The 1093043-nt window shown below is 28.5% G+C and overlaps 15 protein-coding genes and 1 long non-coding RNA gene across 19 annotated transcripts; 10 read left to right on the top strand and 6 right to left on the bottom strand.

The window, feature by feature from the left end:
- Positions 1 to 68382: 68382 nt before the first annotated feature.
- LOC123296889 (unconventional myosin-XV) lies at positions 68383 to 112192 on the top strand. Its single transcript, XM_044878586.1, has 13 exons — positions 68383 to 68412; positions 78469 to 78635; positions 78754 to 79662; positions 79722 to 80321; positions 80389 to 81487; positions 81545 to 83926; positions 83992 to 84234; positions 85405 to 85896; positions 85962 to 86395; positions 87914 to 88168; positions 104480 to 104757; positions 107919 to 108141; positions 109554 to 112192. Exons 2-13 carry the CDS (start codon positions 78477 to 78479, stop codon positions 110853 to 110855), a joined length of 8376 nt encoding a protein of 2791 aa, XP_044734521.1. The 5' UTR covers positions 68383 to 68412; positions 78469 to 78476; the 3' UTR covers positions 110856 to 112192.
- Positions 112193 to 116502: 4310 nt separating this feature from the next.
- On the bottom strand, positions 116503 to 121338 carry LOC123295665. Its single transcript, XM_044877086.1, has 4 exons — positions 121208 to 121338; positions 119536 to 119812; positions 118000 to 118215; positions 116503 to 117228 (listed from the first exon to the last, which is right to left on the bottom strand). The coding sequence occupies exons 1-4, from the start codon at positions 121256 to 121258 to the stop codon at positions 116594 to 116596; spliced, it is 1179 nt and encodes a 392-aa protein (XP_044733021.1). The 5' UTR covers positions 121259 to 121338; the 3' UTR covers positions 116503 to 116593.
- Positions 121339 to 129895: 8557 nt separating this feature from the next.
- Positions 129896 to 134868, bottom strand: LOC123295099 (Usher syndrome type-1G protein homolog). Its single transcript, XM_044876317.1, has 6 exons — positions 134700 to 134868; positions 134343 to 134486; positions 134059 to 134280; positions 132476 to 132854; positions 131308 to 131716; positions 129896 to 130206 (listed from the first exon to the last, which is right to left on the bottom strand). The coding sequence occupies exons 1-6, from the start codon at positions 134720 to 134722 to the stop codon at positions 129941 to 129943; spliced, it is 1443 nt and encodes a 480-aa protein (XP_044732252.1). The 5' UTR covers positions 134723 to 134868; the 3' UTR covers positions 129896 to 129940.
- Positions 134869 to 138359: 3491 nt separating this feature from the next.
- Positions 138360 to 139047, top strand: LOC123296150 (E3 SUMO-protein ligase NSE2-like). Its single transcript, XM_044877611.1, has one exon. The coding sequence runs from the start codon at positions 138394 to 138396 to the stop codon at positions 139045 to 139047; it is 654 nt and encodes a 217-aa protein (XP_044733546.1). The 5' UTR covers positions 138360 to 138393.
- Positions 139048 to 140283: 1236 nt separating this feature from the next.
- Positions 140284 to 141783, bottom strand: LOC123296149 (gastrula zinc finger protein XlCGF52.1-like). Its single transcript, XM_044877610.1, has 2 exons — positions 141700 to 141783; positions 140284 to 141576 (listed from the first exon to the last, which is right to left on the bottom strand). Exons 1-2 carry the CDS (start codon positions 141781 to 141783, stop codon positions 140359 to 140361), a joined length of 1302 nt encoding a protein of 433 aa, XP_044733545.1. The 3' UTR covers positions 140284 to 140358.
- A 479-nt stretch (positions 141784 to 142262) lies between these two features.
- Positions 142263 to 145819, top strand: LOC123295312 (conserved oligomeric Golgi complex subunit 6). 2 transcript variants are annotated; one of them, XM_044876611.1, is made up of 9 exons: positions 142263 to 142568; positions 142633 to 142907; positions 143376 to 143607; positions 143668 to 143792; positions 143890 to 144110; positions 144465 to 144625; positions 144691 to 144918; positions 144977 to 145300; positions 145584 to 145819. In XM_044876611.1, exons 1-9 carry the CDS (start codon positions 142497 to 142499, stop codon positions 145815 to 145817), a joined length of 1872 nt encoding a protein of 623 aa, XP_044732546.1. In that variant the 5' UTR covers positions 142263 to 142496; the 3' UTR covers positions 145818 to 145819. The 2 variants fall into 2 exon arrangements, with proteins under 2 accessions (XP_044732546.1, XP_044732547.1); XM_044876612.1 differs by lacking the exon at positions 142633 to 142907 and having other exon boundaries at positions 142471 to 142632.
- Positions 145820 to 147580: 1761 nt separating this feature from the next.
- LOC123296593 (serine/threonine-protein kinase N) lies at positions 147581 to 172323 on the top strand. Of its 2 annotated transcripts, XM_044878127.1 has the most exons (12): positions 147581 to 147700; positions 156010 to 156349; positions 158093 to 158550; positions 167567 to 168075; positions 168430 to 168595; positions 168657 to 168860; positions 168918 to 169172; positions 169938 to 170099; positions 170519 to 171256; positions 171331 to 171438; positions 171600 to 171740; positions 172071 to 172322. In XM_044878127.1, exons 1-12 carry the CDS (start codon positions 147677 to 147679, stop codon positions 172212 to 172214), a joined length of 3249 nt encoding a protein of 1082 aa, XP_044734062.1. In that variant the 5' UTR covers positions 147581 to 147676; the 3' UTR covers positions 172215 to 172322. The 2 variants fall into 2 exon arrangements, with proteins under 2 accessions (XP_044734062.1, XP_044734063.1); XM_044878128.1 differs by lacking the exon at positions 169938 to 170099 and having other exon boundaries at positions 147617 to 147700; positions 172071 to 172323.
- On the top strand, positions 162067 to 165898 carry LOC123296594 (dentin sialophosphoprotein). 2 transcript variants are annotated; one of them, XM_044878129.1, is made up of 2 exons: positions 162067 to 163251; positions 164007 to 165898. In XM_044878129.1, exons 1-2 carry the CDS (start codon positions 162331 to 162333, stop codon positions 165186 to 165188), a joined length of 2103 nt encoding a protein of 700 aa, XP_044734064.1. In that variant the 5' UTR covers positions 162067 to 162330; the 3' UTR covers positions 165189 to 165898. The 2 variants fall into 2 exon arrangements, with proteins under 2 accessions (XP_044734064.1, XP_044734065.1); XM_044878130.1 differs by having other exon boundaries at positions 162069 to 163251; positions 164025 to 165898.
- Positions 172324 to 178020: 5697 nt separating the features above from the next.
- On the bottom strand, positions 178021 to 179614 carry LOC123296148 (zinc finger protein 271-like). The gene has a single exon (XM_044877609.1). It carries the CDS (start codon positions 179449 to 179451, stop codon positions 178021 to 178023), a length of 1431 nt encoding a protein of 476 aa, XP_044733544.1. The 5' UTR covers positions 179452 to 179614.
- Positions 179560 to 180521, top strand: LOC123295670. Its single transcript, XM_044877091.1, has 4 exons — positions 179560 to 179819; positions 179881 to 179962; positions 180030 to 180213; positions 180278 to 180521. Exons 1-4 carry the CDS (start codon positions 179811 to 179813, stop codon positions 180348 to 180350), a joined length of 348 nt encoding a protein of 115 aa, XP_044733026.1. The 5' UTR covers positions 179560 to 179810; the 3' UTR covers positions 180351 to 180521.
- A 7710-nt stretch (positions 180522 to 188231) lies between these two features.
- LOC123295523 (Krueppel-like factor 7) lies at positions 188232 to 1020959 on the top strand. The gene is made up of 4 exons (XM_044876903.1): positions 188232 to 188430; positions 835802 to 836279; positions 837316 to 837783; positions 1020442 to 1020959. Exons 1-4 carry the CDS (start codon positions 188329 to 188331, stop codon positions 1020615 to 1020617), a joined length of 1224 nt encoding a protein of 407 aa, XP_044732838.1. The 5' UTR covers positions 188232 to 188328; the 3' UTR covers positions 1020618 to 1020959.
- Positions 286385 to 287318, top strand: LOC123295524. The gene is made up of 3 exons (XM_044876904.1): positions 286385 to 286553; positions 286895 to 287065; positions 287138 to 287318. Exons 1-3 carry the CDS (start codon positions 286509 to 286511, stop codon positions 287279 to 287281), a joined length of 360 nt encoding a protein of 119 aa, XP_044732839.1. The 5' UTR covers positions 286385 to 286508; the 3' UTR covers positions 287282 to 287318.
- LOC123295525 lies at positions 937155 to 946209 on the top strand. The gene is made up of 3 exons (XR_006535151.1): positions 937155 to 937164; positions 940338 to 940341; positions 946147 to 946209. It is a non-coding gene; the product is annotated as an uncharacterized LOC123295525 (long non-coding RNA).
- Positions 1020960 to 1033419: 12460 nt separating the features above from the next.
- On the bottom strand, positions 1033420 to 1041641 carry LOC123296146 (nucleoporin Nup188). Its single transcript, XM_044877608.1, has 10 exons — positions 1040809 to 1041641; positions 1040176 to 1040383; positions 1039843 to 1040115; positions 1038812 to 1039489; positions 1037722 to 1038634; positions 1036640 to 1037637; positions 1035200 to 1035478; positions 1034999 to 1035138; positions 1034225 to 1034441; positions 1033420 to 1034166 (listed from the first exon to the last, which is right to left on the bottom strand). The coding sequence occupies exons 1-10, from the start codon at positions 1041639 to 1041641 to the stop codon at positions 1033471 to 1033473; spliced, it is 5235 nt and encodes a 1744-aa protein (XP_044733543.1). The 3' UTR covers positions 1033420 to 1033470.
- Positions 1041642 to 1043442: 1801 nt separating this feature from the next.
- LOC123295555 (39S ribosomal protein L19, mitochondrial) lies at positions 1043443 to 1045211 on the bottom strand. The gene is made up of 5 exons (XM_044876944.1): positions 1045056 to 1045211; positions 1044775 to 1044984; positions 1044582 to 1044715; positions 1044000 to 1044188; positions 1043443 to 1043739 (listed from the first exon to the last, which is right to left on the bottom strand). The coding sequence occupies exons 1-5, from the start codon at positions 1045108 to 1045110 to the stop codon at positions 1043482 to 1043484; spliced, it is 846 nt and encodes a 281-aa protein (XP_044732879.1). The 5' UTR covers positions 1045111 to 1045211; the 3' UTR covers positions 1043443 to 1043481.
- Positions 1045212 to 1046470: 1259 nt separating this feature from the next.
- LOC123295142 (ADP-ribosylation factor GTPase-activating protein 1) lies at positions 1046471 to 1050777 on the top strand. Its single transcript, XM_044876373.1, has 7 exons — positions 1046471 to 1046668; positions 1046756 to 1047037; positions 1047115 to 1047359; positions 1048113 to 1048227; positions 1048288 to 1048410; positions 1049801 to 1050021; positions 1050516 to 1050777. Exons 1-7 carry the CDS (start codon positions 1046609 to 1046611, stop codon positions 1050733 to 1050735), a joined length of 1266 nt encoding a protein of 421 aa, XP_044732308.1. The 5' UTR covers positions 1046471 to 1046608; the 3' UTR covers positions 1050736 to 1050777.
- Positions 1050778 to 1093043: the final 42266 nt, after the last annotated feature.

Here is a 1093043-nt window from a genome sequence, read left to right as displayed (position 1 = left end):
GAATATTACCTATTAGCTTTAAATAACAGATAATATATTGGAAAATCATATTAGGAAAAATTCTATGCGGGTTTTTCAATCCTGTTACGCCATTGGTTGTGGTGGGTTATAATACGAGTTGGTCGAATTGAGTTTGTTGACTATAAAGGAAATCGTCGAGCTCTGAAGTTTTTAGCCCTTGTACATACTTCGAAGAAACTTGTCGAAATATTATAAATATAACGTCGAGCTATTTACTTTCTCGCATTCCCAACAAATAAAGCAGAAAAATAGTAAAATTAAGCTAATCGTTTCTTTTAATTAGTTTTCCTTATCATTTTTAATCATTTCAGTATACAATTCATAATTATATTTAATTATTGAAATTTCTTGGGTATAATCTTTACCCAAACTACCCAAAATTTTTTTATTTTGTCAGACCATTATAAAAATGTACAAACGATTTCCCAAAATTTTTCTCAAACGTAAGTTATAAATTTTATATATTTCGTCTACTTAAACCAAATTTAACTGTATAATTGCTACGAAGATACCATTCTAGACATTAGGATCGTTGATGAATTTCACAGTTTACAAGCGACTATATTTCACATCGCTTACTATATTTCACATTTTGTTACAATATAATGTAACAACATCACATACACTGATACACACACACACACATAGAGCCAGAGATAATTGGAATGTCACACAGGAAAAAAGCGTGCGCGGTAACAAAGACGATGATAAAACAAAAACCATTGATTTATGTACATAGCTTTTGTTTATGAGTGTATACAACATGTATAACACTCTAACTAACCATGGCTGACTCGTGCTCTAGCTAACTGTAGCACTAGCTAAACTATGTTGGTATGTGTTTTTTTTATTTAGGTTGAATATATGTTGGATAAATTCAAACAAAAAACAAAAAAAATAATTTTAACATTTGTGACAATGATCTTAATTAGAAATATAGTCGATTTATTTACGCAACGTGAAAACAATTTCATTTATGTGTAAGTGAAAATATACACTTAACCACCCAGAGGCGTATCTACTGCCGATTTAGATGTATTCCATTGAGAAAAATGGTCCCTTCCTTCTATCGATCCCTAACCCACTCCCTCGTATTAATTTTGCAACAAGGAAAAGTTAAGAATATTTTTTGCAATTTTTTTACATCTTTACATCGAAAACGCGTTATGGATTGCTAAAATCCTTTCATGATCGCAAATACAGATGCTATTGGACATATTTACTTACTTCTATTTTTTCACTAGAAATAATAACTAATGAGTTCAACCTTTCTTGTGGAACTAAATAATTTTGATCAGTTTCAATTTCAAATCTTACCCTCCTTATTGTGACAAGAATTCTGAGAAATATAAACAATCAATTATTATTTCTGTTAACCTAACACACGAGATAAATTTTGGATCAGCAGGTATTCAAACATTTTGTTTCAATATTTATTAAGCAAGTTCATAACGATAATAGTTGGTGGGAAAACTAAATATTCGAAAAAAAATTTTCTCCAGCGCTAAATAGTTAATTGCGAGTCGATAGAAACAGAAAAGTAGGTCACCAAATGCGAAAAAAACAAGAGAATTAAAAAAATTTAAGGTTTTAGTATTGATTCAGTTTTTAGTGTTTTGAGCATTTACTATAAGGTGAGCATTTATAAAATTTTTTAGGGGATTCCCAGAGATGATGCAAATGGACAATATAATTTTATATATGATAACATTCCACAGTTTGCAAACGTTTTCCAATTTAACCCAAAATTAGTTTCAAATGAACCTTTTAGTGGTAGTTACGCCACTGTTACATACAAGCTTGCGTACGATCGATACTTTCTACAAATTATTATATCTTGTATATTATAAAATAGAAGGTATCTAATCCAGCAACTTGGCTAAAGTCATTCCAGAAGTGCTATATAAAGCTTTATCCCGAGCTAAACGTGCCCAGTTGTTTTTTCTAAAATTATTTATTATGAATAACAAAGCATATCTTTGATTATATTTCAATTTCAGCGAATTTGAGTTCAATTTTGATATCAGCAAATATCAAAATCCACCGGCGTGAAAATTACCTACTGTGTAGGCATTAGTTTAAAAAATTGTTTGTATTTAGTAAAGAAATTGTTTGTATTTTTTTCTGTATACTTTTCTCTATTTTCTTTGGTTTAAAAGTTGAGTAATTGATACATACACGAAATGGATATTGATCATTCTCTTTCACGAATTCAATTCACTACTTGTACGTAGAAAGCCCTACAAAAATTTCAATTCGCTTTAACTTTTCGTTTCTCAGACACCGAGACTATGGACAGACGGATGGATGGATGGAAAAATTGAATTGAAAAAACGAATGAATTAGACGATTGTATGTTTATTCATTCCATCAATTTGTTAGTGCCTATTTCAAAATTATATATTTTATAAATTTATTATAATTTTATGTACCACTAAGGTTTTCGAGCCTCCAATTTTCAGAGATTCTATCAAATTTTCTATAAAAAAAAATACTTTTAACTATTCCAAAAACTTGCAGCAAGTATAAAAATTTATGCGAGAACACAACTTACTTCTGTATCAATATCGAATTTTTTGACAGAGACTTTTGGACTCCAGAAGGAAAAGATGAATCCATAAAATTTCCAGTCGTAGTAATTTTTGTTTCTACTGTAATTTAAATACATGGATGGATTGTACCCTAATAATGTGACTGACACAAGGAAATAAATAAAGAGCTAAATTAAAATAAAAAATAACATCTAAAAGTTTATTCTACTAATTAATAATTGATTGAATTTTACACAAGAGATTAATTTAACTTTTTATTTTAAACTTTTAATTTTCAAACAAATATTTAAAAAAGAAAATTAATAATGGAAATTTGTTAAAAAACTAACACATGAAAACCAGAGTGGAGATTTATTTATTTTAATAATTTGTGTTTCACCAGAATCTACCTTATTAGTTCTTTGGTTTACGATTTTTGCTGGAAATTAGTTGTTTTTCTACTATAATTGTAAAAAGTGGGTAGTTGGATCCAGTATTTGGTTAACAAATTTTAGATTTTCAGCTGTATGATATTCATAATATTTCCTAGATAAAATTAAAAGTTTTCGAAGGTTAATCAAATTTTATTTTCTTCATATTGTTTCCTTGAGAATCTTTTTCAAGAAACTATTAATTTTATTTAGGTACTTAATTTAAAAAGTGGCGTGAAATATTATTTTGTCAAAATTCGCTTAACTGTTAATTATTGTTACTTATTGTGAACATGTTGCAACCGATTGCTGCCTATGTAATACAAGCTTTTTACTACTTTGTGATAGAAGAACTGTAAACGTCCAGACATAGTTGATTTTTAGATGGCTAGCATTTTTATTGCCAGCTTTTTTTCCGTTGCTGCCACCGCGCCTGCAATTGTTCTAATAATTAAAATTTTTATCTTTAAATAATGTTATTTTAATTTTTCAGAAAGAAATTCAGTGTCTATATTAACGTGACATACCGCATTATTTAACGCAACCGCTCTCAGGTGCCAAATGTACTTCATCATTACTTCAGTTCAATAACGAAATAAATATTCGATATTCAGTCGTGTTAAAATAAACTCTCGGAAACTTTGTCTCCTTTCGTACTATTGGGCCTACCATTTTCTCACTGTTTGATGGTCAAAGAATACACTTTTTATTGTACTCTTTTCTCTTAATAATTGTAAAAGTATCTCTACCCTTAACAAATAAACTTAAATATTTCGTATTTACATGTTTATGGTATATAATATCTATGTCATCACATAATATAAAATAGGAATGGCTTTGTGTGTTTCTACATATGTTAAATCGAATGTCGATTACCACTTCACACACAAATACAATTCGTCCATCCATCGTTTACCAGTTTCAGTTTATGTTATTGCTTTTGTTTTTCCATATGATCCTTCAATCCATCCACAATATAACAAAATAAATACACTGATGGTTGTGTTGTTTATATTCGAATGATGTCATTGTCTATAGAGAGGGGAGAATTGTCTAGGTAGGGTCTCTTTGTCTAAATAAGTCAACCGGAGTTTAGTTTAGTTTTTCTTTATTATGTGTGAAATTTATTTTTCTTAAAGGTTACGAACGTGACATAAAAAATTTGAAAAGTCTTAATACAAAGATAAATAATGGTGTTTTGTAATGTAATTCATGTATGAGAGTGAAAAAGAAAAAATAATAGTTTTTGTAACTAACCAAACTAAAAGTAAAAATAATTTCTTTAAATTAAAAAAAAAAAAAAAAATTTTATCGTAAAAAAGCTTGGGGTGTCAATTGCAATTGTTGTTAACATTTTATAGACAGATATTGGTAAAAGAAAGGTCATTCAAATGTCTTTAGAAATACCCCTCGCTTTTTTACGATAAAATGATTTTTTTGAATTGGAAAGAAATTATTTTGACTTTTAGTTCAGCTAGCTACAAAAGCGTCTTTTTTAGTTTTTTTAAACTATTATCTATTTTGTGTTTTTTAGTTTTTTTGACTATTGTTTATTTATCAAAAATTCATAATAAATATGGTGGGAGCGCAAATAAATGTATATATTTTTTATCTTTAATCCTGAGAATCCTGATCAGGATAATCAAATGAACTTATTAAATTATTTTATTGCCATGGGTCTTTGATTACTATGTCAATTTTCGAGTTAATCCAACGTCTTGAAGGGTCAAAAGCAAAGTTACAAGTTTCCGATAGATAATAACATACTAACTTACGTATGAAGCTTACAAAGGGTGTTAAAAAAAGAGTCGTCACGGTAAGTGTTGTGAATGTATAGTTAGAATGTTTGATTTTTGAGGAAAATATGTAATGCGGGTGATTCAATCTCATTAGGTCTTTAGTTGTGATTGGGATTAATGAGACAATATCGGTTGTTGTCCAGGTTGGATCATTTTTATACTCAATACTTACCAAGTTGACTTCGATCCTACAAAAAGAATTTGATAAAGGTTTAAATAACAGCAAACCATTCAATCCTATTTAATCTGTGGTTATGGTGGAGTACAATGAGCAAATGTCTATTGGTTGGGTCATTTCAAGCTTTTCTGTTTTTCAAAATTTATTTTAAGGTTTGTGGAACAAACAATCGTGCCCTGTGAATTATTGTGAATTTGTTAGATGTAATTTCGGTCTGAATGGTAAATGAGAGCCACGAGCAAGACAGGCGTGTCTTTCAATAATTTCCGTTGATATTTGAAGACATTTTTGTCGAAATGTCGAAATATTACGAATATAACGGAAAGCTATTTATTTTTAAATTTTGTTTTTTTCTTTCTTTCAATTCGTTTTTCACTCCATATAAAATTCAGCAATTGCCGGGCTTATTGAGGACCATTTTTTGATTCTTTTTTTCATTCTTGAAATTCCTTTACATTGTCTACCAAAACAATTTGCGGTACATATTTAGAAAAATTATCTATTCCCCCAAACCATTGTGACAATGTGCAAAGATTAAACAAAAACTTTCATAAACGAAAGATGATTTTTAATCACACGTCTGATTGACCTATACAACCTTCCCATATGTAGATATCTATTTAGGGGTAGTGGTAGTTATTTGTTTGGTTTGGTGGTTGAATTTCAAAAAATCAACTTGTATATATATGTTTATTTGATCCATTCGATTTGTTTTCTACTGAGTCCAGTGAAATCAAGGGAACATTTTCTGATTCAATCACTTCCATTTATATAAATTGGATTATGGTGTGTTTTTTAACTTCCGTCCAAAAAAGAAAATGATATTAAAGCGCTATATTGGTTAATAAAACGGCTCTTATTGCTGACTATACAGCAATCTAGTGCACTTTCTGATAACCAAAATTTATTTCTAGCTGCCTCGTGTTTTACTTATCCAAGTTTGAAAGCTATTTTAAGAATTAGAAAATCAAAATAAATTCTACAAAGACTCAGCCTATCTTGTTCATAAAGAAGACTGAATTTTTTTCTAACCCACTTGAAGAAATTAAACAGAATCAAAGCATACAGTACCTGGGAGTAACTCTCGGCAATTGAATTGGAAGCAGAAAGTTACAAAGAGTCTTGTCCTTGTCATTTCCTGTTCTTGGAAGCCATGGTCCTAAATTTTTTACATTCTTGTATGGTAGCTTCCGTATATTAATACGAATTCGTATCCGGTTTTATATTTCATGGCTACCATCTTGATTTAATTAATATTAATATACCAATTGTCTCTATTTTTCTTTTAATCTAGTTTTTGTTAAGCAACGGACTAAGGACTTTTAAAGTACCCAGACTCTATATTAAGATTTATTTTTTATATGTAATAATGCAATAATCCATAGTTGCAATAATCCTCGCTTTTACTAAAACTTTGCATTTTGTGCATACATAATTGCTTGTAGAAATAGGATTTGCTTACTATGGAAGTAGTTCGATGATTCTAACTAAAAAATGTATATTCAAAATTACAATATAAACATCTACTTTTATACGAAAGAAGAATTTTCCCCATTCTTTTATAGCCAACAATAATGTGAGAATATGTTTGACATCCTTCACCTTTTTTTTTTTATTCTATCCTCTTTATATGATGATGATATGATGGCTATAGTTCGGAGAGACTTTTGTGAAACGCTGATCAAATAACAATATAAGAATAGTGTTGACCAAATCAAAATAATGTGATCCTATTTGTTTTTTTTATATAATAAACCCATTCATTCAAATTGAATGCGTATTTTATGGGCGGAATAATGGTTTTTAAATTCGATAAAAGTAGCCAAATACAATATTATTATATTATACAATAAACATATTTTGTAAATCTATAGACTATAATATAATATGCATAAGGTTTTTTTGATATTAGATTTAGATACCTAATCATTTTTATCATCTATGATTTCATTTGATTCTTTATTAAATTGCTTGTTCTGATCGAATATAAAGAAATATATAGCATTTATTTGTCCACTTTTCTAGACGATTCCACCTTTCTTCGAAAATATTTCTTAAAATTAATAAAACATGATTGGATATGGGGAAAATTATTTAACCATGCGATAACTGGTATCTTAAAATAGAACTGCGATAACAGGAATAAACTGGGTTTAACCAGGCATTAAATTAATTTGAATTTTTATTAAATTACTCATTTCGATTGAAAATAGGTGTCCTTTTATGCAATATTAGCTATTACTCGTCCTTTTCGCTGGGCGATTCCACCATTTTTTCAAAAATAATTCTCAAAATGAATCAAGATTAGATATTGGAAAAATTGTATTGACATACGACCACCGATCACTTAATAGAATTGAAATAATAGATTTAAACTGGGTTTAAGAAAGCGTTGAGTAAATAGGTGGATATTAAGGAACCATCAATGAATGAACTGTCTAATAAACATATTGGTACAGTCATTTCATAGACCACTGCATTTTTTTTTTCAAATTTAGACTTGATTATGGCTGCCATATTGACTACTTGACGTTATTAATAGATTTTTCCGAAACTATTAGATATACAAAAAAATTTTGCCTTATGCATTCTATCATTTTTTTATATAACTCACAGTTTCACAATCATTTTCCGCTTAATCCTCTTCCTTCCCCAATCCATCCCTCTGATACCATTACCTTTTTCTTTATTATTGAGAGGGCCTATAGGTTGGCTTTGACCATCGATACAACATGTAAAACTACCCTTTTCACGCTCTAGGGGTTAATTTTCAGAAAATAAAGCAGCCGAGGTATATAATCAAGCTATCTATGTTCGAAGTATCTTTATAAAAAACTTCGATGTAGCCTATTAGGCTTTCAAAAAGTAGTGACATATTAGGCTCTATAGACAAACCCAAACAAGTAATAATACAAAAAAGTAATAATAAGTCGTATCCCACCCCCTACTTAACCGTGTTACTTACCTCGATCCAACCCATTGAGCTTATTGAGGTTATTACACGTGGTCTGAGCCTTCCTCTTTCGGCTCGGGAGCTATCTTTGTCCGCTATATATAACGAGCAATGAAAACCTTCTTCACATCGCTACATACATTCTTCCCCTTTCCGTAAACAAAGTGACTTATATTCTTTATTTTGATGCAAGATATTTTCGTAACACATTTCAATATTACAAAAAAAAAGGCGGAAATTCTCCGAAAAATCGATAAGTTATAATTGTTTTTTCTTTGATTTACTGGTGCCACTTTTTCATAAGGCTTAGCCTGCAATGAACATGAGCTTTCTATTTTTCTCAAAGGAGACAAAAACTTATCAAGGGGATTCAAACTTATGTTTCGCTGATTTATTTTTTTTAATCTAAAAAATTCTCTTTGTAGATACCCTACAATTCAATTCAAATTCAGTCAAGTATAAATTAGCCCCGAGTCAATAAATCATATCATAAACTACCAACCAAAATATAATGGAAATTAATGTTCGAGTTTCAAAAATGAATATTTAACGACGTATATTATATGAAACACAAAACCTGTTAAATTTTTTATGTATTTTGAAGTATTAATTCAAATTCCTTAGCAGTCAACCAGAATAATTTCTGCAAAATAAATTTGATGAATTTTCACATCCTGGGAATCAAACACGAAATATATTTGAGTAAACGTTTGCAAAACAGAATGCAAATTCCATAGAATTATAGAATGCTCAGTAATATAGTTACATACATAGTAATCTAATAGCCAGTTACTATTTTGACTGAAGCTTTGATTTGAAGCCAAATATGTGCTTACTGTAGAAGGAACAGTCTTGTCAACAGCCTCTGAAATTTGTGTTCTTAATCAAAAAATTAGCAAAAATGTACACTGGCCGCATACATATTCGCAATTATCATATATGAGAGGACTTCATACCAAAGTCAGAGAACATTCAAAACAATTATGCATAGATAATTCAGTCAGATGTGCATCATAATATATGCATAATATATCCACATATTATTATGAAGTTATTAAAAATTTGATCTTGGAATGTCTGTGATGATTATTAGTAATATGATTATCTTGTATATCTAATGCACGATGCTTTTTGTCCACTGAGCAAAGGTAAAAGTGCCATTTACTATATATTTAAGCAAAAATGCGTTTTGAATGTTTCTTTCAATACAACACCAAAGATAGTTAAACAAAATTTTCAATTTTAGATATTTTGAAAAAAACTCCACATATCGAGAAATTTTATTCTTACTTTTCGTCTTATATTGTCAAGTTATAACATAATTCATTCTCGTATATCCTTAATTAGTCGAGTACACCGGAGTTTTTTGTTTTCAACAATTTATTAGAGTTTTAAATTTAATTTAAATAGTATTTTTATATTTTCCACCGACTCGTTTTGGAGAGATTTATGAAAACTTATCATCCATTAAACGTTTTACCATAAAACCAATGTTAAATATGCCTACTTTTGAAGTCATTTATTTATTTAAATCATCGGGCAACTCCCCTTCCCTCAAAAATGTCAACTTTAAACAATACAGCCGTGCAGTTTTTATAAAGATTCATTAACTGGTTCTGGATTCCGAAATTTTAAGATATTCATGTCTTACGGATCTCTATTATAAAGAAATGGAAGAGAATGAACAATTGATTTTTCAACCAGTCATTACATTAACATACCTTTTGTAAAAGGAGATGATAATACGATTGTGTTGTATGTACCTGAAAACGTAAATACTCATAGCAAATTTATTGTATAAAGTTATCCTATAACTATACATATAATATATAATATGTATAATGAAGTTGTAATATAACTTGATGACTTTTCAACAACCCAGCAGGAGTGACATATTCATAATTTAAACATATTGAGGCAACAATAATACATGGTAATATGATTCTTTGAGTCTTTAACAAAAAAGAAAAATTACTTTATACATATTATCAAGATACAAGCAAGATATGATGATGATGGCACCATTTTAAATTTGTTTTTTTTATTCCTTCTTTATGAATTATACCGCGCGCAGAATTATGATTTTCGTTTAATTTTATCTTCTTGTGAAGATTGAAATAATTTTTATGTTCACGATTCTTTTGTATATTAATTATTAAAGAATGGATAGATGCTTGATATTAAAAAGACACGCCAAAAGACAATCTGCATCATAGGAAGAAAAGTGTTATCACCTTTGTTTGTATTCTCGGTTTTTTGAAACGCAAAACTGTAAATTTCGAGTGAGGAAGGTTAAACATGTTTCCCCTGCATTAATTGGAATAAAAGGTAAAAGAAAACTCTTTTCTAAATAATATCTATCTTACTTCAATTATACGAACGCAAAAAGATCAAATTCTACATATTCTATACAAAATTTCACGTATGATATAATATATTTTTATAAATTAGGATAATACTCAAACGTAAACAATATATTCTATTAAAAATCTGAGTCTACAAAGAAAGAATATTGAATTAAAATGTAAAATAATAAAGAGATACTTTATCAGTTATTTTACCTCTGAACTCAAAGCAAACGTTAGCTAGTACCCAAATTAAACCCTCTTTTTACGTCTTTTTATTTGGTTTATCTTCGTAGCATATTGTCGCGCTGAAAACTTTTCTAGCAAACATAAATACAGCTTTTTATAAAAAGGTTTGTCTTAAGACGACTTGTATATAAACATTTTAAATCAAATGACTAATCCATCCATCCTTGACTAAAAAAAATATTTTGTTAAATTGAAAATAATTTTGTAAAAAATTAAAAACTGTGTAATTAGGTCTTTTTTAATTCTCAGTTAATTTTTCAAGCCAATTGGGTTGTTGAATATAAATGATAATCAATTTTTGTTGTTCATTTCAATTCTTTATCATAAATAATACTGAACTTTATTTAAAAGTTATGTAATTAAATATAAGTTAATTAAAATGAATAAAATTTTAAAAAGAATTCACAGATTACAAAGGTTTTTTGTACACAGTGTACTGTGTTCGTAACGTAGGAATATTAAAATACAAATGCCCATGTATATAAATATAGACATAAAAATTTAAAATGGTTACGCCACAACGATATTTTACGAAATTATTTTCTTCGGTATAGTCGTTAATTTTTTTAAAACTGTATGTAGCTTTCAAATTATGAAAAAATTTAAACAGTTTTGTTATAAAACTTATATGCGATCTTTCTATTTTTGTAAAAACAAATTTGTTGAACTCAATTGTACATTTTTTTCTCGAGCAACTCGAGCAACGAGTACTAGCTAGAGTTTTTTATCGTAACCAGCTTTCAACCTGAAATAACAATAGAACGTTGACATATAAAAGGAGCATTTTAAGTTGGCAAATGCTTGAAACTCCTCACTCTATTTCATAACTGGTACATGGTACTGTGGTAACTGGTACATAATGCATGAACGCTTTAAATCAGAAATTTGTTCTTAATAAACAAGCAAATATTTTTTTGGAAATAAAACAGTTTAGACAGTAATTGATAGCAAAAATATAGCTTTTTTTGTGTTTGTTCATCCAAATTAAACAAAAATGACTAATATAGAAAAACAAACCACTTTTATTTGAAAATTTTTTTCGAATAGTACCTAGATTTCGCAGTAACAATTATTCAAAATAACAATTTTGACACGAAAAAACTATTTTGGGTTAAACTTTCCAGTCAGTTTTTGCCTAAACAGTACTGTTTGCGCAAAAATGATCCGAACAAAAAATATAACTTAGATCATGTTTAATATCTGGGTAAAATGTGCCCGCACACCCAACATTATTTGCTCAAAGCATTTTTATCGATAAAAGTTATTTTTGGACTTTCAAGCATATGTCAATTAAAGAAAGACAACCTATATAAAATGAGAAGGTCTAGTAAAAAAGAAAATTTTTTGAAGAAAGTTAGAATCGTTTTGCGAAACTAGATGGTAACAGCTAATCATTAATAAAATTTGAAAAATTAATATTATTTATTCCTAACCCCATATACAATGCCTTTACAAATCTACCCAAAAAAAAAATTGTTTAATTCATATATTACATAAGTGAGTGCCAATTTTTCGGAAATATATTTATACCCACAATATTTCTATTTTTTTTTTTTTGTCTACATAGCAAAAAGCGTACGTAGTTGTGCCCACATAATATATAATCCAATGATATGGATATACATATAAATATGTGTATAGAATCTCACATGCATAGCGAAATGCACAACATTGTTGTTTGTATCGTATATATGGTTTGCTAATCCAGTATACTACTTTACTCGTACAGTCAGTCGTACCGTTCGAGCGTTCGTATGTTGTATAAATGTATACCCTAAGGATATAAAATAATATTTTATTTTTAAATATTCACCACAAATGAATTGTACTCTATATAATTTAATGTTTGATATTATTATGTATGTAGTTGAGAAGGTCTAGTTATGTGTTGTATTTGTATCTACCAAATATACTACTGATTTGGACTACAGCCATTCACATGGTAGCATAGCCAAATTCGATTTACAAAAATCGATTCAAGTGGTATTCTCCTTAGGATTTTAATCACAGTTTTAAGGTACTTCTTTCCCTTCAGTAGAAACTTATTGGCTTATTATCTATTCTATACGTATATACATAGCTATCTATACATCTAAACTATATACAATTAAGTTAGACCCAATTACCTTAAACGAAACGAGTTAAACAATTAATAATAATATTTATTTTTTACTAAATTTAAAATTTAAATGCCAAAGTTATTCGATTTTAACTAATGTTTTTTATGATACAATGGCGTTAAACTATGGAGACAAAAATGAAATCATCATATATTTTCGATTATATTTGATGGTTTATATTAGGTATACAAATGCTGACTCAAAAAAATATTTATTTTTTTAAGTTTACGCCGTTGTATCATAAAAAACATTAATTATAATTGAAAGACTTTGACGTTTAAAATTTTTATACAAAATTTAGTAAGCAAGCGTAAATAATAAATTAATTAATTAATGTTGACAAACAAAACCAATACAAATTCGTTGTATTGAAAAAATTACACATTCTTCTCTAGTTGGTTAATGGCCCAGTTACTTAAGGCGTTTTGTATGAATCCAAGAGACCCGGGTTCGATTTGGTAAGTGTTTATTTATTCAATTTTCTTTAATTAAGAATAATATTTCATATAAAATTATAATATAGAAGCTTTGCTCGCTGAATATTATTATGCAATGAATGAATTAAGGCAGATTGTCCTTAATCTCACCCGTTAAGTTAACTAAAAACTTGCCTTGATTTCCACGTTATGTTTTTTACAATTACTAAATTACATCCATGTAGATGGAAGAAAGATTTTTTGGGCGAAGACTAGAAACAGGTTAAAGAAATGTGGATGCGCTGAGTTCGTGCAGAAGAGAAACTGCAGTGGTCATATAAAGCAGGCGTTATAGCTGTGAAAAGACAGATAAAGTCAGATAAGGTAGGTGCGTATAGCTATCTTCGCCGATCTCTCTCACTGCGGTCGATCATTCACTTATTGCGTTTCTTATGTCTACACAGTCCTATGGTACTATCTCTATTGTATATTGTGATTTTCACGTGATTATCACATGGTCTCGCTAACGTGTAACTATCTCCAGCAGATTATACCACATACACAGAGAGTTAAGTATTTTGTATGTTATATTTTGCTACTACTCTAAATATCATCAGCTAAGCATCATCATCCCCCATTTATAATACAATCACATAAAGTAATACAATAATAACAGTACCACCAAGTTGTACCAACACCACCAACAAAACATCCAACACCAACACCAAACACTAAAACACTCCAACATAATACATATATAAAATATAAAGGGTGTCTATCTATCTGTATATGCAATGGTATGATCTCATGCTTGTATAAATTATATTCAGGGATTACAATAGATTTGTTTTTATTAATGCCAATAGATTACATGCCTAATAAAATTGGTATTACAAATCATATAACTGTGTGTGTATATACAAAGTGTTCTTTTTTGTGGGTGCAAGGGAAGCGATTTATATTATAATGACTATTAATCTGTTGATAAATCGTATTAAATTATCTCTGTATTATCAACTTCATTGGTCAAGAGTTTACAAAAGCATAAGAAAACTATGCCTGTACACTGTAATTTTCACATTACGTATATATCTTTCAATTTCTTTAGTTTCGCCATTATATTAAAATTTTATCCTTTTTACTTATCCTTTATATTAAAATTTGACAAAATAAATTACTAACAATAAGAAGGTTTTATTAACATTATTTCATATTTTTATTATGAAACTAAATTTTTTGCATTTATTTCAAATTTTTCGAGTAATATAAGTCAAACTCTCTCATACATGATTCTTTAAATAACTTTTGTTATATTAATACATTATACCACTTAAAATATGAGAGTGAGACTGTACACTTCAATGGAAAACTTACATCACATATTTTTAAACAAATTGAGAGAAACTAAAAAGTTACTCTGTATACGGGATTCGATCCCGGGTCATCTAGATATCCGGTCGAGAACGTAATGACCTCCGCCACTTCTGCTCCATCTGAGTGTCGAAAACTTTTATTAAACATATTTTCATGGGATAAATGTAACGTGAAACCATGAATCATCTAAAGTTTTTAGTTCTATGAGTCATCTAAAGTTCTTAAGCAAATTTACAGAAAGCGACCATCGTTTAAAGTCCTATGTGCGTGAATTGAACTTGACATCTACACTCGAATCACAAATTACTTAGCAAGAATTGAAAACAATCGTGATGAGAGATAGACAAATATACGGACAGCCGGAAATTGACTCGTAAGGTGATTTTATGATCACCTATACCAAAATTTTGTTCTTAGCATCATTATTTTAATGTGTTACAAACTAAGGACTAAACTTAGTATACCTTGATATATTTGATATATATATACATGGTATAAGAACTTACTACTAAATGTTGACTTTCCATGTACCATCCTGTACATCGAAAATCAACATTTATTGATAATTATTTTTCATGTACCATTCTGTACATACATATATAATAATAAGAGGAAATGCAATAGATAAATAAAATTCTCATTCACTCTCTTTATTGCAATGAATAAATCTATAAACTGGTAAGATAATGTGTTGAGCCCCGAATACAATTTACTTTGAACAAGTCAATATTTTCCAAAGAAGTTGTTTGGGCAATTTAGGAGAAAGCAACTTTACAAATACAAAGTATGCTTATGAACGCAAGCAATCAAGAAAATGGTTATCAATGTGTATTTATTTTAGTGTTTCAATGCAAAAAATTTTGCTTTTAGTGTTCATTTATTTACAAATTGGTTATTTTGTTTTGTGTTGGAAATCACATTTACCAAAAATATAGATAGTAAGGAAAGGATTGAAAAAATACACAATAATTTACCTTGAATCAAACAACTACAATGTACCGTGCCACTGATACATGATGATGGGTACGTTCTAAATTGTAAAATGAGATTCTACTTTGTTATAGGTTACCAGTTGTACCTTAGTGTAGTCAGGTTTTTAATATTTCAATCACATACATTATATGATACTCTTCCCTGGAATGAACTGTTAAGATTACATTTTAAAGAGATCATCTTCAGGTAAAATCTGTGGGAGTCATTCTAGAATATGATCCAAGGTACATTATGATCATGTGCTATGTATTACACACATTTAAAGGGACTTTCGCTCATGGGGGTAGTCGACAGATATGAAAACTTAAAACTTTGGAATAACTGGTCTTTGGTCTGATCTTGGGCCTGACTGGAGGCTTCGGCAGTGGAGCTCGCTGACCCCGCATATAGGTCTAATAAATACCTATTCACAATACCTTAATAATAACAAATAATACCTCAATATTATTCAAATAACTGTTCACAATTCTAGATAAATATGGTGGGAGTGCAAATAAATGCATTTGAATAGTGTTCAGATGTTATGTAATATACTATTTATATGCGTTTCCACGATTTTTGTCATGAGTTTTAATTTTTTTCTAGTGGACCGAAAAAATTTTGTAGTGGACCGAATTGTGAATCTAAACCATCCTCACATCCACTTGAACACACAAAATTTTATCAAAGTCGGTTCATCTCTTTAGGAGGATTTCAATTAGAAACACCGATGACGGGTGTTCCATGATTTTTGTTTACCCAATAAGTGCTCAACGTTTCAAACGAAGTATTCAAATCAAAAATTTTTTGTAGTTGAGAGATTATTTCCTTTGTGGGTATTTTAATGCATGGCTATTAGAAAACACATAAATGTAAATTTAGATCCCTGGTTATACACTTTCCCGTACACATACGTAGTACTACATACACTCATTTCGCGTAGATAGATAAATGATTGTACGTACCTAGCTCCAGTTAGCTAGCCTAGTATAGTATCGTTTTGTCGTGTGTGCTGAGGCTTTTTACACAAATAAAATTATATGTATAGGTATAGCACCAGCCTAGCAGCTTTAGCTAACAATAACTAGCTCTGTGATGGTAGAGGCAAGCGTACATACCTCACTTGTACGCCTGTTCGCCTCGTTTTAACTACAAATAAATAATATAACAATAAACTGATAATGAAAATGATAAACTTCACATAAATTTACATTATAACTATTCCTATCTCTAAACTAATTATAATACAAATAAATACTATATATACATACATAAATACATACATACATGCATACATACATATATACACACCACATATGTTTTTCAAAATAATTTTTATCTCTTTTTAATTACATTGAGACCCGTTCGGATCGTTCAATTATTTATTTATACGATAGGATTGAATAATTGCTTAAAATATTGTCTATCCAATGTGTACGATCTTCTGTTACGTGATACTTCAAGAGTGAGGAGGTACGGTTGATGGATATCCGTATCTATTAACAATAGGGTATTCTACTATTTTTGAAAAAGTACTTCAAAATGTTGATTTTGCTAATAAAAAGCCACCAAAAATTTATTTCGGAAAAATATACATGCTTACTTGCCAAAAACTTAAATTAAATTTTAAACCTTTTTTAAACTGTCAAAAACACGGGCATCCAATTTGATGAAACTCCAAACTTCATAATCCAAACTTCATAAAAAATGAAAAAATTATATATTTTGACTTCAATATCAAAACATTTAACTTTTATCAATTTATTTATCTAAAAATTTTCTTCTTATCAATTGCTCGGGTATTTCCAACAAAAAAATGGATTTAACTCTTTAAACTTGTGTAGAAGATTTCCAGTATAATAAAATGTTTTTGTGACACTGAGTATACCTACAGAGATAAACAGATGAGAAAAAACTTTCAACTATATCCAAAATGGCAAATTAAATTTGTAGTAAGATATACACTAATATTCTTAAATAAAACGAGTTACACAAGTTACACGCTGAAAAGATCACACAAAAACTGAAAATAAACTGGGTATTTTCATATTTTGCATTTAATTATTAGTCAAAGTATAGTGCAAAATTACAAAGTACAAATTCAAATGTTTAACTCCTAGCGCTTCCTCATTTTTATCTTTTGTAATTAACTCGAGGTTTTAAAATGAAAAATTTTTTAACTTGCGGATAAACATTACCAAATACTTTTGTTTAGATTATAACGAAAATATATAGATTTTCAACAGGTTTTCCATTTCCTATATAAATTTAGATTAATTGTAATTTATTTTTTATTATTTTTATTGATTGTTTATTTATATTTATTTTTAATTTTTGTTACCATATTTTTATGCATTGACTTTATTAGAGCTTTTAAATTTTATACAAAATAATTTCAGTTTTTAATTGAATTAATTAATTATTAATAAATATATTTATATATTGTAATGTAAATATTTAATATTGAATAATAATAATTATTTGTTTAGGTAATTTTTAGATTATTTATTTAATTTACTGAATATTTTTTGTTTATTTTTTTAATTGCAGGGATTAAATACAAAGTAAAATGTTATCTAATGTAAATATACATCATTTTTCAATTTTCTGGATTGAAAATTATCATTTATTTTCAAGTTTGATTGATTTAATAACATGTGTGATAATTTTATAAAAATGCGACGGAATAAACGTAAAAAACAGGGACAAATTTTAGAAAATATTTTCTGTAGTATGTATATATTATTTTACAATGCAAAATTTTATAATCAGTAAAAATTTTAAGAGAGTACTGAGAATAGTGTATGTGAAGTCTGAGTTCTATGCGGATTTTCGGAGAACAGTATCTACAGTCACATTACAAATACCATGTCCAGATCTCCATTTATATATTGAGCCATAGGGGCCTAGGCGGTCAATTGTTCGAAAAATGAAAATAGTTTTGCGTACCTCTGATTTGATCTTGGGCATTACGAAAAATTCTATTTATTTTGAATTTCACAAACATTCTCAACCAAACCTATAATTTTTAAAGCTAAAATTATGCAAGTTTTCCAGAAAATTAAAGTTACCGTAAATTAACATTAAGTTTTATGGGAGATTTATAAAACTACGATTTTTTCCTGCATTTTCCTAAATATTAACTGTAGTAATTTCCAGTAAACATTTTTTTTTCAATATATTAAAGCTTAAACTATCTTTTATATAATAAATTCAAAAAAAGTTGTTAACAATGTTAAATCTTTAAAAATTACGACTTTCTCCAAGAGCTAATTTTAATTTACGATAGCTTATTTTATGAAAAACTTGCATAATTTGCAGACTATCATTTTAAAAATGTAATTATGACTTCAATGCATGTTTAAGAACAATTTTTAAAAATTATATGTGATAGTATTTTTTCTATAGCGCCTTAACACCTCAAATAATTCATCTTATTTTGTGCAAGTTTTTCTTTCAATACTTGACAAATACCCTTTAGAATATATATAATATAATATTATTAATATAACATAAATGCGAATTGAAATAAATTCGAACATATTCGATATAAACGATAGATATATATTAAATTATTTTGCACAGTTATATTATATCTATTTCTCTGATACGTTATAGTAGAGACATATATCTATATAAAAGTCTGTGGGCTGGCCGTAATTTTCAACAGTCACTTTCATAACGACTGGAATTTTCGAAAACTTTTATAAAGGTCTTGCTTTATTACTTCTCCTTAAGAAATAATATAGAAGAAAATTGGAAATAAAAACAACTGAAAACAAACATTTAACTGAGTTAATTGTTGAAATACCATGTACAGACAGTGTTGATTACTCTATCACATTACACATATACCTACACATGTCACACATACATAACTATAAAATTTGCATTTAATGTGTGCCCACGTGAGTAAAAAGTGAGGTTTACAAAAAAATGTTTCAAACAAAAGTTGTTTATTTTTTGATTAGGAACATTTTTTACATTTAAACTTTTGTTCTATCTCTAACGGTTTACATGATGGGTCCTACGGATCCGAGACCCAATTGACCTCTGTTGCTCATTTACGAACTCTACCTCACTTTTTACATCCTAAGTGCGCTGTAAAAATTTCAGCTTGATATCTTTTTTCGTTTTTGAGTTATCGTGTTCACAGACGGACGGACGGACAACCGAAAATGCACTAAATGATTGTATGAACACATATACGAAAATTTTTTTCGTATTAACAATATTTTTAAGCGTTACAAACTTGGGACTAAACTTAATATACTATGTATATTTTATATACACATGGTATAAGAACGAGAGGTTGGTCAACCGGGAAGGAACTGTGTTTCTTTGATTATAAATGATGTTATTTTTAATAATAAGCGTAATGAAGGAATGGTAATAAAATTCTATTTAATAAGTTTTCGTCCATCAAGTTATGAAAATAGATTTTGAAAAAAAAAAAACGGATATCTTTTAAATTTTATCGGTAAACTAGCAATGGTTGGTGCAATATCGTTTTAATTATTATGAACAGTAATCAAAACAAAATATATTTTTCAAATTTTATGTCTAAAGCCACCTATGAATAATAATCAGAAGTTACCACAGATCAGATATAGATTTTATTTAACAAAATATAGAAATTAAAAAAAAGTCTATTGACGTGGAACGCAAGTTCTTGACTATGAAAATCTTCCTAGATGAATAGAACCATTCAGAAATGACTGTCAAATACTAAGTCTGGTCCTTGAACTAATATATAAACTGTATACGTATAATGAAAATTTGTGGTTAAAATGTATTGATTCCCACGATGATGATGTGGAAATTAAATGAGAATATGGTATAGATGTCCATCCATATAACCAACAATCATATAGTATATGTATAAAAGTATATCGCAATCACTTTATCTTGGAAACATGTTGGACGTTCATGCATCAGGCACGAAATAATCCCGCCTCTTTTGGGACATATAATACAACAATATATTTTATTATATATATATATACCTTTTACTTAATACTATACAACCGTTTGTGGACGTACACAATCGTTTTGTTTTGTTGTAATCCATGTGTTCTCTTTTTTTAATGTGCTGTTTTTAACAGTATCAAATTATTTTAACCATGAGATTTTCAATTATGAAATATATTGCTAACTATAATCTTGTAACTTTGTCGTCTGAAACAGAAACAAACCAATGGGGTAGTTGCTATAGTTGCCATAGTGTCGAATTTGCCATATTACGCATAAAAATGTAAAACTTGACTTGATACCATGAAAAAATTTGAAAGCGAAATTAAAATGGATTTCAAAACGAAGAAGTTATAAGCAAGAATTCAAAGATTGTTGCCCATTTCCTTTTAGCAACACAAAATTTTATATGTATCTTTATGGTGTTGACGGATATCTGTTTTGTTTTAATTCTATTATGGAGATAATTCTAGTACAAATTGCAAAAATCATAATGTACCATGTTGAGTTTTCTAAGTTAAAGCTAATAACACTAATTTCTAGAGGTTTATTTATCAATGACAATAAATTTTGGCGGGCACTGGGACTATGAAATTAAACCTAATTCGTATGATTATATTTCATGTATATTACAATTTAATTACAAACAAACAAAAATATTTAAATCATTTGATAACAAATCAGTGGTATGTATATAAAATAATATATTTTTAATGAATAAAATAATGTATTGAGATAATAAAAGAACAATAACACAATATATAACACCAACGCAACACAACGCGATACTGTTGTGTGCTAAGAGAAGAATCCATTTACCATCATACACAAAATAAATCGATAAGGTTTTTTACGCTTTCTATTTATAGCGAGTACCAACATATAGTTATCATTAAATATATTTCTGTTCCACTTATCGATTGACTTTTAATTATTATCTTTCATTTGTGTATAGGGTTCTTATGATATTTTGCATTGTTTATGAATAACAACTTATGAATAATAACAAATCAGTTGTACAGGATATTGTTTTGATCCAAGGTACATGACGATGTGACTTCGTAAACTTTACGAATTCAACATTTCACAGTTTGTTTTCAACTGAAATATAACAAAAAATCCACCAAGAAGTGTTGGAAGTGTTGGAGTAAATATGCCATTTACTTATAATCTACTTATAACAACTTTTGTCTGAAATATTTACAAATTTGGAGATAAAAATCTCAATAATAACTAGTAATCGACTTGAAATCGATTATTTCTTTTAAGAGAAACTTCCCAGAGAAAAGGATTTCTTGATGCCATATTTTGTCTTGCATCAAGAGTTTAAAAGAAAGAAAAAGATATTCTTGGAGCGAAAATAAACTACTTACTTGTTGCAAGAAATTTTTTCCTTACATCAAGAAAAATATTTCCCTTTTAAGATTCTTCTGGTACACATATCACAGAATCATATTCTACTTATCAACCCTATTTTAGTAGTTTATTCCCATAGTATATTAAACACGCGTACCCATTCCTGTACCAGAATTTGCGGATTCCAAGATAGCTAGATTATCTTCATTTATTGCTAAGATCGTTTCTTGTTAGCAAAAATCATGAAGACAGCTTTTAGAACCATGAAAAAAAATAATAGAATAAGTCAAAATATCTCATAGAAACGTTACCAATTTTTAAAGACGTTTGGTATTTTTCTGATAGTTTTTGGGGTCTTTTTTAATCTGAATCGATCTCTAAATCATGATTCTTTTAATATGAATCTTCTTTTAATCTGGATCTTTTTTAATCGAAATCGATCTCCTCTAAATCATTGAGTTCATCATTTAATTTACGAAATCAGTTTTCAGTCAGCAATGAGTAAAGAAAATTACCGATAAAATGTTGATATCAATGTAAACACAGGAGTATCAAAAGAAATTATATTTATTTATTTCTATAAAAGCCAATTCATATTTCATTTTTGATTGACTAATATAATGAAAATATATAACAATTATTTGTTATAAAAACTGTATGTATTTGATTTGAAATCCTTATTGACATCTAAAAACCATTAATACTTACTAAAATATATGTATTTATTATATTTGCAGTCGTCGATCGTCAGTCATACATAAAAACATTTATAAACATTAAGAAGAAGTGGAGGGTATATATAATTTTGTTGTTAATGGATTGCTACTGTTTCTACCGGAAACTGTACACTTAGTCAAAAAAGGAAATATTATTAAAGTGCATCACTTCAGGTATAACATCCGATATATCAAATTATATGAATTAAGAGTTCAACACTGTATCTCTATTGTTGTTAATGTCTGTGGATGATTTAATGGTACTCTGAATCATCTGTTTGATGATGTTCTTTAAAATTACTTCCATAATCAAAATAGAATGCAAAATGTTTGAAAATGAAAAATATAAATCTGTTATATGGTCCGAGAGATGTACGGAGAACGGAGTTGTACGAGAGATGTAAGGAAGAAGAAACGATTAATATACCTACCACTTGCCCCAAAAAATCTATCGCTACCTATCTGCTCATGTTTCGCGAATCTTAATGCAGCTATGCTGCTGTCCTCTCTGGAGTTATTCAAATTTTTGCAGGTTATATATCTTCCCTGATTGGGGTTACGAAACCGAGTCTTTGTACAAAATAGTAGGTAGGGCAATATCTTCGACTAGTATTAAAATACTCCCAAATCAATAGAGTCTTAAATATTTCCATCATTATTCTAGGGGGCTAATATGTTCACAGTTTCGTTATAATTTCAATTTTCTTATAGTCCGTACATTTTCCTCTTAAACCTCATGCTATTCAATTTATTTTTACTAAACAGCTTTCAATTTCCACTGTAGATGTACTCATAAAAATTGTGCACCTATGTAGATGATGAGATAAAAAAAATGTTTGACAGGCCTCTTTTTGATGCAAAATGTATAAACTCCACGAAAGACAAAAATTTATACATCAAAAAAATGTGGCTAAATGATAAAAATAATCAATAAATCATCTCAATTAAAAAGAGATACGACTAAGTTATAGACAAACTCTGACCCTGATTGATCTTAAAACAGAGGAAATATTGGTACGATGAAAAGAAATATTCTTAACCGAATCTTTTCTTAAATCAACTTTTTCGTAACGTTACCAGCTCTTATACCATACATATAAGAGACAGACCACTTAATTCCAAATAATCTCCCAGTTGTAAAGGTGCTTGACATTATTACAAAAAACCCGGGTTCGATTCCTGGTATGTGTGTATTTTTTCAATTCTCTTTAATTAAGAATAACCAGACAAATTATTAGTCTTTCACGCCATTGAATCATAAACATTAATATTAAACTTGCATTGATGTTTAAATTTAGTAAACAAACAAAAATAATTAATAAATAAGTTTTTGTTGACTAACAATCAAGAATAAAAGATTCGTTGAGTTGAAAAAATTACACATCATACCTAGAGCACATATGGCCCATTTGAAAAGGCGCTTAGTATGAATCCAAGAGACCTGGGTTCGATTCCTGTGGTGTGCATTTTTTTCAAATCTCTTTAATTAATAGTCATAAAATTTTATTAATTTCTAAATTTATTTATTAAATGAAATTAAATTGGTATAAAAGTACAAATATAGTAAGTATTGAAAACAAGAAAACATATATTCAAAATCCTAAAGAACATTTTTCCGCCCAAATGAAAGAAATTTAAAAAAAATTGATTACTTGGTTAATTTTGGTCACTTGGCATTTGTGCCCGTATGTGAATTGTTGGTAATTGAATACGTTTGACCTTGAGCACCTTCTTGAGATCGGGTATCGTTTGTATCTCACTTCGTTCTTCAGTTTTAGAGCTACTTTTCTGGGAGTTCGAACTGCTTTCTTCATTATTTGAGCTACTATTTTCAGATTTTTGTTCAGTTTTCTGTCCATTTCCAAGGTCGATTGTATTTTTTGACGATGATTGAGAACTTTGACTTTTCGACGATTGTTCAGAGCTTTCCTCATTGTTGGTTTCTGATTGTGTTGACTCCTGTTTCACAGTTGAAGCTACACCATTTTCCAGTATAAACGTAATTGTTAATAACAAAACCACAAAAATCGTGAAGCACTTCATTATGACTGAAATTGTCCCTTGAATATTGTTTTATTCTTGAATGAAATTGTATATAGTGAAAAGAATAAAATTTTGAATATTTATATAAAATCTTTATCTTTATGACCATATTATTGTTAATCCTTCCTTATTGCCATAAAATTTAATGAATGAAATTTTAAAACGATTTATAATTTTGACACAATTTAAAATTTATCTGTCTATGATAAAAATATAAATAATGTAGCTTATAATAGACAAAGTATTGATAGCAAGAGAAAATTGAGAATCTATATGTAGTGGAACTTTATACAATTCGCGTTGGAACAAATACCTGGGCAATGTTCCACTTAAATTTTACTTTAATCTCTTGTTTGATACTAAAACCGTATAAACGAGAGGTGATATCTCAGAAACTTGCCGATTAATTGCAAAATCAAGCAAATTTACTAAATCTTTGGCTTGCTTAGGGTAGTTAGAGCTCAAAAACAAATAAAAATACAACTCATTTCACGATTAGACTATTTAGATTTCCAGAATCGCTCCGATTTAAAATATTTTCCTATATGATTTTAAACTTTATATTCAAAACTACTCGCGTAACGTGAACTCAATTTTATGCGTCAAAATTACCCTATAGATAAATTTTCATCAAATTCCGAAACAAAATTAGTATCGTTAAGATAATTTCCTTTAACCGGGAAATTTTTTGGCTCTGATTTAGATAAAAATCATTTTCTAGAAGAATTTTGGCCCAAAAAACACAACTATCAGACCTTCTTTAACGATTGATCGTGTATTTTCTGAGATATATAGTAAAATATTCTGAGAGTATAAAAAGGGGGTATTCGAAGGGTTTTTTTTTGGAAAAGTTCAGTCGATATCTCAGAAATACTTTTAAACTATTTGCCTCAACACACCGTAATAAAAATATTTTATAGATTTATCATTTACATCGTATTTAATACGCGTCTTTCAGGAAAATTTCGGTCAATAATTCAGATTTTATTTTTTAACTTTTTTTCTTTACACACCGTAATAATAATATTTTATTTTTTATGGGTTACAATTTAAATCTTTTAAATCCATATTTATTCAATGGCTCATAAAATTTCCAAAATTAAATAGATTTGACCGATTTAAAATTTAGAACTACTGGCTAATATTTTTTTTCAAAATTAAACCTGTAAGTAAAAGATTCCAAAAGAATAATTTGTTAGCTTTTTACAAAATTTATATAAATATTGAAAGTGGAACAATAAAAAGAGTTTCAAAAGAAACATTTTTTATCTCAAAATCTCTGTAAATATTGAAAATTGGAGTATATATATATATTGGGGTTGGAGTAGACTCAAAATTCGTTTAAATTAAAAGAAGCAATTTACGAGGACCTTGAGCTTTGAGAGTCAAAAATCATTTCATAATTAACCGCTAAATAGATAGATATAATAAAATTTCAGAATAGGCAATTCCATGAATTTTTAATCAAAAGGATCATTGCCACCAAATTATTTGTCTTTTATAGCTTTGGTTTTGAAGTTCTATAAAGGTTATTACATTAGCTGAAAAGTTATCTCTCGGGGTTTCAGTTTTCCTCTATTTTTTATCATTACCAAAAATGGAATGCAAAGAGTCCCTTCATATAAGTACAGATACATTTTTGCTTACGAGATCCTGTGAAGAACTACCTAGTTTAAAAAATTTCCTCCATATCAAAAACGAATTTGAATCGATTTATTAATCTTGAAGGTCAAGGTCTTCGAAAAGTACTCCTTTCAATATTTAACAAATTTGGTATTTTTTGATCAACTTTAGTTTTAGATATTTTTAAGAATACTTTTTCCAATCTTGTATTAAAACCATGCAGTTTTACGCATCAAACCAAATTAGATATAAATCGAGTGCCTTTTAATGCCTTACATATTAAAAGCATCAAATATCATTATATATATTTTGTTATCCTGCTTATAATACTAATCCTTCATACACTTATCCCTTTTTTCCCTACAAACCGCCCAACATTATATTCCAACCATCCAGCATAAAAAAAATAAATTATAAGGATTATAAATGAATTTATTAGTAACGATAAATATTTGTGATAATAATGTTAATATAAAATAAATTATGATTCTCTGGAACAGATTGTTGATTCGGGCACGCGTCATTCTCTCAGATTAACAACACTATTAGTTTTGTTAACAGTGATAGAGGCGGTTGGTTATATTATATATACTAGACTAGATAATCTATAAACTCGATTAGAGTTTAGGGAGTCACGTGTATACACGTGCATATCACTGTACCCAAGGGAATTCAATATACCTATTTTACATATTATCATATTCATTCATTTTATATTATAAATATGATTGCATATACATGTACAACATGTCTCAAATCCATGTATTTAAACTTTCAAGTATAAACGCTGTGTACTAAAAAGCTGAGCAGAAAAAGTACTAGGTAATGTCTACGGACAACCACATGTAAAGCACTTGATAGCACTTGAGGTAGTTCTACAGCCAAACAGCTTTTAATTCCTTCAGCTCAGTCTATTTTTCCTCAAAGGTACACAAGACTGCCGTATGTTCTTAGATGAGCTGGCGGAACAAATGAATGTAAACCTTGTATAGGTACCGCGATAAAGAGACATCCAGGAAATTGTGAAGCCGGCGAATATATCCAAAATGAAAAGTACTTGCAGAAGATTTAAAGGTTTACAACGTCATGAAAATCATTTTGTATAATTATTTTTGTGTCGGATGGTCTCTTAAATTTTTGAAATATCTAAAATCGTACTCGTTCGTAAAATCGATTTAAGAAAATTACAATTTATTTCGATACACCCTATTTTAATACACTCTGTAAATGTACAGGAGGTAATAAATACAAACAATGCATGTTATATTATACATTTTGTTTTAATGATACATTCAAAATGTACAAATACAATAAATAATAACCAGTAAGTATTTACCACTATTGCACATTTAAATTATACTTATATAAATAAAATAAAACAATTATTTACGAATAAATCAACTGAAATATATTCTTTGAAATATTACTTTTTTATTTATTTATACAGATAAAATATTATAATCATATCTTATCTATAAACTATTTAAGTATATTAATTATATTATTGATGAGCCATATCGTTAAAAATATCTAAAACATATGCATTGAATTTAAATAAATTGTTGGGCATAAATGAATTCTAATTTTTATATTTCTTCTAAATATTTTAAAATATAAATGTTTCAGAGTTTTTAGAATAAGCTTGTGAATTAATAATAAGTTTATCCTCTAATTTTAATTAGAGTATATTTCTTAAAAAGAAGAAATATATTGGAATAGAAATATATCAAAATAGAACTATTTAAAAAGTAATTTTATTTAAGTAGGCTTGTAGAATAAATCTATCTATTCTTTGTATGTCAATTGTTGTATAATTTTAGAAAAGGGTCCATAGAATATTTTACTACTTATGTTAAAATTTCAGAATGTTCAGCTACGAATTATACAACTGACTTTATGATTATTTACTATATAGTGTGTCCCCGGATAGTGATAACTGTACTTATAGAAAAAAAAATCAATCTTTATAAGAAGTTTTGCTTATTCTGAAAAGTATGTACGCATATTTAAAACTTCTTAATAATGTACAGGGTAGCCAAAAATTTGGAATCACTATTTTTATTTTTGGTAAACCACCATTCTATTTTATAAATTGGCGAAATGTTGCTAAGAAAAGTTACTCGCAATTAACAATTATGACTCTATACAAAATATCAAAATATTTAGAAATTTTAAGTATTCCTACATACTTTTCATAATAAGCAAAACTTCTTATAAAGAATGACTTTTTTTCTTAAAATGCAAAATAAGAAAATTTACAAGTATAGTTACCTCTATCCGGAGTCACACTGTATATTAAAATTATTCGAAAAATTGATTCAACATTAAAATTTATTTGATTAAAACAGCATCTATGTATATAATATTTATTTGTTCACTTACCTCAAATATGAAGAGATTAGAGTCAGATATCTGTTAAGTAGATAACAATAACGTTATCTACTTAACAGTTTTGGTACCAATCCTAAGATTAGAAAGTTATTAAATGATCCATTATTGGTTTTTCATATTCATATTACCAAAAAATTTAATAAAAACAATCTTCAATAAACGCTTTGCCAAATACTGAAAATACTTAAAGCTTTACAAAACTTTAAATATTAAAATTATAGGCTTCTCAATCATTCAATAGGCTTGAAATTTAACTAACCACTGGGATTTTGTTATCACTCAAATATTGTTTTAAACAATTCCATACATATTTATACTATGACTTAATCGAAGTCGTTTAATGATACTTGTTATACCTACCTTAAGTTTGAAAGTACATCATAATTTTGTGACTTCATTCTTTTATAGGCTGCTTTTCCTTGAACGGAATCTTGTTTTTCTCAGTAACTGACAAAATGGATTTTTTTACTTGGTATTCGGTTTTCTTCTTTTTAAACTAACAAAAACCTTGATTCCTCAATTTTAAGTTTGTGGCGCAATGGAAATTTTTTTTTATATTTTCCATTTTTAACACGCTTTTATTAGCTTCATACGTTTGTTAGTATGTTAGTATGTAACAGAAACTTTGATGTACCGATGACAAAATAATAATTTTATTTGATGATATTGATCAGGATTATCAGGAATAACGATTTCTATATCTGAAAACTTATACATTTATTTGCGCTTCCACCATATTAATACTGAATTTTTGATAAATAAATTAATTGTCTAAAAAACTCAAAATAAATATTGGTTTAAAAAAAACGAAGAAACACGATTTTCACACAATTTCTTTAAATTCAAAAAAGTCATTTTATTGTAAAAAAGTATGGAGTGCTTTTTAAGATATTTTATAATTACTTTACTTTTAAAAATACCTGTCTATAAAATATTTACAATAATGAAATTTAGCACTTCAGCTTGTTACAAAAGCGTGTTTTTAATTTTTTTTTTTGGAACTATTATTTATTTTATTGTTCTCATTTTAAATCATATATTCTATATCGATGAATGCTTAGGAAATGATTTGAAAACAATACATAATTCCTATTATATATCAATTATTGTAATCAAAACTTCTATTCATTATATTCATTATTGCTATCATTCAGTAATAATTCACTTATGGCTTAATCGAAATCATAATCTTTTGTGGCTTCATTCTTTTAAAGGCTGATTTATCTTGCACAACAAAATAACAAAACTTCAAAAAAAATTATTCTTCAATTTTAAGTTTGTGGTACAACGGAAAGTTGTTTTAAAATATTTTTCCATATTGTTTATAATGATGCCATATACAGTATTTCAAAAAAATGGTACTCAATAATTACTTGAATTAAAAATAGTCATATTTCCTCCGAATACAAGAAGTTTTACCTGCCTAATAAAATTACATATCGACCAATTAATTGCAATGAATTATAATATACGTCTTCAAAGAAAATCATATGATTTTAAATTTTTAATAATATAGAAGTCAACAGAACGACCTACGTTACGTCACATCCTTATTTATACATAACATTTATATTATATACTTTTCTCTACAAAGAGTTTTCAAATTAAAATGATAGAAAACTTTTGTATGATACATGTTGAAATTTTTGCTTAATCAACAGCACTAGACTTAATTTTTTTTTTATCACTTCAGGTGAAGAATTCTCACTGCACGGGCAGAAAAGTGAAGTTGGTTTTTGAAAATCTTTAGAAGTACCTACGCAAAATATGGACGTTTCAAATTCCTAATTAAACAAAAAGGAAGATATAGGCTAGTGACGCCAATGTCCGATATCATCATAGAGACACATATAAAATACATTTAAAACTTTCTTTTGCTAAAAGGAGATGTTCAAACAATCTTTGAATGTTTGTAACTTTCCGTTTTTTAATCAATTTTAATTTCACTTTCAAATTTGGTCATGGTATCAAATCTAGTTTTACATTTGTATGCATAATAAGGCAAATTTGAGATCAGGAAACTATCATATTTGTGTAATATATGATAATTTCTGAAATGTACCCCGCAGCTTTGCTGGGAGGTGCATATTTGGTTGCAAATCAAAGATGGCAATGCTTGTGATTATTTTCAAGGACACTCGATCGAACCATTTGTTTCGATAACGCTGACTGACGATTATTTACTGAACAAATTGATTTAAAATTTCTTATGAAATGGTTAAAAGTCGATTTATATTGACGACATGATATGTGTGGTACGCGGTAACCATTTCAAACTGAAAACATTGCGTGTAATGTTGTTTGATCATTTTCCCAATATTAATAACATCGCACTACCTAGCGAAGTTACGGGTTACATTTGGATGGTATCATATATCTATCATTTTATATGGAAAACCTTTTTACTATGGTAGTCAAAATTGAAATATAAGAAACGTCTTTGATGAAAGTCATATAATTTAAAATTTTTTATTTGTATGGAAGTAAACAGGACGACCTATGTTACGTCACATCCTTATTTATACATAACATTTATATATTATATACTTCGCTCCCTATACAGAGTGATGCAGATAATGGTGCGATTTTTAAAACAATGTAAAATGCAAAATAAATAGTTTTTCTAATTTATCTTTTTACCACCTTTAACTACATACGAAAACATTTATAGTATAGTTTACTGGTTACACCCAGCCAATTATATTCCTGCCTGTTTGTGACAACAGTGTACAATGCTTAGAGATTGTAGCTATATACATATACTGGTATAGATACATATTGTATCTATAGTCTACTATGAAACACTCATACTGCAAATTTATTAAGTTTTTTTTCTTATCTTTTTAACAAATCGGGCAAGAATCGTTTTCTTGGTAACAAAAATTCGTCATAAATACATGTTTCAATACCTGCGTTGTTTTTGAAAAAAAAATTTCCCTGAAAAAATAGTAACAGTTTTCGAAATATATATAAAAATTTTTCCATTTGATGGTGAGAAAATTTCCTCTTTTTCAATAAATAGTGGATACTTTTATTAATTTTATATTTTATTTTTAATGAATTATCTTGAAAAGCCATTTCACGAGCGAATTACCTTAAGAAAAGTGAAGCACTGAAAAAATTTAATTAAAAAGGTAATAAAAAAAATGTATCGTTTTTAAGTTATATTAATATTGTTAAATTAATTGCCTTGAAAATCGGTATATCATGTTTTCCTTTCTCCTAACACTTTGTCTCTATAATTTTTTCAATCATAACGTAGCGCTTTATTAAATCAATATTGAAGCGCTAAAATAATGGAATCGACAAGTAGTAGTTCAAATCGATCAAGACGATTACCTAGAAAAAAATTTTACGTCTAGGTGGACGTTATCTTGTTAATGTTAACATTTATAACGAATTTACACAATAAAATATAATTCAAAACACAATTTATTTTCAGTACTTAATTTTCTTTCATTTAGCTTAAGGTGGCAAAAAGTAATTTGTAAAAATTGATGGAATTTTTTTACAGCGTTTTCAAGATCGTACACTCCTTTGCCCCAACTAACAGATCACAAAACATCATATGCGTGTTATAAAAATAAAGTGAACCGTAACAACTGTTTTATAAAAAAGAAAAAAAAAACTAAAAAAAAGTTGATAAAACTTTTACAAATAAGAATATAGTTGACCAATGTAAATATTATGTACCCATCTTATTATGATCTATCAACAATATTTTATATGTCTAACAATATTTTCATAATGTAAGTCTATAGTTAAAATTGCATTTCACTGATTTATTGCTTTTACACAAATTATTTGTTTTTCTTTAGAAAAATTTTTCTATTTTCATTATAAATTCATTTTTGTTTTTATTTATTTATTTCGTTCTTCTATTTCTCTTCTTTTGATTTGTTGAGTTTGTATTTATAACTTTATATCAATCGCGGATCCAGGGAGGGGCAATCGAGGATATTGCCCGCTCCAAAAACTAGGGTATTTAATTATTGAAGCATAAATAATATTGAATAAATTTTATGAGGTTTTCTAGTTCAAAGGAGCTCCTGAAATCAACCAGATTAAAAAAAATATTGCTATATTTCAAAAACTACTACCATTTGTAAAATGAGTCCGATTATTTATTTTGCAGGGCAGAAAATTACTTTTTTAACAAGTGCCATCAAATTTCAAAAGAAAAATATTGACATAATTTTTGAATCCGCTCGCAATGAAATCCTTTGTCAAAAATAAGTTTGACATGAAGAATACATAAATTGGGATTCAGCTAAACCGTATTAGAGAGGGGCGATATCCCTTAATAATTTCAGCCAATACCTCTGAAAATTTTCGTTCATTCGAAAAATCATTTCAATCTAATTTTCGTATCTTTTCTAACTAAACAAGAAGTTTCCTGTCAGTATGCAACGTAACAAATTCAAAATTCTATTGAAAAGTTCATATTTTCTCCTCCAAATTATTTTCTATATCCACGCTATTATATATATATTTGGATGAGTTATTATTTATTATGAATATTTTTGTAAACATGCCAAGATAGATTTTCTTTTTATTAAAATAAAAAACAATTTGAAAAGTCCAAATTTTTCTGTTTATATCATTGCTTCACGACATTTTTATTTGATCTTTAAAGTGTAATTATTTTTACATAAAATTGTTTTTTATTTCCATAAGAAATAATTTGGGTTATTTTTCACAAGTTATTTGATAAATTTTAATTACGTCTTGAACACATAAACTTTTTTGGCTTGGCACTAATAATCGCATCAATGAATATTTTCCTCGAAACTCCTCAAGAAAGCTCCGATTTTGATGATTTTTGACTCCTTTTTCATTATACATTTTATATATATAATAAAATAGCTTGTAAAAATGTAGTTTCTAGTAATGTAATAATATTTCCTAAAAATGCTTCATGTATTGTGGCAAATTGGCCAGAAACTAAAATGAACCACGATGCGTTTTATAGCATTTGTCACAATGGAAAAGTACGTACAACTCAGCTTGTTACCTCCGACAGAGGATGCAGAAAAATGGAATTGGCTTAAAGAAAATTATTGCCTAAAACTCGCCTATACTGTATGCAGTGAAAGTGACTGCGATTAATTAAAAAAAAAAAAAGAATCATCAGAATCGGAACTGTTCTTAAGGACGTCCGAAGATTGAATTTTTAGGTATTCATTGATTTGTCTATAAAAACTATTAGATTTTATTACGGAACCATTCATCAAGGGTTTAGTGAATGATTTTTAAAAGCCTAAAGTAAGAAGTATTATTGAACATAGTTACGATTCGTTCTGACCGTATTGATGAAATTGGTTTCTCGGCTCTTTTAATAACGTATTTATTTTAAGATTTAAGCTTGCTTATGACTCCTTCATTGATTGCTTGGCGTCATCAGTCATTTTCCCATCAAAGCAATAATTCTTCCATAAAGAAAAATTAAATCGTAAACAAACATTGCTCTTAAATATAAGGGATGCATTAAGAAATTTATGTCTATTGATATCTATTAATGTTCCCAAAACAACATCGGGAATCATTATGATGGATCCTTTTAATCAAACTTTCCAGTTTTATACATTTAATTTTCAAATTCAATTTTTAAATCTTTCTCTGATATACATCGATTAACAGATTTTCTGAAAAACTTAAGTTTACAAATGCGTTAAATTGAAGAATAAATTGCATAGATCATTTTTGGACATGATGGCCTGGACTATGTAACTAAACAGAACAGACATACATTCTATAATGTTTATTGATATAATTATCGTTCGTTGTCATTTCATCTAATATTAAAATAGAAGTTAAAATAACAGATAGAGCCGACATCAACAACTCTATCAATTCAGTGTCTTTTCAATTGAACAAAATTATCTCTTACATAGTAGTGGCATGTATAGATAATTGGCATGTATAGATAATAATTATTATTAAAGGTCGGATTGTATGCATTTTTATGTATATTATTAATAAACTACATAACTCTTTATAGTACATTAGCTGAACATGAGAGGTCCACCTAGGTAATAGGGACTACTGTGATAACACCTTTTCGCTGATAATTTAGCTCTTCAATTATATTGCCCTACGCAATTGACTTAGGTTTAACCAAATAAGTCCCAAGGATTTAAGGATGTATTTGGAGAGAGGGGTATTTCGATGGATAAAATCAAAAGGAGAATTTTAGGAGACATCTTTCTGGGGTTTCTTTGCTTAATGTTTTCAGAAAGGTATTTCATTACTAGGAGATGTTCGGCGTGCTTATTTATGTGCTGCTTACTGATGATAATGCTCTCAGTCAAATGAATTGTCTGCCAGATAATGACTGGTCAAAAGTTTATAAAACCTTAATTGATAATGTAGACATGTACATCCACAGTCTTTCTACAACGTATCGTCCAACCTTTCCACCTGATTATTATTTATTGAATCCCGATTATCGAGAATCTATTGTATTAACAAAAATTTTTTATTGTGAAAATCATACAAGCATCGTTATTCAAGAAATACATGACCTTAACATGGAACTTTGACAGTAACCTCTTATAAAAGAAAGCAAAAGTACATTTTAATTTTTAAATATATTTTTTCTTAATATAATCCGATCTCTAATAATATTATATATTATATTATTGAACGAAATTGATTACAATAAACTTAAACCTCTTTGGGGCTATGTATATCACACTTTACTACATAAATATCTATTAATTGTTTGGTAATAAATATTAAAAATATTGATAATATTAATAATGTAATTAATTTGTTTTCATTAAACTGTCATATATACATTTACTAACTCAGACAAACAACAAAATATAAAGGGGAAGGTGTAGTGCCGGGGAATCAATTTTATATTTGCATGTTTTTTAAAACCACGCATTAAAATATAACAATTGAAATAATCTATCTTTATAGCCCAATTATTCCTACACTATGTATATTTGGAAAAGTGAAATATTAAACAACTAACGTGTATGTTGTTTGATCTAGGGTTGTGACTGGGTGTCTTTTCACACTTTATCTCTTCAAGATTTTACGTCTTGTTTAAAACTGGAATGCTACATTGCAAAAGAACCCACCAATAAGCTGTGATTTAGAAAGTGATTTTAAATACAAAACACAATAGTCAACTTGTTAATAAAGGAAAATTGTTCACTTTGAAATAGTAAAAAATATTATTTCTATTTTACTTAAAAACAAATAGCATATAGTGTTACTTCTCATAGATAACAGCGATATCTACCGAGAAACTAAAGATTGATTCAATATATATATTGTATCCGAGGTACTACACATTACCTTAATATATAATAGATTTTTTTCTATTTTTTATTTTAATCTCATTCAAAAATAAATCTATCAAATAAATTAAAATGGTCTTTTTAATCATTTTATCACAATAATATTAATATCATTTTGTTAAAGAAACAGATGTTCACACCGGAAAATGAAGATGAAAGGTCATCTGTCGGTCAAATTATAGAAACATAAAAACATATATTATATATGTTAACAATATAATAATAATTAATATATTTATTTATATTAATATTCTTTTTTTTTTTTAAATCTATTTATAAAATTGTAATAAATTTGTAATTATTTTTAATAAATTTATAATTATTATTTTATTAATGACTTAATTTACTTATTATTCTTTAAAATTGAAATGTAAAAATATTAATTAAATTAAATTGAAGTCGCGTTTAAGTCCTTGGTATCTGGAGTATTAGAGCAATGCGCTCCTTGCGATATGTCCTCTGAAGACAAACACACAACCGGAGAGGGGAACAATTTATAAAATCTATATATTTCTGTTAAGAAGCTATTATCTGCAGCTGTTAAAAGTATACAGTCTCCGATATACCGTTTTTTCTTCGAGCCCGAAAATTTTCTATATGGCATAGTTGCAAATTTTGATAGGTAATTCATTTACCATTAATCTTTCACTCACATTTCAATTTTAGCTTACTCCGATAATTTTCATTCACGTATACCTCGATGCACTTATTCGCATTTAACCTGGATTGTTTTTGTTATATCTTTCCCGAAAATTCAGACGTTCTGTTCGAAGGTGAACATTCGAATTGCGCTGTAAATCTGCATAATATATATGCAGATACACAACTTTATTCTGACTTATCTATATCTTTCTTGTTTTTAAAATGATTTTTTCTAGCCCGCAAGACAAAAACTACTTGCGTTGCGTGGCATTATAGTTTATCAATTATTAATTAGGTTAACCAAATTACGTAGATATAAATATATCATATCTCAGGCTACGCACTCACTGTGCAAATTTTGCATGCGTACGTTAATAATACTCTTACCCTACTTTATTCGTAAACGATTAAAATATCATTTATTTATTAAAAAAATAAATACTAATAAAAACAATTTTTCTGGTCAATACGTTTTTATGGGTACCAAAAGCTAAGACTAATGTGCACTAGCAAAAAACTATTAAAAGCTAGAAAATTATTCACATACAAAAAAAAATAATTTAAAATCATTAAAATTACAAGAAATTTCACGATTTTAAGGATTGGAGTCTGTGTTTATACCTTCCAAGTTGAACTGGAAGCTTGAAAATCAGTATGTTGATTGAATTAATATGAAGAAAGTGCCTTCATACAGCCTCACTAAATTGGGTTAAAAATTTGTGAGTGGAATGAACTAGTGTTAAGAAAAAGTCTTTTGGCAGTGTTGTTTTAAAAAATTTCATTTTAAAATGCATCGAAATATGCCCTTAGTAAAGAAACACTTCTGCTCAAGATTTTTTTTCTGTGCAACGCAACCACAGATTTTAAAACAAATAGTAATTAATCAATTCAGTGAATATTACTTATAATGTTTAGTGTTTCCACAATGATGATAGTCATTCAGTTAAAAAAAACTTTATTTAAAAGAGTTAAAAGGATAAACACTTACAGTAGACAAGTGCAGACAAGTACAAACGATTATTATAATGTATGTTTGGAAAATATTATATAGAAATAATAATTATTATTATTACACTTTATACAACTTTTGTTATGTCTTTTAAAATGGTAGGTACTTACATACAAATTCTTTCATTTGCATTTTCTAATTTATATAAGAAGGGTTTATAATTTTAATATGTTCATTATTGTTATTAAAATGTGAATTTGTGTCTTAAAAAAATTAGGTCTTCTATTGTAAAATTTAATAATACAGTAGAATATCAAATCCGAACACTTGATGATCCAAAAAGTCCAGTAATTCGCCCTGCTCATTCCACATCGCTTTTTTACGCGTGTGGGAATATAATCACTAAAGCCTGATATCCAAAATATTATTCAAAACAACACTCAATTATCTCACATATCCTTGTGAAATTGATATACCAAAATGTGTCCTGACTTTAGACAAAAGGGGCAATAACAATGTTCAAATCGTTCATAGTTTTATGAATAAGCAATATGAGAAAATTTTATGAAAGTCAAAAGTAATATTTGAAACAAAAGAAGTATCAAAAACACCCTGTTTGAACAAGCACACACACACACACACACACACGCATATGGGATGTTCTACAAACTAAGGATGAAATTGATATTTTCGGAACTGCCTAATTATTTTAAAGATTTAGATTAATTGCTATTTTAAGAGTATATTCAGCAAGTAAATTTTTTACCTGGATTCTGAGAACGCGACTCCTTCCTTTGATTAAGCTGTATTCGCTAAACAACACACTAGGTGAACAAAGGTATATAGTATTATTTACCTTTCGTATCCGTAAGTAAAATTTCTCAGCTAAAATGTCACAAAGAGTAAATGATATTAAATATTCGCTTGTTTTACATATAACAGGATTCCGATATAAAACCTCTAGGGAAAAATTCTGGTAAAGGATTTTAAACGTATTAATTATATTTTGGGAAAATAAGATAAAATGGAAAACTTAGCCAAGAAAAAATAATTTACTTCATTACTTTGTTTTAATTTATAGCCCTAATAGCATAGTAAATAAGTCGCATTAGATTAGATTTTGTTCGAGGGGCACTTTGAATGGTAAATTTTGAATGTTCGACGATAAATACCTGAAAACAAGTGATATTTACAAAATTTCAAAATTCACCGAAAAAATTTCCGGGTGCGGAACCCTAAACTTGCACTTGAAACATACTTGCTCAGAACACTCTCTATTTAATTACCTTTCAAACAAAACCAAAAAAATTAAATTTGTTCATCCGTTTAGGCGCTACGATGCTACAGACAGACAGACAGACAGACAGGTAGACAGATAAACAGATAGGCAGGCAGGCAGGCACACACATATAAAAACTTATAACACCACTTTTTAGGCCGGGGGTAAATAACAGTATGTTATACAAATAAATTCGTATTTAAGACTGTAATGTACAAATTTTAAACATTATTTTATTGGTGTGAAACTTGAAAACTTGTTAGAACAAAAATTTATAAAGAAAGCGGGTTTCCAGTTAAGAATGAAGTTACAATTTAATTTCATGCATACTCTTTACTCTATCGATTTGAAATTTGGATACGTTATAGGTATTCATATTCTACCCCACTGAGTAGAATATGAATACCTAGTAGTATCCTTCGAAAATCCTGTTAATTTTCCCAATTTTCATTTGTCAGATCCAGGTACAGTGGAATAAGAAAAATTTAAAACTTTTCTTTCATCATTTTAAGTGGAGGGTTGTTTAGCATGCCCTGGGATTATTGTAATTTTTCTTATTCTTCTGGGAGGATCTTTTAAAAAGGAGTCGACGAAAATTTGTTGGCTTGTAGAACTACCCATATACATCCTTATACTAAATAGAATAGTGTTAGAATATACACTTTTATAGGTGAAGCTTGTAATTTCCGTCGGTTATTTAATCCCGCACTCGTCTGTCAGTCATGAGACTGACGACTGTTGTTACCATCCATCGCCTTCTCAATGATTGATTATGATAATAGTTTGTACGGGTATATACATATACCTACAGTATACATATAATGCCTACAGTCAAGCATATGCATCCCGGAAATTGGTTCTATCGTTTAGTTAAAGTATTAAGCAATGTACATTTTGCTAATGGATTTTAGTTCTACATATCATATCATTTATTTTTGACAATAGAGTTTCTTCGGGTAGCTCAGTGACTACCATTATCGATATACACCGAAAGAAAGTTCGATTAAATTATTAATGTTTTAAAATTAGGCATACCTCAGGGCTTTTTCCAAGCTATAATCAGTTTCAAATAGAAATAGATATTATTGTTTAAATTTTTTTCATTATTTTCATGATAATATTCGATGGAATCTTGCATTGTATCGAAGGTCAACGTATTGAGATAGCTCCCTAGCATACTATTTAGGACTTTTTTTTAGCCTTTTACTTCAAATAAGCTGAAATATGACAGAAAAAAAACAGCCTCTAACAAGAAATGTGTTTGTTGTTAAAAAGGCTCGTACTCTTGATCTTAAATTAAGGACATTTTTCCAAATGGGCGTATTAGAAACTATTAGAAAGGCAAATAAGATAAGGTTCGGTTAACACAGTTTAATACTTATTCTGTTAACGCTGTATTGCTTCTTGCATGATGAAAAAAAATGTATTTAAATTTTTATTCCAGATGTCACAAGCAGAGGCGGCCTACGGACTGCGCAAACAATGTCATGGCGTAGGGTCGGAGGTAGGGGCATGGAGTAACAATCATGTTATAAAATTTTTTATGGCTTATTTATTTGAAATTTTATTTTAATTCGAGTAATCTAAGTGCATTTAATAATTCTTGAAAATTTTGATAAACGGTGATATCAAGCACCGATCTCAATCAATTAAATTTTTTCTACTATTTTTAAATTAAGAAAGTATAATTTTGTAGGACAAAGAAAAAATAAAAAAAAGGTGATGGATGTGAACAAGGTTTTAGGAAAAGAGTTAACATACGACAAAGTGGTCGTGTAGAAGGAAAATGTTGTAAAGTAGATTTACGAGGAATAAAAGAAAATGGGGGATAAAAAAAGTAAGCCCGTCTCTGGTCGCTACCTAAGCGTAATTTACTGACGGGATATAGAGCAGTATATATGGCTTATGAAAAAGTATTTTTTTGCGTTAATTAAAGCATAAAAATATTTTTGAGAAAACCGTATAAAAAGGCGAAAAAGGACCTTAAACAAAATAAATAAACTGAAGTACGAGTAAACTGAATTTGTATCAAACAACCCACTTGCACAGAGTTTATTCTCTAGTGAATACTTACTTATAATTTACGTAGTATTATAATATTAATTACTAAATTTTAGGATTTTAGTAGCCTATTTACATCGAACATATTAATTATATAGTCTTAATTTTATTAAGGAAGTCAATGAACTTTCTTCATTGAAATTTACTTTATATAAAAATAAATTGAAATCAATAACTAAAAGAAACTGCAAAGTTTAAACTGCTTCTATCATCCACATATCTTACCCGATTTTAATTTTAATTTCACTTTTTGCTATCTCTTTTATGGGTTTTTCATGTTTTGTTAAGAAATGAAAGAAAAAAATCACCGATATTACATTTACCGACATCTTATATTTTAATTTTTACTACTCCTGTATTAAAAAAAGGGCTACTGTAATTTAAATTGAGTTATGAAAAGATACCTTCTTTTTGGGCATACCCAAATTCTTTTAACATGACGTGTGTATGTACTATGCTCGCATGTATCTCATTTTTTCGTAAAATGTTAACGTTTTTAATTTAGATCTTTTGTAACGTCTAATTATGCAGCTTTCACTTTGTACTTCGTTATGCGTAACGATATCGTAATAAAAATATCTACTCATTTTGAATGAATCGATTTTGTCTAGTTTGAATTCATACAACAGAGTGATACGGTAAATTCGATACTAATAATTTTCTCTGTTGGATACATCATCAAACGACAGACACTTGATCGGGAATAGCTACTGAAAAAATCATTTATTGAATTAATTAAAAAAAAAAACAGACTGCATAATTTAAAAACATAAATAAAAAAACCGTTTACACCAATTATGAAACGTATTACTCTTGTAATTATGTAATAGTTCAAAGTATATAAATAAACCAAAACAAAAAACAAAGCATTGAAAATGAAAAGTAAAAAACCAGAGAAGTTTAATAATAATAGGTAGCTGATGTCGTATACTTACTGACTAACACTTACTAATGCAAATTAATACAAACAACAGTATCAACGAAAGGGAGCCATTTATACCTTGAATCATTCTTAACTTCTTAAGATGTTACTAACGACATGATATTAAAAGTAGTTTTACATTAAATTGTCAAAAAGATAGTATTCAACAACATAGAGTTGTAAAAAAATAAAAATAAAAACCCAACTGCGATAAATAAAATCTGAAAAGAAAGAAAAAAGTCCAGTTGTTTACATAGCGACTTTAAAAGTCGTGACCCATTAGTGGGAAATTTTGAGCTGGTTTAGATTATAATGAGCTCCGAGTGTTAAATTCCCTATTTAAACTACTGGACTTGTTTTTTTCTTTTCAGATTTTATTCGGAGCAATGGGTTTTTTATTTTTTTTATTATTTATTTTATTTTAGACGTTTTAGAAAAATATAATGATAACTTTATTGTTGAAATAGAGGTAATAAATTAAAAAAAAAAAAAACAAATATTCATATACAAGATACGCGCAAAAAACACAACCACTTCTTGACAGCCGGGTAAAAAATTGTAGAAGCATCGATCGTATTTGGTAGCTACTATAAATTTTTGTAAAAAATTGTAGGAATCCATCCTATTAAGATAATAATGGGGTTTAATCTCCTCTGAGATACGACTTATCACATAGGCCACCCACATCATTATTTGTTAAGATTTATTTATTAAATTACATTAATTTTTACAATTACATTTATGATGTGGATGGAATCGGATACTTCGTTCTTTTCCAAGCGATAAGAACTTGGATAAGAACGAACATACTATTAAGAGGACCTTTTGAACATTTTTACATCGCGTTTATGCTACAGAAAGTAACTACACAGCTACAGAAAGCTACTTTTTGACGAATATTTAGTCTAATCCAGAATTAAACTGTACAAGCGGTGCCGTTGTTCAATTTTCCTAGTTGTAGCGTTGACAGATTTACTGCAATAATACAACTATTATTTAGATGGCTATATTTTCCTATTTCCTCTTTTATTCACTTCGAGCCATTAAAAATACCAGTTGTATCTGTTTCAAAGAAGATTATATTGCCTACATAATAGGACTTTGTTGGGCTTTCAATGTTTCAATCAAATACACTATTTGATTCTGTTCACTAGAGCTGACTATAAAGATTGCATGTTGAAGAGAGCACCTCCGATTACTACCGATCGAGGTGATTTTAGGTACATAAGCATGTGATCCATAGTTTATTAGTTTTTTATCGATAGCTTTTTAATATTTATATAATCAAAATATATATGTGTGAAGGAATATTTAAAAAAACACATAAATGTACCTCAATTTAAATCTCTGGTACTACACTCTCCCCCTATCATATACCTAATAGAGTCCGTTTTAATAATAATAATCTGGTTTCAAGCAAACCGGGAAGAGAAAGAACAAGGAATTTACAACTTTGTTTTTTTTTTATATACTTGAAAACGCATTATGAAAAGAGAAAACACTTTTATAAGATGAAAATGTATTTTATGCCACTGAAATAAAAAAGTGGAAGAAATAAATTTCCTTAACTACACCACGAATCACTCATACCATATACACACGAAACATGTCCATCGTTATTTCACCTAATAAAGGGAAAATTCCGAATATGATCTTTAACAAATGTGAAACATAAGGTCCTTTTTGTTTAATAATGGTTTGAGTTGAGTAAATTTAATCTCATATATATATACTGACTCTTACTCACATCAGAAGACACAGCCTCCCTGTCACCCAACCGTAGTATGCCTGCCAGTGTTACGAAAATTACGATTGCCGAGTTTCACTTGACTCAACTTACCTAATTGTATTAGCAGTCGTCGGTTTGCTTGCTTGCTCTTGCTACACCAAACTGTTTCGAAAACACAATCGACCAACAAAATTATATACAATTATTATATTATGTTACATATTTACAAATAAAGTGTCCGATAATGTTCAAAATGGCTGCCTAGGGTGTCGTCAACGTAATTACAAAATGAATTGTCCAATGGCATCGGTATGGCGGTATGAGATTCAGGGCGGTTACCATGGTTACAATCCAGCCACCCGTGCACAGCCGCCGTTGATTAAAACTCAAGAGCTATATAATACAATATCATCTCTATACACTACGACTACCAACATCATCGAATGCTTTCACCTATTATACCCAAACTAACTCCGCTTATGCTTTTATATTGCGTCTCTCTAGCAAACGTCTGACTGTCTGTCTATTCGGGAACACTTCCTTTCCTTCGTAGTGTCGTATTCTATGTTTGTATATATTGGTAATTTGTACAACAACGACGTAATACCACTTATACGTTCAAATAAAGATACATGCAATGGGATAAATTTTATTCTTAACAAAACTTCTAGCTGTAACATTTTGTAACATTATGTGTTTGGGGTAACAACCGACCGTGTTTAACCGACAACATTATATTCTAACATAGAAAATTAAAAGTTATATTCTAGAAAATCTAGTACATTTATTAAATATTAGTTAATAGAAGTGAGTAACTAACCAGCACTTCCATCATTAGGTATCTTTACTATTGATTCTAGAATTTTAGATTAATAATACATTTTAATTTACAAACAAAATCATTTAAAAAAAAGGGTATTCGATATTGTGGAAACGTTTGTGAATTGAAGTTCTCATAAGATCGGACGTCTATAGAGAAATTACACAGAATAGAACGAATGAAATTAGAAAAAATAAATCCAGCAAACATGGAAATCCATTATCATCAAAACTAACGAACAAGGTATTCCAACTATGTAATTGTCGACAGGGATGGTAAAATTATCGGAAGAAATCTTATTTTAGGTCTGCGATCGACGTACTTAGAAATAAATGTTGTGAAATAAGAAAAATTGGACAGTAAACTTGACTAATACTTTTTTATAAGGGGATCTAATGCCATTTTAATAAGTTTTAAACACGATTAGTTTTAACTTCAAACAAAATTTCTAAATGGTTTGACGACCAGCCAACGTTTATTCGAGATAATCATTCCTAAAGAGCATCTTCAAAAATATAGCTCAATAATTTCAAACAGTAGAGTAATGAATTCATGTGTCTCACATATATCTTACCAGGTTTGCCATAAAGTGTCAAACAGGATCCATACATAGTAAAAAGACATAGTAAAAAAATTACTGATATTCCTATAACAAGAAAATATTTCTTGAGCCAAGGATCTCAATATCATTTAATTCAAGAAAAAAGTATTTGACTGATAAAAAATTTTCTTGAGTCAAGAAAATATTAATTCACTATACGAGGATTTTACCCAGTAAATTGTCTGTTTCAAGGGCTTATTATAATTATTATTATTGATGTTTTGTACAAAAACTAATACGGTTAAATAAAGATACATGCAATGGGATACATTTTATTCTAAACAAAACTTCTGGATGTAACATTTTGAAACATTATGTGTTTGGGGTAGCAACCGACCGTTTAAACGGACAACAAAACATAGGAAATTAAAAGATATATTCTATAAAATCCTACAACTAGAACATTTATAAATATTAGTAGTAAGTACCTGGGTCCCTAGTATTACTCACACACACAACAAATATCCATAAATTTCGTAAACGAAAAGTATATTTATACGTACACAGTAGTAAAAACATTAACGAGCGTCCATTAACAACTTTAAGTACAAAACAAAGTATTTAAGCACTAATTAAATGTTTTGAATGATGCCTCTATTTTAGTGTATTATTTTGTTTGTTTCCCGATTTCTGAATTTTCAAGTAAGTAATAGAGTTCTCAGTATAATGTTACTTGAAACTTTCGACAGATACATCTCTTATTACTTGTATATTATATAGTAGTTAAGAACAGAATCCGGTCCGGACCGAAGTCATCAAAAAAGTTATAAAATAATTATTTTTAATTGAAATGAAACTCATGAAAAAACTTGAGGATAACATTGAAATACAATAAATTTGATTTGTAATCTTTTAAATTTAATCAGTATATAATAAGTAACCATATTGATTTAGTTATTTATCGAATATGTATTTTACTTATTCATTTCAATTATTTTTCAATATTAAAATATGGTTAGTAAAATTGTTACCTTATACCGTCAAGCATATATGATTTTCATTTGCTTAATTTTATAATCACGTTCTGAAAAATGAATCGTAGGACAAAAATTATTCAAATAAAAGTTTTCAATTAAAAAATAGTTTGTAAAAATAATGTGTTTCCATTGAATTAAGAGAGTTGACTCCTGTTCGACTTAATAACTGTCTTTCTTTGTGTTCAAAAATAACGAGGATAATAGATTTGTATTTTACCGATTTTTTTTTTTTTTTTTTTTTGTGGTCCATTTTGGGAACTTTTTAACTAAATTAATCAAAGAAAAAACACTAAATGGATAAAAAAATACCACCCCTTCATTGTGAGAAAAAAAGCTGGATACGAAATGTGATATATTCGTATTGGAATAACGTAAATAATATATCGAATTTTCTAAAATACTATTTTCTCATGTTTCAGGTTGGAAATGCATAACAGATACATAAATTTATAGAAATTGAAATAATGTGTTTGATAAACAGATTAGGGAAAATATTACGGTTAAAATGATCATTCACTCCAATGACCCTGTAAATCAAAATTATATTGAATAGAAATGTCCTTGAAATCTGTGCCCTGTGTATACAAACAAAAAGTATTGTGAAAAAGTTTTATTTTTTATTATCTAGAATATGCAAGAGTAAAACACAGGTTTAAAATTGCATTTAAAAGCCTTTCGGTGAAAAGTAAACACACAAAAGTTCTACAGCGGGGATTTCCATTCTCGATATGCAAAATTTTTAATTATCACTTCGAATATAACAGGAAACATCTTTTTGTGGTGAGAAAATTTGTGCAAAAAAAAAAAAAAAAAGATTAAAAATTCTAGATAAAAATCAAAACTAAGTAATTACTAACTAACTGTTGAAGTATGGCATGATGTTAATGTTCGAATATTCATAGAAAAATAACACTACTTGGATATAGTATCGTACACAAAGGTCCCAATATACATTTGTACTCACGAATAAAGCTACGGAGCACCACAATATAACAAATTACTGATTACATTATAAATTAATATAGAATTTCGCTTCGTCTACATATGGCGTTTATATTTATATAATAAATCAGATCATTTTAATACTTCGTGTATAATATTTATGTAGATAATAATTATATAGCTACATACATACATAGATATCTATAATATGGGATACTGTTGTACCTTGGATTACAGATTTACATATTTTAAGGGTAGCAAAAGAAATAGTCCTATATTATAGAACTACCCTACGACATGTATTTTACAACAATTATTTTTTCAAATTTGAATTATTTAACATCTTTCATATTCTATGTGACCAATATTATAATTCTAATATGTGACCAATGTATTTGATAAAAAAGGTACCATCAAACTCCCTCACGGTTTTTACTTGGAGGGGTCCCCGCTCATAATGATTTTTTTAAACAAAAAATCTTATGGCATTTTCATTTGAAAATATTTTCATGAAAATGAATGCTTCTTCGACAAACATAAAGACTATTTTTATTTTCAAGTATACGATCCAATTTACTTCACAAGCTAGGCCCATCAAAATATGTGGGTTTTGTGACTTTATCGATTTTTTCACAAAATAATAGATCTGCTTGAAAACAGAAATTTTCCAAGCAGATCTATTATGAAAAAATCGATTAAGAATATTTTTGTTTAAATGTCTCCATGGATAAGAAAATTGTCCCTTTGTAGTTAAGAACACTTACTGTTAATTAATTAAGTTTACATTTACGAAAATTAACATTTTGGTATGCTTTGTAATATAAAAGTATAAATGAATCATATTTTTTAGCAAGAAAATATCGTTGCTATTGTCACGAAATATTGATATCTCATTCCGTTTTGCTTTTATGTAAAAACACAAATATATAACTCCAATATACCTTTCCATTTAAAAAAAAATGTTAAACTAGATTTATTTTTTTATATACTGTCCGGATCAAAAACGAATCAATTTTGAAAACGAAAAAGTCTTTGTGATTACACTATAATTTCTGTCTAAACGATAGCAGCTTCCAAGCTACATTATCATCAAGAAACAACATTTTACCCGGTATATTATTATGATATTTGATTTGTTTGGTATTAGTTTGAAAAATAAATTGCGGCATCTATTGAATTGGTATGGTTTCTGATACCACTCTGAGGTTACTATATTATTAATGTTATGAATCATTTTACCGATAAAGGGTAGTTTAAATTGTTATTTTAAACGTATATTATAATGTTTATGTCACCGGATTATTTAAGAATCGTTTGTTTATAATAAGTCTAGTACGATTGTAAGCCAACGATTGATTATGAACGCTATCCTGCTTAGTCTTTTTTTAACATATTCTTATATCACTTGGGTGTCGTTCATAAACCACGTGACGCTATTGGGAGAAAAGAATAAAGAAAATAAAATAGTAATCTCATATTTATAGCATGACAGAAATGTTTATCAGATAGTTGATTTCACCATAAACAAGTTAGCGCCAAATACTTATATTTAAAAAAAAATTATTTGTCAAAAAGTTGCTCATAAAATGCTCTTTCAGAATATACCATTACTCCACTTAAATAATATTTATAAATATGTATGATATATATTATTTAGACAATAAAACTAAATTAAATTAAAATAACGTGGACATTTATTATTAGATTTTACAGGTAAACATTGCTATATAGAATAAAAGCGTAAGATTGAAACCCTAATTTTTTTCTCAATTTATCATTAGTTTATAATTTTTCTAGATTTATTTTAAACTAACGAATGTTACAATAATCCGGTGACATATATATGTATAATAGTGATATATGTTTTGTATATGCCTAGGTAACGATATCTCTTCGACTTTTAACATGTACTACATAGTTGGAATAGTTTAAATTTAAATATGTTAATTCCATTTAATATACTCAATTGTAGATATATATATATTGAAGTGATATTAAATTAAGAAGTGATAAACGAGTTTAATGATTGAAATTGACTTTTCTAACCTTCAGAAAATAAATTTGTAAATTCGGATCTATTCGGGTTTATTTGTTTTGGTGAGCCAGTTTTTAAGAATTTTCAATGATAGCTAATGTGGTTTTTCTTAGCTATTGGCAGTATTTATCTATTTGATGAAAAGCTGTTATGGATTTCTAGAGTAGCAGATAAGTACATCTAATTTATTTGAATGAAAAAAGAAGATTCTTTGACCATCCATTCCTCGATCGTTTAGCCTATCATGATATCAAAAATGTACATTTTGTTAACCATTTGATAAAAAATTGATGTAAGATAACTTGATAATAAACTAATAAACTAAAAGTTTTAACAATTTATGGAAACAGTTTATGAGGTATTACAGAAGTAAATAATCGTAGAGAATCAAACTTCTCTTTTAAATAAAATTGTTCAGATTTTACACCAAATCCACCCAAATAAATGCTATAAAGCAATCCGATTTTGTGTCCAAATTATCGAATTATCTAGTACACATCGTAAGATTTGGCAGGTAATGAATCAAGAAGGTACGGTTTAAGCATCGGTATACAAATGTCTATTCTCATCTATTTCTTCAAATTCTTATGAAAGAATATTAAAATAACTACCCAGAAAATCAACTAAATTAAATTGCTCAATTAGACAAACAAGTACTAACGGAAAGCAAAAACAAAACGATTTTAAATACATGAGTTTTTAGTGTCACAGTTAACTATCTCATCAGATCAATTCATTTTCTTATTGATTCATTTCATATTGATTGATTAATAGTTTTACTTTATATTGAATTGCTCAATTTATTTTCTTGTATAAAATTTAACTTATTATGGCCATCATTGTCATTAGCTGTCTGTTTGAACATTTAAAAAAAAACTATGTACAACCATTTTATGAGCGATAATTCAAATATTTGCTGCCACAAAAATGGAAACATATACCTATCGAACGCTAGCGAAGGTTTCAGTTACCACTTTACAATGTGTATCCAAATATGAAAGTAATGGTTAAGGGAAGTGGATATTGTCTAAAATGAATCCAAATTATATAATACCAAAAGAACGAGAAAAATCACCAAAAGAATAAAGATGGAAACAATTGTTTAAGTATTCATCGAATTCATTAACTATTACTCTCAATATTTTAAGAGATATACACTATTTTCTGATTATTTTCTTTCCTGTTCATTGTACTAATTAAAAGTGAATCCTTAAAAATGATTTTTTATTAGTAATTTTTAACCGTGTGTCTGTCTGCCTGTGGCATCGTAGTGACTAAACGAATGAACCGATTTTGATTTTTTTGGTTTGTAAGGTAATTTAAAGGGGAGTGTTTTTATTTATGTTTCAAGTGCAAATTTAGGGTTCTGTTAGGAAAAGGCTTTAAGGATAATGGCAATTTAATGGAGAGTGTTCTTCGGTATGTTTCAAATGTGAACTTAGGGTTCCGTAGCCGAAAAATTTGTGGGAGATTTTTTAAATCTTGTTTTCATTTATTTAAATTCAAAATGATTTGAATTTCTTAGCGCTTCCACCACTTATAAATTCCCACAAAAGTATGAGAAAAACTCCTGTTTAAAAATAGTCGCAAGTTTTATTACAAGATTCGTTCCAGACAGACGGCTGGATATAATCTAAATATATGAAATTTCTTTTATAATCAGAGACTAATTCCGGGTCAGAGGCATCACTAAATTTTGGAAAAAAAATTTTCCCAAGCTTAACTGTAATTATAATACTTTTGAAACAACTTGAAATAAGAAGGTTGCAGAACGTAGCAGCTTGAACTACGCGTGCATTTTCCAATTTAAAGCTTCAGTTTCAGAAAAAAAGATAATATCATTTGCCCATAAACATATATTGGTGACTCAACCTTATTATTGAATTTTACACGAATTAAAAGCTTATACTTAAAAAGTACTTAAAGCTTGTACTTTTACTTAAATTTGTCTAAACTAAAGATATACTTAAAATCAACTATAATGTCTAAATTAACTTGAACAATGAATTACTTCTTTTTAAATTGTATTTGATGTTTATAACACAAAGTTCCATTTATAAATTGAACCCATGGTGTGATTTGGAATAAGATGTTTCATATCACAAATTAAATAAAATTTAATTCTATCACTATAAATAAAAACCGCTACCAAATAAATTGCTATACCGCCTCTTTTTTTATGTAATTGAATTTCTAAGAAAATGTTGTTTTTTTCTTATTTAAAAATAATTCGTAAGCACTTTTACTTGAGCCCTAATGGAAAAAAAAACATATTTGATTTAAATTATATTTTTCTCAATTTTAAATTTCTGATATTCTAAAAAAAAATTTTTGTATGGAATAAAAAATGATTTCTAAAGAATTATATTTTATAAAGTTTTTTTTTTTAAATAATAAATCAAATTTAATTTTTGAAGATACATAATATATAATTTTGTTGTAAATATTGAGTTCTTTTATGTCCATGATTGGACTAAATATTTATTGAAAATGTAACATCAAAAATTGATTAATTTTTTTTAATTAATTTTTTCCCTTATTTTTAATTATATAACATAATATTTAACACATACAAAGGTATTAAAGTGTAACAAATAATTATTTTACTTTGACAAAAGGATACGATATTTTATATCTTGATAAAGTAAACCAAATTTCTGAGATTATAAAGAATGGAATTTTAAATTTAGGTGCCTACCAAATTCATAAATGTATAATACATTCAAAGTATGAACAATTGATACTGTTTCTTCACAATCCTTGCATAGCAATCATCCTCTTTCATAAACTGGATTCGAATAAATACCAAAATTATTATTTAATTGTGGTCAGAAACAAACCAAAAGATATCCTAACTAACTGTAACAGAGGCTACAACAGAATGTACTAAAAACTCGTAAGTTAATCTCGATCTATTTAATTTGAGTAAATATACGATATACGATGAATTATGGTCCCAACAATTTTGTAAAGCAAAATAGAAGCAATCTAAATCAAAAAAGATTTCAATACCAGATTGACAGATACACTTATTTCGCATTAATTAATAAAATATTTTAAATCCATAATGGCAGAACGAATGATGAAATTCCTGAAGTCAATATTTATTTTATATTGCCTTTCGATTTTATTATTAAACGGGGAATATATACTTAAGTTCATCAAATTACTTAGACTGAGATGTTTTCGCGTTTGTTCAAAGGATATTAGAATCTAGATATAAAAACTAGAATATATAACATCAAAAAGAAGAGAAGGTTAAGATTGAAATGCAAGTATAACGCTGCAAGTGTAAAGAAAAACGTTCCTGCAAATAATAGATGTCGGAGGAAATACAGAAGCAGTCAATAATAAAATGTGAAGGGGCTTTGTTTTAATGGCTAAGATGGAAGATCCACCCGGAGCTATAGTGTTAATCATCATCACTAATATTTGTTAGAACTAACATAATAGGTAGAACTTAATATTTGAAACAGTTTTCTGGTTTTTGGAGTAAAGGTACTCTCTACGTTTCATCAATAATAGTAAGCCAAACCTTTATTCTAGCCTTGTCCAAGGCTCGAACAACTACTGACAAATGAATTCTGGTCCACCATAAAGCTTGAAATGTGTTAAGAAAATCAAAAATCAAGTTGATTTCAAGTTAGTTATTTTAGCATTTATAATTTTAGTTTGAATACCCCTTGCTTATTAAAAATAATAAACAAGTCAAAAGAAATTATTTTGTTCACTTGTTTATTAATTTCAATTGTATATGTACCATGTATATATTGCAATAAATTTATATTCGCAGTATGTGTCGTAACATTTAAGAACATCCTGTATAAAATATAACACTTATATTTATTTGGTCTCTATAGATATGTATATTGATATTCTTTTGTAGTCATTTAGAGTTAACAATATAATTATAAAGAATGTAGAATATATTATTATTAAATAAAGATATATTTATTAAATTTAAATAGACATTTCTTATATACCTTAATACTGGTTTTATTAATATTTTATGTTATTTTGTATGCGTTTGTGTAGTGTGGTGTGATGGTGTTTATCCGTGAGGTGTGAGGATGATTAACGTTCTACGAGCTTCATTCTGAATGTATTAACTTAACTATATCCTACAGATACCCGATCATCCAAAAAAAAAAAAACGAGAACTATCAAAAACTATTTCATGTTTACGATTGACAAAAAATAAACCATATTTTGTTTGAGTGTGGGAAGCTTGTCAAGATTGAGTATGGTCAACTTTTACCAATATTTTTCGGAACAATTTGTAAACATAAATCAGATTGGCTCGAGGGTCTGGAAAAATCTAAGTAATTTCAGATTATGGCTCTCACACCAAATATGGTTTTCAATAACAAATTCCAAATTTATGATGACCCGATCGATCAGCGGCTTGTTTGAAATGTGCGCTCATTCATAAAATTCGTGCCTCAAAATTTAATATTTATTGCCACTCTCTACTTCTTTAGCACGCTGTCTCACATTTTCTGCAATACCCATAACAAATATAACAACAGAAAATTAACACCAAATCGGCAGTGAAATTTACGGTGGCCCAATCAGCCAGACGCTTGTTTAAAAAATATATGGTTATTGAATGTCACCTACAAATTTTGTCTTCTTTTAGTACTCACTAGCCCTTCGTAATGCATTACCTGTTCTGCAACCTCCTAAACAGGCATAACTTTTCCCTTTCCCTGCATGTCTCATTTCGTTATATTCAACAATATCCCGCATTCCTATGTTTACGTGTATCATCTTATGTTGTTAAAATGAAAATAAACAAGTGGAAACAAACAATTGACTAAGTTAGTTGTTAAATTATGCAATCGTTTGTTTATTTACGTCATGTAAGTAAAAAAAATAGCCACTGTTAGATAGCTACTCATACGTATGTCACACACACACAACTGATTTTCCCATATAATACATACTATATAATTTGCGTCTAGTTTGTATCCCCACGAGTAAACAGTGATGTTAACGAAAAAATGTTTCAGGCAAAAATTGTTTATTTTTTAAAAAGGAACATTTTTTTTATTAATTTATGTCCTAAGCACTATATAAAAATTTCAGTTTGATATCTCTTTTCGTTTTTAAGTTATCGTGTTGACAGACGGACAAGCACGCAGATAGACAAACGACGGACTAAACTTAGAATACCTTGATATATTTCATATATACATGATATAAAAACATGTGGATTTTCCGTTTAATTTCATTTAATTTTGATTTAATTAAATTTGTGGTGCTTTATAGCATTACTAACTTCTAATATCAAATCTTAATTAAGAAATTTCTGCAATAAAGTCCTAGTCGTTTTAGCTACAACCTAGAGCAATTTGGACTTTCGTCTTTTATTTGATGGGGCATTACAATAATTACATTTCAATTCGGATTATACCGGAAAACTGCTTCCAACGTCCTTGCATACAATTGTGGATTCTCGTTGATAAAGGCTACATACCTCATATATAATAATTATTCTTCGCGTAATTTTAAAATATGGTCATTTTTCTACTCCATTTTGAATCTCGTTATAATTATCCTTGTGATTTTTCCACACGAAAAAGTGCTCCTTATTTTGTATGATCCGGTATACCAATACTTGTATACATATATAATGTTTCTTTTTTATTTTTGTGAGATGCCAGGTGCACGATGCACCCCCCGTTGGGCCATCGCCCACAACAGGGGGCCTGTTCATACACACATATATTTTATAACATTATGATGATGATGGTATGATGTTCATGATTTTTGAATAGCGGAGTATTTATCACAAAACGCATACCTATATATATACACAAATAAATATATTATGGACAATTTGGAAATTAGTATGTATATATCGTATAAGATGTTCATCGGTCTTCATTGAAAATACATTTGTAAAAATTTCTTATGAATATGTAAATGCAACAGTAGGAGATTCGAACAATTTTCAACAGAAACTTAATGCTTGAATATAAAGAATATAAACCAAAATGACTAAAACTATAGTAACAAACACTAATAAAAAACACTCTAATTAAACTGTGCAACAAATAAGCAAACACTGCAATAGTTTGATATTTCCAAAGAATCTAAATTGCCACTTCTATTCAAATCTAAATACCAGAAATTTTGGATATTTCTACGTACAAAGAAAAACAATAGAGGAAGCGGATAACTAATTTTACCACAGGTTACCAAAAATTCATACATTTGACGGCTATTGTTTTATGGGTTAACGGAATACAAACATACCTACAAACGTATACACACGTCACGCCAAAACTAGTCAGGAACTGAATTCAGGGATGCTTACTATGAATATTTCCATTAATATATCATCTTCGGATTTTTCCGAAAGTACATCGTATGCCTTTTTTGCGGAGGAGATGGTAAATACAAGGTAAATAAAATCTAACCTTCTTAATAACGTGTACACTCAAATGATCAAAACATAGAAAGAGGCTGAACAAAACATTATAGATCAATGAACTTATCTTCGATCAAAATTGGTCGTATTTGAAGAAACAGCCATATTATATGGATAAGCAAGCCAATTTTCAAGCAAAATTGTGGTTTAATATAAGTAAATCCATTAAAGGATCATTCGTAAACCATGTGGCCAGGTCGAGGAGGGGGGGATAGTTCAAAAGCTAAGGTACGTGAGGTACGGTATGGAAATGAAGTGTAGCTACGTGATTTTTTTAAAGATATATGCATTTTTTGGCACAATGAAAATTATTTCCAGTTTCAGTTGCAATATATTAATATTTAATTTTAAACATTATTTGAAAACGATCTAGAATTTTGTTTTATATTTTAAGAATGCTATATTCTTATAATGCCGTATGAACGTGTGACTTTTAGTCATAGGTATAGTGTAACGCTTCTAACGGCTTAGCAAGTTCGAACTAGCTAGTAAATTTCTTTGAAGTTTGTTAACAGAAACAAACAAAATGTCTTATTAACTTGATAATAAAAAACTATTTTCTATTTTGGGGGGGGGGCATAGAAAAGGTCCCAGTAGGGTACGATGGCTAAGGAGAGAATGGATTTCTAACTGTTTTGCATATTCCGCAAACATTTGTCTTGAACAAGCATGATCCTGATGACATATTTAACTACAATATTAATTGGACGATTTTTATAATAAAAGGACATATTAGGTACGGAATCCTGAAATATTGTCACATATATGCGACAATTTTAATCTGATTTGTACAATTTGTAATGATTATATTTTTTTCAAAATGTATCCAATAATATTTAAAATGATTTGTTTTAGTATAAGATGTAGTGACGATGTAAAAATATTTTATACAACTGAACAAATTGAATTAAATTTATTATGAAAACCCATTAAATAGTCTGTCATACAATCTTATATTTATTTTAATCTACTTATGGCTGGTGCAACGTGTTTAAGGTATAATATGTGAATTACAAATCACTACTTTATCCTTGACCAAGATCAGAGCTGGCTGGGTTCATGCAAGCTCAAGCCATCTTTAGTCAATATCACTAGATAAGATAGGGAAGAGAAACTGAATGTTTTTTAAGGTTGTTGTCTTCCTACAATATTGTAAAAAACTTTTGTATTATACGCACGATAAGAGTGTATCAGTTTGTAGTGAAAGAATGTGTAATTTTTATCGCTACTGTACCACTCAACTTTTTCTCAAACAATATATAGTGTTAATATAGTTATCTCTCATCAACCACAATACTTCAGCTATAGTTGTTTCTATTCAACAATAAAATTAACTAATTTTTCGTTATTGTATCGTAACAAGGAAATGGCCAATCTATTAACTCAAATAACATCAATGTTGAGTTAACTTGAAAATTTCATCAATGATCAATGTTGAAAATTTCTGACAGTTATTTTTTTTTCGAGAATTAAAAGTTAATTATTCGAACTTTAATTATATTGGTACTATTGTTATTCTACCAATAAATTATTTAGAGCAAAAACTAACATTTTTCTATTTTTTAAAAACATTTTGTTTTTTTTAAGTCTGTATATACTATAACTACCTTCTTAAAATGAATATCAGCTCCGCACAACATTTTCTTTTCGAAAGTACTCCATTTATTAACATACATGCAATAAGTATTGAAAAACTTTCTTTTAGGGTAAAACTAGTATGGGTTTTTTGAAAATTAATAAAATTTACTTAATTATTTTTTAAAAATAAAGGGTAAAACACATGTACGGCCCTAAAAATACTTGAAAACGTAGTAAGACATTAAAACATTTTATAACTAAAATGTAAATATTTTTAAAAAATACTGTGTTTTTATTAAACTAAAATAGGTGTATATATCATATTTTTTATTTCTTATTTTAGTTTACAAACATATAGGGGTCTTCTTAATAAAATATATTGCACTATAATTAATCACAAAAAACTCTTTTCATTTTAATATTGTTGCTATAATCACACAATATTATTACCTTTTAACTCTTAAGTACTCACGCTTTTTTTGTAGTGAAATGGGCGGTGAACTTACTTGCAAATTAATTACTCAGCTGTGAAGAGTTTCTTACCTTAACGTTTCGTTTTTGTTTTTATTATTTTAACAAATTATTTAACTTGGATGTTAAAAATAATTTTTGTACATCAAGCAATTAGTGAAGTTTTAACTCAATTTGTTCTGAAATATAAAAAAGAAAATAGTGAATCTAGCCAAGAGTGAGGCTTTACAAACTTAAGAAAGTTACAAAATTGGGAAAATTTTTTTGTATCCAATAAGTTGTTGCCAATTCTTTAGGCAATACCTTGAAACTTGCCGGTCACCAGCAAAATAAACTGAATTTTTTCGCCTTTGAATTATTTGGCTTAAAAAATGTAAAAGTTTTTCGTCCTGGATTTTAGGTCTCTCAAAAAATACTCACCCAACCGTTAAATAAACACAATTTTTGAATTTTTTGGATCAATTCCCTATTTCTCCAATTTCCCTATATACCAAATTTCAGTGAATTTCTGAAATATCGACTAAAATCGTATACGAAGTGCGATCTCCTAGAGCGAATTTCAGTCGATATCGTAGAATCTCTTTTGATGAGTGAATAAATATTTTTCGTGATATCTCGAGAATTGTTTCCAAATAATAGCTTTTGGTGCCGAATCTAAATTTCGTGCTTCATCGAATTTCGAAACAAAAAATTTTTCATGATTTACAAAATTTTTTCAAAAAAATACCCAATCCAATAACTTTGACGATTGGACGAGTAATATCTGAGATATCAACTAAATGCGTGCTCGACGAATGTTATCACAGTGAAGTTTTTTCAGTCAATACCTCTGAAAAATGTCATTAAATCGCATAATCTCGTTTTTTTTTTTTTTTTTTCAAAATAAAAAGTATAAAATCAAGTAAAAATAAAATAAGTATATAAAACCTGAGGAAAGTTTGTGCAACAGTTCATAATATCCCAGCCAAACAAAATTCTGAGTCCGTGCTTGCATCTTTAAGTGTTATTTGAATTTTGTAATTCCTATATACCGCATCCACTAGTATACAAAAAGATTCCAATTTTTAATTAATTAATTTTTTTTCAATTCAATTAATATTAACTAATTTGATTTGTTGGTACGTTATTTTAATTTATTATTCATTAAAAAAAAAATTTTAATATTATTATTAGACATATAGACCGTGAGCCCATAATAAAGAATACGTTTGATAATAAAAAAATTGATAGTTTTAATCGTAGCCTAAGTGTAATTTTTTGTTGGCCGTTTTTGCAAAGACGAAAGTTATTGACAACACGGTACGGTACGAAAAAATAATATCTTCCAATAAGAAGCTTGCAAATGTCAAAAGGGTTGAAGATTTCTTTTTTAACAATTATACTTCATTTCAACCCTCTCAATAGATGCAAATTTCCCATCATACCATTTTTTCCACGTATGCTGTTGTCAATAACTTTGAAAAAAAATTGTCGAATAATATCGAAAACCTCGATTTCCATAAATTCGAGAATCGACCCAAGATTAAAATTTGCAGTACCTTTTTTACCAAACCAAAAAGGCTCAAAATGATAGAGAAAAATAATAATCGAATTTTCTCTTCATTATGAGCCCACGGTCTAATACGATTTATAATAATAATATATTAAATTAAAAATATATATAAAATAAAAATTCATTAAAAGAATTTGTTAAATACATTAAAATTTATTACTTTTTAAAATTAATTATGTAATTACTTTCGTCTATGTTCTTCTAATAGATAAACTTTATTGAAATATATATTTTTCATTTGTATGTGTATGTTTTGTGGATATAATACATCTATAAGAAAGAAGTGTTAGGGAGAACGTCGAACCTTAGATCGAAATTATTTTGCTTTGTACGGTATTTCTATCGTATGTGAGAACACACGAGAGCTTATAAAGAGAAAAAATATATCTAAATAGCAGTTATGTTAGTGTAGTAAATCAGTCAACGTTACAACAAATATTGCTCATATGTGCGCACAGTAAATGAAGAAGCACATAGGTAAATTGAACAAAGTTGGCGCTTGTATAATTCACTTCTGAAACCGGCTAAGTTTACAGCTGTTTTTTGGACTTCTTCCACGCTTGATTTCAAATTACCTTCATACTAACTGTCAGCCTGCGGTATTTTTCCATAAAAGTACATGTTGTAACAAGAAAATCGCACTTTTGTTCATCCAGTTTGGATTTTTTTAAGTTTACATCAACCCTACCCCCCTCCGAAACCGCCAAAAATTTTCCTGACACTATTTTTCCCGGTTTAAAAAAATGTATGCTTTGACATACCGTTGCTTCCAGGCGGTAAAGGTCCACCTTTTTTCCCCAGATTTTTACCCCCCCCCCTCTCTAGATCTCGAAAATGATCAATCTGCCATATAAATGTCCCATGAGAGAACATGCACCACATCGACTCTGGAGCTTATTTACTACGCGGCAGAAAGTTAGAGTTCATGGATTCTTGTCCGTGCTATATCCTAGAATATTTTCGAATGTTTCTCGTGTTTATAGGAACTTTAATGTTTCTAAATTCCTTCGACTCCTTCTTTCGAAAATATTCCTCATAAAACATCATACAGTTTTAATGTGGCAAGAATGAAATAGATAATTTATGAGGATGCTTTTACAGAGAGTGCAATCGCTTTTTCAACGCGTGTTATCTACTGGCTAATGTTTTCTACAATAGTTATATACCGATTATAATGTCGTTAGCCATATAAAATATATGAAGTAAGAAGAGTTTTTATGGACGTGCTTATGTATAAAACAAAGAGGAAAAGTGTACTGTGTGTTATGGTATGATATAGTTATGTGTTACTGTATATGATTAGTATTGTATGTGTTCAACTTTAAGTGATGAGCCTGAGCGACTGGGTTCATGTACACATATATACAATCCCACTTTGTTTTATACATTTGAACGTCCGTAAGAACTCTTCTTACTTCATATAATATAAATGGCTAACGATATGGCTTACAAAGTGTATATTCAAGGTACATTACCTATCTATCATCAAGGTATCATACTCTACCCTATTTTATCTATCTATATATTCTATGGTATAGGTACTTACTTATATCGGGTATACCTACTTACTTCAAGAATTTCATGATTGTTAATTAAGTTATATTATTGTTAGTACACTACACCTATGTGATAGCTTCAACACTTATTTATTGTGTTTGATATCAGATTAAGACTAGCACCAGGTATATATTACTTTGGTAAGAGTCATCACAATCTATTTTTACATACGTGTTGGTATGTATAGTATGTGCATAGATTTAGAGTGCTTTTTTTTAAATAGATTACTAGATAAATAGATATTTTGCGTGCAAAAATTGACGTACAGTTTTTTGCTTAAGTGGTAGGTTGAGAAATCTTTAAAAAATAAATTATAGTTTAAAAGTAAAGAAACACGCTTTATTATACTAAAAAGTTGATAATAATTTTAATTGTAATGTAAAATTCAAAGCGTGAGGTGATCGTAGGGTTTCTAGTATCTCGAGCGACTGGGTTCATGTACACATATATACAATCCCACTTTGTTTTATACATTTGAACGTCCGTAAGAACTCTTCTTACTTCATATAATATAAATGGCTAACGATATGGCTTACAAAGTGTATATTCAAGGTACATTACCTATCTATCATCAAGGTATCATACTCTACCCTATTTTATCTATCTATATATTCTATGGTATAGGTACTTACTTATATCGGGTATACCTACTTACTTCAAGAATTTCATGATTGTTAATTAAGTTATATTATTGTTAGTACACTACACCTATGTGATAGCTTCAACACTTATTTATTGTGTTTGATATCAGATTAAGACTAGCACCAGGTATATATTACTTTGGTAAGAGTCATCACAATCTATTTTTACATACGTGTTGGTATGTATAGTATGTGCATAGATTTAGAGTGCTTTTTTTTAAATAGATTACTAGATAAATAGATATTTTGCGTGCAAAAATTGACGTACAGTTTTTTGCTTAAGTGGTAGGTTGAGAAATCTTTAAAAAATAAATTATAGTTTAAAAGTAAAGAAACACGCTTTATTATACTAAAAAGTTGATAATAATTTTAATTGTAATGTAAAATTCAAAGCGTGAGGTGATCGTAGGGTTTCTAGTATCTCGACCTTTTTTATTTCTCGAAGCACGAGAAATCTCGAGCAGGATTACCCGAGTTTCTCGAGTATTTAGAAAAATTTTGAAATTTATAATAATATACGATGTTATTTTCAAATTTTTTTCTTTATTATAAATTAGACTAATAGATGAGCTCAATAAAATAAAATGGTAAATTTTTAGTTACTATAAATTGCCCTTATTGATTACCATATCAAACATCAAACAATAAATTAAACAAACTGTACTTGTCTCGTCTATATAAAAAGTAAAGAGTAGAACTATCCTTATCTTTTTTATAACCAGTGAGACCCTATCAGTTCCCAAATGTACAACAGTCTTTAATTTAACCTGCAAAAGTAATCATCAAGGAAATCAAATTCTAATTCACAACTTTTCCTTATACAAGTGAAATTTACAAAATTTAAAAACCCTCCAACAAATTTTTTCGGGTACAGAACCCTAAACTCGCACTTGAAACATAGCTAAGAGCACTCCTCGTTAAATTATCTTTCAAACGAAACAAAAAAAAATCAAAATCGGTTCATCCGTTTAGGCACTACGATGTTACAGACAGACAGACAGACACACATAGCGGTCAAACCTATAACACCACTTTTTTTAGTTCGGGAGTTATTAATAGGCTTTCAAGAATACAAGAGCATTCACAACATCATCTACTCGGCTGTTTCTTATTTTAGTGACAATGTTTCCGGATAACGAGAAAACATGCTCATTTTAAAAATTTTAGTTCACTTACCTATTTCCAAATTGTCAATTAGTTTACTTTATTAGTACCATAAATCATCGTAAAAAAAAAGTAACTCCTATAATCATACTCACTTTAATAAAATAACTCTTAGCGAATTTTCGATATTTTTATTTTGTAGTTATTGCAAGTGTATTCTAATTAATTTACCTCATAATCTTTGTAAAAAAGGCTTGTTGAAGAAATTTTCTAAAAATTTGAGGAATGTTTTTGCGGCTCCCTAAAACAGAATTCCGCCCATAAAAATTTTCTTAAGCAGACAGCACGATCTCGAGAACAAGTCCAGCTATTCTGAAATGACCATGTCAATACTAGCCCTAGCCTCAAAATTTTTAAGGCACTCTTTATTAAAGCCCTTAGTATAAGACTATAAAATATGTTCCGCTCCTATAGAAAATGATACGAATGATTTTATGGAATGAATACGTCCCACAGTGTCTGTACAGTCAGGTATAGTCAAGTGTTAATTGGTTATGTGTCGGCATGGTTCTATTGTATTCTTTATTATCTATATTAGCTATTACTTTTTTTTAAGTTCAAGAAATATCACAGAGATTTGTGAGTATGGATACAAGCATGTGTGTTTGGAATATCTCAATCCGCCCGTCTGTCTGTCTATCTGTTGTTGAGTCAAATATAAATATTAATTTTTGTGGTCGGCAACTCTATTTATCATAAGACAACAAACAAAAAATTTTTTAACTTCAAAATAAATTCATTTTTTTTAAGTGTGATGTTTTATTAGTTTTAATTTTATGGGCTATTTAAAACAAATTTTATTTAATATGTCACACTTCTGCCTCATGGTGATATTTTAATGTATTCCAACTGATTTTAGCACTGCATGACTAAATCAAAAGTGCATATAAACCTTATTTCTACGGTTCCACCAGATTTTAGCCTTTTTAGACGTAACCATGGCATACCTTCTCCTTCAAATTATCCCTACAAACACAATCAATATGCTTATGGTTGAGTTTATCAAGTAATGGAAGAACCCACAAGTCGGTAGTTTTAGATTTTATTTGGTAGGATTTTTTTGGGCCATTTAATAATATTTGTACAACTACCTCTGCGATCAATATGTGTCAAACCTTTCAAGGAGAAAAAAATTAATCAATTAATAAAAAAGAAATTTTTATGACATGGAATATCTAATTGAATTGTTGCGTAAAAAATAATAAACAAATTTTTTTTTTTTTCAATTTTTTGTCATAATTAAAATTGAACTTCCACAAGAAAACTTTTTTAAATATAATTAAATATAAGTTTATTAAAATAAATAAAATATATAAAATAATTAAAATTGTATATAAATATATAAAACAATTGCACAGATTACAAACGTTATTTAGGTTACACGATGTCTTAAGAAAAATTTTTCGTCAAGCGGTTTCGTTCCTCGTTTGCAAAATTTTTTAACACCGTATGTAACTTTCAAATTATTTTGAAAACATAAAAACAGTTTTATTATAAAACTATTTTGCTATAATACAATACAACATATTTGACAAGAGAAAAAAATAATTCGAACAATTCCATAGCCCCCGACAAAAATTAAGTTTACCTTTTTTGTATATTTGTTTGTAACAAGTCAGATTAACAGATAAAATTAAGTTTTTCATATTTGGAAATTTTTCCCAGAAATGAGTCCCACATCCTTCAAAAAAAAAGGTCTTGAGCTTTTTATTAATAAAATTTAATAATAAACTAAGATAATATTTGTATATTTAGATTTAAGTATTGTGGTATTTTTTGTACATCGAATTTTTTGTGCATCATTTATTTGCCAAATTTTTTTTCAAATTTTATTGTTTAATAATTTTGTAGGAATATATCCCCAATTTATTTTCATTGTTGATTATTTTATCAATTAAGGCGTTGAGCTGTCGGACCATTATGATGAACATGGCGGTGGTGAAAAAGAATACTAATAGAAATCTCGATATGGGTGGGAGCGCACATCACTTTAATAACCATACCTTTATGAAACAAAATAGAACGTTCCCGACTCTTCCACCAAAATTAATAATATTTCAAAAAATGCATTCAATGAATATCTTTCTGGATATAAAATAAAATAAAGTATAAAGTAAAATGCAGTCGGGATTTGTTTTAAACTTCGAAATCATCAACGAAACAAAATAATATTTTTTAAATTTCGAGAAGTAAAATAAGCAAAATATACAACAAGGTTACAAGAATATATTCTTGATATTTCAATAACTGACGAGTAGCGACATCTGTTATCCATTGTCTATAGCACTCATGTATATTTATCTTGTTTTCTACACATAATGGTTGCATGATCACAACAATACTTAAAATTTGAAAACTTTTTTTAAATGTTGTTGTAATTATAACAATTTGTGTTCATGTAATTTTTAAATGTATATGCTTTTAAATTTTATAGATAATTCTAATCAAATAAATAAAGATTTTTCGTAAATCGGTTTTATTTAATGTATAGAAAATATATGACAGTTTACAATTTTTAACACAGAGGGAACTATAGTACTAGGTATTAGCATGTATTTATATCCTGTATATATGAAATATGTATCAAAGTATACTAATTTTATTTCTAAGTTTGTAACGCCTAGAAATATTGATGATACGAACAAAATTTCGTAAACATAACTGTTTTTCCGTGAGGGCGAAAACTATGACAAAACTTTGATGCACATTTTCTCAAAGCGATAAAGGATCGGAAGTTTAAAATTTGCATTGTGAGTCATTTTCGAAAAACGAAAAAAACATTCGGCAATTTTCCAAAACCCTTGAAAGTTTGCCATAATTGTGTTGGTTTTTTAAACTCTTTTAAATTATAAAAAATAGTACAAGCACTGACATTCAAAACTTTCTATAGGGTATTTCAACAATTAACTTAGTCAATTGTGTGTTTTCACTTGCTTTTAGAATAATTTCGATTAATATTTATAACGAATAAGAAATTTCTTATTTTTATTAATATTAATGCTGATATAATAATACTTCTAATTCTAATTGAATTATAACTATAGTTACTGCTAGTAAGCATTATTTATTGAATTTTGTTACATGATTTTACGTTTGAAATTAAATATTGGTATAATGGCTCCGGTTAGTTTTGGTGAGCGCTCAGTTAATTTACTAAGCGCTTGCAAAAATAGCCAACCAGTACCCCATATATAATTTTTTCTTTGGGATTCCAGTGCTCCTCTTTCTAAATATAAATTGCAATAATTAGGACCTTTTAACTGTGGGCGCTAATCACTTTTTACTCATTCTTTAGTATAGGGGGTATACTAAAGAATAACCGTGATATTCTATTATCAACGCACGCAATCCTCAACCTGGGGAGACTGTTTTTTTCCCCAACCCACAATCTAGAAGGATTTTTCATTCACTGAGTCGCGGTTTAGTCACGGTTTAGCTTTTCTTACACTTTTGAAGAAGTTAAAATCTTGAAGTTTAGGGGACTTCATGGAACGCGGTTCAGAACACTCCATGGGTTCTCTGTGCTCAATGGAAAAGTGAGACCACTATTGGCTTAATATAAAGCTACATTGAAAACTTTAGAATACTTTCCTCAAAATTTTAAGTCATTTATTAGTAAAAAACAGACAAAATCAACCTTTTCTCAATTGTACCTCCTTTTAACACTATAGTTTTCTAAAATTTATTATAAATGTTTAATAATATTTTTTATTTTTTAATAATATTTTCCCATAAAAACATTTTTGTAAAATGACAAAGCTGCAACTTTTGTTTTTTAATTTTATTTTTGATAGTTTTTGTTGATATCAGATTTTACTACAGTTAAATAGTTGTTAAAATTACCATTTTGAGTTCTTATGGTTTGTAGTAAAAGTTTATTAAAAATAATGAGGCCGTAAAATTTTTATGTACCTACTGACGAAATTTTATATCCATCTATTAATAAAATATTTATGAAATCCATCAACGCAATACTATGCTTTTTACTCTGGTAGGTATTTTTAATTCTGGATTACCTAAATGCGGGCTTTACTGCTAAAAAGGTGGATCGGATGAGAAGTTAACAAAACATTAAAAATATAATTTTAAACTAATTAGGTAAATTCATACTTTAAAAACAATAAATATATTGAATATTAACTTGCTGATATTTTCCAAATAATTCTTTGGTGATAACAAATAGTTAATTATTTCCATAGTTTTGGTAAAACGGTGTTACATTATTTGATGTAATACTTTCTTTCTTTTGCGAAAAAAGAATCAAAATATATTGTTTTACCACAAAAAATAACAATAATGATCTATTTATTATCGTTCAATTTATTATGTCCATTGTATGAATTTTTAATGAGTTGAAAAGTCTAACTTAAATGGTTCTAGTTTAGTTTCCATCAAAGTAACCTTTAAAGGTACCTACTGTATAAAAAGCTCAATTGGTTATTAGTGTTTCCTCTATAGCATACTTTTTCACCACCAAATTGGTACTATAATCATGGAAGTTTTAAGATATTAAAAAATTTTCTAAAATATTAGTTTTTGGTTTTTAAAGAGAAGATTTATACAATTAATTGATTTTATTTAGGGTCAGTTGAAACACATTCCTGATTATAATCCTGGAATTATTTTAAAAAATATGCAATATAGATGTTAGTTTAAAATTTTTTCTTTCAAGATATTGAATTAAAAAAAATTTTGATGTTTACAATTTGGTTGAGACTCATTTTCTAGAATAATTTCGATCCAAAAGTAAAAAAATTGGGTTAATTTCATGATATCTCAAATTTCCAATTATTGTTTCGGAATTTGATAAAATTGGCTCAAAAAATACGTGTTCGTTTGAGTAAAACTCGAGTATTTTCAATGATATCACTAAAATTCTACATGAAAAAAACCTGAAAACGGTAGATTGAGAAAAAAATTGGTATAGTGGTAAGTGGGTAAAAGATCTGACAATTCTAATCAAGATATCAACTTATTTTTATTACTTTTAGAAACTTTTTTTAAAGTATGGTCTTTGAAATTAAATTAGAATAGATAGAAGCAAATAAATAATTTTGAAAAAATTCCTAAAAATCTATAATTTTTAATCGGATTTCTTTGGAATTTTCTTAATTATATCACGTCCCAAATATCTGATTTATTGATAAATCAAAAAATTCTTCTTCGTAACCGCAAATTTGACTCTAAAAAAATAATAAAAATTAATTAAATATAATAAAAAATATGCTAATGCAATTATTTAAAAAAAAAATATATTTAAATAATTTTGACCTTGATGATGTCATCTTAGTAAATAAATACAAACCAGGATACAGGAGAATGAACTTATAAGTATTACTTAACACGATGATGCATATTATTTTATAGCTATACTCCTGCTCAATAAAAAATACCTAAAAAAATTTTAACCGAATTTTATTTATGCAAATTAACACCTTAAATATTAAAGAAAGTAAATAATTTTGAACGAAATGGATTACCACAATTCATGAACATTTTAAACAAGAACGTGGGAAAATTTAATTCAATTAAATTCAAACATAAAAAACTCATAATTAAATGCTTTCTTTTCTACTCCAAAACTTTTACCAATCGAAATTTTTCCATAATAATAATAATACACACTCAATGATTTGTTTCAAGGAATGTATATCCTTAATGCATCATCACACATTTCAAATTTTTTTTTTATAAATTTTTACTCTAAAAATACCTTTAACAAAATGTGTGTTTTCTTACATCAGCAAAACAATTTATATACCTTTAATAAATTACCAGGTAAGTGTGTATACAAATATCAATAACATATGTCGATACTTTTTACAACACATACCTTCACTAGATTATTACTGAAGTAACGGATCAGAGAAGTAATACTATGTGTGAGCCGATCCCACCTTTACAGAAAAATATTATATGCGCAGACAACATCAAATATTAAAATATAATAGTTCTTCGCCACATCTTAAATATTTTTCTATAATACCATTACATCAATGTTTTTTTTTCGTAAAATAAAACAAAAATTTTCCCCAAAATAATTACAAAAATAAATTAATTTAAACAATAATTAATCGATGTAATTACAGTTTTTTTTTTGTGCTTTAAAAAGAAAAATTAATTAATTAACTATGGTTCGAAATTATACGGCTGCATTCTACTTAAAAGTTACATAAAAATATGTGTCTACTTAAAAACTAGTGATGTTGAGAATTAATATTATTATTTGGGATAAATTTTTATAAAATAATTGGGTAAGTAATTATTAATTGATGTTAATTACTTATTAAATATAGTGTGATAAATAAATATCTCTGGAAACCTACTTACAAGATATGACATATAGGAAAATATTTACTCAAACAGTTTCAAGTTAAGAAAGTATTTTAAACAAATAAATACCTAATTGATTAGTAATTATAAGAGAAAAAAAACAAGAAGTAGGTTTAGAAATACTTATCAACAACAGATCAAAGTTCCTTTTTTTTTTAAGAAAAATTTTCGTTTTATTGATAACAAATTTTCTTAATTAATTGGATGATTATTATATAGTAGGTAATATAAAAGAAATCGGGGCCAATCTTTTCCTTTTTATTGCTATTTGATGTAAATTTGGCATCTCTCTAAGAAGTTATAAATCATATCTCTTAATATGTCTAATTAATTCAATTTCTTTGGGTGTGATTGAGTAAGAAACAGAAAGTGCATAATTAGTTTCAAGTTGTTCTTCCGATTTATTTTTGTTAAGAATAGCACACGAGTAAAGTAATGTATGATTTTAAATTTGCATTCAATATAATTATTCATACATAAATAATATTATAATAAAAAACAATATACTTTAAATAGGGAATACCAATGCACTATTAAGACACGAACCCAACCTTAAAAATATTTTACCTACATGTAGTAGTAATAACTTTAAACACCCTAGCAAATATCATTGCGTAAATTTATTGCATTTTTCAGATTTTTTGTGAATAAATGAGGATAATAATTACTTTCTTACTAATTACTTACACACCCGCGTACATTTTTATAATAAATATTATGTAATCGCATTGATTTATCCTTCATGCCTACAGACTGAGTTTCCATATGCTGTCGTTTATAAATAACATTCTTGTGCGGCTTATTCATACTTAAAAATTTTTAATTCTGCTTTGTTGGATGCCAAATAAAATGATTTTTCTATTTTTTATTTAATTATTGATCAGAGTATGAAACACCTAATATTTGTGAAGTTTAAGGTTGTAACAAAGTTTTCAAGTATCCTGAAAAAGAACATCTAACTTACTAGAATTTGCATACAAACCACACAAGATTTTGAAGGAGAAATAGAGATGAAACCCCAGGCTATCAAGTTCAATTTTAGAACAAATTTGTTTCAAATTTTCGTGTACTTTTCATATAAGTCGGAGTCCCTTATAGAGTATTTCTATTATAGTGAAAAATCGTTTGTACATATATCTTAACCGCGTCGTTGGACCAGATATTGAAGTTATCAAATTCCTTTAGCCAAAAATTATCAATTTTCAGAGTCAAAGCGAAAGAAATACAAACCAGGCATGCATACACATTTGAAGTATGTCAAGGTTCAATTTTTAGTACCTAATATTTCAAAACACTTTTAAAAGCGAATCATAAAATATGGATTAACAACTAAAACGATCATTTTTCATAATTCGCATTAGGGATTAATCTCTGAACAAATATAGAGATTTATTAAAAAAATTAAGAAAGGCCTCATTTAGCGGCTTCAAATGTGGTGGATGTATTATTTATACCGAAGAATTTGCCGGTTTTTAACGACAAGCCTTTTTGTGTTAAAATATTTTTAGCTTGTAATACATAAGCCAGTTCTGCAAATGCTGTAAAAATTATGAAGGAAAAATCCCGAAGCAACTGGATAGGGATCCTTAAACAATCAGTTGGCAAATCATTAGTTGAGGGATTAAAATTGTGAAATCAAGTGCTTCCTTGTTTCTGATTTGTAGCAATCATAATATATTCAGTGACAAATAAATTCATCCCTGGTTATTTCATTTCATGATTATACATTTTCCAAGTATATTTTGAGAAGGATTGAGCTAGCATAGATTAAGAAAGTACGGCATTTTAGGACCTCACATTTGGATAAATGGCCAAAAAAGTTTAGGTATGGAAATTCTGATTCTCAAAGCCATAATCCAAACAAACTCTCATTGAACACAAAATTTGAATAATTCTGGGTAAATATCTGAGAATCTAGTTTGCCTTGCTTAGAAAATGGAGTCAATCCACCTTTAAGGAAAGAATCATGATAATAAATAATAGGTAATATAGGTAATATAAAATGAAACGATAGTGGGATAGGCAAATTATTTTTAATTTTCTAATTCTTTTAATAATTCATTAACATAGTTACTTATAACAAAATGTAAAAAATGACCTTGAGGGCGACATTTACATACTATCAAAGTATTCAAAAAATTAATACCTTTACTAATACCAAAATAACAAATAAATGTAGGTAATGCTTTTTAAACTCCCTGTTTAAAAAGGACCCCCTGTCCTTTAAATTGAATATTTACAGCAGGCATTTAAAAATAGGGAGCCTGCAATAAAATATTACATTTCTACACCTGCTTGGATTCTAGTTAACTTTAAAGTCAAGTGCAATATACTCATTTTGTAAATAAAAATATGAAGGGTAAAATGTTTTACACAAGCTCAAAGATGGTAATTACAAGATATTTTGATAATAATTATCTAAACGGAAGTGACATTCTTTCATTCAAGAGATATTTTTTTTATTTACTTTTATGATTATTTCGAAAACGCCTCTAACGATTTTTGTATACATCAATTATATTTTGTGTATGTATATGACCTACTTTTAAACACATAATAACTAACAATAATGCAAAAATTTCTTTCGTTATTTTATTGATTGTTTAATACAAAATATTTTATGAAAAAAATGTATAAAATAATTCAATAAATATAGGTTTTTTCTTTATAATATTTTAACTTTAATATCTTTGTAATTTTTTAACCGGTTTTTTTTTCACGTAAAACTTTGTTATGTCATTCATTGATATCTCACTCCACTTAGGTATTTAGTCGAATGGCTTACTTTTTTGGGAGAAAAGAATATAAAATATTGTTTTTTTCAAATTACTTTGAAAATTATGAAATATATTGTAAAATTACTAGATAGAAGTCAGCTCGTTTACTTGGCTGTTGATGTTCAAATTAAGAGTAAATATTACTTGAGTCAACGTTCTCAATATTTATTTTAAGAAAATTAAATACTTATTTTACTGCTTAATAATATTATTGAATCAAGGAAATATTTACTTGCTACCATTTCAAGAACATATTTTCTTGCAACTAGTCCTTTTTTTACAGAGTATTATGAAACATACATTTATAAAGCTAACGAAATATTTTATTTACTATCAAAGCTTTTGGCTATGTCACACAAAAAGATATAATTATTCATATTAAAACCATGTATATGTGAAATATATCAAGGTATACAAGTTTAGTCCCAAATTTGTAACGCTTAAAATTATTGATGCTATGAACAAAATTTTGGCATAAGTTTTTGTAAAATCACCTAATTAGTCATTTTCCGGTTATCTGTCCGCCCGTTCGCCTGTCCGTCCGACAACACGATAACTCAAAAACGAAAAGAGATGTCAAGCTAAAATTTTATAGTGTGCTCAGGCCGTATAAAATGAGATTGAGTTCGCAAATGAACAACATAGGTCAATTGGGACCTGGGTCCGTATAACTCATCTAGACCGTAAATCGTTAGAGACAGAACAAAAGTTACAATATAAAAAATGTTTCGTATAAAAAAACAAACAACTTTTGTTTGAATTATTTTTTCTTAACATCACTTCCTTAACGTTCACCCGTGCGGGAACAAATTAAGTTACAAACATTTTATAGTCGCAACACATTGCCTACCTTTCTTTACTTATATGACGCAAAAAAACAAACGATTGTTAAATCAACACTATACATGGTATTTCAACAATTAACTCAGTCAATTGCTCGTTTCAACTTGTTTGAATTTATATTTATTCTGAAATTTGAAACCAAAAATTTTATATTATATGCCCCTAGCGAAAATAACCCACCTTTTGCCTAAAAAAAGGGTCATAAACAAGCCACATGATTAGCGAGTGATGTATATGCAGACTATATCCAAGATGATAACATCTTCGTACTTCTACTTTTCTACTTTTGTGTCCATGAGCAACTCACAGCGATTTTCAGAGAAACAACATAAAATTTGAAATTTTCTGGTATAGTAGAAATACATATTTTTTACTAAGATAATTGAATATTTTTCTAGAACCAGAAGAACTTACTATTGTCTCTTAAGGCAAATTATTCACCAATGAATACCTGGTCTAGTACTTTCAGATATTAATCTGAAATTTTATAAAAATATTTAAAAACATTTTAACACAATATTATTATATATCTTTAATAAGTTTGATTAAAAATGTATTTATAATAAATAATAGCTAAATTAATGAATGATATTCAAGGACAAATGAAAGTGATGAAATTTCTTTTAGAAGGATATTGCAACAATTCCATGCATACTTAGGTACACATTAAAAACACTTAATGGCTATTTAATAGTTTATTACAAATTGAAATAAATCTTTTGTAATTATGTTTTTATACGCGTCCTGTATTTGTAATAAGAAGTTATCATCAAATTCATTTGTTTTGAAAAAGTCTTAAAAAGAGATATTCAATATAAGTGGATGTGCTAGGCATACCTGTAATATAGACGTACAAGTACAATATAACCGGCTAAGTCGGCGAGCGAGTAAGGGCGCAATCGCCTTTAACCGTTTGACTACTTTGATTGAAAGGTTGCGGTTTCGAATCCAAGCAGAGGCAGTTTAGTCCATTATAATTAATGAGGTGGTAAATTGAATACACTGTCGTCGCTTGGACAAGAACGAAATAACCGACCCCACATCATAAAAATTTAATTGTATGTATTCGGATGTAGTTTAAATAAATAAATATTCAAAGTGATGATATGGGTGACCTCTGTTATAACCGTTTATGTCTGAGAAATGGAGGTTAAGTCCCATAATTTAAACTTAATAAGTACTACTAAAAAATACGCTTTTATAACTAGCTGAACTAAAATCAGTAAAAAAAAATCGTAAAAAAGGGTGAGGTGCTAAATTTTAATTATTGTAAAATCATTATAAAATATTTTAAAAAGTACTCCACGATAAAACGATTTTTTTGAATTTAAAGAATTTATCTTCTTCCTTTTAGTTCAGATAGTTATAAAAGCGTGTTTTTTAGTTTTTTAAACAATTATTTATTTTGTGTTTTTTAGTGTTTCAGACTTTTTTTTTAACTAATCAAAAATTAAGTATAAATATGGTGGGAGCGCAAGTAAATGTATATATATCTGATATCCTGAAAATCTGATCAGGATAATCAAATAAACTTATTAATTTATTGTATTGTCATCAGTCCTTGATAAGTATGTCCGATTTCGAGTTAATCGGACGTTTTGAAGACAGTCAAAATCAAATGTTCAAAGTTTCTATTACATACTAACATACTAACATACGTATGCAGCTAATAAAGCGTGTTAAAATATTTTATGCCATCTCATGGAAGCTTTAATTTTTATTGACACTTGAAACAAATCCCTCACCCACGTGGTTTTTGAAAAATTTTGAGGGCACTTCAAGTAATCTTTTTTTTAGAAAAATGACCTGTCCTAACGTTTTACAAAAGCTACACTTTCAAAGCTTATACTTTTTCAAAACTTATTCATCTGTTCACATTATTTGAAATTAGTTTTCGCGAATATTATCCTGGGTGTATATTAGTTTTTTTTTTTATAGTCTTGATTTTAGTGCTTTCATTGAAAGCTTGCTTCGGTTTACTCTTGGATCGAAAAATGACTGCAATGACTGTTTCGTTTGCTCTAAAAATACTGAATAATTTGAGAAAAATTTAATGCATGCAGTACCATTTATTAGAACTAACCAATGTCAATATAATTAGCACAGTACCTATATTTGAGTATATACAATTAATTATATCCGATACAAATATCTAAATAACTTCAGTATTCAATGAACATTAATTTTAATTTTAACTCAAAAATTCACGGTCGTTCATGGTCACAATTGCTGTTTTCCCACTTTATTTAATATTTATATTGTCTATAGAATTACTGAAGAACAAATAAATATGCACTTAAAAACAATAAAAAAATATTTTTATATATGTTTATGTGTCAATTTTTGTAATAAAATTCCCTTTTACATCTTTTTTTATAAATCAACATATTTTTATACCATGTATATATGAAATATACATAGTATATTAAGTTTAGTCTTAAGTTTTCAACGCTTAAAAATATTGATACTACGAACAAAATTTTGGTATAGGTGTTCATAGAATCATCCAATTAGTCCATTTTCGGTTGTCCGCCCCTCCGTCCGTCCGTCTGTGAACACGATAACTCAAAAACGAAAAAAGAAATCAAGCTGAAACTTTTACAGAGCATTCAGGACGTAAAAAGTGAGGCCGAGTTCGTAAATGAGCAACATTGGTCAATTTGGTCAAGAGTCTGTAGGACCCATCTTGTAAATTGTTAGAGATAGAAAAAAAGTTTAAATGTAAAAATGTTCCTTATAAAAAAAAAGAACTTTTGTTTGAAACATTGTTTTGTAAACATCACTGTTTACTTACGAGGGCACACATTAGATGCAAATTTCATAGTATGTATTAATATGGGATTATCAGTTATGTATGTGTGACATGTATATATATATGTGTAATGTGATAGAGTAATCAACACTGTCTATACATGGTATTTCAACAATTAACTCAGTCACCTGTTTGTTTTCACTTGTTTCAACTTTATTAATTTAGCAAATCTGTACTAAAAATTCGTTGCTTTGCACTGTTTCTGTTTACTAGTAAAGGCAGAAGTATGCACACTCCATGAACACACTATTTTTTTTCCACAACAAGCCAAACCCAAATGTATGTCTCTACATTAAAAATCCAAGAAAATCCAATTTCTATTATTGAATATCAATATTTATGACTTTTATGAATTTCATTCGTTTGTTGACCGTATTTACTTAATAATATTGATTGATATTATTTCATTGTCAATTAATAATTCATAGCATGTATTCAAGATATTGAGTTAGTTTAGCTGTAGCTACCTAGTTACAAATTTTTTGTACGTGAGTTCTCAATATTAAGTTATGTGTATTATTTTACTTTAAAATCATACAAAAGTAGTAAACAAGTCTATCACTGATAAGGTTCACTAAATATGTATCGTAAATACATAATTGAATCTACATAGTTGATTTTAACTTAATATTGTACGATAAGTAATGAAGTTTTGGCACAGATAACTTTGGATGTGAGGCCGATTAAAATTTCAAAAATAACCCAAAATTTGCTTCATTTTTTTGTACAATAATTTATTATGAAATTATAAGTAGACGGTTTCATAGTTAAAATTGTTGGCACAGACATTTTGTTTGCTAAAAATATGAAACTTTCCTATAGCAAAATTTTTGAGCAAAATTTACCTAAACTTTTTAGTTTTAATGAGAAAATGTTTTTGTCGATTTCAAAAAAAAAATCTCTTTTTTTTTCAAATTTGAAAGGAAATTTACAAAAAAAAGTACTTTTTAAAAGTAAAATTGTAAAAAGTGGATAAAAATTTACGCAAAAGTCTGTGAGTGTTACTTAAAAAATATCAAAAAAAGGAATTTGTTAAAAAATATTATTTAAAAAAATAAAGATGACCTTCATTTAACCATTTAACCCTTCACTTGAAACCAGATACCGCGAAAGCATTTCACTCTGTAAAGGTCGAAACTTTTGTACGAAACATTTTTTTTAATACAATGTCCTCCTTATAAAATAAATGCCTGAATCGATAAAAAAATGATCCCATATGTAAAAAATACCTGGATGACCGAGCTTTGTTCGTTATTTTTTTCATTGTTATCGTTTTCGAGATTAAAGTTTACGAGCTAAAACCACGTTTTCTAAAAATGAAATCTAGCTAGATCTTTTTTTTCTCCTCGAAATATCCTGCATAGTAAATTTCATAAAAATCGTTGGAGCCGTTTCCAAGATAAAAGTTTCTGAAGTAAAAAGACGTTTTCTAAAAATTAAACTTAGCTAGATCGATTTTTCATCCGAAAAACATGTATTACAAAACATACATGTATTTAAACAAATTGTATGCATAATATTTTTATGTTATAACAACATAAAATTCACAATATTTTAAAATGTATCATACTTGCCTTCTACAGTACAACACCTTTAATTTGGGACAAAATTTTACTATAAATAAATTTTACTAAATTTGACAGAAAATGATTTTATTCATCGCGAAAATCAAAATCGAAAATTTTAATTTTTACGTTTTGAGGTGTCTGAAATGTTTTACAACTGATTTTTAGTGAAATTAAACTGTTGAAAGATCTGAAAAGCCTTCTGCCTCAAATTGTACTGAAAATTATTATTGACTAAAATGAGAAACATATCGAAAATCCATTCAACTGTTACTTTTCCATTCGGCGAACTTATCCCAATGGAGAGTCGTGGTATCCATTTTCACATTTTTGATAAACAGAAACTTCTATAATGCGAAAAATTATCATGTTAATTCAACTCTTTTGTACATCAAAACACTCGAAATCCTTATAATTTTTCCTTTCTTTTAACCCGTAGTATCTGCATGTCTGCCGAAAAAACTGTCGATTTATTTTTAACCCTTTCCCGTTATCCAATCACAATGGATTCGATCAATATGGGTTACTTTTTTTATTCTATTTATCTATCTTTTCCATTTCAAGGTAGAACTGAATACCATTGATTTATTTGACTAAGTATATATTTATACTAAAATACTGTTAAATTTCTTAGCCCAATATTCCTAATCTGCACCCCTCTAGATCAAATACTTGTTTTTCTTCCACGTTTGGGTGAAATGCTTGATATGCTCATGTTAGTAAACAAGGTAGAACCTACAAAATAGTACCAGTTTTGAAAAAAACACTCTGATCTGCCATTGTGATACATTCTACCAGAGATATAAAAATGTGATCCTAACTTATTACTGAATATCTACAACAATTTGCTTAAACCGGAAAGCAGTTATTGGTTTGACTTCGATGGGTCATATTCATTACAGCTTGTTGTATATTAACCACAACAATATAGAATAATTCCATCTAAGTATGGAAAATGCGAATACGTAATAATATCAATAATATAATAATAATAATAATAACAGTTCCTTTTGTCAAATATAGCTTCCAGGTGATTAACATTTACAATAACACTTGAGTAATAAATACGACACATACTGAATATATAAACAGAGAGGAGGCCATTGCCAGTAACATTTTATAATATGTATACTGTAAATGGGCACATAATTTGTACCAATGTAATGAAAGAAAAAAAAAACTGTAATTTTGGTCCAAGAGTATCAAATTTGAAAATTAATCATGAGATACCGTATTTTTGAATCCGTAGGAAATAGTAAAAAACTGTATTGAAACAACTATGGCTGTTGTTGTTCTTATAACAAGTAAATGTTTCTTAATTCAACGATCTCAATGTTTAAGTCAAGAAAATAAGTATTGGACTGCTGAAAAATTTTCTTGAAACAAGAACTAGTTATTTGCAATCAGTTAAGAACATATTTTCTCGCAGCAAGTACTTCTTTTACTGTGAATAGCAACCTTTATTAGTATTAGGAACTTTGATACGTTTCCTGTCTATAAATACATATTCTTATAAATTATTTGAAATGTAATTTGAGTAAATAACCTTTCGTTTCTCACTTAAGTCAAACGAATTGGAGGCAGCAGAACGCTTACAAACTATTTATTGTAAAGAAACATCAATGGCTATCTTTTAAGTTCAGTAATAAAAGCGGTTAAATAATTATAATTAATGGTACTTATGTAATATGACGGTCTCTTAAACCGGTGTATTAGATTGGTGCAGAATATAATCGCATCGGCCTAAGAAACCGTATACATGATATCTTAACCAGTAGGAATTAGTTCGATTCGAACACTTTCTCATGACTTTTTGACAAAATATTGACTTACCGAATATCCTTTTGACCTTACTATAAACCAACAAATATTGAACAATCTGCATAAATCGCTTTTTTCTGTTCTCAATATTTCTAGCCGTTGCAAAAGAACAACCAAACCAATTTTTTATTCATTATATAGATGTGTTTTTTTTTTCAGAACAGAAAATGTCTTCCATTGGTGGAATTAGCAATTCCTTAATGGATTGGACAACTGGTGAATTAGTATGGTTTGATCCAGGATTAGGTCATTGGTTACCTGGTGAAATTTTAGAAGCACATAAACCATCTGGAACATTAACAATCCAAGCTCTAATCAATGGCAAGGTTAGTAATATTATTATAAAAATTATGTATACTTAAGGATTACGCATAAATTTTGCAATATTAAAAACTTTCACTTTTATAAATAAATGAATTTTAAAAATTAATTAATGATTTTTAGCCACAAACATTTGCACTCACATCAGAGAGTGAAGGATCAGTGCGACGTCGGCAAGATTTAGGTACAAACGGTATTGAAGATTTAACACAATTATCAGATCTACACGAAGCGGCTCTTCTATGGAATTTAAAAATTCGCTACGATAAACAACTGATTTACACATACGCTGGCAGTATTTTAGTGGCCGTAAATCCATACAGAATGTTTGATTCAAGTTATGGCCTCGAAGCTGCACAAAGATATCGTGATCGATTGCTTGGTGAATTGCCACCGCATTTATTTGCAATCGGATCTGCAGCACATGCATCTTTACCTAATCCACAAGTAGTTGTTATCAGTGGAGAAAGTGGGTCAGGAAAAACAGAGTCTACAAAATTAGTGATGCAATATTTAGCTGCTGTTGCACCAGCCGCTCGTGGACAAGCATTAGTAACAGAACAAATTTTAGAAGCTGCACCTCTTTTAGAAGCTTTCGGTAATGCTCGTACGGCACGCAACGATAATAGTTCAAGATTTGGTAAATACCTTGAAGTATACTTCAAAAATGGATCAATTGTTGGTGCTAAAGTAACACAGTATCTTTTGGAAAAATCAAGAATTATTACACAAGCTCAAGGTGAAAGAAATTATCATGTATTTTATGAGCTGCTTGGAGGCTTATCAAACACAGATAAGGAGAAATATGGGTTATTGGACGCAGAAAAATATTTTTATTTAAATCAGGGTGGTGGTGATTGTGCTCCTGGGCAAGGTGGTCCTGATTGGTCAGCCCTTTTAAGCGCCATGCAAGTTTTGGGTGTTGGAGAAGCTGAACGTGATGGAATTATACGAATTTTAGCTTCGGTCTTACATTTGGGTAATATTTATTTTCATCGAAGACAGCTACGTCACGGTCAAGAAGGAGTTGAAGTAAGTTACTTACTTACATTAAATAAGTAGAACATTTTCATTGTAAACACATTTTTTAGGTTGGTTCCGATGCAGAAATAAAGTGGGCTGCACATCTTTTGCAAATTTCAGCAAGTGGTTTACAAAGAGCATTGACATCTAGATTAACAGAAGCTCGAGGAGAACGTGTACAATCGCCTTTAGGAATTGATCAAGCCTTAGATGCTCGAGACGCTTTTGCCAAAGCACTTTATTCAGCGTTATTTAATTGGCTAGTAACGCGAGTAAACTCTATCGTCCAAAGAGGGGGATTACACGATGCATCTAGAATTTGTTTACTGGATATTTTTGGATTTGAGGATTTGATAGAAAATTCATTTGAACAATTGTGTATCAATTATGCATCAGAATCACTCCAGTTATATTTTAATAAACATGTTTTTAAGTTGGAACAGCAAGAATATGCAAGGGAACGTTTAGAATGGACAAATATGGGATGGACAGATAATTCTCCAATAATACACTTACTTGGAAAAAAACCGGTCGGAATTTTACATTTACTAGATGATGAAAGTAATTTTCCAAGAGCTTCGGATGCATCATTTTTAGAAAAATGTCACTATAACCATGCTCTTAACGAACATTATTGTCGTCCAAGAGTTGGAGGTCATGAATTTGGGGTAAGTATCGTTTTAGGATTTCATAAAAAGTAAAAATTCAAAATTTCATATATTTTTCATGATTTAGATTCGGCATTTTGCGGGACAAGTATGGTATTCAGTTGAAGGATTTTTGGATAAAAATCGCGATGCTTTACGCTTAGATGTTGTGGAGCTCTTAGCCTCCAGTAGAGAACCTTTAGTAAATACAGTTGCTAGACCATTATTAATTGAAGCTCAATCTAGAACTTTACCACGAAGTTCAAATGGACGATTTGTTACAATGAAACCTCGTACTCCAACAGTAGCTGCACGTTTCAGCGATAGTTTACAACAATTGTTAGAATCAATGGGTCGCTGTAATCCATGGTTCATTAGATGTATAAAACCAAACTCCGAAAAAGCAGCCATGAAATTTGACATGCCAGTAGTTTTACAACAATTACGATATTCTGGAATGTTAGAAACAATTAAAATACGGCAATGTGGCTATCCAACCAGGATTAAATTTCAACTTTTTGTGGAAAGATTTAGATATTTGTTAAGTGGGAAATGTTTAAGAGGCGCTCCATATCGTGATTTGTGCAGATCGGTGTTGGATGCACAACCACCTACTGGAGCTCCCGGTCCTGATTACCAGTTAGGTGCCACAAGAGTATTTTTACGAGAAGCGTTACATCGACGCCTAGAAGCTGTACGCGCTGAAGTGTTGAGAAACGCAGCAGTAACTATACAAAAGCATATACGCAGACGTCTAGCAAGGCGTAAATATCTATCGATGAAAAAGGCTGCATTATCAATACAAAAAAATTGGCGGGGTCATAAACAAAGGAAAGAATTTATGAAGTTAAGAAAAGCCACTGTTAAAGTTCAAGCTTTATATCGCGGAAAAATAGAACGAAAACGATATGCATATCGAAAGAAAGAATGGATGGCACAAAAAGATGCACGTGAACGTGCTAAACAACGAGCGGTCCGTGATACACAACGTGCAGCAGTTCATCATTTAGAAATTCCTGCAGAATTAGCTTTTATATTCTCTAAACTGGAAGGATTTAAACCTGCACATACTGAGCGCAATTTAATAAAAGTTGTTGGAGGTGTTACTGGTACATTACTTCCAATTACATTACCTCCAGATTTGGAACAATTTACTTTTGGAAAGTTTTGCTCCGTTTATTTTAAAGGTATTTATGAAGTTATTTAAGTTACTGAATGTATAAACTAAAGAAATATTTTTTTAGGTTCGGAATTAGGTGTACGTAGAGAACCTATCACAGCACCTTTCTTGTCAAAAGCAGCAGCTCGAGATCAAGATTTTCATGATTCAGTTGCTTTATTTAAACTTATTTTACGCTGGAGTAATGATCCTCAATTAAATGGAGCTCGAGAAAAAGCCTTAGCAGATTATGTAGCACATAAAGGGCTTGGTTCTCGAGGTCTTCGCGACGAATTACTAGTTCAACTGTGTAATCAAGCTTGGAAAAACGATCAAGCAGAACGAATATGGCAATTAATGGCTCATTGTCTTAGTTCATTTGCACCTAGCCCATCTTTAGGGAAATACTTATTAAAATTTATCAGTGATCATGCGGCCTCCGGTCAAAAATCACTCTTACAAAGAAAACTAGTCCGTTCTATGCGCAAAGCTCCTAGAGCTAGATCATTACCACCGAGTTTATTGGAATGGAGAAGTATTCGGCATCATGCGGACATGGCATTACCAGTAATTTTACCTGATGGACAGCAAATGACGATTGCTATTGATTCTTGGAGCACTTGTGACGAAGTTGCTTCAGCTGCAATTTCATCTTTAAATGTGAGTTCAGATGGCTGGAGCATTGTTTTAGATGATTCAGGATATGTAACAGACACAAATGGCTACGATTACGTATTAGATTTAATAAGTGAATTAGAATTATGTCCAGCTTTCCCAGCTGAGCGATCAGAACTCTTAAAAGTGCCAAAGAAACCTGAAAATTCCCCAGAAATTAAACGACCTCAAGCACCACCGCCAGCTCCTCCTGTGGTACCAACTCCAAGAAAAATTTCACGAGAAGCACCAGTACAAGAAGTCATTCAAAGAAAATCATCTCAGGAAATTTTATCTAGGAATTCAGCTTTAAATGAAAGATATTTTGAAAATGAAAGAACACGCTCCAGAAGCTTGGACAATTTGCTAGATTCGTCTTCCCCAGCTCTTTCTGGACTTGGATTATCACAATCAAAATTGAATGAAAGATACCGGAGCTCAGAAAAATTAAATCCGATTGAGCCAGTTTTAGCTATTTCAAATATGTCATACAAACAAGAAATGGACTTTGAGTATCCAGACATATCTAGTGTTGGAGCTGCATCTTCAAATAGAGGTTCATCAGCCCCACGTTATATTAAATCACAATATGCAGGTAAAAAGGCTCCACCAGGATCCCATTCTAGTCGTGCACACATTGAAAAATCTGAACCTGGTGCTCGGAGCTCAGCATTATCAGACACAAGTGAAGCACCATCTTTAGCAAGTCACGTACGAAGAGTAAGAGTACCTAGCCAAGCATCTGATGTAGATCAATTTTTGGACGAATTATTTAGTCCAGTTCTTGATGGTAATTTAGATGAACTAAGTGATGCTAGATCATTAGCAGCCAGTATTCGTGGAGGTGGACAGAAAGACAAAAATTATTCTTATGACAAATATTTAGACGATTTCTTCAAACCAATAACTATCGATTCTAGTTTGAAGAGTCTAACCGATAATGATAATATAGTTGATTGTATTAAAGGAGGAGGTACGAAACCTCAACACAATGGAAGTACAGCGTCTCCAGCAGCCAGCTTTCCCTATTCTCCGATAGCTCCAACCATCTTATCACCACAACCGTTAATGATGCCAATAATAGGAACACAACCAGCGGAAAATGGTGGTTTTATGCCAATATTTAACATGCAAGGCATAAATATGCCAACCAATGGTCAATCGCCTGATTCTGCGGCATATCAACAAAATCTTCAACGCGCCTTTTTACAATCTGCTATGGCTCAAAATATACAAATTCAACAACAGTTGCTAGCCCAAAATCAAGCACTACAACAACTCTTAACTCAACAAAATCCAGATATGGAATTAGCACAAAGCCCTGTAACATCAACACCAGTATCTAATTCTCCAAACAGACGTTTAAGTTCACGAAGTGGGCGTCCAACACCACCTATAGATTTAAAAATAAGAAAAGCTAGTAATGACAGTTCAAGAGGTGGTGTCGTACCACCACCTCCACCACCTATGCCACCACCATTAAATCTAAGCGATCCTTCTGAAGTACGGCCATTCCTTGATCCGTATGGACGGGCTAAAACAGTAAGAATTGGAAAATGGCGATGGCCACCGCCTCAAGATGGTAATGCCGTAACTGAAAATGGTGATTTTATGCAATTCAAAATTAACCAACAACGAAAAATGACACCATCCAAAGAACAACATTCTAGAATGAATTCACCAAATTCTCCAAACTCAGCCAACTCACCAGATGGAAATGATCATCATAATTACGTGGATGATACGACATCGAGTGTTGATTGGGATGAACTCGATATGTCAGCAATAGATCGTCAATCATCAAACACCCCAGGTAAATTATTTTTAATTTTTTTAAATCGTTTTTGAAGTAAAAAATCTTACAATTCTATATTTTAGGTGCACGACAATCGTCAAGACGTTCATTTGAAGTTGGAGCATCTCGACCAACACCTGGCAGCGTAGGAAAACTTAAACTTAGTTCAGAAATGCGACAACGTTTAGAACAAGTAACAGCTAATCATTCTGTGCGTTCGACAAGTAATAAAGAGAAACCTCAACGAACAGTTAATAAACTTGAAGATACAAGACGAATGATGCTAGAACAACAGCTTGCTGGAGCGAATCGAGCTTGGGATACTGGTAAGATCACATGAAGTTATATACAGCTGACAATTTATCTTTTACTTTGAACCAGAGCTCATTGGTATGAAGTTATGAACTCCTTGGTAAGAAGTTGTCAATTATACTCTAGGAAAGTAGAACGCCATCTCGTGTTTTATTTTGTGGTTTTGGTTTCTCTCTAATTCATCGGAATATCCAGGAAAACGGTAAAATTGCAATTCTTGATTATTACTGGATGTGTTTTCACAATTAACAACACAATACTATCGATTCGATCGTTTTTTACTCATTTTATTTAATATTAAATATTTATTTAATTCCACTTGTAACATATGACAATGACGTTTTAGCTCAAGAGCTGGTATGCATTTTTGGGTAGGTGTTTGAGGCATTCTGTAATTCGTCAGATCTCAGATACCTTTCCCATAATATCCTATTCAGAAATGCAGACCTAGCTGAACAATAGCGGTATCTTTAGAACAACTATAATATCAAACATATAAAATTTTTTGTTTGTAAACTTAAATATTGAATAATGAAGAAAATAAACAAGCCATGCCATTTGCGAGAGATTGTAACCCTGCAAGATGCTTACAAAACTACAAAACCACACCAAAAAGACCAATCTTTTTTAAAGTATTTATTTTTAATAATAAACAATATCCTATAAAATTTCATCTTGCCTCAAACATTTTTTTTTTGTATTTATTTACAAAGCTTCTTGCAGGGTTTAAATGCCTCGCCAATGACCTGAATTGTTTATTTTCTTCATTTTTCAATATTTAAGTTTACTTTAAAAAAATTAAAGATAAAAAAATCAAAGATATTTTTGGTAACAAAAAATTTTAAATGTTTGATATTATAGGGGTTCTAAAGACACTGCTACCCTCTAGGCAGGTCTGAATTTTTGTATTAGGATATTATGGGAGAAGTATCTGACGAATTTTCAGAATGCCTAGAACACCTACCTAAAAATGTCTACCAGCTCTCCTACGATTTTTGCTAAACCACTTTTTACAAAAAATAATACACGAGATGGCGCAAAGGTCATCCGTCAAAAATAATAGCAAAACGATCTTTGAAAACCAAAAATTCAAATAGTATAAACCTTTGAGCTTTGGTCAAAAGTGCAAAAGTGTTTTCGACTTAAGTGCGTATCCATTCTAAAATTTTCTAAAAAATGTCTAGGTTCTACAAACTCAGATGCCTTGTTACATGCTCCGCCACCCCCACCTCCACCAGTAGGTCCAACACCACTACCACCTGCACCTTCTGGACCTGCTCCCCCTCCACCAGTGATCCGTCCCCCTGAACCCCCATCACATCAACCACCTGTACGAGAATCATACATGACAAAACGGCAAGATCACGACACGTTTGGTGTCCACCAAACCCCGAATAATTTACAACGAAGCTCATTTTCATCAAATTGGGACATGCAAAGTGATGAACGAGATTTGGATCATTTGCATGGTCAACAATGGGATCACGAAGGAGAGATTAAAACATCGGCATCACCACAACGAAATGAATCCAAATGGTCCGATGATCATGAAGTACAACGACCCACCTTTAGAACTCATCAAATGAACCGAAGTATTCAAGAACGGGAGCGAAAATCATCAGCAGCATCAACCGTACAAACACAAAATACCGATAAGCACAACGAAAAAATAGAAAGTAAGTAATTGATTGCATTTTTTTAATTAAAATTTAAATTAATTAATTGGTTTCTTTGTCTCTAGTTGATGATTGGCCAGACTTCTTAAAACCTGTTATGCCTGCTCCCATTGCAAACGTGCCAAAGAGTCCATCACCAAATAAAATCAATAATTCACAAGAAATATCACCAGCTGTTTCATGTATTACATACAATCGCGTAAATTGGTCATTACATGTTCGAAAAGAAGTGTTCACACCGGCAGAAACATTAAATCCTCCACAAGCATTACACTTAATATTTTTACAAATTGTTAAAGATGTGTATAATATCACACCTTGTTTACGAATAACCGATAATGATAAACGTTCGGCAATCACGGTACTTCAAGGATATGGAGTGACGCCAAACAATTTGCAAGAATCACATAGAACTCATGTTAAAAAACATCTGATTGAATTGGCTAGATCGTGGCCGTTATATTTTTCTCGACTATTTATTGCATCTGCAGCTCCACCAGTAAGTTTGTTTTTTTTTTTTTTGTCTCAGAAGAAGCTTGATTTTCGAATAACTTGATCTCTTGAATTTTCATAGATTCATTTTAAGTTTAATGTTCTCATTCATTGTAACCTCTATAAGTCGAATATTTGAAATCGAATGTTACCATTCATCGTAACCTATATAAATCGAACATTTGAAGTCGATAAGATAAATATCTTCGTAGCAAATCTGTTACGTTTTTATCAAAATTTTTTGACTTTCTTAAGAGATTCTTTTGAAAAAGTGTTCAACATGATATCAATTTTTGTTTTCGATTTGAATGGAAATTATTTGTTTATAAAATTTTTTGCAACAAATTGATGCAACGAAAAATGTAAAATATAATTTTAATAGTACCGACTCAAAGCAATAATTTCCTTATGCGCCATTACGTTTTAAAGTCGCCGCTAACCATATATCTTTAACTAAAAATTGATTCATTCACGTCAAATTCAAAACTTAATTGCTCTCTAAAATTGATATGAGTAGAAAAAATTATTTCTTACTTTTTTGTACATTTTTCGTCGATTCTATTTTTTGCAAAAAAATATTATTTTATACTTTTTAGTGAGTTTTTGTAACACATAAACAACTCAGTATTAAAATCTGTGAGTGAACAATAAATCACCCCTTTTCCCACCGTTAGGATAGGAATTTTTTATCCAAATTTATATGGAACCAATTTCGAAATTTACCCTATCCAATAAGAAAAGGATTATCAAAATCGGACTACTCTGTAAAAGGTTATGAGTACTTATACATGAAAACTGAGTGAAATTTACAAAATTTAAATAACCCCCAACAAATTTTTCGAATACAGAACCTTAAACTCACACTTGAAACATATCTAAGAACACTCTGCATTAAATTATCTTTTCTTTAGAGTCTTCTTCAAACTGAACCGATTTTGAAAATCTTCGATTATTGATTTTTGTTCCGGGTCCGGAACCCTAAACTCGCTCTTAAAACATAGCTAAGAACACTCTCTATTAAATTATCTTTCAACAAAATAAAACAATAATCAAAATCAAAATCGTTTCTTCCGTTTAGGCGTTACGTGCAACAGACAGACAGACTCACACGCTCACATAGCGGACAAACGTATAACATCTTCTTGTTTGGTTCGGAGTATATTTTAGCCGCTTTTGTCCGGTTCAAATTAATCATAATTTGTTTAGTTTTTATGAATTCTCATTCATTCTGATTCAAAATTTCGAGTAAGTTTCAACAAGAAAGAGTTTGCAACTATAGTTATTTTTTCTAATTAATCGTAGCTTAAATTCATTTTCTAAACCATATTTTTTTAAATATGTATTACCTTGTAACCTCATTAACAAAACTCTGGCTCATATAAGTTGCAACAGTACTTACATGACAAGCCCTACGAACTTTAGACCGTGTTGATTTTTAGCATATTCAGCTGAAAATTGTTTGTTTTAAATTTCTAGACATTAAATAGAGACTGATTCGTTTTTAATCCATATAAATTTTTTTCAGTTGACCGATGTACAAATTGTTAGCGTATCTCATTGGGGCATTCATTTGGTACGTCGTGATTCGAACAATACATTACGAATCATTTGTTCATGGGGATTGGCAGAATTATCTGGATGTTCAGCACCTAGACCGGCTACTGTTTGTTTAGATGTTCGTGGACATCCAGCACGAGTTACATTACATACAACGTACGCGTCACAGCTAACTGATATGATCAATAAATTTTGCAATGAATATCGACAGATTCACCCAATGGTAAGTGATTTACTTTTTTTTCTAACTTTTCAATTACAAGTTCTATCAACATTTTTAACACAATTAAATCACCAAAAACGATAATTTCCTCGATCGATACCTCAGATAGGATAGTTATGCCCAAAAAATCTAACATTTAGCCTTCGACATTAAGATTAAAATCCTTTGAAATATCTCAAAAACCGCTTCAAAACGAAAGCTTATATGCAAAAGGAACAAAAAATATAAATGCAAATTTTAGAAAAGTAAAAATTAGATAAAATTTATTTATCTGCGATTTTGATAAAAACTTGGTTTAAGTCTAATTTGGGAAAACAATAGCACTGGCTAAAATACGATCCAATTTACCGTTTTCAAAATATCACTCTCATCGCTTTGGAATTTCAAATCGGAGGAATTGAAGATACAATATCTTGACATCCTTAAGCCTGCTGTATAAATGAATACGATTTTTGTTATTTTTGGATCAAAATAATTCTAGAAACTCATTTTCATTAAAATCAGAAGTTAAAAATATTATGGAAAAAAAAAAAAACAATTTTTTGATTTTCTCCAATTTTTATAAAAATTTTCGTGTAAATCAATTTCTGGAGTAATTTTGATCCAGAAATAACAAAAATCGGGTCGATTGGAGGTGAGCTTTCGAAGATATCGCTCAAAATTATATATTAAAGGCAATATTCCAGACCAATTTCAGTCTCAGAAACATAAATTGTAAAATGAACCAAATTTTCATATTTAATGTAAACCAAACGTCTAAAATTAGTAGGCGACAAAATTAACTAAAAAGTAGGAGCATGAAAAGTATAACAATGTTATAGAAAAGTTTGTTTTTATCCCCTCCAACAAATTTTTTAAATCCGTGAACATAAAGTATTCATAATCGCTCATTTGCACATATTTTAAGATATTTTTACTACACAAGTAAGGAAATTGTTTTGTGTAATGAAGTGTCATTAAATAAATTTCTACTGTTTATTGTCGCATAAAATTATTAATTAAAGTATTATTTGATTTTTATCTCAATTTGCTGAAAATAATTAACCAATTACAATTACTTATTATTTTGGGTTAATTAGCTATATCAAGATTTTTACAAATTTAAAATTATAGAAGGATATTTTGGCTTAAAGAATATATTTTTTCTGGCCATATGTAAATTTAATATCTGAAATTGGCATTTACAAAGAGCCTAAAAGTGGTACGGTTTAGGAAATTAGTTTACTAATTCAAAGACTTTTATAATTTTATTGAATGTTTGTCCTTGAATTAGTTTCCTAGTTCCAGGACAAACAATTTAAAAGGCTGTTTCAATTTTACTTCGCCAACTCAAACTTTCCTTATGTGTTACGTATTTCAGGTGTTTGTTTCCCTACAGTATTTTAAAAAAGTTTTGGTTTATTGCACGGTACATACATACCATCTGTGTATCTACCATCTTGGGATATAAATATGTCTGCAGTATGACTGAATACATAATACATCCGTTTAGTAATGCATCTAAGCGAGAGGTATTATATACATGTATTTAACATTAGTTGGGAGACACTTGGAGGTGGTAATGATTGAACGTTATCAAAGCAATAATTAATAATATTTGTATGCAACAAATCTCCCACTCTCTGCATGCATACAACAGCCTGTCGTATCGTATCTGTTTATCGTATCTGTAGTCTTACAATACATGAATAATACCTCTCGCTTAGATGCATTAGTAAACGGATGTATTCAGTCATACTACAGACATATGTATATCCCAAGATGCTTGAAACACAGACTGTATAAACCAAATACATGCTTTGTAGTCAAATAATGTGCCATTTTGAGCTTTACAATACCAAGCAACTACAAAAATATATAATATATTGTGTGCAAGTGCTGGTTATGAATTTGATAATATAGATATCTCTCTTCAATCATCAATACTCTAATTATAGTCGTCTAAGTCTTAATAAATTAAATTTAAAAGATTGTCTAAATATTTTAGATAGTTTTTTACCACAATCTCTAGATGTTTTGAGAAATATCCAATTGAAAAGAATAACCTATATGATTCATCATTTTTTCAGCCAACTTTGAATGATAAAATAATAATAACAAGTGAAAAGAAACAATTGACTGAGTTAATTGTTGAAATACCATGCATAGTCAGTGTTGTCAGTGCATAGTCAGTGTTTGGTTGATTTCTTTATCACATAACACATACAAAAATGTATAGACAGTGTTGATGCGCAATCGTTTGTTTTTTTACGTCACGTAAATAACAAAAGATATTCACTTTTAAATACACAACACACACACAACTGATATTCCTATATTAATACATACTATAAAATTTGCACCTAATTAACGCCCTCGTGGGTAAACAGTGATGTTTACAAAAAAATGTTTCAAACAAAAGTTTTTTATTTTTTTATAAGGAACATTTTTTATATTTAAACTTTTGTTCTATCTCTAACGGTTAACAAGATGAGTCCTACGGACCCAAGACCCAATTGACCTATGATGCTCATTTACGAACTTGACCTCACTTTTTACGTCCTGAGTACGCTGTAAAAATTTCACTCGATATATTTTTTCGTTTTTGAGTTATCGTGTCCACAGACGGACGGACGGACGGACGGACGGACGGACGGACAACCGGAAATGAACTAATTAGGTGATTTTATGAACACCTATTACAAAATTTTTTTCCTAGCATCATTATTTTTAAGCGTTACAAACTTGGGACTAAACTTAATATACTATGTATATTTCATATATGCATGGTATAAAAAGCCAGATGACTTAGGAATTGTTTGTCATTTTTTGAAACTTTGTTAATCAAAAAGTGTATTTATAAAGTTGTATGAAATCCCTAGTACTATTAAATCCTTGCATATCTCCTTTAAAACATAAAAATCGTTTATATACATGTGAAATTTTATTTTATTTAGGCGGGGTTTATTAATTCGGGTATTTATTTATGATTGGTATTTGAAAATTTAGTAAAAAATTTTTCTAAAAGCTTCTACTTTCAACCTAAACAATTTAATTACCATTTAGTTCCTACACGTACGTACTGCATACTTGTATATCATAAGTTTTTACACGTATAAATAATTTGTTAAATAAATTAATTGATTATTCCTCCTCAAAGAAAGTGTGCGATTCATATAAAATTATTCTCCTGTTTAACTGGTCAGCCAAGGCTGGTCGCGGTGTTGTAACCTACTTTACATGCACACAGTAGATACATTTAGATATGTTCAGTATGTAATGAGTATGTAATAGATGGTTAGAGTCCGAAATCGGTTCGCATATACAGAGCCCGAATTCAAATTTTATATAGTAATTTAAACAAACACATTTATTTGATTTTTATCGTGATAAAATTTTTTCACTTCTTACGTCTTGCTTGCCAACTTAATTGATTCGATTGGTTAAAGCGTAGCCATTTCCGTACACAATAGGTAACTACAAAAATTTATTTAATTAATGATGGGTTGGCGTGGTTCATGGTATATGAATGAAAGAGGTGTACTCAGCCTCTTAAAATAATTGAGAGTCTGACAATCCTCGGATTATCAGCGAAAAGGTGGTATCACAATATAGTACTTTTATAGTACTTTTTTTATTTGGTATATTTTAATAAAACCATATACTTTTAGTGAAAAAATCAAATAAACTGAAGAAAAATAATAAAACAAATTTCGATAGCTTTCTGTGTACTATTTTTCTCTTCAAACTTAATTTCGTATCGTTTCTTAATTTCAAACTTAACTGGTTTGTATAGATGATCTCGTTGAGCCACGTTTGTGTATTTTGGACTTAGGAAAAAATATACCGGAAAAAATAGACCAGGGAAAAGTAGACCGAACAAAATTTCTGTAATAGTGTCCCATTTTTGAACACAAGGGCAAAAAATTGCAGAACTCAACTAACTCCTCTGTATTCGACAAACTCAACCCAACCAACTCGTAATTACAACAATACACCGGGTCTATAAAATTTTGGGTAAATTTTTTCCGGGTCTATTTTTTCCGATTACCGATCTTATTCCGATATGAATACCTACCGGTCTCCAGACAGGTGGTCAGTATTTATGTAAAGACTGATTTAAATGATTTTTATCAACATTTGATGAAAAAACTAATCAGCCGATTATCAGCTTTTGTTACTAATTGTGTAGGGATCTGGTTATAATGTGGAAGCCCTAAGAAAAGTTTTGTCTTTTTTTTCTTTTATTCTTTTCGAAAACTGTTCCGTCAAATATTACAAAAATCACGCAAATGAACAGAAATTTGTGCAAATAAACACGAGTACAAAAATTGTTAGAATTTGTTCAGTTTAAAGTACTTTTAACTTGATTCGGGTTTTGTTGATACTTAACAACATAGATGTATATAATGCATGTACAGATCGTACTGGGTCAGAATCAGTAGACCAAGAAACAAAAAAAAATGCATACGACATGTTTATTATAATTCATACGCGTACAGATATTATGGGTATATAATATACCTCACAATCAGATTTAAATTCAAAGATTCTCACTCCGACCTTAATTATTTTCACTTGTAAATTAGGAAAAGTTAAATACGATTACAGAAAATATGATCCATATTTTGATTTTATTAGAGGAAAACTTTATTAAGACTAAGAAAAATCATTTTACATTTTTATAAGTAAATAAGGTTCAGTCCTTAATCTACGATTAAAATCGTACAATTCGAAATTAAGATATATGTACCTTTGGGTGGCCCTGGTTTTAAGAGCCCCCTCCAAAGGACAGCTCAAAAAAAAAATTTCAAAGGGTCACTCCGAATTTTAAAAAAATTCCAAAAACGTCGAAAACCGGATTTGTTTTTTGTTTAAAATTGTTTTTCTTATTACTTTATTTTTTTCTATGAGAAAAATTAGGATTTTTTGACAATTGCACTACTAATAAGATGTGTGCCTTTGTAGCAAACTTTTTTCAACTTAATTAAGACATCCTGTATATTTCAAACAGATACAACTGACGAAATTTTTAAACTAAAAACTTTCGAAGTGTTTTACCTGCTAGCTTTCCAATTTAAAATAAATTAGAAAACATTTTTCCATTTCGATTAATATCAAATAGATAGATAACCAACGCTGGCTACTGTTCTTCTTGAATGACTTTATCATGCACGCTTTTTGCATAAAATCTGATAAAATATCTTATTGAGATATTCATAACATGTATAACTTATCGCTAAGCATAATCATTAGAACACAAAAACAAGAAAGCCATATGTGAGATATTTCAAATAATATTACAACTGTTCACTTGTTTAACCACAAATATCACTGTAATAAATGTTTATTAATATAAATATCTATAAACTACGACGCGATATGGCGACGATTTATCCATTGTTAATTTTTTTTACATAAACGAAAGTTTGAATATCAAATTGATTAAAAAAAATTAAATATTAAAGGGGAAAGTTAATATGATGTCAAAATATGTAAATTTTCATTAAGAATAAATGAATTCGACTTTAAAATACAATTTGAAATTTTGTAATTCATTACAGCATAATGGTTAAAAACTACATTGAAAATTTACATTTAAATTGATTCTGTCATATTTTCACTTAGTTTTATGATATTAAAAGATTAATGATCTGATGTCAATTATTTAAATTATTCTATTTACATATATTATATAAATCAACTCTGTGTCGCGGTCTGTCTCTTCATCATTTCCGAATAATATTTTAATGCATCCAGAAAATCAAAATCAAAATTTTCAAAAAAAATTAATTTTCTATAGCAAAGAAAATATTGTAACATTACTACAATATTGTAAAATTAAAGGGTGTTATGCAATATGCAATACAACAACGCCGTACATATTTGGTAATGCAGGGGTGAGACACCAAGGGGTGTGACATTCAATTCTAACCTGTAGTCACAGAGTTGGATTAATGCATGAGTCTGACAGGGCCCAGGCCCAGAGCCCCGAGTGTTCTGGGGGACCTCAACAATCAAATCAAAAAAATGTAAAAAAAAATCGATCAGCAAATGGCTGATGGAATAAGCGAGTATGCGATCTTCAATCGTAGATCTCCAAAACTATATAACTCAGGGTGCTTATAATAAATACAAAGTAAAATTTACTGTAAAAATCGGATAGTCAAAATAATAAAAGAAATTTACCCCCTTAAATGAGGCCCCTATGATTGCGATCCAGGGCCCCTCCAATGTTAAATCCAACCCTGTGCACTTAACTGTACAGCACAAAACTGACGCCATGGAGCTTAAACTTACTTTTACATATATGAGCTTCTTTTTCAAAGTGATTCTTGGTGGATTACGATGATTATGATTATGACCTGATCTTCTTTCTGTAGTAGTAGGTACGAGAGTTGGCAACGTTTTCCAGATTTTCATTAAGGACCAATAAATTTCAGATATTTCTTATTTTATTGAACTAAAATACTCTTTGTCCATTTAGACTTAGGTTGCGGGTTCGAATCCAAGCAGCGGCAGTGTGAACAATTATGATTAATAAGGGCGGTAGAATTGATCACATTGTCGTCGCTTGGATAAGAACGAAGCAACTGACTCCACCCACATCAAATTGTAATTGTAAATATGTTTGTAATTAAATAAATAAAGATAAACAAATAATGATGTGGGTGGCCTCTGTTATAGGCAACAATGATTTTATAAAAATTTCGTCCCTAACAAGGTGTAAAATAACGATGACCACTATATGGAACTGAGAGTATTAACGACCTTCGTTTTAATAATTAAGGTCAAAATCATAATATAATTTTGAAATAAAAACAATATTTTCGAATACAAAGATGAACGGTTATTTATAATCATAGGTATTAGTACGCCATATGTCAAATATAAATCTTACTTTATGATTTAATTACTTAGATATCCGTTTAGTTGATTTGTATACCAACGTTACATTTTTTTTACTCCTATGTACAAATAATAGTTGGAAGCAGTAGAACCATATTGATCCAAGAAATATTTAATAATATTTGTGCCAAAATTAAGAAAACGTGATTTCAAGTTTTAAGGAAATAATGTTTACTGATTAATATTTATAACAATAAATACCTTTTTACCATTATCGGAATAATAGTATTTTTTTTAAGTTTTTCAATTCTTCATGAAGTAAGACGTTGGCGTTTTTTGGGAAAAACAACTAATGAGACTAGAATAAGCTGTGTGCATCAAAATCCCTTTTTTAAGCAAAATCTTTCTTGAATCAGTATAGTTCTGCCATCGTTAGTCGTTATTGTTAGAAATGGGGCAATTTTTTGACTAAATAAAATTAATAATTAAAAAACTAAAAAACCCGATTGTGTTAAATAAAATCAGAAAAGAACGACCAGTGGTTTAGATAGCGACTTTAACAGTCGGGGCTCATTATTGGGAAGATTTGCCTTGGCTTTTAAAGTCGCTATGTAAACTACTGGTCCTTCTTTTCAGATCAGTAGTTTACATAGCAAATTGAACAGTCGGGGTCCATTATTGGAAATATTTGCCCCGACTGTTAAAGTCGCTATGTAAACTACTGGTCTTGTTTCTTTCTTTTCAGATTTTATTAAACACAGTCGGGTTTCTTATTTTTTTAGTTATTTATTTTATTTTAAACTTATTAGTGTCCCAGCACTAAAAAAACCTACTTTTTATTAAAAAATTTAAACCAATTTATTATTCCTAATTGAATTTAAACATAGAACTTATATATATTTTTGTAATCCCCTATTAATTTGATACTATACTCGATAAGTTTCGTTAATTTATTTTCATTATATCTATTTCACTCCAAAAATCCGCCAATTCGTAATATAGAAATTTACCAAAAAGCAAATATACATACATACAAAATACGAGCGAAAAACATAAACACTCCTTGACAGTCAGGTAAAAAATGTAATGGCATAATACATTCTGCCATTTTAAATACTCGAAATAGCGATTTGTACTTATTAAAAATGTGAAATTTTATAGGCTCGTAGGTACATAACGCAAGGGGGATATAAAATGTCGGATGCTCTTAGCAAAAAAGAGAAATAACTTTTGCTTGTTACTTTAAAAAGAATGATGTAAAGATGTAGAACGTAAATTATGTAAATACAATTATGGAAGTATATGAGTTTTAACACAACATTTTTTTTATAACTAAGAAATTATATTTTTTATATAACTAAGAAATTTTTAAAACAAAAACTGCTGCCAATAATTTTCTGAAATTCTCAGTATTGTGTGTGGTTTGTTTGTTTATGTTATCTATTAAAATTAATTTTAATTTGAAAGTGTAGTAGCAAATATAGCAAAAACTTAATTGTTTTTATTAATATGCAAACTATCTCTTAAATTGCAATTTGCATACTATATTTTGGTGAAAATTTTTACTATAAACTTGAATCTTTGATTTCATTACTTAATACCAGGTGGGATTTAAAAATCTGATAGTTTTTTAAGTAAATTTTAAATACCATTTCTATTTTTTTAAGAGCAAAAAATTTAATATATTAATGTTTATCAAATATAAATAAACATTTTTTTTACAATCTAAACAAGAATTGTTAAATTTACATTCGAAATGTCATCATCTGGTTGATTACGCAAACTTTCGGCCCTCTTTTATAATGCAAAATATATTATTGAGCCAAAATACCATTCCTTTTTATCGATTTTCTTTCTTTTAAATTGTATGAATTAAACATTTTTGCTCAATGATAATAATTAAATTTTATTAAGTTATTGTTAAATTTTATTGAATTAACAATTAAAATATTTATCATAATTAAAACTTTCAATAAGGAAAGTGGTTAAACTTGTATACCAAGAATATGCGGAAATTTATATGAAGGTAAATTATAAAAATGTACAGAAAATCAACTAATTTTCTAGAAAATTAAATGAACAAAGTACAAATATTGATATAGGATAGTTATAAGGAAAATTTGTACTCTTAGTAAAACTCATCTTAAAATTAGAATAAAGTCATGGTCAACTACTATACTATACTATACTTGGTTACTAATTAAAATTACATCAATTTGACGATGGTCTTTGAAGTATTCAAATAAGAATTAATGAAACAATAAAGGAATGAAATGAAACAAGTAAGTGAAATTTTAATGTGTTCAAAATTTTCATAATTTTTCTTTCTTTTATCTAACTCAGAATAATTTATACAAATAATGTTAAAGTGAAAAAATTGCAAAAATTTAGAATATTTTTTGTGTCCGATATAGATAAAAATCACTTTCTTGTGTAATTATGAACAAAAAAAATTTGGATATTGGGCAAGTAGTTTTAAATATCGACTAGTATCGTATAAAAACTATACCACAGCCTAAAATATGTAAAAATTCAAACTTGGCGATTAGATGACTATTTTTGTAGATATCAGGATTTTAGAAGATATCTCAAAAATTGCTTACCCAATCATTGAGGTCTAATTTTTCTACTTTTTGAGTGCGTTTTACTCTATATGGCAAGTTTTATCAAATTACTGGTTAGTCTGGCAAAGTATTTTTTATCTCTGATTCCGTTAAAAATCACTCTATACAGTGTTTCGCATTTAAGGTGGAGACACCCTCATATTTTTGTTATTTACAGGAATATCAATTTGAAATTTTGCACAGCCATACAAAGAGACACTACAAATTGACAAATAGGGCCGATTCTTAATATTTTGCCTAGCGTCAGAGATGGTTAGAGATATCGTAAAAACTATTAAAAAAAGTTGCTTGGCATAATTTTTATACCCATATACCGATTTTCATGCCCAAATTCGCTATTATTTTTTATTATTTTGGACCACACTCATAATTATTACAAGTTTATTGAAATATTTGAATAAAAAACACTGTTAAATTATCAATATGTAACTAAAGTGCTATGGAATGTTAAAACTGGACAAATTGAAAATTTAATAGTGTTATGTATTCAATTTCAATAAACTTGTAATAATTATTAATGTGAACCAAAATAATAATAATATCTTTTCATATTAAATGAGTAAACCAAAGGCTCAGGGTCAGTAGACAACAACAAAAATTAATTAACATAAAAAATATTAAATTTAAAAAAAAAAATTCGAAGCATCCAGAAATTTTTTTAAATCTACCTTTGATTAGAATACCAAACGGATAAAAATAAGTTTATTATATTTTATTTATCCACCAATTCACCTAAAATTTTATAAAGAAAGTTTACTTAAGTAAATGAAACTTTTTCAAAAATTTTCGTTCCAATTGGCTAAGTTAATTTTTTTTTTAAATTTTCATCGATAAATATTCATATTCAAGATTGGTATTTTAATATAACTAAAATGTAGTGTAATGAATGAGTTAATTAGTGGTATTTATATGTATAATTAAATTATTAATATGCATATTTAATAATCATATCATCATCCAACATACATGAATATGAACAACACATAACTAATACTTAATGTACCTGTATGTTGTTTTATTTTTTTTATGATTATACATCAGAATTAATTGGTGCATAATACCCCACTTGAATCCAAAATAAAAACCTTCACCAAGTAACTTGAGTGCAAAGTTAGAGTTCACAAAACATAACAAACATTTAATAATTGTCGATGATACAAGTGAGTTAGTTAGTAAATACTTAGATTACCATATGACGGTTGTGATGCTCGAACAGTACTAATAATATATTGAAACCGGTTTAATTATGTTGTGCTCTTGATTTAATTTGCAAAAAAATGAATTCATACAAGAAGGAATGGCAAAAAATTGATGATCTAAATAGAAATCAAGCCTCATTATCTCCGTTATACCGCCCCACATCCTTAGATAGTTTAGCGTTATCCGATGAAAGTGATGATCATTGTACAAGTGATGAAATACCAAAATCATCCGATTCCGAACAAGAATTTGATGTTACGGAATCGAAACGAAATAAACATTTAATTGAACGATTTGCATCGCTACGTAGTTCCGGATTTAATGTTCAAAGTGTTGTGAAAATTAATACAAATTTTACTGATTGTAATAATAATCATGAAAATAAAAAAAATGATATCCACCATAAATATGAAAAACACACGGATAGTTTTAAAACACGATTATTTAAAAAATCCAAACATTTTAATAACGGTTGTTCGAAATCAAAAAGTGAGGAATCAATTTTTGATTCATGTAATAAAAGTCATAATAATGATAATAATAATGAAACGAAAACATCTTCTTCGCCGCCAATGAAAACAATTCTTTCTAAAAGTGATAATAATTTAGCGGATATAGAAGTGACAGAAAATGTTAATAATTGTAAAAATAAGTGTGATACAATTAGTAAAACGAATTGTGTGTCGAAAACTGATACGCTCGGACCGAAAAAATCGGTTGATCGTATGGAAACTATACCCGAAGAGGGTAATGAAACCAAAATTTCAGTTAAAGAAATATTAGCAAGATTTGAAAATATGAGAGCTAGTCAACGTATTGAAGAAGTACAATTTTTAGATACAGTGCGTATATTTTTTTCTGATTAATTGTACAAGATGTATTAAATTTATTTTTGAATTGTATTTTGTGTGTAAAGTTAGCTATTTTTATTTTTTATTTTGTGTGAGATGAAAATATCTGAAGTAATGACTACAGGAGTATACAGGGTGTCTTTTTAAAGTTGAGGTATGCTTGAAACTCGAAAATTAAGTTTTAGGCTCAATGAAAACCTTACTCTTTTCATACCTGGTAATAGATAGACGAACTCTTTAAATAAAAATAATTGTTGTTGATCAAAAGGGTAGCATTTTTTATTCTAAACATCTTTCCGCAAACCATACAGTTTAGGCAAAAACGGACTGAAAAGTTTTACTCAAAATTTGTTTTTTCGTATGTCTTCTGCGGAATCTAGACACTCTTCGAAAAAAATTTCCAATAAAAGTGGTTTGTTTTATTGGAAAACTACCATTTTTTGTTCAAATTGAATGAAGAAATGCGCACAAAGCTATGATATGTAGTTTCATATAAGATCTTTTAGGGTATTTTTGCTATCAGTTACTGTCTAAACTATTCGGTTTACAAAAAAATGTTTCAAAATAAAAAATGTTTGCGTTTTTATAAAGAACTACTTTTTAATTTAAAGTGTTCGTCTAATGTTTGCCAGTTATGAATTAGTTAAAGGAAGGTTTTAATTGAACCAGAAAACTTATATTGAATTAAATACTCGCACTAAATGTGTGCCTTTGAAATTAACATTTTTTCGTTTGAAGTATTTTCCTCAATTAAACTTATTTTTCCAGTTTCACGCATATGCCCAGTTAAATAAGCAACCTGAATATTTTTTTCAATCCTCAAGCTACCTAAATATAAAAATATGATTATATTAGTGCTGATGATAGGTTTATTAATTGCAAACATTTAGACAGTTTTTGTATGGAAGAAAAGAATCGATAGAAAATTAAACTGTTCTTCTATTTGGGGCATTATATCCTGAAAAATCTCGGTTCAAAAAAAATTTTTCGATAACAGATATATGGCAACGGGCAATATGTTTATTTCATCCGTTTAAGAACTCCTATATGGGTTTTTTTTTGCTAATTTCTTATTCTTTTTTGTGTCGAACCTGCTCTTAAATTAAAACTCTTTGCCTCCCGGTCTATTATCATATTTTTTACAATGTGAGAATTATAAATCTAAAACTTATAAAACCACAACTAGATTTTGTCGACATGTAAAAAATCGAAGGTCTAAGTTCTTAGATTCTTTCTCAGTGGTTGGATTATCTTTGTTATATATAGTAACACCATAAAGATTTACTAGTACTCTACTTACATGTACAATGAATATCTATCTATAAATAATTTTAAAGTGTAAAATAAATGACCTGAATTAAGCTTATTAAAGGCTAAACGGAATTTGCAATCATAATTTATTGTAAATGTTAAAAAAACTATTAATAAATAATACCTACAATTTATTCATTAAGGCTCTAATAATTTTATGAAAAATGAAATATAAAAATCTTCAATCAGAAACATAAATCAGTTTTTAAAATTATTTCTCTCTAATGTAACAGAAGCTTTTATTAAATCAAAACTTAACAGAATATTAAATTTAAAACTTACAAAACTCTCGAATTTACGAAATTATATTTCGATATAAAAAAAATGGAGATAGACCTGAGTAATAGACAGCCTCAAACGACACTTCTTAAATACTTTCTGAACTTACATAGAACTATTCAACGCTAAATCTCAATTTGGAGCGTCGCAGCTGTTAAGATGAGCAAAGCTAGTAAAACGTCAAAAAAAAGTATATCTTTTTCGTTTACTTATTCGTTAAAAAGCTACGATGCCACAGAGAAACATAAACAAATGCATACATTAAACGCATAACACCTCTGCCCGGTTGATTCAAGCGTTAAAAATATATTATGCATTGTCTTCAGAGAGATGTCCCTGATTTTTCATTAAACGTCATCAAAATAGCAAGTGACATATCATTCTGGAGACAAAATAAAGAGAGAATCTACCATTAGCTAGTCAAAATACGCCTTTATAAAAAATACCCACAAAAAATTTCAAATTCTTAGACTTCTCATTGATTAACTTACGTAATATCAAAACTGACATGTTTGTAGGCAGAATAAAATGGTAGTCAAAGGCAAAATGATGATAAATTTAACATAACTGTATTAATTTCCTTCATAAAATTTTCCGCTGTATGAATTTAATATAATTCTTCGCAATACATCATCAGTACCTACGTTTAATTAATCACAAGCAATTTTTAAAGTTTCCCTGTTTATCGATTACAAACTTTATATAATTACTCTTTTATCTTTTAATAAGAAATTTATAATTTTCGCCTACGATAAATGATTGCTGCCATGTTTTGTCCTCAATCAATTATACTAACTATTTTGAGATATTAAAATATTTGTTCCCATTTAAAATATTTAGTTAGTTGATACTAACTTTTTTGAGATATTAAAATATTTTTTCTCATTTTTTTTTAAATAATTGCAACTTTTCTTCAAGTATGTGTGCTTACACTTTTGAAAATCTCTGTATCTAAATAAAATAATACATTTCACTCATAGAATATTAACCATTAACATGCAATGTAATCCATTCGTTTGTCAATTGTAGGCCAAAGATACTATATTTTTTTCATTCTTTAAGTTTATTTCTTTAGTTAACATTTGTTAATATAAATTAATGTTACAAAAGAATAAAATCTCTATTTTTCACCCAAGTACTAAATATGGTTGAAAATTGTCTTTAAAATATCCATAATTTATAAAAATTCAAAAATTAACTGTAGACAAAATGCCTATTCTTTATTATATTTTGTAGTCAGCAAAAAAGTATTCATAAACGTTTTTTAGAACATTACCTTTATTTGGCTGTTATTTAAAACATTACCTTGATTTGTCTAAAAAACGAATTTATAATTTTCCGTTAACTCAAATCTCACGCAGAATTACAAAAATATATTTATTTGAATTTTTCAACCAATTGTGGATTTTTCCAGTCAGAAGTCTTTAGTAATAGTTAATAGCTCACTTCTAGTTATGGAGTCAATGAAATATAATATATATTTCGATGAGTTTTAATTTGAAATATTCATCTTATAAAAGGCAAACTGCAAGAAAAGAAAATATAGTTATTTGGTTTAGGTTTTGCAATGCTTACTATAAGTCATTATTATTTCTGTCCAAATCAAACTAATAAGTTATCAAATTAAATAACTATCTTATTGAAATGAATTACTAACAAATTTATAAGCTATTTAAATTAATTTTCCCTAAATTATAATATATTTCTGTGGAATATTGCATGCAATCCTTTCATGCCCGTGCTTGAACTACAAATATCAATAAGATTTCCAGTGGGACATGATATTGCTCAGTTAATTGATTTCAGAAACAGAACCTGGAATAAAGAATGAGGTTCTAAAGTAAGGAACGCTATGGTTCTCTTTTTAGAATACTTTTCTATGTATAATGAATTTGTATTGAAATATCGCTTTAAGCGTTTTCTTCGCAAATTAATTACAATCATCCACATATCCGGACTTTCTATTACTTTTGATAAATTATTGAATGTAAGTAATTATTGATATATATACATTCAATAATACAATAATTGCAAAAAACAAAATATTGTTTTAATATCCAATATATCAATCATTTAAAAAAATTGTGAAGAAAGTCATTTTTTAGACAAATAAAATTCCTCAGCAATATCATAAGAAAGTATTTTATATTATTTAACATGATAATTAATTAATATTACTTAAAATATAAACAATTTTTGTCGAAGAATTTGTGATAGACATTTCCATAAATACTTATTTAATTATTTATAAATTATAGATGTAATAATACCTAATTTAAAAAATCTAAATAATAGAAAAAACTAAATTTGTGTCAAATGAACGCACGCCTTTCAATTTTCTACTATTGCACTCTTAAGAATAAAGTATATCTATTAATCAACCACGAATAATTAATACATAATCATAGACGCAACCGTATCAAGAACAATCGAATCAATTATTTTATAGTCCGAGGGACAGCACCCTTTTTGTAGATTATTAATACATATATACTTACTTGAAATTTTGCGAGTTAATTATTTACAAAGAGGTTTACAAAAGCTTCGTATAATATTTATTTTTTCCTGTATTTATTATACCATGTACATCTGAAATATATCATGGAATACTAACTTTGATATCGTGTGTATATAAAATATATAAAAGGTACAGTAAGTTTAGTCCCAAGTTTGTAACTCTTAAAAATATTGATGCTATGAACAAAATATTGGTATAGACGTTAAATTACTTAATTAGTCCATTTCCGATTGTCTGTCCGTCAACATAGGTCAATTGGGCTCTGGGTCCGAAGAAACCCATCATATAAACCGTTAGAGATAGAATAAAAGTTTAAATGGAAAAATTGTTCCTTATAAAAAATCAAACAACTGTTGTTTGAAACCTTTTCCTCCTAAACATTACTGTTTCCCGCGAGAGCACAAATTAAGAATTTAATATTCGCGTTTTAATACACAACTGCTACTTTCTAAGAGTGACTATCTTTCTTTACTTACATAACGTAAAAAATCGATTACGTAATCAACACTGACTATACATTTAATTTCAACAATTAACTCAGTCAATTGTTACTTAACCGAATATTTTATTTTACCTAAATTCACATAAATTTTATTTTACGTAGATGCAATTTGTAATTTCTATCATTTATAATTTTGGCATGAGAGAAAATTCAAAGATTATTTTTCATTATAAATTTATATGTAATTTTTCATTTCAGTTAAATCAACAACCTCGTTCGAATTTATCAACACCAGTCACATCGAAAGCGGACGATGGAAAACCACAACATTTACCACCAGGAGCAAAACCAGCTATTGGATCACCGGCTAGTAATGGCGGTGCAGTAGCAACAGCTGTTGCAGCAGCAGCTGCTGAAGTACGAGCACGATCACCCTTACTACGTAATTCAAGTGAACCACCAGCAAGTCCACCGCCTCCTGGAGGAAAACATTCTTTATTACAATTTGCCATGCAACATTTTAATAATTCACCTGAGTAAGTTTCTTATTCCCTAATTACATTTCAATTTTCTGTAAGATAATTTTCTAAAATTAAGTGAATAATTCAAATCTATGCATGAGATTTGGTCATACTTGAAGTACTATGTGTGTTTCAGTCGATATATACCTAAATTACTTTCTTTTTAAAAGATTTTTGTTGCATTTTTAATATTTCAACATAAGTCAAGTGTAGATAAGCGTATATATGTGTGTTATATAAAACTATAATTTTCGGTATTTACCTCTCTAATTAGGTACCCGTCTAATTAACCTAAATGAATTACTGCATCTGTTTTAAAAGTAAAATTATGGAAACAATCATACCACAAAAGAAACTCTTTTTACAATGTTTACAAAAAATGTTTCTTTCGAATGTGCACACTAAAAAAAAATACTACATAAAATATGTTCTTAAAATATCAGTAAGCAAATATTATCTCAGGTTCAGGAAAATATTGATTTCCTTGTGTAAAGACTTGAGATCGTTGACTCAAGAAATATTTACTTATTATAAGAACATTAACAGTTAAGGATATATGAGCGCCATGACAATTTTGGATAAAAAGCTTGACTTTTTTTGTATGAAGTTGGACTAAGTCTAAATCAATTCTGAAAATTTTAAGAGGAAGAGGGGGTGGTTGCCCGATTATTTTAATAAATAAAGACAAGGGTAGATTGATGATATGTTTTTATAGCTTTCTCCAAAACTAGTCGATGGAAATTAAAAAAAAACTACTTAAATTAAAGTTAAAACCTTAATAAATTATTGAAAACATAATAAAAAACGTTGAGTCCGACTAATTAAGGATGTATGAGCACAGTAGTCCTGCTATAACTTGACAATATAAGACGAAAAGTAAGGATAAAATTTTTCGATATCTGAAGTAATTTTCAAAATGTCGAAAATTGAAAATTTTTTTAATCATTTAGCTTTCGATATTTCGAAAACCAATGCAGATATGGAAAAATTTTACGTCTATTTTCATGAAGTTATAACAAAATTCATCATAAAAGTTATAAATAAGGTACATATAATTTCAACTACAAATCTAAACTTGCCTTGGCGTTCGTACTACCTTAAGTAAATGCGTTTACATCAATCAAGTAATTTTTTTTTTCACTAGTATTAATCAAGCATTTAAAGTATTCAAATCCGAAGCTTTGGTGATCCCAAAGTCATGCCTTCGCAAATCCTTTACCAGAGCATCATCCTCCGTTCTCTCCATTTCTATTTAGTTTTAAAGTGGTTTGATTAAGAACTCCCTTACGTTTCTTCAAATATTCTAATGTCTTGTAATATTTATTTAAATTGGACACTGTCTTATTCTTTGATCCTGTGGCCATCACATTCCTTTGTCACTTAGAAAATATAATACATTCCAATATCTCCCCATATTTAGTTTAAAATTCTCTTTGTAATAACCCCCTTTACCTTCATCTTTTTTAGCCACCATCAGAAACTTTTGCTTAAGTTTTTAATAATTACAGTCCTATTTTAATAATTACAGTTCCAATAATTATAATCTTATATCTGATACATGAAGTTTGTGAAATTTTTTTTTTGAAACTGTCATACAAGGTGGCCGGAATACACGTAACTAAAATTTGTCAAATGACAGAACACATTTTCGAAAATGTAAATGTTAATCAATACAATACCATGAATCTGAACTCAGTTCCTTTGTGAGCCACTAATATTATTAGGCACATAATTTTACCCGTCTACAGTTATGTAGCGAATTTTATTTTTGAAAAAGTTTGATCAACAACAGGAGTTTTCATCCTATTTTAAGGTTTGCAAATTTTCAATGAATTTTTACCTAATTTAAATGTCTACTTCATGATCAAATATGTGACCAACGCCAATATTTTTATTATCAATGTTAGGGTCATCCTTTTTGCTATTGTAGGTAGAACCGTCAACTTTTTTTGAAAAAAAAAAAGTATCAAGTTATTTGATTAAGAAAAAATAACGTATTTGAAAGAATAACAAAAATTATTTTCAAATTTTTGTTTTAATCCCTTAAAACATATTTTTGAGTGCCTTTAATTTGCACATGCCATCAATTTTTTATCGTCTTTGAAAGTTTCAAGGCCAGTTTTACAATCGAAATATTGATTTAAATAACTAAAAACTAGTATTTCATTAAATTTATGAACGATCTGTTTTTCTCTTGCATCACTTCAGATTAATTATCGAAAAAACTCACTTAGTGCTAAAAGGGCGGGAACAGAGAGTAAATACGAAGTAATGTTTTTTTTTTTAACTTTTGGTAAGCTATCAGTTGCTTTTTAAGTATATATTGGTATTTGTCAACAGTATTTTTCTCTGAAAATTCTTTAACAATGTTAGTAAATGTTTTTGAGATTCCTTATTAAGACTTATTGATTTGAAATATGAATCGTTAAGTAATCTTAATAGTTAAGTAATCTGTATTGTAATTTGGCCTCTTGCAAATAACATTTCGAAATGTTCAAATTTCAATTCAAAGATCTCCGAATTTTCGAAATCAAACAATTTTTTCGAATAACTTAAACACATTTCGATAAAAAGTGAAAAATCAGTATCGATGAATAGATCAGTACTTATTTTACGCATGACAGTAAAGCTTGGAAATAAAATATTTTCGCATACTTATAAAAATATACAAAAATATAAGTAGTAATTGAAAATAAAGTAGGATTCGTGTTATTATAAAGTGTAGTTGGCAACCCTTATTGTAGGACTAAAACTTTTCGTTCTGTAATTGTTTCTGATCACCCAATATAGTCATGCTAATCTTTTCCCTTTCACCCTATACATACATATACCTCAACTATCAATTAAAAATTATTTCTAAAGCCAATATATAAGAGGAATAATTATGTTTATATTATTTACTGGTAAAAAAGAATATTGCGTGAACGTAAATGTTTAGAAAGCATGCAAAAAAAGTAATGCATTCACTTATTTTAAATTTTATTATAAACATATTTATTACATATGTAATTCTTTATACCTTACCCATCTCATGTTTTATTTATCTTACTAATAATAATCATAAAAAAACACAAAATCAAACACTCACTAGTGTGTTGTACCTGGTTGTACACAAATAATATGAGATGCCATCAACTTGTTAAATATTTATCACAAAAATGTTTTACATTTAATAGATTGGAAGTATTAAAAATGGATGCATCAATTAAATCAAAAGAGAAACGAAAAGAATGGACATGGAAACAACAAACCGATCTTGTTAAATGGCAAGGTACACCATTAACAACACCATTACTACGATTGGAATCATTATTGGTACCACTTGCATTGGAATGTTTTGAATGTATTTTACGATATTGTGGTGATTTACCGCCAGGACCAAATGGCTCGCCAGATGAGGTAATCAACATTTTTTTTAATGATTTTAATAATATTTTGTTTGCTTATCTTTATATTTATCGTGTAACCTCTGAGTAGCTTGACCGATAGAGGTCAAATTCCAATAACATATTGGATTGGTTATGTTAATGGTTCTTTGCTGTATTAGGATATTAGAATTCCTTGAATCTCTCTCTCTCTTGGTCTAACTTGACTCTTGGTTCAACATTTTTACTTGGTTGATTAAAAAAAAAGAGAGTCACAAGGGCTAGGAGAGTAGGAGTCAAGAGCCAAGAGGGTTCAAGTGTATTTTGTGTTATTTATAGAAATAGCAAGTCAAGAGCAAAAAGCGACGGGGAAAAGTTTGAGTTTTGTAAAATTTTTAATACGAAAGTCATTCTTTACATACATTTCCATTATTATTTTATAAGCGACATTGACTTATTTAGTGAAGCGATCGAGTAACGACTAATTTCGTTATAAAGTCTCCGGACGTCCCAATCATTATCCATATACATTGAGACCAGGGTCGGATTATACGCTATTAAACGCACAGTCGTGCCCATTAAGAGATCGTCTAAATTCCGTTCCGATTAGGAGGTCCTTAGATATCAGTTCCGGATGGTTCAAATGCAATGAACCGATAATTTTATAACTTGAAATAGATGAAAATTACGCTCAAACAAATCCATTTTTTGTAATTTTTGGAACAAAATTACCTTTTAAATGGATTTCATTAATGTTAAACACTAATATTTCTATTTTTTACCCTTAAGGTAGTACGAGCGCCGAGACAATTTTACACTTAAAGTTCAAATTTAAACCTTATTTTTTTAACTTTAATGATGAATTTTGTTATCAGTTCATGAATGAAACAAAATTTCAATTTTCACTATTTTGAAAATTACTCAAGATATGGAAAAATTTATTTCTTACTTTTCGTGTTATATTGTCAAGTTATAACATAATTCACCATCAAAATTGAAAATATATATTTTTCAAATTTGTGTCCCAAATACCGTGCTCATACATCCTTATTTAGTCGGGCAAAACGAGTTTTTTTGTTTTCAATGAGTTTCAACTTTAATTTAGTTAGTTTTTTTTAATTCCCACCAGCCAGTTTTTGGAGAAATCTATGAAAACTTATCATCCATCTACCGTTTTCCCATAAGAACAATGTTAAATATGCCTACTTTTGAAGTGATTTATTTATTTAAAAAAGACTTCATATAAAAAAAATGAAGCCTTTTTATTACGAATTGGATTAAATATTTTCTTGCTTAGCTTTAAGACAAACTTTATTTTAGGCTTAATTGAGCCTGGTGAGAAATTTATTTCTAATTATTCACCTATTTAGGCTTCATACGAAGTTTTAAAGAATTTCATTAAAGCATTTTCAAATTGTTTCTAACTAATTATCTTTTCTTTTCTAGGTTCGCTGTGTTTACACAGTTCTCATGCATTGTCACAAACATATTCCATTACGAGACGAAGTCTATTGTCAATTAATGAAACAAACAACATCGAATAAATCAACCAATCCAGATTCATGCCAACGTGCTTGGAGATTATTAAGTATTGTTGCTGCATATTTTGCATGTAGCGATTCATTGACACCATTCCTGAGTGAACATCTATCAGCGGCTGCAGCTGATAAACGTCGTGCATGCCATGGAACGGCTGCTGTATGTTTAGCCAATTTACGGAAAACACAACGATGTGGTGGACGTAAAAATGTACCATCCGTTGAAGAAGTTACAGCGGTATCAGCAGGACGAAGTGCGAGACGTCAAATTTATCGATTACCAGGTGGTGCTGAACGCGTTGTTAATACACGATGTAGTACAGTTGTTGCTGATGTAATCACTGAGTTATGTAATGTAATTGGCGTCAATGAAGAATCAGAACAACAAGAATTTTCCTTGTATTGCATTGTACAAGGTGATGCGTTTACGATGCCATTAGCTGCTGATGAATATATTCTAGATGTTACGACAGAATTACACAAAGCTGCGCAACCATTCTATTTAATATTTTGTCGATCTGTTTGGTATCATCCGCTACGACAAGATGCTACTCCTTTCTATACAGAAGTGCTGTTTAATCAAGTCGCACCAGATTATCTAGAAGGTTTATTGTTACGTTTAGGTAATGGCACAGCACCTACACCATCAGATGTCAGAGATATGGCCTTAGTTGCAGCTTTATTACACCGAGCAGCCGATTTACAACATGTACCAGCTTTGAAGGAAGTAAAATTCTTGCTACCTCGTCCAGTATTAGGATTACGTGAGCCATCACCTCAACAATGGCTTGGTTTAGTACAAAATGCTTGGCCACAAGTTGCACTTTTATCACCGACAATTTCAAAACGTCAAGCACTGCACGTGCTAGCAACATGGCCATTATTTGGTAGTTCATTCTTTGCAGTAAAACGTGTTGTTGGACCAGATGCAGCTACATGGCGAGACCATATTTTAGCATTAAATCGTAATGGTGTACATTTCTTAGATTTGGCAACACATGAAACTGTTCAACATTGGCCATTTGCTGAAGTGATAAGTACAAGAAAGGTTCGTTCTGAAGATGGAGCACTATTTTTAGATATGAAATGTGGAAGTTTATTACAGCAACGAGTGACACGCTTACAAACTGAACAAGCACATGAAATATCACGACTTGTACGACAGTATATTACATTAGAACAAGCGAATGCTGCCACCAATGGCCTTTGATTGTAATTAATTTATGTGTGTAATTGATGAATATTTTAGTTTATTGCATATTTTTAATTTTTATTTGATTTTTAAGAAACATAATAATTCGACATTTATTATAATCAAATTTTAAAACATTTAATTTTATAAGCCGAGAACCCATAATGAAGCGTAATGTCCATGACTCGTCTTTCTGTCTGCCTTCTCAAGGATTGATAAAGGTAAATTTCTGAATTAAGAATTTTGAAGTTTTAAACGTGGCTCGATTATGAAATGGTTCGAAATCAATTTTTTCGCTTTTATTGTTTTCGTCGATTGTTTTTTGGGTCCCGTGTACATTAAACATACCTACTACATACAAAACCTGAAGAAAAAATGTGGTAGAACTTTCCAAATGTTCTCATTGTCGACAGAATTGAAGAAAAAGTGCAATTGTAAGAAAAAAGCTTTTGCAAACTTTCATCTTTTTTAGGAATCATATTAAAATTTACAATGAAGTCATCATCAGTAAGAATTGGCTAATCGTAATTACTCTCCTGAGAGATACTAATGATCCTTAATTTGTTAATTATTACTAGGACGAATTAAAAAATTTTATCTAGAATTCTCATAAATTATCTTTGTCAACAACGATCTCTACATATTCGATCTCAGCGTTTCAGAATGAGTAATTGAGAACTAAATAAAACCATTCAACGCATTCGCGAATATAATCATAATAGTCATATAGAAATAATCACGAACCCATATAGCAAGGACTTGAAACTCTTATGGCGAGCTGTATATTGTCTGTGACTGAATTTACGACGCCTATCTGGGCGAGATCTAAATATCGGTAATTGCGTACTTCGTACTGCACAGTACACAGTACAAAGTACGCAACGACCAAGGGTTAGACCTCGCCCAGATAGGCGCCTTTTATATTCTTACCCTCTCCACTCGAAGTTCACGTCCTTATTAAATGGATTCGTGGAGATAATATGAAACTTTAATTTCTAGCCACTCACTTGGTGGCGCTAATATATATCCCAAATTCAGAAATCCAGACCAATTCCAATACATGAGATCCTCCATCCAGTTATATAGAGATCAGTTACTGTCAATAACTTTTTGTACACGAAGACGTCAAAAAACTTGATTTTCATATATAACACTTCAAATTTCTTTATTATACCGTTATCAATCCTCAAAATCCAGGCAAAAAGACCTTCATTATGATCTCACGGTCTTTATTACAATTAAAAACGTATTTATTTTTAAAAATAATTACATAAAAATTTATGATAATAAACAGTGCAAATAATATACATTTTGTGACGTATTTGTATTTTACTTAACTCTCCAATTAACAAAAAATTATTTAAAATTCACAAATAGTTCATTAAATTTAAATATTTCAACATTTTTAAATTGTAATATTAAATTTTGAACTCTTCGGATTGACGTGTAACAACACATTTCTGATACGAAATAAATTAGTTAAAATTATTATACAATTATTAAAATAGACGGGAATTTAAACGTAAGTACAAAAACTTCTTAACTTTATACAAATTTAATAAACTGATAAAAACTATTCTACGTTTGGAAATGTGTTGAGACATAAAATTTTACCAAATATTTTCAATAAGGGGCGAAACAAAATAAGAAGTATTTATGGAACTAGAATTAAAACGGTTTTAAGTGAAATTTAAATAAAAATAAAAAACGATGGGGAGATTTTTTATTTCCAAGGTTAAATTTTATAAACCTGGAGTATTGTTATAATTACGAGTTGGTTGGGTTGAATTTGTCGGCTATAGAAGATTTGGTTGTGTTCTGAAGTTTTTAGTCGATGCATTCAAAAATGGGTTTATTTTTTCGGTCTTTTTTTTTACCTAAGTCCGTTAATTTATTCAATATCTGAAGCCGAGTACAAATTAAGGTGCAGTTTGATGATATGACATAGTTTTATTTATTTTATTTTTTTTTTTATTTATATGAAGGTCACTGGGTAATGCAGGTTCATGTATGGTGGACTCTTGTAGGGTTTTTGCATAACGCAGCATTCATGGTATCTGCATACAAACTCACTATACGTACAAACTACGTCACCACTTAACATCATAAACCTCCGTTGCCTACTGACCTCTTTTCCATGAAACTGCGTTATTTCACTTCACCGATTCACGCTCCACCTAATTGAATATTGTTTTAGAAACTCTTTGGTTTTAGAATCGCATTGTTTCTCCCATTATTTCTCAAAAGACCATTATTTTTTTAACAATAAACTCCTGGAAATAGTGACATAAATTCGTGTACACCATTAGATAGCTTCTGGTTTTCGATACAATGGCGCCACGAGCTTATTTTGTTTCGTCAATGGATTTACCAAATAGATATCTAGAAATATATCAACTGTCTTCCATAACTCTACTAATAAATTCGTATTCTTTTAAAAGTAGTAAATAGCAACTATAGTGGCCAATTTTTTTTTCATTTAATTCGACGTTAGATCTTAATATTTCAATTTGATTTAAGTATTTTCATAAAGTTTATGAAACATTAATTATTTGATATAGTTTACAAGTCAATTTTGAATTTTCCAAAAATTTGTAATTTCATCAGAATTATATTCTTAAAAATAATTATTGTTATCGAAATATTCTTAAAAATCAAAATAATTGATGGAAAAAATCAACAATACAAAGTCTTTAAACAAATTTTTTGGAAAAGTCGAATTATTTCTTCATTTTTTACTTAAAAACAATTTTTCAATAGGATTTTGTTAAAAAATATTTTGACTAGTCAAAACATATCATAAACATTTTAAAAATATTCTCAACTATTTAAAATTGGGTGTATGCATATTATTTAATATTTATGAATTGGCCTTATATTGGGGAATAATCTGAAAGCGTGATTTCGCCGGACAGAAAAATATACTTTTTTGAAGTAAAACTTCTTAAGCCTCGCTTGACTTGGGGAGTAAACTGGATAGATATGATCAGAATATTACGATAATGTGTGTTCAAACTTGTTACGAAAAGTGTGATAAACTTGAGAGGAAGATATAAGTTAGAGAAGATAGAAAGAGAGAGAGCTACGTTTCAACAACATAACGTCATACTTTAAGTGCAACATTATTGTACAGAGACACAGCATTATACATTTACACAGACACCCAGTAGCTTAGTGGTAGAACACTAGACTCCGATAACAGAGATTAGCGTGCGATATCAGCTCATGTATAGCAAAGTTTTTTTTTTTTTTACATAAACATGGAGCTAAAGAAGTTTTACTTCAATCGTGTGATCTAAAAAGCACACTCGTTTTTTTAAGCTAAATTTTTTACATTCTGCTGTTAGGTAAAAGAAATTTGTTAGTTCGTCACTTTTGAGATAAAAATATAGTAAGTTGCGATACTTACTTTGTGACAGGTTAATTTATTTTAAGAAATAAATTAGAATAAATTATTAAAATATGTTGTGGCATCGGTCTTCTTGAGTTGATTAGTATTTATTTTCGGTAGATAATATATTTAAATGAAAAACTTGCATACACCCTACTTACAGACTTTAAAGTTTAATCGTATTATAAAAGGAATCTCCAATCTATTTTATTGTTTTTTAAATACAGAAAAAAAAAACTTTTTGAATCTTCTCGAATTATTAAAAATATAATTCATATAATTATATTATTTTGTCATATTGTATTATTGTAATATAGTCTATTAAAGAGAAAATTATATTTACAAATTGATTCAGAAGTGAATTTTTTCTAATTTTTCTTGTTGAATCATTTTGTTTGGATGGAAAGTGGTGAGAAAAATTATTGTACTGATTGATTTATAAAATGTTTATACAATGAAAACAATATTTTTTGAAAAATATATATACATATAAATAAAATTTTGGTTTTTATATTTATTTAGACAATTATGGGGTGCTGAAATATGTTAAGGACTAGAATACATATGTCCGTTTACGTGTTTATTAGAAAAAGACGGGTTATAATTCCTTTGAGAAAATTAATCTCGTAGAAGACACTAAAATTTTACTGCCATTTCGGCGGTAGCGATATCTGCATATCACAAATTCATCATTATGACAGAAATTTACTTCCTTTTCTTCAGTAGAAAATGTTTGAATGTAAGTGGAAAGCCTCATTTTTGAGCTTATTAATGAAGAAAAATTGAAACCATTAATTGCATTCCCTACAAGATATTTTTGGTGTTGTAATGGTCTAGTCTTTGGTGCATTGGTATGCAAACATTTTTTATTCAGAGATCCATTTAATTTATAAACAATTTTCGTGCGACCCATGGATAAGAAACAGCCATCAGGAACCTCTTTTCCTTGAGCCCTTTGGATAAATGCCCTGGGTCCTGCACTGCCCTAAAAAATCACTCTTTTCTACCGTTATTCTATTCTATCCCCGTTTCTATTTCTATCCCCAAACTAATGAAGTATTCGTACGATGTTTTATTTATTTTATCTTTTAACCCCCCGACCAAAAAAGGGGTGTTGTCAGTTTGACCCCTATATTTCTGTGTCTGTCTGTCTGTGACATTGTAGCGCTTAATCGGATTAACCGATTTTGATTATTTTGTTTCATGTGAAAGGTAATTTAATGGAGAGTGTTCTTAACTATGTTTCAAGTGCGAGTTAAGATCTCCTTAGCCGGAACAACTAAAAAATAGGTGATGATCCTCGAAATCGTTTCAATTTGGAGAAGGCTCTAAAGAAAAAAGAAATTTAATGGAGAGTGTTCTGAGATATGCTTCAAGTGCAAGTTTAAATTTCACTTGTATGATAATTTAATTATGTTCAATTATTATATTTTGCTTATCTACCCTTATCTAACATTAGCTACCCATAAGTATCTTTCTGCGATTTTATCAAATCGTACTCTTCAGACTTCATTATAAGTTGGACAGTCTCTGGATAATAACATGGGGTATTAGTTAAATTAATGAACTATTTTGTTTTATTAAGTCTTTTATTTATTACAAAGAAGGAATGTTACACAAATTTTAAATAAGTTAGGTACCTACTCTTCATTCTTGCTTCTTGAAAATCAACTATATTATTGAGTGTACTCAAGGATCAAGATTTTCTATACAACTTAGAATCCATCTAAAGTTTTGATTTCCCCATAATTATCTTCCGATCTGTTCGAGCTCAAAACATTTGAACTTTACTTCACATCTTTTGCGTGTACAGCTAACTTGCATGCTACTTAATCGTATTGCTTAATAAATACAGTTATTTATGTGCTTACAAGTGAGAAAAACTATGTTCCTAGCTCTTACCATAAATAAGAGTAAAAACGACGATAACTAAAAAATAATGATTCTTAAGTTGAATGGCCTATTACTGCCTTATAAATTTATGAACAGTTTTAGATTTGGAAGCGACGCCAATCGTATCAATAGAGGCAAAATGTTTTCTTTGAAATGGGTTTTCTAAATACCTGGCTAGATTTTCTTTTCTAGATATTGAATAATTGTGGAAATGTTATCTTTCAAATAAAACGAGATTGATTAAAATGTAGCTTCACATATTTTTCACAGCAAAAATATATACATAATTGAGAAAATTCCTTCTTGTTTAAATTAAAAAAATTGGTAAAAAGAAGAACCAAAAAATAATAAAAATTTTTACGAAAATGTCAATCGTTATCATTTATTTGTTTCCCTAACGGGGCTTAAGTCTTTTAAATTTATATGAGACCTCTTTGGTTAATCTACATTTAAAGGTACATCTTCTATCTTGTTATACTTCGGTAGGACTATGACGTGGAGTTTTGGTGTTTTCAACCTTTTGTCCCCATTTTTCCACCGTATATTGTACATATCCAGGATCAATTGGACTACTCTGTGTTGTTTCTGGTGAGCTATCATCTCGCTGTTCGTTAAATGGAGGCATTGGCAATAAAAACGATGTAGTTTGAGATTTTTTTATCGGTGATAATGTATCACCCTGTTGTTTATACGACTGAGAACGCAATTTGCTCCAAATTGGAGAATGAAGATTATTTGTTTCAATTTTTAATGGAACTGTTGTTATTGTTTGTGGGTGGGGAGACGTCATCCAAGCTGGTGGATCTGGGGGTACAGATGGTGCAGATGAAAGTGGTTGTAATTTTTGTATTCCGTTTGAGTGTATTCCATTTGGCTGTATTCCGTTTGAGTGTATTCCGTTTGAATGTATTCCGTTTGAATGTATTCCATTAGACATTCCGTTTGCTTGGGTTTGGATTGAACGACTTTGTTTTATTAACGGTGAACGATTTCTGTATGGTTCCCAATCAGTTATGATTTCCGTTTCAACATTTGCTGGAAATGTTGTTTCAAGTAGTTTTGGTCGAGTTTCTTCTCTTTTCTTTGGTTCTGGTGAGGTCGGTAACACTGTTAATTAAAAATCGCATGGTTAGTAATAATAATCGAAAAAAAATATACAATGAAACATTAAAATTTTTTTTTTTTTTTTGCAAAGAAAGGAATGCAAATCTTCCATAAAGATATTAAAAATTAAATTGATTACCAAAGTTTATGGTTCTACTAAAAAAAAATTAAAAGTTCCTAAAAAAGATGGGCATGGTTCCCAGTTTATCTTTTTCTCGAAATGTACAAGCACATTCTAAATAGAAAAAAAAGACACTCAATATGTGGAATTTCATTAGTAAGATCGCAAAATAAGTTTTGGACAAAGTAAGAAAACGAACTTTGATCTACTTTGAAAATAATTTAAACGAAAAATGGAAGATAAATATCATTTTTCCGAATTTTGTAATACTATGAGGATTTTGAACTTTTCGAAATGTTCGTCGAATGAAAAGAAATGTTTTTGCTAGAGTTGAAGACTATGATCAAACAAATGTTAGCAAACAAAACAATATTTGTTTGAATAAAATGTTTTAATGCCCACTTTATCTATTGAAAATGTTTTTATACCGTCTTTAGCCAAAATGTTTGCAATAATAACATTGTTGCATGATCAATGTATACACAAATTTTACAAAAATTGAGTAATACAGGATGACTAAATAATTGATTATCGCCAATTGTTGTTCTCACTTTTAAAAAATTTTATGTTAATTTTAATTATTATAATAATTTTTTATATGAGAAAATATTCTAGGTACAATGGATACATTTAAATACAATGAATGTCATTACCTTGAGGTTTCAATACTGGTTTTGGTCGCACAGGCTGCGGCTGTGTTTGGTTTGATGGTTTTTGTGATTCAGCTTTCTTCATAGATTTAGATTTTCGTGGACCAGCAAGGTCAATTAAAAATAATAATGCAGTAAACATTGACAAAGTTCCCAAAACTATTGCGTTATCTACTAAATTATCGGGTAAATCATCGACCCCAAATAATTCCAAACTTGCTGTAAAATAGAAATTTAATTTTAAATATTACCTATCAGGTAGATTAGAATTTCGATTTTGAAATTAGCTTCAGAGTGCATTTGCATTTTCCCCACGTATTCCATTAAACAGAAAATTTCTATTGTACAACTTTAGCATAGAAATGGAATGGCATGTTTTTGTGAGCTCTCGAATTTATGTATACTGTGATTATTAAGGATAATCGAAAAAATAAACACGGAAAAAATAGACCAAAAATTTGTATTAGCCCCGAGTATTGTTATAGCTGCGGTTGGGTTGAGCTTGTCGACTTTAGAGTAGTTTATTGGTTTTTGAAGTTTTTAGCCCTTACGTTTAAAATTGGGACACTATTACAAAAATTTATTTCGGTCTATTTTTTCTTAAATCCGTTATTAAGGTACAAATAAGTCGTTTTTATAATTAATTTTTAGAGTGATTATGCTAGAATTGAAAATGAACGATATGAGATTACTATAATTTTTACTCTAGTGCCATACATAAAGTTTAGAGAAGTTTTTAAGGATTTTTTTAAAATTAAATTCCATCATAATGGTAAGAAGTAAAAATAAGATTCATCCACGTCATTTGTGAGAAGTCGCTGGATAAATCTGATAAACCAAAGATTCTATTTGATTACCTCAATAAACATATAAAATAAATTAATTTCTAAAAGTCAAAGTTTTAGCCAGAGTTCATTGATTTAAAAACTCCACCGAAACTATTTGATTGTTATTTCATGTGAACCTTATTTTTTAACAAATACTCATTTAAGTAAAGCAAATCTTATCTGCCAATAAATATTATCTATGAAAAATATTCCCTAAATTTTGAAAGAAATTAACTTGGATGTTTGCCTAATTTTCTATAAGATGAAACAGTTTATCTATCTACTTACATTCGAAAATTAAACTTTTGTTTCGATTAAAGTAAACAATTTTAGTGGAAAAACATGCCAATGAATAATTCTAAAGTTATTTCATAGTAAGCATAGGCCCCAGAAACATTATTAAATCAAAATTAGAAATGTGAAATTTAATATTTTATCTTATCAAGCAACTGTAGTAATTTCTAGCACGTTTTCTATCAGCATACCCTACTAAACTTCTAAGTTAGCATTATAAACAATCATATATCAACAATCATACAATCAAATTGCCTTGTATAATATTTGAAATTCTGCCAAATTGAAAAATTAACGATTTGGTGGAATTTCAAAATCATATTTAATTTTTGAAGCCATATTTCAACAAAGTATGTATTTTCTTGGTTTTTTTAAACTTCTACTTTTTCCAGTAAATTTTTATATTGTGTATAATTACCTAATAAAACAAATAAAATGGTACCAAGACCCAATAAAAAATATTCCATGATTCGTTTTCCTTGAGGAATTTCTCCTACTAACCGTCCAATCAGAAGGCCAGCTGTTATTATCACATAACCACCGTATGTGGCATCACCTAAAGCTGTTCCAACACGTCCCCATGTCACATTTCGTAGTAATGACCATTCCCTTGATAATCGTTGAAGAATTAGATGTACTCGTGTGGTTTCATCGTCAGTTATCCGCTTACAAACTACGCATGCTACGCACATCAACTATAGAATTATATTATAAAATTAGAGTAGGTGCAACAGGATATAATTTTTTTTGCATTATGTTTAACATTTTCGAGTTTTCAAAAATACTTCCGGTCTTACAAGGGAAATACAGACACTCGAGAGGAATACTTTTTCTCTCGAAACACCAACAGCTATTACGAGTGGTTATATAGCTATTTATTATGACACGGCTCAGAAAAAAATAAAATTCATCGTATATCTAACAATAAGTTGTTAAATATGTTTCTATCGATATGACCTCTGCATTCCACAGTGTAATATCGAAACACGTCATTGAAAATTATTAAAATCAATCACTTATTTCTAAAAAGGCTTTTCTAGCATCTTATTTGAAATTGATTAAAATACTTCCCATATTTTCTTATATATATCGTAACTGCGTATCGCTGATAATAATTAAAAAATGTAAGGTTTTCTAATATTACAAGAACCATAAAAAAATTTCGAACCTGCATTCGTAATCGTTTTAGGTAATTTTTTTCAGACATTTTCGTCGAATTTAGCAAAATTACGTTTTCCGTTTTAAATTTAATACCTAAAAAAACTACGTCAAGAAATTGGAAAAGTCGGTTAGCAACGTTGCAACTTTTCAAGCGGACAAATGGTATAAAATTGACTTTCATTAAAATTTAACCACGTGGTTTGTTTTTATTCCAATTTTAACTACCAAAACAAATATGCTTTTCCGATGGAAAAACCTGCTACTTAATTCAGACCTTGGAAAATATTATCAGTATTATGTGAAAATAAAGCATGAGTAATTAGCGAAAGAAATAAAAAACTTTATTAAGAATATTGTGGTGTATTTCTTCGTTTAAAAAATTTTTAGTTAAACTTTGAATTCCGTTATTAGCTATTACTAAACTAAAATAAGACACTAAAATAAGAAAATAATTAATAATATATAACAAAATTGAAAATGAAATCTATATTTTTGTGCTATTTCAATAATAGGAAGAAATTACCTATTATCTTATCAAATTTTCATTTTTAATTTTTTATTAAAAATACTAAAGTTTATTGCTATTGTTTTAACAATATTCACTGTATCTACCCATTGAAAAGAAGATCACGAAAAAGATATTTTCAAAAAATGTCTCTAGGGAAGCCTAGAAAATCCGCGGATATAAAGATAGAAAAAAATGATAGCTTCATCAATTTTAATCTATAGCGGAGTAATTATCAATTGGCTTGACCCAAAACTTAAAGAGTTGCTGCTCTCTCAGCAACGCCTTTGCTCAATGTTGTTGATCCACCTAAGGACTGTACCACTTTAAAATTTTTTGGCTTGTTACAAATAATTCCCAAAAATGCACGCGCGCTACCAATATTATCTATCACAAAAATTTCAAAAACTAAACAAACACTTACAAATTCCAAAATTTTTAACAAAAGCCACTTATCACATGATGCATTAGACATGATTTTATTTTTTCTTTAGAAATACTAACAACATTATTTTAACTTATTATTTATATGTAACACAACAGGTAACTCGTGAATACTACCGTCGTAAGTACTGTAGTTATAGAAGGTAAGAAGACAATATAATAATACCTATAAACAAATAAAATAAATAGTCAAGCGATAATCATTTAATTACTCCCCACTTTATATTTTATTTTACTTACGTTCATCATTATTTGTTTTTATAATTTACCTAGAAAATGTAATTTTCCATTATTTTAGGTAAATATTTAAATCTAGAATTTAATAAAAGTAAAGAAAAAATAAAAACAAATATTATGAAAAACAATCTTTTATAAACTTTAAGAAAAGAGGATATCGATCGAATTGTCTACTAACGTTTTTGTCGTTCCAAATAAACATAGAAATCTCATTTGAGGATTATATCACTATTACAATCGTTCCAAATTAAAAACTTTCATTCGAAGATTTTTGACGATATCTCAAAAACTGCAAATCCGATCATCAAATGAATCAAACGAACTTTATATTTCTTAAGTAAATATTTATGCCAAATTTAATCAAATTCAGGAACAAATTATTCTTCATAATTTTCCCAATTATTTTACCATATGATAAGAATAATTTTGGAGTGTACCAGAAATTTTAAAGTAATACAAAAGTCTTGTATCAGTTACTAACAGAACAAACTTAAAAAAAATAAGAGCCTGAATCATAAAATTATTAATTATCCAAAGAAAGCTAATAAAAAGTTCATGTTATACTCTCCAAAAAGTTTTCTGAATTCGCAATTTTGAGGATTGGTTATTTAATTAAGTCTAGAAACATTTAATTTAAGGTTTTTTGATCCTTACCAAATTCTGTAAATAATTATATTAATTACCCAATTAAATTTATATAACTGCTTTAATTATTAACTGTTAATTATAGTAATTACGTTTTTACATAATATTACATAATTTATTAAAAAAATTACTAAGGTTGGGCTAAGGGTTTGTGGGATAAAAATTTTCAAGAAGGGTTTCAACACTTTTTGATGGGTAAATAGAGAAATATAATAACAGATAAGGTATAAACGTTGAAACTCTAATCGATACCAATTTACTCAGTTGCTGATTGGAAAACTTTGTATTTGTGTTATGTCGGTTTACAGACTTTGGCGATTTTGCCCTACCATTCATTTAGGTCGCATGCCGAATGTATGATATCGGTTGTTAAATTGAGTGGTAGGTTTTCTAGGAAGCTTCGTGTTATCCTCTTTCCATTTTTTCAGCAATGTCACAGTTTCCAATGATTTGTCCTAAAAATTCCAGTTGCCTTTGGTATAATTTGATTTTCAGAATTTTCGTTTGACCTGATCTTTCGCACACTTTTCGCTACTAACATAGCGATTCCATTTAATTTTGAAAATTCTACGCCATATCCATGTTTCAAAAGATTCTTGTAGCTGTATTGCCGATTTGTTAATGTTTCTCAACTAGCTTTTGCTTTATATTTATTAATATTTTTATTGCATATGAAATTTTTTAGTTTATTAAAAAGAAGTTTTAGCCTTAGCCACCCGTCTTTTAATTTCGTGAATGCACTTTCTAACGTTATTAATAAAAGATCCGAAGATACATTTAAATAAATAAATTAAATTAATTAAAGTTTCCATAATTCTTTTTGTCTCTCTGATAAAGGATTGAACAAGGTAAGTTAAGAAATATTGAAAAATGAGATTTTAATCTCTTCTCGGGTGTTGAATGCACTAAAAAGTAAAAAATAACGATAATATAATGTAGTTAGAGTTATTGTTATTTTTGGAGTCGGTGTCAGCCAAGAAAACAACTGCGACAGAACAGTTTGCTACATTAAGTTGGCTGACACCGATTCCAAAAATAACAATAATTGTAACTACATTATATTATCGTTATTTTTTACTTTTTAGTCCATATTAATTTTTTGCAGTCGGTTTTCTTTTTTTCTTTTTTCATTTTTAGTGAATATGAAGTACACTAATTAATTTGTCACTAAAAAAAGAATCAACGAAATCGGTTGGCGTGATATTAAGTTATTCGTCCATTTGTCGTTTGTTTTTATGTGTGTTACCTCAGAACTTTCGACTGGATGATCTGATTTTGATGATTTTTTATCTATATGATAGCTGGTGCTTCCCGTGTGGTCCCATTTCATTTTGGTCTAGTTCTGACGACGGCATCCATGAGAAAACTATAAAAGTCTTAAATTTGCATTAAGAATGCACGATTAGAAGACAAATAACTCGATATCACGCCAACCGATTTTGATGATTCTTTTTTAAGTGACAAATTGGTTAGTATACAGATTCACTAAAAATCACAAAATGAATAAAAAAACTTTTAACAAAAAGAAAACCGGCATCAAAAGAAAAACTTTTCCAAAATAAGTTAATATGCACTAAAAAGTAAAAAATAACGATGATATAATTTAGTTAACATTATTGTTATTTTTGGAGCCGGTGTCAGCCAAGCTATTGTAGCAAACTGTTCTGTCAGAGTTGTTTCCTTGGCTGACACAGACTAGAAAAATAACAATAATTTTAACTACATTATATTATCGTTATTTTTTACTTTTTAGTGCATATTAACTTGTTTTGGAAAAGTTTTTCTTTTTGTTAAAATTTAAAAAAAAACAAACTTGGGACTAAACTTAATATACTATGGTATATTTCATATACATTAGTTACTTTCATGTAACTGTAAGTTACATGAAAGTCAGTTCAGCCGTTTCAAAGTTGTGAACTCTTTTCTATTTCTATGCAATCATAATGTACCGTACCATATCGAACCGTGACAGGGTACAGCTAGGGCTCTTGCCCTAAAATTAGGTTTTCGCACCAAAATAATAACAGCAAATAAAGTAAAGGTTATAACAAAATAATCTCTGTGTTTAAAATTAAAGTTGCCCAGCGAGGCGGGTGGTTCATAGCTAGTACTTAATAATTTGCACCCTCACGGGTAAACAATGATCGGAAAAAATTATTGAAACAAAAGCTGTATGTGTTTTATAAGGGACATTTTTTACATTTAAACTTTTGTGCTATCTCTAACGGTTTACAAGATGGGTCCTACAAACACAAGAACCAATTGAAAATTTCAACCAACAAATTTTTTCGTTTTTAAGTTATGGTGTTGTCAGACTGACGGTCAGCCAACCGGAAATGGCCTAATTAGGTGATTTTATGAACACCTATACCAAAATTTTGGTCATAGCATCAATATTTTTAAGCGTTTCGAACTTGGTACTAAACTTAGTATACCTTGATATATTTCATATATACAATGGCTACGACTAAAGTAAATAAAAAGAATCATAGAAATTTCGCTTCATTTTGTGCTCACGGTCTAATTGTAATTATACATTTTTATACTTAAATTGTTTTTATAAATTAAACATTTAAATATTATGGTTGTGTGGCCATTGTATTTTTTATTGGTTACTTTATTTTAAAAAAAAAACAACTTTTCTTTAATATTTTTTATTTGTGTTGTCTCCTAATCAAAAATATTAATAATAAAATGAACAATAATTAACTTAACTACATATATGTTAATTTAAATATTAAAAATTTTCGTCAAGTATCATAAATTTTAATTCGAATACATATAGGGCTCTGTAATCCATCAAATTTACAGCGCATATTAGACGCAGGCGACGGCTGAAAAAAATTTCCCGATTTTTAAATACATAGAAAAAATTATTTTCTTCACTTCAGAATTATTTTTTCTTTTTAAAAGAAAGACAAAATAATTTTTTTGGAAACAAATTAGTAAATTTATTCTCGCTCCAAGAATATTTTTTTAAGAAATATTTATTAGGAACCTGACGGGAGAAATTTGAATGGTGGAAGTGACGGGAAGTAGATATTATGTATTTGATGAACGTGATTGCTAAATATTTCTCTGAAAAATATCAACGTAATAGTTTTCAAATACTAAGAAAGCACGTTTTCTTAAAACGTGGACAAAATAGTTGGTACAAAAATCAAATTGTAATTTTAAAAATTACACTTTTAGTCCTAAATGAAAAATTTGTTTTTCTAAGTAAGAATGTATACGTTTAAAACCGTTTTTTTACCTGTCGATTTTTAGAATACCTAGTTGAAAAACATTTACAAAAATAAAATTACAAGCAAAAGTACAGCCATCGTAAAGCGATAAAATTTTTTGTATCGTTTGACCAAAATCATTTTTTTTTCTGTTGTTATTGTCAAGGTAATTCTTTATAGTCAAGTCCATAAAAAAAATGTAGTTAGATATATTCGTACACTATTTGTGCCAACAGTGTAAAATAGTAAGACATTGTATCTATACATATACTCAAAACACACACACAACTGCAAAGTAAGTTTTTTTTCTTATCTTTTCAACAAATCAGGCAAGAAACGTTTTCTTTTTTTTTTAACTCGGTATAGATACCTCCAGGGCATTAATTATACTCATTTTAATTGTTAAAATCTCATTCCATAGACGGTGAAAATTTATTACTATTTTTTATTAAATACAGAAAAATTTTATTAAACTTTTGTCTATAAGAAAAGCTATTTCACGATTGAAGTACTAGTAAAAAATTATTTTCGCGACTGGTTGTTATTCTCTAAAAGTGAAATAAAAAAATTTGTTTGATTCTTTCATAAAAAACTTTCAGAACACTGCAAAAAAATTCATATAATTAATTGTCTCAATTTTCGTGTAAAATCATCCACTATAACTCAGAAATAAGAATCTGATAAACTTTCTATTTAGATCCGTAAAAATATAGATATACATATCAAATTAATAATTGAAATGTTAATATTAATTAGCGAAAAATTTAAGAAAACATTTTGGCTATTTCTCATGATCGATGGTCATACATTTCAAAGTTTTAAGGACTCGTATTCCTATAAATGTGATAGTTGATATACCTAACTACATTTGGCCCAAAGAGGTTGAACACATATTAAATTCTGATTTGAAAGTATTCGACTTAAACGAAAAATTAAAATAGTATTAATATTTGCGGTAGAATGTATTAAAAAAATACGATATTTCAAATTAGTTTCCATTTTGCTACATCTAAAGAACCATGAACCGATTTTAATTTTGTCAAGTCATTACCCAAATAGTTTTCCATTTTTTTTTTAAATTCATTGGTTACGAAACCCTGCCTGACTATAAGTTAGTTTATAATAATTGTTATCATGTGAAGTCAATGCTTATTTCTTTTGTTGACATTCATGGCCCTGTGAATTGTGCTATGATATTGTGTAACATAATATAATTTTCCCAGCATAGGTAGCAATTAACGTGTTAGTGTAATATATCAAACGACATCCATTTTTTAAATACAATTAATTTATAAACATAATATTTAGTTTACAAATAAAATATGATAAGTATAATATTAAAAAACAAAACAAATAAAAACAATTGATTGACTTAATTGTTTAAATATCCTACATAAACAATGTTGAATATCGGTCTTTGTATTATTTTAGCGAATTGCCGAAGGAAATGGAGTTATTGCTTTCGTACAGAAGATGGAATTTAAAAAAAATTTCTTCAAATGTTCATCGGCCCTACCTAACAGATGTCAGAAATGGCCATCGTTAAAATTTATATATATATAATATATATGTATATATATACATTTATGTGTCTGTACCCTTTTAGCGTTCGCAAATGAAGTCCGATTTGAATAAAATTTGTTATAAAGACGGTTTTTGGTATTTGAAAGATCAAGTTCGTTAATGAAAATAATCGGCAGGTAAACATGGAGTGGAGGGGTCCGCAAATTACAAAATTTTGAATTTTCTGTACAAGATATATCTTTCAAATAATTTTGTAAGCTTTACATAAAAGATACACGAAGGCTGAAATTTTTTGGTTTGTATTGGTAAAATATATTAGGATGATATTTTGATCATTGCACGAAGTGGCTAATCAAAAACACTAAACAATTAAAACACTTATGATTTTAATGTTCTACTATTGTTGATGACGAAAACTGATTCTTTTTGTCAGCCATTTTAATGATTGATTAACGTAAGCTTGATATAAAACAAAAATGAGGTTTTAACCGTGTCTCGAGTGTTGAATTTTTGAAAATCGAGTTTTCAATCTTCGTGTTTTGATAAAAGAAAGCGATTGAAATAAAGCAAAAAACAAATGGTGATAAGTTTACAACTGTCGAAAGAGTTGAAAAATGAACAATAACTTTAAATAGAGAATAATAAATAATAAACAGTATAAATAACGAGTCTTGATTCGTAAACTATATTGGTAAAATCATATTTATTTTCATCATGAACGATCAAATTAATAATTTCGTAATTATAAACAAATTTTTGGTGTTGGCGTCGGGGAGTAACTTTTTAAAGTTTTTTTAAGTTATATTTTTTTTTAATTGAAACATTTTTCTTTCAGGATGTGTAGATTATTTTTTACCAGATATAATATTTTTTAATTAATTTTATACCCAACAAATAATGGGGCTTAGGTGGTTTTATACACTGAACATTAGAATATACATAATTGGCATGTTGACTAATTTTTTGAATTCCCATTGCACGTGCAGAAAATTGAAGTTGGTTTTTGAAAATCTTTAGAAGTACGCGAATTATAAACGTTTAAAATTCCTAATTAAACAAAGAGGAAGATATAGATTATTGACGTCATTGCCCGATATCATCATAAAATACATATAAAACTTTGTTTTGCTGGGAAAATAGGAGATGGGATATTTGACATCAGGCAACTACCGTATTATGGAAGTGAAATATTGAAATTAGTAACAATTTTTTAAAACAGTCGATTTTATCATTTACATACGTTAATAATATAATTGATATTTGCCTCGCCTTTAACTTTTTGTTATCAGTTTATCAAGTCTATAAAAAATAAGGCACATGTTTGAATAGTGAAATCTAAATTTCCTTTGAAAAAAATCTATATGAAAATTCAAATTAAAGTTTAAAATATGAAAATAAATATATGAAACATGAATAATTTTCAAAAATAAAATTTTGTCTTAATGAATTCTTAAAAATTAAAATTTTTTATGACTTATTAGAATAATTATAAAGCCAACAAAACAGAAAGTTTATTTTTGAAAAGACCTTAATTTATAGGCAATTATTACAACTTCGCCGTATATATTAACATATGTGCGTAATAATATATTTTATTTCAAACATGGTCGATTAAATATGAATTTCAATAAAAATGTGGATTAGTAGGCGAATTTTTTACCGACACACGAGCACAAACACGGCATAAAAAATTCGAAGGAAAACTCACCGACTTAACGTTTCTCAAAGCACTAATGGACTTTTCATGTTATGTAGAGAAAGTGTGAAGTACGGGTATGCGGAGCCGAATTTAGGACGGGGCCAGCGGGGCAATAGCCCCCACCAATTCGGATAAAATTGAAAAATTATTGGTAAGTTTTATTAATTTCTCCCAAATTCGATAGAAACTAAGAAACTTAGCAAACGTTGTCTAGTGTATTTGTAGTTTTCGAATAACCACGTTTGACCGACTATCGTATATAACTGCTTATGACCGTATCTAGGTTACAACTACAATTAACTGTAACTGATAACTAACTTAATTTAAGTGTCTTCAACTTAAGGGTATTTATAGGCCTCCACCAAATTTTAGCACATCCCAGGGCCTCCGAATTCAACAATAAAAAACAAATACAACCAAGACCCAACTTCTTAAGTTTAATCGAGCCTTGCAGAGGAGCACATTATAAAAGTTTAACAATCTAGGAAGATATGAAGCTTAAAAAAGACTTGAACCAAAAAAGAACCAGTGTCAGATAAAACAGACGTTTCTATCATAAACAAGGATGAAATCCGGGGGAATAAATCAAACCAAGAAAACAATTCCCAATAAAGCAGGAGTGTATCTAATGACAGCGATTCAAACTGTCATTCCTAAATCAAGTGCATTATTGGCTAAATCAAACAGAGGCTTACAAAGTTGCAGTTTTTCATTATTCGCAGCATGACTTTAAAAGGAAGTACTGGTTTTGGTATCCCTACTGAAAACAGATTTTAATGTCGTAGATTTCCTGAAAACAAACACCATTAGCATATTTCTAAGAATTGAGAAAAGAAAAATCCCTAATTAAAGCAATGGTGGAGACGTAGAATAAATGCCTTGCCACAGACAGTTATAACAAAAAATTACAATTTTTTCTTCTGCAAAATAAGATTTAAAAAGATACTCCCGTAGCCATGAAAAATAAAAACACTTGGAAAATCATTCAAGCCAAGAACAAACTCTTCGAAAATGAATCTAAAACAGTCCACTTTTCGAAGGAACCGACTAACCAATCGATCTTAACTCACGAAAAATTGCTGTTTCGCCCTAAAATCTTTCTTTTTAAAAATCACTGATTAACATGGTTAAAAAATCGTTAAGAATAAATATGTTTTGGATATAATTTATTTAAAAATTATTTATAAAATATAATTTATATAAATTATGTATAATATATTTATATTATTAAAAAATATTATTTATAATACTTTAATTAAAAGTAACATTTATTTAAAAAAATAATTTGCATACTGAAATATGAACACAATTTTTTAATAAAAACCATGTCATTTTTTGATTTTGTGGCATTTACATTTAAAATAAATTAAAATAAAATTATTGTTTAAAGTCGACTGTCTGTAATGCATGGCGGAGGTGGTCCTTGTAAGACACTACGTCTTTCAGCAATAGCCGTAGCTAACTTTCGATGATGGCCAAGTGGTAAACTTAATTGTCTTAAATCTTCTTCAGTGAGCAACATCAAAGCATCCAAATCAATTTTCTCATTTAAAAATCGATCTAAATATTCACTTAAGCCCCATGCAGCTAAAAATCGTTCTAATCCACTTTTCGCGTCATTTTCATCGTCATCACTTGAAATTGAACAATCTGAGGAAAAATAAGAAAGTTAAAATTAAATAGAGAATTTCTGGCACTTTTTCTCAGATTAGCTACTGAATTAAATCTCGGGTGTTCAGTTTTGTTATCACTATCAGTTTCAAAACTGCAGTAAAGATCCTGTCAATCTTCTTCAATGGCGGTCCTAGGATGGATCGAGTGATTATAACTACGTCCATATTTTTTAGCGGAATATTTTTTCAGTAAATTTTTTCTACGGATCCTTTTTTCACAAATATATTTGTGAAAGGAGCCAGAGATCGTAGCCCATTTTTGCCATTTTACATATTTAGGATTACCATTCGTATACTTTCACCTTTGGGTAATCACCCTTGTCTTGGTGAATCAAATTATTCAGGATGGGTCATTTTAATCTATAATTGCTAATAGCTCGTTTTGTAATTAACCAATCAAAAGATAACTTTAACAAAAGTTGCAGAGTTCGATGTGAGACATCATGTTCTAAAATCAGAATGGACCTAGTTCTTTCGTTTGCCTCAAAAGCCAATTTAGATTCTAAACGGTAAGAGATTGAAAACACTATAAATTAGAAAGCTGGTCCTCATAAAAAAACTAACAAGTTTTGTTTAAAATATTTTTTGGAAAAACATTAGCTTTCGGAAAAAATGCGACCTAAAAATATGTCATTATAGCATTGGATCGAATCGAAATACGTTTAAAATTTATCGATAATTGTATGTCAAAGTCATGGACTCAGACAAATGTCCTCTTTGCCCTTGATTTTTCCGTAGCTAGCGCATTTTCTTTCGATTAAATGCAAAAACGACATATTTTTAGGTCGCATTTCCTTCGAAGCTGACGATTTTCGAAAAAATGGAGGATCATACTTTCTTATTTAAAGTGTTACTCTATCTCTTAGCGTTTAGAATCTAAATTGGCTACTAAACAAACTCGAAGAACTAGACCCAATCTGATGTCAAAACATGATGTCCCCATCAAATTCTGCAACTTTTGCATAAGTTATTTATTAGTTAACTACAAAACGAGATATTTAGTTGTATAGATTAAAATGGCCCACCTTGTAGACCCACAAGCCCAACAATTATGATAAATATTAATTTTATTACTTACCACTTGTATCAGGATCCCATAAAGCTGTTGTTAATTTTCTTTGTTGCCTTGCAGCTAAACTTCCAGCTGATCCAATTGAACATTCTTCACTTGCTGCTGATGTTGCTGCCGTTAAACCATTTAATGTTTTTCTAAATGCAATGCTACCAATACCAGGCCGTTCGAAAATGCTCGATGGTTCATGTAACAACATATCATCGTGGTTCTGCATAAAATCTGGTTGTGATAACGTTCGAGATAAACTCGTTCGACCAGATGGTACATTCGTTGAATGATCATCGAACCGATCATGAAATACATCAGCAATTTTACCACGTCGATCATTATTTACAACAAACATGACTTCACTATCTTTTCTGATACCAGTAAGTGAACGAATTGATTTACGCCCGTCTTCTATTTCACTAACCTATACATTGATTAACATTTGTATTATACAGGGTGACTTTTTTAAGTTGACACATACTTGAAACTCGAAAAATAAGTTTTATCGATAAAAATGCTTCAAGCAAAAAAATGTTTCGTGTGTAGGCGCACATCTATCGAAGACATTAAACTGGGCCTAGGTTTTCAAGCTCATTGTAATCCATAATTGGTAATCGATAGACAAACACTTTAAATTAGAACATTTTTTGTTTGAAACATCTTTCTGCAAACCGTACAGTTTAAGCACAAACGGGCTGAAATGTTTTACCCAAAATTGATTTTTCGTATCAAAATTGTTATTTCGTATAATTGTTTCTGAAACACTTCGAAAAAAGTTTTCTAAGCCAATAAAAGGAGCTTGTTCAAATTGAATGAACAAACGCACAAAAAGCTAGATTTTTGCTACCAATACTGTCTATAAACTATTCGGTTTACAAAAAAATGTTTCAAACAAAAAATGTTGGCGAAATTTATAAAGAACAAGTTTCTAATTTAAAGCGATTCATCTACTGTTTGTCTGTTATGAATGAGAGTGAGGTTTTAATTGGATGTGAAAACTTAGATCGAATTCGATGCCGAAATAAGATGTGTGCCTTTGAAACTAACATTTTTCATTTAAAGCATTTTCCTCGATTAAATTTATTTATCGAGCTCCAAGCATATGTCAACTTAAAAAAGCCACCCTGTATACACATTTTAAAATTTTAACAATTCAAATTAGGTATCATAAAAATTTACATACCTTAAAATCACCATCTGTAGAATTATTATTTTTTATTGTTGGGCCTCTGCGCGCAAGTAATTTTTTGTGTACACCGCTAGCACCGCGTGGTCCAGTATTAACTAAAGCACTGTATGGCTGTGAAGTGGTACCATTTAAACCAACCGTTGATAAATTACCCATGGAGCCAGCTTTCTGCATTCGATGTTTTAATGACAATAAAACATTACTGGGCCGATGTGGTAATGTGCCTCTTGTATCAATGAATTCACCATCTTTTATCATACGTTTCATTTCTTTTTCAGCAGCTTGTTCAGCTTTTTGTTGTCTTTTATTGTACTCTTTTACACGTTTTTCATTGTCCTTTTTTGCTTTCTCCCGCATTGCTTTGGCTTTTTTTCTGAAAAAAAAGAAAAACAATCGTATAAAATTCATCCTTCGCGATAATATTTTATTCGTATGCTGAATCACCCATTTTTAGCACACTGATATATCTCTAATTGTCCGATTAACTTGAAAATTTGCACACGTATAAAGGCCGATGACAATACAGTAATTTAATAATTTTATTCCAGTAACCCTTCCAGGATCAACAGGAAGAATCTTATCTTTTTTACTATTTGTTATTCGAAGTAAGTGCCTTAACAAGCACTTAATCATCATAATTAGCATTATGCAAATTCATTAAAACTCTAATGTATTAAAAGAGCCAGCTTCAATCAGCCATCATATGAAATAATCCTTTCGCTAGTGCCTCCATTTTTAAGTTAAGCTTCATTAAGCTCTTAAGAGTCATTTCAAAACGATGATGTCGCTAACGACATTATAGAACTAAATTCAAGCACCCATAATAGAAAACTTGCATGTTTTTTAATTTTACTTTTTTCAAATGCAGAATGATAAATGGTTTGTTTCTAAACTTGCTTTCAATATATTATAACGTAATTTTCCATAAAAACAAGATGAAAATTGTGAATTTAGCGTGATTCCGATTGGCTCTCTGCCTCAACGGGTGTAAACTCGTCACTATTGTTTTTTTTATTCAAAAATATAACTATTTTTTATTAATAATTAATCCAGTTGGCTCCAATTCATGAAAGGGATCGAATTGGAAATTTCATATTTGGTTCTATTGGATTTAATCGGAATTAATTGAAAATTTGAATTAGAATTCAATCGGACTTTTTTATCGGGGTACATTTTATAGCTTTTACAATGGTACTTATAAAGAGCTACGTCCTTAAATTGGATACCAGTTTTGAAAAAATCAACTTCGGTGAAAATATTTTAATATATTTTCCTGTTCTTGCTCTTTATGTGCAATTAGTTATTTCATAATGATAATCAACATATTTTAAGTTCACAAAAATAGGACCGCTATTACTGGTTCGCATTCGCCATTATATGAACCCATAAGCTGGATTAAAGTTCCTATAGCTGACTCAGAGTAAGTGTCTCATATCAGATAAGCACTAACTCACTTTATCTTCTAAAAATTTAGAGCTAAATATATTATAATTTTACAGACTTTTTTAATAGAAATTTGCCAAATTCTTTTGACTAATCAGTTTTCTAGTTAAATATTTTCTATAAAATGCACTTACTTATCAGTAGCGTCTAAATTTCCAATAGCTGCATCAAGTATACGTAATATTTTATCACGACTATTAATCACTGCCAGATCTTGTGGTGTATGCAAGTCAATATCTAACGAATGTAAATTAGCACCAAAATTAATTAAAAAATTTACACATGCAGTATGACCCCGAGCTGCAGCTAAATGTAATGCTGTATTTCCCCAATGATCAGCCTTATCAGGATCTCCTCTAAAAATATGAAATAAAATGTATAATTTTACAGAAAACCAGAAATAATCCTAAAAACTTACCCCCTACTAACTAACAATCGTAAAGCTTCTAAATTGCCTTCAAATGCAGCCCATAGTGTAGGTGTCATTCCTGCCTCATCTTTTGCATTACAATCGCGTCTGGTTGCTTCTTTTAAAACATCTAGTAGACCATCTTTTGTTGCTCTATAAAAATTGAATAAAAATTTATTTCTATAAATATTTATTACTAAAAATGTGATCTTTGCTTATATTGCCTATATTTAGACATCTACATTTCTAATAAATAACTTTCTGCATAAATTAATTAGAAATTTTATTTTACTCTACATTCAATGAAGTACCTATCAAAGACATTTTAAAGTTTAGTTTTAAATATTATTTTTATTTTTCACTTACTTGTGGAATCGATCGGTTGTCATTTTTATCGTATTTTCAATTAAAATTTATAATTTGTACTCAATTACAAAGAGGTACCATATAGTATTTAGAGAGAAATTTTACGTGTAATCTCTTTCACTTTATTACGACATATAAAATACCTAAATACTTATTGAACTTCTTGATAGAACAATAAATATTTAACTTTATCACTTCAATAATTTTGATAAAAATTAGATATCATTTTGTAAAAAAAAAATAATAATTTTTACTTTAAACTTTATATAAATAAATGACTAGAAAGATAAACAAATAAGCTGACCGTGCACAGAACACCTGTTCGTATCACCTCTATAGATCATTTTTTATAGGCCGTTGTTGAGTGGAGTTGATACAACAACGGACGCGTACGCGGGGCGATTAGTCTGTATAAGGTGAGTATCTAGTTTCAGATTAATAAACAAACTAGTATGCCAGTCAACAAAAGTTTATAACACTTTTTAAATATCAGGTAAAAGTTTTGTAGCTATACGAAAAATTTATCCTCTTTCTTTAAAACGATTTAATCACCGAATTGGCAAAAAGAAAAGGAGCAAAAAATATTTGATCTTTAAACAACTGTGCTTCATTTTTTACAACAATAAGATTGTTACACAACAATAAAAGTTCAATAACTTTCTTTTTTTTGGAACAAGTAGAAAGTTATGAAAAAATTACACAAAAGCCAGGACTCGAACCTGGGTCCTTTAGATATCCAGCCTAGAAGCGTAACCGACTGTGTCATTCCTGTTTTATGTAAAGGGCTCAAATTATATGTAACCTGTTCGTGTCCTTATTATATTTGTATGTTTATGTATACAGAATACACAAACGTTTCACTCTGCTAAATATGTAATATACATTACTTATTTTTATTTTGAAATTAAATTTTTACATTTTATTTCAAATTTTTATATTATACCACTAAACATGTGAGGAGAGACTGTACATTTTAATAGGAAACGCACATTACCTACGTATTTTCATTTTAGCAAATAGAAAGAAAGGAAAAAATTACACAGAAGCCGGTACTCGAATCTGGATCTTCTAGAAATCTGGTCTAAGAGGTAACCAAATCCGTCACCTCCGTTCTATGTGAGTGTCTTTTGAGTACTTTTTTCCCAAAAATAACTAATTTCTATTGGGAAAATCAGTAATGACGTCAAGCAGTCAATATGACAATCATAAACAGGCTTAAATTTTAAAAAACACGACTAAATCTATGGAATGACTAGACCATTAAAAGAATGGACTCACAGTAGGGTTGATATTCATTTATTTATTCCAACTTCTGAAACCCGATTTAGTAGTTCTACTTTACGACACCGCTTGTCGTATGGCAAAATGATTTTCGCAACAGAATTTGAACACATTTAATCTGTGAGAGAAATGGAGCGCAGAGTAGAGAAATTATATATTGTACACATATATAGAGACTTTAGTTACCTGCACTTCCACCATTTTTCAATTTATTATACCTATCTGTAGGGTATTATATTGTAACCAAAATTATTTACATTGATTGATTTAATTAAAAAATTTTTATTATTATGGTTATTAAAGAAGTGCAAGTTTATTAATCGTGGAAATGGGAAACACACTCATTTAAAGCGAGCTTGGAAAAGTCAACTCGAGGTAACTCTCTTTAAACATTGTAAATTTAAACTAAGAAGAGTCGGATTGGATTGAAATTTAAGGGGATGATTGCTCATTAGTAAGTACAGGAATATTCATCTAAATATTTTCGCTAAAGTTTTTCTTTTTCTAGACTTTGGTCTATTTCTAAGAGATATACAAATCTTTTAAACTTTTAAATTATATTGTAAAAAAACTAAAAATGGAACTACAACTGTTTTCGCTGCTTGGACAACTAAGCATAACTATTTTCAAGGAGGATTGATATGATAAACCCTTCGTTTTTATCTATACCTAAGCAGGAAAGCCGTAGATAAAAGCCAATTTTTATTATATGTACAATAATAATACATTCGTAATCCCTATCCCTATATATTTTAAATGGGAAAGTAAGGATGTTTGTTTGTTACGCTTTCACGTAAAAAATAGCGAATGGTTTTTAATGAAACTGCACAGCAATATAGCTCATACATCAGAATAACACATGAGCTATAATTTATACAAATATATTCAATTTAAAAAAAATTAAATTAATTTAATTTAATCTGATAAATTAAAGATTTCTGTAAAAATTTATAATAGTAAATGTCAAACAATTCATAGCCACCTTTTCTAATATACACAATGAATTATGACTATTTTCCAATTTAAAAAATTGAAAACTGTGCATATCTTTTAGCTGCGTAAACAATCCCTTCAAGTGTTATAGAAAGGGGATAAGTGAGATCAAAAGAGGTGGAGGCTATAAAGCGGTGCGGTGGTTTTAACTTTTAAGCCCAGTGAAGCGGGCGGGTATCAAGCTAGTTATTTATAATAATGACCAAGTCAAGAACGTTAGTATTACCATATATGTAATACGTAAACATATATGGTCAGTTCCTATAAGTGGAAGGCGTTCGGACTAAGTGAAACAGATAGTGTATCGTTCTCTCACTCTTCCGATCGCATTTGTCAGCTCTGCGCATATATGTAATTCTCAATGTAATTCTCAAGCATGCGCAGTATAGATAAAATGTCTCGAACGAGAGAGAAAACAAATATTGTCGGCACCGTAATGTTTGGACATTCTTTCCCGTACCAACTGCCCATATAGGAGTATATTACATATATGAGTATTACACACAAGTTATGTACTAAAAATTGTTTGTTGTCAAGGAAATGGTACAACAACCTTTTTCTATTGATTATCTTATATATTATTTCCATAGCCTGCTTTTTCCTGTCCACGCGATATCTTTCTTATTTCTTTATCAAATTATATGATTTATCCCTCATTTTCAAACTTACCGTGCTGGCTACTGACAAAAAATAGACTCACGGCCTAAAAATGTGCCGCTTAGGAAAATACAACCTAAAGAAATAATATTAACATTTAATTTTGTTCATTCTTGTATATCATATCTGTAATAAAATTGACTATAAATAAAAAGAAAGTAAATTACTGTTGATGTTTATCCTTGTTTTTAGCCACGGGCACCGCACTACAGAAATTCCGCATGGGTCCAGCTAGTTAGGTATTAATATACTTTCATAGTCTTCAAATTTATCCATGCAAATCACACACAAACATGCCAAAAATAAAATGTATCATATTTTAATAAATTAAAAAATAGCCCACAAAAAAGAGCTACCTTGTGGGCTTTTTTTTATTTGAAAGTATACTTACCTGATTTTTATATTAAGAACAAACGAAATAAAATAATTGAAAAACAGGAAATAAAAATATTAATTTGTTGGTATTTGATAATATTAACGACTAAAAAATACAAATAATATTTTCGACTTACAAGCATTAACTTTAAACGAACCGCGAAACAAAACTAGTGACTTGCGTGCTTTGCCTAGACACTAGCACTACAAACATGCGATGTATGAATTAAATGTTTTTGTCAAAGACTATAATATATATAGTCTTTGACAAAATACTCTTTGGTTTACTTTTGGTTTGGTTTACCTATACTCTTTGGTTTTTGTAAGAAAACGTCACTTTTGAACAATAATTTTGAAAGTTGTAAAGTAATTTTGTCGAAAATTAAAAATGACTATTATTTACGAGGCAAATTCTACAGACAATGCAATACAGTTAATCGATGATATGTTTAGTAAATGCATCAATACCATTGCTAATAATGTTAAAGATCCAGAAGAACAGAATGAATATATTAAAATTTTAGAAAAAACCGTATATCATTGTGCTAATTTAAATGTAAAACATAAACATCTTGAAAAAGTAATTCAAGAATCCAAAGCAGAATGCGCAGAGAAAGGTGAAATTAACATAAATCAAGTGTTCCAAGAAAACTCAAAATCAGTGAAATATGAAAATAATGAAATGCAAGTTGAAAATCATCAATTCGTAAGAAAGTTTAAAAATAAAACTGCAAAATTATTACAAGCAAATGAAGAGGCAGCTGCAGCTGCTGCTCCAACTAACACACCCAATATGCCTTTAGATCCAATTACTCAAGTACCTATTGTTAGTCCAGTAAAAAATAAAAAATGTGGACATTTTTACGAAAAAAGCTCTATCAAAAAAATGTTGGCGGCAGCAAAAAGGAAAGGAATTCGGTGCCCCTATGTTGGCTGTGCTACTCAGAATTATTTTGTTTATGATGATCTAGATGAAAATGTATCATTATCTCAGGAAGAATTGAATAACTCAGAAGTTAGTATTGATGAAACCATTGAGTAGCTTTTAATATATTTTTGTATTGAATTGTTTGTTAATTATTTATATTAGAAGAATAAATTTTTTTAAAATAACTTTTATCTTATTTATTATATTCTAATAGAATTTGTAAGAATTGTACTCAATTTGAAAACCCCGCCAAATTGATTGACAGATCATAGATGAAAACGGATGCGTTCATAAAACGAAAGTTTTTTATTTTTCCCATGAATTTACATAAAAGAGAACTTACTGTTACTGTTTGTTATCGAACAAATACTCTATGAGCAGTTGTAGATTCATTAAAAAAGTTAATATTCTGATACACTAAATTTTCGTCAATGTGGTCAGTGGTAATTCATTTAATTTTAATTTATGGCGTAAAAAAGGATAATAAAAAATGCCTGCATTTTGTCTAAAAAAGATTTCGCAGTTAATTACCGGCCAATAGACGATCAGTTTATTAGCTTTGGCAACTTGAAATAATATTCGCCCTTCAATAGGGCTTTTCATTTTAAAATCACGATTCACATTTGTTTCGTACTAAATGATTTATAACCAATGTGATAAAATGCATAACAAATATCTTCTATCTTAGTCCTAGTTATTGCTGTCAGTACGAAAAAATAAATTCTGCACTTGCGCATATGACATGATGAAAAGGTCTATTGGCGGGGGAAGCAATGTGCCTACTTTTGATTGGCTGCGGCTCTCATTTGCGGGAAATTCAAATAGAACGATAATATTTCGTGTATTTTAGATTTTAATATTTCTATATCCATGGTTTTAGATTGCCTCAAGCAATATGCCTGCTTTTGATTGGCTGCGGCTATTCGCACTCTCAATTGCGGGAAAATTTAAATGGGTAGCGAATTCTGCGTGTGTTGTAGATTGGTCCGAGCAAAAAATCGTTCATTAATATTAATTATTCTCTTCTTGAAAAATTGCACAAAGAGTATGTATTGCTATGTTATTTTTAAAATTTGTCACTTTATGTCAGCCATGTTTTTTTAGCCCCGCCCATATGTCAGATCCCAATAGGTGGTGAATATTATTATCAATTGTTCATAAAAAATAAAAATACTTTGGAAATGGCAATCAAATGAAAATACATTATTTATTTTCTTAAATTAAATCTTTATTCTCGTTTTATTAAAAAAATATATATTATAAATTTATTTATTAAATACTCTCAAAATTAATCCTGATAATAAAAATAGGATATACTTTTCTATCTATGATAAAAAGTTAGTTTAGGTCGTTCTGTCATCTGGATGAAAAAAATAAATTCTTTAGCAGCGTCAAATCGTAAAAAGCCAAACATTATTTAGCTTTTTACGACTTGACGCTGCTGAAGTTTTTTTTTTTCATCCAGATGACCCGATGATTTTCATCCCGGTTATGTCTTTCTAAATTACCTCGAAGAGTAAAAGATTTATTACAAATTTCACATGAAAAAGGTTTTTCTCCAGTATGAGCCCGATTATGTCTTTCTAAATTACCTCGAAGAGTAAATGATTTACCACAAATTGCACAGAAAAACGGTTTTTCTCCAGTATGAGTCCGTTTATGTCTTTCTAAATCAAATCTAAGAGTAAATGATTTATCACAAATTTCACAAGAAAAGGGTTTCTCTTCAGAATGTGTCAGTTTGTGTGTTTTCAAATTAGATCGTAGCGTAAATGATTTATCACAAATTTCACAGGAAAAAGGTTTTTCTCCAGTATGTGTCCGTTTATGTTGAACTAAATTAGATCGAAGATTAAAGGATTTATCACAAATTTCACAGGAAAAAGGTTTTTCTCCAGTATGAGTCCGTTTGTGATAGTCTAAGCCGCTTTGATGGGGGAATGATTTGTCACAAATTACACAGGAAAAAGGTTTTTCTCCAGTATGTGTCCGTTTGTGATAGTCTAAGCCGCTTTCATAATTAAATGATTTGTCACAAATTTCACAGGAAAAAGGTTTTTCGCCAGTATGAGTCCGATTATGTCTTTCTAAATTACCTCGAAGAGTAAAAGATTTATTACAAATTTCACATGAAAAAAGTTTTTCTCCAGTGTGAGCCCGATTATGTCTTTCTAAATTACCTCGAAGAGTAAATGATTTACCACAAATTGCACAGAAAAACGGTTTTTCTCCAGTATGAGTCCGTTTATGTCTTTCTAAATCAAATCGAAGAGTAAATGATTTATCACAAATTTCACAAGAAAAGGGTTTCTCTCCAGAATGTGTCAGTTTGTGTGTTTTCAAATTAGATCGTAGCGTAAATGATTTATCACAAATTTCACAGGAAAAAGGTTTTTCTCCAGTATGTGTCCGTTTATGTTGAACTAAATTAGATCGAAGATAAAAGGATTTATCACAAATTTCACAGAGAAAAAGATTTTCTCCAGTATGAGTCCGTTTATGGTAGTCTAAACCGTTTTTCCGAGCAAATGATTTATCACAAAGTTCACAAGAAAAAGCTTTTTTTCCAGTATGAGTTCGTTTATGTATAATTAAACTGCTTTGATTAGTAAATTTTTTATCACAAAAGTCACATGAAATATTCTTGATTTCATTTTGAATTGATTCATGTTCTAAATCATTTTCAGCAAATATTTTATCCTTTTTAAAAAATTCTGTTTTTAATTTGCGTTCAAGTTTAATTTTTGTATTCTTATCCAATAAAACCTCTTGATTTAAATCAATCCGTTCATGTTTTGTTTTAACATTTTCTTCTAATATTTCCTTCTTCATTGCTTCATTGTCCTCCATTGAATCATACTCTTCTTTAATTGATACATGTTCTATTGAATCATTTCCATCAAATAATTCATCTTTTATAATAATTTCTGTATTTAATTCATGTTCAAGTTTTATTGTTTTATATTTTTCCAAAGATAACTTTTCATTTAAATCAATCCGTTCATGTTTTGTTGTAACATTTTCTTCTAATATTTCCTTCTTCTTAATTGCTTCATGGTCCTCCATTGAATCATATTCTTCTTTAATTGAATCATGTTCTTTTGAATCACTTTCATCAAATATTTCATTTTTAATAATAAATTCAGTATGGAATTCTTTTTTTAATTGAATGTTTTCTTCATCGATTAAAAGACGATTATTTATATCATTAAATAAATTATTTTCCATTTTTTTATTCGATGCACTCAAATTATGACAGTCTATCAATGTTCAAGATAACATTTGAATCATAGACATATAATACTAAATAGCTCGATTCATATCACGGATCTAGTAATTATAGTAGGGATGTAGTATAAAGTCCTACTTTAGACGAGGGAGGTGTATCACTCAGGGGGGGAAGCAATGTGTCTACTTTTGATTGGAAATTTTGAAAAAATTTTGAGAGTTGGGAAAACTGTCGCATCATTAATATACATTTAATTGAACGCAGCCACTGTATCATCATCAAACAAATGTCAATGTCAAAATTTAAATTTATGAACACATAAACGTGGCGAAAAATGTCTTTAAATACCAGTTCAGTAAATCAAACAATTCACCATATAATTGAGTCGCGTTATGAAAATGATAAAGTAAATATTGTTTTCAATCTATTTATCATACTCAACATATGAAGTTAACTATCCTATATTTTAGGTAATACTTGGTGCATTTAAAGAACTTTCAAGTTTTTATACCGAAAACACACCACATTTACGAAGAAATTTACGTAGTCAAATAGAATTACGAAATATTGCAATTAATAATGATTTTTTACGATCAATTTCAAAAGTAAAAGACAGTTTTGATGAAATATACAACGATATTGCTACTATGAGCCGTTCTGTAAATGACATGTCGGATAGATTACAAAAAATTAAATTGCATAATAAAATACTTATTGAAGAAACAAATAATTTACAAAATAGAAAGTAAATATACCCTTTTAATTTAAAATAGTGAATAAAGGCATAGTCTATAATCTTTTTAATACCAAACTAGCGATTAGCGAATAAACTGTATGAAATTATTATTATTGAGTGAAAAATCTTCGATTCAATCATGATTTCTATTGAAAAAATTAAGCATAAGTCATTCATTCAATTCAAAATATTAGCATTCCTAATTTAACAGTCTGATGGGTTTAGGGTTGGCGCCTCCAAGTTCCGTAAAGTCAGGAGATAATGAAATTAATTTATTTATACCACCGAATTATAATACTATTCGATATTTTTATGTTTTGTGTACCCAATTTTTCGATACTTAAATATATAGTCAAATTCTAAAAAAAAAGGAGCTAATTTCGATCATTTTTATTGGAATCATTAATCAATAATCGATACTCTCTCTTTCTAAAATCGAATTTTTCTAATATACAAAATCTTTTTTTTAAAATTTAGTAATGAAAATAGTTTGAAGAGAGACGTTGCTGATGCATTCGTTACAACATTCCAACTATCTCCAGAAACTAAGAATGCTTTGCATGGTACCAATAAAAACACAACGGTTACTCCTGAAATCTTTGTAGCTTTAGATAAAATAAAAGATATTAATCAAGATTGTCGAATTTTAATGCAAGCTGGATGCCAAGTTTTAGCAGGCGATGTTATGGAAAAAATGAATTTGCATCAAGTAAAATTTTAAATTTCAAAAATATCTATGAAATTATTACTTAATCGATTCCATTTTCAGGAAGGTGCTCTTGAACGATTGTACAGATGGACTCAACAATGTTGTCGTAGTACTGATTTCTTTTCTAATATTGATTTGCTGACTGAATGTTTATCAAGATTGCAAGATCGTACTGTTTTGTTTAAGTATGAATGTTTCTTCAGTTTAATAAAACTAAATTAATTTTTATATCCTATCAGAATGATCACATACCGGAAAAATGTATTATGTACTTTTTTACAGATACGTGCTTGAGGAATATTGTACTGTAAGGAGATCTTATTTAGTTCAAACGTTCATAGAAGCATTAACAAAAGGAGGGCCCGATAACAACCCACCTCCAATAGAAGTGCATGCTCATGATCCTCAAAAATACGTAGGAGATATTTTAGCCTGGTTAAATCAAGCTATATTAATTGAACGTGATAATATTCACATATTAGTCGAAAAATGTAACAAAGCAGGTATTTATAGACATTTCTTTCGTTTCTCACGTACAAGATATAGTTATACTGTGGTATAAGCAAATCGAATTATATTGAGTAAATCTTCCATATAAATACGCAATCTGGATTAAATACTAACTAATCAAAGAAGGTCGAGGAATTAGCAGCTAATATGTTCGTTGCTAAATTTAATTTCTGTGAGTCACATAAATTTTAAGACTAATAAGAAAAGAACCTGTTATAAATTGAGTATCTCAACTATATATTTCCGTTTTTAAAATAAATTTACATTTTAATTTAAGAACGAGACCCAGCGCTATATTTTTCAATTGATATTGTCTATTTTAAATATCAACTTATGTTTTGTTTAAGATATTACTGATCAAGTTAATAAAGCGTTAGAAAACATCGTAGAGGGTGTTGTACATCCTCTAAAAATTCGTATCGAAAAGATAGTCACTGTTTCAGCACCATCTACTTCATTTTATGCAGTGAAAAGTTTAATACAATTTTATAAATCCGCTATTCAGGAGGTAAAATTTAATTATTTTTCTATTATTATAGACAATAATTTTAACTGATTTTTTTTTAATTAAAGATAATCCATGATGGGCTTTTATTAATAACGTTAAATGAAATGTTAGAACTTAGCGAAAATGTTTTTTTAAGTGTTTTACAATCACAAGTTCTAACGGCATTAGCAAGAGTTGAAGCCCCACCAAGAAATTTATCACCTACACCAGCAGTCAGTCACATGTTGGTAGTTTTAAATGAAATTTTAACAACTGCAAGTATGGGGCCAGATCATGAAACGGATATGAAAAAAGTAACTTATTTATGACTTCATTAAATACAAAATTATTCACAAGTTTATAATTTTGTAGATAGTTTCGTGTGTTCTGGATCCTGTTATATGCGCGATTAATGAACAAGCCTCAAGATTGCCCACATCTGATATGGCTGTATATTTATTAAATTGCATGCATTCGATGCAAAATACTTTAAGAAAATTTAAACACATGGATGATCGTATGGAAAGATTACAAGGAATGTCCGAGGCTCAATTAGATACATTAACGTCAGAGCAAGCTAGCTCATTGGTAGCAAATTTGAATTTAGGTGCAATTTATACAATATTACAAGATCAAAAAAATGAACCACTTTCAAATGTACCAGGAATGGAACCAATCAATTTGAAAACATCTGTGGTAAGTTTTAAAATGTATTTTTTTAGAATTAATTATCTCATTAGAATTAATTTCATAAACAGCAGAAACGAAAAAATTGAAGCCGTTTTGTAAAGCGGGAATTTACAATTTTCCCTCATTCTACTTAATTTATATACTTTTCAGTCTTCTTCGAAACAGAAGCGAAGATATGGGGCATCTATCATCATCTGAACGTCTTTCTATTTAAAATTATATATACATAAAAATGACGTAAATTATTTAAAATTTAACAGTTTTTTAAACTTTGAATTTATATTTTTAGGATAAACTAGAAGTTTTATTGGAAGTACCTGACATGCTTTTGTTACCACAAATTTTATTACTAACGTCAACCGATCACAGATCTTTAATTCAAAAAAGAGCTTTTGAAGTTTTGGTTGCTATATATAGACAACTTTATGATGCTGTTCATAACCCTGAAAATGGGTACCAAAACCCATCTGTAATTTTTCATCGAGATCCTGATAATTTGGCTAAAGCATTGGATATAAAATAAAGTATTTATTTTCTCAATTTTTATTGTGTATTATTAAATTATTTTTAAATAAAAGATTTTAACCGTTAAAATTGTTTCTAAATTATTTATTTTTACTTATTTAATAAAAACACCAAAGGTAGAGAAAGACATAGGTGTGCCTATAGAATAAAATTATTAAGAGAAGTAATTGGAGACGGTTTATATTATTTTCTCCAGTCGACTTTTTTTTAAAAAAACCGACGCTTATTGGGAGTAAGTCCCTCTCCCCGTAGTGACATCTATATTCGTATTTTCTGCATTATCCGTCATGCAACATGTCATCTTCATTTTAAAAAAATCTTTATATATAATTTTAAAATTTAATATATATCAAAATAATATATACAAGCAGAATACGAATTGTACCGTCAAATCCGGTATAGTTAGTCACTCAAATCTAAACCGCCTGAGCCGTATTCTAGTCTATAAGAATGTTCAATTTCAATAATCTTGTTTTTTAATGTTTAAACAACTACATACATACCGATATTTTGAAAAGTAATCCAAGTCTTTAAATTTTGTTGGAAGAATTTTTAGAATCTTGTAGCATAAAGCGACCTAACCAGTTTTCAATTGTTTAAAAATCGTTAATCGCATTTTTCATGTTTAACATGCATATTTCTATTTTAAAGTATCTACATTTAAAATTTTGAGGATAATTAGGACTCTAAAACATAAAAAACCATGTCGTTAAATAAACAAGACTGTTGTATTTTTTTATAAAAGTTACCGCATATACCAAGTTTTATCAAAGTGTTTCTTCGATTTGGTTTAAAATAATTTTGTAGAGTAACTTTAACCCAAAAAATTTATAATTTGGGTTCTCTTGGCAGTTGAATCAATAGTTTCTAAGATATCGTTTCTTCGCAATATCAGTTAAACATAAAATAATCGAACTCAATCGACCAGATCAGTACTTGAGATAGGATACGCTTTGTTAAAATTTTAATATATGTTACTAGAGAAATCTTTTTCGAATCCCCCCACAATTTTGTTTAAAATTTTCGTGGAATGGGTAAATTCTGACTTCAAGTGGTTATAAAAAAAAATTTCGTTATAGAAAAAAGATATTGAGTTACCTGAACACAGGTTGAATTATTACGGGTTAGCCATTTTTGATTACTTAACGTACTTTTTTCCATACAAATGTCATATCATTCATGGAATGAGCATTGCATAAGTTGATTAAAAAATCAAATAAAACGAGAATTTTAACCACATTCTTACAAATATTGTTTTAAAGTTAATCTTAAGTTTATTTATGGTTTATCATTTACGGGATTGCAATGATATTTTTAAAATTAAAAATAATTTGAGATAAAAGTTATACATTACATACATCAACAAAATAATAAAATGTACTAAGGTTCAAAATATGTCTTTGATGGTAAAAGGATGTATTAAATGGAATTATTTTGAAATCTTATATATAAATTAGCAAGTAAATTGGACAATTTGATGACTAAACCATGTATACACTTATTTATAAATAAAATAACGTATATTATAAATGTACCTACATATATATGTGTAAAATTTATTATTTTCTACACATATTTTACTTCAAGATAATACCTCTTTTGATTGGTTAATGCATCTTGCGTCATATAGTCGTCATTAGATTATAGTAATGGCCCGGCTGTAAAAACTTGATTCAGTTAGTTGTTTTGAATTAAGTCATTATTGTTTTTAAATATATATTATTTTATACATAAATTAGTTATATTATAATTTTATTGATTCAATTACATTTATCAATTATTTTTATTTATTGTGTATTATGTGAAATATATAAAAAAATGTTCATAGAAGTGTCATCATAAAAAGACTTGTTCAACATGGCGGATCCTAGCTATTATCAGGTGAGTTTGTCAAACTTTTTATTACTCACCTTGTTGGTTAATAAAAAAAGAATGTCAAATTATATGATATACAAAAAAGGGCAGTGTTTTCATTTTATAAATTACTCAAATATTTTAAGTTTTTATTTACATTTAAAAAAAATTGGTATCGGGAAATTTGTATCAATTTTTATTAATATAAGTCCTAATTAGGAAGTTCCTTTTATATAAATTTAAATTGTTACAAATAGTACACACAATTTTATATTTTATTCAGACTCGTCAATGAACTTCCTCATATTTTTAAATCATATATGTTTTCCCAGTAAAAATATAAAACATTATCTTGTGATAAAATTTTATAAATTTGTAGATATTTTACATTATTAATATTTTGGGTTGATTATTTGTGAGTGATTAAAAACACGTTTATTTATCGGTAATTGTAAATCGGTTATTCGTACTTGATAAATACCTTCAGAATGAATGTACATTAGTGGCCTTTAAAAGTGACTTTGTTTGGTATTTTGTAACGTCAAGTAAATAAGATGTTCATGTTACAAGAAAGTACATTCTTTTATTCTGACTATATTCATAATTTATTAATTTTTCATTCATAATATTATTTTGAGTAATCAATACATGAAAAAAATGTTTCTAGATGTTTTATAAATAAATAAAAAATAGAAAAGTCTGAGTTTGATTGCACGTTTAGGGTTCTGCACTACTTACGAAATTAATTAACTTAAAAACTTGAGAATCGGTTTTTATTTGTGGGTTAGATATTTATCGTGGGATTACACTTACATTTATTTCGAAAATAGATCCAAATTGGTTAAAGATTTAGAAACACTCTCATATCTAATGTCCAAAAGAGTTTCAGCCTGAGATAAAAGAGAATATAATGGTGGTTCTTGAGAATATTTCGTAAAGTGTAAATTTGCCTTTACATGCAATAGCAGTGTAAAAATCGAAAAGGTTCCTAAATGTTTGGAAAACTTCGTTTGGATACGGAACTCTAAAACCAATAGATCACTGTGCATTTTCGGCAAGTTGCGAATGATGTTTTGAAATTCAAATATGTGTGATAGTGGCACATGTAGTTATACTTTAAGCGCCTGACTACTTGTCGTACCCAATCGAAGTCTACGGCTTTACGTACCAAGATTTTTTCATTTGATGTAAAATCAATTTTAAAGGTGCTTAGCTGTAAAAAGCTACCAAAACTTCTTTTGAACATATAAAAAAATCTAAGTCTTTCGCCTTGAATTTATTTATTTTTTGAATCATTTTATATTCGAAAAGTCTCATGCCAATTTTTTTGGCAAATTTGACCGTTTTCGAGGTATATCCAGTTCAATGATAGAGATTGATACAGATTATTTCATTTCGAGGCTTAAATTTTAACTTTTAAACTTTTCATTTTCGAAGCTGCATTAATCTTTTTGAGATTTTTGGACAACTTGACGGAAAAAAATTTCTCTTGCCTTTTTTCGCTAAGTTGACTAGCGAATTATAATTCGAAAACGGCAAATTTTACTAATAGATAACCATAGTTTTTGTTTTTTGTGACAAGGTTAAATTTGTTTATAGAAATGTTTATTTCACACCCAAAAAAAAAAAAAAAAAAACAAAACAAAGCAAAAAGCTTTGGTGCCTCCTTGAACATCGAACGGCTAAGAAAAGTGGCCTGGCACCTAGAGTATTTTTGACGTTAGGATGTCGTCAATAAATTCATGGAATTCGTAAAAATAATTTCGTTGAAAGAATTGAATTATACATATTTTTTTATTCTAGAGATAAATAGATACTTTAAGAACTGTATGGATTCCCATAATTGTTTTCTAAACGATTTATGTTACATCATTGTTGTATTCGCAATAAGTATTTTTATCATTGTTATTTTTATCGCAATCGTATTATTGTTGTAATAATTGTGGCAATTATAATCGATCGTTCTAGATAATAATGACCACAGACTACATTAAATTATATCATTGTTTTGTCTGCTTTCATTGTGTTTATAATTAAACTTTCCCGCAATTTATAAATTTTTATAACTCGAGTAAATGTTAAAAATTTCCTTGAATATTCCATGTCCTCTGACTCCATATGCGCAAAGTTATTTTAAAAACGATTAGTCCTAGCAAGTTGAAATTAACAATTTTGTTTTTTCACCGCAAATAGATCTACTCAACACTCCAAAAATGTGAAAAATTACACCACTTGTATCAACTCGCTCCTATTTTCTCTGGAGATTTGTAAAATTGCCAGATAGCACCGATAAGCACACACATAAAACTAATTGGGAATCAAACATTTGCCATGATATTGCTGGTATACGTCCATAACTGTTCGATAAAAAGGTCGAAGATAATCCTTTCAGATAACGATTATTTGAAGCCAATGTGTGCCCTTAGAACCAAAATCATATTTAAACACAGTCGGCATAAAATTACCCTTCTAATTAACCTAAATACGAAGTAATTTCTTTTTTAAATCACCCATTAGTTTTCCACTCAATTTTACATTGAGACGAAACGTCATGGGTAAAAAATCCAGAATTATAACAAACTAGCTTTTACCCACAAGAAGAAACAAACAGGGTGAAGGTGGTACTATTAATGGACATCTGTTCAACCAAGGTTATCAGACATACTTCTTACAAAAAAATTAATTTGTTTAGAAACATATTAACTATTGCCTAAAAAAAATGCAAATAAATAAAGAGAAAATAGGATTAAACAAATAACCGTCAAACAAATAAATTTTTTTGTATTATGTAACAATGATTCTTCCTTTTTAACTACTTCTTTTCAATGAATATGCAATAATAAAAAGTACACTTCTTCGATTGTTTTAGATATATAAAAGTATATGTATCAAATAATGAGTTTTCAATTTTTTTTAAATGTAAGAAGTATGTCTGATTACCTTGGTTGAACAGATGTCCATAAACTGTATCTCGTTCACTCTGTTTTATGAAATGTCAAAACAATAAATATAATTTTTTAAATATATATTTATAAATTATAGCTCATGTGTTAGTCCGATGTATGAACAATATTATTGACAAGTTTCATTCAAATCCATTCAGTAGTTTAGGAAATATAAGGATATAGGGATACAGAGTTGGAGATAGGGATTTAAGTCAATGACCCTTTTCAAAATACAGTTTTAGATCCGCGCCTGGTAGACATAATTTTATAAGAGCTTGATAATTACCAGTAATTTAGCACATCTACAAAATAATCCTATTTAAATCATACACAAAACACAAAGGTATTCCGTTGCCTAATAGCAAAAATTGAATCCTAATAAATTCATCTAGTCGTTCGTTTTTAATGAAATTTATACTGTTGAACAAGTGAACATGATAAGAAAAAACTGTTACAATTTGAAGATTGTAAAAAAATTTTCGAGGTTAAAGAAAAGGTCCCTTATGTTCCATAATTTTTTCCAATAAAAATTGTTTTAAACTCGAACTACGAAATTAACTTGCCAGTAATTACTTAGTAGTGCCTGTATGTACTGTACATGTGTAGAATATTAAATCTCTAGATTGAAGAATTGGCTTATTTTTCGAGCTCTCCCATTAAAATAAAATCAATTATAATTCCTGAATGGATAAGAATCAAAAAATAATTCTGCGTGGGCGTAATTTAACTCAATTATAAAAGTTTTTCATAAGTTGCCAGATAATTTAAAATTTATGAATTTATTCATTTAATGCATTTTTGTCAATGAGCGTTCAACAGTAAAAAGCGCGATCGATCTCTATGTAAATTTAGCACTTGTTATATATATTTTTCTGTGGTAAGAAAGATGAGATTAATTCTTCATGAGGGTGCTAAATTTACAGAGACATATCAGTCGTTTAAAAAAATGCGACAGCTTTTTCAGTCCGCGCCGCACCGTTTATAAAATTTAAAATAATCATTTAAAAAAATTAGTATTTTTTCGTTGCCAACTGTCACAGACAAACTAAAAATTTCGATTATTAATGAAAATATTTTTATTTTCATAAATCGAGTTATTACCTCAATACTGTGTATAGATGACATCTAATTATAAAATCTAAACACCACCCAAACACATAAAAATGCGAGAAAAAAAACTTTTAAGTGGGTGGGAAGGACTTTTTAATAGTTGCTATTTAAATTTAATAATTAATTGTTACAGTTTATATTGAAGATAAAATATGATTTATAATTTCAATTTAGTTATTAATTTTAATCATTTTAATCGTATTATTTAATCATATTTTAACAGGTGGATTTTTTAACAGGATGATTCAAAAATAATCTTCAAACAAACTTCGGGTTCTTTACATCAAAAGAACCAAAAAAGTTCATATGAATACATGGTCTAGGTTAGGTTAGAGTAGCTGTCTTGGTCTAGCACATACTTAGACTATAGGATCCGTTGTGATATCGAAGATATGGTTGGACTCCCTTCGGCCTTTACTCCATGAACCATTTGGAACTGTTTAAGAACTTTAACGTAAACAGGTCGAAGGAGAAGTCAATGAAAGACCCTTCGAGTGAATCCATCTCTTTATGGCAAGAGCTAGGTTCACTCCTCCTGTGACGTCAGTTTTCCCCTCCTCCTCTCTGTGGCAGCTTCTGCAAAAATCGTAATGCACTAATAGGGCGAATCGTTCAGCGTTCCTGTCGCCTATGCAGTGCCCTATTAGCTCCAAAGAACTGGAAGACAGATATGCACTCCGAACATATATGTCTTGCAATACCACATGTGCGATCCCTACTCCATCTTAGATATGGCCTAAAAATTTTTACTTTCGAAATACAGGGTGATAAAATTATAAAATAAAAATAAAAATAATGGTAAACAAATTTTTGTTTTCAGATTCTTTACACAAAAGTAACAAAAAAACATGACAGTCAAGGACTTTTTCGAGATACTCAATCAAAAAATATTGGAAACATTTATTTAAACTTTATAAACCTATTTCTCGAAAATAAAAATCTTTGGTCATATTTTTAAATACAGAGTGTGCCTCCGTTACTCGATGGTCATAGCTTAAGAGTGTATTTTCTAAACAATTTTCAATCAAAAGTGCCTTTTAGACTTTTGCCGAAAACCCAATTTTGATGCCAAACCAAAAATTGAATAATTAACGAAAATGTGCAGAATAAAGCATTAAACTATTTTAGGTACTCATCACTGTCCTTACTTTATTGGTTTAATTCGATAGTGCCCATAACTCCTTAACTATTGGGTTTTGAGCAAAAGTCCAAAAGGCACTTTCTTTTAAAATTGTTCAGAGAATACACTCTTAAGCTACGACCGTAGAGTCACGGACATCCTGTATTTTATATTTGGAAAAAATTTTTAAAATTGATTTTACTACCGTAACTTTTTTTTCTTTAAAAATTGTATCACTCTGTTTATGGAAAATAAAAAATTGTAGACATATGTACATATGATTTTTTTATGCAAGGAAGTCATAACCGAAGTTTGTAGTATTTTTTAATCATTCTGTATAATATATAAATTATGTATTGACAATGTTTTTAAAGACTATATTAATACTTTTTGATCTTAATATCATTTGCATATTTTAAATAAAATGTCATTCACCTTCTTATTTCAAAGCCAACCACCACTAACTGGCCTGGCCATGCTGCTTAAGAGTAGTGCCATGCAACATGATATTATTAATACATAGATCAGGATACAGTGGCATTTAAGATTCCAAAATAATCGGGAGGAATTTCTTTGTTCTCTTGAGATTTTCTGTTTTTTCCAAACGAATTTTTTACCTCTTAAAAACATTTCGTAGATATCGACTAAAATCTTTAAGACATGAAATATCACCCACAATTCTATACAATGGGCAATATCCAAAAGTGACTGAAGTCGATATCTGAAAATTACTATTACAATCTAAAATTCTGCATTAAAATTTTATCAAAAAAATGATTGGCGGATTTCGAAATTTTTATAAATATTTTCCTTTAATTGTTTAAACAATATTTATTCAAGCATTATTTAAATTTTTTGTAAAATAGTTTTCGAAATCGATACGCCACTCTCATCTATTCTATAAAATATATTGTGGGTTTATAAAATCATGTTTATTTTATTAGAAAATATCAATAAATTTTTTATAATAAAATATAAATATTTTTTAGCTTTTATTCCTAAAGATAAGCTTTTAAAAGAATATAATGAAAACACAAACATCATATGTTTTTCTCAACTTCTATGGTAAAAAAAATCTTCAAAAATAAAAACTTTTGAGCTATGTGGTCATTGAAGTTTTTATTCAACGTATTTTAAGAACTAACATTTCTGAAATTTATATAATATTTACACAAATTTTCTGAGGTTAAATAACATTTTATGTGCGTGGAGATCATTTGGTAAAGTAAATTTATGCATTGTGGGTTCTGTATAGCTTTATAAATAGGTGGTACTGTTTGTTGACGGGAGTTTTTATGTACATTCTATGCAGAAAATTATACCGAACCCTCCATGCAACTTGCTGTTACCCAGTGACTTCCATCTACATAAATCTGAGTCTAGTCCCCTTACCAATCCGCGTCTCAATTTGCGCTCAAAGTAAGTGTTCTGACGGCATTTAAAAATAAAATCTAACACAAACTTTAATCTAGGACCATATTAATGTACTATTTTTACAAATTTTACTGTTGTTATAAAATTTAATTTAAATAAATAAATACAAATGAAAGTTAAGAATCTATTTGTAATTCCCGAAATTTACAAAAAATTGTGTTGTTAATATATTTGGCGTTTATTGGCTTGTTCTCAATGACATCACCAGATTAAGTTTAAAACCCGGAAGCTGCGGCATATTGCAACAGCGTGTTAATAAATTTCACACGACTGTCTTTCTTCGATTTAAATAGTCCTAATGATATAAATAATCTTTTATTTTGTTTTTATGAATCCTACGCTGTGGTAAAGTTTAAAGTACACAGAATTAGAAAAAACAAAAAAATTTCGGTTTTATGTACCATTGAAATTTTCTAGAACGATAAATTAAAGCTACAAATTTGTAGGTAACGTCGCATAGTGGGTTTCTGGACCATAAATTCATATCACTATCCGATAATATTAGAGGGGTTGACTTTATTCCCCCGAAATTTGGATTAATAGATCACAATTCGAAGTTACCTACAAATTTGTAATCATCTATCTTTTATAGCTTTTAGATGTTTGGAAACAAACTTTTACATTATAACATTTTACATTGATCGAAATTTAAAATTTTTGACTTCTCGGCATGATTTGAAGATTTGATCACTATCTTATTAAATATCGATTTTTCGTGATTATATACGAATTCAGAATGATTGCATTCACGTGTAAACTTCATAAAGTACTATTTACACGTTTACGTGTATACATACAAAAGTTTTTTTTGTTATACTAACTTTTCCGGAAATAAAAACAAAACAAAAATTAAAAAATGTTTCAATAGCATCATCATGCATGATGCATTTAAAATTCGTTACACTTTTGTTTATTTTTTATCTCATTGAAGCTTATATATACATGCAATAAATTAGCATTGAATAATACAATATAATTACGAAGAATTCATTCATATTCATAATAGAAAATTGACTCTCACCTTGAATAATTTAATTTTTTTGTAAATACACTATCTTTGCAAACTTTGGAAACAATAGTTTCTTTCATTATTTTTCTAAAAGATCCCGCACAAATTCAAAACAAAAGAACTTTCGATCAAATGGTCTAAATAACTGAATAAAAAATCTTTCTTAATATGCTAATCAAAAATGTCAAGGGTTCCAAAGTTTTCTAATATGCAGCTTTTGAGAAACCTAGGCAAAAAAACACGTCTTTCGAACCATAAAAAAGACCATTTTCATAGTTTTTTTAAATTTAGAAAAGGTCATTTTCAGAGGTCTCAGTCTTTAAATAATAATTTTTAACATATTCTTTGTTTGTTTTTTCAAAGCTATATAAGACGTTTCCATTCGAACATAAGTGGCATGTAAATATTTTAAATTAGAGACCATTCTGAAAGATGTTGATGCTTTCATCTTGGTCTAGTGTTCAAGTTTTTGCCGTCCTCAAAACCTACGCGAGGCTACCAGACATAATTTTTTTCTACCTTGGCTTAGTTGATGAGTTTTAATCTGGCTATTCCTTATTTTGCTTAAATTATTTTATCAAATTACTTCATTTAATTTTTTCTATAGTACTTTTTTCATTAGTTTTACTATAAAAATAAAATATAGTTTCCAAACTTTGGAATATTAGTGTAAAGATACAAAGTAAATAATTATTAACTTTTTTTTTGTTAATTACAGGGTGATTACATTCAGCATCCTGTTATTTATGAATTATCTCATAAATATGGTCTGCATACTGAGAGTGATACGTCATTATCATGTCGACTAGAAGAACTTAAGGAGACAATACGTCGTGAAATAAGGAAGGAGTTAAAAATTAAAGAAGGAGCTGAAAAATTACGTGTTGCTGCAAAAGATAGACGATCATTATCTGATGTAGCAACGATTGTTAAAAAATCAAATTCAAAACTTGCCGAATTAAAATCCGAATTACATGAATTAGAAAGCCAAATTATTTTAACACAAGGACAAAGTTCACCAACAACTCCTGTTTGTGCTGTTATACCCAATGGACAAGGTATATTTCTTTTTTTGGATTACATTCTATAATTTTCGATATTATTAGAAATAACTACATATATGAGTTTGGTGTAGTATGCCTTGAAAAAAATTTGTACGATAGAAAATTCCCCACAAAGAGTATACGCAAGCAAGTTTTTACAGTTTTTAAATAACCAAATGATTCTAGGCAAGAGTCTGAACAGTCTTATAGAAGCCTTTAATAAAGAGAGAGAATAGAGAATAATAGGCATTCGATAACGTGTAAGAAACTTAGTGGCGAGCATGCCATATGATTTCTCATTCATGCTACCACGTTGTTTCTCATCAGACGCTCGACTAATAGCATGAGCCGCATCTCAAGGGCAGATTTGGATAAACAAAAAGCCTTTAAAAATCTATAATTACAATCTCCATCTATGTGAAAATTTTGTAACTTTCCAAGTCATTGTAAAAATGTTTGTCCCCGAAAAATAATTTATTATTTCTAGGTTGGAAAGAATTCACTGTGTAAGTTAAATAATTAAAATCAGAAAACTTGAAAATAATATCCACAACAATGTATTAGTTGCATGATTTGGCGATTTACAAAATCCCGTCTAAAAAACTCATATACGAAGCTGTTCGTATCTAAAAAAATATTCAGAACATTGTCAAATCCATTGACTTGAGATTGGGGTGAGTGTTGCCTATCTATCTGTAAAATAAATACGGGCCGAAATTTGAGAGAACTTATAACCCTAATTGTCAAACTGCAAAAGATAACTTCAATTATTTTTAATGGCGACAATATTATCAACATCATAAATTTCTTTAATTATTATTGCACTATTTAAAAACAAATTCAAAAATACTAATTATGTTATAATTAAAGAAAACTAATGACTAATGCTTTTATCGTCAATACTATCACCATTAAAGTTAATAACACTATTTTTTACAGTTTGACAATAAGATGTTCCACTTTTTTACAAATTCCGTTTTTAAATGTTCACAATTGAGGTTTAAAAAAAAACTGCGAAAAAATAATGCATAAAATCAATAAAACCCTGCCAAAGCAAACGTGGAAACGGAAAATTATCTTTGTACAATGATAATGTGAACGCATTATACTTTGAAGGCGACTATAAACTAAATTATTGTTTAAGAAACTGAAAAAAATGCTTTATGCACTAAAAAATTATTTGCTTTATGCACTATTAATTTTAATTGTAATGTAAAATTCAAAGCGTGGAGTGCTTTCTACATTTATTCCTTAAATTAACTGATTTGACAGATATCGACCACTCCACGCATTGAATTTTACATTACAGTTAAAATTCCTATCCACTTTTTAGGCAATAAAGCGTGTTTTTTAAGTTTTTTAAACTGTAAACTTTGATTTGTCATACAAACCACCTGCCTCCCATCCCTATGGGTCTCTAGCGCCCACAAGGGAGCGTTATCGCCCTCTTTGAGAAAAATTGCGCTAGAATATTATTTATTAATATTATATACATCGTAAATTGTTTTGATCACAAAGTTAAACGAAGTATTAAAAAAACATTTCCTCAATAATTCTTTCGACGTTCAGTTATTTTCTATGAAATTAAGTGAATGTCTTTTGATGGTATTTATAAACTTTTCTAAGTATTTGGGTGTTACTTGCTTCGTTAACCACACTATTGTGGGAGAATGATTATTTGATAAATAATAGAAAATAATTCTACATTAATATTTAAAGATACAAGCATTAAAATACTACGCATCTAAATTGTTTTAGATTTATTATTAATTTCGACGATGAGTGTATCTCGGGGTGAAGAAGGTATTTACACGGATCTACGCTTACAGTCATTAGAAAAACAATTAAATATTGAACAAAAAGTGAAACAAGGAGCTGAAAATATGATACAAAGTATAACGGCCGGTCATCATTCACGTGACAAGAAACTACTTGCCGAAGCACAACAAATGTTGGCAGATTCAAAAGCAAAAATTGAATTTTTAAAAATGCGTATTATAAAAGTGAAACAGAATCGGCAACAAAAAAATCAAAGTTCAACGGATTTATCATCGAATGGTGATTCAACACCGCGTGAATTAGAACCACCATTAGAAGATCGTATTGAAGAATTAAAACATCGTTTGCGAATTGAAGCGGCTGTTGTTGAAGGAGCTAAAAATGTTATAAGACTTTTACAAAGTTCAAAAGTAGCAGATAAAAAAGCATTGGCAGAGGTGAGTTTTTTAAAGATTATTATTTTCATTTTTCGTATTGCTGCATACTTTGGAATGTTGATTATATAGAGGAAGCTAAAACATTAAATGATGCTATGATTACTTTTTCCAATGATATTTCCGATTTGATAGAAATAATTTCAAAGAAGGTAGAATTTCCCTCTGGTGCTTCTACTTTACTATTATTTTTAATAATTAAATTTGTATTTAATTTTACTAAGGAAGAATAAGTATTTTTACGTTGGATATTGCGTTGAAATTGCGAGATATTCAATGTCAAAGGTAAATTAAACAGAAAAAGCTGTATTTCCCAAATATATGACTTCCCATAATTCTCTACAAAAAGTTTTAATATTAAGTTGTTAAATTCGAAGTAAACAAATACTCTTTTATGAAAGAAAATCGAAACAATTGAAAATAAATGGTAGCTCAGAGCCATTTATGTAAAAATATAATATCGTTCGAATGCCAAACTCTGAACCCCTTTTATAGGCGGCCTGCATTTAAGTATCTACATTTTTTTAATTACACTAGCTAAGGTCTGAATATCATTTTATTTATCTTCAATCGTTATGGATTATTCACCACATATTCGTTTTTCAACCAAACTTATCGTGCTCGCACCAACCTCAAATCAGTTTTACATTCCAACAAAAAAGTAAATATTAATAAGAGTCATTTTTTGTATTTTAGGATATGGCACGTAAAAAAATTCATGAATCCTAACTTTCTATGGCGTGGAGCGTTTTCTCTCATAGGACATATTTATGGCAGAGAGGTTATTTTCGAGATAGAGGGGAAGGGGAAAATAAAATAAGTAAAAATTGAAAAAAGTTTCTGCTCCTTGCCAAGGAAGTTCTCTAGCGATCGCACAACTGTTACGTAATGCTAACAGGCATATCCCCTTTCCTTTCCCGGCTAATATCAATAAAATCATGTTATAATATCGGGTATTTTGGTGGAAGGTTAGGGAGAAATATCAACCAGCAGTATGTGACGTTTGTTCAATCATTTGGGTGCTTATTTGGTAAGGGGAAGTTAATCTCAATTTTTACTAATTTTATTTCCTCCTTCTCCTCTATCTCGAAAATGGCCGTTCTGCCATATATATGTCTTATAAGAGAAAATGCTTTACATTGACTCAAGAGCTTATTTTTCACGCGGCAAAAAACTTATTGTTCATGAATTTTTTTACATGCCTAGAATATTGTTTGTCCTATATATCCTAGAATATTGTTTATTAGTAATTAGAGTAAAAATGGCCAAAAATTGCATAATGGCATTTCTATTGCCACCCTATCCAATTAGAGTAATATTTTTTTCTTACAATTTAGTTCAGTTTTTAAAAATTATAATTCAAATTATGCCCCATTATAAATATACTTAGCATAAAATTAATTCTGCTGAAATATTAAGTACGTACTTATCAATATTACTTTGATAATTTAAAGAAAAGTTACACCAACATATATTATTTATTTTTCAAAAATACTCATGTACAGCTTAGTGAAAAAAAAATGAACCGTTGAATTTACTGGTATGATATTATGCAACAGAAATGCAAAATACGGTACTACTTGGCTAGATACATGGAGCAAATGTGCTACACAGTTCTATGTGATAGCAACATTACCCTAGACTTAAACTACAGTGTACAGGTATTTTAATATTTGTATATCTGATTCATGTTAATTACATTCGACTGTACCTACTTAAATTAATCGTAAACCTACAATAATGTTGATAATTTGTTTTTTCAAGTTAAAAATATAAAAAATATTTTATTCATATAGCAATTTCTTTCAAAACATTTGCCAAGTTTTTCTTTTTCAAAAAAATATTTTCAAATATGCACATAGTTTAGATATAATCTTATTAAATGTTATGGAAAAAAATTTTTGTAATAATACAATTTATATTGAATTTAATCAACAATCATCAGTCTGAACTAATTGAAATATGAATGAAATTTTTTGTTTAACAAGATAATGTAATTTGCCAAAAAATATTACGATTAGTTTTATTCGTTGAATTTGTTTATTTACATTATTACTAATACGATAAAATTTATTATCTGGAAAATGATTACATTGGAGTACATTTTATCGGAAGTTTAATGAATAATAAAATATTGTATATTGAATTCTAAAATCCCTAGAAAAATAATGCTATGTTTATATTGCGTCATACTACCTTTTTAAGTTCAAAAGATATATTTTATACGAAAAATTTATGATCATGAATCGATTTTTTCCACTCACGAACTCGTTTTTTTTCAAAACTCACTCAACAAATTTTTGCACAATTTTGAATTAACTAATGTTGAAATGATTCCAATAACGATTTTTCAAAATTTCATAAATATCTTTAAAAAGAGACCAACTAGCTTACTCGGTGCTATTTATTTAATTACCTGAACTCTGTTTTTGGCGAATTTTATTAAATTAATAAACATTGAGTATTGCCAAGAATGCTCAAATTACCTATATTTAAAATATTATCTAAAATAAGAGAATTTTAAATTAGTTTAGAGCAAAGTTATTTTGTTAAGCAGTGGCATATTTTTTTAAAAGTGAAATAGGCATATCTTTCAAGTGAATTTTAGGATGAATAATTATTTTTCTCCAATCCGCTACTGACTTAACCCATATTTAATAAATAAAACAGTGATCTATTTTTTAAAAAATCCGACATAAATCTTTGTGATTTTGTCATATGTAATTTTAAAGATGTTCGAACAAGCGAACAGTTTGTATGCTGCAAAACAGGAGCGTAGCAAAAGTTATTTCATATTACATTAATGATACAGTACCGTCTAATGTTATTCAAATTACTCTGTCATTGGATAAATTTATTGATTGATTTGGTTAATTGTCTCGGAAATTAGGCCTCTGATCAAAAGGTAAAAAGCTTTTTCGTTCGTCTTTCTAAGCTTATTTAGGAAGTAAAAAGTTCTGCAATCTTTTATAGAACTCTTGTACATATTTTTATCTGAAATGTTGTTTACAATATTGTAAACAACATTTCCGTTAAATATTATATGTCTATGAGAGCTAACACATATAGACCTTTATTCTATCACTAGATAGTCTTTTTTTAGCATTAAAATACCATACTATACTATTCCGCTTGAACTTTGACTAAAATTATGATGATGTTAATATGTACTTATACGAGTCAAATCTTATGTATGTCAAATATTTTTCATGCGAGTTTAAAAAAAAAAACAGTCCAACAAATTATGATAGAAGGCCCCTTCAGCACCTGCTACACCACTGATGCTGACTTGTACAATATAAGAAGTTTTACTATTTACAAACATTAATACATTAAATATGTATATATTTAAAACTGACCGTACTGAAAATAGAATCAATGATCTGGCAATGTGCCATCTTTCAATATGAAACCAACCAGCAGTGAGTATCACCAGGCAACTATAGTATATCGTCAGATTATCTTCGATATAGCTAAAAATCACTTTCAATTTTTTACATATTTTTCATCAAACTTTTTAAACTAGAAAAACCATGGCAATAAATTCTATACATAGCAAGTTTCTAATGTACAGTGGGTCCAAGTGTTTAAAGTTTATCCTAAACTTCAATAAATAATTTTTTATTTGAAATAAAAACATTATTTATAATTAGAGTGTCTTTATAAATTTTTACGCAGTTTCCATATCAAGTAAAATGAACTGTTTAAATTTTACGCAGGCGTTACATTAACGCCTACAGTATTTTAAAAATTGTGTATTATGTTTTAAAAAAATATATAACAATGTATCCAAGATCTGTATCTCCACCAAAATGGTCGATAAATGCAGAAGTGACAATTAACCATCCTAATATGATAGGTAATCCCGGTACAACTCGAACTGAAAATTTAGATCGTGGGATACGAATGACGTATTCATTCCATACAACGCCACGCACTTCAGAGCCACAAAATCCACTGAAATCATCTGCATCACCGGGATATGGATTTCAACGTGGTAACATGGTATTTACAAGTACTCCACGTAATCCAAAACTAAATACAAATCTTTTAGGAGTTAATATAAACGATTCTGGATACAATAGTGAACAATTATTATCTCCTTCATCAAATCAAAAAAATTTAACGGAAAATCGTAAATGTCGTAGTACTTGTAGCATTGTTTTATCGGCCGATTTTGATGAACCTCTTCCGAAAGATTCATCAAATCAAGAATCACCGTCGTGTTCATCTACCAATTGTAATCGAACACAAAGTTTACGATGTCAACATCCATCTAAGAAATATAAGAGTCGTAGTGGATTTTATGGTTGCGGTGATCCATGGTGCTATCATTCTACATATACTGAAAGTATACCTAGATTTTCACCTGTTCCTGAAAGTTGTGAAGAATGGAGTAACACTGACAGCATAAACAAGACATGCACGTCAAATACATTGGAAAAAACATCAACTTCGTATTTAAAAAAACCAATTATGCAAGATGCTTCGTCACAAACAATACAAACGCAGGATCAAAGTACATCGCCGATGTTTAAATCATCGTTATTTTCACCATTCTCAAATCCACGTATAAGTTCAGCAACATCAACAAATGTGACAACTAATAAATCAAGTAAAATTACGAAAAAATATGACACTCGACATAAAACTGAACCATTACCCACGAAGTTTCCTCCATATAATTGTTTAGATAAAAAAAAGGTATTGTTATTAACGATTTTAGTTAAGAGGCGATTTAAAGTTTCGTTTTACAATTCAGCTTACGTTTTAATTCGCGAGACAATTTTTTTCGAAATAAAACGATTATGAGTTCGCAACTTTTAAAAATTAAAACTATCGATAAGAGTCAATGACGTCACGGCAGTCATGAAGTTGAGTTTTGTTTCCAATGATGAATAAAATTTGAAAAGCTTTTAAATTTCTTATTTTTTAGAAATATTTGACGTTTAGTTTTTGTGTAATTACCTACCAAATATTGAATATTTAACATGAGGTCAGTCAATAGATAATTTAGTACGATACTTTCTAAACAACGAGAAACATGCAAATTTTAGAAAAACTTCGGTGTGTACTTAAAAAGCTTTTTTATTGCGATTTACTATTTTATTCTAAAAACATCGTGACGTATTAGAAATTTTAAATAATTATCACCTTGGTTATTGCTGTTTATTAGCATGACTTAATATTTTAGTTTATAGACTTTAGAAAAGGTGTCTATTTTTATTTTTAGAATCTCTTTTTTTTTCTGAATTTAAAAATATGTTAATTAAATGAAAACAATTTAAAAGCAGTCAATTAGTCTATTGTGAAACGTGACGTCGTTAATATTTGGCACGACACTCAGATTGTTTTATCAAATACCTAACAAATAGCGTAAAATGAAACTATAATTTTTAACTAAGTTTTAACATATATAATAACCAAATTTTACATCATTTTAAAATTTAACTCTTCAGTTTTTTGAAAATTTTCAGGCTAAAAACATATCCGAAGATAGTAACGATCCCGAACGCAAACCACGAACCGTTCATATTGATGTGTACTGTACCGGTTCTGATGCCGATTCTGATAGTAGTGATTCATCGAACTCGGATAAAGAAATATCTGCATCTACACCACAAACAGTATACGAAAATAATGAATTACGAATACATCATAAACGTATTGTCGATAATACAGTATTACCGTTTGCATATTTAAAACAAAATAAATTAATAAAATCAACACCTGAAACAAATCTTTCAAGTTTTGCTTCATCCGAAATGTCAAAACGAAGTTCATTATTTTCTGAAAATGAAGATGGTATTAGTTCCTTATATCCCTCACAAAAAAGTTCATATTCGACAATAAACGATTTCGACTCCAGCGCTTCGAATATTCCACAAACTTGGTCTTCAATGTCTACAAGTAGTTGTACTTTGCCAGATTACGAATCAATGTCAACTAGTTGGAAAGATACAACGTCAGATTTTGAATCATTATTCCATAATAGAGCTACTCCAATTACTCCAATGAGTACGACTGATGCCGCTTCCACAAGTATTCTTCCAAGCGACAGTTTTGAGTATACTGATTCAACAGATAAGTTACGTATTAAAAAAATGGAAGAATTATGGGCCCAAGGTAAAACTCGAAAAACCAATTCAAAAATTGAACCAAAATTAACGATGCAACAGCAACGAATTAATGAATATATTGAGAAAAGATTGGCTAAAAAACCATTGCCAAAATGGGAAGAAGTTGAATCGAGACCAAGTAGCACAAACGAATCTGAAATTGATTGGAGTAGTAGTTTAAAACGTGGAGATACTGTACGCCGAATCAGTAAAGACAGTGAAAAAAAATCAAATGAACAACAACCACAAAATGTTGGAAATACCAACGATTTATTGACCAGAGCATCTTTGTTTGGTACAACATTACAAGGATCAACAACCCGAAAATTAGGGCATCACATTGGTCCTGTAAGAAATCCAATTTGTACGTGTGATCATTGTATTTCATACTACAATGGAAAAAGGGCACGCACACGTTCTGTTGGTGACAAACCTGAAGGTACAATTAATTGGAAACATCAATTAACTAGAAATCAAATTTTACGTTTGGAGAGTAAAAATCCAGATTATACAGATTTTTAGTGTTTCAAAAAATATTTTCTGTTGTAGCAAGAATTGATAGTTGATTAACGTAGATTTTGAGTTTGAAAAAAACTGTAACAAATATCAAAAGTGTATGCAAAAAAAAAATTTATTAATTTTGTGCAGTTTTATGCACGCATTTTATAATTTCGTGTAATTGAATGATCATGAATTGTTAAAATTTCATGGACTTGTTTATAATTAAAATACTCATTTCTTTAATAATTAAAAAGATTCTGTAATACCATTAAACACCTAACCATTCTAGCAGTGTTTTCCAAACTATCGGTTAATAAGTTGTGAAGCGATTGCATTTACAAAAAAAGACGATAAATGGACGAATTCACTTAGGCTTATAAACAGGATTATTCAATAATACATTTGTTATTACATTCGAAAAACAGTTATTACATTACAAAATTTCTTTGTTTGTTATTACATTACAAAATTTCTGGCCAAACGTTCGTTTGAATTTTTTTACTTCTTTTGACGCAAGGAATTCATGCTCGAAATTTGCCTATGTATTATTGTATCATTCTGTAGATATAATGCGACTTGAGTAAAAATACTTTTTTTATTATTATTTTTGTGACGATAATTAAAAGTTCATTCACTTTTGACCAATAAGGAACGACGCCCATCTGTGTCTTATTTACGAGAGGGGGTTATTTTTCAAAAAAAGTTTGGAATTCACTATATCATACATACAATTTTTTAACATAAGAAAATGGATACATTAAATTTTGTATGATTCAAAAGATATTTATGTTTGTATTAATATTTTTATTTGCAAAACTTCATAAATAATCTAAGAGCATTTTCATAGCTTTTAAGCATCAATAATTTTCTGTTCAAAGATTCATTCCTATACTTCTCTTTTAGTTAGTTTTCTATGTATACTTGATTTCATAAAAATCACAACAGTTAAAACATTCTAAGCGTACTCATCATATGTTATGTTATAATAGTAACACTTAGAATGTCTTAATTCGAGCGTTTTTAATGACATAGAGTATACTACTCAAAAAATAATTAATCTCATTTTCCAAAATATATTAATGCTAATAAATTATTCATATTGTTATAAATTTTAATTACCAGATTGATTATAAATGTTAATAAATTGCGCCACGTATTTTAAGGTACAATATTATTCAAAGTTTTCGTAAAAAAGTTTCTCATTCGATTCAAAGCAGTATTAAATAATTATTAACACTTTTTTAAACAATGACAAAGATTTTCTGACTTTTGATATGTATATTTTTAAAATGATTATTGCTATAAAAAAACGTTTTATCGTATTACTTTAGTAAAATTGTACCTTAAATTTGATTATATTTGTGAGCTGAAAATCGTTTAACAATAAGTAAAGTTGTTTTAATGTTATAAAAATAGTTGTTGTATATTTAACTGTTACTTTTTTGTTACATTTTTCATAATAAATTTATTCACTGAAAACGAAGCACTAAAATTTATTTTATTGGCTTTTTTCATCTGTATTCGATGTTTAAAAAGTAATTTACTTAAAAACTATTGTCAATTGTTCACAAAAGATTTGATTATCATTCCATCTAACGCCTAACTTTAATAAATTTATTACTAAGAGATTTAAAGATTGTAATTGGAAACATAATAATCCAACAAATAGAATACATAATCCAAAAATTTACAAATCCAAATCATTTGAAAACAGATGTGTAGTTCTCGAAATACTTTCGAAAATTTTTCCAAAATGCAGCATATCAATAATTTAGAAAATACTTGGCCAATCGTCAAATAAACTTGATTTTTGTATTTTTTTGAGTCAAAATTACTCTATAATACCAAGTTTTATCCAATTCCGAGACAAAAGCTTTTTCGATTTTAAGAGATACGTAAAAGTATATAATCTTAACAAATTTCTAGATTTTCGATTGTCGATAGTAGTAGTTTCGAAATCAATACTACTACAATTTTTCGTGTCCAGTTTCGATATACCTAGTTCTTGAAATATCATCCAAACCTCTAGACTCTACTCTTAAAATCTGTCAGAAACGCAGCTATTTCTATACTTGGTGTACTTTTAACACCCCAAGCATGGATGTATAGTAGACTATTCAGTAATCGGGAAATTGTCATTTACAGGTAATGTAAATTTTTTAATTCAAATTTTACATATTAAAGTGGCACGAACAAAGGCTCTTTGATTATCTACCAATTTCCTAAACATAAGGATATGTAATTCACGAATTATTTACCACGAGCACGAAATTCAACCGCATATTGTATTTACTATTCCAAGTATCGTTTTCAAAAAAGTAGTTTATAGCATCAATGTTTTAGTACACTAGTATTTTGGTAGTTTTTTTTAAGAAATTGGTTATTATTATTTCTTTTAGGCTCAAGCTAGTCTCTCTGAATCTAGCCAAAAATTGGATTTATTAAGAAAGTCATTAGAACTAAGACGACAAGAACTTCCACCAAATTCCCCGGTAGCTGCACAATTAAAACATGAATTACAGAGTGTACAAGCAGCAAGTCCAATACCTGTATCATATACAAGTTACAATCAACAACCATTCAGATTGCATGGCGATGGAAATCATTATACATCAAATTCATCATTAAGTCGATGTGCAGCTGTTACTGGTAAATTGGAAGTACGACTTATGGGCTGTCAAGATTTGTTAGAAGATGTGCCTGGACGATCAAGGCGTGATAAAGATGCTACATCTAGCCCAACAGATTTAAAATCATTTGTGAAAGGTGTTACTGGACGCAGCTCATCGAAATCGTATAGTGTTAAAGATGAAACAAGTTCAGAAATTATGGCAGTTATTAAACTTGATAATCAAACAGTGGCACAAACTAGTTGGAAACCGTGTTCACAACAAGCTTGGGATCAAAGGTATATTTTTAGATACACAAAAAATTGAATCTTAAACGAATAGACATTTTACATTAAAGAAATTAGATACAGATTAATAGTTTTAATATCATCTCTAAACAAACATTTGCATACCTAAAATAATTTTCATTTACAGTCCTTTACTCGTAATTTTCGACTTATCGCATCGAATTCTTAAAAGAATTAATCACTAAAATTTTCCGTCCAAGAAGCATTCAGAGCGTTTTTTCTCATAAATATTATCACCACTATTAGAATAAATTTCCAGTCTGTATTTAATTTTTTCAAACTTTAGTGATATTTTTGTTTAATTTTCTGAATCTATTTAACTGAAAATTTTAATATTATTATTAGATTTTCATTTGATTTGGATAAGTCAAGAGAATTAGAAATAGGAGTTTATTGGCGAGACTGGCGTTCTTTATGTGCCGTTAAATTTTTACGATTAGAAGAATTTATTGATGATGTGCGTCATGGTATGGCTTTACAACTTGAACCGCAAGGTCTTTTGTTTGCCGAGGTAATTATAAAAATTTGTCAAATAATGTAAATATCATTCAAATGTGTTTTCTCAATTACAGATCAAATTTCTAAATCCTATGATTTCAAGAAAACCCAAATTACAAAGACAACGTAAAATATTCAAACAAGAAATTAAGAATTTCCCTCGTGCAAATCAAATGAACATAAATGTAGCCACTTGGGGCAGACTTTTAAAACGATCTTCATCAGGAATACAACAAGGACGAAATATTCAAACTCCAAGTCCACCTTCATCACAACAAGTACGTTATTAGTAGTTTTTTTGAGTTGAATAGTTTCTGAATTCACTTTTTTTATAGATACAACAATTTACATCACCAATAGTTCTTGATGATAAACCTGAAGCTCCTGGTGAAACTCCAGATCCGATGATCGGTGGCTTATCTGGAGCCAGGCCGTTGGGAATGATGTCAGCAATGGGTGTAGCTGCATTACCATCTGACACCCCACCACCGGCGTTACCATCAGCGCCGCCACCGCCTTTGACTAAAAAACGTGTACCTACAATGCCTTATGCGCCACCTGCAGCACCTACTCATAAGTTAGACCATGAAGTAAGATTCTTTTTTTTTAAATTTAAGCCGTAGTTCATCCTTAGCTATAAATATTTAAGCTGGCTAAATTTAGAAAATAATAACTTCATTTAAACAAAAGTTATATGCTATTTAATTGCAAAAAATCCGTTGTATATTTTTTTCGGGACTACATTAAAATTTACACAGAAAAAGGCAGTTTCAAAAATTTATCCATTGAACTAAACAGAACTGTCTTTGATAAATTATCGTTTACGAGATCTTAATAAAAATAAACCTTTTAGTCCACAGCTAATAAGGTGAAACTTCGTTATTACGAGTTTGAAACATTTTTTATTTGAAACAAATTTTAATAGCTTACAATTGATAAATGTTCGATTTTAAAAAAAATACAAAATAAAAGATATTTTAATGAGCAAAAAGACAGAAAAAATAAAATGTTCGACAGTTTAGCATTTTCTAAAATTATTCCGAGTAAAAAATGTTTCAGGCTCAACGTAATGAAGCCATAATGTTCCAATCTGTTACTAATCAGTAGATAATTTTGATTTTTTTAATCACTTATTCTGATTTTTTCATATCCAGCTGTAAAAAATATATATTTAATTCAAATTATTTTTTTCAAAGAATACGTTTCATTATACTTATTATGAACAAAAATTCCATTTATCGATTAAAATTATAACAATAAAATTGTAAAAACTTAAAAATAATAATTTTTGCATGAATTAGCACTGCACACATTTATCAATTATTTATATTTTGCAAATATTGGCACAATTTCAGTTACAAAGTGCACTTCGTGAATTCGACTTTTTGAATGTAGAAGATCGACAACAAGCGACACCTCATACAAGCATGCCCGCTGTAAATCAAGTTCCTCAGGTATTCCAGACACCTTCAGTACCTCCTTCACCACAACCAATTGTACAATTCCCTGATGATGAGGTACATCACGCTTTTGCATGTATATTTTATATATTCAAACATTTTGTATATTCAATTATTTTGCTAAATTCCTATACTAGTTTATATAAATAACATATTAAAATAAGCTTATTTTTATCGATATTGGAAATTTCATTGTTTGAAAACAATTCTAAATAGATCGAAAATTCTCTAAAAATACAAAAGCCAGTAGCCAGAAACCTGATACTATAGGTTTCTGGCTACTGGCTTTTGTATTTTTAGAGAATTTTCGATCTATTTAAAATTGTTTTCAAACAATGAAATTTCCAATATCGATCGCCAAAAACCGAATAACTATATGATTGTATAAATATAATATTAATAAAATATTAATAATTTTGTAAATCAGTTTAACTTATTGAAAAATGAAATTAATTATTCTGATTTCATTTGTGAAGGTATCTCAACCTGCAGCCCCACAATTTGACGTTGGTAATGTACCCAGACGTAACGTCGCACGGGAATTGGAATATAGAGATAGTGCCTACGAATCCCACAGACAGTCAACGACACAACATACAACAAAAATGTCACTTGATAATTTCCAATTATTAAGTGTATTAGGTCGTGGACATTTCGGAAAAGTAATTTTATCAAAATATCGTAATACTGGTGAATACTTTGCAATAAAGGCCTTGAAAAAGGGTGATATAATTGCTCGCGATGAAGTTGAATCATTACTATCTGAAAAAAGAATATTCGAAGTGGCAAATGTAATGCGACACCCATTTTTAGTAAATTTATTCGCATGCTTTCAAACTGAAGCACATGTGTGTTTTGTTATGGAATATGCGGCTGGCGGTGATCTTATGATGCATATTCATGCAGATGTTTTCACAGAACCTAGAGCTGTATTTTATGCAGCATGTGTTGTACTTGGTTTACAGTATTTACACGAAAGTCGAATTATTTATCGTGATCTCAAATTAGATAACTTACTATTGGATACCGAAGGATACGTAAAAATTGCCGATTTTGGTTTATGTAAAGAAGGAATGGGTTATGGAGATCGTACTGGTACATTTTGTGGTACACCAGAATTTCTTGCTCCTGAAGTACTAACAGAAACCTCGTATACAAGAGCCGTTGATTGGTGGGGATTAGGCGTTTTAATTTTTGAAATGTTGGTTGGAGAGGTGAGAAATTATTTATTTTAAGTTATTATTGGTTGTCCAAATAAACGGCGTTCTAATTTCTTTAAATATTCCAGTCTCCGTTCCCTGGTGATGATGAGGAGGAAGTTTTTGATTCTATTGTGAACGATGAAGTTCGTTATCCACGATTTTTATCATTGGAAGCTATTGCAATAATGAGAAGGGTATGTTTATTTGACTCAAATTTTTTTATACTAATATTATACACTCCAGTGTGTGTTTGTTTAATAAGTACTGAAAAAGATTTTCCGTAAAAATTTTAGTATCCATGATTGCTTATGTTTGATCTAAACCAAGCTAATTAAACTTTTAAAAATTTTTGTAGTTGCTACGTAAAAATCCCGAACGGAGGTTGGGTTCAAGCGAACGAGATGCAGAGGATGTTAAAAAGCAAGCCTTCTTCCGAAATATTGCTTGGGATGATCTCTTATTACGACGTATCAAACCTCCATTTGTACCTACAGTGGTAAGTAATTTATTATAATGCTACTATTTGAAATCAGTTCAAAATTACTAGCAGATTGTTTTGCTCATGACTTATCTTAGAATATAATGGATATTATATTTATCAAGCAGTTTGTTTCAAGACTAAAAGTTCTGATTGATTGTTTAGGGCCAATTTTCCGTTAATTTTTTCTTCTATCTAAATTTTACTTACCATACGCTAAACTCTTGTAGATATTATTAGTAAATGGCAATGCGGTAGCGATAATTTTGAATAATCATCTTTCATTTATGTTACTAAAACTATTGAAAATTAAAACTCTTCTAAATTATGTTTAATTTTTTAATTTAGCATTCAATGGAAGATGTAAGTAATTTCGACGAAGAATTTACATCTGAAACACCACAATTAACACCGCCAAAAGAGCCACGAATATTAAATGAACAAGAACAAAATCTGTTTCAAAACTTTTCATTTATAGCAGACTGGTGCTGACAAACAACAAACGTATATTGATGAAACCCATCAGTATCGAAAAATAATTAAAATCTACTTTGGAAAATTGAAAATATTCTACCTAAAAACAAAAAATAAATTTTCCAAATCAATTTTGATTTTGCAATATAAATAAGACGATAAAAATAATACTTGTGATTAAACTATTGTGTCTTAATATTTTATTTCAATGAAATTAGCAAAGTATAATATTTAATCGTTAATTAATTCTCGCTCAAGTTTTATAAAAAGATGATTTGTAGAATGTTGAGTTTTTGAATTAATGCAATAATTATTTTTAATTTTTTATCTAACAACCAATAAATTATTTGGTTTGATAGATAGATTGATTTGATATGAATAATATAAGATTATAATTTTTTTTCAAAGTGTGATTAAATTACAGTTTTAATACTTATTTATGTATTATTGTTTATAGTATTACCCAAATAAAATATATCTCGTGTATACTCACACGCTAGAGTAATAATAATTTTATGTTTCTCACACGAACGTAATGAAGGAACTGGAAATAGGAACAAAGAATCTATCTGAATATATATTGTAATCTATCTGATATCTCTTTTAATCCGGTTTACCGTAGTAAATAATTTTGATAGAATATTAAGAAAATGTCAACATGGCAGCTAGTTTTAGATACGAGCCTAATTATTGTTACTTCACTAAATAATAATAAGTACGTTCGAATAAATTTTGAAAAGAGAGGACTTTGTAAAATACACTTTGGTAGATTGTTAACTCTAAAGATCAAATTCGTACACTAAAATCGGTTGACGGTTTATTTCGAAACAAAAAAGTACTGCGATTTAAATTGGTTTGATTGTGAATTGTTTCACTTCAAATCTTTTTTTAAATCTTCTTTACGATACTCTTCTTTAGTTACGAAACTAAATAAAATTCTGATCTAAAAAATTTTAACTATAACGTTCGTTTTCACAAGTTTGTAATATTTATGAGAACAATTATCATTACTCTTGCATGTAGTTAAATTCAGCGAAAAAGTATATGTAAGACTAAAAACATTGGAAATTGTACATTTACAATTAAAATTTTAGAAAATATTTCGTAGTTTTTTGTTGTATAAATTAAATAAATTGAATTGTACTCTTTCCATATCTTTTATCATATTCATTTTATTTGATAAATATTTTAACAATTCAGTTGAAGTGAAACTTCTAAAATGACGATATGGTAATGGAACGAATAAGCAATATTAAAATATGTTAATAAAGAAAGAGAATTTAATTTTTAAATACTAGTGCAAATATACTATATTTTAAAACAAGTAATGGCCTCTTATTTATTTACATTTTCATAATTGTAATCAACAGTTACTCAAAGGTAAGATAGCGTTGATTTTTAATTTCCGTCCAATATTTGGTTTTCCAAAATTGTTTCATATTTTGTGCATATATGTGTCGCGAGGTCTTTAAAAGTTTGTTAAATGTGTAATTTATTTTCGTCAAAAGCTGAAAACAGGGACGATATTCTACTTTAATATGGTGGAAAATTAAATCTTGCACATTTCAAAAAGCCTTCCAAGAATAGACTAAACATCCATCCATACTTGTTTTGAAATACTGCATATTTGAACAAAGTTTAAAGCAACTTATAAAAAAACCTTTTAAACTAAGTATTTAAAATTTATTCTATTTTAAATCTGATTTTCGACAATAACTGAAATTGTAAAAGCTTTAATGTACTGTAAAAACTAAAACCAAACTTATGTAATGGGTCATGGGATTCAATTCATTAAAGAAGTTTCAATTCTTTCGTGAGTTATTCGTAGAATAACCACATAAGCATCCCTCCCTCTTTTTTAATTTTATAATGTGATAAAACATTGAATTCATTAATTGTACTGTCATAAAATATGTTATTAAAATAAATTTTAATTGAATACTATCTGCTGTAATTCATATATTCAGTTATCTTTTGAAAAATCGGTGAACTTATTTATAGCAACAACGAAATTAGGACAAATTACTTTACGAGTAGAAGATTATGGTTGTGTTTTTTAATCCTAATTATTAAAAGATAATTGAATATTTACTATTTTTAATATACACCTAGACAAGAAATTTTTATGTATCAATAGTTCCAATCATGCAAAAAAAATTTCGTTAAAAGATAGAACAATGGATTAGCAGTATTAGGAAAAAGATGAACTCTTTGAACAACACTACCTTTGAATTGTTCTACAATTAAAAAAAAGAAATGTGTATATAAATAATATGTAATACTAAGTGAATTGAAGCGATCAGAGTGCTCTAAATTTAAAATATTCTGCTGAAAAATTGGCTACTGGAAGACTTCATTTTAATCCTTATCAAAAGTATTTATGAAAAAGAAACAGAATTTATGTAAAAATTGATTTGAACTGATCACAAATGAACAAGACGTTTTAAGCACCCCAGCTAAGGAACATAAGTATTCCACGAGAATAATATAATCTAACAGGAACAGCAGGTCAGTCGAAAATAGCGTTATTTTGACAAAAATATCGCTTTTACAAAAATTTAATTTGACTTGTAACAGTTGTTATTATAATTAAAGTGGATTGAATTAAAATTTACTTGCCATTAAGCACACTTTTAAAATATAATTTTTATAATTATAATTTCCATACAAGTGTTTGATTCACAATACTGGTTAAATTTTTCCCACTGTAGCGCTGACTTATTAATTTTAGAATTCAATATAGATAATTGCTTTTTACGACAAAAGTATGAGATTTTGTACAGTTACTTTTAATACGATTAGCGGTTAAAACTAAAATTTTCAAGGAAATATTATTAATAACACAGCGGGGTTTTATAACTTAGCATACCACCAAAAAAAATTAATCAAATGAAACTCCAAATATCTCATTGAGATGTTGTGAATCAGTCCTGATTTTAATACCATGTGTTTAAATGGTTTTTTCGTACTCTTTCTTCCAGAAAGAATTGATCAAAATTTTTGTAGCTGATGCGTTAAGTATTGTACTGTAGAGCGACAATTTATCTGAATCGGCTTTTGAACATTATGCCAGAGCTACAACATATCTAGTATCAAATTTCTACTTTACGTACTAAAACTAAAGCTTTGTGTAGACAAGCTTATTTTTATAGATACTTCATACAAATATCGTATGTATTTATAAACTTCCAGGTAAATTATTTCGATATTTTTATCTTAGAGACCATTCAGAATTTTATTCTAATCTTGAAGAACTAACTAACATTTCCCAAGGTTTGATCGAAAGCCATTTTTCTTCATGGAACGAAATCTGTTGTCAATAATGATCGCAATATTAAATGAAATAAACACTATCGTATGTTTTTTTTGCAATATTCATAGTTTCCATTAATTATTCACTGATCGCTGCGCACCGAGATCAGCGTGTTACATCTTGTCAGCCATCCTTACATAATAATTTATTAAGTCACGTTGTTTTCATTTGATAAGCAGTTATTCATTAAAAACTTTTCTATTAAAATATGTATATTTGTTTTAAATTAATCAAATCAGAATCAATTTAAAAGACTTGCATGCTTTAATGCAGAATTACACTGTGTGACTACTTGTTAAAAAAAAAAATTTTCTATCAATTTTTTGATATTTTTCTAACAATAAAATTAAATTATAAATATTTATTTAAAAAAAATTTATATAATGAAATCAAAATAAATAAACTTTTATATTTATAAAACAAAATATAAAAAAAATCGTACTTTAAATATGATAAAAATATATTTAAACATTTTCTTTTTTATAATGGGTTTTCCATTAGTAGTGTCCGAATTTTAATCTTAAACAAGTTGTATATGAGATATCTTTAAAATTTCATGTAGAATATTTCATGCTATTTTGTGTGATATTAGTATATAATACTAGGCAAATGATACTCGCAGCTTCGCTGAGCAGCGTGATGTGATTAATATTTAGAAAAAGTCAATATTGAATAACGCATACAAATTATTGAACTGTTTTACCAAAATTAGTATTCACTTCGAGCTACTGATTGTGTATTCGTGAAATTAATTGACTCATATCTTTAGTATGAGACAATAATTCATCGTTTGATAAAAATTTTAAATCAACTGATTCAGTAAATAATTTATTTTCATGAATCAGTTATTTTCATGTGGCTGGTATTATGTGTCACACAAAATTACTTGAAATACACTTTCAAATTACAAAAATATCTCATTTAAAATTCGTTTAATAAAAAGATCGGATCATAGGTATAAACTCTCTTGACGGAAAACTCTTTAGTTTTTAAATAACCTAAAAATGCAAACTTTTTTTCATGATACAATATCAAATAAGAAATTTAAAAATTGTAAATAAAAACGAAACTATTTTCATATAAACAAAACATATATGTATGTCTAAAATTATTGAAATATTTTATATATTCTCTAATAACAACTAATATCAAATATTATTTTGTATTGGTTTTGTTTGTTAATATTATATAATATTAAAAAAAAAATTATATACATTGTGCTTGTATTCCATGGTAAATTACAGTAATTGTCAAATATTTTTTAGATGGTTTTTTGCTCAAAGTATATTATCCAATTTACTATTGAATTCAGCCCATATTTTTTAATATCTCAAAAAAGATAAAAAATTTATAGTTTTTGAATATTGTATATAACAAATTTATAAAGTAATCAAATAAATGAATAACTTTAATATGTATACACAATCATTTGTTTATTAATAATGCCTTACCGTATCATGGCTTTATATCATTTAAGGTTAAATAGCAGTATCGAAGCCAAACTAGTCGAATTAGCAACAATTTTTTGCACATAATTTCATAATATTCATATATAAATATTATCGAAGATAATAAATGAGAACTCTAGGATATATCGAAATAAATTTCGATTTTTGCCCCAATTTCCTAGATCAGTTTTTTGTATTTTTAAAATACGTATTTTCGACTACCAAGTAGTCATCATCAATGAGAATTAGCTCGTGATTACTCTTATTATGAATGTTACTCTTTGCTAATTTGGTGCAGTCCGCCACCATCATTAAAATTTTTTTAAATTTCATCATTAAAATTTTGTCCTATCTCTATTGATTTACAAGATGGATCCTACGGACTCATGACCCAATTCACGTATGTTGCTCATTTACGAACTCAAGCTCACTTTTTATAAAGGGTACGCTATAAAAATTTTAGCTAGATATATGTTTTCGATTTTGAGCTATTGTGTTGACAGACAGACGAACAGACGACCGGAAATGGACTAATTAGATGGTTTTATGAGCAGCTATACCTAAAATCGTATTATCAATATTTTTAAGCTTTACAAACTTCTGTCTAAACTTAGGATACCTTGATATATATTTCATATGCACAGGGTATAAAAATTATTGAAACAAGTGAAAACAAACAATTGCCTGAGTTAATTGTTAAAATACCATGTACAGATAGTGTTGATAACAAATTCGTTTTTTTTTACGTCATATAAGTAAAGGAAAATAAATAAACAAAGACACATATAATATACGTAACGTATAAATTTAAAATATAAACAATAGGTATCTGTATATACCTACTGTATAATGTTTCTAAGCTAATTTGCGACCTCACGGGTAAACAGTGATGTTTACGCAAAAAAGTTTCAAATAAAAATTGTCTATTTTTTCATAAGGAACACATAATTTGAGTCAAAAACATTTATTTTATGCAATTGCATATCTACAATGTGTACCATCATACAGAAACGCAAGAAAAGTTAATCAAAATTCTTATATAGATTGTTTTCTTTATAATTATCTATACACTATGGCGATTTCGTTTATGTTTCACTAATTGGCTTTTAGTAGTACATGCTTTATCACAAAGATCACATGAAAACGGTTTCTCTCCAGTGTGGGTTCGTTTGTGACTAATGAAACTGCTTTTCTGATTGAATGCTTTGTTACAAAAATCACATGAAAATGGTTTTTCTCCAGTATGAAGACGTTTATGTTGAATTAAACAACTATTGCTGGTTAATGTTTTATTACAAATTTCGCATACAAATGGTTCGTCTCCAGTGTGAATTCGTTTATGATTATCGAAAGTGATTTTGTGATTGAATGTTTTATTACAAATATCACATGCAAATGGTTTTTCTATGGAGTGAATCCATTTATGTTGAATTAAACGGTTATTGCTAGCAAATGTTTTACTACAAATATCACAGGAAAAAGGTTTTTCTCCAGTATGAATTCGTTTATGATTATCCAAACTGATTTTCTGATTGAATGATTTATTACAAACATCACATGCAAATGGTTTCTCTCCAGTGTGGATACGTTTATGTGCAACTAAAATGCTTTGTTGAGTAAAGTTTTTATTACAAATATCGCACGAAAATGGTTTTTCTCCAGTATGGATTCGTTTATGATTAATCAAACTGCTATTCTGATTGAATGATTTATTACAAATATCACATGAAAAGGGCTTCTCCCCAGTGTGAATACGTTTATGAGCAACTAAAATGCTTTGCTGAATAAATTTTTTATTACAAATATCGCATGAAAATGGTCTTTGTTCAGTGTGAATTCGTTTATGATACATTAAATGGCTTTTAGTAGCACATACTTTATCACAAAAATCACACGAAAAGGATTTTTCTCCAGTATGAATCCGTCGATGTTTAACTAAATTGCTTCTACCAGAAAACGTTTTACTACAAATATCGCATGAAAATGGTTTTTCTCCAGTGTGTATTCGCTTATGTTCACTTAAACTGCTTTGATGATTAAAGTTTTTATTACAAATATTACATAAATATGGTTTCTCGCCGGTGTGAATCCGCCTATGATTAACTAATTTGTATTTGTGTTTAAATGTTTTATTACAATAATCACATATAAATAGTTCTTCTAAGCCACTTTCATCTTTAATAACAAGTTCTGTACTTAATTGTTTTTCAAGTTTAATATTTTCGTTATTGAACGTAAGTAAATGTTCCTCTTTGCCATAAATTTGTTGATGCTTCATGGTAATACTTCTGTCGTGCACTATTTCTTTCACCGTAACGTTATTGTCCTCCAGTATTTCATTTTTAATGTGCTCCTCTGCCAATATTGGTACATTTTCCTCTAATTTTTCTTCTTTAATTAATATTAAATTTGTATTTAGTTGATTTTCAAGTTTAGTATTTTCTTCACTGGTAAGCAAATGATTATTCATATCATGAAATGAATCACTTATCATTTTTTATATTTTATTTTTCGAATCGAGTACAATATTTTTGTGACTTTTATGACAGAAACCAATTAGAAACTATGACGAAAGACCAACAGTGACAAAGCTGACAACAATGATACATTGACAAAGTCATTGACACTTGGAAAAACTGACAAGCAAAGAAAATCCTTCTTACGCCACATCTGTCGGTGATCAAGAATTATAATAGAAGCTTTGATGATTTTACACTGAATTTCACGCCGCAGTATTTGGAAAGAAAACATTACAACATTTCTGCGACCCCACGGATAGATAGAGCTAAATCATATCAAGTCGTTCATTTAAAATTGAGCGTTTTCCGTCAATTTAAAAACTATGTAAAAATTATGGATTTGGTAACTTATAATTGTCTACATTATTTTTATTAATTATAATAAATGAAACAATTTATTTTAGAAAGAAAAATTTGCTGATCTTGGGTGTTGTAATGAACAGAATTCAACCATAACCTCATATGTAGTGAATGATTTAAATAAACGTATAAATGATGTTTTAATTTTATTTTAAAAGTAGATAAATGTTTATATTATTTTGATACATTCCAGGTAAACGAATGTACTTGGTAAATTGTCATTACTCTGAAAAATTAGAACGTTTGTATTTAAGTGCGAAGAAAACACCAGATTCTGAATATAACATATATTTACCAATATCAAGTAAAGAAAGTTTACCGTATTCAATTTTGAATAAATATGTGAATGTATTGAGTGAAAATGCATTGGAGAAGTCGTAAGTGAATTTGGACCCTTTCAATTTAAGGTTTTATTCTAAATTTGAGTTTATTTTGTTACAGAATCGTCTTAGCTTTCTGTACTCAGGATACTAAATGCATTTATTACAGATTAAAAGAAGGTTTGCCTGAATAATATAAAATTTCGATAAGTTTCTGATTCCAAAGCACAGACATAGTAAATAAATATTTGGCTATGAAATCCGTGTTCCAAAGTCAAGTAAAAGTTTTTGGAAACGCAAAATTTATTGGGAAATTCTCTTTCTGTGTATTCAAACGTTTTTCATTTTAAAAACAATGTTAATAATTTGTATTAAATAATTGGGAAATTATATTTATATTAAAAATCAATAAACAAAGTTTACAATAATTAAAAATTTGTTTTATTCAAGACTCCTTGTTTTCTGTACGTTAGAGAATACCCAAGCGAAGAAGTAAACTATTTTGAGTAATTAGCAAATAAATTGTTGAATGCTGTCTTTTAGTGTATAGCTAATAGCAGCTCATAGAATTGAATATCTTACAATTTTCGTAAGAATAAATTTTTCGTAGAAATAAACATTTCTTAGAATATTTTTGATATTGACTTTATAATTTTATATTGATCAAAAATCTAAAAATTTGTTTTTACGTATGACATTCTAGAATATTTATGTGCAAGCAGCTGAGCAAAATAGAGAAAAAAATTGTTTCCTATAGATGTTTGGCTCAATTTTCTGAAACTAGTCTTCCAATCTAAAAATCAACCAGAGTTTAGATCAGAAAGTGTGTTTCGAGATACTTCTAGGTGCTTTTCGTGCCGGGATTGAGGCAAAATTTCTAAAACTAAACACCCAGTCAATAAACGAATCCGATTTCTGAACTTTTTGTGCTAAAATAACTAATGTTCTAAGTGTTATCAAATTCTGAAACAAAAAAAAAAAAAAATTTTTTCGTTACGTTCTCTTTTTTTCAAAGTACGTCTCTTTCTGTAGATACCTTCTCAAAAAATTATGAAAAATTTTTAAAATTTGAGTTATCCCTATCCCTATCCCTATTCTTATATATTATAAATGTGAAAGTAAAGATGTTTGTTTGTTGGTTAGGCTTTAAGGAATGGTTTTTAATGAAACTGTACAGCAATATAGCTGATATATCAGAATAACACATGAATTATAATTTCTAAAGATATATTTAAAAAAATAAAAAAATTTAAATTTAATTTGACATTTACCATTTTTCACAGAAATCTTTAATTTATTGGTTTTTACTTTTAATCCCAGTGAAGCGGGCGGGTATCAATCTAGTTTTTACCTAAAAATTGAAAATTTACGAGTTTACGAGTATATTGCATAGAGATAACATCGAAAATTTTTGAGGTCTTTATTCTGTCTTTGTCATTCATTTACATTACCTACGCAATAATTTTGTGAGTTCTATGATATGCACTTTACGACTTCTCATTGTTGAAAAATCTCAAACTCCATTTTTCCCTACGTAAAAAATGATGTGGATCATTTTTCCACTTACAATTGCAAACCTCAATGGAAAACTTATTTGTCGCTATCTTATTCAAACGGAAAATCTATCAAATTTCCACTCATTCTGTATCTATCAAAATTAAATGCATTCCTCATTTTTCGGAGCGCATAACACATATTTTCATTAGACACTCGTCTTTTTAACACCAATTAATTAAACTATAAATATTGTAAGAAAGTTTTGTAAAAAATTCGATTAAATAATAAAATTAATTATACCTACTGTTAGGGTTTTCGTTAAAGTTAAATTTATAAATTATAGTCAGAACGTGTATATAGTTAAAAGCTTAAAAGCATACATTCTATCCGATTTTATGATTGTGTACTAGTATTTATTGAATAGGATTTAATTGTATTTTGTTCATTATCCGGTCACAACGCAACGCTCATGAGCAAAACATAATCTGACATCTAAAAACCATGTAGATGTTCAATTTGTTCAGATCAGTATTAATTCATTAAAACGCATAGTATAGTGACATAGTAGCTCTAAGATCTACTTATCTATTATAGCTCATTTATCGTCATCCAGCGTCAGAGCTGTAGTAATCATAGTGTGTTGTTAGAAACGTTGCACTGTTCGATGTATACACTCATAAATCTATTTGTACATCTATTCAAATAAATAAAATAATACTGCCGGATTTGTTTGTCCAAGTTTATCCCAGAAATCCAGACTAACGTCGTTGGCAGCAGAATAAGTTATATTACTATGGGAACTGACAATAAACATGCTTAGACATCTTAAAAATGCATTATTAATTTTTTATAGACAATTTTTAACCTTAGAAGATATACAACTTGCCTATAAGTATCATAGACTTGGAGTATTTGCAAAAAAGTGCTTCAAAAATCTTTTTTTCGCCTTAAAATATATGTTAAGCTAGTTTTAAAGCATAAAAATGAACTAAACTATGACATATATACTATTTGTATGTGTTTTATGAAAATATATTTACGTCCTTCTTTTGTAAGCTGTATTAATTAGCACTTAATTTGAAGCCTTTTGCATTTATAATCATCATATCATTCTACCATAACGCATATAGGCAACTTGGATGTCTTTAAAGGTATGTGAAATTGCCTATAAAAAACATTAAAGAATCCTTTTAAGCTCATTTCTGCACAAGTTTGTTTGTAATTAATATATATACACAGGCTGAAGTGAAAAATGTTGGTTGTATAGACGCATATCTTACGCAGGCATTAAATTTGACCCAGGTTTTCAGGATTTATGAAAAGCTTACTCTGTCCATATTTGGTAATACATATATGAACACTTTAAATTAGAAAGTTGTTATCGCTTAAAAATGCAACATTTTTTCTAATTTAAACCGGAAAATTCAATACCCATATAAGATGTGAGCTCGATTAAATTTATTTTTCAAGTTTCACGCATATGCCAAGTTAAAAAAGACACCCTGTAAATATTTTGTATTCCTGTTTCGGAATTTGAAAAACCTGTAATATAAGGAATTTTGTCTCAAAAATTACAAAAATTGTTCATTTAATGATTGGATAAGTGATTTTTCAGGTATCATATAAATCCTGCACGAAAAGCTTTTATTTCGGAACGATTCTAGAGACATCTTGACAAATATACATAACTAGTTGTCAAATGATCTGGATTTAAAATTACTTTTCTTTTTATCCAATTCAGAAACAAAGAAATTTCGCAATTTTTGCAATTTTCTTAAAGACTACCTTACATGGTTGACCTTCGCCTTTTTACTTTCGACTTTTCTTTTCCTTAGTACATACTTAGTTGATACCGAGCATATCAGTATATTAGTATATCATGTAATTAAAATAGAAACCAAACCCTCGACCAAAGAGGGGTGTTATAAGTTTAAGGAGTTTATTTGTGTGTCTATCTGTGATATTGTAGCTTTTTACTTTTTAAGAAAAGATCATGTAAACATTTCGAGCTCACAAAATCAGTAAATATATATTTTATAATTTAGAACGTTATATCGGAATAAAGCCACAGACTCCGGAACTGTTCTCCCAAATATGTGACAAATGTTCACACTATGTTCACATATATCATTCAATTTTTTGGTACATAAATTGATGAAAAATTTTCACAACTACAGTTATTATCGATTATAACATAAATATCTCTTCTATACTACACATGTGAAAGTAATGAGTAAATAACAATGTACAGAAAAAAATACTATAATTTTATACAGAGTATTTTTTTCTCTTTTCCTATGCATATACATACAATTTATTTGTATGGCAATAGTATACGTGTTTATACATACATATACACACATGTTACTTTAAAATTGTATGCGTGAATTTATATATATGTACACGAATCTAGTAGGACAAACAACCATAGCAGTAATAAACAAGCTGTTCGTGTGACTACGACCGTTATGGTAGGCCCACACGATACCAACTTCACACAGACTTCTATAGAATTTTGTCTGCACAACAAATCAGTGCAAACAAAAGTCGGTATGATGGTAAAGTCTGAGTTAAAAAAGTCTGAGCACGGAAGTTGGAAGAATTCCCATACTAATTATAAGTCAGCACGTATACATTTCGTCATCATATTTACATGAAGATTTTTACTCAGACTTTCAGTCTGTACAGATATCTCTACAAACAATAGTCTATATCGTGTGGACCCACCATTATGGTCCACATACTCAACTAATCAAATGATAAAAATAACTTTCCCTATAACTGCAAGAAACACTGCAATTTAAATTGTTATATTGGAACAGAGATGTGTAATTTAGAGGTTAAAATACGCGCGTTCTTTACATACAAGAGGTACTAAGATCAATATCTGCCGTTATAAAATTATCTAATTCAATTATCGTTAATATTTGTGTAAATATTAATTTTACAGAAAATATGATCAGAAAAGTTCTATGCGCTGCTTTTGGTACTCTTTTCAACACATTTTGATGTTATTAGACAGAGATTGGTACAAATGCAGAATCGTTATTACCTTCCTTTCATTCATGGAAAATTTTGAAGGAAAAAATTTCTTTGAACACACACACATAAATCAATCTAAAATTGGTGTTAATTGTCTTGACTATGAAACGTAAAGATATGCTGAAAATTACAATTTGGATTTTCGGGCCAATTTCAAGAACTTTCCTATACTGGGAACTTGGAAGTTAGTTAATATGAGTTAAATATTAAAAAAGGATTTACCAAAAATTGAATGATATGTGTGTTTATTTGTCCCAGATTTGGTGAAACAGTTCCGGATTCAAATTCTTTATCCCATAGCAGTATCCTGAATTTTAAAATACACTTTTACTAGATTTGTAAGTTCGAAACGTTCGCAACATCTCTTACAACCCATTGGTAATTGATAATATCAGCTGCTCATAGGTTATTAGCACTAAATTCGAATAAACTAATTTCTTTACTCAAAACGAGTTAGTTAAAGGCGGATTGAAAAATATACGAAATTTTAATGAATGTCATTCACTTTGAGTTGTGGTAAATTTTTACGTTTCACAGAGATGCTACTTTGGCCTTGCTTGACGAATGTATCTCGGATGCACATACCAGACTCTAAATTAACGGCGAGAATCAAAAATTTATGTGACTCTGAGTGAAGGAGATAAATGTAAAATATATAATTTACCTGCGTTTCCACCATTTATTTACAATGAATAATTCTGATTCGCGACAAATTTTTGAGTTACACGAATAATTTTGGGACAATTCTCGGCATATTTTAAGCTCAATTAGAGTCACGCTCTCACTTACGTGACTCTAATATGACGCCTATGGTCATACTAACTTAACATGAAGATACTAGGCCACGTAATTATGCAGAGCCGCGGTTAATTTCTGCGTTTCACGGATAATTAGCGAATTTGCTAGAAATTTAGCATTTGTTAGAAATTTTAATTCTACATGGAGTATTGTGTCTTATTTTACGAGACGCATCTATGACTGGAATACAGCCATCATTCTATTTTGCATGACTCAGGGTCGTGGTAAAATTGTCTCGAGGAAAATTACTAGTAGCTTGTGGCCAATTACTATTTTTGTTTGCTGTTGTTTGAAACCTTGAAAAAAATTAATTAGTCTGCTAGCCTAACATGTATTATTCCCATTGTATGACGTATTTGTTACTGCTATAGGAACTTGGACTGTATGTGTGCATGTATTAGTGAACGAAGCAAACAAGCCAAGCTAACTAAACGATAGAAGATGTACATAATAATATTTGTAATGTGCGCAACGTGTTTGGCGCATGAATCGAAGAACAGTAAAATTGCATATAGAATAGAATGAACGCAACGCGACGCGAATGGTTGTCGGCGCAACTACACACTATAGACTTACGCACACATACTTCTAATACTAGCGTGTATGTGTATTTATTGTAAGCATAAAATAATTCGTTATTTTGCTTTATGGTTGATATAACTTTAGGCAATATGAATACCATCAATGTTAAAATAATGATATATGTTGATTTTTACTCTTTGGGTATTTAAATCGCAAAACAATGTTTGATTATACTTATATTGTAAAATTGAATGGGAAAAAGTGCAGGGCTTTTGATAGCCGCTTGGCGGATTAATTATGAGTATGTATATGTAAAAATCATCAAAAAATGCAAGACTATTTTACATAAAGTAGCTTATATTGTAAAGAAATGTTGTTTCGATGTCTTCTTGTGATCTCCACCATTGTTTAAATTTTAAGTGAATTTAACATTACCACAAAATACATCTGTCATTAAAAGTTAAATAATCTTCCTTTAAACAGGGAATGAAACTGGCTCAATTAATCTTTTTTGCAGAAAGGTATAATTATTATAAATTCAAATTAATCCTATTTTTCAATGCGTCTTTCATAATCAACTCGTGATCTTTCATAATCAAGTCGAAATGTAGTTTATTCGATTTTTCAGCTGATAAAACTGGCAAACTACTAACTGAATATTTTCACTCTTTTATATTATACAGGTATTATACAATATGAAGTGCGAAATTGAAGATAAAACTTCTTTTTACGTCGATTATTTAATCTTTTGTTAGCATTTATCCCTGCGAACAAACAAATAGTGAAAAACGTGTGTAGAAACAAATAGTGCAAAACGAATGAAATTTGTTATATGTCAATAACCTTGTTCATGTGAGCTTTGCAGAATTGAATAAACCTCTGCGGAAAATAGCACATTTTTATAATTATGGTGGAAGCGCCGATAAATAATTTATAACAATAAATCTTTGACTCTTCTATGCGCTTCCACATTTTTATAATGATTTTCTACAAAGTCATTTAATTCACAGCTATTTGTATGGACCACTTGGTGCACATTGGACAGCCAATAAATAAAATAACGAATTAACGGATGCCTCCAACAAATATATTTGTAATTGAACAGTGTATATACTAGTGCTGCTCTCTTATAATACTCGATCTAAGCACAAGGCATTTATAGTCTTCACATATTGCATTGAAAACATTATATGATGATGATGATAGTTTAGTTGTGTCGCGCTGGGCTTAGAGTACACATCGACGTAACACAACTGTATTTAACTTTATTATATTATACAATTTTAATAAATAGCTTGAAACTAGTATTATTATAGTTTACAAATTCTTTAATTACTCCAAATAAATATTTTAATTCATATTATTGTTACCGGAATTTGATTTATATTTTGAATCAAATAAACAAAATAAGAATAAAAACATTTTTAAAAGTACACAATTTTATAAAAATAATAAATAAATATTTAGATAAAATTATGATTTTTTTTTCCTTCAATAATGTGTAGTGAATGTGTTCACTGTTACTGTTCAGTTACAAGCCGGTTGTCTCTCAGTCATATATAAACAATACTACTACGGCCATACTATAAGCATACATTCATAATAATATACGTATATTTATAGTGGAACTGTTTTAGTTGCCTTGCAAACGAGACACAACGTGGTGTATTTTTCACTACTCCAGCAGTCACATTGGATTTCGAAGAGAGTGTGTTTTTTTAGTTTAGAGAGACAATACTAGTGAGTGTAGTGTGTATTATAAATGGTAATACTTGATACTTTTCTCTGTTATAAAATCGAGAATAGTAGGAGAGAACCGTTTTTCGAACACAAAACATAGCCCTGTACTATTTATACGACGCTATATGACTTATTGTACGTTTTATATTTTCCATAGTTTTTCCTCTAAAACGATCAATAAAATTTCTCAACCATTTATTTTTTATCACACCAGTGTTTTTATAGTGAAATATTTTTAGTGTTCTGTCAATTTAATAAAAAAAAAAAGAAGCCATGTGTTTTGTCATATGTTTGTTGTGTTACAATAATTAATTACTATATTCAAAGGTGCCAAATTTATTTTTAATAAAAACCCTTATCAAATATAAAACAAACCGTTTTTTTAAGTTTTTTTTCTTTGAAAAATCGACGATTTATATTTTTTTGTTGTGTAGTGTTTTTTATGTTGTTTTTTTAGTTTAATTTGTGTTTGGTTTTAAGTTTTATTGAAAATAATATTTTTGTTAGTTTATTATTTGTTTTTGTTCTGTTTTTTATTATTCGTTATTGTTGTGTGAACTTGGCTGATTCAACATGGATATATTACCAAGTGGGAACATCTTCAGGGAACTGCAGGATATTCATGATACCGGCTTCTTTTCGGCACAAACGTCATTAGAAGACCATTGGCAACAGGTAAATTAATTAAAATAATAAAAATAACAAACTATTTAAACATTAATTATATTAAGTACATTAATTATAATATTATTACAGTTAATTAATTAATAATAATGCATTTATTTTATTTAAATAAAATATGTTTGCTTACTTCTTGTGATAAGAAAATAATCTACTTATTGATTATACTTGTTATAAACACTAAAAATTTATTCTTTCATATCATAATACATATACTACAGTCATTTAAAACACATTTTTTCACCAATCTCTCAAAAAATGTGAACAAGGTAAACTTTTGAAGACATGTAATATTAAAATATCTTTTGTCTTGAGCTTCAAAAACAGATGATTTTAATCATTTTCAATTTTTAAATAAAGTTTTTTGTAAATATTTGTTTTTGATTAGAAGTAAAATCCAACTCCGTTACACTAAAAGCAAATTTTTCTGTAGCTATAAATCAAAAACATTGAAATTATATTCATAAGAAAGCTTTATTTTTCTTCTTGAATTTTGCGATTTGAGAGGTGAAAACCCAAGACGCTTGTAATAATACTTGATTATTGCAAACACAATATATTGAATAGTATTAAATTACAGTTTTTTAAATTAAATATTTTGTTGCGTTTTTATTCGTAATTAATGAGCTTTTAGTAAATTGTAAAATGGATTTAATATTAAAAATGTTTTCTTTTATAAATATATTTTTTTGGTATTAAATTACTAATCGTAAATACCGAAAAATTGTTTTTAAATATTGCAATTGTTTTAAAAGTCACGAAATGGCGGAAATATCAATTTACACATGGATATATATTATTATTTTTTACGTGTTTGCAAAATATTCTTTGAATTTTGTTATTTTTTTTCGTCGAAATCAGAATTTTATGATATCTGATTTTGGAGCACTTACAAGTATATTGTAATGTGTAACATTTTTAATTGATTCTTAAAGGCTTCTTTAGCAAAGGGAATCATTTGCAAAATCATAAAACTATTCATCTTTGATTCTTAAGGACTTCATTAATAAAGACTCTGTATTAAAAATAAATGATTACATAATAAAATTATTCTTCCTGGATTCTTAAGGACTGTTTTTACAAATATCTGTACTAATAGTAAAAGACAACGGTATAATAATTAAATTTCAGGCAGAGCTCTGAATTACACTAATAAAGTCTTTAAAATGGCCTAAATGATATATAAAATTATAAAACAATTGTATAATACATAGTAGCTATATTAACAAAGGAGTATTAGCCAGAGCTCTTAATGGGACTAATAACGCGTTGAAAATGACTGGAATCATTTATAAAATTATAAAACTATTCATCTTTGAGTCTTAAAGACTTCTTTAATAAATATCTGTATAAAAATGAAAGACACCGGAATAATAGTTGCTATTAACAAAGGAATGTCAGCCAGAGTCTTTAATGGCACTTATGATTGAAGAATGGCTTGAATTATTTTTTAAAATTAAAAAAGTATTCATCTTTGATTCTAAAAGCCTTCTTTAACAAATATCGACAGAAAATTCTCAATTTGTGTATACTTATTATGAATATAATAATACATTAACCAAAAAAATTTGAAGTCTCTAACTCGTTAAATACAATTAAAGTTCGGATAATTAACATGGAGAGTATAGGATAGGTTGCGTTTTGTTGTGTTTTTAACAAGTTTTTTAATTCTAGAAGAAAACTAGATTTAAGATATTTTCAAAAAACTAACTGAACATTCATGAATTTGTGCATGTGAGTTTAAAAAAAAAACAAAACTATTGACCGCTTCATTCTTGAGATATAATTACTCAATGATATTTAAATATTTTGTATAACAAAAACAATTATATTTGGAGTATATAACAGAGATGTCTATTATATACAGAATTACATGTTTATGTTTATTATCATGCTATTATCATACAGAATACGTGATAAATGGATAGTCGAGTTAAAAACATGTTAAAATTAATACTTATTTGATTTAATACGTACATACCACTGCTGTATGATGTAGTACACTATTTTTACAATATTGTACAAAGACAAATACCTTAACTAAAGATTATCAGACAGTCCTTCAGTAAATTTTTTTCGAATTTCTCTAAGTTAAAATACGTAAGTTGATGGAAAATAATGACATTACCAATCTCTAACTATCTTCAAGTTTATGGTGGAAGCGCCGAGAAATAATATATATAATAGTAAATCTACCAATATCTATTAGTCAATCTACCAATATCAATTCTTTAATCATAAATCTCTGTTGAGTTTCCCGTTTTGAATTCCTCTATTTTATTTATTTCAAAGCATACACGAACGCGCAATTTTAGTTGGAATTTTTTTAATATATGGTAATAAACCTAACTGTTCATTACCTAATCACAAGTTAAACTCACAAAACAATAGTCAACTTAACATTATGAGAACCTTCTTTAAAAAAATGAAATAATATTCTAATTTAGTTTTTATGTTAATTAATCGTATCATGCGTGAACAACGCCAGACTAACACATTCACATCTGTTAAGCATATAGCTTTAAAAATATAATATAATTCTCTCCGCAGTCCGCATATAACTATAAACTGCATCAATTGATTTAAAAGTCATTCTAAATTTGAACATTTAAAAAAGAAATGGTAGGATAACAAGCCTAAACATTTTAACATGAATGTTAAGTGGTTCTCAATTCCATATCCATGTTTTTTTTTATGTTATAAATAAATAAAAACAAACTCGTCGTATTATACACAAAACTTTCTTTCAAATATAAGACGTGCTTAGTATTTCAAAAATTTATCGGATATTTCTGATCAAGCTATTTTGTTTGATACAGTAAAACTTCGGTAGGTGTTTTAGTACATATATTCTTTTTTTGTTCATATTTAAATAAAAGATATCAATTTCAAAAAATTATATAATTTGTATTAAGGTAGTATGAGCGCCAAGGCAATTTTAGACTTAGGGTTGAAATTATTTGTACCACATTTTCAACTTTGATGATGAATTTTGTTATAACTTCATGAATGTAGACGAAAAATGAGGATACAATTTTTCAAAATCTGCCTTGGTTTTCGAAATTTCGATAGCTCAATAATTAAACAAAATTTTTATTCAATTTTCGATATATTTAAAATTACTCCAGATATCGAAAAATTTTATTCTTACTTTTCGTCTTATATTGTCAGTTACATCAAGTTATAACATAATTCATCATCAAAATGGAAAATATGTGTTATTTTTTCTTTTCATTAAATTAAATGGTTAGTTTTTTAATTTCCATCGACTAATCTCCAAATCTATGAAAACATATCATCCATCTACCGTTTTCCCATAATACCAATGTGAAATATGCCTACTTTTGAAGCCATTTATTCATTTAAATAATCGGGTAATCTCCCTAAAATTTTCAGAATTGATTACGACTTAGTCCAACTTCATATAAAAAAAAAATCAAGCCTCTTATCCAAAATTTCCCTAGCGTTTGTACATCCTTAAAAAGTCATAGGCTGTGGGGCAGAAAGGAATTTGTCGGACACTATGACAACTTGATAATATTAATAATTATTAAACAGTAAAATATTTTGCTCGACAAAAATACTGCACCGATGAGCTTGAATACGACTTCGAACATGCCGTACTTAATTACTTTTGCCTTTCAATACATATGTAATTCATTTTCATAGTGTCCGGCCAATTCCCTGTTATGTTTTTTCAGACCGATAGCTTAAATACGACGTCATCGTAATCATTTGAGAACGCAGGGCTTTCGAAAAAAGAAGTAGAGAGAAGTCTGGTAGATTCACCAAAAGGAAACCACTCACGAAATTCAAGTATCTATGTATTATATTGAAAATTACTATTTTTGTGAGACCGTCTAATGTTGTAGTTTTGCTTATTTAAATAACTAGTATTGACTGATTAATTAATTCATTGTTTTGTCTAGAATTAACTATCACAAAAAAATTTTCTTTTGTTTAAATTAATTTCGCGGTTTTTACATATAGTCTGAAATAGGGTAAATGAACCTTCTTTTTTACTAATAATATACCGGCGAGGCGTATGAAAGATGATTAGTCTTTTTTTTATTATGTCGGTGGTAGTATGTACTATTTTTAAGATGTTTAAACTTTGTTGAACACATGAAAATGATTTTTAATTTATTTTCTTAGTACTTACTTTTATTTTCGTGTAAAATTTAAGTTAGGACATCAAGATGCTGTCAATGTATTAGTTAAGACATTTATGTATTAGTTAATAGGGTAAAACTAGTAGGGGCTGATGTTTTTTACGAGGTACTTTCCCATAGAGATACCTAAGATCAAGAAGGCTTTCGTTTTATAACAAGCAAGAATCTTGATTTTTATTGGATCATAATCTTCGTTATTTTTCAAAAACTTTAAAGAGAAACCAATATACCATTTTTACAAGAGTTGAACCAGGCTCTCCAAAACTTTGAGCTTTTACTTTAAAGGGTCCAGGATTCAGTTATTGGGTACAAATTTCTATTTGTATGACATTATTTTTATTTTTTTAAATAAATATAAATAATTGGTTATAATTCTAATTTCATGATTACACAATAAATAATATTTAAAAAAGGGGGTGGGGTAAAAAATATAGATCACCCCCGAAATATCAGTCGATCAAATAGTCTAATAAATAGAAAAACTAATCTCTTCTTGGCCACTTGTTAAGTTCGAATAATAACATTTTTACGGAAGATCAAACATTTCGTATGATTTTGTCCAATAATCTTTACCCGTGTTCTTCGCCGGGCAATGCTCTAACATTATCACCACAAATTTTTTTCAGCTCATATTAAATGATGTTAAATAACATTGGTTTATTGTTTTAAAAAGTTCGTTTGTTATAAACAATAATTTCGAAAATGTATGTAGAATTAACATTCAAACTATGTACGTATGGTAACTTGTGCTAGAACAATAGATTTGTTTTGGTTCGTTACGCACCAATTCATCAAAAAACAACTAGTTTTTGCTGAATTTTTTACGTATCTAAAAATGATAAATGACGTTTTCTAATTGTTTTTCAAAAATAGTGTAAATAATCTTATTTTTTCAGTAGCTAGAACCAAAATTACATGCAAGGTTTGTGCAACGAAAAAATGTAACTTTTTATTATTTCTAATTTTAACCTAAAACTGTTACTTTTATCTCCGCTAAATTTAATCCCTGCAATATTTCTAGCATGAAGTTGTTACGGGAATAATAATCGAATAAAAATTATTTTTCGGGCTTTAAAATGAACAAATGGATTAATTTAATTAAAATAGGTTGTTAATTACCTTATTAATAGTTATTAAATATGCTTAAAAAGTTATTAATCGTGAAAATTGAGTATTTCAACGTTTGAGGTTATGGTGGTCATTTTTAAAACACCTTTAAATCTACAAAATGAGTACATCTATCTTCTGATCCACGAGTAGGCCTTGGTTTGCGTGTTTTTGACCATTACGTTCATTCTGTAATCCACGAATTTATTTATCAATGCAAAAACACCATAGGAAAATACCGTATTTCCGTTAATTAACGAAAAAATCGTTAATTTTTCACCATCTCCGCTAAAAGACTCGTAATTTACGTAAAAATGCTTTAATTTGGTTTTTTGTACAGATGTTCTAGACGCATTTTTAAGAAAAGTTGCTAAAGTGCAAATTTTCTAAACAAAGAATTTAGAGTTCGGTTCCCATAATCATGTAAATTGACCATATCCTCTATTGTAATCAAAAAATATTTATTCATAAGAACTCCATTTCCCATTTTATTTGACTAAGAAAATTCGCCAAGACTACGCAGATCTTGCCTGATGCATTTTTCATGTATACATTTGGACCCGTATCTTTCTTATTGGGAACAACTTACTTTCAGTCATTATTAGAATCTAAGGATGAATACCAGACAATTTTTGATTTCGAAAATGTCCTGACGAGTAGTGTTTCGCATTCATAATGTACTAAAGTATTTACGTAATATAAGTTTGATACAACATTTTTTTTTTAAATTCTAAACATGCATCAGCGTGTCTTGAAGGGAAAATGTGAATTTAGGTAGACGAGGGTGCAAGCTATGCAATAAATTTATTTTACAATACTATGTTATTTTTACCATCGGTGTAATACATTGAATTGTAATTAGAAAAGGATAACGCTATAAAAGTTTTATAAGACTTTATCTACCCGTTTTAACCTATACACAGTGTAAATAGTGTACACACTTGGGAATAGAAAGAACGTATCTAATATCTTCTATATTCAACACACACACACATACACAACAAGATTCGTTCAATAAACGGAGTAGACACGAAACAGTGTATTACTATCTGAGGGTAAATGTCTTATGTATTTATCTACCTCGAAAGTAGACATGTTTCCTTCTATGCAGTTTTTTATATAGTTTATTCAGTTTGGTTTCCAACTTGTATTTATAATGTTTGAAATATTCTTGTAAAAAAGCAACATTTTGTATTTAATTAAGAGAGGAGTATTGATTAGTAATTGGCGATGTTTTACGAGTCCCGAAGTTAGAATTTGGCAAAATTTCTTTAAATGTGTATATCTAATTTTCATAATAAGAAAATGACTGTTTTAAAATATAAGATGGTTGTAAGAAACTAACTCACCCGATCTTTAAATTAACCCGATTCTACAATTTTACGGGTCAAAAAAATAGCGTTTATACAAGGTGTAGCATTTAAGATAAAGGCCCCATCATATTTTCGTTATTTATAAGAATATCGATTTGAAATTTTGCAGCCGAACTCAGAATTTTAAACTCAGCTTACTACAAAATGGCAAATAGGGCTGATTATTAATATTTTGCCTAGCGCTAGAGATGGTTAGAGATATCGAAAAAATTTATTGGAAAAAAATTGCTTAGAAGATTTGTTTATATCAATATACCGATTTTCATGACAAAATATTCATTTTTAATTTTTTTCATTATTTTGACCACTTAATCCATGAACCATTTGGAGCTGTTATAAAACAGCGGGAGTGCCCAAGCCGCAACAATTTTGCTAACATAGGCCTTTGCAATATAAGATCTTCGGAACGCCTATTGGTTGTAAACAGAGCATAACTATCTTATAGTACCACTTTTCCGCCTCTATCTAAGATTTGGCTTTTTTAAGATGCCTTCATTGTGCCATTATTTGGTATAGAAATGTCAAATAAAATTTATTGAATAATAACAATTAATTAAACTTTGTTGAATTAGAAATTTTAAAAATAAAAGACGAAATTGCATAAATAATATTTTTCTCTCTCCGTGCGGAAAGTGTCAACTTTCGTCACGCTGTGTTTAACAAAGTTGCCGCCTCCCGCCTTTGTCGAGTAGAAAAATAGTATACACAAATAGTAAAAAACGTATGAGATCTCATGTTTGTCACCCTAGGCTTCTTCCCTGGCGACAATGAACATGAGATCTGAGATACTCTTTACTTTTGCTCCTTAGATGTGAAATATACTATTATTAAATGTAAAACAACAAAATAACTTATTGAAACTTGTTACAAAATAGTATAAAATTTTCAATGTAAACCATACATTCAAACCATAGACATATATGCACATCCCTAAAATTATATTAATAAATTACCAAGAAACTACTGAAATAGAACTCAATCACGGTACGAACATCATAGACTAGAAAAACACATAGACTAGAATCTAGATATCTTCATTTAGTGATTCCTTTATATGTCAATTTATGCTATGAAATGATTTGTTCAATGTTTTTATGAACGACTTGTTTAAAAAAAATATTAATAATTTTAAAAAACATACGAATTATGAAAAAGGTGTAAGTAAGTTAAAAGTGTAGAGCAATGCAACGATCTAATGAAGAAGTACATAAAATAATATTTTTACATATATATGTATGCATTAAATTGCAAATATGTGTGTGTGATAACAAGTTTGTTTTATCTTTCCTCTTTATTATACCAATAGAAATCATTTAGATCTCTTCTGATAGAGAGTTGACCTTGTTTGTGACATTATATATGGCTAGCCATTTTCTCTCTTCACTTCACTCTATAAAAGATATATTGAGTTGAAGAATAAGAAGAATTTTATTCAATAGAAGAAATTGTTGTTTGTACATTAGTATCATATAGTAAATACACACATAGAGATGAAATAAACTCTAAAGTTTTTTTTTATGAACACGTGTTTGAAGCTATTATATTATACCTTCTCTTATTCTGTTACATAGTAAGACAAGGTATAATACATAAAATCAAAATTAACAACTTTTGTTTGAAACATTTTTTCGTAAACATCACTGTTTACTCGTGAGACCGCATATTATGCGCAAATTGTAGTATTATATAGGTATATCAGTTATGTATGTGTGACATGTATGTATGTGTAATGTGATAGAGTAATCAACACTGTCTATACATGGTATTTCAACAATTAACTCAGTCAATTGTTTGTTTTCACTTGTTCCTGTTATCTTTAAAATACGTCTGTGGATACTTTTGTAATATAAATATGATTACAAGATATTTTGTTAACATAAAAATTGCTTTGAACATTGATTACAAGTATTCAATATGGTGTAACAACTTTTCATTCATAAAATGATTCATAAAATAATATGATTTATGAACAAAACCACATTGACAATCAGTTTTCAGCCTACCTTTCATAAGATTTTCATCTCTACATGTGTTCTGTACTATATATGTGTGTATGTATATATATTTAGTTCAGTTGTACTAGTGAACGAATAGGAATAGATGGACATAAACAGACTGACTGACTATCTGTTTTTCATTTAATATCCATTCCTAAACCACATACATACTTACATAACACCAAGACAACGAATAGCAGGCTGCACCCCACATTTATGTTTTCACTAAATTACTTTTCAGTAATATTAAGCTTTTTATATTTTCTTCTACACTATATTATCTATGTATTTGTATAATGTTATACTTAAGAACATTTTTCTCATTTTCCACCTAAGGCGGTTACTTGATTTGAAAGTATTAATTTATTGTTACAATACATTGGGTATATATAAAAGGCATTAACATTGCTGACAGCATACAACGAAAAATAAATGTATAAACTAAATTTTCACATACAGAGTGTCACAAAAGCTAACATTTGAAATTGTGTGTTTATTACTACTTTTTAACCGACTTCAAAAAAAAGGAGGAGGTTATCAATTCGACTGTATTTTTTTTTATGTTTGTTACCTCAGAACTTGACTGGGTGAACCGATTTTGATGATTCTTTATCTATTTGAAAGCTGGTGTTTCTCGTGTCAGATGAAGTGGAGTTGTATGCGAGCTCCAAGGCCCATCTAATTGATCAAGAGATGAAAGTGAAGTACGAATTTAGCGGCTGGGCTAAGCGGGAACAAGCATAGTATGTTTATTTATGAAAAGGAGCCGCACACGAGCGTAGCAATCTCCAAGAGGTAGAGCAAGTTATTATCAAATAAATTACAGGTGAAACGAAGTTCACCAAGTCATCTAGAAATAATTTATATAGGAAAACAACGTTTGTCGGGTCAGCTAGTAGAATTATAAATTTTAATGTACATTTAATTAACTCTATAGATTTTAAAGTACATTCACTAAAGTATTATCATGATTTACGATACTAATGTGATATGAAGTGGTTTTTACGAAATATTTCGTTCATAAATTCATAAATTTGACGAATTGGTAATTAGGACTTAAATGTATTTATAAAAAGTCGATTACCGTTTAAAGAAACTTAGTTATGTCTAGACAATCTGTCTTGATTTAATTGATAATGGGTACAACTATATTAACCGGCCATAAAACTTGGTACTAAACTTCTTTAATGATATTTTTAAAACCATAATTAAAACCAATATTAAAATCTTATCTAAAACCACGTGCACTTGACTTGTTTTAAAAGTCACTGTAGTAAAGTATTATATAATAATAATTACCGTTAAATTTTTTTGTTTCAGAAATTTTTTGTTTGTACATTAATGTTTAATTCAGTAGAAATGGTTAAAGTATTGGTTAAAGAAAAAACCATGTAAAAAACCTTAATAATTATTAATACGTTCTTTTTCAAACGGAAGTAGTGGGGAAAATATTATAATATCCGTTGAATACCACAAAATAATGTCACCCTATATTATTATCGGATGTACAAAAAAAAACTCGGATTTTTATAGTTTTAATTAATATAAAATATTACTGTACGGATCACAATACATTTTATTGTGAAATAAATAATTAGCTTTTGTGTTTCGTTATGTTGTTTTGCATGTAATTAAATGCGTTTTTCTTTTTTTAAGTAGAGATTAACTTTTTTTTACATATAAGTCGATATTTCAACGCAATTTTAAATTGTTTCCATTATTCTGTAATATTTTATTATACAGGGTGTCAACGAAAAGATTTTATAAATAAGTTCTCGATTTTTGTTAAAATTCAAAAATGTTATTGGCAAGGATTTCAGTGTCATTAATTTATGATTATCATTAAATTCAATAAGGAATATCGATGATTTTTTTTTTTTGCTTTAATAAAGGCTCATTCATGTTACATAAACAGCAAAGAAAAACTATTTTTCGAATAAAAGCTAACCAAGATTTGTTCGAATCTCTTTCTAGGAAAAAATAATTTAGCATGGAGTTTGTAATAGCTTCTTACATATGAATGCAACTTGATTGGTATCTTGAAGTCCACTTTCTGATTCTGAATTGGTTATTAGCGTAACCAAAGTATAATAAGATCAAAACGAAATAAGAATCAGCAGGTTTTAACGTTCTTAGGGACCACAGAAGATGGAATTCATACTTTCCAAATTCTGTGTAGTGTATCTTAAGAACCAATCGATCCATTTCATTTTTTATCATGGTTACAAAGAAAATTTTCACAATGACACCCTCTATCACAAGTTAGGGGGTGCTATTTGAAATTTCAAAGTTGGGGTGGGCGAGGGTGAAGTTACGAAATCTAAATATCTCTAGATACCATATTTGAACTTTCTCGTCGGTATCTAAATCAACTTGTTTTCACTCAAAACAATAATCACATCAGGCAAAGAGCTATTAAGGATGGATTCTTTTGAAATGAACACACTGTATAAAATCTATTAAAAGTAACATCGCTACAATGTATAACGCAAAATTATCTTGAACACACATTTTAATTAATGGTCTATTTTAATAAAATATATCAAATAAACAAGATAAAATTATCAAACGTATTTGGTTTGTTTCGTGATTAAATTAAGAAAATTAAAACGATAGCCTGTTGTATTAATTTGATGACTATACCGCAACGATTTTTGTATAAATTTACAAAAATAATTACTAGTTACTCTACCATGACATCGAGAATTAACAAATTTTTTACTTTATATATTTTTGATTTCTTACTCAATGATTGAATCGAACTAAACAAAATTTTTACATACAAGTGAGTAAGAGATGAAATATTTTCAAAAAGGGACATTTTTTTAACGATTTCTGTACTATTTTTTGGTTAAATTTAGGTTCTCCTCTGTCAGTGTCGTATTAAAATTTTAGACAGCATAGTCGACCGCCGAGAAATCTCCATATAAAGAACCTCCCACAAAAACATTTTTTTTTATTTCACCTAAAAAAAATCTTTGATCAAAGTTCCCGCGGTGGACAAGTGAAGAAATAGAAAGAAAATGGAACTGGGTAGTCTAATTTTTGATCATATGGCACCCGTTGGGGACCTCCCGTAGATTTACGAGGACTAAAAAAAGTGCCAATGTCTACCATGGCATACGGGGAGCCAAGTCCGACTCTGCTTAAGTGGAGCTCCACCAAAAATACACCTACGGAGCACAGCTGTTGTAAGTGTGGCACTGACCAACATATGTCAAAGTTTTAGCCTACAAGCAGCTTTTAGCAACTATTTTTAGGTATTGAAACGGAGGCTTTCTAGTCAATGTTAGACAAAAATTAGAAACTTTAAACTTCGAAACTTTTCATAAACTTGGTATAAATCGATTCAACGCATGTTATAAGCTAAAATTAATGTTATAATTTAAACTGGAAAATCCCTGTTAACCACAAAAGATCGGGATTTTCGGTTGCCTGAATTCACCATAACACACCCTACTTTGAGTAAGCTCTTAATGCTTAAGAATTCTTTGTGAAAAAAAATCAGTTTTTGGCGCTAAGGTGGAGGTCAAAAATATTATTAACTGAATTATACCTTTTTCGCTGGTATTTGGAACTGTAAGTAAAAGCTTAAATAGTGGATAGACCAAGGAACCAAGGACGAACGAAAAGAAATTCGTGATAAACATTGGCTATAGATGGCTCGGCTGCCCATTCCAATTTAGAGTTCTTCAAGGGGGAGTTAAGACAATGCCATGTTGTTTTATACGATCGAATCACAATAAACGCATAGCCCCACGTTGAACAACTTTACTGTATCCGAAGCTTTCAGCGGTGACCAGCATATGATGCCACGGTAGACTTAAATAGCGAAAATCGTAACTCTTATTGCGGGTGGTGTAATACGTGAGTGTATTTGATTTAGTTGGTACAGTAAAATTTCCTCAATAATAAAATAAGTATCGATAAATGATTTATCTATCGCATATAATATGTCATCCAATCAATTGTTACATTTGTTGTTAAACAATGTATGTATGTCTATCTACACTAAACATACATACATGTGTACATAGATTACAAATGTCCTATGTAATTTTGACAGATGGGAGAATAATAAATGTTCAATTGTTTCGCATGTAAACCTTCAATTGTTTTGATGTATGAAATATATTTTGCTTTTCACAATAAATTAAATTTATCAAAAAGCGAAAACAAGTCTCGAATAGTAAACGCTTAATAATCAGGTTTGAAAATAGAATGAAGACAAAAAAAATGGCAAAATAGCTTTGTTGTTTAGTGGTTTTAAAGCAGCAAAAATTATTCCTTAGAGGCTCTTACATTAAGCACCTTGAATTGTGCTACGATTTCAGAAAGAAAGAAATCCAGGTTGGGAAAAAGAAGAAACTTGAAACTTCTTAACTTTATTCCCTTCTTAAACCTGCGTTCTCAGTGTAGAATCTAGCCTTCGATTATATAATTTCATCTAAGCATTTCCTAAGCAAGATACATAATTGTTTGTTTTCATCTATTCAGATCAAATTATAAGAACAGTAAATTTTTTAGATTTTTTAATAATATGATGTTTTTATTTCGATCTTTTTATTATCTCCACCACTCCCGCAGGCAGATTGCACGTTCTCTGTACTTTTTAATACTCCGTCCATGTTTTAAGGAAGTCAAAAACATTTGTTGGAGGTCGGATGACGAATGCTTGTGTAGTCCTATTTTTACATTTATTCGATAATCCTACTAAGTAAGGAAGACTTCATCTGTCGATTTTAATTGGAACCTTATTACAGGTCACCTTATAGACATAGAATGTTATATAGAAGTTCAGCTTCGCCATAATTATGATTCTTAATTATATTCTATTTATAATCATTACCTATGAACAAAAAGTACAAAGAAAAGGGAAGTAAATCGAAGGGAAATTTGGAACACTAAACTGAAAATTTTCGCAACAATAATCAAGAATGGAAAATCTGTTAAATTCATGTTACAAGAAAAAGATTTTAACTACCACGGCGCTGAGATCTAAAAAATATTCTCGGATATAATCTTTATTGTAGAAAACAATACGTATTGTAGAAAACAATGCGTACGTTATCCGAACGTCTTCTGAGTTCAATGGTAGCATAGACCTTAATAATTAAGCTACATGCTAGTCATATAGTTATTATTAAAAACCTTCCGAACCATTTATGTTCTTGTTGTATTGTATGCCTCTACTTGACAAATTAATTTTTCTATGATAATTAATAGTTAGATATTTCGTTTTATTTATAATACTTGAGTAATAGTTTTTTTTGTGTGTTTAGTGTTTATATGATGTACCTCCACCACCACTACTTACTTCTCTTTTCTGTTGCAGTCATTTTTATAATAAAGTAGTGTATTTAATGCGCTCATTAATCTCACATATAATAATGTTGTATGAAAGTGTTTTTGTGTTCCACTTATGTCATATTCTGTCAGAAAATCATTCACAAAAAAAATTTGTAAAAGTGTGTGTGAGTATATAGAGACATGTATGTAACAAGGATTCAGTATAATTTTTAAGGTGGTAAAAATATAAGATGCGCTTAATTTAAAATTATATTCAATATTTAATAAATGTTTGGTAGTCAAACCTGTCAATACCCGCAATGTAGGAAACAATTATCGTATTTTTAAAAGCTTATATTTAATTTCCTTTGTATATCCTGGGATTTTTCAATCAAAACCCGATCACTTCCTGTTTTCCGTTTGAGCTGAATTTTTGATGACATATTTATGATAAAGATGACCTGATTTTCCCATCGCTTCCACCTTATTAGATATAAATACGTATTTAGTTTTAAATACAAAATTTGATTAAAAAAGAGGTACAAGCTTTTATTGTACTAAAAAGTAAAAAACAACTTTTCCTATGAGGAACTCATACTTGACTTTGTGAAAGCTGAAGACGCTCTTAACTTAAAATATCAAGGTGATTCGGAAATCTTCAAGCTTTTACAAATTGTCAAGTATGAGTGACTTATAGGAAAAATTATTTTTTACTTTTTAGTACAATAAAAGCTTGTATTTTAAAAAGTATTTTTTATTTAAATTTTTATTCCTTGAAATGATAATTTCAACAGTTTTGATAAGATATCTATATAGTGTTTGATAAGATAGTGTATTGTAATGATAGTTATATGTACAGTATGTAGATATAACTCAAAATGGCAGACAACAGTTTCGTCTCCGGCGTCACATTCCGTAGTTGGTCATTTTTCCCCATGTTCGATAATTTGTTTAATTCTGGCTCGATTTATTTCTTTTATATATTTTGTTGGTAAGCAAATTAAATCCAAGTTCATTTAGCATAATTTTGAGATTTTTATTGTTGATTTTAGATAAAGAAAGAAATAATATTTTGTATGTAATATAGAGCGTTTGGTGCCTTCTTTAGTTTCTTGAAAATGGAAACATGTTAAATTGAAGTCAACTTTTTCTTATAACAAGATGTTTAACAACTTAAAAATTTATTCTTAAAATTCCCAAGATCCCAACACAATACGACCTTTCAAAACAATTATTTAAAAAACTTAAAAACTGAGGTTATAAATAGTCAATGGTTGTCTTGTTATTTGTAAACTTGTTACGTAATAAAAAACAGTTATTTTTGAAAACAACGAATATAGAACACCCTTAAACAAATTGTAAACAAAGTTTTTAAAATTAACTGGAAATGTATATTAGTGTAGTCGCTAGGAAAGTACATTTATTAAGTTTTTAAAAAAGATATCGAAAACTAGAAATTTTTGAGCTTTTTGGACATGGAGACTTTCTTTCTACTATGATTTTACTCTTAAATAACTTACAAATTTTTAGAAAGTTGATCCGAAAGACCGAATTATTTTTGTAGATTGAGTCAAGTTTGCAAATCAAGCTTGGTCCAGTTCTGAATTAACTCTAAATTTTACCAAACATTAATACCAACTCTTCTGCGAAGCTTGAATTTTAGTACTTGCCTCAAGCCTGGAGTCTTGATCTTCGCTTAAACCTGGGCAGGTGTATTCAAGAAAATATCCGTTTTATGTGCTGGTAGCTGCTGTTATGGTACCATGTTTATCTCTTCCTTTGTAAGCCTAAACTAGTTTTGACTGCCCCCCACCCCCTATCAATCGGTACATCTTTCTGAATTTGAGAAGGAGTTTCTCCTTCTATTTTTGACCTGGGGCTTCTCACTGTAGCTTGGCACAAAGAGTCATACCGAGATACTTCGTTTCATTGGCATAAGAAATCACTTTGCCATTGAGATAAGCTGGTATGTAGTCGATTCTTTTGTTGGTGTAATCGATATGTACCGACTTGGACTCAATCATTTTGATTTTCCGTTTCGCAGTCCACTGTTGAATGCTATATACAGATCGATTTAACTTGGTGATTGATTCAATATTACTTTCTTCAACTGCCAATACCGCTGTTGCGTCAACGAAAGTGGTTGTGGTGACCATTTGAATTTCTTTTAAACAAAACGCTGGTATGCAAAAACGTACAAAAGTGGACCAAGAACACCCCCTTGCGGAACTCCTGCACATAATGGTGATTACTCGTGATATGAAACTAAACTTTTGCCGATTCTAAAAGTGATGCAGTTATGCTTTAAGAATCGTTTGTATTTCTATACGTTATATGTATGCTATGCCCTTCTAGCGCCCACACTACATGTATGCATCCAGTTTGTTTTAGTTTGTACTACATGCATTCATTATATTGTATGTAAAAAAAAACACGTTAAATGTAAACATTACAACAAATGACCTTTGTTTGTTGTAAGCGTATTTTTTTTTTAATACACATAGAACATGGTTTTTTGTTTAAACATTGATTAGAAACAATAAAAAATTCTGTTTTTATGCAATATGAATGGAAAAATGTTTATTTTTTATTTATTTTTCATATAAAAGCACGTAAGACGTACGTAATTTTTAACCGAGTAATTATAATGAGTATACTAATCAAAGATGTGATAATTTTTTATTTAAAATATGAATTTGATACACTTTATTATTGAAAAAATAAATTAAAACAAATGTAATTTAAGTACATATGTATTGTATAAGTTGCACAGTGGTTTTTATACTTTTTACTTATATATAAATGTAATATATATCAAGGTATTCTAAATTTAGTCTCAAGTTTGTAACATTTAAAAATATATATTGATGGTATGAACAAAATTTTGGTTAGGTGTTCAGAAAATTACCTAATAGGTCCATTTCCGATTGTCAAATTGTCTGCCGGCCTGTGGACACGAAATCTCAAAAACGTAAAAAGATATCAAGCTGAAAGTTTTATATCGTGCTCTAGACGTAAAAAGTGAGTTGAGTTCGTAAAAGAGCAATTAGGGTCGAATGGATCCATCTTTTAAAGTGTTAGAGATACATCAAAATTTAAATTAAAAAATGTTCCTTTATAAAAAATAAACAACTTTTGTTTGAAACATTTTTTTGTCCTAATTTGGGCCCTACCTTTTCCCCAAAACTATAAAAAATAGGGAGTTGAAAATTTGCAGATTGCTACAAAGAGTGGTCTTGTGAAACATTTTATGCTATTTTAATTTATAAAAAAAAAATGTAAGAATTGACATTCAACACTTTTCAAACAAGGTATTTAAACAATTAACTCAGCCAATTGTTTGTTTTCACATTGTTAATTCTAATAATTATTCAGCTTTGTTACAACATGTACAATGTTTTGTTCAACAAATAAAAAGCGCGGTCGTACTCTTTACACAATTTTTACAATCTGTCGACAATCATTTCTGTCGTATAAAAGAGATGGAAAATGTATGGGGGTTCTAAATTTACAAAAAACTTTTTCGAACCTTGCGTTTTTTGTGAACCGAGCTAATATTATAACATTGGTTCCTCGCTCTGATTTTGTCGATCTGAGCGCTTAGAAGCTATAATTTTATTTTTCTCGAATTTGGTAAAACTTATATGTTTAGGGGTAAACTGACTGATAAAATACAAAAACCGGGTATATTTGGCGATTGAACGTGTAGTTTTTGAGACGTTGCTTAAATTTCAAGCCGTATTTTGGAAAATATTCGCCCAATCGTAAAATAACTCCAATTTTTGTATTTTTGGGGGTAAAATTACTGCATGTAGAATTGGTGATGCCAAAATTTATTTCGATTTTTGCAATTTTTAAGAGGTTTGAAAAAAGTCAATCATATTTATGAAAAAATAACGGAAGTGCTTGTTAACACTTATATTCACGAAAAATAAAAGAAACTATATTTTGCATTATGACGTGATAAAAGTAGTAATAATTTGATTAAAATAGAATCAAATGTAATAGAATGTGAAGATTTATGATTTTTTTGGACCCGTATAATAAATGAATATAACCTTCGCTTTCATTATTATTTAAAAAGTCATACTTAACTAACTATAGAATTCATTCTTTTTTTTTGTTGTTAATAATTATATGATTATTATTATAGTGGAAACTAACTAACATGGCAGTAGTGATGTTTTGGCTCTAGGAGAAAAGTACATATAAAATATATATATTTTTTTAAATATTTACTTTCTGATAGAATGTTGTTTGTTTATGCTTCGAAAATCGAAATGTCGAACTGAAAATTTGTTTATACCTTAACAGGTTAACAAAAAAAAAGGCGTAAATAATCAGATCCATTTTTCTAAATGAACAAATAATAAGATTCCTGTTAAAAATTAATAATTTAGACAATTATTGGTAACTTCCTAATTGAATAATCAATTAAAAAATATAAATTTTCTCGGCTAATACTAAGAAAATCTAAAGAGAAGGAGACAGCAGTTTACGACTTACTGTAAACTGTTGTTACTTAGTGTAAGTAAAAAAGAAAATACTCACCGTAAAAAAAGTTGTACAAAATACATTTACTATTAATGAAAAAGAAAAAAATATAATTTACTGAAGGAGAAAGTTATTGATTTAATCTTCAAAGGCCATATTCACGACTTGTTATATTATTATGGTGTTGTGTCTATTCTACATCATCATGTATGTATGTCTGTGTCTGTCTGTTTTATTAATACCGAGAGTTTGTATGGCGGTATCACTTTAAATTTGGAAATTACATCATGAGAGATGTGGATGCCACGCAAAATGAAATTTATTCATTGGTATTTAAATTTAATTTGTACAGTTTTTTTATTTTTTATTCATTCAACTTGTTTTTTGTTTTGTCATTTTTAGACATGTTTTTTTTTGTCAAAATTTTTATTATATATGCATAGAATTTTTTTTAATGATTTATGGAAATATTTCTATAATGACTGTACATTTGATAAAAATTATGAAAATAGTATTAACAAAATTATTCATATTGTCGTGGCCTTTTTTCATGGTGAAGGGCTGTTTCATAATAACGTTTTGATACAAATTTCAGCGGACTATCAATTTCAATCAAAACCTAAGATTATATACTTTCTATATTGCCCATAATACCGTATATTTCCCATGCGCCGAGTAAATTGAAAACAAATAATCACTAATTAAACGAATATGTAAATAATAATTAATAAGTGTTTTAAAGCGAGTATACAGATAATAAAACAATGTCAGTAGGCAATAAATTTTGAACACATTCGAAATTATTTGTGGGTTTTTAAAAAAGGATGACTATTTGTTTTTAGTTCGAATTGTTCAATATTTTCCATATAAAATGCAATTATTTTGTATAGGATGAGCTACCAGACCTAACAGCTCAAAGCTGAGTCTAAAAACTAATTGCAATGGACTTACAAATTAACTTTTTTGCTATGATTGCGAATTAAGTTAATTTTAGCAAAATCAGGTTTTTTTTTTGATTTGTTCATCCTTGTGAAAATTTAAAATATGGGCTTGTTTCTTCTCATAAATTACGTTTTGATTAATTTGAGTTATTATATTATTCCTATTAAGAAACACGAAAACTGCATTGCTTTCATTGCTCGGCTTTCATTGCAAAATAGAAAGTTTCCATTATATTAGGAAAATCTTTATGCAATGAGACAATTTTTTTCTTAAAACAGTATTCAACAAGAGTTGAAAAAATAAATACAGATGCCTATAAAGATTCCTGTAAAAAGATTCCAATTAAAATCGGTGGATAGTCTTCTTTAACAGAATTATCGAATATGAAGAAGAATGTCGTTCCATAGAAAATTAATTAAATTGGAAATCTTGGAAATAAACTTACAATACCATTAGTCCGTTTTCATAAATTTTAAACGCTCCAGATAAGCAACTCATCCTGTATCATTTTTAGTATTATTAAACTTTATGTATATTCATCAATTACAGTAATAAAATTTTACTAATTCATTTATTTTTATAACTTAAAATTTACATAGTAACGAGTACAACACAGTGATGTGAATTGGAAAGGTAATAACACTTACAGTACGTTATTTTATACGTCATTTGAAGCTGGAGCTCTTGGCAATACGAATCAGAATCAGTTTCAGTATAATTATTATTTTACAGAATATAAACAACCGCATTATTGCGGTTTTGATAAAAAAAACTTCTATTAATTCATCATTCATTGTCTCCATTTCTAAAGATTTCTATTTCTTTTAATTTACCATTAGCATTTTTTGCAAAAAATGATTAACGGTAAGCTATTGTAATAATCAATTCAGGGAAATTGATATAAAAAATATTACACAATAAATTTGAGGAAAATAAAGCACTTATTATGAATAATTTTTGTTTCTACAATTTCTTTCGTATAGGAAAAAAGTACATGTAAAAATGGAGAGGCACTGTACATGTCAGATTATTTAAAAAAATACAATGGTAAACTTTTGTTACATAATTGACATGTTGTCTTTATATTTATTAATTATACGAGCTTGATACCCGCCCACTTCACTGGGCTTAAAAGTAAATACAACCGCTTTATAGCCTCCACCTCTCTTGATCTCACTTATCCTCCTATAACACTCGAAATATAGGTAGGGATTGTATTACACAGCTACAACATATACACAGTTTTAAATTTTTTTCAAGTGTAAAATAGTCGTAATTCATTAAGTATATCAGAAAAGATGGCCATGAATTGTTTGATATTTACTATTTTCAATTTTTGCAGAAATCTTTAATTTTTGATTCAAAATGATGATCATAGATGAAGCAGTAAAATGTCAGATTAAATAAAATGTGTTATTCTGATGTATGAGCTACATTATTGTTCAGTTTCATTCAAATCCATTCATTAGTTTTTGCGTGAAAGCGTAACAAACAAACAAACAAACAAACATCCTTACATTCACATTTATAATATATAAGGATAGGGATGCAAAATTTGCAAATAATGCTACTAAATGGATTTGAATGAAATTGTACAATAATATTTATATTATACATAAATATTATAATATTTATATTATAATATTATATTTATACATCAGACTAACACATGAGCTATAGTTTATAATGATATATTAAAGAATATTAAATTTAGTTTCTGACATTTCACTTTCCCATTTATGAGAATCATTTTGAACCATAAATAAAAGATTTTTGTAAAAAACGGTAAATGAGATACAATTCATGGACACTGTTCTGATTCACTCAATCAATACTGTATAACATTTAAAAAAATATTGAAATCTAGACATAGATATTGATAGAAAATTACTTCATATTTTTTACAAATTTTTCTTTATGTAATATATTGAATGTAACTGTTTTTTAAAAGCTTTTTTCAAGTGGAAGAAAATGTATACATCACATCATAAACCACTTAAAAAGTCTAAAAATATGTTATAAAACAACCTTGAAAATACCTGTTTTGTGTAAAAATATGTCTGGATTATCATATTTATGATTGTAAGTAAACAAATATTTATAATGTCTTCAAGACACAAAAAAAATATATATAATTAGTTTTTGTATGCTTTTAAAGAAAAAATTTAAACAAATTAGATAATTATTCTTCATTAGACATAATAATATGTATTTTTAAATGAATACACACCACTATGTTGTGTCATTAGACTTGGAAACACTGACACAGAAAAACACCGCCGTATTTGTTACCAGAAAAATAGGATTTGCCAAGCCAGGCGAGGCATAGCTGCCATTAGTTTACAGAGATTTGGTTTGCCAGCCCTTACTTATGCCTCGATTAAAAATAATAAATGAAGTTTTGATTTGTTAAATAAGATGTTTACGTAAAAAATGTTTCAAACAAAAGTTGTTAATTTTTTTATATGAATAATTTTTTACATTTAAATTATCCCTAACGGTTTCGAGATGCAAGACCCAAGGCCGATTTGACCTATGTTGCTCATTTACGAACACAAAAAATCACATTTTACTTCCAGAGTACGCTTGATATCTCTTTTTGTTTTTTGATATCGTGTTCACAGACATTCGTACTCGAAAAATCGTTTTTCGTGATTTTTTCATGCAATTTGAAGTTATGATGAAAAAAGTACCATACAAAAGTTTTTCAATTTTTTATTATTTACAACTTTTTTGCAGAACATTTTTCGCTCGGAGGTCATTTTCCCCTCAATTGCAAAAAAAAAAAAAAACACTTTTAATCCCTGAAATTAACCCTCCATTTCACCATTTCCAAAGGTTTATAGATTAATTGGTTTTTACTATGTTACTTACACCAAAAAACTAACATTTTGACCTAGTCCCTGCAAGTTTTGTCAACAACGTTTGTCGCTACAATTAATAGTTTCCTAGTTACAAGGATGCAAACAATTAAATTGTTATTAACTTTTGTTTGCATCACTTTACGAAAAATTTAAGCACATATGATAAAATTAAGCACATAGTAATCAGAATCGATCTAAAAACCATCAGCAAACACTGCGTCTACTGATTCCGGTTTTACTGCCAGCAAAACTCCTACCCCGCAAAAGGACTATAATGTAACAAATGAAAATTTTGTGAGTTTATATTTGATAATATTTATGACAGTATTTGATGTCAAATACTATGTGCGATCTCTCTAGTATCTGATGTCTAGTTAGTAGTTTAAAATGCTTATATCATCCGCATTTCTTGCCCCATTTTAATTTCGGTTTTGACATCTCTTTTACGGTAATTTATGGGCAGCACTATGACCACCATTTCTTTTTCAATAATAACGTAATTAGACCTATTCATTTGTGCCGCTTTCGTGTAAAAAATGACTCGGGAATTTTGTGTAAGTATTTCCGAGTCTATATAGTGTATACACATTTACTTAAAACATACCTTAAGTTAAACTGATGCCATAATAATTCAATGTCAAGTTAAAAAATAATAAATAAGTGATATCATTTTTTGAATTAGTAGGTAAAATTGAATATTTTAGAGATAAATTAAAAAAAAATGAAATTTCAAGGTCTATTGTGTATTTATTTAATACTACTTAAATTTTGGTAATTTTTGTTGTTGTTGATTAGAAGTGATAAACTGTAAAATAATGATGAGATGGGGTGTTCTTATTTTTCTTTCTATATTGTAATTCGGAGGACCTGAAAAGAATAACGATTTTGCCATGAAATGACGATTTTGCCATGTGACAATTTTCCTCGTTTTATAAGTTTCTGCCTATGAAAAGTATGAAAATGGATTTTATAAAATAATTGGGTTGTGAATGGACGAGTAAATTTTAGTGCCGCATTTACAAAACTGACGTCCGTAGGCGGATTTTTGGCGGAAGCTTACTTAAGCGGAGATTTGCTTAAGGAGAGGAAGACTTAGCTTTTTCTGCACCTGCATCAAGATTGACACTACTGCTTATGTTTTTTAGTTTTTTAGTTTATCTGGAGCCCCCAATGGTAGCTTTTTGAATAAAAATTTACTTCCTTCGTTCCACTTTCCTTTCATTTGTCCACTTTTTATTCTTTTTTTATGTCCTCGTAAATATACCGGAGCCCCACACGGGAGCTCTTTGACCATAATAAAGCTTTGAACATAATAAAAGCTAAAATTATGCGGCACAGATAAACTTATAAGTGTAGGAAATACGGAAAATTATTTTTTTCGTTATGTTATCCACGCAGTTGCATGAAAAGCTGTATTTTTATAATAAGTTAGTTGTGAGATAAAATCCCTTAACATTTTTAATATGCAGACCTAAATGGTTGACGTTATTTTCGCCTTTCAATTATTTTTATTTTGACTTTTTCTACATACAATCTTAAAATGATGAGTAGTTTTGATCTGAAAAACGTAAATCTATTATACTGAAACCGAATAATTCTTGATTGAGAATATTTTTGGCATAGAGAGTGGTAATTGAAATGGAGTAAGAATCGTAAAGTGGAAATTTCTTTTTTTTCTTCTACGGAATCCTACGAAAATATTTGAATTGAAAAAATTCAAAATGCTAAAAAATATCATAGTTCATTTCTGTATTTGGTTTGATAAGTAGTAATCATTTAAAAAAATATACAATAAATTTAATTTTATATTAAAAAAAAAAAAAAAAAATTTAATTTAAAAATATGGAATCCTTCTACTGAAAACAATTTTACTATTCGTTGAATAAAAAATCTATAACTCGTAATATAATCCAGATCAACATATATAGACCGGCAACTACTAACAGAAATGTGCTGATATCGAAACGCGCATGGTTTCAGGAATATTTATTTTTTGGAATATATTGGTTGGATGATTAAGGTGTAAAACCTTGGAACAGGAAACACTCCAATTTTCGTATTTCAACGGTTTTTTTTGTCTGTTTCCTCTTTCTTCTTTTTAAATCAAATACATTATATTTTTATTAATCTTATACATCAATTTTATTGAATTCCTAAAAAATAATAAAATGCTTTAAAAGATAATACAATATCTAAAAACGAACAATTGCTTGAAAATTGCAACTTTCGTAAATGAAAAATGCAGTAATACTTTAAGAAAAAAAAGATCAAAACAGTACTTTCGAAAAATTCAAACTTCTTCAACATTTTTACGAATTTATTCCAATGTTATCAAGGCCTTCCTTTTAAAATATACACCAGAAAAAAATTCAAATCCTAAAAATATATAAATACAGTAAGAAGTCACTAAATTAACTTGGCTGTTAATGTTCTTATAACAAGTAAATTTTTCTTGAATCAACGATCTCTCTCTTAATTCAAAATAATAATAATAATGTTTTTTAACTGCCGTTTTTCAGGCATCCATCGATAACAGAGGCCGAAAAACAACATCAGAATATATACAATTAAGTGACAGTGTGATCAATTTAACGCCCCATTAATGATCAGACTGCCGCTACCTGGATTCGAACCCGAAACCTTCCAGTCGGTAGTCAAACAGTTAAAGGCCTAGGTACTTATACTCTCTCGGACACTGAGCTAGCTGGTTTAATTCAAGAAAATAACTAATTGACTACATAAAAATTAAAAAGTACCGGTGGCAAGGTATATTTTCTTTATCCTACAAAATATTTACTTGCTACCATGTTAAGAACACTTCTTATTGCAAATGTAGAATTTTTTTACTGTGTATGATACTTCTTTTTCCTGAAGCGTATATAACTATTTGACTGACCCAAAACAGTTACTGGCTGCCGGTCTTATATTTTTGAATGATAATCAATGCAGTATTGTTATTATTTTTGAGCTGGTAAATGAGTGTATACAAAAATTGAATGGAAATTCCATTGAATTGTAAGTAATTTGGCTTTCCGGTGATATATAACGTAACCAAAAAACTTTATGTTGGTAATTGAAGGGGGTAGTTTGATGATTCATTGAAATTGACAAAAACAACATTATTATTGCCTCAATCAATATTGTAACATTATTAATGTGAAAAATCACCTAAAATTTTATTCGCTTAGTATTATTAATGTAAAATCTTTTTAATATATATATAAAAAAAAAAAGATTTTAGAATGTTCTGAATAAAATTTTTTAGTAAATAAATTTTATAAGAGTTTATCATGAAATGTATTTTTGTTTGCATTTTGATTAATTTAATTACACAATATTTGATATAATATAACACTGCGTTTGTGTTGCAGTGTTGTACTGAAAATTTTTTAAGCCATAATTTAAATAACTTACAAATACTCTAAAATGAAATTCTATTGAGACAAGTAAAATTAACGAAATTTAAAAACTCTTCCCTTATTATCATTTGTTTTTATGAACGCCTTTGAAATAGATCGGCTGTCAAGTAATTTACAGATAAATGATAATAGATTTTGTGGAAATCGACATTTTATTAGCGACGGTGAAAAAAAAAGATTTTGGTTATGACAGTTATAAGCAACATGTTATATCATAGATATTAATAATATAAAATTTTCGAAATATTAATAAATTTTTTTTTTTGTTTCAGGTAAATATTTGATTTTATTTTACAAATTAAACTACAGGTAAAAATGTTATATATTAATTAATCCCGTTAAAATCAAAATCAAAATTTCGATATTATTTAGATAATCTATTACCAAGTTTTGTTTTGGGAAAATCTGCCATTACCTACAATACAAATTTCCTTTTGAATAACCTGAATTTCATGAGCGAGAATGCCGTAGGGCGTAGGGTATAGCAACCAGTATAAATGAATCATAAATCTAGACAGGAAATGATATATGCAATATCCCTTACTTAATTGAAAGCTTATATAAAATAAATTTTTTTACTGAAATAAAAAACAATTATTATATTTGAATGCACTGATGAAATCATTTATTCTTATATATATATATATATATATATATATATATATATATATATATATATATATATATATATAATATACATTTTTTTCTAATGACTAAGATTTAAATACAAAAAGCAAAAGTCCTTGGACACTATCAATGTACATAATTATTAGCAATGAAAACTTCATGTATGTAATGTACAGGATGTTCGGAAAAAAAGTTAAAAGAATTTAATATATACCTACTAAACCTTTCTAAAATACAACAAACCGTTCTCATCGAAAATGCTAAAGAAGCGCAGAAATTCTGTCAATATGGTATTTGCACCGTGCGTGAGTTTTATTGGAGGCGTTTCCATGGTAACGATACACTACTTTAATTGTAGAATTTTATGGATGCATATATAATTGTATGGACTGCATTTATGACTTACAATGAAAATTTAATATAATTGTCTCACAAACTTAAATAAATAATTATGATAATTTACATTTGAAAAATAATATTTGTGCAATTTGATTTCTTATTTTCACAATTTTTAATGCATTAAGTTTAATTTATCAGTGTTTTTCAATAATTTTAATTTGACATTTTCTATAAGATTAACAAGTAGAATTATGTACGAATATATTTTAACTCAAATGAGTGAAGATTTTGCAATAGAAATATTTTTAAGTAGAATTATTTAAAATTATTTGTATTTATGTAGGAAAATTGTTGAGTAGGAAAATAAAAAGTAAAAACAATTTGTATTTTTTTAGCCTAGAGTTTATATTTTTATTATTAGGTATTATTTTTCTGAGCACCTTGTAAATAAATATAAGCTATATATTTATATAATTTATATTTTATAATGATTTGTAACAAAAATTAAAACTGCATCCTTACAGTTTCTTCGTTTTTTAGTTTTATTTTTTATTTATTTATTTAATTAGAAAATGATTTGAAAAGAATAATTATAATTTTTTATGGTTTTATTTTTTACAATTTTATGAAAACGATTAACCGAATGGAATTACATTAATAAGATGCGGTTAATGGTTCCACAGTTTTATTTTGAAAAATAAATTACTGTATTTTTTACTTCAAAACAGAATAATATTTCTAAGTAATTTCCATTATCTATTCTTCTCATTTGTTGTGATTTGTGAAAAATTAACATTGACTTTGATCCCTCAAGTTTCATTAGTGTGTAACCAGAATTCTTTTTGGGTGATTTTGTAGATCTTTGCTTTTATTTAACGCAGTCGGCTTTTATGATTTTTTTAAATTATTTTTTTATTTTACACTTTTTAGCTAGAATTTTTAAATACCTTTCAATGATATCCCACTTAAAATAATTCTTAGATTTTCATTTCCAGCCTATGTAGGTATTTTTGGTCCTTTGTGGCATTCTAGAGACCCTACTTGATTAACCAAGCCTAATTGGTTTTTGTATTAACGTATTACCATTTCGAGCCAAAAATCCGCCATTTTTTTTTTTTTTTTTTTTTTAATAAACACCTATCTACAAACACATTGGACTTTTAAGACGAATATAACGACACCTTAACTGTTGAAATCCATCGAGCCGTGTGGAAGATACGAGGTAACAAAGAAATTTACAAATAGTAAACAAATATACAAGATACGCGTGAAAAATATTACCACTCCCTGGCAGTCGGGTAATTACTCGCCAAATGTTGCGTTTTTTATCTTTAAAAAATAGGAAGCCTATCGATGTAACGGGGTGCTTTTACAGACGGAGAGGGCGTTCGCTTTAATTGTGAACAGAGTATTGTGTAGCACGTTCATTGCATTTTTGGTTAAATTCTCAAATCGCGACGGATTCCTAAAACAAAAATAATTAACTCTAAAAACGTTCAATTATTTTTCTTGAATTTATTCAAGGCTGTTACAAGTAAGCATTTCAAATGCAAGCAAATAAACCATTATTTTATTTTCATTCCTCACAAGTCACAGCATCTAATTAATATATGCTGAACGATAATAGTGCGCATGTATGTATCAAACAAAAACATTTAAAACTATATTAAATTTAAAACTTTATTTTAAGAAAATATATAAATAAATTTGTATACGACACATCAGTTGTAGCTTAACATATTTTAAATTAAAAAAAAACCAACAACATAGATTTTATTATCAGTAAAACAGCGACGACCATGACATTCTAATTTTATTCTAATTAATTGGTTACTGAACTTGTTGTTATTAAAGGTCGAATATTTGTACAAATTTTTAGTTTTTTTAAATTTATTTTATTTAAAATTCACTTTCATTTATTAAAATACCCGCGTAATATTATATTATATGTGTGTATATAGGAGACAGTTGGGTAAACCGTACTGTCATTTAAATCGTATCTTTTTTAGATTTGTTCCAAAAAATTCAATCTTTTCTACACTGATATCATCACTAACAGGCCCATAGAATAACGGTTGTTGTTTTCAATTACAGCTCAGAAGTTGTTTTAATCTCTGGAGGGGGGTACTCACACAATAGACCTGCCGAGTCCACTTGCCCGGAACCTGGGAATGGAGTTATTAAACAAATTCGGCTGGAAATTTTGTTTTATTTCCTTGTAAGCTTTAGGATATTGGTGCTATGGAACTTTTTGTTTCTTAGATGTTTTTCTATAACATAAAAAGAAAAAACAAATTTTTGCAAAAAAAAAAAAAAAAAAACGAAAAAACGCAATTTTTCAATTGACTATTGGTTTGCAAATAATTGTATGTTACAAAATAAGCTTTGGAACGTTTAATTCGGCCTATTAGTTTTTGAACAATTCCATTTTGCACTAAATGTCTGAAAAAAGTTGTTAACTTTGGGCAGACCGCAAGGTCTGAGTTTTTATTCGATCGCATAGTGCTTGATGGGAATAAAAAGGATGAAATATCAACTTTGTGTTACATCAGCGATGCACAGGAAAAAGCGACACTGGCCAAGATAGATAAATCTATAGAATGTATGCTGGAAGTAAAATAAACAAAATACAAATATTTGTACGATATATGAATATTTATTCGTTTTTGTAATTTTTTTAATAAACTAAATATCCCTTGTAACCAGTTATCCCCTATATATGTATTATTATATCATTGAATTAATTTAAAAAAATTAATTTTATTATCTCTTGTATTTATTTATAAACATGAAATTTAATATTGATATGAGAATTAGTAATGGATTTTAATTTTATATTCATATCGAATATTTAAAAAAATTTTTAGTGCGTGTGAAATTATTAGTTATTACCTCTTAAATTGGTTGTTAGATGGAATAGAAAATCATTGAGTTTGTACACAATTTGTCAACAATAACATAATTTGGATAGCACATTTTAAAACGGCACATGTGTGTTTGTTATTATGGTGTGTGCGTTAATTATAGCAATATCATGTTTGGCATTGGCGCAAAATTTCGCCAGAATCCCATGAAGTTCCATAATTGGTTCTTTTATTTTCGACCTTCTAAAAAACAATGTTTTCAGAGCCATGCTATAAAATGCTTTCGTTCTGATTTTACGCTGTCATCCTTATTATCATGGTACTATGTCTCACAGAAAAATTAGACATAAAGTACTACTTAGATAATTTTTCTGTTAAAAAAAGTTTAAAATAACAGAATCATACAACAGTGTCCACATGTGTATTCAAAAACAGTTTTTCTTAATTTTTAGCCAGTCGTTTAATTTCTTCGTTGACATTTTATAAAATGTTTCAATTCTAACACTCCCAGTTATTGATTAACGCATAATTGTTTTCACTTTTTCGGGTAAATTCGAGTTCAGAATATTAACGGAGAATCATCGATGTAATAACTTTTGTCTGCAGTGGTATGTAGAAGTTATGTGGCCGTTCACATATAATATTTTTTTAATCAATAATGATTTTTTTTATCTAGAACAATTTCATCTCAATACACATTCAGTATCTACCTCTACACTGACAATCTCGTATTATCATCATCAATGTTGATGTAACAAATAAATAAACTGTACCATGGAAGATATAAAATGATAAACAGTACAATACACACACAAACATACATACATTCTGATACTCCGGTCGCTGGTAGGAATTTATGGGCATTCCAATCAAATTTGGGGTTTTATGTGCCTGTTTTTATACCATGTATATGAAATATATCAAGGTATACTAAGTTTAGTCCCAAGTTTGTAACGCTTAAAAATATTGATGCTATGAACAAAATTTTGGTATAGGTGTTCATAAAATCACCTAATTAATACATTTCCGGTTGTCTGTCTGTCTATCGTCTGTCTGTCCGTCTGTGATCACGATTACTCAAAAACGAAAGAAGCTATCAAGCTGAAATTTTTATAGCGTGCTAAGGACTTAAAAAGCAATTTCAAGTTCGTAAATGAGCAACATAGGCCAATTGGATCTTTAGTTCGTAGACCCATCTTGTTAACCGTTAGAGATAGAACAAAAGTTTAAATGTAAAATATGTTCCTTATAAAAAAATAAACAACTTTTGTTTGAAACATTTTTTTGTAATCATCACTATATACCCGTGAGTGCGCAAATTATGCGCAAATTGTATAGCATGTATTATATGAGAATATCAGTTAAGTATGTGTGACATGTATGTATGTGTAATGTGATGGAGTCATGAATACTGTTCATACTTGGCCTGGCGAACGGTGTTTTGCAGCGCTTTAAAAGGGTTTGGGGATGAATTGATTGGGGGTGATTTGAGTTCAAAAATATCAAAAATGAATAAAGATTCAAACTTTTAATGCCCACAAAACTACTTCCAGCGCCTGCACAGTGATACATAGTCAACCAAAAATATATAATATCAGCTGCAGACACATGAACTTTCGATGTAGCTGCTGATTGCTACTGTACATGACCGACGCGGTGCGGCGCGAACAAATAATTGTATATGTGTGCGAGTGTGACTGAGTATGAATGGCATGTTCTACTGTTCTATCTTATATTGTAGGGTAGTGTTTTGTATCTTGGATACACCCTCGTCTCTCACCTTAAGTAACTCAATATTTCTCATCCGATAGAATTTTTACCCAAGTCTATTTGTTTTAAATAAAGTAGAAATACATTTTTTAGTGTTTCAAAGTAAAAAGTACAAGTTAAATATTCTGGTTTGTGTTTTGAATAAAAGTCACTGCTTAGTGGTAGATATTTTACTTTGCCATATGTTAGTTTTAAACTTAACATCAAATGTTGAGGAGGTAAAGTTTTCTTCATCCCGAATAACTCAAAGTAAGAGTTGAAACTGTTCTGAATGTTCATAGATGAGGAGACTGCCTTAGGATAATCTTGTAACGTTTTCAATGTTTCAAATACACAAGTTCTACGATACCATTTCCTCCCACACTGAATTGTAAAAGTTGCAAATAAAAGAAAACGCCTTCAAGTACACTCGGAAGAGAAGGGGGGTGATTTGGGGGTACATTAGAGTATCATAAGTTGTATTTGGAATCAAAACTTTTTATTGACAACTGTTTTACATTTAAATTTTCAAAATAAACTCACACCTAGCGTGTAGGAATAATAGTGCCTTAAAGATAGACTATTTTCATAGTTATATTTAAAAAAATGTCTAGAGGAAAAACAATATAAATCTTTTATTGGTAGCTTTTGATCCCAAGAATATATATTACGGACGTAAAGAGTGGAGAGGATGACAGAAAAAAGGCGTCTATCTAGACGAGGTCTAGTTCTCTCGGTCGTTGCATAATTTGTGATCAATTGAAAGTGATTGAAAACATGTTTTCAATCACTTAGACATCCTGATGCGTAGCACAAAATACGCAAAGACCGTTGAGTAGTCCCCTGATAGACATTTGCCTTAAATTCTGCCAAGGGCGCCTATATAAGGAGTTGGTACTTCTGCACTCCCCTCGATTGTAAACTATGATGTATGTATAGGTTGATCTATGGAGATAATTACATACTACATTACAGTTAGGTTACTAATTGTATATTTAATGTGGTGGCAGTAGGCTACATTAATGTTATGACTGGCTACAATACAATTAAATAACCGATGACCCGACAACAAAACGAGAAATATTATCATTAAGATTCATTTTATTATTTTATATCTAAACAGGAAATGCTTGAATTATTTACAAGAAATGGTATTCGAACATTTTAGAAATACATTTGTTTCATTTGAAAACGTAATTTAAACTATAGAAATTTTGATATTATTTTGTTGAAATCTAGTACAGTTCTGTTTCTGTTATTAACAATTGTATGTTCCAAAATTGAATTTGCACCTTTTATCTAGAAAAACTTTCGCCCGAGGATAAGATTAGGTAGAATTTTTCCTCGCTCTGAAAACCTTTTCAACAAAAATCTACCCAAAAGGCTGCGCAAAAAACTATATGCCCTAAATTTTTCTATCTTTAAATTTTGGAAATAGAATTTGTTTTTCGTGCATCCCATTTTGTTAATCATTCAGAAATGTTTTTCCTAATATTGATAATTTCCTAAATATAAACTGAAATTCAAAACTACCGACATCTTAATAAAATATTGGATTGTATTTCAACTTGGTAACTTTGAAATTTGTTTCCAATTATCCAAAAAACATACAATAGACAAAGCTGTTCTTTATTCTCAAAAAAGTACGTAAAAAAAACCATTTAAAAACATGAATTCTATGAACTTTTTAAAATGACAAATTCCAAGAACATAAATTGAAAATATGGTAATGTTGTTTCAATCTAACTTGTAGAAAATATATATGTAATATTACATTTTCCATTTTACTAATTTTCTGTGATATTTCCATTTGAAAATATTCTTGGAAATTTTACTCCACAAAATAACTCAAATTAATTAACTAATTTTTTGTTAAAACCATTTTCTGTGTAAAATGTTTTTTATCGAGTTATGCGATACGTACTATTTTACTAGAAAAACTGATGAGAAAATTAGAAAAGAAAATTTTTTTTGGTTTAAAGTATTATAAAAAATAATAATAAAAACTAACAACTTTTGTCGTTAAATTGATAAAAAATCACTGTATAAGATTAAGACGGCCTCAAAGAGGGAAAAAATAAAAATTCAGGAAAATTGGAGATAGCAAATGTCAAGACGTTTGCTACTATTATGGAGGTCGTTTTTAGGTTTATTGACGTAATTATTGAAGTAAAATGGTGGTCAAACACTAGTCCTGGGCGTAACAAAAGAAGAGATATCGATTCATTAGCCATGAAGATACTTGGCCAATTTATTATACTAACTACTATACTAACTACCATTTGATCGACTACGGGAGATCAAAGCTACACAAATATTATATTTATAGTAGCTATATGACTAGGAAAATGGCTTTCTGTGGAACTTTTGTAAACCATCCCCTTAGTGTACTTCGGATCGTTCTGTTCAAAAGCTCTCACGGCTATAAAATTTATTAATGGATAGTTTTCGAGCTACGGGCTCTATAACTGTATAAGTAGATAAGTAGCTTTGATCGCCCGTAGATCGAAAACTACCCGATAAAATGTTTCGTGTACGTAAAAGATTTCGACCAATACGATCCGAAGAACATTTAAAGGTGGGTTAGAAAAAGTTGCACAGAATTTTCCTATCTAATATTGAGGGGTCTTATACAGTTGTGTGTGTGTGTATTGAGTATATATAAATAGTGCACGAATATAAGAGCATGTTTCTATGGACTTGCCTATACCGAGTGAACTACTTAAAATAGTTAGATATGTTTGCCGTGATCGGGAGTAATATAACAAATGGAAACTTTGACGAATCACACTGTAATGTATAAAATCATGTACGATGGTTTTTAAAACGTAATGAATGTATCCATATGATATCTATATACACGATGGTGATATGTATATATGTGTTTTATGTGAATAAAATCTAGAGAAGTGAGGATGGATATTGTATGATATCATATCGTAACATATGGTAGCTTCCGGACACACAAACGCAACAACAATATTTACCATCCATCCAATGTTGTTGGGTTGTGTGTGCGCTTATGCTTCTGCTAAACTGTATAGCTTGCTGTTGCATCGAAATCTAGCCGGATGTTATTTTATACATTATTCATCTATCTAATAATGTAGCCAGAGCAGAGTAGAGCTTTGGAAGGAGAGACTGGAGTACCATGGAGCAAAATTTATAATAATTTGTTTCTTAAGGTAGTACGTTTCTTAAGTGTAAAATAGCCATAATTCATTATGACTATTATCAGAAATTCTAATATCAGAAAGGATGGCTATGAATTGTTTTAGATTTACTATTTTAAATTTTTACAGAAATAATTTGTTTATGGTTCAAAATATTGATATGGTTCATAGATGGAGCAATGAAGTGTCAGTTTAAAATTAATGTAATTTTTTTTAAATAGATCTTTATAAATTATAACTCATGTTGTTATTCTTTTGTATGAGCTATATTGTTGTACAGTTTTATTCAAATCCATCCGGTAATTTTGCGTGAAAACGTAACAAACAAATAAATATCCTTACTTCCACATTTATAATATATAGAGATAGCAGATTTGCAAACTTGTTAACAAATGTATACTCAATGTCACAAAAAATGCTCGTTTTAAAACATTCTAAGTGTTACTATTATAACATAACATATGATGCGTACGCTTAGAATGGTTTTAACTGTGGCACTTTTTCTGACAGTGAGTGTACATAAATAATCTTTTTCTACGTTGATCACCTTCTAGTAATTAAATTTCGTCTTCACATAGTTCCTATCTATCGAGAAAGAATAAAAGAAACACCATATTTATACGAGGTACTATATCTTACCCTGCATGGTACACAGGGTATAGAAATTATTGTGAGAGTTTATAACATACTAAACTTATGTTATCGTTTTGTTATCTGAAAATATTGCTCTGCGCTCTGCTACCATGTGCAACGACATGTACTACTTTTGTATAATTAATAATAATTGTGATGTGTTTGTCGTCTAGATATTATAACAAAAACAATATATGCAATCAATGTGAGACTATTTTAGATGTCTAGCGACTGGGAATTCCGGAAAAAAACTATAAACCATACAATTTTGAAACAGATAATTTCATTTGTGTAGTTACATATGCAGAATGTTTTATTTCAGTTTATTCACTAAATTAATTAACACGTTAGCGATTTGGCGAGAGAAATGTTTAGTAAAACTAGTAGCAAAATTTGAATGGCCACTTTCTGCAGTTTTTTAAGGAAAACAAAATATACTATAAAATTAAAAATTGAAGGATAACAACTTAGTTTGAAAAATGCATTCTTTAATAATTTCGAGTTATTTTCGTGCTATTTTATGCTATTTTTGAGCATTCCTCCAAAAATACAATATATCTTTTCTTGTAATCTTTAAATTAAAATACACATTTGAGATTATAAAATCACATTGCCTAACTACCTAACACACCACAATATTAGTAGTTGTATTGGAACTAGGATTTGTAGCTCAGAGATTTTTTTAAATTAGTGATTTTTACAACTTTAATAACAATAAAAAATTTTCCTAACAGAAACAGCAAAATTAAAAGTTTAATTTTTCTACTACCCTATTTCAACGCCTCAATTTCTAAGCGTCGCTTTTGGTAGTCATTTCGGCACATATTAATGCTAATACATAACAAGAAAACAAGAACTTCCTTGTCGTGGGCTGATAATAAAAAAGGTGAAGAAGAAGAGGCAAAACGAATATTCTCTTGCTAGAATTAAAATTGATTGTCTTAGAAATTTCGCATCTACCCATATTTTAACAATTCGCGTTATTTCAAAATATGTACGTGCTTACATTTTCCAGCTGAGCCGTTCAAAAGATTTACTTCATTTCTATTTTGCAAAAAAGTATTTATGACATTTTCTTGAACATACATAACCAAAAATATCTTCAAAACACTATTTGCTCGTTAATATTCCTAATATTTTGGTATTTTAAAAGTAATTAACAAATCATTATTTCTAAAAGAAAGAAAGATAGTATTTATTTGCAGAAATATGCCAAGGTTAAATATAATTCAACTTTAATAGATTTTAAAATGACAATAAAATTGAATCCCTATTATATGTTCTATTCAATACTGAGTGTCACTCAATTCCTTTCACTAATTTTATAGCAAACTTCTAAAAGAGTAGAATATAAAAATTGGAGTCTAAATTTTTTTAAAATCTCTATATATTATAAATGTGAAAGTAAGGATGTTTGTTTGTTTGTTTGTTTGTTACGCTTTTACTCCGAAACTAGCGAATGATTTTTAATGAAACTGTACAGCAATATAGCTCATACATCAGAATAACACATGAGTTATTTAAATATCTATATCTTTATAGATATTTAAAAAAAAAAAACAAATTTATTATTATTATTTAATCTGACATTTACTTTTTTAAATTTTTACAGAAATCTTTAATTTATGCTTCAAAATAATGATCACAGATGGAATAAAATGATCATCATTTTAAATGTTGAACCATAAATTAAAGATTTCTGTAAAAATCTAAAACAGTAAATTAAAAAAAACAGCCACCTTTTTGATATACTCAATCAATTATGACTATTTTGCAATTAAAAAAATTGAAAATTGTGCATATCTTTTAGCTGTGTAAAACAATCCCTTCAAGTATAAAGCGGTGGTTTTTTACTTTTAATCCCAGTGAAGCGGGCGAGTATCAAGCTATTGAGCTGTAAAAATTTTCAAATATTTTGTAATATGTATAATAATAATTTTCAATTAAGTTTTTAATTTCCGCTTGATTTTTATCAACAACGACTTAGATAATCAAGTAATACATATTCCATTAAAGGGAAATTTGTGGTTACATATATTTTCTAATCTATGTGGTTACATTATATCTTATCAATTGTCAAAATTATCTGACTATTTCCTTTGAAATTACGCTCATTATGCAACATTAAGATAATAACGGAATTCAAGTTAGATTCCTGATCTATTGGCTATTAGTTTATGGTCATATTTTTTTACACAAAATAAAATAAACAATTGTAATTGAGTTACTTTTTCAATTAGTGTTTTTATTAGTTTGTATCCAGTTTTGAATAAATACTAATTAAAAATATTTAATGGTCAATTATTAAAAATTAGTTGACCAAAATTATTTTATTTCCTGTTTTAAAAATTATACAAATCTAACGATGATTGGCGACTATTGTGGTTAATTAATTAATTTCGAAAACATAAAAATATTTTGTTTTTTTAACAGCCTTTATTTTAGAATTTATAATTTCATTTATGAATGAATGTTGATATTATTTTGTCATTAGGCATTATGATTTCTTGGCGTCCATTAAATTAACAATGGTCGAAACGGCCGGCTGTTGTCTTATGTTGTCGAAATTACCTACCCATAAAATGACTTCAAAAGAAAAACTTTTCCAAAATAAATTAATATGCACTAAAAAGTAAAAAAATATAACGATAATATAATGCAGTTAAAATTTTTGTTATTTTTGCAATCGGTATCAGCCAAGGAAAAAACTGACCGAACAGTTTGCTACATTATCTTGACTGACGTCGACTCCAAAAATAACAATAATTTCAACTACATTATATTATCGTTTTTTTTTCTTTTTAGTGCATATTAATTTATTTTGGAAAAGTTTTTCTTTTAAAGTCAGATTCCTTTTTATTAAAAGGAATTCCTTTTTATTAAGTTTTTTTTATTTTGTGATTTTTAGTGAGTCTGAAATACACTAACTAATTTTTGGCTAAAAAAAGAATAATCGAAATCGGTTGGCGTGATATTGAGTTATTCGTCCTCTTGTCGTGCAACTTCATGCAAATTTAAAACTTTTATGGTTTTCAAACAGATAAAGAATCATAAAAATCGCTTCACCCAGTCGCAAGTTCTGAGGGAACACACATAAAAAAAATACAGTCGAATTGATAACCTCCTCTTTTGTTGTTTGAAATCGGTTCAAAAGTACACATATATCAGGAAAAAATTGCAGAAATTGCTAGAAAATTTTTGCTTTTATTAGAAGTGTTAAAATTTGACACGACACTCTGTTTACAAAAAATTTATTTCAACACACGCACAAATTGTCTTTGTAATTATTATAACTTAAAAATAATTTTTTTTGTTTTAATCTTTAAATGTATTAAACATACGAAATATTTTATTGGCTTAAGAAATTTGGATTTGAACAAAAGGAAATGGAAATATTTCTCACGATAAGTGTATGACAATTGCATGTATGACACATTAATGTAAATCGTTGAAAAATAATTCAAATTATTTAAAAATAAAAACTTATTTCGAAATAAAAAATTTTTATTTTCTAAATTAAACATTTTTAATTTAAAAATTCTATTATATTTATACAGTTTACATTAAAATATGTTTATATAATAAATAAATGTGTTTTTAAAATTGTAATATTTACCGTGAAATAATATATTTTTACAATTTAGTAGAAAAATATTTTTTTAAATTTTTATTAAAACAAAAATACGTTTAAATGAAAATTGTATTTAAAATATTTGATAAAATGCTAATTATTTAAATGAACTTGAAAACGTTTAAAAATATTTTTATTTCAAATGCATATTTTTGACCTCAATATAAAATATATAACACAGCAGTATTTGATGAGGAGACATATTTCGAATAAAAAACTCCATGTTGCTTTTTCATTTCTAAGCACGATATATATATATACTCAGGAAATAAATATTCATATTTTCTATTTAAATTTTTGCATGAACGTAACCTGAAAAATAAGTATAGAGGCGTTAATTTGTTACGCTTAACCCAAGTTTGTTACGCTTAAAAATATTGATGCTTTCCACAAAATTTTGGTTCAGGTATTCATAAAATCACCTAATTAGTCCATTTCTGGTTGTCCGTTCGTCCGTCTGTGGACACGATAACTCAAAAACGAAAAAATATATCAAGCTGAAATTTTTTAGCGTACTCAGGACGTAAAAAGTGAGGTCGAGTTCGTAAATGAGTAGCATAGGTCAAGGGACCTATGGTCAGGACCCATCTTGTAAACCGTTAGAGATAAAACAAAAGTTTAAATATAAAAAATGTTCCTTATCAAAAAATAAACAACTTTTGTTTGAAACATTTTTCTTAAACGTCACGGTTTACCCGTGAGGGCGCAAATTATCCGTTAATTGTATAGTATGTATTATATGGGAATATCAGTTATGTATGTGTGACATGTATGCGTGCGTGATATGACTCAGTCAATTGTTTGTTTCACTTGTTTTATCCTTTTTTTTTAATATACTTGGACTGTTGATGCAGTAATATGCCCCTGAAACTACCAGCCAAAGGAAGTAGCTTAGTTGATGGAAATTTGTCTTCTGGTTTTCTTGATAAGTACTTGTTCCTTGAATTGTACAGAAGAGACCCAAGTGATTGGACACATGGACTCGACCTTGAAGAAAGGTCTGGAGTCTATTGTTCTTGAATAATCCAGTGAAATTCGACTTTTCTGCCTTTCAAATTAATGGGAATTTTTTTTTGGTATTTGCTTGTTCCTCGAAGTACATAAGGGTAATTAGCACTCACACAAAACAAGACCATTTGATACAAGATTCCAAAGATGTACTAACTAATTTCCAAAAATGAGTAAAAGGTATCGTCATATAACCTTTTAAATAAATGTCTTATAATAAAATAATCGACTGCAATTTCCAGTGTTATAGGTTGAGCGAAAAAAGTTCGTTAAATTGGCAAAGTAAAACTATTTTACACAAACAAAACTATTTCGATTTCGCATATGTTATTCAAAATGAATAATGTAAATATAACTGAACAAACATTTAAAATCTACCTCTAATGTAAAAATTTTACCCTAGTTTTTATCATTTTTAACATAAACTACCCCAAACAAATATTTTGTGCCCTTATATATGATAATTATGTAAAAATGCCAAATAAATTTTATAAAAGTAAGCTAAGAATTTCACTAAAATGTTGTAAATGCAATAATAGATGTGTATCTGACTGTCTGTCTGCCCTCGTGCTAACAACTTGTATTCATCACACAGAATTGAGCATAACTGTATAAATGTGTATATTGCACCTTACTGTATTACTAGAGAGGGTGAATTTATTACCCACTACTACTATAATACATTATTGAAAGTTTATTTTATAGTTATACAATCGCTATACTAACTGACCCTTCCTAACATGACGAATATGAGTTGTGCATGTAGTAATTTGCCCGCCACATATATTTGCAGCTTACATATCACATCTACTAAGTATTTCAAAATTTGTGTCTCATATTTTTGATTCCTTGATTGCTTTGAACTCTAAAAACTTTGAAAGGAAGGAACGAAATAAAATTTTAATAAATTTAAAAATGGCTCAATTTTTCTACCTTTACCTTTTGGGAATCACAAACTTTGTAAAATAGGACCTCATTTTATCTCATTCACCTTTCACAAATATAAAAAAATGACGAGAGGTGTCGTGGGACACCCGGTAAGAACCGTATTCCTTTCGTACCTTGGTACATTATAAATGTAGCGCTTACTTTTTTTATTTACAAGAAATTTTTCTGCAAATTTAAGGTATTAATTTTAGAATTCAAATACTTCTTTGATTCTATAAAAAATTTAATTTTGTAGTTACTTTTAGTATTTACTTTATGAATTAATTGTAATATTAGATTAAAGAAGACATACTTCTGATTTAGTAGTCATCCCAATATGTGAGCATATTACGTTTGGGTTGATTAGGATATTTATTATGACAGCGTAAAAATTTCATTCAACTTCAGATAACTTTCACAGCTCAATTTATTAAAATTTTGACTAAATACAAATTGATAATTATAATAATATTTTTGCACTTTCTCAAAATACATGGCACGTTCAATCGATTGAAAAAGTTTTAGTTTCCTAAAAGTAACATAGTTGAAAATAGTCGGTTTTTGGTACCGTTTTTTTTTGGTGTTATACTTTTTTTGGTTTTACCTCCCAACCAACAAACAAATCATAACGATAACGTGAGCTAAGGGATATATTTCCAAAAATTAATTTAATTATATTTTTGCCAAGTTATTCGTTTCAATGTCGTAAGAATTATTTTGACGTAAGTGTATAAGAATTTTATTAATTATTTATTTTTAATTTTTGTTTAATGTGTTTTCATCTAAGCAACATGGAATGTAAGCAACAAGTGTCTATAACGTGACTCGTTATAAATTTTTTCAAAAAAGATGAAACTAAACTTATGGTATAAATATAAAAACGTTAAAAAATGAGTTATATCAGTTTTTTAGTTTTGAAAATTGGGCAAAAAAGACTCAAAGGCCAAAAAAAGTTCGTTTGATGATTACTGAGTTGTTATTGAGAATCATTCAAAACAAGTTTGTTTCATCATTGTAATCTGTCAGTAGCAAAAGATCTATTAAATTTTGAAACGCCCTGTGTACCCTGTAGTATTATAGATCCAACCCTCAATACATATATAAAATAATAATGCCACCCTTATGTTTTAGAACACGATCGAATAGATATATTTTGTTAAGTGCATAATGTAATTTACATTAGAGTTGAGAATGAATTTAATACATATTAAATATCTCTTGTCAAGATTTCTCGAACATTCTAAATTCAACCAAACCCGCTCATATATTTTTATACGATTCAATGCGTTGACGTCCTCCTACAGTTATACGGCTAGTTTTGTAGAAATCTATGAACACATATTATCCATCTACTGTTTTACCATCAAACCAATGTTAAATATGTCTACTTTTAAAGTCATTTATTTATTTAAATAATCGGACAACCCCCCAATTTATCCATAAAATTAACGAATTATATTTTTCGCGTACCTTATTGATTGGGATAGACAGGCTTCAAAGGCCAATACTTTACTAGATAAAAGCTGCAAATGGAGCCAGATAAAAACTACAGTTGCCTATTTGGTTACTTTTATCATAATTTGTAATTTGAAATTTTGAAAAAAAAAATTGCATCAAATTTTTGGCTTGACAACCGTGCCAATCGTTTGACCGACCAAAAAAATGTAAAAATAGAGCGAGAAATGTAAAAATGTTTCCCCGAATAATTTCAACTGTACATTCTTAATTTTCTTTAAGTCTAAGATTTCCATGAATAAATTTAAGTGTGCGAGAAAGATTTACAATAAAAAATTTAGGGTTATTTATCATGGAAATTGCACTTGATAAAACCATTCGAATTTGTGTAAAAAAAAAGCATTGTTTTGACTACTGAGCTGCGAATTGTAAAACGTAATACGATATTTTATAGGCTATAAGTTAACTGGTGCGAACGATACAAAAACATTCTACTGATAAACAATTATCGTTAGAGACGACAAATTGTATCGTCTGTATAACATGAATGTATCAAATTACCATCAACATAAATTTGATGTTAAAAAACATAATCCAGGAAAAAAAAACATATTTTGAAAGGATTACATTTTTGTGATATGTTTTAAAAAGTAACGACATCACGAAACAATAAACTTATATTGTTTTAAAATCTTTAGTTTCGTGTACAAGAATAAAGTTGATGTTGTATAAGAAAAACCTCATTAAAAATTAATTTAATAATATCTTAAATTATAAACAAATTTTTAGTCGTACTCGTACGTTTATTATTCAACGAATGAAACATGGAAAAACGATGTTGTCATTGATAGATGAGAAATCAAAATATCTTCCTTCATAGAAGAATATAATAAACTTAAAATAATCAAATGAAGGGAAGGATTGAAAAAACACCGAACGAAGTATAATAATTAATAAGTACTGTATATGTAAACGTTCTAAAAATAGGTGCATGAACTTAGCACCTCCCGCTCTGTTTGAATGTTCCATAATAATATTTCTCTGTTGTTTTTTTTAAAGTTAATGACACTGAAGCCAAACTCGATCGAATTCGATGCCGATATAACATTCAAACATTTAGAATTTTAAAAAAAATCATTTTCAAGCATATGTCCACTTAAAAAAGCACTCTGTATATCTTAGCCTAGGCAACTATTTGAATGAAATTCTATTCCATCCTTATTCGGAATGTTCACCCTTGAAAATAAAGTAATAATCATAAACAATTTACAAAATTTTGACATTTCTTTTACCAATATCTGACTATAAATTATTTACAATAATTGAAATTTGGCATCCCAGGCTTTTTAACGATAAAATGAATGAAAAGAATGAATTGAAAGAAATTATTTTCTACCTTTTAGTTCAGATAGTTACAAAAGTATGTTTTTAATTTTTTTAAACCTTTATTTGTAGATTTTATGCTTTAAGTGGTCAATATATTTGAATTACCAATGGATTCAAAATCAAGGTACTCGGCGTAATTTCAAAAGGAGAAAAGCGAATGTTTTAGAAACATTCAGTTTTTTCACTGACTAATATTCTGATAGAGGTGATAAGTTAATATCTACAATGAAATGTTTTCTTGTTTGGTAGAAACAGACTTACTGACTAATTCTTAAGACCAAAAAAGAAGTTGATGATGAACAATTGTTAAAATTCATTGTTCGTATTCATTTTATATATGACTTCATTGTATATTTTAAATAGCATTATATACCAACACACAAATACTCATACACCAGTAATGTAACAAACAACATTAGGTATATATAAAATAATGCGTTACTTTTTAAGCTGCAAGTGTTATAATAATAATGTCACAACACAATTTTGTATGAAACTTTATATTATACGCTCCTGATAACAACAACACATGACAATGACAATGATAAAAAGTTCAAGGAGAGAGAGAAGAAAACATTCAACCAAAAAGTATTTACTTTATGTTTGAGTATTTTTTACTTCTATATACGTAGAAGTGTTGTTTTCGATGTTGAAAAATAATTTTTCAGTTCATTTTTCTTTCTAATATAAGAAAAACCTTAATTTTGAAAAATTTCGGTGTTGAGTTATCAATGGAAATAACCGTTTTTAACCCCCGAAAAAAAAAGGTGAACCGATTTTAATTTTTTTGGTTTCATTTGAAAGATAATTTAAGAGAGAGTGTTCTTAATGTTTCAAGTGCGAGCTCAGGGCTCCGTACCCGAAAAAACAAAAAAATTGGCGATTATATCTTACATCTAATTTTAACATATAAATAATAATTACTATGGAAATGAATGGTTTATCTCAATTCATTTCGAAAGTGAAATGATAAAATAATTATGTAATTCAAAACAATTATTCAAAAGAACAAGGTCAACTCAAATATTTCAATTTCAATTAAAATATTGCCAAAAATTTGTCCCAAAAAATGATAGCTCTCTAAGTATCCTTTTCATTTCATTTGATGTCCTTGACCATCACTTTGATATTGATTTAAGAAGGAGTGTTATATGTTTAAAGTGTTTATCTGTGCGTCTGTGTATTTCTCAGTGGCATCGAAGCCTCTAAACGTTCGAACCGACTTGAATGAGAATATTTTATGGTCCAAAAATCGGTTTCCAAGGAATAAATCGCATTTTTCGGGGGTTTTTTAAATTTTGTAAATTTCACTTGTTCATCCAGAAATCCATTTTATCGGATAAATTTGCCTTAAAGAAATAGAAGGCAAATAATAAGGTTTTTTTCCTTCAGTCATTCATTTTGCAATATCTACGAAAGATAATTCGCATATATATGAAAGTAAGTCTCAGACCAATTTTGCTTGTTACCAACTTTTCACGATTAATATACTTCCGTTTGTTAAATTTGAGAGAGATAGATCTACTTCATAGCGCGTTTAAAGGGCCAAAAAGTGAGCTTGAAGATGGGCTACTCCAATGATATATTCGAAGACTCGGAATGTTGTCTTGGCAATAAAAAATTCAAGATTGTTTGCAAGTGGAAAAATAGTTCAAATTTTGTCCTGACGCACTGCGGGTACCACATATTTTTTCTGAAAACTAAAAGTATCAACTTTACTTATTCACCTTTAAAATGAGCCTTAGCCGTGACTTAAAGGACCAAGGATATCAAACTTACAGGCATACAAATATTGTATTTTAACGAAAAGTAAAAAATGCTGCACGGAATTTGTGGGACACTATGACCACAGTATAAATATCTACTGACTAGATTTTAGGACAGTGTATTATTATCTTTTTGTCACACGGAGGTCGTGTGAGTATTTAGTAGTATATTTTTTGTGTATGTTATCATTATTTGATGATGATGATGGCTTTGGCCCTACGCTGCGATGCGTGTGTATAATATATATTCATTTTCATCTTACTGGTTGAAGACGAAGGACTCCCTGCTATTATTTTACCATACAGTCGAGGTTTGAGGGTTGAAAATTAACGTTTTAACAATAAATTAAAGTACGTAAGATTTTTCTCTGTTATACATGGAGTTTTAGTTCTTTGTTCGGTATTTCTTTTTTGAAGTACTTAAGTACTGATTTATAAAAACTTTTCCACTTTATCTTTGCACAATCTGTCACACTGAAAATGGGTTCGTTTTTTTGTATGGGTTATGTTGAAAGAATGTTCCTAATGTAAGTTGGGCTTTAATATTTGTGCGAATTTATTTTTTTTAAAGGTCCCAGTAGTAGGTTTATAAATACCCCATGGATAAGATACATGGGTAACTTTTTGCAAGGAAACACGTCAAGATTTCTTGATGGAGCTTAAAATTTATTAATATGTATTTATAACGATATTCAAAATGTAATAACCGTTTTCTCCGATACTGGAAAGAGATGTCCTTTGCAGTATCGGATGCCCGAATCCTTAAAAATTGCAATTGTTCTTTGCGTTGTTTAGCTGTTATCTTCTTATTTGAGATAATTGTCGAGCAATTAAAAATTTTCCCATCTATGCAAATTTCCAGTCAATTTGAATAATTGAATTTGAAATGACTGCCAAATATGCCTGGCCTTAAATCTATATTATTTTTTCCTTCATTAAAGTATTCCAATGAATGTTTTTTTAAACTAATTTATTAAAAGTTAAAACTCTTAAAATGTGTAGGGTAAGATGTAGTACCTAGAAAATAATGTACTTTGAGTTCTTAGTTTTTTCGAAAATATTTTTTTATTTACTAAAGAACATTTATTTTGAAATTAGGGTGTTTTATTAGAATGTAGGTAGACTGAGTACTGGTTGTCAATGTTGTTTTGTAAATTTTTTTGTTATAATTTCGATCCCTGTCACTATCAATTTACAAGATGAGCGTTGAATGTTGTTTTATAAATAATATTCCACATTTTTTTTTATTTTTATAAATCTAATCTTAATTCTTAACGTAAGTTATTGATACAGTTGTTATCTCATGCTCTGGTTTTAATCATAACATTAAATTTTGAGAAGGTAAAGTTCCAAATACGCAAAGTCGTATACCTTGAATCTAACAACACGATGTACCATAGATTTGTTTACCTGGCTTTTATGGATTTTTCAAAATATTGATACGCAATGCATAAGAAGTCTTATTCACCGCAACTGAAAAAAACCAGCAGAAGCTGTTGGTGGGCGGTTAAGAGTAATGCATGTGTGGAAGAGAAACGTTTTTTGCTGTAACGTATATATGTTGAAACTGAATTATGAAACACAATTTAAATACCACGTTTCACAAGTTTTTATTGTTACTTGTTTATTATTTAATTTTTTGAAAAAAAAAAAGTTAATGTTGAGGGATAAGCAGAGACTATTTCCAAGGTGATATTTAAAAAAAAAGCCTTTAGAGCGGGCGCTGGATGGGGTTGAGTGTGCAAAATATGAGTACTGCATTTTGTATGAGAAACTGCATTTTGTATGAGAAACCGCATATGTCCAATTTTTGCCTACCCCCGCCCCGCACAGAAACAGTTAAATGACATTTTTTTGAATCAAGTAAAAGTTACTCTAGGTTTTATGGGTCATTTAACGTCAAAAAGGCTTTTCGTAAACTGCTGCAATTTCGAGATATCCACCGTTTAATGTTTGGAAAATGGGGCCCACAATTACATTTTTGAGCTTACCAAAATTTTAAAATAATGTTTGAACATCCTTTATGAAGTTCTGAAGAGAAATTACAGATTCTGTAATTCTAAAGCCGCAACCTTTAATTCTTTAAAGATGTTATAATTCTTATTAATAACAGTGTGTAAGACTGAAATATTTAGTATCACTGTCTTACTTATTGTTTATAATGGGAATATCTTTTTAAGAATTCAAAATTGAGCCTCTAGAATGAAGTAACCTGTATTACTCTTCAGAACTTATTAAAAGATGTTCAAACATTATTTTAGAATTTTGATAAGCTCAAAAATGTAATTGTTAGCCCCGTTTTTCAGCTTTTAAAATGGCTTTTTCGGAGTTTTTCCAAACATTAAACTGTTAATATCTCGAAAACGAAGAAGTTTACGAAAAACTCACAAAAAGCCTTTTTGACGTTAAATAACCCATAGAACCTAGAGTTACTTTTACTTGATTTAAAAGAATGTCATTTAACTGTTTCTGTGGAAGGGCGGGGGGTACGCAAAAATTGGACCAATGGAGTTTCTGGCAAGATCCAAAATATTAATCTATAAGCTTTTCTGATCAAGAATCAATTGACAAAATGTGGTACTCATATTTTGCACACTCAACCCAATCCAGTGCCTGGACTACTTATAAAACATGTAAGTATAATATAAATTTTGATTTTAGGTACTATACCTTCCCTCATATTACAGATAAAGAGTGAGAAAAGAACGACATATTCTATAAAATAGATGAAATGTCATGTGTATTTTAATTTGATACTCGTCGAATTAAATGAAATAATCAAATGTTATGGTGTTACTTACACTATATATCCCTCTATTGTCTTGTATTTTTAAATTGTATAATTTGTTTTTCTCGTCGTCTTTTGTATTTGAAAAGTTAAAAAAAAAAAAAAAAAATTTAATGAAATGTTCTTTTTCTAAATTAAAAATGTATACCCTTTTTTTCAATTTAATAGTGACAGTTTGACATATCATTTCCTCTTCTATGTGTAACACTGTTCCACTGTTAATATAGTGGAATTTGTAACACCGGAATTTTAGAATATTATTCTGTGTAATTTTAAATTATTCATATTGATTACATTTCTTTCAAATTCAATGGCGTTAAATTATTGTTCGTAATTAACAATAAAATTGTCAAATTTTATGCTTTATGGATATGCATTTTAATAAATTAAATATAAAATTTGTTTTATTGAGTTTTTATTTTATTTTTTTACATTTTTATTTTGTGTATCGCTTTATTTTTCTAGCTGAAATGCCGGATATTCTTATTTTTGCTTTGAAAAGGTAACAATTTCTATTGCTCTACGTATACAAATGCCTCTTACATGCTTATTGTAATTGGAACTATGATCTTTATCTCACGATATTTGTTTGCTGGTTGGGAGTTAAATCCAAAAAAACTGCACCACAAACCGATATCTAGGTTACCTTGGAAATTAAAACTTTTCCAATCGATTCAGGTTGCCTTGAATTTTGAAAAAATGCAAAAATCTTTTTATAACTGTCAATTTGTATCTTTTGTCAATATTTTATGTTTAATCATTTAAAAAAATTGAGTTGCGAAAGTTGTCAGAAGTTATAGAAATCAGAGATAATTTAAAGTAAGTACAATGCAATTTTTATGTTATGTCATAATAAATATTAAAAACTAAAAGAAGCTGTAAAATTAAATTCTTTAAAGGATTAAACAAGTATTTGACTCATAAAATTAATACCTTAAATTTTCAGAAAAAAATCTTGTAAATAATGTACCCAGTTACGAAAGGAATATAATTCCAACCGGGTGCCTACGACATCTAACCTAAAATCTTATATCAGGGTTGAGCAATTTATTCAATCAATATTCCTGATGAGCTTGTTTCATTCATAGTTATTAGAACCCTTGAAAACAACCTGAATGATTGGATTAATTTTCAAACATTAATGGCATAAAATTATCTTTCCAATAAAGCCAGTTCCTCAATATAAAAGCAGCCTGTTTTAAAGATTTTCTTTAAACTTTTCGATTTATTTTATTTTTTATTTTATTTTTTTTTATTTAAATAAAAATTGTATTTTATATTAGTTTCCAAGAATAGATTGTCAACAACAACAAAAAACCTAAAATGGAACAAAAAATTTATACCATAATAGTTGTTTTGTGAAACTTTGTGTGTCCATTGCAGTCAATCATAAAAATTGAAAAATGTACAAAATGCCAAATACAAAATTTTTTTGTATCAAAGTAAAAAATCACATCACACAAAAACAACATGGAATCGAAACATTACATCACAATTCCCCACAGAATTCTACTGTGGTCAATGTTTTTTCCTATTCCTTAAAATTCAACCACATATAAATAAATAGACACACACATAAAATGTGTAGAATATTACAGAAAAAAAGAGAAACATTGTAAATTTATTCTCTAAATAAAATATTCAAAAGAATCAGAAGAAAAAAGCATCAAATGATTTTTATTAAAGTAAAACTTTTGCAATTGGTATTTCCATTTTATTTTTTAATTGAGAAAGTAACATACAAATATTATATAAAATAATTCATAATAAAATGTACAAAGCTTTCAGGAGCAATTCCGACTGACACAGTAAAAAAATCAACCTGAATCTAATATAAAAACTAGGTGCGACCCGAAAGGTCCACACGACTAACTTCCCAGCGGAAAGAATAAAAAAATATATGTTTTAATATTTATAATTTTTTTTGTAAAATTTTCATCTTTCCGTGGACCCTCAGCGGGGGCTTTGCCCCCTGCATCCCAAGAGGCTTCGCCGATTTTTTCATTCGGTTTAAAAAACGGCTTGACCGATTTTGCTCAAAACCTAATCAGGTGTAAGTTACATAATTATGCGTTAAATGAAAATGGCCCCATGTCAATATCATCATTTGTTTTCGAGATATGCGAGACGAAAATTGAATCCGAACATACATACATACATACATACATACATACATGTGCACACACGAACATACTTTTAAAAACCATACTATTCAACTCTAAAGGCCTTGAAACGTGGAGATATGTCTAAATTTTCAATTTGATCGGACCCATTACAATAACTATCCCACTGGGAAGTTAACAAGTGAAAACAAACAATTGACTGAGTTAGTTGCTGAAATACCCTGTATAGAATGTGTTTGATACCAGTGTTTGTTTGTTTTTTTTTTTTAATAAATTAAGAGAAGTTTAAAAAACCAACATTCATTTTTCGAGAATCTTTGAACTACCATTAGTTGAAGCTACCTGTAAATTTTTAACTGCCTATCTTTTATAGTTTTAAAGAAAATGAACACCAAAATTTTGTTCTAATTTGCGCCCTCGCGGGTACACAGTGACGTTTACAGAAAAAAAATTTCAAATAAAAGGAACATTCATAAGGAACATTTTTTACCCTTAAATTTTTGTTCTATCTCTAAGGGTTTACAAAATGGATCCTACGGTTCCACTTGTAAAAAGGTTAATATATCTCCATTTATGAATTATCGTGATCACAGACGGACAGACAACCGAAAATTGACTCTTTAAGTGATTTTATGAACTTTTGTTAGGAGTATCAATATTTTTAAGCGTTACAACCTTGGAAGTAAACTTAGGATACCTTGATAGATATTACATATATACAGGGTATAAAAATAGAAAATCAAATGATGCACTAAAATTGTGATATCATGAACAAAGAGTTTGATTTGATGGCTTCATACCTATTGATAAAAACTATAACGAATCGTGTAAGTAATAATAATCAGGATATATTTGACTGAATCAAACATTAAAGAATTTCGTACACAAGTTGTTGTCTGTTTAATTTTTTGTGTTAACTTTATAGATCTCATAAAATATTCACTTCAGAGGTTCGAATTTTATAAAAGTATCTTATAAAAACATTTATTGTAATATTTCATTTCATCTGATCAATATTATTGGTGGTTTTTTTCTATTTTTTCCTTCATATTATACTTTATTCCACTTATTTTGATTTACCAGACCAATTTCATTGTACGTGATAACGATTAACAAGATGGGTTTTATGCTATGAATCATCCAAGTATCTATATCTGTATATTCTATAGTATTCGATGACTTTTCCAATTACCCTCCGGTTACATACGTGCAAATAACACAGGCACCATTTGTTACTTTAAACTTGTATATAAAGTAGCCATATTTAAATTAGTATTTTAAACGGCTACATGGTGCATTCACCTATAATTCCGTATTATTTTCCACAAATTAAATTAATACGCAAATGAATGCAAAACCTTTTTCTGATAATGATTTGCTTCAAAACATCCGAATATTATTAGTAAATGCATCAGCAATATTGTCTGACTGACTAAAGAATACAAAAGTATAGTTTTTTCCATTTACATTTTACATTACACATTTTACAGTAGATTTTCTTTGAAAATAGGTTCTCACCTTCTGTCTTCGTTTTGCTTATCCCCTTAGTGATGATTAGCCTCGGTCTTGCAAATCCAAGACCAATATAGTATCACTTCGACAATGCCAATACCAAGGCCCTATCTATATGAATCAAGATCAAGACTCAACTCTGCAAGATCAAGACTTAACTCTGCAAGACTCATAACAAGACTTTTACCAAACTTATTGTCGAAAATAAGTATCTGTAGATATAATTTATTAATTTTGTAATGATTATTGAAAATAATACTTCAAAAATTCTGAAATAAGATTCAATCGAAACTTAAAAGGACAAACATGATTGATGCAAGATAAAAAACAAGACTCGATTGACCAAGATCAAGACTGAGATTATTTTTCCAAGACCAAAACTAAAACTAGTAATGCAAAACCAATTCCAAGATTCAATCACCAAGATTAATATCAAGACCAAGATAACTATCTATCTATGATCTTGCTCTTAATCTTGGTCTTGCTAAATACTACATTCCCTCCTTCCGAATCTATTGTTATGAGTGAATACAAAGTATCATCATTGCTACAAAAGTAGACTTCGGCAAGAAACGAAAGAATTTTTTCAGTTTGAAAAACTTTAGTTGTATCCTCCTGACTGAGACTATGCCTTGCAAAGCAGCTTGAAATTGAATAAGAAACGGGAATGTAGAAAGGTTTACTCGTAATTTCTTGGGTCGCGTTACCTTGATTCTAAGCGGCTCATAGTGTATGAGTAATTTCAAGAAGAAACCGTGCACGAATACGAGTATAAGCGAATTTCACTTTTTTTTCGTCATAGTTCTGTGCGTTGTCGAAAGCTCGAGTATCTTAGGTTTAAGGAATCTGTAGGTAGAAATATGTAGAAGGTAAGAAAAGATATACAACTATTGTGTGACGTTGCTAACTCTTACACCATTGATTTTGTTCAAATTCTTCTTTGTACAAAATTTGCTTTAAAAATAGGTTAGCAGAAAATATGTCGCTGTGTTAACTTGAACCCGCTGTTATTTATGTGTAATCCAACTAGCAAAATGCCAGGTGGCATATCATTTACCAGATTTATGTACGTAATTTATCAAAGATACGTGATATTGCTTGCATTTTTTCAATGATCCTACTAATATTTCTTTCTAAGTTAAATAACAGTTTGGAATTTTTTAAAACATCACACCCAACTATACCTATATATTGGAAAAGCGTCCAATGATGGTATTTTTCGAATAGCCGCAAGTGTTAAAAACACGACCAGAATTGAATGTGAGTTATATTACAATATGATGTTTTTCTTTCTCGTTTTGTCCGACATTTTTCTTTTGAAATGACACCCAAGTGAGCAATCCCAGTCGGTCTCTAGCCAGTATCAGCATATAGGAATAGAAGCAATATAACATCGTACAGACGGCATATATCTATATATGCACATATATTGTGTATACACGTAGGTGGGGTGGTCGGGTAGTACCTAAGAGCACAGATGGTGATATTAAAGGTACGTCTATCTGTCTGTTTGTTTGTCTGCTCGATTTGTTTTTGTATGATGATGATGGAAAGTGTACAGTTTTCACATTAGCATGTTGTTGGTGGTGTGCTATATGACTCTCTGATTCTCAGAAAAGAATTCTAAATGTGTGGATACTTTTGTTTTTATTTTAAATTCTTGATTTCATAGTGATGGGCATTTTTGCATGAGATTGAGAGAACGATTGATATAATTAATAGGAATAAAAGAGCCCCGCCATGGTTTTATAACCATTAAGAACTCATTCTGCCAGAATTTTTTATTTTAGCGAGTACAGGTCTCGCAGTATTCATATGGAATTTTTTAAATCTCACAAACATTTTTATTGTTTAAGTGAACATCAGAAAATTTGTTAGAGAAATCCTAAAATCTCAATGAATATACTGCCACAGTTTTTCTCTAGGTCTAAAGTTAACCTATTTTAGGATGAATTTATTAGAATTACTATAGTATTTCCACGGTAAAAGTTATTTTTATTAGTGGAAAGTATTCAAAAAGCTAATCCCATGCTGGAGATGCTAGCTTGAAGCATCTCTTTCTATCAAATTATTTGACGCATTATAAGTTGTATAATATACAATAAAACCTGGCTAAGAGACCTGCAAATTTGTCTCTTCTATAAAGGTATTCCACTTACCCAGTGTCTCAGATATCCAGGGATAAATAAATATCTGTCTTATTTCCAAAGAGTTTCATAATAGAGGTCAGAATACACGTTATGTCAGTTATAGAGGTGCGATTATTTAATACATAAAAAAAATTATGTATTATCGAATCAAAAAAGATAATTCCTTGTCCTTCAGAATATTATGATTGAATTTTATCCCTTTTGTAAATTATTCTACAAAGAATAGATTTTAGCACATTAAATTCGGCACAGACCTCATCGCATGTCTTCCCACTTTTATAAACGGATATAAACTTCAGTTTCCGACGGACTGATAATGATTTGAGCCTTCGATTTTTCAAATAAACATCCGTATGATAGTAAAGTAAACCTAAAACTGAAGGTCACTGGGGCTCAAAATTAGTTAAGTAAAGAATTTTCGAATAAGAATAACTAAGTAAACAAACAAAACGATGTTATTTCAGTTCTCAGTTACAGATGTTAATGTATATAAAATCTACTCGCTGTCTCAGTTATAGAGGTAACCATGAAGAAAAAATTGAAAGAATGAATCTCAGATATAGGGGTTGGGACCTCGGCATGAGTTCCATTTATGGAGGTTTCTCACTTAACCAAGTTATACTGTATATGGTTGTGTGTTACATCAAAGTAGCAGCAAGGGTATTGTGCGTTATATATACATAGTACATACACGTATTAAATGCTGTGAACAAAAGGTAGAACTCACGGGGTACAGTTCAAGCAGTAATTAAATTTTTTTCAAAATCATTGATATCAATCCAACTCACCCATTACTCTTATTTGTTAGAATTTTACCTTCGCTCAGAAAAAGACGGGAAGATACGTGATAAATAAAAGAAAAAGAAGAAATCAAAACATGTATAATATATCCATTCATTCATGTACGTATTGACAAAGTGAAGTTAACTAACTGCATATATTATCTATAGTTGGTTGGTTTATTTGGTTCGTGTACACTTGCTTGCTCTTTCTTGCTGGTTTGATGCTCAGGTTTTTTTTTTCTTTATATTGTTATACAATAATATCGTTTGTGATCATATTCAAATTTGAAAAGAAAATATTTTTCAAGTGTATATGGATGTTAAATTTATGTATAAATGCCGTTATATTATATATTGCATTGCATTGTTGCGTAAACATATGTTTATTTAACATTTAGAGAGAAAAACTTTACTTGCGATTCCACTTGAGTAAATCACGATCAAATTTATCATTAGTTATTCTTACGTTTATTTTGTTTTTAAGCTTGATGTAAGGTTTACACCGTAAATGCAGACACACGAAGGTTTCAGTTGCTGGATCACTTCTGACGGCATGAAATATCTGAAATAGTATGGTGTATATTTAAACGTGTTAATTTATTACTAGATTAACTACTAACTTTAACTTTAAACAATTGACATAGATAATTGATGAAATACCATGTATAGACAGTGTTGATTACGCCATCGTTTTGTTTTTTTTCGTCATGTAAGTGAATAAAGATTGTCACTCTTAGGTAGCCACAGTCGTGTATATATAACACGACGTGGGGTCACACATACATAACTGATATTCTCATATAATATATACAATAATGTTCTAATCTAATTTGCGCTCTCATGAGGAAACAATGATATTTACGAACAAATGTTTCAAACAAAAGTTTATTTTTTCATAAGGAGCATTTTAAACGGTTTACATGATGGGTCCTACGGACCCAAAATCCAATTGGACTATGTTGCTCATCGACAAACTTAACCTCACTTTTTACGTCCTGAGCACGCTATAAAATTTTTGCCTGATATGTTTTTTCTTTTTTGAGCTATCATGTTGTTCTACAATCAGACGGGCGGACAATTGGAAATGGATTAATTGTGTAATTTTTTGTTCGTAGCATCAATATTTTTAAGCGTTACAAACTTGGAACTTAACTTAGTATACCTTAAAACACACACAAAATGTAATATTATTTTACTTGTATTTTAATAAATATAAAAAATGATCGCCTATATACCTTCTCCAGCAGTTTATTTGAGGTAATTTTGTATGACTTTTCTCAAAAAAATGTGTGATAGAAATTAGAAAAAATGATTTTGAGTATAAATAATAAAGAAAAAGAATTTTCTTCAAAAGAAATCTTTTTTCCCCTATAAAGGCTATGAAACACAAATCGTCTACAAAAAATGTAGGTTTTCATTTGAAAAATGAAATTGAACACCATTTAACCTAGAACCTATCCACCTAAAATATTCATTTGGAGCTAATTGGGACTTTCAAACGATAAAAATTTTGTATAATTTTAATTTTTTTACAAATGTCAAAAAAACACCCGGTGTATATCGCATAGGAAACTGATATTGGATTACGTTTTAGTATACTAGCGGTAGTTGATATTTAATTTTTGAATTTTATAAACAGTTTTTGGAATATACATCAAAATATTTGTATTTAGTTTCGACCTTGAGGCTCGTGGGTGGTCTGAATCCATGTTGATAAAATCACAAACGTTTATTTATAATTTCTTCTTTTTCTGGTAAATATAAATCGATATTTATTTCATATATGTAAATTGTATTTTGTAATAAAATTATTATTATAATAAAAAGGATATTCGAGACACTTAATCAAATTTTTCATGTATTTTACTACAAAAAATGTCATTTAGTTTTTTTTAAATAAACAAAACTTTTGGATTTTCCACTGATCCGAATTTGAGTAGTGAATACGTATTTTATATTTGATATATTTTATTACACCCAAAATGAAGTTTTTTATCGCCAATTTCCTTCCGAGTGATCGAAGAACCTTAACAAAAATAAATGTTACATTTTTATAACTTTGTTTTTATTTTCGTAGCAATACAATATATGTATTTTTTAGACATTCTTGATAGTGAAAAAAATACAATGCTGTTTTTTTATATTATTTTTAAACTTTTAAGCTTCCTGTTTGAAGGTCGCAGACAAAACCAGCGATAATTTTATTGCTTAGTTTTTGTTAACATGCAACTTCTCTACCACACAAAACTAGTTTAATGTTGTTATTATGTATCGTTTGAATACAGTTATATAGAGTTTATACGAACTAAGAAAACTGTTGTGCCACTGTGCTTTTCGTAGCTTCACACGAGTGCATTTTGAAATAAATTGAAAAGCTTGAAATTTAATTCGCCACCTAATTCGACTTACGTCTGACGATTTTTTTGAGTAAACTACAAAGAATTATGTCGAGATAGCGCTGCAAATTTTTACAATTTTTACGCGAGTGCTGACGGATTAATATAATAATGATCACTCTGTACCTATTGAAAAGTTAACAAAAAACTTGTTATTTTCTAACGAGGCATTAAATTTTCTTTATATAAAAAAATAAAATAAATTTTTTTTTTCAATCCCCAGTGACATTGTCAATTCCATAGATCACACAATCCGATGTATGTTTATATTTTATAAAATCAAATTTTTCTACTACTAATTTCTATATGACGTTTAGGCAAGTGTTTTTAAAATCCCGAAGGTATATTAAAAACAATATATAGGAAATATAATAATATACAACATTGGGTCACTGACATATGGCTGCTATCCTTTCCGATTCACTGTTTCATAAATCCCTAATATATAGTATTATTGTTCGCTTATTTATGGATATTTCCTAATATGTTTATTACCTTTTGGAATTCGATTTCGAGTAAAAAAATGTTGTATTTTGTCAATAAATTAATTCCAGTATACAAAACGTTGGTATGTTTTTGAAAATCAATAAAATCATACGAGAACTAGTTAATTAAATCCTATTTTTGGAAAGACTTAAAATTTTTAGAACGTGGGACAGAAAGAGTGCTTTGTTAAATCATTAATACATATATGTAACTTCGTGAGTTGCTTCCTTTTTATGAGTCTTCTTTTTGGATTTGAGAGCCCAAACTTCTCTCTACGATTTTTTTCTGCGTTTTAAAATTAGCATGATAACGTCATATTTATGTTATCGATTTGAAAAAACGCAGCAGGGAATTTGTCGGACACTATGACAACTTGATATCATTAATAATTATTAAACAATAAAATATTTTGTCCGACGAAAATACTACACCGATGAGCTTGGCTACCACCTCGAACATGCAGTACTTAAGTATTTTTGTTTTCGAATACGTACATGATTCGCTTTTGCTAAATATTAATGTTATCAAGTGGTCTTAGATCAATTCCATGCCGTATTTTCAGACCGAAAACGCAGCACTTTCGAAAAAAGTCGTAGAGAGAAGTTTAGTAGGCTCGCTAAAAGGAAGTCTCTAACGAAGTTTGAAGTATATATTAATCATCCCACGGTTTATTTAAGTGTCTCATTAACCTGTGACAGGGTTAGCAAATCAATGACACGCGTGCCATTGTAGCACGTAACTAAATATTTTGGCACGCCACCGATCACAAAGTTCACTACGAAGTATTATATTAAGAACGAACGCCAGTGATTCTACGATTCTCGTTTGTTATTACAGTTACATCGTGGACTACCATTGTTATGACGAATTCATAAGCAATATAAGTAAAAATGCCAAAAACAAAATCTGGGAAAATTTAGAATTCGTTACCAGACCATTTAACTGTTTGAAGCAGTTGGCTCTTGCTATTTTGCACAAGATCCTTGCTCATTCTAGCTTTTCCATATATGTTGTGATGGAGCTCTCAGTGCAATTGCTATGCTACTGAACCCTTAACTTGAAAATGTTGATGAGTTTTTATATTTAAAATGGCTTAGATAAAATATGTCCTTCACAAGTTTGCGGCGTTTTTAAATTAAAAAAAAAACTGGATCAAAGACTTATATAGTAACTATGCGATTTATCATTTTAATAAATTGCATACTATAGACCAAAAGCTCATATTGAAACGAAATTTTTATGATTCTTGTGGTCTGGTCTACCAATTTAATGGATGGACGGAAGTCAGATAGTAAAGAAAATGAAACTTTATGCAACGACGAATTAATGGAAACGATTTTCACTTTTCGTAGATGTTTTTTTGTTTATCGTTATACGTAAAAGAAAGTTTTTTTTAGCATAATTTGTAAAAACAAGGAGCAGGATGCATGCTACAATCGAAGGCGTTGCAAAATTAAATTAAATTTTTCGAAACGTTTTTTCAACCTTTATTAGAACTGCAAAAATCCTGTCCTTTTATTCTATTTATAATTTGGAAACGGATCTTTTGAACATAAACGATAGGAATAAAAAACATTGTCGAAATACGAAAATCAAAAAACTCATTTTCCATAAATTCGATACTCTTTTTTACCTAAATTTATAAACCTTTCATCATGGGCTCAAGGTCTTATCTTTTTGTTGACTTTCACTTTACGAAAATTGAAAATTCTTAAATGAATGATTAAGTGAAACGTGTTTTCATGTTTACACCACAGTTTGTCTAGACGAAGAACTTAGGAGACATTCTCTTTCTGAAAGAATAAATTATTTCACGTAAACAAAAACAATCAAATTTTGAATAAATATTCACGTTCTACAATTCAAGCTAAATTGCAAAAATTTAAGCTGACTCGTTTTATTTATTTTGATAAAACTATCAAAATTTTTATAAAAAATTTATAGGCTTATTATTTTTTGCATATACGATTTACATTGCCAGTAGGAGCATAGGATAGCTTTATAACAAACGAATAGCACTATCCTTTTCTCTTAAATATCTACTTACATCGAGTGTAAATGCAAAAAAACCAAACTTCTAGTGTTTATTATTTTGAATTCTTTTAATAAGTTTCTTTTGTTTTTTTTTTCAGGTATGAAAAATCAATTATTATCAAATTTAACAACACCATCTAAGGTATTCCATTCAACTGCTAAGTTTATTATATTTATATCAACATGTGTTGGTAAGCGTAATTTTATTTACATTTTTTTTTTTTAATTTTTGTAATTTTAATGTTATTAATTATTAATTGCATTAATTAAATATTTAATAAATTATAATGTGATGGAATAGATAATATTTAAAATTTCAAGGATATCGTAAAATTCGATAACATTGTATCTAAAAAAAAAAAAATTTTCCCATTGATTATATAAAAATTAGTTAATTTTTTTTATTTATTTTTATTGCGGCTATTGTTTTCTCGCCTTCAATAAATGGTAAATACCTTCAAAATATGACAGAGTTGACGTCTCGTTTTAATACAATAACATATTTAAAAATGAAACCCGTTTTGAATCTCGACACACTTTGTATTCAATTTCTGATAAACCACCATTCTTTGATAGCTTCTCTTATTTGAAGTGTATGAAGCTAAATCTTTTTTTATGTTCTCAAACACCGCCAAATAGATCAATGTGATATCTGTTGGAATGAATAAACCTTCTCAAAGCTTCTCAATTACTGCTACGTTCTAAATGAGCTCCGTTTGAAGGCGCTCACTCATAGCTTTAAATCCACGTGAACCAATCCTTTATCGGTACAACTGTGGGTAATATTTTATCATGGTATAAGTTTCGATAATAAACAAGCAAGTGAAATTTACAAAATTTAAAAAACCCCATACAAATGCGATTTAATTATTGTAAGCCGATTTTTAAAAACTTAGATATAAATTGTTCTAAATCAAATCGGTTCGACCGTTTAGGGGCTACGATGCCTCTGAGAAACACAAACGCACAGATAAACTCTTTAAACTTATAGCACTCCTTTTTTACTCAATATCAAAGTGATGAAAAGGATACTTATAGAGCTATCATTTTTTGGGACCAATTTTTGCAAATATTTTAATTGAAATTGAAATATTTGAGTTGACTTTGTTCTTTTGAATTATTGTTTTGAATTACCTAATTATTTTACCATTTCACTTTTCGAAATGAATTGAACCAGGTTTATTTGACCATTCATTTCCATAGTAATTATTTATATGTTAAAATTATATGCCATACCTTTTCCAAACTGAAATGATTTTGAAGATCATTGCCAATTTTTTAGTTTTTTCGGGTAAATAACCCTAAACTTGCACAATAAACTTGTTCATCCGTTTAGGCATTAAGATGCAACAGACAGAATAACACACAGACACACACACACATAGCGGTCAAACTTATATCATCCCGTATTTTTAATTCGGGGGTTAAAAAATCACCACAAACGGGTTTGCTATAAATTTTGAGGAAAAACTAAAGTTGAAGCTTTATTTTTTTTTACTTGATTAACATTTAAAAATATCTTATATAGAGAAAATTAGTATGTTTTAACTATTAGATTGTCACCTAAAATAATAAAGCTAATATTCAGTTAATATTTTCGTTTAATCTACCAAACACACTATATAAGTACACAAAAGGCTATAATGGAAGTACATAAACAGGCAGATAATAATTATTATAAAATTTTATTATTAGAAAGACTAAGGCTAAAATTAATGGTAAAAGCCTACCAAACTAGGCATGACTTATTCTATTGTTTTTGCAGAAGTACTTGGGTTTAAAAATTGTCCATAATTAGATTTTTTGTTTTGAATTTTATGTTATGAAATCACTTCTTGTATTCTTTTTATTCAGCATTATTTTGTAATAATAATCACATTAAACTAATAATTTAATGGTAATTACCATGTGATTCAAAAACATAAAAAATTAATTCTATTGTCTTTTTTATGTATGAATAAAATAATGTTAGATAACATAATTTAAACAATAAAAAAATTGCATACAATTATTCATAATAGGTTTAAGTAAGGACTCACGTATAAGTATGCATATGTACACATTTATTTAAAAATATTGAACCAAATTGAAATTATTTTTCCAAGTTTTTATAAGGCTATTATCTAATCCGGTAGGTGAATGATATGTTTCATAGATTTCTTCAAATTTATCCGGTGGAAATTAAAAAGAAAAACTATTTAAATGGAAGTTAAAAACATAATAAATAATTGAAAAGCAAAAATTCCTTTGTGCTATAAAAAATATCTATTTTGAGTTTTGATGGTGAATTATGTTATAACTTCCAAAAGTCCAAAACTTTTCCTTGGCGCTCGTACTTTCTTAATCGACACTCTTTAAAGATTGTCGATATTATAAAAGACAAGTTAAAACAAACAAATGACGTGAGTTGATTGTTGAAATACCATTGTGATAGAAATACCATAATAAACGGTGAATTCTATCATTCGAATACACCATTGAATTAATTTCTGGAAGATTTTTTTGACTTGGCTGCATAGAAAAACATGGACAGAAAGGTAGCGGTAAATTTTGTCCATTTGCTTTCATTAATGTTAAGATTTTTGGAAAAACTTTGGGTTAGTATATCTTCCCTCCGGGTTTCAACTATCCACATTAGTGGTTCATATGATTTGAAACGATATTTTTTTTAAAATTATTTTGAGCATATTAGGGATTATAAATTAATATTTGCAACTTAAACGGATTCTTTTTTTTTTGATAAAAGTTTGCACACTTGTATCATACATGCATACAATTAGACATGGAACCGCAAGCAGACGTGCTAAAAGGTTTCAATTCAATTCAAATTACAACAACAGAACATTTATCATATGTTTCCTATTCTGTTTTATTGCTCTTATACAAGCAAGGCCTTTAATAGTGATGTGCGATTATTTTAAGTAGGCAGGATTATAAACTAAGGAAGAGTGTAATACCAGGGATCGGAAATTTACAATAATTTCTTCAGTACTATGTATTTTTTCGAGAATTTGAATATTAAACAACCATCAATCAAAATGTGTGACCCTGGTACAAGATGTGTTATCCATGATACAAGATTTGATTCATGAATCACACTGTAATCGACCTACCTAGAATCACTCACGCAGATTGTATCTGAAGGTACTTCCTTCAACTGGTAATATTTGCAGATCACTTTGGTAATATTTGTGGATATAGCATCGTATAACATAAGTGGTTGAAACGTTGAAAATGCTATAAGCTTTTCTAACAGGGATCACACTTATTGTACGCCTAGTAAAACCTTTAACAGCTATGTTTATTGACTGTTTTCTACGTGTATTGAGTATTAATTAAGGTTATATCTATTACCATGTAGCAGTAGTACATGATGTACTCTGTTCCATAGTACAATGGCATCATATTTATTTCAAATTTTACCTCCACAACATTTTATCTCATCGATCAGCGTTTTCTTAGTTGTGTACTTTCCAGTAAGTAAACTTTGTCTAGACTTTTTGCAACAAAAAGTTGCAATTTCATAGAAAGTGATTTCAGGAAGTGATATTTATGGAGAAACTAGAAAATTGATTTAAGGTACACTGTATCCGGGGTACTACATCTTACCTTAATGTTTTGTAATGCATACTGCATAAAAATTTTATAAATATATGTGTTCTTTGGTGCCGGTTACTGCAGTTAGATATACGAATACGATACAAGTGGTAGGAATTATTTGTTAATTTATCATGCCACTGATGTTTAATGAAAAAAATTCTTTGTATTAAAAATATTTAATTCTTTTTATTATTACCATTGATTATAAAATTTTTATGCAATACCATTTATGGTATAATGCCATAATGGTAATAAAATTACTTTTAATCTTAAAATGCATAATATATTACTTGCAAACTTCAGTATTATATGGATAAATATGTATAAATAGAGATAATATGGGATGGTTGTTATAGTCGAAAATAATTTTGACTTCATGCCTGTGATTTTCATTTAAGGTTGTTCTATTGCTATGGGCATCTCGACAGAAAATTCTAAATTTGTGTATACAAAATAAAAGAAAGAGGACAGCCTTGTCCCTTAAAAAATATTTTTTATAAAAATTTTTAATTTAAGATTAAAAAAATGGATTTATATAAAATATGGTGGAAGCGATGGGAAAATCAGGACGGCGCAACCTTACCATGCATTGTTATCCAAACTAAATGTGCATGCAAAAATTCAGCTCAATCGGTTGAAAATATCTTCTTCAAAATTGAGTTGAAAGAATCTACCGTAACATACATACATACATTGCAAGTGAAATTAAATCTTTTAAAAATGGTCAACTGGCTTGCTATATGCCTTGAAACAATAGAGAGGACTTAATTCAATAAATTTGGAAAATTTAAAATTACTCGCGAAAAATTAAAGAATAAAAAATAAAATTCGTACTTTGATTAAAGACATATGATGACATAATTAAACAACCTTGAAAATACACGATGTAATGAGATACACGCTTTTATTTACATTCTGTATTAACAAGGATTTATTTATAATACCTATACGTTTAGAAAAAAACTGAAGAAAAACTTTAATAAAATAATAATAAAGTAATTAATGATATATTTGAATAAACATGGAATAAACAATAGTATATTGTGTAACAAGTGCAAAATAGGGTATTCTACTGTAGTGTTAACAATCCGTTTACACACATTCTATCTTAAAAACAAATGTAATCTAAAAAGAAATAAATAATATCATTTTTATATTACGAGAAACAAAGATAGAAACATGTACAATACATGCGATGGAATATACGTGACAGTTCTAGAATTTGCTAGTACAATATAGGAAATAGAACATATCTGATAGTTCTAGAATTTGCTGGAACAATTGATATTTACTATACATACGGTGCACGGCGTACGATAACTACAGAACGAGTGAAGTGAAGAACTCATCTATCATAATATTATTAAAATAAAAGTGTTGTGAATTGTATTATATTCGTATGTAGTAAAAAAGCTTAATAAAAGTTCGTATAATTATTTGAGTATAGACAGTTCATTTTTTATCACACAAATTTGATTACGTTAAGCCCGCTACATTACAATGTTTGAAAAGTATTTTGTTCCTGTCTATGGATGGTATTTCAACATTTGTCTCAGTCAATTGTTTGTTTTCACTTGTTTATCATGTCCTTAGTGGTTATTATTTGCATTTTAATTAATAAATAGATACAAATGAAATGCACCGACGCAAGAACACAGTTAAATTTGACAGATATGTATCCAGCTGTTTACACTGACAGTTTTTGCCTATATGACATCCCATCAGGTCTCGCTCGTGTTTTAGGTCACATGATATGCAGTTTAAAAATTACGATTTTTAATTTTAATGTTATAAAAAAATTTTGTGTTTTTATGACTCAAAATCAGAATATTTAAGAATATTTCTACATAAATTATAATTTTTATCAAATTTCATAATTTATTTTTCACTATCGAAAGTACAATATTGTCAATTGCACTCGTATGTGGATTTAGAAGTATGAACAAAGTGTCGTTTTGTAAGTGACAATCCGCAATCTTGCACTGTATTTGTTTTACGAATATGGGATTGTTTTTCCGTACCTGCGATTGATCAAATTCTACTGAATATGATTAATTTATTCCACGAAAATGATAAATTGAGTTTCAAAATGATAAGTTAATTTAGCACACTCAATGAGAAATTAGATATTTGTCGTACGGATAATAGTGCGGAAAGAAAGTACTTATCTCTGCATGAGCAAAAAAAAATTTTTATTAAATTTGATGCATTTCTAAATTTGATTGTGGGTGAATCATTGTTATTGAATGAATTTAAAAATATTATAAAATAGGATGATTTTATTATTATTAAAGTTAAAATGAATCATATTTTGTGTATCAGTTACCTCATTCAAGTTGACAGTAATTGTTTACCAATCAATTCTAAGAAATATTTGTGGAAAACCACGTTTTTTTTTTTTAAAAGATATGAGTAATATCTAAGTATTTGTGGTTGAAATTCCTTGAAATTTTATGATTTGAAAGCAATTTGTAAATTGCATTTATATGTTTTTGTTTCAACATTCGACTAGACATATGATTTATTTATTAAAAAAATCACAACAAAACATAATTAAATTGTGTGTAACTAATTTTAATACAGTTTGGATGGACCATCTTTACTGACTTCTCAAAAAACATTACCTACAATCAAAAGTTTTGATTGAAAAGTGAAAACAAATAATTGAGTTAATTGTTAAAATACCATGTGTAGACTGTATTGATTACTCTGCCACGTTAAACATACATGTTATATGTCACACACATATAACTGATTTACCCTGATATAATATGCGCTCTCACGGGTACACAGTGATGTTTACAAAAAATATTCCAAACAAAAGTTGAATATTTTTTTATGAGAAACATTTTTTACATTTAAACTTTTGTTCTATCTCTAACGGTTTAGAAGATGGAACCCTACGGGCACAAGACCCAATTGACCTATGTTGCTCATTTACGAACTCGACCTCACTTTTTACGTCTTCAGCATTCTGTAAGAATTTCAGCTTGTTATCTCTTCTCGTTTTTGAGTAATCGTGATGACAGACGGACAGATGACCGACGGCAGAGGACAGACAGCCAGACAACCGGAAATATACTAATTAGGTGATTTCATGAGCACCTATTCCAAAATTTTGTTCATAATATCAATATTTTTAAGCATTACAAACTTGAGACTAATCTTAGTATACCTTAGTATATTTCATATACATGGTATAAAAATTGTAAAATTTTATACCTTATCAAGAAAAGCTTATTGCATTTGAAGATGACTGATTCGGACTTTTTGTTAAATAAGATAACGCACCTTTAAGACTATCTTTTTAAAAATTGTTGAAATTATGAATTAAAAAAACTTAATGACTATAATACCTAGAAATTAAAATTATCGATTGTTTAATCTGTACATGTAAAAAGCTTAAGATAAGAATGAACTGTTTATTATTCGGTTTAGTTGTATTTTTCTTGAAAAATATTTAATTGTATGCGATAGTAATGAAAATTTCTAGCTAATAATAAATTTCCGTAATATTTGTTATGAAATGTACAAAATGCCTTTTAACAATAAGTTTTATCAATACATGTAAGATTCGGGAGATAGGCGGGAAAATCTATGTCAGATTACTGGCATCCTGTCCCATCTGATTATGTTCTATCTGTCATTTTGCGACAATAACCAATCTGACCTACCCTTATCAAGAGCGGAGATATAATCCCCCAAAACTGCATTGCGAAACATTAAGAGACAGATAGCGATGACCTATTTACTATTTTGCACCAATTTTTGTCCTTTTTGAGTACAAAACTCATTTTTTTTTAAAACATTTGGGATGTAAAAACCTCTTCTCCAATTGAAAGTACGTGAGCTTGATTTGGTGCAAAGTGACAGATAACTGGGATCATTAATACTTTATCCATATTTCGCAATACAGTCGTATCGAAAAAAATATATTTCCGACCAAATTGGGGCAACGAGATCGATTCTTCAGATAAGACGATATCTTTTGCTGGTTTTAATAACTCAACGAAGCTACACGGATTATTTCCTTGCATCTCCCGGGTCATATTACATGTGATAACGAACTTTTATTAATTTCTAAGAAAATGAATAACATATTTGATTATATTTATTGTACTTTGAAAAACATTGTCAATATTCATTTAAAATTAAAAAAATTTTTTTTTTGATTAGATAAGTATTGTAATCGTTAATTGGATAATTATACCTACGTACAAAAAATATTGAGACGGTTAGGTTGCTGAATGACATTATGGTGTATTGTTTTTAGAGGTTCGTATCAAAAAAGAAAGATTAAACGTTTATTTGTTTGTTTGTTGTCAACATCGTTATCAAAATATCACACTACAACGAAATCGATGATATTTTAAATACATTGTATCGATAGCCTCATACTATACTGCGATGATATTTTGATGTTGACAATAAACAAACATGAGTTAAACAAGACCAAAACCAGAAAAATCTATCTTTATCTTAATCATCTTAATCATCTTAATCTCTTTCGTAGGTCTTGGTCCCACATATAAGAGAATAGGAAATTTTTTTTTAAATTTTCTTTTAAGTTTTAACCTTGAATTTTCTAGAATTTTTTTAATTGCATTTTTTATTAAAAAGACAATTTCTTTGACACAAAGATTTAAAAGGTAACTATTTTTGGATTCAAAATTTGTTAACAATCAAAGAAAGAATTTTGGGAGTTGGAAAAGCGGAATATGGTATCTTGCGTCAATAGTTTAGAATAAAATTACATGATTACGTATGAATTTATTTTGATAGTTTCTAGTTTGTTGTTAATATTATATAAAAATAATAACAAACACTTTATTATCACATAAAATTTTATTTATAAATATTCGATTTCACACTTGATTAAAGAAATCATTTTAAAGATAAAACTTTGATCTAATGACCTGTTTTTAAGTAAGGTATATCAAATTTTATTGCATTTAAAACTTGTTATAAATAATTAGTTAGATGTCATTAAACAAAATTTATATAATAATAACCTTTATAATCAATTTTTTATATTTGAAACATTCCATTTTGATAGTGGCCTTTAATAATAATTCATTGAATGTACCTAGTGAATAAAATATAAGAATGTACCTAGTGAATAAAATATAATAAAAACAAAAGATTTTATTTCGCGAGGGGGGGGGTAAGTATAAATATTAACGGTGAGTTGGCTGTCTGAATTTCAACTTTGTTTCGACACTCAATACAGTTCGGCACTGTAAAATTAGAAATTAGAAAGTGTCAGGCTACAAATACGTCGTTTTGTTTAGTGTCGGTCAAAGTCTACAGTGCCAGAGATTTATTTATTTGCCTATTTTAATAAGAAATATAATCAACCATTGTTAAGCTGGTCGGGCAATTGAAAATTTGCCGGCCTATAACTTAAAACGGACAGCTCCATCAATAACATCGTCCTTACTTAGGGTTGTTAGATAAATTCAGGAATACTTATACTTTTGACTTCTTGCAGGTAAGTAAAAAAAAAAATGTACGCTAGCTTATACTTATCTTTAAATGCACTGATAATAAAAAATTTAAAAATTATTTATTTTTTGAAATCACAAGAATTTTGAACGAAATATTTTTCTTTGATAAAATCAACCTTTTAAGATAACTTTTATCAATACATTTTAAAAATGAGTCACTGCAAGATTGAATTTTTTTTGAAAACTAGTGTTTATAATAAAAGTACTTACTTTTATTAAGGTAGGTACTTCCATCGGAGTAAGAGAAAACGAGAAATCTTAGAAAGATAAAAAATTTAGTTCTCTAAATTGTAGTATTATTGCCGTAAATTGTCAACACTGCGATACATATTCTCAAATTACTGGATTAGACTAAACTTTCTTTGTTTATCTAATATCTAATATCAAAAACTAATCTTTGTTTATAGTTTTTTCATAAATTAAACGTTCAATTACATTCTATTTATATACTCAAAGCATTCCTAATTTGCTTTTTACATATACGTAGTATTGTTTGCTTAGTTTCTAGGAAAATCAAAAATTAAAAATGTTTAAAAATGTCTTTCGAAAGGTACCGATGCCTATCCTTTACTCGTTAAGTATCGAAATTTTACAAAATATATAGCAGCGACGGTCCATGATTCTACAATTTTTTTTACAACTTTATGTCGTTGAAACCATCTACCTCTTTGCACAATTTCTTGCGAAACCAATTTTTGTCTCAAGTCGTTAGAAATACCTTAATTAATCTTCGTATTTCATAATATTCTAATAAATTCATCTCTGCTTCAATGTTTAAATATTTACACTAAAATATACCTTCAAATGTGTAATTTCTAAACAAACTGTAGTGTTTTCTAACTCTTAAGTGCAATATTTATCGTATTTTTTATTTTAATCCAGCTTTAACGTTTTTCATGATGAGGGAATGTCTGGCTAATTCATAATTAAAACAAAATATTTACCCTTGGTACGCAGACATTGACATATGGACGCAATGGTATGTGCTTAGTTTTCCCATGTGTGTCGCACCAATGTCTTTCACTCTACGATTTGTATACATGAGTTGTGTACCAGGTGTATATGTTGAATTCGTTTGTCAATGTTTGAGTAAATATACAGGATATCATGTTCTGACATCAGATTGGCCCTAGTTCTTCCGGTTTTTTAGTAGCCAATTTAGATCCTAAACGGTAAGAGATAGAATGACACTTTAGATAATAAAAGTGATAAAAATTAACAATTTTTGATGTGAAACATCCATAGCCGCACGTAAAGCCGATTTCTGGTATATATATACAGTCTATATGCAGTAGTGTGTAGACAGTAGTAGTAGCTATATGATGGTATATATATACAGTCTATAAGCAGAAGTGTGTAGACAGGCAGTAGTGTGTACAATAGATGCTGTATTTATTAGATATCTTGATAATGTTATGTCCAATACTTTTGTAACATATTTCAGTTACCATCGACCAACTGTCACAGTAATACCGTCCTCAGAGGCAACATCAAATTTAACTATTATCGAAGTCACTGATTAAACGAATTAAGTAGTCACGATTTGAAATAAATTCGTAAATTTTTGTATTTAATGAAAATAAATGTTTATTCAATAAATAGTCATCGTTATCTGGAAAAAAATCGTAATATTTTATTTTATCATTATGACAAATTTAGTTCCTATCACAATCTGTTCATTTCTGAATATTACTTTTTACAAAATAATGTCGATATTTCACATCTCCCATATTTTTTCGAAACACAATAGCTTAATTCGGAGGAAATGCGACTTAAAATATGTCGTTATTGCATTTAATCGAAAGAAAACAGGCTACGCTAACTAGGGAAATATGCTTTATCGATACATTATCGATAAACTTTAAGCGTATTTTCTGTGGATTAAATGCAATTTTTATGTCGAATTTTCTTAAAAAGCTATCAGGGTCTAAATTGAAAGAGCTAGGTCTAATCCAATTACAAAGTATTATAAATAATCTCCAGACTAAAAATTTTTCGGAGACTCCTGTTTAGAAGAATTTGGGAGTTGGTAGCTTTATTTTTATGAACTCAAGATATATAAACGATTCAAAACTAGAATCAATTAAATTGGTTTTGCCTACGTCATCAAATAAAATTACTATCTAGTGTAATATAATTTTAAAAAAAAGTGAATCACCTAATGTAGACATCACGACAAATATGAATTCATTAAAGTTAATTAAAATTATTATGAATAATCAATTTATACATGAAACACCCTATATAATTATAAATAATAATGTGTTTAGTATAGTTGTACTTATACTTAATAAAACACAAGCGTCAGCGTCATGTTTGAATTTGATGCAGATAATAAGATGACTCATATTAAAAAGAATGTCTATATATGTATATAATATACATACATATATTAATGTTATTAATTTGTACTTAATAATAATAATTTATTCAACGTAAACTAATTCCACTAAACTTACAACAGTTAAGTCTGTTCAAATATTAAATGCATAAATATATATATTATTTACTAATTTGTCTGTAAGGTGTATTTTCAATAATTTTCTATCTATACATATATTATTACTTTTACTTTTATTTAAATAATAAATATTTTAATTACAATTTATGTATAGAGTGAACTATTTATGATTGAATTTTAGTATTATGTTGTTAAAAGTAAATAATAGTTTGTAACAAGTGAAATTTACAAAATTTAAAAAACCCCGACAAATTTTTCGGGTACAGACCCCTAAGCTTGAAATTAGGCTACGGAACCGTAGTCAATTCGTAGTTGAATAGCTAAGAACACACTCCATTAAATTACCATTCAAACAAAATCAACTCAAAATAATAACACCCCTTTCCCCTTTTTTGCTTAAGCTAGCTGATTCGACAGATATCGATCACCCCACGCTTTGAATTTTACATTACTTACTATTAAAATTCTTACCCACTTTCTAGTGCAATAAAGCTTGTTTTAAGTTTTTGAGACTCTAACTTATTTGCTGACTTTTACTCTCGCTTAGTAAAAGATTGTTTTCTCTTCAGGTCATAAAGTAGAATTAAAAAAAAATCAATTAATTTTTATGGGTTTCGACCTTTTGCCTAAGAATCCAACACCATCCGTACTACACCCCTTCACCGCGGAGAAAATATTAATATTTCAAAGTAATATTATTGAAGTAATGACTCAATCAATCGTTTATCCTGGCGATCCTGGACAGGATTAAGTAATTAAATTATTGTATTTTCATCGGTCCTTGATAAGAGTGCAAATTTTTAAGTCAATCGGACGTCTTGTCCAATTTGGAAGTTGGAGCTTCGAATAGAAGTCGAAACTTGTTGCGAATTTTTCTGTATTATTTCAAATAAGTTACCATGATTAAATTCGTTTTGCAACCAATTTTATTTAGATTCTGAAGGACGGAGAATTTTTAGTTAGTTAAATACGAGGTTTCTTAATCAGGGTCCGAGGGCCCTCTAAATTTGGGTGCTTTTATACACGGCACTTTCTGGCCCTTCGGTTGCTTCTCCACTCTGTTATATGTAGTTACTCAAATAAAGTCTTTATGATTATGATGATTGGTGTCAATTAAAAAATGTACGAAGGATCAATTTTCAAATTTGCAATTGTTTTTACCATTTTCTTCGTTTATTATGGTTTTTGGGATTACGATGCTTTAAATATAATCCTGAATAATGGATTTGTTTTTACAACAAATATCCATGAATTATTTAAAAAAATATATTAAAAATGCCCCACGCTGTACAAACAAATTTAATTTTACATTGTTTATTTTGGGTCAAATTGTTATTTTAAGGTGGTTTCTAAATTTTCATTGTTTAATTATTAACTTTCATATTAATACAATAAATAATAACAGCTATATTATATTAATAAATATTTCTTATTATTACGGATGACTCGATTATTTGTTGTTTGAACTACATATTCTTGTAATGTTTTTACAAGCTTTTATTTAATCTTTAGCTTTTTGCAATATTTGTGTGTATTTATGTTGTTCGGGGCAAATCTTCAAATCGAATTTTAGAGCAGCTTTCCTCAATCGGTTGGAGAAGTTAGCGGACTAGTTATTTCTTATGTAAGTCATGCCAAGGGATGATAATTTGTATAATTGAATATTAGACTTTAAAATGTTGTGAGTTTCAAAGTGCCTTAAGTACGTTTCTCGCGTAAAAAAATACCTTTAAATTACCTGCCAGGCTATTTAAGCCCCCCCCCCACCAAATCATGCCAGGCGATGATAACTCGTATAATTGAATATGAGACTTTAAAATGGTGTAAGTTTCAAAGTGCCTCAAGAACATTTTTTATATAGGAAAAATTGCAAATTAAAAATTTCTTAGCTCACTAACGCCCTCCCCCACAACCTCCCAGGTTTTCGATTTCACCATCCACACATTCGCAAGTTACCAACTTTAATATTTTCAATGTACCTCAAATATGTACTCAAAAAAGCGTCTCAGTTCTCCGGCTATGATGACAATGCAGTTTTATGGTTATCATGATCTGAGTTTCCCACGCTTCTATAATATTTAATATACATTCCTTTTTTTTCTTCTCATCTTATAATCTGAGATGGTTTCCAGAAACCAGTCAAATACTCTATTTTGATTGAAAACGCTTAAAAAGTTGATAACAACATATTGATGTATTGTTACTTTTGCCTTAAATTTTTTTAACATTATTTGAAAGTCAAAATGTTAAATTATATGTTTCATTAACGAATTTTTTTCTACATTTTACTGTCGAATTCAACACAAAAATAATGTTTCATTACATTGTGAAAATGAATAAAACAAATTCTTTTGCACTATATTGAAATTTTTATCAATTAAACAAAAAAACACAACAGACTTTTATGTACGTATTATTTATTTTCCGGATATTTTTTTTTCTGGGTTTCACTGACTCTGGTGAGTGAATGAGTATGTGTTGTTATATTTTGTTTAGTGATGTGAATGTTTTCTTTTGTTCCCTATTTGTTTTTAGTCATTATTTCCTCCGAAATAATAGACTTATGGACTGGCGAAATAATATGACTTATTGAATGTGTATTAATTTTTGGAACAATGATACTTATCGCACGATATTAGTTTGTTGGTTGGGAGTTGGGATTTGGGACATCAAAGTTACCAAGGAAACTAAGACTTTTTCAAGCGATTCATGTTGCCATTAATTTGGAGAAAATGTAAAAATCCTTTTATCTCTCAATTTGTATTCTTTTTTTTAAATTTTATGTTTTATCATTTAAAAAAATTGTGTTGTGAAAGTTATCAGAAGTTAAAGAAAACAAAGATAATTTAAAGTAAGTACAATGCAATTTTCATGTTATGCCATAATTAATATCTTAATCAAACCAAACGTTATGTACTCACACATTGGGTTGACTAATAAATAAGAAGTATGTCTTTTTCTAACTAAAACTACAATTATTTCATGCAGTAAAAACTAAAAATAACTATAAAATTAAATTCTTTAAGGAATCAAACAAGTATTTGACTTCTAAAATTAATACCTTAAATTTTCAGAAAAATATCTTGTAAATAAAAAAGCAGGCGCTTCATTTTTGATGTACCAAGGTACGAAATGACTAAAGTTCATACCGGTTGTTCTACGACATCTCTCGATCTTGTTTTTCCCACTAGTTTTGAATTACTTAAGCGGCTCCTTATATTTCAAATGAGTGGAAATTTAATATGTAGAGTTGTTTACTTGGTAGACAAATGTATCCGGAGTAAGTGTCAAGAATCTCTTATATTGGGTTGTGTTAGTGTCGCCTTCCCGGCCCTTTTTTTCTCGATTTTTTGCAGATTTTTAAGGCAAAAATTACCATATCATGAATTTTTGCGAAAAAGTACTCCATAACTTCTTCCAATTGAGCTACAAAATTGAAACCTGATATGAAGCTCTCCGTCATCAAAACCAAAATTTAATTGCGTTAAAAAGCGTTTCTATAATAAGAATCACCTAATGACGGGGAAAATATGACCTTAATGATGAATCTCTATTACTGACGATTTTTTTTTGTCTGTGTAAAGAGAACAGAATAGAGTACACAAAATAACACCACATAATGAATGTGAAATGATGAAAAAAAATCTAGACATTATTTACGACACATCTAATCTATCTTCATTCTTTTCTAATTTAGATAAAAACTATTTATTTACAGAACTGGCTCAGCTCCTCAGTATGTTCAGTCCATGTGTGTTTATATTATTTATATAAGACATATTGTTGTTTGTAATGTTGTAGAGGTTATTGAAGGTTATATTATGAGAATATGTTGTATATTATACATACATACATACATGTATTTTTTTTAGAAAGTTTTATTTTTTCCGTTTTTAGTAAGTCATTTGCTGTTTAGTTTAAGTAATTGATGGTTATAATGATGATAAATATAACGGCCATTTTTAATTTTTTTTATGTGTGAAACAACTACCTACGTACTGAACAATATAACCAAAAATAGCATAGAAACTAAGAACATACTGCAAGCGATTCTGTAAAAATTATAATTTCATTTAGTCTTTAGAAGAGTTATATCAGTCCCCATGTCGATAAATAGGTCGTGCCTCTATTATAATTAATGCAATAAAATAAATAACAATAAAAAATAAAAAAACCCGTCTGCGTTAAATAAAATCTGAAAAGAAAGAAACAAGTCTAGTACTATACAAAGCGACTTTATCGGTCGGGTCCCATTATTGGGAAGATTTGAACCGGTCTAGAATTTAACGGGCGGTTTAAGTCGCTTTGTAAACTGCTGGAATTGTTTCTTTCTTTTCAGATTTTATTTTTAGCAGTCAGGTTTTTTCTTTTTTTTAAAATTATTTATTTTATTTTAGACTTTTTAGTGTCTCGGCACTAAAAAACCCTCATATAACTCCTAAATTAAAACTGTTTGATACTCTATTAGTTTGGTTAATTTTTTTTACCTATCGTGTATCTATTTCGAATCATAAATCCAACATTTTGTCTTTTTTCTTCAAATATCTATCTAAGGACACTTTTATTTTTAAGACGAATATAACGATACCTTAACTGTAGAAATTCATAGAACCGTTTGGAAGATACGACATAATTAAGAAATTTACAAACAAATGTAAATCCATACAAGATACGCGCGAAAAACAAAACCACTTGACAGTCGGGTAAAAACATGCATAGCTTAATCCGATGATTAGGTATATCCTCTATTTGAGATATATATCATATTTTATTAAACTTAGTCCAAAGTTTGTAACACTTTAAAGAGGGTAAGCGTGAGTCGCCAGTAAGATAAAAAAATAAATTAATAGATAATCATACGAATTTTCAGTTCATTATAGTTAACGAAATATATTATTCTAAAAAAAACAAGAATTTGGGTATCTTACCGATCAATTCAGAGAGTATTATTAATTAAAAATACACTAAATAACATAACCATCCTCATAACAGGTTATATTATTTAGAGTATTTTTTTATTCATTACTCTTTTAATTGATCGGTAAGGTACACAAATTTTGGTTTTTGGCGAGTCACCCTCCTTAACAATAAATCAAATGTTATGTCTTTAAATAAATTTAAATAAACATTTCATAAATTCTTAAACTTATAATGTTTTTATAAATATTTTTGTTGTTAATAGGTAAACAAGACTTTTTTTATCAAAAAAGAATTAAAAAAAAGTTGGGTTAATTAAAATATATTGAGAATCAAGGTATTTTCTTTTGCGGTAGAAATTTATAATAGGAACCAATTTCTAAACATATTTTAGAAAATTTTATACATATATATTTATACATATACCTACAAAATGATTCTCTAGGGAAATTTTTCTAAAATCTGTTGAAAATAAATTCACGACCCCCCAAAATGTTCAAATATGTTACATATCTTGTAATTTTTATTCTCAAAGCATTACTATATTTTATAAGTGGGTCAGTGGATTCCTATAACAATAAATCTTAAATGTTGTCTTTTCTTTTGTATTCGTATTCTTTTTACAATCTCCATACACAAACGTAACCAATATTGAAATCAATATCAAAAATTAAATTTTTTCTTTTTTTTTTTGAGTAGTATGATATCAGTTTTTTAATTTTTTTTATCAAAAGAAATCATCGGAGATATCCTGATATATAATCCAGTTTTTCCCGGGTAAGAACACAACCTTATCTTAATATAACACGACTTTGTTGGAAACTTTGTCAATAATGCATGGATGAAAGGTTTATAAAATAATTGAATTTTGGTATCTAGTGTGCAGTTTTTGAAATGCATCCTACGTTAGATGTATGCAATAACTATTTTTTCACTTTCAACGACTTTTCATCCTAAAATCTGGTGGTTATATCATCAACCTTTGTATAGTAGTTAGAGACTAACAATAAAATGCTGTGCCACATTTCTGCTACTTTTTGTATATAATATATGCAATTTCTAGATTTGCCTATAAGTAATAAAAAATTTACATAGGCAAAAATTTTAATCAGCATACTTTGTCACGCTAACCAATACCTCTTATTCCCATCTATTTGCGTGACATATTTTATGACTAGCCTCTAACTAAGAGAATCAATCTAAATAATATTTACATTTTGAAATATTAAGTCGAGTTTTAAACATTTGAAAAGGAGGGTTCTAATTCTGTAATTACATAAACAATTAACGTTTTAGTTTACATTAGGAAAAAACATTGTGTTTTTTTTTTCCTAAAATAAATCAAGTAATAAAAGTCTATGAAATATGTGTCAATGATACTAGCAGAAAACAAGAACGGTAATATCGATTGCGGTCGCTGGCGCCAATCAACTGTATTCGTCTGTCCCTCTCGTGCATGTTATATTTCATATATGTAACACATGATATTTTTACCGTATCCTACATATATATGCTATATAAATATACACTACATTAAGTAAATAATACAATATATAGTATAAACATATATACAATGTGCTCATGTAGTTTCTTTTTTATAAGATGACGATTTATATTCATAGCAATAAATCCCTTTATTTCACAAGTGAAATTTACAAAATTTTTAAAAAACCAGACAAATTTTTCATGTACGGAACCCTAAACTCGTATTTGAAACATATCTAAGAACCCTCTCCATTAAATTACCTTTTTCCTTAGAGCCTTCTGCAAACAGAACCGATTTTGAGGATCATCGCCTATTTTTTAGTTGTTCCGGGCACGGAACCCTAAATTCACACTTGAAACATAGCTAAGAACACTTTCCATTAAATTACCTTTCAAACGGAAAACCAAAATCGATTCATTTGTTTAGGCGCTCAGATGCCACAAACAGACAGACAAACATTGGGGACAAACTTTGAACACCTCTTTTCGGGTGCTAAAACATATTTCTTGTTGGTCGTATAAAACGAAATGACACCGAATAAGGCGGAGTGTAGATGTATATAAGTATGTATATAAAAAGATCCAAAATATGAGATTCAATGTCTATTTTCTCAAATTTCTTGATTTTCCAACAGAATTAGCTTGAACTGACTTTTAAACGCGCGCATGGAACATACTTTATAATCAATGTGGCTTTGTTCTACGCACTCATACGAACATTTTGAACCGGATAGCATAAAAAATATTATTGTTTCATAGAATTGCAACGTTTTTGCATATCCGACCTTCATTTTTTAGACTAGACTCATTTGTTTTGATTAGATTCTGAAGCTATTTCGTATTAGGTTTACCAGACCATCCCAGTGAATCGAAAACAAATAAGGAATAACAAAAAAACTGAAAAAAAATGTGCTTTCTATTTGTTATTTAATACAAACCTGTTGGGACTATAATTTTAAAGCTACGGACTCAAAACTAGTTGGATCATTTTTAATTATTATGTATAAATATTTATGCATTAATCTTTGTAATATTTCAAGATTGGAATAACATGAGTGAATAAAAATAAACCGCATCTATAATGAATGCTTTTATATACTCATGGAAAAATATATGTTATAGATTGGCTTTAATTAACACAATACATCGATTTCATTATTGTATTAATTAAATCATATAAGTAGATATTCGAGCACACATTTATAGCGAAATATTTCCGTTTTTGTTGGTACTCTTAATGAAAGTGAGAATTGGTAACAATTGACGGTTTCTGAAAGTATATTTTTGAATAATATAAAATAAAGCAATATTCGTTTTTTCCAAAATAAAAAAAAATAAAAAATGTGATGTCATAATTTAAACTGCATACAATCGTAATGCATGCAGTCGTAGTGGTTATAGTTGAAATTTGACACCCTAATATATCTCCACCTTCCAGTTTATTAAAAGTTAATACAAATTTTTAAATTTATTCACGGTTTTTTTTTTTCAAATTTGCATTTTCGAAGCTAGGAAAACTATAATTTAGTAAAAAAGTTTTACCTTCAATTTTATAGTTTTAATAATTTAAAAACTGTAGGCACAAAATATTATAGTGTTCCGTTTTAAATCATATAACTCAAATTAAAGAATGTGTATTCTATATCATACACATAAAGCACTGTTTTTTTATTTAACTGAATATTTTACCATAACAACATAAGATGCATTATTGAGCAACGTGTACAAATTATTGAACTTTTGGAACTATACTCCTTATCGTACGTTATCGTTCTGATTTGTTTGCTGGTTGGGAGGTAAAACCAAAAAAATTAGCCAAAAAGCGACACCAAAAACCGACCATTTTCATCTAGTTTTTCCTTAGAAATTAAAACTTTCTATTGAGTCAGCTTTCCATGAATTTTTATAATTTGGCAAATTGTCAAAATTTTATATTTTTTCATTAAAACAATTGAGTTGTGAAATTTAGCAGAAGTTAAAGATAAAAGAGATAATTTAAAGTAAGTACAAGGAAATTTTTATGTTTTGTCATGATACTAAACGTAATGTACGCACATATTGTTTTGACTACTAACTCGAAATTAGGTCTTAAGAAATTAATACAGTAAAAACTTGAAGTATAAAAGGATTTGACTTTTAAAATTAATACCTTAAATTTTCAACATAATAAATTGTAAATAAAACAAGTAAGCGCTAAATTTAGAATGCACCAAGGTACGGACGGAATATAGTTCCTACCTTTATCACATGAATTTCATTGAATCATATCGTCAATAGAAGTAATCTTTTCAATAGTTAAAGATCAGAAATTCAAATCAACCGATTCATTGAATATTCAAATAACACGCAAACAACGTCGAAACCAGAGATTTGATTAAGTGCGTTTTAAAGTAAGCGCATACAGGCCACTGCTCGTTACATTGAACTGGAATCATATGTCACACAAATTGACTTTAATTACTCTTTAAGCTAAAATAGGCAATTTTTTATATCGATTTGATTTATTGATACGCAAGATGCCTAAAGCTCTATCATTTAAAATGGAAAACCTTTCACACAGCTTGCCAACTAGGGTAGAAATATGAAATTATAAACTATATATAGACCTGCCAATAATAATTACAATTTTTAATATATATTTTAAAAATATGTACAACATACACAGTTTAAAATTCACAAACATGGAAAGAACATAATATATAACATTAAAACAAAATTAATGTATGAGGAGAACTTGATTATTGATTTTTTTTACCCCCATAACAACAAGAGAACGTACGTCCTTTGACTGTAAAAATTTATTATAACTATTGAAGGGGTTAACTGTCATAAATAACAATATAAAAATACAAAATAAAACATACGACAATAACAAAGTACTTGCTATCTCTGTTTATTTACTAAATTTTAAAATGTGTGTCAACGCACCATGCTGGTATCAATCGACAACAAATAATAAAGTTTTGCGGGTAAATAAATTTACGAGTTTTGATTGTTTTGTACTAAATACATTTAAGTATATGATATTCTAAGAGCTTTATACTAGTATTTTGAAAAATAAATCAAGTGCTGCGCATACAAAATAATGTAAATTAATATGCTAAAGTTTATATCTAAGCTTCTTAAAAATTGGGTGGGTATTTTTCGTTGAACAATTTGAAATAGATTCAATAATATGTAAAAACTATCGAACTCGAAAGACGTTGTTCTGTGGAAACGTAACTCCAATTCATTAAGACCTACGCTAAACCCAATTTTTACTCCTATCTATTCGACCTTTGGCCTGGCCTCCGGTCTAGCTGGAGCCTTCGGCAGTGTAGCTCTATTAAAAATAGTACATAGTAAGCTGTAAGAATAATCTAATATATTGGTGTATATAATGTAATACATTTTTTGGTGTGGAAACCTCAACATTTGAAGGGAACCGAATCTAAACCATCCTCGTAAACATTTGAACACACTGAATTGAATATTTTCACAGCGGATAATAATATGGATCCTGGTTTACAACATGATGTTTTAAAGAAATAAACGTTTGTTGAGGAACAATTAAATAAAAAATATTTGTCAAATATTGAAGTATAATTTTATTTTAGAAATATATATTTTATATGATACCATTCGCGAGCCATTTCAAAGTTATACTTTTAGCTAGTATGTATAATATGTATAATAGATGTGACTTTATAATATATGCCATTGAAAAAAAGTTAAATGTAAAAGTTATGCCTAACGTGATTCTACACATTTTATTTTTTTTCGACATTTAATCTCAAAATTGGCTGAAATGTGCTCATTTTTTTACGATAGACAACTTTTACAGTTAACAATTATCAAATCATTTACGAAAAAATAACTTTCTCAGCTATCATTTAGCATTTTTTCTCCGAAAAAGTTAGTAAGCCATTTATTTTCGTCATTTTTTATGAACTTGTAAATAGGTCCTATGAACTTTTATCAAATTATTGTCCATCTTTGGATTACTAAACGTTGAATGATTTGGCTTCAAGAAGCCATATCCCTAAACAATTATTTTTGCAGTCATGAAAACCATTTGCATATCTTTGACAAGAATTTTTTGATCTTGAGACATTTAAAAAAAATTTGTATAACCGAATTTTCAGCAAGTTGCTAAAATATTTGAGGTCAGAGTTAATTCATTTGTCTATTACTTGTGATAAATCTTTAATGAGACAATTTGTTTTAAATAATATATTCTTTAAATAAAAAAAACAAACTATAAGCATGAATCTACTTATTGACGTACGTACAGTGACACACTAATGAAAGAAATTGAAAATTTCCATTAATTAAAAAAAAATGTGTTGATTATCTTTTGATGAAACGATAATTAACACTCAAGTACAAACTTAAAACACAAGTGGTAAATAATATGTATGTATAGTACATTGAATTTGCTAATCAATAACTACACTTTACTGTATAATAAGCTCAATAATCAAAGGTACTGTGATTTAAAAGTAGGAAAAAGTAAGACCAGGCGGATTGCGTAAAAAATAATTCGATCTGTAAATAATGATACAATTTCATACCAATCGTCACATTTTCCCATTTTTCGTTAACTTAATAATTTTAGTCGTGTCATTTATGTAATATCTTAAATTCCCAAAGAAATAATATACAGAAGACGACAAAACATACCAATTTTGTTTAACATCAGTGGCGTTATTTTGTAAGAATATTTCATTTTCCATTGCTGCTATTGAATATATACAGGTTCTGCTCATTTTCATATCTCATCAGCTAGTATCTTATACATTATTTCTCTAGCATAATTTTCTGCCACTCCGCAAAATCTTCATAATATTCTTTCTTTATTTCATGACTTACTCCTCATTTTAAACCTTATCATCCCGGCTAGAACGACGAAAACTAGATCTAAAAATGTACCGCACCGATTAGGTTTTTAAGATATGTATATCTTATTTGTAATAAAATAGCTTTAACACGATAAAAAGAAAGTAAATTACTCTTGATATTTTGCATTACTTATATACTCTAGCCCCGGATTACAGAATTAGAATACGACTAGTATTTTTTAATTTTAATGAAAAGTTTGTTAAAATTGGAATCTCATTTCTAGTTTATTGAAGTAGAAGAGCAGGTTCACAACCGGTTTTTCCAGCTTACGACATTTTTATACATAATAAATCGAGCTTCCGGTGCTTGCGGTTGAAAAATATTAAAATTATAATTACAGTTGCTAACAAAGATGAAAATAAAAATAATCATAAAATTTTATAAAATTTACGTGATAATTGTCGCGCATTTTCATGTACAATTTATTTATTATAATGGAATTTTAGCGTTGAATGCTAGAACAAAACATAGTTTTTCTTATATAGACATTCTTGGGTAATGATAAAAACGTTTATTATATATTATAACCTTGAAATGTTTTAAAATCATAATAAAAATATCACAGTGCATTCCATATTTTAATATAATGAACATTATTGTTATAATAAAATAATTTAAAAATATAAACTAATTACTTAATTTATAATTTATCCTGAACATATGTGATTAATAATTTATTGGATAAAAGTAAAAGTTTCTTATAATAAATCATTCACTTTTTTTTAATGTTTATGCTGGCAATTTTCGCGTCGTGAATGATTGCCTATATAAAAATAATATAAAATGTTTTATATGCTTTCCTGAAATGGCGTGGAAAATTACTTTATAATTTATAACAATAATTCCTTTGTATAACTTTATTTCGTTGATTAAACGGACGTAGTAATCAACTTTTTGTGCCAACTTTGGATTATTTTCTTCTCAATCACCAAATATTATGGAAAAGGTTTAAAAGCGTTTAACCTTAGCATCCCCATACAAGAAACAATCCCATACAAGTCTGGGAAGGTATATTATTGTGAATGGAACAATGTTGCTAATCAAAATTGGTTCGCTTTAGTTACTATCGAATGATAATATCGTTGCATGTCGTGAATGTCAGACTTTGGCTCCAATTTGTGTGTCAAATCTTTTCCCAAACGCAGATATTTAATGTTCGTCAAAGCCTGAGTGTAAGTAAACAAAATTTTAAATGTCGGCCTTGTACATAGAGGTTGTTTGAGTGTACCTGTACCTGTACATAGAGGTTGTTTGAGTGTATTTAAAGTTCTGATAGCTTTGTCCATTTACTGATTATAAATGGTCATGCACAGTTTAAGCAAAAACATACTTAAATATTTCCTTATGTTTTATTAATTAAATAATCGTTTTGTTAAAAAATATAATTTTGTTTTCATGAATACAATCCATTATTCAATTTATTTTATATTCTTCATTATATTATTTTAAAAATAAATAATTGGTTCGGGAGATGCACGGGAAAAATTCGTCGACATTATAATATCGTTTAAAAATAGTTAGCGCTGGATCTACCACTTTTCACCTAATTTCGTCCACCTGACTTAAATCTGAAGAGGGATATACACCTGAAAAAATTTTACAAATTAATGAGTTTCATGAAGGTCAGAGAACGAAATATCATGCAAAGTGCAGGATGTAAGGCAAGAAATTGGATCTTGGTAAATAACAGCAGATAGTACGATTTCTCTAATTTGATAGCTCGACACAATCTCGCACTGACGTTTCCGTTTTACCTCCCGGACCATAACATTTATATTTGCTATAATAAGTTATTGTTGCTATAATAGTTCATAACATGATCTAGTTTATCCCCACTAGGAATTTATGTAGAATTATTGAATTTTAAAACTCTAATTACAAATAATTCTTCAAGAGAAATGTGGCTTTAATATTAATTGTAGGAATTGAGTGTCGAATTTTAATTTTCGATGACAGTTTTTTGTCAGCCATATATATCAAAACGAAGGAAGCAGGCAACATAGTGTACGCAAAAAAGGTTAAAAGTGTGCAACTGTCGAAAACTGAAAAATGGTTTTCTGTTTTCTATAACTGCACCCCATTTTTAAAAATCTGTATCAATCCTCCAAACAGCAGACAAAAAATCCTGGAATTTCAAATCTATAATTAATTAAATTGAATCGATTTTAAATATTTGGATTCATTAAAGATATTATATAAATTGAGGAGAACTATTTATATTCTTATGTTTCTTTTCAATTCTAATAATAATGTTCAATTCAGTTGAATCCATTGGGAAGCATAAAATTTAACAATAGACAGAGCATTTTGTGAATGTATGTGTTGTATAGTTTGCTTTTAAGTTTTGTATAGGGCTCTTGGGCTTGTCTATTTGATTAATGACCATTGGGGTGTGATATTAAATTTAAAAGTTTCAAGAATAAGGGTGTGCTTGTCTGTTATATTGTACTATATATGTATACGATATATCAATATTTTATTATTGGTAAAAAGTCAGTGTGTCTGGTTTTTATTTTGTATTTGAAATTATATATTGATTTGTTTTATTTTATTTTATTCTATTATTTTATAAAAATTTGGTGAAAATAACTGGCCTATTTCTTGGTAGGACATAGCAACTGGTTATAGTTACTGGTCAAATAGGTGGATCTTAAAAAAAGAAAAATGTTAACTTTTAATATAAGCTATCTAAAATTAATGGATATTATATTTATTTATTAGCTGTAATGTCTGATAATATACCTATTTTATTCATCTTACTGACAATAGATTATTATTTAAATAATATTATTAAGTAGATAAACTAGTGTATACTAATTTTCTTATTGTTTTGTCAAATAAAGCCTGCATTTTTTTTATATTATAAACTTTGCTATATTTTATTCAGGTTTACTGAGGTATTTTTCATTCTGAAAATTGGAGTAAATTGACATTTTTAGAATGTTTTTAATCTTGTATACGCGCTATACCATTTGCCACATCGCAACTGTCAAATGAAATATTTAGGTTTGATTTCTAGGCTAGAATTAATTTTGAGAAAAATCATGCCAAAACTATAATTCTAGAGTGTAAGGAGCGATGGGTTGTGTCATTAACGTTTTGTTATTTAATTTTGCTGCTCTCTCAAATAACTTAATATTAAAGAGAGATAATTATTAAAAGGCACTATTAAAACCAGATGGTGTCGGATTATGGGAATGTTCGGATTACTGGATTGTATAGAAACATTGATGATCATAACTGGAATATAAATACTCTTTTTTGGTAATTTTTCTTATGAAATTCGACTGCAGGAGGGTGCCGTATTATTGAACTATTGTTTATTGCAGTGCCGAATTAATGAGCCTGTACTGTCTTTTAAAAAAATACAATATATTTTCAGTATAAAAGGAGTTGTCTGTCAATCGTACACACAAAAAAATATTGATAGTAATTTTTAGTTATTTTGCTTAAAGTTTTGGAAGCTGTACCTAAAGCATAACGACAATGCCATCAATACAATTTAATTAAAAAAATTCTTATTTCACAATAAAGTTTTTTTTACATATTCGGTGAAATAAAAAGTTATAGAAAGTATAGATATCTTGTAGAAATAGAATAACTGACAAAATTGTTTGTACATTTGTTTTGATTTTGTTGTACTTTTCACAAACTTTTATTTAGTTTCACCTGTCCCGTTTTCTGTCTGTAATGAAATCTTGCAAGTCAAATTTGATCCATTTCCCGGTTTCCGATTGAGCTGAAACCTTGCATGCTTAGTTTACGCTTAGTTGAGATGACAATACATAGTAAGGTGATGTCCTGATTTTCCTATAGCTTCCACCATCTTTGATATGCATACGGTCTTAGTCTTAAATTAAAACTTTAAATAAAAAATACTTTTTTGAGCACAAGCCTTTATTGTACTAAAAAGTAGAAAATGATTTTTTCTATGAGTCACTCATACATGACTATTCGTAAAAGCATAAGGCGCTCATTATAAATCTACATTGCAAAATTCCACTCGAACAAACATAGTTACATACATACATTCAGGTGTTCCGACTCATTGTTGATATTTTATATTGAGCGTCTCAAGCTTTTAAAAATAGTCATGGATGAGTGACTCGTAGAAAAAATTATTTTCTACTAATTAGTAAAATAAAAGCTTGTGTTCTAAAAAGTATTTTTTATAAAAAAATTTTTTGAAATAGTTTTTTTTTTCTCTGGTACTGTGACTTGCCATCAATGCTACGAAACACCTTTCTAGGTATTAGTAAATTAGAATAGAGTTGAAATACATTACGAGGAAAAAGTGAATGTAAGAACCGATTTTATATATATACATTTTCGTAGAAGTTTAATATAGAGTAAAAGCTTTTGGGTTTGCTATAATTAAAGTATGTTGACAACTGGCAAACAAATTTTGCAAGTCTGTAATAGATATAAATAACATTTTCCAAGAAAAAAAACCTAAAAACTAATAATATTTACATGTTCTTCACAAAAATATATTTTTAATTTACTGTAAAACGTACATCATATAATATGAGTGAAACATGAAATAAACATATTGAACAGAGACATAAGATATGTATATACAAAAATGAAACAGACATTAATTACATTAATTAATTAAACTCGATGAAGTAAAAATATGATGGTTTCAATGATGACGATTCTAAATGCTATATTTTATTCGACAATATTAGTCTGTTCTTTTTACGTCGGTGTATTACACTAAGGCTGTACTCGCTTTGGGTGCTCACAAGCTTTAAGTGAATAGACTAATGATGTAGTGAATGTTATATTTTTACTGCCTCTCTTTTAGCTCGTAGAGTCTACGTGGTTACTTGTCAATGAGCTAAACTTTTGAACAGATTCGTGACAACGTTTAAAAAAATCGTGTTTGTTTTGACTTGTCAAACCAAAGTAGTTACTACGTCATTATGTATGTTTGTCCTTGTCTGTTTCCAGATTTCATGTCTCAAACATAATAACACAAATATAAACCCTATATTTACAATAATATGTGAGTCAAGGAATATGTGAACAGGGACAAGGACAAACATGCATGGCGACGTAGAAACTATTATGGTCTATAAGAGCGCTTTGAGAGCACTCTCAGTGTCAAAATTAACATTGCGCACGTTTTGTGAGCATGTTCAAAATATGTAAGCGCCCAAAATGAATGTAGACTAAGTATAAGTGAAAAAAGATAGTAAGTAGATTACTATATTAGGCTTGTATTAGCTTCTTACGTATATTAGTATGTAACGGAAACTTTGAACATGATTTTGACCCCCTTCAAAAAGTCGGATTAACTCAAAATTTGACAAGCTTATCAAGAATGAATGACAATACAGTAATTATCGTGATGCGTTTATTTGATTACCGTAATCAGGATTTTCAGGAATAACGATTTCCATATAAGAAAATATATACATTTATTTGCGCTCCCACCATATCTATACTGATTTTTTTATAAATATTTAAAAGTCTAAAAAACTAAAAAAAATACAAAATAAATAATAGTTTAAAAAAATTAAAAAACATGCTTTCGTTACTAGCTGAACTAACTGGTAGAAAATAATTTCTTTAAATTCAAAAAAATCATTTTAGCGTAAAACAGCGTGGGGTGCTTTTTAAGATATTTTATAATGGCTTTACTTTTACTAATAATTACAATAATTGAAATTTAGTACCCCAAGAATTTTTTACGAAAAAATGATCTATTTTTTAGTTACTGGCATTTAGTATACAAACAGTGTATACAATTTTGTATAAAAAGAACAAAGTAAGGCTTATACATTCACACAAATATTTCACTTTTATTTGATGAGGACAACGAATGTCGAGTTCATAAATCGGATTATGTCTATATATCGTACGTAGGTATAATGTATTTATGGTGGGCGATGATATATTACATACATTATTATATTTTTATTCCCTATCAAATACACAATTAACGAATTGTACCTAATAGTTCCCCTCTATTATAGAAGAGAATATCATTCATTTTTGGGGAATAAAACTGAATTTCATAATAGTTATTATTTTATACTACATTTAATCTTATAATAAATAAAATCGTATCCTGTTTATCGGAGAAGTAACAGGGTAGGATACGTCCTAGACCAAATATCTAGGGGACGTATGTTCAAGTCCCGATTTATGTGTAATTTTTCCGTTTCTTTCTATTTGTTTAGGTGAAAATGTGGTTTTTTAAAAATGATGAATACATATTTGAAACTTCGTGATTGACATCCTTTTGATTTTTCGAAAAGGCTGCGTTTTTAAATGAGCATGAGCACGTCATCTTTAAGCTATCATTTTGAAAAAACGTAGAAGGGAATTTGTCGGACAACATGATCACTTGATATAATTAATAATTATTAAACAATTCAGCAAAAGTGTACGTATTCAAAAAATATTTTATTGTTTAATAATTATTAATGTTATCAAGTGGTCATAGTATCCGACAAATTTTCTGCTGTTTTTTTTTTTCAGAACGATAACTCAAATATGACGTAATCGTGCTCATTTGTAAACGCAGACTTTTGGTAAAAAATCGTCGAGGGAAGTTTGGGAAGACTCATCAAAATGAAGCCACTGACGAAGTTTCAAGCATTTATCATTTTAAAGAAACCCGTGGTGTTCTACGTTCAAGATTGTATAGTCTCGTCCTCATATTCGGTTGAAGTGGCGATTTTGAAGAGTTAAGAGTTATTGATGTTCAATTTTTTAATAAAACTTTTTTTGTTTGTTTCAGGTATGTTCAATGAATTACTATCAAAGATAATCACTTGCTAGATGTCCGATATCTACTCATTTTATGTCAGTTTTCGGGTATGTAAAGATAATAATAATTATATTTATTTAATTAAGCTATTAAACAAGTTTAAAAGATAAAAACATGAGACAACCAACTGGCAATTGCGAATATTTTACAAACTTATAAATTTTTAATCGAACATACATTCAATCATTTTAAGTAAGTGGTTCCTTAAAGGTTATATCTCGCCTTACCCAACGACATTGACATATTATCTTTAACAGGTAAGTCTCTACTCTTTGTTCTTTGTCATCTGCACCTGTTGCCGAGAATTGGAATTGGAAATTTGGTGGCATTTACCCTATTTTACAATACTTAAATCCCTGTACCTACGATTGCTAGATCTCATGTTTTATCGTAATATCTCGTGCTTTAAGCATCCTTCACTTCTACCTTTTTTTTTAAATCTACTGTTTCTATAAGGACTTTCTTAACACAGTACTGAACTTATTGTTCAATATGTCCGAAATTAAAAGTTCATTTTTTAAAGGATAATTTTGAAATCGATTAAATGTTTTATTTCTGATTTACACAAGTCAGCTTTTAGGGTAGTTTAGTTTAATATTACAAAAATCGAGTTTGTATAATGATTGGATGTATAGTTTTGAGATTAGCTTCAAAATCACATAAGAGTTGTTTCGAATCGTTTTCCTAGCAATTTCTTAAAAAATACTTATCTTATAACAGCATCTCTAATTTTTAATTTTGATGTGAATAAGTTGCTAAAATTTACTCTGGCCCTTGAACTAGAAACACTTCTCATAAAAATTTTGTATGATACGAAAATTAAAGTTTTTATTTCAAAAACTAATAACTACTTCCACTTTGTATAATTAAAGAACTCTAAAGCACATTTGCTCTCCCATCCCCCTTATCATAAAGTATAAAATATTTTTATTGAATCTTGAATTTCCACACATGACTTCTTGCATGAACTTTACTAATTGATGTTAAAAATACAGTTTCTTCAAACACTTGTGAATGTACATGCATCGTGGTATGGATTACACTGTAAGAATAAATTACTATTCATAAAAAAATATAGCAATAGGGTATTCTACTTTTTTGAAAGAGTACTTCGAAATGTTGATTTTGCTACTAAAAAGCCACCAAAAATTTATTTCGAAAAAATACACACGCTTTCTTGCCAATAACTTAAATTAAATTTTAAACCTTTTTTAAACTGTCAAAAACGCGGGCATCCAATTTGATGACGTAATATCGGTATCATTATACGAAATACACAAATAAGTTTGACAGATATATTCATAGACAACTGATTATAATAAATATCAATATGAGGCACTGACTTGATACCAACTCCTACTTATATACTGATTTTCAACCCTCTAACTCAATTTGGAAGGATCGGACTGTAGAAATTAGAAAATTCTTGAAAAAATCTATTTTCGCAGCAAATTCGTTAATTACCATTTTTTAGAGTGTAGGCAATACATATTTCCTAGGTCAGGGGTGGCGTACCTTTATGCATCAACATGTCATTTTTTCTAAAGAAATGTTTAATGAGGCCATAGACAAGTATGACTATTTTGTCAATGAAATTGACAATTATACTATGCAAAACAAACTATATGTCATAAAAAATTGTAATTTTGTGATTGATGGTGTGACCAAAATATTTTTACGCGTGCCATTGGTTTACCATCCCTGACCTAGGCTAAATAATATTAGCAGATGTACATGAAACAGGTAGTGAATGAATTGTGCAGTAGTGAACACTTTACAGTGTTGTAGCTAGTAGGTTACAGCACTGTAACTACTGCTAATATGAATGTTTAATTTAAAACAAAGAAATAATAAGTAATCAAATATTAATAACACGCCATTGAATGAAGTATGTAGAATAATTGAAGTAGTCACAATAGTGTACCTACCTAGTACATTAAACTACATACTGTATATACGGTAGATATTTATAGTTGGTTTGAAAATATCAACAGATTCTTCGAGATATAAGTCTTTCATTCTATTTCATTAAATGAATGGTGGAAAATATTAAAAGGAAGTTGATTTAAACACAAAACCGTTTGAATTAACCTAAGTCTCAACCCTCGAGAGAAAAAATGACCGTGCTTTAAATTACCAAAGTCATACGAATTACGTGACTAACGTGAGCTAACCCATGGCAAGCAAAGTTGATATTCTTTGAGCTAAGCCTTCCAAACTAAATGCGTTTTCTACTATTGTTTCCACTGCGGGCGGACAAACTTTCAAGTACTCATCAAGTAATTTTTATCCAAAGCGGAGAATTGCATGAAATCTAACAATTTTTTCAATAATTAACGATTAAAATTACTTAAAAAAGTGACAAGTTGTTTCAAGTAATTAGTATTTCATCTTTAAAAATCAATATTGTTACAAAGAATGGAATAGTATTTTATTTACATAGCTGCCTCGGACGAAAATGCAGAATCCCATTCTGATAAATTAGTAAATTTTTAATAGGAGCCACTATGTCACTCAATCATTCCAAGCCTTAAGCAAAGCCTTAATCGTCTCTGAATTAATAATATTTACCATTGATTGCTATAAATCCAATAAGTAGTGAGTTGCAATATTACATATTTAAATATTTGATAAATGAAGTTACTGAGCATTTTAATGTATTGAAATATTGATTTAGCGCCGCAGATTTGTTCTAAATAAGTTCTATATGTATATTAACATTATATTATTTTTCGCTAAATTCGGCCCTGCACACAACGAATATCGATTCATATTGTTCACCATACATATAATACCTAATTTCCATCCTTTGAAAAACAGTCTTGCATGCATTGAAACTGTACTTATTAAGGTAGTCCGACTGTTGGAGTAATTAAGGTGAATGTTCATTTCTTTGATAGATAATTGTTCAAAGTCCCTTGATTACAATAAACACAGTTTTGGGGCATTATTTTGAATTTTAAAATTGTGATTTTGAACACAGTACTTTATGGTAGAAATCACAATAATGTTAATTGTACAAACATTAATTGCTGATGGAGCTTCAAAAAAGTTTTCATCATAAGAAAATTTATTGCAGATTCTGTTTATTCAAAAAAAACTTTACCTTACGCCGCTTTCCAAAAAGAAAACATAAAAATCTTTGTTTTTATCTTATTACATTTACGTCATACAATTCTAGTAACGAGTTGACTAGTAACGTTGGGGATGCTTCAAATAATACAGTCCAAAGTGTAATTCAATAGGGAACATTCATATGCTTTTTTATATTTTTAATTCTTTGTTTACACCGTTATAACATAGTAAAAATTATAAATACTGTTTAAAAATGCGTTAAGTGTAAGAAAATATTTAAAATACAGAATAATTTTGAGATGTTTAAACGCAGTCTTTTGGCGCTCTCTGTTGATGACGTGACCTGTCAATTGGTGACAGTTCAATGTATTTTACACTTTAAAAAAATGAATTTACAACACAGAATTTACACTCTTTATTATTAAGTTTTCTAATTAAAAGTCGTATAACAATATAACTCAATGTAGTACTATACAAAATATAAGTAATTAATACCATACAATATGTCAACGAATTTGAAAGCCAATACTATGAGGTTATGTCAGTTTTAAAATTTCCGTTTGAGAAATTTTGAATTTCTCTCACTGAATTTGCACTTTTATTAATTAATTCTAAGTAATTAAAAAGAGATTAATTACTAAAATAATTTTTTAGTTGAAATGCCCAGCCAATAAAGTTATGGAAAAAAAATATTTGAACCAAATTTAAATTTCATGAATATTCTAGTTTGTATTTTTGAAAAACCTATAGACATATACTTGCATGATCTACTCTGTTACATTATGTTTCATATATAAATAAAAAACTTATATATAATGTACAACATTATACATGATGATGTATGACCTATATTCTTAAAACAATTAATACTTACATACTTTATTATTGTGTTTTATTTAAATCAATCTGGAAACAAAAAAAAATCACTTTATTATGTTATAAAACGTGAACATGTATAAATTCAATAATGTTTTGTTTGGCATGTGTAGAAATTATTTCTTTTGATTTCAATGATATCTATATTTCTTTTATGATTATGTTATAATATTTGATATTTGTGATTCTTTTATTAATAACATTCTTGTCTCATGTGTGTCTTATGCTTTATGATTAAAAATATTATAGGATTCTTTTATTTAACAGTCGAATATAGATGACAAAGAAAAAAAATTAGCTTGACAATATCGATCTTATATAAATAAATCTAATCTCTATTATTATAAATACTAAAGTAAGCATGTTTGTTTGTTTGTTACGATTTCATGCTAAAACTAGCGAATGGTTTTTAATGAAACTGTACAGCAATATAGCTCATACTTCAGAATAACACATGAGATATTATTTATAAAGATCTATTGATAAAAAAAACAAAACAAAATTTAAAAATTAATTTAAATTGACATTACCATATATTACAGACTTCTGTAAAAGTAGTCATTTGACATTACCATAAATCCCAGATTTCTGTAAAAATAGTCAATATATATTATTTCACGGGAATCTATTCTGATATACTCAATGAATAATTACTATTATACATTTAAAAAAAATAGAAAACCATACATATATTTTACCTGTGTAAAACAATCCTTACCATTATTTCGAGTATTATATAAAGGGGATAAGCGAGCAATCTTTATTAATCTTTACTTTTAAAACGAGCGAAGCGGATGGATATCACTCTAGTCTTAAAAATTATTATAAATTATAATTATAAATGTGAAAGTAACTCTGTATGTCTGTATGTTACGCAATCACGCCTAAACTAATGAACTGATTTAAATAAAATTTGGTATAGAGACAGTCTAGAGCTTTAGAAAGGACATAGGCTACTTTTCACTGCGAAAAAGGCTGTAAGGGTTTGAAATAGGGGGTGAAAATTTTATATGGAAATTTCGTCTTTTTTAAGCTAGAAACAAAATTTATTTTTTAAGCTTTTGATTGGAGATAAATAAATACGGCATTCTAAGTTTGTGAAATTTTTACCCTAAAGGGGGTAAAAATAGGGGATGAAAGTTTTTATGTGAAGATTTCGGCAAAAAAGCTTATGGCCTAAAAAAAAAAAATATAGAAGGAATGCAGAGAATTGCGGAAGCATTACAAAATGTGGAACTGAAATTAACGCGATAATGTCAAATAGGTGTTTACTTAGAAAGGAGAAAGCAACAGAAAAGATGTACTAGGTCAGAGCCTTCAAAATATAGGTGTTGATAATAAGTACTTATACGATTTGAAAAATTATTTCACGTATAGAAAGCTTCATTATCAGTGAGTAACATACGCTGTTTTCACCGAAAAATTAACGTTCCGCACCAAAATAGTGAAGTAAACGAAATTATGAACAAAAGGAGGACACGGCATATGAAGTGAAGGTTATAACACAATAATCTTGTATTTAAAATTAAAGTTGCCCAGCGAAGCGGGTAGTTCACAGATAGTATTATATAAATGAAAGAAAACTTAAATGCGTTTTCATATTATTAAAAATACGCAATAATTAAATAGATTAAATTAGATAGAATAGATGAAATTTATTTTTATGAATTTTAGTTACTTTTGAGGCATGCAAGACTGAGATAATATAATATTAATTAATATAAATTTAAAAAGACAAAATTTCTGTTCATATTACGCAATGTTTAATTTTTGAATTAGTTTCAATTTTTTGTGGATAGAGTCTTGTCATCTTAATACTAGTTTATACTTACTTAATTGTGGAAAATTATTCATTCCAAGGAGTTTTCGTTTCGATCGTTTATTATCTCAATGCATTTTGATTAAGTATTCCAAAATTTAGCAAGCATATTTAAAAAAATTTTTGATAACCATTTCTTCAATCTTCTTCATCTTACAACATCTACAAACAAGAATAATATCGTTTAAATCTGTATTTTATCCATTATTTTTCAATGTTTTTGTCGAACGACATAAAATTTATTTTTTAATGATTTTTTTGGTTCAATCCGTTTATCATGTATTGCCAACTTACTCATGGTTGAGAAATACTGCTTATACTTTTGATATTGTGTACAAAACATCGTAAATTTGTTTTGAAAATTACATACCTCGTGAAAAATTTCCTTTTACAAATATACATAACCATTATTCTGTATCGTTGTTTTTCCACGAGCACAATTAATTAACTGATGTATTCAAATTGGCATTGAGATGTCAAAATACTTTATTTTTTGATTCGTATACTGAACGAAGTTATACCACACTTGAACGCTGATGGTTCTGAAGTAAAAAATTGTATTCTGAATAAAATTACAATTAAATTAGAGAAAGCATTAATTGCACTTAAAAGAACAAATTTTAGCTAGTGTTACTATTAATTTGTATCTGAGAACTCAATTCATTAATTCTTTCTCTATGTTGATGGTTGATGTCTAAACCAGCAATTTTGAAATTTGTATTTAGGTGTATATTTATTAATTATTATTGATAGTTGGGCTACCAGAACCAAAAGTAGTGATAAGGGTCCGGGCCAAAACCAAATTTAGGAGCCCGATCTAAAAATCACTCGGAAATAGTCATGATATTCGACATTACTCGCTATGTTATACAAGCGCAGGTATAATTCAACAGGTGATGCCCATTGTGGTAGGAAAAGTCAATCCTACCTCTTAATATATTACATTTGGCAGTGGTTTCAACAATTTCTCCAGTTTTTTTAGGAAATAAAAGTCACTGAAGTGATTATTTAAAACTGGTATTAGAATTAGGTATGAATGAAAAACACATTTATATTCTTAATTTAGGTATGTAGTACCATAATACCACTCTCCGAGGTTGCTAACACTATTCTAGACGAGAATATAGTTCACAATCAAGATAATATAATAATTTTTTAAGTGCTTAGATTTAGATACATATTTAACATAAATCAATTCACCATGGGAACTGATTCTAGCGCTGTCTAGTGGTAGAAAATAGAAATTGAATTGTTTAATTATATTTTGATAATGAGTGAAATAAAAAAAAAAAATTATTTAAACTATGTGATGTGATTTATTTCTGTTGAAATTTGACTTGTCATAGTCAGCTTCTATTTTCTACCACCAGGCAGCGCTAGAATCACTTCCCATGGTGAATTGAAGTGAAGTTTAAATAAAATTGATATTAGAAAGAAGTTTTCATGTCAAAAATCAAATAACCTTTTTGAAATTGAATCCTAAATAATTTAAATCAAAAAAATAGTTTCCATCATTTCATGAAACAAACAACAGCTATGACAATTGATAACATACCTACATGGTGAATTTTTTTTCCCCTGATGTGATCATTTGAAATCCAGTAATGTTATTTATTATGGAATGCATAAAATGAATGTATCAGCGGTGGTATTTTTCCGGTTTTTTTTTCGTTATTGTTTTGTTTGTATACAAGTATTCAGTTCTTCTATAACTAAGCGATCATCATTATATCGCATGTAGAAAATCTATAATTCTATACATTCATATTTATATCTAAAATACGATAAAATGTTGGAATAATTTGATATCTTTTGTTCGTATTTTACATTTAAATTAATAATTTTTGAAATGGAAATTTTAGTTTGAACAAAAATTGTTTTATATTTGTTGGCCAATCGATTGTTGTAAATATGAATAAATTAATTATTATTCATATTTTTTTCAATATTTTCATTTATAATACGCAGGTATGCATTTTTTTCTGGTTCTATTTACTTATTCGATTTTTATTTTTTGTTTTCATTTTTCACTAAGTTGTGTGTTGGTATTGGTCTTAACGTGATCTGTTGAGACCTTTAGTTATAAAGTAGCAAGAAACTAAAGAAACAAGACGAAACGAGAAAAGTAAGTACTAGACGAGGCAATAGTTAAAATCTCGATTTTCGATAAATATTCGAGAAATAAACGATATATACTCGATATAAAAACGACAGTAGTCTTTTTCAATCTCTTTATTTTACTCTGGGTACCAAAAAATTTTTTTTTTTTTTTTTTTATAATAACCGTCATTTTAACTTTTTTTTCCTCTTTTCTTAAAATAGAACTCTTCACAGAATCAGAAAACTATACCAATGGTACAAACCTTTAGAAACATTAAAATTTTCATCTGTAAAATCGCTACGAGCTGATTCAAGAAACGTGCTACTGCCGTTTTGGATTGCCTCGCGCCCAATCTTAGTACATAGACCTTGCATCATACTTATGAAAAATAGATTTCCCTCAAATCTCTATTATTTGAGAAATGTGTGTTTTAGGGGACTAAACCGAAGGTCTCCATGACTACAACTCAAAATTTTTCATTTGTTCAATTTTTAATAAACTAAGAATTTAGAAAAAAGATTTAATGTCACTTTCGAGATAGACCCCTTTCTATAATTGGTCGTTATAATCTTATTAAAGAAAGGAAAAATTATCGATGTATTTCTGGTCTTAGCGATAATTCGTACGCGTGATTAGACCCCTTTATATAATTGGTCGTTATAATCTTATTAAAGAAAGGAAAAATTATCGATGTATTTACGGTCTTATCGATAATTCGAACGCTTGATTTCCGCGATGATAATAACAATTAAAGTCTATAACACCTTCAATCACCCATATGTTTAATTAATTTGTGAAAAGGTTAGTTATCTATAATTTTCATAAAAATGCATTATTTAATTTCAATAAATAATTAAATATTTCAATAAATATTTATTACCAATTGGTTTTGTGTTTTTCAACAAATAAATTTTTATTTGCTATTCATATTTATTTTTACAGAGCATCGGTGTGGTTAAAACTGTTGATTTTAAATTGAAATCGTTTCAATTAACAAATGAATCATCGCCAACAAGTGATTTAAACCTGAATAATTTTAAACTTACAAAATTTAATCGAACTATATTTCTGGTCAATGGAATGGTTACCTTGAATTTGTCACCAGAAAAACAATCACAAGCAGAAGTAAATACAAACATATTAATTTTTTATTGAAAAAGTTCACGTTAATTCGTTTTGATCGCCTTGATCGTTCGAGTATTGAATGTTTAACCCTTTAAATGGAAAAGGCGAGCTGAACTCGTTCGTACTTTCGTTAGAAAAGTAGTTCCAGACAAGTTCAGTTCGTTTGAAGCAAACACAAAAATATTTCATTAAATTTACATTAAATGATAACACAAATTAAAATTTTAAAGCCCCGATACAAAATCAGCATGCTAATCGATTGGTTTGTGGTATCGTAGCGGAAACTTATAAAAATCTTCTTTGTTAGCCGAGAGTTACAAAATCGTACTATTATTTTATAGATTAGTGTGATCCTAAGTCAGAGAAAGTCAAACGGATATCAAGAGTCTTCTTTAGTTCAGTTTAAAAAAGTCAACTATTGTAATTTTATTGACCAGACTTGGGTAAGACACAGTGTTGAACATTTTTATTCACATACAAATTTTTCTGAAACAAAATGTCCATTTACTCCTGTAAGTATAAAGCTATTTAAACAAAATTATGAAAACCGTCTAAAAATTTTATGAGATTTATAATTTTTTTAGGGAACATATTTTATTAAAGATTTTTACCCTGATTTAAGTAATCCGCCGGTAATCCCGAATGGACAGTATCGAATGGATATTCATTTTATATATGACAATGTTATAATAAACGGTGCACAAGCTGTTTTTATTGTTGAATTCTGAAATTTTTTTGCAGAATATTTCAAATTTTAAAAATAAAAAAAGGCTACAAAATTAAAGGTGATATTTGTTAATAAATGTAATTATTTTTTATTGCAGGATAATAAAAAAATATGTAAATAAATAACCACTTAGGATCATTTAGTAATTAGTAATCATTCCTTATAAAAAATTATGTTTAATTATTTTACTGCATTTGTGTAGGTACATGATGGCCATATTAATTTTGATTTATGATAACTTGCTTATTTATAATGCAAGAGATGGTATAAGGTCGATCTTCACCTATTTGATAACAAGTTGAGACATATTTTTTATGAAATTTTATTGATTTTTAAACTTGCCTATCATATTTTTCCGATCAAAAAGTGTTCATGGCCAGGGTTGCCAGATGTGGCGATTTTTCTGCTCCTAATCTGTGGCTCCTAAATAGCTAATGAGGCGAGATAATTTTATCGTTTGCCTACTGATAACCAAAGTTTCTATTTCCGTTTTTATAGATTTTTAAATTTTTAAGACTGTTTTCGAACAATAATTCTATCTCAAAAGTAAAATCTATGAATAAATAATTGTATTTAAATCGTAAATTATTTAAATAAAAGAAGCAAAAATTTATATATACGCATATTTCATTTAAATATTGGCGCTTACTTGAAGTACTACTAGCGCCGTATTACGATCATAAGAAACACAGCGCCGTAATTTGGCTACTTCGGGAAAAAATATCTGGCTAATTTGGCCACACACGCGCTCTGGCAAGGCGATTCGAGAAACAAATAATCTGGTAACACTGGTCATTTCTATTTTTAATTTAATTATTAATAATTAATTTTTTCCATGGACGATTTTTTTCAGGCAAGCCTATACCATTATTTTCGATATAAAATTATCTTTCTTCTGATACCAATTTCGATTGGCTAACAGATTGGTGCAGTTACTTATATTGACTTATCCGTTCATACTTGATGAGGTAACTTCACCAATCTGTTAGCTAACCGTAATTAGTATCAGAAGAAAGATTATTTAATTACGAAATTAATGGCATAGGCTTGCCTGAAAAAACCGTTCATGGAAAAAATTGATTAAAATTAATTAAATTAAAAATAGCCATTATATTATTCTTAACCTATTTTGTCATTTAAATAAATATTGCCGGTATGTCATTAATACCGTGAGTTAGATTACAGTGTTAAATAGCACTATTCTCCAAAAGTATTCTGGATATCACCAGTCAGTATGGACCTGACACCCATACTGACATGTTCCGATATATTATATTTCAAAATCAACTATATTTAAAATTTTATAGCAAATTAATGCCAGCGAAATGTGCTGAATATTTATTTATACTGGTTAACCACCCAGTGGATTCAATTTTTGTGATAGGTACGAAAATCCAAATAAAAATATTTTTTAATTGAAGACAATTGTTTAATAACATTTTTAGATTATGATAAGAAAGTTGTAGATAAATGTAAAATTGATTATTTTTAGAATTGCAACGTCCAACAATTTATTCTTTGAAACGAGTTTTTTTCAAAAACAACCATAAATGTAAAAAATTCAACTTATTCCTCAGAGTTTCATTCTTGCATTTTAAATCACATTATAATTACACAAATATTTTATGCAAATTGTAAAAAAAAAAGCGAAAGCAATTACATAACTTCCTTTTTTTGGAAATGAATTTTATTGAACTATTAAAAAACTATTAAAATATTATTATCTATTTTAAACATACATCATTATAGGAGGTATTCAACTAACATGTAGCTAATTTAAAGTCATAACAGAATATTATTCGTCATAATAAATAAATAATCTTATTCATAAAACTATCGAGTATCCGATGTCCTCTTATTATCCCTCAATAAATAACCTAAAATTTAAAAAACAAGCGTAAAGACGTAATAATGAACCATCTGTCCATTGTTACATTAATAAATACTTGTCCTTCCTTTTGTTTGCTTGCAGAATTTTATAAATGGGCCCAAATTTAAAATAGAAAATTGAGAGAAAATTCAAGGAAAACAAAAATGGAAGACAAGAACAGAAAGAAAATTACGTAAAGAAAGCCAATTTTCAAGTAAAATTGGCAAATTTATATATTGAGATAAAGTATTTTGTTACAGAACCTTCTATAATGTTGTCGTTTAAGTACAAAAATATATATTACTGTGTACAATGGCATTTATTTGCGCTTCCACCATAATTTTTTTGTTTACTTTGTTATTTATTGTGAAGCATGGTAAGAAATACGACGATGGCGTTGTTAAAAGTGTATCGGAAGTAGGTACTAACAAATAAAAATAAACAACTGACTGAGTTATATGTTGAAATACCATGTACAGACAGTGTTAATAAGGCAATCATTTGTTTTTTTACGTCATGTTAGTAAAAAAAGATAGCCACTCTTACACACGAAGTAATAATCTTTTTGAGCATCTTTCTTCTCACTTTTTCAGTGAACAAATTATAAAATAAAATTAATTTTCGCCATCCCGGATCAACAATGATGTTAACGAAAAAATGTTTCGAACAAAAGTTGTTTATTTTTTTATAAGCAATGGTTTATAAGATGGGTGCTACGGATCGAAGACCCAATTGACCTATGTTGCTCATTTACGAAATCGACGTCACTTTTTACGTCCTAAGTACGCTATAAAAATTTTAGCTTAATTTATCTTTTCATTTTTGAGTTATCGTGTCCGCAGGCGAACAGGCCAACAATCAAAATATAGACAGATAAGTTGATTTTATGAACAGCTATACCAAAATTTTGTTCGTAGCATCAATATTCTCAAGCGTTACAAACTTGGGACCAAATTTAATACACCTTGACATATTTCATATATACAGAAAAGTAGCGCAGAGTAGCACAAAGTTAGACGAAGAACAAGAACGTGGGGTTTCTCGCCTGTCCTTGACTCGCCCTTGCTATAAATGCAGGTTTTCGTACCCGAGTCAAAGGCAACACGAAGCACCCAGATGAGTACAGGCGAGCTTTATGTCTTATTTGTGTACTTCACTAGCTATTGTATCTAATATAAAACATTGTTGTATAATTAATGACGCGTAATTTCATAAAACATTTATTTTCAGCAAACAAAATAATTGTAGTAAATAATCGCAACAGCTGTTGCCATCTCGATGTTAGCCATAGTTTGACTTGCGTAAGTAAGAGTGAGTGGTGAAGTGAGTGCTTCACTTTGGCTATCTTTGCAAAGTATACTGGGCGAAGATTACTCTGCGAGAATGTGGATGATGGGCTAGACAGAATAAAAGAGAAGGTGGTCGGTCAGCTAGATAGTAAAAAATTAGATGAAAAATATTTTTATCTGTGCACAGTATCAATTGTTTCTGCTTTCAAAGATTTGACCTTGACAAAATGAAAATACTAAAAATAACTTTCAATAAATGATATTTAAATCAATAATAAATATAGTGTACAATTGATATTTGAACGTGTTTTCCATGTCATGTATCTGTCTATTCATCCATCATAGAATGTCTCCAACTCCAACCTATTATTATTTATTATTTAAAATGTTAAAGAACTCAACAAATAAAACAAGACTGGTTATTTAAAAATATGATGTGTATTACTTGATGTTACTTACTTTTGATATACATTGAATTTAATATAATGAGTATTGAGTGGTTTGTTGTCATCAGTCAAATCTAATAATAATGTTATAAACAGTGAACGAAGTTAGTAAGTCTTATTTATACCTATATAGTGAATGTATTGTTCACAAAGTACTATATGAAATCCGTCAATTCTATTTCATGTCTATGTTGAAATTAGGCTTTTGTCTTGATGTTGAATTTCAATGTATCTTTTGTTAAAATTTGAAAATGTGCGAGAATAGATGAGAAAGATCTGAAATCAAAATTAAAATCGATTAAGACGGTTCTATATACATTTTTCAATGGCGTAAAATTATTATTGAATTGGTGTGAAACTTTATTATTTTCTTAAGACTCTTCTTAAACATTCTTTGGTGGAAAAAAATGTTTATAAAGAACAGACCTTTTCCAGATAAGAATGGTAAAAGTTACAGTTGAATTTCAAGCACTGCGATTGTACCCTTTACTCTATCGATTTGAAATTTGGATATGTTATAGGTACTCATATTCTACCTACCCTGGACACTACCTGGAAGTTTAGTTCCAAGTTTGTAACGCTTAAAAATATTGATGCTATGAACAAAATTTTGTTATAAGTGTTCGTAAAATCACCTAATTAGTCCACTTCCGGTTGTCTGTTTGTTTATCTGTCGTCCGTCTGTCTATCTGTCGTCTGTCCTTCTGTCATCACGATAACTCAAAAACGAAAAGAGATATCAGGCTGAAATTTTTTGAGCGTGCTGAGGACGTAATAAGAGAGTTCGAGTTCGTAAATGAGCAACATAGGTCAATTGGGTCTTGTTTCCGTAGGACCTGTTTTTATTTCAAATTAAAATTTTATAATCCCATTTTGATCACTCTATTCTATGCTTTTATTCGCGCTTTTTCTGTACTACTGTCTATTAACGACTTATTTGAGAGAATTTGTACACAAGGTTTTCGTGAAAAACACGTTAAAAATTGGATTGAGGTCGTAAATAGACAATTTGCGTGTTGACGGATTTCATCGTTACCTTTGACATCCATAAAATAAATGTGTAAAACAAAGAGAACATGATAGAAACATTTGAATATTGTATTGACAAATCAAAATGCAAACAATACTACATCCTGTTTTTATTATGTATATTGTATAGAATGATAGAAGTTAACTAACTCGACTATGTTAGTGAATGTTCGTTGGTGTACGTAGTACATACGTACGTACGAACCGTACCTTCTATAATAATAAAATGTTAGTATCGCACGAGAGAGATATATTAAATTTGCGTTTCTTGCCTTTACTAGGCTATAACTATATTACTATAGTCATTTAAAACAGATCATTCAACTAAGCACTCAATAATATATCAAATAATGGAAAATTTTCAAAATATGTAGTGTTTGATGATTAAAATACAATAAAATAAGTTTTCTACATAAAAAAAGTTAAGTTAAAAGTTAGGGCAGTCACCTTAAAGTGAAAAAAGTGCGGCCGTTGTTTACAAAAACACTCAAATCGAAAACGAATCGGAAATAAACATAAACTAAATTCATGAAGGATAACAGGGTTTTCTTATTAATATAATTAATATATTAATTCAAATTTCTTGATTGCTTGCTATAGATATTTTTACTTTTATTATTATCAAGTTGGATTTTAAATGACATCAGAAATAAATGATTATAGTAATTTTAAAAATGATATTACTAAAAATAGTTGATTTTGAAGTTGAATTTGCTGCCTATTTTTCGTCTTAGACATTTTTTTTACCTGACAAAACAAGGGCATTCGTTACTCCTGAGACACCCCGTATATAATTCGAAGTATACTAAGTTTAATCACAAGTTTGCAACGCTTAGAAATATGCTACGAACAAAATTTTCGTATTGGTGTTCATAAAATCACCTAGAAAGTCCATTTTCGGATGTCTGGTCCGTGGACAAGATAACTCAAAAACAAAAAGAGATATGAAGAGTTTAAGTACGTAAACGATAAATATAGGTCAAAGTTTAGGGCCCGTAGGATCCATCTCGTAACCTGTTACAGATAGAACAAAAGTTCAAAAGTAAAAAATATTCTTATAAAAATAAAAAATTTTTATTTGAAACGTCTTTTCGTAAAAATCACTGCTTATCCATAAAATCGCAAATTAGAACAAAAATTTGATGTCTATTTTCTTCAAAACCGTAAAAGATTTCTAAATTTACAAGTAACTTCAACTAGTGCCATCAACATTTTCTATACAAGGTATTTCCACAATTAACTCACTCAATTGTTTGTTTTCACTTTCAAACTGTTTTCAAGATATTTTCAATGTTTTTTTGGGCAAAAAAAGCCACAAAATTTTATAATATTGGGGCCACTTTAAAGATGTAAACTATTTTTTACTGGATTCTCTGATCGGACGCTACCTACATATCATCAAAAGTTTACCATGAATCATCTATATATTATACGTATTTGTTTTGAGAGTAGTGAAAGTCCAAGATGATTGTACTACATAGTTAGTTAGCTTCTAGTACAGTAGGCTTCTACAGTGTATCTCTCCTGCTATTATATAAAATGCTTTTGTGTGTTATGTTTAAATATGCAAAATTACATTTATGACGATGATACATCCTACTGAAAACTAAATTCATGACTAAAATAACAAAAAGATTTTAAATTTATAATAGTTTTGTTTGTACAGTCAATCGTAAGTTGAATTCATTTATAGTTGCTCTGTATTCGCTGCTGTGTAGATCATATTCAAGATGGAATTTTATCTAATTTTATAAAATTACTACAATATAAAATCCAGGCTTTGTACACAAAAATCGTTTAGGCATTGTTTGTAAACAATGTTCTATTCCTGGTAAGAGAGTGAATTCCTATCTACAGTCGTATCAATGTTCTTCCGTGAGCTATAATCGACATGCTTTCGTAAAGTATGCCTTTCTTCGTGAATTACATTAAAGTTATCCTGAAAACAAAAAATTTAATTGGAAGACATCCTATAAATTGAAAAAATCCTATCAGTGGATATGACTGCCATGTCTTGATAAAAAGTGCATCTCTAAAAGATTTTTATTCTACTCTACATTGGTAGAGAGAACTAAAATAGAATAAAAACCTTTTAAAAGATACAACCTTTATCAAGAGACCACAGATGATCAGGAAATATTCTGGAAATCAGAGAAATCTTAGAAATATAAAATAAATCTTATGAACTATTTACCAAAATAAATTTTTTCTATTTTATCGAAAGATGGCGGTTTTTGATATTATTTAAAAAATAGAAAATTTTGTTTGTATTTTGAAGGTAAAGAAAATCTAAAAAACAACGGTTTATCACTAGGTGAGTAGTTCACAAATAATGCCGAAAACTTTCCAAAATATAAGGCTTCAATTTCGGACAATTTCATTTTCATAGAAAATATTCGACCAATTAGGGCCAATGGGGAATCGGACATAATTTTTTTAAATCACTTCAGATAAAGAATTTTCACTTCATGAATAGATAATTGAAGTTGGTTTCTAAAAATATTTATTAGTATGCAAGATATGAACGTTTAAAATTCCTAACTAAGCAAAGAGGAAGATACCCATTAATGACGTCATACGTAGTTATCGTCATAGAGATTACATTTAAAACTTTGTTTTGGTGAAAGGAGATAGAATGCGATCTTCGATTGCTTATAACTTCTTCGTTTTTAATCCATTTTAATTTCACATTTTGACATGGTATTAAGCCAGTTTTATATTTTTATGAGTAATATGACGAATTCGACATCAGAATTATCCCCTATTGCGACCGATTTTTGTATTTTTTGGTAAAACTTATTCCATAATTATTGATTTTTATCAAAGAGTATTGTGCAAAATTTCACACGAAAACCGGATGGATTTTAGACAATTATTTAGAAAATATTTGGATACTAATAGCTCCAGTTGATTTAACATTATTTATGAGCGGGATATGCAATTATCGTTTGCATATTTGAATTTTATTGCGTCCACTTATTATGGCCAACTGTTTCTTTTCTCTCCAACACGCATCACAATCGACCAGTAGATAAGATATATGAAAATTGTTTTTTCGTTAAGATAAATGGTTTTATGAAAATCGTAAAATACTCTATGAAAATTACTTTTCTATTGAAAATACACCCACTGTATATAAAAATTGCAATAAAAGAATCCTTCCTTTATATTCTTTGAACGTTTATCCGTAAAATTTAAAACAAAAAAATTTTTTGTGTACATACATACTCGCGAACGTACACCACAATGGATGAAGAAGATATGGTAGTGCAGTTATAACCTCTTTACTTATAAAATATATATATTTTTTAAACTATATAGAACGAAAAGTAGGCTTAAGACTTGACAGTTTATGAGGTTCATGAAGATATATACACCAACCCGTCCTGTACCGGCACAACGAACCCTATTTACATTTCATACTTATGTTACCCACACACAAGTTTGGATACTAATCGAAATAAAAATGTTCAAAGTTTTTCCAATCTCAATTTGTCTGTCCTGCAATTTTTTGTAACAAATTTGAACAAATAGAAAGAAACTTTTAAAAATTACACAGAAGTCGAGATTCGAACGTCCTTTAAATATTCAGTGTAGGATGTTAACGACCCTGTCGCTTTGTTTGTTCTATGTAAGTAACTCAATTATATGCAACTTCTTCGTATCTTGTTCTATTTGTATGTTTGTGTATATATCATACACAAACACTGCTCATATAAGTGATGAAACAAATTTTTATTATGAAAATTTATTTAAAGTACACAAAAATTTGAAACAAATGTAAAATAATAATAATAAAATTTCTAATGGGGTTTAACCTCCGTTTCTCTGACATATGCCTATAACAAATGTAAAAAACTAAAAAAATGTACCATGTTTATAACGGATTAAAAGGTATGAAATAATAAAAAGCTAGTAAAATACTTAAATAATAAAAAAGATTAGATACGAAAAACATGGGGCGCATGCAATTCATAACTATAAAAAGTGAAGTGTACATGCGCCCCATGTTTTTCGTTTCCAATCATACTTACTTAATCATAGTACTTTAATAGCTATTTATTATTTGGTACATTTTAGTCCATTATAAAAACATGATACATTAAAAATTTTTATTATTCTTTTTTTTCTGCTTTGTAGAGCTATGTGAATACATTGTCATCTAATTGTGACCTATGGTCCAAATTTCAGGTCTCGATTCATCGGGAAGCTAGTTTAAAATCAATTACCAAATTCCATTGAACCCTTAAGTGCGTTTTTCTTCATCTTTTTATCCTCCTTTTCGTTTTTCTTCTTCTTTTTTCACATTGTCATTCATTGTCATTTTATGAGCTATTGTCCAAATTAACGCCTCTAGGTCACCGAGAACTTGAAAAAATTTGGTTTAATACAAATATGGTAATTAATAAAAATATTTTAATTGTTAGCTCTTATCTGTGCTTTTTCTTGCAACAATCGTTAAGAATAACAACGTCTAATCGTTGTTCTGTTGCTCAGTAGAAATATTGTAAAAATTCAATTTTGCAAAATGTTAATTCTTACCTTAAACTTTGCATTGATTTGCACTCTACCATATTTGTTAAACCAATTTTAAATTTTACCAATAATTTTGCATAAAATCCTACCACCAAAATGCGTTGTTTAAAACTAAAAAAAGCCTTGAAATCGATTGCTTATGACATAGTCACGATAATCAAAATATAATGTGTCCTTATACTGTGTCTTTGCTGAATAAGTGTACCGAATTCGAGTGCAGATATTAGCATAAAACATACATAGTTTATATAATAATATATGAATGTTTACGGCCCTTATTTTTATCCTAAACAAAGGTTTACGTAGGTGGAGATGTTATTTAAGAAATATATCTATACAGAAGCACGTATATCATTTTTATGAATTTTACTAAGGCACCTAGGATAAACAAATTGTATATAAAATTTTGGGAAAAAATAATGTTTGTTTTCAAATGATATCCTTTTTGTTTAAACAATTATAATGCTTTTATAAAAATAGCTTGGAGGATATGGACCCATTTGTTTAGAATATTTTACAGAAAATATTTCAATTGCAGATTGTAATGACGTATACGTAAAGGGTCAAATAAAATTCTTTTATGCTTGGATTAATCATACGAATAAGTTCTAAAACTCTTTTCACAAGAGGAAATTTGATCCTCTTGTTTGAGTTATTGACGAGATATCAGGTATCAAAACATTCCAAGCCTCATATTTTCAACCTACAATTTTTTTCAGTTTCCTTTCTTGAAGAATTAGAATAAGTCTCTATGCTCTTTACTATAAAAACATAAATACTTCTTTGTTTCATTGTTTTAAACTGATGTTTGTTTCATTGTTTGAACTGTTTTGTGTAAATGCTCTTCTGTTTTTAATTTTCTTTAAATATAATTAATATTCCATTTTAAGAGTAATTGTAGTAGGAATTTTAAATATTTTTTGAAATATTGCTCTTGGTATACTTTAATCTAGGAAAAGATGGCCGGATTCCGATTCAAATAACTAAAAATGATTATATTGATAATGTTATATATGACTGACAGTACTTTTTGAATTGCTGTATAAGAAATAACTATTTTTTGTATTTGTTTGAAAATTAAATCGCCGTATATTTCTACTACTGAGCCTCCTAACACATTCTCGCGAAGTAGTACCAAATCAGGCAGGATCTTTTAGTTTCTTGCCGAACCTTGCACCGCCTTGTTCAACTCCTTGATCTCAACATTCTCGTGATTATTTGCGTAGTTATTTTCTACACGGTAAGAAATGCATGGCGCTTATTACAATACTGGTATGGTATATACAATACACTGTGTGTATTGTATCCATAGTTTATTGTAAATAACGCTATAGTTTTGTAAATAACGCCTTATGTATTGTAAATAACGCCATATATCATACCAGCATTGTAATAAACGCCATGCATTTCTTACCGTGTAATTGCAAGCAAAAATGTCTTAACCTAAATATTGACTTGTTAAGATTAACAGCTGAATAAACGTATTTCTTCAATTCAGTAGATTTTTTGATATTGAAACAACGTTCGTTTTAGCTTGACGTCCTAATTAACTTTATCCATGTCCTATATCATGATATTACATGTTGTAAGAATAAAAAAAACTCGATTTAAATTTTTGTTATTAAAAAAATAAAAGGCAAATAATGCCATAAAACTGAACATGGACTGGTGGGTTTGGTTTATTTCGTGGCATCAATAAAATATTGGTTGTAATGGTTTTGGTAACTGAACTTTATTTTTAAAAATATATTTTTATAAAAACTTCCTGGATAGAAACATAACATAAAAGTTTTCTGTTATTACTTATTACACAACATAAATTTTTCTAAATAATTTTATAACAAAGCCAAAGAGAGTGGAGGAGAAAGGGGGAGATAGGTATGTAGAAATAATCCGATTTATTTTACATCGGTTTTTATTTTTTGCTATAAATTCGTTATAAATATATTTAAAATATATTAAAAAAACTTATTTAATTTATTATAACTGATATAATAAATAAAATAAATAATGAGTTATTGTGTAGTAACACATATTATACATTGGTTTTCATTAATTTTATCTAAAATTAGTGTTTGGTTGCAAACCAACATTATATTCGTGTTGAATTTTATTAATACTTGAACATTATTTAAATAGCTTTGGATTTATTTATTATATTAGTACACTGTAAGAAATATTAGTATATTTACCAATAGGGTATTCTACTATATTTGAAAAAGTACTTCAAAATGTTGCTAATAAGAAGCCACCAAAAAGTTATTTCGGAAAAATACACACGCTTTCTTGCCAAAAACTTAATTAAATTTTAAACTTTTTTTAAACTGTCAAAAACGCGGACATCCAATTTGGTGACGTAATATCGGTATCATTATACGAAATAACACAAATAAGGTTGACAGATATATTTATAGACAACTAATTATCATAAATATAATTATTTATTATCTATGGATATATTATACCAAGCTGTCTACACTGAACTAACTGATGGTCTATGGTTCATACCGATATGACATCACATCAGGGCTTGCCCGCGTTTTAGGTCACGTGATATACAGTTTAAAAATAACGATTTTTAATTTTAATATTATAAAAGAAAAATATGCTTTTATGAGTCGAAATCAGGATATTTAAGTATATTTTTACATTAATTTTAACTTTTTTCAAATTTCATAATTTATTTTTCACTACCGAAAGTACCCTATTATTATTAGCAATTTTACAAAACACGTACCTTTTTCAAAATACAGATTATTTTTGGTAATTTTAAAGCAAGTTGCTGCAATAATAGCGTACTAAATTTGTTTTTTATTACTTCAAGTGAATAATTCTCACTGGACGTGCAGAAAAGTGAAGTTGGTTTACATTCCTAATTAAAAATAGAGGAAGACACAAGTGACGTCGCCGTAGAGATTACATATAAAACTTTGTTTTGTTAAATGGAGATGGGAAACCTTTAAATTCAATCTTTGATTATAACTTCATCGTTTCTTAATCAATTTTAATTTCACTTTCAAATTTTGTTATAGTATCCAGTCTAGTTTTACATTTTTTATGGGTTATATGGTCAATTCGACATCAGGATTATCCCCAATTCTATTATGTTTTTTTTTTTTAATTTTGTTAGATATATGTAAAAAAGTTGAGTAGCTCTTGCTATGATGTAACAGGTTGCTTGATATAAATGTTTCCAATTTCATAAATTACGATTTTATTTTTACTAAATCATTATATCGTACAGCTTGTACTTTTGCGTATGGTCTAAGTGTGTCCAATCCTAGGACAGTCACTTTAACCTTACCTTAACCTAACCCTACAGCTTGTAAAACTGAAAATTTCTTTAGCATTTTTATTAGTGTATATGTGAATGCATGGGTTTTTTGGAATGTAAAAATAGATATTATTACATATTTTTCTAAATATATAATATAATATATTTTTATATTGAATTGTTATTTTAAAACTGGAGATTTTTTTGTAGAGAAGGTTGTAAGAAAAAAAAGATATATAATTTCATGGACTCTTTTTTTTTCTATACTTCTTCGAGGCATTCGAATTATCGAAATGTTAAGAAATATTTTGTTTTATTAAAAGATTTTATGTAGTAGTTTTAATATTTCTGTAAAATTAATAATTTTTTTTCTTGTTACAGGTAAATAAAATTGTTTTTATTCAAAATCGTATTTCAAGAGCATGATTAGCGCGGGATGTGGGTATTGGGTAAGATAATATTTTCTAGTAACAATTCAAATTTCAAAAATAACTATTCTTGAATGCCTTTTTTCTCGTTAAGAAAAAAAAAAAAAAAAAATATATATATATATATATATATATATATATATATATATATATATATATATATATATATATATATATATATATATATATATATTTATATATATACATCAGTTATTTTAAATATTTATAAGCAAATCATCGAGATATTATCGAAAAAAATTACAATTTAAACATTATGGCATGGGAGTTGACAATGTTTTCGAGAGTGAATTTAAAGGTACTCCCAACGGTATGAGACTTATAGTACTTTTGGACGAAATTGTGAAAAAAGTAGTATTCACAGATAATAAAGGAAACGGTTCAAGAAATCACTCCCTAAGTATATGTAGGAATATATTTAAAAATTTTTGTTAAAGAAAAATCTCATATTTGGAACGGGAAGGTGGATAAGTTGAGGCAAAAAGAACTGAAGGCGCCTAACTCTTTAGTAATGAATTGTTAAAGATGGGAGTGAAATGAGTTAAATCACTTCCGAGATATGAAGGAAGTGATTTAACTCATTTCACTCCCATTCTTGAACCGTTTCCCTTATCATCTGTTCTTAAAGGTCTAAATTTCTAAACGACCATTAACATTCCTATCGAATATTTTTAATTTTTGGACAGCCTTTATATTTGATGTCAAAAGTAAATAGCACAATATTAATATTTTCGAAAGCAGAGATTTTTATCAAGAATAATTTTTTTAAGATGACACGTTGTATTACTAAAAAGGTATTGTTATTTATCTTACTAAAAGGGCATTATAAATACTTTTTAAATTGTCTGAAAATCAGTAAAAATCAGCAATATTCAGATAAAGAGAGGTGATTTTCACTGGTAAACACGCCCGCCCTCAGGTGCCTTCATCAGTACCTTATTTCATTTAGAAAAGAAACATAGAAAATCCTTGAAATAAATTTTTCGTAACATTGCCAGCCCTTATACACATTAGTGTATGAAAAGAAGGTTTTTACATACACATTACCAAGTGAAGTAAAATTAGTATAGTTAAAAACGGAAGGAAGAAAACTACACTGATGATAAGGTTTTGCTTTTTAATGATGATACCCCATGGTTTTTGGTTTCCAACTACCACACACTACTGATACAGAAACACAGACTCTGCTCCTCATGTAAATGGTATTCAAAAAGAGAGAGCGATTAGAGGAGTACCTTACACATGAAAATAGAATTAATTCTTGAATTAAATTTGTGTTTGTTTTTTGTGTTTGAGAGCTATGTTATTACTGCTATACCATACACCATCAACCATCTGAACAAACAAACAAACAAACAAACAAACAAACAAACACTAGACTACACTACCATACACCCAAATCAGTGAATTCTGTTATATGTTTGTTGTAATTTCGAGGTAATTGAAGATAATAAAACTGAATAAATTATGTGAACACCGATAAAACAAAACCAGAGATGCCTCTCTTAAATTATTAACTCTTGATCGTTCTTATTTATTTATTTACTAAAACTGTACACATTGTAATCTATTCTTTTATATTTTGTATGTTACAAAATGGTAAAGCCTTGTTCAAAAAAATTGAATTTATTTGATAAAGTGATCTGAATAAATAAAAAACTGCATTTTAGATATTTTAGATAAAGTTTGCATATAATTGGAAAAATCTAGCGTATTGTGATAATGAATACGAAAAATTTTTGCAAATGGCTAATTTTTACGAAAAATAGGTTTCTTTTGTTGTAAAAAATACAGAAAAAAAGTTTTTCGGTTGCGAAACGATTCGCACGACCTTCTGCACGTAGTTTTTATCTCCTCATTGTTTTCACTGGTGAATTTTTCTTGAATAGCTCTGTTTTTATTGATCGTATTGAGACGAGTAAAAAAATAATTGTTTGCTAAAAATTTTTGGATCGACCTTGCTTGCTATCGAACCCTGAACATAAGAAAATAAACTTAAAATCTCAAGAAAACCGCAATTACATTATATTTTTAACTTTCAATGATAACTTTTCGAAAAATGAAGGAATAGAGTTATAATTCTGTAAAAAGATGTAACTTATGACCATTAAAAAGGGTGGTAAATTTTAACCCGTAAAATTTCATGAGCTCGTACTGTTCAGCAAATCATCGGATTTTAACTTTTTTTTTAATTTACATTATTTTCATTTTATTTTCTGTTCTCAAGCTGAAGCAACTATCATAGTTTTCCGAGCACTAAATCTTGCTTTTGTTGCTATAGGTTAAATTTTTTATGGTTTTGGATATGATGGGAGTGCAAATAAATATGTAATACAGGGTAAAAATGATATAGGTACTATTACGTTTCATTGCGTTCCCACCATTGAGTTTGACTGTGGAAATAACTTTAATTCAACATAAACGAATTCATAATGGAGGAAAACCTTTTCCGTGTGAATTTTCGGATAAAACTTGTAGTACCCGTAATTTTTACGGGAACTTACAAGAATACTTTCACGGTTGTAAGCTCCGCTGCATAAAAATGTTTATTCCTAACAAAGAGACTTGCTACAATTTTTTCCTCATGTTGGTTCATTTGTTTTGAATTGGCTAGTATCCACATTTTGTTATCTTTCTTTTATTGTGGTATTGTGTTACGAAGTGTACAAAAACATATTTATATTGCCACCGTTTGCTTGCTTGCTCTGTTAATGTTATTTATTACTATGAAGTAATTATAATTGTATTTGTTGGTGTCAGATTGTAAAGGTAAGATTAGAAAAATTCATTTTTATTTAAAAAATGTGCGTGGTTGCGATCGTTCTACCTTGAAAATTTATACTTTTATATTTGTATGCTTATACGTTTGTGTACACAATTTTACGTTTACATTATAAGAGGGTTGTATCATAAATAATTTAATTTGGTAGGGTTGAATTATATGAAATAAACAATTGTGATTCATTTTATATAGTGGGTATGATTAAGCAAGCTTAGTTTCTAGTTTTTAATATAAAAATTATTAAATAAATATTAAATAAAATTAGTTTCCTGGTTACTCCTTCTGAAATTGTCCTAATGTTTTTGAGCTAAAATTTAGCCCAGAAATATTATATTGTTTAATTCTAAATGACCCAATCGCTTCTATAGGATCTAATTTGGCTAGTAAAACTTGATTTTTAAATCTCTATGACGTCATCGAAATTAAAAAAATTGATTATGCTCTATTACACGTAAATTTCATGCAATTTTACTAAACTTGGGTCATATTTTCCAAATTTTGAGTTAAATTTTATGTCTATCCAATAAATTTCAAAATTCACTAACAAAATTCCCGCATTTTGAATAAGGGTTAATAGTAGCGAATAACTAACATAAAAAATGAAAATATGATCCAAAATTAGTGAGTTTTAAAACAAATTTCGCTCAGATTCGATCAAAATTGCCCAAGATATAAAAAAAAGTTGATTTTTTGAACTCTATAACGTCATCAAAATCCAAAAAAATTGACGTTGCTCTATCACACGTAAATTTAATTTTGAGGAACAAAGTATGTAATATTTCTAAATTTGGGTCCAATTTTTCAAATTTCTAGTTAAATTTAACGTTATGTCCAAGAAATTTGAAAAATTTACTATCAAGTTTCCCGCATTTCAATCAAGGAGAAATATAAGCAAATAACTAACGTTAAGAATGGAAAAAATGACCCAAAATTAGTAGGTTTTAAAAAAAATTCGCCCAGATCCGATAAAATTTGGCCAAGATATCAATGAAATTGATTTTTTAAACTCTATGGCGTCGTCCTCAAAATCCAAAAAAATAAATTTTGCTCTATCGCACACCAATATTATCCAAGTTTGAAAAACGAAGATAATGATTCTACTAAATTTGGGTCAAAGTAAGGTTTGTGCACTGCAAATTAAAAACGAATATTTAAATTGAACTTTTAAACTTTGAGATAAAAATTTAAAAACAATTTTTGTTGTTGTTGTATTTTCCAACAATAAAAACACATGTACATAATTATTCTGCATGTTGAGTGGAAAATTTAGTAATACACATACACATATACAAACATATTAGGATGAAAAAGGAAAATAAGTAAGGAAAGTAAATAGAAAAATGATGAAATGAAAACCAAACCATTCAATTTATTTTTTGTTACATGTATTATAAAGAGAGGTCACAACTCATACTCATCGTATACCCATAAATATGTTGTCCTTCTATTCTACTAGACTACTATATTGTATGTATGGATGTATGTATGTAGACTAAAGTACTCTGATACTTTAAACAGAAAATGTCAAAGACAGGAAAGTTCAAAACTAACCAAAGGCTGGTTTGGTTTGGTTTTGTTAGTACAACAACTACTATACATCTCTCCAATAACTAGAAGTAGTGAACTGCCGTTGGTGAATCAACGGCAAAGATAACCAATAACTATTTAGTAGAATTGACAGTACAACAAGCGTGGTTTTAAAATTTCTACATTCAATTTTGTGCAAAACTTTGTTTCACTTCTAGGTTAGGTTAGATGATATTGGCAGTCTACGAAGGACACACTTAGGCTATAGAGCCCATTTGTTTCACTTCTAACTTTAGATAAATTTTTGCTTTTGTGTTAAAAATTTAATCTATTAATTTATAGTGATATTCTAGCAAGCCTAAAATAGGATTGAAGCTTTACAGCTTTTAGTTTCTCCTCCACCACCTCTGATCGAATCAGGGAAAGACAAAAGAGAAAGGCATTCAGAAAATTCTTTTGAAGGTTTGCAAGGGGAAAGATAATGATGAATATACCATAGACTTATTTTCATAGCAACATCAAATATGGGTTTTCCACCGAATTTGGGGGGTTTTCTAGTATTCACTAATATTAAAAGTTTAAAAAATTCCCGACCTTTAATCAGGTATGATCGATTTGTTTACGGCATTGTAGCTTTTAAGCAGATGAACCGATTTTGATTTTTAGTTTGATTAAGAGGTAGTTCTTAGCTATGTTTCAAGAAAATCTCCACAGTCATTTGAATTCTTTTCTAGTTGTTTCGGGTACGGAACCCCAAATTCGCCGTTGAGACTTAGCTAAGAACGATCAGATTACATTTCAAATAAACAAACAAATCAAAATCGGTTCATCCGTTTAGGAACAACGATGGAACAGACACACAGATTCACTGACACTTTTATCTTATAACGCCACTCTATTTAGTCGGAGGTTAAAAATACAGGACGATGAAGCTCTAATTAAAATATTGAATATCATTTGAATAATTTGGAAATTTGACTTGTAATGGGACTGTACTTTCCTTTATGCTGACTTCCATTTTGATCTTTTTAAAAATGATTGTAGTTAGTCTTCATAAACAAATCAACCCCAAGAAATGAGCCCTGGCGTCCCCCATCTTTTAATCAGAACAAAAGGTATATTAACTTTGAATTTTTATCGAAACATCAATGAAAACGGGCGATAATATTCTACTGAGCAAGAAAACATAAAAAATAAAGTAAGAAAAAACTTTTTCTTCATTAGATTTTAAAAAAAAAAATCACTGTCTGAGATATTACATTGAAATTAAGAACTCTTTGTAAAATTTTCGAAATGATGATAACTTCTTCCACCCAAGGATTATTGAATCATTCTATATACTATAGAATATTGTACCCACATTATATATAGAATATAATGCCCTATGGCTCTCTCAATTCCAGAGACGATATATATTTTTTTTCTTTAAAATTACTCGAATAGGAATATAAGTTCGTTTACAAAGAAAAGGACCAATAGTTGTTCAATTTATCCAAATCACCGTCTATTGAAAATAATTCCGTATAATATTCTATTTCAATTGTATTTTTTGTATTACTTTTTCTTACAGTTATTTTCCCCTTTTCAACTTGATCAGTTCATTACAAAATTATTTTCCGATAAAAAAAGATTGATTTTTGAGCACTATTTTTTTACCTCTTTGTTCGTTCGATGATGAGTTTTCAACGCATCTCTAAACCTATAGATCATGTAAATTTCATACATAAGATATGTACATGTAAAAATAAACATGCGAACACTAAATATGCGAAATAATTAGAAATATGACACTTCCGGATCTTAAAGATAGCTAACTAAATATCGAGAAAATCGAAATAGTAATTTTGTCTTCGATTTTGCCAAAATTGATGGATGAATTATTGTTGAAGATGAGTCTTTTAGAGGTGCCAACTTGTCAGCCACTTTCTCCCTGTTTTATGTCGAAAGATTATACTCACTTATTATTCCTTTTTATGACTTAGAATATCTGTGCAGCCTTTCCAAATTAAGCAAGAGTGTTGAAAATCGGTGTGTAGGATGAATCTGGGTTAGTGTTCAGGAAAACCTTTTAAAATGAGAAAACTATAATGAGGGGAATTATGATAAAATTTTTTCATAATTTTAACACGCAATTATTAGCTTCATACGTATGTTAGTATGTAACGGAAACTTTGACATCATTTTGACCCTTTTAAAAACGTCGGATTACTTCGTAATTTGGCATACTTATTAAAGACTGATGGCAATACAATAATTGATTAAGTGTATTTGATTATCCTGGTCAGGAAAGATTATCAATTTCCATATCTGAAAATATATACATTTATTTGCGCTCCCACCATATTTTATGCTAAATAAAAATATGCTTTTGATAAATAAATAATAGTCTAAAAAACCACAAAGCTGAAAGGTTGAAAATAATTTCTTAAAGTTCAAAAAAAATCATTTTATCGTAAAATAACGTGCGGTGCTTTTTAAGATATTTTAAAATGACTATTTTTACCAATATCTGTCTATAAAATATTTTCAATAATTGAAATATTATTTTTTTTGAATTTAAAGAAATTATTTTTTACCTTTTAGTTCAGCTTGTTACAAAAGCGTGTGTTTTAGTTTTTTTAAACTATTATTAATTTTGTACAGCATTTGTGCTACCATACTTTTTGGCCATTTCCATCTTCAACCAAAAGGAATTATAACAATAATAAATTAGTTTAATTATATAACTCAAATAGAAAAATAAATTACCAATTGATTATAGAGCAGATGAATTATTATGAAAGTGAAGGTTTATTTTCATTCATTCAATTTGTTTTTCTTTTTAAATAAAATAATGCCCTATTCTAAACGCTTACAACGATGCTACTAAATCATACACCTTACAGGGTGTTCAAAAAGTTGGAGACCACTCCTCCCCTGAAATTTAAAATAATGACTTAAAAAAGAAAAAAGAAAGTACTTAGACCAAAGGATTGTAGGATTTAGCTTCTAATGTGGCCCTAGAATATTATTTCATAAAATCAAAATGACCTTGAAGTGACCTTCATGGTCAAGATTTAGGTCGAATCCAAGGTTATACGAGCGAAATCCTAGAAATTGTAGTTCATTGTTTTCTTAAATTTTGGAGGGGTTTCGAACTTTTTGAACACTCCGCGTACGTACGTACATACATGCCTACACTACATCTTTACATGATATATTATAAATAAAGTATACCTACCATATGAAACAATCGTGTCAAAATATTTTTGATTTATTTTCATTATAAAAACGTAAAAATAAATTATTACACAGTGTATTGTTATTTATCAACAATACATGAACCAACGAACTAAACAACAATACGAACCCAATTCAATCAATAAATAGTTTATAAAAAAAAAGATGGTTTTTTAATCTTGAAAAAATTTTTCTGGAATTTTCAGTGGAGATATCTATTCGATTTTGAGCTTTTCCGTTTTCATTTTGCCCAGTTTCGGTGCTTATGCAGAGTTAGTATCCAGCAATGCCGTATATATTTGCTAGTGCAGGGGTGAGACTCCAAGAGGTGTGACAGTCATATTCCCACCTGTACCGCGCAAAACTGGCGGCTTGGTGCTTAAACTTACTTTTACTAATCTTTTTCCACATGATTCCTGGTGGGTCATTACACCCGAAAAATTTAGCATGTGCTTGTAGTCAAATATTTCTGTAAATATTAGTTTTACAGAAAAAATGATCGGGTGATAAAGTATTGCGTATGTGATTTTCTACAACTTTATTAATCATCAAAATTTCTAGTTTTGTACTTCAGAAAATTATTCAAGTTTAATTTTTCTCCTTGCTCCCAATGGCACAATTTCTAAGCGGTGCTTAAGCATTCTTTTCAACACATTTTTAAGTTGTTACGCATCGATTGGCGTAAATTTGAGATCACTCTTACCTTTTAGTCACGAAATATCTTATCCCCGAACCCAAAACACTCAAAAGCGTACACACAGGCATCAATTAAAAGTAGTGTTAGTACGTTGTCCTGACCACGTAAAGATAGGCCGAAAATTTTGATTTGTATTTTTGGACCGATTACAAGAACTTTTCTATACTGGGATGTTAATAAATACGTTACTTTATATTTAACAGCCTGCGTCGAATCCGGTAGTCCTGATTTTCGCTTACTTGTTTTTGGTGTAGACCCAATACATAATTCATGGTTGTGACCTCGAGCGGTGAACGCAACGTTGTCAAAAATTGAGAAACCGTGAAAATGTCGGCTAAAAGACTAGTTTTGGATAGTGGTCAGGATGTTTTTAAAGTACACTTAATTTGATACAATATGAGATTAGTACTGTTTCTGTAGATCCAATAGTTTCTGAGTCTTTCAAAGTTTATTATATTCTCGAAATTCACCGTTCTCAGCAATTTTTTGTCGTTCTGAATGAATTTTGACTACAATTGTTTCGTAAAACTGAAACAAATTTCCAAAAAAAAAAAAAAAAAACAGATTCAAAATTCAAACAGAACGGCAGAATATTGCAAAAAATTCCGAAAAATGATAAACTTTGAGCTTTATATCGGAAACTATTGGTTCTATAAATACAATTATGGTCTCATATTGTACCAAATTTAGTCTACTCTAAAAACATGCAAAGGTACCCATCAGAAACTACCCCTTTAGGGTTATAAACGTCTAAATCTGAAAAAAGACAAAATTTTCACGAAGTTAAGTTACGTTCGGCGAACATCAAAGACAAGTCTGCAAAAAATAAGAACTATCGGATTTGACGTAAACTACCCCTTTAGTTCAGACGACAGGGTTGCTTCGGATTAAATTTACAAATAAAAGAAAGCTGAATCATTTCAAAATCAAAATACAAAACTTTAAACATACCCATAAGACAATATTCCTATAATTTAAATTTAATCCTTTTTCTTTAATCTAGATGTGATGAATACTATGCAGAGAATGGGTCTTCAAATGTTGTTATACGATTTAGAGATTTTTATCATATAACAAATTAAACATATATAGAAGTTTATCTGGAATTGTACATATTTGAACCCTTGTGTGGATGACAAACATAACCTTTTACACATTAAAGTTAAATTATTTTATCAGTTAAACTAACAGATATTTTATTATATAAGATATAATTTGAAACGACGCTATTATTATGAATCTATATACCTTAATAATATGAACTGTGCTTATTTAGTATGTATTCATATCCCCTACATATAAGGATTATTCCCAGAAGGTTAATGAGAGGTAGTGATCGATTTAAATGTTCTTGGAAATCAAACAATATTATAATAATTGTTGCTTAAATTAACGATTTAGGTGTATAAATATATGCTGTATTCGTCAGTTTTTAGGTGAACTTTATTTAAAAATCTTAAAATGTGCACAAAAATAAAAAAGCGAAAATTTAGACTTCGTAAAAATACATAAAATTTGCAGGCATCTAACTTTATTATTCTACATCTTTTGGGGCTCTATCAGGACTCATTTTAAGAGCAAAAAGTGAACCTGAAAATGTAACTTTTCCAATTTACTAAGTGCTGTAATAGAAATTGAAAATTCAAGATCATTAATTGCATTTGTCCTGAACAACGGCACGTTACAGAGATTTATTTGTCTCCTCTAACTTGATATCCGTTTATTATGGTCTTATGATTTAATATCTTAACGTCGTTGTCAAATTATGAATTTTGTAAGAGGTAATTAAAATATGCCCCAATATTAGAAAAGCTCAAAATATAGACAAAAAATTTAAAAGAATATAAAATTCTCTAAAAAGTTTATCCTTACAATTTGCATCTTTTTTTGCCAGGAATCGAGCCAAAATGGAATTTAAGAATATGTATATTTGCGCTTACAAATGTACCCATATCTAGAAACAAAAAATTATGCGCCTATGAAACGCACGCAAATTGGAGAGGAAAAATAGCACTCTCAAACGTACCGTGCTTCAAAACGTTCATTGAACATTTTTCACTTTTACAAATGGTCTCGATTTTTCGGTTTTCATCATGAATTGGACCATCTTGAAATTCACTTCTTTGACCTTGAAATTAGTTATGATTGAGAGCCTTAAAGAACCAAGCAAGAAAAAGAAAGTTATAATCCTGCAAATATGGTGTACTTATACGTTCATTTATACAGATCAAAGGCATTTCGAGATCATTTATCAATTTTGGGGATCAAGTGAAATTTTTTCTTTCCAATTACACGAATAATTACAATGTGTAATTATAGGTTGCTACTTTGCTAGCATACTGGGATCGGTCACTAAATAGAGAAAGAAGCAGTGTTTAATTTCGGTATCATGATGAAACCCAAGACTTTAAGAATATTAAAAACATGTTTTCATATAAGTGGTAACGTTTTTTAAACATTTATTGACGTACCAGCAGTTTTTAGTAATTAATTTATCGCCAATTTTTGATAATGCTTTCAATTTGGTCTCCAAACACTTTAATAAAAACTTATTCGAATAAACAGTAAACACCTTGTATATTTTTCGTAGAATCAATACATATACAATATCAATGAAAATTATCCATATTATACAAAGTTAGGTATGTGTTATTGCTTCCATAGCACTTGTATGATACGTAAAAGTAATAGAACAAAGATAGTTTTAAAACAGACAACTAGGAAATGAAACATGCCTGTTAGAGAAATCTGCATATACAAATACAGGAAACATACTTAAAATTACATACATTAAATATTATAGAGTAGAGATAGAGGATAGAGTAGACATGTACTACTGTGGAGGTAGTAGCAAGTTAAGAGCTGCTAACATTAAGAGAAGCATTCAATTCAATTGATGTGATTATGATTCTCTTAGTTAACTGAATCCTTCATGTCATCTCCAAGCAGCTATCCAGTCTGCATACACATTTATGACATGATAGTGTTTAAGTAATAAGTCAGTGAGCCATCAACATAACGATAGTAGAGTGAATTTATTTTTAAAATGAGACCGCATTCTTCTGTAACGCAAAAATTTTCAATTAGGTAAAGGTTAAGGATGTACGAGCGCCAGGGAAATTTTGGATAAAAACTTGATTTTGTTTATATGAAGTTTTTATAAAAAGAAATATTTTTTTGGTGCTAAAAAATTCGTCATAAATTAAGGTATTTTAATTTTCTTGAGAAGATGATAATTTTTTGAACAAGTCACTCGACTAAAGAACGTCTCCGTAGCCAAACACTCGTAAAATTAGTATTTTTAAGTTGTCGAAGGACGCGCATACGACTTATTGGGTGTCGGGCAGCCCCAATTATACATTTAGTTTTGATTTATCTTAGAAGCAAACAAAAGACGGACGTTCAAATTTAGAATTCCGGAAGTGGATGAAAGCGGAATAAGAAATTTCACATCCATTCATGCAAGCAAATGCAATAGAGATTATTTACATTAGGTCTAAAGTAAATATCTATATTAGGCCTAAAAATGTCAGGTTTAAAGCGAAGATCTCATTTCAAAAGAAATTCACTCTAGTACATTTCAATACTATTATCTTCAATAGCATTTACTGTTATTATTATGTCGTACTATTATATGGGTTGTGTTGTGTCCAGACTCTGGAATTCAATTAGGTTTAATGTACTTAAATATCTCTGGATGTGAGTGAATTTATCATGATGATGATTAGGATTTGGTCTTTTCAAATTATTCAAGTCTTCATTTGATATAAGCAGGTTTATAAATAATTACTTTTTCGAAAACTAGCAAATCTGTTTGTTTATCAGTTTATTAACAAATATGTTTGTCACATTAATCTCTCTGCCTGGTGGAATTCATGCTTAACTGTCATCGACACTTAAAAGTTAATTAAAAAAATTCGTTTAAAGGCATTTATAGGTTTTGCCCTCTCACAATTCTCATTAACATTGATTATATGCTAAAAATGGTTTACTGACCGTTGTTGCTTTCTAAAGTGGTACAAACCATTTTTATAGAGATCCTAAATTTGAAATACCGAGCTCCGCGGAGTCGAAAAACCAGCTTAATAATTCCCCCCGTCTAACAATTTTCATATTATTAAAGATAATCTAGACAGTTGCTAATGTGTCGCCGTAAGAGAGTTTTTTTTTTGTTTGAAGTGAAAACTTCTTTAGCGGCGTTGTACACTTTTTTTGTAATGGGTAAAAAATGTTAAACTCGCGTCAGGACACGTGGCCTGATCGAAAAAGCGTACGACTATGTCACAGTCAGTACACCGGCTCTCGTCCGATCACTGAAGTTAAGCAACATTGGGTACAGTCAGTACTTGGATGGGTGACCGCTTGGGAACATGTGTGCGGTTGCCTTTTTATTAAAAATTTTTTTTTTGTTTTGGTTTTTTTTTCAAGTGAAGGCTTCTTTAGCGGCGCGCGGCGTTATACACTTTTTTTGTAATGGGTAAAAAATGTTCGTTCATGAAATTGTCATGTTTGTGTACGATAGCGCAATAAATAAATATTGTATTCTACCACATAAATGATAGTACTTTTATACTGATAATTAAAGCAATTCCTGCAAAATTATTCCCTGGCCATTCCAAAATATCAAAAATGCACAACGTTAATATTCAAGTTTTCACTTCTGCCGGCACTCCCAGAGTGCAACCCGTCGTTTTTTTTTTTTTAAGAAACTGCTTTTTGCCGTGAGAAAATTCTTGTTATGGATGCAAACATTAATAACAATTTCTCCAAATCAAATATTGTGTACGTTTCTGTCGGTATTTTTAATTTTAAAAATATATTAAAATTTAGAGAGAATTGTTTAAACATTTCTAAATCAGGTATTTCGATATATTTATAAATAAAACGTTTATTGTCCTGGTGGAAAAACAAAACAACAACAATAAACAATTGATAAATATATATTTTGTTCATTTTGATTCGTTGTAGCAGTAAAATTGTTGATGCGAATATATCTAATGTTTAAGTAGAGATAGAGGTTGGTACATATATAAATAAATATATGATTTTATATTTATATATACAGTGTGTTGTCAAATTTATTTGGGATAATCAATTTGGCTTTAACTTCCCTGTCTAAAGTTTGGTTAGGGTTAATGTTTGTGTAACATTACCGAAGTATATTTAAAGGCTTGAAGTCGATTGTGTTGCTCTATTTGACAAAAATTATATTGACTTTTTTAAGCCTTTGCTTTGAAGCATTTTCAGCCTTTAGCAAAGCTAATTATTGTATCTGCCATGTTCGCCACTTCCTTTGGATCATATACAAACCTGGGTCTAATACCTTTCCAGTTTCTTCCAAAATAACGCAATTGGTCCGTTTCCGATTGTCCGTCTGTGGACACTATCACTCAACAACAAAAAGTGATATCAAGCTGAAATTTGTGAAACATTCTGGAAAAATGAAAAAAATTATAGAAAATATTTTCGGCAATTTACGAAACTTTTGAAAACCAAATAAATGGCGACCATAACTGTGTTGGTCTTTTAAACTCTTCTAATTTATAAAAAAAATATTGCAAGAACTGATATTCAACACTTTCAATACAATATTTCAACGTCTAACTCAATTGTTTGTTTTCACTTGTTTATATTTCAAACAGTTTTTTGGAAATTTTCAATGTTTATTTTGGACAAATTAATGAATGAAATTTATGGAGAATCCGGAATAGCTTTTATTCATCATCTGGCCATTTTTCACGAGTTTAATATTTGAAATTTAATGTTTTCCAGTTATTTTCAATTTATTAAGATTAAAGTTCCTAAGGTATTAACTGTCAATGTTCCTGTACAGTCGCCCATTTGATGTTTCGAAATCACCGTAACGCCGTTGGTGTATGAGGTTCGATTATTATGACATGATTACCTACTTGTTTTAGCTCAATCGTGCAGGTATGATATCTTATCTATTACAGGGTTTGATATTAGAACATATTAAGATGAAGATAAGATAAAAAGAATTTATTATCAATTTTTACATTACAAACAAGTATCACAATGTTTTCGTAGATGTTCCTTAATTCTAATACCATCTCTTATTAATAATTTTGGTATATTCTAAGTTTTTGTTTTAATTTTTTTTTACAACGGATTCGTAAGGATAATTTCAGGAAAAAAAGTATGTGCAACAAATCTGAGATAAACCATAATGTTAATGTGAAACAAATCTGAGATAAACCATTAGTGAATTTAATTAATCATTTTATTCTTTTAGTTGCTATCGACGATAACATTGAGAAATAGAATTTTTGCTATAGTAATAGATGTTTGTTTAGTTCTCCTATGCTTATAATTTGTATATTTATGTAATAAATCATTTTTAGTGTATTTTCCGATGTTTACGACCTTTACGTTTTCATGAACTGAAGACCTTTCGAATTTTTTTTTGACAAATCATAGATTGTCTCCTTTAAAAATGGATGGTCCAGCTCTTTGTGTATTGTTAGAACATAAATACAGAGTTGCTAATGTGTTTCATGAACATTCTATATTTATAGGTACTTCTAAATGTGTATATATGGAATTGTCCTTGCATTCAGAAAATCAGCCAACTTGTTGTAATGCAACTGAACTGAACTGAACTGAACTGAAAATTGTTTCATTCTAATAGAAATACTGTCTGAACTGCTAACTGCTACACTGAACTCATATACACAACGTAAAATCTACGTATTTTGTTGAATACTATACAATTCAAAGATTTATAAACCATGTTTTATTGCTTCATAAAAATAGAATATTGCGTAAAAAACAACACTGTACAACAAAAATTTTTCCAAGAAACGTGAATTTGTTTTTCAGAATATTTTCGACGTGTTAGATACAACTCTTAGCTCAAAAATGACTTCCACGTTTTTGAGAAATTCGACCCTAAATGTGGAAAAAAACTCCTCTTTTTTCTTTATCCGAAGTCATGCATCAGAGAAGAAATTATTTTACGCCATCAGAAAGTATCATTTTTGCCTCTTCAAAAGATATTTTGAATTTTTCCAATATCCGTTTTTTTTTTCTATAACTTTGTAATAAACAATTTTGGAAAATTTTCAATAAATTTCAATTGGTAAAATCCATGAGACATGATGTTAATATATACGTATCATACATACTTAGTATATAATTTATTTATTTCGAGTAAACTGCCTATATGTATATTATTTTATCTATATGGGAATGTTGTCAAGTTCGGTCATACTTTTAAGCTATTTTCACTACTTCCGTTTCAGCAAAAATGTAAGAAAACCAAAAGCGTGGATGCCAACGTCTGGGATAAATTATTTTTCTACAAATAGCAAATTAATTAGACTAGGAACGAAGAAGTAAAAAGGGATTTTAACAATTTTAAAACTAAGTCAAGGTTGGTTCGTAGCTGAAAGTCCACGTAATATATACTGGCTGGTTGAATGGAAATGATGTGGAAAAATTGTTAAATGAAATAAAAAACTTAATTTAATTTTTTTTTTCAGCTTTATTATTTGGAATTAAAATTCGAAATTGCTAGAAGTCTTTATGATAATATTAATGATATTAATGATAGGTCTGGTGGCCTTTTTATATTTTTCACGGTCCTTTATGGCCAAAATGTATCGATTCGATAATTCGATGAATTGAAAAAGTTAAAAAATATAAAAAGGTCAATCCGTGACTTTCAATTTATTTTCTCTTATATTTTATGAAATAACTTTCACGTTTATTTTGTTTTGTAACAAAGACAATAAAAATGGTCCAATTTGACGATAATTGATATTGTTTCGGTTCCTCTAACCATAACCAAACACGCTATGGGATTGACTTATCTGTAATTGACATATTTTTTAAATATGAACTACACTATTTATTTGAAATACTTTTCATGATGACTTTTTTTTTCTGTTTCACAGAAATAGGTACGAATTAAATTTAAACTTTGCTAAGGCTAAAAAAAAAACATTAATTTTAGGATAAATACGTAAGTAACAAATTTCACTATACACGACGTTCTGTGTTAATTAAGTACTCGTTGAGAACTTTTACTGTAAGCAAAAGATAGATTGTCATTGTTTGGTAGTGCTAAATTTACAGAAGGATAAAATATTGCGTTTGTAGCACAGTATATCATCTGAACACCACGTTTATTTAAATACTCAGGGAAACCTTCAGTGAGACATCAAAGGACTTGCAAATTTGTCTAACTTATAGAGATATTCCCCTAACTCATTGTCTCAGATATCCAGGTATAAATAAATATCTGTCTCTTTTGCAGAGGGTTCCAGTAAAAGAAGTGAGAATAAGGTTATTTCAGTAATAGAGGTGTAATTATTAAATAAAATAGCGTATTAGCAATATCAATGCTGCTACAAAAATCATGAAAACCGAGTCTTCGCGCGAAATCTTGCGCCTTTTCTTTAATTATCGGTCCACTTACCGGAACGTTTTTGATATGAAGTTGCTTGACCCATGTTAGCAAACACTATTCAAGTGCACGGTTTAATTTTTCTTGTTATCGTTTTGTTTTCCAAAACGATGTTATCTCAGGTCTCAGTTACAGAGATTAATGCATATAAAATGCAATCGCTGTCTCAGTTATAGAGGTAACTATGACGATCAAATCCAAAGAACGAATTCTTGATATAGTGGTTTGCCAAAGTGTTTGGACCTCAACATGAGTTACAGTTAAGGAGGTTTCTCACTTTTCCAGGTCCGATTTAACTAAGTTCCACTGTATCTATATTAAAAGCAGCCCCGCAGAGGCGGATATTAAAGAAATAAGTTTGAAAGTGGGATATGGGCAAAATAAGTTTGATAACCTATGACTTAGATAGAAGGCCAACCTTGACAACTATCCTCAGTATTATTTTATCTATAAATATATGAAGTTGATTCAATTTTATGTTGTAACAGTAACTGTTCGTATGTACGTATGTATGTACGTGTGCATGTATGTATGTATATACCTACCTACGTATGTAGTTGTATATATTACTCTTCAAATGTTTACAATGAAAATATATTAATATCGTATCTACTATTTATATGAAGGGGATATAGAAGTTTGTCTCGACGACCACAATGCATATACATACATGTATGTATGTATGTATGTATGTATGTATTATTATTATTGAACACAACCAACAACGTGAACATATAGTAGAATAGAATTATGGAGGAGGTAGTGGAGAACCCACCATGGAATGCATTCATTCATATATTTCATTCGTCAAAGCCAACCAAACATGAGCACATTGCTCTATCTAGTTTAGAAATGATAATATTAAATTGTTTATATAGAACTTTATACACTACTACTAATGCACGTTCTTTTGTTTTTTTATTCTATTTTATATTTTTAAATGAATCGCGATCGATTTATTTTTAAAAACTAAGAATAGTCCTCATTGTACTTTGCTTTCATAAATAATGTTATTTTGATTTATTTCGAAACTTAAAACTTACATTTAAAATATTTTGGTTAGTGTTATAAATCAGAGTTTAGGCTGAGCGAAAATTGAGGATTAGTGTGCAACGCTAATTTATCCATGTCAAGTTGTGTATTCGCACCATGTGTGAGTTTTATTGGAGGCGTTTCCATGGTAACGATACACTACTTTAATTATAGAATTGTATGGATGCATATATAATTGTATGGATTGCATTTATGACGTACATTGAAAATTTAATATTATTGTCGCACAAATTTAAATAAATAATTATGACAACTTACATTTAAAAAATAATATTTATGCAATTTGATTTCTTATTTTCACAATTTTTTATGCATTAAGTTGAATTAATTAGTGTTTTTCAATAATTTTAATTTGAAATTCACACTAACATTTACATGTAAAGAATTGCAAATTAGTAACAGTAATAACAGCCTCTTTGAACGTCAAAATTTTTCACTGGAAGCGCTAGCATCGATTTTAATATCCCTACCATGACTACGCACACAACGAATAGTTCTGTCAATAGTGATGTGAGGTAAAATGTCATCTTATTTGTGATTTTGCCGATACAAAACTCACAGAACACGTAAACCTGTGTTACCCACTGCCCTGCACATACAGACACTTGCGTCACGTAACTAAACTGCATCGCATTATGTTCTTGTCTTTGTTATTAACAAATACAAAATTAAAATAAAATTTTTTGATATATTATTTAATTTAATGACGAATGTTTGTGGCAGACATATAAGTCAAGTTGGTAGATATATTTATCTACAAAAATAATAAATGATCTTCATATGTCTTTTTTAGTTTCACTGCAACAAAAAGTCTTAACCCTCCTTTTTATGAAAAAGCACCACTATTAAAACAAAAAAAATTAGTTTTAAAATAATACCAATAATAAAATAATGGATGTAGCTTTAATACAATATATACAGGGTTTTTCGGTATAGCTAGTCGATGGCGTTTTTTTAAAGAGTCATAATATAACATAAAATTATATTTTTAATAATATATTTACATTAAATATATTATTAAAAATATAGTTTTATGTTATCTTATGACTCCTCGATAAAAAACGACTAACTATGCTGAAAATCCCTGTATAACAAAAACTCCATGAGTTTAAATACTAGTCGCATCAAGGAAAACATCAAATAGTCATTCTTAAGAAGTCTCAATAGCAGCTCCGATTTTCAAACATTCATTGATGGGATTATTACAGTATTTCTTAAGAACTCGAAAAGCCCTTCAAGAATTTGAAAATGAAAAATATGTTTTTTTTTATTTATTTATTTATTTTTATTTTTTTTTTTTGGGTGAACACAATAGACTAGCCAACAATTGTACTGAAAATTGAAAGTCTGAACCGCTAAAGGTTCAAATATTCAACAAATTAGATTTGTTATTACTTTATTATATCGTTAATTATTTCAACTTTTAATTAAATATTTAACATATTTTTATTTCATAAAACTATTTTCGATTTTTATGCACCTAATGTTATCGAAACTAAAGCTGTATTGCCAATATTTTTAGCAGATTCTCAGGCAAACAATATTGCAAAATATATTATTAAAAGTATATTAGTTCTTGTACCATATTGTTATCAATTCCCATTATAACTGTAGCTTAATTCAACATTGAAAAATATTAAAAATGAATCCACAGAGAATATTCGTCAAACGTTGGAAAGAAAATTTAATTTTGTTTAGAAATATTAAATATTTCAACAGGAAAAATCAATTGAATATAAAAACTTTCTATTATTCTTGTTTTTATGTAGAATTCAGTATCTGTTGAAACTAATTTTTTTGTTTCTGTTTCAGGTAAATATTTGGATCATATTTCATTTGATACAGTATATGAAACCTCAAACAGGTAAAAACAAGTGCTATATTCAACAGGTAAAAATGTTAATTTAATCCATGATTGATCAAAATATTTATGAAAATTTACTTAATATTAGTATTCGCAGGTAACAGATTATTCATTTTTACCCGCTTGATATCGGAGAGATTTCTTTAACGTTCCAAAACATTTTGTAATGTTACATTTTTATCTACCCACCGATATTTTTTGCTTTAAAGAATCTATGTTCAAACATGTGTTTTTAACTCATAAAACAATAAAGTTTAAGAGATTCTACCAGAACTTCCTAGATCTTCTACCCCACAGATATTTTCTGTGGAAGTGAGTTTACTTTAAGTTTGGGGCATTATTTTGTTTAAAAAAAGAAACTCTTCATCAATGCAGACGCATTTCTCATCACCTGGGAGAGAGACCTTTAGCTTTGTGCTTGCGGATGTATGATATTCAAGTCAAGGAAAAGCCATCTTTTTTATAATTTTTTAAAAATTTCAGCAGCATAAAATAATTGTTTTTACTAGAATTTAGAATTTATTGGTTTTACAAGTATTAGTATTTGTTTATAGTAATAAAAACAAAACTGATATGCCTTTCTAACATTTCTAATTAGTTTTAATTAATTCGATAAGTTATTTGTTAAACGATAACATTTATTTCACATACTATAAAATCATGATGATAATTTTCATAAAATTTTATGACTTTTTAAATAATTTTCATAGAGTTATTACTATTACATTCACTTACAACAACCATACAGCACGTATTTTATTTTATATTATATATTTAACAATTATTAAAACATTATAACGTTGTAAGAAGTCATTCACAGATGTAGACACTTGTTTCATTTTCTAGTAGTTTCTTCGTTTTGTTGAGTGTATAACAATTTTATGTTATATAATATTATTGGGGCTAGCTAGAGCTATTGTCATTGACCAAGACGACGCAATTTGTTATTAAATAGACAAGAAGATTAAATCTTCATTTGCAAGATGTATGGATATGTTGTTTGGATTACAATTTTGTTAATCTGCTTCATGAAATAAATCAAAACGCACCGGTTTCCATAGAATCGGTTCAATTTGTATAAAATTTAGATGTTTCGTATCACGTTTACCCTTGGTCGTATAAGAAGAATTCGTAAATCGTCCTAAAAGTATTTAAACTCTCTGCAAAATAAAGTTCTCTGTTATACATCATTTGCCCTTTTCTTGATGAATTTCTTGAGTAATATTAATCCATATTAGTCTAAAGAGTCGAGATTAGAGTTTGGAGAAATTTTGTTAAATAATGTTTCGGAAGACGTATTTTTCACTCTGGTTTCAAGCATCGCCTTGTACCTATCTAGTACATTTTTTCAGTTGGTTCGACACTTATGTTTATTGTCTCTAACTGCCTTTTTCTATTGCAAAAATTTGGGATTGTTTTTAAACCAGTTTATTGTCTGTTCAACTTGTGGCTAAATCCTGAACATATGCCTGCTTTTCTTGCCGAAATTGTAGGTTATACATTAGTGATAATGAACGAAGTACCACCTTTTATATGCATCAGCTGCAGCGTAATCAAAATGACTGCTTACGTTATAATTTAAAAATGGACACACAAAATTTTCTCAAAAAGAGTATGATAATTTACGGTGTTTTTAAGAATTTATTCCTTTTTTCGTCTAGAATTCTTATTTTTCAGTTTTCCGATCCTCTAATTTTTCTTGTCTTTTCGAATTTTGTTGTGAGTCACTATACAATATGATTGTGAAACATTTACATGAAAAAGTTGCATATAAAAAAATGCATATTTTCACTATTCTTGCAAGACTATGACATTGCTAAGCACAATCAACTTCAAAAATATAAATAATGTTAAAAGAAGTAAAATTTATCGTATTATACGGTCAATTAAATCTGAAACCCCTTGAAAACTACTGTCATAAAATTAAATCGTTTAATATGAATCCATAAAAATGCGTATTATGAGTTTCTTTTCATTATACTCCTGCGGTGAATATGTATTAACGGATATAGACATATAAAAACTATTGACATTTAGTGTATTAAAATGCTTTAATTACTTCATCAATACGATATTCACATTTCAGGTGATTCTCATTCCATTAGTAAATACGAATAGTATCCATTAGAAAATGATATTCTTATTTTACTTCCTCCATTAACGATATAGTATTGTCTAATTCAGTAGGAGTCTGACAGTCTTGATTTGTGAGATTGGATAGTTTCCTGTAACTCTGGTTGTAATTCATACAAGATCTTTCTTTCTGTTTCAGTAACCAAGTAGTTTTATCTACAGTGATCCCTCCTTTTATTACTGTTCGTTTTGCACCATTGTGTTCGTGAAGTCGTTAGAGATTGAGTTCGCTTGCTCTGGTCCATGAAAACACTTCCCTAGAACTAACTCATCAATACCACATGATTTAGTCGTTTTAGATGTTATACTCTTAAGTGTCATAGACTTTTGCATGTGTAACACTCCTTTGTTGTTGTAAGAGTCTAACGATGTATATTTGCGAGACTGCAACGTTGACTGTAAAGACTCTGGTGGTAGGTTAGGTTAGGCTAGGGTATATTGGCTATCCACGAAGAACACACCTAGGATATAGAGCCCATTATGATACCATATATGTGTTTTACCACTTTTTCCGCGGATAATTTAATTTATCAGCCCCTCAGTTATTTTGAGAAGCTGAGTGCACCTCATTCATGTATATACTATGCACTTTGACTACTCTGGTGGTAATGTATACGATATTTTTCCCGTGTTTTAATAATTGTATATTTTATAAACTATATCCAGTAACTCAGTCTTTTAGATACTCTTATATGTTTTTCGGCCATCTTATTCGTTTCATAATTTACGTTCCCAATTTATTTTTTACTCCATCCATGAAAAAGAATGTTTCATCGTTCTCGTACGTCTGTATCGAACGAATAAACACAGACAGCTAAAGCTTGTAATAATTGCAATATCTTACTTGAAAGTAGTAATTATTTATAGGTAGAATTTTAATACATTATATAAATTTATATAATTTGAAAACATTAACATCGTCCACCACTACCATCGTAAGTGTATTATTGTTAGTGTTAACAATTTATTACTCCCATGGGTGAATATTATTTACAACAGTACCTGTTAAAATGTAAATAATGAGCGGTGGTGATATCTACGATACATAATATTCTCTAAATTAGCTATTCTTTATGAAACACGATGCTTTTATTTAACAAAAAATTTCTTAAAAGCATCATATTATTTATATAAACATTTGCATACTTACTTATATAACACCTATAAAATTATAAACTGCTTACATACTCATGCTCTTCAAATACACTGTGACACAAAATTGGTGTACCAACCTTTGGTTTATAATATCAATAAAAGTGTCACAGCCTCTCAAAATCGAGCTCGTGGGATGGAAATATGAATGTAGGTTACATTAGTATCAATTAACAGTGGACACTTCCTAGCACTCATACGTTCTTTTTAATGATAATGTTTTTTGCGCGAACAATAAGACTTTGCACAGAAGTTGTACGGAGAATGAGCTTCGTCTCTTGGCTTGTTTAAAGCATTATTATTCAAAAGTTCTTGTTATTAATACCGGTTAATTTCTTAATAACTGGTTTTTATACCATGTATATATGTAATATATATCAAGGTATACGTAGTTTAGTCCCAAGTTTGTAACGCTTAAAATATTGATGCTACAAATAAAATTTTGGTATAGGCGTTCAAACAGATGCATCTTGTTAACCGTTAGAGATAGAACAAAAGTTTAAATTAAAAAAAATAAACAACTTTTGTTTGAAACATTTTTTCGTAAACATTACTGTTTATCCGTTAGGGTGCAAATTAGGCGTAAATTGTATAGTATGTATTATATGGGATATCAGTTATGTATGTGTGACATGTATGTATGTGTAATGTGATAGATTCATCAACACTGTCTTTACAAGGTATTTCAACAATTAACTCAGTCAACTGTTTGTTTTCATTTGTTAATAATAAAAATAACTGTTGCTGTTAATTTTATTTAAAAAAATGTATTTTTGTAATCAGGATGAAGTTAATTGTACTAGCTATCCTCAAAGAAAGATTCCAAAATTGCTATTGCCACTTTGATGTCAGCTATAGAAATCAGATACCTGAAAAGTAAGACGTGGTAATGAGTGATCCACTTCGAGTAGCTTTGGCGAAAACACACCGCCAGGATGTGGGTCAGGGGTAGGATAAAAAGACCGTTTTGTTCGATACAAATTTACCTTTACAATATGAAATCTTTTCTTTTATACCCTGTATATCGTGTTGTATATGACGCAAGTGTATTGTTACGTGACCTAAGGTAATAGCTACATTCATTATTTTACAAAATGGTTATTACACTTATTATTTAAAGCTGTGCTTATGACGATGAGCTAATATTACTTCATTTTTGGATTATGGATTAAATTTTATTCATCATTGGAAAATACTTTTGGGTGATTGTGGGCTTTGAATATTACCAACTCCATACTTTATATTTATTCTTTTAGGTTGATGAATAAATCTTTTTTGCAAAACCTTTTTTTATTAACTAATATTTATTATTTTGTTATGCATTTACATTTTCAACGTACGATTTGCAATGTTTAAGATTACAAGATTAAGAAGAATACTTATTTTAACAGGATATAAAAGTCAACTGTTTTGCATTTATTTAACATTTTAAAACAACGCAAAAATCACCCTATTATCTCATTCCCAACAACCACTATTGAAAACATTTAAAAGTATGGACTACCTACTTATGAAAATCAATTGGAGTGCTAGTGACGCTATGCGAGAGATGGTAGGTAATGAATGTATAAAGGAAAGGAATAATAATTATAATATGGTGGGATAGATGGATGAATAGATGAATGTGTGCGATGGTTTGCAAATATGCGCTGCTATAATTGGTTCAAAAATAACTTCGCCTTCCAAGGTGCTAATCAATAAATTAGCTTATCTATCTTCTTATTGATAAACAACGCTGTCGCATCAGTTTATCTGTACAGGGTAAATGAATAGAGCTGTTAAAGGCAAGGTCAAAATCAGTAAGGCAATAAATTCAGTTCTGATTCTCTAAGGAAATAGCGAACTGAACCATTCCCAGCCACTATTCCATGAACCATTTAGAAGCTAAAGATGTTAAGTAATTATTTTTAACCACACATCTAAAATAAAGTAGAATCGAGATTAGAGGAAACCTTCGACGTTTCTTTCTGATCGCCCTCTCCCTCTTTCAAGGGAAGACTTTCCATGCCTGGAACTGCATATATTTCAAAATGCTATTGAAGAACTTCCCATTCTTTTTTGCTTCATTCATCTCTGTACGCTCTTACATCGTGTCTTCCCTAGCTTTCTTCAAGATGATGTATATTTTCGTGAAGTCGCCTTTCCATAAAATACTTCACATATTAAACAAATAACTTATCGGAATTCATATTTTCTAAGAGCTCAAAAACTTCTTTGTTTGCCTTGAGATCACGTTATCATCAACTTATCCTTAAATTTTAAAACTTTTATTGGATGACAAAAAAATTTCTTTTAAATAGATCAAGTTTTTTGAGTACTGATTACATCAAAACAGATTTTTATTTTTGCTTCTAACAAAGAAGATGGCCAGTTTATCCTTTAGTATTTAATGGAATTGTTACTTGGTCTTGCATCTTCGCTTCTGTTCTTTTTCGGATTGATTGCTTTTTCGGAGCGAGAACATGACGAACTCAATCAAAACTTTCGAGAATGTTTTCCTCTCTAATAATATCCTGGAAATGTATCGTTAAATTTATTATTAACAATTAAATTTGACTTTTATGAATGTATTTTTCAACCTACTATAATGTAGCGAACTTTAGCCAACTTACTACCAACTAAATAACATAGCATGTGCTTTGGTATGATGATGGTATATTAGTTAGTAATAGTAGTAGTGAACCTCTTATTTGGTCGACATGCGACGAATCGTCAATGCACATTCTAGAATCTAGAGAAATGATGTCTTCTAGTATAACAACATAAGAGTCGTTGTTGGTTCTATGTAGCGCGCGCGGGGGTGGTGCTGAATGTAGAAGGCTGTATGTATGAGTTGGTTGTACATGGCGATAAATGAAAGAACTCACACCATTAAACACATTATTTAAAGTAAGCACTTAAAAGGGAAGGTAAGCTTTTAGAGTTCATTGAGTGAAACATACTTTTATATATTGCAATAGTAGTGGTATACATAAAGACCAAACATTACAACATTCTATATAACATTTCATGTTCAATGTTAAGTTTACAATTATTGTACAGATTGGGGCATAGAAACTACTTATCTTATACTACATAAAAACAAGTGACATTTACAAAATTTAAAAAACTCCCGACAAATGCGATTTATTCTTTGTAAGCCGATTTTTGGAAACTTAGCTATAAAATGTTCTCAATCAAGGCTACTCGACCGTTTAGGGGCTACGATGCCACCTAGACGACACAGACGCACAGATTAACACTTTAAACTTATAACACTCCTTCTTAAATCATTATCAAAGTGATGGTCAAGGACATCAGATGAGATGAAAAGGAAAGAGAGCTATCATTTTTTGAATTATTGTTTTGAATTACCTAATTATTTTACCACTATTACTTTTCAAAATGAATTGAGCCAGGTTTATTTGACCATTTATTTCCATAGTAATTATTTAAATGTTAAAATTATACGTCATGCCTTTTCAAACTGATTTTGAAGATCGTCGCCAATTTTTTAGTTTTTTTCAAGAACGAAACTCTAAGCTCTCACTTGAATCATAGCTGAGAACACTTTCCGTTAAATTTCCTTTCAAAAGAAACAAAAAAATAAAGAAATAAAAATAAAATCGGTTTATCCCTTTAAGCGCTACGATTCCACAGACAGACATACACACATAGCTCTCAAACTTATAATACCCCTTTTTTTACTTCGGAGGTTACAAACAGCTGAGAAAATTTACTACTGATGAGAATTACTTGTGTAAAATTTTACTGTGTTTTTAATTAATTCTGTTAATTATGTTAATTATATTGGAAATAGTAGTTTTATCTTCGTCTATCCCGTTTAACTTGATATTCGTTCAAAAGTAATGGAACGGTGGAGACTGCGAAATGGTTTTATCAAAACAATATTATGATTATTTTAAATACACAAATCACTGGTTAAATCTAAATCAATACATTCAAGAACTACCACATGATGGGGGATCATTTTACCTACTATAGTTTTTCATACAAAATAGGAATCATTTTAAAACAATACAAAGGGGATCATTTTACCCGTAACGACATATTTAAATTTAGTTATAACAATTTATTATAACCCTATCAAAATTTGTTATAACATTATTAAAAGGCAACAGACGCTAAGAGTAAAATAAACATCGGAAAAAACAATAGTTAAAAAAAAGTTACGTTGAAATTTGTCTTAAATAATATATTAAAAGCAGTAAAATTAATATTTTTGAGACGAAACATCAAATAGCTTTTACATCACCATAAGTTTTTGTTCAACGATTCATTTGATCACGTGGAAGCTATCTATTGATAAATATGTCGATTGCTTTAATGGTTCACTTAATGGTTCAAGGGATCATTATGTAGCACTTTCCTCTGCTATATTTTGTGAAAGAAGTGTTAAAGGAAAGAAGGTACACTAGAACAAACTTAATTCTAAAGTATCTTCTAAGACCAATTTCTAACTCTAATGTTATCTGATCTAAGAACGTGACATGATGGAAAATCAATTTTTTGCAACTCTTTCGATTGCTAGAAACGAGATGGTTTTTACTTTTTCTTTTACACATCTCCTGAAAATGTTGGTAAAATTATAGCACTTACATAATATGCATATATAAATATATAGAACGTTTTTGTTTGTCTTTTGGCCGTAGACCTAAAAATTTACTTTACGTTATTTTGTTACCTCACGCGCGACTAATTACATTTGAAATGTTTTCTGTATTTTTTTTTAAATTTATTTATTAATTATGTACGCACGTATAAAATTAAAAGTTAAAACTGAAAGAAAACAAATTTACACAGTGTTTTCCATTTAAAATGATATAATTTTAAACTAATACCATTTTTGTATGATCGACATCATGAAATTTTTTGTTTACGCGACCATATGAAATCGTTTCGCTATGATTGATAACGATATTATTTGTACTTACTTTCATAAGCTCAAATCTCATGTTTTTGTTTAATTTCGAGTATTTTAACAAACTATAAAACACAAGTTTTTATACCATGTATATGAAATATACCAAGGTATACTAAGTTTATTCCCAAGTATGTAACGCTTAAAAATATTGATACTACGAACAAAATTTTGATATAGGTGTTCATAAAATCACCTAATAAGTGCATTTCCGGTTGTCTGTCTGTCTGTCGTCTGTCCGTCTGCCATTACGATTACTCAAAAACGAAAAGAGATATCAAGCTGAAATTTTTATAACGTGTTTAGGACGTAAAAAGTGAGATCGAATTTGTGAATGAGCAACATTGGTCAATTGGGCCTTGGGTTCGTAGGACCCATCTTGTAAATCGTTAAAGAGATAGAACAAAAGTTTAAATGTAAAAAATGTTTCTTATAAAAAATAAAAACTTTTGTTTGGAATATTTTTTCGTAAACATCACTGTTTACCCGTGAGAGTAAACAGTGATGTTTACGAAACAGCAGAATATCAGTTATATATGTGTGATAGGTATGTATGTGTAATGTGACAGAGTAATCAACACTGTCTATACATGGTATATCAACAGTTAGCTCAGTCAATTGTTTGTTTTCACTTGTTTAATTTAAATTTAAAGTACTATCATTTTAAATGAAAAACTCTTTATTTTGTGTTAAAATTGTTTGACGACAAATAAGAACAAACGATAATAATTGTTAATATATATCGAACGAAGTGTTTTTAATTAAGATATAATAATAATAAAAAAATGAATATAATATACTCATAAACTTATACTTAACAATAACACTTAATATTATTGTTATTTTCTTCTATAGTTAACAATCTTTTTTTTTCTCTTATGTATTATTTTTTATTATAAGTATTTACGCGACAAGTTTATTAATGTTTCAATTAAAAATAATTAAAATTCTTGATGAATTAAAAACTTCACTAGTGATTATTTTTGACTTTAAATTTTTGTTGTTGTGCCAAGTTAGAAATTAAAATCTGGGAAAGGGAATGGTGCTGATCAAGAGTAAACATGTACAAAAAATTAACCAAATTTTCAAGTTTATATATTGATTTGAGTAGTGAGTTACCTAAAATCCTGCCTATATGATGATCCGATGGGGCTTTTTCGATATTCCCAGAATCGTCTTAAAAAACAGCTTTTCAAACATGATTTAATAAGATAAGACATGATTTTATAAGATTGATGAGTAATGTTTCCAGATATGTCAAGATTCTTTTCGAAATAAATGGTTTTCTTTCAGGATTTGAGAGGATATCCTTAAAAACTACCCACCCAAACAAAAGAAAGTTGTGACTTTCTCCATTTTGCCATAGGGAACCCTACAAGGCAATTGCTAAAAATATCACATATGATTTTTTATCTCCAATGTTCAAAAAATTGTTTCTAGTGTAATTATGATTTAAAAAAGACAAAAATGGGATGGTGTCCAAACGAGTGGTATCTCAGAAGTCGCATCAAATACCACCCGATTGTGAAATATTGAAAGTAAGAACAGGAAAAGTATAAAAGTATTCATTATTAAATAAGCTGATAAATAATACATTTTACTCGCCCTAAACTCGCGCTTATATGTCTTTCTATCTGGAATCGAACCAACTGTTTATGGACTGTATTTCCATTGTTACATTAGATTACCATCGTATTAACTATCGATTTACCTTGTTTTTTAGAGAAATCTATAGAGATTATTTTCCCAAATGTTTTACTTTTTCTTTTGATCTCAATTATAATCAAATCAAATCGAGGTTTCAAATCAAATCAAATCAAAAACATTTTAACTTTTAATGTTTGGAAATAAAATTTATGTATGTCTTGTAATTATTACGCTTCCGGGAATAAATGAGTATCTTTTAAACAGTACGTTGTCCTTGGAGAATATCCCAAAATCGTATTATCAAAACATCATACTTTCATTTTGTATATAAGACCGTAAGCCCATAATAAAACGAAACTTCCATATAATTATTTTTGTGCCCATATTAAAAGAGAGATAAATCTTAGTTGGTTTGGAAAGAAAAACAAGGTTTAATTGGAACCCAACACAATATGATAAAAAAAAAACAGCTTACAGCTGTTGAAACAAAATCATTTTAAATACTTATGGCAGTTGTAAACTTTCAATTTTTTGTACGCATTGTATTATAAATCGCTTTATAGAAACATGAATTGGACACTCGGGCCATGAAAAACCCTAAAATTTTTTTTACTACTAAACTTTTGTTTGTATCAGCCCTCCAAAAGGCATACAAACAGAATCATAGAAATTTCATTACGTTATGGAATCGAGGTCTATAAAAACAGATAGAATTGGGTTTGTATTTATTTTTATTGAAACTGTATATAAATGTACAGATTTGAAAGAGAAGCATCATGTTTTTTAAAATGAGTTTATGAGGAAATTTATACGGAAAAGAGGAACACACTGAATGTGCAAAAGGGGACAAATAATACGTAAAAGTGAGAATACTTTGTGGTACATGCCAATTGCAGAATATGTCAACGTTGTAATTGGTATCGTTGTTTTGAAAAAGAGTCGAAAGGGTTGATGAAATTCGTTTTCGTAAAAAAATAAAAAACTCTTTTCCACATAGATTATGTGATTTTATACACAATTTATGACATTAGGTCCCGTGTAGTGGGCTTTATATGGAATTCTTTTGGTTAATTCTCAGCCAATATGATTACACCGATTTTTATCTATGAAAATTTGGCTACGCACAAAAGCACAACAAAAATATGGTGTGGTGAACCAGTGACTTGAAAAATAAAATGAAACCTCACACTTTAAACTATTCTTACTAGTTGTAGTTTACTGCCCTGATATAAAAAAATTGACTCGGTTGCCCTGGTATCTTTAAAATTTTTGTATTTATCCATTTCTTTCCTTTTCATTTAAATTTGATTTAGTTTAAAATTATTGTGCCCTAAAATATAAATAGATCAAATTCACTATATTACAGCTTTAGATATTGATAATTAGGTCATCGTATACAGTTTCATATTAAATTTAAAATTTAGTGTAATCAATAATTGTTTAGTTAGTAATTATACAGCAAAAATAATTATTAATGATATTTCGGAATATTCTTGTATGAGGCTTTTTCCTACAATGAATTTCATGTAACTATCTGTATAAAGGTAACTAGTTTTGTCCTAAGTATTGGGGAATAATACCTTTCTAAATTACCAATACCTTCCAAAATTATTTGTCCTTTACTCAGTACTTTCACCAGTAGTTCTTTTTTCGGATCCTTATAACACTTGTGATTTCAAGGCGTATCTAATTAATTTCTATTAAATAAAGATATGAATCATTCTTCTTAAAAGACCACATTCATTTAACTGAAGCAAGAAGCTGGCAGGCAATTGTTATTATGAAAATAGGCACCGTTTTCTTTTCTACGGATCCTTGCCTAGATTTTGCTTAAAAAGATTTGAAATTTGAATGATGATACAAAAAAAAAACTTAGAAGAAAAATTACTGTTTACTTTTGTATGAAAAAGAATTAAATTGTATGGAATATTAGCATTGTAACAGTCGTGTAACCATTAATATTTCCGCCCTAATATTCATACAAACGGAAGTAAAGAAAAACAGTGTTTGTTTTTTTTCCTTTGCACAAAAATAAAATAAATAAAAATAAACAAGAGCTGTGTTTTCTTCTCCATTGTAAAAAATGAAATCTTTGTGTTGTTTGTACGCATCAATTTTAATAAGCAAATTGTACATTACAAATGTATAAAATGAAAAAAAAATATATACCACTGCTATTCACACGCTAGTGCTAACAATATTGAATGGCTACTAATTGATTCTCGATAGCAATTTTAAATTATTTTATTTGTGGGTATACGTATTTTGTCACTTCTGGACACTCTGCAGGTCAAATTTTTGGGTTGTTAAATGTAATTCAAGTTTTAATTTAATGACTACAGCTTTATTATTTATCAACAAACGGGCAGTTTTTAAAAATAATAACAACGATTAAATATAAATAATGCATTTTTTTAAAGATAAACAACTTTTGTTTGAAACTTTTTCTATGTAATGAATAATGCAATATTTAAAAAGGGATTAACGTAAAGGTTTAGTCAACCCTAGTAGCTTAGTTGGTTAAAGCGTAGCCAATTCCGTGCTCGGTATGCCTAGAATAGCGGGTTCGATTCCTGCACTCAGCCTCTGAAAATAATTGAGTAGCTGATAATTGAAATTATCAACAGAAAAGGTGGTATGGTATCACTACATTCTCAATATATTGTATCACAATAGGCTATACCCTAAGTGTGTCCTTCGTAGGCAGCCAATACAACTCAACCAAATCTAACCTAACCTAACCTAAGGGTATTGATTATTTGTAAGGTATTAAACGGCATAACTATCTTTTATGTTCTGATTAAAATTATGCTTTCTGATAGTTGTAAATATTGAAATAAAATTATTTTTCATCTGACTGAAAAATTACAAAATTATTTGGTACACTTCTGCTAATTTTTCCAAATAAAAAACTTTCCTGACTCTTGATTATCAAGTGACATAACGGAGTTACAGACACTGTTAAACCACAGGACACAAAGACTTAAATTAAGGTAGTACTATCGGTAATAGACTTTGCATTCAAAATTTAATGAAATTTGGCATAGTTGTCCATTATTATATCATAATTAACCAGTTAAATTTTTAGGGGCCTTCAGAGAACTGAAAATCTGAACGTCCAGTTTTGTGAAATAAAATAAAATCTGTGATTTCCCATAAGGATCAATGGAAAAATATCTTTTTTTCAGTTCTCTGAAGGCCCGTAAAAATTTAACTAGTTAATTATGATATAATAATGGACAACTATGCCCAGTTTCATTAAATTCTAAATGTAAAGTCTATTACCGATAGTACTACCTTAAAATGTATAATTAATAGATAGTTCGGCACACGGAGAGAAAATAATTGCTTGAACCAAAATTTAAACGTGTAATGATAAATTTTATAAAACGAGGTATGCAAAATAAATCAAGAAATGAGAAAAAAAACCTCGGTAGAAAAACAGACTAGGCGACTTAGAATTGTTTTTTGTGATTCATATAATACACTTTTAGATATATGTAATAATAACCAATGTGATTTTTCAACCTTAAACATTACAAAACGTCGTAAATTATTCATGTGTTATGAAAAAAAAGAATATTATAATAGGATAAAACATATTTAAAGAAAATGAAAAGAAAATATTAAGAATAATATTGTGATGTCAACATTATGTGGATATTATTATTGTTATTAAAAGACGTAAACAAAATGAATATATTTTTATCAATTGTTATAAATCTATTCTTTACTTACATTGTATAAGCTTAGTACAGGTTTACATTGTCACACGTAGCAAATTGGGATTATCTTATGGATAAATTACCACTCATTAACACGTATTTGTTTTTGGTTTTATTTATCGGCAGAAACATATTTTGCTACTTGTAACTCTTATGTTTGCACAGAAAAAGTAGTAGTTCAATTGTATTTTACACTTCAAGGGTAGAAAGTTTAAAATTCCTGCACTAAGCAATATCATGGAACAATATCTAACTGAAGCAACAAGTACGTGCATTCGTACCATAAAGAAAGAAATTGATAGGTGTCGTGGACACCCGGTAGGAACTATATAAATGTAGCGCTTACTTTTTTTATTTACAAGATATTTTTCTGAAAATTTAAGATATTAATTTTAGAAGTCAAGTACTTATTCAATTCTTTGAAGAATTTAATTTAATTTACCTACTTTTAGTTTTTACTGTATGTACTGTATATAATAGTTGTAGTATTAGTATAAAGAAGACACACTTTTGATCTAGTAGTCAACCCAATATATGAGTACATACCGTTTAGTTTGATTAGGGTATTTATTATAATAACATAGCATAAAAATTGCATTGTATTTACTTTAAACTATCTGTGTTTTCTTTAACTTTTCATTACTTTCGCAACTTTTAGTTTCTTAGGAGAGCTAGATGCCGGTATTTAGTATCTCTTGCTGTTTTTTGGATTTAAATCCCAATCAGCAAACAAATATTGTACGAAAAGGAACATTTCCCAAATTATTTTTTGCAATGGAAAAGGAAGGCAAAAATATTCTTCAAATTTCTTGCATCATAGAATGGAAAAAGTATACTTGATTAAAGATATATTTGATTCTATATATGTATACTAATTGCGCAATTAAACGTTCATCTAACTATCCCATAGTGTCTTGAAACCTGGCCCTCGACGAGCAACGTTCTCTAAAATGGCTACAACGATTTTCATGAAATTTGATATGCAGGGAGTTTTTGAGGCGAAAAGTCAATCTATCTTGGTTTCCTTTTTAAAAAACGTCGTTTTATCAGTGTTTTCAATCTTGTGTCTTTTAACTCAAAAAAACCGAGTAAAGCTTGGTCAACCAGATATTTATAGACGATGACCAATCATTGTCCTAATTTTATTAAAAAAGGTTAAAGCTAAAAAAAGTTGTTGTCGCAAACTACAAAAATATATATGAGTCTGATAAACCACCGACTCGACTGCTGTTTCTTTAACTCCATTTTTTTTAAAGAGCTATTTCCTAATCTCTCAATCAAATTCACTTTACAAAGTTGTAATGTATATTATTTCGATATTGTTTTCACCCTGTAATTGTGCAATATTTTTATGTACACAATTTTTTATTACTATTTTGAAAACAAATATATAACAAATACGATTGAATTGATGATTTGTTATTTTGATTTGTAATTTCAAACCGGAATAACTAAACTTTTTATATAAAAAAATATCTACATTTATTTATTTGTTGGCTCTATTTAAATTTGAAAAAGTTTTTAATACAAATATTTATTATTTAGTTTTATGCTTCAAATTTGAAGAATAAAATTGTGCTATATTTTTATGTATTGGCATCTATAAAACTTATTTTTTTCTATTTGTCATTTAAAAAAAAAAACTCAAAGTGTTATTCGATATGGTTTCAAATTGTCTTTCTAGACCGAGAATACTCTTAAAATTGGCCGAATTAAAAATTTATATTGTTATAAAATTATCCCCACAAAGATAATAAAAAAGTAGTAAAACTTAAGCCTTATTTTTAAATTGAGTTGAATTTCATAGTTATAGTATAGTTCGCTTCTTTTCGTTTGTCGCAATACTGGCTTTGACTTAAAGCATTTTTTTTTTCAGTTTTTACAGTTAAATATCCATCATTGTGAACGTTTGAACAACGTATATTTACGTTAAATTTATTTGCCCGGAGTGATAAATCGTTGACTGCAATATATGCTGTCAATATAATCGTTGATAGCGAAAATTTCACTAAAGATTTAATATCAATCGAAATGAATCTATTCTCGCCCAAAATATAGTCTTATGATGGGCTATTAATCTTCGGCTCAATAACAAAATTCTGTTTATTGTTATTGTTCATAGTCTTCTATTCGAAGATTATTTAACCAGTCATTTCGATGTATAATTTCTTGTGAAATTTTCGCTGAATCACAGTCATCAACTCGAAAAAAAGAACAATTAGGAAAAGGGAAGGCTAATTTAAGCACACTTCAACACGCACATCCACCCATCTTCTAATGACCGAATACTTCCAGATTAAAAAGATTCGGTATGATAGAAATAATACCATCCTACCTATATTTTTAGAAATAACTCCGAACTTATGACTTATGTGAGCAGTGCCTTGTCATAATCCCACTTTCCAAACACATTAAACCACAAGCGTCAAATTTTCTACTTACTTCTTACAGTTCATCATCGTCATAAAGTTTTATATCCTGTTACAGGATCTTGGAGACCACTCTATCCCATTGAATGTGGTCCATTGCGGCCGACTTTAAACTGTTGAATGATGTAAAGTTGGAGTATTTTTTTAATATTCGATATACAAGTTATCCGCTTTCTACCTCTTGATACAAAGGCATCTATTTTACCGCACATGATTAGTCTTTGAAGTTCTATTTCCTCTATATATATGTCCGAAGTATCCCAACATTCTCTTTTTAATTAATGTAACTAAGCATCTCTCATATTTAACCTTACGGGATACTTCAACGTTACTTAATTTCTCTGTCCACTTTATTTTTAACCTTTTTTCCGACGCACCATGTTTCGAATGCATTCAGTATGGCTTCACATACACTTTTTAATGTCCAAGTTTCGCACGATTACATATTTTAATTGGTTAAATGAAAAATCTCGAATATTGACATAAATCCGTCAATATGGTAGTTAAACAGACCTAAAATCTTTTACAAACCTCTATCGAATGACTAGACTATTAAAAGAGCGGGCTATTTTTTACCAAACAGTTCATTCATATACATTTGAGTAGTTATGTAAAGTTTCCATGGTTTCCTCATATCTTTCAACTTTCTTCATATATTCAACGCAAAATAATTTTCTCAATAATCATTATTTTTATTCTGCCAATATCATTAATTTTTCATGTATTTTTATACGTTTGAAAATTGTTAAGGTAAACTTTCTTTTTACATTTCACTTTTTACAAAAATAAGTAACTTTGAGTAAAATACAATAAAAAATAAAAAGAATGAAAATAAATTGAAATTAATAAGCATAACTAAAACGCTAGAGAGCAAACCATATATATATAGCAATCAATAAAAGTAAAATATGGTTGCTGTTTTTTTTTTTTTTTAAATTACTACGTTTTTCGTAAATATGCTCTTTATTCTTATAATGATGAAAGGAATATATACATTAAAAAAATGAATAAATGAAAATAAAATAATAATAATAATGGGAATATTGAAAAAAAGTGGAGAAATGAATGAATGAATTTACCAGAATAAATCCTAGCAAAACACATTCAACTAAATTGACACGAATAAAATTGGAATAAAATGTAAATCAATATGAGAGAAATGTTGTTCTAAATCCGATTTCAGTCTGATTATTTATTTATTCTAACAATATTTCGTTACGTACATTCACCGAAACAAGTAAAAAACTTGACGAAATAAAGCAAATTTAAAGGGTGCGACATTGTCGTCTTTCAAGTGAGAGAAATTTAGTTGTTTTGGTGAATGAAATATATACGTTCGATTAAAGTTTGGAAATAATGAAAGTTTGTAATTAAAAGTATTGAAATGTCCATCAGAACTTCTTCAGATCATTCAGAAATAATTAAGGTTTTGAAGAACGAAAATAAAATGATTAAGTAAAGTTAAACTCTAACAGAGGAAGCTCAAACCATTAAAAGTGTTAATTGAATTGCGCTTATCAGGGAAAATATATTCTGGCAAATAAATGAATTCCGAGAGACTCAGGATTGTGTAATGCATTTCTCATATTAGCAATAGTATATACCAGACATGGGCAAATGTGACTCAGAGAAGTTCCTAACACTTCTGTAACTAAATAACAAGCAAGACAGCGACAACCTTACCAGTGTCAACCAATAATACGAGTAAGACAGAGAGACAACATTTTTTTTTTGCTGCCTATCTCATTACTATTAAAAAAACTGAGATAGGTAGAAGAGTCGTATTCCCCCCTCGCTTTCTCCTCTATGAGAAATGCGGACTTGCATAAAGAGACACACAATAAAATTTATGACACTCAATAAAGTTATAACAATGGTTACTTTGACTTAATAATAACTCGCCCATGTCTGGTATATACGAAGAAGTGGAAATGTAGGCCGGCTGTAAAAACTGACGCAAAGGCTACGATAACAAGTATTAAAGTTACGAACGATAATTTATTCCTCGTAAAACCCCCAGGAATAAAAGTGCTCAGCAAAAGGAGTCAGTATCATATAGTTTTCGTCAATTTTTCTTTATGAGATAATCATGTTAACCTAAATCGGTTACCATGATCAGCAAGTATATTGTTTATGTGGATTGTGTTATGTTGTAGATTTTTTGGTCATATTATTCTTGATATAATATTTTATATTCCGCATACATATAAAGTGATCTAACCAATCAATAAATCTCAAGTGAATGAAATAGGTAGCATATAGCAAATACTCCACCAATATTTAAAAGAAACGGAAAAACAATTTTATTGAGAGAAAAAATAGATATAAAAATAATAAATAACATTTATGAATATTATTTTTCAATAATAGAATGTGAAAGTTTTTTCTTGGAAACTGGTTTGTACAGGACGAATTGTTTAGCGTGGAAAACTGTTTATAATTTGTATGGCTTACTGATTTAATTGGGTTACATGAATGAAGAGCTAAAAATATTTATATTGGATAAACTAAAGAAACTGCTTAAATGGAAGAAGGAACGTACTTTTGGTGTAACAAGACAGATATAGTCAAACTATAATCGGAAAACAATACTTCACTTGTAAGGGCCTACCTTCCCTGTCATTGTAAAACTATTACCAATAGAAAATTGACTCACTTAATCGGTCATTTTTCTATGATCTTTCAGATCTGGAGTCCGCGTTAATGCCAAAACGTTCTTGTAGTTCTTCAATAGCTCCAAATAACTGAAGGAGTAGTGGTTAGAGATGTGTCAGCCTTATTCATCGGGTATCCTAACGTAAGTCAAAGTCTATCTCAATTCCAGACAGTCACTATAGCCGTCTACAATATGACGAGTGTAACCTGTCAAATTAATCCTTGCATACAGGCCAATCGGCTAATTGCTGCAGGCTCTATTAATAACCAGGGCATTAAAATACGTAAATTATTAAATGAATATTGAGTTCAAAAGCACCAAATAAATAACTCTCATTTTATATTCCCTGCAAAAATAAAAAATGTAGTACCTAGGTATGATTTGCCATCGACATTTCTAATAATGTTAGTTTTAGCAGAATATTTCAATCAAGTATTTTTCATAATCAAAATACCAAGAAGTGTTTTTATATTTTATTTCGTTATATTTTTTTGAAAGGGATGCTAATAATTTTATTTATTTACTCTGAATCTCTGATGATGTTATTGATGAAAAGAGTTATTAGAAAAAATCGTTGTTGCTACACAAGAGATGTAAACAAAGCTGTTTTTCGATTTAATTGAATATGATATATTGAAAGAAAAAAAAGATGTGAAACTCATAAAAAAGAAAAATATTTTGTGTTCTTAGGTAACTACTATTTGAATATTCGAATTGATTTTAGTCGAGTTAATTCGAATATGTTTTTAAATTCAATTCTTAACTCTTTGGTAATTCGTAGTTCTGGATAATATATTAAAAAAAACGACAAGTAGTTTGAGGATGACTCTTCATAATTTGATTAAGGAATCAAAATAACGTAATCAGCTGATTATTTCAAGAGAGAAAACCTAGTTATCATTTGTTTGTGGAGGTTAGGCTAAGTTATAGTGGCTGTGCTGAGGTGAGACTTATAACATAGGGTCCGTTCTCATGCCGATAAAGAGTTAGCCCATCCCCGGCCACTACAACTTAGCCTAACCTCCACAAACAAATGATAACTAGGTTTTCTCTCTTGAAATAATCAGCTGATTACGTTATTTTGATTCCTTAATCAAATTATGAAGAGTCATCCTCAAACTACTTGTCGATTTTTAAAATATATTATCCATTTCCATGAACCATTTTGGAGCTGTATAAGAGCAGCGAGAGTGCTTATACGTCAAGGGATTTCAAGTCGGAGAGATCTTCAAAGAAAGGCACGCTCAAGTGGGTCCACCTCTTCGTAGAAAGAGCTGTACAGTGACAGAGAAGATAGTTTGTGAATCTTTGCTAAATATTCGTTCTGTTTTTTTACTTGGCGTGACATGGGGTACTTTTTTTCAATTTTTACTTAAGTTTATGTCTTTGCTTGATCATTATTATTTATAGGGGTCTATAAATTGTGACGTTACATATACATGGATTTGCAGAAAATATGACGCAACCATGCAAGGGGAGTGGTTTTAAAAGACAATTAATCTAAAAATCAAATTAAACTCGCCAGCGTTTTCCATTTATAGAGGTCGAACGTATGTCCAGCGTTTTAAAAGGATTTATTTCATACTTGCATAGTTTTGACCTGAATGGAAATGATAAATATTGCAAACTTACGGAATTAATATACAAAATCTAAAACGCCTTTTTTCACATATTACACCTGTAATTTACGCTGCGAAATAACCTAGTGAGCCCAAGTACGATTAAAAGAATTACACTTGGAAAATTAATTTCATGAACATGAAAGATAATTGAAACACATTAATCTGTCACTTATTTGTCATAGTGATGATGATACATGGATCTCATATAAAAATTTTCGAACTAGAATTAACGTGTAAACTGTGTAATCGAACGTCTCATCAGCCTGTACGATTCAACTTAACTCTTATGTAAAGGATACACTCATTAATTTCTAAACACCGTAAAATTTTACACAATAAGAAAACATTCTGAAAATTAACCTCACAACAAAATAACATATATCTTCCTAGTTCCTACCTACCACAATAAACATTTTCTTTTTCACTTCAATAAGTAGATAGAAGCATATTATTATAAAATCTGTAAGTGTGTTCGGCTTATTCTTTTTTAGTACAATAAACACTTTGTAGTATAATAAGTATATTTTGTATTTAGTATTCACAAAATAACAACATTCATACAAGAAAAATAAAAGAACATTATCAATGTAATCAAATATCATGTTGTTAGTTTTGAAGACGAGGCGAATAGCATTTGTAAGTAGGTAGTAGAAAAAAAAAAGAAAAAATACTGAAAAAAAAAAATACATTTTTTTATTTAGTATTTAAAGAATACTAATAATAACAAAATAGCAACAGGAATGTGAAGTCGGATTAAAAAAAGTGATACAATCTTACATTGAAGTGATTACATCTTGAAGTAACTTTCGGTGATTACATACATATTAGAATAAAACGTATTTTACACTTTGTACATTATTGTTAATTTTGACAGACATGTTCTGCTACTATTTAAGAGTCAATTAAAAGTATTTTGACATTGAATTGCTCATTTGTTTTAATTACTGAAAACTTAAATACTTGATTGGTACATTATAAATTTTTTGATAGTTTTAAAAATAATTTAAATATAATTTTTTGACAAAGATGCGGATTTGTTTTGTGTTCCATACAATTATTTTCTTATTCAAAAAATGACACGAATACGGTTACTATTAGTCTACATTCCAGTTATGCTTTTTATTCGTCTTTGATTACCGGATAGTCTAGTTCAACGAAATGATTTTTTCTTTTCCTTATGGCTGAAAATTCAGTGAGTTTTCCTTACCGGGGATCAAGACTAGAGCTAATGTGCCATTTAGCAATCTAAAAAAATTTTATGACGACTCTGAGAGTTCTTTTACAATTATATCGCGGTATCGATTTCACAACGACTACCTCCTGCTTTTTGCAAGAAAGTTTTTAATTGTGCTTGAATGAATCGTGAAATCTAGAGAATCGTGAAGATTCTAGTTTGACATTTTTCAATCTTTCAAATATATAATATCTGTGGGTAGATCGAAGTGCATATAATAAAACCTCTTTAGATATTATTTTCTTTTTCGAAGCTTTAAAATGTTTCACAGTTTTTCAGAAAGATTACACAAATTAAAAAATTTCTATCAGTAAGTAAACTGTATTAGAATAATGTTGAAGACAGGATCAGTTTTTATTTATTCAAAGGATACTTGTTTATTTCAAATAATATTACTTTTTAACAAAACAAGTAATATTCTTTCACTTTATAACCTACGTATTTGAATTTTATTATGAGTGTTTGTCTGATAACATTCATTTTGAATTTATTTTTAATATCTATATTTTTCATGATTTTTACTCTTTTATCGTAAAATTATTCCAAACAATCGAAAGAAATCAAACCATTTAACAATTTTTATTTTCAATATGGTGATAAAATTCTTAATATCTTCATCTTTTACATTTTGTGTATTTTACAATGTACAATGATAAAACTTATAAGGTAAAGTAACGTAAAATTTTTTTAAACTATTTTCATCATAAAAAATTTCAAAAATATGTATCCAAGTATATTCTTGATTATTTTAACAATTACATATGTTAACTGTTAATTTGTTATCGGTACTTATTAAAATTGAAAGAATAACAACGAATTTTCTGTATTCTTTCATAAATTTAGAGGTACCAACTAAAATTTTGGATAACACATTTATATTCTAAAAACACACTACGTTATAATTCATTTCTTCCGGTATATCTATATAGAATCTACATGTTTTAAAGAAAATCATTTATTATGTTTTCCATATCTACGAAGGATAAATATTTCTATAGTTATAAAGGTAGTGTAAATTTTTTGGACTTCAACTAGTAAACGATTTGTCTAGGCATAGGTATTATGTAGTCTGAACACTGAACAATGGAGATATTGTCCACTATGTTACGATATTCAACAAAGCGGTGTATTTTTATTTTGGCATTAAAAATTGCCAAGTGTCGGAAAAAGACACGCCACTTTGTTTTGCGTCGGCAAAATTCGATAGTGTCGGAGATTAATAATAAATTATATGCTGACAGATAGTTAGTAGTGCCCTTAAAAAGTGTTTTCTTTTAATTATTGTTTGTATTTTTTGAAAAAATAACGGATAAAAATATATTCCATCAAAACGGTATTTTTATAATGCACCAAAATGTCATAAACATAATATGTTATTTTTCAAGAGTGTTTCAAGAGAGACTTAAAACCTTGCTGCGATTTTCAGCCGAGAGACTTGTAATCTATGGTAAGGGAAAGTGCTCTATAATGATCCGCCAGGGTAAAAGGATCCCTCGTTGTTTTAAGTGAACCATTAAAGCCATCTCGTTTGTTTATCGATAGATGGCTCTACGTGATCAAATTAATCGTTTAACGACGATTTATGGCGATGTATTAGCTACTTTGTGTTTCGTAGCAAAAATATTAATTTTACTGCTTACTATTACTTTTCGAATAACTATAAAAACAACCAAGGTAAACGTCATCAAAGATTTGTTTATGTTTTTTTCCAGGAAAATGGAATTAAGCATGAAGTTCTTATAGCAAACATAGTATACAGAATGTTCGATTTACATCTAGGCATATAAATATCACGAGTATGACAAGTACATGCGTTAAACAATGCATCTAAGTAAGAGATATTATAGGTGTTATATAAAATTACAAAAGTGACTTGTATTGTGGATTATATTGTGACTATATTCATCTATTCAACTAAGAAACTTCTAATCTCCAAGCGTCTTACAACATGTATATAATACCTCTCACTTAGATGCATTGCTTAACGCATGCATTCTGTCATACTCGTGATATTTATATGCCTAGATGTAAATCAAACATTCTGTATATGATCTCTGTCTAATATCGGTCTAATTAATAGTTTAAAGTGCTTAAATCATTCATTTTTTCTTATTATGCAAATATACTTTTCGTACTATCAAATAGCTATTGAAAATTAGCCAGTTCAGAACTATAACAGGGCAGCTGTTTCAATGTCACCCTTGATGAGCTACCTTAGGACTACGCTAATACAAATTTTTGACTTATTCAAAATAAGTCTAAAAAATATAAGTTACCTTTATACCTATTATAGCTTTCATATGGTTTTCTATGTACAAAGTTATTATAATATACGTACAACCTCTGACCGAATAGGTTGTCAGTCTGAGTAGTCAGCACAGCTGAAGTTAATGTAAAAACTCGAACATGATGTAATTTAATTATGTTGAAGGTACACAGTGAATGTAATAATACCTTATTGTACCAACAATGTTGTCCTGAATCGTGACTACCATATGTAAAGGTAAATATATATTACTGACCAACTGACGGCTACCATCCAATACGACGACGTCTCTTCTGGTGAACATAACATTAGAAGTTGACCGTAAACTTTTTAGAATTATGTAAATTAATGTACATCTTTGGATTTTCCGAATAAAAGAGCCTTATCTAGCGTTTAATGAAAGTAATAACTGCATGGTTTTTAATGTATTAAAAGTTGACAAAATAATGAAAGTAGTCGGATGACAATTCTGCATTCTCTTACCTATATGAATAGTGTAAAGTCCTTATTGCCACAAATAGCCTAAAAACATGAAAATCTTAATGAAAGGCAAGTTTCAGATCTAATTAATTTGACTGAGATATCATCCCGGTGATTTAAGCCAATGTCTCAGAGACTCAGAATCTGAGAATAGGACCTACACACAGAATCGGACCTACCAATAGGAATAAGAACTCGAATTTTGTATTTTATGGACAAAAATCACAGTCATAAATGGTGATTGGTGACATTTTTTAAGATACTTAACCGAAATCTGAACTTTTAACTCAGGTTATAACAAATTGACAATTAAATAGGTCCGATTCTTATTATTTTGTCTAGCGTCCGTGTGAAAAAAATTAGTAGAAAAAGTTGCTATGAATTTTTTTATTTCCGTATACGGATTCTTAATTTTTTTATTATTCTGGTCTACAATTATTGTTGTTTATTGAAGTATTTGAATATATAAAAATATTAAATTATTAATTGGTCTAGTTTTTTACAATATATCACGAGCTAAAAAATAAACTTTTACCTAAAAATTTTGGGTTAAGACCAAAATAATCAAAGAATTAAAAATTCGAATTTTGTCATGAAAATCGGTATAAAAAAATTCTAAGCAACTTTTTCTAATATTTTTTTTTGATATCTCTAACCATTTCTGACGCTAGTCAAAATATTAAGAATTGGTCCATATTTGTCAATTTGTAGTAGGCTGGTTTCAATAAAGTTCAGAATTCGGTTAAGTTCTAATTTCGGCTAATTACCTGAAAAAAGTAACCCATCACTTTGTATGACTGTGCAAAATTTCAAATAATTATTACTATAAATAACAAAAATATGAGGTTGTATTCATCTTAAATGCGGCTTTCTGTATTTTTATTTATCCAAATCATAGAGGAAAGAAATTTTCCCGATTTTTTAAATTTCCTTAAGGGGTTACTTCTCTCAAAAAATCTTACTTAATAACTATTAGAAAAATTCAATTTTCGGGATGAAAACAATAATTTTCTGCAAGAAAGTTAAAAAGCATGCTGATGATGACGACAACCCTCTTTTTAATGGAAATACCCAGACTAATTCTATTCTAAATATATATGTATAAACTTCTAGTAAGCTAGTGTGGAGTATGTTGTCTTTTTCTATTAAAGTTACAACTACTTTCTATATAGAATGCTTTTGACAAGATGTAATTTCATTTTCTAGGTGTGATTGAATATGTGAAGGATAGTTTTATTCAATTATTTTATTCTAATTGAAGTTTGCTTTTGTAAATTTGTAATTCGTTTATAGTTTGTGGTTGGGTATCATCGTATGATAATCATATTATTATCAAATAAAAGCAGGCAGCCATTTATTTATTTATTAGGTTAGACCTGATGAATACTGACTACACAATCGGCAAATTTATTATGTTTTAAGAATAATTTATCTTCAAACCTAAGACGAATATCAATTTCTTGCCTTGAATTATCTTCTGTCTAATGTTTGTCCTAGAACATTGAAAGTAATAATAACTTTGAGTCGTAACTAACTTACCATTAGTTTCTGCAACATACGCAGCTATTATATTTAAGGTAAGCATAGGGTATTCGAATGGGGAAAATTTGTTTTTAACAAAAAAATAGATCCGGAAAAATATACCGAAAATTTAAGCATTTTTGAAAAACGCTACACCTACCCTCCTGGTAGTACTAGTTCACGTTTTCTTTGACAAATAACTATTATTGATTTTTTTTTTTACGCAAATTGGATTTTGATATCGTTTATGCTAGCAATAAAAGATGCAAAACTGAAACAAACGATAAATTGCGTTAGGATTTTTACTTATTTTAGGGTGAGGCAGATTATTGCATTTATGCAACAGTCTAAATTGGATTATCGACTCTTTTTCTGTCTCAGCTGGGTTAGGACAAATATATAATAAATAGGCAGCCCCGATGCATTTTTGGGGTTAAGTAATATATATTTGAAAATCAAATATATTAATATTTTCCTAATCAGATCGTGGCGTTTGATGATCAATTCTGTTCATCGGAATCTAGGAACAAGAGCATATCCAGCTTTTGACCCAAGGGAGAGAAGACAAAACAGGAACTTTTGACTAAAGGAGGTGGGGGGCAAATAAGAAATTTTGGCCTAAAATGTCCTAAATTTAATATTATTTTGGCAAACTAAATCGATGCTATATTCAATTTTAGACAATTTTGTGTATTGTGCTTAGTCTTATGAATATTTCGGAGGTTGTAAATTATATTCACACAGAATATAGGTAGGTTGGAAGACAAGTGAACCACGTGCGAAATTGATTACACTAGTCAGAAAGTAACATACAATAAAAAATTTTTTTTTAAATATTTTCAAAACTGAATTATACAAAACTAATTAAAGTCCTCAAACTATGATTTTGAACGTTTAACAATTATTTAAAAACAAAACATCAGATTAGAGAGTGTTTGTTTTTATGTAATTTTATATAATTGCATATTTAAAATAGTCAAATTACAAAAGATAATTATTAAAATAGACCTTTTAAATGACTTACCTAGTAATTATAATAACTAAAACTATAATAATAATAATAATATTTGATGATGTTGGTCTAAACCAACACGTATTTGAATGAATAGTTTTATAGCCAGTAGCTAGGCTAGTTGTGTTGGCTGCATGCTAGTAGATAGATAAAAGGGTAAAATTTTATGCCTTGGATTATCCGCAATTTCTTGAATGATATAAATCAAAGTCTTTACGTCATTTTGTATGTTTGTCCTTGTCTGTTGTCAGATTTCTTATTTCGCACATAATGGCGCATATATAAACCCAATATCAAATTTTATTTACCAGAAGGCAAGCGACCGAAATATTGTTTGTCTATGTGTTTTTGTTTTTAATTAAAACAAAGATAAAATTTTGTAATTGTAAAAAGAACATTTCACTTTTACTGTTCTTTCGTTAAGGTTTATATATTATTACTCTAGCAAGTTTTTTTCTGCCTTTTACTTATCTTCATTATTCCTTTATCGAATTCCATGATTCACCCATCATTTTCAAGCTTATTATGTCTAGGTTTGACGAAAAATATACTCACGGTCTAAAATAAATTAGCGCCAAATAAATTTGAATAATAAGTTAATTAGGCAAACATGTTAGTTTTTATTATTATAATACGTGTTCTCTTAATATATATTAATTTAAGAAAAAGCACTAGTTGCAAATACTTATTTAATTAAAGGTATTGAGATTTTTTTACAATGCACGATCTTTGTAGTAGTTTCCTACGTTGTACTCTGCAAACTCAAAATTAAATTGAGTCCCTTCAAGTGTAATCGTTACTCGAGGTATATTAGGAGGTGATCCATAGCACATGATCTTGTGTTGTTGATAGCATATTAATCAAATATGAATGTAATTTAAATGGCTTAAAAATACAATGCCAATTTTATCAAAAATATGACACTCTTCCCTGCTACTACCTCCATAAGGACTGTACCCATTTTTAAGAAACATCGTATCAATTGTTTATAATTCACCCATCCTTGTTTTCGATTCTAGTAATAACATTTTAGAACCCAATATACAAATATTTATCAGAATCTTCAGCTCATAAAGATTCTTCAACAAATAGAAAGAAAAAAAATTTGATCAGTGGTATGACACTCTCCCTTATTGCTACCTCTACAATTATAATATGGGAAGAGCTAAGAGACAGGGTATGAATGTAATGTGATGACGGTTTACTCTTTCATACCATGCCATCCATTTCTACGAATATATTATACATTCTATGAATGTTAAGTTTAGTGAGCGGAATGTGTGTATTATAAAACATAATATCACCATAAATGATTGTCATTACATTTTTGTACATAAGTAAGTGACAATATTATAATATAGATGATTTTTTAGTTTAATGTAGGCTCTTTGTTCGATTAATATTTGAGCCTTTGATCATGGATTTTCAGATCTTTGCCTATAAGTCGTCCCATCAATTGTTTTGGATTTATTTCTGAAAATAAAATTAAAGATAATAAAAATATATTGCCCGCTTCGCTGACCTTAAAAGTAATTACAATCACGTTATAACCTTCACTTCCGTTGCAGATCTGAAAAGATGGCTTTGAATTATATTTCCTTTACTAATATCTGAAATCTATCTTCGTTTTCAAACTTGGGCTCGAATATCATTATCAGGCTCGAACTAATAATATTGACCCCGTTGTTACTTTCTATATGGGATGGCCCGATTTAAGTTTAATCCGATATCACTGTAATTGTGAAAAAAGATTGAGCTATCCAATATAAAAATAACTCAATAATTTTATTTAGTTAATTATTCTAGAGTCTTGCACTCTTACGCCATATTTCAACTATTTCACAGCGCGCCATAATTCCTTTTCAAAACTGGTTATAGCTCCATAGTTCTTTATCATGATTGGTTTATCCACCATAATAGCTGAAATATAAGTGATCCCATTAAAAAAATCATTTTAGTTTAACTCTTACTAAAGGCTCTTAAATTAAATCATACTGTATGTGTCAGCCAATAGTAGAGTATTATAAGTAAGTAGATTGAAATAGAGTGAGTATTACACATTAAAAAGGTTAAACAGTGAGGTCAATCTTCATCATTATTTGTCGTCAGAACTGCTGGCCTGGCATCATCACTACATTTATAAAATGTGAACGTACTATTTTACTTATTTGATTCACATTCATTCATTACATAAATATTTTTTCTTCCCGTATACAAGGACTGGCTGTTACTTAGTTATTAATAGTGTGATACATACCAACACAATAGACTACTTACTATCCAGATGAGTGGTCAGATTGTCTTCTTTCTATTTATTCCTTATTTAGACGCTAAGTATACAATTGAGATATTATTTATTTGCTTAACTAATTTATAAAAGTAGAATTATTGTATTCATTACATTATACTGTAGTTGTTGACATCGAACACATTTCTAAACGTCTATATTCAAGCTATGAAGCCACGACTATGGTATGATTGATATTCGAGAATAATTTTGAAAATTGATTTTTCTGGTATTTATATCTTTAATATTTTCAATTTTGATGGTGAATTATATTATAAACAAGAGTGGTACCCACCCGCTTCGCTGGGTTTAAAAGTAAAGATTGGTAAAGATGGCTCTCGCTTATCCCCTTTCTATAACAATCGAAATAATGGTAAGGATTGTTTTACACAGGTAAAATATATGTATGGTTTTCTATTTTTTTAAATGTATAATAGTCGTAATTATTCATTGAGTATATCAGAAGATATGGCCGTGAAATATTTTATATTGTCTACTTTTACTGAAATCTGTAATTTATTGTATTGTAAAATGACTACTTTTACAGAAATCTGTTTAATTTTGTTTAATTTTTTAGCTTTCAATATTTCGAAAACTAAGGGACATATTGAAAAATTATGTTCTTATATTTCATCTACATTCATGACGTTATAACAAAGTTCATCATCAAAGTTGAAAATAAGGTATAAATAATTCCAACCACAAATCTAAATTTGCCTTGACCCTCGTACAACCTTAAGTTATCGTGCTCACGAGCAGGCGGGCAAACGAACGGGCTTTAACACTTGGGACAAATCTTTATATACTGTGATATATTTTGTATAAAGAGTATAAAAACATGTTCTGCGCTATTACAAATATTCGAAACACATTGCAATTTTCTACTCTACTCACAATTGGTTTTTGAGAGTCGTTGTACACCTAAATCATTTCTTATTTTTCTTTTTAAATAGAATAATTCGAATTCTGGCCAATTGCCAAATATTCACAAAATACCAAAATGGCACACATTTCTCTAGATTTTTTTTCTATATGTACCTACTTAAAATTCGTACATACTTTATTTGTTATATTCTTTTTTATACGGTGGTGAAATATCCTTCTCACAGTTTCTTTCAAAAATAAAATAATATAAGTGCTGTCACGAACAACTTGATTTCAAGAGGTTTTATTTTCGTATTAAAAATTATGTAGGAGTGCGCCTTGAGAGCGTTTGCTGCCTTTACTATTGTGCATCTCTTTGACAGGTGAGAATTTCTGATCTAAAATTTATTTTGAGATATTTTTCAAGAAATTTTTCATGCCTTTTAAGCACTTTTGCCAAAATAACTAAAAACAATCCTTTTCAAATCATTTGAGTGTGGCTATAATCTATAACTCGCCCATCTTAAAATTCATTCTCGAAAAATTAAAAAAAAAATTTGATATAGTCGATAAGGTAAAGTTTAATCAATCCATAATGGTCATGTGAGTTGATTATCTAAATATGTAATTAATCGTTTAAAACTGGGTAATTTAATATTGCTGTACATGTAGATATGGATTTAATTTACAATTAGATAATCATTAATCATAAAGACAACCGATTAAACCAGTTATTTAAAATAGAATCACTGTAAATATCCATTCATAAATAATATTATAGTTGAATTTAATTTTGGTTGATTTTAAGTGTAGATTAAAGAGCAACAAAAATATTTTATACAGGGTGATTAATTTTTTCACTTTTTATTGAAGTGAAGCTTCTTTACGCACACCACTCGAAAACTAAATACAAAGAGTAAATCGGTAAAAAAATACGAATTAAAAATTCTTCCGTGTTCCATTCACAGGAAGGGCTCGTGTTCGAAATGAAAAAAATTTAATTTAATTTGAAAAAGAATTAGGTAAATACAGAATTAATTTATATAAATAATAATTGTTACAATTTACTGCTATTTTACATAATCAATTAAAAAATATTTATAATTTTTATAAATTTTGTTTCAATATACAGCGAGTGGAGTTTCACTTCTGTCCTGGGTACCCAGACCTAGTCCTTTTTTTAGGTCTCAATAATTTACTAATGATTGCGTCGGAAAAGCAGCTTTTTTTTTTCTTTGTTTGTAAGTCTTTCAAAAAGTGGCGAATGAAGGTTTGCAAACTGATATTGGTCCGATCTTGGACCCATCGTTAAACTGTGCATGGTAAGACATACATACTTGCTTTTTTCAGCACAGATTTCGTCCAAATTTCGAAATACGTGTTTTAAATATTTCACTCCCAATTTTTGAATATATCACCATACTTCATGTACACTGTATATTTTGAATGATCACGTGTTTCGAGTATTGCAAAAAAATTATTTTCAATATTATTCATTATTGAATTGTGAAATATAATTTATTTATTAACTCCACTTATATTACATAACCGTTCAAACCAACCTATCAAAATCACACATTAAGTATGTTGTGCGAATGAATAAAAAAAAAGAATAAATAAAAGCAAATGAAACGCACGGTTTCCCACATACAAATACCAATCACAAATTAGAAATATACTTGAAATGGGTATATATATAGGTTTTGTATATTTGAATGTCAACAAATACATAATGTGTATAGACCGGTATTTAGCCCGACAAAAATGAATCATAAATCTGATCCTAGGCCACTTCAACCAATAGGGTATTCTACCTGATTTTCCTAATAAAAAGTCACAAAAAAATATATTTCGGCAATATAAACACGCTTTCTTGCCAAAAATTAAAATTAAATCTTTTTTATTTTCGCAAAAACCCTGTCAGCCATTTTGGTGACGTAATATTGGTAAAAACAACAATCGTGTATGTAATTATTATATGTATAAATAAAGTTAATGGTAACCTCACCTTCTATTACTATGAAAGCCATCAACAAGTTAGTAAATAATGCATACTATTTTTGCCTTTAATTATGTCATATCAAGGCTGCTCATGTTTTAGGAAACAAATTAAAAATTATGAACAGATTAAGAATTAATTTTTATATAATAAAACAATAATGTGCTTTTATGACTCAAAACCAGAATATTTAAGCATATTTCTACACAAATTTTTTTAAAATCAAATTTCATAATTTATTTTTACTACCGAAAGTATCTTATTGTTAATATTCCTTTAAAAGACATTTCTAATCTACTTCGATCATTCCCTTATTTCTTTTCAAATATTATTATAGAATTTGTCTTTCTTAAATCTGATTGCTAATTATGGCACAAGAAGTATGGGAAATGGGTTAGTCATTTGAATTCGAATCGACTTGAATGAATCGGCGACTTATCAGTATAAACTTTGTCTTAATAATCTGTTATATTTCTTTTTCATAGCGTTGGTATCAATTAGATTCTCAATTTGCGAATCAAAATCGAAATAGGCTACAAATGTGTTTAAAAAGAATCCCAATTGATTTGAAAGAATCAAAATCGAAATAGGCTACAAATGTAGTTTCCAGAGTGTCGACTGATTGTTCAAAATCGAAATACTGGTCTAATAGTATAAATGAAATAAAAAGATATCAATATTACGTGTGTAACATTGGTGTAAAAAAGATCGTAGTACATATAGAGAGGAAGGAATGAGGAAGGTGATTATTTGTTATGTTATTAACTGAGGATCACGTTGTTGTTGACAACAGTCATCCCTTATTTGGTTGACATTGGATGTTGAAAAGGATTCGAAATACGTAGTTAGTTTATTGTAAATTTTGGTTAATGATTATTTGACTAGCCCTGTAAAGCTAACACTCAACTGAAACATTAAAAAGAAACAAGGTGCCTCAAAAGTCATTTCAAAAGGCAGTAGTAAATTTTATCAGTCTAACATAAGTATGTTCCAATTTCTCTAAAATAATTTTTCTCTGCCTAATTAAGGAAGTTGAATACCTGCAAATATTAAATTTTTTTCAATTTTATTTGTATTCTGCTTGGGCACATTTTCTGTTCATTAATCTCACCCAATATTAATGTAGTGCTTATTTTAAGGGTTCGTTGATCTCTCTGTTGATATGCTTTACTAAACTTAAGGGGTAAATCTCTGGAACCTATAAGCGAATATCCTAACAAATGTTAAAATTTAAAAATCAAAAATAGTGTACAAAGTACGTGTACATAAACTACTTAATACCATCAAAAGTTCAAAAAACCAAATAAAACTTAATTCGAATAATTAAAAACGACTTGAAATTATTTAGTTAATTAAGCCACTACTCGGTTTAATACAATATTAGAAATAATTATTAAAGCATCTGTTTTATAATATCTGACATATACGATTGCATCTGTGTTTGGATAAGCCATTTCAAACGGATAATTATAAAAAACTTTAAAATCTCAAACTTCATGTATACGAAACATTATTGAAAGATATTTAAAATAGAAACTTTAAATGTAATATTAAAATTTTGTTAAAATTAATCCTTATTGCTCTTAAATTTTAATTGATAATTTTTCTGTTTCAGGTAAATATTTGGTTTTATTTTACGCATCCTATAACAGGTAAAAATACTATATGATTAATCTTAAGATCTATGGACCCTTTAATTTTTAAAATGCATTGCGAATTTCGGTAAAGAATATTATTTCAAATTTGCATAACAAAAATCTTAACTATCGATAAAGAAAATGAATAATAGAGAAAACAAAATTCTCTTTGATCAAGCTACGAAGCAGATAGTCGTGAAAATAAATGTTGACATGGTAACTCATTAAGAGTCAGCATGGAGAAGCTAAATGTTTACAAGCTTGCTTACCTTAAAAAAGCTCTGCTTAGGATTTTTTAGACATTTTTCATAAGGATTCGCCTTGGAAAATACTTAAAAGCTTATTCCGAAGAAATATCGATGTATCTCCAAAGTTGGTCTGTAAGAGCATACTGAACGAGATATCCTATTAAAAAATATTGTTGCAGAAGCTTTTGCGATCACCTAGATACACTTGATAGATGGTTTTCCTGTTTTTCCTTCAATAAATTTTCCAGAAAGTTGGTAAAAATCTAAGTACTATAAAGACAAAATGAGCGATATTATCAAATGATTTTCAAAAGATTTCATAAATATTTTTTTAGCCTTTACATTTTTGGTGAATATTCGGTAAGATTCGATTAATTTTTAAATGATTTTAATCTTGAAATATGGTAGAGATATGTTCTAAACACACCAATACTTGGTAGCATATCTAGGAATTCTCTTGTAAAATTAGTGTAGATGTCATACACAGTAAAGATATTACTGAATTGAAGTAAACAGTCTAAATACTTGACTAAAGAAAATAAGTATTTGACAAATTAATAATTAAAGTATTGCAAGCAAATTGTTCAAAACATATTTTCTTGCAAAGAGTACGTTTTTCTTACAGTGACATTTTCGAAAGAAGTAGATAAATGTGCATATTTTTGACTACAAGTTAAAAATAGATCAGGATGGATAACAGAAGTGAGTTAAAATATCTACCCTCATTCAAGAATTTGTTTAGACAAATACTAAAATTCATTTATTCTTGCAACGTATTATATTATATTCGAAATCGAAAAAATACTGTGAAACTGCTACACACACACATGTAATACATACACTTCATATTATACGACTCTCACTTTGTTCTCCGAATACCCACGGACGACCAACCGATATGGATAGATGAAAATGGACCTTGTCAAGTATTTCATTATGTCTCGTGTGCTGTTTCAAATTACATTTTCAGATTGAATTTCTTATAACGTATACTATACACATTCTCTTATTTTATTTTCACATTTCTTCTTCATCTATTCTTTTATATTGTATTTTTATATTTATTTATTTACTTTTTTGTTTGTGTTGCGTGTTAGAAAACTCTTTTTTTATTTATTTATTCCGAGAGTAATATTACGATAACAAGTATATACTCTTGGCTAAATAAGGAAAAAGTTTCTTTTAATTATTTATGACAAATACTTTAACTATTTTTATATTGATGATAATTTATCAATATTTGATTAAGTTTTACACAAAGTCGCAATACATTTTGTTGTGAAAAAAAAAGATTTTGCCAATTTGAAAAAATAATATTTTTTTAAAAATTCGACTTTAAAACATTTGCACCTTTTTTATAGTAAAACCGGACTCTACGTTCTCAAAGATAGTTCTACAAATCCAGTTAGAGTACTTTACAACTTTATACTCTAAGTATATAATTTGGTCTATGAAGTAAGGAAGAAAATGATAAGGATATTCATAATTGACCCGACATTTTTAGTAAATCAAGTTGCGAAGAACATCGATTTAGAACATAAGCGGAACTAAGACTTCGAGTGAGAAACTTACTTATCAAAACGCTAAAACTAACTGATATTTTTTATTTATTTGCGAGTTAATATCTCACCAGGATTCTGTAGGTTAGAGTATTTACGACGTGGCTTCCTCCGCTGACTTTGACGGGCTGACTAAACAGCGGATGGTGTAGGTTAAAAAACTAGGTGGTATTCTTTCTCGGTTGTACAATTAACGGAAGCTGAGCAACTACGTTGCTCAACGTGGAGGATAATGAATATTAGATTATTTTACGTTGAGCAGAAATTTGGATCCTGACATAACAAATCAAATAATAAGTTAGTATTACTGATTGTTAGAAAAGGCAGCTTTATAAAAGTTCAATAAATTAACACTTTTCAACTCAGTTGTCAGTACGATATTATGAATGCTATGCTTTTATGGTTTTTTTTTTCTTTTTAGACAATTGTCAAACTACGTGAAAATATTTACAGTCATTTATATTTATTATTATTCAAAAATGAATAAACAAGAATTTATATAATACATGCAAAGAGTATTATGCTACAATACAAGCTCGAATTTCAGATATTTGAATTTATTTGATCATAAATGCTTACGTTTATTTTAGCATCAACATATTGAATTATATCCAATTGATGGAGATTTTAAAATAAGGGAAAATGTTAATTATGGTTAGGTTAGGTGATGTTATATTGGCTGTCCACGAAGGACACACTTAGGCTATATAAAGCCCATTGTGATACCATATATGTGTTTTACCACCTTTACGCTGATAATTCTCTTCGCTGATAAGTCTTAACTATATTGACAAACAAAATTAGAAAAAATTCAAAAATTATACTTGCATTCAAAATTAGATTAATAACATAAAGAGGCGTTTGTATGTAAATATGGGACCTGAGTTGTCAGAGCGACTTTAAATAAACACGATAAAAAAAATTAAACATGTGATCAGCAGATTATTTTGACTACGGTAATCTCTCAAATGCTCCCTCTCAAATAGTGATAAGCGAGACCAAGCCCAAAATCAAGACTGTATTTGACTCACTTTGTTAAACAATCTTTAAAACCCTCTACATTAATTAACAAAACTATCTTTGTTAATGTAAAGGGTTTAACATCTTTGTCTTACTCATTGGTCTTGGTCTTGCAAGTCTTGTTTGGTCTTGCATATGTGTAGGAGCCACATCAAAGTATAACATCAACCATGCCATATAGGAGCAGTTAATTACAAAATGGTCAAAACCAATATATAAGACACAGAGCAAAGCTCAAGCCTAAGTGTGTAGGTTAAAGCTTTCGCTGAAATCGGACTTGTATCGTATTAAAATCATATGTATATTACATTAATATATGTTTACCAGTCAGTACCTTGGATGTAAAATACAATATACATGAAGCGTTGTGCTTGTGCATGAAAATTGTGTTGCCATGCAGACTTTATTTTTCATATTAGCAAGGATTTATTATGTACATGACTTTTCTGAAATTCATATACAAATTAATTTAACACTACAATTTATTATTGTTAAAAAGGGGAGAAATTCTTCTCAATTCAACATAACTCAAATAAGTATACAACACCTTAAAAGTTTTTGGTATTAATGGTGTTACTTACTTAGGTACCTATATACACTTTTCAAATGTCGTAAATAATTATATTTTTAACATATAGGGCGCATATAAGTTTTAAGTAGTTCTTCACAAATTTTCTTTGGATTAGTATACAAACGATAAAGAAAGCTACGAATATTTTTCCATTTTTCATCAGAATCAAAGTGATAAAATAATTGAAAATTTTCATTAACCTTAATTTTATCATCAATTTTGATTATTTTCACTTAAATATTGAAGAGAAACTCATCCATTTTCACTGTTTTTTTTCGAAAAAATGGAGTCTTTGTTCAATCAGTGGTACTTTTTACTTACTTTAATCCCTATATATTATTAATTTGAACGTAAGGTTGTTTGTTGCCCTTTCACGCAAAATCTACTGAATGAATTTGAATGAAACTTTACAATAATATAGCTCATGCGTCAGACTAATACATATAAATATATATATTTTTTAAATTTTATTTGTCTTTTACATTTGACTGCGTCATCTATGAATATCAACTTAAAACTAAATTAAATATTTCTGTAAAAACGGCGAACCAGAACAATTTTTGACCATCTATGATATACATAATGAATTGTGACTATTTTTCATTTAAAGAACATTGAAAACTGTACATATATTTTGCCTGTGTAAAATAGTCCCTATTTCCAGTGTTACGAAAGGGGAATAAGAGAGATTAGATGAGGTGAAGGCTATAACGCGATGGTCTTTACTTTAAAGCCAAACAAAGTGGATGGGTATGAAACTATATGAAATATAATTTCAATTTAATTGAAAATTGACATCTTTCAATCCGATGATTATGAGGTAAGGAGGTGGAAATAGGAGAGGACATCTTGGAATCTTCCAATCAATAGGCTAACGTTCCTCACGTACAGCGCATTTTCATTAACTTTTTTTTAGACTTAAGGTAGTTCCTCCGCGACAGTCCAGTCAAAAAGTTTTGGACTAATACTATCATTCAGTGCATTAACTGTGCTATGACTATTATACAGATACCATATATTATTTTCACAAGACTGTAGTTACACACTAATTTATCTCCTATACGTATACAGACACACACTATGATATATACGTTTACCATTAGTTTCTATATCCTCTCCACAAAAAACATCGCTAAAACGAGTTATTTATTTAAGTTTTTTATCGAAACTATATGGTAAATAATTTTTATTTTTTTTATATATTTTCTAAATATAGTATTCTACATTATATTAGTTTTTCATAGAGATGGTGAACGTCATTCATTGATAAATAAATATAATATTTGTAAATTTGTGTATTTTTATACGCTTCTCCCATGTACACGTACAAATTGCGTCACTTTTAATTGCTAATATCTCATGTATGGCATGGTAAATCATCTTCTAATTTTAACAGCATGTGTATTATGAATTAAATATTTTATATTCTGAGTTTTGAGAAATTCTTGAAATATCACTTTCGTGTAGGTACTACCTTAAAATTGTTATAACAACCGTATCTCAATTGTGTTGGCATTTTTTAATACAATTATTAGGCGATTAATTTTTTTTAAGAATAAATTAAAATATTATATAACTTTTGGAGAATAGAGACACACAGAAAATGTCAATATTTAATTTATTTCATAAACAATTTATCAAACTTAAAAAGACATTCGCATTCATTGAAATTTAATTTGTGATAATTTTAAAACAGTAATTATAAAATATTCAAAACAACTTTGCTATTATTATAAAAATATAAGAATAACAAACAATAATTTCTTGTAAATGAATAACAATGTAATAAATTTAAACTTGTCATTCTTATGATGAAAGTTTATTTTTATTTTTTATATTAAAGTTCTCACAATCAAGATAATTATAGAATACAAATTTTGTCTTTATTTATGAAAAGATAAAAATAAATATTACAACAATGTTATAGCATTGAAGCTAATAATAGTCATTAATAAATTTTAGTAATAAATATTCTAGTTTTTAATTGAAGGGCGGTTACATGTTACTTGTGAATCATTATTTCAGAAAACAGATAAATAAAATAATCGAAAAAATTATTTTAATAATTCGAACGAATTTCCTTCCAAAAAAATCGTATGTTTTAGATCAAAATATGATTAAACAAGTGAAAATAAATAATTGACTGAGCTATTTGTTGAAATACCTTCATAGAAAACATTACCTTATGTCCTTCATTTCGATATTTCAAAAAATTTTTTATTTGACCCTCTTTGTAATATCCGCTTGGTTTCGTATGAAATTACAGAATAGACTAACTATTTAAAGCTAAGTTCAAATTAATTGAAAACGGAAACTCGTTTTCTGGTCTAATTTGCGTTCTGCCCTCAAGGATAAACAAAAATAATCACGAAAAAATATTTCAACAGTTGTTTATTTTTTCATAAGAATCATTTTTATTTTATCGCAGAGAGCTTTAATTTCTGGGAATCCATTATAATTTGATGAAAATAAAATAACATTTTTAGTTCAAATTCTTTTTATTCGCCACTGGTTTTATTTATAATATGTGTCATATGTTTTGGATTATGAATTCATTTTCAAACTCTGGCGGATATAGCTTTTTTTTTTCAAGTTTAACTTTCAAAACGTTGTTGTTGTTGCTACCTAGTTATACAAGTAGAACAAAACAATAAAAATCAAAATCGGTTTACTCGTTTAGACGCTACGATGTCACAGACAGACCACAAACTTATATCACCCCTCTTTTTGGTTCGGGGTTTTAAAAATAGGTTCGACTATAAGATAGAAATAAAAGCTTCTAATTTGTGCCAGTTCGATCGTTTGGGTTGGGTTTGTGATTGTATTCCGGCTTGTGATAAAAATTAAAAAAGTGTAGTATCCGCCACACTTTGAAAATGTAAAGTAACAAGTGGAAAAAGCAAATAAAAAGAATTTGAAATTAAAATGTTATTAAATTTTTTATTAAAACAACATTTGCTATAATTAATCTTTTCTTCTACCTCGAGCTTAAAGCTCAATTTGCCTATGTTGCTCGTTTAGGAAGTTGCATTGACTTTTTATGCCCTGAGCACGTTAAAAAACAGAAAAAAACGTGGCAAGGGCAGAAATAGGCTAATTAGTTACGAATAAGCATCAATATTTGTTAACGTTACTTGAGGTTCCATTAAAGTAATTTTGGTTATGTGGAAGCTGTATTAACATCCCGGTGCTACTGTATTTCGTTATTCTACGATACTCATCATGGCTTACAATTTTACTTTAAATATAGCTTTAGATAAGTAGGGTATATGGTGATATAAGCTCTCAACTTTAGATGAGTTTGATGATACAAACGTGAATAATAATCATAATACGTTGTTACATCATAAATAGAAGCCACTAAAGGATATATGGTGACGCGATGGTGAATCTTTAAAGAGGACATGTTTGTGTGAGACAAAAGATGATGTGATGTTTTACTCATCATTGTTTTAATATTTATTAGACAAGAGTACTGTTAACAAACATATTCTCTTGTAATAATAATAATATTAATATTTAATACAAGGTTATAAGGTCGTGTCTTGTCTTACGATGCGATGTATGTTATAATGACTTCATCTTAAATTAATTATTATTTTTTATAATAAATATATATCTCATTCTAATGTATGAGAGCATTTTAATATATAACTCTTAATATTTAATATTTACGTAGGACTCATTTATCTCTTTAGAAAATAATTTTTGATAATCATGATTTATTAATCTAATATATATGTACGTTAGTTAGTGTTTACAAAAGAAAATTTTTAAATAATTAATTCATTATGTTGGAACTTTTTGAAATGAATAATTTAATTGTTTCAACAGTTATTTAAAACAGATTATTCGACTAACTTCTCACTTTTTGCAAACCAGGTAAAGTTTTGAACACTTTTTAGAACTTTAAAAATATTTTGAACCTTTTGTGTCCAAAACGTTTCTATAAAATAAGTTCGTGAGCGTTTCATAAAGAACGTAAACGTTTCTATAAAAAAGTTCGTTATTAAAATTTTCGTTTTTTACTCCTTGAATCCAAGATCCAGAGAAAAAAGTGTTCAAACACCTATCTATACAAACACATATATATACATAAATACATACATACAAACATTTCCTTGGCAATCGTATAAAAAGAAAAGCAAGGTTAAGTTAGGTTAGGTTATGAAACAAAGAAAACTAAGAATACTCTCGATCAAATTACCTTTTTTACCAAAAAAATCAAATTGAGTTTGGTATCTACGATTTTTACATGTTATAGAAAATGTCAAATTAAAATTATTGAAAAAAATTTAATTAATTAAACTTAATGCATTAAAAATTGTGAAAATAAGAAATCAAATTGTACAAATATTATTTTTCAAATGTAAATTATCATAATTATTTATTTAAATTTGTGAGACAATAATATTAAATTTTCAATGTAATTCTATAATCAAAGTAGTGTATGGTTACCATGGAAACGTCTCCAATGAAACTCACGCACGGTGCGAATAATTCCTCCTATATTTTAATAATTATAGTAACATGACTTAAGTTTTATTTTTTTGATCTGAAGCGACATTAATTAAAAGCATACAAATTGTGAATCATTTTATTACGAAATTATTTAAGAATAAAGAACACGTTTCAAAATTTAAAGACCATACATACACACACATGCATAACGTCTAAAAACTGTTAGGTATGTTGATAGTAGATACTAATTAAGTAATTAATTCTAATTAGTGCATCATAAAATTATAAACCCTAAATTTAAGACAATTAAAAAGGTCACAAAAGCTAGTCTACTGCTGACTACTGAGATGAACATCATTTTAAGAATGTAACATTTTGACATATGATCTTTTTTAAACACCATACACGAATGCTGTAAATGAGTATATATGAATCATACTGGTATTATTTTATCAATTGAATTCTTTTTAATAAGGTTCACTCATCTTGTAATTATTTTGGACATGGTAAAGTAAAACCTTATAATTCACAATAATAATCCCAAAAAGAAGTTTTGTTATATATAAATTCGATTTAGAATTGTGGAGTGGAAATTAAAATTTCAAATCTTCTAGCTCATTAAACAATAAGAAGTATTTTTCGAGATATTGAAAGATTCGATTCAAAATGCAAGCTTTTCGTATAGAAAATTGGGTCATATATCAAAAACTATTCATCTAATCGTTCAATGAACAAAATTTTTGTATTTTTTGTGTCAAAGTTACTCGTTAAATCAAGTTTCATCCAATTTCGAAACACATTTTTGTTTGTGATTTTCTCGCATTTTTGCATAGAGAAAATTGGAAAAAATGGAGACAATTTTTTGATCTTTTCGATTTATAAAAAAGTTGATTTTTACACTTGAAACAGACAATACACAAATCTGATTCTTTAAACAATCAGGCGACTATAGTTTCTGAGATATCGACTAATATTCTTCGCAAGGGGTGATACGCCGGTGCAACGGTCGTTACCTCTGAACATTGTTGTAGAGTCACAAAAGCAACCACATTTGCATTATTTTGGATAAATAAGGACCAAAAAACCAAAAGCAACTTATTTGACCAAAAGATGATTATTTTTCGACGTATTATTAAACATAAAATCGAGATTTTAGGTCATATGTCAATATCTGTTTACGCAATCGTTGAATGAATATACTCGAATGTTGTTTTTTACGAAAGTTTAAAACAATTTGTTATGTAAGTTTTTCAAATAGTAAAGGTATACACCAAAGGTATGAGGTATACACCATGGGCGAGTTATTTTAAGTCGAAGTCACCAATGTTATAATATATTTGTGTGCCATAAACTTTGTTGTGTGTCTCTTTATCCAAGTCCGCATTGCTTGTAGAGGAGGAAGCGAGACGGGTATACGACGCTTCTACCTATCTCAGTTTCTCTACTAGTAATGAGATAGGTAGAAAAAAAAATGTTGTCTCTGTGTGTTACTCGTATATTAGGTTTTCACTGGTTAGGTTGTCACTGTCATACTCATATGTTAAGTTAGGAGTCTGAGGGACTCCTCTGTGAGTCCCGTTTCTCCATGCCTGGTATACACCATTTGAAAGCCTCCAAAAAATTCACCCGATTGAAATAATAAAACAAAATATTTTCTACGTATATTTAATACAAATGTCATTTATTCAAAACTAATTTAAGAGCAACATTTGGTCACAAATAGTAAATTAAATAATAAATTAATTAAAATTACTTGAAAAATTAAAGTACCTGCATAAGATTCCAATTCAAGAAGATACTCTCATTTAATGGATGATAACTCTTTCATTTCTTTCACAATAAATAACAATTAAAGAAGTCAAAGAACCATTTATATATTTAATTTTTAACGACTGGGTAAATTGAATTTAATAATTGAAGACCGTGAGCTCAAATTAAGCGACATTTCTTTGATAATTGAGTGTTGATAATAGTTATGATTGACTATTTTAGTGCTTCGTATATGCTTGGACCACAGCGTCTCAGAATAATTTTTTACTTTTTCACTCAGAGAAAAGGCGGTAACATTACTCAAAGTGTGTTATGGACTTTTTCGCTGACATAATGGTCCTCACAGTTCCAAGTGAGTGTTAGCTTTGCCAAAAGCAATTCAATCAATTTACCTACTTTTATTAACGTAGCACGAGTGCCTAGGCAAATTTAGACTTTTCGTTGAAATTATTTGTACCTATTTACAACTTTGATGATGAATTTTGTTATAACTTCATAAATGTAGACGAAAATTAGGAATGTAATTTTTCGATATATGCCTTGGTTTTCGAAATATCGAAAGCTAAATAATTAAACAAATTTTTCGATATTTTGAAAATTACGCCCCGAATCGAAAAATTTTAATTCTTACTTTCATCTTATCTTATACTGTTAAGTTATATCATAATTCATAAGCAAAATTATAATTTATTCTTTTTTAAATCAGTGCCCTCACTACCGTGGTCATACATCCTTAATTAGTCGGACGATTTTAACTTTATTTGAAACAATTTTTTTTTAAATTTCTAACGACTAGTTTTGGAGAAATCTATGAAAACATGTCATTTATCTACCGTTTTCTCATAATTCCAAAGTAAAATATGTCTACTTTTTAAGTGATTTTTTTATTTATCGATCCATCCCCCATAAAATTTTCAGAATTAATTAGATTTAATCCAACTTCATATAAAAAAAGAAAAATCAAACCTGTTATCCAAAATTGTCCTGGCGCTCATACAATTCTTAAAAGAACATTCATTCTAAACTCGAAGAGCAAAAAGTTTATCGAAATGATATTTCAACCATTTTCTTGAATGATTTTTCTTTATATAAGCGACAGGCATAAAAAATTGATGAAATCCTTGAATCGAAGAAATCAATTTCCATAATTCCGATACTTTAGCTACAGTTTAAACATCATTTTTCTTCAAATGATAGACAAAAAGAATCATAGAGATTTTGCTTTGTTATGAGCTCACGGTTTATTGATTGAGTGAATTTCTTTATTTTTAACGACAGGGTAAATTGAATTTAATAATTGACTCACTGAATTTGCTGTTATGTATGATGTATGTGATCATGACTGTTTTTTTTCTACCTATGAAAAAAAAAATACACACGCTGGTGTGTGCGGTTAATGAACGATTCTATATTTAATGAAAAACTAGAATAATGTATTGTGAAACATATTAGCGTGGAACATCTGGTATAAACTAGATTTAATTTACTAATTGTTATCCTACACACATTAGATATAATTACATCTATGATTATATTGATAACAATTTAATGTAAAAATTAGGTTAATTAAAATATTATTTGCTTTTCACAAGTTTTTTTTTTCATACGGTTACGTGCGTCTGATGCGACTCATTTTTTATAATACTTAAATCAATAAAAATTAGAAAAGTAATTTATGAAAACAACCTTTATCACAATGTAACTCATTTATTTGTAAAATAAATCAACATACAAACCAACAGATTCAAAGAAACTTCTTTTGAATCATTTTTAAAAACCTCTGTGTTGGTTAAAAAGTTGCAAATCAAGAATGAAACGTTTTGATATGGTAATGAAGAAGATAAATTTCAAATAGGCTGGCCATATTATAAGAACAACTGAAAGTGGAGTAGAACACTTACAATGACACATTTAGGTAGGAAATGAGACCGGGGAAGACAAAAATAAAAAGTTGGGAAATCAGGAAAATACATATGGTAGCTTTTGGCTCTAGATGAGAAGAACAAAACCAAATGGAGAGAAATAGTGGAAAAGTTAGAATAGAACATGAGCGCGAAATTTAAACTTAGAGTATCTTTACTAGGATGGCATTTTGAAAGTGGGTCATCTTAGACACTTTAAAAGTAAAAATTACTCTTAAAATCGTTTTTACTTGATTCACAAAGTGGTCTCCGGGTAAATATATGTATATTTTTTGTCCTTTTACCCCTTTTACATACCATGTCGAACCAGTTTTTTTTGTTCTTAAAACATTTTTTATTTATTTTATTTAAGCCATTTACCATTTAAAAATGCCTTCTCTCTTCCAAATTTCTGTGGTAACTTTTTTTACAGTTCTGGTAGCCGTAGCGTAAAGGTTTGTTTTTTTTTTCATGCATTCAAGTAAAAACATTATACAATTCTAACTTAAATTACTAAAAAAAGTCGAATTTTAAAAATTGTTGTTTTAGTTAACATTGCTATTATTTTTCCCCAAATAGTTTGTAAATTGACTTCAAATGCATGATATTGAAAATGGTTGCTATTTCCTTTGTTTTTTGCAACTTATCATTCATTTGTTACTCCCCCTTTACTCACATTCAAACAAAATCTCATTTTTTTAAATTAGTTCAAGAGTAAGAAATTTAACTTTATTAGGTAGTTGTTTTTAAGAAGCCATCAATAGCCAGTATTTACATAACACTGGACTTACCTTCTTTAATTAAAATCCGTATTCGTTACCCCAAATTTAAACAATAATAATAATGAGAGTAGATATTTTCACAGCTGTGAATAAATTTAATTACCTGTGTCACATACTAATTAATAAAATAAATTAGTTTGATTATCATTATTTATACTTATGCGGACCCTATGTTATTTATGAAAGGTAAGCAAATATAGATATGCTTCACGCATTTTTTTTCCATAACATGCCTACAGATTAACAATAAGATTACTATTATTATTATAGAAAATAGGTGTGAAGTAAACAAAACATTATTTATATGTGTTTATGTAGATGAGCGCGTGGGTGGAGATTTTTAGAAAGTATGTATATTTATATACTTTATGTAAATATGCTATTAAATCGGTACACTAGAAAAGATAACAGTTAAATTTTTTATTTTGAATAAATTCGAAAAAGATAAGTAAAGCAAGTGAAAACAAACAATTGACTCAATCAATAGGGAATATTCATGAAATTTAAATTTGGTTAAAAAAAATTTTTCCGTGACTTTATTGGCTGGACTTTTCAACTAAACCATTATTTTATTAATTAATATCTTTTTAAATACTTAAAATTAATTAATAAAAGTGCAAATTCAGTGAGAAAAATCCAAAATTTCTAAAACGGAAATTCAAATTTTAAAACAGACATAACGCTATAGTATTTGCTTGTAAAATTCCTTGACATACTGTATGGTATTCATTACTTTGTATGGTATTACATTGGGTTGTATTATCCTATAACTTTTATTAAAAAACTTAATAATAATGAGTGTAAAGTCTGTGTTGTAAATTCATTTTTTAAGGTGTTAATTATACATTGAACTGTCACCAATTGACAGGTCACATATTAATACGGTATCAACAGAGAGCGCCAAAAGAGTGCGTTTAAACATCTCAAAATTATTCTATATTTTAAATATTTTTTTACTCTTAATTAACGCATTTTTAAACAGTATTTATATTTTTTACTATGTTATAACGATGTAAACAATGAATTAACGTATGAAAAAAATTAATAAATATTCCCTGTTCAATCAATTGTAAATTATAAATAGTAAATACCATGTATAGACAGGGCTAATTACTCAATGGTTTGTTTTTTTACGTCATGTAAATAAGGAATGCTAGCCACACATAGATACAAGTTACACACGCACATAATATATACTATATAATTTGAAAAAATGTTTCAAACAAAAGTTGTTAATTTTTTTGTAAGAAACATTTTTTACACTTAATCTTTTGTTTTCTAACGGTTTAACTATGAACAGTAACCAGAAGTTATCAAAGATTAGAATCAATTATTTATTAGTTTATTGAACAGCTTTAATTATTATTACATAGGTATCGTATTTTCGACTGAAAAAAAAATGTTAGTTTCTTAGGTTACGGTGTTATATCTGTAGTTATATTCATAGCATGTTAATGACGCAAAACCATAATATTTTACACTTCCAAATATTATTTATTATACATATATTACATATGGTCTAACACGTCCATAAAAGTTTTTACTACAAAAAATTAATTTGAATAATATCAAGTTTTAATAAGTTTTTACCAAAAACATGATATTAAAAATTCTGATTTCACGATATATATTTTAAAGTAACAATAATTTCAAATACGTGTATCTAGGCAATAATATCTAATTTTATAAGCCAAACTGTTTTTGTAATAAAAAATCCAGACTATTATTCTGAAAACAACATCTTGCCAACAAATTACGTTGAAAAAAAAAATTGTATTGTTATGAAGAAAAACTATAAAAATAGTGGATTTTATTTAAGCATAAAATTATAGCAAAAAAAAACACAATTACATTTTTATTATTCTCGTCGGATAAGAAATACAATACTTTTATGACTGCCGTAGTTTTTAAATACTTCGTGTTAATTAGTGTTATATAGTAGTTGCTTCTTAATTTTTAGCGCTTACAATTCAAAGATAATTACTTTCTAACATATTATCAAAAATAATGACGAAAAGTTGAAAACATTACAGTGAAATATTATACCGAAAGTTGAATGTAGTGGTGGAATGATTTAATTTGAGTATCAAAATTGAGTAAAGCTAGTTTGTGAATAAGTCATGATTTTGCTAAAAATAAAATCAATTTGTATACATTATAATCCGATGGCATTTTACTTCGAGTTTATTAAATAATATTCAATATTTTACATTTATTTCAAACGTGGTTTCTCAAAATTTTTTTGAAATGTCGGTTCCAAACTACAAATAATTCCACTCTTGACTCAACTCAGGTCCAAAGCGAAAGGGAATCTTCTGATTCGAAAACAATTTTGTATAATTTTTAGAAAAATATTTAGGTAATTTCACTGGTGTACCTACTCTTTCCATGACAGGGAAACAAAGTTTGATGCCAGAATTTTTTGACTTGACTGGCAGGCATATTTGATACGTTCATAGAATATTTCCGAAAAAATTAAATGTTTTATATCGCTGAAATGAAAAAGGTATAAAAACCATATGGAATTTTGTTCAGCATATTGAAAAGAATATTCTCCTTGAATGATAACCCAAAGGTTTGATTTCAAAGAAAAAAAAAAAAAAAAACAGAAGTATGAGAGGTATCGTGGGACACCCAATAGGAACTGTATTCCTTTTCGTACACAGGTACATTATGAATGTAGCGCTTACTTTTTTTTATTTATTTTATAGCTAATTTTAGTTTTTTTGCATGAATTAATTGTAATATTCTGATAATTTTCACAACTCAATTTTTTAAATGATAAAACATAAAATTTTGATTAAAACTCAAATTGACAAATTATAAATAAAAATCCTATCCTAGGTAACCTAGATGAAAATGGTAGGTTTATAGTGTCGTTTTTTCTATTGCATTTTTTTGGTTGTTCCTCCCAACCAGCAAACAAATCAGAACGACAATGTGCGATAAGGAATATAGTTCCAATAACAATACAGTCATAAAGCCAATTTTAAATTCATTTTAATCCAATGAAATAAAAACTATTTAAAATTTTGAATCACAATAATATAGTCCAACACCAAAACGAAAAAATGATAGTAGCAGGTATCATTAAAATTATAACAAAAGAAAGAAAATTAAATCGTTTAAATGAAGCTTTAAATTTAAATAGTTTTAGTGAATAGTCTTTTTTTTACCACAGTGACTTTTTTTTACGACAATATTATCTTATCTTTTCTTTATTTTTTACTATAGATGTGTGTTTGTGTTTTGTCCCAAATTCATTCAGAATATTATGTTGTTACAATTTGGCTCACCTTATATAATATATGAACGACCTCTCAAATGTCCTTTTGTGTTTATGTGCTTTGGAATTTCTTTCCCATCTTCTTCTTTTCAACGTAACAAAAAATACAAGGAAAATCTTTTATATGTATACCTATATGTAATTTCAACGTTAATATATGTGTATAAAAGAAACCGTGAGGAACAAAACTTCATTATTGTAGTCATATTTTTCCCTTGTTAGATGCTTTTCGGTAAAATGAGAATTTTTATTTTTCCGATTTTTGAACTTTCTAAATATTTGTGAAAACGGTCGAAAAAAGGGGCTAAGATACTCACACTAATAATAGTTACTCTTTAATGTTAACTCAATCAGCACACAAATTTTGAGCCAGATCTGATTGGGCTAGTGCGCAAAAATTAATAATCGCAAAAAAATATTAAATTACGATAAAAGAAAAGGGATTAAGTTGCTGGAAAATTGGCATTCCCGAAAGCATTTCTTTCACGATAATTCAACTCTCATACAAATTTTTTATCAATTTAGAGGCACTATAGCGGTTCAAACCTGCAAAAATATTGTAAATTCGATATAATAACTGCCAAGAGAGGCATTTCAGAGGCACTCCAAAACTATTTTTTAGTAGCTATTCACTATTTGCTAGTAGTCTAGTGGTATAGGTACTTCCCACTTGCAAATAGTGAATAGTCACTATTTTTTCACTATTTACAACTTAAGGGAGTAGTAAACTTTAGGGAGCTCTAGAGACGAGCGTATCTTTAAAAACTTTAAAAAGAGACGTTTCTCCCTTGGCATTTTCTTTGACATTTTTGAAATCAACCGCCGCATTTATGATTTTTTGCGGCCCAATAGACAAGTCTATATACCAAATGTCACAAAGCTTTTTGAACTAAAAAAACTACTTCTTTAGTATTGGAATCTGTAGCTCATAAATTTTTATCACCTCTTGTTGCTTATTACGGAGAGTTGAAATGTTATCTCTAAATTTTTATAGTTGAGAAGCGTAAAAAAATTTTTTAATTCATGTTAAAACAAAATTAAGATTACGCAAAAGCCTATTTATTTTTCTAAGGTATAAAAAAATTCCCGTACGAACATTTTTGAACATTTTTGTTTTTCCATATTCGAATGTTTTCGTGGTTATAAAACGGATCTATAACACACTTCACAGACACTTCTTAATTTCTTGCATAAGTCTATATTTTTGGAGAAAATATGTCTAAAAAAATTTACAGTTAAATTGGTTTAGGTTCGGTTTTTTCTTTGTGAATTTTCTTCTATGTATCTAATGTATGCAAATTGGAAGAGGAATATTTGTAATTAATCATTACCATATATAGAGGAAAACCCATAGGGATTTTATTTAATGAATTCTTAATTAGTGTGTGTACCTACTTTAATGTTGTTAAGTTTGTGTCATATCCGATATGTTATACAGATCCAGACAGTCTAATTTGTATGTATATCAGAAATGGTTATGTTATGAGTATAAGTATAACATGAATATTTGTTGTTCAAATATAAAGGACTTTGTAAAATTTAACCTATTTCTAACAACATAGGAGAAAAAATATAGTTTTCTAAATGGTAGTTGTGTAAGTGCAGTAAATCTGTCGATGCTACAACGAATATTGTCATTCAATTGCTCATCCTTGTAAACAGTTTAGGAAACAGCACAATGGTTACAACAGCAGGTAAATAAAATGACTTAACCGCCTGTACAATTTGCTTCTTGATTACATTTGCATGCCTAATTTGTACAGCTTAAATGTCGTTGAGAACTTCATCTGTGTTTTTTTTCGTGAAAACTACTCTTAATTGCATTTCCTTAGAATTACCTTGGCATTTGACTAAATTGAATGAAATTTTCGAATAAAAAATGGATCAGGTCTACCAATTTATCATCGCGTGCTGGATTTATTATATTTCAATCTTGATTATTATAAGATTCACGGGTAAGTCGAATTACAAATTTCTTAGTGCTATAAGAAAATTTTGATCCGATGACAATATAATAATTTTATCCTACTAACTTGCTTATTAGGATTTCCTTATTCTTAACTTTATAATTTGAAATATTGACTGAAGTGTCTGTTCCGCATGCGGAAGCTCGTTAGGTCGTAAACTATCCACATTAATTGATTATTTTCAAAATTTAATTTGCTACCCAAAGAGGAATAATTTTAAACTTTAACTTTTAACGAGACTAAAACTAAGAAAATAAATTATAGTTTAAAAAAACTAAAAAAACACGCTTTACTGCACCAAAGAGTAGATAATAATTACAATTGTAATGTAAAATTCAAAGCATGAGGTGGTCTCTCCATGCATTCTTTAAATAAGCTGAACTGACAGTTATCGACCATCCCATGTTTTGTTTTTTACATTACAATTGGAATTATTATTCAAATTTTAGTGCAATGAAACGTTTTTGTTATTTTTGTAAGGTATAAGTTGCGTAAAAATTTGTTATGAAAACATAAATAATTTTTATAGCGGATAATTCGATCGAATTTTTGGCAAACGCTTTTTGTTGTATACAGTTTCAATCTGCCCTTAAAAGCTTAATACGTATCTTGATCATCATTTTCGAAAATGTGATACGTGATAGTTAGACACAACGAAATTTTTGAAAAAATATGACTTCTTAGACGGAAGTGATCAGTAATTTCGTGTAAAATAACTAAATTTATGGAGACGGTCCATCCTGATATGACTTAATTGAATACACTTACACGGGGTAAATATAAACTGTGAAATGCCAGCAAATTCTGTTTTGCAAAAACCGTTAATATTATACAGAATTATTGTCCTGTACTTCAGTGTACAATTTTTATTTTTCATTATTCTTTACCATTTTAGTTTTTCTCAAATTGTTTCAATTTCTTTGATTTTCAAAAGAATGAAATAAAATTCATCTGTATACCTATAACAGTAAAAATATAAATCTTGTGTATCATTTAATAACTGAAATATGGTATACGCGGTAACAGGGAAAATATAACTATCTTTCAATTCGAAAGATATCTAAATTTTCAAATATCAGATTTGTGCAGGGCAAACAAAGTTAGTATAAGGCTCAACATGAAAAGTTATAAGTTATCTAAATTGCTTAAAACAATGTTTACTGTAGTTGAATTTTTTTACCCTTGCACATGTAAGTATAGGTAGTACCTATTTAATACATGAACCTTCGTAATACAATCTTCATAAATGAATGGTATGAGTCACACATCTGTGTACATAGTACATAGGTACTGTGACTACTTCTCTATACACATATTATATGGGGTACTTCGGTTTCTACTATTACGTCCATGGTTATTTATTTTTCTTTAAAAAAAAAGGTATACACACATAGAAAATAGTAGCAAACGGTAGATATAAAAGCAAAAAAAAGAGGTTAAATTCATGTGTAAGCAGTGTATAGGGGAAAGTCGGTTATATTATACCAGTTTTGAGATAGGTTCAAATTTCTAGTTTTTACGAGATTTATTTATTTATTATCCGGTCAAATATGAGTGACGGTACAATAATTCGCACCAAAGTAAAATTTGGTAGGATTGTTCAAAACACCATCATAAGTGAAATCTATAAATTCCTCATCGATCCGAGACGTGGGAAAAAATTTACGCGGGGTCAAAGGTCACAAAAGCGGGTTTTTCGTGATTTCCAACAAAACGGTAAGTTTCATCATAAAATTACCTCAGGCGAATATTGTATATCAGAATATTTTTTTTTCCTAAGAGCTTTTTTCACAGCTTCTGAGATATAACAATTTAAAAAGTTGGAAGAGTTATATTTTATGATAAAACTTACTGTTCGCTGAAAATCGCGAAAAACCCCGTTTTATGACGTTTGACCCGGCGCGGCGTAAATTTTTTTCCAAATTTGGGATCAATGAGGACTTTTTAGATTTCATTTATGATGGCGTTTTGATCAATCCTATTAAATTTCAGCAGGGTGCGAATTTTTGTACCTTCGGATGTTTAAATTGACCAGATAATTATGCATTTTCAAGAATTTCAAACTTGTGGACATTCAATCAAACAACGATACTAGAACGTTGATAAAGTATTGTCAGTGTAGAAAAAAAAAGGAGTATTAAGGGAAAATCTAGAAGTAGTAGAGTTTAAATAGCGGTATGATATACCCAGCCAACTTTCTCCTACGTATGTATAAATGTATGTATGAATTTGAGTGTGTGGTTTCTGACGATGTCAACATGAATTATTTATTTGTGAGTGAGAAACAAGAGAAAATTGTATTTATTATAATATTGTTATTCTTGTTTAGCCCTATTTAATATGTGTTTTAGTATCTCCTTTTCTCTTATCAACAACTACTGTTACGTTTTTCTTATGGTTTTTATCATATTGCGAGTTCCTTTAATAATGAAGATCGGATAATATTTTTGGGTATTTGGAAATTAGAATTCATGTTAAATAATGGCAAAACTAAGAAATTCGCTAAGCTTTGTATCAGTTACGCAACGTAAAATACAACCGCTCTATGTGCTTAGCACTTATCAAGACAATATCCACTGTATGTGCTTAGTACTAAAAAGAAACCAAGAGGAATTGCAGCTTGTAAGAATTTTGTTCCAAACTTGTGGTTGAAATTATTTGTTTTGAACTTTGATGATGAATTTTGTTATTATTTCATGAATGTTGACGAAAAATGAAAATAAAATTTTTCGATATCTGAATTGGTTTTCGAAATATAGAAAGCTTTATAACTAAACAAAATTTTCAATTTTCGATAATTTGGGGTTTTTATTATTTTGTTTAAAGATATGTTTTTTTTTCTGAGATATCGCTTTTTTATTTTAAATTTCACCGACTAGTTTTGTAGAAATCTATGAAAACATATCCACCATCTATCTGAACGGACAGAAAAGTGAAGCAAATTTTTGAAAATCTTTAGAAGTACGCAAAATATGAATTTTTAAAACTAATCAAACAAAGAAATAGGTACTTTAAAAGTGAAGCCATTGTTGGGTATTGCTATATGTTGTAACTAGCGACCCACCCAGCTTCGCACAGGTGCAATGCTGATATGAAATATACTACAGAATGTCTTTATATACAAAAAAGTATGTTTTTACGACATCATATTAGAAACCTCTAAATTTGTCAGTGTTTCTCTACTATATTAAACATGTATTTTACCTTTAAATCTTCCTCTGAATCATTCTAGGTATCTGTTTAAAAAAAACCGCATCAAAATCCGTTGCGTAGTTTTAAAGACCAAAGCATGTATAGCGACAGACAGACAGCGGGAAGCGACTCGGTTTTATTCTATGCAGTGATGTGGTAAATTCGATATCAGTTATATATCAAATTTGTATTTAGTTAATTATTCGCTAATAAAATCCAAAACTGTTCAAGAAGATGACATTGGTGTTCTTTAGATGAATTTGACTATCATGAACATTTTAAATATGCCCTGTATAAATACTTTTAACACTTTTTGTTGTATAAAAGACATTAGATATGTTGTGTGTCGTCTAACACATTAAAGTTTAGTATTATCGAAAACAAAAAGTTTTCATTGAGCCAATTTTTAAACAACATAAACACACTGAGAGCTATACTGATATTAGTAGTTTGTGTAGCACTGTAGCTCTATTCCTTTTTATCAACATATATAAATAGTTGGTGAAAATATTTTGTTGTTTTTTTTTTGGGGTGTTTATTATTTTGTTTTAAGATAAGTTTTTTTTTTGGGATATTTTTGTTGTGCGATAATAAAACTTAATTTTTCAACATAAATTTAAGAGGCTTTTATAAAAATAAAAGTTTAAACATTAATATTATTTAGTTTTATTGCCAAGATTTGTAAATGAATATGTATATGGTTTCAAACAGTTTATCGAGTCTAATTGTATTTTATTAGATTCGCTCTTGGGGGCTTTTCAATTTACTGGAACTTTAACTAAGTTAAACTAACTGTTAACCAATACAAAACTTAAATCTGTTTCAAATAAAAAAAAACTTATCCAATAAAAGGGTAACCACAATCAACTTTTCATTATTATTATCGTGTATTATTTGTATATATATAAATGAACCCCTTTTTCTGGTCATCGAATCCTGTATGAACGGATGGAACAATTTTGCTAAGTCTGTTTTATGTGTTAATTATTGTTAGGAGAAGGTTTGTATGAAGAAAATTGAGCGAAAAATTAAAGAAAAATATTAAATGCAATAAATGGTGGAAACACAAGTAAATAGTGTATTATATTATTATTCACTTATGTATTTATTTGCGCTCCCACCATATTTTTCTAGAATTGTGAACAGGTATTTGAATAGTTTTGAGGTATTATCTATTATTATTCAGGTACATCTTCGAAGGCTTCAGCCAGGCAGACGGTCGAAAGCCTTTTCAAGATATATTAGTCAAATTTATGTTTAGCGGGCGGGCTAACCAAAGTATACCTATTAATGAATTAAGCTGCAGGTTAATGAAGAATAATGATCGCTGGGCATTAGTTACAATTAAATAAATTGTTGTTAAAGTTCACCGGGTCATCAAGCGATATTGATAGTGAATTTTATATTTATAGTTAAGGCAGGACAACGTCTGTCGGGTCAGCTTGTAAATTTATAAATTGTCAGTAAATTTTAATAAAATGTTTTTATGTTTTTATGTTTTAGTGTATGCCTAAAATAGGCATAGCCTTAGTTTTTGTATGGTTTTGTAGTTTTTGTCCATTAACAGATGAATCTAAAAAATTATAATTGGTATGCAAATAAAATCTAGTGAATGAATGACATTAATATAAAGAATTAAAAAACGTTGCACGTAATTAGATTATTATAGAAAAAAAATTGTTTACAACATTTTTTTTGTTGATAAATATACACATTATACATTTAAACAAAGATGTATATATGATGAATTAATAATTATATTATCTGATGAATGAATACTCTACACAACCATAAAAAAAGTTTATAATGAATCTGTGCATGCATGGTACTGCATTTATCCAAGTACCAAAACGGCCAAAGTACGAAAAATTTGAACAGTCAGGCGGATTTGAATTCAATTTTGCATAAAAAATATGCCATTTGCATAAATAATATGTATTTTAAATTTCCCGTTAATACTAAATTCTCAACCGGTTAATAATTTTGAGAATGATTCCAAACTACTCGGAAGTCGCTGAACATGAATATCACGAAAGAATTGATCCTCAAGGTACTTGGCGCCCAGGATGAACGGTATCCTCATCGTCTCCATAAATTTATGTTATTATCACATGATTTTTTATTATATTAATGTAATAATAACATTAAGGGGGGACAACGAGGATACCATTTACAGTAGGCACCAGATACCTCGAAGACCGATTTTGTCGCGATATTCGTGTTAAGCAACACCAAAAACTCCCGTGTAACGAGTTTGGACCGATTATATAACGACTTTCCCGAAAATTCCAGAAGACGACGGGGATACCATTTACACTGGGTACCAGGTACCTCGGAGACCAATTCTGTCGCGATTTTCGTTTTCAGTGATCTTAAAATATCCGAGTAACAAGTTTGAAATCATTTTCATAACTATTAACCGAATTGTGAATTTAGTATTTACGGTCAATTTAAAATGCAATTATAAAATGCATATTATTTATGCAAATTGCATATTTTTAATTTCTTATAAATCAATTTAGGTCACAAAATTCTTGACGCTCTAACGAATCGAATGCAGAAAATTACATAAAAATACGCCCTACTGTTCAAATTTTTCGAACTTTGACTGTTTTTAGTGTCTCGTTTCCGCGACTATATGACCTCCTCGCTATTCATACTGTATACGGTCTTCTCCACACTCTCGCGAAGTAGCATAAAGTCGAACAAGGAAGCAGAAATTTTCGATAACTGCCTAAAACACTTCAATATTAATTATTGTATTATCACAAAGTTGTGTTCCTTAGAGGTAAAATAGTCGCTATGTTATTAGTACAAGAACTTTCTGTTGGACAACTGCATACGTACAAAATTGGCGATAACGAAGCATTTTAGGAGGAAATTGAATAATATTGGGGAAAATTGTCTCGCCCAACAATAAAAAAAAACGAGACTTTCGCTGACCGACGCTTTGAAAATTTTTTGAGTAAATTCAGCGAGTAATTGATTTTTTCGCAGGTAAAAATGATTGAAAATGGGAAAACGGTTGTGATTTATTCCTAATATTGTTGAGAAATTGATTGGCTTGTCACATTGGTCGCTACAGGACGCACTAAATATAGAATAGGTTTTACAATAAGTTTTTAATTTCATATTGTCTACATATTAAAATAGATGGAGTATAAACAGACTTCTAACGTAAAGTAATGGTATTATCATCGTCATCATTATCAAATCATCAACATCTCATGACCTACAACCTCACTTACCTCACTTAGAATGTTTATAAAATATTTATGAATAAAAAAAATGTAACTTAAGTATATAATGGAAAATACAGCTGGTGACTACTCTACATGAAAAATGGAGAGGAAATATATGAGAATAAAAAGAAAACTAAACTGTAAAGACATCATGAATGAATAAACTTATAGTGATGAAAAGTTTATGGAAAAAATTATAAATACATTATAATAATATTTGAATATGAGGTGTTCTTGAATAATTATCATTTATAATCAATCTATTACAATAATATGGTACCATCTGCGCTCCTTGATATGAAAAAATTCAAAAATACGAGCTCGAAATTGTAAATTTGACGGAAAGACGTATATTTGGTAACATGAATGGGGTTTTAGTGTTAAAAAAGTGGCTATATGTATAAAATAAGAAGTGTCCGACCGATGGTTCAGTTTCGGACAAAAAATCTAGTTTCGGCATCATTTTCGGTTTCGGCAGAAAATCTGGCGAACTTTCGGCCAAACCGAAACTCTGCGTTCTGGAATTATTGCGCGTAGTTCGGATAACTTTGAGTGAGTTCGTGTCTGCTGAGTTTGCAAGTCCGGTGTAGTTTTGTTGTGACCTTATGTGTTGTGTTGTGTATGAGTTCTTGGATTTGCTTTTATTAATTTTAACCACCCAAACATTGAAACAACTGCCTGCTATCGCTATGATTTAATTTTGTATGATCTTCAGATACTTGTTTGTGGATTTTAACTGTGAGAAAACACAGTATGTAAACGATATTAATTTTATTCAAACTGCATTTAAATGAATTAAATATTTATTTTTGGGATACTTCAATTATTGTTTTATGATTTGATTTAACACGTGTTAACTGTCTGTATAAGTGTTAAAAAAAGCCAAATTTCAGTAAACAATCAATTTTTAACATGTCTGTTTCATTTTCGGTTTCAGTAGAGATTCCAGTTTCGGTCGGACACTAAAAATAAGTTTTATAAAATTTTATGTTTAGAACTTGAAGAATTAGTTTGCAAAAACGTTGAAAAAGAAAAAAATTTTGCGTTTTTACATACATTTATTACTATCGTTAACCTCTCAACGAACTTATTGAAAGCTAAAAACGTTCGGTGCTTTCAACATACAATTTAAGTGTAATTATTCGATATCGACAATGTTTTTGAAGTGTTCTATTCAATGAAGTTACAGTGCTTTAGTTTTTTCAATCTAATTTTTCAATGGAAAATACAAGATAGCATAAATCAAAGTGGTTGTTTTGTAACCCTGTCATCTAGAAAACGAAAAAAAAGTAGTTTCTAAATTTGAGTATTTCAATGTATAAATGAAACCCTTGAATGTGTAAAGTTAAAAATTACATCACTTCGATAAACTGTTTTGGAATTGCAAAAATTCCCTTCAAAATTTTCTTATAAATGTATTAATTATAATCTTAAATTTTTTAATAAACTCACCCACATTTTGATATGTGTTTAAGTTTTTGAATTACACTTAATTAAAATGTTTTTTGAATACATTTTGAAATGGGACACTCTATATAAAAAGCCATTGAAATCCTTTTTATAATACATAACATACATACCTATACTTGCAAAGAGTACATTATAATAATAAATACCATATCATGTATGTAGGTATATAAGACATATACAGAAATTTCGAAAAGTACGGAAACCTCCTCCCTGATCTCAGAACTTTAACCTCGGTCAAGAGTTAAAAGTTGTTTAGTTCGAAGAGAGGAAAAAATTCTTGCTTTCAATGTGAATTTGATCTTCAGTCTTATATAAGAGTCGACTCTTTATCAAATTTGATAAGAAATAAAGAAATAAGTTCAGCAAAATGAAGAGTTTTGAATTTTAACAAATACCATAGAGTTATCATCGATAAAAGTATTTCTCATAAAAACATCCTTATCTATTGTTTTGAAAATGGAATATATTCGACAGAAATTGACGGCAAGGTTTTGTTATAATTGTCTTGTCATTATATTTTTAAGGAATCTAGTTGGTTGTTGAAAAATTATTTCCAATAATATTTGTTATATTCCAAGAGTCAAACCTACCAATGATGGTAAGACTTCTGGCATAGGTTCATACCAATATCTGAGTTCGTAAACACTGTAAGTTCGTACTCAAGACAATGATGTCATATACCCATTTTTCGAAATTTTGTATGTCATTCGAAGATTTTAAGTCATAATAAGTTTGAAATTATTTCTTATAAAAATGGTATGAAAATCACTTATATTGCCACCGCCTGAATCTTTTTGGATCAGTTTTTTCAAACGATCAGATTTTGGTTCTATGAAAGATGATACCCACATTTTGCGGAAATTCAATTCCTCTTTCAAATTTTCCAAGTTTAAGTTTGGGGCTGTGCATAAATTACACCTCACATTTTATCCTGTCTTTGTCACGGGTTGTCAAATTTACAAAATTACTTCTCGTTTTGGATCACATATTTGTTTATTTTATATTTTGAAGTATTTTATTTATAAAATTTACATAAAGTAGTGTAAAACGTATAAAGTTGTAAAGACCGTAATTTTGCGTTTTAATAGTTTAAATTTTGACATGTGACGTGACAAAGAAACTTCACTTGCCACTTAATACCACACTTCTTTGACCCCCATTTATCCCCTTTAGTTGTGCCGTAATTTATGGATGAAAGGGTTCAAAACAGGTGTTATTTCGATACTTTATGAAGACCCTGTATGTGTATATATATGTATGAGTATGTGAATGTAATATCAACTCACATCAACTCTTTTTATATTTTTAAGAACATATTATAACACTTTATTCAATAATAATGGTCGACATAACTGTAATGACTATATTACGTTGACGTTATGTTGTTACCTATATTATTATACTACCTACTACCTATCTAGTACCTAGTAGGTACTACCTACCACATCATTACTTATTCTTCTTTACTTTTTTTTTGTCCTTAAGAGAGTAAGGGTAGTTTTTTTTTTAAAGAAAAGAGAGACCGACTACCATATTATATACTATAACATATAATATGTACAGTGTTTCTCTAAGTAGTAAAGCAACTTAATTAGTTGTATAAAAATGTTTTCTTTGTTTTTAAACTTTGTATTAACACTGAAATGTAGGTTTATGTCGTACAGGATGGATGCTACAAATTTACTAAAGGCTTTGAATTCTCTCTATTCGGTATTATTATTTTATTATGCAGAATTACTGATAAAGCAGTCGTACGAACTCAAACTTTTTCTACTTTAGATAGAAAGGTATGAATTGAGATGAAGAATTCTCACTTCCTGAACAGAGAGTGAAGTTTGCTTTGAAAAATCTTTACTAGTATGCAAGATATGCATGTAATTAAAATTAATTGAAAAAAAGGGGAAGATACATATATAGATAGTGACGTCATACGTGAGTATCGCCATAGAGATTACATACAAAACTTTGTTTTGCTAAAAGGAAAAATGCAACCTTTGTAAACAATCTTTGATTGCTTATTACTTCTTTCGTTTTTTAATCAATTTTAATTTCACTTTTAAATATTATCAAGGCGTCAATATGGCCAAATCGACATCTGGATTATCCCCTATTATTCCACAAACTGAACAATAAAGTTTTTTGTAATAAAATTTGTTTTTTTGTTTCAGGTGAGCTATTTAACTAACTGTATGCACAGTTAGATATAACAAAATAATTTCCCTTCTCGTAAGTACATTTAATTTCAAATTATCGCAGTTTAAATGTTAAGTAAGAATATTTTTAGTTTCATGTCTTTCAAAGACAAAAAACCAATTAAACAAATGAAAACAAACTATTGACTGTATTGACTCTGTCACATTACACTATTATGACTCTGTCACATACATACATGTCACACACATCAATTTGCGCTCTCACGGATAAACAGTGATGTTTACGAAAAAATATTTCAAACAAAAGTTGTTTTTTTTTTTTTATATAAGGAACATTATTTACTTTTAAACTTTTTTTTTATCTCTAACGGTTTACAAAATGATTCTTACGGATCCAAGACCCAATTGACCTATGTTGCTCATTTCCGAACTCGACCTCACTTTTTACGTTTGAAGCACGCTATAAAAATTTCAGCTTGATATCTCTTTTCGTTTTTGAGTAATCGTGATGACAGACGGACAGACAAACGACAGACAGACAGACAGACAGACAATCGGAAATGGACTAATAAGGTGATTTTATGAACACCTATACCAAAATTTTGTTCATAGTATCAATATTTTTATGCGTCTTTAACTTGGAACTAAGTTTACATTGGTATATTTCATTTACATGGTATAAAAATTATGCAGAATTGTTAAAAAAAAACTTTAAAATATTGAAAAACACACAATGCGTTTGGTAATACAAAACCGAATCGATTTTTACTATAGATTTTTGGTATCAAAATTCCTTTTGAATTGCCTTTAGAGGATAGGACAACCGGCAGAATATTAATTCAAGCCTGGACGGATATCGTTGAGCAGTGGGCCGAACATCTAAACCAAAACTGGTCTCATCGTGCCTAGGTTAATAAATTAAGTTTTCGCCCAACCTTCGTTTAAGTCTTGATGCCCGTCTCTTGAATTTTTTACTTTCCCCTTCACAAATTCATTTTGTTAAACTTCCTGTACTGTGTTTAAGAGAAAATACCTCACTATTTTGTGTGGACTATATTAATAAAAATACATTACATATATGATACTCATAACAACCGTACGTCAGTATACCTACACTAAACGCTTGTTCTTTTTCGTTCGATGTCGTACACTGAGTGTAAGTGGAAGTTCTATTACAATGTTATGAAACTATCTTCTTCTACATACACTCATGTTTAATCAGGTACAAAAAGAAAATAGACTAACAAGAATAAAGGTTTGTGTATTATATAACTGTATTTTTAAAGATCTAAATTCATTTATGTTAATTTCGCAATAATGTTGATGTTTTGAATGTGTTAATGTCAGAGGAAAAGGTGAATGAAAGGCCTATTAATTTTTTTGTTTTTTGTCTTTGTTTGTTTATTATTATTATCATTATTATTGTTATTATTCTTATTATTATACATAAACAAATAAAAAATAATTGTGTTAAATTTCTTTGTATTTGAGAATTACTATTTGGCGGAATGTTTTTTTTATATGAAAATGCCTGTAACCTTTTTTCTGTGAAAAAACCCTTTTTATTTTTGTATTTTTTTAAATTTATTTTTGCTTCTTAAATTTAAATGTGTTTATTTATTTATTTTTTATTGTTTCATTTTTTGAGTGACAGTTTTTTTACACATGAAATAATAACAATTTCTTGGTAAAAGAACGACGAATTTTATTACAGTACTAAAAATGTTGTTAATTTTGATGCGAGTTTTATGTATTTTTGTTGTTTTCGACTAATTGATTAGGAAAAATGTTATTTATGTATACCAATCCAATTTCAGTTTTATTTTGTATGTCTAAAATACGACCTTTTCTTGGATTTGGATATGGATTTAGGAATTAGAACTTGATTCGAACACAAGCTGATTATCTTCATACTTACTTCGATTCAATTTTCGTTTTGGAATATCTATAGTGACGTTGAAAATCTGTGAAAATTATAGTTTTTTTATATAGATTTTTCGACGATAGGATAGGAAATATTCAACCAATCATCAAATCAACCCGATTTTTAGCGTATTAAAATTATTATAAATTCCCAGGATGGCCCAGCTCCTTGATAGTTCACGCCATTTTTCAAAACTTTTCACGAGCCGCAATTAAATACGTATTTAAAACGTATGCAAAGAAGGTATTAAAAAAAATTTTTCTACAGAAGTTATATTTATTAAAAACTTAAAAACTAATAAAATGCAAAATATGTGTATAGAATTTAAATTTTAAAAATTATTTGGTGAATAGGTGGTGACAGCATCTCCTCAGTAACTGTTTCAGATACTAGTTAGTTTATACCGGATGTTTTGATTTCACAAATTTTAAAGTGGAATATAATGAGTCGCATAAGTACGTTGTTCCTTTTAATATTGAAATATTTAGACAAGCCGCCTATTTTTTTGTTGAGGATACTTCGATTCCAGATTATAAATTATATTCATAGCAAGAATGATACAAATTGTTTTCTCCAGAGTAGAGTGTCAACCTTGCAATGAAAGTTTACAAATTTAAAATCGATCTGGAGTCGGACAATTACGCTACTGTTTTTTGTCCGTTCGCGCAACTTTTGATGAGTCATTCTTTACTTGGACGGAAATGAAGTTTTTAACAACGTTACACTTATAGTTTTTCATATTTGTTTTCAGTAATTTTTCATATTGATTGCCAGAACGATAATAGTATGTTAAAATATAATAACACAAAAATGAAAATGGAACTCGGATACTTTTATCGAAAGCCACAAATTATCTTTCAAAGAGCCGCAATTTGGCCACCCCTGATATATACTGAGTTTTATCAAACCTTAAAAGTTTGCGATTACTTCGATTGTTTTTTTTTTTTTTTTTTTGTTCAATTTTGATAAAACTCACGTATTTAATAATTTTAACTTCAAAAGTGAAAAGTCTGGTTCATTTGACGATTATAATTTTTGGGAAATCGCCGAACATCTCTCCAAAATATAGGGTTATGAATAGGATTTTGGACTGTGTCGTTGGACTATTAGAAACTCGATTTACATTTTTTCAGTCCGAATTATTTTGTGATTTTGTGTACCAAGTTTATCAAATTCCAAAGTTGTTTATGATTTTTTCGAGAAAATTTTGCTGTCTTGCAAAATCCATTTATTAGATTAGGTATATGAATCATAGTTTCTGCGATATCGTTCAATATCCCACAAAGAAATTTGTTGGATCGATTTTGGGTGAAATTATTGTGTTTTATAATCAAATAAGTTGGATTTAGTTTTTATTGGGACACTCTATATATATGAACAACAAACATCTAAATTTAATTTACTTCCAAAAGTGCAGACAAGAAATGTCCGTATTTGTTGTGATGTAAATGTAATGTTGGAAAACATATTCAAATACACAAATATTCTAACTTTCATCTGTATAGTTTGAATATGAGTTACGTAACGATTAAAATTCCCTTAAGGTTCAAAAGAGACAAATCTACAAATATATGTTTCGTATTAAAATATCCCCTAATCAACATTACATACACATACACTACGAGTAGAAATGTTGTAGATACCACCACAAAACATTAATTCTAAATTTAATTCATGTGCATTTTGGAGAGTTACATAGAAACATGGAAATAAACAATTCGAAAATTGGTTGTTTTGTCTTATAATGTTTACAAATGCATTTTCAATGGCTGCCTGCTTATTACGTATTATAAATGTAGTTTATAAGTAAGAAAATATACAAGTACTAGAGTGATACCCACCCGCTTCGCTGGATTTAAAAGTAAAGATTGATAAAGATTGCTCTCGCTTATCCCCTTTCTATAACACTCGAAATAATGATAAGGATTGTTTTACACAGGCAAAGTATGGTTTTCTATTTTTTTAAATGTATAATAGTCGAAATTATTCATTGTGCATATCAGAAAAGATAGCCGTGAAATATTTTATATTGACTATTTTTACAGAAATCTGTAATTTGTGGTAATGTCAATTGACTGCTGTTACAGAAATCTGTATTTTTTTTGTTAATGTCAAATTTTATTAATTCAAAAAAAAAAAGTTAATATATATGGTTATAAATTATATCTCATGTGTTATTCTGAAGTATGAGCTATACTGCTGTACAATTTCATTAAAAACATTTCGCTAGTTTTAGCGTGAAAGCGAAACAAACAAACATACAAAACATGCTTACTTTCGCATTTATAATATATAGAGATTTCGAACAGTGCATAGTTAATTTTTATTGTAAACTGGTGCCTCAAAGTATGAGAAAGTAGCCACAATTACTCTCTATCTTTAAAAGAGCCTAGAGCTAGACCAGAAGGAAGACTAAGACTAAAAACTAACAATATGTAAGACCAATACCAATTTTGAATCGTCAAGATCAAGATTACTATGGTTTTGGCTTTGGTCTTCGTCTTGTTTATCATTAATCGTAGATTTATAAAAATTTAGAAACGTTTATACATGCAAAATTTAATAAAAGTTTGTTAAAATTTGTAAATGTCACTTTAAGCTGTCTATAAGCTAAATCAAAATGTAAAAACATTATAACAATTTACCTGAATTTTTGACGCCTTTGTTTTTCCTTCATTTTATACAACACTTATATTTTGATCCTCCCACAAGGCAAAATCGAGAAAACGTTGTACATAATTCTGCCACCATTTTATATCAATAAACAGTATATCGCCAAATTAAATCATATCGCAAACTGAATTCACGATTGAATACTCTATCTATTATTTATTAAAATATACAAAATAAAATAATCAAAATGTCTTTATATTCTAGAAATTTTATAAAAAAAAAAAAGTGTAATTTGTACCTAAATAAATAAAATTTTTAAATCAACAAACTTGTTCTAAATAAATCTTCACAAATATTTAAATTAAAAGAATTTTTTTAATAAAAATATATTTTATTATTCCTCTACAATTTTACAGCTACAATGTGAGTATGCTAGTTAATTATTCAAATAAATTGAAAAAGTTGTTATAAAAAAACATTCAAAATTCAATTCAAATTAATGGTAATGTTTTCTTTAAATTCACTTTACGTAGAGACTTCTTTTTTAAAAAGAAATCTTTGCTAGATAAATAAAAAAAATAAATCATATTGAGTATAAAAATTAGATTATTTGTTAAGTAATTTTACGGGAGAAAATATATACTTTTATTTTCAATTAGTTTTTGTTCACCTTTTTCTTGATATTATAATTTTGTCAAGGGACGTTGAATGGGAAAAAAATTAATTAAGAAACGTAAGCAAGTGTTTGAATAGCTTTATGGAAAATATCATTTGACAAATTAGGTATAAAAAAAATATATTTCTATATTCATACAATGAACTATTCTATAATTTCTAATTGAAATAATTTTTTTTATTTTTTGAATTAAAATTTTTGAAGCAAAACTGAGTAGTTTGTCACCTACTTCATTGCGAATTGCGGAATATTATAGACATTCTTGGAAATATTACAAGAAATATATAATAAAAAATTCAAGTTCATTCTATTTCTGATATATTTGTTCTTTCTCTCACGAAACCGTAATAATCGCGGTAGTTTGCAGTAGTTTGCTAATCTCATCTTAATTATGTTCCTCAGTCGATATAAATTGAATTTGTGTATACACATATGAACTCTCTCATACTAATGAATGTTAGAACCCAAATGTATAATCAAACGCACTGTATACCACAAAACAACTATCTTCTGTTGAATCAATTGGTAATGACTCATGCCTGTCTCGTACGCCTACTATTACTAGCTTTTGCTTGATGCTTTATTACTTCGTAGTAAAGTTGGTTGAATAACTAACTGACGGTGTTTAGCGTTTTACTGTTATGCTCAATATTCTAACATCATGATTGAAACCATCATCTATTCTACTTGCATTACTCAGAGATATAGATATATCTGAATAGGATATAGAAATGTCTGAAATAGAAAACTATTCCTCAACAAACCTTTTTGTTTCAATTAAAAGTATGTAGTATATAAGCCACTAATATAATGTGTTTCGTTCGAACAGTTAATGAGTAAACAGAATGGAAGTTGTAGGTAATGAAAAGTTATTGGAGTTTTAAAACATCAACTTTTTAATGGAACGTATCACACGTTAAGAATAAATTAAATTAACGTTTCGTTTTATTTTATATAGAAATGAGAAAATGTTCATGAAGAGTTTCATTCATTTATCCATTGGATAGATCACGTCGAATTCGTCTTCATAATGAACTAAGCATCACTTTACCACTTTCTTTTACAATCAGTTACAATAGAAACGATAATATCAATATTGTGTATCGAGTTTGGTGTCTACGTCACGGGTGGTCATCATTTCTTCTTCCTTCTCACCTTCTTGTATTATTCATGGTGTATTGTTGATTGCCTCCCAATCGGTGCCCTGAAAAAGAGAGATATTAGTATCGGAATGCCTTCGATTGTACTCTACTGAATTTCTCTACATAATATTTTCCTATAGGATGTTAAATTTGAGTAGCTTGCAATTACCAAATTGTACGCTTGGATGGTTAATGATTCCTTTGTCGAACAGCTTCTTTTTTTCCTAAAATGTCCCTTTGATCTGCCAATCATGCTTATGTACCAAAATATAATAAAAAGTCTGGGGAGTGCTGTGCTGTCATTATATAATATGGTTAAATCTAGAACAGGAACTGTTCTGTCACTACCAGAGAGCATAGAAATATCGATAAACTACACAACATTCTAAATTATTCTTAATTCATTATTAATACTAGAAATGGATAAATTATATTAAATTTTATTTCAACAACTTTGCTGAAAATCACTCTGATGGGACAAAAATTGTGCCCACAGAGTCATAAATATTACAAAATCATTTTGCCTAATCCGATCGTTGGTAGAAGTAGAAAAAAACAATTTTAATAATTTAAACTATATTTTTAATCCATAAGGCCATAAATTCAGAAGAAATAGGTTAGCTTTATCTAGAATATTCCTTAATTTTTTTAAATTAATTATTTCAGAAATTTTTCTTATTTTTGAATTTCCGCATTTTAAATATAAAAATATTTATTGACAAATTGAAAGAAAATAATTTTGCTTCAACAATTCAAGAAATATTCATCAAATTAAATTTTGTCTTTGTTTATTTATACCTTTTATATATATACCCTTAACCTTTCCAAACAATTGAAAGGATTCCCAAAGATGTAAAGTATGACAAAAGAGATAAATACCAAGTACAAAATACAAATTAAATATCTTTCTAGTAACGATAGAATCTTTCTAGTAATGCATCAAGATATCATATATCAGTTAGTATGAAGGCTAATATCCGATGTGCAGATGCATTAAAGTTCAAATTATCATGATATTTAAGATGTTATCTGTTTTTTTTTTTTTTTGGCATTGAACGGTTTAAAATGTCTTCGGAAGAATAAAGTCGTCAAAGTGCATGGAAAATTTTTTGAACTTGGCTCATCGTCACGCTCCATACATACCACATTGAAAACAACGATCACTAAAGTTAAGCAACATTGCGCACACTTAGTTCTAGGATGGGTGACTGCTTGAAAATACTGTGTGTTGTTCGTTTTTTTTAAATATTATTTATAATAGTTTTTTATATACCCGTTAAAAATTTCAATTTATAAATTATGAAATTTGTATTATTTATACTTTAATTAATTAAAAAATCTATCAAAAAACACAGCTATTCCAAAGTTTTAAGTTTTCACTTCCGTCGACAGTCCCCTGATGACTAACTATCTTTTTTAAACTTAATTTTGCACTAATTAACCAACTAATACAAACTATGCTTTTTCCACGTCTATTTCAGAATCTGTAAAATTAATTTCAGAAAATGTTAATTATTTTTCAGATGAGGAAATTCACGTATGTAATTTTAACTCAGAAAGTATCAATAATATTTCCGATCTATAAATTGCAGTTGATATTGTATTTCAGATTAATTAATAATATAATGTGTATTTTAAATTTCACTGAAATAATACTAATGAATCTAATATATGATACTTTCTAAAATAAAGCTAACAGACCTGAAATCCAATTTATATTTTCTGAAATAATATTCATTATTAATAGTCAGAAATAAAATTTATTAACCTAAAAAATGAATCTTTCTGAATTAAATTCCAAAAGGTATAGATTTGCTCCTTTTCACAGCTAAAATTTAGAAGAGTATGCTATTTTTCAATAGGTTTTATATCTGGAATAAAATAATATAATAATCATTCATTCATTGATATCAGATATCTATATTTTTCGAAAAAGAATTAATATTATTTTACGTCATATGATCTTTATTAAATTCTTTTACTGGTATGGTAGTATATAATATAGTAAAGATATCGAAAGAAGTACTACTATATATACTTGTAGATAGTAGAAAACGTATCCTATTAACTATTAATAAAGGAAAAAAGCTTCTTTTGAAATGAAATCACTACCTACTATTAAACACCGTTATATAAAAATGGTTTCAGTTTGGTATTATATAAATATGCAGTGTGATTTTTAAAAAAGTTTCCACCAACAATTTTGAAAACACTAACCCCATTTTTAGAAAGAATGAAAATAAACTATTTTGGTTTTTTTTTACGGTGACGTCTTTTAATCAAACAGGGATCCAATGTGTTTTTAATCCTCGACGCAAAAAGAGGGATGTTATAAGTTTGATCAACATGTGTGTGTATCAGTCTGTGGCATCATAGGTCTTTAACAGATCTACCGATTTTGATTTATCTTTGTTTGAAACTTTATTTAATTGAGAGTGTTCTTAGCTATATTTCAAGAAAAATGGTTCAGTTTGGAGACAGCTCGAAGAAAAATACCGAGAGTTTTTTTTTTTTTTAAATTTTGTAAATTTTACTTGTTTTTAGTTGAACTCAAAAAACTCAGTTGAACTCATTTTTCGAATTCATTTTTTGTAGCAAAATCTTTGCTGCTAAAAGAGCAATTTTTGTTTAAAGTGTAGTCAATTTTGTGGGAAAAAATACTTGTTTGTAAGTAAGAACCGGAATTATTATTTTGAGAATTTGCTTGTTAAAATTTTTTTTTGCGTAAATTTTTTAGCCATGCTCGAAATACATTAAATTCACGTTTTTGAATTTCCAATCCGTTTTCGAAATTTAAGAGTGGAAAAATTAAAAAAAATTTCCTGTATATTTATTCACTAAGGATTTCTGTCTGCTATTAAACCTGATTCTGAAGAAGGTTATACTTGGTGCAATATAAAATATTTATGAGACATTAACTACTCCCATACAGGAGGGAGAGACCTTATGATTTAACTTTAGGTGTAAGTTTTCATATGTAATTATTAATAAAATTCTTGTGAAAAAAAAGGGAAGCAATATGGAAAGAAAGTTTTTCACCCTCAAATTAAGGTATGTGTAGATGAGCTTTGTCGAGCTTAATCGAAATTTATTTCTCTAAAATAATATGTTTTAACTTTTTTGAATGTTAAAAATATGAAGAATTGAATTACTTACTTTTTAAATGTTGTTTTGAACAACATAGAAACATGATATGATATGTAGAAATTAAAATTTTTGGCGATGTTCAAATTTGTAACAATTTTCGTTTACAGAAGACTTCCTTCTAACCCTATATTTTGGGAGTACATACATAATAGACCATTTGTGACGAGTGAAATAAAATCTATTGGAATTATAATTCAAACATGATTTATTATCTTAAATTTATGAAGAAGGCAGCAGAAGGCATGGGGATGTCACCGAGTAAGTGTTCTAGGTTTATTAATATTTGCAGTTTAAAGAAAAGCACATCAGTTGATATCTTGACATTAAATTTTTAAAGTACAGCTATCACTGATGATGAAAAATAGTTACGTGTGCTGAATGTCCCTAAATGGCGTAAGAAAGAAAATATTGTTTTAAATTTTTAACTAGCGTTTTAATAAAAATAAATGATTAAAAACATTAAAAATCCTAATGCGTTTAATAAAATTATAAAAAGAGAGAAAAAAGTTCAGTACATAGCGACTATAACAGTCTGGTAAAATTGGGAAGATTTGAGTCGGTCTAGATTTTAATGGGAATCGTTTGTTTAAGTCACTATGCAAACTACTGAACTTGTTTTTTCCTTTTTAGATTTTATTGAATGCAGTCGGATTTTAAATTTTTAAATATATAATTAGCCCTCTTATTTTGCTATATTAAAAATTTTTAAACCAATTTATTAATCATAATTAATTTTAAACATATATGTTAACTTCAAGATATTTTTTAAACCCCTTTTAATTTCCTTTATTTTGATACCTTACTTGACAGGTTTGGCCCTATTTTGTATTTTCTTCAAACACCTATCTCAGGATACTTCGGTTTTTAAGACAAATATAACGATCGATACCTTAACTGTGAAAATGCATCCAGTCGTTTGGATGATACGAGGTTATAAAGAAATTTACAAATAAATATACATAAATACATACATGCATACCTACAAGCTACGTGCGAAAAACATAACCACTTCTTCACAGACAGGTAAAAATTGAGGATGTTTCTTCGACATGAATCATAAAAATATCTGCGTTTATGATTCAGTCAATCTAGACGAAAAAACGGCCGGACCTGGAAAAAATTTCAATGGTGAATCTGAGGTTATAGATCGTTAGGGGGGCATGTAAATAACTTTAAAAAAAATTAAGAGAATTTAATAGTTTTTTTTTTTAATTTCAATACTCTTATACCTAATCATTATAGCATCTATTGAATAAGCATCCTGTATATACCTACTAAACATAACATTATTCTACTACACACAAAAGTCAAAATGCATTTCTAAAAGAGTTCTTTGTAAAATTATACTATGTTTTTAGTATACATAAAATAACATTTAAAATGGTGTGTTTGCATTTGGCAGTTATATGATTTGATTGTATTGTAGTGTTAAAAATATATTCCAAGTGCTACACACTATAAAGTGGAATTCGAATAAACCCCTCTAGTAAAACTCATACTCGAAAATACTTCAGTCATATCCATATACATTCAATCTAGCGGTAAGTTGTGTAAACGGTATACCTTCTACAACCATTATGATAATGTGGTGAATTGACCTTTCGAAGACAAAATCAATGGATTTCTGATGCAGAAAGAAAGGAATTGCATTTTTTTTTCAAGTTTCTTTTCCGAACATTACCTAAGTTCTAACATTCGTCTTTTTATGATAGGCATTATAAAAATGACAATTATATACATGTCTTTGGCCTATATAAAAAAAATGACCATAGATAAAAAGGTGATTGAAATAACTTTCGGTATTTTAAGGACATATCAAAGCTTAGGGCCACAAAAGTAGTAACAGTTTGCATTCGCTGATTTTTTTACCAGAATTTTAGATGTTTATTGATGAAATAATTGCAAGGAAAATATCTCTTGATATTCTTTGACTGGTCTTGAAAAATAACAAATACTGGTCACAAATAAGCTGCTAAGTCATGAATGGATTTCTATTTTGAGATTTGAGCTCCTATACCACCAAAAGTTTTCTCAGCCATTAAGTCAAAATTTTTTTACACAAATCTTGTCGTATTTAAGTCTCATAAATATCACAATTTCTCAAAATTTCAAACAAAGTTCAAAATATAAAAAAAAATTAGTTTGTAGCAAGATAACATGGCAAAAAGTAAAGGTTTTCTTGGTTCAATAATATTTTTAAGCAATCAAATAACTATTTAAACTATATAATCTGGATTATAACAGCAATTTTAGAGGCTTGTTGATAAGGCATGATCGTTAACAATAAGTCTTCTAGTATACTTCGGCAAGCAGGGAGTAGTGGCATTACTTTTTTTTTGCTACAAATTCCTATATAAATAACATAATAGTTCATCTAAGTATATTAAAGTATTAACTTCCGTTGGGGCTATGAGCCAATCGGTTTCTATGGTAATTTGCGTTATAATATAGTGAAAGCCAGCTGAGAGACAAACCATTTATCATTATTCATGTTATTTTATCATTTTTCCCTATGATGGAGTTACGAAAGCGAGATGTTGAGCGTTCTTTGACTCTATATTTACATGCTATAAGAACATTGGTATTTTTAACAGTGTAAATATATTTCGTAACATAATAATCATTTACTTCGATTTTTAAGGTGAAAACAATAGTTTTCTAGCAGACAGTTAATAATGTGGTGTGGAAGACACATCGCTCCTCTAACTCCAGGCAGCAAAGGCTGTTAGAAGAGGAATTGCATTTGTATATGAGGTTGAGTCATAGAAGAAATAATACATTCGTTGTCTGACGGTTATATTACATCGACTTTGTAATAAGAGTGAAGAAAATAAACAACATTACAGATGGAAAGGAGTTATGTGAATTGAGACTGAATGCCGCCTACATAGCAAATATTTTTAGTAATGAAAATTTATGTATGATTGGCATTCACTTATTAATAATTGATTTTTTTTTAAAATAATAAATTCTTTTGAGTTTAATTGTATGCGAAGTATTTAGTCATTGCATTTCTAATGAATAAAATGTCAGTTAGCAATTTATTAAATTAACCTTCAACTACGTAACTGCACGTATTGTGCTATTTATCAGAAGCGGTAGATAGAGACATTATTTATTAATGAAAAAACATTTTCTTACATGGATCGAAATAAAATCGCAAAAATAATTTAAGCGACATCCATATTCGTAACGTCAGAGGCTAAGGATTAAGTATGAATTAAGGATTAACATATATCCTTAGCATGAAACTACCCATTGAAGCTTTGGTTATATATAAACTAGCCTATCGGATATGCTAGATTGTGGCCGGTGTTAGGGATACTGCGATAATTGTTCCTGGCTCAGCCTTTCTATCAGCCTAGATCACTTTCCATATTATTCTACATCCTAAACATGTAAGTAGATGTAAACTAGATAAAAACATCTCTCTTAAAAGAATTTGGGTGCACCTATTTGTAGATTTTAGCCCACAGAATTCATAAATATTTTGCATGTAAAGTGATCAGATTTTTTTGTATATATTGGGATCAAAATTTCTTTTTTTTCAATCTGATGGATATTCTGAAATTTTTTGTAGTTATTTCATTGAAATAACTGATACACCCACGCGAAACTTGAACAATCAAATATGGAAATCAGAAAATAAAAATACCATACAAGTTTTTGGTCGTGGGGCCAGTGTACAATTGGACAACTCATATTTTCAGATACAGATATTCCAGAAGTTGTCAATGTACATACGTCCTCAAATTGACGTCAGAAAATCTAAGGTGATACTTTCAGATTCCTAAAGGGTGTCATATCCTTCGAGGATAAAGAGAAGTATAGTTAGCCTCAAGTGCTACCGGAGAGATACCGTATATTTAAAACATGAAAATTGACCTTTACCATATGTTGGACTCCTATTAGATTGACAGAATCTCTCGTGTTGTCATTTCCGCAGCAGCTGCCGAAATTTTCGAATATGTCGATTGTATATTCTTCTGTATCCTAGAAGCCTTAGGGTTAAAGATCCTACTTTGACAACAATCTCTTAAATTTCTGTTCCTGATTAAATTTTGATTGTACATTGGCTCGAAGACTATCTGTTTAAAACTAAAGTTTGTAAATATATAACAAACACAGTATTTTTTCAACCGTAAACTAAATTTTTCTATTGTTGTTAATTACAGCTACATTCTGCGAGTTATAGGACTATAAATTTTTACATTTGTCTATATATTCAATATAAATTTGATGATCGCATACACAAAATACCACGAAAATAACAAAGATAGAGAAAATGTAAGTTCTCTATAGTAGCAACGAACGGAAAGAGTGTGTGTGCTCCACTGCGCCAATTCAGTGTTGAATGCAGTTGAACATTCAGCAATATAAATGAAATACGATCCAACAATTTCTATTCATCTTTTACTTCGCTATATCGTTATATTACACACTCATACAAATGTACATAGATATAGCATATAAAGGAAAACCTTTTCGGATAGTTGTCTCTTCTGTCTGTTGTTCTTCTGTATATGGATACGTTTGCCAAAAAATATATTTTCTACATATGAGCATTTATTGAATGTGTAAAATATCGATGGTGTACCTTTGAATTTTACAATATTTATGGTATTTTCAATTTTATCAAAACTTCATAACCTTAATCGAAATTCCTTCCTTTTACCTAAGCTATCCAGAATTGAAAATCTAATTCGAAATATTAAATTGATTTTTGATTCCTTAAATCGCGTACAGAATGTAAGTGACTAAATTACCATGTGCAAGGAAAGAAATAGACTGCTAATATATAACTTATCCTGAAAGTGAGTCTTTCAGGATAACTCAAAACTTAACTGATTTACAAGTACAAGATCATCGCCTCTTTTTTAGTTGTTTCGGGTACGGAACCCTAAACTAGCACTAGAAATGTAACTAAGAACACTCTCCAATTAATTACCTTCCAAACAAAACAAAAAAATCAAAATCGCCTCAACCGCTAAGGAGCTACGATGTCACAGGCAGGCAGGCAGGCAAACACACATAGCAGTCAAACTTATAACAGCCCTCTTTTTGGCTCGGGGGTTAACTACAAAGAAATCAGTTTTTACGATTTTCTGCTTTTGAAACATTTTGACGTTAAATACTGACAAATGCTTTTGTGAACCCAACAGACGCAATAAGTATGGAAGTATGATTTTACCTTGTATTCCATTTAAGCTAAGTGATCCTTATGTCAAATAAAACGATTAGACTTGGGATTTAATTTTTTGTTTTATTCCACAAATTAGATCTGCGAAATTCCCGCGTCACTGGATTTCTTATTTTAGAATATATATCATCGATAACGCAGGTAGTTCGCTCTTCCCACTCGAAATTACGGATCACTAAAGATGGTTTTATGAATTATATAATAATTTTGTTACATGACTGCTTCAAGAATTACACGGCCTTCAAAATACCATTGGTCAGATTAGTTTAAGCAATGGTCACGATATCCAAAAAGTTTTAATAAATAGGCTCGAAAACAGTAAAACATAAAAAATTTATCAAAATTTCAGTCAATATCTGGATTTAGAAACAAAAACTTCATTCTCTAAAAAAAGTATAAAGTTTACACTAAAATATGTATACCCATGCAGAAATTGAGAAAGTAAAAAAAAAAAAAAACTATCATGCATTTTCTAACTCCCTGTGTTTGATACCTATTACATTTCTCCTTTTTTTATATTCAGGGGCCCCAACTCATACTCACCGGACTGATACAATGGTTTTGATATGATATTATTATAGATTTTCTTCTTGCATTCTCGTATTATAAGAAATTCATATATGGTCGAAGATGCCAGCCAACACTAACCGTAGCAACGAGCACTATCATATAATATCCAAATGAATTAAATTATACTTCACAATGCAATAAGGAAATTACCAATGAAATAAATGTATTGTTATTTTTATGTCAATAAAATTATTTTAATTTACCTACTTTGTGGATATTATTACTGTACAGATACTCTACTGCTTTACTGACTTTACATATCTCCAAATATAGAGAACATTTAAAGTTTATATTTATTTTATTTAAATTCAATTTTTATAAGTTTTGAAAATATTTATTTTTATAATAAATAAATATTTTTTGTTAACGGTTGTGACATCATTTTTTAGAAATGATTCCAAAAGAATATAAAAGTAGAGAATTTCATAAATATTTTATTGTTATTGATTTAAATCAGAAATTACTTGGCCTAAAACACAGGGTTTTTTCCCCTCAATATTACTTTAATTAGATTTTGAGATTTAATATCGATGTTTGAAGAAAAAAAAAAAAAAAAATATATATATATATATATATATATATATAATATTGAATTTATGTTTGATGACCTTATATTTGAAATCAATTTAATAAATGAGATTTAGTTTTATTATTACTCTTTGTTTTTGTTTAATTTAAAAAATGTATAAGATATTTATTTACATCATGATCTCTCGAATATAATTGATGATTTTTAATATGATACATACAGCGTAAACTAAATATTGACAAATATCTTGTCTAGTAATCTTAATTAAAGAGAATTAATTTGAAGCAATATTTAGTTTACGCTGTATGTATCATATTAAAAATCATCAATTATAATCGTCGAATGATGATGTAAATAAATATCGTATACATGATTACAAGTAAACAGAAACAAAAAACAAAAAGTGACTAAAAATTGTGTGTCTAGAACTCGAATAGCCTAATTGGTAGGGCGCTTGACATTACTTAAAGAAGTCCGGGTTCAAGTCCTGGTTCGAGTGTATTTTTTTCAATTCTCATTAATTAACATTTAGTTTTTATATTCGTTTATATCCATGTGCTCTATAAACAATGTTTTATTTAACTCGAATACTGGTCACGCAGTTTGTTTATCTCAATTCAGTGATGTAATATTTAGTCCTGCACCTCTTTGATCTTCCTTGTGAATATTTGAAATACTCATTTCAAATACCCTTGAATTCATTTTAACTATTTTAACAAAGTTCATCAATAAATAAGAAGTAAAAAACAACATTTCAAGCCTCCACCTCTATTGGTGTGCACAGTTTTCAATTTTTTCAAATGTAAAATAGTCATAATTCATTGAGTATTTCAGAAAGGTGGCCATGAATGGTTTGACATTTAATATTTTAACTTTCGCAGAATTAATTTATGGTTCAAAATAATGATTATAGATGCGATTTAAAAAAAAAATATATCTTTATAAATTATAGCTCATGTGCTATTCTGAAGTATGGGCTATATTGCTTTACAATTTCATTAAAATCCATTCGCTAGTTTTAGCTTGAAAGCGTAAGAAACAAACATCCTTACTTTCGCATTTATAATATAAAGAGGTGGAGATGAAGTATGAGCTATATTGTTGTATAGTTTCATTACAAATCATTCGCTAGTTTAGCGTGAAACCATAACAACAAAAAAACAAGCAAACATCCTTACTTTCACATTTATAATATATTGAGATAGAGATCTTATAAATGTTGAAAATTTCCGACGAATTTTGATTGAATTTTTATATTTGTATTTTTTTTGGAATGTTGATTATGAAATTCAAAATGAATTATTTCTGAAATTAGTATTTACGTGCGACAAGTAATTTTGTTGCCCGTAAAACAGTGCAGAGTATTTAATTTTGTATGTATAATTTTTCTATTATTTATAAAATTTTTATAATATAATTTTTCTTGAATTTAGTAATTAATAACATCCTACATAACTAATTATATTAAAGAATAATAATAATTATTATTTTTATCGTTTTTATTATTATTATAAGTATATTTTGTGACATTACTTTGAAACATTCAATTAATTTTACCAAATCCTTTTTAAATCTGTAATCAGTAGATACTATATAATTTTATACTTCTTTTTTTCTCATTTCGTGTTCAATCTTTACATACCACTTCTTTTGTAGTTTACAGTAATTTTAGATAAATGTTTTTCGTCATTTCTTTTTAAGTTATTCATCACATAACATTATAGTATTCATTTGGCTGCTCTAATCTATAGCTAAAATATAATAATACAGTCATCTTGGCTTTTTATCAGAAATTTTTTAAATCGGTTTTCAGCTTTCAATTTGTCATTCATCTCTTATAGTCTGAGTTTTTATCTCTCAATCTAACATATTTCAAAATGAAATTCTTCTCACTTTAGAAAAATTTTGATTAGAAAAATTTCGAAAACTATTTGAAATAATAGGTAATATTGAATTGAATTGAATCGAAAATAATAAAAAATACAAGTTTTACTGAGAATACAAACATTTGACTGAGTTAATTGTTGAAATACCATGTATAGACAGTGTTGATTACACTGTCACATTACACATACATACATGCATACTATGCATTTGCGCCTAATTTGCGCCTAATTTGCGCCCTCACGGGTAAACAGTGATGTTTACGAAAAAATGTTTCAAACGAAAGTTGTTTATTTTTTTATAAGGAACATTTTATATTTAAACTTTTGTTCTAACTCTAACGGCTTAAAAGTTTAAAAGATCGATCCTACGGACCAAAGACCCAATTGTCCTATGTTGCCCATTTACGAACTCGACCTCCCCTTTTATGTCCTGAACACGCTGTAATTTCACTTTACCTTGTTTTGCTCTCGTTAGGGACGTAAAATTTTGTAATTGGATCCTATTAATCAAACTCTGCACGTTTGATTGTTTGAAAAAAAGTTGAAAGACTGGTGAAATAATATGTTTAAATGACTGTAGTAATAGCGAATCGATAAAAAGTATAATATGGTAAACTACTACATTAATATTGAAAGATAACAAATGCTTACCCATTTTATAAGATTATCATATATTAGCACTTAACGAGGCGATAGATACAAATGCATGTCTTACGTATTTATCTGCAAAATGGATGGATTTATATGTATGTGACAAACAAAGAAAATTATTTAAAGCAAATGCTTGTGCTAACAGTTTGTGTATTGTTGACGAGTAATCAAATATGATCAAGCAATATTCAAAACTATATAAGTAGATTATGAGTTTCAAAAATTTTGAAAAAATTGTAGATGTTTTGAACAACACTGACTCTAATTGGATGATTATATGAAATGATAACGCTAGCCGTATATAAGTTAATAGTTTCTATAATCATCGGATAACGTGGCTATACTAGTGATTACTGTTTTGTATCGTTACAACACTGGTTGGATGCATGAAACATCCACCCAGCTTGATATGTAACATTTTTTTTTTCGCTTAAATTTCCTCAAATCAAATTTTGTCCAAAAACATATTTAGTAGGCTCTCCTACTGATTATGTAATAAATTCATGCATTACTTTCTTTAACTGTAAGAGACATAAAATAATCTTAACTTGAATGTTTTTTAATCAATAAAACAACCAACAATTTTGTTGGTATTTTTTTTGAAATAAACCCGAAATAAACTTTAAATCTGTATGGAGTTTAAAATTCTAAGTAAACGTAACAAAATCAACGATGGAAATGAGGAGGCGGATGGAATGACGAATTAGTGAACTCTTGAACCCTTTCTTATGATATTGAAAAGCATAATAAAAACCAAAGTAAAAAATGAATGTTATACGAGCTCAACTGCTTTTAGGCAAACATTCATGGTTGAGATAATCATCATCATTGTGTGCTATGTCTGTTCAACAGACGTTGGCTATCATGGACTTCCACTTCTGCCGATCATAGGCCATGTGAAAAAGCTCAGCAGCCTTTTGCGGCGAAAGAGATGATAAAAAATTTACTGCCTTTCTGCCTCTTGATTTGTTACCTAATATTTTACCCCTTAGTACTAGATATTCTAAGGACTGCTGTTTTATCACATGACCCACGAACTGCAGTTGCCTTGTTTTCAGAGTCTTTATTAGTGTTGAGATAATGCAAAAGCTTTTTATACAAAGCTCGACGTAGAAAAATCCCTTTTTTTAACTGAGAATTCATCACTTGATGATACTTACCAGCCATTGTAAACTCAATAAACGAATGTAAAAGATCAATCTTACGGGAGGAAACAAAATTAATTTCTCAAGTACAAATCGGAGTACACATTCTGTATGAATGGCTTTTTCTTGACTGGTACCATGCCTTGAAATAGATTGATCTCCACTCACGTGAAATTATTGAAGTGTCGTTTAGAGTTATCGTGAAGTTTATTTAATGTAACTAAAATAATCCAATCTCAGTTTCGAAACTGAATATATTCAGCAGAATTTGAATAAAAAATAATTAAATATAAATATTCATATATAATTATAGTCATAAATTCGCCGACCAAATTTTATTAACCAACGCCAAATTCAGAAAGTTTTTTAAGTTTTTATTTCAAATTTTTGATTTAGATTATTTTTGAATTTTTTCATATATAAAATGTACTAAAATGTAATATGAGAATTTTTAGATTACACTACTATATATACAATTGCATTCAGTATTTTACTAGAACATGTAACTTAAAATAATTTATATGAATGTGATGATGGTACATCAGAAATGAACATTCATTTCGTATGCTTAATTCATAGCATAAACCCACTTCATGAAAATAAAATGAACATGATCCCAGCCAATTATAAAATATTGTGTTATCTTTTGTTGCTAACTATAACAAATATGATTACTGTCTCATACAAGTACCATAATAAATTTATTAAATTTCAAAATAAAAATTCTTTAAAACCATAATGTTACATACACACGTTGAATCTCGTTAAGTTTATCTTCATCACTTTTCGGTATTCAAGCTTCGTCGTCTCCATTAAAGCAGGCATGTTGGCAACCTATGAATATCATTGAAAAGAAAAGGCACAACAACAAATTGGCACCAGATTTTAGTCAGGTAAATTTTTGATTTCTATTCGGACACAATTTAATAAATTAAAAATTTACAAATTGCGTTGACCAACTATTTTAAGTTAAATAATTTTCTTAATTATTTTAATTATTTTTGTTAGAAGCCTTTTTTAAAAGACAAACACTTGACATTCAACTGTGGACTAAAAGAAGTATGTGTTTCTTTTGACTTGACTTTTCTGTATGCCTTTCGAAGATTTTTGAATGGATTAAATGTGAGATGCCTACTCTATAATAGGCTTTTGTCATAAATTTGAAAAATTGATTTATACGTTACATTAGTATTTGATTTACAACAAGAAAATATTATTAAAAAATAAAACTATTTACCTTACATATTTTGTATTTAAAAAAACCAATTCAAATTTACTTCTAAAATAGTGTAAAGTGGTCTTGAATGGCATCAAACCGTGACATACAATCACTTTTGTATTTTCAAGCTTACATGTTTTTGTATTTCTAAGCTCACCTCTTTCATATGGTTTGACGTAGTACCTTCAAAGTACATGTGATTAAATTAATTTTTTAATTAATAAGAATTATAAAAATTAATTTTGTGTTTTGTTATTTACATATCATTTGAATCTTTAGAAACTTTTGCCCAACCGATTAATTCTTAGTGGAAAATGGCTGATTGAAGTCGTATACCGTTTGCTGGCTGTTGTATGAGGGACACAAGCACAATTTATACTATTTTTGACATTTATATAACTTTTATTTTAGGAAACAAGTTAAACTCTTAGTTTTTTGGGCTAAAATTGTTTGCAGCAATGAAATCATGAATTATTTGAATGGATCTGATCTTTTTAAGTATTTAATTCACAAAATATTCGTAAAGGAGCCGCTTCCGTTTTAGTAAATCATTTTTAATATTATATTTCGTGGCTGTTCTTATCGTCGTAGGGAAACATTTTATCGAACAATATGACTTCTTGGTTTTATACTTTTATGACTGATTTATGACATCGGACATTCATTCAAACACATACAATTGTAAACATATCCAACAATTAAATATGTATTTATTTTAGTTTCCATCATACATTGTATTTAAATAAAATTTAATTATATTGTTTAATTTGGAATGTTGTGTCGTTTTCCTGTCCCGTTGTCTTCTGCCTGTCTGCCTATTTCATCACAATGTATTCCTCGCTTTTGTGTATGTGTGAATTATGAAATGCATTTCCGTTTTTTATATTCATAAATGCAATTATGTTATTCTGTGTGTTTGAGCCATAAATTTGGATTTTTTATTATTCTTGTCACAACTTTTGTTCATTTAAAATTATTGTTGGAGCTTCTAATTTTGTAAAATCTCTTGTAAATTTCAAGACTGTATGTTAGTTGGAGCGTTTTGACTGGATCAGTAACAACCTATATATTTTACTCTGGTATTCCTGATAGTAAATATCTGTTCTTCTTTCGTTTTGATCCAAAATGATTTGTTTATGCTTTTCAAATTCGTTATGAAAACAAAATAAGTGAAATGGGCTAATCATCTAATTATTCCATGTCTATCATTACGACAATTCAAAATCGAAAAGAGATATCAATCTGAAATTTTTATAGCGTAGAAAACGAAAAAAGTGAGGTTTAGTTCGTAAATAGGCAGCATAGATCAATTGGGTCTTGGTCCGTAGGACCCATCTTTTAAACCGTTAGAGATAGAACAAAAGTTTGAGTATTCCATAGTAAAAACTAAACAACTTTTGTTTGAATCATTTTTTCGTAAACATCACTGTTAATGAACGAGGGCGGGGAGGTCCATTTTCTCCGAAACTATAAAAGAGTTGAAAATTTGTAGGTAGCTTCAACTTCTGGTGTTGTAAAACATTTTTGATAAACGATATAAAATTCAAGAAAACACTTTCGAAATTTTTAAAAATCTAATAAATATAATCGTTCTTGTTTTTTAAACTCTTCTAATTTATAACAAAATAATGGTGCAAACACTGATATACAACACTTTGTATACAAGGTATTTCAACAATTAACTCAGTCAATTGTTTGTTTTCAATTGATTAACATTGATAAAAGAATCTACATTTTTTAAAAGTTGGTAATTTTTGTTTACACTGTAAGTAAGTAAATAATCAATTATTCATCAATGACTTTCGTAATTAATAACTTTTAAAAAAAGAACCACTCGAATATAAAACAATTTTGATTAGATAATTTCAATTACTAGAACATGCTGAAGTTTTTCCATCTTTTCAAGTAGAATAATAATGATTATTATAAAAATAGTCCAATATTTTAAATTAATTCAATCCTTTAAAACCCTACTAAATCCTTTAATGGAATGAATATAAAATATGTGAACGAATAAATTATAATTAAGTATAATATTTAATAGTGCCCTAGTTATGTATGTTAGAGTACTTTGTGTAATAATGATGTGAAAACTATGTGCATATAGAAAAAGAATCAGCGTAGGTAGTTGCACATACAGATAGAATATACTTTCATGAGACTAGATGGTACGAGAGAATGTTGTACCCAGGATCATTGCATTTACAGTTCTTTTTTAAGGATTTGCACGAGCACCAAGGCAATATTAAATCAAAAGCATGATGGATGATATGTTTTCACAAATTTCTCCAAAAATAAATTAAAACATTAATAAATTATTGAAAACAAAAAAACCCGTGTGCCCGACTAATTAAGGATGTATGAGCACAGTAGTGGGAACACAAATTTAACAATTTCATATATTTTTTCAATTTTGATGGTGAATTATCTGATAACTTGACAGTATAAGATGAAAAGTAAGAATATAATTTTTCGATGCCTGGCATAATTTTCAAAATATCGAAAATTGAAAATTTTATTTGATTATTCAACTTTCGATATTTCGAAAACCAAGATATCGAAAAGTTGTATTTATGAAGTTATATCAAAATTCAAATATTAAAGTTGAAAATAAGGTAAAAATAATTTCAACTCTAAACTTGCCTTAGTGGTTGCACTCCCTTAAGTGCATATTTTAAAATATTTCCAGCAAAATTAAATTATACCCTTTAATTATTGTTGAAAATGTAAACAGCTACCGACAAAAATTTTGTTTCTATTCTATTAAAATGTGAAATGAGATCTTGGCTAGTACTTATCGTACTAGCCAAATGTACCATGAATCACACCCTATTGCACCTTGAATAACTTCTACTACATATAGGCGTGGGTAATTATATGGTACAAGACTATAATAATGCACTTAGAAACGCACTCTTTTATACGTGGAGTCAATTCTATTGTGCGAGTAAGAATTGTTCCCTACAACACTATATTTACAGTTTTAGTTAAAGTTAAGACAACATGCTCAGTCAAACAGCCAATAGGACGTTTGTATGGGACAGCTAGGTATTAGTATATAGATCTTCATATAGTTTCTTTCACGTAGTTGGAAATTTCTTCAAGAAACTGAAGGATAACCCAGATGCATTCTTACATACTTAAGGTACAACAATTTAACCTCTTTCATTATTAAATTATGATGCAATTGGTGATTATAGTAGTCAGTCAATTCGATTTTTCTTCTTTACACAAATTTAATGTAACCATAATATTATTTCATATTCTCGCTATTGGGGAGATGTCGAGCCGCTTGCTTTACTCGTTGTTTCTGTACTGGGAATGATTAAAATATGAAAGAACGATCGTAGTACGTCAAGCAATAAGTAGTACAACTATGTACATGTATGTATAATGTTTGCATTTGTCGTATAATCATAATCGTAAATAATGAATTGATCAAAGTCATCAAATGAGTTGATCTAAGTCCTCGAAGCTTCTTCACAGTTCAGTTTTAATAAACCTTTGGTATACCTACATGACACTAATTGTTATTGTTTGTCATGCTCAACCTCAGTTCTGGATAGACGGCGTATTAAATACATACATGCAAGATTTCAATATTTTACATTAATCAAGATTCCGGTAGCCCACTGAATTCATATGTTTCTAAACCGATTAGTTTGAGGGCTACTCTAGACTTTTTCATAGTAACTGTTTTCTTCCTTAATAATATGGACATTTTAATAGGAACTCTTACTCACAAAATCTTATATCGGTGAAGAAAATTTTTGTCAATTATTTAATTCAGCAATAGGAGATCAGACTAAATTTTTGTTGTCACTTCAGGTGAAGAATTCTCTCTGGTTGTGCAGAGAATTGAATTTAGTTTTTAAAAATCTTTACTAGTATGTAAGATATGAACGTTTAAAATTTCTAACTAAACAAAGATTAAAATATCCTTTAGTTACGTCATACGTGGGGATCGCCATAGATATTACATATAAAACTTTGTTTTGCTAAAAAGAGACAAACTTTGAATACAACATTTGCTTTCTTATGACTTCTTCGTTTTTTAATCAATTTTAATTTCAATTTCATCATGGTATCAAGTTTATTTTTACATTTTCATGAGTAATAGGGCCAATTTAACAACACGATTATCCCTTATTATTCATTTTTTGGGGAAAAATGATTCTGAATTGATTAAGTAAAAATTAAATCTCTTGCAATAGAGTTTCTCAACTTCTAGTTTTGTTCTTGTTTTTCCTATTCATTGTTTCTCCTGGGCACCAAAAACGAGTCTAAAGGAAAAAAAGAGCCTTCTTTTCAAATATTTCGGCAGATTCAAAATCTACATCTTATTGAATGTTCGAACCGAAAATAAAGTCATAAGCCATGAACATTATTTAGTAAAGTCCGGTGCTAGTTTACTCGAACTCTGAGATGGCAGGTCTCTCTTGATCTTTTTTACTGTATCGTATGGTACCGTATTTGACGCTGAAGAATTTTGATGAATGAAAAAGCTTTCGGTTACTTAGTTTATCGTCGCATATTACATCGCTAACGATCGCTATAATAATAATAATCATATAAAGTGCTCTTATAATACAACTATCCTTGTTCTACTATAGCTTTGACATTATTACATCACTATTCAACATTTAATAAGCTGCATTTTAAATGAATTGTCATGAAATTTACTAATACTATGGATATTCTATTAGTACGCCTGTCTTCCTGTGTGTGTGTGTGTGTGTGTGTGTGTGTGTGTGTGTGTGTGTGTGTGTGTTAAACCGTGAGCCTATAACGAAACAAAATTTCTATAAATTTTTTAATGCTAGTTTTTGCATAAATACAGCTGAGTTTGGTAATAAATGAAAAATTTTAATTATGGCCTGAGTGTTATATTTATGAAACTTGATTTTTTAATTTTCATATTTTTAAATTCCTAATTATGAAAAATGACAGGAAATTTGCGACGGTGAAGGGGATTGAAAAATGGAATTTAATTATTTAAAGAGAATTTTTGTCCATAGTTTCAAATTTTCTGTCGATTTAAAACGAATCGTCTTGCCAGAACTTTCTTTTAACATATACGATAAACACGAATGGTCACCGAAAAATACAAAAATAGATTTAAAAGATTCGACACTTAAGATTAATACATTTAAAAACTTTAATGTCCGCATTACAAAAATTTCACTTCGTTATGTGCACAAGATCTATATATATGTGCTAGTGCTTCTTATTGGAGTAATTTTATTTGGAAAATATATAAGAAAATGTAATTAATTATAATTTAATCTTTTTTTATTTATCTTTGGTATTTATTTTCTCTTGCGAATAACGTATATTAGTTTTTTGTCATCTCGATTTTTTTTTCTATAAATAAAATTAGAAAAACAGGCACAAAATAATAAGAAAACGTGCTTCTTTTTTTATTTATTTGAAACTTTTCTGAAATTTTTTGCTAGAAGCTTTTAAAGTAAAGTAACCATTCTAAATTAAGTAAGGATATATTAATAATGAAAGCATTGGAGTATTTATGTCGAATTTAGAGGTGTATTTCGTCTCCATTTTAAATATTAAATATCGATTATTTGTTTTGGGATTTTGTGTGAAAATTTGAATTAAAACAAGTATTAATTTCAATTATAAATTTTATTAAATTCAACAAGAGAGATCAAGGCTTACAAAGTTTCCTTAAATATATTGTCCATTTTTTGATACCCTTTTAACTCTGTTTAGCCGGTGTGTGGTAGCCGCTTCCTTGTTTTCTTCCTGGGTCTTTTTACCTTGTAATAAATATGTTTCATAATTTTACAAGATATTCTGTGACCATAAAATTTATTTGAAATAACCAAATAATTAATTTAGTTTTTGAAAATTGGTTTCAAATATTCAAAAATTCTATAATTCACTCTGCAAAAAAAGACGTTTATCGTAAAACTCTTCAATATCCCTATTTTCGCGTTAAAGATGGTTTTCGTTTTTCTATTATTGAGAAAGCGACTACAAGTTAAGAATTTATATAGTTTATTTCCTCGCAACTTAAAATATTTTTGTTTTAATTTTCCATTTCGAGTGTAATTTTCTTAAAAATGTTTTCTTTGTTCTAGGTGAGATGTTTTACTATACATACAGAAGCCAAATAGCAGAATATTATTTAGTGTTTCGTAAGTACAATGAATTTTGAAAAGTTATATATCCTTATTTAAATCGAATTAGTTTTCATTCGAATATTCTCAGGGGCTCATTAACAGAAATGGCACGGGTTCAATAACATTTTTGGTTATATTTACAAGGAACAGCAACTTAAAAATTTCACGAAAGTTGTTTTTGTTCAGTAATACGCAATTTAATTCACTAAATTAATTTTTGTTCGTAATAATAGTTATTAAGTTCAAGTTATAAATTATCACTATAAATTTTAAGTACATATTATGAGAAAAATTATTTAATAGTTTGAACAAAAATTATTGCCCATTTGCCTCTAGTTATTTGACTTTGATACTGCTTTACTACTGCTTTTCAAGCATGTTTGTTTTGTCTGTATTTGGATTTAAATGAAAGAAATATTAATCGTTATCGATTTGAACCCTTTTCATTTGAAATTAATAGTTTGCCTATCAATATAGTATGTAAGAAATGATAAATCATTATCAGTAATTGACCTTTCTTTGTTCATTATCGAATTAAACAAATAAATTTAAAGAACAATTTCATTGCTAGAACATTAAGATATTTATACGTATATGATAATAAAATAACAATGGTCATTAGCAAGTAATTATAATATTGGTTTTACTTACATTCATTTTGAATAAACATGAAAACAAAATGTATTCCTCAATTAATGTTAGTCCAGGATTATATTGCAGTAAAACGTAAAAAAATTGGAATAGAATGAAGTCAGTAGATACGTCTATTTTTCTAAGCATCAATTTTTGCAAAATTTTTAACAATAACAAATTTAAACGGAAAATGTATAGATGTTCTAGACTAATAAAAGATAGATAAATCTCAATTTTTTTCTATATAGGTAAACATGTCGTCTAAATTCGAAATTGCAATTTTTAATCATTGATAGTTATGTGAAAATTACCATATGGATTTTGGATTCAATCAAATGTTTTCAAATTTTCTTGACGGAACCTAGAATTTTGTTAACAATAGTATTTTAATGTTTTGTTATGAAAAAGTTTAATATCTATCAGTATGATGCTCATGTATTACATTAGTAGTCCCTATACAAAATTCGATGCTCAAATAGATTCTATGTACTATGACGTCCATGGTTAAAATGGATTTAAAATGCACGAAAGAATTGAAAAATGGCACATGAAAAATGATGGACGTTAGCACAATCTCCTATTTTTGACTTCGAGTTTTCGCTGGGGCGAGTAGGCGAAGTAACTATTTACTATAATGTTTATTGGTATAAAACACATATAAGGTTACACAATGCATTTTTAGAGTCAACCTCCTATTCGAAAAATATCATTCAAAATCTTTTTCTCCTTACCTCCAACAAAACTTACCAGGCGACATGACATTCATACCAATACTAACATAGTGATATCCACCATAAATTTCTTACCGTGTACTTAACTTAATAATGGGATAGTGTTTAATGTTTTTTCGACAAGGGAGTAAACATTAGGTGTTGTGCTGCCTAATTTTATTTTAAGTATTTTGGGACGCTATTTGTTAACGTTATGATAGTTTATGTTATGCGTACATTTGTAATAGTAATAAGCTTTACGATAAAAAATTTATGTATGTTTGTATCTATTAATGTTAAATAAACACATATTTAAATAATATAATTATTTGCCAAAATGTCAACAAGAATGACAAAACAATATGATCTATCTGGATGATATGATGCTGTTTGTATTTAAATAAATATGTACCTACCATGTATCTACCTACCAAACATGCCTCTGTCATCATATGTTGTCACTAAATATTTTACACAAATGTTCAAAATTTTACTTTCAAATCTAGCAGTCTTATTGTTTGTTATCAAGAAGAATTAAGCGAAACATGTTTATTAGTTCAATTATGTTTTATCTTATATATTCTTGAAATATTAAACTTTCAAGCTCAAATTGTTTTATACTATAAAATTAGGATGACCCGTATTTAACAGAAGTAAAATTTACAAAATTTATAAAAACCCCGACTAATTTTTCAGGTACGAAACCCTAAATTCACTCTCCATAACATTACCTTTTTCCTTACAGCCTTCGTTCTTGAAATATGGCCAAGAGCACTGTCTATTAAATTACTTTTCAAACCAAACAAAAAAATCAAAATCAGTTTATCCGTTAACGCACTACGATGCCACAGACAGACAGACAGGGGGTTAAAAAATAGTTTATATCAAAATTGGACTGAGAGAGTATAATATGTACCTAATTAATCCTTAAGAATTTGTTAATAAAAGTCATTCAAATGCAATTAAGAATTACAGAAAACTAAAAAATTTGGTATTTCTGTTTTGAAAACAAACTTTTTTTTGTTTAAAATGAGCCACAAACAAACAAAATTTTGAACACAAAACTCATATTTGAACACTTAACCACCTACTTCCTGATTAGCGATTAGCAAGAGCAAAAATCAACCTTTCCATCTTTTCATTTAAATCAATTTTTCTTACAATTTATGTTTAAGACGGTTCTATACACTTTTTTCAACGGCGTGAAATCTTTATTTGATTGGCGTGAAACTTTATAATTTTCTTAAGACTCCCCTTGAATATTCATTGGTGGAAAAAAATTTGTATAAAGAAAGGCGGTTTTTCAGATAAGAATGGTTAAAGTTACATTTGAATTTCAAGCACTGTGATTATACCCATACCCTTTACCCTATCGATTTGAAATTTGGATATGTTTTAGATACTCATATTCTACCTGCCCTGGTTATTTTTCGAAAATCCTGTCAATTTTGCCAATTTTCATTGTTCACATTCAGATATAGTGGAATACGAAAAAGTATCTAAGTGTGAACAATGAAAATTGTAAAAATGAACATGATTTTCGAAAAATTAAAATAAAGTAATCAGGGCCGATAGAATATGAGTACCTATAACATATCCAAATTTCAAATCGATAGAATAAAGGGTATAATCGCAGTGCTTAAAATTCAATTGTAACTTTAACCATTCTTAGCTGGAAAACCGCTTTTCTTTATAAGTATTTTTTGCACGCCAATCTATTAATGATTTCACGAAAAAATGGGTATCGAACCGTCTTAAACTAAAAACTTTGTACTAACCCTGTAAAAATATTGTCATACCACTGATGTCGTTTTAAATATTTGATGTGATAAACAATTATCACATATATTCATCTAAACATTTACATGAATATTTGTTGATTAGATATATATTAAATTCATAATTATTAATGTTCTTCTGATAAGTTGTGATCCTTTATTAAGAATACATAATATCAAAATACCTATTACCATTTATTTATGTGGATTTTAATATTTGAAATGTAAATTATTGTTGGTAAATAACACCAAAAACAATCTTTCTTAGAAATTAATGTTCATGCATCCTTTCACGCAAGTCACGATAATTTATTTCTGAGAATAAATTTCGTTTATTGACGGTTTTATTAAAAATTTAAAATGATTTATTAAATTACCAAAAAAAAAAATGTGGAGGTACTTATATAGTTAATTTAAATATAAGAAGAAGCTATTGAATCGTACTTAATATCTCTCATTGTATACTTGCAAGAAAATATGGTAGCAAGGGAATATTATCTAGGTTCAAGAAAAACACTTAAATATTTATTTTTGCGAAATTAAGAATACAGTACAAATTGACGACCAATTGCGATAATGATTTCAGTATCTTATTTTCTCGTTTCTGCGAAACTTCTCGTAAAAATTAAAATGAGGTAAGGTTTGTGAAGAAAAAAATCATGACACTAAAGACGCTAAAAAGAAGGGAACATTCAAGTATTTTTGCTTCTTAGAAGGCTATTTTGAATTGGTTTTTCATAAACTTTGGAGTCTATTTCGACTTGTTTGCAATAACCCCACACGAAAGCCACAGGGTACTTAATCACATGATCTTAGTTTAACATAATTGATGTGACTCAAGAGTGAAATAACGGATCTTTAGAAATTTACTGACAAAATATCTAACTTTTTCATATGTATGTCATGTTAAGGTTGTACGAGCACCAAGGCAATGTTAGATTTAGGGTTGAAATTAATTTTACATTATTTTCAACTTTGATGATAACTTTGTTAAAACTTCATGAATGTAGACAAAAAATAAGAATAACATTTTCCGATATCTGCCTTATAATTTTCGGATTATCGAAAGCTAAATAATTAAACATAATTTTCAATTTTCGATATTTTGTAAATTACTCCAGATATCGAAAAATTTTATTCTTACTTTTCGTCTTATATTGTCAAGTTGTAACATAATTCACGATTAAAATTGGAAAATATATTATATTTTTTCAAATTTGTGTCCCCACTGATATGCTCATACATCGTTAATTAATCGAGTACAGCGGGTTTTTATTATTTTCAATAATTTATTAAGGTTTTTACTTTAAATAGTTATTTCCACTGACTAGTTTTGGAGAAATCTCTGAAAACATTATCTATGTATCGTTTTCCCATAAAATCTACTGTTTTACCATAAAATGTTAAATATGCCTACTTTTGAAGTCATTTATTGAATTAACTAATCGTCAACCCCCCTCCCTAAAATTTTCAGATTCGATTTAGAATTAGTTCAACTTCATATAAAAAAAATCGAGCTTTTTATTTAAGAAATCCTTGATACCCGTACATTCTTAATCCATTTTGTTTAAATTTGTTGTTTTCTACATCAATTTTTGTGATTTTGTGCCTCAAATAATCGGTTTTTATGCATTGATTACTGATACAGTCGGGCTTCAAGCACATCTAAAAATCGTAAGTCCGAGTGATGCTATTTTAAGCATCCCTCATATAAAGGAAGTTGGTTTAAATGATTTCAACTATCTTTGAAAAAAATTTTAAATGTCATAAAACTTCTTCGGGCTCGTTACTCGAAGTTATGATACGATAGTTGGAGGTAAAAAGTGTGATATAAGATTTGTTACTATACTATATTAGATAATAAAAAGTTACATACACTGTATATTATTGGCTGTACATATGACCTAAGCTGTTTAACGTACAGCCGTTAAACTACATTAATAAAAAAAAAAAGTTTCACTTAATGCTATTAAAATCGTGTGAAAAACATGATTGAATTAAAAGGTCAAATGAGAACACATTTTAAGCTTGATTATATAAACTTAAATACATTTAATGAACTTTATTTTATGTTTATAATATCACTGCAATTATTACCATATATTATGTTGAGTTTTTGTGCAAAACTTTAGTTATTATAATAATGACGTCAGATGTTATATGTACAAAATTCAAGTAAAACAATGGTAACAAAACATTACTCTTATAATTAGAGTGAATACGAGAGAGTACACAAAATACCAGGGAATACATGTACTATTAACAGTAGCTGACATGCATCTTCGTGTAAAAATTCTAGCCGTCTGATAATTAGTAGATTAATAATTGGTGATTAGACAATACTTTCACTTGGCTGGAAAATCCAACGTGTAGGAGACGTTAGATTTTTAATTGCTACAAGGAGATACATTAAAAAAAATTTTTTGGCTTACTATTTCGGTGTTATTCGGTATAAAATAAAGCTATAACTACGCGTTCAGAAATTAAATTATTGTTGACTGACTGGGTGGTTAAAAATTCATTTGGTACTCAGTAAGGAAACCAGACAAAATTTTTTGAACAAAATTTCTTATCGCACGTAACACATTTGTTGAAAGGAGGGATAGACGGATATAAATGTAACAGTTTTTCCTCAAAGCCTTTTTAGATAAAAAATTTCATGGATGTTGATAACATTGGATATGAATTGGAAAACTCTTTTACCTGGAATCAAGTGCGCTAACCACTGAGCAGTTCATTTATAAAATGTACTTCATTCCTATCGAGTGTCCTACGACACCTCATTGTATTGTTTATTTAATTTCTTCCAGCATTTGAAGATTCAATGTTTACTATTTCGACATGTACAAAGGAAACAAAAGTTTAATTTTTTCCCATACTGATCATGAAACGGTATGCATTTTTACATAAAAATGTATGTCAACTCCTATACTATACATAAGAACATCACAATAAGTAATATTACTGACTGTACAATTTTCAGTGTTTTAATTTTAATATAAGGAAAAATATGTAATTTTGCTAGCGGGCAGTATGTTTTTTAATTACATACATTAACAGTATGAATCCCGTAGGGATTATTCCATGTCAATTGTGGTTTTGTTTACATATTTTTATGAATGTTGCTGAGCTACATATATATTACCTACCTACTGCTTATAATACAACAAACTTTTTAGAACGAACTAGAATTAAGTTATAAAAACAAAACTTAAAAATTACTCAAAAGAACTAAAAGAAAAGGAAAATAAATTTAAAAAAAATATTTATCTTTGATTTTAGACGATACACCAAAAAAGCGCCTGTCCTTACTAAATGGTGAAATATGAAAATGGTGAAATCTAAAATACGAAATAAAAATTAATGAAAACTATGTTTGAAAATTTAGTCCTGAATAATGGAGTACAAACAACAGATGTTGCCTAGATAATGCGTATATGCTCTTGTTACCTGTACAAACAACCTATCCAAATTATCGAAGCGTTCATATTAAGTGTATTTCTATCACTTATGAAATAAAAACTTTAAGCTGAGCGCTTGGAGACTCAGCTATAAGACCAGAAAAAAATTAGGCCTGTTATCATCTATAAGATTTCTTTCAACCAGAGTTTTAGTAATCTCTTTTAGTAATACCCTCCTCCAATTTAAACTCGGTTAAAAATACATGGCAGAACAAACAAAAACAATCTCCAGTTTACAAAATAAAAAAAAATCATTTTTTCTGTTGTTTTGTATTTTTACATTTTAATTAAGAATATTTAAACTTTTTAAGTAATTTTTTTTTATTTATATCTCTATTGGTATAAGATATTATCAAATAAATTTTTATTTTGTATAAAAAGTTTACATGTACATAATTATGGTGAATAAAGATTTGTGAATGTATGTGTTTGTATATATAGAAAAACAATTTTCAATAATTAAATGTTGATATAATTGTTGTTTGAAAAGAAACGTTACCACAAGAGCTTTTCGAGAAAGTTTATTTCAGATGTAAAGGTATAAGTACATACTTTTTTTGTAATTATGTTAAAATACTTTTTTTTACCATTAATATAATAACAATCGATATTTAAATTTGAATTAAAAGTTTAAAATGAAAATTTCGAGACAAGGAGAGCTGTGCCACTAAAGTCATAATTTTTAGAAATGTATAACTGGGTATCTTAATTGATAATACGGTGAACAAATACGAGATTTAAATTTTTTAAATTAAAATAATAAAAAAAAAAAAAAAGAAATCTCCAGACTCTCACAGACAGATGCAGATACAAAGGCAAGTTAAACTTCACACCCTTCTTTGTTAGTCGGGGGTAAGTGAAAATAAAACTGTAAAAGATTTAAGTTTTTTTTTTTTTTTTTTTTTAAATCTGTGACATTGTATAGTGCCATTTTTGTTTAACAAAATTGTTAAATTTTTTGTGGATGGAAGCGTGCAATGATCATGTGAGAAAATCATGTTGATTTTTTAATCTCCCAAAGCAGCCATTTCTGTATTTGAGTAGATTTATAATTTCATAAATAAATCGACGAAGCTCTTAAGGTAAGACTTCGTGAATAAGCAAAATTGTAGCATTAAAATTAAAAATAAAATCTATTCATAATCTAAACATTCACACCAGTTAACGGTTTGTTAAGGTTTGTGGTAAGAAACTGTAAGTTGGCCATATTTTTTTCTTTTTTTTTTTTTAAAAGAAAATAGAATTAATTTTCCTGCGGAAAGGCTTTCATTTACATGAAATCATTTCTAAATAAAGATGATGCATTCATCAATCAAATTTTGAAGTTTCTTACTTCTTTAAGACAACCGGCGAAGTTGCGCAAAGACTAAGCACATAACATATCAACATAAAAATGTAGAAGTAAAACTAGGATATAGAAGTTTCTGGTTTAGAAAAACAAATTGTTTAACTCATTAATCGTAACTTGGAAAAATAAGTAATAATGTGGACTACCTCGAAAATGAATATCATAATAATTGTTAATACATGACAATAAATTTTGTATATAAAAAGCTTATAACAATAAGAAAGGTAAATTTTGACAATGGTCGACCTCAAACTAATAATTTCTAATCTTTTATTAAACCTGAGAATACAATGTGTTAATAGCTCAACAAAATATTATACCACCTGTGTCCCTGTATCTTAGTGTAGGTTCAAATACATATAGCTCTTTACGTATTTTCATACGTTAAAATACATTTATTAACATGTACAGGGAGCTTGTAACATTTTATATCACTGTGAAACGTAAAAACTAAAACTTGAATATATGTATAAAGAAATTTTAAGATTCTGTAATGGAATTGATATTTGTAGGTAAAAGGTACCCTTGAAAAAGGTTTAAAAAATTTATTTCTGAATTGGAACTTTCGAAAGTGTTACCAAAAACCTGAAGTTTCGTCTGTCAATTAATGAGAATTTAATTGACTTTTGTATAAATTTCAAATCGATTCTCTTTACGGTTTCCGATAAATTAATTATTAAAAGCAGCTCTCTTTACATGGTGGTATGTGAAGAAGTCGTAATAAATGTTGGTGTTTTAGTCAATAAGTGCTTTTAAAAATGCTTTACCATTTCCATAAAAAACTTTCAATATTCCTCAAGTTTAAATCTTTAAAATGATACCAAAATTAAGAAATATGCTTAAAAATGAAAAACTTTTTTCGTTAAAAACACTGACTTGGCTAGTTAATTTGTCCTGAACAGAGAATTGATATGATTTTCTCGTATAAATGAATGATTAATTGATAAATATTTCAATTAATTTTCGATTTACGGTATCGAAATACCTTAAATAGTTGAAATGAAAATTGTAGCAAAAATTTAAAATCTTATTTATCATTTAATCACCCTTGTAAAGTTTTTTGTGGTTATAAATTTTCTTTCTCTTTTGTGGAAAATTCATATTGATTCTCTGTACGGTTTATGACTAAAATGACCTTTTTTGGTAAAAAGCTGACTTTGATAATTAATTTCTCCAAAATCGTTCAGATAATCGATATGAATTTTTCGCAATAGGCGTATAAAAGCATGATTAATTGATAAATTGTTGGATTTTCATTTTTTCGGTGTCTAAATACCTTAACATAACTAGTATTTAGTATTATTGAGGATTTGATAACTTTCGAAAATATTTTACAATCAATTGAATCATTCTTTTAATTCAATATTTCACAAACTCTCTTTAATAACACGAACATAAGAAGCACCGTAACAACAATGGTATAGACAACAGGCAAACTTTAACTACCTTCAGGTTCAATTCAGTTTGTATGACGCCCACATACTATAGCTCTGTTCAATCCGCATTTACATACATCCACATATTCAAGAATCAACTTAGCGAGAGATGCAAGCAGATATCTTTGTGTGGTTTTCATTACACAATAGGTGTTTTATTCAGAATATATATCTCTCTGTGTGGTTAAATATGGAAAACGCAAATGGAAAAATTTTTTAATTTTTTTATAATTATTATTTTTTCTACATTGGTTATTCGATGCGGCGAATGGAAAACAAAGCTTTTATGATTTGATGTATACAAATTCCTAAACTGAAAAAAGGTTTTCTATAATAGTGATAGAATTAATATTGGGAAAATTATTACTTTATAATGTTGAATAACTCATGGAAATTATTGAACTTGTCTAATCAAATGAGTATTCAGTATGAGACAAAATCATACACACGTCTCAACCGAAGCTGTGGGTTAAATAACAAAGTAACAGTTTAATGGGGCCATTACCGGGTTGCTTTAATAGTCAAAAGACTCTCATAAAAAACTAAAACTTATTTCGAAAATCAAAAGCGAACTTTCGGAAGAAATGCGTCTTAAAATTCACTAGCTTCGGAAAAATACTTAAGCCAAAAGTTGTCAAGGACAATAGATAATATTCGATAGTATCCATGACTTTGACTTTTGAAATTTTTATTCAAGGTCATGATTTAATGCAATAATGATATATTTTTAATTCGCAATTTCGTCCCGAAACTAACGATTTTCTAAAAAAATGTTTTAAATAAATGTGCATTTTTATAAAGATCAACTTAATAATTTAAAGTGTTGATCTATCTCGTACCTTTAAGGATCTAAATTGACTAGAGAAGATCTGCTATACAAAAAATTATTAAATTTCGGCTTAAAGTTCTATCATTTTGAATGTAATAAATTTGAGATAATTACTACACGGTAAACTACCCCCTTTTTTCTATTAATGCAATTAAGAATCAAGTTTAAATTTTATTATAATAAGTATTGAATCAAAATGGTAACTGGTTAATATTTGCAGTTCGGCCCGAACTCTCCCAGAACCTTGGGTAAAGGAACCCTGGATCTGAACTATAGTCATTCCCAATACATATCACATTCATGGGACTTCACTAGGTAAATAGTAATATTATTTCATTCGAATATAAATTCAATTTTCCATTTTCCAAAATTTTATGTTGCAGAATGAATTTTGTTTTTATTAAGATATTATAAAATTTTATAAATAATAAAATTTAGATGAGTGTCACGTGAGTATTTCAATAAATATATAATAGTTTTTTTTGTTGTTGTCTATTGAACAAAATATTCAGAAGTATAAAAAAATGTCCATAGAAAAATTATCCTTTAAAATAAATGATTCCATATACCATAACATAAATAAAGAGTTTTTCATTTGAAATGATACAACATTAAATTAAATTTAAACAATTTTTGTATGATTTGTATGTGATTTCCTACTTTTAATTTGGTATAATATTTTATGGCAATTTCTTTTATATATGACAACCACTAAATGGCAGCTTCGCTACTCCACCGAATAGATTGGGTTCGGTATCATCGATGACATAATTTGTGCTTAGTTCAAAAATCAAATTTCGATGACATGTTGTTTGACTGTTTGCGGAATCAGTTGAATTAAAATTTCTTATCAAAAAGTAAAAGATTATTCACACTGATAAGCCAGTAACAATGGTGTGGTATCTATCTTATACGGTAAGTATCTCAAATTTAACACTCGGTTGAAAAGTTCAAACATTTAATAATATAGTATGGTGATTTTTCAATACGAATAATCTCGCAAATTATCTCTATTAAAATGAAATTGCGAGCTATCATACATAGCTATGATACATATATCACACAAATATACTTTTAAATATTCTTTTTAATAAAATAAAAATTTCATGGTATTTCAATCACAAGTATGTTTATAGTTTTAGCATTTTAAATGAAAAACCCTTTAAAATGTATATATCTACTTGGGCAGTAAAATTCCATTTCACTCCAACGAATAGGATAAAGTATGGACGAATGGGTTCTATATTATAGTGAACCTATCTATCATAAATAAAATACGGATTCTTTTAGTAAAGTTTTTAATAAACTTAATATTTTATGGATTATAAAATTCCATTTAATACATGTTTATGTTTAGTTCTTATAAAATTTTTATGTTGTACCTATAATACTAGGAGTAGTCCAGTCATTGTAGGAAACTTTGTTCAATAGTTTCTCTTTTATGTTTTGTCAATACATCATATACATCATTTTGTCATTACGATTTTAAGTATAAGCACAATATCTAATATTCACAAACTACATAATATCTTTTGAAGCCATTATCCGTGATAATATTCCTATTTTACTCACCATACTGACGAAAAAGTAAATTTAGAAAAATTTAATTAAGTCAATAATGTATCACCTAATAATTTCGTTATTTATTTTGGCAAATAATTAAATTGTAATCTCTAGTTAAACTTCTCCTAATATTTGTTTGTTTGTGTATTATAATAAACTTTAATATATTTTATTGAAATCTATTTTTATTTAGAAAACTCAAATAAATATACATCAGAAAAACTCATATTCTGTTTGTTTTCTAGATATAATCATTTTAATTTAAAAACGCGTTAAATTTTCTATTTAGCCTATTCTTATATACCACCTCTTGTTTATATCAAAGGGCCTATTCTGACGGGTACTGATGAAGAAGTATTTCTCTTAAAAGGCTTGTATTTTTTTTAGACTCTAGGCGATTGTATAATTTATAGGTTTAAAACCGTTTTAGAGATTTCAAGAGAATTGGGTAGTAATGCCAAAGTAATAAAATAAATCAAAGCCAATTTGAAGGAATACGTGCATACTCTGTCAGCGTAGTAGATAATGGTATCGAATAATTGGGGCATTTACAAAAACAAGTATGTCAGTCAAACAAAAAAAAAGTCAATGGGGGATCCGTCAACGGAAGTGAAAACTTAAAGCTTTGTGTCTAAAACGTGTGTCTAAAAAACTATTATAAATAATTTTTTTAAATATTTGAACAGTAATCATAACTTAAAGTTTAGATCACTTATAGTAAAATAGTATCACTTTTTCGATTGAAAAAAGTTTTAGTTTCCTAGGCTACGGCATTATAACTATAGCTATATTCATAGCATGTTGACGCGTATTTCAAAATTATTATTTCTTTTCGGAAATTTTTTGTTTTGTAATTTTGTTTTTAGACACCCAATTTACACGTAAAAATAATGGATCCTTTATCTTATATATATTGGCTTGCCTAAATTTTTATATATATTTAATTATAGATTTTATTTAAAACATTTTACTGTATTATGAAGAAACAATATGATATTACCCATTGTCTAACTGTATGTTCTTCTTTACCCTAAGTGAATACACTATTTACACTAAGTGTAAGGATAATCTTATGTAATGGCACTTTTTTTGCTAGTTACACTGGGTATACTAATAAAACTAAACAAAAAGAACAAACATAATAATATCGCGCACGAATGAATTCAATGGTGGAGTAAAGAACGCATTTTCTTGTTTTCTTTTTAAAAAAACAGATGTTACATAAAATGCACATGCGACTTGCATAAAATTTTATTCTATTATATTTATAAATTATTTGAATTTAAATATAAGTCTGAAATATTATCAAGTATGTATTGAACCCTATCACTTTGATTCGGAAGTTTTGATTTTTTTTTTAAAATTATTTTTCAAAGATACGGTATGTCGTTTAACAAACGTAGCATTAGAATATAATGCTGATCGACACAAATTAGTATCGACATGTATATGACAGTCTAAATTTGTTTACAAAGACCTTTACTCTTGCAAATTCGACTTACTTATTTGGTATGGAAGGAAATTTGGAAATCCGTTCTGTTGCTTAAATAGATGTGAGAAAAGGAATGGATACAGCATTTCATGCATTTACAGTTAGTAGATCACATAAAAAAGTGATTACGTAAAGTATTAAATTTCTAACACGAAAGTTAGAGATTATTGAAACATGTAGTTTTAAATAATAATAATGTAATCACAATTACTCACATAATTCAGATTACTTATTTTCTTTTTGTCTTTACTCTCTGGTGGTATTTATGCTGGAATAAATATGTCTGCCTTCATGACATCCTTAAAAATATAATTAATAAACCATAAGATTTTGAAATTGGCGTTTGATAAACAGTTTTTTGATAAGAAGAGTTAAAACCAAACAAATGAACGTAGAAAAAGTTAGTTTCAGTATTCTTAAGAGGGAGTTCACTTTATGCAACATCATGTGGCTAACATTACAATTTTCCGCATGCCAAGTTATATTTGTGTTGCAATTAATTTCTACCTTCATCATATTTTAAAAAGTCTTTAGTACGATACAATTTGAAATTTGTGCTTAATATGCAGTTTTTTGAACTTTGTAGACAAATATTACCTAAGCAACGCCTGTTGTTTGTATTCCATAGTATTGCGGAATAAATTCTCAAACATAGTTCCTTTGGTTTTATTTCGTATTTTAGATTTCAGCATTTTCAAATGTAAGAGCAAACTCTTACAAGTTTGGTGCATCGTTCGGGAATCGAACCTGGGCTACCCGCGTGGCAGGCACACATTCCAAAGAAGATTCGCTCTCATCAATTAAAAGCCAACTAAATGAAAGTAGAAAGATCGTGAATTTGTTTAAATATGGTTGGTCACCAATATATAATTGGTGAATTATTATTATTCAATGTAATCAAAGTATTCGTCAAATCATTAAAAAAGTAATGTCAAATCAATTGAAATAAAAATAATGTTTATTTTAAAAATATACAGCCAATATCTACTGACATAAATTTACCGGTTGATATGGTATATGATATTGTATGATATGTAGGGTAATGAGTAGTACCCTGCATACAATTTTTCTTTATTAAATCTATAAGATAATAACTTTATGAATACAAAGCTTACTTACAAGAAGGCATGGAACCGGGAGAATGATCAGCCAAGTGGTTTATCATTTTGTTTTTACTGTCCTATTAATTACAAGCTGGCTATCGTGTTTTGAATGTTAAATCGAATTCTGTTTAAATTGCTACTTATTAATACCATATCTCAGTTTTAAGCATAATATAAAGTTTGAAAAGAAGTACCATCATAATTATAGGACGCATTAAATTTTTCAATTTTTTGTTTGTTTTTTGTTATGGATTACCATGTATTTCATTTAGCCCTGCTCGCAATATTTTCGTTATTTCGCAATATTTTTATTATATTATTATATTCCCTAGAGTGAAACATTGTAAAGATTGCTTTTATAAGTCTCTACAGGTGTAATTAGTGGGGATGATCTTAGGTATATTAGAATCATTCCCACCATTATAATAATCTTGTACTTTAAGTAATAAGAATTCTGTAGAATAATGTGCAGGAGTAATAGTTTATATTCGGAAATATTATTTCTATTGTTTTAAAAACCAGCTTTCAAAAATATACAAATGTTAATTTTGATCCCTGCCCCTGAACTCTCCCTTATAATATGGTTAGAGTTAAAATTAAAGTTGAAAACAGGTTTTCTATGCACCATACACCAAACTAAATATATTATTTCTTGATTTTTAGCATAATACAAGCACATACTAGAACCAGTTTTAGCCAATTTTAATGAAATGCACTTTAGAGATGTATCATTAATCATTCAAAATTATTTGTTCAGTAATACAAGAGGTCAATGTGTGAAATTCGTTAGGGACTTTATCGAATATAATATGTGAAACTTGATGATGTATTACTAAACCTGAAATTCCCTCGATTCTATATGATTGAAAATTTATTATTTAAAAAACAAAAAATATTCTTCCTCTATACATTTACCGCAAAAACGATTACATTATAACGTGGATAAATCTTATGTTATCCCAGTTTCGCTTCTAATGTCATCTGATCGGTGCTATAGAATCAATTTTTGTGGTGCTTGGCTGAATCCTTCGAACTTCCCTAATTTTTTCTTCTCCTGGCAAATCCTTCGCAAACAACACCTTTCATAAAAATCTTCTCCTGACAAAAATTAATACATCCAAAAAGAATTAACAAAATTTTTATATCCGTTCACGCGTGATTTGATGACCAAAAGAAATAGGGGTTCAGTTTAGAAAAATGATTTATTCTTCTCCTTCTCGATTTCAATCCAAATAGCCCACCGGTAAACTTCCCAAACTATAAAAAGCTAAATTTGTATCTTTCACCAAATGAAATAATATCGCCTGCGGATTTTGTTAATAATTTTGACATTTTGTCTTTTAACCACAACATTATATTTGATTGGGTTACCTATTATTGCTGTGTGTACAATAATAAAATTTATGTAATAAAAATTGGTTTTTATTAAATTTGATATTTTTTTAAATCGATAAAGAACGTAATGAACAAATACACTGGCTGTAATCAATTTATGGTATCAAGTTTGTTGGTGTATTATCTTTTGATTAGGCTGTAAATAATTATTATACACGGACACCAGCACCATAGGATATGGGCTTTTGATATTTGATGCAGCAGTATGTATATACATTTTCCATTAGTGTAATTATCTCGTATATCATGACTTATATAGGTGTATCTACACTGATTTATAGACCAAAAACTGTTCAATTACGATAATCAATATTTTATTTACAAAACCAAAATAATTTTCTTTTTTTAAATGCGAGTTTATTTTTGATTAATAGGTTCAGTTACATCGATTAATACCCAATATTTTTTATTCTTGTCAGTAGATTGAAATTGGTTTGCTTTGTTAAATTTTAGAGTTGATACGGATAAGTGCATTTGAAATTAGCGTGGACTCTAATGGATAAACAAGGTCTGTAGTACTTATTAAATAGAGAGAAACGTCTTCAACACTGTCACAATTTTATTCAGTTTTGACCGAAATTTAATTCTTTTAATCATCTCTTTGTTTCAATTTTAATTTGGTGTCACTATGTATAATCCTGCACAAACTTTTATATTTTGGAACTGGTCGCAATTTTGGAATATGTTCCTTATCGCACGTTATCGTTCTGATTTGTTTGTGTGCTGAGGGGGTTAAATAAAAAAAACGTAACAAAAAAATGTGTGACAGTAACAAAACAACGTCAGAACAACACCAGAACATAGGAAACTAAAATTTTTTCAATAAAAAAAACGACATCTATGTAATCATAATTAAAACTTTACTATTAACTAAGTGATTTTAATCTTTGGAACGTTATTGTTACTGTTCGTAGCTAGCGTATAAGATTATATGTATAATATAATCTATAAAAAGATATAGCTCGAATAATAAATAACGCAATAATTATTGTCTTCAATATCACAGTAGAATATAGGATAAAAATCCAAATTACGTTGATGGTTAGTGCACTTCCAATTATTTCATGTGATATTCTAACAATGATAAAAACATTTGTAATAATTTCATTCACTTAATTACCTCGAACAAATTAAAGAATGTATTAGTTAAGAAACATTTAATGTTACATCATAAAAATGAACTTAATAGTTTGACCAAATGATTTTACCGTCATATAAAATTAACAGATTTATAAATAATATGATAGTATATTTGACAATTGGTATAATTGCTTATGGTCCATAGAATAAAGAGAAATGGTTTACGTCACATCACTTGAAGGTCGTTAACCATAAGCCAATGTCGATATATTTCACCCTCACTGCCACCTTGCTACAGTGGTTGTATTATATACACCACCACCACTACCATCACAGTAAACCAAAGGCTCACAATGATAGCACAAACAGTGGTATCATCACCGCATGTATCAGGGTAGAAAATATACAGGAAGCTCTTAAATTATTTAAGAAGAAGTTTACATCTTAATTGAAAATTATGTTGGGAAAAAAGATAAAGCACAACATATTTTAAGCACTACATATTTTAAGCACTACAGTTTTAATACTAAAAAGAGGGTATTTTCTATAAGATAGAAACTTTGATAGGGAAAATAAATACGCAAAAGTTGTATGTAATTCGGTTCAGTAGCTTGATAAACGAGAAATTTTAGGGATGAATATCAGTGAAGTTTTCAATTCTTGTCTTGCGTCAAGTGTGTACAATTGCCCCATATTTAAGTAAGCATCTCCAAAAATATACACTAATATGAAGGATTCCGTATACATGCCAACTATAGTGCTGAACGATTTGTAATGGTTACTCAAAGTAATGGTTTGTTATGGTTACTACTTGTAAAAGATAAAAACAAGTTGCGATTGTTGTTTCCAAACTTGGCGGTTAGTGAAAATATTACCAAGTCTGCCGAGTATTTCGGGACGACACTCATATCATTTTTAGTCATTTCTATTTCAAAATTGGAACATGCCTATATAAGTTTGTTTGTTTGTTATTCTTTCACAAAAGAACTACTGAATGGATTTTAATGAAATTTTTCAATCAAACAGCTCATCAGAGTAACATATGAGCTATAATGAATAAAAGAAGTATATTTTTATAAATATTTTCATAAAAATTTACTTAAAATTAACTTAAATGACATTTCACTACGCGATATCTGTCACTATCATTGTAAAGCACAAATTAAAGATTTCTGTAAGGATTGTGGAAGAGATATAATTAATGGCCATCTGTCAAACCAGGGTTTTCTGATACACATAATACATTATCACTATTTTACAATATAAAAAATTGAAAACTTTTGCCTGTGTAAAACGATTTTTATCTTGCAAGATAAAGATTTCACCCTCAATATAGTCCGAACTTCTTGTACATTATGTACATATATACGTTATAAACGAACAAACGACAACGCACCAGGAAATACCCCGGATATTCGGTTGCATAACTAGTTGGCAATATATATCCGGGATACATTTGAATTTAATAGGTACCTTCTCTGTAGTATCTACATTTAAATGTTTTATTTTTGTAGACTAAAATTATGAATTCGTTATCCTTCGGACAACGCTTTTGAACTCTACGTATGATTGTATACCTACAATTATATTATTTAAATGTTGCTCATGCGTCGTATTTCACTTATATCACGTTCTATCATCATCTAGGTGATATACTATATACACTGTGAAGGTCATTATTGCAATGCATATGCTTTACTGATACTCTAAGGTGATTATGATTATCTGATATGTTTTTATTAGGTATAAAGCTAGCGGTGTTTCTTTTTTGATCTCATTAAAATAAATAAACTGTTTGATAAAATATACTGTTGTTTAAGAGATTCAATTTGATAACCCATTGGACAGCAGACAGATGCTTTGTGTCCAGTTTGGTTTGCTATTTCATGGTTAATAGCAAGGACCAACCCATGCAAAGTTCAGTTTATAATTTGTGAAAATTTATGAAATTTTTTAATAATTTCACGTAATGGACCTGTTGATTTATTTACGTTAATAAACCAAAGACAGTTAAATACTTGGAATAAAATATTCGGCGAGTTATTGGCGAAATACAATCGCAATTGCTGCGAAAAGTGAAAATTGGACATCCAGATTGCGCCCTCTACGCCCCAAATCTGAAATCAAATTCAAACATTAAAGGCATAAAATTATCTTCCCAAAAAAACGTGTTTCATACATATTCAAAGTTTTTTCTTTATTTCTTCAATTTAAAGTTTTAAACCTCTCAAAAACACCCCAAAAGAAGTTTCAGAACGGATTTTAATGAGAGAGCTGCCACCTAAAGTGGATAAATATTTGAATATTTTCTTTAATTTCTTATGCTTATAAGATGATAATCAAGGGTAAGATAATGTCGATTTTTCTTCCGACACTCAACAAAGTAGCGCATGAGTAGTCGATACATTAACAATTTCAAAGTGTCTACGAACACGTTGCTTAGATGAATATCGAACTATATTCCATATTGTCGGAGAGTTGATTATCCTCTTATTAGAATTAGAAACGATCAATTTTAGGCTGGGATATAATTTATATTTGTTATGTTCAGAAATTAAAATTAAGCAGCTCTCAACAACATATCTTAGTTTGGTTTTACTACCTAAGAATAACGCCCAAACAGATCGTTATGTTGCAAACAATTCCGAAAAGATGTACGGTAACCTTTATACCTACTTGTATTTTGTGCGCAATATTTTGCTTTTCTTTTAATAAGTATTTTTAGCTTAAGCAATGAGGACAATTTATAAACTCAGTTATTTTTATGTAATGGCAATTAACTGCCTTCTAAAACGTGAAAATTGTACAAAACTCGTAATTATTATGGTCATATTTTCTCCTCATTAGATTTTGTTTTGAACACATAAAATAACCTCAAAAACGAAAAGGAACACTACCATTTCTTTAACATAAAATAAACTCAATTATCATCATATTTTGATATAAAAGTGGTGGGAAGTGGAAATTTTTTGACCCTAGCTCAATTTGGAGACACGTCGAAAATAGTGCATTACTAGAAATTGATACTCGTATTTGCAATATTGTTTCGCTTTTTTTTTTCATTTTCCAAAGCACACCTTCGAATTTAAATGCATGATTTGATAGTAACATTTGATCAGTAAATGGTGCATATAATTATATTTAGTTCTGTCTAAACATTGTTAGCGTTTTTTAATCAGAAAGTTTTAATGCAATTTCTATAAACAGAATTTGTTTTTTTTTTCTAGGAACACAACAACATTTTCTATGTTTCTATGTTATAAACTTTTTTATATTGAGCGTACATAACATGCATGTACACATAATAATAATAACACATACATATTATAGAGACATCATACAAAGTATTGTTTGCAGCAAACAACAACAATCTCTTCTAGTTTTCAACACTCACATATTCGAAGAAGGCTTTTTTTGGTCATATTTCCTCCGAAAATAAAAACTTATGCACCGCATCGAAGACCAACGTACAAATGTGAGGGTGTGTTATACATACGTTTTACACCAAGAACATGTGAAAAACCTATTTTTGACGTTTTAAACGTTTTGCGCAGCTTAAAATCTGCATATACAAGATGTTCGAGATCCCTCTGAATTAAAAAAAGTGATCAAGACAGAAGTTAGAAGATTTCTCTCGTACAATCTAATGGTGACCTTGGATTTGACCTTAAGCTTTACCGTGATGATCACTTCAATGTCAGGTCGATTTCTTTAAAATGAGTTGGGTCAAGAAAGTTTCCTTTGGAGGTGTCAATCAGACTGTGTACACAGCTCCTCCAAATTGAGTCTCAAAATTGAGTCAATGTTGAAAAATAGCCTTTTGGTAGTGTCAAAACCCAATCTTCCTCTTTGAACCAAATTTGTAGATATTTTACATGATCAGAAGTATGAAAAACAAATAAATTTTTTTAGCACGTAGGTATCGAATAATAAAAAAAATATAATCAGGGAGGAATAAAACGTATCTAATCAATGAGGAATAAGCCCTTGGTAATGGAGCGCTGATGCTCATGAATTTTTTTTCTACATATTTGTGTTATTGCACTTCTAACTTGCTTGCTTGCTTGCAACAACAACAAACAACAAACAACATATGGTTTAAAAAAAATATTACCAACGATCACATTTTTAGAATGGGTTTGCTGCAATTGTTTAGTGTATAGTTAGTTGGCTGTATTAAGAAAAACTTTCTATTATACATAGAAAAATATAAAATGAACACAAAACGGAAAATTACTAAATAAAAAAGTGTGACGATATACAGAAAATAGAGTAGTTGATTTTGTTTTTTGATTTTTGCAATAATTTTCTATTTTATTCCATTTTAATAAATTTTTATAGTGTTCGTTGTGTGTTTACATAATTGAGTGAAAAACGTAACTGTTGCAAATAAAAAACATTAAAATATAATTTTTTTATAGGTCAACATAATAAATGGACCCTAAAGAAATTTCCTGTTTTCTCGATTCTCTCTACAATTTTGACTAGAACAAGAAATCGAAGTTTAAACTGGAAAAATTGCAGTGCTCTGACCATGCTATATTTAACATTTCAATAGTTCTTCCGAGACTTTAGAAGAAAAATGCTGAAATTATTTAAGAAGTAGGAACGATGGACTGATTACTAATCTAATAATATCAATAACGACAAAAAGACTTGATATTAGAGAATTTTAAATGAATTTTTTGAAATAAGCATTTTATTTAAAAATTTGTTTTTCGTTATTTCATAACTTAGTACTTGTCAGGTACGATTTAATTAAAGTTTTAAAGATATTTATTAAAGAACTAAAGGCAGTATCACGTGATAATCTTGAATATTTTTGTAATATAATAAGACATTTGCTTTTTTGAAGCTTTTACTTTTCTAATAACATAAGTACTTCGGAAAAAAATATCCAGAATTTATCTTAACTACCAAAAGTACTTATTTGATTGACAACATTGTTCATTGGTAAATTATAATAAATGTTTTATTAAATAGACCGTGAGCCCATTATGGAGCCGAATTTTTTATTCTTTTTGTCGGTTTTTGAGTGCATTAACAAAGCGATTTTTGGCTCTAGACAAATTTGAAATTTTGACGTGGATATTTTTGTAATAGGGGTTGTTTCGTAAACAAGAGTTCATGCACTAATGGCATCTATTGGTGTATAAGTGAACGAAGTCGGTAAGTATAAGGTCTACTATATCGTATCCACGAAAAACTGACGTAAAATAATTGTTACAGCCAACCACAGTTTTTTTACTGTGACTGAAGTGTCTCACTTTTCGACTATCGTGTTTTTCGATGGTTGTTCTTTGTCTTCTAGAGTAAACATGTAAAAAAAATTACAGCAAATATTTAAATATCTAAATGGTTGGAAAATGGATTTGCTTTTGACAGGTGAATTCCATGTTTCAACGCTTTCTTTCAATGTATACGTCATACAAAAACAATTACCGTTAAAACATGAAAATTGAAAACTTGAAAAGCATAAAAAAGGAATCACAGAAATTTCGTTTCATTATGAGCTTAACGTCGAATACGAAGAAAGATTGTCAATATTAGATTTAGTGAAATTGATTTTATTTCTATTTTATTGCTTTGTACCAAAAATATTTTAGCTTTTATTGTTTGGATGAATGGATACAACAACACAACGGTCATTAATTCAAAATCGAAAGTTGAAGTTTTATTTATTTCTTGTAATAAAAACTTAATATACATATAAATATCTTTTATTGGATGTAAAATATTGGATGATTCAATTAAATATTTAGGAATTGGAATAATGTTTGTTTCTGTATAAAAATCGAAACAAAGAAGACCTTGTAAAATCGACGAGACTATGTATACCGAAAATATTTTTGTATTTTATTGTTAATTTTATGTTATGAGTTAACTGTGGTTTTTTTTTTCTCTAGGGTTGCCTTTCTGTTAAAAAAATTTCTGTTAAATCTCTCTTATCTGTTAAAAAAATATAGTAGTTTATAAATTTAAAAGGAATTTTTCACAGGTAAACCATTACGAACTCTCTCGGTAAACTTAATTTCTGGGAATAATGGAAAAAAAAAACTAGATAATGCTATGACGTTATTTCAGAGTGAATTCGTACATAGCGAAGAATAAGAAGACTCAAAATATAGTATTATTATCGAAAATATAACACAACATTATATTGTATAGGATGGTTGGAAGCCATCCTAGTTTGTCATATTTTCATTCATCATTAAAATCTACTAAAGCTTCGAAGATGCTTTTTTTTTTTTAAATTTGATCAAAACAGGACCACGAGAAGTACCTGAAATTATTCAAAATGCAACAATTATAGTGGGTGCTATATTTAGAAGCAGACATACGAGGATAGCAATGCAAAATCAGTTTATGACATAAACTTGCATACCTTTTTATTCATTCTTGTTTTGTATCATTTTTAAGTTCCTTTGAATAGCAATATTATGACACAGGGCAGAGAATGTGGTAGAGAGTACGACAAATTCTGGAGCAGAACGGAGAAAATCGAGGTAGAGATGAAACACTTTTGCTTTACAATACTATTTGGAAACTGATATAACAGGCTTAGACTGTATTTCAGCAGATGTTAAATAAAAAGATGGATATTAAGAAATCATAGCAACTTACAACAATATTGTTCAAATATGAATGAATGAACTGTTGACTAAAAAATAGCCCACTCTTTTAATACATCAATAATGCCGTAGTCTACATTTTTTTAATACTTAAGCCTGCTTGATGCAGATCTGTGGTTTTCCCAAAACGAAAGTGTACTTTACTGCAGAGTAAAATTTTTCTTCTCTTTTAATATTGCTTTTACATGTTTTCAAGAAATAATTCAAAAGGAAAAATAACTGAAACATTCAGTACAATACCCTAACTAACAGTAGAAGTAGAATTTTAGAACATTGTCGAGACGACAGGTATAAATTAAAATAAAAGACATTTACGTCCTTTTAATAAAACATCTTTCTTCCTTTCTTTCGACTTCTTCGTAGAAACTTAAACACTTCATTTAATTAAGTATTATTATTATAAATATATACCTACTTTATTTACACAATTTTGATTTCTCATTGCATTTTATTCATAACGAGAAGTTAACACCCAAATATAAAATCGTTTTAAAAAAAATGTAAATTAAATTCAAAAATAAAGTGGTACGATTTTAGCACCGAATGTATGACTAGGTAAAACTTTTGTATTAAGGGTCTTTCTGTTTAATATTTCAAAAAATAAATAAGAAAATTTAAGTGCGATAGATCTCTGGTTAAATATAACCTCTGGTTTGGCTCATAAGGAAATTTGTATAATTTTTATAAAAAGTTAAAATCGTTTTATCTAGAAAACAAGATACCTTTGAGTATTATGAAATTAGAAATTTAAAAATAGACCCGGAAAAAATAAATCGAAAATAATTTCTGTAATAGTGTCCCATTTTTTAACGAAACTGCTTAAAACTTAAGAATCCATCCAACTCCACTATAGTCATAAACTCAACCCAACCAACTCGTAATTACAGAAATAATGAAGATCCATAAACTTTTTTATCTATTTTTTCCGATTACAGAATATTATACTCAATTAACGTTACTTTTTAAATGAATAAAAATTAAAGTGAATCGACCTGAATAAAAATATCAAAGTTTATAATACGAAAATATACAAATATTGTGGGTTTAGAAGTTTGACCATCCATTATAATAAACATTTGCCAAAATTGCAAAATTAGTATGTGCTCACTCATAAATAAAATAGTTTTCTGTCAGTATGGTGACTAAAACAGGAATATTATTACAGGTTATATTTTTAACCTATATTTTAAAAAAAATTTTGTAATAATTTCCCCTTAATTTTTTTAACTCCCATTTCACCCAATCATCAATATATCTAAAACAAGTTTTTGCTTTCTTGCATTTTTATTGTAAATGTGCAAATTTTCGTCATAACTTTGTTTTGTTCTACATGTGCAGAATAACAATTTATATTTTTCCTCAATAATGAAAATTAACTTTAAATAATACCAGTGATGCATGTACTGAACATTGAAATTTGGCTTAAATCCAAAGTGCTGGGCTGGTCATTTGTTGTTTAATGTAAATAGCACAGGATATAATAATGTGTATTTGTTCTAATTTTATTTAATATATGTCAAAAATTTTCAATTGTTTTTGATTTATTAATATGTTTTAGTAATTTAATTTTTTGTTTGTTTAAGAGCGTGGTCTTTGGTTGTTTGAAATCATATAAAATATACTTTTAATATCAAGAAAACTTTAAAATATTAACTTAAAAAAAAAGAAACTGATGCATTTTATGATTTAAAATAAAACTATTGTATATCTGAAGGTATTTTTATAATAAAAAGTCTCCTATCATTTGTAGAAGTCTAATATGATTAAAGATGTACGAGCGCCAAGGCAATTTAGAATAAGAGGCTCCATTTTTTTAAATATGAAGTTGGACTAAGACTAAATCAATTCTGAAAATTTTAGTAAGAGGGGGGGGGGGTTGTTCAATTATTTAAATAAATAAATGACTTCAAAAGTAGGCATATTTAACATTGGTCTTATGGGAAAACGGTACATAGATAATATGTTTGCATACATTTCTCCAAAACTAGTCGCTGGAAATTAAAAAAAAAAAAAACTATTTAAAAAAGTTTAAACCTTAATAAATTATTATTATGAGCACGATAGTGGGGGCACAAATTTAAAAAGATTTATATTTTCAATTTTGTAGGTGAATTATTTTACAACTTGGCAATATAAGACGAAAAGTAAGAATAAAATATTTCAATATCTGGAGTAATTTTCAAAATATTGACAATTTTATTGAGTCATAAACTTTCGATATGTTCAAAACCAAAGCAGATATCAAAAAATTTTATTCTTATTTTTCGTCTACATTCATGAACTTTTAACAAAATTAATCATCAAAGTTGAAAATAAGGTAAAAACAATTTCAACCACAAGTCTAAAGTTGCCTTGGCGCTCGTACTACCTTAATTGAAACTATTTTTGAAATAGAATACAGCGCCGTGTACACTTCGGGATTGCAGAATTGCTCTCAATATTTTCTTTATGAATTTCAATGCCTTATAACAAAACAATTCTATAAGTAGTATTTTATGGTAAAATTTTTTATCCATTCTTTTCAACTTACGTCATTATTATAAACCATCTTTTTTCTGTGTTTTTTTATGAATTATCACCTTTTTATAAAAAATAATCATTGATTTATAAATTATGCAATGGAATAAAAATGAATAAACAACGTAAGAATATATTTTTAGAAAAATGCATGATTACTCATACTTCAATTACATCTATGAATGCATACATAATATAATAACAAAGTCTTAGAAATCTTCAAGAAAAATGATTACGTTTTACTGGGATCGTGTTAAATGAATAAACTTTGAATTAATTTTTTTTTTGTTATTCATCAAAGATTCCAGTGCACTCTTGGAGCGCTAACAGTTGACATATTGTGTTTACTAATAAATAACTCATCCTTTTAAAGCGAGCTATTACTTAATCTTTTAAACGATCTGAAAAATTATTTTAGTGAATAAAATTTGAAAGAAATGGTCTTGTCCAGGATTATTTTTTGTAAAACAAAAAATCATTCATTTTTATTCAACATAACAAATATAAAAACTGCTGCGCTCAAAGAGTTGTCAAGGAACATTTTTAATAATTTGATTTTTTGAATATTATTTAACAATTGTATTTAATTATTATTATTATTATTACTTTGTTTGTTTCAGGTGAGGTGTTTTATTAATGTAATATCAGAAACTGATTTCGTAAGTACAATATGAGTTTAACGTTTCTGAAAATAAAAAAACTCATTCCTGAGGAAAAATATGACTGATAAATCCTTTGTTTCATTAAGAAAACAGTCGGTTAAAGAACGGATTAGTTTTGTTGCTCACATTATATGTAGCTCGTCGATAAGGCTAGGCATACAGGTAATACTATACGACTATGTGCTCTAGCCTGCGTAGGTACGCGTGTCCCGTGCAGATTGAATTAGCCAGGTATACCGTTACATGTTTGTCTAGCCTAAGAAATATCAGTATTATTTATATTATTTATCAACACCCGTGAGATCTACTTATTCCACTCATTTTGCCATCGAAAAACAGTTTACTATGGCACGCATTTTCTTTACAACACGTGTTTTCAAACAATCAAATTTGCCAGTCTACTGTCAAAATCTAAAATAATAGCAAGTTACTATGGTGACTGTAATATAATGTTCTAGTTTTTTCAATAACTCATGACAAATTTTAAATTATAATACCGTTTATTTTCATAATTTAAGACGTCGATAAATTTTTGTACGATATACGTGTAATAACGCATTATTAACATACTGTTGCGTTAAATTTCGCATAAAACCTTAATCTTGCTCGTAGCCTACTTGAATTGTAAAGAACTATTGTAAGTATCAAGTAAAAGGAGAATCATCCCTGTATGTACAAGGGGTCCGCCGTAAAGCCTTATATAAGGATGGCGCTGCTGTAGCAAAATTGTAAATTTTAAAAGATATGCTCAAAGTAATAAGAGTAGGATAGATAACAAAGTTATTAGAAAAGGATAGAGAAGTTCAAATCAAGCACCTTTTTGCTACACAAGTGCCAGTATAACCACTTTATTTAATGCTATTTTGTGGACATTTATAGTCAAACCATATGAGATGATACATACTCCTTTTACTACTATACACTCTATAATTGTTATGTGGATCCCAGTATATTAAATAATAATAAAATAGTTTAAAACCGGTTTTAAAAAACACATTTGTTCACCTACAAAAATATCACATACATACATGTTTTATTTACTATGTATGTCGACTTATGCACCTATCAACTAACATACAAAATTATAAAATGCAAATATGCGAATACGTTTAGTCAAGTCGGTTACACTCATGTGATGTATACATTACGTAATTTTATTTATGATGTGTATATAAATAATATTTAATAATCGTATATAACTAAATATAATGTAAGAATTGCGTTGGTTACTGATTATATCATCGCCAGTCCATCAAAACAAAAATGTTGTTTTTAAGGCAGATCATTTCTTTTATAACCAGAATAATTCATGTAAATTTTAGGTTAGCGTTCACAAAACTCATCATCATCTGATCAGACCACCGTTAGGTTATCAGAATTCTGGTATCACAAAAATGTGTTAAAAACCCGATTGGTAAAGTGAAGCCTGGCAATGATTTAATGTATAAATTGTAATGAATTACTAAAATGAAATTCGAAAAACTCATCTATTCATAGAAATCTTATTTTTGGACAACAATCTTAATCCAACAATCGACGTTTTCAAAATTTGTTGGGATAAATTATATTCTTAGCAATTTTTGATTCCCGTTTTTATCCTCAACTAGAGTGATACCCACCCGCTACGCTGGGTTTAAAAGTAAAGATTGATAAAGATTACTCTCGCTTATCCCCTTTCTATAACACTCGAAATAATGGTAAGGATTGTTTTACACAGGTAAAATATATGTATGGTTTTCTATTTTTTTTAAATCTATTATAGTCGTAATTATTCATTGAGTATATCAGAAAAGATGGCCTAGAAATATTTTATATTGATTATTTTTACAGAAATCTGTAATTTATGGTAATGTCAAATTAAATTAATTTTTAAATTTTTTTTTATGAATATATCTTTATAAATTATAGTTCATGTGTTATTATGAAGTATGAGCTATTTTGCTGTACAGTTTCAATAAAAACCATTCGCTTGTTTTAGCGTGAAAACGTAACAATTAAACAAACAAACATGCTTACTTTCGCATTTATAACATATAGAGATAACACCATAATATCTACATATGATCAATAATCTTTCCTGAAGCTACTTGTATAGAAAAAAGTGTAGAAAAAGAATACTTTTCCATTAATTTCTTTAGAAGGTACACACTGAAAAGTTGTATAGTTCTCAAGTGTAGTTTAAACTCCTCTTGCTTTATTAGAGTCTCAAATGGTGTCATGAAATTAGGATAAATAAAACAATGAACTGAATCTGTTTACAAATGCACAACCTTCCATCTTTTATAGTTTCGAAAAAAAACTCTGAAAATATTGTAAAACGAAACTTACGTTGTGAATATTAAATTGCCGGAATAAATGCTTTTTATGTTTTTTTTCCTTCTTTTATTGAAATTCAATATTACAAGCTTGACCTCGTTTATTGAATAACATTCTTGGACTTGAGTCATGGGAAAATTTTGATAAAATGGAAAATAGTTGTGTTTTTAATTGTTTAATTATTGTAAAATTTGTTTAAAAAATTATCTAAGATGCTTTAAGATTATTGTATTAAAATGCAAAGTGTCTTTAAAGGCAATTTTTTAATTCAAGGAAAAAACGATTTGCTACGTAGAAGTAGTATATTTCATTGACTTGTATAGCATATTAAATTAGTAACATTTTCTATAAATTTAAAGTAATTTTGTACTTTAACTTTTCCATGGTGAAAATCAGAGTCGTGTGCCTGAACAAACGTTCAGGATCATTAATTTTAATAGAACAATTTTACATTGTTATTATAGTGCGGTACCAAAGATTTGTGCGGTGCATTTAAAATAAAATTTTAAAAAAAAATTACTTTGCAAAAACAAAAATTGGATAACTTGTGTTTTTTTCTTCTATTTTTGTAATAAATTACAACTCACGATACTTCTGTGTACAGAAAATTATACAATAAGACGCTCGTATATACAACACTAGCTGTGAACTACCCGCTTTGCTGGGCAACATCCCCACTTGCACCCCTAACATTTCCTTGCGTTGGATAACAGTTTTGTAATGTACACGTCATGCTCTTTTATTTGATACAACACTTAGGTATATTTGTAAATATTCTATAATTCCTTCCCACTTTCTCGCTACACCTTTCTACCCTCCGAAGATTAAAAGTAGATAAAAACAATATATCTTTGAAGCTGGTTGTATATCGTGTCAATATTTGAGGTTAATCGATGCACAACTTTTTTATTTTTTCAAGCATATCCCTTTCAACCCCTTTTTCAACCCCTTACTCTACTATAATATGGATGTATTATACATAAAAACCTTCCTCTTGAATCACTCTATCTATTAAAAAAAACGCATCAAAATCCGTTGCGTAGTTTCAAAGATTTAAGCGTACATAGGGACATAGGGACATAGGGACAGAAAAAGCGACTTTGTTTTATAATATGTAGTGATTTTGGTATAGCTACAAAACTGTAAGCTCCAACCACCGCGCACCGTTGCCTAATCATTATCATTCCATAGCCTACTATTTCAGTAAAGCAAATTAAAAGCCGTTTTTTTAAATTAAAAATTTGATTACATTTGATTGAATATCTACGCAACCGTGTTTTATTTTCTTAAAAAAAACTAATTCCTTGCCCTCTTCGGAAATGGGTTCCCAAAAAGAGAACTATCAAATCTTCGAATTCGTATAACATGACAATGCAGTTTATTCCCATATTCCCAAAAAAAAATAAATAAAAAAATAAAACAAATATCATTGGAAAATAGAACGTTTTAATTAGATAAGTAATCAAAGTGAGCTGAAATTCGAAAATCTTAAAGTTTAATTTTATTTTATTCCTCTTCCCTTGTTGGAGCAAAAAAAAAAAATTAAATTGCAGAATAAAACTTTGTTTTGTTTTTTCAATTTTTCAACTTCAGGCATAGATTCAGCGAGTAGGCTAAATTTTTAGGCCAAGAAATCAGGCTCCAAGTCGTATTAAGAGCAAATCTTTGTGTGTAGCTCTATTTTATTTTAATCTTTAGATAGAGGTAAAAAAAAATTGGAAAAACTTAGTATTTTTTTTCTTCTCTGTTTATAATGACATACAACACTATAAGAAAATTGTTACATATACAAATGTAGAAACAAAAGTTTTGTATATTAATGTGAGTTGGAAAGAATTCACGAAAAATAATATGATTGTGTTGGTATACTAAAGGAAGCTTGCTTGTTTTCATTGCCTTGCTTCTGCCTTACCGCGCCTCTCTTTGGGTTGGCATGTTATGTTTTCTTTTCATTGTATTTTGGGGAGCTTCTTGCTTATAATATGTAAGGGATTAACGATGTAATTCTGTAAGACGTTGTAAGATGAAATGAGTGTTGTATGTATATAATAAGGGAAGGTATAGTACCTTAATTAAAAATTTACATTTATGTGTTTTTTAACGTCATTTTTCAAAAAAATTGTATATATTTTTGTTAGAACAAAAAAACTCGTTTTTATGTGTTTTTTACGGGAAAAGTATTTATTTATTTATTTATTTATTTTTATTAATTAAAATTGGCTTCAGCAAACTTGCTATACAGCCATTATCCAAATAAAATATACAATTATATTACAATAAATAATAAATAGATCAACAAAGAGCATTTATTTAACATAAATATAAAAAACGAAGAAATAAATATAGGACATTTCTTTAATTTTAAGATCTCGTTGTTCAATTTCCAAATCTCCTGGAGATCCTCCAAAAAAAAGATGCTCGGTGGTGAGCACCATATCTCTGGTTTGAATTATTTAAAATTAAAAAATCCAAGAAATTTCTTTAGCTAAAAGATGAATACAAGTTTTAGTCGAAGGAATAGCCAAAATTATGATTTTTAACAAAATGGTGGCTTCAGAAAAATAAAATTTTCAAAACTTTATCTTCTCCAAATCTTACGGTATGTTTAAAACTGGAATATGGTTTAACTATTTACTGATAGTAACCAATGATTTACTTTGAGTATGATTTATAAAGAATATGCAATACACAGTCAGAAAAACAAACCATGTTGGCAATCAGTCTTTGGCCTACCTGTATTCTGATACAAATGTCTATCTCTACACCATTGCAATAGATATGTTGTCCTGTAAATATCTACCGAGAAAATACAAAATGATTTCAGGTAAATTGTACTCTAGGTACTACATCTTACCCTATATATATAGATGGTAACAGATGATTATTTAGGGAGTTTTCGCGTGGAACAATATGAATTCGAAGAAAATGGGTTGTAGGTACCTCGATGCTATACATAATAATACTTTGGTACAAAATTCAGTTATTTGAAGTTTTCCACTGTGCCAAATGTTGTATTCACAAATACACACAAAACTATCGCATACACGTTTATACTGTATACATATACAGGGTATGTACACGGTTGAATATGTTTAATACAAACCATCAGCTTGTATTACCCCATATTTAGCCCATTATTTCTGCGTGATTGTGTCAATCAAATTCAGTGTTTAGCTATTTCATTTGAAAATGAAAGAGAAATCTTATTTTTCTCAATCACTTCAATTTTCTTCTAAAAAATAACATGAAACTTTGCAAAGCTAACAGTGATTTGTGTTGAATTGGGAATGAGTTGAAAATGAAAATACACATTTTGAGCATCCTTAAATTTATTTTCACTTGTCATCCTGAATCTATATATTTTTTAGGATTTCGAATTGTTGCTGTTGCGAACTGAAGCTGGTGTTATCGATTTTCGATCTTTGTTATAGTTCAAACTATGTTGAAATTGTAGATTTAACACTGATGTTTAGTTGTACATTTCTCCTTTTATACTACCTTGTTCGTAACGATATTGAATATTTTCGATCTACAGATTTTAATAGAAATACAGTCAAACCTGGATAAGCGAGAGTTCAAGGGAGCACAATCTCATTCTCTCTAAAAGAGGTTTCTCACTAACCCGAGTTTCTCGCTAATGCAGGTACATGGGTAGCGTTTCTCTCTTATAGAGGTACGCAGCAATAACAAGTCACAGCAAGTACGAATGTAGTAAATATGTAATATGATAAAATGACTGTCGCTTATAGAGGTATAAAATGACTGTCGTTTATAGAGGCTGGACTGTCGCTTATAGAGGTATAGATAAGTTTTCAAAATTTTCAAAAACTAGTACAAATGGCGGCCGGAAGGCGATGTAAAGCTCTTTTTTAGGATGTTATTTGGACAAAAAAAAAAAAAACTCTTGCGTATATTTAATAAAAATCATTCTGTATATGTCTGCCTATTTGAACATACACCAGTTAATTTTTACCCATTCTTCGTTATGTGTGAATGAATAATATTGAATTCAATGTGCTAGCTTAGCTTGTACTAGTACTTACCACTACAGTAGCTAACTACTATACAGCATAGCATTGGTAGTAGCTAGTAGTAGTATAGTTATGTTTTAAATTACTAAGCACAAAAATACTGTTCTATTTTATAATATAATCATAATTTATTTATATATTATATAAAATTAGTATCATTTTAGAAACATGTGCGCCACCCATTATATTTTTAAATATTTATTATATTTTAGTTTAGTGTTTTTAATTTTTATTTTGTTTTTGTAGTTGGTAGTATGTGTGTGTGTGTGTGTGTGTGTATAAATGTAATTATGAAGAAAATAAATTTTCATTTTTTTTATAGTTTTTATTAATCAAATTATTTTTTATATTCATATAATCATTGTTTTTGTTAATTTTTGTTTTTGTGAATTATTATTTATATTCACACAAAAATTATAATGAAAAAATAAATATTTAAATTTTATATTTTTTAAAATAACGTTTTGTATTTTGTGTGTACGTACAGGAAATTACCATTATATAGGCAAGCGTGAATCCAGAAAATTTTGTTTCACAAAAAGCGTAAAATGAACTTTCCACGAGCATTTTTAGAGTAATTAATAGTTTTTTCATTCCATGTTCTTTATTTTTTGTTTATCGCCTATGAATACTGGACTTTTATTTTCTTAAAAGATTTTGTGTGAAATCTTAGAGTCATCCAGTCGTTGATTAGTCCCTAAATCGATTTTCTCGATTTCTTACAGTTTTTATAAGGAAATATCTACAAATTTTTATAGAAAATCACAAAAAAACTTTTATTTCCGAATTTGATAAAACTTTGTACCTATCTGGGGTAATTTTAATGCAAAAAATCCAAAAACCGTGTTTAATTTAACAATTAGGCGAATAGTTTTTGATATATCGCCTAAAATCTTTTACTTTCTGGAAATATATCGTAAAACACTCGTCGGATGAACGTTTTTTAAAGGTTTTCTTTTGATGGTTTGATGTTTTTGATTACATTGAATATTCCAAAGGAATAAAAATTTGGTTAATTTTGTGATTGAACTAAGTTTCTTTATTTATCGACAAAATAGTTCATCCGGCATGGCATTCAATTGTATCAGGAGCGTCGAAATTTGCTGTTTTGATTTCTTGGGAGAATCAAAAAGCGCTACAACCAACTCGACCCAAAATAACTTCTTATTTTTACAGTAGAAATGATTTTTAACTGAATCAGGATTTTAATTAATTCCTGCAGCAATATTTCAGTAATTCCCGGTGGTGTATACTGTATTATGTGTTTGTTATGTAATATAAAGTTCATAATTTAATTTTCATATAAAATCAGCTTAAAAGACATTACTTACTTAAATATGTGCACATATTTACATCATACATACACAAATGAGTTTATAATTAACAACATCTTTATTCAAACAATAGCGTCTGAGTTTTTTGCTTTTCTATGCAACAACAAAATGAGAGATGCATGAGAGATACAACATGGTTGCCACGGTTCAATATACTTAAAAATAAACTGATAAAAATTTCTATAATAGTGACCCAATTTTGAACGCAAGGGCTAAAAATTTCAAAACCCAACCAATTCTTCTATAGTCAACAAACTCAACCCAACCAACTCGTAATAACAATATTCCGGATCTATTAATAGTGTAGGCGCGGAGTGAGTTTCGTCTGCATTTAAATATCCTACCGAGTTTATTTCGACGTATTTTGATTCGCTGAATCCCAAAATATAGACTCATACCTTTAAATTATTATCTTAAAGTGCAAAAATATTATGTATTGGCCAATCTACGGACGTTTCAAACCAACCTTATATATATATTTCCGATTCTATTCGTCGTAACAACACGAATAAAAAAAAGAAGTTTTTTTTTTCATGTAGAATAAAAGGATACACAATTGTTAATGAAAAATTTCAATAGTTTAGAAGCTATGGCCGTATAAACAATTAATTTGGTAATTATAAATTTCCCCCACTCTGAGCGATGAGCAAGTTTGAAAATTCGGATTCAGTAGGTCAAAATACGTAGAAATATTTTGCGGGTCTATTTTTTTCGATTACCGTATTTACTAAAAAACGGATTTATCATATAAATTCAAATTGTAACAGTAAACCTGCTGTTATTTATTGTTTAGTTTCACATGTATATGTTAATAAATAAACAATTTAATTTGTTATCAATACATTGATAAACTAACTTCAACTTCATAACAAGTGAAAACAAACAATTGACTGAGTTAATTGTTGAAATACCATGTATAGACTGTGTTTACTACTCTACCACTTTACACATACATCCATGCCACACATACATAACTAATATTTCCATATAATACACACTATACAGTTAACGTCTAATTTGCACCCTCGCGGGTAAACAGTGATATTTACGAAAAAATATTCTGAACGAAAGTTGGTTATTTTTTTATAAGGAATATTCTTTACATTTAAACTTTTGTTCTATCTCTAACGGTTTACAAGATGGATACAATGGACCCACTTTTTACGTCTTGATTTCTTTTTTCGTTTTTGAGTTATCGTGTTGACAGACAGACGGATAGACGGACAGACAACCGGAAATGGACTAATTACTTGATTTTATAAACACCTATACCAAAATTTGGTTCATAGCATCAATATTTTTAAGCGTTACATACTAGGGACTAAACTGAATATACCTTGCATATATTACATTAATGCATGGTATAATATAATTGTTGTGTACTAAGCTTCACCGCAACATTTACAAATTATTTTATAAAATATATATTTAAATATGTTTAGTATTTATCTAATTAACAACTGACCTAAACAAACAATCATTCGGTTCGGTGGCAAAGTAATTTGTGTCATAATAATATTTTTATTTTTCACGTATATGTTATATTAAACACTTAAATTTCTATGATACGTTGCCTTGTTTTGAAGCTACACATCGCATGAGACTTCAGTAACAATTCTAGTTTCTGAAATTATTTTACAATTAAATTATGGTATTTTATCAAATAAATTGTTATTTCAAAATAAAAGTTTGGTATTTTTTACACGCATACAGTATAATATAAATTCATTTTATAAATCTTATAACAACTTGATTGACAGTTAAAATTTATAAAACCCCCGACAAATATTTCGGGTACGGAATCCTTAACTCGCACTTCACTTGAAACTTATTAAATTACATTTTTCCTCATAGCCTTCTCCAAACTGAACCGAAAACAAAAGAAAAATAAATTCGCAGTACATAGCCGGTGTGGTACCGAAATCGTGTGAGTCCGACCCCTGTAGTCGACACGACTAACTTCCCAGAGGGGTAATAAACACTAAAAAATGGTCTTCTTAGCCTTCATAGATTATTCTTCGAACATGTATCCACTTTTCAGATTCTATTTATTCAGTTCCAAGGAAAATATCTTTAAAAGCAATCTTTCAGCTTGAATTGAAAAGAACGATTAAAACACCAAATTCTTTTTTGAAAATTAAATATTTTTTTCTTCTTTTTTTTTTTTTAAATTGCCACCCATATTTTAAGCTTCAACTTTCATCAAAAGAAAAATTTTGTTAATCGAAGCACATTGCTGTAAAAATTGTGGAAAAAGTGTTATTTTTCGTCATAAGCACTTCAAAAATTAAAAACGTTTTGTCCAGAAAACTCTCTTCGCATTTAGTATATGGTGAAATGACCAAAAATGATTTGGAAAAAATAAAAAAGCCTTATAATTAAGTTGCTATTTTATTTGTCGGAATTGTAATTCAAAAACAACAAATATATCGTCGACACTTATCGACGAAACTTGCTCTAAATATTTCTGCAAAATGGATTTATGTTGTATTCTTTTGTTATACACAGCTTTTATTGATTTTTTTTATTCACAATATTCTAATATGCATTTTCGGTTGGTCAAACAATTTTGTTTAAATTCTTTTTGTATGCTTTACATAAAATAATTTATTGTTACAGAATCTGAATGAATTTCCTATAAATATGTAGAAGGGTGAAACTGACCATAATGTTTTCAATATTCAAAAGTATTTGTTCATTCAAATCAGTATTCTTTTGTTCACAAAAAAATAGTTATAGGAAAATTTTCAACAGTCGATTGTATCGACTTTTCTTGTCAGAATGAATATGTTCTATTTAGTATTCTAAAAATATTTAGCTGTTTAAAAATAACGATAAAATTGTACGATTTCAACGTTAGTTTATACCAAGAATACGCGATGTTAAAGAATCAGTACCTCATGGGCCAATAATATAACGTATAACGATTTCATAAAATTTTCTTAGTTGTTTTTTCAAATTATTAACTGGTTAGCATTCACCTATAAATTCCAATACTAAATCTTTGAAGCGCACTGGTGCTGAAACGGCTTGTTCCATTAATAGTGTTCGTTTTTTTTTTTTTTATAAAGTTAAGCTTCTTCTGGGGCTATACTACAATTTTAGTAAATTTTGGGGCATTATCAGTATAGTTATCTACCTGGGTCCTGCCATCTTCGAGAAAAAAGACCCTGTGTTGAATAACGACGTAAAATTTTGGTAGTTTTCCAAATTCTACCGTTCCTCAAATTGAGCCACTGTGGTCAATTTCCTTACTTGTTACAACTTCTTATTATATACTTATATTATTACAACTTCTTCTTCTAACAATAACGAAATTTGGTACATTTAAAGTTGTTGTTTTCTTACCATATTGTAGAAAAGTGTTAATATAGTTATTTCTCTTCAACTTCAATACTCTATCTAAAGTTATTTCTGTTCAATAATAAAATTGTTAACTTTGCGTTAAAATTTCCAACAATGAAACGGCCAATAATGTTGGTTTTTCTTTTTTTTAACTACATCTAGTATTACCAAACTTGTTAAAATACAACCTGTCCTTATGCTCTCCGTGTTAATAACCCGAACTTTACTTAAGTTTATCTCGAGCTAAAGACGGTCAATCGACTATAAAAATCTAAAAATTTTTTTGCACGATCTCATAGCGAAACCACAACCTTAACTATTGAATAATAAATAGAATAATAAACTTTCGTGGAATAACTTCAAGTTTTGCTATTACGATAATTTGATCTAGTTTGAATAAACACGATATACATGCAAATAAAAAAATTAACAATATGTCTAAAAATATAACACTATTGTGTACAAATAATGGTACTACTAAATAGATCATGATTATGATATATTTTGATTTTATTGTAAAATTATTTATAATCTGCGAGTTCCGCTACATTGTACTGACCTAACCATAACAACAATAAATGTTCATTATGCGTGTAGAGATTTGTTACATCATAATATTACTCAATTTGCATTGGAAAAAATTTTGTTGTTGCATTTTATGGTCCAAGAGCTAACCATATAATCTTTCCCCCTTGTCACTCAAGAATAATTCTATTCAAACGCAAAGCTCTTAGTGCCCTGAAAACGAGCTGATTGAACTTTTAATTATTGGATATACTCCTAAAAAATGTCTAAATCTAGAAGTTTCAATGCGTTAAGTTGAGGTTATCTTGAGGCTAGAACTATGGTCGTAGTCATTTAAATCATAATGCTTATGCAAAGTTTTTATTTAAGGGATGAATATTTCAAAAGAAATAAGAGGAATTATTATTTTGAATGTCCTGGAATTAATTTTTAATAGGACACGGTAGGCATATGATTTCTTATACATTCTCCGCAACATAGGCAACCACATACTTTCTTCTTTGGCGCTATCCCTGTCTTCCTTGGAACTATTCTCTTCCTCATTGATTTTGGTTTATGTATTCATTTTTTATCACGGCTTCTTGTTGCTTATTTCGGCATTGTGCACTCTTTCACGATTCAGATTCAATAATTTTAAAAAACCTCAACATTGTCCTAAAGTCTAAAGATACTTCTTATATGTTTCCGAGCAGCATGCATAAATTCATACTTTTTGTTTGTTGTTGTGTTTACTTTCTTAGATCTTTTCTCTTTTTTATTTTTTATTTTTGTTTAACCTTTTCATCATGGCTTCTCCTTAAATAAACTTCTTTTTCATTTCGGGATTGTGCACTCTTGCATGATTCACATTCAAAAACTGTGAAAAATTCACTATAAATCACTCAGCCTACAAATGATTTTGTAGTTACTAAAACAAAGACAAGTAAAGTGAAATTTACAAATTTTTATTAAATCTCTGACAAATTTTTCGGGTTAGAAACCCTAAACTCGCACTTGAAACATATATAAGGACACTCTCCATTTAATTATCTATTTCTAAGTATTTTGAAGATCGTCGCTAATTTTTATGTTTTTCGGTCACGAAACCAAAAAACATAAAATCGGTTCATCCGTTTAGGCGCTTCGATGCCACAGACAGATACACACATACACAGGCACACACAAAACGGTCAAACTTATAACATCCCTTTTTTAGTTCGGGGGTTAAAAAAACAAATATATTACTAACCTGTTTGTTTTGGTTGGAAATCTTTAGTATTACAATAATTTATCTCGTGTAAATTATTGAAAACTTTAATAAAGGTTGTGCATTTTCTTCAACGACCAAAACTCATTTATTGTAACTTTAGATGTTTCACAACTGACATTAGCAGAAAATCATACATTATGACTGCATCACCCTAATAAATAGTGCAGTAAATTTAAAATTTTCTGAAATATCTCCTTTTCGCAGGCTTTTAAAGACAATAAAATAAAAATTTATCTTTGGATCAAACTGCTGTTATTTTGTAACAATTTTTGTAATGATATTTTGGCTCTCAGCAGAGGTTTGGCTTAGACAGTGTTAGTTTTCAGAATAAAAATGTTGAAACGCTTTGCTTCTATTAACTCTCGTACTATGATAATAATGTAACTAATAGTTGGTTTTATTTTCATTACAGGTGAGTAACTGACATGCTGCTATGACGTCTGATGGTAGAGCGAACTAGAAAAAAAAAGATGAATTGCAAATAAAATCAAACAACAGAGTGTGTTTTTGTAAGTCAACATCGTTTCTTTTGAATAATCACCTACATCATTGAACTTGAGAGGTGAAATAATATAAGACGAAAGACCTTTTCATTTTTTTTAACTTCTCCCTTCAAAAACTAAATGTATGTAGCATGTATATTAAAGAATAGGTCATCTGTAAACTCTTCAAGCAAGTCAATTCAATAAAAATATTATAAATTTCAATTTTCATACATCAATTTTTCTTTTTTTTTCACTTCACGTGAAGTGAAAAGGGAGTACCAACCAAATACATTAAATATTGTTAGATGAACAAAATTATGATTTAAAAGCTTTTTTGTATTTTTATTTTTTGACAGCATTTTTTGTACGTTTTTTTTACATAACCTAAAATTATTTATTATTTTTTCTTATATGCGTAAGCAAATAGTAGGGAACTTTTTTCTTACATGCTATAATAAAAGCTGGGTCTTTTGTGAATACAAAGAATTTAATTAAATTTAAGAAAATCTACCTACTAGACCGACCAGAACCGTTTTCCCTTTGATACCTTAATTTGATACGGATACTTAGTGTGAACCTCTGAAGGTGGTCAAAGAAAAGAAGGGGAATTAAGAAAACTTCAGAACTCGAAGCGCCCAAAATATTTTACATATTTACATTCCTAAATATACATTTACATACATTATTTGCATTTCTATCGTATACATCCGTGAAAAAGGAGAAAGGGAGAGATTGAATCAAGAAAGTTATGGTCTTCAATCTGGCTGCGACCTGTGACTATTATCTTCATATTTACCAAACATTTGAGTAGTACTTTTTATTTATTTTTATTACTTACTGATACAACTCGTAAAATGTGACTTAAATTATAGTAGATAAAGTATACTCAGCGGTTATAATTTTTATACCATGTACATGTATAGAATCATCTAATTAGTCAATTTCCGGTTGTCCGTCTGTCAACCCGATTACTCAAAAACGAAAAATGACTGATTTTACAGCGTGGTCAGGACATAGAAAGTGGGTCTTGGGTCCGTAGGACCCATTTTGTAAACCGTTAGAGATAGAACAAAATTTTAAATGTTAAAAATGTTTCTTATAAAAAAAATAAACAACTTTTATTTGAAATATTTTTTCGTAAACATCACTGTTTACTCGTGAAAGCGCAAATTAAGCGCAACTTATATAGTATGTATTATATGGGAATATCAGTTATGTATGTGTGACATGTATGTATGTGTAATGTGACAGTGTAATCAACACAGTCGTCTATACATGGTATTTTAAGAATTAACTCAGTCAATTGTTTGTTTTCACTTGTTTATTTACCTTTTATTTCCAGTTAAAATATCTAAGACGTGATAGCCTCGTTACAGAACTATATTTAAGATTTCTATTTTTAACAATATTTCCAATCATTTTATAAGTATTATGGTGAGTAAGTACTGATTGACTTTGATCAAAGTAGCTTTTAAAAGAACATGTGTTTGTGCTTAAAAAAGAAACACTTTTGAAGTTGTTGTTATTATATTTTTAACACATCACTTTCCTTGATTCTTTGGTGCATTTTATAAAAGTAGGTAATATCTATAAAAATAAATTTAAAAAAAAATTGAAGGGAGAGTAATTATATTGTATCGAAACCATCGTTTTTTTAATCTTTAAATAAATAATTATAATATGAACGTGTATATGTGTATATAAGAAACTATTACAAATAATAAAAACGCAATCTATGAACAGTAATCAAAAGTTACCAAAGATCAGAATCAATTATTTCATAGTTAATTGTACAACTATTATTACATATGTAAGTGTCGTTTTTTCGATTGAAAAAAGTTTTAGGTTACGGTGTTATATCTGTAGCTAAAATCCTTTATCTGGTTTGGTCATATAATTCGGTGCAGGGGCTGTAAATTTGAGTATTCTTCTAGTGTTTCTTAGGATTTGGTGAAATTTGTTCCTTTTGTTTTTTGTTTTGTTTTTTTTGCTTTTAATCTGAACTTATCTTTATAATCAGTTAGATTCAGTTTTTCGTAAGACTTTAAGAAAACTTGTACAGGCTTCCATTGCGTCGTCATTATTTTAAAAACTCCCGGTAGAAAAATTATATATATATGTAATATTGTATAAATACACTTAAATAGTTGTTCAATAAAAGTTTTTAAAACCACTACTGTACTCTGTGATTTCCGTTTCCGTAAAACGTTACTACCGAAATATGTTGTTGTAATAATAATAGAATAGTATTGCCTGGTTACAACTACTATTTTACTATCATATTCTATAAAAATATACTTGAGCACCCACACATATACAGAATGAGGTAGAGAAGTGTGCGATTTAAAACATGCGTGTAAAACAAAAATCATGAAATTTTCCTAATTATTATTTTACCATCTTAACATAAGTAAAAATCGTATTTAAGAAAATTATATAAATGAAATTTTTTAGTAAATACTATTTTTCTTAAATGCTTTTTTAATTTAATTTGAAATGGTAAACAAAAAAATTGTAAAAATGGAAGAATAAATGTTTTACAGAATTTTCAAAATCGCACTTTCCTCTACCCTATATTCATGTACACCGATTCACATAGACTAGTATAGTTTTTTCTTTCATATATATAAATGCGTTCTATTTTTGTAAGGTTGAGTGATAGTTATCCGATTTTATGCTCATCGAATTTCCATTAAGGGGTAACAATCACAAAATAACATTATGGAAGAATGCCTTCGATTAGGACACGACGATGTTGTGCGCTTTACTCTATTTTCTGTTGTAAATGGAAAAAATAACAAAAAAAATTTGTTCTATATCGAAAAATATACTTTATATATATAACGGATTCGATGTATTCTCGGTCATGTTCCATTATATTGATATTATTGTGAGTAAATGTGTGTGTGGGTATTTGTGTATATATTTGGCAACTATTTATTTAGTCCTTTTTATTTTTTGTTTTTTTTCTTAATTTTTTTTTTCCCAAATATGTTTATTTTGTCTTGTATATTATTTTGGTGTATTGTTTAAAAACTTTGTTTGAACTTTTTAGCTTTGTTGATTGTTTTTGTTATTGCTATATTAGCTTGAAGGTTAATTTAAGCGAAAGAAAATAGCTTAAACAATTTTAGACTGTATTTATAAATATTTGCAAAATAACATGGCCTTGTTTCACAATGTTCTGAATTTAAAATTCAAGTTACTTAACCCCCTGTGAATACATGTCTTAATCAATTTGCTTTTATTTCGGATAGTTGTCAACGAACCTTTCAAGTAAAAAATACCCAATGTTTTCGAACAGTTTGGACAGTTTTTTGATAACGATCCGAACAAAAAAATTATCGTTTGTTTAATTGGAAAGGTCTATAGGTGGTACATCGTATTTAAAAACTAGCTGCGCCCCGTGATAGTACTCGCGATTAAAAGAAAGTCGCGTGACCCGCGATTAAAACAGATTTTGAGAATTTTTATCGTTACTGTGTAAATTAATCAAGCCTTCTAGAATTATTCATTGAGTATATCAGAAAAAATGGCCATGAATTGTTTTAACTTGATTATTTTTATAGAAATCTGTAATTTATGGTAATGTCAGATTAAATTTAATTTTTTTTTTTGAAAATATATCTATATAAATTATAGCTCATGTGTTTTTCTGATGTATGAGCTATATTATGGTTAAGTTTCATTTAAATCCATTCATTAGTTTTTGCGTGAAAGCATAACACACAAACAAACAAACATCCTTACTTTCACATTTATAATATATAGGGATTGCAACGGAATTTCTTTCTCTATATCACTCTTTTTTCGAATGGTGCAAGTGTGGATAATTTTTTTTTGAGAATGAATTTTAGATTAGCTGAATTTTGGATATTTCTCTCCTTATTGAGATTAGATGGGGACAAAGTTCGTCATCAACTAACGCGGGATGTGGATTAGAAAGTCACTGAATGTCTGTCTGCCAAGGATTTGGAATTTTTTTAAAAGCATTATAATAGCATCTGGCACAGTCGAATAAATTAAATATATTATTTTTCTAGCCTCTTCGGCTGCCCTCTCACTTTGACTTTACTTCTCATTTTGAAGCTTATCGTGACGGCTAATCACGTAAAAAAAAACCCCTCCGGAATTCCTCACGGATCGACTAGTACCGCTTTAAAAGGATATAAAAAATTATTTAAAAACAAAAAAACCTTAAATTGAGGGAATGCCTCAATAAGAAAAGAAATATTCAAAATCCAGTCGACCTTGAACCAATTATAATTTCGTGATTTAGAATCTGATAATTCAAGTTAGTTTTTTTTGGTGGAAATTAAGAAAATATTTTACTGGATAAACATAAATACCCATTTACAGAGGCTGTCCGCAAACAAATACAGGAACATAAAAAGTATATCCTTTTAGTCTAATTCTTTCTAAAAAGATGAGAATGAAGTAAGCGGTATTTTGGGTAAAGTGGCGAAACTGCTTTGTTTATGTACTAACTGTTTAATCAACAATCTTTTAGACCCAACCAAGCTGAACCCACAAAATAATTTGTAAGTAGTCTTAAGAACATCAGTTCTTGAGATTTGTTGGATTAGAACTCAAACTTGTGCAATAGTATACGATTTCTGGAACATACCTATATATGGCAAATATTCACCTCAGAGAAAAAGTGACTGGAAAACTTAAATTCCATTTTTGAAGGCCTGTACAATAACAATTTTAATTCAACAATTTAATGAATAGAAAAATATTTAGGATGTTTTTACTCACTTTTATGAAAGATATTTTGATACATCTTTAAAAATAGGATAAAAACTTTCTTGATACCTTTCTTCTGAGTATAGTCTACGTCATAAATATAGTATACATTTTTCTTTTACATTCTGTATAGATTGACTGACAGTTAATTGTTTTCCAAATTTACTGTTTTGTTTTACGAATTATATTAAAATGATAAGCATCATACTAGAATCTAATTTGAGTTTGTGTACATATTATTTATAATTTTTAATTATATTTATCTAGCCTTGAACAATAATAAATAATTATTAAGTTGACGAATGAACAAACGAAGATGGAGAAGAACTTCTTCTTCTTGAATTTCCACTTTCACACACAACATACATACATACATACACACAGTTAATGTAAACATAATTCTCCATTGTTAAAAGATATTATATTTATAAATGGTTTATGTAATGTGGCAGTTCTCCCGCACGCAGCTACGATAGAATAAATTTTCGCTTGCATGGGAAAAAGTTCAAGTATGATACGTCTTCAACGCCAATTCAAACTACGTCGGAGAAGTGCCAAATAAATGAGTGTTAAAATACGAGTGTCTTCTAGACGTTTATTTTCTGTCAATGTCAAAACATAACAATTAGCCGAGTATATACTCGAGCACTATTTTTAACTCCCGAAACAAAAAAAGGGTGTTAAAAGTTTGACCGTTATGAGTGGCTGTCTGTTTGTGGCATCGTAGCGTCTACACGGATGAATCGATTTAGATTTTTTGTTTTGTTTGAAAGGTAATTTAATGGAGAGTGTTCTTAGCTATGTTTCAAGTGCGAGTTTAGGTGTTCCGCACCAGAAAAATTTGGTTTTTAAAATTTTATAAATTTTACTTGCTGGAAAGATCAATGTTCACTTTGCAAAAGTCACGAATTATTCTGGTTAATATAACTTATTAATTAGAATTTAAGTAAGGCATGAACCCGATGTGTTTATATCTCCAAGATTCTTTAGGTTGAATTTCAAATGCATCCACTATGAGTTGCTTTTTAAGGGGGATGGCATAGAAACGACGAAATTCATCATATATAGACAATTCCCAAAAACCATATGTGATATTTGAAAAAAAATTTTAAATTCTACCCTTTTTCTGTGTACTAATTTTGTCAAATCTTTAATTTCAAAAGTCGATTACCGTTGTGGTCTGCAACGGTAATCGAAACTGATGGTGATATTTTATCATATAACGACAACTTCGGCAAATCTTTTCTCGTGACTGGAAGAGCTGCTAGTAAGTATAACTAACTCGTTTTTACAATGAATAAAATTACATATGTTTACATTAGCATTTACTAAAACGTGTCTAACTAAGTTATTTTAGGATTATGATAACGTTTTATAGTAAAGTTGTGTGTGTGTTCAAAATGTTTTGAAATGGCACTATTATCGCAGAAAGGTTGTGTATTTGTTGCAAGCCTTCTTATTGGTTGGTGGTTGATTGTTAGTTAATAGTAGTCGTCGCTAGGTATATGTACGATGTAGTCGAAAGGCTGTTTTATAAGGATTATTATTGAGATGGTGGTGTTTTGTCAACCCATTTTCACACTTCTTATAACCCTACACTTCTTCCCTGCTATAAACTTATTTTCTTCGTTGCAAATAAAACTCCCTTATGAATATTTACTTAAGTATTATAAGAAGAAAATTGTAAATTTAGACAAACTATTTAGTATTTGACTAGACATTGCATGCAAATACAGAGTTATTAGCGTCATTTTATCTAGGCGGTTGAGGATTTCAACATGAACCTAACTGACAGAACTCTAGATTTTCTTTTATCTTCATTATCACAATAATTCTAACTTAAGCAGCCACCAACCTCACATTTGAAACATGTAATTTTGAGAGGTATTACGCATTTTTATGGCACCTTAAGAAAATTGCAAGAAGTCAGGATAGTTTTTTATCCGATCGGCACTTGTTAGCGCTGCGTGAACTTGATTCCGCAATGAGGTGTCTACTTAGCTGTCAACTTTGGACATGGAAGGAAAACACAACATGTCTAAGTACAGTGTTGTAGACTGCAGAGATTTGACCAGGAACCATATTAGTGGACAATTCATATTTCGCTGCCAAAGATGTTAATAACAAAATATGATCTCAATGATCCAAACATTCAACACTTATAAAGCGTATAATCTTTGCGCCCTTGAACACAGAAAATCTTTTGCTGTATTAAATTACGGGAGTTATATATATTTTTATCAGGTTCAGTAAGACGTACTGAATGTAAATCCACAAAATTGTTAAGGAAGGTGGAAGTGCGATATTTTGAAATAAACCATTTTGGGCTATATTTAGACCAAAAATGATATTTGCCTCTATTGTAGGTAATTAAATTTTCGATCATTTTTGGTCATTATTGTTTTTTGTATCATTTACCGTTTACGACTATAACGATTTAATTATTGACTTTTTGATCGATATCTCTTCTAAAAATTGTTTAAACAATCAAACGCAAATAACCTAACTTTTCAACATAAAAATTTCCAACAACTTTTACTTTCTTCAACTTCAACTTTTAATATTTCTGAAGTTATTACACGTTCAATAATTCATTACAACTACAGATAATTGAGAATTTTTTCTTGCACTAAATTACAGGAGTAATTTTTTTAGGTTTAGTATCACCTACTGAATGTAGAAGTAGTTGATAACACTTTCCTCTTACATGTTCTTTCCCTTCTGACACGTCACTGCGCTACGAAATTCTCGTCTCCTGAAGACTTTATGGATTTTTCAAAGAACATTATCTCAAAGACGCAATAGATTTTTCAAGTACGTTATAGATCTAAAGTTAATGAGCTTTCGTTCATTTTTATGAGCTAAGTCTCCATGTGTAGTTTTCCAGGATCAATTAAAGACCCTGTACAATTGGCTTTATAGTTGTACCATTGGCTTGATAGTGTATGACGACCTGTATGTTAAGAAAGACTTGATTAATTCACAATAAATCATTTAAACAGTCTATATTATTAGACAAAGAGTCATTTGTCTAAATTTAAATTGAACGCCTACAAAATTCAATATAACTTGTGTGTCGTTGTAGATATTATGTAGTCCGATAAAATGCGACAACATAATATATACATATGCACACACAGTCACAACACACTCATACACAAATTCGAAAAAATATCGAAAGAAAAGAAGGAAGTAAACAAATTAAGAATACAATAGATAGTAATAAAATATATTTAATCGATTTGGAAATGGAAAAATACATGTAATAACAATTTATTTCCATTTAATAATGGGTACATATCAATAAAAATGTGTTCGGGATGTATTCCTTACTTTTTTTTTGCATTTCATACAAAATTTGCTGGCATGCATTCATATTATATTCAGTCAATGAGTGCTGTGTTTGTTAATATATAAAAGAACTTTGCACAAATCTTATAAAATTATATCTCAGTCAAATTTGCTAATATTGCGAGAATTTTAAATCTTGGGACCCGGATCAAAATCACTGAGCACAATGAGCCAAGTGCAAACGTTTCAAACAAATTAATAGCCCGATTAATGGGTTTTTCAGAATAGTTTTTTTGTTAAGGGAGTGAGAATAATTTTTTTATTGTTGGAGTGCAAAAACATATATTTTTTCAGAATGATTATCGACTTAGAACGTTAACATTTAGATCTCCATTAAAACTTTCTAGGGAATCTCGCAATCTGTGGAAGCTCATAACATGAGCAAATTTGACCGTGAAACAATTCCCAAGATAATTGGAGGCTACTTTTTGTTGCCTGCAATTGGACTGTTGGATAAAAAACATATTTTAGATTAATTTTGACCCAAAAATACAAAAATTGGATATCTTTGACGATAATTTAAATCGCTTAAATCGTTAAAAAATGAGCAAAATTAAGCATTCTAATAGCTACCAAAAAAAAACTTCCTTTATAAATCAAGTTTAATCAATTCCGAAAAAAGTGTTTGTAGACTTCTCAATTTTTTTAAAAGATAATAATTATTCCTTTAGAAAAAATCGGAAATTCTATTTGGTCTCTGATTTGATTAAAAATAATTTTGTATAGTTACTTTGCCCTAGAAAATACTAAAAAATTGGATCCTTCAATTGGACAACAAGTTTGAATGAGGTGGCCTAAAACCGTATCTAAATGGAATCGAAAATCGTCTTTCCACATGATAAATCAATTCTACGAATTCAATGTTGAGGAATTGAAATCGGAAGTTTTTTTTTGAAGGAATCGTTAAAAACTAAAGTTTACCTAAAGAATATTGATATTGAAAATATGTATTGAACATTAATGTATCCTGCGTCAGTCAACATTTATTTGCCGCGTTTATTAATTGAAATAAATATAGAATATTAATTCATTTATTTCAACTCTCTGCCATTAATTTGCATGAATATTGTTGCACGCTGAGTAAATTCATAATGTACGCAATCAGATGCATATTAACAAATGAACAGTAATTGTAATTAAAAATTCACTATTACAAAATTAAATTGCATCAAATATGTAACAAATGTGATTTATAATAATTATAGAATAGCGCTTGTTCAATATACACTCTTAAAAAATTTTCTAAAAAGTTTTGGAAGTTGTTACGCATAACGTTTTAGTATAGAAACACATTCGAAGTTTGTGGCCATTTATATCAAATAAATTGTTACTTCACAATTTAAAGGTTGGTATTTTAAAATGTACGCAATAAAATTTTAAAGCATGCATTGTAGGAGATTCTTGCAACAATTTACTTTAAACTTAAGGTTTTTTCTTCACTAAAATATTTTCTAAAAGTTTTGGATTATATGCATACGGTAAAAATATATGAGCTTTAGTGAATTCAAGTATAATTTTTGTCTAATACAGGAATCAACGGAGGCTTCACACACAAAATACTTAGTGTGTGATCAATTGTCTACAAGTTGTTTCTGTAACAACCACAATACAAGTTGTCTTGTTTAAATAATATTTGTCTTGTTCACACAATTCTTTCCGTATGCCGTCTACTAAAAAATATTGTCTAATCGTGTTATTATTTTTAATTTTTAATGAACAAACAATTTTCAATTTTTTAAATTTTTTTTAACATTCAATTCTAGTAGATATAAGTTTTTCACTAGAATGGTGATATTTCTGCTAAGCAGAAAAATAATCTGTGAATGTAAGATATGTTAATTTCAATCGCAATCATCTTATAAACGGTGTTGTAAATCGCATTCAAATTTTACATGGTATGTATTGCGCATTTAATTATTTATTTTCTAAGTTTTGTAAATTTCTTATTTTGTAACTATCTTGGTGAGTAGTTTGAAATGCTTCACTTATTTTGTATTTGTATTAGATTTTTTTTTCTAAGGAATTAACAAAACTATTTTTTTTATAGTGTAGCATAGTATAGTATTGTTGCTACCTATAGATTTAAAAAAAAGAATTAATCACTATCCCATACAGAAAATCAATCACAATTAAATATTATAATTAACTAATTACAACATAATACACCTGTGTGTAGGGGAACGTGGGGCTCGAAAACAACACACATATCATGGAATTTAAAAAAGCTTAGGCTGTCGTTTCAATGTATTTTCCTTTGATGAGTATTGTTCATTTATGATGAAAATATTGATTTTTGAAAACAATTTGAAATATTTATAATTTAATTTTTTTCGTTTTAATAAAAGCTTTTAAAGTAGTGTCACTTGCGGTAAAACTAACATAATTCTCATATTACTTGATATATGAAAATGCCGATTTTCATAGTTGACGACAATTTCACATAACGGGATTTGACACAAAATAAGAAAGAGAGCAAGAGAACTGTTTAGAGGGGCAAATCATTTTCTATGTCAGCGTTTTACATAGAAACTGGAAAAATAAAAATTTGTTTTTTAAGATTGTTCAAAATATGCGGTTTGATTTAATTTAAGCTCATTTTTGCTGTTATATTTTCAAACTGGGACTCCGTGCAACCTAATTTTTATTTGGAAATATATGGCTAAAATTTGATATTGTGATTTATTATAGCAAATACTAATTTTTTATGTTTTAATCAGATGGAATACTTTGATTTTAAAAGCCTATAAACACTTTTTTGTTTCACTTTTTTGTTCTAACTTCCCCTACTTGTAGAGAATAATACACGAATGTATTTATAATAAAATAATAGGTGGATTTATTAATTAACAAAATTGAAAATTTAAATTAATAGAAATTGAAATAAATATTAAATGAATTTTACACTTGTACACAAATCAAATCGAATGGAATAAATAATACCTACAGGTACACTATGGAGGTATAATAGGTTATAGGTATGATAAATACTCTTCTGTAACTGTGAAAACAAAATATTTTAATATACAATTTAAATTAAATCATTTAAAAATTAATCAAAAACTAATTTATTTTATTTGTACCACCTTTTAAAACATCAATCATTCAATATTTTTATTTAGTTTATAATGTAAAAATTTTAGCAATGATTTTATTTAAAGCTTCTTAAAAATTGGAGAAATTCTCTATGGAAAAGGTAACTTTCGAAATTCTGCAAAAAGAATTTTTCCAAAAATTCTGTTTACTACTAAACTACATAAAAAAAGCATTTAAGAAAATTAAGCCCTGAAGAAAATAAATTTTTTTTAGAAATCTGTTATGTTAGAGTGGCTGTTCTGGGGTGGTGGGACACACTTAGACCATAGGGTCCGTTGTGATACCGAAAAAGGTATCAGCCCTGGCCACTACTCCATGAACCATTTGGAGCTGTTTAAAAACTGTTTGACGTCGACGCACTTGTTTGACTACGATTGTACTCAGACCACATTTGTCTTGTAGTGGTCTCTAGTGGTCCACAAGTACGTTCTTCCGTCCATCTAAGATTGGCCTTTTTTAATATATTTTCTTTGAGAAGCGACTTGCAGTTCGCAAATGCAACTCCCGGATCTTTATTGATGCTTGTGTTCGGTAGCCCTGTGCCATTTCTAGCAAGCTCGTCGGCTTCACAATTTCCGGGAATGGCTCTGGTCCCAGTACCCATACTAAGTTTACATTAAGTTGTTCCGCCAGCTCATTTAAAGACGCACGGCAGTCCTGTGCTACCTTTGAGGTTAGATAGACTGAGTGGAAGGATTTAAGGGCTGTTTTTCTGTCGGTGAAGGTTGTAATGTCCCTGCACTTAATTAATTTAGCTGTGAAGAAGTGACTATAATCCCGTTGATAATAACTGCAAGACTCATTTGCTTTTTTATGTAGTTTGAGAAGCTAAAAATAATTTGGAACTGATAAGATTTATATTTACAGACTAATGGTGTGTAATTTCGGTCTACGGGCCTTAATAATAATATATTACACGTTAAACATACATGGTATGTAGTTTATTTTATATAGTGTAAATATTATGATACTTTATATGTATAATATTCGTCAGAAAAGAATTTTATAAATAAATTATAATAACATTCGATACCTACTGACGTGAAACTTGTAGTAGTACATACTGTTTGTAGACGTAAAGGTCTGGAGTCAGGTGTTGTATTTGACAGTCGTTTCAGAACGACTAAAAATTTTAATTGCGTACCAATCTTAAAATTGACGTATATTCGTTGAGGGCGTCATTCAAATAAGAAAATATATCATTGTATGGAAGATACTAAAATACTGGGTGGCTGCCTCCCTTGCAATTTTTAAGATGACAGGCAATCTTTAAGGTTTAAGGTGTAGATTCATTCGTTTAGACGCTACGATGCTATAGACAGACAGATAGACACACACACATAGCGGCCAAACTTATGACACCCCTTTTTTTGGTTCGGGGGTTAAAAAATGGTTAATTTTAAATTCAATTTAAGATAATATTGTTTAAATCATTTTTATGTTCTTTTAACAAGATGAAATTTACTCTAGAAAACGTTTTTAGTTCTTGTAAGAATAGCTTCTGAAATTTCTACCCATTCTAAAGTGACTGTCAAATACTCCGATAAGCCCTTAACCTAGTATGTGCGACATGCGTCTTGTATACATCAGCGTATCTGTCTACCCGACCAACTACTGTGTTAGTTTTCTTTTGCTACCTATGTATATAAAATAATAATAATATGATACACATGTAAACAAAGTCAATGAAATAGGTAATAATATGTTTATAGATTATAAAGGCATGTGTATTATAAGTAGTAAACGTGCTTTTCCTAGACTATAGGTATACTTGTTAAATATATGGTGTATTTATGTACTAAAATATTTAATATAAACATAGCGTTCAGAGAAACTTGTTGAAAAAAAAACGGTACTTTTTATTCAGTGAGTCCAACTGTCTGAATATGACACGAAAAGGGAAAAGAATAGTAATCGATTACTTGATATTCGTTTTTATTTATTTGATATCAGTTATAACCTTTCCAGTTGTATTTAATTCACTATTGAGCCATGATATTTTGGATGATATCTCAGAAACCACTTATTTAATATCATGCACTGAATCCGTTCTCATTTAATTATGCACTGAATTTCCTTTGGGAAAATTGAAAAAGCAAAACCACTTTTTATGCCAGAATTTGGTAAAACTCGACAGATAACGCAATTTCAAAAGATAATAAAAATTGGGTTTATTTGACGATTGCGGTAGAAGTTTGGATATTATCTTAGATCGGTTGGAGAAATTTTTCACTATCTTATGAGTTAATTAATCGTCAAGTAATCCCAAATTATATATTTTTCGGAGATTTTTTTTTGAAAATGGTTTTGTGTATTTGTGACAAGATTAGATATTAAATGGAACTTGGTAATTTACAGTTCTTGGGGAAAATAGAAGAATAAAATCGTAAGAAATTCTCTAATACCGTGCGGTTCTCCCGTGATGTAATATCTTACTGTGTACCTTAAAAGGAGAGAGTCGCTAATATTGCTTCCATTTGAGGCTAGGGCAGGTAATAAACGTATAAGCATGCTAGAGAAGAAGTATTTACTTGTTGAAAAATATAATTATTTTCTGATAAGGTATATGAAAAATATCAAAGTATGTAACAGGACCACGAGCAGAAAATGTTCAACATTATTAAAAATATTACATCCTCGCTTTTATTAAGAAACTTTTTATCTATAGTTTTCTAGCGAGCTGCTGTTACAATGTTTTCCAACAAATATGGTGATGAGTTATATGTGAGAAATAGTTTGTTTAATAAGGTTTAAGCCAATTTTCAGGCTTTCAACTATAATGACATTTTTGAAGTTGAGTGCTTCAAGTATACATAGTTTAACAAAGAAGCTAATGACATAAACGCGTAGATACTATGAATTTTAAAGTCTTTATTCAATTATGTATAAAGATTCGATGTCAAGAAGTTGTGTATTCTTCAACAATCAATTGAAAATAAGCTCGCATACAGTTTGAAATTTTACTTTCAAGGCAATATTTCGAGCACCTCGCATATAATCATCAAAGTTTCAGTTTAAGTTTTTAATTTTACGGCTTCTCTCAATAACAAAAATTTAATATACATTTGGATAGAAGCAAATTGATAAGAAATTCCATAAATCTCTCACTTAAGTGCAAGACATATATTGAAGTAAAATTTTAACGACGAACATTTAAAGGATTCACGGTTAATTTGATCAATTTAAAAAATTGAGAATAATTTTTCTGGAAGCTTATGATTGGGATAACAAGATGTGAATATTTTAAGGTTGAAAAAACATGAGAAATTTATATCTTGTCGTTTTTACTTAATTTCTCTTATATTTATTAATTTTTAATAGGACAATTCAATTTAAAAAATTGCTTTCTTTTATAAAGAAGAATATCTAAAATTCATGTAAAACTTTATAATATTTCTAATCTCTTGACATTTAAAATATCTTGTAAAATTAAAAAGTTCAAAAAGCTCATTCTTCTTAGTGTAAAAGTTTATCGAGCTTTAACATATTTAACATTAGTTGCAGTGATGATTAAATGTAGAAAAGTTTTTAAAGATAATACGGTTAAGACATCATAACAATTCTTTAATCACCGCTGCAGCTGCAAAATATAAAAAAAATGTAATGAAAACAAATAGCGTAATATATGAGTGTATAAAATAAATGTTCATAAAATTTTCACCGTAATAAAATTTACTTAGTTGAAATGATTTACAATGCCTTCTTATTTATGCTTGATTGATGATTCACTGGCCAAAAAAAAAAAAAATTCAAAGTATTTATTTTGCGGCATTTTTGTGGAAACATTTTGGTTGGGGTACTTTTAATTGATTGTATGGTAAAATTATTCAATTATTTTTATTAATTTCTTTATTTACAACAGAACCTGTATTATAACAAAGTTAAAGCAAATAAACGAAAAATTCAGTGTTCTTTTATAGAAAAAAAAATTTTTTTAGCACAGAAAGTAAAAGTTAAGGATGTAAAAGTGTATATGACTATTTTGAATTAAATTAATTTTAATGAATTTTTTCCATGAACGGTTTTTTTATAGGCAAAAGCAATTATAATAGATGAGTGTACTTGCCTATATTGACTTACCTGTTCATATGATATGAACAGGTCTACACGGATCTGTTAACCAATCGAAATTGGTATCAGAAGAAAGATAATTTTATTTAAACCGATTTTTGGAAACTTAGCTATAAAATGAAACTGAATCCATTTTGAAAATCATCGCCAATTTTGTACCTTTTTTGATACAAACACAGCGGTCAAACTTCTTACACCCCTTTTTTTAGTTCGGGGGTTAAAAATTATCCATGAACACTTTTCGATAGAAAAACTATGATAGGCGTGTTTATTATAAATCAATAAAATTCCATTAAAAATATGTCTCATCTGGTTATCGGAAGGGTGAAAATCGACCTTTTACCGTCTCTTGCAACCACTACCAACCACTTGTACTGCAATATTCAACGTTAAAATGCCCGTAGTAATATGTTCAAAAAACAATTCTACCAACCACTAAAATAATAATAAACATTTGTTTATCATCACAATAAATAAACATATGGTAGATATGATGTTTCTTGCATTTGTAATTGGCATGTCATACAGAATAAACCAATTAATTTGGTATGTTTACCTGTCCTGTATTTTCATTATATCCTTCAACAACAGTAAATCTTACAACAGTTATAGGTATGTACCTACCTATCTAACTACCTACCTACCTAATAAACATATAATATTTATCTATATACAACTCGTAGGAAGTATGGCTGATGGTATTCAACCTCTTACAACATACCTGGTAGGTATATAACCAAAGTTTTGTTGTTTATGGTTAATTAACTGAAATCAAATATATGATTTATAAATTTATGGTACAAATGAAAATTTAATATTCTATTAATATTTACATTTAATTTATTAATTATATTATTTATTATTATGTTATTTTAATTAAATAGCTTTATTTGATAACGGTTCTTATTTTATATTATTAAAATATTTAAGATTTTTAAACATTTTCATTAAAATATTCAAGCATTTTTGTTATGTAATGAATAATTAACAAAAAAGTAGTAATTAAAATGCACGTTTATAATTAAATTTTTATTAATTTATTAACAAATTTTTGTGTAAATATAGTTAATGTAGTCCCGGTGTACGTTTTTCTAAAATTATGTGGTTTGATATTGAAACATTTATTCCGTAGGTTGCATACAATAAAAGCTTCATGATGAATGTATTATTTGAAACTTTGATATATTTTACTGTTAAATAATACATATTGAATTATTCGTATGAACTGTCCATACTAATCTCTCCACATCAAGAATTTTTTTAAATTATATACACACTAGCGGCCCCGACGGACGTTGTCCCGTAAAAACGTAACTCCAATTCATGAATACCTATACTACGTTTAGCCTGTCCGCTAAACCCATCCCGCTAAACCCCAATTTAACTCCTATTTATTGGAGTGGCCTGACCTTCGACCTTTGGCCTGACCTTTGATAGTAGAGCTCGCTGCGCTCGCATATGGCTCTAATAAATGCCTATTGACAATACCTGAATACTATTAAAAATACATAGTACACATAGTATACATAATGTGATATGATTTATATGCGCTCCCACCATTTAATGAAATTTCATTTTTTTGGTACGGAGCCCTCAAAAACAGTTGTACTGGACCAAATTGTAAATCTAAACCATCCTCGAATCCCCTTTAACTCACACAAAAAATTTCATCGAAATCGGTCCAGCCGTCTAGGAGGAGTTCAGTCACATACACACGCACACAAGAAATATATATATTAAGATAATAACTCTTCCTCGTAAATATGGTTACCATAGAAACTATGTTCAATTTGCCTTATCTATAGTTACCCTAGATGCCAGACTTTATTTTGTTGTTTTCTAGTAAAGACTTTTTTATCTACAAAAGTTTTAGTAGAGTGTTCGCTTTTACGTGCTCTTGGAAATTTTTTATATTAATAGGTAATGAGAGGTGTTGTGGGACACCTAGTAGGAACTATATTCCTTCCGTTCCTGGTACATTGTAAATGTAGAGCTTACTTTTTTTTATTTACGAGATATTTATTTCTGAAAATTTCAGGTTTAAATTTTAGTATATTCAATTTAGTATAAAGTCAAATACTTGTTTGATTCTTTAAATAATTTAATTGTAAACTTCTTTTATGCTACTCTGTATGAATTACTTGCAATATTAGTTTTAAAAAGACATACTTCTGATTTAGTAGACAACCGAATATGTGCGTAGGTACATTACGTTTGGTTTGGTTTGGACATTTATTATGACATAAGTTTTCTTTGTTAGCTTCAATTTCTGATAACTTTCACAACTCAATTTTTTTTAAATGTTAATACATAAAATTTATACAAATACACAAATTGACACTTATAATAATATTTTTTCATTTTCTCAAAATTCATGTCAAGCTGAATCGATTGAAAAAGTTTTAGTTTCCTAGATAACCAACATGTCGGTTGTTGGTGTTGGTTTTTTTGTTGCATTTTTTTTGGTTTTACCTTCCAACCAGCATACAAACCATAACGATACCGTGTGATAAGGAACATGGTTCCAAAAATTTTGTTAAAGTATTTGGTGTTCCTAGTACTTCGTTGCACGTACCGATATTGAAAATTTTTGATTTTCTTATTAACTAGCTCGATTGACTGACTCAAAGTTTATTTTTACAAGAATATAGGCATACAAGGAATTCGAATTCCGAGAAGCTAATATTCTATTCTAGCTATCTCTTAAATCTCACTTTCGGCAGGTTTTTTCTTTACAGTCTATTTTCGACTGCTAAATTTAAGGGCAAAAAAGATACATTTCTAATGGCCAAAATAAAATAAGATCGAGGCCATTTAAAAAATTTTTGCGCGCAACTAGATGCAAATTAATTTATTATTACAAATTGTTATTGATTTATGAGATAATTTAAACATGTTACATTTTATCTTTACATCTAAGAAATAAAACTATTGATTTGCGTCTTTTAATAAAGAATGCGGTCGACTTTATTATATACACACAGTTTCCTAATTTTGAACATTATTAAATCAAGTTATAGAACGGTACCTACTTAATAAACTATAAGAGTATAAAATGTTTATATAGAACACAAGAACTCACCACAAATATTTTTTAATATAACACCATTCAACACGATATGAAATATAAAATAACTCGTTAAATTAAATGATGATTGATTTAAGACATTACATCATTAAATTTGTATTTTATTTTTATTCTCTATTCAATTTCCTGAAATATGTTGTTGTATGTTTAAGATTTATTTTTGGACTTAATTGAAGAAATAAGTGGAAGGAAGATTGTAATAACCATCATTTTTTATGTAGAATGAAAAACTGGCAAAACTTTAACACATTAGAAATGATTGTTATTATACTTATCAAGTTTTCTTGTTCCGTTTTATTAGAGTACAAAATTTTTACGGTTTTAAAGATGAAGAAAATTTTCGAAAGAAATTAGTTAAATTTGTCTATCTTTTAGTTTCAGTCATTATGAAACGTATTTTTTTCCCCTCAAAAGACGACTCAAATTAGGAAGTAATTTTGAAAAAGTAACCGAGTACTGCTAGGCTGAACAAGTAATACTAATAAAAAACCAGTTGTTAAACGAAATACTTAGCCGTATATACAAAATCAGACTGTCTTCGACACGTATTTTAAAGAAAATATATCATTGAATTACAAAAACGTATATTACAAAAATGAAACTGTCCACCGGCGAAGAAAGCTAAAGCTGAAGAAGTATGCAAGATATGTAATATGGATGGTATTGATGATTTTATTACAAAAAACATTACTAATGCATTCTTTCGGTAATCAATTCTAGTAAAAAAGGGGCCATTCATAACTTACTTCACACGCTAAGGGGCGTGATGAGGACAATCAAATGTGAGATTATGGAACAAGGGATAGGGTGGGCCAAAATTTTGTGACATAATATGTCAAAATCTAAAATTTTAAAACGTGAAAATTATACGCAACTAAAAATATTAAAATCTCTTAAGGGCGGTGATTCAATGCGAAAGAAAATTGTTTGTAACTGTCTATCTATATACCGTAATATTTTTAATTAACTCGAAATCATAAGAAGTAGAAAAAAAAATTTACTTTATGATCATCATAATTTTTTGTTACATTGATAAAAATATCGTCACTACTTTTTATCCATAATACGTGTAGATTGGTTTAGGAAATTGGTTGACATCAATAACATGTCCAATCCATCGTATATATTTTTCTTCATTTCATTTATATAACAAATCGCGCGATGTCATGTTTTTTTTTTTATTTAACGATATTATATAACATGTATCGTATTAGAAGCACCATATACACAAAGGTTTTTCTTTAACTGAGTTACTTATACTAATCTTTTGTATTTGGATCAAATAGTGCTGGTGATATTGGTGTACTCAAATTTTCGAGGATGAAAAAATTGCGCCATTTTTATATTATGCTGCATAAAATCTAATGAAAACAGTCCCTTCTATAATTGCAAGGCAAACCTGCGTTCTTTTGACATGTACAGGAAATAGCGAGTATATTTGCGGGGTTCATCTCTTTTGAGGGTGGGTGTTTTTGAAAAATTGAATTTTTCCTATTTTTCTTTGTTTATGAACTGAATGACATCATTAAAAAATAGTATCCTTCTGGCATGTTTAGAACAAAATAAGATAATAATAATCATGGGATTTAACCTCCGTTTCTCTGACATATACGCCTATAACGACATGATCTATATACACTAAATTTCACCACCTCATATATCCATATTTCGTAACCATGACTAAAAAGTCTCCCGTGAATTATTATTTCCATTTTAGGAGATTAAATCTGTCAACGGATTGGTCGAGTCTTAATGTCACGGCAGAGAAAACGATATATTTGCCTGACATTTCTTTTTAAACTCCACGAAGTCAAATCACATATTTTTTTCCTAGGTATTTTTCGAACCATGTTGAGGAACTTAGCATTGGCGTTGTTGATGACGTCAAATGAAAAGAATTTAAATATATTTTTGACATTGTGGAAAGCATATCACATGATCTTACAGTCTTCAATCCAAATTCCTTTCATGCTTCGCTTAATAGATGTCGAAATTAGTCGAAAGGGTTTCATTAATGCTCAAAATAGACTCCTTTTCTTTGTTCAAGAAACCCTTAAATCTTAAATTATGCATGACTAATTACAACACTTTGATTATATCTTAAGAATTTGAAACATTCTAGAAATATTTTCGTTGATGGTTGACCATACATAGTTAGTAATAGAGGGATACTGACTGATTGTGCGGGAACTAAACTAATACAAAAATGGACGATTACTAATCTATATAACAAACCTTTACGTTCTTACGATTTATACGAACTCACAAGTACATACCTACATATATAGATAGATATAGGTCAAATTCGTTGATGTTTTCTAAGATGATGATGATGATGTTGAAAGACGTCGATGTCTTGACGTTTGACAAATTTATCATTACTGATCACTGTTAAATTGTTTTTGTATCGTTATTTACAATCTGATGTTCGTATGTTACAGTTTATATGATCATCTCATAAAAATCTTTTATATGCTTCTTTTTCTTCATCTTACTACTTTTCCTACTTTACTTTATATATTATTATATATCAAATACTATTACATTATATATATAATAAGCATTGTGTCAACATGAATGGAAAGGTTGATAATAGTTTTTCGTTCACGTGAATGTGATAGGAGGGGGTAAACATGTCATTACCATTAGTGGGAAAAGGAGGAGCAATCTTTTACTTTTATCGAAAACTTCAACTCTTCTAGAAGTTGGTCTCCTTGTTTTTTTTCAATGCTTTTCTTATAACTCCCTTTCTCTTTAATTCTCTGCATCATAAAGCTTCTCTCGCAAAATTTCGGGCCAGATACCTATTTCAAAAACGACTAGTCTTATCGTTATATGAATCCAATTTTTAAATTTTTATGTAGTCTTAGACACTCATAATTAAGTTCCAAAAAAAATAAATCAAGATTCTTTGACTATCAGATAATAAATAATTCGGAAACAAAATTGATGTTCTTGTGTAATAGAATGCAAGCGCATGCCTAAATTTTTAGGGTGAAATGACCCATCAGGAAACATTTTGAAAAAGATGCTCCTTTATGCAAAAGTAAGTTTGAGCACCATAGCGTCAGCGTCAGCGTTTTGCGCGATACAAGTGAGTACAGGTGAGAATTCCGTGGTCACAGGAACAAATGAGAGGTAACGGTGAAGTATTTTTGAACGACTTCCTTCCGTGCGTAACAATCTTAAAAAAAAATAACGGTAAATCTAGTTGACCTCTCGTCAATTTCCGAAGCCTCTACGTGATTCATTTCTGTACGACATTTATGTTATTCGCTTCCAATAATTATGCAGAGCTAGTATCCAGCAACGTCGTACATATTTGCTGTTACAGGGGTGGGAAACCAAGGGGTTTGGCATTTAATTATCACCTGTTTTCATCTGTACCACGCAATACTGATGCCATGATGCTAAAACTTACATTAACATATAGGAGCATCCTTTTCAACCTGATTCCTGATGGTTCTTTTCGCCTGATAAATTTTAGCGTGGGCTTGTAGTGTATAGTTTTTTCCAAAAAACAAAAGTCAAGTCCATTTGATAATCATACCTGTAGTTATTGGAATATCACCTGAAATCGAAGGGCGATATTCTAGAACAATTTCTGCTAATATAATTGAAACTTTTCCTGTAATTGTACCGTCAAAAAAATTTCGGTTGGGGCCATTTGACCTTGACGTAGCAAGTAGATCCGTGCTTACAATACCATGGTGTAGCGACAGCTTGTAACTAAACACGACATATAATAAATACACTTACAATTTTTACGTATATATATATAATGGATTAGTCAGCGATTATGTATATATGGGATGACATTATCATTTATTTTTTTTCATATTTTTTTTATGAACAAACACAAAAATATTCTCAAACTCAGGCCGTCCGTTCGTTCGTTTATAATGTTATTTGCGATGGAGATGTATTTTATGTGTGTGTTATCTTTGTTTATGTAAGCAATTTTTTTGCTTTCTTCCTTTAATTCCATAATCAATAGCTAATTATTTTTATATGGACATTTTTTTATGTCATTAATTGACATTTTATGAGCGAAAATATATGAATGACGACGAAAATACTGTTATTATATTCTGAAAAAAAATGTAATAAAAAGAAAATTAAAATGTTTGGGAAATTGGATTTATCGTATATATTTTGTTTTATATGATCCGTATGATTTTTTCTCACCAACCTTTTGTTTAGGTTTGTATTTGACAGGTGGCTCAAGAGAAAGGTTTATTTGGTTTAAATTTTAAATTTTTTTCACTTCTTAGTTCATTCAAATAAACAAACGCTGGTCATTAAATTAGATGAAAAATTTTTGTAATAAACCATTTCCTAAAATTTTCAGCAATTGTGTAACAGGTAAGCGCTAGTAGAAGATCTAACCACAAACAATTATTACGGCTATTATTTCCTTCCGCTTCAATTTATTATACCATGCATGTATGTAATACGCAAGGTATACTAAGTTTAGTCCCAAGTTTGTAACGCTTAAAAATACTGATGCTACGCATAAAATTTTGGTATAGATGTTCATAAAAAAACCTAATTATAGTCCATTTCTGATTGCCCGTCCGTCTGTGAACACGATAACTCAAAAACGAAAAAAAATATCAAGCTGAAATTTTTACAGCGTACTCAAGACGTAAAAAGTGAGGTCGAGTTCGTAAATGAGCAACATAGATCAAGGTCTTGGGTCCTACGGACTTGTAAACTTTTAGCGATAGAGCAAAAGGTTACATGTAAAAAATGTTCCTTATAAAAAAATAAACAACTTTTGTTTAAAATATTTTTTCGTGAACATCACTGTTTACGAGTGAGAGCGCAAATTAGGCGTAAATTGTATAATCTGTACCTATTGTATGGGAATATCAGTTATGTATGTGTGACATGTATAGGTATATGTAATGCGATAGAGTAATCAACACTGTCTATGCATGTTATTTCAACACTTAACTCAGTCAATTTTTTGTTTTCACTTGTTTTTCGATAATTTGTGTCATAAAGATTTTTAAAGCAATATCAAAGCATTAAGTAATTTAAATTGATTAATTTGTTTAAAATGGTTTTTTAAAGAAGAAGTATTATTCATGATCGATTTTGCGGGGGGGGGGAGGGGACACAATTTATGTATAATATATATATATCACAAATTAGATACAGAATAATTCAACTAAAAATTAAATTTAAAGTTGTTAAACTTGATGTATTTAATATATACAAATAAATTGTTATAAACAACACTAAAAGATAGAAAATAGACAAGTTTAGCAGAAGAACAAAACATCACACTCACGTATGGTGAAGAAAACATTCATTTTCTCTCATAAACTTCATTTGTTTTATTCTTAAATTTGTTATACGTTTTGTCTGTTGTTTTGTATGTTTGCATATTATTATATAAAAGTTAATGTCAGTATACATTCAAGATTGTGTACGGATGCTGTTATGTATTCCTTTGTGTTGGGTATAGATTGATTGTTTATTTTAGGTCCGAGATTCTATGTTCGGTCAAAATGATTGAGATAATTGGTTGAATTAGATATTTGAGTTTGAGTTTTTCGAAACTTTTATCAAAACTGTTATACCCTTCCTTAGATATGAGCAAATTTAATAAGGAGCCTCAAATTTCATATCGATATCTTTATTTCAACAACGATAAACCATGAAATAAATATTTAAATTACATACAATTTTTTTCAGTTACATAATTTTCTAGAAATCTTATTGATTCATTCGGTATTCTCTAGAATTATATCTCTTCTATTTCTATTTGCATAAGATATCGCAACGATTTTCTTTTTTAAATTTAAGGGCAAAAATCTTCTTAAAATAAATTGGCAATACACAGTCAGTGCGGTAATGAAGTTGTGTGTGTGCAACCCCTGTAGTCCACACGACTAACTTCCCGGAGGGGGAAAAATGCCAATTACTTAAAAAAAGGTCTTGTTTACATTTATAGATCATGTTTCGAATATGTTTTGTAGCTTATGCTGGAACGATCATTATCTCCATAGATAAATGATGATTTTCATCCACTTTTCAGATTCTGTTTATCGAGTTTTTTTCTGTTATTTTTTTTCCATTAAAAAACTGCTCAAACAATTCTGCTGAAAGACTTTCAGTTCTCAAATAAGCGATTACGCGTCGAATAAGTCCAGTCACGTGTTAATGTCATAATTGGTTCGTGAGATAATCGAGGCGAAAGAATCCCAACGAACATACACACATACGTACACACACATACGTACACACACACACTCAGACATCACATTGAAAAGGTTTGATTCGGATATTAAAGTCTTGAAATTGCGGAGATATATAAAACTGGAGATTTTCAAAATCGGCCCCATTACATTCACTTCCTCTGGGAAGTTAATAACTTCCTTTTTTTTTTAATAATATTACTTTAATTGTAAAAAGGTAAATGATTGATTGTAATGTTTTTTACTTATGTCTGCTCTGTTATTTGTGAAGAGACAACTTGGAAATATTATCTTCAGAAGAAAAAAAAATGGAAATATTTATCGAAACTCAGACTTTGAATAAATAATATTCACGTTTGTAATTCAAGCTGAATCACAAAAAGTTGAGCTGACTCTCTCAATTAAGTTTGATAGAATCATCAAAATTTGTTATTTAAATAGATTAATGTGCTTATTATTTGATATTTTTTAAATGAATTTCTTTGTTTCAGGTATGCAAAATCAATTATCTAAAAAATTGTAAATTAGACATTGAATATCTAAGATTTAGGTAAGCGAGCACAATTTTAAATTTCATTTATTACATTAAATTATTGAAAAATTTGCAGAAAAGATTTTAAAATACTCATGATTGATTTATTGATAGTTAAAATTATCGTTTTTTTGTTATTTTGATAGTTAATGATAAATTGGTATATTATGTAAAATTAACAATTAAAAATATTGCAAAACCTTTAGCATGATAAATTTAAAAGAAATTCCGCAGAATTTCCGGTCTTAAAAATTCATTCCTAATGAATTTAGTCACATTTCTGTATGGCCCGGATATACGAAATTTTTTTAAAAATGTATTTAATGAAATATTATTAAAACTATATAGTGATTTTCCTCATTTTGATCACCATTTCAAGTTAGTCAGGGAAAATGAACACTATCTCTGTATTTTAATTGGATAATAACTTTTGCAATGTGAAATAATCAATGAATGAATGGATATACACTAAATGAACTTAACAATAAATTTATATTAAATATATTAAATCAATTTGTAGTCTGTCAATTTAATAGTGCATAGACATATGTACATACTAAATAGCATGTAAATACATAATATGGTAAGGTGTAGTACCTTGGATACGTTTTATTTTTGAATAATTTTACAGCTCCTTGAAGGATCTATGAGATAGGAAATTATGATGAAGCCAAGTTTACTTTTTAGATGGCTAACAACCAATATACTGTGGAAATAATATTTTTCAATGTTTCAAAGTAAAAAATTTTGCTTTTACTGTTCTACACAATTTATAATGTTTTGTGTTTTAAATCACTTCCTGGGGAGTATTTTATTATGCCATATATCAGTTTTAAACGTATCATAAAATATTGACGAGGTAAAGTTTGAAAAGATACGAAGTCATATGCCTTAAATCTAACAGCGTAATGTACCAAAACATATAGGCTTTTTTTATGATGTTATTTCCTAAAACGAACTGAACAGAGAGATTCTGATAAAATTGATGAATTTGATCCCAGGTACCTCGCTTTCAAAGAAAATACGACACTTTAATTTAAATTAGTATATATAAAAGTCGCATTTTCTTGAACGCTAGCATGGGATTCGTGATAAATTTAGATTTTGTGATTATAAAATTATGAATATCATTTATCGCACTTCTTGTACCATAAATCAGAAGTTTTTATCTCTGTTTAATAACTATATTTTCAAAAAAGTAAATAGTTCGTAGAGAGTATTCTCATTGTTCCCATCTGTAAATTTTGATCCTTGATGCTACACTCTCCCCTATATTATGCATATAATAGAAGTGAAAACTTTGGAGCTGGAGCACTAGCATACATCTTAAATTTAAAGGCTGTATCCAACTACAATGGCGAATGAGTGCATCTTCATAATGTTCACTTCGTAATATGGTTTGATATAGAAGAAGTAAGAAGGATGACGAAATCTACCACTTCTAATGGGATGTTTTACTCCAAATCTCATGGTCTTATATAATGTTATGAGGTTGTGTTATATGTGTGTTTGCTGGTCGAAACATATTCTTCTCTCTTGATTAGAATATTACATTGTATTTAAGTAAAACGTCAACTTGTTTTTCAACTTGTTGTACTGCACATATAACAACCTAATAGCTGTCTGTCCGCCTGTCTGTCTGTCTGTCTGTAGATGTTCTGCATAAAGATAAAGATATTTTAACAATGGATTTATGTATTAATGTATGTTTTGTAACGAAAATGCTAAAATACGAGGTAGGTACTTGCATAATAATAGTTTTCATTATCAAGAGCACCTGTGTTGGGGTTGTAATTATTATTTTATAAACAAGACAAGTGTAGATTTATAATTCACTTTTTGTTGTTATAAAATTTTATTAAGGCAACTATTTTCATAAAGCTTAGATAAGATTTGCTCCGGGATATGTATGGTGAAACTGTATGGCACTTAACACCATCTCGTAATCCCAATCCGGGAACAAATATAAACCCTGAAATTTTAAATATCTCGGAAAGGACTGTTTGATATGGCTATATTATCAAACACGAGAAAATGGGTAACACTGAACCTATACATCGTTTTTAATTAAATTCGCCTATATGCTTTCTTGACACACTGAATTTTTGTTACTTTTTGGGGGTGTATATATATTATATATCGCCTTTGCTTGAAGTTAGTAGATTTTGTCGTACATTCAGCCATTCTTCATGGCGTCTTTTTTCTACCTTAATGCAGACAATCAGAAACATAAGAATCCAGAAATGTTCAGAAAAACATGGCCTACTGCAAAAACTACCTAAATCGATAAGAACACCCTGCTTTATAAATTGTTTATAAAAAAATTAATGCCTGCTTCAATACATATTTTTTATACCATATAATATATGAAATATATCAAGGTATACTAAGTTTAGTACCAAGTTTCTAACGCTTAAAAATATTGATGCTATGAACAAAATGTTGGTATAGGTGTTCATAAATTAACCTAATTAATGCATTTTCGCTTGTCGATCTGTCCGTCTGTCTGTCTGACGACACAATAACTCAAAAACAAAATAAAATATCAAGCTGAAACCTACAGCGTGCTCAGGAAGTAAAAAGTGAGACTAAGTTCATAAATGAATAGCATATGTCAATTTGGTCATGGTTCCGTAGGTCTCATCTTGTAAACCGTTAGAGATAGAACAAAAGTTAAAATGTAAAAGATGTTCGTCAAATTAACAACTTTTTTCAAACATTTTTTCGTAAACATAACATACTCGTGAGAGTGCAATTCAATTATAGTATGTTTTATATGGGAATATCAGTTATGTGTGTGTGACATGTATGTATGTCTGGCTATCTAAGTATGGCTATCTCTATTTACTTACATGACGTGAAAAAACAAACGATTCCGTTATCAACACTATCTGTACATTGGTATTTCAACTATTAACTCAATCAATTGTTTGTTTTCACTTGTTTCTTATACTTTTCAGAATATTCATATGCGATTCAAGTTTTCTTTATTCAAGTATAAAATATACTTTGATGTATACTTTGTATGATTATGAAAAAAAAATGACATTCAATTTTTCCTATTTTCAATATAAATCAATTCATAAATATCATAAAAGTATTTCGATGCTTAAATTTGGAAAAAAAATCAGTTTTAACTTGAAATAATAAAACAAAGGAATCTCTAAAAGAATCATCGAAATTAAATGATGTCTAAGTGAACATTTCGTGGTTAAATACGAAAAAATAAACCATGATTTGTTTTACTTTAAAGATTTTTATAGGAAAAATAAAGAAAATTAAAAGAATTTATTATAATACATTTACACAAAAATGTTTTTAAAACACGAAATAATCTCTTTTATAATGGTACTTTAACAAACTTCAATGTAGTGTACTAGAAAAATGTTCGAACATCAGCTCGACTTTTTTTTTTTGTGAACAAAAGATACTGTTATTACCCACCTAAAAAACAGCCACTTTCCATTTTCACATTTAATAAAGTTTAAATTTTCTACCCGACAGAAATTTATAGGTGGGTAATGCCGACAATTCTAAAATAGTTAAGTATATGTTGTTTAAAAATTATATTCTAAAATTTTCTTTCCAAAACCATTTTAAAGTATGAAAAGCTTTTAAGAACATAAATAATATTCACACGTGTGGAAAAAGTTTTTATATGAGTAAATACAACTATTTGTATCGATTCAGATTTTTTTCGTACCTACCTTGCAATTGTAAGGAAAGAGAAAAGTACGTGAAACATTAGATTTGTTTCGAAAAGTTTTCCGTTTTATCGAATAAATATATTATTTTTAAACAAATGTGTGCTAATATGTCACCTTTTTCTATTCTTTCCTTCTTTGTTTTTTATTTTAGAATATTCTAAAAAACATATTTTTGTTTTTTTCTTGAATTGTTATTAGCACATTAAATTTTCTTTAGTTTGTCTATTTACTTTTGTATTCAAAATAGTTATCATATTCAAAATAGAAGGTGTTAGAAAATTTAATTTAGTGTTTTTATTTGAAATATTAGATTCTTGCATACTTTTAATAATTTAGGTACTAACCTTTGTCTCAATTTCGCACGCGTTTACTAAGTTTGGGTTTTAGCGTTTTAGTTTTAGAATTTTACTGTTAGGTTCCAAGAATGTGTTCCAATGTAATAAATTTCGAAATTGATGACATTTACGTGATCATTGCCCCAACAAAAAAAAATAACACCTTGAAAATAGCACCCATGTTGTTTTTGAGGGTAAACACCTCTTTTCATTTCATGAAGGAGGTGTTTTTCTGAGCACACTTACAAGTGTACAATCAGAATTTGTTTTTGCTTTGCATGACATGACTTTGAATTGTATTGTATATTGGACAACTTCAATAATAATGCAACTTCAAGTTTACTTTTATATCCTTAAATTGAGCCTCGATAGATCCCAAAAAATTCAAAGATAAGCAAGTTATATGCTTGTAAATATTTTGTATTTAAACGAAATAAAAACTGTCACGTTTTTTTAGCCAACTGTCAAGGAGTCAATCAATAAAAAATTAAAGGCAAATTTCTTGATTACCTCGTATTTTTCAAACGGTTCGATGGATTTCGCCAGTTAAGGTTTCTTTATATTCGCATTAAAAACCTAAGTGTCTTTGGATAGGTGTTTGAAAAAATTCAAAATGGCGGTTTTTCGCTGCGAAATAGTAACCCGTTAAAAAAGTTAATTAACCAAAATTATCGAGTAGTGTATCCAAATAAAAGAAATTAAAAAAGGATTGCAAAAATATATATAAATTAATGTTAAAATTTAATTTTTAACCAAAAATTGATTTCAAAAGTTTACGGAACACTAAAAAGTCTAAAATAAAAGAAAGTTACATTTAAAATTAGCTTAAATTTATTTCGATTTACCACAGACATATCAGGCCCCAAAAAGACATTTTTAGAAAGATATATGAAGCTTTTAATTACAAAATATGTTTACTTATAGGATATGTTGACCTATACCGAAGTTTTGGAGCAATCCTGTAGAATAAGAAATTTCATTTATCATAAATAGGAGGCATGGTAATGTCATAAATATTTTAATGGATTTTGAATAAAATCTACTGACAGTCATATATAGTTGTAAATTCATTCATTCATAAATTTTAAGTGCACAAAAACTTTCTTAACTATGGGTATACAAAACCGCATTTTATATCAGAGAATTATTACATTTTATACTGACCATTTTCTATCTAAAATAAGTGGTTGAAATAAATAATATTCCTCCAAGTTTTCTATATTATATGTATTCTATATATATTTTTATATATAATAATAATATTTTTCATCTCTCATTTCTCTAGAATATATCGAATATAATTTAATTCTCTATCAAATACATTTCAAATATATTTTATATAATTTTTGTATTGTCTTACAGAGTGTAAAATAAAGTGGGTTTGGCTAATTCTTCGATAAATATCGATGTATTTTAAGAATATTAAGTTAGTATTGATGTATTTAAATGCAAAATTATTTATATTGATTTAAAATGAAATGAAACTCTTCACGAAGGTATTTGTGTTAAATCAACGGGAGCAGAAGGTATTCTACCCAGCTCACTGTTGCAATTTGCAAGGCCATGTACTGTTCTCAACTAGTTTTAGTGTAAAAGCACTACTTAAAAATTCAAAACGCTTCTTGTCTACCTGTTAGCCAATTTATTTTCGAAAAATTTACTTAAGTTTGTTGGAATTTTCTGTGGATGATTTTTAGGAAGCTGCAAAATATAAAGACCTCAACAGTTTATTGGGCTTTATTTTCTCGCTTCCATCTCGTAAGGGTCGAAAAATATTTCCAGCCTTACTAAAATAAAAGAAAATTTTGCGAATACACTGTGTGAATACCATTTCGAAAAATCACTTTCACAATTTTCAAACTTCAATCTGATTTGACCATTCTTACTTAATTCATGCTTATATTTTTATGAGCTTTGTAGTATTTTCATATTTTCGAATGGCAGAAGCTTCCAAATTTCTTCCCATTTTTTTATTGTTATTTGTTGGCTAAGTTGACAACTACTCAACTTAATATTACTTACCTTTCTTGACTGAAATATCATCCAACCATGTTTTTGTATAAAACCGCCACAATTTGCATTTTCAAATACTTGCCAAACGTTTGTTTATTCTCTAACAATTTACACTAGCAGCAAAATTCAACTTTATTTAAAAAAAACTACAACGAAACATTTATAAACTAAGTACACGTGTTTACCTACTTTTCACCAGAACGAGAAAATTTAACATTTTTACCGTAAAAATAAAGGCAGATGGATCGACATGCGGTTTTTTGCATTAGGTTCTAGAATGTGTTAATTCTAGAATGTTATAATTTTCCTCGTTTATGCAGTTTTTAATGGACTTGTAATAGAATGTATAGATTTAACATAGTAAGTAATGATTAGAAAATGAAATTCTGCTTTTTAAATCGGGATGCCTAGATCGAGATACTCCTATGGTTGTTTTGACATAGGATTCGTGTTCAGAGGTCTCAAAATCCTCCGGTTAACCATTTGCAGCCCTATCAGTCCATAATTTTTTTTCAATTTCCTAAAAAGGTGCATCACAAAAAATGTATTTTTTAATGCACAAACGAGGGAAATTATCTCCCAATAATCTGCAAAGTTCTCTAAATTTATAAATACCTTTTAAAACCTAATGCGAAAACCCGCACCTCGATCCATCTTACTTTAAAAATTTTCGCGTATTTGACGTTTTTTGTGTTAAATTTCTTCGTTTATATCTATCACGAAAGTTTTGTTTATCCTTTTTATATATTTTATTACGAGTTTATAATAGAAAAGTTGACGTGTCTTGATCAGTACACTTGTTTCCACTCGGCATATTATTATTGTTTCTGGTGATGATGATGATGAAATAAAATATATAAAATATCTCTAGTCAAACAACACACAAGAACGTAAACAGTCTCAGAAGTATCGATTTCATGAACATAATATAAATAACACTTGCTTGTTTGCTTTCTTGCTTGCTTGTATATAATAAGTTTCTAAGGTATTATAACTTATATTCATTCCACTTTAAATTGTCTATAACTAAACTATACTATATAAGATATATAAAAATATGTAAATGAATTTTTTATGTAACAACATTTGCGCGCTGTTTTTTTTTTAAACATGGATGTATATTTTTTATGATTTATCACATTTAAATAAAACAAAACAAGGGATAATTTAAAATGTTTTAAAGATCGTATTAAAAACGTCTTTAGATTTAAATGTTGAAAACAACGTCATAATATTTACACAACTGTTGTTCTAAACCAAAAACTTGGTCAGAAGCGCATTAAATTTGATGAATGGTTAGGTTTATGTAATATTCCTAAGGTTCGGCTATGTCTAGATTATTTTAATACTTCTGGAACTGTCCTTCTTGATTTTTTTAAATATACATAGCATTGCATTCTTCATATCAAATATATTCATAGCAAATCCAATATTGAGTCATTAGCTCTTATGTTGTGTTATCTCAACCAATTTCCATCCATGTCCATCTAGGAAAGTCCAATATCGAGCGATTTATAATAACATTGGGTTATCCCAACAGGTTTCCATCCATGTTCCAATATCAAATTGAATTCTAAAGTATACTTTGGACCATTTTTTAGCCGGGGAGTTTATCGAAATCGGGGTTTGGACCATTTTACATTTTTAGTGTTAATTGAGGATGTACGAGAGCCAGGGCAATTTTGGATAAAAGGCTTAATTTTTTTTAATATGAAGTTGAACTTATTATAAGTCAATTCTGAAAATTTAAGGGTAGGTTGCCCCATTATTTAAATAAATAACTGACTTCAGAAGTATTCATATTTATTGGTCTTATGGAAAAACGGTGGATGAATGCTATTTCGCTTTTCATTGATTTCTTCAAAACAAGTCGGTGGAAATTAAAGAAAAAATCTTTTTAAATTTAAGTTAAAACCTTAATAAATTATTGAAAAAAAAAACCGTAGTTACCGACTAATTAAAGATGTGTAAGCATTGTAGTCGGAATAAAAATTTCAAAAAATATATATTTTTCCAATTTTGATGATGATTTATGTTATAACTTGACAATAGTAGACAAAAAGTAAGAGTAAAATATCTGGATTAATTTTAGAAATATCGAAAATTGTAAATTTAGTTTGAAATAAATAGAAATGAAATAAATAAAAATGTCATTTTTCGTCTACATTCATGAATTTATAATAAAATTCATCATCAAACTTAAAATAAGATATAAATAATTTCAACCAGTTTTTACTTACCTTGAGGCTCAAGCTGCCCTAAATACCTTGGTATAACCATTCTCTCAACTGCCATAACAGCAGAAAATATAAACATTGATAATATAACCATTCATAATTATAATAAGTCTTAGGCAGGCGTTAGTCTACCAAGCCTACACTTCCCAGCTCCTTCCCAACTCCTTCCCAAGGTTAATTAAGCTTTCCCTTACATATTTGCAACGATTTAATAAAATAAATTTCATTAGTTAATAAATTGAATCTTTATATCCTCCGTTTTTTCTAATAATAACAAAATTTGTGTTTTTTCTTCCCCCATGGTGCATCCACCTACAGTGTAGGATGTACTGATGCTGCTAGAAGAATTTTTTTTAAACTAATATACAATATAATTTAAGATTTAAATTTTTAATTTAAAAAATAAAAAATAAATAAATGAAACGAGAACGAATAGCGAAAAAGTATCTTGTATTAAAAATCAACTGCGCATTATTTATTTTTTGGACATGTTTGGTTGTTATGTTGTTCTTTCTCTAAATAGCTGAATACAATGCTTTCAATATTGAATTCATTTCATTACATAACTAAAAAGTGTATTTGCCTTGTGTTTTATTATGTTTTCAGGGCTCCGTACTCGAACGGGACCTTATTACCAAGTCTAGTCTGCCTTGTCTGGCCTTCCTACGTTTAAAAGTCCTTATGCTATTTGATGACCCTAATCATCAATTAAAAAAAAAAATGCAAAAAATTAAACGACCGCGATTCTTTAAATATGACTCGAGTTTTTTCAATGATTTTCTTTTCATTTGTTCCAAGTATTGCAAAAACGGTGAAACGTACAAACATTGAATTGTATTTCAATGTATTTATGGACTGGAACATGTTTCGAGATTTATCTATATTGGATTAAGTCGGTTAAATTGGTGACAAAAAAAATGACAGTCAGCAGAAAATATTAACTAAGAGTTGTATAATTGTTGGATAAATTGAATCGCGTGACGATTGTCTCCACAACTTGTTTTCTTATTATACTCAAAAAATAGGATCTAACCCATTTTATCGTTGTTGCCTCAATTACTGACAGAATTGACTTCTTAAGTACACACCGCTACGTTAGAGATTCAAACTTCGGTCAGCGATTTATGCTATGTACTAGATTGATAACCGCCTTCTTCACAGGGCTTAAATGTAAAAACCACCGCTTCAAAGCCTCCACCTTCTCTTGATATGCTTAATATGCACAGTTTTCAATTTTTTTAAATGTAAAATAGTTATAAATCATTGAGTATATCAGAAGACTTGGCCATGATTTGTTTGATATTTACTATTTTAAATTTTTACAGAATCCTTTAGTTTATGGTTCAAAATGAAATCAGCTCCTTCTTTAATCATCATTTTGAACCATAAATTTAAGTTTTCTGTAAAAATTTATAAAATGGTAAATGTCAGATTAAATTTTTTTTTTTTCAAATATATCTTTATAAATTATAATTCATGTGTTATTCTGATATATCAACTATATTGCTGTACAGTTTCATTAACAAACAAACATGCTTACTTTCACATTTATAATATATAGGGATGTGTATTTTGCACCCAACTAACAACATATGGAGTTGAACCAAAATAATCGATCATATGTTTTTTGTTTTCTTTAAAATTTGTACATAATAATTAAGTCAGATTAACCAAGCATTGAATGTGTAAGAAAACATTACGGTGTAACACGAAAATTTGGTTTTATTTCGATGGGATAGGATCTATCAATCTGAACTGAATTTCATCGCTATCAGAACGTAAATTTCTACAATATTAAACTTTTTCCAACAGCGATCGAACTATTATCCCACCTGGAATTCCTGTTAATTTTAAGATAAATAATAAATTTCTAGCTTGTATCATGCATCGTTTACAAAAGAAACTATTTACAAACTGCATTTGTGTATAATTTTTTTATTATTATTAATTTTTTTTTTTTTCATAAGATGAAGAAATGTTTTTAAAGATTCATTTAAAGAGAAACCAGTTTGTGTACAAGAAACTGGTTTCATCGGTAAGTTTATTCATTTACCATGGAGAAAGAGAATATATGTTACATTCTTTTCATACACACATAAACATATTAAATGATTATGATTTAAATTAAGGTAGTATGCTCGTGATATATTTATAAATAAAAACAATCATTTATTATTTCTTCTTTTTTTTGTGAATGAATGTATTTGTAGCATGGACTCTCAAAATATTCGATTATGTTTTGCATTGTTCGAAAATAATATAACAAATAATATTCTAATAACAAAACCATATTCTAATTTATTCTTTTTGGGTCTATATTAGTGATATGACTCGTCTCCTGTTTTTACTTCAGTAACTCGTACGTGAAGGAAAACGAATTTTGCTGATTTTGTTTACACTTGAGTTACCGAGTTAACTCGATGTGAGCGAGTACATTTGTTGACACAGTCAGTTATCAAGGTTTACACTACACACTTCCAATCAGTATTGCAGTTGATAATTCTAAACTTCGTCGTACGTTCTCTGCAATTCATGGGAAAATACCTGCTAGTCCGTCTTGCTAATAAAATTTTCAGAATGTTGGGGAAAGAAAAATCAAATTCTAGATATTTAATTATGGTTGTTGTCTCGCTATGGAAGTTTTTTCAGAAAATTCTAAATTTTTTATTAATTATTAAGGATATTATAATACACCATCAAAAGTTGAACTCAATATATTCGAGTTAAGAAGGCCATAACCAAAATTATTGGCCCTTTTTTTATAAGATGTTTTAACGCAAAATCAAACAAGTTTTTTTCGTTGAACAGAAATGGCTTTATCTATTGCCGTTGAATAGAAATAGCTTTATTAACAGAATTTTAAACTAATCGTACATTATTTATAGTACTTATTGAAACAGTTGGATGGTACAGAATAGATAAAAATTATATTTTATTTCACTACAAACTTATATACGCTTACCGGAATATGATCCAAAAAAATTGTTTCCTAGTAGGAACAACCTTAATAACTATATTTTTGTGATAAGTTCTTATAATAATATGATTATGAGAGAACTAACTACCTTAATGAAGAAATACTTGTTTATTAATAGTCAAACGATATTTTTTTTTTGTAAACATTCGAAATTATTTTTTTATTTGTTATGAATTGAGCATTTAGAAAATTATGAGAAAATAAAACCATTTTGATGTGTATTGAGATTATTGAAGGCTACATTAGTTTCTAAAATACGTAGGATATTAATAAAATTACAATGTTGATATGATATGCAACTTAAACTCCAAATACCAAAAACTTTGTATGTCGCCTCGTTGAATGTTCAATAGTTTACAGTAAACAATATTACTGACTACGGAAGTCTGAATAGCTGTTAATTTATGAGCAGGGCCGGATTAACAAGTAGGCAGAAAAGGCAGTTGCCTGGGGCCCCCGATTTTAGGGGGCCCCCAAAAAATGAAAAAGACTTCTAAAATTTTCTTACAAACATAAAATTCTAGAGAGTGAAAGGAAATATAATCAGAACTGAAAATAAATTTTACTCAAATAAATAAAACTCAATTGGCCGCATTCAAAAGGCGACGACCGACGAACTAGACAAAGTTCCTAAAAAGGACATTTCCGACTACTTTGACAAAACTTATAGTCATTTGTATAAGATTCTAATGGAAGATCAATTAGCCGATGTATTTCCTAACACAGAAATAGCTCTTCGGATTTTTTTAACATTAATGATCACAAATTGTTCTGCCGAACGATCCTTCTCGCAATTAAAAAAAAATCAAAGCTGCTGAAAGAGCTACAACGCGACAAGAGCGATTCGAGATGTTAGGTATACTTTGCATTGAGTCAGATTAAGTTTGTATTTTTTAATCGAAAAAAGAAGGGAACGGGCGTGAAAAAAGGGCCCCCAAATTGATGGTTGCCTAGGGCCCCGTTGAGGATTAATCCGGCCCTGTTTATGAGAAAGTGGTGCTACACTAGCTTATTTTTTAAATGTGTACTACCCACAAGTTTCAAACCAACATTACAAAAAGTCACTAGTTCGTTTTCAACAAGTGCACTTGTGACTTGTGGCATTATGGAAACGAATCTTTTTGAAGATGTCAATCGGTGATGACTATCCTTTAATTAGATACTACCGAAACTGTCTGGAATTATTAATAATTATATGCCCGTATTTAATAATAATATGATAATAATAATAATTTGTTTTATGTAGTTAGTTCAAAATTTTCTGTAGTATTATTTAAAAAATATAATGCTTTAATTGTTGGCATTTTTCTTTTGCATGTGCACATTTCTAATTTCTAACCTTTAAAAGTATTATTAAGTGCTTATTATGGCGTTATAATTAGAAACCTGCACATAATAAAAAATCCGATATCTTCGAAAGGGTTCATTTTCATAATGCCACAAGTCACAAGTGCACTTGTTGAACGTGAACTAGTTACTTTTTCAAAGTTGGTTTTATACTTGTGGGTAGTACACATTTAAAAAATTAGCTGGTGTAGCGCTTCTTTCTCATAAATTGACAGTGAGTGACTCATTCAGGCTTTCGTATACTGAAAATCTAACAAAAAATATTAAAATACTATAAAATTATAAATTCTAACTGTAAAGTAAAATAATCAACTTCAATAAATAATAGTTAAATGTTGCTAATACTAAATAATACAAGTTTCAAACTAAAAAAATATAAATATAAAAATAAAGATGATTTTTTGTGTATTGATTGCCATAAAAATCCAATCCGATAGTAGTCATTAACACTAACTGCCTCAAAACCAATGTAATAATAATGAATATATCCTCTAAGGAGGATGTATTTTTATTTTTTTATTTTTTCTAATGGCTGTAATTTAAAACTATAAAAAATATATATAAATTCATAAATAAAAGATAACTTTAAATACTGTAATATTTTAAACATTAATTAGGTTTAATTATAGCTAATAATATTCATAGGCACAAACTTTTTCATTTTTTCGTTAGATATTATACAAATTAATGTTGTTGCATGAATGGTTTTCATTTGTACTTAAAACATTCAACAAATGTTTCTACCCGTTTATGTAGTCCGCATATAATGGTCATATTTTATATCTACTAGAATGAATATTATTGATTTCATCCCGAAAAAGGAAAAAAAATTACATAATATCTCTATGGGTTTGGGATTTCTAAAAGGTTTTTTTATTCTTTCAAAAAAATCGCTTGTATGTCTGATACAGACTATTGTTTGTACAGTTTGCACTGAAAGTCTGAGTAACAATGTTCATTTAAAAGACTTTACCATCATACCGACAAAATTTACATAGAAGTCTGTGTGAAGTTGGTATCGTGTGTATCTACCATAACGCGAAGATTCGGTCATTTATAAAAAAATATTAAAATCAATTTAATAAAAAATGTTAAATATGATTTTATAGACATTGACCTTCATAAAAAATGGACGATAGATTTTTACGTTTATTTACAAATTTTAAATAAAATTTAAAAAGTATCCACCAAAGATTCAAATTTTTTCGTTCGTAAACTAATCTTTATTTTTCTATCATACACGGTAAGAAATTTTTTGTGGATAGCACTATGCCAGTATCGATATGAACGCCAAACTGGTTTGACCATTGAGGGAATAGTAACATTAGCAATAGTTATGGCCGAGTCACTGAAGTGTGGGTGTCAAGCCTATACTAGTAGTATACTATAGAGATATCACAAAATTTCTGGTGGATAGCCTAGATATTCAATACTGTATGTTACTTATGATAACATATATACTTAAAGTATCTGTCCCAATACCATATCTTCATTGTAGTAAACGCAAAAAAATTATTACCGTGAATTGAAGAATACCGTATTTTTGTTAATTCTTCAAATGGGATAAGAGCTAGTTAGCAACGGGATAAAGAGTTCAAGTGGAAAGTAACATGGCCTGTATTCTATTTTCAAAAAAATTGCGGTTCCCACCAAATCATTAAGTCTCATTAAATTGTGAACAAAAGGGGAATGAAAATTTAATTTATCAATTAACCATCGTTTTATACGTCTTTTGTGAAAATTTTAAATCGATTCTCTGTACGGTTTTTCATGTTTATGCACAGCTCTTAATTTTGGTATGATTTATAAAGCTTAAAACTTGAGCACTATTGATGAAAGTTTTTTATGTAAATGATAAGCATTGATTGTCTAAAAAACATAAATTACGACTTGTTAATATAACACCATGTAAAAAGGGCTGTTTTTAGTAATTAATTGATTGTAGCTGTACAGAGAATCGATTTGAAATTTACACAGAAGGCGTATATTAAATACTCATTAATTGAAACACAAAATTTCAATTTTTTGGTAACATTTTCGTTTTGGTACCGAAACGCCTTAAGTGAGGGTTAGAAAAGTGTAGTCTATAACGTGGTACTTTAAGTTTTTAAAGTTAAAATTGCCCATCGACGCGGGTGGATAACTGCTCGTAATAAATAATCAAAGGAAAATCCTATAAAAAAATGTAAAAATTTATATAATCATGTTTGAAAAAAAAAATTTATTCATTGGAAAAAAAAGAGCTCAGTATTTGTTTTTTAAGCAGCGTTATTTTTTATAAACTGGTAAATATAATTTAAAATACATACCAATGCAAATAGGGTTTATAAACTCATCATTCATTTATTCATAAGAGATAACTGTTACATACTATACAGACTGCCTACCTACCTAATACCTACCATTCATTTATGATGCCATGTTGTTGTCCATTGGTACTTTGGTAATAGTATGTAGTTAGTAATATAAAAAGGTATAGATTTGTATATAGATGAATAAGTGTTGGTTGTTTGGTTCATATACATCCGGACAATTTGGGTTTAAGGGTTAAGTACGTACGAATGAAATAGATGAATTGCATATTTTATTAAACCTAGCTTGTGTATATATTTTTTGTTACTGTATAGTAGAACTTCTTATAGTGTTCTCTATCAATTTTAATTATTCTCCTCTTTTACAAAAATCATTGAAAAAACTCGAATATGAATAGTATAGAAGGAGAATATGGAAGTATTAAATCAAGCACAGTTTGAAAAACGTTTAGAGAATCAACTCATCACGATCATCTCGACAATGACAGTACTAGTTGAACGTACAAACTACAAGAGATAAAATTCTTTAAGAGCTAAAAGACCTCTTGCATCAGTTCAACACTTATATCCGTGTTCTAGAAGGAGTATAATTTGAATTTTCGGGAACGTCACTTGTTTTTACATTATTCGAGTGTTCTGATTCTCAGGAGCTTAAACGACAAAATCGATGTTGTTGACAATAAATGATCAAAACATTCAATCAAAACGTTTCAGGAGTGATAGGAACGATGCGCGGCTTGTGGGAAGATCTGACCAAAAATAAAAACACTTGTCAAGTACCAAGTACGATGGCGATTTATTGTTGGCTATATAAATAAATTGAATATATTTCAAGCTTTGAATATTTAACCCGTTAGCACTCCCGTTATGAGCATTTTCTTTGCTCACACTCGATATAAAACATAAATAATTTTTATTTTTCAAATGGTATATGTGGTTGAAACTTTTTCTATCTTCATATAATTTTATCTATTTTCGAATTATAATTTTTCAGATATTTGCAAATTCAAGTTTAAAAAAATTTTAGTTCAAACCCTTTAAACATACCACTTACACATACAAACATACTTGAATTTTGCTTCATCACAAGACTAACGATATAAACAAAAAAATATTACCTTCGGAAATTGCAGACCTTTATTTATTTAAGAATATTCCGCTCTGAAAGGTATAAATCGTTGAAATTGATTTGTAAAAAATATTGCAATGCCATAATATTAGTTGCACAATAATTTTAGTGATAATAATTGTGATAATAATTAATAATAAATTATTAATGAACTTTAATAATAAGTTTAATATATGCAGATGACGTTGTGTGTATCTTTTTTATGATTTATTTATATTATATTTTTTATTGAAAGCATTCTTACTGGTACATTACTTATAAGTATAATTTATTTTCAATATAAAATCGTAATTTTTAATATGAAAAGAATTACCTAATTCAATAAATATTTAAAGTATAATTAATGAATATGATTATGAATATTTTGATTTTTGTTTTAAAATTATTCACTTATTCAAATTAGTATTTAGTAAATTAAAGATTATTTAATGCGCAAAATCTGTAACATATTTACAGAACGCTTGAGCAAATCAATCATCACAGGACTTAAGATTACTGAACGGTTGACGGGAGTGCTGATGGGTTAGAATAAATTTTTGATGTTTTCGTTTCACTTTTGAAATCCTTTGGATTTATTCGTTCAAGTATTTATGAGCTATTATTCACTATTTTAGTATATATTCATATACCAACTGTTTTTGTACCATCTAGGCATATACATGTCTGTAGTATGACTGAATACATCCGTTTAGTAATGCATCTAAGCGAGATATATTATATACATGTATTTAACATTAGTTGGGAGACGCTTGGAGAGTGGAAGTTTTTTAGATAATTAATAATATTTGTATGCAACAAAACTCCCACTCTCTGCATGCATACAACAAAAGTCTTGTGTATCGTATCTGTAGCCTTACAATATATGAATATAATACATCTCGCTTAGATGCATTACTAAACGGATGTATTCAGTCATACTACAGACATGGATATGCCTAGATGGTACAAAAACAGTTGGTATATTTGTACAAATTAATGAATCAAGTTTCACTGTATTATTTTATCCATACACGGGAAAAAAATGTTACACATACCATATCCATACAGCCTACTTTTATTTAAAATGAAAAAAAAAATTGTTGTTTTTCATCAAAATATTTTTCTAGGTATGTAGGTAAAATTTCATGAAATGTTTGTGTTGTTTATTTATTAAGTTTGTATGTTTTTTTACAGATTCTAAAAACATAAAAAATAAATAATTATAAAAAAAAAACTTTTTAATTACTTATTTATCCTGTTCATAAAATATCATGTTCAGTCAATCAACATCGTACGCATTCGTTTTTATGTTTCTTTCACGTTCATGTGCGCCTTGCCGTCCGTTTTTATATTCATATTAGATACACATGACGAGAACCTAGAACACTACATTTCTGGTTTAGCCGTAACATAATCTTTGTATAATATAAAAATCGAAGCGTGACTTAATGATATAAGTAAGAAATATAAAGCTAGCGTGTGAATTGTAAAGAATTAGAAAAATAAATTTACTTTTTATCACAAGAAAAAAAAATTTTTTTGAGCATATAAAGAAGATAATGAAGTTTTACCTGGTTTTAATACTAAAACGCCATCAAAAAAGTTGGTTTGTTTTCTCAGAAAACCCTTACAAGTTTTTTTTATTTTAGAGATTGTGCACAAAGTCGTTCATAATCTCAAATTTTATTATTTTATATTTTTTGTTAAAAAAAAATTCTTTTACTGCGATTTTATAAAAATGTGAAGTAAATTGATGAAAAATTAGCATATATTACTGAACGGTTCTGCATAATAGTTACCAAAACTATTTTGTTAAATTTTCATATACAATTTTTATCAGTACATGAATATTAGTAATAAGCGCATCTATAATAATGGGTTTTCTATTAAAAATGATAGAAAAATTAAACCTTGTGTAAATCATAAAAATTGTTATATGTGAAAGTATTATATGACAATTTGTGTTATATGAATAGCAGTCCAATGTAACTCACCATACAAAGATTTATACGTTAGCATCGATTACTGCCAATCGATGATACCTTAGTATCGATTATACATTTTGTATTTCTTGCACACGTACCTCCCAGGGAGGATATGATTGTCATTTGGATGATGTCATATATTTCACAAACTGTCATAAATACTCTTCCAAATAAAAACACTACAGTGCAAGTTTAAGGTAATTAGTTTCTTTTAATCGTTTCTCTCTCTCTCTCTACCTTTGCCTCTCTCTCTCTCTCTATTTCGATACTTTTTTCATTACTGTGCGTTGGTAATTTTAGGTTTAATTTGTTTTTGTTTTTCATTTTTCCGTGCGATACTGTTTGCATATCTGTGTATTGGTAATTCTGAAAATTTAAAGTATTAAGAAGTCAGATAGCTGCTTGAAGTCTATACTTTATGAATTAATTGTAATAATAGTTTAAAAAAGACATACTTCTGATTTAGTAGTCAACCCAATATGTGGGTTCATTACCCACAATTTAATTGATCAGGATATTTACCTAATATGACATAATATAAAAATTTCTTGTACTTACTTTAAATCAGTTATTTTAAGTCGAAGTCACCATTGTTATAACTTTATTGTGTGCCATAAACTTTCTTGTGTGTCTCTTTATCCAAGTTCGCATTGTTCATAGAGGAGGAAGCGAAACGGGTATACAACTCTTCTACCTATCTCAGTTTCTCTCATAGTAATGAGATAGGTAGAAAAAACTGTTGTCTCTCTGTCTTACTCGTATTTTTGGTTGTCACTGTTTTACTCGTATTTTAGATACAGAAGTCTGAGGGACTTCTCTGAGCCACGGTTGTTCATGCCTGCTTTAAGCAATCTCTATTATGTTTAACTTCTGATAACTCACAACTCATTTTCTTGAAAAAAAAATTTTTTTTTGGCATGTTCTCAAAATTTATGGCAAGCTCAATCTATTGTAAAAGTTTCCTAGGTAACCTACATGTCGGCGTTTGGGGTCTGTTGAACATTTTGTGGTTTTATCTCCCAAGCAGCAAACAAATCATAACGTGTGATAAGGAACATTCCAAAAAACCATTTTTATAATATTTCAGACACATGTTGTTTAAAGTTGTATTATCATGCTCGATGGAAAACGGTTTATAATTAATTTATGTGTTTACAGTGTGTATGATAACAAGAATTAATAGTAAACACAACAATGTATATCCATATACGAATCTAATTTAACCACCTACATTACTTATTAATTGTTATAAATGTAAACTGTAAACAAACAATATTGAGCAATAATTATTTGTTGTTACTAATTATTATTATCATGATAACCTATCTACCTACCTTCAGCTGAATTTATTTACCATATTATTATTATATTCATGTATAAACCGAATACCACTTCCTCCTAATATTCGGCTAAAATTTGTTGTTAATTCTATTTGTTGTATTATTGTTTTTGTGTAATTAGTGTAATGTATGAGAAAAGTGATTGTTTTATATATTAGACTATACGGTGAGTTAGAAATGTACCAACATAGTAGTTTTTGTAAAATCTAGTTAGTTTTCCATACAAGAATAGATTTTTCGAATTCTATTCTTGCTGACTCTATTGAGGTATTGAAAAAATATTCCGAACAAAAATTATTGGTTTTGATATGAGGAACAACTATATTATTTAAAGTTTTCATCTATTTCTTTCAAAGGGGAAGTTAGAGTCCACGTTTTAGTGATCTTAAAACCCAAGAGTATACCTTTAGGAACAGAACTTAGATAACTCTTTTAGTTTCACAACTTTTGCTTGAAACTTTTTTTATAAAACATTAGTTTTCTAGTTCATTTGCTGTTTTGGAGCTTTTCTAACAGTCTCAATAACAATAATGAAAATATATGAAGGGAATAGGGAAATAATCGAAAACTGCAAAATTTCATTGACTTCTTGTGTGGTAAGAATGTTTTGTTAATAATTATAATGGGGTTTAACCTCCGTTTCTCTAACTTAAACGTCTATAACACAGTATACAATTAAATTTATGATGAGAGTGGAGTCGGTTACTTCGTTCTTATCCAAGCGACGACATTGTGATCAATTTTACTGCCACAACAATTATAGTTGCTCATACTGCCGCTGTCTGCATTTGAAACCGCAACCTTAGTCTAAGTAGACAAACCGTTAAAGTAGATTGTGCTTTAGCCCGTGCGGCTACTTAGCCTTGAATGTTTTGTTACAATTTTTTGATGAATGATTTCAATGAAGCAGCCTTTTAAAGAAAAACGATTGTGTATAAATGGCCCAAGTATTGAAATAACATTTAATCTTGAAATTAAATAAGGCAAGTCTTCAGCACTCATCTCATTTTTTTGAGTATTCCGTAAAATATATCGACATAAATACTGCGAACGCAAATAAGACTTTTGGTCAATTAAGCGTGATCAATTAAGAAATTTTCTGCCCATTATATTACTTGATCAATCTCAGGAATTTTATTTTATATATTAGCAGGCTGGTGGAAAATGAAGGTTGTATATGTGAGTCACGTGATTCTTTTGCAAAATTACACTCATTTTAGTTAACATCTTTGTAATAAAAGCCAGTAAAATTTTTTATACAGAAAAGTAAGACTTTTTTTCTGCCTATCCATCCACACTCTTGCGGATTATGCTCGTCGAAGTAAGTCGACGTGAGACATTCAATACCGAATTTGTCGTGGCGAGTAAGGGTGACACATCATAAGTATCAGCTCCACATGCTTGTTCCTCGCCCGACAAGTGATTCGTGTTAGATAAGTAGTAACAAACACATAGGTTTTCAAACGTACATATTATGTTATACTAGAGTGATACCCACCCGCTTCACTGGGTTTAAAAGTAAAGATTGATAAAGATTGCTCTCGCTTGTCTCCTTTCTATAACACTCGAAATAATGGTAAGAATTGTTTTACATAAGTAAAATATGTGTATGGTTTTCTATTTTTTTTAAATGTATAATAGTCGTAATTATTCATTGAGTGTATCAGAAAAGATGGCTGTGAAATATTTTATATTGACTATTTTTACAGAAATGTGTAATTCATGATAATGTCAAATGACTACTTTTAAAAAAATCTGTAATTTATGGTAATGTCAAATTAAATTAATTTTTAAATTTGTTATTATTTTTTATTAATGTACCTTTATAAATTATATCTCATGTGTTACTCTGAAGTATGAGCTATATTTCTGTACAGTTTTATTAAAAACCATATTCTAGTTTTAGCGTGAAAGTGTAACAAACAAACAAACAAACAAACATGCTTACTTTTGCATTTATAATATATAGAGATTGTGATTGTAAGTAGAATTTTAATTGCTATTAAAACTATAATTGTTTACTACTGTAGTATGTACGATTTTGTGCTGTGAATATAGCAAAGTACTTTAATTGTATAGTAGTTATCTACTGTTCAAAACTATAGATTGACATGCTTGTATTACACAAACCTATGTTCCACAAAATAAGGTTGTCTAAACTATTTCATTCTAGGGATGTTTTCTATTTCGTAATAAATAAACTTATTTTCTTTTCCTTGTATCTCAAAAGCAGGGAAATTAATAACTAATATCACGAATAAAAAACAGGTTTAAGTCTTCAATGGAATACATTTGAATAATTCTAAATCCGTTTGGACGAGTTTTGGCGAAGAAATTTGATTTTATGATGGTTGTAACTTCTAGTTCTGCAATCCTTCTCTTGTATTTCCTTATACGCAAATTAATCTAAGAGAATGTATTAAAAATAAAAATATTACGATTATATAATACAATTTTTAAAACATCATAATCGTTAAAAGATGTAATAATAACAAATATAATTTATGGTAATATCCAAGAGGATTATTAATTCATAAACTATAAATAACTTATAAAAAAAAAAAAGAAACTAAAAATGCGGGAGTGTATGTTTTCATCATTGAAAACAATCGTTTAATAAAATCTAAAAATATATATGTACGTGATATGTTTTGATAACATTTTAAAAATAAGATTTGTGAAATAGTATTGATCGTTCGGTCCAGTCTGTCAAAAGTACCACATTAGAAAAGTAGAGCAATAATAAGGATGTAATTCTACGAAAAAAGTTCCTTTGTACTTTTTAGGTCGGCGGTAGTATATTAGTAATTTCGTTAATTATTTTTATAAGTTTGAGAATTATTCGAAGTCAAATTGAAGTTTTTATAATAAGAAATTTTTTAGAAAATAAAATTTACCACTATACATCTACAGCCTACAATTTTTTTTTTGTACACAGCAATAAAAGTTACTAGGTTTAAGTTTTAGCAATGTCACTCAACTATCTTAATATTTAATTCAAGAAAATAAGTATTTGAGCCCCTCAAAAAATACAAATTTTCTTAAAAAAAGAAAAAAAAAGAAAAGAGCTCTTATACTCATTTTCATGCAACTAGTACTCTCAGTTTACAGTGTATGTTCAATATTTTTATCTCTGTAAATATGTTACGTTCTATATACCTGCGTTGCTAGGGGAATTTACAAATTTTATTGTTCAACGAGAGATTCTAGAATTTAAAAAAAAAAATACGAAGCTCTCTGCTCTTCAAATGCAGTAGCACTGGGACACTCTGTATAACAAATAAATAGTTAAATATTGTATTATTATTTATTAGTGTATTAAGTATATTTTAATGTTATTATTTAGTCAATATATTAATGCTGTATGTTGAGTGTTTTATACAGAGAGTTATAAAAAAATAGACAATATTCAAAATTGTAATTTTCAAAATGTTGGACTCTATAACTTTTTTACCATAACCACGTTGTTGTATGTATGTTTTTATTAATGACGCCGTTCTTGAAGGCACTAACTATAACAAAGTATTTTTATTGATTTTTATTATAGTTTTATAAATAATACTTTTGGTAGTCCATCCTATACTTAACAATAGATACAGTACCTAACATTTTATTATATTATTTACTTTATTTGTTGTGTTTATTTATTTGTTTTTTGTTTAAATACAAATTGAATGAATTGTTGTACGTCGGTATATATTTATTTATTACTTTGTTAAATTATTTATTTAATTACCCTAACAAGTACTAATTAAATAACGAATTTAATTTCCGTGCACCAAGTTATTAGTGAATATGGTACATATTGGGTGGGCCTTTAGTTGGGATGTTTTGAAAGAGAAACTTAACATGCATATTTTTTATTAAAAATTACTTTATTAAAATCTGAAAAATTAAATTATCGTTTCTGATAGTTCATCTGGTGCATAGAAAATACTTTTGCATCAAGACTCGCATCTCGAAATCACAGACAGAAGAGAGATAAAAGCTGCTCCAAGCTTTGACAAAAATAATAAATTTCATGAAAATAGACCGATGAAATTTAGTATAAAATCACGAAAGGTACTTCATTACCTATCTGTTCGTGTTTTGTATTACATCGGCAAAAAACCCTTTCCGAAATTACTTCAATTTTAGAGGTTTATATCTTCCCCCTGCTTGTGGTTAAGAAATCGTACAAAATGGCAGACAACACAGAATATTTTTCACCTATTAAATCTTGACGCGGCCATCACGCACAGATTTTTTCATTATATCTCCTGATGGATTTGAATTTAATTCATTTTATGAAACGAATCTGTTCTGAAAAATTAAGATAGGGACGAACCACATATGCAAACCAATCGTCACTGAAATCTAATCGAGATTCTTATTTTTCAAATAAACATTTGAAAGGTGTTAAATAAAAACTTTAAAGTAAACTTCGAAAAAAAAGAACTCATAGACCACCCAATACATTGAGATAAATAAAATTTAAATATTAATTGAGGATTCGTCTATCTGTACAATTTAATTAGCTGCATTAAATTTGTTCTAATATTTAATTTTAAATAATCAATAATAGGTATTTATATTTATTTTAAATATTCAAGTGTTTGTTTTATATCAATTTGTGTCATGCAAATTGTGGTAAAAATTAATTCTCAGTATTCCCATACGCAAAAATTTGTACAGTAAAATTGATATAAAATAGCATCCTTTACTTTTTAGACATCCAACGTCATAAATTGAAATCATCCAAAGCCTTGAGAAAGTGTAGAATCATTTTTATATTTTTTAGAACTCATTTTAGAACGTTCTTTAAAAACAATGGAAAAATAGATGTGTGCACGAATCCACTTCTGGTAAGTTCTATGTTATGTGGTAGCTTTGTTAATATTCCACTGATTTAGTAATTACATTAAAAATAAATAAAAGGATAAAACTCTCCTGATTCAAATGCATTTGATTTTTCTGTACATTTATTTATACAATTGATTTAATCATAAAAAAGTAATAATATTTTACAAGTTTTAAAGTATTGGAATGATTCCAACTCATCTTACAAAAGTGATAATATTGTTCCAATAATATTATATATATATATTTTTATACAGATAGCAACTTTTTATTATATTTATTGAGGCGCCACGTCTTATCACAACAATTTAAAAAAAGTCAACAATTATTCTTATTGAACTTCCCTTTTGCATATAATTTTGCAATGAAATAGATTCAAATTATTTAATAAAATTCAAAAAGGATATCATTACTATTTAAAGGATAGCATGCTCAGAACGAAAAAGTGAGTTTGAGTTTGTAAACATAGATTCGTAGGACCCATCTTGTAAGCCGGTAAAGATGAAACAAAAGTTTAAATATGAAAAATGTTCCTTTTAAAAACATAAACAACTTTTGTTTGAAACATTTTTTCGTAAACACCATTGTTATCTTATGAGAGTACAGGGTATTTTAGCGATTAACTCTGTCAATTGTTTATTTTCACTTGTTTGAATTAAATAAAATTATTTTATTGTACAGTATATTATTATATGACTTAAATCAATTAGAAATACTTTTTAATTCAGTTAATTTTTTATTGCTAGAGATCATACATTTTGGGTAATAAACACACCTTTACTTCTTCCATATAAGCGTATTTAAACATATTTATGTATCCATAGGTACAATATATTATATTATTAATATGATATGGAGTTTGAATATTAATTAACTTGGTAGGTTTAATGAACATTAAATGTATAGTTTAGTACGTACAGATAATATAAATACACAATTCAAGCAGGGGAGCTCTGCAATACATGAAACGCACATATAGAAAACTAGCTTTCTTCCGCGGCTTCGCCGCAATATTGATTAGTTTCTATTATTTTACTACTATTATTATTAATTCGTTTGGTGCATCATTGATTCATTTAGAGATCCTACCTAATCCTAAGTTATCTCCTCGCATACTATATATCATTTATAAAAATTGCCTCCGCCCAGCCCTCCCCTTTAACACGTAGTTCCATCCCACGAACAATACAATAGTGAAAGCCTTCGGCTTCGGATCTTGCTGCCTTCTCTTTGATATAAAAAAAATCAAATAAAAAACCAAACTGATGTATTGAGGGGGAGGAGTGTATAATTTGTGGTGAAAATATTAAAGTTTTTGCAATTGGTTTCATGAAATTTCACGCCAAAAGCAAAATATTCGCATCTTTCTAGCATACATATAAGAAAAAGGGCAGTTTTGGGGGTGTTTTCCTTATTCTCGAGAGGCTGAAACGTTTATTTTAAAAGTTTTCTTTTGTTCATTTGATTTTATTATGCATCAAATGGAAAAAATCCATTATGCTAGACTTCAAAGAAGTGAAAACGGCTGTTCTAGACGATTTTAAAATATATTATAATCTATGTACGTTGTATTCTGACATATTAGCTATAATATTGAGAATGATTCTAACTTAAGAAAAGATTGCTTTCCCAAATAAACTTCCATCCCTTATTTCACCCCCCTCAATGTTGTTTTTTTCGAGACAAGAGTACTCTTTTCCAAGGTATCATCTATCTCTGAACAAGAAATCATCGAAATTGGTTCAGCGGTTAAGGCGTGCTGACGTCAGACAGACAGACGGACCGACAGAGTTATTTTCACATTTAAATCCTAACTAATATTCTAGTTAGGATTTAATAAATATTGATGGGATTGATGATTCGTTTATACTTAGAGCACGCATCTCTCATGAATGTTTTGGAGAATGTTAAAAAGTGGCCGATACAAGTGTATCGATTTCTTCACTTCAGCTGACCAGTGACATTAAAAAAGGGTTTTCGTTGCCTTGTCTTGTTCAATGCATGTCATACCAATGCATGGCGTATGGCAAATGTTCGAGATGTTTTGTTTCTAACCAAAGGTCTGTAATTGTTGCAGCATAATTTGCTTAATTGTTCTCTGAAGAAAGTGAGTCGAGTTAAAAAAGTCATAATGTGCTTTCAATATGAATACAAACTTTCTGTATATAATCGTAGTATAAAATGTACATTTTCAGTCCATGCATACTAAATAAATATTTATGAATATATTACTATTATTTTATTAAATTGATACCTATGCAAACACATTTACCTAGTTGTACTCAGTAGCAGTCAGTATCTACTTATTAATACACTTATAAGTATAAACCTATATCTTATAATTGAATAACAATAATATTAGGTATAGACTAGGTAGGTACATAACTAGATACACTTAAATGGTTAATTATTATCATCTATTAGTTGTTTAGTTTGTTTATTTTCTATTTAATAATGTATCTATTCTAAGCGAAAGAGCATAACACTGAATAGTGTTTATATTGTACAAGGCCACGCAGAATACTGTGCGATTTTAAAAACGAAATCTCAGAAGTTAAATTTAATCTAACACATATCAAGATCTGATGGCAACATACTAATTTCGTAATTTAATTCTAGTATCCTGATCAGAATCATCAGAATCAATTCTTTATTATTTTGATAATATTATCCTGAAATATTGGCGATAACTATAGCGGCCGGTGGTGTAGTGTCTATAACATAAGTTCCGCTTATGGAAAGGCGTCAGATCGAAACTCAGACACGTTAATAGATGTTTTTTTAATTTTCTTTTCTAAATCGTAAACATTTTATAAATTAGTGAGACTAAACAATAAGAAAATAAGTTATAATTTAAAAAACACGTTTTCTTGCACTAAAAATAGGATAATATTTTCAATTTTAATGTAAAATTTAAAGCATGGGGTGGTGTCTATATTAATTTTTTTAAATAGCTGATTGAGCAGATATAGACTACCTCACGCTTTGGATTTTACATTACAATTCAAATTATTATCCACTTTTCAGTTCAATAGAACGTGCTTTTTTCGTTTTTCAAATTAATTTTATTATAAAGGCTTTCAAAAAATTTAAGTAAATTGTATTTTTAAGAATTTTAACTCTTTGTAAGATGACATCCGCAAAGGTGCGTACATACAATCTGTGTCCCAAAAAATGCCGTGCTCTACGTACATGTATACTCTTAGTCGCAATAAACGCAAAGCTGTGCTATAACATTATGTGAATCATATTTAATGCTATAGTTATAACACTTAGAATGGTTTAAGTTTTGTGTTTATTGTGACTTAGAGATAGATGTACGTAGGTAGATTGGGAAGTTTTAAGTCTCACATGTCACATCATTGCCAGCCTGATTTGAATTACCGATTGTCGATAAGCGCGAAGTTATGTATGGTGTCTACTGTCCCTTTGTAACGGAATGAGTAACTGAAAAAACGAGATAACAAAAAGAGTTGCAAGGAAATTTACTGGAATTGAAAAAGAAGATTACTTAATTCTTTTAAAATAATTTATATAAAACTTAAGATAGTAAAAACTGATGAAATTTGTTTTTATAGCCTTTTCAAATTTGCAGATAATTGAGCCTCATATTTTACATACATTATAAGCGTGTACTGCGGTAAGTTTTTGGGCTGAATAGTTTGTATTTCAATTATCATTTATTTAATTTATTAATGAAAAATAAATAATATATGTAGCACACTTAGTAGGTGCTTATCTGTTTGAAATTATTGACAATATATCGATTGTTTTATTAAGTAAGTAAAATTTAAATAAGACACTACTCTAAGAAATTATAAGTTTAACCTACATAATTAAATTTTATGTATATTAATATTTATATTTCCTAAGAGGATTGCTTCTGTGGTGATAATTTGCTCTTATTTTTTTGATTTTGGTCGCAAATTGAAAGTAAAAGTCCAGTTTTGCAACTTGTTAATATCTGTTAATATAGAAGATATGAAAATACTTCATTTAGTCTAGCCCCATGGGAAGCGAAGGTTAATTTTGATACATTCGACTCTCAAAAATTTGACACTCGTTAATTTGAATCTCTCCAAAATTCGCATTTCAATCTTGTTATTTTAAACTCTTGCTAGTTTGAAATTTTTCTCTGGCCATTTAAGTGTCAAATTATCCAGAGTCGACTGTATATCTTTTTGAAGCTTTAACATTTTATATAACTTTTTTTTTTTTTTTTGTTTCAGGTGAGTTTTCCATTTTACGAACATCAGTTTTATTTAAATTTTGTAAGTAAAAAGAAATATAATGTACCCGACTAGAAATTTTCACGTGCTCCCACTTGGGACCCAGCTTGGTTGCCCAATTGGGACCCCAAATTGGGCTGTAACGCAGAAACTTATTAGGGGCCCGGTGGGGCTATCCCAATTGGTTCCCAATTGGGCAGTCCCTATAGGTTCCCGAATGTGCAAGCCCTATGGGTTCCCAATCGAATAATCCCGGTCTGTTCCCGCTTAATTTACCTTATTGTAAATCATTTACCCCTTGTTAATCAATACAATCATGATGTAGCCTATAGCTTCAAATTAAAAATAAACTGGAAATTACCAAGCAATTTTTTTTATTTATAAATTTATAAAAATACAATAGATCCAGTCAATAGAATGATCATTTTTTTAAACGAAGAAGACGATGGCCATCCCAATCTCGAGCACCTTGTATCACTGCTGTCATTGCCTTCAAAATTTCTTTATCGTCTAGTGGGTTTTCGGGACTGGAAGCTAGTTTTTTAATAATGACATCTATAATAATTTAAAAAAAAATTATTAACGAAAGAACTATTTTTTTTAATAATTACAATATAACTTGTGATCGAAATTTTTACCTTGTATACTTGAATAAAAACTAGTGCGGAGTTGTTTGACGACATCTTCTGATTCGTAGACGTCCAAGTTCATATTTTACATAACCTCAATCTCCAATTGACATTTTCAATTACTCTCATAAAATGTTCGTTACACGTATGTCAAAATAATAAAATTCAATTAAACGTAAATGCACTTAAAAAAATTTATGATATATGTATGATGCTGAATTTTTATAAATTAAAATACCAAAAAAAAAAATTATAAAAAATCACTTTTTTTTTCACTTTTATTTGTTAATCACATGTGTTTTTATTATGACAAATAAAAAACTTCTCGTAGCGCCATCTGGTTAAATGTTTTAAATAAATAAAACGCGGAAAATTCAAAAATGAACAACTGATACTTTTGATGCAAATAGAAGGGAAATAGGAATAACAGAATAATATTAAGAGAAAAAAATAGATTATGTAAAAAACGAAAAGTTTATAAATACTCAAAGTACAGAGTTAAAAGTGAAGTAAAGCGTTTTGAATTAAAACTTTTTTAGGGAAATTATTTTTTTCTAAATTTATAACTATTTACTTACTATAAAAAAATAACTTAAACAAAAAAAATTAATTGAAGAATTATGATTGTTTTTAATAAAGTAGGAAATTTTTTAAATCAATTAACTGTACTAAGATTAAGAACATATATATTTGCTTTATTCAAAGCAGTCAAATTTTTCAAAATCCGGTAAAAATAGAGTAAAGATTATTTAATTTTTACATCGGGCTATCCCAACGTGTTCCCAACCAGGTCCCACTCAAACAATTAAACCGCGTGTTTATCATTTAATTTAATTTGGGCTTTCCCAATAAGTTACCAAATAGGCCCCAGTTGGGAAAAACTATTTAAAATCGACGTTTTTTACATTGGGCTATCCCAAATGGTTCCCAATTGGATCCCAATTGGGATAGACCTATTTTAATTTAATTTGGGCTTTCCCAATAAGTTACCAAATAGGCCCCAGTTGGGAAAAACTATTATAAAATCGCCTATTTTTACATTGGGCTATCCCAAAAGGTTCCCAATCGGATCCCAATTGGGATAGACCTATTGGGACATGCCCCAACAAATCCCAAGCGGGCCCCAATATAAGTACTGGGACAATTTCTAGTCGGGTAGTTCTCCTAAACAAGACTATTTTTAATTAAATCCACTAAATAAATAAATTTTTATCACATAACGCAAATATTTAAAAAATATAAACAAGATGAAATTTGTTTACTTTTTCCATAATAAATTTGTAATAAGTAATAAATAGAGTACTAAGTACTAATTACATTTTTCGAGGTATTGTGTAGTTTTTATTGATGATTCATCTTCAAATTTTTAGTAGGGGAACATCAAGGTTCCGCGTAATAATTTTATGATACGGAGATGAGGGAGTATACATGCTTTTGTTCTTTTTATAAGGAGCTCTCATTTTTTATTTGCTTTTACTTATCTGTATGCTTCTTTGGAGTCAGCGAACGTAAATACTAGGGCGGTTGAGCGATTTAATTTTTCAAAACGTGATACCGTAACGCCGTTGTTGATCAATAATTGTCACTTTAAAACAGTAGGTAGAATATGCCGGCAAAAAATGTGCACCTCTAATAAATTTAGATTCCAACAAAATATACACTTCATGTAGCCTGGTTGTATAGCCTAATCATTTGAAGGCACAATAGCGAAAATATCAAAATCGGTCGTGAATTCATAGACATTTCGATAGAATATTCGTAAAAAAATAAAGATTACGATTATATATTGCGGCGATACAGAGAGAAGCTTATAACCCGAAGAGAGCTTTAGCAAAAAAATTATGTTTATTAAACAGGACACCAGCTATCTGACAACTTTTCTTAACTTAAAGATATGAGATTTAAAAAAAAAAACTGTCATACCAATTAGTAGCTAGTTAATATGTTTGCCAGATTGACATTGTCCTCTAAATATGACCGGATTATTACTTTTTCAATGTCATTATTAACGAAGAACTATATCATGAAAAAAAATTTATTTTTATAAATTATAAAAAGTTTATTTAAATTTAGTATACAAAAAAAAAAGTTAAATATTTCACAATGACCAAATTTATAATTTTAATGTCACTAAACCAAAAAAATAAAAATATAAATAAAAAAAATTTTGTTATTTATTTAATTCGAAAGTATAAATATGTGTATAAAAATATTATTATTTCTTTTTGTATTTAAAATTCAACACATGTTTATCTGATTTCCTATTGTCATTCATATTCAGATATACATATAATTTTTTAAAAAGAAAGAATTATGTTATCAAAATTTAGTTATACTCTTGAATATTATTATATTTATTTGTACACATGTTGTGTATATACAATACCATAGAGTAAGTAATCCAGTAAGATGGCGTTAGAAAAGCTTTTCTATATATTCTACACAATACCGAGAAGTAAAATTCACAAAATTTTAAAAATCTATGACAAATCTAAAAAACTTAAAAAGACATTATGTTTTGATATAAAAAAAGTAGTGGAGGTGCTGGGTAATTGACAGCTAAAATATGCACTCATTAGGTAGGAACTTTTTGAACTTACATACAAATTTTTAACCCCTATCCCAATTAATTGAAAATTTGTTCATCCGTTTCCGAGGTCCACACTTTAAGATTAACACACTTTTTTGCATCGGGGTTTAAACATGGAAAACACGTGAACGAATGAAAGTTTTATATTATTCAAAAATTGTAACTTAATATCTTGGCCCAGAAAAACGTCATGATTGCATCATGAAGATGAATGAAAACCAACAGCGTTTTGCCGATAAGATGATCATTTTGTCTACTGAATTTATGGGAATCCACAAATCGGCATCTTCAGTTATTCACTTTTTGACAGTTATTCACTTTCTGACTTTGATTCTTTAATGACTTTGTGGATTTTAAATATATTGATTTCAGAGCCTTTTTAACAGCTTTGTAATCGTTTCAAATGCTCACTTCTTTTGAATAATACAAAAGACTTAATGGACAAATCGCAACCTTTATGTCAAAAATATGGTGTAACTGATTGTAGGGACCTCTGGTCAGCTAACGAATAAACCAAAACACAACAAAGTAATGAACTAATGGGGATTTATGTGAATTAAGTAGTGCCTATATATGTTTATAAAGCCATTTAATGAAGTTCTGTTTGTTTTTGTAACGAATTAATTTAATAGATTTGAAAATATAGTAAAATCTTAATTCTTTAAAACACTCGTTGCGCCATGTTTATGTTAACCTACTATATGGTTTTACATACATATGAACTACTCGGTATCTCATTCTTATGATAGGGGTGTTTGTACATTTTAAACACATAAATATATATCCGACATCAAGTAACACCAAATTATATTTATGAATAAGATTTAGCCTTTAGATAAATTATATTTGCATATTTCCCTCAATGTAACGGGTATACATACATACACACATACATATATACTTACATGTATGAATTCATAGAAGAGGTAGAAATTTATAGGTTGGTTTCTTTATTTTACATATGTGGGAATACTATTTTAAAATAAAATGGAATGATCTTTAAGTCTATACAAAAAGAGGATTGTAAAGTTTAAGATTATGTTTTTCATCCGCTATTTTTTAACACGCTTATATTATCTTTCACTTGTAAGTAGCTAACTATATAATAAAATTTTTGAAGTCAATTTTAACCTACTTCTAGGTCTGATGACATTGATTTATCGTAGTATTCTGACCAGGATTATTAGGATAAACTCTTTTAACTCAGTTCGTTAAAGCGTAACCAATTCCGTTCGCGGCTTTATTGATATTAATTTCATAAATTTATCTTGAAATATTAATAGTCATCTCAACGAAGGAAGGGATGTAGTGGCTAAGAGACCTGTGAGGAAGGTGGTCAGGTCTTAACCCAGCCACCCCAATTAATATTTTTTATTATTGTTTGTTATCCAAAGAATAGACAATCTTCAACTAAGCGAGGCTAAAAACTTTTTCGGGCAAAGAGGCTTAACTTAAATAAGACCCTTTTAATCAAAGACAGCTCACAACATGAAAAGAACGGATTATATTCAGCTCAGATTAATCATCTCCACATACCATTTTCCAATCGCTTTTTTATCGGCGCCAAACGGTTCGCAAACAATTTGCTGCCATTAGAATGTATTGATCGCCAATTATTTTTTCATACCTTTTTTATCGTCATTTTGATTACATATCTATATACATATAAGACCTTTCGCGATATGAATCATAAAGCTCTAAAAAATATTGCACATTTATTTTCATAAATATACATAGTACGAACAAAAGTTTGACAAACGTGGTACGTATAGACTATTTTTCATCCCCCTTTTTTTAGAAAATATGAATGCAAGCATGCTGAAGGAAATGGCAGGGTTGTAAATGAGTAGGTATTATTATTATTGTTTAATAGTAACTCCACCTATAACAATAATTAATGCCAACTCATTTTATTTACTGGTTACATCTAGTTTGCTATGTATCCGGTTCGTTGGTCAATAGCTTAACTTAACTGTAGAGAAACACACAAAACGTAGACGAAAATGTATGCATGTATGTATAAAGTGTTTGTAAAACATTGAATATTCAATGCTTGAAATTAAACAAATCGAGGGTTGGAAACCTTGTTTAAGTAATCTGATATAAGAAGGTTCCTTTTGGCTTTGATAAAGTCAATCAAGAGCTTTCCTTTAAATAATGAAATTGGATATAAATTTCGATTAAAATTAAAAAATTTGAAGACCCCAGTGTTTTTGAGAAACGTTTGATTTTCAAATTGTATATATTTAAAAATAATAAAACTTAAAATAGTAAAATTTGAATCAGAACAGACCAATTCACGAAATTAATCTGAAAAAGCTTCAGAACAAACATCCCCCCCCCCTATATTAAATGCAGTACCTCTCCTTACTTTATTTATTGTTGAATCAGTGGCTGCAAATATTATTGAGTAGTAAAATTTCGAGCGACGATTTGCTTTATCATATGCTGATATAGATTGTTTTTATACATTATTTCCGTTTTTCGCTAGGGAAAAAAACAATAGCTGCTATTTCACAGTTTGAAATTTGAAAACTTCTAGCAACATCCACCTAAAGACATTTTTCATTATCCTAGACTTTCAATTTTTACACACTTTTTTGTGTGATTCCTCCATTATTTATTAAAATTATATTTCTCGGAACTTTGAAAATATTTAGTATACATTACTCTGTCGTCAATGCTTCCAAACGCTCTTTACAATTACATAGGTGAATGTATAAACTTAAAAATTATATTATGTGAAATATCCGCTGTATAAAACGCAAAGAAGCGACCTTGGAGTTTAATGTTACAATAGACACATCAAACTCTTAGATATAATTAGTCTTCCAAAGTGAACTTTAAAAATAACTCAATGGTCGTAAGTATACGGACACCCTAGGTTTGCAGCGAAATACTGAAGAATAGCGAGCACCTTTATAAATGCAAAAATGTTGCATTCAACAGTGTAACCAGGAATGTATCCACATGAAGACTAATTGAGCTGCAGCCCAAAGTTTCCAAGTACCAAATTTTCTCAAACAAATTCATTTTTAATAATTACTCCAAAAAATATTTCAAGTTCAAAAAATATCTGTAGTTTAAACCCAAAAGTCGAAAATACTCTAATATTTTCAAAAATCAAATTTAGATAGTTTTAAAAATCAATTTAAAATTAAAAGCTACTTCAAAGAAATATTTATGTTGGCTATGGTTTGTTGCCTCGATTTCGTAACACTCTGTCATACTTCCGCGCAGTATTTTTTCTCGCATGAAATCTTACCTGCACCAAATTAAATTCTTATGATTGATGCGTGCACCTTGTTTATAATTAGTTTATAGAAGTTTATAAATGGATTAAAAATCTGATAATAGATTACCCCAGAATAAAATAATATTGTCGATTTTTCAATGGGTTTTTCCATCTCATATAATAATATTACTACTTTACCTTATATATTTATTATTGGTGGCGGTAACTGAGGTGGTTTTAGGGTAACTAGAGTATGATAATTTAGATATGTGTTTTTGTATTCTTTTTGTGTTAATTTCCTTTTACATAACTAACTGTGTTAAAAGTATCTTTGTGTTTTTCATATTATCCGACCAACTTCCCTATCAACCAAACCCCGTATGTAATTTTATCATGGAAATGTTCATATTTTTAATTTTAGTTATTGTAGTATTAGTAATGAATTGTTTTAGAAATTTTTGTTTTATTTTGTATCATATCGTCTACTGTCTAGATTGTAAAAGTTCGGTAAATTTTTGAATCATTTATGCCTGTAGTTTGATTATGATACATGCCCCGATTTAGACAATTTTTTGAAATGCCATTTTTCAATAGTATATTTCGTTGATTTAAAAGTCGAAAACAGATTTATTTTGCGATACAATGACAGATTTATGATCGTACATAAGTTAAAGAAGCTCCGATATATCGCCCTTGGCGTACGGTTATAAGTGATACCTCAAAAACTTTATATCCAAGGGTCAAATGAGTGCTTTTATAGAACGAAAATAACTCCAAAATTACTCCTTTTTTATCCAAACCTTTCTTGAAAAAATTTCCCCCTATTATTAGCAAATTTTTATGAGGATAACTCTTTGAAAAATCGAAAAAATCTCAAAAAAGTTTTTGTTTCTGAATTTGACTGAAATGAAACTAACGCTACATTGGGTATTTTTTTATCCAGTAACCAGAGTACATTTAACGATAAGTGGGTATTTTTTTAAATAACCCTTGAAAACCCTTGTTTTATTCGATAAGGTGGACAGTTTTTGAGATCCCATCTAAAATCTTACACGAGAAGATTTTATTTTGGAACGATTCTGGAGAAATACTTATTTTTTTGTGTTCATATTACCCTGAATAATTCAGAGACACCAAAGCTAGATGATTTTGAGATTTAACAACTTTTGGAGCTATCACTTAGAATAGATATCCCAGAAACTAATCGTACAATCATCAACGGGGTCTGAATTTCATATTTTTTTGGTCAAAATTACTGAAAACGCGAAAATCTTATAAATGTATATTTTGTAAAAAGTAAAAATTATCCGTTTTAGAATTATTTTGTTATCATTTCTATATTTTAACACCAAAAATAAAAAAACGATAGTTTGTAAATTTTTATATAACTAACCATTACTCGGCCGCCTCGCTGGGCATAAACACTTATAGGGTGTTGAATATCAGTTTTTGTTATAATTTATATTTACCACACACAGAATTATGGTCCAATACATTTGGTATCACCTATGAATACTAAACAAAAGTACTCTCAAAGTTATGATCCAATACATATAAAGTCCCTTATGAACTAAACGAAATTGAACGAAATTATTTGACATTTATATGTTATGGCCTATACAAATTTCATCCCGAATTTCACCCCCTTTTCAAGTTCCAGACAAAAAGTAGTCTAGATCATTTCCCAAGGTTACATCCATTTCCATACAGGAGTTCATAGAAATCAGCGGCTTAGGCGTGTAAACACAACAGGCAGATAGAGTTACTTTCGTATTTACAATATTTGCTGGAATTTAAAAAAAATTTAACAAAAAAATACTCATTAACACGTATTTGGTGCATTGCGCGTTCTGTTTGTTGTAGTGGTATACTTTGCATTGGCTAGCCAAAATTACGCTGTGTTCATAATTGTATGTAAATGATCAACACATAGAAAAATATTCGAACATTCACACATCCGTGTAAATAATATTGGGTGTCTTGTAAAAATAAATGTTTTTATAATAAAAAATAAAAAAGCAGACAATGTGTATTACTCACGATCCAATTTATTTTAAATCACTCAATAGTCTCTAGTCAATATGGCAAGCAACAGAAGGCAAGCAACCGAGGCCATGGTTATCCATGTACATTTGTTTTCGTTTCAATAGTGTTAATTTATTTACAAGTTGATTTTTGGGTTTTTTGTTTTCAATCATATTTTATCTAAATCATGTATCTTGAAAAAACAACGTACTGTGGAACTGATACACACAAGATAACCGGTACTCAATTTCATAATTATTTTCTTCGTTGTTATAAGTTACTGTATATAGATTTACGCAGTAAATTTGGAGAAAAGTTTCATTCTCCCCAAGCTGTCATAGACTGTGTGTGAGTGAAACTTTCAATAATAAAGTTTGTCTTCATAAAAAATCATAAAGATCGTACCAAAGAGCTGAAAATTCGACGCTAAAACGGTTGATCAAAGTGGAGATAAGACCAAATTAGATAGACGCGTATAGCTGTCTTCGTCTCTCTTATATGTGTGTGTTATCGTCTATGCACTAGGTTGTATTTGAAATTATTTGACTTCCTTCTTTCTCTTTCTCTGCGATAAGAATTCACTTTGTCAATAAATACAGCTCTATAGTATTATTATCTCTATGTCAAAAATCAACATAGACTAGATCCCATAGAAATCGAATGTAAAAACAAGCAGAGGTAAAATTAAGATTTCGATGTCCGCCAAAATTGTAACGTTTATGAAAAAATGTTATATTTTATAAAGAATAACTTACTTAATCAAAATTTTTCTAATCAGTTATTAATATAAATTGATTTAAGAAAATGAGATAGTCAATCATGGAGACTGCCAGCGGAAGTGAAAACTTACTTTAGAATAACTGGACACCGGCCATTCTGTATCCTTTAGCTCTGCTTGCCTCTGTCGCTCGCATATAGCTATTCGCAATACCTGAATAATAATAAACAATACCTCAATACTATTCAAATAACTGTTCACAATTCTAGATAAATATGGTGGGAGCGCAAATAAATACACTTGAATAGTACGATGTAATGATATATATTATGTATATACATTTCCACTATTTATTTTATGGGCTTAAATTTTTTGGTGTTTAGCCCACAAAATTATTTTGTAGTGGAAAGAATTGTGAATATTAACCATCCTCGGATTCACTTGAACACACACAACAAATTTCATCAAAATCGATTCACCCGTTTAGGAGAAGTTTAATTAGAAACAATGTGCCAAAAAAAAATCTTAAACGTTTATGTTTCTTTGTTAGATGCTCCCTTCCAAGTAGTCCGAGTACAACAACTTTAAGAGAAGAAAGACCATTTTTTCCAATCAACCTCCGTTAAAGATATTTTCAGCTGGATTGCTTAATATATGCCACCTGGTATTATCTAATTTGTTTAACATGTTATACCGATCTAGCTATGTATTGATAGTTAGCATTTGTTTAAAAGTATGTAATACAAACTAGTACATACAGTGTTATATCGATATGGCATCGCGTTGAACCATGGTAGCATGGAAGGCAGCATGGCGGATAGTTGTAGTAGATTTAACGAGTGTTATAGTAATAATTGTAATACCATCATATATAACTAGTTACTACAGAATAGTTATGTTAGTTTTAACAACTGAAAATTGAATTCATTCATATACATATTAAAAGGTTTTCTATTAAGAGTGTCCAAACTTAAATATGAAAAAAAGTTTAATTTTTTCAAACCATATTTTGTGATTAAAGACACCAAATGGCAGCCTCAGGTTCGATGGGCAGCGCTAATGTAAAACGTACATTTCTTCGGTGCCTCGACCAAATGATTCGTGAACATCTTCGATGCTATTTTTGTACTTATTTTTAAGGACAGTCGATCTAACCTCACGTTTCAAGTTGATTTTTTACCGAATGTTGAAAAGTCGATTCATATTCAATGATGAATGGTTATTTTTAACCCTCGACTAAAAAGAGGGGTTCTGTAAACTTAACGAGTCTGTGTATCTGAGTGTAGCATTGTAGCGTCTATATAGAAATAATGATTTTAATTGTTTGTTTGAAAGGTAATTACATCCAAAGTAATCTCAACTTTCTTTCAAGTCCGCGTATCCGAAACAACTATGAAAGAAGCGATTATGTTCATCAGTTTAGGAGTTACGACGAATACGAGCACAGATGAATCGATCAGACACGGCTTTGTGGCATCGTAGCTTCTAAACGGATAAAATGATTTTGATTTTTTGTTTATTTCAAAAGTAATTTGAACGTGAGTAGATTTTCTTGAAGAACACTCTTGATCAAATTACCTTTACAACAAACAAACAATTATTATGAGCATACGTTGCCGTTGTCAAAGACGAATCGATCAGACTTGATTATGTTTCAGGATTTTCTTTAAATTTATTATTCTGTCTTATCCTAATATTATTTTTAAAACACTGCCAATTGAAGCTGCGGTTGTCATTTAGCTTTTATTATATACTAGTGACACCCACCCGCTTCGCTGGGTTTAAAAGATTTATAAAGATTGCTTTCGCTTATCCCTTTTCTATAACACTCGAAATAATGGTAAGGATTGTTTTAAACAGGTAAAATATATGTATGGTTTTCTATTTTTTTAAATGTTTAATAGTCGTAATTATTCATTGAGTATATCAGAAAAGATGGCCGTGAAATATTTTATATTGACTATTTTTACAGAAATCTGTAATTTATGGTAATGTCAAATGACTCATTTTACAGAATTCTATAATTTATGTTAATGTCAAATTAAATTAATTTAAAATTTTTAATTTTTTTTATTACTATCTTTATAAATTATATCTCATGTGTTATTCTGAAGTATGAGCTATATCGCTGTACAGTTTCATCAAAAACCATTCAACCAAATAAACAAACATGCTTACTTTCGCATTTATAATATATAGAGATCACACAAAATTTCACAAGATGATACTTTTTAAAAAGTTTAGATGGGGCTCCTTTACCCACCTAAATTACTCATACCACTCTTAATGGAAAATTCATAACATTTACACAGATAAATGCATACATACAAACTGTGTGTAAATGGTGATGTGGAGTTTGTATTAGTAATCTAATAGTGGTAGCGTTGGTTAAAAACATCATACCACATTTTATTTCATAATCTATTTATTTATTTGATATCTATTCAATTCTATATTACTTGTACTATTTAACAATTTAATTATAATTTATTTGTTGAAACTCTTTGGTAATGCTTCACTTTAAACAAGCGCTCCTTTACTTACTTCATTTGAATTTTATCTTGTGTTGTACAGACTGTATTCAACAACCGTTACGTAGAACAAAGTTACGTAGATTTTGAAATATTCAGCCATTTCTTTTGATTATATCTCGAGAATAAATGATTTGAAGTAAATCCGTGTGAGCTAGAGCTTTTTATTCGCAAACAAAATTAACAAGGCTAAATGTGGTCTAAAAATCGATTACATATTTTTATTAAAAGTTGAAATTTAATGTTTTTTTAACATAAAATATTTCGTTTTTGGATAAAATGTACGTCTGTTATCATAAATGCTTATCCATTGCAATAATCTTTTTTAAAAAGGGGTGCCAAAACAAGTTCTCTGCGTCAATTGTTAAAATGCGTTGTATTTTAATAGTTCTTAAATTTTGTATAGAATAATTGTTTAATTATATCAAATGAAGATTACATTTGAAACACATGCCACCCGTTAAGCGAACAAACTAGTTAGGTTGGTGAAATCTGTCGTTGATTTGTCGATTCATTCTTGACGTCATTCATTTTGAATTATATTTTATATTAAGAAAAATAATTATTATGTGTGTATGCGAAGATATAAAATTTATGAATTACGAAGGCACAATATTCGGTCGATTTTTGTCTAGAACATGTATCAGCTGTTATTTATCACATAAAATGTATCATACTTTAAAATGAAAAACAGATCGAAGTTTCTGATTTTCTTGTTTCTGCTTTGGTGAGGGCTGTAACCTCCGAAATTTTCCTTCACTTTAATCAAAGTTGAAGTATATACTACAGCTTCCACTGAATAAGAAGCGAGAAAAAATGCACCCAAATTTCTCAATAAAATGTTATGGTTTATTTTGTTTTTATTTTAATTTTACCCAAATTAGTCTTTTCTGTTTCATCTTATTTAGGAAAAAAATTTTTAAAGTAAAACTTCGTTCACACACCACTTTGCAAACTAAAATAAATACTTATTTTTATAATTATGATTATTATTTTTCTGTAAAATTCCATTAACCTCTGGCCACATAGTTGCATTATGCTCAAAGCCTTAAATAATTTTTTAAACAGTTTTATCAACCCCTACTGCTGTTATTAAAAATCCATTAACATTTTATGAATTAAACAAAATTATTATTAATGTTGAATAAAAACATACAAGAAAGAACAAAAAAAAAAAAAAAAAAAATTATAATACAATATAAATTATTAAATAAGAATTTTAAAAAGAGAGATTATATCCGAAAAAATATTATTATTATAATCACAATATATATATTCTATTCCCCTATCCAAAATGAAAAAAAAAAGCTTTTGGACAGCAAAGCTCTTTATCTAAGGTCATATTTGCCAATCATTAAATGCCTCTTATTATTGGACACTTTTTATTGTAACATGAAATATTTACCAAATGAGTCAATTTTCAGAGAAATTTTTAACCCACTAATTTAATTTAGAGGTAGTGTAGAAATATGCAAGCTTTAAAAATCGCAAAAAAGAAATATTTTAGTATAAAAAGGAGAGCGGACTGCAAAGAGAGATGTTGCAAAGCCTTAAAAATAACTAAAAACGTGATTTATCGACATACATAGGTCAGAAATATGACTGAGAAATTAACAGTCCCAAAAGGCGCTTTCCTGGGATCTATCAAATCACATATTAATTTTCAAACGTCTTAATCAATTTTAAGAAGAAGTGAAGAGGCGCAAAATCATCAAATTCCGCAAAATCCTTTATTTTTCGACAGTAAGCAAAGGAAATTTATACTCTCTAAAAATACCTTCTTGGCGCTAACTAAACAAATCGATATACATAAGTGGAAAATCGGCTCACACATTCCCAAAAGACAATTTCTTGGTACCTATCAAAACACATACGAATTTTCAAATATTTAAATCCATATGTAGCTGATATGATGAGGTGAAAACACTTTAAACCCGCAAAATACTTGATTTTTTGTCAGTAAACAAAGGAAGAGATCAAGGAAATTGATCTTCTAAAAAAAAGTTAAATTTATAAAAATTTAAATAACCCCCAAGACATTTTTCAGGTATGAATCCCTAAACTCACACTTGAAACGTACCTAAGAACAAATTGAATCGATTTTGGGAATCATCGCCTATTTTTGATTTGTTCTGGGTACGCAGCCCTAAACTCACACTTTAAACATAGATAAGAATAATCCCCATTTAATTACTTTAAAAAAAAAAATCCAAATCGGTTCATTCGTTTAGACGCTACGGAACCACAGACTTACAGACAAACTTAGCGGTCAAACATATAACATTCCTTTTTTGGTTCGGGGAGTTAAAAAGATACTTTCTTGGCCGACACTAAACGAACAAACAGCATATTTTCAGCATTGTAACTTTGAGTAGGGTATTTATATGTGTATAGTTTTAAAAACTTGGAAAAAATTTTCCTTTCACTGTTCTTTACAAATTTAGAACGCACTCCTACTCTTCGCTGTTTTTCAATAAAGTACATAAGTCTATATTTTCGGGTAAAATATGACTGAAAAAAATACTTGGGGAACGTACTACATTTTGAAATTGAGTCACGCACATATCGCCTTAAACCACACAAACGACTCCTATATATAACTTAATATGATATATACATTTTACGAAATTATTACAGACACATATACATCACCATAATGTGTAGTAAAATTTTCTTTTGAAAATCTCTCCCATTCGTGTTGTCCATTGAATAAAACTTTTTTTTATAAATGTATTTTTATTAAATACCTTTAGGCTCAACAGAATATCATGTCAATGAATTTTTTTTCGATACAAAAAGCTACCGACATTTCATATACAGAGTTCATATAAAAATTCATCCAACGATATTATTTTTGTATGTTTGACAATGCCAAAAATTCTACTCATCAAAATTATGAGGTATTGCTATTTTTTATGTTATTAATGTCTTGATTTTAGCTGAGGATGATATTACCCAAAAAATGTCAATTCATTTGATTTTTATTTATTGTCAGATACAGCAGTGTTTTTGGTTTTATCATTTTTTTGTTCATTCGTAATAATTTGCACATTGGGAAAGAGTATTTTTGATTCTGTCATATTCTCGTCAAATTACCTTTGTACAACAAATACCCATTCAATTGAAATTTTTAGTATGAAGGAAATACATTTTTTTGAAACACTTGAAAAAAACCATTTTAATCAATGATGCAAAAAATTATGAAATACGTTTGAATCCTTCTTTTTTTTTTTAAGTATTAATTTTTTTCATTTATGTCTGTAAAACAAAATGTCAAAATTGTCTGCATTTTTAGGAACTTCGTTGCATAAAGACAATAAAAAAAATTGGCAGTACATAGTCGGTGTGGTACTGAATTCGTGTGAGTACGATCCCTGTGGTCTACACGACTAACTTCCCAGGGGGGGAAAAAACATTAAAAAAAAGGTCTTGTTACCCTTCATAGATTATTCTTCGATCATGTACTGCAGCTTAGGCTGAATCGATCATTATCTCCATAGATAAATGATGTGTTTTATCCACTTTTCAGATTCTGTATTCAGTTTTTTCCAATTTTTTCATTACCATTAAAAACGGCTCAACTAGTTCTGCTGAAAACTCTTTCGGTTCTTAAATACGCGATTACGGGTCGAATAAGCCAGTCACGTGTTAATGTCATAACTGATTCGTGAGATAATCGAGGCGAAAGAATCCGAACGAACATACGCACATACGTTCTCTCACACTGACATCACATTCAAAAGGGTTGATTCGGATATTGCGGCCTTGAAACCGCGGAAATATGTAAAACTGGAGATTTTCAAAATCGGCCCCATTACATTAACTTCATCTGGGAAGTTAATTAAAGAGTGCAAGAAAGTTATATGGATGTCCAAATCAGATTTTCAATAAAAATTAAATATTTGCATTAGATAAATTATTAAATTTTAAATACATTTTTGAAGATGATTCATTAAAGTAGATGCGATTAACAATTATTTGAGCGTATGTTTAACTATTTCGTAGATATTGTGATGAAAAATCCTGCAAGTCATATTTGTAGGTTCAAAGAAACTATGAAATATCAAACCCTTTCCCTGAATTATAGACCGGGAGTTGCAAATATCGATCGCACAGCGTAAGCCTTTTATAAATTTTATTATTTGTAAGGAATTGATTAATGATGGACAAAAATTAAATCTTAGCCTTGGAATATGAATCGGAAATTTAACGATTTCTATTTTCAAGGGTTTTTGGGATAACGCAATGTTACTGACAAAACAATACGCAAAATAATTTTTTAAAAGGAGAAAAATCGTTTTTTTTCGGCTTTAAATTGCACTTAATTTTTTTATTCTTTTGAGACTTGCAAATGTCTCGAATTTTTTTACGGTGTTGTTAATGACTATTTTTTAACGTATACACAGTAAGAAAAACTGCTGGATTGAAGTAAAAGTTTTTACTTGCCTGATGCTGTTCTTGTCACAAATAATTTTTTCTCGAGTCATCGATCTCTATACTTTATTCTAGAAACTAAGTATTTGACTACTTATTTCCCCGCAACAAATACTTTGTTCTACTTTGTATGGCAGACAAAAAAGAATCATTGAGACATGATAATCGAAAAATATGACTGTATTTGAGGCAAAATTTTTTTTAGTAGCTACTGGTCTATTATTTTTGGCGGTTGTTTGATTACCGCACATCGATAAATTGCTATCGTATCCTTTCCTTAGTAATACTTTTAAGTAGTCAAGTTTTAAAAGTAATTAAACGTAGATATACTATAAATTTTATTTGGTAAAAATTATTATTGCTTGAGCATTGTTTATATGATATTTAAAGTTACTTACAATGTAAAGTATTATAATAGTTGATATAATTCTTCTAAAACACTTATAAACCCTGCTATAGTAAAGATATTCAGCTTAACCTCAACTTTAAAATGTATTGGGTAAAGTGTAATACCCCTGACACAGCTATCCTCCAGCTTGACAAACAATCAAAACAAAAAGACTTCTATGTGCATTTCTTTTCAAGTAAAATAGAAATAACATTTTTTTGTGTTCTGCAGTAATAATATTTCCTTTTACAGTTCATTTATTTACATTGTGTTTTAAATCAGACTCTACGTAACTGACTGCTTATTGGTAGTTATTTTGTTATTCCAATAATAAATTCATTGTAGAATATTGAAGATTTTAGTTTGAAAAGATGCATAGGCATGTACATAAGATCAGACAATGCATTGTACCACTGATACATATAAAGAGTTACGTAAGCGTTATAAAAGTGCAAAAAAAAAGAAGTCTCACTTAATCCAATAAAAATAAAAAAGCCAATGGAAGCTGGTACTGTTCTGAGAAAATATTCATTTGGTACCATGTTAAGAGCAGAGATCTTCTTGCAATAAATTCAGTTTTTTTTTACTGTGTAGGGTTTTCGAAAAGTCAACCGCAATCAAAACATATATTGAAAAGAGCGTTTTAGGTACAACCTTGTATAATAGCTCTCAGACCTAGGTACTATGAATCGGAAGTTTAATCGATATAAACATTTATTTACATACTTGTAAATTTTGATCCCTGGTACTACAACACTCTCCCCTCTAGGTAGCTGGTATCTACCTAAAATATTATTAGATATGGCATACCTAGTTGCTAATATAAAACGTACATTTATATCATAAAGTTAATGATAAAATGTAATATTTAATATGGTGGTAAATACGGATTAAAAACACTTAACAAGTAAACAAGATACACTTAACATTACATACCTACCTACGTATAAAGTTTTAAAACTATGTTTGTGTAATGTGTATACTTCTACAACTAAGGTATATTTAAATTGTTATTACCATAGATCTTACATTTTTAGATTCATAAAATATCAAATGGATTTATTGAATATACCTGAGCCACTCTTTTTCGAATTAATCTTACCAAAATTAAAACTTACCTGATTGAATTATGTATAAGAACATTGTCTTGAATTAAGTTTTGTTTAAAATTAATGATTCCATAATGTTATTTTCAAAAAATGTTGTCTTCATTGGTAATATGTGCAAAATAAAATGCATTTGTGAAAAAATATTATAAAAATGTATTAAGGAACATTAAAAGAATAAATACTCATGTTTTTATACTATGTATGTATGAAATATCAAGATATACTAAGTAGTGTCCGACCGAAACTGGGATTTCTGCCGAAATCGAAACCGAATTTTCGGTATCTGTCTCAGTGAAACTGAAACTGTTTTAGACATGTTAAAAATTGATAGTTTACTGAAATTGGGGTTATTTTTTACACTTAAATAGACAGTTAACACGTGTTAAATCAAATAAAAAACAATAATTGAGTTTGAATTAAATGAATATTGTTTACAAGCTGTGTTTTCTCACAGTTTAAATCAACAAACAAGTGTCTGAAGATCACACACAATTAAATCATAGCGATAGAAGGCAGTTGTTTCAATGTTTGGGTGGTTAAAATTAATAAAACCAAATCCAAGAACGCATATACAACACAACTCATCAAAGTCACAACAAAATTACACCGGACTGGCCGGCAAACTCAGCAGACACGAACTCACTCAAAGTTAGCCGAACGACGCGCGATAATTCACGAACGCCGAGTTTCAGTGTGACCGAAAGTTCGGCAGATTTTCTGCCGAAACCGAAACTAATGCCGAAACTAGATTTTTTGGCCGATACTGGCCGAAACCGAAACTTCGATCGGACACTAATACTAAGTTTAGTCTCAAGTTTGTAACGCTTACAAATATAATAAAATAGCCTAATTAGTTTCCGGGTTTTATTTATCAATTAATCATCCATTTATTTAAAGTCTTTTGTGAAAAATTCATAACGATTCTCTGTACGGTTTAGGAGAAATTAATTATTAAAGTCAATGTTTTTACCAAAAAAGTTTTGAAGTTTTTTATGCGCAGTTCTTAATTTTGGTATGATTTTAAAGCTTAAAACTTGAGGAATATTATTGATAAAAGTTTTTTATGTAAATAGTAACATTTTTAAAAGTACTTATTGACTAAATACTAACATTTATTGCGTAAAACTTAGCACCACGTAAAAGGGTTGTTTTTAATAATTAATTTATCTCGTAAACCGTATCGAGATACGACTAAGGCGTATTAAATATTCATTATTCGACAGATATTACAGTTTTTTGGTAACATTTTTTGTTTTGCTATTGAAACGCCCTAAGGCATTTTAAACTCAAAACACATAAAAATGTAATGAACACTTGCCAAGATTTTTTGTGCTTTCCCTGATAATTATCTAATTTACTCCATTTATAACCACTCAGTTCAAAATACAGAACACAGTAGGAAGACTAAAATGGCATGGAATTTATCGCCTAAACATAAGATCAGTTTATAAATTGTAAAGGCGGTTCTCTATCTAGGAGTATAATGTCTATTTTATTTATTACTAGTATGGTGCTACGGCATATCTAAACTCATAAATTTGTAAATATGTATGGTAGTGTTAAATAATTTAGATGAACACAAAACACAATTACTCTACGTGTGTCTACGTTACGTGTGTGTACACTACCAGTATTCGTTTAGTTTAAAATGCATGCACATTGGACGTAAGTAACATGAAACAAAAAAAAATTTAAATATATTTTAATGTAAATTTTTACCCTTGTAATATATTATTATAAAAATGTCGGCTTTTATTAAACCATAAATAGATATAAACAAAATACTTTTAAGTTTATTTTTTTTGTATGAGTGAAATTTTAATGAAACTTTTCACTTTATGTTATTTTCGGTCGGTTGAATTAAAAATTTTGAATAATATGCATTAACATAATATTATGGTCGTTCTTGACCATTTAAGTTAGGAATTCATTGTGGGCTGCAAATATTTTAGGTAATACGCTATGATGCCGTTAAATTTAAAGAGGTTTCTGGTGTTTTTTGGTTTCCGGAAAAAATTCAGTATTAAAAATCGTGATGTAAATCTTTTAAATTGAATAATTGAGTGCAAATTGTTTTGTACTTTTTAGTAAAGCGGTGTGTCTTGGTTTCTTACAACAATATTGCTTATGAAATAACTTGTTATTAACCAGAACTTTTGATGACTCCAAAACCATAATCTAAGATAGTGAGTCATATTTCTATTCGTTGGTTTTAAAGAAAGAAGTGTTTTTATTAGGCGCCTTCATAGACCCCCAAATGGAAAGAGGGATGTTTTAAGTTTAACTTGTTCGTCTATCTATAGACACATAGATCTGTGGTATCATATAATTTGTTTTGTTTAAAAGGTAATTTAATGGAGAGTGTTGTTAGATATGTTTCAAGTGCGATTTTATGGTTGCGTACGCGAAAAAAAGTTGGAGGTTTTTAAATTTTGTGAATTCCACTTTTTTTTCGGATCGATTTTAAAAATTCTTGCACCAATATAATGAGCAAGTAACATGAATAATATTTTTTTTTAATCAGGTTCCACATCAAAAAATTAAAATCTATGAAATTAATAACAAAAGTGTTTATAGCATTATAGTGAGGCAAGCAAAATGAGGGCTTAAACGTAGTAGTCTTTGCTTTTAAAGTTGAAACTGCCAAGCGAAGCGGCCGGGTACTTTTCAATATGCTGTGATATTAATTTTGTGATACTATAAGATCAATTTGGAGAAAGAAAAGTATCTTTTTATCTTAATAAAAACATTGCATAAGTGGAATTTTGCATAATCACCTGCTTGCCATTTAATGTGAAATTTTATAGGTGTGTTTTTGAGAATTAAAAAAAAAAAATAATAATAAAAATAACATAAATGATTTAACAAAATTCGTTAATGAGAGCCAAATACAAACATATAATTTCTTAAATATGCAGATAAATATATAATTATTATATATCATTTAATTATTACATTATTTTCATGTAAATTAAAATTTATTTGCCAGTATTTATTGTAAATTACATACGTACATGTTTTTTTAAAATTTAATTGATTACTTTTTATGTAATAAAAATTTCTTATAACGATACCAACTTCACACAAACTTCAATAGAATTTTGTCTGCGCCACAAATCATTGCAAAAAAGTAGGTATGATGGTATGATTTTATGATGATTTATGATGATTTTTACTCAGACTTTCAGTTCAGCACCGGTACAGGATGACTTTCACACCGATCAAATTTCTTATCGTGTACTTTTTTTAGTTAAACATTTTTAAAAAAGAAACTTTTTTAAGATTAACTTTCATTGTACTTAAAAGTAGAAAATAAATATTTCTATGAGCCACTCATACTTGACTAATTTTAAAAGTTTGAGGCGCTACTTATCATCTTTGATATTATAAATTGAGCGCCTCCAGCTTTTTCAAATGAGTGACTCATTCTGCGAACGATAGGATCGATTCAAGTGAGGCAGTTATGTTTTAATACCTTTATAAATATGGAAATTGACTTAGTTTCATGTTTTGATTTAAAGTATCGATTTCCGGATAATCTAAGCTATCGGTCCCACCGTTTTTCTTTTGCACAAACAATGAAGTGTAATCTCTCCTGTTGTATGTACAAAATTACATATATGACAAGAATTGTAACACTATGTGTAGTATTTAACTATGAATGTCCGAGATGCTTTTCGATATAATCGTTTAATTGAAAACATCAATCATATAACAATCTAACTATCTCTGGTATTATTTACTTTAAATACATATCAAATACCCGCATTTATCGATGGTATCTATCTATACAGACTATGTTGTAACTGCAATTCTGATGTAATTATTTTAAACTCAATCTATATAAATTCACTGTGGGATTTAATATTGCATTTATATCGTTCAACTGGTATTATAGTCTTGAAATGGTGAGAGTTTGGATATTTGTTGCCAGCATTCCATGTTGGAAATGCTATTTTGAAAGAATGCATTTAACGTAGCTAGAATAAAATATTAGCTTCTATGAAATGTGAAAATGAGAAATTATTTTTCGCTAAAATTTAATCTATTTAATCTGGTGGCTCATTTCTTCGAATACGGTTTTTAAAGATGTCCAATTAATAAAATCTGAGTAAGATATGAATAGAACGGTGGCGGAAATTTAAAAAAATAACTTTTTGTTTACAACGTCCTTAGGACATGCGTGCAAAAATTTGAATTATCAATAAAAATTCAAAACTAAATTTAAATTAAACTAAAACTAAATATAAATTTTATATATTTCTATATTCTCTAAAATGTTAAAATCCAAATGGTCAACTTTTTTTGAGTAAGAAGAAGCTATCAACTAGAGGGAAAATGGATTTTTCAAATGTAGCGATTTTTAATTGAACAAATTTTAAAAAAAGTTTAATTAATGCGTGAAAAAAATTTCAATTTTTTAAAAATCTTGAATTTAATGACCAAAACTCATATTTCCGTCAGTAGAAAAAAAATGACAAAAACACGTATTTCCGTCAGTAGAAGAAGATTTGCATAGAACGAATCAACTTTCAAAATTATAATTCGATGAAACTTATATTTTTACAATAATTTTCATTTATTCTTTGTAGTTAGGCAAGGAAAAGTTAAAGTCGAAAAAAATAGTATAACTGGCGTAAACATAACCACTTTTTCTATAGAAAACGAAACACCTAGTTATATTGAATAACTTCCTAGTTAACTTTTCTAGGAAAAGTACTACGTTTTTATTTTTACTTTTTACGTCAGAATATCACAAAGAAGTAGGTTTATCACTTCTACTGTTTCATTTATTTAAAGCTATTTTCTAAGAAATACTAATTTTATTCCAGTACCATAATAATTCACATTTAATGTGAGCTTCATAGCTATTTTATTAAAAGGTTTTCTAGAAAGCTATATAAGAAACACGACACTATATCATTAAAATTAAATATTATATAATTATTTGTCTAGACAAGCATTAATTATCATAGAGCATGTATAGAATTCTCACTATTTTGTTTAAAACTATATTATATAGAAAATCGATTTTCAATATGAATGGGAAATACATATTATGGTATTATTATTGAGATGGAAGATTTAATAATATTATTCTATTCCACTTTGAGAAATATCTGAAATAATATCATCGTTCATCTGTCTTGCTTATAAATTCAAGTCATTGTATGTGTAACCCGAAACATTGTGTAGAGCATTGCAAAATATTAAAGATTGGAAAATATCGAATAAGGCTTTTACAAAAAAAAAAAAAGAACAAGAGCTGTCATAAGACACCCGGCAGGAACTTTGTTCCTTCCGTGATAAATTACGTGTTATTGAATAAGTAGCACAATAAAGGAATGGTAAAATTACTGTTAAAATTGTAGAGTATAATAATTTTTCAAGTTTTTGTTTATCAAGTTATGAAAATAGACGCTTTATTATTAATTATTAGTATAAAAATATATTATATCATAATATTTATATTTAAATAATACATGGGCAGTACAAGCAAATATAAATTTATTTACTGATTCAGTATCTTTTAAATTGTATCGTTAGGTTACCAAAGGTCGGAATAATTTTGCTTTAAAAAAAGCAACTATTGACTGGAATGCATTTCGATCTGACGACCTTGAGAAACGATCACAAGACCATATTACCATATTATTCCCCCCGCGTGACTAAGACCATAGTTCATATAATTTGGGCTAGTTTAAATGCCTTGCGTTGTCAAATTACATGCGTCTGACTACAAACAACCCGCTTTGTTAAGTCATGAACCAATGACGAAGTGTTGGAGAGTCGATTGTGTATTAAAATAATTGAAAAAGCAAATATTGATCTATTTGAAGTTGGCGGGAAATTTATAGATTTTTCAACCTCCAACTTTTTCAATGTCGCTCCTGCTTCATCGTCTACACCATGTTCAAAGACTGTACGTTAAATTTTATTCTTTTTTCAAATTTTAACAATTTTTTTATATTAAAGGAGTAGGTACTACTGTTTTCAACAGAATTAATAAAATTCATGGGTTGGCCCAGCTTGTTTTAAAAAATTACGTTATTCATTCTTTAACAATTTTATTCATTCCCTGTACTTGAATGATTTTTCGACAATCCTCGAATATAACATTTTCGAATATGTAATATAATATATAATTATGATTTAGAACATCTTTGAGTTTCTCAGAATTACAATTAAATCATGTCTAGTATGTGTTATTGTATGTTAAATTTGTTGCTTTCTCAATTAATAATTTAATTTTCAATATAACTAGACTATGATGTGTATTGTATTAAATTTTAATACCGTATTGGTAATAATTTGGTACATATAAATTTTTGTTATTTGATATATAAATAATACCTTCAGGCGTTTACACATTTTCTCATAAATAAATATTTTTAACACAATAAATGTTAGTTTATGAAATTTAAAAAAAATTTATTGGTTGTTTTGTAGTTCAACACTTTCGTATTGTATTTTTTTTTAAATACTTTGATTACCTATACGTTTTTTTACATTTTTCAATTTGTGCAAGTTCATTTTAATCAACACTTGATAATAGTCACATCAATGAATTTTTTTACAGTCACATCAATGAATTTTTTTACTCGGGAGTCCTCAATAAGTGTTCCGATTTTGAAGATATTTTTTTCAAAATGATTCTTTTTGTATATTATTTAAAATCAGAAACATTTCACATGGAGAAAATAATTTGGAGGAGGAATAGGCAATGCCGTGACTGATATATCGACGGCCAGCCTAAATCTCTAATGATAAAAGTTGGAAATTTCGAGGAGATTTTGATTTTATGCTGTAAGTGTCACATAAGAAAGGATTTTTCGAAATTCATCCTCTAAGAGGATGAAATAGGGGATGAAAATTTGTATGAAAATATATATATATATATATATATATATATATATTAGTGAACTCAATATATATATTGAGTTCACTACTTAACCGATTTTAAAAACTCTTTCGCCTATAGAATGCTACATTATCAACAAGTAAAATGGGCTATATTTTATTCTAAAAAAAAATTAAGATTCCGCACCAACAGTAAAAATCCCTTAAAAAGTGAATCCTCCATTTTTGAGTTCACTACTTAACCGATTTTAAAAATTCTTTCATCTATAGAACACTACATTATCATTAAGTGACATGGCTGTATTTTCTTTTCGGTTCAAATCGGTTACGGGTACCACGTTCCTGTGCACGCTTATAAATTTATAAAAAAAAGATTCCAGGTCTAGTATTTTTGATATCTCTGCATCCAAGGAAATACCTAAAAAAATGTATATAATATAATATTACGACTTTCCCAAAACTTAAATTTCAACATTTTATTGCATACAGTACTTATGTAAGATATCGAAAGTTTAAGGCTTTTTAAAACATAACAATATCAAGAAAACCTGTACATTGAAGTAAATAATAAAGGATAATAAATAAATAAATAATATATTTACAGATATTCGTATTTATTAATTAACAAACAATCGTAAATTTCATTAAAACGTGTTGTGATGTTGTTAATTCGTTATATTTCAATGTATTATTTAATATTATACAAACAACCAGCCAGCATCGTTCGGTTCGTTCGTTCATTCATTCATTCATACATTAAATTTTATATAATACCTTCGTTACACGTTTATATTTTAAATCAGTGACTATTAAACTGTCTACAATCAGAATATTATGTCAAAATTTTTTAATTTCATTTAATGATTGCTTTTCGGACGGGGTTTTAGGTAATATCTCAAAACTGTAAACTGATTTTTATGTGTCGTTAAAAATCGCTGTCGAGATATCTTCAGAATCACTCTGAAATAGAGCTTTACGTGAAGAACTTTAGACAAGATCTCAAAAACTACTTATCGAATCGTGATTTGAACCGGATATTTATAATTATTGGGTTCAATTATCTTATATACCAGGTCACCAAATTCTGAAACAAAATAATTTTTTATGTTTTTCTCGCTTTTTTAAAGGTCTAACAAATCGAGAATAATTATTTGTCTCCGTTTTGAATAAATATCATTTTTTAGAGTAATTTTGACCCAAACAGTACCAAAATTGGGCCTCTTTGACGAATGTACGAGTATTTTCCTATATATCGATTAAAATCGTACACGAACATACACGTCATCGAAAGTAATACATTTTTATTGTGCTTAAAAGTATTAAATTGAGCTACTCATACGTCGGTATTTGTAAGAGCATAATGTGCTACGAACCATCCTTGATATTTTAAATTAAGCGTCTCAAGCTTTTAAAATAAAAGTACAAAGAAAAACCTGTGCTTTAAAAAGTATTTTTTATTTCAATTTTTCATTGAAAACGGAAAAAGATATGTATATCAAAAATGGTGGAAGCTTTGTGAAAATTAGCTCATGTGATATCATGTGAGTGCATACTAAATAACTAGTCCGCCATACTGCTTTAAAATTCATTTGCAAAATTTGACCCGAACATAAAGACGACATACTGACAAACATTGCAAGTTAAATAAAAGTTTGTTATAATGGATACATATAACATTTTGATAAGCGCTGATATTAGATTATAATGTGTAAATCATTAAATATGATTTCTATATTGGTTTGGCCTTTTTCTCCATTTTCTTTTTCTATATGAATTATTAAATAACACCGAGAAAGATTTTAATATACCTATATTTACAAGGGGGAGTTTAAATAATTATGTATTAAATTAATTTATATAGAATTAATTTTATTTCACCATATATTATAAATAAAACTTTATCAAACATTACCGTATCAGTTAAAACTCAGCCAAAAAAAGAAAAATCTGAACAATTTTCGAACAAGAAATATTTTTTTATAGAAAGGTCTTAAATGTCTCGTATTTAAAACTACCATCCATGTCTGACCGGTAATATGACTCAATGTCTACTTAACCAAAAGTATCGAATAGAGAAAAGTACTGTTATTCATTATTATCATTAAAAAAAGTTTTAACGAACAAATCTATTCAAAACTAAAAATAAACTCGGTTTAAAAATTTTCTAATCTAATTTTTAAATTTTAGGATTGTTTGTTCTAAATGTCTTTTGTATACACGTTTAGTTTCGATGATTATGCATGGCCAACTAAGTGACGTCATTCTAAAGACAATGACGATGCATTTTTGTAGTAAGCTTGACCTGATTTTTGCATCAATTCCAACATATTTGATATCTTTCCTTTTTTAAATTAAAATTTAAATAACAAATACTTTTACAAGCTTTTATTGTATTAACAAGTAGAAAATAATTATGTTATTGAAATTTAAAATTGAGCGTCTACAGCTTTTAGTAATAGTCGTGCGTTTTTATTGAAATTTTTGAACACGTCTGTTACTTTAAAATTATCTGTCAAATAATAAATTACTATAATTCTCTCTTCGATATTTTCGTCATATATATAGATATTGACCTGTTTCAAGGCATTTCTAAAAACAAAGGGCTGAATATTTGCCTTTCTGTACATTTAAAAACAAGAACAACTAATGCTATATTATTCTAAAATAATTCAAATAATGTTTTTGCAAATTTTTACTTATCCACACAGTTTGAACCAAAACTTCATATGGTAATAATTGAATTGATTACATCGAAATTTTTATTTTTCGATATATCTTCCATATCAGTTAATTAGAATAACAAAAATGATAAACTCATGATATAAATTTGTTAGTAAAATATTATTATTTCGTTTTAATAATGTACATACAACATATTTTGTTGAAAGTTTAATTAGTTTATTAAAATACAAAACAAACATTGTTGAATATATTAACTTTATTAAAATTAAAGATTTAATTTCATATAATAATCACAAAATATTGGACAATTTTTATTAGCGTTGTGCTTTAAAGATATTAGGAATTTGCAATTTTATAAAATTATTTTCAATTAAAGTTTGGTATTTAGAGCAGCAACCCTGCTTGTATATTGAGCATGGAGCATTGAGTTTCAGCTTATTCGATCTAAAAGGACATTTTTGGGCATCTCCGGCGACCTTTGCTAGTTTCATTAAGCTCAAGTTCGATTTGTAAGGTTATTTACTAGGGAAAATATTACTACAAAAGCGGCAGTTTATTTCAGCAATTTGAAGTTCATGCTCAGAGGAGAATACGTTGTTTTCGAAATTTTTAAGCTTTTGCATACTTAACAATTTCAGCTATATTTCTCTGCAAATTGAGCTAGTGAGTTGAAAATTGTTATATACCTTGAGGTAATGTCAAAAAAGTCCATATTAGGGATTCCCGGTCCCTTATTTATGTCAAAATATAATGTTTTTGCCTTTGGTCTTCTCTACAGGAACTTTAAATCAAGAAAGAGCCTTCTGTTAATAAAATCGCAACAACTTTTCCATCCTTGAATGCAAATATAAAAATCTGAAAACACTGAAATTTCTAGCTTCTTTAGATGTTCGTTAAATAATGAGGAACATTTAGGGAGGCTGGATATTATTTTAGGAACGGAGCAACGCTGCTTTCTTTTTGCACGATTTTACGTTTTTGTATAAGAGGAACGTCAAGAAAATGCCTTTTCTTATCGCAATTAGGAATTCAGGGATGTAGTACGTGTAGAATTCTCAATTTATTGCGTTAACACTGATGATATTTAGTATCCTTATCCCTATCCCTATATATTATAAATGTGAAAGAAAGGTTGTTTGTTTGTTTGTTACGCTTTCACGACAAAACTAGCTTATGGTTTTTAATGAAACTGTACAGCAATATAGCTGATATATTAGAATAACACATAAGCTATAAATTATGAAGATATTTTAAAAAAAAATAAATAAATTTAATCTGACATTTACTATTTTAAATTTTAACAGAAATATTTAATTTATGGTTCAAAATAATGCTCACAGATGGAGCAAAATGGTCATCATTTTGAACCATAAATTAAAGATTTCTGTAAAAATTTGAAACAGTAAATGTCAAACAAATCATGACCACCTTTTCTGATAAATCAATTATGACTATTTTACAATTTAAAAAATTGAAAACTTAGCATATCTTTTAGCTGCGTAAAACAATTCATTCAAAAGTTATGGAAGGGGGATCAAGAGAGGTGGAGGCTATAAAGCGGTGGTTTTTACTTTTATGTCCAGTGAAGCGGGCGGGTATTAAGCAAGTGAAAAATAAAATGAAATCAAAAATTGACATCTTTTAATTTTAACAGAGTGGATAATAAGTGATTATTGAATATTTTTATAAAATTGTTTATTATCGAATCAGTAACAAATAATATTTGTTTGTTTGTCAATATTTAATGCAACAGCTAACTAATTCGTTCATTCACATAATATAAATAGTATTGCAGTGCAATAGTCTGTTGTAGTATGCAATTACAATTTATGATAATCAATAAGGAACATGATATTTGGTATTTACATTATTCAGTTATCAAATTCAATTTATGTTATTTCAGTTACATAAAATTGTGTAATGAATATTTGTGTTATAGTATCATTAATGAAACATTAGATATTTTAGGTCTATAACCCGATCATCTTAGTCAAAATAAGTGGACAACCTCGGAATCTAACGGAATAAGCTGATTTTTTGTACCAACGTTTATTTTGATAGTAAAATGCTGCCTCAAAAGTCACATATGGTCTCGCGTGCGCTTTCTTAGATATTCAAGGTCAAAGTTCTCGAAAATCAGTTTTGTGAATATCTCGTTTCTTTTGCCTTCAATCGTATTAACATTTTCTTTAAAAGTTATAGGGGATAAAATTTTCTACAAAGAAAGTTTTTTGTGTATGTTGAATCGTTTTTAAAATAGAGGGCGCAAAAGATAGCGCTACATAATAGACTGGGATTCACGATTGAACTTAGTCTATTTTACGGTTTTTTCACTAATTTATCGATTAAATACTGCCTAAATAATTATTTATTTAGGCAGTAAATAATTATTTATTTACCATATATTCATAAATATTGGCCCTGTACTAAAGTACGTATAGCTCAGCGCACCATCTTCTGCACCCTCTATTTCAAAAACGGTTCTACGTACAAAAATAAGTTTCAGGCAAAATTTGCAGAAAATTTTATCTTATCTACAACTTTTATAATAAATGTTAATACGATTGAAGGCAAAAGAAACGAGATATTCACAAAAAACTGATTTTCGAGACCTTTGACCTTAAATATCTAAGGACGCGAACGCGTGACCATATGTGACTTTGGAGACAACATTTGTACTATCAAAATAAAGGTTTGTACAATCAGATTACTCCGTTAGATTCCGAGGTGAACCTCTAAGATGATTGGAGTACTAGGACCAATATTCATTTTGACTACTCAAAATACTATAAGAGGCGATTGAAGTTCGAATATGTCTTTCCATATTGGGACTCGATAGAGATGAAGTACGATTGGCAGTAAATGCAGTCGATCTCAGATGCAAGACGTACTCAATCCTTATTCAACAATGTAGAAAATGATTTTATAAAATCATTATTGATGTCTGTTATGCCATATGAGTCCAACTAGAAGGAATAAGTTTTCTGAATGATAATGTGCACATATCTTATATTAAGTTATTATTAATAAATTTTCTATTTAATGCTATAACTGCAGATATGAATGTACATCTCTCAAACTTTAAAAGTTACATAACACCCAACGAAACACTTCATATTGTATTATATAAGCAAGTGTAATTGACTTCTACAGTATGCGAATACGTCTAGTAAAATTAATCACAAATTCCACTTTATTGTGAGTTTTTCAGAAATAATGTGCATTGATATTTTTTTGCACATTTTGAAAATCGGTTTAAAGCAAGGTTACTTTGCTTTAATTGAAACGTATTCTATCCGGAATGTGAAGTTTTGGTTTAGCTTACGAATTCAATACTTTTTTACCAATAATAAAGAAGTCTGTTCCCTGCATTGAATTCCTTCAAGTGCACGTCACTGTATTTGGTTTCAAAATATATTTTAAACTCTTCCTTGGACGTATTCTACACTACTAATTATTCGTAAGGTATCTAATTTTTTTTGTGTCGAGTATTTTACAAAGTGTATTCGAATAAGTACCCGTCCCTTTAAAGAGCTATTTTTGACCTCAAAACATGACAAAAAGTGCTCATGATCATGAGTCCAATAGCGATATTCCTCTTATCTCGAATTTATGCCGTCTTGAGATTTGTAAGTAATGGCTATAGATATAGCAAAACTATGATTAACAAAAATTGATCGCATTAAAAAACTAAAACTTTAGTGTGTTGTCTATTTGAACCTTAATTTGGCTTTTTTTAATTTTTGTCCAAAATGATGTACCTTCCAATGGATTAATTACAAAGTCAGTAGGTACAATACTTTAGGATTTTAACTGGAACGCACAGTATAATGAGAACATTATATGCATTCAATAAAATGTTTTGAGAAGTTTGTCGTCTGATGCTAAACTCTCAACTCAAGAGATAATAATATATAATGCAATGTTAGATATATGTGTATGATGTATATTCGTGTATGTGCAGGGTGGGACACAGAAGTGTGCGATGTTCAAAAAGGTTGTAAAACCAGAACAAATGAATTTTTCAAATTATGTTTTTATTAACTATTTTAAAATATATTTAAAAAATCATTTAAGAAATTTAAAAAAAAATTATTTTTAAATAAATTGTATTGTTAATTAAGTTATAAACTCACCGGATCTTACACGTAGCAACTTTAATTTTTGAGTTTATCTGGAAAGAAGAGTATCAGGAGAGACAAACTGTAAAATAAGCAACAATAGTTGAAACACAGGGAGAACGGGACTCGTAATAGGTGGCTCGAATCTTTCGGAAGGCAATCAATAATTTAGTCGGCTAGAAGAATGTACCAAGAATGTAAGAATGTACGCCTGAATGGATTTCATATTACTGGATTTAGTTTTTAATTTCTAACCTTTCTGAAATTAAAAATTGTAAGGTGTTTTAAATAAATACAGTTTATAAAGTTTAGTTAAGAACACAATTTCTAGTTCACTCGAAAATGCCTGAGCTTTTATTTTACAGGTCTTTCAAAATTATACCCTTCTGTGCTCCATCCAGTATTGTATATTATATACATTTATGTATATAATATATATATTTACAACTTATGTCATATAATGACATTATTGTAAAATATAATTATATTATTATACAGAAACTTTATATTTAATTTATGATATTAATATTTTGAATTCAATTGGTATTTGAAACATTTTAATCACATTTGATAGCAACAAGAAGACGATGTTTCTTGTAACTAACTTTATTATTTACTCTCAAGTACTTTGATTTATTTTATTGTAATAAACAAATAATTCGTACTAATGTTAGAAACACCTTCTGAACCCAGATGTTTGTGCTATCTGGGCGTCTTTACTGCACGATTCCAGGGAGGCAACAAAATTTTCCAATGTCGACTAAAATTAAGTAAAAGAGTATGTGGAAAACACTTTTCAATTTGCATAACTAATTTTAATTCTTTCATTTGGGTATTGGGTTCTGAAAATTATCTCAGATTACTAGAATGCTAGTTAACCCATCAAAAGGTACTTATAATTGCACTTATTCAATAAAATAAGGATGCAATGATAATAAAATAAATATATATATTTACTTTATTTAAGAGAGAATTAATACAATCCCGCCATTTTAGCCAGCTGGGTTTTTTTTTAAATAATTTTTATTTCATCACAACATCCAATTAAAACCATTAAAATTATTTCGTAGCAGCTAACAATTTAAATTTTGTTCGGATTTTTTTTTTTAATAAACCATTTTTGTTCCATATTACTGTCATATTGCCCATTGTCATAATTCCAAATCGGACTCTTATTTCAATTCTTTTGTCACTTGCAAAGGACCTCGCACAAATTATATGTATTTTTTTTCTCGGTAAAACTTTTTCAAATTTTGGGGAAGGGTAGTTTAAGTCATTCTGAATAAAATGGTCACGGGTCATGAAAATGGCAGGATTTCAAGTTATCGCTAAATTAAAATTGGAAAATGTACTCATTTATGTAAAAAAAATTATAGTAATTTAATTGTCAAAAATCATATATGTATATATATATAGCCGAAAATATTGATAATAAAAATTCATATTATTGATCCACTGAACATTTAACACTGCTTCTTCTTTGAATTTCGTAACATATTCTTCAAAAAAACAAGAATTGAAAAACAACATCTTTGCATTAAAAAACGCACGTATGCATGTAGTTATACATATCTGTATATGTATTTGCCTATACATATATAAGCATATATTATACAAATAAGAACATTTTCCAACTTTAATTTAGCTACAACATGAAATCCTGTCATTTTCATGACTTGTGACCATGGAAACTTTTCTTTAGGATGACTTAAACTATCATTTGCCAAAATTTGAAATAGTTTGACCGAAATGCAGATTATATCTAATTTGTGCGAGGTCCAATTTTATGCCTATTCTTATTCAATATTAGATCAAAACAAGGTATCTCAATGTGACAATAAATGCACGGATTAAAGAAAGTATTATGTGTATTCCGTGCATTTTTTGTGACACTGAGTATACGTTTGCATAGGTTCAAATGACAATAAAAATTATATTATTAAAGAAAAAAAAAAAAATTATCTATTCGAAACTTTTATGATAAAAAATCTATGTAGGAAAAAAAACATAACATTAAAATAAAAATTTTATCATTTTAAATGAATGATTTGAATATTTAAATAATATGAGTAACGAACACAAAATAGTCAAATAATATCCAAGTTATCATAAAAAATATGTTATACTTTGAATGGTGAAAAATGGCATATTCATGACAATATTATCTGAAAATCTTCTAAAAAATTTCCTCCATCTCTATCGTATAACTTTTTTTAATAAGTCGTGGTAAATATAACACAAAGATGTATCACCAGAAACTTTAAATTACGTAAATTATTGTATCCGTTGAAAAATTAAATTTAAATTTATATGCTATAATTTTTATGTTAAATATTTTTTTGAATTTTTTTTTTTTTAAATATTGTCTGAGAAATCCTAAATTTTAATGTATTTATCATTACTATTAGTATTATCAATAAATATTAAAATTGATCAGATTTAAAATTTGTTTTTTTCACTTAATATTTTCATTAAAATTTAATATCTCTAAAATTAAACGTACAATAAATATTTTCATTTTTCTAAACCTAGAAATTTCATTTTTTCGTTTACCCTTCTTTATAATTTCTTTTCTAAGCCAAAATACAACTTCAAAATTCCATAAAACCTCAAAATTGGCTCAAATTCTGAATTTGTATGATTTTTTCGCAGGTTCTAGCCCTACAATCAAAATTACGACGCATTTCTCAGTTCTATTTTCGAGGTGAACAATCATCAGAAAGATGAAAAAACATGTTCAGAATTTTCATCACACACAAAAAGCAGGGTATTATCTAAGAAAAATCTACCAGATAGATGTCATATAAAACAAATCTAAAAACTATCCAATGTCGAATAAAAATTGTAAGAGAGGGCACACACACACATAAACGTGAGAAAATTTTTGTTCATAAGTTTTCTTCTACATTTTCATAAATAAGATCAACTTGGTACAACATCGGGGAATAAAGAGTCGGCAAATAAAATCCCATAGGATTAGTAGGGATTAGATGTTATCGAAAAAAATCGAAGTATTTACACACAGAGGAGTTGGTGTACAATATATACATTTTACGTATACCATCGCTTTCTGCCTTCGTCACTTTTTTCTATTGGTGTGAATCTTCTATCTCCCCCTTTATATTCCCATCTACATTCTATCGCCTGTTCGCTATGTTCTCGCATCATCTCTGCAGAATAATCTCAACTAATTTACTGCATAGTTGCGTATTTGAATACTTCATATACTTTATGCTTATGTAGACGTCATCAATTTTCATTATGTTTGTTTAAAAAAATAAAAAAATAAAAGTTGATATTTGTATTGCAGGCTGCTGGTGTTGCTATGTTTGTTTTTTCAATACAAACAAATCATTAAAATTGTGTATAACCTTTATAGCTACTAGAATCTAGATAGATGTAATATTTTATGTGTATTTATATATGTCTTGTTTAACACTTACGTGATAAAACTTTTAAATCGTATTTGAAATTGTTTCTGAAAACTTTTTGAAAACTATAACACTAGATATAAAATGCATACAAATATTATATACTTTATATGTCTACATTTATGAGTCGTTTATATATTTTTTATATGATTTTTCCTAGAAATGAATTTGGATTTTGAAAACTGAAATATCAATTTAATATCAATTCGAGAATATTTCTTTTACTGTATGTTGACGTTAATCATCTTTGACACTACCATGACATTTTCCAAAAACTTCAACGAACCTTTTGATAAAAGTCGAAACTAAAAAATTCTGTGTTTAAAAAATTATGCAATTCGAATAACTGTATTTTTAACATCATCAACTAATTTATTTTATTTTTTTGTTACAGGTACGATATTTTTGGACATGGGGACCTATAAATCTTATGGTAAAGTACATTAAAAGTAGATAAAATATAAATAGCCTCGTATTAAGCATAACTGATCCCTATTTGAGACTTTTGGGTCATATTAAACTAATCACTTAAAAATTTTTGGCAACTTTTAAGTTTATTCTTATTATTTCAATAAATATTATCCCACGTTTCGGGTTTCCATCTTGTATTTTCACTATCAATTTTGGTTTATAGAAGAAGATCTGAACAACAAATATAACTTGATAAGCAATTTTCAATAATTCAATTTTGAAGACAATACGACACCTAAGTTGAAAACAGTGAAAGTAGCTGTTATGCTGATAAAATACATCTTTTAAATCGTGTCGAAGACTACTTATTTTTTAGGCGACGAACTAGAAGACTATCAATCAATTGAAATCAAATAGTTGGCCACAAATAGCTATTTCAAGGTTTGGTAACATTTTCTTGCATTGGCAGTGATAAATTTACACTTTACTCTCATGTATTTTTATTTTCTAAATATTTGCCAAAAATTAAAAGAGTGACGTTTTGGACTATCAAATATTGATAAATGGTGGTAACATGGTAGTCTAAATTGGAACTACTGCAAAAGCGGTTCTCTCCCTGTTTTAATTAGTACGAATTTTTATCGTAACTTGGTGGAATTTTTCTGATTTGAATTTGAATATTTCGATTGACCTTTAAAAAATGAAAAGTACTAGTACTGCCATCTGGTAGTCAAACTTATAACTGCTGAAAACTGGTCCACTCTCAGATGTCACATTGAAACAAATGAAAAACAATTTTTGGTTAGATTAGGTTAGGTTAGGTTATATTTGCTGTCCACGAAGGATTCACTTAGGCAATAGAGTCCATTGTAATATCATAAATGTGTTTTACCACCTTTTCCACTGACAATTTCCTTTATCGTCTGCTCAATAATTTTCAGAGGCTTAGTATACCTCCTTCATGCATGCATGTTATTTTAATTGAAAAATAAAATAGGTTTCAAGGTACGAATCAATCAGTTTGATTCAGCTATATCTTTCCCATCTTCCATCGAGCATCGGAAATAAAACATCACGTAAGGTTTTAGAGTGTAGAAATTTCTTGAATACATGAAAATTGTCAAGATATAAATTTTAAGCATTTCATTTATTTTTAAAACATCGAAATCATCTTGTAAGACAAATAAACCGCATTTTATTTAGCTTGTGTGTCTAGTTATGAATAATAACACTACACATGTCAAATTGAAGAATAATAATATATAGATCTTACAACATAATATATATAGAAGAAGAAACGTTCCAAATTTTTTGAATACGTTCCAAAAACTTGTGTTTACAATTATATAAACATTACCAAAAAAATAACAGTGTTTATATGTGTGACGTGAACGTGAGAATATTTTAAATATACTATAATTTTTTATCACAAAGTATAGAACGTATGTATGTACATAAAAGAATATGTATGTGTGTATTAGAATCCCGTTTGTATAAGAATGTAAGATAAGTATTAATATTAAATTTGCTTATGTACATACAGAAAGTTTCAAACAAAATTTTATGCCACAAGTCAATCAAAACCGATTTAAAAAATATTGCAGGTTATAACGACCGACCGGTTATAACGATGAAAATGAAAGTTCTCAATCGAATCTCTATTTAGACACATATGTGAATGTATCTACTATTATCTGGTATAGTGACATCGATTGTTTTGGCATATCGGTTATAGCGACCAATATTCATTGGCTTTATAAGACTTTTGTTAACCAGCCAGCACTCGCGTTATGAGCATGTTGCTCATGCTAGATTTAAAACATAAATAATTTTTATTTTTCAAAGGGCTTTTTCTATCTTCATATATATATTTTTTTTCGCATTATGAATTTTTCAAACTTTTTCAACCAATCCACCGATAGTTTTTAAAATATATTTCCTTCAGAAATTGTGGTCTCTTTTATCACGATACGCATATAATTGTAATATAAAAATGACTAGAGTGATACCCACCCGCTTCGCTGGGTTTAAAAGTAAAGATTGATAAAGATTGCTGCCGCTTATGTCTTTTCTATAACACTCGCAATAATGGTGGGGATTGTTTTACACAGGTAAAAAATATTATTTTTTTAAATGTATAATAGTAATTATTCATTGAGTATATTAGAGAAGATGGCCTTGAAATATTTTGTATTGACTATTTTTACAGAAATATGTAATTTATGGTAATTTTAAATGTCAAATTAAATTTAATTTTTTTTAAATATATCTTTATAAATTATAGTTCATGTGTTATTCTGATATATCAGCTATATTGCTGTACTGTTTCAACAGTTTCAGTAACAAACAAACAAAAAAACAGACAGACAAACAAACAAACAAACATGCCTACTTTCGCATTTATAATATATAGAGATAGAGATTCACTTAGCGTATTTTCGGGTCTGTTCGTGTAATTACGGTATTTTGAGTGTTTATTATTCTGTCCGCTAGAAATTGTTCACGAATTTATTTGTAATCAAATTTCAATATTTTTTGATTAAAATATTTTTGATAATAGTTAATAATTATTAATTAATTTTAATAATAAATTTCGATAAATTTGTACGTTCTGTTTTAATTTATTTATGTTATAATTTTGAAAGCATTGTTATTTTGAACTTAACCTATAATACATATTCATTCAATTCAATAAATATAGTATTATTGATGAATATATTATAAATTTCTATAATTTAAAAACCTTTTTCTCATTATTTTATTGTTTTATTGAAGATTCTCCAACTATCATTGGGACTTTTGTTCTTCTAGCCAAATTTTAAAAAACAATATCTAACCAAGATATTTTAAATTCTCTTAAAATAATCGAAGATAAAGAATTTACTGTTGCAAATCGCTCATCAGGTGCCTAAAGATTATCAAACGATGACGCGAGTGCTGACGGGCTAAATGTACATACTTTTTCAGTTAAGCGAATCAACTATTTTAACACGCTTTTATTAGCTTGGAATGTATCTATGTAACGGAATCTTTAAACGACATTTTCGCCCACTTCAAGATGCGGATTTAATTGAAATTTCGCGCACTTACGAGAACCGAGGACAATATTATAATTTAATAAGATTATTCTGATTAGGAGCTTAATGAGTAGACGTACAACAGCATTGAAATTTTGGAACATTTGGTATAAAAAATTTGATACAAAAATATTTTAATTAACACTTGCCATAATTTTTTTTAATTTTTTATTCAATTCATCATTATTAAAAAACAAACGTTGAATATCGTTCATAATATTTACACTGCAGTTATTACTTACTTTAGTTAATAATTGTAAATTCAATAAATAAATAATAAGAATTATAAAAATAAAATCATAAATAAATAAATTAAAATATTTTCTATCATCGGGCTTAAAAATAGTTTTAATTGTGTGAAAATAATAATTTAAAGTTTTGTTGTCAATTTCATAAATATTTTATCGATACAAATTATTTTTAAGTTATTTGCAAACATTCGCACATGATGACATTAAATTTGGTTAATAATTCATTCCCACAGGATTTTCTTAATAAAGATAAAGCGTTTTTGAAAATTTTTCTAAGAAATTTTTTGGAGAGGATTTCGCGTAGTTAAAATTGGTAATAAAACCATTTTTTTACAGGTTAACTGTTAAGATATTTGCCTTAAAGGTTTTTCTAGACCGAAAAGACCCAAAATTTTGCAATTTTGTTTTCATCAAATATTTTCTTTATTGAATTCTACTCATCATGATATTTTTTGGACATTTTGTACATTTGACACATGCAAAGATTGGTACAACAAAAATTTATGAAAATATATGGGAAAAAATTTAAATTTGGTTACACATACAACAGAAGTGGGGAGAATCTATTTGCGAATAACCGATAAGTGTTGTTGTAATTTATATAAGAATTCTTTTTTTTTTCTTATTCTGAATACGAAACCAGCCATTTTCACAGTGATTATTTATGTAAAGAAGAGAAACACGGATACCATTTTATTATTATAGTTACATAAATTATAAAAAAAAAGAAAGTATTTAGAAAAATGTGTCATATTATTTTTCAAAAAAAGTTTTCTTATTATTATTGGATTTCAAAAAATAATATCCTTATAAAAAGACTTTAAAAAGTATAATAAAATCAAATGACTTTAGAATTAAGTCGTATATTTTACTTTTGTTGTTAAATTATTTTTTTATTACCTACGTATTTATTTGATCTTTAAAAACTTAAATACTTCTACTTTTCAAAATAGGTTTTGTTTTCTTTTGGAATTAAATTTGAAGTAGTTGCTTCGCGATTTCAATTTAAAAAAATTATAAATCTTGAAGACGATTTACCACACCGTTTATGAAACAATTTCGATTAAAAATAATGTTTTACACGTAGAGCATGAGAGAAGTAAGGGAAAATATAAGTTATAATTATTATTTGCTTAGTAAAAATATCACCATCTTTATTTATTTAACTGATATCTGTTCTACTTTTAAAATAAGTTAAAAAAATTACAAATTATTCGACTTATTGCTCGAAATTAGCACACGTTTGGATGATAATTTTTAGTGAAGGGAATACGAAAAGAATTGTGTGGACAAGACAACTTTAGTAGAGTATTGTGTTTGTAACAAAAACAACTATAGTATTCTGGTTGTAAACAACTGATCACATACTAAGTATTGTGTGTGTGAGGCCCCTGATGGTATAGTAATAGACAAACATTATTACCTGATTTGACTACAAGCTAATATACTCTTACCGTATATATAGTCCAAAACTTTTTGAAAATATTGTAGCGGAACAACATTCTTAAAATAATATCCCATTAAGCAAATTTGATTGTTTGAGGGATTTTCAAGGCATTTATTGCTAAAGCGGCTTTTACTGCTTGCATTTTTGAGGCTCAGGAACACTTCAAGCCACAAAAGTCTTCCCTGGCGTATTAAAGGCTAAAGTGGAACTGCTAGCCTAGGATCCTCATATACTATTATCATTTTAACTTTTTACACAAAGAATTTTTAAGGTAATACGAGCACCAAGACAATCTAGGCTTTAGGGTTGAAATTATTTGTCTTGGTTTTCGAAATATCGAAAGCTAAATAATTAAACAAAATTTTCAATTTGCGATATTTTGAAAATTACTACAGATGTCGAAAAATTGTATTCACACTTTTCGTCTTATATTTTCAAGTTATAACATAATTCACAACAATGAACAATGGTGGTTTTTTTGTTTTCAATAATTTATTAAGACTTAAACTTTTATCTAATAGTTTTTTGTAATTCCCACAGACTAGTTTGGAGAAATCTATGAAACATATTATCCATCTACCGTTTTACTATAAAGCCAATATTAAATATGCCTACTTTGGAAGTAATTTCATCTATTTATATAAATAATCGGGCAACTTCCCTCTAAAATTTTCAGAATTGATTTAGACTTGGTGCAGTAGAAATAATAATCACAGATTTTTAATAACGGCGAAAATAGCCTGATGAAATTGTTGTAGTTGAATTATGTATAATATTTCTTCCATCGGTAAGTATAACACACACCTCCTGTAAATGTATTAAAATTAAAAACCAAAATTTTCTGCGCTTATTTGGATTATTGCATTTGTATGTTGTTACATATTTATGATTCTAGACATAATATTATTATATTTATTTATAATAAGTATTATCAGAGAGAAACAAATAAACATTGGTTATTTATTTATACAAACCGATTCGATTCGATTCGATCCATATATCCTAATATGTTGTTATTGTTGTTATAATAACAACAGATATTGATAAATATATTAAAATATCACATATGTACAGCTAATAATGATTATGATAATTACATATTGAGCTTAATATTACTAGATATATTTATAGAGAATTTAGAAAATATTGAGTGTAGAATCGTTTACGAGAATATTTCCAATAGGCCAAAGTTTAGATGTTGGTTATGGTATGGTATGGTATTATATTAATTTTTTTGGTTTCATTTGAAAGGTAATTTAACGGAGAGTGTTCTTAGTTATGTTTCAAGTGCGAGCTTAGAGTAAATGATCTTCAAAATCGATTCAGTTTGAAAAAGGCATGACATATAAATAATTACTATGGAAATTAATGATCAAATAAACCTGGCTCCATTCATTTCGAAAAGTGAAAGGGTAAAATAATTAAGTCATTCAAAACAATAATTCTAAAGAACAAACTCAACTCAAATATTTCAATTTTAATTAAAATATTTCCAAAAATTTGTCCCAAAAAATGATAGCTCTTTAAGTATCCTTGTCATCTCATCCGATGTCCTTGACCATTCCTATGATATTGATTTCAGAAGGAGTGCTATAAGTTTAAAATGTTTATCTGTGCTTCTGTGTGTTTCTCAGTGGCATCGTTGCCTCTAAACGGTCGAACCGACTCGATTGAGAACATTTTATATAGCTAAGTTTCCAAAAATCGGTTTACAAGGAATAAATCGTATTTTACGGGGGTTTATTAAAATTTGTAAATTTCACTTGTGCCAAATCTTTTCTGATAAGTAAGCTCTGCTCATTTAATCAACAATAAAATTATTGCCGTTGCATAGAAAAATTTATATCAAGAAAAAACTAATCTCGTGTAGAATGCCACTCAAGTATATTGTCTATTATACACGTGATCTCGAACTCCATACTCAATTATTGACTTCTTCAACATTTTAAAAACTCTGTGTTATATTTACGTAAAACTAATCTCATAATCATAGAATATTGGATATATGATATTTGTTAGGTTAGATAATTCATATATTTACAATTATGAGTTTATTACATATAATATACTCCGTATGCAATTATTACAAGGACGTACACACACGAGAAGAGAGTCTTGTACCAGGGAGAGTGTAGTAAAATATAAGAATAGATAGAATTTTTCCTCATAACCATCATCATCCTCAGCACGATGTGTTTTTGGCAAATTTAAATAATAATCAGCTATCCATATAAACAACATGAAAAATAATGTACCATGGACCACACCTGTATTTATCAAGAATCATCTTCACATCTCTTTAAAATGTACCCAATAGATAGAGTTCCTCTAGATAGCAGCATCTTCTTTTATAGGCAATTTCTTCTCAGAGCACCCATTACTGGTATTTTTATTGACTCGATACTTCAACTGGCATTTTTATTGATTCGACGTGAATGTGGCTTCTTTTATTGAACTTCTACTACGCAAAATTTACAAGAAAACGTATTTTACCAAATGAGAGAATAATTGTAAAATTGTATTGCATGCCTATGATCAAAGATCAGAGATACATTACGTTCTTTGATTCAAGCTTCGTGATGATGCGGCTTCAAACTTTTATCTCTTCAAAAGCTTACAACATATTTAAAACTGAAATATGGGATAACAAAATACTTACCAATTTAGTCACAATGCTATTTAAAACGCAAAACACTGCAGCTTACTTAAATGAGATTTAAAAAATGGCTTTTTAAATTTTTTTTTTTTTTCTTTAAATTGAAAAAAATTTATCATTTTTTTTATAACTTGCCTTCTAGAACCTTAACTTTATCTTCTCGTGGTTGCTATCTCATGTGTAGCCATATCATTCAAGTATGATTCAAGATACAAAAAATTTCCAGGTTACTGCACATTACCCTACATACTAAACATTGAATAGTTAGCACACACATTACATAGCATAGCAAAGCTGTTTACGGAATGAATATTTTTTTATTTTTCATTTACATTAATACTTTCATCTAAAATTTACTGTTTGTAGTTTGTTGATTAGGTAAATATGTATTGTGTCGATCATATTATTTTTGTAACTAAAATTTTTTTTTCGGAAAAGAGCTGAAAGTCTCGGAAATGACGTAAATTGGATAATTACACAATAATATGACATAAAAAAACGTTGAAATATCGTGGAAGCATTGTAAAATATTAGTTTTTACTACGCATCGCGTTCGTTACAAAAATGAATTACTCTGAGAACATTTGTTTATACTTTTTAGTACAACCCAAGCCATAAAATTTATTTCTTAATAAACGTGTTTGATTGAAAAGTTTTTTTGGTAATTCTAAACAATTTCCACCCCTATTCGAGTGTTTTACAAAGGAGATAAGTGATAACAAGGGAAGTGGAGACCATAATGCGGAGCCCTTTACTTTTAAACCCAACGGAGTGGCGGGTATCAAGTCAGTATTTCTTATATTTTTATTCTATAGGTTTCTCGACAACGAAATATTAACACAGTTTATGACCAATAAAGATAGGCAATGTGCAATTTTTAATAAAGTAGCGTCTGCCATACAACAGACGGCACCACTGATACATACTGTGTATCAGAAATAAATTGTATATAATAATAATAATAATAATAATACTTCAACTTATTCCTACTCTATATTGCACACTCAACAATAGATGTACATAGAATTCATTCGGTATATGTTGCATCCAGAAATGGAGTACCTACATATCAAATCCAATATATTTCAATTACAATTCCAATTCAAATCCAAAGCAAGCAACACAACACATATCATGCCAAATACAGTAAATTACATTTAAAATGAAATAATATAATTCAATATCTAATATAATGAAGCATTTATATGATCTACATTGCAATGTTTAAAATTGTACAATAAATAAATATATAGGTATAGGGGAAGCTTTTATGCATCGTATAAAATTGTTAACTTTATTCTAATAAGGATAATTTGTGTTAGTCAATTATGAACAAAAAATGTTGGCACAAATCCTAGATGATACAAAGGGAGGGGGGTTGATAAGAAGATATACGAGTTAAATATATTAATATCCTTGATCATTGATATATATACAATGTGTTTTCAAAAAGTTCAAGGATCCTCCTGATAATCCTCCAAATAATGCCTGGAAAAAACCCCGTCAAAAATTTTAGGATTTCGCTCGTATAAACCTTGAATTTGTCCTTAACATTCAAGGTCTTATTCAATCTCCAATAATTTTTTAAAATAAATTCGGTTAATTTTGGGAGAGGCTAAATTTTTTCAATAGATTTATTTCGTTGTAAAAAATACAATAAAATAGTTTTTCGATTCCGGAACGGTCCGCACAAAATTCTGCACGCGGTCTTTATCCCTACATTGTTTTCTTCGGAGATGTTTTCTTCAATATCTCAGCTTCTATTGATCGGATTGAAAGGAATTTATAAAAGAATTAATTATTTGTTAAGAATTTCTGCATCGATCTTGCTTGCTATCGAATCCTGAACTAAGCAAAATAATCTAAAAATCTCAAGAAAATCGCAGTAACCTTATATTTTCAGCTTTCTCTGATAACTTTTTGAAAAATGAAGGAATTGAGTTGTAATTCTGGTAAAAGATGTAACTTATGATTATAAAAAAGTGTTAAATTTTAGCACAATACATAACTTCAATTTTGAGATAAACGAATAATTCTTTAAAATTTATAAATAAATAAGAAAAAAAAAAACTGTATGAAAAAGCAAAACTGGATTTTTTTTTCGGGCTTTTTTGTTTTGTAATGTTTTGTTAATCAGATATGATTGAAAAAAACCGTTGGCACTGTTCGAAAGTACATAAAAAAACCTGCAATTTAAAAAAAAAGTAAGAAACCGATGATTTGCCTTAACTGCAGGAACTATTATTTTTCAGAACTATTATCGGGCTAAAATTTTCCACCCTTTTTTAAGATCATAAGTTATTTGCCAGAATTGCAACTCAGTCCCTTCATTTTTCGAAAAGTAATCAAAGAAAGTAAAAAATATGAGATGACTACGGTTTTGCTAAAAGATTTTAATTTCAAAAAAATATAGTATAGGTATGCAGATTGGATATATATACACAAAAAATTCTGAAATATGTATTTCAGACGTGATTTTTAATAAAATATGAGAAACCATCACATCCCCAACAATACTAAAGGGAATGATAATTAAAAACTGAAAAATAAACAATGCATATCTATAATGTGGTGGTATGGATATTACATGTGAATATGTAAACAACTATTCAATATGTAACTTAAAATCACATGCACAATAGCTTTTTTTTAAAAAAAAAAAAAAAAAACATTATCCAGATGAGTCCCTGTGATCATAAGTTTTGTATTAAACTTTTTTTTTTTTAATGGAATACGGACTTTTTATACAGGGTGATCTAAGTTATAACAGATATACAATATATCAAAAAATGGTAAATATCATTAAAATAATCAGTATTTATTAATATGGTAAAAGCGTCCTTTTCTATATTCAGGGTATTAAAAGTTTAGAAGAAAATGGATTATTTGTGAATATTTTCAAAACTGCCGCTTAGAATTTTAAATTTGTCTAGGAGCTAATTTGCCGGGGATGGGCCAACCCTTTTTCGGTATCACAACGGACCCTATGGTCTAAGTGTGTCCCACCCCAGGACAGCCACTCTAACCTAACCTAAGTCATGATTGAAATTACGATAATCAGCGGTAAAGATATGGGCGTGCATACTACCCGATTCGGGGAAGAAATTTCTATCACTTCTGATAATTGTTAAGAAAATAATGTTATGCAATACACCCTTCCTTGCGGCATGGTGTACCAAATTTATAATTTTTCTATGAAGCCGTTTTCCCAATATATTTTCTAAAAGTTCAATATGCTGTGCCTAGGAAAGGATGTTTTCTCGGCTCCTGATGTATTGTAAATTTATCATTTTAACTTCATCGACCATTTTATAGTCCTGCTTTTACAACTTAGATCATCCTGTATAAATGGTATCGTTTAAAAATTTTTTTGGCTTCTTATAAATTATTTATTTCAGTTTAGATGGAAATCTAGTACTAACAAAATGAGATCTTATTTCGACAATAAAGGTCTTAATTCGATTAGTCGATAATTTAATTCGTACATATTATATACCACAGCGATTCATAGCACAAAATTATATTGCTTTATCCCAACAAACTGAATTATACACTGTATAGTTATGCTCGCAAAATAGTATTAATTATAAAAACTCATCAATATTGAATTTTATGGCAAAATAAATCAGCCAAATTTCATATTATTAGCGAAAATTCATATTTTTAAGGTATCCTTGAAATCATAATTTCTTGAACTTGTAACTACATTGCGATTACGTTTCTATCTATGTACATTTTGTTTTTATTCTTTTTTTTTTCTGTATTCTCCGAATTTCAGCTCCTAATCTTTGTGATATGTTGGAACAAGATCCTACACGCTCGATGCAAAAAGTCTCCAAACATATTCATCGTGGAGATTTCCAATTTGTTATATTCCATATTATTAAATGTTTTGTATTGAAAACATTTAATAACACAAGCAGCACTTGATTAAGGAGTAAAATCCGAAAAATATATCGCAACAAAATGTAATATTTTTAATAAACCGGTTCATATAAAATATTGAGTACAAAATTTATTAGTTTATATTTTCCAAGCAAAACATTTCAAAACTCTCCAATCGCTTATTGAAATGTTATTACAAATCAATATTCTCAATAAATGTAATCTACTTAAAAATCATTGAAAATTTCACTATATAAAATTTGTATATAACATTTAAAAATAATGCCATTAATCCTCTATAGATTTTTAAACTAATTTGCATATAAATAATGAAATTTTAATGTGAATAGAATATAATTATGTTTTTATAATAAAATTATTTTGTTTTTGGCATGTTTGAAATAAAATTTGTTATTGATTGATAAAAAAAAGTAGGTACATGTTATATAGGAAAAAATAAACCTGAAAAAGTAGACCCGGAAAAAATTGTGTTCCATTTTTGAACGCAAGGGCTTAAACCTTCAGAACGTTATCAACTACTATAGTCGACCATGTCTCAGTCGACTAACTACAGTCGACCTACACAGCCCAACCAACTCGAAATTACAACAATACTCTGGGTTTATAAAATTTTCGGTCTATTTTTTCCGGTTACCTAAAATACCTTAATATAAAGGAGATTCCCACTACTCAGGATAAAAACCAGGGGGTTACGGATTACTGGTTAATTTTTCGGGTTGATGGGATTGAGTAAAAACAGAACATGCATGAGTTGTATGGGAAGAGTTAAAGACAAGTATTTGGATTACTGGACATCCCGGACGATTGAGTGTTCGGATAACCGAGAATTGGCAGTATAGAATTGATGAATTTAAGGTGTTGATGGTAATTAATTTAAAATCATCTGTGTAATAGAAGTAATAAAAAATGATAATTATAGATTGCAATACATTGATATAAATTTATTCGTATACAACATACACATTGTTTCACAAATGTAATAACAACTTTGTTTCTTGATCATATAAACAATAGGTGGTATATTTGTTAAATCCATCACAAAGTCATACAAATATTTTCAATACAATTTTATTATTTCAAACTAATTATATAACGACTAAAGCCCGTCTCCAAAATAAAATGCGAATTGTAAACTGTGGAACCTTAAACCTAATTCTAAACTTATTCATTTGACTATGCCATTCAGAAATTATCTGAGAATTTCTACTCCGATATGGCGTTAGATACTAAGAGTGATTGTGTCATTACTCTCAAACAACGAATTACATTGCTGGAAAGAGGTCTGTAAGGTCTGAAGGTTTTTCAACCTTGAATTTCCTCCAAAAAAAAGCCCATAATCTGGATCCCAAAAAAAGTGCTTCGCCTTGGCCGATTCCGCGATAGTTGAATCATTTTACTACTGGAATGATTATTGACATATGAAAAGTAAGTCGCAAATTACAACGAAATGTGTTTGAAAGACAAATAAATTATTTGTTGAATCCATTGATGTAGGCGAATTTATTGCTCGTTAAATGTTTCAAAAGCATTAAAATAAATACTATACATTAGTATATATAAGAAATTTATTTGTGAGTTCAACTGTACATATTACATTCAACGAAGGTAGAACCATAGTGATCCAAGTAACATTTTTTGTAAAATAAATATTTTGGTATGTAGGCTGCCCCGGACCTAGACGGGGAGAGGAGGTGGTGGCAAATTGATGTTCTTGTCTTGGAAATCATAATGTCTATATATTTGAAAAAAAGATTTTAAAATGTCCAGTTGGTTTTTGAACGCATCCTTAGTTTCTCCAAGGATATCCAGATAAATGGCGCCATCTAGCACACAAATATTCAAATTACTTACTTACTTACTTGAATGCAGTTAATTTTACTAAGAATTTGTCATATTTAAAGAGCTGGTTATATTATTTAATAACTTAAAAAACATTATCTTTATTTTCTCATAAATATAAAAATGGTGTTACTTGGATTACTATGGTTCTACCTCACTCAAATAATATTGAGTATAAATATACTTCATGAATGGTTATGCAAATATTTTATATAAATGAATCGGTTCATTCTTTTATTTTGATTGTACAAGCAACTTTTCAGATTATTATTACATGCATGTGTGTGTATGCATAACATACGGCCTGCCTAGCCCTGCAGGTGGTAGTAAATATAACCTAACCTCATATCTACAATCTAAATAATTACAAATATATATTTCAATATTGAAAATACCATTAATTAACATTTTATTCTCATTATTTCAAATATATAAAATCAATAACTCAGGAAGCTTTTTCAACGAGAATATTCGGACTTGGTACAAATACTTTATGTCGAAAAAACAGCTTTTACACTAGACTACTTTTACATAAAATGAATATTTTGTAATTTTTGCACTATTTTACCAATACTCTATGATGCTATTTTCTAGCGTAAACTGTTCAGGTGCCATCTATTCCAGGTACATTAGGGTATGAACCTTGGTTCACTATGATGTTGTACCACGGTTCACATATTATGATCCATGGATCAATTTTTTTTTGAAAAAAAATTAAGAGTTAAAGCATTTATATCTATAAACAGAGACAATTTCCATGGTCATATTTAAACACATGACTTCAAAAAACTTTAAATTTTCATTCTATGTACTGCACCATCCTCTAATATTTAAAAACATTATTTATTAGCCTTTCCATCAAATAGAATTTCAGATTTTTGTAATAATTAAAATATAATATAACTATTTGATGATTTTTAGTGTATACTGTAAAATTGGCTGGAATTGGAATATGGAGATGGCTGGTTTTTCTAATTAAGTTGCCGAAATATCCCTTGCCAAAACTATCGTGTAGTTTCGAGGAATGGTATATCAATTCTTTTTTATTATAATACAATCAATCAAATTTTTTAGCTTCTAAATGTTCAAGAACAGTTCCAATTTAATTGGTTTTCCTCAAACGGTCAATTCAAAACTTTACGATAATTAAAGAAAACCACGCGGTAATGGAACCCTTTTAAACCTTGTTGAAAATTTCTAAATTAATTCTACGTTAGGTAATGATTAATAAAAAAAATTAAAGATCAGTAGGTTTGCGGGACTTTTAATTAATAATTAGTTTGTAGTTGTATCTTTGGTTAAGAATTTAATTTGAATAAAAATTTTAAAAAAATCTTATTTTTGTTCAAATTGATTAAAAAAATAATGAGCTTTCGATTAAAACAATAAAAAAAGAGAGTTCCCGTACGAAGTACGGATATTTGATATTTTTTATGAATTTTCGGTTTTTTTTTTTTTTTTTGAATATATACCGACCTATAAAACAAAATAGTTCACTTGGCAATGCCGCCTGTCATTAAAAATATTTTCATGATTAGATTTATTTTATAATGCATCGATTCATTTTTAAAAACGTTTTTTTATCATAATTTTTTCACAGATTATGCCGGTTTTTTAGCACATGTTTACAAACAAATAAAAATTGTGTTGTCAAACATTTACCATTGTATTTTTGTTATTACAAATTAGGTGTTAATAATTTTCTAATAATTAATTTTTTAAGATATTAAAAAAGGATTAGATAGTATTATTTTTTCATGGACATTATTTGATTAGGGTGGTGCGTGGAATTCCTCAATAAAATACATGCTTATAGGTATCCAATGTGATAATAGTTACATAATATGAAAATTAAATAACGTCGAATAAAGTTTTCAATCAAGGGGTTAAATACTTGAATGACCATCATTATAAATGAAGTTTATTATTGATTTCCATGAAAATTATGAGAAGGACGAGTATGACCCCCTCCGCCTACACAACTATGATGATTGAATACTTAGAACTATCATTATTGAATTAAATTTGTTGTTAATAATTTGATAATTGTTGATGGTATACACGAACAATAATAAACACCCAATCATCTGTAATAATTGTTAATAACATTTAATATTTGAACAGATGATGATGATATAGCTTTAATATCATCATCATACATATACAATCAACATCAGTTAACAGTTAGTACTAGGTGGATAGGTACTTATCATAACTCTGGACTGAGATTCTAATAGATGGATTGGTAATAGATGGTAATCGTAGGTGGTTCACTAATAGTTAGATTGTTAATTTTATATATATCTATACATAATGTATTAATTAATAATTACATATGCAATAGTTAATTGATATTCTAATTTATTACAAATCTAATATTTGCATTATATTTAATAATTAATTTCAATCTCTATGTATTATAAATGTGAAATTAAGGTAATTTGTTTGTTTGTTTTGCTTTCACGCAAAAACTACTGAATGGATTTGAATGAAACTGTACAATAATGTAGCTCATACAATAGAATAACACATGAGCTATAATGTATAACGATATAACGAAGTTTCTTACGAAGCTGCACAGAAAAAAATTGTAAAAGTTAAATAAATACATAGTACCTGAATGACCAAGCTTTACTCGATATTTTATGAGTTAAAAAGACACAAATTTTATTACTAATATAAGAACATTTAAAATGTCTCCACGCAAATACTAATTTGAATAGCTCGGAAATGTACTTTATTCCGTCGCCAATAGATGTCAGGGACAGTCATAGTTTTCAGTCAATGTTTTAGTTTTTCCTGAAAGCACAAATAAAACGACGTTCTCTTTAAATGAAACCTATCTAGATCGATTTTTCGCTCCAAAAATCCCCTGCATACTAATTTCCAGGAAAATCATTGGAGCTGTTTCCGAAATTGCTGATAATTGTTTCCGAAATTGCATACAGTTTTTGCAAGTTTTCTCCAAAATTTAAAAAAAATAAATTTATTTTATGGCATTTCACTGCGTCATCTTTGAACATCATTTTGAACCAAAGATTAAAGATTTCTGTAAAAATGGTGAATGAGATACAATTCATGGTTCATAGTTCACCTATTCTGATACACTCAACGAATCAAGACTATATATAACATTTAAAAAACTTGGAACTTAAACATAAATTATACCTGTGTAAAACAATCCCTACTCCTTTTACGAGTGTTATAACGTGGTAGTCTTTACTTTTAAGCGTAGCGAAGCAAGGGGCCTGTGTTCCTTAACGAGTGAACCAATTTTGATATTTTTTGTTAGGTCGTTTGATCGAAAGTGTTCTTACCTATGTTTCAAGTGCAAGTTAAGGTTTCTGTTCTCGATATAAACTAGAAAAAATATCGATAAGGTTCTAAAGGATGAGCAGAATTTCTTAAAACATAACTAAGAACACTTTCAATCATAGTACCTTTCAAATAAAAAAAAAATGTTGATTGATCCGTTTAGGAGCTACGATGGAAAAAAAGAATCGAACAAACCAAATTTGATGTCGAAGGTTTGTTTAATTTTTTAATTTCGTATTGTTATTAGTTATGACAATAAACATTTTATTATTAACGGTAGGTAAAAGAATGAAAGACTTAATAACAATATAAAAACAAACAATATTATCATAATTATTATTAAATACTTAAGATATAACGCTTCACTGATTATCATTTATTTTATTATCGTTTACAAGCAAAGCTGAAGCAATCCAACCAACCAACCAACCACTTCATTCTACGAAATATTATAACATTACTAAACTACGTTATTTAATGTGGAACGTGGAAGTGGGTGTGGATGAGACGGTCTTTAGTGTGTATGAACATAAAGGGTTTTCCATTTAAAATGATATTACTTGTGTATGAGATATTATTAGTTTTTTTTTTGGAACTATGTTCTTTATCGTAAGATATTTGTTTGCTTTTTGGTAGTCAAAACCAAAAAAACTACACACCAAAAGCGATATCTAGGTTACATAGGTAACGAAAGTTTTCTCCATCGATTTGGGTTATCATGAATTTTGAGAAACTGCAAAAATATTATTATCATTGTCAATTTGTATTTTTTTTTCAAAATTTTATGTTTTATCATTTAAAAAATTTGAATTGTGGAAGTTATCAGATGTTAAAGAAAACAGAGATAATTTAAAGTAAGTACAATGCAATTTTTATATGTTATAATAAATATCCTAATCAAACCAAACGTAATGTACTCACATATTGGGTTGACTACTAAATCAGAAGTATATCTTTTTAAACTAATAATATAACAATTATTTTATTTAAAAAAAATTTTTAAAAACTAAAAGTAGCTATAAAATTAAATTCTTTAAAGACTAAAACAAGTATTTGACTTCTTAAATTAGTATATCAAATTTTCAGAAAAATATGTTGTAAATAAAAAACTAAGCGCTACATTTATAATATACCATGGTACGAAAGAAATATAGTTCCTACCGGGTGCCCACGATACCTCTCAATCTTTTTTAATTTGAAAGAGTATTATGGCAGTTAGTTATATATGATAATAGCCAAATTTAATCTGCAACTTCGCTGCGATTTTTCATCCTCGGTTGACACTGTGCTTTCTTTTAAGGCAATTGTGATTCATTTACAAATTAAACTTTAAATAAACATAACTATCCCGTAAAAGTTTCCGGTACTGTTTCTGGAATAATTTTTAGGAAATAAAGCCTTAAATTTTCCAATTTTCCAGTTAGTCCCCTGTATATCCTAGATTTATGTCACTTTTCAAATTAAAAATTTTTTTAAAATTATTCATCCGTAAACCAATAAAAGTACAAGAACAGGGTAAGGTAATATTTTATGTTTACATCTTTAGTCCCGTGATGAGAGAAATTTTCACAGTTTCTGAAAGGCTTGACAGTAAATTGGTTTAAAAAACCTGAAAAACTCATAATTCGAAAATAAATAAAATTGTATGAAGATTAACTACAAAGAAAAGTAATTTATGTTTTAAATCGAGCGTGAGCAAAATGCTAGTAACGGAATTGCTGACAAGCTATATGTATATCACACACAAGTTGTTCAATTTTAGTTTAATGTTCCATCATTTTAAATGGAAAACCCTTTGCCTATGAATGTATGTATGTTTAGTGGCGTAGTAAATATTATAGAAAAACCGTTTGTTTTACGTTCGCAAGATTATTAGAATAATCTTATTTAAATACTGCTATTTATGTAGTCAAGTATTTACTTAATGCCGTGAATTTAAAATTAAAACTAGAGTGCTAGTCTATAATATGATTAGTTATATTTGTTAAGGGCATGTAAGACGATTCAAAAATATCTCTGATTCTAGAAGAGAGGATTTTGCTTTATTTCTTTGTGAAAATATCTCTCGGTCAAGAGATCCTGCTGGACTTCATAACCTTATGCAAAGCTCTTGGTCAAGCATTCTGAAAATTGGTGATTGTTTCTTATCGGTCAAGAGATATAACGAGGCCAATTTATAGAAAAGCTACAGTGATACCCTAAATTTTTCTATTTTAGGATATGTATTTACCTAATTGTATTTTTAACCCCCGAACTAGAAAAAAGGGATTTGACCGTGAGTGTGTCTATCTGTTTGTTTGTGACATCGTAGAACTTAATCGGATGAGCCGACTTTGATTCTTTTTGTTTCATTTGAAAGTTAATTTAACGGAGAGTGTTCTGAACTATGTTTCAAGTACGAGTTAAGGGTTTCGTACCCGAAAAAACTAAAAAATTGGGGATGATATTCAAAATCGGTTAAATTTGGAAGAGACTTTAAGGAAAAATGCAATTTAATAGAAAATGTTCTAAGATATGTTTCAATTGCGGATTAAGGGTTCCGTATACCGAAAAAAATTGCCGGTGGTTTTTTTAATTTTGTAAATTTAACTTGTTTTACTTTTATATTTGTAACAAACTGGAAAAATTAATTCAAAATTTTGCTCAACTAGTAAAAATCCAATATCTTCCACTTTAACGTGATCCACTTTGATGAAAGATGGTTTGACAAATTCAAAATAAAATAAAAACTTTCGTATATGGTGGTATTGTAGGTCCATTTGGATCCGACGATACCTAACAACTACTTAAAATGATCTGCATGGCTGTCACCAACTAAAGATCATATAGTTCTGAGACTGCAATTGATTATACAAGTGTTGTCGGGACCAAAGTTTTCTGTTAATGCTTAAATTAAAAAATAACTGTAGTGTGTCATTTTAAATGCTTTTATAAATCATATTTTTGTATTTTACCTTAGATTGAGTTTTTTTTTTTATAAAATAATTTTATTATAAATAAATTTTAAAGGGCTATTAATTATTTCTGTACTTTGTTTTGTTTTTATTTTTGTGTTTTTAATGCTATTTAACTGACTAATAAAAAATTTTTGTTGTTTATTTTTGTGATAATTTTATAGATAATAAGTATATTATTAATACCAGATAAAATATTTTTATATTTTAAAATTTTGCACAAACTTATACACATTTGGATTTTGTTCATTTTAAATCAAATTTTTTCATAAAAATAAGGTTAACCATTCCAATTCTGACAGAACTCTTAATTGTAAATTTACTATTTCCAACTGCTGATTCACCATTCGCTCTCTAGATTGATTATTTGAAAATTTCACTCATAGAACGTTTGGAGAACCATAGTGAATTTGTTTTAAACAAATTATTAGTTTTAGTTAAACTTTTTAGTTCTGATTTATTCCTTTATTAAATTTAATATTTATTCTTATCGAAATATCGATTAAAAGTACAAAATAGTCTCAAATTTGATGTTAAATTTGTTAGTATTATCATAATTAGATATTCTACCGTCACAGATATTTAGTGATCAAACAATTATGGCATGGAGCTCGTTTGCATTTTTGCTTAATAATCCCCGAACTAACAAAAGGGGTGTTATTAGTTTGACCGCTATGTGTGTGTGTCTGTGTGTTTGTCTGTCTGGGGAATCGTAGCGCCTGAACGAATGAACCGATTTTAATTTTTTTGGTTTCATTTGAAAGATAATTTAACGGAAAATTTCTGAGGTTGATTATATTCAAAATCGATTCAGTTTGGAAAGGCATGACATATAATATTAATATATAAATAATTACTATAGAAATGAAAAGTCAAATAAACCTGGCTCAATTCATTTTGAAAAGTGAAATTGTAAAATAATTAGGTAATTCAAAACAATAATTAAGGTTTAAAGTGTTTATCTGTGCGTCTGTGTGTTTCCCAGTGGCATCGTAGCCCCTAAACGGTCGAACCGACTCGACTGAGAAAATTTTATAGCTAAGTTTCCAAAAATCGGTTTACAAGGAATAAATCGCATTTTTCGGGGGTTTTTTAAATTTTGTAAATTTCACTTGTTTTTATAAAGTGAAGAAAGTATTGTAATCTCGGAATTTTCGATGTTCAGATTTCAATAGCAATATACATTATAAGCACCTCTAAATTCATTTTGAACCTCTAAATTCAAGCGTAAACTGTAAAATGTTGAAATTTTAGGTTTACAAAATTTGTAACATTAGGGCTAAAAAAGAAAGACTTGTGGTGAACACAATTTTTTTTCCAAAAAATTTAGATTAAATAAGTTACTGATATGCGTCCTAGTTTTTTTATCACATGAATAAAGAAATTTCCAGAATAATTTATTATCATATTTCTAATTAATTATCAGAAGTACAAACATATATCAGAACTTCTTGGTAGATGCTTGAAAACATTTCCAGTTATAATTACTGAGCTGGCTTAGTTAAAAACAATATCCTATGTGAATAAACCTTTTTCAACAAAAAAAGCTTAAAATTAGGTTATTTTAAAATCCATTGATGACATATACAATTTAATCTTGATATGAAAGCTAACAAATTTAATTCTATTAAATACCCACTGTACTGTTAAAAAAAATTTTTTTTGTAACATCAGTATCCAGTAAAATTTTTTTTTTAATATTCTAGGCATCTGGTATTTTACAACGTAAATAAATAATAACCCATCTAGTAAATTACTTAACCGACCAATAAACTTTTCACTACACTAAAAAAAAAAAAATAAAATAAAATAAATAAATTTTAACAGTATTTTCATAAAACATAAATTTTAAAATTTAATTCTGATATATGGGTTATTTATATGAAATATAGACTGAAATAAAAATACCATTTTCAATATACATTTTTAGGAAGGTACCTTTATATGTATTTATATTTACCTACTGAGTGCTCTTTAAAGTTATAAATCCTTCGAGGTAAAAGTGGACTGTTATAATATTGCGTCCTTTAAGACTAAGGGTTTCAACAATACTTGATAGAGATTATTTCGAGAAAATTTATAGTTTTAATAGTTTTTGTCTCTTCCTTCCTCATCTGAATGCATTAAATTGCTCCTACAGCCTTCGTATTATCCATATATGACCCCGAGACACAGTAAAGTGTTAGCTAGTAAATAAGTAAATCAGAAGTATTTGTTGAACAAAACTATCTTCTGTGTATTTCACTATCGTGTCATCGTATGTGGAAGATAATCAAAATTGCGAAGAGAAAAATATGTCAGGCATTTCAATTTGGCAGCACATACAATCCTTATGTTCCTGCACTAATGGTAGCAACGTATTTTTATCTCATGAATATTAATCGAAAAAAATAATTCAAATTTTTGACTCTAGAAAATTTTTCCAACTTTACAAGGTTTATTTTTCGAAAGTCAAGCTCAGATAGTTAAATAATTATAAATGACATCCCTATATCTATCTCTATCTCTTTATATTATAAATGCGAAAGTAAGGATGTTTGTCAGAATAACACATGAGTTACATTTTATAAAGATATATTTAAAAAAATAATAATAAATTTAAATCTGACATTTACTATTATAAATTGTTACAGAAATCTTTAATTTATGGTTCAAAATGATGATTATAGATGGAGCAGATGTATGATCATCATTTTGAACCATAAATTAAAGAATTCTGTAAAAATTTAATATAGTAAATGTGAAACAATTCATAGCCTATCTATTATAATATACTCAATCAATTATGACTATTTTATAAATAAAAAAATTGAAAACTGTTCATACCTTTTAGCTGCGTAAAACAATCTCTTCAAGTTTTATGGAAGGGAGATAAGGGAGATCAATAGAGGGGGAGGGGTTATAAAGTGATGGTTTTTACTTTTAAGCCCAGTGAATCAGGCGGGTATCAAGCAAGTTTTAAATAGTTTTAAAGCACTTTGTCGTTTAAAAAAAATAAAACACATATTTCTTGGGACAATCAGTAAAAATAAAAAAAGGGAGAATGTATTGGAGTCGTTATACACCCACAACATGTATAAGTTTACCCTATACATGTACGTATGTGACTAGAATATATATAAATGATAAAATATTTTGTCATTTTTTCCCCGACAGTAATCGTTTAGTTTGCAATAACTTAACTTTACAACGAAAATGCATATAAGATATGTCAATATCTTGAGTAGTTTTTAAGAGAGTATATTTATACGGTAGTACGAGAAAGCAATATGGTAAATAACCTTACCGTATATGTACAGTATCTTTTAGAAGTCCTTAGCCATTTTCTAATGAGATTTCTGAAGCGTAATCCAGATACAGAAACAAAATTTTTTTTCAAAAAACTGTTTTGCTTGAAGTACAACATATGAAAAAATCTTGAATTTTAGTCTTAATAATCAAAAATCCCCTCGAATTGGTAACTGATATAGGATTGATCTAGTCTCAATTCGAAGTACATAAGATATCTAACATTATTGTTTAAAACACTTTTTTTTAGTTTTATGAGGAGATTCGCCAAAAATTGGATTCAAAATTGATTAGAGTTGATTTGATTTATGAAAAAAAAGGTCTTTCATAATGCATAAATTTTTAATACTAGGGGGTGTTCTATTTGTTGTCAGTTACGAGTTGACTTTTTGATGTTTCACTATGAGTTTACAATTTTTGTTTGCAATTTTTTTTGTATCTAGCTTAATCTGAAAAATTTTCTCGTTATAAAGGGGCAAAGAACTTCTGGAACATACAGTATAACGTTTTATAGTACCTAGGTTCAATTTTAAATGTATACTAAAAAAAATAAATAAACATATTTATCGTCATACTTACATTTATGGAAAATATATTCATCGTCGTTTCAAAACCAATCAATACTTTGTATTAATAATTTATGAAAACTCAAAATAAAATATTTAGAAATAGTTTTTAAAAATTGAGATTATTTCTTTGTCTTTTATACCTGCGAACGTTGCCAGAAAGGGTTTTCATTTAATCTTAAAAGTTTTTTATAAACCGTATATAATTATTTATGCTTCTAATTGAAATGATTGGCATGAGCGTCGTAATATCTAGACAAATTCAATAATTTAAATGAACGAATTACTTACCTCTAAGTAGTAAACAATGTTATTAAAGTAGAATCTTTATAACAGCTTACAAATCGAAAGGTAAGAATATGTTTACTGATTTACTAACTGCTGGTTATTCTTGCTTTCTTAAAGAAATACACAAATCAGTGGTTCGATGTCGCTCCACTATTTTCGGGATGCACAGATCTACAACAAGATCTACTAATGAACGCGCCACTAAGATATGCAATATCTATAAACCATGAAATAGTGATAGATTTTTAGGTATTCTTTAAGAAAACCTAACAATTAAACCAAAAAAATATAATTTTACGAAAATTGGAAGAGACGCATGGCGGTAATTTGGAATTGTTAATGTCTACTTTCAAGCAAACGTGTATCTATTCGATTCCACATCCAAACACCTCCAAAGGCACTTTGCAAGTGGATTTCTGGTGCTTTGCAAGTGGGCAAGATACTAAAATGATACGCTCAACTTTCGCTGTTCAAGTTATTGGTATAAAACCATTGAAATTATTCATATCATTTTCGGATGCTGTTTTTTGCAGAATTTTTAAAATTATTTGTTAGTATTGTAAAGTTCTAAACCAACCTCGACCCTCCCCTTAGTGCCGGTACAATAAAACTCCAACTGAATTCTCTGAAAAGTTGGCTCTTCTGTAATATCGATTGCAAAGTTGTATTAATTGTTCCACACAAAATCAATTAACCACCTTGAAAATTCAAAGGTACATTATTTTTGATTTCCAAATATATTCACAAGTAATATATTTAATAATAATTCAACAACTACTTTTACACTGCACTTAAGTAGCGCCCGTTCACAACGACTGTCCATAGAGAAATCTGTTGTTATTTCCACAGCACCTATAACTACATATTTTTATATATATCGTTTCCATGATAAACACGTTCTGTTTTTTTATTCACACAGCCACCTTAGACGTTAGCCTTATTTACATTATCTTCTAGAAAAGGCCCGATCACAGCCACCCAGTATACCACCAGACTCGTCACAGTATGTAATCGAATCAATCTATTTTTTGTTGTATTTACTTCGCGGTTTTTTTAAACCCAATTGAAAAACAAGTGAAAACAAACAATTGACTGAGTTAATTGTTGAAATACCATGAATAGACAGTATTGATTATTCTATCATATTACACATATACCTACACATACATGTCACACAAACATAACTGGTATTCCCATATAATACATACTATACAATTTTCGCCTAATTTGCGCCCTCACAGGTAAACAATTATTTTTACAAAAAAATTTTTCAAACAAAAGTTGTTTATTTTTATATAAGGAACATTTTTTGCATTTAAAATTTTGTTCTACGGTTTACAAGATGGGTGGCAACTCGACCTTACATTTAACGTCCTGAGTACGCTGTAAAAATTTCAGCTTGATATATTTTTTTGTTTTTGAGTTATCATGTTCACTGACAGACGGGTGGATGGACGTATGGACAACCAAAAATGGGCTATTTAGGTGGTTTTATGAACACCTATACCAAAAATTTAGTTCTTAGCCACAATATTTTTAAGCGTTACAAATTTGGGACTAAACTTAGTATACCTTGATATATATTACATATATCATGGTATAAAAAGTATTTCGTACTTTTTAAAACTTCTTTGATACATGACTAGTTTTTATACTTTTCTCCAAATAATGTAAAATTTCGGGTTTTGATAATAATATATAAATTTTAAACACTACATTAACACAAATAATGAAGTGCATAATATAAAACAACCCACAAATTTGTATGAATATAAGCTTTGATTTAGATTTCTTGCCGAATATTCCATTCCAATCTCTGTAGATGCATTCAAACATACATGTAGAGGTAGACTATACTATTACTCTAATAATATCATATTGTGTATACTAGCGTACGTATAGTAGGTAGGTATGTGCTATATAGTAATAGTAATGATGATTTAGTAAAAGACTATGTTATACATGTGGTATTGATAATCACAACCTCATATGAGACTGTCAAAAGCTTCCATATAATCCTGTAATTACAACACGAACATTAGAGGAATAATGTATAACTATAGAGGATGATTTTAAAAACTAGACAGGGTGATAAAAAGTTTTCAACCTTAAATTTTCAAAAACAAACTGGAAAATCATAAAAACGCCAAAACACGTATAGGTTCATATACAATTTTTGAATCGAATTTTTGAATAAACGTGGAATCAAACAGGGATCAACTTTGTTTTCTGGTATATTCGGATTAAACAGTTTCTACCAAAAAAATTAGCCGACAAATTCACAAAATAAAAATTTTTTTACAGATTTTTCTTTGTAATCAAAATTTTTGTCGGGATAAAAATTTAAAAAAAAACTTTTCTTCACCTTAAAAACCGTAATTAGGTACAAATATTTTTTGGGAAAAGAAAGTTGCCCTGTTTTGATCATAAAGGCTTCCCCGTATAAAAGACAAATTTTTTTTATATCGAAATGAGGAGATTTTTCCCGTTTTTTATTTTTCTTTCCGTTCTGGAAATATAAGAGTGGATGGTTTTTAAAAAATCGCTCTGTTTACATTATACGTAAATATATAACATGCATGTTTTGTATTTCCGCCTAAATTCTAGTGTATTAGGTGTCCCAAAATCGAAAGTTTGAGCTTTAAAGAACCTGGTGTATTGTTAAATTAAAGATTGATTTGTTATCGGCTCCATCCAAGCATATTAAGTGCCACAAAATTAAAAACTCGACCATTAAAAGGAAGAACTAATGTTTATGTTTTCTTAAAAGCTGTTTGGCTGCTTGGTGTGAATATGGTATTCGAAAATTAAGGTACTTTTCGATTATATAGTGCTGAAAATCACTGGGAAATAAGATAAATCAAACAAGATTTTTTACTTGCTCATAAGTCTGAAATTTAAATTAATAAATTTCTTTCTTACCTGAATATAGAAAATTAATTTTCATTCATTTGTAACTGTTTATAAACACTTTAGTCGCTTAATTTAAGAGTGCTTTTAATGAGAGGGCATCGGCCTTTTACATAAAGGTTGTGTTTTAAGTATAGACCTTCTTATTGCATTTAAAAAACGACAAGTGCAAAAATTCGTTCGCAAACGATGGTTTTACCAAAATAAGTGTATCATCTTACCTAAAATCTTAGCTAAAATGTGTTTCTCGATTCACTCTCAAGACGGTCTGGTTTAGGGGGGGGGCGGTCTAACTGAAATGTTATGTAAAATTTATTTTTTATCAGTAATTTCTTATTCTTTTTTTTATACCTTTTGAGATGGCAAAAGGAAAAAAAATGTTGATGAGACTTAAGGGTACTCTCCCCTATAAAATTTCTCGAACTCTCCTGTCCTCTTCTCATGTAAGATTATAATATCTGGATGACCGAGCTTTGCTCGGAATTCTTAAAAAGACACAAATTTTATCACTAATAGAAGACCGTTTTAAATGTCTCCACACAAATACCAATTTGAATCATTAACTACGATATACACCAATAGATGTCAGGAAGAGTTATAATTTGCATTGTATTTCATTAACTACGATATACACCAATAGATGTCAGGAAGAGTCATATTTTGCGATGTATGTTTCAGTTTTTCATGAAAAAACGAATAAAACGACGTTTTTTTAAAATGAAACCTTATTAGATCGACTTATCGCCCCAAAAAACCCCTACATACTCATTTTCATGAAAATCGTTGGAGCCATTTCCAAGATCGTTGATATATATATATATATATATATATATATATATATATATACAAGAATTGCTCGTTTAAATATATAAGATACTTTTTTTTCTGTCCGTAATTTTCGTGCGAGCATCCTAATTATGCTCTCTAGAAAAAGGAACATTTTAAAATATCGAAATAACACTATTTTGCAAGTCCCTTTGTCATAATTTCATTTAAGATTATGTAAACAAAAGTGGTAATTTCATTTTTTCCTCCTGAATTTCTTCGTTTGGTATTACTTTTGTTAAAATGGAACCTATTTTCCCACACAATGAAGAGAAACAGCTGAGCAATATTATTGTTTTCCAAAGAAGCTGAACTAATAAACGCTTGAAACATCCATTATATTATGTATAATAATTGCTGTTCGAGTTAATTTACATACGGTCAATATTATTACACACATATATGAGTATGGATGGTCGTATGTTACACATATATAGCGACCAAAGTAACAACAGTAAAGTTATATGTTCTTTTTGCCACGGTGTATAACACTTAGTGTAGATATTTAAGGATAGCTTAATTGTTCATTAATATTATCCCTTTCTATCAAAATCTAGTGTAGTACACAATGACAAAAATAACATATTTAATGAGTGGTGGAATGAGAGGGTTGATTTTAGAGAGAATATATGAAATGTTTGTGTGTAATAACAAATGACAATATTGTGTTGTGTTTGTGTCGTTGCATGTTTGTGTCTCTCTGTTGATGGATCAAATCAGTCTCTAAATAGTCGCAGAAAGGAAACACTAAAAGCGGTCAAAGCTCGAAAAACTTGAACTGTAAATGGGATTAGAATGCGGTTTTCGGAATCGATTCGTTAGAGCATCAGGAAATTTTTTATATTAAATTGATTTATAAGAAATTAAAAATATGCAATTTGCATAAATAATATGCATTTTAAATTAACCGTAAATATACTAAATTCACAATTTGGTTAATAGTGATGAAAATGATTCCAAATTTGTTACTAGAAGGTTTTTGTGGTAACTGAACACCATGGGATCTTACTCACCTTGGGCCCCACTTACCTCAGAGATTAAAGCTATCGGGATAATCGTGCATAGCTGCCCCAAAAAATTCAGGGTAACAAGTTTGGAGACGACATGGAAACCGTTCACAAGGGGCACCAGGTACTTCGTAGACCAATTCTGACTGATATTCATGCTCAGCGACTCCTTAAACCCCCGACTAACAATTTTGGAATCATTTTCCTCTAATCCAATTGTGAATTAAGTATGTATATTTACGGTCAATTTAAAATGCCAATTATTTATACAAATTGCATATATTTAATTTCTTATAAATCAATTTAGGTGAGGAAATTTCTTGACGCTCTATCGAATCGAATGCCGAAAACTCCATTCAAATCCAACCTACTGTTAAAATTTTCCGAACTTCATTGCATCGTTTCTGCGACTATTACTATAACTATTACTATTTTATAGTCAAACCATGTTTCATTATCCAAACATGTACGACCATCAAGGTAAACACATACTTTATTGGATATGTATACGCAATATAATATTAAAATTTACACATTGCTTATATTTAATATGTTTGCAGTCACAACCGGTTATACCGACGAAACGGAAAGGTCCCCGATCGAATTTCTTATATCAACACATTTATGAATGAGCCGGAGATGCTATAACGTCATATATAAACATATTACAAACATATCGGCTATAGCGATTAATATTCGTTATATAATTCGATATACAAGACGACATTTCGGCTATAACGACCTTCGTATGCACCATATCCATACTGTTTCAGTTAGACAAAACAACATTGCAATACTATTTTGAGCTTGTTTTGGTTTGAACTAGCCAGAAAAAACGATATATGTTTTTGTATAATGTTATAGCGTCACCGAATCATTCATACATGTGTTGATAAGAAATTCGATCGGCACCTTTCCGTTTCGTCGGTATAACCGGTTCTATTCATATATATATAAATATAAGACAGGTCGGCTATTTTCTAGATAGAGGGGGGTATAGAAATCTGAAGTTAAAGGTGGATACTAACCGTCTGGAAGTAACGATAAGTGAAAGCATCCAATTTTTATAAAGGAGTTTCGGAGGGAGTGGGGTTGAAATAAACCAGGAAAAAGTGAATCCAAACCGGATAGACTGTGCGATTTTCGCTTTACAGCATATACTATTATGAAAATTATGGAAAAATAATGGCTGTCACCGCACACTGTCAATATGACGGTAATTTGAATTCAAGTGTAGTCCCAAAAACTGCCTAAAAACACTGAAAAAAATTTCTGCAGCTTACCAAATAAGTTTCATCAACAAACGTTACAGAATATTGGCAGACAAGACCCGAGGAAAACGCTATTAAAGATCTGTGTGTGTGTTTTGATGCTTACGACAAAAAGGCAAAAAAAAACTCATGTTTATCTCTAGAAAACGGATGTCTTGTATAATAAAACAAATTCAAAAAAAGAAACAAGGCTCTCTAATGAGTACAGTTTATTCAAAATTTTTGACTTATTTACTTTTAAATAAGTACAATAATCGGTACACTTTTTATCTAAATACACATTAGCATCATAGTAAATTCCAATGCTGTTTTTCCATGCTTCATTATATTTCTAATTCATTTTTCAATTTTAAACTTATAATCACTCCTTCTTAAATCATTATCAAAGTGATGTTCAAGGACATCAGATACTTAGAGAGCTATCATTTTTTGGGACAAATTTGGAAATATTTTAATTGAAATTGAAATATTTGATTTGACCTTACTATTTTACCATTTCACTTCCCGAAATGAATTGAGCCAGGTTTATTTGACCAGATAATTACTTATATGTTATGCCTTTTCCAAAGTGAATCGATTTTGAAGATCATCGCCAATTTTTTAGTTTTTTCGGGTACGAAAAACTAAGCTGGCACTTGAAACATTCTCCGTTAAATTACCTTTCAAATGAAACCAAAAAATTGTAAATCGGTTCATCCGTTCAGGCGTTATGTTTGCCACAGTCAGATAAACACAACGACACACACACAAAGCGGTCAGACTTTCAACACCCCTTTATTTGGTTGGGGGGTTAAAAAATTAATAAACCAATATTTCTAAAATTGTTTAGTAATTTTAAATTTTGATATATCATTCATCATAGTCGACCCAAAAGTTAGTTAACGGCTACTCTCTAAAATACAAAACCAAATTTACATGGTAGCTTTGAATATTTTAAAAGCCATTTATATTCACAAAATAATAACTCACCCATGCCGACACGACTTACCAAAACAAAACACAATATTGTGGCGCTTACCTTCTACTATCAGCCATCAGAGTGGAATCTAGTGAGTTGAGTGTATAGTTAGTTATGTATTCACAAATAAACTAAAATTAATTTCCTGCTAAAATACTAGATATTACCGTTGATTATAAATATACTATTAACACAGATAGTAATAATACTACTAGGTATTTAGTAGTGTACGTTTTTGGTTGGTGTCATACATGACGCTGTAAATGCATAAACTACCCTCTTCTACAATAAAGTTGAATCGAAGTGAAATGAAATTCAAAATTATTTCTAAATTTCATCAAATTCTGAAACTAAATTATTTTCTTTTTTTTTTAACCCCTGAACTAAAAAAAGGATGTTAAGAGTTTGACCGCTATAAGTGTGTGCCTGTCTATGACATTGTAGCGCCTAAAAAGCAAAAAAAAGTAAAAAATTGGTGATTATGACATAATTTAAATAATACAATATTTAATATAAAATATTATATATTTCTTGAATATATATTTATTAGAATATCAATATTATTAACTTTAAATAAATTTAGTTACATCAAAGAAAGTTTTTTGAAAAAAAAAAGCAAAAAATTAATTTTTAAATTCTTTGATTTCGAACTAAACGTGTAAAATTATCAATATCAATCTGGTTTTGAAATCTATTGACACTCCGAGCAACAATTATATGCTTATATATGCATGTTTATATGGTTTTTATTATTTAAATATATTACGGGCTGTACAAGATTATGATAAAATATAGAAACAATACATTTGAAATAACAATTAATCTGCAATAATACCATTTGTGGATAGTATTTGTATTTAAAAAAAATTTCAATGTACTTGTTATATACGCAGCACCAATGTTACACAATACGTCAGCTGTATAGCTACAGATATACTGCTATAAGCGTGTCGGTGATGCGAACGCATGAGATTTCACCCATCCAAAAAACGTCTCACGCGCACAGCACAGTCATACAGCATGTCGACGAGCACAGCATGTTGGTGACGCGCGAAAAATTGCAAATTTTGAATTACAGTTGAGAAAACCGTCTAAGAATGAGTGAAAAATACCTCATAGTAGAGGCAGATTTCATTTTGATCTGTGTTGTATGTGTCTATTCATAATAATAATACATTTGCATTCACACATATCAACAAATATCTACTAAATTAATAACGATACAGAGTATAATCATGTACCATAGGTACATTATGTAGCCTGATGTTGGTTGTTATAATGTGTCTACACATACTTTATTCTGATTGGTTTATTCAATATTTAAATTGTTATGCAAAATAATCATTTTATTTCAAATTTGTATCCAATTATAATTATTACCATAGTGATTATTAAACTCATGCCGATGATAATTTCGACAAGGAATTAAATTTTATTAATTATATTTCATTAAAGAGAATTAACAATCATCCTTAATTTTTGTTAAAACGTTCTTATTGTAATAATCTGTGACGTATTAACTGAGAATGGGTGAGAATGAGCGCTAAGAAATGATGACGGTCCATAAAAAATTTTATTACCGATATAAAAACACCTTATTAGTTTCTGGTTTCTAACATATTAATTCAGGATCAATTAGAGATATCGGGCTGAAAGTTTAACGATGTATTTTATACCTACAAGTGATTTTTAAGTTTGTGAACGTGTTAAGTAGCATAGCAAAATGTTCTTCAATTTTTTCCGGTACAGAACCCTAAATTTGCACATGAAACATACCTAAGAAAACTCTTCGTTAAATTTCCTTTCAAACAAAACCAAAAAAACCAAAATCAGTTGATACGTTTAGGCGCTACGATGGCACAACAGACACATACACAGAAACACCCACATAGCGGTCAAACCTATAACACTGCTTTTTTTAGTTCGGGGGTTAAAATGAATTCTCAACATACTATATGCAAGGTAATTAAACAATTAGATTTATTTGTGGTTATTTTTACTTGTTTTGATAGATTGATGTCTATGCACAATTAATGTTTTTGGGTACGATTTTTCATATTTACATCATGTCTTTTAAAATTTCTTATAAAAGAAAAGCAAATTGAAAATTTTTCACAATGCTAGTACAAAATGTAGAATAAAACATTGTATTATTCGCAAAAGTGAAGATACCTTTTTTTTCATTTTGTAATATAGGTAGAACACTTTAAAAAACATACCTACTCAAAATGAGAAATCAATATTCAGGTGTTTTGTCAAACAACCGATTATATTGAAATTTTTGTTCATGTTCAGAATATGACATAAAACAGAAGGTACAAAGGAATAATTCACATTTATTCAAGCATACACATTGTACAATGTATCACAAAATTTTAAATAAAGAAATGAAATTAAATAATTGATTGAGTTAATTGTTGAAATACCCTATATAGACAATGTTAGGTAGGTAGTACCTGGCATCAAAAATTACATTTGTGTGCTTTTCTAAAACACATTTAAAATATCACAATGGAAATTGTTTCGATTTATAGCACGGTTATTCCATAGAACTGTGCACTTTTTTAAGATTTTCTCACACCCTTATGCATCCAGAGTCATTCTGGCTGATTTTATTCCGTAAACAGAAGGGGCGCTTTGTAAAATGATTAATACATACTCGAAACTTCGTGAGTGGCTTGCTTCTGGCGAGTCAACCAAACTTCTCTCAACGACTTTTTTTCGAAAGTGCTGCGTTCTCAAATGAATACGAAAACGTCATACTTAACCTATCAAAAAACGTCATATTTAAGCGTATGAAAAAACGCAGCAGAGAATTTCTCGGACACTATGATACCTTGATAACATTAATAATTAATTTATTAATTAAGAAAATATTATGTCCGACAAAAATACTGCACGGATGAACTTGTTTACGACCTCGAACATGCCGTACTTTGTTAGGAGCTAATTGGGATTGTTCAATCGGGAACTGATTTTAATTGCCCTATTGGGATCCAAGTACGTATCTACGTTACATTCCCAATTGGAACCCAGCTGAGTTGCCCAATCTAGTGCACACGAAAATTTATAGTCGAGTACCTGGTTTATAAGAAAAATAACTTTTGAAACACATGATCGATAAAATATAATTTAAGAAATAATTCTTTTCAAAGAACTTAATTTCTTTTTTCAATACATTTAGGGTAGGTAGTAGGTACTTTGTGTTGGTACTTGGAAATTGTCTAAAAACTTGGTCTTTCTTTATTGATGGAATTGAAAGTTAAACGTTAAACCTAATTAATTTTCAATATATAAACCTTGTCGCGTACCTCGGGAGGTAAAGTAGGTAGGTGTCTATATAAACATAAAATAAAATACAAATATCAATTTAAATAGTTTGTCGAATACTTTCAACGAACAAAGAAAGTAAGCAGAGAGTCAGCCAGGCATCAACTCAAAGTATCCATCCATGCAGGAAGGTTATAGGTAGGTAGGGGAGAGAGATACAGAGAATGATGAACATAAAATAAAATAAAATGAAGAAAAAAGAGGTAGTGATGAAAATTTTAAATTACTTTTTTTTATTTTATATCACGTATTCCATTTCATAAAATAATATACACACATAATATTTCGTTTTTTATAAAATTTATAATGGGTAAATATCTACATTAAATGATTTCTTTTTTTTTGTATTTATATGTGTAATTTATTAATCTAGTTTTTCTTCTTACATACTTTTAAAATGTCAAAAATTAAAGTATCTTCGAAAATATCGTATTCGTGAGGTACAAGTTGCTTATGGTCTGAGTATAACTCTTTAACGACAGCAATCTTAGCTAACGAAATCAAGCTTGATTCATGTAGAAATATTTATGGTGATAATAGGCTTTTCACCTAAATAGGAAAAATTGGTTTATACGTTACATTAGTATCTGATTTACAGGAAATAAGTATTATTAAAAAAAAAAAAACATTTATGTTTTATGTATTTTGCATTTACAAAAACCAATTCAAATTTACTTCGAAAACAATGTAGAGTGTCATGGCGTCTTGAATGATACCACGACTTGGCATGAAATCATTTTCGTGTATTGAAGTTTAAGCAGTTGTAATTAACTAACCTGTTTCGTTCTACTTAAATTGTTCTGTTGTTTACATTGCGTTTGTCACGTTGTGACGTACTACTTTCAATACTTTCTGATTGGTGTTTGTTGTCGCGTGACCGAATCCTTGATAATACTAAAATTGTTTAATAAAAATAATAATAATCCTTATTTTTTATGAAAACTAAATTTTGTGTTTTGTTATCTGCATATCATGATTAATCACTATCAAACCAAGTTTTTCTTAGCGGCCACAAGCCTATTGATTTCAAGGCAGCAATACTCGTATATCTGTAACAATCTAAACTAAGCCTCTATCGATAATCATACGAACCTTAAGTTTACTCAACATTTAGAATCGTTTAAATGATCAATCAATGAAAACAAAAACAAGTTATGCCGAAATTACTTATTAACTGTAACCATCCAATTAGTCTGCAAAGAACAAGATGGAACTGTTTTGAATGGCGAATGTGGAAGATAGTCAAGGAGGCAGTTAGCATAGTGGCAGATATAAAGAGCTTTTAAGTATTATGGCTGAAATTGGTAACGCATACAAAAAATCTCAAGTGAATTAAGTAGATCTATTCGTAATTCCAAAATACTGACCCGATCTTGTCTCTGTTTTGATTGTAAACCCACGAGAAGGGTGTAAACATTAGCTTAGAATGCACAACAAATGATAAAGAGAAAGAGAATTCAACCAGTTAAATTATAAACTAGAGTGGGAAATATTATAAAATAGATTATATTATTCTTGGATTCGCTCGTTTTAGTTTATAGCATGGAGACAAATGTTGAAGTTATTCCATAGCTTTCGTTACTCACCCAAAAATCATAATGCCGGTATAGTTTCCTTAAAATATATTACGGAATATATTTTACATAAAGCTTCCTTGTGAAAAATGCCACATTGTATGTATTTTCGCGACAAACAGAGGTCTTTTTTCATAAGTAATACTTTTTGTTTCGTTCTCTTCGTAATTCAACCGTTGGGCAAGCCCTTATCTAGGGGAAAGCAAATCTGGCACTTATCCTGGAAATCATAATGTAATGCGTTTGCAAAAAAGATTTTATAACGCCCAGTTGGCTTTTGAACACATCCTAAGTTGAATTATGAAAATATGTCATGTTGTTATCTTGGATCTGAATCCAAGAGTCTGTAAAAAAATGAAGCCGATAAAACACAAAATTACTCAATAGGTTTTGTCTGCAGTTGATTTGGCCAAGAACTTGACATATTTAAAGAACGGTAATCGAAATTATCTAATGAAAAATCAAGTGCATTCGACACTTGATTTTTGAGAAAGGGAGCACTATTATCAAGTTTCTGTAGATACGGGGCTGCCGTTGAATTGTACACATTGTATTAAAACAGAAAAATTAAATAAATTATAGAATAGGATAAGATCATAGGAAGGGGTATATCCATCCCTTAACAAATGTATGTTATTAAAGCAATTACTGTCAATCATATATTTTGCATATATAATATATATAACAAATCGATCCATAAATCAAACAACACACAAGTATACGTATTATGTGTTACGAATGTCGTAAAACATTAAATGAATACGAAATGAAATGAGGAAAGATATTATTTATTTGGTTAAAATAAATGATAATAATTTTTTTGTGTTAGTTTTTGACAGCAATATTGTTGCAGGTGCTAGGTATGTATGTGTATGTGTGTGTTGTTTTTGTCACGCATTTTTACTTACATGAGATATTTTTTATCAGTTTTAGGGTGGTATATAGTACAGTATGTACTGTTGTATATGTGATATGTAGGAATATTATAACTGAAAACACATTATTAAGTCCCTTTTTTTCATAACAACAATAACAACAACAGAAATTTAATGTTTCAGGGAAAACGTGTTCAATGTTTTATCTTTTTTAAATTATTATGTATGTTTTTTTTTGTTTTTTAGTATTGTTGATGTTAGTTTGACTCCAATATGTAGGATGAATTAGGAATTTACATAATGTTCGATTTACATCTAGGCATCACGAGTATGACAGAATACCTGCCTTAAGCAATGCATATAAGTTAGAAGTATTGTATACATGTGTTATATTCGTTGAGATAGTTGTAAGACGCTTAGACAGTGTAAGTTTCTTAGTTGAATAGATGAACTACAACAGATAAGCCACGATACAAGTCACTTTTGAAATTTCATATAACACCTATAATACCTCTTACTTAGATACATTGCTTAACGCCTGTACTCTGTCATACTCGTGATTTTTATATGTCTAGATGTAAATTGAACATTCTGTATAATATAAAAATCTGGTTTTCACCGGATAGGGTATTACTATTATTGGGTTTTACAAATAAGATAAGCACAAAAGCCAATCATCATTTTCGATAAAACATGTGTTTTTCGTTTATAATTTTTTTTGCATCTGGTCAAGTAAATCAATTTTATCGTAATTATTTCATTTAAGATCAAATAGCAGTTTTTTTTATCAAAATATATAAACACCATAGAAACAAAATCACAAAAGTTGAAGATTTTTATTAATTTATGTTCATTAATGAGTTTTTTTTCTAATATTAGACAATTCACAACGTAAGTTTTTAACCCCCGAACCAAAAAAGGAGTGTTATAAGATTGACCACAATGTGTGTCTATCTGTCTGTGTGTCTGTATGTCTGTCTGTGAAAATTTCACTTGTTTTATGTTTAAAACATATTTGAAAACACAAATATGATTCTTTAGAAAAAAAATTTGTTTATGTGGTAGCCTGAGACTACCTGACTACCTGAGATATTCTCCTAATTAGTAATGTCTGCATAGATTAGTGATTCTAAAATCTATTTGCCGTAATCTGACAAAAAAACATATATCTTTTTTGCAATTTAGAGTTAAGCCCATTCAATTTAATTTTTGTTTCGGCCATATTCGGCTTGTATATAAGTCTACGATCGCTTTTATACTACCATAGATACCAAACTTATTTTGCTAAAAATGGTGACATTTCCTTAAAATCAGAAAATGGAATTGATTAAATTTTTTACTTTTGGTAAAAAACTACCTCCAAAAATCATGGTAGTAATAGAAAAATGGCTTTTTGGATACTTATTGTCCGATGATCTAGAATTTTAGGATCGATATCAAAACAAAAATTAAATAAATAAAGCCATTACTTAAATATTAAATAAAATTTGTTTGGTGTTTTTGTGATGCGGTTTTAATTCATGAATGAGCATTATTATACGTTGATATATTTATTTCATTTGGATTATTTAATAAATAATCGAATTACCTTGTGTACAACGTTCTCTTTGTCGAATTCATTTAGACATTACATAACCAATAAACACAATAACCTGCTTTATTATTGTATACCTATAATCGCCTCAGTTATACACCTTCAATCATTATTAATATAAAAAAAAAATAATAAAATTTATTTCTACGTGAGCATAAAAAAGAATTATAAAACTTTAATCCCTTACAAGCAAATACAATGATATATATATTTTGAAGTAAATCCTTTGTAAGTGTGTATGTTATAAATGCAAACCCTGTCTAATTGGAGGGTTGTATTTGGTTATTATTGAAAAATTTATTTATTTCTCCCGTTTCTCCGAACGAATTCGGGAGTAAATTATGATGTAAAATAAAAAATTTATAGTTCTGAAATTAATTTTAGTCTTTCGGCAGATCCATTGGATTGAGGATTTCAAAGATAGAGAGTATTTTAGACAAAATCTTAATGAGAAAAAAGGATAACTAATATTTTGCCGTAGCTTTTGTTTACTTTTGTGCAATGTGATAAAAGGTTCTTTTGTTTTTTGTTAATTTTTTTTTACAAAGTACAGGAAATAAATTTTAAAAAAACATTTTAAAATTTTCAGAAATATTCGTTTTACCCAGAATCGATTTTGATTTAGAGGGATGAAAGTACTTACTATATGAATGTAAGCCCGTTTTCTCAAGTCTCGGATTTCGAACTCTTGTAACATCTTCATGTGTTTTTGCTTGTTCGTCTCCACATCAAATATATTATTTTAACTGAAATCTCACGCCGTAATAATTTCGCCATTTTTTTGTGTTGGAGTAACGTCATTGTTATTTTTTGAATAAATATATGACTACTTGTACCTATGTAGCAATATATGCTTATGTTCTTTTAGATTTTAAGTGAGTTTTATAAAAAATATATTTTTTACCTTGCTTTTTTCCGGACATGTAAATGATCAATGATCACTTTCATTACACAATACGAGCTCTGAGTCAAAGTACAGGCTCAAGCTGTTCATCGTTTCATAATTAAATTTGTAGGTATACGTAACTAAACTAAAACGTAAAATAAAAATAAATTTGAACAAAAACCGTAACAATTGACACGATAGGTATTTTATTTTATTCCAAAAAATCCTATTTATTTATTGAATTTAAATTTTTATTCAAATGATGACGTTAATAAACTATTTGAAATGGATTAAATTGCAATGAATGATATAAAACCTTTTGAACCAATTTTAAATGGATACCTATGAAATGTACTCATTGAGTTTATACTCAATTTTATCAATAAAAATTCATGCATATGTTTTTAGAGTGGCGATATAAATAATTTTGAAAATACTAAATCTGCATTTAATTGTTTCATGTTGTTATTTACATGTTAACGTTTAAATACTGATGACGGAGCTTTGATCGAGCACCGGATCAAGTTACCTATTATTTTGATATGAACTTTTTAAAGAGTTTGTTTTAGGACGGCTAAAATTCGGATATTTTTTTCCTTATGGAATCTAAGATTGAATTACATTTCAGACCAGAGAACGGTTGAATTAACTTACGCTGGATACTCTCAAGGAGATAAACCTAATTTCATTCTGGTAAATTAATATTATATTCTTTAATTATAAAAGCAAATCATATTAAAATTACAATTCCACTAATTTTCAAGTGAAATTTACAAAATTATAAATTTCCCACATATCTTTGGGATACGGAGCCTTTTTCAAACTAAGCAGATTTTGAAGATCGCACAAATTTTTTTTTTTTTTTTTTTTGGGTACGAAAGCCTAAACTCACACTTGAAACGAAACCAAAAAAAACTATTCAAATTATAACACTTGTTTTAGTTCGGGGGTTAAAAATAATATTTTTGTATAAAATTAGTAAAATAATATTTTTTGCGGTATCAGCAACGTTCAAACTGTCTGCTGACCATCATAAGTTGTATTGCGAAAAGGACATATCCAGAATGGCTTAGAAAAAATTGTCTTAAATTTATTTTCATTTGGATTATTTCCTTATTTGAATATCGTCCTTATTGAATATTTATCAATTTTAAATTTTACAAAGAAATTAAAAATTTTCCTACCCCCCTGAAAGTGAACTTCCAGCTATAAAAGTAGAATTTCATAATTATAACGTGCAAACATGTAACATTATTTACAATGCTAACGTGGAAATAAACATTTCGTCTATTTTTTATTGTAGCAGGTAGTAGAAAATTGCATTGAGAATACCATATTAGTAAAAATTAGAGTTTAATTTTTTTTTCCTATTTTTATACATTAAAATCAATTTAAAAGTTTGATGTATAATAATAGCCATATCCATGGTTTATTTGTACAGGAAATTGATGATTATGTAGGAATATGCGGTGATATATTTGAGAGAAACTTATATATTTTATTGTGGTTATTTTCAGTTTCAAATCATAAAATATGTTTTTCTGAACATTTATTATACACAAAGTAGACTTTTTTTTATTTTTTAAAAAATGTTCGGCAATTTAAGCTTTTAATATAGTTTTTATAAAAATGTATATCTATGAAAATTCACTGATGAAATTGCTTCGAACAAAATATTTTATTACTAGAGAGATACCCACCCACTTCGCTGGGTTTAAAAGTAAAGTTTGATAAAGATTGCTCTCGCTTATCCCCTTTCTATGACACTCGAAATAATGGTAAGGATTGTTTTACACAGGTTAAATACATGTATGGTTTTCTATTTTTTTAAATGTATAATTGTCGTAATTATTCATTCAGTATATCAGAAAAGATGGACGTGAAATATTTTATATTGACTATTTTTACAGAAATCTGTATTTTATGGTAATGTCAAATGACTACTTTTACAGAAATCTGTAATTAATGGTAAAGTCAAATTAAATTAATTTATTTTTATTTTTTTACTAATATATCTTTATAAATTATATCTCATGTGTTATTCTGATATATCAGCTACATTGCTGTACAGTTTCATTAATAACCATTCGCTAGTTTTAGCGTGAACTTTCGCATTTATAACATATAGGGATAATTATAGGGACTTTTTTTATTATTTACAAATGCTTGGCCGTTTAAGCTTGCAAATATAATTTTTATAAAAATATATATCTATGAAAATTCACTGATGAAACTGTTTCGAACAAAATATTTTATTATGAATAAATGGTGTCAAAGTTGGATGTTTCATTATGGATGATCAATGCTTTTTTCATTCTTATATTTTATGCAGATATGGAACAAATATATGCAAAGGCATATTTTCGATTTATAATTCTATCTTGTTAAGCTTGGCAATTGTTTTAAGCCTACTCTTTACCATGCCCATCCGTCTTTTGAAAAACCCCAAACAATTTTAAATTGTTATTTCGGTAGTATTGTTTTCCTTTCGTAAAATTGTATTAAATGAACCATCGGTTTAGCTACGTTGACTAATAATGCCTACTAATTTTGGTATGAATGAAATCTGGAAAAAAGATATGACGATAAGTTCTTTCCACAACTTTAAACTCTTTATAATCAGTTTCTCTTTTCCATGCGTTTAAGGATAATCTCTTCATATTTATTAATGGTGTTGCTAAATTTATCGATTAAGACTCTAATCCTGATTAAATTTAAGTGGCATATATTGTGTGTTGAATGACATTCTCCTCTGGTGCATCCGACTTCTGATTATTATAAGATTATCCCAATGAAATCGATTCACCAAAGTAAGATACCTGATTATATTTTATTCATATATTTTATCGATTAAACGGGTAGTATACTAATCTTACAGTACCTTTTTTTCTTAGTTTATGAGCCTTTATATTTTACTGTACTATTTATTATCAATTCAACTGAGAAGTGAAACACACAAGGAATTTAATCCTTACAATTAGTATAAAATTGACTTGATTATTAAGTCTTTTTTCGTTACCTTTGTCAAACAAAATAAAATAGATTTAAACTTATAATTCAAATAATTTTCATAACCTCCAAAACACTTACTAACTTCCATAGTATCCTTTTAAATATTTCCTCTTGTAAAACAGAACAATTGCATCGTAGCTCAACAAACGTATCTAATACTATATAGAGATGTTAGAGTGTTACAATGTAAATTCTGTTTCTGACATTGTTGAGTGCACATTATTACATGTTAAAGAAGAAGAAGAGAAGAAAGGGTAATGAAATGAAGTATCATATATGTAATAGTATAGTGTATAGGGTTAGACATAGAAGTGTGCGATTTTGTAAGCACTATTAAATTAAATCTATTAAATCAAATTTTTCGAAATTATCCTTTTTCCTTTTTCAACTTTACTAGTGAAATTATAAATTTTTCACTTTATTTTGCATTTAAAAAAAATTAAGTACCTACTGCAAAAAATAAGAAATCTTAAGGAAATTTATTGGTATTTAAGGGTATTTATTGAATTTTTAACTGAATACTATAAATGAAATAATAATACAGTAACCTTGTCGTTTGAAAGTACGTTTCATAAAAGAAACTAGTTCTTTAGGGTTATAATCGCCAAAATCCAAAATTTTCACGGATTTTTCGTTTTTTGAAAAAATTAAATAAAATAAAAGAAAATGTTTCATAAAAGAAACTAGTTCTTTAGGGTTATAATCGCCAAAATCCAAAATTTTCACGGATTTTTCGTTTTTTGAAAAAATTGCGTTCAGCGCTCGAGGTCACAAACTTGGATTATTCATTAGACCAACATCATAAAAAAGTCTGCGAAAAATCGAAACTACCGGATTTGATGCGGTAGTCTGTATCAAATCCGGTAGTTTCGATTTTTCGCAGACTTGTTTATGATGTTGGTCTAATGAATAATCCAAGTTTGTGACCTCGAGCGCTGAACGCAATTTTTTCAAAAAACGAAAAATCCGTGAAAATTTTGGATTTTGGCGATTATAACCCTAAAGAACTAGTTTCTTTTATGAAACATTTTAAAAACGTTTTTAAACGACGAGAATGGACTCTGTAGACCCAACACTTTCCGAGATAAAGCCTTTCAAAATTTATCAACGTAACTTTATAAATCAGAGCTAACGTCAAATCCAGTAGTTCTGGAGACTTGTTTATGATGTTGTTCCAATGAATAATTCAAGTTTGTGGCCTTGAACGACGAACGCAACTTGGTCAAAAATCGAAAAAACCCGTGAAAATTTCATCTCGGAAACTATTGGGTCTACTATTTTGTTATCTATATATCATGATTAATCATTAGAAACTTTTATCTAACCGATTTATTCATTATTGTTATTCGTAGAAAAATTCATGAGATTTATTTTTACAGCGTTTTAAAAATCGCTCACTTCTAGGTCTCTTTTTTTCCGTTACATGCTATAGATACTAACGAACGATATCCTAACTCTATCGTATCGTTCTGTAACGTTACAATAGTGTATAGAAATGTATGTAGATTGTGTATAGTAGTACCTACCTAATGTTATGTAATCTCATCTCTTACTATGTGCTCTGACAATCATAGAGTTTTAATAGTAGATACTACCTACATTCAAATATATAATGTTAAATTTAACTAGATAGATATACCTATATGTAAATAGTTGGTAGAATGTATAATAGATTCAAAAATTCAATAGATAGGATATGTAATAGTTAATATATTGAATGATTCGTTTACATTCATTAATGCTCCAAAAACAAACCAATTTTGGAACTATATGTTCCTTATCGTACGTTCGGTGGATTCGGCCAAGATAAAAAAATTATCCGCTAAACCGAAATTTTTTATTGCCTATTTTCTTGAAATATTAATAGTATTCTTAATGAGGTCATGGTCTTGTGGTTTCGGTGCTCGATCCTCATGCAGATCTTGATTAAAACCAAAAAAATATTTACAATTTTAATAATACTGGTACAAGATGTCAAAAAAATATTTAAAACACAATACTGTTTGCGAATTTTGAAATTTTGAAAATTGAGGACCTATAAATTTAAAACCTATAAATTTTAATTCTATCCACAAATAAATTAATATAAATTTTATTTTTTTTGTTTGCAGGTAATGAATTATAACTTTTTATTCGAATGAAGAAAGTAAAAGAATTATTAGTAGGTAAGGTGCTTAGACTTTATCATTTCATCAATTCTGCAAAGTTTAGTTTCAGTATATGTAATTCACTCAATAAATGACGTCAACCAAATTTAAAAAATATGCAAAGTTAATGTGTAAAAATAATAATTCCGCCTTCGTCAACTCCAGGAGTGTTATATTCATTAAGCGAAATAAGATATGAATAGGCCGTACTTATTTGTTTGCGCTTTTCTTTAAGTTAAATATTAGGCGTGTGGAAATATTGGCCATTTTGATTGTGAATCATTAATTTCACCAATTGTATAATGAGATATGTAAAAAAGGTACGAACAAATCACCTGGTACTTAGCATAATAATATGAAATTGAAATAATCATATATCGAGGGCGTCATGGCAGAAAGGCATTTTTTCCAAATGTTTTCCGTACAGCCGATTAAAGTTTTAATAATTTTTAAATTGTATATGTTTAAATACCAGCATACTTATTTAGACATTGAATAAATTTTTTGTTGCTTTAAAAGTATGGTAATAAGATTACACCTATTTATTGTCCGATTTGTTTATTTTCCCATCGAATTACTGCATAGTTTATTTTCTCTTATAGTAAGCCGGTTCACAACATTCACTATTGGCCTGCCATATAATCCCTTTTGGTTCGTCACAAAAACATTTTCAAAAGAGGGTAGATACATATTATAATCGTGAAAGTTTGGATGTTTGTTACTCTTTCACTCAAAAACTACTGAGCGGATTTAAATGAAATTTGGCACAGAGATAGATTATAGTCTCGAATAGCACATAGACTATTTACCCCATAAAATGTATGGTTTCCGTGTGATAGATTTGTTTTAATTTTGCATGGAGCAAAGGATCGACATGAGTTTTTGCATAGATAGTGGTAGGTTAGGGGCCCGTAAATGAAATAAGTTAATTTTATCCCGGGAAAATGCACGTTCTTATGGGATAGCATATAGGAACCGTGTTTTTTAAAGAGTTTTGTAAAAGTTCGTGAAATCGATTCTTAGCGCTTGATTAATTTACACAGTTACGATAAAAACTGTCTTAATTTTTTGCAATCCCGGGTAAAACCACTCTCTTACAACCACGGGGAGCAGCTACTAAACATATAAATGTGACGAAATACTCCTCTGCAACTGAAATATATAGGGAAAATAGCCCGCTCGATAGACGAATTCGCTCTGCTGGCACGTTGCCCTCTATATGCATGAAGGTTTGAGTTGAATATAGGTGGTAATCATATATCCATTTAAATTAAAATCATTCAAACAGATTTGTTTTTATCATTCGCATCGTCCATAAAATGATTTATGCGGTTTTATCCATACAAACAATAAAAGACCGTTCAAAAACATTGCACACGTACATACTGAACAAACACATACATAACAGCGAACAGAAGACCGATGGCTTGAAGCCATTCATTTTGAAATGTGTACACTAGATGCCCAGACCAATCTATACAGAGCTATTTAAATTATTATTTTGATTATCATCAAAATAAATTACCAAAGAATTTTAATTATTTTATATTAATTAAATGATATTTGACCAGCGAAATTTTATAAATATTAACATACTTTTGAATCAATACATATGCTTAATCAGACCTTAGATTTGGTACCAAAATAGAAACTCAAATCCTAAGTTATTGTATCTTCAATTGCACAAAAAAAAAGCATTGTATAGAAGATACAAATCGATAGGAAATTGAAAAGGTTGTAATAACTTCGATAATAAGTATAAAATACCTCGATAACTGTAAAAATTTTATTACAAGCATGATTTTATAGCAACATTTTCGATCCAACATACTCAATTTCGAGTTGTACGTCGACCAAATAATTGGTTCTAAGAGTAAGTATTTCAAATGAAAAAATAGAGGGCTTGGAAGGATCACTCTCGTGTTTATCTGTCCGTTTTTGAGCTTTAAGTACGTGTTCATAAGGACATGTGAACCAATTAGAGTATTAAAGCGGTAATAAACACATTTTTTGGAAAAGTAAAAAAAAACTTATATCATATGGGTAAAGAATAGATCCGGATAGAAAATAAAATAGACCAAAAATTTGATAGGCCTGTATTGTAATATAGAGGAGTTGGTTGGGTTCTGAAATTTGTAGCCCTTGCGTTCAAAAATAAGATACTATTAAAGACATTTTTTGACCTATTTTGTCCCATTCTATTTTTTCCGGGCTTTTTCTTCCTAAATACTATCATATGGTATATCAAATAGAAGGACATTTTATATGGGGAATAACATAAACTTTTATACAATAATTTTTAAACTATGAAAGCATATGTGCGAAAATCGAACCCTCTTTCTTATCTCTTAAAATCGAATCGAAAATTGCTAATATTCAGCATGGATAACAGAAAATATTCGTTTCTACTAGAGAGAAATCAAGTTTTTTTTCTTTCGTGGCTTGTAGGAATTCATGTGGCTATAACGAAACCTTCGTGAAAATGGTTTATTTTTATTCAATCCCAGGTTAAGTTATATTGGTTGTTGACAAGGGACACACTCAGGCCATAAGGCACATAAGGATAAAATTTCGCTGGTATACCTCCAGATATACTTTCCAGATGATAATAAGGCTCCTCCATTGTCTTGAGAGCCCGCGTACTACACCTCCTTCATGCATATACCATACACTACTGAGTATATACCATACCACCGCAACTACTGAGTAAATTAATTTTTGTTTGAACGGTGGAAATTGTCCTACTACCCCTGGTATACCGCGTATGGAATTCGCTACGCTTTAGCCAACTGAACCACTAGGCTTAATCAAAACTGAAAAATAAAAATTATCAAACCTAAAAAGCTAAAAAAAATTTATCACTGATATTAAAAAGTTGTTAGATAACAAATTAAATTTTTATTGTTTTTAAATAAAAACTCCAAATTGACCGTTTTTAATAATAAATATAATTATGTAGAAAAAATTACTATACGATATGGAAAACTAGTTGAAACATTCATATTTAGTCTTTTTGTACTTTTCCCTTTAAACATCAGTGATTTTCCTTTTTTAACACCTTAAATTTATCTTTTCCTGGAATTTCTAGTAGATGAGCTGTTTCTGTATAAGAACTCTGAAAAATAGACCCTGAATTTAACAACTTGCATAAAAATTGTTCCAAATAAACTAAAACTGGCGAACTTTTTGCATATTTAAAGACAAGACGGATGAGTTGTTAGCAAAGTTGTGTGTCACATTTTCAACCCTTTTTACAAATCGTTTTAAATTCATACAATTGAGACTAGCCCCATACAACAATTACTTTCTAATTTTCTTTTAATATAAAATTTTGAAAAAACTTTCTTCCATACACTTAAAACTAAAACTGCATGATAATTATCAGACTGTTGCTCAAATATATCCAAATTTTATTGAAATATTTGTGCCAGTGGTGTCCAGAACAGATTTCCGATCCATTCCGGGCTAGCTTAATACCGATCTAGTAGGAATATATAGCATTACAAATAAGTTTCTATAAAAAAGTACATTGGGCAAGAGCCGAGGATATTCAAGAAAATTATATATTAATATTTTGGTGCTACGACTATACATCAACAATACATCAACATAACATTGGTGGTTCCCTTAACAACCATTTAAATTTTACTTTTTTTATTGTTTCTCTGTTTTTGGGGTGCAATAAATTGAATTAATTTATGCAAAGTGATAAAATTCACGCATATTTTGTCAATTATTCATGAATTATTTATAAAATGCATCATGTTTTCTATCTCATATTTTGAAATTTATTTATTTCTATTCAAAAAATTTGAATATGTATTTTGACGGTTCATAAACTGTGTAACGGTTGCTCAGAGAAGTTTAAATATTATTTGCAAATAAAGAAAAATACTTATATATCTCTGAATTTTAAATAAATTAATCATAAAATTAAAGTTGGACGGAAACTCTAACGAATTGGAAGGAAACATTCATATGATAGCATAAGATCTTCACTTTTCCAAAATCTATATTACATAATTCATTAAAAATATAATCAACAAGTGAAAACAAACAATTGACTGAGTTAATTGTTGAAATACCATGCATAGTCAGTGTTGATAATCAAGTATAGTACATATTATAAAATTTCCGCCTAATTGGCGCCCTCACGGGTAAACAGTGATGTTTACGAAAAAACTGTTTCAAACAAAAGTTGTTCAATTTTTGATAAGGAACATTTTTTACCTTTTGTTCTATCTCTAACGCTTTACAAGATGGGTCCTACGGACCCAAGACGCAATTGACCTATGATGCTCATTTACGAACTTGACATCACGTTTTACGTCCTGAGTACGCAGTAAAAATTTCAGCTCGATATCTTTTTTCGTTTTTGAGTTATCGTGTCCACAGACGGACGGACGGACAACCGGAAATGGACTAATTACGTGATTTTATGAACACCTATGACTAAATTTTTTTCCTAGTATCATTAGTTGGTAAAGCCTGCCACATACTCAATAAATTATGACTATTTTACACTTAAAAAAATTGAAAACTTCGAGTGTTATGGAAAGGGAATAAGTGAGATCAAGAGAGGTGGAGACTATAAAGCGGTAGTTTTTACTTTTAAGCTCAGTGAAACGGGCGGATATCAAGCTAGTCAATTATGTTTATGTGAATGCACTGATCATTACCGTAGTAGCACAACCCAGTAATTAAATACTATTTTTATGTTTTAATAAATATTATACATTTTTTATGTACATGATAATTAAATTCTAGTTTGATTAGTGTTTTTGTAATGTTTACTATTATTCAATTAGGTGTATTCCAGTTTCATAAATTATTTACAACAATTAAATTAATGGTAAAAACTGTATATATTTAGTGCAAACAGCTGCTAAATTTTTTAATTAATTCATTTTTGTTTTTGTTTTAAAGACTTGTTCTATTTTTTTTGTTTGTATGAAACATAAATTGATCATTTAAAAATGGCGTTAGTATTTTGTATAAACGGTACTATTTGTTTGAATATAATTACGTAGTTTGTGTGTTTTTGTTTTTATTTAATGTGATAATATTTTTTATGGATTGCTAAAATTGTTTTAATTTGGGGGTTATAAAGCATGTTTGGTGTTTGCGAGTTGAAATTCATATAAATATATTTTTTTTATGTTTAATTGGGATAGAATATTTATTGAACCTCTTCATGCAATGCCTTGAAATAGGCAAATATCCCATGGCGAACTTTTTCTCAAACGTTATGATTCGTTATACTAACCAAAAAAGATTGAGAAGTATCGTGGGACATCCGATAAGAACTATATTCCCTTCGTAGCGCTTACTTTTTTTATTTGCAAAATATTTTTTTGAAAATATAAGGTATTAGTTTTAGAAGTCAAATACTTGTTTAATTCTTTAAAGAATTTAATTGTATACCTGCTTTTAGTTTTTACTGTATGAAATTATTGTAGTATTAGTTTAAAAAAGACATACTTCTGATTAAGTAGTCAACCCAACATTACATTACGTTTGGTTTGATTAGGATCTTTTATGACGTAACATAAAAATTGTATTGTGCTCCCTTTAAATTATCTCTGTTTTCTTTAACTTGTGATAACTTTCACAACTCAATTAAAAAAAAAAAAAAAAAAAAAAAAAAAACATGAAATCTTGATAAAAAACACAAATTGACAGTTATAAAAAAATGTTTGCGTTTTCTCAAAACTCATGACAACCTGAATCGTTTGAAAAAGTTTAGCTTCCTAAATAACCTTGATGTCGGTTTTTGGTTAACTCCCAACCTTTTTTGGCTAAAGAATTTTTCCGTAGTTAGCGTGTTTTCTTTCGATCAAATGCAATAATGACATACTTTTAAGTAGCATTTCCTCCGATAGCTGACGATTTTTGTGAAAACGTTTTAGGATTTAAATTAGCTATTAAAGAAACTCGAAGAGCTAGATCAGAATATGAAGAGCATTTGATGTGAGAACATGATGCGCCCGTCAAACTCAGCAACATGAGTTATTTTTTGATTGATTAACTACAAAACGATCTAGAAGCCATCAAACCTGTATAAAATTTAACAATCAACGTGATTAAAAATTCTTATAAATGCTGCCAAATAATAATTTACTAAACATGTCACAATAATCAATTTTTAGAAATCAATTTCGATTATGTCTTCTATCAAAAAATACGTCAGTAAATATAAATTTCATGAAGTATGAGAAAATTAAAACAAATTATCTTTGATATGAACCTAATAACCATCATTTTTATTTTCAACATTGAGAACTCGGAAAGAAAATTAAATTATTTTCATAATAAAATTAAACATTAATATTAATAATTTTGCACTCTTTAAAAAACTTTTCATGCCCCTTACTCCATGTATTATAAATATAATCTATTTCCGTACTCTTTCTTTCAATTTATAAATAATATCTCAACGAACGAATCTCATATTTTTTGTTGCCTATCATTTACAAAGTTTGTGAAATTTTTTTTTTCTCCTTACACAATTTTCTATAACAGCGAAAAAAAAAACGAAAGTAATGTTTTCAGTGAAAATTTTGCGTAACAAATGGATAAGAAAATGACACGTGACAACTATAAAGTAGAAATAAATGATAAATTGTTTTTGAAACATTATGATTAATTGTTATATAAAAAAAAAAAAGTGTACCTTATACCACTGTGAAATTTATATTACTCTGGTATGTAGTGAGAGGAATAGCATCAGAAAAAAATGACCAATTCAAGTGTTGTATATACAACATAATTCCTCGTTCTATTGTTACCCAAAAGCTCGGTTATAGTCGTTTGGTTGCTACATACATAACCCACACACAAAAAATACAATATTTTGATTTTGTAATTTATTATTATATATTTGATAAATTTATTTAATTTGATATCAATATATTTTGATTGTATGTATATGAATATACAGTAAAATCTCTTCAAAGTGATTTTCAACGGATCAAGTATTTGAGGAGTCTTAAGGAGTAAATAAAACGGGTAATGCCATTGTGCTTAAAAATGTTTATATATATACAAATATATAGTTTATATATAATTAATAAAAAAATTAAAAAACAGTAGGTTTCCCGGACTCTTAATGAAATAATTAGTTTTAAAAATTGGTATTTTAACATGTAAATGGGGCTTAACCTTTGATTGTGAATTTTATATGAATAACATTTTAAAAAAAAATCATATTTTTATTTAAATTGATTGGAAAAAAATAAGTTTTCGATTAAAACAAAAAAAATGTGCCCGCACGAATTACGGGGATATTTGATATTTTTAATGAACTTCCTGCTTGTTTTTGAACTTCCGACTTGTTAAACTTAATAGTTCAACACTGCCTGATATTAAAAATCATCTGTTTATTTGCTACATGTTTTTGAGGCTATGAACAAAACATAACATATTCTAGCAGTAAGCTGTGTTGTCAAACATATGCCATTGTATTTTTTTTATTAGTGAATTAAGTGTTAATAATTTTTTAATAACTAATTTGTTTTAAAGTTTCGCATGATATATTATGTGTTATTATTATTTGTTTTGTTTATTTTTATTCATGTATACGATATTTATTTACATAATAGTCTCTCGATTATAATTGACGATTTTAATATGATACATACATCGTAAACTAACTATTGGCAAATATGTTGTCTAGTAATCTTCATTAAAGAGAATTGATAAAAATACACTCGCACCAGGACTTGAACCCGGACTTCTTGGATTCATGCCAAGAGCCCTACCTATTACAATATTATCTCGTTGTGTGCGTAGTCATGGTAGGGACAATAAAATCGATGCCAGCGCTTTAAGTGAAAAATTTTGGAGTTAAAGGGGGCTGTTATGACTAATTTGCAATTCTTTACATGTTAATGTAATAGAAATGTCAAATTAAAATTATTGAAAAACATTAATTAATTAAACTTAATGCATTAAAAATTGTGAAAATAAGAAATCAAATTGAACAAATATTATTTTTCAAATGTAAATTATCATAATTATTTATTTAAATTTGTAAGACAAGAATATTAAATTTTAAATGTAAGTCTTAAATGCAATCCATACAATTATATATGCATCCATACAATTCTATAATTAAAGTAGTGTATCGTTACCGTGGAAACGAAACTCACGCACGGAGCGAATAATAATTAATAAATTTAAAAAAATTCAATACATGTATAAAAAATTTTTGTGGGCATTATTTGACTAGGATAGTGCGTGGATCTCCTTAAATATATTTAAAATGTTATAATGAAGAAATCAGAAGTAGTTCAAATATAGCTATCCTATGATTTTAATTAGAAACGTACATGATTTTTTTAAATTTAATAAAAGCAAGCTCATTCATGTACCAAACAGCAGAGAAAATTATTGTTCGAATAGCTATAAAAACAACCAAGAAAAAAGCCATCAAAGATTTTTTCTATGTCTTTCTATCAAAGTTAGCATGGAGCTCTTATGTCAAATAAAAGTAAATGACGTCAAATACTATATTCGATCTCTCTGTCTAACATCAGTATAATTAGTAGTTTATTTTAATTTCTCCTTTTCTCATCTCTTTTATGATATTTTCATATTTTGTTGATTTTCTTTGGAGAATAAAATGTGGAATCTATAAGTATTTTTAAGGTGTGGATCTCCTTATCAAGTTCATTTTTGTGTTAGGTACTGAAAATCGAAAAAAATGTCCACAGTAAATTATTGGCAAATTCAGGCTAAGTTTCATTTAATTTTAAATAGTTTTTACTGTAGTATAAATTTATGTTTGGATAAAAACAATGGTAATATTACATACCAAATGATATAATACAGATTGATTTACGAAGAATTAAATATAGTGGAAAATGGCTACAACATAGATAGATATATAGTTATGTCAATTTATTCCAATTCATTGGACCAATTCTTGCATGATGAAAGAAACATTGGTTGGCAGTCCCATATACAAAACTTATCTGATTAGTGGTATCGTTTAGAATTCAATATGCAATCAATATACGAAAGTTTGATGTACAAAATATTGACCACACCAATTGTTAAAATAGCAACCCCATTAGTTCTTGTTAACAACCGAAACAATTTTTAAACGGTCATGGAATGTGATATGTTACTAACTAGGAGTTATCAAAAAAAAAAAAAAACAAAAAAAAAACGGAAAAAGTTTCAATGCTTCCAATTCTTCGGAAATTGGACGTATACCAAAACTCAAGTTCCTGCTAAAACTTCCTTATTACTGATCATGATTGTGCACAATCAATGCGAATAATACTTACTATATACCCATTTTCAAGGTACCAAATCTTTGTTTATCAAAAGAGGGATATAAGCAGGTAGTACGGTTATTATTTTTAGTCAAGACTCGTCGAGGTATCCACCTTGTCCCACGTGCTAATTTTTGATTCCACACTTTGATCGGTATGCGTGTTTGCAATTTCGTTTTATCGGAAAAACTATATTTCTAACCCCCGAACTAAAAAAAAGGGCTGCTATAAGTTGGACCGCTATGTGTGTGTGTCTGTTGCATCGTAGCGCCTGAACGCATGACCAGATTGAAATTTTGGTTTCATTTGAAAGGTAATTTAACGAAGAGTGTTCTTAACTATTAAAGTGCGAACTTAGAATTCCGTACCCGAAAAAACTAAAAATTTGGCGATTTTAACATATAAATATTTACTATGGAAATGAATGGTCAAATAAGCCTGGGTCAATTCATTTCGAAAAGTGAAATGGTAAAATAATTTAGTAATTCAAAACAATAATTCAAAAGAACAAAATCAACTCAAATATTTCAATTTCAATTAAAATATTTCCAAAAATTTGTCCCAAAAAATGATTCCTCTCTAAGTATCCCTTTCATCTTATCTGATGTCCTTGACCATCACGTTGATATTGATTTAAGAAGGAGTGTTATAAGTTTAAACCGACTTGAGAAAATTTTATAGCTAAGTTTCCAAAAATCAGTTCACAAGGAATAAATCACATTTGTCGGGGGTTTTTTAAATTTTGTAAATTTCACTTGTTAGACTCCTTACAGCTCTGGAGAAAACATTAACCAGAAAATATAATATGATTGGATTAATTTACAAACTAACATCACGATTACATGGTTAAATAAAATACTCATATGTTCAATTAAATATAACTTTATACATTACTACTTTCAAAAACGTAAAAATGTTAAAGTTGTGTTCTTTTTTTTTTGTCAAAACTAAAAGATAGAAAAACCTTGTTACACTTCGAAAAATTAAACATTTTTGTAACACGAAAATGGTTTATTAAAAAAAAAAAAAAAAAAAAAACGAACATGGCCTGAAAAAAAGTACGACATTGGCATAAAATATCTACTCCAACTGGACTGTTTGTGATACATTTAGATATTTCATTTTAGTGAAAATGTTTTCTTCCCAAGTACAACACACAATTCATCCATGTATGTGTTACGATGGTTGTTCGTCAGATTGACCTTTATCGCACACTGATATTTAACACGAAATGTGTTCACATGTCCAATAATATTGATGTGAGATATATCTTTTAACAACAACCGAATAAGGGCTGAATGCTTGAACCAAAAAATCGGTATATACATGTATAAACAAACCTTCATGCATTATTTCAACTATTTTCTGTTATATAAACTGAGTTCTATTTTTGTACTCGAGCTTGAGGAAAGTCAATGCTTCATAATCTTGAAGATAACCTGGGTATCAAAATTTTTTATATAAGAAGCTTTTTAAGTAAATAAACTTTTAACAAAAAGAAAACCGACTTCAAAAGAAAAGCTTTTCCAAAATAAATTAATATGCACTAAAAAATAAAAAAATAACGATAATATAATGTAAGTAGTTAAAATTATTGTTATTTTTGGAGACAATTTGCTACTAAGCTTGGCTGACACCAACTCCAAAAATAACAATAATTTTAACTACATTATATTATTGTTATTTTTTACTTTTAAGTGCATTTTAATTTATTTTAGAAAAGTTTTTCTTTTGAAATGAGTTTTCTTTTTGTTAAATTTTTTGTTATTTTGTGATTTTTAGTGAATCTGAAGTACACTTACTAATTCGTTACTAAAAAAAGGATCATCGAAATCGGTTGGCGTGATATTGAGTTATAACTCAATAATAATAATAACGAATATATTCGTCCTCTTGTCGTGCACACTTAATGCAAATTTAAGACTTTAATGGTTTTCTCATCGATGCTGTTGTCAGAACTGGATCAAAATGAAATGGGACCACACGGGAAGCACCAGCTTTCAAACAGATAAAGAATCATCAAAATCGGTTCACCCAGTTGAAAGTTCTGAGGTAACAAATTAAAAAAAGACACAGTCGAATTGATAACCTCCCCATTTTTTGTTTGAAATTGGTTAAAAATACTACTTATCATTTTTTGCGATTTTGATATTCTTATCTACTATAATACAAAATTTTATTTGTACAATTACTATACTTCTATCATTCATGTTATTATTTCACCACCAGATAGCTTGCTGGCGATCATTATCTCTCATTTGTTCAAGTAAACTGTATTCAGTTCCAATTCTCCCCAGTTCTCTTTGATGGTAGCCTGAAACACTTTTAGCGATTAAAAGGATAAGCAAGTTTTTTCTAAAAAATTCTTAAACTTTTCTAAAACGATTCTTATGAAATAAAACATCTGAAAATCGAAATTAAGAAAAAATATTTGTCGGATTAAACATTTAGGTGATTTAAGTGCCCAGCGTACAACACCTCTACGGCTAATGTACGACAATTTGGATATGTATGAAACAAGATAATTTTTTTATTTTTGATTTATTATATGTGTTTTATTTTTTTAGCATAATATTTTTTCTGTTTCCCTTTTTCTATCGGTTGTTAGGTCTCTTACACTGTTACTGTTTGATTATTATTATATTGATATTTTTCACGAAAATAAATATGTGTACATTACGTGAAATGAGTCCTTATGAAATATTTAATTCTGGAAAATATCTAACAGTATTATTATATTAATAATTTCCGTTGATAAAAATACTAGATTGATATCCACCCGCTTCACTGGGCTTAAAAGTAAAAACCACCGCTTTATAGCCTCCACCCTACCCTCTCTTGATACACACAGTTTTTAATTTTATTAAATGTAAAATAGTCATAATTCTTTGAGTATATCAGAATAGTTGGCCATGATTTGTTTGACATTTACTATTTTCAATTTTTACAGAATTCTTTAATTTATGGATCATGATGATCATAGACCTTCAATTCTTTTAGTAAATTTATAGTTCGTTTTTTAGAGCTTAATTTACGACTCATCACTTGTCAAACAATTGCCGGCCGTCGGATTTTTAGCCTGTGTACTACTTTAATGGTTTTATAAATTTTCTACAATAATATTTAAAAAAAATTGCAGACAAAAACTTTCATAATTTGTTAAAATATAATATTTCGTTGTTGGATTATCAAGAATATGATATTGTCAGTTTAAGTATTGAATATACTTATTATATTCTATCAAGCCGCTGGCGTAAACTTTGACCATTATCATTATCGACAGTAGCAAATGGAAGAAAGCAAAGTAACAATACCACTCTCAACTAAATGATTATTCTTCTATGGTTTATATAGATAGCTCTAGAAACAATGAGATAGAATGGTGGTTTTATTACGTTGATGTTTGAACGATTTTCACAGCTAGCGGGCTAATAGTCATTTAACACTGACTACTACATAAAATGAAAATTGTTTAAAATTGTTCTTGTGAAGAATTCTTCCTCTTAATTAGAAATTGAAAAAGATATTACGTGTTGTTTATTTAAAATACACAATTCCCAAGTTTATGATTGAAATATTGTTTTTAAAATGTTCTTGTTCTTCTTTTTCCGCAGTTGAAGCTCTGTCTAAGTCACCTTTACACTTTTTTTTTGCCAAAATTGACTATTTTCTAAGATCTGTGGCTGCTTCACCAGTTGTTTTATGTGCTTCTATCCTCAATTTATAAAAATCAAGCAGTTTTTCGTGTCTATGGATTCTTAGATTATAGATAAGAAAAATATTTAAATTTAGTTATAAGGTTAGAAAAATATTTAAAAAACAGTTATTTTGAGGATTGTATGGATATTTTCCCATCTGTTAATACAGGATTTTAGGCGATATTTCAAAAATGACCCACCCAGTTATTAAATACACCTAATTTTTATAATGGACGAGGAAAAAATAGATTTAGTTTCAAAAAATTCCGAAACCAGAATATTGCTGTGACTTTCTCGATTTTTTTTCCTTAAAAAGATTGGAAAAGTATCGGAAACATTTTTTTGTGTCTGTTCTGTATAGAAATTATTTTGTTGAGTAATTTTGACCCTACAATGCAAAACTCGGGCCCCTTTGACGATTTGATTAGTATTTTTTGAGATATTGATGAAAATTGTATACCTGCCATTAATATCCTGGAACCGATATTATTGATCCGATCGGGTGAATAGCTTTATTTAGCTCACCATAAATTTTTCAAGATCTTTCAAATGCATGCATATTTCTGGCCAATTTTTATTTTCAAGTTCTCAATTTTACGTTCCTCGTACAGAAACATTATCATGTAATATATCCTACCACCAAATTACTGCAAAAAATTTCCACCAATAATTTTCTATTGGCTTAACAAATAATTTTTTCCCTTACTCAACAAGTTGAAAACAGTAAAAAATGATTTTAAAATGATTTTTATAATTGTTATCCTCAACCTTAGTCCTTCCTTTTTTTTTTTTTTTTTTTTTATCTATAAAGAAAAAACAAACGCAAGAAAAAGAAAACAAAATAACAACATATTTCCAATCATATTCTATATATTTTTTCCCAATAAGTATAGAAAATATAGAAAATTGATTTTCTATTTTTATAATAAATTACGGTATATATTATATTTTGTGTTAAGGTAAAATATAAATATTTATTTTTTATTGAATATCGAACTAACAACAACAAAATCAAAACATTCGATTCGAGATACATACACATATAAATGCCCTACTTCACCCCACCTTATATATGATGCTCAGCAGATAGAATGAAATAGAATTCAAATAAAGTATGAGTAATGGGTATGTAATTTTCTTTCATATTTTTGCCATATTTTTCCTGAAAATTTAGACTTGTAAATTGTATCAAAGATCAACGAAGAATAGACCAGATGCATTATGTACGGCTTTTGTAGATATATGTATATAATTATATTTTTTTCCTGAATATATTTGGACATTCCCAGCCCAGAGTTATATAATTTAAATATACTGAGATTCGATAGGCAGAATTGTATACCAGATGGAGCGATTTCATGAGCCGGGGTTTCTTTCAGCAATTTGAAAGGGATTCTCCGAGACAAACCCTTTTTCGACGTTTGAATGACTTTATATATCTGTACATCCTCCAAATTGAACTAGAGCGGTGATAATTAATTAAGTGCCAAAAAAATACATCTTTATGGTTCCACATTTCCGCCTCGACTCCTTCTTTGAGATCTTTTGGTAGTATCAACTCTTCACCCACTCTTTCCATCCTTGAATAATAGCCTCTACCCCTTTTTTAAGACCTTTTGGTAGTGTCAACTCTTCACCCACTCTTTCCGTCCTTGAATAATGTATTTCTTGTCTCTCTAAAATAATATATTTATTTTAAAATATATTTCTGAAGAAATATGACCTTAGTGATGAAGGTTTGCTGCTCACGAGTGTTTTTTGTTATCAAATATAAAATACATCCAAGATATACCTTCATTTATTATTACCAATGCATTCATTGAGTTTTTCGTGGAAACTACTGTTCAAAAAATTCTTTCAACCATTTCAAACGGAAAAAAAATTTTATTGAGGGTTCTACAGGAATATGTTTTTAAATGTAAACTAGAAATAAGATAATAGATAGCCAGCGAAACTTCGATTTGCTAATTTGATAATAATTTATAGTGCTGAGCATAACCTTTCAACAAGACTTATTTAACAATTTTTATCTCACACACTAACCAATCGTAATCGGTTGTTAGTGTGTGAGATAAACACGTTCTTACAGGTAAATCTTGTCTTATACTCTCTTAAGTTAAAAATAGTGAAAAAAAGTGAATAGTCACTACAAAATAGTGATTATACTTTTGACTATTTCGGTTTTAGACAGTCGTATCAAGATCAAGACCCATGTATAACAGCAAAGCCTACTGTTTTACTTTTTTACTTTTATAAAGTATTATAACAGCGAACAGCAGTGTTGACTTTTCACCGTTGTTTCCCATCGGATTCTCATCATTTTCCATCATTGAAGCATGAATGCATTTTCAGTTGTAGTTAAAGCGTGTACACTACAAAACAATTACTGGATTGAAGTAAGTGTTTACTTCTTATTACTTTTTGTTTTTGTTTTTTTGTTGAATCATGCATACGATATTTATTTACATCATGGTCTCTGATCGATTATAATTGATGTTTTTAAAATGATACATACAGCGTATTCTCTTTAATTAAGTGTTTACTTATTTATAACTACTAAATATTTTCTTAAACGAAAGCTACAAAGATATTACAAGTGACTTGTTCTGTTTGAGGAGCAGATATCTATACTACAGCCTTTTTCATAATAATGGATACATCAATATTTTTCGAAACTTTCAAAACCATGAAATATATATGTAATAAGAGTTCAGAGAGATTCAAATGTGTCAGATAAGTGAATAATATCAAAGGTATGTAAGAAAAACTAGTCTCAATTAACAATAAAATATTAAAACTGTAATCGAAGTATATATTGAATTAAGAAAATTAAACACTTGAATTAAGAAAATGGTATATTTTAAGTTATAGTATTTTTATTCTTCAATAAAGAAAAGAAAGATATAAATTAAAAAATATGCGTGGAAAAAATCGTATACAAGAAAGTCACATGTTATATAATTCATCATTCTTTAATTATTTATTTAGTTTCATGCCTAATGAAGTATTTGTTTAGGATTTTCTTTGTTTTGATTCGATTCGATATTTTTTCATTTCGATCATACATCCCACATACAATATTTAAACGTTACGTTAATATTTATGTAACAACAATAATTGTTTTTATACGATTTGTGCTACCAGCGACCCGACCTGAACAACAACGTAAGCAAGAAACATGAATATATTTTACTTTTATACTTGATTCTAACTACACATGTACAGGATGTCGTAAAACTATCTACTAGCCGAGAAAAAATTCTTATTCCTGACTTGGAAGTGTTAAACATCCGCCAGTGGTATGCGTAATATTTTTGAAAAAATGTTTAAATTATATGCCGAATATTGTCGAATCTGTGTGATAAATTGATTGTAAAACATCGAATTAACCTGTTGTGGCATTAGATATTATGAATTATTAATTAATTTTAGTTATTCTGATAAAATTTCAAGACTGATAAAATGACAAAATTCGATTTTTTTAAATAAATATTTATAGCGTTCTGTCAACAATGAGGAGGGATGTAAATGCTCTGGCAAAAATACTATGAAGTACTATCGGAAGAAATTTCCTAAAATTTTATGGCTTATACTTTAACTAAAATAAGTCTTATTTCTTACCCTCCTTAAAAATTTATGGTAGTCCACCACGACCACACAGAGCTGCCAGAAGTGGCTTTTCAGTATCTGTAGATATTGAGGTTTTACTATGAAAAGTTTCCTGACTTTTGAAATGATCACCTCAAATTGGTCGCTGGCTCTTGAGCTAATAATTTATAAAGATATATTTAAAAAAAAAAAAAAAGATTAAATTTAATTTGACATTTACCATTTTTATAGAAATCTTTAATTTATGGTTCAAAATGATGATTATAGATGGAGCAGATCATCATTTTGAATCATAAATTTAAAAAGTAAATGTCAAACTTTTTCAAACATGGCCAACTTTCCTGATATACTCATATACATTTTAAAAAAAATTGAAAACTGTGTATATCAAGAGAGGGTGGAGGCTACAAAGCGGTGGTTTTTTACTTTTGATCCTAGTGAAGCGGGCGGGTATCAATCTAGTTGTAAATAAATTATTAGTAACTTACAAATCATGGTTACTACTTTACTGGTACGATAACCACTATCCTGTAGGAAAAATAACAATCAAAATTAACAAATATATCGCCGGAATGGCCGTACGCCGGATTGAAAAACTAAAATAAAAACTTTTCTTATAGAATTTTGTCCACTGTTATAATTCTACTCTCCAAATGCGGTAGCTTTAGAACACCCCATAGATACCTATATAAAATATAAAGCGTCCTAATGAAAATTATAACAGTGAGTAAAAATTATCAACCCTTAGGGTAAAATATAATCATAGTGTTATTATTTGTATGTGGTTGGTTTTTAATGTTCGTATAGGAACGAGAATGTTGTTGTTGTTGTTGTTGTTTGGAGGAATGCCTTCTGGTGGAACTGAACGAACAACGTTCTGTGTTGTGTTGTGACAATGAATGGCCAACCATTTTGCATTGTTTGTGTTATTGTATATGTGTTATGTTATGTATTATTGTATGTATGTGAATGTGTATTTTGTTGGAACAAAAACATTCTGAAAATCTGAATAAATGTTACGATAAACGTTATACCATAATTCTGTCTTTATTTCACATGCATATATGGATATTAACAGCCAACATTGTAATATCAACTGTGAATGGTATACCTACCTCGAGTACAGAAGGTCATTTAGAATGATAATAAAAATGTTTAATATAAAAACACAAAGATGTTGAAAAATAGCTATATACGTTACTATATTATTTTTAACATTATCGCGGGAAAGATAAAACGAGAGATAATATTGGAGGCGAAAATTATTCGTTCTCTATCTTAGAGGTATTAATCCATAAGCTGTGAAGTTTAATAGCGTAGCAGGTCCTTGGGATGTATTAAAATAAATAAGACTGAAAAAACTGTTAAAGCTTTGTTGGTCTAATTTTTTGGTCTAATAGGCATGATTACATAAGCTAAGAGATGGAGAGGGTTCAACAAAAGTGTCAAATTGTAACAACGGCAGCGGGTCAAAAGATTTATGACATCGCTAGTCTAAAATACTAAAAAGCGAAATTTATATAAACAAAATACTAAAAAATACAACTAATTCAATTTATATTTATAAGGTTTATGTAGATTTAAGTCCTCATTGAGTACATCATGATCGCTTTCCAACCATTCTGCGCGTCAGTTGTTTTACAGAAAAAGATGTGACGGCACACCTGGGGGGAGGGATGTCACAAATGTGACCACCTGTGAAAAATACAATAGTAATCAAAGACAACAAAGAGTAAATTAGTTAAATACCTTGCGTTTATTGTACATATAATTGTACCAATAATTGTACAGATTATATGCAGTTATGTTGAAGCGACCATCTTAATGAATATTATAATATAAATTAAGTGTGCCATTACATATTTAGCTAAATCTGTGGCAAATGTTTGAAGTTTATGTTTGTTAAAAACCAAATATTTGTTTCATTTGTACTATCTCTTGGGTGATTAAGTGATTGTATGGAAATTCTACCAGAATTTGATTTGTACTGTTAGCTCCGGGAATGAATCAATAACAAATACTCATTTATTTGGATTACAAGGATGAGTTTCACGTACATTCTACAATCTGACGGTACATATTGTTAATTTAACCATTTCTTGCTACCTTCTGCTCTTAAGTCTGATTTAACTAGGCTAATATTGCCTAAAGTCAGGGCGCAAATTGTTGACAGACTATCCCAGTCTTGAATTACCATCCATCGTGTCAAGTTCAGGTTTAAGGACTGACAAACTAAGCTTGTTACAGCGCAATAAATGAAATTTATTAAGTATCCTGTATGGACATTTAAGTTTGTGATACATTCTGTATCAAATGATACAGAAATCATAATAAAAATACATTAAACCAACCATTATTCTTTCATATCCTTTCTTTTGGTGAATTTATTCAAAATCATTACAAATATCCTAAATACGACAACAACAAAAATACATATAAATATTAACAGTTATATTAATAATAACATAGATTTGTAATAACACTCTTATGATGGGATGGTTTACAGAACATGGAACAGTGGAAATGGGTGATGGGAGAATACATATAGATGAGTAAAAAATTTGGGTAAATCTATATATCTACGACGTTTTTCACTTAAATCGAAATTATTTTACTGTAATGATATTAAAAACAAGTGCAAACAAACAATTGATCACTGAGTTAATTGTTGAAATATCATGTATAGAAAGTGTTGATTACTCTATCACATTACACATACATACATGCCACACATACATAACTGATAATCCCATATAATACATGCTATACAATTTGCGCCCTCACGGGTAAACAGTCCCAATTGACCTATTTTTCTCGTTAACGAAGTCGACCTCACTTTTTAAGTCCTCAGTACCCTGTAATAATTTCAGCTTGATATTTTTTTCGTTTTTGAGTTAAGCGTTACAAACCTGGGACTAAACTTAGTATACCTTGATATATGTTGCATATATACATGGTATGAAAAGTATTGATTGATAACCCTCGTCATGAATTAATTTCAAAATTTTAAAAGTAAAACTTTGAAGTTGAGTAATAGTGAATATCGATAATTTTATTTTTCGTATTTCAATATGAATATATTGACCATAAAAGAGATGACAGAAAATGGAAATTAAAATTAAAATAGGCCAAGAAAATGATATAAGAATTTTATAATACCAATTAGACAGAGAGGTAGGATATAGTATTTTAGATCATAGATTTTGCCCTAGAGGAGATAGGATATAGTATTAATTTTTAGGTTGTGCCATAAAAACTCCATGCTTAATTCTGTTTTGCTAGAAACAGGTACAATCACATCTTTAATAGCTTTTATCTTCTTTGTTTGTTAATAGTTATTCGAAAAAAAAGTTTCTCTGCTGTTTGATATATAAATGAGGGAGCATTATTTGAAAAAAAAGCATCCAATCCCTATACTTTATAGTTTTACGTCCGTTTTAAACGGAAGGAGTATTATATGTGTATCAATGTATCAAAATATCAAGTAAGCGATGGGAATACAAAACTAATTTTGTTTTACAACGTTTTCATCATATTTATTAAGGTCGCTTTTAACAGCTAGGTCATTAGCGCAGAGATTTTCCAACATTTTTATATTTTCGTTTATGTCGTACTATTACATTTTCCTTCGATTTGTACAAGTCTTACGTTTTTCAGCTGACTATCTCTTCACAAGTATCTTCCAAGATTTATACCAAATAGATAAGTTAAAAATAATTATGGTAAATAAGATTCACTTCCTTGGCTAGTTCCACATGGGGATGGATTCATTTCTCCTAATTTTTTTTTTTTTTTTCGATTAGTTATTATATATCTGCTAATTAAAATACTCTAATCAAGTGCCACAAGTTGTTAATTGTGCACGGAAGCGAACTTAGACTGAGGCTTAAATGCAATCGACCAAGCATAGATGCTATAGCAGAAGTTTAGATTCTTGATATACAATCCTTGATATTTAATATCCCAATGAACTCTTTAAATTGATGACTTTTTATTTATTACTTTGTGGCATGTCCATAATTTCAAACGGTTTTCATTTTTACATTTCTGTACCACAAACTAAGCATTTATTTAATCCTTGGTTTAGAAGCAGAGGAATAGGTACTTTCTGCTCCGAACGTTGAGAGAAAATTCGGACAAATTTCCCACATTATTTATTAACGTGTCCCGAATTAGGTCTTTCATTCTAAACCACTTTACGCGCAACAAGTATATTTGACGAACGTAATAGGTAATTAGATACTTGTCGTGCAGAAACATTGCGAAAGAGGAGATGAATAAAAGTTTTCAGTTCCTTGTTAATTATAATAGAAATATAATCTTATAAATAGTTACATATTTACATTTGTCTTTTGAATTATATATGATAATTTATTATTATTTTGATAAATATTATTATAACCTTAATTTAATTATTTATAACAAAATATTATTCAATTAATAATATCCGATGAAGCTATATTTACCTTACCAATTGTGTATAGCTTAGGCCATCTTTTAGAATAAAGGGTTTTTCATTTAAAATGAGAGACATTTAAACTTAAATTAAATAACTTCTGTATGAGATATCATCATAATTTTTTCATTTTTTAAAATAATATTTTATAAATTGTGATATACGATAGATACTAGCCAAAAATATAATATCATTTTTCAATTAATTGATAAATTCGGTTAGATATTGTGAAAATAATTTTACCAGTGCCTGTAAATAGGACAACGATAACCGAAATAAATTGGATTTTAACAGGCGTTGAATAAATTGATGGATATAAAAAAACCATACTCAATTACAACAATACTGTTCAAATGTATGAATGAACTGCTTAGTAAAAGTTAAAACATTCTTTTAATGGTCTAGTCATTTGGGAAATCGAGATTTTTCCAAAAATAGATAGCATTGTTTGTGCTTGCTTTGAAAGGTATTCGGTCAATCCTCATGTTCCGATGACGTTCGAATAGTTGACTCATAATGATAGTAAAAATTAAGTGATTCACCGTTCAGTAGCTCAAACTGAACATTCACATTGATGAAATTTACATGCTTTGTTCAACATTGCATGTAATATTTCACGAGGTTTTTCCGTAATCCGTTTTTCATAAATTTTATCGTGTTGCCACAGCGAGCCTGCGGGTAATTTTATCAAGACACGAAAAAGCACTGATAAGCTTAATCTCATAATAAATATAATTTTCCAGGATCAATTAAAGAACATTCTGTATATCACGCAATTTCCTATAAATTACTCTTTGAAATAAAAAAAAATACTTCTTTTGGTAGGTAACACAAAAAGACTAAATTAAAGTTATATTTTTAAATGGAAAACCCTTTAAAATAAGTAAATAAGTAAGGACCTATCTGTGATAGAGAGATAGATTGGTTTTATGTGGTTGGTTTGAGAATATTACAAGAGTTTTGTATGATATCCTTAAGAAAGTTTGACAAGTTTGATAGTGAGGATAATCAAACCTATACTAATAACCTTATATTTATTGATTCAATGCCATACCTATACCTACTAAAGTGTGGTATTAGTTACATAATAATCCAGTGAATTGACCCAAGAAATTATAATGCTACGGTAACAAATAATTTAAATTTTATTACTCAATGTATTATTATATCTATTCATCAATTTAACGATTGTTAAATATATAATTACAAAGATCTTTGTTTCACCTATTCAAGAGAAAAAGTTTTAGAGACAATTTTTCTATACTTCACTTCCTTGCCCAAGAAAATATTTTTATTGCTAAAAATTTCGGTACAATTAAAGTTGATGGAATTGAATTAAAGTGACTGATTTTTATTCTAAAATATTTTTGTAACTAAAAAAAAATGATTTTGACAACATTGTAGCCAGACAATATCGTTAATAAGTAGTTTTTTTGGTATTTTTATACATAAAATCAGTATTAAGCACAGTATCACTTTTAATGTCACAAATAGTGTACCTACGAATTTATAAGCATAGTAGTAATGTTTATCAAGCTTGTAATGGAAGTTATACTTTCAATATTTTATACGAGCTTGATATCCACCCGCTTCATGGGCATAAAATCAAAGACCACCGCGATATAGCCTCCACCTCTCCTACGCTCGCTTATCCCCCTTTCATAACACTAGAAATAGGAGTAGGGAGTAGGGAAATTTCTGCAGATTTCGATTTCAAGTTTGTTTAAATGTTATATCACTATATATCACTATAAATCTTGATTCGTTGAGTGTATCAGAACAGGTGGCCATGAATTGCATCAAATTCACCAATTTTACAGAAGTCTTTAATTTTTGGTTCAAAGTGATAACCATATATTAGATGGCGTAGTAAAATGCCATAGACTAAAATTTAAATTTTTATTTTAATTTTAAATGTATCTTTATAAATTATAGTTCATCTGTTAGTCTTATGTATGAGCTATATTATTGTACAGTTTTTTTCAAATTCATTCAGTAGTTTTTGTGTGAAAGCGTAACAAACAAGCAAAACAAACAAACAATCTTACTGTCACATTTTCTCTGTTCTTTGAAGTATCCATGGAAGATCAAGAGCTTTCTTTTGCTAGAATCAGCATTCGATTCAAAAACGTGTCACCTTATCGATCGATAATGATTAAATGGATTAGCTAGGGCTATATTACAAATAATTTTCACTACCGATTGACAAAAAAAGCATACTATTAAATTCAATTTGATTAATCACATAAAGACGCATTTATTAAAACATAAATGCTCTTTCTTATACAATAATTTTATTTCGTTGAGCCTTGTTATATTCAAGGAAGCCATTGTAAAACACACAATAACAGTTTAAATACTTTATGATGGTATAAAAACACGTAATCTCTTCACTGCGTGAAGTATTCTTCTTATATCAGATTGGTCGTATATATATAATTTTTTTGTATTATTTTCATTTATAATAAATAATATGAATTGTATTCAGATACATAAATTAAATTCGTTTTAAGATTTTTTTATAAAAAAATAAATAAATTTTATATTTTAATTTGTGTTGAAAGATTTATTTTGTTTCATTCTTTTTTATATTTAACCCCCGACTAAAAAGAGGGGTATTTCAAAACTTTTATTCAACAACTTCTAAAACACAGCCTGGGCATGTTATCGTAGCTATTCTATGATTCCGGTTCTTGTAAATAGAAGTGACTTTCCCTAAAACGGGATTGATGTTTTGCACAGATGTATCGCCTACGTTGGTTGTAGCAAAGTTAAGTAGGAACATCAGGCAATACGTAAATAGAAATTTATCCTTGATATAATTTCAATTTTTTTTTAATGTTAAATTGGTTTCGCTTGGTTTAAAAATAGAGATTGATAAAGATTGCTCTCGCTTATCTCCTTTCTATAACACTCGAAATAATGGTAAGGATTGTTTTTCACAGGTAAAATATATGTATGGTTTTCTATTTTTTAAATGTATAATAGTCGTAATTATTCATTGAGTATATCAGAAAAGATGGCCGTGAAATATTTTATATTGACTCTTTGTACAGAAATCTGTAATTTATGGTAATGTTAAATTAAATTAATTTTAATGTTTTTTTATTAGTATATCTTTATAAATTATACCCCATGTGTTATTGTGAAGTATGAGCTATATTGCTGTACAGTTTCATTAAAAAACATTCGCTAGTTTTTGCGTGAAAGCGTAACAAACAAATAAACAAACAAACATGCTTACTTTCGCTTTTTTAATATATAGAGATTTTTCCAGAAATTTCAATTATTTTCAAGGTTTTTTTTTCATATACTTAAAATATTAAAACAATAATCCGTTTTGAAAATATTCAAATTGAAAATAAATGTAATTGCAATTGTTGAACTAACATCAATTAAAGTCATTGATTACCTCAATGACTTTCAATTTAAATACAAACCACTTTCTGCAGCAATTCTAAAACTTTTAAAAGTCTAATTTTGTATAATACAGTCATAATAGTTAACTTTGTTATTATGATAATATAAGTTACATTATACATATATTATGTCACTTATAGAGTAGAGCGCCTCTTACATCATAATCATATTATAGACTGTGAGTAATAATTATCATATACACACACATAAGTTTTTTTTTATATCTTACATTTAATTTAATTATTATCTTATTGAAATTAATGCCTTTGATTTTAATAATTATATATATTTATTACAATTATTGTGATCTAAATAATATGAATAAATTTTATAAAATTAGTATTATATTTAAAAAACAAATTGTGAATATCAGTGTCATTCGCCACATAACTTCTGTATGTAATATGTTTGCAAAAGGATGCTATTATGCTTATTATGTTAAATGATGCATTAATTTTTTTTAACCCGCCAGAACTCCAGTCAACTGTTCGGTAACCTTCAGACCCCTGAACATTCGAGGCGTCAAACATTTCGCGTGTTAAATATTCTTTATTTCACAGAGTAGGAATTTGAAAATAATCATAATCATATTCATTGATTATATTGAAAATTTTATATTTAAATATATATTTTTATATAGAAAATAAATATACTAACATGTTGCGTACTAGTAAGAATGCTTTCAATAAAAACTATAATATAAATAAATAAAACAAAAAATTTAAATCGGGTCATCACTACGATGCCATAGACAAACACACACACAGGCACACACTCATAGCGTTTAAACTAATAACACCCCTTTTTTTAGTTCAAAACATAAATATCAATCATTATCGGAATAATGTAAAAACGATATTCTATTCGTACACTATCGATATAGTATTTGATATCGAATACTCGTTTTTTTCCTATAGATGGAGGTAATTAATAATTATATTAGAAATAAATAGTAAATATTTTTTCAAAAAAATATTTTTTTGTTGCCTATGTGTATAATTTTAATTAAATGTCAGTCAATTGTATTTAAATTATGTTTTTAGAATAACAATTATGTCTGATTTCTACATATTTTATTTTAATCGTTAGCCTTTTTTACTATAGCCCTGTAACTAGAAGAAGACTCTTTTTCAACTTTAAATAAAATAAGAAATCGTAATTTTCTTAAAGTTGTCTATCTTTTGCTGAAATACTACTGTTATATAATTTCCATTATACTATACAAGTGTATTATTTCGATAAAGAATGAATTGTTTATTTTCCATTTTGTATTCAGCGATATAACGTCTATTTTGACCAGTCGAAAAATAAGAAGTATGAAAATTCTTCATTAATGGATTTCGTCGCAGATTATAATTTATTACATAAATCAAAACTATAATCTGTGGTTTTCGTTCGAACATGACTCTCTTAAAGTGAAATGAGGCCTACCACAAATTCTAATAATCTAACATATGCTAATTTTTCTTTCATTAGTTCCATAGTTTAACTTATGAAAGGGTGCCATGCTAGTAAAAACTTATTTTAGCGCTTTAAAGGAAAAATACGTTTTGTCAGCATCTTTCTTACCGTATACGTGTATGTTCCGATCTTAAATCTACTACTAAAATTGTATGTGTTTAGAAAACTTTTGGGACGTTTAAATTCATCTGTAGCATAGATATAATACATTATTACCTAAGTATGTTACTGCATTTTGTTGTTTATAAATTGTATTTGTAATTGTTGTTGTTGTTGTTGTTTGTTCATGTGTCCTACATAACTAAATGATTAGGTGAGATTTAACTGAATAGTTAGTTGACTCTCTACATTTAAACATCATACCAAATTACAAAAAGAGAAACAGAGATAGATAGTGAATGTAGTGTATTATTGGTATAATAGCAAAAATAATACAACAAAGCCTATGCGCTGAATACCAAACAAAATGGACATATTATTATAAATACACAATGTTATTACTATCATTATTATTATGATTATGTAACATATAGCAATTAAAAATACATTCATACATAAATACAGAGTGATTACGATGAACTGGCGAAATCATATCAAAAATTTCTGCCAGCAAACAAATATATTTCTATTGCTTGATAAGATCTAGTGAAACGTAATGAAAAAGTTGATTACAAAACAGCTGGATATTTTATTTTTCTTTTCTTATTGAATTGGGTAGGGATGGAGTATGCCTGGCACCTACAAGCGATTTCGTTTACTAGTGCGCATTCCCGAAATAAAGTTGCGATTTAAAATAGTAATCGTTTATTTAAAAATCATTTTAAAACAATTTTTAACAATTATTTTTCATATTTTGTTAGCAATATAAGTAAAATAATTGTTAGATAGTTTTTCCGTTGTTTATATTGTACCAGATTTGGTACGATTTCTAATATTAAGAAAAAAAAAAAAAACTGTTTGCAAATCGTTTAATTGTGACTGAAATTTTAATGTGATTTATTTTTATAATAAAATAAAGTAATTTTAGCACACAGAAATACGGATGCCTCACTGGCGCACTTCTAGCGTTAGTTATCGTAACCGCTCTCAGATGCAAGACATACCTCAATAAAAAAAGAAATGCTTAAAATAAATTATCGAAAATCTTACCAGCTCTCGTACCATATTACTCAAAAATTGTTTTAGTAAAAATAGTTTGTGCCTCTGATTTAAAAATAAAATCATTAAGTCTATAGAGTATTTCTTTAATCTGCATGCAAAGATAAACCTGTGACAGGGAAAGCAAGTTTTTTTACCCTACATCTTCGTAGCTTTCATGTTTGTACATTATTTAAATATGAGTTTTAAAAATCACTTAAATCTGATTTTAAAACAGATTTATTTTAGATTTTAGATTTAGTTTTTGGAGCTTTTATTTCGTCTCCAAGGAAGTTCTCTAAACCAAAATTTTAGCGAACTTTAGAGTTTCCAAATTGTTATAACACACGAAAGATGCTTTTAGAAGCTTTGATAAACTCCAATGGGAGAAAAAAAATATGTATCGAAGGAGTCCCATTGCAATCATTGCTTCGTTTATTCTCGATCCTCATAACGCTTCCAGGATCAAAATCTTATCGAGTCCTGTAGTTATGGAATGATACTTTCGAATTTTTTACACTGGAGCATTTATGTTTTTCTTCTTTGTTTTGGTACTTATTATGTAAAACACTTCGAAGATTGTAACACGTTGGTAATTAAAAATAATCTCTAAACCGAAGAAGAAAAAGAATAGCTCGCTGTTCACACTAGTTTTGATAAAAATCATTCTTCGAATGATTCAGCTTATTATTCAAGTCCGAGAATTACTCGTTCAACAAAATTAACGGCTTTTCACATTCATAGTTTTAGAATCCCTCGATATATGTTTTTGCATGAATAATGAATTTCTGTTGATTTTATTTTGTACAAGGCCAATAGTGTGTGTAATAGAATGTATAATATTAAAAAGATTTGTTATTTTTTTGTCATGAATTCGCGCATGAAATTGATGCATTCACTAATCATGTGATCCAATGCATGTACGCTTCAATTTATTGTACATTTTCAGAAAAATTTGATCCAATCGAAAACAATTTATGATCTTTTAAACATTCAATATCAATATTTAATTCAATATCACTAAGTTTTTTTCTTCGGTGTTATATTATTTTGAGTCGGAGTCTAAGCATTTTTTTTAAGATATGTTTGCAAATGTTGGCAAATGATTTTGAAAGTTTGAAAAGAGGATTTTTAGTAATTTTGTTTCATTTCGTAGATGCATCCGTTTTAAGGATACTGTAGATTTTTGTTCTCTGAATGATTTTATAGTAGTGAAATGAAGATTTCATCCACTTTTGGATCTTAAACTTTCTTGGAAAGACATTGTCTTAAAAACATTATGTATAACATATATTTGGCTACTGCAACCTCTCAATCAGGTTGGAAAATAAAAGTTTAGAAACTTAGCAAAATAATTTGCCTCTAAATTGTTTTTTAATATTATTAGTCGTTTTTAATTAATACCAATTTTTTTAAGTTTTAAAGTAATTATTGAATAATTTAATAAAATAATTATTTTTTGTATTTGTTAAATGTCAACAAGAATTTTTTAGAAACAAAGAAAAAGGATTTGTATGTAATACATATTACAAATAACTTGACAATGAGATTTATCATTAAAATTCTGTATCATAAAAGACCAAAAATGTTGTGAATAAATTAAAAACATTCCTTAAACGATTGTACCACTTTTAAACTCGAACTGAAAATGACGTTCTTCTATCTACTAGGAAAAGAAACAAACGAAATATGTTACGACATAAATATTTAACATGACTTTGTGTACTAAATGAAATAAATGTTATCTCATTCTTATTTTTGTGGAAAATCTAATACATTTGTAATTTAGTATTGAACTAACCGATTCGTTTGATTATTTTCGATTTAGTAGTATCATTTGCTTAACGCACTTGACACATTTGGAGGAGGAGGTCCAGATCGAGAACGTATAACATTTTTACCGTCACGAAAAATGTTTGAATAGAGCAAAATTCAATGCTTTGCAATGCAATATTTTCAACGTTGATGTTTCTAGAGATACACGGAAAAGTTTGAATAAAACAAGTATTTTCTGTCTGCCATGACAAATATTATTCTTAGTACATAATGTAATTTGAAAACAAAAATAACTCTTTTGTTTGATTTTTTTTAAATAAAAAATTTCTTATTAATTGGATTTTTAAGAGATGGTTCTTTGCATGCTTTCTTTATTTATCTTTCAAGTTTCTTTTTTGATATCAAATTTATAAAAAAAAATTATTAAATAAGATGACTGTAATTTTAATTCAAACAACAGATTTTATTATTCAAATATTTTCTTTTAAATTAAAATTAAAAATTACATTACTAAAAATGAAAATTTTATTTGAAAAGAAAAAACAAACATTTTCTATAGAAATATTAATAGAAATCATTTCTAAATATGGTTTTTTTCCTAAATATACATCCGTAGTTGTAAATACTTATTTAATCCAAAAATAATAATTAACAAAACGTATAAAACCTTAATCTATATTCCCGAATAAAACCCTAAAAATGGGAATATTATGTCCTGGATAATTCTATTTAAGTGTACCTTATCTTTACTTATAGACGACTTCCAAACATTCTTTGTGAACAATCACTGATTTATATTTTTGTATATGGAGGAGATAAACCTTTTCTACAGGTTGTTTATGAATAATATGGTAATTATATTCTGAACATGGGTACCTACTTTCTTAATTCAGGTAATTCATTAAATATTTAGTTGAAATTAAAAAAATAATAATATTCTAGTCCAGTTAATGAATATTTAACGGGCGTTACCTTATCAAAGCAAATAATTATAACTTTGGAGATATATGTTCCTTGAGTAGTTACCCTGTTGGTAAAAGTCTTTATGAGTGAAATATGATCACAATTTATTTGGTGAATTTTAAGTTCTTAGAAATTAAAACCACAATGAGATGTAATATGGTATCTCAATTAACAAACTTTATATTTTTTAAATCTTCTCAGAGCTTTATCTAATTTCAACAGGAAGAGCTTGAATATAAAAAAGTTAGTCAATTTCATTAATAATGCGTAGGAGTTCTGGTTTATTTTTAACATGAGAAAAAAAAAACAAAATAATTAGTATATTCATTATAATAATTTTAAGATAATTTTTTAACATCATTTCTTGTTTAATTGTTTATTTAATCTTTTATTTTACTAATATTTATACTTCATAAATTATGAAATATAATTTAATTAAGATATTTTTCAAGCATTATAATGAATTCCAATTCTATTTTTTTTTTTTTTTTTGTACACTCATGATAAGACAAAGGAAAAAAATGAGATTTTTCTTTTGGTTCTCAAATTTGTTACCGAATCGTTTGTGGAATGTGATTTTCAGTTAACACTCAGCTTCTATTGATAGTTATATTTACAAGTATGCCGATTGTAAGCTATCTCGTTAGCCATTAAATTATATGGATAAATCACAGTTGGAATGTGTAATCGGTTTATTTTTCTCAATAACCATGTTTTTTGAAGTCCAATTTCTCTCTTTGCTGTAGAAAAGAGGATTTTACGATTGGAGTAAACTGTTTTTTTCGTATTTGTAATGAACGTATTGGATTCGTAGTGGGATTTAACGTAGTGGATTCATGTATGGCTATATCACATCCGATTTTCGTATTTTTATTATTTGAAAAATCACTTTCCTGGAAAGCTAGAATGGAACCGGAAAATAAGAATGGAATTACCAGCTCAAACGACTTTTACGAGCTCAAAGTAAGTTTCAGATGAATGAATGAAACAACTTTCCCAATGCTTGCGTATAGCTGCTACATTCACTGCATAAAAAATTGAAATCTCTAATCCACGTTAAAACAAAACACGAACCCATTTTTCATTTAGATAGTTTTGTTAATGTGTGCCCAATTGAATATTTTAATAAAACTAAAAATATTTTATTTTGGTTATAATCTTTTTTTTTTTTTCATAAAAATGAAAATCACTCACTAACCGACATCAACCATATGAAAATTACTGTATAAACAAAACACAATTATACGTTATTTGTGATTGAAATTCATTAATTACAACAATAGTTAATTATGAGATTACAGTCACGGACTGTAAATAATTATTATTTTGTTGATTCTGCAATCCTGTTTGTTACCATAATTTAATTAACAGTTTTCACAATAAATTTAATTTGCATGGATTTCAATTTGTCAATTAAACTGTGCAAAATAAATGCGCTGTAAAGTAGATTTTATATACCCACTTAGCTTTGCATTCCAGTATTAGTGTTTCATTTTTTAAGAATCTTCAATAACATAAACTATCAGTCTACGAAAAGATTCCCAGTAAGATAGTGAAAACATCTTCGTTTAGGTATTTTTAGGGTTCAATCATCAAAACCGAAAAAAGGAACCATTGTAGAACCAGGCTGTCTGAGTGTGAGTTCCCAGTCGCGCACGTTAAGTACAATGAAGTTCTGATTTTAGATCTTTTTACAAGTGTATATGATGAAGGCAAATCAAATTATAGAAAATTTTTAAAATTAAAAACTGGTAAAGACCACCGTGTTATAGCATTCTCATGCCTTGCTCTCACTTATCCCTATTCCATAACTCTTGAAATAGGAATAGGGGTTGTTTTACACAACTAAAATATTTGTATTTTTCAATTTTTTTATTAAATGTAATAGTGTCATAATTCATTAAGTATATCAGAACAGATGGCCATGAATTGTATTTTTACCATTTTTACAGAAATCTTTAAATTATGGTTCAAAATGGTGCTCATAGATGGCGCAGTTAAATGCCAGACTAAATTTAATTTACTTCTTTTTTTTTTAATATTTCTTTATCGAGTGTGTTATCATAAGAGTCTTATTTTGACTATATCTTTAAAAATTATTATTCGTCGACGTCAATGTTGAGAATATTAGACAAAAATACTTACGCAAAATTTTAGTAATTATACTTCTTAATTACGTTGACTGAAAAAAATTTTTAATTCGTAAGATTGCAATTTGTTTCTCAAGTTTTTCTTCTGTTTATATTAAAAAGAATATTATTTTTTTCTCTTTACCTCTGTGTCCCATTGACAAACCCCTCAACCCTTCCAAAAAAATTCATTCATTTTCCTTCAAATTTTTAACGAATTAAGTTTATTTTTTGTATTATATGTTTTTTTTCCTATTATAGGTATATGCCCATAAAAAAAAAAAAACTAAAATATTATAAAATTTAGATAAAATAAAATTTTTTATAGCCATACGTCAAAATACGTCGTATATACGCCTTCACCGTTAATTTTTTGTACACTTAAAGAAAAAAAAAGGACTAGGGCATATATACTCTACAACAATTTGTTCTCGTTTTTATAGCAATACTAAAAAATTTTAAATATAGATAATAATAAATATAAAATTACTGAACATATTTTATTTTTTTCCGTAAATTTTTATTATCATTCCTTTTTTTGTAATATTAGGAATGATGAAGTACACGTGATTTAAAAAAACTTGAATCCATATGATTCGTAAGGATGTATTAATTATTAGATTGAAACTAGTCGGGTTTTGGAATTATTTACAACTATTGGTGACTCTAAAGTGATATGGAAAATTACATCCATACGAAGCTGTAACAAATCGCCAGTCCACATCTGTTTATGTGTTTATTATACCCTATTTGCGCTAGAAATTTATCATCAGAGAGGCGTTCAAGCAATCCAACTTCAAATCAAATCGAAACTAAATCGAAAAATTGTCTCCTCTATGAGTTTATTTTACTATTTGGAATCCATTTTTTTAAAGTAACAAAAAACAACAAAAATATACAAATGATTTTTTAAACATATAATAGTACAACAAAACATTCAAATTGTGACGCAGTTAGGTTAGCACATTCAATGGTGCTCAAATGGTTCATTTATTTTGACGGTTGATGTTCTTGTTCTTAAAAAAAGTAAATGTTTCTTGAGTCAACGATTGCTAAAAAACAAGTATTTAACTTCGGAACTTTTTGTAATCTCCGAACTAAAAAAGGGGGTGTTATAAATTTGACCGCTATGTGTGTGTGTCTGTCTGTGCCATCGTAGCGCCTGAACGGATGAACCGATTTTAATTTTTGTGGTTTCGTTTGAAATTTAATTTAACGGAGAGTGTTCTTAGCTATGTTTCAAGTGCGAGCTTAGGTTTCTGTACCCGAAAAAACTAAAAAATTTGCGATGATCTTCAAAATCGATTCAATTTGGAAAGGCATGACATATAATAGACCTTTTCATCGATTTGCTCTTGTTTCGGACAGTTGTCAAAAAATTATTCAACCTAAGAGAGCTAAATATATTTTATCTTTTTCTAGCAGCGCTTTTTGACAAGGATAGAAGATATAGGATATGTCTTTACTTGATTGAAAACAGTCCGAAACAAAATAGAATCATTTTGTAAATGAAAAGCCCTATATGAATATATAAATAATTCATTATGGAAATCAATTGTCGAATAAACGTGGCTCAATCCACTTCGAAAAGTGAAATGGTAAAATAATTAAGTAATTCAAAACAATAATTCAAAAGAACAAAGTCAACTCAAATATTTCAATTTCAATTAAAATATTTCCAAAAATTTGCTCCAAAAAATGATGCTCTCTAAATATCCTTTTCATCTCATCTGATATCCTTGACCATCACTTTCATATTGATTTGAAAAAAATTGTTATAAGTTTAAAGTGTTTATCTGTGCGTCTGTGTGTTTCTAAGTGGCTACGTAGCCCCTAAACGGTCGAACCAATTTGATTGGTAACATTTTATAGCTAAGTTTCCAAAAATCAGTTTACAATGAATAAATCGCATTTGTCGGGGTTTGTTAAATTTCATGATTTTCAGAAAAATCATGATTTCATAATAAACGTAATGTTATATTGTGTGGATAATAGACGAGACGGCTTTAAACACCATCAACAACTGACATATTAGAGTAGGTTGATAACAAATATTTTTCATAGAGTATAAATAATATTTAATATAATATATTTATTGCCTGAATACACACCATCCGTCATAAAAGATTGTTATTAATCCAGACGGTGGAATAAAACGATGATAGGTGTAAAGCTATCTTACATTTTTCGAACTTCTTTGCAACAAATAGGTCTTAGAATGTCTTACAACACTGAGCAAGGGCAATAAAATATTTACTCAAAACCCTAACACACACACAAAGATAAACTGTCTTAGATAATATATTGATGTATTTTCATCTTGTAAGAAAAAAAAAAGTTGCTAAAAACTTTAAGCTGGAAAGCTAATTACTTAAGCTTAATTTCCTACAAATTTTCCACTTGTTGAAAATTCAGTAAAAATCAACTATAACGACGATCCGGTTATTACGAGGAAATAAGCACATTAGATATAACGTTTGTCGATTAAAACGACCAAAATTGTTGATCCCTTCAAAGTCGTTCTAATTGTTACTAACTGTTAGTCCAAAAAATGCGTGCTTACTTTATACCTATGACACTTTATCTGTGAGTGTGTTGGGGTTTTGGATAAAATTATATCGATAAAAACAAGGAGAAGAATAAAAAACGATTTTAATTACAAAAAATAGAAAGAACATTAAAATGTGTTTTTTATAAATAAATCTATTTGTTTATTTTCTTTCCTTATAAATAATATTATTAAAGAGAATTTTAATGATATGCTCTCAAACATTATACTTATAAAGAACGTTTGAAGCGTTTATAAGATTCATTTACTCTAGGAATATTGATTCAAAAAACACAATGAAGCGACTTTTTTATATTTGTGAACAGACACTTTTAATTTGGAGCTACGAACAGGTGAAATGGGTATTTTAACGTATTCATTTCGCATCTGTAAGATAATAGTCGATTTTTGCACCGAAATTCACCTGAAATAATAACAAAATTTCTAGTTAAGAAGTTTTTGTGACTAGTAGATAGATTTACGGCCCCAAAATTTTATTTTTTAATTCTAAATTATTCTTGACTACAGAAAATTTTTTTTGCATAAAAAGCATTAATTTTTGTGTGTTGTTACCGAAGAAATGCCTCAAAAGCTTCAGTTCGAAAACATGTTTTTTAATCTTAATGTTTCACTTTTACTAATCAATTAATCATCTTTTTATACGTCTTGTGTGAAAAATTCATATCAATTCTCTGTACAGTTTTGGAGAAATTACTAACAATCAAATCAGTGTTTTTGCCAAAAAAAAGTTTTTCATTTTTATACACAGTTCTTAATTTTGTTATTATTTTAAAGTTTAAAAATTGAGAAATGTTGATAAAAAATTGACTAAAAAATCAACATTGATTACGACTTCTTCTTATACCACCATGTAAAAAGGGCTGTTATTTTAATAATTGATTTATCGTAAACCGTACAGAGAATCAGCTTGAAATTTATCAGAAAGCGTATTAATTACACATGAATTGACACGCAAAGTTTTTTTTTCTAACATTTTCGTTTTGGTATCGAAACACCTTAAGCAAATACAAACTTTTAATCAGATATATTATGTCATTAAGACCCAAAAACATTTTTTGTTCCATTGTATTCCCATATGGTGGTGCATGCGATAAATATTCGAGGTACCAAAGTTGAAATTCGTTTATAGAACATTGAAATCTATAAAATGACTCATTTTCAAAACTCCCGGAAAACTTTCCAGGTAAAACTAACAAATGATTTTAATAAATGACAAATTTTATGTATGTATTCAGTTTTATTCACCTAATAATTTATAATAAATTCATTTTATGAAGACATTTACTATTTAATTTAAAGTAAACATACTATATAATATATAGACCATAGACCGTGAGTCTATGATGAAGTCCATGATGATTATCTCCTAGAACATGTATTAAAGTTAGTTTCGAATGTATGTTAAATTGAGTTGTTCGATCTCGACGATGTTCTTTTGTCGTATATATTGATAGAAAATCCTTGACAACACAATACTTGCAAAAACATGGCAAGATATTTACAACTGTTGAAAGGGTAGATAATTGATTTATTTCTTTGCAATTGCACTCAATATTTTGACTCTTTTGGCAGTTCAATCCACAAAAAACACGGAAATTAAAATACGGCTTCCGGCTTCCATATATTCGAAAATCCAGTGAACGGCTAAAAGAATTATTTTCATTATTACCAGACATAATGTTATCAATGCTTAAAATCACAGAAAATTTGCTTTGCTGTAGACTTACGATCTATAAAATGTATTTTAAGATGTGACTTCATTCTTTAGATTTCGTATTCGGTTTGAATATATGGGTTATCATTCATAATAAATGTATGAACCAAAAATAAAAAAATAAAACATGTCGAAAGATTTGCGTCTTATTCTGCTTCAGATAGTGTATATCTATCCTTCTATCTCTCTAGTTAAGATATATTTATTACTATTAAAAGTTGAAACGAGGCAGATTCACGTATTTCTTTCTTCTAAAGCTGAAAAAATGTATATATGTATACTTTATGAGTCGACATACAGAAGTACGAGCATCTTTTTTATTTTTAATTAAATTATCCAGGTTGTGTATGCTTTACTTTGAGCTTTCTCTCAGTATAAAGAAAGATTGAAAATATTTACGATGACTTTTTGAAATTTTAATGAATTCAAACTTTTTCTGATTTGTAATACAATTTTATTTTTTCTGATTGTTACAGGTAAATAAAAAATGTGGTTTTTGACTTTGAATCAAGTTTTGTTTCTGAACGAAAATGGTAAGTAAGGTAATTGATGAAATTTTAAAATTGAATTTTTAGTCTTCAATAATAATAAGTTGGTTTTTAAATTCAGTCAATTACCCAGGAGGTTCATGGGTTTTTTTCATCATAAACATAATATGGAAAAACGAAAATTATTTTTGATTTCCCAAATGAAAGTACGGTTTGATCGATTGCATTTAACTTCAAGAAGAGCAACTTTTTTGGCTTGTATTTTTGTGGAACGGTAGCATAGCAATACTCTATTAAGCCACAAGCATGGATGACCGTACTTGCGGCTAGGGGATGAAGAAAAATAGTATACAACGCATATCGAAAATGTTGGATGTCCTGCCGTATGCGATATATCAGTCTCGAATTACCCCCTTCCTTTATTCCACGTACGCTAGGAAATTAAACTTTCTGTAGTGGCTATTAAGACCAATATTAATTTTTTAAACATAGCTAAAAACCTTCATATTATGAGCTTGGGGTATTTCGAAATCGACTTTTGCCAGTTAGATTGGTAATATAAGGTCAAAATCTTGTCAGAGCTATAAACCAATGCAATTACTTGGTGTTTAAAACGACATTCATTTTGGAACTGCAGTTCACTTATTCTCACAGCGTTATCACTTTTTGCTTTTTTAATACAGTATAATGATTGAAATCTTCGATCGGATATTATATAAAAATTGAACCATTTGGATATAGCACTTTTATGGATAAAATTATAGCGTCATTAGTTTCAACAATGTCAATCATTTATATACCGATGTTGCCAAAGTGTTACCATTAAGTTATGTTATTCTTCAAAACATTTAACATGTCGAGAATTTAAATAGAAATATCTTTCTAGAAATTCTAATCTTTTAAGTCTCACTAAATTAAACTGTGAAAATAAAAAAAAATAAAAAAACACACAAAAAGAAGGAAAAAGTTTTTAGAAAAAAAAAAATACATAGCCACCTTCATTAATCGTATCCAACATTACATACGAGAAGAAATAAGTGTAGTGTATACCTAAATAAATACATTTATCTTGGGATTTGAGATTAAATATCTACCTAATAATGAATACTATGCACGTTTCATTGCCAACTGAGACATTACACCACAGGACGACTAAATCAGATTAATTGGTTGCCACTAGGATATATCTATCCTGCACATGTATATCGTATGGTAGGATATATCTTCAGTTAGAATTTCTAACTTTTATATCTAGTTTATTCTGACTGTGTAGGTATAGCTATATATCTTTCATATAAAACCTTTTTATTCAATTCTGTTACTTGATTTTCTAATCAAATGTAGAAAGTTCGTTAACTTTAAATGAAACAAATAATAATTTTCTTTTTTTTTATTTACTCACTGACTAGCGTAATAAAAAGTTCTTCTGTTCTTCTCACGCGAATACAATATAGTGTTTGAAATCCATAGATACGTGGTCTAATGATATTTTATGTAATTTTTTGTTAAAAATTGAACTGCAGCAGGATCTTGATAATCCAGACTTCCAATTTTTTGCCTCTGTTGTACAAATCTGGATATACAAAGCGTCAAATTATATGAAGTTATGAATCAAATACGCACAAATAATGGGGAAGTGATGTTACACCTCAGTGGTCATTTACAAAAAGGCGAAACGACACGTAAAATGTATGAGAGTTATTTGAGCGTGTCTATTCTAAAGGGGGATAATCCTAAATTGGCCATAATACTCATCAAAATGTAAAAATAGAATTGATACAATTACAACATTTGAAAGTGAAATTAAAATTGATTAAAAAACGAAGAAGTTATAAACAGTCAAAGTTTGCATTCAAAGGTTACCCATCTCTTTTTAGCAAAGCAAAGCTTTAAATGTAATATCTATGACGATACCCATGTATGACGTCACTAGTAGGTATCCTCCTATTTGTTTAATTAGGAATTCTAAACGTTCATATTTTGCATACTAGTAAAGATTTTTTAAAACCAACTTCACTTTTCTATTCGTGAAGTGAGAATTTTTCATCTGAAGTTATAAAACAAATTTAGTCCGATCCCCTATTAAAGAGACGCTCGGATAACTTGAAATTCGAATTGTCTTTTTAAAGCTCAGCAATATCTAGTACGGTATCGGAACCCGTATTAATATGCATCATTATGTTAAAGATAATTTCCATCAATATGTTAAAGACAATTTCCTAAAGTTCTTTTTTATTTCATAAATAAAGGACTCTAACAATCAAATTTTTATCTCAATATTAATGATACACTCTGTATATATCTTAGTGGTTTTTTGTCATTAAATTTCATTTAAAATGTTAGCTTTAAATTCCATTTAAAAAGTGTAAAATAATTTCTGCCCAAAAATAAAATCCCTAATGTTAAATAATGTGTTTTTTATGTTAACGGTTATTATTATTACTATTTGTAAAAAAAAATTGAAATGTTAAATAAAACTTCTTTGTTTCATTTTTTCGCATGCTATTGCTATTCCCATTTCAATACTTTTCAGAACAACAAAATATATATATCATTGTTTTATTACTTCCCTCCTCATTCGATATTCAACATTATATTTTATTTTCAGGTACATTATTGCAATAAATATATTTTGTTCATCTAAAAAGATACTTGAATACCATTTGACAGCAGAATGTCATGGATTAATTAATATAAGTAATCAGCTGAAAGCAATATGACTAATATAAAATTAATTTGATCATTGGCACAAATCAGAAACTAATTAAAAGATACTACACCGGAAAATTTTTATTATTCTGAAAAATGAAATAATATTATGAACAAAAATCGGCATTGTTTTGTTTTTGTACGTGCAAGACCTGCACTTTCTTGTAATCAAGCAAGGCAAATGCTATTTGTTTTGCAAAGATTTGCAGCTCAAATTCGCAATATCACGTCTTTGCTTATTATTAGTAAAGGTATAAACTTTTCTCAAATATTATAAAATAAATGTTAATACTCCACTATTGAGATAGAAGTAGAAAAATAATGACCTAAATAAAGATTTTCTCGATGAAGAATCGTCGAATAAAACCTTGAAAATGACCTAATAATCGGTTAAGTAATCCAGGATGTTTGCTGAAACCAAATGATTTTGATTGAATTTGTTACCCTATCCATAGTGGGAATAAACTGGAAGACACTGGTACATACACACAAAAATTCAAATTTTTTCGTATCCAAGTATGACGTATTTGGTATCAGTTACGTAATGGTTAGAAAAATTATAGTTATAGCTTTGGAAAAAGGGGTTCCATTGCAGTCTTGCTTTGCAAAGCTTTTTAGTTAAAAAATATGGGTCAATGTTTAGCAATTTTTTTAATAACTTTGCGATTACGTCCTGACTATCTTTGCTATTACTATCATTTAACTTTAAAGCAGTATGTTATTGAGCCTACTAAGGGTCTTCATATTTGTAACAAATAACTTGAATCAGAGTCACCATTTCTTAGGAAGTGCATCAAAGGATACAAGGGAGCAGGCAACCGGTGGGCCAGTAGGCAATGGGAGGGGACAACACATTTTAACATTAGGTTGCACCCGCGATAGCATTCCAAACTCTTTCGTGACTGTACTTTATTTGGATTGTTTATATTTTTTAGTCTGACTGAAATAAAGAGTAAATATATAAATGTTTAAAAGATTTGAAATCCTTTATTAAGAATACCTGCATGTAGTGATTTTTAACGAACTTTCAGTAATTTTTTAGAACAAAAAAAAATTATAAACCATTTCCTGTCTATAACAAAATTTAACGAATAAAGTTTAACTTATTGAACTGAAAAATGCAAAAAAAAAAAACAGCTTGTTTAGCAATTTTAAAATGTTGTTCAATATCCTATTTGTAGGGTAAGATATTTAGTAGTATGTATCTATTATTCTATATGCTAGCAGCAAAGTAGCAACCTATGTACCTATAGTATATATATAAGTTTTTAAATTTTAAGCAATGTAGTATACAGATAGCTTCTGGTATTGAAAGTTCATAATTTATTTATATACGTTCACAATATTTATGAACAATCTTCTTTAGTATTTCACTGCATTTACCTCATTGTTTATTTAAATACGTTATGTTTCTATAAACCAATGGTAGTATATATTTTAGGGTAAGATTTTGTACCAAGAGTCGTATTAACCTTTAATCTTCTGTAGTTTCTCAATGGATATTGGCATTTACTGGACAGAATTTGTGTTGAAATTGGAGTATTTTATGATAATGTAGGTTGGCTGAAGATTGAATGTCAATATGGTTTTGCTTACAAATAAACTAAACATTAAAGTTTTTGAAAAAAAATGTAAAAACTTTGTATTTTCTGTTTTACAATTGTATACCGCTTTAGAAATAACACAACATAAATCATTAGTTATTGGTTTGTAAGTTGTCGTACCATATTTCAGGTTTAAATAATAAAGTTAAATTTAGAAGAAGTTTTGTCAAAAATGCAAATGTATTTTGAGTATAAATACCATGGACACATGCTTATATGCATGCCTTAAGTAACACAATCTTGTATTTTATGGGTTTCCAAGTATTCCTCAATAAAGTGTATGTGGAAAAAAGAAGTCTCATTCACCTCAAGGCATTAAAAATATCAGTTGAAGCTATAGCTGGACATCTAAAACACTTCCAGGTTCAAGCAGTGAGGTTGATTATAGGTATATTACGGAGTGAGCCATTGCATATATGAAGTTGTCCACAAATTAAAAATATGTGCTATAAACAGATATCATTTCCATTGTAATATTTTAATGCATGGCTATAAAAAGGGAAATTAAAAAAATTCATAAAACCATCGACAAATTGTTCGAATACAAAACCCTCTAAACTCGTACTTGAAACACATGTAAGAACGCTCTCCATTAAATTACCCTTTTCCTTAAACTCTTCTTCAAACTGAACCGATTTTGAGGATCATCGCCTATTTTTTAGGCGCTACGATGCCACAGGCAGACAGATAGATACATACACATAGAGTGGTCAAAATTATAACACTCCTTTTTTTGGTTCGGTGGTAAAAACAGAGAAGTGTAAGTTTTGATTCTAGGTACTATATCATCCCCTATATATGGTAGGTAGTAACTTTCTTATCCGTGTAGTCTATACCGTGTTTTACGTGTATCTACAACCTATAACAAAAGTTTTATACACATTAAATAATAGTAGTACATTTTTTATGACTGAGCATGTCTTTTTTTTTAAATTTCTTTTGGAAATATTCGTTGCGTTCCAATACCTTTGATAAATGTTCCCGTATAACAATGACCTACATTAATATTTTAAAACACCGTAGAATATCGTCAGCATAAATTTGTCAATGTATCTACAAACGAAGGGTGTTGTGTAATTGTTCTGTACAACAATGTACATACTGCCTCAATATACGGTTATTATGTGGACTTGATGATTTGGATAAAATCCACTGTACTTTCGTACAGTATTTTTTGCGATATTTCTGTACCAACTAAACTTTTGCCAAGTTAAAATTTTATTTGTTTACAATAAGAGAAGTGTTTCTTGAAAAAAGCTTTTTCATGTTTCAAAATGAGTATAAATGGCTTTGGTAAAAGCTTAGAACAAGATTTACAATACCTGATAACTAATATAAAACGATAATTATGGATATTACTTCTATGACGCTCTTCATAAGACCCTAATGTAAGTCATTTTTCACTGGGCATTTTATGTTTTTAGGTCGTAGGAAATCAATTTCAGTTCCTTTAGAGTGTGAATTTTATTTCTTTAGTTCATATTTTGGACATTGCTTAAGTAGGTTGAAAAGATTCAAACATAAGTTAAATGGCTCCTCCGAGTTAAGTAGAACTAGCTTGCAGATCATAAGGATAGCGCTTTATTGTCTCATTTCTTAAAGAAATTTAAAACATTCTTTATACATGGCTTTACAAATACCTTTGATCAGTGATAATTTTCTTTTTAAGAAGTCAGTTCAGGCATTTATAGACCCTCGTCTATATGATCTCCTTTTAAATTTTAAACGGTTTTAGATGAAAAATACCTAATTGTAAATCTTTTACTTAATAACTTTCTTATTAGTGTAAAATGTTAAAACGATGTTTTTGTCAAAGACATTATTCATTTACCGTGTAAGAGAAATTTTAAATATAAATTTGTTGATCGTAATTTTTTTTCCCGCATATTTTAAAAAAAATAGGTAATTATGCCTATTTTTTAAAATGTCCCGAAGCGATTTCTTGAGGAGAAAGCTTCTTTTGGCACGTTGAGCACTTTTTTGGGTGAACATCATGTAACTTCCGCCATTGGTGTTTGTATATTGAACTCCTCCTAAACGAATGGGCCGATTTTGATGAAATATGCGTGTGTTCAAGTGGATGCCAGGATTGCTTAGATTCACAATTCGGTCCACTACAAAATGTTTTTGAAGGTTTCGCACCAAACAATTAAAACCCATTGTGGAAACGCATATAAATAATATTTTACATTACATCTTACTATTCAAATGTATTTATTTGGGCTCCCACCATATTTATTTAGAATTGTGAACAGCTTTTGAATTGTATTGAGGTATTATTTATTATTATTCTGATACTGTGAATGCGAGCGTAGCGAGTTCTATTGTCGAAGACTCCAGCCAGACCGAAGCCCAGTTATTCCAAAGTTTTGAGTTTTTACATCCGTCAACAGTCCCCATGACTGACTACCTTTTTTTCAAAGTTAGTCTAAGGATAGCGTCTGGAGTATAAATATATGGATGGAATGTAATGGTAAATTGAACATTGTCAGAAATACATAGTATACCACAAAACATACTGTGTTATAATTTATGTAGTTAAAAGTGTTAAAAAAATATACACCAACATACAAACTCACATACATACACATTATTTAACTAATCTTTCCCTCTTCATCAGTAAACAGTCATCCATTATGAAGTACCACTTAAATTTGTGAATGAATTGATTACATTGTGTGCGCTTGTTGTGTTCGTTATATAAACTTACCACAACTCATTACTACACTCACAACACTGTTGTCTGCCATATTATCATTATCATTTTGTACACATTTTATAGAAAAAAATTGAATTAAATTCAATAAAACACAAGAAATGTGCCCGAGTATTGTTCTATGAGTTTATTCTGCTTCGCATTTACGTCCGCATGCGTGAAACCTTCGATGCGAGGTTTTAATTTCCGCTTCAATATTTTGCTTCACCAAGTTATTGAAATAAATAACACAAAATTTCAATAACTATGTCTGAACTCGATGTGAACAAAAATCGATTCTTATTTGCTTCACCTCTTATGTGGCCGAAGTTTACCATAAGAAATGATTCAAAAATGTCGACACATACGTAGGGGTCGTTTGTCGACACCAGACTGTATTCTGCTGTATACCAGCTAAAATCAAACCTTCATGAGTTTTTACTCTCCTTAGACCACATGGCAAGAAATGTATGGCGTTTACTACAATGCTGGTATGGTATAGACACAGATACTATAGTTTCTATGTTAGCATAAGTAATTACAGTATTGAATAGGGCTATCTACGGGAAATATTGTGATATCCAATATCCAGTAACAGTATGGGCAAGACGCCCATACTTGATTGACTCTTAGCCCAACGAATGTTACTATTCCCTCAATGGTCAAATCAGTATGGCGTTCACTCCGATACTGACATAGCGATATCCACAAAGAAATTTTTACTTTTCACAAACCTCATAAGGAACTCCATATTCACACATTATATTATGTCACTTCGACGTGCATAATATACAGCTTAGAAAAATAAGGCGAACTGGATGGATTAATATATCTTTTAAAATTATGGTCTCTTTAATGCTGACCTTTATAAAATTAATACACATTATAAAGTTTGCACCTAATAAGGGCCCCCGTGAGTAAACAGTGATGCTTGCAAAAAAATGTTTCAAATAAAAGTTGTTTCAAACAATTTTTTTAAGAGGAACATTTTTTACATTTAAACATTTGTTCTATGTCTAACGGTTTACAAGATCCAATTGATCTATATTGCTCATTTACGAACTCGACCTCACTTTTTGCGTCCTTAGTACGCTATAAAAATTTCAGCTTGATATCTCTTTTCATTTTTGAGTTATCGTGTTGACAGAGAAACGGACAGACGGACAGACAACCGGAAATATACTAATTAGGTGATTCTATGAACACCTATACCAAAAAAAATCATTAAAGTTATAAAAAAAAAAATCATTTTTACAAATTTTAATAAATTAATGTTGCTTTTGTTTAATGTTCCTTTTAATGAATTGAAGCAGATGTATGGTCTCTATACAACTTTAAGTTTTCCTAAACGAGTAAAATGTTTAGGTACCTCTATGATATAATAGTTGATATTTGATATTGGTTCAGTATTTTATGATTTTGTTGATACTTACGAACAACACAGAATGGTAATGTATTATATCATTTACATGAAACATAAAAGGTCTTTACTACAAAAAAAAATTTCATTATGTTCACAAAAATAATGATTCGTTCCATTAAACCAGTTATTATTAGCCATGCGCACATATCACTCTATCTATTAAAAGCATATTTATAGTATTTCAATAGCCCCGTTTTAAATGTTATTTCAACAAGTGAAACCAAACAATTGACTGACTTAATTGTTGGAATACCATGTATACAGTTTTGATGACGCAATCGTTTGTTTTTTGACGTCACGTAAATAAAGAAAGATTTCCACTATTAAATAGCCACACACACATAACTGATATTCCCATATTAATACATACTACAAAATTTTCACCTAATTAGCGCCCTCGTGGGTAAACATTGATGTTTACAAGAAAATGTTTCAAACAAAAGTTGTTTATTTTTCTATAAGGAACATTTTTCACGTTTAAACATTTGTTCTATCTCTAACGGTTTACAAGATGGGTCCTACGAACCCAAGACCCAATAGACCTATGTTGCTCATTTACGAACTCGACCTCACTTTGTACGTCTTAAGCACACTATACAAAATTCAGCTTGATATCTCTTTTCGTTTTTGAGTAATCGTGATGACAGACGGACAGACGACAGACGACAAACTTAATATACTATGTACATTTCATATACATGGTATAAAAAGTTAATGCTTGTTAATTCAATTACTAAATTGATACCATCAATTAATCAACCAATAAATGAAGAGTAGAATTTTATTTTTTTATATATATATTTTTAATATTGACCCAATTTTTATTCCTAAGAAAAATGGGAAAATTTCAAGTAGCTATGGGAAAAAATTTACTAATGATTCAGCCCAATTGATTTGTTTATGCGCCGGATATCGATCCGAAATCGAGCAAAACTTGAAGCACATTGATATTATAAAAACATTGTAAAACGAACCTATGGTTATTGCTTAACGTTGCTTTAAACTGTTTTTGCACTTAGTCGGAACTAAATATGTCTGTTCTAAACATCCTTCATAAAACGTTTTTTTAAAACCGTTTTAGGTAAACCATAGTTAAAATGCTTTTCAGTAAGGTAAAATATTTGCCTAAAGTTTCACTATTTTATTTAAATGCACTGCATTTTAAAAAACGTCGGTATGCCTTTTTGAATTTATGCATTAATAATAGTTACTACAGTTCCATCAAAGAGAATATTACAAAATATTAATTAATCACGAATTTTCTATAAAAGTGCATGTGCTAGAAAATGAATGAATAACCTATCGCTCAAAGCTATAGTTCTTTCATCTTGTACTTGAGAAATTATTCTTAGTTGACGTCCAGGCTCCTATTATAACAAAATTATGCGGTAAAATAATACTCAAGCATATTCTCTAACCTTGCCATATTATATCAAGAGTTACGGTCAAAATTTATTATGAAAACTTTCAAGAACTTTATGATACACAAAGTTTATTAATCATGTGGTTTATAATATTTAAAAAGTCTAATAAAAAAGAAAAAATTTTATAAATATGATAACATTTTTTTTTTGTTCATAATTATGATTATTTTTCTTTTCTAATGTTTTTGTTTTTATTAATCAAAAAACAAACACAAAATACAAAAAATTATTATCAAAAGAAAACATAAAAATATGCTTTTCATCAACCTAATTAGTATGATTTGTTTTTCTTTTATAGTTATTATTTATTCATGCTTTGAATGAAATGATACGGAAAGACGAATGTATAAAAAGATAATAATTATATCACATTTCTTCATTTTTTTTCTTTCAAGGAATGAAAAAAAAAATGTTTTAATATAAATGATGTTATATGGAATGAAAAAATGTATACTCTTAGCGATAAATTTTCCTATTCAATAATATTGATGTACTTTTTCCGTTTTTGTTTTTCGATTATTCAAATTTTGTTATTAAATTTTTTTTTTTTTTTGTTATTTATAATGTTGGCAAATCTTCTTTTGGAAGATATTTTTCGATATATGTAGGTAATCGATAGTCACTTTTTAACTGATTTCAAACAAAAAAGGAGGAGGTTATCAATTCGACTGTATTTTTTGTATGAGTGTTACCTCAGAACTTTCGACTGGGTGAACCAATTTTGATGATTCTTTATCTGTTTAAAAGCTGGTGCTTCCCGTGTGGTCTCATTTCATTTTGATCCAGTTCTGACAACAGCATCGATGAGAAAACCATTAAAGTCTTAAATTTGCATTAAATATGTACGACAATAGGACGAATAACTCCATATCATGCCAACCGATTTCGATAATTCTTTTTTTAGTGACAAATTAGTTAGTGTACTTCAGATTCACTAAAAATCACAAAGAAAAAAAAAACTTGTAACGAAAAGAAAACAGACTTCAAAAGAAAAACTTTTCCAAAATAAATTAATATACACTAAAAAGAAAAAAAATAAGGATAATAAAATGAAGTTAAAATTATTGTTATTTTTGGAGACGGTGTCAGGCAAGTTAATGTTCTGTCAGAGTTTCCTTCCCTGTTGACACCGACTCCAAAAATAACAATAATTTTAACAACATTATATTATCGTTATTTATTACTTTTTATTGCATATTTATTTATTTTGAAAAAGTTTTTCTTTTGAAGTCGGTTTTCTTTTTGTTAAAAGTTTTTTTATGATTACATGGCTCTTGATATCTGTATGTTAATACAAGACTTCACTCCGAAATTCGCAAAGATAAATAAGAGATGTTCAAAACGAAATTACCGTTGAAATTTTTTAACGATAATTCACAATTACCTTGTATTCTTTATTTTGCACAATAGATTAAAAAGTTTTTCAGAGGTCAACTTTAAAAATACATAAAGTCCAAATAATTTCCGTGCGGTTCATGTGTCTGTTTGAAAGGTTTAAGCTTAAGAAATTTTCAGAAATTCTGTTTCTATCGTTACCTTTATCATATGAAATGTCAGCAGGTATCAATAATTTTTATTACCAAAATTTCATAAAATTAAGAACTCCGATTAAAAATTCATTATCAGTCGTATTTGTTTAGTAATTAGTTCGAAAGTAATTTCGAAATTAAATAATATAATAAATTATTTCGTAGCTAGACCATTCTTAACTCCAACTTAGATTGACTCAAAAAATAATTTCTATTTCGTTTTCTTTATCATAAAATAAATGTGAAAGTAAAATTTAATTTTGCTTTTTAGTAAAAGTTAAGAATATTACATACTTGGACAAAATTTTATTCATATAAGCTTCTGAAAAATAAACTTTTGGTTGTAATATATGCATATATGTTGAAAAATGTTGTTTAATATCCTTGCACATAAATTGTAACTTTTATATCGAATTTATTCACTTGCGATATCAAGAAAAGCTTCGTATATATCTATTTTTGTAATACAGAGCTTGTAAATGAATTAATAAAAGTATATAAAAGTCATGTAAATTTATACAACCAGTAAATTGTTTATTCAGATCTATAAGATATAATTTTTAATGAATATTTATGGAAGGATATATGCAATTTTTTCCCGATAATTTAATTTTTTATGGTAACTCTTTTTTTTATGGTAAGTTTTTTTTTAAAGGGTTGTCATCTATTTAGTCTGGAATGTTAAGGTAGCTTCTCCTTTTACTTTTCTAAATAATGAATAAATTGAATTGCAATTATTATGTTTAGTGAAAATATTTTTATTTATTCATTTAAAAAAAATTTTCTACATTTCATAAACCACCCTGTGATTTAATAATCACCTTTTTTTGTAAAATGTCGAATAAAATCATTTTCTATTTATGAATCCAATCTTATTATTAAAAATGAATTAAACGGTTATTAATTTTTTTTAAGATTGCGATCAAAACGTAAATTATGTTGTAATCCTGTGTTTATATTCTTGATTAATAATTAACTGTTTTCTAATTTTTTTTAATTCGGTACTGGAAATAGAATATTATTTCATGTATAATTAATACTTGAAATCAAAAATATTCCTTTACAGGAAACCGCCCCCAGATATTTTTTGGTGTAGGTGTCAGCAAATAAAAAAAAAAATATTGATGAATAATTTCGTATAAAGTTATATAGTCATTTTTGGCTATTTCTTGTAAATATTTGTTCTTGTTTTTAAATTGACTTTAAATTTAAATCTTGACCAAAGTACTGGAATAAAAATATAAAAAGCAACATCCATCTGTTTTTATGTCTGTTGTGTACTTGTAAGCCGAGTACACATTTTCCTTTTTTCATATTTTTTCTTTTGAAATTGGAATTTTTAGTAACGTGTCTATTTTGTTACACTACTTTGTCGTCTATCAATCTGTGGAATTAGTCCGTTTTGAAAAGAAGATCGAATTTAAAGGGAAAGGTTTAGTTTTTTATTAGTTATATTACACGATATAACTAATAAATACGAATGACTTTAATATATTACTCTTTATAATGTTCCTAAAACAGGCATTGGCAAACGTGGCTCAGAGAAGTCCCTCAGACTTCTGTATCTAAAATACGAGTAAGACAGTAACAACCTAACCAATCACAACTAAAAATACGAGTAAGATAGAGAGACAACATTTTTTTTTGTACCTATCTTATTACTATAAGAGAAGCTGAGATAGATAGAAGAGTCGTATACTCGTCTCGCTTCCTCCTCTATGAGGAGGAAGTTATGTATTCAATTGAATTATTGCATCAATTATTATTTTTTGAAATATTTCAGCAAAGCCTGCGAGTAATAGCTAGTATCCTTATAAAAGTCATTATCACAGTTGACAGATACCAATTTACCCATACCACAAAATTGTATGTTTTGTAAAACATCAAGGCATTTATACCAAGTACAAAATATGTGTATATGGTCTAATATACATACTATTCAAGTATTCGAGGTCTCAATACCACAGTAATCGAATTACGAAACTAACTTTAAAACATATATAAAGTTCCCCCATATATAACAACATCAAAAGCAAGTTAATTATTACTCTCCTTATTTTAAATATGGCGTCTCTTGTTTTTGGTTGTCCGTTTATGATTAAAAAGTATTTTATATAATGTATGCAAAACTTTTAATATCAATTAAAATTGAGTTTGGTTGTCGCTCAACATATACTTACAAAATTTAACCAATTTTCCGCCTTGGAATATTTAAGTGTATCGATATGTCTATAATTAACAAATATTTTTTTAATGTATCAATTGAGATGTGACCAAAAAAGTTTGTTTTGTTAAAAGCGTTTCTTCAATCGAAGGAAGCTATTGAAAATTTATTTAATTATGTCGAACATTCTTAACAAGAATTCCATCATTTAAGCTTTAATAATTTACCTTCCATTGTTTTTGTAACTGTAAATTACTATAAAATCAAAGAGTTCATTTACTGTAAAAAAGGGATGTTTTATGGAATGAAAAAATGAATAATCTTAGTGATAAATTTTTCTATTCAATAATGTTCATGTAATTCTGCCGTTTTTTGTTTTTCGGTTATTCAATTAAAATTTGGTTATTTCATTTTTTTAACAAAATTCTGAAGGAAATGGAGCAAATTACAAAATTTTGAATTGAACAGTTTTTAACAAAAAAAGTGTGTCTAGTAAAAGGCCTAAAAAATTGGCATTAGTAATTGCACTATTTATTTAAAAAATATTTGTTAAAAATGACTAATAACCTTTTGTATAAAATTTTTCATATATGGTGATTAATAACTGAAAAAAACTTTCATATCTACATTGTTCCAAAAAGACGAAAAAACCAAATAAATGAAATCAATAAATTATTGTTTTTTTAATATATACAATAATTGTAGTAATGGAATATAATCGTTAGTAATTTATTTTTAAGGTTTGAATTGAATTTGAAATTGTACACGTCATCACCGAGAAAAAAATACATATGTATGTGCTTTTACAATCTACAATATATGTAGATTAAAAGCTTATGTAGAAAAAAGCACCATATATATGAGGAAAAGCTCGCATACATGCGGACGATACTATTATGAATGTCAGTTACTGTGTTAAAATTAACTGATATGTATATCTATACGAAAACATGACATAATGTAATTTTAACATAGAATATGTTTTCGGCAGTTTTTAGTTATATTTTTCTCCAAAAATATGGACTTATAGACTGTATCGTAGGTCAAAAAAGGACATGAGTGTCTTTTGAGAGTGACCTTACCCCTTGTTGTCATGCTTATATAACCTTGGTATGTAACTGTGTAACGGAATCTTGGAACGTTATTTTCATCCACTTCAAAACATTGGATTGAATTAAAAATTCATATACCTATTCAAGACCGATGACAATACAATAGTTTAATAAGTCGCTCCGATTATCCTGATCAGGATCTTTAGGATTAACAATTTTAGAATATAAATAATATTCATATATTTCTGGTGGAACTTAGATAACATTCCATAATATTAAGAAAATTTAAAAAACTAAAAAAAAGAAGCTTTTCTATCTAGCTGTATTATTATTTTCTACTTTTTAGTTCAGCTAGTTTCAAAAACAATTTTTTTTAGTTTTTAAAACTATTGTTCATTTTGAATCGAAAAATAATGTTTGTTACGATTTCAAAGGGTTGACGCACATCCAACGAAGTCAGCTATGTGCTTATTAACTTTTAATGCTAATTCTATTGACCTATCTACTTGAATTTTGATTTGTACTTGAATTGAGTTAACATTAAAGAGTTGATTTTCGGTAGTAGCAACTTGCCACTTTTCCTTTTGCTTCTTTATACAAATGTAATATGTTCAAAAATCTGAAAAGCGTAAAATTATATTCCACTCAGGGGGAAATATGACCTTAGTGGAGGATCTTTCCTGCTCACGAGTTTTATTGCAAATTCATTAATAATCACCATCAAGTTGATGCTGGGAATTGTTTTAGTTTTTTGAGTAGAAAGTGGACGAATATGTAATGTTTTATAAAATGTAATTTTTTGTAATAGTATTACAATATTATGACAATATTAATCAGTGTAACTTTGAAATTACTAGGCAATATATGCATTACTATCAAACGACTCTTATGACTATACAAAAAATTAATTAAATATGTTAATTAACAGAATGGTTTGTACATTTATTTTTCTATTTCTTACTTACCGGAACAGTGCCAAAAATTGAAAATGATTTCTTTGGTATTGAGGAGTAACATCTGTATATCGCGTGTGTTTTTACTCTTCCTTCAATCTTTTAGGTTTTGACCTTGTTTTGTTTTTAATTTTGTTTCTAATTATTTCTATTTTGTATCAAATAGAATTATGCAATTTAGGGAGTGAATCTACACAGCTTATGTAAGCATGCTCCATTTAGAAATTTGTTTCTTCAAAATTTTAATAATCTTCTAGTATTTTAAAAACCAAAGAACCATATTATTAAAGTTGGTTTTATTTGAATGGCAATTTAACAGAGAGTGTTCATAGGTATGTTTCATGTGTGAGCTTGCAGTTTTGTAGCCGAAAAAACTTAAAAATTGACGATGATCTTCAAAATCGATTCAGTTTGGAAAAGGTATGACATATAATTTTAACATTTAATTAAATAATTACTATGGAAGTGAATGGTCAAATAAACATGGATGGCTCAATTCATTCCAAAAAATTAAAATTTTTTGAATTAAAATTGAAATGGTAAAATAATTAGGTAATTCAAATCAATAATTCAAAAGAACAAAGTCATCTCAAATATTTCAATTTGAATTATAATATTTCCAAAAGTTTGTCCCAAAAAAATGATAGCTCTCTAAGTATCCTTTTCATCTCATCTGATGTTCTTGGCCATCACTTTCATATTGATTAAAGAAGGAAAGTTATAAGTTTAAAGTATTTATCCGTGTGTTTCTCAGTGGCATCGTAGCCCTTAAACGGTCGAACCGACTTGATTGAGAATATTTTATAGCTAAGTTCCCAAAAATCGGTTTACAAAAAATAAATTGTATTTGTCGGAGTTTTTTTTTTTAAATTTTGTAAATTTCACTTGTTAAAATGATAAGTGGATGTAGTTAGTGACAAACTCAATTCGTTACCTAGACATAATATGAATTGATATATTTCATTCGGTCCTTAGCATTTTAGTTGAATATAAATGAATGGTAGTTGATCGTATATAATTTAAATTGTGTGAACTAATTTTGCTGATTTATTACATGATATTTGTCAAATATGGTCATACTATATACAATATATAAATACAAAGCATCCGTCATCAATCTTTACTATATATACCTACCATTACATTGTTGTATCCATGCATACCTACATAGGTACCTACCGCGTAGGCAATGTACCTTTATATACAATTGGTCGTACAAACATATTTATTATCGATTTTACAATATATCAATACAATAATTTACAACTTTACGTTCGTATACAATGTTATATATATATATATATATATATATATATATATATGAGAACCTACCTTTATAGATATGTATATGTCGGAAATGAATTGCCGAATCAGTACTTTTACAATTTTACAAAACCGTTAGTTGTTTTAAAAAAAACATAAAAGCTGACTCAAAGTGCAGATGCATTGTCATTCCGCTAAGTTTAACGAAACTGCTACCCAAGTTTATACGTAATTTCGAATGGCTTGTCTGCAATAAGAGATAGATGTAAAGCGACAATGATGAAAAAAATATATTGTAAATAATTACTCTTATAAACAAATATATTGCAGTATAAATAAGTCAACAGCTTATCACAATAGAAAACGATATTTTTTAGGTTAAAAATCTAATCATAAAGCAAGTGAAATTTACAAAATTTATAAGCTCCCGTCGAATGTTTCGGGTTCGGAACCCTAAACTCGGACATTAAACATTGCTAAGAACGCTCTCTATTACATTACCTTTCAAACGAAACAAAAAAATCAAAATCGATCCATCCATTTAGGCGCTACGATGCCACAGACAGACAGACACACATGCATAGCGATCAAACTTATAACACCCCTTTTTTTATTTCGGGGGTTAATAAAAATCAATAATAAAAATAAATAATTAAGTCTTATACTCTCTACAAATATTTTCTCAGCAATAAAATTTTGTTTATAAAATAGCATATTAAGAATGAATATTTTATTAATACTTTGATTTAATTTTAAGCATTTTAATAATTCCTACAATTTTGTATGTTAAACGTCAGTAATTATGAAAAATCGATAAACGAATTTCAGATATTTTGCATAACCAGCTGGAATAGTTTTATAACAGTTATGCAATACATCTGATTTGGAAATCCATCTGCGACATTTATATATTATAGCAATACCTGTATCGGTGACATAACACAATTTAACATACCGGATTTGTTAAATGCAATGTAAAACAGGAAATATGTAGGTGTATGTTTCAAAACAAATTCTCTTTATGTTGCTTAAGAATACACTTTCAGTTATCTGTCTGATATTCACTTTTTTGTGATGCTGATTTAATATCAACAAAAATTAAATTTGAGCTAACTCAAATGTAATGGATAACCCCCTAAAACATTGAGTGTAAGTTCTTTCCACAGATATGAGACCAGAATATTAAAACAGGTTGAAATAGTGTGGTTAAACTGATTAAAATAATAAAGGTTCATTGGAATTAAAAATTTACGGACCGCAAATTTGAATCTTCTATGCCGTCCTATCTTTACACCAGGCCTCAATTTATAATTCCATCTTTCATAATATAATAATATATATACTAGGGTTTAACCTCCGTTTTCACGCATCCATCTATAACAGAGGCCACCCATATCATTATTTTTAATCTTTTTTTAATTTAAACTACACCCGAATATACAATTTGTATGATGTAAGTAGAGTCGGGTACTTCGTTGTTATACAAACGACGCTCAATTTACCGCCCCATTCATCATTATTAATCAGACTGCTGCTGCCTTGGTTTGAACCCGCAATTTCGCAGTCAATAGTCAAACGGTTAAAGGCGATTGCGCCTTTACTTATTGGGCCACTGAGCCGGTTTATCTTTCATAATATACCAAATCTTCAAGTTTTATTTTTATGGTTATCCTTAATTCTTACCATTTTTATACCCAAAAAGTAGTTTCCTGAAATGGTAAGAAAATAAATTATAGTAAACAAGGAAGACACCACAAGTATAACCTAACCTCCACATTGTCGTTTCCCTCCCGACTTTGTGTTACTTCGTGAGAGTCTCGGCTTCTGTGTAACTTTGTCGTTTCTTTCTATTTGTACGAATGAAAATACGTTATGTGCGTTTTCCATTTAAGTGAACAGTGTCACTCTCATATGTTAAGCGATATAATGTATTAATATAACAAAAGTTATTAATAGTATCATGTTTGAAAGACTTTGACTTATAAAGTACACAACAAATATGAAATAAATGTAAAAAGTTTAGTTTCATAATAAAACAAGTGAAAACAAACAAATGATTGAGTTAATTGTTGAAATACCATGCATAGACAGTGTCGATTACTCTATCACATTAGACATACATACATGTCACACAAACATGACGAATATTCCCATATTATGCATACTATACAATTTACGCCTAATTTGTGCCCTCACGGGTGAACAGTGATGTTTACGATAAAATATTTCAAACAAAAGTTGTTTATCTATGTTGCTCATTTCCGAACTCAACCTCACTTTTTACGTCCTGAGTACGTTTTTAAGTTATCCGTGTCCACAGACGCACGCACAACGGGAAATGGACTAATTAGGTGATTTTATGAACACCTATACTAGAATTTTTTTCGTAGCATCAATATTTTTAAGCGTTACAAACTTGGGACTTAACTTAGTATACCTTGCATATTACATATATCCATGGTATAAAAATGTAGCTAGTATTATGAATAGATGTAAAATTATTATTTCATTTATTACATACATATAAAATGAAAACCAAAACTTGTTTTGGTGACTCAGTAATGATCATGATTACAACATATTATCATCAAACGTATAGTTGAATACTATATAGTCAATTAGCTGTACATCATCAATCAATTTTCTATTAATTAATAAAGTTAAAACTGTTTTAATTGATTGCAATTATTATTTTATGTGTTGTAAATTCATTTTTCACCCTATATTCTATGCTCTACCTCATGCATGTTATCCTCTCTATTCAATAAAGAGATTTTTTTTTTGTATTAGTTGTGTGATTTATTGAATTTTATAATTTTAGTTTGATGTGAAATGGATACTATTAAATTCAGGAGGTATAGTTAATTGTTTTATATAATTTTTGTACGATTACGGGTAATAAACTTTAATTCAATTGTTGGGAATAGGTATAGTCCAGGTGGTAGGTTGCTTCGTTTGAGTTTTTTGACAGAAAAATAAAAAATGTTATTTTCAATATAGTTCATTGCGAACGTATACCATAGAATATTTAAAATAATATATTCTCGATTGTTCATAAATCGTTATATTTTTCAGTGTGAGATAAATGATTATCACGTATGAACTTTTGAATTAAGAAGTTTTGGAGTAATTAATAATTTTTCACCTTTTCATGCCCTTGTTGACTTCGGGATAATGCTGTCGTTTAATATTGTGGATGAAATATCATAAACTTTACGTTCAATTGCCAGGCAATAATATTTTTTCAAATCGAGAAACAAAATTCCCTTTTCGAAAATTCATGTAATTAAGTAATTAGGGTGATTTTGACCAATAAGTACAAAGGACTTTTATTTCGAAGCACTGTAGAGATATTTATTTACGAAAAAACACATTTAATCGTAAAATAGACTGGAGTTTTAAGTTTTTTGGTCCAAACTACCTTAAATAAGCTAATGAAATAAAATTTTGCTTGATTTAGATCCGCACTTTTATTTATAATGTAGGTATTGCGTCAATGATAAATGCTTCCTGTGTTTATCATTTCTTTTTTCAATTTTTGTTTGTTTGAAACAAAGCCTTTGAAGAAATGACATATACTTACATAGTCTTTTAAATAAATTGAAATAAAGACTTTCATGTTGTTGTATGATTCCATTGAATACAGGTTTCAGTAATTCAAAAATTTGATTTACTGAGTTTGTATATCTCTATTTTATCTAAAGTTTGTAACGCTTGGAAATATCGACCGTTCAAACAAAATTTTGATACTAGTAGTGTACCTGTTTTCAATAATTCTAAGTTGAATTATAAAAATAGTTTTAACAAAGTGTTATATACGATACTAATATGTGATCTGCAATTCGTGAACTAGGAAAATTAGTCAGTTGGTCAATAATTTATGAGGCCTACAAACATTATACAGAGAAGAAAGAATTCAAAATTTACTACTTTTTGGAGGTCTCTAAAAAGATAGAAATTATTTCTATTTCATAAAAATTTTTGACTCACTCAATAACGTTTGATTCTTGAAAAAATATGAAATATATTCCTCCAAAAGGAATTTTTCTTTTATTCTCTCCAAGATATGTCTTTTTTCTTTCCAAGGCACAATAGGATGTAGGTATTTTTTCATACTATACATATTACTTTAATGCTATTCCTTTTATGCTGTTATGTTAACCATTTCAATGCAAGAAAACTAAAAAAAGATATATGGAAATAATTTCATTAAAAAACATAATAAATTATACAAGTACATTTTTTCGATCAAAGAATATGTACACGATCCAAGGCAAGAGAATATTACTATTGCATAATGTTTCATTACTTAAAAAAACTTAAAGGTATGTTTTTTCGAATTATTTACAGCAAGTAAAATTTATGCGGATGCAGACCGCAGGTAGCTTAACAATCTTGAGTATGGATTTATTTATTGGATCGCGTTTTTTTTGTTTTGAAAAATTTTTAATTTGCTATGCCAACTAAAAATTGAAATTTCACTTTTCCGTATATTCTAATACAAACATTGAAAACAAATGCAAAACTTTTTGTATTCCAAAGTAAGGCTTCGGTTTTGCGAGTGTCAAAACTAACGCACCAGCTCAATTTAACACCAAGTAAGCCCAAATAATGGCCATTCAATGTTCACCAAAAGGGATCTACTGCCTTCTTCAAATATATCTTAGTACCTACGTGTCTTGAATTAACGTTCTCCGTTTGTAAATGGGATTGGATTCAATTAGTCTTGATAAGATAATAGTCAATTGTAGATTGACATACTCCGCTAAATAACATTCATAAACCAATTACAATGCGCTTAATAATTCAAAGAGCCTTTTTGATAACTGCTGTTTTCCAGTGATGACAACGAGAAGAAGTATGCTGTCATCTTATAAAAATAGTAATCGCTAAAATAAAAGTTAAAGCTCTTCGTGCTGGGTTTAAAATAATTTTCAATGTCGAAAGTATGCAATAAATTTGGAGCTCCTAGGTACATAAAATTATAAAATATATTATTCTCAATAACACAAAACACATCAATACAAACTCATTTGATATAGTGGAGACCAATACATCTATGTCTACCTATGTGGTATTTGAAAATATCTGCATATTGGTGGTTCAAACATATTTTGAGGCTTTTTAACTGAAAACCAAAACCATTATCGGTCGTTCGGTCATATAAAAGCTTAACATTATAATAATGAATACATGAAATCGATATTCACAACATAAATTTTTTATATTAATATTAAAATATTTATAATAATCATGAATTGAAATTATTATCGAATTAATTAAAAAACAATAATGCCAATGGAATTTAATTTATTATTCAACATTTTTTACAAAAGACAGCTTAGGTATGAACGATTCGAGTTTTATTTATCTGTAAATGTGTTTGAAAAATAATTTAGTGTGACTGGGGCATGAAATTGAACTGTGTATGTGAAATTTATTGCTTTTATTTTTATATTGAATTTCGGGCGTTCGATTGTTTTTTATCACTATTTGCTAAAGAATACAACAATTTACACGGAAAATATTTGTTATATATAATTGGTGAGTGTTAGTAGGAAATACATTTACATCGGGGTATTTCCGATTTCAAAGTTATATTTTCTATCAATCTATCGAGAGATACTCTCCCTAACGTCTTTAATCAGAACCCACATCGTATCCAAACAATCAGGGATTCACATCAACATCAATACACCATCAGTAGGCTTTAGACACTTACGAGATAAGCCCATTGAAGTGCAAACTTCTATAGGCGCGTTAGACGATTTTTGGTAGAGTAAAATCTTATGAATGAACACATATAACACCGCAACCTAGAAAACTAAACCTTTTTTCTATTGAAAAAATTGACACTTATGTACTAATAATTGAAACTGCACAATTTTTTTTTTTTTAATGTAAAATTATACTGTATTTTTAACTTAAATGTAATATTTACAGTTGTTTTATAAGTTATTGCGGATGTTACACTGCATGGGGAATTTCTGAGGTCACGCACTTCACTTCACGAGTTTTCACTGCCTGCACAATTAACTGTTAACTTAGTGATTTTGATCTTTGGTAACTTCGGATTACTGTACATAGATAGCGTTTGATATATATATTGAAAAATACTATGAATTTTATTATTTGTTTATATTTTTATAAAATAATAATTATTATAATAGTTTTTTATACACAAGTTAATAATTTGAATTTACAAGTTATGAAATTTTAATTATTCACGTTATATTTAGTGGGACACCCGGCAGCAACTATATTCCTTTCGTACTTAGGTACATTATCAATGTAGCGCCAACGCTTTTTATTTACAAGATATATTTTTGAAAATTTAAGGTATTAATTTAAGAAGTTAAATACTTTGTTTGATTCTTCAGAGAATTTAATTTTATAGCTAGTTTTACTGTATAAAATTGCTGTAGTATTAGTAAAATGACATACTTCTAATTTAGTAGTCAACCCAATATGTGAGTACGTTTGGTTTGTTTAGGCTATTTATTATGACATAATCAAAAAGTTGCATTGTACTTACTTTAAATTATCTCTGTTTTCTTTAACTTCTGATCTTAGTTTCTTAGGTAACCTAGATGTCGGTTTTTGATGTCTGTTGCAGTTTTTTTTATTTTAGCTCCCAGTCAGCAAACAAATATCGTACAAAACACAGCTATAACATAGTTCCAAAAAACATAGCTTTTATCTACAAAGTTCTAAGTTTTCATTTCCGTCGATAGTCCCCATGCCTGACTTTTATTGTTTTTATATGTTTCTAAAAGACCAAAAATTTTAAGAATTTAAAAGTGACACTATTTGCTTATTTTAAAAATTTGTTACACTATTTTCCTTCCATTTTGAATGAAACTATTCATAATAACAATATAATTTTTTTTCTTCAAAAAAACAAGTACTTTTTGCATATTATATAATAGTTACAAATGTAAACATAAACAATTGTGAAATTATAAACAACGAGATTTTATTTTCCATATATATTTGCATAAATTTTATTTTACATGAAGCACACACAGCACAACAAACGGGCTGGCTTCATCATCATTATCATCACAAACATTCATTTTATTTACATTGTTTTATGTTATTCTATATATATTTATCATCTCCCTTTGCAAAATAAAATTATTAAAAAAAAAATGAAAACAACAGTTAAATTACACACAATTATTGTTGTTTTACGAGAAAAGGAAGGTGTACAATGTACACAGATTTTCACAAGTATGTGAAGTTGGTACCTCACTCTCTGCTTAGTTGTGAAAAAAGTTCTATAATAATAATAATAATAATCCTGAATTACTTTTGGTTCTTGGATATGTTGTTATAAAAAGTCCCTGAATTCAGTTTGCCTTCTGGCAAAGGTCGCCTCTAGCTTTTTCCATTGAGCTCTATCACGAGCCACTCTCCCCCAGTAAGGGCCCGTTGTAAGCTTTCCCTAGTTGTTTGGTCTTTTAGGTGACATTATTTGACCTAAATACGTGTACTTATCTACATATTAATAAAATTAAAATGGTCCGTTTCTTGGGTTCCTACAATCACGTTAAAAAAAGTTTAATTAATTTCAAAATTATAGTTTAAAAAAAAACACCATTTGGTTGAAGAAAGTCGTAAAGTCGCTCAAACGTATTTTGCATGTAACATACTTAAAATTTTAAGGTCTTCCACACATTGGGGGAAATTCAATTATGCATATAGGGGAAAGGGGTATATAATGATACCCTAAGGGTAAAATGACTCCTCGTTGTTTTAAGTGAACTATTAAAGCCATCTAGTATATTTATTGATAGGTTGCTTTCACGTGATCAAATTAGTCGTTCAACAAAAACCTATGGCGATGTATAAGCTAATTTGTGTTTTATTAAAAAAATATTAATTTTACTGCTTATGGTAAGGCAAATTTCAACGTAAAATTTATTTTTGTTTTCATACTAATCGTTGATTACCCATTATTCTTACAAGATCGATCAATACGATCCCCTTTGAAAAATATTGAATAGTTCTAAAAATTTGAACAGATCTAACCCCTGTGTTTATCTGTCTCCTATGCTTGTATTCAGTGTTGTTGTTTACTAAGCTGTTATTATACTACTATTATGTTACTAAGCTGTTACTACCAAGTATTAATATATATATAGTGGAAGTAGTGACTATTTATTATAAAATATTAACGAAATAACTGACTAAAAATTTATGAACTCATTATTATTAGAAAAACTAATATAGGTAGAAGAGTCGTATGCCCGTCTCGCTTCCTCCTCTATGAGCAATGCGGACTTGCATAGAGACACAAAATAAAGCTTATGACACACAATAAAGTTATAACAATGATGACTTTGACTTGTAATAACTCGCCCATGCCTGCAACAAGCCACTAAACTCAAGCTCTAAAACTCCGAAAGTCGGCGGATCGGGCTCATGGCCCGTGTGAATGGTATAAAATTAAGTGCTAACTTCATCCGCTGTATACCTACATACCTCTTTGTAGCATCTGAAAACGACGTATGAACACGAACAAATACATGATCATATTAAATATTTTATAATCAATAATTTCAACGAAAGAAAACACAAAACAAACATTATCATATAAACAATGAACCAAAATTAAACAATAAAATATAATTATTTTTAATAAAAAAAATTCTTTTAATTTTCATCAATTACTGAATTTATTGCGGATATTTATTGATGTTGATGAGGTAGATAATAAATTTAAAAAAAAAATAATTATCGAATTTAATCAACCAAAACTCTGTTATCACATTATGTGTGTGTGTGGGTGCTGCCATTGACTCGGTTGATGACTGATTGTGTAGTAAGATGTGATAATTAAACCGTATCAGAAAGGGGTACACGTACTGAATAAAAAAAATCCACAATATAAAGAGAAATTATACTAATTCAATTTCAGTATTTGCATTCATATTTTTTTGTTTAAATATACCCAATAATAAATATTTTTTAATTAAAAAATGATATCGAATATGTTAATTATAATTCATATGAAAAAAATGAGTAAATGTATCTTAACAAATTTGATATTTAAAAATATTTTATTGAAAAAAATTGAAATTAATCGTAAGTTGAATTAATCAAAAGCATTGAACCTACTGATTCTTGCACTTCGAGAAAAATAACATTTAGTGTTATAAAAATTAGTGTTATTAAATCTTTTAGATTTCTCAAAACCCTTGATGATTTCGAAAATATGTTAATTTGCATTTGGAAAATGAAATATTCAATCGGGGCTCAATTTGAAATAGAAGACTCATAGTTCTTCAAAGTAACGTCAGGTGTATCAAATTCCAATTCATGTACGATGAAAATTGTTGCTCACACTTAGACTACTGTTGACATTTGTTTGATTCCATGAAAACTCTACCAAATTCCTCAAATTGTCATGATAGTTATTTCAAAGACTGTTGTTTCCTCTTTTTTTGTAAATATTGTGTAGTTTTTATCAAACCATAGTACGGTACAAGAATACTGTTCCAATGTTTGCATATACTTTAAGCTTCTTAATTGCTTGACGTCATTAGTGATTTTCTCAATATAGATATATTTTTATACCATGTATATGACATATGCAAGGTATACTAAGTTTAGTCCAACGTTTGTAACGTGTTTGCTTGTTTGTCCGCCCGACTGTCCGTCCGTCCAACCATCCGTCCGCCCGCCCGCCCATCTGTCAACACGATAACTCAAAAACGAAAAAAGATGCAAATTTTATAGTATGTATTAATACCTATGGGATAATGTATGTGTGATATGTATGTATGTGTAATGTGATAGAATAATCAATACTGTCTATACATGGTATTTCAACAATTAATTCAATTGTTTGTTTTCACTTGTAAGTTTTATTTTCAGAAAAAAAACTTTTTGATGAGATACATACAATTGTATTTTTTACGAAAATCTAAAATTTTTATTTTGAAACTTAATTACAATTAAGGTTTTTATTTGAGAGCACTAAAAAAACTTTTTACCAATTAAGTATATTGACGATGAAGAAAGGTATATACACGTATTAAGTAAATAATATTAAAACCGAAACAAAGTAATAATTAATTTCATCACGAGAGTAAAGTATAGAATATGTAAGTCCTACCTACCTTACCTATGTATCGTGAAGAAGAAACCTAGGTTTTCAGTATAGATATAATACCTATATAGCTTGTGAAAATTGCTTATACACGCAAATAATATATGTATTGAAACAGTTTGGTTTGGTTGTGTAAAAGAAAACTTCTAGTTGCTTGTTGTAAACAATTATGAAGTGAAAAGTGGTTGGAAAGATATAGCAATAGATAGATATATATTCTATTAATTTATCTTTAGAACAAGTTTGATTAGATTGTTAATGATATTCGTACGGTACGTACGTACACGAGCTTATATTTACAACAATACAGACTGTTCAATATTTACAATATTAGCTTCTTTTTACACAAAGAAATTATGTAATGGAAACATTAGAGTGCAACATAGAGAAAATCGTTCTTGCTTACTAAATGGAGAAGAAATGAAGTGTACCTGCAGATTTTGTCATGAAGAAAAGAAGTTAGAGTACACATTCTGCGTGAATGAGAAAAATGATATCTCAAACAATAGGAATATCTTAAAGTTTCTTAAAGCTCTAAGACATATGGAGTATCTATAAAGCAGGTACATTAGATCAAACTGGTGCAGATTGTTTAAGACTTAATCCTAACTTAAATATAATCGTAGCTAGTCTCATAGGACAGGAAATTAGCAATCGCTGTTTATTTTTCATACTCTTTATCTTATTTTGATTATTTGCTGACCATTCGTTTCAGGTGTTCTATTAAAACGAATTCAGGCTTCCTACTTGTAATGTCTTGATGGGTCCTAACATAACAGGCACTTTTATATAAAAAATTTTCTTAACAAAACAAAAAAAATTCCACTCAAAAATGTATTTTCTAATATCGATAATAGCAATACTTTTAGAGACCATTTAGTCCATCGTATGAGAAGATTCTATTCTCTTTTTCGGTTTTTTTAATTTAAAAATATGTTCATTTGTTTACTTAAAAGTAAACAAGAAGTTTGTTTTAAAAAAAAGTGGCGTTGTGGGACGCCCGCTAGGAACTATGTTCCTATCGCATCTTGTACATTATAAATGTAGCGCTTATTTTTTTATTTATAAGAAATTTTTCTGAAAATTTGGGGTATCAGTTTTTAAAAGTAAAGTATTTCTTTTATTGTTTCAAGAATTTAGCTACTTTTTCCTGAATCAATTCATTGTAATATTAGTTTAAAAAAGACTTCGGATTAATTTTTCAATCTAATATTGGCATACCTACATTTGATTTGATTAGAATATTTATTATAACATATCATTAAATTTCCTTGCACTTACCTAAAATTATATCTATAACTTCTGATAACTCACTTCCATATTTTTTTAAATGAAAAAACACAAAAAAATTGACGAATTATACAAATATTTTTGCATTTTCTCCAAACTCATGGTTGGCTGATTCGCTTAAGAAAGTTTTAGTTTTCAAGATGACCTAGGTGAAAATGGTCGGTTTTTGATGGCGTTTTTCTTTTGTTGCGCTTTTTTTGGTTTTACCTCCCAACCAGCAAACAAATCAGAACAATAAGTTGCGATAAGGAACATAGTTCCAAAAACACTTTAGAAAAATGTATCAAAATACGTCGTACAAGTTTTGGTAACCAAATCATTTTATAAATCAAGTAACAATTTTGCAATGATACAAATTTGTTTACTGTGAAGAATACAAAAAAAATCGTTTAATGAAGAGTGGAGAAAATTTGTATTTGGAAGTCGGTACGTTCATTTGTCGAATATAAGTTGTTTATAGTTTGTTATATTTACTGAACAAACTACAACAACAACAATAACAACACACCCTTAACTTACGTTACACTTCACCAATACCCCTACTCCCGCGCTATCTTAATGATTTCATTGATTCGTATGCTGACTACAACTAAAACTATTATTGTATTATCTCATTCATATTATTAATATTTGGTACTCACGTCTTACATTACTTCTACAATAGAATTAACACACGTTGAAGGTGTATTCGAAACCGAAACCATTTTGTTACAACTATTTACCAGTTTTTTTTTTTTTTAGTTTCGTAACAATTTTGGGAAAAAAAATTTTTATTCAATGCAAATATTATAAGAGAACTCGTGTACATATTCTCGGAACACAGCTTGTTTGTAAGAGTTATTTTTTACCAAAATTTTTAGATAATTAATTTACATAATTAAATAAAGAATTTTTATTCTGTATGTTATGATTTCAACTTTGCTTTAATACAGATAAGTATTCTCTTTTATTAGTGTGCGGATATTTAAACAAATTCTTGATTAAATTTTTTAATATACAGTCAAAATCCATTTTAGCGACAAATTGGTTTTAATATCCAAATAGCTATATTCAGGCTAAATTCAATGTGAATATGTGAATATATTGGGACACACTATATTCCTTTTGCACCTTTGTATATTATAACTAAAACGCTTTTTTTTTTCTTTTTTTTTTATAAGATATTTTTCTCAAAATTCAAGGTATTAATTTTAGATATCAAATACTTGTTTGATTTTTTAAAGAATTCAATTTTATAACTACATTTAGTTTTTACTGTATGAAAAAATTGATATTATAATTTTAAAAAAAACATAATTATAATTTAGTAGGCAACTCAATATGTGCGTACATTGCGTTTGGTTTGATCAGAATATTTATTGTGATATAATATAAAAATTTCTTTTTACTTAATTTCAATTATCTTTGTTATCTTTAACTTTTGATATCTTTCATAACTTTTTTTCCTTAAATAATAAAACATAAAATTTTAACAAAAAATACAAATTGACAGTTATACAAATATTTTTGGATTATCTCAAACTTCTTTTGCAATCTGAATCGGTTGAAAGAGTTTTAGTTTCCTAGGTGACCTAGACGAAAATGATAGGTTTTTGTTTTTTGGAATTTTTTTGGTCCCATCAAACAAACCACCAAACTATCAGAATTTGGTTCCATCAGAACGATAACATGCGATAAAGAATATAGTTCCAACAAAAAAGGTTTCAAACAGATGAAATATACGAATTTTCTATAAACACCATCGCATATAACGACTCTAATTGTACGTACCTTTGAAATCGTAATGATCGGTTTAGATTGTAGCTGCTCATAAATTTATATTTTAATTTAAGAATTGTTTGAGGTTAACTACACGTGTGTGATGTGTATGAGATAATATGATGATTTAATTATAATAATATTTTATATAAAATTCTATTTTGTTAAATTTATGTAACATTCTTTTATAAAAAAAAAAAAAAACACTAAACGATAAAGTATTTATATTAATGAATGTAGAGGAGATAATTTGTTATTCAAAAAATTATAAATTATATTCATAACGAAAAATATTTACGCACATAATCAAATTTTTAGGCGTTTAAAAATTTGTTATAAATATTTAAAAATTTGTTATAAATATATATAGAAGACCACCGACATAAATAATATTATTAAGCTTTTATTTTCTAGAAAATCGTTTCATCATTTTGTTTCTTCGTATAATTAAAATTTAAAATTATGTTTGATCATTCACTTTAAATCGGCAAAAGCTCAAACAAAATTTAAATATAATATGTTAAGAAACACTAATTCAGAGAAAAAAAAAAATTTATTCTTAAACTTTTCATTTTACTCAAACTAATAACTAAACTTTTTGGATAAAAAAATGCTTGTTTTATTTTTAAATTAAATTCGAGAAAAGTCTTTTTTTTAACCCCCGAACTAAAAGAAAGCGGTGTTATAAATTTGGCCGCTTTGTGTGTGTGTTTGTCTGTCTGCTGCATCGCATTTTGGTTTTGTTTGAAAGGTAATTTAATGGAGAGTATTTTTAGCTATGTTTCAAAGGCGAATTTAGGGTTCCATATGCCACCCGGACAAAAATACATACATATATAAATGGATACATACATACATACATTGCAAGTTAACTAAAGGGTAAAAAATAAAATTTTTGCCGAATTTGCCGAATAAAATTTTTGTTTATATAAATTAAAACTAAAACAAATACATTGTACTTGATTTAACCAGTGTACATTATTGTTGATAAATACAATAAAACTTAACACTAAAACTATAATACATTTATGGAAGCACTTCGATGTTATAATCAATGTAATTATAGCGTATACCTTATACATTATTATTTTATCGAAATTTGATTATAATATTTTACATAATTATGATTGATTTAACATCATATTTTGTGTGATGGGATATTGAAATTTTATCAGCGCTCACATCCTAAACGGCTGAATTATTTTTCACTTTGAATTATAACTTAATTAATTAAATACTGAACATTTTACCTATTTAGAATATGATGTGGAAAGCTGTTGAACCTTGGATTACAACTTGCATACATATGTTCTTAGAGCCATTTTTTGAATTATAATAAAGCAAAGAACTTCTGATATGCTCTTTTAATCACAACCTACTTTACTTTGAATCACCTCCATGAATTTTATCCGAAGGCACTAACTTCAACATTTAATTTGTGTAGTTCACTTAGGAGGCACAACTATCATAGGAGCTATTGATATTGAAACTCGTAAAGGATAGTCTTTTGGGAAACTCTTGCAAGATATTCTTTGAAGAAACAAAAGTATTTTTCATTAATTTGATGTTAATAGGGCTTTTTCCTTTCCTTTTTTATAATATTAACTTGGGAGGGTTCTTAATCAATGCTTAGCTTGCGATGACTAGCAAGGAGGTAGTTCAACTCATCTTTTCATTCTTAACTTTTGTCTTGTTATTATTCTAAGCAAGATTTCAAATCGAGTCTTTTAAAGTGATTAATATTCCAAGAATGAAATTCTATTTCACTTAATCAATTTAAATATAACCCAAAAATTGTTATTTTCTGTGAATGAGAACGATAACTGTGAATAATAGCGTGAGCTTGGATCATTTCAATTGTTTCAATTCATATTTTCAATATTTCAACATTCATCGATCGAATATCAACTCGTTTTGTTTTCTTGGAATATAATAGTTAATTTTTATCACTTGAAGGCCAACATTATAGTTTCCGAAGGACAGAAGAACTGTTAGTTTAAAAAGAACCAAAATGTTCTACTAAATGGGTCACTATTTAAAAGACGATTATCTTTTAAACTAATGAATATTAAAGTTAGAAATATAATATTAAAGGATTTTCGTATATATGATGAAAAATGATTATATTAATTGAGTTTATTGATTTTGTTAAAATATATATACTTTATTTTTTGCCAGCATTGAGCAAATTATGATTTTAAAAACCAATTTATTTTCCAACGAATAAAATTGTATGATTACTATGTTAATACACTTGTTAAACAAGTTTTCTAACTGAATTTGTAATGAATATGATCCTTTGTTATGTAAATTTGAACTTTTTCATGAACCAACCAATCCAACTAAACACCCAAACAGCCATGTTCACCATTCCATGATATTGTTACTATAAAAATTATAAATAAAAATATTTTTCTCATATATATGTAAAAATTATGTGTATAAACCATTTTTTTCATTTTTAAACAAGAATTTATATATTACAATAAATGTTAGGGATTCACGTATTTGGATTATTTACTTTAACAACTCGTTGCCTATTCCAAAAAAGAAAAACAGTAAACAGTAAACAATATATGTTATAGGTATATAATGTACAATGTACATAACTTTCTATCCAGCGCTTCAGACTCAATTGTACATAGTTTAGTTAAAAACTAAATATCTAACAAACACTTCTCGGTATTATAAACTTGTTTTTAGAAGAGTAATAAATTTTAAATATGTAAATCTACCGTTTTCTGTAAATAATTCGGGCAAACTCACATACATGCTTTTCTCCATGATCTCGCTTTGTTTGTTAACATTAGGAAAATTATTTGGTTTTGCGACAAGTGATGGCTTGTAATAGAATTATGATAAAAGGCTTGAACTAGGTTTCAGGCGTTTAATAAATAGATGACGTTAAGAAACTATAGTAATTTACAATATGCACGTATAAAGTGTCTAACATAAATTATATTTTAAAAAACTTAATAGATTATATTTTAAAAAACTTAATGGATAATAGCGCTACTAGTAATGTAAAATCTAAAGCGTGCTTACAATGAAATGCTTAATGAAGTGATTTTTCCAACAGTTTCTTTATATATTCATCCAACATCTAAACCAACTTATATTTCCTTTTGTAGTCAAAAAAATCCGCCAATAAAATTTGATACTATTTGTGATTTATATGAAATATATATCTTCGACTATAGGTACTATGTATCAAATAAAATATATTATTGTAGGAAATTTGATTTGTTTCCGCGATAGGCACCCAATTTTCTTCATTTGATAGAACGTAATACTTCAACAACTTTCAATTTAATATAGTTTTTCTTGCACAGACTGTATCAATATTGCTAGTAGTTTTCTCAAGCAGACATATATTGAAGATTGTATCAAAAGTTAAGTTTATATATGATTCTTTATCTGAGCCTTTATTGATATTGATTTCTTTCTATTATGCTTTATATTTACGAAAATTACTTATTTTATATATATCAAAAAATCATCTACCAAATATTTAATATAAGTTTCATAAATATTGAAATATTAATAAATAAACGTTATTGATTTGATTCGATTGATTAAAAAGTCCTTGATTCACTTGCGACAAATGTTACCAGTAGACAAACCTGATGTATTAAATAGATTAATTATTTGCCATTCATTTAAAGATGCATAAAGACATTTTCATGTCTATATAGAATAAACAACGCCTGCATTTTATAAATTGACTTGGCAAATATTCAATGAGTCACACAGAAATTTCAGTGTACCGAATAATTACAACGTGAAAAAAATAATTCAGTCTCGTTGTTATTGCATAGAAATTATCATTTCTATTTAGGACTAAGAGCTAAGAGTTGATATAATGTGTGTAAATGCTTGTTACTACTTCTTATAATATTTCAAATGCAATTTGTATCTAATATGTTTACTAAGGTGTTACAATAAAACGATACAATAATACCTATATGAATTTGTTTACTCAATGAGTACATGCAGTAAGATAGATGCAATGATTATGATGGTTGGTATACTTGCATACAAAAAGAAAAGAAACATCAAGAGATGCATTCTAGATAAATACAATAACATATATTTACGAAATGGTACCCTACGATTTATTAAAATTGAATCGATGGCTTGATTTGGATACAACCCAAATTCTAAACTTTCTATACTACGCCTTATGATTCCGGACACATCGGCGAGTTGAGAACAACAAACACATCTTTGTTAAGAGACGTAGTTTCAAGACGAAATCGGAAACTTCCACAACTGGTTCCTAGCTTCTCAGCCTAAATGATTGTTTTTCGTTTGCAGATCATGTATTCGTAACCTGCTTCTATTGACTTTTATTTTTTTGCAAGTTTGTGGTGAAAATTAGCTTTGTAAAGGAGATTACCTTGTCTGGAATATATCTCTGACTGACAAGCATATATTCTCGATTCGGAAAGATATTGCATTAACTGGCAGTGATTACTCTTGAGAAGTTTTATATCTCTTTAGTTACAAACATCTCAATTAGGTCCAGAGTCTGTATCTTGTATATACTCTCCTTTTTTGCGCATACTTTATCCACTCTCTCAACTTGACTGAAGCTATAACCAAAACCGGGTATCAGTAAGGAGTGTTTGTAAGTCTTCCAAGCTATACTATCCAAAAATTTTGCTTTTTCTAAACCCCTAAGAATTTCCTTAATTGTTTTAATTATGTGTATGAAATCATTTTTTTCGAATAAAAGTGTATCTACTTATTTTGTAAGTGAATACGACAAATAGGTAGTACCTCTATGACGGTTTTATCGTAATAGTGTAACGTCGACTACGAATAACACCTTAATAATATTTAGATTGAATATGTTGTTACGACAATATTCGTCGTCTAATATTGTGACAATGATATTACACAATATTTATACGACTTAACTATATACTTTGATACTGCTTACTATGTTTATACTCTGTAGTTTGTATGTTGTTAGCACTGACAATGAGTATTGTAACACGTGTACTAAGAGGTGTTGACCGTGTGCTAAGAATAGAGCCAAATTTTCATGATTCTTTTTTTCTACGTTTTAGAGGTTTGATAACGTAAGTAAAGTAATAAAGGAATTTAAAGTTTATTCGTGACTTGAATATCAAATTTATGGAAATTGAGTTGTGAAAAATACCATAACAATTGTCAAAAGATTGAAAAATGACTTTATTTTAAACAGTATTATTCCGTTTTTTAGCCCTTTTTACAGTTGCAAATTTTCTACCATGTATTTTTTTATATACCCTGTTGCCAAACAAGTGAAATGTACAAAATTTAAGAAACCCCGACAAAATTTTTGGGCACACAACCTTAAACTTTCACTTGAAACATATTTTAGAACACACTATATTAATTTTCCTTTTTTCCTTAAGGCTTTTTCCAAAATGAACCGATTTTGAAGATCATCGCCAATTTTTTAGTATTTCGGGTATGGAACACAAAATTCGCACTTTAAACATACCTCACAACTCTCTCCATTAAATAGCCTTTCAAAAGAAACAAAAAAATCAAAATCGGTTCATGCGTTTAGACGCTACGATTCCACAGACAGACACAAACACATAGCAGACAAACTCAACACACACATAACATCCCTTTTTTAGTTCGGGGATTAAAACCACGAAATTCGAAAAATTGGACACTTGAACCAGGAACAAGAATTCATATTTCATTATTACAAAGCTTTTAATTATTAATCCCCAAGAAGTCTGCATTTCATTTATTTCATTGTCAGCTCACGCTCTATTGTTTGCATTCAAGGCTACAGTATTTTCTTCCAGACCTGGAGCTATAGAGACATGTAATCTCTATCAATTTGCTTTTGTATTCAATTTATTTACCACACATGACATGCTCTGGTATAAATATACACTTTGTAAGTGTGATATGCATATCACTTCTTTTATATAAATGGATATATTATTATAACAGTAGTAGCTCAAAATCTGATATTGTAAGTCTCAGATAATATCACAAAATGTTGAGATTGTGGAATACGGAAAATGCATATTTGTTTGTTGTTATTCATAAAATGATAATATTTATTTTCTCTCTCATCTTGAAAAATTGTGCGACCTATAAATATTAATAATTTGTATAAATGAGTAATGGAAGGAAATACATTTCTACTCTTTGTGCAATTTCCACTTTCCACATTCAATATGAGCTTAGTCACTCACGGTGCGCGCACATAATCCACATAATCCATATCTTCTTCAGTGAGTGACTGCATTTTTTTTACATTTTCGGCATTTTACTTAATTGCATACTGCCTTCACCAAATTTGCCTGTTACAGGTAAATGATCATTACGTGTTCAAACACCAATTCAAGATTATATTCACTCTATTGTTAAATACAATCAACGCCAGCGCTGCCAGTGGATAATTTTGATGTTATGACTAATTTTTAATTTTATACATGTTAATGACAAATTAAAATTATTCAAAAATTACAATTAATTAAACTTGTTACATTAGAAATTGTGAAAATAAGAGACAAAATTGCCCATCCATACAATTATATTAATATTGTATCGTTACCTTGGATACGCGTCCTAAAAATCATGCACGGTGTGAATACAACTCAAAAATAATGTAGATTTTTATTTCAGCACGAACTTTTTGAAGGGGCTTAGTAGCCATAGAATCTAAATTAACTACTACCAAACAATATACAAATTTTACTTTTTTATACTAAAAGTAAAGGATAAGATAACGATTATAAAAATCATAGGCTCTCTATAGAATGTCTAGAACGAGCAGTATTACTTTTAGAAAAAAAAAATTCATCAAGCAACGATAGAATCAAATTGATTCTAAGGTAAACCCTTAAAATACTACACACAAATAATTTTAAATGAATTGTGAATTTTCGCTCGATTGTATATTAGAGTCTTTCGATACCAAAGAGAAAGTGTTACCAAAAAACTGGAATTTTGTGTTTAAACTTCAATTAATGAGTATTTAATACATCTTCTGTATAAATTTGAATTCGTTTCTCTGTGCGGTTTACGATAAATTAATTTTTAAAAACATCCCTTTTTACATGGTGGTATCCCTATGATAAAGTCCTTACAAATATTGGATTTTAGTCAGTAAGTGCTTTTAAAAATGTTTTTAAAATCATACTAAAATTAAGAACTGTGCATAATATAGACAAATTTTTTTTGCTAAAAAACTGACTTAGATAGTTAATTTCTCGTAAATCGTTCAGAGAATCGATATAAATTTTTCACAAAAAACTTATCAAACGATGATTAATTGATAAATAAAATTTCAAATTTTTTGGACAATTTTTTCTTTTTTTGGTGTCGAAATACTTTAAATGCACAGTTTATTTGAATGACACTTATTATCAAAATCATTGCACACATTCTTTCCAAAAACGTTTAAATGACATGAATAAGAAAGAATATGTGTATACGTTTATAAATAAAGAAGGTGTAAATTACAACCAAATTTTATTAAAGTTTTCGTCTATGTACACCTCCAACAATTTATGTACATAAAATAGACATTATTTTCACTTTGTTTACTAAATATAGTATAATATAATAAAACTACATTGTATTTACTAGTAAAATCAGTTTGATGACAAACTTAAATTTATGTTTAAAGTTAAATTGTGTTAGAATATTTTGTAAAACCACAAAAACGGAACAAACACAACCCCAAACCATCGTCGGATCGTCGTTGAATTTAAACCTATACAAGAGTAAAACACCACGGCCATCACAACATAGATGAAAGTCCATTTTATAATATTAAATTAAATGTAAATAAGATGCCGTATATATTTTAAGATATTACAATATGGCTCCTCTTGCTTTTATATATAATGCCTTGTATAAAATGTACGAACAACAACGTTATTTTTTTTTACCTGCATCCATATATTTACAGTTATTGTCCAATAAAACGTTTTTGAAAGAACTTTACAGTTGTATTTAGTTGGCTCAATTTAAATACATCACCAACCGACGGTAAGTAAACTTCAACAACTTCAACAATTTCTTATTCAAAAAAATTATCGGTAGTGAGACAGTTTGGAAATTTTCAAAGCATTTTGCAGTGGACACCTGGCTATCTATAAGTAAAATCCCTGTATATTATAAATGTGAAAAGTAAAGTTGCTTGTTTGTTTGTTTATTTGTTTGTGAAGCTTTCACGCAAAAACTACTGAATGGATTTGATTGAAATTCTACAATAATATAGCTCATACGTCAGACTAACATATGGGTGAGCTATTATTTATAAAGATAAAAATATATATATTTATAAGGATAACAAAAGAAAATTTGTCTGAAACTTCACTACGCCATCTATGAGCATTATTTTGTAAATTTAAGATTTCGGATATCGTCAATGAATTATCACTATTTTACATTTTATAAAAAAAATTGAAAACTAAACATATATTTTACCTATATAAAACAAACCCTTTGCTGTAAATGTCGCGTGCCACCTTGATAAGAATACTAGAAAAGGTTTATAGCAAATAAATTTTGTTGAAAGCAATGCGTTACAGGAGGGGAGAAAAGCAGTACTGTGGAAAGCCGAGAGAAGTCGATCCATTAATTGAATGACCGTAACAATACTTTTTTTAATAATTAAAATTTACACGTAATATATTTTTTTTAAATTTTTATTATACTTTGCAGTAATCCACTATAAAATTTTTAAGATTTTTTTAATAAAAATCTATTGTGACAATTGTTTTGTCTTGATTTAAGACATTTTCAAACATAAATTTTGTCTTAAATCAAGACAAAGCAATTGTCACAATAGATTTTTATTAAAAAAATCTTAAAAATTTTTAGTGGATTACTGCAAAGTATAATAAAAATTTAAAAAAAAATATATTACGTGTATATTTTAATTATTAAAATGCAATTCCACAAAGTAAAGCTCAACACAATCAATACTTTTTTTAATATTCGTAGATTAGTTCAGAATATATTCATTTCAGAAAGTCTACGAAGAATTCAATTTGATATTTTGAAGCTGGCCATCTCAATGGTGATCAGAAATTCGAAATAAACAATAAATGTTTTATTTATTTACCAGATTTACTCCGTTGGAAATCTGAATAACTAGAATTGAACTCTGATCAAGTATATATCGTTTAGCTGAGCAACACTTCGATGATATAAAAATACATATCCATGAAGAAAAGAAAAAATGTACTTTATTTAATTTTTCATTTTTTGACCGATAGACAGAGTTAGTAGTCCTTGGGATGACATTAAAAATAACTTTCACTGTATACTCCAACTCATAATTATAGTAATGCCATTATATGAATAAGGAAACTATCTTTATCATATTATATCTTAACAATGTTTAAGTAAATGTTATTATAATAATGAACCAAGTACATAAAACTAGACTAGGCTATAAGAAATAGGTATCTTTAAGTATAGTACAACAAACTCATAGAAAATCTCAAACAATGACAAAATACATGCATATGTTTACTTATTTCAATTAACAATAGAAATATTATTTTGTCTAAGTGCTCAATACTTTAATATACTGTCTTCATTCAAATTCTATCATAAGAGCAATTTCATACAAATTCTAGTTCTTCTAGTATTCACAAAAAACATCTAAAATCTGACATAAAAGCTGCTTTAAATCTTATGCCATCGTACAATTTTTTATATAAGTATACTAGAAATAATATTTATAAGAGTGGAAAGGAGCAACGCGACATCTTACTTGCTGCCATAGACCTTTTTATGGGTCTGTTCGGCTCATTATCTTGTCTCCTTTTTTCCGAATTTCGAAATCGGTATAGCTTATTAGTATTTAATCTGAACATCGTTTTACGCGGTTGGCTAAGGCGTACCAATATTCATATATCTTGTGTGGGGAACTAAATTTTCACCGTTAAAATGCAAATTAAATAGTTGGCACTGGCAGATATTGTGCAATTTTCTATCTTGAATGAAGAAGTGTCGAAATAGGCCTTCTGGCTGAAGTGAGTTAATCTCGAAAAGCTTCAGTTACCAAACCTTACCCGTAATTAGCAGTATCTTTGTTTTTTTCATAATATCTGATACAATTTCTGGTTACGTTAAATTTACTTTGCCTTTTTAAGGTTCTTCTAGAACTTCTTACCATGAACGTGATTATGGACTTCAAATACGGCTTAAAATCTTTTTTATAGTTGTTAATACCAATAGCCATAATTTTTGAAAATATTCTGGCCTCGTTTCGTTTGTCATACAGATTAATATTCGATGCGATGGCTAAAATTACATTACAATTCTTAATGATTGTTTTGCACTAACTTGAACATCCACTACTCTGAGATTAAAATTCGCAATAATATTAATAAGCCCTTGAACAATTTACAGAGGTTTGAATTTATAAAGAGGTGAGTGACTATATTATGAGTAGGTTTAAAAAATATTTTTAAATATTTGAATCCATTGTAGGTAGCTTACAGGTAAATACACAAAAAAATTATAAAAGGTTTTTTATATAAGTAAAAATTATCCTCGTTTTATATATTTCATATCTAATTACTATAAATAAGGGAAAAATAATATTAATTTTGAAAATCTTTTTATGTAATTTAAAATTAGGAAGTTTTAAAATGTTAAGAATATATCTAAAATAAAAATATAAAAAAATAATTTCATTTGTAAAACGGTAATGTTTTTTTGTGTTATTCAAAGGTTTCGGTTATAATATTATTACTTCAATGATATGTGTATGAATCTGTCTATGACACATATAAATGAATACCTTGAGGGCTATTAAACAAGAAATAATTTAGTGCTAACAAAGTACCTAGAAATACGTTTTCACATATTCTATACGTTCTATTCACGTATCTCTACCTTTATTAAAAATATCTGTTTCGAAATATCATAATAAATTCATCAGTATCTAAAATGGATATCGAGGGCATTATGCCTGAAGTACGTATGTGGAGTATTTACTGATCTTGAGATATTTTACCAATGCATTCTTTTTTGGTGGTATTTTGGCTCAAATTTTCATGGGTGAAGTTAAAATTTGCTGACATACAGAACGTAAATCATGGTGTCAAAAGGGTGCATGCATGCAAAAACAAGTGAAACATATCTAAGAACACTCTTCATAAAATTATCTTTTTACTCAAAGTCTTTACGAACCATAATTTCACAATTGAAACATAGCTAAGAATACTCTCCATAAAATTACCTTCCTAACGAAATAAAAAAAATCAAAATTGGTCCATCCGTTTTTATTTCACAACATTCTTCGAATCGTTTCGACTTTTTGTAATTGTTCAATTTTTGCTCAATGAACAATAATAACAACAAGGACGTATGGACAATAATACTTAAATAAATAAAAATATTAGATCGAAATTAGATGTAATAGCAATACTATACTTTTAAAGCAATAAAAAATGTATTAATAGCCTTGAAAAATAAACAGATATTTTAACGAGTACAACTTAAAATTTATGTTTTAGCGGATACGCCCTTCTGGCATGAGGCCCCCGTTGTATATAAAAAGAACTTCTTTATTAAAGGTTATACATGAAATTTGATTTAATATTAATTTAACTCTTGTGGAAAAAAAAAGCCAGAAATATTATTTTTTACAGGTCACTGATTTGTACTTGGTAAATGTGAAATTAGTTAAGGTTCGCAAGAGTCATGAAGTGTGTGGTTATTTTTATTTCTCATTGACTCTTCTGTAATAGTTCATTTATTAAGGGTGAAATAGTCAAAGAAAAATATGTTCAGTTTCCTTAATTAAATTAAACTTTCTGTTGAATTTTTTTTATTCCAAATTTTCTGTATTCTACAAAATAATATTGTTGTTCCGCCTAAAGTAAACAGAGAAAATTTCCGAATGAACGGTTTCATTGAAAATGGACACAAATATTTTTTTTTTGGGTTGTTTGCAACTTCCTTTCGTACCTTTTGGAAAATGCAAAAAAATCACAACTAATTTTGTTTCGTAATTTCGTTAAACTTAGTAAAAAAGTAGTTTTTACCAAAAAATTAAAATATATTATTCAATCTACGATTATTTAAATCTGTATTTTCTATGGTATCGCTCGAAATTGCATGTGAAAAAAGGATGGACAATAAAACAAGAGAACAGACAACCTTGCGTACTTTTCATCTGTATATGATTGTATATTTTACACACTAAGCACTGTATACAAGGTGTTCTACAATTGGCTGCATAGCTTTCGCTTGCTGAATATGTTGAGAAAAAAAGAAAAAAATGTTCTTTATCAAATTTATATCTGAACCTTAACTTGCGAGATAATAAACCTACGCTTAATCAATTAATAAAAATGCATATATCAAAATTAAATTCATCCAATAAAACACTACTTAAACAGAGGATTTGTTTTATCATAGTTTGGAGAAGTGATCTAAATGCGAAATTACTATCAAAAAAAAAATCTTATATTTCGTATCAACTTACAACTTCAACACAATATATATAGTGTGGTTTGTCCGTGAGTTCACGGTCCGTTTCGATCAACTGCATGCTAAAGGTGCGTAAAAAACTTATTTTACAAAGAAAGGGAGTGTAATAAAACTTTGTTTTTATGGGTTAGTTTTTATAATTTTATAAGTAGCCAAATATAAATTTTTTTGTAGTAATTTTGCATTAGGTCATACCTTCACACTATCATAAAACACATCCTCTGTTAAAGTAGTGTTTTTTTTGGATGAATTCTATTTTGATGAATAGATCTCGTTAATAAGGCCTCAGATCCAAAGTTAGTAAAGAACTGTTTCTTCTTTTTTTCTCAGCTTACTTTATAAGCAGAAGTTCTACAGACATTTATAGAACAGCCTGTATATTTCGTATACAAAAGAGTGCAATTAAATGTAGCATTAAAGTGTTAATCTAATATTCATTTTACTTTAGCATTTCTTAATTTAGTTTTTCTTTTGTTTCAGGTATGTACCAAAGTACACTACGTGTGTTTTTATACACAACATCTATACAACACTATACACCATAATAAATACATATCTCATTCTTCCTTTCTAATTTTCTGTTTCGTCTTTATATTATTATTTCACAACTTCACAATTTCCTATAATATTTTCTTCTACGCTCTTACACAAACAAAGACAACACATCACATACAGAAAAAACTTTGTGTGTTTCCAAAGAAAGAAAACTTGTTTTGGTTTCGTGAAGAGGAAAAGTATAAAATATTAAAGTAAGTATACATATATATGAAATACTATATTATATACTTCTATGATGACGTACAAAGAATAGTAAAGAGACAAAGATGACTATAGGGTGGGCAAATAGCATGTATTGTTATTGAAGTCCATACATTAGAAGCGAAAAAAAATTCAGCACACAAGTGTTCAAAAAAACAAACCACTTCTTAATCCGTCACTACTATCGTTATGAGGTTTTTGCTCACGCTCAATTTAAAACATGAATTACTTTTTCTATTCATATAAATACTTTAAAGAATTTTTCATATTTTTTCAATTTATATACAGTTTTTAAAAAAATATTTCTTTCAAGCTTTTCAGAAATAGTGAGAATTTTTCTCATCACGAGACGAAAGACGTAAGCAAAAGAATATTACTTTCGGAAATTTTCAGGTCTCTTCGTGCAATTTTGTTAATTGACGAATATTTGAATCGGTGCGGTATATCGTTGACATTTACTTGTTAACAAATTTTGCAAAGTCATCATATTGAATTACGTAAAAAATTTATTCATAATATTTAATAATTACTAATTAATTTGAACAATAAGTTTAATAAACGCAAATGACATTGTTAGTAACTTTTCTATGATTTATTTATATTATAATTTTTATTGAAAGGCTTCTTACTGGTACATAACTGTAAGTGTATTTATTTTCAATCTAAACTAGTTTTTGAGATATAAATAATTAATTCAATATTTTGATTTTTGTTCTCAAATTATTCATTAATTCAAATTTGTAGCAGATTCATAAGCAGAACGCTGGGCAAACCTATCTTCACGGGACCTAAGATTACCGAACGGTGTACGGGATTTCCGACGGGCTAAGAATGATTAAAAATAAAATATACTTGAAAAAAATGAAGTGTAAGTTGACGATCACAGCAGTATCATTCGTTGGTTTGGTACTGCAAACGGGAACAGTTTTGGAAGGAGGAGAGTGAAATTAAAAGTACAAAGGTGTTCCCAAATTTTATTATTAACTTTTTCATAATATACCAAAATTAATTTAATCTTAGCGATTTTTGATTTGACGGAATCGATTTCAACTCTACGAACTCATACTCGCCATTCTGATACTAAACGTAGGATAGATTATCAACTGTCATTCCGATTGGAATAAAACTTTACCTGATCGGAGATAATTTAAGTCATATGCTAATAAAGATAGAAATTTAAGGAATTTTTAAAAAATTGTTTTTTGGCTCAAAAACAACAGTTCATTTTCTTTTAAAACGAAAATTTATTTATGAACCGAGCTGCATTTTTTTATTAAATATTACGATTTGAGTGTTTTTTTTTCCGACATGACGCCGTGTTACGTTCTTGATTCTTCACATTTTTTTAGATATACTCGTGTACACATAATTTTAGTGACGATATTGTTGAGTTGAATTGAAATATTCTATGTTTATTTGTTCCTGCTATGAATATTACGGTATCACTCTTATGTCAATTTAAAATATTATAATTATGTGCTCAGTATGAACAAAATTCTGTGTTTTACTTCGAGTAAACGATAAATATATTTTTTTTTTCAGTTTATTTTAATTACATTTATTAAACAAACGTTTAGTTTGGAAAAAGTTTTGTATGAAGACAAACTTCTAAACTTTTTGTTTAATTACTTTTATTTTTGTTTTCTCTGTTCCAGTTTGTTAAATACTTACAAGACGTTTTTGACCAATATTATTTTTTATACATTTTATTTCGAAAGTTTTCTTTTATATTTGATTAGAAGAAAAAATTTTAATCAATGTGGTTGTTATAGAAAAGTGGAAACAATGAATTTCTTTAAAATGTTATTACAGTTAATTTCATTTCGTTTAAACAATATTCCAAGGTCATTTCACAATTATAAAAAATGACGAATTTACAAATTTTTGTTGAATACCAATCAATGGCTCATCACTAGCCAAAAACAGAAAAATTTTAATTTCCCAAATTAATTATAATTTTATTTATTAAAATAAATATATCACTACTATTATTCACCGCTAGACGTTGCTGCTTATTTTGGAGCTGCTAGAAAGAAAACCAATATGTTAAGATATGATTTTCGCAACCTTTCGCGACTCACGGATTTTATTTGAAAAACTCAAACGTTTAATATTAATTATGCAAACAGTATTTCAATCAGTAACTAGACTTCCTTGATTTTCCATCGGATCCACTATTTGGATTTCAATAATTTCCTTATATTGTCTCACGCATTCACAAACGTTGCTACCAAAATTTTATTTAATCAACAGGAGATCAAGAATTATCACCCACCAAAACCGCAATTTGGTAACGCTTTATAGTTGTGAAAAAGTCGAGTATAATATATACGTACAAATATTTGCTCTGAAATAGACGTATTTTAATTCGTGGTCTTGTATTTTTCAAGTCACCTCATACATTTCTTATTTTTATTACATTGCAAATTTAATTTGTTGATACAAATTCAAATGATTATAAGTAACTTAAAAAACAATTCGATATATCGTAACTTTAAATAAATAAATAAAATATTCTCATAAAATATATTATTTGTCTCATAAAACTTTAAAGTTGAGATAAAAACTCAACGATAAGAAACTGGTTACATGTTTATTATTATGTAAGTAATTTTTATCTCTATAAAAATTGTAAAAATTTTTGATGTAATTGATTTTTCAAATTTATCATCATATTTCATTCTTTTTAAAATCATCTTACCACATTTTTTTTCTTATTTCTTATATATTTCCTCTCCCCGTATTTGAATTCTCTAATCTCCAACATCGAAGTTAGGCCTTAAGTATTTTTGGTATCCAGGGGAGAGGGAGGTAAGGAGGTCGTATGGTGGCGATTAAGTCATGCTGCAATAGTGTGTGATGATCTTTTTTTCAATAAAATTAAAATTGTGTATTATTTTACGAAAATAAATTGTTAAAATCCAATGCATGAATATGTAATCAATTCTTTGTCAATTTCCTAACGTTTCAACTTCATTCGTTGAAATCCATTAGACCGTTTAAATTGCATCACCAGGGCAAGTCGGATAAAAGCTTGACTAAATAAGTTTTAAATCCTACTTTACTTATCAAATCGGTACCGTGGTACTTAAGTTGAATTGTTGTTAAGTGACTTTGAAGTAAAATCAATTACATTTTTGAATTTTCGAACGATTTGTTGAAATAAACGACAGTAAACAGTACCTTATTATAATTTTCTTTGTATTCTATTAATTGATTTTCACAATAAAAAAACTTTATTATATAAACAATAATAGCAATAATAATAACAATAAAATAAAACTTTAAAATTTTCCAAGAAATTAATTAAAGTTTAGAATTATTCAATTGTAGTATATAAATTGTGTATCATATTTTCAAATAAGTAATAGACCGTAAGCCTATAACAAAGTGAAATTGGCATGATTTTTTTGCCTGTTTGTTTGAGAATTAATAATTAAGAAAGTTTCGCTATAGAAATTTGAAATTTTATTTCAGTTTGAGTATCGAATTTATGAACTAGATATTAGATTTTTCAGATATAAATTTTTTTTGGCAAGTTTTTTTGCCATTCTTAAAAGACAGTTATTTTTAACAAGATATACCTGAAAAAAAGGCAGAAAGTTTGAAAGTGTCGCAAAGATTGAAAAAATGGGGTGTAATTATAAAAAATTCATCAATTTATCAACACTTTTGAGTTTCCAACTTCCTGCTGTGTTACTTATCAAATGTGATAATAATCTTTTCATAAAGTTTATGAAAGGCAAAAACAAAACACGAAAATCGAAAAACTCCAACTATTCTCCAACTTCCACAAAAGCGTAAACAAAAAGAATCAAGAAAATTGGGCTCACGGCTTTTAGGTAACAACAAAACAATTTATATACTTTTTTGTTAATTCGAATTTCTTCTATTCTCTAGTTTGTATATTGTCTTGTTGTTACAAGGTACAATAATGCGATGGGGGTATAGTCGGTATATTATCTTGAGTGAGCGAATGGTGGCATAATTGTTTTCTACTAAAAACTTTTTTTTATGAAAGTGGTGGTCCAAGAACAGCAGCTCTTAAACAGGTACCAGTTTTCCTTGGAACATTTTCTTTTTTTTTTTTAACTTCTTTCATAGAAAACAACTTAATATCATTCCTCGTTTTTTAAACGAAATGATTATAAAACTATTTTAATTTTAAACTTACGGTAAAATTCTCTCTCTCCCTCTCTCTGTATTTGGTTTGTTTTGAAACAATTCAAACTTTTCTCTTGAACATCACAGTAATAAGTATTTCATTTTCAATTTTAATTTATTATTTATTTAATGTGTATACGAAGGTAGGTAGGTAGGTACCTTATATTGAAGTGTAGTAGCTACCCTTCTACAGTTTTTAGAGTTACCTAGCTATTGTAAAGTTCAAACTATTTTAATATTATACAATATCTCAAACTAAATTAAATTGTAAAAAATGGTTTGTTTTAATTATTGTTTACTTATTATAGAAACTAAATTGTTGAGTTAACATATTTCAATGATTTTCAAATAATATAATATCTACATAGTTCTTGTTTTATTTTAATTATATACAATTATATATTTCAAAAAAAAAAATAAATAATTTATTGCAATATTGCTTGTGCAATGAAATATTTATAAATTTAGTTTTCAGTTTGTTGGAATTTTGTAAATAACTATAATTTTTAAATCGTTGAAATATTTCATATTTAAATTAAATCATTGTTTGTTTAGAAAACGTAAAAATATAGCCAAAAAAGTTGACATCTCAACTTGATCGTATATTTTTAACTTCCCAGTATAGAAAGTTATTGTAATGGGTCTGATGTTCGAAACCGAAATTTTCAACATATCTTTACGTTTCAATATTAGGACAAAGTATTAACATCAATTTGAAGGAGAAGTAAATGCGTGTATGTGTGTGTGTGCACAGAAATATGATCCGAAAGGACATTCAGTCGAGTCGTTTCGAATTGGTCGTGTTTTAAATGTTTCTTTCGAAATAAAATAAAATAAAAACATGCAACTTGAATTGTATGCAATGCATTTTTTGATACTTTTCGTTGTGAAGTTTAAATTCTTTATGGTTGATACTTCTCTATATCATTAACCATGCGTGAGTTTTATAGGAGCCGTTTCCATGGTAACGATACACTACTTTAATTATAGAATTGTATGGATGCATGTATAAATGTATAGATTGCATTTATGACTTACATTGGAATTTAATATTATTGTCTCACAAATTTAAATAAATAATTTATATTTGAAAAATAATATTTGTGCAATTTGATTTCTTATTTTCACAATTTTTAATGCATTAAGAATAAAAAACTGCAAATTAGTCATAACAGCCTACTTTATCGCCAAAATTTTTCACTGGAAGCGCTGAAAATTTCACTTTCACTGAAAATTTGCTTCATGAAACCTAGTACATAGTTAAAAAAGAAAATTTTGATAATTTAAACACATGATTAGTAGGTATTCTCCAGTTTACAAGCCGAAGATGACAGTTTCCAGCTTAAGCTGGCTGGCAATTATTCGATTTAAAAGAAAATTGTGAATTTTGCCTGTTATTGTAGAATACGAATATTTTATAAGACGCTTTCAGTAACAAATTTGTTATAAATCTAAATTCTCTATTGGAATTAGTGTATATTATGTAATTTTAAAAGTATCTATAGTTTTTCCAATAAAAATGGCTTTTCCATTCGTATATGATTAAATCAATTAAAGTTTTAAGAAAATACTAATTTAAACAATTTATAGAAATATGTTTGTATAATCAATGAATATAATCATAATTGTTATGATTATAAATTGAAATAATTAAACAAAATTGATATGGTGTTATTAAAAATTACTTTGAGTGATTGATTTATATAAAATAAACTGAATGGGAAAGGGAAGCAAAGAGAATCAGGATGGTAGAAATGGTAAGTATGATGGTAATATAAATTTAATTGTGTTAGAAAAGAAGAAAATTGAAATTGAATATAACTACTTCAAGCTTTTTATTATTATTTAACATAATAACGATTAAAATATAAACCAACAAATATATATATTTTCCATTCTATGTAATTGAATTTTTATAGGTATTCAGTTCTATGATTATGACAATATTTTAATGACAATATTTCAAATTTTTTCTACTATTTTATTTTTCCATCCCTATAAGATGGCAATACACCTGAAGCTCATTATCCTCATCTTTTGAAAGTCGTACAAAACGTTTTTACAATATAATAATATAGTTGCATAGCTTGTTCAAAAGTTGTTAATATTTTTTTGGTTATTCGAGCTTGAAAAGTGCCGAAATGTTTTGGGAATGAAGTATCTTCTCGTCATATTTTTAATATTTCTACGAGTTTCTCTAAAAATGATCGCAAATAAGCTCAAGGAAGGTTTTACAGCTTTGTTACCAACCTATCGAATTTACAATTATCCGATGGATTCGATTTAGTGTTCATGTAACTAAAGAAAGATAGCCACACATACATAACTGATATTTTCATGTAATACATTCTATATAATTTGGGATTAATTTCCGCTCTCACGGGTAAACAGAGACGTTTACGAAAAAATTTTTCTCACAAAAGTTGTTTGTTTTTTATATAAGAAACATTTTTTACATTAAACTTTTGTTCTCTCTCTAATGGTTTGCAAGATGATTTCTACAGGCCCAAGACCCAATTGACCTATCGTGCTCATTTACGAACTCGACCTTACTTTTTACGTCCTAAGTACGCTATAAAAATTTCAGCTCGATATCTCCTTTCGTTTTTGAGTTATCGTGGTCACAGACGGACAGACAAAAAACAGACAGACGGACAACCGGAAATGGATTTATTAGGTGATTTTTTGAACACCTATACACAAATTTTGTTGGTATCATCAATTTTTTTTAAGCGTTACAAACTTGGGACTAAACTTAGTATACCTTGATATATTTCATATATGCATGGTATGAAAACAAATGAGATTTCTTTTTACAGCGTTTTCGAAATCATGAACTCCTTCGTCTAACCATGTTTTGCATGAAAATATTTAAATTGAACAATAAATCTTCTGAATTTATTCAATATTTATACAAAATCTGCATACTATTTAATAAAAAAACACAACTGTAATAGTCGTATAGATATTTACATGATAAGTATTGGCGATAAGGCAGGAACATCCTATTTATGTAAAGATCGAATATATAGCTTTGGAAGGAGTTGGTGGGTGGTTTTAGATATTTCTCTTTCTGTGAGTAATTTCTCGTTTCCCAATGTATATGATGATGATGATGGTGCCTATCATCACCAGTCAGTCAATGAATATGATGTGCTTTGCTTTGCCTATGTATAGTATGTTTGCTATATTCCTACTTCATACACTTCTGGATGGATGGAGGTGAAGTACTCGGGAGGTAGATACGAATGTGATGATAAATACTTACTCTTCTGATATTGTTAGGATCATCTGACCCTTTTCAAACTTCTTTTTAGCATACAACCAAGCATGGAGCATACTATGAATATATTATTGAATAAATTACAGAATTATTTTTTTTCTTTTTTACCATATTAAAAATTATATTATTCAGTTCAGTTGTTTTTTTGAGTAAACATTTTTATGTAAAAATTATTCTTTTCAGTTTTTTTTCTTTTTTTAACTGACAACAATTTTTTTCTTGTATAAATATTTTGTGTATTTTTGCAAAATGAAATGAAAATATCCGTAATATAAATTTTGTTTTCTACTTGTTTGTTATTTAAAAGTGTATAAAATTTTTGTGGTGGAACATACTTCACATATTAATGATTTCTGAAGAACTTCGCATACTTTTAACTTTTTAATCACGGAAATACATCATAGAGTCAAAATCGATTATAACGACATTGAAAGAATAACAATTTTGGTCATTTATAGATAGTACGAGCACCAAGGCAATTTGATTTGTATTTTATTTTCAGCTTTGATGATTAATTTTTGAATTTAAAGTTGGAACTTCTTAATTGTAGAGAGCTTTACTTTGTGGAACTCCATAATTAGGATAAGAAGTAAAATTTTCAATTTACTTTGCTTAGTCCACTTTTATTTTTTAATATTTTAAATTATTAAAATATTAAAAAATAAAAGTGGACTAAGCAAAGTAAATTGGAAATTTTATTTCTTATCCTAATTTTGGAACTTCTTGTTTGAATAAAAATATAATCCTTGAGATTTGAATTTCAGTAATTTTCTGTATTGCAATTTTAATAAAAATAAGAATTGATCAGTAATTATTACCAAAAACACCCATCTTGGTATCTCTAGTAGTTTTTGAGAGATGAGAGCATATAGAAGAACAATTGTTCTATTTCATAGTATTTATATATATATATAGATATAGATTAGCAAATGTCACATTTACATTAAAAAAAGTAATACAAAAATATAAAAAATAAAATTCTGCAAGCCATCATATCATATTCAAACTTGAACACAGAAAACAATTTGTAAATATGAATGTCGTAAACATAAAACCATATAATCTGTACATAATTTTAATAAAATTTTATTTTATAACAAAAAAAGTTCTTTTCTCTTGCTTACTTAATATTGTTGTTAAATATAATAAATACTTTCATATTTAACAAGAAAAAAGTAAAATAGAAGTTTTCTTCCATACCAAATAAAAAAATTAGAATAAAGAAATGATTATGATAAAATTGAAGTTTATATTCATATACATTCTTTTACATACAATAATACATTACTTACTTTACTCTAAAAATGTATATGAATTGAAGTGAACCAACCAGCAAAGAAAAGTTAGTGATACTTGTTGAAATTACTTAAAGCATTAAAATTGAATAATATGCCTACAGGCGTATAAAAGGAAATTAAATGAGGGTTGTTAGTGTAAGTAACGGTTTGGTGACGGTATGGTGTGGTCTCGTTTTTTTTGTGTTCATGAAAATTTCAAACGATTGACATAATAATTATATACAATACAGTGGCTTCAACGTTTAGGTCATTGAAAAATAAAGTTTAGTACTTATTTCCTACTTAGTCGCTATATAGTCAAATAGTGCTCATTATAAATGGGTGGTACTTTCGTAACCAATAACCGGTGGAGTATTTATAACAAATTTCTGGGCAAAAGTCAGAAATTCAAATATTTTGTTTTGGATTGAAAGCTGTTTCTTGCTGTAGTTAAATGACCACTCTATCACAAACAAGCCGCTTGAGTTACCTCAACACCGCCCCCGCCTGTTTTGTAAGCCGCAATCTGTCTACTTTTACGGATGCATGGTATTATTGTTGTCGCTCTCGATTTACCGTGTCATTCAATTGATGGTTACTGTGTTTGTTAATTAACCAGTAATTAAGTTAAAATTTTTGTTGGATATTGAAGACTAAAGTTTGTGATTTATTATTAGTATTTAATTTTAATTTTTTTATTAAAATCATTAAATAATTGTGATTCATGTTTGCTGTTAAAAAAGGTAATTTTTTCATTTTTTTAGCATAAATCCCTTCATTATATTTTTGATATAAAGAAATTTATTATAAATTCGAACCAAAAATTTGATATAAATACTCCACTGTGCGATATCTCAAAAACTACTAACTCAATAGTTAAACAAACTCGATTATTATGTGTTAGATTGTATAGTAAGTTTCTTCAAATGAGTGAAAAAATTATGTGATTTCCTCGATTTTTCAAAGGGACAAATTTTATAATAGAACTTGTACTCGCCAGAGTTCTTTTGACAATCTTATACGAAGGATGATATCCCCAAGTAATTGCTTCAGTCGATTATTAAGAAAATTTACAAACTAAAACATAAGATTAGCAATAAAGGCTTTTCGTACATAAGTTGGTGTCTGAAAAACTATTCCTCAATCGTTAATCATCCGTTCTCATGTGAATAAAACTTGAAAGATTTAACGTTTAATTTCTGAGAATTATAGTCAATGAAAGGCAGTGAATCAGTGAGTAGCAACAAAACAATCTAAAAAGCACAAGCATAAAAAAAATAACAAATTTATTACATAAATGTTAAAACATTTATTTTCACGATGCAAGTGTGAAATAAAATTGAAGACACTGTAAATGTACAAGTTTAAAACGTTTTAATATTAATAAAATGTTTGGTTATTTTAAAAAGTCTATAAAACCATGATTAAAATTTTGATTGATTTGCGTGCTACGAATGTTTGTATTGTGTAATTAAATATTGTTTCAACTCTTCTTCCATGTTCATGATATAATTCACGAACGATTTAATTTAATTTAAAATATAGCAAAAAAAAGTTTTATAATCACGACGATACACAATGATAATACCCTTCCTGTTCCTCGTTTAGGTCTATGTGTATACAGGGGTTCCAAAAAGTACCGGAATATCTCAATTCGTTTTCATAAGAGATTTTGCAATTATCTTAATAATTCCTGTGAATGTTAACTTCAAAATTTTAAATTTGAAGAATAAACCAAAGGAAATTTTTCAATCAAAATTGTGTTCACACTTCACTTGTAAATTGTAGCTAGGTCTTAAAGTTAGGTTATATTGGATGTCCACGAGAGAGACACATGTGTTTTACCTTCCCCTTTTCTATAATTTCCTTTTTTAGCTGCTCAATTACTTTGAGAAGCTGAGCACACCTTCTTTATGCATATACCATGCACTACACCATCGCATCACAACAATAATTAAATTCATTAAATTGTATCTAACAATTCTATAAATCTTAGAAGTCACACTTTACCTACTTCTACTTGTCCGAATAACTTGAACATTTGCATACATATCAAGATCCAATGACAATACTACAATTTATTAATGTTATATCCTAGCATCGTGACCAGGATCACCAGGAAACCAGTTTAAGTACATCAACGTACATAAGTGTACATCAATGTTGTTCTACATTTATATCAACAGTTGCAGTATTGTAGACCAACATTGATGTGCGCTTATGTACATTGATGTAGTATATTACATCTGCTGGTAAATGTAGACCAACACTGATGTACGTTTATTTCATTGATGCACTCTGATGTAAACAGGTAAACTACTATACATTAATTGTGATGTAAGTAGATCTACACAGACGAACGAGTGTACATCTACTAAGATATAACAAGATATATTATGATCTCAGTTTCACCATTTTTTTTAATCAAAAGAGTATCCTGATATATAATCCAGTTTTTCCCGGATTTTAAGAATGTTTTTACTAAATGGTGATTGAGGTTGGAATTTTCGTAAACCCTGTACCTATCTGCGTGAGTAAATATTTTATCAAATACAAAACTAACTTCAATAAAAAATTTTTTTTTCTCATGGTCCATTAATAGATTAATTACAATTTAAATTTCAAGCACCTTTATTTTAATGAATGAACGGAGCCTGCATCCTTATAAATCGATTATGTAATATGTATAAAACAAATATATTTTATTTAATGGCTTTTTAATATCGTAAACCAATTTTCTTTCCAGAGATTCAGTTCACTGAATTAAATATGAAAAACTTTGTTTAGTATTTTAATTCTTTTGCGTAATAAATTTTATAAAGATCCCTTTAAATCCGTAATTTATCTAAATATCACATTTTGACCGAAAAAAAGGCCGAAAATTTTATAGAACCGAAGTATTGTTGTAATTACGAGCTGGTTGGGTTGAGTTTGTCGACTGTAAAGGAGCAGATTGAGTTCTGAAGTTTTTAGCCCTCGCGTTCTAAAATGGGACAATATTACAAATTTTTCAAAATAGAATTTAAAAAAATCTTTATACTTGGATGGGTCTCGACCTTACGAACTTACGCATGAGGAGCGAGCAGCGCCTCCGTTACACCATCTGACCATGAAAAAATTATTAATATTTCAAGATTATATGATTAAAGTAATATAGAGAATAATGTCAATTGCTTATTCTAGTGAACGGAATACTAGGATGAAGTTATTTACTTGTTGTATTATCATCGAAGTGCAAATTTTCAAGTCAATCGGTCGTCTGAAAGTCGAGAAAAATTAAGCTAATAGATTCTGTTACATTCACATATACATACCCGACAGGTCAAGCTAATAAAAGCATGTTCGAGGGCATGACCTTGACAATAATCTCATATCTATAAATAATTTTTCTAAAACCCATAAATATCAAAAGCTTTGTTGAAACTTATTCTATAGCATAAATTGAAGTCGCCAAATGTATATGCGCTTTTTCCACCAAAATTTTTCTTCTATTTCTTTCTTCTTTTAAATAGTTGATTATACATAACAATTACGATAATATCTATTGAAAATTTGTCAAAAGTTTTCTAAACGTTTAAGATGAGTTAAATTTTTTATGAAAGATAAAATTTATTATATAAGAAAAAATCAACCTATAAGAAACTATTTTTATACAAGTAAAAACTAATGAGTTATACTATACGTTCTTCGAATTCGATAAAAAAACTTTTATAAATACTTGTTTTCATAAACACTTACTACGCCATTGCTACAATATGTTTGTAAAAAAAAAACATTCACCTCGTTAGTATTTCAAAAATACTGGTAGTCTTTTAACTTTCCTTAAACTATTTATATATCTTATAGAAATGTATAAAACTGTATTTCTCCCATACATAGTTTTTGTTGATTTTTTTTATGTAGAAAATTTTTGAAACTTATAAGACTTGAAAAGAAAATTTATTTTACTTTTTATTCCTCCTGATGCATTCGAAAATACATGAAATGAAATAGATTTTTATCAATATAAGAAATCTTTATAAATTTATTAATTATTGTTTAATTGAAAATTATCCGGCATTATTAATAATTACTTGTGTTGGCATAAAAATGTATCATAACGAGGTATAAATAGAGGATACAAAACGAAATATGCAATTATATCACAGGAAATTTTATTTTATGGAAATAAAGATTCGTTAATGAGTGATTAGTATATCGAACAAAAAAGGATGAGTACAGATTGATCTTGCAAGCGGGGGATCTTCGAGACCGAACTAAATCAAAACCAATGACATTTGCTCGCTGATTTGAGTTTTTTTCTAATGGAATAATTTATTTTCTATATTGGTATTTGGTCTATTTTCTATATTGCTTTTTAGTTCAGAATTTATTTTTTGTTTTTTCAGAATACGATTTATTTTATAGATTGTCACAATCGTTTCTAATACTTCGGCCCAAATTTATTTATATTTATTTTAATAACTGCTAAATTTTTAAAACACTTTTGGTAATATTTCACTATTATTCACGAAACATCTTTAATTAAATTAAGTTTGATAAAGACGTAAACAAATTAGCTTATATACATAGAATATGTCAAATGAAAACTTGAAGAAAACAAATTATTCAATAAATTTTAATTAATGAAAAATTTAGTATTTAATTAGAATGTGTATTGTTTTATATCATAAATAAAATTAGTTCTATAAACAGGTCGTACATATAGGACGTTAGTTAGCAAGTGTGTGTATTATGTATTAACTTCTAACAGTATAGTGTGTATCCTTTGAAAATTATTTGAATAATTTAAAGGGACATTGAGGGAATACTTGACAATTACTGTTATAAATTTCACGAATAAATGCAATACTGGAGAGCACAATCTCTAGAGATATTATATTTTACCATACATATATAAATATATGTATGTTAGTTAATGCTTTTAGTGAAGTCTATAGTATGAATATAAGCTTTAAATTTATAAACAAGAAACACTTCCTTTCATGTAGTTACACATGTGTACAGTACACAATGTGTGTTCTTTATATGCAGCAAGCGATAGTGCTGTACCTCCAATCATATGAATGTAGATGAAAAATAAATATAAAAATTTTCGATGCCTGCATTGGTTTCCGAAATATTGAAAGTTAAACAAAATTTTCAATTACTCCAAATATCGAAATATTTTATTATCCCTTTTCATCTTATTATTCGGGCTCAACTGATTTATCGTTCATTTAAATGGTTTTTTTTTTAAATTTCGATCGACTAGTTTTGGAGAAATATAGGAAAACATATCATACATCTATCGTTTTCCAATAAGACCAATGTTCATTATATTTGAAATCATTTATTTATTTAAATAAATGACCCCTCCCCCAAAAATGTTCAGAATTGATTAAGGCATAGCCCAACTTCATATAAAAAAAATCAAGCCTTTTATCCAAAATTGCCCTGGCGCACGTACATTCTTAAAAAGTTTTTGACATACGATAAAAAGTAGTTTTGCACAAAAACTTCTAAAGATGTAGTTTTCAAACGAGGTAAATTTTTAAAAAAAAATTTTAGGGCCATTGACTCTGTTTACTACTATAAATTTTCAAAGTTATCGATATTTAACATGTAACGAACATAAATCCATCTTATATAGACATTTTTGAACATTTTTAGTTCGCGTTTTTAAAATACATAAAAATCCAGACGCAATTTATCAATTTTGTTTCAGTTTTTGTATTGGTTGGTATAAAGGTTGATCTGATTGAATTTATGAATCCAAAAGTATTCTCGTTCAATCGTTATATTTTGAAATAAATGTGAATGGGTGTTAAGAAGGTTAGTATTTTAAGCTAGAAGTATTTTAACGGAATGTCAACAATTGACGAGAGTTGGATCTTATCAGACTCCCAACCCATTTTCGAATTAATGATCGATCTATTTTTAAAACTAGTTTTAAAAAAAAATAATAAAATTGATTTTTGTATTGACTGGTGAGATTTTTACTACACCTATCAATGATCAATGGTACAGCACTTTGTTTATGTCTAAGACAAATGAAGGTAAATATTTTCAAACTATACCTTTCTATGGCATAGCAAATCATCCAAAAGTGATTTAGATTAAAATTGATTTACTTAATAATAATTTGATTTCTTTTTTGTGGGAAACAAACGCACGTTTATCAATAATCATTATTTCATAGTTAAAAATATCGTTCAAGGAACTGAAAGTCGTCCCAAGAAACATTATCCCTAAGGTACAACACTTTACCGTACGTACATATAAGAGTTATAAGAGTATTATACCTATGTTATTAGATCAAGTATTCTGTATATATCCATTACACATTGTGTGCTTTATGCTGCCAGAATATTTTGAATCAGAAATCTCTTAGAAATACTGCAGCTACAAAAACTTTCTAGAAATAGGTATAGTAAACAAATTTTTTTTGTTCTGTACGGCTAGGAGATTGAACCCATAAAACTAAATGAAAAGAAGATATTACATACTTTATGAATGCTTCTTAAGTGTTGCAAACTTGTTGGTCCAACTTTGCTAGCCAAATTTCCTTGTTGGTATTAAAAAAAGTTATCTGTGATTCGTCCTCTTGCCGGCCATCCGTCATCAAATTTGAAAGCCGTTTCTGTCCATGGTTGAGAGTGTGTAGTTAAAATCCCTTTATAATTTTCATAATGAGAATAGGCTCCAGAATCTCTATGAAATGTTCTAGCATGTTTTAGGTTCTTCGAGAAACTATTAAAAACTCTCTTTAATTTTCGAAAGCGGTTCAAAGAGGCCAACTGCCTGAAAGAGAACAATGCGAAATATTATTGAAAATTTTGAAACCATCGATAAAGTTCTAGAATTTCCAACAGAATAAAAGTTTGGCTGTAATTCCATTTCTCTTTAAAATTTGATAAAATTAAAGTCTAGTGTTAATCTAAGGGTATTTATTCTGAAAAAAATTTGTTAATCGATTTTGAACCAAGATATTTGTAATTAAAAAGTACATAATTGACATGAAACGGAAGTTTGGCTGGACAAAAACTATTAATTCAAATTTATACTTCTACTTGCGTTAACATATTTGCATATACATAATACATAAAGTCCATATGTATTTAAGTTATACTAACGTATTGGTTGAATGTGTTAGGTAACGTTATAGGTAACTTAGATACGTAGAAAACATAATATATTTGAGTACATACATAAATACATTACGAAATTTGCTTGAGTAGTTAAATTTAATTTATTAAAAAAAGAAAAAGTTTGTTTTTTTTGGGTCAATATAATAGAGAAAATTGTATTTAAAAAAAGTTTCTTTCTCTATATTAGGGGAAAACATATCCTAAAACAACTTCAATAACAACATTTAAATTGAAGTTTATTGAACAAATTTGTGTTTATAGTTTTCCTCTATTCAAAAGTTACTCTTTAACTAATATGTTTATATTTTATCATTTGCTTACAACCTATGCTTTTTTCTGATTGTTTATGTTTATATAGCGAGCTTCTGTGATATATAAGACATTTTCGAAATCGTTTCTTCGAATGATTACTAATTGAAAGCTTCTACTTTCATTCTTTCATCCACAGATTAAAATAACTACCTATACTTGAGTTGTTTTATTGAGGCCAACATTTAAAAAAGCGTAGTACTTTTTAAAAGCACACAGTTTAATTTAAGTAGTTTGATCTTTTAATTTTGATTTAAAATAACTTATATTTAGCAAAAATTTAAATTTAAATCCATTAAATTGTACCACTAGGCTCGAAAACACACTTGTAAAGTTCAAAAAGTTGGCCTCGATGAAACCACCCAAGTATACTATTTTAAAGGTACAACAAGCTGATACGACTCTAAAATTAAAAATTACCTTTTCCTTGAATCACCTTTACAGGACGGTCACTTATTTTACGTTATTGCTACCCGAGAATTGACTCGATGTGAATTTAATGAAAAATCCCTAAAATTCCTCATTTTTGATGTTTAACATTATTATTTTCAGGATATATATTGTAAAAGATATTTTTTAAACATTAAATATTTTCTATTCTATAAATACGACGATTTCTAAACCTTACGACGGAAAAATTTGTCTTTATTTATTTGAAAATGCGTTCAGTTTTTGGAAACGGTTAAAAGTAGGGTAAAATTTTAAATGTGAAAATTAATATAATACAAAAAAAAAACTAATATTATTTTGCTATTTTTTTTTTTTTAAATATTTGCTCCCATAGTGATTGAATTTTAAAATAAAGGTGGATTAATTTTTCCATTACGTGTCTGTCACAAAAGGTTTCTGACAAAACAAACTTTCCAATATACAATTTTCTTCTATTTCTTACCACTTATGATCATTAGTCGATTTTTAAAATGAATTATTTTGTAAATTATCTGAACAGAACTATTCATATAATTTATTAGGAAACAATCAATAATAGAAATCAATAAATTCCATTCATAATATTTAACCAGCACACAAAATAATTTAATGTCATAATGCAGTTAATTTGAAGAAACCAAATACCATATAATACTAATCGAAAACAATTCATTCTAATAATTATTATATAATGTAGTAAACAATATTGAATAACTGCTGAAACCCGTTTTATAATCAATGACTAATTCAGATTTTTGGATCATTTACAAAATTTATCACATATTTCATAGAATTTTTAAGATATTTTTTTTTTTCAAATTCTATTAATTTTTGTTTGCACTTTGAAACTTGAAATTGTGCAAGTTTATGGTTTATTGATCTCACCGAGGGAATTACGATCAAAATTTTTAAATAATTTGGTATACCATAACGCCTAGAAATTGGTTTTCCCCTGGAACACATACTTCAAGAGCAAAACTCATGGTATTTAATTGTATATGTTACCTTATATACTTTAAAGTTGTTGTTGTTTTATTGGTCCCAATAGGTAATATTAATATGGTGATAATAATATCGAAAGGATTTCATAAGAATAAATAGAAGTCCAGGAAATCCTTTTGAGAATCTACATACACGCTTTAAAATGAATGTAAGTGGAAAATAACTTTTTCTGAGGAAAAGAGAAAATACTTAAATGGATAATGGATTTGATATTCGCATCCACATGTTTGAAAACAAGTCTTTATGTAATACTAGCTTGATACCCTCCCACTTCTCTTGGCTTAAAAATAAAAACCACCGCTTTATAGCCTCTACCTTTCTTGATCTCACTTATCCTCCTTCCATAACACTTGAAGGGATTGTTTTACGCACCTAAAAGATATGCACAGTTTTCAATTTTTTAAATTGTAAAATAGTCATAATTGATTGAGTATATCAGAAAACGTGGCCATGATTTGTTTGACATTTACTGTTTAAAATTTTTATAGAAATCTTTAATTCATGGTTCAAAATGATCATCATTTTGGTCCATCTGTGATCATTATTTTGAACCATAAATTAAAGATTAATTTTTTTTAAATATCTATATCTTTATAATTTATAGCTAATGTGTTATTCTGGTGTATGAGCTATATTGCTGTACAGTTTCATTAAAAACCATTCGCTAGTTTTGGCGTGAAAGCGTAACAAACAAACAAACAAACATCCTTACTATCACATTTATAATATATAGGGATATTGAAGAAATACCAAACAAATGATTTTCTGTGAACTGAAATACAAAGAAGCGCTTTTGTGACATGATTGGCTCCGTTTTGTTTCTGTAGAATACATCGTCTTCTGTTGGATATATATTTCCCATTTGAGATAAGATACAATTACCAACCTTGTTGGTTCATTTGAGATATTCTTGGAAAGATAATCAAACATCTCTCTGTGGACATATTTGACATTTATATACATGATATAGTAAACAATATTGAATATTATTGATGCCTTCACATTATTAAACAGACGATATAAACTCAATGATGGACGAATGTTGGACGGACAAACGGACACATTAATGTAAACGACTAAATTGAAATAAATTATTAATTTACAATTGATTTCACAACAATCTATATATATGTATATAATAATATATATTAATAATATAAATCGTAAAACAAATGGTTGAATATCAATAAACAATATTCGATCCAACAATATTCAACAAACATTTTAGTAGTACAACGAATACAATATGATTATTATATTCAAATAAATATATATAGTAGGGAAAGGTGTTGTACCTACAGTCATATGTACCTTGAATTTTTTGTAATTGTCGATAAATATTGGCATTTACTAGACAAAATTTATATTTATACTAGGTTGATAGCTACCCGCTTCGCAGTGCTTAAAAGTAAAGAACACCACATTATATCCTTTACCTCCCTTGACCTTACTTATCCCCCTTCCATAATACTGGAATTAGGGATAGGGATTGTTTAACACAGGTTAAAAATAAGTATAGTTGTCAATTTGTTTTTAAACGTAAAATAGTTATAATTCAAAGTATATCAGAAGAAATGGCTATTCATTGACTCCGTTCTCCATTTTTACAGACATCTTTAATTTAACTTGAAAATGATGTTCATAGATGGCTCAGTGAAACGTTAAATTTTGAGGATCTAAAGTTACAAATACACAATATGATATACCTTGAATCTAACAACATAATGTACAATTATCATATGCCAATATATATGCACTTAATATTACAATTGTTATTTTGTGTTTTATGGGTTTCCGATGATAAGTAAGCGAAGTATATTTAGAAAAAGAAGTTTTATTTGCCCCGAGAATAGAAATATCAATTGAAGCTGTTACTAAACTCTCAGAGTAATAGATAAACACGCCTGGATATGATTTTCAATATTTTAATCACACCCATTTTATGGTTCTGTTGCCTAGGTTGAACTGTAAGGATTACATGTTGATATGAGTACCTTAAGGTGGATATAATTCTAGGTATACTATGGTGTGAACCATGGTACTATCATATTGTACCATGATTTCACACATCATGTACCATGGTTCACACGTTTTACAAAAATTATCAAAAAAATATTGAGGAATAAAAGTACTATAAACAGTGACAATTTTTACTTCGATATTCTAATGCATGGCTTAAAAAAATATACATAAATGTAAATTTTGATTTTTGGTACTTCACCTTTCCTTATAGTATATACTAGAGAAATTAATAATATTGACCAAAACAAATAAACAATATAAACATATTGGTTTAATGGTATACATCAATGAATTGTACAACTATAATTAATTACCAACAATTATTAATTAATTTATATATTCGAATTGAAATCAATGACATGACATTGTATTTGTGTTATATATATTACATGTATAGTGGTGTGTTCGTTCCTATTGCTTGTTGGTATATTTAGGTGAGTTCAATTATCACAGTAGAGGCATTTTGTTATTAAATAATATACTGGATGCTTTAAGAAAGGTTCCGTTACTGATCTGTAGGCACATATACCAATAGTCATCAAGCTTGGTCTTGCAAATGCAATTTTTTTTTCTACTTCTATGATTAAAAATCATGACAAATACCACGTTGTCAGTCTTGCAAGAGTATTGCCAAATTCTTATTAATATTTTTCCACCTTATTATTTTTTTTTGTTTCGTTATAACAAAGATTTTTGTGAAAATGTTCAGGATTAAATTTTATTTTATTAAATTAAATTTTATTTTAATAGAGAGACTCTGATCCTCGGATGATGACATTTCGGAGGAAGCATACATTTTTTATACCCTTCCTCCTCGTATCGATGTTAATGGATCGTACCGTCATGAAATTAGGATTATAAACAATTAGTAATTTTTACTGCTCCTAGTTTCGTCTCTTGCGAATTTACAGTAGCAAAAATAATTCATTAATTCCTATTTTGAAGGAAAAGGTTCCGTTAAACAAATTTTTACTGAAATTGTATACAGTTTCTCCTTCAAAGTTATTGGAAAATAAAAAAATTAAATGTATCAAAGAACATTAAGCATTTGTTATTAAGTGAGTAAGATCATGTCAAAGTACTTATAGATGGATAAAGCAAGATAAAGATCAAAATCGTTATTGTTGGACTACTGACTTGGAGATTGTGGGTTCGGTTCCCGACAGTGACCATATATAAATAATGGGGCGATAAATTGAAAAAATTGTCGTTGCTTGGATAAGAACAAAGTATCCGACTCCACCCACACCATCAATTCTCGGATGTTGTTTAAAATAAATAAAGATTAAAAATAATGATGCGGGTGTCTTCTGGTATAGAAGATGTCTGAGCATCCATTCATCTCATGTAGGCGTATATTTAGGCCCATTTTGACAACAATAAATCCTATTTATACTAGCATCTTATAAAACGAAATATGACAGGGACATATGCTTAGCAAATTTCTGATTCGAGGAGATCGAAGATGGTGTTTCCTTTTAATACATCCTGTATTTTTAAAAATAATTCCATCCGCGGATTACAATTCATTTGAGATATTTTGATGTACACGTAAACATCATATATTTGGCGTTTATAATGGATCAGATCCAACAGCATCTCATCCACAAATAACTATTCTTCTTTCAGTCTCAAATCAGTTCACTCTGAATGTTGTTCTGTGTCTGCAGTTTATCTTAATATGGTCTAGTACCTTTGTAAGTACTATATTTAACAATGAACTAACTTACTGTGTGTACTGGATGTACGAACGTACATTAAGACCAGAGCCATCACCATCACCTAGATTGGGTACATTGTTGTTATATCAATAGATAATTGTGTATTTGATTGTCGATCAGGGTCACTTCAAGTTAGATATATAATTTACGTTTATAGTGATGTAGTAAGTCTCTATACTCTAATCGAATATATATTGGTTATGTTCTAGACGGGAAAAAACACATTGAAAAATTAACGATACTTTTTCTGATTCAATCAAATACGGAAAGAAATTTTTAAAATAAAATTTTTCCGAAAATTTATCCTACAAAAATTTCATATTTAAAAATTAGAGAAATAGAGAAAATAGAAAAAATACTGTAAATAGTTTATTATAAGAGTTTCTCAATAAGGTCTACCACTTAAATACGAAATAGTTTGTCCAATATGATGCTGTCTTGTACGAAAGTGTAACAAAAAAACTGCAATTTTATTTGTCAATTAATGAGTATTTAATGCGCCTTCTCTATAAATTTCAAGTCGATTCTCGATAGTACGGTTCACGCTAAGTTAATTATTAAAAACAACCCTTTTTGCATGGTGGTGTATGAAGAATAGTAATTAATGTTGGTTTTTTAGTCAATGTTCGTTTAAAAATATTTTACCATTTATATAAAAATCTTTTATCGATATTTCTCAAATTTTAAGCTTTAAAATCATACCAAAATTAAAAACTATGTATAAAAATGAAAAACTTCTTTTGGTAAAAACACTGACTTTGATAATTCTCTTCTAAACCGTATACATAGAATCGATACGAATTTTTCACAAAAGACGTATAAAAGAATGATTAATTGATAAATAAAATTTAAAATCTCTGGTATAATTTTACCAGAGATTTAATTTTATAGTAAGTAAATATTTTCTTGAACCAAAATATATTTTTGCTTGCTGCTTCGGTCTTAAAAATTTATTTTCTTCCAACTAATGCTTTTGTTACCGTTTAGCATCAGAAATCTATTAGACAAGGCAGTTTGAATTGACAAACAATAAAAGTGTTGAAAAAAGGATATAAGTTCACGGTTGATAGGAAAATCGTTGACAGATGATATTCAAGAAAATTTAGGTAGCTACATATTAAAGCAAGCAAGTCACTTATATTAACGTATATGTAATATTATTGTTGTTGTTGTATTCTGAGAATATTGTTGATAAATTATTAGACAATTTGTTGACGGAATGGGAGACAGAAGGTTTCTTGTCAAATTACAATTATCTGAAATTCCCTTTATATTAAACATTGAGAATCGTATGCTGTTTGTAATATTATTGTGTTGAGTGTGCATACACTTGTATAATGAATACATATTGTAGGTCATATTTATCTAATTATTATTATGAGAGTATGGTTTTAATTATTGTTACATTTTGTGTTTGTGTATGTGCAACAATGTATGTGCTTTGAGAGGCGATACTGTTAAAGCATAAATAATATTTTGAAATGAAACAGGATGATCCAAATGGGCCTTTAATAAAATTTTTGTATTGCTACAAAGGACGTTCGTCATCTAGCCAAAACATTGCGTGAAATTGATTTTTGAATAACATCAGTAACGACGAAAATATGAAGGATTTAAATGTACGAATAAAAAGAAAAGATACTAACACTTAATGACGTCATAACCTGAAATTGCCATAGAGATTACATATCAAAAATTGCTTTGCAAGAATAAGATAGAAAAATTATTTAATTGCTTATATCTTTTATGTTAATCATCCGATTTTAATATTGATTTTAGCTCTTCTCACCAATTTTCGACCATTTTAAATTATAACGAAACATACGTTGAAATCGATACCAGGCAGAGGCCTTTTATAACAGCAGAACTTAATAAAATAGTAGATAACGATAAAATAATGATAAATTATCAACATACTTATAGACAGGAAAGATTCCTTTTCTTGATACGAGGTGTTGAAATTTGGGAAGAAAAAGGATATTTATTTGATATTTTGAAAATCCTTCTTAGAAAAATTGGAAATTTGAACTTAAGAGTTAATTATCGTTCATACATGTCATACCACGGCCTTAATTGCAATACACTAACGTTATGTAATCATCCTTGAGTCATTGTATGCAAAATTTCCAATTTCATTAAGCAGTCGTTTTGGCAATATTCACAATATTCTTTTCTTCTAAACTTGTAGTATCGTGCATCAAGAAACGAACACTTTCGCTACTGTAATTGTATTGAGAATTAGTCATTATTTTAATATTATTTACCATTTGATGGCCTGCTGTTAAAATTTCGACCATCCTATACATTCATTTAAAATATGGAGATATTTACTTTTAATTTGAACCACAATTGGTCAGCCATGTTGGATAATTAGCCATAATAGCCCGAGTCGTTTTATAATAAAAATAATGTTAATAAATTTATTGCTATCCCAAATTTTTAAATTACCAACCCAAAATTCAAAATGGATTTGTTTACTTAGTATATATAGTAAAAGAGACAGTGTTAGGTCGAACTTCATCCATCTAACGCACGCCTATCATAGTTTTCAATCGAAAAGTATCAATGGCTATTTTTAATTAAATTAATATTCAATTAATTTTTGCCATGAACAGTCTTTCGCAGGAAAGCCTATACCATTCTTTTCTTAATTAAATTATTTTTCTTCTGAAATCAATTTCGATTGGTTAACATAGCTATTATTATTATATATGTTGATTGGTGTAGATCTGTTCATATCATATAAACAGGTAAGTAGTCAATATTGATAACTACCCCGATCTGTTAACCAATCGAAATTGTTGGTATCAGAAGAAAGATAATATAATTACCTTAATAAAGGCTTAGACTTGCGTCCAAAAAAATGTTCAATTGAATTTCACATAAAATATGTCTCATGTGGGTATCAGATCGACATTATACTGTCTCTTTGACCAACACTGCTAATTAATTGAGAACAAATAATTTCAAATTCGATATGTATTAATTGGGTCACAATATTTCTATTTATTCAATGAATTAATTCCTTTTACCCTTTTAAAATCACTCCTTTATTATTCTTAAACAATTTTCATATCGGATTATTATTATTAAATATAATGGTTAGATCAAATTCTATATATTATACAAATACTAAATCTAATCTCGTAATAAGTATTTAGAACATAGGTAAGAGCTGTTTATAGTAAGATGATCTCTCTACTCGACGTTCCTATTTAGTTTAGAGATAGATATCTTATGTATTATGAACGGTTTAAATAGATTGTACTTTCAATGACCACAAATAATCTTATTCTTCGTCTTTGGAAAGACATCCGACCACTATTCATGTTGAATGATATCTACTTTTGCGTTCAGTTAAAGATAGTTGTAAGCACTTGTCTATGGTTGATACTTGGGAAATTGACCACCTGCATGCTCGTAGATGGATTTACAACAACAGATTTATTCACTTTACAATTTTATAATTTAAACAGACCAGTGATTTTAAGTAGAAAAATAAAATTTTTTAAGCATTGATACGTTTAATGTTTATATTACGAAATTATCTTCTCTTTAGGCTATATTTATCACATAATTACTGTAAGAAGAAAAATTTCAAATCAGTATTGGGAACACACTCATGAGTTACCCAGTGCTTTCAAATAGAACTACGATAAGTGGTTTAAACTGGTTTTCATTAAACGTTAAATCAATAGGATTTTAAGAAACCATAGGAATTTTAATTACAATTAAACGTTCATTCAAATATATGAACGGGGCTGTTTTATAAAAATAGCCATCTGTATCAAATTTCTATTCATTGACTGCTTGACTGTATGGTGTAATCAGACCTGTTTTACTGCTTGGTGTCATCATTAGAAATGATGTCTAATAATTAAACAATAGTTCCTAAATTATTAGTTCCCAAAAAAAACTGCGCTAATAATGTGAAGGTACAATTTCGGTCATGGGTTAAAGGTTGGCCAGTCATTAAGACGCTGTATAGATAAAAATATGAATTTTTGATATGTTTTTTATTGCTAGCCCGTACTTGATATATAATAATATCGTATCGTAATATAATATCGTAATTAATATAATGATTTTTTGGAAAAATCTGACGAAGGAGTTTACCCATTCAAAATATTAAGTAAATTTTACTCTTGAAAATTTCATTAGTTAAAAAATATAAAATTGTGTTCTGTAAAATTGCAGAGTACTGTCCGATCAACCTTTACAGTATTTAATTTATATTTTGTTCTGTTAAGAAAATTTTTTTTTTCATTTTTCATTTATAAAAATACTTATTGAATTTAAAGAATAATAATAATTGTATAATGAATAAAAAAAATTTAATTTAACCCTCGAATTAATGCTTCTTTCATTTTTACAGGTATGGAAATTCACAAAGTTTATCTGAAAATTATAAGCAGTTGAAGTAAGGTAGCGTACTTTTCTCTAGTTTTTTTCGTTCCTCACTGATGTATAAAAACAATTATTCCCTCAAATGTCAATGGCATCAATATAATTGGGTCTAAGGTTTTCAAGAAACCCAAATTTTTTTCAGTTTTCATAAACAAACAAAATTAGATTCCAATTACAAAAAATTGAAATTAGATTAAAAAAATCGCCTGATGGTTGATATATCACCAAAATCCTTTACTAAAAGTTTTTATTTTGAAGCGATTCTGGAGATAGCAAAATACCAACTTACTCAAAATACTAACTTACGTGAAATTAGGTAAATTGTCATGTTTTTTGTATTCTAATTTGCTTAAATACCCCAAAAACACGGAAATCTGGTTGATTTTGTGATTTAACGACAAGTTTCTGAGGTATCCGCTATTGAATTTACTCTGGGACATCAACGTTCACATTCGATTTTAGTTGTTATCTCAGTTTCTCGCCCAATTGTCAAATGGAACAAAATTTGTGTTTTTGTGTTTAAATTACTCAAGAAAGGGTAAAACTTTGTATTCAAAACCACAACAAAGAGACAACCACGTCGCAATTAAAAAAATCGCGACACTAACAATATATCAAATATGTTTTTTGGTGGTTGAAAAACATATATTTTTTAATATGCGTAGTGCCACAAAATTTATCTGATATGTAGATAGTGTCGCATACGGTAACTTTGACCAAAAAAATATAAAAGTTGGGTTTTAATCGCTCCTTCCCAATTTAAAGTTGGGAGGAGCGATTAAGCAGACAATTAGAAGGATGGTAGTACGATTTAGGAAACTCTTTCCTGATTTATATACTTATATTAGCTACCTTGAAATTATATATTTGATATGAAATGACTACTCTCTATATACATTTGATACTATATTAATACCTTAATAATCGAATTAAAATCATAAACTACACAATGTATTTATTGACCTCTATTAGTGTATCGAATTAAGTTATTTAATGTTAGTGATTTTGGTTAGTAATCATGGTGTGGGGGGTGAATCTGATCGAGGAGATAATATGACGATGATGAGAGTAATAACAAAATAATTAGCATATTGATATTACCCAATCGGATTGTTTGAATACCACTATCGTATATTACACATTCCATAAACAGTGATTCTAATGTATTGATTATATAAAATATTTGATAATACTGGAGCACCACGCCAGAAGGGAATAGTTGCCAAGTTGCCGATTTTAAGATTTTGATATCTTGCCAGTGTCTATTTGTTAAAGAGTACATTGTGTTAAATTTTTATGGTTGTACCTAAAATATATACTGAGATATACATTGTGAATCTCGGGGCGTATATCTTTTATAAAATAATTTTCTCCTGCGAAGAGGCCTTAAAATATAAGCTTTTTCGAAACTAAATAAAATATTTTCATGCAAAAAATAATAATAGCAATCAAATGCACGTGGATATGCCTGGTTTATTCACAAATAAACGAGGCAATTATAAAATAAAAAATAAATGTTGTAAATTGGTTTAAAGAAACATTCCAGGTGGGGAAAAAAATGTAAAGGTTTTTAATTTTTCTAAACGTCCTTCTAGAATCAGTCCATATGGCACATTCAAAAAGCATTTAAAAATAAGGTAAAAGTTTTATTAAATATGAGGATAAGCACCCATAAATAATAACAATTTAAAAATTGCAAAAATTTTCAATTAGATCACCTGAAAAGTTTTGTTGCGATTAATACTTCCCTTCGGGCATGATGCCCTCGATATATTACATTGTTTCAATACAGATTATAATGTTATTAAATAATTCACGTGATTTGTGGTTTGTTCAATGTTTATTTTTGCCAAGTACATAATACATATTTTATATAAACATTCCTCATTTTAAGAATTACAAATTTTCAGTAGAATTCAATTGTTTCAAATTTTGCATTTGCAAATTACCCTATCGGTGTAAAAATACTTTGTGTATTAAACTGTCAAACCTCTCTGAAGAGAAAATGCATTATTCTTATTGATAATGGTAAATAATTTAAATTCTAAAGAAAATTAAAGGTTTAACCTTCGAATTTATTGAAATTTAGTTTTTGATTTCAATCTGACGAATTTTGTGTACTGACTCAACTCTCAAAAGGATTGAAAAATGGAGAAAACTATTTAAAACCATTTGACAGTTTCAAACTTCCTATAAATTCCATTAAATTTTGTTTTCGAAGCGTCAAAATAAACTTAAATTGTATCAAGAAATGCAAATGAAGAAGAAAATGAAATCTGAATATTTTTAATTAAATAAAATGAGATTTTTAAGAATATATTAAATATTTTTCATATGAAAGCATTTTTTCAAAATATTATTAATATTATTTATCTACGCCCGTGAAATAAGAACTACTTTTCTGACTGAATATACGAGGGAAAATTAGTTCATTACCGCACTTGTGTTGTAATGAATTCATTAACGCACTAATATTGTAATGAATTCATCACCACAGTTTAAATTACTGTCAAAATGTAAACTTAAAACAATTATAGTGACTTTTTTAGTTTTCTATTTTTCTCAATAAGTAATGAAAAATTTTCACTATTTATTTTCACATTTTAAGGGTGTAAATAAAATGTTGTACGATATACGTATGATAACGCATTTTTAACGTTCTTCTGCGATTGCCCAACTTGTGCCACGCACTCGTTATGCAAATTTTGTATGCGTATGTTAATAATGCTGTTATCAAACTACTATCTTAAATAACAATATTTAAAATATTTCATAACATTGTGATTCTTAAGTAAAAGATTTTGTTGTGTGTATTTTGAAAATGAAAGGATAGGTATTTTTGCACCTTTTTATTAGGTACTTTTTTCGAAAAAATGAAAAACAAAGTGAAATAGCTATCAACACAAATTAGTAAATGGTTTTGTAAGTTTTCTTTACGTCGAGATATTGTTGAAATATAAACAGAAGTTCATTTTCAAACTAATAAATTGATAGTTGAAAACAATTTACGAATATCTATGTTTCAATATAAAAATATGTTATAAAATACATTATAAATACTTTTTATTGTTTTTACTTTTCTTTCAATGATTTAAAAAACATGAATATTTGAAACGTATACAGCACAAGCACAGCAGTACGAATAAAAACTTTCTAGGTATAGACATATATTACCATAGATATATACATTTAATATGATGGTAAGTAAAAATCTTCTAGAAGTTGTAGAAAAAAAATTATGTTGAAAAATAAAAATATGGTGAAGAATTATTATTGAAGAAACTTTTCCATACATAAAAATTGTTGCTCGTTTTTATTTTAATATACTCAGATTTTTTTTCATTTGAAAATCTATGATACTGCATTCGAGACTGCAAACAAAAAAAAGGATAGTTTATTGCATTTTTTTTGCAAACAACATTTTTCGAATAGATACAAAAATTTATAAGAAACTTATATTATTAATTTAAAACGTTTCTTTAAGATACCAATATCATAAAAAGCCTATAGCGGCCGCTGCAAATTCATGTGCACAAAATCAATCACACAAGGAACAATCTCTACAGATTTTGTGATGAGGAAATTAGAATGAGCATTCTGTAAGTCTCTCTCTCAAGAGACAACATTACTTGGGATGGACTGATTGTCATTTAAACGAAATCAGTTAGGTGTCGTCCAGAGATAACCTTTAGTTTGTAAAAACTAATGGAGCACCTTTGAGGCAAAGTCATGGTGTCCAGCAGGAACTTTGAACCAAAGTTCAATAGATCAAACTGGTCGTAGTATAAAAGTTCTTCAAAGACTTACTCCTAACTCAAATCAAATAAAATCTATATTCCTTATTGTATTTTCTTTAAATTATAGTTATTTTGAACAAACTGAATAATGGGGCTTCGTTAAACCCAAATTAAAAAGTATCTTAAATGAGCAGACCATATAAAAATAATTATTAAAAATATGAAATTGACCTGGCTATTTTATGAACAATAAATATATTTTACAAAAATATTTTTTACAAAACATTGCATACAAATAAAATGACCAGATTATAGCTAAAAATTGTTTCTTCAAGGATGTATGGAAAATTTTCTTCTTTTAAATATTTTGAAATCATAAAGCTTCTTCAAAGAAAACTTCAGAAGTTTTTTCAGGTAATCAATAATATCAAATAAGGTAAGAAAGATAACCACTGATTTAAGTTTAGTTTACTTTAAAAAATTTTGTTCTTACGCCTTACTTCGGATGAAGCAATAAAAGTTAGCCGTTAGCGTTTACAATATTCATGTATTCAATATGTATAAATGAATTACCGTCGAAATTAATTTTTCTTATTAGTGGTCATTTCTTAATGTTTTATCAATATGCAAATAAAAACTGTTTTTTAGAAAATTTGAAAATACACAATAAATTTTTGAAAATTGAAAAAAAAAAATGATTCAATATCATGAACAAAATGCGATCTGCAGTTTGAAACAAAACTTGTATATATTATTTGTGCAAAATATTATAAAAACAAAACAAAACGACTTTAAATCTTAGGTTTTATCCTTTATGAGAAAGATTACAAACAAGCAAATTTTATAGCTCATAAAATTTGCTCCAAACAGTAGTAGTAGTAGCACCAGTAATAAGTAGTATCAACATATCACGGGTGATAATATTTTTAAAACGTGGCTTGTTTTTAGACAGTACAAAATTTATTATATTCTTTTTTTTCTTAAGACATATACACATAAAAAAATATATATACGTTTTCTTTTTATAAAACTGTCGGATAAAAGATAGACTTGTTTTTCTGGAAAACAGAAAAGTAAACCAAAAAAAAAAAAAAAAAAATCAACCAACTCTCCTATCTATCTCTCGACTACTTACATTACGTCTTCTTTAAGTTGAAAGATATAACGTAGAATGTAACATACATCTTTCTAAAATGTACTACCTAATAAAAATAGTATAAAAAAGCGTAGTAGCAGAATATAGTAGAGAATCTGAGAAATATTAGCTGATCGTAAAAAAATGAAAAAGTTCCTAGTTGTTTTTCTAATGTATAAATTGGATCGATAAAATAGTATATACTTCGTTATAAAATGATTAAAATACCCTTTCAGGCAATATACATATATACATTTTGTTTAGAAATTTTAGAAAAGCTGCTATAAGGACTCGATTCGTTGCCTTTTCTATAGTCATATTATAGAACAACTGTCGGCTGAGCAAACTCTATTGACTCTCACAAAAATCGCGTAAATAACGCTTAATTTTCAAAAAAAGTAAAATTAAGAAATAGAATTGTCGTAGGCACTCGGTAGAAACTAGATACTTTGCATATATATAATATATTGTATATAATATATAGAAAGTATTTGAGAGTAATTTAATGAAAAATAATCCCCTCAAAATAAATGAAGAAATAATAACGTGTTATTAATAGTAATAATTTTAAAAGTTGTGTAAAAATAAAAATTTTGAATAAAATGGCAGATATATACATAAAAATGATATGGATATGTCAGTGGCGCCTTTTTTCGGATAAATAGTATCCTGGTATCCAGCTATTTTCCAAAATTTTAATTAAAAAAAGTTTTAATCTCGATAAAAATGTTACACTTGTTGCAGTCAAAAAGTTAAAATTATTTGTGAATCAGCAGCAATTAATCTACAATTCGGGGAAAAAAAATTTCACTAATTCTAATGATTATATTAAATTTAAATTGATGATAAATGTATATTAAAGATACGTATAAAGAAACGATTGATTCAAACATTTTATTTTTAAATCAATGTATATAGCTCTGGGAAGATTAAGTTTTAAACTTTCAAAATATTTCCTTTCTCAAGTTAGAATTTTAACACACTAAGCAAAATGAGATAATAGTGTTTTATATTTGCATTCCAATCTAATTTTGAAACTGGACTGTTTTATTTTCTAGTATCTACTTTTAAAAAAGGTATAGAAACCTTGTTATTTCTAACGAATTAGTTATTTTAGTTTATTATTTCTAGCATTTACAGTATTAGTGTAAAATAAGTAGCTGTACCCCACCACACCTCGCTGTGGGACATTATGGTTGTATGGAAGTAGATGAGAAGCCTCTAATCAATTTTATGAAATTTGATAAACCCCCGTAAAAAGAGTTTACAAATTTTGAACTGATTTTCATGTATCTTAACTTTTCAAATGTACACATCACGTCCTTTTATTTGGTAAGTACCTACCAGACTGGGGTTTATTTGAAAATATTCTACCATTCATCCCCACTTTCATTCCTACCTTCAAAAATCCTTGCGTCGGAATAACAGTTTTGTAATGTACACGTTACGCTCTTTTATTTGATACCCTACTAGTTCAGTATATTTGAAAATAGTCATTTAATCATGCAGGTTGGATATTGTGTAAAAATTTGAGCTCAATCGATGCAGAACTATGATATATAAGCAATACACAAACAAATATAACATTCTTATAGATATAGATTTTTATAATAGTGTAAAATATAATGTTTAAAAGCACTCCAGGAGTTAATGAGCTTGTTTTTTAGTTTTTCTAAACCTAGACAGTATTTAATTTAGCCAACAGTTGCCCTTACATATTTTCCACGAATCGTACTATATTTTGTACATAATCATGTTTATTATATACAGTGGTTTAGATGATAGTAGTAATTCACACATTCACGCACTGATGCAGACAACAGCAATCAACTCGACCAAGCACGACACAACGAACAAACGAGAGAAGATCGCTTCTAACTCTATGTATATGTTTGGTCGAAGTGCGTCACATAACTCTTGGGAACCACCATCACTATTTTGTTATACGAACCAGCACTATCAATGTACGTACATCCATATGTATACACATCAGTGCTACTATAGCTCTCTCTATATCAGAAGGTAGTAAATATTATGAACTGCTGGGTTTTATTTAGTTTAGAATTGTGTTGTGTATGTCGTTGTTTTATTTTAGAATTATGTGAATAAGGAAAGTTGTAGTGCCATGGATCAAAATTTTCATTTATGTCATTTTTAAAGATATCTAAGGTAGTACGAGTGCCAAGACAAGTTTAAGCTTGTGGTTGAAATTATAAGTACCTTATTTTCAACTGTGATGATGAATTTTGTTATAACTTAAACGAAAAATAAAAATACAATTTTTGGATATCTGCCTTGGTTTCCGAAATATCGAAAGCTTAATAATTAAACAAAATTTTCAATTTTCGATATTCACCAATAGCTATTTTTTAAATTTTTGGTCCCAACTACCGTACTCATACATCTTTTATTGGTCAGGCACAACGGCTTTTTTGTTTTCAATAATTTATTCAAGTTTTATATAAATATTTTTTTTTAAATTTACACCTACTAGTTTTAAAGAAATTTATGAAAATATATCATCCATCTACCGTTTTCCCATAAGACTAATGTTTAATATACCAATTTTTGAAGCTCTCTATTTATTTAAATAATCGGGCGACACCCTCCAAAATTTTCAGAATTTATTTATCTTACTTTATAGATTGAAAAAAATCAAACCTGTTATCCAAAATTTTCCTGGTGCTCGTACATCCTTAATTAAAATGTAATAATGGAAGCAGTCACTGTTTATGGATCATACAATAATGTATGTATGTTCACCTTTACCGATTTTATCTTAGAGCACTCTCTTTGACGTGTATCCTATCTCTACAGTTCGCCCTAGAAAAAAGGATCATAGAATGCATGTGATTGACACATTGAAACCCTGTAAGTTTATCTTACATTATTGCATTATCTTAGGCGGATCTTTTTCTCCGACCATTCGGAGAAAAGAATCTTTTTCTGAAACAGTGTCAACTAGTATATTAATTGACTGGGGCTGAATGAAATTTTTTCCATTTGCACTACACTTACCTTTACATGGTAAAGAAGGAAATATATGTTAACATTTACGGTAGGATTGTAAATGAGGTAAGACGTAAAAAATTACTCATGAATAAACAAGCCGTGATTTAGGTAGTAAATCATTCAAAACTGAAAACGTAATAGCCTTTAAGAAAAATTTTTAAAGCAAAATTTGGAACTTTGAAACACTAAGATTGTATTGCGTATATTTTCTACGTTGCCTGCCTTCTAGTAAGTAAAGTGTTTCATATATAGTTCTATGTTATAACAATATATCGAGAAACGTAAATTGTGTCTCGGGTACAACACTCCCTCTTATAATATACGCTTATAAGGATGAATGTATGTGTTTGTATTCTTATAACATAATAATAATTCCCTTCTAGCTTTACAATGAGCAACCAAACAGAAACCCAATTAAAGTTATACGGAGTTTTCAACATAATCATATCTTATCCACTAACAACAATCATAATGATTGTACATTGTCCTTAGATGTTTTAGTTTTTCATATTTTGCAGGTTATGTCATAACATATACGTTCAAAGTTTATAACAGAAATCGAAAAAATTTCTGGAAAATTTCGCTTCAGATTAAAATTTTGATTCAAATAAAAATCTTTTTCTAGGGTAATTTTGTCCCGAAAAATACACAAATTGGTTTTGACATTCCGTTCCTAAGATATCAACTAAAATCGTACACGATAGATGATATTCTGAGAGCATTTTCTCAAATCGAAACGATCGAAACTTGTCATTGAATTGCAGAATCAACACAATCTTTGTGTTTTGTTTATTTAGGATAATTGGAACACTAATTTATAAATTACCTTCTGATTTGGCAATTAAATGCTTCTTTTTAAGTTTTCTACAGAGACCTGCGAAATAAAACTTTTTTAGTAAGATTTAATGCAATATTTGAAAAGTCATTCACCCAATCGTTACATAAATTCAATTTTTGTTTTTTAAGGTTCTTTAAGTTTGATATACAACGTTTCAACAATAAAAGATTAACAAAATTTCAAACATTTGGCAAAATTATTTTATATCCGATACGGGCGAGTCGTTTCAAATAATATTCAATTGATACTACTCTAAGTTGTGGTCTATTTGCAATATCTACCCCATTTACATATCTTTGAGTTATTAGGTGTAATTAGTTCCCAGAAACGTAATAGTCGAACTCGGACTAGCGGATTATCTTTTGAATTGTTATGAAACAAAAGCTTTTTTTATAGGAACTAAGAGAATATTTCAAAAGCTACTCAATCAATCGTAACGCGATTCCAAAGCACTCGGTAAATAAAACTAAAATAAATGAATTTTCTAAGTACCTAATCAATTCTATAATTTTTTAATTATAAATTGTAAAGTTACCGATATATCAATGTAAAACTTCTAATAGGTCAAGTGTCATTTGTAGTATTTGTTAATAATCATTTTAGAATAACCGGAAATTTAAGAGGCAGTTTGTAAGGTCTTCTAAGACTTTTGACAGACCTGTAGAAGTCTTAATTGCGCATGAACATTGACGAATACCTTATCCCTACTTATCTCAATAAGAGCAGAAATATCTCAAATCTAGCCATCTCGAAATTATTACTTCTCCTGAAGTTTTTAGGTCTTATAAACCATTAAACACGACCATGATATTAGAATTATTATTAGCTTCTTAAATTTAAAACTGTTCTAAAATGGCATTCAAGGGTATGGTGTAAGAAAAAAACTCCTTCAGCTTTTAGAAACATATTAAGAAAAAAGATTCTCAATATTTTTCAATAAGGAACAACTACCAAAGTGCCAAGTCAAATTGAATGTGGTCCAATATACAATGCGGCTAAGTTGTACAACAATTTGCCCGAAAGCATAAAAAATATTGCAAGTCTTAACAAAGTTAAAAGAGCGTCTAGATGAGCAACATAGGTCAATTGGGTCTTGGGTCCGTACGAACCTTCTTGTAAACCGTTAGAAATAGAACAAAAGTTTTATTGTAAAGAATGTTCCTTATAAAAAAATAAACAACTTTTGTCTGAAACATTTTTTTTTAAACATCACTGATTACCCACGAGGGCGCTAATTAGTTGCAAATTTTATAGTATGTATTAATATGGCAATATCAGTTAAGTGTGTGTGGCTATTTAAAAGTGGATATCTTTTTTATTTACACTCTCTATACATCAACACTGTACATAGTATTTCAACAGTTAACTCAGTCAATTGTTTGTTTTCACTTGTTTTAATTAAAATTTTAACTGTAACGAGTCTATATGTATTTACACATCTTTTCGGCAATAAAATTTATTATTATTATTTTTATTATTATTATAAATGCTACAACCGGCTCTAAACTTATAATATCATAGATTGTTAAATGAAATAAAGCTTATAACAAACAGCCATATAATAACCATGAAGTTACGTACGTGCTAAAATACTATTATATGAAGTGAAGTGACCAAATTCCAATTGCATGTAATATTAAATGCACAATATTATTACTGTAATACCAACCGATTGGACTGATCTCACAGAAGACAGAACACATTACCTATCACGCTCTGTGTTATTAATATATTTTAGTTACCTATATCCACCAAGAATATCACATCTCACATATAGTGTAACATTTCTAACAACACAATATCTAAGCAGATATTACTTATAATAACACCTATCTCAACTGTCTGTATGTCCTTTATATGAAACTTTCATCCTAATACACGGAGAACTTCCATCTATGCAAAGTGTCGTCGATTTTTATCCTTTTATGGCACTCTACGGTCTCTTAATATCTTTAAATCCGTACGTACCTTAAAAACTATACTAATCTATAGAGTGGCAGAGAGGCAATGAAGGCCTCGTCCTTGGGTAATCCCTTCCCTATTACCTACACTTATTAAGTAACTTGCAGCTCCAAGCCATGCTTCAAAATATGGTTAGAGCAATCGTAGCCATCATAGCGTAATCGTAAATGGAATTTTTTGAATTTCATTAAACCCCTGTAGTGTGATTTTCTCGATTTTTTCAAGGAACGCCTTTAAGAAAATTGCAAAAATATCCTTAAAAATTTTTTTAACAGATTTTTATAGATGGAATTCCTAGATTGATTTTGAGTCAAAAAAAGAAAAAAATTGAATCCATTTCATTATTGTTTCTGAAGTATAGACAAAAAACGTATACGAAAGCCCAGATCCTGAATCAATTGAGTTGTTGAACAAAATTTATTTCTTTGACAAAAATGGAAAGATCGTATGTATAAAGTTTTAACATAAAACATAATTTTGAACTGTTTTTCCGGGGAGGAAATGTTTTCATATTTTATACGGCTGAGCTATAAATTAGATTTGTTTATTGCAAATATCTCGGTTTTTATTGCAAATACGTCAAAAGTGATTAAAAATGCTTTTATAGAAATGTGTGATATCCACTTTTTTATTTATAACTTTTTTCGATATCTTCGAGATATTTTCAATAAACTGATTTTCGGGGTAATTTTTCATATTTTTATATCCCCTTAAGATGATTCAATATTTTTTTAACTATGAATCCTTGAAATATATGTCGAAAACTCAAAACGAACTAATATTCAAAAATGCAGGCATCAGTTTTGATGGTAGTTTAAATCTTCATTTTATTGAACTATTATAGGTACATATCTTTAAAAAAAGTTTTTTTGAAGAAGTTCATTATTCTTTATGATAATTCAATTATTTATAAACTACAAAAAATGTTAATTTTTTTATTCGACAACCTAATTTCAGTTAACTTATAATGAACTTATCGTTCAATCATAAAATGAACTACGGAGGGAACAAAACTAACGTCGTCTACCAGATAGAAAACGGCTCCGTGTACACTAGATATATAAACAGAAAATGCGATGATATTAATGTAAATACTGAAGAGATGATATGGATTAAACTGTATAAACCATTATAACACACTTCACAAGAGTTCTGGACTCAGTGAGTTTAGTTTTGTATATGTATACTTAGCTACTACGTACCTATGCTTGATGATGATGCTGTTTTCTCAACGAGCTGTGAAAAGTTAAGCTTTAAAATACAACGAAACGTAACGGACATAACATTATATATTTTATTTCATAAGTACATAAAAGTAAGTTACAACATTATTACTAGTCATGAAATTCTATTTTTCTGAATTGTGTATTTATTTAAAAATAAGTTGGTTTTATCTTTTAAATTGGTCTATGGGTAACCGAAAAGGGCAGTGTCCATCAAATAAGAACATGGTAAAATATCATAAAAAATAAAAATGATCGATGCCTTTCGTACCTTAGTAATCATATAAATGTATACTTATATAAATTATAAATATAGCGCTTATTTTTTTTATTTATAAGATACCTGAAAATTTAAGGTATTAATTTTAGAAATCAAATACTTGTTTGATTCTTTAAAGAATTTATTTTATAGCTTCTTTTAGTTTTTACTGTATGAAATAATTGTAATATTATTTTGAAAAAAATATACTTCTGATTGAGTAGTCCACCCAATATATGAGTACATTACGTTTGGTTTGATTAGGATATTTATTATATTTTTATTATTAATTACGGAACTTGTTTTCAAATTATCTTTGAAAATGCTTTGTATGCAAATTGAAGGAAACAAATTTTCTAAATTTTATTCTTATATGTAAGGTTCATTTAACGATTGGACTAGTAATTTTTGAGATATTATTGAGGATACTTTTCATTCCGAGCGATTTTAGAGGAATCTCGTAAAATAATGAAAGTCATTAAATCGTTATACAGTCCAAAAACACAAAAAAGGTTTAAACTGTGGAAAGAAATTGCTAGACAATCGTCTCAACAGATACAAAATTATTACGCTTTTTATGCGAAGTGATTTTAGAAATATTTTCAAAAATAAACATCTAATTATTCATCAAATGAACTAACTTTTTTATAATTTCAAGAAAATTTTTAAGTTTCTAAAGTACCGATTAAAGAAATTGCTCTGGGATCTTACCTCTTGTAAGAGACATAACTGAGATATAAAAACTTTTAACAAGCTAGCTAATTTATCATCATTGGCATGTAATGTTGGTATAAAAAGGATGATGTTATACACTGTAAAAAAATATTATTCTTATAACCAGTCTTAATATTTCTTGAGTCATTAGAATCTGGGATAGATATCAATATTTGATTCAAAAAAAAATGAGCATTATAACTGAAGGCTAAAAATTTTTGTGGAACCAATGAAATATGTATTTGCTACCATGCCAAGAATGAATTTTCTTGATACCACTACTACTTCGTTTTTACAGTGTATAATACAGTAGAATCTCGATAACTTAAACCTCGGTAACATAAAAACCTCTGTTACTTCAAAAAATACTATGTTCCCTTCCCATCAGAGCCCAAAACCTCTAAAACTTAAAAGACGCAACCTCTATAACTTAAATAAATAATCTCTGTATAGGCCCTCAGTAACTACATAGAAACATGTACATACCTCTATATTAACTAGCGTACATAGAAACATGTACATACCTCTATATTAACCTTTACCTAACATAGACACTTGATAACTTAAAACCTCTATAACTTAAAATATTTTGTGTTTCCCTTGGACTTTAACTTATCGAGATTCTACTGTAAGTATAATATTGTAAATGTATGTTGGCAAAATGTTTTTAAGATTTTACTAGAACCCAATAGGGAATAATTACATTCGCTTGCTCTTGAAAAAGATATTTATTTAAAACAAACCTTAAAAGTGTAATTTATGTAATAATATAAAGGTAAGTTTTTACCATATATATTTAACAGAAATAAACTGTGTTTTTGTTAATAAGTTTTGAAACTTTTAGCATCAACTCTAGGTAGAATTTTTTGTAAATATTATTTTCGAAACAGAGAATCTAGAGAAATATTCTACTGTAGAGTACAAAAATCTATTCGAGTGAAAGTTATGGTGTAGTCATAACAACTCTTACAAAGATAATTGAACATTTTATGCAAATTATTTATATATTTTACATAAAATATTTTATTAAATAATTTATATAAATATTTATAATAAATTCATTTTGATGGAAATCAATCAAATTATAAAATTAAAACTTTGAGTTTAAAAATACTACACTAATGTAGTCAATATTTTTTCCAACGATATAACCTTCTTATATCTTACTTCTTAGAAAATTTTCTTCAGACCACAAGAAAAAGTGGCGTTTCGCCAAGAAATTTTCCAATCAGGGTCATTTTGAAAGTGTTTGTTTGTTTGTTTGTTTGTTTGTTTTTTTTTTTTTTTTTTTTTTTTTTGTAGATATTATAAATACCATGAAATTACTATAAAATGCTCCTAATTTTGGTATCATTTCAACTAAAAATCTACGTTAATAGTCACGTTACAGAATAAAAAAATTTGAACCATGTTTATGTGGTTGGATCTTCTTTAAAAAATATGTTTTTTTAAATAAAATTCTCTAAATAACATCAATGTCAAGCCAAGATTTAAAAATGGATTATGTATTAAAGTAATATGGGATTTATATATGTAGTCAAATATCTGTCTTACATCTTTAGGTATTTATTCTTGTATTTACGTTTAAATTTTATTTATAGGTCGAATTCCAGTTCTTTAAAAAAATTTGCTTTTTCTGCGATTATTCGACCTCATAATGACACACAATTTGAGTCTGTAGTAAATTAATAAATGTTAATTTAGTGCTTAACAGGACTACTTATAAAAAATGATAGCACATTTTATCTCCTCAACATGAAATTTGCAATTAGCCAGGTAGGGCACAGACCTGGTCTGTATACAATTTTAATAATTATTGCCTATATTAATCGAAAACATTAATTATTGGTAAATGAACTTTTAAAACAATTTATGAATTTGAGGCAAAAAACATGATCAGATCAGATTTGTAAAATATTTAAGAGAATGATTAGGGCAAAATGTCGAGTTACACGCTGAGATGAAAGTAATTATTTTATGGAAATTTTCCTATAAAATTAAAGGAAATAGAGAAATAATCATATTCGATTCACTTAAGTTAATATATACACTTTTGTATGTCGATTTATTTAGTACAAAATAAAATAAAAGAGTTTTTCTGTCATACATGGGCTATACTTGGGCTAGTAATATACACAAAAGCTGCATTAAAAACATACAAATAATATTTTGATGTGTATAAATATGTAATTTACTTCACGAGCGAGCTGTGTTGTAAAATCACTCATAGATACAATAAATATACAACTCCCTCACTTAACGATGTTCCAGCATGGTATTTGCAGTTTCTATGTTAAAGCAATGGTACAATTTTTTTTTCGACAGAATTTAACGAAAAATTAAATTTAAGAATTTAATAATGCTTACTATTAATTCCCAAAGTTTCAGAAATTTTGACCGTTTAAAATGGGAAATAATTATGCCAACGTCCCAATTTCGATCAATTTACGTCAAAATTAATATCTCGAAAGTGAAAATTAATTTCAAAATTTTTTTTTTAGAAATGTATTGTATAAACATTTTTTTCTACTTTTTCTTCAATATATAATAATATCATAAAAAATAGTTGGAGAGACCGGACATTTTACATGCTTTAAATGGGACATGACCCTCAAAATCGCGAACTTTGTCTTTAAATATCTCGCGATCTAAACGGTCAAAAATTATGAAATTTTAGGAATTCATAAATAAAGCTATTATAAACCCGAGAAAAAAAATTCGGCCAAATCTGTCGAAAAGTGATTTCATGTTGGTACTACCTTAATTACTCTTTTCTTTTTGAAAATGTCAGTTTAACACATTGTCAAAATTCGCAAATATTGAATCAAAAATGTAGGTATAACGTCACAATATACTTCCTTTTGAAACTATGTTCCTTATCGCACGATATTTGTTTGATGGTTGGGAGTTAAAACTAAAAAAACTGCAACAGACATAAAAAAACCGGCATCTAGGCATCTAGGTTGTCAAGAATTTTGAGAAAATGAAAAAATATTTTTATAACTGTCAATTTATATTTTTTGTCAAAATTTAAGGTTTTACATTTATAAAAATTGAGTTGTGGAAGTTATCAGAAGTTAAAGAAAACAGAGATAATTTAAAATACAATTTGTATGTTATGTCATAATAAATATCCTAATGAAACTAAACGTAATGTGCTCACATATTGGGTTGACTACTAAATAAGAAGTATTAGTCTTTTTTAAATTAATACTAAAATTATTTAAAATACTAAAAGTAGCTATAAATTTTAATTCTTTAATGAATAAAACAAGTATTTGACTTCTAAAATGAATACCTTAAATTTTCAGAATAATATCTTGTAAATAAAAAATTAAGCGTTTTATTTATATAATGTACCAAGGTACCAAAGTAATATAGTTCCTACCGGGTTCTCCACGACACTTCTCGATCTTTTTCTACAAGCTTTGGTGGTGTTTTTCAATATATTACAATTACAATACCTCTAATACAAAAATTAAGTAACTAACTTTATTTTAATTGACTATTCATCAGTTCTTTTTCCTCCGTCTCAAAGGTTGATTGTTTGGATTTTCCAATAGGCAATATTTTTTGATAATTTAGGACTATCTGACATTTACCATGAGCCGAAGGTATGGAAATTTTAAATATATTATTCCCGTGATAGAAATTTCATACTTATGTGACGCTAACATGTGACTGTGTGACGTATAGAAAATGAAAATATATTATAATAACAGTATAATTACAAATTTAAATGGTTCTTATGTAAGTTAAATTTTCATATACAAAAAGGTGTTGAAGTAGAGTTTTCTTTATTTAAAAGTAATGTATAATTTGTATACATAAGTTAAAATGTATATAACACAATCTTCTGAAGGAAATTATACCCAAAAATAACTTTCTTGTTTTTATTAAAATAGAAAATGTCTGTATAGAAAGAGCCATAGAAAATATAAAGGTTTCCAATTTACTTTTTGTTGCTTTTGTTATTCAATGTTTGAAATGGTTTTTGTGTCTTATATTGAAATTTATATCTTTAAATTAAAAAAAAAAATTTTATGATTAATCATACTCAGTTGTTTTATTCTGGTTTTTCAGATGGTCGTTAGTGATAATGACAATAAGAAAATAAGAAAATTAGTATGAAATTTTCTATATTTTAATTTTTGTTTTTTAAGTTATGTAAAGTTTTAGATCGTATAATGACGACAAACCACGGTGCTTCATTATTTAAACTCTGCGTCGGAGGCATTACTATGTTTGCAAAAAACATTAAGTTACATTAACAAATATGGTACATTAGTCTTCAACAAGGCTTGGCAAACCCAGGACCAATCTTGGCTTGCCAAGCCTTGGTTTGCGTCAGCTTGCCACCCTTACGTAAGCCAACCATGCCTTGATTTATAATAATTCGATAAGGTAAGGCTATATTGACTGTCCATGAGAGGCTGCCCATGGTACCATACCATATGTACCTCAATGTCAAAAAAAAATGCTCGTTTTAAAACATTCTAAGTGTTACTATTATAACATACCATATGATGAGTACGCTTAGAATGTTTTAACTGTGACATTTTTTTTGACAGTGAGTATATATTGTTTTACCACCTCTTCCGCTGATACTTTCATTTATCAGCGCCTCAATTATTTTTGGAGTCTCAGTTCACCTCCTTCGTGCATATACCATGCACTACACCAGCTCATCACAATCCAACTGAGCTAACAAGGTTGATAACCATTTGATAAGTATTGAACAGAATTGGTAAATTCAGATTTGATTCATTAGCCACGACTAATAACATTTGAATAGTAATAATAATAAAACATAAGAAGAGTACCGCAAGTGGGTCCCTGGTACCTATACGTAGGTTCCTTTGTGCCCTTCTTGAGAACGACCTGTCAACCGAAGACGTCTCGTAAGAGGCGCTACTAAAATTAGATGAACTTATAAGTTTCAGGTGTGGCCCAGGTTCAGGTCCGTCAGGATCTCTCCCAGGATTGTATAGCAGTTGGATAAGAGCTGAAAAACCATTGCTGTGATCATCTCAATCTCCATCGCCAAGGATGATATTTCCTACAAGAATCAGTTAAACGACTTAAGAAATTTAAAATATTTATTTTTAATTTAAAAATATTTTATTGAAAATATTTATATTTGTTAGTTTGTTTTATGCGTATCGAATACATAACAATGCGTTCATCTGAATTCGCAATAGCCTTCTTTAATATGACATTCTTGTTATATTCAAATAATAACAATAATCTTGTTAAGATGTGTTCATGTGAATGAAGTAGGTGGTTGCGGGTGTTTATAATATTTATACATCTTAAGAATATCATATTCTTCTTCAAATATAAGGTATCTACTTTTATATACAGAATGGTCTACGAGATAACGAAACTTAACAACTGGAAATCTTTCACATCAACAGAAACCATTTTGATATAATAACATGTATCCGGAAACTAATCTCTCCAGAGATGTAAGCACCAACTAAGTGAGCACTATTTTACATTTGTCCAGCAAATCTTTGGGTTCAAAAAATTGTTCTTAGAAAAGTTGTTGTTGTTTTTTTGTAGCTTCAGCATCGCTAACGATTTGATAAAGCTGAAGCATACTGCATGTAAATTGTACGGAGAGTTTTGAAACACTTTCGACTTTGAAATAGTTGAGAGAATTTCGGATTTATTATAAACAAGCTTGATATCCACCCGCTTTGCCGATAGTAATATTGCATTTAAGTCACTCCTTCAACTTTTATAAAACACATCCTTTGTTTAAGTAGTGTTTTATTGGATGAATTTTATTTTGATGAATATATTTTTTAATAATTTATTAAAATAGCTGTAGGTTAATTATCTCGAAAATAAGGACTCAAAATTAGCTTATTCAGGAAGTGAAAATTCTGCACTCAATTATAGAACACACTATATATTTATATATAAGTTTTTTTGGCAGTATGTTTTGGACGAGATATTCAATCGTTAATAGTTTTCTGTGAGATAAAAATGTTCATTTTTTGGCGGACTATCTGTATGCAATACTATATTAAGCTTTATATGAACGATTATTGTGTTTATGTTTTTGTGTGTCTTAGTATTTATATAATATGTGTTTGCCTTTGCTATGCTATGGTAGTAGAACACACTTGTGTTTCAAGTCACACATAACTACATCTTTTTCACAGTTAAAACTCATTAAATAATGTAGATTTTCAAAATTATTATAATTATTATAAATACAATACACAATACAATAATATTCTTCTTCTTATTCCCCTTATTGTGTTTGTTTTTCTTTTATGACAACATAAACACTGTGGAGGTAATGGTATTATTATGTTGTATTAAAGAATTATATTTTGTATCATATGATTTTGAAATTGAATTAAATTTCTAATATTCATTCTATTTTTGTATTGTGAATATAATTTATTTATTTGTAACACATGAGAATTATATTTTGTTCTTTGTTAATTAAAAGAGACGAAGTAAGCACCCGTTAAATTATTAGGATTATTCTTTTCCAAGGATTTAATAAATTTAGATTTAATAAGCAAGAAAAAGTTGTCGGTAACAAACATGGGATCTGCAATTGTAAAACAGGCGAATTTCTGTCTTGTGAGTTTAATTATAAAACTATTAAAATAATCAGCCGCACTAAAATGATTTGGTAAATTCTTTTTTAACCCCCGAACTAAAAAAAAGTTTGACCGCTATGTGTGTGTGACTGTCTGTGGCAACGTAGCGACTAAAGGGTTTAATCGATTTTAATTTTTTTGGTTTCGGGAAATAATAGCAAAGTAATAGCAATCGCTCTCAGATGCCCAACGTATATCATCCCTTCCAAATTTCAATGAAAAAAAATATCCAAAATTAATCGCCTTAAAATTTATGTTGTAAGGTCTTATATCAGTATGTTTCTGTGGAAATCGGAAAATCAAAAATTCTAAACCTCTACAAACAAGAATGCACGTATTCAATCCTGGATCCTGGATCCTGGATCTTGAAAGCTTGTCGATTCACTGATTTCGGAAACTACCTCACAATTTTACAACGAATACTTGAAATAACGAAGTTTTAATTTCTTACTCTGCAAAAATGAAATGTAAAAATAGTTGCAGATAGGATTTTTTATCCAAATTTTGCATAAATGTAAAATACACTGAAAATGTTTAGAGGGTAGCTTAGTTTGATTCCATTTAATAAATGGAATTTATATTTATTTTTAATAACACAGTAGGTAAAAAGTAAATTAGGTAATATCATCGTTCTCTTGAATAAAAAGCTTTACATTTTTTTAATTAAAATAAAGAATTATTAAAAATTTTTTTTCTTCTCTTGTAATTGAAATGTCATAATCATAATGTGTTTAAAAAATGATTAAAGATAGATATAAATTAGTTTTATACGCATGTTTTCTCATTCTCTTTTTTTCCGCTTTCCATATACATATTGGAATATCTTTAAAATGTTAATGTTTTAAATATTAACTAAAATGAGGTTAGCAAAACAAAAAGTTTTTTGTGAAATCCTTGATACACCTGAAACCAAAATTTTGACTTCTGAATTATTGATTTTATTAATAATACAATGAATAAGCCGGAAAAAAGTATCGAAAGTGGAAAAATTAACCTAGTCATAAGGGAGCATAAGGTCCCAGTGGGGGCACGTGCCCCCACCCATTTTTGGTCTATTGGCCTATTTTTGGTCGAATACGAATCCGAAATCAGATTACACGAATTCTGTATTCTAAAAATCTTTTCGTAATACGTGACAGAATCCGTTAATCTGACATTAGAAAAACGGAAACAAAGTCTTTATTGTCCAAACGGTTATCTAGGAGGAATTTTTGGTCGCCGATTACGAATTGGATTGACGGATTTGGTCACGTATTGAAAACTGTGCCATTTTTTACTAAGAATTACACTTTTTGTCGAGAAAATTCCCAAAAAAACATATTTATCGTCCAAACTAAGCTCTAAGAGGCATTTTTGGCCTCTGATTACGAATCCGATGTCCGATTACACGGATTTTGCCCATCTTCTAAAAATCGTGTCATACATAGTTGACTTTTGCGGAATTGTTTAATTATTATTAAGGTTATCAAATGGTCATAGTGTCCGACACAAATATGACCTCATCATGTCATTTGAAAACGCAGATTTTTCGAAACAAAATCCTTCAGGAAAGTTTGATAAACTCGTCAAAAGGAAGCCACTCACGAAGTTTCAAGTATATATGCATCATTTAAAATCGTGATGTTCCGCGGTCTTTAAAGACTTGGAGAAACTTGCTGTTTTGGAAAATTCCCTATTATAATTATTCCGTTTTCCGAAAAAGTTATATAAAGAAGTTTCTTTGGACCCACGCAGTATAATAATCACAAAAATATTAAACACAATAAACATTATAAACATTACAATTCTCATTTATTAAATAAAATTTTGTGTATTATAATTATAATAATCATAACACCCTTAAAATATCTCACATTTTGAAGAATGTTTTAAATGAAAATGAATGAAGTGAACACATCATAATCATACACAATACATTAGTACAAAGTTCACATGTACAAGAAGTGGTAGGCTAGCACCCTTACACTAAAATTCTTAACACAAATGTAGTGTTAGTCATTTAAAAAGTCCTTGAAGCACTTTGTACTTGTTATTGTTTCGTTAATTATTTCCTACATTATCGCCGATGAATTACCTTAGAATTAACTTTTATTTTACACTATATATATTTATAGTGAAAATGCAATAGACATAGTGAATATGGTCCTTTCCAATTTTGCCAATTGATGAGATAATTGATATGTATATTTTCAAAGCTAGTTTTGATGCTCACATATGTTTGTTTATGGCATTGCTTGTTCGTGAAGCATTTAATAATCGTATGGCAGATTTCAATATAAATGCATGCAAATGTATGAAAAAATAACCCAAACTTCGTAATGGTAGAAATAGAAGTTTTTTTATCTGCTTTTACGATTGAGTTTAAAAGTTCGTCTTTTGTGCGTAGTATGTATGTCCCTTTTATGAAAAATTTTCGTTTTTTTCGAATTTTTTTTTGTCGTGAAGTTTTCTTGTGAACGAAAGGTTTGAAAATGGCTTTTGTAAAATAAATATTTTCAAGCCTTTTGGCACTGGAACTCTTCTTGTCGCTTTGTTACATATTGTTCTGTCAAATATTTTACTGTAGTATAAACGCACAAACATAAATAACATTGGTAAATATTTGGTGGAAGAGGTGTGAAATACATTTTTAAATGGAAGCGCTAGGAAACTAAATTCAGTTTCTTCGTTTTTTTTTTTGTTTTTTTTTTAAATTTTTTTTTAATGTTATTATATCATGTATATAAAATATACCAAGGTATACTTAGTTTAGTCCCAAGTTTTTAACGCTTAAAAATATTGATACTATGAACAAAATTTTGGTATAGGTGTTCATAAATCACCTAATTAGTCCGGTTGTCTGTCTATCTGTCGTCTGTCGTCTGTTGTCTGTCTTCTGTCGTCTGTCGTCTGACCTTCTGTCATCACGGTTACTCAAAAACGAAAAGAGATATCAAGCTGAAATTATAGCGTGCTTTGGACCCATCTTATATACCGTTAGAGATAGAACAAAAGTTTAAACGTAAAAATGGCCCCTATAAAAAAATAAATAACTTTTGTTTGAAACATTTTTTCGTAAACATCACTGTTTACCCGTGAGAGCGTAAATTATGCGCAAATTGTATAGTATGTATTATATGGGAATATATATGTGTGACATGTATGTATGTGTAATGTGACAGAGTAATCAACACTCTCACTTGGATTTTTTAAAGCATGAAGCAAACAAGCATAGTTTACTATTTTGTACTATGTTTCCACAAAAGCGTGATGACTGAAATTTTTAAAAGTATGTATTACACATTCATCTTTAACTGTACACTGGTATGCATAAAATAACTCATATATACAGTAAGTTGGATATAATAATATACAGTTGAAATTCAGATTAGAAACACAAAACTAAATTAATTAATATGAGTTGTTAAGTGTTGTAAGATTTTAATTAAAATATTTTGTGTTCTGATCATGTTAGTAAAATTACAATTAACAATTCCAATTTAAATTTATAGTATAATTGACTTGTCGTTGTCGTTACTCGTTGTTGTGTTATATTTTGTACTTACTATTACTATGGTTGGTGTTATTTACTCCACGTACTTCATCCATTGCTACTTTACTCAGTTGACTGAGTTTCCTTATACTTGCTGTACGAACCATGACTTTTCTGGCTCTTGATAGCACGTATGTTCGTGTATTATCAATTAAAATACTTGTCATACGTTGTTATTATTTACCACAAATTTAAAAATAATCCAAAATACTTAAATTTGAAATATATCGTTATTGTGTTAATTAAGTCGTAATAGCCTGAGAGGTTTCAGATAAAAAATATACATTTTTTAATTGGAATGAAAACAGAGCGATATAAAATGTCTATTTAATTATATTTGAATATTTCAAATAGGATCATATTTAGAAATAAGTTCATGTAAATAAAGTAAAGTTCAAAAACTAAAACTCCGCTGCCTACAAAATCACGCTCTTAAAAGTATGAAAACAAAAAATACATTTTCATCTGAAGTTGTAATGATAGGTAAAATCGTCATTGCAGTTAGGCAGACCACTAAGATTTTAAAAATTTTCCGCAGAGCGAATAAGAGGTCCCACGACAGTTATGACGATTTTAGTTACCATAACAATATCAGATGAAAATGTTTTCTTGTTTTCATACTTAAGATCGTGACTTTGTAGGCGGCGGGGCTCTAGTTTTTGAACTTAATTTTATTTAAACTATTTTGGGGCTATAGTTCCTTCATAAAGTATAACAGTATATATATTTTGAAATGACGCTCTTTCATTAATTACGCCCTTTCATTTGATACCTAACACGGTGTCATTAACTTAAAATTTGTTATTAATTCATGACTTTATGTCCTCTAGAGGACCCCTTATTCAATTTGTTGTGACGTCTCATAGCCTATAACCAGCGGACGCTCAAGACGCTTTGAAGATACCTCAAAAAATTTCGCATAATAATTATTATCGTGTATGTGCACATAAAAGCCCTTATGGTCTGATCAATAACTCTTGTTTTACCAATTCTGAAGAAACTTTCATTGGTTACGAAACTGCAGCTTATTAGTAGTAATATATTGTACACTACGAAAGTGTAAACATACAAAAAAACCTTTATAGCGCTGCGTGTTCTGTCAATCCATTTTCAACCTCTATATTATTTAAATATATTTTCCAAAGTTTGGAGAACATATATTTAAAAAATCGAAAATGTAAATCCGTTATAATTTATGCAATGTCCCCTTCAACATATATGATCAATATTCGCAAAACTTTCTATATAAACTTGAGATTACGTATTTTGGTGAAAAAGTTTTTGAATACAGCTTAGAGCTACTAATAGCAATGAATCTACCATAATATTGTACATAACAAAACAGTCATATATACCTGTAGGTCTAGGACCAACTTGTGTTTACCAACAAAACAAATGTGTATTACAAGTTTTTCTACTAGAAAAATGTTTATATTAGAGATCTTTCAAAGAGTATGGCAAATTTATAATTGATAGAAAAGCTTAATTTTTTCTTATTTCGAACTAAGTTATAGGGTGTTCAGTTGTCTTTGATTTTAAAGTTGAAATTACCCAACGAAGCCAAGGTTAAATATTTTTGAATTTCCCTTGAAAATAAATCCCAGCTATGGAAACTTTCGTAGAGGAATAAGATGTTTGGCAGACCTTCGACAACCGCCATTCAAATTTACACTGAAATGAGTGTAAAATACTACGCCTGGCTCTAGACCCTCTTCAAATGCATGCTGATTTTAATAATAAGTACTACACGATAGCTTTGGCTTGCGATCTGTACATACGTATGCTAACTGAGTGTGTAGTAGTTGTTATAGTTTTCGAGTTAATTTCAAACAAGAAAACTTTCCCGCGTTAATTTAAACATGCATAAACATTCAAATTAAATTTTATTTAACAATACCATATCATCATTATTTAATTAAATTTACAAGTAACATATAAAAATTATTTTAATTGATATTAATAACATGAACCTAAAAATATCAGAGATTCTTTGATTCCTTGTTTATTTGCTATTTGTAGTTTTGCCAAGAGTAGCTTCTTGTATTGATTGTTTTGATTTGTACAAGTTTTCTATACCTCGTCTCATTTCAACAATTTTAATTTTCTATCGGCTCGTTTCTTATGTATTACTAATCTGCTTTTTCTCGAGCGTCGTAAAGTCGCAATTCTCATTAAGTCGAAAAAATGCCATTTCCTTCCGCTGAACCCATAAATATGCGGTGCCTCAATTTTCTTAGGCTTTGTTCCTCGAACAAACTCATATTTCCCTGCGAGATATTCATAGTGCACATTTATACTTTGAAACTCGAATTTGAATTAACAGACTCCGTTAGTCGTAGTTAGTAAAATATAACGGTGTCTTTTATGCAATATAATCGCGCCTTTCTAAGTCGAAATTTTAAAAAACATATTAACTCGAAATTTCTAGTATTTCCTTTGACTTTCTAGTATGTAAAAGTATGATGCCAATGTAATATATATTTACCTGATGTCATACTTGATATGAAAATTTGTTTCGAAATAGAATAACCAGAAGGTAAGCTTATATATTGATAACCGAAAGCATTAGTAAAATGAAATTAATTTTTAAAGGTACAAAGGAACCATTTTCTTGAAATTTGCGAAAATTAATTACCAGAAGTGGCGTTTCTGTAAGTGACAAGCATTTATCAACGCTCTTTAAAATCTATATAAAATTAGACTGAAAATGATTATATAGTATAGATTTTAAAATTAATGATATTGTGCGGGATCTTCATTAGTTTCAGATAGATCGACGATTATTCAATTATCATAAGAATTTAACTTTTTTTATCATAAAAAAAAATGTAATAACTAATTCAAACCTTTACCAATTATCATATACTCACAAACATAAAATATCTTTAATTTTAATTTAGAAAAAATATTCTCTGAAAAAAAGCTCCCCAAAATTTTGACATTTGAAAATTTGTATAAATTTTTATTAGGTTAAAAATTATTATAATAATATTTAAAATTTTATAATTTATGAATTTAGAATTAATTTTTTTTTAAATATTTGTAAATAATTTATAATTTTTGTATTTTCATAAATTCGATAGTTAGTTTATGAAATATTAATACCATTAATAAAACATACTTCAATACATATTTTGTATTATATTAATTTAATAGGCCAATTAATTTATATAATTTTAGTACATGGGTAGTGTATAATAAATATATTATTAATTTATTGTACAAATCACTATAAGGGTTTTCAATAACTTAACCACGAGGTCACTTAGTCAACTTAAAGAGTTTTTTCAATTATTTGTGACAGACAAGCGAAATATACATAATACAAATATATGTTACTTTTAATTAAATAAAATACAACCCATGTTACTCGTTGATATTATATGTATTTATGTTATGCTTATCCATTACAAACAAATTTACAAACATGAAAAATAATCAAATCTATTTCTTTTATAAAATTAGTTAGATTAGGTAGGTAACTGTAGAAGTTTTCAAGTTCCAAATTTCGGTCCAATTTTATTGTATGCTCATTACACATACCACATATAGTTTTGTTAGTAGAGAATTTGCCGTACTACCTTCGAGCTCTTTTCAGCAATATTGCATTGAAACAAATGGTAAATTATACATTAGTTGAAAAAAAACACCAAACCTGGTCGACTGCTTTCGATTATCCGATTCGGTTAAAAATTTTGTTTGAAAAGTGTTAAATTCTATACAAAAGAGCAATCATTATGATATTTTGCAACGATAAAAGATATCGTATGTGTAACCTGATTTATAATAATTCATACAAAATTGTTTGAATACTATTAAAATTTTTTATGCATTTAGAGAACCAATAGTTAGAATAGGAGTTGTTTTAGCTCTTTGTGAATGTGCAGAGAATCTTCGTTTAATTTACTACGTTCCTTCCGATTCACTTTGTGTAGAGGAATACTATACCAATTACAACGTTCATATTTAATAATTTATTATTATGGTATGCTGGATAGCTAATCTATATGAACTACTGTTTATGTGGTTTTATCACTAGTTAACGATTAAATAATTTACAATGAATATTGTAGTAATATAATTTATTGTTGAACGAAAATAATAACTATTTATTTTCCTCTATAAACATTCTACAGACTTGCATGTTATGTAGCAGAAAAGCTTTATTTTCGGGGTGTAAAAACACATTTGTCTGCTAGATCAATATTTGCACAAATAAAATTGATTTTGCACAACTTTATTAAGCAATAACAGCAATAATTTTTTTTGTATTTTTCAAGGTAAGTTCGAAGTATTAGTTTGAGAGCCGAATTAGGGTCGCCTTCACCCATTTGTTTGCAAAATGAAAGTTATTTTTTATGAAATGTAAAGTATTAAGAACGATCCCAGTAATGAGTTGCCTTAAAAAAATATGGCCAAGACTACATTTAATAAAATATCAACCTAAAAAGCTTGTTATTATACTATACCATTATATCTATATTTCGAGGACAGTCATGACAACACCGCATTTGCCATAAAATTATCTTTATTAAGATATGCGATGATAACAGATGAGCGTAATTACTATTATCAACTTGTATATATACGATAACAGAGGCTGAAAAGAGGCAGACGACTCTGCTGCATCATATTCTTTATTGTTTTTACTTTCGAGTGGACCAAAACTCATTTTATATACCAGTCCCTGATTCCAAAAATTTTCTTTAGGTATTTGTAAAGTAGTCTTGGTGACATTTTTTAGGTAACCGATTCGAAGGATATTGGAACTATGTTACTTATCACACTTTATCCTTACAATTTGTTTATTGGTTGCGAGGTAAAACCAAAAAAAGTACAACAACAAAAAAACACCAAAAACCGATTATGTTTTATCATTTAATAAAATGGAGTTTTGAAAATTATCAGAAGTTAAAGATAACAGGGATAATTTAAATTAAGTAGAATTAAATTTGTATATTATGTCATAATAAATATCCTGATGAAACTGCACGACATGTACGCATATATTGGGTGGACTTCTAAGTCAAAAGTATGTCTTTTTGAAACTTATATTACAATTAATTCATACAGTTAAAAATTAAGTTCGACTTCTTAATTAAATACCCTAAATTTTCATCAGAGAAATATCTTGTAAATAAAAAAAGTAAGCGCTGTACATTTATAATGTACGAAGGTACGAAATGAATATCGTTCCTACCGGATGTCCCACGACACCTCTCGTTTTTCTGTTCATATTTTACATTCACAGAAAATAAAATTCATTCGATTAACAGATGGGTAAAGGTCAACCCAAATTCGGCTCTTAGACTAGAACATATGTCAGTGTTCAATAACACTTAAAAGTAACAAATGGTTAGATGACAAGGATTTCATAATTTTTTAGCACATATGTTAATTATTCATAAAAAATACAGGATATCTTTTAAAAAATGAAATGACACATTTTTTTTCTATAAATGGTTATATTTATTTGTAACAGAGCTTGCGAACATGTCAAATACAAACATAATTTTAGTTGAAAGACTTAACATTAATTCAAATACAATTCGACTCACAAAACCAATTTGTTAAACGATTATTATTCGTTATCAATTCTAGTTAGATATTAAGAAGGTACAAACAGCTTTCTACAAAACTTCTTGTGTAATAATAATTATAATTTCTCTTGAAAATTAATGGTTAGATAACAAGGATTTCATAATTTAAATTTAAATTAAACTTGTGTTTACATTACAAACATTAACGATAGGTGTGTTTAGAGTCATGATAGGTAGGTATAGTTGCATGAACTTAAAGAAGTGGTTTCAAGAACTAAAATGATTAAAAGATCACAGAAAATAACAAGAAATACCGTTCATCATTATAAAACTTATTTTATTTTAATTTTCTTCTTCTTTAGAATTAATATTTTGCATAACCTTAAAGTAATATTTAAAATGGTTCTCACTTAGTATTCAGATTTTTCTAAGGTTAAAAAAAAATGCATTTGTTAAAATGAGTTTTGAAAGAAATCTCTTTATTTTACTATCATCAAAATAGCGTTAACTATTCTTATAAAATTATTATATTCATCTTTTTTTATCTCTTTGTATTATAAATGTGAAAGTAAGGATGTTTGTATGTTTGTTTGTTTGTTTGTTACGCTTTCACGCAAAAACTACCGAATGAATTTGAATGGAACTGTACAACAATGTTGCTCCTACATCAGAATAACATATGATCTATAATTTATAAAAATATATATTTTAAAAAAACGAAAAAAATTAAATTTTCTGCCCATCTATGATCATTATTTTGAACCATAAATTAAAGATTTCTGTAAAAATTTAAAATAGTGACTGTAAAAAAATTCACGGCCATCTTTTCTGATATACTCAATGAATTATGTCTATTTTACTCATAAAAAAATGAAAACTGTGCATATATTTTAGCTGTCTGTGTGAAAGGCTATAAAGTGGTGGTTTTTACTTTTGAGTCCAGTGAAGTGTATCCAGCTAGTTATATAATAAAAACCATTTAAATCCTTAAAAACTTTGATAGACACACTGATTATTCATTTTGCTTAGATATGTAATTTGCTTTGAAAATAATTAAAAAGTAGTGAGTATTTTTGAAAACATTGCACAAGTGGCACAATCATTTTTTGAAAAATGATATAGGTAACTAATTTCTAGTCAAAGATGTGAAATAATAAATTTAGATTTTTCTGTTGGAGCAATTTAAAATATAGTACTTAACCAAGTTAATAGTATAGTTATTGAAATAAATACCACACGATACTCGAAATAAAATTTTATTTCAATAACTATGTCTCAACTCAACAAAACATCATCCTTAATTAATAGTAAATCTATAAAGTGGCTTGCAACTTTATTATAATATTTAAGAAGACTAACTACAGCAAATGCATACAGATATTTTTGTCGATATGTTTATAAATTACCTAATCTGTAATTCGAATTTGGCAGAAACTAAGATTTAAATAGAAACAAATTTAAAACAACTTTTCAAAAATTTACCGAAAAAAATCAATTTTATCGTTTGAAATTATGATTTTTGCAAGAAAAATAATTAATTTTTATCACATTTAGACTTAATATGTTCACTTCTTTTGATCTAATTATATATATTTATTAAAATTTTAGCCATTAATAACATCCATTTTAAACAAAACGATATTAATTTTAATATAATGGTCTTGTATGTACAACGTGGTTCAAGTTATAACATCGGAACTTCATCAAATGATAGATGAAATATTTTAAATTAATTAACGCACTTATAGCAGAAAAACACCCTTATTGAAACCTTGGAAGACAAATAATAAATCGGCGAATATTGTCAAAATGCCTTAACTAAAAATTTTAGATTTTACTGTATGAACTAAGGATTCGAGAAAAACCTCTACCTCCACTTGGTTTATAGAATATACAACAAAGTTATGTAATGCCTCATCCTTGTTGCAGCGTGCGAAATTTCCAGTTTTTCTTAACAGCTTACTTGATAAAATTCACAAAAATATCCTTTTTTATATAATTTCCAACACCTTATATCTAGAAAAGTATGATTTTCCGGCTATAAGTGTATTGAATTACTGCCATTCTTTTAACGTAATCTACACCATTTTTTGAATTTCTGTTGTAACTATAACTTTTAATAGCTTGGACCACCCTGTATAACTTAAACAATATAAAATATAATCCTTTCCTTAAATTTAAGAGCATAATATAACTTTTAATACCGTTGTGTTTTGGTATAAAATTATATAGTTTAAAAATAAAATGTTTTAGATAATTTAAATAGATTTGCAGAAAATGGACGAACTATAACGGGAATAGGTTAAATAAATAGCACAACACAGCAAGGAAGCTTATGCTTGTAGCAAAGCAAGCACAGCAAGGCAATAAGCAAACTAAAAACAACTTTTGTTAAAATAAATAACTATTAAGTAAAACAAATGAATGGCTTCACTGGGTATATAATAAGGTTTTATAAATCCTAAAACTACTCTTAAAATAATAATAATATCATTGAAAATTTTAGCTGAATGAAATTAGAACACTTCCTTTCACTCTCTCCTCTTGCTTGCACTTTGGTGTAAATAAATTGCTTATGGTTTATATATGACCCGTGCTTCAAGTATTATTTAATAGTATATAGTGTATGGAAAGTTTTCAAAAAATTGAAGGAAGAATTATACACTACAGTAATTTTTTAATTCAGTACAATTTACTTCATGTCAAAGTACTTTAAGTTAATTTCACAGGAGAACAAAAAAACCTCTTTTTTGATAAATTTCTAGTGAGTATTTGCAGGATTTCGAATATATTTAAACCGTCAGCATTATAATTTTATCTAGATATGTTCAAATTATGAAGTTTTCAAATTTTTTAATTTATCTACAGGTTAAAAAAAATTTGTTTTCAATTCCTTCGAAAATTGTTAGAATTTCTCTCATCACGAGAGTTACGGTGTGAGCAAATAATATAAACTTCAAAAATTTTCGGCCTGCTTGTGTACTTTTGTTAGTTTTAAATCGTACTCAATTAAAATTAAAAAAACATGTGATGTAAATATGGTGAAATTAGTAAAAATTTAATATAATATAATTTAGACTATCATTTAATAATTGCCCAGTCAAACTATTTTACTAACTTAAAGAATATTTAACGCGCGAAATTATCTGAACGCGTGAGTAAATCTGTCATCACTAAACCAAAGATTAACGAACGGTTGACGCGAGTGCTGACGGGTTAAATATTTAGGCTTCTCTTTTACAGGGCCAACAAATTTTTTGATTACAATATTTGAGTAATCCCCACGTCCAAAAGTGGGTACAAAATGAAATGAAACACTATAGGAAGGAAGTACAGGTCAAGAAAATCAAAGGGTGATTAAAATATCTCCTGGTCTTGCATTTTCTGGCCATGTCTTTTACAAAACGTTCTGTTCAGTACAATCGCACACTGACTAACCACTTTGTTTTTAATCACAAAAATTTTCACTACATTATATCAGCGCGTGACCAAATCTATTTTACCTTCAAATATCATCTAACATTATTGTATAATTATATTTGTGTAGATTTATTTTAGTAGAATATAATAATAATAGAATTGTCGATAAATATTATATCTACTTTATCTTGATTATCTCTAATTCCATTATTATTATGTTTTGTAAATTAGTTGTTGGCTTAATAGCATTATTACTTTTAATATTTCATTAATATTTCAAGTATATTTAAATTCTAATTTTGTTTATTTACCTGCATATGTAGGTATGTTACATAATATGTTCAATTAGTCAATTGTAGGTATAGAGGTAATAATTATTAATTAAATTAATTAATTGGTTCATTAATTATAATTATATTATTATTACAATTAGTGTGAATTATGGTCAATTTATTGTATAAGTTAAGTAAGTGACTATTAGTTCATAATAACTTGATAATCTTTGTATGCAGGTCGACAATTATAAAGTTATTAAACTCCAGAATGTAACGAATTCTAGATTATCTAGCAGTTAGTCACAGCGTCGCTGATTATATTGACTCATTGTCTCTCCTCTACTATTTAAAACCTCCATGGAGGCTGTGGGTCTAGTTTCTACCACCAGCATCCGTGCTTTCATTGCAAGCATAATATTATTTTTCCTTTTCATTCCTCTGGTACAACCCACGGCTAAATCAATTTACCTCGAACACATAAAACAGCCTGCTGGCCATTTTTGTGCTTTTCGGCACACTATACAGCCTATGTTACTTTTGAAACAACATACTCTTGATACGATGATAATACAAAAATTTAATAAGTTTGTCCGATTATTCTGAACAGAATTAACGACTTTTTCCACAGTTGAAAACAAGCTGAGTTATAAAGTAGTATCTAAAACTAATTTAAAAAATCTAAACACGCTTTATAAGAATAATATATAGTGAGATTGAGAAAAAAAAACCATTTTATTATGAAAAAGCTGTCAATAAAATATGAACAATAACGGAAATTTAGCAACCCACGCTTTTTTATGTCAAAATTATTATTTTTTTAATCGCGCAAGTTTTTTAAACTTAGGAATTATTTTCTATTTTTTAGTTCAGCTAGTTTTTCAAGAGAGTGTTTTTTTTAGTATAGTAAGAATACTTACTACCAAATACAAAAAATTATTTATCTTATAATAGTATCAGATTATTGATCTTGTAAGAAAATTAAATCATTTTTAAATCGTTTGGATAATATGATTTTAAAATTTTAAATAAAAAAAAATGTCAATAGATGTCTCAACATAGTTTAACAATTGTTCTGAAGATGACTAACAAGTCGAAATGTGCATAAACAAAATATTTTGATTGACAAAATCTTAAATAATGTTAAGGTGGAAAGTTTAATTAATGTTAATAACTTCCACAAATTAACGCTCTCAAACTTAAATTAAATTCGCTTTAACAATGTTTATGTATTATCCAAAAGTTTTTCACATTTCAAATCAACCATTTTATTATGATAAACAATATTACATTGTCTAAAAAATCGACAAAAATACAAAGATAATATGAATGACAATATATATTTTATAACCTTTCACACTTTAAGTAAACTGGGTTAAAGTAAATATTACAATCTACAATATCTTTCAGAAAACTAGGTTTCTTTAAATTTTTGATTTAAAAAATACAAATTGACTGAGTAAAAAACTGTTTAAAGTGATATCTTACAACTATAAATTAAAACAGGTAAAAGGCGGTTACAGCACACATGTATTATATAATCTCACAGAAAAGCCCTATTTGAGTTCTCGATATTATGACCACAAAAGCTATATTCAAATTCATGCATTACCTTAAGATACTAATCAACATCTTCAGAAGAATATAAGGTGAGTTCTTGTAAGAATAAAAGAAATTGGGTCTGTCTAAGTTATACCAAGAGAAATAGGAAAATCATTTTTGATGTTAATCACAAGGGCAAATTTATTTTTGCCAAAACTCAAAAGAACACAAAAGAGAGAAAAATGAAGCATCGTGATTTGTCACCATTTTCTATTTTCTAATTGTAATAAACGAAGGTAATTACAAGCTAATATATATTCACAGAGCAATGATGTTTTTGCTTCTTACTTTGGCGGATATACTCGGCGAGTATATCCTGTGAGAGAGTGGATGAAAGCTTATGGTAGATTATTTTCAAATAGTATGTAGCTTGTCTGTAACAATTTGTAAAAGCAAATAATTACAAATAATATACAGCTAGGTAACAACTCAGCTGTAGTAAATTATTCTCAGAATGTGTTCACAAATAACAATTTCCTTGTTTACGTATATTGTTTATTTCAAAGCTTACTTCTTCATCTAAGTTATATATAAATAATATGGAAACCAATTTCACAATTCGTTGTTGTATAATTTTTTGTATTTTTCAAGCTTAATGAATTCAATTTATATGGCAAAGCATGTGCTATGTTATGACTATATGTGGTTAAACATTAAGGTAGTTGGGTAACAAATGGACTAAAGTAATAAAACAACATGTGTTCATAAAGACCTACCTACTTTTACAAACTGCATCGTACATTAACTGCTAAGTCTCGGGCCGGGCGTGGTATTTAGCAATAATTTTCAGAACGGATAAACATTTGAGAGGATATTGTCGAGGTTTTCAGTTTTCAGGAGACTTGACTTTCAAAGGATGAGAAAAAATTTCAATAATGCTGAAAAATTAAATTTGATTACTTCTCAAGACAGAACTTCACTCGCTTTAAGTTGAAACAAAATTTAAATAAATTTTAAATATTTATTACCTATTAGTTATGTAAAATGGCACTTTGCACGCCCTTTTCTACGATTCTTTCCACCTCTTCAATTCGATCGATCTTTAATTTTAAAGTTATCCAATACAATTTTGCACAAGTTTCGAAAAATTCCAATATTATGACGTCTCGTTTTTTACCAATTCACTCTCTGTATTTCTATTTCGTGAAGTTCATGCATAGAAGTCTTACTTAAATTTGCAAAAACGATTTTGTACGACACTCAACAAAGCAATTCGGTCATTTTTACTGTCGGGAAAAACTTTTTTTAAATTTCTTATTTACTATAAGTAAGTAAAGTAAGTATTCAAAAATTTTAAGCTTGCAACACGTTTACTGGGCGCAATGATCTTAATACTTTATTCAAGAAAATAAGTAATCGACTGTTTAAAAATTCGAGTATAGCAAGTGAATATTTTCTTGTACCAAAAAAAAAAAAAAAAAATTATTGTACCTTGTTAAGAACATGTTTTCTTACTTATTGTTGTTGTTTACTTATAATTATGCATACGATATTTACATCATGGTATTCGATTATTTTTGATGTAATATGCTACATACAGGCGTAAACTAAATATTGACAAATATCTTGTCTAGTAATCTTAATTAAAGAGTCATCTTAATTTTTCTCTTTTTAATTAACACATTTTCTTGTACCTTCTACTTTTTTTTTACCGTGACATGGCATAAATTCTTTTCAGGCCTCTTAAAAGCCACCGCCACCTAAAAAAACTTTCTTATGGGAAAAAGTTATCAAACTCGCGTTTGTTAGCTGACCCAACAAATTTTTTGTCTGACTCTAGTCTTATGTAGGAAATATATATAACAAAGAATTACTAATAAATTTTTAACAAGCGGTTAACATAGTTTATTTGACCTAGAAATATTGTATTGTGGATACAATAAACTGTGTACAATATTACCTACCCTACACAGCTCTATTCGGGACTGAAATTTGTTGGAGGGTATTTAAAATGAGGGTTAGTTATTTTTTCATCTTGGTTAATATATTGCAATAGTTTTACTGTTGCTTCCCCAGTGGAACCAAGTTGTTTGGATTAATAAATGCATTTTCGAGTAGTTACTTATATATTTGGTTCTGATGAAAATAGATGCTTTCTAAAATTAGGTAGAAAGTTTTTCCAATGTTAATTTATTCAGTTTATTTTACACATGTAACCACGATATACTTAAAGGTTTTAAGAACCTTTTCAGCGCATAGTGATTTGTGAACTGAATTATGGCTATTCATGGGTTTATGGGAAAATTTTGTGGTTTAATTCCAAAATCTCCACAGTTGTGGATAACTGCATATACCTGACATGCTCCTAAAATACATACAAACGTATATGTATGTTTTCTAGCCACAAATTTCTGTTGTAGTGAATAATTTAAATGTAAGACTGAAAACCCAATTTTCTCGAAGTCTTTTGAATCCAGAATGTCAAAAGTGTTGAAATTTCTTTGAAAATCACGAATAAAGAGAAGATTCAAATGGCAGTGGTATAATAAGTTACGTAATCTATATATACGACCTCTCAATAGTGGTGGCATTCTTAACCAGATTCGTTACAGATAATAATTTTAAATTGAAATGTCTTATTTTAAATAAACGTTTTATTTTAATCGTCTGTAAAATTTTTTAGAAATGTATATAAAAATGTATTTACTTTACAATTGTTTTGAAGTTTATATTATGTAAAAATAAAACACTATTTTCTACTAGTTAGTACATAACAATATCATTACAACAAATTTCTTATGATTATTACATTGTTAGTTTATATTACATTTGAAATACATCCGCGTATGTTCATATCTAATACAGTTTCACATCTAGCGCAGAAATAGTTTGATGATGCTCTTACGTGACAAAAGTATTTTTAATCATGGCGCGCAGTTTAGGGCTCTCTAACTTTCTGCCCTTGTGGTGTATATTTTTTTTTCGGCTCTAAGTACGTACTTACTGCTTCTGTTGAGAAGCATAATAATCGGACATTCTGCCTTCCAACAGATGCAGAATGTACGTACTTTCGGCAGTTGATAAAGAAAAATAATAAATTAACGTGGATATATTTCGACCTGATGATCTTCCGCATAAGGAGCGGATACTATAGACAGCACACTAAAGATTCGTTTTGGTTATTGTCAATATTCCAAGTTATTGTCAAAATCTGGGTGATTCTAGTTAGCATGCTAGAATAAAAATTATCAAAGTATTGCGTATTCATCGGACTTTGATAAGTTTATAACTTAATCGTACAATGAGAAGTATGTTAAATTCAACTTCTAATATTTTATTACATTAGTTACAAGTAAAGTTAATATATTACCTTGACAAAAACTATTTCGCGACTATGCCAGGATAACCAAGCATTTATTTTAAGTACAAATCTTTTAATTAAAATATCATTTCTTCCACAAAAGAATTACAACCTCTGTTCAAAACATCCAGAAGAAGATTGTTGTTACTTATTATGACGTTAGCGTGTGAAGGTAGACATGAAATTCTCAAGAAAAAAAATTAGAAAACATATATTTATTTAGTGTTGCTCTTTTATTATTGCAACTGTCTGTTATTTTACAAATATACAACAAGAAGATCTGTATGTTATTACTAAAAGGATTATTTATAGTATTACTACTTAGTATAGTCTTGTCTATCTATCTATACTATTATTATCAAATGATAGCAAGTTTTTACTATGTGCACTCATCAATGGAAAGAGGCAAAAGGTGTCAAGATGCGGCAAATAAATGATTGTAATGTTTCATGATGAACCTTGTCAAAAAAGCTTAATCGGAATTTTTCAATTATGGGACTTTATATCTTTTTCCTAATTGAGGTTGTGATATCAAGTCTTAGTACAAAAGGGCAGATAGGACGATATATTTCACTGTCTCGAGGAAGTAACATCGCACGGATATTTCTTGCAGTATTCCAGGCCAGTATTATATACAAAATATATTGAAAATAGAGGCAGCCATCTTTAATATTAAAACATGAGTTGCTTTTATCAAGCAGAGGATCGAGAGCAATTGAAAATTTTCTTTATTATTTATTGTTGTATATTGTTATTCATCCCTTACATTCACTTCAATAGTTATTTTAATTTTTTTTTTATAATGTGACCCGAGGGTAGAAGTAAAGGACTGGGAAATTAGGAAGAAACTAAAAGCAGAAAGTGAAGAGGTAGATATTGTTATTTTTAGGATCTATGGCAAGTAATAGTAGTTCAATTTTGATAAACAATTTACTTTATTTTTTTTTATTCTGTACTTTATTTATTCATCAGAACTAGTTTAAGAATCCATCAATGTCTTAAGAAATTTGCAGTTCTAAAGACGCGTATTAGAATTCATGTACCAAGTGGTGAGCATCAGCTAGTATTGTGTCTAGTATTTATATTTGTTGTATACCAATTACAAATTTATGTTATTTATTTAACAAAGATACAAAAATAATTGAGTTTTGTTTTTATTATTTAAGTTTGTATTTGTGTGTTTTCAAGGTTTGAAACTGATGTTTGTGTGTACCTTACCGTTAACATTGCTGCTGATACTGTTACTCTTTTCAACCTCACAATAACATCAGCCAGCAAGAAACGTTTTCAAAATAATACTTTGCTTATAAATAAATAAAATACTATACGAAAACTAATGAAAAATTCATGATGAAACACAAACATCATCATAATCATCATTCTATCATGGTATCATAAGACATTGTGTCGCTGGTTGTTTCAGTAGCGTATTTAGATAACTCGAATACAGATTTTTTCTCTTCATGATTCCAATTTTATTTTTTTGTCTTCTCAATTCAAGATAAATTAAAAGAACTTGAAAAAATTGTTGATTGAAGTATTTCACTCTTAGCGAAATAATGTAGCGATATTCGTAGGCGCGAATATTTATTAGGTAAGCCAAATAGTTGTCTCATACAATCTTCTCTTGAGAGGGTTAGGTTAGGTTATCCACGGAGGACACACTTAGGCTATAGAGCCCATTGTGATACCATATATGTGTTTTACCACCTTTCCGCTGATAATTTCATTTATCAGCTCCTCATTGCATACACCACGCACTACGGCGGAAATCGGACCCGCTAATCTAAGCATACCGCAGACGGAATTGGCTACACCTTAACCAACTGAGCTTATAGGGCGACTAAGAAAGTGTCTTCTAAATCTACGTTGACCAATTTCAGCGTGACACCTGTAACTTAAAATTACTTTTACACAAAAAATTCGAACAATTGCACAAACTTCAATCTAATTTACATAACTATTTGTTGTGTATTTTTTTGAAGTAGAATATCCAGAATAACTAGATCAAATCCAAAATATAAAAGAAAGAGCCTCACTTATTCGCTAGTAGAAAACTTTAGATCACACAAAATAGTATGTCGCTATTGTCTGCAGTCTACGAATATTGTGATACATTCAATAATCCGTATACATTCGAATTCTGAGAAGGTGTGGAGCGAATTTAAAATGATAAGATACAGATCTGTTGATAATAAATCATCTTCGCATTTCGTCTAATTTCGCAAGAAACTTTTGGAATATTGTTCTCGTCCGCTACTGGATTCGTGTTTTCTACTTTTTCTTATGTTATTTATGTATTTACAATGTTTTCTACGTTATACCCGATTGTTTGTTTTAATACTTTCGTGAAAGACGTTCATAAGTCTTAATAGTGTGTTATTTTTTTGATATTATAATATACATAAAATGAATGTTTTTCATTAATATTATTTTCGTTTCTAAAATATATTGTTTTAATTCATATTTATTATTTATTCCGCAGTTTCTTGATTTTTAAATAAATGTTTATTTATAATGTTTTATTTATTTATTTCTTGTATAAATTGTTGATTTTTGTTTTGACAACTAGGATTTTCTAATTTATAGTATTAAACCAAAGTAGTCAAAGTCTCAGTAATTTCACATTTTTTTCAATCTTACTTTTTTTGCTACTTTTTTGCGAAGTATTTACCTCTTTTTTACATGTATTAAGTATAATACAATATAGATTAATAATTAAAAATTATTTTGTTAAAGCACAAAAATTGTTAAATGATTATATAAAAGATTGAGTGTTTGTGACGGTATCAAAAAAAACGTTTTGTATAAAGACGTTTTCAAATTATCTTATTTAAATAGTCTATTAATAATTTTATTTTATTTGTTTCAGGTAATTCATAATTTCTTGGTGTGGTTATCTTCTTGTGTTTTCTCCTGTATGGTATGTCTATTATTTCTATATTTCATCGAATCGAAATTTGCTCTGATGATAGTAGCAGTTAATGGAGTATTGATATTTGTGCATTTACATTCAGTACGTGATACTGAACTTATTTAAATAAAAAAGAACTCCTGTAATTTAATACAGAACAAAATTCTCTGTAGTCTGAAGTAAATATTGTTAATGAACTACAACCAACACTTTTCCTTATACCCTTCCCACTTCGTCATGCCAATCAGAAGAATATCCTCTTTGCGTGATGTATTTTAAGAAAGCCTGCTTTATAGAAAGGTAGAGTTTTTCGAATTACATAGAAAAAATATTTGATTTAGTCATCATATTATGAATAAATGATAGTGTAATATTAACTCACACAGCACAAAGAGAGATTCTTTACACACAACATAGCATATGTGATATTTTTATGATACATCCGTCATCAAAACATCACAAACTGATTAAAGATATCAAAAGAGAAAAAAAAATGAGATGAAATACCATTTCGTTTTTAGAGTAGTAAAAACCTATGGATATATAAACAAAAAGGTCAATTGCCTTCTACAAGGTATTTTACTATTTTGTTCTTAGGATTCCGTGATAAAAAACATATAGTACGTTACAATTTCTGTAACTGTTTCTCTTTGAAATTTAGTTTAACATATCTGTATGTTTGCAAAATACCTCATACTAATAAATATGCGACATGCACCAAAGAACTGTCATTATTGAATTAGTAATAGAGATATAACAGATAGTGGGTTAGTCGGATACCGGATATCGACCGAAGAAACAATATTTTTAGTCGTTACAAGCTTTGGACTAAACTTAATATACGTTGATATATATTACATATATACAGGTTATAAAAATGAATCGGTAAAATTAATGTATGCCCATAACTTTCTAACGTCTGCATTAAATTGGATATTCCTTTTTTGATTGTATTTATTATTGTCCGAATCAGGTTTGCATGAAAAAAAATATTTGAAAATCTCAAAAGAACTAAAAATCGAAAAATGCATGCTATAAGAGTAATTCAACAATAAACATTCGATTTTGAAAAAGTTGCTTTTTCTGCATCCCTTGCATACTGAAATTTAATCTTCACCGAAACTTATATACATATATATAGTTTTCGTTTTGATGCCACTTCTTTGTGAAATGAATTATATGAAATGTTATATTGAAATAGAACAGAATATGACAACAGAATGTGGTTATGATAGGCATCATCATAGCAAAGCACGAAAATGTCATTTATTTAATATTCTTTTCATCTCGAACGTCTGATTGTGAGTTAAAAAATAGAAACAAAAGATGTAATGGCAAACGTGTATATCTTTATTATACCGCATACCTACTTGATTCACACTCTTCAACGATTATTACTATAATGACAGCTATGATTGTTTGTTGTAATCGATTTCCCAGTCAAATTTTCCACGAAAATGTAGACTTTTTCTCTGTATCGAAGATCGGCGTGGAGTTTTTAGGGGCATGTAAAAAATCCTGTTTGTTTTAAACTAAAAGTCAGTATGTATTGTTGTTTACCTGTAAGATCGGGTCTAAATCGTGGGTTGTCTTAAGCAATTTAGAAGGGGGAACCGCTTTTTCGGTGTTTTAAGGGCACACTTCCACATCTTCTCCGAATTAACCTAAAAGGCTGAAAATCAGTATTTAGCTTGAATTGGTGTCAAGCAAGTCTTTATTAGGGGCGTCATTTTTTGAACCTTTCTCTTTTTAATTATGCCGAAATGTAATTAATTTTCACATTTTGTTAAGACTTTGGTTGGTTGAGTTAGTACGAAGGAAGTTGTTTGTGTTAAGTTCCCAGCTACCGTTACCCCTTATTATGTCAAAATATAATTTCTATTTCTATTAAATTACCTTTTTCCTGAAAGGCCATTTCAATACTGAGCCGATTTTGAAGATAATCGCCAATCTTCTAGTTTTTTTGGATACATTACCCTAAACTCGCACTTGAAGCATTCTCCATTAAATTACCTTTCAAACGAAATAAAAAAATTAAAATCAGTTCATCCGCTTAGGCGTTAAGATGCCACAGACAGACACACAAACACACATTACGGTCAAACTTAAAACACCCCTTTTTTTAGTTCGGGGGTTATAATACAAAAATTGATAAATATTTTTTAATTCAAAACACTAATTGTTTTCGTTAACAGATTACTATACGGCAATTTTACGGCTTTTATAGTAACTCTTTATAATTCATAATTGCTTGTGGCATTTTATGTAAAATGGCGATAAAATTTAATTTTCTAAGAATTACAAGCAAAGATAATATAAGCGTGTTCAAACCAAAGTAGAAAGAAACGAATCGAAATTTTAACTTGACCAAATAATCGAATATTGTACTTAAATTTGAATCTATCATGCTACAACAACGTATTATTAATTTAATTCAAAATCAAATAGGAGTAAAGTTGAAGAGATAAATAAAAAAAAGTTTTCAAATATCAATCAATCAATCAATCATGTGTTTGATATGGTGTGGTGGTATCAATATGTATGTTAAAGTGTGTTGTTGTATTTGAAAAAAATAAAGTAGAATTTATTTGTTTGGTATCACAACAACAAATATAATGTATTTTATAATCGGAAAATTTTATCACAATACAAACATGAAGGGAGGGAGGGGGGGTTACTTTTGAAGTAAATAATGATTATTGAATAAAAAAATGTTATCGCTATCAATACATATTATACATGTGAAAGTAAGGTTGTTTGTTTGTTTGAGATGCTTTCACCCAAAAACTAATGATGAATGGATTTGATTGAAATTCTGCAATAATTGCAATAATATGACTCATGTATCAAAATAACTCATGAGCTGTAATTTATAAAGATATACTTAAATAAAAATATACTTACTATGAGCATCATTTTGAACCATAAATTAATTATTTCTGTAAAAATGGTAAAATGTAATTTATGGCAATCTGTTCTGAATTGACTCAATGAAAAAAAAAGAAAAAGGTAAATATATTTTATCTAGGTTAAACAATCCCTGTCTTTGTTTCGAGTGTTATGGAAGGAAGGTAAGTGAGAGCAAGCAAGATGAAGGCTATAGCAAGGTGGTCTTTACCAGTCTTTACTTTTAAGTCAGCGAAGCGGCCGGGCATAAAGCTAGAGAGTTATATGTGTTTTTGTTGTAAAATTTACCATGAACTTACAAGTTTAACAAATAGTAAATGTACTAACGATGATTCTAAAATGTTTTTATGAACGCCTGAAAACTATCCCTACAAAGAATTTCGCATCATTGTTATGCAAAACATGTTTCGAAGAACGTTTCTGAAATTTGGGAATTTTTAGGCCTTGTGGAGTTTAACAAAAGCGTTAATGGTGTCAAAGTTTAATAGTTTGTAGTTTTCGATAAAATAGCTCGAAAATTAATAATGTTTGGACCAAAAAAACCTTTGAAGTCAGAAATTTTCCATTACGTATCATAGGTCCTTTTCAAAACATTTACAAACCAAAGTCCAACATCGTTTTTGGTATTTCAATGTGCTACGAGAATTAGTATTCGAAAAAGTATTTATTTCTACTCTTTAGGATCATATATGCAAATCAGGTTAATAAAATTTCCCAAAAGCATTTTTTCTTGACTTTTTCAACGAATAATTCCAGATTGTAAAAGGAAAAATATAATGCAAATACATTTATTGTGTTATATAAAATGTTCGTCTTTAATCTATAATATTAATTTCTAAATTTTGACAAAAAGTTATTAAATTATAAATTTTAACCAACTGTATGCCTATGTCTCACATCGTTGTTCTGACACGAATTGTTAGATTGTTATTTTAAAATACTTTTGATTCTGAATCTGCGTTAAATATATCTGAAAAAAATGTGATGAAAATAAGTAAAATAGTTTTAAATTGCGCATTTTTAGTTTATTCAGTGTTGTATTTAGTATATTCAGTGTGATATTCGTTCATAATTGGTACAAAAGTCTAATTTATAAGTTCAACTTAGTTATAATTACTCTATTTATGTTTTAATTGCTTCGTTTATGAACTTTAAAGTTCTATGTACGAAATGTTCTTTTTAATAAACACTGCATATTATATGTATTGCTGCTTTCTTTTTGAATTTTGTAATATAAAATAGAATAAATGCGAAGGATAAGCAGCATTTCACTTAAGTTGACCAAACGACTGACAGAAACATATAAAGTGTTTGTGAATAATATTAAATGTAGGTAGGGTTTAACATCCAGAGGTGTCATTTTAATTTTATAAAAAATATACTTCGGGGTAAATATAGGGGTGAGCGAGTGTTAAAAAAATCTATTAATGAGCTTATTTGAAGGGTGGGGAGGGTTAAATGCATTCTTACGTATCTTTTATGAGTTAAATTTTAATATTAGAAACAATGTATATACATCTAAGAGTTTTATTGTAACTAATTCTTCTTACAACATTTTATTATTTGACAAAACGCGATTGAATCTTACTTAAGAATTGGGTGGGGGGATGGCTGCTTCTTACCAAAAATATCAAATGGAAACTTTTGTTGTGGAACACTTCATGACTGGAATGGTATATATTTGCCATAACAAATTTTCATTTCTTGAAAGAATGCTGCATCGCTTTTCCGCGCATTGGCTATTCTATTTTGAGCATAATAGTTCGAATGTTATGCTTAAGCACTATATGTGTTGGAGGATTATACGTATATACTTTATCTCTGGCGTAGCGATTCATAACATTCATAACTTTGACAGAACCTACAAAAATGATGCAAACTTTTAATGGAAAGTCCAATATATCACATATATACACATATCTATTGTTTTTACTATTCAATTGTTATTCTGATGTATCATGGAAAATGGTACTAATATGATATAAGTATTAACATACAAATTATAATCTGAAATGAGTAAAAGAAGAAGAAAAAAAGAAGAAAATGGAAGTTCCTGGTCGAATAATTATACAGTTTGTCGCATTTTTTTTTCATACAGGGTGATGGATCACATTTTTTAAGGTACTTAACCGAAATCAGAACTTAAAACTCAGCCTGCTACAAATTGACAAGAAGGTCCGATTTTCAATATTTTGCTTATCGTCAGAGATGGTTAGGTTAGGTACCTATAGAAAAAAATTATTAGAAAAAGTTTCTCATTATCTCTATTAGAAAAATGGCATGGCAAAATTTTTTCCTTAAACAAATTCGAATCACTGCGTTAACTTAGCGAATTCTCTCGGAGATTGAATAAATAACACACTAAAGCTAAGCGTATAGAGACTTTTTTGATTAAAACAGATCAAACAATAAAAAAATATTTTTTATTTCGAAAAAATTCAAAATTTTGTACTTTGCGATTTTGACTGTAATTCAAACACACCCTTAGACAGTGAACTTGTCCATATTTCTCTAAACCTCCACAATGTTACAAATCGGATAATTTATTTATAGTATATTGATGAGAAAAAGAACTATGTAAATGCATTGATAATGCATTTTTCTTGAGTGTTTCCCAATAATATTCATTCTATTTGTTAAAATTATTTATTTATGAATTCACGAATCACATCATAAAAAGAAAAAAATTCGATTATATCAATAATAGGCATATTGTTATAATAATGTCTTTTTATTCTAGAATCGAATAGAATTCGATATATAATTCCATAACAAGTTCACTGTTATTATCGTCATGGTATATAATATCAGAGATATCATTTCAACAATCATGTAAACATTTCTTGATTTTGATAAAAAATTCATAGATGTTTTATCATAATATATTTATATATTTTGTAAAAAGATATCGATACATATTTTTCTTTTGCTGTGAATCGATGGATGTATATTTTTTAAACGACACAAATAATAATATTATTTATTATCAAGATTTTTTTTAATATGGTGTTTTTGATATAAATTTGTTTATTTATGAAATTGTTCATTTTTTTGTTTGAAAATATTTTTCGTCGCTGTAAATTTTTAAAGTTTCAATGGGAATATTTACGACTTTCTAGTAAGTTTTCATGGTTCCTATTCAAAATTTCTTTCTGGCGCCTTACTTCACAATAAAGCCACAAAAGCCAAAAAAATTGTCAAAAATTTAAGGGAAAAAATGAAGAAACAGTTAGGATTCCAGTGCCTGATGCCAATGAACCTATTCTACTACCACTACTGTGTGACTTCAATCCTGCGACTCTGCAATTGGTGTGGGGGCTTCAATTAACATAATCGGAGACCACCCCTTTGCGACTTCAGCTTGTATCAATATCTCACCATGAATTCTGAGTTTAACAAAATCAGACTGGTTTGCCATAGTTTCAAAATTTTTCATATTACGTATACCGTTTCAAAATTTTTCATATTACGTATAATTTCTTACTTTTCATACTAACTTCAGTTGTAAAGCACTTATTTTTATTTCTTCCGTGTTCATTAAGTATGTTCATGTAGATAATTGGCAAATTCCCTCATTAGAAGATATATAGAAATTATATCTTGTTAACAAACTCCAATAAAAATGCCGAGCTTTAAATTTTTATTTAAAATTCCGCCCTGTTATATTAATTAAATTTATTGATACTTCGATAAAGTGTTTTGAAAGGCTCTAATACGTTTAAGATCAATATAAGACTTTTTTTAAAATTAAAATCTCTCCTTTTTACTGGATCTATACAGTTCATTCCTAATTTTAGGTATAAAAATGAGGAAAGCTAGGTGTCAGGGTTCATAAAGAAATTTTTTTCACTTGAATATATTCCAAAAATTAAATTTTCAACCCAACTCCAAATATATGACGATAAAATTGATTATCGAATTGCAGAAGTATATCTTAAATTTCATGATAAGAGAAAACACAACTGAATACATAAATTAATAAGATATAAATTTATTATAGGAATATAAAAAAAATCCTTAACCTTACTTTTGTAGGTCGTATTATATATATTCTTATAACATATAAAGTTACTACTATTATACTACTCGGTAGTAGGATCATTAGTTACTTACTACTATACAACTTTGAGCTGGCGAAACTGTAATAAAAAATACCTACCACAGTACAAAACAACAGCTTAAAGGAAAAGAACACAGAAAACGTAAAACCAAACGGCCCATATACAGAAAATCATTTGGGAATATTATGAAATGAAAATACACTGACCCCATAGGATTAAAATCATACGTAGCACAATAGTATCTTATAGACATTGTCAGTACAAACATACTCACATGTACAGAATGGTACACCAGAAAATATACAAAAAATGTGAAACAAACTGTTAATGCTGTGGTCCATTCTGTTTTCATAATTTAAAAAGCCCTAACTTCAACCATTTTCCAAAGGCATTGTTGAGCTTTACCAAATGTGTACAAAAGTCACCTTTTTATTATACTAAAATGCTTAAAATTCAAATCAGTGATGACCTATGATGAAATTTATGGTTGACCTTATACCAGTATGAGATGGTTCTAAATCAATTTTATGCTAAAAAATAATTATATTAATATTACCACAATATGAATTTGAATGAATTTTGAAATGAATTTTCTCATTTACTGTAATTCTTTTTTTTTCCTATGTTCCTTATCGCCCGTTATCGTTTTGATTTGTTTGCTGGTTGGAAAGTAAAGCTAAAAAAAATGCAACAAAAAAAACGACATCAAAAACCGACATATAAGTCACCAAGTATACTAAAACTTTTTCAATTGATTCAGGTTGCCATGAATTTCGAGAAAATGTAAATATATTTTTATAATTTGTCCATATGTATTTTTGTTTTATCATTAAAAAAATTGAGTTGTGAAATTTTTCAGAAGTAAAAGATAACAGAGATAATTTAAAGTAAGTACAAGGAAATTTTTATGTTATATCATATTAAATATCCTGATTAAATCAAAGTGATGTACGCGCATATTGGGTTGACTACTAAATCAGAAGTATGCTTTTTTTTAAATATAGTGGTTTCTATCAATATGCCAAACAAAATGGTTTAGGTTTTCTCAGTAAACTGTAAATTGTACTTGATTAAAGAAAAATCTGTGTTTGTATATCATAAATATCTTTTAAGAATAACACTACAATGATATCTTGTAAGTAATTTTTGAGACAATCATAACTTTTGAAACGAACTGAAAGCGTAATTATATTCGCAAAGCTTTCCTCTGTGATATGTTTTTGCGTTTAGGATCATTACTTACCGATTGCCTTGGATTATTACCTACCGATTACCATGGCTGGACTTGGATACGTGAAATTAATTGTATAAGGACTATGGAATCTACTTCCTAATATTCCATCTAATTTTTATGTAGTAAGTTGAGCGTAAGAATTTCGTTACGATTTTATCGAAAATTTATGAAAGAAAAGACAAATATATATTTTTAGATTTTTTGGTGAACCACCCTATGATATGTAACAGTTTCCTGTTCTACTAATTCTTAAATTTAGAGGTATTATTTATATCAGTGAACAAACATTATTAAACCTAACAAAATCTGTATTAAATTTATATAAACGATAATGTAATTTTATATATTATAGGTACATAACAAAATTCACAATAGACTCTGGTTTGGGCTCTAATGTTATTTTATATCATTAATTTAAATTTATTTCTTGATTAAATTATCAATTAACAGTTTACATACACATGCCTTTATCTACTACCTATACGTACACTATTATTGGATCGTGAGCCCATAATGATAGGAAATTTTTATGATTCTTTTTATCTGGAGGATTGTCAAAAGTAAGTTGCTCTATTATCGGTAAATAAAAGTAAAAAATATTGGGATATTGGAACCCCCGTTAGGAAGCAAATTCCTTACGATGCTGTACAGAAACAAATGTAAACGTTAAATAAATACATATAAGAAATCTGTTCAATCTGTAGTGTCAAGTAGGCAGAGTTCCAAGACGCATATAATTATAATTCACGAATTTTGGCATTTTTGTTCTATCTAAAAGTTATACATATGTAGAAAAACTATTTTTGAATATGAATGGTAGAAAAATGCGAAATTGGTGTACTATATAATAAATAAACATAATACAAAGTAGGATAACATATCGTGGTTGCCATGGATATGGCACACACGCACACAGACACTCAAGCAAAGCATATCTTAATTTGTTACGTAACGACCTTTGCCAGTTTGCTCACCATGTCAAGCCGTGTTAATGAACCTCGTTCCAATAAATAAAAATAAAATTTGAACGGTGGCTGGAATGTCAAAATTTTTGTTTGTCTGCTGGTTATATTCAAAGAAAGTAAGTTATTGACAACAATAAGTAGAAACTAATGATGACAAGTAGAAATTAAATTTTCCTTTTTTTTACGATTTATCAAACCTGCCGACAGATGCAAACATCGTTACATTTCTTTCTACGTGTTGTTTTGTCAATGATTTGCTTGAAACGTAAATGGCAATCGAATACAAATACCGAAATAGTCAATTTCAATGAATTTGACACTAATGTCACGATTTAAGTTTAATTTTCTTTGTTATCAAACTTATTTTCATTAATTATTAAAAGGATACACAAAAATAATCATAAAAATTTCACCAAATTGTGAGCTTACGGTCCAAACGTGCATGGATCGATGAATATTTGTTTTATATTGAAATGATGAAAATGTTTTATCTCTCTCACCTATATTAAAATATCTCTTTATGGCTTTATTAGTTGAGACCTGTGGAAAAATCAATGTCTTCTTGTCAAAACGATATCAAATTTCATTAAAAAACTGTTTCAAACGAAAATTCTTGACTTATAAAATCTATTTTGAGTATTTTTCACTTTCAAATAAATTAAGACAAAAAATTTTACTATTTAAAGTTCCAAATTTTATTTTATAAGGAACAACATTATAATTTAGAGATTTTTTTTGTATCTTGCCAGTTATGATTTTGACTTTTAGTGACTTTGCAGATTCAGGTCAAATTCAAGGTCCAATTAACCAATTAACAACGGTGTAGATCTGTTCATACCATATGATCAGGTAAGTCAATATAGGTAACTACAACGATCTGTTAACCAATCGAAATTTTTATCGAAAGAAAGATGATTTAATTACGAAAATCACGGTGTAGAGACTTGACTTAATTAAAAATAGTCATGAACATTTTTCGATAGAAAAACTATGATAGGTGTGATTAAAAATCAATAAAATTTCATAAAAAATATATCTCATCTGGTTATCAGATGGGAGAAGATCGACCTTATACCTTCTTCTGCTTCGTCTCTTCTAAAGCCATTACAATAACAAATCTTGTAAATTCATATTAGATTAAAAATTGACTAAATTTTTAATTTTCTAATTTAATTGGTAAGCTTTCTACCTATTAGAGTTTTATCCATGAGATTAAACTGATAAAAGTTTTTAAAAAAGCTCAGGAAATGTACACAGTTTCCGTAGGTCCCATAGTTATATACTAGTACCAAATATAACACTACATAAAAATATGATTTTTATTATGTAACACGCTCTTCTATTTTATAATATTTATTTTTCTTTTTTGTTCTTGTTAACGTGTGAAAATAGTTTTGTTAGATTAGAGAGTTAGACGATGGACACATTTTATACAGATATAAATAGAGAGACGAACGAACCATCGTCGTGTTATTAAAGACGGTAGAAGCACGTATTGTAAACGATATTTCGATGACGACAGCATACAGTTTATAGGTAGTTTGGGTACATTATTAGTTGTGTTGGACGTCGTTGCCTTTTTCACTGAAATAAATAGGTGGGTATAGTTTTTACTGGTGAATATTTTTTATAATAAAAATGACTTTTAATGAAATATTTGTGTTGTGTAAAATTATTTATTTACGTTGATATAAACATGACATTAGGATTTGGGAGGTGGGTTTTTGAAATAGAGTAAGTAACACTGTTTGTATGTCTGCGGATTGGTAATTCTGAATGTATTAATTTAAGAAATCAAGTTTTTTATATTGTTTAAAGAATTATATACTATACTTTATGAATAATTTGTAATATTAATTTTAAAAAGACATATTTTTGATTTAGTTATAAACCCAATATGTGCGTACATTACCCAAAAATTGTTTGATCAGGATATTAAATTTGATATAACCTAAGATTTCCTTGTACTGACTTTAAATTTCCTCTTTTATATTGTACTTCTTATAATCCACTACTCATTATTTTGAATGAGGAAATATAAATTTTGGACAAAAAATAAAAATTGACATTTTGTAAAATATTTTTGTATATTCTCAAAATTCATGGCAAGCTCAATAAAAAAAGTTTTAGTTGCCTAGGTAACCTACATGTCCAATTTTGGGGTCGGTTTTATTTGTTGAATTTTTTTGGTACTATCTTCCAACCAGCAAACCAATCATAACGTGCGATAAGAAACATAGTTCCAATATTTTGGTTAAATAGATAATAAAGTTATATTTATACTCGTTATTTTATTTTTTTAACTCGTTTTCTGACAAAGAAGGGAATTTTAATAACAAAAATAAATCTTCGTTGTGTTCAATTGATATCAACATTTCTAATTTATTGTTACAAAAATCAAATTTTGCTAATGTTTATGTTTCTTTATTTTTTTGAATAACGGAAGAAAACGAAATAAAAGTATATAAAAAAGAATAAATAATAAACATAAGTATTTTTGTTTATGTTTTGTCATAACTAATGACAACACCGGTTGGTCTGCTTAAAAATCAGTTTTAACATTGACAGAAATCTTTTAGTAAAAGAAATAGTAAAATGTATTAAAATGAAAGAGATCAAAACAATTAAGTACAATCAAGATTTTATCACAAATGGATTGTGTTAAAAATCGTCAAATGAGCAAAAATTTGTATGTTTTTGGAGTTAATATAATAACTCTTACTTAATAATTGTGACAAGTTTCTGATTTTGGTGTATATCATCTCATAATCTACTCGCCGCATGTCAAGAAATTTGATTTGTGTATTTTTTGGGTCAAATTTAGCCTAGATAACGATTTATATTTGAATCGGAGAATATTACCTAATTTTCTTGCAAGTAAAGCCTCGGGGTTGTGTGGCTAGGGGTTGCAAAGTTAATTGCTTTTTATTAAAAACATATATTTGAGTTTTTTCCTTAATACAAAGCAAAGTTTTAAAGGCTTGAGGCTTCAGACTACTAGACTTTTATTAAAAGCTTACAGAAAAGAAACTGATTTGATGTAATACTTGGCCACTCATTTTCATACAGCTAGGAGTCCTCGTTCCAGAAGTAGAAATCATACTTTTGGTTTTTATTTGAATACACCCGGTATGCTTTTCATTTTATTTTGTCACTTCCAATTGAGTTATAATGCATTTTCAGTTTCATTTTTCATCTTTTATATACTTTTCTTAGAAAATTTAAAATCAAAAGAAATATACGAAAGAAAAATGTTGAATATATTTTTTAATAACTATCTTAAATTAATAATTGGTATCTTTTCTGCTGCAAGGTACTACTAAATGTATGTTTACAGATTTATTGGACCGTAAATCTTCTTGAATGATTAATGTAGTATACGACAATTGAAATTTAATGAAGTATAAGATATATTTTGTTAGAATGACATCACAAATATAATAAAAATACAGAAAAACTCAAATAGAAAAACATATATCATTCACGCAATACACGTTTTTCTTCTATGTATGATCCTTGTATACTTGATCACAGTTGTATAAATATTTCCAATTTGATATTTTTTATTTCATTTTTTTCATAAATCTCTACGTTTATTCGCACCGTGCGCGACTTTCGTTTCCATGACAACGATACACTACTTTAATTATAGAATTGTATGGATGCATTTATAATTGTATGAATTGCAGTTATGACTTACATTGAAAATTTAATATTATTGTCTCACAAATTTAAATAAATAATTATGATAATTTATATTTGAAAAATAATATTTGTGCAATTTGATTTCTTATTTTCACAATTTTTAATGCATTAAGTTTAATTAATTAGTATTTTTCAATATTTTTAATTTCACATTTTCTATAACATTATCATGTAAAGAACTGAAAATTAGTCATAACAGCGTCTTTTACGCCAAAATTTTTTACTGGAAGCGTTGGCATCGATTTTATTGTCTCTACCATGACTACGCACACAACGAATAAGTATTTGATGTTTTTACATACTATTTCTATTTTTGTACATTTTCATGAGCATTTTTCAGTTGGTAATTAATAAATATAAACTTTTTTGTATTTTGAGGGTCATATTCTAGAAAGAGCTTTTTTTTCCTCTCAAAAAATCAAGAAAAAATCTTGTTTCTTAACTTGACAAAACTTGGTAGGTTGGCTTTTATTTGGAGAAGATTTTTTTTAAATTTGTTCGAAAATATTATTAAATATTTAATATAAACCATATATACAAAACATAGACCTATATATACATCCTGAAATTAATTAATAAAGTAGTGTGTTAGTTTCATGGAAATTCCTGAAACAAGAGTTTTTCGATTTATAAACTTGGATATATTGGTGTGTATTTGTGTATAGTTCTTTTTAACACGTTAGAAGAGGGTATTTATGATACAGAATTACAGAAAAAAGAATATACTGTTATAATATTTACTTGCTCGTAACACAGATAATATGAATGTACAAGGTGAAACAATGAATAAAAAAACCAAAGATTAAATGGTTTTTTATATGATTTACATCAAATGGTAATTGAATCTTCCAAAATTACTTAAAACTTTACGACACCTTTGCATTGTCTGTAAAAAATCTCGGAATCAAAAAAACTCCTAAAGGCTTAAGGGGTTTAAATATGCAACACTAAAGTTTTAGAAATTGCCAATTATGTAAATAATTCATGCGAAAATTAAGTAAATAATATATCAGTGCATTATATACACTTGAATGCAATTTATATATGAATCAGTAAATCACATTCTAAGGATAAACATTATAGTATAAGTATTTAATACTAAATACAGTATTGCCTTAGACTATATTTAAACTGGTGCAATGTTTCTTTAACTAGATAATGTAGAAGGAACGTCTATCATTACACTTCCAATATTTTTTCAGATAAAGTCTTGTATTTTGAAATTCGTTTCTCCAGCATCACAAATAATATACATATCATACACTGAATGACAAAGCGTTTGTAAAATATTGAAGGCAAAAACAAATTATGTTCAAAGGGAACAAATATAGCGTGTCTACAATTCCTTTATTTGTAAATATCTTATGGTTTTTGACTGTCTACTTTTGTGGGACATCATAAAAACTGGCGGATTTGCTTTCATTTGTTTTAAATTGAAATCTGATTAACCCGAAATAATTCTGAGAATTGTTTCATGAATAATTGAAAATAGTAAAACTTTGAATTTTCCTTTTAATAGTTTTAGGCGCTGCTTGTTTGAATTCTTTACGCACACGACTAAAAAAATATATTTAGAGAGTAAATCGGACATCATCACTTAAGTATGTTCTATGTTAAGACCTAACTTACCAAATTTTATTGGATAACTATAAAATTAAAGACCCATTCGATTTGAGGAGGCCTGGCTTATAAAACCTTGGATGCTTTATCGAAAAAGACAGATATATCCTATCGTTAAAATATTGTACATACAAATTTTTCAAGATGTCTGGTAGAAGAAAATGTGGAAAAGATTTAGCAAAAGAGGTTGCAAAATTTCTATTTTTCATAATAAATTATAAATGTTTATAATTTATAAAAATTTTATTTCCATATGAAGCGAGTGAAATTTCATTTCTGTCCTGAATCCACCGACCCAGCCCGATTTATTCTTTGTCAGATAAATATTATTATTAATTTAAAGAAATGTCGGGTGCTGCCTTGTTCCCTTTTTTCAATCCGACTTTGTTTTTTACTATATATGATATTTTAATTTCAAAATTTACAAGCCAAAATTCATTTAATTAGAAATTTCCACACCAAATTCAATTTCACATTTTAATGTTAATTATAATTCTGTATGTTTTTTTTCAGGTAATTTATAATTTTGCGGAGACTCATTTTAATGTTACTTCTCTACGGTATGTGATAAATTATATTTCCATATTTCTTTAAAATTTATGATTTTTTTTTACCATTAAAATTTGATTCGGCTATACACTTATTCCGCTTGCATTCATATTTTTATAATATAATAATTATAAAAACTTCGTAATTTGACTCTTGGCTTACATTACTGAACTCTAAAAAATGAATATTTATATCGAATGAGCTTGATATAGCAAGTAAATAACAAAATAGCCTCGGTTTCACCTCGACCTTTTAATCACACTCGCCAGGAACTCCAATTTTTTGATCTAGGGTCGTAATATATTATTTACTTCATTTTGAAAATGTCCAGTTTTATATATTTCCGCGGTTTCAAGGCCGCAATATCCGAATCAAACTTAAACCAGTTATGACATTAACTTGTGACTGGACTTATTCGACGCGTAATCGTGTATTAAGAACTGACTGACTGAGTTTTCAGCAGAATTAGTTGAACCGTTTTTTAATTGTAATCAAAAACTGGAAAAACTGAATAAACAGAATCTGAAAAGTGAATAAAATACATCATTTATCTATGGAGATAATGATCGTTTCAGCATAAGCTGCAGTACATGTTCGAAGAATAATCTGTGAAGGCTAACAAGATTTTTTTTTTATCGCACTCATACGACTTTAATACCACACCGACTATGTAATGCCAATTTATTATTTATTTGATGTTGATATGCGCTGCCCAGGCGTTCTATACACAGAAGCTTGAAATAAGCAGATCTCATTTTTAGTAAAAAATTATACTTCTTACCTTCAATATTTAAAAAACTCTCGATACATGTAGATAGGCTATTGTACCACCCAATACCTACACCTCTTTCTTAAAACGCCTACCCCAACACACATATACACACAAAAAGTTGATGTAAGAAAAGCTGTATAAGAAAAATAATAACTTTTCTTCTATCCAGAAAAGAGTTTCCCTTGAGATTTACGAAGTACACGCTCGCGGCGGATATAAATACGTGATGCTTCTCTTGTTACTTCACTTCACGACTATAACGGAATTATATATGGTGGTGCACTAGCATATAGCTCTCGATATAGTAGGTAGTATAGTCAGTCGTTTGGATACATTGTTATATTTTATTCTAGTATGTGTTTGGTGTATTGTATGGAGTATACCTTTTTTTACTACCCCTTAATACCATGAACCAGGAATTTCATTTTTTTTTGTGATCTTAAGTTTGGATACACTCAAGTGTTTTATAAAACGAAATGTACTGGGTGGGTCATTTAAATCGATGCACCAAAATAATCTCCAAAAATTCACTCGTTAATGAAATTTTTTTTAAACAAAAATTATTTAGTTGGAATGAATATCTTCTGGCATCTAATTTGCCCTAAGTTATTTAATAACTCAAATAACGAAACAATGAAAGGTAGAAGAACACCTAGTGTTCACCATAAGAAAAGAGTGTACTTGTCAGCTGATTAGGCATATTTTTTCACATATTAACTGTAAGATCTCGAAGTTGCAGAATTTTTTTTTTGTTTTTATCGCGAAATAGTCAGCTGCAAAGTTCTCGATTTTCCCATTTTAAAAATCTCTCTAGGCTGAATTGAAAAAAAAAGTAGGAGAGTTGAAAGGAATGCTTTTAGAATAAAATATAAAAAAATTATTTTAGATATTCATTTTCGTTTTCAAGATTTTTATTTTGAGGTAAATTGGTCAAAATTGAAATCTACACATAATTATTTCGTGTTTTAAACGTTCGAAATTCCTGAAACTTTGAAACAAGTCCTATTAAATTCTGAAATTTAATTTCTCGTTTAATTCTGTCGAAAATAAATTTGATCATAGTTTAAGCACAGGAATAGCAAATAGTATGCTAGAAATACCTTAAATTAAAATATGGTCTGATTTTTTAAGTCGTATTACGAAAAAAATTTTCAAATCAAAGATCGTTACTTCTTTTTGAGAAACCAATTTCTAATTTAAAATGTTCTTCTATGTTCTTCCTGCCAATAGATGGCAGAAAAAGAATTCCCAGTTAAATCTAATTTATTGACTGACGTTTTTTGGGACATTTTTTGATGTATCGATGAAAATGACTCACCTTGTTTCTAAGGAATCAATAGTTTTATTTTTTTTTTTATGATACACAATTTTTTTAAATTAATAAAAATATTATAACTATAAATACGATTCATTTAGAACTACTTGTAGACTTTTGCTGGTATGAATCGCCTTGCAATGTAATGTATTGAATGTTAATGCATGTACAAGCAAATTATTAAATCATATCAATATTTGTTACCAACTTATCAAAAATAATTAAAACATAAATTGTTTTATGTATCAGGCATACTTGAATCAGCGCTCGCTCTACTTTTAAAGTCCAATTTATTTGTAGTAGACCATTATTCATCCCAGAAAATAGATCGACACTGGTTCTTTGAAAAAAAATTTAACATTTTTTAAGTGAATACTTCTTTAGGCACGAAAACAACGGCTCTCAAACGATCACTGATGCATTGAGCTCACTTAGTTCTAGGAAGGATGACCGCTTGAAAACATTGTATATTGTTGCTTTGATTATTTTTAATAGTTTTTCAATTGATAGTCCCCATGACTGACTATTTTTGTTTTGTTTTTTGTTACGCAGACTGTATCATAACGCCGTTTATACTATCGATAAAAGATGCAAAACTGATAAATGGCGTCAGGTTTTTTTTGGACGAGGCAGATTTTCAAGCAAAAGTTTAACGTTTATCAAATTCCCGCCTCTCTTTCAAATCGATTTTAAAAGTTTAAGTGAAATAACTAATCCAAATTAGGTTTATCAAAGCACTTTTGGTATTGTACAGACAAATAGCGCTCAAGTTTAAGAAAACGGTTTTAAATTGTTATATATTGAATTAAACGTGAATTTAAATTATCGGAGTACCTACGCACATTTTTTTTTGTCATGCGAATAGCGCACAGTTAAGAGTCCAGATTCATTTTTCGGACTGAATACTAGTCTATAATATATAATAGATACAACGTCAATTTCAATTATATTGGGAGTATAACCTATATATATATATTGTCGTGTAGTTTTATTATTTATGATGTTCAAAAAAGTTTTAAAATTTATTTACTTTCTCATTCATGTTTTGTTCGTTGCATATAGGGATGAATGCATACGTAAATTTTATCAAAAATGATTATATGCAATATTTTTTAATTTTAAATATTCAAAATGGGAACAAACGAATGATGGGTATTTGGAAAAATAAAACAAAAAAAATATAATAATAAATATAGTAGTGTAAATTTCCCAGAAAAATTGATCTGAATGTCGTGTCTATGGCTCTTTCAAGTCTCTTTAGACCTTAAATTTTAAAAATTCAATTCATTAGATGATGAAATGAAAATTTCTCCAAAAATTAATGATTTTCATACAGGAATTTACGCAATATCTGAAAAACTATTCACTTAATCATTAAATAGACTAGATTTTTGTATTATTATTTTTTTTGGTGTAAATTGCCCTTTATACGAAGTTGCATCAACCTACGAAACAAATTTTATTTTTTTTTGGGTAATTTTTTCAATTTTTCAAAGGGTTCGTCTTAAGAAAATCACAATTAACACATTTCAATAAAAATCATGTTCTAGCGTCATTGTAATTCAAATCTTATGGGAAAGGTGACATACGGATTCCAGAATTTCCAGCAACCAGATTTTCGTATCGTAAATTTTTGAATGTAATTTTGCACCAAAAAATACAAAAATAATAAGTAAAATGAGTTTATTTGCTTATTAGAGTATTTATGCTGATATTTACCGGTTCGCTTCAAATTAAAGTCTTTACATCAAGTATTTTAAGCGATATTTCAAAAACTATTCATTTGATCGTTGGCTAGATCCGATTTTTGTATTTTTTTGTGTGTCAATTTTACCTTTTGACAAAGATGCATCAAATTCCGAAACAACTGTCTCATTTAACGATGGAAATTTAATTGATATATGTCAAGAAATGTTCAGATATTAAAACTTTTTAAATAGAATTTTTAAGGCGACATCTCGAAAATCGTATCAATAAAACAGTTATTTATTTACACATAAATTAAGAAATATACATCTTTGATAAAATCGTACTTCAACAAAAAGTTTTTGCATATAATTTAAAAATATTATGAAAAAAGGATTCCATGTGAATGATTTTACAAATAATTATGGTTTAATTTAGGTAGATAATTATTAAAATCAAAAGGTGATTAATTTAATATTATTATTTAAAAGCAAAGTGAAATTAGACTTTAATTAAAATTTATATTTGTCAACTTTAATATTAAACATACCTACCCATTAGTACTGAAGCTGTGGAAGAATAGTTTAGTTGGATTCATATTTAGTTGGTCTTGAGTAAGCAGGGTTTGAAGTGGTTTTTGTTTTTTTTTTTTTTTTATTTGGAACATAAATTTACATTTTTATAAGTTTGCAAACTGGCGGAAATCATAATCGTATGTTGATATTAAAATATGGCTGTCATCGACGATTTTTGTTCGAAAAGGAAAGCACCCTACAAAGCATAAAATTGTTCTAAAGTGCTCTATGAATAAAAGTTGTAAATTTTTTTATATAACAAAAAGTGATCGATTTCCCGGCAATGCAAGACAGAAATGGTTACAATATATTATCTTACTATCAAAAATAGGTGATATATTAGCAGCTTTTTTGCTTTCTTATTGTACATTTAAAACTGCCGGAAAACAGTCATAACCTTTCCTTCAATACTGCTGCATTACTATAACGAATATATATTTATTTATAAGGAAATTATGTGGGAATTTGAAGTATTAAATGGTAAAATACGTATTTACCAATACAAACCTATTATTTTATATACCATTCCTATACATATAATATGCTTTGAATATTACAGAAATATCATTATGTTCCTAAAAATAAAATATGTAGTCATTTAATTATATTTTTGGATCGATTTTATCAAAGTTATTTATCTCAATAAGCGCGGACTACGGAAAATGTTTTGGGAAATCTTTGAACATGTTTGGAGTAATAAATAATCTTGTAGTTTTAAATTATTTACTAGCACTGAATTTTTGGCTTGCTTTTAAGACAAGAAAATCTGGTTAGTTTTTATGATTATGCAATAAATTTCTGATTTATCGAAAAACAATCTTACTAATTTTTTTAAAATGTTACTTCCCAAAAAATTCTTTAAGAAAGATACTAGAGTAGTATTTCATCTAATTTAGAAATCATTAAAATTAAAAAATGATAAAATTTTATGGCTGCGGATTTCTATTTGACTCATTTAAGAAGATTATATTTACATTTTTCAATGGCGTGAAATCATTATTTGATTGGCATGAAACTGTCTAATTTTGTTAAGGAACCTCTTAAACATTCATTGGTGGAAAAAAATATTTATAAGGAAAAGCGGTTTTCCAGATAAAAGTGGTTAAAGTTACATTTAAATTTCAAGCACTGCAATTATACTCTTTACTTTATGGATTTAAACCTTGGATATGTTATAGATACTCATATTCTAGCTGCCCTGGTTACTTTTATTTTTCGAAAATCCTGTTAATTTCCCAATTCTCTCTATTCAAATCCAGGTATAGTGGAGTACGAAAAAGTAGCTACGTGTGAAAAATGAAAATTGTGAAAATTATCAGGATTTTTTCAAAATAAAAGTAACCAGGGCAGGCAAAATATGAGTATCTATAACATATACAAATTTTAAATCGATAGAGTCAAGAGTATAATCGCAGTGCTTGAAATTCAATTGTAAGTTTTAAAAAAATATTATAATGATTTAACGCTTTTGAAAAATGCGTATAGAACCGTCTTAAATATATTTATAAACAATTTTTCATATAACAATAATTATAATTTTCTGTACATCGTTTCTCTACTATTATTTATAACAACAAATAAAATTTATTATACAAATGCGAAAGTGACTCGGTCTGTCTGCCTGCCGGAGTGCTTTACTTTCATCTGAGACATACTTTAAATCATGGAGATGAACATAAACCCATAACTAAGTTTTTTTGTTTTCTATAAATCAATTTCTAAGACAGTGAAATGGTTTGATAAGTTCTGAGACCAAATATAAATGGTTGACCTCTTTTTTATAATAAAGAAGAGTAAATGGGATCAAAGCGATGAAAAGATGGGTATATATGGGTTATGGCAGGAAGAATGAGTTTCTCGGTTTGTTTTTCTATTTGACTTTCATTTTCCTACTTGACTTTCAGTTATGAACAGTTTTTATGAAATGTGGAATGAGCATATCTTGAATCTTGGAGATACAAGCAACCTACTTGTTTTGTTGCAAATCACAAAGCTAACCGGCCCTGAGGTCCTCAAGTACTAACACGGAATAATTAGGTCGAAGGTATGGATTTTCGAGTGTTAAACGGTTACAGTAGTTTCGATCACCATTTAACTACATTAATTTAGTAAATTATGATTTTTTAGGAATGCTGCCAGGCGTGTAACTGCTAGTAAAAAATAAAATAAAATGATATGATATAACAACAAAACCTTCCGAATCGATGAAAAGATACCCACAGTATAAGGATAATTTTATTAATTTCCATATTTCACACTTGTAGAATATTTTGAATGGTGGGTTATGTTATGTTATGTGTATCGTATCGTTTCGTATCCTTCTAGGATATGAAATTAAATTAATAAATTCTAAAATGTCGACATGACATTGAATACATTATTGAATTATATATTTCTAGTACCATAATGCTTATATATACGCATAGCTCTTATTAAGATACCGTTCTCTCCATATATCGACAAAGTTATTTAGAATATCTATAACTATTACATTCATCTTTCGACGTCGGTAATAAATTATTACACGTACCTTGTATTGAAATTTTAGTTTTGTACCCTTTGTAAAATGGTATATTTCCAGAATGAAGTGTGTGTAGGTCTTATTTAAGAAGAACAAATAGTAGAATATAAGTAGGGTATGTGTATGGTCCGAAAAATTTTTAATTGTTTTTATTAAGGATATTCGATTACTTTTGTATAGTATACACATATAAATTAACTATATTGAAATATTCAAGAATTTAATATTCAGTTTAAACGTGAATATAACTATTTTAAACCCAGCCTTTTTCTTCACCAGTCTTTTACAATTTGATCTGTTTATAATTACAAATAAAAAAATAATTATAATATATATAACAAAAATATTGTAATCCTAACGTTTTCTTTATTTTTCGTTCACAAAACTATTTCTGAATTTTGCCCCCAGATTGAATATAAATTGAACTTGTTTGTAAAATATAACAGTCAATCTGACAATTTACAATTTTTAACATGTTTTCTTACGCTGTGTCAGGAAATAATACATAAAATATAATCTGGACATTCTGTACCTTTTTATTATAGGTAATAATTGAAACTCGTTGAAAAATAAACTGTAAAAATCAATTGATTTATGGAAGTTCAATGAACGTTATATTTTTAATTAACAGTAATTATTTTTAGGCTTATACATTTTTGAAGCTGGTTGAACAATTTGTTCATATTTCATATTAATGCATTAATTTTCGTGGTGTCCAGAAGCACTCAAACGCAACAACAAGATTTAAGTGCGCGGTTGCATTATAGAGTTTTATGCCTAGATGTAGTAAAATGATTTATTTATCATTAAGCTATAAAAAAAGATTGAATATAGCTAACATTTTAATTTTTAAAAGTATTATCAAACAATCAAGTTTTCAATAATTTCAAATAATTGTAAAATTATTTGCTTTTTAAGCACTTTTTTTAGCAAAGTATCTGATGCGATTAAATAACCCGCGCGGACCGCAGGAGTAATTATAGAAAGAGTGGTTTTATCTACGTTTTGAACCACCGAATAAAAAAAGGGGTGTTATGTGTGTACGCCTGCCTGTCTGTCTGTCTATCTGTACGGCTGCCTATCTGCCTTTCTGCCTCTCTGCCTGCCTGTCTGTCTGTCTGTTTGTCTGTCGCTATGTCTGCTGTCTGTGGCATCGTAGCCCTTATAAAAGGATGAACCGATTTTGATGTTTTTGTTTCGTTTACAAGGTAGTTTAATGGAGAGTGGTCTTAGCTATATTTCATGTGCGAGTTTAGGCTTTCGTACCCGAAACAACTAAAAAGTAGTAGTAGTATCACACCGCTATTTCTATTATCAATGAATTCTTACACATGAAGGTTTTTTGGTTTTAAATATATAATTTTTGTTCATCATTTTCTGAATATAAAAAATATCATTCGGATTCCACCCATAGATTAAACCGATTCAGCTACGTGTAACAAGAATGAGCTTTCCAAACAAGTGGAGCTAAAGCAAGACATTCAATAAACCAACTAAATATTGAATTTATACAAAAACTATTTCCAATATCAGCAAAGAAGCTCATGAATCTTTTCGAAATAAGGTCAATTAGTATGCAAAATTTCAATTTCTAGATTATTTTGTGTTCTTATAAGGATAGAGGAACAACGGATGTACAAGAATATAATAGATATATATGATAACAACACATAAATGAAATACTCCCATGGGTTATTTCATTCCAATTTGAAAGCTTTCACAGCATGTATTTATTATTATAAAAGCAATGAACTTCTCCATGGATCTACCTACTACCTACCTAACACACACTGGCTGACTGGCTAGAGTATCTACTAGTCACTAGTTGTATATACGTATATAGCAACTAATAATATCTCTTTCAATATCAAATGGATACAATTGAGAGATTTAATAATGTGTTTGGTGTATTTCATGCGATACGAACGATAGTTGGCACTTGTATTAGGTCGGTAGACACTCCAGTCTATATTATGGGAAATGATTTTTTTCAATGAAAATACGTAACTCGTTAAAAAAGAGTTTTTAGAATACTCGACATAGGAATCATCATTTTATTTGGTAAATATGAATTTTTGATTAAAAATATTAATTATTCATATAGTTGGTAACTGAATGTATCAATCAAAGACATTAATTTTTATTCACATATTTTTCAAATTAGTAGAGCTCATATCGTGCCATTTTTACCTTCTCAGTGGAATTTAATGTAATGGGGCCGATTTTTTAAATCTCCAGTTTTACATATTTCCGAGGTTTCAAGGCCTCAATATCCGAATCAAACCTATGCAATGTGATGCGTGTGTGTGTGTGTGTGTACGTATGTGCAGAAGTCCAGAAGTTCTGGGAACAACAGTCGGAACTAGCGAAAAAATTCATGGAATTCAATATTCGTAATTATTTCTGTAAATATTAGTTTTTAAAACCAATAATTTAGAGTCAGAAGATAAGTTATTATTTAATTGATTTTCCATCTACATTCTAATTTCTAGCAATGCTTCATTCAGTAAATAATAATTGTTGAATAACTTATTAAAACTGCTTTAATCTTAAATGTATTCTAAAAAGAAAAAGCATACATTATATTTTATTTTGAATTTAAATAAATTATCCGCGCAGGATTTGCGTAAACTAAATGATTTTTTTCAATTAAAAAATAGAAACAGCTAAAAGTTTTGTAAGAATTAATAAATACGAATTCATAATCGTAGAAAGAAGACTATTATTAAAGTTTTTTTTAAATTCAGAATTTTGACTTGAAATTGATGAAGAAACATTGGAGAGTGATTTTATAATTATTCGCTTACTGAAATAGACATACAAAAGTTTTTAAATGTAAGTTAAGTTATAAATAATGATTCTTATTTTGCAATGTTAACCAGGATCACTTTCGACATATCTAGGTAAGATCGATAAACACTTGACATCGCATTCATGCAAAACTAAAACTTTATTATCCTGGAAGAGGAAATTCACCAAAAACTAGTTAGTATTTGTATGTCTCATAAAATTTTCAATTTTAATAAAATTAACTTCTATTTTATATTTATGTATAATTTGTTTATACAACATTTATTATGCATTTCTTACATTTTGATTGAAACTTAATGTTAATTGAAAAGGTTGTCTGAAGAGGTTACACAACTTGAAGGAATATTCAATTCAAAATGGAATTCTAAGATCATTATACTAACTTCTGTAGAGGATATTTTTCTCATTTTAATTTATACGTATACAGGTTTGTTCTACTATATATGAATTGCCAAGTTATTTTTGTAGTGTCGCGTCGACTTCGGACAGTAAGTTCTACAATTCTATGAAGTCTGGCTTTTTCATATTAAATATTAATAAATTTTGGCTCTAAAACGCAAGGCATTGTTGTCAAATAAAACTAAATTGAGTCTGGTGCGACCCTCGAGGTCCACACGATAAACTCCTTAGTATAATAAAAAGTTAAAAAAAGAATCTATGTCTATTATATAACGATTATTATCTTCATAGATAAATGATGTGTTTTATCCAAATTTCAGATTCTGTTTCTCAGTTTTTTTCAGTTTTTTTTATTATCATTAAATAACGGCTCAAATAATTCTGCTGAAAACTCTCTTGGTTTTGAAATACGCGATTACGCGTCGAATAAGCTAAATCACATCATAACTGGTTCGCGAGATAATCGAGGCGAAAGAATCCGAACGAACATACGCACATACGCACACACACACATAGACAGACATCACATTGAAAAGGTTTGATTCGGAGGCCTTGAAACCACGAAAATATGTAAAACTGGAGATTTTCAATTACATTTACTTCCTCTGGGAAGTTAATAAAGAACATTAAAAGATCCTCGAGCATAATCAATCAAACCAAGTTAAGATTTTACAGTTACTTGACTAAAAGCTAATTTTTGGTGTCCGTCGACTATAAAACTGATTGTTTATGTAAGACTGTATCTCGTAAGGCAAGCGTTAGACACTGATCGTGGTTAGTGGGTGGAGCTTGGGTGAGGTATATAGCTTGGATTGATTTAATTAATTATTAGTGCATGTACAACGTTAGTTCTCAATCCAATTTTCGGCACTCATCATTTAAAATAATTGTCTACTAAAATGTTCAACCTGTAAATATAAAATTGTTTTATTATAATAAAATTTGGTTTTTCAACCATGAAAATAAACTCTTCGTTATTTAATTGCAAGCATACACCTATCCCTGTTCGGTACATACAAACATCATATACACACACAATGGATATTAAAAACAAATTAAACGTAATTATCAAGTCAACTTGATGATGCTTTAAATAAACAAAAAGAAAAATGTAGAGTAAAAGTACCTACTCTAGAGTTCTTCTAGTATCATCTACACTAACTAACATCTATTTTTTTTTATTCATAATATTCCAAAATGACGTTTGGTCATGTGAGTATTATTAGACCGTCTGTGGAATGTATTTCTAACGATATGTTTTTTTGTGTTTTTGCAAAAAGTAACTTTGCAAACAAAACGATATACCTATGTAAATAAACAAATTAGAAATACTAGAGATAAGGTTCAGTTTACGCAAAAACAATAAACAAAGCTTACTTTTTACGAATATTTAGTTTAATCCAGAATATAATTTATTGTTCAAGTGGCAACGTTGTTTAATTTACCTTTTTGCTGCAAACATTGTGCTGCTTGCTATACTGTGTAAGCAGATGAGAAATATATGATAGTTTTCGTTATAGTATTTGCAGATTGACTGCGCTAATACAACTACTATTTAGATAACTATGCTTTGTATCTTTATAAGATATCGTGTTCTCACTCACTCAATATAAATACGTTAAGTGTAGAATGTTACTGCCTCGAAGACCTAATTCAGTGAGGCTACTTATTCTAGGTATAACTAATAAAAATATAAAATTCCTTTCATCTGGTTAATGAGATAAGAAGCCCTACCAATCAACTTAACATGTTGAAGAATTAAGATATCTCGCACAGGGTATGGCGAGTCTTAAAAATGATTAAAGGCGATTGCATATACGTAGGCACTACTAACAACATTTGAAAGTATCCACTTTGTAGAATTGAAATCTCTAAAAATATTCATTTTACGATAAAATACTTACCGTAAAGTAGCCATAGAAAATCGTTCATAATTCTTAAACACTTGTCTAATGATACATAACAAAATAAATAGACCTATTATTGGTGTCAAAGGTCTATTTATGGTGTGATGATTTTTCGTTTTATCATTTCATTTTTATTCATCGTTGCTAAACCGATCTTTGGTAATCACCCCAAATCTTGGCCAATGGATATATGTTTTGCCCAGTGAAACCCAAACGGTTAAACACATAAATATTCTTGTAAAATCGTTATTAGGTCAAAACTTTATACATTTGAAAGTTTGAATACATTCGAATGAAACTGTTTTATAAAAGAACACTTCAAAATAAATTGTATCAGTGTTTAAATAATAAGTTTTGGAATAATGTGAGTATAAAAAATTTACTAAACACTCTCATCTTAATGTTTTTCTATATTTATTCGTAAAATATGATATTTTTAACAAATGGTTTGACTTTACCTAGGTTGTTATCTATCTCCAATGCTTGGTATGTAACAAGAATTGTACCTAACGTTACTGTTCGGTAAGGTAAATGATATTTGTAAGGTGAATAAAATAATTGTTTATTTAGAAATAAAAGTAATTTTATTTAATTAAAGAATGAATTTATTTTTACTTTTAACGTTGTTTTTATATTATTTTCATTTAACTGGCATATTGTAAGAACTGTCATCATCATTAATTTTTAATTAACAGTTCGTTTATTATATTATTACAAACATGGTTGCTGTGAAAATGTTTAAATAATTATTTAAGATAAACAATTGTATATTATTTGCTATACTTTTGAATTGAATTTTGATATTTGAGATTTTTTTAAATAATAAAAATCTTAATATTTATTCATCTGAATATATTTAATATGAAGGGTGTTTAATAAATTAACTCTTTCAAAGCTGTTTCAAGCTGCGAGAGTACTGATACTAAAACGGATGAGAATACAACACAAATTTTCTTTCAAGGATATACAAGCGCCAGGAAAATTTTGGACAAAAGATTTTGATTTTTTTTAAATATGAAGTTGGCCAAGTCTAAATCAATTACAAAAATTTTTATTTAAATAGATAAATGACTTCAAAAATAGGCATATTTAACAGTTTTTTAATGGGAAAACGGATGATATGTTTTTATAGATTTCACCAAAGACGATGGAAATTAAAGAAAAACTATTTATATTAAAGTTAAAACGTTAGTTAAATATTGAAAACAAAAGAAACACTTTAGCCCAACTAATTAAGGATGTATGAGCGCGGTTGTGGGGACACAAATTAAAAAATATATGTATTTTCAATTTTTATGGTGAATTATGTTATAACTTGACTATTAACGACGAAAAGTAAGATTAAAATTTTTTGTATCTGGAGTTATTTTTTAAAATATCGAAGATTGAAAATTATGTTTAATTATTTAGCTTTCGATATTTTGAAAACCAAGCCAAATATCGAAAAATTGAAAAATTAAAGTTATAACAAAATCCATCATCAAAGTTGAAAATAATTTCATGTCTAACATTGTCTAACCTTGCCTTGGAGCTTCTACTACAAAATTAAAATTCGACAAGAAAGTTATTATTTAAACAGGCTTTACATGGTTTCAAGTTTGCCCGGAAACAAGGTGTCATATTCTTAATAGAATGGTTAGTTATAATGTTTCTAGTGTAAAACTGCTTGTTTAAAACTTTTGTGGCCATGAGAGTTTGTGATCAGAACATAGAATTCCATTTGCCTAGTCATATTCTAAAACTATATTATATTCGTTGCTTTGACCACCCGTAGCTCGAAAAATACTTTTTAAAATTTTTGTGACCGTGAGAGCTTTTGATCAGCATCCAAAGATTATTTTAAGTTGGGTTTGAAAAAATTTCAATGAAAGCAATTTTTATATCTAATATTGTGGGGTCCTTTGCCGTATGTATTTTCATGCTGTATATTCAAGTTTCTAGCATGTGAGTCACCGTGTTAAAGTAACTCAGTGTCTTCAAAAAAGAAAATTATGTAGAAAAATTCTATGCAAATATCTTTCCATTTGCTTATTTAGTAAACTATTTAGTAAATAAGTGCTGTAAAAGAACTAACCATTACTTTTACGGTGTTTAAATTGAGAAGCTAATAAATGAAATTATCAGCGGAAAGGTGTAAAACACATATATGGTATCACAATGGGCTCTATAGCCTAAGTGTGTCCTTCGTGGACAGCCAATACAACCTATCCTAACGTAACCTTAACGGTATTTTGAATCGTATTTTTTTTTCATTGGTTTAAACATACTGTAATTTGACTGAGTTGACCAATTCTTAACGATAGTTTTTTAAATTCACAATAAAAACATTGAAAGGATATAATTCTTGAAGTCTATTACAGCTATATATTTCATACATTCAAGAAAAATACTTACTTATACAGTTTACTTTTCACCTATTTGAAAGCACATTGGCCTGGACTTCCTGCCTCATGTGTAACAACGAGCACTTCCAGAAATGGAAGAATCATGTTGGATTATTGTCATTATTCACACCACCACATATACAAACCATCATCTTATTTTATTTAACTCCTAGTGAATTTTTTTTCTCATTGCTTCATAACAGTTCATTTGTGTGATGTTCTCTAATCTCTATACCTGCCACCTTCTATTCTGCTCCAAATACATTATGTACTTACTTAAGATTTAACACACCAAGAATGTAGACGGGAATAGTGAGTATATTTTCTCTCAATTTTTATTTCATTTTATTATTTTATTTGTTTGAAATTCATTCAAATCTGACAGGTTTTTTTTTATGAATTATGTGTTTAAATTATCTCCTTGGAGAGTATTATTTAGGTGTCTTACTGTTAGTCGGTAGTATTTATTACCTCGATATATATGTGAAGAAATAAATTGTACAAGTTCGTCTCTATGTGATTATCTTTTATACATGATTTTAATGGCCGATTAAAAGGTTCATACATTATAAAAACTATTTAAGGATGACACTAATGATAACATATGTATCTTTCTTTGTAGGTAATTATCAAAGATAGAAATTTATTTTATAGTTTATTTTATTTTCGAATTGAAACGATTAAAGAAATCAACAAAATTATAACCTAGAATTTATTTCCAAAGTCTAAAAAGAAAGGGTTTGTTTCCAAACTCATTTGGGTGAAGGTACAGTAATGATATTGTTTGGGATGTAACATTGTTTAGGACGTGAAGGCGATTTAGTTTTATATTGACCTTATGCTTGATCCATAGATCTGTTCACAGATTATAGTTTTAAATTTAAAACAGATCTACAACCCCCTGAAAATTTTTTACTAACTAAGTTCTCTGAAGGTGCCTTACTCCAGGTGCAGGTGGCTCTACACGTGTATTCCCAATTGATTGCGTTTATAAATATTTTGTGGAGCATTTGTGTAGTGATTTTATTTAAGTGTTTAGTTGCCCCCGTTCATTAAATAATTAGTGTTATTTTGTCATTTTAGATGTGTTTATATTTTTTCTAATTTTTTTATGGTATGTACTGAGTTTACTTTAGTGCTTATGTCTTATTATCGTGTTGATTACCTTTAACTCGTGCTTATTTGTGATTATTATTGACTATTAACGAACTAAATTGATTAGACATGCATTTAACTTACATCAAACTAATAAAAAATTGTTAATAATAATGTTATTATTAAAATAAATGCTATTTTATTTCAAATATTGCAATAAATTATTATTTTATTAATACTTGTTATCTTATTCAAAAAACTTCAGTTTATTTTATTAGAAGACAAAAAAATTAAAAAGAAAAACTATAAACTGAATAGAAATAATTCAGTAGTACCTTATTCCCGCCATTATTTTTTTAAATAGTTCACTGTAAGTGCCTCACTCCAGGGGGCTTTTTGGACAACATTTCATGTTCAGTAGAGAAAACGAGTCAACCTCTGAGTCTAACGGCATAAACTGAATGTTTGTACAATCTTTTATTTTGATACAAACCCAAAATCAGTTTTTTGAGGATATTTCGTTTTCTTTGAGAATATTACCATTTCTTCTAATGAATAATGTTTATTTGACACTAGTATTGTCATAGTAATATTTTTTTGTATTGATAAATTGAATTTATGATTCTCACGTTTGATTATTTTTGTTTCTGTATTTATCATCAAATAATCAGTTAGATGTCATTTTCTATATACAAAAAAGTCATCATGTCATCGTTGTATTTTTATTTAAAATACCACATCTAAAAATTTTTAACATTGACATAGATGTGACAGTTATACTAGGTATTTAACTTGTCATGTGTTCTTCCTTATATTATGTGTTCTTTGTATTATACATATCAAATGAATTTATGTAACAATACATTCATTGTATATTTCATTCATGAAACGACTGGTCTCAATTTGGAACCGGCCCTAGAATTTAAACGCTTCTTTGATTAAGTTAGAGCAAAGAAAAAAACTAAAAGAGTTTTGTCCTGAAAAATAAGTTCTATTTTAATTTTTGTACTAACATTATTTCATAAATTATTTACGGTATAAGAGCCAATGTCACGAAAATTGTATTTGATATTTCTTTTCGTATTCGTACGTTAGTGTGGCACTAGAAAAACCCGTAGAATGTCGCGAATTTCTAATTTTAAAATTAAGTCTAATTCTTAAAAAGCGCCAAGGAAAGTTTAGACTTGTGGCTGAAATTATTTGTATCTTATTTTCAACTTTGATGGTGAATTTTGTTATAACTTTATGAATGTAGATGAAAATAAGAATAAATTTTTTCAATACCTTCTTTGGTTTTCGAAATATTGAAAGTCAAATTATTCAACAAAATTTTCAATTTTCGATATTTTGAAAATTACTCCAGATATCGAAAACTTTTAGTTTTACTTTTCGTCTTATATTGTCAACTTATATTATAATTCACCATCCAAATTGAAAATATATATTTTTAACTTTTGTTTCCCCCCATACCGTGCTCATACATCCTTAATTAGTCGGATACAACGGGTTTTTCTTTTGTTTTCAATAATTTCTAAAGGTTTTAACTTATATTTAAATAATTTTTTTTTTAATTTCCACCCACTAGTTTTGGAGAAATCTTTGAAAACATAGCATCCATCTACCGTTTTACAATGTTTACTTTTGAAGTCATTCATTAATTTAAATAATCGGGCAACTCCCCCCCTCCCTCTTAGTCTTACTTCATATAGAAAGAAAGCAAACTTTTTATTCAAAATTTCCCTTTCGCTCGTACATCCTTAAGCAGTATAAATTATAATTACATATATTATTCTAATAATAAAAAAAGAGAGTTTTCAAATCATTTTATTTAATATGAATAAGTTTTATAATCAAAGAGAGTGTAATTTTAATTATTCATACAGAAACTAGGTTGCTTTACTAGCGCTTGTTCGGCATTAATTAACTATTTTGAGATACAAGACTGTCTGCCGTCCTAATACTTACTCTCGAAAACGTTCCCGACTCTCGTTCTATTATAAAACTATTCCAACTGATATTTTAAAATACAACAAAATTGTTCTGTTGAAAAAATTGATGGGGTTTTTTTATATTACATGTTATTTTATTACGAGGTACGAAATATTTTTTCTGGTAAATACAGGTGGTTCCGATATGTAAATTGTTTCTATAACCACACGAAAAAAATATGGAAATTGGTTCTGTGGTTTTGTGGGGTACATTGGGCTTTCATGTATTGTTTACATAACCATAAAAATTCATTTTTATAACAGTTTAGTTTTCAGCTATTTTATGTAATTAAATAAATAACAGAAATGTTGACGAACTTACGATTCAATTTTTCACTTTCGATTTTTGGTTTGATTTATCTTATTTTGTTAAATATAATTTTTTTTTTAATATAATTTATTTGGTTTAACGGCTGCATTTTTAACAACTGAGATCTCGTGGGCAGTTGGCTGGTGTGGCAATTAAATGAATATTTTTTTAGACATGTATCGAATCGCTCCAAAATAAAAGAATTATTTAGAGAATTCTATGCGATATCAAACTAACGCTAAATGAAATCGTTTTTATAATTTTTTTGTTTAATATTACCTTAGATACCAAGTATCGTCAAATTTCGAACCAAAGCACCAAAATTTTTTCTAATTTTTTCGATTTTTTCAAAAGAAAAGAAAATCCTTTGTGATTTGGAAAAGTCTCCCATTTGAATAAAAATCTTTACTTAAAATTATTTTCAGCTGACGTTGAGAAGAGTATTTTTGGAAACTTAGCTATAAAATCTTCTCAATCAAGGCGGTTCGACCGTTAAGGGATCACTGAGATGCCACTGGGAAACACACAGACGCGCAGAAAACGCTTTAAACTTATAACACTCCTTCTTAAATCAATATCAAAATGATGGTCAAGGACATCAGATGAGATGAAAAGGATACTTAGATAGCTATCATTTTTTGGTAAAAACTTTCGGAAATATTTGAATTGAAATATTTGAGTTGAGTTTGTTCTTTTGAATTATTGTTTTTATTATTTTGAATTACCTAATTATTTTACCATTTCACTTTTAAAAATGAATTGAGCCAGGTTTATTTGACCATTCATTTCCATAGTAATTATTTATATGTTAAAATTATACGTCATGCCTTTTCCAAACTGAATCGATTTTGAAGATCATCGCCAATTTTTTATTTTTTTCGAGAACGGAACTCTTAGCTCGCACTTGAAATAGCTAAGAACACTCTCCGTTAAATTACCTTTCAAATGAAACCAAAAAAATTAAAATCGGTTCATTTGTTTAGGCGCTACAATGCTACAGACAGGCAAACACACACAGTTGTCAAACTTATATCACCAGTTTTTTTTAATTCGTGGTTATATATCGTCGAAATAAAAGTCAATAACAGATGACCTACCCTTAAAATATTTGTTGATCGATGAAATTAAATTACAAGATCAAGCATATGTTTTTATTTATTGTAAAAAGTACTTCTTAATAAAAATTAACATTAAAATTGTGTAAAATAAAATAAAAAAAAGTATAATGGATTTCCTTGATTTCTATTTATTTTTTATTTATAGTTTATAATATTCTCATTGTGTAGTGAGGAAAGAGACAGACTTAGGGTGGAAATATCATACTCTCCTTTTAACCTCCCAAAAGTATATTTTTTATCGCTATCACTTCACTTTATTTTGTGTTTTTTTTCTCCACATACATTTAAATAAATAAATTGTGAAATGTTTGTGAATAATGTGTCAGAGTTGATTTTTTTTAAACCATAGAGTTGCTCTATAGTTACATAATATAATTTGCTATTATACTGCAATTTTCGCCTCATGATTACATGAGTAGTGACATCTCTTGTTGCTACTTATAACCACGTTTTTTAGAGTTCAAGTTTTGAACTTGGCGCCTTCCTTAGAGGTAGCGGCCTTTTACTGTAACTATCTTCATAACATTTTTTCGTGCGAACATAACTCACGTGTTTAATGTTACTGTGATAAATTTATAATTAAAAATTTTTTATATTAACTGTGGATAGTAAAATAACTAAGTATAACAGTGTATTTATATATTACTTATATATAAAAATGGGTGGTCACAAGAGAAAACACTCCGACCACGGCAAATATGAAAAATGGGAAAAACGACTTCGAAGAATGAAACGCAAATTGAAAAATATAAGATAGTTTCAGTGCCGATAAAGAAAATTTAGAAGAAACAACTCCTCTGAATCGTTCAATAGATCAAGGCAAGTGCATATCGGAATTATCTATTATTTAATTAAAAATATTGCATGTTATAAGTGGTGCGTAAAATAAACAATATTAAATAATTTTGAGATCCAGTCGGAAAATAATAAATTTAGTTTATTTATATAATATATTCAATCATAATATATTTTATTAAATTATTTTACGTATGTCATGCATTTGAAAATAAATATGAAATTATAGACGTATTAAATAATTAATCATAGATATACAAAATATTTAGTCATAGACATATGAAATATATAACTATAGACGTTCAAAATATTTTACCATAGATTTACAAAATAATCAAAAAAAAAAAAAAAAAAAAAAAAAAAAAAAAAAAAATCATTTAATTTAAATTAGTAACCCCTGATTCTGATATGTCGCCATTATGTATAAAACTGTCAATAAATAAACAATACCGTTGAGGTTATGCGAGACATAACACAATACGGAAATACACACGGCTGAGCTTATACGAGAGATAAGACATAGCCGAAGACATATGGTTGAACTTACACGAGAGGTAAGGCATAACCAAATAAATCATTTAAGTTAAATTAGTAACACCAGATTCTGATATGTCGCCATTATGTATAAAACTGTCAATAAATAAACAATACCGTTGAGGTTATGCGAGACATAACACAATACGGAAATACACACGGCTGAGCTTATACGAGAGATAAGACATAGCCGAAAACATATGGTTGAACTTACACGAGAGGTAAGGCATAACCAAATAAATTATTTCCTTCTCTTCTCACAAAGATGGTACAAGGCCAGACAGACGACATATTAGAAATCGTAGATCTAGAATCTAATCAAGAGGCATTGTCGACAAATAACGAATTAGACCCAAAAATATTAAAAATTATCGGGGAAACACCGTCAGCAGAACCGCAAGAATTAAAGTTATCCAAGCATATTTCAACTCGGTAGAAAGCTTGGTTCAAAACAGGACGAACAAAAGAGATAAAAGAATTTCTTCTCCGAAAATACCCAAAATTAAACCCAGAATTATTCGCCTCGCTCAATGATGGCTCCCTAAAAAGGGACAAATATTTTTCATACACTAAAAATTTAGCTTTCTCCGTATTATCAGAATTAAGTCTTGTTATAGAACCTCTTTTGAAAAAGAATAAAGAGGAAATTGGTTTTAAAATAATGCTATTACAATTGTGGGATACATCACAAATTTTAATTGACTTGTATCGGGGACAAACTGTAGCTAGAAAAGCTTGTATTCCTTGAGTCCAAAATCACGAAATCAAGACAATTCAAGCCAACAAGAATTCGTCGCACTAACTGAGGAATCTGAGGTAAAAATCGCAGGGAGATTAAGCTCGTTCCTCAATAGATGGGCTACAATAACATCAGACCCTTTTATATTGCAATGCGTTAAGGGCTATAAAATACCTTTTATAACGAAACCATATTATCGGAACCATCACCGGAGCGTAAATGGACAAAACCTGAAACTCTTGCATTAAAGTTAGAGATTCAAAGGTTATTAAATCTAGGTGCAATCAAAAAAAAAAAAAAAAAAAAAGTCCCAGTTGAGGATCAATTTATTTGACCCTTCTTTATAGTTCCAAAATCTGATGGATTCAACAAGTTTATACTAAACCTTAAAAATATCAATCAATACATTGCTATAGACCATTTTAAAATGGAAGACATGAGAACCGTCTGTAAGTTAATAGCACCAAGAATTTGTATGGGAACTATTGATCTTAAGGACGCCTATTTTTTTTTTAATTCAGGGCATAAGTCATGTAGAAAATATTTATTTATCAGGGTGTGGTTTATGAATTTGAGTGCTTAGCGTTTGGCATTGCCAACGCGCCCTTTGTATTTACCAAAATGTTAAAACCAGTTATTAATATTCTTAGAGAGAAAGGGTTTTTATCCGTAGTATATCTTGATGATTTCCTCTGCGTAGCCTTATGTGACAATTCTTGCATAAAGAAATTAAGAGCAATGACAGAATTACTAACTTCTCTTGGGTTCATTATCAATTGGGATAAAAGTAATTTAAAACCTAGCACATGATTGATTTGGGGTTCTATGTTGACACAGAAAAATTCTGTTTGGAGCTAAGCGATAAAAAACGAGAGCTTATCTTAAACCAAATAAATACCTTGATGACGAAATGATCTTGTAAAATAAGATTATTTGCTCAAATAATCGGTTCATTGATAGCTGCATGTCCAACAGTTGAATACGGTATTTTGCATTGTAAGCTATTAGAAAAAGCTAAACCAGAAGCTCTTGCGCATAACAAAGAAGATTTCGATAAAAGTATGAAGCTACCAAATTATATCTTAGATGATTAAGATGGTGGAAGGAAAATAAACCCAAAACGTCACGAAAGATTAGAATGGCTATTTATAAAAAAGAAATTTTCTCAGACGCTTCGCTAACCGGATGGGGAGCATATTGTGGTGGCAAGCAAGCTCATGGTTGGTGGAAATCAGAAGAAAAAGGGTTACATATTAATAACCTGGAACTTCGAGCTACCTTCCTAGCATTAAAATGTTTCGCAGCTGATCTCTTCCATTGCGAAATTTTGATCAGAGTTGATAATTCAACAGCAAAAGCATATATAAATAAAATGGGTGGATCACAATACCTACACTTACACTTACTTGCCAAAGAAATTTAGGAGTGGTGCGAAGAGCGCAAAGGCTTTATGCCTCTTATACTGCATCAAAAGACAATAAAGAAGCAGATAAACAATCTCGCATAAAAAATATAGACATGGAATGGAGTTTGGCAGATTACTCATGTAAACAAATCATAAAACAATTAGAACAAATCATATTTCAATTGATTTATTTGCGTCACGAGTAAAATCTAAATGTAAAAAATATTGCGCCTTCAAGCGTGATCCAGATGCTATTGCTATAGATGTTTTTACAATTAACTGGGAAAGTCATTATTTTTATGCCTTTCAACTTTTTGCCTTAATAACACGAGTACTTCAAAAAATAATCAACGACAAGGCTTCAGGTGTTATTGTAATATTCAAACCTAATAAATATCTTTTAACTTCTCCGCTTAGCAATCATCACCATCATCCAATGGCCCAAACACTTATCCTGGCGGCCGCCAGGTTATCAGGGAAGCGTTCTTGAGAAAAAACCTACCAGAACCAGTAATAGATATTTTAACAGCGTCCCTAGCGGACTCAACATTAAAGCAATGCAATAGCGCATTAAAAAATTGATGGATATTTTCTATAGGAAACGGACGTGATTCTTTCAATATTGATCCAAACGCAGTTCTGGAATTTTTATCACAAAAATTTAAAAATGGTGCAACATATGGGACGCTGAACACTGCAAGATCTGCTTTTTCGATAATATCAACAAAAATATTGTTTATGATCCATACATTTAGCGTTTTTTCAAAGGAATTTTCAAACTTAGACCCATAAAGCCAAAATATGATTCAACCTGGGACACAGAACCAGTTCTAAGTAAAACAGCCAATTTGTACCCGTTAACCCAATTATCTTTACAGCAATTAACGGTAAAATTGATAATCCTGCTGGCTTTAGGAACAGGACATAGAATGCAAACCTTTGCCTTAATCTCAATAGACAATATCCCACAATACGAAGACAGCGTTCGAATAAAATTCCAGCTATCATAAAAACTTCTAGATCAGGAGCTTTGCAACCGATTTTACATATCCCGTTCTTCGCGGATAAACCAGAACTCTGCGTGGCGAGCACGCTACTCAGATCCCTTGTCACAAAATTTATAAGAGCCGATGAAAAAAGACTATTCATATCTATTCGTTACACAATGCTGGTTCATCTCAAACATTAAGTCGTTGCATAAAGGCTTATTTAACAGAGTGTGGAGTACATGAAAAATTGTATGCCAATAGTAATCGACATGCATCCACATCAAAAGCAGAAATCTAGATCTCATACGAAAAACAGCAGGATAATCCGAGAGATCGCAGGAGTTTGCCAGATTTTACGAAATACCAATAACAAGTCGATTTAATCACTTTGCGGAAGCAGTTCTTCTTAACTCTTCCAATGAAAACATATCGAAATAGTCACTTATTTAATAATTATAAAAACAGATTGACAATTAGAGTAAATTGAAAAAAAAAAAAAAAAAAAAAAAAAAAAAAAAAAATTGTTCTCAGGCTCTGAACATCTACTCATGTAATCATGAGGCGAAAATTGCAGTATAATTAAACGATCAAACGAACTTACCTGTACGTGAAGTTCGATCGTAATTATACGATATTTTCGCCGAAATGATTACAGTCCCACCCATACACTAAATCCCTAGGAAATTCTTAAAGAATATCCTTTCCCATAATTTTCTCGAACAATTTTTTAGGCTTTGAAAGTTATGAAGATAGTTACAGTAAAAGGCCGCTACCTCTAAGGAAGGCGCCAAGTTCAAAACTTGAACTCTAAAAAACGTGGTTATAAGTAGCAACAAGAGATGTCACTACTCATGTAATCATTTCGGCGAAAATATCGTATAATTACGATCGAACTTCACGTACAGGTAAGTTCGTTTGATCGTTTAATTTTTTTTGTTAGGAGTATGTGCATGTACGATTGTGTGTTGTTTAAAATCTGTAGAATCGAATTCATGTTTTTGGAGCTTTAAAATAAATTGATTTATATCTACAATGTCATTCAGAAATAAAGCAACACTCAATAGGCTCGTTGACTTAATTATTTTAATCACTTCACGTGAGGAATTCTCACTGCACGGACAGAAAAGTGAAGTTAGTTTTTAAAAATCTTTAGAATCACACAAAATATGAACGTTTAAAATTCTTAATTCTTAACAAAGGGGAAGAAATAGGTTAGTGGCGTCATTGTCCGATATCAATACAGAGATACATATTAAATACATAAAAGAAGATGGGCAATAATCTTTGAATGCTTATAGCTTCGTAGTTTTTGTTATCAATTTTAGTTTTTCATTTTTATGCGTAATTCGACATTAGGCAACTACCGTACTATGTACATGAGTTCAGATTTCAAGCCGAAAAACTGGTAAACCTGTAGAAAACGAGCTTAATACTTACAAAATTATCTTGGATTTTAAGCCAACAAGCTAGGAAAAGAGAAAAAAATTAAAGCCCGTGCTACACGATGGAGGATTTATTCAAAGTCTGCGAATCGCGATCTTGTAAACCAGTGTAAACAAAATAGCCGTGGTTTTAATGCCAGCAAGCCAGTAAAAAAACCATCAAGCCCGTTTGACTACTCGAGCTAGCTAATTGTCTACTTGAGGTCAGATTTCAAGCAAGTGGACACGCTTGTAAACTTGGTTTCAGTAGGAAAATAAAAAAATATAAGTTACTGGGTAAAAGTTAAAGGTTTTTGGACAGGAGCAAATATCCCATGTTCGCCGTCAGGTATTCTTTCTACAATGAACCATCTTGTAACAGTGTTGCATTACATTCAAATATTTACCTGAAAAACAATGTGTACGTTGTACATGTATAGATACACAAAAATATATCGATGGCCGTAAAACAGATTACAAATTACAAAAAGTGCTTTTTTATGTAGATATTTATGTCGATTTTTTTTATAAATAAATATTTTATAGTGTTTTTCAAACCTTATAAATAATTCCAAATAATTTTACGTGAAAATACATTGGCAAAAGTTCTATTCATCACTAGAATAATCTTCAAATTTCTATGCGTTTAAGCCTTCAAAAGAATTCGTTTTTTTTTTTTAAGAAAACTACATTTTTTTACATAATTGAGATATTTTAAATTTTTTGAATAAAATCAAAATTATGGGTCACTTAACGATTGCGAAATCTATGTTTTGAGGATTTTCATATTTCCTAACCGATTTTAATTACACTCGATTATCAACCTTTCTAAATTTACCAATCATTCAAAAATGTTATTTATGTTACATGCCATAAGAAGATACAAAATCGGATGTTTTCGTAAAGTTTAAACAGCTTAAAAAATCATTTTATTTACTAGAAAATTTAAATTTCCATGTAATAACAAATCATACTAGAATACGCCACCCGTACTCTTGTGTTACCTAATTTTTGTAATTGTTGTAAGGGTCCAAAAAATTATTTACGAAATCAAACAATCTCTATTTGGTTTGTTGTTGTTTGTTTAAAAATTCGTAATCGGATAGGATTTTGTAATTAAATCTGTTTTAGTAGTTTATCAAAAACTCTAGCTAGATTTAAGTGTATATAATAAAATTTCACAATATTTTATCATAATATACTGATCTTGTTTGTAATATGTTGATCTTATTTTATAATATTTTTACTGTAGGTATTTACCTGTTCAATTTGTTGAAAGATACTTGAAGGATGAAAAAAAAATCTTAAAAAAAATTAAACAAAGATTGATATAAGGGGATTCAAGAGGAAGAATTTTATTCAATATTATAAGTAGGAAAACGTCTTTATTTAAAAGTCTTTAAATTTGTTTAAATATTGTAACGTAATCAAACATAGAATTTGTCGATTTTTCACTAAATATTCTACGATAGGACTGTTATTGTACGCCAATACTTACTTTCATAAATATCGTCCTTTTTAAACATTGTATTTATTATCTTTGCCTACTTTTGTTTCTTATCGCAGGTTAAATTCGATATTCCTGCATAGTTTTCTAAATTTTAGATTCCTTTTTTAAATACATATATAGAAGAATAGATCCTGCTCCAAAATTTTTAAATACAATATTGAAGAAAAATAATTTAATTTTATGTAAAAATTTCGATGTCACCAAACGCCTTACCATTTACAGTTAAACCTACACACACGCATACATATGGTTTAACGTTTATAAGAAATCAATATCCGAAAGAAAAGGTTATGTACAGCGAGTGAAACATAATAGTGATTCCTTCGATGAAATATTAGAATAAACAAAATTTAAATAGTTAAAAAACTGAATAATAGTTAATCGTGGGCATAATATGCAAATGTAGATAAATCTTAAGTTTGGAGAGAATAGAAGAAGTAATTTCGGTTTTATTGCGGTTTTAAGACTAAGCGTTTACTCTCATATACTATTCCTCATAATTATGTCAAGTGTTGGAAAATTGTGTGAGACTAGAACGGGCTTTTTTGCTAATAAGCTTATAATAATATGATAATTCTTTACTAACTTAATACCTACCCGCTTAGCTGAACTTAAAAATAAAGACCACCGCGTTATAGCCTCCACTTCTCTTACTCTCGCTTATCCCTCTTTCCTAAAACTTGAAATAGGGGCAGGGATTTCTTAACGCAGGTAAAATTTGTACATATTTCAATTTTTTTAAATGTTCTATAGTCTTGATTGATTGAGTGTATCAGAACATGTGGCCGTGAATTTTATCTTGTTCACAATTTCACTCATAGATGGCGTAGTGAAATGTCATAGACTAAATTAAGTCTGATGTAGGAGCTATATTATTGTACAGTATCATTCGAATCCATTCTGCAGTCTTTGTGTGTAAAAGCGTGACAAACAAATAAGAAAACGTCCTTACTTTCAAATTTATAATATATATAGAAATCATGTCAGTCAGTTAAAGAATTCTCTATAATATACCTAATAAGGGTGCAGCAGATATATAGAAATATAAGGTATTAAATAATTAGTTAAATAGTATTTAATCGATACTTAAGTGGAAAACCTGCATAATCGTGAATCCCAGTCTCAAGACAAAAGAAACGAGATATTCACAAAAAACTGATTTTCGATACTTTTGACCTTGAATATCTAACGACGCGCACACGTGACCATATGCGACTTTTGAGACAACATTTGTTGTATCAAAATAAAGGTTTGTACAAAAATTGCTTATTCCGTTAGATTCCGAAGTTGATCACTTATTTTGACTAAGATGATCGGGTTACTAATAAAAATACAAAGATAATAGGTACTGTGTTAGTGATGGAACTCTGACACAAGTGTTTTGTAACACAGCATACATATTTCTGTTGGTTGTATCAATTTAAAAATAAATAAATAGCTGTTTTCTTTGTTATCATCAATGATGATTTTCATTCCTCCAGATCCATATAATAATGTAAAACATTCTTTTACCAAAAAGTAATTTTTCTGTTGTCAATTGTTATTTCGTACAATAATAAACAACAAAATAACAAATCGTTTAAGTAAACGATTCACAAAACAAATGACATATATTATTTGAAACGATGATGATGGTTCGTTTCTTGATGAACTCTCTCTTCTACACTAACATTACTAAACTGTTCTCGATACTATTATTTCCTTCCCGAACCAACCACTGTGCTAGAGATATGAGATTTTCAGTGCAATTTCTCTCTCCCTTTTATATTCATCAATAGTATCATGGTGCTTCTTCTTTTTATCCATTATGTGTGGAATGTGGTGGAAGGTTTCCCTATTGATTGGGTTTAGTGTGGCAAATTAGATATAATATGTTCTCTCTTTTTACTACGTAGTATATGTTTAGTAAGGTTAAAGTGAAAAGTGATACAACATTTTGTTCTAGTAAGATTTTTGAAATTGAAAACTATGCCATTAAAATATATAGATACTAGATTGATACCCGCCCGCTTCACTGGGTTTAAAAGTAAAAACCACCGCTATATAGCCTCCTCTCTTTTGTTAAATGTTAAATGGTCATTATTCATTAAGTTTATCAGAATAGTTGGCTATGATTTGTTTGACATTAACTATTTTAAATTTTTACAGAATTCTTTAATTTATGATTCAAAATGATGATCATAGATATTTTCCATCTATAATCATCATTTTGAACCATATATTAAAGATTACTATAAAAATTTAAAAAATGGTGTCAAAATAAATTTAATTTTTTAATTTTTTTAAAATATATTTTTATAAATTATAGTTCATGTGTTCTGATATATCAGCTATATTGCTGTACAGTTTCATTAAAACCCATTTGCTAGTTTTAGCGCGAAAGCGTAACAAACAAACAAACAAAAAAGCAAACAAACATGCTTGCTTTCACATTTATAATATATACAGATAGAAATATACTTTGTTATACCAGTTATTTTCATTGCTAGCAATTCCTAAATGTTGGTAGCAATGATGAAGGTTAGAACGCAATAAATCGAATTTTATTGTTTCAATTTTTATCTTTCTGTTCATAAATGGCAAGTATTTCCTACATAGAAAGAGTAAATAAATAAAAGTAAATAATTAAATCTAAAACCTATTACATGAGTTCTGGAATAATTTTGTTTGTACATAAGATTTACCCGTACGTTTTTGCATGTGTGCGTTAATGGCGTGTGTATTCATATGTAGAAAGCCATTCAAGTTCATTCAAGCCAGGTCATTCTAGTTTCAGAAATATAACTTGCTGATGCTTCTAAAATATAAACAAGATACCTACTAATGAGGGATCCAATCTCGCGAGCGTCAAAGTTAATCCACGTAAACGAGGAGTGATTTAGAGAGGTTAAACAATTTCTTCTGTCGATACATCAGAAAATTGGTTACCTATCCAAAAATTCCTCAGATATATATGAACCATTCAACAACTACTCATCCCGATATTTCTGTAACTTCTCATCGTTAGATATCTCAAAAACTACTAGCCCTGCCGTTAAATGAGCTTGATTTTCGAATTTTGGAGTCTCTGATATATTCTCAAATTTTCAATAGGATGGGTGATATCTCGGATTGATTTCTGTCGACATCTCAGAAACTTACTACACCATGAACTACATTTTCGATTTTATCAAATAAACCACAAAATCCAATTTCAGCATACATCGAAATATACTAAAACGTGAGAGCAGGAAAAGAGATAAGCTAACTCAGTACTCACCAACAAAATTTCTGGATCTGCTCTTGATATTGAATTTTATTAATTATTATTGTATTTGTGACAATTATTATTATTTGAAATTGTTTAATATTTGTTATTCTTGAGAGATTTCAATTATACTAAAAATATAAATGATTAACAAAAAAATTAAAAAAAAATATATTGATAAAAAATTAAAGGGGCTCATTTTTCAATTTACTTTGTATGTTGTTGTTATTTTCAATTACTTAATTGATACAAAACATTTAACAAAAAAAAAAAAAAAAAAAATTAACAATGAATAAAATGTGCAAAAAAGAATATTAATAAACAACAAATGAACGAGCAAACCAACCCCATTTCATAGCGGGATAATTATTTTATTGTAATATTCATGTGAATATTATCACCCTATTTATTATTAACAATATTTGTACGTATAGGATGGAATGGGATAAAAATGTCTCTTCATCCAGAATTGAAACAAATTTAACTATATCGATTAAAGTACGGATTCAACAAATTTTTTTGATGGACAATATGCATTTTTCGTGCTATTTGTGTACTCTTTCATTCTAACCTTTGGTTTACCTTTTTCGAAATTACATAAAAATTTATTTCGGAATTTGATGAAACTTCTTATATAGCGTAATTTTATGCTAAAAAATAAAAAAAATCTGGTTCATTTAACGAAGTAATTCAATAGTTTTTGAGGTTGACCAAAGCCCTGTACGAAAAGCTTTTATATCGGACATATTCTTTAAAAATACTGACTCGTCTGATCATCAAAATTCTGTCCTAATTGGCATCAAAAATCCATAGACATTAAAATCATTCTTATACCTACCAAATTGAATTTTTCGTAAAACTATTTACTTGTAAAATATAATTTGTCGGAAGAAGAGGCACCTAGAAATATACTAACGATTTTCTTCAAAAATCAAGACATTCAGTTGGATATTCGAAACAAAATTTACATCATTTATCGATTTTATTTTATTTTTGTATTATTTTCATAAATGTTTATTCGACCAAATTTTGGAGAACATTTGTACATTTTTCCATACAGATTGGAAATTTCAATTTTGAGTGTCAGTTAACAAATACCACGTTAGGTTGCACTATTGAATGGTATAATGAATTATTTTTATTATTCGTCAAATTTATCAACTAGAAGATTGAAGGTGTGTGTAATGAAAAAAAAATCGTGGTGCAGGAGCTGCGTTAGCTAAGCGGATTTCCTCAGAGATTGAAAAAAATTTTAAATTTTTCTTAAAATCAAATATCGTTTAGAGAAAATTACATGAGTACTTTTTTGCTTAAAACTGATAAAAAATTTCAAAATTTTGTACTTTGCGTACCCTCTTCACCCCTTGTTTATCTGTCTATTTTTTTTACTTACGAACTTGACCTTTTTTTCGACAATTTGCTTAAATTTTGCCAGATCCCGCGTATGTATTTCGTAGGTAAGTTCAACGGTCATGTAATCAATAATTTTTATAGGGGTAGGCCTGCGGACAATTATCTTTTTGACAATTTATAGCAATTGTTTTTACTTCCATCTTGTACACACTGCATGGATAATAATATATTAACGAACAATTTTATTTAAAAAAAAAAAATTAATTAATCAAAATAATGATTTGAAATAGCTTGTTAAACAAGAATATAATTGTTATGTTGGTTGTGCATAAAATTTAATATAATATTATACAATATTAAATGTATCAAACAAAAATAAAAATTAAATATATATGGAAACACATATAATTAATAATGAATTCTGAATGAACCAATTTTGTTGATATAAATAATTTATTTAAATTCATGTAGGTAGTAATAATAATTAATCAATACGTAATAAAATTGATAAACACTTTGATTTAAATAGAAATAAAATTAATATAATGGCAAACTAAATGTTTATAGTTTACTAGCCGTTATTCGCCTGATTCGAGGGACGATACAAACTTTTTCCAAAAATATTGTGAGAAGGTTTGAAAATACTCTATAACAAATAAAATTTCCTTTCTAATATAAATTTTCATAATACAAATTGATGTAGCATAATTAATAATCACTTTGATTTAAATAGGAATAAAATTAATACACTGATAAGTATAAATACATTTGTAGTAAATAAATATTATTCCTTCTATATCGTTGTTTATTTGTATTATTTGTTATAAATAAATTTATCTTTATTTCGTTTTCCTTATAAAATATTATTATAGTTACATATATAATTGTGTAAATATAATATAATTATTTTGTTTTACTTTTAATGTCAGTTTTAATTAATAGATGGTTGAAATAATTATATGTGAAATTTACACAATTTTCTATAAACGATTTATATATATTAATTTGTAATTATAACAAGCTTTTATGTAACTTGAAATGTTTTTATATATGTTTGTTTGTTTGGATTTTATAGCAATTATCCACAACAGATTGAGATTAAATTTTGCATACGTTAGTTAAGTGACGTCATTTTAAATCAAATATGGAGGTTTTTTTTACTCGTTTCCACACTACCATTGCAGTAGGATACATAAGTGCGTTTTTTTCTTCGTGGTATCCCCTACAAAAATAATTTGTAAACTAACAAAAGCATTTTTAGCATTGCTTTTCTCTGGCTTTGCGCTTAATTAAAGCCTTTTATTGAAAACGAAATATTAAAAGAAAAAATCAAGAGTAGACGTATAATTTGTACTACTTATTATAATTATTTTAGCTATTTTAGAAGTCTGCCTATATTCTTACTATTGCTGGCATTTATATCTCATTTTTATATCATTGTTATTTCAAATATATCTGTACTTCGAATAAAAATTTTATTGCCATATTTGTTTTAATATTTTCTATTCTTATTATTAATAAAATTATATGATATTCTCTACAACATATTCTGACATATTTATCCTCTTTCATAACTGAAGGTATGGGAAGTTTGTTAAGAACAACCATACTTGATTAATGTCCATCATTTTAGTTACAGTATCTGTTATTAACATTACAGTATCTGTAAAAAGGCAATATTTATCTGTATATCGCAAATTGTTTGGATAGAGAAATAAAGTAAAAAATATAAAAAAATTAACGAAATTTAGTCAAGATTAGCTTTTAAGTTGGCTCATCACTTTTGGTGATCGTCAGTAACTTTTGCTGAACAGTAACTTTCTAGTTTATTTTTTCTTATGTTAATCAAATCACCCGAAAATTTGTCATATCAAAAACGGCTGATCCTATTATACTTCCTCCACAGCCTAAAACACGTCATTAAATTGAATTAATCGTATGTTGGCATATTTTCAAAAAAGATATATAAATTAATATGGTGAGAGCGCAAATTAATACATTTGAGTATTAAGATGTAATGTCATATATTATTTATATGCATTTCCACCATTTATTTTATGAGTTTTAATTTTTTGATGTGGAATCCTCAAAAACATTTTTCAGTGAACCGAATTGTGAATCTAAGCCATCTTTACATTCACTTAAACACACTTACAAAATTTCATCAACGTTACGAACATCGATGACGCTAGTTTTTTGTTCACCCAAGAAGTGCTCAACGTGCCAAAAGAAATTTTCACTTCAAAAAATACTGGATTAAAGTAAACTTTCTGTTCATGTTCATATAACAAGTAAATATTTCTCGAGTCTTAATTTTGAAACGATCTCAATTTTAAGAAAATAAATATTTGATTGCTTAAAAATTAAAGCACTGAAAAAAGAAATATTTACTTGCCACGATGTAAGAAACACATTTTCTTGCTACTAGTATCTTTTTTACTGTTTAGATGATTGAAACCTATATGTGCTGACCTTCCCAACTCTCCCCTATAAATTCACAGTTTATTTATTATTAATTGAGTTACTGTATGCACTCTTATAATGTATATTCATAAATCATTAAGTCTGTTTGTTTTTATCATGTTTAGAGTTGCTGTTCTTCTGTTTAGCATTATTTATAAGCAACTCATGCTTGTAAAATTTAATTAGACTGAAAAAAAGATGACATCAATTGTCATTCATATCAACAAAACAACTGACATTTTATTTGTATTTTTACATTACAAATAACAAACAATTTTATTTACTTGTTAAATATGATATACACTCGCTGATTTTTGAAGAATATTGATGATTATCGTTGATTATGATGATACTTGATTTGAAACGTGCATCGAAGTTAGTCATTCCACGTCAATTGATTCAATCAAGTTATTTTTCAATTCAATTGACTTCTTGCATATCTTAAGTTTGTTTTATGTATTTTAACACATACAGTTTGTTAAAAACTTTCTTATTCACGAATACAATTGAAGAATTTCGCTGATGACCATTACTATTCAGGATCTCTGATTTTTTTTCTGTTCTAAGGAAATTTTTTTTTTATTTGACTTGGACATGAAAATTTGTATGGATCAAGAAGAAATATATTTGAAACCTAAAGTACAGTTCTACTTGAAGAAAGAAAAATAATTTATATAATTATTAAAAAATTGAACTGCAGTTCACAGTCTTGTATCCCTTTTAAATAAAATGAAGGGAAAAGTAGCCTTAACTTTACTTATTAATGTAGTGAATTGTCGAATTAATACAAATTTAATATTAAGATTGACAGGAATGGATCAAGATTTAGTATGTTTGGCTATAAAGCACTAAAATGGTAAAACTAAAATTAAAAAACGAAATTATTTCATTCCTGTCTACACAGTAGCTGTAGCCACGGATTCTTTTAGAGGATTAGCAATTTTTTGAAAACTACTATGAAATTAAACACTTTTTTCTACTTATTTTCCGATTATGACAATGTTTTTCGAAAGTATACTAAATCTAGATTTTATCAAAGAAAATCAGCAGAGAACGCAAAATTAAGTTATGTCTCGTAAATTAGACGTAAAGGATGTTTGCGAAAAATATGGTTCAAGTCAAAGAATCTCGTCAGTAATCAATTTAATTTCCGTATAAATGGAACAACATTAGAATGTTGGTTTTTTTGAAATTTTGCTTTTCCAAATACTCATTAAGTTAACAATATTAAATGTTGAATTTTTTAAAACCTTAACGAATTTTTATAACGGTTCTAGGATATCTTTATTGTGTAATATTCTTAAGATTTTATACTCGTTTAAGTTTTGTATAAAAAAAAATTCTATGAAAGCTAATTTAAATTTTGTACTGCGTAAAAATATCGATCTAAGTAACTGAAAGATATTTCAAATTTTCCGCCTGCAGGTTTAATTTTATAAAATTGTATTTAGAATGTACATATACATATAGAACTTCCTATATGGAATAAAAACAAACAAGGATGTGATAATTTACTTAGATAAAAAGCATTTATATAGGACTAAAACATCACCAATGTCACTCACCATATAGCAGCAAAAACATATAAAAGCATAAGATCACTTATCAAATAATTGGTGTTCGTTTGTCATTTACAACAAAAAACCTTTAATTCCAACCACACAACAATTTACAATTGGGGTAGAATTTTATTATGAACGGTTTAACCTTTTCACAACACAAAAATTAAAATTAAAATGAAAATTAAACAAATTTAATGTTACTTGTTTTAGTTATTAATTGTCACCGAAGCAGTAAATAATCAGCTAGACTAGTTTTCAAATAAATCGACAGAGACTGTTTAAAATAAAAACATTCACTACCCGTATATAGCTTGAACAAGCGAAAACAAACAATTGACTGATTTAATTGTTGAAATACCATGTATAGAAAGTTTTGATTACTCTATCACATTACAATAAATTTTCAGCTTGATATCTCTTTTCGTTTTTTAGTAATCGTGATGACAGACGGACAGACGACAGACAGACAGACAACCGGAAATGGACGAATAAGGTGATTTTATCAACACTTATACCAAAATTTTGTTCATAGTATCAAAGTTTTAAGCGTTACAAACTTTGGACTAAACTTAGTATTCCTTGATATATTTCATATACATGCGGTATAAAAATGATGTGGGGTCATATGAATTATTGGAATGTCATTCGCGTTTTCGTTTCAAAAATCTGTCATTGAGAACATTCAACAATTTCTCAATTCAACAATTGAGAAATTCTCTACAATAATCAAATGCAAGCCTTAGGCATACATACCATTTATTTTAGTTAGTTATCCTAGAAAATAACATACGCTTTTTTGTACAGTATTAAAAAAAAATTTTTAATTTATTCTTATCTAGGATAAATCTTTTAAAATTGAATTCATCATCTGTTTTTACTGTAAAATGATTTCGAAGAAAATATTTTTTGTAAGTTACATATTCATTTTTAGAAAAATTTATCTGAAACTGAAAATAGTTTCCATATTTATTTCGGGCCTTCGATTCACTATAATATTATGAAATTAAGCGAGTACCCAAATTGTGTTTAATGTTGGATTCGATCTTTATTTCAAATTTAAGTTATTTTTGTGTTAATATTCCAATCACAGTATATTATCTGACTACAGTTTTAGCCGTTTATCTTACACATGGGTTCTTTAAAATAAATATTCATCCCTATAGAAGTTTTTTCTTGAGACATTACAAAATGTTCCTTGAAACATGGATTCGAAAACATCACTCTTCATAGCTACAGTCGCTACAACTGTTCGCAATAGTCGCTTATCCTGTTCGTGCTGTATTTCATATTTGTGCAGAATTTGTTGTGCTTTCGAAAAACTATTTCGAACAAAAGATAATTTAATGAAAAATATTTTGTCCTTAGTCTCTGTCTTTAACAGTTTTAGAAAAATTTTGATCCATCCCTAACAATAATGATCGAAAACCATTAGAGGTAGGGAAAATATTTCTCATAAAAGTATTTTTTGTTAAAAAAACGGTTTTTTGAAAACCCAACAGATTTGGCAGAATTCCGAAAAGGTGTGCAAAATTTTTAGAAGCTGAATGGAATCATTTCGTAATATGAACTTTTTCTAATGGTTTAGTGTCAAGAATACACTCCTGGAGTTTTGGGAACTTATTTCAAATCACATGTACATTTTATACACTTGAGTACACATGCAGTACATGAAAAGACAAATCATGAATATAATTATATAGGACAGTTATCTATCTTACATGCGAAATAGCATTACTGAACGTTTGTTGACTGAAACTTACGTACATCCAAAGTATACTGAAGGCTATGTGCTATCAAAGTTAAACTTAGTACACAGGGTGTTCCAAAAACAAAAAAATGTATGTGAACTATCGCATTAAAATTTTTTGCATTTTAAAATTTTTTAAATGAAACATTACATTCTTAATTGAAAATGGATATCATGTATTAATGTAGACGTTCAAAAAAAAAAAAAAAAAAAAATTCGTAGCGCATGAGCTGCGTTAGCTAAGCGTATTTCCTCAGAGATTGATATGTTTCTTAACATCGAATGCGTTCCTAATTTTTCATGAATTTTATTTCGAAAACTAAGCGTCTAGCGAAAAAATCACAATGGTACTTTTTTGCTTAAAACACAAAAATAATTTTGTACATTGCGCTTCCATTTCCTTCAGAAATTCGCTAAATCAATTTTATGAAAGATATTTGGATAAAAATGAACATAAAACATAATTTTCGGAAAAGTTTTTAGAAATGATAATACCGTTCAATAAATGACTAATTAATGTACTTGCATAATTACTTCTCTGCGTGGGAAGAATTCAAAACCGAACTTAAAGAAAAATTCTTCAAAATTTAGGAACATTTTTCTTGAGAAAATATAACTGGTGAATCACTTTCATAAGCTCTAAAATAAAAACGGAACTATTTGTTAAAATTTTGTCTTGATTCATAGACAAATCCACTACAAATGTATATCTAGCATAATGCCAATACTTCTGGTTTTTAACAACACGTTTGGGATAATATTTAACACATTTTCCGAATTCAACTATTTCGAATACAACGACCAAACTGCATGTCTGATAACATAGTATGTACGTCAATAAAGTAAGAAGCTAAATAACATTTTGAAAGTGTACATAGTGTAATTTGAATTTTTATAAGATATAAATTTTGGTATACATTTTTTTTTTAAAGATAAATATTTTATGTAAATCAATATGCTATAAGAATATGCAATATTTAAAAAGCATTTAAAAAATGTATTTTCAACATTTTCATACATAGTTTTATGATGAAAAGTATTTTTCATTTACATTTTGAAACAAGATAATGTACAGATAGACAGGCGTTCATATCATAACTACCAGATTATATGCCTATTCTTTGTGTGCGTAGTCATGGTAGGGACAATAAAATCGATGCCAGCGCTTCCAGTGAAAAGGAATTTTGGCGATAAAGGAGGTTGTTATGACTAATTTGCAGTTCTCTACATGCTAATCTTATAGAAAATGTCAAATTAAAATTATTGAAAAACACTAATTAATTAAACTTAATGCATTAAAAATTGTCGAAATAAGAAATCAAATTGCACAAATATTATTTTTCAAATATAAATTATCATAATTATTTATTTAAATTTGTGAGGTAGTCATATTAAATTTTCAATGTAAGTCATAAATGCAATACATACAATTCTTTAATTAAAGTAGTGTGTCGTTATCATGGAAACGCCTCCTAAAAAACTGCGAATATAAAATATCTTGACATAAAGATAGATAAAACACACATGAAGATAGTTTAATTTAGAAATAAAAATAATAAAACCATTTTTTTATTCGTATTTATTTATGATAATAAGAAGCATTTTAATAATTTTTATTTTTAATTTGTTTCAGGTAAGCGCATTTATTTACTGGTACCAGATTTCATCGGCATGGTAAATTAAAAAACATGATTTTCGACTTTTTCTTCAAGGATAGTTAAAAGTTCAAAGATAGTTTATTCCTTACTTTTTTCGAAGCAAGACACTTCACTAAAGCGCTTATTTATCATTATTTCACCATTCCCGGTTAGTTCTTGGATTATACTTTAAAAAATTTTTGGTATGCTGCCATAGCTTCGTATGAGGATTTATTATAATAAAATTAAAACTTTTTTTCGGAGAAAATCTCGTTAATGGCAATTTCTGATTACGAATATGAGAAAATTATTTAAAAAATTTAACCATTTTTATTGATATAATTTTTATCATAATAGACAAATAACGTTTCGTGTATTTTTACATTTTTCCAAGTTTCAAAATTCAAATTCAAATCTACTCTCATCTATTCAAAATTTACATTTCAAATCCAAATGAACTTCTTAATACCCCGGAGCAATAGAAGATATTTTAATTGTTAGTAAATTATATTCTTTTAAGAATAAGAAGATATTTACAGGCTGGTTCAAGTCATAACCACAGGACTTCATCAAATAGTAGAGTTTATATAGTGACCATTTCTCAATACACTTATGGCCGGGAAAGCGTCATTTTCGAAACACAAGATGTTTAAATTTTGGAAGAAAAAGTATATTTTTGTAAATATTGCCAATATTTTTGTAAATATATATGATTTTATGAGCTATGGACCCTTCACAGTTAAGATTTAAAATGATAAATTACGAAAACTAGCGATAGAGGACCTCGGGGTCCAAAGACCAGAATTTCATCCAACAAATTTCAATTAATTTTACATGTTATATTTTACCCAATATGATTATAATATTTTTTAATTCGTCATTACCTATATATTTAACACATTAACCACAATTTATGATCCCAGAAAAACCTTGTTACACTAACGTATACACATAATATACATGTAAGTAAAAGAGAAAAACATGTAGGTAGGCATAATTATATTCCTATTAAAATGTTCCCTGAAAAGTGTCTTCTTAAAACATATAATATTTAAAACCATAATAATTTCATTTTATGTATAATAAAAAGGTTTTACATTATATAATATACAATGCGTCCTTACTATAGTACAAAATTATTAACATTCTTATTACATATTACCTATAATGCTTTTATGTTTCTGAGAGATAGATATTGTTCTCGTATCGAAAAATAAAATCTAAATTTTTTTTAAGATCGTTCTTCTTTGAATTGTCTTGTCGTAATGTATAAAACGCTCCTCTTCGTAACGAATGTGAAAATTTATTGGAATATAAGAATTCTACATTAATTAGATAAAATGGAAAGTCTTTTTAGGGTCAGTATATTTCCTCGAAACGTCTTACATGGTCAGGGTTGGTGTAATTGTTCATTATATGGTTGCATATTTGGTTACAAAATCTGGTCAAGTTACAGAATCTATTAATAAAAGAAAGAAACAAGTCCAGTAGTTTAGAAAGCGACTTTAACATTCGGGGTCCATTATTGGGAAAATTTAAGTCGGTCTAGATTTTAATGGATCCCAAGTCGCTATGAAAACTACTGGACTTGTTTTTTCTCTTTAGAATTTATTTAACGCAGTCGGGTTTTTAATTTTTTTAATTTTAGACTTTTTAGTGTCTCAGCACAAAAAAAAACCCTCTTATTATACTATATTAAAGCTTTAAGGCTCATTTATTATTCCGAATCAAAGAACATATAACTTTGATACTGGGTTGGTTTTGTTAAATTTTTTTTAATAAATTACTAATTCGCTCCAAAAATCCGCCATTATGTTTTATTTGTTCAAAGACTATATAAGAACACTTAGGTTTTTGAGAAAAATATAATGATACCTTGAATGTTGAAATCCATTGAGTCGTTTGGAAGATACGAAGGGATAATGAAATTTACGTACAATTATACAAACAAGATATGCGCGAAAAACATAACCCCTCCTTTACAGGTGTGTAAAAAGAGAGTTAAGGTTGATGAAAGACAAAATTTGAGATTTCTTTGATTATATTAGTAAAATGGAAGTTCTTTTAGAATTTATAATTTCCGTATTTTTTTACGTGACTAAATTGTTTACGTGACTGCTTGTATTTATTTGTATATTTTCATTATATTATTTCCATTTCTTTTCTGAATAACGTCATCTCAATGAATGCTTCGAAAGGTATAGGTTTTACTTCCAAAGATCATATCCACCTTGGCCTGTTATTATTATGTTCATGTAAAATTTTACTTGAAACATGTAAATGTAATGTAGTATATGTTGCTTTGGAATTTCGGTTATTTTACTTTGATTTTCAGTTATTTCTCTATAATAATATTTTAATGTTGTAGCTGTGTAAAATATATGTATCACATTTTACCCAGTAAATTTTATCAAAGTAACTTTTTTAGATACAATGTATAAGATTTTTTAAACTGAATGTTTTAGTTTAATAGAATAAATGCCTTTTCCAGCGTTATTTTTGGTAAAATTTATACTATGGTGATGTTATTCAAATTTCTATTAGCTTTGTCGTGTCAAATATTTTATATAACTGGTTAACTCAAAAACTTTTAATGTATATTAATTAGTTTATAAAATATTTTTTAAATCACAGTTTTTAATCCTGGCTTTAATCCTTTAATATGCAAAACGATGCTCAGTATAGCATCACACAATTTTTATAGTTAGTTCATTATAAGTAAAAGTGGATAAAAATTTTAATTGTAATGTAAAATTCAAAGCGTGAGGTGGTCTTCCTTCGATCTTTAACTAAGCTAATTTGACAGATAACGACCACTCCATTTTTGAATTTTACATTACAACTAAAATTATTATCCACTTTTTAGTAATTGATTTATTATTTTTTAGTTTCACTATGTAAAAAATTGTGTACACTTTGGCTTACAAAATAGATGGTCGTGGTCATCCTAGCCATGATCATTCTGGCCAGAATATAAGGACAAATTATGAAATTATTGTTCTATTGTCATCGATCCTTGATATGTGTGCCAATTTTCAAGTTAATTATTGAATTAGAAGTAGGCCAGAAATTTTTATTACATTGGTTGTTACATTTTAAGTCAATATAAGCGTGCTAAAAAATTAATGAACGATTACAAAAAAAGGACTTGAACATGTCCTTTTTTTAATCGTTCTTCAAATGTTAATCGTTCGAAAATATGTTTTTAACATCATAGTACATAAAAATTTTCTTGGTCCGACACAAATAATTATTTTCTTGAATTAAGAATGGAGATCGTTGACTCAAAAAATATTTACTTGTTATAAGAACATCAACAGACGTAAACGCTTTTACTTTATTTTACTTTTTTTTTAAACTGTATACTTTTTGTTGTTGCTTTTTTTTGTTATGTTGATTTACAAGTGAAATTTCCATAAACGGAAAGCTGACGTTTAATAACAAATCATGTGTATTATCGGATAATTTTATATTATGGAAGCGCAGTTGCTCTAATTAATTAATCACAATGAATCTTGCTGCATAGAGAATTTGTTCTAATCCCGTTTGAAAAATACTAAAAGCAAATATGTACAAAAACATACTTGAATCTCACAATTCCCTTCCTTCTGGACTCTTTCTGGATTAAACAGTTTTTAAAAGACTATTTTGTCTGATGAAAAAATAAAGCTCATAATAAAGCAGCTCAATCAACACCAAGGAGATAATTGAAGTTTTGGGGTTTTAAGATTACGAAAAACCTTTTTTTTTTTTAATTTTCAACAACTTAGATAAGCCTGTGATAAATAAATGTAATCCGTGAACTAAGCGGGTAAAGATAGTTAGAGGAGGAATTAAATCGGTAACCTTCTAAACCAAAAAAACTTATAAATATCAATGGAGTTTGTCAATATTATATTTCGGATTTTGAATGACCACAAAAAATATTTCTCAAGGTAATCAAAACGAGAACTTGAGATAACTTCAAGTATTCGACTTTTAAAAAACGCAATATTTGGCAATATTGCAATTGAACAAGAGAAGCTGAAAGGTGTAACAATGATAAATGTAACACGATTTGTAAAAGGTGTATATTTCCGTTAACCAGGACGACAACGGTAGTGTTACAAATAATTAATGTACCTAAAATATGTAATGTTTTTAAAATCATTTAGTTTTAGAGTTATATATAAATTGCAGCTGCGCTTAGGGTTTGTTAAGTTATAAATTTTTTAGTAATTTCTATAGTATATAGAATCAATTTTTATTTCGTTATGTTAACGTATACTTTGTATGCAAAAGAGCAAACCAAATTAATTATTTAAACAATCTAAGACACTAAAAATTATAAAAATATGTACATACACTGTATGTTGTCTCATAGTGAATATAAATTAACTCACCATAGAACACTAAAAAGGCCACTCTAATTTTCTATTCATTTTTTATTTAAAATGTACTTAAAAATTGGTAGATAGTAAGTAGAGAGTATTGCTAAATAAATAATTGCACACATCATAATGCACATCATATACCAAATAAAAAAAATTCGTAGCGCAGGAGTTGCTTTAGCTAAGTGAATTCCCTCAGAGATTGAAAAAGTAAGTACACATTTTTAATCTCTGAGGTAAAAAGTAAGTTTCACATTTTTCTTAAAATCGTATATTATTGCATTTTTAGATTTTCAAGAATTTTTATTTCGAAAACTTAGCACATAGAGAAAAAATCACAAAAGTACTTTTTTGCTTATAACTGATTAAAACTTGTTTATCGATCGATTTTTCTCATTAACGAACTTAACCTTTCAAAAACCAAAACCCTTCTTGATACCAAATTTCATTCAAATCAGACTTAAATTGAGGCCGCTAAAGAATGTATATCAATTTTAACGATGGTCATTTTTGACATCTATTAGGTAGGATCGATGAACACTTGAAGAAATTTTTTCAAAATTCCATCATCAGTACAAAACAATAGCTTCATTTTCTTTGGCAATTCACTAAAAAAATACCTTCGGCAAAAAGCCAACATCACAAGATGATAATATGCAAGGCATAGTAGGTATGTTCTCTATGTATCCTAATAGATAATTTTTAATGTACATGTCCCATTCGTTTTACTTTGATGATGATGTTCATTGGTTGATGGTACTTAACATCAAACCGAAATGTTTAGAGTTAATGCTACACATAAGAGTAGCATATTTCGGTTGCCACACATATATCTCTCTATCCATTTCCCAGAAATGCACATGTAACTGGATGATATGTGTCAATGTATTTTTATGATCATTTTTCTACCTGAAAATATAATGTAATTTTTATGAGTATATTATTATTATTATTATTATGTATGTGGCACGTATTTTCGTTATATACATATCATTATAAGAATGTTATGAAGAGTATGCTGAGGAGTACGAATACAATCCGTTCAGGCCTCGTTATGTCTAGTTTAATTCGCCCAAAGATAAAATTTCTTAAAACCTCTATATACATTTTTTGAAGACTTCCTTCTTTTAAAAACCTTTGTGAAAATCTAAATCATCAAGCGAAATCTCTTTTGCTTAAGGCCTTAGGGTAAATTTTTTAAATAATTTCATCAGTTTTTATGGTTATGTTCTACGTAATAATTAAAGAAAGATGGTATTGAATATCTCGCCATCAAATTTTCCCAAAAATCATTCCTATTCAAAGCTGGTCTATTTTCCTCCAAAGAACAAGTTTTATTCCATTTATACTCGACATCATATGGTTTACATTTTTTATGAATATATTTAAATCTTGCCAACCTTGTAGCTAGAAAAGTGTAGCAATCCGACTTACCGATCCTAAGGGCTCTTATCATGGTATAAGAATAAATTTAGTTGTCCAGTCTGCTACAAAATGTTATGTATATCATTCTCTATGGCGTTTTCCTCTAAGTTTCGAACTGGTAATGCCAATCAGAGGCGAAATATAAACTCCTAAAAACTTTGAAGGCATATATCTTTTTTCTGATTGGAGGTAGGTGTGCATGAATATTTTTTGCAAGGTTATAGATTGGCCCATCGCTGCTTATCTGTTCATGTTTGCTGCCATGTTAAAAAGGTATTCTCAAAATTATTTCTTTTTTTAGAAGTTATATCTGTACCCTGATCAGGTTTCAGGATAGAAACTGGTTGCAACTCATGTAGGACGATATCTTTAACTGTTATTAAAACTTCTATACAATCAGATCCTCTATGGCGCTTTGCTCTAAAATTCGAACTGGTAACGCCAATCAGGGGGAAGTATAAGCATCTAAAATTTAAATAAAACTTTGGGTTATATTTTCTAATTCCAGGTAGGTGTGAAATATTTGTTGCAAGGTGATTGATAAGTCCATCGATTCTTATCTGCTAGTCTTTGCAGCCATGTTGAAAAAGTTTATTACCCGAGAGAGTTTTTTCATTTATTACCCGAAGATTACCCTGATTACCTGGGGATATCTTTATCTTTAGCTGATATTAAACGGCCTATGCAATCATCTCGGGTGAATTTTTTCTATACATCTCTCAGACCATAAACTTAATTTTGAGAGCTGGAACCACAAAATAATTTTTAATGTTAATCTATTTCGATAATATTGTCAAAGTTTAATTATACTCTCTCAATTCATAGCTTATGTTTTCCTGACTAGACATTCCTGGTTCTATCCCATTTTTTCTCAGTTGAAGATCAAAAGCTCTGTATGTATGTAGATGATGATAATGATACGATATACTTTCTGATGTGTGATGTGTACACAACATCAACATTTTCTTCTTATTGGTGTGTGATATGATGGTTGGTTTGTATATGTTTGTAGATGTCATCTTCTTTGAATATCTAGGTAGGTAGGTGGGTTGGTAGGTAGATGTACAAGAATGTGAACTTACTCTCTCTCACTCCTAGATACCTCATTACTTCTATGCCAAACACATCACCTGCAGCAAACAGTAAGCAGTAGTAGTAGTAGAACACCAAACAAACCAAACTTCACCTTCTTATTTTTACAGTATGTTTGATTAGGATTGCGGATTGCTGGTTTCAATGCTAACAAGGTGGAGGTAATGGGAAGTTAACATTAGCAATTCTGATCAAGAGCAAAAAGCACTATTTTTTACGAACGCAAGCTCAGTATTATATCACATTTGCGCATGATAGCAAGTAATGCAGTGCATTTATTTGCCGCACTATAAATTTGGAGTACCCAATGAGAGCTTAATAGTAAATCAGTATGGAAATAATAATACTTTTCGAGAATGAGAAAAAGTTCAACAGGGTTTTCAGTATTAACTTGGTGGAAGGCCAAGTAAATCATGTTTTATTTCAATCAAGTATTTTAGAAGCCGTATGATAAGCTCAATATACGAAATGTAATAGTAGGAAAATTTATTATTTTCTTTTAGTTGTCTAAGGAAACAAAAGGTATTTTTTAATTAGTAATCGAACCTTAAAAAGTAGAATTATATCACAAAACCTTATTATTTTTTTCTGCCTGATACATGTCCCTTTACCTTTTTTATGAAAACACATACATTACAAAACACAAAAACACAACAAAATTCCCTTCGAATTTGGTTAACTTCAGCACAAAAGAACTTCAAAGTACATTCAAAGAATTTCTTTCATTAAGTCATAATTTAAGGAAGAGGTAAAAGGACTATTTCGGTATAAGGAACATGTTCCATGAGAGGACTTCCTTCGGAGCAAAGGGCAATAAGACTACACCACACAACGTTTTGTGTCGACTAGGTTGAGTTTTCAAAAAAATATTTTAAATAAAAGTTGTTATTAGACTCTTATCGATCAATTTGCATATAACATCATGACCATTTCGAGTTAGAAATACCTTGAATATTCTTGTTTTTAACAGTAAAGTAATTTCTTTTAGGTAAGTCAGAAGCAAAACGTACTGTATTCATACAGCATATAAACAGATGAATTCCATATTCAACGTCACCGATGTAACAACTACGTTAACATACACCTAGTTCGTTTGGTCGTATCCTACATAAATTTAATGTATATTTGTTCGTTTTTTTTGTTGTTGTAGTTGCCACCAACTTATTCCTGGTTCATTCTTCCTTCAACCTTGCATAACTATTTTAAATATTATCTGGGTGATTTTTATGTTCGTATAAAACACAAACAGAATTTATTCTGAAGCAAAGCCAAGAAAAATGATTTTCAAAAGTCTTTTTTCATTGAAATTGAAATTGACTTATTTAAATTATTAAAAAATCATCGTGTATCTCAGATATTAAATTAAATTAAAAAATTCAACCTCCCTCCTTTTACAGCACTAATATTCTAGCATCAAATTTCCCCTTAAAAGTAGGAAAAACTCTGATATTATACTAACAATATTTACAGTCAAATAATATTTACATTATAAAACTTGCTAATTGTCGTTTCTAATAATTAAAAAAATTCTTTCTCTACCGGCTTAAGTATCTTTCGGATAAAATTTTGTTTTGCTTGCCTCTTAATAAATTATTTCAGTGATTAAGTCATTATCAAAATTTTTCGGGTTTCACAGGGTACATAAATATTTGATTTGTTTAATTTTTATTCTTCTATATGTTTTCATTTTTATGAGAAGTTTGTTCAACAGTATTACGTGGTTCCCCAACAGAGGTAAATAAAATTAGGGTACATAATTTAGAATAAATCATTATTTCAATAAACAATCAAATCGGTTTTTCATTCGATGCGTTGCTGTACAATATCGAATGCCTATCAATAAAATATTTTTTTGTGGAATTTGAAACATATCAAAATATATCTTTTTTTGATATCACAAATATATTTTTTGATACCACAAATATATTATATGATATTAATTTTGTTTGACAAATACTGTGTTTATAGGAGCCTTCAGAATTGTGTGGCAGTATTTTATCAAAATTTGATATGCTTTTCTGTAGAGCACCAAAAATTGTTCTTTGACAAGATCGTATCCGCTGTTCTTCGCTATACATTTCCAAATACGTAAGTGTTAGGAAATATAAAGTCTTGTCTTTAACTTGCGTCATATTATCATTAAATACAGCTTACATTAATCTTTATTGCAAAGAAATACACTTGTGAATCAGCAAAATCAAAAAAACACGTTTCAATGATTAACAACATCATATTCGAATATTGTTAAATAAATGAAATCATCAAATTTGCTATATAGACTAATAATATTTAATTGAAATTTTATTAAAATAACACATTTTATATTTGAAACGTAGCCATTTTATACGTTAAGGTAAATATTTTTTTGTTAAGTTTATTTGATCATCAAACGTGTTTGCTTGATTGCACATTTCATGACATAAAAGTAAGCTTATTATGTCATGAAATGTGGACTTTAATTTTTCCGCTAAATCGAAATAATTCAATTTTGAATAACAATACTTTTGTGACTATTGCTCCAAAAACACTTTAATAACGTTTTTGCACGGTTGATAACTAGTTTTATGTCCTATACAGAGCGCCATATTCAATTTACTGTTATGTCACATAGTCTATAACCAGCGGGGACGAACAAGAATCTTCCAACGATACATTATTTGTCAAAATGTGATAAATGCTATGAGGGAACAGGTGAACAAGCATTCAAACAAATATAATGCAATATAATTTTGAATGAATTCTTTGAATAATTTCGTGTTATTCTGAAACATGCTGTGTCTGTATTATCTGTATTCGGTTATGCAAATGATTAAGGACATGGAATGTACCTAGGTGACAGTTATTTTGAAGGTTTGTTGTTACGAATTCAACAAACCATTGAAGATGTCTATGACATATACTCTAGTTATGTCATAATATATACAAGAGATACACAATATCGATAGATATTTGGTATCTGTTCGATGGTCGATGATGATATAATATGTAAAACTTCACCAATAAGGTCCATATATATAACACGTGCATATATCTGTGTAAATTCAGAATGTCCTTTCTTCCCTTATACCGCCACACACTGTTATATGCCAATTGGGGTTCAACATTTGGGTGTATGGTGACTGGTGGCGCAGCACAAACCGTACCCTCTTATATTTCAAATATACATATGTAACGTAAATTTTCCACATTATACATGTTTTTGATAAAACATATGTTACCATAATGTTAGGAGTTTTAGCATTTTTCTTTCTCTGTTTATCACATACAGTTGTTATACAGTGAAACTGTATTGTTTCATAGATGAAAGAAAAATGAAAAATCTCTCGCGAACAAATCTTAAATATTACAAATTTTTTGAGACCAATTCCAAATTTGTATCATATAATACGATATTCAAAAAAAAATCTTGTTATGTAGTATATGCATTTAAAATTACAAATCTAGAATTTTGAAATCTCCATCTATTTGGGAAACTCTAAAATTTAAGAAACTTAATATCAAGATTTTTTTTAATACGTGAAAATAATTTTTCACCTATTTTGCAGCTAGCACAACTTTTTTTTGCTTGCAAAACGTAGTATCTTTGTTCAAATAACATATCAAAAAAGACAGCTTTAAAATGCCTTCCAGCCGCTTTTCGTACTGCTTTAAGCAAATTTTGAAAATTTTTCGAAGTATTATCTAGAAAACTGATTTTTTTTCAGGGCCACTAGTTGAAGCTACCTACAAATTTTCATCTCTCTATCTTTTTCATATCTTTGGAGAAATTGGACACCAAAATTTTGTTCACGAGAAAACAATGTTGCTTATGAAAGATTGTTCAAAAAAAAGTTGTTAATTTTTTATAAGGAACATTTTTTATATTTACAAATTTTTAAAATTTCTGAAAACCATGTAAATTTTTCAAAAATCATGTCTCAAAAACTATTACATACGAAACTGGGTTGGCTTCAATTGAATTGAAGTCAAATAAACTCGATTATTTCAATCCAGTAATTTATTTTTTACTGTGTAATATGTGATTACAAAAAGAAAAAATGTATTTTTAAAAATTGACGGTTTCACTATAAATACTTATTTCACAGTGCTACTTTCTGGTCGTTACAATTTTGTCTGTTGTTAAAAAGTCGAAGAAAAGTTTTTTTTTTTGGTAGGTTATTGTATGTTATGAGGGAAGTTCTGTATAAATATTGCACTCAGTATTATAAAAGTAACATTCAATTTTTCCCTATTTTATAACATTTGAAAACATGTTTAGGAAAAAGTTTTTAACAGATTTATTGAGATTTGTTAAATAGTATTTTATTATTAATAAATTTTATATATGAAAAACTTTTTCAAAACATACATCAATCTATCAATACAACCAGGGGTTTCATTTTTTTGTAGTTTTTTCTTTTTAAATTCAAGATTTTTATATATTTTTAAGAAAGTTTTGCTTATTAAAATGATAATTCAATTTATAAAATATCTTGAAAAGTTTTTGAAAATGTATTGGGTTAAAAAATTCTGATTCAAGAGTGTAATCAGTGATCAAATGTTTCTAGATGTTAAAACATATCGTAATGATAACAGCTTCTGTAAAAAAGCTGATTTCCACTTTGAATAAAGCATTTAAGGAATCTTAATCATAATTAAATGCCTGACTGACACTTTTTTTTATAATTAATTATTTTACAATAAGCAATAATCAAAAGAAAAAAAGAATTTTTATCTTTGGTAATTTACTGATAAAATTTAAGTGATACACGCCAATGCATAATTTAAGCATACATTCTTACAAACTAAATTATATAAAAATAATTCATATTAAAATGTTATCTCCGTTTCGGGTGTCCCACGAGACCTCTTGTTCTTTTTTTCTAATTGTATACCAAATCATAGAAGTATGAATGATTTCAATCCTTCGGTTAATTCTTGGCCTTATGCCAATCGATTCCCACTACTTATATACATTCTCGAAATCAACTAACACAATCAGAAGCGAAAATATAATATTTTCACGATTTTTTGTCTAAAAATAATACCGATAATACTAATATAGTGAAATCTGTCACCAGTTCTATCTAAGTCTATTAGAGATTTTTTAGATGAGTTTAGAAAAATCGCATATATAATATCGAAAACTGTGAATTTACTTTAGCGTTGAATTTTCAATGGGAGTTTTTTTTTCTTAATGTTTATAATAATATCATTATATACTTCCACTATAATGTGATATAATTTCAAATATGGTTTAAACTACATATCTACCCACTTATACATATATAATACATATGCAGCCTACGATGATGAATAGTTTGCCTAGTTGATGAAGAAACTAGGAAAGAAACATTACCGTTCATTCAATGAAGTGTTGCTTGTGTTACTCTGGTGAATGCCTATATCGTCCGGGAGATGTACTGAAAGAATCCGTACACAGTAACTACTAGAAAATTTCAAACGATTCAAAGACATAGTCCTATCTACTGTTTTTACTCGACTTCATTACCTCAATCAAGGGGAGAGATTAAATCTCCCAAAATTGAAATAAATGGGAATACATTGGTCTCATCGCAAGGAAGATTTTAAACTTAGATGAAAGTCATTTATTAAAACTTTAGAAGAGTATATGTTCTGCCCTCTGAATGAGATGGGTGGCCGAAGTTAAGTGTTAAGTGGTAGATGTCATTGTCACCTATCTATCCACTTAATTCAATTTTGGGAAATTACAGGTGAATTTTGGTGCAAAATAGCATGTAAGATGAAATCTTGGACTGGTATTAAAATGTTCTCGCCATCATCTCTGAAATATTTTACTCGGGCGTCTCCTGGACCAATATGTTTTTCTATTTTCTGCTATATTATTGTTCTCATATGGTTCGTGAGTTCTCATACATACATCTATAAGTCAACAGCAACTCACTTCACTAATATTGGTAGAACTTACCTACCTACCTACTTATAAAAGACTGCACTTTGGCAGAAAATGATTGAATGTTACATATTTCAAACTTTTTTGATTTCTTTGTGACTTTAATTTTTTACTTGGGTATAATCTTATGATTCTGTTTGTTTTTTTATTATGTTTCTTCACTGTTAAAATCAAATAAATGAATTATTACTCAAACTGCGCTCGCAGAACATAATAATTTTTCAAATAATGATTGTATTATCCCAATAAATAAAACAAAAATTAAAAAGTTGATCAGCTAGGTGTATTCAAGTATAGAAAAATAAAAATAAATAATTTCTGAGCTTGATGCTTGCAATTGCAATATTACATGTTCGAGTTTCTGAAATGAAATGAAAGAGGCAATTACAGTTAAATACATACTACCATTCGACTCCAGGATACGATAGATCCCTCTGGATTGGTGGTTGAAGAGGTTGTAAGCATCTATCTCCACGGCTTAAACAAACAAAAATCATAGAGCATGTAATTTATTTTATGTCATTTGCAACTATAGTTCGTACGTCAATCAGTAGAAATTCCCTTTTTAGTTCATTTAATTATATGCTCTAAAGATGATATTTGCACCGGCTTAAACCGCCATTATAGTGCTATGGTATCTTGCTAAGGTCGCAAATTACATGAAAAATGTTGACATAGTTACAATTAAAAGTAAAGTTAATATGACCGTAGCACATCTAAAGCACATCTATATCTACAGTTTTTGTATAAATAACTAAATAACATACATGCCATAACTCTCACTGAATTTGTAATTTCATAAATATGCAGTTAGTTAAAAGAGTATTATCAGTAATGTTTAGTAGTGAGGTAAACTATACTTTTAAAAGAGTTTTGAAACTAATATCAACTTTTTTAAGGTTTTTAGGAATTATTAAAAATATTTATAGCAATATGTTACCTACATCTTGTTTTAATTACAAGCTTTTATTTAGTTTCATCATGTTCGTTTATAAACAATCAAATCGCGCAAGTTTTTGACCGACTTCCCGGTTTCCGATTGAGCCGAAATTTGAATGTTAATCGGATGGCAATACTTTTTTATAGTAAATATGACCTGATTTTACCATCGCTTCTACCATATTTGTTAAGTTTTAAATAAAAAAAAAAAAAAAAAAAAAATTTTTCAATAGACAAGATATTTTAAATTGAGCGTGTTTAGCTTTTACAAATTGTCATGTATGCGTGACTCATAAGAAAAATTATTTTCTACATTTCGTAGAATCAAAGCTGGTGTCTAAAGAAGTTTTTTTAATCGATTTTTTTATTTTAATTGATTCTGGAAATTGAACATGTGTGAAAGAGTTTGTTGTAAAGAGTTTGTAATCACATTTTCAATTCCATGAAACTGTTTATAATGAAAATCACCTTGCACCGAACAAAAAAAAATTGGTAAGCATAGTTGTGTTTCGTTGGCAAACAACATTTTCTATATTTAAAATTTGGTGATATCTCTAACGATTTAGAGGTCTTGAACCTTTGTTGCACAATTACGAACTCAATCTCACTTCTTACGTCCTGAGCACGCTTTAAAATTTCTGCTTGAAATCTCTTTTCGTTTTCGAGTTATGGTGCTTCGAGACAGACAAATAGACATCCGTTAATGGACTCTTTAGGTGATTTTATGAACACCAATTTTTTATTCGTAGCATCAATATTTTTAAGCGTTATAAACTTGGGACTTAGTATACCTTGATATATTTCATATAAACATGGAATAATAAAATTAGAAAGGAATAATTTGAAAGTGGCAAACTAAGGGTTGTAATAATAAAATAGCCGCCTTATAATTTATTTAACATTCGGCATATAAATGAATATCACATATTCACAAACAAATTTATTATTCACACAGCTTTTGTGTTGTGCATTGCTGTAATAGTATTTAGTAGGTATTAGATATTTGCCAACTATTGAATAAAGCTGACACCAAACTCAGACCTCATATGATACGAATGTTTGGCGATGCTAGTGGATGATTCTATCACATACCATCATCGTCGTCAAATGGAACAGACCGTATGGTTTATAGACAGAGAGAGATAATCAACTAGTGTGAATGTAGCCGGAGCTATACCGTCATCATACCACCTATGCCGCTAGCTACTATATATCCCTGCGTTTATAGCGCTACTATGTTATGTTAATTGAGATCCAGTAAATTAATGTTATATCTTTTAGCCTCATAAACACAATCACATTATAATAAAATAAATATATTTAGAATGTTTTGTTTATGTTTCATGATGCCGTCGTTGTAGTTTAATTACGGTGGTAGATTTTTTTAAATTTTAAATTGGTGACGAAAAATGGATTTTTGTGCTGCATCAAATATGCGAACGGGTAGAGTTGGTGAATTCTACTTTGGTAAAACTCCAGCGAATCCCTTTTTTTTTAAATGAAATTCGGTATGTGTAGTTTCTTCTCAGCGGGTAATGTTATAACAACGATGCCTAGGTTTGGAAATTTAGAAGTTTCCCGCAAGGAAAACACGTCTTTTGGCATGCGTTAAGACTTTGCGCATGGATCTCCAACTTCTCAACGCTGCTTCATATCTTTTTTACCTAATTCCAAATTTTTTTGAGCTTTTTATACCCATTGATTAAGAAAGCTTAAAATTTATTTGTAAATTAATCAATGTTGAGTTTATGTTTTTTAGCCCTAATCAAGGAGTTTAACCTCCGTTTTGCAGACATCCACCTATTTCAAAGGACACCCACATCATTGTTTTTAATCATTCTTTTAAATTGCATCCGAATATAAATTGAATTTATGAAATGGGTGGAGTCGGTTACTTCGTTCTTATCCAAGCGATCAGACTCCCGCTACCTGGACCCGAACCCGCGACCTCCCAGCTAGTAATCAAATGGATAAAGGTGATTGCGCCTTTTATCCGCTCGACTTTTAAGCCGGTTTTATACTAATTTCAATTTACAAATTATAAAATTTGAATTACTGTAATTAATTTTAAAGTTACCATGACTAATTATAATATTTTGTTTTTGTTTTATATTCGCAAAGATATTTAGTTTGGTAATCTTTTGTTTGAAAATTGTTTCTTGGGTATTTAGCAACAATGTAACTAATCCTCCAACTCGTAAAAAATATCCATGCAAAACTAAAATTATAAGACATAATAATATCATAAAAATAACTTTTTTGTTTGTTTGATGATACATTAGTTCAATTATAAATTTTTTTTAGTTTTATTTTATTATAAACATGATAATTATAGATGAGGAGATTAAATCTCATCATGTTAATTTCCATGTAATTGGTTTTTCCTTTCAAAGGAAATATCATTATCACGTGATTTATTTGATAGGTTTTTTCCGTATCTATGAAGTAGTTTTTATATAAAATATAACTATGAAAGAAAAAAAACTTATGCAATACGTTAATTGTATATATTAGCTTTATTAGAGTATTTTTTATAGAAAATCTGCTAATTTATAACATATACATAGAAGAAACTTAATTATTTGAATTTTGTCAGATTAGAATCGAATAATAGATTGTGAAAGTTGGTTTTTGATTCTTAGAATCGAATAATCGGCCATGGTGATAGTTATTTTCATTCTAATAAAAAGTAATTAAAAAAAAATTTATCAGATCAATAAAAGTTTGTATGTTTATCTATTTTCCTTTTTGAACTATCGTGTTGAGGGACATTTTCAACAATTTTATTTCAACTTTTAGTTCATTCTTAATCGAAAACTATAAGTAAATCGCTATCATATTCAATTAGTTAAACAAAAAAAGTCAATTTACGAATAAAACTGTAAACCAAATCTCCCATATAAAGTTGACTACCTCATATTATTACATAATTTGAATAATTCAAAGGAAATAAATATATTCAAAAATTAATTATACCTTAATTATTCTTATATAATTAGTATGTTTGTAATCTATTCATGTGTAATTGATAATTTGATTATTTTAATCAAAATATTTGAAATTATTATAGGGAGATATGTAGTACGTATCTACTATGTAGAACTAGGAGAATAAAACGATGGAAATATAACTAACGTCTATACCACGGATATAAAATATATTATGTATATTTAAATGTAATAAATATATGATGCATAATTATGTTTAGTATTGTTGTTTACAGTACATATCCCAATAGGTCGAGTATTTTAGATTGAACTACATGTACAACTAAGCTATAAGAGTATTGATAATGTAATTTTATTGTATTTTAATGAAAGATCATCGATATTTAATACTCTTCAATTCGTTTTTATCAAGAATTTATATTCGATTTTAAGACTTTTATGGCTTCTCATAGATGCCGTTGTCAGAACTGGACCAAAATGAAATGGGATCACACGGAAAGCACCAGCTTTCAAATAGATAGAGACCATCAAAATCGGGCCACCAAAAATATTCAGTCGAATTGATTACCTCCTCCTTTTTTGTTTGAAGTCGGTTAAAAATTAAATGTAGATGTGAAAATTAATTCGAAGAAAAACTTGGTAAATGAAAAAAGAAAAATGAAAAATATATTCAATTACTAGGAAATGATCTAGTTGAACTAGAAACATTCACTCCTATTCAAAAAATACGTAATAACCTTAGCTTTATACTTGTAACGAAGTAGGTTGTATGGCTGATGACTTTTAATGCTAAAGAGAAAAAAAAATCTTTTTAGCTTTTTACAACGGAATTATTTTACGTATTAAATCTTCCAAGAAAATGATTTGCTTATTTACAAAATATATCGTGTAATTTGTTTTTCTTTTCCCTTAAAATCTTTTTATTTCATATCTTTATTTTTTTAGTATACACATTGTTCCAAAAATTATTATCCACCCTCTACGCTGAGAACATAAATTAGTGTGAATATTCTTTCAACACATTTTTCTGAAAAGTTCACTTTTCCTGAATTAAATTAAGGTTTTTGTTAGAGTATTTGTTTGAAAATAATGTATTCAGAGTTTACGTCATACAACCTGTTTGAAAAACCAACAAACTAACCAATGAAACTTTTTCGAAAAATAACGAATCGACGTAAATGGATTTTTAAAGATAATTCATAACATATAATATATAACGTAGAAGTTTGATTGTTACAAAAGAATTTCCATTTGCTGCTGGCACAAAAATTTTACTATTTCTGGAAACAAATCATAACATTTTCTCATAATATGCTAAAAACATAAAATAATAAAAATTAAATGTATTTTTATTTATTTTTCTTATATTATTTCTTTTATAATAAATTGTTATTGTTGTGTAATAAAAAAACGTAAAAAATCTAATAAAAGACAGGAAATAATTAAATGAAAAACAACAAATATAAAAAAAAAAGATCGCAAGGAACGTTTTATAGGCGAACGAGATTACTGACATGTCTCGAATGGTCAAGTGATGTAAATAAATCAAGCCGCCTGGCAGTATACTTCATATTTCTTTACATATTGGCTCTTAAGATAAAGAGCCCATGCCCGGTTTAAACGACATACAGTTTCGTCAATTTTATCAGAACAAAAATTGAACACAAACTGTAGTCTGTAATAAACAATAACTTTGTCACTGGTAATGAGTAATTCGGTTTTTTTTTTGGAGGGAATTAGGTATTAAGTTGATTGAGATCGTCCTAAGCAATATACCGCAGTATCTTATTTTGTTAACAATGTTTGAGCTACTAAAAAGACACTTGTGCTAGTTTGCTCATGTTATCTCCAAACTTAAACTTTTTTTCAGAGAGTCAAAAAAAAATTAAATTGAGGCATAGTCATGAGGATATTATTTGTTACTAGCTTGATAGCCGCCCGCTTCACTTGGCTTAAAAGTAAAAACCACCGCTTTATTGCCTCCATCTCTTTTGATCTCACTTATCAACGTTCCATAACACTTGAAGGGATTGTTTTACGCAGCTAAACGATATGCACAGTTTTCAATTTTTTTAAATTATAAAGTAGTCAGAAAAGGTAGCCATAAATTGTGACATTTACTAATTTAAATTTTTTCAGAAATCTTAAATTTATGGTTCAAAATGATGATCATAACTCTGCTCCATCTGTGATAATCACTTTGAACCATAAATTCAAGATTCCTGTAAAAATTCAAATAAGAAAATCTATAAATATATAGGAGACTTTCTATAGATATAGATAGTCACTCATCACGATATCTCTGGAACTATAAGACCTAGAGACTTGAAATTTGGCAGGAATATTCCTTTTGCCAAGTAGAGGTCAGCTAAGAACGGATTTTACGAAATTCCACCCACAAGGGGGGTTGCGGGGGTGTTCATGAATAAAAAATTCCTCTGGAACTATAAGACCTAGAGACTTGAAATTTGGCAGGAATATTCCTTTTGCCAAGTAGAGGTAAGCTAAGAACGGATTTTACGAAATTCCACCCACAAGGGGGGTTGCGGGGGTGTTCATGAATACAAAATTCATATTTTTCAATTATGGCCTTGGCAATTATATTATAGCAATCTTTATCAATCTTTACTTTTAAACCCAGCGAAGCGGGTGGGTATCACTCTTGTAACTGAATAAATCGCATAAGTCATGTGGCCGATGTCCTAAAAAAAATGAAATTTATTGTAAATTTCCATTTTCTGATGTATAGGGTGGGTCATTTTAATATATACACCTAAGTAGCTCGTTTTGTAGCTAACCCATCTAAAAATAACATAAACAAAACTTGGCCCAATCTTAGAACATGATGCCCCCCCTTTCCAACTATGCAACAAGATATTTTTTGATTAATTACAAAACGAGATATTTAGGTGTATATACCTAAACGGTCCATCCTGTGTAAAAGAAAGACTATCGAATTTCCAGCCTTTTGGAATTTTTGTGAAATACTACGCCTGGCACTAGATTTAACAGTACCGGTAATACATTTTTTAAATTTAATTTTAATTTAAAATTGAGGAAAAAAATAAGAATTAACACAATAAAGTTGTTTCGCTTTTACTTTTTCTAAAACAAGCTTAAATCTCTTTGAAGAAATTTCAAGCCTAAAATAATATCCCACACAAAATCCATGGAAAATAATATATTGAGAATATGTTAGTTACTAATAAATACGACCAATATATCAGGAATGCACAACGAAATACATTTTTAGTACGTGATAGTATAAAAGTTAAGTACTTAAATTTTTGAAAAATTACCATCATTTTTTATTAGATAGTAACAACACACAGCTAATGGCAAGCAGTAGAAGTTGAACAGTATTGCACAAATTTTATTTTGTGGAAATAAACCAACACTCAATTTCTTCCTTTTTTTTCTGTTCTCGTGTATTTACAAAACAAACCACAAATAATGAAATAAATAAGACAAAGTGTTATTTGTAGGAAGTTGACTGATATTAAACTTACTGTGTTCTATGTTGAATGTAATGGGGTAAGGGTTTTGGTGGGTGTTTGATGTGTAAAAGAATGAAGAATACGCTAATGTAGAAACAAGTTTAAATGAGCTTATATTGCATGTAACATGTAGCTAGATAGAGCAACACACTAACTCATCGTATGATGATGAAACTTGACGGCATAGCTAATATTATGAAAAATAGTTTTTCACACAGTATGTGTGTGAAAACTTAATCAAACCCCCACAGTGTGTTCATTTCGTTGTTGTATATTATGAAATATGAGGCACGTCGTCTACGCTCCTACCACACACCAACATCAGGACGACGATGATCATCATCAACATCCCCAAGTACTACAACACTACTTCTTGTTACCTCCCTCATACTTGGTGTTGTTTGGTGGTCGAGTTATTCTAACCTTACTATAATATACCTAACTCTACCTTCTAAACAAATGGTAGGTATTACTTTTCGTAGTTCAGTCGAATGTCTATTTGTTTTGGTTAAGGAAAGACTACTATATTATAAATGTGAAAGTAAGGATATTTGTTTGTTATGCTTTCACGAAAAACCTACTCAATAGATTTGAATGAAACTTGACAAAAATAAAGCCTATACACCAAAATGATACATGAGTCATAATTTATAAAGAAATGTATAAAAACAAATTAAAAAAATTATATTAATTTTTTGTATTGACATTTCATAAAGAAGAGTGAACGACTTAAAATTTATAGACATCTGATAAACCAAGGTTAGCAGACATACTTTTTACATTTAAAAGAATTGAATTATTGACTATTGAGAATTGAACTACTCTTATCTGTGCAAAACAATCGAAGAAGTGTGCTTTTGATCAATGCATATTCATTTAAAAAAAAGTAGTTTAAAAGAAATATCATTTTTACGTAATTCAAAAAAAAAAAAAAAATTGTTTACCGGTTTCCTTTAATCCTATTTTCTCTTCATTTATTTCCATTTTTTAAGCAGTAATTAATATTAAGTTTCAAAACAAAGTGACTTTTTGTAAGAGGTATATCTGATATCCTTGGTTGAATAGATGCCCGTAAATTTTATCTTCTTCACCCTATTTGTTTCATATTATTTTATGTATTTGTCAATTATCTTTGCCAATTACTTAAGGACAAAAACGCGAGAAAAGCCGTGGTTAAAAGCTAGTGTTCTCATATCTACCAAATTTAAATTCAAAATTTTGTGTTTAGAAATCGGAAAACAAACTTTTGTGTAACATATCGTTTGAAAAACGTATTCTTTCCGGGAAGTTTAATTCTACAACTGCGACCCGACAACTATCGCTGTGATCATCATTTTCCTTTCCATAATAACTTAATATTATCGTCACTCCTGTAAAAGATAACTGGATATTCCAATCTTTACGAATACCGGTTACAATTTGACTAGGCTAGAAGAAATTTGATGTTCACTTTACGTTATTAACATTTTTCATTTAATCCTAACTTCTTAACTTTTCGCAAAAGAGTTTCCTCGCCATACTTATTAAGTGTATCTGCTTACCTTAGATAAAGCTATTCGAAACAAATCCCAAAACTTACTTAAAATCTACCTAAATCCTAAACTCTACTTAACGCTGAGAAAACTATATTCTCGATGAACCAAGTTCGAGTTGCATTCTTGCTGGAGCATGTACCATTTTTATTTCGGTTTTCCAAATAAATGCTATTACGTTCTATCGGAATGTTAATAGAATGCACAATATAGCGTCACGTGGTGGACGTCGACAACGAAGGAACATATTATACTGTACACTATAGCTCATTGTGCTATGAGACAATATGGATGTTCATATAGATTTTGATGATGAGATGGGGATAGTAAGGTGGCAAGTATAAAGTCAAGTAAAAACTATTGTGATATGTACGGAACGTGCATTATATTTGATGGATGAGTAATACCAAAAACCTCTTGGTTATTATTATATCATAGCTTTTCTTCTCCATGATGCTGTTTTAGGTATAAAGCTACTGTATATTATTGTTCTTAAAAAATTGTAAGGTGGTAGTAGGTACTGAAAGAACTCTTAGAAAAAGTGTTATTGGGAGACTTTAGAAGTTGTGGGTATTTCAAATTGTAAAATACGCACCAAGCTTAAAACTCAAAAAACTCAACAAAATAACTTGTTATATGAATAATAACGACTATAACATCGTTAAAAATTGAATGGTGGCTTAAAGTTAAAGAATTTTCGCTTTTGCAATACTTAATGAGAATTTTTTTTTCCTAAGCTGTTACTACTTAAAATGCCAATCCTAGAGGCACAGTTGGGGAAATAGTAACTAATTTTGTACGTGCTATGCTTTGGGTAGCGGGTTCAATTCCCGCGTCACAACAAAAACTATTTTTGATAATAGGTTTGATGGACTGGTGTTGTGCATGGTATATGCATAAAGGAAATGCAGTTACTTAGCCCTTCAAAATTATTCAGGAAATGAAATTTTTAGTAGAATTTGACTTGTAAAGAAGTCCAAAAATGTTCGCTAGCTTTATATTTATACATGCTTTAAATTCAACTGTGTATAACATCATTTTCATTGGTCATAACTCATAACTTTAAATCATATTTTAGATTTTGTTTAAGAAAAAAAAACAGAGCAGAGTTTATTTTACTTCATAAAATGATATAAATTATGAGTATATTCTCATTTGACATTCTAAAAACTAGTGACCAATTTTTCGTATGAATGCTCAGCATGTACTTATCTAATGGAGTCTTCTACGTTTTTAGAGTAACTGATACATGGGACTTAGTTCAGGATCTTATGTATTCATTTAACACAATATTTTTGATTTGTAAGATCAAAAATGTTACTTGAACTTATATTTTCTTCTAAACAGTGAAAAATATATATATGTTTATTGAAATATTCGACCGTTTCAAAAAATTCTAGATTATCTGAATTTTTAGTTAGATTACACTAATGTCATAGAATTCACGTTATGCATTCGATTATCCAAATCGGCTTATTTGTACTGCTTTTACAAGTTTTAGTTATCAACGTTATTATGTACGTTGCGTTATCTGTTGATGATTCTCTACTTTTAACTAGGTTTTTTTACTAGTTTGGCTCTTCGCAATTTACTCAACTCTTTATTGAAAATGAAAGACGGTTCTATGTCACTTATGTACTTAATAACATAATATTGTTAAGGTGTTCGACACGAATCCTTTTACAGGCTTATTTATCTAAGGCAGAATCCTATTTTTTAGCCCCCGAACTAAAAAACAGGGGTGTTATAAACTTGACCGCTATGTGTGTGTGTGTGTGTGTATCTTTATCTGTGGCATTGTAGCGCCTAAATGGATCAACCGATTTTAATTTTTTGGTTTCATTTGAAAGGTAATTTAACGGAGATTGTTCTTAGCTATGCTTCAAATAGGGTTCTTAGGGTTACCCGAAATATCTAAAAATTGGCGATAATCTTCAAAATCAATTCAGTTTGGTAAAGGCATGACATTTTAAATTAAAAATAATTACTTTGGCGATGAATGGTCAAATAAACCTGACCCAATTCATTTCGAAAAGTGAAATGGTAAAATAATTAGGTAATTCAAAACAATAATTCAAAAGAACAAAGTCAACTCAAATATTTCAATAAAAATATTTCCAAAAATTGGTCCCAAAAAATGATAGCTCATTAAGTATCCTTTACATTTCATCTGATGTCCTTAGCCATCACTATGATATTTATTAAGAAAGAGTGCTATAAATTTAAAGTTTTTATCTTTGTGTCTGTGTGTTAAAAGCCGACCTAAACGGTCAAGCCGACTTGATTGAAAACATTATATAGCAAATTTTCCAAAAATTGGTTTACAAGGATTAAATCGTATTTGTCGGGGGTTTTTTAAATTCTTTAAATTTCACTTGTTACGATCTATTTTTTCCGATTACTACGTCATACAATACAATTCGTACAATACATAAAATACTTCTGATGGATAGCACTCAATACTGTAATATTACTTTTGCTAACATAGATTCTGTGACTATAGCGTACCAGCATTGTAGTAAACGCCATCCATTTCTTAAGAACAATCTTAGTCATCTAAATATATGACCAGTCTAAGTAGAAAATATTTCTACCCCTAACATCTTTTTATATTCTTTTTTGTAACCATTCAGTACAACATAAAAATTATGTTTAGTAACTAAATATAACATAGCATTCATTATACTCAAGGTGTTTTCAAGAAAAAACAATGTGTGTGTGTGTGTGTGTGTAGTATATTATTCTGAATGAAAATTTACATAAAAGTTTCCACGTGCTACGTAAAAATAATGATAATTTATTTGAATGTTATATATGTACTAGCTGTTATTCATCTGCTTCGTTCGACGTTTCTACAAAAAGAATAATGTGAATAATGATAGAGTTAAACAATAAATAATCATTGTTTTTCACTGCTGACCCACTGATTTTATATAAAAACATAATATACTTGCCCGTGTTTCCTCTTAAACTCTGTAATCCACCACTTACAATTCTTAATTCCAGTCACAACTTTCATACCGGCTTGAAGCTCGATTTTCTTGCTATAAAGAATATGTTGACCCTGAAATTTTATTATTTTCAATTGTAATTAACGTAAATAATGCGATATTGTTGTAAGCAAATTTTTCGCCTGGTTTTCTCTTTGATTTTACCTTGAAGAGTCGATTTTTTACAACAAAAAAAAGTAGCCTCTTCTCATCTCCAGGGCTCAAGGTATCTTCATTACCAAATTGCATCAAAATCGGTTCGGTCATTTGGACGTGAAAGCCAAGTAAATAGGCAAGCAGACATGCAAAGAGAATTACTTTTGCATTTATAATATTAGTAACGATATATGAAAATATTATTGAATGAATAATAATTGTGAATATAGATTTTAAGGAACACTTTAAAAAAATATCCAAAAATATTCAAACTTTGCAAGAATGTAGATTTTTTCTAAATTTAACATTTGTTCCCTATCAATGTTATTGGGATATATTATAAGAGATCCACCAATTAATGCATAGAAATTGATTCTTCGATTACTTCCAATTATCTAATCAATCTTAAATTTTGCACGCAGCTTATTCGACTTAAGTATCGAATCAAACCTTTTCAAATTCTTGATGAAGATATAATGAATTTAAGAACGTTAGAAAATTAAATTTAAAGAAAAATCAAAAAAAATAAATTTTGAAGAGACAAACTTGTTAAAATTACTTTTTATTACGTTTTATATATGTATAATGGTTTTTTTTGACCATTTTAATTTTTTTTTTTTTTTTTTGTAAATTTCATTTATTTATTTTTTCGCAAAATTGATTACCGTATAAAAATATTTCTGTACACTTTATACGTTGATGCTTAATTTCCTTTTATAGAAAATGATTCTGTGTATATATTTTCAAGTACCTCTTGTAACCATGTTGTTTTTGACTTGACTCGTTGATATGATGATGTTATGTCCTTGATTTTACTTCTAGAAAACACTACGTATCTCCATTCTATGAAATACTCACATAATATATCGTCTAGCTCTAAAGTACCAAGTACGTACTTCGTTGATATATTTAAGTTTACCATTTTTTTTTCTAAAAATATCATATGGTGTTATTTTGTCGTCCTTATATGGTAATCAGAATTTGAGGAAATATGCTAATTTCCTTTTTATAATCAAGAAGATTTGTTTGTTATAAAAAAATTATTTTTCACCTTTTTATGACATAAAAATAAATATTTTCTAGAAGTTTAAAAATACATAATTTGTAAACAGTAACTTTGACGGTGTTGTACTAGTGTAAGACCATTTGGCAAAATTTCGAAAAAGTATAAGCGAATCAAATATTAATTATTTAAACTAACCCAATCGTGCAGTATTTCTTTTTATTTATAGACAATTTTATTATACATGGAAAAGTTTGGAAACTAAAAGATCTCCGACATATTTTTTGACGGGGAATTCAATGGTGACCTTGAATTCACCTTGAACATAACATTGCAACTACAGCGGAATAAAAATAAATTTTTCAAATTAGAACCCTTATTTTTTATTGCGGATTTGAAAAGAAAATAAAAAAGTACGTCCTAATATGACTGTAACATGTCCTACAAAGACATACCAAAGTCAAACATCTTATTTTATAGAAAACCCTAGAGAGGCAAAATCCTGACAATCCTTATATTCCCGCTTACTGCGAGATCTTCAGGGGTTTCCATACTGTGGGTTACCCGTATATATTATATATTACACAAATTATATAACGATCAAAATTAAATCTCAAAATTATTTCTCTAACCTGTTTTTCCCTAATCGGTACATTTTTGAATCTATTTTTCATCATAAGCCAGATCTTGCGATTTGACAGAAAAACAGGCTAGACAATTAATATATAAGATATCACCAATTTTCAATCATGCGGTGTTGTATTTTTTCTAAACATTAATTTTATAGATTATTTAAGTTCAAAAAATAAATATATGGTATGGTTGAACTCAACTGTTCACCTTTGTATATGATCGCCCCTTTTCACTTATTCGTTTTCACTTAACAGTTAGCACAACATCGAAAGAGTAAGAACGTATTTTAATTTTGTTTTTATTTTTTTCAGGTATGGTCAATTTTTGTTTCAAATAAGGTATCTGTATAACGACTTTACTTATAACTCAGAAATGAAAATACAAATTAGACGTTAACCAAGGTAAGGATTACAAAACGCAATTGATTTTTCAAGAAAATCAAAAATATTAAATTAGTAACAATATTTAAAAACCTTTCTAAAGACCTATTTCTTACAGGTTAATTTTGAAACGACGATTTGTTTAGCTCCCGTATCCCTTCACAGAAAAACAGAAAATTGAGGAAAGGAAATTATGTAAATAAATTGCTAAATCATTTTATGGATATCAGAGTTCAAATCGTATTTCTTTTATCAATATTTCTAAGCGTTGCAAAAGTTTTAAATGAACTAGACATATTCAGTGTATAACCATAGCTTAGCAAGTGACTATTTAGCGAGACAAGATACAAATTTGCATATTCGTTTATTCGTACTATTCCAATAAATTTCTCAATAACTACATTTCGAATAGATATTTTACACAAAATCTTGTACTGATAACAGATTAAAATAATCAAAAAGGTAATAATCATATTGTATCCATTTAACTATTTAAATTTTGATAACGTTATTCAGTTTATATTAAAATAAATGCAAGATATCAAGAAGAAAGGTGGTATGTTTCTTCACTAGGTTGAATAAATTTTAAGTAGAGATAGAGATAAGTAAATCTTATAAATGATGTGTTTGAAGAAGGTTTCTTTATAACAAATTCGAGAACTAACATAACAACTTTCGAAACCCTAACTGAACCTTTCTTTTATTATATATATATATATAACAAAACACAATACATTTAACTCATTAACATATGAATTACATTATCAACCAGATACGGAAATTAGATATATTGGTATTGTTCGTTCATTAACTTTATCAAAGATCAAATCGATGATCTTCACTAATTATATTTTATTATATGCTGAAATATGATCAACGAAAAGCTTCAATCTACATATTCTTCAATAAATACTAAATTATTTTATTTTTATTAGCATAATATAGTAATAAAATCGAATATTGAAATTTTTGTCAAATGAGAATTTTCGTAAAGTGGTCAGACATAAATAATTTACCCAGAAATTTCTACGAGTGTATTTTTAACCCCCCGACTAAAAAGGGAGTATTCTAAGTTTGACCGCTATGTGTGTGTGTCTGTCTGTCTGTGGCATCGTAGCGACTAAACGGATCAACCGATTTTGATTTTTTTGTTTCGTTTGCAAGGAGAGTGTTTTTAGATATTTTTCAAGTGCCAGTTGAGGTTTCCGTACCTGAAAAAACTAAAAAATGGGCGGTGATCTTCAAAAGCAGTACAGTTTGAAAAACGCTTTGAGAAAGAAAGTAATTTAATGGAGAGTGTCTTAGAATGTTTCAAGTGCGAATTGAGGGTTCCATATCCGAAAATTTTGTCGCGGGTTTTTTAAATTTTGTAAATTTCACTTGTTATTAACGAAAACATATGTCTTTATTTATATTATTTACTTATTATAACCTGTACTTGTTTAATATACAAGGATATGTTGAGTTGGGTCGAAAGTTTGTTACGCTTAGAAATATTGATCACAGTAACTGAATGACCATAGTAAGGGTCTTATGAAAATATCATCGTTTTCAATTTCAAATTTTAGGTTTAAAAAGAGAAATAATGTTTTTAAAACAAATTTATTATTAAACGCTGTAATATATTCTTTGATTATGATTTTACACGTAGATTATTTCACAGGCCGATATTATTTTAGCCAGATATTATGATAATTAACTCCTCCAATTTTTCGAAAGTCTACAAAAATTGCAATTCTTCTTTTTCTTTACTTGTTTAAAATGATTCAGCATCTGTAATGATCAAAAAAGAAATATTTTCGATAAAAATTTAAAATAGTAAGAAATGCATTTTATAGATATTCATGATTTCAATTTGAATAATAATTTTACAAGAATGCAACTTTGTTATTCAAAGAAAAGTAATCTAATTTTGGTATGGAAATCTGAAAAACATATTATCATGTCTAATTTGATTACTTCTTTGAAGACATTTTAATGTTACAATTTGTAATGCTCGGTTGTAATAGTTAGAAATTTATTTTATTTAAATAGTAAGAATTTTTCTAAAACTTCACTGATATAATCATACATTTGAATAGCAGATCATTTGTTTTACATGAACGTTATTACTTGGAAATTTACCACGAATTTCTTCGTTTCTGTTAAATAAAGAACTGATTTTTGTCAATGTTAAAATTTGGTTTGTATATACATAGAGTGCTACCATTATTGCTGCTACCAGGCAATTCATAGCCTTAAAACTCTCAGCAACTGATTTGTAAAACTTTGAAGCGTTAAGAATCTTCTTGATCATTTAACAAGTTTTTTAAGTTTCACATTTATGATAGTAGTAGGTATAGTAATAATAATGGGGCTTAACCTCCGTTTTTCAGATATATATATATCTATAACAGAGGGCACACACATCATAATTGTCGCATATGCTGCGATTTTCAGCTTTTCGTCACTTGGGGTACTTTAAAGCAGATATAAACCAAACAAACGGACACTGATTTGAGAAAGATAAAGAAAACGAGTCCATAAAAAGCATGTAAAAAATGGAAATTTTTATTGTTACTTACTGAATGTAATAATCATTACTGAATGTAATCTTTTCTCTATATATTATAAATGCGAAAGTATGCATGTTTGTTTGTTTGTTTGTTTCTTACGCTTTCACGCTAAAACTAGGGAATGGTTTTTAATAATACTGTACAGCAATATAGCTCATACTTCAGACTAACACATGAGATATAATTTATAAAGATATATTAATAAAAAATAAAAAAAAATTTAAAAATTAATTTAATTTGACATTACCATAAGTTACAGATTTCTGTAAAATTAGTCATTTGACATTACCATAAATTACAAATTTCTGTGAAAATAGTCAATATAAAATATTTCACGGCCATCTTTTTTAATGTACTCAATGAGTAATTACGACTATTATACATTTAAAAAAAAAAAAACCAACATATATTTTACCTGTGTAAAAAAATCCTTACCATTTTTCAAGTGTTATAGAAAGGGGATAAACGAGAGCAATTTTTATCAATCTTTACTTTCAAACCCAGCGAAGCGGGTGGGTATCACTCTAGTTTTATATATGCAAAATTTCAAACATTAATGTTAAAGAAACATAATCAAAAACATAACCTAAACAATCTCTTTGTGTATCAACAGTAGATAACTTGATAGTTGTAGGTAGGTATGTTAATAATGTAATCGTCATCATATACCTGATACAGTTAATTAAACAAATTAGTTTTAAAATTACATATAATTACAATATATATTATAATTAGACAATTATTATTCTCTAAAAGTTGTTGTTGCCATCATCATTGTTTTAATATCTTCTGAATGATAATCATAATAGTTTTAGAAATTAAAACAAAAAGGTAACAACTATATGGAAGTAGAAAAGTTTTGAAGAACCCACAAAATAAACACAAGAATTAATATTATAATGTTTGATAATAAATTCATTAAGGGTTTTGTTTTAATATATGCATGTATACTTAATATAGATATTACTATACAGGGCTATTATCTTTATTCGACACGAAATATTATGGATTAAGAGCCAGGTCAAAAAAAAATTCGTTGAATTTACTAAAATTGATAATTTTAGGATTGTTTAAAGTAGTTGTGTACACATACATACTGCGGTCAGTCAAGCGAACGAAATATGCTATCGAAGCGGTTAAATTTCACGTGGTACTAAAATGCATTTACTAAAGCTGAAAATTGTTAGACAGATTGTATATTGCATATAAATAACATTTATGATTGTTAGTCAGTTAGGTGTTAGAACAGGGCTGGTCAGTCAGCCCTTATTTATGAGTAATAAGTAGATAAGATTCATTTCTTATTTCTGTGGTAGTTAAGAATTTATTACAGCTGAAAATGGTTTTGCAGCTTGTATATTACTGTATAACAATTTTCAGCTGTAGGCTAAATTCGGATTTCAGATATTTTCAAGATATAAAGTTTTCAACAAGAACATTTTTTACCAACAATTTCTAATTATTTTTATATACAGTTTTATTTTTTACCAAAATTCCTGTACTCTTCTTAGAGCTTTTAACCTTTAAAAACCGTAAAATAAGGTACCGAAAATTTAGGTCTAAAAAAATGTTTCCAGGCAAATGTTACTATATTTACGGTAAAGAATCAGAATCTGCTACTAAGAATAGATCGTTACATTGAATAAACTAAGCTGACAATCAATTCACCTGGAAAGCGTCCTTGGAAAATAACGCTAGACTAATTTTCTTCATTATAAAATGTTTTTTTGACATTCCAATCCGTTTTTGAAAATACTAGGTCGATACTATTTGGAAAATCATTCTGTATGTTTAATAGATACAAATGATATAGAATGTTCAAATATAATGTTTTATATATTAATATCACAATCAAAACCAATTATTTCATATAATAATTCCCTACAGCGTTCGTTCCTACTTGTATATAAGAATCAATTCTAAACTAAGTATATTAGTTGTTGAATGCTTAGGAAATTCTAACTATGTTGTATTCAACTTTATATCAAAGAATTTTCAATACATTCGTGTGTACCTATCTGTGTATACAGAATGGTTTAAGTTATAACAGCAAGATTTCATCAAGCGATTAATTACAATTCTTCAATGTCGATTAAGTACTTTTCTAATTACAGGGTGTTAAAATAAAAAGGATACTTTTTTGAACATTGCCGAATTACCTGCTTAGGAAAACTGTAGTTTTGATAGTATGATCTTAAAATTCTTCATGATTTAAGACTTATGCTAATAAATTTCGAAAACCAGCGATAGAAACATGACCCCGTTTTGAGAAAAATTTTCTAGTTGTACGTTAATAGTCTAGCAATGGCCCATGCTTACTCCCCTGGTATGCCAAGTATTCAAGTTTTATATTTCAGTCATTTTGGGAATATTCACAATAATATTCTTTTTTTCTAAAATTTCCACATCTTATTTAAGCTTTCTCAGTTAAAAGTGTATATTGAGTAAATATGTTAACGGTATCTATCATTTGATAAAGTTCCTGGACCACCCTGTAGAATATTTATATTATATTCATCAGGGCTTCAATCTCAAAAAAGCTACTAAAACTTCAAGCAGCTGTGTTGGATCGAAAAATTTTTTTCTCCGCACACAAGAATACTCAATTTGGATTTATATGTAGGGGGGTAAAAGTCTTCCCTAAAATTTTATTCTGATTAAAAAGATGCAAATTATCAATGCAGGGTGATTTATTATAAAACACTTGGTACACAAGTACGTCAGTATGTATTAATTTGTTTCTCCATGTGGTACATATTCTACTTTGAAACTAAATATTAATTTGAAATTAATATTAATTTCTGTTCAATATTGTGTATTACTTCGGGAGTTTTACTGATGAAATGTATTTTAGTACAATTGGTTTATTATAAATTCACTATGAACGCAATATAAAAACACATATGAGCTCAATTTGTAAGGAAATTCGTAATTAATTTGTATATAGAAGCTTAGCTCTCGCATACTTATTTTAAATCTTATATGAGATATGAAATCATGTGCCTTTTGTCTATACAGGGTCAATCACCATATGTAGAACATTGAGTATTTTAACTTGTCCGCCTTAATTTAATTTAGTGTTTTCATTGGATATATATATATAGATAGATATGGGGACACACACATAATATTTGTTATTTTTAAGTAGTGGGAGATTTTGGTACATAACAAAAAATAAAAACTAGTATTTCATTGGATATATATATATGTATATAGATAGATATAGACACACACTATATACACATACTATATATATAATAGTTTTTATTTTTTGTTATGTACCAAAATCTCCCACTGCTTTGTGTGTCCATATCTATCTATATATATATATATCCAATGAAATACTAAATTAAATTAAATTGATACCGCCTTAAAATACTCAATGTTCTACATATGGTGATTGACCCTGTATACTGAACTTAACCTGATAATGACATTGACGATAAGCTTTCTAAAAATAAAATTGTCTGTATTTTCACGAGAACTAGTAACTTCTCCGATTTTTAAAACTTAGATGACGGTTGCGTTAACTAATTCTGTATCCGGGCTATAATAGAAACCGTAGTTATATCTGAAAAATTAATAACATCTTTAATTATAAATCTAGTAGACGCAATAAACGCAACCGATTTCAGGTATCAAGTGTTTGTACAGATGTTTATAATAAAAGAATTTCAAAAATTATAATCAAAACATCTTAACACGTATTAAATTTGTATCATTCAAAAATTTTTGTAAAAATAAAATTCAACTTAGAACATACCTAATAGACATTCGGCATTCGATATATTTATTGGTAGACGTAAATAAGCATTACAAAAGAATAATATCAAAGCTCATTTAAAAATTGTCAAGTTCTTTAAGGTGTAAAATAACACACGTGCACACAAAAAAACGATAATCAACATTATATCGGTAAAAAAGGGGGTGGTGTACATCTCCACCAATGATCACACAAAAACACTGATCAGACGATTGTGTGATAATAACGTCGCTACTAAAAAAAACTTAACGAATGATTCCACGAAAGTATATTATTACTTTTTTATAGTCTAACGGCTTCATTCTTTACTTTATTTCGAACAAAAAACTTTTCTTATCTTAAGGTTTTTCCCGTTTGAGTTTTTTTACATGTCAGATTCTTTCAATACATTACCAACAATTTCAACGCAAAAACAATTGAATGGATTTGATTGAAACTCTACAATAATATAGCTCATACATTAGACGAATACGTGAGCTATAATTTATATAGGTAAATTTTAAAGAAAATTTAATTTAATCTGTCATTTTACCGCCTTCTATGAGAATCATGTTGAACAATATGGCCATCTTTCCTGATATACTCATTGAATTATGACTATTTTACATTAAAAATAATTGAAAATTGTACATGTATTCTACCTTAGTAAAACAATCCCTATCCCTATTTTCAGTATTATAGAAGTAGAATAAGTGAGAGAAATGGAGGTGGAAGCTATGACAAGGAGGAATTACCAGGCTTTACTTTAAATCCAACAAGTGGGTATTCAGCTAGTATTATGGTAATAAATGTGTTATTTCTCAAAGGAGAGAGAGTTTAAGCTGCATTCAGTTCAGGAAATGCATCTGACTGTTCGAGTAATGTTGAGTCCGCTGCAGTTCAGCCAGACGGCGCGAACAACGTGGTAAAAACATAATTAGGAAAAATTGAAGGAAATTATTTTTACAGATTTTTCACAAACCCAAACTTCTATGCGTTCACACTAATAGAGTGACTGATATGAAACTATTCCTCAGAATTCATCTTTATTCAAACTGTATATTAAATTGTCATGAAGTTCATACAACAAACTATGACAACGGATAAGTTTCGTTTTCGAGTTAAAACAATTTTTAAAATATGTTCTTGAACATTGAGGAGGCTTTGAAAATTTCTCTTTGATTCGATTACAATAGTTTATAAACTAGAATAAAATACTAAACTAAAAATTTAAACGACATCACGTACATTATATGTACCCTCTACTCCATGAAAGATAACAACCATGGTGATGGGGAAATAGTGTGAAGGATATATGAAGCGTCTTTTTTTTCTTTGAAAAGAAGATAAAAGAATCACAAATGGGAAATAGAAAGAGGAAAAAAATGCGTACCTAATATTAAACTGTTCTTTGAGTGAAATAAATGGTAGTACATTTTCGTCTTCACAAATGTACCTACTATTTTCTATTGCTATCAGTATTAAGTCATTTATCGTTTTTCATCTCACTCGTTTCGCTCGTTTACAATTGTTTTATTTTTTTTCATAAGGCAATTTATAAAATAAATAAACGAATGTGTGAAAACAAATTCAATGCAATATGTGTAATGTAAATATATATGTATATGCCAAGATACACGTTGAAAATCAAGTAGTATTATATATTTTATAGGTGTAGAGCCCGGGTATAATTTGCCAACTCATTTTAGAGGGATTAGAAATTGAAGTGTCTGTTGTGAAGGTGAAATCGTAAATGTTTCTCTTTTTTATGGTTGCCAGAAAATGTTCCCCGCGCGACAAGCTAAAACTTCGAGGGAACTAGTATCCTGCAGTAGCCTATTTGACAGATGCCAAATCTATTTGGCTAAAATGGCTTGGCGTTCAACTCTAGTAAATATAAAATATTAGCTTGATACTCTTGGTAAAGTATATGTACAGTTTTCAATGCTTTTTCATAATTCACTGAATATATTAGAACAGATATCCATGAACTGTATTTTTACTATTTTTACATTGATACGTTTAGCATTTTTACAGAAATCTTTAATTTATAGTTCAAAATGCTTATAGATGACGCAGTTAAATTTCAAACTAAATTTATTTCTTTTTTTAAATATATCTTTATAAATTATAGTCCATGTGTTGTGTAGTCCAGTCTAATGTATGAGCTATATTATTGTAGAGTTTCAATCAAATCCATTCAGTAGTTGTTGTGCGAGAGCGTTACAAATAAACAAACAAACAAAGAACATTTCTTTCACATTCATAATATACAAATTTTAGTGCATTACTATGTTAGAAATGCCGTTTTAATGGATTATTTAAAATCGAGTATAAACACGAAGAAACACTTTTTATGAATTTTATAAATATCATCTAATAATCTGAGATATTTTCCAGAAACTAGTTGAATACCCTATTTTAACATTAGTTTTGTTAAAGGATAGTGTACAAAGTATTTTGAAGACAACTTTATAAATGTGAAATTACACAACGAATATGTCACAGAAAATAAAAATAATAAGCTTTTGCTAGCTATAACGCTATGTTTGTATTTGTGTACTCTGTAGACAAACATTGGAACAAGTGATGACTTGTGTACTATTTATTTTTAAATTTTATATTTGTTACTCTTTATATATGAATGTTTGAAAATAAAATATTTTAAAATTTAAAATACAAATTCAAATAACCATTTTATTCGACTGGGAGATAAGACTTGCATACCTTTGTTAATGTTTTCACTCCGAATAAAAATAAAATTTCGTCGTTTTACAAGAACTGCATAAAATTGCGCATTCGGTATTATGTTCTCGAGTATCCCAATTTATTTGTCAAAATCGCTCGATCTAGTTGATTGAATCCTAATCTGAAAAACAAACTGGAACTCGTTAAATTATTAATTTTCGGAGTAAATGCGAATGGAAATTATCGAAGTATTTTTCGGGCTTTCTGACTACTTTATAAATATTGTTCATAATTTAATTATGATACACATATTGTGGTAGAAAAACAAATGTGTTATTCTTTCTGTATATTATGTATAAACTTAATTAAAATTTCTTATTCCAAAACATATAAGATTAATCTTATATAATTTTATGGAATAAAAGTAAATATAAAGAAGGATTTGAAATCGTTTTTATAAATTGATTATAATGATGTGTAAATAATAATAAAAAGAAATAAATAAAATACATATCCTATAAACATGATTCGGTTTTACAAAACATTCTAACAGTTACGAAAAACGAGGCAAGAAAGCAGGTAGGTAGGGTAACAGTATTTCGTTAGCTAAAGACCTATAAGTATGGATCAAGTTATTCAGTTCACTTCAGGTGCTTGGTGAGCAAAGAAATGGGTAGAGCAAAAAGTCTTTAATAAATTTTCAGGAAAAATATTTCATCAAAACATTTCTTCTTGATGCCTTTTTTTCTCTGTTTAAGGAGTATTTATGTTTCTATCGTCAGGATTTTAAACTGCGATTAAAGTGCAGTTTTACATTTTATTAACTTAACATTATTTGGATCGATAAGAAATATATCTGTGTCTAAATAAAAATATAATATGTATTGTTTGCCATTTCTACAAATGCTAGAAGCATGTGTATGTAAATTGCACATTACGGGAAAAAATACGATATTTATATTGGTAAAATTTTTTCAAAACTTCCGTTTTTATAAACTTCTAAAGGATTTGAGATTTGAGATTTATAATATTACATTTATAATACAGGAAATAAGCTCACTTTTATTCATTTGCATACAATGCTGTTTCACTTCCAGCTATGTCTTTAAAAGTGAATAACTGTCCTCTTCCAAATACTTTCTACATTTGTACGCATGCAAAAATTATGCAGCTTTTGCATTCCACGCTGAAGCTTTTGCTCCAAGTCCCACATTGAGATAAAATGAGAACTCCTTTCTAGCCAAGTAAATTGATAAAATAAACAAGAAAAACATCATCATTACATTTTATGTACCCGGTCAGTGTACAGGAATGTTCGTCTATATAATTAATAATCGATTGATAAAAACAATCAATAATTCAATACATCACAGACAGTAATATATTTTATAGATACATACGAATACAAGAGTAACTCACTTTTTACATTATGTACACACATAAATCGGAAAGTTACTTTACAGAAACAGAATTCGAAAGATAGTTACTATAACATCAGTAAAAATACATATATCTTTGATGTATGAATTTACTATTTTTTTTACAAGCTCAAACAAAAACCTCGTGAGAAGTAGAGCTCCGTCACTGAGGTCATATTTTCCCCGTATGAGATGCTTTTGATTAAAATGACATTTTTGACGTTGGATGATAAAAGACGAGAAAGCGAGACGGTTAGCGACACGAGTTAAATTCGATTCCTTAACATTATCGCAATTCTCAGACAAAATTTTGTAGTTCAACTGTAAGTCAATTTGATTGTTAATCAAAACTACCCAACTCAACCAAAATATTAATTTCCAACCCTCTACGTCGATTTGAAGGCACGGTGGAGAACGGATCTGGAAAATTCTCCAAAAGCACTTCTTTGACACTAATTCCACCTATACATCCATTTTCAACCCTTTAACTTAATTTTAAGAGCCCATATGGGTCCACAAAACATAAAAATTTCGAAAAAAGCTGGTTTTTTTTTCTCTACAAATTCTCATCAAATTATTGAAATCAATTCACGGTTTATGGTCTATAAATTGACTAAAGTAAAGTGGTTCAAACTAAAATCGGTAGAGAGAGCCTTTCGTAGCAGGTTTGTCAAATACAACCTTAAATATCGAATTTCAGTTCATATTAAACAAAAGGGTCCTCTAGGGAGCTAAAGAATTCTCCTCGGGCATCCATAAAACCCTATAAATCGTGTTCTAGGAGCCAAAAACAGGATTTATAACACAGTACACCCCTTTTCATTTACGTTCGACCCATTCAGTGAATAAGTCTTTATTTTTGTGTGAAATATAACTAAAAAAAATTACATCAGAGATGTCTGTTCTAATCCACTTCTAAAGGATAATTGAATTTATTTTATTCTTACTATTTCTTCTACTGTGTACTATGAATGTTTCTTAGGTCTTCGTGGATATTATACGAAATTTTGTTATGAAGAGAAGAAAATTGGTTGTCATCACTCATTTGATTTTGATGTTGTTTCTTATTTAACAAAAAATAAATATGACAGTAGCTAATGTTGGTATTCTATCAACCGATTTATGAAAAGGAATTGAAAGAGGGTTCGTTAATTCAACCTTGTATATACATGTCAAAACTTTTTCTCATAGTTCAACATAACGCTAACTTCGTTGTAATTTTATACGTCGCGTCGACTAAATTCAAATTTTAAAATCGAATGGATAGAAATGAATGCAGTGTCTACTTTATTTTGCACATCTTCAGAATACATTTCAGTAATATCGTTTTTTTTAAATAAATAAGCTTCAATTTACACGTATTACCACCACGTTAAAGTTAGATAAGATTTCAGGGACTCTCTGAGATTGATGCGATTCGCTCAAGCCTGAAGGTAATACGACCACCAAGGCAATTTTAGATTTAGGATTGAAATACTTTGTACCTTATTTTCAACTTTGATGATGAATTTTGTTATAACTTCATGAATTTAGACGAAAAATAGGAATACAATTTTTCAATATCTGCCTTGGTTTTCGAAATATTTAAACAGCTAAATAAATAAATAAATTTGATGTTTTGAAAATTACTTCAGATATCGAAAAATTGTATTCTTACTTTTCGTCTTATATTGTCAAGTGATAACATAATTCACCATCAAAATAGATAATATATATTTTTTTAAATTTGTTTCCGCACTGCCGTGCTTATTCATCCTTAATTAATCGGATACAACAGTTTTTTTTGTTTCCAATAATTTATTAAGGTTTTAATTTAATTTAAATAGTTTTTTTTTAATTTTCACCAACTTATCTTGGATAAATCTATGAAAACATATCATCCATCTACCGTTTTACCATAAAACCAATATTAAATTTCGAAGTCATTTATATATTTAAATAATTTGATACCAGAAAAAGGAATTGTGCCACAAATGGTCCCAACTTTTAATTCTTTGGTGCCGTTCAAAAACAACAAAAAAGATTTGACGTAGACTTTAACTACAGGAGGCCAAGTGCAAAAATCCAAGTGTCTTAATATTTTTATAGCTAAAAATTACAATGTCAAAGATGAGTCATCGTTTCTTCCTCCTACTCACTGTGGCAAATCCTGAAGTTCTTGTAGGGCATTGTTCGACTCAAACGTTCAGCATGCTTGGACCTTGTCTTTGAACTAGTGCCTTGATACTTAAGGATTGCAATATTACGGCTGTTAATCCACGGTCATAATTAATTGAAATTTGTGATAAAATTTTTGTACCTTATATTCGCCGCTGATTGAATGTAAAATTTAGATCAGAATATATAACAAAAAAAATATCTCAAAATTGATTTATTGATGAATAATGTTCTCTATCTCATTTCATAAATATAAAAGTTTTATTTTTCCCCCACAATTCTTTTCAGATGTATTCAACGTCACTGATTTTTCGTATTCTTATCCCTGTAATAACTTAAGTCAAAATGAGTTATTGAATGAATAATTTTTGCAAAATGGTGACTGAATTTAATAAATTTTCATGTAAAAACTTAACTTAATGTTCACGAAAGATTCCATCAAAATTGTTGCTTCATAGTAACTTAAGTGTAAACGTATGCACAATATTTCGATATTGGTTTCCCATACAACCCGCGCTTTTTATACCATCCATATATGTAATATGCAAGGTATACTAAGTTTAGTCCCAAGTTTGTAACGCTTAAAAATATTGATGCTACGCACAAAATTTTGGTATAGGTGTTCATAAAATTACCTAATAAGTCGATTTCCGGTTGTCCGTCCGTCCGTCCGTTTGTGAACACGATAACTCAAAACGAAACAAGATATCAAGCTGAATTTTTTACAGGGTACTCAGGACGTAAGTGAGATCGAGTTCGTAAATGAACAACATAGGTCAATTGGGTCTTGGGCCCATCTTGTAAACCGTTAGAGATAGAACAAAAGTTTAAATGTTCCTTATCAAATGTTCTTTTGTTTGAAAGATTTTTTTGTAAACATCACTATTTATCCGTTAGAGCTCAAATTAGGCGTAAATTGTATGGTATGTATTGTATGGGAAAATCAGTTTTGTATGTGTGACATGTATTTTGCATGGTATTTCAACAATTTACTCAGCCAATGTTTTCACTTGTTTTTGTATATTTTCTCCTCCAATATTTTGTATAAAAACACCATATATAAACAATAATTACATTTTTGTAGAATGAGTTAGATATTTAGGTTAGGTTATTTGTTTGTTGTATTTTCTGTGTGAAGAAAACAAAATTCAATTTCTTTTTTTCAACTTTTTTCTTTAGAGAGATATTTAATTTAGTTTTTTGTTGTTGCTATTTATATATTTTTTATTACATATTACATCTGTTTGTTATGAAATAATATATTTAATCGTTTTTTCATAGTACACAAAACTTTTCTTTCTTTTTTTTTGTTGTAATTTGTTAAACTGGAATGAATTTTCTCGTTTTTTTTTATTTGTATTTTAATGACTCTTTAATATATAACAAAAAAGTTTCCGTTTTTTTACATTTTGATGTATGTTTTTTAGATATATTAAGGCAAATAGTTAATAACTATAATAATTGTTGTAGAAATCTTAAACTTGTAGAAATTTATTAACGATTCAGCTTGTAATGCTTTATTAACTTCATTTCCTTTTTATGAGATTGTTTTATCTAACCAACGAATTTTATTATATTTATTTATTTGCCTTTTAAATTTTTTTTTTTTTTAATTGCCATACTTTTTAAAATTTTTCTTCACTTTTTACTAGATATCTGTTTTTTTTTTTTTTTTTTTTTTTTTTTTTTTTTTTAAAAGCTAAGATTATTTTTAACAAAAATACAAAAAAATGTGTGTATTTGAAGACTGGGTGCATATATTAGAAAATATCACCCAAAATCTCTTGCAAAAAGCGATTTCTCGAATCGATTGCTGCTTTTGCGTAGAAAACTCTCCATCAATTATCAAATTAATTCGATTTTGTTTTCTGGGACTCAAAATTTCCTAATAAATCGATTTTATCAAATTCTAAAAGACAAACTTTTCTATTTTGATGGAGGAATATACCCTTAAGAAAATTGTTAGAAAATCAAGAAAAATTCTTTATTCTCCAATTCTTATAGAGAGATTGTTTAAGGTAATTCTGGAAAAAGTATTAATAATTTGGTTGATTGAATTGTTTGTTAGACATCATTAAAATTCCTTACGAAGAGCTATTTCTCGTATTGATTTCAGGCTTTTTCTTAGAAATTCATAAGTATTCATCATGAGAACTTTAAAAAAGTTTTAATTTTAATTTAGTAACTTTTTTAATTAGGAATGCTACTTAGCACATCAATTAAATTAAAATTAGAAGTTGTATAATGTGATTTAAGCATAAAATACTCATTAATTTATAAAAACTAACTATAAAGTTACTTAAAAACTGCTTGCACCATGGTAAGTTAACGTTGTAAATAAAATTCCTGGCTCTAAAATAACATGATACAGTAGCTAGCAACGCTTTTGAGTGCTGTTATGTTGGCTGAATTTCGGAGACTTATTTTCTTATTAAACTTTAGATAGGGATAGTTGCGTTAATTAACGCGAGATGAGTGCTAGTAAAGCAACCTGTCTGACAAATTAAAATTACAATTATTTTATTTTAAAAGTAAACCTTATTAAAATTACCCCACTAAAATGATTTGAATATGCTTCTTAATTAATAAAATATATGGCGTGATTTAAGCAACGACAAAACTGTATGACAATTATAATTTATATTACTTAAAGAAAATGAAATATAATTTTTAAAACATTTCCTAAAATAATTTTAAAAATAAGCGCAACGCGAATACACACTTCTAAAAGCAATTAATACAACCGGTCTCAGTTGCCAAACGAACTTCACCCCCATTTAATTTCAATAAGAAAAGAAATATCCAAAATGCAGCCGTCTTAAAATCAACTTTGTTGTCTCATTGTCTGGCTCTTTTATCATTAAGACTGCGAAGATGGCGAAGATGAGAAGTTGAAAGGTAAACTATGACCAAGGTACAACAATCTCTCCTAGCATAATATAATATCACATATAAAATGATTGTACGTATACATTTTAATTTAATATAAAATTATGTAGGATATTCGTTTAACTATGCCTGTTTGCTTAATAACTTCTTCTCCAAAGATATACCTATATTATCTAGCCTGCATATTATAGGGTTTACTACTGTACTTTACTGTCTGTATAACAAAACAACACAAGAAGATATTATTCGAAGAACTCGTAAGGTTTGGTTTGGTGGTAGGTACATATCTTTGTGTCTACATACACAGGTATATATTACACATATTTATTTATGTATGTATATATGATGAAACTGACGAAACCTTCTAACATAAAGGATTTATTTTCACAAAGGATGTAAGTGAGTGAGTCATGAAGTACAGTTAAACGTCTTCAACAAAGCTTCACCGTAATATTATTTCAAATATCAAGTATAATAAAATATCATACAATAATGTATAAAACTACAGAAATGTCATATTTTAATAAAAGAATCATATAAAAATAATTGGATATTGCATACTTAGAAAGTGTATTTCTAATCCAAAGTGAAGATTGTAAAATTTAAAATGGGAGAAATTTTTGGAAACAACAGCTTTTTTTTTATAAATATAAACCATGTATTCTGTCGTCAATTCACACATATATCGTAGCATTTTATTTCTAAAAGCTGCCAATTACCATTTTATTATAAACTTTTATTTAACTTGCAATGTATGTATGTTTATCCGGGTGGAAACTTGCAGTTCAACCCATTTAGCTGAAATTTTGTATACACGTTTAGTTTGACATTAGAAGACGTTAATACAGAAATTATTAATTGTTTTCGTATTTTATTTCTGAATTCTTGTTGAAACTGTATCTTGTAAATTTTCAGACACAATTATTATAATTTTTTTAATATTAATTTTAAGAAACATTTCCTGCTCTATTTGAGATTCTTCATTTTTTAACTCGTCTCTTGATGAATTTGTTTATTAAAACTTTGACGGGTTAATCGTTTGTTAAACTTTGACGTTTATTTATTTCGAAAGGCTTTTCTTACTTTTCTTTACTAAAAATTACTAAGAATTTTTTTTAATTGATCTTTAATGTAATTTTACAGTGAAAAATGATTTTTCTAAACTATAAATGGTGAAATAACATGAATAATGACAAATGATTTGTCTCTCAACTAGCTTTCACTATATTATAACCCAAATTTCTATATAAACCGATAATACGTCAATATACGGTCACTACCGTTTTATTTATTCAAAAATATAACTATTTTTTATTAAAAATTTATAATTACTTAAATATATACTTTAGATGAAATATTCTTTCATTTATATATGAATTTGTGTTTCCATGTTTTGATCTGTAATTCCTAATCATATATAAGTTTTAACCTAAAAACTAGATGAAGAGGTTTGAGATTTTGCTTAATTCAAAAAGGTAGATATTTGTATGTATGAGCAGCCAAATCAAAAAGATAATAATTTCTGCAAATTGCGCTAAGGTTCGCGGAGTCTAGTTCTTAGCGACGTTTAACTGGTACTATTTAATCTATATGAATGTTATTTTGTTGAAAGTTTGTTAGGTTCTAATAAAATTATATTAGATATGTATATTGTATTTATATACCAGACCTATTCTAATATTATATAATACATGCATATGTATCATACATACCTACCTGGTAGAGATATAAAGGTATTCTTCGTATTCAGTAAATATCAACGTTTTGTTTAATAATATATACATATTATATTATATAATATTATATTATGTATTATATAGGATCTGGATAATTCAAAATTGTACTTAGATCCATGTATAAGTCAAGTTATATATTTTGTATTAAATTATATATGTAGTTAAGTTTATAAACTAAAAATATGATTAAAATTACTCACATATCACATTCATATCCTTTTAAAAATCGGAACCATATATTTATTAGACTTGAATCTCGGATACATTTTAAAACTTGTAAAATTTGTGTATATCAAGCTCTAATTAGTGTTCTTATAAAAATGGAAGCGTTCATATAAATTTTATTCTCAATTTGGTGAAAACTACACATAACAAAGCATATTATCACTTTCATCGGTTTTTCTTGGCTACCTCCACTAAAGAAAAGGGTACACAGACGCGATATGTCTTTACATATGGAGAGACACTAAAATACAAACAAAAATTAAACATCAGAAACTCTTAGAAAGTTTGTGGATTTGAAATTGCTTAGAATTATTTTTTAAAACCAACAATACTTAATAACTTTTCAAATTTGAAACACGGTTTTTTTTTTCATAAAACTAAAAAATAAATTAAAAATTTGACTAAATTCTTGACACAAAATAAGGTTGAATGATTCGTCTGTGACATCGTAAAATCTGATCACTTGTTTAAAGATCATCAACTCTTTCCAAGTTTTTATCGGGTAGGGAATCCTGAACTTATACTTGAAGCATAGCTTACAACATCAAATCTTAATTACCTTTCAAAAAAAAAAAAAATATATATATATATATAAATCAAAACCGATTCATCGTTTTTATATTGTACAATGCTACGGATAGGCACACAAATACACAGATACACAGACAGGCTAAACTTATAACAGCCATCTCTGTTAGTCGGGTGTTAATAATAATAAATATGGAAACGCAGTTAGGTTAGGTTAGGTTATATTGGCTGTTCACGAAGGACACACTTAGGCTTTAGAGCCCATTGTGATACCATATATGTGTTTTACTATCTTTCCGTTGATAATTTTATTTATCATCTCCTCAATTTCAGAGGCTGAGTGCACCTCCTTGATGCATATACCATGCACTACACCAGTCCATCACAACTTTTAATTAAATTAATTTTGTAGCGACGGCAGGAATCGAACACGCTACCCTAATAGGGCGATTGGAAACGCAGTTAAACTGTATAATACATAAGTTATTTTGTTAATACCCCCTTATTTGCTCTTCCACAATATATATTGAACTGTTTTTTGAGAGACAAAAATTCAAGATGGACGCAAAGATGTTTCATTTTACTAATATAACATACTATACTAGCGTAACTTCTCGCTCAAGTTTTACATTCAGCTTATTTGTGTCGACCAATCAAATTCGACATTCGACCAATCGTTGTTTGAAACTTTTTCCATGATAATTTATCCAACAAAAACTACTTGGACCTTTAAATTACGTAGATAATACTTCGACAACAAAACCGCTTTGGGCTGTCCTTCCAGTACTCTAATTAGAAAACCTTTTATATTTAATTTAATATTTTTAATACCCTCCAATGTACTTTACATATTCATGTTGTTGAAATTAAATCATCGTAATGTCTAAATATAATTAATATACACATAGATCTTGTGATGAGTATTAAAGTTAATGTTTATAGTTAATTTTATGTGGTTTTAGTTTTCACGCACAACCCATGCTTAATGCTATTTTCAAAATTTGTCGTCGATTTAAGTCGTCTAAATTAAATAATTTATATATGTATGCATGTGTATATCTTTAGTGTTATTTAATACTTCCATTTATATGTGCAACATTTACTTTTAGATTAAATCCAGTTTGTCTTTGTATGCTTAAATTAAATAATTTGATTAAAGAGAATTGAAAACTAGAACCAGGACTCGAACCCGAACTTTTTGAATTCATGCCAAGTGCCCTACCAATTGGACCCTTCGAGCTCTAGACACAGAGTCCAAATTATTTCAACTCATCTATTTGTTATTTGCTTACTTTTTATTATTATTTTTTGTGTTGTTTACTTTTAATCATGTATACGATATTTATTTACATCAAAGTCTTTCGATTATAATTGACGATTTTAATATGATACATACACTAAAATGAAGATGATTGTCATATTCGATATTTGTAACTGTATTCTAAGAATATATGCTATAACGTAATTGAAAAACGGTCAAAGATATTTCTGATATGTTTAAGACAAAAGATTTTCAAATAAAGTGTTTCAAGAAAAGCAAATATATATGTATTCTTATATTAATAAAACATATATTAAAAAAAACATTCATTTAACCTCTATATAATGATAAAAAATGAGGGTTTTCATTCCCTTTGTGTAGTGTAGATAGTGCCAGAATACAAGAACGTTCATATAATTTTTTCTGTTTTTTACTGTTAATCATGTATACGATATTTATTTACATCAAAGTCTCTCGATTATAATTGGCGATTTTAATATGATACATACAGCGTGAACTAAATATTGACAAATATCTTGTCTAGTTATCTTAATTAAAGAAAATTGGAAAAAAATACTCTCGAACGAAGCTGGATTTCTTGGATTCATGCCTTAATATTGTTAATATTTCTTAATATTGTTTCGATAAAGGAAAAAATCATATGTATTCCGAATTTGAAAAATTATATGTCTCATCAAATTTGTACTAATTTTTCCTCTCTATAACATATCAAAATGCAATAATAATTATTCTGATATTTTTTTTCATAAATAAGAAATATTTGCAGTAAAATTATCTACTTTAGTATCAATTACCTACGGATTAATTTCTGTAAGTAACATAAAATCGTAGAGTCAATTAATAAGAGACAATTTAATTTACAATCGTGAAAAATTAGGAATCAATATTTAAATAAACTTGAATTTTTTCTATTGATTTTAAGGTATTTTGCGAACTAAAGTCTCGCTATCTGTGAGTGAATTAAACAAGTATTCCGCAATCTTAGTTTTTAAAGTAGATGAAACAAATGCTTATATATGTTGAATAGAAATAGAAAACGTTATATACGTGATGATTTTTACTAACAATAAATAGAATCAATACTAACAATCAGTAGAATTCTTTAATTCCTATTTACAATAAGTTAGTTTTTTTGAAAAAAGCTCATTACTTTTTTCTTTATGAAAAAATCAAAATAGTTTTGAGTGTCAAAATTATTCCACAAGGCTATGTAAGAATAATAAGGACACAATTTTACTTTTCACGCTCATTTTCAGGAAACCCCAACGCCAGAAATTTCTTTCCCTCGAGATATGTGTTCAATTAATAAAAATCTATTTTTCTTTAAAAATATGTTCCGATAAAATTTATGCAATATACCTTAAAGTCTAGAAAAACTCTAAAATAATGAATGTAAAATCAAAAAATATGTTGGTAATCGGAAATAATTGACCGGAAAAATCAACCGAAAATTTCATAGACCCAGAGTATTGTTGTATTTACGAGTTGATTGGGTTGAGTTTGTCGACTATAGAGGAGTTGGTTGGGTTCTGAAGTTTTCAGCCCTTGCATTCAAAATTGGACACTATTTTTTTCTGGCAATTAAATCCAAGTAATGCATAGAGGTTGGTTACAAAGCATACTCATCAGATTTTTTCAATTTTTATTACATCACACAAGGAGACTGCATGCATAAAGATACGTGATTTTGCAATTCAAATATAAATTAGTTACAATGGAAATTAAATTGAAAATTTAAATACATAAAATTTTTTTTTGTTTGAATAAAAAAGTATTATAGCAAACCACAGAGCTGAGCTATACGTACACAATTCCATGATGATAATAAAAAGGAATGAATTTCCATACAAATCAAAGTTAGTTTGTTGGTAAATGAATAGAAATGATTCATTCTTTTTCTTTGAATATTATTAAAAAACTTACTTGAGTTTTCCCTATTCTTTTGAAATATATGTGTGGTGCTAACATTCATACCTATATCGTAAGGAGGTTGCCAAGGTCGGCTATACTTTTGACTTTAAATCCTTAAATTTCGATTAAGATGAAAGATCCAAGCATATTGATACAAAGGGATCCAAGGAAACGAATGTTTGTTCTTACATGGCATTTTTCTGTTTTCTTATCATATTTGTTCAACTTACAGGATAGCGAAGGATTTGTATTTGGAAATGGATCCACCAACCGAAAATGTTTAAATTACATCATTTGTATGAATCGCCATATATTAAATATATATATATATATATATATCCGTTTTGTAAAAAAGAAAGGGGCAACAATCCTTTAAAGCCTATAACTTGTTGATGGTTTGAGTTTAGTTTTACAATTTGATACGTGTAATATGACAAGTACATTAGCAGGCAATATAATCAATTGAGAAAATATCCTTAATTTGTATGCCACTGGTTTAAAAACGAAAATGTTTCTTAGACTTTCTATATATATAATTTTAGTATCATGAAAAAGCTTTCGTTTTCTAGAAAAATTAATAAACAAATACGATTTTGTCCTAAAGTTGGAAAATTGGTGTAATTATTTATACCTCAAACCAAGAATGTATTCTTAAAATTAAAAACAAAACACTATTTGCATGTACTTTGCATTTTTAAAAACCAATTCATGCAATGAAGAGTGTCATGGCGTCTTCATTCATCACGACTTGTTATACAAGCATTGGCAATCAACACATCAACTAACCTGCTTCGCTATATTAAAATGTAATGTTGTTATGGCGTGACGTAAAACTTTCAATACTTTCTGATTGGTGTTTGCTGTCACATGAATGAATACCTAATTTTATTAAAGTTGTTTTATAAAAATAATAAAAATCCTTATTTTTATGAAAAATAATTATGTGTTTTGTTATCAACATATCATGATTAATCATTACAAACTTTTATCTGACCGATTTATTCTTTAAGAGCAAAAGCATATTTATCGGAAGTAGCCAATAAACTAACAAATTTTCGATCTAGACAGAAGACAAACCTGTCTCTAGACAACTTTACCATATAGATGGATGGAAATATGTGACGAATGCTTGGTTACTATTGAGTGGGTGTCTGTATGATGCGATGGTCTGAGTTTAAGTCATTTTGTTGGCGTTCGATGAAAAGTATTATTGTCGTCGGTTGCATTTTAAGTGGAATTATTTTACAATGTTCTTTCTCATGAATAACAAACGAATTGTAGTGAGAATAGATGAATCTAACACAAATGAGGTGGTAAGCCCGTTGAAAAAATAACAGTACACTGTAAGAACAAATATAGGATATCAAATTTTTAAACACTACCTCGTACAAAATAAGTAGATATGACAGAGAAGCTGCATATACTTAGATGGAATAATCCACATTATATATTCATTTGAAAAAATAGAAGAGAATGAAAAAATTTCATAGAAGCCGGGACTCGAATTCAAGTCCTCTAGATATTCGGTTTAGATGTCAGATATACTTCATCCTTAACCCATTTCCATACGATACCATACGATAACAAGTATTCAAAAGCCAGTCGTCTTGAAATAAATTTTTTTGTACCATTTCCAGGTTTAATAAAATCATAAGTAAATCTGGCATTGGTGATTTGATGTTCAAGATAATACATATGATAGTTAAAACATGCATATGAGATTGTTGTAAACAAGATTGTGTAGATAGATTCACTTACTATTTTATGTTTTATCCATATATCCTATCTATTTATATCGATATCAATGTATATCTATCTAATATATCTATCGTACGTAAATATATCGTACCTATAAACGATACCAAATGTACGAGCTATATTTATTTAGAAAAAACAAATTTTTATCTATTTTTAGAGTAGAGGCAGTCATTTTTCTATTTCAGTCAAGTATATTTGCTTATATTATAAAGACTCGTTTCCAAGTGTATAACGTTGAATAAATTATTTTTAAAAGATTGATTTTCGTCCAATGAACCAATGATAGTACATACATTCAAAAGTACTTTTCTCCTAATAGAATAAGAGGAATTTTGTATTTCGAATATGACCCTTTAATTCATTGACAACCACCTCCTCAACTATAATCGTCTTTCGGACTATTTTATTTAAAGGTTTGTTCTTGCACCAAAACTTTAAATTGTTATATATTTCGACTTCGAAATACATCTTTTATCCTTCATAGAAAGGTATTTTGCTCTAAAAATGAGTTCGAGGTTCTGATACTAACGAAAATTATATCAACTTTTGCGATTCAGTCAAAAACATTTCTAACCTATGTCGATAATTTTCAGTCAAGTTGAGGAGCAGGAAATATAGGGATTAAAATTTTGATCGCCATTTATATCAATACAATACTGATAAGTAAACCTTAAAATGATGGATTAAGGATGAACGAGCGCCAAGACAAGTTTAAGCTTTTGGTTGACATTATTTGTACCTTATTTTCAACTTTTATAATGAATTTTGATAACTTTATGAGTGTAGACGAAATATAAGAATGAACTTTTTTTTTATTCTTGGTTTTCAAATTATCGTAATCCAAATAATTAATCAAAATTTTCAATTTTCAAATTAAATAACGTACTCCTTTTAAACATATCTTCTAAAATCGATATCCACTTAAATTTTTCTTCTTCTGGTAATTAACTGGATCAAATACCTTTTACTAATAACCCTATTCAAATATAGTATAATATGCTAATCGAATCAACTCATATTTTATGGAATGGGCAATAAAACAACCTTCATTTATCGAAGATGATATGGGTTTTAGATCGTTATTTTATCTGTGGGAAATGAGTATACATAGAATGGTGTATGCGATGGTAACAAAGATGAGATAGGTTTCACTAATATCCCGAATCCTTATATGCAATTCTTCGTAGTTTATCTCCATATTCACCATATCAATACCCATTACTACCCCATTATTACTCCATACTGGTTTTGTGATCTGTACCTAGTGGTCGCTTAAGTGGCAGTAGTATGGAGAACGTTGGATCAACGTAGGTATTAACAATACAGCAGCAGTCAAAACAATACATCAACTTAAATGAGAAAAGGTACACAGAAACAATGTCATTTTTCGACACAAAATTGTCTTTAAATATATTGGACTTGGAACTGACATTCCTTTTTAGCACGCTTTTATTAACCTTATTTGTAAATAACAATGCAATAAAATCTTGGAAATCTATATTTCTAATGACCCGATTAACACGAACAAATATTCTGAAAAGCATCACGGGAATAATCTTATCTTTATTATATTAATAAAATTATTTTCAAATAATAGTAATAATATCAACGATGAGGTAGTTAAGTAGTAAGTATGGCAGCTTCTCATGCGGTAGGTCAACAGGTCGAAACCAAGACAATAAATTATAGGTTAAAAACTAAAAAACACGCTTTATTCCACTAAAAAGTTGATTAAAATTTTTAGTGGAATGAAAAATCCATAGCGTGGGACGGGCGATGTCTTTCAAATCAGCTAATTTAATATAGAGATTGAATATCAAGAGCCCTTCACGTCTTAATTTTTATATTACAATAAAAATTATTATCCACTTTTTAGGGCAAAGTGTTTTATTGATTGTGGCAGCTAATTCGAAAATAACTACTATCTCCTAGTAACAAAAGCCTAGGTTTTACTCAGGATTTTCCTCTGGTTAAGTCATAGTAGGAATTAATCCTCTCTTATAGGATATTAAAGATATAAACTTACCTAAAAATACCAAAATTACTCTGTGACTCTTTATATATCTACTAGATTGATTCCCGCCCGCTTCACTGGGCTTAAAAGTAAAAACCATCGCTTTATAGCCTCCACCCTCTCTTGATATACACAGTTTTCAATTTTGTTAAATGTAAAATAGTCATAATTCATTGAGTATATCAGAATAGTTGGCCATGATTTGTTTGGCATTTACTATTTTCAATTTTTACAGAATTCTTTAATTTATGGTTCAAAATGATGATCATAGATCTATTCCATCTATAATCATCGTTTTGATCCATAAATTGAAAATTTCTGTAAAAATTTAAAAAAATGGTAAATGTCAAATTAAATTGAATTTTTTTATTTTTTTAGTTTTATTTTTTTTAATATATCTTTATAAACTGTTGAATGTTTTTAAGTTGTCTTCGTAACCACTGTAAAATTTCACAAATTTCATTCAAAACTTTCTATGCTTACAAAGCTTCTACTTTAATGTAAGAATCCAGTTAAAATTTTATGAAAAGAAAAACAATTTTTTATTACACTTTTAGGGCATATAGTACTAAATAAAGTATACCTAGCCCATGTTTATAACTATATGGTAGATTGATGTATCATGTTATGGTAAATTGGGGAATATTGGGTAGGTAGTTGTTAGTTGAATAAGAGATATTGATGTAAACAAAAAGCATGAAAGGTAAATCTTACACAGTATAATTTATGTTAGGGTTATATTCAAGCACGTTATTTTAAAAGCAATATTATAGGATAGTCAGCCACCAACCAACTTTCTACTACACCAAACTAATGCTATTTTAGCATGTACGTACAAAATATTGTAGAAGAAGGATGAATTTTATTTCCCAGTTATATATATAAGTAGTTTTCCTGCCTTTATAAAATAACACGTACCACAAGAACATAAAATTTTTCAATATAATTTTTGTTTTTGCTTTTTTATATATTATTTTATGTCTAATTGTGAAAAAAGTATTTTGCAATAGTTCCGTAGCATTTTCTAAAAAGTCACAAGAATAACTAGTAAATCATGAAGAAAATATGTCGATTATTTTAATTAAAAATAAAATTTCAATCAATTTCGAAATGCATTAAAAGTTGGTAAATTTTACTCCTACTGGGAACACCTACTTTATATCAGTGTTTAAAAGGAAGTATACATAAAGTTAGATATGGGATTAGAATATCATTGTTAGGTAGCCCGAATTCCCACTTTTTTATCGAAAATGATTCAACATATATTTGGAGCTCATGAAAGAGTGTAACAAAAGACTTTACAAATGTAACTAGTTATATATTCCTTCTACATGCAATGACAGTCGAATCAATAAGCCACGTTTATCTATGTAATTGTTATGATAAAATTTAGATTTTTGTTATTTTTTTTCTACCTATCTCATTGCTATTAGAGAAACTAAGATAGTTAGACGAGTCGTATACCCGTCTCGCTTTCTCCTCTATGAGCAATGCGGACTTCGATAAAGAGACACATAATTAAGTTTATGGTATCCAATAAAGTTATAACAATGGTGACTTCGACTTAAAATAACTCGCCCATGCATGCTTTATAGTTTAGAAATGGTATTTAATATTTAGGTAAAAGGTTAAAATAGTTATTTCTTATTTCAACGTTTGTCATTTTTATAAATGCCCCTTATTTATCCCAAGAAATCTAGAAAAGAACTAAGGAGTTTTTGTGAGACCACTACTATTAGGAGATATGCCCGCTTGAAGGCTCATGATTTTAAAGTAATAAGAAAAATAATTTTATTTTGGAAAACTTTTTAATAATATTAAATACAAAATATATAATTCCTCTTCTACCTACATGTGTGATTCATACACGCGATCTAAAAATGGGAGAGGAATACACTGAATGTTGTGTATACAAACGACGTAATGCGAGTTCTATGCTTCATAATATAGGTATATAACATAGTGTACAGTTATCGTTACACCATATATAACATTGTAGCGTAATAAATATATATTTTTTGTTTTTATACTTATTATTTCCATTCTTTGAGACCATTTTTCCTTTATCTTCATTCATGCATTCAACTTGCCTACCGTGTTACAATGATAACGCGTAAAACGAATTGGTAGTCTATGTGTGTGCTATAATTGTTTCAAAAACATTGACGAAGTTTTTTGCAATGAAATGTAAAAGGCGTGTGATATTGTGTTCAGACAATGCCTAAGCTCGCTCACATAAATCTAAAATATTGTGTGCGCGATACGCACGCATGTATTCCGCAGTTTTGCTAGGACCAGAAGTAAGTGTTAATCAGGTCTCAAATTATTGTCTCCATAAGCTTTGTGCCATTTTTGGTCGTTGCCTAGGTACATACTTCCCTAAAATATTTCAGTAAGCTTGTATGCATTTAAGATTCGTATTGCTACTTTCCAAGTAAATTGGCAGTAGAAGGTAGAGTGAGATGCTTCAATCTTGGGGATTGTATCTGAGAACAATTCACTTTACGATTCATACATAAAACCTACGTGTAAATGAATTCAAACCTAGAGTATTTAAACAACAAGTTGGTATATGTGAATAAACTATACCACCATTCAAATAATATAGTACTCTTTTTTGCTATTCATTCTTTTGACTCTTTGTGTTTATATTTCTTAAAACACTAAAACGCAATGATGGTTTGTTTTGGTGGCACAACGAACTGAAGTAGAGTGGTTTAAAAAAAAAATAAAAAGAAGAAAAGAGGAAATAAGAAATGATTATGGTTCTTTTATTTAATAAATACTTTTAATTATATAAATTACTTGTGGGAAAAGTATTTTTTTATTTTGTTGTTATTGTTTTGTTGTGCGAAATAAAATGATATTTATTCTTCCTTTTCTTTAACATTTTCATCAAAATATTTATGGAGCACAAGATATATTTGTAGTCTTTATAATATTTTACTCGTAACACATATACCATCATTTAATTGAATATGTTTATTGTTTCTTTGTGTTTATTGATGATTCGTTAGAAATAAATTTTTAGTAATACAATTTGATTTGAGAGAAAAGTGCTCTTATTTATTGTTGAGTAATTATTGGAATTTTATTTTATTTTATTGCAAACTGTAATTATTTTTTATTTTATTTTGTTCCAAAAGTGTCTCTTCTGCTTATAAATATAAACTTAGGTCATGACTGAGGATGATGTACAAATGAAAATACAGATGAAAATGAAGTACAAATTTTAGCTAGCTATTGCACACAATTGGGAAACATCACTTCGAAAATAATACATTGATGTTAACTAATTATTATTTTCAAAAAACTATGTTAATCAATACCATTTTATTCGAATGCGTACATAATTCTGTAATTATATTTGGATGAAAGTATCTGGATATTGCTTTTACTATCTTAATGTGTAATATACTTGACCTCACTTTTCGTACATTATAACACGCTATCTCTAAAACGATACCTTTTCATGGATAATTGATTCTCTTTCTTATAAAACAACTTTATACGTTAGTTTCCGTTGTGTTTAAAAGCCGCACAAACTTTCTGTTTAATACACGAATGGATTAAATATAATGTTATACATGGCCTTGTAACTCAATCTTTTAATATTATTCGTCCTTTGCGCAATAATAATATAGTACCTGGATGACCGAGCTTTGCTTGTTATTTATTTTAAATCTAGTTAAATTGATTTTTCGCTCCCGAAATCCCCTGCATATTAAATGTCATGAAAATCGTTGGAGCCGTTTCCGAGATAAAACGACTAGGATTCATTTTCGTTTCGTTCTAGGAGCCGTTTTCTTAAAATGAATCCTAGGTAGATCGATTTTTCGTTGCAAATCCACTACTTACTTATCGTGTAACAATGCCATCTACTGAAACCTATCCTTAAAGTTTCAGTCGGTAAGGCAGTTAGTTGCTCACAATTTAAAAAATAATAGTATTACTACTCGCCAATAGATAGTAGAAGTCACATTTTTTTTCGCCCCAAAAAACCTCTGCGTACTATATATATATATATATATATATATATATAGATATATACATGAATTGCTCGCCTAAATATATAGGATTTATTCAATTTATGCTTTACAGGCTTTCATTTCTTGGAAATCCCAATATACATTATAAAAGATTTCTAGGAAATTTTCCTTTTACATAAAACAGATACTTTATTTTCCTATTATGAAATTTCATAGAAACTAAATGATGATTATAAAGTGAAACACTAATTTATATTTGTTTATTGTCTCAAAATAACAGCTTTCATATTTTAAAAAAAAAAAAAAAAAAAAAAAAAACGAATTCAGAGAAAACTGAAATGTTTGTTTTTGTTTTACTGTTTATGATGGCGTAAACAAAGCAAACGTTAACTGTTCACATGATTTATACATTTCAAAATTTTAGCTTAATATAAAAAAAAAAAAATTGTAGATATTTTAGTGACGCTTAAAATATGAGCGGTGGTTTATTGCCTTATTGTACTCATTTAATCATTAAAAATCACTTTTAATGAAAGTATTTTAAAGTAATTTCTTGTTTTTTGTTACAGACATGTTACGAAATGGAACGCTACCTCAAAGATGAACCAAAACTACAATCGTATAAAAAATTACCAACAGAATTAGACACAGCATGGGATTTGTTTACAGCACCAAGTCCTGCAACCACTGCAATGGCATTAACCGCGGCTGGTGGTTGGAAAGTTGAAGTAGATCCATTATGTTTAGATGATTTAAGTATAAGTGAAAGACATTTAGACTCATTAAGTATGAGCTCAGCAAGTTCAGCATGCTCATGGGATAGTTCTTTAAGTTGTGCTGTATTAGTTAAACAAGAGCCAATGGATGATGAATTTGATGAGGATTTTATCCAATCTGGTGAGGAAAGTAGTAATAATACAACGACAACACCAATTGAATTAAGACTGGTAGCGAGTAAAAACACAACAACAGCAGGTACAACGGGAACTTTAACACCCCCATCATCACCTGAATCCACGCAACATAGTAGTTTATTAACCACAACAGGTTAGTCAAAGCAAATTTGAAAGAACTTGCACTAAAACATGCCCGATTTATTTGTACAAAATGCCATATGTTCGGTATGATACGTACAACATTCACATAGGTTCCGCCATTGTTGGTGTAATGTGATATTATTCGGTGTCACGCATTCGTTCGTCCCAAAAATCTTCAATTTGATCTAATATTCTATCATAAATTTCTATCATCCTTTAGAGCTTTGTAGTGATTGTCCCTTATTAAGTAGATTTGAAAACGTACACAAAAGGAACAAAAAAGATCGTGAGACCCCCGTTAGGAACGAAGTTATATTAAGCTGTACAAAAACAAATGTAAACGTTAAATAAATACATATAAGTAATCTGTTTTTCATTGCTCTTCTAAATAAAGTTATAAATTAATAAGTTATAATAATTTAATAAATAATTCGTTTATAAATGGATGTTCGTTTGGCACCTTATAGATTAGCAGTAATTTATTCGGTTAGTGTCAAATAGGCAGTATTCCCAGACGCACAAATTTTGCCATTTTTGAACTATTTACATCCAAAACTATTTATGTATATGTGTCCATAACTAGTTTTGGATGTAAATAGTGCAAAAATTCAAAATTCATGTACTATAATAAATAAAAATAATATTAAATAGGTGAAAATATCGTGGATATGGTACACACACAAAGCATGTCTCACATTGTTACGTGACGGTCTCTGCAAGTTAGCTCACCATAGCAAGCAGCATTAAGGAACTTCGTTTCAAAAAACTTGAAAAAAATCGCAGAAAAGCACTCGTAAGCTGGTTCATTCTTCTATAGATTGCGCTTTCATGCGTTACTACTCAATGTCGAAGCAAAATTTGTACTTTTGAATTTTAACTATTAAAAAAAAAATCGATTTGTAACCCATGTGCACTAGTCCGTTTTATTTAATGATTAAGTGTTTTATATATCATAGCGTACAAAATGACATCTTGTTCAAGTAAATTAGTCTTTTTTGACTCTGGATCTTTTGATCGCTTATTCACACGAACATTTTCCTAACTAGGTACAACCACATCGACAGAATTACATCACCATTTAAGTAATCATCATCATCCTACAACCGGTATATTAAGAGTATCAACAACGGGCGGAGTACCACGTGGTACAATTGTACGATTAACAACTGCAACACCTCAACAACAACAACGGGCTGCCACAGCTGTAACACGACTTATTTCAGTAACAACACAAGGACATCATTTTCATCATACGACGGCCGCACAACAAGCAGCACAACATCATCAGCAACAACAAACACCAACCTCAAATACACAACCACCTGGTGTTCTAGGTGGAGGTACTGTAACGACAACAACAACAACACCAACATCAAAACATCATACAACAACATCACGATCACATGATCATTCACCTGATTCAAAACGAAGGATACACAAATGTCAATTTCTTGGTTGTAAAAAAGTTTATACAAAGAGTTCACATTTAAAAGCACATCAACGAACGCATACAGGTATGTGAGATAATATTTTTATTTTTTATGTTCCTTATTTTTTTAAATTTCTAGTTATCGAAAGTTCTTGTTTTCATCCCGAAAAAATTTCATCCGCATTTTGTACTATAAAATATATCGGGTGTCGTAGATCCGTAGATCATCCGTATACTTCTTCTTTTATCCAAAATATGCCCTTGAATATGAAAAGAAGGGAAATCAAATGCTAGACAATTATGAATAATAAAATTAAGTTCAAAACCTAAACCTTCGCTGACAACAAAATCACGCTCTTGAAAGTATGAAATCAATAATATATTTTCTTCTGAAATTGTTATGATTAGTTAAATTGTCATTACGGGAACCTCTACAAGACGTCTTCCACAGGACCGAAAGGAGGTCCTCCGATTGTAAAGACGATTGGACTTATTATAAGAATTTCGTAATAAAGTATAACAACATAGATATTTTTGAGAAGTGCCAATTATGCCCATTGTTTTTAGATCAAGACTTTATGTTCTGTAGAGGGCGCCTTATTCAATTTAATGTGACGTTTCATAGCCTATAACCAACGGACGATTAAGACGCTTTCAATGATATCTCTTTTGTCAATTTATGATGAGTAGTTTAAAGTTAAGTTTAAGTTATGAAGAAACAAATGAACGTACATGCATACAAATCGGTAAAACACATAACCCTCGTCGTCGTTGGGGACAAAATAATGCAAATATCAGTTTTCTCTAAGTTACATAAAGATAGCCGCATTCCTTATTTGTAGTCCATAATTGACAGTTAAGTTATAGTCCTTCTTCTACAGTTACTTAAGTTATTATACTTTATTACGTATGTTTTTCGCCTCTGGGCTAACATCTAATATAACGTTATCTGTTATTTTTAAATTTATTGTGAAAGATCAGTTCAGTACCGGGAAAAAAAACTAAGGAGAAAGAGGCTAATGAAACAAATATAAGAATAGTATCAAATTCGTAATTTTGAAATTGTTAAGAATAAATGAATGATTGCCTTGAAGAATAAACAGTAGGATTTATTTTTTCTCCCTAGTTTTCAAGGTATATTTGAGCGTTATTGATTACTTAAGGAGTGTAACTAGCAATAGCTAGTTCGTTAATAAATACAATAATTTACTAAATCAGAAAGTCGTAGATGTGACCTACAAAGACTAAGTTCACCAAAGTTTGTTTATGATCATTTTTTATGATAATATACTTTACGTCTGATAATACCTTCCATCATGGGAGCAATATACTTTGATGATCATACAAGATAAATCTTTTACTTTTTATAATAACATTATAATGGATCAGACATTACTTTTCATTTAAGGATATTACTTAAAAAGTCAACATCAAATGAAACTTTAAAAACAAATAAATAGCATCATAGCAACATTGTTTATGAGCTTTTTGTGGTTGAAAACTTTTTTAAAATAAATCTTTGAGCCACATGAAGCACGTAGTTTTATACTACCTTACAGTATAAAAAAAACCATATATTAATACCTCCAGACTCAAGAAAATAACGTACTCAGAGGATTCAAATCTTTTTAGATTTTTAAAAGCAAAATACTAACCTTTAGACTTCTTATACTAAGGACATATTATACTTGTTGGAAAAACTATTCATTCAAAGAACTGATTTTCAATTGTATTCTTAAACCTACCATATCTCTTTGAAAATTTCAAAAAGGTTTTTTCATCTAACACTTAGATTCGGAACTTAAGATTCGAAGCTTTTCTTTAATTTGATTATTTTAAACAATTTAAAATGAACGAATTTTCATTTACTTTTATTCCGAATTTAAAATTGACATGGCTTATTTTTGGTTACTAGTTTTGGCGGTTTTGTTGAATTTTTTCACTCAAAAATTTAAAATATTTGAAATAATAAAAAGTAATTTTATCATGGTGGTGACTACACGTTTTTTTATCTCAAAATTTTTCGAAATTTTTGAGATAAAATAAAAAAACTTTTAGTCACCACCAATATTAAATTTATTCTTTATTATTTTAATTATTTATTGTTATATAGTATGTACTACCAAAAACCAATATATAATCAATAAATAAAATTTTTGTATATTTGTAAGTTATTTAGTATCAGCATTCAATACTTTTGTAAAGGTTCGAAATAAAAGTTGCCATTGAGAATGAATAAATAAATATTTCTATAACTGGAAGTTTTTTTTGTTAATTTCATGGAACGTAGTGATGGAATAACTGTGACTTTATGTCTATATCAATTCCAATATATTTTATCAATTCCAAAATATAAATCTTAACGTTTCGGTGTCTTCTTGAATTACCACAAATTTTTCTCAGGAAAAAGAATAGTATGTCACTGATTAATTTACTGCCCGGAAATACAAGCGTGTCAAACGCACATTTTAAACGATTTGATATGAATAATTATTCCTTGTTCGGTTTTGACAAATGGACTGATCGTTTAAATACGAAATTTATAGGATTTACATTGTAATATATAAAACAAATTGACTTCAAATTTAAAAGGAAGGTATATATGTATGAAATTTATTTCCCCATTGCATTTCATATAATAATTAAAAAACTGTCAATTCGAATAAGGAAATTCATTTCAATATTAGATGCTTATGTATATGTAATATTCAATCTAAATTCAAATTGATTCATTTCAAATTCTTAGTAAGTAAAGTACTATAAAGTGAAGAAATATATTCATCAAAATTGAATAAACCAATATTTTTTTATGTCGCTTTTCTGTATTATTATATAAAAAGGAGAAAAAAAAAACATACGTATACACCTACCTACATTTACACAATTCTTGTATATACATGCAAACGACCCTCTCTTGTATTAGGATTCAGTAAAATAAATTTTATTGCTCGAACAGCCAAGTCACCTTTGAGACAAATAGAGTTAAAAAGAGAAAAATAACTTTTAATGTATTAACACTCCGATAATTCTCAGTTCTGTTTTCTTAAATTTAAATTTAAAGAAGTGTTATTCGTTACACAAGTTTTACATATTTTAGGGCGATTTAGTAAAATTTTTCGAATCGGTTTTAAATTTAATTCAAAGAACAAATCGATATGCTATTAATCAAGGACTTTCAGATTTGGATTTTTTTTTTAAGGAATTACTACAATTGGGATGATTAAATTTTTTTTATTTTGTCAGTTCTTACTACAAGGGCAGAAAAATGAAGTTGGTTTTTAAAAATATTTAGAAGTACGCCAAATGCGAACGTTTGAATCTCCTAATTAAACAAAGAGGAAGATACTCTAAAAGTGAGATCATTTTTTAGTATCAGCCATAAAGAGAGTACATAAGCTGTTTTGTAAGAAAGAGACGGGCAACAATCTTTGCATGCTTATAACTGATTTGTTTTTTAATGAATTTTAATTTAACTTACAAATTTTTTTGGTATTACTTTAACATTTTTATGGGTCAATATAACCAATTCGATATCAGTAATTTACCCAATTGATTTCAGTGTTTCCAGATCAAAGTGCCGACTCATTTTATGGGCTAAAGACTGGTCTATATTATTTGCACATATTTTTTGTCCTTATTTTTACTGCAATATTTGCACAAAGTATGTCAACATATTTTAAAATTACTTGAAAATAATTGCTGGTTATGGTCGTTGTAAATTCAGTTTGCATACAAATTCAATCTCACTATTTGTAGATTTTGTCATGAAGAGGAAGAAACCGTAATGCATATTCTCTATCCAGCTAAAAGAATAGTTTTTATAAAAAAAAAATAGCATAGTTTGTTGACAAAAACCAAGTGGCGCGATACAAATATCATTTTCTAGACAAAAAGCACACTGACACTATAATTTGATAACAAAAACTGTTTGATTATAAATTTGATAAAAATGATACATTTCTGACAAGGGACTAGGGTTTCCATTTTTCTAGATTTGATCGGTGGACTTCCAAAATCGTATAGTCTCTGCTAAATCTCGATATCAAGATAAACTGTCCAAAGCTCAGAAAAAAAGAAGATAATTTTGGATTTTTTGTTTCATATTCTGGTACACTATCGAATAGTATTAAAATACGGTGGTAATATTAGAACAATTTCACTATCTTTCAATTTTCTTGTTTATCTCCCGACTTCCCGAAACTTTAAGGTGGAAGTCCTACAATAGTCACTCTTTTAGGTTAGTAGGTATAATTTTGACAGGCACACTAAATTTTAGAACTCAACACTACTGCCATGAAAAAGGTGGACCCACATATTTGTTTCTCGAATATCTGCCATAATATATATCGCCTATGGAACCTCATTTTTAACGAATTAAATTTGCTGTATTTTTTTAGTAGTTACAAAATAACAAGAGTACGTCGTGACTCGATATAATATGTTTGTCATACATCAGTTGGTTACCATACATAAAAAAGTAAATTTAACAACGCAAACAATTTGTTAATAATAATATGCTATGTATGGTGATATATTCTAAGTAATTTGTAAGAAAATGATGTAAGAAACAATTTTTTTCTCTGATCACTTTTCATATATTGGGTGCTCTCGACTCACCATTTCTAGTTTCTTCTCATAATTTTGCACATAAAATTAATTTAAAAGAATTCTTTGATAGACATAAAATAACTAAATTAGATTAAAATTTAATTTTAACAAATTTTAAATAAATAAAAATGGTCCAATAATTTATAAAAATTACGTAATGCGGAATATAATATTACCTTTTGTTTTTGTTGTTTACTTTTTAATCATGCATACAATATTTACACCATTCGATTATATTTGATGTAATATGATACATACAGGCGTAAACTAACAAATATAATCGAATACTATTGTGTTTTTATTAGATTCATACCAATGAATCCATATTAGATTTATATAAAAACCAACAATATCGTTTTTGACGGACTAGAAGAGAGCGGTGTAAAAAGTTCGGACTAGCGAAAAGAGTTCCGATTACTGGGCTTAGTAGTTATAGAGAGTTGGCATAAGATTTAGAGCCTTGGAAGAATTTCAGTCAGTGCTTCTTCTTTTTTTTCATCTACCTTAAATTGACAGTATCGTTTTAAAATCAAGTGTTTCCATCCCTCAAACTGTCATATAAGGTAGGTACTCTTTTAATTTTTTCATAATAAAAAAAAGCAGAAAAAGAAACATCTGTACGGGTATCATTTTTCGAGTAAAACTTACAGTGTAAATCGAATTCGTCTTTGGGATTTAAGATAATGGTCAGTGCTCATCCTTTTTAGAATTCTGAAAACTGTTGAGCATGACCATTTCCTTTGACTTTGATTTTATGAAATATTCTTTTTCAACGAAATCACATAATCTACAAACAATTAATTATTCAATAAGTAATATTGAATGTAAGTATAATTAATAGTATTCGTTTTCTGAAAGTCTAATAATCAGCAGTTTACTGAATATTTTCTATTTAGTAAAACTGAAACATTCAGTAGATAAATTGATACAACATGATAAAGTAAATAGTTTTTTTTTTCTCTATAATACTTCGTTCGTTGTTATCATTAAATGATCGATTTGCTACTGGGTTGTGTGGTTAAAGTATATGATGTATATCGTTAAAGTACAACAATAACATAACCATCACCAACTCACTTAAATATAATATAGTTGTAATACATTTCATCATTTTACCATCAACAACAATAAGAGATATCTGAAGGGTGAGAAGAGATGAGAAGGTATTCATCTGTGTAGTACATTTCTATCAAACCATTAAGTGCTTTTTACATTAAAAATATTTATCCCGGTGAACGAAAAAAGTCTTTATCATAGAAAGTACTATAGATATTTTGTGCATAGACCCGGTAATGGATGAATTATCGGTCTATTATCATTTCAAAAATGTGGAACTCATTAGATTATATGCCCATAATGAAGTGTAGTGTCCATGATTATTTTTTTCTGCCTTTTGAGAATTGATAAAAATCCTCAAAGGTAATTTGGACAATTAAAAATAAATAATAAAGATTTTTAATTTTCGACGGGTTTTTTGTCGACAGTATATGTTAAAAAAGTTTTCGAAAGTATCTTTTAGATTTATTTTCGTTTTTCGAGAATGTTTCAGAAGACTACGTTTTGAAGTTACCAGCAAATTTACAACTCCCTATCTTTTATAGTTAGGAGAAAATAGACATCAGTGAAGTTTAAGAAAAAATCTTTAAAGCAAAAGTTGTTTATGTTTTTATAAGGAATAACTTTAATATTCAAACTTTTGTTCCATCTCAAACGGTTTGTAAGATGAATTCTTTTTCAGTTTATTGAATGAGCAAAAAATGCACCATTTAAAAATTGGCATATCTCGTTAATTTTGAAACTAAAAAGTAGAAAAGACAAAATGTACACTTTTTGGGATGGGGAAAACTCAGAGATTACACGTATTTAGGACCAAATGAAGGCATTAAAACAATTTCCAGCTAGCTGGAAATTAATTCTTCGAAAAATTTTAGTTTGATTATATTTATGAAACAAAAAGGTAGGCAATTATAATTATAGCAATCTCGTTTTGGTATGGGCTCACGGTCTATGATTATTATGGATCATCAACATCGGATTAAATTTCTTTATATTTTGGTTTTTAACGGGTTTGGAATGCTTAATATATGAGTATGAATGTAGTTTACACGAGAGTTTATTATATTGCAAAATTACAGCACTATCTACCTGATATCACAACGAAGTTTGAAAATTCGATAAGTGATGTGGTTAAAGGGAAGGAATATATTTCGTTAGCGTTGGTAAGAGTTTTAAGTCTTAAATAAAACAAGCTTTATAACGCTAAGCTAAGCTACACTTAAAAAAGGTTCTGGGGGTATTGAATTTAAATGAAATTTATCCATAGAGGGACTTTAAATAGTATTTTTAAATTGGAAATTCATCAGAAATTCGGGTGGGAAATATTACCCGCCTAGGTAAATATAGGGATTGAAATAACTTCGAATCTTTTATTGCGATAAGACACCTTAAAATCCAGTAAAAAAAATCGACACATATTTTTACATTGGGGTTTTTATTTTATTATTATTACATTTCCTGTTTAACTACTAAAAATTACGTACAAGATTCTCTATGGTCCCTAATTGATGTAATAAAATTGATACACCATGTAGTTGTAATACACAATTTAGTGTGTCTAGAGCCAGTCGTAGTATTTGAGAGTAGTTATCTCAGTTAGTTGATAAAATATTCAGGACGATATTGAAGAAATTTTAATAAATTGTACTAAAAACTAGAAAATATTTTTTTCTCGAGTCACTCCGTACATGACTCATAAAAGCTTGGGGCACTCCGAGTAAGCCTTGACATTTTAAATAAAGCGCCTCATGCTTTTATAAATAGATATATATATATATGAGTGATTCAAGGAAAAAATTTATTTTAACTTTTATAACAATAAAAGCTTGGCCCTTAAAAGCAGTTTTAATAATCAAAGACTAAAAAAGTATAAATTATCTATTATTGAATAACAAACACAATAAAGAAGTGGTAATAAAATTGTAAATTAAAAAAAAAATTCATTGATGTGGGTTCGTTTTGACCGGACGACCTTACGGATGAGAAGTTGGCATCCTTATCACAAGAGTACGTCATCATTGAGAACACTATTAACGTTTCAAGATAATATACTATAAAAAAAAAGTTTCGGTGCCGGACACTTTTTACTATCAAGCCTCTCATCGGCTAAACGTGTGATAAGGTCCATCCCAAGTTAAATAAAGGCTTGTAAAAGGCTTGAATAAAAAATACTAAAACAATTATATCATATTCAATTATTTTCATATTGCGAAGTGTATTCAATAGGTTAAGCTTACCGTCCAATTTAAAAGTTTTTATGCCCTTTAGAAGCCAAGCATTCAGCAATGAACATTTTCGTAAACAAAAACGGAAACAGCCCAGATTTTCTAAAATGGCTGCTTGGTCCTAATACTATAAAATCTTATTATGTGTGTGTATTCCTTCTTTTCCACCACATACGTTCATATACCGTCAAGAATGAATCTATGTGTGTACACACAAATCTAATCCTGAAAAAAATATCAGTAAATATTTTATAAAGTTGTTCAGAAATCCACATAGATATATCTATGTTAAAAGGAAAACGAAACCATTAGCAACCAACAAACCTAAGCTGAAGGGAATTCATTTATTTTCTGTATGTGAGCCTAAACGATACTTCGTGTAGGTACCTTATATACAGAGAGTTGATACAAATTTGATGGTAAAATTGTCTTCTTAATCCATGTACTAACAAAAATGAATTAACGTTTTTTAACACACTTATATTAATTTCGCTTGTATCTAACAAACAATGCATAGTGGAGTATTTATATCAAACTGGCCAAATGTCAGAAAAACCATCGCTTTTATTTTTCATTGAATGTTGTTTTTTGATGTAGTTGGATAACCACTCCATCACAAACCTGCAATTTGAGCAACCCCAACCTCATCCCCGCTCGTTTCGTCAACCGTAAACTACTTGTTCTCACGGATGTATGTCATTATTGTTGTCGCTCTCGATTTACCGTGTCATTCAATTTATGCTTACTGTGTTTGTTAGTGCAAATAAGTAAAGATTTATAATGGATATTGAAGAAGAAGGTTTACGCTTTAGTTATTAGTAATTAATTTTAATGATTCTATTAAATATTTTCGATACATACTTCATTAAATTTATCATACTCAAAGCTTTTTGTTTATGCGTCAGGTTTTGTCGGAAAAGTTTAGGTATTCTAGAATAAGGTTATGAATAAAAGTATTGCGCGAACCTGTGCCTTTTCTTTAAAGGCTAAGAGATAAGGACAGATTAAGATAGCTTTAGGCAAAATGAACGAAAGAAGCAAGCAGTTTTCCAGTGAAACTTTGCAACTTATAATTCCAGAATATATTATGTGAAGTATGTGAATTTCACTTTCAATATTTAAAGAAATCAGGTACGTGGTACTGTACCACATTTCGTTAAAATAAATACTCATTGAGTTCCTATTCTTATTCACTATCAAGTGATATAATGTCTATAAAAATGTATGTTTTCCAATTTATATTAACCAATCAAATTTAATGATTAGTAATAAATCAAACCATTTAAAAACGTTGTAAAGGGAATTTTTTTCGGTTTTCCTTCGAATCTTTTTAGATTTTTTCACACAAATAAATGTACAGACTAAAGTTTGTGTGCACAAATTGTGTTATCGCAATAATAATAGTCAAAAATAAATATATTCTGATATGAAAGCACTTAGAAATAATTTTACTTAGTACTAATTTAGAAATGCTTTGTTTTTATTTCCAGTACTTTATTTAATCAGATTCCTAAAAACCGCAGAAACGAGACTAAATGATCGTCAAGCGAGTGTTTTTCATTATACATGGACTATCTTAAGGCCGTTTAGGAGGAACGCTATACACAGACAAATAAATAAAAATACAGGAAAAACAATTTACTTGTAACTGAAACCTTAGCCCCGAAACGGATGCATCGATTTTGATTTCTTTTAAGAGTAATCTGATCGAGAAGTGTTCGTTAATATATGGTACGAGATATCGTGTCTTCTTTGTGAAAATCGTGTCTACTTCGTGGTGAAAATTCAAATTAAACAATTTGTAAAGTATCTCTATATCTTTTAAATATATTTTAGACTTTTCGATATTTCGGTTGTTGATATTTTGATATTCATATGATTCCCGATGTAATATTCAACAACTTTTTAAATCAAATAGACAAAACATTTCAAATGGTTTTTTTGATTACATCCATCTACATGCCCATATGTCTATGTTAGATGGGTATAAAATTTAAATTACTTTAAAAAAAATTATAAAAACGGAAAAATTTCAAAACCTATATAAAAAATGCATGTATAATATTTATTTATTTAGGCTTTTCAAAAACATGTTTATATTATAAAAACACATTTATTAATTATTATTTTTCTGCTAAAAAGTTGATTATTTCCAGCCTAAAAATCGAAATAAGAAAGTTTTTTCAATAAAATCGAAATAAGATTAGTTTTTGAAGTTTTAAAAATATTCAATTTCAAACTTGGCAATTAATATTCTTGAACTACAAATTTGTATTAAAGGGCCCAATTTGTAAAATCGTCGAAATGAAATTTGTAACTTAGTAAATCATAATAGTTCTTACATGTAACAGTCATTTCCATCAAGGCTTGTTTTGTACCAACCCATATTATTATTATAATAAACTCACAATCTAAACAAATTCGGTGTTTTATGTTTTAGCTAAGTGATTAATATTGCATAGTAGTTAATTAATTAGCCTAAAACATAAAATATATGACTAACCAATGATCACAATGATCATTAATTTAAAGAACTATCTATTTGAAAGTCAAAAGTTGACAATGTTTTATGAAATTCACACGTTTAGTGTATACACGCCATTCTTGGAAATAGAGTTGTATCATTTATATTTTTTGTGGAAAAAAAAACCAATGTAAAAAAAAACAAAAACTTAAAAATTGTAAATATCTGTACCAAATTTTTGCTTGTATTTGTTTCTCTAACATCAAAAAGTATAATTTAATTAATTATTTAATATGAAAGAAAAATTAATTTTGGATAAAGAAAAATCTATAGTGATTCCAAATAAAAAACCTAGCTTTTAATGCAAATTTTTTGAATTAGCGATATTAGGGTTTGTGAAATTTTTTTATATTTTTGTTTTATTTTTCTTGCATTTTTGCACTTTATGTAAAATAATTTTAACGTTACCCTGTATGCTGCAATTGTCTTAAAATAGTAAATCCACTACCAGTTTTGTATGTTTGCAATTCGCAACTGTCGCTTGTATCAAACGTTAAATGTAAGTTTCAAGCAGCTCATACGATATTAAAGGATTAAATAATCTTCAACGTTTAAAAATTGTTCAGTTACTCAAAAATTCAGAAGAAGAGTTTAGTCAGAAAAAAAAATTATGTAAGAATTGTCCATAGACTTTACGGGAAGATTATGGTCAAATTGTCCTAAATGATTATTGTCCTATTGATTATTGCTTGTGTGAGTGATAGAGTAGAGGAAGATATGGAATTATATGTTTCTCGTCGCTCAAGTCTTAGTCCTTTCTAGTGGCTCTCTTATATATATTTTCATAGGGATTTGAATCCACAATCACATAATTCATCGAAAATTACCTCACACGAATCAATGGCTGCAAAAGATCCTGCAGAGGCCATTTGTCTGATATAATTTTTCATACTAAATGGAGAATACTTAATATTCGATTAATAAAATAACCTCTCCATACTAAATAACCAAACACGACCCCCATATACATAGCAATAATACTGCCAAAATATTTTTGATATGCACGCATATCAAAATAATGGTCTGAAAACACATCGAATGAAATACTATTAAAAATTTAATTTTTCTATGAGAGAGAAACCAAAAACTATTTATAAATTATCACTTGAAATACACTACGTTTGTTTGGTTTTCCTTTTCCATCCGTTAATGCAAACTAACTGAGGGCTTATATATTTGTATCAAAATATGGATCTTAAAAAGTTTTCTTGAATGAGTTAACCACAAAGAAATTAGTGCTGTAACAAATTTTTATACGTCTAAAAATTGTGTTTCAACGCATTTGCGAATATTTATGCGTAATCATGAAAATTCTCAATAATTTTTCATTTTATACTATTACTTCTATGGTTTCAACCAAATACTCATTAACTACTAATATTGTAATTGGAAAAAATATTGTTTTATCAATGGAGAAAATACTTAATAACTTGTTTATAATTTTTCTTCACGAAAATTCAGACGGTTAAGTTGGGATCGCATTCTCATATGTTTAGTGCGTCATTTTTGATCTACAAATTCAGAAATCTTTATTTAATTTATTTAAAAAAAAAATTAATTTAATGAAGCATTATTTACAAAAATTCGATAGTTGAATAAATATAAATTGTTTATAAGAACTCAAATAATTAATAATTGTACAAGTAAAAGTATACAATTTATTTTAATATTCTTCGTACATATTCTTTTGAAAAAAGGGTGGATGGTTTAATGAATGGGATGAATCTACACACACAAAATTGAGTAGCATCTATCTGTAACTAAAGGACGACTCATCAAGTGAACTGAACCTTAAATAAAAAATAGTACATGACATACATTGTAATAAACTGTATAAGTAACCTTACCACGTAGACAGACATACGTAGTACGTAGTACGTAGCATTAGATTCTTCCCTCTCGCACTAAATATTGTTCCCTTTTATTGTGTTATGTATATGTGTATACAGGTTGGGAAAAGTTATAAAAGTAGGACTTCGTTAAATAGTAGTTATCGTTACAAAAAAAATGGTAATTTCTTAATACATTTATAGCCGGGAAAGCTTTCTTTTTGTACCATGCTTATATGAAATATATCAATGTATACTAAGTTTAGTCTCAAAATTGTAACGCTTAAAAATATTGTAATACGAACAATATTTTTGTATAGATGTTCATAAAATCACCTAATTAGTCCATTTCCGGATGTCTGTCTGTCTCTCTGTCTGACAACACGATAACACAAAAATGCAAAAAGATATCAAGCTGAAATTTTTATAGCGTGCTCAGGAATTAAAAATTGACATCGAATTCGTAAATAAACAACATAGGTCAATTGGTTGTTGAATCCGTAGGACCGACCCATCTTGACCCTTACAGTTTTAATGTAAAAAATGTTCCTTACAAAAAAATTAACATTTTTTTTTTTTTGTAAATATTTTTTCGTGAACATCATTGTTTACCCGTGTGAAGGCACCAATTTAGTAAAGACCAATTTAGTAAAGAAACATTATCTGAGGAAGTGGGGAAACGATAATCTTATAACTTTGTGTGTAAGAGTGGCTATCTTTCTTTACATACATGACGTAAAAAACAAACATTGCGTAAGCAACACAATCTATACATCGTCAAAGTTCAACAACTAACTCAGTCAACTGTTTGTTTTCACTTGTTTAAATATAAATTTTTGAAAAAGGGGTATCATTATGAATATTATGAATATTGCCAAAAGGGCTGATTAGAAAATTATGAAATTAAGCAGGCAGTATTCCAAGTATGGGATTTTATATAACGTTACTGAAATTGGCGAAATCTGGCGAGCTAGAATTTTTTTTTTTTTTTTTTTTTTTTTGTGAAAGTGCACGATAACACACGTATTTCTCTATCGCTGGTTTTCGTAATTTATCACCGAAAGTCTAATATCATGTAAGATTCTACCAAAACCTACTAGGATTCTATCTTCTTCTTTATCTACAAATAACCAATAAAAGGAAGCTTTTGATCGTTTTTTAACACTATCTACCATTTTATTAAACTTTACTTGGACCACCCTGTATAGTTAGAATGAAGGTTCATACCTACCAACCTTCCTACGTACCTACCTACTAGTATATACTTTCTCTCAACATGTATAGAGAGAAAACTTCATTTGATTATATAAATATTTTGATAGGAACAAATTGAAGAAAACCTTAACACAGTACTACAGTATACACAGTACGTATATGTATATATTATATACATATACGTATATGATATACCGACTTAGATGATATATGTCTGATGTAAATAATAAACGAATTTATATGGCCGTCAAGTGTGAATTTATTAGTTTAACAAAACTGCATTTATGTATACTTATTTTTAGTAAAGTGAATGATCAGTCAAACTTTAATTTTAGTTTTCATATAAACATAAACTTTTAACAAAAAAAAAAACCGACCTAAAAAAAAACAATTAAAAAAAAATTAATATGCACTAATAATTAAAAAATAACGAAAATATTATGTAGTTACAATTATTGTTATTTTTGGAGTCGGTGTCAGCCAAGGAAACAACTGTGAGCGAACACTAACTAATTTGTCATTTTAAAAAGAATAATCGAAATTGGTTGGCGTGATACTGAGTTCTTCCTCCATTTGTCGAGCTTATATGTTTTTCACATGGATGCCATTGTCAGAACTGAACCAAATTGAAATGGGATCACACGGGAAGCACCAGTTTTTAAATAGATTATCAAAATCGGTTAACCCAGTCAAAAGTTCTGAGGTAACAAATATTAAAAAAATACAGAAGAATTGAGAACCTGCTCCTTTTTTGTTTGAAGACGGTTAAAAAATATACAATTACGTATTGCCATATCACCAATAATTCAAACGCCATTTAAGTAATAGAATATTAAGAAACTTATAAAATATGAAGTCATCATAATAGCTAATCGATAAGCTATTCAAAAATTACACTTTCTGACTGGACCTTCGAATAGATGCTACTCAATGACAGATGGCACTTATGTTAGTTAAGAAATTTCTTCTTTGGTTTCAAGAACGTTTTTTGATTTTACTTTTTTTAACTAAAAGTACTATAAATTGAATTGGAATATTTCAATTTAAAATTCTTATCCAAACGTGGAAATGTAAATTTAAAATCTGACAAACATATTCGAAAGGACAAAAGCATCCTCTTTTGTATCAAATGAAAAATCTTGTGGAATACCAAGAATTCAATTATCCTTAAATTTTAAATCCAATAATCCATTTAATTACCACGATTTTAATCTTTTTTTAATGCTATTCTTGCCTTAACTTTCGCGTAGGTAGTAACTTTAGTTTTTCAATTTATATTCATCTTGTGGAAATCGGCGTATGCTGAATTCAGATATGACGAATTTGTCTCGATAATTGGTACGGCATTCGTAAAACAAAACTAGAATAATACTCCATAGATAGTACTTATATAGTATATAGTGTTGCTCTTGTTACTAATAACGTAGTACTTGTTATGACCCAACAAATATGCTAGTTATTCAATTATTTAAATTAAGTATTCCTGGTTTCCCTGTTATTTGAGTATAAACCCTATTATTTTTCACTATGTTGGTAAGAATTGGATAAAGTGTTGTACCATGAAGACAAAATTAATTAGCTGGAAAAAGAATGGTTCTTCATATAATTTTGTTTTATGTAGGAACAGTAAAGTATAAATAATTTTTTAGCTCCAGCAACAAATAGTTTTCACCGATAACTGTTTAATAATTAAAATTGCCAAAAACTCCATAGTCTGTTGGAGTAATACTGCTATAAGGAGAATATTTCCATCTTTTAACAATTGACAATTGACTATATGGTCATGGCGTCTGGTGGTTAAAACTATAACTGTAGTAAAGTTGCATGGAATGATGTCAATTCAAAGGAGTCATTATAATTTAATAAAAACAGTTAACTATTATTAATTTAAAATTGAAATAGTTCGTTAGAATGTTAGAACTCATTCTATAGCAAAATATATCTGTAAGTTTCCTATTTTTCATAGCTTTCCCAAGTGACAGTGTCGTGAAAATTGCAGAATTGTTTGAACATTTTGAAAAAATATATAGATTAGAAGCATGGAAAGCCTGGAAACTAGCTTTGAAGTTAAAGGAAGTTTTTCTCAGAGTGAACGTTGCTCAAGTAACCACAGTCTACATCTCCCCAAAAAAAAAAAAAAAAAAAAAAAAACAGAGCATAATATCGAACAGTTTTTAAGCCTTAAATTAATAAAACGAATAAATTTTATGATTATTATTATAAGACACACAATTGTTAGACTTCTAAAAAATTCTATTTTTAACTTCAACTGAAAATGAATGATGAAATTAATACATTTTTTAAATATTAAAACGTTACAAATTTAACTACGTTTAACTATAAAAATTGTTAAAAACACGTCAAACTTATTAAGTACTAAAGCTGAAACGAAATGACAACTAAATGAAGCACAAAGTTAAAACAAAACATTAAAATTATACAAGGTATAAAAAAAAAGTAAAATTTTTAAAGTAGTCTAATTTCAGCCATATTTAATAAGTCACGACTCTATGTGAATTGTCAAAAGCTTCAAACAACATAAAAAAATCATTTTGTGATCACAGGTACGACACTATCTATATTATATCTCTGTGTCCTCGTAGCAAATAAAAAGACAAAACCTTTTTTTTTTATTTTAAATAAAAAATTAATTATATTTTAGGTTTATTGTGTTAAATTGTTTTAAATTAAAAATGATACGGTGAGATGGTTTGGTCTGTCTCTTCATTTTTGTATTGTGTTTAATTAAAGCATCCTCACTCATTTTAAAATACCTCAATTTTTGGTGTTTGGTATTTGTTTAGCATATTTTTAATATTTAACTGTGTTTTGTTGGCGTAGTTTTGTGGTAGGAATGAATGTACATGTATGTATTTATGTATGTAGGTATAATATAACCATATAAAAATGGGTTAAAAACTTTTATAATTTGTTAATTATTAATTTAGATTACATAAACTAAATTCTAGTAGTTATAAATTTGAAACATTATCACATGTTTTATTTTTTTAGTTTTTAATGTTTAAATTAGGTACTATACAACGTGGTCCAAACAATATACAATTATTTTAAAAACATTATCGTGAGTGGAAATTTTTTCTCAATTAGCTATTTCACCCATCAAATCGTACAAGGAATATTAAAACGAAATGGAATCCAAAGAAATCATACCCGGTGCCTTATTTTATTTATTTTTGTCAATATAACCAATAATAATAATATGATCAAAAAATGACAATTGGATGGTGAATTTTTGGATGTGTGATTACGACCAGCCTATCAACCACGAATTGGTTACATCTTTGTTGCTGGCGAAAGAGCACGAGTCTGCGAGTTTGATTGTTCAATTTCAATAATTATTGTCCACCCGTTTCTTGTGAAACAGAGTTTAATATGAAGATTTTCACATCAGATTTTCAACAACCCATTTTAAAATCTTGAAAAACCACATGGTTTTTCTGTATATAATGTATATAAAGTTAAATTCTTCTCCTGACATGATTTAGTAATCATTCAATATCAATAATTATTTATAATTCAATTATTTATAATACATACTGAACAAGTTAAGTTGCGTTCGCATAACTAAAAATAGAAGCACTTATAGCCATTAAAGGTTGAAGAGAGTGATTAAAAAAAAGATTTACTCACAAGCCTATACCAAGTAATGTTTCACTTCCTTCAACAGTTTATTTTTATCTCGAAAGCAAGCTTTTCCCCGAAATGCCAAGTGCAGGCAGATTGAGATGAAATTAAACGAAAAGAATGAATAAAGTTTTTCTATATATGGCTTAGTTTTCGAAATATCGCAAATTAAATTTCGGTTTGATAATTAAGTATTTCGAAAATTACGCAGGATGTCGACCAATTGTATATTTTCTTTTCGTCTAAATTGATCAAGTTATAACAAAATTGAAAGTTTAAAATTTGATTTTAATTAACCCTATATAAACCCTAAACTCCTCAAGAAGAATTTTTTGTTTTAAGTTGTACAAAACATAAACACTTTAAGTGAAATGAAAAATAGTGTTTAATTTTAACAGATCACTCCGTAATGTTTTAATTTCAATGTTTTTATACGTTTTGCTGCACTGTTGAGTTTTTTCACTAAATGTTATTATAATTGGATAAAAAAGTAAAATAAATCGTCATAATTATAGATCTAATAATTTAGATAAAATTAAAAACTTTTTTTTTTAAATTTACATTTATATTTATTTGGAAACTGTGGAAAACATATATGAATATACATAAAGTTTATCTTATTTTCACAAACTGGTATGATTGAATATCTTATTTAACTGTCCATAAATAATTTGACTAACAGAATATTATGATTTAAATCCATGAAAGAGACCAAAGAATGATTTATATTTTCTTAAAATTTGTTGTAAAAATCCAGCCACCTCAAAAACCATTACTTTATATTTTAAATGATTTAATCCTTGCATCAGAAAGGTGCTAGGATGTGAGAATTTGTTTCTCTGCTTAATTTTTGTCAAGTTTCATTTAAAAAAATGCGATTTTAAATCACAATAGTTATCATACATTTTTGAAATGTTGACCATGGAAGGAAAAAATTTTGATGTATGTAATAAAATCGATTGTATACAAACTGTTTCGGACAAAGCGTTTTATATGACGACGTTTTTTAATTAACTGTGTGCATATGAGTGTTTTGTATAATATGGCTATTTTGATAAATATGGTGGGAGCGCAAATAAACACGTGGGCATAGAGTTCGTACAAAACGAAGTGGCACCGAGCAAGAGAGAGTGTATGATGTATATGTATGTGCACTCGTATCTACACTCTCTCTTGCTCGGTGCCACTTCGTTTTGTACGAACTCTACTAGACAGGTAAGCGCAAGCCGAAGCTAAACCATTTATTTCCTGAACATCGAAACAGTCGAAAAATAAATTTATTTTATAGAATGGCATCTCTTTTGCAACCTTTATGACGATTACAAATTTCCTACCATTCAAGTAGGCATTGTATAGTCAACTTTCTTTAAATGTATGCAGTAGCTATTGTCAAAAAAAATTGAAGAAAAAGATTAAAATCAATATAATTTCATTATTTCACACTCAAATCACAGTTAAAAACTCTATTTTTTCAAACTACCTTTATCAATTTGCAAAAATTCAAACAAAACTAATCATGGAAATTTCCTTTTTAAAGATTGTTAGCTTAGACTATTAAAAAAATTTTATATTTATTAAAACAGTTCTCTAAAAAATTCCGTAAACCGTACAGCTATGAGCTATGAGCACCAGTAGCTTTAATTATATTTTTGTTATATTGAATTCAATTTTCGTTGAATGTTAATATATTGTATTATTGCAGTATTAATCTGTTCTGTATAGATTTTTCTAAGTAAAACTTTTCTTTTTATTATTATTTATACTATTTTTATAACATCTATGTATGTGTATATACGTTACCCTGTCTAACGTATGAATGCTACTACTTTACCTCTAATATTATGTTTGTTATTATTATATAAAATATAATTCATAAAATTTATATAATATAGCTTAAGGGCAAGTTATTTTATAAACAAACCAATTCCACTATATTACATTATGTGATGTATACAATATACTGTTCGTTCCATTAGATTGGATTTTTGCTTTATGCAACTATTATATAAGTCTTCTATAATAATTTTTTTTTAAAAATATATTGCAGGTCAGTTACTTTTATTTATTTACTCAAAAAATAATCAAAAGTTTGTTACTCCATCTTACTTAAAACCACTCTTATTTCTCTCCTTCATCATAATTCTCTGGAATTTTTATTTTTTTAAACAAAATTGCTCCATATTTTGTCTCATCTCCATAAAATGCAGTACATACTAAGATTTTGGACCCAAAAAAGTAAAATTAGGTGAATTTCACAATTGGAAAAAAAGTGAAGTTTAAGGTAATCGAGTAAAATATTTTATATTCGATTTTAGTACTGAAAGTAATTTTGACCCATAAAATACAAAAATTGGATTATTTACTGTTTGGATGGATATTTTATGAGTTATTGTCCAAAATCACATTCGTAAAAACGATTTCTCGAATCAATTTCAGTTAACTACTTGAAAATTCATACTTTTACTACTGGATCTACTGCTATTGGTGTTAAACAATAGCGTTGGATTAAAGGTGTGAACCAATTTTTGAACGAAATGTTCTAGGAACGCGGTGCCTAGTAGAACCATAGAATCTAATCGTTTTAAGTGATAAATTTGTTCGATCATGTTTTATGATTCCCATCATTTATAACAATCACAACTTGGGGAATGAGTTTTTATTTTAGATCCAAAAATGTTACCCATTCAAAGGGTTCTCTATTATTTATACATACATAGAAATGAGTACATAAAACAAATTTTATCGAGAAGATTTATTTCGTTTAATTACACAAAACTCACACTGGAGTATACAGTTATGAAGGCAAAGGTTAACATTATTCGATTGCTTGTATAATACCCTAAACTATCTACAAATATATGGGGTTATTCATTAAGAATGATAATTTTTTTATTTGAATTAACCGACTTCAAACAAAAAAAGGAGGTTCTCCATTTGACTGTATTTTTTGTGTGTGTTTGTTACCTCAGAATTTTTACTGGATGAACCGATTTTGATGATTCTTTATCTATTTGTCTATTCACCAACTGGTACTTCCCGTGTAGTCCCAATTCATTTTGGTCAAGTTCTGACAACGACATTCAAGAGAAAACCATAAAAGTCTTAAATTTGCAGTTTCTTTTGCAGTGTACTTAAGTTTCACTAAAAATCACAAAATAAAAAAAAAGTTAACAAAAATAAAACCGACTTCAAAAGAATAACTAATCCAAAACAAATTAATATACACTAAAAAGTAAAAAAATAACAATAATATAATGTAGTTAAAATTATTGTTATTTTTGGAGTCGGTGTCAGCCAAGCTAATGTAGCAAATTGTTCTGTCAGAGTTGTTTCCTTGGCTAACACCGACTCCAAAAATAACAATAATTTTAACTAATTCTTAATTGTTAGTTTTTTACTTTTTGGTGCATATTAATTTGTTTTGGAAAGTTTTTTTTTGAAGTAGGTTTGCTTTTTGTTAAAAGTTTTTTTTATGGCATTGCAACTTTGACAACTTGATAATAAAATATCTTAAAAATATCAAGGACGAATCCCTAAATCGGACTCGGATTTTTTATAATTTCTATAATGAACAAATTGGATTAATTTGGGTAATTTCTTTGAATTTATTATTATTAAAAATCAACATGAAACGTATAATTCAAAAAATAGAACAGGTGCAATAAAAAAAAAATGTCGACAATTCATTTCAGACGTCCAAAAAAGCTGCGATGGACATTTGAACGATATTTGAAGCCCAATTTATTTTGATACGTTGAATTATTAATATCTATTTGAATTTAAATTTTAAAAAGTATCACTCTTATTGAAAGACCCTATATTTCAGTATATATGCGTGTGATATTTGTTTCATGTAAATTAATGAAACTGATGAAAGATAAGTCATCGTAACGAACACTTTGTGGACAACGGTCAACTTTCCGTTGGTATATATTTATCACCAACTCAAAGCATTTGATATGAGAAAACAAACATATACAGTACACATACATAAGAAGAATGTTGAATAATAACAAACAGAAAATGATTCAGATGATAGTTTTATGGAGCCATTTTTTTACCCACTAGTGACTAGACGATGTAGTAGTAGTAATAGCATCTTCATACCCCATCTACTAAACGTACGTACTCATGGTAATTTGATGCAAGAAGTTGACACTTTTCTACAATACAATGTTAGTAATTAACTACATGTAGTGTCAGTAAATATATAAAGAAAAAGGAGAACGAAAGATATTTCGAGTAGGGCAATACATACATTTAATACACAATGGTTCATAATATAGATACACCATCCAAGGTTGTTGTCTCGCTATAAGCAGAGTGTCAGGAAATTCCAAATTTATTTTTTATACTTATCAAGGATATTATATAATACAATTACCATAAAAATTAGAAGTCGATTGATCGTCTGTAACTCGAATGAAACTTAAATAAAGTTCAGATCATTAACAAGGACTTTGTGTTTTTCTGTGAGATTTCATTGTTGAGATATTTTAACACAAAGTTGAAAGATTTCTTTGTTAAACAAAAATATTTACGCGGTTTCAATCCATATAATATACAATGTACGATGAGTTTAAAATTCTGTTAGTATAGTTATTTCTCTTGTGAAGGTGCTAGCTGGAATAATGATGAAAAGAGACAAGCATTATATTATTTTATTTTTCATTGTACAGAGTTGTTCTGTGTGTTAAACTAATGTGCTTAAAAGATAGTCAAATGCATATAAAAGATAACACCTTACTGAAAAACCCTGTGTTGTTATGAAATTTTTTCAAAAACGTCTGCAAAATTTCGCATATCTAAAACCTATGAAGCAGAAGGAAAAGTGAATTTAAAAAGTCTTTCCACCCCCCTCCACCATAATTCAAATTGTGTTTTTCAAATTACTATGATTATTTGATTATCATCTATTTATGCATAATTCGATAAAATTTCAGATTAAAAACGTTCAGAAGAAAGTGAAATTGAATTTAAAAAAATTACATTCAAAACATTTAAAATCGAAAAGAAATTATCCGAATTTCCCTTTGGAGAGCTACCTTCGGGTTAGTTTAGCCTTCTTCATCAATTAATTTTAAAGTTTTTCTCAACCTTCCAGGTTTTTATAATCATACGAATGGTTGGTCGGTTGATCTGGTTAGTATATGCCAGCGCCCGTAGTTGAGTTAGGAAGAATTTATTTACAAACCATTCACACACACTTGCATTCTGTTCGTCTAACTTATTTTTACTGTTTAATTTTCGACTAGGTAAAAGTTTATTATACAGAATGTCCTGTAACATCAGTTTCAAATATCACATATAAGTATACGTAATAAGAACATTTGTATTTCAATAGCTGTAACTCGCTAACTTCGTGGAAAAAATTTTAAAAACTTCATAAAAAACATTACCAAAAACATGATAAAAAAATTTGTCCCCTATATGGGACATTTCTTAAATTTTGAGTTGAATATCATAGCTACCCGATAATTTGAAAGTTTAAACATGCATAAAATACCATAGAGAGTGATTTTTAATGAAAATTGAATGTTCGCTATTAACGATTGTAAAATAAATTTTTATTAACGAATTTAAAAATGAATGAAGTGGCTGGTTATCAAGAGGTTATTATACTTGTTTCCTTTCTTTTTTGAACCAAAACATTATCAGAATAAGCCTCGTATTAACTGACCTTAATTGATACCTCCTTCTTTATATCGTCTTGACCACTTTTAAGGTAAATTTACTGTGGAAAGTTATTTTATTTCTACGCGAGTGTACATTAAAATTTATAAGTTAAACGGGCTTGTATTTGTTTCATTTTTACGCAAATGTCAGATGAAAGTTAGAGTGGAGATGTCTGCATAATGTATACAGGTGTTAATTTTTCCATATGGCGTAAAATGAACACAAGCTTACATATATTTCTATATTTCAAGCGGTCAAACTCCTAAAGGATTTAATTATATTGATAAAATAATTTTGCAAAACTTCATCCGGAGCTTGAAATTGAATATTAACAATCCAAAGTAAATTATAACAATACCCGTATGGATGAATAAATTATAACAATACCCTTATGGATGTCCAATCAAAATTAGCCCAATCTTTGAATGGTCTAGTCATTCTCAGATGACTGTCTCCATAGTAAGTGCTGGAGATCACTAGTGATTTCCTAAATTGATCAAATTGTTTAAAATTGATAAATTATAAAATCAGTTACAACTGTTTTCGGAAAAGCAGTGACTTCCTGCCTTCTAATATGAATAACGATTTTTAACCTCGAAGACATATTCAACAAAGAAAAAGAGAAAATAAATATAATCAAAATCCTGATAAAACTCCCTATAGACTTTCTCGTGACGACAACGATGTTGTTGAAGACATAACAAACAGAAAATTCTAAAAATAAATATTGTGAAAAATATTAGCAAAGAAAGCTAATGAACATAAATGTTGATTTACCCTGAAAAAATAATTTGGAACATAACCTTAAAAGACATAACGATGACGATGGGAAAAACATACAGTTGTGACGACAGCCTATTCTAAAATGATACACTGTATACATACAGTCGTACACTTTGACAATTCGCTCCGAGCGTGAATTTCGTTTCCATGACAACGATACACTACTTTAATTATAGAATTAATGGATGCATATATAATTGTGTGGATTGCATTGAAAACTTACATTTAAAATTTAATATTCTTGTTTCACAAATTTAAATAAATAATTACGATAATTAACATTTGAAAAATAATATTTGTACAATTTGATTTCTTATTTTCACAATTTTTAATGCATTAAGTTTAATTAATTAGTGTTTTTCAATCATTTTAATTTGACAGTTTCTATATCATTAACATGTAAATAATTGCAAATTAGTCATAACAGCCCACTTTATCTCCAAAATTTTTCACTTAAAGCGCTGGCATCGATTTTATTATCCCTACCATGACTACGCACACAACGAATAGGGGAAAAATAGCTACAAGCAAGAGCTAACAAACGGAACGTACGTAACGTGTAGTAAACAGAGGCCACTGGAGACTGTACACCACTAGAGCGAACCCAAAACCCAATCCTTGCTAATAAATAACATAGCAACATAACACTAGCACCACAAGCGATACTAACATTATTGTGAAAATGTACTCTCTATAACTGTATATGTATGTCTCTGTATGACCTGCTGCTATATGTGGTACGAAAATAATGTATTATACTCAAAAATTGTAAATAGTTTATTTAAAAATATGTAACTAGTCATGTTTCTAGCTCTCATCTTTCATGACCGATTTCGATCTTATTCTTCGAATTTTTATCAAATTGATTGAAAACAAGTAAAAGCAAACAATTGACTGAGTTAACTATTTAAATACCATGTATAGATATTGTTGATGTGTTTTTCATACATATCTTGTATGTATGTATGTATGCATGTATGAATGTATGAATGTATGAATGTATATTTCTTTGAAAATTTCTTTATTACCTCGTATAGTCCAAACAGCTCAATGGATTTTTACATGTAAGGTATCGTTATATTCGTTATAAAAACGAGTATCGAGTAGGGCATCTTAATAAAGACATTAAAAGGGAATTACAAAAACACATATAAATTATGTTTAAATTTAAATAGGAACAAGTGAAAACAAACAATTGACTGAGTTAATTGTTCAAATACCATGTATAGACAGTGTTGATTACTTTGTCACATACATACATTGCATAAATACTATACAATTTGCGCATAATTTGCGCTCTCACGGGTAAACAATGATATTAACAAAAAAGTGTTTCAAAAAAAATTGTTCTTTTTTTTATAAGGAACATTTTTTAAGCTTAAACTTTTGTTCTATCTCTAACAGTTTACAAGATGGGTCCTACGGACCCAAGACCCAATTGACCTATGTTGCTCATTTACGAACTGATCTCACTTTTTATGTCCTCAGCACGCTATAAAAATTTTTGCTTGATATCTCTTTTCGTTTTTGAGTAATCGTGATGACAGACAGATGACAGGACAGATGACAGATGAAAGATGACAGATAGACAGGCAGACAGACAACCGGAAATGGTCTAATTAGGTGGTTCTATGAACACCTAACCAAAATTTTTTTCGTAGCATCAATATTTTTAAGCGTTACAAACTTGGGACTAAACTTAATATACTATGTATATTTCCTATATACATGGTATAATAGTTATTTGGTTTTAAAGTTTTAATATTATAGTGCCGGAACACTAAAAAGCGTAAAATAATTTAAAAAACCAAAAAATCGACTTTGTTAAATAAAATCTAAAGCCGATCTAGATTTTAATTATCCTCGATTATTAGAGACGCTTTGCAAAGTACAGGACTTGTTTCTTTCTATTCAGATTTTATAAACATATTCAGGTTTTTCATTTTTTAAATAATTTATTGTATTGTGTAAGGAGAAAGTGTAAAGGAAAATTTTATGTATTTTTGAACAAACTATAGCCATAATATTTATATCTGAATGGCCTTGTATTTTGTGTTCCTTTAATGAACTCATACAGTGAGTTTTCATAGCAAGTTTCTCTACCATTTGTATACGTTTTCTGAGCTGAGAGACGTACGACATATAATAACACGTATATTATGTGTGAGTGAGTACAGTTGCCTTATTTATAAAGATGATTTTAGTACTGTGAAGTGAAATTGTATGGTATTGTTGTTATCTAATATTCACTCACTAACATAACTATAAATTTTGGTTTTGTTTTTAAACAAAGAAAAAATAGTTGTAATTCTTCGTTTTTCCTTTCTATTTATTTATTTGATACTAAATAATTCAAAAAATGAGACAAATCGATTTAAATATTTATCAAGTTTTCAATGTTCAAAAAATACATTTGTAAACCAAAACTTATTTCTCTCGTTATTTGCAGAAGTGATATAACTTTCACAACGATCGTAGTCTATTCAAAATGTAAACTGAATTTGTTTTCTTCAATCTCTTAAGAAAAATTATAAACTTCACATGAGATCTGCATTTTTATTCGATAAAAAATAAAAAAATAAACTTTCATCATAAATAATTTCATAAAGAATATAATTTATTCTAAATTCTAAATTGAAATTCGTCAATTTCTTGAGTCATAACCAACTATTTTCTCTCCAAATTTGTTTTCAAAATGGTTTCAAATATTGTACAATGCTAGAACTGAATTCTATTAGACTATCAATCATCATCTTAAACACTATCAACGCATTTTTTACGAAAAATACTGATTTTAATTTTATTAGATTATTGTAAAAGAAGATGCCAGAGACAATATATAGGAATAAAACAAAAAGGATTTGGGAAAAATTTCTATTTCAAATGTTTTCTATATAGTCCGCGGGACAGCCTACTTTGTTAAATGATTAATCCATCCTTGAAACTTCATGCGTGGCTTCCTTTTGGCAAGCCTACCAAACTTTCTTCGTACGATTTTTTGGGAAAACCAAAGTTTTTAGGAAAACCAAAATCCCAACCTCGAAAGGGTTGGGATTTTTAAATGAGCATGTAAACGTCATATTTTAGCTATAAAAAGTGGAAAAAAAAGGCGGATTTATATATATGATTCAAGGGATTTTCATGGGGGTTGGTACATATACAAATCTAGGTCTTAATAAAGCAAATTCGAAAAACCTGTGACAAATGTAAAATTTTCAGAGTAGTTCATACCCAATAGTTGAAGTTAAATGCTCATATCTTAAATTATAATTTATCCAATTATTTTCGTTTGGGACCAATCTAGACAGTACATATCTAGGCATACTGCCGTTAAAACGTGACTTTCATTACTGGTGAAAATCTAACATCGAATTTTCGTGCGGAAAACATTACTTTTATACCTGGCAGCAAAAAATCTGTGCTCTAGTCTATTTTTTTCTGCAGTAAATATCAACCTACCATAAACAAACATTAAATATTAAGATAACATTTTTAAATTAAAAATTTTTTAAAAATATTATCTAATGTTTATTTAATAATAAACCGTAACACTATCTATTATACAAAAGCATATTTGAAATTTTTTAATAACTAAAATGATTTAACAACTTTAAAGTGTGGTGTTTTGTTGTTCTGGTTGTTGCCACCACACATAGAAAGCATACATAGAACTTTCTAAGAGGAGCCAAGTATGTGCATTTATAATATAATATTTATCCGCTTTGTGGTAGATATTATTGTCGTTTTTCAGTATATGTTTTCTTAGGCACCGTATTCTGGGGCTATATGTTATTTCATAGTTATGTAACACATTCTAAAAGGAATATCTTTTCCTTTATATCCTTCTCAGCTCTAGGTAGTAGCTTTAGTGTTCGCTGTGTGTATACTAGAGATGGATGTTTAACCAAGCAAAGTCACATTCACTTTACTACACAATTTTACATACATTGCAAAGATTACTTGCTTTACTTGGTTTTTATATTAAAAATAAATTGAAACACTTTGAAAATGTTTTGAATGTTTATATTATTAACACAATAAAACGTTGACAAACATGCGCCTTTACATCGATATTCGTATATCCTCCCGCTTAACCTTAAATAATTAATTTATTTTACGTTAATTTACGTTTAATAATGACGATTCAGATTTTTCAAACATTTTTCATGCAGATTTCGAAAAATTGCTATGAAGAGTGTTAGATTTTCAAAGAATTACATTTCTCGCTTTGACTAGAGAGGAAGCTAAAATATATTAACTAGTAAATTTTCGAAAGAACTGCTTTGATAAAAAATTGAAAATTTTGTTTTTGATTTTCCGGCCCTTGTTTTTTACTTGGTACTTTGTAAAATTTAGAGCGATTTTTTTATAGAGTCACAACATATATATCCTAACATGCTTTCAATTGATAAAAACATCTAAAATGCAGAAAATGCTATGATTTCCTACAAAATCAAGCCTTTTTAACACCCTTATATTAACTTCACTTGTAACTAACAATGCAATAAAATCTTAAAAGTGAAATTTGATCTATTTTTAACAGTTCGAATAACGTGCAAATTTGCACACGTACCAAGATCCGATAACTATACAATAATTTATTATTTTATCTAAGTATTCTCACTAGGATCACTAGAAATATTCTTATCTTTAAATTAGTTGGAATAATCGACAATAATATCAGCTATCAGGTGCTCCGTGTCCATATAATCGCATGGTGAATGTTGTCAGATCGAAAGCCAGCCACGTAACTAATTTCCTTTTACCCAAAGAGCTCACAATCTCTATCTTAGCGGGATTAACAGTTAAGAAAAAACTGAAAATTTGATTGAACTAAAAAGCGAATAGTAATTTTAATTTTAATGTGAAGTTCATAGCGAGGGGATCTCTCCATATTCATTCTTTACATTAGCTGATTTAACACATAATATCAATAATTGAATGCCCTACGTTTTGACTTTTACATTACAATTAAATGAATTATCAATCTTTTGGTGGTTTCAAGTGGTTCAAATTTTTTGATCGCATGATATACAACATCCAAAAGATGATATAACTCTTGTTTTACGTTTTACATAAGTGTGCAGCAACGATTTGTATCATCTTCATGAACATGTTTCGATGTGTATGTTCATCCAAGTAAGGTGATTTTTATGCTAGTGAAATTTACAAAATTTAAAACATCCCCGACAAATTCTTCGGCTACGGAACCTTAAACAAAAAATATATCTAAGAACACTCTATATTAAATTACCTTTTATCTTAGAGCCTTCTCCAAACTGATTCAGTTTTTAGAGTCATCGCCTATTTGTTAGTTGTTCCAGATACTAAACCCTAAACTCGCTACGATGACACAGACGGACAGACATACATACAAAGCGATCAAACTTATATGACCCTTGTTTTTGGTTCGGGGGCTAAAACAGTATATACCTTAATATTTATAAACAGAATATGAAAATCCAAAAACGGTAAAACACGAATCTGCTCTTTATTGGGGAGAAGGTAGGTATTTATTTCTGTTTTTCGAGGAGCTTTTTAGGGACAAACAGTGGCCAACTCTGTTTTTTTTAAATGAAAGCAGAATCCTATTTGTCGAAATTATTTAGATATTGAGATTCCCTGACCAAGGGTTTTTTTCGAACAAGAAGAAAAAGCTTTTAAAAAAAGTCTTGTAAACCTGCAAGTTCCTAGGTACTTTAAAATTCTGAAAATTGAGATCAAGGGAAAAATTGCTTTTTTGCTACTAAGTTGACCGAAGTTGCTTTTTGCGACAAAGAACACGAATCCATTTAAATAAAAATATGTACCATTTAGAAAACATATTTTATCTGTGTTTAACCCTGAAAATTGTTTGGGTCTTTTGATTTTCCATTCCTTTTTCGAAATATTCAAGTGGAAACTATTTTAAAAATCACTCTATATGCTTCAGTATAAAATTTATAGTAACATTTCTCACAACCGAAAGGCGGAAGTTACTACATTTTAAAAGACAGGAGAGAATAACTTTAAAACATACACAGAATTTCTATATATGTTGTTGTTGTTGTTGTTGTTGTTGTTCTTGTTGATGATGTTAATGCTTGTGAGAGAATCCTTTTGATGATCGTAATACCATCACACAAAAATGGTTGGTTCGTTTGGTTATGTAATGGTTACTAGAAATATTTACCTACTAAAAGTTACAAACACAAACAATATGTATACCTATATGTAGATTGTCGTCACACTCTACTACTTTGATTTACTTTGCTTATCTTCTATACACAATCTGCTTTTCTAGACACTTCAAATATCTGGAAATAAATTTTTATAATTTTGCCAATTTTTATATGCTGAAAGTATAACATATTCGTTTTCAATAATGTTTTCGTTTTCAATTACAGTTACGATTTTTCAAAGAAAGTAAATATCTTGGTGTTTTACAGTGTGTTTCGCTTTGAATGTAACGACCCTCAAACTTTGTAGAGGGAAGGATTTAAATAAATTTTTTTCGCCGTATTTAAAAAATATAACTTGTTATGTTTGTTTGATCTAGATTTATCCTTTCAGCGAACTTTCCTACTATTAGCATTGATATTGTTGCATCTTCAGTACTAGATTTTGCACTATTGCACTATTGCACCATCTCAATACTGAACGACCGAATTCATGATCTCCCATGTTCACTGTTGTCTGGTTTCAGCTAATAAATTCAATCTGTTGTTTTTTAAATGATCCGATAATTATATCTGATGCATTTGCGAGTTCCGGATAAACAATGTGAACGAATTTAGCTCCTCCTATTTTTCAAATTTCTATAAAGTCAGTTTGGTAAAAATAGTCTTGCAGTACAGCGTTCCCTTGCTGAACTATCATTGTACGATACTAGAAATGTTAACGAATATTTTTGGCAAATTATCGCAAAACGTTCATTTTAAAAGATAATTCTCCAAAATGAAGTAGCTCTTGTTTTATATAATGTAAACCTTAATCAACTTTGGGGCCTCATTGGCTCTAGGCACCATGTGTAATTTTTTCAACTCAACGAATTTTTATACCATGTATATATGAAATATACATAGTATATTAAGTTTAGTCTCAAGTTTGTAACGCTTAAAATATTGAAGCTATGGAAAACAATTTTGGTATGGATTTTCATAGAATCCTCTAATTAGTCCATTTTCGGTTGACCGTCCGTCCGTCCGCCGTCTGTAAACACGATAACTCAAAAAAGAAAAAAGATATCAAGCTGAAATTCTTACAACGCACTCAGGACGTAAAGAGTGAGGTAAATGAGCAACATAGGTCAATTGGGTTTTGGGTCTTGGGTCCGTAGGACCCATCTTGTAAACCGTTAGAGATAGAACAAAAGTTTAAATGTAAAAAATGTTCCTTATCAAAAAATAAACAACCTTGGTTTGAAACATATTTACTCACGAGGGCACACATTTATGCAAATTTTATAGTATGTATTGTTATGGGATTATCAGTTTTGTATGTGTATATGTAATATGTGTAGTGTGATAGAGTCGATCAACACTGTCTATACATGGTATTTCAACAATTATCTCAGTCAATTGTTTGTTTTCACTTGTTTTTTTGTAACATAAACTTGTTTATTAATTATTTATGTTTGCTTACTAAATTTTGTATACAAATTAAAACATCTAAGTCTTTCGATTCTGCTCTGAATTTGTCAAATGTGTACGAATACGACGATTTTTCAAAATGAAGAAGCTCTGAATCTGTTGTCTACATAATGGTTGAAGACATTTCTGATAACATTGCAACAAAGATTATAACATACAATAAAAAGCATTATATGATAATACACTATGTTATGTAATGTTATGATAAGAATGTGTAATGTGTATGTTTATAATAATAATGCTTTTGTGTGTTATATTGTTTCAGATGATGAGAGAAAGATGTTATTATATTATAATATTTCAAAAATTAAATTATTAACATACCGTCATTTTCATCATCATAATATTTATATACAAGAGAAGAATCACATATTCTAATGTATATGGGCTTTGAATACGAAAATAACAGCATAAGAGTGTATGTAATATATCTGTGATACATAGGAGACAAAACTATTTTGTTATAATATGATAAAATGTTAGTACATTGACTATTTGGCTCCTAACGCAATGTAGGTAATAAGTAGACAGTGGATTTACATTCTTATAGATTTTAAGATACTCTGTGTTTCTTAAACTAATATTCTTTTTTACTAAACATAAAAACTTTCAAAAACAAAAAGTTTTCTGAAAAAATTTTGGATCTGGAAATTTTTTGTAGAAAAAGGTAAAATTAAACCTCTCGTTTTTATAATTTTAGAGGAACGCGTCAATTTCTATACAACGAAAATTATCGACAACAAATAATCATTTCATAACTGAAAATAAACGCTTAATTTTTTATCGTTTTTTACTTTTCTATAAAAAAAGATTTCTTTCTTTAAAATTGTCTGTATAATTTTTAATCTTTAAGCTTTTATTGGTATATGTATAATTGTATATTATTTTTAACGATTTTAATTCCACGACTTAGAAATTTTTCAAATCTTTCCATTCTTCCTACGACATACCGTATTTTAGTCCTTAACTTGAATTTTGAAATGCGGCGACCCTCGTGTTACTTTTGAAAGGCTACGTTGAATGAAAATATACCTAGATTTTTACGACCTTTGATACGACCTTGATTTTTAATATAAATACTATTTTTTCCTTTTATTAATTATATTTCTTTTCTTTGATTGCAGGTAAGATCACAAATAATATATATTCAAGTTTGTGCAAAGGTTTGTACATTTTCATTAAATTCTGATTTCATACAAAAATTTCTTGCTTTTAAAATCACACATCGAAATGGCTTTGAATACAAAAATTTTTTTAAAGAAAACTGTAAAACATATTTATACGAAACCGATCATGCAAAACATTTTTTTTTCAACACAATTTAACTTTAACCTAGTGAAACAGTAACATTTAGTTTATAAAAAAAACTTCACTACTGTTGACGTCAATTTGGCACAATATTTAATGTTCAGAATAATACATATTCATGGAGGGGGCTGAGAAGGGGTCAGTCGTGACCAGGTACTATCTCTTAACTCCCCTAACAATTAGCTGGTTAATTATATGCCTATGACGACCCTCTACACCAAACATTTCTTTTTATTCCTCCAATAGATCAAAAGCTACACAGCAAAAAAGTACTAGTTGCAAGAAAATATGATAGCAAGGAATTATATATAAACATAAAGCTTGCTAGAATTTAATTTTTAAGCAGCCAATCTGCTTTTCTTTAATTTAGTATTGAGATCGTTGAAGAAATATTTACTTGTTACAAGCACAACAGCGAAGTAAACTGGATTAAATCTGTTTAGGTATCATGTACAATATTTCTTTGGAATCAGCTATAATATTTTGCATAATGTCCGCGGTATAGTAATAAGTAATAATAATATACATAAGTTATAAGCAGTAGTTTTACTCCATAGCATATTTTATTTTGCTACAAGGTTGGATTATGTTTGAAATTTTAATAAACCATCGATTTTGTGTATTCATTTATTCTCTCACTGCGCTATAATATGAAAGGTTTTATTGTTCACTCTTAAACTACTTACAGGCATTCAATGAATATTAAAATATTTTAATATGGAGCAAATATTTCTTAATAAAAATTATTTTGCGTCTATTTTGTTTTTCAATTTAGAAAAAAAAAACTTGTATGTATACTTTTAATATTGAGCGTTCAATAAAATGTCATTTCCAGAGAGTAGTGTGGTTAGACTTTCCTAGCCTTCTCAATCATTTATAATTCAAACATCTGTTTTTGTATGTAATTCGAATAAATGCAAAAAGTAATTGAATAATTGTAAAATAATGAAACTCATTTTGTTAAATTTATACCGTAGTAATGACCAAAAAGCTCTATACAATTTTACTAAATTATTAGCGTGTTTTTGCCTCTTTAAACGTACTAAATTAGTTTGAAAACGGTTGTCCAAGAAGGACATGACAAATAATTCATATTCCTTATAGCACCTTCCTGAGAGCTGTGCAAGAACAAACCAGCATCATAGTTTTGACATCAACAGATTTTACCTTCCGAAGATCATTTATTCTAAGAAGGCTAGTCTTCTCATAGCATGAGTTTAGCGATTAAAAAGGGGGCGGGTTGTTCGTTGACTTGTTCCTAGTGTACCCGATAATATCCGCCACTATATTGCGTATTGAGACCTTTGAAAAGGTCATAACATTTTCAGAACGAAAAGGTTTTCGTTCAACCATTTGTATAATATTATATTATATCATTCCTCTCCCTACTTAAAGTGCCCTTTTTAAGGTAGTTAAGAAGTAAATGTACCAAGTTTGCAATTGGTACTTTGAGATGTTTTTTGATGCTTAAGCACTATAGTTCGAAGCTGTTACTATGGAGATCTTCGACTTCTCCGTGTACGTTATCTAAGGCACATTCAGAAAACCTCGCTAATTCAAATATACTAATAACACTCACATGGCTTAATTTTGAAGAAAAAAAAGTTAAAAAAAAACTCTTAGTGAGAATGAAGAAATAATAACATTTTTAATAAAAATTTGCTTTTTTTTGTAAATTTCTTTAAAGCTATCTTAATGTTCGAAGAAAGTAAAACTTACTTTCTGGTAAATGCCAATAAATTTTTTCAACAATCAGTTTTCAGCAACACTGTAAAAATCTATGAATCAAAATTATTATACGTTTCATATATTGCATAATATAAGTGTATAAAGAATATAATAACACTGTTCTAGTAAATATCATTTAATTTTTGTTACAATAATAGAAAGAAATAATATTTAAAAAAAATATCGTTCCACTCGAAGAAAGTAATGCCATATTATTTATTCTTCAACCATATTGTTGTAAAGAAGAGCACTCTCATTCATTCACGATGGAAGACGATTGCATTAGTAATTTGATTAAAGAAAATATAAAAAAACGAATGTAATATTTTAATCAAATTAAATGAAGCAAATGAATTTAAAATAATTTGAATAATCAACTCTTATATTATAATGAATTTCTTTTACTCTACTCTCTTGTTAGGTACACTGTGTTTTTTGTGTTGTGAATGTAAAAAGAAAAAAAAAACATAGTAACACACCTTTCTTATAATTTCCTTCCTCATTTCCATTTTCGAAGAAAAATGTTATTTTATTCTTCATCCGGTGCAATTTATTTATATATCTATGAAGTTATAATTTAATAAAACATGTGTTAACTCAGTACGAATCAACTTAACAAAACAAGTTGATTGATCTACGATAAATAATATATTTTTAATTTTTACTATTTCATTGCAAAAATTACATTCAGGTTAGGCAAAAACGGACAAAAAAGGAATTTGGTTTTTCATATCAAAATTGTTATTTCATGTTTCTGCGGAATCTAGACAATCTTCGAACAAAATTTTCCAATAAAAGTGTAAAAAGACTGTTTTAATTCTAATTTAATGGAGAAACCCGTGAAAAGCTAGATTGTTTAAAAAAATGTTTAAAAAAAATGTTTCAAACAAACAATCTTTTTATAAAGAATAACTTTCTAATGTAAAGTGTTTGTCATATGTTTATTGCCATTTATGAAGCAAAGTGAAGTTTTAATTAAACTTGAAAACTTAGATGGATTTGAATACTTGTATAAGATGTGTGCCTTTGAAACTAAAATTTTTCGTTTGGAGCATTTTCCTCGATTAAACTTATTGAAGAAAAAAAAAAACTTTTTATATAATTTACCAGGTGCTGTGAGTACTGGTCCCGACAATCTTTTTTATAAATTAAAAAACTACAACTTCGTTGAGAAACTGTCCGTTTCAAAATTTCAATAGCGAAACTTTATTATTGATTCCGTATGTCATTGTTGTTCTCAAAACTTCAGAGAGGTACTCGAAATTATCTCAAAAATGATAGTACTCATCAAAAATAAATATAAATTCGCTCAAAAATATATACAAATATAAATTTAAACCAATCAAAAAAGACCTGATCTAGTAAAGTTTTTAAATAAATGAATACATTATCATAATTAAACCAACCGCACATAAATACTTATCGTTATAAACTGAACCGAGCTTTAAATAATACTACCTCTGTGAAAGAAACTCAAAAATAAAATCAAAAAGTGTGAAAATTTAGTATAATGGAATAATTTAATCATAAAAAATGTGAACAAAGAAAAAAAACGTATATACTGAATGTTCTAGAATTAAGAGCTCACAAACTTTTGTGGCTGAATCTGGAAAATATCCACCAAGATCTCACAATTTACTGGCGTTATATTTTGTGCAACTGGGTTTAGTCTTATGTTCAAGAAGAGCTTAGAAATCGAATCATAAAAGTTGCAGCTACATTTATTTTAATGTAACACATTGTTTTGTACATATATCTACTGTTTGTAAACCATATCGTTAACCATTTATATTATATGAAGTAAGGCGAGTTCTTATGAACGTTCTTATGTATAAAACAAAGAGGGATTGTATATGTGTATACATCGATGAACACTGCAGGTCAGACTCATAGCTTGAAGTTATACACATACAACACAAACCACACACAGTAACACATAACCATAACACGCAGTACTCATTCCGTCTTTGTTTAATACATAATAAAATCCATAAAAACTCTTCTTACTTCAAATATTTTATATGGCTATGGCGAGATAGCTTACAATCGGTAAAAACTCATGACAGTCCACGGAAATTGGTATTTGGTTATTAGTTCATTTTCTTTTAGACCATATTTAACATATTTGTCAAAATTTATAGGATTGTTGAGGGTTTTTCTAGCATTTTGTGGTTAAAACAATACTTAATTACAAACATAATCTGCAATAACTAAGGGCTTAAAACAAACTTGTTAGGAGTTTTTCTACTTATCCCGAAAATCCTTAAAAAGTAGTTAAAAAAGTTTAACTACAACTTTGCATTCGTTTAAACCACAACTTACGTTGAGAAGCTGATCGTTTCCCTTAAGTAACCCATTGGGTTATTTGCTTGGAGTATGGTGGAATTATATAATTAGTACCATATCACCAAGCAAGAAACAAGCAAGTTAAATCTGCTAGTAATAATTATATTATATCTCTAGTATTATCGATGTTTGTTGCTATGTAAAACTCTATCTATATACATCTACAGAAAATATAATTTACTAGAAATTTGATTCAATCTCAATTGATTTTGTTAAGAAACCATATTCCAGTTATTTGCTATTGAGTATTACCCGTCCGAATGATTGAATTTCGTAAATCTGTGGGGTCTCGCTTTTTCGTATTCGGCAGTCAATCTATTTCGATTTTTTTATATGCCAATTTTATATCCTACATTTTACAACTATAAATTAGTATAAATTATAATTCTAACTCTAATTCAAACTTTCTAACTTTCCTAGTTATTCTCCAATTTCTGCCATAATTTGTCATACTTTTTTCTAATTTTGCGGCACTCAGATTATATCCAGTCGGTTTAATTAGTCATAAGTGGGTATAATTATTTTTGGTTTAACATATTCGCTTCATTTCTCTTCACAGAATCGAAAATTGTATGATTAAATGTTTCAATTATGGTTTTTTTTAGTACAATTTAATTTTCACATTGATTTTTATTTAAATCGAAAGCAAAACTTAAAAAATTGCTCAAAATAAATACAAAATTTTATGTTTTGTTTGTGAATTTTCGAGTTTAATAAGAGAGCGCATATCTTATTCAGATTGATTCAATTTTATAGTACCTGAAATAATTCTCTTTTCTAAACATAGAAAAAAGATGAAAAAGAAACACAAGATGATATGATGGTATGTTTCTGCACTACCCAACGAAAACCTATGTACCCTTATCCTTACTAATATTATAAATGAGAAAGTAACTCTATTTGTCTGTTTGCTTGTCTTTCAAGACTAAATGACAGAATTCGGTGCAATTTTGTATGGGGTTTCTTGAGCTTCTTCTTGTTGTAAGGGTATAATGGAGTTCAAAGTTTTAAAAAGTTTTTATTGTAAAAACGCGTTAGTTCAATTTAAAAACATGATAAAGTACAAAACTCACAATAAATTTTCACAAATTCATTAATATTTTCTAAGGAATTTTTTTTCGGGAAAGAGTTAAGGGCAAAGGATAAATATTGCTTACTGTAGTGCTGTTAATATCAGGCTTATGCGCAAGGGTGGGGTTTTGGGGGTTAAAACCCCTCCCATTGAGAATTTGTTCACATAAATTTTAAATTAACAATAAAGTAACAGAAAATCTGGATCTTGGCGAGGCTATCGAACTGGCTGATGCTGCGAAAGATATTTTGATTGAAAAAAGAGGAAATGCTGGCGAAGACTAAAGATAAATTTTTAAAACTATGAGCGATATCTGCGATAAATACGGCATAGAAGTGCGGTAAGCAAAGTTCAAATCATCATAACAGACTCATCGCTCGAATATATAGACTAATAAAATGAAAAATTTAGGTCCATTTAGAACTCTTACTCGGCTTTTTGAACTAAAATATTCAACTTTAAACGATGTTTCCCGTGACATCTGAGTCGACAAAGTTCAACTTTGGCGAAAACGCATTGCCGGACAAGGTACCAAAAATTTACTCGAATTTTTACAATAATGATGCGTTTCCGAATGTCTGTGACAACAGCGACGAAAAAACGCTCCTTTTCAATCTTGTGTCGTCTAAAACTATATCTAAGGTCGACAACGTCTGAAATCGGCTAATTAGTTTATTCCTCGCTCAATATACATCGCGGTGTAGAGGTCGATAGACACAGAGCTTAGGAAAAGTTTTTTTCTGTACCGCAGAATTAACTTATTAAAAAATAGTTTCTGAATATCACTTTTCGAGCTAATTAAATGATCCCTTACTCGAAAAGAAATGTATTTTTTTAACTGACTTTATGGCAAATAAAAGTTTGAACCACTCCCTTGGATAATTCCTGCACACGGGTCTGGTTTATATTTACCATTCCTCGAACCAATGAATTTTCCTAACCAAGCAGACGGGTAACGACTAGTTTAAGACATAAAACGACATTGTGGAATTTAACAATTTCACAAACTGTGTTTAAATATCATTCCACAAAACTTATCCACCAAATAATAGTACTTTTTATCTTGAATCCCGTCCGTATAATATCACATTGTATGTGTGATATATACCTACCTACCTACTATATATGTCGTTTATACAACACCATCAACCAGCAACGAACCAACTCCTACTAAAGAGATGACAACAGCCTCACTCATTCGCCCACACACACATACAAACACAATCATCATCACAAGCAATTGTGCGGTGTATGTGTGAACGTTAGCGGAACACGTAACGTGGTAACTATAAAAAAAAATCTAGAATGCATCAAACATAGTTTGAATACATTAAACATTAAAAACATTAGAGAATTTTTTCTTCTTTGAATTTTCTATTTAAGATAGTGATAATAATGTATGCCAATCGCATACGGGGTAAAACAAATTTGAATATTTATGGAATGAAACGAATAATTTTTTTTTCTTGATTCCATTCTCAGACTGCAAGCAATAAAAAAAAAATTTTGAGACTATATTTTGATCGTTCGCTACTAAAGAAAATTATTCTGTTATTTTTGATAATAAATGATGCTTTAAATACAAGAATTCTTTTTTTAATTCAAGAATTTGCTTTTTACATATGTTTAATTTGTAATATGTGACATGTTTTGGGTTATGAATCCATTTTCAAACTGTGACAAAAACTACAATTTTTGTTTCCATAAAGATAATTCAATAAAAAGTATTTATGGTTGTCAAAGTATTAAATAATTTCAATTATTTATAGAAAATATTTATATTTTTGTCCGTTTGATCCTTAAGGTGAATTTGTAGATTTCTTCTATCATGTCTATAAACTAGACTACCAGAATTGATTTTTATTTAAGACTTAAGGTTGTATGATCCATGTGGAAATTGACCTAGTGATTATGGTTCCTGCATAGATTTTATTAAAGACGACTAAGAACTGTATAATTCTCTCCTAAATCTCTCTCAAAAAAATTCCTAGTTCCTAAATCTCTCTCAAAAAAATGTCTAGCAACAAATAAAGTCCATAATAATACTAAATAAGGTAAATATAATTATTAGAGAAAATATTTTCAACGCCCACCTGGTAGTTATTTTATGCTTATTACACAAAAAAATTCATACCAAAGTTGGATAATTATTTATAAAAACAATAAAAAAAATTTCCCATATTTGGTTTTAATTTTAAATGAAATTACATGATATCTAATTTTATAAATTCAATATAAAAAACTTGCAAGTGATATTTACACAAATTGATTTAAAACACAAAATTCAATTGTTAGTGTGTTTAAAATATTGAACATATAACATACACTTTAATTCAAAAAAAATTGACAACATGCTGTAGATTTTGCATTTAAATACGCTCATAAAGATGCTTAAAATTTTTTATAATTTAAGAAATAATATAACTTTAACTATTTATTTTTTACCTCAAAATTCTGAAAATTTTCAACTTTTTCAATACTGTTAAAACGCCCTTCTTCCATAAATACATTTGCACAAGTAAACACATAGGCGTAGTTTTTAGACCATTTTTACAAAAAAATTTTTATTATTTTAACATGAACGCAATAAATTTGTAATATTACAAATTTGCAATATATTTGTAATATTGGGTTTTTCTGCCTTATGGGAACATCAGAATACGAACCAGGTCCTTAAATTGAAATATTTTTTAGTTTTAAACTTATTGAACTAGATAGTATTTTCCGAGATGAATTCGTGATTTTTCATCGGCAGACAAATCAAACGCAGTTCATTCCTCATATTTTCGTTATTTATTATAATATCGATTTTAATCATCCATTTGAATTATAGGAATATTGATATCGATAGGAATTTTGCACAGTCATACAGGATGGGTGATTGGTCACATTTTTTTAGATACTTAAATGAAATATGAACTTTAAACTCAGCCTGCAAATTGCCAAATAGGGTCGAATTTTTATATTTTTCCTAGCATCAAAGATGGTTAGAGCAATCGAAAAAAAATTTATTATTAAAATTTGATTATAATATTTTGTATGCTCATAAACCGATTTTCATGACAAGATTTGCATTTTTAATTTTTTCATTATTTCACAAGTTTATTGAAATATTTGAATTCATAACACTGTTAAATTAACAATTTGTCCAGTTTTTACATTCCATATCACAATAGTTACACAAGTTTATTTTTTTATTTTATGGCTAGTGTGCTATTTCAATAAACTTCATTTCGATTAAGTATCTTAAAAAATGTTATCCATCACCCTGTATGACTGAGTAAAATTTCAAATCCATATTCCTATAAATACCGATAATATGATGGGCTTCATTTTAATGCGACTCTCTGTATATTTTTATAAGCAAATTTAAATAGTATTGTGTAAAAATAGATCTCCAAAGAATAATTGCATTAAAATGCCTTTTTTTTAGATAAAAGCATCGCTGCGTATTAGTTTTGCCCAACAATAATGAAATCATCCGTTTGTATTTTTGTTTGAAAAAACAAATAATTTTAGATTGCTCTACCAGACAATAAATGAAAGCAATATTAGATTTTTTAATCAAGAGTGTACGATATGTTATTACTGGTGTAGTCATCATCAATTTTATTTGTGCTTATTTTGCAATTTTATTGCATGGTATAGGACATAGGTATGTGTTGCAGCTGTAGTATGTAATATATAACTATTAGTTCTCACGTAACAATCAGGTATCTATGTGATACATACCATAATATGAAAGGTGTTATTGCCCTCATATTTATTATGTACTCTATACGTAACGTAATGTAATTCGATTTATTGAGAAGATATGAATTTAATATCGTCATATTTAATGTCAACCATCATATCACATCCAGATGATCACTAGCTATCTGCATATTTTTAACTACATCCCAGCATTTATTGATGAACCATTCATTGCAGTCGATATATTTCCATGTCAATATAATATATTGACAAATCTAAATATTTAAGCGTTAATTGGTTTTAATTTGCAAAAAAATACATGGTCTACAGAGAGTCCTTATACTGGTTGCAACCATTATACTAGCCGCAGTATCTTATTGCATCAGTGAAATTTAAAAAATATAAAAACAACAAAAAAAAAATCGGGTACGGAACCCTAAGCTCGCACTTAAAACATATCTAAGAACACTTTCTATTAAATTACCTTTTTCCTTGACGCCTCCTAAAAGTTGAACCGATTTTGAAGATCATCGAATATTTCTTAGTTGTTCCGAGTACGGAACCCTAAACTCTCATCAGAAACTTAATAACAATCTGCATTTAATTATCTTTCAAGATTCATTAAGCGCTACCATGCCACAGACAGACAGCAGACAGACACACATAGTAGTCAAACTTATAACTCCCCTTTATAGTCGTAATTTATAGTCATATAGCTTTTATTCGATATTGTCAATTGCATTATTGCCTATCTTTTTTCAACTTCGAATTAATTTGTCTTCGCCAGCTAAGTCAATGTTCGATTTTTTGGAATGTAATTTAGATAGAAAATTTTTAGTTCCTGTTTTCTTTCAATAGATTATTCAATTAAAATGCGAACATTAAATTTTATAATAAAACAGAAAACACTTGAATATTAAAGTGTTTGATCGCATCATAGAAATTTCGAATTATTGGATCTTCTATAACCGATGTTTGTAAAGTGTGTTTTATTCTTCGTCGCAAAAGCACCTTATGTTTAAAATTTTTTTCCCTGGTCTTCATTTTTTGGTACCTGATTATATACATTTATATTATTTTCGGGTTAAAAAACCGTAAAATTATGTCCATTTTGGTCTAACAACATTTTCAAATATAAGCTTTGTTTTATTTTGACTATAAGAATATGTTAAAAAAATATGTAGTTATATTAAAAAAATTGAAATCTATTTGACCATGAAGATGTCATCGTTAAAAAAAAAAACATAAATTTAATAGTAAAATAATTTTAATTGATTAAAAAAAAAAAGTCTGTTCAAGGCACTTGTCGTCAACTTTTTTTAAATTAGAAAAGTTTTTTTATTGCCTGTCTATAATACTTGAGATGTGAAATAAAATTGCAATGAATTAAAATAATATCTGAACACAAAAAAAAAAAAAAAGAAGAAACTAGAATGTCGAAAACGAACGGAATGAAAAAAGAAGTATACATTCATTTTAAAGTGAAATGAAGTGAGATGTAAATAATATGATTTCAACACTCTGCAGCTTTCAGAGCCAACAACGACGACTACTAGACTATTTTTATCCACTGACATGTATATTTGACATTAAAGAATTCCATTTTCCACAGCACAGTTTTTGGTCGAGGCGTGTGGATTCAACGACATTTTTATTGAAATCAATAAGGAATTTAATGGTATGGTTGGTGTGTACTGTGTGTTGTGTGTCACTGACAATGTGTTTGTCTGTCTGTCTGCCTGTTTGTCTAAGTATTATACATTTTATATTCTATTCTGTGAAATCTATTTGTACACTTCTATGCAAGAAAATTGTCTATTATTATGGGAAAATTAGATAATTGCTTTAATTATTTCTTTTCCTCTCTTCAAATATGCTAAAATGTCCCATTCATCTACGACCTCGATCTCAATCCGCTTAGATTTCGTTACACTTTGTTTGATCGGTTCACCAACATGTTTGCCAACCTCTCTAACTTACTATTCAATACAAACAACAACTCAATTATTGGGTTTCCCAGCTAAAATATATTCTCTTTAGCATTTTTAATTAGAGTCCACATCTTGGATCAGCAAGGGGCCATTCATTAATTACGTAGGCATGATTTTGACGATTTTCGATCCCTCCCTTTTTGAGTAATTTGTATTTTAAATGAAATATCTGCCTTTTTCTTTTTATTTTTGTTCATGTTGATTTTTACCAAGTAAATCGAGAGATAGAGATGCTATATTCAATATCAATTTGTTGATATTTTGAGGCACGAAAATTTAAGTTGCAAGTAAAAAATCTTTTTCGTAAGTTTGAATTTGTTTTAGTTTGAGTGTACATGTATGTAGGTATGTCTGTACTCGACACTCTCTACGAGTGTAGTAAGAGAGTGCCACATTGTACACAATGAGGCAAGAAATGAATGTGATATTGGTTTGGATATGGTGCCTTCTCGGCCGGAAATAAAATTCTTTTATATCTGTTTATATATGTGTGTATATATGGAAGCTGGTTGTTTTGGTACTTTTTTTTTTCTTGACCTAACAATTTTCTTCTCATATTATTGAAAAATATCTTAACATTCAATTTCATATCATCATCACCAACAGCAACTGTATGGTAACCACGACGCAGGTCATCTTTAACGCCAATTCATCGATTTGAACACAGGATATTGATGACAAAATGTTACATTTCCGGTATCAGTTCATAAATTTTAGATTGAATTTCTCGTTTATGTATATATGTATGTGTTTTTCTTGATTTTTTTTTCGGTTCCTTCTGGTTATTTACATTCTTGGTTATTACAAGAGCTATTCTACCTTATTTACGACATAATGTTTTTTGAGTTAAATAAATGTATGCACAAACATCATTCATGTACAAAAATATATTTTGATAAAACTTGTTTTCGAATAAATTTATTTATAAGATAAGGACAATATTATAGAAAGATTTTTTAAGGGTTTTCATAAAAGTTTTTTCAAGATTTTATGGATCTGAAATTTTTTTAGATACAATTTCCTAAGAGAAAACTTGATTATTGAAAACTCAAATAATTACAGTAGTACGATACAGACTAAACAAACAACTTTTATTCTTTCTTTTTGCCCGACTGTCAAGAAGTGGTTATGTTTTTCGCGCGTATCTTGTATGCATGTATGTATATTTGTATATTCCGGCTCATTGGATTTCAACATTTAAGGTATCATGATATTTTTTTCAAAAAACCAAAGTGATCTTAGATAGATAAGTGTTTGAAATAATAAAACAAAATGGCGGATTTTGGGAGCGGAAGGGTAATACGTTTAAAAAAAAAAATTAACAAAACCTATCGAGAAGGGTATCAACATAAATCTGAAAAGGAAGAAACCAGTTCACAAGTCCGGGCCCATTAAAATCTAACCCGATTCAAATCTGCCCAATAATGGGCCCCAACTGTTCAAGTCGCTATGTAAACTTTTGAACTACTTTCTTTCTTTTCAGATTTTAGTTAACGCAGTCGGGTTTTTTAATTATTTTTTTATTGGTAGTATTTTATTATTTCAGTATTAACATTTTATAGAAAATCTTAAATTTTTTATTTTAAAATAAAAATTTTGTTATATTGGCAACCCCAAAATCAAATATTCTCCTGACCCAAAACTAAATCGTAACACACAGTCTACCCACCGCTGCACTGTTTTAAAACCTTTATAGTGAAGTCAATCGATCAACCAAAATCTATCTTTAGTTTGCAGTTATCTTCGACTAATTTAAAATAATATAAAATCATTTATTGAATAAAAATATTTTTTTTTATCATTATTCTAAAATTTTCGTTTTTTCTCACTCAAAAATTGACATCGTTTTTGTGAGTACGTGTCATAAAATTATATTATTCTAATCTTATTTGCATACTTTCTGTCACGTATGTCATCAACATTTCAATAAACGACACAATATTATTATAAGACTGTTATAGACTACCAAATAACAACAGTTAAAATTATCTTAAAAGTAACATGTACCATTCATTGATACAGGCGTAAGGAGCTAAATAAGTATTTATCTTCGTAAGAGATAGATGAACATTTGTATTCTATATTTTCTGGGAATATATGATCAATAACAAACAATTTAAACATTTTACTGTAAATTTAATAATAATTTAATTATTTTTGCATTTCATTAATTTTTGACTTGCCAATTAATTGAAAATTTACATCACACATTTGAACAGAATTAATAATTCATCTTATTTAAAGAATAATTCTTTTGACTAAAATATATTTTAATGAACGAGTTTTTTGTTTTTAAATATCAATGCTTTTTGTTTTGAAAATTAAATAAAATTATCATTATATTTGCTGACTGATATTTTATTAATATGAGTTTAATGTTTACAATATGAGATAATCTCTTACATAAGTAAAATTTATACCGAATAAAAATATTATGTGTAAATAATGTTTTATATCAATTTTTATATTTATTTAATAATAATTTTATATCTCATTTCAAAATGGAATATTGCTTTGAATATTGTTGACTATTTACATTCGGATGTATGCTATTCATTCGCTTGGGATATCTTTTTGTGATTTATATCAATGTGGGCTACGATCCTCATGAAATGCATAAAAACGGCTTGAATAAGATTTCAATTCTCCTTAACTTGCACGTCGATTTTAGCCTCTGTTATAATTTTTTTAGCCTATTTTTTCATCGTTTTACTAAGAAAATATTTGTCTGATCAAACTATTTTTGTGTCATTATCATGGAAACTCCTGAAACAAAGCCCATGTACGGTGCAAATACGCTTCGACCCATAAAAATATAGTCTACAGTACAGAGGGGGTATGATTTCGTGACTGACACACTCACGACATTTCGTGAGTGGCTTCATTTCAGTGTAACCTACAGCATTTTTATTTACGAAAACTTTGCAAATTGGGGCGTTTTCAATATGGGGAAGACAGGAAACATGTCAATTAAACGACCGCGACCTATTGAAAAAATACGAACAACAGTTTGCTTTTTTCTTTAATGCAAGATAAATGAATATAATAAGGGAGAATAATAGTGACCTACAAAATATTCAGCCGTTTGGGTGCCTCCACCCCCAACATGCCGAAAATCGGGGGTATGAACATTTATGAACAACTGGCTAATTTTTACACAATTTAATAAATATTTAAGTTAAATTAAATGTCATTACTGGCCTACATATTTCATGAGCCGTTTTCTGAGACTTACGCTTTAAACATGTCAGTTTAACGACTTTATATTTTATTATGCTAACAGCCCCATTTTCCAAAGTGTTCGTAAATAAAAATGTTGTAGGTTACACTGAAATGAAGCCACTTGCGAAGTTTCGTGACTTTGTTAGTCACGAAATCGTACCTTCTTCTATACTATAGACTAATAGAGATAACAAATGCTTTGCAGGTAAAAGTTAGTAACAAACATCTTAAAAACAGATTATTTTGCTAGAGGTAAAAATTTTTGCACTTATTTCTCCTTAGTGTAATTATAAAACCAATAAATTTATTTCCTTACTTGAAAAATAATTATGGGAAACATTTCATCAGCATTTATAAGTTTTATTCGAAAATTAAAGTACATTTTAAAGTAATGATAACGACAAAACGATTTCGTTAAACTACGTCTTATATTGATTAATAATAATTTGATAAATTTAAATTCAAGCAGTACCAATACCATGTACATGGTATAATGAAAATTACTTGTAATAAGTATAACTAAGAGATTTCAGTTGATTGCCAGCATAAGAATTCGTGATCAGAATTTCGACAACAAATTATGTATCCTTGAATATATCGTAAAGATTTGCTTTTATTGGTGTTTGAATTAGTATATATACTAACTACTGTTCATATATACAGACTTTCTAACAGCGGCATTGCATAGGATAAATTTTCACGGTTTTTATTACTGTGATAGGATTTGAACTATTACGTTAGCTATATACTTACCATAGAATAATTCTATTGAATATACGTAATTTATGAGCTTAGTGCAAAAGAGTGAGTAACGTATTTACCTTTTAAAAATTCAAACTTTCAAAACCCATCTGGTATGTAAAAAATTTTATTGCTTGTTATTTAGAGACTTTTAAATGTTTGAAGGAATTAAAAATTAAGGAATTCAAGCTTTATAAGCCAAAAAGAAGGTTTCCTTCAAGTTGAATCAATTACACATTTATTTTTAGAAGATTTGTAATAATATCGAAATTTAAAAAAAACAAAAAAAACAAAAATGAAGAAAGAAAAGTTTATAATCATTGAATTTAAGAAGAAAAACTTTTTTTTATTATAATTAAAAGTATATTTTCAAAACAGAGCATAGCCAGGATGAGCTTAAAAATATGAAATTCATATCATTCTTCCTTACCTGACTTACTAGCGAAAGTGAAGGATGTATCCCCTTTGCGGTATCCTCTTCTATTTTTTCCCCATCTGCATTATAGTGGTAGTATATATCCCAGGACCAGTGCAGGCTAGTTTTATTCACTCGAATTCATAAAAATGTTTCATTTTAACCCCTTGTGTTGGCAAAGTTGTGCATTCCGAAATAATCATACAGTTGCATCTATGAGTTTAAATTTTTTTCAGTTTTGCTTGGAATATTATTTTTAAGCTATTCTTGATTTCTAGATAATCTATCAATTGTTTCAGTAACATTGAGGATTTGAGACCCAATATTTTAAAATATATATTTCATGTTTCATTTGAAATCCATTCCTAATTAACTTATACAAAATTATCAATCATACTCTAGACACTGTAGACTCAAATGATTTAAATATCTCTTCACAAAAAATAAAAAACAATATTCTAAAATTTAATAATTTTTCGTTGTCATGTTTTATTATTAATTCCCTAGATACTTCTATATAATATAGAATTTTCTAAAAGGAAGAAACAAAAACCTGTGCTACGGTATACAACACAAAGACATTGTCCCATGTGACATTGGTAACACCATAAATTGTATATTGTGTCGAACATATAATTAAAAATAAGTACCTGTGTTCCAATGTGTTATTTTAATAAACTATTTTCATTTTATAAAACAAAACTTGAGCTTGCTTACATATTATAATAAAACTCACTCTGTATATTTATTTGTAGAATGTTTCAGAATTGCAGGGCACTATTTTATGTACGTATTCTCTAGCACAAAATAAACAAGCTGTTCATGTGAATGAGACCCTTATGGTACGCACATTCATCTTCTCAGAAGACAACTGGAAATAATTTTCTATAACTTCATTAAAAAACTTCAATTTTAGTTATTGTAATAGTAGTTACAACTTTAATAGTATGCAAGATATGAACGTTCAAAAATCCTTATTAAACAAGGAATAAGATACCCACTAGTGACGTCATACCTGGGTACCGTCTTAGATATTACATATAAAACTTTGTTTTGCTAAAGGGAGATGGGAATCCTTTGAAAGCAATCAATTGATTGCTTATTACTTCTTCGTTTTTTATTCAATTTTAATTTCACTATCAAATTTTGTCCTGGTATCAAGTCTAGTATTACATTTTTATGGATAATATGTCCAATTCGACATCAGAATGATCCCCTATTATCGTAAATCTTTCTTTAAATATTAGTTGTGACCAGAAGATAAATTATTGTTCAAGTGCTTTTCTACAACTTTTTACGTATTTACTCAAAATGTTCAGTTTGTTAATATTCGTAGGAAAATGTAAAAAATATTCATAATTTGATTTTCTCCTCTCCTTAATTTTTACGCGCCGCCGTTTTTGACAATATTTTTCAATCTGAAGTGATGTTAATGCATTTTCCTAGGCATCATACGTAAAAATATGTTGAAAATTTTCATTTGGATTTACCGATTACAAAAACTTCCCTATTGTGAGAAGAAAGGGTAACATTCAGGGTAACTGTTTCTGCGATTCCACGATTCAATTCCTTACCTCTTTTCGATTTCCAACTAACGTTAATTTAGCCATCGTTTAATTGGGGAATCTTGGTGGCTGTTTAATAGGTCCAGAAACAAAAGTTTATATGCAATTTTATGTTTATTTTCTTCTAGAGGACACATGATATCTCAAATAGTGCCATGCAATTCTGAAACACGTTTTATAGTAAAACAAAATGGTATGTAAGTTTACTAATCGAAGTAAATTAAGGCTTTATATGTATGTATGTGTTGGAATATGACCTGTGTACTCAATATCATTTATCCCATAGGATTTCCACAACACTGCGGTAGCATTACAGGAAATTATCATCAAGAATTGAACATTATTTAGTTACATGATATTATTACTTACTGTGTAGTGTATATATATGGTGGCATAGTTAGTACTTCGTTCGTGTTCCCTAATCGTATCAAGTGTAATTGGATTGGTGTACAAAAACAAAATTAATATATTCACTTGAATTTTTGTCTTTTCGTATATTTTTTATCGATGATTCGATTACCATCGAACGCTGCTATTTAAATATTCAAAGTTTGTATTTTTAAAATGAAAATTACTCTATTTTAAAATTCATTTATAAGTATAAAAAATACCAATTATATACGAGCTGAAGAAAAAAAACAGTAATGTAGGTTGAGACGATTCTATACATTTTCTCGTGGAAATTGAAGACATCATATTTTCCGCGGATCCAGAGCTAAGAGATCAGTTTAATTGCTCACATCTAATAGAATATTTTCTCTATATTAAGATATTCTCTATATTTTCTCTAGAAAAAGGATGTTTGTCTCCGAAATAAATCAGATTTTCCTGTCTATGGACTATTATGGTGATATCTCTTCAAATATGCTTCCAAACAAAAGCTTTACTAAACAGGATTCTAGACAAAATCGCAAAAAACAAATCATTAGACTGTTGAAAAAGGTTTTTATATATTTTGGATCAAAATTAAGCTATTTATCTAAATCCCTACTTATTTAAACTTTAACCTTCTTTTCCTTTATATTCAATTTGAATAAAAATATTTTCTTCATTAGGCATTTTTTACTCAAAAAATATAAAAACCATGATCGGGCTTTTTTCTGTGTAAAATATCAAGCCTTTTTGATAAAAATGTGCTGAAAATCTATTTCACGAACTATTACAAAACTCTTTCTTTTTCCCGAGATAAAAAATAGCCTATGGCATTTTCTAATCCTTAAACTACCAGTACCTTTGCAAAAAATCATGCCGACTCTTGTGCTCTATGAAAAATTAAAACAATTCTACCCACGGGAACCATAATACATTTTACCGGGATAAAAGCCTATGTGCTATTAAAGAATATAATCTATCTCTGAGTCCAATTTCATCAAGATTCGCTCAGTCGTTCTGGCGTGACTCAGTAACAAACATCCATCCATCCAACAAACTTTCACAATTATAATAGATACCATCAGAATATCAGAATATCAGATATCAAAAGATAACATGGTTACACGGTGCTATAAATTTTATACAAATAATGCCCAGTTATATCAAGCAGACAACTTTTATTACAACATGATTACATCTCAATAATGCCAACATGAAACAAATGATTAAAAAAACTTCCCATACTAAACATATCCGTTAGCTACAAATTTATTCGAAATGAATTAGGTTTATATATTCTGTTACTTGTTTGAAAACTTTTTTTTATTATTATTTGTGAATCAAATCGATAAAAAGTTGAGCCATCATCATTGTATACAACAAACACTATTTTAAGCAGTCAAGCAGACAAGAGTAGTACTGTAATAATGAATTTGTTCTTTTTGTCTTGGTGTAGTACACCAGGTAGAAGTTGAGAAGGATAGTGCTATTTCAGTGTTTTTAAATTATAACTACTATTTACACTCAATGTAAACAGTGTATACACTGAGGTACAAAAAGAACATACTAATAATAATAATAGTATATTGGAGCAGACAAACAGTATTGTACCGACTGGCTACGACAAACTGGAGGAACTAACTATACTAACTATAACTAATAGAACGTTTACAATTTATATGTATCAATATACAGATGTAATTGGCGTTAGTATCCTCTGTACGGTGGGCTAAACGAGATTTTGTATATTCCTTTCCCATAATTCCCTTTTCAAAGAATTTTCAATCGAATACGAACATCAGCCGAAATTGTAAACTATTTATTAACATTAAATTATAATTTAAAAGGCTTACAAAGCACATTGCACTTAAAAGTGGATAATAATCTAAATTGTAATGATAAATTCAAAGCGTGGGTTGGGCCCTACATTCATTCGATAAATTAGCTGATTTGACAGATATCAACCATTCCACGCTTTGAATTTTACATTTCTATTAAAATTATTATCTACTTTTTAATCCAAAAATTTATTGGAAAATTTTCAGTCCGTTTTTTACTTAAATTGTACGATTTGCAAAAAATGTTTCGAACTTTTTTAATCAATAAAAACTGTCTTATTTAAATTGTTCATCTTTCGATTACCAGTTATGGAGTAGAGTGAGTTTTTCGTTGAGCTTGAAAACCTAGATCAACTTTAATGTCAAAATAGCCTATGAAATTTTTTAACCCTTAAACTACCAGTACCTATGCAAAAAATCATGCCGACCCTTGTGCTCTATGAAAAATTAAAACAATTCTATCCCACAGGAACCATAATACATTTTCTAGATCATTGATATATAACCTAGATCAACTTGTATGATGTTACACACCCAACATTTTTCGGCTGAGCATTTTTATCAATTAAAGTTATTTGTCGGGTTTCTAGCGTATGTCAACTTAAAGACACTCTGTATATATTGACTTTACAACGAGTTTTCCGTTTCAATACTTGTATATATAATATGCTATACTATGGTATGGTATTATTGTTTAGCTCCATTCACCACTATTCTAGTCTAGACGTTGTTATAACGGAACTTTTCGCTTATTATTACTTTTCCTCGTTAACTATATGTGTTATTAGGACATAATATGCACTTGTATATATGTGTATGTATATTATAGCCAATATATAATCATATATAATATGTAGCTATCACCATATAAAATGTTGTCAATAGGATGGTTTTAAAGTTTTTTAATATTTTATTGATTATATTCCCATATATTATAAATGTGAAAGTAAGCATGCATGCTTGTTTGTTTGTTTGTTACGCTTTCACGCTAAAACTAGCGAATGGTTTTTAATGAAACTGTACAGAAATATAGCTGATATATCAGAATAACACATAAACTATAATTTATAAAAATATATAAAAAAAAAAATTAAAAAATTAAATTTAATTTGATATTTACCATTTTTAAAATTTTTACAGAAATCTTTACTTAATGGTTCAAAATGATAATTATAGATGAAGCAGATCTATGATGATCATCATTTTGAACCACAAATTAAAGAATTCTGTAAAAATTTAAAATAGTAAATGTCAAACAAATCATGGCCAACTATTCTGATATACTCAATTAATTATGACTATTTTACATTTAACAAAATTGTAAACTGTGTATATCCAGAGAGGGTGGAGGCTATAAAGCGGTGGTTTTTACTCTTTAGCTCAGTGAAGCGGGCGGGTATCAATCTAGTGCATGATATTGATGAAAATAATTATACTCTTGTTGATTAGATATCATTATTAGCAGATTTTTATTTCGATATTTTTTATTAATGTGTGTTACTTTGAATATTTGACATAACTCGAAACTAGTGGAAAGTTTTTTTCGTATATTTTAGAAAAATTTGTTCTACAATATCAAGTAAATACGGATATTATTTCCCCAAATATAATTACCATTTACGATGACCCGTTTGTTGTTTTAATTATTTTTCTCCTAGTTCAATTTTTTTGAATACACCTTTTCTCGGATCATAACTCGGAACAACTTATTAAGCTACATTTTTGTATGTAAATTTTGCCGGATTTGGATATCGTATAGTTGTTTTATTTTGACCATTTGTAACTTTTGTTACATCTCTCAGTTTGATTAATATTATTGAAACTCCGTAATTTCTGTAATTACTTGCTTTACTGTTATTTTCAGTTTTGCAGATAACATGTCAATAGAACAACGAAAAATGTGAAATGAACTAATTCGCAAGACAATTCTCAAAATATTAAAATAAACATGATTTACAGGTATATATTTACTGGAACTGTTTTAAGGAAGTATAAATTATTAAAAAATTCATAAATTTTAAAAGATATGAAATAACGACATAAATTTAATATCCAAAAATTATACCGCTTGGGAAAAATTTTTATATGAATTTAATTCAAAACCAAATGAAAACCTAAAGCTTTATTAACGAATCCTCTTTAGAGAATACCAACAATCTTAAATTACAATTGGGATTATGAAAATATGTTTAGAGATAATTTTTTATTTGTTAAAAAAATCAAAAATATTTTCTATCAAACCAAATTTGAAATAAGTAAAAGCAGTACATACACTCTTTAGCGTTTTATGCAAGTTCAAATTTCGTCGCGTTTTTATGAATTAAAAACAATAATTGTCGGTGGAGATAAAATACTAAAATAAAAAATGACACAAACCAAAAATTTTTTAAAAACAGATCCCCAAATTTTCGAGTACATAGTAGTTGAAACATTGTTATATTTTTAAGAATAGATCGAGACATTAAGACGAATTTGAAATTTGTTTTTAAATAATAACTTAAAATTCTCACTTGTTATTTTTATCACCAAGTTAATGATTATAATTTTCGAGGTTATAAGAGAATTACGCTATTATCTGTACACTTATAAGATTCTAGAAACAAAAACCTTTTATAGATATAAAAACCATAAATTAAAATTTGATTGTTCATTTTAACATTCGAAAGCTTTAATTTCGTAAATATTTAAAAAGTAGAGTAAAATAAAGTTAAATTCAATTTCAAACTAATGATTAAAAAGTTGAAGATAATAATTATATTGCCTAAAGGTTGAAAATTATAATTGTATAGAATTTTTTGAGAGTGTTAAAAGACGCTTATAACCTACCACACATTTATTATAAAACCTATTATTAAATCTCTTTATTAAATTACTGATGGAAAACTTCTTCTCTAACGATGAGAAAATTTGTATTTAGAGCAGCATCTAAAAGTGGGTTTATGTACAAATGAATTTATTAATAATAACAATAATAATAATAATATATCCTGTATTATATAATAAGTATGTACTTAATAAGTGGTTTAATTAAAGTGGAAAGTTATATCTGAAGTGTTTCGGTTTAATATATAACGGAGAAATATTTTAAATTGGTATAATATATTATTATACAGAGGATATTAAAAATACCAGGGAAGAAATTTGTCGAATTTTAAAAATAAGCCATAGATTTGTGTGTGTTAACAATGAATATCGAGCAAGAGATAATAGTATTTGGTAAAAGGTTAGAGAACATTTTTTGTACTCAAGTCAAAACAATTGTGTGTATATAGCTCCTAGACGGCCTAACGAAGCCAGCTTTGAATTAATAATTATATGCCCTTTTTTCTTATTCTAATGGACTTTTCGTCACTGTCGACTTTTGTCCGATACTAAATCAACCGACACATTTCAAATTTCAATGTGTCGGATTTCAGTTCGGAGTCGGCAAAAGTCGCAAATTTGATAACCTTCTAATTAGAATAAGAAAGAAAAGATTCATCATGAAAATAAGTTAAGAAATGCACACAAATTATTGATTTGTTTGTAAATTAAAAAAAAAAAAATACAAGTGTAAGCAAATATATTTGATCGCATTGGATTCAAAAGAAATTGGGATACAATTTTTGTAGCTTATTTGGGGATGAATTCAGTGTTTTATAAAGCCAGTTCTGCCATCTTTTAAATATTGAATTCTGATCGAAATCACGATTTAGTAAAGAGCTGACCATCAATATCAGTATTTCTATATTTAGTAATATATATTTTGTAGTATTATATGCTTTTGAAACCATGGCATGCTCAATTACTTTTAAAACTAGGCAGGAGAGTTTATCGTGATTTTTAGTTACCATATTTTGATAATATTTAGACACAAAGTTTGACATAAAGTTAGTACTGATTTTTTGCAAATAAAATGAAGTTATATTACATGTCATTGTAAGCCCACCTTTGTAAAATAACCGTAACATATTCCTTATTCGAAAGAAAATGGCTCAGTCGAATATTGTGTGGCGTCATTACTATTGAACAATTAGATAATAAACCAACCTGTATATGCATTATTTATATGAAGATAATACCCATGTATTGTTTTATGTTGAATACAAAACACAAAACTCAATAGACAGATATAACCTCTAGGGATTCTGAATGAGTAAGACTCTTACTCTTTAATAGGGATTATTATTAACTCATAAATATTTATTAATATCTTTGTATATATATACACAATGCATACGGGAAAGATGTCTAGGTTAACCCTCTGTCTAGATCGGTCCACTTCAGTCGTAAAATTTGTTATGTATCCTTATTTTTGTTAAAGGAAATAAAAAAATTTCATGTCTTCAAGCATCTGAAAAACCTTTATTTACAATTATCGATACACTCCAGATCAAGCAACCGAGTCCACCCGAAAACCGTTAATTTTTTGGAATATATTTGGGTCATAAAAGACGAGGAAAGGTAATTAAATCTAACACGAACTGTTTTGCGTTGATATTTTACATACTACTGTGGAACAAGTTGGGCATTTACTTTTACGCAAGGTCTCAGTACTTCCACATAATTTTCAGACGATAACTTCCCTTTACCCCCTCCCCCCGCCAAGCTTTAGAAATCTATGTATTTTTCTACATTTACCGCCAGATAAATATAATATCAATTTCAACTTCCTCACTTAGTGACATTCACAAACCATAAATCCCCAAAACTTAAATTAAATATAAAATATACCTGGTCAATTTTCTTATCATCAGAAACTTACATGATGGTAAACTCAATATTTCACAATTAAGGTAAACCGTGGTAAAATAGCCTATTGGACACCAAACAAGATAGGGGTCTGCAACTTTATCTAGTTGGAATATTGTCTTTGTTGGAAGTATCCATTTTTGTATGTGGCCATCTATCAGTATTGAGTATCAACATTTTATTTTGTATTAAATTATAGTTAGGAATCGTATTTGTTCAACATACAAATTTTGTTTAGAATTTTTGAAACCCTTTTCACTGAAAAGAATTATTATTAGAACACGTTCAAATTAAATCCACCGCACATAGTGAATTCCAGTTTTACTTTCTATGGTTTTGAATGAGCCTTTTTTAATTAATAGAATTAATTGCATGATGAAGATTTTTTAAATTTAATCCACCTTCTTTTATTGACAATAAATGCGGGGGGGGGGGGTTACTCATAGTTAAAGGTTAATAAAATAATTTTATATTGTCAAACTTCATCGGCTTGTATAATTCCCATTGAAGTGCATATCTATTGTGATTATACTCAGTGTAATAAGTCAAAATGCATGTTTAAATTTATTATCACCCATCGGTTTTACCCAAGATTTCCTTCAGAGGCCTCGAATTGGAAAAGTAAAATCTCATATTGCAAGTGAGAATTATGGGTCCAGTGTTGTCACTATAAATCATTGATATTCCACTGACAATCTTGATGATCTTCCCATGCATATTATAAACGTACCGGTAATAGATACTAGTAGTTAGCTTAGCATATATGTAATATGTTTTTCATATTGTTTATTCTTACTAAACAAACTACTATAACTAGCTGTTGTTTTAAATTAAAATTTATATAAAGTTTTAATATTATTATTTTTATTGAATATCATCCTATTAAAATATTCAGATAAATATAATTTATCAGAAAATTAATTTAATAATTCTTACAATTGAATGTTAAAATATACATAGGTACTTTTTATGGTCCAGATTTCCATCCAAAGATTATATTCTATTCAATACCATTTTGTTAGTCAAGATCAGGATTATGCTGATCAGGTGGAGCATAATTACCAAAAATTGAAATAACTCGACATGTTTGCATCGCAAATCATGAACGTAAATATTGCGATATGCCAATCAGCTACTATGGATCATATTTCTTCAATCTCCATTCTTGAAATTCATGAGTTCTGGAAAAATCAAGTGCATTTCTCTCCTTAGTATGCAAGCAAGTGCATACAAATTGTTGCAAAGAGGTAAATAGCAATCCTCAGACCATTGACGACCTCAAGGCACCAAAAATTGTCCATTTTTTTGTCAATTAATCCAAACTTACTACAAACCAAAGAAAAATAGTTATAATATGAATAAATGACTGTTTTGAAAAGATACTTCTAATTAATATATTTTTATAACTCCAATATTATATATGATTACTCTAGCAAGTTTATTTCTGGCCCTACTCTTATCTTCCTTATTCCTTTATCAAATTCCATGATTCACTCCCCATTTTCAAGCTTATTTGACGAAAGATCACTTCTGAAAATGTACCGCTCAGGAAAAAACACCCCAGACAAATAACTTTAAAGAAAAATATCATAAATTTAAATAATTACAAAGCAAAGCAAACATGTTAGTTTTTACAGATGTTTTCCTAATACACATGTTCTCCTAATATTAATTTAAGAACTTCTGATTTTTTTTCACCACTTTTCTACGAAATTTGTTGTTAAGGGTTTTTCGCCACAGGTACAGAGTAGCCACGAGTTACGGTAATTAGGGGAGCGAATTCCTCACGGGTTGAGCTAGTGTTTAATATTTTATTATACTAATAAAGTGTCAAATCGATCTAATTCAACCTTCAGAACATACATAAAAAATCATTCTAATAATAATACCTGAATGAATTTTATTATGTAACAGAAAATTTAGGAAAAATTTACCATTCAATTTTCCAAACTAGTAGCAGTAGTAAAAATCCAAATTCCTTTTAGAACATAAAACTAAAACAAAAACATATCAAAAAGGTATAAACGTAAAAATCAAATAACCTGTAAAAAGAATCGTAACAAAAATATAAAAAGAATTATTAATGTAGAAAAACATGAATGGAATGGATGTTTCGATTGAAGGTCGAATTTTACTGTAACATCTAGAATTTTTATAAATATCTCTACACCTACATGCAAATCTATTGTCCAGTCAGCACGTTTTTCATAGTATTCTCTCTTTTTAAAATATTTCAACATGTTTTATGCAGTTGCACATCTTTAAATTCAGAAAATCTTTTGATGATTATTTCCTCTTAATGTTATTTTGTTACATGTAAGTAATTTATTCGCTTGTTTTCCAGTTTTAAATTTGTAATTCTAATTTTACATCCGCTTATGAACATTATTTAAGTATACTTTATTAAAGGTGTACAAATGCCAGGGCAATTTTGGATATAAAGCTTGATTTTTTTTATATGAAGTTGGGCTAAAGTCTTAATAAATTCTGAAAATTTTAGGGGGGAACAGGGTTGTCCGATTATTTAAATAAATAAATGATTTCAAAAGTAAGCAATGTTCTTATGGGAAAACGGTAGATGGATGATATGTTTTTCATAGATTTCTCCAAAACTAGTCTCTGGAAATGAAAAAAAAAAAAAAAACTATTTCAATTAATAAAACCTTAATAAATTATTAAAACCTTAATAAATTTTTGAAAACAAAAAAAAACCTATTGTGCTCGACTAATTAAGGGTGATAAGGACGGTAGTGGGGACACAAATAAAAAAAATTATATATTTTTTAATTTTGATAGTGAATACAACTGGACAATATAAGACGAAAATTAATAATACAATTTTTCGATACCTGGAGTAATTTTTAAATATCGAAAATTGAAAATTTTGTTTAATTTTTTAGCTTTCGATATTTCGAAAACCAAGTAACAAAATTCATCATCAAAAAATTGGAAGACACAGGCAGACACACAGAAAAACACACACGTTAACTTATAACACCCGTTTTTTTTCGGGTGTTAATAAAATCTAAAACCATAAAATTTGTATTTTTATAACAAATCAAAAAAATTGTACAAAAAGAACCTTCCTTATATTTTTATACTTATAAAATATACAAAAACACTTTTAACAAAAAAAAAAAAAAATCGACTTCAAAAAAAAAAATCTATTCCAAAACAAATTAATATGACACCGACTCCAAAAATAACAATAAATATATTATATAATATAATTTTTACTTTTTAGTGCATATTAAATTGTTTTTAATAGTTTTTTTTTGTTAAATTTTTTCTATTTTGTGATTTTTAGTGAACCTGACACTTACTAATTTGTCACTAAAAAAAGAATAATCGAAACTGGTTTTCGTGTAATTGAGTTATTCGTCCATTTGTCATGCATATATTGCAAATTTAAGACTTATATGGATGCCATTGTCATTACTGCACCAAATTGAAATAAGACCACACGGAAAACACCGTAACATACAGTCGAACATACATAAAAAAATACAGTCGATTTGAGAACTTTCTCCTTTTTTGAAGTCTGTTAAAAACTGAAATATAAAAGTAAAACGAAGCGAAAAATTTTACGTATCCTATATACACTCACTCGTATATTTATAATATTACAATTTAAAGTGTAAATAGTAGTTATGTCACTCATCAAAAAACTTTGAAAAGAGTTTTCATAAAATAAAAGAGATGATGCATAGTTCACAAAGTGAATAAACACATGCATGCATAAAGGGTGTCCTTTTGAGAAGTTATTTTTTCTTCCCTGTAAATTAAAAATATTTTCTTCTGTTTAAACGATTTAATGTGTATAATTTCCCACAAACTTCTCTTCTAAACTATTCACTGACTCTAGATTTTGGTTTAATAATGTTTAATGTTTCATTGCTAATATGAAAGCTTGGTAGCAGTATTTGGGTGGGGGTAAGAATGTGTGGTTTTACTGGCTTTTTGTGGTTAAAAATTGTTTTACTTGAATTACACATCTGAATCATTTTATTTTCATAATTTTTTCGTTTTCGTATTCAATATTTATTTCAGAAAAAAACAAAAAACATCCTAAAGATCAGCGAATAAATATATATAATTTTCCTGGTGCATTAGAGTACGGGTACCGAAAATGTTTTTAAAAAAGTGATGAAATAAAGGATATGGACGGATATAAATGAAATGACGGGTACCGAAAATCTACAACTTTACGTTGAGAAAATCGTTTCAGATTTAAGGAAAATTTACTAATAGGGATATATATCATGTTGACTAAAGTTTTTTTATCACTTCAGGTGAAGAATTCGTACTGCATTGGCAGAAAAGTAAAGTTGGTTTTTGAAAATCTTTAGTACGCAAAAATATTAACGTTTAAAATTCCTAATTAAATTAAGAGGAAGATATAGGTTAGTGACGTCATTGTCAAATATCACCATAGAAGTACATATAAAATACATATTTAACTTTGTTTTGCAAAAAGAAGATGGACAACAGTCTTGGAATGCTTATAACTTTTTCGTTTTTCAATCAATTTTAATTTCATTCTCAAATTTTGTCATGGTATCAAGTCTAGTAGTTAAATTTTTGTTCGTAATATGGCAAATTCGATATCAAGCAACTAAGTAGAATTTGCCAAGTATAATTTTAAATTGAAGTGGTCAAAACATTCTCATCGCTAATAATTCATTCTTAAACAGTTCATTTTCAGTTCGTTTTGGCATCAACGTATGTACCTTCGCGCCCCATACAAAATTTTGTAAATACACTCCAACATATCTCGGGAGTGATTTATTGAACCGTTTCCTTTGTTATCTGTTATTAATAGTATACATTTCAAAACGATCATTAACAGTCCTATTGAACTCTTTTAATTTATGGCAAGCCTGTACTTTCGGAGTCAAAAGTAAATAGCTGAATGTTAATATTCTCGAAAGCAGATATTTTTTATAAAGAATAACTTTTTGTTCTTAAACCTGACAATAAAAATAGTTTTCATATGAAACCAACTTAAGTAAACACGCTGTATACACACATCGTAAGTGTGTACATACTATATTTATGTTAATACTTTGTTTCATGCACTAACAAACCAAATACAGAATAAATATTAACATTTATTTTACTAAATATATGTTTTAAAAGTCTAGTTTTAAAAAGTATGAAACATTTTTTTGTTTTTGGTATCTATCTATTAAAAAGCATTGTTTATTTAAAGTACAATGTGATTCTTTAGTCATTTAGTGTATTCTAAAGGATATCCGTCATTTTTAAGCCCCCGAAATAAAAAAAGGGGTGTTATAAGTTTGACTACTATGTGTGTGTGTTTTTGTGTGTTTGTCTGTCTGTAGCATCGTAGCGCCTAAACGAATGCACAGATTTTAATTTTTTTGGTCTCATTTGAAAGTTAATTTAACGGACAGTGTTCTTAACTATATTTCCAGTTGCAATCTTAGAGTTCCATTCTCGAAAAAACTAAAAAATTGGCGTTGATCTTCAAAATCAATTCAGTTTGGAAAAGACATGACAAATAATTTTAACATATAAATAATTGCAATCAATTACTATGGAAATGAATGGTCAAATAAACCTGGCTCAATTTATTTTGAAGTGAAATGGTAAAATAATTAGGTAATTCTAAACAATAATTCAAAAGAACAAACTTAACTCAAATATTTCAATTTCAATTGAAATATTTCCAAAAATTTGTTCCAAAAATGATCTCTAAGCGCTCTAAGTATCCATTTCATCTCATTTGATGTACTTGACCCTCACTTTGATAATGATTTAAGAAGGAGTGTTATAAGTTTAAAGCGTTTATCTGTGCATCTGTGTGTTTTTCAATGGCATCGTAACCCCTTAACGGTCGAACTGCCTTGATTGAGAAAATTTTAAAGCTAAGTTTAAAAAAATCAGTTTACAAGGAATAAATCACATTTGTCGGGGGTTTTTAAATTTTGTAAATTTCACTTGTTCTTACACCAAATCAAAAATTTAGATTTTTTCTTAAAATATTTTTCATATAAAAAGTTTGTATGTAATTAATCTTCATAGAATTATTAAATTTAAATACAAAATGTGGTATCCCAAATTATTAGCAAATAACCCATATCTACAACTCGACGTGTCACATTTTTAATTCTATAAATATTCCCAAAATTGAAACAATAATCGTTAAACTAAACCATTTAAACTTTTTCAAGTTTGTACATTTATAGTAAATGATTATCAAGAATTAAATTTTTATCAAAATAGGTGTTTTATTTTTAGTACTTATTGTTTTTGTAGTAGTAACGAAAAAACATAGTTAGCGTTTACGTCAACTGAGATACCCAGAGTATTTTAAATTACCTGCAGAATTCAAAATATTCCTACACCTTAATACAGAATACACCTTCTACAGAATATAAAATTTCAGAATGGATGGATGTACTGGCTCAGTATGCTTTATTATATACTAAACATAAAATCGAGGAAAAATTAATTCAGAATTTGGGAAAAATTTAAGTAATTTCTTCCAAAAATGACTTCTGTTTTGTATGTTTTTATGGTTTTTTCGAACATAGTCCTCGGATTATCATTTTTCGAAGAGAACGTTCACTATACTCTTAGAGCATGGGTGCTTTATGGTTTGAGTACAATTTATTCGGCTAGTGATTTCCAACCACCTTATTTTTAACCTCTGACGCAAAAAAAAAGCTTGTTAGTTTGTCTGCAATGCGTGTTTGTATGTATGTGTGTCTGTCTGTGCCATCATAGCTCCTAAATGGAGGAACCGATTTTTTTTATTTTTTTTTTTTTAAAGGTAAATTAATGGAGACTATTCTTAGCTATGTTTAAAGAAAAGCTGTGCAGTTTTGACGGAGCTACTGGGAAAACCGCATTAGTCGAGACTTTTTTCAAATTTTGTAATTTTCAATAGCATAAACTTTTTAATTTTTCTCTTAATAAAATTTTTTTGTGAAGCTGTCGCGAAACTAATCTTGGTTTAGTATCTATGTACTGACAATATGGATAGAAAATGACACTAAAACATTACTTTGATATTTCATTTTATTAAATTTTTCGGGCACAAACAACATCATTCAACTCTAAAATAAATTTTCATTAATAAAATGAATTTCTGTTAATCAAGAAATGTTGTTAAATCTAATAATTGAGTATTTTCATGAATGATTTTATCAAATATTTCGTTGATATACCTATTCAATTTAATTAGTTCATAGTTCATTTTCTCTTTATATTTTTTTTTTAATTCACAAACTATATATATATACAGAATTTCCAAAAATTGTAAACGCTAGAAAAATTACAAAAGAATCAAGAAATTTCTATGAGGGAAGTTATTTCTTGCTTATACAATTCGAGTTAAAAAACAGAATTTTTATTAAGGAAATTGTATGAAATAAACTTTACTACAATTAAAAAAGTTTTGAATTTTCAAATTTTTAACGAAAAACGAAATAAAAATGCCAAAAAAGTCAGTTTTCATAGTATAAATCGGAAAATTCAAAAAACGGTATTAACAACTCGTAAACCGTGCATTAACTCGTAAACCGTGTGTTCAATCGGAAAACCTCAAGAAAACGTAGAATTTCATTCATTATTCGCCATTTGTATACTATTCACAGTTTTTGGACACCCTGTACACACAATCCAATCATAGCCCGAAATAATAACGTAACATTCAATTTAATTCTGTTTTAAATTAAAACAAACGAATGTAGAGCACACACCCAAAGCAAAGTAGGGTATACATCTATGCGGCATCAAACAGATTGTATTGAATGGCTTGTTTAAATAAAAAAAATTTAACCTCACAATTTTCGATTAAATTATTTCAATCAAATACATAATAATTGAATGTCATCTATAAAGACATTTATGTAAATTTCAAAAAAATTGAAATATGGAAATATTTTCTAATTTCATATTTAGAAATCCGTACCTACAAATAAACAACCTCAATTTCCGAAAAAATATAATTTTAATCAAAGCAAAAAAATGCAAATTGCATTGTTTATTTAATTGAGTTGTTGAAAGTTTTATAACAAAACTGTTTTGATTACATACAATTTTAAAAAACATGCCAAAAGAGAAAAGAAAAAGTTTCGTTAAAAATCGTTGTGACGTAGTCATTTTATATGTATTGCTTTTTTTAACATTTCTACGTCACGAACATATCACATTGTGCCCAAACGTTTGTAATCTGATAATTATTTTATATATTTCCTTTTATTTAACTTCCAATTTAATTATACAAAGCTTTTAAAAGTTTGACGAAGTTCAATATTATTTATGATTTATTATATTTTATTCAACAACCCAATTATCTACTAGTTAAAAAAAAAAAAGGGGAAATTCATTTTCGGGGTTCCTTCTGAATTGTTCGAGCTAATGTATGTTATGTTGATTCGCTTGCTTACACCAAGACCAATAGTGTACATTATTCCTGTAAGCCCCGAACTAAAAGGCAAAATGCGAACTAAAATCCAGTTCATTCAATCAACGGAGCAACTATAATAGCAAAGAAACTGACATGTTTTTTATTATAGTGTCTCATGGGTAGGAAAATTGAAAAAACTGTAACGAACCAGCATAGATAATTATATTTCTTGTAGATTCATTTCAAAAATTTTTTATGTATCGAACCTACCACATATATTCGAGCTTGTCCGATTCAGTTTTTTTTGTCAATACATCTGATTTTTATTTATTTTTGTGTTTTTGTTTTTGAATAATTTGATGTCCAATAGAAAATGTATAAATATTCATCAAAAATTGTTTAACTTTATCAATATTGGTTACATTGGAGCGAAATATTTTTGTGTACGTAAGCGAAAAATGCTTTGATTTGATTTTTTTAACTGTTTTTTATAATAAATTATTTTATTTTTTTACATAAAACATTCTTTTTAAATTGATTCTAATAATCTTCGCGTTTGTTTGTGGATTCAAATTTGAAATCTTATATGGGGTTTAAAATGCTTTCAAGCTTCAAGTTGATAGATATTTTCTTTTAGTATTCAGTATTTCAAAAAATTTCCAACTTTCTGATTTACCACTACGTAAAAATTAGAAAATGAGGTATCTCACTTTTAAATTTTTATCTCGCTTTTAAAATTTTCAGCTCTAAAAATTGATAATACAATTGTTGATAATTTACCAACGTTTTTTTTTTTTTGGTAAAATAATTTACTATTTATAGAAATAAAATTTATTTTAATGAAACAAATAAATCTCTGTATTTGCTGAATTTATTAAAATATAATATTAATGATATTTCCATATTTGAATCTGAATAATTAATGCATATGCTAATTATTATTTTCACCGTCAGCAATTAATGAAACAGTATCAATAAAATGGTTCATATACTGTATGATAATTAGTATTTATTTAAAATACAATAAATGATTGATTGGAATTATAAAAGGGTAGCATTGGTTATATGGTACTACCGTGTAAATCGTACCTCTTCTAGATATCTATATTTGCACTTCTATTTTCTGAAGTTTTTTTTATATTTCCACCCTAAACAATCCTTCTGTGAGGTCAACAGGAATTTAAAAAATGAATTTAAAATAATGATGATGGAAACTTGAATACAGTTTGATACGTTTGCAATCGTGGTTCCTATGACATGATTCCTACTTTTACTCACGTACAAATTAAATTTTTTATTAAGCTCGACAATTTTTAATGAGTGCAGTAGTGCAATCAGAATACCTGTACGATTTACGCAACTTGAAGGCTAAATCAACCAGAAGCAAGCCTTCCTTCGGAAAAACTATTTTTTTGAATATGTTATTTAAATCTTGATTTTTCTATATAATATATCATAGAATGAATATACTAAGATATTAATTTTAACTTGACTCAGCTACAACATTCCAGGTGAATGTATGATTTTTATCATTCATTTTTTTGCATATACTTTTCTCGAGACATTTTTTCCAGTTAACTACTCGACCTCAGTATTTGCTAACAATTTATCATTATTCATCATTATTGTACCATACTACATTTGAAATAAAATATTTCTTTTGAATTTTTATGTTGTATATTTAAAAAGAGTTCACGGAATCCATTCATGTACCTACTTAGAAACAACTCGATAAACTTTTATTACATTAAATAGCTTAGGGAATTGATGCTATAAGCAATACTACATATTTAAACATTGATCTTATAAAATAGTAATAAACATTCAGAGAGTTGCAGCTTACAAACTTTGTTTCGTCAATACATCTATTTATTGTCAGTTACGAGTATTTTAAGCTAAAATATGAATAATATTAACCAAATATGTATTAACAAAATACTTTCAAATACTTTGTTAAACTAGATACAAGCAAATATTGTATTTAAATACATATGTGGAGCCGAGAATCGTGTACGATTTTGAAAAGGGTGTAATAAAAAACTTTTTCAATTTTTCCAAATACTATTGGGGAAAAATCCGTTATTATACCATTTATATATGAAATATATCAAGGTATATTGAATTTAGTCCTAAGTTTGTAACGCTTAAAAATATTGATGCTACCAACAAAATTTTGGTATAGGTGTTCATAAAATCAGCTAATAAGTCCCTTTTCGGTTGTCTGTCCGTCCGTTTGTCAACACGATGAATCAAAAACGAAAAAAGATATCAAGCTGAAACCTTTATAGCGTGCTTAGAACGTAAGAAGTGAGGTCGAGTTCGTGAATGAGCAACTTCGGTCAATTGGTTCTTGGGTCTGTAAGCCCCATCTTGTAAGCTGTTAGAGATAGAACAAAAGTTTAAGTATAAAAAATGTTCGTTTTAAAAAACTAAACAACTTTTTCCTTAACATAACTGTTTCCCCGTGAGTGATATTAAATACAGAATAATAATTAATTTTATATTTCAATTTTATTGAATTTCTAAGAAAATCCATTTTACGAAGGAACTACCTTTGGGTGAAAAAACAGTCTGAAATAATTGATGATATCTATTTTAATAAAGTTTTCAAAATCTCCCACTTCTCTGCTCAACCTTGTAGACAAAGTGAAATATGTAGACAAAGTGAAATGTTTTGTAAACCATATTAATAACCGCATTTCCACTAACATAGACGGCGGTAGGTATAAGTTTCACGTTTACTTTTGCGAACAAAACACAAATTCATATAATTGTATTCATTCATTAACCGGAAGGCATTCATTCGAAAATATCTATTTCTGTTTAAAAGACAAATATTCATAAATCAGGGAGAATTGTGTATCACTATGTTTGTATGTTTGTAAATAAAATTGTGTACATTGGATCCATGGATTATATTGGATTGGCATGGAGTGATAAATGTACAGGATAATTTTCCATATATATTCTCACGCATCTCAACAAAAATTTTCACTAATTTTAACCATCGCTGAAATACAACATACAAGTGAAATTTACATAATTTAAAAAGCCTCCGACAAATGTTTCGGGTACGGAACTTAAAACTCGTACTAGAAACATAGCTAAGATTACTATCCATTAAGTTACCTTTTTCCTAATAGCCTTTTCCAAATTGAATAGATTTTTCAACATTAAATTATCTTCCAATAAAAAAAAAAAAACAAAATCGGGCTATCCTTTAGAAAGAAGCTAAGATGACACAGGCAGACAGACAGACAGACAGATACACACACATAGAGGCCAAACTTATAACATTCTTCTTTTTGGTTCAGGAATTGGAAAAATATGTGCACAACAGCTAAATCTTGATGGGTAAATAACAAAAAAAGGATGAAGGACAGAAAAAATAGTACAGTTAGATAATTTCATCAAATGGACCAAGACGAAATTGAACCATCTCATCCGCACTATTCATGATAAAATTAAATGGAAGGAAATGGTCTCTAAGATCCTATAGGGAACATGGAACTCTTGATTGATTGGTTGTGTACTGTTTCTATGGCTAGGCCTTAAATCAAAGCAACTTTTCAAACATAAAAATTAAAAATTTCACCATATAAACCTTTTTTTGAAAACGCACATCTTTGTGTAGCATATCGATTAATGTCTCTTTTGTAAAATTATTCATAGCAAATAATTGGGCTTCATTTGGTTTCGACAAAATTTCGATTACGGATCCAAATAGCCATAAGATTAAAATTCTCCGCAAATATTGATCTATACACACCTACTGTTACCAACTACTACTTGATAGTGAAAATAAAAATCCCCAATGTTATTTATTAACCCCAAAATATATTTCACGTTTGCAAATATGCGAATAATTAAATAAAAACTTCAATTGTTATCATTCTCACGTCTAATTACCGTCTTGCTTAAAGACTTTTAAAAAACAGTAATATATTTATTGATATGATGAAAATAACGTAATAATTTCACATGAATAACCCTATAAAAAAGAATCATCAAATTGACTTCACCTCATATCTTCAACAATTTACAACTCTTAACTTTATTTACTATATCAAAAGCTCGAGGGTTAGATATAGAATACATATGAGAACGATTTACTGTCTAAATACTTGCTTGCTATAGTAATTGAAGAAAACTATAAGTAGAGTAGGAAATGATAGCGTATAAGTATCGAAATTTAAATAGAGTAACCAAAAATGGAATCGTACCCGTCAATGACTTCATTGTCAATTTGATTGAATTTCGTCGTCTTGTTGCAGCTGAGACACTATTTTTCAAAATTTTTCAGTAAAACGACTCATGGACGCTAATAAAGTTAATCAAAAAGTATACAAGACGAGATCACAAGTAGAAGCTACAACAGTCTTAATAATAATAATAATAATAATAATAATAATACTGTATTTAAACCCATGGTTATTACAGGTGATTGGTACACAAAACAGAGAAAGAAGAGAGAAAAGAGCAATTAACAATAGTAATAATAATAATACTGATAAGAACAATAGTAATAATAATGATAATAACAATAAAAATAGCAATAACAATAACAATAACAGATGTAAAAGAAAACAAGAACAAGAATAATAACAATAATAATAACGATAATAATAACAATTATAATAACAATAACAATAAGAAAAATAGCTTCAGTAATAATAACAATAATAATAACAATAAAAAAAATCGCTAATAATGTGGGATTACGATTCTAAGACTGAGAGCAAAAATGAGTGGATAACAATAATAATACCAATTTAAATAATAACAGTAAACAACAGTAACAATTAATAATCATATAATGTATATAAATGCATTAAAATATTCTGAAGATACAGTTTATAGGCGGATCGAAAGTGTTTTCTACTCAGACAAAACAAAACTTCTCAATTTAAGCGCGTTGATAGTATAGAAATAAATATCATTTATTTTGGAGATGCTGAGGTTATCAAGCAAAGATGCTGTTATATTTATTACATTTGTATGTTTTCTGTATTTTGAAATGTATTGATCCCTTAAAGATTTTAGAATTGGACATCTATGCAGAAAATGATCTAAGGTATCAAATTCATCCAAATTGCACATCCCACATTTCAATTCTGAATCCCATCTATAAACTATACCTCTTGTGCATATTCTGATATGGTTCTTATTTATAACGCGCATCTGGAAAATGACTCTTTTTTTATCAATTGGTATATCTAGCTCAAGGTATGAAGAGGTATTGGGTGGATGAAAATATTTATAATTTAAGTTATAATTAGATTCTAAGATTTTATTTTCATCCCTTGCTCGAATTTTATTTATATAACTTTGTATTATTTCTTGTTTTAATTGCTTAATTGACCGTGCATTCTGTTCTTCCCAAGTATAACCATATCCTAGATCAGTAACAATTTTCTTAAGTTGGGTGGCCCAATTAAGCTTATGAACATTATCAGGACTCTTATCTAGCTCCGCCATTCTTAAATAACTCACTTTGGTAAGTTTCGCACTGGGTGCATTCAGCATCTTAATCCACCAATTTAAAATTAAATTTAATGCTTGCGATCCTATGTGTGCTCTTTGCGTTTCCGATCTCAGCATATAGTGTGGTGTGCTTCGCGGTAAGCACATAATGCTCTTGAAAAAATTGCTTTGAATTTTATCCAGCTCTTCAAGGTAACGCAAACTCCATGTTTCGGCACAGTAGAGTAAAGTAGTTACAACTATAGAATTTAGAAGTTTCAGCTTTGTATCCCATAAAGTTGATTGTGACCTGACTAATGTTTCCCGTACACAACCAATTGCTGAATTTGCTTTTTTTGTAAATGTATTCAATGATTCTAGGAATAAGCTTGTGCTAGTAAAGGGGACGCCCAAGTAGACGAATCTATTCACAACTTCTATTAGTTCATTGCAAAGATAAAATTTCTGTTGCTTAATCTTTCCTTTTTTTCTGAAGACTACAATTTTTGTTTTTGGGATGTTAATTTGTAACTTATTCTTGTTACAATATTTTTCGAAAAAGTTCAGATTTCTTTGGAGATTTATAGGCGAGTCTCCGAATATTGTGCAGTCATCTGCATACAGTAGATGAGTAATTTCTAATTGCCCGTTGAGACTAACTCCTGTCGCTCCATTCGTCTGGAAGTAACTGTCTAAGTCGGCTATAAACAAAATGAATAGAAGGGGACTCAAGGAATCTCCTTGCAATATTCCCTGTGTGATATGTATGTTTAAGGTATGTTCAGGATCTCCAAGATCAACGATCATTTTGGCGTTAATGTACATATCTTTTAATATCGACACAATTTTTCTGCTAATACCCAGCGAGTACAATTTATCCCATAAGAGGGAATGTTCTACTTTATCAAAAGCTTTTTTAAGATCAATGAAGCATGCATAAACTTTTCGTTTGGGTAGTCTAATGTGTGATTGAACTAAATTTGTCAAAATGAATATATTGTCTTGGCATCCCCTTCCTTTCCTAAAACCCCCTTGATTCTCGGGTAATATTTGCGCTTCTTCCGCCCAAGTAAGGAGTCGGTTGCTGAGAATTTTTGTGTAAATTTTCGTGATTGCATTTAACAGAGCAATACCCCTATAATTTTCGGGATTTTGAGTGTTACCCTTTTTAAATAACAGTTTAAGTTTTAACTTGGTCCAATTTTCACCGCACTTTTCATTTTCGAAGGCTAGATTTAACATATTTAATAAGTGAGTCTCAGCTACTTCAGGTAAATTTTTAAGGAAATCGTTTGTTAAACCATCTGGGCCGGGAGCTTTACCCCTTTTAATTTGTCGTAATGCGGCTTGAAGCTCTTCAGCAGCGATTTCGACATCTAGGTATGGATGGTGGGCATCAAAAAAGGTTTGTTCATTTATAATACTTGGAGGATACAAAGTTTGAAAATACTGATTCCACTGATCTATATGTATAGGGTTTATGTTTGATAAATTACCTTTATATCGAAATTGTTTAAGAATACTCCAAAATTCCTTACTATCCCTGGACTTAATAAGGTTATCTTTAATAGCTTGGAAATATCCTTCTTTCTTGGCCTTTATAGTATCTTTGTACCTTTTTTTACTTTCTACATATAGTTTTGTAATCGTCAGGGAAAAGTTTGTGGTTTTTGCTAGTTTGAAGTTATTTTTTAGGGTTACTTTTAGTTGTTGACATTCCTTGTCAAACCATATCTTATTTTTATTTTTTAATATTTCCCCTGAGCTTGTAGTGATAATAGTTTTTTCATTGCACATATCGAGTTTAGTGGCTACATTCGTTATATTAGTAACCATAGTCTGATAAAACTGTGTTGCTGAGTGCAAGGTTGGCCATTGAGATTCTCTGAGCAATTCTAAGTATGACGAAACTTTTTCCTCATTCCACTTAAAGCTTTTAATTTTACTATATCTACGCTTGCTTCTACTACTGGAAACAGTGCTGTCGATGATCAGCATACAAGGTAAATGATCTGACGTTAAAACAATGTCTGTAATTGCAAAATCTATAACTTCAACCAAAGCCAGATCATTTCCCCATACGAGATCCACAGCGCTGTTTCCGTTTGTATTGAAAAACGTGAACTGTCCTTCTGGGTCCGACCTACTTCTACCATTTATAACATAAAAATTGGAACTCTCAAAAAATTCGTTGAGTTTTATACCTCTTCGATTGACTATATCTTGAGATTTTCTGTTTTTGTTCAAAAGTGTACAATCAAAAATCTCGTCATGTTCTTGACCCAATGTGCCAATCCTACAGTTCATATCCCCCGCAATAATAATTGCTGTATCTCGATAGTTTGTACTTATTAAACTCAACAAATCATTTAGTAAATCTATCACCACATCCACATCATAACTAGGCTTAAAATATACAAAGATCAAAATATAATTACAACCTGTTAAATTTACTGAACAGTCTTAAAATCAAAATTTCAACATTCTACAGCTAACCGTTTTTGAGCTAAACAAGATACATTTTCTCTTAGTTGGAAAAATTTTGTAGGAAAACGTATTTATTGTAAGGAAGCTTCACAATTTTTCCGTGAGATATTTCTTAAAATTAATTTTTGTTCGCTGTGATTGTTTGCCTTATATGATTCTTTTATAATTGGACAGGAATTATTTTCGAAGCTGATACGCCATTTTCTCTGTATCAAATTTATGTTTGATTTCTCATTTATAGAAGAAGAATCAAACTGAAATCATATAACAAACATAAAGAACATCTCATATATGTAGAACACACAAACTAAAGCACTACCACAATAACATTACTAGTTAATGTTATTTATGTCATCTAACCTCAAAACTGTATACTAGAAATGTAACATTTATTATTATTGTTACCGACAGTTTTCTAATCTACCATGGCTCGGTAAGTATTAACGGCTCTATATTCTACAACTAGATTAGAAAAAAAATTTTAAATCAAATACTACTCGTACTTGAACTGTGCAATAGTTGCGAGTACTTAATTTTATCCTGTCGAAGGTGTATTTTCAGCTGAAATTCAGCGAAATTGGAATTGTTGCTCTTGTTTCAGCGACTGAAAGCTATTAAGACAAAAACCATATGATCCTATCTGAAAAATTTTGCGGAAACTTCAATTTTCCTGGTATAGTTTCGGCTGGACCAGCCCTTACTACTGCAAACTACTAAAATTTCTCTCAGTTTTTTGTGTTTGAAATTCTTTATTAATTTGTCTAACGCACACCATAATTAAAGTTTTTAAACATTTCAGATTTCTGACCTTTTTAAAATGCAATATTTTAAAAGAATTTCTAGCACTTCCAGTTTTGGATTTTTGATTTAAATGATTGATTTCCTTGGTTTGAAGAGCTTTGAAAGCTAATCTAATTTCTAAATATATTTGAAAGAAATATCATTATTTTTATATTTTTTTCTTTGATTACAGGTAAGGAAACAAATATTCAACTTCTATTGCCTGAGCAGGTTTGTAAATTGTTAGTATTCTTTCTGTTGGGATATCATAGTTGCCACCGAAGCAATCCTTAATTAAGATTATATTAGAAAGTTTCAGTTTCGAAACTATAAAACCTTTAAAACTGTTAATGGTTGAATATGCAGCTGAAATTATTCTAAAATCATTTTGCCATGTAAGAATCAGTGGCTAAAACTAAAACTATGAAAAAGGCTTTAACTGAGCTCTTAATAAATTTCAGCAGGAGTTGAATAAATTTAAGAAACCATAGTAATTTACAACGATATAGTTCAAATGTATCAATCAATTGTAAAATATGAAATAACTGCTTGAGGGTTGATAAATTTTCTATTAAACTTACTAATATATTGATATTTCAAATTTCCAAAGCACGTTACGTTCTTAAGATTATATTTTCATTTAACTAAATACCATTATTGGAATATAAAATAAAACTTTAAACAGAAATCAATAACTTTATAGCAATCAAAATAATATTACTTTTTGAGATCTTATTTTAACGATACATAAATTGAAATTTATATCATTGCTTCCTATTTTCTAAATTTGTTCGCTTTATTTCATTTATTATACTTGTTTTTCATTCGACTTTTAATAGATAGATGGTTTACAATAACAATAGATGTTTGTTTATTTGTTGTTTATAACTTGCAGGCTCTTTGTTTTCTTATACAATTCCATTGATATTAATTTATTTTCAATGTTTTGACATTAAATAAGTAGATTTACTTACATATCCATGTTCACGAATATAACCAACATTGTTATGAATACATTTTAATCAATGTCTGATTTAAAACAATATTTTTAAAATAAATATTTTTTTAACTTTGTATACATTGTATTATAATATACTATCTCTGAATTATTCAGTTTCGCAAAATGATCTCACGAAGAATAAGTAATCTAGTAAAAATAATCTAAACAACAAGTGAAATTTTCAAACAACTCAATGAAACTGGCTTTATTGGAAAGATAAAATGGTTTTATGCGGATTTTTGCACACATTTTTGCAACAATTGCGGTTACCAATAATTCACCGAATATTGTATTTTAAGTGTTTAACCGTCTCTAGTTTATCGGCGTAAGCAAGTGGCATGGCATGTGGCATGCAAATCCCCTAAAAAAAAATAATTTAATGAGGTTAAATCGCACGATTTTGGAGGTTCATTGCGTTAATTTTCAAAAATTTTAACAATTTGCAAGCGTTGATCTGGCGTGAGCTTACTTATGGTGAAATGGCAAGCCAAACTAAACACAAAACAACTGCCTGCTTCCCAAACGATTATTAAACAAGAGAGTGTTGCCAACTCGAAGATGTGAACCTCTAAAAATTACACCCTTTACAATAATTATTCTAAAACTTTTATTTTGTTTACAATGATTTCAGCGTATTTCAGCAAAGTAAACAAACCTGCATACTCTAGTTCTCTTCGTAGATTTTTGTAAATTAAAAATTAGGAAAGCATAAGACGTGACAAATATATCGTGAAAAAAGTAAATACATAAAATTCTAATTGCATGACTGTCGTAAGGAAAAGTTTTTTGGTACTTTTTTCTTAACATTATTGACAAACAAAGAAAGTAAAATTGTAAGTACATTTATAGAATCAAATACATTTTCTAATTTTATTACATATCAACCAACCAAACTAAACAATAAAAGCAACCAAAGTCTTAGACACACTCTACAAACAACCCTAAACTTACTAACACTAAAAACAACAATTTATTGATGATAATATAATAATATACACGCGTTAAATAAAATAAACGCATTGCGTCAAATATATAAATACAATTACTTTTATTATCATCAAAATATACTTATTGTGTATATATATATCATCTTTATATTATATAAGCGTTGGTGCGTCTGTATGTTATCGTCTAACTTCTGAACAACTGGATTGACTGGGGTCAAATTAACACAAAGGGCACATATTAAATCCAATCCCGAAAGCCGTTTAAATCACCACTCTTGCTTTTTCTACCGCCAAGAAGTTCTTGTGATGATCGAGGGGCCAAATACGAATATTACGTAGTAGTATTTGTTTATAAAGTTGAAATTCTCCACCGAAGCGAAGGAGTAACGGATAGACTTCTGTATGATATAATATTTATGTATTTTATAAATGTTATTGTGAGGTACGTGTATGTAAATTGAAATAAGAATCTTTTTATGTAATTTTCTCTCTTATGTAATGCCATGAATTTCACGGTCATAATTTTCGATTCATAATGACAGAAATACTAACATAATTTCAACAGAAGCATATATCTTTCTAACGAAAAGAACTGGCAATATGATTGTTTCTGCAAAATAATATTTGCACTTGGTCTTCAATTTTTAGAATCATAAAAATAACAAAAAATTTTTCCAATCAAGGTTGTAACTTCAACGCAAAGCGATAGAGAATGATAACTTTTGAGCTTCATTTACATAAATTTGAAAGTGCGCACATTTGAATGAGTCGTATACGGTCAAGATTGGAGGATTTTTCGCGAAAATACATTTATCTTAAATTAGGTTAATTCTATCTGGACGTATTACTGTGCCAATGAGTGTATACGAAGGCTGTATAAATTCATCAAAGAACCAACCATAAGTTTATACTTACCAGTAAGTAAATAAGTAAATCTAATACTTGTCTTAATTATTATCGTTCTAAATCTAGGCCAAATGCAACTTTATATATTATTAAACTCAAGTGAAGTAGGTACAGGGAAGAGGAACACTTAAATATAATTATTGATAAAACCTAACCGTGAAGTTTATTTATTACAAAAAAATTCTAAAAAGAAAGTTTCTATTTACACTATAACTAAAGAAGAGAAGATGTTTTATAAATTAGTGTTATATACATGTACAGCATGGTTTAAAATTTACGTCCAAATTTTATTTATTTCGAAAGACTTGAGAGTGCACGCGATATCTTAGAAAAAGAAAAATATATTTCTCTAACTAGTAGTTGTATTAGTCAAAGAAATATGTCATCAGAAATATGCGCTTAGTATTGCAAGCATGATATCATCACAGTACAGAAGTAAATTGTTCAATTGTATAACTCACTTCGGGATTAAACTTTATGTTCGTCAAATTTTTGTTTATTGTTTTCTCGTAAACTAAACGGTCTATTACATCCTATTTAGGCTAAAAGCATCACTAATTTGTTAGTTTACATCAAATATATTTACATAAATCAAAAACGCGAAAATGTTTAGAAATGTCTAAATGATATGGATACCTTATACTTAACTTCTTAAATATTAATATCATGACCTACATGACAACTCAATGATAACTTTTACCTTCGACCTTCGAACATGGAACTCGCTATGCTTCCTTCTAAAACGAAATAAAAAAGTGATGACAGTAAACTATTGTTTCAAACCATGACAAAGTCAAAAACTTCAAAAATGACAAAATTACATATAAAGTATTTTACCCCTTGTAAGAATGAATTTTTTGAAAACACTCACACAGTAACTTTTGTTTTGAACCATGAGCTCATATATCATTTTTACATTTCTACATTTCTAACTTCAAAATTGACTAAATTTCATACAAAACTTTCAACCCTCATTTTCACCCCTTAGAAGATGAATTTTCAAAAACCCTTTCTTAGGATTGTTCACTTACGTTATTTCAGGAATATTTGTGCAAAAGTCAGATCAGTCACTGAATCAGTTGAAAGCCAGTTAATTTCATCTTTTACATATATAGACATAGTAGCTAATAATTATTAAGTGATCTTTACTTAAGTGATCGGGAGTTCCAGATTTTATTCATTTTTCTCAAAAATTGAAATCAAGAATGTTCAATTTTTGCAGGCTTGAAATTCATAGTAAATCCTCTCATCTAGCAGAACAAAAACATAGTAACCGTTACTGACAATGATGAATAGATATAAAATACTTTTGAAAAGGCTTTTCTTATAGAGATGATAACTTTCATATTTATTTCAAAAGTATCGCACATTTTTTAGAGCATGCTGTGAAATCATTTCTCATTTGACCTGATAAAAAGTTTTCTATGTTCACTTACAGAGATATATAGAGTTTAGTTCATCCGTAGATTACATCCAATACGTACCGCTCGCTCGCTTATTCTGTAGTATAGTTTAGGGAGAAAATAAACAAAATTTACAATTTAGTAACAATTCTGCTTGATGCTGCTGATGCTGTTAGTAAGTAAACGTTTCACATTCTATATAGAGATTATTTAGTTTGTTTTTATATTACATACGTATACGTATACGTATATCATGTAGACAACTCTGAATGTGTGCTATGATTTATTTGATCGTATTGGTTCATTGACGATAAACGTGCTTGATTAACAACGGACATATCATTGAATTCCACTACATAAACTTAAAACGAAGATGATGGCTTGTTTGTAAACGGTATTCCATTCAATGTGATAGAACATAGAACTTAGATACACCTATTTTTTTAAGGTAGAATCTCCACAAATCTTTTGATAAATCCTTTAAACGGAAAATATAACTCATTAACCGTATAATGAAAGCGCTGTTAAAATTTACCTTACCAAACATGAGATAATTACTATTAAAAGTGACAAATCTATTATTAAATCTATTATTTTTTCTTGAAGGGGTTTCATTATCTTCATGAAAAACTTTTATCTGTTAGAAAAAGAATATATTCTGAATTACTTTTAAAAAAGAAAGATTCGTGAGATACCCGGTAGGAACTATGTTTCCATCGTATCTTCGTATATTATAAATGTAGAGCTTACTTTTTTGTTTACAAGATATTTTTCTGAAAATTTAAGGTATTAATTTAAGAAGTCAAAAACTTGTTTTATTCTTTCAAGAATTTTAGCTACTTTTACTTTTTACTGTATCAATTAATTGTAATATTAGTTTAAAAAATACATACTTCTATTAGTTTAAAGAAGACCAATTTGGATAAAAAATACAAATTGACCAATATAAAAATATTTTTGCGTATTCTCAAAATTCATGGCAAGCTAAATCGCTTAAAAAACTTTTAGTTTTCTATATGACCTAGGTGAAAAGTGATCGATTTTTGGTTTCGTTTTTTTGTTGAACTTTGTTTGGTTTTACCTCCCAACCAGCATACAAATCAGAACGATAACGTGCGATAAGGAACTTAATTCTAAAAAATTTATTCATCTCATACTTTTGATACAAACAAATACAATCAAAATAAATAAAACATTATTTTCTGTGGAAGAGATATCAAAATTATATTAGTTTGCGGGATAGCACCCTTTTTGTTAAATGATAATACATACTTGAAACTGCGTGAGTGGCTTCCTTTTGGTGAGCCTACCTACCAAACTTTCTCCCTGCAACTTTTTTCCAAAGTGCTGCGTTTTCAAAAAAAACGTCATATTGAAGATATTGGTCTGAAACGGCGCAGCAGGGAATTTGTCGAAAACTATGACCATTTGATATCATTAATAATTTTTAGTTTAATTTAAGTTTAAAATGCTAGCACTCCTAATGGAAAACCGTTTATAAGAATAGTTACTACATATGTCTGTTATTTGTTAACAAAGTAAGATACCAGTGGCTGAAATAAGTTCTAAGTTTGATAAAATATATAAATTGTGTTTTGTAACACTTAACTTCTAAATTAGACCTTTCTCGGAAAATGAACTCACTTAATGATCTATTGAAATTGAATAGTTGTACATTTTTTGAATTCAAATGTAAAAGTTAGGAAATGAATTTTAATACATGAAAAGAAAGAAATGATAAAATTTAGGCTTGAAGAAACTTAAATATATTAAAGTTTTATTGGGCTTTTATTGCAGACTCAAAGATGCTTTAAATTTAAGCTTAAAGAAACTTCTAATATAAATAGTTTAAACGGTTCTTCCACTGTATTTTTTTTAAAAGTACCTTCACAGTAAAAAACAATTAACTGGATTGAAATAAAATCATTTATTTGGCTGTTGATATTCTTGTAACAAGTAAATATTTCTTGAATCAACGATCTCAATACTTAAAATAAAATAAAAGGAGGATATATCGAAATAAATTTCGATTTTTGTCTCAATTTCCTAGATCAGTTTTGTATTTTTAAAATACGTATTTTCGACTACCAAGTAGTCATCATCAGTAAGGGGAAATATCTGAATGTTTGTTTGACTTGTTCTTCGAGGTCTGACATGAAGATGTTGCTCAAGAACGGGGATAACGGATTGCCCATAGAGGTCCCAAATGTTTGTTTGTAGTATTTACCTTAGAAGGTAAAAAATTTTCTTAATCTAGTCATCGATTTTCAACTAGCAATGCTCTAACTATAGTCGCTTCTGTTCAAAATTTTATTTTTCTTTTAAATTCAGAACAAATACATCAATGTTCAGTTACTATTATGAACGACTGACGGTTATTTTTTTTAAATATAATTTAAAACACAACCTGTTCTAAATGCTTTTCGTGTCAATTATCCGATCTTTAATCGTAACGGCTAAAGGGTTTCATAATTTTTGTGGTAATTTTATTATACTATCCTTAATAAGTAGAAAAAAATTTTTTTGTATGCCAACTGGCACTATGCCCACAGCGAAACAGCAGCCTTCATAAAGCCAATTCAAGAAAAATGAAAACAAAAAGAAGTATATTTAATTGCAGTAAAAAAGCAAAAAAAATATATCTTTCTATACTTTTGATTATCATACATTATTTTACAAAATTTTATTTGGAATTGAATGGTAACATTAAAATATACGTTATATTGAAGTTTGGAAAACAGCCATTGAAAGCTATTAACTGCAGTCATTCATATGAACTGATTCGAATACGTAGAACCTACCATCAGATACTCATATACACCGATACTTTATGTATTTATTTATTTATTTATTTAATTTTTTTTTTTTTAATAAAATTGCATTGGAGTTTACAGTACCAATATACAGTACCAGTATAATAGTTGAATTGCTTATAGACAGAAAGTTATCTAGTACCGATATAGATTACATGAGGAAATCAACTTGTATAACGAAAGTTGAAGCAAAGGGAATACGATAAAATTATGAACGTAAGCATTTGTTGTTATTTAAAAAATTTTATAGATAGAAAATATTTAAAAAAACAAAATTCATAATTGGAGTATAGAAAGAATTCGGGTATGTGAATTTACTGAAAAAGTAAATATAATTTGGCAAATATTATATAAGTTTTGTATTAGAAACTTATCCTATAACAATTACAAGAAAATAAAAATTTACTACCTATGATTTTTATAATTTGACAAAAATTCATGTGGAACGAAAATATTATCTTTTTTAAGATCAACATAGAACTTTTGTATTTTCTAGTAAGTAAAAATAACATAACAAGTAAGAAAAATATTTTAAGCGATGAGAGAAATAATTAGGATTCTGTAAATAATACTTTTTTTCTTGTATTTTTTTTCAATAAAAAATACAAAAAAATCACAGCGTGTAAAAGAAAGTTGCACGTCTACGAGAAGCAATAGAAAACCATTAGTTTATAATATAAATAGGCAATTATTTGTTCAAGGCAAAACAGTCCAGTGCTCAAAATAGTTGAATTGCTGTTACTTTTTAATTCGAAACCAACAACATTATTGACTAAATTAACCATAGAGGTAATACAAGATAAAGCAATAGCATAGGAAACGCAATAAGTGAATTATTGACAGTTAAAAAAAGAGACCGAAAAAGGGGACGTTATTCCCTCTTTGTCTCGTAGCCTTGCAACGCGCGAATATTTTAAATTATTGCATAAACACGTACATACAAAAATCTGCCGAACTCAATTTGCATATGATTTTCATTGAAATCTGTAGCAATTAATTAAAATAACGTTTATTGAATGTTTTTGTTCTTCCAAACAAGAAAATTTTCAAAATATAATTGCTACTGTGAGCTGTTGTTTTTTTAACTTATTTTTATTCCGAAGAGCATCTACAATTTTTCTTATCACATCTTGTGTATAACGTATTCATATTCCGTTTGTGTTGGAGATAGAAAAATGTGCTAGAGGCTAACAGCAATTACAAAAGTACAATACCTCTTCGTTTCGTTTTTTCATGCTGCATGTATACAGTTATTAAGTTGAGAAATTGTTCTCCTCCACCAACCATGACATCATATTATTATTTTCATGTTGGTTACCCTGTCATGATGTCGGCCTACATAATTAATTTTTCCCTCTAGTTAATTAAAATTCCTTTCTGAAAGTTTAGTTTCCAAAGAAAATGTCAGTTCGTTTTTATTTTTATTTCTTGGTATACATATTACACTGAATTGGAAATGCTGTGCTATCTATTAAATAATAAATGTGAGGGAACAAAATATGTCATTCTGAATTTTATAAAACTATTTAATTGGAAACTAATTGCTTTATGAATAAAAACAATGATAACCAGAAAATTTTTTAATTAATTTTTCTCTTTTTTTAATTGATTATAATTTGGCCTGTTTGATAAAATAAAGTCGATTGTCAATATTTTCCAACGGAATTCTCTTTCATATTAAATTTCTTTTTATAATTTGATTTTTCTTTAACGAGATGAATTATCCCGTCTAGAATTGACCTTTGAGTTTGGATAATATAGCAGCTTTCATAGCTTACTACTTTTGATACCACTTTTCCAATATAAAAACGAAATATTCGAAAAAATTTCGTTTTCGATTGGATTTCGTTTTACCTATACCGTAAGATCAAACCACGAAAATTTTTACTGCTTTTATTATTTGAAAGGTATTGATTAAATATTATTGTTTTTTTGAATTTGTTTTTTCGCATTTTGACGGTTTTCTACTGTTTAGCGTTTGTGTTGTAAGAAATTAATTGACAACTTGGCAGCAAAAAGCCTAAAAACAATTTCAGGAAACACATTCGCCTTCTATATTACAGACGCTAGATTAAATTTTGTCTAATCTCTGTCACTCAAGCAACGGAAGACAGTCCAACGTAAGCTTAAGGCCCTATGCAAGCACTAACATACGGTTATAAAGTCATAACCCTTCTTTTATTGGTTTTTATATTTTTCCAATTGGGAACAAGTTGTCTCTTCTCCATTCTTTGATTTCTTGAGATGCTTATTATCCAATAGCTAAAAAACTTTTAGGACAATTTTATTATTTTTATGTTAAATTTATTTTATATATAATTCAAATCTTTCATCGGTTTTACACAAGAAAAATTTGAAAATGAAGCTAATTTATACTAATAATTTTTTTGTATATTTATATACCTAAAATTCAAATTTAATTTATTAAATTAAAAACCCCAAGTATAAAAAAATGATATCTTTTTAATATTTATAATGTTCTAATAATAAGTAGAGTATAAGAAAATTTTAGTTTTATTCTATATATTTCAAAAATTTTAAATTTAATTTCATTATAGAACATACATTTTTAAATATTACTTCTGGAGAAGATTTTGTTTGTACTGAAAAAAAATTTAGACAAAAAACTTTCTTTTTGATAGAAAGCAGATGAAATGATATATACATATAGGCTTCCCCTACATATTCACTTGGATTATTGTATCCTGTTGGTTGGCTTTAGGAATTTTTTTTTATGAAGGCAAACAGTCAAAAATTATTTTATGTTTTGACTACTTTTTAAAAATGTCTTCAAAGAAAAATGATAATTTTATTTTTAACTCTTGGAAAAAACTGACTAATATTATTTAAACACTCAAGAATATTAAGGTACCTCTACGTATGAATGCGTTTTTTGCCAATTCAAGCTTACGAATTGGCGTTTTTTACCAACTCAAGGTTATCCTATATGTTTGATACTTTGTCAATTCAAGCTGGGAAAAGCAAAAACCAGAATTGAATACGGCCGAAAATTATAATCTATAAAGACTCTAATAGTCTGTTTTGCTTTAAAATATATAAAAATACAGACGCCATTTATCAATTTAGTATTCTTTATACATTCTTCTTTATCTTTGTAGTTATATCCACGACCATCAGATCCGAATCTCGAAAAAAGAATACTTTGAGAGAACGTTGTTACATCATATTTTTAGAGAATAGGTATCTTATATATTTAAACGAGCAATTCTTATATATATATATATATATATATATATCTTATATATTTAAACGAGCAATTCTTGTATATATATATTTACGATCTTGGAAATGACTCCAACGATTTTCATGAAAATAAGTATGTAGGGGTTTTTTGGGGCGATAAGTCGATCTAACAAGGTTTCATTTAAAAAAAACGTCGTTTTATTCGTTTTTTCATGAAAAACTGAAACATACATCGCAAAATATGACTCTTCCTGACATCTATTGGTGTATATCGTAGTTAATGAAATACAATGCAAATTATAACTCTTCCTGACATCTATTGGTGTATATCGTAGTTAATGATTCAAATTGGTATTTGTGTGGAGACATTGGCCTTCTATTAGTGATAAAATTTGTGTCTTTTTAAGAATACCGAGCAAAGCTCGGTCATCCAGATATTGATGAAAATTAACAGAGTAGGCTAAAAATGTATTTTGATGTAATCTCAACCATGTGAACTGCGTCTAGATCTGAGTCTCATTCCATTTTTTGGGCTAATGACTGGTTATTAACCAAAGTTTTCTCCACATTTATTTAATTTTTTTCTGTCTAAAATTGACATTTAAACAAAATGAAAGAAACATCATTCTTTGTTATTACAACCTTTTTAAGTGTGAGGGTAGTTTAGTCGAAGTCTACCTAAGTATGAAATAATTCAAAATTTTAAAAGAATGGATTTTGATAAATGTGCTTGATTATAAAAACAATTTTCGACTAGAAATAGTGATACCTAGTCAAAAGAAACGTTTGCCAATTGTTTATTCGATGCTAAAAGCAAAAGCATTACCTACTACTTCTAACTATATAGTTGTCTGCGCATATTAAGTTTAGTGTATAACCACTTGAAACTAATGGAAAGTTCACAAAGAATTCTCAAAGATATGTCGAGGTAAGAAAATCTAGTTGGACGTTCTTCCTTGTCGTCTTTAGGATATAAATGCTATCTGTATATATATGTATACATACCTATGTAATATGATGGTATAAGTGATGGTATAAGTATGACTGTATATGTCGTATACAGAAATAATTTTCAAGAAAAGCTGCTCTTGATAACCAACTAAATACTGAGTGGTCTATCTAAAATTTTATTGTGGCATTTAAAAAGGATAATCAGACACGTTTATTACCCCACAATTTAACTTGATTTTCTTTCTTTAATTAAATAAAATATCTAATTTACTAACATTCTGAATTTTGTTTAAAGTACTTTGCTTGTTTTCATGTTTCCTTCATAATTTTCTGAACATAGAATTTTTGAAAATTAAAATTTATTACATCTATGTTTCTTGTTTTTTGTCAATTAGTTTAACTACTTTCATTTGTATTTCATATTTGAAAAATGAAAACAATTTTTCATTTTATTTTAACGCCTGCATAAAAAGGGGAAAGAAATTTTTCTGTTTTGTATTTGTTTAACTATGTAACCGACTGCAATATTTTTTTTTTGGAACTTTATTGACTTGTATTAAAAATTGATATATTCTTAGCGTAATATAAGAGTGCCATAAAGAGGACATTTGGCATTCATTGTATGCAAAAAAGTGGAGAGGACAACTGAATCGATAGCAGCGCTGCTCTCTCATAAAATTTGTAATAAATCATACACGTTTTATTTAAAATATGATTATTTTTCCGTTCTTTAAATATAATCGTTTTAGTAAAAATAATAAATAAAACGTTCCATTCGAAATTTTGAAAATAAGAAACGAAATTGCGTAAATAATATTTTTAAAATGTAAATTAATCCAAGATCCAATGGACTTATGTTGCTCATTTACGAACTTAACCTCACTTTTTTCGTCCTGAGCACGCTATAAAATTTCAGCTTGATACCTCTTTTGGTTTTCAGTGATCATGTTTACGGCCAGGCGGACAGACGGGCACACGGACAACCGGAAATGAACCAATAAGACGATTTTCTGAACACCTACACTAAAATTATGTTTGTAGCATATCAAGTATGCCTAGATATATTTCATAAATACATGGCATAGCTTGTTCATTATCATTTATTTTTGCTGTCGTTCTGAAATTTAATAGGTAATGATAAGTAAATGCTCAGGGAAGAATAAAAGATTTTAATTTCTATGAGAACTTTTTAATATAAAAATTTATTATATAATTATTATATGAACCTTATGTTGGACTTTAAATTGTATTTTACACTCAAATATTTTACTGTTTCCAGCGCTTCCATTTTTTCATCATTTTTAATTTAGCAAACACTGATTCAAAGTTCCATTCGATGTCAAAATTTTTCACCTTCAATTTGAACACACAGTATTTTCTGTTTGTATCCAAACGAAAATTGAAAGAAATGAAAAAGATTGAGACTTACATAGTATTGTATATATTATGTATACTGTACACAAATACAACAAATCCTTAATACTGAAACTGGACTCATACCTCTTTATTATGTCTCTCTAGTGAGAATCGTAGGTATCCATATCTCTCTTAAGTTCTCAGAATATATAGTACCTTTAGTAGATAGATATATAAAAGATATAAATTAGTTTAGAATTATTCTGTAATGTACGTGTTACGTATAGTTTATATTTTATACGTTGTTAGATTGAAGCTTTTATATATTCATTCTTGTTGTTATGTACACCTAATTTTTAGTCATGTATTCACGAAAAATATAGACTTGTATTTGTATCAAATTTGTATTATTTTATAAGCTGAAACCCTGCAAATTGATATAAAAAATGAAAAATTTGTATACGTAGGATTAGTAAGTTTATGTCAAGGAAGCGTTTTTTGCTGGTATCAATTTTCCAGCATTTTCAACACCTTTTATCTATCGAAACATAGTGATTTTTTGTGAATTTTTGTTCTCACAGACCTTTTACATCGACTCAAAATTAAGCTACTGTGTCGAAAATTTGTCTGTGTATTGATTTACTGTCAAAAATGATCCATTCGATTGAGTCAACTTCCCAACACTTCCACCTCCTTTTTTAAGTCAGTGCCAAGAAAGTCCTATTTGGAGGTGTCAACTTTCCAGCCCCTCCACTTTTTTTTATAGAATATATAATGTATAATGTATTGAGTTAAAAAAAAAAGAGTTATGAGTTAAAAATTTGAGTATAATGGAGTTTTATACTGCAAGCTCATGCAAAAATAGCCCACCAGACAAAATGACCCACCAGGAATCATGTTGAAATAGTTGCTCCTATATGTAAAAGTAAGTTTAACCACCATGGTGTCAGTTTTCCGCAGTGCAGATGAGAATATGCATGTCACACTTCTTGGTGTCTAACTCCTGCACAAGCACATATGTACGGCGTTGCTGGATACTAAGTTTGCATAAGTATTCGAAACGAATTACATATTTGTCGTACAGAAATAAAATCACCTAGGGATTCAGAAATTGACGGGAGATATAGGAGTTATCGGAATTATTTCTGTACGAAATTTATGTAATTCGCTTCGAATACTTACGCAGAGTTTTTATTCAGCAACGTTGTACATATTTGCTGGTGCAGGAGTGAGATACCAAGGGAAGTAACATTCATATTCCCACCTGTACAAAACTGACGCCATGGCGCTTAAGCTTACTTCTACATAGGTATAGTTTTTCAATTCCTGTGGATCATTTCACCCGAAAAATTCTCGCATGGACCTTTTGTCTATTAATATTTTCTTGTGCCTCATTAGTGTAAAATTATAATTAATACATAAGCTTCCCGTATTATATATATATAATGAATGCAAAATCTGAAAAGATAAAAATCATATTTCAATAAAAAGCATCTAACCCCTCATCCACACTCCCGCGGAGTATCCTCACCAAAGTCAGCCGAAATTAAGCACCCACTACCACACTCTCGTCTTATTTCGCAAGGATTTTATTGTAATGGCTGACATGGTACCTCTTTCTGTGCGTAAATTAACAGCAGCAATTATTTTGTTTGTTAAAAAAACGTTTTTTTTTTTAAATTTAACCAATCAACAACACAACATTGTTTTGTACAAGCCACAAAATTTGTGGAGACAAGATACTCCTGTACTTACCTGGGTGTTTCGTGTTGCCTCCAATTTGGTTACAAAAAACCATCTTTTTAGCAAAGTTTTACAAGCAGCACCTTTAGATGGTATAGAGGTGGCTTAATAATGAGGCGAAAATAAAACCTAAAAGATGGAGCTTTGCTACTCATTGGTTTTTTGTTACATCTCACACTAAATTTTGCTTACATTCATTTCTATTTTATCTATTTTTACGTTCTACGTTAGTTTTATTAGAAGACCATGTTTTTATGTAGATAGGATATAGATGATACATGTATACCTTCTAAGTTGTTACTATGTAATCTAGTCGAATTTATCTAACTTTTCGTTGTTACTGTGTGTAGGGTTCCTATTGTATAAAAGAATAATATTTGGAAAGTATTCTTAAAGCGTACATATCAGCCATGAATACGTGAATGATTTTAGCTTTTAATTTTCTAAATTTAGAAGTAAGCAAAACAAATGAAGTTAATTTAGAAAAACGAAAAAGTGAAGTTAAAATATTCTATGTGAACTTGGATGAATTATTTGGAGTGCTTAAAATTTTGAAAACTGCTTTACTAGACAAATTACGTCCACAGAAATATTAATGTATGAAGTTTTTTAACTTTACAATAGGCATGTTGACTGAATGTTTTTGTCACATCAGGTGAAGAATTCTTACTGCACAAGCAGAAAAGTGAAGTTGGTTTTTTAAAATCTATAGAAGTACTCAAAATATGAACGATTAAAATTCCTAAATTAAACAAAGATATAGGTTAGTGACGTCATTGTCCAATATCGCCATAGAGATACATAAAAAATACATATAAAACTTCGCTTAGCTAAAAGAAAATAGGCAACAATCTTGAATGCTTATAATTCTTACGTTTTTTAATCAATTTTAATTTTACTTTCAAATTTTTTCATGGTATCAAGTCTAGTTTTACATTTTTATGCGAAATATGTCAAATTCGACATAAGGAAATTATCTTTATACAGATCTTCAAATAGCATATCAAGGATTTTGTCGATTCTTTGTGCAATTTTAGGAAAAGTTATACTCAAAAGATAACCAAAAATAATGGTTAATAAAACTAATTTTCATTTGACCTTAAATATTTACAAATTATTGGGAGTTTTAAAATTTTCTTTGATTTTGCATTATTCAAATAGAAATTTTAATGTAAGTATAAATGAATAATAAAAACTAAACTTTATAAAATGATTTATTTGCAAATTTCTAATTTAAAGAAATAAATAGAAAAAATAAATTGAAATTAAAATAAAATTTCATTTTGTAGAACGAAGAAAATAATTTATGAACAAAGTTTGTAAATTAATTATTAACTAATTAGAAAAGCATACTCAAAATAATAATGACAACATGACAGATATAATAATAAATAAATACAAAAAACTTAGTTTAGAACGAAAAAAATAAAAATAACAAAACTTGTTAGTCATTTTTCCATAGTCGTAGAAAATAATACTATTTTGTCTCATGTATAGAATGCACCTTGGCTAACGGGAATTATACCAGAAATATTTTTTACCACTTTAGATGAAGAATTTTCATTTCACGTACAACATGTAGAAATTCATTATTGAAAGTATTTAGAAATACGTAAAATATGTTTAAAATTCTACTTAAAATAATTAGATAAAAAGTGAAATATGGCTGAGGTGACATCATTTCGTAAAATCGCCATAGAGACTTTATGAAAAAACTGCGTTTCGCTTTCGTTTCCAAGATTTCAAGTCTGGTTTTATATATAGCTAGGGTTATACCCACCCGCTTCGCTGGGTTTAAAAGGAAAGATTGATATAGATTGCTCTCGCTTAGCCCATTTCTATAACACTCGAAATAATGGTAAGGATTTTTTTACACGTAAAATATATTTATGGTTTTCTATTGTTTAAAATGTATAATAGTCGTAATTATTCATTGAGTATATCAGAAAAGGTGGCCGTGAAATATTTTATATTGACTATTTTTACAGAAATCTGTAATTTATAGTAATGTCAAATGACTACTTTTACAGAAATCTGTAATTTACGGTAATGTCAAAATAAATTAATTAAAATTTTTTTTTTTTATAAATTTACTGGCTGTGAACTACCCGCTTCGCTGGGCAACTTATAATTACCGATACCGGTACTTTTAATTGCTATAAGTGCGATTTAAAAATTAACCTTAGAATAGAATATAATTTATATTTTAAAACTACTATCATACAATGACAAAAAAAAGTTATTGTGGGTTATCCATAATAGATAGACATATACCATCACGGACTTTTCTGTAGACCTTTTCAATGTATACAATACTTAGTACATTATTTTGATAAAACTCGTTGGGTTCAGCCTGCGTTTGCAATGTATGCGGAAAAAATGTAATTATTTACGACATCAATCAAGCCTTAAATTATTTTACATGGGCATTCACGGCCTTTATGTCAATCAGTTCCCTAGGCCAAAAGTTCCATCCATGTTTTCTAAAATATAATCTATCCATTTCAATACGTTTTTCACTTTCAACCCTAATGTCTAACATTTTCCATAGTAAGGTTCTAGCATAGAATTGTATTTCATAGGCTGACAAACGTTACCATCATACGGTGATGAAAAAAAAAACGAACTTTGATTCGAATATTTTTGATTGATATTTTACGCGATTTTGCAACTTACTTAAAACTTTAATTGCTTGGTACACTCGATATAAATATATTATAAATAGTATGCATATAAGTTTTGTTGTTAAAATATAAATATTATTATATGTTTTGTTTTTTATTTTATTTATATTATTTTTTATTTTAATTAAATGAAATGGAGACAATGTATCTTTCAGTGACTTTTTAATTGAAATACATGTTCATAAAGTTATTTTTATAAAAAAAAATTTACATAGTACATCATTTTTTATTCTTTTTAATTAGTATCTAATATCATATATATAAATTTATGCATTTACCTTTACACTTATACGTGAACATAAAAAGTTTTGAAGAGTGGATCAGAGGGGGGGGGATAAAGACAATTTCCCCCTCCAAAATAAAATGCCGTTTTTCCACTCAACGAGTAAACAAAAACAAAACACAAACTCAAATAATAACTTTCAACTACTCAAGAAAGTTGAGCAAAAAACTTTGCAGTCAAAAACATCATACAGTTTTTTTTTCTAAGATCGTATACGAGATCTGATGTTCGGGTATAATTCCTTCAATCGATATTCCTCCTTGGATTATGTAGAACCCCAAAAATATAAAAATCCAGCTAATTTTTAAATCGCTTCGAAAAAAATGGTTTTCGTACAGAATTTTGGACAATATATCGAAAAATATTTGTCAAATTTTGAATCAAAAATTTTTGTGATGTCTAATTTTTTCAATAGGGTAGAAACCTATTCAGTAAACTGCAAAAACATGTGCAATTTCTGAGAAATCGACTAGATGAGTAAATGTATTTCAAATTTTCGATGAATATTTGAAATGGCTTTGTTTATATTCAATATTTGTATACCATGTATATGAAGTATATCAAGGTATACTAAGTTTAGTCCCAAGTTTGTAACGCTTAAAAACATTGATCGCATCAAAAATTTTGGTTAAGTGTTCATTAAATCACCTAATTCGTCCATTTCCGGTTATCCATCTGTCTGTCTGTCTGTCCGTCCGTTATCACGATAATTTAGAAATGAAAAAGGATATCAAGTTGAAATTGCAGGTCGTAAAAAGTGAGGTCGAGTTCGTAAATGAGCAACATAGGTCAATTGGGTCTTGGGTCCTGTAATCTTGTACTCCGTTAGAGATAGAACAAAAGTTTAAATGTAAAAAATTCTTTTTATAAAAAAATAAACAACCTTTGTTTGAAACATTTTTCGAAAACATCACTGTTTATTCGTGAGGGTGCAAATTAGGTTCGAATTTTGTATGATATGTATTATATGGGAATATCAGTCATGTTTGTATGGGTGGCTGTCTCTCTTTACTTAGATGACGTCAAAAAACAAACGCTTCCGTAATCAATACTGTCTATACATGGTATTAAAACAATTAACTCAGTCAATTGTTTTTTCACTTGTTTATTTTCAAGTAAAATATCGTTGATTTTATTTTTGAAAAAACAAAAATAGATATCTACAGGTAAAAGATATTTGAATGTAAAAACATATAAAATATATAAGGTGAGATATATTTAATGTAAACATATTAGAATTAGATAAATAAAAAAGAATTCAGATTCAGGAGTTTTGTTATGGTTAAATATCGTATTTTATCTCTTGTACCATGTACTTTTACATATACTACAAAGCGTGTATGATAACCCTCTACTAATATTGTTTGTTACCGACTTTACCAAGTTTCGCCTTTTACTACGAATAGATGCAGTAAATTGTTGTTGTTGTTGTTTTCATGTTGTTATGGAGAAAAGAAGGCAAGTACTACTATCCATCCCATTAAACAAGATAAATTATAAACACAGGAAGTTTTAAAAATATTGATGAAAGTGCAAGAATTATCGATAATCTTTCCTGTTCACTACCATTAAACAACAAATGTGGAACATATTTAATAGCTACATAGCTGATTTTATTGGTCCAGCGAATGTTTGGTAGCCCCCTTTATCGTAATGTGTAAATCGGGGAGAGTGTTGTAAAGTGCATTCGTCTGTTTCCCTAAAGACTTGGTCTAAAAATCGTTGGAAGAAACTCATTGAAACTAGAATCTCGAATTTGAAGAGAGTTGTTGATCACCTGGAAAATTATTTCTCAAATATCGGAAGGGTAGAAAAATGGGTTTGTTTGTTACAACTCGCACAATTCGCACAACTCGCAACTCTTTCGACGTATGCAAACTTTCAGCATTTTTATGACGTATTGTGTTTGCAATAAATTATTTTTAACATTGTCGACAGACAAAATACAATCATTGAAAAAAAATACGAAAATCAAAAAACTCATTTTCCATATGTTCGACACTTGAGCTACCAAACTTTATTTAATCAATCCTCGAAATGATAGCCAGCAACTACTCGAGTAGATTTTTAAGGGTTGCAGTCCGTACCATATTCGGCATACCCAATTTATTACAGGACCGTATTAAGATTTGATCCGCCCCAGGCCAGAAATGTAACGTCTCAATTTTTTCGGATCAGAACAGTTTGTCGGAGTTGGCCCTAACCAAATCATAGTTTTTGGCTTCTATTAGGAAATTTTATTTGGCCCCAATCCAGGTATAAACATTTGGTCTTAAATAAAAAATATTATCTGCTCCCAACCAGGATTTAGGCATGGCTTCCGTATTAAGGCTTATTTGATCCGCCCCGGAACAGAAATGTAACGCCTTTGGTCTCCCGAGCCAAAACGTTATGTCAGAATTGGTCCTGATCATAAAATCATAGATATCATAGAATTATTTTCATAAAACTAATTTATTAAAAGGCCTGCAATATTTAAAAACTTTCTGTAAACATAATATGTACAAACGAATAGCTGTTTTTAGTTGTGATGTTTTCACTGTGTATGTATATGAATGTTTCTCAACTCTTTATTATTATTAGAAACTAATTAAAGTACAACGTTAATTGCAATTATTAAGTTCGTCATGTACATCTGTTTTATACAAGTTTATAAAGCAACAGCCCATCCCTCCTAGATTGGAAAATAGAAATATAAAATACAAAGGAACTAGAATGAAAAGCTATCAATTGAAAAAAAAATTATGCCTGAAAGGAAATATTAAAAAATAGTTCTCACTTATCACCAAAGAAGGTTTTTAGGTTGTAGGAAGTAACATTTTCGGTTCGTAATTGCAACAAGCTTTCTAGATGATACAACTCACAACATTTTTTAATAATTTCTATCCCGATATGTAGCACATCAGTCGTAGCCATACATCTGAATAATCTGAAATTTTAGAGACGAATTAAGATCTTGTTACAAAACGATAATATGGTAATAGTAGCTAAGGAGCTTACATGCGTCTTTATGTAAAAACTCTAGCCCTATTCTCTACACTTGGGTATTTTCGAGATACATATTCGATTTTAGACTGCCAAGAAGAGTTGAATTAAAAATTTCTGCATGGCCACCTAATTGGGTATCTTTGAGTTCCAGATAATCCTACAGTCACGTAGTCAGACAGCTTGAACCCCTTTTAATAAACCGTTAATCTAGTAATTGGTAAAACCTTTTGGTTTTCGAAAATTGTAACTTAGAAATACGGACAAAAATTTTTAATTCAACTCTATCTCGAAAACGACGGATTCCTAGCCATGTGTTCTGTTTTATCATCAACCATCAGAGGGTTTGGATCTTTATATACATATACATGTCAGCTCCTTAACTATACCTCCTAATTTTCCAGGACCGCGTTTTAACAAAATACCTACAAACTATTTTATAAATATATATAAATTTTAAATGGCTGTACTATTTTTTAAGTATTTTTTGTAGTTTGAGAAATTTCATAAAATTATTTATTTTTTAGTATTCAATATTGAAAAATGCAAAAAAAGCTAAACATTATTCACAATGTCAATAACATGATTAACAAAAAAAAGTGTTAGACGATGTTTAAATTTTCCAATTCGCTACATACATTATTCTTCTTTCACATACGATACATATATAAAATATTATATAACTAATTCATGCGTGTATTTTAAACTTTATACTTACGGTATGAAAAGTATTTAAAGAAATATTATTTATAAATCATATAGAAATTTATTTAAGTGTAAATTTGAGACATATTTATTGTATTATTTGTATTTTAAATAATAATATTCGACTATTTACACTTATTATTTAAACATATTATTGTAAAAAGCTTAAAACCAAATTGATATTTTATTTCAAGAAAAGTCTCAGCGATGCAGGCGAAAAATTCGTGCAAAATGGCCGAAAAACCCCGTTTAATATCAGTCAGATTTATTGTACTATCTGCCATTTTTCGTCAAGATTGGATCGCATAACCCCAATTAGAGTGGAAATATAAACCTTTAAAATTGAAGTAACTCTGAAAAGGCTTTTTCAAAAGGACTGCATCGCGAAACATGAACACAGAGTTAGTGGTGCGCCTGTCACTTTTCACCAATGATTTCAACTATCTGTCCATGTTTCACGATGCAGCTCTGTCAAAGAAACCTCTCTGGAATTACTTTATTTTAGGGAGTTTATGATGTTCTTTGATAAGTGTTACGAGCTGGTGAAAACTTCAGATAGGACGATATCTTCACTGGAATTAAAATTTCAGCACACTCATTTTTCACACATTTTTCCCATACCTTCCCGGCACCATTATAACTTTTATTCGTATACAAATTTAAAAAGCATGTTTTAAAATTTTCTAGTCATTTCAACATGTTTAAGGCTTACTAACTCATTATACTAATATTCATCCTACAAAGTGCTATAGAAAAAATATTGCTCTGTTTTGAAAATGAATATTGCATGTACAGAATTTATCTTTTCCAGTTTAATTTTAACCAAGATATGAATTATGAAATTCTTTTTATCAAAATGTAGTACCGAAAATACTTTCATAAATAAATAACGATGTTTTCTTGAAATAAATAAGTCTGTATTAACTCATAATAATTATTGTTAGTAATTCTTGTTTATTGTTCTATCTTTGCATCAATTATTAATTTCCCCATTAACACTTTTTGTGCTTCACTTAAAAGCTTCTCCTTAAAAACACATGAAATTTCTTAACGCATATTTTAATTTAAATAATAAATAATTTACGTAATTATAGTAGAGTTTCGATTAACGGACACTCAATTGTTATTGTTTTTTTGTATATACCAAATTGCATCCCACTAACACTTTTATGTTTTGTTTACAATCTTTCAATTTTTTATTTCATAATGCTTTACTTTATTAATACAATTCTCTTCAACCAGTTATCCCAGTGAATCACAAGTTATCCCAGTTCTCGGTACACACTTGGTTTTTATTAAGTCCTGATCTTCAAGACTGCAACAAGTGTATTTTAAAAGTTATATATTTGCTGTATTTTCTTTAAAAGAAGAATTTCAAAAAAAAAAAAACAAACAAAAAACAAAAAAACAAAACTTCTCGGAAACTCTAATGTGTAAACTATAAAAATTGGCGGTTTTTCGAAAAGTATTGACAATTATCAGTAAGAAAACATAATAATTTGTGTACATGGTAATGGTCTGTTAACACTGTGATGATATTCGTATTATCGCTATTTTTGAAGAATTGAAAAACAAACATAAAATTTTTCAGCAGTGGAAAAGGGATACCCTATTTTCTTATTTTCTAGAATTTAGAAGCCCTCAAGTACTTACACGGTAAGAAAAGCATGTCGTTTACTACAACGTTGGTATGGTTTACGGACAGATATTATAGTATCTATCTTAGCATATGTAATATTACATTATTAAATAGAGCTATCAACCAGACGTATTGTGGATATTGCAAATCAGGATTAGCCTGACGGCCTATCTGCATTAATTCATCCGCCTCAACATTGCTAATGTTACTATTCCTTCAATAAAGTACACAGTATGGCGGTACCACCTATACAATACGGGCGTTATCATCGATCCTGACTTAGTGATTTTCAAAAAACAAAAGAAATGAAAATTAAACATTTCTTACTGTGTACGAAGTTGCCGCCGAGACTTTCTTTGATCACTAAAAAGGCTTTTAGCCCGCTATCCTCGGAAAAGTGACAAGCATCCGAACAAACAAACAAATATACTTTCATATTAAGAATATTAGTTTAGATATTCTTCAATTGATGATCAATATACCCAATAAACCGTGTTAATATAGTAATAAGATATAATACTACTTATTTATATACTGTCATAAGCATACAAATATTTTATATATTATCATAAATTCATACAACATATATGTATAAAAGTTATTTATTCAAGGGATAAAAGGGGAGATGATTGTGACACAATCGTGTCGCTAAATAAATATAATAATTGAAGCCAAATAACATAGAAAATTTTATATGAACAGAACACATTTATCATTTTATATTTGTTACAAAATTATGTTTAAGGTGTTATGTCATTTATTGTAGGTAGTAGATTTGTTGATTTACCCTAAATTATAATTTAGGTCTATGACGGTAGGAAACAAAATCCGTTCTTTACATCTATGTCATTGTTTCCTTTTGCAAGTTATTTTACTCAATAATAGTGTTTGAGAATATAGAGGATGAACAAACCAGAAAAGTATAAATAGATGAAAAATATTTATTTTTCATACATTATTTATACATATTATACATATATTATACCAAAATATATGAAATATATCAAGTTCCAGTTCCCGTAGCTAGAATTTGAATAGAAATTAAAGGAGTTTATTCGTTTTCATTTGTGTAATTTCTGTTTTCACAATCCCTTGTTTTATGAAACAAGCAAAAATTTTAATATGATGCCCGATGTATGCATATACTTTTCATTCAATACTTTTAATATAGATCAAACTAAACTGTAATAGGTTTTTTCTACTAAAACTATTTTAAATAGTAATAAAACTATATTATTCTCTACTTTTCAGTAGTGTTTTAAAAGGTGAATCGCAGCATAGAGTATTACCATAATGCCATTGCTCTAAATTAACCAAAAATTTTAATCTTGAATTTAAAATAGGTCTTTTATTCTTATTTTAGTCATCAACTGTTATTTTCCTTTCTTTCTATTTGTAAATTTATCCTTCTCATTTTCGTAGTTATTGATGTTATCCAAAAACTGATTTCCCCCGATGTTTTAGCTCGATAACAAACATCTTTTGAAGCAACAACAAAGCATCAAACTCTCATAATACTTTTTACTCAAAACATATCATGGAGGTAGAATGCTGGTGAGCTCACTTTTACACAGAATGAAATAAAATTTTGAGTAATAATAATAATGGGGTTTAACATCTGTTTCTCCACCACGTCTTTAACAGAGACTACCCACATCATTATTTTTTATTTTTATTGATTTGTTAAACTACATCCGAATATACAATTAATTTTATGATGGGGGTGGAGTCCGGTTACTTCGTTCTTATCCAGACGACAGTGTGATCAATTAACCTCTCCATCAACTATTTTTGTTAACACTGCCGCTTAACTCTTTACGTCTTAACCCGCTCGGCTACTGAGGCGATTAAAATATTGAGTAGACGTTAATAATCGTTCTTTTGAAAATGGCATAGTTCAAAATTTACCCGTCAATTAAAAAAGATATTCGCTTTCAATTTCGGAACTTTTTGCATGGGTTGGACGATTATAATTATCTTTCATTAAAAACCTAATGTAACTAATTCTTGTTACAACATTCTGTTTGTATCAACCCCACTAATCGTCAAAATAAAATATACCAAATTCCTATGGAGCTTTATTCATGTATGTATGTTTTATTTCATTTTATGGTAAAATTTAAGATAAATTTATCTCTGTTGTGCCTGAATGGTGGTGTAGTAGATATGTATGAAAATGAATAGGATAATTTTAATTTAAAATTAGTACTTATTAAAATTGTATTAAATTGTGTTTTATGTTGGTGACATTGATGATAAAAATATTAGTCTAAATGAAAATTAACACCTACTATTTCATTCATTAATTTTCATTTCTTTTTATGTACATTTCAAATTTATTTAAATTATGATTTAGGTGCATATTAAACATATCACCATATCGTTTGCTAAAATAGGAACAGGGAGTACAATTTTGTTCAAAATATAGCATACATTTTAAAATTTATTGTTCGGAATTTGGAATTTGCACGAAAAAAAATCCATCCAAGATGGAGATTCGTCGTGGTTGTAATATCAGATATGTTCTACTTGATGTGTTGCATCCAAAAATTTCAATAACTCCGGGGAAGCTTTTCGGCATGGCTGCATCGCAAGACATAAACTATCATGAAGTCATGGGCTTATCTTCCACTCACACAACATTTTGTGCACCTACCTTCAATGAAAGGGTAGAATATAGGTTTTAAGCTGGTCTACAAAATTTGGTGTAAAGTGGGGAAAGAGTAAAAATACGAAGAAAAATACGTTACGTGTTTTATTGTAAATACTGAAAACATCCACCAGTAGGAATTCTCTTATAGTTTTTTGCGATAAGAGCATTATTAACCTACGCAAGCAAAACTTGCAAAACAATTGCGTAGCACTAGTTGAGAAATCCCTGAGGTACGTTAATAAAGCGTTATCATACGGATATCTAACAAAACTTTATCTTCTTTTCAAATAAACGGTTTTTATGATTTAATGAGTATCGAGAAAGATAGAACATTAAAAAAGGTAATATAGTAACTAATATAGTAAGGTAATATAGTAAGTGTTAGTTTAAATTTTTGCAGTAATTTGGCTAATTTGATTGGTTGAAAATGCATTTGGTTATGCAAATGCGTGCGGCAATAATGTATTTTGCTTGGGATAACTAATTCTTATAGCACGGACATAGATAAAATATATAAACTGGCAACTTCCAATTCAAGCAATTCACTTTATATGTTGTCATAAATTATTTATTTCGATTTTTTTATTTTCAATATGACTTTTTCGTCCACCTGTATTGTTTCAAATGTTTTATTATAGAAATTCATTTGATGATGATTTGTAATATTTATTTTATTATTTATAATGTAAAATAATAATTTAATTGAATATTTATTTTTTAACCGACTTCAAAAAGGAAAAGGTTCTCAATTCGATTGTTTTTTTTTTTTATATTTGTTATCCCAAAACTTTCGACTGGGTAAATCGATTTGGATATTTTTTTATTTGAAAGCTGATGCTTCATTATTTCAATTTGGTTTCAATTGGTGATGTCTTATTTCAATTTGGTCTAGTTTTGACAATGGCATTCATGAGAAAACCATATAAGTCCTAAATTTGCATTAAGTATATGCGCGACAAATGGATGAATCGATTTTGATGATTCTTTTTTTATTTGATAGCTGGTGCTTCCCTGTTGTCCCATTTCAATTTGGTTTAGTTTTGACAAAGGCATATATGAGAAAACCATATGAGTCTTTAATTTGCATTTAGTATGCGCGCGGCAAATGGTGTTGGTGCTTCCCGTGTTGTTCCACGGGAAGCACCAGCTTTCAAAAGAATCAAAATCGATTCACCCAGTCGAAAGTTCTGAGGTAGCAAACATTAGAAAAAAAATACAGTCGAATCCAAAAATAACAATAATTGTAACTACATTATATTTTTTTAATTTTTAGTGCATATTTATGTGTTCTGGATTTTTTTTTTTTGAAGTCGGTTTTTTTTTTTTTGTTAAAAGTTTTTTTTTTATTAAATAAATACATTCATTGCACCACGCACACTTCATTATCAACTATACATATAGAAAATTCAATTAATATTTTTAAATGAATACAATTGTTGTTTATTAATCTGAAATTTGTTACAATATTTATTTATAATCATTTTAAATCATCTTGTTTTTGATTTGATTGAAAATATAAAATATTTATTATGTGTTTATCTCACGTTTACTATTTTATACAGGAATGTATTCAAAGATTTTAAACTATATCATAATAAGTAAATATTTTAGATAACTTAAAACTATACTTTCGAATACATGGAGTTATTTAAATTTTTCTTTCTGTTTATACTTGGAAAAGTTTTCTTACTGTAGAGTAATATTGCACATATACAGTAAGCAAAATACTCAGTTATTTCAATCAAACTCCTTTTAAGTACATTTATTTATCGCTATTTTTATTTATTTAAAAATATGTTTCGATTTTACAAAGCTTTTGTTAGAAAACATTCAATTTGGCTCAGATCGATTGTATTGGAAAAATAATTTTGCCACGCGATAATCCGAGAAAAGAATCAGGAAGAACAGGCTAAAACTAGCTTTCAGCGACGTTGAATAAGTAGATAAATATTACGAAACTATAGTAATTTACAGCAAAACTGTTCAAATGTACGAATGAACCTAGTCATTCATACATTTGAATATTCTATATACCACTAATGCTTTTTCAAAAGTATGCTTACGACTGCCATATTAACTGCTTGACGTTATTAGTTATTTTTCCTATTCGAAAACCAATAAATAAACGATATATTAAAGGTTTAAAGTTTGTAAATCTAATCTAAAGTTCACATTCTCTTTTTTCGACGATATTTACAAAACGATAAAAATAACCGAACTGAAATTTTTATACCATGTATATCAAGGAAATATATCAAGGTATACTAAGTTTAGTCCCAAGTTTATAACGCTTAAAAATATTGATGCTATGAATAAAAGTTTCAACTCAAAAACGAAAAAGATATCAAGTTGAAGTTTTTACAGCGTGCTCAGGTCGTAAAAAGTGAAGTCGAGTTCATAAATAAACAACATAAGACAATTGGGTCTTGGGTCCGTACGACTCATCTTGTAAACCGTTAGAGATAGAACAAAAATTTAAATGTAAGAAATATTTCTTATAAAAAAATAAATATCTTTTGTAATGTTTTTTTCAAAAGCATCACCGTTTACCCGTGGCATGTATTTATGTTTGGCTATCTCTCTTACGTACAAACGATTTCGTAATCAATACTGTATATACATGGTATTTCAACAGTTAATGGTATTTCAAGTCAATTGTTTGTTTTCACTTGTTATAATGTATTCTTAGCCTAAAACCATTCATCAATCGGACAGTGATCATCATAAGAAAAAGACGAAAAGGAAAACCTGTTGTTTGAAACATTATTTCATTTTCAAGTTAGATCAAAGTCATAAATAGTCATACACAAAATTTTATCGAAATATCGTTTCAGTAATTTGTTATTATAACATTTTTTTAATGGAATACAATCCTTATTTTCATTTACTATATTATTTTATACATGTAAATATTAAAATACATACACAGTTGTTGATTATTCTAGTATTAATAGTTAAATATTTTGATTAATTATTGTTATTATTTACATAATAATAATTACAAATAAGCTATTAATTTCACAAACAAAATGCCAGATTGATTAGTTTTTTGTCCTATGCTTAGTCAGTTATGGTTAATTCTTTATATTTATTGAACGGTTAAATCTTTTCAATTCTTTTTATTTTTTACTTTCATATGATATGTTTTATTGATGGCATAAAGAAAAGCTAAAGAATGGAAATTTTATATTGAAATGTTGTTGTTTAACATTAGGTATTTTTCTCTTATAACAATAATTTTTTTTTCTTTACTTTTCAGGTAAGACTGTTTCTATCATCTATCAATTTTCCATAAAGGTCGGTGATATATTTGTTATATCTTTTTTGAACAAAACTTTGCTACCATAGAATTTATACATTTAAGTAATTGACTGTCTAAATTGAAAGCGTTTTTACGACAAAGTATAACTAAGTACGTCATTATATCTCTGGCGGTATATGATAACGTTACGTGTAGCGTTGAGACTGCCCTCTTTCATGGGCCGCTGTAACCATTGGTGTATCTCGTTATTATACGCAAAAATTTATAGCTCCTCACACTTATTGAGGCAAGAAATTAAATTTTCCAATAGTTAAAAATGGCCTGGAAGAATCTATTAGGCCTTAATATGCAGTGTCCTCATCTAATCTACAAAAAAAATTTTCAGTAGTACATTCCTTTAACATGGTTTGGTAGGTATTTGATCGCTCACAAAAGCTTTAATTTGACGGAAATCCGCTTTTTTATCAATACATTAATTAAGGCGATAATTAAATAACAAAAATGAAAATAGTTTTATTTGACAATTAATTAAAAAGGATGTTTTTGTGCAACAAAGTTGCGATTCTCTGACAATGAACATATCCTCTTTTATGCCGTTCTGGACAAAACTTTTTTTGTTTTTGTAATTTAAGTATCTTCATAATGGAATAACCGAAAACGGATATTCGTCTAATTGTAACTTGCAAAGGTGATAGAAGACTTTTGTAGTCTCGTTAAAGAAAACGCTCCATTAACATGAATATAGTCGTCCTAAAAAAAGTTTACATACATCGATTTATAGAAGCGTCCTTATCCATGGCAATGTATGGTTATAGGCGCTGGGCCTAGCCCCCAAACCATCAAATACACAGAGTGTTAAAAAAGTTCGAGACCCCCCCTGAATTGTAGAAAGTGACCAAGACAAAAGTCTAAGGATTTCGCTCATGCAATCAAATCTTTTTAAATGAGACTTAAATGATTTAATAATTAAATAAATCCACAATAAAAGTATTAGAATAATATTTCTGAATGGTTTTCTTAACTTTGCATTGAAGTACAAAGAAAAAAACAAAAAACAATACATTTCACAATCAGACGTTTTCAAATCACTGTTCGTATCGGACTTTTGTTCTAGAGCAATACGTACGTACTTTTTTTCATTAATTTCTTTCCAAATGCTGCGATAACTTTTATAATGAAGTACTACTGAATAAATAATCAATTTAAAAAAAAAACGACTTGATCTTGACATGGGCAAGGCTAAGGTGAAATACAACACCACCATTAAATTAGGAGATAAATCTTGAACTTTTTGAACAACCTGTATATTTCTTATCCTAAATAAAACATCGGAATAATTTCAAATTCGAATAATATTCCCTTCTTCTGTAAATGAAATGAAATGATATCTTGTACAAATTTAAAATATCATCTAAATTAACTATTGCAACATAGAGAACATGTTATTATAAGTGTCCATAATAGATCCTTACAAACTTCTCTATCTGTCTCTGTATGCGCATTGTATTGTATAATATAAATTTTAGTTTGAATATTAGAAATGTTAATAGTATGCAAATTATGAATAGGATAGTAGAAATCTAGGAATGTGTCCTGTCGTGTCGTCTTGTCTCATATATATTATCTAGTTAGTTAAATTGTGTAATATGTCTTTGTATAAATTGTTCTAATAATATGTAGATATGGTTCATGAATTAACTAACTAAAGCTTTAAATGACGATGGACCTCATATACAAAACAATTTAATACAGGTCATAAAATTATTTTCAAAAACCTTTGAATGTCAAATAGATATTTTAAAAATTTGGTAAGGTCGTAAATAAAATTAAAAAGGAGCATAATCGAGAATTTAAATCTAAATCAATTTATTTAAATCGTAAAAAAACAACAGTGGTTTATGGAATGACTACTGCACCATGGTAGAACTAGACAACGTATGATCTTATGCAGGTAGTTCTAGTTTAAGAATATTTTATAGGTACTCAGCGCCTACACTATTCCGTTCGAGCTGTATTTGCAATGTAAACCATCCTCCTCGTCCTCAATCGAGCATACCTTGTCTAATTCTACCAAAACTATATCCATTAAAAGAGCAAGTAGTTTTTATTAAATAGTTCATCCATATGTTTGAATAGTATTATTGTAAGTATGGTTTTTTTAATATCTATTAATTAATTTATTCAACCACTGTTGAAAGTAAGTTTTGTCCTATTATCGTAATTCTATTTAAAAGTTGATTGAAATACCAAATGAAAAAATCCAGCAAAATCTCTATCCAGAAGAAACATTTCGTATAAATCATTAAAATATTGTTCTTTATTTATGTTTTATTTCGGTTAAAATCCGGATCCTCCCATAAAAAGAGAAAATACTGAATCCTGTCAAGAACGACTAGTTCCACTCTACGTAGTCTGAAACTAAATGGCAAAGAAAAAAAAATTATGAAAAAGAAAAAGTAAATGGTCTAGGCTTATTCTCCTAAAGGAAGGTGGCAGAGGACGGGGAGAAGTAGACGATGCCTGTGGTCTAGTTACAGCTTTCGGCCTGAGAGCTAGCTAGAGATACATTTAAGATTTACATGAGTATATCGCAAAATAAGAGTCAAGTTAAGGAGGTTCATCAGAGAGTTCGAAGTTGATATGAGTTTTGAGCTCAATTCTTATGCAGTTTTACACCATTGAGAGGTTGGGCTAAGGATTAAATGTGGGCTTATGTATCAAAGAACCATCAACCTCAAAATCAAATATATTGTGTGAATTTGACCTATGCTTGAAATTCAAAAAAAGGCTTCAAGAAAAATGTTGAGTGTGTGGGCGCACGTCCTACGCAAACATTAAACTTGACCTAGGTTTTCAAGCTCAATAAAGAAGTGACTCTACTCCAAAACTGGTAATCGATAGATGAACACTTTAAATTAGAAAGTTGTTATTGATTAAAACAGTAACATTTTTTGTTCGAAACATTTATCCGCAAACCGTACAGTTAAGGCAAAAACGGAGTGAAAATGTGTACCCGAAATTGATTCTTGCATTCTTCGAAAAAGATTTTCCCATAAATCAATAAAAATGGTTTCTTTTTCTATAAAGCCCATTTTTGTCCAAATTGAATGAACAAACGCATAAAAAGAAAGATTTTTGCTATCAATTAGTGCCTAAACTATTCGGCTTACAAAAAAATGTTTTAAACAAAAAATGTTTACGTATTTGTAAAGAACAACTTTATAACTTAAAGCGTTCATCTTATGTTTGTCAGTTATGAATCAGAATGAGGTTTTAATTGAACCTGAAAACTTCGAATTCGATGTCGGTCTACGGTATGTGCCTTTGAGCTAAACATTTTTCTTTTGAAGTATTTTTCTCGATTAAATTTATATACCGAGTTTCAACAATATGTCTACTTAAAAAAAACACACTGTATTCCTTCCATAAAGTTCCTTTGATAAATACTAAACTTTCAAAAGAAACTTTATGGCCGGACTATTTATTATATTACTTGTATACAATTACTTAACTTTTATACAAGATAGAAATTAATGCATTATACATTTAGAGAATTATGGATCATTCAAACTTCAGTGCATAATTGAATGTAACATTGTCGTTTTCTTCAAACACTTTTAAGAAGACAAGTTCTACTATCTATGTATGTATGTATGTATGTATATGTAATGTTGGATGATAGATAAGCTATAGTTTGCTTGTTAGTTTGTTAGCTTCTAAATAGCACCAGATGTATTTGAGAGTTAATATTGTAATATGTAGAACAATCCAATGTTCGTTAGCTGTACTTCTTTGCATTATGATTTTGCATCAGTTGGTACTATTGGTTTCAAATTTGTATGTACTTTTAGTATATGTAATATTTACATATTGCATTCGGATCTACAGTTAAAGACATTTAGGAAGACTTTCAAAGGTTAAAAACTCCGTAATATCAATTAATTAGTTAAGTTAATTTATTTTAGAGTGTCTGTCCTGGGGTGGGATACACTTAGACCATAGGGTCCGTTGTGATACCGAAAAAGGGTTAGCCCATCCCCGGCCACTACTCCATAAACCATTTGGAGCTATTTCAGAACAGCAGGAGAGCTTTAGGATCGACGGACCCCAGGTCAATTAATTTGTTAAGTTCTCATAAATACAGCATTCATTTAACATTAGCCGTAACACGATAATTTCAAAACGAAAAAAGATTGCGAACTCAAACAAATATGAATAGAATGAATTTAAATATCAGCGATTTTCTATCAAAATAAACAGCGTTAATTAACAGATAAGAAAAAGTCGCATTGTCTGCATTATATCCGATTTCATCGTTCCCCGTTATTTTGTGATAAAAGTGACTATTCGAGCAGAAAATCGAGCGATTTATTTTCATTTTTCACTAAGAAGATATTTAAAATAGTTTTAATAAATCTTTCTTTCCTGAAAATCGAGTGTCTATATATTTACGTTTCAAATCACGGCATAGATTTAGTCAATAAGAATTGAAATATAATAAAAAAAGTTTTATTGAATATTCTTATACTAGAAAGATTTGAAACTTTGTCTTGGCTAAATTTCATCGTAATTTGGTTAGCAATTAAAATTAATATACTACACACTTTCGCATTTATTAACCCCCAAACTTAAAAAAAGGAGTGTTATAAGTTTGAACGCTATGTGTGTATGTTCTGTTTGTGGCATCGTAGCGCCTTAACCGATTTACCGATTTTAATTGTTTTTAAATTTTGTAAATTTCACTTGTCATATGAGTACAAATGAATTATTTCGCGTATTGTAAGTTTATATTTATATAAATCATGAACTATAAATGAATAATATCTGTCTTTCACTGTAGTACTGTAGTTGTGCAACATTATATTATAGTTTTGCATTTTGGTTTTTGTTTTTATGAATACATTTAGAGTATAATTTGACACTTTCATGTACATTATAATTACATGTTTCTTGTATATAAAGTATAAAGTCACACATATAACATCAAAAAAATAGTAGATACATTTTAATTAAATTTTACATAGAACACAACAAACTTCACTATAATTTACTTTTAATATTATTTTAATATCAAATTTAATAAAATCACTCGCTCGTATGTTGGTTTATATTAAGTTTTTTCAAAATTGAAGTTACCATATATCAAATTAATTTTAAACTGGAATTTGTAGGATTCTTAGTGGTTCTAATAACCTAATTTGGCGTATTTGAACATGCGGTGCTGGAAAAATTATACACACACTATAAAATATTACTGAATTGAAGTAAAAGCCTTTCATTGGCTGTTGATATTGTTATAACAAGTAAATATTTCAAGTTAACGTTCTCAATACTTAATTCAAGAAAATAAATATTTGATTACATAATATACCCAGTAAATCTTTTCTTAAATCAAGACAAGCCGTGGATAAAGTATGGTGTGACCCTTGAGGTCCATACGAATAACTTACCAGCATAATAAAAAGTTATAAAAAATTTAAAGAAACAAAAACTCGACCGACTCGAACAAATGTAAATAAATAAATTTTTATAGAAATTTTTACCTAAAAAAAATTATTTGACCCTGTAGTTTCTGAGAAGCGCCTAAAACTGTTTACGAAAGGTGACCCGCATATCAACAGGGAATTATTCTTCCCTCAAAATATCTCATACATTATTGTATTGGCAAATAACTTAGTTCAAAAGAAAGTCTCTAGAGGAATCTCATCCGGAAAGATGATTTTGTTTTTTATTAACTTGCTTGTTAAATTGAAGATTATGACTGTTGTTACGCATGTGACTTTCATGACTCCAAATTTATATAAAAATAATGAAGCAAGCCATATGAATGTTTTTCATTTTTCTTAAGCAAAATCAATTATTTGCAACAATTTCACAGCTAATTAGAAACAAACAAAAGCATTAAAAATACCAAAAATAAAACTGGCAATAAAAATAGAAATAAAACTCATTTATGAAAAAAATGTAAAACAATTTTTTATAAATAATGATATTAATAATAATAATAATATCACAATAACAACATACCCACTAAAATATTCACCTTCCTCCCATATTTGCCTCATTCTTCACATGTAAAACCGTTCTCATGTTTCTACAGAATATTTGTGCTTCTTTTCGTACGCTGGCGCTGTTAAACATGATAAATAAATAAATATAACATTTATTTAAGTTGTACAAATATACATATTTATATGCATAAATAAAATAAGATATATGAGACGAAGATTCAGAAGGATGAAAAGAAAAAGAAAGGATAAATATCTCTGTAAGTGTGTACGGGTGGGAATGTTTGTGTGCGTATAGATAGGGTGACCTATTCAAATGAAATGAATCATAATAATAAGCTATATGAGAATATTTTTAAGATCTCAACGCCATATAGTTAAAAAAATAAACTTTTTAACAGGTCTCTAGCTGATCATTTTCATTGAATACAAATATTATAGAACGATTATACTATTCGTTGTTATATTCATTTATTTTGTAGAAATTTTGTATTGTTGTGCTTAAAGCCTGCTTTTCATAGCTGATTCCTTTCGTTATTTAAAAATAATGCTCTCCTGTGCTGTTGGTATTTGTAATTTTAGACTTTTCTTGTAAATTTTGTACTTTATCGTATTATGTCTATTTCTTGTAAAATGGATTAAACAGACTTTTATTCTTGATGTGTGAATTGTTGCCGAAAATCCCAGTTTAGCCATCCAAATTTCCCTTCGGTTCATTTATTTCCCATTCTTTTGTACTTGTACAAATATAGCCAATCTAAATTATTTAATCGAAGGTAATCACTATAAATAGAATTAACTATCATTATGGTGAAACCGAACATCTGTCTTACATTCTATATCTATAAAGTGACCTATAATAATGTTCAAATTTAAATCGGTCGGTAGATAGATTCTTTCTTAGTAGGATTGTTGAATTGAGGTATGCAATCGATCATTGACTTTTTTCTCTTTCGTCTGTTTTGTGAGAAAATATAACAGATAGAAATATTTTGAATATTTTAAAAAATTTCGTCCAAGGAAGAAAACTTTATTTTTGCGTTTCTATTAATCTTTTGTAAGACACAGTTTCAACATCAAATGTTTGAAATAATTTTCAAAAGACATGCCCGCTAGGTGTCCTGCCACATATGGTGCAAGTCATATATACCATGGCTCTTATGCCTATCATAAGAGCCATCTTTCAACTCATTTTGAATATTATTTATTTTCTCAGCCACAAAAAAGCGGGGACCACTCTGTGACTAGAATGACGAAGAATATAAAATAAATGAGATACAATCCCTTTTACTCGTTTTTTTTTTTTGGGCTTCACCGTCTTCGTTTATGTTATTTTATGTAGCTGTTGTGTTGTGTATAAACATCCTATGTTTTGATGATGGTTTAAGGTACCTTTTGTACATACACAACAACGTGATGGTCGGGAATAAATATCCCATGGGAGTAGGTACCTAGTACAATACTGCCTACTTCTTTCTTTCTTTTTTTTTACTCTTTATTTTTATTTGGGCCTATAAACATACAGAATGTTTCTAAGAGGTAATCAAAACTTTTTTTAGTGATTTTTAACGATTATAAATATGTCCAGTAAATCGGGTGCATATCCCACGGGATGCATACAGTATATTCAAGTATCTTTTTTCGACTCTTTTTCTGCTGTCAGTTGTTTGCGTATCAATAAAAATTCATTTATCTCAAAGACAATAATAAAAACAATCCTCGGAAAAAATATTTCCTTAATATTTTTAGCAGAATTTTGCCACTAGTTTAAAACTATATTTTTTTATCCAAATCTTTCATTGTCTTGCATTTATACAAGATTCCCTCTTCTTCTATACAATATTCTTGAAAAAAATTGAATCAAGTTTTTTAATCTGAAATGTTTGTATATATGGAACTGTTTTCCTCAATTCTAAAACAAAAAAAGTTATCAAAACATCAATTCATACCTCGGATATATGTTATAGTACGAAAGTTCGTAACTTTTTCGTGAGTTTATTTTAAGACGGCTTACTTTCGGATACTTCTTTCTTTATTAAGGATGACATTAGGGATGAAATATGCCTTGCATTTGACAGCGGCCCCATAAATTAACACTGGAAGTCAACCTAATTGTCTGTCAGGCAATTAAAATAAGTTCTTTAATAATTTAATAAAACCTCATTAAAAGTGCAATAAGCTCTAAAATTTTTTGAATACGTTTTTTTTTATTGTCAGAATAATGTCCGGCCTGGTGTAAGCAACCGCACAGGCTAGTAATTATAATTTAGTTAGCTAAAAAGACATGAAAAATAATTAAATATTACTTTAAAATGATTAATGTGCCACTGTAAACATAGTTTACGCAAACGCTCTCAGGCACTAGGTGTAATTCATTCTTTACCAATTTCCATATTTAGATTATTTCAATGTTCTCCATGGAAGCACTCTATATAATATATGCGTGCTTTAATATTCCGCTCTATGACGATGAAAAAATTGTATAGTTGTTTGCTATTCAACATGTTTAAATGCCTACTCTATTTTCTCCTTTTTATTTGACTGACAATGGTGAATGCTATTTTCATCATCATCGCATAAGGCTATGCTATAATACTCATATACGGCGGTGGTGATTCTCTTGTTCATATCTATTTGTCTCCAAATTATGCTTGGGTAAAAGCACTGTGTATGTATGTCTGTATTATACAATAGGCCTTTAAGCCTGTTATATATGTGTATAAGAGAAAGCACAGCTTATAAAATAAAGTGGAGACATTAGTCTTCTCTTAATTATGATATAGCTCAACCATTTTTATGTACAACTTTTTGCTGCGAAGCTTTTCTCTTACATTACCTTAGTCGGTGCATCATGTATGGGATAGGATAGTACCAGGGCTCAAAAATAAATTTACAGGAGTACTTAAGCCATTTTTTAGATTCAGCTATGGAAATTGTCTGGTCTCATAAAACTTTTATTATTAACATTTTTTTTAATTAGATATAAAACAACTATCGATATAAACGTGTGATCCACGATACAAGATGTGTGACTCACCGTACAAAATGTACCATGGCATTTTTCTTAAAAGTGTCCTATTTTCTGATTGACCAGCACCAGATCCAACTAATATTTTTTACGATTCGGGTTTTCCATTTATACTACAGTTACTGGATATTATTTATTGGATAATCCATAAAAAAAGGAAAAATAATTGTCGAATTGTCAAATTTAATGCGTTTCTATTATCACATACCAGTGGTACATTATATTGGTGATCTAACGTTCGTAGGTTTGCGCTTTTTCAAAAGTTTAAGGTGGTTTTAAACTGGCATAAAACATGACCACCAGTAAGCAATGAATGAACTTTCAAATACAAGAGAGTCAACTTATAAATACATTTTCCAAATGCATTGTCATTTTCTCGATAGCTTTACATTCGCCCTATAAGAAACTTGAATCTTCATTATAGTTGCTATTCCAAAGATAGCAATAACTGCCGAATACACACATACGGTGAATCAAAGTACAAATGTATCCGAGGTCCTTTACTTTACCCTATATTTTTTTTGTCTTTATCATTCATTGTGTCACATTCACAGGACGTCATGTCACTCTTACAGTAATTCTTCTTTACCCTTGCATATAAATATTAACCGTTGTTAATATTTCAATTTATTATACTTTACGGTGGTTACTTTGGTAGGTAGTTAGATGCGTGCTTTCTTTGTATTATTTTATTTTTTATTTTTGTTATTTACAAAAAAAAAGGCTTTAAGTGTGTTTTTATATTATATTTATTTTTCAACAATTATTCTACTTTTTACTTTTATTTTATTTTATGGATATTGTTATAATCTTTATATCGTTTGAATGATACATTTTTTAAGAAGGAAAATATTAAAAATGTTATCAAAATTTTAATGTTTTTTTAATGATCAAATAATCCTCTTTTCACTATCGTGCAGCTCTATAAAATTCTGTTTTATGATAACGTAAATATCAACGGTTTTGACTGGCTCAAATTTTCCATTTACAATATTTTTATTTTACCAAACTTTTAAAAGCAAGACAATACATATCTTTCCATTTCTGTAAACTTTAAATTTGTAAAAAATTGTACTAATTTCAAAACAGCAAATCATTTTGGATAGTTATGCGCCTTTTCTTTTAAGAATAAGATAAAGATATAGATTAAGATAGCTTAAATCAAAAGTCAAAAAAAGGAACAAGCAGTTTTCTAGTGAAAATTTGAAACTTATAATTCCAAAATCATCTTACGTGTAAACAAAAGCAAGCATAGATAACGCAAAAAGTGGCTCAAAAGTAAAATAAATTAAAGAAATTGAAGAAAAAAAATGAAATAAATGAGTTTGAAGACGAATGATGAAAACGAAAATGTCTAAAAAACAATTTTTTTTTTCTTTCTAATAAAAGGTACTTTTGCATCTAAATCAGGCATGGGCAAACGTGGATTAGAGAAGACACTCATACTTCTGTACTAATACCAAAAACACGAGTAAGACAGAGAGACAGCATTTTTTTTTCTACCTATCTCATTACTATAAGAGAAACTGAGATAGGTAGACGAGTCGTATACCCGTCTCGCTCCCTCCTCTATGAGCAATGCGGACTTGGATAAAGAGACACACAATGAAGTAATAACAATGGCGACTTCGACTTAAAATAACTCGCCCATGCCTGATCTAAATAGTCTTTTGAATCATTTTTGAACATAAAAAACTCTTCATTATATTTTGTCCGGAAATTTGGTATTTATTATCCACTGTGAATCGGTAGATAAACTAGAAAGTCGGGAGTAGAAGATGAAAAATTTAAATAAATATCCTTCAGATAATTGAAGATTGCTCAGAACTGTCGAATTTATCTGAAAATGACACATATAATCAAAAAATCTCTTTTATTACTGAAGTCTGGAGAATATAGTTGATATCAGAAATCGGGGAAACTACATAATTTCTGGAACCTCTCTATCAAATCTGATTAGAAGCCAATTCTACGAATAATAATTATATGTACATATATTTTTCTCTGCATGTATTTTATGTACATAGTTCAAGCATTAATAGCATAGACAGGTTATTTAACCAATTTACTAAGTGAATTTTTATCTTGATTTGTCTCAAAATAGATTAATTAGTTTTATGCAATATAATTAAAACCAACAATTTTTTTTGCTTAGCATCTTATTGCTGCAATAACATTTATAGAAAGAAATCCATTTATAGTGGTTTAAAATTCCACCTTTTTTTTACAATGTAGTAATATTTATACCGCAGTTTTATACCACGTATAGTAAAATGTATTTATATACTCTTATAGTAAGTACACAGTGTTCGTTAACACAATATCATTATCACAAGTCTTTATTTTCTATTCAATTTGCATATAAAATGGTGTACAACTGTTAAACATGTCAACTAGATAACACCTACACTATTAAATGTCATTTACGTGTGGTATCTACACTTAGTAGAACTAGAAGAGAACTAACTTTACATAATGTTTAACGTCTGTGCTGTGTTGGTTGGTATAAAAAATAAAAATGAATGTTTTACAAAAAAAAAATTTACACAATATGATTATATGAAAAAAATTTTTATACATCGTTAAGTATGAAGGATATTTAAACGTTGATGGTTCTGATATAAGAGAGAAAATAGTATTTTATTACTTAGTTCTAAAATATAGGTGCATATTGTAATTAGCAAATCTATTGTTACTACTCTCAAGTCGGCTTAAGTGGGTCAGTTGGTTAAAGAATTCGCACATCCCGTTCACGGTATGTCCTGAGCTATGTGCTCGATTTTTGCTGTAGCAACGTCGCAATTTGCGATGGATTGGTGTAGTAAAATAGTCTACCTTGATTGAGGATTAAGAAATTTTGCATTCGCAGGCAGTTTCAAAAATTAGCGCCCTCCGTAATAAAAATCTGTCAATAAAGACCTTTATTCTTACTTCTTTAGTTTCAAGTTCTTTATTTCTTAGAACCTGTAAAATACATTTGTTGTTCGAGTTGTTGTAACATTAAAAAAGCACTTTTCAAAATTCCTAGAACACATCGTTACTAACATACTTGCTCTATTTTGAACTTAGTCAATGTTCAAATTGCTCAAATTCCTCAAAAGCAAAATTTACTTTAGAATTACAATGCAATTCTCGCCTCTTCTGAAGTTCTATCTATCACTAGACATACTGAATGTTTCTCGGCCAGATAATGAAGAAGTAATGCCCAGGGCAGATTCATTTACTGTGAGCTTTCTCTGCCGTATCCTCTTTGAGTTTCAAGGGTCAGTATTTAATTACAAATGTTGTCAAAATCAGATCAAGCGTTCCACAGATTAAGAGTTCTGTTTTCTAATTTATTTATGTTAAATCCGAATCCATACTTCCCAATGAGCAGAATTGCTGACCATACAGCGGACGTATAGCAATCTAGACCATGCCACACCTCGATTTATAAAAATAATAATTTAAGTTGCTACAAGTAAGGAAAATTGCACACACTTCAAGTGTTTTGCAAATTTCATTTTGCAAATAAGATTATTTTTGTTGCAATTTATACCTATGCTGCCTTTTGAGTTCCAGGATCCTGAAAAACTAAATCCATAATAAAAATAAGAACCATGAGTATAATACCAAATACAGTTGAAATCATAACATTTAACATAGATAATTTTCTTGAATATCGTCACTTCTCTGTCTTCTATGTTGCTAAAATAAAATTTTCCTAAGAATTAAGGAAATTTTGTAAATAAAAAAATTGAAAGTTCTTATAAAACAATAAATAATACATAGCAATACTTCTAATGGCACGCAGCCTAATTCCCGTAGTTTTATTTCATACCAAAAGGTATCGCATAAAAAAATTAAATTCCTATAAAAAAATTAAATTCCTATTCCATTTCGATAGCTTTCGTGCCATTATCTCTGGCCAAATTTGAATAATATCTCTATCTCTATCTCTATCTCTATCTCTATCTCTATCTCTATCTCTATCTCTATCTCTATCTCTATCTCTATCTCTATCTCTATCTCTATCTCTATCTCTATCTCTATCTCTATCTCTATCTCTATCTCTATCTCTATCTCTATCTCTATCTCTATCTCTATCTCTATCTCTATCTCTATCTCTATCTCTATCTCTATCTCTATCTCTATCTCTATCTCTATCTCTATCTCTATCTCTATCTCTATCTCTATCTCTATCTCTATCTCTATCTCTATCTCTATCTCTATCTCTATCTCTATCTCTATCTCTATCCCTATCCCTATCTCTATCTCTATCTCTATCTCTATCTCTTATATATTATATATTATAAATGCGAAAGTTATCATGTTTGTTTGTTTGTTACGCTTTCACGCTAAAACTAGCGAGTGCTTTTTAATGAAACTGTACAGCAATATATCTCATACTTATGAGCACATGAGATATAACTTATAAAGATATGTTAATAAAAAATAAAAAAATTTAAAAATTAATTTATTTTGACATAACCATAACTTACAGATTTCTGTGAAAGTAGTCATTTGACATTACCATAAATTACAGATTTCTGTAAAAATAGTCAATATAAAATATTTCACGGCCACTTTTTCTGATCCTTACCATTATTTCGAGTGTTATAGAAAGGGGATAAGCAAGAGCAATCTTTATCAATCGTTACTTTTAAACCCAGCGAAGCGGGTGGGTATCCACTCTAGTATTGTTATAATTTCAACTAGTTATTTTTCTTCTTCTAACATTAACCTATAGTTTTTCAAATGTTCATATATTTTTTTAAATGCACAATTACAAACAAACGAACATATAAAATGTATTCCATAAATTCCCCAATCGAATATTGTTTTTAAAATGCTTCAAATTATGAAAATGCTCTTAATTTATTTATGAAAATATTATAGACATATATTTGATTGTATACTTGTTTTAGCAGTAAATGGATATTATATTTTTCATTTATATGGAACGAACGAGCATATACGTATTCTATGTATATGGAATTTAATTGAATTATATCGGGAATTATTTTTTATTGTTTTGGGAATTAAAAAATATTTTATAAATATATTTTTTAATGAATAAATAAAATAAAATGCATTTTCTAGGAAAATATGAAAAGTCTTTAAAAATATGCATTTTTTTACTTCTATATACACACTGAATTTGTTTGAAACATTTTTTCGTAAATATCACTGTTTACCCGTGTGGGCGCAAATTAGGCGTAAATTGTATAGTATGTTTTATATGGAAATATCAGTTATGTATGTGTGACATGTATGTATGTGTAATGTGGTAGAGTAATCAACACTATCTATGCATGGTATTTCAACAATTAACTCAGTAAATTGTTTGTTTTCACTTGTTTATTTATCCTTCCTTTTAGAATTCCTCGATAATCATGTGTTTCACCTTCATGCTTCACATTATTTTTATGCAACACATTACTTTTTAATTCGTTTGAAATTGTTTGATTTAACCTGATTTTAGGTTGGTATTTTTTTCTTTGTATAGAGGTCAAGTGGCGTTTACAAGATTTTATTTTTAAATAACCGTTGATGATCATCGTTGATAGAATAAAAGGTTTTACAATTTTTAATTAAAAGATGTATGATTTTTATTTTAAAGCGTTTTGTTTATTATGAGTGGAAACGATTGAAAAATATAAATTATTGTTTGATTAATTGGATTAACAAAAAATAAAATTATTTTATTAAATTTGATAAAAAATAATACATTTAACTTTCAAGAATCCACGAGTGACGAGAAGATTTGATCCATTATTTAATGAATCCAATACTTTTAAATATCTTAAATTTCATTTTTTATTTATGATTTTGTGTTTCATTAACCTTTTGACAACTGCTCTTCAAGCGAATTACTTTCAGTGTTTAAAAATTTTACTTTAACTGCAATTCATTCCATTTTAACAACTATATCATTTATTGAAACATTATAGTGTATTTATTTCAAGTGCCAAATTATGTTTTTTAATTATTAAAATTTAACGAGTGTTGAAATAAGTACTTTAAAAAACATAATTCAAAAATAAATAACATTTTATAAACATTTTGTAATACTCTCTTGACACCAAACATTTCAATTATCGTATTTAAAATGTGAAAATATGTTTCAATCAACGAAAAACTTTCAAGTATTTGTCCATTGATTTTGATTTTGCGTATAAAAATATTTGCACGATTATTTTAGAAATGTAACAAAATCACGAGCTCAAAGTTTTTTTGTTGTTATTAAGAATTCAATTTCAATATTGGATTAATAGTTTTTAAGCTTTGCGAAATAATAATGTCTTCAAGGATAGATATTATTCGTAAAAAGTACAGAAGTACAAAGGAATGCCAAAAATGGATGTTTCCGCACAATTTTTTCCTCCGAAACTCTCTATGTACTTTTTGTGACTATTTTGAACGAATTAGACATCTTTAATTTGAATGCTTACTTTATTTTTAAAACAAGTGAAAACAAACAATTGACTAAGTTAATTGTTGAAATACCATGTATAGACTGTGTTGATTACACTGTCACATACACATACATACATGTCCCAAGAAAAAATGTTTACAAAAAAAGGTTTCAAACAAAAGTTGTTTATTTTTTTATAAGGAACATTTTTTACACTCAAACTTTTGTTCTATCTTTAACGGTTTACAAGACGGGTCATACGGACCCAAGACCCAATTGACCTATGTTGCTCATTTACGAACTCGACCTCACTTTTTACGTCCTCAGCACGCTATATATATTTCAGCTTGATATCTCTCTTCGTTTTTGAGTAATCTTGATGACAGACGGACAGACGACAGACGACAGGACAGACAACCGGAAATAGTTTAATTAGATGATTTTGTCAAAACCTATACCAAAATTTTATTATAGCATCAATTTTTTTAAGCGTTACAAACTTGGGATTAAATTTAGTATACCTTGGTATATTTCATATACATGGTATAAAAAGTTTGTAAATTAAAAATTATTTTCCTCCTTTTCATATATATATAAATTTCAATATTTATTTCCGAATAGGAAATTTGTTCAAAGGTAATATACGATTTCATTTCAATTTAATCTGTTTAAGTCTGTATCTTTTCGGATGTTCAAAGTAAAATATTAAACGGTATAAATTATATTGCGGGTTTATAAATATCACCTTCTTATCCTTTATTTTTAAATACACCATATTTAAAAATTTGCCGACGTTGGTTTATCAACAAAATAATATGGAATGGAAAATTCGTGTTTTGGTACTGGAAATAAAAAAATTTTAATAAAAAATACTTTTTAAGGGACAAGCTTTTATTGTACTTAAAAGTAGAAAATAATTTTATGTATGAGTCACTCATACCCCACTAATTGTAAAAGCTTGAGTCGCTCAATTTAATATGTCAAAAATGAATAAGAACGCCTCATCTACTCCACATGTCTAACTATTTTTCGATTCATTCTTGATATTAAGCGCTTCAAGCTTTTACAAATAGTCAGGTATGAGTGACTCATGGATAAAATTATTTTCAACTTTTTAATACAATAAAAGCTTGTCCCTTAAACAGTATGTATATATCAAATATGGTGGAAGCGATGGGAAAATCAAGACGCCACAACCTTACCATGCATCAAACCGAGCAGTGGATCAAATTTGACTTGCAAGATTTGATTACAGACAGACAACGGGACAGTTGAAACTAAATAAAAGCTTGTAAAATATTTTAAGTATCTCGGCAACCCTAAAAGCTGTGAGTTGTATGTTTAATATTCAGTTTTTAAATATATCTATTCATAATGACACCACTAGAAATCATATAACCTTAATATATATATAAATATTTTCTTATTATTTAAAAAGTCCTAATTAGGAAAGAGAAACGATTAACAGAAATCTAATACGATACTTTATTAAATACCCAGTGGGATAGTTATTGTAATGGGTCCGATTTTGCAAATTGCTAATTTAGACATATCTCCACGTTTCAAGGCCGTTAGAGTCGAATAGTATGGTTTTAAAAGAAGTGTGTGCACATGTATGTATGTATGTATGTATGTTCGGATGCAATTTTCGTCTCGCAAATCTCCAGAGCAAATGATGATATTGGCATGGAACCAGTTTCATTTAACGCATAATTATGTAACTAAGACCTGATAAGTTTTGAAAATCGGTCAAGTCCTTTTTTTGTACCGAATGAAAAATTGTATTATTGTCACTGTTATCACTTATCATTTATATAGTTTTAACTTCATGGGGGGGGGGGTGCAGTGGGTGAAGCCCCCCCTGAGGGGTCTACGGAAAAATGAAAAAAACAATTTTTACAAAAAAAAATTATTAAAGCATATAATATTTCTTTATGCTTTCCTCTGGGAAGTTAGTCGTGTGGACCTTTCGGGTCGAATTTGGCCCGCATTTTGACTTAGTGATTGTCATGTGAACAGGCTCTCACAGTTTTTAAGATCTCTGTATACTTTAATTTATTGTATCGACATGTAAATGATTGACTAACCACAGCAATGAAATATAGTTTAAAGCTACAGGGATCAATTCATTCACTGACTCGACTGATTGATTCGTTATGCATCAGATCGTTCGATAATATTTACTTTATTTTAGTTTCCACGTAGTGCATTAATTATGGAATTTCAGATACGATGTATGCTAGTTGGTTCGATAAAAGCATATATCGCAATAAACGTAACGGAGAATTATAATATACATTTTCCTATCTAATTGAACTGAAAATAGCATTCGTTTACTATCCGGTCATATACGTAGTTCCAATATAAAACTCTTTTACCTGCGGTATACAGAATAGGGAAGAGGAATGTACGATTTTGAAAATGCTGTAAAAAGAAATTTTGTCATTTGTTTATTATATTTTATTTTGTTATTTATTTATTTTAGGTATTTTTTACAGTTATTTTTGACAGCCTTAAATTACATGAAAATTAGAAATCAGTAATAATGTTCTCCTTTCGTTTATCACAATTTGCTTATAATTTTTTCAGCTATAATTGAACGGTGGATATTCTTCCAGTGCGCTTCCGCTGTGTTTTATCCCAGAAATATTGAAGGAGAAAAAGAGCGGATTCGCTAAGAAGTGGTTTTAATCCTATTTGTAATACTGCGTTACTTTCACAACTATTTGTTTATGTTGTTTATAATGGTAAAGAGAAAATTTCACTTCATTAAGTTTTCAAAATCGTACAATGCTCTACCCCATCTTTTATAATAAAAGCAACTCATACGAGAAAATATATACTGTTATATTTTTATTTTAAGGTAATAATTACTTTATTGAAAAATTAGTTTCTAACTTTATTTTAAAGCTGAAACGTTTTAGTAAATTTATCCTGAATCCCTATCCATTTTTACGTATTACTTAATAAATTGCCATTTTCTTTTTTCAATTTTAGCTAAATTTTACCGCAACAAACCATTCTCTCTTATATAAGGAATAAGTTTATTCGATTCTATTCGATTTTATTCATAAAATTCTGGTCTTTGACGTGCTTTTAATACTAGACAGAGTTGTCTTCTTATCAGCTCTTTGTCGTAACTCCAATCAAAGAGAAGATATATCTACAAAATTGAAATAATTGCAGGGACTGCATTTCGAAACTTGGAAAGATAAAGGTAACAATAAACCTATGTTCTTCTATGCAATAATCTTTGCCAATCCGTCTTGAAAATATACTCGTAACTTTTCTTAAAACTTTGGGGGAGTACCTCTCCCCTTCGATTGAAGATAGTTGGTTGAAATTTGATGCATAATACGGTTAGATAATTTACTATCTGCCTGTCCAAGTTTCGCAATCTAACGAAAAGCCTCTCCGAAGTCATTTCAATTTTTGGAGTTGTTAGGGTTTGAAAAATTTTGGTAAAACGGTATATAGGACGGTATATCTATGACTGGTACTTTAATCTTGACTCAGCTATCTCGCATGGATTTTCCGATGCGTCTCCCGAACCATTGTATAGAGTGTATAACATTAATACATTCACAGCAAAATGCTTTCGAATCTTAACATCATTACCGTGATGACAAAGTTGCAAATATGATAATTGTTTTATAATAATATTCGAATTTGTGATTCGTTATCTTTATAATAATATTATGCATATCATCTGTTCTAACTATCTTAAGTCTTAGAAATTTAATAATGTATATAATTTGATCGATATTTAAATTGGAAGTTTAAAACATATACAACAAAGTATGACTTGTGGAATAACAATCTGTTATTAAATAATAATCCGCTTATGAACATTTCATATAGTTTGTTAGAAATATAAACAACATGAAACAACTGTATAAATTATCTCAAGTTTTATTGTCTCTACAAAATGTACCATTTGAAAATTCTTTGAAGGTAGAAGTCAAACGAGGAATTGAAACATATATTTTACAATTTGTGTTAGCACATTATAGTAAAATGAAACAAAAACCGCTCCGAAACCATAATTCACCATCAAAATTGAAAAAATATATATGATTTAATTTGTGTCTCCAAGTCAGTGCTACATCCTTAATTAGTCGTGCAATATGGACTTTTTCTTTTCTTTTAACTTAATAGTTATTTTTTTAATTTCCATTGACTAATTTTGGAGAAATTTATGAAATCATATGATCCATTTACCGTTTTCCCATAAGACCAATTCCAAATATGAATACTTTTGAAGTTATTTATTTATTTAGATAAATGAACAAGCCCCCTATAATTTTCAGAATTCATTTGGACTTAGTCTAACCTCATATACAAAAAATCAAGCCTTTTAGCCAAAATTGCTCTGGGCCTCGTAGATGCTTAAGGGAGCATAAGTTTTGAGTTTTATGGGATAAAATAACCTTCTTAAATGCGTTTTATAGAAAACAGTAGCAAAATATTTTTTCAATTTTTAAGGAAATTCTTAAAAAACTTTTGAAAAATTAAGAACAATTGTGTGTCCGATTTCCATCAACCTCAGTGAAATTTAATCCCAATATTTTTTTAAACCCATTCAATTGAAAGAATGATGATCGGCTTGCCTCTCTCAAACTAACTCTGGTCTCGTTTCTTGTGATATCACGATTTCAAATATTTTCTTTTGACATTTCTTTTGTATTTGAACTGAATCATTCAGTGTTTCATACAACACCTAATATTATTGTTAAATATTTATATTATTATACAACAATGATTGTATTATAAGTTTCTATTATATAACTAACTACTCCTTATACGTAGATTGTAGGTACTATAAATATACCAGAATAGCTATGAATGAAAATATGCTCTTGATTATAAACTTATCATATACATTCACTACATACTACTGGTATACCTACCTAAATAATTAAGTAATAACTTACATCTTACATCAAAGATAAATATTTAATCAATTTATTTATAAGTTCAAGCAAAACTTTCCATAGAACTATCGGAAAAAAAGGAATATGTAATTAAAAAATTTAATCTATTTATATTTTAATATAAAACGATCGCTAAAAGAAGTTTTCTCTTTATAAAATCAATGCCAAAATGAAAAGCTACACGATAAGAATTGCATGGTGTTTACTACAACGCTGGTATAGAGCAACCATGGGCAAACGTGGTTAACCATTGACAACCAAAAATTCAAGTAAAACAGAGAGACAACATTTTTTTTCTACCTATCTCATTACTATAAGAGAAACTGAAATCGGTAGACGAACCGAAGACCCGTCTCGCTTCCTCCTCTGTGAGCAATGCGGTCTTGGATAAAGATTATGGCACCCAATAAAGTTATAACAATGGTGATTTTGACTTAAAAAAAAACTCGCCCATGGCTGGTATAGAGACAGATACATATATTACTATGTTAGTATATGTTATATTATAATATTTAACAGGACTATCCTATAGAAGCAATGTGGGTATCGCCAACCAGCATGGACCTGACGCCCATACTGCATTAACTCGTCCACCATAACTATTGTCAGTGTTACTATTCTCTCAATACAGTATACAGTATGGTGTTCACATTGATACTGACATGGTGATATCCATGTATTTCTTACTGTGTTTAATTTCTTACCGTCTTTCAAGTTCTTCTTTCTACAATCAACTTGAAAACGTGAATGTAATGACGTTGTTAATTAAACAACGCAGATAACATTTCTAAATTTCAAGGATTCGATATCTTGAAAACTAATTTCAACCTGATCGAGGAAATACTTATAAGTTATTATTTATAACTGCGAAGATATAAAACTTATTAATATTATTTATAAATTATTTTATTATTTGAAAATATAGACAATATTATAACATAAATGATAAAATCATTGTGTGAAACCTCGAACTGTCGAACTTGTATTAATTTGACTACTAGTCTTACTTTTTATCCTGTATTCAAGTAATCAATTGCAATATAATGCCAAATTTTTTCTTATCATACACAGGAATACAAATAATTTTCTTGTAATTTGATAATAAAAATATAATAAAAATGGATTATTTTCTATTTACAATTGAATAACCAAAAATTACAAATAATATATATAAAATAATATTAAATATTATTGTATTATATGTGAAACGAGATATATATTTAATAAATTTATTATTTTCGTTTTAGTCATATGTATACTCAGGTTTCCGCAACATTAAACGCAATATCAAGTCACACGTAAGCAACAAAAAAAAATTTTTTTTGATCCCTCAACCAAAACATTGTTCTTGCAGTTAGGATAATAAATAAGATCTATACAAGAAATTGGAAAAGTATTCGCTCTCAAAATTGCTCTATCATTGAGGGGATGGTCCACTTAAAAAATATTTATCATTCTCTTTTACATCGTGACATTGTTCGAGTGCTATAGGACAAACTTATTCTAAATAAGATAGATTTATGGTCCTTCAAAAATTTATGTTTCACACTTTCTGCAATGATTAACAGAGGTATGTTGTCATTTTTATCTAAGATTTAATCCAAATATTCGTTAAAAGGTAGTAAAATTATTTCGATGTGAGTTATTTTTTATTGTTTGTATTAAATTTTGTATCATGTTTTGTTCATAAATGTTTTTTTTTTCTACAGTCAACTTTCTAATAAACGGACATTTTAGTTTTATTTTTGTTGTTTTTCTTTTCTAGAACTTGAAAAACCAAAACTAGAACTAAATAAAACCCAAAATAATAATTAACCCATATTTGTTGATACTTTTTTTATCCAACTGTCGCAAAACACGCCCATTTTCAAAAAATATGCGAAAAGTTACAAATTTGTGCTTTGCTCCTTTAGAAGAAAATCGCCATAATAAAGAAGACAATGTGTTAGTAACAAGTTTTTACTACGGCATTCATCAGTGCTTCTATCAACCAACATACGAAACCAATGCAAAGTTGTGGTATAGTTTTAAAGTGATTCACATTTTAAAGTTATCGAAAAACCTTTTTATACAAAATACATTAAATTCATTGAATTTAATGAGAAAGTTTTCATTCTTAGATATAAATAAGTGACGTCAATTATATAGAAATATGCACAGTAACGCTTCAAGTATAGAAGTGTTTTCTACGCTAGCGTGTAACAAAATTAAATTACATATAATATGAATTTCCTACAATCACATTTATTTCACATGTATATAACAAAGTCTTCTTATTCATTCATCATTTTAGGCATCTTTTTAGGTAGATGATGTTATTTGGTGCATAGGAAGGCATTGACGAAACTGTATCACGTACCTACTTTCTACACATACGGACCTTATTATTAAATATTAAATCTTATTATTATTACAACAAAAGTTTTATTGTTAAATATTTCTTAATACTTAATATTTGAAAATCTAATTTTGTATTTTCAAAATATTATTATTTATTATTTATGTTTATTGTTAGTTTTTGATGTTTAACAAGCAAACAACCAAAAACAAATTAAGCTTTTTAGAGCTTTTTGTTATAATAATAATATTACATACGTTTTAGTACATACATATAATATGAATTCATAAAATTTTATTATGTTGTTTTGAATTTGAAACTATTGTACATCTTTAACTGTATATTTATATTTTTAATTAATTTTTAAAGTACCTGGATGACCGAGCTTTGCTCGTTATTTTTTTTTTTTTAAATTGTGTTTTTTGGAAAGCAAACACTCATTGACTTCGTTACTTAACAACGCCATCAGCTGTTGTGTCGTTGAAGCAATTAGTTGCTCACAAAAAAGTATTATTATTCGCCAATAGATGTCAGCAAGTTCACTTTAGACTACTCAAACGCCTCCTTTTTGTTATGTTATAATTTGCATTGTATTTCATTAACTACGTTATACACCAATAGATGTCAGATGTATGTTTCTGTTTTTCATGGAAAAACGAATAAAACGACGTTTTTTTAAAATGAAACCTTGTTAGATCGATTTATCGCCCCAAAAAACCCCTACATACTCATTTTCATGAAAATCGTTGGAGCCATTTCCAAGATCTTATATATATATATATATATATATATATATATATATATATATATATATATATATATATATATATATATATATATATATATATATATATATATATATATATACAAGAATTGCTCGTTTAAATATATAAGATAGAATAATTCCAAATTTGCCAAGTGACCTAGAGAGAACTATTACAAAATGTAAGCGATTAATAATTGATGATATCAGTTAATGATAAATATCAGTTTTAAATAAATAATGATTGTAGTAAGGATAAAAACAAAGAACTTATTCCGCGTCAAAGAAATAACTGCAATGTTGCTCCAAAATCTGATTTGTAGTTCTCGTTAAAGTAGATTGCAGATGCATTATACGTATATTAGGCTGAGTGCAAAAAGTAGACCTGCCAAATTAAGATTGCCGACCCGAGTCTCGGTAACGGCAATATATAAATTATAAATAATAATCGTATCCGAGGTAAAAGCAAAGACCCAACCTTACTTGTATGGAATTTCTGTAATTTTCCTTCAAGAAACGATATGTAGTTGTGTACGATTGCAGACGCATTATATGCATTCTACGTAACGGGCAATTGCAGTAGCAATTTGCAAGAACATTGTGTGCTAAATCTATCGATAAAATAAAAAGTTAAGATTAAATAAAAAGCAGTACAGATATCTAGTTATAAATAGGATTCAACGCGAATCTTATCAAGTTTGCTCACTCTTGATCAAGTTTGCTCACTCTAAATGATTTGTAAATATTGGCACCCTGATCAAAAGTTGCAATGGGCTCGAGAATTAAAACGCATGGATTTTTGAAAACATCATGCCAACAAAATTTGTGTTTGATTGTAAAATTGCAGAGATCATTTTTTTACACTTACTTAGCACATAGCGTATCTGGCTACGGAAAAAGGTTTAGCCATACTGCTGGCATAATCGCCTTTATGTCTGTAGTACGTATAAATGTTTCTAGTTGATTTGAAATCATTCAATTTTCACAATTTATGGATATAAAATTTGAGTGACAAATTCTATTAAAAAAAACAATAATTTCTTCATTTTTCTGTAATAGCATACCACATGACTAGATAAATAAAACAGCATTGAGTTTATTAGGTCTAGGATCACCCGTTATATTTTAGATTGGATATGAGAGTCAATCCTATTTTACAACTTCTTAACACTTTTACCACTTTAAAAATTTCCATGGGCAGTTATTTTCCTCTCAGGGCATCTATAGTTAATCGAAAATTGATAAATATTGAAAACAATATTCAAATCAGAAGATAATAGAATATAAGATGGTATTTTGGTGTTGGACGGTGGATGCTTTGCTTTATTGAATGTCGAACTTTTTCTTATTTGAATGTCATGCAATTCTAAATTTTACAAGTACCCGACTATAGGATGAAAAAGCTCAATCTCTTGAATTTTTAGCCAGTTATGAAATGTCGTATCAAATACTACACCTGATCCCAAACCTACAAGTTTTCATGGTATGTTGTAGGTGATATAATATTTTAAATTATTTTCCTTTAATATATCATCTAAACAATGACAGTGTAATCAATAATAAAGTCTCTACATGCCACACATGTGATGTTAACAACAGCACCATATAAGAAGTAAGGTAAAAAAAAGAACTATTTCCTGGTCACATTCATCAAGTTTCCTCTTCACTCAACTCAACTCAACTCAACACATATTCTCACAAGCATATATTTTTCACTCTTTATCAAATAATATGTGTGTTGTATGTGCACATGTTTTCACATTTTCTAGTCATATAAAGTTATAATATACAATTTTCATATATAATACTATGTTTTATATATCATTATATATGTCGGCTTGAGTCTATGTTTTTTAACAAAGTAAGAAATAAATCTTACTAAAAAAAATTTGTGAGCAGCCAGGCTCTATCACTAAAGTCATATTTTGCCCTTATTTTATTGTTTCTTTTTTTATTATTCTTGTTATTAAATTCCTTGATTGAAATAGAATAAATTCCCGATTGTATACAAACAGTCAGAAGAATCAATTTAGTTTATTCGAAAACTATACCACATTGACAATCAGTCTTCAGCCTTTCTTCATTCTGATAAAATACTTCAATTTCTATACAATTTTAGTTTCTTAAGAATATACGAGCGGCAGGGCAGTTTTGTATAAAAGGTTTGCTTTTTTTTTATGAAGTTAGGTTAGTCAAAATCAATTCTGAAAATTTTAGGAGGGGGGAAGTGTTGCACGATTATTTAAATAAATAATAAAAAGGTCATATCATGATCTTTTCTCAAAAATCAATAGCCAATCTTAAAGATAACAACCTGTATTTAATTTCATTATATTATATACATATGAAAGGTATATTATTGTATATAATGATATTGTTAAATACTTCAAAAACCCATAGCAAAAACTTTATGGAATTTAATTAGATAATATTAGAAATAAACTGAAGTAGTGCTTGAAATTTTATATAAACATCCGCACACACGCATCTATTTGATATTAGTACCCAGTAGGTAGTTTATATTGATAAAGAAATATGAGATCACTTGTTTCAAAAACTATACCGTAATGGTTAATCAATCTAAATTCATTTTATATTTTAAAAGTTGTTTGATGTAATATAAATATGAACAACTAAAATGTATCATTTTGTTTAACTTTGATTGATAGTAAGAATGTTAATATAAAGTTGGTTCTTCGTTTGATAATGTTTTCGAAACATATTTGATTTTAGATGAGCATGATAACGTCATATTTTAGTTATCAGACCAATAGCTTTAATATGACGTTATCGTGCTCATTTGAGAACACAACACTTTCAAAAAAAGTCTTATAGAGAAGTTTGGCAGACTCGACAAAAGAAAGCCACTGACGATGTTTCAAGTATATATTAATCATATTACAAACCATCCTTTCTGTCCCATGGTCTTTCAGGAAAATACTGAAACACAGCATGATCGTTAGAAGAAAATTTCATAAATTAATCGCCAACTCTCGACAAAAGTGATTTTTTTAATAGTACAAAGCAAAGTATTAGTATATTAATGATACAAAGCTTAAGTAATGAGCGTTGCTCATAAAAAACGGGAAGTGTCATGGGACACCCGGTAGGAATTATGTCTCTATCGTATCTTCGTGCATTATAAATGTATCGCCTCCTCTTTATTTACAAGATGATTGATTCTTTAAAGAATTCTTAGTAATTTTTACTTTTTACTGTATCAATTAATTGTAATATTAGTTTTAAAAAAAGACATACTTCTGATTTAGTAGTCAACCCTGCGCGTACCTGCATTTGGTTTGATCAGGATATTTTTATGACATAATAGAAAATTGCCTTGTACTTATTTTAAATTATCTCTATTATCTTTAACTTCTTATAACTCATTTCTCCTAATAACTGACTGAAAACTCACTTCCACATTTTTTTAAATGAAAAATCATAAAATTTTGAAACACATATTTTTCATATTCTCAAAATTAATGACAAGCTGAATCGCTTAAAAAAGTTTTTGTTTCTTAGGTGACCTAGGTGAAAATAGTCGGTTTTTCGTCCTTTTTTTTTGTTCCACTTTTTTTGATTTATCTTCCAACCAGCAAACAAACGATAACGAGCAATAAGGAACCAAAAAGGATAGTTCCAAGAAACTCCTAACTTACATTATCGAAAATTTTCAGTGAATATTCACTCCTGTATTGGTTAAATATGTCAGATGTTCAATAATGTCGAGAATAAGTTTTATTGTGTAAGCACTTAATTAAAATTTTAACTTAAAAACATACTATTGTACAGAAGACGGGATAGCCATTCACTATTATAATCTAAATGTCTTGATGATGATATTCATAATTTAAATGAGTAATAATGACAAAACTAAAACATAATGTCGTTTCAAACCTAATAAGGTATATACAGTTACACATCATAATATAAGCGGATAAGTTTGAGTTGAATGTTCCACATAGGTAGTTTAAACTTTATATTATAGTGCTATACCTTTCAATGCACTCAAAAGAATAGGTATCTAAACGGTAATAAATTTAATTAAAAACATCGATGTTCCCCATTTCTTCATCAAAAGTTATAATTAAACAATTCAACTTTAAGCCATATTTTAATTTTTTTTTTAATAATTGTATTTTGAAACACAAGAAAGAAAGGAACAATAATCATCTGCTTAGAATCATATCCTTGTTAGGACTTAAAACAAATATTTTATTGTTTTCAAAAACCGAAAATTTTATGGTATAATTATAGAAACTGTCGTGGATCTTCGTTACACAAGAAATCAAAAATATACTTCATGTTTATCAATCGATTTTAATTTTGATTTCAGATCTTATAATCTATTCTAGCAAAATTTCAAATTTTAACTAAAGAGACATTAAAATCGACATAAAGACAAAAGTCTGTTCTATAAAATAAGTGTAATTTTCTGAAGAATTTCAAAAGAAGTATCCACTTCTTTTGTCTGTTGAAAGCTTCTCAAATATATCTTGTGTGATATCGGTATATAAGCGACGATCGACTGCTCTTGTTTGTTATACCTATATATGTTAGAATCTCGAGCCTCAACTAGAATTGGCATTATGATGATTGCAAATTCTGTGAAGAGACATGGTGAAATAATGTCAGACAAGACAGAAATAAGAAAATAATATTTTTGAATCAATTTTTCGTTACGGAATACTAATACATTAACAAGAGTGATAGACGTTGAGCTTGTATATACCTACATATATTTGATATGGACGTTGCCGAGTTATTTTATAGTTAGCGAAAAGCACAGAGAAGATATATAGAATGATTAACTAGAATCATATATGCAATACATAAATATAGTATGCTGTTCACGAAAAGACTGGGAGTCTGGAGTGAACCAGGAGGTAGATATAGTAGATTGCTTCGAGGTATAATATTACATGCATTCTAACCAGAGCCTTTTATCTTCACTAAATCTAGAGAGTACATAAGTCTAACAGGATCGTTCGTACGGTATCTACCCAGTAGTCCTTGTCTCCTATTTATTATCTGTCGTATTCATTATTCTATTCAAGTTTATATAACCAAACAGCATATTCTCTATACAATTTGAGATAGTTCCCGATGTGTTAACTCTCTCATTACATTTTAACATTAAAGAGCTATACAGAATTGTGTATGGTACCATCATAATATCTATATATATTCATTATTATCATTTAAAATAACAATTACGTATAATTATTATTTGAAAATTTATGACATATTTTACCCGAAAATGTTTGATACTTATGGTTCTTACTAAATTCACTTGTCCCCATTTCAAGTTGTTTTATTTAGATATATTTATTTATATTAGAAACTTATTAATTATTATGACCAATATACACAAAATTATTTTAAGAGAATATGAGACACTGTTTAGAGTTAGCCATACAATGGTTCATTATAGTCTATCTTCAAATTTATTGAACCGACTCAGTGGCCGTGCGAATTAAAGCGCAATCGACTTTACTCGTTTAGCTACTGACTGGGACGTTGCGGGGTGCAAATTCAAGAAGTGTCAGTCTGATCCATTACAATTATAATTAAAATTCTCTAAAAGAAACTTATTTAAAACATATTTTTATAATAAATCCTGTTGAGTTTGCCACAATTTCAAGTTATAATTCGAAAAAACGCATCCCTTCAATGAAAAAAATAACAATTTATACAGTGCAAAAAAACAATGTTGAGAAGTATAAAAACACATGAAAAAAAACGAGTTTTAACCATTTTTTATATATCACTAGTGTTGATATTTGTTAACTATACCTGCAAAAAGCTTTTTATTCAGTTTAAAATGAAACTTATTTCATTATTCAATTAACTACTGCTTGCAGAAATAAATATAAATAAACGAACTCTTATATTCATCTACGTAAATAAATTGAAAACTAATAAGTTATTTAGAATAATATTTCGAATAGAAAAAAGTGTCTATATATTTGATTACCATAAAAAAAATTACGTCATTAAGAATATAAACACACTTATATTTTTTAAACAAGGAAAATAATTTGTGATGCAATGAAAAATAATGAAGTGTGAATTATTTAAAACTGACCTAAGTTACTTTAACCATGATAGCGTAACATACAGTAAAATTATACCCTAGTCCTGTTAAATTAATGTGACCTAGATCTGACACACAACTTCGTAGGAGGTCACCTTTTAGCATGTTTAATATACAGAATAGCATAATATAAAAGATATTATTATTACTCCTAAATTTAGAATAGTTGTTCTCTAATGTAGTTTTATAAAACTTTAAATTACTAGGAAAAAAATGGTCATATATGGTTAGTGTAAAAATTTTATGGCTTTGTTAATATAAAAGTTGAAAATTTTTTATGGGAAATTGAACTTTTATTCAATTTTATGAAATCAGGTTGTGAAAATGCAATACTTCATATAAAAGCTTTCTATTCTCGAGTTAAAACAAGTTGATTAACTTACCTTAATGAAAAATAATAAAATTTCTTTTTAAATTCTCATTAAAATAAATATTTTTACCTCTAAATATTACCAGTTAAATATTTATAACGGTATACAGAGTGCCCATCACAAATGTTATTCAAAAATTAACAAAAAAAGAAAACAATAATGGCCCTAAAATTGAACCTTGAAGCATTCCTTTCAGTTTATATTTCTATTTCAAGTTGATGATTAAGCATACGTTGCCTCAGAAGTTGTGCAAAAAGATTTTTGCTTTTATTTTTTGTTAATGATTTTTCTAAATACAAAAAACGAATATATTCCTGAATTATAAGTGGACGCAATTTAAATCTAGGAATTTATAAAGCACGTTTCTCTCATTACCGCTGTTGCCTCAACTTCCTTTTCAAATTACTGAAAAATAATCCCGATTTATTTGTAAGAGGCTCTGTGTATAATAGCACTCAAGGATGAATCCCGTTAAAAAAGTATTGCTATTATGAGTACTATTAAGTCGAAAATTTTTCTTATACTTTTTCCAAAAGCTCAATAGGTTAGGAGATACGAGTAATATTACAATTCAAGGTAAATGTATTCTCTTGGGCTTGACTGGTATAAAAATACGCTCCTAATGCTCTAAAAAGATATATACAACAAGAAGGCCAAATATTTGCAGTAAAGCAGCAGAGGAAGACATTTTGTACCAGAAAATTAAATTAAATTAGGTTTGTGCTTGGTACTAACAAAAAAGAGATACAAAATTGATAATAAACTCATAAAAGAATTTGTTAATTTTTTTAAAACGAATTTCAATTAAAATGAAACTACGTTATTTATTCAGAATATTGTTTAAAAAGCAGTGTGGAGATATTTTCATCTAAAAATTACTCAAAGAGTTCATCCTTAAAGTTTAAGCGTTGAATAACAGCACTTCCTATATATACTTGAAAATTAAATTTTGAATTTAATGTTATATCAAAACAGAAAAAAGGTAAACTTAATAAATGAACCGTAAATTATTTTGACGTTTGTATGATTTCAACATAATGTTTGCTGTTAGTAATATAAGTACCTGCCTATAGGTGAAGTGAACTTGTGTTTTGTACTTTAATAATAATAATAATAAGATATAAATCAATACGTTCAATATAATATTGGTCTATATTATGGTCCAGGTCAATATTATGCTGTGTTTATACAAAATGCTTATTACTTAGCGTAAAACCTTTCTGCTTTATATAAATAACCAAACCATAACATGACTTTTGACCTTTGTATGTTGTGTTATTTATTGGATATTTAGTAATAATGTACGTAGATTTTCATCATAACTTTATATTAGATTTTGGGATATGATTTATAGATTCCCGCGTCGCTGCATGTTAAAATATTATTATCCATAGCTATCTATCATGGCAAATATGGATATATTTTGTAGCGGCTGTCTGTGTAAATAAAACAAATAACAAGTGAAATTTACAAAATTTAAAAGACCTCCGACAAATTTTTCGAGTATACCTAAGAACACTCTCCATTAAATTACCTATCAAACGAAACAAGAAAATCAAAATCAATTCATCAGACAGACTGACAGTCAGACTCACACACATAGCGGTGAAACTTGTAACACCTCTTTTTTTAGTTCGGGGATAAAATTTAAAAAATTTTATTGTACTGTGTTTTTATAACGGACTCAAAAGTATTAAATAATAAATAGCTATTAAAATACTTATAAGATTGGAAACGAAAAACATAAGGCGTATGCAGCAAACACTGCACTCTTAATAGTTATGTATTGCATGCGCCCCATTATTGCATTTCTTAACAAAAATAAGTATGGAAATCAAAAAATGTGATTAAGTGGAAATACCTACTCTCTTTGAACTAGATAAAGCGTAGTTCTCGTTTTGAAATAAATTTTTTAGAATTTTCTATGTAAAAATTAATATCTCATATTCCAAATAACCTTTAAGAAATGCCATAATGTCTCATATTACGTATAGACATGAAGCCTAGACACATTATAAAATAATGTTTTTTAATATAAAGTACACTTGATAAAATTATACTAATCAGCCTCAACTTTACTCTTCCCCGCATTCGTCGCATCATCCACCATGATATCACATTTTTAAATATAACATAATTTTGTAATTTAAATTCATATAATAACCGAAAATTTTCCTAAGAAAGATAAGATTCTTTGAACAAAAATAATAATGATTTTCTTTAAACTAAAATTAGACATGAATATTATAGGGTAGAGTGTAGAATCACTAATCGAAACTTACCTTTATGCTTTTTTAAAAATTCAAAAATTCAATAACAATAGAAATAATCTCTGTTTATAGGACTAAAAGGGTGGTAGATAGCGGAGAAAATAATTGTATAATTATTAAGTTAGGATCTTTTATCATGTATCAGTAGCACATAGATTTGCGTATTTCAAACTTTACCTCCTCAGCATTAAACGTTGGGCTTAAAACTGAAATGTGGCATACAAAATACCTACCATTAAACAATGATTTAGTTAGAAACCCTATATATTATAAATGTGAAAGTAAGGATGTTTGTTTGTTTGTTTTCTTATCCAAACCTAGCGAAACGATTTTAATGACACTGTACAAGAAGGTGTAGCTCATACACCAGAATAATACATGAGCTTTTATTTACAAAGATATATTTAAAACATTTTAATTTAATTTGATATTTTACTGCTCTATCTATGATCATCATTTTGAAACATAAATTAAAGATTTCTGTAAAAATTTAAAATAGTAAACAATTCATAGCCATTTTTTTCTTATCTTTTCTGATATACTCAATGAATTATGAAATTCGAAAAAGATCACGAAAGGTAGATGCTATAAAGCCATGGTATTTACTTTTAAGCCCAGTGAAGCGGGCAGGTACCAAGCTAGTATATTATAAAACACAAAACACATTAGTAAATTTGTAAATAAATGAACAGTTGAAGCAAAGTTTCTAATTACATAAAAACAACTGCACATGGATAATAACTCGCTCCGATGTTTGTCTTCTACTAAATAAACTATAGTTGTTATTTCATAGAATGTGATATCTGCCGAGAAACTATAAAGTGATTCAAAGTAAAATGGATCCAAGGTACAGCATCCTACCTGTTCTTCATCTTATAGAAACAATTTCATGTATACTTAGAAATTTCTAGATACATAAAATTTTGCACGTTTGCTACGTTCTGCACACCTTTGTATTTGACTTTGTCTTGTTTGTAGGTATGTATATGTTTCTGTTCTGTGTAGCTGATTGTAGTTCTACATATATTATATAGTTAAATCTACTACGACTATATACATAGATAAATGATTATTATTATATTCAACAGGTGTGTAGTTATATGAACGTATAAAATATGTATAGGATGGTATCAAAAATATCGATTATGAATATGAAAATTTACATAGATTCTATGAAATATGTTAAGCATCTGGTGTAAATGCATTTTGTAATATATTAAGTATATTAATATTAAAAATTAAATGCAAGGTGCGTTTCATAAAATAAGTAAAATATATCATAAACGAAAATTTTTGAAATAAACGAAGTTTCGAAACCCATATATTAAATTACTAATTAAATGATTTATGAGTGCTCGCACACTAAAAAATCAATACTAACGAAGAAGTCGACAAATGAATCCAAATGAGTGCATGCACTTAAATAAAAAGCCCATGTCCATTTATTGAGGTACTAAATGTAAACGCTCTTGGACAAACACTCATGACCAATAAAAAAGCTCTTATAAGAGTCTTTACATGAAGAAATGTTTTAAAGCGTTTGCAACTGCGGAAAAACTATTCTGTTATCAAATTCTATTTGACTTCTAATTTTGACTAATTAATGCTAAGGAACTATATTCCTTTCGTACCTTGGTACATTATAAATGTAGCGCTTACTTTTTTTATTTACAAGATATTTTTCTGGAAATTTAAGGTATTAGTTTTAGAAGTCAAATACTTGTTTAATTCTTTATAGAAATTAATTTCATTGCTTTAGAACGATAACAAGGAACATAGTTCTAATAGTTCCAACATTCATTGCCACTAGGCTGTGTTAGCTCAATAAGCATATGCACAAATCAATCCCGGCGGGAACATTTGCAGATTTTTTGATGAAGAGTGTACATTGTGTGTGAATGCGAAAGAATTGTGTGTAAAAATTATCTTCGATGAATTACTCAAATCTTATCTTACCTAATTTACGTAAATTTTGAGATATCAAAGTAACCTTGAAATATGTTAATTATACGCAAAACCTTGTATATTTACTTAAAAACTTTCTATGTAAACTCACCTAGTATATTATAATATAATATTGTAATAAGAGTACAAGTACATGCATGTATTTACAAGTACCCTTTGTTTATTATGATGATGGCTGTTGGTGCCTGGTTGCCTACAGGTTTGTATCTATATGGAACCTAACTATACACAGATAGATATTATTCTGTGATATTTAGTTGTATGATGAGATAGAATACAACATCAAAACATAATACAGGTAACAAACGTTTGCTATGGCAGTATCTAAATCTATAAATACTGACTATAATAATATATAAATAAAAGCACACATTCGTTTAGAAAAATTTAATCTAGTTTGATTTAGAAAAGAGTACGATCTTATATTCGGCGTGAGTACTAAATATGTTATTCGTATTTTCATAAAGTTGGTAGCTTATCAGCATAGGCTTGGGCTTTGATGAAGCCTCAAACAAAAGAATCCAAGGCTGTCAAATCATACCATCGCGGTCTTATGGTCGAACCTACTCACTTATCATTTAGCAAATCAGTTGGGTAGGACTTAGCTGGAACCATATGTATTCCGGTCGTTTTGGAACCACATGTTTTCAATATACTGAGTAGTCCGCTAAAGTTCTCCTTTAAGAAAATCATCTGTGCGGCACTTAGCCAGAACCAAATGTTTATGAATCGTTTTCAATAGACAGAGTTGTTTTATATCATTGAGTTAATATATACACCCAAATTACTTTAAAGTTGCGATCTGCCTTCCCTTTTCCAAAATCAGTAACCATGTTGCATTTGCAACGATAGAAAATTTCAAATTTGTCCTACCGTATAAGTAGTAACATCTTCCTTAACGAACCTGTATATAGCTCTGGTCACATAAGCCTTGCTCACGGAAATTCTGTAACATGGAGGATGTAGTGATTGCCACTGATGGTAAAGGTTCATCTTTCATCATCTCGAAATAAATAAAATCAAATGATAACGCCACGTCATAAACCATAAACTATCAGAATCAGATTTCAACTGCTGTACGACGCAATTAATGAACAATATTTTGAAAGTATGACTCTCAATGAAAGACCCTTTGTAAGACGGAGCATAGCTACCTGCATATTAGATAGGGCGATATTCAAACATCAACATACGTAACAAACAACATCACACAGAATATACAACACAGCAAGTACAACATTTATATCACGCAATCAATCATGTTATCACACATTTTGGTGGATGGTGTTGGTGTGTTTATAAAGTGATTGAATGAACTTGTGAAATACACAGCAAAGCATCAGAGTCACTCAGTGAAGGCAGTCAGACACGTTATTGTGTCAAAATAGTAAACAAGTTGATGTAATGATATTGAAAATACCATATCTAGGTATTCAAAGAACATATATTTAGAAGTACATGAGTAAAGTATTTGCGTTTAGCTATAATCTGTTCTCATGTGAGGAATTCTGTTTTAATCCGAGACAAAACAGTAGTTCAAAAAGTTGTGATACTTGATGTTGAATCTTATAACATGAAATTTTATTTAGTACCAAATAATGCAAATATAGATATTGAAATTTTAATTTATTGCATGCTGTTCACACTAATTCAAACCATCGCTTCATTTTATATTGTAGATAAAACTGAAAATTCAACTTCAAAAATTCGCGTTAAAATGATACTCTAGTTTATCTAGATAACAGTTTATTTAGGCATTTCTATTGGAGTAAGTGAGAACGTGATGTCTTGAGTAAATCTGTCAGCGCTACGACGAATATTATCATATATTGCTCACAAAGTATATAAAACAGCATAATAGTCACATCATTTTTTTAAAATCACTTTTTTGGAATCAGGGACCCTCAAAACGTGTATTTCCGTTGAAACCCCGCTATCATTTTTTTTTTCGATTACAATACTTTATTACATTTATAATATAATAAAGTAAAAAAAAGTAAAGACTTCAACAAACGATTTTTATTTATTTCAACTAATAATAAGAAGTTATATCAAACATGGTGGAAGAGCAAATAAATATACAAATACATATAGAAAGTAAAGAAAGACTGCATTTAACTGCGTTTCCACCATTTATTTACTGTAACTATAAAATGTACAAAATCAAAATAAGTTTGGGCAATGCCTATGGTCACTTACTTGAAGATTGTTCGGGAAAATATTTTTCTCAATTAAAAAAGACACCAAAAAAGTGTATACTCTTTGACTTTACTTAATAGTATGCTTCCGTTTTATTTTAATAATAATTGCAGAGAGTCTGAATAAGTTACTTAATTTAATAACATCGACTATCTAAATCATTGACATTCTTGTTTTTTGCAAATTACCAATCATGTTTTAAAGTAACTTAAAAATAATTAGCATGTTTTTAAATTTAAATCAATTAAACTTTTGATAAGTAAAGTAAATTTTGAATGTTAGAAAATTATTTTGTTCATTTATCGTTGATTAAAAAAAGTGACATACATTATTTTCCGATTCTTCACTTAATAAATACTACCATTGTTATTAAAATCAAAGAACACTTGGTAAAATTATAAATTTAAATTAATTAATTACCCAATTATTGTTATTTTATATTTTTTGATAATCAATTTACCATGTAAACGATGATAACAAACAATATTTAATATTTTTTCTTTTCTTTTTCAGGTGAGATATTTTGCTCAATTTTAAAACTTCAATAAAGGTCTGTATTTGAATAACTAAAAATAACTCCTCTTGAAAAATGGAAAATTCCTTAAAAAATTATCAATAAGGATTTCCTTGTATATTCTTATTTGTTAAATGTGATCATTTTATTTTAATTTTTTTATTTTGCAATTTTTTGTCAATTTGTTAGCACACGAAAAAGCATAACAAATTCGTTTTTCTTTTCCATATCAATAATTTTTGAACGATATTTACATTATAAATATTTAAGTCTAAAAAAATGTTATTAAGTAAAGTGTTTTTACAGTTATATGGCATAGAATAATTACTATAGCACTGTGATTAATGTCTCAACTTTTTTCTCTTTTTTAAACGGTAATGTTATGTTCATGGGAAATTAAATTTTAAAAAATACATCGTTAAACGTGTTTAAAATAATTCCTACTATTATTTCATGTTATTTTAAAATGTGGATTCTAAAAATGTATCCAGTATATACAGTTGCAAATTTTTAATGAGAATCAATTTATCTAACTAAGATGCTCAAATCGATAAACCGCTGTATTCAAATTCTAGAATATGAATTTATGAGAATATGAAAAATATTTGCCGCTGTTTAAAACGAGTGTAAAGAGTACGATAAATAAAATATACCTACTTACATAGAATCAGCTGTTTGCAAGGCCATTTTATAAAATTTAATAAAAAATCAGCTGTTTGCATATGAATTTGAGGCATCTCAAAAAATAATCAAAAAATAAGAAAGATCGAGAGGTGTCCGGTAAAAACTATATTCATTTCGAAACTTGGTACATTACAAATGTGGCGCTTACTTTTTTTATTTACAAGATATTTTTTTGAAAATTTAAGGAATTAATTTTAGAAGTCAAATACTTATAGTTTGATTCTTTAAAGAATTTTATTTTATAGCTACTTTTAGTTTTTACTGTAAGAAATAATTGTAGTATTAGTTTAAAAAAGATTCTGATTTAGTAGTCTACCCAATATGAGAGTACCTTACGTGTGGTTTGATTAGGATATTTATTATGACGTAACATAAAAATTTCATAGTACTTACTTTAAATTATCTCTGTTTTCTAATCTAGATGTCGGTTTTTGTTAGTGTCTGTTGCAGTTTTTTTGGTTTTAACCAAACAGTAAACAAATATCGTCCGATAAGGAACATAATTCACTTTTTTTTTTAATAATTATGGCATCGTTTTCTTAACGACCGACCTTCATTTGCCATAAATCGTTGAACTTCTTGCATGCATTCTTTTAAAACAAAATAGTCAATCATATAGTTTTCAATTAATCAAAATATATAAATAAAATTTGTATTGTTTAATAAAATATAACAAATAATAAATAATATTTCATATTATTAAATAATAATAATAATAAACAAGATCGACAAGGAACATCATAAATAATTAAAATATACGCTAATTTCATTTATTATTTACATTTTTCATATTGAATTTGAAATGTAATTAATAATTTATTATTTAACAAGAGAACTTAATTATCATATTTAATTTTATTAAAAATATGGAGGAAATATTATAAAATATTAATGTAAAATATTATAAATTATGAATGCTAGGGTAGTATATATACAATTTATAAAAGGTTTTTCATTAGGAATTAAGGATATATTTATAGAGAGATATTTTTTAACAACTTGTGTATAAGATGTCATAACAATTTTTTTGAGAGTATAGGATTACAATTTGTATGATATTCTAGCCCTAGTGACAATCGTAATTTAATAGGGAGCACTGTTTTGGGAAAATCAACATGCGACAGTAGGTACATGCAACGTTTAACAATTTGCATTTTTCAAAATGAGTGTTCAGTTAGAGCTACTTTCCGTGTACTGTAGTACGTGATATTCGTTGACTCTTATATAATTCGACTATTCATCGTCATTGAAACATGATAAATCAAGTACCCTTAAAAATAAGCAAAGACATTTCCTGGAATCATATAATTTGGAAAATGGTGACTACTAGCAAAGCTTTGAGGAACATTTGGCTCGTATCAAATGTCACACACACATATACCATAAAACTCAATTAACTAAATTTATTTGGTATTTCATACGACAGCTGTTTAATTTTAGTTTAAAAGTCTGCCATTCTTAATGGAAAACACTTTATAATATAATATTTGTGTTGGTCTCTCTTATTTATGTACAAGAATGTTTACAAAATAAGCAAACCATAGTAACGTTGTATAGTTATTTAAAGAAAATTTATAAAAATCATTAATTTTATTTAAAATCGATTTACAATTCATCGTTTCAAATAATTCATCTTTCAATATTTCGATCTAAAAATTATCTTTATAGCCTACTTCATAGTGGCATATTTGAAGTGACATTATTTTACTTGGTTTAATGTATTTCTTAATATTTGCATAGATTTTTAATATATTATGAATGCCATATTTTATCCACAATTTATCACGTCATCAATACCTTATTTGTTGAAATCCATAAAGCAGCTTAAACTAACAAGCGTTTTTCAAATCCTTACCTTTTTTTGCTTTGCCATCGAAGCCGCATAGGTCGCTTCACTTACAAGTAGCCGATGCCAATAATAACAATAATAACTTTTTTTGAGAAGTTTCAGAAATTTTAAATAGACATGATTCTATTAAAAAAGCTAAGTGCACAACCAATTCGCAATTAATCATATCTGTTCAACTAGAATGTTTGTAAAAAAAGATAGTAAAATATATTCAGATTTTTTTTTTCGTAATTAAATGTTTTATAAGTGTCAAAGTATAATAATCATTCATAAGAATTATTATTTTTTATATAAAGTTAATTTATTAAGTTTTTGTTTTGACATAAAAGACAGTGAACCATAATACAATTTATTAACTTATTAATTCCATTAATATTTTTTTACTTTCATCTTCAATTTTTCTACTTTATTTTTATTCATTTTTCTTGTACATCAAAGTTGAAATTGATTATATTATTAAATCTAATTCAATTATAGATTTATAGAATCAATCTATAAAACATTTAATCAAATATTTTCTGATTTGTCAAAGACTGACTTATCAAAATTATATTCCATAGAATACGAAACCTACAAAATTGTCTTCAATAACAAAACCATATATATTTACTTCTCTTTTTTTTTTAATAGTTATACTAAATATTTTGAAAATAGCTTGAAAATACAAAACAAAAATTTTTAAAGTCTTGTTTAAAAAATAATCTTCAAAATTTCGGAAAGTTTTTAATTTAACTAAATTCTCAACTTTCAATAACAGCTTTGCTTCTGATTAAAAAAAATTATTACGCAGGTAGAATTAGAACGGCATTATATGGTTAAAACGATGCAACGTGAAAAAAGTATAAACAGCGAAACGAGGAATCACCATCCATTTGTGATTGAAACACTTTTTATTAATAGTTAAAGCGAATTTTATACTTTTTGATTTAAAAAAAAATCTATTTTGCTTGAAAGAAAAACCACATGACCAAACTATTCTCTTAGCTGCTTACCTTCTGCTTGTTAACATAGTTATAATAATACAGTACCTTAGCATTTTAGTTTTTTTTTTAAATTACTCCTATACCTATAGTAAATGTGAAAGTAAGTTTGCTCATTTGTTTCTTTGTTTGTTACGCTTTCACGCACAAACTTATGAATGGATTACATTGAAACTCTGCAACTCTCGTACTATAGCTCAAACATCACACTAACACATGGGCTATTATTTATAAAGATATATTTAAAAAAAAAATTAACCATAGTCTGATTTTGCACTGCGCCATCTATGTGCTTCATTTTGAACCATAAATTAAAGACTTCTGAAAAAAATAGTAAAGGTAAAAATGGTAAAAATACAGTTCATGGCCATCTGCTCTGATATTCTCAATGAATTATGACTATTTTACATTTAATAAAACAAATTGAAAACTGTACATTTATTTTACCTGTGTAAAAACACGGTGGTCTATACCAGTCTTAACTTATAAACCTAGCGAATCGGGCAGATATCAAGATAGTTTTTAAATAATTGTAATATTCCATAAACCTATTTAAACAACACCTACATTTTCACAACAAAATGTATAAAAATAATGTGTGTCTATTTTCATTTTTAAAGATAGGGTAAAAATAGCATTAAACAAACATTACGTTATTTCTAATAAAAAAAAAACGAATAAAAACAGTATGGATAGTGGAACGAACATTGTTTGAAATAATATTCACATACAAATTTTTTTTAAACATTTTCACCTTGATTATACTCAAATAAAGCGGGAAAATAGGAGGAAAATTACGTACCATGTGTGTGTGGAGAATAAAATGGTTCATTACCTTGTTTATGTTCATTTGCCTTGTTTGTGTAACATTAGGTATATTTTGTTACGTTAACTAAAGAAGAAAAATCAATGAAATCATTGTTTTATAAAAATGCGAAATATTTAGTTACGTACAGAACCGATTTTATTCCGCGCCCAGAAATATTTCTTTTGATTATATTATATGAGTTTTCATACAATGATTTCTGTATTTATGCAATTACATTGCCTATATTTGCAACAAAAAAAATGTTTTTTTTCAAATATAGGCAATATTTTTAACTGAATTATGAAATTATTGTGGGCAGAAAACTCATATTTATAATACAATGAAAAGACTTCAACACGTGGTGCTTAATTCGGTTCTGCATGCAAAAAATACGAGGGTGATGTTAATAATTAGAAAAATATTGAAAAATACATAAAGCAAATAAATTAATGGGAATTTCATTGAAAATTAGCAGATGATAATTGAAAGCGTGATAGAAAGTTTTTGTTGTCACTCTGAAAATTAAAATTGTCAATTTTACTATCACTAAGTGAGATGATTTTACTATATTAAAGTACTTATTTAAAAACCAAATTGATAAATTTTTAAAAATCGACATCTCTAGTCGAATGATGAGACTTAACAAAATTTAGGTTCATTTAGATTTTCAGTCTAATTAGGACAAGGCGAAATAAATATAGGTATTTTTTGCGTAGTAAAAAACATTTTAGAAAGAAAATAAGAATCAATTGTTGACTTGGTCTCTAACATTCTTATCCACTACGTCTTGTTTTAAATTGATGAATTTTTTCTAAGTCTCTTCTTAAATTTACAAGAGGATGAATAAGTAGATATATAGTTATAGAGTCACGTCGTTTTTTTTAAAATCAATTTGCTTATATTGATATAAATAATATTGTTTCGTCATACAATTTTAGTTTTATGATACAATTTTTTTTTAAGTATACCTCTATGTATACTTGTTTATACTCCTCCCTGTACGTCAATACATTTTAGAATTTATTTTTATAAAAATTCAATTTTATTGAAAATATTTATATAACAACCCTTCTGCTTTCGATATAACTCCGGGATATATTGATCCAATATATTGACTAAAGCCTTTTACGTCTCCCCGTGTGCCGTAATGAAAAAATTAATAATTTGTAACAGAAATTAAAAAATAAGCAATAACAATATAAAATAAATTACCGATCAACTACAAGGTTTTTTTTAAATTTTAATTATTTTATTTTATTTTTTTAAATTTTAATTTTATTTAATTACTACTCGAGTACTATTTATACTTGAGTGAGTTTGTCAACCTCATAGTATTCAAATGAAAATGAATTTTACTCGAGTTGCCGATTCAACTCGGTGCGACCGATTAGATTCGGCGGCACAAATAAATAATGTTTAACTATTTTTGTGTGTTTTATTTTATATTCAATAATAATTAATATTTCTAATTGCATAAAGGTATTTAAAAACAGGTATATCCACAATTTTTTCTTTGAACTCCTACCAGAAGGGATATTGTGAAGTTTCTTCTCATCATTCCTACCAACAACTATTAGATATGGAATTGGTAGTAATTTGTTTCTAATTTCTTTCTTACCATCACTTTCTTCGTTATTTCCATCTAACTATTCCTGCGTGTCGGAATTGTGGAAGAAACTGGCAAGAAAAATTTTTATGCAAAACTTGTTTGACTTGCAGGGGGTGTAAATAGTTATTAGCTCAAGTGACTCGAAAACTGGAGTGGCATAATAAACTTACTCGAGTGGTTCAAGTCACAAAATCCTACTCAAGTAATCACTACATTTAATTCATATTGTAAGTGTTTTTATACCATGCATATATGTAATATGCAAGGTATACTAAGTTTAGTTCTAAGTTTGTTACGCTGAAATATATTAATGCTATGAACAAAATTTTGGTATAGATGTTTATAAAATCATCCAATTAGTCCATTTTCGGTTGTCTGTCCGTCTGCCCGTCTGTCTGTCTGTCCGTCAGTCTGTCAACACGATAACTCAAAAACGAAAAAAGATATCAAGCTGAAATTTTTACAACGTACTCAGGACGTTAAAAATGAGATCAAGTTCGTAAATGAGCAACATAGGTTAATTGGGTCTTGGTTCCGTAGGACCCATCTTTCAAACCGTAAGAGATAGAACAAAAGTTTAAATATAAAAAGTATTTCTTATATAAAAATAACCAACTTTTGTTTGAAACATTTTTTCGTAAACATCACTGACTTACCCGTGAGAGAGCAAATTAGGCGTAAATTGTATAGTATGTATTATATGGGAATATCAGTTATGTATGTGTGACATGTATGTATGTGTAATGTGATAGAGTAATAAACACTGTCTATGCATGGTATTGCTACAATTAACTCAGTTAATTGTTTGTTTTCACTTGTTTTAATAATAAAATTTAAGGAAATTTTATAATATATTGTTACGTATGCCGAAAAATTCATTATTTTTATACAAAGAAATTTTTAAAAAAATCGGTTTTCGGATTCTCTTAGGAATTCCTTTTGAAATAAGCTGAGCGAAATAGTTTTAATTTTATCGAAGGTTTTATTAAGTAACAAATGTTTTTATTGTAAATAGTCGACTATAACAAACATAAATTGAAAAACGCATATTCACAAAAGTCATCGAAAAGAAAAATTATGGAAAAAAACACCAAGTAAGTGAAATTAAAACAATATAAACATGATTCTATCATCATCTGGGGGAGAGAAGGAGGTAGTTTTCATCTTTACTTTCACAGTTACGTTATGTAAAACGCAGTGATGTTTGAAATTACATATTAAAACTCAAATACACACAACACAACAGTTTACTCATATAAAAGATAGAATAACATGCTTGTGAAAAAGAAAAGTAAGATTAATGAATTTTATGTTAAAATAATAATAATAATCGTTGTTTTTCACAGTATGGTTTTTATATTCATATCATTCTGTACTTAAAATGTATCCGTCGAAAAAATTGTGAGCATTCATATCGAAAAAAAACTAAGAGACCGTTGTAGTTGTCATATTCCTTGTTTGGTAACTATAACCTCATTAAAAATTCAAAGTAATCACTTTGTTTGCAATTACTGTAACATGAAAATTAAAGTTTAATAGTCCAATAAAATTAAGATTTAATCTTTTACCAAACTATCAAAACAGAAATCAGAACGTCCAGTTTTGGGAAATAAAATAAAATCTGTGATTTCCCATAAGGATCGATGTTAAAATATCTTTAAAATACCTTTTTTTCAGTTCTCTGAAAGCCCCTAAGAATTTAACTGGTTAATTATGATATAATAATGGACAACTATGCTAAGTTTCATTAAATTCTAATGCAAAGTCTATTACCGATAGTACTACCTTAATAGAATACAATATTTTTTAACTAGTTTATGTAAATTTATGACAAAGCGAACTTATATTCAAAATGCAGGTTTCAGTTTTAATGGTAGTTTAAATCTTCATTTTATTGGACTATTACAGGGGTTTCTTTTTTATCAGTTTTATTGTTACAAGTTCTACAATTAGACTTATTACACCGCACAGATGTTGCGTTAAATAATACGGGATATATTTTAGTAAAGTAACCGAATTTTGCCTGCCATATTAAAATTTCATTTTTTTGTTATAAAACTGGATCCTATTAAAAATACACCAACGATAAAATGGAAATTATACAGAAAAGCCTTGTATATTAAAAATAAACTACTTAACCTGTAAAATATTCTATTTTCTGTGTGCAAGCTTTCCACGCTTAAAATAATATTATTTCTTCATCATATTGTTTTACAATGTGTCCGCCATGTATTCTTCTTTAAACTAACTATGCTTGTCAACCATATTATAAATCTATATAACCAAGACAAGATGGTATTCTACATCTTAGAGATACCGGAAATTAAGAAGAGCACACTAAAGAGAATATAGAGGTGGTTTTACTTCTAAAACATTAAAGATATATATTTTGTAATACGATTATAAAATATTATAATTTATATATACACGTGTAATAGTATATCCTACCGTTGTTATGTTAAAACTGAACCGGCGTATTATTTATGAAACATGGGTATATATTTAGAAAGTATCAAAAATTAATGTATAATGAAAAATATTTTATAAATCTAAGGATTTTTAAGAAAAATGGAACAGTTTTCAACCTTAGTAGAAATTTCGTAAAGATTATAAGGTTCTTGACTACTTTTTTTCAATTCTGTCGGGATAATTTTTTAATATCGTAAAAAATAGCTGGGAGGACAATGAGTTTTGCATGCTTTGACCCTCGAAATTACGAACTTGGCGACTGAGTTTTTAAAAAATAAGCCAGCTGACTTGAACCTATTTTAAAATTACTGCAAGCAGATTTCATGGATAGAACTTCAGTATTATTTTTATTTTTAATTTGAGTATCTTTTATAATTTTCATTTTCCAATTAGTGTTAAAATACCCACAGAAAGTATGCATTTTTAATTAAAATATAAGCCGTAGGCATTTTTTAATATTGAATATAATTAACTGATATGTCCGAAATCCATTTTTTAAGCCACTTATTTCAAATATAGTCGTTTTTCATAGCTTAAATCATAAAAATCGTCTAAGTTGTTTTTTGTAACATGTATGCATTAATAATCATGAAAGGATTTGTGTATGCAAAATATGAAAGACGATTATTTACTGATTCATTTACCAAAGATATTCAGAATCCTAAATCCCCTCGTTGTCAAATCGAAAGATACGTAAATAGAAAATATATAAGAGATGTGATGGGTTAAACAACATCGTTCTTCGAGTTATTGGTATTTTTTCTGCCTCCACAAATGAAAGATAAGTTTTTCAAATTAATGTGATTATTTAATGTCTAACACATTTCAAAAATATGCACGTGTTAGTAACCCACATCTTTCAACTGGTTTCAACTAACATAAAATATAAAATCATCATAAATAAAACAAAATATGATTATAATAATAATACTCAACAAAATTATCACAATCAGAATAAAACACACATTCATTCACATTTGTTATAAAATTATTTGACATGAGTTTTTGTAATTCTCTAATATTACGTACAAACAAAGTTAAATAACGAATAGTAATAGAAATAGACGAGATATAGTAGATACAACACACACGATAAATACATAGAATATTATAGATACAGGTTTATATATTCAAAAATAAAACGCTTTAGTTGTCACATACATACAAGTATCTCCAACAGCAACTAAGTACCATCCACAGATAAATTATAATATTATAACTATATGAATGTAGTACTATCACAACTATCCAGATATAGTTAGGCATCCTTCCTACTTTGTGTGTGCATATCTATTTATCTAGCTTTAAGAAGATAGATAAATACACGGTGGTCTATTAAAAAAGTAACTGAGTACATGCGCAAGCATAAGAAACGTACCGATTACATTATTGTTAAGATATGTATCATTAAGTATGTTTTCTTAATGTCTTGTTGGGCAACAATAACACAAGAAAATTATCGGTAGTGGGGCGTTTTTCTCACCTTCACCGTGAAAAATGGTGGACTGTGAAATTTTTTATTGCCCTCCTAGCTACAAATTTATGGATGTTCTTATATTGTTAATCTAACAGTAATATCATCATATAATATCTGTGAACTACCCGCTTCGCTGGGCAACTTCAAGTTTTAATACAAAGATTATTGTAACCTTCGCTTCATATGCCTTCACTTACCCTCCTTTTATTCACAATATCGTTAAACTTGTAAACGTTTGTCTACTATATTATGCATGTTTTATACATAAAAATTTTCCTCTTGAATCACACTATCTATTACCACATCTTAATCTGTTGCGTAGTTTTAACGATCTAAGCATACATAGGGACATAGTTACAGACAGTGGGAAGCGACTTTGTTTTATACTATGCATTGATAAATAAAACAGAATATCCGTTAATTTACTCTATTATAATTTAAAAAAAATCCCAGACCTCGTAAAAGAGCCTCGAACACCTGAACGTCTGGATACCGAGAATTTTCTTGTGTAGCAAGTTGTCAACAAGTCACAAGTCATACACAAATGCAAAGTCGGAACAGTGATTTAATCAGAGAGATTGAGATCTATTCGCTTACAAACGTGACAATTTTGTATATTGTGCTGTACTCTGCTACATGCGTGCATAATGTATCTTATTCCATTAGTGATTCAATTTGTCTTCGGATGCCTGAAGCTGATCCTGTTGCTAAGTTTTCTCCGATTTACATTTCTGCCGCTTCATTCAAACCATTTAGGAGCCCAAGATACGTGTCAAGCTTTTATCTATTTAGAGTAATAATAATAGAAAAGGCTAAAAAACTATTTAATTTTCCATGTATTTCTGAAATTTAAAATTCCTTTAATAAATAAATGATTAACGAAGGCCATATACAATTAAGAACTAAAAATTTGTATACAATTAAGAACTAAAAACTTCGAATAAAATGTGAAAATAATAAATTTGATTGTAATTTAAGCTTATATCCAGATTATATACAAGCACAGAAGTTTAATAAAAGCTTTCAAAACAAATCGGATCTTAATTTATCGTTAAACTGACGAAAAATCAAGAATATTTTTAAGCTATCTACATTTTTAGGCTTTTAGATCATTATCATTGATTTCTTTGAGAAGAAAACAGAATGAGTTAGTGCACCAACCTGTATCCAGAGTATGTGTTTTATAATTATAAAGAACTAATATAGAAAAGCTTTTAGATTTACCCACTTTATGAGTTGATACTTGATATTGCTGCTTTACATGTCATGTCTTCTGTTCGTTTTTCTCGTAGCATAGATCTATATAAATTTCCATTCATTCATCACAGTAATAATCACATTTTATTTTATATACATGTATGAATGTATGTGTTGGGCATGCATGTGCATCATAGCTTTGATCACATTTACAATGTTAGTCCACACCAATGTTGATAATTATGATCTCCATATGATGCCTCAATATCATTTCTATAAAGTGTGCCATGGAAAAACCATTCAAGCATCCATTAAGGTTTCTTGCATCTACTTGCATTGATAAATTAAGAAATATTCTTCTTATACGCTGTATATTTGAAATATATTTTATCAAAGTGTATTTAATTTAGTCCCAAGTTTGTAACGCTTAGAAATATTAACCAACAAACTTTTAGTACAAGTGTTCATAAAATCACCAAATTATGCCATTTCCGTTTGTCCGCCCATCCGTTGAGAACCTCCTCAGTTTTTTTTTTGTCAGTTAATAAAATATAGCGTTCGATATTATCATATACGAAATGTAAATAAGTACGTGTTGTCAATATTTATAACCAACCAATTAGCTAACTTTATTAATCTTTTTTATCAAAGTTTGTCTGTTGGTGTATTGAAAATGTTGGAATAAATTGGTAATCGGAAATAATAGACCTAGAAAAATACACCGAAAATCTTATAGGCCCGGAGTATTGTTGTGATTGAATGGAATTTGTCGACTATAGAGGAATGGGTTGAGTTCTGAAGTTTTTAGTCCTTGCGTTCAAAAGTGGGACACTAGTATAAACTTTTTTCGCTCTCTTTTTTTCTCTTTAGATTAAACATTTCAAGTCGATAATAGGTGATGGTTTGAAAAAATATTTACATATTTTTGCACCTTCAGAACTTGTTGGAAAAACTGAAAGGATTTTTTATATCTCTTCTATGTTTTTTTTGAAAATATCTTAAATCTTTTTCTAGAATTAAAAAACTTGTTAAAAACACTAACTTTCTTTTTGGCAAATTTTTATGATAAATGTATTATTTTATTCTTAATAAGGATACACTAAATTATAATTTTCTGTCGATATGCCCATAGCGAGACTACAACCTCAATTTCATTCTAGCTAGAATTATTAACAATCTGTCAATTAAGCTGTGAATCTTATCCATGAAACTTTCTGTATAATTATCTTAGATAAAAAGGCATCATATTATATATAACAGACATCCATAGACCATAATATGTCAGTGGTCGTGAGCACGGCAGTGTTAGACTTATTATAAGTATGTATGATGAATGTTTGTTATATCTCTAAACTCATCAACATCACCAGTATCAAGAAACCGACTAGTTTGCTTTACTTAGGTACTCTGGTTACTGATAATAATGCTATGAATATGTACCATTTTGTTAACGTTTGTCGTTTCCATTACATTTTTTTTTTTTAACTATAAAGGATGTTGATTTTCTCAAGTGTTTTTTTTTCTCTTGTTGTTACTACAAACATCAAGCAGCAAATAGTAGGGGGAGGTGTTGTTTGATTTTTTTAAAATAATTTCTTTCTTCATTCTCTTTTGAATTTAAATCATATGTATACATAAATACAATAAAAAACAGATTTTTTATTTACGCGATAAAAAATTGCATAATCTTTTGTCAGTAGATAGCTTTCACGAATTTCTTCTTTATATCAAATATCTATCGATGGATGCTACCTAAACCGCGAAATAACAATCACATTTATTGTCTTATCGTAATGAAATTTGATACTTAAATTGCTTTTGGTTATAAAAAAAGCAAATTTTGTAAAGGAATCATGGGTACGCAAACGAAGTCAAGGAAGGTCACAATGTTTTTAATTTTTCGATTAATTCAAATGAAGAAAAATTTTCATTTGGAAATATTTAATAAAAGCTAATAATTTTATTTACTATTCTTTTTCGTTAAGTTAGAAAAGTCGTTTAGACTGCTAGTTCATCCCTTCTACAATATGCCGTTTAATGTGACATTTGACATATCTTTGATGTAAAGCGATCATCCCACATCGATGGAAAATATTTTAAATATAAGACAATAGGCTTGTTAATGGAAAGGGAGGTATATAATCGATACGAGGCGGTATCCCTTATAAAAATCCTGCTTTACATATTTGGCCCAATGGCTAAGTGTTGATGAGAATGCACTCACAAATAAAGGAGCTCAAATTTGACTATATATTAAATACATGAACTCTTTTAAATTTTTTTCTAATTGTTTTCTATGACTAACAAAATATGAATCAAAAATTAAAACAATTTTTAACTTTTAACGCTTAAAAATATTGATGCTTCGAACAAAATTTGTTCGTAGTTGTGTTCATAAAATCACCTAAAGTGTTCATTTTTGGTTGTCCGTCGGTCCGTCTGCCCGTCTGTCAACATGGTAATTAAAAAAAAAAGAGATATCAAGCTGAAATTTTTATACTGTGCTATGGGCATAAATATAGGTGAGGTCAAGTTCGTAAATGAGCATCATAGGTCCGTATAACCTATCTTTTAAACCGTGAGAGATAGAACAAACATTTAAATGTAAAAATGCTAAGAAAAAAAAAAAAAAAAATGTTTGAAACATTTTTTCGTAAACAGTTTATCCGCGAGGGCACAAAATAGGCTAGAACAAATATTGTGTACGTGTGTTGTATCAATGTTTTTTGTATACGCATATGTTTATTTATTACTATGCATATACACTGAGGAAGTGAGAAGAAACTCTTATTACTTTGTGTGCAAGAATAACTATCGTCATTTTCGTACATATCGTAAAAAAATCAAACGATTACGTAATCAACACTGTATTTCAACAACTAACTCAATCAAATCAATTATTGGTCCATTATTTGTTTTCACTTGTTTTGACTAATTTTGGTGTGACCTATATAGCATAACTCAAAAACCACCGCAAATATCTCTAAAGACGATTAAAGGAATCATTTCCTATATATAAAAATTATACAATGTAACATTATTTAAAAATTTTCTTAGCATCTTGAATACAAAACGATTGATGTATTTAAAATTTCTAAATCCATTATTGAAATCTCTACCATAATATAATGAAGTATAAAATGCCATACATATTTTTCGATATTCGAGAGTATATATTTTTTTTCAGGCTATAGTTAGAAAAGGGAATTATCCGGTATTGTATCGATAGATATAAACTATCATCCATCCATTCCATACATATATATTGTGTTCACACAATAAACGCACGCTCAATGATTGTGATATTCCGACGTCGCCATGTTGTTCCGAATCGTTGGTTACATTTTAAATATAATATTGAACAACGAACCAATGCACATTGTGTATGGATGATATGTGTGTGTATTGTATTGTATGTATGAGTACAGGATGTAACAAGAGATAATATCCCAGGGGAGGTTTTAATCCAGCCTCTGGAATAAAAGGACACTTTTAGAAATTCTTTTATAAAATCTTTTAAAGATTATTACGACTATTTATTTCTACCATATTGATTTCTTGACGTCATTTGTTGTTTTCGCAATAGCCAATATGTATAGCATCTTTCTAAGCTTTGTTATGTAATCGATAATCTTTGGCGCAATCCAGACTCGTTTGTTTAATTTCTTTGAAATAATTCAGTGATCGCTTATTCCTCATAAGATTGATTACAGGCTTAGCTCAAAATAAGTGTTAATTAACAAGCTCAAAATAAATTTTGAATGCTAATAAATTCTGATATATATTAAGAAAATCACTAATAAAGTCAAGCAATCAATATAGAAGCCATAAGCAGCCTTTAATGTTTAAAAAAAAGAGCGCAGTGGTATATAAGAAATGCCTAGACTATCAAAAGAGTGGGCTATTTGTTTATAAGACAGTTTGTTCTACATTATTGTTGCAAATTTCTATGGTTTCTTAATATACATCTATATATTCTTAGATCATATATTTTAAATAGATGAGCCCAGCGTATACTAAGTATGTATATTTTGGCGTCACAGAGTAGATTAACAAAGATGAAAATACAATATTCAAACAGCTGACAGAGAAAACACCATTTTGGAGGCCTGGTATTCAATGCGCATGATCGTATGACCGAAATATTGTTAGTAATTAAAACGAGTAATATTGTTAGATAATTTTGTGTTAATTCTATGATAAAAAATTTTTAAAATGGTAAAATGGTAATTTGTACAAAATATACTGTTTTAACTTTATTTAAAAGTGGTATAATCTTATTTTAAATACGCGCCAGGATATTATGTTTTTTATTAAGACATGCGTATTATGACCATGCCTCGGCATTTATTATCCTTGTCAATCTACTTGGAGACGTGGTTCTCACTCTGTTGACAATTCCAGTAGTAAATTTTCAAAGTATATATTCAACGCTTACTGATGCCCATCCAACTTCATTAAGCCTTATGTCATAGCCCCTCTAATATTAATAATAAATTCTGCTAAATCCTGTATATGAATTGAGAAATATAATACAAATCTCATTCCCTTACACAAAACTGATATAACGTATTGTATGTATGAGCCAAACAAACCTGCTTGTCAGCTCCAAGTGAGCTATACTATAGGCATGGTCGTGTGTATTTTCTATGTTATAATATGTGGGATATAGTACTTTCAAGTTTTAAAGTACCATTTATGTATTAAAAATTTTCGCATAATGGAATTTCATGGAGTCATTTTATAGAGAAGAAAGTACTCTTGTTACACCAATTAGAAGTATTAATTATTCATTAAAGTTTGCATATAATGATAGCCTTATACTAGAGAAATATCATTATTAACATATTCTTACGATAAATCTTCAATGTATATGTATGTTTTCAATCATTATTTATTAACTAATAGTCTGAAACTTTATTAAATCGTTGTACGAAATATTTGAAACGATGATTATACTGCTGTATACACCGATCTGTTAACCAATCGAATTTGGTATCAGGAAAAACATAATAATTTAAGAAAACGATGGTATTGGCTTGCGTTCATGGAAAAAAATTGATTAAAATTAATTAAAAATTACCAAATAAATAGTCAAAAGTTAATTATCAATTTTATTGCCTCATCTGATTATCAGACGGGTGAAGATCAACCATACACCGTCTCTTGTGTATGAATATAAATCCTAATTTTTTATATTATTAATTGCATACGTGTAATATATTTTTTTGAAATAAATTTTAAAGGGAGGTTTTTATGTAATTAATTGTTAAAAAGCGCCCTTTTTAAATAATATATAATAAATGTTAGTTGAAAACATATATGTATTTTAAATGATCTAAATAAACCTTCTATAGTAAAACATACGAAAAACTATTATTTTTATAAGTCGTTCTTCGTAGTATAAGTAGAAATTTTTTAAAACTTTTTTGACGAAGGGTTTTATTATTATCTTAATAGGAAAACTTTTCATAATAGCAATAGGCCGTAGAGAGAAGAAGCATTAGTAAACGAAGAAGAAAGTAAGCAATCTCTTGTCTGTAGCCTCTCTAGCGGACCCAATTTAATTCCGATTTGAATAAAATCTGGTATCAAGAAGGGTATTTGAAAGGTCAGGCTTGTCAATGAAAAATTTGACAGATAAACAAGAAGGTAGGGGGTGCGCAAAATACTCTTATAATTTTTTCTCTTCGAAATAAATAAAATTATTCGATTTTTTAATTTTTCAAGAATTCTAATCTATATAATATGCATATATATTCAATTTCTTAAGAGGGAATTCGCTTAGCTAACGTAGCTCTTATGCTACCTGTTATTATTGTTGTGACCTAGTGTAATGATCAAGGTTTATTAATACTTATAATATTTTCCAAATTTTTCAATTTTTTATATTGTAGGTAATATTTCAGTTACACAAATTGTACTAATACGACCCTCTCACAAAAGCGATAGTCTCGCACTAAGAATCCAACAAGATCATCCAACTCACTGATGTAAACTTCTTAGTATACAATCGTATATCTATATAGTAACCAAACTTCAGACAATATGTACATTTTATGCATACTTATTTTTCTTTCCTATAGTTGTTATTTCTTCTGAAAAGAAATGTGTTTCTCACTCACGTCTAGCAGCCAACATCAGCAAACACACAGATACAATATTTTGTGTGTCTTCTCTCATATACATTTATAGGTCTAGTTCCAGGCCTAATAACTTTTTTTTTTGTACGAACAAGTTTACGAAACGAATTTTTTACGAAAGTTGGCTGTGTCTTTTTCAAGGAACCTATAAAATTATTATTGTACGCTAAGCTTAAAATTGATAACTTTTTACTAGGGCTGTTATTTAAATAATAGTTATTTGACTGCCTAAAAAATTCTTACCCATTTTGTGCGACAAAACAAGTTGTCCACAGTCCCTTATTTTGTAAAGGTGTATTTCTCTTTTAGAAGTTGCTACTACTTCGATAGTTCAGCGTTAGATAGCTGCTTATACCCTGGTCAATCTGCTAGATACAAGAGTGGTGGGATACCCATGTATCCATGAAGCATTAACGTAGGTTTGTAGACATTTTAAATAATCGCATAATGGTATAATAATATCTGAACATCAAATCACAGCAACGTTGTTGCCTTGATCCACGAATAAAATTAGATCAAACAAAATTCAGTACAATAGATACAAATTGTCATTTTCTAGGAGAGACAATAAATTATGCCAAAAATCTTAATCGAATTAATTTTGATTTTAAGGATGATCTGTGAGATTTTATTTTACAAGTAAATATTATGTTTTGAAAAATTTGTTATATTAAAAAAAATACTTATTTATAAAATATTGTGTAATCATAGACTCGTTTTAAATTTTTTAACGATTCTAAAATGACTGTCAAACACTACATCTGATCCTAGACTTATCAGTTAGATACATATACACGTGTGTTCTCTATATTGTGTTGTATAGGATGTTTGAGAAATAAAATTGTAATATTTTTATTTGAAAGAATTTTTTGATATAAAATTCTTCCATATATATCCCATATTATGTTAAAAGATATATTTGTATATATATATATATATATATGTATTTTGAAATATTACTTTTTCCACATTATTTAATATAGGTATATAATATATTCAAATATATTATATTATATTATATTATATTATATTATTATTATATATATTGGATATATAATATGTTTTTGTTATATACCATATATATGCATCGGACATATCACAATACTTCATACAATTTGACACACCAAGATCATACTTGATTCAACTATTTCATATTTATGATTATTGAATGGATTATTTCATGAAGAGTCTGGTAAGTAATGAAATACTTCGACTCTCAAGTAAATAAACTCTTACCTACGTAAGGCCCATTCGCCATATTTGATCTCGCAATGAGGTTGAGACAACCTCATATCGGTTGATATTAAGAATTTTATTTCAGTGATAATTGACAAGCGATGGGGTATTCGTAACAACGTAACATAACGTTCTTTTCATTTCACATTATATTTCATGTTCTAGAACTCTTTTAGTTTACCTACTGAAATTCATACATTTAGTCCTACAAAATATAGATTAAATAATAATTGCTGAAATACATTTGACAGGCATTTCTATAAAAAAAAAAAACCTTTTAAATAAATCAAAGTCTGCAGTAAAGTAAGCGCCAGCGTTTTTTGCATTCCCATGATAACAGTAGATGAATATTCTAATGATATTTCATCATGTAATAAAAGTATGTTTATATTGCACATATAGTGCCAAAGTCATTTTATTATAATTACTCTATTATTCAGGATGATACAGGGCTATAACAACAGAGTTTCATAAAGTTGTAGGCACCGTTAAATAAAAATAATTTCTTAATAAACTTGTAGCTGGAAAACCGTGACGATTTTACCTATCTAAATGACGGCCTAAGGTCCAACTTCACACCACATGAGATATATTTTTTATGAAATTTTATTGATTTTTGAACAGTCCTATCATAGTTTTCTGTCGAAAAGTGTTCTATTTATAATTAAATTAAATTTAACCAATGTTTTGCATGAACGAATTATTCCAGGCAAGCCTATACCATTATTTTCGTAATTAAATTACCTTTCTTCTGATACCAGGTAAGTCATTATAGGTAACTAAATGGATCTGTAAACTAATCGAAGTTGGTATCAGAAGAAAGATAATTTAATTATGAAAATAATAGTATATGCTTGCCTGAAAAAAAGAGTTCATGAAAAAAAAAAAAAAGATTATAATTAATTTAATCATAAACAGCCACGAACACTTTTCGATAGAAAAACTATGATTGGAATGTTTAAAAATCAATAAAATTTCATTACAAATATGTCTCATCTGGTTATTAGATGGGTTGGGTGAATATTGACCTTAAACCATTTCTTGTACTATGATGTCTTTAAAATAAATACAAAAAATTGATTTTACTCACACAACAAACACACAAACTTTATCCAATTTTCACTAGCCAGGAGTGTGAATTGACTAAACGGAAGCTATATTTGTCAAATTTTTTATTTCAAAAATGGATTGCTTATAATAAAACCGTTGTCAATAGCTAAACCAACTGATACCATATTCAAAAATACAAGAATATTCAATTAAAACTGAATTATGAATTTTATTACGTATAAAGAAAATGGTTAATTTTGCTATGGTTATTACGATGAAACGGCTTTGATAAAACGAGTAAACGTATATCTATGATATTTTGTACTCTGGTAAAACGTCAATTCAATTATCGTATAATATATATTTGTTGCACCTACATTATACCCTATATTAAACGTATAATTAAATTAAAAATCAGTAAGACGTCGTGTTGCGATATTCATTCTTTTTATCTTTCACTTCTCTTCTATGTTAGTAATATGATTTTTCTTTTTAAAAGTGATAAAATATTCATTTTTTGTATCCGTTTTTTACGGCCATATACAGTATATAACATTATTGAGATTTCAGGCATAGAAAATAAATTGCATTTTGAAATTTCTGAATATTAAATAGTATTAAGTAGTATCTTCTTGTGTATGTAAACAGAGACTTTTCCAACCAATTGCAATAAACAATTTTTCGTTATAAAAATTAATACACAACTAGAGTGATACTCACCCGCTTCGCTGAGTTTAAAAGTAAAGATTAATAAAGATTGCTCTCGCTTATCCCCTTTCTATAACACTCGAAATAATGGTAAGGATTGTTTACACAGGTAAAATGTAATTATTCATTGAGTATATCAGAAAAGATGGCCGTGATATATTTTATATTGACTATTTTTGCAGAAATCTGTAATTTATGGTAATGTCAAATGACTACTTTTACAGAAATCTGTAATTTATGATAATGTCAAATTAAATTTATTTATTTATTTTTATTTCTTTGTTAATAAAACCATTCGCTAGTTTTAGCGTGAAAGCGTATCAAACAAACAAACATGCTTTCTTTCGCATTTTTAATATATAGAGATAGAGACAATAAACGCTGTTACCTTTTTCTGTCATTCAACGGAATTCCAAAAAACTATCCAACTTTTAGCATATTTTGGAAAAAATGTAAGAAAAAAATAAATTTTTTTTTCTCAATTTAATGGAATTATTTCAGTGATTCCAAAATTATTTTAAACATCATCCCTAAAAATATTTTGAGAATCGTCATTTCTCTCTAACATTTGACATTTTCATTTCTCTTATTATAAGCACTCTGAAGCAGATATCTCGAGAACTGAATACAAATTTTAGCCAATGACATTTACATTAGTTGGTATTATCTCTCAAATTCAAGATATAACGCTGTATGTTCATTGGATTTTAAAGAGCCGTCCGTGTAATCTGGATCATTGAGTCTTTTAAGTTAACAATTATTTAAATGGATGTAGACCAGTGGCATGATTTGCTGCCAGATTCAAACTAGCTTTAGCCTCGAAAATAAAGCTGATTATGATCAAACTACCGAACAAGGACAATATACATACGGAGGAAATACGTATGTGGTGTTTTTAGATTTCCTTTACAAATATATAAAGAAAAAAGTACAGTATATTTTTTGTTTTTAAAATATGAAAATAATATTACCAGAGTTTTTTGTTCCTTAGGGGGTTTTGTGATGTTTTCACAGTTTCTTTTTTTTCTATTTTTTAAATTAATACATATTCTGTAAAATTTATTATCTACAAAACAGTATTGGGTCTATAGTATAGAAAATATAAAATTTGTTTTTTTATTACAAACATAATATTATTAGTAAGCTAGTTTTTGTTTACTAACTAATTAAAAAAAAATTTGTAAATTAATTTTGCTGTACGCTTTTTGGAATATTTAATTAAATATTTCAATACATAATTTCATTAAAACTTTAGGGGTTGGTATCAAAAAATTAACTTGAAACCTCCACGATTCTGGCTGAATACAAAAAATTGGAAATTTTATTTAAATACTCAAATGCTTAATCTCATTTGACAAAAAATATTTTTTCAGGACATTATAACATCTGCGTTCATTATAACATCTAGTTCGAATCCTTTATCTTACTTGGCCATTCGTAGACTTTTTGCCAATGCATTTGGGCTTCGGGATATTAGCATTCATGCTTTCGAATAGTATAATTATCTGAAAATTTAAATTATTTCATTGCTCTTCCCTCCTTGTGTCTATCATTTTCCCATTCTCGATTCTATCTCAGAATTCATTTAGTCAACATGGCATATAGCACCTAGCTTCGAAAAAAGGGGGGGTGGATAATTTTTATCCACCCTCGCAAATTTGGACTAATTTTAACACGCTTATATTAACTTCACATGTAGCTGACAATGAAATAAAATCTTAGTGGTCAAATTTAATCTAATTAAATGCTAAAAAATTTACGATATTAAGTATTTTTGAGAATTTTAAAATTGATCGAACCTAAAATAAATTTGATTCGAAAATAATTATAAAGTTATATTCGCTCCATATTGTTTTCTCTAGCTAAGCTTCTAATATTGATTAACTCAAATCTTAAAACTTTTCTAACATAAATAAATAAATAAATAAATAAATAAAAACACAATAATGGCAAAATGAAAATATATGTTGAAATATAATTAAATAGAAAATCCTTTTTTCCTATACAAAATATAATCAAGTAACATGACATAAATAATTGTATATAACGTGTACAAATACAACAAATACATTCCCGATCAGAAAAACTAAACCCTATTTTCTTCAATGTTTCGTTTTTAATAATAATAAAATCAAATATTTATTGAATTAAAACTGTGCTCTCGGCTTCATTTCGTTATTTACAGAATCATTTTTAAAGATATTTTCTTCGAGTTGAATTATATCTATTCGTGATAATTGCAAAAAGATAAACAATTATTAAACAAATATTTATTATTTTATATCTTTTCCAACCATTAACATCACTGTTTGTTCTTTTAAAAATTTATATTGGAAAGAAATATAGAATCATGAAAATTCAAAATAAAGATTTTAAAAAGCTTGAAAATTTATTCCTAAATTATTTAAAAAATTTTCGTGCAAAAATAAGTTTGTGAATCTGGTCGACATTTTTTTTAATAAATGAAACAATAATATCTCAAATTGTATAAACAAATAAGTCAAGTCTGTCGATGCAAATAAATGGTGGAAACGCATTTCATTTATACTGTATATCATCACTTAGTATGTTCAATACATTTATTTGCGCTCCCACCATATTTATTAAAGTGAGTTCTTTAACCTCTTCACTTCTGGTCAACTTTTTACGCCGTTTAGTCGTAGCTGACAACAAGTTTTGGAAATAGAATTTCAATTCGCGCATCACTAAAAAAATTATAGAGAGAGTAAATCACAATGGATTGAAACGAAACTTGCGTTTGGTTTGCGTTTGCGTTTTCTCATTTTCATTCACAGGTAGTGCTCGTATTATAATATTAATAAGTTTTTTTTCCCATTCGTACATAGCGCTCGTGTACTAAAACTTAACAATATTTCTATTTCCTCTTTCACGATAAAGTTCTTGCTGTGTTAGACAAAACAGCGATTATTATGCGAAGCATTTATTGCTTTTTTTTATCATTCTGTACGGATAAAATCTTGGTAAGGTAAACCTAACCGTATCTGCGAATATGAAAGAAAAAAAGTCATGTACTTTATACTATTAACAATAAACCAATATTTATCTCTTATAAAAACTGTTTTTCTTTATTTAAGTATATCCTTTGTTTCTAGTAAATTCGAGGTTAAATGAACATTTTTCACTATATACATAAATACACATATATACAAGTTAACAAACTATTATCTACCTGTATATCTCCTATATCGTACCTTACAAGGAAAAACGGTAAGAAATAAAACAGAAAGTCAACCGACAAGTATTAGAAAAAATATATATCTATATCTATATGTATTTTTATTTGATATTATTATCTTTATATAACTAAAAAGTTATTTTCGATTTCGAAGTAAATAATAGATATAATAACAAGATTATATGTATTTGTAAGAAGTAACTGAATTTTATCCGAGAAGAAACTAAATGTACAAGAACCAAATACAGTTGGTCAAATGGTGAACGTTACCTCTAAATAAAGGGTTCCAAATGGACGGTAACGATTCAAAGCAACTTTAAATGTGAACAATGTGAGTTTTTCAATACATTTCTAGTATTTATTTAGAATAATTTTCAAAAATTTCTATTTTTCATCAAATTGTTCCCAAATGAATAGAACTAAATTAATGGAAGAATTAATATAATGGAAGATTTTCAATGAATAAATCCATTTTGAGTATTCCTGAATACATTTTGACTAGTTTCGGAGTCACGTCTATATGCGTATGTAATTTGCGTACGTAAGTACGTACTTCAAATCACTCGATGGTTTGAAAATCGAGAAAAACTAAGTTTTGTTCAGAAATGGCTTTAAAAATTTATTTATAACAACGCAATCGATATGTTCTTCTTTTAATCTTTCATTTTTTTATGTATAAAAATAAATATAATTTATCTCTATATTAAAGTAATTCGGCTGTTTGTTCATTTTTTTGCGTTACATGATAGTTCAAAGTCCCTTGATTACAATAAACGCAGTTTTGGGCCCTCTTGCAGGGCAAAATTGTGAATTATTTCATTTTAAAATTTTGATTTTTAACACAGTATCTTATGGAAGAACTTTCAATAATGTTAATTGTACAAAAACTAATCGGAAACTGAGCTTCAAAAAAGTTTTCATCATGAAGAAAATTATTACAGATTATGTTTATGCAAAAAAAAAACAATTCCTTGTAGCACTTTTCAAAAAGAAAACATAAAAACTAGTCAAATTGACGTATAAATTTTAGCTTTTACGATATTTTTAAAGCATTAAAAAACATTTACGTGATACAAATATTACTTTTATTCGTAATTTTATTCATTACATTAATTTTATTCATAACTTAGAAATTCAATGAATATACATTTGTTGCTAACTTGATAAGTCATGAGATGGCCGAACTACTTACTAAAAATCTATATCAATTTATTTTATCTTTTCTAAGGGTACGGAACACTAAATTGATTGGCTAAATAAATACCAAAATACTAAAAAATAAAATACATTTTCAAACTATAATAAAATTTTTCAACATTTTATTATTTTTGTATCAAACGTTACTATTATTCTACCAACTTGATGATACTATTAGTTTATTATCGTTACTCCAATTGAATAACATAAAATCGTTAAATATTATTTTAGTTGAAATTCTTATTTTAGAAGATTTTATTTATTTAACTTATGATTTATTCTAAGCAGAGTAGTGTAAACGTTTAGATCTTAAATATCAAGAACGTGTATTTTAATATTTTTATTGAAGATATTGCACTTACAGAGCAAAAATTATCTGGTGCTAAATTGAACAGAAATTTTATTTTCTAAATGTTTGCTTATTACAAAACTTTTATTAAGAAATAAAACTTTTTTCTATCTCTTTGAGAAGTTACTCGATTTGGTCGAGTATCGTAGAGCAGGTGCAATGGATAAGTCACTTAGTAATTGATATTGTCATTTCAGAAGGGCTGAAAATTAGAAAGTGTTTTGTCAAGTTCGTGTCTAATAACTGTTTTTTTCTAAGAAAGTTTTCGTAGCCTTAAACTTCTTTCCTTGCATGAGGCCTGCAAAATTATTAATTGCTTGGAAAGCAATACCTACACCTAGATTGAAGATAGTTGAATAAAGTGCTGAAATCATTTTGTCCGGTACTAAACAAAAATGGGTGTCTGTCGTCAGCACTTGAAAATTGCAATTTTTAAGGTATCGAATAACTGGTATCTCGTTATTTCGAATATCGGAAAAAAATTGGACCTATAACTGTATTATATTACTAGCAGTTATCCGCCCGGATTGCTGTGCTCAGCCTCTTAAAATAATTGAGGAGCTGATAAATGGAATTATCAGCGGAAAGGTGGTAATACATATAATGATATTACAATGAGTCCTTTGGCCTAAGCGTTAAGTCCCTCGTGGACAGCCAATATTACCTAACCTAACCTAACCTTATAACGAAAATAGGATTGCCATAAATCCAAATTTAATCGGGAGCGAATCGTGTAGTTTCTTCCAATTCGCGATATCAACAACATAAATCCTACACACTTCAGTAGCTTTTATTTTCAATTATTTAAAGGATATTTATTTAAAATTTTAATTATGAAAAAACTGGGTATACAAACATCAAACTTATCGTACATATGAAAATAAATAACTTATAATGATGAAATAAAAACGAAAGAAAATACTTTAATTATTTTATTTCCCCAAATAAAAGGTACAAACAACAAGCGATAATTAGATTAATTTCACTTCCTCCCGACTTCTCAGAACTTTGAGGTGGCAACCCTAAACGAAAATATATTTTACAAAATTGTTGAAATATATATAATATATTTATAATAAATAATGTATAAATTACATATATATGTATAACGTATATAGTACCTAATAAATTAGTGTGGTTTTACTGTAGTTTGAAACATTATAATTGTGTTCTAAGGTTTATTATAAATTATAATAAATAACATACATTTATCGTATGTCAACGTTACCAACGTTATAATATAGATGGTATAATATATACTTTACTTACCTTTAAAATATTATTAGAGTGAAGCGAAATATATAAATGATATTTTGTGAATGTAATCGTAATGTCGTCTTCTTGTCTTTAGTCTTGTCTTACATACCGTACAGAGTGTTTTTAAATTTACTTATACTGAACACCAAAGTGGAAAATATGACCGATTTAGATAAACAAAATTCTGAAACTTGTCCATATTTAATCTTTGGGGTCCCATATTGCGAAAAAATTAAAAAAATCTAATTAATTTTTTGACACGATTGGCAAGCGTACAGTGAAAATTAAATTCATTTGCTAAAATCTAAAACGGGAAATTCTAATTTTCAAAGGCTCAATCACATCTTCTTGATTATTAATTTGAGCGGAAGTAAGAATAAATTTCAGAAAGTGGTCATGGTGAATTTCAGCAAGTGGTATTGGTGAAATGAAGTAGGAATAAATTTCAGCAAGCGGTTTTAAGCAACTGGTGGCGGTTTTTATGGAAAACCTTACCATTTCAAAACATTTCCTCCTCGTAATTCGGAGTGTTGTATCTGAAAAAAATTATGTTTCACCCAAAACGCAAAAAATCACAAAAAGCAAAAGACTAGAAAGATTGATGAAACAAATCTTACAAACAAATCCTTGGGATACCTTGGGGATTATATACCCTAGATTACAAACTTCTGTCTCCCAGGCAAATTTTGTTGCCTTTTTTAGTTATGATATTCGTTAGTCATACTAAGCTTACCTCTTTGGTATAAAAGGTCCAAAAAATTTGGCCGAGGAGTAAAGCATTTCTAAAATACACCTCAAAAAATATATAAACTAATCTCCCCGATTTAATATACGCATACGATTCTTATCCTCAGCCCCGGAGTATTTAGTTTAAAATCGATCGTTTATAATTTGTCCCCGAAGTAAAGTTTTAATGATAGTATGATTTATTTTCTCCTGGTGTATTGGATATGGTTCATTCTCTCCTAGCGCTTTCGAATGGTCATTATCAATGAATGTTAAGCTTATGTTAATTTTCCGGTAAAAGAAGATCTCATTTTAGAATATTGCACGATACTCAAACTAAAAGGTAATAAAATATGAGTTTTCGCATTCAAAGGTCAAAGTACACATGTCAACACCCTGTAAGTAAGAGAGTTTAAGTAAGAAAAGGATTCTGCTAGTTAGAAGCGATATGATAGGTATTCTCTTCTTAAACTTAAACACAATAATATTTCTAACTTGTTTTCTATCTCCTTTTATCGAATGAAATAGAAAACGATGAGTTTTAATATATATAAGTTAGTTATACTTACTGTATTTTAACTAACTAGAACTAGATAGAATATATAGAACTTAAAAATATATAACAACTAACTTAATATGTTAGATCGTAAGCCCATAATAAAGTAAAACTATGATTCTTTTTGGCTAATATTTGGAATATTGATAAAGAGAAGTTTGGCAGTAAAGGAAAAGTTTTAATCGTGTCTTAGGATCGAATTTATGGCAATCGAATTTTAACTGCGCTTAAGTTTTTTTACTGCGCTTGCTATTAAAAGAAAGTTATTGCCAGCATAATACAAACAAGCGACAAGAAAAAGATAAAAAGATATAGACAAAACCAGTTCTACGTCATTATATATGTTGGTCCTTGTCCGTTTCCAGATTCCTTGTTTCACACATTGTAAGACAAGCATAATCCTTTTATTTCTATGAGTGAGACAAAGAATTTGAAAACAGACAAGGACAAACATGAATGATGATGTAAGATCTATTTTGGTCTATTGGTAACTGTCGATGGAGTTGAAAATTGGATTACAATTTCCAACTCTTTCGATAATTGTAAACAACCTTCCGTTTGTTTCGACATAATGTTCTAACTTCATTTTAACATAATCGGCAGATAAAAAAACATCGTCGAAATACGAATATGGAAAAACTCCATCATTTTTCTCTAGTACCAAACTTATCGTTATCAATCCTCAAAAAAGATTTTGGACATTTCGCTAGATTATGAGCTCACGACTCATAACATATATACTTTGAACATTAAAATAATTTGAATGAAAATTTAGTATACATGTCATACCTAGTAGATATACTTTGTGGTTATTTTATTCATGTTTAAAGGGTTGTTAATTTTAAATAAACAATATTGTTTTAATAAAAGTTAATATCAAAATATTATTATTAATATATGTATAAATTTTATGTTGTTGCTAAAATATATATTTATTATATAATTGATTAAAATATTATAAATTTATTTTACATATTTATATATTATATATTATAATATTTTATATTTTATTTTGTCAATGTTTAAATATTAATTTTAAATGTATTTGAGCTGGAGTACATCGTCATAAATTTATATCTAACTTGCTTCAATCTCCAGGGTGGCCCTAAGGCATAAGAACGACTTTTAACCGAGATGGAACTAGATTAAGTTTTGTATCAATCGGAAATTAGTCCACTTTCAATAAAATTAACATTGAACTAGCATCGACATTTTATTAGCCGTTTTTTTTATTATCTGGCAACCGAGAATTAAATTTATCTCAAACAAACGTATTTATAAAACATTTCGTAACGCAGGAGCTCCGTAAGCTAAGCAAATTTCCTCGGAGATAAAAAAAAACACATTTTTCTTAAAATCGAATATTACATTTTTTATTTTTCAAGAATTTTTATTTCGAAAACTAAGCGTCTAGATTAAAAATCACAATAGTACTTTTTTGCTTAAAACAAAAATATTTTTATTTTGAAAAAATTCAAAAGTTTGTACTTTGGAACTTCGCTAATCGTAGATAAATGGTGTTTCTAGAAATTTTTTTATGGTTCTAAAAGTTACATTGATAATTTTGGCAAGTAGTAGCTACTTTGGTTAAAGATGAAAAAATTCTAGATGACGAGATGATGAAAATTTTTACCTTGGATTTTAAAAGATTGTAACGATTTGAACGGGTTTAAGTGTTTGACTATGACATTGTGTGTAATATATTATTTACAAGCTTTAATTGAACTTGGTTTGCGTTAAAATATAGCTACGCACCGTAATCTTTAAAAAATTTTACGATCCATAACGCAAATTATGTTTAAATATGATACTTTAATTGCCAGTTCTAAAACATTATTTTAATTAGTTATTTTAATACCAATTAGGCAGTTATTTTAATGTTTATTTTCCAATAGTATAGATTTTCGTACAGGGCAAATAAAAAATCGAGTCCAAAACAGCAAAAACGGAATTTAGAGTAGTAAAATTATTGTTAAAACATTCATTTTTTAAATAAGTAATCGACATAAGATAATACCATATAAAAAATAAAAGATATTTTATTTGATTCGACGATTATATGAATTTTTCGAAAATATTAAATACACTCACAAAAACTCACCCAAGTTCACTTCTGTACTGAATTATTACATGAAATAAGTTAGTCAATCATAAGGTTTTATATGTCTTTGTAAATGTATTCATGTCAAATAAATACATGACTGACTACGTTAACTGACAGTGTACTTCAAATTTATTGAAAGTAGCTTTTACTCTCAAATAGATTGGCATTTTGTCAATACTTCTTGTCGTCTGTTTAAGTTCCTTTACAATAAAATTTTTTAAAGTTTTATTGCTTTTTTACTTTTTTATCCACTTTTAAAATTAAGATAATCTTTGATGAAAGCATGCTTGATAAAGTTCGTCAGTGAAATGTGAAATAATATTTTTATAATAATTATTGATCAATGTGATATTAACTTTAAGGAAGTAAATTCTTCGAATATTCCAAATCGATCGAGTATTAAACAAAATTTATATGAAGAGTTCCTTTTGTGGGACAATAGGTTAATAATAAGTGCTGTAAAAATAATTACTTTAAAATATTTAATACACCTGAATCTTATACATATAACCCATTCATTATATACTGTTAATAAAGGTATAAGATATGTTAAACTAACTGTCCTAATTTTTGCTCACTTTGAGACTATTTGAAAGTGGAACATTTTTTGGCATTGGTATTTTTATGAAAAATATACGCCATTAAGGAATATTCATGAAATTTAAATTAGGTTCAAATATTTTCTTCCGTAACTTTATTGACTGGACATTTCAACTAAACCATTATTTTAGTAATTAATATCTTTTTAATTGCTTAAAATTAATTTATAAAAGTACAAATTCAGTGGGGGCATTTAAAAATTTCTAAAACGGAAATTCCAATTTTTATACGGACGTGACATCATAGTACTGACTTGTCAAATTTGTTGACATACTATATGGTTTTAATTACTTACATTTTATATGGTATTACATTGAGTTATTTTGATCTACGGCTTTTTATTAGAAAACTTAATAATAAAGTGTGTAAATTCATTTTTTTAAATGTTAAATTATACATTGAACTGTCACCAATTGGCAGATCACGTACTTATGCGTCATCAACAGAGAGCGCCAATAGACTGCGTTTAAACATCTCAAAATTATAATGTATTTTAAATATTTTTTTACACCTAATTACAGCATTTTTAAATAGTATTTATATTTTTTACTTTGCTATAACGGTGTGAACAATGAATTAAAAATAAATAAAAAAATACATGAATATTCCTTTTTATTAGATTTTGTGTCAAGGGTTGTATATTAACTAAAGAAATTCATTGAAAATGTTTCAAAGTATGCACTACTTTTAGGCTATCAAAAATCGCAAAATAATACGAATGCAATTGAGAACATTATACAACCCACTACAGCCAATGAGGACGCTTATTATGACGACAAGTATTGGAATTATAATCGAAGAATCTGTGGCAGTCTTATTTATTAGTATAATTTATATTATGTTTATTCTTTCGAATGAAAATAGTGGATTTTATGAAGACACTTAATTTTGTCAAAACTTGGTAAGAAAAGTTTTTTAAAGCTTTTTGTGCACATAAATTGAAACACAAAACACAAGTACACATTTTTATCATAACCAAATAAACTTCATTTATCTTTATTTACTTTTATAGATAGAAATAATATCAAACATATTCATTCGCAAAAACCATAAATATTAATTTTATTTCAAATCATCTCGAACAAAGGAAAATATTTCAAAATGCAAAAAAAAATAAAACCACTAAATTTATATATGAATTGATGAAAATAAATTTATTCAAAATGATTTATTTTTTGTAAACGTAAAAGAGATAGAGAAAGAGACGACCAATAGAAAATGTATAAAAAAAAATATTAAAAGTTACTTATAGTTTCTTCTTCAGCTTTCATTTTTTTCCCATATATAAAATAAACAATATTGATTGTTTAAAATTATAAAGAAAAGAACAATGTTTGAATTATAATTGGCTTTCTTGATCGAACATGACGGTTTTACATTATGATGGGATAGGAAGAAATATTATGCCAGATGCTCCTTTACTCTAATCCCGTTAGTACCAGATATTTCAAACAATATGCAATATTAAATGAAAATTTGTGTCTATTTTTTTAATATTTGAATTATGAATAACTTTGAAGCATACAGATTTAAATCAGCCATGTAAAGAATTTCATAAGATACAATCGAGCAGTTTCGAGTGGGGGTTTTTCGTAAATTTTATCCAGATCGATATCGCGCGAACAAAAAATGATACCGACTTCGTTGAGGTGTCGATCAATGCGTATTAATGGCAATATAATATAACACTTGATCGAATCGTTTCGAGTCGGTCGAGTTTTTGTTTTTTTTTTAAATTTTTATACTTTTATTATTATACTGGGAAGTTATTCATGTGGACCTGAAGGATCGCAACAGACTGTATCCACGACTTGTTATTTTCTATATTTGTTTCTATTTTCTTTAATTAAGAAAACAATTTAATTCAGATATAAATATAACTATCCGTCATCCCGTAATCTTCGCTGGGATTGTTCAATTTCACATACTAATATCACCACTTAATATACTTCACCTCTTTTTTTATAAAACAAGGGTCGACCACCAAATTCCATTCCAAATTCTATCTCTTTGGACAAAAGAAAGAAATTTTACTTAATTTAAACCATCGGCATCGAAACTCGTTGCTCTCACGATTTTAATTTAAATAATTAAGTTTACTTTACTAAATGAGGATAAATGTCGGAAAAGTCGGAAAGATGGGTGGTAAATTAAGAAAAATTAGGAGATGGAGAAAAATAAAGAAAACTCATAGTAGTTATTAAGGAGAAAATGATTTTTAACCAAAACCACTATTGAAAAATTAATTGACCACATTTCTATTTATAAACTTTCATCTCTTAGTAATATCAACAAAGTATAAGTACTAATTAATAATAATTATTTATAAATCCAATTAATACTATTATTAGAAATTCTATAAATATCTATCTCTTCTAACAAATAATAATTATTAAATCGTACAGTTTTCATGAAAACTGTGTGAGCTTATATCAAAACTCTCTAATATTTTACACATTAGTCTCATATAAACTGTAAGATATGTTAATTAACACACTATACGTATACATAATATCCCCACGTTATTGTCTTACCATGCACAGTAAAATCCGAATAAAATGTCATTAAAGACATAGTGAACGATCTTATTGTTATACCATATATATGAAATATACGTAAGGTATACTAAGTTTAGTCCCAAGTTTGTAACGCTTAAAAATATTGATGCTTTGAACAAAATTTTGGTATAGGTGTTCATAAAATTACCTAATTAGTCCATTCCGGTTGTCTGTGTGTGTGTCGTCTGTCTGCCCGTATGTCATCACGATTACTCAAAAACAAAAAGAGAAATCAAGCTGAAATTTTTATAGCGTGTTGGAACGTAAAAAGTGAGGTCGAGTTCGAAAAACAGCAAAATTGGTCAATTGGGTCTTGGACCCATCTTGTAAACCGTTAGAGATGTAACAAAAGTTTAAATGTAAAAAATGTTTCTTATAAAAAAATAAACAACTTTTGTTTGAAACATTTTTTCGTAAGTATCACTCTTTATCCGTGGAGGGCATATTATGCTCAAATTGTAGTATTATATGGGTATATCAGTTATATGTATGTGGCATGTATGTATGTGTAATGTGACAGAGTAATTAACACTGTCTATACATGGTATTTCAAAAATTAACTCAGTCAATTGTTTGTTTTCACTTGTTATAAAATAGAATTTAAGTACACAATACATCATTATTGCGCAATTTTCCAAAATTTTACGGTATATTAATAAGAATAAAGGATAACAATTGTACATATTTATGGAGCACCAATTTCGTCATTTCTGTGGTTGGCTGTAAAGACCCACTCCTCGACCCCTTGAGCTAACAATACTAAGATACGATTCATAGTGGATTGCTATTTGTTCACTTATTGTTTCTGTAAATTTTGTAAAAAGTTTTTATTTTCTATAAATTTTGTAAAGGAAATCAATTTTGGTTTTCTTATATTGTGTTAAATTATATTATATGTAATAATAATGTCCTAAATAAATACACAAAAATTTAGAAAATGCTTAATACAATGAAGTAAAAAAAAAGGTCGATTCTTCTTTATAAATAATAACGTCTTAATTGACTTTCACTATATTTTAAACTATCCTTAATATCGATCGTAGTACCTACATACATTTTGAAATATCCATCTGTCACACGAGTATATATAAGAAGTATTAATAATCGAGAAGGGTGTAGTACCATGAATCAAAATTTACAACAGTATTTTTTTCAACCATTTTTGAAAATTTAACCACGGAAATAGTCTTTGCTTACAACACTATTAATCCTACTTCTGTGCATTTTATTGTGAATTTAAATAGTAAGCAACTATCGATAAAAACGTTTAATATGTGTTTATGGTACAATATCATAATTTACAATGGAACACTCTCTAATATACCTATGGTCAAGACCATCGGTTTTAGGTCACTCTAGCGAACAGCATTTTAGAATGTATGAAATTGAAACATAAAAAACATTAAACTTTCGTCCAACAGGCATACACTCCTCTAAACGTCGAACAACATCTTCAACAAAAATTACAGTAATACTAACAAAAATAAAAATACAAAATTATCACTAAATCGAAAAAATAAATTTTTTAATAGCAAACTTTTTGTAACAGTTCCCAACAAATTATTTAGTGGGTTTGAAAAATTATTTTATCGATCATAATTTATATCTGTGGGTTGGATAAGAATTTGGTATCGCTTGTGAAATGGGTATGTTCAAGTTCGCTATAACTGACGAGAATTGTTTTATGGCGCCAAAAAACAAACGCATACATATTAGCGTACGTTGATGGTGCATTATGTTGTTAGATTCAAGGTACATCACATTGTGTATATGCAAATTTAACTCACTAATAATTACTAATGAACAATCTGCCGAAAAATAACAGAATGATTCAAGGTACATTGTACTCTAGGTACTACATCTTACCCCATATAACAAACCATTCCTCTTCTTCTATACTGACGACACCTCCTAACTCAAACTCATCCTCATCTTTTTATATCTAATTCTCTACATTGAACTTTCAAGAAGTAATTAAACTTTGTACACCAATCTCTCGGCACCTAATCGAAACTGAATCATCATCAATCCTTTTACAATATGTCGCACATGCTATATATTATATTGCACAAGCTATTCCTTACGTAATATACGTAACAACGTAACGATAATTACTTCCATAATATATATAATTCCTTTCAATTCTTCAAAAACTCTCTACTGTGAAATATTTCAAGTACGTTACACTTATTAATCAGTTTAGGTATGTATACAATAATCAAGGCAGGCACGTAGTTCAAAAATATTCACGTAGTTTGAGTTGTAAAATTATCATTATAGCTATTATAATTAGTTTATATACATGCTTTGATTAAATTCAAAAATAAATAATTTAATTAAATTTAATTATGAAATATACTAATAGTTGAATAAATCTACCGAATTTTGATACAGAATTCGATATTTTTTTGCAAATGGCTAGTTTTTAATAGGTTTGTTTTGTTGTAAAAAATACAGAAAAGTAGTTTTCCAGTTTCGGGACGATCTGCGCGAATTTCTGCACGTGGTTTTATCTGAACATTGTTTTCTTTGCTGAAGTTTTCTTGAATATCATCTAAACATAAAAAATGAAGGAATTGGATTGAAATTCTGGAAAAGATGTAACTCATGATCATAAAAAAGAGTGATAAATGTTAGCAAATACATAACCTCAATTTTGAGAAAAGCAAATTTTTCTGAAATTTCAACAACTCGTACAGTTCAGGCATATCATCGGACTATAACTTCAAAACCTGATTATGCACCCAAATAATGCAAAATAAAAATGCAAAAAACTCGAAAAAATCCAGATTTGTATTATCCGATCAATAGAAGCAGAGATATCCAAGAGTACGTCACCAAAGAAAACAATGTTGAGATAAAACTGCGTACAAAAGTTCGTGCGGTTCATTCCGGAATCGGAAAACTACTTTTCTGTATTTTTTTCAAGAAAAGAAACCTGTTAAAAAAGTTAGCTATTTGCAATAATTAACCGAATTCTTTATCAAAATCCGGTTGATTTATTTAACTATAATATTGCCAGCTGCCACTCGACCGCTTGGGTAAGTAATCCCAAATTCATAAACAAATACAAATCCCACAAGATTCTTGCTGCTTTCTCCCCTCTACACTCTTCTCAGCTTCTATATGTCCATTGACACGCTTGTACGGTTATGTCTTTTATCAGAGCTTAAAGTATTCCAATACCTAATTTCATCAAAGTAAAGCCGTTTAAAAAATAAAAACTAAGCAGGCGAGTAGACGTTGTTTTTATCCCATTGGTTTATAAGACCTCAAAAAAAAAATCTTAACTTCGTTTACGAATTCTATTAGAACTTGATGAAATAATACAAAATTTTGGACTAAAAAATTAAAATCTTTTGCTTTTACTACTTTTCTTACCTCGAAAAAGTAACCTTAGAGATTTTAATCTTACTTTTCGTCTGATTTTTTCTAGATTCGAACAGAATACAACGTAAACTGTCTTAATATTCATTGTATATTGCGGGATGGGAAATTTCGCACTACCACTAAAAACTACCAATGCTTTAAAATATTTTATCAACGAACCAAGCCCAATAGTATATTTTTAAAGAGTACGCTCCTGTATAAAGCAGATATATACATTTAAATGTTATATTTATAGTACATAATTATCCAAATTAATATCCAAGAAAAGCTGTGTCAATAAAACTAATTACCAAATATTTTAAATAATTTTGCAAGATTTGAAATTTTATTTAAAAGATTTCTTCTTTTATTTAATGAAAATTTAATAATAATTTTGATCATTTTGTTTTATTAAAAAAGTTTTTATGTTACAAAAAAATTTTAAATAACTAATAGATTTTTTTTCTTTGTTAATTTCAAATTAATTAAAATTTAAACGAAATAATACCATAAGCGCGACATTTTAACAACTTTTGATCAATTATTTGAATACCTGAGCATGCAATTCGCATTTATATTTATGTTGTTCGGAATCCTTAATATTCCAAAATTTCAAAATAGGGAAAAGTGGTCTAAAATGATCGCCTTAAGAAAAAATGTAATTTATAACCAAACTATTCGACATATGTATAACGTTGAAATATTTTCGAATTCTTTATTCAAATGTTACAATATTGGTATGTAAATTTCTTTTGATCTGTTCAAATTTTTAGAACTATTCGATGTTTCTCAAAAAGGATCCTTTTGACCGACCTTATAAGGATTGTGGGTAAAATAATCTCATTGCATTTTGATCAAACATTAAATATTCACCGTTCTTTTACGTTGCATCAACGATTTGTATGAAAACAAAAATCACTGGTAAATTCATCTAAATCAACACATTCAAGACCCGTTACATGATGGGGGATCATTTTATCTATTATAATTTTACACACAAAATAGGGATCTTTTTAGCCTATATAAAGGGGATTATTTTACCCCTAACGACATATTTGAATTTCGTCATAAAAACTGACCTTAAAATTTATTATACGCCTATGAAAATGTGTTATAATATTATTAAGATTCAACAAAAGCCAAGAGTAAAAACAGTCGGCCGACAAAAACTAATACAAAAAGAGAAATTTTACTTTAAAATTTGTCTTAACAAAGAGGGATCATTTTACTCTGAGGGATCATTATAGCTCACTTTCCCCTATTTCATTTTTGAAATCTTTCATTATTGTTAAGGCTGCCTTGTCCTTCCGTCTCAAAATTTCTAATTGATTTTTTGACCAATTGAAATATTCCAATCAAGATTTTGAACAAAGCTAAAACTTTGGTAGGCACACCAAAATTATGACCGCAAAATGAAATAGAAAAATACGCTATGAAATAGAAATATTATGGTTGAAAGTGTTGACTAAAAAGTACTAAAAAGTAAAAATTAAAAGTTTTTCTCCATCTATGTGTGAAAATATATTAAAGCTTGAGAAAAAGATGCTTTGTTTTAAAATGAAGGATTTTAATTACGTTTTAATTATTTGAATAAAATTTGATTTTTGCCTTAAGAAAATTAATTCATTATTAAAATAAAATACAGATGGGAAATTGTGTCAATTAATTATTTATTGCTTGACGATTATTATTTGTTATCTTCAAACGTAATATAGAACATCTTCAATAGGTACAACAAAAAAATATTTAAACAAGCCCGGATATTTGAATAATATTTATTTAACTGTAAATAATTTAAAACGTTTCAATTAAAATAAACCACATTTATTTATTTCAACTTTTTACATCTATATAAACCGTGAAACATGAAACAAACGCTGATAATTTTTTTATTTTAAAATTGGCCGGAGACTATAAGCAATCACTTTTACGTCTGATACTGATTTTAAATGAATCTTCTTTATACCACTGAAAATAATATCACAGAGAGTGAATTGGTAAAAACAGTTTTTTTTCCTCCGACCTCATTCCATCCTTCTTCTCACTGTCTATTTCAGCATAAATAGAATACAACGTATGCATTTGTTTGATGCATTCACCGAAAGATAGCTGTATTATCGATAGATACCATAAATACATCTATTTCCCATTTATAGATAGCGCTTGTGTTATAAAATTTAACAATAGTTCTATTTCCAACTCATAGAGAGCTTTTTGTTGCCATTCTACATAATCAATAGGGCTTTTCATTTTAAAATCACGATTCACATTTGTTTCGTACTAAATGATTTATAACCAATGTGATAAAATGAATAACAAATATCTTCTATCTTAGTCCTACACATTGCTGTCAGTACGAAAAAATAAACTCTGCACTTGCGCTTATGACATGATGAAAAGGCCTATTATAATTATTTATAATTTATGTAAATTCTGTTTCAATATGAAGCGATTGAAGTTTCAATTCTGTCCTGGGTACTCAAAAATTGTATCTTGATTCCGTTAAAATGTATACTATTGATAAAGGATACAAAACTGATATAAAACAGCTTCATGATTATTATATATTTTGTTATGGCGAGGCAAATTATTAAGCAAAACTGTGTGTATATCACATTTCTCGGTTATTTTTCGATTTTAAATTTAAATTAAATAACTAACCTAAATGTTTTGTATTGAGGATGAAATTATACGAAAAGACTAGAATTTTTTTTTGCTGAAGATTCTAACAATTGATACGAGTGGCATTCAGAAGAGTGTTCCGACTCAGTTTTTGGTCTAGGGGCTTTATTAAGTAAAGCGTTTTATCGAAACTTGTTTACACATAGAGGATCCATGAGTATAGCTAACTTAAAATTTTTTATGTATAAAATTAATACAAAAACCACATTACACGGTATGTAAAAGTAAACATTAAATTTTTTAGAAAAACTAAATTAAATTTTATAATTAAAATTCCAACAACAAATTTATTAATCTGTATCTACCCTCTATACACACACAAAACAGTTCTCCGAAAATTAGGTAGTATAAGAGGAAGTGAACTCTTACGTTAGAGTAAATAAACAAAGAATCATAAACAAGAATCGAAATAATGTAAAATTATATATATGTTACCGGTAAAGTATATAATAACGTATTCTATAAGAATATCTCTATTATACAGAGTATTCATATCAGAATATTTGTTTTCTTAAGTGTCCTCCAACCTTTAAATTTGCGAATGGAAAATCAAAAAACGCAAAACTACGTATCAGCTCATTTTTAAGGGTGATGAAACATAATTAAATTTTTATGCGGGGGTGTCTTAATGACCAAACAGAGGTCAAATTAGTTTTTTTTTAAGTGCAATTACATATTTATTTATGCAATTACATTATTGATAAGGTAATGCTTTCCAAGAGCTCAATTTGCGGCGCCTGTTTTGGCGATTTTTTAAGGCTAAAAGCTGTAAAAATATTACAGCAAATTTTATTTGTCTTTCGCTAAAAAATAAGACTTAATAATAATTTTTTGAAATAAAAGTTGCTTTAATGTGGCGAAGGACAAGAATCTGCTACAGAAAATGATCATTTTTGGACTATATTTAACATACTTGTGTTCAAAAATTGCTTATATTTAAGAACTTTTTAGATGAAAAATTAGATGATAGAAAATTAGAAGACCTGTTGATTTTTACTGGAATTTTTATAATGGGAAAAAATATAAGCTGCAATAAGGGCTAAAAAACGTTGCTAATGGTTTTACTGGCATTCTGTATCATTTTCTTTTCATAATTTTGTATTTAATTTAAAGAAAATTCACTAATAACCAATTGGTAATTTGCTTGGACTATCGGGATTCTATAAAGTATCTGTATTAAACTTTATCCGTAACATATACATACATGAATGAAAAGTAGTATGTGAATAACCTGATAAACCACCATATACGTTGTGGTTTTACTGATAATTGTACAATCTCACTTTAACTTATTTAACATTGGTTATGTTTTCCTTCACATTTTCCATCGTTTCCACTCTCCATCATTCTACTCTTAGTCACTAGAGTGTGTTCTGTGTTGTTAAATACTGTTTTGTTCACTGACACACAATAAAGTGACATTATAATGTATGTTATTTTACAGGATGAATCATGTAAATTCAAGAAAAAATGATTGTTTTATGGTTTATTGATACAATTCATTGTATTTTGTGTAAAATTTTATATTTTTAGTGTTATTTATGAACTTGAGTGTGCATAGTTTAAAAGAAAGTCATCCTCCGCGTTTGTTTATTCCCTAGTTCATTAATGAACTTGACTGTATATAGGATAAAAAAAAGTCGCCACCCGCGTCTATTTATTCGCTGCCTCATTATGATAGATAATTTTTCTCCAGAAGGTTTATATGTCTAGTACATCCTAATTTACATTTCGTATGTGTAAATAATAAAGATATTTCTGAACCAATTCGCCAAAAAGTTTACTGACATATTTTTAAATCTAAATATCACCTATGCGAGCATTTTATAGTCGCTAGCAGACTATAAAATACTCATAAATGATTAAGTGACGATAAAGATGTTGATATACGTGCAAAGTGCAAAGTGGAAGTCTTTCGCCTATATCTATGAAATAGTCCCCCATGGTTGGCTTCAGTAACCTCACTACTTTTTTCTGGAAAGTAAATAAATGGTAGGGATTATTTATGCTGACAAATGCTCAGTGTCTGAATTATACAGATTATTTAAAATTAACAATGCATGACGAAACGCTTACTATACCTGAATCAAACATAGAAAATTCATTAAAGCCTGAGTGAGGCATTCAGCAGTCGCTGGAAACGAAAAAATGAAAAAAATTGATTAAGTGTAACACGAATCTAACCATTCTTGAGAAAATAATTATGGTCAAGATCATGCAAAGAATCATAAAAAGCATCACTTTAAAAAAGGCGTGTGCGCTTATACACTGTTTATAGCTAGGAAAATAGCTGACTAATGCAAACTCAATAAACTTAGGCACAAAATCAATATTACAGGAAATAATTTCTGCAAATTTTTGTCTTAAAATGAAATCGCTTTTCACATTTTGTGTAAATCGAAAGTTCGCCCCTCAAAAGACGGAATCATTTTAGGATTAACAAATCTTAGACTAAATGAAATCAATGAAATGTGGCTAGCAGGTTTCAAAATGTTTATCGACTATAAAGCTCCTAAGAACGGTCTACATTGTGTTATGGATGCTAATGTTAACAAAAATTTAAATTATCCACAAATTAGCACATTTATAAAGACTTGTCATTGTACTTGATTTCTATGATATTAGATACTATTTTTGAGAAGGCACAGCGAAGTGAAAAATTTATTCTTCCTGATTCCACTACATTATCTCGGTGCACTAGACACCTAAGAAACAAATTATATTCCAAAGAGATAGTGGTCAAATTTTCACAGGTAGACACACAGTTCATTCATACATTTGAACACTATTGTTGTAAATTACTATCGTTTCTTAATCCCTATCTATTTATTCAATGCCTTTTGAAACGTAGTTTAAGCCTGTTATCCTAGTTCTATTTTAAAGCATAGGTTGCCGCATAGCAAAATGATTTTCCCAATAAATACCCGGTAACTATTCTTTTAAAAAAAAAAAATTAATGATAATAACAATTAAATGAAAACTTAAAAATAATTTTTTTTTTTCTATAGTCTTTTTAAAAATGTTCCTCTTATACTTAAGTTTCCTATTATTATGACGTCAGAATACCCTACTCTCAATCAATTTAATATAGATGACAGGTAGGCAGCTTGTATTAGCTCCTTTGTATGTGATATTTTCTTCTATATAATAATATAACATAAAAGAAAATTTTCAACTTATCTAGTACAATAATGTAATATATTTTCTCTAGGTAAACAGGTAAATTATATTACTTCTTTTGTAATCTTCTCTCAAACAAAATAAAATACCCATCTTATGGCAGTAAGTAAAATTGAGAATTTTCAGACCGTAAGCCCATAATAACACGAAATTTCTGTGGATTTTTTTGCCTGCTATTGGTAATAAAGAAAACTTTTTGGTAAGAAAGATTTTAATCGTGACTCGAGTGTCAAATTTATGGAAATCGAGTCGTTTGATTTTCGTATTACGGCGATGTGTTTTTGCCTGCTGTTTGTGTTGAAAAAAAAATTAGCAGCATACTTCGTTGAAACGAAATATAAGTCGTTTGCAATCGTCAAGTGTAGAATGTTCGCAACTATAGTTGAATAATGGAAATCAATTTTTCGATTTTCGAAACGGTTTTTCAATTCTTTCGACAGTTTCAAAAACTCTACCCTTTGTTTCTACGTATTAGTTCATAATAAGTTCCACATTCGAGAAATCGTCAAAACTTAAACAAATGCCATATATACCTACAATTGATTGTGTATGTATATAGAAAAGTTCCAGATTCCATTTGCAAGATACCTTACCTACCAACATTAACTCTATTACTTTTGTTTAAAACTTTTTATCCAAAATAATTATTTGTTGAGTAGATATCTCTGGGGTTCTGTTTTTTACACCCTGTATAATATACTCTTCCTATATTATTTAAAACATGTTTCGTCAACCACAACAATTGTACTTGAGTGTTTTAAATCAAATTTTCAACAATTTACAACTAGATGTTTGAATTTCCAAATGTTATTTTATTCATGATATTCATATACAGGTACTTAAGAGGCCACAAAACTTTAAATAAACCTTGTTAAAAAAATAGTAAATTCACAAAGTATTTATATTACAAAAATTATTGTAATAGTTCTAAAATGTTTTGTAGCGTTGCAGAGGTATTTGTGTTTTTACTAAAACTTAGTTAAAACAAGTGAAAAGAAACAATGGACTGAGTTAATTGTTGAAATCCCATGTATAGACAGTGTTGATTACTATGTCACATAACATATACATACATGCCATACATATAAAACTAATATTCCCATATAATACATTCTATACAATTTGCGCTCTCACGAGTAAACAGTGATGTTTACGAAAAAATGTTTCAAACATAAGTTGCTTATTTTTTTATATGGAACATTTTTTACATTTAAACTTTTGTTCTATCTTTAACGGTTTACAAGATGGACACGCCATAAAAATTGCAGCTTGATATCTCTTTTTGACTTTGAGTAATCGTGATGACAGACAGGCAGAAACCGGAAATGCACTAATTAGGTGATTTTATGAATACCTACCTATACCAAACTTTTGTTCATAATATCAATAATTTTAAGCGTTACAAACTTGGGACTAAACTTAGTATACCTTGGTATATTTCATATACATGGTATAAAAGAGTTTTTTTAAACGTTTCTTAAAACAAAAACTATTGACTTAATTTAATATATTTTCCTACTACCGTCAACAACATATGTTTAATTTGAATCATATTTCAATGGCATTATTTTATGATAAAATGGAATATAATTGCAAAAGAAACTTTTAATTTTTTTTACTATTTTTCTAAGATTCATCGATTTTTCAAAAGTTTATCACAATCAAAGACAATCTTAAAGAACTGCATTTTTTGTAGTAATTTGTCCTCAGAAAAAAAATATATATACCTAGGTATATATTTATTACCTCCCATTATTTCAGTTTAATGAACATTGAATTATTTAGAAACAATTTTCAATAGAAAAAATATATTTTTCGAAATGATTTTTATGAACAATTTAAAAGTAAAAGAATATTTTTCAATATTTCATTTTTTTCAATTTTCCAATAATTCAAACATGAATTGAATTTTTGTTTAAATATTGTTTTTCGAATACATAATAAAAAAACTAGCAATAAACTTGACTAATGATGTGATATTTAATTTTGACTAACGTAGTTTTTATTTTATTTGCAGGTGAAAAGCCATACAAATGTTCATGGGAAGGTTGTGAATGGAGATTTGCACGTTCAGATGAATTAACACGGCACTATCGTAAACATACCGGTGCTAAACCTTTTAAATGTCGACACTGTGATCGATGTTTTAGTCGTTCCGATCATTTAGCATTGCATATGAAACGACATGTATAAAAAAACATAACAAATAAACAACTAAAATAAAACTAAACATAAAAAAAAATTACAATTCGTGTATACACAAGTTGTATGTTGTTGTTGACTATATAACCTCCAGCTCCAACCATTTGAATGCACAAACAACATCAATGGCGTATCATCATACTGTTCGAGCAAAATCCATCATCAGTCGTCAGTGTGTCCTATTCATCAACATGGATAACAACAGTCAACTGTGTTAACTATGACATAGGTATACAATATTATTATGATCACTCCAACACCATCAATAAAAAATTTACAACTTCATTCCAACAAAAGATTTAGCAAAAAATAAATAAAAAAAACACAACGCTACCTGGATAAAATAAAGCTAAAAAAACAACAATTTCTTTTTTTGTTTTTTTGAATTTTTTTTTATTAAAGTAGATTTAATGATTTAACAAAGAAAAAAAAAAACAAAAAATATTCAAAAAAAATTGAAAAAAATTCAAACAAAGCAAATACAACAAATTTATTATTAATTAATATTAGTTGTAATAATTTAAGGAAAAAAATTCAGAAAAAAAAACCACATTATTGTAATAATTAATAAAATATCTATAGTAATTAACATCTATTTAGTAATTAAGATGAAATATTTCTTTGAAATGCCAAAAATGTACATTATTTTGTGATAAAAAAATATTAATGATAATAATATTAATTAATTATAATATTAGTATTGATTAATTATATTAATTCAAATTAATTGGAAGTAATTTTTATATTATTAATTTAAAGAAAAAAAAATTAAATTAATTATTATAATTTGGACTTTTATTATATTATTTTTAATTTATTTTATGAATGTATAAATAATATATTTGAATTATTATTTAAAGAGGCGTCGATAGTCCTCTATATTTGAAACAAACAAAAAATTTAAATAAATAAACCCAAAAAAAAATTATATAAAATTAAAATTTATTAAAAATATTTACTACATCACTGCCATGTAAAACAAAAAAAACATCGTGGTCTGATTGGGATTGGATGAAAAGAACATTAAAAAATTTTTTTAATATCTTAAAAATATATGGGGCCAGTTTCTTAACTCAAAATTCCAGTTTCTTAACTCGAAGTCCATTATATAGTATGTCCCTATTTATTCAAAATTGTTAATTGTACTAGTCAATTAATTTTTTGTTGTAAAAGCGGTAAATGTAAAGTTATATAATTTTCTAGTGCAATAATCTAAATTCACTCGAATTCTATTGGAATGATCCCTACGTAATGAGAGTTAAGCACAAATATTAGTAAAAAAATGGTACAAAATATGAAAAAATCAACGCCCAAAGATTTAATAACCTGGCTTTTTTTTTATCAAATTCAAAATTTTGTTCGTACTTAATATATTTCGAGAAGGACTTATTTTGATTTTTTTCAATACAAATAATACCAAAAATATTTCAATACGTATTCATTTTATTGTAATAGATATTTTATTTAATGTTTTTTTTTTAAATTTTTTTTTTGTTTTATTTTAAATTTTATAATTTAAAATTTATAATATATTTTGTATTTATATTTCTTTTTAAATTAGTTACAAATAGTAACTTTTATCTTTTTGAGTTTTAAGTCATATAAATTTACTATAGCATTCCATAATTCTTCAAAAAAAAAAACACTGTCTTGTCCGTCCGCCATACATATTGCATTTTTTTTCATCTGTCGTTATTTATAATTCAAAAATTTATTTAATTTTAATTTTAGAGAAAATCAAATTAGTTTCTTATTATATTGGCCAGTTATTTTGCACGCACAAATTTTGAGTTAATAATTTTATGAAACGCATCAAAATAATTGTTGAAAAAATTATATTAAAAAATATTTTGAAACACAAGTGGCATTATTTTTGATTATTGACTTTAACATCTTGGAGAGAAGTCTTGACCCAGGAGCGAAAGTAATTTTTATTGACGTCAGTATACTATAGTCGTCGACACTCGACAATTGCGCCGTTTAGTAGGAACTAAATTTGGCTTCAATATCTACCAATGCTCCTCAACATAGGAATATCAAGAACTAACTTTAAGACTATCGTTAAAATGTCTGACTGTATAATTTTATCAAATAGAATTGATGAATTGAACAAAATATTTCGATTTCAACAAAAATAAAATAATTGCGTGTAACCTTAGACAAGCATTTAATTCCATATTATTACAATTTATGAACATCGTGTCTATGGAGTTTTTTATGTTGTATACTTTTAACATACACTTGTATTAAATTTTTTTGATTGTAGACAAGTATTAAACGATTTTCTTTTGGCGTGATAGTATATTGAGATATTACATTTTCTCGACGTTTATGCAGTAAAATTTTACAAAAACAATTTCTCGAAAGAGAACTTAATTTCTTCTATACGTTCTATACGTTTTTTATGTATATTAAACAGCACCGATTGCATCTTTTCTTGGGTTAGTTGTATAACAAACAAAAATGTGCATAGATTGTGCCATTACTTTATGAAACACACCAGAAAATACTAATATGACAATATCAAATCACGCCATAGAATTCAAATCGAATATTTTCATCTTGTTATTGTTAGGTTGTTTACAAAATTATCATTTTTAATTTACTAGTACAATACAATTTCGTGTTTGTATTTAACAAAAAAAAAACATCATGGTTACATCACAAGTTTTCCGTTGATCGGAACAAAGAAATAAAAAAAGCCATTCCACGAAAAAAAAGCATATTCTAGTTACCATTTCTGTTTAAAAGAGAACACACAAAAGTCAGTTTTCTAAATACTTAACACAATTAAATCCCATCTAGTACGGTATTTTATAATAATTTTTGAAAAATACCTTAATTTATGGACCGTGAGCCCATAATGAAACGAAATTCCTGTGATTTTTTTGTCTGCTATTTGTAGGATTGATAAATGTAAGGTAAATAATGAAGAAAAATGAAATTTAATTGCGTTTCAAATTTACGGAAACCGTGAGTTTTTCGATTTTCGTGTTTTTCGACGATGTTTTCTTGTCTGCAGTTTATGTTAAAAGAAAATCATTGACATTATAATATGTAGAAACAAACGAATCGATTTTGCAACTATCGAAAAAGTTGACAATTTTTTTATTTTTCAACCCTTTTCAGAGTTACTAATATCTTTTGCTCTGTAATATTATGTTGTCAATGACGTTCTTTTAACATAAACGGAAATACGAAAATCGATAAACCAATTAAAAAAATTAACCTACATTATACTCGAATTAAAACTTCATTTCTTATATTTTTCAATCTTCCAAATGCTAGACAAAAAGATTCATAGAAATTTTGCTTTAATATGGGTTCACGGCTATAATAAATGATATATCCCTGCAATGTTAAGTGTTTCTAGAAAACGTATATTGTAAATTTGTTATAAAAAAAACTCTTACGTTTTCTTGTGTATTTGTTATATTTTTTTAAGATAAATAAAATAATTAAATTAATTAATTAAGAAAATTACGTTGATTTTTAAAAAAAATCAATATAAAAAAAAAACTATATTTTCTGTAAATAAATTTAAAAGAAATTTTACTAAAATCAATTTGTGTTAAATTGAAAAAAGGATGTGAAGTAAATTAAGTAAGTGAATTTAAGAAAAAAAAATATGGCGAAATTTTAAGTTTTATACAAAAAAAAAATCTATTTTTCGTAATTTAGACGAACAAACTACTAGGAGATGAGGTCTTAGATTTAAAAAAAAAATGTGTTTAGATTATTAAACCCTCATCACAGTGATTGTTCCATACCTGTGATCATAAACAACATAAATAGTTTAAATACATGGTGGTTGTAGAGAATTTTTGCTCATAATTCAAAAAAATTAATAAATTTTTTTATTTTAACGCAATACTTTGGTTGAAAATTTACTGAGCTAAAATTCTCTATTTTAAAAATATCAAATTATGTGCAAAGTTACCACACAAAAACATGTATGTACTCCAGTCTTTGTATCCCTCACAAAAACTTGAAATAGAAAGTGAATGTGGAGTAAAAGTGTTCTGTTTTATCGGAGAAAGACTATAAAATATTCGATTATCTATGGATTCGGTTCAACTATGACTATACGTCTTCAGTCCGTCTCCTTTCTCTGTCTCCAGATGGTTTTCGAATCTCCTTTCTGCAAGTTCTCCTGTCAATATATTCTACTTACGGCTCAGGGTATCTTCAACTTAACCCTACTTTCTATGGAAAATTTATATGTTACTGGATGCTTAACCTGTTCTCTTTGTCAGTATAGGTTTGTCTACCTATATATTCTGAAGATACTCCTGCAGCATCTGTTAAAAATTCCACGTTCAGAAATTGTCCAAAAATAGACACCATAAATATATTATAAGTATGAAAACTTGTCTGTCCGTTTTTAAAGCGGGCAATTTTAGATTAACAGAGCCTGTTGGCTCATTTAAACATCAAAAACTTTTTTCTAATTAATTAAATTACTTCAGAACTAGAAAGTTTATCCATTTGTACGTTAAACTATACTACGGGCTATTTAAATCTGCAAGTAAAGTATTTACTCCAAACAGAAACTTTTTCACCCCCGCCACATGTAGAAAATCGGTCCTTCAACTCTTGATGAACACTGCCATCAATCTTCAAAAACAGTTACACATTCAATTTCTATTTGCAATAAATATGGAGACTGGACTAATATGCTCCACGTGTATGTTAAATAGGCAAAGAAAGAAAAAAATAAAATATTTTTGTTTAGTTTTATGAATTCTTTAAAAAGTTCAAACCAAACTCATGTAGGTAATAATATTTTTTGAGAAAGTATTCTTAAGTCATAATATTTAAATGCAGGACACGTTTAGAATTTTTTTATGAGTAACTTTACAGGAAAGAATTAATTATGTATTTGATAACGTGAATCTAATATGTAATGAAAAATATTTGCAAAACAAGAAAAAAAAATTTAAAAATAAGTATAATTATAAACAAATAGTGTTTAAGTCCTAGATTGTAAGGTTTAGATAGTTTATGTACGCATGTGTCAAAAAAAAAAAAAAATATTAATACGAACGAAGACTGGAACATCTCTTTTCAAACCAAACTCTCTGTATGAGTGATATTATTAAGAACCAGGTGTACTGATTTAAGAGGCATACACTACTTACTAATTAAAAATAATTTCTACATGTCGCTATCTAAAGAAAAAAATAAAATGTTTGTAAAAAAATTATAAATATCCAAAAAAAAAACTCGTAAATGGATAAAAAAAAACGTTCTCAATAATTTTTTCGCTCTAAAACTCATATTATACAAAATAGCTATTTTCTATTTTTTGAGAAAGTGACCTTTGAAAAATTAAATTTTTTCGATAAAGCAACGATTTTGTGTCCTACGATTTGTAGAGGCTAGAATTACACACACATAATGTTCTGTTATTTGTTTCTTACAATAATAAACACATCTAGGACACACATTGATAAAACATATTTGTATAGAAAAAAAGTATATTTAATGAAAAATAATAAAAACTACATTTTTTTATGAATAATTGCAATAAAAATGGTTTTTTTATAAACACACTTTAAAATATTTGTACGTGAATATTTCAAAGGACATGCAATATTAGGTACAAGAGACTTCATGTGTAAGATTTAAAAAAAAAGTATTTTGTATTATCATGTTACTGAGACTGATTTCTTTTTAAATCATTTTCCAGTGAAACTTCTTTAGAAAATGTACAAAGTTTTCAAAAATGGGAAAGGACGAAACATAAAACGGGTTTTTTTAGAAATATTATAGCAGAAATATTAACATTCAAAGGTAAATGTAAATATTCATAACAACTATCTAATGTTGTTAGCCGTAGTGGCTCAGTTGGGTGAGGGGTAACTAATTCCCATGGTAGCGGGTTCGATTCCCGCCGCCACAACAAAAAATAATTTAATGAATAGTTGTGATGTAATCTTGGGCTGGTATAGCGATGAACTCAGCCTCTCAAAATATTTGAAGACCTGAAATTTTCTGGGAAAAGGTGGTAAAACACATATATGGTATCACAATTGGCCCTATGGCCTAAGTATGTCCCTCGAGGACAGCTACTATAACCTAACCTATGCACAAATCGCAAGTATTTGAAAACTAGAGGAAATTATACCATGCTACCTTTATAGTTCCCAAAATACATAAATTAAACGAAGTTGTTTAACAGATCCCTGGCTAAAATTTGGTATTTTTTGTAAATGGTATTTTGAAAACATGACATATCATTGGCTAAAGAAGTTTCATTTTCAACTGTGTGTCCCCATGAGGGAAATACACTTTTCAAAGCAATAGATTTTAATAATATTAATACAATTCAGACAAAAACAGTGATTTCTTTTTATTAGGCAAATAATTTTTATACAACTAAAATAAAATGCCCCCTAAATAAGCAAATAGTATTTATGACATTTTTTTTATTTAGTGAGTCAACATTTTTATAAAAACCCAAAACTCTATTTAGAAAATATTCAAAAACAAATGTGATGACTTCAGCAGTTTGTCCAAAAATTGGAGTTGCTCGTAAGGCGAGTATACACCTGAGGAAAAGGACAAAATTGATTAAAATTTAGAAAACTGGTGAAAAAAACCAAATAAAGTCTTCCTGTTTTCGATTTCGAAATTGTTGATAGAATTCTTAATTAAAAACATCAGTCCATGGTATAAATTACTTTTCTGTTAATGTATTTATAGATAAAATGGACATTTTCGCAAAAGAAACATTTGTATGTGTAATATCTTAATTATCGGTATGTAGAGGAATTTAAGGGAACTAATTTGTTGAATGCGACGGAAATGTGTTGCAGAAATTGTAATACCCATATTAATAGTTATTTACGATACCAGTGGGATAAAAGCATTATTAACGTATGCCTGCGAAATTTGAACAATAAGTGCGTATCACGAGTTGGACAACCGCAGAAGTACGTTAATAATGCGTTATCACACGTGTATCATACAAAACTTTATCTACGTCTCTAAAATGTGAAAATAAACGATAATTATTATTTAAAATTTGTCATGGCTTATTGGAAAAAATAGAAAATTAAAAAACGTACTATAGTAACTGAATTCATTACCGCCCTAGTGTGGGAATGATTTTTTTAAGACACCAGGGCGGCAATGAACTATTTTTAACCCACGCATACTGAGTGAGAAAAGTATTTCTTTCTCACGGGCGATATAAATTATATTACCAAGGTTAGATGTTACACATATTATATTAGTGACTGCTGTAAAGGTTCATGTAAACTGTTGCTAGATTCGCTTTACCTAGAGCACTCTACGCACTAGCTTGGCCTCTTGATAGCTATGGTTAGGACAAATCTAGCAATAGTGTTTATTTTGTACCTTCAGGCTCATTATTTTTTTTAGTTTTCTTTGATATTAATTCGTGTCAGTACCATATTAACTCAATATACTTTAACACTATTCTACACAAAGTCCGTCTGTTGAATGCCTCAATAAATACCCTGTTTAAATAATTAAATTAACTTTTTGTTCAAAAAACATTATAGGATTAAAGAAAAACTACCTAATAAATGAAAATTTTTGATTCATTAATTTTATATGCAATTTTCTATAAAAATTGTACAAAAAACTTCCTCAAAATATTTAAAAAAAATAAAAAAATATTATATAAAAAAAAAGCATTCCTATATTAATGTAGGCATTTTAGTAATGCATTTCTTTTTCCAAGATCAAAATAAGAATTTATACCTACATTTAATCTAAAATTAGGTATGAAATAAATGAAAGAAATACGCTTTAATGTTACAGAACACAAAAAAAAAAAAGTAAAAAATAAAATTTAAATGTGCATGTATGTATGCGTATTTCAAAAACATAACAAAGAAAAAAAAAACATGTGTGAATGAATGTTGTAAATGTTAGATAAAATTTTAATATGTATAGATTTTAGTGTTTGTAGCATTTTGTACAGCTGCATGCTTCGTTATTAATTATTAAAATGAGAAAAAAAAAGTTCAACAAATAATTAATTATGATAATTTGATCGTATGTAGAGAAAAAATCCTCAAAAAAAAAGCGTTATTAAATTTTTAAAATAGGTTATTTAAAAAAATACCTCCTTTTATATTTAAAAAAAATTATTAATTATTATTGAAATTATTATTGTTGTAATAAAAATTGAAGGCACATATTTCTTTGTCTTCGGAATTCCATTTATTTAAAATTATGAGATTATGTTTAGATAATTTTTTTCATTCACTGTTTTGTTGTTGAGTGTAGGAAATTTATTCGAATTACTCTTTTTGAAATGAAAATGTAGGATTTAAAACGTGGTCGGATCCAAATTACATATTTCCTGAAAGGTTTGTGGAAAAATTGGATAATTAGAGACAATTTAAATTCATTGATCTGCAACGTTTCGTCTATTTATATAGACTTTGGAAAAATGGAACATAGTTAAGAGTATTACAATTTATGTCCGTTAAACCAGTGTATCGAATTTTTTTGCATTTTTTTACGATCTCGACTTCTAAAGTAATACTAAATTCTTAGAAAATACAAATCGATTTAAATTATCTTAAACTTTGCAACTTTTATACTTTAGGTTACAATAATTGCTGTATTTTAAATACAAAGAGTTTTCAAGTATTGAAAATAGGAAAATCATTTTCAGAGTTATATTGATTTAATTTATATTATCAATTTTGAAATTTGTGTTAATCGTGTTTAATTTTCGAATTTTTAAGCTCCAATATTAGGAACTTATAAAATCTGCAGCAATTAACAAAATTTAAAAAAATTAAAATCTGTTTAGGAGCTACGATGCAACAGAAACATAGACGAACAGACACACATAGCGGTTAAACTTGTAGCAATTCTCTTTTTGGTTCGGGAGACATCTAAAAAATTTAATACAAATTTTTTTTTAAACAACTTCAATATTTTATGAACTTCCATATTAATGCGATTATGATAAACAATTAAGAAAAATTATTGCTAATTAAAAATAATTCCTTGTTTTTATCGAATTTTAAATAAAAACATTGTAATAATATTAATTTTTTAATTTTAATATAAATGGAACAATTTTTATGAATTTTAAATGTTGAATTATTATACACCAACTTAATTAGTCGGTGTTTTAGATTAGATTTTAGCCCTCTTAATAAGTAATGCATACGATCAACACAGATAAATAATTATTAATTGATTTATATTTAATTATTGCATTTATTAATTAATAAAAAATATGTAAAAAAAAAATAAAACTAAATATTAACAAAATACATATGAAACGAAATTTTATACGTGCTAATTGGGATGTAAATTAAATATATGTTCATTCTAACTCCTACCTGAATGCTATATTATAATATATTTGTCATTGTACAATTTTTTCATACGGTCTAATTTGATCGAAATAATCATTATTATTCATAATATCTCTCATTATTTGCTTCTGTATAGCTATTCTGTATTCATTCTCAGATTGGGTCATATTTTTCTTAATATGAGTTATGGATTAAAACAAACAATAATTATTTTTTAAATGTGTTCAAAAATTTGCTGTTACTTTATATGAGCATCCCTATATTTTTATTTTTCTACCTATTCTAATGTAATTTCCAAACTATTATTAGGTTGTCAAGAACTTCACGAAATTCACAATATTAGTAAAATGAATTCTCGGGTATCAGTTGATTTTTTTGATAATTTTTCACCATGATGTTTTTTAGAAAATCGTTACATAAGTTCGAGAAATTTAAAACGCATCTTCGTAAACATGGTGGAATAACATTCACGATTCGGACTGTTTTTACTTTGTACTCTATCAATATAGTCACGGTTGTTGTGAAATTCGACATATACTTTCCTCAATTCCTTAGAAATATTTTTCTCTTAAAACTTTGGTAGAATGACCATTGGATTGTTAAGTTTTTATACCATGTATATATGAAATATACATAGTATATTAAGTTTAGTCCAAAGTTTGTAACGCCTAAAAATATTCATGCTACGAAAAAAATTTTGGTATAGGTGTTCATAGAATCACCTAATTAGTCCATTTCCGGCTGTCCGTCCGTCCGTCTGTGGACACGATAACTCAAAAACGAAAAGAGATATCAAGATGAAATTTTTATAGCGTACTCAGGACCTAAAAACTGAGGTCAAGTTCGTAAATGAGCAATATGGGTCAATTGGGTCTTGGGTCCGTAGAACCCATCTTGTAAACCGTTAGAGATAGAACAAAAGTTTAAATGTAAAAAATTTTCTTTATAAAAAAATAAACAACTTTTGTTTGAAAAATTTTTTTGTAAACTTCACTGTTTACCCACGAGGGCGCTTATTAGGTGCAAATTTTATAGTATGCATTAATATGGGAATATCACTCTGTGTGTAGCTATTTAAAAGTAGATATCTTTTTTTATTAACATGACGTCAAAAAACAAACGATTGCTTCATCAACACTGTCTATACATGGTATTTCAACAATTAACTCAGTCAATTGTTTGTTTTCACTTGTTATATAGATCAATTTCACGCATACATTTACTGGTGTATATGTATGCGCGGGTATCCGATCGGTTGAGATAGTTTGGAAATACCTTATTATTATTGCATTTATATTCTAAGCATTTGGAAAATTTTGATGAAATTAAGACTTAAAGTTTAAATTTTATAATTAGTGTTAAGGTAACTTTATACCATATTGTTTGATACTTTTGTTACCTTGTACATTTTTAATAATGTTTCGTTCACTTATTGGATCTTTTTTAGAATTCAAAACAATTTTTGTTTTTAATTTTAATTCAATGTTTTACAACTTTTCGTAATCTATCGATAAATCATGAATTTACAGAAATCGCTTTTTGTTTTTCCATAAAATTATTTTTAATATTGTAAAAATTTGTTTCAAAAGCTATTTAAAACATGAAATCGAATAACATTACATAACACTCTTAAGACCAAGAAAGTAATATTTACATTGTATGTGTGTCATCCGGTCAAGTTAATTTTTTCAAATTTTTAACGCATGAAAATGTATAAATATTAATGCACTTGTAATTACGTGTTAATTGTAACACATTTGAAAAGAGTTAGTAGAAACTGAATTTGCTCATCAATCTAGTGCAGGAGCATTAAATTACATAATACATTTCTTGCGTCAAAAACTGCATTTAATATGTTTACTACACCGAATCACCCACGTAAAATGTGTAAAAATAAAACATGATAAAAATTTAATTTTTTAGATTTGTTTTCAATTTTCACAATATTTTAAATTGGACACTTTAAAAAATGTTTTAACCCAAAATATATCATCACAAAAGAAACATAACAGCTTCCATTAGACATATTATGTAATATATAGCATTATTTTATAAACAAAAAAATACTAATATTTTACACTGATTAAGAAAAATAACCAATCTGTGTTATATATTTGTTCTAATTTGTAAGAAAATTAATATAAAAAAAATAAATATATTCCATTTGCCTATATGTGAAAAAAAGAATCTTCATGTTCATGTTGTATTTTTTTCTCTTATTATAAAAAAAATTGACTTTAAGGCCTCTCCTTATTATCAATCAAATGATTGCTAAGTATTTTATATAAGAGAGTTTATATTTTATTATTTTGTATTTAGTTCAATACCTACGTTTTAAAAATAAGACTTTAATTGTAATTTTTATTATTAATATATTTAAAACAAAAAAGCACAAATATAATTTATTTCTATGTGTGGGTTGTAAACTTGTAAAATAATTATATTTATGCAAATTTTATCATTATTGATATTAGGGGAGGCAGTACGGTTATATAGCTTGTAATCTGCTCAGTGCAAAATAAACGTACGTTCCTGTTAAAATAAATTATTAGTTTTATTTTATAATTCCTTGTGTTAAGTATTCCATCCACCGACAAATCCCAACCCGACATCAGAGTTGACCACACATTTTTAATTAGTCCGCGAACATGCTTCCTGACCCTGGCGACCCTGGCTAGTCTGGCCTTTATGAAATCATTTACCAGTTTTCAGTTTAGATAATTGAGATTTATGGAGGTGAGTCCAAGAAAGACAAAAAGTAAGTTTACTTCGATACTTAAAAACTGGTTATTAAATCGTAAAATCAAACATAATGTGTTTATGGATTATTTTTATTTAACGTAATTAGGAAACAATAAATATACGATAAGTCTAAGATCGTGCAGAACTTTAGACGATATAAAAGAGAGACGTCAAATCAATCATATTTTTGTACAAGTTTCATTTAATTTCGAAACAAATTTTTTTTGTGATTTTCTCGATTTTTTTCTTTAAGAGTCTCAGATATGTATCAAATTCATTTACTTGAATAATTTTAACACAAAATTGTAAAAATCGGACCCGTTTGACGAAAGATTAATAGTTTCAGTAGTTTCTGAGATATCGACAAAAATCATATACGATGGGTGATATTCCACAATTTTTTTATCGAACAAAGAAATTGTTGTGGAATTGAGATTGGAATTTTAGAAACTTGATATTAATTCGCAAAATCAACCAAATTTTCTTGTTCACAGTTTATTTAGGGAAATAAGAACCCAAAAATCATACAAATCTAAATCACTTAACAATTAGATGAATATTTTTCGGAGCATCTTCAGACTTTTTGTGCAGGGTTTTACACGATATCTAAAAAATTAATAACTTAATCGTTAACTCAATACACGCGAACTTTCATCTTATATGTTATTGAAAACAAAACTTATTTAAGAATACGAGCAGGGTAGGTAAAAAAAATTTTATTGAGACACAACAAATCTTATAAAACTCAATTAGTTTATTTTATCAAAAAATCGTATAAAATGTGTTTAGTATTCTTCGCGTTTACAAATTGATACAAATAAGTTCGAAATAAAAATAAAATAATCAGGAAAATCAAACTTAACTTTACTTAAAATAACAATAGGATCACCATCTGATTGTGAACCAATTAATTCTCGTGAATTTTTCAAATAAACATCAACAATTTGTTTTCTCAAATCAGAAAACATTGTCTTCTCTAGCGTATACGGATTAAATTCTTCTTCATAATATTGTAAGCTCAAATCCCTAGGTTCAATAGTGACTTTTTCATGTATTGGACTGCATCCAAGTTTTATTCGTGGTATAACTGAATAATCTTCGAAACCACGAGAGGACCATCCACGAGAAATGAGTTTAACATATTCATGAAATACACCAAGTTCAGAGCTAATTTCTCTGCATATAAGTTGTCGATTCTTTCGTGGTTCTTGCTTATCAAATAAATAAATTAGAGTTTGTGACGCGAGCAGACTTAACATAACTTCCAACGCCCGTATCGATTTATTTTTATCTAAATGTCGGAACCACGATGTGTTACTTATGTTCACTGACGGTGATGATGGATACAAATCCGTAAAATCAGAGTTTGAATTAATTTTCGTACTATTACTTGTAATTGAAGGGCCCAAACGTTTTCTGGGGCTTAATTGACTACGTGACATTATTCCAGTATTCTCATTTTTTGACTCATCGATATATATCTGAAAAATAAATATTTGTAAAACTAAAGCTACAAAAAGAATAATTTGCAAAACAAACCTGTTGTAGTGCTCGAGAAAGTAAATTAATTGCGGCCATTATTGTACCAAAACTTAATTCTACATCATCATCATTTCTTAAATTTGGTAAATTGAATTCCAAGTCTAATATGATTGAACTTGGTTCCATAAATGAACTGTGATTGCAAAGTAATGTCATTAATGGTGGAGATTGTTTTAACAAAACTTGTGTAATTTTGGTGACAAGATCAACTAATCTACAATGAAAATAAATTTATTTCAAAATAAATGAATTTTATAAAGTTTATAATCCTTAACGATGGAATTATTTCTAAAACTACCCTAATCTACGTTGTTTTAAACACACGTCCGTTAGTGTTAAAAAACCTCTATCAGGCATTAAAATTGACGTCTAACAGCATTATAATTCTAAAATCGTTGAAAAAACGTACGTTAAAGAGGGGGTTTTAAAATTATCATATATTTTATCATATTTTTGCATTCGATACTTTTAATGAGCAAACTGGCTATACACAATTTTATAATGATTTTATTAGTTTTTAGACGAAATCGCTGTACTAAAAACGGGCACCTCCACATGTATTGGATATTTACATAGTCTAACTCCAAAAAGTTGTCAAAAAAGATTGAAAATAGAATATGATAGTTTTTAGTGTCATCTGGAAAATTTACGCATATGGAGTTGGCTGATATACGAATTAAGGTATCGAATTCAAAATTAATGATAAATAGTAAGCTAAAAATTAGAAGTAATTCCATTTTCTATTTCTAAAAATCTAATTAACAAACATACTTATTTAAAATATCAATAATTCGTGTTTGTGATATTGGATCATCAGCATTCGATGTGTTATCATGATATTTATAACTTTGAATATGATTTGGTCGTAATAATAATGCAATTGTACAGTATAAACCAGTTGTCAATGCTTTCTAAAATTTTATATAGAAAATCATAAATCGATATACATTTAATATAAGTCAGCTTACTTACAATAATTTGAATATATGATTCGGCATGATAAGGTTTCCATTGTTTTTGAAATTGCATTATTTCACATATAAAGGTAACTGTAGATTCAACAACATTCAATGCATTTAGATCGATACTTTGACGAATAAGTGATAAACATTCAATCAAATAGCCCTCATGAATCACAACAAATAACAATGCATCTTCTAAAAATCGACTTTGAAGTTTACGTAATAATAGCCCTACTATTAAAATTACTCTCTGATATAATGGGCACCATTCATCGGTTGTCCACAAAGTCTGCAAATTGAAAATGATTAATCATAAAAAATTTTTATTTGGATAGTGTGTTCAAATATACTCGTATTAAATGGTTAGGTACATTTCTTTCTTTCAAAATAGATAGCTTAACTTAGTGTGAAAAATGCATTAAAAATATGTTTAATCTGGTTATCAGATGGGGGAAGGTCAATCTTATAACATCACCTGCTTTATTATTAATCCAAAAAAAAAAAAAAAAGAAAAAACTTTGTATTTCTTTGTATATTTTAACCGTGCTAATAAAATGCCAAAATTAAAAAAAAAAAAAGTCAGTAAAATGGAAAAAAAACATAAAAATTTCATTTGTGATATGTATCTTCTTTTCTTAGGTAATTAAATAATATAATTTGGGTTTTTTAAACTATCGCCTCCCGTACTATAATCAATTAAAAACAAGTGAAAACAAACAATTGACTGAGTTAATTGTTGAAATACCATGCATAGACAGTGTTGATTACTCTATCACATTACACATACATACATGCCACGTATACGTAACTGATATCTCCAAATAATAAATACTATACAATTTACCCCTAATTTGCGCCCTCACGGGTAAACAGTGATGTTTACGAAAAAATGTTTCAAACAAAAGTTGTTTATTTTTTAATAAGGAAGATTTTTTATATTTAAAATTTTGTTCTATCTCTAACGGTTTATAAGATGGGTCCTACAGACCCATAGGTCAAGACCCAATTGACCTATGTTGCTCATTTACGAACTTGACCTCACTTTTTACGTCCTGAGTACGCTGTAAAAATTTCAGCTTGATATCTTGTTCATAGGAATCTACAAACTTAGGACTAAACTTAGTATACCTTGCATATTACATATATGAATGGTAGGTATAGAAAAAAAAGAACAATTTTGTCTTTCCTCGTATATTTTAACCGTGTAGATAAAATATCGGCCAAGTCAGTAAAATGGGAAAAAACATAAAAATTTCATTTGTGATTAGTATCTTTGTCTTATCTAAGAAAATGATATCATAACCCATCGTGTAGCCCTGGACTAAGTAATTTTATTAGTGCAATGTTTCAGGGGGCTAGTGAATATGCACCAAATGATATCACCATGTAGCTACCCCATTTACTTGCCGATTGTTTTATATAAGAATTTATTTTATCTATAGTTTCTTACCTCATTAAAAGGATCACGATTTTTGAGCATTAACTCTTTCGGTGGTAAAACTTTCAACCATAATTTCAAACTCAACTCACAACTTAAAAATTCATCTGCATATCGTGTTTTAACTAAATGCATAACACAATCTAAAATTGTTAACGTAATAGGTCGAAGATGTTTAATTTGCACAATCGACTCTAAACACTGAACTAGACGTAAACACAGTTTCATGTGTACGCAACTGCGATACAAATCAGTCATATCGTGACATACAATTAAAATTTCATTTAATAAATTAATTTTTAAAATTGATTCTTGTTGAGTTGATAATTCGGTATCCAATTCTTTTTTTTCAACTTCCATTGTAGTTGAAGGCGATCGATGATATGTCTCTAATGAATTCAATTCATCGCATGCTAATTTACAAGATGAATTAAATATTTTTATGGCATAATCCTCATTTAATTTAATTTCATCTTTTAACAAACGTGTCATGCACACTGTAATTGACAATACAGCGGATCGAATACGTCTATGCCAAGCTCGATGTGAATTATGTGTTAATAATACGATTTTGGCGAGATACCGAATTGTTTTTGTACGATTATCGAAAATACTTTCCCTCCAAGCACCTAACATCAGTATATAAAGTTCAGATAACACGGTAATTACACGACTATCTTCCATAATATTGATTTGATCCACAAGTGCCTTTAAACAAGCATGTCCCATCATAGATTTTGCTTTAGGTTCCATAAAATTTGGATATCGATTTATTATAATATTCATAAAATCTTTCCACGATTGTAATAACGATAGCCAATGTGGACAGTTATTTTCAACATCTTGCGAATTATTTCGAATTTTTGATGAAATATTTTCTTTAAAAATATAATTAATCCATCGTTCGAAATAAATTTCATTAGGATTTAAAATATTTTTAACTACTGCTTTTAAATTTGCATCAGTTTCATATATGGTCATGTATAATTCAATACTGATAATATTAAAAATTTGTGAGTATGATTTTATTAAACTAGTAATAATTTTAAATTTTAACGGACTACATAATTTATCCCAAAATTTATCACTGTTTCGCATTACAGATACAACAACTTGTTTTTGATTCTTCCATAATTCATGAAACAGACTCATCATAGATCGTAATGTTGGATCACCTAAAAATTCCGTTTCTGATGACATTAAATCGAGAAATTCCTCCATTAAACTTAATAAGCTCTCTTCATCAGTTTTATTATTTTCTTCCAATGATGATTTTGAGAAGAATGTTTGTGTCAATCCCGGTTGTTTTTTAACACATGCAATTATAAAATCTAATATGGCAATTTTTAAATCATTTGATTCTTCTTTATTACGTAATCGATGAATAAAAACATGTCGAATTTGATCGGAATCCATATCAAAACATCCATGTAAAGAAATTTGTATTTTCAATGCAAATTTTCGAAGAATTCGACAAGAAAGCACTGGTAATTGTTTATGAAATATGTGATCCATGTAGCTGGCAATATTTCGAATAATTTGTAATGTATCTTCCTCCTTTGGTTGTGTGAACATAAGAACTTCTAATGGCATGTCATTCTCTCTGCTGGTAATCAAAGATTTCTTTTGGAAAAGTAACATTAAAATCGTTAACGACATTTGAACAATATGCAAATATTGTATAACTTCGCCGGATACCCAATTTGTTTCTGATTGCATAATTAATTCTAAATAACGATTTCCACGTGCCACTATGTTTAAAATCACTTTGCCATTTGTAATGTGCAATAAATCGAAAATACATATTTTTTGTAAAATTTGAAAATTATTATTTTTGTTACCAGAGGATTCTCGCAAAATATCAAACAATAGCGAAATACTATTGTATAAAATTGTTTGTTCAGGGGAACTAATATCGAATCTCCAATCAGAAAACTTTGGTAAAATATCTTGTAAAATAAATATTATTCCTGGTATTTCGAAAGCATCAAAATCTCCTTTATTTTTCTGAAAGAATATAAAATTATTGAATGAAACTATTATATTTACTTTCATTACTTAAAGCTTGCAAAAATTACAAAGTATTTCTTTGAATCATTTGCTGCATACTTTAAAAAATTTTGTATTATTGCTTTATTATTCAAAATTTCTAGAGTTAAAAAATTGTTGAATCTTATAGCTTACCTCAAATCTAACTCGAAGAAATTTTAAATAAGCTTCCAATAAATAATATTTGTTGTGAATAATTTCGTAATCTAAAATTAATTCAAAAATTCGACCCTGGATGAAATTTGTGGGTTTAACAAGTTGTTCAAACGGTAAGTAACTATCAACTAATACAGGAAAAAAACTATATTGACGTAATCTTTCACAAATGTCATCAGTAACTGATATTTTATGCAAAGCAGCCATAATTTCTATTATCAAAGCATAAACTTTTGTATTTGTATTACGTTTTAGTAATAATTCATTAAATAACTCAAAAGTATTATTTAACGGCTTAACTAGATCATTTGTTAATTGATTTTTTGATTTAATATTATTTAAAATTGTTAGCCAAAACTGTAGCCCATTTTCCACTTCTTTGAAATGTGATTTTCCACCACCTCGTACTGATTTTATACACATCGACAATAAATGTGAAAATACAACCCAATAATTTGATTCACATTGTACATGAACTGTTTTTGGATTGTGTTCTGGTTCAAGAATACAAACACTTCCTTCGGGAATGCTCTGTTTATTTATTACGCAATAGTTAGTGCGAAAATAATAAATATTATTCTTGCGAACTAAACATTTAGCTACACTTTGTGAAAATGGAATGCAAATGCCAGGCATTTTGTGTGTTTCTTCGAGTACCTAAAAATGATATTATAATTATTTACAAAACAAATTAAAAAAATTATTTCGTACATTTAAACCCGACAGCGATTTCAAAATTTAATCATATTACAGGATGTTCAGTTACTAACAAAAAAACAGCCTATGACTGTAATATGATATCAAAAAATCTGATAAGTGAATCATAAAGAGTAATTAAAAAATAGTCTAACACACTTCTGAAATAGATTCTTTGCATCAAAAGAAGAAAAACATTTAATATGAAGAATGTAGAATCAAGGATTGTTGGGCCCCGGTTACTTGTTCAGTTTGGTCAATAGACGGAATGCGTGAATTCAAGCATAGAATTCTGATATTTACATATTAAATACCTTATTATAACTATTATTATCAGCTAGGGCTAACCCATTGGCAACCAAACTGTAACTATTAAAATCAGTTGGAAAAAACCATTTTTCTCTCGGTATCGACATTTGTTCATCTTGTTCTTTCCAATAATGTTCAGCTGTTTCAGAATCCTTTAAAACTTGTGATAAACACTGCGTATACACTTGTTCGTTGCCTTCTTCGCTTTCTCGATTTCTTATCAAATGTAATAAATTGTAAACACTTTTACGAAAGATTATCGATGCTTGGGATTTATCCTAAATTTAAAGAAATAATTATTCCAAAGGCATTTCTTTTTTCATAATGACTAAACAAACCTTGAATGTAGTGCTTGTGACAAGTACTCGCAATTGTTTGAGTGTTGCCGTTACAATATCCTTATTTGGCTTGAATTTGATATTAAATCGAATTAACATCCACGATAAAACAATCGATGATAAGTCATCACCAAATTCGTTAGATAAACGAGTTATCCAATTATCTACATCCTTTTTAATTGGTGTATCCCACTTTTCCACATTTTTTCTGAAAATTTCAATTCAAATAAAGCATTTAATAAAATGTATAAAAATTTTAAATGGTGTAAAATAAAATTAGTATTTTATGAATCTTCGGTAAACTGAAAAACTAATTAAGTCGCAAAAACGACTTTTTTATGAACTTCGTCTGACAATCGTGTATTAAGCTTGCCTCGGGTTGAGTTATTGGGCAGTATTAATATGGATCTATTCTTTTTTTGTTACCCTTTTTAATTAAATAACGCCAAATTTCATGAAAACATAACAGGATGAAGCAATGGGGGTCATTCAGAGCTTATTTTTAAGTCACATTTAGAGTAACGATTAAATGAGTTTAAATGATTTTCCCATCTTTAGGTCGTGAAGTTTAGAAGCTGCCTTAAATTTACATTTAATGACTTTACTACTTATAAGGTATAATAAAATACTTACTTCACTAAAGTGCTATCTAATATGCAAAGAAGTAATGCAATTTCACAGTCAGTTAAACGTCTTTGTAAATGTTGTGGTATCAGGGCAGCCTCATTAAAATAAATTGGTTGTGTTCCAAATCGATGACAACTAAATAATTCTAACAAAGAAATAAATTCCTCTGGAGTAATATTATTCGTTTTATGGGTTAAACTGATACACTGTAATATTTCAATTTGTTCCTGTAAATTTCGTTTAATCCATAAAAAATGCATTTCTGCGTTCATATCATCACTTGAATTAATATTAACAGATATTAACAATTTTAACTGTGATATTAAAGATTCTCTGAACACAGTTAAATTACAATCTTCGATAAATTCCGCAAACTCTTGACGATATGGATGGTTAATATCTGTGTGATACTCCAAAATAAATTTTAGGGTTTTTAAATAGAACATACGTTCTGATGTATAAAAATACCAAATATCGCGTAATAATTTACTGGAGGTATCATATGTTAAAGTTAAATTTTGTAGTGTGGTCGGTGTTCCATGAAATTCGCATAATAAATATTGTGTGATTATTGACCAAGCAAGATCTGTGGTCACATCGAGAAAAGAGCTTAATCGTTTTACGAAATCCCACAATTTTTCATTGATATTTGGCTTTTTTTTTATGTTATGGTTATCTTCACTTTGTTGACTTTTAAATTGATGTAATCCAACTAGAAAAAAATCTTTCCAATCGTTCAAATCTTTTTTCACAGCATCTCGAGCTGTGGTTTGTTGAACGCCAGAGCATGTTAACCATATACTTTTCCAATACGGCAGATTTTCTGATTGCAAGTTCATTTTAAAAAACAGTTTTTTTAGATGTAGTAACAAACATGTAAGTTAAGCGTAATAAACAATAATTATTATATCACTTTAATAGTTTTACTAATTAAATTATGATAATATATGGTTTTTCTAATTTAAATTTGTACTTAAATATTTTAGCCTAATAATGTATAATTCAATTTATTAATTTTAATTAATAAAAAACTTCAAGAAAAACTTGACATAAACATTGGGATACGTTCTGCAATATCTGTAGAGTTTAGGGTAGTGGTGGCGTTCATAATCATAGAATAGCACAAGGCATACATTTTTTTCTTAAGTTACATTTTAAAGCGTTTTCAAAGTGAAGAAAGGCAAATTAAAGTGTACTTCTTATGGAAATTATAAATATAATGACTGCAACATTAGCACAAATGTAGTTACTGAAAAAATAACAGTGCTTCAAGTATTTACTTATTAAATTTTAGTTGTAAATTTTAACTGTGATTGTTTGGTGATCAAAACATATCTCTGGCTGAACAACTTCTGAGTTAGTTCTCTTGTGTAGCAACAAACCAAGAATTGACAAAATTTGTAACGAAATCGCAGAAATTACTGCGTCGCCGGTGTTTCTTTTGCACCGAACTCTTCGCCTCTATCACGGTGCAAAAGGAACACAACTGCCATCTTTTTGACATGTATTTGGTTATATGTAGTTGAGTGTCCTTGCATAGTGTCCATGCAACAAACTGTCGAAACTGTTAACTATTTTGCAGAGCAATTGCACAATAGAAGTATTTTTCAAATTTTTTATCTATTGTGTGGAGGGTAGAGGTAGGGAGTATATATACCTTCTGTGTAACGAAATGTGACTTTTTAAACAGCCTTATAATTACAATGGCGGTGCAGTTGCAGATAAATACAATATACATATATACAGTACAGTTCTTAATACTATTTCGTGGACACTTTTTGAGTAGCCACATGAAATTCAGGAATAGAGATCCATACTTCTCCAATCAATAATTCCATTCGGCAGTTCGCTTGCCGCATCTTGTGTGCTGCGTGAATTCAACATTACAGGTAACTTGCGAAACGAAATTAGATTAAGAGAAACAGATCTGTCACATGCACTGTATAAAATTATGATTAATGATTGAAAAATCTTCAACACTAATCTCATAAACTCGTTGGAAAATATATCGATAGTCTCGAACTCGTTTATTAATTGCGTTTAAGGTGAATTTACATCGCTCGAATCGAGCGAATGAGTATGTTCGTAGGTAATTTATTTACCGATTGTAAGCCTTTCACGTTAGCCATATAGAATATATGAAGGAAGAAGAGTTTTTATGGCCGCTCTCATGTATAAAACTAAAAAGGAATGTGTACTGTGTGTTATGGTTATGTGTTACTGTGTGATTGATATTGTAAGTGCTGAGTCTGACCTGCTGCTTGTATACACATATACAATCCCTCTTTATTTTATACAAAAAACGTCCATTAGAACTCTTGTTACTTCATATAACATAAATGGTTAACAATGCGGTTTACAAACAGTATATTACTGTGGTACGAGAGAGATAGATGGTATGGGGTGCTAAATTTATAGCCACTTTAAAAAATCTACCATTTTTTTAGTTCGCACATTTTCTAACGAACAATTAGATAAAGTCTCTTCACTCAAATTAACAAAACCGTTAACTTGCGCAATAAGCAATGCAAATATTGTAAAATACCCATTGCGAAAAATCTGATTGATAATGGAAAAAGGAGTGAATATTAAACAAATGGATAAAATATCTACAATTTTAATTACAAACACAATAATAAGTATAAATTTATCATTAAAAAGTTAAACATTTAACAAATTTCAAGCCTTTTTCTTGGGAACAACGAAAGTACGTTTCCGTTTTAATTTCTTTCTCGTAATCTCAAGTTGATGTAATTGAGAATGTACTTCGGAAAATATTGTATTTTGATCTTCCTCTGGTATTGTTGCTTTATATTGTTTCATTAAATCATATTTTTCCCATGGAGTAGCACGACAATCATCATATTCCAAGCCATCTACTCCTTTCAAGTCTTGACGTTGCCATCTTTCTAGCCAAGGTCTGGGTTTTAACTTAACCTGCAAATATTAATTATTTCCTAGTTAATACATGAATGTTGAACCATAATATAATGACCGCTCGAATAGAGTGGACAAATTTTATTTACATATAAAAAATAAAAATGAGACAAATTAAGATATTTATTAATGTGCATGTGTAATTTTTCTCGACTGATGGCAGGAGAAGATACTTCAAGTATACATACATTATGAAACAAGTATAAGTTTAAATTTGGAAATGTTCTGAACAGTTTAAATTTTAATGAAAATTGTTATACCTTTGTAGTATTTATAGGTACGGGAGCACCTTCAGGCAAATATTCTGGTTCCATATTCACATCAAATGTACTGTATTCTGGTAAAGCGTCTCTTAAGTATAATAATTTATCATCTAATCGTTTTTCTAAACGTAATACTTCAATCTTTTGTAAAGTTGGATCGTACATTTCATACATTACTTCAATACCCTGAAAAATAATAAGTAACTTTAAATTGTTTGGGTCGTTTAATAAAAACTTGAATAAAAATCCGTCTTAATATTAAAATTAAACAAAGGCTATTTCCAAATACAAGTTGAAATTTTTACTGTGTAAGTATTCGCTGTTTAAAACGATAATTAGGTAAGTGTGTAGTCAACTATTATGATAGTATTGAACGTGTAGAAAGATTTTCATGCGACAAACAATCAAGAGAAACAAAAAACTACAAAAATTCTGCTGTGAACAACTAATTGCAAATTTTTTAGTTAATATTTGTGATGTAGTTAGTTTTAATTAGAATTTACCATCTACTTCTAATTAATAGAGCCCCGACCTTTGGTTTGCAAAAGAAAATTTATTTGAGTAATAAAAAATACTAACTTGATTATCAATCACGTTTCGTATTATAAATTTTGAACGAAGTCCACACCCCTCTCTATGTATACAAATTCCAACGAATCTATTTACTTTTCCAACAGAATGAACATCCGACGAGGTGACTGCTAATATTGAACCTAAATGCGATTATTTAGTTAGCCCATTAAACTTTTATTATCAGCCCTAGCATACATACCCACATAAAATTCAGGAATATCAATATGTGTTCGTCTTTCAATCATGTCCGAACGTTCCAATTTTTCTCGAACAGCATTTCTCCATTCTGATTTTGGATCTGGTAAAAATTCTCTGTAAGCGAATCTAAGATTTGTTGTAGTAGATGTGTCAGTTCTAGCTTTTGGTTTAAGTTCTACATCAGGTTTTACTGAGTAATAACAGCCCCATACTAAAAAAAATGTTCAGAATTTATAGGTTATCTTTTGGTGATGTTGTGTATTTAAAAAAAATAAAAAATACCTCGTTTATAATCGATTTTATTTTTAATATGACGAAAAATAATGGTGGAATTCATTATGAATTATATTTCTTTAAAATATAATTCAAATAATTTTAATACACTTCACACTTCATTGAAGATTGAAATTTTCATTTTTATCCAACTGTTCACAGGACAGATTATAGTTTTTAATTTAAAACAGATCTGCAACTCCCTGTAAAATTTTTACTATTTTGGTTCTCTGAAGGTGCCTTTCTCCAGGTGGCTCTACACGTTATATTCGTGTACGGCCATCTATTAGTTTTGATAATAATTTATCCATTTCAATGGTTGTTCTGGAAACAATATTTTATATACTTTTAAATAAATAAACAATACTTCTTTCAAAATTCGTTTGAATGTCATTAAAATTATTGTGTGTATTCTCAATTGATTGTCTTTATTCACATTTTGTGGATTATTTTAGCGCTTCCAGTGAAAAATTTTTTCGTTAAAGGGGGCTGTTATTACTAATTTGCTTCTAAAGTTCTTTACATGTTAATGTTATAGAAATGTCAAATTAAAATTATTGTAAAACACGAATTAATTAAACTTAATGCATTAAAAATTGTGAAAATAAGAAATCAAATTGCACAAATATTATTTTTCAAATGTAAATTATCATAATTATTTATTTAAATTTGTAGGACAATAATATTAAATTTTCAATGTAAGTCTCAAATGCAATCCATACAATTATATATGCATCCATACAATTCTATAATTAAAGTAGTGTATCGTTACCATGGAAACGAAACTCACGCACGGAGCGAATAGTGACATTATTTAAGTATTTTGGTCGTTTTCATTATGCCCCTGTTCAATAAACTAATTAGTGTAATTTAGTCGTTTTAAGTGTGTTTATATTATTTTCCGATTATTTTATGGTATGTACTGAGTTTATTTTAGCGCTTAGGTCTTGTTAATCGTGTTGATTACATTTAGGTAGTGTTTATTTGTGATTATAATTGACTAATAACGAAATAAAATGGTTTAACATTCCATTTAACTTACATCAAACTAATCATTGTTATTAATAATGTTCATATTAAAATAAATGCTATTTTGTTTCAAATATTGCAATAAATTATTATTTTATTAATATTTGTTATTTTATTTAAAAAACTTCACTTTTTTATTTATTAGAAGGCAAATAAATACAAGAAAATTAAAAAAAAAAAAGAAAAACTGAATAGAAATAATTCAAATAGTACCTAATTCCCGCGGGGCTTTTTGGATAACATTTCATGTACAGTAGAGTTGCCTATCTATTTATGTAATAAATAATAATCTGTGCTACTGTTTTTCTTTAGTGTTTTTGTATGTCCTTCTTTGAATATTTAAATCCCCTAAATACGTCAAATGACAAGTTTTTAAGATTAAAGATATCCGTACACGTCTGCAGATAAGTTCTTAACGAATGTTGTTAATTAATTAAAATTCAATATTTTAATACAATAAAAATTTTAAATAAAATAATCAATTTCGGATAGTTAAATATAACTTTAAATTTAGGACTGTTAAATTGATTAATATGGCAAGTCCTCGAACACGACGTGTTTTACAAGAATTAAAACAAACCAATTTAAATAAAGTAATATGTTTATAAGTTTATTTTTTTAAATCACAAGTGATTTTATTCTTCAAGTGAGTTATTAATCATTTATTCTGTTATTTCAAGGAATGTTTTGAATGTGGAGCTCCGAATCCACAGTGGGTTTCTGTCACATATGGTATATGGATTTGCTTAGAATGTTCGGGGAAACATCGTGGATTAGGTGTACATTTATCATTTGTACGCTCAGTCACAATGGACAAATGGAAAGATATTGAATTAGAAAAGATGAAAGTAGGAGGAAATTTAGCAGCTAGAACCTTTTTCGATACACAAGATGATTGGGATCCAACGAAACCTATTCAACAAAGATATAATTCAAAAGCAGCTGCCCTTTATAGGGATAAAGTAATACATTTTTAATACTAACATCCAAAAATTCATTATTAATTACATTTACTGATTTTGACATTCATTGTTTTTAGATTTCTACAGTAGCACAAGGTAAACCTTGGAACGAAAAAACATCATCAGCACAAAATTATATTGGTGGCCTGACAAGTGAATATAAGTCTAGTAACAGTTCTTATTCGAGTAATTATCAAGGTAATTCTGGAGGTGATTCATATCAGACCGACGGTGGTTATCAAAATTTCAATGGTGCTGAGTTTAAAAACCAAAAAGAAGAATTTTTTGCTAAGAAACAAATGGAAAATGCCACAAAAAGAGAGTACGTTTTTTATATAATTTTCAACAGAATAGAGAATATTCAAGAAATTTTTTTTACATTTGCTACCAAAATATGAAAGTACCGTAAAAGAGATGACAAAAAATGAAATTAAAATTGGCCAAGAAGTGATATAAGCATTTTAAACTACTAATTAGATAGAGATATTTGACATAGTATTTGACACCACACACTATGTTTGCTATAATAACTTAGTTAGTTTCTTAGGTTGTTTTTATAGTTATTAGAAAAATAAGTGAAAACAAACAATTGACTGAGTTAATTACTGAAATACCATGCATAGACAGTGTTGACTACTCTATCACATTACACATACTATTAATTCCTATATAATAAATACTATAAGGAACATTTTTAATATTTTAACTTTTGTTCTATCTCTAACGGTTTAGAAGACGGGTCCTACGGGACCAAGACCCAATTGACTTATGTTGCTCATTTACGAACTCGACCTCACTTTTTACCTACTGAGTACGCTGTACAAATTTCAGCTTGATATCTTTTTTCGTTTTTGAGTTATCGTGCCCACAGACGGACGGACGAACGGACGGGCAGCCGGAAATGGACTAATTAGGTGATTCTAAGAAGTTCTTATTTCACGAGCATAGATTAAAAAGAAATTATTTTTAAAGCTAAGCGATGTATTAATAATTAAGTCAATATTATTTTTGGTATCACTGAAGTTATAAGTATTCCGATTATTTTTAATTTTTAAAATGTTGTTTCTATTATTAGTGATCTTCCACCAAACCAAGGAGGACGTTATAGTGGTTTTGGATATACTAAAGAAGCACCCCCAAGAAGCCAATCTTCTGAGTTAATTGATTCAACTTTATCAAGTCTAGCAAGTGTAAGTTTTTTTGAATGTTAATAACAAAAACATTTATAATAATAATTTAAAAAAATGTAGGGATGGTCTTTATTTTCGTCGTCTGCATCGAAAATAGCATCTAAAGCATCGGAAAATGCAGTTAAATTGGGTGGAATCGCCACACAAAAGGTAGCTGATTATAGTGTTACTGTTAGTGAAAAGGTATTTTTTGTGTTTTTATTTTTTATTTGTCTTTTTTAATTTTATTTTTTCGAAGTGAAACTTTTTTGGCTCAGTGTTTTAAAAATTTTCCAAAGTTTCACTTCTACTTTATGATATTCTTAGAATATCCTACTTTCCTTTTTTTCTTTTCTTTTTTGTACAAAAATAACTCATTTTTTTACAAATTTTAACTAATTTTTAAAAGTGTATATTCAACCAAAAAAGGTAATTACTTTGTATATTTTTATTGTTGTTTTTTTCATCTAGCAAAAATAATAAAATTATTAAACAATTTTAAAGACAAAATATTTATGTGTTACAATAATTTGATTAGTGTACTTTTCGCCCAATCTTGTAACGAATAACTCAAAATTAATTAGGGATTGAAAGTAAGGATTTATTACTTAAAAGGTATGACTTCTGTTTATACTAATGTAGTAATTTCTTAAATTCTAATAAACTGGTATGGATTCTCATAGACAAAGCATAAAATATCTGTAAGAAGTAAGGATGAAAAATCTTTCTTCATGAATAAATGTGAATTATTCTTCTAGAATTGGTAGTATTTATTTGAATTCACAAAAATTATTATGTGAAACTGACTGAAAATGTCGGTTAATTTTGAGATTCTGCAATAGTTAGAGATTAATCATGGATTTTTAATTATTTATTTGACATTTTTATATCGAGTACTTTTAGTATCTAGTATTCAATTAATTTGGCCAGTCAAATATTTTGGAAAATGATGTAATTAAAATATATTCGTATATCGGACCAGTTTTCCCATTATTAAGATAATTCAGAAATAAATTGGGATAACGCGCTGAAATTTTACTAGCGTTAAGTGGCTTTGAGTTCTTAAACGCAAAATTGATCTTATAAATAATAAGTTTTTTCAAACAATTAACTGTATTAATTATTACAAGTTTTGTTTATGAAAAGCTTGTGTCTCATTTACTTTTATTGTTTCTCGATAATAAACACTTTCCCAAAACACATGTAGATTAACTTCTTTCAAGTTTTGTTTATGAGAAACCATTCCTTTAAAAATAAAATGCATTCTGTTTATTATTTTTTGTAGAGATTACTTCTTATCAGTACAGTGTACTAAGTTAAGACATGAATGAAAAAAAAACTGTCTGAACTGAATGTCTCAAAAATTATTGATGCAAGACATTAAAAATCGCGGGAAGTAAACTCTATTGAGATTAAACCATGCGTTTGCAAATGTTTGAATTTGAATTTTCATTAATAGATTTTATTTCAATTTTTTAATTACGTTACTACTTTACTTTCGTTTAATGTTTCAATATAATGTTTAGCCTCTTAGTTGTTTCGTACATTTTTTTTTTCCCGTATATTTAGTCTAATTTCTTTCTCGAAACTTTAGGTGGGTGATCTAAGCAAAAAAAGCTGGAGAGATTTGGCTGGATACACTTCACCAACAACAACACATCCATCATACAATTCTGACCAATACAATTACAATGATAACGATTTAGGACAAAATCAAGGTGGTGGTTATCAATCGTCAGAAGCACAAGAATATTCATCATGGTCACCGAAAGAAAGTTCGCAAGAATGGGGTTGGAATAACGAACAATATAAAAGGTACATAGATTAAATAAACATCATGTTAGAGACACTGTTATACGGTATTGAACTTTTAAATTCAGACTTTGGCGCCATAATAGCACGTAAATAGTCGCCCAAACAGCTGTGTTATGTTCATTTATTTTCAACATGATAGAAGCAATATAACAATCATTGAATAATATTTTTTAGTTTTTTAGCTGAATATCTTAATAGTGTGATAGTAAATTTTTGATTTTAAAGCTTATGTAAAGCACTGAATTCGTGTGACTGTCATTTGCCTGTTTGATGAGTGGTATCGCTGCCTGACTATACAAAAAACATGCGTTTGAAACTCACCCAAGACAAAATATTTTTTAAATTATTTGTAATATTTTTTTACATTCACGTTAATAATTTCAATTTACAAATTATGAAATTTTAACTATTCAAAAATTGTTCCAAAGGTTTAAATTTTCAGTTTTGACGATAGTCCCCATTATATTTACCTCATTGTATGGTTTCTCTTTCAGTAATGAGAGTATAAAATCAAGTTCTTCAAAATCATCCATAAAAACAAGTGGTTCTACAACCGAAATATCATCCACAACGAAACAACAACGTAGCAGTAGCAAAAGAAAAGAGACCAAGGATTTGTTAGCTGATCTAGATGTAAAAACAAATAATAGTAAAAATTGGAATAAACAAAAAAGTGAAGATGATGATGAACTGTGGGCCAGTTTAACTAAATAATTTTTATTTTTATTTGCCATTTATACAAATATTATTTTTTGTTTAGTTTTGTGCAATTTTTTATATCAAATCTATTCCATTGAATTTTCAATTTTTAAGTATTTTTAATTTGCTACACAAACAGTTTAGTTTAATTTTCATCAGTATATGTTTGTGCATTCCTTTTAATAAAATGTATTTAATCAGAAAATTAAAAATATTGTTAAATATTTAAACAAAAAATTGAAAAATGACATTTCTTCAAAGATATAAAAAAATGTTTGTCCATATAAATAAATAAAACGAAAATTATATTATAAATATAAATTTTACTCCACTAGGTCATATAAATGTACTAACATTTAATTAATTAAGACCTATTTTCTTCACTTATTGCTAACCGAGGATTGAATCAATCACAATTTGAAGATCGATTCACATGAAGAGTCTCTATAAAAATACGAAATATTTCCAGAAATAGGTTGCGATTTGGAAATGTTTTGAATTTCAGTAATTTTTTTATGATTTCTATAATGCTAATGACTACCTTCATGGTTTTTGGTAGGTAAAAACAAAGACGATATTCCAGCATTAGAAACGTGTGAAGGCAACCTAGGTCGATAGTTACATTTTCGTGGAAAAATTTTTTAACAAAAATAGTTTAATTTGCCGATATTACAGTATACATGCGTTTCAATTTTTAATTCACATTCAACAATAGGGAACTTGTACTTAAGAAAAGTACGTTTTTTTTTTTTTTTTTTTTTTTTAATTTTACATTTAATGTCGTTCCTGGCATGAGATTCAGTTATTTATCATAGAGAAGTTGCATGTTTTTTTATTTTACTCAAAACTACTAAGAAATATTAAAGAAAAAATTATTTTTTTAATTTATTTTTCATATATATTTTACAATTGAAAATGGTTTTTCTAAACTATAAATTCAAACGGCAGTGACGTCAACACATCAATGCAAAATAACATGAATAATGATAAATGGTTTCAACGGGTATAAATACGTCACTATCAATAACAAGTCGTTATTTTTATTAAATAATATAACTATTTTATGGATAATTTATTTTTATTAATAATACTTAAGATGAATTATTATTTCATTTCTATATGAATTTGTGGCAAAAAAATGGCAACTTCTCTATTGTGGTACTGTTACTAAAATATGTCCATCTCTATCCAATGATTTGAATATTGCATGGTTGTGTATGTGTGAGGTTAGTGGAAAAATGTGTAATTATATTGTATAGGTTTCATATTAGTGAATTCGTAATTGATTCCGATTGATTGAATTGATAATTTTCTATCCAATAATGGAACTTTTTTATTAGGATCTCCAAAATTTGTTGATTTATTAGTTATTAATATATCTTTTTTTGGAAACGATTGGGCTTAGAGAAACATATATTATGAACAAGTTCCCTGCTAATACCTATATAAATAACATAACTAAATCAAAATGGGTTGTATTTATTGACACCAGTAAGCTAAAAAGTCATAATTGTTTACGATTGGCCATGTTGATTTAGTGCTTATGTTGATTTTGTTATTACTTTAATGGTAACAAATTTATTCACTGCCAAATGTTGAAATTGTTTGAAAATGAAAACTAAGTAACGTATTGTTTCTACTTTAAAATGATATTTTTTCCAAATCAAATACAATGCAAACAAAGTAGTTTAATTTATAATTTTAAGGTTTAATTATTACTTTTAGTAAAATTATTTTCAAGTTATATTTGCAAGTATAGAGCTACCGTACAGGAAGGAATTGCAATTATAAGTTATGCGTTTTTATAAGTTTAAAATATACAAAATAGTTTAATATACAAAAAAATAACAAAAATACAAATCTTTGAATTTATTAAGCTAAAAAAACTACTAAAAATGTTTGTGAAAAAGAAAACACCATTAAATGTTTTTTTTTTCTTTGTAAAGCATACTGATCCACCGTCTTCCCCCATTTTACATTTAGGGGAAAGTAGTCTCATTTCAAAATAAATTCAATCTTCAAATTTTTGTATAATTGAATTTGCATGATCACGTTTGACCACCATCAAATAATTAAAGAACAAAAAATACTCAAGTGAATTTCTCTCCGGAAATGCGTTTGGCCTATAGTCAAAGCTACTAAGTATTAATATTATATACAAAAAATATTTTCACATAATAATAATGCGAATTTAAATCAGAGAGAATTCGCGATTCCAAGAACCTATAGTTATAATTGTTTCGGGATTGAAAATGAATGGTATAAACATCTATTATATTCATGATATAAACAAAAAAATTAAAGAACGTATAATCTATTTTATATGATCATTCACAGTTCTAGTTCGCAAATCAATTAGTATAAATTTTCTTTTTTGTCATTTAAATATGCTCTAAGATAATGTTTACACCCTTCTCACGATTTTATATTTAAATCGATAGAGGTCAGTTCAGTATATTGAAGTTACGAATAGACATCTTTTGTTTGGAATTTTTTTGTAAAACTCATGTATCAAAGAGTATTTGAACATCGAAATAATAATAGTTCGTTGCCAGTTATTACCCGATTATTAAAAACCTCCCTTAATTAACCATGAAATATTCATGATAGAAAAAAAACTTATAACCTCCTTTTCTCTCTGATTTTTTACACAAAATATCAAAAATGGAAGTACAATACTTAAAAAAAAGATTAGACAGGAATCTAAAAAATTTTAATGTACTTGAAACTTAGAATTTATGAACAAATTATTTTATCAAGGAAAGACCAGTATTTATAGCAAAGAATAAAAATAAAATGACGATTTTTTGCGTACAACACGGTGTTATTTCTAAAGTTGTACGTACGTTCAATTAGCAAAAGTAATATATCTAATATTTAAATGCATTTAAACATTGGAAATTTATCCAATGGAAAATTCTACTTGGGTAGAATTAATAATCAATGTAATATAATAATGAATATTATTATAAAATTTTAACTATTTATTTTATAATAAATAATTCGAGTGTTGAATAAATGCGACATTCGAAATTATAATTGGCATTGAGATCTGATTTTACGAAACTAGCAATATAATAATACAAAGGTTGAAATTACCAAGAATAATGAAAAGTCTAGAATGTTTTCACCACGATGAGTATTCGTCATGTGATCCTACTCACATAAGAAACCATATCACATATATCATGCAGTCTAACAATTGAACTGTATATTTTTTGATGAACCGTTCATTTCTTTCTCCTCATTTTTTTTCGTGGATTTGAAATGTTGCTGGCCATGTAAATATCTGCAAGTACATGAATGCGATATTATAACTTTCTTGAGAATTTTCAAAGGAATTTCAATTTTTTTATTCAAGCAATAAGCGATGGGTAATAAATTGGTAATTTTTTAAAAATATCATACTTCTGAAATTTTAAATGTGGCTTTATTATAACGACCTTGAAGCATTTTTTGTAAGGAAAAATGTTTAATGGAACCATAAGCATTTTGTTATTCTTATAAAAAAAATAGTTGAATTACAAATTTAAAAATCACTTTGTTCGAAAATTAACAAACCGAGTGTCTTAACAATTTTCGAGGTGCCAGATGATAGATACTCTGTTTTGTCTGGTAAAATTATTATTCGCATGTATTATTTTATACCTTGAAAGTCTGATAAAATTATTTTTGCATGTATTGCGCCATATTAAAAACATTTAGGATACAATAAAATTAACTGTAAATCGAGCATTTCTTTCAATATTTTCTAACATTAAATAGGAGAAAATTATGAATGTATAGTATAACTTCATAATACAATAACTAAACTACTATCAAAATACTAGGGTCTATTTTATAGCTGTACTAGGACTTCAAATAACTGTATAATGGAAATAAAAGTCTCAGAAAAGTCTTTTCAGTCTGTTACTCTACATGATATCAGATTGTTATTTATTTATTTCAATATAAATCAAACACGACGTGTATGGTTGTTGTGTAAAATAACCTTTGTTTAATATATTCTGGTATCGTCAAAATAATTTTAATTTTTTTAAAATTAATTATAAGGGAGACCTAGCACAAATTGAGTATAAATATTTGGTGAGGTGACGCGACGCAGTTTTATGTAGATGGAGGTCAATGTATAACGCATATTTATTTATGGATTTCTTTCATTTAAGATTCTTTTATGTACTGAAAGTGGGGCGACGCAGTTTGTGCGGCATAAGTTTTATCCAATCATTTTATTATACAGAAAAGTGTCTTCGCAGAAACCTGCGTTATTCACTGACCTCCATCTAAATAAAACTGCGCTACGTCATCTCACCAAGGTGTGTCTCAATTTGCGCTATAGGTCTAAAGAAAAGAATAATTGTAAAATTTGTTACATATTATTATTTTTATAGTCTAGAAGAACATTATATTATTATATATCAAAATTATTTTTTCTTGTTATAAATTTCCATTGCTATGAGTACATTCTTATATTCTCTGACATATATTTCGTTGTGAAAAATAAAGATATATAATTTAAACCTATTAAATTTTGTTGAGTATTCCTATTAATTTGGTATATAAATATTTTAGATTAGTATGGACACAAACTGGAAAAATCAGGAATTATCAAGAAATATAGATTGACTGGAAATTATTAAAATCAAGAAAACCTGAGAAGTGTTCACAATTCCTGGAAACTACAACAACAATAATTTAGATTGTATTAAGTTTTAAGTACATCAGACAATGTTTTTATAACGAAAATTACAAATTTTTAAATTGTTTTCGATTTTATCGATATCTGATTTTTGAGATTTTATCAGTATTTTATGTCACTACGTAGATAGCGACAGATTCTATTTTTTTAATAGCAACTGTTTTTTTGTATTGCTTTATCACTTGAAGTGCCTTTTCACCCAGTTATTATTATTGTAATGAAATATTTATAGGTAAGTAAAGGAAGCTAACCAATTCCGGCAAAAACGATATATACACCATGAAAATGAAAATAACTCACACAAAACATTTTCGCGAAAAAAGAAAAATTTTTTAGGAGCTTTCAAGGCAAAATCTGGTAAGTCCCTTCGTTTTCATGTAAATAATCTACATGCTAAATTTCATTTCCCTCGGCGGAATTTTTGAAGTGAAAACTTCTTTTGACACGTTCAGCACTTTTTGCGTCATCGATGTTTGTAATTGAGCTCCTCCTAAACGGATGGACCGATTTTGATGAAATTTTGCGTGTGTGTTCAAGTGGATGCGAGGATGGTTTAGATTTGATCCACTGCCCTCAAATGTTTTTGAGGGTTCCGCAACAAAAATTAAAACCCATGAAATAAATGGTGGAAACGCATATATATAATAAATTAAATTAAATTCAACTATTCAAAATATTCATGTTATAGCTATTTATTACAGCTATATGAGAGCACAGCGAGCTCCACTGCCGAAGGCTACTGCTAGACCGAAGGCCAGTTATTCCAAAGTTTTATGTTTTCACTTCCGTCGACAGTCTCCTTGACTGAAAATTTTTTTAGGGTAGTTTGGCCGCAAAATTTTTAAAGTTTTCTATTCAAGGCTCTATAAATTTTTAATATGGCGGCTGATTTAAATTGACCCTTAAGGATTTTGCCTACTACATTTTTTATTAAATTTTTTATTTTATATTCTGTATTAATAAACAATTTAGACGCCATCTGCTTTTATAAAAAATAATAATTTGAGTAGGTAGTTGTATATTATTCATTTTACAAAATTTGAAATATTCTAAATAATAATTTATTTATAGCAGTTTTTTAAAAACTTTAAACATAATATTTTTAACGATATTAATCAATTACCATCCCATAAAGCAAACAAACATATAATATTATTATGTACCTATATAAAAAAAGTAAAAATAATAATATTAATTTATTTATAAAAAATTTTCTACAGTTGACAATTCTCCAGTCCTTGTGGTGGTGTTACGACAAATTTTTAAAACATTTTAAACAAATTGTCAATTGAAGTTAATGTATGATACTTATTATTAGGTATAGGTAGGTAGGGTAATATGTAGTGCCCGGGATACAATTTATCTTGAATCACTAAATCGTTTCTTGGCACTATTAGATATCAGCAAAATCATAACAAAGTTTATTTACAAGATTATCTATAAGCATTTGTTTTCATGTAAAATTGAAATAACATTTTCTTGTGTTACGAAGTAAAAAGTATTGCGTTTTGTATTTTAAATCATATTTAAATCGTTTATTGTTATGCTATAATTCAATTTTAAACATGATGTAAAATGTTGAGGAGGTAAAGTTTGAAAAGAGTTAAAAGAATCATTAATCATGAACAAATAAAATATGGTTTCATGTGCAGGTTAGAAGGAATCTAGGGAAAAATAGCCCCGGAAAGTCAGTTGAAGCTGTTACTGGACCAATAATATTTTAATCACATTCATTATTTGAGACTCTTCCCTAAAGTAGACTGTAAAGATTACATGTCAAAAAATCAAATAAGGTATAATCTTACATACATTGGGATGTAACCTATTGAACTGTATGATTTTGTACCATATAGGTTTAGCATCTTGTATCATGGATTACAATTATTTATCGAAAGCTGTTTAATATTTAAATTCTAATAGTTTGTAGTTTAAGAATAATAGTCCTATTAAAGGGCAGTACGATTTCTTTTGTCAAATATTAAACAAGTGAAATTTACAAAATTTAAACACCTCCGACTAATTTTTCGGATACGGAACCCTAAACACGCACTTGAAACATAGCGAACAACACTCTCCGTTAAATTTCATTTCAAACGATACAAAAAAATTAAAATCGGTTCATCCGTTTAGGCACTACGATGCCACAGGCAGACACACACACATAACGGTCAAACTTATAACTCCTTTTTTTTAGTTCGGGGGTTAAAAATTGCCTTAAGATACACATATTTATGTGTATCTTAAGGCAATTTTTATCTTAAGGCAAATGTAAATGATGCCTGGTGTACTACACTCTCCCTTATACATTTTATAGTATGGGAAAGAGTTACAATATTTACTATTTAGTATCTACAGAACATGTTACACAGTGGGTTGTAAATGATTTCTGTCTTGTATGTAATTTATATCAATATAAAATAATACTTATTTCATAAGTAATAAAAAAAATTATGTGTATTTATACACCCTTAAATATTTGACAAAATATTTTATGTGTAATGCAGAATCTAAAGAAACGTGGAAGAAAATATGAAAAAGGGCATAAATGCGTACGACGCATGCAAGATACTGGCTGAATTAGCCAACTAGGAACATATGAGGATATTGAAGGAGAAAAGTTAGATGAGATCAGAGTCTTAATAACCACGTCGGGGCCCCTAGGCAAAGCAATTCCCGAGGCCATTTTTGAACCATTTGAAGATCATCGGCTCTTTTTAAATTAATGAAGATATGTGGATAAAATGAGGCGGAGGTGTTTTAAAATTAACTTTATTCTTGTTAAATGGCAATAAAAAACTATAAACGAACGAAAATAGTTTTGTCAAGTACCTAATTAAGTAAAAAATAACTTTTTCAATTATACTTTCGCTCTATGAAACATTATTTCTTTTTGTGTGCGCACGGAACTCCTAGCCGATGTAGGACCCTCAGGCACCAAGCAGTTTCCCACTCTGCCTAATGGTTAATCCGGCTCCGAGCGAGAAAGAGGAAAGTGTCAAACGTGGGTAGGTACACAAACCATTAAGAGAGGACTAGGATAACTTAATAATTAAAAAACAAGAAACACCTGTAATGAATATTGATGTCCCTGTACCCTCCATGTGAACCTACTGAGCGTAGGCATCTATTGAGAGGTGTTCAATATTCAAGTCGTTTAGACTGGAGAATGACTGTAGTATACTGCAGGCAGAAATCAGCCCCATAAGGAAGGCTGACAGGCTCATATGAAACATCGACTGATTATAGTCAGGCTGCGAGGAAATGTATAGCATCAATGGTGCTATGAGCTAAGATAGCCATGAATTTTCAAGAGGCACTAATCAGAGGTGCCGTCAGATGGTCACGATTTAAGATAAGCTAGCATAAATCTACCCTTTTTATTGTGAATTCTTGGTTCGAATTATCTTTTCTTGTACCTACACAGTTTATTTGAATTTTTTAGTTTTTCAAAGTTTGAATTTTATGCTGAATACTGTAAACAAAATGATTACAGAATTCTAAACAATTGACTCAGTTAGTTTTGATTTTCACTTACTTTATAGGTATAAAGGGTTTATTCTCTCTAGTTTATTATCTATTATCTATGTTTGATATCATCTTCATAATACCTATGTTGATTATTTGGTTAACCACACATACTAATATTAAACATAATAATTCATTTGCCATTTGATTATATGTATATTACCCAGAAACTATTAACACCTTAACAAATAATCAAAAAAAGGAATGCTAACAATGTATGTTTAACAAGGTGAACAAACCTCCAAAAGTATTTAGTGGTTAATATTTATTTTGAATAATTTTGATTACGTTGTGTCTTTATAAAGACTATAGGATACATAATGCTTTCATTGATTATATTTGTTTAAGAAACCAATACCTATTCATGGTTTTGAATCCCTTGTAAAAATTGAAAATTGAGTAATTTTGGTAAAAAAACAAAAAATCGGGCTTTTTATAGATGAGTTGACGAGCAATTTCTGAGATATTGACTGGAATAAAGGAGATAATATCCCGGAGCATTTTCTTCAATCGATATCCCAGAGACTTGTCGTTCAATCGTAAAATCTAAAAGATTTTTGTGTTGTGGATTTAGGATAATTAGAACGCAGCCGATATCTTAGATTGACGATACCTTAAGATTAGTTCTTTTCAACAACATTTTATGTTATATCTCAAAAACTACTCCCCTAATTGTTAAATGAATCCAATTTTTTTTTTGGATTAAAATTATACCCTATATACCAAGTTTCACCAAATGCCGAGAAAAATTGTTTGCAATTTTCTCGATTTTTTTTAAAGGAATTATTAGAAAAGTTGCTTAGAATATATTTTGATACCCATATACCATTATTTTGGCCTTTACTCAAAATTAATACAAGTTTATTGAAATATTTGAATACAAAATACTATTAAGTTATCAATAAGTTATTTTTTAATTTTATAACTAGTATGCTGTGGAATGTAAAAACTGGACAAATTGATAATTTAATAGTGTGGACCAAAATAATGAAAAAATTGAAAATGCGAATTTTGTCATGAAAATCAGTTTATGGGTATAAAAAAATATTCTAAGCAATTTTTTTCTAATAATTTTTTTAATATCTCTAACCATCTCTGACGCTAGGCAAAATATTAAGAATCGGCCGTATTTGTCAAGGCTGAGTTTAAAGTTCAGATTCAGAAAAATGTAATCCTTCACCTTGTATGACTGTAAAATTTCAAATCGATATTCCTATAAATAACAATAATATAAGAGGGTCTTCATCTTAAATGCGACACACTATGAGAGTTTTTTAAATGTTTGGGACTAAGTATAGTTTGATTAGTATACGTTTCGTAAATAGCAGTTGTTAGGCGTCTACAGCAGACTTTTCAGAACTGTTTACTTCTGAAGTATATTGAAAATAATATTTTCTTTCAAAGTTTTTGTATTTAATAATTTGATAGGTTCCTCATTTATGTGCAATTACCAATAGATTGTGATTGTTGATTGATTAATATGGCAGATAGCTTAATAAAAACTTCTTCTTACAATAATAGTATAATACTTACAATTTTTTACCACAATCGCGCACCAAATCTGTAAAAAACAATCTATTATATTCGCATAAATATTTATATATATATATGTATACTTATAAAGGTATTATTATTATCAATATCATACAGTAACTCGATAAAAAAAAAGTAAAAAGAATATAAGCAAACATAAGAGAGGACAAGACCGCCATGTCGTTACCATGTCGATATATATTTAAAGATAAAATTGCGGGCGACATACAAAAACACACCGCAACTCATTCTATCTGATTATATATCTGTTTGGTTTAAAAGTCGGAGAATATTTTAAACTCGTGATCGCTTTGTTTTTATTACATTCAAAAGATACACATAATACACACCACCCAAACGATTCTTATCATTATCAATAATTATCTGTGTAATAATCTATTTTATATTACTTTACTGTAAATACTTACATTTTTTTTATATTTGTAAAAATATTTGTATTTATTACAATTATGAGAAAATATTCTTGAATTTTATACTTAAGTTAAAATATTATAATTATTTCTTTAATTCTATTAATTGTAGATCGCAAACCCACGCCTCAAAAAATTATAAAAGTGTTCTTAGACAACTTACATAAGAAAATTGTCGGGTAATAAGTTACCGAGGAGCTCTCATTTTTGACTGCCCCCCCCCCCCCCCAAGCTTTAAATTGATCGTATCCGTTTTTTTATTATTCTAACGGGAAGATTATCGAATAATAAATGGAAAAATAATTTTGTTCAACATTCAATAAGACGGAGTGGAGTGTCCATTACATTGAAAGATGCGATTTTCTGAGAGAAATTTTTCTGGTCTCGTAAAAGAAAGCGCTCCGCTACTGAGAATTTTCTTATAGTATGTATCCAATATTGAATATCTGTACAAAGTCTGAGCGGTTTCTAAACAAAAGATTATAAAATTAATTATAGCATTAATTAATTATAAGATTTAGCATAAAACTAAAATAAACAGGTGTTTACAAAATTTAAAAAACCCCCGACAAATACGATTTATTCCTTGTAAAACGACTTTTGGAAACTTGACTAAAAAATATTCTCAATCGAGTCGGTTCGACCGTTTAGGGGCCATTGAGAAACACACAGACGCACAGATAAACACTTAAAACTTATAACACTCCTTCTTATATCAATATCAAAGTGGTGGTCAAGGACATCAGATGAAATGAAAAGGATACTTAGAGAGCTATCATTTTTTGGGCAAATTTTTGGAAATATTTTAATTGAAATTGAAATATTTGAGTTGACCTTGTTCTTTTGAATTATTGTTTTGAATTACCTAATTATTTTACCATCTCACTTTTCCAAATGAATTGAGCCAGGTTTATTTGATCATTCATTTCCATAGTAATTATTATTTATATGTTAAAATTATGTGTCATAATCGCCAATTTTTTAGTTTTTTCGGGTACGGAAAAAGCTCGCACCTGAAACATAGCTTAGAACACTCTTCTTTAAATTACCTTTCAAATGAAACAAAAAAAAATTAAAATCGGTTCATCCGTTTAGGCGCTACGATGCCACAGATTCACACACAGACACACACACATAGCGGTCAAACTTATAACACCAGACTTGCGGGTTTGTGACAATGAAAAAAATATCTGAGGTATTCTTTACTAGCTCCCGTGGTTTCCACTCGGAGGGGGGAAACTATTTTTTTAAGTTGTGATATTTTTTATACATCAATCCAAATTATTCTCTACGAAATTAGATTAATTATCAATGTGCATTACTGGATTAATATTTTTTTAAATTAATAATTGGGTTCATGTCGGTCAGATCGGTGCCACTTTTGAAAAAATTTTATGCCGACTGAGCCTTACTGGATGTTTCTTTGAAGGCATTAAAATATATCGTAACAATTTTATCAAATTTTCAATTTTTATATTTCAACGATTTATTTTTGCCTACCGAATAAATTAGCAGAAACTAAAACATATGTATATATTTTCCTAATTATTATTCTGTCGATTTTAACGTTATATAATTATCTATCCAAATTTTATTAAAGAAATACCAGTATTGCCTGTCATATACAATCAACAATTTATTACAAATTAATACAAATCATCTTTCTAATAATGTTAATAATAAAAAAAGCAGGTATTAAAGATGGATACGTGATACATTTAAATTTATTTCGAATCAAATAATTATTAATTTTTAAATAACCAAAAAATTTGTTATATTATAAATCTTATGCTATCTCTTAATCAAAAAATGTTGATTATCAACAAATAAGCATCAAAGACTACACACTGAATAGTAGCAATAAGAAACCAACCAAAGCCTATTATAATTTACCCCGTATGTCCGCTATTTATTATTTTCTGATTTTTAATTCCTTCCATTATGAACCGAGAGATATACGGGAAAAATCCCTGTCAGATGTCTCCGCCATCATAATACCAGTTAGGGATATCGTCCTACCTGCCGTTTTGATAAAATATTTCTTTCTTACTTTTAAGTTAAAACAAGTGAAAACAAACACTTGACTGAGTTAATTGTTGAAATACCATGCATTAATAGTGTTGATTACTCTATCACATTACACATACATATACAATTTATATAATACATACTATACAATTTACGCCTAATTTGCGCCCTCATGGGTAAACAGTGATGTTTACGAAAAAATGTTTCAAACAAAAGTTGTTCATTTTTTGATAAGGAAAATTTTTTTTATTTAAACTTTTGTCTATCTCTAACGGTTTACAAGATGGTCCTACGGACCCATAGGTCAAGACCCAATTGACCTATGTTGCTCATTTACGAACTCGACCTCACTTTTTACGTCCTGAGTACGCTGTAAAAATTTCAGCTTGATATATTTTTTCTTTTTTGAGTTATCGTGCCCACAGACGGACGGACGGACGGACAACCGGAAATGGACTAATTAGGTGATTTTATGAACACCTATACCAAAATTTTGTTCATAGCATCAATATTTTTAAGCGTTACAAACTTGGGACTAAACTTAGTATACCTTTTATATTACATATATGCATGGTATAAAAACTGTTAAAGATTTTATAAATAAAGCAGCATGCATTATCGCCCATTATAACACTCTCATAATCGGTGAAAAAGTGTATTTTCATTAAGTTTCGCCTCAAACAAGCAACGAGTGACAATAATATGAGTACCGATAATATTCCTAGTTAGGATATCCAAGAGACTGTTTGTTCGTGGCGTACTGGGTGACCACTCGATTCTGTCTTACCATAACATAAATTTGGTGTAGGTTCAAGAAATTTTAATCGTAAAAAATAATTCATGTATTTTAGTAATGGTCAGGGAATTGTGCGGAAAAAATTCGATGCGCAATCTCAGCGTCGTGATTTTACTACCAGTTAAACATATGAACCAATCTACTCTTTGCACCAAGACTTGATTTCGTAACCTAAACTAGTGGTGGGAGACTGTATAAACAACATTCGAGTGGTATAAATCCCTAAAATTTCCCCTTTGCTTGAAGGTATGTGGATGAAAGTTTGTGTAAGTAGTTAATAGGCCCATCGTTACATGTGTTACTTGCGTTTTTTTTTGCGATCTAGGTATCTTTCACTTGTATGACATAGAAATTTCGTTCGAATTTTTATATCCCGAACTTCCGAACCATTATGTGATAGTAGCACATATTTTTTCAACGGGTTTGAGCAAGTATATCATAAAATAATGATTCTTATATGTAAGAAAAATATACATAATAACTACATAAGATGTATCCAGGGTCAGATGGACCATATTATTATTTATATGTATTGTGTTATATATATTGTTTTGACATGTAGTGACCCTCAGGTTTCATTTTCAAATTAACATATATGAAAATGTAATTAATTTTATAAATCAAGTTTGGGGGGCGCGTATAAAAACCATTTTTTGTTTTGTTTTGATCTTCTGTTTGGAGTTGCTACTTAACTATTATTCAGTAAATTAAATGTACGATACAAAACAGAATTATAGGCGGATCTATTCAATAGGTTATATATTAATGTGAAGAACGTTTCTTCATACATTATAGTTCGAAAATTCTAAGGAAGAAGTCATTTTATTGTTAAATTACTTTTCTGTATTTTAAAATGAGTTAAAATATTCATACTTATATATGGTAATTTTTAATGCTCCTTTTAATTATTATCATTAGGTTGAAAGTAATATATTCACGCTAAGTTTATAATAAAGTGAAAAATTCTAGAATTATTTTTACCAGCTTTTTGAGGATTCGTAAAGTCTTTGGTCAGGTTAATGGAATTCGAGCTTTATATTATGCTAGGAGTTACCCGCCTGCTTCACTGGACAATTTCAACTATTGTTTTACCCTCCCTTTAAAGTGATGAAATGAATGGCATTTGTGTTAAGATAATAAGTATTTTTTCTATAAAAAATTTTCTCTAAATTTTTATGCATCAATATTTTAAAAACAATGGTATACATCGAAAAACTCTTAATTTTCGCCTAATTTTCCCAAGTTCTAACAGAATCCTCCCTCAAAATTTGAAGCATAAGTGACAAGTATTTTGAAACACTCATTTTTTCGACACATCCTTAAGTAGTTTTTGAGTTTATGGCAGGTTGCTCACTTTTTCACCAGTTGAGGAGTTAAATTTCCAAAAATCCTGGCTTGAAAATCGTGAAAAACACAATAGTCAATAAGTTCGATTTCTAATAACACAAAATTGCGTCGATTGTTTATAAAAATCTCCAATTTATTCACTACCAAACTTTCCTTATCAGTTCTGTTAAAAGCTAGTAAAAGGGGTTAACTATCATTATGGCTGACAGATATAAGCTGCTGCTTTGATATTAAATTGTTCGATATTTCGGTAGATTTTCTTTCCACATAAATGGAGCACCCCATGAAGTTTTGTGCGATTTAAAGAAATGGTAACTCTTCTCATCACTTGCTCAGCCAATTAAGTTTATTGAATATATTGGGTGATTGGTGGTCCGTGAGTTATTTATCCCTTACTCTTTAAAGAATGCTTTTATAGGAATGTTGTCCAATCTCGCTTCGCGAAAAGTTTGTGTTATTCTATCTTGGATAAGTTTGTTTCTAAGGCAAAAAGACAATCAAAAGTTTATCTCTTTGAATAAAAAGAGATTTAGATTGATGATGAAATTTTCTTTCAAAACGAGAAAAGAATTTCAATTATTATTTTTAAACTGTATAAATCAGACTTTTCTAGAATTATTCCTATTTAATAAAGCAGGTTGATGTGATAAAAGAAAATTTTTAAACAATACGAGAAAAATGATAAGACGGCGATAAAGTAATACTTTAATCTCAACTTTGCCCTTCGACAACACTTATCACGAGAGTAGAGTATAACCATTGTCGTTTTTAACGAGACAATCAAGTTTACCTGCGGTTTCGGATGTAAGAGCACTTAATTATTTCTTAGATTCGTTGGACTTCAGATACCTGAGAAGTATATAGGTATCTAGCTAATGATTAACAGTGTAAAACAACGCATGATGTTTGTGTGTAAGGCAGTAGCTACTATATGCAACAATACTTGCTTATGATAGTTATTTTAATAACTTTTTTTTGTTTCAAATTGTTTTTGTTACGCTTAATAGAAGTATATCGCGCGTTGACTTAGCTGTATGCTATCAACAGAGTTTAAATAATCTACCGACTCACACTGCTCTCGTATTGTTTCTTATTTTAGACAGGTACAGGTAAAATAAATATGATTCGAGTCAAAAATGACTACCGGTGAGGTTCTTAATATACATATTATTAAAATTAATATCTTTGTAGATGAATTTTAATATAAATTATCATATAAATAAACTTTTTTTTTTTCTGATTGTGAGAAGAATTAGTTATAACCTTTGGTAATTCATTAATCAAATGTAAAATATTTTTTTTTTTTTAGATTAGAACCATTTAAAAATAAAAATTAAGCCTAAAAACATCCTGACAAAAAGGACAAAATAACTTTTTAATGAAAAACGATGAATCAGGTGTAAATTTTAAACAATTCTGTTGAAAATTTCTTCGACAAAGAGCTTTTGGTTCACGGGGAACATCCCATAGAAACCGTTAATTTGATCTGGCCTTGTAAGGTCGTTTCAAAATCAACTCATATTCTGAACTTGAACTCCTCTGAAGACTAGGAAGGAATATTTGTTCCCATGGAAACCGTTAATTTGATCTGGTCTTGTAAAGTCGTTTCAAAATCAACTCATATTTTGAACTTGAACTCCTCTGAAGACTAGGAAGGAATGTTTGTAATTAGAAAGTTATTCTTTATAAAATAACAAACAATTTTCGTTGGAATCATTTTTGCATAAATCAAATAAATAAGGCAAAAATTTTAAGTAAATGGCTACACTCACATAAGAGCGGCACAAATTGTCAAAAACAATCTTTCTAATAAGTTTAGCTTAATTTTTTTTTTATTTGAAAAAAAGAATTTGGGTTTAAATATAATAAATTGAGATTTTGCTGGTATTTTTAAATATAAATATTAAAAATTGTTGCAATAATGAATATATTCGATTAAATTATTTTTATTAAAAAATTCATATTTGCGTCTATACATTAATTAATTATTCATGTCATTCAAGTAAGAGGTGGGAATTTTCCTGGAAAAATGATGACAAAGTGCACTTGAATGAGTGTGACATGGATGAATTATCAAGAAGTACGTTTTTTTTATATTCACATGGTAAATTTTTATTTTAAGATAAATGATAGTTAATTACTTCTATCACCGCCAATTTTTCTCTTCCCATCGCTTCCACCATATTTCATCAGATAAAGCATAATCCTATAATCCTTTATTTACAGACATCGCTTATGACCATGTAGTTTATGCGACTACTAAATAAATAAATAAATAAAAAAATCCTCCTTAATTTTTAGTGAATTTTATTCTAGAAAACTAACTTGGACCGTTTTGATGGACTAAAATATACAATAAATGTCCATAAACTTTTTTTTATTTTTCGGCGACATATTAGGTATAAAATACATTTTGAAAACTAGTTTTATATATTAATAATAATAAAAATGATAATGATAAGCTGAAAATTATTATTTAGACTTTTAAAAAATGTTAACACGAATGACTGAAGGCAATGCTGTGCGCAACATATTTGATTTGTATCAAATTCTAAAAAAAATAATAATAATAACAGTTAAAAAAAATTATTCTATTAATAATTTATAAGAAATTTGTGAGGTAATTTTCTAAATTGTATTTTATAAAATAATAATTATTATGAAACGATTTTTTAAACGAAATATTAATGCCGTGTTTAAAAAAAAATTATCTTAAATTTTTGGGTACGGTACAATGTTAAAAAGTATGAATTATTTTTGAGTATAGTTACGTCTTATGGGAATTTCGGTTTCAATACTGACCAAACTTGCAACGTAAGTTTTCCTTATCTGAATTTATACATTTTTTGGACCTCTTTTGATAGTTATACAAGTAAATTAATATCGCAAATTTATTAAGGTAGTTTGGCCGTTATAGTCAAGTTCATAAAAACATGCTCATATATACGTGCACTATTTGTGACAATAGTCATGTTACTGTACATAATACTAAGACGTAGTATGTATACAAATACTCAATAGACACACAACTGCATATTTATTAAGTTATTTTTTTGTTTATCTTCGCAGCAAATCGGTTTTTTTTTTTTTTTTTTTTTTTTTTTTGTATACAAATAAAAGTTTCAATTTTTGAAGCAGATATCTTCAACCGATTAAGCTAAAATTTGCATGCATATGATAATCGAATGCCAATACATTTATATGATAAGCAATACTTGATTTTCCCAAAGCTTCCACCAAATTTGGTATACATATATTTTTTTTTAAATAAAAAATTTTTATAAAAAATACTTTTTAAGAGGCATGCTTTTATTGTACTAAAACGAAGAAAATAATTTTTTCTATGAGTCACACATACACTATATGTAAAGCTCCGATTCATTCTTGATATTTTAAATTGAGCGCCTCCAGCTTTTACAAACACTCGTGCTTGAGTAACTCATAGAAAAAATTATTTTATACTTTATCAGCCCGTTATAAGTTACGTATGTGCATTTTAGTTAAAAATATCTCGCGCCACAATTGGTAGAAAAATTTTATTATTTTTTGATAAATATACTATAATATAGTTAACAATATGTTTTAATTTTATCATATTGCTAAGAAAAGTGGGATTATGGCCAAACTACCTTAAGATTAACGTTTCTGATAAAAATTGTTTTTTGTTAATAAAGAATAATGTTACAAAACAATTTTCCTCTATCTCTCACTAGTTACGAACATGAGTCCCCAGCATTATTCGATTCTTACCACCACATAAAATTTCGTTTTCCACATTACGAACAGTGCTTATTATGAGTATAAAAAATGGTAGACCGTATTCCGTCATTCAATTTTTCTGTTAAAATTGCCTGATACATAGATAAAAAGTTTTGATCTAAATAAGGAGTTATTGATTTCTCGACGGGTGTTCCATATATATAAATATTATTCTATTTAAAAATTTTTCTCGAAATAAATATTGTTTTTAATCCCTTAATTTACGTTTTTATTCTAGAGTTAAAAAAAAATATATATTGCCTAACAGAAAATTAGCTAAAGAAGAAGTCAATAAAAGCCAGAGTATCACATCGCATTGTCTCAATTTGGTATTCGATTATTATTTTTGTAACGTCTTTTGATTTTAATATATAATAATAATATTGACTACATGCTGTTATTAGTTAAAACTAAACACAGTAGCTGATTCAATATGCTGATGAGGAGGATTTAAAAAAAAGCCAATAACCAACCAGTCAGTCACCACATGGACTATTAAATAAGTATAGGCTTATGTATAAGAATACTACAAAGTGTTTCAAAACAAGTTGAAAATAGTTTATTATATACTTTAAAAGCAGATTTGGAAAGGAGTTATGTATATGTGAAAATATAGTTAGAGAGCTGGCCATTTGATTTACTGATGATCATGGTTACAGTCTGCTGAGCCTTAAATATGATAGTAAGTAATTCCCCAAGTCGTCCTGTAAGGGTCCGCGAATTTTTACTTGGAATCTATCGACTGATTCGTATACATGAGAGCCTCAGCAACCAAAAACCTCTTGTGTCGAGATTAAAACTTGATACATTTACTCAGATCTTCTTGTCCTGGGCTGGAATAATGTTGATTATTGTTAAATCGACCTAAAAGTTTGAGTACGTAGGTAACCTTTGTTGATACTTTACCCTTAAGTAAAAAAGGGAACGAAAAAGAAAACAGTTACAGGACTTCGATAATTCGAAAATAAAAAAATTAAACGATTTTAGGATGGGCGAAGCGTTCAGATTATAGAGTTAGTTTGAAACGAATTTTTATAGTATTTAGAAATTTTGAGGGATAAATAATAAACAAAGTGTTGGCGCGCTACGTGGTAGATAAAACAAAAAGTGCCAGATTTTTTAAAAAGAAATTAGTCATAATTCATTGAGCCTAGCAGAGAAGATGACCAGGAATTGTTTTACATTTACTATTTTTAAATGTCAGATTAAATCAATTTTTTTTATTAAAAAAAAATTTTTTTTAAAATAAATTATAGCTCATGGGTTATTTTGATGTTTGAGATATATTATTGTTAAGTTTCATTCGAATTCATTTATTAGCTTTTGCGTGAAAGCGTAACAAACAAACAAACATCCTTACTTTTACATTTATAATATATAGCGACAGGGATAACTTTCTAGTTTAAAGTATTCTTCTATGTCCATTATGAAATGCATTTAATAAAGCTAAACTTATTTTGCCTTAGTATGTTTTCGTAAAATGTATGGTTCTCGCATTAATTTGGGTTTCGAAAATTTTGTTACACCTGGTTATATGTATAATGTATTTTATACCTACCATATATATTCAGAAATGTTAGAATTGATGTTATGTATGTTGATAATAATGCCCTAGAGGATGGTGAAGCCAGAAGATTACTGTCTTGTGTATTATTAGAATATTGTTACATATATTTTATAATAATGTTCTACTAATTAAAATTCCTTTTTGTATTTTTTTTAATGGTCATTTTAATGTGTTGTATTAAAAATACAGATATTATTATTTTTTTGTTTTTTATTTGTATCTAGACAACAAACACAAAAAAAAAAACAATATCTATTATATTCAGAAGTTAAAAAAAAAAAGATTATATTAATAAAATCTATTATCTTAAAAATGATAATTTGTATTAGATTTTATTATTTATTTTAGTTGGTTTATTATTTTCTGCTTTTATAGTGAGAAATATATGTTGTATATTTTAACATTCGATATCGAGTATTATGTATAGTTGACTCTTGATAGTCGAAATACTCGATAATCGAAATCGTCCAGTATTTAGAACACTTTCCGTCCTCCTGCACTTTCCACAACGCAGTTTATGATATTGTTTTTTGTATATACATCTAATATGATTGATTGTTATAATTCTAAAAACACAATAGCATCACACTTCCGCTTAATTGACTAATCAATTGTCGTCCTACATAGTTTTTACAATGTTTTATTTTACTTATCATGAATTTTACCATAGAATCCCAGCAATCAGAACATCTCTGGTTTGCCTCGATTATCGAGACTTTACTGTATTTAAGCTGATATATTTGTTATACATAGGTTTTTATCAAGTTATGTAAAAGCTGTAATTCACGGAGTTATCCACATGAATGCTATACGCTTTCTTGAGTTTCTGAAGCTTCCACCATTTGGTTAGAAATAATTCACTATCTATTTACTCCGCTGCCACCATAATCATGAACGATAAATATACTTAACTTTTATAGTATGATCCGACTGCTTCGATGTGAAATATCCAATTTTATAAAGCTAATAGTGAGTATACAATACACTAGCTTTAAAGTCATCATTCCAGAAATCAAATTAAGCTTAAGAACTGTGCTTTCAAATATATCATACGCTGCTGATTATCCAATTTTCGGTTCCATTTATGATTCGGAATGTAATAACCCAAAATGTAGGCATTCCATTTTGCCCCAACTGACATAGTTTTTAATGGATCCAAGATTTTATAACCTTGATACTACAGCATCAAGTTAATGGCATAACTATGGCAGTTGCATGGATACTTACTTTATTTCATTCACAAAAAGAACTCTTTCAACAATATTTTAAAAATCCAATCAAATGGAATTTTTGTTTCTGTGAGTCATAGTAAGTTCTGACTTTGGCATCCCTAACGTATAGTGAAAGCATCGGGTTCGTGAATCAGATTCAGAAGCTTATTTACCATTTTGCCTCTGTCCTCATCTTGCCTCGGCCTCCTCTCTTTAGGTATTTCTAGCCACATGCGACTGAAAGTATAGATTTGTTCGAAAAATTCTAAAGATGTACTTTTCAACACCAAACTTTTCTATCTCTAGCTGCTATAAATTTTTAAAGTTGTAGATATTTAACTATCTAAAGGATAGGAAGCAATAATATATAGACAATTTTGAACATTTTAGCTATAAAAGTAACTTTACAAACAAAACTGTATATGTAAATAAACAAATTAGGATTGCTTTGAGCCTAAATAGCTTGATGAGCAATTTACTTCGCTAATACAACTAATATTTAGTGAAATGTACTTTCCTCTTTTTAAGATTTCGCGTTCTCTCTCACGTTGTTAGAAACACCTTAATAGCCTTTACATGTAACTCAAATCAAATTCATTATTGTTTTAATATGACTACTGTTTATTATAGACATACATATTTAATAATTTTATAGACATATAACATACAAGTTATGTTTTAAGAGAGAACGAACATTAGAAAATTATAAATATATTTATTAAACATTCATATTATTATTAAAATGATTATTAATATTTCATTTTAATAATAATTATTCATTACTGAATGTACATAAAATTTAGCTACTAAATTACGTAATGAAGTACCCATCCAACAACTATCTTAACTAACTAACTATACATATATAATACTTATAAATGAAATAATATTATAAATAAAATATCTTACACATTTTATGAATACATGAAATATATCAATCGATATCGATTCAGTTGGTTCAATGTACTAAAGTTATATTGTACAAACAAATTTATCTTATGCGGGGTTTACTGTTTTTGAAACACAATTCCTACTCGGAATTTTTTTGAAACGATGGTATTTTGTTATTATTTATGTTTTTGTTTACTAGCTTGCATACAATTTTTAAACGTCAAAGTCTGTAAGATTCTAATTCATGTTTATTTATGATACAATGGCGTAAACTATAAAGACAAAGACAATTATTTGGCACCAGGAATAGAACCCGTATCTCTTAGATTAATGCCAAATGCCTTTCCAATTGGACAAGCTTTAAACACAGAGTTCAACTTATCGAATTTTTATTTTTATTTGTAAGTCAACGATTAATTTTTTTATTATTTATGTTTTTGTTTACAAGCTATATAGCCCAGTTGGATAAGGCGCTTGGCATGAATCCAAGAGATTCGGATTAGAGTCTTGGTGCGAGTGTATTTTTTTCAATTCTCTTTAATTAGGATCGTATTTTCATTATATGAAAGATAGCTTAACTCCAAAAGCCACCGATTGCAAACTTTCAATTAAGCTTAAAGTGACTACTCTAATGCAGTAAAGTTTAAAAATAATACTCATTAAAGCAATAAATTATCTGGGAAATTCTGGAACTTGACCTTTTTTCGTAGAAAAGTAGAAAACGGCAAAAAGTTTTAAGTAACAAAGTTCAAAACTTATAATAAATAAAAACTGTTCTTTTCATCAAAAATATCCAATGTTTTTTTGTTTTTATGAGTAACTTTGTTGGTCTATTTAGTTATGTGAGATGTATTTTTCGGTTTACATTCATACGGCATCCTAAAAAATCAATAGCAGCTTCCAACTTACCTATACATATGCATACGCATTATAACTTGAACTTGTTTAGATTGAATCGATGTAATGGTTGTTGGGTTGTTAGATCGGGCGAATATAACAGAAAAAATGTAGTGGTAGAAAATAGTTTAGCTCTTTTAAAAACTTAAAATAAAGATACTTTCTAAAGAGGAAATTTTAGTCAGTCTAAGGGGTTAGATAACGCTGGAGCTAAAAACTAGTTTAGATTCGTAACTAAGTTATTTCTGCAAAAAAAATTTCCAGACTTATATTAGAACATTATTCTTTATAAAAGAAAAAAAAATTTTGATTTGAAAATATTTAACCTCCAAATTTATTAAATTTATAGAAAAATATTTCATTCAAAAGTCGCTTGTTGCTTTATAAAGAAAAACGTTGAAATATAAATTTTTCATGCTACGTAGCACCCTCACCCGCACAAAATTTTGCATTCCGCTGAAGGAATGGAAAACAATCTCTGACATTAAATTTTTTCTATTAAATTCACCCGATCTATGTATGTCTATTTTATAATATAGGTATTCAATATTTATCGATAAATATAAAATGGAAACGTATATATGTGTATATAAATGTATATGTGTTTATCGACAACTGTAGTAGAAGATGACGTTAATTCGATTCGTCTCAATACCCTGAGGCACGGATGTCGTGCAGAGAATCATTTTATATAATAAATATTGTATTATGTATTTATAAGAATTTTTTTTCTTAAGTCTTAAAAAAATTACAAAAAAAAAAATACAAAAAAGAAACAACCACATATCTACATAAAAACCTTCCTTCTTTTTATTATTTTAATCTTTTTCTCTTTAAAATTAATTATTAATGAAGATATATCCTCGAACATTATTGTATTATTTAGAAAAAAATGTTATAATGCGCAATAATTCAATGAATTTATGGATTTATTTATGATCAAATTTATACTGGATAAGTGTTCTGGTATCTAGAGTCCAATGTACCTTGAATCATCCTATAGTTTCTGGGCAGAGAAAGCATTGCTTTTTACTGGATAGCATTTGTATTGAAATAAAGATAATTAAAATCAAACCAAAAATAAAACTTTATTTCTATTCAAGTCTATTTACAAGCTGACAATTAAATGTCGTACTAGCTGTTAACCACTCGCTTCACTGGGCAACTTCAATTTTAAATACAAAGATTATTGTGATATAACCTTCACTTCATTTGTCGTCACTTATCCTTTTTTTGTTGGTTTTAGTTTTTTTGGTGTGGAACCCTAATTTTTTTGAAAACAGCCCATGTTACTCTCGCTCATAATGTAGTTTTCTATAAGTACGTGAATTTTATTTTTAACGCCAATTAAGTAGTTTTTCATCATCTTTTTCACCACCTTAAGAGTTTTAATTTTTTTTAAATTCGTCTTGAGTGCTTACCTACAGCCAACAGTGTCAAAGAAAAACCCACATGCAGACTTTTACGATCCTAGCCTCAAGACCTTGCCGATATGCCAGACAGTCAGTTTTCTTTTATACAGATAACAACATTGTCCGACCCGCTTCACTGGACGCGTACAAATTATAAAGCATGTTCCAATAAGAACACCGTTTTCGAAAAGCGTGCCATTTGTAATGTCATAATTTGACATTAAAAATGAAATGGCCGTACGTTAGTAGACAGTTGGAGGTTAGGTAAAATGGGGCGCTATAATACACAACAACAAATTTTCATTGTGAAAAATTATTATTAAAGTTTTTCATCATTCTAATTCTAATAAGTTGAATAAAAAGTAGAAAAACAATTAGATCCGACAGTGTTCCATATTCCAATGTTCCCACATTTTAGGTAACAGTGTTCCAATTGCCAGAGTAGTGTATGGTGGACCCCTGATTTTGTGAAAGGCTGTATATCGTATAGAAAAAAACTTTTTTCAATGCGATAGTTCCAATATTTCAATAGGCAGGATATTTCGTTCGGGGGAAAATAAAGTTTCTAACTACTCTCACAAGCTTGAAGATAAATATACATTGAATAATTAATGTAAAAACAGTTTTGTTTATAACCAAAAAAAAATACACCCTATAGAATTATTATAGTTTTTCTTAAAATCATAATCTTTATCTTGGGTGATATTAATCTTGCATTACTTCTACCAATTGGCAGCACACGTGGGTACATTTAATTAGTAATATTTCGAGATATTTTAAATAAATTTTGATTTCCCGCCTAATTTCTTAGCTCATTTTAAATAAATAAAAACAAAAAAATCGAAATTTAATGCAATACAAAAGTCTGCCATTTGGAATCGAAGTTGACAAAATTCTGGTGTAATGCATGTTATATGCATGAAGGAGGTGCACTCAGCCTCTATAACCTCACCTAATCTAACCATATTACTAGTCAATAGAACATTTGCCTAAGTTAGTTTATGCTTGCAATTCATAGAGTTTAATTTAAAATTAGGCAGTATAAAAATCTGTATAAACGTTCTTAAATATCAATAAAGGGTACAAGTTACTATATGATTATATTTTTGAAAACTGAATTCGATTCAGCACGAGATGCAACTCGCGCCAAGCGTCTTATTACATTTTTAGCAGTAGGTATGTAATTATTAGTTTTTATAAAAAATGTACGAATTCATGTTTCTATAATGTACCTTAAATACGTTTATACCTTTAATACTTGCTTAAATAACTTTGGGCTGAAAATAAGTTTAGCTGATGATGTTACTCGCGTGGGCCTTAAAATAAAAGTAGTCAAAGTGCTTTTATAAGATCTTGAATTTAGTAACAGATGCAGATTTTTAAGTTATGGAATGTTTGAGAATAATTTTAAAATTTTATAGTTCAGACAGCTCTTCAAATCATCAAAATCTCATTCCTTATTTGCATACTTATATCTCTAAAACCTCATCCCACCAATGAGATAGATGAACAAATTTACAAGATTTTGATTTAGATCTCTGCCCTGATTCAGATATTGTATATTTGTGTAAAGGTTTTTCGTTTCCTACTTTCATTTTTGGAGCAAATTACTTTTTTTCCATCGTTAACTAACTAGAAAATTAAGTATAGAATATAATTAATTTAATGTTTAGGTCAATTAAGTAATAATTTTATTGGAAACCAGTAGGTTAGGTTATCCTTTCGAAACGTTGGAAAGTGAAAACTAAATTAAAAAATTTACTGAATTTAAAAACCTTTTTTAAGCTTAGTTTTTAAGCGTTTTCAAAATTGGAAACTTCTCTATCCCAAAGCATCAGAATAGGCATGTTGACTAAATTTTTTTACCACTTCAGGTGAAGAATTCTCCCTGCACGGTCAGAAAAGTGAAGTTGGTTTTTGAAAATTTTTAGTAGTACGCAAAATATGAACGTTTAAAATTCCTAATAGACCAAAGAGGAAGATATAGGTTAGTTACGTCATTGTCCGATATCACTATAGAGATACATGTAATACTTTGTTTTGCTAAAAGAAGATAGGCAAAAATCTTTGAATGCTTATATCTTCTTCGTTTTTTAATCAATTTTAATTTTTTCATCGTATCAAATCTAGTTTTACATTATAATGCGTTATATAGCAAATTTGATATCAGGCATCTACCGTATTTCACATTAAAAAAAAATATTTTCTTTTAAATATGTTTTCAGCTTAAAAATATCTAGATATTAACAAATTATTGAATAAAATTTTGTGAGCAGCATTGACAACACATAATATGTCAATTAAATTAACACCTTGTTTTTACTACAAGATTAAACTTAATAAAATACTAATTAATAATGGTTTTGATACAAAAATAACATGACAAGTGAATTGTGAAATAAATTTATATAATAAATAAATACCTTCATTAATTAAAAGAATAATTCTGAAATGAGTGCATGAAGATACGTACATGTGTATATATACAGTTGATTCTTAAAAAAATAGTCCAGTGCACTTACGAGCTTAAAGTTTTGTCACTAGATTTTTCAATAGGGATTTGTTTGGAGACCTTAAATCTGACTCTTTCGCCACCATCATGAAAAATGATATTTTTTTTACCTTTTGACCCATATCTGTCTTTCTTTTTATTCAAATAGATGATTTTGAAGTCGTTGGACTTGCCTACGTTTTATCTTCAAACCCATTTATTTTAAAGTACATTCTACGATTAATAGAAAAAAGTTATTCTTGCTCAAAGTCAAAATTACTTTCGTGAGTTTAGAACTCATCATAGAACCCATTTTTTAAACCGTCAGAGGAAAAACAAAAGTTTAAATGTAAAAAATGTTTCTTATAAAAAAATAAACAGCATTTGTTTAAAACATTTTTTCGTAAACAGCAGTGTTTATCCGTGAGGCTGAAAATTAGGTTAGAAACATGTTATAAGCGTGTACTTTCACTTTGCAATAAATGTGTTTAAAGATAAAACGCAGGCAAGTACAACGAGATCAAAATCACCAAACTTGAATGAATTAACGCAAGATATGCACCAAAAGTAAAAAAAGTCATTTTCGAAGATCCCGAATACGCAAAATCTGATACAAGGTCTATAAACAACCCCCTGAATGAATGAATGAATAAAAAAATCTAGTGTCAAAACTTTTGGGCCACCGCTCTACGATTTACATAAGTGCACTGGACCATTATTTATGTAGGGCTACCAAATTTATTCACTATCTACCGCTCTGTCCCGTTTTTACTTAATCTTCTTCTTTTGAGAATTTTCTTTATATAAGACTTTCTTTTCTTCAACAAGCGATACCATAGAAAATAATCATATTAAGAAAATTTCAAAAAATTAAGAAGAATTTTTTGTCTTCAATTTACATGATCTGTACATGCCATAATTTTGACCCAACAAATTTAAATATTGCGTGCATTCACGATTAAGCGGGTTTTTTTTGAGATTAGAATCGAAAAGATTTTAAGAGATAATAATTACACTTCGAGCTTGATTTTTTACTCGCCCATCTTCATTAATATTGGCGAATTTGGAACAAAATGCATTATACCACTTCATATTATTCTTTAAGATATTTCTTTGATAGTTCCTCTTATAAAAAGTTCTCTTCTTTGAAATTGAAATATTTCGATAACTTTTGAAAGTTATCCTCATAAATATTGGAATATTTCAACAGTAGCTGTAACTCATATCACCGTTTTGTATTATCCTTCGCAGTCACCTGCAGCATTCATAGTAAATTCAAGATAATAGTAATAGATTCTAGTATGCCATAAAATATACCTATATGCGACGAGCATAAAAATAATATTTTGGAAATACAAGATCATGAATATTACAGTAACCAGTAGGTATAAAAAAGAATAATTTTCAGAAGCTATTGATCATTACATGTATAGTATTATTTAAAAAAAAAACAGACAGAAAAGTGCTTCTGCCGATGTGAATCAATAATATATGGAGTCTATACACATAAACTATAGATATAAGTCGTGGTGGAATAGATTGTTAGGGACAATATAAAAATCTTTCTGATAATTTATTATTTTCATTGATAATATGATGGTTTGCGAAATAGATGAAAAAAAAAACGCCTTGAAAGGCGACTGCGAAGAGTATTCAATAATATAGTCAGTGATAAGGCCTCTCTACAATGTTTATTGCATGAGAGATATTTAACATAATGGTTTATTGAAATTTGGTATAGATAGAGTACGTGAAAAATCTGCTTTTACGAGTGTAAAATTCGAATTTTAAAATCATTTCTAGAAAATAATTTTTCATATTCTTTAAGCAATGTAAATTATAATTGCCAGATAGTTTTACTGTTGCCAACATCGCGCCATATATTATTTTAATAAAAGAAACATTTTCAAATTATTTTAGTCTGGCTGTAATTTTATTATGATTAAGTTGATAAATAATTTAAATTTAATTATAAAACTAAATTTTAATTTTAATTCAACAGACAGAAATTATGTTGCTGAAATTGCCCGTAGCCAGCGTTGATCTATAATTAACGCAGTCGCATTCCCATTTAAATTCACAGTGGCGGACCCAGGATTTCGTCCAGGGGGGATGTTATTTTATCACCTTCTTCAATTTTATGATTTTTAAACATTTATTTTGAAATTAAATGATTTAAAATGACATATTAATAATCAGTACGCAAAGGAGGGGGGGGTGGGGTATCCACCACTGTAAATACAATAAGGAATGGTATATCAGAAATTCAGCCGTCTTAAAACACTGAGCTTGTCCTTAATAGGCTTTCAACCAGGAGCTTCAAGTTTGATTTCCGGTACTGGAATCAATTATATAAGGGCTAAACGTAATCAAAGTAATATTCCAAAATGGTAACTCCACCTTATTGATCTTGAATAAGTTCAATGAAATACAAAGATAATTAAATTATTGATTTTGATTTTCGGGGCGAATATAATAGCTTTTTATCAGAAAGTTAACAATTCATCCACAAGCATTCATCCATCCATCCATAAATACATTCATTGCTTCATTTTGTTTATTCCAAACACGAAATATAATAAATTATCATCGACACGCAAAGCATCGCCTTTAACTAAAACATCATACAACCAAACTACTTAAATATTAATATCCGGCTATATTTGATGGAAACACTAAAATACTGTATATAGGTATTAGGTTTGTACCATCCATCCATCCATCGGCATTGTTGGGCTCTTTCTTGTATCCAATATATGCCAACTAAGACATGGATCAATGTTATTATTATGATTATTAGGTATTGGTATGTATACTGTACGAAGGCAGGAAGACACATTATCAGTCACTGTATGGATATAAGTTATTTCATTCAATAATTATCTTTAAAAAAAATAATTAGTTTCAGTATGGGTAATAAGATAGCTCTTGGTTTCATACACCAAGAGCAAAGCTTGTTAAATTTTGATCGTAAACTAACTTTCGTTACTTACTTTAATTAGTTGGCTCTTGGTTTCATACACCAAGAGCAAAGCTTGTCAAATTTTGATCGTAAACTAACTTTCGTTACTTAGTTTAGTTAGTTGGCTCTAGGTTTCATATACCAATAGCAAAGCTTGTCAAATTTTGATCGTAAACTAACTTTCATTGCTTACGTTAGTTAGTACAATAAACCAATCTTTTTCTATAGAAATAATTTTTTGCTGAGTGTATTGGCTTGCAGTTTTGCTAGAATAAGGCTATATGGTTTAAAGCGGAACTTTTAATTTTAATCCCCGCGCCATTGGGGGGAAGGGGCTTTAAAACTTAAAATAAATAAAATAGAATAAAATAACTTTTTTAGGATTTTAAAATGGTCACCAAGTTTAAAATGCTAAAGTAACTCAAAATTTAAGATATTTTTATTAATAAACTTTATTTACTCCCTTTCCTCTTTCGGAGGACTTTCAAAATGAAAATGAACACCTAAATAAGTAATATCTTTTTTTCAATTTAAGCCTTTTTAAGGCATGTAAGGGAGTTTTTAAAGTTGCTGATCTTGTATTGATTCAATTTTTTAACCCCTCCCCCCCTCTTTTAACTTACAAAAGCAGACCTTCTAAATAAATTTAATCCCAAAAGCGGTATTTTTTATTTTGGGGGTCTACTTATGCAAGCTAAAAGAGGGGAGGGGAAAATTGAATCAATTTGATCGATTAATCTTTAAAATCTGTTTCAAATTGTTGATTTATGAGTAAATAGGGTTTGGCAATTCAAAATAATATTCAATATTGCAACCCTAGTAATGAAAAGCCATAGTCAGTAATATCCAACAAACGATATTATTTCAGCTTCTCCATTTACTAAAAGACTGGTTCTTTATCTACTAGTTCTTCATCTATCCTGAACATTTCTGAGATTTGTATTTTTTGGCAAGATCAGCAGTTATAAATAGAGCAAAAACTTAATTATTTACGAATGATTAATCAATTAATGATGACTTTGGGTGACAAAATATTATTAAAATGAGAGAAAATTGAACTTGTCTTTTCATGAATAAGTAAATCAGCAATTTCAAAATTTATCTTGTTTGTTTATTTTGCCTGTTTTTGTAGTATTAACCGAAGATCTGAGTACCATAAAATTCCAATGTGAATCGTAAGGTTACTGCAACTCGATATCTTAAAAAATTTCTAATAAGTTTCTCCCAAGTTTTCAACCATAAATTAGAGGATATTGGAATTTTCAATTTTAAGAAACACAATATTAGGAAAATAAACAAGTAAGTATTCTTCTTTTAATAACTGTGTGCTTTTGAAAGTCTTAAAATTAGAAGAAAACAGAAATATAAGCAACTTGGATTTTTGTCTTTGTATGATTATTTGAGGAGGTTAACTAACATTAATGACACTACAATTCATTTAAAACCCATTCTGGTTTTATAATTTTCATATCCGAACGATTCCAAACAAAAGTTAATCAATTATTTTCATTCTGACTTCTACAGTTACGAGAAAAATAATCCTTAAAACTTCAAAATCAGAATGAAATAAATTGCTTAATGATTGATTTATTTTTAAAATTATATATCTAATTCAGAGTTAAATTTTATCCCCCAAGTTGAATAATTATTGAAATTTAGCCATTAATTATTTTTAGACAATAAGCAAGCATATACGTATAGTCTTAATTTATTTAAATATAAATTTAAAATATATTAAATGCATATTTTCTATTTATATTAATTAACTATTGATTAAAATATAATAAATAAATTTAAAAAAAATTAAACATTATGTTATTAAATGAGAATATTAATTTTTTTTCATGTAGTCAATATTTAATTATTAAAAATGAAACAATGGCTGAAAGCAGTAGTTTTGATTTATTCAAGAAAGAGGGTATAATTATCTATTTATGTAGATTCGCTAGTATTATATGATTTAACAAAAAATATCATAGTCCCATCAAGTTAGGTGAAATTTACTGTAGTTTTAGATGCAGCAATCCTACTTTTGCCAATTTTTAGCTTTTTATTTGTAGTACAAAAAAAAACTTTTAACCAAAAGAAAACCGATTTCAAAAGAAAAACTTTTCCAAAACAAATTAATATGCACTAAAAAGTAAAAAATAACGATAACATAATCTAGTTGAAATTATTGTTATTTTTGGAGTCGGTGTCAGATAAGGAAACAGCTCTGACAGAACAATTTGCTACATTAGCTTGGCTGACACCGACTCCAAAAATAACAATAATCTTAACTACATTATATTATCGTCATTTTTTAACTTTTTAGTGCATATTAATTTGTTTTGGAAAAGTTCTTACTTTGAAGTCGGTTTTCTTTTTGTTACAAGTTTTCTTTATTTTATGATTTTTAGTGAATCTGAAGTACACTTAGTGATTTGTCACTAAAAAAATAATCATCGAAATCGGTTGGCGTGATATTGAGTTATTCGTCTTCTTGTCGTGCATACTTAATGAAATTTAAGATTTTTATGATTTTGTCATGGATGCCCTTATCAAAACTGGACCAAAATGGGACCACACGGGAAGCACCAGCTTTCAAATAGATAAAGAATCATCAAAATCGGTTCACCCAGTTGAAAGTTCTGAGGTAACATACATAAAAAAAAACAGTCAAATTGATAACCTCCTCTTTTTTTGTTCGAAGTCAGTTAAAAATAGGTCAGTCCAAAGTTATTTGGCGTAAAATTTTCGATTGATTTGTATACATAAACTTTTTTGATTGATTTGTATACATCTTTTATATATTCTGAAAAATCTACATCAATGTAGAACAGTTTTCTGTGCTTTTTAGTTTTTCATAAAAACCGTGCATTTTAAGGGAAAAATACTTTGAATGATGATATTTATATTGATTATTCCTTCTTTCACATTTTTGGAAAAATTTTTATGCAAAATTTAACAATTATTTTTAAATAACAATAAATATTAGTAATGTCACGAATATGGAGCTATTGATGAGTACTTCTTCATCCGGAATATACGGAATATAAATGGGATTATAATTATTAGGAACCGAATATCAAAGTATTGAAAAAAATGTTCTAATTTCTCAAAAAAGTGTCTATTCCGAAGTGTGTTATATAGTGAGATGTTTTGAATTTCCAAATAATAGAAATTCTGAATGACAAACGTGGTTCAAGTTTATTGGTTTTAGAGAAAAACTTTGATAAATGTTTAACATGTGGAAGCGTCGGAAAGAGTAATTTTATATCATTTTACATAGTTATGATAAATAAATAAAACTATTTAACTAAATACCCAAGATTTCTTGTAGTTATGCAGTTCTTTCCTATTTGCATACAATTGCCTATTTTATGTTTATATCAAATACTTGTTTAAGTCCACATTCATCAGGAGCTGCGTAAACTTAAATAATAATTTCATTATTTCCAATATACGTGCAGAATTCCAATACAGTAAATATCGTAAATACTGACATTCACAGGCGATAAATGGTGTTATTTCTCAAAATTACAAATTTTGTGTTTTAAAATATTGAAGATGAAGTCATAATAGTCATCAAAAAGTAGTTAATAAAATATTTATTATTATTATTTACTATTTTTATGAATATTACCATCGATAAGTTTTTCAGAAGGTCAATTTCAATCTTTGGTAGATCGATTTGTAGAAATTTTTGTGAAATTCAATTAATGGTACAAAGTTAATAGCTATAATTTCTGAATGAAAATTAATTTCAAAATTAAAACACGTGTCAGTGTAACGATTAATTAATATTGTTTATTAATTGACTATAAATATTAATAAAAAATTAATAAAATATTAAGTTACAAGGATTTTTATAAGCATCAATATTTTTCTACAGAAAATATTTATTCTAATAATTAATTTAACAGATAACAAAACAATGATTTTGATTAGCCGTAATTAATTATTAAATTTATTCTTAATTATATAAACAGATATTTTGTTGCGAATTATATCAAAAATTTACATACAATTTTTAATTTAATACCAATTAAATAACAATTCATAACAATATATAAAAAAGAAAAGAAAAATTAAAGCTAATTCAATAATTTTATTATTAAAACATTATTATAGGTACTTTTTATTCCTTGACTATTTTAAAATGAATGTTAGATGTGCCAATATCTTAAATATTCAATTTGACCGGTCAAAATTATTATGTTTATTTTAGTAAGTAATACAATGAAATTAATTAAAAAATCATGCTAATAAAGAAAAAAGTGTTGCATCTTTGAAATTTGCCACAGTTGTATTTTAGATTGTAAAAACCTTGTATCGAAAAATCGGCTTAGACCTCTCCTTTTGAGAGTTAATAAACGAAAAAAGGTTAAATTTCAAATAAAAGTTGTAGCTGAAGTACATTTTAATTTTGTATTCGACTTTCTAGTTTCAAAATTGACCGAGATGTGCCAATTTTAAGATCGTGCACTTTTTTGCTCCTTCAAGTACATGGGAAATCATCTTATTGAAAATCCCTGCAGTCAAGCTTATATTAAATGTAGTATAACTTCATCATTTTTTAATGGATCAAAAAATCAAAAATAATTTTAAAGAGGATGGTTTAAACTTTTTAATAAACCAATTTTTTTTTTTTTTTTTTTTAATTTATAACTCTCAAAAAATACTTTAAAAAATAATTAGAAAAAAATTCTTGCCAATTTTAAAACAAATTATCAATATCAATACTTAATACAAGCGTTTTTACTATTATATCTTGCATAAATAAATAAAAAAACAGATTTTTAATCTCTTACGTAAATAAAACACTGTTTTTATGTTTTATTATCCTCAAAAAGAGGAGTTAAGCCTCCCTTTAGTAGTCGATTTTTCGGTACGAAGTTTTTACAGCCGAATAAACAACTTTGGTAAGTTTCAAAGATGGAACACTTTCATTCTCTGGATAATTTTTTCTCCCGGTTTGGATAAAAATCATTTTCTTCAGAAATTTTGAAAAATATAGGGATTTAGTACAAGATTCACTTTACAATGGCTACAGAAATCCTAGTATTTTTTGGATCAAAATTATTAACATTATGCATGAACTTTCATCAAACTTCGGAAAACATTTATTTTGAGATTTCCTCGATTGTTCCAAATTAGTGCTCTTACGAAAATCATCAAATCATACTTTTTCGACAGCTCCACCATACTACCGAAGGTGGAGTACAAAATTCTCTATCGATCAGTAGATACCACGACACAGTAGAATAATAAATATTTATTGTGATATGAAGCTACAAATTATGACATATAAAAACGGACAAAACTTTTGAAACAACCTAATATGTAAAAAGTAAATATTTTTTATACATATATAATTATTTTATTGGATATATATCTATGCCTCTATTTAACATATTTATCGGCGATTAATCGCAATGTTAACTACTTACATTACTCAAAAAGTTATTATATAAGAATGTTATTATTATTAATAATAAATAATATTACCATATCGTGTAGTCCACAGGCCAACGTCTGGAAAATTTCAACATAGATCATCGTTTAGACTTTTCACAGGGGCCATACATAAAATAAGTAACGTGAAATTTCATCTTTTGAATATCTTCCTTGTATTGGGTATTTTCTGCGATCTGCTGCATATGTATATAAATGAAATGAAATTGGAAATGAACTTGTACTTGATTACAAGCTCATGCTAAAATTTTTCGGGTGTAATGACCCACTAGGAACCATGGTACAGGTGAGTATAGGTGAGAATATGAATGTCATACCTCTTGGTGTCTCACCCCTGTATTAGCAAATATGCAATCTTCTAATTTGCTTTGAATACTTATGCAGAGCTAGTATTCAGCAACGCCGTGCATATTTGCTGGTGCAGGGTTGAGAGACATCAAGGAGTGTGAAATTCATATTCTCACCGGTACTCACCTGTACCGCACAAAACTGACGCCATGGTGCTTAAACTTACTTTTAAATATAAGAGCATCTTTTTCAACATGATTCCTGGTGGGTCATTTCATCCAAAAAATTTTAGCATGGGCTTGTAGTATATACATTACGTTTTCTTGAAGGCCACTGTCTCCCCATGCCACGTTAATATTCCTTCCTCCTCTCTCCCTTCATGTGTCTTTTTACGTCTTCTTGGGCAATTTCTTGCTTTAGAAAACTCTTGGGGGTAGGTCAAGTTGAGGCTTGGGAATGGAATCAAAAGGAAAATGTGAAGAGAAGGTATCTCTGTGTTACAAAAAACCCACGAATTTACTGTATACTCATTGTAAATTCAATATTTAACGCTGTTCTAAAATTGGTTTTTGACCAATTATACTGGAATTAGTTGGGTGTTCGAATAGATAGGGTTCATTTGTCAAGTCTTCGGTTTGCAGATAACATAGTCTTGTTTTCACATTCAGAGAGCTTGAATTAAAATGAATGCTACTCCAGCTTGAATTTTTTAGTCAACAAGTAGGCCTTGTTATCAATTATAAAAAAACAAAGATTATGTCAAATGCAAACCAAGTTATAAACCTCGAAATTAATAACTAAAACCTAGAACAAGTTTCTAAATTTAAATATCTAGATCAAATTATAGCGTTTGATAAAAGTTCAGAGCTCGAGGTTGAACACAGAATCACTAATGCCTGGAGTCACTAAAAGATATCATGAAAGGCGACCTTCCACTTGAATTGAAAAGTAACGTGTTTTTAAAAAATTCAGCTAAAACAGAGAGTTCGTTGGATGGATATAAGACAAAAAAAAAGTCAGAGACGTTTCGGTGAGAGTTCGAACACATACTCGAAGGGGCGGCGCACATTTTTAGACATACCACGAATAAATAGGCTAAACGCTGTACAATTTGGACTCCGTATAACTACTGTATCAGGAAAAAAGGAGACAAAGTTCGACAGTACAATGTTGGGGCCTGATCGCCTTTTCCAATGGCAGCTGGTCAAGGCTCTATAGAACTGCAAAAAACAGAGCAGAGTGGCCTCAAAAGGGGGAGGCCTTTGCCCAATTATTGGAACAAAAATAGGCTTATTATTTATTTATTTATTTATGTAAATCCGTGAGTTTTTTGTGACACAGAATGTACCAAAAATTTTCTTATTCCAGAAGTTGTCTGAGCAAACAACATAAAGAATGCATTCACAAAGTCTTAGCGACAATGTAATCAGTAAGTTTTTAGACGTAGGCCTGCTGGCTATTGATATGTAAATACAAATATTATTATTAATATGAAAGATATGAAAATAACACCACGACCTTGCTATTTCGTTACGGTCATCGAATATGCTTTCGTGGCATATTTAACTAGATTATTAGTTAACCCATAAGTATGTATGTTGTTTTTTATATTCAAATATCTATATATTTCTAATTAAATATCTATTTGTATTGGAAAAATTGATTTCCATTGTGAAAAACCGTGCGTCATTCTTACTTATACTGTAGTAGATTCACTCATGCATTTTGGAATTTTGTGGAATAAATTATTATATTGAAATTGTTATCCATAAATCAATATAATTTTTTTTTATACTTTTTGTATTTAATTTTTTTTGCGTCGTTATTAAAAAGGTACTACTTTCAAACACGCTTTTATTAACTTTACTGAAAATATAATTGTAATATTGAAATCTTAACTTTTCATTTACCTTAAATAAATAAGTAAGATAAAGATTGATGAAATTGTCCGTGATATGTATCATCTCTTGGATATTCAATTCATGGCGATATCGTATAGAAAATACGTATTCAATTGCCAAAAGCATCTGATTTTCCAATTTTTTTGGTTAAATATACACTAGTAAATTTTGTTTGTACATTTTGGAAAAAAACAATTTTTCTTGATTTTTCTCTTCTTTAGGAGAACATACTCATTTGAAAACATTTGAGAAAAACACGAAAGATTTTAAGTTTCAGACTTTGATGAAACTTGGTATATATACCTAACTACTTTAACTCAAATACAAAATCGGATTTGTTTAGCGATGAAACACATGGTTTTTGAGAATTCGTCTAAAATCCTGTACAAAAAGCTTTTAGTTCGGAGTGTTTGAGAAGATTTCCCGAAAAATACTCATCTAACCGTCAAATGTGCTGGATTTTTAGGTTTTTTGGATTCTAGTTGCCCTGAATAACCCTTAGACATAGACATATGGCTGATTTTATAACTGAATGACAAGTTTTAATTTTTTGAATAAAATTACCCTAGATATTTTTCTATTTATCCGGTTTTTAAAAATTTTCTTAGGGATTACCATAGAAAAACAGCCTTTGAAAAATTGGAGAAAATAAAAGAGTTTTTTTTTCAAGATTGGTTGAAATTTGATTTATAACGTTATTTTGATCCAAAAATCCAAGTCATGTTCCTTTAATGACTTTAGTTCTTTACGAAAAGTTATTAGTTCAGGGCGATTGTGAAGATACCTTGAAAAATACTCATATAATTTCCCAAATGAGAAGGATTTCTATTTTTTTGTATTATAAACATCTAAAATAAAAGACATGAAAATCTAATTCTTTTTTTTATTGATTGTAAAATTTCAACTGAAGAAATTCTATTGTAGCTATTCGACTTAATTATGTTATATAACCAGTGGCCGTAAGTTATTTGATCCCACAAATTGACTTCCTCATCTTTGGTAGGGGTCAATTACTCCTTTATTTTATTAAAATTAATTAATTACCTTCAGCGACAATTATTGTCTCTGAATTTGAAAAGGCTCTTCAGAACCAAAAATCTGCTAAATAAACAAAAAAAAAAAAAAAAAAAGTGAAATTACACAAAAAGTTGTCGATACTTATATTTTAAAATGATTTTTTTGTTAGTGATTATATAAAATAAATTTCTACAAGTTAATAACTTTTGACAAGTGCATGTTTTGTCACTTGACAAATACAAAATATTTCATACAGTACTTACCCACAAAATAAATTATTGTAGGGTATAGTGTAGTACCTGGGCTCAAAATTTACATTTAAGTGTTTCTTTAAGCCATTTAAAAAAAATATAACGACTATAAAAATAGTCTCTTTTTTATCGCGCTGTTTCTCACATTGTTCTAACACCCCTCCTGGAGAGTTTAAATATTAAACAGATATCGATAAAAACTTGATTAAAGCTAAAAAATGTGTAATATGATTCAAGATCATAATATATCATGAAGTACACTCTGAATTACTGTCACTGCTTGTACTTGAAGTTCTGTTCATTATGTAATCTTCCAATACTATATAAAAAAAATATTGTTTTTTTAGAGGTACACAGGTTTGATATGGCAACACTTGTTTGACAATCTCTTTGACAGTTGCTTGCTATGTGTCTAGTTTGGTTTGCTATTTCATTATGAACACTCTCGGCAGAGCAATGCTTGACAAACGAGTAAATTATTTATTTTTATGAAATATTTTAATGAAATTTATGCAATTTTTTAAGAATTTTACATAATGGATCTGTTAATTGGACTCCCAATACTGTGCGACCTAGACCCAATTTTTATTACTTTTATTTTACAGGAATCCTCAGGTGCGTCTGGCAACAGTTTAAACTGGCATTTTTATATGGATAAGAATACTTTTTCCACTTATTCTATGCTATCATATACATTGTCTCCTATTCAAAAGGAGAAAATAGCTTGTTTCCTTTCTAGAAGGTTAGTAAACTTTCTATAAAGATGCCATTTAGAGATAGCAAAATTTTTTAAGAATAATCTTTGGCCCAAACGATTCGGGATACTACATATTAACCTATGGAACACACACACACACACAAAATTTAAGCAAATGAAATTCATTGAAACTTGAAAGATTAAATTCAATTTACAGGTGTTTAAATACACATCCATACACAATGTTCTTAATATGTGTGGTATGATATACAATGTTATAGTATCCAACAGTCTTTTTGAAGGCACCAAAGCATAACGTGGCGCCTCGCTTATATTACAGGTACTTATACATAGTTGTGTATATTCTACATGGTTCATGATTATTTCATATACCTACCTACAGCTTAAGTGTCGCATTCAATTAAACTTTATTTAAAAACTATTTTATGTTAGGTCACATTATATTTTCTTTGAGGCTTATTAATTTTGATTGGAATTTCATCGTACTTTTCTTTAACATAGAGCATTTAAAAAAAGAGGGTAAAAAATTCAAATTCAAAAGTATGATTTATAGATAAAAATATATTAATAGGTACTATGATATGGTTATATACCAAAACAACTCGGTCATTACAACTCCGGTAAAAATCACTCGGCCCAAAAACAGATGTCGAGACAACTCCGGCCAAAACAACTCATTACAAAATAGACTTGTTAAAAAATGATTCCCACGCGGATCAAAGGAAGAATGCAACCATCGATTTAATCGAAAAACCGAAAACCTTCCAAACTGTGCTACCTCGACTCCATTAAAGGCATGGCCAACCTGTGTATCTGTGCGTGATCGCAGACGCAGAGTTAACGCGGGTTGGTTTTGTATCGATGCAGTATTAAAATTTATTTTGTTTGTTTTGTTTTTGTATACCAAAATATTGGGATGAGTCGATACACAGAGTCATGCCACATGTAAATTGGCAATTTTTGCTCCAAAGGTATTTTTCTTCTTTCTTTTAATTTATTTCAAGAAAAATTATTCTGGGTCTAAGCAAAATATTTCTGTGTGCTGCATCAGTTCTGTTTCTTTTATTCATTTCTTTCTAGGCAAAAATCAGTGATAATATTTCATTATCTACTCAAAGACAAGTTTAAGATGGCTCCTTATCCATAGGTTAAGAATAAAACAAAAACGACGAAAATTTGATCAAAGTTTAAATTTGTTAAAACAAAACACAGATAAAATAGGAAAGCGATACTACTCGTCTCTACATCAATATGCATCACATAGTGTTATTTACTTTTAACCCTTTTACACGAAATCTGATTCGACATAACCTACTCTTAGCTTCCCTTGCTTCCAGCTATTGATATCCAAGACATTGGTATTACCGTGTAATTCGCTTACAATAAAATAGTGTGGTACTTCCAGATTTTCTCTTATTATATTATTACCTTTCCGCTTAAAAAAAAAACTTGTGTTTGAGAAAATAATGAAACATTCCGTCACAATTCCGACTTGGATATTCCCAAAAGAAAATTTCATCATGGACACGAAGACAAATAGTTGTCGTACCCATTGCACATTTATTCATTGCTCATCAATTTTCATCAAAAACAAATTTAAGAATATCTTTTTCTAAAACATCACTTAGATTTATTTTTGAATATAATTGTAACACTGAATTTAAAAATTGCAGTATTTTTAGACACGGCTTATTCGATATTGAAGTTTAACTTTATGAACAGTAAAAATTTGCCATCGCTTGAATACTATCGGATTTTATGTTTCTTTTATACTTTATGATTGATTGATACCTCTCAGGCATGTTCTCTATCCACTCATTGATATCTTTTTGGGTTTGTGCTTAGTACTATCATTGCAGTCTCCATGTATTTTATATAGATACTCTGCAACATGTAAACTAGTATACGGTATATTTAAAAAAAATTACATTTTAACATAAATAAGTATATAATCCTGATTCAATACACAAAAAATCAATAAATAATATTGATTTTCATTTAATGAATGTCTTGTACAAAAGCAGCTTACATTTATTTATTAAATGAATAAAAAAAACACAAGTACATGTATACAAAAAGACTGTTGCGGTTTGATATTCATATGGGGTTTTTAGTTTCCTTGCTTATCAATGAATAATATTCAATCAATAAAAGAAAAAGTATTTAAAAAATAACAACTATATAGCTTATAGTAAAGATTAAATAATATTATATTATTGTATATTATATTGACTTACGAAGCATTGAAAAGTGAACTTAAGTTAAGTAACATTTATGTGATTGGTTTAGTAATGTCGTGAGAAGGAGGCAACATTCTTATACGATTGGTTAAACTTTTGCTTTGTACAACCTTTCTTATTTGTTTCCGTCTTAAACACAACAGGTGTTTCTTTATAAGATTATTGTTGTACAAAGTGTAGAGTGTATGGCAATAAATTTGATCCAGCAATAAGTAAAGCCTCGAAAGACTATGACATTATTGGCTTTGGAAGAGTGAAAATGGAATGTGTGGAATGTTGCGGCATCTTGTTTTCGTTCAATTTTGGCAACGAAAAGATTGCCAACATGTCACTGTATCGTCTTCATAGTAGCCACTGTTTTTCCAAAATGAAATTCCATGACTTTTCCATGTTTTCCAAATGATTAATTATAAAATTATCTGACGAAATTAGTACTTCTAATATGCTTTGGAAGAAAGAAGAACGAAAATTTTATAAATGACGAGCATAAAAACTCTTAATGCTAAATGTGATTCAAGATATTACGATCACATGCGCTATTTTTTTAAAATAATTCGAATAAAAAATAAAGTTATAAACAAAATACTTTTAGAAGTTTACTACAAAAATGATAAAATATATTGATTTTTCTCTTTTTTCGCGGAGTTCCCTGACATTTATAGCATGATCTTAAATTGACTGTGTCGTACGACGTTTTGAAATTATCCAACAGAGTTCGATTATACTAAGAGATTTTCTAAATGACTTGGTTCCTGATAAAACTTTTTTCCCAAATTCGAAAATTTTGTTTGTTTATCTGGCACTGACGTGAAATAAGTATCTCATCAGAAAATAAGTTATTGGACGAATAATCTTAACCTTTTGATCATTTAATTAATGATTACACGTTGTTGGAAATGGTT

This window comes from Chrysoperla carnea, chromosome 3 (genome assembly GCF_905475395.1).
Source record: "Chrysoperla carnea chromosome 3, inChrCarn1.1, whole genome shotgun sequence".
In the NCBI taxonomy this organism is placed as follows: domain Eukaryota; kingdom Metazoa; phylum Arthropoda; class Insecta; order Neuroptera; family Chrysopidae; genus Chrysoperla; species Chrysoperla carnea.
The sequence above is the reverse complement of the archived record's forward strand: the minus strand, read 5'-3'. Positions and strand labels throughout refer to the sequence as shown.

What these genes read in the sequence shown, in the direction of transcription:
- LOC123296889 (XM_044878586.1), top strand. Translation starts at nt 78,477, where the DNA reads ATGTCTTCCATTGGTGGAATTAGCAATTCCTTAATGGATTGGACAACT. An exon ending in GAATCGAGCTTGGGATACTG is followed by an intron (nt 84,235 to 85,404) that starts GTAAGATCACAT and finishes AAAAATGTCTAG; the next exon opens with GTTCTACAAACTCAGATGCC. An exon ending in CAAATGGCTCGCCAGATGAG is followed by an intron (nt 108,142 to 109,553) that starts GTAATCAACATT and finishes TTTCTTTTCTAG; the next exon opens with GTTCGCTGTGTTTACACAGT.
- LOC123295665 (XM_044877086.1), bottom strand. Translation starts at nt 121,258, where the DNA reads ATGTCTAATGCATCATGTGATAAGTGGCTTTTGTTAAAAATTTTGGAA. An exon ending in TGTTAAAAATTTTGGAATTT is followed by an intron (nt 119,813 to 121,207) that starts GTAAGTGTTTGT and finishes ATAATTCTATAG; the next exon opens with TTGATGTGCGTAGCATGCGT. An exon ending in CATTTTATTTGTTTTATTAG is followed by an intron (nt 118,216 to 119,535) that starts GTAATTATACAC and finishes TCTATTTTACAG; the next exon opens with CAAGTTTGGAATTATTTGGG.
- LOC123295099 (XM_044876317.1), bottom strand. Translation starts at nt 134,722, where the DNA reads ATGACAACCGATCGATTCCACAA. An exon ending in AATTTAGACGCTACTGATAA is followed by an intron (nt 132,855 to 134,058) that starts GTAAGTGCATTT and finishes CTTTTTTTTCAG; the next exon opens with AAAAAAAGCCAAAGCAATGC. An exon ending in CTACAGATGGTGATTTTAAG is followed by an intron (nt 131,717 to 132,475) that starts GTATGTAAATTT and finishes ATCAATGTATAG; the next exon opens with GTTAGTGAAATAGAAGACGG.
- LOC123296150 (XM_044877611.1), top strand. Translation starts at nt 138,394, where the DNA reads ATGACTATTATTTACGAGGCAAATTCTACAGACAATGCAATACAGTTA.
- LOC123296149 (XM_044877610.1), bottom strand. Translation starts at nt 141,783, where the DNA reads ATGGAGGACAATGAAGCAATGAAGAAGGAAATATTAGAAGAAAATGTT. An exon ending in GGATTGATTTAAATCAAGAG is followed by an intron (nt 141,577 to 141,699) that starts GTTTTATTGGAT and finishes AATGAAATCAAG; the next exon opens with AATATTTCATGTGACTTTTG.
- LOC123295312 (XM_044876611.1), top strand. Translation starts at nt 142,497, where the DNA reads ATGTCTTTAAATACCAGTTCAGTAAATCAAACAATTCACCATATAATT. An exon ending in CGCGTTATGAAAATGATAAA is followed by an intron (nt 142,569 to 142,632) that starts GTAAATATTGTT and finishes CCTATATTTTAG; the next exon opens with GTAATACTTGGTGCATTTAA. An exon ending in GATCGTACTGTTTTGTTTAA is followed by an intron (nt 143,793 to 143,889) that starts GTATGAATGTTT and finishes ACTTTTTTACAG; the next exon opens with ATACGTGCTTGAGGAATATT.
- LOC123296593 (XM_044878127.1), top strand. Translation starts at nt 147,677, where the DNA reads ATGGCGGATCCTAGCTATTATCAG. An exon ending in CAACAAGCTTGGGATCAAAG is followed by an intron (nt 168,076 to 168,429) that starts GTATATTTTTAG and finishes TATTATTATTAG; the next exon opens with ATTTTCATTTGATTTGGATA. An exon ending in GTCCACCTTCATCACAACAA is followed by an intron (nt 168,861 to 168,917) that starts GTACGTTATTAG and finishes CTTTTTTTATAG; the next exon opens with ATACAACAATTTACATCACC.
- LOC123296594 (XM_044878129.1), top strand. Translation starts at nt 162,331, where the DNA reads ATGTATCCAAGATCTGTATCTCCACCAAAATGGTCGATAAATGCAGAA. An exon ending in ATTGTTTAGATAAAAAAAAG is followed by an intron (nt 163,252 to 164,006) that starts GTATTGTTATTA and finishes TTAACTCTTCAG; the next exon opens with TTTTTTGAAAATTTTCAGGC.
- LOC123296148 (XM_044877609.1), bottom strand. Translation starts at nt 179,451, where the DNA reads ATGATAAGTGATTCATTTCATGATATGAATAATCATTTGCTTACCAGT.
- LOC123295670 (XM_044877091.1), top strand. An exon ending in AGTGAATGATTTAAATAAAC is followed by an intron (nt 179,963 to 180,029) that starts GTATAAATGATG and finishes GATACATTCCAG; the next exon opens with GTAAACGAATGTACTTGGTA. An exon ending in GAAAATGCATTGGAGAAGTC is followed by an intron (nt 180,214 to 180,277) that starts GTAAGTGAATTT and finishes ATTTTGTTACAG; the next exon opens with AATCGTCTTAGCTTTCTGTA.
- LOC123295523 (XM_044876903.1), top strand. Translation starts at nt 188,329, where the DNA reads ATGGATATATTACCAAGTGGGAACATCTTCAGGGAACTGCAGGATATT. An exon ending in TAGAAGACCATTGGCAACAG is followed by an intron (nt 188,431 to 835,801) that starts GTAAATTAATTA and finishes TTTTTGTTACAG; the next exon opens with ACATGTTACGAAATGGAACG. An exon ending in ACATCAACGAACGCATACAG is followed by an intron (nt 837,784 to 1,020,441) that starts GTATGTGAGATA and finishes TTTTATTTGCAG; the next exon opens with GTGAAAAGCCATACAAATGT.
- LOC123295524 (XM_044876904.1), top strand. Translation starts at nt 286,509, where the DNA reads ATGGTTACCTTGAATTTGTCACCAGAAAAACAATCACAAGCAGAA. An exon ending in AAAAACAATCACAAGCAGAA is followed by an intron (nt 286,554 to 286,894) that starts GTAAATACAAAC and finishes ATTATTTTATAG; the next exon opens with ATTAGTGTGATCCTAAGTCA. An exon ending in CAAAATGTCCATTTACTCCT is followed by an intron (nt 287,066 to 287,137) that starts GTAAGTATAAAG and finishes TAATTTTTTTAG; the next exon opens with GGAACATATTTTATTAAAGA.
- LOC123296146 (XM_044877608.1), bottom strand. Translation starts at nt 1,041,641, where the DNA reads ATGAACTTGCAATCAGAAAATCTGCCGTATTGGAAAAGTATATGGTTA. An exon ending in AATCATATATTCAAATTATT is followed by an intron (nt 1,035,139 to 1,035,199) that starts GTAAGTAAGCTG and finishes ATAAAATTTTAG; the next exon opens with AAAGCATTGACAACTGGTTT. An exon ending in TTTCTCGAGCACTACAACAG is followed by an intron (nt 1,034,167 to 1,034,224) that starts GTTTGTTTTGCA and finishes TTTATTTTTCAG; the next exon opens with ATATATATCGATGAGTCAAA.
- LOC123295555 (XM_044876944.1), bottom strand. Translation starts at nt 1,045,110, where the DNA reads ATGAATTCCACCATTATTTTTCGTCATATTAAAAATAAAATCGATTAT. An exon ending in TAAAATCGATTATAAACGAG is followed by an intron (nt 1,044,985 to 1,045,055) that starts GTATTTTTTATT and finishes CATTTTTTTTAG; the next exon opens with TATGGGGCTGTTATTACTCA. An exon ending in TACCTATAAATACTACAAAG is followed by an intron (nt 1,043,740 to 1,043,999) that starts GTATAACAATTT and finishes TAATATTTGCAG; the next exon opens with GTTAAGTTAAAACCCAGACC.
- LOC123295142 (XM_044876373.1), top strand. Translation starts at nt 1,046,609, where the DNA reads ATGGCAAGTCCTCGAACACGACGTGTTTTACAAGAATTAAAACAAACC. An exon ending in GAAAATGCCACAAAAAGAGA is followed by an intron (nt 1,047,360 to 1,048,112) that starts GTACGTTTTTTA and finishes TTCTATTATTAG; the next exon opens with TGATCTTCCACCAAACCAAG. An exon ending in CTTTATCAAGTCTAGCAAGT is followed by an intron (nt 1,048,228 to 1,048,287) that starts GTAAGTTTTTTT and finishes AAAAAAATGTAG; the next exon opens with GGATGGTCTTTATTTTCGTC.